Here is a 996,329-nt window from a genome sequence, read left to right as displayed (position 1 = left end):
CTGTAGCTCCAATAATCTCCCTATTCTTTCAAGAGACAATCAGGATTAATCTCATTGACCTAATATCCCTGAATCTGCCAAAGTCCAAGGGCCTCAGTCCCCTATGGGTCTGAGAGTCTCATTCCTATCCAGCTTTGCTCATCTCTAATGGAAGAACAACCTGGCCCTACCCATACGGCTTCACTGCGTGTCTGGAGCTTCAGGGAGGTGACAGCAATGTTCCCTGCAATGGCAGTATTTCCTCTGAAAGTGCTCTTCGCCTTAACCAAAACCTGGTTCCCTTGAGGGCACTTCCCTGGCAGTTTTCTTACATAGAGACCTTTTTCTCTCTAACTTCACCCAACCCAGAACCAAGAGATGCAGGATACGTTTTCCATGCCCTCCATTACAACTTTTAGACTGCTGCTATCCCTCTTTCCTGAGGGTCATGACTTTTTTTTTTTTTTTTTTTTAAGATTTACTTATTAATTTGAAAGAGAGAGAGAGAGAGCAACTGTGCATGTAGGGTGGAGAGGAGTAGAGGGAGAGGAAGAAGGCATCTTTAGCAGACTCCACACTGAGCATGGAGCCTGATGTGGGGCTTGATCCTACAACCCTGAGATCATGACCTGAGCCAAAACTAGGAGTTGGATGCTCAACTGACTGCACCACTCAGGTGTCCCTAAAGGTCACACTTTGAAGGTTAAGCCATTTGCTTGTGCCACTTGAGAGCCCTCCTAATCCTCTGCCACTCTGGCCCCATTGTCTTTGATCTCACCTCCCTACCCCCCCGATTCCTGTAACTATTTGCACAGACTATTAATAACACAGACCACCCATTTTCCACTGGCCTCATACTTTCTATACCTTCTTGCTTGCTCCTCATAATCATTTTCTCGCCTGATTTAATCCACAGATTCATCTGTAACCTTCCTGTTACCAGCAACTGCCTCACCATCAAAGTCTTAATTTAGTCATTCTCTGTCCACCATTTCCTATGTTTCAGCTCATCTGATGAATTACATTTAATTCAGTTTTTCAAAACCCCAGTTCGTGGCTCAGTTGGTTAAACGTCTGCCTTGGGCTCAGGTCAAAATCCCAGGGGCCTGGAATGGAGCCTGATCGAGCTCCCTGCTCAGCGGGAGCCTGTTTCCTCCCTCTCCCTCTGCCATTCCCCTCCCTTGTGATCTCTGGCTCTCTCTCTATCAGATAAATAAATAAAATCTTAAAAACAAACAAACTAACTAGCTACAAAACAACAATTAACTGGCCAAATAAATTCCCCCTTTTTTTTTTTACCTTTACCCAGTTTAGGAACCCATTAGATATAAAGATCCTCTCTCAACTGGATTGCTCCGGTCTTCCGCCATCATACTAGGGGGTCATAATCAACCCTGATGCAAACCAAAGGTTCATCTTCCCCAATCCTTGTTTATTCATTCATTCATTTACTTGTTCATTTGTTCAGACAGCACATTTTTAATGGATTATCCACTTTGCTTAGGACCAGAGATAAGTAGAATGAATGAAACAAAGCTCCTTGCCTTAATGAATCTTACTTACACTCAACACTATTGGATTTCTGGAAAGACTCTTTTTACCATTCTTTCAAAAACATTTTCCTTCATTCTTTTCTTGCTTAAAATATACTACATGCTCTCCCTACCCCCTAACTTCTAGCCGATGACTCTGTCTAGTAGTCATTGAAATAAATAGAAACAATTAGAGATAAACCTCCTTATGTTCCCACCACTCAACATACAAACCCAACTGTATGTACCCCTGTCTGCCTTCCTTCCTGTGAAAATGGAGGAAAAAATATATAATACTTGTATATTTATACACACGCACACTTACATGCATGCACACACACACGTGTGTACACACACGCACGCACTGTCTCCTGCTGCTTAATTTCTGCAGTTACTCTCCCCTTGCATCACCCGTTTCTTTTGCACATTAAGAGTTCTAATGAGCACACAGTCCCTTCCAGTGCTTCATGAGTCTGCTGCTTTTCAAAGCAACATTTCTCTAATACTTACCTACTCTACACTTTATTTGTCCACATCTTCACTTCCTGCTCGTTTTATGTGCACTTCGATCTGGATCTCATCTTCTCCACTCCATTAAAAATATCTTTGTCATGAAACACATCCTTCTTTAATTTCCTTGACACAAGATTTCCTGTGGGTTCTGCTTACTTTTTTGGGTTGCTCTTTTTCAATCTTTTTTTTTTTTTTTTTCAATAACCCCCTTCTCCCTTATTCCTTCTGAATATTGGAGTCTCACAGGATCTGTCTGGACCATTTATCTTCATCAGTCTTCTCTTGCTAAGTGACCTCATCTAGTTCCATGACTTTACATAATAATTAAATAATAATATTTATATCCTTGATATTAACTTTCTCCCATGAGGTCCAAATGCTTACTGACTACTCGAGATGTCCTCTTGGATATGTATTGGCATCTAGTCATCTCAAACTAAATGTATTTAAAACAGAAGTCTAGATTTTCCCTTAACTAAGCTATATTCTTTCCCAGTGTTCCTCATTTCAATAAATGGAATGGACATCCAGCATCTTAGCTCTAGGAGTCTTCTTTGATTACTCCCTCTTCTTCATCCTCTAGACTCTATTCACCAGTGTGTCTTTCTGATTAAGTCTCCAAAACATATTTCAAATCTCTTAGTTTTTTCCCGTCCCCACTACCACCATCTTTGTCCAAGCCATCATTATCTCTTGTTGTGGCTACTGGTTGAGTGCTCTAATATGTCTCACAGCTTCCATTCTTATGCACTCCTAATCTATTCTCTGCCCAGAGGCTAAAAGCACCAGTTAAATCTCTAAATCAGATCACATAGCTGACTTGATGAGAATGATCCTAGGCTGTAGTATCACTTAGACTAAAACCTGCCTTATAATTCTCCACAAAAGTTCATCCTTCCTCTTTGGCATCATTACAAAATACTTATTCTTCGATTCATTACATTCCCATGGCATTGCTGTCTCTTCTGTGTCATAAACAGGGTGAGTGAGCCAGTCTATGTACTTTTTGTTGCCTTTGTGTGGAAAGCTCATCCTTGGTCTCATCACATGTTGCCTCCTTCTCATTAGTTCCCAAGATTTCCATTCAACTCTAACCACTCCTCAGAGGAGCCTTCTTTGACCACCCCATCTAATGTAGATCTCTCATGACCACTCCTCTTCCTTTACAATATCATTGTCTTCATTTTCTGAGAGGAGTTATCACAAGCTGAGATTATTTTGTTTATTTATTTGATTGTATATTGTCCATCTCTTCCAGTAGACTATAAGCTACTTGGGGGTAGGGTCTTTTCAGCATTTGATTCAATTTCTTCTGTATTCTCATTACCTAAAGTAGTGCCTTTCCCACGCAAGGCTTGAAATAAGTATAGGTTGAATGAGTTAATGAATTATAATTAGTAATGCCCCTGCAGTACTCACAGGTAAAATGAGACATGCCTACAAGAGAGCAGAGAACAGAAGTAATTCTGGAATGCTTATTGCATGTCCCGAGGAGCCTGATGAAAAGTATTGGGTTTAATTTTTCCTTCTTTAAACAGAATTCTCTTGGTTTTAAAAATTAATTACTTTATAACATTTAATATGAGCGAACTACATCTATAAGTACCCAGTATGATATGCCCATATCTTAAAAACAAAAGTGAAAAAGTAAGTTTTAGAAAATACATAGAATGTCTATGTACAAAAAATGCAAAACTACATAATGCATATATTGTTTATGTATGCAACTTATGTGGTAAAAGTAGAAAATATTGGCTTTTTGGAAGAAGCCATGATATATTCATTATAACGGTTACTTCTGAGATGGGAAGAGAATGGAATTCAAGCAGAAAAAAAGGAGACTTCAGTTTTATCTGCAAAGTTTCATTTCTTTTATTTAAGAAGTCTGAAGCAAGTTTGACAAAGTGCTAACATTCTGCAATTGGGTTGGTTGAGGCATGTTTATTATATTTTTCTTTATAATTACTGTACTTTAAACACTCAAAAAATTCTTTGCTAAGGGTATTATATACCTGTGGTCTGAGGGGAACTTAAGGAATTGATTCATAAAATATAATGTCCTTATATTTAAATCAGGGGTTAACTAATTCAATTTGGCATCTATCTTTATGATTCTTGGGTGGGCTCCCTTCTGGCCAGCGTCTGTGTTTTTGGGTCAGACTGAAGTGGTGCAGAATGTGAAAATAGGAGTGAAAACATCTGTGCACTAATGCAAATATTTCTCCTCTGTTCCTCCAGGGTTGGGGTTTTTTCTGCCCCCGGCACAAGGGGGCTGGAGAACCAACAAATGTCATTTATTGAGGACGTACTATGTATTAGGGACTCTCTGTGCATTACCTCATCAAGGTTCATAGCAACTCTTTGAAGTAGATATTATCATCCCTGCTGTACAGGCAAGAAAACTAGGACTTTGGGTGACTCTCAGGCCCTATAACTAGCAGATGACAGAGGTTCAAGGCAAAGCTAAGTTTAATTGACCCAAAGCTTGTGTATTTTCTATTCTGCAACTTTGCCTATGGCTCTCTGACCTCCTAATGCCATTTTAACTTCTTGATTTTTTAGTTCAGACTTTGCTTTGGATTTAAAAGCTGCCTTTCTTTTATTAATATATTTGGGCAATGATTTGTACCTTTCATAAAAGACATATTCATTCTTTTTAAAGATTTTATTTATTTATTTGGCAGACAGAGATCACAAGTAGGCAGAGCAGCAGGCAGAGAGAGAGAGGGGGAAGCAGGCTCCCTGCTGAGCGGAGAGCCTGATGTGGAGCTCCATCCCAGGACCCTGGGATCATGATCTGAGCTGAAGGCAGAGGCTTTAACCCACTAAGTCACCCAGGCGCCCTTAAAAGACATATTCAAATTTAACTGAGTTTCAACTCTAAGGGACTGGTAGTCATATTATTTAGTATGGAGTAGCCCCACTACAAACTGGAATTTAAGAGATGAAAAATAAGGTAAAAATAGAGTCAAAATTTTATTTTATTTACACACACACACACCCCTACATATGTGTAGCTATGTGTGTGTGTGTGTGTGTGTGTGTGTGTGTGTGCATGTGTGTCTTAAAAGGGCTTGGCAAAAGGTTTCAAGTGGAAGTGGGGAAAATACGAAGTACAAATAAGTCATATTAAGAATGTACTCACAAAATTTTGGATTTGAGCTAACCAAGGATGAGCCTCGTGAAGTAGTCAAGATTTATTTTTCTTGGGATCTTTTTCACTTTTCTCTCCTCCAATGTGCCTAGAGTAGTGTTTTTGCCATAAATTTGTTGAGTGAGTGGCATACATTTTGACCGCCATTCCCCAGGTGGAGCCCTGCTCCTCACCTCACTCGTCTGCCGTAACACTGGGTGTTTTCTATTGGTCTGGGGTTCCAGAGCCCTCCCTCCAGTACCCTCCTAGGTGTCACTTCCAGGATCTCCCACTGCACCACCATTCCCTTAAAGATGAATCAGCTTTATTGCTTCCTGGTCAGAAAGACAATCTGGACTCCTATGTTAATTAATGTAAAATGACCAATATACTAACTGTAACAAGTGTTACATTTTTATTTCAATAGATCTTTCTTATTTACCCCCACATGATGACAGCTTGTGAATTCCAGGCATAGTATCATAAAAATAAGGAAAATATTTTGGGGGAAATGATCTTCTATGTGTCTCAAAGCAGATATGTTGCTGCCTTTTCTCTCTTTTTGTGTTACAATTCTGGTATTCAGACCATCAGGTTGGAGACTATCAGGATACTAAGAAATGTGTCAAATTGCTTTTTCTGGAAGTATGTAGAGAGTATTTTGTCTTTCAGCGCTGATTTGGAATAGATGTTTCTGTAATGAAGGCAGATAAGGAACATAATTTAGAGATAAATAAAAATAGGCGAGAAAGGATTTTTTAAGTGTAGTTATGATATTGAAATTATAGGAAACATTTTTTAAGTTGAGAAATGAAAACTATGAAATGAATCAATGGAAAACCAAAAATATATATTAACATAGATAGATGCATGTTTCCTCTCATTTACTGCTGAGACATTATTTTGTTCAATTCATTGGAATGTCATCCTGTAGGCTTTAAAACATACATGTTGTGGCCAGCATGACAGAATGATAACCACAGCCACTCTAATGCTATGGGTTTTTTCGAAACCTTCCTTGGGATTTTGAAGAATTTAAAAGATAACAAAAAGTCAATTTCATGGATATAAAGGGCAGTCTAGAAGTCAGTTCGTGCTCACCTGGGAGAATGCATTTACTAGAAGTTTTAAATAACTCTTCTACAGAGAAAGGAGAGATTAGATTATATGATGGAAAATTTCTGATATTAAAGATGTCTCCTTTGTGATCTCTCTTTTTTATTTTTTCATTGATATATCTGAGGATTACCTCATGGTGGAGATTGCAGGAATATTCTCAGGACCCAGATTTACTTAGAAAGGGAAATAAGGGTCCTTTCTATTGCTAAGTAAGTGAAAATGGGTGGGATGATTAGTGAAAAGTCACTTTTATCTGATATAGTTTTATTTTACTTTTTGTTTAACTTCTAGATATTATGAATAATATAGTGGTAGTTTTTGATGTATGTTTTTTATTTTTTTATTTTAAATTTACAGTTGAAATGAGATGATGTCTGGAATTCACTTCAAAATACTCAGGCAAAAACAGTGGCAAATAGCTGAAATAAAATTAGAAAAATGTTGGTCCTTGTTAAAACTAGGTGGTGAATATTTGGAGCTTTATTATACTATTCCATTTACTTTTGAATATGTGTATAATTTGCCTTCTGGATTCCTTAGAATTCTTCTATAAAAGTATTTCTTCATCATCTATTCAGTTATGCTAAAGTACTATTCATATAAGAGGGTTAGATTCATATATATTACATACATTTGAATACCTATGTATTAATATAAATGCTCACTTTCTTTTTTTATACATCAATTTTCAGAATCTTTGTTCTCTAAGTGTGATTTTTGGTAAGCAATGAGGTTTTGTTTCTTCTGTTAGTATTATTACCTAGATTTTAAAAGCTATACTCGAGGGTGCTTGGGTCGCTCAGTTGGTTGAGCATCTGAGTCTTGGTTTTGGCTCAGGTCATGATCCCAGGGTCATAGGATCTAGCCCAGCATTGGTCTCAGTACTCAGCAAGGTGTCTGCTTGTTCCTCTAGCTTCCCCTCTGCTCCTTCCTTGGCTAGCACACATACACTCTAAAATAAATAGATAAAAAAATCTTTAAAAACTATATTTGATATCTCCCAATCTATTGCGATTGTTGTACATTTTGGTGCTTATGTTTATCCCATTGTAGACTCTCAGTGGAAGTCTCTTCCGGTTGGCTCCTATGTCTTTTTGAGAAGATTGCATCAGTAGTCTTTAAACTTTCTTGTCTTTCTGAACAATGTGCTTCTCCAGAGTTATCCTGTGCATTTACTGTCCAAGTCTTCAAATCTGCCATCTCTCCAAGAGCTCAGGGTATTTTAATCTAAGCACAGACGGTGTCTGCCACTCTAACTGCATGTAAGGAGCCCAGAGAAGTCAAGTTACACTGTGATAATACTGGTTAACAGAGACTCAATGGGAGGGTTCCTTTGAATGAGCTGCTGCCAGACATCATCATTGTTCATTCTTGTGGTTTGGGATGTATCCATTCCCACACAGATACCACTTCTTATTACAGCAAGCCCGTGCCATCCAGCTATCTCTTTTTAATGTGCTCAGGACTTATTTTGGCTTATAAATATTTATCCTGGTGGGTTCTGCATGTTTTACGTTCGGTGGGCTCCATCTTTGCCCTTTGAATATTTCCAGTGCCTGGCCTTGCCCACAGAATGACTGGCTTCCAAATTAAGACTCGACTCACCCTCTTCCACTCAGTGACTAACTTAGAGTCAAAATCAACCATCAACGCCATTATCTTCATCAAATTTGTCTCGTTAGCTTTTTCTTGGCATTCATAATCTCACTTAATCCTCACCACAGTCCTATGAAGTGGGCCTTACTGACTTATTTTACAGGTGAGCACACTGAGGCTTAGGGAGGTTGATTTCTCCCTTCAGGAGCTAAATCCCACAGGGAACTCTCTGAGCCCAAACCTGGTGCCTCTAACAACCCTTTAATGCTTCCTTGATTGCTCAGAAATGCCAGATCTACAAAGAAATATAGGACATGGTTTTTCTTCTTAAGGAGTTTATAATTCTAACTGAGGAAGATAGGGTATTCACAGGAAAAACCAACAAACAAACAAACAAGAAACGGAAACAGAAACAAACATAAAGAAGCATCTGAAAAGACACCTGTAATGTTTCCCTTCCAATTCACTCCCCAGTGCTGTCAGATGAATTTTACTAAAACATTTTTGCTCTCATTACCTCCTGGCTTAAAACTTCAGAGGTTCCCCACTGCCCACAGGATAAAGTCCAATTTGTTTGCTTGGCATTTCAGGGCTTCCAAAATTTGGCCCTTACCTATTTTTTCATGTGTGAAATTCCACTGTGAAGTTGGCTAGTGAGCCAGCCGTCTAAGCCAAAGGACACTTCTGGTGGTCTATGCCTTGTGTCCTAGAAATGTTATCATATAAGGGCATCTAAGTTTTACTTAGTTCCACTTTCTAAAAGGAATCCATAAAAGATGTAAAGTCAATTATTCCTGTGACACCTCCTTCACTGGAATTCTCTGCTGTGGTCAAACAGGTCTTACTCCCCCAGTGGATCTTTCCTTAGGAAAGATGGGATTTTGTTCATGTTACACTGTGGCCTAATGCCTTCCTTCTTCACTTACCTTTCCCTCATGAGCCATGGCCATCTCGGAGTCTCTCCGGATCTCTCCAGGCCCTTGTTTAACATGATGTCATTTGAAATTCCTCAGATCTTATTACTTGTGTCAATGACCATATATAGTTTTGTGTATATATATATATATATATATATATATATATATATATGTATATCTATATACATATATATAGTAATTGAGCCTTTTCTAATTAAGACAGTAACAAATGCTCAAAGCAAAAACTTGGGGATATGCCAGGCAAGAAAAATGTAAGAAAATTAATTACTGATAATCTCACAGCCCAAGGAAGATCACTGCTGACATTCTGGTGTGTGTGTGTATACATATTGCAGTATATGTAACAACAATGCCTTTATACTGTTTTTTCTCTTAGCAAAATTTCTCTTGTCAATAGTATTCAGATACAATAGATTTTAAAGTTTTCATAATATCTCATGTATAAATATTCCCTTGCTTAGTTATTCAATTTTCTATTACTACATATTTGTATTGTTTTTCTATTACATGTTGAAGTAAATACGTTTTAGACGTCTTATCTTTTTTAATATTAGGGAACGATGAGAATTTGTCTACAGGTGGACATACCTGGTTCAAAACTACCTCTTAGCTTTATTCCCTTGGGCAATGATAAACCCCCCCCCCCGAAAGCTTACATTCCTCACCTTTGAAATACTCATTACACTGCAGCTATATCACAGTCTTGTTACAGGATAATTGGTGCATGTGGGTTATTATAATTTTTTTTTTTCTTCAGGTCTTTGCACCGATGGTTAGATGGTAAATCCCTTAAGAACAAGGCTTTGTCTCATGGGGCTTGTGATTGTTGTCCTCATGTCTGTCTCACTGCATTATACGTCACTGGTGGTTAATAGTTATTTGCTGATAATTCTGTCAATAATGCCTCAATATTCCCCGAATGCTCACAGTGTCAAAAGTTACCAATAGCAATAGGCCCATGCAAATCCAAAACTTTTCTTGAGGTCTAAAGATTTTAAACTTCTCACTCCTCATCCAAATGCTTATTTTTGGTGATAATGTTAATTTTCTAACATTCCAGTTTTCCCCTGTATACTTTGCATTCAGTCGTTACCATTTTTGTTGACGGGTCTGGTTAGTTACAGACTGCATTTAAGTAGAAGGCTGTGGGAAGATCAATGCTACCCTCATGTGATGGTATTTCCAGGGCACCAATGCATGGCACTGCAAAACCCATCCTTGGCTGAGCTAGCCAGTTCAAAAGCCAGCTTCACAGCAGAATTTCACACATGCAAATGAACCATTGTGATCCTGGTCATGAAAATTCATGGAATAGTGGCTAGTTCAGTGTGGATGACCTGTCAATTTGGCAGCCAATCATTTAGTTAAACATCCAAATTACTGGCCAGTTACTCAGTCTAAAGCTAGTCTTCCTGCTTGTTACTGAGTTCTATGTAATCCTATTAAAAGCAATGACATTCCCTTTGATTTGTGGCAGCTAATGGTGTAGAAGTACCATGCAGGCACAGGACATGTGTCTGGCACAGTTTAAATGTGAGCATTGTGAGAGTAGACTATATTACTATTGGATTTATTCTTAAAATACTAAACATCCTTCATTGAATAACAGGCACAGTATCTTAATTTCATGGATGCCCCCTAATTACTGTTTTCATCAATTTTAAATGGGAGTTCCTCTAAGGATTAAATCATCTTTTTTTTTTTTTTTTGATGTGTACTAATTGATTTTGTTGGATCTATATTTCACTCCTCGGACCAGCTTGTCCTGTCAGGCAGTCAGACAGAAAGCCCTGAAGAATCCTCAGGGGCTGGTAGAGCCTGGGATTCAGTTGAAAGTGACCCACCTGAGGTTTAATTCAGACATGGGATAGTAGTATTCATTGGCCAGGAAATTAATCTAGAGTAGTTGTTCCTAATTGCAGACCTCCTTGAGAATATAATGGACACTCGAGTCTTCAATTCCAGAAAAACGCACCCACAACCTATCATGAAAGCTCCAAGAATTTACCAATTGGCCACAGCCCAAGAGTCCAGGAAATCATAAATCTTAGGTCAAAATTCTTGCTCTGGGTATGAGTGTGGGGATCAGAAAGAAAGAGAGACAAAGAAGCATGGAGATAGAAAAAAGACAAAAACAAAGAGGTACGCACAGAGAGAAACACAGAGGCAGAGGGAGATTAAGGGATGGGAAGTATATATGAGTCAGTATAACATAATTTTTCAATGCTGTGCTCAATTACATTCTAAAAAACATGTGATGTTCATAATCCTGGGTTCTTCTGGTGAATAGAGTCTTTCCTGTGACAGACACAACATACACCACACCTGAGGATTTTCGATGACGTTGAGAAGCTCTGCAGGGACAAAGATTTCATTTTAAAGTCAGATATGTAGACTGTTTGAAGACACTATTTTAGGTTAAAGGACCTCTTGGCTTGTAAATGAAAAAGACTATTGTGTATACTGAAGACCATTGATAGAATAATTACCCTAAAAATACTACCGACTTGGAAGCCTTATGTCTTCTACGTTTCAAAAAGATATTACATATGCCATCATATTTTATTTTCTCAATAGAGCCCTGTTTGTTAGATAGGGGGGAAATTGCTATACATATTTGAAATTTAAAGAAATCGAAACAGATGTGTATAGAGACTTTCCTGGAATCACAGATACTAAAAAAAGTAAACTTGAGAAACCAGATTCCCAGGTCTGATTCTAGGTTGAATCCATATATTTCTGTCAATCGTGACATCCATATAACCAGCACAAATCCCTTTGCTTCCTTCAATGAAATATAGGAAGTAAAAATAGTGCTCTTAAAATGGGACTAGATAATAGAATTGTAAAAATTTAGGATGTAGGTGATTCTGTAGATGAATAATAATCTGAGCTACTCAGGGTAAGAGGGGAGAACTGACCCAGAGGCTTAAAGGACTGAAAGAGGTCCTTTATCTGGTCCATGTGGTGGACGTGCAGGGGAGAGACCTAGAGTGTGATACAATAAGGACTTGCCCCCAGCAACTTTTTTTTTTTTTTTTAAACAAGGGAGAAGTGGGATTTAAAAACATCTGTTCTATGTCTTATATCATTTAGGTAGAATGGTTTGGTAACAATTTTGAAAAATGGGGGCACCTGGGTGTCTCAGTCAGTTAAGCGTCCACCTAGGGCTTGGGTCATGGTCCCAGGGTCCTGGGATCGAGCCCCACATCTGGTCCCTGCTCAGTGGGGAGTCTGCTTCCCCTTCTTCTCCCTCTGCTTCTGTCCCTCTTCCCCCTGCTCATGTTCTCTCTCTCTCTGTCCCAATAAATAAAAAATTCTTAGAAAAAAAAGAAAAACCAAGTTAAATCCAGTTCTGTTCTCAGACTATGTTTGGAAAGTTTAAAATTTTGAGTTGTGTTTCTCAGAAATAGTTTTTATAAGGTAATGCATAATTCCATACATTCTCTCAGCCTAAGAAACTGCATATGACTATAAGGAAATAGGACAGATTAATAGTTCTGCTTGTCAGGCTATCATAGATTCTTACGTTAGAGTAGGTAATATATATATCAAAGACGGATATATACTATGTACATACACATCTCCAGACACCCACATTCATGTATATATATATATTCATGCATATATACGCATTTATAAAAATATTAGGTCTCGGGGTTATTTAAACACTCCTCATTTATAACTTGCTTTTTGGGAATTATTTAGTTATGCAAGATATCACCATATTCAGTATTTTTTTTTTAATAATAAACATGTCTAGTCAAAGAAGGCATTAATGAAGCAATTCCCCAAATAAAACAGTCCATGATATCTGAGTTGCAGCAGAGAGAGAGTGTGGTCTTTGTAGTCTAATCAAGATCACAAGACTTGTTTTGAGCGTCTGTCATCTTTAATTTTACGGCACTTCATTTCAGAGTCGGACTGCCAGGGTCACATGCAATTAAAACACAGGCAAGATTTGTCTTGTGAAATCTTAACATAAAAAGTAATGTGTTACTCCATTTTAACTTTTCTACTGAACTCTGTGAACTCACTAATTACTTTTCCCCCCTCTTGTCACCTTTTTGATATGACATGTATTTTATAGAGAAGATAGAAGTTTGGAATTTTTTTCTTACATCATGCGTATGATTGAGGATAACAAAATTAAACCAAGAGAAAAAAGGAATCCATTTTTCAGAAATACATTTTTTTCTTTTTTTCCTTCCTTTCTTCCTTCCTTTTTTTTTTTTTTTTTTAAATAAGAAATATCTGAGTACTCCAGCTTCGATTACAAAGAACCTCCTAGATCACGTTCTAGGACATAACCGTTAATCTGCTTAACTAGGGCAGGTAGAAGTGGAATCACAGACCACAGATCTCACAGAGGCCAGGAGAGTGAACTGGAGTTTAGTCTCCGGGTGCTGGCAAAGGGGCTTCTATGTGATTGGCTGTGAAAAGCCTTGAAAGCCAGCCTCCGCACAGAATGTGGAGTGTGAGGAGAGCTGTTCCATCTTCGTGATCAGTAAATTGCATAGACCCTTATTAACCTTATTGATAAGGAGCTTAGGGAAGTCCTATTCGGGCCGCAATATATTCTTTTTGTTCTCCTGTCTCTGCAATCCCAGGCGCTCTGTCTGGACGGCCTTCCGCGGCGGGAGGGGGAGGGGGACCCTTAAAATTCAGCAGGTCAGTGGCTGTGCCTCAAGTGAGAGCAAAGGATGGGTATGTGGAGCCAGGAGCCAGCTTGTGCTTGGGGTCTCTGTGTCGCTGGTGCTCAGGACACCTGGAGAATGTTTGAAAATTTTGTGCTTAAAGAATCTTTTATATTGCTCCTCTTTCAATGCAGCTGGGGTCTGTAGGGATCTGGGGATTATTTTTGATACCTGTCGAAAAGAGTTATGTCTACACTGATTTTCCATCCCTCACTACTAATTAACCTTATTGTATACAGGAAACAGTCTATTTAATACCTGCATTCTTTCTGTAATGCCAAGTAAAATGAAATCCAGTGTGAAATCTAGTTAGCGTTTGCCTTTTTGAAGTCATTTTTAAGTTTCCAGTTTTAGTGACTGTGACCTCAGAGCTGATAGCTAGAAAAATGGGAGCCTGAACCAATTTTGGTTTCAATTGTGTCCTTCACTCCTTCCAACTTAAAAGCTGCCTTTCACCTGGACTTTTGCGGAGACCGAGGAGGGGGTCATCCTGAGCCGGACCGCTGGCCTCGGGGGGCCGTTGCAGGCTTCCTGTCAGAGCCATAGGCTGGTCTCTAGTCCATTAACTCTTGTCTCCTCAGCAGCTCAACTCCTCTATCCCCTTGCTTTCAATCGGGGAGGCTCAAATTTGACACATCCTGGCAAAACTGTGCAGTGGCAATTCAGAGAGATGCTGAAGGAGAGGAAAGAGTCTGAGCCCAGGGTTAAAATGCTGAAGGAAATCCCATTGGTGGAATGTTTGCAAGGGAAAAAAAAGGTAGGGTCTAGCAATAAAGAGCAGAAATTAAACTGTGTAAAATGTCACCAAATGATGTGGAAAAATCCACACGTCCTCAAGTATGCTTCACAATATGGACTTAGAACACATTTTGCTGGTGATGTGAGAATGGTTAGTGCAAGTCCTGCTCTTCAAATGTGAGTGTGTGTGTGTGTCTCAAGCAAACCTGTCAGCTTAAGCGGTGCCAGAGGAAAGTGAGGAGTTTTCAGGCCAATGCTTTGTATTTGCCAGATTTCTTGGCTTTTGAGATTTTCATATATTGGTCAGAAATCCTATGCTCTGTAGAATTTATCTCCCACATAAACCTTACGTTCGGCAGTGCAGGGAAGGCGAGTGGGAGACGCTGCTGCGTGTCACAGATGTCTGGACTTTTCCAGAACTGAAGCCAGGTCGTCAGAATTTGCTGGTAGACTTGCAAGAGTTAGGTTCGTGAATCTCACCGTCTCTCTGTCATTGAGCTATGGGATAGAAGGATTTCTAGAAGTCTTAGACTGCAAGAGAGTTTGTTGGAGGACTATCTGTTTGATGACCTTTTATCAGTGGGCATAAGAATCAGGACGGACTCCGGTGATTTGAGATGGCATTTAACTTGCTGTGACTAGTTGGTAGGCAACCTGATGGCAGATCACGTTTGTATTTAGTGTGGCTTATGGTGTGGATGTTTACCTTGGTTCACTCATCCAACAAGTGTAGACTGAGCAGCCACAATGGGCTTGTGTCACCTCTCTCTCCCTCACTGCTTTCCTGGCACTCTCTTGATTGAGTGGGGGAATGTTCTCTAGAGCCCAGATGATCGCTGAAGAATTTTGTGGACCCAGCATGCCTCATTTCAAGTATAAGATAACAACACTCAGCTGGATAAGTCTATAAGGGATGAGTGTGTGTGTGTGTTTTAGAGAGAGAGAGAGAGAATGCATGTGTATGATGAGTGTTTGTGTGTGTGTGTGTGTGTGTCTGTGTGTGTGTGTCTGTGTGTGTTCTCCTGCCAGGTCTCTCACCAAGACAGCTAGACATTTTCATTTTGACAACACTACTATACAAAATTATCATCTTTTTGTACAAGATGTTCTCTGTATTCTCATCATTTGGATGACTCAGGATCACTCTCCGGCAGCAAGAGGCACAGCGTGTCTTAATGGCTGCCCTCCTTTCGATTATAGCTAAGAAGAAGAATGTGGGGGTCTCATGTTTTTCATCTTGCACAGGACCTCTACGGGGCCAGACTGAATTTCAATACAATATTAGGCAGCATGATATCATGGATGATAAATCAACATCGACAAATACAGTCCAACACGAGGCAAAATGATGGAACATAGAGTAGAAGCCACAAAAAGGCATTTCTATTTTTTGTTTTGTTTTTTATTTTTTCAAACAGGTACTTTTAAAGAGGTGGGCAAGGACGCTTCCATTCTGTCTCCCCTATAATGTGGTAAAATGGTAAGCACAATGTCCATAAAGCATACAGGAAGAGGAAATGGTGCGTGAATATTAAAAGTGTAATAACAACAACATGTGTGAGATTTTGTTATGACAACAAAGGTGCTCTGTATTTCTTTGGGGAAAATTAAAGATTATCTTTCTTGTTCTTTGGTGAAAATTAGTATGAAAGTGAAACCCTCTTCAGGTGTTGTAACAAGAGAGAGACCATGTACCCACGTAGGCATATAAATACTTCAGGTGTTTATGTGCTTATGTGCTTTCTTCTGCTCTTTTTCTTAACAAAGTGAGCATATGGTATAGTAGTAGAGGCAGAGGCCTCTGGAGCCATATTATTAAGATTCAGAAACCTGACACTTACTAACTGCATGAAGTTGGGTAACTTCATTATTTTCCCCCTCAATTTCCTCAAGTATAAATCAGGGATAATATTAGTACCTTACTCCATAGAGCTGTGAAGATTAAATAAAACTAAATATGTTTGTATATATATAAAGTGCAGTTCCTGGCACATAACAAACCTTCCATAAATGTTAGTTCATCAAAGTAGTCTCCCCAGATCTAATTTCACTTTGTGGTCCCTGGAGGTGGCCCGTGGAGCAATATTGCTCCAAAAGAAAGGAGGGAAAAATCAGAGGCAGGTAAGAGAGAAATGACCTTCTGATCATTCAGGAATCATGCCAGAAGCAGAAAGTGATAGTGTGTATACTTTACATGACTTGGGTATGACTTGGCAAAATATCTTAGGGTAGTTACTGTCAAATGACCAATCGTTGTCGGAATACCAGAATCGCCCCCTACTCAGGGGCGAATTCAGCCAGAAATGGGCCTGCTCTAGGAATTCTGGGTAAGAACAAATGGTGATTTGCACTTAGCAGCCATGATTAGGGAGAAGCTCAGAAGTTCAGTAGAATCATGCTCCATACTATTGATTATCATACCTGCTGCCACTGTCTGAACTCAGACCTGCATTAGTAGTTCTATTAAACAACCTTCAGGTCTCAAAGTTGAGTATGGACTTAATATACTACCTCTGGATATGGCATTCAAGGCTTTTTAGCATCTGATCCTAACCTTCTCATTATCGTAATTTTTTTATTTTTTAAAAATAATTTATTTATTTGACAGGGAGGGAGGGAGAGAGAGAGAGAATGCATGAACAGGGGGAGCAGCAGAGTGAGAGGGAGAAGCAGGCTCTCCGCTGAGCAGGGAGCCTGACACGGGGCTCAATCCCAGCACCCTAGGATCATGACCTGAGCCAAAGGCAGACGTTTAACCAACTAAACCACCCAGGTGTTCTCATCTTAGAAGTTCACAAAGCTAACTGTTAGTCAATAAGCCGGAGATCTATCATCCACACCCATTAGAAACAACTTAGGTTTTCATGTTGTGTTACCTGTTTTCATCTCCATCACATGATCCTGTTAGACAGTCCTAAGAGGCCAGATATGGCAAGTATTCTATTTTACAGGTTGGAAAACTGAGACCCAGAGAGAGTAAATAATTTGCCAGGACCTAAAAAGCCAGTCCTCCTATGTCTGCTTGTCTCATTCTCTCTATCTCTATTTTTTCCATTTTCTTCTCTTACATGTTGCTCTGGCTCACTCACATATCTCCACCATTTGCTTCATGCCCCACCCATTTTCTGGAAAGCAGACTTTGCAACATTGGAAGGCTTAATATGGAGTGTACAAAAATGGAGAACCGTGGGGGTACATCTGCTCAGATGTGTTTTATGAGGTGCCCTTGAAAATCAGGTTTCACATAAGTTCCTGAATTTCTGGCTTGTCATGAAAGATCTGAAGGTCTGGCAACACTGTGCCCATATTCCCACATAAGCAATGTCGGCTTGAGCTGAGAAGCGGACCCTTTTGGCCAGGGTTTGAACTGGAGTTTTCCCCAGCTGTTTCATAATGCCTTAAGCCTGCTCTTCTTGACTCCTTTGTATTACCTGCCTGGCCCTAGTAACATTTGAGATTGCAACCCTTGGTTTAAAGAAAGAGAAGAAAAAAGTGCACCTATTTCTAAAGATAAGATGAAACATCTTAATTGAAGAAATTGTATGTGATTATTATGTTTGAAGAAAGTCTTTGTTGTTTGGTATTAAGATTTGAGTTTCCCAAGGAAAGCGTTGATATTGTTTTGGTTTTATTTTTTATTTTTGACAACAGAGCAGTGTGACCCAGAACTCTTAGCGACAAGTCCTTTTGGATGAAAATCTTTACAGGGCCTTTTAATTAGGAATTGACAGGGTGATTAACTTATAATTCACAAAAATAAATGTGGAAAAGAGAAGTACAGGTCAATTTCTAGCTGTGTTAAACTGTAAGGACAAGCAGCATTGGCAAGTGATTGTTCCTTTTTAACAGCTTTTCTAATTTTTCTTAATTGGATCCTTTGTTTTCTAATTGGATAGGGAGAACCATCATATGGCTTTCAATTACTAGCTGTGGCGGGGTGATCCTGTCATGAGGCACACGCTAAGTCAAGTCACACCCTCAACATATAGGGTGAAATAAATACCATCTCCACAAAGTTTTTGTATTAGTGCAGAAGAGGGGCACACATCCTGGGTAGGTAAATCGATGCCGGAACGGGACGTACCCAACTAGCTGGCTTTTCCAGGGAGACTCTTTTGGGCTTGTGTTTCAATTCTATAGGCCAAGTTATCAGCTATAATATATTAAAATATTTAGTCATCATAATATAGGAATGCTCCTGAGGGCACAAGATTACATTGCATGATGGAGAATGTTAAAAAGTGTACACCCACATACATACACTCATACAAACACGTACAGTAGAAAATGTTTATGTTCTCGAGGTATTTGGTTTCTTGTGTCCACTCGTGAATTTAGAGATTTTTTTTTTAAGAAATAAAGTTTTTCTCTCACTTTCTTATTTTACAACTCCTGCTGGGTCTCTTCTGCCTACTGCATGCATATTTTATCATGTCCTATATCTGACCCCAAAAGCGCTCTCTAGCTCCATCCTCCAAAGTTGCTAGACATGTTCTTCCTCCTGTCTTCACGGAGCTTCTCTCTTTACCTTGGAGATGGTGGGTCTTTTGTGACTCTGTTCATGCCATCCCTGCTGCCCAGTATGTCTTCTACATTTTTCCTTCGTTGATCTTATTTGACTGGTTAAAATTAGATGAAAAAGGTTACCTTCCCAGTGAAACGTCTCCTGACTCCCCCCAGGCACAATTTGTTACTTGGTTCTCCGTCAACCACTGAACTTTGTTAATGTTTCTGCACTAGCTTCTGCTTGTTCGTTCCTTCAGAATGCTTTTCGAGAATCTCTTCAGTATAGGTACCTAACCCTGGGGTGACATAGTTATTAAGGTTACTGAGATCTCTGATCTTCTATTAATCTTTAGATGATTTTCTCTCTTTCTGGACTGGGTGGGAATTTTTCTTATTTATATTAGTATATAGACTTGCACCTTAAATAAGGTGATTAAGAAGTGCTCTTTTTTTTTTTTTTTTTATGTCTTCCTGATGAAGAATACTTACCAGTTTTATAAAATATAACCCCTTGGTGGGTCAACCTAGTATATCTACATTCTTGGCTTTTAAACTTGGAATAGTTGCTATTACCATAATTACAGCCTTCGGAATGCTCTGGAATCTAATGGCCTTTTGGTGTAACCCTTTTTATGCCTTTGGTGTATGCAAGTCGGAGCCTCTGATGGGCGTTTTGCCTCAGTACTGTGGAATGGTCTTGTCCCTGAGAGGAAACATAGTCTCTGATTAAATGCCCTTAGCAGGCAAGGATGGGACACAGCTGGGGTTTGAATCAGGCTAAATCCCATCCGATGGAAAATGAAGAAGCTGGTGCTTTTGAAGATTATAAATCTGGAAAGCAGCAGAGATGAGGGGCTATGAGTCCCTGCTCAAAGCAGGTAGTGCCACTTCTCTTTGGCTATTAGTGCTGCTTCTTTCTGGCTGGTGCTCCCAGAACAACTTTAAAGAAGGACACGGGAAGGGGTATGATTTAAACGTGGGGACCACTAAATCCACTCTCCCCCTTTCAAAAAGGGAAGCAATTAAAACCTTGGAGGAGATATAATTCAGAATATGGAATGTCATGGAAATGAGGAGGACTTGAACTAGAATGCAAGAGACTCTTTTTTCCTGTTTTTCTGAAATGCGTAAGTACAACTTTACATATAAGAACTCAAGGCTGGCAAGCCTATTAGCTCCTCATTACCAGTGACTTTATTTCATGGGGTTCCGACTCATGTGATGTGCCTTGGCTTTGTGGTATGTGTATCTATCCCACTTGATGAAACCTCTCTTCGGTGTTTATTGTGGTTGCTTCTCTGTTCTCGGCCAGGAGCCGACTTACTGGCGCCATTGCCAAGATGAAAACATTCAAGACGGGCAAGGTAGCTTCTTTCTCAGGCAGCTCCCTGGATGCCGGAGCTCCCGCACATCTGGCTATCCCTTGAATAGACTCTCTCCCTGTACCATGTACCCCGTCTATGCAGACAGCCGATGTCTCTGAGCTCATTACTGCTCGAAGGGTTTGATTTTGAATCTGTGCTTCACGCATTTTATTTACATGCTTTGTTTTTCATTTTATGACCAAATCGATAACTAGACTTACTCTTTATTGCACTGGATTAATTTTATTTATTCCTTTTGAATTTGATTAAAAAGCTGTCAAACAAAAGTCTACATTTTTATCAGCAAAATACTTTCACAAAACTGGGTATGAGATGTCTTCGGCTAGAACATACTTTTCAAAAATAAAACAATATTTGATATATTCTAGACAGTTACCCTTTTGTTTATCCATGATAACTGAAACTAACCATCAAATGGATAAAGCAATCCAAGTCTAGTCAAGTAATCCTTAGGGCATATGAAAAAAAGAGGCTTTTAAAAAAGTTTCTTCTAGATGGATTTAATGTAATTCACCAATAAAGCATTCTCAGAAGCATAATAAAAATTCTACATAAAATGACATAGCCAGGGCAGAGGAAGATATACAGTTTGATGAAGATTCAAAATGGATGCTAACTTTAAAAATGAGTGGTCATGCAATTCCTGTATATTATAAGGATCAAAATTCCAAGGCACTAATTTTGTTTCTAATTTATAAGACAGTATGTTTATGGGACTGCAAATAGTGTGTGTGTGTATGTATGTGTGTGTATATATATATAAGTATATATATATGCATATATATATGTTTGTGTGCATGTTTATGTGTGTGTGTTTGTATATATATAAAATCTTCAGTGGCAAATGTTTTGAACTGTCATTTCTCTTCAGAAAAATTGGCATTCAACATGTTGTATTTATAAATTTCACCATATAGCATTGAGGATCACTGGGCTATAGTTTATATTTGCACATGCAAAAATGTTCCTGAAAGATGAAATATGTCTATTTTAGTGGAGAAACTGATTTTTTGTTGTTGTTCTATTTAAAAATGATTAACTTCTGACTTCCTTCTCCCTTTGTTTCTACTCCTGTGCAAGCAGGAGTATGGGAACATGCCCGAGGCAGCCAGGGTAGGGAGCAGGCTCACCTGTGTGCACACATACCCATACTGGCAAAACTCACACTTATGTAATTACACATCTAATGTCTGGGAGCAGTTTTAAAGCTGTTTTTTGGGTATGTGCTGTGCTCAGCACATTATTTTATAGTGTGGAGCATGCACAGTTGAATGCCTGGAAGTGCTAGAAGGAACAGCAATGAAGGGGTTAATGTAGAACACATATAGGCAAATATTGTCAACTATTTTATTCAAATGTTTGGAACTTAAACACAAAATTATCATTAAGTTTTCACAAAATGAGGCATCTGTCGCTTGAAAGGAAAAAAATATTTCAGAAATATGTTTACAGAAATGTAAAAATATTAGGCATCAAGACAGATGTGAACATATTCAGTCACTTGTCTTGTCTGTCAGTCTTCCTCTGAGCCGAAGATCTTACTGTACTCAGTTAGCATGAGCTCGGCTATCTGGTTTTGGTATACCATATGTATTGCCATGTTCCCCGTTTCATCTTCCGCTCTCAGAAGGGTGGGTCCAAATACAATTCCTAGACTTTGAGTGGACATGAGGTTCTTGGAGGCTTTGGCCACAATCCTGGAGAGAGGGATGAAAAGAGAAGATTCTGTGAGTTTGAAGTAAAATTGTGGCTAATTTTGATTGATAAAATTCTGTGTTCTTGAATTCAATTTCAATTTCAAGAAAGGAAATAAGGGCAATGATTGGCTTTGGCAAAACAGAGAATGCAACACGGGCAAAACGTTTTTCTACTTCTAGAAAAACAGCAACTTTGCCATGACATTTTAAAACCTATTTATGCTTCATTGTATGAAAATAGAACCTATGACTCCGGGGAGAAGGATTCATTACCTTGTCCAACTTTTTATCCCCACAGTACCTGGACATTGTGAATGCTCAATAAATATGGAATGAAAGAATAAATAAACAGCAAAAATTACTGTAGAGAGTTAACAAGATTCGACCTTTGAAAATGTTTATAATCAATGGAAGAAATAGATGAGACATGCTAGAATATAGAAGAATCCAAACACAGTAAATAGAATAATATATGCATAGTTAAGGAAAAAAGTTGACATAGGCCCCACAAATTAACAACTTTTTAGTGATTGGGATGAGAAAAGTATTTCTGACCAATGCTAACTGTATGATGTTTTGTAGAGAGGGTAGGTTCTGAGATATTTAGGTGTACGGCAAAATTCTAAGTGTCTCCATTCATTTTGGACATCCCTTTTAGCTCACACCTCAATAAAATATTGGAATCCTATAGAATTTGCACAGGAAAATGGTCCCATTGGAATCAAAGACATGTTTGCTTGTGTGAGGACTATATGGGGAGATGGAATACCAATGAAACATTAGGATGTTTTATTAATGGTAATGCCTTGCCTGCTTCAGTACAGGACTCTTAAAAGGAAGGTAAAGTCCCATCCTAGATATTGAGACTTTTAAACAATGATGCTTATTCTTACCATTGAAGCCTACTTCATTTTATACTTCATTAAGAAGGCAAGGTTTTAGCCATGTTAAGGAAATAGGGTTAGCATATAGAAGAATAGGGTGCTAAGAATTCTGAATTCTAAATTCTGCATTCCAACAGACATCTGGACCCAAGGGAACTATGAGTGTAGAGAATAATAGTGAGGCAAACGAAATTTATTGCAAGGCCACAGGGTCTCCATCTCAGAGCCTTCTGTGGAACATTGGAATCCTGGACTTGCTTTATTTCCATCTCTTCATGAACCCAGATCTCTGAAGGACCACTTCTGAGACCAAGAAGCCATGACTTCTCTCTCTTGAATGAGAATGAGAAGGACCAAAGCCATTGGTTTATGACCCTCCACAGCACAAGTTCATGGCCAGCAAATGCCCTTGACATAATCACTTAAAAAAAAAAAAATCAAGTGTTGTTCTAAGCCATGGTATTATCTCATTTAATCCCCATAATAATCCCACAAGGTGGCTTTTGTTATTCAGCCCATTTTACAGGTGAGAAGCCTGAGGCCGAGAGAGGTGAAGAGCCTGCTGTCACACAGAGCTGAGGTATAAACCCATGGAGTCTGAATCCAGTGCCTTTGGAAACATCATTGCTGTGATGTGTGTGTGTTAGGACTCCTATTCTTAATTACCAGGCTGGTTTTTCATTCTGCCACCTTCCTTCAGATTATAAAATCCTTCTATAGAAGGCCTGAATTTGTACCTTATTGCAGAATTGTGATTAACAGCCTGGTTCTGATAGATTATTGTGTGCAAAATGACTTCCAAATTTAGACTGAATATTCAAGATATCCTGCTTCCATTTTTCACTTTTTTCTGCTTTATAAGGAGAGCATTTGTGCCTATGAGTGTGGTTGACTTGGCTACATTCTGGAAGAGGTTCTCATATTTTAGATTGTAAATGAGTTACCAGAGACTTCGAGCTTAAAGTTTCCTTTGGAATATAAGAAACTCTCGCTTTGCTACTGCATTTACCAAAAGCCTATAGAATGATTTAACCTGGAGTGGGGACAAACTGAGTGAGTGAGCCTTTGCTTCACTTTACTACACCTGTTTACCTCAATTTAAGATCTCTCTTGAGCCTTTCACAGAGTTTCTTAATATACAAGTCATTAGTAAGATTTATTGTGGAGGTAAAACAGTTTTCGCCCTTGATTTTAAAATAAGACCTTTTTATGATACTCATTCATTGACTCCATCACAATTAAAAAAAAAAGCTCGTTAAAGGCAAATATGGAAAGAGAATGTAACTGATCAATAGAGTACCTATTAGGTAAAAGTTGCCTTAACAACTTTATCCAGAGCTAGCAAAGATCTAAGTTGCCAAGATTTTTGTAGCACAGTGTAGGGCTCAAAGGTAATAGGACATGGAGAAGGTAGAAACAGAAACAAAAAAAGTATGCAAGAATGAAGGTTAATCACTGATGTAAGGCATCTTGGCCAACAGGGTAGAGGAAGATTAGGACCAGAGTCCAGGGAGACTGAAAAGGGAAAGCGACAATGTGAAGATTAATTGAGGATTGAAGATGTATTTTCCTATTCAGTAACAGCTGTAATTTCAGTTAGTAGCAGGAACAGTGAAGTTTGGCATAGTTGGGAGACAGAATTATATCAAACTCACACAGGTGAGGCTAAAAATCCAGGGAGACCCAAGAGCAGGCTGTTGGAGAGAGCGCCCTGGGGGCTGTCAGGAGGGTACCAGGGTAGATGCTGGGAGAGGTCTGCATGTGGAGGAGCTTGGGTGAGGGGAGGAGGCACTCAGCTTTCCAGGGCATCCCAGAAAGTTAGAGCATATAGGACATGGGCCACGAGGGAGGCGAAAGAAAGCTGAATTGGGGTTACACTCGTTTTCAGTTTTCCCCCAGAGTTCTTCATATTTTTCCTGCTCAGCCAAAGGCCTGGTCTTTGAATCCACAGTAGGACCAAATCTAGAGGAGAACACCAAGACTGAGTTTAAATAGAATGGAGAGTAGGAGGCTAGATCTGCCTGTCAGAATCCACCTCAGGGAAAGAGTTTTCTATCTTAGTGAGTGGGTTATGCAAGAGGACTCTTGTAGTGGATTTCTGCCAATGCATCAGTTTCCTAAATTTCCTGTGGACAAATGTTCATTTTGTGCTTTTATGCATGTGTGAATGTGGAGCATTCATTCCATCTCCAACCTGCATCGTTTCGGTCCGTTTCTCTGCACATTTTCTACTTGATTTTAATAAAACCAGCTTTAACTTATGAGTGCTTTAAAATAATCTTGTTATCAGTAGATTTTACTAAACAACACGTAGTTTTTTGTATTCTTGTTAGATTTATATTACCGCAGGTTAAATTTCCTTAACAGCTTGGAATTTTTTCCTAATTTTGGGAAATCGAATTACTTGCAACAACTTTCAGAAAAATCAAATGTAGTCAAGAAAGTAAGTTATTAAGACAATATGGAAGTGTATTAAATAAAATACATGCTTTCTGATTTACTGTTAAAGAATGTGTGCTTGTGTGTGTGCATATATACATATATGTATATAGATATACACATATATATATTTCATAGGCAATTATTTTTCTGAATATCAACCAACCAGTAGTTGGTACGTTGAAATGTTGAACAACTTTTCGGTTAGAAAAGATGCTGAGAATGAAGATGATTTTTTTTTTTAAAGGTTTTATTTATTTGACAGAGAGAGATCACAAGTAGGCAGAGAGGCATGCAGAGAGAGAGAGGGAAGCAGGTCCCCTGCTGAGCAGAGAGCCCGATGGAGAGCCCGGGGACTCTGAGATCATGACCTGAGCCAAAGGCAGAGGCTTTAACCCACTGAGCCACCCAGGCGCCCTGAAGACGAATTTGGGGTAGAAATCACCATCTACCAAATTATATGATTTATGTAAATAGGCAAAAACATTCTCATATCAAGGTTTAAGTTAGGTTAGATTCCTTTCTAGTAGTGGCTAACAAAGAAGTCCCCCCAACTGGCATTACAAACTTCCTTATTGAAATGTGAACTTACCTATTCTCTACCTCAATAAACTGTTAAATAGTTAAATGGTTGGTTTAGGACCACATAGGGAATCAACCACAATTTCAAAATACAGTTAGAATATTGTCCTGAAAAATTATTTAAATCTTAGAGGTTTTTTTGTTTGGTTGGTTTGTTTTGTTTTTACTTCAAATCAAAGGGTATCAAAAATCCCACTCTCACTGTGGGGACCAGCTGGATATTGAAAGTGCCATTATTTCTAAAGATTTGAGCTAGTAAACACATGTAGAGGAGAGCCATAGGCTACTGAAGGAAAGAAAAGCCATGCATGGAAGAAAAAAAAAATCAGTCCAGTACCAAAGATGGAAAACTCTCAAAAACAACTAAGTTATACTTCCAGTAGCTTAAAATGCAGTTGAGTCGTATTTTTGGAAGAGAGGATCTGACTCAGTAACCATGTAGATTTTCACTATGGATCTTTCAAAGCACTTTATGGAAAAGGAGATTTATATAGCAGTTCCATATTCATAGTTGACATGCCCTTACTCTTTGCAATTAGTCAATTTCTTTTTACAATGACTTCGGCACAGAAGATTGAAATATTTTCAATTAGTTACTTGTTTCATTCACTAAAAGTGAATTCTGCAAAACCCCCTTTCTGTGATATGATTTGCAAAGATAGGCATTGCAGAGTAAAATGGGTTTTGGAGAAAATTGTATGCCATTTTTTCTTCTTCTTGGAAGTTCACAACACACAGTAGCATAATAAAGGCTCTGAACAGTCCTGAAGAAAAAATATCCATGCCCATCTTTGCTTGACTCATGTCTTCTCTAGCTGACTTGGATGCCATAGATTCTCTTTCCCAAGAAGCATGTGTTAGGAAATGCTGGTCTAGCTTGCTCTGCTAAAGGCCTACCATGTAAGTTTGAAAATGTGATGGATTTTACCTCCCATGCCACCTGGCTTTGGAACTCTGTAGCAGCTAACTCAAAGAGGTCAGATTGTGGTCATTTCTGGAAAGTTCCACCCCCCTCATAGGGCTTAGATTTCATTAGGCCTTAAACTCCATGACAGTGTTATAAATTTTGAGCTACGATTTAACCCGTTTTCAGCAATGAAATGAAAGAAACTCCCCTTCTATGGCAAAACAAAGACCAAAAGGCAAAAGAACACATCTGAATGAGAAAGGTGAGAGCAAAGACATGGTTGAAAGATTAATGTACAGTGAATTGATGGATGGGTAAGGAGGTGAGAAAACGTTCAGATCTTATAACAATATTTGGAAATTCCTCTGCATGGTTGTTTACTCACCATTAATTTATTCCTAGAAATCCTTACCACAGAGATTCTAAGCAACATGAAGAGCTCAAAGTCTAGTGACTGAAAGCTTGACTAAAAGGAAAAAGACCCCAAACGGCACTTTTTTGAAAATGGCTACTTATTAATACTGCTTAGTTTAAAATAGTCTGACAAAAATAATTATGATTTTTAAAATTTGTTCATGAAATAGCACTTGATATACATTCAGTATAAAAGCAATTCTAATACTGTTAAGTAAAATTCAAGTTTATAAAATCTCAAAATGGGTAAGAATTCATTTTCTGGTAAGAGCTGAAAAAGTGATATACAGATTACAGCACAAAAAGGAGAGGAAATGCCAGAGCTACTTTTTTGTTGGGTCCAAATGGAAAGAGCAATGATCCATCAATTTAAGATTATTTTAGAAATACTCTATGATCCAGTGCTACAGATGCTGGACCCCAGACAAAAAAATCCTTGCAGCCTTCTGCTGGGTAAGTTTTTTCCAAAAGTGAGCTGAATTGCTAACCTGAAGAAATTTTTAGTTGCTTTAAATCACAACCAAATGACTCAGACTGAAAGAGAACTTTACTATAAAACTCAAAATTAATGCTGAATTAAGAAGACCAAAGCATTTAATAATAGTTCAGCTCCAAACAAATATACAGATGCAAACGTTCTCTTAATGAGGTACTTTGCTGTTGCCATAGTGACTTGCAAAGGAAGTTGAAAGCCACATCATTGCCTGCAGGACAACTCTCAAGTTATTGGAGGTGTATTAGAAGTGCTCCTTTCCCTATCTCTGGAATACTGTTATTTTCCAACACACATAAATTTAGGTTGGTTTAACTTGAATGGGGAAATTGTGGTGGTCAATGTTTTCTTGCCATCAGCTCACACCTGTCTTACAGAATACAGCTTAGGCTCTGATGGCAAAATGTTACCTGTGACTTTGACCACTTAAGTGGAGAGAAGCTGTTAAAAATAAATTTTCAATGTGCTTGACTTATGATTCCTATGTGTTACAGCTATTTTGAAGGGATCCTTGCTAACCATAGCTTGGCTACCCTCAATTTGCACGAAGTATGCTGCTGTTTACAATGGTCTTTTTTTTCCCTTTTCCTTATATGACTGGAAGGAATTCAGTCTTCTCCCTCACAATCATGGTTGTATGTTAGAAAAAAAATTTCAAATATTGCAAAAGCAGAAGAACTTCCACAAGTGTTTTTGTATTTAACACTAATGTGTGTTGACATGGTCATTCACTGGTAATTCAGCCATTTTTAGTATGTTAAGTTACAAACCAATTGGTTTAAACTAATAAAATCTTCAATTTTGTATTTAAATATTATATTATTATTTTCCAAAGCATTGCCTTTCTAAATGGGAATCATGGCTATATACTGACATTTTTGCTTTTAAATAAACTTTAAAACCATGTGCATGAAAAAACAAACAAACAAAACCATGTGCATATAATTCTTTCAAAGCACTTTATGGAAAAGGAGATTTATATAGCAGTTCCATATTCATAGTTGACATGCCCTTACTCTTTGCAATTAGTCAATTTCTTTTTACAATGACTTCGGCACAGAAGATTGAAATATTTTCAATTAGTTACTTGTTTCATACTCATTGATTGGACAGTATAGGGAGTTCTCAAAGTATCTTTTAGATACCTTTCCCCCCCTAGATCTTCTAGATAAAGATCTAAAGTATCTTTAAAGAATATTCTGATCATCTAACAAGATGGGGGACTTGATAAAGTAAAAAAAAAAAAAAAAAGGAAAGAAAAAAGTGAATAGCCCATGGGCTTCAAAATGACTTATTTCTAGGGGAATATGTATTCTAGAAGGTAAAAATGTCATAGAAAAAATGGGATATTATAGACAAAGCCCTTGCATAATAGATCATATCAAAAAGGAACACTAATGACATTTGTTAAATATCTGTCACGTGCTCACCACTGTGCTGCAAATCTATCATAATTTTCAATGGCGGATTTAATTTACTTTTTTTCTGATTATAAAGTAACATATTCTATTAGAATTTGAAAAGTTTAGAAAAGTATAATAAAGAAAAAAACCCACCAGAAACCATAAGCAGTAACTAAATGTAACTATTATTCATTCATAAAAATCTATTGAGTGCCTACTAGGTATCAGATATTGTTTTGGATGTCAGGGATAGTGCAATGAGTAAAATAGATAAAATCTTTGCCCATATGAAGCTTAATCTAGTGGGAGAACCAGACAACATAATACACCAATTAATATATGATGTGATTTTAGCCACTGAAGTATAAGAAAAACAGAGAAGTAGTTCTTCCACTGATCTCAGCAACATTTTAAAAAATCCTAGCCACCCAGGGTTCAAGTCCAGAGATTTTTCTTTACTTAATATGGGTGAGGCCATCTGCCTGCAGATAATGTAGCTCTCCTATAATTCTAATGAGCAGAGATAATGGGAAATGGGACATGTAGTTGACAGGGTACTTAGGGAGCGCCCTTGAAAGAAGGAACATTTGAGCTGAGACCTGCTTAGTTGCACATAAAAGGGAGGGAAAATCCCAGGGAGGGAATAGTAGGTACAAAGCCTCAGTGAGGTTGTGCTTGGTGGTTCTACAAGTAGAGAAAGGGATAGTGTGGCTGAAGAATGGGGAGTGAGGCAAAGGAGGTAGGAGATGCTGGAGTCTCATGGGCCTTGGTAAAAGTTCAGGATCTAATTCCAAGAGTGTGGGAATCCATGCTTGTGTTTTGAGTAGGAGAGTTACACTGCCAACATTTGGGTGATAGGAAGTATAAATAATTTATTTTCATTGGTATTTGAGAAGATCCCTTTTATATAATTTGTACCCTGAATTTTTCACTTCAATCATGAGCAATTTTCATGTCTTACATATGTAATATATATTATTTCCTTGTTACCTTATGTGGGACAGAATGGTTGTACCATATACTCTATGATTCCTTGGTATAAGTGAAACAGATATATAAAAACATGGTTCCATGTATTCTTCCTCCACATTTTAGTGTATTTCTTTAGGCAGTGGTTCCCAACCAGGGCCAATTTTGACCCCTTGCCATTCCCACCCCCAACATTTGGCAATGTTCAAGACATTTTTGATGGTCATGACTGGGTGGGGAGTTGCTACTGGCATCTAGTGGGTAGAGGCAAAGAATATCCCTAAACATTCTACAATACACAGGATAACCCTTCATCACAAAAAAATTTTCCAGCCCGAAATATCAAGTCCTGCTGTTGAGAAACCTTGCCTTATAGTAAAATAGTGGAAATGTAACGACTGGATCAGTGGTTCTCAAACTTTGCCATTCTTGAGATTAATTTGGAAGCCATGTTAAAACACAGATGGCTGAGCTCCACCTCCAGATTTCTGATTCACCAAGTGTGGGGAGGGACTTGGGAATTTGCATTCCTTACAAGTTCCCAGATGATGATACTGCTCCGCCAGGGACCACACTTTGAGGACTCACACTAGATCATTAAGTTACAGCTCTTCTTTTCTTAAAATATGATAACATGTGGGAGGGCCTACTAGTCCTGTTAACATCATCATCATCTGGTACTACTCCTTTTAAAATAGTTGCCAATTGATAGGCATTTTTCAATGGTCTGTCATTCTTTGAACTTAGGATTCTTTGAATTTAGGAAATGTGTGTGAAGTTAAAGAAAAAACAAACAGCCACGTGGTGGGTATTCTCTTCCACGAATAGCTCTTGTCTCCCATCCAAGTACTAACCAGGCCCGACCCTGCTTAGCTTCTGAGATCAGGCACGTTCAGGGTGGTATGGCCGTAGACCCACAAATAGCTCTTTGTATCTCCTGTTCCTTTTCTTATTAAGAGCATGTAATTTTGTTTGTTAGCTTAATCCATTTTACTTATCTTGTTTGACAAAACTAATGTATAGTCTTTGGAAAAAAAGGTCCTAATCAGGAATATCTAGAGTAAAAAAGTTAAAAAAAACCCTCCTGTTTTCTAGTCAAACTTGTTATTGATGTCTATAATTAATAGACGGATGTTCTTTCTGAATGTTTGTATTTCTTTCTCTCTTTCTATCTACCTATGTATGTATGTATGTATGTATGCATGTATGTATGTATGTATGTATGTATCTATCATTGTCTATCATCTTTATACATATGTATTTTTCTTTTAAAAAAGAATAAAATAAAAAATACATAATATGCTACAATTGGCTTTTTCCCCCTTAACTATATATCATGGGCATCTTTCCAAGTCAGTATATATAAAAATACCTCATCCTTTTTTAAAAGTTGCTACATTTCATAGTATGGAAATACCTTAATTGATTTAACCATTCCCATGCTGGTTGGATTTCAGGTTGCTTCCAATTCTTTGCCATTAGAGACAATGCCACAGTGAACATCCTTGGGTATATAGATTTGTAAGTTTTTCATGTATTAAGAAGCTTGGTATTTCATTATTTTTGTTGTACTCATATTCTCCCAATTCTTTTGTTCTTTAATTTTATTTATTTACATTTTTGTGTGTGTAATCCTAGTACTATTCCTTTTGGAATTTCTATCATTGTTTTTGTTATTATAAAATTCACTCATTTAAAGAGATTAGATAAATACCATAAAAGTTTTCTCCTAGATCTTAATATAATTTTATTTTCAACCTACCTTCTAATTCATCTTAAATATATTTTAGTGTGTGAAATGTGATGGTAATCTAAATTTTTTTTTTGTAAAAGCTAGCTAATTTCCCCCAATAATATTTGGTTGCATAAACTGCCCATTCTCCATTGATTTTTGATGTTACATTTTGAGGACATTCTCTTTAGTCACCGACACACATTCCTGAAATATTCTACTTTGCTGATGATCTCTGTGTATATTCTGAATGAACACTTTGTTGCTTAAATCATTTTAACTTTATTATGTATTTGGGATATTCTGCCTATCTTTTTTTTTTTTTCTTTTTCAGATGGGAAACAAAATTTTCAGATGAAAAGAGTAAGCCTGATAAAGATTGAATAATTTGGTCAAAGCCGTGTAGGAAATGGCAGAGCATAGATTAAGATGCAGATTTTTATTACTCTGGGATATGGATAGTCTTTCCACAAATAATTGAGAATCAAGAATTTTAAGTTTGAAATCAAGGGGTTTCTTAATGGTGAGGCCTGGCGCCTGGGGAAGACGGAGAGAGAAGTGAGTTAGAGTCAATAAGAAGTCTTGTGAGACATATTATGATTTTTTAAATCACCTAATTCATATCTAAGGATGTATCTGTAGAGTTGAGAAGGGTGTTTTAGGCAGAAGAAAACCAAATTAATCTGTATTACTTTTTTCTCCAGATTCACACAATATTTTAAACATTTGAAAACATTTGTTTCTCATTGTGAATGGAAATACACTATTGGCAAAATAAGTTGAGACTTTCAGGTATGCTTTGCAGGTGCTTTTAAAGTGGTTTTATCTATTCATATTTGACCATGCTAGCAGTGAGAGAAGTCTTAATTTTTATGCCTCCTGAGCTCTGATTTAGCTGTAGCTACTGATAATGGTAGCTGGGAAGACATTGATTTGGGGTGAAAGGCTAGCAAATATATTATATGTTGGGATTATCTTTAGAAAGGAAAACATGTCAAGACTATCATTATTCTCTACCTGAATTTGTCCATTAAGGCAGTTAAGGAAACTAGTATGTCGAAGAAACATTTTATTCAGAATATTGGGAGTTGTGCGTGGACCAGCATTAATTAGGCCAACCAGAATAAGGCATCTAATTATGAAATATTAGTGGGAAATACAGAACTTAAATATTTGCCTTGTGATGTTAGGTACAACTAAAAGGAATGCTATCAATATGCGAAGTCAGAATTCATCAGCCTTTTAGTTTTCCTTTTCACATAGGTGAGGAGAATAGCTATTTTACTTCCCACAAAGGACATCTGTATCAAACCTTCAGTAGCTTTCTTGAAAATTGTCTCCTTGCTTCAGAGGTTCCAGAATAGCTTGAAAGAGAATGAGTTACCATTCGGGTATCATCATTCAACCTTCCATGCTTAATTTTACTTTCTGAGAAAAAAATCAGTTTTAGATACTTTTTACAGACACTTGACTTTAGAGGAGGCACTGTGCGACCAGAGAGTACCACAGTGACTGTGCTTACCAGTGGTGAGTGCAGGCACTGAAGGTGTTTGATTTGGAACAGAGAATAGTTAGTGAAGTCATGACTGAATGCAGAAAGCCATGATATGGAAGAAAAAGTCGACTTTCCTTTTAGAAATCCTTTTGGAAATCTAGTTACTAGAAATTAGCCCAGAGACCAACTTCACCTTCACATGCATAATTCAAGTTGTGAAAACAGACCAGGCTGCTTCAAAAGAGTCATACTTATTACAGAAAATTTAGGAAAATGCAGACAACTTGAAATAGAAAATGAAAATCCCCTCATATTTCCACCCCTCAGATATCACTGCAATTAATGTTTGGTTTTGATGTTTCTGTAAGTGTATCAGAAAAATACTTTGAGCATCTGTCAAGGTTATTAAATATTCTGGACATAAAAAGGCCATGAGTCCCCCATCAGGATGTTTAGTGACGGTCAAGTTCTTCTATTAGATGGTAAATTGCATGACATCTAAAATGTGGTTTGGGCTCCCAGATAAAAATGAAAGAATGGACATTTTGGGAAAGTCAAACTATCATTTGAGATGAGGTAAGATAATATATAATAACTAACTTTCTTCCCCAGCTTTCCTTGCTCTTCTCACCTTTTTCCAAGATTCCCCAGTGCTGCTGAGTAGCAGCATTTTGAGCTCAAAAAAAGCAGAGAACATGCTTTGGAGTTTTGCAAGAGAGGACATGTGAATTCCAAAGACTGGATCTTTGAGCTGTCTGCAAGGACTCAGAATTGCAGCCATGGCCTAACCAGTAGATTGGAAGGCAGATGAAGAGCCAGACTACTCTGCTGCCAGACAAGAGAGAGAGATTCTCTGGACTGGAAGAAGGAGAGTTAGAGGGAAAAGAGCTGAGACTTTGGTGAGGTCTCACAGAAGTGGTCCAGTCCTGAGCTTTCCTCCTCATTCCCTGAAAATACAAGCTATTAGAAGGTTTGAGGATTTTGAGATCATATGGGCTCAAATTCTTATTGGGGGAACACCTAGGGATAAACAGGATTCCAAAGTTCTTCATGTTCAGTAGATAGAATAAAATTCTATTCAGAAACAGAATGAGATTCCTGCATGGCAGATCTAGGTAAAGGTGACATAAGATAGCCTCACAGAATTCTCCCTGAACAGTGACTGAAACCAGACCTGGACCTGGAAGTTGGGGATGATGACAGAAAACCAGAAGGGAATGAAAATCAGCACGGACAGATGGCAAGAGCCAGAGAACTTTCTACCACACTTATCTGCTTTATTATTTTTTTCCCCAGTAGAATGTAAACATCTTAAGCACCAGGATTTCATCTCTTTTTGTTTAGTACTGTATCCCTAGATACAAGATTAGTATTAGTGTTTGGCTCAGAGTACTAGGTGGCCACCAAGTGTTTATTGAAATACTATATAAATGGGAGCTTCACATGGCCCTAACAATGCTTAGGCTGTACACAGACTTCCAGAACTAGAAATGGCCCAGGAAAATGTCTAGAAGACACTATGAGTTGACTTAATCATTTAGAGGAAAGTGCCTTGAAAAGGAAATTTGTTTTGATTATGGCACAATAATTACATTTCCCGTACACCTGAGTTTCATACCTACTCTGTGATGATGAGAACATGAAGGCAGAAATGAAGAGAGAGAGTATTTCTGGAGAGCTTTTTAGAGGCCTGTAATTATACGGCGTGCCTTTCCTTCCTATGTACTATTGACAATGAGCTCCCAACATGTACCCAGTTTGAACAAAACTAGAGAAATTAACTTAGAATAGAATGTAATTTTTATCTGGTTTATATTATGGATGTTAAAGATAATGATATCATCTAAAATCTCACCACCAAATTCCATTTTAGGTAAAATGCTCAATGTATCTGCAGAAATACAAATGCCCTCAAAATGTATATAATGCTTGGCTCAATGACAGAAACTATTTATTTAGCTTTTACACACATAAATTTATAACCTGTACTGTGGTAGAGAAATAAAGTGTGCGAGTTTCTACATATGTCCTTGTACATATGGATATCAGACCAACTCATGATTTAATTGTTCAGCTCAACCATTTGTAATCATGTGTTATAATAAATTCTATGAGCAGGATGAGGCATGTCATTTTTCAGGGATCGTGATGGAGCACTATACTGGGCTTTATAAAAGGATCTCCTAGTTTCCAGACCACTTATGGGCCATTCCTATATTTACCAATTTGATAATGATGGTGGCTGCTTTGAATACAGAGATGGGCCACTCAGATTCCCTGCATGGCTATAGGAAATAAGGTTAGCAGATGGCCTTTCTTGTCTTCTTCAAGATTTACTTCAACTGCAGTGAGCCACCTTGCCCAAGGGCACTGACTGACCCACTACAGATATAAAGTGGCCAATTCCTATCACTATGGGGCAACACTGATGGGCTGCAGGGATTCCAGAGCTCCTAGTGGAGCTGGCTGAGATTTTGTTGGGTGCACAACTCTACTCTACTCAGCTTCTTCCATTCAATCCTTTTCCCACTATCTCCCTTTCCCTATCTCCTTTCCACAGAGGTCAATCCCTAGTAAATACCGTGTGAAACTCACTTCAGGGTCTCCCTGTAGAGAATATAACCTGTGACTATTGGTTCCAAAAGTGTTCCAAGAAAGCCAGCACAAGATACGGATTTGGAGCTGGGTCACTTGCTGCCTGGCTGGCAATGAAGAGTCTGTCAGTGGTGGCAGCCAAGTGCAGTTGGGTCTTGGCACAGGGTGGCAGTCCAATTGTTGAAACTCTCACTGGTAGTGAATTGAGATGTTATATCCATGGAGGAGAGACTAGGAGTTGGTGTAATGTATTAAGCATTTAAAAATAATGGTGCGAGTTTGTGGATAGTTACCACAAGACCAATGTGATTGAAGCACTATTGCTAAGCACCATTGATACTCTACAAAAATGTTGTTTGCAGTTATAGGGTTTTTACCTTGTAAATCAAAGTTGCCTGTAGGAATGTCCTTTATAGAACTAGGCTTTTGGATAACTATGAGGATGATAAAACACCGAAATAATAGAAGCTAGATGGGAGGACTTAATTGCTACAAGCCAGGTCGATGCAGTTACAATAATAAGCAGCACAGCCCAGCCCAGCAGCAGTCAAGAGGACCTGACTCAGAGAATATGGGATCCCCAAGAACAAAATTAATAGGCAGTGCCCAAGGATGTGATTCAGCTTGTGTCACTGTATTAGGATGATATATCTAGTCATTGTTGGGTCACTGCTGCTTGTGAGCACTTGGGGCTTCTTGCCCAGGGATCAACAGGGCAGGAGAATGACCATCCAGGCAGGGTTCATTAACCCTGATCAAGTGGAGGAGTTTGGGTTGCTGTAATACCATGGGGACAGAGAGAAATACGTGTGACATCAAGATGATCTATACGGGGTCTCCAAGTTCTCTGTCACCCAGTTGTGAGAGAGACGGTTTATACATAGGGCAGTGATCCTTGAAAAGACATGGTGATCAGAGCTTGGGCCCCTCAGGGATGAAGGCCTGACTTGTTGCAGCAAGTCAGCCACCATGATCGGCAGAGGTGATAACTAAGGTTGAGGACAACTAGAAAGGACCATGGAGGACGGAGACAATGAGTGTCAGTCATGGGCTAGGACCCCGCTGCAGCTGCTAGGCCTTGGGTTCATCTTACTAAAGTTTCTTCTTCAAACGTTTCATCAGGACGTAAGGCCTACAGAAGCCCTGGGGAACTGCCCCCAAAACATACACAAAGAATGGATGGATACAGCACAAGGAGTACACTATGGTGCTGCCCAGGTGTCTCCTCAAGGAAGGACTATTGCTCCAGCTGCAGGTGTTAGCAGTGAACTTCCGTGGTCTGGCCGGGCAAAATGTGCCTCAGATAAAGACAGTCTAACCCCAAGAGAGTCTTAGAGACAGCCCATAGCCAATGACTGATCACAGTGGGGGTAAATGGGCCAGGCCATTTTCGTCCATCTGGAGACAACTCTGATGGGCTCTAGATGCTCCAGGACTCCTGCGGGTTGGCTCGACTTTGTTGGGCCACATCAGAGTTTGACTTCTCTTTCTTCTCCATCTAGTTCCACCCCTTCCATTGGTGTTCAAAGATAACTGTCATCATGCGAAATCTAACCTGTGATTATAGTCATGAACTCTGGGGGATCAGAGAAGTTCTAGTAAAAAGAGAACTGCTTCAGAAAAGGAGACCTAAAATCTAGTTCAGAGTCTAGCTCTGACCAGCTCTGCATGCATGAATCATTCGCTTCCACTCCAAATTCCTGTTTTATCATCAACAAAACTCGGATAAAACCTACAAACTTCTGGTTATAAAATAAATCATGGAGGGGCACCTGGGTGTCTCAGTTGGTTAAGCATCTGCCTTCGGCTCAGGTCGTGATCCCGGGGTCCTGGGATCAAGCCCCGCATCAGACTTCCTGCTCAGTAGGGAGCCTGCTTCTCCCTCCCTCTCTTTCTCTCTCTCTCTGTCTCTCATGAATAAATAAATAAATAAAATCTTAAAAAAATAAATCATGGAGATAAAAAGTACAGCATAGGGAATATAGTCAATAATATTGTAGTTAACATTGTAGGAGAAAAAAACAAACCTGGGGTAAAGTCATCACACCTCGCATATAGTACTTCATATCTTCCAGAATGTTCTGGTCATTCTAGAGCAGAGATTCTCAAGCCTGGCTGCATGTTAATGTCATGTGTGAGGCATTCAAAACCATATCAATGTCCAGGACTCACCCACAGACAATCTGTTGCATTTGGACTGTAGTTAGGTCTGGGTAGGGTAAAAACTCTGTGTGCGATTATTTGTGTCTGGGACGAGAACTCCTGCTCTAGGGAGAACCTGGAATCTCAGAATCTTCAGTACTTATTCTCCATGTATTGACTATATGGTCTTAGATAGTCCTATCTAGTTCTCTGAGCCTCAGATTTCACTAGAAAGTGAGGTTAATGGTGAAACTAACCTCTGGGGTTGTTTTAAAGATTAAGTGAAAAGTGCATGCAAAACTTTTCTCAAATTATAGAAATGTTAATTTTTGTCATATGTGATTCCATTCACTTCTGTCAATTGTTAGTTTATACACAAGGAAAGGGAAATTAGGACTCATTGGCTTTCTACTTTGACTAGAGCTTTTGAAAGAGCAAAGAAATTGCATAGAGATCCTGATTTCATTACCTGGATTGAGGCCTAGGTCTCTGAGTTTCTAAAAAGCATCTCAGGCAAATCTGGCTGCTGTGTGGCCCCCAAATTTGCCTGTGATGCTTTTTTGAAACTCAGACATTTTAAAGACTTTTGACTAAATGACCTGTCTAAAGTTCATACAGTCAATTAAGTAAAAATTCGAGACTCAAATCTAGACCTTTCTATGCCTCTCTTGAGTTTTCTCTGCTGAGTTTTCATTCTTGCACATACATCTTATCATAATATTATGTGTTAGTCATAAGCTATAATAATAGAGATAAGAGAGGTTTTGAATTTAAAAGATTGTATAACTATAACACGCTATGGTTATTAGATATTAAAATAATTACTCCTATTCCATTAGAACTAAACCATGTGATTTGTGTACTTTTAGTGACTAAAAGGTGAAACCCTACAGGTAACATAAGATATGTTTAAGATTATGTGAACGAAACCTAAATTAAACAAAGTGACACCAAGGCTGGAAGAATGTAAGCAAGCATAAAATGAAACATTTCAGTGAATTCAAAGTAGAGTAATGTACTGCAACTGTCCTGTTCCCCTATCTTGAGCACATTGACTTAATTTGGCATCACAAGGGAAGAGAACAGCATAAAGACAGAGAAAAAATAAATAGAGAAATGAAGATCATTTTAGTGTGATCATGACCAAGCCATTCGTATTTCTCATATAGCCTGGAAACAATCTCATACTTATTGGAAGATGTGACCTTTAAATGTTCCTTACTTGCAAAAAGACAAATATTCTAGAAGCCGGGTGTTAGCTTATGGAGTCATCTGTCCTGCCTGCTCTTCGATTGGAGGCTACTGCAGGGAGAGTGCAAATTGTAGATGAGCAAATGTGTTACTTATTCTTTTCATTTGCAGACTTAGGGTAAGCTTCCGTTGACAGTTCCCTGATTTCTTTAACACAGCAAATCTTTAATCAGTCCAGAAATGTTAAAATGTGATTTTTTACAGTGAATTGACCTGAGTTGAGTGCTTGAGTTGAAATGTGTATTTTTCCCCCTCGAAAGCTGACTTGTAGGGGAAAAAAAAAATCAGATATTCTATGATATACTTTGCCTTAGTGACAAGATGTTTTTGGGGAGATCATCCAAGCTTGAAATAAAATCTTTATTGAAAGTAATTCTACATTCATGCCAGTCAGATACATTGTAGGATTAGACCAGATATCCCAGGGGAAAACTACGGTATATGCACCAGGCAGAGTTGATTATTTGGACCTCCTGTCAGTTCTTAACTTCCTGACAATGGCTGAAGCATTCACGGCCGCTACAACTCTGTTTTCGTCTTTATTTTGAGAGAAAGTTAATACGCTTTACCTTAACTACGCCAAATGTACTGGAAAATAACCCAGTAATAAGATACACCCCGCCTACCAAGTGATATCTGTATGCAGAAAGCATTTAGTTGTGCATTTTAAGGACACAAATATGAGCAGCAAATGACTGAAAGATATTGTGATTATTTTTTCTACTTGAACTTTTAAATTTTTCTGGCAAAGCCTCCAGTGTGCTGTCTTAAAATCAATGTGTATATATAACCATGGAGCCAAGTAAATGACTTTTATTGTAAATTACCTCCAAGGGGCAGGACAGCCTTTATCGACATCATCATCATCATCATTATCATAATTATTATTGTAATAGTAATTAGGTTATCAATGTTATTTGATGTTAAAAAGAGGGGCGCCTGGGTGGCTCAGAGGGTTAAGGCTCTGCCTTCAGCTCAGGTCATGGTCTCAGGGTCCTGGGATCAAGCCCCACATCGGGCTCGCTGCTCAGTGGGGAGCCTGCTTCTCCTCTCTCTCTGCCTGTCTCTCTGCTTACTTGTGATCTCTCTCTCTGTCAAATAAGCAAATAAAACATAAAAAAAAAAAAAAAAAGAAAGACACAGTTGTGTTGGGTGACATTCGCTTCAACTTAGAGAATAACAACAGCTTAGGATGTCACTTTTGGAACAATCATGGAATTTGGGGGGGGGGCATAAGTAACACTGTAACTAAAGAAGAGAGAAAAGCATACCTTCAAATTCAGACTTATATTCTGATACATTGTGAAAACAACACATCTTTGTAGTTTAGAGGAAAGGAAAAGACATGACTCCCAATGGATTTCTGTTAATAACCACATTCATTTAAAAATTCAGAACTTAATTTTATAATTCTCATTTTTGGATTGTATATTCCAAAATTCATTGTTGTCACATCATCAAAGAATGGAGTAAGAAGATAAAGTGGCCCATGACTCAAGTTTAAGGACAGAAATGATAGTCTAGTATCATGTTTCCCAAAATTATAACCTACTCCCCTAGACAAAGAAGTCTCAATGTGAAAAGATTATGCGTTCTGAGAACCTTATTTCCTACCTGAGCAATGCATTGGTTAAAAAGAGTTGAGTTAAAAATTAAGTTCAAGAAACTTTGCTTTTAAATTAATTTAAAAAGATCATAAATGTTCTTCAGTGGGTGATTGCATAAACAAATGGTTGCACATACAATAGAATATTATTCGGTGATGAAAAGGAAAGAGCTATCAAACCATGAAAAGATGTGAAGGAATCTTAAAGGCAAATTACTAAGTGAAAGAGGCCAGACTGAAAGAGCTGCATACTGTTTGGTTCCAAGTATCTGGCACTCTGGAAAAAGCAGAACTCTTGAGACAGTAAAACATCAGTGGTTATCAGGAGTCAGCAGGGAGAGAGAGAGAAGTAGGCAGAGCACAAAGGATTTTTAGGGCCATGAAATTATTCTGTATGATACCACAGTGGTGGGTAAATGTCATTATACATTTGTCAAAATCTATGTAATCTACAACAGTATGAATGAACTTAAGGTAAACCATCGATGTTGATTAGTAATAATGTATTTATATTGGCTCAACAATTTCAACAAATGTAGCACAATAATGCAAGATGTTAATAAAAGGGGAAACTGTGTGTTTGTGCAGGGGAGTACATGGGACTCTTTATAATTTCTGCTCAGTTTTCTATAAACCTAAATCTGTTCTGAAAAAATAAAATCTATTAATTAAAAAGAAATAAAAGAAGAAAAAAGGTAATGACAGCAGATTGCATACACTCAGGGTCCAGAGGTCAATTTCCCCACTCATCTATCCTTATGGCCATACACATCTGAATTGTTTTGCACTCTGTGTCATTCACCATATCCAAAATCATATTTAAGCCTATTTCTGCTAGGGAGCCTTTAAAAATTGCATTCTGATCACTTCCTTATTTGCTTCCTTGGCATTTAAACATTCTGTATTACATTGTTGTTGACGTGTTTTATTTTTATCTCTAAGTTATTGCATGCACATATGTTTTATCTCCCTCAATTAGATTGCAGAATTTTTGACCTTAGGTGGTATGTCACCTTCAGCTTTACTCCTATTTTCATTTGCAGTAAAAAGTTTAGACATTCTATGTTTTTTTATGATTATAAATAGTTTTACTTTATAGGTGACTGAAAAGTTATGATTTTTCCTCATCTGGATGCCTTTTTGCTCTAGCAGAAAGGGTGCTAACTTGAGCAGAAATTAGGAACTCCCCCATATTTTTTATCTATAGTTGCAGCAAGGCTGTCCACAGTCCTCTTGGCCACTCTCTCTGACGTCCAAGAGGGAGAGCCAAGTTCATCAGCTACGATGTTAAGTCTCTCCTTGTCTCCATGTCACTCCTCCTTCCCTTTCTACTTTGTCCTGTCTTCTCTTTTTTCACTTTCTTTGGAAAAAATTACAGAGAATGACCAGAGAATATAATCTGGAAACACAACAATCGAATATAACATGTAGATGAGGCTTTTTTGGAAAAGGAAATTCAGTAAGTGCAAAACATCATCCTCGAGTGCACCATTTTCAAAGGTTTTATGAGGTAGTGTGAAATTACTTTAGGTTAAGGTGTCAAAAATAGAATTCAGGAGTTATGAAGTTTGTGTTGGAGAGTCTTGCTTCCTGACAGATAATGTCTACATCACCCAAGTGAGAAAGAATCCATTTCTCTGACCTATGGAATTGCGTAGTAGTCCAAGAGGCCTACCCACCTAGATTACCACAGAAACCTGGAGGAACAGGTGACTCCATGAGGAAGCTTTCGTCTCATTAGAGTTCAACAGTTTTCCTGCTTGGATGGAAGATCAGATTGTACAAAGAAACAGAAAGCCTGCCTTTCTCCCCTGACTCTGCTTTTTACCATGTGCAGGGTTTGAGGGATTCACTAAGCTTTCTTGAGTGTCAGGCTCCCCTTTTGTAAATGTAGACAGTTGGGCTGGATGATTTCTAATCACTTCTGCTCTAAATCCTATTGTTGAACAATGCAACCTTAAAAAAAAAAAAAAAAAAGTTTAAGCCCTTTTTTCTTCCGCAAACTTGAAATAATTTGTAAGGAAAGTTGACAGGCTTGGAAACACATGGCAAACATAGTCATCAATTGCAAAATAAGGGAACCCTGAAATGTTAGGGGTTTGTAATAATATTTTACATTATGTGTGTATACTTCCATGTATATGTTTATGCATTCTTTATATGGTATGTAAAGGGTGTGTATGTATATCTTTACAACAAGATATACATTTATTTATTAAAATAAAGAATGAAACAAAAAGACAGGCACTAGGGATTTTTAAGGAAACAGACATGAGCCTCCTGTTCTCTTGGAAGCATAAGGGTGTGTCTGTACTCTGCGTTCTTGTTTTCATAACACCTATGAAAGAATGGTGGCAATGGACCAAGAGACCCACTCCGGCAGTGGAGGCACACAGGTTTGCTTTACCTGGCTGATGCTAGCTGTCTACTCTGCAGGGAAGGACCTTGAAACCGAAGCTGCAGCGGGAAAGGCCGTGTGACCAACAACAATGCGCACATTGGAGTTGGATGGAGAATGGTAGCACAAGTGCCAGGAATGTGCCATTCAGTGGAAAAGTCATTTCCAAAGGAAATCAGATACATCTATAGAAGTAATACCAGGTATCCCTGGATGAGAAGAAATCTGGGAACTTGAGAGGCAAACTGCCTCTGGGGGATTTGAACCAAGTTACCCTTAAGTGGGTATAGAGAAAAAAGAGAGAGAAAGAGAGAGAGAAAATTAGAGCTGTCTAGAGGGGTCAAAGTAGACAAACAGTGAATTGAGAAATATATTAGAATTAGTTTTCAAAGGCAACTATTTGAAGGAGACTTAAAGAAATATATAAAAGAGATATGATTTGGTGATTCTCCAGATTAATACATGCATACCTGCTTCTTTAAAAAAAGAAAAAAGGTGTACAGTATTGAAGATATGGGTTTTTAAAACCCAGTTTCCAATGGATGTACATTACCCCTCCACCCTACTCCCCATGTTCTGTTGACCTTATAATCATCAAAAGATCAAGCCTTCCTGTGGTTGTATGTACATATTGAAGACAGAGTCATAGAAAGGAAAAAATATAGTCTCCCAATGGTTAAAAAAATCTACTAATGTCAGTTCTTAAGTGCTAATTTTATTAAATAGTGATAATAGAAAGAGGGAAGATATACAAGGCTGCAGAATAGAAGGGTGAACGGATTCTATTTATTTTGTGTTTATACATTTCTACTCTTGCATGGCGCCTCCTTGAAATGCCTTATCTGGAAGGATTACTAATATGACAACACTCCTGATTTATAGAAGCCCAATTAGGTTAAACAGTTTGATTCATTTCAACTGGATAAAAAAAAATCTCTTGTGGAATCTGAATTCTTCCTTCGCCACGAACACAAACGCACACTCATTATTACTTATGGTGCTTTTCTTTATGGATGAAGGGCTTCCCAGCCAAGTAGCAGTAGTCACCAGCTGATGACCATAAGGAAAGGCAAACACTGTCAGTAGAATAACATCCTTAGCCAAGTGTTTATGTTGGATACATATACAATACATAACTGTTCTTAACTAATGATACAAAGCCGGCCTCCCCAAGTTTCTCCCTTTGTATTATTTCTTGCCACCCATGTGTCGAGCAAGATTTTCTCAGGACCTAAGCCCCACCCTTAAAGTGAGTTCTGCTTTTTTGCAAGCTGGATTTATTCCTTCTAGCTTCCAAGTGAATATCATACATCAAATAACTGTGAGTTAGTTATAAATACAATTGTGGTGATGTGACTGTTAATGTCGTTTCCAGAGGTGGTTAATTTATGTTTGGAGTATCTTAAACAAAGAAATGATCTGGATAATTTGGTATTTTTAAAAGTTGTCCTTTATAATCTTTTCTTTATATTTTCTTTCTAAACCTATTGATTTATTATATTCTCAATGAGGATTTTTTTTCTTTTCCCCTGTAGGCAAGGAAAACATCTACATCTTCCTACTAAGAACTTTATTTTCTTTCTTCTTCTTGCTCCAACTTTCCTTGTTTTAAATTTTCTCTAACCTACAACCTGGAATTTTCTCTTCAGTTGGCTAAAATAATGTTTTACTGGGATTCTTCTGACCAGATATTCATTTGATAGGTTCAGCATCAAGCTGCAGAATCCGCCAGACTTCTGGGATGGCGGAGGGAGGCCTTGGACAGTGGGGGTGAAATGAAGTCCGCTAGATCAGACAGAAGAGAGTGCAGTCCACAGTGTGGGGGTTACAAGGAAAGAGTCAATACCGGGATCCCAAGAAGCCAGGCAGCACAGGTTGGCAAGGTAGTTTTTAAAAATCCCCATGGCCAGGAGATGAGCAATATTTGTGGGAAGAAAACAGTGATTGTTTAAGTCAATAAGCCACCTTACTTATCTTTCCTGACAGAAGTCTTTTTAAAATCTATTTTTATTTATTTTACTTTTTAAAGATTTTATTTATTTATTTGACAGAGAGAGACACAGGAAGAGAGAGAACACAAGCAGGGGGACTAGGAGAGGGAAAGCAGGCTTCCTGCTGAGCAGAGAGCCCGATGCAGGGCTCGATTCCAGGACCCTGGGATCATGACCTGAGCCAAAGGCAGGCGCTTAACGACTGAGCCACCCAGGCGCCCCCTGACAGAAGTCTTTCGAGATAGGTGCTATTATTATATGCATTTTCAAAGATGGGAAACTTGAGGCAGGTTTTCTAGTATCACCAAAAACTGGTTGCGCCAAGATTTAAACCCATGTCATCTGGGTGCAGAATCTAACCTGTTCTTTTATTGTTGTGCCTCTGTCCTTCTCAGACCTCATTGGATTTTGTATTTGTTGTTCTCTTCCCTCAGCTCTAGGTCTCTTTACGACCCAATCAGATAGCCCTTGTCTCCACACCCAGAGCTCCAAGCCAGCCTGTCCCCCTCCTTCCCCTAGTCCCAGCTCACTTAACCCCAGCCTGGGTAAGAGCCCCAGGCCCCTTGCTTTCCTGGCAGGAGAATAAAGACAGCTGGCAGTGAGAAAAGTCTGTGAAGGAGAATATGAGCACAGTCGTGGTTATGGCTTTGCTGTCTGAGAACTCCCTCTGTCAGGGAACTGCGTTGGCTTCCCACACTTGCTACATGGACAGATGTTTTCAATTATTATCACTGACAAGCCTCCAGGCCAGGTTATTTTCTGATTGGCTGTTCCTGGACTCAGAGGGGAATAAAGGAAACTGAGGCTAGGACACAAAACACCTCAGTCATCACTTTAATCATGTTTCTCCAAAGAAACTGGTTGAGTTGGACAGTTCACCCAGAACTGGAATCCTTTTGTAAACACAGAGTCAATTTCCTTTTAAACCTTTCTTTCATTCTGGTTTCATTTTTTCTGCCCATAGTTCTTCTGACATTATAAGAGAGTGAGACATTTGTCATTTCTTTACCAATTTTTTCCTTTTGTTGTTCTTCCAGAGTTTCGGGTACATAACCAGAATATAGTGGGAGTTGTGATTCACTGAAATTTAACTTGATACTGATAGACTTGGCACTGTGAAGTCCTCTGCAGAAATGACCTAGGCCTGCATGGAAGCACTGATAATGTCCAGTGTTTCCATCTGTGGTAAGCTGGGGATGTCGAACCCTAGATCAGAAGCTATTTCCCATGTAAGTTTTGCACTAAACACAGGGCTTGCCTGAAGCCGCTTGACACACTCCTCCTGCGTTACTGGGACTATTGTCTGCCATCCTAGCTAATAATTTTATCAGCCTTAGTTACCCCGATTTCCTTTCTTGTCATCTCTGGTGTGTCCTAGGAAGAGCCAATGACCAGCTGCTCCCTAAGGAGATCTTTGAGAAGCCTTGGTGTGGTCGGTAATAGAAAAGAATGTAGACATGGTTCTCACAAGTCACCCTGACTGACATTCCTCCCCTCAGACTACTTTCTCTTTCATTTGGTACTACTCGGTCTCCAACATCTCATTGTTTACTCCTCCCTTCCTGTTTCTCTAGAAGTTAAAAGGGAAAATTAGACCGTCAGGTGGATTAAGGCTTTTTAAATTCGTTTTTATTCCCCATTCTTTTTGTCATTTATCTGGTTAGAAAAAAAATGTATTCAAGATGCTCCAGTGTTTCTGCATATTAGTTTTATGTTCTTTTGATGTCCTGAAATTAGGTTTGTGTGTGGTCCATCTTGCTCAAGACTCCAAACTGCCTTGTCTCTGAGGCCACGTTAAAAACAATCCCAGCAGACATGCGAGTCACTAAATGTATTTGGTAAAACAGACAAAGTCCATAGACGATCCTGAAGGCCTGTGTCTCTATTTTAATTTCCAAAAAATGTCTCCTTGACTTTCAAACTCAACTTTTTTTTTAAAGCCCAAAGGTAAAATATTATAAGATGTTAATTCATCCTTTTCAAAAAAGGCACATGAGGGTTAAAACATATGCTTTCTTCTTCACTCAGGAAAAAAAAAATCATTCCAACCTTTTGGGGGGATCACATATAGCTCTCAAACAGCTGAAGCTAAAAACATCAAAGTTGGCATGACTTCAGTTATCATGGAATCAGGAAGATCAAGCCAAGTTTTTGAAGAAAATGGTTGAGCATTTTAAAAATAAAAGAAGTTAAAATGCTCTCTCTGAGCATGCTCAGTGGGAGATTTTTAAATATTTTCTTTGGGTTGGCTTTATTTTGCTCATCACTTTGGAAACATTTCAACAAAAGCTATCTAATTAGTCTTCATTAATATTGTTCACTAATGCTCCAGCCAAGGCCCATGTGTCTGTCACCTGTTAAGGTGACTTTTCACCCTGTCTGCCAAGGGACCACTATTGCTTAGGGTGAGTGAGCTGCCTTAGTCTCTTACCTCTCGCTGTCATTGTTCGGTTCAGTGACTTGGGGTGGTCTTAGTGTGGGAGTGGGGGATGAATGATTGGGTGCTCATGTAGTTTTGCAGTAATTCAGTACATGGAATAGAGCTGCTAGAGCCTTGACGGTTTTCTTTACTTTTCTGGATCATCCACAGTTTCACTATATCCCCCCAAAATGGGTAGGATGGTTTTGGTCTTTGAAAAACAAGAGGCAGTTGTAAATCAAGTCTCAAGCACACAAATATGGGCCTCACACTGGAAGCTGTGTAGACTGGGTGCTCGTGGTCTCCCAAGAGGATTTCGTTCTCTTTTAGGCATGACATGAAACGGCTCATGCTGTACAGCTAACCGTTTGGGGCCCACATTTATTTTGCAATAAGACAGTAAACAGTCCCTGCTTGACCTGGGACAAGGTGAATTGAGAGACCCGGAGAATCGTTGATCTGGTACTCGGCATCACTATCATCTGACACAGTCTCAAGATGTAAATTTCTCAAGCGGTTATCAACAACCTGGTGAGAATGTTGCTTCTTATGGCGCCCTTTTACTAGTTTCAACACTGCAATTTCAAGAATTTTCTTTACTGGAGTTCACAGTGAAATCTTCCAGTCGCGTTTTTCAATTGAGGAGATATCTTGCATGTGTAATAGCCCAAGGGAATTGCCTCGCTGCTGAGATTACCTCTCTACCTGTCTCAATAGCATTGAATCTATAAATTGTCAAGAGGTAGATTCTGACGTGACTGTTGTTCAGAATAGGCAGTTAGACAGCGATAGCCGGAAAAGTCAGTACAATACGGGGGTAGTCCCATAGCCGGTTCCAGGTCACTTTAGTTACATGAATCCACACCTAACTTAAAAAGATACAATTATGCTTATTTCTAAAAAAAAAAAAAAAGAAGAAGAAAAGAGAAAAATGCAATTATGCTCAACGTATGGATTTAAGTATATTAGGAAGAAACATTTTAATAGCTGGCAACAGAATTCCTCTTAAGGGAGAAAAAGTATCCCCCACCCTTCTTCCTTAACAAAATGCTTTGCTGGACCATTTTGGTTGTGGAAAGAAAATCCTTAGAACACACTCAGAAAAAGATAACCAAATTCTCTGTCTAAAATATGACATGAACTTAGGAAGTTTGTATACAAAAAGAAAGAATGTGAAAGAAGAGCTTTGGGGCAGAGTGACATGGTGAGAACTGGGAGGCCCAATGGAAAAGACAACCCGTGAATGTTTTTTAGCGATGAGGATGGCCAAAGTGCATTTTAGTAATGGGGATGCCCATCATTTAAGTCTCAATTTGGGATCATCTGCTAGGCTCGGTGTCATGTAATCTTTCCATCTCCCATGAATCTTCAGCCAACGTCTACCCGGTGCTCTATCTTGGAGTGAGCTTTTCGAAAGCAAAGCAAAGGAACTGTCAAGGTCAGGCACCACTGGCAAGTGGTGAGACGTGTGTTAGTGGTGGGTTCAGCTGAAGGAGGAAATCAAGCCAGAAACAACTAGACGAAGGGTAAATCCTTTCTGATAATCTAAGAGACACTGGGTTTCTAGTTTTATAAGGTTTGGAGGTCTGAACACATTTTATTTTAAATTTGATAGGAAGGCTGATTGAGACTGACAACGGAGATTTCCTAAGGATTCACAGTACCATTGCTTGCCTGCTTCAGCTGTACCTGTTTCTTCAGAAGAGCCCATGGATCCTGCCAGGAATGACTAATTCCAGCGAGCAGCAGGACTGAGCTGTATGCACCCAGTTCTCCCAGACGACACTTCTGCCTGTGGTTTTGATTCTTGGTTCTGCCTTTCATTTCTCCTTGAGGACCAGATCTCAGCTCTGAACCCCAGACCGACTGCTGGGGAGCTCAACTTCCTCACCTAATTTTTGCCAGCTTCTTTTTTGCCTAGGCTGCCGTCTCTTTCTGCTCAGTGGCAGAATGGCTATCTTTCCCTGTCCCCAAACACAGGTCACAGAGACTTCCAAGGTAGAGCTGACCTGCAGCAGGGCTCTCTTCATCCCATTACGTGGATTAGTCTTTTCAGCTTGAAAACTATTAGTGACTTTCTATTGCCCGTTAGGCCAAAATCCCAGTTCCTTACTAAGACATATTAGCTCTCTTATAACCTGGTTCCACCCTCTTTTTGCAGTTGCCCTCACCCCCATTCAACATTCTCCATGAGCACTCACCAAAATATTCCTTTTTCTCCCAGTAGGTAAACCTAGCCATATTTCCTTAAAGTTGCTTAGACCAGGGGTGGAGCCTTGAACCAAGGAATGGGACCAAACAGAGTGTCTTCCTTGGCACCTAAAGCCAGTGTTAAGAAGGATGATCCAGTCTGTGCAAATGGCTGTTAACGTAAGTTCTTTGCAGGGCGTATGATTTGGATTGAGTAACTATTTCAATCGGTGGACTAAGAAAAACAGACTAAAAAGAATGCTTTGGCTCATAAATCTTTTTCTCACCAATAGTAATTTTTAAACTTTAAATTGCTTTTTACACCAAAATATTGAGATTATAATGGCTACAGGAGACATATTCAACATAAGTGGTGAAATCAGGGTGTGTGGGTGGCTTGGTCAGTTAAGTGTAGGACTCTCAGCATTTTGGGATCGAGCACGCCCTGAAACAGGCTGCCAGATAAGTGGGGTGTCTGCTTCTCTCTCTGTTCTTCTCCATCTGCCCCTCCTCCTGCTAGTGTGTGCTATCTCTTACTGTAAATAAATCTTTTAAAAAATAGTGAAATAAGCCAATATTTATGATGTTCCAATAGAGGCCTAGAGGTTATACAAATTTAAAGAATCGGTCTGGTTGAGGTCAACTTTAACCAACAAGCCATCTTATTTATTACCGGAGTGTGCTGGGTGGCCGGTGAGTACTTGAGAAAAATCCAAACTTCTAACATGCAGTTGAAGATTAGAATATGCTTTTATAGCTTAGGGCTCTTTAATACCTCACGGACCACCAGTGAAAGGCATATGCCTTCTGGATTTGACCAATTCCACATGATAGCTTATTTTCTCCTCTGGTCATAAAATTTTAACTGAGTCACAGACTGAACTACTTTAAATTCTCTTCTCAGAAGTTGTACCTGATTATACATAAGAATGTCATTCGATTTCAGCCTTTAATGACCCTTATCTAAAACTTAACAGAGTCATTAATCCCTCCAAACCCCCATATTAAAGATACATATGCTGCTAACACTTTCCACTTTTGTGGCACTCTGATTTTGAGGCTTGAAAGACAATAAACAAATAAGTTTCAAAAATCTTCATGAGGTCACCATGAAGAGGACAAAGAATGTCTCCTTAATTTTATGCATTTGGACAGATGCGTGTGGAAATCATATTCTGATCTTTCAGGTTCTACCCAACGGATAGTGTCATTTCAGTGTGTGAGACAAGTTTCTATCTTCTTGTTCTCAGAAATGAACATATAACCCCTTATTTAAGACTAGAGTTAGAAATGGATTTAGGGCAGCACCAAGTATTCATCCTTCATGTTCCATCATTTTTTACTCACACTGCTTTATTTTGCTCAATACATAGTTGTGACTATGGAAGGACAAAACGGATTCCAGAAGGCATGTTTAAACTTCTGGTTATACAGCTTAAAGCCTATCAGCTACAGAAGATTTTACAAATACAACTAAATATGCCAAATATGCCAAGTTTTCAAGACTAGGACCATACAAGAAGATGAGGAGAAGCAAAAGGCGGCTGAAATACCATAGAAGTTCTCTTGGCTGACTTCTACTTAGCCAGCTTTCTATTTCCTCTGCAAAATACACTGACCAATGCCCACAATACACTGGATCTTCGTGGCTAGTTAATGACTCAACTGTGCGCATCTGTTCCCACTAGAAGGAAGTCCCAGGAGAGAGTCTCAGACAAGTTGATGCCAGTTGTACTTATTATTATAATTATTTAATTTAATTAAATATTATGTAAACTGATGAAATATGAAAGCCAAAAGAAAGAGAGTTGCTTTGGGAAGCACTTTCTTTGAAGAGAGGATAAATCTGACTCTATCTAAAATTATAAAAGGTTTTTTTCCAAAGATGGGGGTAGGTCTGGATGAACTCTTAAGGTTTTCCCCACATCTATCATCATAGTTATTTGTTGGGTCTCATTTTCAAGATTTTTATTTTTAAGTCATCTCTACACCCAAGGCGGGGCTTGAACTTACAGTCTCGAGATCAAGAGTCCCATGCTCCACTGACTAAGTCAGCCAGGCACCCCTACTTCTTAGGTTTTAATATTTTGCTTTCTCTTAGATTTAGTCCCTTATTCTATTTCATATGATCATTGTTTCCAACTACAATTTCCTGAATACTTATTATGTGCCAGGCACTGTGTAAACAAATCTGTTTTATCTGCATTATCTTACTCGATATACATAGTAATAACTATTAATTGTTGAACAATTACCTTATGTGCTTGGCCTTATGCTGAGCAGATCATATATATTGTCCATTTAATTCTTACAATACACCTATTTTTAGATATGCAAATTGAAGCACAGAACGAATGAGAATTTTGTCTACATTAACGCAACCAATGAGAAAAAGACCTGGGATTGAAATTCAGCTCTATTTAACTCCAAAGTCTTCTATCTTTGTACTATAGTGCATTACTTCCACATACAGACTCCTTAAGGAGCTGTCTTATTTATTTTTGTAGCCTTAGTACCTATTTCAGTACCTGTCTCACCATACAGACTCATTAGTGTTACATGGATGAAGGAATGCATGGATGGATGGATATTATTTCGGTTCTGCTTGGATGGACCTCGATGTCAGTTTTCTAGAAAATGGGAATAAGAGATAGGAAACCTTCCTTATTTATAGACACCAGTGCTCCTTAATGTGATTTAGCCTTCATTTACTTCTATTGATTGAAGTATTATGATAAGAGATAGGGTGTGATGTTTTGAAAATAAAAGATTTTAGCTATAATTTATTCTTGTGGACACATGAGTTTTCTTTTCTTTCTACTCATTATTTTTTCTTGCTTGTGGTAAGACCATCGTTGGGGTGAACTATCTCTACCCCATTCCCAGTCTCTGTGTTTTGAGTGGATTTGACCTTGTCCTTGGCTCCAGGAATGGGCTTGTATCCCACGTCTGACTCATGAGAGCCCTGCATTCCTCTGCCACAGTGAATGGATTAGGAACAAATATGGAATAAACAAGGGATCCAAGCCAGTCCAAGGAGAATTATTCTTGGGAATTTTCTATTCCCACAACAAAAGAGAAGTTTACTTGCCCCTGAGGATGCTAAGCTGGCACGATACAATCCTGCTGCTATCATCTTGCTGCCAGGAGGAAAGATTTTAAGTGAAAATGAGGCTAACCAAGAGATGATCAGTTTAGAGTTGGAAAGAGGCAGATTCCTGGCAATTTTGGGCACTTGGATCTTGTCATATCCAAAGTCACAGCTAATCATTGAACTTCGAGTTAAGTAACTCAATGAATTCTCTTTTTTGCCTGAATAGTTTGAGGAGACTTTTGTTGCTTGTACCACTCTAAGCATGTCTCAAGTATCTATAGAAATCAAAGAGCTGTTTTCATAATGTACATAATTGGGATCAAATGGATTGATCCAGAAACCATGGCTTGTAAATATTTAGGGGAGAAAGAGAAATCACATCTGAAGGAAAGCAAAACTAAACAAAATTATGCATAAATCTGAATCTAATATTTGGCTTTAATATCTTTGTCCTAGCTAGTGATTAAATTTTGGGGCTTAGTAACCCGTTTTGCTCTTTGATTTAAAAGAAGACTCACTAACCTGCTAAGTAAAATAGCTTGATTGAGAGAGAATGCATAACATTTCGGAATCTGTATTTTTTAGGGCTGTTCAGAGAAAGTCAGGATATTGAGGAGGAATACCCCCCACCATGTTTTAAAATTAATTCTTTAATTCAAGACTTCTTCAAGCAGTATTTGCTTCCCAGTCACTTGCAGAACACACACTCGTGTATACATATCCATGCAGAAACAGAAATCCATTCAGGTACAATCTAACTTGCAATCAAGAACTGCTAAAATAGGACCTTTATCATCAGCACAGCACATCCCAAAATGTCTTTGTAAAATAAATCAAATTATATGAGTTAATTGATTCCAGGCAACATCAGCAAGTGCAGGTGGAGACTGAATAACAGGATGTGTATTAATGAAGTACTATTCATCAAAATTGACAATACCAACTCCTACTTGTTGTATTTGAAAGCTACCTGCAGCGGTTATAGATATATTTGCTTAATTTTGAAACACAGTTTTGAAAAGGAAGACAAAGGATGTAGTCACACACGGGATTTTTAGCTGCGGATTTTGGATAACTGATATTTAAACACTGAAAAGATACTCCTAAATGCAATTTGACAAGCAATGCCAAAGATGCCAGTGGTAATTAATTAGCACTTAATTGAGACCACAGAACAACAGGACATAGGAATTGGTACCCAGTGCCATTTCCCCCTCAGGCTCCCTCTCGTGAGGGTCAGGAGTGTGGCTGCATGCTGAAGGTCAGTAAGTAAATTGGGAGAACACATTGACACTGGACATTTCATGATGGATCTCCTTCACCCTCTTACTACTGCCCCTGGCTATCTGTGCCGAGAAAAGGACTGTGATTGTTTGAAGGGGAAGTTAGTGTTCACGCACATCTAAACCAAGGTGAGCACCCCCTCTCACATCTAGACTAGTTAGGTTGGACACTTCATTTAAGACGAAGCTTATGAATCAAATATTAGCATAAATGAGGGTAGGCCAAGATAAAAACAAGTTAAATTTAGAATAAAGATGTATTTGAGTTTGTAGGCTTTGTTAGGTTATATTTAGTTTTGGGTTTTTTTTTTTTTTTGTAAAAATAAACTTAGATCAGGCTATTTTTTTCTAAAGAAAAATAGATCACAGATACGATAATTACAGTTTGACTTCTATGATGACTGTCACAGACTTTGAAGATTTCTCAAGATATAAAACCTCTGTCTTCATAGATAGGACTCTTTAACAAAGAGGAGCAAAAATTCTTGCTTTGTAACTCCATAGACTGAGGAAGTAAAAAAACGGAAATAAATTCTTCTAGTCTCCGAATAAATCTAAAGGTAGTTTCTGGCTGAAAATTTATGGTAGCTTGTCTTACAACACATGAGTTGGAGACACAGGTTTGTTAAACTTGCCACACTGTTTAATGAAAAATAAAGTCGGGGCGGCTTTAATTTTTCTATTTTAGAATTGAAATCAGTAACTGGAGGTACAGTTCACTGATGTCCCCAGAAATTGAAATCTGGGTTCTTGAGTATCAAGCCCTCAGTCCCCACAGATTATATTACTTTTGAAGAGCCTTCACTCTCCAAATTGGGCTCAGATAAAGTACAAATGTCGTGTATCCATCTGGAAAAAGACTCTTCAGAGATCTGCTTTATTTGGTCACACACATGCGTGCAGTTAAAACAAATCAGATACCCATCCTTTCAGCACTCTTAAAAAGGGCTTGACTCTGATTCTTTGGAGACCCCCTGAGAATTTGTCGTAGACAATAATACCCACTGACAAAGCAGAGGGCAATAACAATTTGGTAAGAAATACTCTCTCCCTTTTCCTAACTGTTTCCCTTTCCATGGCTGGTTCACTGAATTAAGTTGGTTCCAATGAAGTGAGAGTCGCGTTCATGTCCCCGCTGCTTACCATAGCTGGAGAAATCTGAACAAGGCCTTTCTTTATCAAAACTGAAGTATTGGGGTGCCTGGGTGGCTCAGTGGGTTAAAGCCTGTCTTCAGCTCAGGTCCTGATACCAGGGTCCTGGGATTGAGCCCCACAGCAGGGAGCCTGCCTTCCCCTCTCTCTCTCTGCTGCCTCTCTGCCTGCTTGTGATCTCTCTCTGTCAAATAAATAAATAAATAAAATCTTCAAAAACAAAACAAAAATATCCTGAAGTATTCATGGGATATGAGTGGAGCCGACCAGTGATTCCCAGCCCCTGTTACCATTAGGAAATACAATTGAAGGTGGTCTCGGTCACAAAATGTGCTTCTCTTTATTGTCTTGATATTAATTCATCAAGAAACTTCAAGAAAACCATATCTTTCAGTCTTAATCAGCCCTCATCTCTGTGTTTTAAAATATCAGTTTGCAAATCTCATGGTGTTTGAAGAAAAACTCATTTTAAAATTCAGCTATTTGTTCGGTTTACTGGGATTTTTAAAAATTCTATGAAAATCCCGTATCTCTTTCATTGGCCACTAAACTCTTCTGATTTTAATACTGACAGGTTGTAGCTTTAAGTACCCTCCTGGAACACCACACGTTTCAGGTCTTCCCTGAAATACAACTTCATAATTATAGTCTTATGCTTGGCTGAAATGATACATGAAGCATGAGCCACCACTTCTATCCTCTCGGTAAACATTTCTGAACTTGTTCTGTAAATCTGAGCACCAATTTTTATTTTCTTAATTAATTTTATTATGCATTAAACTGATTTATACTTCCACTGTAGCAAATAAAAGCATTTACTGTATATAAAACATGCATTCAATATAAAAAAGTTAAAATACATTTAAAATGAGTAAGAAAACAAGAGCAGAGGGAAAATAAGGGCTGAGGTTAGTAGAATATTTAAGATGCATGAGCTAAACTTCCAAATGCTTGCCAAATTTGACTGGAGCCTTGTTTCATTCCCTGTGAGTCATATCACTTCCAGGTAGACTATCAGTGATCAAATTCACTGCTAACTTCTGAAAACATTTCTGTTTTTCCTGTACTTTCTATGTGACCACATTTGTTCAGAGGCACCAAGATTCAGAATTTCTTATTATTTTCATTTTTGCAAGTCAGGCTGGTACAGGGAACAGATTCCATATTAATTCACTTACTCATGAATAGATATTAATGAAATTCACAAATATTTAGTGACTTTGATGTGCAGGTTACTCAGGCAGTTTTGCGTAGAAGCTCGGCATAGGATCTTTGGATTCAGACACACCCGCATTCTAATGCTGACCCCACCACATTTTAGTTGGCAGATCTAGGGGAAAAAGTGGTGCCCCTGGATGCTAGATTTTGGCTACATCAGTTGAGCATACTGCCTATTTTACAAGGTTCCCAAGCTGAGATAATGTATTTTGAATATCCAGCAAAGTATGGGATGTGTGGTTAGTGCTCAATAAATTGTGTCTATTCATGCTAGGCATCCTGGAGGAATTAAAAAAGCACAAGCATAGCCTTTGGCTTATTACATTCACTGTGCCGTATGTAAGTGTCCAATTCACCTGGATGTTTGTTCATAAGGAGGGCTATGAGTTGAGAGTAAGGAAGACCACTTCAGATAGGGCCCGAGCTCTGATCAAGCAAATCTTAAAAGATCTGGGCATTGAGTCAGATTCTTTGAAGAAGTGGTAGATCTGGGATAGGCAGCCAGCATGGAGAGGAACCTGGATAGGAGCAGAAGAGTGTGGGCCAACTGCTCCAGATGGGGTTGCAGGCAGTACGGTGGCATTGATGAGAAAATTCATTCGTCTGGGGGAGTGACACATTCAAGCATGGAAGTAATGATTAGAATTCCAGGTAAAGTTAAGAAGGGAAGGAAGTACTGGCAGTTTTATTGAAAGGGGACCTTTATGAGAAATTATCCTCTTTAGGGGCACCTGAGTGGCTAAGTCAATTAAGCATCTGCCTTGGGCTCAAGTCATGATCTCAGGGTCTGGGGATCAAACCCCACATCAGGCTCCCTGCTCAGCAGAGAGTCTGCTTCTTTCTCTCTCTCTCTCTCTCTCTGACCCGCCTCCCTGCTTGTTCATTTAAAAAAAAAAAAAAAAAAAAAAGATAAAGAAATTATCCTCTTTGGAAACTGCAAATCTAAGAATCCTAACTGCATTTAACTACCCAGAATAGCTGGCCAATTGGAGCTCAAGTGCCTTCAAGGTGGCTCATTTCCTTTTTTTCCCCCATCACTAAAGTAAACCTGTGCTACAGGACCTGTGAACTGGCCAGATGACCTGGGACTTTCCCAGGTTTGCTCATCTTTGAAATGAGAGGACTGAACAGTTTCCTTTTGGGCGCTGACATCTTGAAGACCTATAAAGCATTTCCCTATTGAAAGTGAGAATAAAGGTTAGATGCTCACTATTGCTGCTGTACCTCGACTTGCCTTTTGGATGTCTTTGGTTAGATGCCTGTGCACTGAATCATGAAAGAAAGAAGGAAAGGAAGAAAGATGGATGAGAGGAAGAGAGGAAGAGGGAAAAAGAGAGAGAGAGATAAAGGGTCTTTCTTCTTTTTTTTAAGGAGCAGCCTAGGTGTTGATTGGACTGAAATTCCACAGAACTAAAAACAAAACCAACTCCTTCCCCCACCCCCCAAAACAAAAACCTTCCATATGCTCTCTGTGAGGCCACTTTGCTACTTCCTGATTTGAAACTCAACAGTTCCATTTTTAAAGAGACACTGCACATTGGAATACAAACACGTGAAATCTAAGTATGAACTTTGTAATAGAGCAGCCTGAGCCACGCCACGCAATTTGGATTTTTGGATGTTCTTTCAATTTAGGGTAGTCAGACACTTTTGACTTTTGAACTCCGTTTCTGGCTGGGCTGTTGTTACTTGGTGGGTTTCGAGATGAGCCCAGCAGCTTCTCAGTGGCTCTAGCTCACTCATTTTCAGAAGGCGTCCTGTTCTCCTCTGCTTTGCAGCATGCTTCCTCTAAGGGGCTCAGGATGTTTAAGCCTCAGCACAGCCGGACAGAAGAGGATATACAGTCTTTCCGCATTACCAGCTTGCGAAAGTGAAAGAAAAGGAATACTGCACGTTTTCCTCTAACAGAGGAAACGTGCTTTTGTGACTTATGGATGATTATTGTGTGTGTCTAGGCCCAACTTAAGCTCCCAGCTCTGGGGATCACACAGTACTGCCCAGGGTGGTGAGCAGCACTAACCCCAGAAGACGCAATAAACATCCTCCTTATTTTGGCTGCATTATGGCAGCTCCTATTTCCTGAATTTCTACTTTATTATTTCCTCCATCATGTTGCTAATGATGGTCTTATGTTTCCAACAATATCCTTAAAGTAGGTTTCTATACCTGATAGTCTTTACTTTTCACAGAACACCCCAAGTAACCCAACTTTTCTCTACCTCCCTGACCCCCTTGCCTCCTGTGATCTACTGAGTCCAATGAATGATCTCTATTCTACTTTCCGGTGATCCCCCCATGGTCCTACCCCATGTCCACAACCCCTTCCAGTTTATGATTTCTGCCTCCCATCATCACAAAAATTCCTGAACTCATACTTCGCCGCCACCACCCCAACCCCTCCCAAAAAATACCTTCATTGGCTAAATTCAAGACTAGGGCAAGCTAGATTTCAACATATATTTTCTACAAATGCATTTGGTCACTTTGATTTAAAGCAACTGAAATCATTATTTCATTAGATTTTTAATTTGCATCTGGACTATCTCTGCTTTGTTGCTATCTGTCTTAGTTTAGAACTTCATTGAGGGAGTAAGATGTGTCAAATGCACTTTCAGACAGCTTGGAAGAGTATTATGAAAACTTGTTCCCTCATCTCACAACTATTTATTGAGAACCCACGATGGGTCAGACACTGGACCAGCTTCTAGCCTTATAGGAATGGACAACACATTCCTTATAGGAATGGACAACACCACCACCTCACAAGTCATGTAAAGCACTAGAAGTCTTTCAGTAGAAGGCAGAAATACGCAATGATGATAAGTCAGAAAAATGAAGTGGATCAGGCAACAGTCCTATTGGAAAATGTGGGTGGCCAGTGAAAGTTTCTCCAGGGCTTTTCAGCTTGATGAAAGACTGTATTAAATTGAATGTCAAGCAGATTTGACCCAGGAAATAATGACCATTGAACAATATGCAGAGCATGATTGATTTCCACTTCCTGCACTGCTTAATAACCCCTTTAAAGTGTTACTGTAGTTGCCCTTGATGAGGGCAATTCATTTCCATTTTCTGAATTTTAGGTCTAAAGCCATGTATTTGCTATCATGCTTTTTTCTTGGTTTTGTTGTTGGTTTGTCAGGACAACACTCTACAAAAGCTCTTTGCTAAATTTCTTCAGCTATTCAAGTAGCAGGGTAACTCAGACAAGTTTCTCTTCCCTTTTCTCAAGGTAAGCATGCACATACAGACATCCACCTTCAGATTTTTTACTGGCACATCAAGGAGGGGGCGGATTTGAGCGTCATTTAAGTCTGCGAAACTGAGACCGTAGCTCTGTGGCTTTGACTGTACTTCCCAGTGCTGAGTACACTGCTGGGATTCCACAAATAAATAATAAAAATAATAATGATTTTTAAAGCATTTGGAAATGCTGAGTTGAAAGGTGTGGTGTAAGTGCACTGTTTTATTGTGAAAGTGGTATCTCTCGCATTATCTGCTCCTAATGGAGGGCGGCAGTAATGGAGAGTGAGGCACTTACGCCTCTAGACCAGGGGTCCCTGAAGGCGGGGTGGGGCTTGGGCCGGCCCTGTGGTAACACTTACTGTACTCAGTAACTGCTTCCTTCCAGTCTAGCAAAAAGGTATGAGAAGAGTCATGTTGCTGTTGTTCCCCTAAACCTTCTTAAAGTCATCTTTTTTCTTATTGATGGAGAAAGTGACTGACAATCGTACTGGAAAAACACCACAGATTTAAAAATATGAACTTAACTTTTAGTTTTGGCCTCAAATAAATACACATTTGGCATCAGGCATGTCAGCCGCATGGATATAAATATCCTTGGTCTCTGTCATGGGCTGTATCATGTACTGCCCAACCCCCAAATCCATTTGTTGAAGCCCTAACTCCCAGTACCTCAGAATGTGTCTATATTTGGTGATCAAGTTAAAATGAGGCCATTAGGTGGGCTCTTAGCCAATACAATTGCTGTCTTTATAAGAAGAAGAAATTGGGACCAAAACCACCAGGTCTGTGTACCCACAGAGGAAAAGACCATGTAAGGACTCAGTGAGAAGATGGCCATCTGCAAACCAAGAAGGGAGGTCTCAGGAGAAGCCAATCCCTGACACTGTGGTCTTGGACTTTTAGCCTCCAGAAGTGTGAGAAAATAAATTTCTATTGTTTAAGTCACCCAGACTGTGGTATTTTGTTAGAACAGCCGTAGCAAGCTAATAGATTCTGGGATTATCCAGATTTAGGATTCACACCGAACCGTGCAGTACAATATAGAACAAAGATACTTTTCATACAGTGCAGTCTGAATGCTTTCCCATCCAAGTCCATAACTTTAATTATAAAGCAAGCATAACCTGTATTAAATTATGAATATGTTAACATATTGAATGGGGACAAGAAAAATAAGCACCAGATTTAGGCTACGTAGGCACTTGAAGGTAGAGTAAAAAAGTCTGGTTTCCTTGACCACATTGTCATAATATGCATATATAACAGTTTATTGAATCCAGGCTGTGTAGACAACCAGAAGAACTCTGGCTCCATACTGTCACAATGCATGCCCACAACAAAGACTCAGGGAGAACCGCCCCTTTCATTCGATCTCTCTAAGCATTACCAACACGAGAGCCAAAAACCTTACCTCTGACTGAAGTATATCTATGTATCCATGCGTAAGTGATTAACTGGGCTCCCTGGGCTCTGCTGCTGAAAATATTAATATATTCAAATCTCATTCTAGCTACTGCAAAAAACAGGACATCAGACCAATGCATTAATATCCTTCTTAGACCAAAAAAAAAAAAATAATCTGGAATTATTTTTTAAAGTTTCTTGTTCTTTGGGCTCCTGCTGAAATATAGGTGATACATGGCCTAATAAAGTAAAGTGGCCGAAGTGTAGGGTCGACAGCCATCAAACACTATTTGTTTGTACTTGAAATACAACCCTCTTCCTGAAGACTGTGTGCAGAGGATTGGTCCTAGTATCCAAAGGCAGAATTTTTTTTTTTTTTAAATTTCACTTTCTAGACATTTTGCCTGATGGAATTGAAATGGACTGTGCCTGAATGCCCTCTCCTTGAAAGTAATGTGACTTTCAACATGTCAGTCTCCTCATGTTTATGGACAGTGTGTCCCGGACACAAATACAACCTTGAAGGAGTTGGGAGGCAAAGTTTTGCTAAGAACTGGCAAGTCAAGTGGGAACTCGGAGAAGTCAAGGCAGTGATGAGAGGGATCTTCTTGTGACTTCTCCCTTTAGATGATGGCTCTGCATTTCCAAGTTTCCAAGTTAAGATATATATAGATATATCTTAACACACACACGTGTGTGTGTGTGTGTGTGTGTGTGTGTGTGTGTATTAGCCTCTGTACCATCCAGCTTTGCCTCTTTGCTATTGGCTGCACTGAAGGCCTTTTATCAACGACAACAAACCAAGTAGGTGGTCTTCCACCTCTTCCTAGCTGTAGAAAAAAAAAAAAAGTGACATAATTTTTCACAGCCTGAAATAATTGTGGAAATACAGATACTGGTTAGGATCACTATGAATTATTAGTGGAAAAGTGGGTCTCAGAAGTACGTTACATGTGAAATATTTTTCGTCACTTGAACATGTGCCGTCCAGAGCTGGCCCTGTTCTAGCCGTCACAGGGAACAAACATTTCACATTCACAGATGCTCCCAATTTGGTGCGGTTTGGAGTGTAATTTAGATCAAACGTCTCCATGTAAATGAGTCAGGGTTTCTTAATTAGGTGCCTCTAAAGCAAAACCTTGGACCACATCAGTAGGTGTGGGTGTGGTGCCCACAATACTGGAATCTTTCCTATAGACCAGGCTCTTAGTATCATTCAAATAGAGCTTTTTTTTTTTTTTTTTTGGTTGTTTTTTTTTTTTTTTCAGGCAATAATAAATCTGCAGATGGCATAGACAGAAAGACGCTACTTCAGAAGAGCTGTCTAAAAACACTGCCTCTTTGGCAAATGCCTTAAAGTAGGTCATTCTGCTGTGATTTAGCTTTTTCTTTAGATTTGATTGCCAGCTTTTTGTTCCCATTACAAGTAGGGTGCATTCCAGTCCATAGACTTGTTCTTAATTTTTCCAACTGGTATTTGTTTACTAGGATTTGCAGATCTTCATACGAAAATGGCCAATATCCTGTCACAGTGCTAATCATGCACTTGACCACAAAACGAAATGGATCCGGGTGATAATCTGGCAATGCTGAAATATTAAATGCCTTAAACACCCAGTCTTCCCACAGCACAACTGCGTTGATTTATATGGGTAGGTTTGTTGAAATAATTGCCCCATCTTTTATACATGTGAGAAGAAGAGGTGACAGGATGTAAATGGAAAACTTTTACAAGCCATATAGCGGTTTGTATAGATATTCAGGTTATCTGCTTTTATACTTGTCATTGTTTGTGTTTTTTATAGGGGGAAAAAAATCATTGGGTCCCATTTCCCTATCGAGGCTTTGGGATTTACATGCAGAATCCCCTGCAGCATTAATGAGTCACCTGCATAAATCCCCTGGCAATCAATGGGCACATAGACCTTGTTTTGTTATATTAATTATTCCTCACAGAACCTTGACACTGACATTAAATGAGGCCTTAAAAAATCTTGATGAAGGTCTTAAGGTATCTTTTACTGTTCAAATATTAGCATTGCAAAAACTATGTCTAAGGCATTATTCATTTTGTGGTACCACGGGGAAGGAGGGATGGAAAAAAGGGCACAGGGAGTGAACTTTCCAGTCTTAACTCTTCATCGCCTAGAGGCCGGTTTTCCTAGGACTGGGTTATCATCCTCAAAGTGTAATCATGATGAAAATAAATGTTAAGATCATAAAAAAAAAAAAAAAAAAAAAAACAACTACCGAGTATGTTGTTTTCTCCAGATTGGTTTTGAATATGGTGTCTCCTCCACAGGCCAAGTTTTGTCTTGGCATGTTGGTGTTTTCAGGTGAATTCCAAAACGTCAGTTAAAAAGGAACAACAAAGTGAGCTCTGGAGTAGAGAGGAAGATTATTGGCTAGGTATGTTGCAAGATGGCCTGGTAAGTGTGTACTTCAGAAACAGACTGGGGAAATGATTTTGTGTGCAATTTTCCTGCCTACCCAGTAAACTTCTTTTACTCAGAAAACCCAGGGAGTATAAGGTTCTGACTAAGCAAATGCTCTGGTGAAAAACACTTATATTATATCATCATCTGTAGATTAGCAGTAATCAACAACACAATTAATATTAAAATTACAATGGACATCAGTTGCCACCCTTTGATGATTCACAGGGAACTTCTACATCTTGAAGCTCTCATTAGGAATTTGAGTTATCTCTGTGCTAGAGGGTGGTTATTAGATAAATGGGTGGTTATGAGAGATTTCTGACTCGTGGAATGACAGCTAATTGAAATTTGTTTGGATCTTTTTGGAGCGGAAGTTATTTGTTGAGTTATAGTATTTGATGATAATCTCTGGGTTTTTATAATGTTGATTATTCTGAATTAGCTATTTACTTTCTACTTTGCTTCCCTTCGCTGGTTAGTGATTCTTCCTGTGCTTGTCCCTAAAGCGGTGTTTAATACTATGCTCTGTTTTTAGGCTCTAAACTCTTTTGGTGAGTGCATTCACTTACACAACTTGAAATACTAACCCTGAAACTCTGATTTCTAAATCTGCCTCTTCTTTCATATCATAATTTCACTTACCCACCTGCTAAAATGATTTTGTTAAATATTTTCTGTTGCACTAGCCTGTGCTAGTTACACAGGGCACTATCAACTCCAAGAAGAAATTATTCCTGCTCTTAAGGAATTAAAGTTAACCTATGCTGAGGGAAAGATTAATTACAACTTTACAATTGGCTGGGTAGAGCTGTCAGTGGTTGCAGGAGGAGCTTAGAGCAGGACGCCTTCATCTCTTCTGTGCTCTGTGGCTTATAATGGGTTTATTTACAGATAACTCTGAAGGAAGTTGTTTGAGGTGTAGGTATCATAACCTCCTTTAACACAGAAGAGAAAACAGATACTCCGAGGAGCTCCTATCCAAGTGACACTATTCAAGAATCATCTTCGGGACATAAACTTCGGTTTGCTGGTTCTTAATCCAGTGATCTTTCTACTCTCTTGGATTTAGTGCAAGATCAAGCGTCTGGGCTAGATATTGTGTTTGGATTTCCAAACCTGTCAAATTCTAAAATAGTATATAGAACTGGCTTTCACTTTCTTTGTCTTATTCGATTACACACACACACACACACACACACACACACACACACCCCAAGTTAGGTAAAGTAAAGAATTATTCCCATGCTGAAAATGACCAAACAGTGGCTGAGAAGTAAAGTGACAGGCCTAAAGTTGTTCCCAAGTTGGGGACTGGAATTCATTTTTTCAGATTCTCTCAAACCATCAGAGGTGAATGCCTGAGACACTTCCCACCCACAAATAGCTATTTCCAATTAGATTCATGACTGGATAATTTAAATAGTTTTCCACTTTTTTCTAGGATGTGTTTTCAGCATACTGATTCTTTTAAGATTTTTTTTTTTTTTAAAGTAATCTCTACACCCAGCGTGGAGCTCGAACTTACAAACCTGCGACTGAGGGTTGCACGCTCTACTGAGCCAGCCAGGCACCCCCTGATTCCTTTAAAACAGATATCTGTCTGTGTGTGCTGTGCCTGCTCCCAGCTTTACAACTGGTTGTCCCTTTCTTTTCATTGGGAGCAAAAGATCAATTTCTCACAAAGGCCTTGTCAACGATGAGACTCCCTCCTCCTACTCTCCCCACTTCCTCCAGGCTCCTGCCACACTGGCCTTCTTGCTTTTCTGTAGCTGGAAGACGCCAAGTATTAAGTGTCCTCTCTGCCTGAATGCTTTGACTCCAAATATCTACCTCAGTAACTCCCCGTCTTCTCTTAAATCTCACCTTCTCTCCAACAGACCTTAATTATTTCTGCAGACCACCCTCCTACCCCTCTTGATTCTCCTCCTCTGCCCCACTGTTTTGAATTCCCTAGCACCCACCACTTTCTAATATGGGTAGCGTTTCCTTGTTCGTTATACAGATCTGTTTTATTTGTTTATATTATATGTCTGGCATAAACTCAATGGGAGCAAAACGATTTCTGTTAAGTTTATTAATGTATCGTTAGTTCGTAGAACAATACCTGGTGCCTACTTGGTGCTCCATCAAAGTTGACCAGTTTCTACCAGTGACATCGTCATTCTCTGTAGTCTACTAATTGGACACCCTGACATGGACTTTCTTTCTGGTCATTCAGCCATTACATCAAACCTCTCGCCAAGTACTCTTGACTTCCATGAAAGTCTGTCTAGGCATTGCACTCTTCCCACAGAGTTCCAGAGACAACACGGGAATAATTGCTCTCTGGTCATGGCAAGATAACCGCTCCATTTAACTGGCTTTGCTCTAGCCCCCTTCTTTAGCCCTCCTATCACCAAATCCATTTTCATATGACTGTTCAGTAACTTTGAGATACTGAGATACTGCTCAATTTAAGATACTTAAAAAACAGAAGCCCTTCACCAGGTCCTCAATAACATGGAACCTGAGACATGAAACTCCAACTTTTCTGCACGTGTACCCATAACTGGGCTCCTCCCTGCACTCAAGTCTCCTCCTCCTTTGCTCCCTGTCCCGGTTAGCATAGGCTGCTCATCCTGGCTTCCTGGGGCCTTTCTCAAGCTAACCCACGGAACAAGCCTGTGTTTCCAAAATTCCACCCGTGTATCAAACTCAACTCGATCTCTATCTTTCATTGAAGACTTCTCAACTTCTTTAGGCTATTTCTCTCTGTACCTACTGTTTAACAGTTAATTATTCTCTACTCTCTCTTTTTAAGTGCTTTGTCCCCTGTTAGATTCCTAGCTCTGCAAAGGTACAACTTGATACTTTTGATTTGATACTTCTTTTATCTTCCTCTCTCTCTCCAGTGTAGTATGGAACACAAAATAGACACTCCATAGATCCTGTTGATTCCTTGATGGTGCTTATATTCTTCTCCTTCTTGAATTAGTACTTTATCATGCTGGCTTTAGACATCTGAGCCTTTCAAATGATATGTTTTTGAATGATATCTTAAATTTATATATCTTTGGCAAGTAATAGCACTTTTGCAGCTATAATGATGAGCCATATATTAGGATAAATGTGTATTTAAACTCCAGCCTTATCTAGTTTACAGCATGTTACAGCGTGTCCAAATGTAGGAACCCATACTCCTTTTACCAGGGATTAATTGGGTCTTGCTTTTTAAGTGTGTGTGTGTGTGTTTCCATACATCCAAAGTGAATTCTATCATTAAGAAGTCACAAAATATGTAGATATTAGTATAAGAAGCACTTAGGAAATAACTAGATAAAGAATATAATCATTAATCCAACTAACAATTAAATCTTTTATGGTACATGCAGGCTTTAGCATGAAAGCCTCTGTAGTATGCAGCAATAAATTAAGTTTGCATAATATAAGCTTAAAATGGCCCATTCTTTGATGTTTTTCAGCAACTCTGATTCTATTTTACAAAGCTTTGAAGCAAGATTATCACTCCCTTCACTGTCCATTGGTCCAGCTTTGAAGGTCTGCATTCTGCTCTCTTGTCTTCTCTTGATTCATCTTGAAAGACCGTTTTGGTTCTTGGGAGGTCATCACAGACCGCTGCTGGCTGGTGTGTCTCTGCTACAGCACTAACCAGGCAGTGGAAAATCCTACTACTGTTCAGGGTAGGTGTCTCCTTCACAGAACGTATTCAGGGATCAAACGCTGTGCCTCCTCCCACCCCTCAGGAAGAGAGGTCATCTTATGAGTACATTTGAGGACTGGATTGGATTATTTACTATTTTGGACTCTCATGTTTCTTTTCTTTAGTTCCTGGGACACATGAAAATGAACTTGATTATTCTGGGTGTTCAACTCATCTGAAAGTCCTCTTTCTCTTCGCCCAGCCCCCACTCTGCGGTCCAGGGAGAGCTCTTCCCTGTAAGAACCGTCTTTTGAAAGTGTGGTTCTTAGATCAGCAGCACCTCCGGACTTAATTCTCTATGCAGAATCTCAGGCCCCATCCCAGGTCCCCTGAATCAGAATCTACAGTTTTAACAAGCTCTCAAGGTGACAGGATTTGTAAGCACACTCAAGTTTAAGGAATTCTAACCTAGAGCTTTCTGGAATGCTTAGGCTGCAGTAGTGCTGGCTGAGGAGACTTCGCAGCCTTTGCAGCTCCCACTGTCCACCCTGTGACCCACCCAAATGTCCCCCCTTTTTTTTTTTTGAAGCCCCCTCCACTCGAGTACCAGAAAGCCTGTTTTAGTCAGGGAAAGGTGAGTTAGTCACATGGTACAAGCGCACCTGTGCCCATAGAGGGCGCCCTCCCCCCCCAACCAATTAGTGGACACTGTTAAGCGCTTCTGATGGAATCTGGGGTGTGAGAGGTGAGGCCTTTTGGATGGCCTGCAGGATAACAGCCCTTACCACTTGTGGTCATTAAAGTTCCCGTGGTGCTTTTTGTGAGAGAAGGGATTGTTAACCTCCGTGTCCTGGCTGACTTCCAATCTGTGTAATTGCATGCAGTCTACCTAAGTCCGCTCTGTAGTTTCAATTAGGTAAAGTATTGTTCACTTCTTGCACTAAACTGCTGTGTTGTGTGGCTACAGACTGCTAATTAGCTGGTGTTTTTCAGGTGGCTGCGTTCGTGATGAACAAAACGTCTCTGTGGCCCTCTCCTCCCTCCCCCGCTATCTCCACCTCCCAGGGGCGCGCGCACGACCGCATGCCTGTTTACTTGGATATTACCATTTCTTGGATACAAGTTCTTTGGGATCCTAAATTCCTAGAATGTGGCAAGGTACATTTCTTTCGTTTCCCTATGTAGCCACTTGCTTCTAGGCCCACCTAACCTATTACAGGGTGTTGGTGGGGGGAAAGTCTGGCAGAGAACAGCAAGAATGTGACAAGGGGTGCGTAACATAGGCCTTCCTCCGCCGAGATGAAGGATAAATTCTTGTCCTTGCCAGGGAAGTATGAATTACTTTAAGAGCTTGGCACTCTAGGAATTGGTTATTTTCAGTGTGATATGAATGGAGAGTGAGGCCAGAGAGAAGAGGGCACACATTTTATTTTTCTCTTCTTGCTAGTTAGAAAAATATAGTGGGACATGTAAACCACCCATAAAATGCCTCACTATCTCTGTGGGGGATCTCCAACTCTAAACAGGAAACGTGGCCCTGGGAAAGTGAATGGAATCCTCTTCCAGTAACACAAAGGTCAGTACCAGGGAAACACTTATGACCCAGGAATGGCAGTTGGAAGTGAAAAAGAAATGGAAAAAGATGGGTGAGCAGGGATCCAAGAGGAAGAGTCATGCTCTCATTGGAGAAGAGTTGTGTTTTTAACAGTAGAATTTTTCTGGGATGTAAAATAATTGCTAATAGAAGGGAGAGGGGTTCAAATGGGGGAAAATCAGATTTAGGTAAAAGATCACTTTGTATATCTTTTCACTGTGTGAGGAAATTTGTTCTGATGTCCAAACATAGAGACATAAATTAATTAGATAAACAGTCCTTTACAGCAGAGATCATTTCTTTTTTCCCCAAACATGATGGGAAATCAAGGAATTAATTGATGAGGGAAATGAATGGAGTGAAAAAACTGATGAAGGAAAATTATTTATTAAGAGGTGTATGCTGACTGTCAGTTCACGGAGAGCAGGAAAAAAAGTGTTATTAGTGCCAGGGTGCCAGCACCTGTGTCTTGCCTACTCCTTGCTATGGCTCTGTCCCTGAGTGTTCTACTTGTCTCTTTGCAAGTGAGAAATAAAAGAACAGAGGTTTCCTCAAACAGATGGGTAGGCTAACAGAATCCCTATAAAGACAGGCTGGTTTGCCAGTCTCGCGAGAAGAGGAGGGGCTGGAGCCACAAAGTTGGGCGTTTGAGAGTGAGGTGAGGGAACTGAACTTCGCGGGGGCAGGGAGGGAGACATCACAGCTGAATAACTGCACTGCATCTAGCGGCTGATTGTCATCCTCATAAAATTGTTCTCATTTCCAGTTCCACTCTCTCACGATAGTTCCTCGATATGGAACTATTGTGTGTCATGAATAAATGGGGGATGGATGTAGGCAACAGAGCATGAGAGGAAAGAGAGTTCTCAGAGTGAGGGGAATGGGAGAAAGAATTTAAGGATGATGATGAGATAAGGGAGGAAAGGCATGGGGGGTGGGGAGGGGGAAAATGCTAGAGAAAATAGCCTGGTTAAAAAGAATGTGAATATGATACAAGAGAAGAGATTACTGGTAGTGAGACACAGTCATTTCTACATAAGGGGCAATATTTAGGATAAAGTTTCTAAGTTCTGCATGACTTTCAATCTCCTTTGTGAACACTAACAAATTCACCCGAGGAAAAAATTATAGTCCCAAAAATGTCACTGAGGCAGAGATAAAACAGACTTAAAAATTCTAATCTTAAATTTGAGCTCTACTGTCATACCAGTGGTTTCAAAGGAGATTTTCCCAAAGTCCTGATCCAAACAGCCCCTAATTTCATTTCCTTGATCCCCAAGCACTCTTATTCCAGTTAAGCCCATGATTTCAGGTGTGCACCTCTTCGAAGTCAAGGGTAGGTCGAGTCTGCCACTGACCACAGACCAATTATTATTACTGGCTGAGATTTCCTCCTGTCCACTGCTAAGTCCCATCTTTTCTGAGCCTAGACAATACAGTCCTGAGATCAGAAATCTCATATATAATCTGCACTTTTTCTTGCATGAGGGGGAAAAAAAAATCCAACAACATGGAAATGTGCAGCTACCCTGTGTTAACTATTCCTGGATGTCACCCTGCAGCTCTAATTTCTGCTTTCTCCTCTGCATTCTGGGTACTGCTGCTGGACTTGTCAGCACCTTGTCACGGCTTCCTCGTGCGTGGGCTACCATCGGACTCTGTGTTCTTAACAGTTATCCATAAAAAAAAAAAAAAAAAAAAAAAAACCCACAGAATCCTTAGCAAGTAAAACAAAACAAAACAAACAAACAAAAAAAAACAAACAAAAAAAAACAAAAAATATACAGGTAAAAAAAAATGAAGCTACTTTAAAAAATTTAGTATCTGGAAGCAGGTGCTATTTGTAATGCTGCCGTGTTGCCTCATGTTTTCCAGTCCTGCGATGCTCTTTTGTTCATGGTGTGACAAGGATGTGGGGAGCCAACATGATTTAACCAAATAATACACAAATGTCAAGAATACTTTCATGTCTTGTGTACAGACCAGAATAAATTACTCCAATGGAATGTTTTGCTTTTCTTTTCAGGGAATGACCCCACAGTTTACAAGGAGCTATGCTGACAAGAAGTGGCTATGAAATATTATTTAAAGTCACCTCTTTGAATGTAGTATTAAATGGCTAAGGATTTTACTCAGGTTCAAAAGACAGAGGCCTGCAAAGGAAGTTGACAGGCAGACAGCAAAGAGAAACCCGTCTTGTCCTAGAGTTCGTATAGGCAGTGGGGAGAAAAAAAACAAGTCCGGTAAGAAATGAAAATGAGGGAGCTTGTTCTCAGAATTAAAGGTGAACTGAAAGGAATTGGCAGCTGCCTGGACATGCCAGCCAGAGAGGCCACGGTCTCTGATACACGTGACAGACCGAGAGACAACTGCAAAGCTCCCCAAACAACTTGCCTGAAGGGCTTGCCAGGAAGCCAGATGCTGCTTCTGGAAGAATATCTTCCGTGGCTGGGCATCTGGGTTCAGTGCTTTCCATTTAAAGAGGAGAAAGAAGGTGGTAAAAGGCAGAACCATCACTGCCTTTTAAAAGAACGTGCTTTCTCTAAGGCTGCGTGCGCGCGCACACACACACGCAGCATTAATGAACGTGGATTTGGAAATTGTTTTTAAAAAGAACCCCAGAAATCAAGTTTCCCTGGTGCTTTTTGGGTGGAAAGCAATGTGTTACAGGGAGAGAAGGAGAGAGGGAGGAAGACGAGAAGGGGGTGGGGGAAGAGAGAGAACAGCCAGCCAGAAAACCCCTTATATAAATATGTCAATTTACTAATTAGGTAATTTTATTTAAAGAGCTGGGATTATAGCTGGTGTTCAATTAAGAAAAGGGAATTCGAAGGATAGGCCTGTGCCTCTATCATAGCTGGCTGGTCTTTCTCACTCTTTGTTTTACCATTCCTTCTTCCCTGGAAACACATTTGAGTATTGGTATTGGCAAGAAAGCAGAGTGTGGTCTAGTGGACTGGAAATCAGGTGACTTGAGGTCTGGTTGCTTTTTTTTCCCCTCCCTTCCACTTTGAAGTTTGCCGTATCTGCTCCGTTAAACAGGGGAATCAAAATTTTTATATACTTCATAGCAGAGGGCAAACTTTTGTAACCAAGATCATTTTTGTTCATTGGCTTCACCTAGTGCTCATTAATTCCAGGTGGTAGGAAGTCAATAGTGGATCTGGAACCAACGATGGATAGGGTGGTTGGATTGGTAGGAGACAGGAGTGATAAAGATGCTTTAGTTTTGTGGTGGGAGCAATGATAGAAGATATGAAATGAAGAAGTTTTTCTATCTGAAGATCTGTTACAAATCCCAGACGATTAAGAAATCAGCAGCACTGGAAACTCACCCTAGACTGCAGACAAATAACCTCATAGACTCCAACCCTGACGGGCACTCACGCATTCCCTGACCAAGCCTCCCTCAGCAGGGGAAGCCTCTTTGACCACTCATTCATTGTACTCAGGGTCTCTTAACATGCGATCTTAATATTAATATTGCTTCTCTTGCAGTTAAAGCTGCTTTTCTCTTCATCATGATGAAAAGGTAAATACCAGATGAGGAGAGAGACACTTGAGAGGAGCAGGTTACTAAACAATACTATCAAAATGGAATATTCCCTGGTTCTAGACTACACTTTACCAAGCCGGCAAGGTTCCAGCTGATCTTAATTGGAACCATTACGGGCTATTTGATTATTATCTTCTCGTTCAGTGAAGTCATGTGATCCCGTTTGTTCAACAGAAATGACTGAGGATCTATAACGTCTGGGACTCTGTACTCAGCTCTGAGAAAATAGCAGGGATCCAAGTGACACAAATTGCTGCCCTCCTGGAAACTAGGATGTAATGGCAGAGGGAACCTGTTCAGTTCTTTATAATGCCCATCTTTATCAGTATTTTTCAGGACCTGATTATGCTATAGGATAACATTTTTTCCCTGCTTGGCTTTTATATTTACTCCCATGATTTCTCAAGAACCAAAGGGTGAAGGATAGAACAGTAGCAGATATTACCAGAAATTCTGCCTGATGTCCTATTACTATGAGAATTTACCAGGTCCCCTGTGTAGAAGTAATAATGTCAGCCACAAAATATAATGCCTCTGTTTTTGCCAAATTTTCTATCACCATGCATGCCACTTTCAGACTCTTACCCCAGCGTCTTCCTCCGACCACTCTTTCAATGTTAGACAACCCCAGGAGACTGTCCTCAGCTCTCTTCTGGCTTCACACTGTCCCTTGGGGTTATTTGTGACCTTACCCCATTCTGCCTTTAAACTGATGACTCCCAAATTCATACCTAGATCCCAGGTGATTGGGATCACCTTCCCTGCATTTCCAACAGATACTATTTATCCTCAAATGGAATTCGCTAGTGAAGTATCAAGAATCCCACATCGCATCTCCAAACTTTCAACTTCTTTCCTGCCTCTAATTTTACACTTTTCCTTTATATGAGTTGAGCGTCTCATCACTCAGCTAGCCCCAAACCTGGGAATCCTCCTTCTTCCTAACTAACTTCTTGCATACCCTTGGTGAGCATATCCTGCTGATTTCACCTCCTCTGTGCCTCTTGCATCCATCCCAGGTGCTTGTTCCTCCCATCACCTCTTTAGTTGGGATCTCTAGCTTGTGCCCTCACGACTGGTTTCACTATCTCTAGTGTTGCCTTCCTACAGGCTATCCTTCCCCCTTCCAAAGACTGTGATCTTTATAAATAGAAATCGCATCATCTTATCTCCTTGCTTCTGAACCTTCCATGATTTACCTAATGTCTAAAGAATGAATTTCACATTTCTCAACAAAGCCTGTTAGCTAGCAGGCTAGCTGTAGCTCACTATATTCTGGGCTTATGTTCTGTTACTTCTTTTATGCTTGCTAATCCTCTAACCATGCCAGAGGACTCACTCTTTCTTCACCACACCGTAGTTCTCCTCATCCACACGTCTTGGTACCTGGTCTCTGCTCGTAGCCGACCTACTGTTGCCAAACCGACATCTTTACAGAGAGCCTGTGCCATCTCCTCTGGGAGGCATTCTTTGGTTTCTCTAGACTAAATTCCAGCTCCTGCATGGGGCTCTCAAAACGTCTTGCAATTTTGCACCATATTTATTGCAATTGTTGTCTAATTTATCTATGCCAGGAGACCATAGAAGAAGCGAGGGTTGGAATCCTCCTTATGCCTCTAACATTGAGTTGAGGGACAAACTTTTTCTGTAAAGGGTCAGATAGTAAATATTTTTGGCCTTGTGCAACTTGTCACAACTATTTAACTCTTGCCATTATAGCATGAAAATAGCCATTGGCAATATACAAATGTGTGTGTGTGTGTTTCAATAATACTTTTTTTAAAAAAGATTTTATTTATTTATTTGACAGACAAAGATCACAAGTAGGCAGAGAGGCAGGCATAGAGAGAGAGGAGGAAGCAGGCTCCCTGCTGAGCAGAGAACCCAATGCGGGGCTAGATCCCAGGACCCTGGGACCATGACCTGAGTTGAAGGCAGAGGCTTCAACCCACTGAGCCACCCAGACACCCCAATAATACTTTTTTTTAAAAATAAAAACAGGAAGCAAGCTGTATGTAGCTCAAGAGCAGACCATACTTGGCCAACCTATGACCCAGTCCAGTACCTGGAATATAGTGGGAACTCATTTAAGACTTTCTAAAGGAATAGACAGGATTTCACAGCTGACAAACATTTTCATAAGTGTGAATTTATTCAACCTATTTCACACATGACCGAAAGGGAGGGTTAAAGACATTAAAAGGTTTTCTTAATGTTATAGTTTCTAAGGGCTGAGGTTGGGACTTGAGCCTATGTCTTTTGATTCCAGATCCCTGGTTCTTTCCATTAGGTAGAAGGCCAAGTTTCATAGTGGAGAAGGATGGGACAACTTAAAAAATGTACCTCTTATAAGGGAAATACCCCCATGGGATGGACCACCACTAACCACAGAGAACACAGTGACAAATGAGCAGTAGTCATTTTAAGTTTTGTTTTGTTTCCTATTATTCAGTGGCTAATGTTACCATTCAAATGTTAAATTAAAAGATCTAAAGTAATAATTTCACTGCTGTCTTAAAAACCTTATCTCCCAAAGCCTTCCTCCAAAACAAGGATCCACCACTGGAAGGATCATTGAACCTTAGTCCCCAGCTCACAAACCTTATAAATCCTGTGCCAAGATGTCTCCTAAGTAGATGACATTTTAATGATTACTACAGGGAGTTGGGAACTATTGCTTCATCCTCACGATCAGAGTAATTAATTTTCTTAACTACCAGGCCAAATTCTGCCACGGGAGTCCAGTTGAGATATTTCAGACCCATAGGAAGTACATTAGCTCTTCAAAGTGATTAGGGTGCCATTTCAAATACACAAGCAAAGGAGCTATTAGACTTCTGGCTTATTTCAAACGACTTGCAGCCTTTGTCCCTCAGGGGTAAAAACACACACACACACACACACACACGGAAAAGGAAAAAGAGAGAAAAGAGAAAATAGCAATTTGTACAGGTTCCTCATTTTCCAGTAAAAATACCCATGGCCTGCAAGTCATTGGCTATCAGGTATTATGGTTGGGTGAGCGACCAAAGTGTACAGAAAAAGGGTGGAGTGCCAGAAGACAGGACAGAAAAACATAGCGTGCTCCAAAGCACACCACAGCTGAGTACTCGGAGGCCTTGATGGGAGGCAGAGAGCTTCACCAGCCATTGCTCTTGAAGACCAGAGAGAAGGATAAGAACTCATGGGCTTTCAAGTTCATTCCTTAGCCATGTGTCATCCACCCCCCCCCCCCACCCCCCTGGCCATATCAGAAGTGCTCACTGTGCCATTTTAAAGTCAGGGTGGTTGAATTATTTCCTTACCATTGTTTCCTCATGCAACACTTACATTTCTAGGTCATCATCCTTGGAGTTGCTTCTGACATGCTCTTGTAGAATATTTTATTTAACACCCATGAAGACCACAGAGAGGCTTTAAATATCAGTTTACTCTCACAAAATAGCCACAGCCCAACAGTTTTGCCTTTCAACAAGGCATTCAACTGGCATGTTTCCATGAGATTTGTCTATTCAGCCATATCATTCCTTCACCTTGGAATTCTATGAACAGCTGGGTGATTTTCTTAGAGTCAATGCAACAGGGAAGATTTTTTAGCTTTCTTTTCAACCTATTTTACAAAGCACAAGCCTCCTATAAGAATATTTATTGGCGTCCCAAGTCTGCAGCAAATATATTCTTCCAAAACTATTTTTGAAAATCAGTGAATGGCATTAGTCATTTCTAGCAGCCACCCATTTCTAAGACATTCTGACTTTCTCTGAACAATGCATCCCTACGTGGGAACTGAATGTTTTTTAATGTGCTCCTTCACTCAAAAATGTGAGATTGTTTTGGCTTCCAAAACTCATGCCACAAAGTTAATCCGGCAAATGAGTTCAGTTTAGCTTGGTGGGAATACTTTTTGTATTTACTTCTAAATTTTCTGCTGTACGTTTCATGTATTTTTTTTATCCTGGAAATAAAGCTGTGGGGAAAGACTGCAGCCATTGCTAGAGCACCTTACTCATGGTAATGGCAACTGGAATGCCAGAACTTCAAAAGACCAGTACCGCATATCAGGTAGATATATAGTTGATAGGATTCTAGGAGTGTTTACACAGGCTGTTGGAGGCACAGGATAAGGCCCTCCATGCTTCAATGTGTCTCACTTCCCAGGCTCCCACGAAGGCAGTGTGCTGTGCTGTCTGGCAGGAAATTCTCACTGTGAGAATCATATGATAAGTAAGACTACAAGGCAAGAGATCTGTCTTTTAGGAAACTGCTGTAACAGGGGAGGCTCTGGACAAGAAGCAGAGTAGACCTGTGCCCTATCTCCAAACTCCTCACACCGGCCTGAGACTTGAGGTAGAGCAGACGACCGTAGCGAGCTACCACTTCAATGGTAAAAGTAGTGTGAACTGCGAACATGGGTCAAGATGCAGATCAGGTTGATGGAGAGTTAAGGACAGTGTAGAGTTGGTCTGGGCATTTCACACGGGATTGGGCCTGGTGTGGGATGTCATACGGTTGGTCAAACAGGTGAAATTAGCCTCACTGGAACTAGAGGAAACTGGGTGAGTCAGGCCTGTGTGGGGACTCAGGTTTCAGAAAAAGATTCTGTGATGAAATAAAAAATCTTCTGGAAGCCAGGAAATTTGTAGACCCAGCTTCAATAATCCCTCCTACATTTATTTTACTAAAAAATTATCCTCTCTCTCTTTCCCTATAAAAATGATATATGCTGATGTATAATGTTTATTTAGAACACAGCAAGTGATAGGTACTGTGTGAGACTCTTTTTAAACACTATTCACTTACTCCTCACCAGAGAAATAGGTTCTATTATGACCTCCATTTTACAGATGAGAAAATGAAAGCTTAGAGGTGATTTGTTTGAAGTCATACCTTCCACAAATAGCAGAGACAAGACTCACATTCAGGTCTGCCTAACTTCAAAGCCTACCCTCTTTACCTGTTTTCTTAACCCCAATATTGCCTTCTATCCCATTATTAGGCGAGCAGAAGCAACACATGGGGAAAAACTCTCATAACTTAATGCCTCTAAGAGAGAAATATTGACATCTCAACAAAAATTTTTAGTCTTTTCCAGACGCACAAGTTTCCTACATATTGAGTTATACTCTTTTTGATTACATAAAAATTGTACCCCTGACTTTAACTCATCTCCAAATTAAGGAAAAAAAACCCATTATCTATGAACTACATTTCACTAAGCTGATATGATGCATCATGGTCTATATAACCTTCCTTATCACTGGACACTTAGGTTATTCCCAAGGTTTTGCCAGTGCAAATAGAACTGTCATAAGTAACTTTACCTGCATGTGAAACTGCCTCCACATTACTTAAGATGACTGGCTCAAAAGATAGGAAGATTTGAAAGGTTTTTATTCTTGAGATATATTGCATATATGGCTTTCCCATCATGCCGGTTGGTACATCTTAACTAGCAGCATATAAAGGGTTTAATTCAATATATATTCAACAGAATGGGCTTCATCCTATTTGATTAGTTTTCAATAACCTCATCTTCCTTTTCCTCTGTATTTTCATAATAAAGAAAAGAAGTATGCACCCTTGTACACTCTTTTTGTATCATTATTACTATTACTATTACTATTGTCCGAGGGACTATTCTCACAAGCACCCAGCATTGAAACCCGAGACTTAACTCCATGGCTGATTGGATATGGGGATAAAGAAATGAGAGAGATAAACATTGCATGGGATTTTCCTCTGAAAATTCTCAAGATTTAGGCCATGTCTTTCCATCTGATGTTCATCACTCTAATACAACCACAACTCCCATGTGGCCTCCTGGGTTCTTTTCTCCTTCTATCTTGTTCACCCTACACTCTGTTGTTGGACTACTTCCATAAACACTGAGCACATCATACACGTGTCCCGTAGATAAAGTTTCAGTGGTTCTCTATTGCTTGTGTAACTCCTTTGCCTGGCTTTTTATCTCTAACTACTGCCCATCAGCAACTAAACCTTATCTTTCTAGGTCCTCCTTCCTCATTAACTTCATCTTCACTTTGCCTCTCTGCCTTTCCAAAGAAGCAGGCTAAAGGAAAATGCACTTGACACATATTTTATAGAGATAGAACTTGCCATTTATGTGATGATTCAGAAGGTACTACAGGACCTTACAGTACTTATCACTGTAATGTCATTTTGTGAAAGTGGCTATTAATAAAGGTTTCTGGTTGATGGCATTTTGAGATGATAGCTTATTCTGAGTTTCTGGTCTCATGTTATCACAGCAGAAGTATAGAACTTGACCTTGAGTTTGATCAAGAATGAGGACCCTGGACTCAGACTATTCAGCCCGGTAGCCATTGTGTAATCTTATGCTTAATGGATTCACAGCCCTTTACAATTTCTGGTTTTTGCTGACAGGATAGACATCCACCCTGTAGTCCAATTGGGCTGTATTGAGCTTTCTCAGTTGGTAGTTGCTCTGCTTTCAAGGGAACGTTTAATTCAGTGCTGTGCAAAAATGGAGTTCTCTTCTGTTGGCTACAGAGTACGTAGGTCAAGTGGAATTTCTGGCACTTCATTACATTCCCTGACCCTCACTAAACAAACTTCAAAATATATATATTTGCAACAACTTGAAATAAACACTACATACAAGTGTTGACGGTACATTTTGTGAAGAACTACCAAATGCATCAGGACTAAGGAAAACATTCTAATGATTCTTTCAAACATGAATATTTTAAAATTCCTATTAAACAATCTTCTTATTTAGTCTTCTCAGCTTTCATGACATGCCACAATTGGCTGTTTATCAAAAAACTTAGCAAAACATGATGAACAAGATATAATCATGTGCACACACTTGTGCATAATTAAACCCAGTTTATAAATCAGTGCAGGGCGGAATATGGTCACACCACTCCAGAAAGGTTGGTGACTAGCAAGGAACACTTTTCTCCTCATTTGTAATGAAATATCGTGTGATGTGAATGCAGTGAAGGTGGTATAATAATGGGACAGCGTGGCCTGAAGGTGGACAATTCTCATCCTGCCAAGGTTCTTAATTGGATGGATTTTCATCTGTGTGTTTTATTTTTTTCGAAGGCGGATTTAGCTGACTCTAAGTTTCTTCACTTTTATAACTGTTTGTTCAGTTGGGGGAAAAAACAGGAATAATTGAGACCGAGTAATGGATATTTCTCAAGATCTCCAAGACTAAGTACTACATAGCATTAAAGAGTATACTTTTCCATTTGTTTTATGACTTTGTCCAGTTAAAGTTACTAGCATAAGCACTCCAGTATGTACTCGTAATCTGAAACCTCTTTCATGATATATCTGGATCCTATGGGAAAAGAATTTACATTTGAGGAATGCTTACCTTGTGCCAGGCATTTTATATGCATTATCTCATTTAATTCTCATGACCACAAGGTATGATTGATATTATTTAATCTGATTTTATGTTCTTGAGATCATAAAAGGAGTATAGAACAGGGATTTGACTCTAGAGCTTTCTCTTTGTTTCCTTAAAGTCCAATCAAGTTCCTCTCACTAAGTCACACTAGGTTTCCCATTATAGCCAGTGTATGGAGGTGATAAGAAGGGACACTCTAGCAGTAAGGGATGGTCTGAACTTTGGCACACATTCTCCTCTGGGGTAAATAAGAAAGAAACTAATATGACGGATTATATTAAAGCATGTTCCCTAATGCAGTGACTGATCAAGCGAATTATGGACTACCCGCACTATGGAATGTCATGTCATCATTAGTGAGAGTCACGTAAGTCTGTCTAATAAAATGGAAGACTGTCCGTGAGTTGCAAAATATTGCAGAGCCATCAGTGCAGTATGATAAAGTTGAATGCAATAACAGTCATATATACATATGTTTATATGTGTATACTCATGGACACAAAAATGTTAGTTACTTCTCCTCAGAAGGCTAAGAGTAACCAATAGGCAAATTTCTCTTTTTAATCTATAAACACCACTATTGCTTAAGTTTTCTGTGTGTACAATTATATGTATTAAATTCACAGATAAAAAAAATCACATAATGGATCATTTCAACAATCTGTAGGAATGATTTAACCCAAGGAATGGGTGATCAAGGAGGTTAAGTCTCACAAAAGCAAAATTGTCCAGTCTATTTGACACTCTATCCGGCTTCAATGTTACTATAAGTATATGGTGAAAGCTAAAACTTCATCGCTTACATTGCACTCTGCCTTATCTAAAGAAGGTGCTAACAGAGAGCAATTGAATAACATTCATTTCAAAATTAATGCATCCAAAATGGAGTTTTCCAGTCTCCTCTTCCTATTCAACCCATCTGTGTTGTACTGCCATTTTTCACTTGCCTAAGCCCAAACCCTAAGGCACATGCTTGATTTCACCTTTCCTTTTCCAACTGCATTCTGACCAGCAGCAGATCCAACCTGACCCGTCACCAGTTAATCTCTTTAAGGACTCCATATAAGCTATCATTGCCTCTGGTCTGGACCACCATGGTTGCCACCTTACAGGTATATCTCCCTGCTTCCATTTTGGAATCCATTCTCCACATGGCCGCCAGAGTGATCTCTTATACTCCCTCAATTTAGCACTCTTTATGGTTTGTAATTGTACTTAGAATACAATTGAAATCTCTCCATGAGGCCCACAAGAAACTTTGTGATCTGACACCAGTCAGTCTAATAGCCATGACCTTAACTCCTACCCCCACCAACCCTAGTTCATTAAGCTTTAGCCATCCTGGCATGCTTTCTGTTTTTTGAATACATTAAGTTCTGTGGACCCCTGGGCCTTTACATGTCTTGTTTTTTTCTGCCTTCATACTCTTATCTTAACTTTTTACATGAATAGCACCTTATCAATCAGAATCAATCTTTTACAAATGAGCAAACTGAATCTCAGATAGTGTAAGTAACTTATTTGTGGCCATAGCATTTTGTACATGATGAAGCTATGTTTTACTCTCATGTAGGAATTATTTCATGCTCTTCCCTTATACTAGATGACAAAGTAAAGATGGTCCACCCTAGGGCTCCGGGTCAAGTTATGACAATGAATCAACAAATATCTACTCTTTGAAAAGACAGAAAAAATAACTTATTTTAGGAGTTCCTTTTGTAGGTTCTCCTTCCTACTTCTAGTGCATTCTCCAGCTTCTGTGAGAATACTTAGATTAGCTAAGGGGAAAATTTGAGATAGATGCCTTTAGAAAATCTTGTCTCAGTGGTTTGAAATTAAATACTTGCTTATGTAAAAAATGAGAATATGAGGATCCCACCAGAAACCCTTACAACTTACTTAGTTAGATGTCCAAACAGGATTTTCATGGTGTCACGATTTGGTGGAGGGAGTTTTTGCACAAGAGTCTTTATAGTTTCAATTCTTGTGTTGTAGTCTTGCTTTTCTGAAAAAAAAAAAAAAAAAAAGGAAAAGAATGAGATTTCATAACTGCATGAAGGAATTTTCTTAGGAGAATTTGGACAAAGACTTAGTCAGCAGCCAAAGAGAATAGGTATATTCAACACCATTATCATGAAGTTTCTTTATTTGAACTCTGATGTAGATCATAGCTATATGAAGGAGCAACAGTGTGGCTTTGATATAATCTTGTTAAGATCAGGTAGTGGATCAGTTTAATAAATGCTTTACTATTTTAAAAGATGGGGTAAGGTGAAGAATGGCTTTCCAAAGACATCCTTGCCCTAATCTCTGAAACCTGTGAATATGTTGTCTTCTATGGCCAAAGGGACTTTGCTGAAGTGATTTAATTAGGGACTCTGAGATGGGGAGATTATTCTGGATTATCTGAGTGGCACCAGTATAATCACAAAGGTGGTTAAAAGAAAAGAGAAAAAAATGACGTGGCAATGTAAACACAAGGATAAATGGCTATGTGATGAAAGGCCGTGGGCTAAGGAGTGATAGTAGTAAGACAGCTTCTAGTAACTGGAAGAGGCAAGGAAGGAGAACCCCCCAGAAGGAACACAGGGCTACCAACACCTCTATGTCTTCCCAGTGAAGATGGTTTCAGACTTTAGACCTCCAGGAATGTAAGATAAAAAATTCATGTGGTCTGAAGCCACTGAGTTTGTGATAATTCGTTATAGCAGCAATGGGAAACAAACAGATGAGGACACAGTGTGATTCAATTACCAATATTCTATTGTTCACTTGATTTTGTGGAAGGGGAAATAATCTTTGTTATTACTATGTGTTGTCTTTTCTCCCTAACACATTTTGTTTTGGCTATGAAATAAAAAAAAAAAGCACAAAAAATATAAACTGAAAGCATAATAACTAGTCATATGCATTTTAAAAAATAAGAAGTTGTTTAAAACTACATACCACATAGATTTCTTTCCCTCACTTTGTTTCTTTTTGCCTTTATAGGCATGAATGGCATAATAAGAATCGATTTATTTAGCACCTAGAGAATTCATCTCACCATAATTTTAACCAGGACTTAGAACTATAATTATTGAATGAACTTAAAAACTTTATATACATTGACTTGGGTCCATTTCCTTTCTAGATTCTATCTCTAACCTCTAGCACAGAGCTTGTAGTGATCCTTAAGAGGTCACTTTTGGAAAAGACTATGTACGGCGGTAATACATAAGGTACACACCCACCCAATATTCATTCTCTCCTTCCTTAGCAAGACAATACATTGTTGAGGGGATGGCAAGGTACTTGGCTAAAAGAGGTCATTTCCCAGCCTCCTTGGCAGCTGGAGCGACCATGTGACCACGTCTGGCCAAAAAGCCTTTGGTCAAAGCGATAGAAGGAACTTCTGGTGAGGCCCTATGCAGGGAGCTGATTTAGTCTGTAGCCAGTTTACTCTGCTCCCCAGAATGTAGATGGAATGGTGTGCCATCCTTCTGGATGTGTTGTAGAACATACAACTAAAAGGAACGTCCCTGAATCTGTGGGGCAGTCCGACCAGTCCTGTAGTCTCTGTCTCTGAGTTTCTTTAACGTAAGAAAATCAGCCAGAGTGTACTGAAGATTTTGAAGACAAGTCTCTTATACTAAAGCCTAATTCCTAATACGACATGCTCCCCAAAGCCCAATTCATTATCACCTGTTACTTGGTATATAAACTTTACATAGTGGGGAAGAAAGAGTTAGTTCAGAAACTGGCAGTTTTAAAATACACTGTTGCAAAAGAAACTTTTAATAAGGAATTATAGGAAAATATCCTGCAAAAGATGGTATTTGGCTAAAGCGGAGTGGGGGGCAATCTTCCTAGTAGAACTCTGCCTTGGAAACTTCTCTTCTTCCTCCCAAAACCACAAAGGCCTATAAATAATGCCTCCCACAGTCAGAGCTTTCAAAATTGCAGTTATTCTTAGAAGAGTTCCAACAAAATATGGATTGGACAACTGCAAATGAAAGTGATGGGGGGCCGGGGGGAGAGAGAAATTAAAAAAAAAAAAAAGAGGAAAAGAAAAGAAAGAGAAAGGAAAAGAAAAGCCAGTTGCAACATCATAGCAGACAACAGATAAAATCTTTCTGTCAAAAGGGTAGAAAGCCCCTTTGTAGCTTAATGATGTTTAAGACAATGTGATGCTTCATAGGACCAGTTGGATATTATGGGGTATAACCAACTTGGGAAAATATGTAATACAACTCAATAAAGATGAGAGTGAAATTGGTATAGGATGTCCAGGGCAAAGTTTCTTAGGGCTATATGGATACTTTGTATCTAGTCATCTGAAACTAATACCCACACCACTGATTCTATGTAAAAAAAAAAAAAAAATATATATATATATATATATATATATATATACGCACACAATATACAAATACATATACACACATTTAAGTATTCACAAGGTGGTTACAATCTGCATAGTTTGGCCTGATGTTACTAGTATAATTTACCCGAGTTGCTGGTGAACCACTTGGTTCAAACAATAAAAATGATGTTGGGAGAGGAGAGGAAACCTTTCCAATTTCACTGAAATCTCTTGCCAAAGTAATGATCAGATCAATGTCAAAGCCTCCAAAAAAGGGATCAGTTAACACTGGAGATTACAGTGATAGCAGCCATAAATTAAGTTTGAAAAACGATAAGTGGAGAGTGGTCTTAAACAGTTACATCCAGCGAACCTCAGTTTTAGGGAACATATGACTCTGGTTTAAGAAAGGTTGGAGGTTGCTTAATTGGAAATATTTGGATTTGCAAATATTTTGAGCAGGAATTAAAACTTTAATAAAGTTTGTTTAACCATTAGGTAAGAGAACAACGAACTTCCCTAGACAGAGTCCCTTTGCCCTCTTCTGTGTTGCATTGCACTTAGGACATTCTATTTATACAACATTTCACATGGTATTTCTATGGCTTGAATGCCTGTCAAGTTCTCCCATTTAGCTGGGAGTTTTCCTAGAAAGCTAGACAGCTCTTATCCTGGCATATAGCGGGTTAAGTAAAAGAATAAGGTATTAGCGAGTAAATGGAAGATATGAACATGGATTGGAATACACAGACCTTGGTTTGAATTCTGTAACAGCTTTTTATTAGCTGTGTGGTCTGGGACAAGTTCTCATTTTCTTTGAATAATATCTCAAAGGCCCGTTTTATGGATTCAACAAGATAGTATGTAACATACCTAGCACAATGACCAGTGAAAAGTAAATACTCTGTAAATATTCATCCTTTTCCTCCCCTTCACCTTTTTTGAGGCCCATGCTGGGTCTGGTTCACCTTTTATTTTCAGCAGTGAGCATTCTCTCTGGTTGCAGTGACCATTCCAAATGTAGTTGCTGATCCTGGAACTGAGCTGGTGCCCGTGGGTGACAATTCAATTGCTACGGTAGCCTGACACTTCCCAATGCATTTGGTACTTTGCGATCACCGGAAGCTGATGACTGATTGGTGAGCAGTTCAGTTATATTTAAGAATCCTTATAAAAGTCTATGGTGGTTCCCATATCCGCTTATAAGAAACATTCTACATGAAGGCTTTTTTATAAGAATATTTTTTTTTCCCTCTTTCTCTAGTTTCACACATACTTGAGAAATTCCACAATTGAATAGTGGTACATACAAGTCTGTGGCTAAGTTATATTTCAGTACTGAAGGGGGAACTGAACAATGGTTCAGAGAAATCTCAAAGATTATTAAGGAAGAGAAATTAGCTTTCCTTACAACATAATCAGAATAAAATCTTTGAAAAGGTTATAGGAAGGCAGTGGTTTCCCATTCAAATCGATACCACACCCATTTTTCCATAGCTTATGAAATCAGGAAATCAGCACAAACACTTCTAAGTGGAGGGACATCTAAAAATACAATTGGTTACATTAAAATCGAAATGACACTTTTTCAGATATGGTTTATTGATGTGTCATATAAGGAATGGGAATCTGCATACATAATACAGGACTGGTTAATGAGCTAAGATTCATATACAGCTTACTAAAGATGTGTCAACTGTCTTCAATTGATTCACTGAGCATCTGAAAGACAGCATTTTTCTATTAATATTTCTCCTTCAGCATATGGTTTCTCATTATTGTGAAGTACTGAGAGTTTTGAGAAGACTCTGACTTATCTCTGACTTTTTTGCATTATGACCTGAAGGAGGGGGAGAAGTTTTTCCTCATGGAGAATTAGAGAATCTCTTAGGAAAATTGTGAGACAAAATAATTCTAATAATAGGGAACTCCATAATTCTTCTCCCTTTCTCTCACTCTTGCTCCTAACTTCATTCCCTGATGACTTATTTTTGTATCTACTGAATGCTTTTTAATACCTCTGTTTTAGCTCTCAACCCATATCCTAGCCACCTTGCCAGTCTCTAAACAGTGAATATAACTTCAGCTCTAACTGCACACAAAATCCTCCCACAGTGCTTTTTCTTTTCTTTTTTTGCCACCATTATGTGGCAAAGAATGTCTACGCAAAAATACATATAATGCAGATGCATATCATTAAAATAGTAAATGATCTTCCTACTGCCCATTGCTCACCCACTTGGCCCCATAATCTCAAACCTCACCAAGCTCTGTTGTAAATGAGCTTCTTCATAAACAACTCCAGGCTCCTTAGAGAAGTTACAGCTCTTACATGGTGTGAAATAGCCTTTAATGATATGATAAGGGTATGGCTTTATAGTTTTGCCCTGATTCATGGTTTTAAGGACACATTTTTTAAAAAAATATAGTTTATGGTAGTTACATTTACATTTGTCTGCATGAAATGTTGCTACTAAAACAAGGACATTTACAACCAAATGCCTTTTCTGCAAAGAGATAAGATAAAGTTATACAATGATGGAAAGAGTTCTGTGCAGTACAGTGCACTCTGGACCTGGTGATCCCTGGAGACTTTTCTGGCCTTACCATCCATGCATTTATTATTCTTAACTTCTTTCTAACCACATGTTGTTAAGTCATATTCCAGAATTAGTTCTTCTTTGTTATATAGGTTCACCCAGAGGAAGAAAAGACAAAATTCTCGCAGCAGCCAATATATTGGTAGCACTACTCATTCTATTTATCTGAAATTCTTAAAGGACACTGTAGCCCTTTGCTTTAAAAAGGTCAGCAATATCTCAACTCTTCTGCTTCTGAATGTTATTCTGGGATGTATAATGCATCCTGTACGGAAAAAATAGTAGTCACTTACAGTTTAAGGCCACATTTGGAAGAAAGCAATTGAGTTTCAAATCAATTTATATTTTTTTGTATCATGACAATTTCAGAATTTAGGGAGAGACTGCCCTGGCTTATAGGATGAATGGGTATCTTCAATTAACACTTTATTTATTTATTAAAAAGATTTTATTTATGTATTTGACAGACAGAGATCACAAGCTGGCAGAGAGGCAGGCAGAGAGAGAGAGGAGGAAGCAGACTCCCTGCTGAGCAGAGAGCCCGATGCGGCGTTTGATCCTAGGACCCTGGAATCATGACCTGAGCCAAAGGCAGAGGCTTTAACCCACTGAGCCACCAGGCACCCCAACACTTTATTTTTTAGTGTACTCTACAACTGAATACAGGCCTTTGAGGATATGTCTTTAATTATAAAACTTGAGTTAGGTGTTGAGGAATCATCCAAGTCATGACAATTGCTTGATACTTTTTTTTTTTTTTTTTAAACTTACATTCACTTTAGGGACAGAACAACTGGGAGCAAATTCAGGACTCATAAATCCATGCAAATAGACATATACTTCAAACTCTTGTTTTAAAATATGGGAAGTTACATATCATGAAGGAGTCTGAAAGAACTATCTGAGAATTCATGTTCTGCTATATGTTTTGGGGCACCATATGATATGTTGCTTGAATTCTTGAAGCTTTACATGCCTTAAACCCCCCAAAAGCCCATACCAGTTCAAACTGAGAGCAGAGGTTTGTAGCTTGCAGGGTAGGAAAGACATGGTAGAAACTGCATCGACTTGACTCAGGTAAGACCTCTTTCTTTCTGTAGCACGAATTATCAGAGAATTCAGAATAAATCACCTCACTGACACACTTGTATTTGGCTTCTACTTCTAGGAGATATTAATATTTTGTCTGATGTTTGAATAAAGAAGGCTTTTAGGAGGAACTGTAAAGGTGAAATAACTCTCCATAGTTAATAAATGTCAGTAATAAAAATATTATGGCCAATTGATTGCCATAAGACCATGGATTACCTAACCTGTGAGGAAAGCTTCAGCATAATGGCGTGCATCATTTCTGGAGGCCATTTCTGATCATTGTGCAGGGGGAGGCAGGCCATCCAGAGCATGCTGCTGGGAACAAGCCTAATCTTGTTAAGTGCAGCCGTGATTTCTTTCCACCTCCACTCCTACTCTCTGGCAGTGAATAATTAGAAAATCAAAAGAAAAAAAACGAGTTCTTAAATAATTTTTTAGAGTATTGAGCACATACATGTGTACATGGTTGAAGACAAAATATTAATTAAGAGCTGTGTGCAACCTGTGGCAGATACAAGCTTGATCCCTGACTTCTGTCATTTGACAGCCCATGGGGGCAGATACAACACAAAATACGTCATTAGAGATATTTAAATTTAAGACACATCATAATATAAGTATCAGTGAAGTTTATATGTTTCTCCTGACTGAAGGGATCCTTTAAGTTGGTTGTTAAACTCAAAATGCTTCTGACGTGGTAGCCCATTAAATAAAAAAAAAATTCACAATAATTGAGAAATGTACTTAATATTAAATCAACAAATGTAAAAATTTGTTTAATCATTTTCTGAAGGCCTTAGAATTATTATTCTTAACTTCTTCATATATTCTTAACATTCCCCCAATACATTCAGGAAAGTAGTAAAATAAAAATCCCCTTTTCTTTTTCATGTGACTGTATCCATGCTATTCTAGGGACTTCAGGGGCATTGACCTCACACTAAGGGAGGAATATTTTGGGAAAAGTATTCAAGCTTTAATAGTAACTTTTAAAAAACGGAATGATTGCTTTGGTGCAACCCTTTTCGGGATAAGGTATTTCCTAAAATTCACCAACTTAATACTGTCTCTTACACCCCTCTTCCTCAGGTTAGCAGCATTGCCCCTCTTTGTCTGAATTGAAGGCTAAAGCAATGGCTGACACCCCAGTAGCAATCTTCACGGGAAAAGCATGATTGTATTCTCCTCTCTAGAATTTCTTGTTTCCAAAGTAATTTTGGAGGTGTCATGGTGGCCAAGTATATTTCGGTAACTTACAAATGATACTAATTCATCCTCAGGCAATAGTCTGTGCTGAGAAAACAAAGCTCACTAGTTTATTTCTTTGAAATTCAGTTCTCCTGTGAGAATTTTCTTTAAACTATACTTATTCAAGTATATCTGCTTTTACAAGCTTAAAAAAAAAACAACAACAACAACCCAGGAATTACCTTTTTGAGTCATTTGATGTCTTTCTAATCATAAACCGATAATCCTTTTCAAATATTCAAGTAGCTATTTATATGAATATATAAATATAGATATATTATATGAATATATCTTTATATTTTTTCATGAGGGTAGAAATCCTACAAATTTTTTTTAGATTTGAAGTTTTTAATATGTGTTTACATCCTTTCTTTGGTAGATAAATTAAATTTAAGGGGATTTTTAAAAATTTCACTTAAAAACAACTAAGACCTGTCACACAATTAAGTCAAATATGAGCTGTCTTCTAGGTTAAATATATATATATACATATATATATATGTATATATATATATATATTTTTTAAAAGCATATCCATAACTATTCATTTTAAGCAAAAGACCTCTGAAGAGGAGATAGTAGTTAGTATGGTGAACTGTTTTTTTCCAGCCAGTCCATTTGACATGGCCACACAGTGACAGTGAGAACCATGGAGAGTTAATAGCACAGGGTCCAAATCCTTTAAGAAATGGGGAATAAAATAATTTTATGATTCAGCTTTTTTTTTTTTTTTTAATTGTGAGACTATTGTAAAAGAAGAAAAACAGGCAACATGTGGTAACTTTAGTCAGCATTTCTGAACTGGGAATGATAAACACCTCTGCCGGGCTCTGGCATTTATCAGGACTGAGATATTATTACCACATAGAGTCACAGCATGGTTACTGTTATCATCGGAAAAAAGAGCCAGCTAATCTTAATGGTTTGTAAAGCCGTTACCTGCACTGGTCTGACATTTATCATGATCATTTTACCACATGGGTCCTACATAGCAAAGGTCTTTTATCTGGAAGGGACATCACTATGAATTATTATTTGCAGCTAGGTAGAAAATTGTATGTTGTAGATACCTTTTCTCATTATAAATCACATAGTCACATTTCACCATTTCCCCCAGAAAGCTGCTGAGCCCAGGTTTTTTTTTTTTTTTTTTCCCACAGCTTGCTTTGCTCTCCATCTCTCTCTCTTTCTCTCATCCTCTTTATAGTTTCTTGAAAATATTAACTATTTTTTTCATTAATATCCTTAATATAATTTTTGAAGAACTATATATATGGTAGGTGAACATATGGACCTATCTTCCTTGTAGTTAGGAGACTCTCCTCCACATTCTGTAAAGGGACTGCACAGTACTTTAGAAATTAAAGTTGATAAACTATCTACTTTTGTTGTTGTTTTTTGTTGCTGTTTTAATTGCTTATTTTCTTTTCCGTCTCAGTGGCCAGACATTGCTGTTTCTGATCTTGTCAATAGAGTATTTACCAGTAGATCCGATCAAATTTCTGATGCTTGATTTGAAATACTTATAACACGTATGCCATTTCTTGCTTGAAATCCTTAGCTTGGAAATGTGCTCTCATGGAGAGTGAAATATACTTTTATTTTGTTGGATGGCGAGTTTTTTCCAGACTTTATTTTAGGAAGTTACAATGGAGTAGAAGTTTCCTCCAACAAATTTGTTTAAAAAGGATCTTAGGTCCTATCCTTGTCTGTGTCCTAATGATACACATTAATGTATTATGTAGAAGAAATAAGGATATTAAAAGGTGCAATGTTTTAGAAACACGGGACCAAGTCAGTAAAGTGAAATGCATTAATTTGACAATGGAAAATTACAATGAAAAGCCCGAGTTGTTTACCATGGGGAAGAAATGAACAAATCCTCTCTTTTAAAAAGAATGAGACAACTAATCTTCTGAAAGAGATATTTATATATTTTCTTCTTTCTCAAGTGTTCCATTAGGAATAAACAAGCCAGAGATTCTGCACTTTTATAATGAAGAGGGAGGAGAATTCGTTGCCATTTTTGCATTTAGGAAGAAATGTGCAAGAAGAATGTGACAATTTAAGCAAATCAAGATTGTTTCAGATGGATCACAAACGGGACTTGGTGGGATATTTTATACTAGCATGTGAAGCAAACAGTAAATTTGAAAGGAGGATTTTCTCAATGGTCTAGTTCTGATGTGTTTTCCCATTTCTTTGTGTGTTTAAAAGAGGTTTGGATGTGGTGTTTTAATATTGCTTTTACTCTTTTGCAAATGAGTTCTGGAGAAATATTCGCACATGAAGGAAAGCCGATGTGCTGCAATGCTGACAGCAGCTGGGGGGATATGAATGAAGAAATCAGATTCCCAAGGCTGGATGTAGCAAAAATAAACACCTACATGCCATTAAAAAATTCCCATTTTACATGTTTGTGGGTGTCAGTCGCAGACCACTGTCCCTTTGATAAAAACAATATATTTTTTTCCCTCAAGTCAGTCCATTCATAAAGGGATGGGATAAAAACTTGAAACTGATGTGCTGTATTTTGCAGGGATGTGCATTCGTTTGCTGTCCTGGTTACATTTGGTTACACATTAGTTTTTGTATTATTACACATTTCTTCCAAAGGAAACAGTTTCTGTTTCGGGGACCTGTGAGACATGCTTGCATAAATTTGGGTGCGGCTTGCGGGAGGGGGTGGTTGGAGAAGGTCATTTGCGAGATTAACCTGTACTTTTACTGCTCAAAATGAGTTGCACGCACTTTGGTTCAGTCATCTCAAATTTCCTTGTAAAGGGGTGGTCCCATATTCCAACACACCGCCCTCCCAATCGGATAAAAGGCTACACTGATTTCAAACAAACAAACAACAAACCAGCTTTTTATTCTTCTATTTCAGAATGACTCTTTTGTTCTAGTTTAACATTTTCCTGCCACTATTGCCCCCCCAAATACTGTAACCTGGGAGCGTTTACAATAATTAGCCAGGGGCTTTGCTGCTTGGATTTTCTCCTTTTCTGGGGAACTGGGTGAATTGTTGAGTGCTAATGAAAGTCGGAGACTTCTAGCAGTGGTTCAAGCCAGGCACAGCGCAGGCAGACGCTTTAAGCTTCCCACTGTGCTGCAGAGCAAGCCTCCCGCTGTTATGTTTACCATAGTTTTAATGTCTGTGAAAAAAATTCCTGATGCAACCGAATTATGTTATGCCCTCTTGTTTATCTAACCCTACCCCACCCCCATTTTGGCAGATTCTTGTTGCCCCTGCCTATGACAGAAAGCTCCTTCTCAACATTGTGGCCATCTTACCACCTCAGATCTTGCCATGAGAGCCCAGCTGCTTTGCAGCCATGTCTGGAGGACCATATGCGGTCTATCTAGAAGTTTCCAGAGGCTTACACACACCTCACTCTACTTATGCCACCTAACAACGGACATCCTCCTTTCCGCTGCGTTAGAGTTTCACCAGAGGTAATGTTAAAGCACCAAAATTAATCATTGGTTTTGACAAAACAAGCTTCAAAATGTAAACGTATTTGGTGAACTGCACTGTGCCTTTAAAGAAATCTATTGAAAGACCTCAAACAATCACTGCAAACTAAATAATGTGCTCTAAGATGAAACAACGAATCTGTGATTTGAGTTGATTCATTCTTTGTCCTTTTCTTAAAAATGGTGATCTCAAAGAAAATGACCATTCCATTATATTGCAAATTGATGAATTCACCAAGTGTGATGTACAGTGAAGTTTTTTAATGAATATTCATACAACTCTTTCAATCCATTAACAGGACTTAAGACAATGAGGATGCAACTCATTCCCATTTAGATAGTGGAGGGAAAGTGGAATTAACAGCACAAAGGGCACTCGGAAAGTTTAACTTTAATGTATCAAACTCCAGGTGCCAGAGTTTGAGGAAAATAACCAATAATAGCCATTTTTTACATATTTGATGGGACTGATTATGCAATGTGCAACTCTAAATGGCTTATAGCACATTGTAGCATGGTTCCATCCCATTGGCTACAGTAGGGTGCAGGCAGATGGATGACAGTGACAGGGAGAGAAGTGCTTTTGCTTAGCCGTGCGTTAAGATGCCATCCAGAAGCTCTGTGCACTGCAGACACTTCATTAGGATGCCAGGATAATGGTAAACTACCACTCAGAGTGACACCCCATTTCCTGCTTACTGAGCGCTCCAACCTCGGCAGATGTCAACAATCTCACAGTGCTACAGAGCAGACCTAACTTTCCAGCCACTTTGACTCCAATTTTTTCCTCCTAACGGTGCCATACATTATGTGCAATATGTAACGGCAAACACCTCACCAAAAACAAAATCTGCCCAGTTCGTTATGACTGGAGTGCTTAATTTTTCTTTTTCTTGAAAAAGACGAGGTATAGTGGAGTTGGGTAAGAGAATACGTCCACTCGCTAATCTAACCTCAAAATTTCTTGCTATGATTTCCATTTGCTAATCAGTTCAAAGTGTTAATTGTGTGGTGAACTCTGATTAATAGTAGTTAAACTCTGAACACAGGGGATATGACTGTTTCTTTTAATTAATGGCCGTTCCAAAGGTAAGAGAATGTGGAATTCTTTTGTTAGAGATTTTTAGACTCTGTTTCCGTGTGGTTCTTAGTCGTCTGCCAAGAAAAGGCTGACTTGAGCATCTGGATGGTATTTCCTCTGCAAATGTATAACTTGAGGCCATTCGCACACCACCTTACCAGAAATTCAAGCCAATAGAAACTTTTTTTCCTGTGGTGTAAAGTCCAAAAACCTTTTTATAAAGAACTAAGGTGTAATTTAGATAATGGAAAAAAATTCCCCACGTGGAAAAATAAGATTTTAAAATCTATAGTTATGATAAATGATTGATTTACATTTTGTGATTCTAAGCATCTTCTTAGAAGTTCAAAGGGCCTTGCAAATGGCAGGACTAAAAATAAATATCCTCCTTTCAAACCTGTTACCATTTCCAGGTAAAGACACAAATGTAAAGAAGAAGTCATAGCAGAGGTCACACTCCAAGGGAGAATTTGAATGCAAACTTTCAATGTGATGTCCTCTAAAAAGAGGTGATGCAAATCTTGACTTTTGATTTTTTAAAGTGGGATCTGGTTAGCAACATCTAACCACCTCTTGAAACCTGTCACAAGCTATGTTTGAATACAAAGAAAATGGACTAGAATTCTTAAAATAAACAGGAACAGATATCAACATGGTGTCAAAGAATTAAGAATAATTTCCTTCGAGACAGATTAAATTTAATTGGAAAATGCCAGTGCTGGGACCACCTCTGCTATGGGGCTATTGAACCAGAGGGTTTAACTTTCTGGAAATAGATAGGGAAAAAACAACAACAACAACAACGAAAAATCAACTTACCTCTCTTCAACAGTCTAATTTCAAAATCAGTTTCAGGATCTATGCCAGCCTAGAACACTGAGTAGCACTCTTTGTATTTCTCTCTCTTTATTTTTTAGTAGACTCCATGCCCAGCATGGAGCCCAGTGCAGGGCTTGAACTCACGACCCTGAGATCAAGACATGAGCTGAGATCAGAGGTGGACGTTCAGCCAACTGAGCCACCCATACCCCCTCCCCTCAACCCCCAGCACTCTTTTCTTCAAAGCTAAAGCTATTGAATAGTATGAAAGTTTTCCTTTTTCCCTTCTAACTATAGATTAGGACTTCTTTTCCCCTGTAACAATTTGGAGATAGCAGCTTTCATAAGAGAACTGAGGAGCTTGAGAGTGGAAGACAGAAAGGATGCTCTGATAATGGCACAGATCACAATAGAAATTGCTGTCCCATTTGTAAAACTTAGGAGGGATGGAGACTGGCAAAAAAATCTGTTAGGAATCAGTTCTTGGAATTCTGATGTCTTGTTTATGTATTTCATCTTTTAGAGTATAGTGAATTAAGGAATATAGTGAAAGGAAATTCCATATCAGAATGGTAGGGCCATAAGATACTCAATATGCTAGGTAAGATTTAATAAAATAGCTCTGATTATCAATTTGTCCTCTGAGTATAGTTCCAAGACAAGGATTTGATTCAAACTGAAACAGGGTATCAAAGACAATACACACAAGTGTTGGTTACATTTCTACCTTTTGAGATGAGTAAACACAACAAAATGTACAACCATGCATGACCTTTAAAAACACTCATTTCAGATAAGAGAACAGTGCTCAGAAGTACATAACTTTCACAATGTCCATGAGGTGAATAGGAAACCATTTAACATCTTCAATAGAATTGGAAACATCAAGAATTCTAATGAAAAGAAGTAGCAAGCCATAAGGAGAGAATAGGGTAAGATGGAAAGACACTAGGATAAGATGATAAGGAGAAAGATAGTGAGGAAAGAGTGCTAAAACTAAAAATGCAGAAGAACTCTTTTTAAATTGCAGAAAAATTAGGTCAGTGATACAAATAACAAAATAGAAATGCTTCCCCAGTATGTGGAAACATAAAAATGATAGGGAAAAGACATGTTGGAAGTCAGAGAACTGAGAGATTATCTATGATCTATACGTATATTTGAGGGAGAAATCAGAACATTTGAAAAATATACAACAATCAAAGAAAAAAATTTAAACAAAATTCTGTGCATAAAAAACCAATCTCAGTCTTTAAAATGATGGCCAGATTCTAAGAAAACATTACTGAGTATAGACACTATCTTGATGGATTTTGGCAAAACTTTGAAGTGATAAAAATCAAGCATAATCCCACAAATATTCGAACAAAAAGAAGACAAAATAAGTAAACATCCAAGCTTTCCCAAGACTTATTCCCTTAAATTCTAAAATAAAACAAAGCAGTATCTACTGTTTACAGGGGGGAAAACTGTGGTCCCAAATTGTGTGCATACTCATGTTATCTTTTGCATGTTAAAACAACAGAAAGACATTCTCGTCCACGCAGAGATTTATAATAGCACAGCTTTCTTGAGAAGTTTACTGGAAGGCTTATGTAAGCCTACTGAGTGATGAATCAAAATTTGTAACTCGAAAACAGAGATATTATAAACAAAACTAAGTATCTATTTGGTTTGGACCCAAAACTCAGAAGGCACCATTTGATGATTTCTTTTTGGCTTCTACTTCATTCTTAGACCAAGAGTGGTCTTCTCTTCACAGTTCAGGTGAAAGCTCTGGGGATATAAGATGACCATTTAAAACAGTGGCTGGTACTATTGAGTTCTGGCGTTTGCTAGCAAACACCATTATCGGAACATTGTACTAGAGAGTTACTAAACAAGACTTCTCTTCCTCTCTTAAAAATCAAAGCTTCGGAGAACAGCAGAATGTTTACTCCCATTGCTAAGATTCTTTGGTAAACATGCTTTGTATCTATAGTAATTGTGTTGAAAAAACTGAGTCTGGGGACAGTTAAAGTGATAAAAACGGGGAAAAAATCAGGTAATAATAGGAATTATATACGAATTTTCCCATGTTACATATGTTTTAAGAATTAAGTAGGCTAGCGAAAAAAATGCCAAGCAAATAGGTCAAAAGGAAATACCCCAAAATATGGTGATGAAATTTAGAGTGATTTTAATTTTCTTCTTTTTACTTTTCTGTTCAAGTTAGCCTCAGAAATGCCAAGCAAACAGGTCAAAAGGAAATACCCCAAAATATGGTGGTGAAATTTAGAGTGATTTAAATTTTCTTCTTTTTACTTTTCAAGTTCAAGTTAGCCTCAAAAATGCCAAGCAAACAGGTCAAAAGGAAATACCCCAAAATACAGTGTTGAAATTTGGAGTGATCTTAATTTTCTTCTTTTTACTTTTCTGTTCTAGTTAGCCTCAATAAATATTTATTATTGTTATAATCTGTTAGAAGAGACAATTTAAAATACATTTGTATAACTGCTTAAATACCATATAATTATATATATCTTTATATCTTAATTAAAAAGGCTAGTAGAAAATATACCAAAATACTAACCATAAGTTCTCTTTGAATAATAGGAGTAAGGATGATTTCCTTCCATTTTTAAAATGCATTTTCCGAATGAGTGTATGCTAACTTGATAATAAAAATGATTCTCTGTGTTTGGTACAGACGATAACCTTTAGTTGTTCCAAGGCATGGGAAAATAAGCTACTTTTGCAGATGAAACCATTTCTAAGAAAATAATGTACTAGACTTTCCTGTAGGTATTTCAGTTGCAGTTGATCTTTTTCTTTGTGACTATGTTCCAGGATCAAGCAAGCAAAGTCAGAGAGTGACGCTTCCTTCTTATGGATGAAAATATTGGGTACAGGGTGCTTGCAGTGAGATGACAGAAGACAGAGAGTTACCACAGTTCATAGTACTATTCAAACTGAAGAAAGATGGCTGATGCTGCAGGGCCTTGTATATAAATATAGTTTAGTTCCAAATTTTAATTTCTAATTCTTCCTCAATCCAATTATTTCTTAGAATATTATATTGCTTATTGGACTGACTCTTTGAAGAGTGGAAATAAAACCTATCAACACAGTGCTAGTTCAACGATGAGAATTCCTAGTAATATTTCTAAGTGAAAAAATAAGCTGATGTTCATCCCATGCTGAAGCACACATTTAATTCCCACACCCTACCCCTTCAAGCCATGCAATTTCTCTTCTCTTTTAATGAACTGTATTCATTAAAGCGTTCTCTATTTGTAAAGTCAAAGAGAGGTAGTATCCAGCTAATATATATCCTTAAATTTTGCCCCAATTTTTCTGTCTATATTAGGTTCCCAGTTAATATGTTATGTTTTGATTGAATTATCCAGATAATTGATTTAGTTCTTCGATTCACCTTATGTCCATAGTGAGAAATTATACTTTCTAGTTAGCATCACTAGTTAGGGCCAAATTCTTAGAAGCAGAAATACAAGGAACCAAAAATTAAATATTCTGATTGTGAAAGTTGCTGGACAAACAAAAATTAAAATTTTTGGTTAAAATTTTTATTCAAAATTGGTGTTAGATTTGTAAGGACCACTAATTTGGAACGGTAGGAAGCCAGTGTATCTGTAATATTTAAGAGGGCCCCCTAATGGTCAATCTTAGAAAAGTCTTCTGATTCCTTTCTGCCTTCTTGATGACTAGACATATATATGCATGTGTAATTGGCCATGTGACTTAAAGTGAGTTGGGACGGGTGCAAAGTGAACCCCCATCTTTGATTGAAGCCATTTCAAAGTAAAGTATTTTCAAAAGCAATCATTTAGTTATAAAGGATATAGAAAGACCATCTCTAACAAGTAGCTAGAAATGTAAGAATATGAAGAATGTTTTAAACAAAATTCAGCTAATAAGTAAATTTACACAGGTTGCGATGGGATTCCTTAAAGAGGCTGGAAGTGATTGCTATAGTAGGAGACTAGTATTTTGCAAAGGCCATTCGGTTCTTTCTAAAACCAATTTTTGGCTGAATTTTAAGAAAGAATAAAGTTATCTTCTCCTGTAATCAAGCAGTGACCCTTTTCACTGGTAGACATATTCCAGGACTTTAGAAATAAAAAATAAAATAATAATAAAGCATGCAAATGATATTCTTTTCTAGCTAACGTAATTTTTTTTTTTTTAAAGTAAACATCAGCTCCTCAAGGGAGATTTCGATTTGAAGACTGTTTATTATATCATTTGAATAGGACTAGACCTGGCCTTTTGACTTTGAACCACTACCAAATTTCAGGCTGTGAGGAAATTGTTCTACATTTCCTGACAAATTGAGTTAAGCAGACATTAAATGGGCTTTAAGAAAACAAATGGCCATCTTTATCACAGGTGGACACTGATGGCTTAATGGGGCCTGGGCTGATTGTATCACTTCTAATGGCTTGACGGGAAGCATTAGGGTTTTTGCATAAAGAACTGGCATTGCGAACCCTGCTAACACAGACCTGTCAAGCGCTCTGTATCCCTTTGTGCACGGAAGCAGATGTTTGTATGTATACTATGAACTGGCATTAGAGCAAGCGACAGATGCCTGTATGAATGCCAGGTTTGTGAATTTTTACAGCAGGAGCATGTTCTGAGGAAGTGCAGCCCTGCCCTCTATCATAGGTAATTCCCAGTGGAACTTGCTAAATCCCAGCTATGTTTTCATTATTTGGCTTTCCTAGCAACTGGATGAATGTGTCTATCCTGAAAATGCAAGATGAGAGCCCTACCAAATTCTTACAGATTTGCAAATAGCTTGTCTGTGTTTTGAACTTGGACTTTTCCAGGCAGTGCTTTGCACTGTAATCGCAACCAACTTACTCAAAGGAGCGGGTGGTATTAGAGCTCTCTAATTAAAACTTACTTCAGTGTTTATCTGTCAGTCCTCCCCTATGGTCTCCCTACATTCCCACCCCCACCCCCCAGGAAACATGAATTCCGTTTGTAGGTTTTTCTTTCCTGCAACATACAGAACTTACACTCTGGTTGTCTGTCAACAATAGAAACAGGTAGCTTGCAGTCCATTAAACAAACACAGTGCCCCCCTCACTTTTATTTGACATTTTATTTGGCTGTGACAAATGAGCAGCAGTTGGATTATAACATAATTTGTCTTGTCTTTATTACCAGCACAAAGGACACCATTCATTAATTATTCTGCCGTTGCAGCTTAACACTGACTGGAAAGGTCCCTCTTCGGACAGATGGCGGGGACGATGTTATTTATATCAATCAGCCAAAATCCTCAACAAGGATTACTGTTCCTGAGACTACAATGATTTATTTCTTTTTACCTCACCCTCCCTCAACCCCTTCTGCTTTCAGAGATTTCTCTATAAAAACGAAATTTGATGGGAATCTTAAAGCAAAGCCATATTTAACCTGTTAGCTTGCAAAACAACATGCATGCTACATCAGTTTAACTGCATGACATTAGCTGCATATTTTTTAAACTGCTCGGGATTTTTGATCTTCCATTCTAGAGCAAAAGATTAACCAAAGGTCTCAGGGTAGCAAGTTCAGCAGAAGTTTGCCTCTTCTGTGACATTGTATTGCTGTGGCCCATGGGACACTCCCCCCCCCACCAATCCCCAAAGGATATCGTGCTGTCAAGATTTTTTTTTTGCCTCTGCTGAGATGAGATGATCCATCTTATTTCAGAGTCCAGAAGACTTTCTGCAAGATCAGCTAGGATGTTTGGATGTTTGGACAAAATAAAAATGACAACTATAGCCAAAAAAGCAGAAGCACCCTTACCTCCTGTCTAAACTGGAGTTAAGTTAAAAGAGTGATCTGTGATTTCTCCTGGATCTGCATCTCTACGCAGAACCATGAGGTGGTTATTGGGATGGTGATGTTGGGTCATTTACCTTGCTTGTTTTGTGTTGTTAACAATTCTGTCCAGTACATGCTGATCGGGCACTAATAAAAGACTAGACCGAACCCAGATGTGACATTCTTCTACACATTTTTCAATAGTGATTCTGAGATGTGGCCATTTCTCCAATTAAAATCTTTAGGAGAAGAGGATGTGCAGAGAAATACAGATTATTGGGGCTAAGGCACTGAAAGTTTTTTTTAAGTTTTCTGTCTGAATATAATAAAGAAAATAATGCAGAAAGTTTTTTGTCTTCAGAAATTATTGGTATAACCTTGCTATCCTGATTAGTTTGCAAATATTAAAAGTCCCATCAAGACAAATATCAGCAACATGCAAATACCCTTGCAGGTTGTGATTAAGATTTTAAATGTATCCTTTTGCTTTTAGTTAATGAAAAACAAAGTCTTGGAGGATCTAAGTTGTAATTTATTAAACATGAAAGGCTCCTTGATGAAATATAGAAATGAGATATATTTTGCATTTCAAAGATTTAAGCTGACAACTTACTTGCATGCAAATAAGAGCAAGATTTGTAAAAATATTTGAAAAGAAATTATTCCTGAATGTACTTATTACAATAATGTGGCATGTAGATAAGAGAAACACACAGCATTAAAAGACATTCATTTCTCCAAAGTCTTAAAATTAGCTTCTTTCTGCCATTGTGTATTAATGTTCTTCTTCAGGAATGCAGCATATTAAAGAACTGAACAGAATTAGTAATAAATTTGTTAATTACAAATTTAAGCAACACAACTGTGTTGTTTTCCCAATATGTTTTTTTTTCAAAAGCAGAATTGCTAATGCATTTTAATCATTTATGTATAAACATTTGAGGATAAAATATTCTGAAGTTTATCAATTTCAAGAGCTGTTTATTTGCTAGCAAAATAGGCCATGTTATACAACATATATCTTATCATTTTTGCTCATCAAATCCCCATTTGCTGAATGCAAATTTTCCTGGTCTAAGTGCTCTTGCACCTCAATTTAAATGAATAATAGGATCGACTCTATTAAAATCAGTTTAAGGTTGCCATGGGTGACATATCAGTAGGGTTAAAATGAGAAAAAAAGGTCACAGAACCAGTCCTTACAACCTGTTTTTTATCATAATGAAGCATATGTAAGACTCAACGAAGGCTTAAGTAACAATATGTCACTTAGGCAATACTTCAGTTTGTAGGTCTTCTTAAAAAATCTTTTTTTAACCACAATGTATTCCAAACAAAATAAACGTGAAATTATAGGGCCATCAATAACTCTGAGAATGTATTTGGTTGCATTGAAAATTAGAGAGTAAGCTCTTATGCTATTACACAAGACTGACAGATTGTGGATTTGTAAAAATAACAGAGAGCTCCTCAAAAAAGGGAGGAGTAGATACTTTTGCTGCAGTAAACCTCTTGCTACAAGGATCCGGCTAGGTGTTCTAGTCAAATCGACAAAGCATACAGAAACTATCCTAGAACATCTCATTTAAGAAAAGATTTGTGTCTTCTGCCAACCAGATTTAAAAGATTATTCATGTAGTTACTAGTAAGTATTAAAACACCAGCACCAGGCATGGCTGATATCCTGGAGCAAACCTTTGGGTCCTAGTTTTAGGCTCTTGAAAGCTGAACAAGCAAGACTTGGGGGTGCTGGAATATATATGTGACTGTGTATATATATGCATCTTCATGTTTTAAAAGTCAATCCTATTTATTAAAGTCACACTCTCAATGCTGATTTTATATTATTTATGATTCTCATTTGGATTTCACAGAATCACATTTTTGTTACAAGTGTTATATTTCCTATCTTTTTTTAACCTGCAACAGAAGAAAAAAAAATCTTCTTATTTGCTAAGGTTACAGTGTTAGTTTAATTTTCATAGAAGCAGTGGAATATTTTGAAGTGAGTAACATTTACCAAGTCATTAGTTTTATGCAAACTAGGAAGGAAGATGAAAGAAAAAAAATTATCAATTATTTATAGATTGTTAAAATGTATCTTAGTGCACTGCTACTGTATAGAAATGACAATTAGCCAAACTTACCTTCTTTAATTAATAATGCATACATTATGCTCTTTGGGCAACTAATCACCAGCTCTACAAATTTGTTTGACACTGTTGAAGATACCTATCACATGGGTTAAAAAAAGAACAATGCTCTGCTAGCTGCAGCCAACTTTCAGCCTTCTAGCAATGCTTGAAATGCAGTAGCAGTTTCAGGGAGCAAAATGGTGGTCTTTCAGCTGCGTGATACTCCGAATATGGCACTGAGCTGCAGAAGGCTGCCTGCCACGCCTTTGCCACCAAAGAAGGCACCTTTTCTCTCACATGGGTTACTGAGCGATGAAACCCTCAATCCCTATCTCCTGTGTTAATTTCCGTTCTCTCTTACAGTGAGAAATTACTGAAGGTAAAAATTTGTTCTGTTGCCTTAAAGCTGTATTTATCATATTTTCCAAACAAAAATAGGAACGTGGTTGGTTAAAACGATGGACTCTGTGAAAGCCAAACTGTTACAGGGAATCGGGAATGAACGATCACCATGCTTACTACAGAAAATTCCAATCAAACCCATGACTGTAGCATTTTTGTTGCTATGACTCTCTGAAAATTTATTTTTAATAAGACAGAACCATCTATTGGTAATATATTTAGACAGGAAGGAAAAGTAAAATAATAATAATAATAATAATAATAATAATAACAATAATAGCCTGCTTCTGCATCTCCCCATACTTTAAGGAGGGCAAACCCAGTCTCCTCATTTTACCCATTATTCTGAGGGCCATGGCAGTCACTGGTAAGGTTGCAAGGTTCACACAGTCCACTACATGGACACAAAGGTCTAGGCAATCTGTTTCTCAGAGATACAAAAGCATAGTATCATATCGAGCAGTACACTCAAGTGGTCAACAGGCTTCCTGACACTGGGACCAGGTAGCCACTTGGCTGTCACCCAGTCATACACACCACATCGAGGTAGCAGCTTGTAGCATTTGGAAGGAGAAATGAGACGGGTGTGTCTCTCTCACATATGGTGTTTAACAGACTACACTTCCCATTTGCTCCTCCGAAAGGTGTGCATTTTCAAGGGATAATGCCAAGTGTTCTTTGTGCTATGGTGTCTTTGCATTGAAAGGTGATGTGTCTGACACATTTTGGCAGGCTACTGTGAAGAGCTTAACATTTTTCCACTGACTTTTACTAAGATTTAAGAGAATAAGATTGTACTTTATCAAAGGTAATAATCTGACTTTGGGGATGACAGGGTCACAGTTCTGTAGTGAAGAGAGAACATGGATTTTTATTGATGATATTCCTCACTCTCCTGTAAAATCTGTTTTGTTGCTTTTTAAAAAAAATTTAAATATATACTGACTAGTAGATCTGCCACCTAAACAGGTTTGTCATTTTAAGTAGATTCTGAATTAGAGCTTTGAAATGTGGGTATAGTAAAACTAGAATGTGTCTTTCTTGTGAAATTCTCTCCTCTTTTTCAGCAGCTTTAAATGAAATGCAGAATAAGAGTCAGAATAAATGCAGGGGACTTCTCTCGGAAGCCTGAGAGAAGAACCAATTCTATATGTAAACTGAAGGAAATCTTCATTTCTATCATGAACATTGGGTATTTCCCCACCCACCATTTAGAAGGATTTCTGTTAGTCTTTTGTGAAAGATTGCTCTCATTTATTTAACTCATGCCACATGGCTTAGCTTTATAACAAGTATAGGATTTCTAGAGATTAAAAAAAATCTATTTTGTATCTATGGAAATACGAATCTGGAATTTAAGCCATAATTGCTGCAAGTTTTCCACATTATAGTATAAAATTGCTGGATTTATTAATGCTGGGCATACTTCAACCACTCCATGTTTTGCCCTGGTCAATGGTTACCTGTCAAAATGTGGAACAATTTTTTAAAAATATTCTGTGCCACAGAGAAAAATAATGTGTGGATTTTTCCTGTGTTTTTGTTTGTTATAAGCAAAATATTTGCAATAATTTATGGAAAGTCTTGGAATTATAAATATTAAGGCATTGCCAAATGATTTAACTATCCCTCCATGGCAAATTGTCTTTAAACACTACCATTTTTTTCTTTCTTTTTTTTGTTTCTTTCTTTCTTTCTTTTTTTTTTATCATTTACTTGTGGACCAACCAGCAACACTTGCAGGCTCTTGCCCCTGGCCTTCTGTGAGAATGTTAGTTAGCAATGCTCATAAAAACTCAATTCATCAATGTGAACATAATTTGCTATGAACAGAAAGCTCACAAAAGGGTGAATTTGTCAGATAGACAGGTGGCCTGAGATCTCTCCCTGATACTGAATGATATGAATAATAGATTCTGGTAAATGTATGCCAAGACTTGAGCTGTAAACACAGCTGCCTCCATTCCCTTCCAGAAAAACAGCTTCGAGGACGAAAGCACAGGAACCATGGTTCCACCTGAGGACCTAAGCTCACACACACACACACACACACACACACACACACTCACGCACGCACGCATATGCACGTGCACACACACACACAAGTGCGTGCACGCACACATGCACACACACACACGCACACCTCATTCAAGAAATAAACAACCTCCATAAAAGAGGGCAGAGTTAGAGGAATCTTCACATTTTCCCCTCTCTATGCAAAAGACAGTTTACAGCTCTCTTGCGCAGGGGAGACGAAATAGAGAAGAGAAAGAAGAGAAAGGATATAGATTTTCCTAATGGTTCTGGTTCCATATTATTCAAATGTCTTATTTTATAAAATACACAAATCAACAGAGCTAATAAACTTTGCAATATTATAACTCCTGTTTTATAATGAATAAAAATAAGAGAGCAGGTTGGCTCTATGCAGAAGCACTGTGCTTGAAATCATTCTAGTAATTCATGGCTATTTGTCTTATGGGTTATTAAGTATTTATTAAGGTTCAAATGTAATGTAGCCTTTTCTCCAATTTACTCTGAACTTTAAAAATCTATTTTGCAAATTGTTTTCCAGGTAATGCACATACCCACTTAAGAGTTGAATCTCAGGATTTAGAATATTCTGATTGAGTGCACCACATATATATTTTTTAGTCTTTATAGATACTGCTGCATACAGGTTAACCTATTCTGATAACATTTATGCTTGATGGTCAATGGGCAAAGACACTGGATGTGTCTTTCTTCGTATAGTAAAGTAGTGTTTCTTGACGTAGCATACAGTATTACAGTTATGTATGTAACATAAATGGTTATGTATTTATTTCAATGAGTATTAGGAAAGTGTAACACTTAAAATGTATGCTTTTATGGACATTAATACTTAGGATAAAGCTAAATATACTTAAGTATAAAAGTCATTTGACTTTTAGAAAAAATATTTAACATTGATATTACTGAAAATATTACCAGTAAAATTAGCATATAGATCAATGGAGTTTGGGAAACCTGACAACCTCATTTTAATCACCAAAATCACATTAAAAAAATCTTATCAGACATAATTGGAATAGTAAAGCCACAGAACATAGAACCGTGACATTTTTAGAGTCGATTATACCTTGGAAACCATTCTGTCCTATTCTCTAATTTTGCGGGTGTAAAAGCTAGGTGTTACAGTGGGTTTAAGTGAGTGACCAAGCCATCTCTCAAGTTAGGGACAAAAATACAATGAAGAACCAGGGCTCCTCACAGGCTAGTGGTCTCTGTAGTTAGGAAAAAAGGAACGAACACATACTGGTATCATTTCCATTCAGTCACACTTGATTTCTAGAAGGAATGCTGAATGTTCTCCTCTATACAAGGTTCCTTTTTCTTTATTGACAAGAAAATCCCTAGAACTTCTTACTAGTATTTACTTTGGCTTTCCCAGCATGCATACAGTAAACATGAGTTCAATTTGGTGATTGAATAGCAAGGCTCTCTAACAGGAGAGTCAAATAGAGGCAACCATATTCTTCCCCTTTAATATCTCCTTAATTAATTCTTAATTAATATCTCCTTCTCTTTTTTCACACCACTTTCTACTTTTTATTGTACATCAATTATAGATTGTCTTCTCTGTAACAGCATGGTAGAATTCTGCATGAAGAAATAAACCCTCTTTATTTTTGATTTTTAAAAAAATTTCTTAATCTCAGTTTCTTCATATAAGTCCTCCATAACTTTATTATATGACAGCACAGATGAATTCAATTCTTTGGATCCCTATTAATATTGCCTGATCTCTGACTCTCTTATCTACAAAGTTATTTCATCTAGACCAATCAAATTCAGTCCATCAAATCCTTAAAATCTTTACCAAGCTCCTGATCTAAATTAAATAATGTTAGGTACTATAAGTGACAGAGATAATAAACAATTTTTAGCCTTAGAACATACCAGCTAGGAGGGGTGATATGACATGGACAAAATTAAAATGCAAAGCACGGTAACAAAGTATAAATTTCTATGAAGATTTGAAGAAAAATTGAGCTATCTGAAGGAATCCAGAAAGGCTGCATGAAAGTGGAGCTGAGGGCTTCAATAATCAGGGAGCTTTGTTTCATTTCGTAGTCCACAGTCAAAAGATAAATAAAGCAATATATATTCTCTAGTTTAACCATTGATTCTGGTATCCAAACTCATGATTTAGTTACCTAAGTACACCAACAACATCTTCCAAATTTTATGTTCACAACACAGAAATCCGCAGGCAGGCTCATCAGATTAAATTATCTATTTCATTTCCTTGCTTTAAGAGTTTGCCTAACTAACTGGTAGACTGGGTCTCCACCACTTTCAGAGGCTCTGAGTTAAGTTTAGAGTCACTGGCACCATCAGGATTAATGAAACGCTGAAGGAGATAACTACTGGAAGCATGAAGAATCAGAACAGGGTAACAGTAGTGAGACAAACCATTTGTGAGCTTTCAATTACTTTCCTTTTTGCTTTTAGTTGAAGTACAGTTGAGGTAAAATTCATATAGTTAACTGCCCAAAACTTAAGTGTACAATTTGATTAACTTTGACAAATGTAAGCACTCATGTAACCAACAACTCAGTTGAATTAGGACAATGTATGGCATATTTTCTCACCCACCAAAACTTCCATCAGACATCTTTTCCGTCTTCATCTCTCTCATATGCAACCATTATACTCATTATAATAGATTTTGTCATAATAGATTAATTTTGCTTTTTCTTGAGCTTCATGTAAATGTAATCATGTAGATATATAATCTTTTGTGTCTAAATTCTTTTCCTCAGGAAAATTTTTAAGATTCATTTTATTGTGTGCATTCCTTGTTCTTTTTTAATGCCAAATAGTATTCCATTATGTGATCTGCTGACAAATTTTTCTTTTGACAAACATATGAGTCATTTTGAAGTTTTGGCTAGGATAAAAACAAAGCTTACAAATTCTTATCCAAGTTTTTGTTGTTGTTGATTAATTTTTTTATTGCTATTCTGTATATAAGTAGGAGTACAATTTTTGAGTTACAGACAGGAGTGTGTTCAATTTTTAAGAAGCAGCCTAACGTTTTTCTAAAATTATTGTGTCATTTTATACTGTCCTCTGTAATGTATAGTAGTTCTAGCTACTATTTTCACCAATATGTGGGATTATTAGTCTTCTTAATTTTAGCCACTCTGATGAGTTAAAGTTGTATTCCATTGTGGCTTAAATTTGCATTTTCCACGTGCCCTTATGATTAATGTCAATAAACTTCATATTTTCATATATTCATTGACCACTTGCATGTCTTCTTTTGTGATGGTCTGTTTAAATCTTCTGTTAAATCTTTTTATAGAGTTGTGTGTTGTCTTCTTGATTTGTAAGATGCTTTTATATCCTACATATACATAAGGCCTTTGTCAGATATACGTGTTACAAGCATTTTTGTTCCAATTTGTTGCTTACTTTCTGTTTTCTTAATGGTGACTTTTGTAAAGGCCAATATGCATTTTTCCTTTAAGGTTATTGCTCTATATGTCTTGTCTAAAAAATCTTTGCCTCGGGGTGCCTGGTTGGGTTAGTGGGTTGAACATGTGACTCTTGATCTTGGGGTAGTGAGTTCAAGCTCCATATTGGGCATAGAGATTATTAAAAAAAAAAATCTTTGCCTACTTCCCAAGTCTTGCATGTATTCTACAATATGCAATATGTAGCTATGTAGACTTGCATGTTATTTTTAAGCCTATGGTCAACCTTTAATTTCGTGTATGTAATGTAGGAATAAAAGTTTTTTTTTTCTCTTTAATCAACTGCTGTAGTGCTATTTGTTGAAAAGTTGAAAAGACTTTACTTTCCTTCTTTCCCATTGATTTTTTTTCTTCTTTTCAAGATTGTTTTGACTGTTCTATGCTGTTTTCATTTTCATATTAATTTTAGATTCAACATATCACTGTCTATAAAAATGCTTGTTTGAAATTTGATTTTGTTGAATGTGTTGATCAATTTGAGTAGAGCTGACTTCTTACCAATATTAAATCTTCTAATCCATGAGCATGGAATATTCCACTATTTATTGCGGCCTTTCAAATTTTCTCTCAGCATTGTTTTGGAGTTTCCAATGTAATTTTTAATTTAAATTCTTAAAATTTCAATTTTTAATTGTTTGAAGCTTGCTTGCATACAGATATACAGTAGTATTTCTTTATTGATCTTGATCCTATAGCTTTTATAATTTTGAATATTATTTCCAGCAATGTCTTTTATAGATTCCTTAGAATTTTCTGTGCAAATAATAATGTGATCTGTGAGTTATTTTTCCAAACTTTTAAAATTCTTATTGTACTGGCTAGAAAATATTGTAGAAATTTGAATAGAAATAGCAGGACATTGAATTGATTTTTTTCCCACCAGTTCAAGGATGTTTTACCTTTGTTTTTAGTGAGAAGTTAGTCCCAATTCATGTAGTTTCTGTATATGAATAAATTATATTTTGATTTCTCTGTAAACTTTAAAATTTTTAATTTCATCTTTGACTTTAAGTTCAAATTTATTATTTAGGGTTTTTGTTTTTCTTCCATATATTGTACACTTAAGATTTGCTGAAATTTCTGGATTTATAAGTTGAAGTTTTTCATTAAATATAGGAAATTTAGGTCATTTCCCTCCAAATATATATGTAAAATAGATATCTGTAATAAATAATATCTGTTATATGCCTTTAAGTTCACTAATGCTTTATAGGTACCTAACTATTGATAAGCCTATTCAGTAAATTTTACTCCAGAAATTGCACTTTTTAGTTCTTGAGCTTCCAATAGGTTCTTTTCTTCCTGTCACTTTCTTCTTCTTTTCTTTTCTACATTTCTGTGCTGAGGTTTTCAATCTGTTTACCAATAAGGCCATGTTTTCCTTAAGTCTTTGAATGTATTTGTAATAGCTTTTTAAAAATTATTATGTGCTAATTTTACTGTCATGGTCATCTTAAGTATTGTTTCTATTGTCTGCTTTTTTTTTTTTTTTTTTGATTGTAGGCTGTATCTTTTGCTTCTTTACATCTCTAGCAATCTTCATTGTATCATGGTGATGATATGTTGTTCAGACCTCTTACATTTTGTCAAATTGCATAGTTGTTTAGAGTAGGAGAGCTGGTTCATTAGCAGGTATTCCATTATGGAGAGAAGCAAACACTGTCTTCCTGATACATATTTTTTAAACTCAAATTTTCAGGAGTCAAAGATTAGGAATGCAAAGTAACTTCTTGATATGCTTGTATTCAAATTAGAGTGTAACTAACTCTAAATTATGTGTTTTACCATTGCCCTTAGATATTTATACTGTAGGCAAAGCAAATTAATGTAAATATTGGTTTAACTTATTCTCAGACTGGACCATTAAACGGTACCATGACAAGTGGAAGAATACCCAATCTCGTAGGAAAAGTATTCTGCCTTATTGGCTTAGCATTTCCATCATTTCCTGAATCAATAAGGCTAAGTTGAGGTTCTATACACTTTTTACAAAATTGAACAGTTCAAAAGTAAGTAAGTAAATAAATAAATAAATAAACAAATAAAACCAGTTTAACACAAGTGCACTTTTTGGCTAAATTTTAAAATCAACTAATAATACTGAATGTATTATTGTAATATCTGTAGATGGGTCTTCTAACACATGTATGTAGGGGATTTGCTTACATTTATATCCATTAATTGTGGTACTTCTTCTAAAATAAAAATCTACTAAGTCAAATCAATCATCTTTTACTTTTGTAATTAAGGCCAAAATTATCTCCTAAATCAGGAATGATACATTATATCCAACTGCTCTGATATGTCAAAAAGAGCCATTACTAATGACACATTCCAAGGAGCTACTCTTTTCAATAGCCACTCAAGTAGAAGTACTCAGAAAACCACACATTTGTATCTAGAAGCCAATCTCCCGCTGATATAAAGAAATTAGTTAATAAAGCCTAACTTTTGAGCTACTGAACCAAAATAATAGTTTCACAAAAAGACCCCTCAAAACAAAACCTAAAGGTACTTCTTCATTGCATGTATGAACATTGTTCATAGTAATGTTCAATTATTGTTCAACCAATAACATAGACTATTTTATTTAGCTTTCTCACACATCATTTTCTCAGTAGGCATGCCATTAACACATTGTTCTCAAAGAAAATATAGTTGTAGAAGGAAGGTAGTGTAGTTAAAGCCAGAAGAACTAATGAATATTCTTGAGAATTATTTTCTAGGAATTTCTGCCAATGGTTTTTTTTTTTGGCCTGCACCTGAGGTTTTACCCCAATTAACCCATTCTGTTTAGTGAGTCAGGTCAATTTATCTACTCATTAAATAGAGATAATATGTTCATCTTTAGAAACCTGCAATATGCAAAACAATTATTTTTTAAAATATATAAATAGTTTCATATATCATATTCTGTTTCTTTAGATTTCATAGATAGGACAGGATCAGTCCTACTGCCTGAAGGGGAAATGATATTGGAATGGGAGACACTGAGGAGTTTGGTAGGTGTTACTGTGGCACAGAAAGAAATAATGATTATAAGGTGAACTTGATGTGATCACTACCAGCAGTGGAATGGTCCAAATACTAGGAAGCCTATAAAGGGTTCTGGTCTCCAGTGACCTTTTGGATCCCTTATTATGAGCAAGTTGTTGAAACTATGAAATTTGTCGTATGCTGTCATATAGAATAGGCAGGGGCAGATGGAAGCACCCTCATGTATATTCTTGATTTTGTGTGTCCTTTGTACTGCCTTTCTGCTGGTCTGGTAGGCAGCATGACACAGAAAGAGAAAACTCAAACTGATGTTGTATCATCAGTCTTACTAATCTTCAAACACAGGTTTTGTCATCTGTACTGATTGAACTTCCAATAGAAGATATGATAGATATCACACAGAATATATGTTGATACCAAGAAGAAATGCAGTAGCACTAGAAATACAGAGAAAGAGGTGACGTCTTTGCACTATGACAGAGAAAAAAAAGTAGATGACATAAATAAAGGGAGCTGGAATGTGGTGAGAGGCAGAGGCAGCATTTGTTCTAAGAAGCTTAAGAAGTAACAAGGGCCTTTTTAGGTGGAGCCTAATTCCTAGAGTTTTAAGTCTCTTCTGTCCATCATGGACCACTGCCACCAGCGGACTCAGTTCCTCCCTGGTGTCCAAGGTCTGCTCTGATCTTAAGCAGCAGTGGCCACTGAAGACACTCTGGACTGCATGCCCAACATATACTACCTATAAGGCATGTCACCTTTGCTTCCTGTCTTAGCTGAAATTTAATTTCATATGGTACATCGGACTTCCACTTGGTCCTTTTTTTTTTTTTTAAGATTTTATTTATTTATTTTGCAGATTGAGAGAGAGAGAGAACAAGCTGAGGCGGGGGGGTGCAGCAGAGGGAGAGGGAGAAGGTTCCCCATGGAGCCTGACATGGGGCTTGATCCCAGGATCCTAGGATCATGACCTGAGCCAAAGGCAGATGCTTAACCAATTGAGCCATCCAGGTACCCCACCTTGGCCCTTTTTTTAGCCTGGCTCTAAGTGTTGGTGATGAGATCAGACATATCCTGAGTCCCTCTAGTCACTGGAGCCCTGTGGTTCTCTTCCTATCAGTTGCTTGTGTGAATTATAAAATATAACCTAATCTTAGATTTGCCTTTCTGGCTTCATGTGATCTATGTCTGCTGACGGAGACTTGAAGCCCCACTGTTAGGGCACAAAAGGTTAAATCTTTGGATCATGGAACCAGGGAGACCTGGATTTAAATCTTGGGTCTGTAAATTACTAGTGGTGTGAACTTGACAAGATATTGGACAAATTACATAAATTTTCAAAGTCTTAGTTTCCTTATTTTTAAAAGGGGGTGAATGATAGGTGCCTCATCATGCTGTTTAAGTTATATTGACGTTATAGAAAGCCTTTAGCACAGTTGTGATGCATAGCTAGTATTCAACAAATCATGGCTGTGAAACTCACTAACTTTCTGGATTTCCAAGTGGTACCTACACTGTGTCGGTCTTCAAAAGTTTGACGCATGACATGGTAAGTTTAGTTTGTTCATTCATTTATTCATTCGACCTACTGTGTTTCAGACATTATTCTAGGCCTTAATTCTAAGTCTGGTTTCTCACATTGGGCCCCATCCTGGTACAAGTAACATATTTAAGTCCAGCTATGCTCAAGATAAGAGACATGGGAGAGGCAATGTAGTTTAGTGGATAAATAAGCTGACTTTGACACCACACAGCCTAGGTTTGAATGCCAGTCCCTCTACTGAGGAAACAAGAATAACTTTTCGGTACTTCAATTTTTTTTTATTCTGTAAAATAGAGATAAAAATAGCATCCATCTGTTAGGATTGTTATAAAGCTTAAACTGACACTTAATGTACTTAGATTAATACTCAGTACATAATAAATGCTCAATAAATGTTACTTATAATTAAAATTTCAAGGTCCAAACTCAGGGATCTGAGGTATGATAGAAATGTAAATTTTCAACTTAGCTACTTATCCCAATATCCAAAAACAATTAAAATTTTGATGTTCCATAGAGGAGAGAAGACTATATTGGAAATTATATTTTATTCCTATATAAAATTTAATGATTCTCTTGAAGAAGAGAAGTTCCACAGGGAACCAAGTTTTGTGTTATGAACTTGAATGATTCCATGGCCCTCATTGCCTGTATCCTTGACTTTAAGGAATTTTCTATGTATTCAGCTTCAAATAGAACGTTGGAATTGTTCATCAAAGAATTGGAATAAGGGTGACTTGAACCACAAGTACATCAGAGCTCTGCGCTCCTCTAACATAAAAATAACTGGCAGATCAACAGTAGAAAAAGGAACAGGGTGACTTATTCAGAGCTAGATGGCCATGTAGACTGCACAAAAAGGAAGAGTCAGAATACAGACTTGTCAAACAGCAGATTGCGCCTGCAAACAAAGGACATAGTTTAAGGGCATGGGGTTTTAGAAAGGAATGCTGGTCTCTCATTTGTCTTTACAGCTGGATCTGCATACATGGGTAATATCACCACAATCAACGATGTCATCTTTGAATAGGGAGAAATAGAGACTCACACAGAGTTTGCACCAGGGAGATCCTACACACAGATGAACAATTCATTAGTCATTCAGAGCGCAAAGCTGTCGCCAAATTTTGCTCTGTATGCTAAACACAATACAATGATTGAAAATAAAAAGAAAATAGAATCAAGGCAGTCAGGAAACCATTTAGGAGGCGATGGGAATGTCACATCAACATATTGTCAAGATTCAGATGAGTATCTTCATAGTATTTTCTATCTTGTGAGAGTTGAAAGTTAGCCTGCATATAGTTTTAACAATAGTGTTAACTATTCTCCATTACTGCATTACTCAATCAACAATGCACACCTTAAACCCTTCCTGCTTCTCTTCAATGTTTTGTTCCTATCTGAACTTTTACCATGATTTATTCCAAATTATGATAAATTGCATTTTCTTGAAGATTAAGTCAACACGTCTCTGTTGGCACATGTCTTTTCAAAGTAGTTATTGTCAGTAATCATATTTTCAGAATAAAATACATAGTCCTTAAGTGGGGTGTCTCTTTTTTTTGCACCCTTGTACCCCTCCTCATGTCCTCCTACTTCTCTGTCTATTCATAGCTAACATTGACTACACATTTGTTGTTTCATTAATTTGTGCAAGAACAATGCAGGATTTCAAGTATCTATCTCTTAAGCAATGGCATATCCTATTTAACATGTGTGATAGGCAGAATAATTGACCCCCAAAATGCCTATGTTCTAATCCCAGGAACCCAAGTGGGTCATAGCAAAAAAGACTTTGTAGATATGATTAAATTAAGGATCTTGCGATAAGGAGATTATCCTGGATTATTTGGGTGGGGTTTTTCTAATCACGGGGTTCCTTGAAAACAAAGATTTCCTGGTTGTGGTCAGAGGGAGATGGTGTGTATGGAGATATTCCGAGAGATATAGATATCACTGCTTTGCTGGTTCTGAAGACAGAGAAAGGGGGCCATGAGCTGGAGAATGTAGGAGGCTTTTAGAAGCCGGAAAAGGTCTGAAAATGAATTCTTGCCTAGAGTCTTTAGAAAGGGACACAGACCTTTCAAAAACTTGATTTTAACCTACTAAGACCTTTGTCAGACTTCTAAGCAAGCTACAGACCTATAAGATAATAAGTGATTAAGTTTGTGGTAATTTTTTACAGCAGCAATAGAAAATGAATACAATGTAGGATGAGGTGAAATTAAAACATATCCCTATGTTATCTATGGGTCATCACAAACTCTCCTTGTTGCTACTGTTTCTAGATAATAGGTCAGGGATTAGGTTTCCCTCAAGGAAATATATATGGTAGGTTTCTATCATGTTCTATCTCTGAAAATTTGGTGCTTTCTTTTGGAATTTAGCTTTCTTTTACTAAAGTAAAAATAACTCCAGTGGAGACATAGCATGTGTACCATTCATTAGAATTCATGCAGATCTCTCTCTAAATGAGTGATTTCCTGATATCTTCCCCTAATAATTCAGAAGCTGTGCATTTTAGGATTAATTCTCGTTCTCATAATTTTTTATAAAATCCTCCCTTTTTTCACATATCAGTCCTTGGTTCAATTAAACCATGGATTATGCTTTAACTTCTCAGGGTGAAGATCTCTTTTTTGGTTCTCTACACACTGCCCAGAAATATGGAACTTTGAAATCTGGTTGAAAGTAATGTCAGCAAAATCATCTTTTTCATAAAGGCAATTGATAGTCCCATTGGCTCTCCTAGAATTCTTGAAGAATGAATTACAAGCTGGAAAGACATTGAAGAACTGAAGAATTATACTGAAAGCAGAAGAAGGAGGGAGAAAGTACAAGGTATATTTTTAAAGAACAGAATCAAGGACATTTTGAGTACCAGGTTTTACACAGAAGAAAGTTTGAATGTAGTAGTGAGCACTAAGTACCCCATTATTTCAAGCTATGGAGTTTATAATTATTCTTGGCACACAGCAGCAAAAATTTTGGTTTGACTCAATCTGTGGTCTTTTGGAACCATAGACACAGACCATGTTAGTCTCTGCTGGCTATTTCTAATGGTCTTCCATAAGAGGAAGAATGCCCAGTTACTCCTTCAATTTCTCTTAACAACTATTCTAAGATGAAGATAGCATCAATTAAACAGAGCACCAGAGAAATGAGCAGAAGCTTGTTGCCAAGAGAATGAAATTTCCAGAATATGACCACAAAAAATCTCTAGAATTATTAAAACATGATACAAATGACAAGAAACAAATAAATCAGAAGTGTTCTCAACTTTCAAAAGGGATTTTTTACCAAATAAGTCTGACTAGGACAGACAATTACTTTAGATCTCCCAGGATTCCTAGGGGTGAAGATACTGCTGAAGGATATCCTTCACCATAGCTTTTTCAGTTGTCAACTATGGAAGACAATGGGTGAGATTTTCCCAGAAAGTACAATCAGATGCTGCCAGACTGGTTGACTCAGAAAATCACTCCGCAGCCAGGGCAAGGAACTCACACTTTTCTTCCTCAGGAGAATATCACGTATTCTATGGAGCAAGACCTGCCATCTGCTTTCCATTGTTCACATTTACAAATAGAAATGTGAGTTGTAGCCAACCCTTCTTTCCCTATACTTGAATAATAAGTGCTCCGGTGGCCGATGGCTGTCTGTTGGTTAGAGAAGTTACATTATACCTGAGAAAGATATTATACCTGGAGCCAGCTATGGCTGGTTGCTATATGAAGTTCTAGAGATGAGTGAGTGGTTTCAAACAGATACAAAAGCTTCCAAGGTAACAGAAGAGTGGCATAAGAGTGTTGAGACAATGAGTTGGACTGGAGATACCCATTGACTGCCTACCTTGAGTTGATCCTCCTCTCCTTCTTCTAAACTGAATTGTATTGTACAGGGATCTATTTATGGCTCACCATTAGCAGATCCCAGTCCTTGACCTGGGATTCAACTTTGCTTAATCCAATGCAATGTACTCTTCCTGGCTTTGTTAAGAAATAGGTGTGCGATAGAATTCAAATAAATTAAGTGAAAGGAAACAGTTGCTCACATCTCTGGCAAATGTGCTCCTCTATTTCTCACCAGAGATAACAGGAAAGACATAGTTTGTGTTGCTCCTGGTGGTAAAATGAGGGTACAATCCGGCACAATGAGGACAATTAGCATTAGGATGAAACCAGCCCTGTGCATGGCAACACAGCTTCTGAACGAGCCTGAGTCTGTGATTCCATCTTTGAATCCCTGTATCAACAAACCCTTTAATTTGGCCGATCTCCAGTAGCCCTTTCTAGTGACATGAGACAGTAGATGTTCTCATTGCTTTGAGCTGATTTTCCATCTATTGCAGCCAGTATAATTCAGCTGACATAGTATTTGATAGTAATATAGGGATATTTAAGTTACTCTAATTTATAGTAGAGAATAATTAGAGAACAAAGGCTTTTGAGCCAAATATATCTGAAATTCCATCCTACTTTGTCCATTACTCCAATTCTTGTCTTCTCTGAACTCCGGTCTTTATACTGGTACTAATTAGCCTACCTTATAAGATAGTTGTAAGGAGTAAATGTGATAAGCCACACCAAAGCCACACACCAACATGAAGTTGATGCTCAAAATTTACATGCATTGTTTTAGTGGTCAGAGGGGGGAAGAGTTGTTTAAGATCCTTTGATGAGAATTTCTGTATAGGAAGATGACTCAAAAGGAAAAAGACACTCTAAAAAAGGGAATCCTGAGAAGACAATTGCAAATGATTCTGACGAGAAAGGAAAGGAGTAGTTTGTTAAAGGAATGGATGTGACTGCCCAGGGATGTGTTCTATGAACTAAGATATTTCCCCAAAAAATGCATATTGAAAGAGAGAAAAAAAGTCTTACTACTAAGAACGGGTATGTAAAAGAGAAGCTCCAAACTAATAGAATGGACTCAGAAGAGTGGAGGCACTGAAAGAAAATCAACTTAAAAAAAGATTCGTAACTATGTCCACTGTCACAATAAGAAGAAATGCATGAGGCACATGTAGAGACTCGAGGATGTTGGAGATGACAAAGAGGAGATAAGATTGCTAGAAAACTGAACTGAGCAGCAAACAATATAATATGCACAATATAGATGGGATGACCAAAGAGCAAAATAATAGTCTACCCTTTTTTAAGGTAAATATTAGTTATAGGAATTTTAAATTATACTTTGAAACATTGCAGGCCACGTTGACTTGATTGCTACCTCATTATGAAAACTATTATAAACTAAGATATCAGATAAATTAGATTCCCATCAACTTGAATTAGTGATAAATTTCAGAGAGAAGTCTTGGCAGTACTGGATAACTGTTCTTTATCCTGAGGTATGTGTTAGCAACATACTATTTTTCTATATAAGCACGGTATTCATGTTTACTTCAGGACACAGAAACTGCTTTTAAACAAACTTTGATCAACTTTAAATTCTAAAAGTGTTTATTAGTGATTATGTTCATGGCTAATAATCACCCCGACACACACACACACACACCAGAAAATATATCCTAAGTTCTTGTCTGTCAGAAGTAAAAATCTAACGGTGGCTTTGGTTATCAAGGTTAAGTTCAGGTCTGACCCAGTTAAATCTGTGAGAGAGGAGGAGAAGGAATCTGAGTCCATAGGCCAGGGGAGAACACTACTTTCCCACCAAGGAGGTCTTTGGAAATAATTCACCTTCAGGTGAACTGCTTTTAGAAAGTACTTTTCAGTTACCTGCCCCCAGAGTGAAGTTCAAAAGAAAAGGGAGTAGAATGTTCTCAGTCAAGATCTCTGGGCTGTGCTGTTTTCTACCACTAGAGAGTAGCTTGATTCCGAACATTATCACCTTCAGGAATAGGAAACAGTCATTTCTTTACCCAGACAAGCTTTTAATCTTGGAACAAGAGGCCTAGAAAGCTATTCTCACAGAAGGTTTTTCTTGCTTTTAAAAACACAATCAAATTGTTTCCAGTGGAGTGGAATATAAGGAAGTCCACCTTTTCTACTTCTACACAAGTAATTGGACTAGCTTAATTAGATCGCCCAAGTGTTTAGATACCATGGTGATGGGCACTTTATAAATACTGTATGTAGCTAAACTGAGAGCATCTCTTGTGACAATAATAGCCATACAGTTAGCTCTGATAGGTTAGCAAGATAAAAGCCAAATGCTTTTGCTATATTCCATAATATTTATTGATAGTTATTTATGTTGACACTTTCAGACATTTGTGGTGTCTTTTTACCCTAGAGCTGTGGGTTTTGTGGTCAAAGATGACTTCTGCAGACAAAGACATCATCTTGTATACAAGGTAAGCATCACTGTGGATTCCAACACAATAACTAAGAAAACTATTATAACTTATAAACAACTGCCATCCAGGAATCAAGCTGCACTTAATCAGTTCAGAATTAGAACATGCTTAAACCAGACCTGCAGTGAGTGAAAAGCCACATATTGCATAGAAGTTAATGGTCCTCGGTTCAAGAAGAAAACCAAATGGTATGCTCCAGTTATTAAAATAAATCCAGAAAATAGCCATACTGAATGCTGAGTTGCTTGGTTTTTTTTCTCAAACTTTTTCCTGCTTCACCTCAATGAGAATAACTACAGGGAAAGACAATGAAACTGCTGATTTATATGAGCAGGAAGACATGGATTCATATTTTCAATCTATGTACATACTGCTTCCAAGTTGGATGGTAAGTTATGATTTTTTTAAAGGTTTGGAAAATCTTTCATACCGCTAGCAGTGACAGAGCACCATTGAGCAATGATATATAAAAGATCCTAAAATCAACTCGTTACTAAGGGGAAGAAAGGGAAATTAACACTTTACAATGCCAGGCATCATTACAAAAGTACACAGTTGATGTTATCAATACTTACAATAACACTTACAATAACCTTATTATCTGGGTAACATGCCCATTTTAAAAAAGAGACCATTGACACACTGAGCGTTGGTTGCTTGCCACCCAGTGTCTCACAGTATGAGGCAAGACCCACATTTGAACCCAAGTTGGCCTGATTACAATGCCCATCATCTTCCCATAACATCGTATTTTAGTTTTTTCCTTAAAATGCTGCCCTAGGGAAATATGTTACTACCTTAACCATGAATTTTTACAGAATTCTTATCCTAAATTTTTATTGTGGTTTTGTCCTGAGAGTTAATTAACAAATTAATGAGAACATCATCAGATAATATTAAAATATAGATGGAGATAACACAGGAAGGTGGGAAGAAACCAGACTTAGAATAAAAACACCTGAGTTCAAATCTTGAGTTTGACAGTTTTAACTTGTGACATCAGAAATGTCATTTAAACTCTGAGTTTTACATTACTGTTTTTTTTTTTTTAGTCTTAAGTTATTGATCCAAAAAAAAAAAAAAGTGTGCTTATAAAACTCATTCCCAGAATGGGAAGCAGAATAAGGAGAGAGAGAGAGAGGGGGGGGGAGGGAGGGAGAGAAATTTTAAAATGCTCTTGGGAAGGAGGTGATATATTTTAGAATAATTTGTGCTGAAAAGACATAACTTCAAAATATTTTATACTTAATGGGTGTTTCACTTATTGGGAAATTGTTGTATGAATCCATTGTACCTACTTAGGTTGAATCAGTACTATATACATAATGAAATCTATATGTATACATACTTTTCTCACCTTGTTTTAAAGTTAGCCATGGCAACCTCATTGAGAATGGTTTCAAGGAAAAAAAAAAAAATAAAGTGCTGATTTATATAGGTAACAACTGGGTACCTGTCTTTTTGAAATATGTAAAGGTTTCTCTTACTCCATTATTTTTAAATTTATGTAATGGCACATATTTAACAAATTACACAAATTGCTGAGAAGCTGTTCTGCTTCCTTTTTTTCTCTCATTCTCTACATCTAATTTCCCCTCATTCTCTTCTGTAAGTATTCAAACAAATTTTACAAATTCTATTCCCCAAATATTCCATAAATAAACAATGGCTCCTTAACTGCCTCCCCAGTCCCAGTTTTCCTTTGTCTACTAATTTCCATGCCCTAAATATAATGTCACACTGCAAATCTCAATATGTCATGGAGTTGTATAAAATTTTCAGTGGATTTGGCGTTCCCTAAGGATAAAAGACAGATTCCATAGTAAATCATAGAAAAGCGTTCTAAATATGGTAAGTAACTATGTTAATTCATTTATAATGAGTTTAGAAAGTAACTTTTTGAGCAACTACTATGTTCCGGGTACTATGCTCTGTTCTAGTGCTATGGGAGTAAATAAAACAGATGTTAAACAACTACTTTCTCCAAAAATATTATAAATGAGGGAAAGGACGAGGGTTAGGGGATGCTAACCCAGTAGGGGAGAATACTTATTACTACCTGAAGATGTCTTATTTCTTACCTCTTTTATTTCACATTTCTTAAAGTCTAATCAGTTTCCTAAATAGTTGTATTCTCTTTGAGGCATCCTTCCTTTGTCCCTTAGAATGATCTTGAAAAAATCATGGAAGACACTACCTACTAAAATTAGAAATGAGAGAGGTGACATCACTATAGATTCTACAGACTCTAGAAGAAGAATAAGAAAACATTATGGAAAAAATTTATTTCAGGGGCACCTGTGTGGTTCAGTGGGTTAAAGCCTCTGCCTTCAGCTCAGTTCATGATCCCAGGATCCTGGGATCGAGCCCCGCATCGGGCTCCCTGTTCAGCAGGGAGCCTGTTTCCTCCTCTCTCTCTCTCTCTCTCTCTCTCTGCCTGCTTGTGATCTCTGTCAAATAAATAAATAAAATCTTTAAAAAAATTTATTCCAATATACTTAACAAATTAGAGGAAATAGAGAAATTCCTTGAAAGACAAAATGTACCAACACTCACTGAAGAAAAAAATAGATAACCCTAATAGTTCTGTATCTAGCAAAGAAGTTGAATTTTTAGTCAAAACTTTCTCGCAAAATTGAAGATAAAGAACATGTCTCAGTTCCTTCTATTAGGGCCAGCATTAGCCTGATTGTGAACAAGAAAACCATACAAATATATCACAAGGAGGAAAAAACTTAAGGGATGATATCCTTCATGAACATAGATGCAAAAATTTAAACATAAAATTGGGAAATGAAAGACAGTAATATATAAAAAGATACTAGATCCTGATCAAGTGGGATTTGGTCCAGGAATACAGGTTTGGTTTAGTTTTTGAAAAATCTATCTATGTAATTAATTATATTAACAAACTGAAAAAGAAAAACTATATGATCATCTGAATAAGTTCAGAAAAACTTTTGGCAAAATTCAACATCTGCTCTATGAAAAGTCTTGGAACTATGGATAGAAGAGAAGGAAAAACCTACAGCTGGCATCACACTTAATGGTAAAAGAGTAAATAATTTCTACCTAAAGAAAGCAAAGAGACAAAGATGTCTACACTCATTGTTTCTATTTAACACTGTACTAGAGATTTTAGTCAGTGTTATGAAGCAAGAAAAAGAAATAAAATGCATCCAGTAAGAAATAGAAAAGTAATACTGTTTTAGTTCAAAGATGACATAATCATATATGTGGAAAATTCAATGATGTGCCAAAAAACCATCAGAACCAATAATTTAGTATTGCAATGTTCCAGAATATAAAAACAAAACACAGTATCAATTGTATTTTGATACAGAAGCAATGAGCAATCAGGAATTGAAATAAGAAATACTATTTTTAATAGTAACGAAAGTATTAAATACTCAAGAAAATCTGACAAGAGATGTATAAAATATGTATAATGAAAATTGTAAAACATTGCTAAGAGAAATTAAAGATTTTTTTTAAGACCTTATTTATTTGGGTGGGTGGTTGGAAAGGTAGAAGCAGACTCCTTGCTGAGCAGGGAGCCCAATGTGAGGCTCAGTCCCACCTGAGCGGAAGATAGATGTTTAACCAACTCAGCCACCCAGGTGCCCTTAAAGAAGATTTAAATAAATGATGAGATATAATCTGTTCATTGGTTAGAGGACTCCATATTGTTAAAGTATAAGTTCTTCCCAAATTGATCTATAGGTTAAATTCAAAGTCAATCAAAATCTCAGCAGGACTTTTTTTTTGGAGGGGGTATAAATAGACAAGAGGATTTTAAAATTCACGTGGAAATGCCAAGGACCTACAACAGGGGTCAGGAAATTATAACCTTCACTACACTTCCAGCCTGTTACTTGCTTTAGTAAATAAAGTGTTTTTTTTTTTTTTTAAGATTTTATTTACTTATTTGACAGATAGAGATCACAAGTAGGCAAAGAGGCAGGCAGAGAGAAGGAGGGAAGCAGGCTGCCTGCTGAGCAGAGAGTCCAACGTGGGGCTTGATCCCAGGGCCCTGAGATCATGACCTGAGCCAAAGGCAGAGGCTTAGGCCACTTAGCAACCCAGATGCCCCATAAATAAAGTTTTATTGAAACAAAGCCATGTCCATTTGTTTAAATATTGCCTACGAGTCGAACACTTACAAAAGAGACCCTATGGCTTGCCAATGTTAAACTGTTATTCTCTGTCACTTTAGAGAAAAAAAAAAGTGCTATCCCCTAAATTAGAATAGTAAAAACAAGTTTGAAAAGAACAAAGCTGAAAGACTAACATTACCTGATCTTAAGACTTATTATAAATTTATAGTACTAAAGAAAGTGTGTTCCTGGTACTGAGTTAGGTAAGTAGATCTATGAATCAAAGTGAATAGTTTCAAAATAAATCTATCATTACATGAACAACAGACTATTGATAAAGGTGAAAAGGCAACTGAGTGGAAAGGATAGTTTTCAACAAAGATTGCTGGAAAAATTGGATATCTGCATGCAAAAAGGAGTAGATTCATACATCTCAACTTCACACAAAAATGAATTCAAAATGGATCATTGATCTAGTGCAAACTCTAAAACCATAATACTTCTGAAAGATAACATAGGAGAATATCTTTGTGACATGAGGTAAGGCAAAGAATGCTTAGATGTGACACCAAAAACATCCATAAAACAAAATTATAGATTGAACTTCATCAAAACTAAGAGGTTCTTCTTCTTCTTCCTTTTTTTTTTTTTGATATTCATTACTTAAAGAATGAACTGAGAAGACACAAAGAAGGAGAAAATATTTCCAAAACATATCTGAGAGAAGGCTCATATCCAAAAAATATAAATAAGCCTTGAAATTCTTATCATAAAACAAACAACCAAATAAAAAATGAGAAAAAATTTGATAATAGTCTTCACCAAAGAAGACATAATGATGGCCAATAAGCACATAAAAAGATGCCCAACATTATTGGCATGTAAAAAAGGGAAATGAAAATAAAAACCACAAGGAGATACTTCTACAAACCTACTAGGATGGCCAAAATTAAAAAGACTGGCCTCCTCAATTGTTGATAAGGATGTGGAAAAATTGCAACTCTGACCCACTGCTGGTGAGAATGAAAAATGGTATAGCTACTCTGAAATGCAGTTTGGTAGTTAATTATAAAGTTAGAAAGATATACTTTAGAAAAGTGCCTAGTTGTCTTAGTCAGTAGAGCATGGAAATCTTGATCTCAGAGTTGTGGGTTTGAGCCCCATGTTAGATGTAGAGATTACTTAAAAATAAAACCTTAAAAAAAAGATATACATCCATCATCTGAACTAGTCATTCTAGTCCTAGATATTTACACAGGAGAAATGAAAGCATATGTCCATACAAAGACTTATACACAAATGTTCATAGCAGCTTCATTTGTAATAACCAAAAACTGGACAATCCCAATATCCACCAACAGTAAATTGATAAGTGAGTTATTATATAACCATACAGTAGAATACTACTCAGCAGTAAGAGGGAATAAACCCTCAGTATATACAGCTTTGATAAATTATCAAGCAATTATTTGCATGAGATTAACCAGACCAAGAAAAAGTACCTACTGTATAATTATACTTATATAGTGCTCCAGAAAATGCAAATTAATCTATAATGATGGAAATTAATCAACAATGATGGAAATTAATCTATAGTGATGGAAAGCAAATAATTTGTTATGGAGGAGGGGCCTTCTGGGTGGAGGGAGGAAATTCTAAAGGGGCATGGGAAAATTTGGGGGTGAAAGATGAGCTCATGATTTTGATTATGGTGATGATTTCACACTGTATACAGAGGTCAAATTTTGTCAAACTTATCAAATTGTATACTAAATTTGCACACCAAATTATACCTTAGTACAGCTGGAAAAAAATACATACGAATTGTTCTAATACTGAGCACCTTTATTTTTCATTACTATAGCTTTAATCAAAAACGTACAACAATAGCAACCAAACTTAATTGTACCCTGGTCTTCCTCTCGGTAAAACCAGGAAACATATATTGCAGTGAATCCATTTCATTTGGATTTTTTTGTTGCTAACAAGACAGAAGTAATTGTTAGCTTTGTGTATTAAAAATCTACTTAGAGCATTGAGACATGGGATTTCCCTCCAAGAGTTCTCCAGGCCACCATGGAAAAGTATCTCTAGTCTAGCAAAAATGGACAACATATGGGAATGTGCTGATCTGGGGAAAAACAAACCATGAGATGAGTGCCATGTAAACATACTCTGGAGTTAATTTTGAAGATAATATTTTTAAGGGTTTCGGTAATAAAATAATAACTAATTAGAATTCAAAACTTACATTATAGAGAGGTTGATTAACTACTAGCATATAGATATGACTGATTAAGGCAAGAATTTAATTTTGTCACCAGTTCTATAGAAATCCTCATCAACACCAAATCAATTGTATTGGCAATCAGGATTTGCTACATAAAAAGATCTTTAGTTTTATCTTCCTTGAAACAAGGCAAGGGTGCTTTCCTGTTTCCTTCATCTGATGATGCTCTTGAACTAGACAATGCTTATTAAGTAGAGTACATAAAACTATGAGAAAGTCAGACAAAAACCTTAACTTAATTTACCAAGGAACTCCAAACATCTGAGGAAGGTACTGTAAGGAATAGCACCACAAAACCATAGAACTTTAGAGCAGGAAGAGATGGTTAGAGATTACTTTGTTCAATAACCTCAAATATGAAATCCGAGAGGACATATGACTTAGTTGATGTAGTGAAGCTAATTCGAGCCTAAACGAAGAGAAGTTAAATTACTTATGAACCTGCTCTGTTCTTGTTATCCATAGTACCGTCCAATGTAGGTGACAAAAAGGACCTCCTGAAATTTTATCATATTATTTTGAAAAAAAAAAAAAAAGTCTGTATAGAAATATCATTGATTCCCTAGCCTAACAGGACCCGCGATTAGGGAACATTTTCAGAGTTGTTCCAGATAAAAATGAGTTTCTGGTTTTTGTTTTGTTTTTTCCCCTGTAAGGTACTAATTGAGTATTTAGGCTACTGAATAAATTTAAAAGAAGAGGGAAAAAGCCCAAACAATGTGAAACTGGGAAGTAAGCAATAATTTATAATCATGGAAAATATTTATTATTCCTATCTTAAAAAATTGTTTTGATCAAAGTGATTATTCTCAATTTATTCTGGCAGTCCCTGAACTATGATGGACTTTATAGGAGTGGGTATTTCACTGTTATGATTCATGGTAGTTTTCCAGTTCTTTCTATCTGTAAAATGGGTATAACCCTGAATTCTAGTGTCCCAAAGTGACCACCTCTTTGCCCAATTTGGTATTTCAACAGTATTGGTATGCATGCAGGATTTTGTCATTTTCATTTCCTTGTATTAAAGGGCACATGTTTATTTGATACCTTCCTTATTCAATGACTGTGGAAAACAGACTACATCTGCCGGCAAGTAAACATTGTTTCTTCTCTCCAGATGTCTGCTTTTTCTCCCAGAAGTTGGAGAGCATTGGACAAGCAATAACAGATGATGAACACATGCATAACTACAAATGGGCAAGCTGATTGTTTTCAAAATTGGTATAAACATTTGCTCTTGGGTTGAGATTTAGCCCATAGCAAATCTTTACATTTGTGTTATAAACTCTCAACTAAAAAAAAAAAATGTTTATAATGGAAGTGCTGACAATGTGAAAATTCAGTCATGGTCAGGAAAGCAGTTTTGTTTAAAAATGCCATTTTGCACTTCCGTATTTACTTCCTAACCAGTGACTGAGATGTCAATTTCTTCAAAGTTTTCTTTTCCAGTCCAAAGGAGAATTTGACAACTGTTTTGAAATGAACAAGATATCTGAATTCTAGCCATTTGCTTCTTCAACAAATACCAGTTAGAATACAGAACCACATTGCTGGTTCCTTAACTGGTGATGGTGATGAGGATGATGATGATGATGGAGAAGAATGAGTGAATGAATGAATGAAACGGAAGAGAATTCAGCTTGTTGTTCAAGAACAGTTTTGCTTTTATGCAATATTTGAAAAAGAAGTGACAGGATTTATTAGGAAACGCTTTGCACTTTCTTACCTTGACTGCACCAAAACATGGTGAGTATGCTGACTAGAGGTTATGAAGCAAGGTGAGAGAAATCCCTTGACTTGCTTATAAGTCACTTGGTTGGGACTCAATGTGTGGTTTTGACTATGAGGTTGGTATTGCAGTATCCCTCTTATGTCTCCTTATGTTCATACAGACATGCCCCTATCTTACATAACTGAATTGCAAAGACTGTGCTACTGTTCACTCCCATAAAGGCAAAAAGGAATAAAAATAAAAATCAGAAATAAAGATAAAGAAAGGTGCTAACAACACATCTTTACAAGCAAGGGTTTTTCTTTAGACAACCATGAGTGGGTGAAAATCACGGTAATGTTGTATTTGATTATAACCCGTGGTGGGAACAGCTACTATAACTTTGGATACAAGGCAGTTATTTTCATCTGAAAATTTAAAGCTATTATTTTTGACGATCTGGATTCTGACCTAGATTCTCACTTAGTTAAAGGGGATTTGAAGTGTTTTTATAGTAAAGGGAAAAAGGAAAAAAAGATATCCCAAAGACTTGGTTGATGTGAATAAGCAAGGACTCTTCTTACCCAGATCACCAGGTGGATCTGAGCAAATCCAGTCCTATGCTCTTCGGTGCAGACATGAGAAGAAGAACAATGCTTCTTGTCTTTGACATAAAAACACCCAGAAAATTTCTCTTTAAAATGTTAGTCTTTTGCAGGCAGATAAAAATATACCAAAGTCTGAGTTCCCTTCAGTGGGCTACTAATACTTAGAACTTGCCCAATACTGTTCTTAAACAATTAGGGCAATAATATAAAATTTTAGCATTTGTGTTTTCCTGCATTCAAGCACACCTAGGATTCTCTGTTCACAAATAACTCAAATTAAGGCATGAAAGGGTGTTGCAGCTCCGATGTGGAAACTGAGTAACAAGAAGTCATCCAAACATCAGGGCAGAATGTGGATTTTGCCTTTGTACTTTATTTGTAAGCCTCAAATCCTGTAAATGTTCAACCTTGCCCAAGGTTAAGAAGATTCCCACTGAGCTTATTAGTATATGCCGGGAACGACCTGGGTGGTGGAGTATCAATTCTCCCAGTGGATTGATATTCTAAGGATTAATACTCAGCTCTCTTGGGCTGCTAGATTTCTGGAACTATTTTGAAAAGAGTGTTATACACCATCAGAATATAATGAAAAGGGCATGTCTGTGAAAATATGGAATCCATTCTCGTTTTCCATATTAATGAGAAAAATTAATTTATTTGGGACACCGAGACACTCAAATGAAAGGCATACCTTGAATAAAGTTGGCACAATATAAACCTGAGATGGCTAGTTAATATTGCTAGTTATTTTGAATTTTTACTACAATTAAACATTACATAAAAATGCTGCATATTTTTAAACTGAGTTAAAAGAGCTCTGATGGACAGATTAAGAGCAGAATTTAAGATAATTTTTTCCCCCAAATGAGATCTTTTGGCTTTCCTCTTACAATTATTATTTGGGGTATTGGAATGTATTCTTTGTTTATAACTCAATGATTCCCAAAAAGGCAGCACTATAGCACCACATAAAATAACTATAATAATTTGCTGTAATTGAAGAAAAATGTGTTTGTCCAGAAATCACCTAACAACCACAGTTTGGATGAATTCTTTCCATAATCATTCGATCAGCACTGTAATGTGAGCAGATTCAAAATATACTTTCTAATAAGTGCTTGGCTTTTTTGCTTTTTTTTTTTCTTAACTACTTGGTGATATCCTAATTAACCATGCTCAATTGATTGCTTTCAAAATAAGAACTAAGAGCTCTCATCTAGTCAAGTGGAAGCCAATTCAACTCTTTTACACTACGGCAACAATACCTCTCACACATACCCACACCCACACACCCATCACATGTAGTGTATTAGTAATATCATATTCAGAGACGGCCAGTGTGAGTTGGGGGTGTAGCTTGATAGCCACATCTCTATGGATTTTTGTGTGTCACTTTTCTTTTAATCCTCAGAGGAGTAAGTATGAATGTTCCCTTTCCATCAGTGGCTTGAAACTGTTTTTGGAATTTTTTTGTGATCATTTGACAAACTCTCACATCCAGGAAATGTGCTGTTTCACTTGGAAAAAAGCAAGAGTAAATGGGAGAAAACGAACTCAAATTGGGCAGAAGGAAACTGACCATTTCGCCTCTTATCCCAATTGCCTCTCTCTTGTTTCTTTTCAAGTCAGGATTAAACACATCGAATTTGGGTTGACACAACACTTAATCATTTGATTATGAGAATGTAGTAAGTAGCCAGAGAAACTTTGTGCCCGGAGTTATTCTGCAGAAGGTAGGATTTTCAGATCCTCGTTACTGGGCATCACACGAACCCTGCTTCTCCAGGCGTGCAGATAAGTGACAGCAGATGATATGATGCATAACTTAACGCTATACACAGACCTGAAAAACTCTTTTCAGCGCATATAAATCTTCGCCCAGGCATTACACAACAGGAGTTTAAAATGTTACATGTAAATCATCCAGAGTTAAGCTTCCTAGGAAACACAAACCATTCTCTAAGGACATATGAGACCAGAACTTCAGAAGATGCTGTCTCACTGTGGGATGGCAGAAAACAGCAGCTCACGGACCACCCTGGTGAGCAGTAATCAACAATGCAGTGGCCCACTTTATAAAGGCGTCAGACAGTCTGTAAGCAAAAAGGCAGAGCCTCCAACTGAGACAGGCCCTGCTAATAAGTGGCTTCTAGTAAGAAGGGAAAAAAAAAAAAAAAAAGAAAGCCAGCTTTAATATATGCAACAGGTCTTAGATCACAAAGTATTTATTTCTTTAGCATTCCACCCCCTTTAATACGGAGGACTCTTGTCAAGAGTATCGTCTTGAAGCCCCATGAGCAGTGGAAGAGAATACCTTCACACTTCGTGGCCTTTTGCAGCTTCGCCTTCGTCTTGCACATGTAATGTCTCACCCCATGACCATTTCACCTGCTAGAGAGTGACTTCCATGAAGATGACTCCATGTCCCGTTCATCCTACTGTCTCTAACTTTCAACAGGAGAGCCTGCTCAAGAAATCTCCCTACACATTTGGTGAGAAAGTCATTCTATTCCAGTTCTTTTCTCTGCAATCTGGACAAACCACTTCGAACGTGTTTTAGTTTGTGTTCTGATGTAACAAATGGGAATAGTATGGCTTTAAACGTTTCACCAAACATTAGCAGAAGAGAATATATTTGAAAATATGCCTCAAATATTAAAAAAAAAACAACATGTTTGCAAGGTGGGGGTTTGGGTATTTCTTGCAATATAAGCTGAATTGCCTAAATGATACAATTATTATATAATACACAATAGTGTGGTTCGATTTGACTTATTCTGACAGACAAAAGCCCTTTGGTCTTATGTTAAAAATCATCAGAGTTAATCTTATTAATTTGTATAATTTACATAAAACATTTGGTGATAAAAATAAAAAAGCAATTACTTGAGGAAGTACTGAAAATATTCCAATTTCCTTATAATTCTGACATTTATATCATCAAAAGTACCTCAGTGAGGGCCATACCTGCTGTGATAAGTAGAGAGGCTAAACCACATTTTGTCAATAGGAGCAACTTGCACAAACCGGGTGCACAAATAGAAAATAATAATGTTGAAGAAAGTGTAATTAATTAATTCAAGCTTCAAGATAAGATCACGGGATCCTGCTGACCCTACATGTTAATCAGTTGATTGATTAATTGCTACAATCATAATAATTATATGGTACAAATCTAAGTACACTTAATGATAGTGTAGACTCAGAGTTACAAGTTCTTTTCAATCTGCATATCTTTTCTCTTTCTTGAATCAGGAGTTGGTTTCATTTACTTTAAAGATACCTTTGGCTTGTAGAACTAGAAAGCATATATCAAATTTAGCCAGGGTTCAATTTTGCTGGTCTAATTAACTTTTGTTGTTGTTGTTGTTATTTCTCAATGGTCTGTTGAAAACTTAACACAATCTCATCTATGAATAGGAATTTTGTACTATACATATTCATCAAAACTTATTACTCTTATAGTTTTCATCTTTTTCCCCCCCTATGCACACACAATCAATATATCTCGTGATATCTTCGATTTCATCAACATTTTCATTCTGATCACTCTCAACTTCTGATCAGCTCTTCAGTGTTTCAGTGGCCATAATCAATTGAGTGATTCTGGAAGAATTTCTCCAAGCACAAAGGTACATTGAACTTTCTTAATCCTATGTCTGTAAGAATACTATCAGGAAGAAAAACCAGTTCATTGATGAGTTGTGTTTGGTCCAGTCTTCTGTTGTACACAAAACAACTCATCATCATAACTTCTTTGTTTCTAGGTTTGAAACCTGCCATGATTCTACATCCAAGTTGTCATCAAACCCTTGCAACTTTTATTCATTTATTTTTGGTAATATATGCCTTCCTTCCTTTCTTCTTTCTTCCTTTTTTCTCCTTTCTTTCTTTCTTTCTTTCTCTCTCTCTTTCTTTCATTTCCTACAAAGTAGTTGGAGATTTTTAAGCTGGTGAGTAGCATCTAACTATCAGGTGCTTCTTACACTTTTGCATGCATTCAAAGAAACTGGAAAGCTTATAAAAAAAAGATTCCTGAGCTTCTCCCTAGAAACTCTTTTTTAGAAAGTCTGGAATGGGACCTCAGAATTTTAATGTTTATTAAGATCCTAAGTCAGTTTTGTGCTACTGGTCTGCAGACCATACTTTGAATAGTACTTATTCTATCACTTTTTAGGTTTGTTGTTGTTTCCTGAAAATCTTCGGAGACTCTTGCTCCAGAAAATACATAGGCAAAAAAACACAGAAATTTAGCCAATCCTTTGGGCAGTGGATCATGAGTTTCTTGTATATCCAAAGATCTCAATTTCAAAATTTTGATATATTATCATTTAATCACTGTACAGAGAGAAAAAACTGTAGGACACTTGCCCCAGGTCACATTTGGTTGGTAGCTGAGTGTAATACCAGGACAACACAACAGGGTTTTCTGCCTCCAATCTCTTCTCTTCAACACATCTTGCCAATTATCACCAAAAAAATTTTCTCTAAAACATCATTGCAGTTTTTTACTGCTTTCCTCAAAAATATTTAAAGGGGTTTTATTGTTGTAGATTAAATGTTAAATCCTTCTGTAGTGTTGAATCCTCCACAATTAGTTTGTTAATTTATTGGCCAAGTATGTACTGAGTAGTGTTTCTGAGGAATGTACTGTATTAGGCAGGAGGATGCAGGATGAAATACAACAGTTGCCAGCCAGAGCCTTAATGGGATTTACAGTGCTGGCTTGACATATGTCCTCCCCTTATCTTCTGCAGTGACCTCTGAAGTCTTTACTGTATTCTACTCAGATTCTTCACTCACCCCAAAACAGCCCTCATATAAGGGCTAACACTGTAGCTAACCTTCTTTCCCTGGCTGGCCCTTGGAACTCCATATACACTGAAGGAACCTTTAGTGAAAGCAGTCCAACCACTGCACTTTTAGCTCTCCCTTCTGTAGAGCAGTGGTTGTCTTTATCGCTCACTGTGCCACGAGCTCACATAAGGTTGCATCTTCCTCTCCAGTTCAGGGAATTTACCTCTTTAGTGTCTCCCTCAAGGACTACACACCTCGGCTTGATATAAGATGTTGCAATGTCCACATACTACGAGTAGGAATGCTTGCTGTCCTTCCATTTGGCGTTATGGAGGAGAAAAGACTGACATTGGTCGTTCCCAAGTCTGACCACACATCAGAATCACCCTAGAATTGTGTTTCCATAAAAATTTCTGAACTCCGCCCCAGGAGCAGTGAATTAAAATCTGTGACTTGGTCTAGGAATGTGTTTCCATCAAAGCGATTTGGGTAGAAAACACATTTAGGATCCCTAGAATAACTGATTCTGAGATGTCTTACAACAATGTCAGCTCACATTCTTATGCTTTTGTTTTATTTTGTTTTCTTTCTTTCTTTCTTTCTTTCTTTCTCTCTCTCTCTCTCCCTTCCTTCCTTCCTACCATTACAACTGTACTTATCCTTAGTGCAGAAACTTGAAGAGTAAAGCAAAAGAGGACTAAACCCAATGACTGTATAAGCATTCGCAGATAATGTCTGTTAATATTTGGAAAGACTTTTAGTCTTTTGTGTACTTACAAATATTTACATACACATTTAAAAATAGGTCCATACTGTACACACTTGTGTTCTATTTTAATACTTATTGGCATTTTACTTGGAGAAGTAATGTTTCCTACAACACAATTTAACAAATGTATAATATTTCATTATATGAATGTGCTAAAATTTAAACTTCCCTAAGTTGGGACATATGTTAGTTTTACATTTTTCACCATTATAAATAAGATTTTGGAAAGCAAGTTTGCACACAGTCTTGTACATATCTGTGAAAATTCCCTAAGGTAAATTTCTAGATGTGTGACAGCCAATACAAAGGTGTACACATTTTCAAGCCTTTTGATACGTACAGCTAAAATGTCCTCCAAGAATGTTGTGGGAGTTCCAGTTCTAAGTAGCCAATAATTCTTGCCCCATTGTGACCTTGAGCTGGCATTTCCTCTATAGCCAGGTGTCTTTCTACGAGCTATTCTCTGGAGACATTGTCAGCTTACACCCGTAGAGCAGAGCTCCCTGCGTGGGCACTGCAGCTCTTGTTAAGGTCATTAAATCTGTGTCTCTCTCTCGTAGGTTCATCAATGTTAGAGAGTGGAGAAGTAAACTTTGATGAGATGTAACACAGACGCTAAAAACCTGAGGCAGGAGAATGCTACTTTCTTACGTGATACCTTATCCTGGCCATCTGTTTAACAAATATCTGGTTCCAAATAGTGCCAATTAAAACTGATGGCAAATCTTAATAACTTCTACTTGTGAAAATCAGCAAGACCAACATTGTGCTACACGTGTCATTATCTGATGGCAGTTGAGGTACTTCCAGATTTTCCGCGGATACACAGAGTCTCTGTCTCTCTCTGTGTCTCTCTGTCTTTACTATCTCAGCACTGGTGATCCAGAACACCCACAGCTAACCAAGTATGCAGAATGCAGCGCTGCTCGGCCTTGGGAAATCCCAGATCTGGGTCCAAACGTTTATAAATATAGCAACAAACCCTCTTGTGTCAAAAGTGAGCACTGTTTAACAGAGCTCATAGGAATGGCCTTCAGGATACTTTGCAGCTGGAGTTAGTCTACTGCGAGAGAATGGAAACTTCATGATGCTAGCTCTACTACCAGATCCTGGAAAGGCAATCAACTTCAGCCTGCAAAGTAAACTAAAGGGAATGGCTGCTCACACATGGTCCTGATGCCACTGACATAAGAAACACAGCAACAGGAGCAGAGAATTAGGAATTGGGTGGCAGATGGAAAGGTCTGCGGGAAGTGTCCACCCAGCTTTGTTTGGCCCATATTCTAAAACAACTAGAATAAACACTTAGTGTCATAATTTATAAGCATATCAGTACCAATAAATCAGAATCATGCAAACAGTCATGTTTATTATATTCTTGTTGCTTAATATTCATGACAGTAATTTATTTTTATAGTACAGTTTCACTGTTCTCTCCACCATTGCTCTGCATTTAAGTCTGGCAAGTTGACTGAGCAGGAGCTCAGGTAACCCTTTGAAGACTGCAAAAGTTCACTAGCCTGATCAAGATACTTTATTGCTCATTTAATTTTCCCCTTCTTGTCTCATAAACTTTTTAACCACCGAGATGAACTCTGTAAATTATATAGCAATAGTACTTTGACATAGAGAAAATAGGAAGACCAGAGTTGGCATATTCTTTTAAAGGGAGCTGTGCGACAGGGCTTAAAAGACAGGTAAGTGTATCTGAAGAACTGTAAGAAGTTAATCCTTACCTTTACTACCAGTAAAATAGGTTAAACTAAGCAGTTTTCACCTGTCTTATTCACCTACTCACCAATGACCTTTCCCACCCCTTTCGTCAGTAAGCCACTGCTGTTCATTACTGTAGGTTGTTAAAGATGGAATTACAGGAAACCATTGCCACAAAGCACTTTATGTTTTTATATTGGCCTGGAGCTGGCCCTACAGATGTGATTAAGATGTGGTCTCTACCTCGGAGATACTTAGGTCGGACTATGGATGGAAAACAATATAGTATTCTTCCGTATCGAGACATGAGACAGCTTTGCTCAGTTTCGCACGTAAAAATTCAACAGAGATAATCTACAATTGCCAGAGAAATTTACAATTACCAGAGAAAAGAATGACTAACATACAAACCTGGAAAATCACTTCTATTAAAAAAAAAATCCGGGACGCCTGAGTGGCTCAGTTGGTTAAGCAGCTGCCTTTGGCTCAGGTCATGATCCCAGCGTCCTGGGATCGAGTCCGACATCGGGCTCCTTGCTCAGCAGGGAGCCTGCTTCTCCCTCTGCCTCTGCCTGCCATTCTGTCTGCCTGTGCTCGCTCTCTCCCCATCTCTCTCTCTGATAAATAAATAAAATCTTTAAAAAAAAATCCCAATTAATGATACTCCCATGATCTGTGAAGCTTTCTGTATGTTTTCTCCATTAAAACAAAGAGGTTAAATATGTTTTAACAAGAGGAACATCATTGAAAGTGAGTAGACACAGTGTCAACTTTTTGCTATATTTGTGCTTTTTCTGTCATGAACGTGATGGGTTGAAATAATGAATTTAGTTTAGAGACTCAAAAATGAAGACATTTCTAGCCCCTGACATGGGTGGCAAGACCAAGCTGTACAGTAGTCCTCCCTTTCAATTAAATAACATCTATGATGAAAGTTGTGAAAAAAATCTTACGATGTTATTTCTTAATTCACTTGCTAGAAAAGGTAGTGAGGACCTAGTGCCTTGATTCTACACACACTTTAAACATTCCCTTCCCTGTCTGTTAGGTGTGTTTGTATTGCCCTGGTGCGTAGTTTCATATTTAAAAGTTTTTCTACTGACCCAGGCCCAAGGGATGAGTACCTGAAATGTTGCTGTGGATATAGAAAACAATACAAAATTCTGTCGCTTTTGTTTTAAATCATATGGTCAAGACAAAATCCTTTTTTCAAATAAGCAATGAGGGGCTTATCTGTGTATTAACACAACTCTATTAGTTTGCCACATTTGTGATTCAAATTAGTTCTAAAATTGTCCAAAAAACTGAAGAATTCCTCTTTGTAAATTTGGAATGCCCCTCTCTACAATTCTTCCTCCTGGCACAGTACTTGCAGTTCTTCCCCAAACGCTGTAAATTATCTCTCAATTCTCCACTGTCTCAAATGGCCTTCCAGACTGCACCACATGCTCTTGAAATGTATTCGAGGGCCTGAATGTGCACAGAATGCTCAGATCTGTGAATGTCAGAATGCTGAGAGGAAAACTGAATGATAACACTGGAGCACTTCCCATTAAACACTTAGGTTTGGGTCCCAGTTGCATTGTTATGTGACTCAGGTGAGCTGAGTTCTGTGCATGGGCAAAAGGTAAGATGTAAAGCAAAACGCCCCTGTGCTGGACTCGTGAGGAGAAGAGCACAGTGGTCCAGGGTCACACGCGCAGTTCTGCCTGGGAGTTTAAAAACATACCAACTTCAGATGAGAGAGAAGTGGGTAAAAGTGACACCTGGGACCTGAAATTTAATTTCAGATTCCAATAATATAATTAAATAACATTAATAAAAAGCTAATTAAATTTTGTGTTGCAGGAATAGAAAGCTATTGCCAGAATAAGGGAGGGAAGTTTATCCTGCATTGATAAAGTTATACATTGATTTATGGTTTGTCTCCCTCCCAATCCCATCTTGTTTCATTTATTCTTCTACCCACTTAAGCCTCCATGTTGCATCACCACTTCCTCATATCAGGGAGATCATATGATAGTTGTCTTTCTCTGCTTGACTTATTTCGCTAAGCATGATACGCTCTAGTTCCATCCATGTTGTTGCAAATGGCAAGATTTCATTTCTTTTGATGGCTGCATAGTATTCCATTGTGTATATATACCACATCTTCTTGATCCATTCATCTGTTGATGGACATCTAGGTTCTTTCCATAGTTTGGCTATTGTGGACATAAGTGACTCTTAATCTCACAAAACAAACTGAGGGTTGCCGGGGGGAGGGGGTTGGGGAGAAGGGGGTGGGATTATGGACATTGGGGAGGGTATGTGATTTGGTGAGTGCTGTGAAGTGTGTAAACCTGGTGATTCACAGACCTGGGGATAAAAATATATGTATATAAAAAATATATGTTTATAAAAAAAAAAAAAAAAAAAAATAAACACCTAGGATAATAAAAAAAAAAAAAAAAAAAAAAAAGTTATACATTGAAAGCATTCCACTGAAGTCTGATTTATGTAATGGATCCAATGTTTTTTGCCCCCCACTTCCCTCCCCGAAATGAATCTATTGAAGCCCTGACTCCCAGTGTGATGGTCTTTGGAAGTCAGACCTTTGGGAGACAATTAGGTTGAGATGAGATTATGAGGGTGGGGCCCCAAAATGCTATTAGTGTCTCGGTGAGAAGTGGAAGAGCCCAGAGCTTGCTGGTCTCCAAGGTGTGAGCACACAGTGGGAAGGCAGCTCTGTGCCAGGCACGAAGCAGGCTTCTGCCAGAACCCAGGACGGGTTCCCTGATCTCAGACTTCCAGCCTCCAGTACGGTGAGAAAGCAATTTCTGTTAAGGCACTCAGTCTATAGTATTTTGTTAGGGCAGCCTAAGCCCAACAAGGCAATTTCTAAACTTTGGAGGACCACGCTTAGTTGAGGGTGATCTGAGTGATGAAGGGTCTGGAAACATTAATTTGTGAGAATTATTGAAAGAACAGAGAAAGGAAAGTGAACACTAAACAGGGGTTGCGGTTTACATTTTAGGCCTTCTCAAATATATATATTTTTAAAGGTTTTATTTGGTTATTAGACACAGAGAGAGACATCACAAGTAGACGCGGAGTGGGGAAGCAGGCCCTTTGCTGAGCAGAAAGCCCAATGCGGAACTGGATCCCAGGACCCTGAGACCATGACCTGAGCTGAAGGCGAAGGCTTAACCCACTGAGCCACCCAAGCATCCCAAGGCCTTCTCAAATATTAAGACGCTTAGAGAAAGAGGCCGTTTGGATTCTGATACTGACCAATGTGAGTTTCGAAGTTACGGTCTAGCTGCTCTGTTTTTCTTTGTGGAGGGCTTTGGATCCTCTGCTCAGCTAACACTGTTCCATATTCATTCAAGGATCCAGGTCTCAGAAGTATTAAGCGTTACAAAGGCTTCTGAGGGCTTCTGAGGACTTCCTGAGTCTAGTATTTGCTCACGATCATTCCATTCTTTTTCCTAAAACATTTTTAGAAAGAGCACAAAGAAATAGAAATATCCCCCCAAATTCTGAATGAGGTAATGGTTCCTTCTTAATATCCAGTTAGATATTGAAAGAGTAATACACAAAAGTGTCAAAGAACAGTTTTACCACTGTGGTTAGGTAGGGACTTGGGGTAGAGCTCCAAAAATCATTGATTTCATCTGTTGGTAAGACAAGTATCCACTCTCCACTAGCACGACAGATGGCAATATTTAGGTCTGCCCATCCCTTACTTGGCAGAGGAATGGACTTGCGATCTCAAAGAGTCAACTTTTCACTGGCTGGACACTCAAAGTGAGACAAAAAGAGAAAGGGTCTGAGAGCCGGCTGGTTAAACAATAATCAGAAACTCAAGGCCTCAGGCATTTGACCTTTTGGAATTTCCAGTTTCATGCAATAATAAAGATGTTGCATGAAATAAAATGGGGATGGGGACTGCACATTTAAATAGAAGAGTGCAAGTCAACAAAAGGAGGAAACTCTCATAAGTATCCAATATAATTTTTTTTTTTTACAGTTGACGGATTTTTAAAAAATCTACTCTTGCCTTCATCTTCCAAGCATATTGCTTTTACTTTTAAAAGCAGCACAGCTGCTTGTTTTCCATCAAAGTGTACTTATTTTCCATGAGTATGTTTCCCAAAGTTTAGGTAGAAATCACGTAGGTCAATTGTTAGGGGAAAATTCCATTCTTCAAATGACATGGCAGTTCTCAGTGAGGTGATTCTGGATTCTGCAGTTCCAACACGAGCAGAACTCCCCAGGCAGCTAGAGGACTCCAGCAGCCACCACGTCTATAGTTGAACTATAGACAAGGCAGAGTGAGTCAAGCGAAAGGCAGAGTGAGTCAAGTGAAAAAATGCTACCTCTCAAGGAGCCGGCCATAGTCCTAGAAGTTATTTGAAAACAATTATTTTATGGACGGAGAGGTGGAGAGCTAAAGAACAGGGGCTTGAGCAAATAAGAGCATGTGACTGTGTGGGAACAAGTTAAGAGAAAATAAGGTGGGCTTCAGGTTATGTTCGACAGCATACTTTGAAAATAGCTCACAGGAGGTTAATACGAAAGATCCCTTAAGAGAATTGTAAATAATAATAATAATAATAATAATAATGCTACCTTTTAAAAGTTAGAATATCATAAATTGTGAGAGCTGAAAAATAAAAATAGAGTAATTCAGGTTTGTACAGTGAGTACGTGTGTACGCATGCATATGGGGAGGGATGACTTCTTGTTTAATGTGGTTTAGTTGATGACTTTTTAAATGGCTCATTGGGAGAAAGATGTACAGGGCTACAAATATTTGCACAAGCTGGTGTATAGATTCCCCTGCCATCCCCTAAACTCTTCACCTACCAATGAGTTTATAATTTTCATAGGCTGAAATGCAGGATATACTACCAGGCAGCTCATTTCCCACCTGGGAGAAGGCTTTACTTTGTAGTTGTCTCTTCTGGTGCCATTGGGAATGTCACAGATTACTAATACTTAATAGAACCAAGGCAGTGTCAGGTTGGAGAAGCAGCTTGGCCTCTGGGTTACGATTAGGATGTATGTCCTGTAAAAAAAAGTGACAGACTTCAGACAAATCATGTGGGGTTGGAACCGGGAATGGCTGGCAGAACAAATAACAAATGTCATGAGAAAGTGGAAGTCCCTGGACTGTGAAGCAAGACAATATCTTGTAATATTATCTTAAACATGTTTGGTAGCCTTTGGAATTCTGGAAACAAACATTAAAGCAGAATCACGATGGTCATATGTGTCATGTAAGAAGCTTTCCTGGAGGCATGGAAAGATGTGGGAATGGACAGAAAGGTCATTTGAGAGTGTGGTCTTAAGAATAGCCTGATTGTACTCTAATTTAATAAGACTAGCGGACATTCGTTGAATACCACATACCAGGAAATCCGTAAGTGCTTTGCTGTGGTGAGCATTCCATTAAATTCTTTCAGTCCCCACAAGGGAGATACTGTTTTCTTACATCCATTTTATAGATGTGGAAGTTGAGGTGTGGAGGTTAATAATTTGCTCAAGGTCTTACAGGTAGTAAATAGTGGGGTCAGTATTTGAATAATATGTTGGTACATGGTGGTGTGTCGTGCAGGTAAAAACTTTAGCTTAGTTGATGAGAGTACACCTCAGTGAAGAGTGAACACATGAGTGGCAATCTGGGACGTGCCACTGGTAGAGGAATTGAGCAAAGACCCTTAATGCACTGGTGGTGTTCAAAGAAGAGCCAGGACAGCGCTGGGCTTGAATGAGATGGGCAAGGCAAGAACAGTAAAAAATGAAGTCTAAGAACTTGTGAGCCGCCAGAGCACGTAGGGATTTGAAGATCTTGCAAAGAATGTGGCTTTTCTTTGAAATGAGATGGTCAACCAGTTGCATTATTTAGCTCCTATTCCTAGAAACATACTGTATCAGGTGAAAGAGAGAGAGAGAGAGAAATAAAAAACCTTACTGGGGAATTAGAGGCAGTCATTCTCCTTCTGGAGCTGTGGCCAGAGTCAGAGTGGGTGGTGGATGGGCAGACAGTTTTTCCCAAGACCCCTCAGTGGTGATCACAATGTGGTGTCAACCCGAGAGTGTGAAATGAGGCAGGAGCCTCTGTGTAGAATAAAAGGCCACAAACTCTCCATTTCATTAACATCTATTGATGCAGTGAACCTGGTAACAGGCAATGAAAACCAGTCACTTAAATCTACCATTAGGGGAATGGCTTAAGGTAACTGTTTTCCACTAAGATATTGAGGAGAAATTCTGCATTTTGGTATATATTTGTTAAAAGCACGTCCGTTCCGTTGGAGCGGAGATGCTTCGGAAGCTGACTCATGAAGGCTGACCGGCTGCTGGCTCAGTTTGAAAAGTTTAATGCTTTGAAAGTGACCCCTTAAGGATATGGAAGAAAGGAGTGCAAGGAAAAGGGAAGTTTTAAGGAACAGCAAAAAGGCAAGCACCACATTTTCTAATGGAGCTGATATCTTACCACTCAATTAATTTCAGAGTCAAGGCCCAATTTGAGTTCTGAATCACCTTCTAGTTTTACTTATAAAGGACTTTTCATTGAGCCAAATTAAGTAGATGGAGGTCCAGTTGTTTATTATCTAGCACTAAACCATTCCTACAAAAAGACACCTGTGCAAGCCATTTGGCTCTAGTCAACTATTTTTTTACAATTTAATTATGAATATAATTAGAATGAGTTAAGAGACAAGCTAGGCATCAGCCATAAAACTTCTAGTTTGCTAGAACACACACACATACACGCACACTGATTAAAAAGCAACCACAACAAAAACCCCCGCCAAGTCTGTGAGAGTGTTAGCTTGTAGTGGAAATGTTAGTGGAAGGGGAGTACTTCTAAAATCTACCTTTATTTTAATTTCAAATTTCCTTGAAATGGAGCTGCAGAGAATATTTTTATACTCCATTATTTTTACATCTCTGGTTTCTTTAGGGTGACCCCTTAAACCCTGCTTTTTATTTTCTACAGTTTTAAGGCAATTTGTCACTATCATGGGTTCAATGTTTAGCAACTGTTTGTAGTCAAGTGCCTTGCAAGCTCTGTTTCTTTTCTCCCAAAGAGTGTCATCACGGAGTTGATGATGCATCAGAAATAGTTTGACCAAAGGGCAAGATAAAGTCAAGAGTAAAGAAAATATTTGCAAATATACTTGACTGGCTTCCTTCCCCAATTACTTATTGAAGGCATACTCTAAAGATAAAATGGCATGATGACCATGGGCGGGGCGGGGGGAGAGAAAAAAAACATTAGAACATGCAATAGATACTTTTGGCCATAAGGCAATGCCTTTAATTTAAATCATTTTTATATGAGGCTATTGTGACTGGTAGAGACACAAGACTATGAGTTGTATTTAAGGATTCGCATAGGGTTTGCTCTACCTTTGTGACTAACAGCCTGCGTTTTGATGGTCTTCAGTCTTGTGGACACCATTTCTCACAATTTGTTTTACTGCTTAGTTAATCAATGTTTACAAACAACTGGGCATTAAAAAATATATTGTCTTTAAATGTGTGTGTGACGACAGCTTTTAAATGGAAGACTTGTATGGAACACCATCATTTTTTTCATTTTACCACTGGCTTGCCTAATCTCCAAGTGTTATACATGTATGTATCTATATATGTATATGCATATACATAAAATAAGTATGATATATAAAATAACCATTTTATAAATGATAACATATAAATATAAATGCTATATATTAAAATGAGTAATATATATTTATATATAAACAAAATGTTTACTTCAGAAGACTGGAAAAGATGACAAAGGAATTGATATTGGAACCAGAAGGTCATTTTGATCAAATGATTAGCATCGGTTGCCATCCCATGATGGTAATACAGAGAGCATTGCTCAGGAGTGGAAGGAAATGTCATTATTTTTGCACACAGGGGCAACTTCAGAAACTAAATAAACCAACAAATGCAAACTCACATGTTCTAGTAAGAGTACCAAAGAGCTGAGGTGAAGGTGCCTAAAATAAAATAATCAGAAAGTCCTTGAATAAATGAGCTTTGATTCAGGCTTGAGTCAAATCTCTAAGCCTATCCCTCATAAATGATAAATAACACATCTCATAAGGAAATACATGAAGTAATTTCTTTTTACCCCCTTCTCACCTACTAATCAAGCTACAGTTACACGGTCATCTTGACTCTTGTGATCATCTGGATTTGAAAGGAGGCAGATGGAAACTACCAGACTAAGAGCTTCTGAGGCATGGAAGTGGAGCTGCTGCCATACTTGTGTAAGCTAGGAGAGGGAAAAGTATGTAGTAGGCAGAGAAATGGCTCCACAAGGAGGTTCCCACCTTACTTCCCAGAGCCTATGCTTATGTTACCTTACAGAGCAAAAGAGATCTTCCAGATGTGATGGAGAGAGAGACTTTGTGGTGGGAGAATGATACTAGATTATTCAGGTTGGCCCACTGTGGTCACAAGGGTCCTCAAAAGATGAAGAGGGAGGCAGAAGGAGACGTGGCTATGGAAGAGGTCAGGGCGATGTGATTTAATGTGACTGCTGCCTGTGTAGGTGACGGCCTGGGACCAATAGCTAAGGCATTCAGGCAGCCTCTAGATGTTGGAAAAGACAAGGAAATGGATTCTCCGCTAGAGCCTCTAGAAAGGAACCTGGCCGACCTGTGGACACTGCATCTAGCCCGGTGAGACCAGTGTTAGACTTCTGTCATACAGAAATATTGCGTAAGAAATGATTTATTTTTAGGCCACCAAGTCTGAGATAATATGTTACAATAGCAATAGAAAACTCATGCACATGTCCTCGGGAGAGCAGGAAGGACTCCTGGCTGAGCACCCTGAAGCAGTCTTGGCTTGTTGCCTGTTGTAATTCGATACAAGTGAAAACCGCGGAAAAAAAACTCTAATAAAAGGTGAGCTTGAAATAATTACTCAACTGCTTTCAGCTCGGTCATGATCCTGGAGTCCAGGGATCCAGTCCTGTATTGGCTCCCCGCTCAGTGGGGAGTCTGCTTCTCCCTTGGCCCCTCCCCCCTCTCACATTCTCTCTCTCTCTCATTCTCTCTCTTTCAAATAAATAAAATCTTAAAATAAAAAGAAATAGTTACTCATATGAAATAGGAAAATCACCTTGTGTAGAGCTAAATACATTTCAAAAGGAAGGGGTGAACAATTGGTCTTAAAAATAATAGGGTAAAGAGTTAAAAATATTCAGAGAGAATAACATTAAAGCATGGATGTTTTTAATGTTGAGTAGTAAATATTGCAACATTGTCAATCCTTGCAAAGTTCTACTTTATTTCTAACTTAAAACTCCATTATCAAAATTTCTGATCATTTAATTTAATTCTAACCTTGGTTAAGAAAAAAGAAAGAAAAAACTGATTGTGGATTTATTTAGGACTTATAGGTCCTCTATAGGAAGCTATATTTGCCTACAATACCAACAGGTATTTGCCAACAGCTAGTTAGTTATCTTTCAAGCAAGATTTCTTCTTAATGGTCCCCCAAAGGCAATGTATGAAGATGAAAAGTATTTGTGTTTTAGAGTCTGGAATTGAATGCTGAGTCTAATCTCTTGAGCCATGTGAACTTGGGGAATATTTTATAACTCACTTTATTCCTCCGAAGAATTTATTTCTTTCAAGTCATTTATTGAGTACCTAACATAGAATAAGGAAAATGTTATCCTAGTTAATTCTCGTAGTAACAGGATGAACTAGAAATTATTTTCCACAGGATCTTTCCCTTCTCTTATATCCCCTGCTTTGTTATTTTGAGGGTTAAGTGAGATATTTGTAAAAAAAAAAAATGACAACAAGTTTTTCTCCTCTTTGTCCCTATCCTGGGGACTTGGTAGTAAAGCAGACATTAAATCAGAAAAGACACTACTCATCTCTATTCTTTGGATATGTAGAGTTACCAGCATGAAAACGATAGGAGTAGAGGTAAGCTTAGTACATTTCCTAGGATTTAGATATACTGGAAATGTCCAGACCCCTGGCAGGACTTTAGTTCCAAGATTGCATCACAGATCATAAAACTCTATGGCCGTGTTTTTGTCTGAGTTCACATTTACAGTACTAATACTGCTTTCAGCACAAGTCATTTCCAGGGAATTAAGTCCTTGCAGTCAGCGGGTTAAATCCCCACGAAATAACCTGCGGTGACCCAGTTGCATTGACCTCAAATATAGAATTTCAGATCAATAGCTGCAGGACTTGGATTCCAAAATATAAAACAATCTCTGGTGTTTTTGTTACCCCAATGAGTGTTATCAGAAAGGGGATCACTATGGCAATTACAGGTTCTTACATATTAATGTTTGTGTTTGGTCCAAAAAGAAACCATTTAAAAAAGTAAATGCCTTCTGTTCTTTTTTCCCGGAATATGTAATGATGACTTTCAAACGTATAACAAGAATTCACAGTCATTCCAATGGCACAAGTGGTCATTAATTGCTTGTACATGAAATAACATTTCCTCCTCAGAGGGCAAAGCATTCCAGTTGGAAGTAAAATTCCTTTTGGTCTATTCACTTTTAAACTATGTCATGAAAGGATAACAGATCTCTCAATCTCTCCCAAATAAAAATGTTAAGCCTAGGATTGGGGGTAATGAAAGAGAAAAGGGAAATAATGTTATAGCGACATGAACCGTAACATTGACTGACATGGTGTTTTCCTAGGGTCTGACCAAAGAGCAGAAACCACTTCAAGTATTTACATAAACAGAGGGAATTAATTCGATGCAGGGAACTGGTTACCCATGTGATGAAGAAGCTGAGAGCCCAGTAAGGAAGATTGAAATAATGGAGAAACCAGCCCCTGCCGGAAGCTACTACCAGGCTGGATGGGCAAAGAGGGAAGGGTCCGCATCACTAGATGGCAGCTGGAACCAGAGCAGGCCTCTCCAGTCAAAGCTGAAGCCATGGAAAAGATGGACCTTCAGGTAGAGAAACCACCTGAGGCAGGTGGGTGGGAAGGGAGAGGGGGTGGAGGATAAACTAACAAAGCAGCTGGTCCTTTCCTTGGGTCTCCCTCTGCTCTGTGCTGGCAGCACCTCCACTGACTGTGGCAGCTGGAAGCCAGCCCTCAAGAGCACCTGTGAAATGTAGCTGGCGAGGGCCCACCCTCCTAAGTTACAGAGCACAGAGCTAGAGGTGGAGATCAGATGGCCACAAGGCCCAGAGCCAGCATGGATAGACATCTTCCCCATGAATTTCCTTCACCCGGTTGGTTCCTTTTCAAAAGAAGGCCAAGACCTCACAGGCAGGTCTACTGAGCTTCTCACTGTGTAGATTTTATAGAGGGCAGTGAGCTACGATAAAACCCATCACCCCTTTGGGACTGGATATAGATGTCTTCATAGTTTTGAAAGATTTTTTACTTGATGGGTACACATTGGGATAGAAGTACTTCTCTGGTGGAGTTTTATCATTGCCAAAAAGGAGGTGGCCATTCTCCCATTGGCTAAGGATATTTAAATAGGAACTACCACTTAGACCTGACACTGGTTGAGTTTAGAACACCAGAACTGACTTCAAGATTCTGCCAGAAATACATGGTTTGTGCACATAATCTCTGTCCAACATTGTAACATATTTCTCCACCATACAACCATGTTGGTTAGCCCTTCCATTTTGTATAGTAAGAAATAATAGGTACTGTTTTGAGTTAGGTAAAGCAAGGTTGTTAGGTTGATTCTCCTTGCCTTAAACAACGAAGTAAATCCTTTCTCCTTGTTTTTATATTACAGTTTTAGACAAAGCTTAGCTAAAGAAACACTGTTAGCATCTGCAAGGTATCCTACAGTTTTAAAGGACTTTCTTAAGCGCTATCTCTTTTGTTTTTGCCATAACCCATTTTACAGGCATTGCCAAAAACTCTGGCAATAGCCATCCATCACTATGGCATGCTGTCTCTTTAATTCTGCCTTGTTCCATTTGGACTGTGCTCGTGTTTCTGAAATTCTGTTAAGTGGGGATTGAGTCTACGAGAGTGCAGAGATGGTCCTACTCGTCATAGAAATTCAAAGGACATGCCCTCATGTGGGTTCTGAGGTCCTGCTTCCCCTCTCTCCCAAGCTAAGGGAATGGCTTACCTTGTATCTTTAGAATCAGGCAAACTGAAGGAAGCTTAAATGATGGGTTTCTGTATCACAGCCCTCAAATCAGCATGTGTACTGGTATGTTTACAAATAACATAATCCTCACCAAAAAGTCTGGAGGTCTTGATGTGAAATCTGTATGACTTCTTTAAATATACACGATCAGAAATAGTTACCGAAATGCAAGTTCCCTGACTTCTTACCAGAATACCGTGCTAACATCATGAGTCATTGTTCATGCTCGCCTACCAGGGTCCAAGACACAACATTAGAATAAGCTGTTATGGAAATGCATGCTTATTTATTATTTTCTTCATTTCTCGTTTTAAAAAGTTGAGCCTGGGAACCATAAAATACTGTTCTCCTTGAGAAGCAGGAAGCTCATGAAATAAAGAGTCATGACCAGGGTTAAAAGGTCCAGCCTCACCTCAAAACCCATCATTAGAGCACCTGTTACTATATATTCAACAAGAGCAATGATGACAACAACAAAATCCGACATTGTGAGCAGACAGTAAGAGAAAGACCTTAGGGAAATAAATTCTGCTATATTCCTCTTGATATCATTTGGTGGTCAGAACTTTAAACAAGTATGAAGACTTGTGAAATGGGAAACAGAATAAAGGGCATATTAAGGGGCTGTTCTCCAACATGGGCTCCCCCAAACTCCCACTCCCACTAATGGGAACACTGCACACACAGTCACTCCATATCAGACCTCCTAAGCAGAGCTTTTTTTTTTTTTTTCTTGGAGATTTTTCTCATTTGGACTTTAATTAAGCTCCTGCCAGGCTTGCAAGCTTTTTAATTTTACCTTTCTTTCTTCTTCCTTTCATTTTCCTCCTTAAATCAGCCTGCTTGCCAGGAAACTTTTTCTAAGCTGTCACAATTATAGTAAGTATACCTTAAGATACTAAATTTAGATGTACTAGTAGTAGCTTCTGGAAGCATCAATAGCAAAAGTTCCCTTACACGTCGAAAGATTTTTATTCATTCACTCATTCATTTACTGATTTTTACTTAAGTGTGTGTGTTCTGAATGCAAAAACAATAGAAAAGGAAGCTTCCTGGAGTGAGTGTCCAATGACTACTGGTTAGTATGTGATATAATTCAACCTCCCACAAAGTTACCAGTTTAGCCAAAGAAAGCTGCCATTATTTAATTGAATATGACACCATTCATAAGCAAACTGTAGCTATTTACTAGTACTGGGGGGTGATGGGTGAGGGAACCTCAAGAAGGTGATGCCCGAGCTGATGATTTAACACCTCTAATGAAACGAAACAAAATCAAAGTCACTTAAGTTCTTTTTCAAGACCTCTTTGTACTCAAACTCCTTGAAACTCCAAAGGTAAGCACTGAGCTGCCAAAGGCCATCCCTTTAAAACAGATTCCAGAAGCTAATTTCATTTGAGGAGGGTTCATTGAAAACTGACCACTCTTAATAGGTTACCCTGTTCTTTTTTTTAAACCAAAAACCAAAAAAACATAAAACAAAAAGCAAACAAACAAAACAGAACTCAGAAAATATTGCAGGGCCAGAAATAAAAATAAGCCATCAAAAACACAAAATAAAAATGAACCATGGGGAGCGTTGGGAGGCATTATCGTCTCCGCCATTGCTAGTCTTGTCATTCTTTGTTTACTTAACAACTTCACGCCACTAGGTTCCTCCACCAAGCACTCCTATCTGTGAGGGTACTTACTGATCGCTTCCACAAACCGCTCAAAGAAGCTGTAAGGGAAGAGCGGCTCAGGCAGCTCCCGGAAAAACATCTTCAGTGCTCCGGTGACAACGTGGATGTCCTCCCACTGGCTGTCGTCCAAATTCAGCTTCTCTTCTGGGAAAACACGAGGAGAAATGGAACAACTGGTTTTAATGAAACAATTACAAGACACTAATTATTATGTTAATGTTTGCCTACTATCATCAGCAACCGTTAACAGCCTTCTGCACCTAGAGGTTTGGTGCTGTGCGTGTTTTTTTTTTTTTTTTTTTTCCCTTTTTCCGTAGGAAGGGAACATTTTCAATGGAATACCATCTGTAGGAATGCAGCTAACAAAAAAACAAGAGACACAAAGAGACAGTGCCATTGACACAGTATGTCAGATACATTTATTCCCATAATGCATCAGTATGAAAATTAGCATCACAGCTCAACATGATTCAAAGCTATTTGGTTTTGAGGCCGAGGGGCTAAGAGTTGCCAATGATGGCCGGCTCAAGGGACCGGCCTAAAGGCCTTGCTGAGCCAACAGGAGACATATGCTAAACATGGCAATAGAAAATGAGTTATTGCTTTACATGTGTTAGCCTTGCTATGTACAAGGGAATAATGGGTAACACTTTTTTTGCTTTTTTTTGCTGAATATAAAGTCAGCAAGGAATAGAATACTGAGTGAGAAAGGATATTAATTCCTTCTTACTGCTTCAAAAATATCTTTTTTTTTTTTTTTTTTTTTTTTTTTTTTTAGTTTTCATCTCAGCGAGGAAAATGTGCCCAGCAACAATATTAGACAGACCCCTGTTGGCCTACGGAGGCTATGCAAAGCTGTCAAAAATGATAACACACTAAAGACAAACCACAAGTGCTTACCAACTCCGCCTAGAAACAACAGATATGTTTGCTTGGGAAGCTTTACTGAGTTGAGACATTTAAATATTAAATAACATAAATGCCAAAATGAAGTTTTTAGAAGACATAAGGGGATGCTGGACAATTATTTTCTTCTCGTTCGCCCTTAAAAGGAAAGTCTTGAATCCTTCTCCCCCCAAAAGTGGATGTTGCAGGGTCTGAAAGGGACAGCTTTACATACTGCTAAAAGGACCGCAGCAGAAAAGCATGGGGGGGGGGGGGCTGATCTGTAGTGTTTGTCTTTGTAAGCTTGCAACATGAAAGAGATGTTAAATTCTGGGCCAACAACAACAACAACAACAACAACAAAAAACTAAAGCTAATCATTTTTAACAACCTGGGAGGGGGTGGTTAAGTGAAAAGCCTGGTATCCTGGCCAGAACTTAACAGGTATTCGGCCAACTGGAATTTTGTTTCTCTCCCGATGTCTTGGGTTCGCATTCGCGTGCCCCCTTGGTGTCAGTTTTATGAAGCAGAGGAAAATCTGCACCAAAAATGTGAGAAAAGCTGAGAATTGTCACCGTGGGGAATCTCGGCATGGGCTGCTTTGCTAATAGTGTTCATGTCCTTTTAAAATCTTAGCCGAAATCTTTATCAGATCTCTTTTTCTAAATGGACTATTATCTCCAGGGCTGGTGAGTGACTGCTCCTGTTCAATGAGGTGTTTGCAAAGAGAAGGAAGGAAGGTGGATCTGTTTCTTTCCAATGGGCTATTTTCTTCTTCCCTTTCAGTCTTCGTTCTTACCTCAGTCATACATGATAATATGATCCACAACAAAATCAGTGGAGGAGACCTTCTTTCTGCCCTGCAATCATCTTTGATTGATTGTATTTCAACAATTAGTCTTTTATTTGGCTACGTACTATTGAAATAGGCCGACAGCAACTTAGCAGGCCAGCTTTAAACAGTCAACTGTTAACAATAGCATCAAAAAGGGAGACCTGATGGGGTTTACTGTCACTTTAAAGAACGGGGTTTTCACATTGTTGAAATCTGTCAGATATTTTGAAATGTCCCTCTCACTATGGTGCCACACCCCCTGCGTGCCCTTATAATAAAATTGGTTTTACTCCTGATTAAATCATTTTATCCCTACCCACTACCATACTTCTCATAATGGACCTGTGCGCTCTACAGCTGGTGTTCTTCCCATGGTACCAATTCTTACTTTATCTTTTAAGCACTTTGCTGCTAAGATCTCATGCAGAGTGCTTATGTTTTGTTAAGAGCTTCATTCTTAGAGAAATAGCTTAACACATGTTCTAAAAATGTTGTACAACTTATTGCTTAAAACACATTTAGAAAATGTATAAGTACTGTAGCTTTGGCACTGAACTTTAAGTGGAAACCTAAACACACACACACACACACACACACACACACGTGCTCTCTCACACACAACTATCTTAACCAACTATTTATCAGAAAAGTCCAAGACAAAATGCCAATCTGGTGCACAGGTTCAAGATTGCCAAAGGAAAGTGTTCCGTAGATAAGAAAAAGAGAAAGGTTTTATCTGGAGCAAGAAAACAAGAACAAACAATTGCTTGACCATTGATATTTGTCCTCTCTGAATAAACATCAGTTAATTCAAGTGATTGTAAAAACGGGATAGTTCAATATATGTAAAAAAGAAAATTTGCCATCAATAAATACCATTTGATGATATCCACTTGAAATGACATATAAGAAGAAGAATGGCTTGTGTTACTTAAGCCAGCATTCCTACTATGTGGTCTTCATTTAAAGAAAACAAAGCAAAACAATGTGTAGCCCTCTACAAGTAGCTTAAACAAATAGTATGACAAGCAGTTGGAAAGAATCTTTTGAAATATAAAATCTAATTTTTATATTAAGTTTTTTCCTAACCAACCAAGTTTAAGATTACTTATAAGCCGGAGGGCTTTAAGGAGTATTTTCCAAGGCCATTGTGACTTATCTAAACATGCAGTTATGTCCATATACAAAATGAACTGACCATAATTGTATCTTGGTTTTAACAGGTATCATTATAAACACATTTGTATTATTTGATAGACACTTTCTAACTAATCTGTTAGCAGTGGTGATGTCTTGTGCTTCTCTCTTTTTTCAATAGCATAGGATTTTCCAACAGTAAAGCACTATTAACATTTGGAATTAGATAATCCTTTGTTGTAGGAGCTGTGCTATGTATACTGGGGTGTAGGAGCATCGCTGGTCCTGACCCACTAGATGCCAGTGGCACTTCCCAGTGGTGACAATAAAACAATCCCAGATAGTGTCAACCGTCTCCTGGTGACGCAAAGTTATCCCCAACTGAGAACCACTGTAACGAGCTGTAAGAATCTATAGAAGTTACCCAAAGAATATTGATTTTTGAACATTACCTGAGGTAGGCGAAGAAGTACAAAACTAGGTAACACACTGAGATTTCCTTGCTATGAACTTAAGAATTGGTCATTATAATGGACAAAATCAAAACCTTTTACAGAATAAGATCCAAGTGACCACATTCCAGGGTGCTTTGCAACAAAAACGGTCACCAACCGTAGTGCTTACTCAATACTTGGGACTTATGCTATACACTTTAGATTCATTATCCAAAGTAACGGTCTCAAGATGAGTGTGAGAACCATGTTATTGCTATCATCATCTCCATTTTACAGACAGGGAAAATGATGCATGGTTAGGTTAAGTAGCTCTTCCATCACTGACAAAGGATGAGTCCAGAGTAAGAAGCCAGCAAACTCATCCACCCCTCAAAAGCACTATGTTCACACTTGATCTTGGCTGGCAGAAGCTTAAAGGGAAGAGGTAAGTTAAGTGGTCATTGCAAGGGGTCATTGCAAGGGTAGACTATTACTTCAAGATAGAATTTTTACATTTTATCCCTAAATGTCTACTTGAGGCTATGCTTTTATCTGTAAACCAACTCTGATCTTTTGTAATTACTAATTCATAGGAGGAAGAGATTCTACTAGAAACAGATATAAAGCAAACTGGCAATAAAAAGGAACTGCATTAGGAAGGGGGCAGGGCACAGAGCAAGCTGCCAGGTGAGGATGTGGTGAAGAGGACACATGATAGAGTAGGAAAGAGATTATACAGAACACCAGGCCTGTATTCACCACTAATTCACCATATATCTGTTTACTTTCTTAGAAATGAAGACAGGCAGAAGGATAGTTTTTGAAAACATCTAGAAAGCACAAGGAAGCAAACATAGCCGATTCTACTATGACAAGAAAGGTCAATAAAGGCGAAAAAGGCAAAAAACATCAGGGATTTAGGCAATCAGCATCAACCATCCTGTTGTTTTAGGGGATTTACCTCAGTGTGATGTAGTGTGTGACATGACATCAATAGAGATGTGACATGCTGGAGTCCAATACTGGGAAGAAACCTGACTGAATCATGATATCTCACAATCCTTACTCTATTAATTGTGTTGATTTCTCCTTGTCCTCTAATTAGGTTTTCTTAAATTCACTTTGGTCATGGCTTTTGGCTTAAAGCACTTATACAGAACTGAAGATAGTACAAGCTCTAGAATCCAAACACTATGTGTCTTTCATGGGATTGCCAAGACATATCTACATGTTGTACCTCAATAAGGCCATCTTGAAATGTCCTTTCTTGCAGGGTCTTTTGTGTATTTTATTTATTTTAAGAAAAAAAACCCATCTATATCAAGCTACTTATATTTGAAAGAAAAAATAGATAACAACTATTAGGGACAATCTTTCTTAAAATGGAGAATTGAAAGATGGACCTTTGGTAGTGACAGCAAATCCTGGTAATTTCCTCTGGAAAAGGGCATTTTTATTAGCTCAAACGCCACTTTCCTCATACATTACTCTATAGATTGGTAGAACCAGAAGTTACAAAATCTGCTCTGATTTTAACTAAACTCACTGCACTGATTGAAATGTGACTGCAGATAACTTGAACTATCCAGAAGCAAGTAGTGACGTCAGAGTAGAAAGGTACGTCTTTGTGTATTGAAGAGCAAGTGCGTGTTTACCTGGTAGTTTTTTCCAGGCCCTTTCTAAGCTTCTTTCCAACTTTCTTTTACTGTTTTAATAAAAAGGAGGAAAAGACACGCCAACTTTCCCCAGGATATGAGGAGAAGAGCTCAGATTTCATTAATATAGTGACAAGAACCTATTACATTGTAAAACTCTCATAAAGGATGTGGTATCTGCTTCCAGGGCAGATGACCATTTGGAAACCTTATCTGAAAGTCCCGCTGGGTACATGAAAGCCAGAGCCCACATGAAAGAGATGCCAGAGGGACTACTGATCTGAAAAAGAATAATACATTGGGCCATAAAATCAAACTGGAAGATTAGTTATTAAAGTGGATAAGACAAACTGTTTATTGATAAGGACATAGCTGATTTTTAGTTTAACACTTTTTTTTAAAGATTTTGTTTATTTATTTGACAGAGAAAGATCACAAGTAGGCAGAGAGGCAGGCAGAGAGACGGGGTGGGGGCAGGGGGGAAGCAGGCTCCATGCTGAACAAGGAGCCCAATACGGGGCTTGATCCCAGGACCCTGAGATCATGACCTGAGCTGAAGGCAGAGCCTTAACCCACTGAGCCACCCAGGCGCCCCTGATTTTTAGTTTAACACTTAAAGGGGTGGATCAAAAGGAAGTTGTTGAATCATCTGACTAGCTCAACCTTTTCTGTTGTTTTGGCCCCTTAAAGTGACAGTTCAGTGTGATTTCCAGTATATTAGAGAGCTTCCAATTTCTCAAACACAGTGATATAAACCCTGTGTCAAAGTAACATCCTTCCATGCTGCACTCACTCCAGCCCCTTTCTAGAGCATCTTGGGGCTAACATGAGACTTTGATGAGGACATTATTTTAGATAACTTGACAAAACGGCCAGTTAATTTGTTAGTTCACTTGATTTGTATTACATAAACATAGAATACAGACAACATACTGGGGCTGTATTTTGTGCTTTTCAAAGCCACAACTGTTGAGGTTATTTTATATTCCTCAAAGGAGACGGTTCCACCAAGTGCTCAGAAATATTATTCAAGTAAATATAGACTAAGTTCTAGACATTTTACATCTTACGTCTGTTCCCTAGAATGAGACCCTGTTGACTTTGCAGACAAGCAAGAACAAACTCCAAGAATAAACCTATCACCCCCAACAATGTGCAGTGTGACCTTTATGGGCTCACTTGTGTCACCCTCAATTCATACCTTGAAGTCCTTAACACCCAGTAACTTAGCATGTGACTGTATTTGGAGATGGGTGTTTTAAAGAGGTAATTAAGGTAAAGTGAAATCATATTGGGTGGGCCTTAATCCAATGTGACTGACATCCTTGTTCAAAGAGAAGATTAGGATATGGACATGTAATGAAGGGAAGACTGTGTGAAGAAACAGGAAAAAGACGGCCGGCCCTCTACAAGCCAAGCAGAGAGACCTCAAAGGAAAGCAACCCTGCCAACACCTTGATCCCACTTCTTGCCTTCCTAAATATAAGCAAATATTTTGTTGTTTGATCCCACCCAACTCCCCGTCTATGGAACTTTGTTCTGGCAGCCCTAAGAAATAAATATAATGGCCAAAAGTTTATGTTGGAAAAGATATCCTGTTCCTTGGGATCACATCTAAACATTTTCTTAACACATGAGGTATGCCACACTTAGGAAACATAAGAGAAATAGAAATGTAATAGAAATGACAGAAAGCTATTAGGTTATTACAGATGAATAAAACAATTATCTAGATTCAGAGAACAGGTTTGAAGCTGGAATTAGTTGGATAGTAGCTTGTTTACTTAGACTCAACCCAACAATTTCAAATGATTTGCTCTAAGAATATGCAGGATGCTCTCTATCTTGGCCTCTAGACAAAGAATAAAATTATGATTGCCATTTTTTTACTCATTCTTTTTTTCCAGCTACTACTTCTAAAGTGCACACATTTCATTGCTGTTATAACCTCAGACACAAAATACTAGGGAATATTTAAAATGTTCCCAGGAAACACTCAATGCAAGCTAAATCAAATATCTATGGCCATGGTATCTATCAAAGAAGGAGGAAAATGGGTTTAAAAATGAAGCTTTGTATTCCAAAACCAAAGAGATTTGGTCCTTAAATTTATCATAGTAACTTCCAGGAAGCAATGAACAGGCCTACATTTAAAAATGGGTACTTTACTGTGAGAGAACGTAGTTGGATCTGGGTGGTTTTGCCACTTGACCTACAAAATATAGTTTTGTGTGGCCATCGTAAGAAGAAAGAGGGAGGAACAAAAGAAATAACCAGAAACTCTCTGAGATACTAAAACTAAGAACAAAAAACAAGACAAAAAAGAACAAGCTTTCATTTCTTAATGGGATGTTTTAGCATGCCATGTTGGCTTGCTTTTTATGTATTTTGTGTAGTGTATATTCCTTTGCAAGTCACTTAGGAAGCCCAAGGCATGTAAATAATGTCACAGGCTAATATAAAATATCTTTAGTTACTCACTTTGAAGGAAGCAGAACAGCCTTCTACTATATCCAGGCTAGTTACTGGGTCAGGAATGAGAATGTCTTATTTTAATTTTTCCTCAGATTTCATTTGAATGTAAATAATAACATAATAAATAGGTACAACTGAAACTTGTAAAGCAAGCACCACAGATGGAAAGTATAACAAATGTGTCATTGCTTTGTGCATCTTTAATTTATAATGGCGTACCATAAAACATCGCCCCTTCATCATAACTCCATGTATAATGCCACCTTACAAAATGATGTTATTGACATTATGCTTCTCTCCAGGTTTCTAGATATTTTTCATCTAGGGATCTGAGGAGAGGTAGCCCTGTTCGGAGTCTAACAACACCGTCACCACTCACAAAAATAAATTGACTTTATTTGTGAGGATCATACATTTCAAAAGAGGATATATTTCATGGTACCAATATATATTTCTTTAATTCCTTTCATACTCAGAGCTTCCAACACTGCTCTTATTTCCATTCAGTCAAAGGCTTTTTGTGCTCTGCAGACACCATACACAATGGTTCATTTTATTTGACCGTCTTCACCAAACAGATTCTGAATTTGTTTGAATTCCATGGATGATTTCATACGTTACATATTCCAAAGGGTAGAGAATCCGTAGGATTACATTTCAACAAAGTCATTTTGAAGTTTCCTTCGTTATCGGCTCTAAATTTCAACACCACTGCTATTTGTTCCCTCAAAGTTATATTATATTTGTAAATATCAAGCAGGAAGTCAGGTCAAAAGTTATCTCATAATGATATCTAGGAAATAAATACAATTCAATTCTATAAATGCCCACCTACAGATGACATTTCTATTGTAGGTATATGCACATGCGTCCATCTTATTTAAAGTGCTGGCTTCCTCACTGTCCAATGAGAACTGTCAGCTCTCCCTCCTAATTTTGTGTGAATTAAGTGAAGTAATGGATGTAAACGATTTAGTATAGGCTTGTTATAATGTTATCAGAAAATTTATTTGGACATTATCTTCTTGGTCGGCCAGACTTCGGCAAATGTTCCTAGAATCTAATATAATTTCTAGCTTTTATTATTCCCTTTACTACATGGTTGGTGTTTGTGGGGTTAGAAATTGTATCATTTAGCAGCAAGGACTGGGCTCTTTCCTAGTTTAGAAGTCTCCCGTCTGGAAATATTTCATCAGGAAAATAGAAATAAAAGGTAAAAAATTGGTAGACTAAGATGGTGCTACTCTCATTCATCAAAACTATTTTATTCCTAGATATCAGTTAAAGATAACAAAAATGAAGAGAATGTTTTGGCAATCATTGAAGATCATTTTTCCCCTAAATTATCTTGATTAATTGATTCATGGAAGTAGTTAAATAAATTTTCTATTTCGTATCACAAGAGCTGCCAGAATTCTTCAAAGGCATATGAAATCAGAATTGGGAGATCTGTAAGTTTTACAACTGTTTGCATAAACATTGACAGAATAGATAGAGCTCCATGCATTAGTTTCTTTGTGAAAACATTGACTAACACGATCTTCTTAATTCTGTATCTGTGCAATATTTTTAGTCCAGATGAGTGATATAGATTTTTTCATGAATTTATTATCGATAACTGGTTATTTTGTTTTTTGTAAATGAAAAACTTTAGAGATTTTTTTTTTCCCCACCTCAAAGGAGAGTCTGCTTGTCTGGCTCCTCCAGGGTCCTCCAGCTTTCAAAGATATGGACCATAAAATCACCCTTTCGTCCCTTTCTTCCATAACTTTGGAGAATCATAATTCATACAAATAATTCACAATGTGGGCTGTTTTTATTACAAAGGAGCTATAAAAGTAGTTGATAAAAATTGTCAAATCACCTGATAACATACTTGAAAACCTAAATTGTTTAACACGAAGAGTGTGGTGCTTATTGTAATTTAAAATTTTTTTTCTATTTTATTTTGAAAATGAAAATGTATTCATACAATTTAAGATTTAAAATACATACTGCAGAAGTCTCTTTCTAGTCTATCCCTAGCTAGCCAGTTCACCTTCCCTAGAGAAAACCCATATTATCAATTTCCTATGTATCCTTTTAAAGCCATTCTGTATACTCAAGCAATATTACCCTCCACCACCACTTAAAACATAAACAGCGATATAATCTATGTACTGTTCTGCATCTTGATTCTCTTCCCTTGACAATATATCATAGATATTATTCAAAATCAGGACATAAAGAGCTTCCTTGTTCTTTTTTAAAAGCTGCATATTTAATTTTATGGATGTACAGTAATTTACTTAATCAGTTTTCAATTGTCGAATATTTTGCATAGTACTAGTGTAAGTTATCATGTTCTTAGACCATTTATATCTAAGTATAAGTATGTACTATGTGAACAGAACAAATTCTTAGACCTGGAGTTTCTAGATAAAACATTGTGTTTATATCTAAAATACTGATAGACCTTGCCAAATTGCCCTCATACCTAATGCACCAATTATGTTACCATCACAATATTTGAAGACTATGATTCATTGGGAATATGTATTCATTATTGCCTATCACTCTTCTCAGATGTCTGTAAATTGTGCCTTTAATAGTATAGCTGAAAAAAATATTAAATAAAGAATAAAATGAGGAGAAGCATAGAGACTTAAACTAAAAATACACATAAAAACCTTGGTTAATGAAGTGAAAAAGTTTGAATCTTTAAATGACAATAACTGGTAAACCATTGATATTTAACAAACGTATAACAACAATAACAATAAATAAGAAAATAAGCCCCAATAACAATAACTATTTTCTGTAAGATGAAATCAGAGAAGGAGACAAACCATAAGACACTCTTAATCATAAGAAACAAACTGAAGTTCAGTGGAGGGGAGGGGAGCAGGAGGATGGGATAACTGGGTGATGGACATTAAAGAGGGCCCATGACGTAATGAGCACTGGGTATTACATAAGACTGATAAATCACTGAACTCTACCTCTGAAACTAATAATACACTGTATGTTAATTAATTGAATTTAAATTAAAAAATAGTAAAAAAAAAAACAACAGTAACCATTTTCTGATGAAATAAGAAGAAACAGAAAGAAAAGTTAAATAAAAAAATGGGTGGGTATGCCAAAAATAAATGAATGAATTCTACCATTTATGTCAATTTCAGCAATTAGTAGTATACAGTTAAACAAATTAAGTATTGATCAAGTTAATTAACATATTCATTCATTAAAACAATTTATGAGACACCTACTAGATGTCAATGCTGTGTTAAATGCAAGAAATGTATGAAGAAAGGCAATTCTAAGGACAGAATGAGGATTGCAAGATGTTTCAAAAATGGTATAAAAAAATCTCTTGAAGTCCTGACAGTTCTTGAGTTCTCCTTAACATCATTGCTAAGATTGTGCTATTTTTAGGGAAGAAGCTAACTCTTATAACTTTCTCTTTGTTTCAATACAAAGAAATGCTCAATTAGTTGCTTCATAAGTACCTCTTTAATAAAGATCGTGATGATGATGATGATGATGATGATGATGATGATAGCTATGTAACCCTCCTAAGTCTAAGGGTTTTCTGCAGTTCTTCTTGTCGAAAGATAGGAAGACATCATTTGCTATGATCTCAGGTGACCTGTTAGTATTGAGACACGTTTCCAAGCAAGTAGCCCAGGAAGTTCTGGCCTATAGGAAATTCTCTTTTTAGAAATCTCACAAAACAAACTGAGGGTTGCCGGGGGGAGGGGGTTGGGGAGAAGGGGGTGGGATTATGGACATTGGGGAGGGTATGTGATTTGGTGAGTGCTGTGAAGTGTGTAAACCTGGTGATTCACAGACCTGGGGATAAAAATATATGTATATAAAAAATATATGTTTATAAAAAATAAAAAATAAAAAAAAAAAAAAAAAAAAAAAAAAAAAAAAAAAAAAAAGAAAAGAGAATAGAGATGCACTTGGGTTAACCTCACCATACACCTTCCCTCATTAGACAGCACACAAAAGTTAGTGGAGGAAGCTGGAGTGATGGATATAGGAAGATGAAGTCTTCTGTGATGAGGTACTCTGCCCCTTGCTTCTCTTCCAGTCAACACTAAGCAAATCTGGCACTAACTCTCGGGTCTCTGCCTCTGTTTCCTGATGTTACTTAAATACCTATACTGCTAATCTTGACTATGGCCTACATTTGGCTTCATTTCAGATCCTGCTTCCTATGTTTCTAATCCTCCCTGATAATCCTGTCCCTCCTTGGCACACCCTAAATAATTTAACTCTACTGGTTTAACCCAAAAGTTTCTTTGGTATCCCTCCTCCAAACAAGTTTGTTCATATTAATCTTTGTATCCCAAGTGTTTAGCCTGGTGTCTCATGCCTGGTGAGCTCCCTTTTACTATTTATGGATAAAATTGTCCGATTTTAACCACCTTTGATAGTAGAGGTTATTTAATGGCATAGCAATAATGGTGATAACAGCAGGTCTGCATACACACACATATGCAACACAATTTTGTGTTCTCTTTATTTGTTTTCCTCTTTCAAAACACTTAGTACTGAAGATATGAGTAGGTTGTTCAGTCACTCATTCACTCATTTATCAAATATTCATTGAACTCCCATTTTCTCCTGGACGTGTTGTAGCTGCTGGGATGAAACAATACATAATGAAGACTTGGTTCCTAAGCTTGAAGATCTTACAGTATATAGGGGAAAAATTACAATAAAACATGGAAAATGTTACTATATAACTTAGTGTGGATGGCTATGGAACATAGAAGATGCGTGTCTAGTGTCTTCTGGAAGGTGGTCAAAGGAGGTTTCCCAGATGAGGAGTCACATGGCAATTACCTCAGTTTATGAGCAGCCATGTGGACAATGGCCGGGTAGAGGATGAGGGAGAGGGCGGAAGAGGGATATAGAGAACAAAAGAAGTAACAGTCATGCCAACATCTGAGGAACACGCATTTGTGGAACTACAAGTTGCTGGAGGGCACGGATGTATAGGTTCCTTGTCTCAGATGGCTGAGGATGAAAAGGAAGACACAGGTCAGAGGAAGCGGACCTTACAATTGAAGTGGGCTGGATGACAGCAGCAGGACAGTGACATTCTAGCGAGGTGCTCTGGCAGGAATGAGTGGAATGGATCAGAGTGAGTGAACGCACAAGAGGGGGTGTGTCCAAGAGGCTCTGTTGTGTTAAAATACAGCATATTCATTGTGGAAAAATTATATAAAAAGGAAGCAAGGAAATAAGAGACCCTCACGTGCATTGATGAAGTTGTTACATAGGAGAGAAAGAAGTCTAGAAAACTGATGGTTAGGCATTAAAGTTCACAGACCAATTATTGTGTATCACATTTATCATAGGTTCAGGGAAGTCAAAATATTCTATTTTCCTAAAGTTTAGAAAGACCTGCTGGTAGTTGGAAATGCGAATCTATTTGGATTATCTGACCAGAGATAAGACTTCAATGGTGTTTCAATATCATGCACTACTTTACTGACTCTACAAAAGGGAATTACAATTAATTGGATTATGCTGGTCTCCACACGCTGATTGTTAGAAAAGAAAGTATGAAAGTGTAACTATTGCTCACAGGTCATATCTATCATCAACCAGGGGATTTGCTTTTTTACTTACCAATAAGATTAATTTCTTCTTTACAATCTTTTAATTTGAAGTCATTTTAATTATAGAGTTTAGAAAATTCAAAGGAAAAAGCAAACCTACTTTCAATGTATTATTAATAATTGGCTTCATTTTTTTTCACCTTTATGATGGGGGAAAAAGAAATGATGGCTTGTTTATTGTTTTCTAGAAGATTTCACTTACTTAAGATCCCTTTGTAAACTTCCTCAATTTTGATTTAATTGAAAAGTATTTTATACTGCATACCTATAAAGTGTAAAGCCCAAGGCTATGTTTCTGGGATACACAAAGATGTGGTCTCTATTTTCAGGGAGCTTAATGTCTAAAAAAGGACTTAGGTCTGCGAACCCCAAACATTATATGGCTAAGTGAAGTGTTAGATTAAAGAGATAAACTACTAGGTAACATAATACAGTTGAGCATTTCCCTGGCCCTATTGTGAGTGCTTCACATGTATTAATTCATTTTATCCTCACACCAACATATGCTATAGGAACTATTATTAGTTCAATTTTAGTGGCTGGAAAGTGAAGGTCCAGAGATTAAACAACTTGGCCAAGTTCACTCACGTATTTAGCTAGAGTCCAGTCCATCTGACTATGAGCCTGAAACCTCAGTCACTCTGTCATCACAGAATATGGACTAGTTCATTCTGACTGAGGTGGCAGGGGGGATTTCTCCCAGCAAGGGAGCCATAGAATGTTGATGACCGAGGTGGGGGGAGAAAGCATGTTGTAGGCAAATGTTCTACAAGTGTGATCCCAGGACTAGTCATTTCAGTATCACATTGGACATTATTAGAAATGCAAATTACCACATTACATCCCAGACTTACTGAATCAGAATTTCTGGAGTGCAGCTGGCTATCTGTGATTTAACAAGTCTTTTAGGTGATTCTGATGCATGCTAATGTCTCAGAGCCAATGTTCTAGCAAACAGAGACAATATGGATAAAAGTTTGATTATTGGCAAGCAGCCTCTTGATGGGTAGTGCAAAGGTGGGTTTTGAAATGTGAGAACTCAGCTTGGAAGTTGGTGGAATTCCTTAACTGCCAGGCTGAGGGATTAACTGTTTAAACGTTCTCCCCTAGTCAAGAGAGAACCGCCAAAATTTGAATGGAGAATCATTCGGAGGATAGTTTATGGAGATGAGTCTTTTGGGAATATAATGATGCATTTGAGAGGTGAGAAAGTAGGAAGATGCAAATTAGTTATGAAGCTGTTGTAGTAGTCTGAGGCGTCAGGAAGGCCAGAACTAAGTGGTGTTTGTAGAAATGAAAAAAGAGGCTATGTGACACCTTGAAATTTAATAAAGTAGTGGCAATAAAAGGAAAAGAGAATCAAGTACAACTCTTATTTCTAGCTAAAAGGATGTTGATGTGCTGATGCAGTTGTCTTATGTCAGACACCTGAGAAAGAGTAGCTAGGTTTTTTTTCATTCATTCAGTTTGTTCTTGGCAATAAGATGCCAGGGAGTTTGGTTTGGGTATGCTCTTGACATTTTCATGTGACACTGTCCGGTAGACATTTGAATATTTGACTACAAGCTTAGTAAAGGGAGAGAAAGATTGGATAGGTCAATTTGAGAATTAACCAATAGAAGTAAAAGTTTAATAATAATAACAATGATGACAAAAGCCATGAACCTAGCGCTTGCCATGTGCTAATCACTGTGACAGGTGGTTTGGTTTGCTTTGTTTTTTTAAGATTTTATTTGAGACAGAGACTGACAGGAGAGAGAATGAAGGGGGAAGGGGGAGCAGGGAGCCTGATGTGGGGAGAGGGGATCCTAAGACAGGGAGAGGGGAGCCTGAGCTGGGCTCAGTGCTGGGACTCCAGGGTCATGACCTGAGCCGAAGGCGGAGGCTCAGGGTACCTGAGCCACCCAGGTGTCCCACGACAGACAGTTTGAACACATGATCTTACTTACTTTGCATAGCAACAAAGCAAAGAAGTATTATCCATACTTAACATGTAAAGATCTAAGGACCAGAGAATTTAAATAATTTGCTCAAGTTCACACAGGAAGTTAATGCCATAGCTGCTTCTAACACTGTTGCCGCAGTCACAAACTATTTTGTAGACTACCTAAAATAATAAGGGAGGAAAATGGTCATAGAGAAATAGAAAGAGCAAGAAGTGAAGAGTACCATTCAAATTTATGTCCTGGAAGTGAGAATATAATTATTTTTACACAGGGTATAAACAAACAGCTCCACACTATGATATGAAAGAAATATCCAACCAACAACATGGATTCCGGTGTTAAGGGTTGATCCCCAATGATCAGCATCTATACAAATCAGCACATTTGACAACGCAAATTCTACTGCAGTCACAAAGTCATACTTTGTGATTCAGGTCACCTCTGCTGAAGAACACCTATCAATGCAAACCCAATGGCATAAACTTTAGAGGGCAAAATTCATGTAAAGTTGAGAGGAATGAAACACATGAAATGATAGGTGTTTTCCACGTTCTGTAGTTGTATCTCTACAAACAACAAGTTAATAGTTTGTGATCATATTGGAAACTTGTTTGGTCAAGTACAGATAAACTGTCAAATTTATAACTCTCCATCTTAGTCTAAAATATTTCGGAGAACAGTACTAAATGAGGAATGTTGGTTAAAGACATAAGATGGTTTTAGGAAGATTATCTTCTGAAAATCTAGGTTACATTTCCTTTAATGAACAGAGCTATTTTTAGTGATAAAACAGCCATACGTTAATTTGAATGTGTGATAAGGCTCTTGAATAAATTTCCACAATACATATAATTTGCAGATTGTATTTATATACTGAACACACCTTTGTCATGTATTTTAAAGACTAGGATTTCTTGGGGCTCCTGGGTGGCTCAGTCAGTTAAACATTCAACTCTTGATTTAGGCTTAGGTCACAGTCTCAGGGTCCTGAGACTCAGTGGGGAGTCTGCTTGAGATTCTCTCCTTCTCTTTCTCCCCTTCCCCCTGCTTGCACACCCTGTCTTTCTAAAATAAATTTTAAAAATCTTTAAAAAAAAATACTAAGATTTCTTTTTCCATTCATTCAAGGATTCTATAATACAGCACTTAATCTTAACTTTTCACTTCACTAAGACCTCGATCATCTGTTTCCCTTAAACTGGTGTACTTGCTATTCTCAAGTAAGAATTGCACACTATAACCTCTCCACTTTGGTTCTTGCTCCTTCTTGACTAACTTTAAAACTGATTCCTTCCTTCTACCCCATCCTACCCATTCTTTAAAGCCCAAAGAAAGCCTTCACATCTCCAGAAATCTTGCCTAGAGCCATCCAGTTTTCCTTGATCTCACTCTGCTTTGAAAAGCTGAGTATTTATTGCCTCTAACTCTAGTTTGGGGATTAAGCATTGACAATCACAGCATTCTCGCACTGTGTCCTCCTGCCCTCTGCTCTCTTGCAGATACCTCCTATTCGCCCAATCTAGTTGGAAACCTTTTGGCAAGGGGACCTTGGCGATGAATGCATACAGGTCAGATCCTGGGTACTAAACAAGATAGTGAAGACTGGAGAACAGATGGGGGCGGAGGGAAGGGAGGAGAAAATAATAAGCAGATCAATCCAATCTAATGGATCTAATGGTCCGTCACTTGAAACATGGAAGTCCTACTGCCCAGAGAAATATTTCAGAATCTCTAAATAGTATAACTTGGTTTTGTAGAAACTTTATGGGTGGGGACAAAATCTTTTGTGTAAGGACATCCCTAACATCCTTAATCCCATAAAGAAACACATGTACATGCACTTATTTCAATGTATAATTATTGACATAAACACAGCTGCTCTCTATGTTAAAGGAACATTAAGCTCACAAAAGCATGGAAATTCCTACTTAGAGTGCCTACTCCATCTTTAACATGCCTTGTTGTGCCCAGATGCTACATGTATTTTTGTACCATTTAAAAGGTTGATGTACAAAAGCAAAAAGGTGGTAGAAAAACTAACTGGAGAAAGAACCAAGCCATACAGAATTGTCCTATTCTTACATTTTATTATGCTCTAATCTCCATAATGCCTAGGCACAATAAAACAAATTAAGAATTAAAGAAGAGATAATTTGTGGATTTTTGGATTTGGGGGCAGGAAAGCTATACATGTGAAGATACACAAGACATGTAAAGCCAAAACAGAAGAATACTGAAATTGTGTAGTTTATGTTAAACTTAAAATAAATAGAGATTTACACTTCCTTTTAGATCCAGAAATACACAAAAAGTTGCAAGGCAGCCCACAACAAAGCAATTGACAAGAAAGATAGCATCTGCTTTTCTGTCTATTCAAGCTGAAGTTTTTTCATTCTAAATGCAAGCAATGCTTCCCAAGTTAACATAATTAACTCATGACAATCCTGAAACATCATAATATAAGATACAGATGGAAATTCAAAGCTTTAAAAATGTCAGCTAACTGCATCAGGATTATCCCTTTTTTTAAAGTGAACGAACCATAATGCTAATTAAAACAGGTGTTTTTATTTCAAACCCCTTTGCATGTTATGAAATTACAACCAGGGTTATTTATTTATTAGTCGGCTGTGAAACATACATCTTAGAAAAAGGGGATCTGTGAAAACAACAAAGTAAAAAGATAAAAAGGATGACACTCAGCATTGCTTTCTGACACAACAGAGGACCAGTCCTTCAATTAGTTAGTAATTTCTGTGTGACTACTTGACAGAATTTACTAATTGTTCATCTTCCACTAACTATTGCTTTACATAATTAATTATATTCAAATAAAAACAACAAAGACATGTGGGCCAGTTGCCCTTTTGAGAATTTTTTTTTCACAAACTGGTTTTGCTTACTGACAATATTTCCAGTATGAAAAGATATTAATCTCACATTGAAGTCTTAGCACACTCTTTCACCTTGCTCACAGAACGTGAACCCAGTCCCCCCAACCCTCTACCACCAAGGACATGACAACAAAAAACCCCCTAAAGCTACAGACTGCTTTGCACAAATTTATCCTTGAAGCAATTCCTAAAAGCCGAAGTCCTTTGAGTTGGGATCTTTCATATTAATTTGGCATTGCATAAAATCCAGAGTAACCCGTCCAGAGGTCAAGCATCATTCATCATTAGTTGAAGTGACATTTTCAACCCTTCATACTGCAGCTGCTAAGTTGGGGGGAAAAGGTATTCTTTGGGAGGAAAAAAACAAGACACAGAACACAATCCTTGCTCTATCCACAGAAGAGAAAACAAGGTGCCTCTATGTCAGCATGATAATATGCTTAAATTTGGTGATGTCATTTTTCCCTAACCCCAGAGTCACTAAGCACATGGCAGCTGCATTCCTCCACTTAGGAGTTCTAGTGGAGATCAGTATTAACCATTTTAGATGTAAATGAAGTCCTTTAGTGGGGTGGAGAACATAGCTTTGTGGGTTGAAATGATGATTTATATCCGAATCCTATCTTGTTTTTGAGAGATTGCAACTTGTTAACAAGGCTGTCCTTGTTCCTGTGGCATCCTCTGTGCATAAAAAATTCTGGGAAGCTGAGTGTGATCACTTTTGAAATTGCAAAACAGCATTCCAGGGCTGTGCAGCGAAAGCACTGGCCAAATTAGGACCTATGAAGCTTTGTAGTTCACAGTGAAAGATCACTCTCTTTCTTTCTTCTGTGGGATGCCTTCCTTTCTCTGAAACATTAAGGTCCAGACAGGAAACGGGAGTAATTAAAATGAAAAAGCAATCAGAAAAAAATAGATAGCTGCTATTTAACTGACGTAATTCACAGGGCTTTTGATAACGCATACATGTTTGCAAAATTATGAGACATCTTGTGGTTCTAAAATATCAGAATATCTGCTCCAGGAAGCAAAGTTCCTCTGGCAAATATTCCCAGTCCAAAGACAAGTATTATGAAAAATACCAATAAAAGAAGTAAAATCTGGAGGTTTCTGTTAAGGCTCTGGTGATTCTTTGACTCTGCCCCTCATGGAGAATTTTGAAAACACAGTAGAATTAAAAAAAAAAAAAAAAAAAAAAAAGACATAGTAGAATTTTGGTGTTAATTCTCTTCCCCAGTTAGAGGAGTGTGACTGAAAGATATCTGTAGTAATTGCTTATATGGGTAAGAAAACCATTTTCCAAATGTTGCAAAAATCAAAACTAAAAATGACTGACATTTCAGTGGGGGAGAAGAAGTAATTGCAAGGAATCCTCCACATTGATGGCTTATATTTGAATTATGTATGTAGTTATAATTCTGTTGCATTATGTCAAAATTCGTATAATTTAGTATTTTCATCTGAAATAACTTTCCTACTATTATTTAACCTTCTCATCCACTATGTTTGGCCAAGATCACACCTGTTCAAAAGAGGCAAGTGGAGTAAATAATGGCGTATGAATGAGGCAGGTGAGATCATAGGTCCTTTGGATCCTTACACATGTGGTCAGAGCCGGCAGTGGTCCAATTTTTAGACTTGACCCTGAGGGAAATGTACACCTTTTACTTACATCAAAACCATATGGGATTTCTGGCATTAAAAACTTCTTTACAACGTAGGCTTTAAGTTTGGATATGGATGTCTTATACACAAGCTAAGCAAAAGTAGAGGCTGTCCCTACACAGTGGTTCAAGAACTTTGCAAATTCTAAATACTTTTCCCATCTCACTGTTAATTAATTACCTGATACGGGCTAATCTGAGTAGCATACAAAGATCGAACTGGGTGCTAAAGAGGTAATTATCTTGATAGTTTAAGAAATTATTTTTACTAAGCCAACTGAAGCAAAATATAATAAGAATTGTGTTTATATTGTGCATGACAGATAAAACACTCTCACAATCAGTATCTCATTTAATAATTACAACAATCCAGGAAAAAGTTATTAGCTGGCATTCCTTGCATTTTAGAGGACAGTCAATGGAAGTTCAGTGAGATAATGACACGAACCTTATAAATAGGGGCACCAGAATTTGAACCAAATCTGAGTCAAACACCCGTTTTTTTGCACCATTATAGCATCATTGCTGCTATTTTTTTTTTTTTTATAGCATCATTGCTGCTATTTAAATCAGCTTTCCATTTTAATTGTCATGCTGTATCTAGGTTGAATTATAAAGGAAGCATCCAGGGATAAAAATAGTAACATCATTCAAATTCAAAGCACAAGTATTTTGAAAGACACTGATGAATGATTTTAAGGTAGGTCTCAGTAACTTTCCTGAAGTCCATCAGTTTCAGCGTCCTGACATTAAATGCCCCGAATCTGCCTCATAGCAGTACAAGATGGCATAACTGTTATTTTGGGATCATTTATCGTTTTCTTCCTCAGGAACAGCCATATTTCCAACCCTCGATTCCAAACACCTTAACACTTCTTAGAGTGCCTGGTTTCTGTGCAGTCGGGGAAGTTTTATATTCTTCCCTCAGGACTTCTTCTTTACGTGGATGTACAGCTGAAAATGCAAATTAGATGCCAGTCCTACTGGAAGAGAATGCCAAATGGAAAATGCTTTTCACGGGAGAGTCCAGGGATGGAGCGAAGGTGAAAAGAGCAGCAAGGAGCCAGGTCAGAACTCCTACTCCAGATCATGGCTCTGTTTCTTAATCTCTTAGTTTCGGTTGCTGGATTGTTATGAGCATTTATTAAAGAAAATGTATCCAGAAACCACCTACAAAACTGCAGAATAGCTCTCGAGGCATTATCATTGGTCCAAATTTTTCCTCACCAGAATAGAGATGCTCAAGAGGGTAGAACATTTAGGAGAAAGCACAGAGGGAGAACTTCTAGGATGTTCCATGTATTTGAGAATTAAAGTCATCTGAATGTCACTATGCAGTTGCAGCAAATGGAATTATGTATCTTTTCATTTTCGTAGGAGCCTATAACCTCTACGTATTGAATGAATTGCATCGGGGTCTTCAGGATCATGTTCTGGAGCCTCATCTGGATGGATTTGTTAGGGACCATCTCAGTTGCTACCTGGATGCAATACTTTCTCTGAAAAGGCATTTTGTATAAATAAATTCATATTGTCAAAATGCTAATGATCCAAATTTTGAATTTTGGAACCCCATGATGTTTAACTGAGCTAACATGGGAGCTCGATAGAGATTGGAAAGCTGAGCAGAGAGCGCTGTCCATGATAGCTGTCACCACTCTCCTGCTTCAGATGTTTGAAGAACAGAGGAGATGCACAGTGATAGCCACATCTGTTCACACAATTCCATCCCAATTTTCTTGCAAGTATCCATGATGCAAAACCTTGGAAAATTTCAATCCTACATTCCAAGCTGAATTTTCAATTAAAGAAACAAAAATGAGGAACAACGAGGCTCCAAGGTGTTGGTCTTTCCAACTGCTGGAATACAACACTGCATTTGAAACTATCTGTGGCTGTCTTCAGCCTAACCTTGAACGTCAAATCTTATAAGCAATGCAACCACTGCTTTGAGAGATTATTTTGTAGTCTAATGGATCTCATTGTCAGGAAATGGGTTTTGATAATCAGCCAAAATCAAGCTTTCCAGAAACAAGTTTTATTTGCGCATTTCCCTCCTTTAATATTTATGGCTAATGTAGATATTTCATTTATGGGCTTCTTTTTCGAAACTTTAAATTGGTAGATGCGGAAGGGAAGAAGACAAGTTTATTCTTTCTCTTTCAGAATTTTTTCCTTCTTATCTGCAACAAACTCAACTGCTAATACGGATGACTACTTTTCCGCTGAGAACATGATAAATCTTTACAAGGAGAAGCAGCACAGATAGGTGGGAATATTTGAACAGTACCTTTGCAAGAGCTGCTGCTGGAAGTTTACCAAACAAACTAAATCTGTAAGAAGGCTACTTCAACTTCAACAGCTTTAAGATTCTTTGTATTGCCATCATTCATTGGTAACTGGGGAGTTTTTACAGCCTTTCAAATCCTAGAGTCCTTTCAATCATTAGATGCCTTAAAGGGACAGAAGGCCTTAAAATGTGCTCCCGATCTCCCTAGTTGAACAAGATACATAGACAGAGGGGGGAAAAGTCAAACAACAATACAAAAAGCATTAATGCAAAAAACAGTGGGGTCTCTCCCTAATTTGACTTTCTCTACAGGTGGCCTGCAGCTGCGTGCAAACAGGTTACCCCCATCGCCTTCCCATGAGCATGACAACAAAGTGCTATCTGTATTCACAAGAATACATTTAGTGGCAAAGACTGATTCAGGTCTAAAAATAAGAAGAAAGCATTTTTCCTGCATAGCCTGAGGTGACTCTGTGTACCAGCAGAAGACAGTAGCACTCTTGTCTCCCTGGCTGTGCCTGAACATAAAGGAATCAGAAACCTACTTCACATGACTCAAGGAGGCCCAGGGCCAGCAAGGAGTTGATTCATTCTATTTACATCCGTGTGAGTGCCATTGACTACATAAGGCAGCTGGGCAGGCAAAATCAATAAGAAATATTCTGTTTTCAATTGACTTCAAGGTGAAAAAAATATTTTATATATACATATATATGAAATTGATAGGCCTTTTTAAATAAGTTTTCTGTCAAGCTAGCCAACATGATGCTGATAGGTGAAATTAGGGAATGCCTATTTGGTTTGGCTTAAAAATAATTGATCAGATCACCTTTACTAATCTCATTTAAGAAGAGACATACACCCTGCCCATGTGGTTACTTGGCGGTAAAAACAAGTGGAAGGAAAACCAGAAAAATGCTTATATGGGATGGACAACCTTCCTAAATTCAATTTATAATTTGTGTATTAGTATTTATTTATTTTTAAAAGATTTACATATTTATTTTAGGGAGAGAAATAAGAGAGAGCAGGGGGGAGGCAGAGGGAGAGAGAATCTCGAGGAGACTTTACACTGAGTGTGGAGCTGAGGTAGAGTTCTGTCTCACGACACCCCCCCCCCCCGCCCCCAAGATCGTGATCTGAGCTGAAATCAAGAGTGGGATGCTTAACCTGTTGAGCCATCCAGGTGCCCCTAATTTGTGGTCTAATATTTAAGTAATATATTTTGAAAGGACTTTCTGATAACATCACTTCTTGTAATTAACATTCACATGTGAGAAAGTTCAGGTTATTTCTGGGGAATTCCCTCCCTCCTGCCTGCCTGCCTGCCTGCTTGCCTTACATTTCCCCTCTTATCTCTAAAGCATGTATTCGTATTTTTTCTTTCATGGAATCCATTTCCCATTCATCAGGCTGATTTAGGAGCAAATCAGTAAGGGGTACTCTCCCTACACTCACTTACTTACACTGCCACAAAATTAAAAAAAAAAAAAAAATCGGCCCCTCCTGTCTTCATTGGAACACCGTTGTACTTCCATTCCACAGCCAGGCCGATCTGCCCTGAGATATGTTTAATCCCTACTGACCTGAGAAGTGTGAATCTCAACTCTCCTTCTAAGTATAGGTCTTATGAATAATATATTTGTTGAATCGTTACACTCTAGAACTGTCTTCTTTTTAAACTTTTTTATAGCGGCGTTTTCCTATCCTGTTAGCAAATCATACAATGTTACTTTTGTAATGTGTACATGACAACCATTTGCAAAAACTTTTCTCTACTTTGGATATCCAGATGGTTCCAATTTCTTTCCTTATTTTTCTTTAAACCTCCACCTATATTGTTTTATGAAGATGTATTATTTTTGAATACCTCATAATAACATACTTTTGCTGATGTATGCCAAAAAAAAAGACTAGCTGATTTGCCTTTAGAATTCAATAAAGAGGAAGAGAAGAATGGATTTAATAATGATTAATGAATGCCTTACTGTTTTATGTTATATGAAAAAAGAAAGAAAGAAAGAAAGAAAACCTGAAAAATGTATCTTGTAAAGGGTTAGGATAAAGTTCCAGAAGTCAATGTTCATTGCTAAGTGAAGGCACATAAATGAGACTAGAGTAAGATTAACAAATCATTCCTAAGAAAGTCACAAACAAGTGAGTGGATATACAAAAGAAAAAAATCCAGGCAAGCTATATACTACTTTTCTTATTTTAAGTAAGACACACTTAATAGAATGCTGCTTGAAATAAGGCTTTTAAGAATTAGGAGGGAAAACTTCAAATCCTAATCATAAAAAATTTTCAATACCAGAAGAAGTAAAAATGTTCAATTATATTCTCATGATTGGGATATGAAAAATAAATGGTTTACTGAGGAAAATTGAGAGTCTCCAACACACTTTGACAGAATAATCACAGAGCGCAGGTTTTAAATGGTCAAGCTTATGGTAAGGCTGCCTCCTCCCTTTTGTTTGCAACCAGTGACATTTGCTTGATTTCTGACTGATGCAAATTTTTAAAGTGTGTGAATACTAACTGTATCAGAGAAAAGAGCATTTAGTTTTTAAGTTTCTTCTATTGCCTTTGACTACTTATCATGTCTCCTCTAACTTCCCCAGTAAGAAACCTTCCAAGATTAAGAAAAGTAAAGCTTTTGAAGAGACACCAGTACAGGCTTTCAACAAAACATTATAAACACATGAAATCAAAACATATATAGAGACCACCACATTGTAAAATACATATTAAAGGTATAAGGAGAAACTGAATCGGGTTTGGAGAATAAGTCAAGTTAAGTTGTTGAAGTTCCTCCAAACTCCAATTCTGTTATTCAAACCTGAGAATACTAATTCAGGGATTTTCATGGCCACTAATATTCTCCAGCCAAACTTTCAGAACTACTGTGTAACTACTATCAAGATGGGCAAACCATGGCCCATGGGCCAAATTTACCTTATGGCATAGGTCACTTACTTTAGAAATAGGTCATGTTTTTAATATGACCTGTTTCAAGATATGCCATTCATATAGGTGATATTTCTTAAAATACTATTTTAGCTGCATTTCCTTAATTCTCAAAAAGTTAACCCTTTGGAATAAAAAGGAATATAATATAATAAAAAATAAATGTACATCTATACGGGTGAATCTTTTACCCAAGATCACTTGTCAATTTGCCAAAAGCATCAAAAATATTGCATTAGTTGGCACAATTTACCTAACTACTCACAAACACTTTAAAGGTACTTCTTCTAACAGTTGGTTTAATCTACTTCATAGGACTCAAAGCTCCTTCAAGACGGTAGGCAATTTCAGACAGTCATTAAATGAGATGAGGTTTATAAGAGCAATGAAAAACAGTGAAAAACTGTGTAAAGTGGTAGTTGTGATTGTGATCCCAGTGGTAGGAGCTGGTGTTTAATAAATATTTTTTGGATAGATTAAATGTTGGCTCCATTCTAAACTATGATTTTTAAGAGCTTTAACTGCTAAAAAGAATATCATGCGGATAAAATGTCTATTACGGATATGAAAGTCTACTGAGTAACATGGAATATGAATACTCTTCTGGTTATGCAATGCTTGGAATTCCAAGTAGGAGTTTTACTCATGGAAGAAATATAGTACGTGGCCCTGTGACTAAAAGATAATAGGAACTATTGAAGATGGAGATTTTTCCACTTGGTCCTGGGCACGGAATCAAAATCTAAGTTTAACTCGGTGATATTTAAAAATGCATAACATGCAAAAGTCTGCAATCATTCTGTTTCTCAGCTAGTGAAAATAGAAGTCTACAGCATAGTATGTGTCAATTTTGAAAATATAGCCAAATCAGGCCGACAAGAAAAATCTTAGTAAATAACTTCATCCATGTGTTTAGTACCATCCATGACTCTATGCCAAATTCACTTCAAGTTCCCTTCTTCAGCAACTTCTTTTATAACATGTGCCTGCAGCTATTAACTATCTGAAGTGTTGATGAGGATAGGAAAGAAATGACTTTTCATGGTTATGTTTTAGGGGGACATTTGGAATTCAACAGTATGTGAGAGGACCAGCATCAGCTTGAAATAATCTGCTAAGAAAAACACCTGAATTCTAAGCAAACAGTTTAGCCACTTAAAAATCATTGAGGCAGATACACAGGATAGGAAATATCAAAATTAAAAAAAAAAAAAAAATCAGAGAAAAGTGACCCATGTCTACCTCAGGCAATGGAAAGAACCTAAAATAGGTTAGACTGAAAATATATCATGAATTTTGTATGAAAATATCAGATATTTGATTTTGGATTGAAAATATCTTCTGGTCTCTAAGGTAGATTTTTCTGGTTAGGTAATGATGCCTTTTTCTCGTTTCTTTATAGTTTATTGTTTCTGATTGACAATTTTTAAGTTGTAGTTTTGCTATGACAAAGGTCATTTTTTGCCCTCCTAAATAGGAAATATTCAGGTGGCTCATGCTCAAATTTATTTTTGAAAGAAATGTGCATTAATAGGAACTTACCTATGTGCACATTTCTCAAAGTATGCTGTTCTCTGCTGATAGAAAAATTAGATAGTCTATATCCTCTATGAGCAGCAACACCACTATTCAAATATCCATGTTTATTAAATGGTTTGTTGCTGTTCTTCCAAGTGGAAGCATTCTGTGAAACACAAATACATATTTTTCTTAATAGCTAACATTTCTACATTGCTTCTGTTCCTGTTTGCTGTTGTTTGTTTTAAAGGAAGTGCGTAGATCTCTTTCTCTTGAAGACTCTCAAGTTTGCTTTTCAACAGCGAGAAATATACCCCTACCTGTCTTACATTTCTTAAGAGTCCCGTCTTCCATAGGCTGGTCGTACACTTTCTATCCTCAACAAAAATACACTAAAGACTTCTTTTCAAAGGGTGGAATGTTCACTGCTGTGCAGAAGATGCAGAGAATGATAAAGGAGACCTACAAGATGTGAGCCAATCTGATCCGGTGGTTAATTCAACCCAGCTCCTACTCTCTTTCCCCACAGCCCCCTTCCCCTACTGGTGGCTGTGTAACAAAGCACAGTGGCCTAGAAATTTTAACATGTGTATTTCACTTACTACAATCAAATCTTTACATGCCTCCAGAGTTAATGAAGAACTTGAAAGTTTTTACCTTTGTGCTCTCTGCTGCCCACTTTATATACTATTTTTGATCAAGATTTTATCCCTACTTAGATTTTTGCTTTACACGCCACAAATTTCTCTGCTTTATACAGTTTCTTTAGATTGGCCCGAGTTTAGATGTTCTTTGCTAAACCTTTCTTGCATTTCAGGTATTTGTTCTGGGATAACTTAACTTTTCTTCCCGATTACATCCTTATAATATCTTTTCTAGAGATTCTATTGATACTAAACTCTCATATTTGTTTGTTTGAGAATGGGAGGTATTTGTTTTGTTTTTGCCATAGATCTTTAAAAACAGATATGCACTGTTAGTTTGTCATTTTCTCATGCATGCAAATGCTACTTACTTATCAAATGTCTTTCTCCATCTTTCTGTATTAATTTCGTGCCATTTTTAAACTGTATACCTTTTGATTTTAAAGTCTCTCTTTCTCTTAAATTACATTTGAGAAGGGAATGATAGATAGGAGGGAATTATTGGGCTGATGAAATGCTCCTTCTTGTCAACCTGGTGACTAATATTTTAAAGGGATCACTATGCTGGGTGGTTTCCTCCTGTTGTCTTTTAGAAAGGCCACATCAGAGCATTTCCTTATAAACTGGATTAAAAGTAGACTTTTTGCCTACATCTGCACCTGTATTAAGATCTAGAGGCTTATATGTGTTATATATAAAATACACACCATAAATTTGAATTTTAACATAATCTTAGAAAAGAATGACAGTTTTATACTTGCATCTCTTTATTATCATATTTTTTATTTAAACAAATTAACAGTGATAATAAGATAAGAGAAGCCATGGATTCTGCCATGTTTTCTGAATTGTAAATTAATTCTCAAAAATTCTTTTCCATTTCATATATTTATGTTTTCAGTATGGTTTAAAGATGTGTATCACTGTAGGGAGAAGGTAGTGGCTGGAGAGGGGATGGGGAGAGTATAAGACAAGGAGAGGTCAGGTTAAATTAGTGAGAAATAAAATTATAGTCAACTATGAGATCACTTCAAATAGCATCCTTATGTATTATTAAAGATAATAAATGGTTGTTAGTAGAATTCCTTAGAGGATCTGAGTTAATGCTTTGTTATAAGGGTTTTATAGTTAGAATACCACTTTTGTGAAGACAAACAGATATCTCTAAAAATAATTAAGAATGCGTAAGAATGTTCCTAGAATTTTGGATGTATTTTCTCTGAAGACTTTTTGCATAACAAACAGGTAAACAACCCATTCTATTTCAAGTATCTATGAATCACTAATTAGTGCAACTTAAATTATTTGGAAGGAGGATACAGAATATTCTAAAGCACTGGCTTAATGATTCTAAATGAAAATAACAGTTTTGGGTAAGGGTTAACACAAATGCTAGTTTCTGTGTAAGTAATTTATTTTCAGAAGTAATCATTTTAGGCATTTGGGTACATTTAGAAATAGTGGGTTTTATTCAAATAATTATTGTGTCTCTCTTCCAAATGATCTGATTCCCTCAACCCCATTTCTCTGGGGTTGTTATGATGTGATTTGAAAGTTTTAGCATTCTTCAAACTGTAAAAAAATTAAAACAACAACAACAACAACAACGATAAAAACCCTTGCTTGTTTCTACCTTCGGTAGAAAGTTGTGTTCTACACAGGAAATGACAATATAGATTGAAAAGGCTCTGCTCAGATATCGCAATCTACATGCTACTCTTCATATTGACTCAAGTTAAAAATTTCATTTTAATGTGCGTTAGACCATAGCGTTTTTCTATAGCAAACCATATTTCCATTCTAGGGACTGTGCTTTAATTCCTGGTACAACCTAGATGACATATAATCCAGGAGAGTAGAGTCAATATGACCTCTTCTTTTGGCACACAGTAGGCTTAGGCAAAAATTGAGATGGTCTCTCTCTCTTTTTTTTAACTTTTTTTTTTTTTTAAGATTTTATTTATTTCACAGACAGAGATCACAAGCAGGCAGAGAGGCAGGCAGAGAGAGAGAGAGGGGAAAGCGAGATCGTCTCTCTTATTAAAGAAAATCAGAATGTTACCTTCACCTTAAATATCTTTCTGTACATAAAAAATAATGCTTGAAATCCCCAAATTAAGATTCAATCTTTGTTTAAGAGATAAAACTTGGTTAGAGTAGAAATTCCCCTGGAAAAGACAATGTTTTTAACGATTCTTTATATCTCAATATTTGTGAGCATCACATACTTTCTTGAGAGTGGGTTTTTGTTAAATTTTTTTAAAAGATTTTATTTATTTGATAGAGAGAGATCACAAGCAGGCAGAGAGGCAGGCAGAGAGAGGGGGAAGCAGTTTCCCTGCTGAGCAGAGAGCCAGATGCAGATCTGCTTTCCAGGACCCTGAGATCATGACCTAAGCCTAAGGCAGAGGCTTTACCCACTGAGCCACCCAAGCTCCCCAAGAGTGGGTTTTAGGAAAAAACAAAAACAAAAACAAAAGACAAAAATGTATGGGAAATACACATCTTAGAGGCTTTAGGAGAGGACACTGCCAAGGAAGGACTACTGGGCAAAATGTTGAAGCAAATTTCTCCTTCATCACTATCTTATCAAGAGCTGCTCCAATATTTGCGCACATACTCGTTCATTCTATTAGCTTTAGTTTGGAATCTACTATGTTCCAGGCAGTTGTGGACCTTCGGGTGTAAAAATGAACACAGTACATTTTCTGGTTTTAGGAATCTTATTCTAGTGGAGGAGCTGGAAACCAACAACCAATAAATAGAGTGACAAATGTGTAAGAGACGACTGTAAGAGATTCCACTGGAGGATTATGTAAAATAGAGGGACTCCGTTTATCCATAAACTATTTTTGAAGTTGGAATCTTTATTCATAAGAATATGAGAAGACACTTATTTAGTATAGTGTACATTGAATCCAGTCAACCATTGCTGGCCTGACATTACCACCTCTGAGAATGCGTCACTACATTTCTTCTCTGAAGACCTGGTGCCAGTAAAGCTTCAAATATTTTAATATCTGGTCAACTCAGCTGCTCTGACAGCAACTGATTTGCTGAATGTCAAATCTGTTCACTCCGGAATTTAATGGGTTTTAATAAGGTTGGGGATGGGATAAATCTAAATAATGTTTGAATAAGTATTTACCAATTTAACTTTTTATATTTTGGTTGAATAGAAGGCATTTATATCTCTAAATACAGATTTACATCATGGGCATGAAGGCAGCACCACTATTCATTTTATGGATTATAATATATCTTGACATAATCCAGGGAATTTGAAGGTAGACTCGACACTCCATCATTTGCTTGCGCAGTTGTGTCTTTTCCTAAAACTGAACAACTTAAGCAGGGGGTGATTATAGATGTTAACTTTGACGCTGCTGACATTTGTCCCCACATGTCATAACCTTAACATTATTTAAGCATATTTATGGAAGGGTTTCCTGATTGTTCAAAGCACAACCTAGAAAGTGAAATGTACAGGCTCGTAACATTTGTTCCATTAGCAATCAACGCAACAGCTTTTCTTCGAGAGGTGAATATTATATGTCATGTTCTATAGGGGAAAAAAGTAAGAACTGCTATGATATGATTTTTGATATTTTTCCCTATTTTTCCTTTGTTGTAGAGGTTACATCAGAAATGAAATAGGCTGTGAATTTCTCTTTGTCCTTCATCAATCAAAGCTGATCAATTATAAGACCAGCAAAACTGGATCGCAACTCCAAGCTACATGGTCCTATTACACTCATATTATTACTAAAAGCCACATCTATATTCCAAACTGGGATACTATAACCCCTTTGTCATTTTCCAATAAAAAGACCATACCAAATAGGCCGAGCACACCGTAATTAGCAGCTGGCAGAGAAAGCTGTAAATCTGTATGAGTTCTGAACGATTTGCTTACATTGTTGCTTTGTTGACAAATGATGCTGTACATGTTAATGTTCCTGAAATGTCCCCATTGCACCTGACGTGCCAATAAATGCCAGCCAGCTGTATGAATTATGGAAATAAGATTTTTGTTTATGAAGGTATCCCAGACATTTATTTTACAGCATTCCTCTCGACAGATTTAATGTCTGGAGTTACATTGAGAAGATATTTGCTACCTGACATAATGGATAATGGAAACTTTAAAGGCTCTTTTTTCCTCCTTTTAATGATGAGATTAATATATCTGCACACGCACACACGTGCACACACACATACATATATTTATATGTATATATATATATCTTAACATTTACCTTCTGACTTCATAATTTCCTCTTAATTTTTAAACACCACACATTCTTGCTCAAGAGTTAAATAAGATACTGATTTCTAATTAAGACTATTAGGGGTGAAAATGTAGAATTATATACTAGTAATTTTAATTTCCACTCCAGTCATTCTTTCAGTGTGTACCTAAATAGCACAAAAATATTTTGTATGAATTGTATTATTTTACATTTGTTGATCTATTAACTTTACTGTTGGTCTAAGAGAGTTTTAGTTGTGGGTATTTTATACATTCCAAGAGTTAGTACTCAAATAAATATCTTTATCTCACTATACCTTAAAATAATAAAGTCTGTGACTAGAATCCCACAAACTTTGCCTCATTGCCTGCTACACCTTTGAAACCCTTGGTTCAGATAAGAGATTTAATTAATACAGTATTATTAAAGAGCTCTCACATGAGATAAAAATTACCTGATTTTACAATAATCATAAAATAACCACTGGTTCTGAATCCTATAAACATAGCAATAAAATAAATTAAGCCATACTGATGTAAAAGCTTTTTATTCTCACAACAGAATGAAATTTATAATTCCCAGATGTGAATGCCAATCTTCTCAAGTTTTAATCTTCAAAACATTTGTGTCATAGAAGCTCCCTATTGCCTTTGAATTATTCTCCTTTTCCATAGGTCATAGGAGCCTAGAAGATTTCTGGGCTCTAATTATAATTTTGTTTTCTGCTTCAGTGCTAAGGAATGGATCGAAATAGGACCTAAAACAGCTGATCATATGTGGCCAATAAGATATTGATTTTGATCACTGAAATCCAAATAATTTGCCATATCACATGGCTCGTGATTTAGGAAAGAGGCCAATGAGTAGAGGTGATTTGGCCCTCTCTGAATGACTGGCTGCATGATATATATATATATTTTTTTCTTTACCTGGGTTAAGTTGTTTGGTTGATTTTTACATATATATAGGCCAATGTACTTTTTCCACAGAAATGTTTGATATACTTTCCACATAGGCTTCAAGATCTTCCTGCTACCTAAAGTCTAGAGCCACAGTGGGAAAAGGAAAAAAAAAAAACCTCTTTATGGAACTTTGAACAATGGCGCCTTAAGGATGATTAACATATAAATAGGGAGGAAAGTCAAATCACCTTTGTGACCAAAGGCAATTCCCCTCAAATATTTCTTTCCCCACAAAAGAATCCAGATGGCAAAAATGATGCTTAAATAAATGCTGGCTATGGCTCAATTCTTCTGGTTCACATTGGCTACAATAGACACATTTGTATATTAACCATTTCACAGATTTTGTGCAAAGAGAAAACTACATGTCCATAGGCCTATTGTGTTCAAAGAGTTAAGTCTCCAATTCTTGGCATGGCTGCTCTAGTCTGTATTTGCTCAAAGGAGGATTAAGGGTAATGTGTGGCAGAGGAACAATGTAAGGAGACCTGGACTATATCTCTCCTCAATATACCTGCACAACGGGAAGCACAGGGCTCCAGACCCCACTCTCCGTGTTCTCTCTCACGTGCATGGAATTCATTGAAACTAATGGGAAGGAAATTATAGTCGTCTCGCAGGTCTCCTAACTACAGGTTTCTGTGTGGATAAATTTAACTTGTCAAGGTTTCTTACAGAATGACACAACGAAAGTCAAATAGTCAACTAAGAATAGCAGAAAAATCTAAAAGTATTCAATTCCCCCATTTCGGTTAAGTAAAACCAGATACATCATAGGCAAAGATCAGAGTTTGACTGGAGATTTTCCAAAACAATACAGTAATTTTTTACTAAGTTGTGAAGTTAAACACACACCAAGTAATAAATATCTAGAAAAATAAAGGTAGTTCACCTAATTATATCAGTCTAATATTAAAAAATGAATTATTTATTAAAAAAATTTTTTCATATATGATCCTAAGAAATACTAGGATTCACTTTAGGAAAAAAAATTAGAAGAGGAAATTATTGAATGGTATTAGACTATCATTCAGAATGAGGATATCATCCCAGAAATATACAACAATAAATAACATTTGAAATGGACAGATGGACTGTGCTGCTTTATTGGGCAAAGTGGTAAAAGGAAGTTTCTTCAAACACAAGTCTTTTCCAAAATAGTTACAAGACATTTTATCCCAGCAATACTTGCAGAATAATAATAAAAATAATAATAACCATTTACCTCATTTGCCTTTTATATCAGAACTTCACGAAGTAGGAAGTATTATTAACTTTTTGGTTTGGAGGAAGCGAGTCTTGACAAGTTTTCATCTATTCAAAGCTGTGCCACTTTTACACAGCAAGGCTCAAATTTATCCCAAGGCACTGTGATTCCAGAGCCCACATTTTAAAGCACACATTATTTTGTGCCTAGAACTTAAACGTGCTGATTGTCACAATCTAATTTGGGGAGTTATTGAATGTATTTTGGAAACTTTATTGAAAACTGGAAACAAAGTCAAGTGGACTGGGGAAGAGGATCCTCTGAATGGAATAGAAGTTGGTGGGAAAGACTTATAGCAAAAATAGTTAATAAAGTAATTGTACACAGTGAGGTGAATGTGGTATACCAAAGGGTGGCTTTTGCAAATTTTTAAAAAAATATTTTATTAATTTATTTGACTGAGAAAGAGAGATCACAAGGAGGCAGAGAGGCAGGCAGAGAAGGAAGGGGAAGCAGGCTACCTGCTGAGCAGAGAGCCTGATGCAGGGCTCCATCCCAAGACCCTGAGACCATGACCTGAGCTGAAGGCAGAGGCTTAACCCACTGAGCCACCCAGGCACCCCTGGAAATTTATAAGAACAGTTTTTTTCCAGTTCCTGAATATACACAATACCCTAACCCCAGATAAGCATCACTAGGAGGACAAAGCCCTGGACTGGATGCCTAATTTTTATGAACAAACAGCTCGTCAGTAGAACATATATTAAAAAATGAAAACTTATATTCCCCAGATGAGATTATCATCTATAATAGGTACTATGTCAAGGGAGAGAAAAGATTTACGTATTATCTACCAAGAATTAACTTTTGAAATAGCAACAATAATACTCACCAACTCGCGAAGAAAAAATGCCCCCTCTCCCAGAATTTTAGTGTCTCTGATTTCACTAGCTCCCAAAGCCTTCTGGACAAAGACCACATCTTATTCATCTTTATATTTTGTTGCCTAATTCCTGGGACACAATGACATTTCAATTTATGTTTGTTGAAAGGACAATGACTGCAGATTCAAGAAACCCACCCTAGACTTACGGAGAGAAAACTGAAGACATGGTGACTGAGAGCACATTGACTTTAGAGTCCATCAGTCCCAGGTTCGTTCCTGGCTCTGTCACATATGAGCTGTGGCCCTTGCACAAATTAACCTCACTAAGCTTTAGCTTCCTTATCGGCACAACTGAGGGGATAATGTCCAACACTTTGTGTTCTGTGATTATTAGATAAAATAATAGGTGTGAAGCATACCATGGCATGTAGTACATAATAAATGTTCAATAAATGTTAAGGCTATAGTGGTGGAGATAGTCACAAAACAAATATTGGGAATGACTCAAACTTGTCATCTTAGGATAGTAAGAGCAGTTGACTTTTGTAGGCAGTGGAGTGTACACAAAAGGGGTGGATTTCTTGGAACAGAGATAAGCTGCTCTATTATTCCAGTCATTAGTGACCACCTAGGTGGAGATATATTTGTAAGCAATGAAAATCACCCTTCTAATGATATGTTGAAAGATGGAAACTAAATGATAGAAATGTATGTTTGAGAATAATTTGAGTGCAAGTGACATTTGAACTGCAAGTTCTCTGAGGAAGGAATAGGTAAGAAAACAGCCCAGAGGTGGGCTTTTTCAAGTCTAGGTCAATAGGTGAAATGAAGAGAAACCAGCAAAAGGTACCCTTAAGTCCTTTTTAAAATCTTGACTCAGTGTCTTTAATCAAAAAGTAAGTAGAAAAGGCCATAGAAGATGACAGATGGTTGGAAAGGACAAACATGAATGTAACTCAGAGAGCATAGAGAACTTATCCAAGCCAGGAAGCAGAAGCATTCAATTCAGCAGGAAAGAGCAAGTTCTAGAATCATTTATTGCTCTACACAGTGTAGTTGGTTTGTGGGAGAATTTCTGATGGGGTGCCTAATCTAACTGGCTTGGAATCTATATCATTCTCTTCTGCCCATAAAAGCAAACTGAGGTGCAATGGAATGTGACTTTTTATGGAAATCTTGACTTTTCTCCAATTTATTTAGAAAAGGGAAACTATTTGAAAACATAAGTACTTAGAGCAATTGAGATGGCTGCTCTAGAATGTCATAAAAGGTAAAGAGCCAAATGGAGAGGCTGGCCAGTAGGTACTATTGGTGTCCCAGAGCATCTGCCCAAAGGGGACTTTAAAACATCACTTACAACATAATGAACAGGGAGAATTTATTTTACTAGAACTTGTCTTAGGAGGAGAATTACATATGGTTCTTTGATACACTATTTCAGAAGGAAGAGAGGATCTAAAATCACAAGTGGTAATGCTTAAGTAAAAACAAGATATCATTCAATAGTCTTCTAAGGAGAGTGAGCAGAGTTGAAGGAAAGGCTTCTGATTTGTTAAATGGGGTTTGCAAGTAGACGTGCTAACAATAGTAGACTTCTTGTTTGCTCTTCCATTATCCCATACTTGAGTTTGTATCTAAAAGTATGTTTAATAAATATTTATATCATTTTAATGAAGTGACAAATTGTTGGCTTGCGCTAGAGGTCAATAATAAGTCTGATCAGCATGCAAGGTTATTAGCCCACCAAGGGTGTGTTCGTATGTCTCCATTCAGTTCTGTTGGAGGGGCTGGCATTCCAGAAACTATTATAAAAGGGAAGATGAAAGAAAGGAAAGTTTTATCCTTCATTTTTGGAAGGATAAATTCAACTAAAGCAAAAAGGAAATTGAAAAAGGGTACAGATCTTCCTCCACTTATGATGGGTTAACCTGTCTAATATGCCTAACCTGCCAACCATCATAGCTTAGCCTAGCCTAACTTAAACATGCCCAGGACACTTGCATTAGCCTACACTTCGACAAACTCAACTAACACAAAGCCCATGTTATCATAACGGGCTGGATATCTCCTGTAGTTTATCGAATATCGTGCTTAAAGTAAAAAACAGTCTTATTTTATGGGTACGGAATGGTTTTAAGTGTATTGGTTTTTTAACCTCATGATTGCATAGCTGACTGGGAGTGGTGGTTCACTGCTGCTGCCCTACATCAAGAAAGAAAATACAGCACATTGTTAGCTTTAGAAAAGAACAAAATTCAAAAATCAAAGTACGGTCTCTACTAAACGCATATTGCTTTTGCTCCATTGTAAAGTCAAAAATTTGTAAGTGGAACCATTGACTGTAAGTTGGGACCGTCTGTAATATACTTGAGTTGTTTAAATTAATTCGTTAGAAAGGAAAACTTTTTTTTTTTTTTTTTAGGAGTACTGGAAGTAAGATCAAAACAAAATGACACAAACTTTACAAGTCCAGAGGAGCTGGGTTCTAGATTATTTCCTTTAAAAAGCATCTGAATTGAGTGTCTTGAAAGCACACCAAAAACAATAAAGACTGAAAAATAGGGAGCTATAACACCACAAGAAGCAAAAACCCTCAGTGGTCAATAAAACAAAAATAGCCATAGCCTCAAACCATAAACAGTCATGTGTACTGTGAAATGCTGTGGCGTCTGTACCAAAATGAGGAGAGAATCTGAGCCAGTACAAACTTCAGACATGGAAGAGGAGAGAGATTTCCTTAAAAGGGTCATAGTCTTGACAGTGATATCTAATTATTTGATTAGAGTATCAGGCCATGAGAATGGGTGCATCCTGTGAGCAGGAAAATATACTAGTAATTTTATGCCACAGAAAGTCAAGGAAGAGGGCATAGAAGACAAGACTGTTTTATTGTTTACTCCCCAGACATCTAGCTTGGGAAGGGCTTCAGACATGAAGCTGCATGAAGAAAGGATAAGAGACAGAAACTGCTAGATTCCAATACACAGAGCTGTGTTGCTGATAGCGATATAGATGATAGATAGATAGATAGATAGATAATAGATAGATGATAGATAGATGATAATGGTCCTATTCAAGGATTAGTTGTCAGGAAAAGATAAGTAAGGATTATAGAAGCACCATAAGATCATTGATTAGACAAGAATAAAAGGAAAGAAGAATATAAATCACAAGAAATCACAAGAGGAATTATTCAAGAATTCTGATAAATAGCTCCAAAAAATTATTTACATATAATGTATCAGAAAGAGTTTTTAAAAAGTGCTATAAATATTCAAAGCAAGTTGATAGAGCTCAAAAAATAAGTGCAATTCAAAAAACACAACCAACATCAAAGTAGAAGAAAAACAATATATATATATATATATATATATATATATATGTGTGTGTGTACATATATGTGTGTGTATATATATATATATATATAATGATATTATACAAAATGAAAAGGAAAATATTAAAAAAGACATAAAACACACCAATGAATAATTTTATATATATGGATAAAGGAGACTATAGTACAGAAGACAAGACTCTTAAGATTAAAAGCTAGTGGAACAGAAGGAAAAAGCAGAGATGTAATAGAAAAAGTTTTGGGCCATAGAAAAGGATTCATATTTGCTTACTGAAAGGATATACTTACTCCCAGGAAAAATTGGTAAAGAACAATTCATCTAACATATCCTAATAGAGCTACTGAGCTTTAAGGATAAAGAAAAAGCCATCTAGTTTTTAAAGTAGCAAAGGTAAATCATATCACAAGGAACATTCACAGTAGCAGTCAGCACCAGATGCAAAGATGTGCAAAATTCAGAGATATTTGTTCAGAAAAGTTAGGGAAACCTGCTCATGATCCTTTCTTGGAAAAGGAACTAGAAGATGAAATATAATAAACAGAAAATAAACATGAATATGTTTTGAAATTTTGAACATTAAACATGGAGAAAACTTGGCAAAATGAGTAGGTATGAGCTTTTTCTCCTCAGCATAAAACAGTCTCAACAACATTGGGGATAATGATTACAAATATCAATCTCAAGGATCATAAAATCCTAAATAAACAGGAAGATCATCTTGAAAGGAAGCATACCTGCACTAATTTCCTCATAGACAAAGAACAAGATATTTCGTCAAAAATGGAAATAATTTTATGGGTTTCAATTTCTTAATGTTTTTCTTAAGGTTATTTTTAAAGAATTGATATTTTTTCAAGGCAAATAGATATTTATTTGAAGTTTAACCATTCTTTCAAGCTCATTTAAATTTCTCTTTCTTCTTAAAATTCAATTAAAGCCAGACATAAAACCTTTTATTAAGGAATAACCACTATGGCAGAATCATATTTTTTATCTGTCTGTTATATCAATAAATTTGGAAAGGGTCATCTAGAATGAGATTTATTAATGCATTTATTTATGTATATATGTAGGTGTGTATTTATGGAATGACTAAGTGACAATATTTTTCTTTGTCCCTTTTTATTGTTTGAATTTTTGTAACAGTTTCTTAGTATTTTAATATAAAAAAGAATATTTAAAAATACTCTTTTTATAGCAACACAGCTGCATAAGATCAAGGATGGGGTGATTTTATCATTCAATGTCGGTCAATACACAATTATACAGAAAAGTTATGGAGCTAAGCAAGTCTCTGCATTCTTTGAGTTTTAGTAATCCATGGAATGAGGAACCTTCTGTAGGTTTTATCTTGCATTTGTCTAAATTTAGAAAGAACATTTTATATCTCAGGCTGATTTCTTAACACCCAGTAGATTTCTGATCCATCTTCCTAAGCCTTTGTCAATACACTTAGAAAATGTAAAATTGTTTTCAAAGCAAAAAGTAAAATACAAGCACAAATATATTTGTAAGCTTTTCCAGGGCACATATAAACTTTTTGGGACTATTTAAAAGTACAGATTTCACCATCCAGCGGTTCTGATCTGATCATGTTTCATTTTCAGAATTATTCAAGTACGTAGATTTAAAATCTTGCAACTTAGAATAAAAGATGTAGGATTTAAATTATTTATGTGGATAAAGGTTATTTTGCTGAATTATAGCTTGGCTTTAATTGGCTTTGATGGATATGCGCTACGTGTTTATATGGTGGGAATTTAACTCTGTATCCAGATTTTATTGCAATAGTGTTGCTATTCTCTTCTAGAGTTTTAATTTTACCAGGATGAGGCAAACAAATTTGATTGTGAATATTTACCTACCTGATACCCAGAAGACTTGGAGTCTATTGCTAATTCCTGGGAATCAGTATTGCTGCTTTGCATGAACCCTCTCGGGAGAGGTTTATTCAAATACTTTGGAACATTTACTCTCATGACACTCCTCAAATATCTGACCTCAATAGAATACACATGGAACAGTTCAAAAAATGGTAATGGCGGCTGTTGGGTGGTATTTTTCTATACTGCATTCATTTAACCCATCAGTTAATGGAGAATATCACTTATTTCAGTTTTTAAAACTTCAAGCATACCTAGAAAAATCCCACTTCATGTAAGTAAAAACTAAAATATAGCTGAAATTATGAAGTTAAAATTATGAAGAATGACAGGAGGAACTAGTTTCCTTAACCAATAAAATGCCTAAAATTAGTAACAGACATTTTAACTAAGTAAATAAAATTAGTATTTTGTAGTTCCAAGTTCAAAAAAAGAAAAAAAAAAACAACCCTGGGTAACTCTTATTCATAGTTCTAAATATAAGAATTGTTAGTTTATCTTTGCTCATAAGAGGTCTTCCAGTCTCACCTTTAGCTTGGTCTCCATGTTTAAGTAAACTCAAACAAATCTTAGAAATATCCCTCACAGAACTTAACTCCCTTCATTAATTTTCGATTGTCCAAGAATTAAGAAATGCTGATTTAAGCAGATTCTGTTAAGTAAATCCATGCCACCTCCCTTTCTGACCCTTTCTTTTTTTTTCTTTCTTTCTTTTTATTTATTTATTTTTTTGGATGAATGCAAGTGCCATCCATCATGAGTAACTTGACTTTCTATAAAAGTAACAGTTCATAAAAATCTGTGAAACTACTACAGGGAACAACCAAATTAAACAAATGACAATCTAATATAATAAAACTGCTGTTGTCCTTCTCTGGTGGAAGAATTGCTTCTTCTATGGGACTAATACATCTTGCAGAAACAATTTTAAATAATATGTAACATATGGATTCAGCTTTTATTATTCTTCTAAAAGAAGACAATTATATTTATGTGATAAACTGTTCAGTGTTAGTAGCATGATGTTTACATTACTGGCCACTTAAATAATATTTGACATGCTCCTATGCGAATCAGCAGCTTGCTTCTCTTAAAAGCCCTCTTACAACTGAAGTCCTGTCTCTTTATAATGGCACTCGTGTGCCCTTCAGCAACACCAGGAGCACAGCAAGCTTCTACACAAGACCAGCGAAGAGACGATTCTCTTGCAGTAGATACGACCAACACACACTTGTTTCCTCTCCCTTTCCACACATCTTCTGTCTGGATTCTCCCCTATCCCTGAAGAGAAAGTTGGGACTTGACCCCAGTCAGCGTTTGGTGGAATAAAAGGGAAGCAGCTTTTGTGAAAGGAGTCACCAAATTGCTGTTACTTGTGGGAACTTTCTGAAGTATTATCCTCACCTTACTCATTGGCAAGCTGGTATGAGACCTACATTATATTATTAAAGAAAAAAAAATAACTTTGGAAGAGAAGAGAGACACCTGTAAACATGTGCTGAGTTGCCTTCCACAGTGCAGTGAAAAAGGCTTCATAAAAGCAGAAAGAAGTTTGTCTCCACATCTTTCAGTCTGACTGCCCCCCTCACTGACATAGGCATTTCTGAAGGAGAGAAATGAATTTCCAAATTGTCACTTTGGCTCACTCATCGGCTGCTGCTGTGTGTTTAGATAACACTTGTTAAAGAGTGATGGAGTTTGTTCTACTGCCTTGGGCTTCTTTAACGAATGTCTTACAGAATATCGGTGGGGGGAGTATTTACCAATGCCCCTCCTCACTGCCCCACTGAGTGAGTTGAATAATTCTAATAATCAAAGGCACAGAGTCTGCATCTAGTTTGGAAATGAAACCATGGGTAATTTTCAAACGTGGTGCCCTCAATTTTTGATGAACTGTCACAGAAACAGAAATTACCACAATTCAAAAATCCCATCCACTAATGTACAGAGATCAGCATCTGTGGATGATTTCTTCTAACCCACTACCCTCAAATTTCCTTCCCGCACCCTCCCCAATAAAAATACCCCTTTGCCTCATGCTTCCAATTTAGTGCAATCATGCCTCTTACTGGCCATTGCTTTGCAGGACACCAGCTGTCAAACACATAGATGCAAGGTACAGAGGTTTGAAATATAAAGCCTTATAATGTAAAAGACATGCACATCTTCTATCAAGTCCAATATTAGACTCTAATGGGCCTGCTCAGCACGGAGAAACAGGAGCTCTATTGTATCAGAAACATTTGAAATGAAGGACCGCTAAATGGCAGTTACCACTTTCCAGTCTTTAGAAATGTAACCTAACTTTACCTAAACTAACCTAACCTAGTCTAACCGAATCTAGTGTCACTCAGGCAAGAAATGGCCCTGCTCCATATCTTCCAACCCCCTTGCCATCAACGAAGGAATTGTGAAAGCAGCTCCAATCCTTAGACTGTTTTAAGGAATCATTTTTGAAGAGGAGAGTTGGGCTTTTCTAACGATTCTGAGAATGTGATCTTGGGGGAGATGCCTAGGGGCCAGAAGGTGCCATTTTTGAAGTTGGAACTGCTAATTTCATTCACAAACTGCATTTTTTCTTTTAGCAAGGACTCACGTAAGACCCAATTAGTCACATCACTTCCGCACTCATGCCCACGTCAGGTAGCAGAGGCAAGGGGAAGACAGGACACTTGCCCATAGGAATTCCAGCACTTCAAGGGAGAAGGTGGGGAGAGCCAAATAAATAAGTAGATGACTACACTATATGATAAAAGCATGGATAAAAGGGAGGAAGTCCCAGGGAGGGAGGTAGAGGTCACCTCTGTCTGAGGGATTTAAGAACAGTTTCAGAAAGACGGTGACATTTTCAGGATGAGCAGCGATTTGCAGGTGTTTGTGGGGCTATGAGGTGAGAGTGTATTTCAGCATGGGACAAGAAGGTGTGCAGGGGTGCACAGCTATGCTCTAGCAAGCATAGCAAGGTTCTGGATTGACACCATGAACACAGCTCTTTGTGAAGTGAAGTTACAGATAATTTTACAGTACATTGTTGTTTAACCTTTACAGTACATTGAAATAGATGTGGCTTGGTTCCTGCATCTTTTGGCTTTTCATGTGGGTTAAATCATTGATCTTCTATGCTTGAAAACCCAGGTTCTTTTTAAGCATATCTGGGTAAATACCTAGCACATAGTAAGCATTCCATAAACATTAGTAGTCATTATCATCATCATTATAAGGCAACCATTATGTCATGATTACTTTTCTGGGCACTTTGAGGGCAGAAACTGTAGAATAAAATATGATCTTATCCATGAGGATCTAGATGGTTTTGATTGGGGACACAAGGCATAAGCGACATATATTAGTTGGAATTCTGTAGCAATGTATATGCAGTGATACAAGAAATTAAAACTACATCAAGGTATTTTAATGCATTAATTATTATAACACACATAAGAGTGTAAAAGGAAGCATAAGGAAATAAACTGAATTCATTAAAGGAATTTGGAACTTGAGTTTTGAGAAATGGGTTAAGCCAGGGAATATCAGGAAAACAAAGCCCCAGAACATGGAATCTGTTGGCACCAGCAAGTCATGGAGGTGGACATAAATATACCATTTTCTGAGTGTAACAATAACATTCGTTCCCAAGAGCATAAGATTCACGTTGGGCGTAGGTTGAAAATAATTGGATGTGGTCAGCTTCTGGAGAAAGTGATGAACTCGAGAAATTTATCTGGTTTTGGTACTAACAGAAACAGGAAATCTTTAAATTGTCTTTTCATTTGCTGTTTAATTGCAATGGCACAAGTCTCTGAACGAATTGACATATTGAATATTCTGAATTGGGACAATTTCTCTTACTGATCTATCTTGGGCCCCCAATTAAGTCACTACTAAATGGAAATGAAATAGAAAAAAATTGCAAGAGTTTCTCCTCTAATTTTAGAATATGCCATAAACTTAGTCTGTTGGCCCTATTTTCAGATCATTGAAAATTTAAGCAAGATCAGAAATAAAAAGCTTTTTGTGAGCTCCCAATGTTCTTTCTTAATAAAACAAACAAACGTTTTTCCAGTGCTGATAATGTAGGGAGAAGTTCCGTGTGGGGACAGCTGGGCAAAGCTCAAGATCTTAATTTTTTCTCACTTAAAACTGCGCTCCGCCAAAACATTTATTAACGAGAAATCAAGTTTCATGCTCTATTTAAAAAGTTGCCTTTTAACACTGGCCTCTCTTGACAAAAAATCTGGCTGATTTACTTTATGTGGGGGTATGTCCTTTGAACAGTCTTTCTGGAAATGGAGATGGATCTGTGTCACTTCATATATTCTGTTTGGGTGAGTCTCCCTCATGATCATGAACATACATTTCTGAGAATGCTGCTCTGAGTTAAGGGCATAGTCTATATCCATGGACTACAGGGCGTCAGACTGACCCACACAGAGACTTGAAGTACTGTATCCTAACTCAACTAACTAAATACTATCAGAATTTTGTCAAGGAAAAAATGATACTTGTAGATCAGATTCAAATCAGATTCAGATTTGCTGAGACAATGTTTATGATCGGAGTCAGCTACAGGTAGGTCCTCTTACAGCTAACTTGTGTTTGAATGAGTTTGCCATTTGATAACAAACATTAATTGCAACTTTACACCCTCTTGATTGAACCATCCCTGAGAAGTCCACGTACTTAGATGCCTCCTATCATATTTTAAATGCTCTCTTAAATATTCAAATTATATAATTATGCCTAATTATGCAATACATTGTATTTGAATACAAAATCATAATACAGTTTTGGCATCATTGTCATCTTACAGCATTTGCCTTATTATGCTGTGGCATTTTGAGTATTTTTGATCAAACAGTATAAATGGAACAGGTTTTGCATACTGAGCATCTTAAAACCCACTTTAAAGAGATTTACTATCAATGCACATTTTCTGTTCGGCTGGAAAAAATAAGAACTTTGTAGTGTGTATTATGAAATGTTAAATATTAATACTATTTAAAGTTAATGGTATGCCAGGGAAAATGGCTAATAATACATTATACAATTAAATGCCTATCATATTAGCTCATCTATTAACAAAATAAAATAGATTTAAACAGAAGGGTTCCGATTTGTATTTTTTTTAGCAAGGGTTGCCCATGTGTAAAAGCTAAATTATTTATTCAGTTTTTAAACTGCTGGATGCATCGGTTTGCAGTTATTTGCATTATATTTGAATGCTTTGTCATGTGTTCTTGATACAACAAAAACAGTTTTTTTCTTATCGTATGGAGGCATTTTCTTCTGCACAGATGCCACTGACAATGACCAAAAACAACAACAACAAAAAAATCAACCACAAAATACCTTCCTCCATGTCTGAGAATCACTGAAGTTTTCTGGGCACCCTTCAGGCAACAAAGATCTCAACACTACTGTGTCAGAACCTTTGCTAAAGTGCATTTGTTATCACATCTTAAACTGGTTCCCAGGTACATAGTTCTACATCATTGCCCTGACCTTTCCAATATTTATCTTTATTGGTCCAAGGTTAACTGCCTTCTATTTCATAATCTATGTTGTAATTTTATATATCTTGGTCTATGGATGCTTGTATACCCTCATGTGCTTGGCTTTAAGGATAGTTTTTCTTTTCTTTTCTTTCAGTGTCAGTAGCTTAAAATACCTTGAAAGCATGTGGGTTTTGCTTCTAAAACATTTCAAAGATTATATATTAATAGAATGCTGAGCACATGTGAGGGCCCATGCTTGTGCCTGAGCAAGCTAACCAACTTAATTGGGAAGCAATTACCCCCTTCCTGGACCTCTCAATGACAGCACACTTTGTGTACATCATCTCCCAAACCAATTACTGTTAGAAAAAAGAAAAGCCCCCAAACCTCATGAAATGAATTTACTTAAAGAGTCTGAAGCATGTTTGGGGACTGTTTGAAAGTAAGATCATTGCTAGAGTAATGCCTGACATCTCTTCCACACACCAGTCTCCATGGCCTGGGACTCATTGTTCCAACTGTTAAAGTTCATGTAATCCTTCGAGAGAACATCTTATTTTCAGACACAGTGTACTAAGTTCTCATAGGGGAGCATCTTCCTTCTCATCTCCGTCTACGTGCATGGGGTGAGACTCTACCTACCCCTCCAAGTGTGAGCATGTGACCTTCCTCTCAGTCAATCAGCGCATTCTATTCCCTCAGCCAGAGTGGTTGAGTCAGGAATATTGGTAATGACTCAACTTCGGTCGCTAGTAGTCAAGCCTGTCAGAAAAGAGATTCCTGATGAATTAGAAACAAGGACCATGCTGAGCCAGTGATGTTGCAGTCATTTTACACGATGTGAGGACTAAGAATGAAGTTAACATGGAGGATGGCAGAACTGAGAGATCAAGAGAAGCTAGGTCCTAATGAGGCTGTCTAGATCCCGGAATTTAGAGAAGCTTAAATCTTCAGTGCTTCCTGAATTTTCCAGGTACAGGAAAAAAAAAAAAATCCAAAGACAGTTTGGATTGGCCTTCTGGCTCTTGAAATCAAGGGTCGTAGCTGATTTACTTATACTTTTTATTTACTATTTTGTTTCCTGAATGGTGCTGAGATTTCCAGGCACTGCATTTTTGTATATCGAAAGACCAAATATGTCAATTGATGAGAAAGTTAACCCTTATATTCTGTGATGAAGGGTATTTTAGCTGATATAAGGAATGGGCTGATGATATATTAAAAGCTAAGAGACAGCTCGAATACCAAGATCAGGCGCAGATGGTGTGTTTCCTCTTTTTTTTTTTTTTCCCAAAATTTGTCTTAATAAAAATAAATCTTTCCAATCTGAGCCCAAACTAAATGAAAGTAAAGTGGGAAGACTGTGGTTAGACAAATCATTTTAGTTTTTCTCTATTTCAAGGGATTTGTTTTTCTCTCAGTGAGTTAGTTCTATGCACAGCTAGACAATAACTTTATGGACAGAAAGATGGTGTTTATGGTCATTGGCTGAAGTCATTATCTGGAATGGGACATTATTTAGAGAAGCTAATTTTAGACTTCCTGTCATTCCAATGGGAATCAACTCAATAATAAATGAGTCACATAGTTAATAAGATTTAACAAAAATAGTCTAGTCATACCTTACACCAACGGAAGGATTTAACAAGTGGATAAACAGGACTAGTCTTGGTAAAATTGTTAAGCAAAATAATGGCTTTTAAAAATCTAACTCATTGAGTCCATTTTTTTTCCCTCTTAAACTTCCTAAGATTTCTTCTGAGTTTTTCTTTGTTTAGAATATACTCCTTTCCTCTTCTGACTCATTCAAGATTCCCTATGCTTTGATGCAGTCCCTTGGAGGTATGCTAGGTTGTATGTTATTCTTCCTGATAAACAGATTTGTGTTCATGGTATTTTCTTAATGTGGAAACCTCATGTGATACGTACATTCTTTTTTTTTTTTTAAGATTTTATTCATTTGAGAGAGAGAGAGAGAGAGAGCAAGTGAACAAGGAGGGGGAACCTGAAGCAGACTCTGCACTGAGCCCAGAGTCTCATGCCGGCTCGGTCCACTTCCGAGAGACCATGACCGGAGCCGGAGTCAAGAGCTGAAATTTAACCGACTGAGCCACCCAGGCACCCCTGATACTTCCATTCTAATCGTCAAATTTTATTAATTTAAAACCATAATGCAGAAGCAGAAAGTATGTGGCACGCATATTGAGGCTTTCTCTTTCCCCCCAAATAGTGCCTGTGCCCTACCTCATTAATGGATGAGAGAACTCACTCTCACTTCTTTAGGACAATGTTTCAGTATCCTTCTTAGCATAACTATCTAACCAGCTACCAGCAATCAACCCTATTTAGTGTAAGAGGTGAAATGACTTGCCTTTCCTGCCTTAGCCAGATAAATGGATTCCCTAATTGTGGCGTTGCAGGCGTAGTGGAGTGATGGTGGGAAATTATTTTGTATGTAAAGAATTTCCTTCATCAGCACATAAGCACCCACCCACACTGCCATCAAATCAGGTTTGTCCATGAGTATTTTAAACATAGTTAAATAAGAGATATAGATTCGGGTGTTACTGAGCAGTGCTTTTTATATTGTCATTTGAATATGGATGTACTCAGTGACCTAAGTGAGTTTATGTTCCACCTCCTCCAGTTTAGATTATTTATAAAATAATTCAGGGCACTTCTTTGTCAAAATAACACATTCCATCTAGAGAAGGCTAAATCAAGTCCTCCAGTCCCTGATTCCTTTTCCTCCCCCCTTGCCCCCAGAATAAGATTATTCATACGGAAAACAAAATACAGGCGCTATTAGCACGGTATCATCTCTTATTTACTTCACAAAACAGAATACAATATGGGTTGCTGTGAAGTACAAATGAACTGTAATCCTCATCAGGTTTGGAAATAATGGATTCAGGCTAACATTTCCAGAAGAAATATGAAGGCAGTATTCTAAATTTCCTATTCTTTCCCAAATGAGTTTGCACAAAATGTGTCGCTAAGAAGAGTAATGTGCCCATCACATAGTGAAATTTCCCACTTGCAAAATGAAAATGAAAAGTCTGCATTTTAGGATGGCGTATTTAAACACATGCACCATGCTGTTTGTACAGTGGGGACAAGAAAGCTCCCCCTACTGGAGCATAAAAAAGCCTCATCTCTTTCCTGCACCCCATGGCTCCGTCATATGCAGGAAGGCACGGAAACATATAGTCTTCCCATTATTCTGCACAGAATCCTGGTTCTCTCATCAAAACATTACATTTTCCTCATTTCAGTTAATTAAAGGACAGCTGGACATTTCGTTACAGCACCAGTCTCTGCTGTCTAGTTGAAATGGGGCATGCAAAGGTCTTGGTCCCAAAGACACTTTCACCCGAAACAAACGGTTTTACAATCCATGCCTCTGAAGAAGGAATTTGAAAAAGAAGCAAAAATCATCTTTGAAGTATGTATCTCTGTGTAACTGGATCTGATTTTCACAACACAGAAGTACACAGACAGGAAAAGTGAAACATGCATGGAAGAATGTTAATATACCCATATCTATATCTATATCCATCTCCACATGTATATGTGTGTATATAAGTATGTATATACAGGAAGAGAGGGAATGCAGGTACACTCAGGTACACACTCCAAGAGTTATTTTCATATCTTTTTCATATGTTTTATATATATCTTATACCTTATACCTATGTAGGAAGGAATAAAAAAGTTGTCACGTGATTAGTGAGTTGTTATTAATGGTTGGATATTAGCATTTATTGGCAAATCTCTAGACATATGAAACTCAATATATATCTATTTTACTCTGTAAGCATAAAAAGCTAATGTAAATGTGAGAGGTTTAGAGATTTAGAGGCATAGCCAAATTAAAGATAAAAATAATTTCCCCATGCCAATATATGAGGCAATGTGTTTTATCAAGAGGGCAAAAGGGTTTCCACTGAAAAAGACTCTCATGAAAATTTTCTTCAGAAGAATTTCTAGGCTTTCATAATTGAAGCATTTGCTGTCTATGGAAAAAAAAATCTGCAGTTAACTAAAGTTAAAGATATTTCTCCAAATTCTAGAAGGATGGGGGCGTGGAGGAGGGGGACATTAAGCGTGTCCCATGTATCTTTTCAGGGTTTTAATGTTATTCACATGAGACACTCTGGGGACTCTCCACTCTCCTCACAATCAGGTGGGCAGCCTTTATCAGCAGAGAGATAACAGTTGGAACAATCTGTGCCTTTGAAATAGGTTCAATTATAGTTCACAACCATTTTCAAGATGAGCTTCATATTTTCATTCTTTTTCTTTTTTGAACTAAAAACTGGGGAGGGCAGCCCTTTCAGAATCAACAGATAAATCATGTACCTGAACATCAGGTACATGGTGTTTCTAGTCTCCCTCGATGTGCAGGGCAAGGCAAATGTTCTGCTTCTAGAGCAACATTAGACTCTCAGTAATAAAGAAGCTCTCTGGTTTCTGGAAGCCACTTCTCAGAAATCTGAGGCATGACACTCACACTGTTTTGAAAACCTATGCACTGAATGAATTTTTGAGCAGATGATTCCAAACTCTAAGGCATTTATGAGCTGAGGGGCAAGTCTGTGCGTGTGCATGTGGAACTGCACAAAGGAAGAGATGGTGCCTCGAAGATGTTCTTTGCCCCTTTCCTTGTATCCTTTTATGTGTTTGGGTGTAACAATTTTCAGAAAATGGTGTTTAAGGTACAGCCAGGTAGTCCAGAGACCATCCTGGGCCAAGACCTCCATTATACACATTTTCAAGAAAATACAGTCACAGATTGAAAACAATCCAGACTTTTTTTTTCCCCCTCCTTTCCATCTTGATTTTAGAATACATAAAATAGAAGAGATGCAACTTTTTCTAGAAGGGGACAAAATATGATTATGATCTGCAGTGAATGGGAGAAATATACAAATCAGATTGGTCACTTGTTTCCAACCTAGAACTGGGTTACCTCTTAGAAAGGGAGAGTGCACCTCTGCACCCACTATACTAGGTATGTGGGAACCCATAAAATTTCCAATTACTGCTTCAGGATTTATTGTGCACATATGGAAAATAATACTTGTAAAACAGAAAGGGGTTTGTGCCTTGTGCTGTCAATACTGTGAAGGATGGGGTGATTATAAAGCAAATTAACAATACTTTTAAATGTGCATTCACTTATCTTTCCAATTAAATCCTTGTTAAACAACTGCACAGACAGTAATGGCGCTTCTGCAAAGCACTGATCAAGACAGTTTTATTGTAATTTTTACTCTGCAACAATTAATCAAGTAGGCATTTTCTTTATTATTAAATTATTTAGTTAATAAATATTCTCAATTGGCTAACATATTTGTAGTTTCCACGTTATTTTTGATTTTCCTACAGTAGAACATATTTGGGAATATTTCCATTTTCTAGCAAAGGGACCATTAAGGCATGTGATTTTATAAATTTCTTCTCTTTACAAGAATAACTGTGAACAAGAGAAGTCCTGGAAACTTTAAACCATCCAAAAACCCTATTTCAACCATTTTATTTTGTAAGGGATGCAAACACATTGCTTTTAGCAGATAAGAAATGAGAGATTTTGCTTTAAGGCGTCTTTCTATTGGGAAAAGCAGGAAAATTAGCATTTTAAAAGTTCATTAATACCAGTTACAGACTTTTGAGTCATGAAGCTGCACTGTAGTTAGCATTTTCTGTTCATATCCTAATGAAGTGAATCCTACCTGAATGTTATTCTTCTAGAAACACACAAGGTGGTATAAAGAAACAGATAAAGGTAACTAGAAGTAATTTTTTCCACTTTTGAATTTCCGTTTTTGTAATTTGGAGGTTTGAATTTAATGTAGCTAGTATACTTCACTTTTAAAGTGTTTCGATGGTGCTTCAAACATTCTTTTGCGTTTTGTATCTTTTAAAAATTTTTAATTAGGAGGAATTCCTAGGTAACCAGATCAGTAATGAGGGCAATGATCTCAGACAACTGGCTTTAGGACTTAGGAGGGCTGCATTAATTCAGAAGTAAGAATAAACATAGAAGAGATACGACATTTTCTTGAGCCATAAAAATAAAATTTCAGGCAAGGCTAGCTTTATAGTTAGACCAGCGGTCTGATTTGAGCTGGATCAATACTACTTTTTGAAATGCCTGATGGACAAACTTGATATCCTCACTATTGTTCTGATTATAGGAGATCCCTTACCTTATGCTTCTTGGGACTAGCAGAGAGCCTGACCTAGACCCTTCAGATTAACAGACTTGTCACCTTGGGAGCAGACTCTTGGCAGATGGGGATGGTGAAGTTCAGTAAGGGGTAAGAGAAAAGGAAGAAAGAGGGAAGGAGTATGGAGAAATTGGGCTTATTAAAACTCGACTTCTTGAAGGAGTCAGGCATGAGGGTAGAGTGACCAGAGAGGCTTCTGAAGTACACTTTGATTGATGACTGGGCCCAGTTTCTAGTCAGTTAGATCTCTGGGGCTAAAACTGCAATAGTGATTCCAAGGCATGTGTTTCTCCTGACTGAAATGACAAGGCCTATAAGGCCTCTAAGGCATTTGGCACACGATGGGCATGATGGGGAATTCAGAGGTCACTGTGAGGTACATCTCACCCTCCAGCATTCACAGTTGGGAAAGGGAGAGAGATCTGATGCAAAATAGATGAAAACCAGTATTAGCACAGGCCTAAAATGCTAGGGTAAGGGAGTAGAAAAGAAGCTAATTTCTACTGAGATTTATTCCAGAAGTCATGAGATTTGTCTTAAGGAGGTGAGTTCATCAGTCAGCAAGTCCGGTGATGGTGTGCCTCTTGCTCAGAAAGACAGATATGTTGCTCCTTCTGTAGCAACCAATCAAACAGTAATGTACATACATATTCCAGTCTCTTTCACTGATGGGACTGTGAATCCCAACAGACTTAAGAGGAAGAGCAGAGAAAAGTAAGTGAATCCTTGACGGCTGTCAGAACACAGAAGGAACAGATTAATAAGAAGGGACAGCAGGGTACTCACTGAGGAAAAACGTAGCAGGGAGTGAGGAGGCCACAAAAAGACAAACAATCTGGAGGAATGTAAAATATGAGATGATATGGTGTAACACAGAGAAAGACTGTTACTTAAGCAAAATGATTCCAGTGGGCCCCTTAGAGTCTTCCAGACATTATCTTGAGTAGACTATTGGATATCCTGCTCACTCTGAGTGCCTCAGAGATGGAGACCAGACATCGGAAGACCACAGCGAGACTTTCATTCCAGTTCCCTCTAGAGTACCAAGAGACACATATTGCCTTCTAGAAAGATACACTGAATAAACGAATGCAACTTGAAGCAATTCAGTTAAACTCATAGGGACTTTTATTCATCTGTGAAGTGGATAGACTTCTTCTAAAGATCTAGTGAGTCAGCATTTAGAAGTGTTTTGGACAACTTGATATACTGACATTCTCTTGGTATGGTCTAAGGAGTAAACGCTGTTCTCTTTTTTTTTTTTTTTTTTTTAATTTTTTATTTTTTATAATCATATATTTTTTATATACATATATTTTTATCCCCAAAGAAGATTCACTTAATTCTTCAAACTAAATCTCCTTTCAAAAGATATATGTGCTAAAGAAAAAAAAGGCTAATTTGTAGAAAATTAAAGAATAGTTTGGAAAAAAGATAATAAAAATCACCAACACTTCTTAACATTTTATGCAGGTCTTGCCATTGTTTCAGAAACAGAGTTCAGCAGTACACTGTAAAATACTCCTTTCGAGCCTCACCTTCGAGGCTTGAGGAAATGACCTAACCCTGGGTCTAATCAATAAATTAATTAAAATGTGTCAAGATTCTATTGAGTGCAAGATATTCTTTGAGGTGAAGTAGGACAGATAGACTTAAATAAAAACAGAAGCTCTCTTCTTTAGCAGTCCGGTGTGTTGAGGAGATATGATATGTACATGATTTAATGATATATGACACACCTATACAATAATCATAATATTAATGAAAATAATTACATATGTTAATTACATATTAATATATATTAAGTATGTAGTAATAATAATAAGTAATTATGGTATATTACGTAGTTGAAAGTGCAAGCATAGGATTTGAAAGAGTTCCTATGGGTTGGGGTAATCCAGGGAAAATGTGAGAGATATTTAAATAATCCAAGAAGAATATAAAATGAGCCCTTCATCAAATATTCTTTCCTTTAAAAAACAATATACCTCATTTGGTTATAATAGATGTCTCCATTAGGATGATTGTGAAGGACACATTTCAATAAAACTTCCATTTCTATATGGTGTATCATTTTTCCAGTGTAATGTATTTATTATCTCATGTTGACTGACTCATCTCAAGAGAATGGATAGTCTTCCCTTAAAGATAAGAAAATTACTCTGGGAAGGGTAAATGACTTCTTGGGCACAGTATCACAGTTAGTAAGGGGTCTTATGGAAACTGACCTGGGGTTTCTAGTGTTCTCATTGCACTTTGTTTAAAAAGAAAGAGAGAAAGAAAGAAAGAAAGAAAGGAAGAAAGAAAGAAAGAGAGAGAGAGAAAGAAAGAAAGAAAGGAAGAAAGAAAGAAAAAGAAAGAAAGAAAGAAAGAAAGGTTGGTTCTCAAGGCACATGGAAAATGAGACAAATTGGAATATGGAGTTTATCTCATAGAAATCCGTTACCATTATTATATCTTAATTGAACTGTTGTAACAGCTTCCTAACTGTTCTGCTTCTACTCTTGCCCTGTAAAATTTATTCTTTTCATAGCAGCCAGAATGATTTTTTAAAAAAACAAAATCCACATAAATAGTATCAGATCACTTCCTGATTAACTACCCCTCCCACACTGCAGTGCCTTAGAATGAGAGACAAAACTTCTTATCTTGATTTACAAGGGCCTCACTGGACAAGCTTTGCCCATCTCTCTGACCTGTGTTCTGATCTCATACAAGTTCTGATCTCATACAAGCCTGCATTCCCTGGGACTCGTTTCCCGCTGCCTGCTTTGCTCTCTTCCCACATCTCCGCATCCCTCTCTCCTTCCTATCAGATCAGGTTTCCACTCAGATGGCTCCTCTTCAAAGAGACCTTCCCAGACCATCCAATATAAGGACATTTCCTCCTAACCTCATCAGTTATTCTCTCTTACATCACTATTTTGATTCTGGCCATGACTTGTAAGGATCTTATATATTTGCTTATTATCAATCTCTTGAAACAGAAGAATACTCCACCACAGCCTGATTCCCCCAGGTTCTTCTCAGTACCTAGAAGAGAGCTCATAGGAAGTGTTCTTTTCTTTTCTTGTTTTTTAAAGATTTTAAAGACACGGCGAGAGAGGGAACACAAGCAGGAGGAGTGAGAGAGGGAGAAGTAGGCTTCCTGCTGAGCGGGAGCCCAATGTGGGGCTTGATCCCAGGACCCTGGGATTATGACCTGAGCCAAAGGCAGACACTTAACTGAGCCACTCAGGTGCCCTTCATAGGAAGTTTCAACAAATAATTGTGAATGATTAAATCCCCATATGAAGTTTTCCTTAGGCAAATTAAAGCTGTATTTTATTCTTTAAGCTCATTTTGCTCCTTTCCTGATTCTTCTCATACACGTTGCAGTTTGTATTATTTTATTTGAACCATGGCAATTCTAGGACAGTCACTCGCAATTTGAGCCCAAGGTGTCCTTTATCAGACTGCTACGGGTTTGACAGAGCCTTGGCAACATGCAATGACACTGAGAGGGATCACAGTTGGAATTCACATAAGCAGGGGACAGTTCTTAGTGTGATCTTTGTACCACCTGGGTTGGGAGTCATCCATTGCTCACTCAGACAGTCTTTCTTGGCCTAAAGGGCCAGGCTTTTAGAGCTGGCTCAGGTCCCTCAGCTTGACAGCTGCCTCCTCTTTTCTCCACACCTCTCTTGTGTGGTCCATGCTGAACAGATTGTGACTTCAGGTGGAGGTGGATATGGGGACAAGTATATATGGCTCTCTGGACTGGTTACACAGAGACTCTCAAATTCTGAAGATTTTCATCTAACCATCACTGATCATCTAACATTATTCATTAATCATTCACTTATTGAATCCACTCATAGTCAGCAAATATTTATGTAAAAAGAATTATCTGCTAGGTACCCTAAGAGCTGGGTGACCAAAATAGGTAACGTCTTGCTCGCATAGAGGAGGAGCGGTGGCACTGAAGGCACAGACAAAGAAACAAGCCAGTTCCAGAGATGATGTGTTTGGAAGCAAAGAAGATACTGGGATGGCGAGTGACTGGATGGGTAGGATGGAGGCCCATGTTCCAGATGTCTTAGTCTTGCTGAGAAGATGACTTGAATGTTGGAAAGAAAGTCTTGTCAGGGTCTGAAGGAAGCACATTTTAGGTAGACAGGAGCAAAAGTCAAGGTCCCGGTAAACAAAAGAACTTGATGGGTCTGAGGAAGGAAACCCGGGTGGATAGAAAATAATGAGATGAAAGAGAGGGTCATGGTGATATCAGAGAGCTGAGAAGAAGGAAGAATCTGTGAAGACTGAAGATACTAGAATCTTCTCGTCAATTTACACCAAATAGATCACCAGTCTTTTTGGCTATTGGATTGGAAATAACCATGGAAATACAGACTCTATGTCCCTGAGAATGCCATGTGCTGTATTTGTTGCTGTCGTTCCAGCATCCTGCATGTTGCCTGGCACATGGTAAAAGCTTTGGACGTGTCTGTCAATGAATGAATAATGGAAAAGCTAAAATCATATTTTACGGAGCTCACCTCCGATCCTGATGTTCTGGGACCCTCAGAAAGGAAGAAAGCTGACAGGGATACCTGCATTTCTTCCCAGTGGGCCCATGAATATGAGGGCATAAAAGAGAACGGGTTTTGTCTAAGTCATTCAGATTTTCAATTGAGCATTACTTCTGTCCCCCACATTTGTAAATTCTGGACACTTTATCTTGAGGGTTTGCATAGAAACCTGAAAAAAAATTCTTCATAGCCTTGCACCTGTTACTTTTCCTTTTTAGAAGCAGCTTTGAGGTAATGAGAATACTTATTTTTCCATAGCACACTTTTGTTAGAAAATGCTTCTAAATTACATGGAACACTTAGAAAAAAGGTGCTAGATAAATAAATGTGAGTTACAGAAGCCAAAATTACCAGCAACAGGGACTTCCTGTGTGAAAACAAAAACAAAGCATTCTTTCAAAATTAAAAAATTCAGTATATGGGGTTAATAAGAACAATAGTTTTATTGCTATTATCCAATACAGATTTTCTGTCTACGTGGTCATGCCCAACGTTGTGGAGAGCCGAGATGGCAAGCTGAGTTATATCACTGCTCCCAATTTCATTTCCGACTTGTCTAATTGCTAATATCATACTTTGTGAAGGAATAGTGAGCCGTATGTCCTCAAACTTTGTCACATGAAGGCAGAAAATGGGGATACATGGTTCTTCCCTCTTCATTTCTGTCCTTTGATTCTTTTATCCAATCTAAAATTAAATGCTTGTTTATAAGAGTCTGGGAGAAAACATAATGTAAAATAGAGCTTGAGTTTTCTTTACTGAGATACCCAAGAAATGGAACATAACACAACATATCAATGAATATTGACATGGGATTGGTTTGTATTGAAAGTTCATCAATTTATTATGTAGGAATAAATCTTTATTCAGTCCATATAGAGTATCAAGCACTTTGCTATATTGGGGATACAGTGATGAATCAAACTTCCTACTACTCCTGATGAAGTCACAAGCAGTTAGGAGTTACTCATTAAAAGGATCCTTTAAGGGCCACCTGGGTGGCTCAGTCATTGGGCATCTGCCTTTGGCTCAGGTCATGATCCCAGTGTCCTGGGATTGAGCCCCGCATTGGGCTCCCTGCTTGGCGAGAAGCTTGCTTCTTATTCTCCCTCTCCCTCTACCCCTCCCCCTGCTTGTGTTCCCTCTCTAACTGTGTCTCTCACTGTCAAATAAATAAATAAAATCTTTAAAAAAAAAAAGGATCCTTTAAATGAAGTTTTCTCTTATAATAGGGTCCCATGGACTGGACACCAAGAAAGTATACTATTATAACAAGAATAAGTGGTTTGGATTCTTTGATGTTAAAAAGAAGAACACGTCTCGCTGCCCCTTCCCCCATGGTCAATTGAATCCAGCACTCAGCAATATATTCTTTGGAGTAAGTTTAAAATGAATTCACTGTCTGGCTTCAAAACACATTAATATTGCAGCATTAAAAAAGTTACTTAATCTTTCTGAACCACGATTTTCTTGTATGAATAATGTGGATCATAAAGTTTATCTACCTTGCAAACTTTTATGAGTATGAAAGCAAAGTCTAATTTTCCATTCCTGCCATACAGTAGCTTCTCAATTAAATGCTAGCCAGCATCAGCATCAGCAACATTCTGTTACATTTTAAAATATTATTTGTTCCTTAGCTCTTTGAAGCAAATCTTTAGGTAAAACATCTTTTTTAAAAAAATTATTCTAGAATCTACATTGGAAAAAGATTGTGGTTACAAAAAAAATCTATGATTTTCATCATACTATTAACATACATGTTATATCCATGGCATTTTTTTAGTTCTACTCCAACTTATGACACAGAGTTCATAAAAAATAGTGAGCATGACTACATCAATCAATACTCAAAGAGAAAACCTTTCATCACCAGAAATTGTATAAAAAAAAGGAATTCATAGTCTATTTTGACCTTACCCAAATACAAACCTTGTATATTTTATGGCTTGTAGGTCATGTGGGGGTTCACAGGGCTCGTGATGTACTTGACTCACTTGGGGAGTTTTTCTTTTAAAATACATGCATATAGATCCAACACCAGACTTTCTGCATCTGAATTTTTATGACTGGCCTCCAACATCTTTATTTTTAAAAGCTCTCAACTTGATTCTTGGGGAAGATGGACTTTAACATGATCCCAAATTATCCCCTGCTCCTTGTGTTTATGCCTTATATTATCCCCTCCTCTGGGGTATGATGGGTAGGAACCGTGACTTGATTCTAACCTTTAGAAAGCACCAAAGGTGATGAGGTATACCCTTTTTGGTTATCTTACATAGGATTCTAACTTCTGCTTTAGATACTAGTTTCTCTCCCTTGCTGTTTTGATGGAACAAGCAGTCTATGGAGAGGTCCACAAGGCCAGTAATGTTGAGGTCTTGAGTCCAACAAACCACAAAGAACTAAATCCTAATAATCATGTGAGCAGACCTGTCTCCAACTGAGCCTCTGATGAGGACTCACCCCTGGCCAACATCTTGATAGTAACTTTATGTGGAATCCAGATAATCCATGCCCAGCTTCTAAGCCACAAAGACTGGGAGATAATAAATGTGTGTTGCTCTAAATAGTTAAGCTGGAAATAATATTGTTATGTAGCAGTAGATAACTAACACAGTCCTGAAATGTAGTCAGTGCCCACACCAGTGACACCAAGCAGAGTTAAGAGCAGAGGTAAACTTGGTATGTTTTCCCACTAATTTTTAATTTTTATTACTTAATTCTGTTGGTGATGATGATGAATTATAATGATGATCAATTGTTATAAATATCCTTGGGGGTTTCCTTGGGGATTGGCGGTTGCATAACTGACTGATTTAATTTCTGGGCTCAACAGTCGAGTCTACATGAAAAGCCATAAATGAATTAAGACTTGAAATTTCAGTAGATTTTACTTACCCTCTCCCGTGAACATGGATGGGGCTATTCTTTCGGAATTGGTAAATTCTCAAAATCCTATTGATAAAATAAAACTAAATTTCTCCTTTATGTTCAGGAACCCCCAAATCCTATGAATTTGACTAGTGAAACAAATCATTGAATAGCAGGGATTCTCCAAAGCTTTCCCATACATGATATTTCTTCTTAGAAAAGGAATCTCAATATCATTAAAGAAAACTCAATCACATGGAAGCCCCAAACCATACTTGATTATTAATATTTAGTATTATGATTGTATAAAGAAAACTAAGTTGTATTGTTCTGATTTCATCTAACATCTTAAAGTTTGTACTTAATCATTTGACTGATTCCAAGTTTTTAAAGTCCTCACATTTTCTTTCTCATTCCCATTTTGGAAATAAAAAGTCTGAGATTCAAAGGAGTTAAAATTGTTTCCATCAGACTAACAAATAGGTCAGAAGCAAAATAAAGAGGCAGGTCCATTGACTCCCACCCAGTGCTCTCTCTTCACTGGATGGTCTCTGCCTTTGTTTTCACCACAGCGTCAGGCAGGCTCCTTATTGCTTGGCATGTAAAAATTAAAAGTATAACTCACCATAAATGTATGATATAATTTTGCTTTAAAATAAGTGGCCAGAATTTGTGCATTTTAGATACTAGAAGTATTCATAAAGTTGTTAATAGAATATTGTGTAAAACCTGGGGATCTTGGCTGTCTTAGTCAGTAGAGCATGTGACTCTTGATCTAGGGGTCGTGAGTTTGAGCCTCACACTGGGTATAGAAATTGCTTAAAAATAAAATCTTTTAAAAAAGGAATATTGTGTAAAAACTAAAGACTATAAAAATGTGAATGAATGGGAAGAGCTTGTTGTTTTGGCTTTCCTTCAGCATTATTTACAAATGACAATACATTTTCTTAAGCAGCTAGAAAGCAATAGAAGCTTTGCCATCAATAGTCTTTGAGCTCCTTGACTCAATGTAGCTGAAAAATGAGGTCTACGGAAGTTTACAAAACCCTGAATGATGTTAGAGTCTGGCCCTTTTATGATCAAGTGATCTTTTTGGCTTTAATGGGAAAAATAAATCATTGTTAAAAAATAATCTTGTCACATGGAAACCAAAAAGGTGCAATATCCATGATGCGACTTACCAAAAAACCGCCCTGCGGGATGACGTAAAGCAAATAACAGTTTGTTTTGTTGTCGCTGTGGTTGGCAGTCAGAGTGAAATAGGCTTAAGAAAATACCTTGTTTTAAAAATAATAAGAAGGCACTATAATATTTAGCGCACTATATTAAGTGCACTATATGCACTTAATAGAAAAGTGAATGAACTTGATACAAGGGCTATTTTATAAGAACAGAACTGCCAGTTGCTCACGTTCTTTCTCTCCTTCCTCTTTTATTCAATTTTTGATGCTGCAAATAATATGAAAAGCATGAGGGTAGCTCTAACATTAATGCTTTGCTTGGCATTGTGGCACAAATCTATATAAAAGTAGTTTAGATATAGTTGGTAAAATGAAATTGTTTCTCTAATAGTTTATTTTCAATGGAGCTTATTCTTAGCATGTTCAAAATAAGCAAATTCATCTCTTTAAGCCAATGTTTAATTTGGATTATTATGCCAATAAGATCTGGGTGAATAAAGATACGCAAAGTGCAAGACTGTAAATTAATGGGAAAAAAACCCCTCTCCCATTTAAAACAACACACACGCAAAATCATATGCACACACACACACACACATACACACGCCCACACACCCACATACCCAATTAAGATTCTTGGCCACGTAGATTACAGCATTTATATATTTTGTTCCTCCGGGTGTGAAAAAGTGAAGGAGGGAGTGCCTAAGATTCTTCCTTTAATTTTTTTTCCTTTATATGGAAAATATGTCTAAAATCCTGGTGGGAAGTAACTTCCTCCAGTTCAGAGAAATGGTTAGAGGGAATATTTGTTACTGTGTACTAAGAAACACCAGTCTGGAAAATTCCCACTCAGTTCTTGCCCCAGTGCTTCATAGTTCTCCCACTGGCTCACGGGCTTGGGAAGCTTCAAAGATATTTTCCAAAAAGGATGCCAGTCTTTCTTATCCCTTTTTTAAAGGGTGAAAGAGAACATCTAAGCAGTACCAAAGAGAGTCTGAACTGAATTTGGAGTTTGGGCAACAAGCCTAGATGGGCAGCTGAAACCAGAATGTTGATATCAGAAGGAGGGGAACTCAACCTAATGGGATTTCCAAGACCCACTGTCAAAAGTTCTCAAGACAGTTAGGCAGCATCTCACTGCTGAAGTCGGTCATTTGCAGAAGGACCCCCAAGCAAGAAAACCATCAGGTCACAGATCATTCCGAAGAATCAACACAGTGTCATAGGCTGTTGACAGGTTGACATCTAAGGTCAAGGACCAGTTTTCTTTGGGGGATGCCCTCATAGAGTGGAAAAGTTGCATCAGCAAAATGTCACTGAAAGCTGTCACCAAATACAGTAAACAAGGGAGAGCACTGCTTATTCATGCACTGATGGCCCAGGAAATCAAGAGCTCTCAATGACTGCTGAAGGCTGCAATAGGATATTTTATGAAAGTAGTTTCTTGATCGAAACACAGATACATAAAGCCCTACAGAGAATGGCAATGCCAGACTTCTTCATAACTGGGATGTTTGGCATTTTCCTCCACATTTTTCTTTCTTGACCTGTTTTAGTTCAACTGCTATGGCAGTACCTGTCACTTACAAACAGTGGAAAGCCTGCGTAGACATAGAGTGAATACCAAGTGTGTATAGCATGAAAGACATACTCACTTTTGTAAGAAGGTAATCAACAATTAAGGAATGGGAAATGCCCAATGGCAATAGTGGCTTTCAGCAAATGCTCTGAGTCAGAAGGATGATGATCTGGTCCTTTTTCACTTACTTGAAATATGACCTCAGGATATTATTTAACATCTCTGAACCTCAGTTTCCTCACCTTTAAAATGGGAACAATGATAGTGCCTATTCTATGGGAAGGTAGATAGCACTAAATTAAATGATATAAGTAAACCACTTAGTATAGTGCCTGGCACATAGTAAGTTATGAAAATATGTTAGCTACTTTTACAATAATAATAATTATTATTATCATCGTTACTAGTTATAATTAGAACATGCTTTTCAAAAGTGATCACTTTGAATTTAACTTGTATGTCATCTGATCTGGAAGTATAATGAGGGTATCCAATTCCTACTGATTTAGTGAGTCAAACAGAAAACCAAAACAAATTGAATCATTCAACTGGTGTATTTAGAATTGCTGATGATTATAGCATTCAAGAAAGTTAGTGAAATACATAAATTGCAATTGAACTGTTCTTGAAAATCCCCCAAATCAGTTTTCATTTGTCTAGCCTAATGGTGGGTAGGACTTGTTCATTTTTAAAATGTATATTTAGAACACACTAAAAAGGATACATTGTGGAATGTGAACATGAGGAAGACAAAAGGTGTTAATACAAAGGGAGTGTGCCAAAATCATGTATGTTCCATCTTTGAAAACAAACAAACAAAAGAATGTATTGCATTTCACATATCGCTTTATGCTTTTCATGGAATTATCTATCACTCACTGCCACCTTTTTTTCATTGCACACACACAGGCACATGCACGAAGGGGAGGCTACAATTTACACAGTCAGCCTCTTTGTATCCAGCACTGATTCTCTTCTAAGTCAGCTCTGTTGTTCAAGACCAGTGTGCAGATGGAGGGGAAGGTATGGTGTTAGCACCAAAAATTATGGGTCCACTCCAGAGATTTCATTCAAAGGATAATCTGATTAGCAAAATTTGAGACAGGCTGGTGTAGGCATTCTTTTATCATCTAATTCAAAAAACTCCACAACACAACTTGGACGAGATCACCAGTATCAAAGGTCCTAATGTAGCATAATTTGTGTTGAGCATGCTGCATTGTGACAGTGCTATAAACCAGGGAGACAGTTTACTGACAATTCTGTGCTACCAGATACCAACTCAGGCCTCTGTCCAGCTTTACATTGTCAACTCTCGTGGAAACATGAGCAGTTACACAGCCTCACAGGATGGGGAAGTCTGGATTGCAAAAGAGGAGATGGACAGATTTCATATTTTCATTGCAGATTTTTTTTTTTCCTTTTCAAACTGCTGAGCATAATTTTTTTTTTTTTTAAAGGCAGGAAATGCAACTAGTGTTTGTTTCTAGCATGGCTTCTGTTTTGAGATTTCTTCTTTGTAGAAGAAATGTGTTGCCCAGCTGTCTAGAATCCCAATCAGGATATGGCTTCAGTATGAAATATATTAAAAGAACGATTTTAGCTGGTTATAAGCAGGAACGAAAATGAGGCTGGGCCTATTTTATCCAATTTTTCCTCATAGAGGGGGCATTCTGGTTCAGTCCAAAAGGGGCCAATATGAATAAATGAGGTAAAGCTGAGTTCTGGGGTGTTTTGTTTTGTTTTGTTGTTATTTTGTTTGTTTTTGTTCCTCTTTTTGCCTTGGAAGGAGAGTTAATTGTGAAACATAAAGGTTCATATTAGTGAGCAAACAGAGCTAAGGAGATTCGCACTTATAAAGATTCTCAGAAATAAAAATCATGTGTCCACTGGCCAGAAGTATTGCAGTCAACATTTAAAAGAGTGGTTCAACTCAAATTAAACTGTTGGAGGATTTAATGCTTCTCAGTATTAATATTTCTCTTATTTGCAACACACACACATTATTCAACAAATATTAATTAAAACCTCCCTTTATGCACACCCGAGGGCTACTCTTGGTTAATGGGGGAGGTGACAAAGATGATCCCAGTCCTACCTTTTAAGATGTACAGAGATTTTTTTGCAGAGACAGCTATTTCAATCAGGCTTCTAAACGTAACCAACTTAAGATGTTTTAGCCTGCTTCTAGAACATTTCTTATTTTTTGTTTTTATTTTTTAAAATTCTTCGTTTTTTAAAGAGAAGTTTCAGGTTTACAGGAAAACTGAATGGAAAAGATAGAGTTCCCATACACCACCACTACCCTGTACCTCAACACACAATTCCCCTATTTTTAGCATTTTTTATTAGTGCAGTACATTTGTTACAATTGATGAAGCAATATTGATACATTATCATTAACTAAAGCTCATAGTTTAAGTTTCACTCTCAGTGTTGTATATTACATAGATTTGACAAATGGATACTGACATTTATCCACCATTATAATATCAAACAGAATAGCTACCCGGCCCTAAAAATTTCCTGTGCTCATTGTTTCATTCCCATCTCCCCCCAGATCCTTTGCTACCACTGATCTTTTATTGTCTCCATAGTTTTCCCTTTTCCAGATTGTCATAGAATTGGAATAATGCCATACAAAACCTTTTCAAGCTGCCTTCTTTCACTTAGCAATATGCTTTTAAGGGTCCTCCAAGTCTTTTGGTGACTTGATAGCTCATTTCTTTTTATCACCGAATAATATTCCATTATATGTATGTGCTACAGTTTGTTTACCCATTTATCTATTGATGGACATCTTTGTGACTTTCAAGTATTATCAATTATGTATAAAGCTGCTGGAAATATTGGTGCACAGGTTTTTGTGTGAACACGAATTCTGAAATCATTTGGGTCAATATCAAGGTGCACAACTGCTGGATAGTATGATATGAATATGTTTTCACATGAACCTACCAAACTATCTTTCAAAGTTCCCATACCATTCTGTATTTCAGCCAGCAGTGAATGTAAATCCCTGTTGCTCCACCCCCTTGTCAACATTTGGTGCTGCTGGTGGCTTAGCTTTAGGCTATCCTAACAGATGGTTAGTAGTATTGCATTATTGTTTTAATTTGTAATTCTTTGATGATATACGCATTTCCTAATTTTTAATTCTCTTACTCACCTATTACATATTTTTCTAACATCTATGATTTTGACCTTTATGCTTTCATCATTCATTTATTCAATTATTTATCCACATACAGTCAGTGTCTATTATATGCCAGGAACAATTTTTCAAAGCTAGGCAATTTTTCTTTCTTTTACCCTCTTGTTAGTCTTTTTTCATTTTCAGTTTGTCATATTCCACTAATTATTTATTTCACATAAACTCTTAGTTGGTTTTTCTCTCTGGTCTATTAATCTCCAAGTAAACTGGCTATCTCTTATTTCTCTGGTGATAATTGTTTCATTTCTTCAAATTTCTCTTGCTCCTTTCAAAACTTTAATCATTATAGATTCATAATACAAACAACACAAAGTCTGAAATATTGGTAGAGATGAAACTACTGGAAAAAAATGAAGAGAAGAAATCACTTACCTTGGTTGACAATAAATCTTAACTTCTGTATTGTTGCCAGATTGCCACTAACTCGGTATATTCCATCAACATCTAGACCTGAAAATAAAAGGGCATGTTTTATATTTGCTCATAAAAGAACTGAGATGGTAAAAGAAAAAAAAAATGTGGGAAGGAAGGTAGTAGTAAATCAACACCAAATATCCCTTCCTCACAGAGAAGACAAATTTCTCTAAACCAAGCAATCTTCAATAATTCAAATTCAACAAATTAATAATAAAGTTCAGTCACAGCCAATCATCAACAAATTTGAATCTAGTTGAATCATAGAAGAGTAATAGATAGCATTGGATTTTACACTATAGTTATGTTACTCATATAGTTAAGATTCAGTCCTAAGGAAAACACAGGAATTAAACTGGTGGTAGGTAGGAGAAGAACCTTCAGATATATATGATTGCCCCTTCCTGGACAGAAAATAACCCAAGTGATTTATAGAATCTTCCTTCCTTTTTTCCTCCTTCCCTCCCCACCTTCCTTTCTTATTCTATTCTATTCTATTCTATTCTATTCTATTCTATTCTATTCTATTCTATTCTATTGCATTCTACTCTGTCCTATCCTGTGCCATCCCATCGCATTCAGTTCCCTTCCCTTTTTCTTATAATCCTATAGCATAACATGCATTGGTCAAACTCTTTTAAATTACAGAAGAAAATTCTATTCCAGTTGTATGTAACTAGTTTAATAATCTCTGGGATATTACAGGTAATGGGGGTACTCTATTATGGAGGGATAATAAAGGAAAAAAACCTTTGACAAAATGCTGAAATTAGTTTCAGAGTATTTTAAAACTAGTCATCTATAATTCAGAATAACATATCCTGGCAGTGGATTTGGATACTCAACATTTGTTTTCCACACATTTATTTATAGCATCTAGTTATTTCCATGACCAAATTATCGAAAAATGAGGAAACAGGAAAATAGAAAGAGAAACACTTACTGAAACACTGTTATTGTTCTTAAAGTATGTGAATAACATAATTTTAATGTCAAGAGTGTATGTTTCTTGATGTTTCCAGGCCCTCAGAGAGCCCGGGGATGAGGCTACCACCCAACTATTTTAGCTGTTTCTCTTGGGAAATGGCATAGAACCATGATTAAACATTGTAATTCTCAGTCATAAGTGTTAAATAAGACGGTAGAAATTATTGCCATAATATAATGGAATAAGGGCTTTGTAAAGCTCTTAACTGACATGAAATGATCTCTTTTTATAGTAGGAACCTTTCTGCCATCGTGCAAAATATTTCATCAATAGTTTAGGGTGGAATAACATAACTTGCAACATTGGCACTGATGATAAAAGTCAAAACAATCATTCATTGTTTTTTAATACTCTTTTAAAGAGCATTTTTTAGTTTATAGCAAAATTGAAGGGAAGGTACAGAGATTTCCCATATGCTCCCTGTCCCTCACAGATGCATAGCTTTCCCAATTATCAGCACCACCCGCTAGAGTGATACATTTTTACAATTGAGGAGCCTACACTGATACATCATAATCAATGTTTATTGTTGCATTATGGTCCATCTTGGTGTTGTACATTCTATGGTTTTGGATAAAAGCATAATGACATATATCCATCATTATAGAATGATACAAAGCATTTCCCCTCTGCTATAAATCTCTCTGCCCACTTATTCATCTTCATGATTTTTACCCTTCCATGTGAAAAACTATAGAGAAATTAGGAATAATATCAATAAAAGGGAAGAGTTGTTAGCAAATGTTAATTGGTTTAAGTTTTGTAGTTCTAAAATAATCTAACAATAAACTACTCTCTCTGTCCCTTCATGAGAATTATGAATTTATGAGGAATTACAATGGGGCTGGACACCTAAGAGTGTGTGTGTGTATAAGACACATTTATAAAAATCACATATATTATTTCTTCTTAATGCACAAAATAGCTCCATTAATCAGAAGTTACCCCAGTGTGTTTGCTTGTAAGTACAATGTGCACTTGACAACTGAAATATAACAATAACCCTAATTAAAATTTTTTTAACATTTAACTCCTAGTTTTAGTATGTGACTATTTTGGTCTTCAGTTTATACAAATATACCCAGAACTTTATAATCTGTTACTCATTGCTTTCTTTGCTTTGTCATTAGCTAGTGTTTAGTAGGTAGATTTAACCTGTAAAATTTTAAATAATTTAAAATTTAAAATAAATAGATTTTATTTAAATAAAATAGATTTAATTTAATTTTATTTTATTTTATTTAAAGAAAATAGATTTAATTTAAAACAAAATAGATTTATTTAAAATTTATTTAAAATAAATAGATTTATTTAAAATCTATTTAAAATAAATAGATTTATTTAAAATCTATTTAAAATAAATAGATTTTAAAAATATTAACGCTTTCAACTAATTATGTCCCTTTCAAAGTACTCCCTCTTGGGGTTATATTTAAATTTTTTTGAACATGTAGCTCTTAGAAAAAATATTTTGGGGAATTCTTTAAAATTACCTTCAGTGGCTCTCCTTATTATCTGCACAAAAATTTTTCTGGTGGCAAGTTTGGGGCGTTTGGTAATAATTTTGGAATTGGAATGAGACAAAGGTCATTCAAAACCATAATTGGTGGATAATGTCATCTTGCTTGCCACCACAAACAGACAAAATTTCACGAGTTGAAAGTGGTCTGGTATTTTCCCATGAGTTATCAATTTCTTTGAAAGAATTTAAGAAAAAGAATATTTTAGTAAATAGAAACATTGATGCACTAGGCAGACCAACATTCCCCAAGTGAGAAATCTTCATAAGCTATTTATAGAATTGGTTAAAGTAGCCCAATTTAAAATAACAATTCAAGGTGGAATGTTGCTTATAATCTATTACAATATAAACAAGAAAATTTACTATATAATTCTTTTTAGGATCAATTTTTGTTTTGCTAATTAGTTAGACCCTTATCAGAGGTGAATAGTAAATGATGTTTCTTGGATGTTGATGAATTTTTGTTGCAAATAAGGACCTTACTTAAGTTTTACTTTATCTGCACAGCTCTTTATTTAAGGTAGAAAATCAAGCACACTTCTATTTTGAACCTGGGACTTTTTTCTAATTATTTTATATGTTATTGGAAATGCATAGGTTGTCTAGAGCTGTAAACTGAAGTTTAATTACTGAAATTACTCAGGGTCCACAAGATTTTTTTTCCTTTTCTAGAAATTTAAAGTTACTACATGAGAAGTAACCCCCCCTTGGTGTTTCATAAATTTCAGTAGAGGATTTTTTTCTTTCTTTCTTTCTTTCTTTCTTTTTTTTTTTTAAGTTGGGTAATCAAAAACATTTGAAAGACCAGTATGGGCTGGATATATTACGCTTGAGCAATTGGAAAACACTATACTGTTTAAACAAAGCGGCCTCATCCTAAATTAATAACCCAATTTTCTTCTGGGATAAAAGGAGGGAGGGCTGGGGATGGAGACAGGGAGTGTAACTCAGACCAGTGCCACCACTGTGGTTATAGAACTGAGTCACAGCAGAGAAACTGCTTTGTGGCTTAAGATAGAAACCAGAAAGTAAGAGGGAGTAAAGCAAAACATATTAGATGCAATTTGAATCTAACTTGACACAACTTCCAAGCCCTTTAGATTCAGAGATATCAACACCATATATCTTGTGAAGGATAACCGTCCCTGGCATTAGTGGCTCCTGCTTCAAACGGCTCATGCTCCCCTGCTATCATACTTTTAAAATTACATAAATAGAGTGAAAATGACAAAGTACATATTAAAAAGGAGGGTATTACATTTTGCAAAATAATCTGGAACATATCAGGGAATCTTAGCAGTGATAAATTATATAGGTACAGTCTTGAAGTTGATTAGTTTTCCCCCGAATGCCTCACAGAGTGGCAAACCCAAAGTCCTAGGAATTATGACCTAAATTGCAGTGATTCACGTGCCATCCTCTCTTTGCTCCAAGAACTTTGAAAGTTATGCCAAGCCAAACCAATGTAAATTGGTGGATTTGGACATCCTTTTCATGACCACATTATCCTTGCTGGATTGGAAACTACTTATTTTGGAAATATAATTAGACCTCGTATGATTTTTAAATGTGCAATGTCTTCAAGGTACCCATGTTGTGCTTTGGTGAAGTTTGGAGAGAAATCACTTTGAAAGGTACTTTTTTCAAGAAAATACCATGACTGGATGCTGACAAGAACTTTTCTTGTTATGCTAAAAATAATTTGGGAACATGGTGAAACTGAAACTGTCATTCTCCTTTGTTTTTTTTTTTTTTTTCAATCAAACTGGCATTAATGGCAGTAATGAAAAATTCTCTGAAGAAATCCATGTTCACTGAAAGGTCATTTATTTGTTCATCATCAGTTGACCTTCTTAGGTTTCAAAATAGTGTTTACCATTGACAGAAATCACTGGGTATTGCTATAGGAAACTTACAGAAGTCTCTCTCCCCTACTCTATCCCCCCACCCACCACCTTTTCTTCTGAAGAAGCTTAGAGTAGGATAGGCACACAATTAGGAGTTATTAGACCAAATGGTGGTCTAAACCCAGTGGAAAGAATGCAGCTGTCATGAGTAATTCCCACTATAAATCTTAGACACTTTCCAAAAAGAAATCTAAGAGACCAGCACTGTTTCGAGAGTTGACTGGCTTATCTGCCAAAATACAGGCAGTTTTTAACAATGCAGATGAGCCTGTTAAAAATAGTTGCAAACTGCGTATTAGGTAGCATTTTTGGTAGCTTGAATGATGGGCAAACCACGAAGATGGAGAATTTGAGCCTGGTTGAGAGGTGTGCCCCAAAAGCTCGCTTGTTTTTCTGGAACATAACAAAATGCATCTGAACCCCTGGAGTCTGAATTGTGGGCTGGGAATTTTATGCAAACAGCCCCTCTCCTGAGATTTATGGCACTTCCTAATTCCTGGGAGGCCAGAGCTACCACAAGAAGAGTAATTCTCGCAATTCTTCGGTCTTCTGGCTTTCCCCTCTGGCCAAAACTGATGAGCATGGGAACACCCAGTATGCACCCAAAGAGCTGCACATTTCTTTCTCAGTCTTTTTGAAGGTCCTACTCAAGTTCAGAGCTGAACATGAGGGGAAGTTAGTGCGCCTTTCTGACCTATTCCTCCGCCCCTAAATTATCTCCAACCTTCTATCGCCAACTTATTTGTTCTCACACTTTAAATTCAATGACTGAGAGAATAGGATATAATCTGAAACTCTAAATTTAATTCTTGCTCTGTCTCAATGGCTGGTATTTATGCTGCATCTATTTACCGGCTTTATTTGACTATTAATAACTTCTTGTGAGATATCCATCATTCAAGAATGATTAGCTTAGGAAATAGTTGACACAATTCTGATTGTCAAACAATAATATTTTTCTACATATTAACTTTATGATTTTATAATAGCCATCATGAGTAGATTTTTTTCACTATAGAGGCAAATATACTTCTTAGGCAAAATTGAAAATTAAAGCACACAAAATATACAAAAATATTATATCTACCCCATTCTGCTATCCAAAGATAGTTATTGCTAACAACTCAGTTTTATTTCTTTTTGTTGTTACTCCTTTTATGTTAATGTGTCATATTTCTGTTTATTAATTTAACTTTGAGTGGTATTTCTTGACTCCCTATTATAAAAGATAATGAGTCTAGTGCATAGTTTTTATGTAATCTCTCTGGACTGGCCTATTTCTATTTCTTAGATCAAATTACCACTGTGCTATAGAAAAATAAGAAACTTAGTGCATTTCCCCTTCCTTCCCCTTCTCTCCCTCATGGTCCCAAATTTATCCTTTACATTATTGCTTGTGTTCTCAGAGTTTAGATTATTTTATTTTATTATTTATATTTTGTGACTTACCTATAATTCGGTATTAACTACCACTAAAAGAAGAAGAAGAAGAAGAAGAAGAAGAGGAGGAGGAGGAGGAGGAAGAGTAATTGGGTTCAACACTAAAATTTTGCTTCACAAAGTTGTTCTCCCAAAAGGCCTGATATGTACCCTTTTTTTGCAAGTTCCTTCCTTTCCTCAAATTAAGCAGTGCCCAAAAGAACTTTCTGCGACAATGGAAATATTCCCTCTACCTGTTTTATCTACATGTCCAAACCAGTTGCCACTGACCACATTTGGCTGACTACTGAGTGCTTGAAATGTGTTTAGTACAATTGAATTTTTGTTTTACTTAATTTTAAATAATGTAACTTTGTGACTACCAAATTGGATAGTGCAGCTTGAGGTCACAGGGAACTATTTGTGTTCCACTATTACTTTCTCTTGGATTTCATAAACTTGGAGATTTATAAACTTTTACTTTTCTAACTTCAAAAAAAATCTTTCATTATCTTCTAGTATCTCTGCTGTTATGTTTTTTATTAAATTGATCATTGATGCTTTGTAGGTCAATTGCTTTGCCTTTCAAGATTTTTTTTTTAAAGATTTTTCTCTTTAAACTTGTACAAGTAAAATTTTGCTCTGATGTGTCTACATCTAGGCCCTTTCAGTCAGAAAATTTTTTATATTGTTTTCTTGATTGATCCTTTATTATTTCTTTTCCATCTAAAACTACTTTAAGATGAATGCTGTTCCAATATCTGATTGCCCTTAAGATTGAAAGAGCAAATTAATTACAATATATGGTGGGTTGTGGGTATTTTTTGTTTGCTCACATCTCTTTTCTCCTCCATTGGCTTCAATCTCACATGGGCAGACTGAATGAAGGTTTCCTGTAGAACGAAGGGGTGAGTAGAAGTAAGCTAGTAGTTCTTCAGCTATCAAGGGAGGGAGGACCTTATTTTGGATAAGGAATACTTGCGCCGTTTTGTTCCTGGGCAAAGCTCTCTAACTCTGTGTCTATTATATAGAGAGGACTTGAGTTACCTTATTCTCCATGGCCTTCTTTCTTTCTTATCTCTCCTCTGTCCTTGTAGAACTTATTCTCAGGCTCCGGCAGCTGCTGCAGGTGATTGCTTGGTAGAGGATACAGGGAGAGGGGCCCAGGTCTCCCAGATATTAGGTCTGATGTTTACTGAATTATTTATTTATTATCCTCTTGCCAATTTCTATTCTTTTTATTCAACTCCAAGTTTGGATATTCTCTAGAACATCCCTGGAAAGAATTGTGCCTAATTACTCTGTCTGGGAATGGTGTTTCTTCTGGTCTAATTTCTCCACTTGTTTGATCCCATCTGCTTTCTGTCTTCCTGGAATTTCTATTTCTGGTTGGATGGTGGCACCTTTTCTGTTTTCAGCACCATTATTATTTTCTTTCTTTTTCAGCATATCTTTTCTATTATTTCATCGGTTTTTTTTGAGGAAGAAGTATCAGACTTTTTTTTTCAGTATGCCAGCTTGAATAGGGCTTTGCATTGTTTTTTGTAAAGATGGACTTTTTAAAGTTGAATACTAAAGTTTCATTTGATTGTGAAAATAACTGCTGTGTAATAATTTTCTCTGTTGGCATATGGGATATAAATGACCTGGGATTACATTAGGAACATTTGAAATACTCATGTGTCTCTAATTCTAATGTGGGGAAAACACATTACTATGGGGCCTAGGATAAGTAGACCCCTCATTTTCTTTTATTTCTCCAACTCCTGTCCTTTTTCATATTTATTATATTATCACTTACGATTTCTCACAGGTTCCCTTATTACTATGATTTATTTTTTTCTCTTCCATTTGTTTCATGAGCCCTTTCTTTTACATTTTCATCTCATTTTGATATTTTTTCCTACCCTCCTTGTTATCTCTGCTATAAAATCTTATAGAGACAATTGTCACAGTAAGTTTTTCTTTTTAATCTGACAAAACATCTACTTTCAATTAGTTTAATTTTGATTATTGAAGTATAGTTGATATATAATGTTGTATTAGTTTCAGGTACCCCACATAGTGATTTGACAATTCTATACATTATCTTTAGCTTTCCTTAACTATATTTGTTTGATTGATTTGGGTAATAGTCTTTTTTCAATGACTTATGTCTGAATTAAATGAGTTTTTCATCTAGCAGACATTTTGTGGTAGACTCATAGGGAAAAGAAGAATTTTAGCCCTCTAAAGATATGAAAGAGATACATATTTGTTGCTAAATTTTTTTAAGAAATGGTAGAGTGAAAAAAGAGGTCACTAAGAGAAGGGTGCTTTTTTATTTCTGAGAAAACTGTTTATGACCTGTGATGTTGATAAATGTGACATTATTTCATATTGTTTATATAGCTAGTGTTTTAGATAAGGACTAAATTCCAGATTTAAATTAATGTCTTAAAGTTAAAAGAGCACAGAGTAAATAATATATGGTACTACGGACAAAATGTTATCAAACATAGAATTTTGGAGCAGAAGGAGAGATGTTGGCTTTTCTTCAAGGACTAGTCATTGAACAATTATGTAGTTAGGATCATTATCAAATTCTACTCTCCCATGTCTCCCTCCTCCACCCCCCGTGAAACTCATATCTGTTTAAGGTGTTATAGGAAATAATATTGTTTAGGATGCTAGACAAAAAGAGTTACATGTGTATTTATCATTCATTCATTCATATTTACTATTTGCCTAGGCCTGACCTTAACCAGTTTTGTCCTATTTGAGCATCTGAGAAGATAAACTAAAATTGGGAGAGGAGAAGGACAAAATATCCCGTGTTAAGAGCATTACTTCTTGTGTTTCTTGGTGGTCCTGTATTGTACCATTTATATCTTGAAAAGATCTATGCACTAGTATTTGTGGATGGGGGTGGCAGATGGCTGACTTTCTTAACTTTTAAGTATTCATCTTATTATTTTTGAAGATTTTGCATATGTATGTATGTATTTAGAGAGCACAAGCAGGGTGAGGGGCACAGGGAGAGAGAGACTCTCAAGCCAACCTGGAGCTGAGCTCAAAGCCCCACCTCCCACAACCCGAGACCATGACCTGAGCAGAAACCAAGAGTCTGGCACTCAACCAACTGAGCTACCAAGGTGCCCCTACTATTATTAAATATTATTATTATTATTCTTGTATAGAGTTACACTGTTAGAAAAGAATTGGAAAACCCTTTATTGAATCAGTTTCCCATCTGTCTAGTTTCCTTTAAGTCGGACATTGGACACTTTGAGAGGTATAGGAGAATCACACCAAATTCTTTAAATGTTACCAGAGACACAAAAGCCATCCTCCTTAATATGCAAATCTCCTCAATGTGCGCTGTCCTTTGTCACTCTTAGAATTTTCTCCTTACATTTCTCCTTAGTTCTTATCGTATATTTCACTAACTGTTTCAGAATTGGAGATGCTTATCCATACCATCAGAGTCCAGAAAAGTGAGAGCAGTTCACAAAAAGTCCTGTGAAAACTCGCATCAGTACTGAGGGCTAGCTCCTGGTTTCCACTCACTGCAATTCTTTTTATGTATTGGGCTTATTTTTGCATATAACCTCCATACATTTCATTCAGCTCATATTCCATTTAGACATACCACTGAGCCAATTACCTTTAAAATCATGCTTTTAAATGTACAGACTACTAATTGATAGGCAAATAAGGATAAAAACAAAAGGAAAAGAAGTTACAACATACCAGTGTGATATGGGTGAAAGTCATTTGTATACCCTCCTTAAGACTTGAGTAAAATGAAATGAGAGCCTAAGGATGGCATCCCATGTGTGGCTCCTCATGTCTTAATGATGATCCTTCCATATCTGTCTATACCCAGCCATGAATTTGAGACCTAACAATATGAAGACTGTAGGATATAGATACAAATATGGTTTATAGAATTATATCGATGTTAGACTCATTCTCAAGGTATCTCAAAGTATCTCAAAGTAAAAAGGATCTCTAAGAGACCTTGAATCCGCCTGTGAATAGGAAACCCAATGTCCTTGATTTGACAGGACAAAAGGTAAAGAACTGAAATGAATTCTGCAAAGTGGAAAGTCAAGTACCTGGAAATAGTCTTTGATAAATTCTCTTACATGTTTTTTCTTTTCTTTACTTTCTCTCTCTCTCTTTTCTTAGTCTTACAGACAAATATTGGCCAATGATTCTGATTATGATTAAGTGAGAGCTCTCATCTTGAGGAAAAACTTCATGTATCTGGAAGATATGGAAGTGGAAGGTTGTGTTTGGTTCATTGCATCTCATACTCTGAGTTTCTTTTATGTTTGAGTTCCATTGTTATTGTTCTGCAGTGATTGTGCTGATGTAAATTTGGTATTGTGACTTGTTCAGAGTGTTTCTTTAAAATAAATAGAAGTAATAAGAACAGACTAATTTGGTCAGCCATTATCATCTGGTAGTTTGCAAGCAAATGCATTAGCCTAAGGTGAATTTTAAAGAGCCATGGGTGACCACCACTGTGGGATAGGTAGAGCAGGCTTAATGAAAGAAAATGAGCTTCCTGAAGATGCTATTCCTAAGGAAAGCTTGGAGCTTAGGAAGGAATGATTTGTAGACTATGCCCATGCATGCTTTTTCTTTCAACAATTTTAGCTACAAACTTTTCCATAAGTTAGTGGCATGCACTAAAAAGCTTACCAACACAAACAAGAAGAAAACACTGAAAAATGGTTCCTTTGGTGATGAAGTCATCAGAGTTACATAAAATCTAGTCTTTAATCCTATTATACTTGAAATAGATAATTTAAAATTCATATATTTGCTCTCATTCTTTTCAATCCCCCACCTCTTTTTTTTTTTTTTTTTTAAACATCTAAACAAAGTGACCTCATTGTTTTCCATTGGACTTTTTTTAAAACATTGGCGGGGATGATTGAGATTCAGGAATGTGGGAAAATGGATTCCCAAACCACGTCCCTCCCCTTTCATTCTGAACTGTAATTTTTGGCTTGGCTTGAATCACAGTCATCGCATTTCAGCCTGAATCTCTCTGTAAAGTGATCTTTCTTAAACATTTCTCTCACTCATCAAGGGATCAGAAACAAAGCTGTTCTAGTCTTTCAGCAAAACACTTACAAGCAGCTTTTACTGAGAAGTTGCAAGAGCTAAATTTCCTCTAAAATTGTTTGAAAAGCGAACATTTTCAGTGCCTCGTTGTCCTTTTTGTGAATCTTGTCATCTGTATGCCATGAGCTCCAGCAGCTATTTTAATCTGTTTTTGTTTGCAATCCATTTGGTGTCCACCCAAGGAAATGCAGGTGATTCTAATTAACTTACTGCTGAAGATGTAGGAAAAAAATATCTCAATTGTGTCGCACAGAATTATACACTTAAAACCTTTCTTCTATTATTTATAACATATTATTAATGAAAATGATTGTATGAATATGTTTACCACCTAATTCATTGCTGTTCACTTTTTTAAATCAATGAGGCTTACGGCACAGAAAAAAGCCACACACATACACAAGTACACAGACACAATACAGACCCCAAGACTGCTTGCCAACTTTTATTTAACAAGAGTAGCAACTTAAAAATAACATTATTTTTACTTTGTGCAACATAGTTTAATATCTGAAATAACCCTGTTCCAATAAAAACCTATTGAAATACTCTCAGCCTAACTCTGCCCTGAAGGTAAAAGTGATTAATTGAAAGATTTTGGCAGATCTCTGCTCACCACCAGGGCAGTTTAATTTAGAACACATTCTACCATTTCTCAGTGTCTCTGTGTTGGTGGAGCATAACTTTTGATCTTCTTTGGGGAGGTGCCTCTAATTCAGACCCTTTAGCTAGCCACTTCCTGGAGGGTTTTGATGGTTTGCTTCTGCTAAGCATTCAGGTGAGAGAGAGCCCTTCTGGCTGCTGCTTCTAAAGTGGGGTAGGGAAGCAGAATTCCAGACACAAAGGCAAAATATACTATAAACGTGTTTGAGTATATCTACTATCGAAGTCCTATTTAGATCACGGACAAACTTGTGAGAAATTCTGGTGCCATTAGACTCCTCTCTACTTAAAGAAGATGCTCCTGGTCGTAAGACTAAAAAGACTAAACTTCCTTTTCTCAGGAAATATAAGATTATCATTTTCTTTTTGCTAATACAGGAGAGAGTATCATGTCGGTATTGTTAATACTTCTGCTAAACAGAGAGATACAGCTAGCACACAATCTTCCCTTTTTGGCCAATGGACCTGTGCTAAATTATCGTTCAACAGAGGGAAAGGAAAATTCCAATATAGTCTGGATAGAAAGACCTTGAGTTGGTGAACTCCAACTTTGCATACCACTTAACACATTGACTAAGCACTTATTATACGGCAAAAGTGTGGTAGGCACTGGAGTTACAGCAATGGACTGAGTACAGGGTCCAGATATTACAGAGCTATAGTGCTAGTATTGTTCTGAGGCACTAGTGGTAAATCCTGCACAGAGATCGATGAGTTAGTAACAATGGCACTTGCAATCTCTAATATCTTCCCACATGCAACACATCTGAGCAATACACTCAGGTTAGTATGTGCTCTATAGCCAACTTTAAAAGGAAACAACATTATGATATATATTCAGTTTTTACATTATATCATCAAACAGTTATGCAAAATGTTAGATATAATACATATATATTAGGCAGTCCACTATATATAACTATCTGGTATATATATTATATATACATTATGCATTACCCTATTAATAGTAATTATCTGTGTATGGTGGGATTATAAAAATGATTCTGGTTTTCTTTATTATTTTATGTATTTCTGACTATTTTGTATGTGTGCATATGTATACATATATGCATATGAAGACTATGTATGTTATATAAACAAAAACAATAATGATAGTTATTTCATTACCAAAATATCATGCCATAGATTACATTTCTTTGTTACAGTATGGGTTTATATTCCTATAAGCTCATTTGAAAGAGATTGAGAGATAAAACTATTGAGTATAGTATAGTTATTGAGTATTTACTATCCTTGAGTATCCTTGAATGTACTATTGCGTATCTCTAATTTATCTGAAACATGCTTTAAGACCCATGATATCAGATTCCAAATCTTTATGAGACACAGTAGAAATTTCAAAATTAAAGTATTTTACAAACTATTCTAGTATTAGACAAATCACACGCAGGTCTGAAAATACAAATACAAGATTTCTGAGATGGAGCCAAAAAGACATAATCCCTTCCCCTAATTAGAAGCTCTAACTATCGTTGGACAATATGTAGCATTGTCAATTCATGATAGCAGGTCTTGTGCAAAAAGAAATGCAAAGATTAAGACCCAAAGTTAGCACTGGGTTTGGCTTTTTAACTTCAACCATCACTCCGTAAGAAGAGAGGTAAGGCAAGTCCTTTTGGTAGTACAGGAGAGACCTACCCCCTCAGCTTTATTCTTTACTACTTGAGGGCTGTTAACCATCGAGTAAAGCATTGCACACACTCCAGGTACTCAAAACATTACTTGTTGACTTAAAAAAAGACATTCCAATACCAATTGTTTCCTTACTTAAACTCATCTGGTGTAATACAAACCAGATTTCCTGCTTCTGGAGGATTTTGTCACAGAACTCTACATAAAACGTCTTATTGAACTATTTCTGGGTGTGTATGCATATTTAGCATCTATCATTTCTTTCTGATCTGTTGTTACAGAAAGAAGGTATATTAAACTAAGATGTGCTACATATGTTCATGTTCATTAATATAATATTTATTGAGTGTCTATCCCATAGATGTAATTTTCTAAATGGTAAGAAGCCAAGTTACAAATATATCTCATGTTTTCCATTGTATGAAATTTAAATAGTGTCTCAATTTCCCCATTTTCCCTAAGGGCTGGCAGATTTTGAATCTTAAGAATTTTAGAAAATCCATGATGATTCACTCTAGCTGACTCTTGAAGTGCTGCAGAAGTTAGAAATGAAAGATGTCCATTTGGAGACCTGGACTTTATACCCATCGGTCCCCAACGTTAGTCTGAACATTAATTACAGAGGCTATATTTATGGTATCTTTTCAGAAGTTTGGGGATAAAAGCTCTGTCCTAAAGTGACAATTTTTATACAATTTTGCTTTTGTCTAAAATTGTGCAATTAGAATTTTATTCCTTTGTCTTCAAATCCCTTGGAAGGATTGCATGTCAAACCTCACTGATCACGTGCACTTTAGTGCAGATTAATCTATTCGGTGTTGTCCTGACAGCAGACTTCAGCTACAGGGAGAGAAAGTACAACAAGACTTCACTTGTGTAGGGTATGGGACAGGCAAAGATAGAGGATAAGAGCGCAAGTGTGATACACAACGGGAAAGAAACAGAAAGGGGAAGTGGGTGTCCTCTATTGGTTTCAAGTTAATCCAAGGTAGTTGTCACTATCCAAATGCTTACTCTGCCTGGATTTTCTATTTTCAGATGTATCAGGATACAGGCAAATGGTAAGAAATACCTTACTATATTTAAAGATATCAAAGAGGAAGGTACATTTTTCAGCCAGTCTAAACACATTTTATCCTTAAACATAATTTACTCTTATTAGCACAATTTTCTATCATGTGGAAAGTGTAATAAATGATCTTTCTTCAGACAACTTATACAATGATTTTTTTCACATAAGTGAGTATAATGCTCTAAACTGAGGTTCAGAGCTGAGTTTATATAAATCCATAGGGGAATTTGCTCTACAGTTTGAAACTTTGTGAAGACATACATTGTTTGTCCTTGGAATCATGAGATCTCTGCAAATCAGGCCTTTCTTCTTTCGGCACCATGCTTGCAGAAAACGGTCTTGGAGACTCCTCCCACCGTGTCGTTCTCCTGCACCTGCGCTGTGTGTGGAGCTGCCTGTTTTAGACCACTGGCTCCATCAAAAACCTCTCAACCCTGTAGTGACCTTAAGTCTCCCCAAGTAACTCAGCCTAAGACTCATAAGCAGGAGAAAAACTGCCCTGAATGATGACGGCCTCATGAGGTTCCAGATTCCCAGTCTACTCTCAAGTTTTCAAACAAACCCTAACAAAGACTATTAGACCCAGAAACAAATGCACTTCTATTAATTCATGGCCGTAATATCAAAAGAAAATAATGACCTTATTTTGCCCAAATTTAGAACAAAGTATGCTACAAGCAAAACATTTAGAGAGGAGGAAGAGACTAAGCTTGGGAACTATAGCATGCCTTAAACAGGTGTCAGTATAACTCCCTGTACCTTTCTTTGCCTTATCAAAAAGAACAAAGCAGAATAAAACCCTTCTTCCCTGGTGCTTGGAAAAGACTCTAGTAGGAGACAAAGACATTTAATGCTAAATCGTTGGTACCTCTTAAAACAACCTACTCAAGGTAGCACTCGAAAGAGTTTTAAGGATGTCTGAACTTCAGGTTAAGGGATAAATGATATTCCTGAGGCAGGTTTGCCAGGAGTGTGTTGGAGGTCAGACACAGTGCTCAAGGGGACTTTATAGAGTAATGTAACAATCTAGCAAAGAAAAAGAAGGGAGCAAATGAGAACCCAAAATACATCCTGATCTGTCCTGAAGTTGTCCTTGTTCCTACCCATGTTTCTCCCATGTGACAAATTTCACTCACAGGTTTGTAATTGTCTTTTAATGGTATCAGGATTTCAGACTCCTTCCAACTTTAACTCAACCTATCAACATTAACTATAATATCCTGTTATAAATATGGAACTCAAATTCACTATTTGAAAATGTTTAACAAATAAAAACCATTTCCTCTGCCCACCATGCTGTCAAATGGGACAAAGACAATAAATGATTCAGGATTTTGAGTAGAAAGTTCTGCTTTCATTCTTATATGGCATGAATGTTAGAAATAGTAAACAAGAGGAGACTGCAAATACCTTTAAAGGAAAGTTATTGTTCATAAAACGGCATATATTTGCCATCTCCAACAGTTTTAGTGCAACAGATATACTAATTTTTTCTTTGTTTTGGTAATACAGTTTGTGGCAGTTAGTTATAAAAATATGAAATGTTGAGAGTTCTTTTTAACTCTCCTTTATACAAAATATTACCCTACCGATTTATCTACAGGGTTAAACGCAATATTATTTTAAATATTAGAGTTTCCCATATTTCATTCTGTCAAGACACAGGAAAATATGGCCAAACTATATTATTTTGACTTGTGATCCTTGTTTTGGATCTATGGTGATTGTTTTTTGCACACGGCACTCTAATTGTTTCTACCAGCTCCTTGGGAATCCAAAGTGTTTCTAGAACTATTTCCAGCTAGGAAGAATTGATTTTTAACATTAGTTTAATTTCTATCCTAATAAATTTCCCCCTTATGTATCTTTTCTAGTAGTTTACCCAGTTAAAATATATATTCTGCTCTTACCCATAAAAAGCTTGCGAAAAAAAAGCCTTTCTGGTGGGAAAAGAATTTGAAAGGAAAACATGTACATACATATATCAGACCAAGAATTAAAAGATGAACATTATATGTGAGGAAACATTATAAGAAGGTTTCACTATATTAGTTTTTCCAAGTCAGTGTTCCAAGCCAGTCTTGGATTATGTGTGAAAAGTAAGAACTCCATACTGTAACAGGTGCTGGCAGGAAACTCCCATTAAAGCTTATGAAAGTTATGCCTGTAAAGTCCTGGCATCTGAGAAAATTCTCGCATAAGAATGCATTATGCATCAGATTTTTCTCACTAGAAAAACAATATGAGGCTGTGACTACTTAACAGTATTCCCAGTCACTATTTTGTTACCATCATCTCTTGGTGATAACATCTTTGGTGACCTTGTGCTATATGTAAAGTATATATCAGCCTTCATCTCAACACTTGAGAGCGTGCATTGCCTTCTATACATACCAATAGAGATGTTGGTCTACCATCTGTCCGTCCTAATCAGAGCATAAACCTGAAAGGTTGTTTTTTTTTTTTTTTTTCTTCCCTCTAGAGTCGAGTCAATAGATTTATACTAATTGATTCATATTTCAAAGATTGGCTTTTCATGTGCAACATGGCAAAAACTTCTGAAATTTTACTGGACTTTGGAATAGTCTATGGAATATCAGGTAGTAAGTAACATGGGTTTTAAGTGTATAGTATTGGCTCATGTTGGAAAGTACTAGCATTGTGTGTAGCACATAGTGGGTTTTTACTAAATGTTGTCTTTGTTTTTCTTATGTAAATCACCCATATCTGTATGGCTACAACTTTAAAGACTAATGGTATAATACCTTCAACATAAACTTGCTCACTTCGGTGTTGACAAGTTAAAACCTCTTCCTGTGATGAAGCTCACCTTTCTAGCCTATAAATTCTAGAGGTTAAAATATTTCTTTTACTGACATTTGTCTATTAAATACAACTGAATAAAAATTCTCTTTATTCTATAAGTCTAACTTTAAAGGAATCCGATTTAAACCCAATGGTTTAAATATGGAACTCAAATTCACTATTTGAAAATGTTTAACAAATGATGGGTAATTTGGATCTAAACCATTTATCAAATTAAAAACTAAGATAAAAAGACAGTAGTGAATGTTAGACAAAGACAAAGGAAAATGGTTGTGAGTCTTTATATATTCAGATATATGTATCCATATCTAGGTTTGTAGCTTCACTATGGATTAAATGTTACCAGCTTGTACTTGTATTTGTATATATAGTTTTAAATATGTTTTTCATGTATCAATAAATATATCTTTAGTAAAAAGCCCTCAGTTAGGGTAATATAGTTACCTTTCAGAACACACACACACACACACACACCAGCACCAACTCAGCAATCTGCCAAATGTGGTTGCTGTGAAAAAGGTTTTGCTTTAGGGCAATAGCAAACTAGCTCACCACCCCGCTGCCCTGTCCACTCCTCACCACACGGTTCTTTGCTGTATCCTGAACTTCCCCTCCTACGGTGAGAGAACATTTCTTCGGACTGTTTTATTGCCAATATATTTTTACTTTGTATGATGAAATGAAAACAGGGGACTGGTTTCATTAGAAAGAGAGGTAAACAGAGCATTAATTAAATTTGCTGATGATACTAAATTGGGAGGAACTGTGGACATCTGTGAAGACAAAAGAATCATACAAATGGACTTAAGGAGTTTAGAAATATGAGCAGGAAATAATAAAAAGAGATTTAGCCTTAAATAATGCAAGCTAATACATTTGGGAAAAGATAATCAGAAACATGGCTATTCAGTGGACGGTAGATGCCTGGAAAGTGGTGATGGTGAAAGAGACCTAGGGGGTGATAATGGGAAAAATTATACACAAACTTACGGGGAAGTAGGCACGATGCCCAGAGGGTTACATATAAAAGAACCTAATTTTCTGAACCAGAAAGACGATAGTCCTACTCTTATGAAACTGTTAGATCTCAAAAGCATCAAATTTGGCTATAGTTAGTTGAATCCCTCATGGTTCAGGTTCACAAAATAATTTAACACTATGTGTTGAGAGACTGGTTTCACCCTATGAAGGATAAGAAAGTCTGTTTTGTCTAAAACATGTCCTGAACACCAGAGTCATTGTTCTATTTCTGTCTTATCTTATCCTATTGTAGACTATTACTAATATGGTGTGTCATATAGATATAGATATGGATATAGATATTGATATGAGTGTAAATACATATTGGCCATGCTACAAACAATAAAAAAAAATCCTTACTTTCACTTTTAAGGTAGTTTCTCTTCTTTCTGGATAATATGACTTCAAATTATGCTTCAAGTGTTATCTAATCATTATCTCCCCTATCAATTCAATGAATCTTCAGCCTACAGGATTTGATTCCCTAAGGATAGATGCATGGATAGATGGATAAAAAGGAATTTTGGATAATATCCATCTATTCATCGTGAATTGAGCCTGTACCATATGCCAGCTTTGGTATGCTAAGCACTGATGAGACAGAAATTAACCAGACACAATCCCTAGACTCTTGGACTCATACTTTAGATAGAAAAACAGGTAAAGACATCAGCTATCACAGCCCCATGCAATAAGGACTATACTGGGGAGAGCAAAGCTTTCATTAGAACACTGCAGAGAGAAATCCTAAGAATGTTCAAGAGACCATAGAGGGGTGGTTGAGGATATAAATCAGAGAATATTCCTTGATGAAGGGGACTCTTGTGCTATGTACAAGAGGATGAATATGAATTTGGCAGATGGATGGGCCAAGAGACGGTTCTTAGAGAGAGGGGACAGCCCATGGGAAAATATCAACCTTCGGAAAAACTTGATGGTTGATATTCCTGGAACATAGGAAGCAGCTTATGAGAATATGAAACTGGACAGTAGACAGAGGTCAAATGTTTATGGGGATAATTAGGATGGAATTTTGTTTATACTGATGGAAAAAAGAAACCATTGGAGAGATATTTGAAGAAGGCATAACATAATTCTATTCGTGTTCAAGAGGTATAATGTTGTCATGATTAAAAAGGTGGTCTGGACAGAAAACAGAACAAAGACAATGATATTAATTAGGAGGTTTTTCTCAAAAGAAATTACTGGATTCTAATCAAGCCCATAGCATATGACAGAAAGAATCAAATTCAAGAGATAGCAAGAAAGGAGAGATTATTTGACTTGGTGAATAATGCTCTGTGTAAGTAGAGAGAACAGTAGAAATTATCCAACATATCTCTTCTTAGAAGAATGGAGGGGGGAAAAAAAGAAAGAAAAGAATGGGAAAAACAGGCCATGATGCCATTGACTCAGTTAAGGAATATAGAAGGACGAATAAGTTTGTTAGGGAAAGTCATAAATGCAGTTTGAAGAAGTTGAGTTTGAGATGCTGGAGGAAAATTCAAGAAGGCCTGTTCTTAGATCTCATCTCTGAGAATAAGACATAGCTTGAGAAGTCATTCTGAAATAGGAACTTTGAAGTCATTGAAGAAATCATTGAAGGTTTTGGTATCATTGACATTACACTGAAAGAATGGCTAGAGAAATCCTGGAGTCAGGAATTAAATCCAGAGGAAAACACACATTACTTAGGCTGTCAGACTCTGGGCTAAGCACATGGACTCCAATATTATGCCATGCAATTTCAAATACAGGCCAACTGCTGATCTTTAAGATGAAAGGAAAGAAACCTTACTACAGTGATTACAATACTGTCTGCTAGGTGTTCTACCGCCCTGTGGGGACACTAAAGAGTTGTTACCCACACAGTATAAATGCAAAACATAAAAAGAAGATAGTCCCTTGAAAGACAAGAAAGATAACAGTCCTATTTTAATGGCACATATTCAAAGTCTTTAGAGAGCTTTTCATCATGTCAGCAGAGTTTAACTTTTCTGTCATGAAGTAAATTTGGAGAAAATGAAATCAATATCCAATCGCAAAATCATTTAGATTTTAGAGTATTGGTAGCCTGTCTTCATTAGCTTTCAACTGATAGGTCTGTGTGGTTGACTATAAATATATATGTATGTATATCTATCTATCTATCTATCTATCTTATTTCAAATTCTTTGACAGACTTTTTCAACTCAAGAGATTATCATCAAGATAAAACTTTCCTCAGGTTTATGTAAAAAATAAACACTAAACCAAGAAGGTGAGATGTTCACAGGAAGTAAACTAACATGGAACAGAGGTAGCATGTTAGTCCAAGTCTGAATTAGAGGAAAAGTTAGGGTGCTCTACTTTCTGTGTGGTTTTGAGACCTGCGCCTACTCCTGACTAGGAGGTATGTCACTTGTAGTCTTAGCTGCCATTCAATTACTTGATTAAAAACAGCAGGCTATTGGTGCTGAAACAATGTCAAATGGGATATGACTTCCTCTGATGAAACGCGTAGAGAATGGGTATTCTATTAGCTGCTGCATGGTGCACTTAAATGTAGTCCCCCAAAACTGATGAACATAAAATGTTTAAGGAAACATACCTTCAAATGTTTGGTGTAGCTGAGTATAGATAGAAAATAATATCGTTTAGAACGACATAATACACTATTATCAGAATGGTTTACATGTTTAGAAAACAGATTGGGAAACCAAGCAAATCATACAGTTGCCTTCAATCAACTGTTGGTCATTGATTTTTCTTTTCTTTTCTTTTCTTTTCTTTTTTTTTAAGCTTCAACCATATGCAGCTGTAACAATGATGCACAGCTTTCCACAAAGATTTAGGCAATGTTGAAGGTAATTTATCCATTCATTCGTTTATTAAGAATCTGTTATGTGCCAGGTACTGTGAAAAGTTAAAAATAAATCCATGCCCTCTTTAGGAAGTAACACAGGATGGAGTGAGGGTAACGTTTCAAACTGTTTTTTTTTTTTTTTTTTCTGTAAGCTGTGCTTTCACTCTAAAACTCAGGACATTCTTATTATTAAATAAAAAATTGTGCTATTTTACATTTTGGGCCTGCAATCTACTATAAGCTCAAGAACTCTTCCAGCAATATCATTTTAGAGCTATTTTGGTTTCGCAGTTTTTCCTCTCAAAGTGTCCTGCTCCTGACTTTTTTGTTGTTGTTGTTGCCTGCACTAAAAATAGGAAGTGACTTGAAAATTACAAAATTCGGCAAAAAGGTGGAAAACTAACAAAAAAAAGATAACTTAAACCTAAGAAACACACACTTCTAATTCCCACAGACTGTAAGATAACCTTTCACAGAATTTAGAAGAATCTGTAAAACCGGCATCTTTTCAGGGGAATGAGTCAATTACTCTAAAGCATTCTACAGAGGAAAATATGCCATGTTCAATTGTATGGACCTACTGAACTACTTCTGGAATCTGTATGTCTTTTTAAAATATATATGTAGAACAATGATTAGTGCTTAAGTTGGCACACTTCACTTGAAAGTGTGAAAATTCCTTGGAAAAAGAAATTCCTAGACATTTTAAAAGGGAACATTACTTATTAGAAAACCCACAAAAGAGTATAATATTTTGTTCTCCTTCAGAGCTTTCTGAATTAATTAAAAATTTCTTAATTATCACAAATTTTTAATCTCTAGAGAAATGTTTATAAAAATATAATGTATAGATTCTCATTCAACCGATAAACAACAGATTATTTCACAAAACAAAGTGATGCTCTGCGAGAGCATGATAATTTTTTTTGATAATTTATTTTTTAATCAGTTGGTTCACATTATGCAACAAGAATTTTTTAAAATTCTATTTAAAGACTACAGATCCATTTTTGAATCCCAGGGCAACAAATATTTGAAAAAGTCTCTGTCTGCCTTCTTTTCCTTTTTTTTTTTTTTTTTTTTGCGCCTTTTTATTGAAAACCTGAAAGCTTTCCAAATGCATGTGATTTTTTTTTTCAAATTTTGTAAACATTTGCTTCCAGGCTAAAACATCCTGCCAACTTTCAGCCAAGATTATTTTTATGGTTGAACTATCAACTTCTGAATATGGGGGCTTATAATAGAAAAACTTCCAGACCCAGAACTCTCATCATATAAATGACACCACTATAGGATATTTTGGACTATTATATCTTGACATGAGGAGGTGTTGCATTATTTAAATCCTCCATTCACACAATAAGAGACTAATTTCCTAGGGCATTAATTTTGGCTCTGTTTCCTTCCAACTGACTCAAAGGGAAAGTATGGTAAGAACCTAAACTTTAGCATGTGGGTGGAACGGGGGTGGAGGTTGGAAATTAGACTCAGGCTTTATCTGGGAAGAGATATTATTTATTTTCATGCATTCTGGAAGCAAAAGTGTGGGAATATCCACTGACTGATTTGACCAGAGCCACATTGCTGGATACGTTAGATAGCCTTGCTGGTTATTGAACTGCACATTTATTCCTCCATTAACTTCTGTTATGTTTAAGCTCTCTTTCTGATAATAAGACTGTTGTGTACTGCTCGATGTAGATAAAATCCACGAAATGTCACCAATAAGTACAGTGAGTTGATTCCTAACCATGTGTATACGCAGAATTTGTGAACATTCAGGGTAAGCTTGCCATTCACTGCCAGATCAAACTTAAAAGTATTTTCTGGAGTGGGAACACCTTTCTCTGAAACAAAGAAGCAGGTCTCGGGTAACTATAGTTGACTTGGCAACTGGCTCTGTCACCGTCTTCTCTTCATGAAGGGACCTCACAGGAGTGCCCTTTTATGCACATTTGTTTTCTTAATTGCAAAAGCTTTTTTCTCTCTCTCCACCTTGTCATCTCTGATTTCTTCTGGTTGTCTTTTTCCAGTGTCTCTTTTATACTCTTTCTGGCTGCTTCCTGTTTACTTTTTTTTGATTTTTGTCTTCCCCTTTAGCCTTGAATGTGGCTTTCTTACAAACACAGAGGCCCCAGCACGATTACCCCGAAGAGCCAATTCCAACTTGGACCCAGCACAACACTATGGCTGTCAGGAAGGTGGCTGTCGCTGGTATTGCACCAAAACAAAACAAAATGAAACAAAACACAAAAACATGAAACTGGGCTTAATTTTAACTCAGAAAGAAATTCTAAGGAGAATTCGCTGCAAACTTGCACAGAGCTGCTTTGAGGATCGGTTCTTTAGTAATTGCCTAACTGTGGATGCCTAACTTTAGGCATGAAAAGCAAGCACTTAAAAAAAAAAAAAAAAAAAAAAAAGCAACACACAGGTCAGTGCCCTCCTCAGAAACATTTTTGTCCAGTCCACAAATATTCTCTGGGGAAAAAGAAAAAGTGCTTATCTTGAGTTCTTGAATTTTTTTTTTGGGGGGAGCATGTAATTTTTATCAGTTTGTTTTGTTTTTGTTACTTTTTTTTCACTCACTGCTTATAAAACTAGCAAGCAGAAGTCTCTCTGGAACAAGATAGAATCATAAAAGTTTTCAAGAATCTCGTCACAAACTAAACAGTACAAATTGCACATTCCTCATGGAAGTATCAGCCTTTCGTGCGTGCCTGGATCCAACCATAATAGATTATCCCAAAGTGGGAAAGAATGAACAGCACAGAATTAGCAGAACTGGGAGCAAAGCTTGTCTAGTGAAGGCAATTTGATCTGTACCTTAGGGGTCTGGATTCTCAGGCACTGGGAAAAGACTTTGTAAAGTTTTATTTTTGCAAGTGAGCACTTGCTAGGATCTCAAGAGACAGACTGGTGCACTGAATCGAGAATCAAGGAAGTTATATTCATAAGTATAATGCTTGGTATGTCTTAGCATAATAGCTATGTTATAATATAGCATGTATTTATAATATATATATAATATAATAAATATATACATGTGCATACCTTACCTAATATGCAAATCTGACATATCTATATAACACGAATATCCATGGATTTAGTTTATGTATTTAAAGATCCATGTATTTATGTATATTTGATGTTCTGAATTTTTGGAAGTCAGATAAGTGTATCCCTAGGTTAGTATATAACTATACCTTCATATAATATTAACAATTATGTCTAAATATTCCCCCATTGGAGAAATAGATTACATTTACAATGCCATGGGCCTGTTGACGTGACATTCTCTCAAACTTCATGTAATAGCAGAGGAATTACCAAAAAGAAATAGTTAAGGTATAATAATAATTTTAGCCATTCTTTTTCCAAGTCACTATAATCTACCCAAAGATAACTAATTGTTCAAAGTAAACATTCCACTCTGACCACAAAAGGAATCCATTACACAAACATATAATTCACAGTCATTTTTAGTGGGTTGTAAACAGTTTGGAATGAGTATAAAATGGGACAAAAATCAAAGTGAGCATTTTGAAATGAAAAAGTGTTTGCTACAAAAGGTCAGTCCCTTTGCTTGGCAAACTATGTAGAAAAGCCTGGGAAAATGCTGATCACACAAGCAATGAGGGAATTTTAAAGCCAACAGCCTCCTTGTTTCTTTAAACAGACATCGGAACCTATAACTGGATCCTGTCAAACAAACGACAGCAAAAAAAATATAACAGCTGCTAAGAAGTCAAGTTGAGAGATAAAGTTTTCGAGGCTAAGGACCTTCTCAGAAGTAGACTAAAGGTCTTTCTTAAATCCTTAAAACAAGGTTATGGATCTCAGGGTGGCTTTTGGGCACCAAGTCAAAAATGTAACTTTGTGTATCATTCTTGTCATAGTATTTTGAATTCCAGAAACAAGAAAGAGGACAAACTTGTTGATTAACATCTGCCAACAGTAGCTTATAGCTGGAATCATCAAATTTGCAAGACACGATACCATTGATTTTTAATTGTGGTTAAAAAAATCCCACATAATATAAAGTTTACCATCTTAGCCATTTTTAAATGTATAGTTCAGTAGTGTTACGTACATTCACATCATTTGTGACAGATCTCCAGGTGTCATTTTAATGCTGGTGAGTAGTCTGGGGGCATACTGACTAGGACTGAGGCTCATGGAAGAAGAATGTGTTGTTAAATCATATTCCAAAGGATGAATGCTTGTCCAAACGAAATTAACCTTTTTAAAGAGTCCTATTCCCTTATAGACAAACATATATAGGTATATTAAAAATATATTTAGAATAGAAATATACTTACTCATTTAGTTAACTCCATTAAGTATGAAAGAAGTCTTTGGTAAAGTTTGGTATTGTTGTGTGGAAAAGGACTGTCTTTCAGATATCTCACATGAAATGACTCCTTATATTGCATTGGTATGCTATGTGAGGAAAATACCCTGGGAAATAAGGTAAAATTAAACTTCTGCTCTCAGCAGAAGGCTGAAGCCAGACAAATATATGTCTATTATTCAGGGTTGATCATGCCATTTAAAATATATTTAATTGTATATTTAGTATTAAGTAATATTACATAATTTATTTTGTATATTGATTATATTTAAGGTATGCATGATGATTTGCTGTGATTATTACAGTCAAGCTAATTACCTACTATCTGTTTCCATATCTACTAATGTGTGTGTGTGTGTGTATGTGAGATGAGGGCACCTGCAATCCACTGTCTTAGAATAACTATAGTCATCATGCCTGTACATCAGATATCTAGATTCATTCATCCTATATAACTGCAATTTTGTGTCCTTTCTCCTTCTCCCCCCACTCACTATTATGTGATTATTTAAGCAAACAAACTCCTTTTACCTTAAAAAAAAAAGAATACTATAAGGTTTATTTTCTCTTCTAGTACCTGTTCTTTTCTTTCATAACACTCATCATCATTTGGTACTCAGTGAATTGTCCTTTTGCTTAATGTTTATTTCCTCTAGATACTCAATTGGTAGTGTGGAAACTGACACATGGGTAGGCACTAGAGACCTACTTGTTGCTGGATGCAACAAACTCTTCGTATGTGTTACATATTCACCCAGGATTTACTGAGTGCTTCCAGTATGCTAGGTACTGTGTGGGGGCTCTTCCCCAGAGACACATCTTCCCAGAGTAGTCAGCCAGTTACACGCTTTACATGAAGGGAACTACAGGTTAAGCTCTTAATACCAACTGCACCAAGGGTGAACTATATACATGAAGTCACATCTCTTAAGCCCTTGTCTTCTGAGCAATACACCTCACCTTACTTTTAAGTAAACAATTTCTATACACTTTGGGGTTATCCTAAGCTATACAAAATCTACAAAGTAGTGAAAGGTGGACTTCTCTGCTTAGGTCTACATACTCCCAGTATGTCACAATGCCTCCTTCTGCATGCTTGCTGCATCGGATCTCAAAGAAAAGTACTGGATGACCTCAGTCTTTGGGTCATTTTATCATATGTTTTGAGCATTAGCTGAACAATGACTTGATATTTGCATGGAAACTGCTTTGGAAGAAAAAACGTAAACCTTCGGCTGCTTACGCTACTCACGCTCTACAACTGTAAAGACAACAGGAGCGTGAACGAACCCCTTGGAAGAGCTTTAAAGACTAACATGCTCCTTTACAGTTTCCCTCCAAGCTCTGTGTATGTTCTCTAGGCTGAGCAGACAAGGTCAGAAACCACAGAAATAACTTTAATCTGGTTATAATAGTCGGTGAGGGGGAGAATGCTCTGGTGGTTTAAGGGAATAAAGGAAACCAAATCAAGATAAGGAAACACACTAAACAAGTGATTCGCTAAATTGGTTTACATTCGGCTCACTAATAGATTTTCTTCTAGGCATGTCTGTGAGATGTAAAATTTAAAATGTGACTAATATCACTTTACTAGGGTTGATTAAAGAATGCAACTATGCCAAGCACTGGGTAGATTTTCCCTGGTAGACTACAGGAGCATGAACAATTTGGTCTGTCAATTGCAAGCAAGTAAGACAAATAACTGAATGAATGAATGAGTCAATCAATCAATCAATCAATGAATCTATGAATCAATGGTGAGATCTGCCTTCCTGATGCTGTTTCATTTAAAATCAAGCATGTGAGAAGCATTAAAAAAATACGGTTACAATTTACAGATGATTCTTTTGTAAAGGTAAGGGAAATAATCTTAAGAGGAAAAGAGAGAAAGGAAAGAAATCTTTTTATAACACCCGGTGTCCTGCTATAGTGAGTTTTGAGGCCATTTCCCTAAGACTGTTGAGAGTAAACACACACTTTTCATTAAATGTGCCTTTCCCATAACTGGTCCATAAGCATTTCCCATGACTCTGCAGTTGAGTGTCTTGGCTGGAGGAGGATCTGGCCATTAGAAGGAGGGCTCTAGATATGCTGAGTCCCAGCCGTGCTGAGAGACTTGGCACCTTTATATGCTACTTCCTAATACCAACCCCGGCACAAAATGTCATCGGAAGCCTGCATAAACATTGGACTTAGATTCACATAAATTATTTCTGTCCTAAGGTGCTTTCTGCCAGAATTTAGTAAAAACAACACTTTGAGTAAATAGAATTGGCGTATAAATGTAAGAATATTAATCCAGCAAAATGATCATAGAAAAATATAATCAAAAGTACACATTTGTAAATCTTGCCATGATGGGAGAGGTTTATCTCGTGCTTCTGAGTTTTTATTGAATATTTCCATAGAGTTCCTTTAAGCTGACACTGCCAAAGTGCTCTGAATTATCAGTTGCTTTGTGGAATTGTAAAGTCTTTGAGTTTCATTAAAATGCTTAGGAGTTATTTTAATAATCATATGTGTGATTAGCGCGTGTTTAGTGCTGGATCTACAAATTCATTCTAAGAGTAAACATTGGGACAATGAAATATAATGCCAGATATGATTGCTGCTGTCAGCAAAAACATTGTCTTATTTTATTAAAAATCGCCAACAAAATGCCGTGAACAGAAGATACAGTTTCTATTTATACGTATTTCCTACTCTACTGTATTATGGTATCTGCATACCACTAGGCTGTATCTAGCAGCGTTTTCATTTTGCCTCTGGTATGTACATAAATAGAGAGGTACAGAGTCCTTTTATTATATGTGCACATGTCTTATTATGTGCAGCTCCCCCAAAGTCCTATTCGGATATTTGCTCTAATATAATAGTGCTCACACTGTCGGGGCTGAGTATTAGTAAGTGGGTGAAGATTTCCTGGAAACGATGATAATTTAGCTATTGGCAATAATAGCATTATAACATTCTCAGTGATCCATTCTGGCTTTAAGTACTTATTAAATAATATTTATTCCTAAATTATGAATTTATAAAATTAAATGAGATTGCAACATGCAATAAAAACACACTTCTCTCTAAACTCCAAATGACTCCATTCCTCACAGATAGCTTTCCTTGCCTTCATTCTGCTTTTACTGTTTTCTGCCCTCTGTGAGCTCTCGACTCCTCTCTGATGTGTTGATACGCTTTCCCCCAAAGCCACCTTTCTTTATCTACTTTCCTTACCCACTCGTCCCCTTCTTGTTATTCTCTCATTCCATACTGATATGGGAATAATAGGATCCCAAGGCTGTCCTTACAGTATAATTAAAGTATGAATTTCCAGGAGTTGGAAATTGCAGGCCATTTTTATTATGCTTCTATAATAAAGCCAGGTAACATTCAGAGAATTAAAATGGCTTTTTCCTAGTAGATAACTTGGTAAAGACTTTTTTCCCCTTGGTTCTATTGTTTTAAGAGACTGGGAGCTGGAAATGGGAATAGATTCACCAATTCTTTTTCTGAAAACACCTCTATCTTTTACATGATATATATCCCCCTAGATCCTGGGAATATGTTGTAAACTTGTAACAGATGGTGATGAAGCTTCACATTTTTATACAATACATTTTTTGAGATTCTGCATCTACTGTATGTATCTTCCAGGGAAAATGACCTTGAATGAATGAAGTCATAGTCTGAAGGAAAAACACCCCACAGATAGACCAGCAAAAAAATGATGAGTCAATTGGGTTTTGTCTTGTTCCCTGTGGTAAGATGAAATAATTTTGCATGAAAAACAGAATGCTGAAAAATAGGATTCAAAGGTCGTCTTAACACTGGAGGTGCATCTGTTAATTGTTCCAGGAGAACCAGTTAGCCATATTCTATACTGAACAGAAACACATGGAAGACAGGATATCACTGTTTGCAAGTAGGAATGCTATTTGCTTCACTTGGGTAATGTTGGGGGCTTACCAAAAATTGTTCTGGCACAACATCTACCAGCATGAATGTTAGGAGGGTTCTAACACTGTGAGTGCTGATATTTTATGAATGTTTTATCACTGGCTTGAAAACAAGAAGTTTGCAATTGAATCAACAGCATGTCAGACAGACAAAATATTAAAAAAAAAAAAAAAAAAGAAAGAACATTAGTGGGAATTACTGATGTCCCTATTGTAAAAACAAACTGAAGTTAATAAGAAATTTGATCCTCTTAACCGATTAACAAAAGTCAAGTTTTAATTGCATGGCTTCCCAGACAAATCAAGTGGTACCGTTAACTTGAGCATTGGTTGTTTAGACGGTGTGCTAATGGGGGGAAGTTGCTGCATATTCAGTTACCCACCTCTTTTTTCGACAGCTTCAATGCATTGCTTTACAAACCGTGGAACTGTGGAATTTTCACGTTCACACACTGTGTGCAGATGAGAGCCAAAAATTTGATCTGCAAAAGAAACAAAGATGAGCTTCATTAAAATCCAAGATTGCGTTGTTCTTTAATTTGATTCTGTTTCCATATCCACTGTGTGCTGAAATCTGTGTCTTGCATAGGAATCGTATTTTTTGTTTTTTTTGTTTTTTTTTTTGCTTGAATTCCAAAGGGTCTACTGCAGAGATACAAAGGCCATAACTCCCTCCTTTATGGAACAGGACTCTGGACCCAGAGAAAGAAAATGAACACTCTGCCATCGATTAGGCCGGGATGACAGAGTAAGTTATAGTCTCTCTGGGCATAACTTTGTTGTTTATAAAATAATGACAATGAATTAAGAAAACTTCTACAAAGTCATTAATCTTAATGAATTGGTGTCTTGAGTGTTTTAAAAGAAACTTGTTAATGATCACCAAAATTTTAATTTTTTAAGTATATTTAGAAGATTTGTTCAGTGGGTCAATGATCTTTGAAGAGGCAAGTTCCAGGAGATTTACTTTGAAGTGGATTTCTTAACATCTCTCCTGCCTCAAATGCCCTTCCTCTTCCCTCATCTAAGTATCCCCTTTCCTTTATAGCTCAGCTCTGACCACACTTTATCCACAAACTCTTTTCTTCCTCTCTCGGTTTTGTGTCTCCTTTAGCATCGGTTCTTTGGAATACCAGTTCCTCAGGATGTTGATAGGCAATTTGGGGAAAAAAGGCCTGTGATCAAAATGGTTTAGCAATGTTGGGTTAAACAAAGTTAAACAGGTTTCTTTCATGTGTATTTTTACAGCCTGTGACAGGCCCGTCTGCGCTGGGAATCTCCACAAAGGCCTGGAGGACGCACGATTTCCCAAACTTATTTGAGTAAGATCCTTTTATTTCAAAGGGCATCTCTCCAGACTAATGCTTCCGAGAACACACTCTGAAATCCTAGCCTAGTCTTCTCATTTGAAACACAATTTATACTACCTTGCACTGTGTACTTACATTTATGATATATGGAATGTATTTTCTCAAAGCAGATTTGGAGTGTCTACGTTCTCTATGTGTTTGCAGAGTCATTAGTGCTTAGCATAGACTCTGGCCCACAGGATTCACTCACAGTTATTTTTTATTGCAGTAAATTATACATAACATAAAATTCACCATTTTAAGCACTTTTACATGAACATTTCCGTGGCATTAAGTACATTCTTGTGTAATCATCACCACCATTTCCAGATTTTTTAAAAATAGCATAGATATTTATTACTGATAGTGAATCAAATACTTGGTAGGTTCAAGGACTTCCTGTCTTGCTCAAAGTGAACTCCAGTTCCCTAATACAACGTCCAAGGTAATACATGACCTGCCCTTCCACCCATTAATTGATTTCATTTGCTTCCTCTCTCCTCTCTCCCCCTTATCACTTGCCTGCAGCCATTCTGTCCACATTACTGAGTCTTGTCTATGCCAAGCACACTTCTGCCTCAGGGACTTTGCACTTATTATGACCTCTGCATGAAACTTGCACTAGGTCTCTTTTGTAGCCTTTCGTACCTACTTCTTTTCTAAAAATGGCCCCACTGCTATAGGAACGCTCCATGATACTTCCCTGTTTTACTTTCCTTAGAGCATTTATCTCTGCCTAGTATATTAGATTGATGTGCTTACTGATTAGTTTTCCCCTGCTTAAGTGCAAAACCCAGGAGAATAAAGACTGCACCTATTTCCTTTCTTACTGGGTCCCTAGTAAGTAGACAATGTTTGACATATAGTAGAAGTTCAATATCATTTATTAAATGATTGACATCAAGACACTGTCTTAATCATCAGTGGAGGTCTTCAATACATTAAAAAATATGTGTAGTGGAAGTGGGGAGAAAAATAAAATGTAGCATAACAGAATGGTAAGTGAAATATTACAAAGGGGTAGTCAAAATGGAATGTGGTGAGACTTGAAGGAAGTCATGTTTTTCATTCATTTCTTAGAAAAGGTGATGGCTTTGAATTAAGGACAACCTGGCAAAGAGGAAAGTAATTAAAGCAAAAGCATGAATATATTTCAATATGAAAATGTACATTTTCTTCTAAGAGACAAAAAGGTGATAAGCCCAAAACATATCAACAGAGTGTAGAGAAGTTGGAAATAATCATGGGTATTTGGTTTGAATACTTGGTCAAGTAACAAAGATTTGTTCAAAAAAAGTGAGCCACCACTATAGGAAAATAAAATGACATAAACTATTATTTAAGAAAAATAGCCCACAACTTCAGATGGAATAATTTAAATTGGCCAGAAATTATAGTCTGGAAGGACTGCTATAAAGTATAAAAACATCTAATGGAAATTATTATTCAAATCAATTTCTCAAATATTTATTGGACATGTGGCAGGACATCAGACCAGCCTTTGGTGCCCACAGAAGACTTCCCAGAGAAGAAACAAATCCTCAAGGAAAAGTAAGACCAGTGAAGAGATAAAAGACGTGACAAAAGGCCATTTAGGGAAGATGGAAGGAAGGTATACAAACACATCAGTGATGGGGAGAATGGTGCGAGGAATGAGATGTGCTGAGGAAAACAGTCACTCTTTCTTGTTTACAGAAATCTTGATGTATTAAGCTTTAAAAGAAGATGAAGATGGTGTTATAAAAGTTTTAAATATTTAGTTAGGTAGGTTAGATTATTTGAAAGTGTGCAGACACCAGTGATATCTTATACATACACTATTCCCCTCCTGACTTCTTGTTTTTAGAGTCCATTCAGAGCCTGAAAATATTCTCTATTGACTTCTTCCTTCCTTGCTGCTCTGGGTAATTAGTTAGCTCTAACCAGTCAAATGTAAGGAGAAATGACTTGGGAAGCTACAAGAGATTTCTCTCTATCTCTCTCATTCTCTCTTTTTTACCAGATGAAAGAAAAGGGGTGTATGAAGGAACTCTTTCTTTTTCTTCCTGCTTTGAACATCACTGTGCGATCATGTGATGCTTGGAGCTACTGCAGCAATCTTATCACCATGAGACAACAAGGTTGCAGACAAAAGCAAACAGGATTTAAAAAGGTCAAAAAAACCCCGAGACCTTAATGACATTGTTGAAATTCTAAACTTAAAACAATTATTTTCCAAATTCCTTACTATGTGAGATAATATGTCTTTTTAAACTAGGTATTCTATCCCCTACAGCCAAAATATTCATAACCAATTGTGATTGATTGTGGAGAAGATCGAACACCGGGAGATTAGTTAAGAAGCTAATGTGATCACCTTGGAAGGTGTTATGGAGACCAGAATCAGGATAGAGTTGTGGTAAATGTAATCATTTTTCAAGATTCTTCTCTTCTCTGAAGTAGATTTGTACATTCACCCCTTTTGCCATGTGACTGTGTGGTAAAACTCACTACAGTGGGTAACACTTATTTTTCCCGTTTCACTGATGTTGGGCTTGGCTATAGAATTGTTTTGGACAAAGTAGTGTGAGTAAAAATGACAGTGTGTCAGTTCCAGATGGAGGCCTTAAAATGCATTACAGATTTCTACCCACCTGACTGCTTTCTGCTATTGCCAAGAACTTCCCTGGATAGATGCTGCCCTTTCAGTCTGGGATCCAGAATAAATACACATGGCACAGATTGAGGCCTTACACTTAGAATAGATCTGTCCACTAAAACCTGCCCCAGGCTACTTGATCCATAGACATATGAGAAATAAATGTTTTGTGTTGTGTGTCACTAAGATTTGTATTTGTTTGTTATGCAGCAGTAGCTTACTGATAAAGACATTAACAGGAGTCCAGGTTGTTGGTGAAGTAAGCTGTGCTCTGAGAATGAAAACAAAGAGAATTAACAGGACATGGAAATTGAAACTGGTGAGAAAAAAAAAAAAAAAAAGAAAGAAAGAAAACAATTCTAAATTTGTTAGGAATGTGGAATCTTGCATCAGTTTAGATTCACCCCAAGGAGTAGTCCTAAAGGAAATTTCTCTCCCTTTAAAATGAACTCATTGTGCTTTACCTAATATGATGGCAGTTTTTACTCTGTGTTCTTTCCAGATCCATTTAATTCTATCAAGTTCAACTCAGTGCATATTTCTTGAGCATCTGTCATGTGCTGGATATTGTAAAGAATACAAATATTGATTCACTTATTCAGTAACTATTTATTACATGCCCACTTTAAGCCAGACACTGTTCTCCAGCCAGAAAATGCAGTGATGCATAAAGCATGATCTCCTATAGTCTGGGGAGGTGGTGGGTAACTCTCACAAACATTTATGATATAATGTGATTAGTGCTATCTCAAGGCTGTGTAATAACAGCAGTTAAGCTTCATTGTACTCTTACATTAAGCCAGGCATGGTTCAAAGTATTTTATGTATTCTAACTTATTAAATCTTTACACCAAGCCTCAACTCTTTAGTGGTAGATACTATTAACCTGATTTTATGGCGAGGGAATGGACCCCAAAATATTGAGTCCTATGTAAAGTTACAAAGTATCAGGCTTTAAGGAAAGAAAAAAGACAAGAAGCTGACCTGCGACAATGGAAAGAAGGCGTGATTTTGTAGGATTTGTTAACTGGATGCAGAAGATGAGTCAACCTACCAGAGAGGACTTCTTAGTTTCTTGTTTGAGTAAAAGAGACTGACATGCAGAAGGAACCATCAGAGTTTGCAGAAGAATAAAGAGACTGGTTATCAGGAACATGGATAAGCATTTCAGATGCAGAAGGATGATGGGAGATAAAGGTGAAAAGTTCTCATTGAATTTTGACAACTCAGAGGCCATTGATGACCATGAGGAAAAAAGTGAAAAGATCAAATGGACTCCTGCGTTAAGAAGTTTAGTGCTAGGAATTCATCAATTATAAAGGAAGGTGGGCTTTGGGTCCCATCTTGAGCAGGGTAGATAGGAGTGAACGTGAACTTCTGGGTGTTCTGCCATAATGCCCTGGAGGGAATGAGGTGTGCTACTGGCTACATTTTGGTTCTAAAGTGGGAGGTGGGTGAGGTGCATCACTGCCACTTACTGGGTGGTCCAGCCAAGCACAGGCAATACCTCATTGAGAAACTCCCCTTATGATTGCCAAGTGTCCTGGTGAGAAAAGAGTCTTGATATGATCAACATCATTAGACAGAAGGGAGATGTTTGCTTCTACTAGTTACCAGAAAAACCAAAAATTGTCTTCTTAATTCTAGCCTCTCTTTAAACTGGCTATACTCACCCAAGAAAGTATGGCTCTGGAATTAAGAATTTAATCTCTGTGGTGAAGCTGATTAAATGCAAACCTGTAACTCAAGCCAAGGCAATGAAATTCTCCCTCACAATGATTAGAAGTGGGATACTACAGACTGAGGTAGTTAGTGCCATAAATAGTAAATAGTAAGACTTAAATAGCAAGACTGCCTAGATTTAGACACTGGATGCCAGGGGCAACCATATGGGGAGATCGCTGTGTGCAATGGGTGACTCGGTCCAGGAACTAATTTGCAGAGAGAGGTGAATGAAGCAGACACACCCTAGGTCCTCACTTTCTGATGCCTAACTCCAGAGATCATCTATCTCTTCCATGAGGTGTCATGACATACCTTAGGTTGTGACAATAGCTCCTATTTTATTTGAATATTTTTGAGTGAACTTCTGTTTATTGCAACCAAATAAACTTGACCAGAGCATGAACATAGCATTGGCCAGAAGGTTTCTATTGCCCATAATGGAAAGTGCCAGCCTTGGTTAAACAGTGAGATCCACTGTCACAGATGACCTGGTTGGGAAAAGTATGGTGGATGTCTATTGCTTTTCCTGGCCCTGCAACTATCCTCCTATTCTCTGGTAAGATCACTCTGATTTTCCTTAGGGAATGATGCCTTTCTCGTGTTGGCTGCCATTTGGTTTGAGTGGTGCTGACTCCACCACCTTTAGCTCCAGGGAGAAACATGAATTTCCTCATGTTCAGACATGAACACATGGCCCAAGTTGATCCGGTGGAGAAATCCTAAGGCTTTTTCTAGTGCTACTGGGAAAGAGGAACCTTACTTCTAGAGGAATTGACTAACTATTGGGATATGAATCTGAGCTTCTAGAAGTTATGTTACCATCTTCTGGGAGAACATACGGGAGAATTAAGCCAACAGAGTAGAAAACAAGCTGAGTGATGGAGGAAGTAAAGATTTGATAGCAATTGTGCCCCTGGATCCAATCATGCCTGAAGCTGTCCTTGTCCCGTGGAATTTTCAATTAAGCAGTCCAATAAATTCCATTCTTATGTTTGCAGTATGGACAAGTTTCTATCAATTACAATGAAAGGAATCTTGACTACAACACTAGCCTTCAACATAAAATGATGGATCATGTAACTTAGAGGAGATGATGATGCACAAGAAATGGCTTTGCAAAGTAAAAAGTGTTATCTAATGAAAATATATCATAGAGATTTAGCTAACATGTCAATGTCAAATTTCAGGGCTGTGGTGGAATTGTCACCCATCTGTAAATTTGATACAATCCAGGGTTTGATACCAAGGAGGACCATTAAACTGCAGGAATGTGTTTGAACCACAGAACTTCCTATCTTAAAATAGTATAAGGAAAGGGGGAGGGAGAGAGAAAGTATTCTGTTTTCTTGGCAAGCATTAATGAACTAGTTTTGCCCCCTTAACTTCCTTGCCTGTTGTCCTGGCACAACACGAAGGATTATTTCTGCTTTCCCCTTCCTTATGCTATTCCAAAAAAATGGAGCAACCCAGAACCCCGAGCTCCAGACTCCCTACCTATATTTCCATCTGTGGGCTCACTGGTAATCCTTTATTCCTCTCTTAACAAATTTTTGTATTTAGAAAACACCTCTAGCTTGAGGTGCCAATATTTTTGGAATGCTCCACAAATGCCTATGGCCTTGGCTAGTGTGATCATTATGTCTTCCTTCTCCTGCTTCAGCATTTATACCAGGGGTGGCAGGCAACACATTGGTTGGAGAAAATCCATTTTCAGCAATTTTTCTTTGAAAGCATCTTTTGGTGAGAAAAACAAATAGACCTTCCACATGACTGCACTTATAAATCATGTTGTTTACATAATGAATTAGAGTTTAACTAGGAAATGGTGGTTTTTAATCTTTAAGCTCTCAAACTTTTGACCGATTTAGTTAGTTCATCAGCATAACCAGGTTAAGTCTCCCAGATTACAAATTAGCTTCATTCTCCCTCATCTCTGCTATATATTTTTTGACAAATTATGGAAAGAACACCCAGTAATGGGATCTTTGTCAGTTAGATTCCAAATGAATCAAAACTATGAGGAAAACTACTCAATAGAGGCAGTTAAATGTTCAAATAATGTGACGGTGTTATCATCATTTACCCAGGAAGGCAGTCTCCACATGCTTTTCAAAATGATTATTCTGCTTTCAGGACACAGGGATGCTGTTGCAGCCAGTCCAGTAAATTTTAAAAAGGAAAACAAAGCACCTAGAACTGCACATACATGAAGAACATAGAGGGGAACAGGAAACAATAATAACAAATCAAGGGGCTTAGACCCACCTATCCTTTTGGTCACGAGGTATATTTTTTAAGGGGTTGGGCTGCAAAAAAACCCAAACCAAAACAAAACAGAAAACACTGGGGGTTTGTTTATTTATTTATTATCTTTTATTTATTTTTCTTGAGAGAGAGTGCACGTGTGTGCCTGTGCACGCATGCGAAGTGGGGGGAGAAGGGGCAGCGAAAGAGGGGGAGAGAATTTCAGGGAGGCTCCACACCCAGCGTAGAGCTTGATGGGGTTCAATCTCACAACCCTGAGATCATGACCTGAGCCGAAATCAAGAGTCCAATGCTCAACTGACTGAGCCACCTAGGCCCCCGCCACCGGGGGCTATCTTACACAAAGAATTTATTCAAATATTAAGGAATGACAGTGAATGGGAACTCCAAGAATTTACTAGGGGGCTCCTGGGTGGCTCAGTGGATTAAGCCTCTGCCTTCAGCTCAGGTCATAATCTCAGGGTCTGGGATCGAGCCCCACATCGGACTCTCTGCTCAGTGGGGAGCCTGTTTCCCCCTCTCTCTCTGCCTGCCTCTCTGCCTACCTGTGACCTCTTTCTCTCTCAAATAAATAAATGAAATCTTAAAAAAAATAAAAAAGAATTTACTAGGAACTCAAAGTAATTTAGTAATTACTCGAGGCTGGAGAACCAGTCTTGGAGATGTTTCAGACCAAAGGTCCCAAGGAAGTCCATGAAATATGCTGCTGGGTCCAGAGTCTTATAACTCTGATGGCTAGGTCAGGATGCTCTTTACGTTACCAGTTCGCCACCAGCATAGTTCTGATGACTTACACTCTTCAATTGCTCAAGATGGGATGCCCAGTTAGTTGAAATTATGTTAAAAATGGTGTTGGGATAAGAAAAAACATAGCCCTGGTGGCTTCAATAGTAGGTAGCCTGTACTTGAAATATTTCTCCCTCCACAATGCTACGCACATAAGCACATCCTCTCCCAATAAATTGCTATGGGGAGGGGCAGTGGATACTGAAGGGCAAAAGTAATATTTCCAACATGGGTAATTTCAGCAATTTAACCAAAATTTAGCTTTGGTTTTAAACTATAAGTAACATTTGGTTTTCTTTTCGAGAGTAGGTTTCTAGAAAACTTTCAGATTACTTATCAAAGAATCCTGTTTTTACTTTTATCTTTTATATTTTCTCCATTTCCATCCTTATTACTTTTTCTTCTTCCTTAAAATACTCACCATATAAGGCCTCATCATATAAATTTATTGCAGCTTTACTGATAATTTTTGGAGAAATGGGTGATTTAAGTAAGTACTATAATTTACAGATGGCTTATCTCTTTTTTTTTTTTTTTAAGATTTTTTATTTATTTATTTGACCGAGAGAGATCACAAGCAGGCAGAGAGGCAGGCAGAGAGAGAGGAAGGGAAGCAGGCTCCCCGCTGAGCAGAGAGCCTGATGCGAGACTCAATCCCAGGACCCTGAGATCATGACCTGAGCCGAAGGCAGCGGCTTAACCCACTGAGCCACCCGGGCGCCCCAAACTTATCTCTTGAACTAAGATTCAGAAAAACATGTTTAATGCTAAAACACTACTGAATTTAATCTGTATTAAGTGCTTCATAAGGTTCTGTGTTATTTTACAATGCCTTCGGGCTTTGATTAAAAGTATCAGTTACTGCTTTTTGATACACAGACACCAAAAAACTGGGCTGATTCTCTGCTAAATCTCTAATATACACTGCAAGTGAAGTAAATTTCTCTTACTGCCTTGTTTACTTGTGTGTTTTTTTTTTTTTCTCATAAGAGTCAAATACAGGGGGAAAAAAAGCATAATTATTTTAACTTTTAAGTAGTTTGGAATCTAAATAAATAGAAACTCTAAATATATACACTTCTGTGTATAGTTTCCCCCCACATGTTTATTCATACTTGTGTAGCTCATTAACCTAATAGATTTTAAAGTCCCTGGTGGATAATGATAATGTCTGTTCTGGAAGGACTGGCCTGGAGGAGATTTTACCCAGACTATGGAGAAGATATCCCCAAACAAGGGAAGGCTGTAGTCTGCAGCCTCCAATCAAATTTGGACAGTTGGATGCAGGAGTAGTATCTTGACACAAGCAGCCCAAAGGTGAAATTCTGAGACAGGCCCACTGTCACCCAGACAGAATGAAGGAGTTCTTCCCCACCTTCTCCTGTTTCCTTTCCTTTCTTCTTTTTTCAGGCTTCAAGCTGACCCCACCTTTCAAGATTTTACCCTCAATCCCAAATAGTACTTCATGGAAGTACTATTTGGCTCATTTTTCTTTTTCTTTCTTTTTTTTTTTTTTTTAAAGTAGGCTCCACACCCAGCACAAAGCCCAATGTTGGGCTCAAACTTACAAACCAGGGATCAAGACCTGAGCTGAAATTAAGAGTGGGGCGCTCAACTGACTGAGCCACCCACTCATCTTTGCCCTCTTCTTTTAAGCTTCTAAACTCTCATGGAAATAGATCTCAACTCAACTTTGGTCGAGTTAACACAATGGACATTTTGGGGAGTCCACTAGTCAGAAATAAATTCATATCTTAAACAAGGAGTTTACTACCTCAAATGAAACAGGGAGTATGAGATTTTTCAATATTTGTCTACTCTGGGCAGCAACTTTATCCTATGCTTCTCCATCCTTTTGTTTACCCAAAGCAACACAACACACAAATATACACATAAACATGCATACTGCCCTCCACATGCATGTGCACAGAATCACAAACAACAGTATAGAGAGTGGTCTGATCAAGTGAATATTTCATGAATTTTTGTATTCATTCATCTTTTGTGTCCATCCCTGAGTATTTATCAATGCCTGCCAGGGATGGAATAATGAATAGAACAGTCTCTGCCCTCCTACAGCACTTTCTGGCTTCATACAGCTTAGATATAAATGGGAAATCAAACTCATAAACCCATTAATATATAATATACGTATGATAATGTTCAATATTGACGGGTACTATGAGAAAAGAAAGCAAGACAGGGAGATGGAGAGCCAGAGGGAGGTATTATTAGGGAAGACATTTCTGAGGCTATGCTATTGAGTGAAGATCAAAAGAAGTGAAAGTGTGAATTATGCCTATACTTGGGGAGAGTGTTCAGTCAGAGGAGCAGCCAATGCATAAGACTGGGGAGTAAGCATAGTGTAGTCGGGGAGCAGTAAGGAAGCCTGTGTGGCTGGGGGAGATGACAAACATAGATGAAACTGAAAAGGTAGCCTGGGGACCAAAGCAGGTAGAATCTTGTAGGTCACAGAAAGGTCATCAGATAGTATTTTAAGTATGATTTTATTCTAAGTAATTAGCAATTATTGACCATGGGAGTGAAATAATGTGACTGATGTTTTTAAATGGTCCTTCTAATTGCTGTGTGGAGACTATATTTAAGAGGGTCAAGAAAAGACACAGAGAGGCCAGGTAAGGGGTTAGTGACATGGGCAAGGTAACAGTGCTTAGATAAGGCTGGTAACAATGGGATTGACTAAATGTGGTTGAATCTGGAATATATTTTAAGGTGGTTTTGCTGACGAGAGTAGGAGAGAGAAGAGAACATAGGGTGACTCCAGCTGGCAGTTGGCAGTAGTATTTCCTGAGGTGAACATGCCAGAGCCGGGGAATCAAGGATTGGATTGCTCTAGATAAATGTGAGATGTCAACCAAACATCCCAGGATATGATAAATAGACATCTGAACATGCAAGTTTGGAGTCTTGAGAGTCTGGAGCATGAGGCTGAAGTTTTAAGTTTAGAAAGCCTATAGATAGAACTTGAAGCACTGGACTGCAATATTTCAGCCCTGGAGTATTTGAATAATGCCCAGTAGTCTGAGGAGAAGAATGAAAAGGGAGGAAGAGTCGAAGAACATAACATAGGGTAACCCAACGCTGTGAGGCTGGTGAGAGGGAACAGGCCCAATCAGAGGAGTGTCCATTGACATTGACATAAGAGCTTCCAGAAGAAGGAAGATGAAATTAATAAAGAGTAATTATAAAATCACTGAAAGATTTTGTGTCCTTCTTCCTTTCCTTTCTACCTCTTCCCAGGCAACAACTTCTCAGGAGGTAAAATGGAGTAAAATGGCCTTTAGTCTATAAGATATACAGCTCATGGTCCAGCTAGAAGATAGTACAATAATCAAATGATGAAATTATAATTCAGGATAAAGAGAAGAGAGGACTAACTCAGGATGAAGACAAGGGTGGCTTTAGGGAGTTGGTAACTTTAAGCTGGAAGCATGAAAATGAGTAAGTTTACTAGGTAGAGGAAGCTGGAAAAGAATGTTTGAGGGGAAGGAAACAATACACAGTGAACAAGATAAATGTAATTTTTTCCTTTTGTGCTTCCTTATTTTTTATGTATTTTAAAGAGAGAGCATGCATGAGAGAGCACAAGCAGGGGGAGAGGCAGAAGGAGAGGGAGAAGCAGGCTCCTCACTGAGCAGGGAGCATGATGTGGGGCTGGATCCCAGGACTCTGGGAACATGATCTGAGCCAAAGGCAGATGCTTAACTGATTGAGCCACCCAGGAGCCACTCTTCCTCTTGTATTTCTACTGCTTTCTTTCCTTTTTTTCTTTCTTCCTTTCTTCCTTCCTTTCTTTCTTCCCATTCTATCACATTCTTTTCTGGTTGCCAAATGAATACATAAGTGAAAGAATGAGTAAGAGAAAACAATGCATACAAAAAATATGATTTCTATCTAAAGACTGTGCCATGATCAGTTAAATTGGAGGAAAATATATTTCATTTTAGTTTGCTTTAGCGCATTTTGGAATTATTAACATGGCTAACTTTTGTTTAGCAAAGACGGATTATTTACATTTTGAATTGGTGATATTTTTTGTTTTTGGTTTGCCTGTCTTCATTCCATTGAAGTTACAGAGGGTACTAGCAAAAGAAGAAGGGGATAAAATTCAAAGACATCAAGTTTTGCCTCCTTATCCCATATTGATATACACTTTATATTTAAAATAGAAAACCGTCCATAAAATTCAATTGCTCAATCACATAACTTACTGTAATTATTCTGAAGTTAGAGCTTTTTATCAATTGGGTTGTCTACTTACTTGACTTAGTAGGAACTTTACTCATATCTTCCTCAACTTACCATGGAGTTATGTCACAATAAACCCAATGCAAGTTGAAAATATAAGACAAAATGCATTTAAAACACCCAACCTATTGAGCATTGTAGCTTAGCTCAGTCTATATTAAACATGCTCAAATGTTTACATTAGCTCACAGTTGGGCAAAATCATCTAACAAAAAGCCTATGTCATAATAAAGTGGTGAAGAGCTCATGTAAATAGATTATATACTATACTAAAAGTGGAGAACCAAATGGCTATATGGGTATAGTATGGTCGCAAGTACATGGATTCTTTATCCTCATGATCCCGTGGCTGACTGGGAACTGCGACTCGCTGTCACTGTCCAATATAAAAAGAGTATCATACCACATATCACTAGCCCAGGGAAAAAGTCAAAGTTCAAAATTTGAAGCACAGTTTCCACGGAAGTCATATCACTTTTACACCATCATAAAGTTGGAAAATATTCAGTTGAACCAAGTAAGTCAGGGACCGTCTGTGCTGTGAAATCAGTGCTTTTATTTGTTTGAGTGACAAGTCTAGGGAGAAAACTTGATCCATAAAATTTATTCAAATAATTGATTGAATTAATTTTAAATGATTTCATTTACCTTGTCAGCCCAACGAATATAGACTAAAGCTAGAAATACCACTCAGTGACTGATACAAGTTGAGAGATTCTTTTAGGGTAGAGAAGGTGTGGCCGTTTTGACTCATGCTGATTAAAAGTAAAATCTAGGAAAAACACTATACTTTTCCTAATATCAGCATAGATTTGTTAGAATCCCAGGTGGTAAGACTTCAATTGATTTGCATGAATGCAGAGTTCAATAAGAAAAGATTCAAATTTAGTTGGAGTAAAACTGCTTAATGATTCCAAATATTACTTGTAATATATTAATATAACGGGTTTGAATACCTATAATGGAGTCTCTTTCATTTGGGTCTTAAGGGTGTTCTCACAGCCACTAATGCTGAGTGCTAGGTACACGCTCAAGTACCTGAGAGGAAAGCACTTTAGGTTAAAAGCACTTTCTCTCCTCAGCCTCGGGTTAAAAGCTATTTCAGGATTCTGTTAAAGGCATTCTTTGGTCTTCAGCTTCAGTTTAAAAGCAGCTTTGATGAAAAGTGCTTTGAGGCAGGTGAAGGATTTTATAATAAACCATATTAGGAGCCAGGGAATCCTGTGGTTCTGTGGAAGTGTTGGCCAGCTCCGTGGAGGTGTGGTGCAAGCTCTGCGCGGGTCTGCCTGTTCCCCATGGGCGGCTCTGAACAATGTGGTCCTCTGGTTATTCTATGCAAAGAAATTGAAAAAACATTTCCAGGAATGTAATTGGAGAGAGGGGGTTATGAGCCTAAATTAGTAGGCCATGATGCACATGTTTCCGAAACATTTTGTCTCTTTTGGGCTTCCAGTCAAATATAGTGCGTTTCTCTTTTTTAGCCCTTACTTTTTTTTTTTTTTTTTTTTTTTTTTTCAGCCTTCCCTTTAGAAAGTGACTATGCAACAACACTTCTAGAACACCTTATCCTGGCCCGAAGCTGCCCACGTAACTGAATAAATAGATATCTCATTGTGAGATACACTTTGTGTACTGAGCATTTTCTGGATTCATTGCACACTCTTCATATTACTTTTCTGGCTAACCAGACCGCCCATTGTCGGGGAAGGAGTGCACGTAAGGGTGGAATGGAATAGCTCAGTTGGGTTTGCCTACTGAATTAGTGCAATGATATTCATCACCCAGACATAGAAACTGAAGTGTTGGTATTAGTGGATGAAAAGACAGTGACTTAAGAGGAATTCTGAGCTTGCAGGGGTTAAGGGAAATTCAAGAGAGATGGCAAAATTGTGAATGTATCCCAGCTAAGTACCAGGGAGTAGATCTGACTTCTTCTGAGGAAAGATCTCACATGGACTAGAAAGAAGCCATTTCTCACTTTGTGAGATTTAGCCTAAGAGCTGTTGCTTCAGGTCCTAAAACACCAGGTGAAACATGCCAGTGGTTAAGAAGAGCAGTCTCCCCATTGCTCTGGAGACAGAGTGAATCTAAAAATGCTGTGGGAACCAGAGCTTCAGAGTACTGCTCGGCATGTGGAAGGGTTTGTAGATTTGGAAGCTCTTGGACAGCACCAAGAGAGGAGGAAGTCATGTCTCAGAAGATACTGGCTGCATAGTTGTGGTGAAATGCCTGCCTTGGGCAGTTTGTAGGTAATGAGGTATCAAATGCAATACTTTCCAGGTGCTCCCAGAAATAGTCAAGGAGACTTTAGAGAAGGGTAAAGTCTGAGTTGCTATGGCTATACAACTGGTAGTCACAACTTAGGATATTTGTGCCTTAATATCTGTTATTTCATTCATATCCACAGGCTGCTGGGGCATGGCCCACTGTCGTTAAATAGGAAATAAGTAAAATTAGATAAAAAGCACTAAGAACGTCTTTTCATTAGCTTCCCAAAGTGGGACAAGTTTGCAGGGTATGGAAGTGCTTCTTTTTTTAATATAGAATATTTGTAAGCAGTGCTAACGTAACTAGTTTGTAAGAAAGGAATCTCATCTCACACATCTGGGTCCAGTATGCAACCCATTGTTTTCTGCATGGGAGGTCCCCAGTAAATGTTTGTCAAATGAGTAAAAATGAATAATGAGCACTAAATGAATAATAAAATTGCCTATAAAATCAAGTACAAACTTCTGAACCTGGCACTGCTCAAAATACCTGCCACAGACACTTCTCATCCAACCCTTTACCTTGCAGACAAAGCATGGTTCCCATGCTTTCCTACGATTGCACACCTTGAATGTCTCAACCAGCTCTCCACATGTCCAAAGGCTCAGAGTCAAGATTCAGTTTCAAGACCACAGAATAAAGGAAACATGAATCCTTCTCACACTTTTCTCACTTGTAATTTCCCCAAATCCATGACCTCAATGTCCCTAAAGCTTTTGACATTTGATATATTATGTTGTATTTGTTGTAATTTTATCTCCCTTACTCATTTTGTAGTCAGCTCTGCCTTATGCATTTTTGTATCCTCTTAGAACATAGTGATTTAAAGAATATATATGAGTAACAATCAAAACATAAAAAAAGTAAGCATAGTTGTCCTTCATCCTTATTACTGGAGAGTGCACGTCAAGCTATATAAGAACAATGTGAGGCAGACAGAATGCTCAAAATGTTGGCTTTACTAATGCAATGCCACAAAAATCTCACCCTAATCGATCTGTTTTTCAATTTTCAGAATACCTACTCTGCATTCAGGAGAAATGCTTGCAATATATCATGCCATAGAGAGAGTAGAATTAGGAGTAGAGTATGAGAATTAAGAGTTATTATTTGCCATGCTAATTGCTCTTTGTGTAGTATCAACAATCATAAGAGGTATTATCTGGAAAGTGTTAGGACAGAAATTTTCATTACCTTGTCCAAAGCCTCAAAGCAAGTAAATAGCAGAGCCAAGACTAGACTTCAAATCTACTTCAAAATTCAGTGATCTTTATGGCTTAATGACTGCAATACATTGTTTTCCTGAGTAAAATAGAATGCATATAGCTCTTTCAAATAGCTAGGGAGAGCTTGTCACCACCACCTTATCACTTCACACCATATGTATCCAGATCCAACAAAGAAAATGGTCTTTCATATATTTCATTACTGCAAGCATTTTTTATGTATTTAAACATATATAAAACTAGGTACAGTTTTCTGTCCAGGTATCTCTTTTTCCCAAGAAAGAGCTGCATTTCTTGTTAGATATTCTAGGAGTCTAGGATTCTAGGCTGGTGATAATGGGGGCAACAGACTGGGAACCTTTTGTAGCAGAGGTTGCTTAGACCACTTCTAGTCTCCAGATGGTGTGCCAAATCGATTAGCACAGACTCCTTCTAGCGGATCTCAGATGAGTGTCTATGATCCAGCTCGGTATATGAAACTGAAACACCACACACATATCCATGCCAGCCTCTCAGACTCTTGACTGAGAGAATTGCATCTGGGAGACAGAAGTTTCCTTTGGGCTTTTGGTAGTGTTCGTACTATAATAACTAATTGTAGAAACAGATGGCTTTGGGTTATCGCAGGAAAGTGCTTTCCACTAAAACTTTACTCAGAAGTATCATCTCCAAAATTCCTCAAATGCAATGAGTGTCCCATATCCCCAACTTTCTTTAGATGGGCTGTTTATTCCTCACCTTCTGGTACTGGACCAAGATCCAGTACCTGTTTTCCCTGTTTTCCCCACTACCCATCTCCTGCCCAACAGTCCCTTCTGAGGCCACAACTCCCTGGCCAGGGCTTCTGCTTCCCATTCTGTCTTAGAGAATGGGACAGCCATGTCTACTACCACATACAGTGCCTGGTATGGGGCACTGCACCATCACACTTGGAATATTTCTCTTCCTATACTGCACAGCCACCATGGGAATGCTTTCTCCATATTACCATGACATCTTGAGTTGGGCATAACCTCACACATAGATGTGACTGTCTCTCCTTGTGTGTGATCAGCATTGTATTTCTAACCATTATTACTTTTCTTCAAGATTATTCATTCATACTATAAATATGTGATCTTTCTGGTTAAAGGGCATGCACACAAGTGTGTTCATGAATAAAGGGATCTTATGCTAGAGAATTTGAGATATCTGACATCATTGGGAATTCTGTTTTTGATGAAGAGAGGGCCTAACCTTGTTGTTTTTTTCACCCTAAAATGTTTGACTTCTTCAACTGGTAATTATGTAAACATATTTATAGCCCAAACAGGCTCTTATTTCCTCTTTTGACATATTAATTGTTTCTAAAAACATTAAGTGAGGTCCTGTCAAATTCTTTACATAATATTGAACATTCTCCTATGCTAATTAATTTTTTTTAAATGGAAAAATTGTCACATGCTCAAGGTCCCAGTGCGTTTGAATAAATGTGGAATTTCTTTTTTTTTTTTTTTTTTAAGATTTTATTTATTTTATTTGACAGAGAGAGATCACAAGTAGGCAGAGAGGCAGGCAGAGACAGAGGGGGAAGCAGGCTCCCTGCTGAGCAGAGAGCCCGATGCGGGGCTCGATCCCAGGACTCTGAGATCATGACCTGAGCCGAAGGCAGCGGCTTAATCCACTGAGCCACCCAGGCGCCCCTAAATGTGGAATTTCTGTTCAACAAAATACTGTTCAGGAAATGAATGTATGAGATGGAGCACATAATGATGGAGTCTGGGGAGGTGATGGCTTTTCTGAAATTTAGATTATCTGGAAACTCAAGATATTAAGATATCCTTAAGATATTCTTTTCAGCCCATCTGCTTTCTTATTTCTCAGCCTCTGGTTGCATGATAGATTCCTTCATAGTGAGGTTAACCAAGGCCAGTCCTCTTCCCCCCCCATCCTTTCTTTTCCTGCTATGAATTTGAGTTCCAAGTTCAAAGGGACAAGTTAGGAGTGATAGATTCAAGTTAATGACCTTCACATGTGTTTAACTTGGATGACATCGTCTCTAAAATCTCCCTCCTGTCTAATATGGGTAGATAAGAAAATCATTAAAAAATTGGAGCTCAACAACTGTTGAAAGAGAATGAAATTTCTCTCTTTTGCTCTTACATTTCTGAGGGAATTGGATCTTATGAAAATGTCAATCCTTGTAGCAGCCTCTTAGCTGGCTATCCATGCAAGTTATCCATCACAGCACAAAGCATAACTCAATGGCCGTATGCATCCCAGAAAGATAATTGGGTAATTTTAAGATTTAGTCCAGGTACACAGGTTATAATCTGGGGTGAAATTTGAGCAATAAATATATAACACACTTTCCTATAAATATTGGCCAAATATATATGACTTATTGAGTTTTACAATCAGACAATATTTTGATTGTCTTACATGTCTGAACATACACATTGCTGGTATTATTGTCAAGTCAATCTCCAATTCCACAAATAGTCATTAGCACTAGGTGTTAGTTACATGTCTGCCATATGCTAGCTGGGCAGAATGTTCAATTTTTTAAAAAATAAATATATGAAATAGGTACCCAATATGTGGCTTTATTTTTCTTCAACAAACCCTAACTTAACCTTATTGATTTGGATTGATGTTTTCTATCAAATATAAAAATCACTTCTAATATTTATAATGGAACATCAAAGGTAAAATGCTAGAGATCACTGAAAATGGGATGGAGTTAGGTCCTAGTATTAAGTAGGAAGGACACTGAACTCTTGGAAAAAATACAAGTTGGAGAAGGCATGTATAAACAGATATTTCTTTCTTATAAACTTCTTTAAGTTTCTCTGAATTCTTTTCTTTGTTGGGCTTTTTCCCTAAGCTGCTATTAAATTGTGAAAGTGCGTTTTCATAAAACCTCTTTATATAAGTGTTGCTGATTTGAGGAGGGGAGAAAAGTTTCCTCATTTCTCTTTTGTGTTCTTTTTTTCCGGTGTGAGAAGAAAGTGTTCAGATCATCTTTTTAAATAATGAAAACAATAATAACTGTTCCTGGGAGAATAAGAAAGCAAAGCAGAGGCTTTGTTTGACTTATCGGTGATAAGGCACTTTGGAGCTCCGGTTTGTGTGAGTTGAAGAAAGAGATGTACACAACACTCCAACCCTTCTATTATGACAGTTTATGCTTCCCCTACAGCTTATTTAACTCCGATGCCTGGGAAATAGACACAATTACCACCTTATGGAATGCTACTTAACTTTAAATGTTCCCTCCAGAATAGAAACCCACGTCATCAAAATTTGTCTGTTTCTCAGGAATTATTTCTTCAGAAGGCTTCTGCATACGCCTGTGCAATTTTAAAATTTAACCCAAGGTTGCTTAGAAATAACTATGATATAAAAAGAAAGAAAAAATTCCCACACTAAGGGAGTTTGTTCATAAGAGTTCTATGAAAGAGCTGTGTCCTATGCCCATGTACACTATAATCATTCACTCTTTCAGCTGTTATCAATTTAAAACCAATGAAACTCCCACACTGAGTCCATTTGAGCAGTCAATTTTAATATCTCGAGGCATCTGTAGTTATTCTGAATTGGCTGCAAAAGCAGAACTAACAAGTTAAGCTCTAACCATAAGTCGACATCAGGCTGGTAAACCATACATCAAACACAGACAGTTAGTCAATACTCCAGTATGAAAAACCAACTAGCATTTTAAAGAAGAGCAACATATTCATAATATGTTTGGCAGTCTGGTTTGCATTGCTTCCTCGATGGCTGTGTATTTAACTTTCCAGTCAACAGGGAGCTCCTCGCACTGGCAAAGCAACATGTTTGAGGGCAAACCAGTCAGTCTTCTGATTTGTGGGTAATATTTCTAAATGAGAAAAAACACGATGGAAGAATGTGCCTTTTGTGAATAAGAATCTAGAGCGTGTCTTAATAGTTGCTTTTTATAAGAAAACTGTTTCAACCATATGTTCTGGATCTTTGCACACAGTCCCTACTTCAAATATTATGTCATTGTCAGGCCATGTGTCTCAATTTTGTGTTTGGAAAATATGGTTGCTTGAAATACCTCTTTCTGTCCCAGGAGTGACTCCATGACAGGGCTGTTGCCTCCCATAGAGAGAAGAAGACAATGAAGGAGGAGTATTCAAACATGATCAAGGCAGTCATCGCTTCAATCAAATCATTTCCAAATTTCTGGGGCTGGGGGCCTTGGGCGAGGGGGAGTGAAGGGTGTTTACGACATATAGCGGCCTATTCCCAGAACTCTTTCTATGTACTTTTATTTTATCTTCAAAAAGAAAGGACATATTAAAGGGAAATATCTAAGGAGGAACAATGCTACATAAAGCTTATGTTTTCAGATCTGTTGCCCCAGAAAATGCTTTGATAAAACATACTTACAGCAATACAGTCAATTTCAAAGAAAAGTTGGGAGACATACCTCTCCATAGTGCAATTTGACTAACACTGACAGACCACCAATTACGATGATCCAAATTCAGATATGGTCTCTTGTCTCCTTCCCACAAAGGAAAATAGAAAATGCTGGACTAGCACTTCTGCAATACCGAGTTACTTTCCTGATGACTAAACTTTACAGGGAGAACAGTTACGCTCTATTGTTGCTACTCAGGTAGACTAACAACTCAAAAGGGATCGTTTCATATGGAACAAAATTTGCCACCACCACCCCAATAACGTGACACAGTTCTTTTTTTCTTCTTTCTCTTGAGAATTTTTTCTTCTTTCTCTTGTTGATTTATAATAGACATGAATATGAGGGGAAAGATTTGCAGATGGAACTGTCAGTGATACTAAAGGAAATAAAAGAGCAGTATCTTAATCTTAGGATATGTCAAAATGAATTGTTGATATTAATATTTCCTGGGCTTGTAACAGTTCACACATCTGCTGAATGTGGATCCCGATGAGGAGATATTGGTTGTGAGAGATCTGATAGATTCTATCCTTAGAGACACATTCAACGAGCCCATAGTGTGGACTCAAATCCCAATAGTACCATGAGTGAGAAAGGGCTGGGACCTCTTTTCTCAAGCACCACGGAAAATTCAATTCATCTCACTGTCCGTGAAGCATTTATTCATACATTTGTTCAAAGTATCAGTGTTTAGGTCACGATGAAATTCTGTTTTCCTCTCCCTCAATTATCTACTTCAACACAAAATGAAATCACCAGCTAGTACTTTGTGTGAGCAGGAGAATTATAAAAACTACAAAGGAGAAAGTGAATAACCAGCACTGGCTTTGGATATAGTTTGTAGGGCCTATGGAGGCCCTACAAAGCTAACAGGAGCTAAGCTGAAGAATCTTCCACCACCTGTGAAGCTGGGTTTAAGGAGTCATGAGGGAACTCTGGGGTATGAGAGCACCTGCTGGAGAACAGCAGGATATCAATAATAAATGCTAACCTTTAAAAAGGGGGATTCTTGTGAACACTGCTACCCCACATCTCTTTCTTCTCTCATGTGGTTTCATGGAGGGAAGATTTAAGATATGATTAGAGGACTGAAATGGTCACAGACCCCCTCTCCAGAGGGCAGCGGCCTCCTGACACAAGAAGGAAATAGCACATTAGCTTGACTTTTGGTCATCTGCAACAACTTGAGGATATGCTTCCAAGAACACATAAACTTTGGCTGGTGCACTGTCAGGGATGAAAGGGGGGAGATTTTGTACCCTTTTTTATAATCTATACACACACACACACACACACACACACACACACACAAACACACACACACACACACTTTGAGTTAAAACACAGAGTATGCCCAAAACATGATATAGATTCCCTTTCTTATGAAAGAAAAGCCATCTGTATTTACTGGTTCCTTGTTGGTCCTCATGCTCTATTTCTTCTTATTTTATGGAAATGTGTCAGTCCTCAAAATGGAAGGTTTAAAGGCAATATTTCAAACTGGCACCAGGATTAGACCAACCTTATAAGGTATGCCAAAACTCTGGGCAATATTTTAAGGATAGATAGTCCACGGAATAAATGAAACCAATATCTACTGCCATAGCAAGAATTAATATGGATTTCAGAGACCACTGGCTAAAAACAAAATGCCAAAATGCTGGTTTTGAATCAATTGGGTCATATTCATTTTATATTCCCAGCACTTAGCAGGGCTATTATTAGGCATCCAGTCAGTTTTAGGGCTGAAGCCTGATACTATCTGGCATTTTCTCTTACTTAAAAAAATGGGAAAGATTTTGAGGGCTTGACTGAAAGGGAAAGAAATGTAATTTAAAGAAAGGAAAAAGAAGAATCATTATTATATTATTATTACAATTATTATTATTGTTATTATCATTGGCATTATTATGATACACAAATACCCCCAAAATAGTATGCTATATCAGGAAATTGTTGATAAAACCATCTTTTGGTTATATGTAACTTTTTCAGTTATATGTAAGTCATCATCTTAAATATTATATTCTAACTAATGCCTGTGTAAAAGGTTTCTCTCCATAAGAAAGGAAGTTCTTGAACCACAGAGAAACCAACTTATTAGTCTGGCTCATTCTTTTTCCCCTTACCTAATTCACTCCCATTTCTGGACCTCATTTTTCTCTTGTTGCTCCAAAGTTATTCTGCTTTTAATATCCCATAAGACCTGGATCATTTCCTCCCTGAATAACGAGCTTTTAAAAGACATGGGCTTAACCTGCTAGGCAGGTGCACTTTTTTCTCAACATTTGCCATCTCTCATGGTGACCTGTATTTTATTATTGAACAAAAGATAGCTATGTGGTACTCTATTACCAACACATTTGCTCCCAAGAGCCTTTAAATAACAGAAACTGCCTGGGAACTGTAAATGCAAAGGAACCAGGAAGCTTGTAGGCCAAGATAAAGAAGCTTAAGGTTGGCTATTAATTTTGGTTAATATTAAATCATGACATAGCTCACACGTAAGGATCACAGTTCAATTATGAACCGTAAAGAAGTTTAAAGAAAAGAAGATTTACAAGATATTTTTAAGCACATTAGTGCATATTGTGGAAGTTGTGGGAATATTTCAGGCCCAAGCAATGATAGACCCATGCCCCTGTATATAAATTCAAATACAATTATTCTCAGACTAACACTGATAAAGTGGCAAAATTAGAGTGTATCTCTACCCAAAGGCATATTGTGGTGTTGCTCATAAATATTTTGCTTAAATTAACAATGTGGCAGGTAGCTTACTCTGTCACAAATTGGTTCTGACAAATCATTTTAAAAATACTTTTCTCTGAACTCAATGATTTTGCCATTCATAAAGATGACTGTTGAAAGTTTAGGGTTGATAACTTGTATCTGCAATTTGAATGGCAAATCTTTCTTTACTTCTCAATATAATTGACATATTTTATAAAAGTACTATAATTTCAAAGACATTATTTTCTCATGTGATGGAAACCTTAAACAATTAGTTGTGTCTGTGTGGGTAATTACTTAAATGTTCCAGCAATTAGATGACACTGTGTAAGTGGGTGTAGCTAGAAAAGAAAATTAGCTCATGCCCATTTATGTATAAAGAGTACCATGATGAAAATTACCAAAAAGATAAATATGAGCCAACCATAAATTATCTATGCACTTGCCTTGAAGTAAGCAAGTTACTACTGCCTTTCCATGACACTTTCCAGGATTGGTTTTTCAAATTTTAAAGGAATACTTGAGAAAATAGTTTCCCAGGGCCATCTTGATCATTAACCCAAGTAAAAAAGGAAAGAAGAGAGAAAAAGGGGAAGAAATGGAAGGTGAAACGAAAAAAAGATGGAAGGAAGAAAACTGCCAAATAATTAAGATAAGCTGGGCACTGTGTAAAATTCTTCCATATTTCATCTTATTTAAATTTTACAGTATAAATTTTGTAGATGAAAAAGTCAGTGACCCAGTATTAAGTTATAGAGCTGGTAAAAGGCAGAATCCAGCTTTAAACATAACTTAGTAAAATTCTAAAGCTGCTATACTTTCAAATAAACTCAATCAAAAGCAAGGAGTCACAGAATAGAATACATAGACTGTTTCACTGAGAAGATTGACGTCCCTGATGACATAAAGGCCCAGATGCAAGGAAAAAATGAAACTCTGGGGGGAAAATACCTGTATGAGACAGTCAACACAAAAAAATGGATCAAACTAAAAAATGGCTTGATTTAAGGAAGTGATGAAGCATAAGCTTTAAAAAAAAAGAATATTATAAAAAGAGAGAGAGAGAGACAAACCTAGAAATACATTCTTACCTATAGAGAACAAACTGATGGTTATCAGAGGAGTGGGGTTGGAGGGATGGGTGAAATAGGCAATGGAGATTAAGGAGGGCACTTGTGAAGAGGACCAGGTGACGTATGGAGAGGCTGAATTTCTATATTGTACACCTGAAACTAATATAACACTGCATGTCAACTAATTGGAATTAAAATAAAAACTTAAAAAATAAGAACATTATAATTTGCGTAGCCCATTAAGTCATAACATTGAACCCATGGATATGTCAGTCCAAATCTAGCACATGACTTGGTTAGCAATTCCATAATATTTACATGATCAATATAAAGTAAATTCGGTGCCTATTTTTCTTCACATTTAGATCCAGAATGTGGGGGGCAAATGGAGGGCATGATTGTGAGGGTGAAGCAGCATAAATATCCAATGCAACTTTCAAATGTAAAAGAAAAGAGAGTCTTTTTCATCACGATCAAGGGGTATTTCTCTTTATAGATCACAGAGGTCATGATATTATAAGAAGAGAGAATGAAGTCTGGTACTTGGAGCTGCAGTAAGCAACCTTATATAACTGTAATTGCACGAATACCGGTTTTTGGTTTTTAACTTTTAGGATCAATCTATAAATTAATCATAATTATAGAAATCTGTAAAATAATGAGTTTTTATAATGGCTGTGATCACCAAGACAGCATGGTACTGGCATAAAAACAGACACATAGACCAGTGGAACAGAGTAGAGAGCCCAGATATGGACCCTCAACTCATGGTCGATTAATCTTTGACAAAACAGGAAAAAATATACAGTGGAAAAAAGACAGTCTTTTCAATAAATGGTGCTGGGAAAACTGGACAGCTATATGTAGAAGAATGAAACTCGACCATTCTCTTACACCGTACACAAAGATAAACTCAAAATGGATAAAAGACCTCAACGTGAGACAGGAATCCATCAGAATCCTAGAGGAGAACATAGGCAGTGATCTCTTCGATATCAGCCACAGCAACTTCTTTTAAGATATGTCTCCAAAGGCAAAGGAAACAAAAGCGAAAATAAACTTTTGGGACTTCATCAAAATCAAAAGCTTCTGCACAGCAAAGGAAACAGTCAAAAAAACAGAGGCAACCCACGGAATGGGAGAAGATATTGGCAAATGACAGTACAGACAAAAGGTTGATATCCAGGATCTATAATGAACTCCTCAAACTCAACACACATGAAACAGGAAATCATATCAAAAAATGGGCAGAAGATATGAACAGACACTTCTCCAATCAAGACATACAAATGGCTATCAGACACATGAAAAAATGTTCATCATCACTAGCCCTCAGGGAGATTCAAATTAACACATTGAGAAGTAAGAATTACAATAGCAAAGACAGAGGAGATGAGAGGGGAAAAGACACTAAACATCCTGTCTTTCTTGTCTCGTCAATGGAGACCCTAAGTTTTAGCTTTCCATGGTTAACAGAAAAATAAGTACAGATTTAAGTATATTGGATGTTCCAGAAAAAGCCACTGAAAAGATCAAGATCTGGTCTACTTGATTGTGAGTATTTGGGGAGGAACAGTGCCAGGTAGATGAGTCAAATTCATGTCTATTGTAAAAGAAATCTGAGATAACATCTAAGCTTGATAAGTCAAGACATTATGATTTTAAAGATAAGGTATATATTGACAAAAACCAACTGACCTCTACTCCAAATAACAGTAACAGAAGTTATGGAGTCAACGACCAGAACTACAAATAGCAATAGTGCCAAGTGGTGCCCCAGAAGGAGCACCAACTGGGATGAGGCAGGAAAGCCTGCTTTTCATCATACAACTTGCAGCCATACTATTGAATCTTTAAAGAGGTTGTTTGCTTCATAATATCGATTGCAAAATAAAGCAATAAAACATTACTTTCATTTTCTACTAATAACACCATTATGGTTTTATCCACATAAAGGAAGATGAAAGAAACTACCATCTAAACACAGTCCTCTCTAATTCTATCATTTTGACATAATGAAATACTAGTTGCTCCAAAAACAAACAAACAAACAAACAAACAATTATTATCCTTTTTAGAAATTGCATTGCCAAGTGTTTTCTATTCTTGGATGTCAATGATGCTATTCGAAAGATTATATAAGGTAGTTTGGCTGACACTTTATAGAGAGCTATTACTTCATGTCCAAAACCAAGCAGAAAATATACTCAAACACACTTACCACCCTAAAATGTACCTTCTTGCCTACCATTTACATATTCAACTGATTTGAGTTTTATTTCTGATGAGATGCTCAATGCAAAAACTCACATTTAAAAGGTACTTGCCACTCCCTTGGCAAATGTGAAATTTCTCCATTGGAGAAATGGAAGGCTTTTCAGAAGCCACCCCTGCCATGGTGCAATGAAGGCTACACTCACCCGAGCTAATAAGATTTCTTTCCATTGGGGATCATCCATAATTATTGGCTTGCCCTTTTTTGACATTATAATGTACCCTTCTCATTAGTCGTATTAAAGAAAGTAGAAAATGCAGCCCCATCAAGGGACTGTTTCCAGATCTAGATCCCACCCAATGAAATCACATATTGGCCAGGTCTCCATGAATGCGAAACATAGATAATAAAGAGTTTGTGTCTGAGTTCAGACTGTGTGATATCGGGACAATTCTCTTTTCACATAAAGTGCTTTGTGGATATTGTTCTGCTGGCATTATGAAGTCAAGAAGGCACAACCCTTCTTGCTCCTTTGCTGCTGCTCGATACAGGTTGGCTGAATTCAAAGTTCAGGCCTCTCAACCTGTTGGTAACATTACATCAAGAAGTAAGAAACCCTTTCAAAGCGGGGGACAGCCCTGCAGAGTCCTCCCAGGTGTCAGGAAGCACACTTTTAAGACCCAAACTGTCACTAGCTTTCTGAAACCTTGTTGTGAAGGACTTCATTCTAGATCTAACAGATAAGAGAGCTGAAAGAATTTGATATGTATTCTCATGAGCAGGTACACTGAGGACAATTTTAAAGGCCGTTACCTCTCTTTCTGAGTAAGTCTTCTCCTTGAAAGAATGAAGGCATTTTACTTGGAGAGACCATTTAACCATTAAACATTCATTGACTTTTTATAATTTTTTATAACTGATCAAAAACACCGATTTCATTGCTTTTTCTAAGTGTTTGTGTTAAATACGCTATGACAAAAAGACTTAAAGTACTAAATTGGACTGGGCCTGTATTTTTAAAAATCGGTTTAATGCTTTTTACTCAGTCTAGAGAAAAAAATGTCAGTAAACGCTTTTTAAAAATTCGCAGTTAAAACTGAAACAAGCTCAAGAAGTGATTATATTTGCATAACTTGATCTGTATTTGGAAGAAAATTCCACTGAAGACAACAATGGAAGCTTATCAAATCAGAATTTCACATAGATTTTCCATAACCCTCCTAATGAATACTGACTCATTGGTCAGCTATGGTGGAAATTTAATGGAGCTCTAAGATAGGAAATGTACACATCAGAGTGTGTTCAGTGGTTCCATGACGTCAGTATGAAAACTCCATGTGGCCTCCAGTCCCTCTCAGACCAGTGCTTTAGCACTGCTGTGGTGAATTCTTCTGCATTTTGACTGGGCCCAGACCCTGCTACTGAATTCAAAACCTTTTCATTTTGCTACATTCATGAAAAAGGTGGACTTTATGTCAACTTGCAATTGTTTGGGCTACTAAGTTGGTTTTCTGTTTTTGTTTTTTTTTTCCGAAGTGGCAGATAACTTGCAACAGAATCCTCTCAAAGGAAATGATAACCAATGGGGTGTGTTCTCAGACAGAACTGAAGATACTGGTATCTTCTTATATGAAGTTGGATCTCTAGAGATCCAAGTGACTCTGAAAAGGAGATCTTTGGAGTAAAAGTCTGATTCAAAGCTGGTTGCTTGTTTTACCCCCAAATGCTTCCATTCTAAGAATTTTCCACCCTATTAGTGATATGTATGTTCATGCTTCATAAAATTTCTTCTTCCACAATTGGTTCAAAATGCCAGATGATTCTTGTGATAAATTCCCCTGTTTAAAAATTGACTGAAATGGATAGGAGAGACAGTTATTGTAACCTAGCTAAATAATTCTCATGCTACGTATTGCTGAAAATATTAAGATCTGTTCTGCCCTGTTCCTGAGACATGATCGGGTATTGAATCACCTTTTGACTCCCATAAGGATCAATCTTTCAATTTTGTTCTCAGAATTTATTTTAGAAGGGTATTTTAGCCCATTTTCAAATTTCTTTTTGTATTCAATTTTCAAATTTCTTCTTGTATTCAATCTTCAAAATATACCCATCAGTTAGAAAATTTAAAAAACAGGGGAAATAATGGACTCGATGCATATGGTTTCTTGTTAGGAAAATAATACATTTTACCTTTATAATTTTTAAGTGATTTCCAGTTATAGAAATCTACTTTACCACTGGTTCTATGTATTCATTCATTCTTTCTCATCTCCTTGGCACCACAAGAGTAACAATAGTAGCTAATAATAATAGCATTAAGAGCAGAGAACATTTATTGAATACTTATGTTCCAGAAACTCTATTAAATGCTTTACATGGATTAACTCGTGTATTTCTCTCAATGGCCCTCTCAGTGGTGGGTATAAGTATCCCCATTTAGCAGATGAGATATCTGATCTTCAGAGAGATCACGGCTTGTTCAATGTCAATGTGAGTGATTGGTAGCACCAAGGTCTGAGTTCTGATTAGGTTAGTGTCAGAGTCTATGTTTTTCTATTGTGGCGGCTAGGGTAGTCTAGAATATTTTGTTCTTTATAACAGATACATTTGCAAAATACCTACTTATTTCCATTTAGATTGAGCTTTTAGTTCCCCAGCTCCCAAATCCATACATTTTCATGACTCAAGGTTGTCTTAGACCTTCTTAGCACTCACTTCAGACTGTGAGTAGGGTGATCAGGTAACTTTTAATCCAAATCAGGACACATCTGAGAGTGAAAAGGCCTGTTGTCATTAAGCATGCTGGAACAATAGATTTGCACCTGGATTGTCCAGGCACATGGTAACATGCGTTCATTCTAATGGGCCACCAGGATACCTTCCTCTGCCTCTTGGTGCGGAGCCCAGCTCCACTGAGAGCAAAACTGAGGTATTGTTTTCAATGACACTGTGCAGCAACCTTTACTTTCTCAGGATTAGTTTTCCAGACAACAGTTTTGTTTTGTTTTTCCTTTGCTGTGGAGCAGAACATTCAATAAACAACCTAAAAAGAATAAAATATCCTAATATTTCTTTAGAGCTGAATAGCTATGGACACAGAGGCATATTCATTTATCACTGTTACAGTAAAAGTATAAAATGTCCTATACCTTTAATAAGTCCCTTTTCTTGCAGCGTTTTCAGCGAAGGTCTTCGGGTGATAAACTTCTTTAATCTGCTTTTAACTCGGTTTTTGTCGCTTGTATCGGAAGCACTATGATGCAGTCTGAACACTGGAGATAAAAAAAAAAAAAGCTTTTGGTGAATTTCTCCTTTATTATTATTACTTTATTCAAATATGAATAGAAAGCAGTAGTTATGGAACTGCTGGAATTAACAACTCAAGCTCTTCTGTTTAGACACAGCTCATGAGTAAAAATTTGCCTGTATGAAGTTATTAGCTCTATTGCCACATGAATGTGCAATGAGAATGTGGTTAGTTCCATCCATTCACAATTTATTTTCACTTTCACTTGCTCACATTTAACATGCTAACCTTTATCTGCGTAATTCCACTTATCTGTGTCTACATACAGAATAAGGGCCAAAGAAAATTCATCAAAATAAAGGAAAAAACTCTTAGAATTGTTCATTTCAGTTAATCATGATTCTATACAGCCTGTGGGTAATTCAGGCATTTTCAAACATCGTACAAGTCCAAATAATTTTGTCAATCTTCTTTTTTATGTTAACTCAAGGTGATTTCTTTTTCTGAAGTGGATATATTTTTTTTTTTGCATTTTAAAGATTTTATTTATTTATTTGACAGAGAGAAATCACAAGTAGATGGAGAGGCAAGCAGAGAGAGAGAGAGGGAAGCAGGCTCCCCGCTGAGCAGAGAGACCGATGCGGGGCTCGATCCCAGGACCCCGAGATCATGACCTGAGCCGAAGGCAGTGACTTAACCCACTGAGCCACCCAGGCGCCCCTGAAGTGGATATTTTTTAATTTTTTTTTAATTGATGTGAAATCACCACCAGTTCTAGGTAAAATTCTGAAACAAATTTGCGTCAGACTTTTTCCACGTCTTCTTTGGTCCCCCACTCTCAGCTTTCTATCCTAAGCTCTATCTTCAAAGATAGGTGTATGTCAAATTTCTATATTAGCTGAATGTTTACTGATCATCAGGCCCCACGCTAAAGACTGTGAATTTCAGGATGAACATAACACTTAAGGTCTGGACCTTCATAAGTACAAAGTCTAAATACATTCAAAGTATCTTATTATTCATAATTGATAAGAATTCATTGTCTCCGTAAGAGAATAGATCTTGACTGGGCCCTTCCCTATCTTAACCCAATTGCTGACATACTGGGAGGATTGGGGGCACTTTCTTAGGTTCTTAGAGGCCCTTTTCCTCTCAAATCATATTTTAGGATAAATCAATCATTCAATTAGGTTAATAATAGTGCCTGTAAATTTTATTAAGACCCTACTACATGCTTGATACTTTCCTAAGCATTTAACATGATTTAACTTAATTCTACTGCAGTGTAAGGTCCATGTGGGCAGGGATTTTTGTAAGCTTTTGAGAGTACCAAGCGCTAACCACTGGACCACCAGGGATTTATAAACTTTTGTAAATGTTCACTAATGTGTCTCCAATACCTCAAACATTGTTTAGCATGCAAATGTAAATGTTCACTCAATATTTGTTGAATCAATTCTCACAATGATATTTCTAAGTATGTAAGAAATTCTAGAGATGAAGAAGCTGAGACAAAGAGTTTAAGTAACTTGTCCATGGTCAAGTTTGAATATGGGAACAGTCTAATGAGATTTTTATCTGGTATTGTAATTTATTGGAGTATAGGTGAAAGAATGAAAAGCGAAAAAAAATATCAGAAGTTCAGTTACTCATTGAAAGTAGAATGGCTTTAATCAACTGTTTTTTAAAAATAGCTATTGGGTAGGAAACATTTGCTAGGTTATCATTGTATGATAGCTGGACATGAGCCATCCTAACTGCTCCTGAGGATCTCAGAAGAAAAAAAAAGAGAAAGACAGGAGAGAGGTGCAACTGGAAAAAAATAAATTGCCTGAATTAGAGGACTTGAACTCAAATGTTCCTTGTGGGGTCTCCAAGGAACCCACAGAAATGCTTATAGGAGAGCGTTTGCTATAAAAGTCTACCTGGCCCAGATCGTGAGAAACCTTCTTCTGTCCCTAGCTTTGACCACAAAGTAAGTGCAAACATGTTAGCAAGATGGGGATTTGGAGTAAAGTGAGAAGTGAAGGACAGAAGAGGAAAATATCTTGCCTTCCTCCCAGCTAGGTGAAGAGTAGAGCTTTAATTAATTAATTTATTTATTTGAGAGAGAGAGAGAGAGACAGTGAGAGAGAGAGCATGAGTGGAGAGGAGGGGATGAAGCAGGCTCCCTGCAGAGCAGGAGCACAATGTTGGGCTCTAAACCACGATGCTGGGATCATGACCTGAGCTGAAGGCAGACACTTAACAGACTTAGCCACATAGGCACCTTGGAGTTAGTTTTAAATTAAGTTCAGAGTTTTGTTTATCATAAGGGATTAGACACTATTAAATACTGAATCGAGATAATACTTGCCAGTTAACTGGACCATAATATTTTCTATTACCTTAAAGTGGGGTTCTAAATCCTGGTACTATTGACATTTTAAGCCAGGCAATTCTTGTACAGGACAAGTAAGATGTTGAGACGCCTTTCAGGCTTGTGCTCGCAATAGGCCAGTAGGACCCCCTCCTCATTGTGACAATCAAAAATGTCTCTAGACATTGCCAAATGTCTTCTTGGGGGGTGGGCGGGGGGAAGATCTCCCTGTTGAAAATCACTGCCTTAAACTGAAGGGAAAAGTTACAGGATCTGTTTAAGTTCTCATTTACTGGTTGTGGAAGGTCTACTCATACACTGAGAAAATGTGAAGAAACTGTGAAAAGAATAAAAAAAAGGAAAGAAAAGTATTATTTTAATAATATATCTCTTTACAAACAGTGTATGTATATGTATATATAGTGGGTATATAGAGTAAATAGTATATATATTTATATTGCATTTATATATAAAACATACATATCTGATTGATGATCTATCTGATATTTATCTGCTATAATATATATAGTATAAACAGTATAGTATATATAGTATGTGAGTATATATAGTATATAGTAAATAACAGACAGTATATATATTTACACGTTATATTTATATATTATATATAACATATATATCTGACCTATCATCTACCTCTATATTTAACTGCTATCTATTTGTTAAAGGAATTGGTTGTAAAAGTACAACCACTATCATGGGAGGAGGGTCAATGGGTCTGTCACTTGAAGAGGCTGGGAGCCACTGCTGTAGACCAGAGATTGCCAGCTGTTGTTCCTGGCATACCAGTTCCATAGGATTAGAGTTACCGATATCCTTCCATACTCAGGGTAATTGAGTAGAAACAACGCAGCCTGAGCCCCAGGAGCAGCTCTGGTTGGCTATGAGTAGTCCTGCTCATTCACTCTGGGGGGCTGTACAAATATTTTCCATGTGTATCTGAAGTCAAAATCAAGCAGCTCTGGGGGCGCCTAGGTGGCTCAGTGGGTAAAAGCCTCTGCCTTCGGCTCAGGTCATGATCTCAGGGTCCTGGGATTGAGCCCTGCATTGGGCTCTCTGCTCTGCAGGGAGCCTGCTTCCCTCTCTCTCTCTGCCTGCCTCTCTGCCTACTTGCGATCTCTCTCTCTGTCAAATAAATAAATAAAATCTTAAAAAAAAAAAATGAAGCAACACTGTTTTAGACCTGTGCTGTCCAACATGGTAGCCACCAGTCAGTTACCTGCAACCCTTGGGTAGTTGAAATGCAAGCTGTGCTATAGATTGAAATAATAATGTTTTGGGTATTGTTGGTAAATGAATATATTATTAAAATTAATATATTATTAGAGCATATTTCTTTTTGCTTTTTAAAATGTGGCTGCCAGAAGATTTTAAATGACACATGTATCTCACATTATATTTCTGGACAGTGATATTAGATGATGAAAAAATAAACACAAATTGACTACCTAGTATATACATTGCAGTGCTGGATTCAATTGTTGTGGATAAAAATGCATATGGTTTATGTAATTATAATACAGCATGGTGTGAAGTACAAGACTTAGGAATCTTAGAAAAGGAACTGACTTCAGGTCATTTTGGGAAAACAGCAAGTGCCATTAGAACCCATGCAAGCAACAAACGCTTTTATAGGACCTTGAATATCAGGCATTAACTGATTCAAAATTGTATGATTGAAAGAGTCATTCTAAGCATCTTAATATACTGCACATATACTATGAATATGCTATCATATCCTATCAATTTCTATCGAGTCTAGTCACTACAGTGACCACTAGTCGTATATCATCTGTTTCAAATGATAGCTCTATCAAAGCCCCACCCACGGTCTGGGTTCTAGAATTGGAGACTGAAGAAACAAACACTTAACATCCTTCAGAGAAAAAAAAATCTTTCTCAGGGTAATTTTGGCCTTAAGTCTCCTTTTGAAATAATATGGCCCAATCAATCTAAATTTTCACAGATTACCAATAGTAATATTTTCTATTTCTAGTCTCACCTCAAAATCTTGTCACTTTCCATGACAGAATGCCAAGAAATACAGAATCAAAGGAGGCATTTTTTACTGCCTTTTTAGAACTAGTTAAAATGATGTGATTAGAAAGTACATAGAGTATAAATGCAAGATTATGAAAATAATTATATAGTGAGTTATATCTTTCAGAATCCCTTAGGTACTCTGGTGATAGTATTAATTTTATATATATATACATATATATATATACACACACACACATATATATGTATATATATGTACAAATATATAATATTTTTATATAATGTATAATTTAAAATATATAAAAGTATTTAAAATATAAAAATATATTATATATAAACATAAAATATATTTTTATATTTTGTATATTATTATATATTTATATAATTTACATCTATAAAATATATATTCAAACATATGAATAAATGTATATTAAATATACAGAAACATATTTAATGGACATATTTACATAATTGTATAAATATTTATATTATATGTTTATATATTTTATATATTTACCTTTATAATGTTCTATATAAAATATCTATAAAACACTTACAATATAGATACAAAATATTTTATATATAAAATATAAAACATATACTGTTTTCAATACCACCCTCTAGCTCTACATGTGAGACATATGTAAGGTACATTGCTTTTTCAAAGAACATGAATATTTTTAAATGCTTTGTCTTATTTCCTTCTCACAAACACTGAGAAAGTAGCAGGGTCTTGGGTGTGATCACGTTGTTTTTAACACGGTCCAACTCTCCAAAGTTGCCTGTACTGATGACTTTCCTGGAGACAGACTAGAGTGTCCACTTCTATTTCCTGATGCTATAAATAATCATCCTCAGATGACAAGTCAAATTACAAGCCCTTTACCATCATTCATTCCACTCATTTTGTTCTGAGAAGAGTAACGCAGAAAAAGTTCAAGGCAATAGATGACTACAATATACAGCATACTTTTTATTAAGCAAGTAACTTGAAAGCGCTATAAATACGAACTAAAAATGTAAAAAGCACATGTTTATAAAGTAAAGTCCATCATGGGGTCCCTGTAAACAGCAGTAAAAGTCTTTGAATATTGTGGTTTACAAATCTGATTTTAACAGCCAAACTTATAAAACAGTTTACGCTTTTCTGTTGTCAAGGGAGAAAAACTTGCCAAATTGTTCATTTTAAGTAAATACAACATCACCAATTAAGGAAGGCAAAATTTAAACACATGCCTATGATAATCAGGACATAGTTTGCTTCTGATTTCACTACTGATTTTAACAGAACAGTGTTCCTTCCATTTTCCCACAGCACCCAAGTGACCCCACACATACTTTTAGAAACTTGTAATCACACAGTGCAAATAAAAGGACACTTTACTGGAAAATACACAGTGTGGTACAATAATCCATCATTTATGAAAAATAGAATTCAGCCTTTTCTATTTCCTCAGAGATTCAACTACTTTTTGAGGGTGAAGTTTACTGTAATTTAAAGATTTATGTTAAGTCAATGAGCAGTTTTTTCCCATTCCCATTTAAACTTTTTATTCAAAAATGAAAAGAGACTAAAGCAATCCAGGTTTAAATGCTAAAGCATTTAATCTGATTTACAGAGGAATCACTCTTAATTCTACATATTTTTATCTGCACAAAACGTTAACCTGAATTGGATTAGCTTTCCGGGTATTCTAGAATTTGCTTTTATTTCCTTTATGCTTTCCTCTCTTTTTCCCATTGATGGGTGATCTTTTCTTTCAAGCCCAAACAGAATATTTTTGAAAGCCTAAGAATTTTCAATAAAAATATACAATTTAAGTCTCAACATGCAGGCCAAAGGCATTAGCTTTGAGTACCATTCTTAACCCATTGAGAGATTTAATTGCTTTCCTTAAAGTTGCTCACACCAAAGAATAGTTAGAATTGAGGGCTTTTTGGGGTTTGGTTTGTTTTGTTTTGTTTTGAGTGCAGTAGACACACAATTTTACATTCGGTTCAGGTGTGTAACATAGTGATTCAACTTCTCTATATGTTATGCTATGCTCACCCCAAGGATTGAGGACTTTTAAAGATGATCTTCAATAAATAATGCGTATGAGAATAGGCATTAGCATAACACAAGTTTTACACTCCACACAGCCATTGTGGCATTAAAACCGGCTCTAGGATGGGAAAACTTATCGTAATGAGTGTCCTTTGTATATTTATTTTTCAACTTTAGTAATGGGAGGGGGAATGAACACACTTTGGATGATGAACATTCACTACCATCCTATTAAGGGATGAGAACCACAAAAGAAAACCCTCAAATTTTTCCAGAATCCAACAGTTTGGATAATATGATCCAGAATTGTGCATCTGCCAGAATTTTTCTTGCTGGGGACCTTGTTTTGAAATAGCCCACTTTCCTGCCAAACTGCTGTTTTTGCGGTATTCCCATGTTACACTTACATGCTGTTACTATTATTATTATTTTTTTTTTTTTAATTTGGAAATACTGGAGAGCTAACGTTTCAGAAATGTTGCTAAAGGAAATGCTATTACAAACAACTTTCGAAGCTACTTGTCACGTTTTGGGTAAGGTTTTACGTAGGGATCGACCTTGGGTGTAGATAGAGAGTTGTGTTAGGTGCAGAGAGCTCCAGATACTGCGAGTCTAGGAGGAGGTTCAGGGCAAAGCTGGCAGCAGTTATAATCATCTTACCACACCGAAGTATCCAGGGAGGGAGATCAAGAAAGAAATGACAAAATAAGGTTATATCAGGCTCTTAATCCCAACAGATTCCAAAACACTTCTCAAACCATCACATGGATTACATAACAAAGTTCTGAATTGTCTCCACTCGTATTTTCCAATTATGACCTTTTTGTACCAGAAATTGCCCTTGTTGTACCACTTTCTAAATTATAGAAACAAGAAATCTTTGCCCAAAATTGATTGAAAAGAGAAATCAAGTTTTTAAAACCTCTTTTCAGCCTCCCTTCTGATTCCTTTACAGGACATACAGGCTTGTGCTAATCCAGAAGGCTGTAATATACACTGCTTTGCCCTCTCCAGCATGCGGTTGGGAGCTTGCAAAACTTTGCACGTACCTCCCTGTGCCAGAGTGGGCAGAGAGGGTGAGTTTGGGCTTAATATACTGTTGGTCATTTAATACCTCTTTCACATGCTCGATGTAAACAGAAGTCATAATTTCAACCCCCAACTTGTAGCCTGAGAAACTAAATTATTGAAACTTTAAGTGACTTACTTGAAACACAAATCACGATTAAATCTGGAAATAATTGGAAGAGGGAATGCAGAGCGTTTTAACAGCAGTGCTTTGTTTTAACCACTTAATTCCCACGTAGATATTGTAGGAATACAAAATAAATGATCAGTTCGAAACAGAAGGGTATGTGGATGCTATCTAACCAAAGATTTTTATTTATGTCATCTACCCATTTAAAGATAAGTGAGAATTTATACAGTGAAAAACGTTGACTTTTAGACTAAATGATCTAGTTGAAGTGGTCAAATATAACTCTATTTTTCCATTTTCAGTGTCGATAAAGAGCTGACAGTTTATTGTCATGTCCCTGTCATTCAGCCATATGGAAATTCCATGACTGTTTTTCTCAGAAATAAATGTATCCGTGTGTTCTGCTTTTAAGACATTCATCTAACTATGATATAAATCTTTGTTGTCTTTCATGTATAGGCCTAATACTTTTATTTTGCTGATAACACGCCTGCAGTGTGTCTAGGTTGATTTTGTATTCCTATAGTGTGAGTCAGGGCATTTTGTTTAAACTCTTGATAGCATTTAGTATAGCTTTGAATTATATAACTTTCTTGATGATGACGATGATGCTAACTTCAATTCTGTAGTGCAAATATTGAGTAATATTACCACAGATGCAATTTGCCTTCAATTTTAAGTCTATCTTTTTTTTTTTTTTTTTTTTTTTTGTGAACAAGAGTTGAAAAAGATATTTGCTTTAATGGTTATGAAAATACTACATAGTCCGGGAAAAAAAAGAATGAAGAAAGAGAAAATAGACCTAAATTGCAAAAACCTATAGTGTATATAAAGACAAATGATGATAATTTTTTTCCTGAAATGGAATCAGATGCAGTGTAAGATGTAGAGATTAAGATCATCAAGATATCTTCTATTGACTAGAGATTTTTCTTGTTTTCTTATGAGTCAATACAGTGTCAGTAAAACTTTCTCACTTGTTCAAAACTTTGATAAATTTGTAAAGTAAGTGGGTACTGAGCTCAGGCAGTAGCTTCTTTTGAAAGTGAAATGACTAGAAAAAGAAAAAAACAATGACATAGGGCATTAAACCAGACCAAGGGCACCATGCAGTAGTAATATGTTTTCCATGAGAAAAGATCGTGTATTAAATACAGGAATGGGTTCTTTCCTGGGGACAGAAAACAGGCCACAGCCAAATCAAATGAGAAGAGCCCTACAGATGAATGCAAATATCAGAGACAAAAATACAAAACAAAACAAAAACAAAAACAATAGAGTCTCTAGGCATGACAATTCCATCCTAGAGGTAACAGCATGGCAAGATTCTAGGAAATTAACACTTAGAATTCTGTGGGGAAAAAAGCCAAGTTGGAGAGCGAAATGATATTCATATTTAAGAGTATTGGGCAATTTCAATGCTGATTTTACATACTGACTCAGATACTAGACCATGCTTAGCAGTATTTGAATTGGGTGGGTGGTATTTAAATCTTCTTTCCAGATAGACAGAAATAGAGAGAGCTACCACTACATATTGTGCGTGTGTATTTGTTTGTACCTTTGTGAAAATGTATTCTTAGAGGGTATAGAGGAGAGTAACATATGACAACTTTGAAGCTTTCTTTCTAATCTTTAAACTCCTGGCCCTATGTGTGATCAAGAATATGCAGCAATCTATCCTGAATTTTTCAAAACATAAACATTTGAACTAGGACATAAAAATATATATTTCAGGCATAGGTAGTTGGAGAAAAATCTTAAGATAAATCATCAGTATTTGAGAGGAAGTGGTGATATTTATAGATTGTAGGAAAAGTTAAATTTGTATATATATAAGATATATATAATTTATAACTTTTATATATGACATATAAATAAATATATATTTACATTTTCTTAAATCTAAATGTTGTAATATGGATAGTATTATTCCTTTCAAAGCAGACTTAATTTCCAATTTAAATAGCCAATCTGATCATCCTAATACCACATGTGTTATTAATAATGACTGATGTTCTTAGACTACTGGCAACGTGACCAACAAAAACGGTACCAAGTATGTTACAACTTTTTAAATCCTCATAACCATTCAGCATCATGGGTTCTCTTATTGTTGTCCATTCTAGAGATGAGGCATCTGAGGTTCAGAGAGGTAGAGTTACGTAGCAACTAAGTGGCAGAGTCAAAATCAAATGCAGGACTGCCTGAGTTCGAGCCCATGGGAACTCCTAACCTGCCCCACTGGCTGCCTCTCCATCTATTTGGCAATGCTCTCAAAGTCCTAAGGACATAAAAAGATGGCAATAGCCTCCCACTATAGTCAAGTACTTTCAATACTTCCAGCCGAAGGTCTTAAATTATCTGCTGTACTTAAACTGCTGGCTAAAATGATTCTAGGTGGTGTGCTTCACTATGGACCTAAAAGAGAAAATGAATTGCCTTTGGTGAGAATAGTGAATCACAGGACAGCAACAGAGTTGATGGCTGGATACTCTGTGGATTGCCAGTCAGAGCAGCTGAAGATGGCATCTGGGTTGTGCAGAGCCGTAACCACCATGAACACAAATTGAGCTCTTCTGCTATTGGGCTGTAGGAAAATATGAGAATCACTTTCCATGCTCCAGGTGGCTGTGTGTAGCAAGACAAGAATAAATAGAGAAGTAGAGATGCAGGGTGGGGATTGGGACTCCCTCTAAAGCAAATAGGCTAGGGACCTAGCCAGATATCTTAATTTTCCAGTTCTTGACTCCTGTCATCACATAATTGTTTTCAAAGACAGACAGACTTATACCTAGCCCACATTAGTATGAGCACATGCATTCTCATCTATAAACTCTGTAGCACGTCTCTCAGCCAAGTCAGGAAATTTCATTCTTCTCTCTGTACAACCACAGAGTACGCTAGTTTTATTCCTGGTAGCTTCATAGGGGTAAAGCTTCAGGATCAGTATTTAGGGAGAAAGCATATATGAGCCACTAATCTATGACCTCCTTCCAACAGCTAATGTTGCTTCTTCCAAAAACAAATAAACAGTAACAAAAAAAAAATATATTCCTTTCTCTCTCCTTTATTTCTTCTCTCTCTCTTTTGAATACTATAGTTTTTAGATTTTCAATCTGAATCTCAACTCTGTCTCTTAACAGAGGTCAGATCTTATTTAAGCAATGTAAGTTCTTTGTGTCTCGATTTTCTCATCTGGTAAATGGGGCTGATAATACCTACACCGTGTGCAAATTAAATGCCCCCATTCTTTTCAAAACACCCAGCACAATATCTAGTGTATAATAAACATTCAATAACACTAACAATTGTGAAAAATGAGGTTATGAGAGATGTTTTCTATTATAGTCAGGATTGTAATAATCAGTAAGTGGACAGAAGATGGTGGTATGAAAAATACCCTCCTCATCCTCCATCCCAGTGTTTCTTATTTTTTTCAACATGTACTGGGAATTTACTGTGTATCTGGTATTATTAGACTATAACCTTAGCTGTTGCATAAATATATATTAATTTACATAACATTAAATACATATTAATATAGATACAATTTTCACTGCTATTTGACTCTCGGTTTAAAAAAAAAAAAAGTTCTTGTATTTAACCCCAAGAGTTTATCTGTGATTAATTTCTGCCAGGTAGAGTATATTTCAAGACTTTGAACATGTGTTGAAATCATTGGGTTTTGAAGAACTATCCATTAAAGACTTTCTGAACTGTGACAATGGATATTGACAGTGCTTGTCAGACTAAACCACTATTGATTGGCTCACATCATGTGTATAGCAAAACCAATTTCTTTCAAGTGCTTCTTCCTAACTGAAATACATTATTGAGCCTTCCTCTCTGTTTATTATAACACCCCAGCTCATCGTATGTAACACATCCAGCAAAAAGGTTTCTCAATGAAGGAAGCAGCAAAGTATAACACAGAGAGAAGTGAAGGCACTTAGCACGCCAGATAGTCTTGTACTGTAAGAGGCTATTCCTTTGGAAAATATCGATCCCTTGCAGAGTCTTGTTTTTATTTTACAGTCTTCTTGAATATGGAAAGATCATGGACTAACAGAGCTTTGCTATTGTTTAATGATCCTGTGACTTTCATGCTTTCTACCCCTGAATGAAACTATTTTAAGTATTATGCGTATGTTTCAGTTGTGGGAAAGAAAGTGTTGATGTTGGGTCATTGTTGCCCTGCCCACAAACACACACAACACTATACACACACACACACACACACACACACACACACACACACCCCAGGGATGTGACTTTTCCCAAACTTTAGAATGTTTTCTCCAGTGAGCGATTCAGGCTAACTTTGGCCATATGCTATGTATTGTACAGTTTTATTATTAATTTGAATTTGCATTGTTCCTTTCTTCCCAAGAGGGCACATTTCTTACTGAAATTATGCTTTTACATAACAAAGAGCAGTTCTCATAATACCCCAAGAGTGGGAAGAATTCCAGATTTATTTTTTTTTGTTTGAAAATATTATTATTAAACAAAACCTAAACGACATACCTTCCACAAGTACTGACTGATCATATCTCGTGCTTTCTGCAGTGTCCTAGGAGCATTCCTGGGCCCAAAGAAACTTCAGTCCTAGTTTTTACTCCTTAAGATGCTCACAGTTTACTGTATATAAATGCCTGGGGAAAGCAGGGTAATCCTAAATTCTTAGCATAATTCTCAGGGTATTCCTAAAATTGCCACCCCTCTAAAAAACGATCCTTCCAGCTCACATGAGTCACTCTATGATAAAACGGGGGAGATTTTGTTTAACTCTACAAATGCTGAATTCAGTGTGGGATGGGGCTGCCAGTTTTTCTGTTTTTCCTAAGTGTGCCTAGAAATTAATTTTTTTTTTCTTAGAAGGGTGGTAAATGCTACATGAGGAAAATATGTCGTTCTTCAAAGCCCCTTATTAAGCAACAGAGTTCCAAGTTTACTTGAAAGTTCTAGATTAGGGTTTTTCCCGAGATAAGGATCCCTTTGAGTCCTGCCTCCTGCCCCACACTATGGCTCAGGAGAATGGTTGCAGTCAGCACCCTGGGCCATGCCCTTCTTCTGGCTTTGCCCCTTGCCCGTGGCCTTCTCACTCCCACATTCCGCCGCTCTGAGACAGGCTCCTGGCCTCGGGTCCACTCTCTTGGCATTCTTCGCAGGGGTCACAATGTCCTGAAGAACAGTGAGTTGTCAGAGTGGCAGCCTCCCATGCTTTTTGTCAGCGAAAGATCAGGAAATGTCAGGCCAGTCAGTGAGTCCCTCACAAAACAGCTTTCGTGGGACAGAACCTTCTATTAGGGGAATCATCTTGACATCAGCTTCTAGCTATTTGTGCCACTCTGCGTGTGAACCGCTGAGACCCTCCCCCACGAGAAGTGCCCTGGAAATGCACGGGGTATGCTGAGCAGATCTGAGGACACAGTATGTAGTCTATGGCTAAGTGTTCGGGGATAGTGGAGCAGTTTGTCCTCACAAATGCTGACAGACAGCTGCAGTTTGCAGCTGGCAGTGAGCTTATGCTCACTAAACAAAGATCTAGCTGGAGCCCGGTGAGTACTTGGCTCCACAGCAATAATCATAATTCATAACATACATTTCTAAAGAAGGGGAAAAAAACAGGAAAAGACCCATAAAGGCGCATATCATCCTGACACTTGATGTGGTCAGGATTCGGGCGGCGTTATTTGTTGCCCATTTTGAATCTCGCTGGGTCCTGTGTTGCGACGGTGGTCACTGTATGTGTGTCAAATGACACTGCTGTCTGCTTTCCAGCCACAGCTTCAGATGAACTCATCTTTCCGTTAAAAAATAGTGATGGGAGATTTACTTTCTGTCAAGAACTAGTTATCTCAAATCTTTATTTTTCTAAATGAGTTCGCTGTAATCAAATTGCCAAGCTTTTTCTTGCTTTTTGACCATCAGATAACCCCATTCTTGGGCACAGTTCATGTTGGAGCTCCAGAAACATGAAATATTAACTCTGGAGTGAACTAGAGAGAACACAGAGTCCATGCTCCTAACTTCTGTGATGAGGAAAAAGACACCAAAATTGTTTAAGCCACTTGCCTAAGTCCATGTAGTAAGGAGCAGAAAGGTAAAGATTCGATTCAAGTTTCTCAGCCACCATTTCTGGGTTTTTGTCAGCATATCCTTATGTCTAATCTCAGATTTAATTTGACTAGAAACATTGTCCCTAAATCCCGAAGATTGCTCCCGAGGAGCCAATATTGTTGCTGTACGCGCCCACTACTGGCCTGGTTCTTCCAGTGACCAGGAATTTTCTCTTTGAATCTAAGTGAAATCATATAATTGTTTTATTCTACATATTTAGAATTAGGAAGTTTTGAAGAGAATATGGAAATATATTTACATGTATATGCATAATTATGCTTAATAAAAGGAAAAATACATGCCCCAAAGGAGAATTTACAGTAGCCTTTCTTTTGACATGTAGCAATGCTAAGTGTTTTGCTATTATCCTTTTCTTTAACTTTTGGTAACCTGAAATCTGTAGTAGATTATTATTATTTGGGGTTTTAAGCCTTCCCTTTCCCTGAGGGGAGAGGATCCTGTTGCCAATTGCCAGGACACTCCTCCTGACACAGATGTCACTGAGGAGAGTGTTTTGCTGAATATCCTCCCCATGTGTTACGGCCTAAATCAGGAGGGGATAGAGAGGATTGAACTATGGATGACAAAATGCATTTCACACAGTTCCAACTCCTCTGAAATTCAAACTTTTGGACTATTGAACAGGCTCAGATCTTGGTTTTCTTCAAGCATGTTTACTCTTGACAAAGTAGAACTTCTGGTCTTAGAGAAAAATGTCTTTGGGTTTTTAAGGTCTCCGAAAGCTTCTTGAGACACTAAGTACCTCTTACATAAAATAACACAGTGATGATTTAAGACCGGAGGAACTGGAAATGAGTGGATTAAATGACCTTTAAAATACACATAGGTTTAAAACTGAAAGGAAAATGCACTTAGCAAAAAAGCATTTGGGATTTATTTCTAAAATCTGGTTGGAGACATTAAGCAAACTCAAAATGAGGCGACGCACACACATCCTCATTTTGACTTAAAGATCTACTTTAAATAACACAACAGATGTAGTCATCAGCATCTATTCCAACAGGGACACTCTGGATGGTGTGAAAGGCACGGTAAGACTTGAGTAATAATAAGAACTACTGTCATTGTTATCCCTTAATCCTTCAAACTGTCAAAGCAGAACCAAGAGTAAAGGAGAAATATTCTAGCAGGATCTGACTCCCTCCCTGTTTTGTCAAACAGTTCAATTAGGAAATTTCCACCAGGAAATATTCCCTTAAATTAGTCATCAGAAAGCAAGTGTAGCTATGTTCATTCAATAGCACAAGAGGAAAAAAAAATGAAAAAAACACCTGTGGACTTTAGTCTGAAAACATTCCCGACAACACAAACAGGTGCCGGCTTATGTAATAATGGCTAAGAAAGCCGGGGCGGGGGTGGGGGGTGGGGGTTGGAACAGAGCCCTTGCTAAGGAAAACTGAACTTAATTGCTCCATTGCGAGGGAATGACCAAAGGAGAATTATGTGCTCTGGGTCACAAAGGGTTTTGGCAAAATATTTATTTTGCCAATATGTGGCCACATGAAATAAACTGCCATTGGGATACACACTGGAGTCAAGACTGAGGGTGGGGTGAGGCAGATCTCCATGGTACAGTTTGGAAGTTAATGGTGCTCCCTATACTCTCATTGAGCCTGACACATAGTCAGAGGTCAGTCAAAAAAAAAAAAAAAGTTTAATAATTGCATGGTGTCTGAGCAAAACGCATTGTAGAAAGCACACAGGCTTTTGTGTGAGATCGTATCTTGAGTTCACAGACCCATCATTCAGAAAGTGTGACTTCATGGCCCTGAATTCCAATGTCCTTATCTGTATGATAGGGATATAAATATTTCAATCGCAGTGTTGTAAGGACTAAACATTATGATGAAAAAGATCACGATGTTTTGTATGCATACAGATAGGTTATCATCTTTGTCCTTTTTCTCCCTTTCTTCCTCATCTTCATCATCCTTAACATCATTAATGGAAGTTACGGGTTGCACTGGACTCTGTTAAGCTGAGTTAAATGGGCTTTGGGAGCCAACAATTAAAAAATCACAATGCCTGTCTGTCTAAACTGAAAGAAGATACGGAAACTTGAAGAAATTTGGAGTATGTATATAAAAGTTATGTTAAGCTTATATTAACATTAGTGATCAATAAAGAGCTATATTCATATGACATAGAAAGAGCCCTAGAAATTGTTGAGACACTTTTCACTTTTTCTTACACATTGGCACATTGCATACCAAATTCTCAAAGTGCATGAGTGTTTATTAATTGCAATTTTGTGGAAATAAATGTGCCACCAATATAAATCTTTGCAGGTGAAGGCTTGGTGTGGGTTACTACTACCACTTTTGCTAATAATTATAACTTTAAAAAAAGGTAATAAAAGTCTCTTATTTTGTACATTACTTTAAGATTGAAATCTTATGTCTAACCAGATAGAAATGGCAGGAGGTCTGCTTTGATAAATATGGCAACAGCATTACCTTATATCATGGTAATTGTTATCAGAATCGTGTCAGAAGTACATCTCATGCCAGGCAGCCTCAGGGCACACAAACGTGTCCTTTAATAATCACAGCTAAAACATCTTTTCTGTATTAAAAAATAAAATAAAGACCCTTAACATTCGATTAATTGCAGATGGAATGTCAGTTCTGGGGAAAAATCTAAAGACCTGAGGAGCTGAATTATGAGTATGAGAATGGGTCAGAGGTGATGAAATAGGTTAGTAGGTAGAAGACCCTTCGCTTTGCTGCTGTAGTTCATAGGGCCATATCCACTACCTTTAAGCAAGATTCGCTCTGACCAGTAGAGCAAAAGAAAACTCAGAATGTCTTCTTGATAAGCATCCATACCATACCATGAGATGGAGATGATCGGTTATATTTATTGTTGCTAGAAGTTGTATTTCAATACATTGGCCTCACTTCTTCTTGAGCACATCCTAACTCAGGGCCTTTGCACATGCTGATATATGCATTCTTTAGATATCTAGATATTCATCCCTTCTGTAGGTCTTCTCCCAAATGTCGCAGCTTCTCCCTCTCTATGCAAAATCATAAGCCTTCCCCACTTAGGTGTTCCCTCTCTCTCTCTCTCTCTCTCTCTCTCTTTTTTTAAAGTATCACTATCTCACCAATACATCTTTTACTTCCTTTTTGACATCTTCCCCCTCCCCCACTAAAATGTTAGCCTCGTAAGAGCAGGATTTTTGCCTGTATCATATTTACTTTTCAGAGGTTCTAATCCTAGTATCTGGAACAGTGCTGGGTAAATGATAACTGCTCGGCATACATTTATTGAATGAATTCAAGAATACTCTGAAGTACTTTTTTAGAAAAATAAAATCTCTAATTCCTTTCTTAAAACATTTTTTAATGTGTAGATAAAACCTAGGTTCCAGGAAAGTAAATTTTCACCTAATATTTTATAAAGAAGGAAATTATAATTTTTATTACCATTGAAAGACTCCCTGTATCTACATCCACAACAGATCTGAGAAGAAAAACAGACCCTGGCTCCAGGTCCTTCTCTTTAAACCATGAACAACTAGAAAAAGTTGTGGTATTCTTTCCTTATTTACCTATCTACAGACATGAGTATGAAATCACTCATACCCTTCCTATCTTATTTAAATAAGAAAAAGAGAACTAACATATAAAACCCATTGAGTATTTTTGAGAATACTTATAAATCCAAGGATATATTAAAATTATTCTAGAAGGTATTTATTAAGAGGAAGGTAAATGAGAGATGAAAGGAAAAAATGTGTAAAGGTGGAAAAACTGCATGGTGAAAAATAGCAAGGATGACAAGGATGATGAGGATGATACTTGATACTCTCAGTATCAATTTAAGAGAAAGAGAAAGAGAAATTGATTGAGGAGCAGGTGCTGCGGTTCCTGGGAAGGCTGATTCTGGCCTAGCCTGGGGCTGAGATCGTAGACCCCCTAAACCAGTGCCATCCACATATGTAATTATAAATATTCTAGAACCATATCAAAAAAGGACCAGCAGGCATTAATTTTAATAATATATTTTATTTAATCCAGTCTATCCAAAGTATTATCATTTCTCCATGCAATCGCTATAAAAATTATTAATGAGATATTTTAAATTCTTTTTCTTGTGCTAAGTCTTTGAAATCTGGTGTGTATGTCACACCTATAGCCAGTGCATCTCAATTCCGACTACCATACTTAGAATGCTCAATCACCCTAGGTGGCTAGGGACAAGCACATTGGGCAGTGCAGTTCTAGAGGAAGCCTCTGGGTGTCATGTCTGAGCACGAGCATGTGTCTGTGTAGAGATGGCTCCCTGGAGCCCATGGGTGGGGCATCTCTGTCCTTGGTCTGGTGACCAGACTAAGAGAGAGCCTTATCTCAACAGTGGGCAGGGATGTGTCAGAAGAGAAAGCTTTCAACTGCAAAGCCGTGTGCCTGTAACAGATATCAGAGCCACCAAAACCAGAGACTTTCTCTGATGCAAGTTGTATTTCCAATTCTTTCTCCCCTGGCTCTATGTTAGCATCTCAGTAGGAGTGTTTGAGTGGGGATCCAGTGATTCGTGACAGATAACAATTAGGAAGAAAGCACAATGACTTTCACTGTATCGCAAGTTGCTAGAATGGGTCAAATGAGTTACACTGTATTCTTTCTTCTGCAGTAATTAGGCTTCTGAATTTACTATGCCTAATGTCAAGTGCTGCTCTGTTGCAGTATGCGCCCTATGAAACATGCTGGTCATCTCCCCAACTGGTTTTATACCCAAACACTAAAATAGATCTGAAAGGAATGAATGGTTTAACTATAGGTTTTCAGGGGTTAGGTGTTTTAAGTTTATAATCTGTGCTTTCTGTGATCAGGAGAGTTATAATAATTTCAAACTGACAATGCTTATTGATCTTCTTATTAAGCAGAAGTAGCAGAAGTATATTTTTGCAAACTCATGACAAAAGTACAAAATTTAAATTCTCACAAAGGGTCAGTTTTAGATGATGCATTTTAATATAGGAAAGACTGGGTAGGCACTGTCTGATTTACAGTGTATTCCTCAAACCATGGTTTTGGTCGGGGGAAAAAAGTTAGAGACACACACATTCAGACATATTATATACTTGACTACAGAATAAATTGGTTTTGTTCAATCTGAGTTTTGGTTTTGCTCTTAATTGCCATATATTTAGCTGACTTGACTGTACAATGATTTGAATAGACTACTGATTTTACTTGTATGCCATTTCCCAGTATGGGAATCAATTCACATAGTCTCAGCCAAAAATTATTCAAACTCAGAAGTATATACTTTTACATCAAACACACACACTTTTATATCAAACACACACACACACACACACACACACACACACACACACACATACACCACTCAGAAAGGAACCCATAGCGTGCCATGGGCCAGGTGAGCTATATTGTGCCATAAGCCCTAGGATTTAATAATAGAACAACCAATCCATCAGGACATTGAATAATTGAATACAAGCAAAGGGAATTCTGAGAAAGCAGATTGACTAGTTGAATAATAATAGTATCTATTTCTAATAAGTTTATGAAACTCCAGAATGAGTTATCAAAACCAAAGCCATATTCACCTTGATTTTCAGCTGAAGCTTTCAGGACCAACTTTATTTTTCCTCCAAATGATTTTGTTCTTATTGAAAATATTCATCAGATATCATTTTAAAATGTTCATCTTTAAAAGTTCCTAAAGAAAAATTGAATATCAACAGAATTCTGTTTTAATTTCAAAAGCAAGATCATGTCTTAAATATGGTAAGTCGGATGAAAATGTTGCTAGGAAAAAAAGAAAAAAGAAAAGTGGCTCCCATTCCCCTTGAAATTTTTAGTGTGCATATAAGTACTGAAAATATAAACTATATAGCAATTGACACTATGAAGCAATACATAATCAAACAAGACACTGTGAGGCAGATTGCAAACTTCCCTCGATCATGTTTCCCAGCTTTAAGAAAGCAAAGGTCTAATAAACATGAACTTGAACTACAATGAACATACTCAAATCATCCTTAAAAAATAGGTATTTACAATAACAAAGTAGTACTGTAATGGCAAAGATAGATGAACTAAGCTTAGATCTGTGTAATATAAAAAAGGAAACTGATTATATACTACAAATAATTTTGCTGTAATATGACAGCCTAATGACTTAAGTGCCCAATATCGTCATTATGGTTCTGAACCCCTTGTGCATTAGCAACAAAGACTCAATATAACTACTGGATAATTCATATTTTTCCATGAAAATCTTGTTCTTCTTTTAAGAGTTGCATCTATAAGATCTGTAAACCTAAATGGAAAAAGTTAATAACTTGAATTGTGTATTATGTCTGTGATGTGATCTAAAGGTGTTCTCACCAAGTTCTAACTAATCTTTTTGATGGAGGGCTACAACAGTTTTGGACATTTGAGTTTATTATAAGGCTTTACAATCAAGTAAGAAATGCCCATTTTGTTGTACTTATACATTAATTTATGGTGTTTATAAATCCCTAAAGGTTGTATAGTTCAAAGCTAACTACTGCTACCTATGTGATCAATGCATTTTAATTTCATGCAAAAGAACAAATAATTGGAAGTCTATTTTATGTATTTAAAATGTTCTTCTTTACTGAATTTTTGCCATGCACATAGCTATTAGTTTGACCTTTTTGCCAGACAAGGCAAATGAATGGTACAGAAGAGCTATCAAACGAAAGACTGCAGAAGAAATCATGGAATTGAACACTATGATGAGCCATTATTTCAAGTTTTCAGATCCACTTCCTTGGATCCCCAAGTCTTTATGTTTGCTAGAAATCTCTCCTCTCTCATATTATAATACGAAGGAAAACGGTGCTTAAAAGTGTAGCAAACGTAGGTGTTTTCAGGCCACGGAGACATGTATCACGAAGCTATTTTTCTAAGAGATGCTGAGAAACATGAGAAATTAAAGATGTTATTATCTTGTATTTGCTTCTTTTAACGTTTGTAAGGGAGCAGCTGTGCCCAATTCTTAGTGTAAAAGGAAAACCATATCAATTTTACTCATTTTTGCGTTTGGAATGAACATGTGATGAGAAGTACTTTTGCTGTTACCGAACCGGGAGATGTGACAATAATTGTAATGGGTGTTGTTTCATCTACCTGCTAAACTGGTCCTCCTTGCTCAAAATATGGTGTTGTGGGGTGGCATCAACCATCTGGCATCACAGAATGAGAGTTTGACAAAGAAACTTCTTGGATGTCTAAAAATGACGTGAGGATAGACAAGCCCCTCAAGGGTGTCTGCACAGATGCAAATCACTTACATTTGCAAATGTGTGCACAAAAGAGAGGATGGAATTACCGAGCAAATGGCTCCCCTCAATTACCTGCTTTGTGCCTGAATATGCTTGATTTATGAGGCTAGGACTAGGAGTCAGGAACTTGAAGAAGGAAACCAGAAGACAAAACCCATCACTTAAAATACTCCTTTCCACTAATACTCAAAACACAATGCAAGAACGCTTGGACAAATATATATGCTAGTTTATACAACCAACTCTTTTCCCTCATAAGCTGAAATTGAAAAAAAAAATATTCAATTCAAGCTGTCTTTTCCATGAGTCTCGAGAAACTGCATTGTTTTGAAAAAAAAAATTGGCTCAATTTTCACAATTTTAAAAAAATGGATATGTAAAGAATAAGATTGTGCCCATAAAAGCCAATTGTTTCCAAACTGCACTGTATTGTTTGGCCCAAATAATTTGTCCTCCTATATGGAAGTAGGGAACCATGACAGACTGAAAACACAATAGCCAATCAAAATAAAAGTTCTTCTCTGAAGTGACTTTATCATCTTGGGGATATTTGCTAGGACCCCAAACAACCCCACACCTGCCTTGCTCCAGCCAGTGTGACGAATGCAAACTACAGAGACAGTGACACAACAGAAACCATTTTTGGAATGAGGAGAAATAAAGAAAGAATTCAGTTTCTATGTTTCACCGCTATTGGAGAATCTGGTTTGTTGACCGTCAAACATGGCTATCTGTTAAACAGAGTCCTCGAGAGGGACACAAGGCATCCAAGGCACGTGAAGGCGTTTCTGTCTTCTTTTGAGGAAGGAACTAGAGAGTAGATGTGAGTTTGGGCTTCTGAAAAGTGTCATACCTAACCACAAATGGAGATAGTGAAGCTAATTAAAAATGTCACTGTTGCTAATATAAGAAAAGGTGGCCCTTAGTTAATTTTTATGTGCTGAGATGTCAAAGTAGTGATGAAAAGAAAAACATATTTATACTTTTTCTCACTTGCTTAGTGTCTAAAAGGTAATTATATTTTCAAACATTTTATGCTTTTATTGTATGTAGTATATCAGCATAGCTTTCTGCAAAAAAAAAGTATAAATGAGGATTTTAAAATACTGTGTCAGTCACACCCTAAAAATGCAGATTATCAACACAATGAGGAAGGATTTAGTGACTAGATTTCCTATACATTTAATAGCCCATATTCATCAGATCTGAGAGTAAAGATTATAGCAATTATCTATGATTCTAGGACTGTAGACTTCTTATTACCAAGACATTTGCTTTTCTCTGAGCTGGTCACCTTAGTATAAATAATGTGGGATTTTGGCCCAGCCCTGGAAATGAGAGCCAGCTGCAGAAACTAGTTTAAGACTGACCTTAGCATCCACTGTTCTCCTTCCCTCCTTCTTCCCCCTCTCTTGTTTCCTTTGCCCTGCCTTTGCTCATCTTGGATCTTTTGGCTACTGCTCATTAAAATGTATTTTAAAATGTTTATGGAAAGCCACAGAAGAAGAAAAATAGGAAGAGCATAAGGAGGAAAGAAATAGGGAAGAGAGAGAAATTACAGCAGTGTGTTAAAGAGGGGGCCGGTAGAAACATTTTGAGGGAACAATGGGAGAAAAGGTGTCCATCTCAAAATTTTGAAGGGAAAACGTGTCCATTAACCTAAGGAACTATTTAAAAGAAAGGTCTTTAGAAAGTTTAAAAAATAAAATTTGTTATAATAAATACTTGATTGTGGAAAGGATATCACTGCTTTAGAAGGGTGAAAAGGACTTTCTTACAAGGTAGAAAAAAATTATCCAATAAAAAGATTAGAAGTTGATGTGGAAATCTAATCAATGGGATTTTGACATTATGAGTACCTATGGTAAAGGGAAAAAATTAGAAACTAAGACACATTATGAGGGTGCAGCTCAGAATAGAAATCTCAAGAATTGCCATAGTTCTCCAGAAGAAACTTCTTGAGATGTTTTGACAATTAACAAGAAGCAATACCAGCCCTGATTATTTCATTTCCACTGTAAAAGAAATTGTCTTGCTGAGAAATTGTCCTAGAAATTTGTTATTTACATTTAGAAAGATAAATAACTTGTCTGGCAAGACCAATCATAGCTTTCTAGATTTACATGAATATACAGAGAATTATTAAGGTAGTTATTTATTTTTGTTTTTCATGTGTGCCATAATGTTTGCTATATTAATAAAAATTCACTTTAGGTTATGCTAGTGTATGTCCTCAATCACTAATGCAATTTGTTCTGTTTACTCAAATTTAGAACTCCATTTTCTATAAAATTATTATAATTGCAGCTTATTCTTTTTTTATGATTTTATTTATTGTTGTGAGAGAGAGAGAGAGCACACGCACAAGCAACAGGGGCTGTGGAGGGAGAGGGAGAAGCAGGCTCCCTGCTAAGCAGGGATCCTGACTCCAAAGTCAAGCCCAGGATCCTGAGATCATGACCTGAGCTGAAGGCAGATGCTTAACCCACTGAACCACCCAGGGGCCCCAATATCAGCTTATTCTTTATTTCTATCAAGTATATATCTAACTTAGTAGGTCACCATTAAAATAAATATAATTAAAGAAATTATTACTGACCTTGTTTTTCTTAACCTCAATTTAATAAATCGAAAGAGGTCATTTAACTTAGTCTTCTAGGAAAATAGCCTTTTTTTCCAAGATCTAGAAGTTCCAGCTAGTCTGGCCTTGGCTGTCATCAGTCTTACCCAATCAAAGCTAAATAAGTGGTTTTGATTAAAATATAATTGAATTTATAGGCATTCCAAGAATTATAAGTCACATTATAAACTTGTTTTTTTGGAAAAAGGGTGAGACATACAGACGAAGTAGAATTTCGCTGTTGAATGGAGATGTCTTCATGAACAGGACAGAGAAGTGTGTGAGTTTCTGCCAGGTGTCCCCATCACAGAATGAACTGCAGAGGAGGGGAGCAAATTCTAATTTTGCCCAACCACTTGACAGCTGTGTGACGTTGGGGAAATGTATGTGCCTGCGATAGCTTTTTAATGTGCCCGCCTCACAAGGCTGAACTACAGACCCTAGTCATTCAATCACACACTAATCTATGAAGGGATTTGGCAGAGGAAATTAAAGTCTCTAATCAGTAGACTTTAAGTTAATCTGAAGTGAGCTCTTTAAAAGAGGGTTTATGCCTTCCTTGAGGTCAGAGACTCCAAAGAGCTCCTGCCTGAAGATTTACCGTCTGATTTCCCCTGACTGCTTGCCCAATGGAGTTCAAACTTGCTAAACCAGCCCCCACAATTGCTCCTTGTTAGCGCTCTCTCTAGCTATCTGTTTGGACATCTGTCCATTCTCCTACTGATAGTGGTTCTGCTTCTCTGATTGAACCCCAACTTATACAGTACCTTTTTGGTCTAACTTTTGCCTCTTATAAAAGTAGAAAGTTGGTTAGGTGTAATCTCAGTTACTTTGCCACCTTCAGTGCATGGGATTGTGATTTGGGGCCTTCATTCTATCACATGTGGGACATTTTTAAAGAAGGTAAGATGGTCTCTTTTGTTCACAATTATATCTCAGGTGGATAGAATAGTATCTAACATATTGCATGAATGGATGGATGGATGGCTTGGACTCCGTTTTCTGTAAGTGTGTACTGGGATTGCGAAGTGTGTCAAACTTTCAATAAAGCTTTGTGTTTTTCTATCTTTGTCTTTGTGGGAGAATTAACAATTAGGAACTATCTCTTTTCTGTAGGCTTTTAAGCTCTTTAAGTGTTTTTTCAAAGTTAAAGACTTTAAGCTGTCATTTTTGTAAAGAAAAACTTCCACCCCCAAACAAAATAATAATAATAATAATAATAATAATAATAATAGCAGTAATGATAATAATAGTAATAATAGTAATAGTAATAATAAAAACCCAAGCAAGCAACAAAAATCCTTGGCAGAATGGAGATGATGAGTCAGTCGCAGTTTATGTTTACACTTGACCACAGCCATCTCTACATTTCATGTGCACCTGCTCATAGTCCATTTTTAATGATGAACTTCCAGTCCTGTTGGAGCTGGTGTCAATGGTTATTTGTTCAATGTAGTAAGCTGACATCCCAAAAGGGAATTACATTTATAGGCAATTTCAGAAGCAGAATTAATGAGCATCTTTTTTATATATATTCCATTTTTCTCTATAGAAAAAGATACTCTAGGTCATGCTGAAGAAGAGGTGAATAATAGTTGATTTTTTTTTGTCAACTTAAACTTTCCCAGAGAATTTCTTACATTCGTACATAGATTCCATTACTTTAGTTTGCTTCCTTTTAATGATGGTGGAAAGAACACATTTCTCTAATGGTAACAAAAATAAATTCATGTTAGCTCTTATGCCTTCAGCCCAAATGAAGAAATCATACATATCTGTGTTCCCCTGGGATTTCCTCTAAATTCAGGGAAATGAAGAGCTCACACTAAAATTCACTGACATACAGGTGTGCCAAAGTGAAGCACCTTTCACTCTTACAGTACAAGTCAACTTGAAGAAGACTCTCAAGGATTTTCATGGGAAGGTCTGCTTTGGCCTTCTAGGCTCATTGAGGTATTTTGAAATCTGAAGAAAGGGCTAACATCTTCCTTCCAATGAAAGGGAAATTTTGCTGGAGAAAGGGGCCTCTCTCCCAGGGCTGCTGTTAGGTGTTTTATCTATGCTTTCTGTGTCTGCTCCTCTTGTCAAAGGTGGCAGATATCCTTCGTGAGCTGCCAGCCCTCCTGCCCCTGCAGTCTAGGGCCCTTGCCCTGAATGATGGCACAATGCAGAGAATCAGCTGGAGCCATCTGTGCTGGATTTCTCTCCTAAGTGTCCTCTAAAATGGCAATATGTCAGCTTTCTCCTCATTCTCTCGTGTCAATCTTACCAATGAGAGGAGGAATCACCCGTATATGTTACTTAGAAAGGATCAAAGCCTGGGTAAAATCTTCCTAGAAAACTGAATCACTTCTTGGGAAAAAAAGGATAGTAAAGAGAATAACAATCCTAATGCAATTACCATATCAAAACAGTAGATCACAGTTTTTGCTTCATATCTAAGGTCTGGTTAGTATACCATGAAGTTTATAATTCAACAGTGTTCAAGTACTTTGTCTTCTAACCCCTTACATTCTGACTCTTTGATGAGAAATTATGTTTTCAGTGTCTAGATTTACATTTTTTCAGATATGCCTCATTCATGCTTTCATTCATGGAAAGGATAAAGGAAAAGGAATAAAACTAGAAGCATGTATTGTAGTCCTTATGTGTATACATATATATATATACACACTCACACACACATATATATTATATATATATATATATACATATATATGTATATATATATATATACATGTGTGTGTGAGTGTGTATATATAGTAGTCACATGTCTGAGCAGGTGAAATTTGAGGAAGAAAATTGAAGTGAACAGACCCAAGAGTTTAAAATCTGAGCAGAGAAGAGCCAAATGCTCATAAGCACAATATAGCAAGCACTTTGTAATGTGCACCTTTTGGGGCACCTGGGTGGCTCAGTCAGTTAAGCATCTACCTTTGGCTCAGGTCCTGATCTCAGGGTCCTGAGATCGAGCCCCACATCGGGCTCCCAGCTCAACAGGGAATCTGTATCTGCCTGTTCCACTGCATGTGCTCTCTCTCTCTCTCCGTATCTCTCAAATGAATAAACAAATTTTAAAAAATAATGTAAACCTTCTGCAATAATGCCCTATTTTTAAAATTTCCTGAATTTAGAAACAAACATCTAGTTATTGTGAAAAATTTAGAAGATACAAAAAGAACAGAGAATAAAACAATAAAATAAACCAAAGGTAATTTTATTACTTAGAGTTAACCACTGTTGCTGTTGCTATTTCTGTATATTTTTCTTTTATCTCATATATTCATTCACATATTTAACAGACATTTATGAGCCCTAACTTTGCGCAGGGATATATCTCTGAACAAACAGATCAGGTCCTGCTTTCATACTTCTTATTTAACGAGTTTTGTAGCCTGTTTTTCTTCCCCACACTTTACATTACACCATGCACAATCATTGCGTGATTACATTTTTAAAAGATTTTATTTATTTATTTGACAGAGAGAGAGAGAAGGAACAAGCAGGGGGAGCAGCAGAGGGAGAGGGAGAAGCAGGTCTCCTGCTGAGTAAAGAGACTGACTTGGGACTGGATCCCAGGACCCTGGAATCATGACCTAAGCCGAAGGCAGATGCTTAACGAATGAGCCACCCAGGCACCCCTGTGATTTTTTTTTTGAAGGCAGAAATGTTCATGGCTGCATAATACACCATCACATGAATGCACCAGGCAGGACTTTATTAACAGGTGCCCACTGCTTGCAGGTGGATCTTTGCAAATTTTTTCACTGTGCTCAATAGCACTTTAATTCAGACTTTTAGATTGTTGTTATTATTTCCTTTGAAATTTAATTTAATTTAATTTTATTCAGACTTCCAGAACTGAAATTTAGTTTGAAGACCACAAATTTTTAAGTACTAACAAGTACTCATTTCCAAATTGCTTCCCAGAAAGCTTTCATATACAATAAAGATAGAATAGTTATATATAAACCTGCACACACATGCATATGCTTTTGTATCTGCATATTTCTGATGCAAGGAAGTATATTTGATGACAAGATACATGAAAAAAATGTAATGTTTTCTTCTTTTTAATTTTGTTTTTGTTTTTAAATGATAGATTTGAAATACTATGACTTATTCCATCTTTACAATTCAAGATGTTACGGGGCAGAATGCAGAAACAAGGCAAATAAAGCATTCCCATTTAACTAGATGCATCATTTTGCATTTTAATCTTATGCAAATGCTTTCACCCTTTGACTTGGATTGGATGCTGGCTAAAGCAGATCTTTGCAACTTGAGTCTTCTATGGCTACTCAAGTCATCCTATTTCACTCCATTGTAGCTCTAAGACAACATTCACCATGACCTTCTTGAAGTCTTCAAGCCTTACTCTGAGATACCTTGTTAAGGCAGGAGACAGACTATTAAAAGTTGTCTGCCTCTAAGCTAACCCAAGCTAGCAGCAATCTTCAGAACTATTAAGTTAATATATAAAAATATAAAACTGTGTCTCTGCACATTGAAATCATGTTGCTAGAATGGTTTTCAAAGCATTAGTTCCTTGAGGCTAAGGAAGTTCTAGCCAATTGCTTCCATTAAGAAAAAAAAAAAATACACTAAGAAGATGAGAGGTGAGGTGGCCATAACCATCTTGAGCAGTTTACCATTTTTTAAATTATTGACATGTATTGGGGCTCCTGGGTGGCTCAGTTGGTTGGGTGTCTGCTTTCCACTCAGGTCATGATCCTGGAGTCCTGGGATTGAGTTCTTTTTTGTGCTCTCTGCTCTGCAGGGAGTCTGCTTCCCCCTCTGCCCCTCACCCACTCATACTCTCTCTCTCTCTCTCTCTCTCACTCTCTCATTGTCTCTTGCTCTCTCTCAATCTCTCTAAAATAAATAAATAAAATATTAAAAAATTATTTACATATATTATCTTAAACTGATCACAGACCAAGTATTAAAACCATCATTCCAAAAATTGTTCTGTGTTGTATTTAGTTGCTGTGAGATTCCAAAGCAACTGAGTCTTGACTTCAAAGCAATGAGTAATGGTTCATCCACAATGAAAAGGAAAACATTAGGAAGGAAGAAATAAATTTCCTTTCTCTTAAACTACTTATCAAACTGATATGTCTTAACGTTCTTACTTGAAAAAAGTCCAGAGTTCTTAACAGATAGGAGAAGTCCATTTTCAACTGTTAAGGGCATGATTTCAGACTATGTACTTTTTTTTTTTTTTAAGGTTTTATTTATTTATTTGTCAGAGAGAGAGAGAGAGAGAGAGCGAGCGCCAAGCAGGAGAAGTGGCAGGCAGAAGAAGCCCGCTTCCTGCTAAACAAGGAGCTGGATGTGGGACTGATCCCAGGACCCTGGGATCATGACCTGAGCTAAAGGCAGGTACTTAACTGAGTAAGCCACCCATGTGTCCCTAGGCCATTCTTTCTTATGACCTATAATCACCAGTCTTTCAATAGGAATATCCTTCCCCTTTATTGTTTTTTGAACACACTGTTGGTTTGGTAGTGCTTGAAAAGTTTGTGTGCAGATCTCCAGAGCAGAGGCCCTTGAGAAACTTGGTAGAAAATCAGCACTGAAATTCTGGTCATGTTTGGTCCTTTCTGTGCAGACTCCTAGTGTTCTTGGTCGCTGTGCTGCAGTGGTGGCAACATACCTTCTATTTCTTTAATTTTCAGTTCCTCAATTATCAGTGCATTTTAAGACTTTTTCTTTATTTGTGTGCTTTGTAATGGCATGAAAATTACCTATTCTTTAGGAAATTGATATCACTAATTGATATCACTAATCAGTAAACTTGGGCAGATTTAAACTCAGAGGCAGAATTTGAAAGACCGTATTTAGATATTCTACTTTTTCCTTCATTACTCTGGTTGCATTTCCAATAACCTATTGGTTTCTCATCTATCAGAATAAAATTTTGTATACTATTGTCTTAAAATTTAACTTATTTTGTATCTGCTTCACATTTTAAATTTTAGCTAATTGTGCTTTATGTTCTTTTCAATTAGATTTTTCAGTTTTTATTTCTTTCTTAATAAGATTATTTTCCAAAGAACCACCTTTTAGTTCAATAATGATTTATTTTTTTGTTCCCTAGTTGATTGTTTCTTCCAAATTTTATCACTTCTATTTTCAGATTTCTCTTGTTATATTTAGTTATTTAAAAAAATGTTTTTCGAGTTTAATGCAAACTCATTTTACTTTCTTTTTAATATTAAAAATATATAAAGCTATGCATTTGCCTCTGAATATATCTTTGGTTGCATACTATTGAATTTGATATTTAATGGACACTTCCTTAGGATAAAAGCAATTGAAGGAAATATTATTTTTAATTAACAATGACTTGGGCATTAAAAAAAAATATCTTGTTATGAATTTCAATTTTTATTACATTTTGTTATATCTTATCTGGATCACATTTCTTTATAATTTCTGCATTTGGGATTTTTCAAAAATGTCTGCAGTTTTAGTATGTGATTGATAATAATAAATACTCTGTGGGATAACTGAAAACAATATGCACTGTCTGTATTTAGGGTACAAAGCTCGACATATACCTATGAGTCAATAACACAAATATGTAAAATATGTTTTTTACCGCCACCATAACTTAAGAGTATCTCTCTAAGGTTAAATTTTATGTTCTAATACTAAATATTTGTACATATGTAGACTTCTGAAGAGGAACTGCTAAATGAAAGTAGTAACTTATTTGGGAAATTAAAAGAGTTTTAGAAAATATAATTAGAAAATAACAAAACTTCAGAATAAATTCATAAAATAATATCACTAATTTTAAAAATCATACTACATTTTAAGATTTTGTTTTTACTTTTTATCTCACCATCTGTTAAATCAATAAATGTTAGAGTTTAATTTTTATTATTATATATTACTTTCTAAATCAGCTTCCCTTGACCCTTGTGCTTTTCCATCTGTCAATATGGCCCTTGAAATTTATTTTTGTATACTACATATACACACACACATGCATTTATATCTGTATAAAGATCTTTTTATCTTTCAAAGCACATGTACAAAAATCATGGAACAATATAATTATCTATACATATTAACAAGTAAAACTTAAAAAAAGACAAGAGAAACTAAAAACAAAATTGTACAAAGCTAAAAGATGCAACATGTATTTTGTGTTAGGCTGCTTATGTTATATTCTGGACTCCAAAACTAAAATATTTGTTTCCTCCTCTGTGAATGAATATAAAATTATTCTTAATACATAAGGTGTTTGAAAGATGAGAAATAAGAATATACATGCTGTATTCTTAGAATAGCACATGGCACATCTGCCGTTTTTACATTTTTTAAATTAATATTGATGTTAATACGTGAAGAGCAATTAAAAATTTTTCCCCTATAGGAAGAGAATGCTTTAGCTTTTTGGAAGTGAATTTAGTCATATTACTTTATATCTTTGTTTACTTTATATCATTACCCAATGTATTTAATTTTAATGCATAAAATAATAGAAATTCAAAATTATTATTTCATTTGTAATTATTCTCAATTTTTCTACAATCCCCAATTAATTTGTCACTCTGTGGTTTATATTTTTACCATTTTGTTTTTAAATTTATGCAAGTCATAGGGACTGTTAAGTTTATTTGGCCTAATGGGAATCTCTAATATTAATAACTAACATTTCAAGACTACTCTATTCTGGGCACCATTCTAAACACTTTAAGGGAAAAAATGATTTTAGTCCTTACTGCCAATCTACAAGAACATGCTACTCAAGGCACACAGAAGGTACTGGTGGAGCCATGACTTACACCAATACCATCTGGTTCTAGCATCAACATTTTTCCTTACTATACTGCTGCTGGACAACCAGGTGAGCTATCCCAATCTGATTGTGCAGGTGGCTCTAGCTCCCTAACAGTTGAACTCTAGGTAATTTAACACTGTTTTTATTAATGGAAAGTAACAGATCCTTAGTTTTAGAAACAGCTAGGAAATGATTCCATCCTCTAGAACACTGAGGATAAAAAATACAACAGAACTCAAGCTTGCAGCGTTTTCATGTATTAAATCCCCTTAACTCTTGATGGACCATGGTCTATGGTGATACTTAACCTACATAGATGAGAGTTTGTCCTTAATATGAATACAAAATTTCTGATAAACTCAGTGAGATATAAACTTCAGCAAAATACTTTGCCAGAAGTATATTTAACTGGTCACTATTGTGTTCATTTTGTTGATAAAATCAAGCAGGTATATTTTAAGAGCATTTCATGTGGAAATTCATCTTTGAACTAAATCATCTTGGTAGAGAATAGGAAATATTTACTTAAAATGTGACCATAAACACTCTTTGTCAATGCAGAATGGATAATATCTGGAACCTCTTTGACTTCCATGCTTCAAACAGTGCTCACAAAAAGAACTTCTCAATAAATTCCTATGATGTGAATGTCAGAACTGACTGGTTCTCCTACTAATCTCACTTTTTAGATTTTATGTCATCTTTGCTTAGACCGCAAATAAAGATCTTAGCTTTTTAGAGATTATTTTGTCTTTCCTCTGTCCCGAGATATAGATCATCCTGATCTGTGTTAATCCATCTATATTATGAACATATTATAATACAGAGAAATTACTAATCCCTCTATATTAAGAATGTAACACAAACATTGGGAAGATTATGGTTCTAGGCAACTTATTTCTTCATTGACTTCTGAGTTGACTGGCTAATCCATTTGCTTGGGCCTGGGTCCCATTCTTTTATTCTCATGCTATCTAAGTCCTTTTCTTTCTTTGTGTTCAGTGGAAGAAAAGTAGAGGAGGAGCTTCACTCCACTGTTAGGATCTCCAAACAAACAATCCAATATAGAGTGTTTGCTGATCAATCTGTTTTCCTAGCTGAATAAAGCACATTTCTGGTTGTTTTAAGTATTAGATTCTGATTTTACCCCAGTACTCTTCCAAATGTATTTAAAAGGTAGAAGTATCTGCATATGGTTGATTCACCCCTGATTTACAACAAACTTGACCCAATAGTGAAAAAATAGTGGTGGACTGAGTAGAAAAAAGAACTCCAACTAATTCCTAACTTTCTTGACAAGCCCTTAAAATAGCAGTTGTCTTTAGTATTTGAGCCTGAAGTCTAGGTATCAATTACTAACAAATAAGGGGCCTCAGGGCTTCTCAATGACAGTGATTACAAAGGAAGGCTTCTGGAACGTTCTTTCCACCCAACTTTGAAAGGATCAATTTGTTCCTTTTTTGTTTATTCCCTTCAAAATGCTGATAAGTAATTTCTTTTCAGTTAAATTCCTGCAACTTCATTGAACTTTATAATTCCATATTCTAGTGCCAACATTGAACCCTCTCAATATGACTATCCAAGTTATGTAATTATACCAGTTAGCTCAGTTTTCTGCTGTCTTCTGAAGCAAGGCAAACACACTGAAGCATGTGTTCTATCAGATTTGGCATGACGAGTTTGTCTCTAGAAACAAAGAAATTGACCCCATCTTCATCATTTCTTTTATGATTGGATAAATTTGTTTTCACTGAGTAACTCAATATGATATATTTGTGTCAATTGTGAATCAAGACTTTTATAAATGGAAACAAAAGAGGACAAATATCTGACTCAGTTCAGGAAGATTATAGTCTTCTGTAAGTCATTCAATACACTATTCATTCCCCAGAAATACAAGGGAATTTTTAAAAGTATGTTCATCTTTAAAGATTTCAATATTTATCTCTAAAGTATCTTTTTCTTAACCAGATTAGGAGGACCTTTCAAAATACATGGCAAAAAACAAAATACTTGTACCAATATTATTATTAACATTTATTGAGTACTTACATTATGCTAAGCACTGCTCTAAGTGTCATAATCTAATCTTACAGTTCCAAACAACTCAGTGAGATAGCTGCTACTATTAGTGATGTTTTTAAGATTATAAAACAGAATATAAGTGAGGTTAAGTGACATGTTCAAAGTTTATAGAACTAGTAGGTAGCAGAAACCTTCAGCCTCACTCTAGAACCCAGAGTCTCGTGAAACAATGGTTATGACTCCAGGCGGTGGAGTCAAAGTGCTTGGTTTTGAATTCTAATTCTGTTAGTTCTTAGCTGTGTAATCTTGACCACTTTGATCAGCCTTCAGTGTCTCATTCACCCAACAGATGAGATGAGGGTGATCATAACACCTGAGTACCTGATAAGGTCATTGACAGGATTAAGGAAGAGAGGACATGTACATTCCTCAGGACACAGCCTACAGCCTGGTAAGTACTCCAAGACACCATCTATTTCTCTACCATGTTTCTGTAGCATGGGGGATGCAAGAGCTTTGTTCTTACAATATTGTTCATAAATTGGGTCCCCGTATAGTGGTCCTTGGGTGAGAATCAAATCAATTTATCTTCATGCCAAATATTTTTATAATGGGAAAGCTTAGGTTTATTTCCAATTTTACCATGTCATCCGAGTATTTTCTTATAATAATCACTAGCTATGAATTAAGTTATAGAAAGGAATAATACCAGATTAGATATCCACAGAACCTTTGTGAGAGGACTAATTGCATCTCCTTTTTGACTTTTCCTCCACTCTCCCATGATCAAATAAGCCCTGTCATCTGAGGTTGTTAGGGTACTGAGAAAGCCCTCCAAAGGGGCCACAGTTGGGGACTTTTCCTACAAGAGTGCACCTCAACACACAGAGTGTTGCACATGCATCTTTTACATACTTATCCTTAAACTGTTTATCTGGCGCATCGACAGGCAGCTGGTGGAACAAATAGGAAATCCTAGGAAGCACATTCATTTTTAAAGTGTTAATGCACCCAATCCAAGAGACAGTAATGTGCTTCCATCCGTTAAGATCCCCTTTAATGTTTCGGATTGGAGGGCCATAATCTAAATGAAATGCATTATCCAACCTGGAAGGTATTCCACATCCTAAATATTTAATTGATTTCTCCATCAGGGGAAGATGAGCCTACACAATAAGCAGATCCTGTCTATATCTAAGTGTCCGATTAATAGTGCCTCTAATTTAGGGTAATTTAGGAGTTTACAACTTATAAAATGGCTATTTCTTCCACATTCCTCCCCAAGTACCAGGAGGATTGTGTCTGGATTAATTGCAAACAGCAGACAATCCTCTGTGTATAATGAAAACTCCGAGTCAGCATCATCCAGCCATGCACCTATCATTTGAGATCTCCTCTGAATATTTTTCACAAGGGGCTTCACATCCAAAGTAAATTGAAGTGGCAAAGGAGGAAAGTTCTAATTGTTGCATCTCCCTATTAAAAAAGTTTAACAAGTCAAGTTTATTCCTGCTGATTTTTACTTAGTTGGGTCTTAGCTAACTGAGTGAGGAAGATAAATCAAGCCACTTGCAGATTTTCCTAATGGTGCAAAGTTTGGCACCCTGAGGACTATGGAAATGTCTATTGCTACACTTGTAAAGAAGAGAAGTGGAACAAGACTGTGGGTGGCTGGATCCCTATGAGTGATTTATTACCCCCAAATCTACTTAGTCATTTCCGGATAAGCACTTAAGTGCCAAAGTTTATGGTCATTTTCAGTTTAAGAAAAGAACAGGGCACATCTTAACATACAAAACAGATACACTATTTGGAGAAATCAGTATTTTTTTCCTGAGTTTACTAGCAAACTGTAAAACTGGAGTTTATACACGGAAAGGTGTCATTGAACTTTAAATATGTTTACTTCTGATTTTATGAGGTCCTTTCAATTCTACTTACTTTTAGGGGAAAAGATATTGTTCTGTTAAATTTTATTTTGGGATTTGAGGTCTGAAACAAAACAAATTAAGAATCCAGTGGCATATCAGGCATATCATTTTTTAATGTTAAATTTTCCTTTGCCGTGGCTGTTTTTCTCTGTATTCTTGAAGAGCCACTTTGTGGATAGCTTAATTTTCGTTCAAATACAAATTAAATCAATTTCTGGGGAAAAATAATCAGCATAGCTCCTGTTCTCCACAACAAAGAAAATACATTTGTAGACATATTCTGGAAATTTAAATCCCTCAATGCTCTTTTGAGCAAGTCCAAGGAGATTTGAAGACTGACATTTTGTACTTTGCTATTCCCGTGAGGCACATGTATGATCATCTTTACTGAGGTTTGTTCCCATCCCTGCTGAATTAATATGCATTTTCGTTAACTAATCTTGAAACAACAGGAATAAAGTTTATCCAGGTCTTTTATACCTCAGAGAACAAAACAAATACTACAAATCTTTAGAGAGAAAGGATATACAAAAGGGCTTGAGGTGAATATTTCAAAGCAAATACTCTTTAAATGATGTGCAAATTATTTCAGCTCTTGAGCATGATTTATGAAAGGGGATTAGCCCAGTGAAATAAGAACCAAGTTTAAACTGTTGGGTTTCAAAGTCAAAGATGAGAAGTGGTTACAAGAAAAGAAAAGAGAAAGGCAGTAATAATTTAGTTTTTCTCCTTAACTGACTCACCTTAAATTGTCACCAATTTCTACTGCACCAAATTCTACTGCAGTAGAAACTATTGCATTTTTCCATAAAGTTAAGAGTGTAATAATTAAGAAATGATACTAGAATTTCTATTTCAGCAGGAAGGTCTCTTCTAGCTGTGTAAAAAGTATAATCATAACCTGTGTTAAACAAAACTAGTCAATCTGGAAAGGATAGCTCCTAAGAGCCTTGAGTCAGAGAAGATTTTTTTTCTTCACTTCTCAAGTCACATCTATAATAACACAACATAATAATTTCTGGTATTCTGATATGCTCTTTAAGTAACAGTTAAAAGCTTCTTCTAAGACTTATGAAAATGATTGCTTTTATGTAATTGTAAAGATTATTAAGTGAGCTCACTTCTTACGATTCTATAATGACCCGCTGTTCTGGAAGGTAAAGGAAATTTTAATGATCCCACTCACATGTGATTAATATCTAACACTTCTTGACTAAAATTCTGGATTCTGTTCAATAAAAATGAGTTAAGCAAAAATTCTATGGGTTCTCCGCCAACCACTTCTTTAAATTATGCCTAATTTAAAAAATAAGGCATGGCACCTCAGTAACAGACCCAGGTACTGACGAAGGAAAAAAAAAAAAAAAAAGAAGATTGATCATTCTTATGTAAGATGTCCCAGAGTCATAAAGCTAAATAAATGAAGGGAATCCAGGCAGGATTAAGATTTTGAGGAAAGTCTTTTCGATCTGTTTCATTGCCATCCAAAACATTTTTAAGACTGGACTTTTAGGGGCAAATTTCTGAGGAAGGTTCTTACTTGGAAAAGGAGTATCATTTGCCCATTTTGGTTTTCTTTTCCTAGAACAGATAAAGGCAGACCCAAGAAAACGAGGCTTTTGTTTCAAAAGACAGTCACTGTGAGCTCTTCTTGGTGAGTAAAGTCTTACACTATGAGAAGGACTAATCAGACTTTATTTTGAATTTGTCCTTTATTTTTTGATAACTCAATGGTGAGCCTACGTTGGCTTTCTTTGCAACTCTTCGTACCAACTACACTCAATTGCAGGCAGGTAGGCCTTGACTGTTTTGTCAGGCAAGACAGATAAGCTTACTCTGGGAGTAAAACAGCTAAACCCCGGCTCATGCAGGATTATGACATACAACTCGAAAGACCAATGGGCAAAATTAACTCAACTACCCAAGAACAACATAAAAATAAAAGACATTTAAGCAATAAACTACTATTATTCTTGCATTTAGAAAAGTAATCAATAAATCAATCAATCAATAAATAAAGGAAGGATGGCTGTATATGAGATTGTATGTTTCCCCAAAAAGAGAAAGAGTCCAATGGAAAAAAGGGTAAACAGCATTTCAGATGGACTTTGTACATGCGTATGTCTAGGGAATTCATGCATGACATCCAGGGAATTGTTTGGAGCTTTGCTTTCTTGGCTGTTTGTTTCAGTGAGGGTAGTTTATTCTTGGCTTAATTTTTGTTATTGTTGTTTTTGCTTGGCCAGAGCCACTGACTTAGTTCATGACTTAGGTGTGGCACAGACACAAGTTACAAGGAAAGTGTTTAATTATTGGTTCTCTCTCAGTCTACAGTCACCATTTGAAAGCGATTGATGAGATTAAATAAATAGTCCCCACCTACAATCATTGTCATGGCATGGCTACTATGATAATAACCATATGCAGAGTTATTTTACACAGAGATAGAATACCCAGCTCTTCTATATGAGTAAGGCTTGTCAAAGTTTCAAAAGCCACTCTGGCTCTGACCTTGCAAAACTACTTAGAGTGCTTCTCAATGTGCATGTCAATCAGCGGTTTAAAGGCAGATTCTGTTCAGTAGATTTCAGGTGGGGCAGAAGATACTGTATTTCCTAATAAACTCCCAGATGATGGTGTTGCTGCTGCTGGTCCATGGACCTAAGTAACCCCATCTAGTAGGATTCTGAAAGAATGAAACTGGGGGCAAATTCTGCCAAACTCCTAGGCATCCTGATGTTTTCCCCAAACCACAGATGCAGTGAGTGTTTGGACTCTGCCAATAATTCTTCTACTACGTGTCAAGAAAACCTATCAATATCCCCGCAGAAACTCCTGGATCTTTCCCCTTCTCTATTCTCATTGCCTAGTTTTAGCCTGCATTATGTGACTTGGCCCACTGTAACAGTTTCCTAATTTATCTTCTTATCTCTTATCTTTCACTCGTTTTTGGTGCTACTTTTCTCTTTGCCATTCTCCGCATTTCCACCAAAGTGATCACTTTGCATATCAGATCTGTTAATATCTCCTGCCTTCTGAAAAGTCTGTTGCTAGGCTCCTATTACTTATAGGATAAAATCCAAATCCCCTAGCACTTCATGCATGACCCCCCTGCCAATGTTCCCTGTTCGTTTCCAACCTGATCTCCAGTTGTTGCTCTAATGTTTTGTGCACTCCAGCCTCACTAATCTACTGCTGTTTTCCAACATGTTTTGATCTGTAGTTCTTTCTTTCCTGTCTAATATGTATCCATTTTATTTATTCTCTGCCATTTCTTTCTTCTCATTCTGAAAAACAAACTCCCAGAGTTTCACAGCAGTATTAAATTCCGGGTACCTATTATTTCCCTTTATTGGCTGCCTTGTTTCCCTGGCTCTCTTCTCCCCTGGGCCCCGCATCGCCTCCTACCTGTGTCTCCAGGTATCAATTTCCAAAAATATTATATATGCTCACATCCTTGTCTCAGGAACTGCTTCTTGAGGAACCAAAACTAAAACACCTATCAACAGGTCAGTGCCTCAGAGGATGCAGAGAGAGGGGAATCCTCTCACACTGTTGGTGGGAATTCAAGCTGGTGCAGCCACTCAGGAAAACAATATTGAGGTTCCTCAAAAAGTTGAAAATAGAGCTACCCTATGACCCAGCAATTTCACTACTAGGTATTTACTCCAAGGATAAGAATGAAGTGATCCGAAGGGACACGTGCACCTGAATGGTCATAGCAGCAATCCCCACAGTAGCCAAACTATGGAAAGAGCCCAGATGTCCATCAACAGATGAACAAGATAAAGAAGATGTGGGATATCTATACAATGGTATATTACTCTGCCATCAAAAAAATGGAATCTTGCCATTTGCAATGATGTGGATAGAACTAGAGGGTATTAGGCTAAGTGAAATATATCAATCAGAGAAAGATAATTGTCATATGATTTCACTCAGAGGTGGAATACAAGCAGCGAAACAGGGGATCATGTTGCAGGGAAAGAAAAATAAAATAAGATAAAAACAGAGAAGGAGGCAAAAATAAGAGACTCTTAACTATCGGAAACAAACCGAGAGTTGCTGGAGGGGAGAGGGGGTGTGGGGATTGGGTAATTGGGGGATGGACATTAAGGATGGCAAAGGATGTAATGAGCACTGGGTATTACGTAAGACTGAGGAATCACTGAACTCACCTCTGAAACTAATAATATACTATATGTTAATTAATTGGATTTAAATCATAAAAAAGAAAAGAAATATACTTGCCAAGGGGCCTGGGCTGGTGAGGAAGGGGTCAGTGCCTCGCATGTAAAAATTTTCCCTTTATTCCTCGGACATTAAATTTGCAATTGGTTTCTTCTCTTCATCTCATTCACTCAGTCATTTGTTCACTCATTCACTGAGACATTTAAAATATGGAAAACCACTGTGTTTCAGACTCTCGTCTAAGTAATGGGGTTGAGGAGTTATCATCATATGGAGGCTTATACCCTCAGGCACTTGTGGTCTAACAGAATAGAAAGATCCTGGCTTCAGCAAAAGACTGAAACCTTGCTCAGCTAGAACTGTCTCTCCTAGGTATCAAATTTCCTTAATTCAGATACAGCCGACATGGTGGGCATCTAGGCATGCTCACCAGTCTTTTGATCGTGTATGTTTTAGTGAGACCAGACTTACAGCATCTTCCAGTTTATTCCCTGTGAGTGACTCTATATTCAGGTGGTTTTGATATTCTTATTCTAGTAAAAATGCCACCTCTTTATCACCAGATGTGTTACGATGTTTGCTTTGATTCGAATATACACGTATATATGTATATACACACACACATATATATGTATGTATACATATAATACTAAAAGTAAATGAAATCTTTAATTGCTTTTAAGTGATCCAGAAATCTCTGTCAAAGTTCTACTATTGCACCATTTTGCCATTTCATACAAGAAAGGAAAAGGCAACTGACACTTGGTGAAGCTTAATCTCTAGGCAACGCCATAACCTCAGGCTCACACGTTCAGGAAAGGCAAAACAGAATGTTTATTACTCATAACACTTAAGGAATCCCTTAAGGAAACTAAAATAAAAGTATTATGATGCCATGAGTCAACAGAATGATCAAGATATTTAAAAATTAGGCCCCTGATAAATTATGCATTTGTTTAATCTGAGTTTGTTGACTATTTAAATCAGTGGCAAAGTGCATTCTTGCTGTATTTCTAAAAGAGAAGAATTGAAGAATTTATAGTACACAAACAAAAGCCATGATAATTTTGCTCAGAGTACACTCATTTGGAATCTAATATTTATATTATACTATAGATCAACAAAGTTTGGGATATATTCTAGATTTAGTATCTACATTATCATTAGGTCTAATATATTTATTAGATCATATATAAATCATATACATATTTATATATTTATTTTATATTTATGTAAAAAGTATCCATTGTATTTATCTGGAAAGTCCTTTCTGGGAAACTTAAGAAACTGGTCCAAGTCTTATACCTAGTATCCCAGAGGTAAGAATTATACTTAAATTTTGGGACTCTTAGACCCAAATTTCTGATACAATAATCATACAACCTTTGGAAAACGTTACATGTAATATTTTTATAAGCTTCTGTTTTTAGTCAGATTTTTATAAATAAACTGACCTTAAAGAAAACTTTTCTCGAGTCTCCTAAAATTTTCAGAAAAACAAAAATTTTCCAAACTACTCTTTTTTATTTTATTACTCCTTTTTTTCTGATACACTTAAGAGTTTCTCCTTTTTTTTATCGCATCCAATAGGGCCTTGCAAATTCTGTCAGGGTCCATAGAAGAGCCTAAAGAGTAAGAATGAACCAGAGTTTTCCCTTAAATAAAGTAGGGGCTAGCATACATAAGAGAAAGTTGTTGAGAAGACAGTGACTTTAAGCAAAGGGATTAGGATTTTCCTTTCTTCTCCTGCAAGGTCTTAGTCATTTTTATCCTCACCACAGAATAGAGCACTTATTTGTAGATGATTTTATTAGGCACATTACATGTGACCTGCAGAAAACATATCATTGATTTGAAATTTTAAAGTTCTAAGAGAAAACTGAAAGAGGCACATAAATAGTGACCTTAAAATGTCAAACCATTACAAGTAGTCAGGACAAGGACTGGTTTATTATTGTTCCTAAATAAGTTTCAGAAATTTCATCATGATTTTTAGCACAGCAAGTAGTATGTTCATGTTGGTCATGTGAATATCCTTATTCATTTACTAACTAACTTAACACTATACATTTTTGAACAATCTCAAATATGATCAAGCCACTCTGCTACTAGCAGATATAAGGGTAAATAAGACAGAACCCTTTCTAGAGTCTGGCAGTCTAGTGGGTAGACAAACAGACATTTGACATTGGCTTATTGTAACACACTTTGGTAATTACAGTGATAGTGATATGGACAGAACATTATAAGAAAACCAAGGAAGATCACCTAACTTATCATAGAAATCTTGTAAAGTTTTCAAGAGAATGCATGGCCTGAGCTGAGTCTTAAAGAATGTTAATTTAGGAAAGGAAGGCCTTGACTTCAAGGCAAGAGTCAGCATACACCAATGTATGTCAGGGATGATAAGCACTGTTTCTCTGGAATATAAACCATGGGTCAGAGAGTAGTGGGAAAAAACTGAAGAAGGGGATGTAGGTCATGAAGAGGTTTCTATTGAGGATCTTTGACTTGAATCCTTTCAATGCAGTAATTTGATTAGAAATTGCTCTTAACCTTTGATTTCAATTTTGGAGGACATCATCTCTAATGGCAAAATCCCAGTCCTTACATTTTCTATTTGGCCATAGCATCTCCCGTTTGGCCTCTACTTTTTTAGGTCAATTAATTTTGTATACAAAAAGGATATATTTATTTATATTAGGGAAATTGAGTAGCAAGAGTACGTGGCTTCAGGTTCTATTTAAATAATCAAAGAAATGGGCACCTGGGTGGCTCAGTGGGTTAAGCCGCTGCCTTCGGCTCAGGTCATGATCTCAGGGTCCTGGGATCGAGTCCTGCATCGGGCTCTCTGCTCGGCAGGGAGCCTGCTTCCCTCTCTCTCTCTCTCTGCCTGCCTCTCCATCTACTTGTGATTTCTCTCTGTCAAATAAATAAATAAATAAATCTTAAAAAAAAATAATTAAGGAAAGATGAATTGGCAGACTGATTTACCTTTCCCCAAGTCACCCCTGAGACATTTCTTGAAGGAAGCTAAGAGTCCTATTGTTACAGATCACACTTTATTTAATTTGGACAGACACAGATGGTATTTTTGGATACATCTCACACATTGGGTGAAAGCAACACCTGATCTTCCTTGCATACATGTGGATTTTATGAGTAGTAAGAAACAAACTTATTTTCCAAGAAAATTTCAGATTATATAATTTTCCCCCCTAACTATACCATTAGATCTACTTGGGACATCAAAATAAATGCATTAAAAAGCAAATTACTTTCTTTTAGGATTTTGAAGAAAACTAACATTGCTTCTATACTCCAGAAACAAAAAGGAGTAGACCCAATAAATTCTGTATACAAAAAGAGGTGACCATATGTGTTCAAAGAATGTTTTTTTTTTCCCCCTACACAGGGATTCATTATAAGAACCCCTTAAATATCATGTTTAGCTAAGATAGTTTAAACTTGATATGACAGTAGTGAACAAATATTATATGATAAAACTTTACAAGGAAGTGTTAATATATACCCATTCTAGAGTCATAGAATAAACGGAGAGAAACTTTCAAAGGAGATCAAAGAGCACTTTTTATATTGTTTACAATCACAGTAGTGTATTAATGCTAAGGAAATATTGCTCAAGAGTTAGACCAAAGAGCCCTTTTGATTTGGCCTATTATTGAAAGAAAGATGCCATCTGACCTAATGAAATCAGAAATTGATTAAATGCAGTTTATCTAAGGGAAAAAACGTTCATGGAGTTACTGCAAGGGTCAGGAAGAGATGGGGTGATCTAGTGCTTGAGTGCTGATAGGGTTAGATAGACTCTCAGAGTAGCTGATGTTACAAGATACATGACAATGGACACCCACAGTTCAGAGGGCAAGATCAACCCCTTAGATGGGAAAGAGGAGATTAATCAGAATATTCTTTGCTCAGTTTATAACTAGGTCTTCTTATCAAATGATTCATGGAGAACTGAATGTTTTGAAGAAACTGTAATCTATGGGTCCCAGGAAAGCTGGGAATGCTGCTAAGTACCTTTGGAACACATGTCAGAAAATTTCTGTAGTCACACAGTGCCTCAGTGAGGCCCTGTAACCTTCATGAATAAAACCAGTTTGACAAAGTAATTTGGTTGCCTGATTGTCAAGTGTGTGTCTAATCTTTACTGTCTTTTTTTTCCTGTAATATTGAAATCCTCCTGTTTTAGCAACATAAATTTTCTTTTAAAAATTTTCATTTTTGTTTAGTTATAGAAATATTCTGGAATAAAGAACTCCCTTGACCTGTGGAAAACAATCAAGAAAAGAACTGACATTCACCGTTCCTTTGATATTGTCAGTCTTATGACTATAGGAAAACAAAATAATTTTTGTTTTCACACTTTTCTTTAATAGTTTATTTTTCTCACATACATACTGACTGAAACTGGTGCCAAGATAGTAATATTGTTTTTAGGGGGTAAAAAACAAGAATCAGATGATTGACCATCTCACCCAAATCGAAAACCTTTGTTCCTTTGACAACACAATAACCCATAATACTCTACATAAATATTATGACTTTTTTGTTGTTCCCAGGTAGGAGATTTTTGTTTCTTCAGGGTGAGATACAATTTATTTGTGCAATTTTAATGTTGTTTTCATTTTCTTGGCAGATGGCTTATTTATCTTATTATTTTTGTGCATTGGCAAGATTAGGCTGTTTCATACAAAATTCTTAAGAATAAGCAACTTTAAAATATGTCTTTATATGGGTCTCCAGAACAGACATCACAATATGAGTATTAAACAATTGCTAGTTACATATGCATCCAAAAAACTAGTATGACTTTTCCATTTTGGATAATAATAAACATCTTACAAATTTCTTTAATTACACTGCTATTAGAAAGGCCACAATAGTCACACACACACACACACACACACACTATATATATATAGAGAGAGACTTTTGGAGAAAAATTGGAAAATAAAGAGTTATTAGTGTTTTTTTAAAATTATCTAAGGAGGTCTTAATGTAATTCATAATCAGAAAATTTGATCTTTAGAAATTTTCAAGCCAGAATTAGAAAATATCTATATTCCCTTATCAAATTATAACCATGAGTAATACTTTGTGTGTACTCATTTTTAATTGTGAAACTCTTAATATATACAGAAAACAGGAGCATCATGATAACTCCTATAGATATGACCTAGATTCATCAAATATTAACATTTAGGACAATACCAGACTTAATCTGTCATTACACACATTTTGTACAAAGAGCATCTGCTCCTGCCAAGAACTCACTTCCTTGCCTGTGTTAAAAAATTTTCCTTCCTTTTATGCTCCCTTTTCCCCAGTATTTTATTCTGGCTTGGAGGCTCTGCATTCCCTCCTTGACACCACTGAGGATTTTCAGGGTCCAGGAGCCTCTTAGCCAAAGTCATTCTGTTTATTCTAATTGCTTTGGTGGGGTAGGTACAGGAGCAGGGGAGGAGGAAAAGGGAAACCAGATGGAAAGCAATGCTACTGGAAAGTCTTAGCTCTTAGGGCCAGAGGTGCAACAAACTCAGAACAAGCTGTTCTCTAAAAACAACATTCTAAGTGATTGCATAAGGTTCAAGCGTCCTTTTGTGGCTGGTACGTGGTTTCCTTATGAAAGTGTGCTGAGATCTAAGCAACCAGTTTACAATTGGATTTTGAGGACACAGTCTACTTACGTTGTGGATGACCAGTGTTATAATTATTTAGATTAGTACAAAAAATAACTGCCTCTCTATCAGACTTGTTTTCACTTGGCATGATCATGATTACTCCGCAGGCAAATTTTTAAACAAAGATATTATTAAGGGTTCACAGATATTTTCATTTTCTACATTGTATGAATATCTCACCCTATTTTTTTCATTCCTGTCTTTATCCCTGTAGCTCTGTACCTACACCCCTACTACACACATCACTAAGGGGAGATGAAATTGGGGAATGAGACCTAAATACTGTAAAGATTGCATCCAGAATACATTTGTTGTTTATGAAAAGTTCGTTGAAAGACAGCTAGAAGAAAACTCATTTTCTTTCAGTTCTCTTACTGTTTGATCTTATTCTTTTTTATATTTTTCATGGTCATTTGTCATTTTGGGGTGCTTATTTATAATGCTATAAGCATCAGTTTCATATACAAGTTATCCAAGGTCTCCATGCATGGGTTTCACAGTTTAGCCCTGATCAGCGCACAGTATACCACTTGTGAAGCATAAGCCAAATACGAAAATATTTTTTAAAAAATGGAAAGTGCAAACGAGTGAAGTCATGAATTTTAGTTGTGTACCTTCAGGTATACCCGTTAGTTAAAAAGAATGAATACATGAATGGATGAATAAACTAGAGCTGTGCCTAAAGGAATAGTGAAATGGTTAGATGGTGAATCCTTTCCATCAACTGGAACTTCATGACCAGCTCTTCTGGGCATACAAGAACCATGAGTATCTCTTGGCTCCTTTCTATTATTTCCTGGTGTGCTGCTCCCAAGAATGCCCTGGCTGCCATTTTCACCTGGGGACTCGCCAGGAGAAAGACCAGCTGCTCCTATTTAGATTTTCATAGCCATGACTCCCATACCCAATTCTGGTTCTTTCCCCATATTCTCTCTATGCTTGGGTAAAGGGTGTCAAGTATATGTGTCCTGCTCCATTCTTCCATTAGATACGACCCTAGGCTCATGCCCTGTTTTGGTACCATCTGCTCCGGGACAGAGAGGATGATAATAAGAGCTCCTACCCATTGAGGGCCTGCTGGGAGCTAAATATTTACATGTCTAATTTCAAATTCTCATGCTATCATGCAAGGACATTAGTAGACCCATTTTTACAGATCTACAACGTAAAGCTCAGAAAAGTTAAGAAAACTCTCCAAGATTATTTGATACAGGATTTATATTTGGGCCTTTCCTCTTTGCCATTCGTGGAAGATACTTCTCTTTCCTTGGAAAAATATGCTAGCATTTTCTTTGATTGACTCTCCACTTTCCATTAACAACCCTCCCTGGAGAGCTGCTCTCCCACTCTCATCCCATGCTGGTGTCCTGAATTTCCCACAGTGATTTGGCCCTTACATTGAATTTTCTGGCTTCGTGTCTGTTAGACTCCGCTGATATCTTAAAATATCTGATTAGTCCTTAATAATGTTGGCAGATTAGAATCATATTTTAAAAAGGAAAGTATATTTAAGCACTTAACTTTCACAATTCACTCATTGAGAGTACATATTTTTTCCCATGTTACCCAGAGAAACTGGACAATGAAATGACCACCTGTTAGCTGCTAATGATGTTCACATGCCTTTAAAAAAAGTAATTCTGGCTTTATCTGTCTACAATCTTGGCGACAAAACTTATGGGAACATCAAGGGCACAGGAAGCCAAAGGCAGCAAACTGACAATAAAGTTTGTGCTTAGACTACTAATAAGGAAGGGGAGTCTGTGAATCTTTAATTCCACATAATTGTTTAATCTCAAGAGGGTAACATAAAACTGAATGCATGTTTTAAGAATCTAAGTTTGGGTGTTCAAATCTAGGACGGATATCAGAGGGGGTTTCACACAGTATACTTCCTACTTGAAAAAATATTTTAAAAAGCATCAAATATAAAATATGCCAATCATTATTTCAAATGCATAATCTAATTTGACATTGTGTGGGTGTGTCAATCATTATGACTTTCAAATGAAAAGCAACACATAAATAGTGAACAAACTTAATTTAAAGTAATAGAGGGATATTAACAGTATCCTACACTGCAAAAAAATTACTAAGACTTAAAAAAGGCTTACAACTATAAATATCCATCAAAATATAGAAATGAAGCATTTTCTAAAATTAGGGCTAACATTAAAGACTAAATGACCTCTTTATTTTAATAGTGACACCAAACTCCAGAGACATTTGGTTTTAGTTCTTTTGCTAATGTTTTGGGTCCCTATTTAAGTTCACTGATTTCTATGCATGTCATTTTTAATGTAGCATTTCCATCCAAGTCCAAAGTTGATATAAATTAAGTTTACCTTTTCTTTGTTGACTTCACTGTAGTGTAATGATTAAAAGCATAAGCTCTAATCTCAAATTGCATGGGTTTGAAACTTGTCTCTGTAACTTGTCTTTGTACAAATGGCCTTAATCTCCATGCCTCAGTTTTCTCATCTCTAAAATAGGTTTAGTAGTAGCACCTGATTTGTTGGGTTAGTGGGAGGATTAGGTAAGTCAACACAAATGAGAACTTAGAATAATTCCTGGTGAAAAGAAAGTGTTCAATGGTTGCTGGCTATCATTATTTTTAAACTGCAAAGGAACAGGTGAATATGAGGTCCCTAGAGAATTAGCTACATTTTAAAACGAATGGATAAATCATATGCCCCGTCCCTTGTCTCTAGGAAGGCTTGAATTTAAGCCCCAAATACACAAATAATTGTTTTTCCCAATCAAAAATAAATTCTAAAGAGGAGTAGCTGGTATTCTATCTATAGAAACATTTTTCCCCCTGTATCATCCTAAAACATTTCAAGTGACTATCCCTGAACACAGAATCCATTTGCTTCACTGTTTCTCAAACACTTTTATAAATCTTTATTTTCTCCCAAGCTTCAGTCTCTAGACGCATGTCAAGGTATCCTCCAAACCTCGACTAATCATTGCCTCATGTATCCCATCACATACACACGACAAAATGGTCATATAATTAACATTAACATACTCACTTACATAGCATTGACATACTCACAATTCAATTCTAATTCTAAAATCTTACCTTAAATTTGATTCCATATTAAGCAAAGGGGAACGATGACCAGGAATTAAAGGGAAATATTCAAATGAGGTAACTCCAAACTGTACCACCTATGGAACAATCTTTTAAATGGCACAGCTAACTCTCCGCAAATAACTTAATTTACAGAACACCATACAGATTAAGACATTAACATGGATCATTTTAAACTTCAACCTAACACAATTGGCTAGCTAAATATGTTTCTAGCAGTTGCTGAAATTATGGTATGAGTTTTTGAATAATGACTTCATTTTGAAAGGGTGCTTCTACTCAGAGTTGTCATGCTATTTCTAGATTTTTAATATCCCAATAATTTAGCTCTGTAAGATATATTATATATAAATAGCTTCTCTCTTCCTTGTCATATGCATGTGAGAGTGCATCTATGTTTATATATACATATGTGTCTTCCCTAATGCACACAAACTTATGCATATATACATACATAGTCATTTAGCGCATGTACTCATGTATACATGTAGATATTCTGTTAGAAGCCCTTCTCTACGTATAGAGTTCTCTTTAAATCAAAAAGCTAGCATGTAACTACACTGATCTTAGATCAGAGGGAGATGGCAGAAAAAAATAGGGATTCAGAAGGCTGAGGGTAGGTGATCCAGAAAAGGTACTATAAATTTTGAGACTTTGGGAAGTTAGTTTTCTTTGATTTCTTAGACTCCCACTTTGATTTCAGAGATACCTTTTAGAAGGCCGAAACCCCCCAAACCAACTGTGAGATGCGTGACACGTTTTCATACCCTCCTTCTGTTGAGGAGGAAGCAGGCTGGGCAAGGTTGAGAGTTATACTCAAGATCACTATATGGTGAGATTGGTGCTTCTTACTCCAAACTCACTTCTTTCAGGATATTATAACTTGATGTGACCCTGGAGAACATATAATTCATAACCCACATATCTAAATCTTTCTGGTGGTCTGAAAGTGTGGAAAGTTCCATAGCCTCTTGGTTGAAGTTGTGCCAACCCGTGGCAATCACTCATACATCTTTTAATGTATGGAAATCAAATAGTCAGCATACCAAGGTTTGGCGACGCTTGACATTTACCACTCTCAAAATCAATCACCAATCTGAACGCCATGGCTATTACTCAGAGATTCAGAGGTTTGCTGTAAGCAGAGACCATGACCTTGGAACAATTATTTTCTCAAACGGCCTTACTGGGTGCGAGTAAAGCACCCAGACTGCCCTCCAGTGTATGAATCCATGGCCAGGAAATGGCTACGAATCTTCCATGGGTAGTATGAGTTTGGCTCAAATCTTAATTTCCATGCATTTATATTTCATAAGCAATGCATTTAGACAAAGTTAAAATCAGCAAGTAAAAAAAAATAAATACTTACTTAAAGATTTTCTGTGCTCTGGTTTCTGTTCTTTTATATCATTATCGTAGTGACTTAGTAATTCAGTACTGGAAGATCTCTGGATTTTGAATAATTCCAGGTTTCTTGATGAACCACTTGGATCCTTTGGCTGGAAATAACAAACAATTAGGCTAAATAATTTTACAGGGAAGAACGGATTTACCAAATAGCTTAGTGATCTATTTTGATGTTAATCCTAAAGGGAAGACTGAACTAAGATAATTATTTTAGGACAGGTCCTCTATGCTAAGTTCAATATTCAAATTTAATAATAGCTCTATGTATATAAAACTTACTAAATGCTTTGCATTACCCCAAGCACTCCACTTGTATTAACTCAATTAATCATCACAGTAATCCTGTGAGGTAGATATCATCATTACCCCTGCTTTCCAGACAAGGAAACTGAAGCCAAAGAGATAAGTAATTTGCCTAAGGCCACACAGCTAGTAAGGATGGAACCAGGATTCAAACTCAAGCAGTTTGAGTCCAGAGTCCACTCTTAACAACAACAAACTCTGTGTGTGGGTGGGTAGACATGGGGGTAAGCACTCAAGCAAGCCTGGATAAGGGGACTAGACGGTTGAAGGAGAAAAGTCAATTTGTCATTTTTTAAAGTTTTAGTCCCAAAATGTTATAAAGGAAGACTGCAATTAAATAGAAATAAAATCATACAGAAAATGCAGTATTTTCGTATTGTATACCTTATTAAAAGCTCCTGAGAATAGTTGTTTTTTCCTCAAGATTCTGCAAATATTAGTAATCCAAAAATTAAATGTTTGGTCTAGAATCAGTATATAATGGTAGTTTTAAATAATTTGATTCTTTAAAAATATACTCCAAATGTATGGATTTTGGATAATTTCTTGAAGTTTTAGATTCATAATTTTCATGGGAAGAACAATCTAACTTCACTGGAAGAACAGTGAAAATCAGTATAAAGGATTATTATTTACTGGTATTATAACAGTTAGTATGGGCTCAAATACTCTGATATTTATTTTCAAGAATGTGTATTACAGACAACATAAACTGAAAATGTGAAAATTCAGTAGTCATTAAGTGCTTGTGTGCTTTTTACAGCTTCTTGTAAATGAATGTCCATGTTATTTCAGGGGGGGGGAATGAATACACTGTGTTTTTCATTTGAAAGAGAGAAATCAAATGACATTTAGCTGTAGGAATCACATCTGTTGAAATGGGTTTTTAGTGGACTTTATTTAAACTTAAAATAACTTAATATCTCTCGATCTATAGGATCTATTTAAATATGTGGTTATATGCCTAAGCAACATAATTTAAGTGACAACATTTTAATTAATAAAGGTAACAGCCAAAACAAATACATACCAATCTGTCAATTGCATTTTTGATAGCGTGGAACCAATCCAATATGATGAAGTCAATATCTGACTGCAGAAGGAACTCATTTCCTGATACTGTTGTGATCTGAAAAAAAAATCGACAGGTAAGCAAACCATATGAAATAAAGTCTTACATTAAAAAAAGGAGATATATATATATACATATATATCATATATGCATATGATATATATGTATATATATGTATATACGTGTGTGTGTGTATATATGTGTATATATGTGTGTATATATATATATAGTTTAAAAAACAAGACTTCAATACAACACAATATTTTCTTAGATTCCAGTAATTGTCTTTCTGGGAACTGGAAGACCAGGATCATTTTGAACTGCTCTCTATAAACTGTTTTTTCATGTCATAACAAATACATTATTGTTTTAATAATAGAACGATTAACTCAGAGTAGGACTCAAGCTGAATTGCTCCAACTCAAGCAGAAGCGAGTCAGGAAGTTCAGAACGATGCAGACAGTACCCACTTAAGTCAGAACCTCAGAAAAATGCACCCGGGTGTGTCAGAATTCATTTTGCACTTTCGGCTCTTTCCTGTTTGTCTTTTTCAAATCTAATAGTATCTCTATATTTGATTTCCTTTTATGGAAGGCTGTAAAACAGATTATTTACCAAAGAGACTAATGCAGACTTTTCCAAAAAGGTCATTCAAATGAATAACATTTGGCTATTTCTACTTTCCTATCATAAAGGCCTATAGGAAAGTAATAAAGGAATAATGTTCCCACAAACGGACCATATTAGAATAAAACTTTATTTACATATTTGAACCTCTCACAGAGAGTATTCATCAAGTGAACATCCCCGTTCCAGACTCTAAGAGCTATTAAGTAGTTGGCAATATTTAACATGTAACTATACATTTTTCATTACGGTGAATCTTTTCCTCTCCAGAATTGTGAGAGAAGAATGTGACCCTATAGAAACAGAGCGGTGCTCTTGATTTCACACAGAAAAGGCTACTTAGAGACGAATTTGATTAGAGTGGGTGTAGACATGCTTTCTGTATTAGGCCATCCGTCTGAACTGTGAAGATTCTCCCTTTGTATTGACTGCTTGTTTCAACAGGAAGATGAACATTGCCCGACTAATGTCACACATCAAGCAAGGCTTCAAAGGTTTAGAAGACTGCCATTTCAAAATACTCAATCAGGGGCTAGTCACCTCTTCTCAGACTTCCTTGCTCTAAATCGGAGGTGAACACTGAAATGTGCCCACAGGTTCAGAAAATCACTAATCACTCTTCAGGATGTCTCTATAATTCTATCATTAAAGCGAGGATTATTACCCAAAATAGCTCAGTCTGAAGGGTTCAGTGATTCTTACGGCAACAATGATCCTGGAGTTTTAAGGAAATTTTCAATTACATCCATACTTATATATTCACTCTTTATTTATTTTGAGAAAAAATGATTCAGAGATACAACATCACTCTGTTCCGTGACGCAACCATTGTTGAGTGAGAGGTGTTTTCACGTCTTAAAACTGTAACAAGAGGAACTAAGTATATGCAATTCTGAGATGTGAAAGATTAAAAACTAAGAGGAATTTAATTATCCACATTAGAATTTGACAGACTACTGGGACCAATCGCTCGCTCTTTTTTTTTTATTTTTAAGTAAAATTGCATGTTAGATTTGGGATGGCTCAAAATAGCCTCCAAATAGTCCTCTGTCTTATTTATCTATTAAAAGACAGTTAAGCTGATGTTTGCCTAATTATCTGAACACCCTAGCAATGTTCTTTACTTACATTAAGTTCCAAATATTTACTTTATAAACTGTTGCCACAGAAATAGTAATCTAGAAATATAAGGTCACTTGTAACTAACCCAAGAAAACCGGTAATGTCCCTGACCTCTACCTTCCTCCTAATCTAAATTTAAATATTTTGATTATGAATGTATTATAGAATATCACAATTTGATAACATACACAAAGAAACACAAATTAGCCCAAACACAATGTACAATCTATTTTTCTGCCATTATAAATAAACCATTATTAAAATTATAAAAAGAAACATTCCAAAGTACAAGCAAAAAACATAATTAGATTTATTATATGCTGAGGGTTTAGGTAAGAGCTCACAGTTCAGTTTTCAATCTAGTAAATTCAAACAGTGATAAAATGTAAGTACTTCAGCCGTACGTTCGCATTTTTGGTGCATGCTATGCAAGGAAAGGGAATCTTTTACAGCCAACACAACCAAAAACAAAACACATTTTAAAAGTTTCTTTATCCAGATATATTACTGCATTAATCGTACATAATCAGTGATCTATGAATTCATTTGAGGACGTTGGATCAGGGAACTGTATGAATGCAATTCATTCAAAATATCCTATCAGGAAGATACAGTTCACAGTCTCTCCTCTGTCTTTCCACTAATCTTTCCAGTTACTAGGCAGTCTGGAGAAGTCTGCTACTGCTCTCTACAGTTTAAATGCATCCACTTCTTAATTACAGTCAGTAATTGACTTTGTTCTGCTTTATCCCAGACGTTCACAGGAAAGCAGTTTCAAAGTCTTTGACTGCTCAAGTCCATTTAATTCAGGTTTCCATCCACATTTTACATTACCTCCTTAAGGTTTTCTGATAAATGGTGTGCTGAATCATATTTGCAGTTTGAACAATCGAATTTTCAACACTCTTGGGGGAAAAAGACATCAGTAAAGACTGTTAGCTTTGACTAAACCTTTTGATTGAACAATTCCTGATGACAATCTAAAGTGATGTAAAACTAATAACAGGCATAAAAGATCTGATATTAAGCCATGCTAATGTATTCTCGCAATATCATGTTTTGCTTAAGTGAGAAAAACTAGCTGACGTGAGGTGGATGAAGAAGGAACTTAAGAGAAAGCACAACGGGTTTAGGCAAGAGTGGCTGGTCTCCATTTTGCTTTGAAGCCTACTTTAGACAAACATCTCTTGAAATCCGTCCTTGCCACCAACTCCTATTTTGAAGGGATATATCCTGGCACCAAAGCAGTCTTAGTGAAATGTGCCAATGTTGTCAATAATAGGTATCTTTAATTACCTGCCTGGGGAAATTTTCCTCAAACTTTTCACACTCAATCAGGATGTGTCTGAGCGCTTGCTGGTGTCACATGGATGTCTAGGAAATCATATGAATGTACCCACTGAGCAGGATGAAGAATATTGGTATTATTTCAACAACAGTTTTCCTCTAGGCTAGGAACCTAGGTCTGTGTCCTTGTGGTTCTTCTGAAGATGGAAGCAGGTTATCTCCCAGCTCCAAACTCCACCAATAAGTGGTAAGGAGAGAAGAAATGTGTTTTTCAGGCTTTAATTAACACATGGAATACTGTTAGGCTAATTTAGGCAACTTTGAAGAGTTTTCATGAGCAATGTCTATGTTTAAGTATTGCCCTTTTCAGTATCGTCAATTAAGCATCGCCCTTGTCTATATACAGTCTGGCATTTAGTCTTTCCCTTGGTCAATTTTAATTTAAATGAAAAATAACATGTAAATGGCATTAAACTATTAAAAATTTCTGTAATTTAGTTTACCAGAATAGAAACAAAAACTTATAGAATTCCACATTTTTTCCTAATTATAAGAATAATTGTATGTCTTATGAAGAATTTGGAAAAAATAAAGATAGCAAAAAAGTAGATTAAAACTATTCATGACTCCACAGAGTAAACACTATGGTCATTTTAATTTAATTATTGCCAGTCTTTTATAAATAAAAACCAAATGTATATGACAATGATCCGTGCACAACTTTATGCTATGGATAGATACCTTATCACTTAAATGTATTTGATGGCTTAGTATTTTTGCTATTTCCATTCCAGTTGACCTCAAATGCATGTTGAGACTATCAAAGGTGCAAGAAATCGTGAGTGATATGTGTTCCCCCACTTTGAGAGCAGCACTTTTCCTATCACAGAATCATTTCTGCAAATAATTCTTTGTTTAGGAGACTGATCAGGGTGTCTTTGACCAGATATACCTCTAGTCATCAAGGATTGATTAAGCATCCATTAAGTGGGAAGCACATTGCTAGAAATTAAGGATACGCCCTCCCCAACACTCAAGAGCTCACAATCTGTTTGCGTTGATAGGACATATGCATATAAAGATAAATAACAATAGAAAATGGCTTATACCAAGTCCCAATGTGAATGCCACAGACAATGCTCATGTCAAGATTTCAGAGGACAGAGTAATTACTGCAGACACATTTACATCATGGAATTACACATAAACTGTTGGTCATGATATGTTATTGTTTAAAGGTTGATTGTATCAGAACTTTAGTATATTAAGGATATGAATACTACCACTTGGTATGCAAAGTGATATCAGCTTTAATGATCTCAAAGCACATAATAAACATTCTCCAAATGCAGCTTCCCTCCACTATCATAAAGTAATTTTGCAAATGAAGAAAATGAAGCAAATGAGGAAAATGAGAATGCCATTCTATCAAATTGGCATCATTTTATAATGATAGAATTAAGAGATTACAAAGATCTTGATTTCTAGTTTGCTAGTCCTCAGCAAACAATCTTATAGTCAAGGACTCTATGCATATGGGAAATGGACTATAGTGAGTTGGTCTCAATTGTGAAATCTGGAATGGAATGCAGATCTTAGAAAAAAAAAGTCTTTTGTTTCTTTACTGTTACGTTAAAGATAGCCCAGTTTTAAAGGATCACGCAATAACCTTATTCAATTGTTTTCTTCTTCCCCCCGCTCCTGAAAAATAACCACTATTCTACTATGAAAAAAATATATCTAAAACAGGATTGGGGCATCCAAAAAAAATCCCTTCAAATCTTAGAAAGGACTAAAACAATCCTACGTTTGATCTAAATATCATTCATATTTTGCTTATCATCAATCTTTGATTATGAACCAAAGGAGAATTGATTCCATCTTAATGAAGCTGAAACTATATGTAGGAAATGTGTAATAAAATATGCCAAATATTCAAACACTCCTAAAAAATGTTGAATTATATGGCTACAGTGATTCTACAAATAAATGGATTACCCATTTAAGAGAAATGGAATTTAATTACTATTGTATTTGGAGACACTTTGGACTTCATGATGAAGTCATTATATTTGAATTAAATTAAGTAGCTATAACAATTTATGTCAAAATATACTAAATTCATTTGAAGTGAATATAAATTATTTTTGAAGTTAATTTTGACTCTATCTTTATTGAATTCTAACAGCATAAAATATAGGTATATATTTTGGCTACATAATAGTGAGAGCTCAAGACCTAAAACTGAAGAAATAATGCTCAAATAAAACCCCCCAGATTCACATTTTTTTCATCTTGCATCACACTCCACAAATATCCATTTGATATAGCTGATCAAATAAAGGTTGTCATGGTTATACTAATAGATATATTACTTGGTCTCAAAGGTGTTTATGACCACCAAAGAAATTACATTATCAAGCTGCATGTCTATCTCAAATTACAGTCTGGTTTGAGTAACTCCTAACATTTTCCTTAACATGTTGAGCAAAGTTAACATTAAACTATGGGTAAAATATCAGTTAGAAGTAAAAGGTCTTCAATTTGTCTTTCCAAAAATGTTTCTTGTTAAAACATTTTGTGAGAAAGGATCTGCCTTGTGTTCCCAATGTTGCTAGATGTTAAGTAAATATATGCTGATTATAAGGGGGAAAAAGTTGCTTTGGCAACTCTCTTATTAAAATGCATTTGTAACCCCCATCTGTCATGAAAGTTTTGAAAAGTTTGTTTACTTTGGATAGCAGCCTTATCCAGGGTTACCCTAGCAAACAATGATAGCCGTCTTCAGAAGTTGTGTGAAGAACAAGCCACTAGGGATCCATTTTTGTTTTAATTGGCACACACAAACACTTTTCTGGTCTGTCAGGAAGATCAAGCTAATATGCATGGAGGGGGTTATATTCTTAGCTTTGGGGAGCAGTAAAGCTCCCTTTATTTAAGTAATTTAAATGATAGACTGCAAAAACTTTGCAAGTCAGAAAAATGTTTTATACTTTCCTAGGGAATATTTGTTTTAAGCAACGGAAAATGTTCTACATATCTAAAGATGTTGAACCTCATGTTATAATTACCCATTCTTTCTTTTGACTCCATGAAATATTCTTAAACCCACATGCTACTAAATCAGGCTAGCCACCAATGGATCCTGAATTTCCACAACTCCCTCTGTGTTAACAAATGTGTGTTCATTAGTTTCCAGATGTTTATTGGATATGTTCTCAATGTATTTGAGGTTGATTGATTTGCATGTACATTTATTGAAACCCTCAGTGGTGTCATCATATCAAAATAACCTGCCCACGTAAGCAATTTCTTATTTAATGGAAAGTAAACAAATGTTGGGCTACATACACAACAGATCTCAAGGGCATTCCAAAATCTAAGGTTTAAGGCAAATCTTTCAAGAAACAGTGCTTTTTAATTGAAATTGAGTTGTACCTTTGACACCCAAATAATTTGGTTCACACAGATTTGTTCTGCATAATAAAACTGGCCCATAGCGTATAGTCACGTCTATATCACTTGTTCAATTTACCTTTCTATTTGTAAACGAAATACCCAAACCCCAAATTTATTTCAATCAAACAAATGTTAGACAAAAACTCATGTGCATTCTTTTATCAGTAGGAAAATATTTTAAGTACTGAGAAACAGTCTTCTCAATATTCATGAAAGAATACTATCTAAGTAATTAGTAGATAGTTTAGCAGTTTCCACAGTTTTGCAGTCAGCTACACCAAAACTTTTGCCTGTGGTGCTCATATGAAACACGACAGAAAAAGTGACTAATCGAAGCAGTTGCTGTATAAAGATACCAGTTTAGAGTTCTATTGCTGTTAACATTAATTTCTAAATTTGGGAGGAGTAGTTGCCTCTAGATAAGGTAACCATCCTAGGACTCATGTTTGCTGGTACCCAACTCTCAATCAGTCACTGCCAATCACAGATCAGTGTTTAATCTGAGCTATGTTCACTGTGCAAAATTACACATTTAGTCCCATGGCATTTGGAAATCTGCAGCTCCCACTCTTTTCAAATTGGAATGATTTTCATTATGTCTGTTATTTATGTAATGCCCGATTTAAAAAAATTAACAACTCAAAAAAGTATAAATTTACAATCTCCCTTTCCCCAAAGTATACTAAATTACTGTCTATCCTTCAATATTTTTTTACCCATGGATTAACATTGTATATGTGCTTATATTATAATGAAAATGTGTCATGAAAAATTTTTATGCATATAAATATCTGTACTACCATAATCTCCCACTTGGATTTAATAACAATATCTTTTGATTTCTCCCCCATCTCATCCACACTTTCTCTTCTAGCCAGTATTTCATATTGCAGCCATTGTGATCTCTCTAAAATTTGGATCTAATCACCCTATTCCTCTGCTTGGTTATATTCTGAGACTCGCCACAGATGTTACATTGCCGTGCAAGCTTTAATTCAGCCTACCAGACCCTGTGTTCTCTGCCACCTACCCACAGTGCAGCCCCTTGTTCTGTATTTCCTTTTGCGTCTCTATGATTCAGCCATATTTAATTTTTTCGTTCCCAAGCTCTCCCATACTCATTTTCATTTCTTCCCTTTGAGTACCTTTCCATTGCCCAGAACCCTCGGATTCCTCTGTCATCTCATTCAGATCAATTTAGATGTCGCCTTTTCAGAAAAGGGTTCTCTGAAATAGATACACCTCCTAAGAGCTCCCATGATATCTTGATCCTACTTTATTATAAGAAATATTGGTCTGCATTACAATTATCTGTTGATTTCTCCATTCCCCCTACTACACTATATTCACTCTGAAACCAAGGGCAGTTGTCTATCTACTGTGTGGCTGCATAACCCACACCTAAGGGGCATTAAGTAAATAATAAATAGACGAGTACCATCTGCCTTCTGCATTTCAGTGAATATATTATATGATAATGTTTGATATACCACAGTATATTTAACTCATCCTCCATTATAAAAAAAATTATGGTAAATAAATTTAGATTTAGATTTAGCAAGCTGGACTCAGTTTAGATGATCCCAATTTTGTTGGCAATATATAAAGCATCATAGTCAGGGGCCGGGCGAACACAGGCCTTTTTCTCTCCATCAGGCCTGATCAAGGTGTTACCCTTGGGCATGTCAGTGGCCTTCTTTACAACTGTTTGATCTGGTGCCTGCTGGCTTTGACATCCACAATGAACACAAGTGAGCTGCTGTCTTTTATTTTCTTCATGGCTGACTTGGTAGTAGGGAGAACTTGATGATGACATAGTGGTTAAGCTTGTTTTTCCTGGGGGTTCTCTTCCAAGGATATTTGGGCTGCCTTTGAGGATGCAGTGTCTTGGACTCCTGGAAGGTAGGTGACATGCAGATCTTTCTTTTGTGACTGGGGATGTCTTTAAGTACCCTGTTCTTGACCTTCAAAGCCTTTGCTTTGGCTTTCGCATTGGGAGGGACAGGGGCTTCCTTCTTCACCTTCAGTGCCATCTTCATGAAAGGCATCCATTGTAATAACATTTTGAAGGTTGTAAGACCATTGTGTTCTTTTAGGCAATGCAAGTAGTTTGTTTTGACATCTACTAATATCTTGATTCTCAGAGTAGAGTAGGCAATCCATTATGAAGATTGATAACCACAGTCTGGGGCTATATTTTCCCATTACTCAAAAAGTCCTAGACTTTAGACAATAGGATTAAATATGGAGGAGTCAGGAAGCACAAAGTGTGGTCTATATTTCCATACATATCTCTAGAATAGAATGTTCTTGATTATATTACAAAGCCACCATGTTTTCTGCAAGGATAATATACTATATCAACCAAGCATCTCACCCTATGTATGGACCTTTCTAACTGAGAGTTGATAACGTGGGAAACCAGATGTAAGTTTAAGATTTTTAAGAGTTAATACCTAGGTTAATGGGTCAAGTCTTTAGAGAACCTCAGTGATGCAAAGGTGTTCATTGCTTGTCAATCAACAGTGCAGCCATGAATTTCACTAAAACACTATTAACATTAATAAACAAGCCAACTGTGGGAGGACAAGTGGCAACAGTTTTGTTACCAAGAATTTTATTTAAAAATATTAGCTAATTAAAGATACAGTGACTCGCGCAGAAACGGGTATTGTCACCACAAGTTTATTACTTACACATTTCCCATTAATAAGTGCTGAGATTGCACAACAAGAATAAAAGATGTTGCAGTATGTAGCTCTATGCTATTGTAACATATTTGGCCATGATTATGAGTGTTTATAAAACATTCAAGAATTGTTCCATGTCTACTTACATTAATGAGAACACCTGTTAACTTTAGTGCTGTACAGACTTATTTGCATTAGATTCAGGTTTTTGCATACTGTACATCACTTTTTGAAACAATTAGATGCTTATAGAGAAATATAGCTGAGTGGAAAACAGCAGCTTGAATGCCTTCCGGCTCAAGACAATTCAACTCCAGGTTTCAGTGAAAAACAAAAATCTGCTGAATTACAATACTGACAGTGAGAAGTGAATGTAGGTGTATTTTATATACTTTTTTACATTCAGAGAACAGAAGATACATATTAAAATCTGCGCTTTATTCTTCAAGTAAAATTAAGACAGTTTCCAGACAAGGATGCCAACCAGTAACAAATGACAATGCCACCACAAAGTGGATTCTCCGTAATCTTGGGGACTTCTTACCCAAGAATTATCTCTTTACCAGTCTCAGAAAGCTAGATGATTTCCACAGGTGAAAATCTGCAGACCACTGCCCACCTGGTATTGTTTACAATCACTGGCCACAGGGCCCTTTCCATGTGAGGACAGCACTGAAAGACGTGAAGGAGCTGAGGACACTCCCCCCAAAACCTCCACTGAGTCTGTCACTTCTGAGCTCCCAGTCACAGCATAACCCAAAAGTACCCACTTAGAAAAGTATGATAATTTCCTTACATAAGCCAGTGAGTCGCCTTATTCATTACTCAGAAAAAAACCGTCGTAACTTTTGTAGGTCTCACTCTATTGACACATCTGTCTGCCACTCCCCATAGGATGTTAAAGCTTCCGCGATTTAAATATTTTCAGTTATTGAAAAGGGAGCACTCACACAAATCTGTGGATTCACAGCCTCTATTATCATCATTATATTTAAGAGGTGCAATATTTACATCAAAATGACTCAGTTGGTGATATATTCTAAAGATAAATGTGTATTTATGATCTGAAGAAGTGTGATTTATAACTACTTTGTCAGACATAAACAGAGCGCCTCTGTGCTATTCTAGTAAATGCAGATTAGCCAGGGCACCAATGAACTCTTCTCATAGGATTAATTCTACCTTGACTTGGGAACTGAGGGAACTGAGAATTCCCCTTGGAGAATGTGCAGATCACAAGAAAGAACAGTATCTATTTATTTCTGTACTGTCTCACTATATAGTCTGGGAAGAATAACGAATATTAGGTGAGGATTTGGGGATCAACTAGTGAATATTTTTGAAGATTTGCTTATTTGAGAGAGAGAGCAGCAGGGAGAGAGAGGAGAGAGAGTCTTAAGCAGACTCTGCACTGAGCATGGAGCCCCATGTGGGGCTCAATCTCATGATCCTGACATCATGACCTGAGCTGAAACCAAGAGTTGGGACGCTTAATCAACTGTGCCACCCAGAAGACCCTCAATTGGTGAATTTTTGGTGTCTGGATTCCAAATCTATATAATTCAAGAAGTTAATACTATAGTAAAACCTTACTTTTAGATTTCAAAAATTTTTTGAAATTGTTTTTGACCAAGTACCTCACGATCTAGATTTTGCCCTCCATAAAACAGTATCAGTATTCATGAAGGATGATACATTAAGCATATGTATAATTAGGAACTTCATAAATAAGAAGAAACTTCTCTTTTTTCATGAATTCTAGGCTTAAGTAAATTGACGATTTTGTAATTTTTTTCTGAAAATATACAGAAATGATAATTCTGCCTATTGGAGAAATCCTTCACTGTTTATTCAAAAGGGTTATCATTAAACAAACATGAAAAAATATCTAGCATTTTAAAAAGTACAGTTTAGTGTCATATTATATATAATATAATGGTATATAAAATATAATTTAATGGTATTTAAAAAAATACTTGTGATTATATGGTAGAAAAAAGAAAACACTTGTGATTATATGACAGACAATGGCCTCTGACAGGTGAGCAAAGGATAGATATTTGAAGATACAAATGTAGTGATCTGAAGGGGCATGTGCACCCGAATGTTTACAGCAGCAATGTCCACAATAGGCAAACTATGGTAAGAGACTTGATGTTCATCAACAGATGAAGGGATAAAGAAGATGTGGTGTGTGTATATGCATATACATTAATATACATATATATATAATATGCATATATACATATATATACATTTACACACACACACAGAGGAATACTATGCAGCCATCAAAAATGAAATCTTACCATTTGCAACGATGTGGATGGAACTACAGGGTATTATGCTAAGCAAAACAAGTTGATCAGAGAAAGAATTATCATAAGATCTCACTGATATGAGTAATTTAAGAGGCAGGGTGGGGAGTCATGGGTGAAGGGAGTGAAAAATGAAACAAGATGGGCCTGGGGAGGAGACAAACCACAGAAGACTCTTAACCTCAGGCAACAAACTGAGGGTTCCTGGAGGAGATGGAGTGGCAGGGATTGGGTGTGGGTAATGGACACTGGGGAGGGTATGTGTTATGGTGATTGCTGTGAATTGTGTAAGACTAATGATTCACACACCTGTACCCCTGAAACAAATAATACATTATATGTTAATAAATAACAACAATAATTATAATAATGGAGACATTTGATATTTGGAATGATATACACATTACTCCATACTAAATGTGTGCAACAACACTTAATACACTTAATCCTCCCACCCAGCCAAAGTAATATTTGTGTTAAAAATAGAACCACTTAAAAATGATGGACTTAAAAAATATTAGTTGCATTATTAGTGACTTTATAAGGTGATTACATAAATTATTGCCTAAACTGTGACAATTTTGAAAGCAAAAGACGTATTACTAATTGTTACACCAGAACAGTAAGTCTATTTGGGACCAATAGGGATACATTGGGACATATAGATCACTATTTATCATACACAACAGTGGGGAGCAATTCAAAATATTCTTGTTATTTCAGGTTGGAACTCACACTCTTAACTCTAACAGCCTGGGCTGTATTCTGTCGTCTTAGTTTTTGTTCCTGTATTCAGTCCAGCAGACACACTTTCTTCCAATATTAGCAGTCTGACTTTTCCCTAGTACCTGTCTCAACTACAGTTTTTTTTTTTTTTGTCTGCTTCATCAACATGGTTCTATTGCCATTAACTGGATTTTCCTGAGCCCAAGAAATAATCCTAATCCTTTAATAAAGGATGTCTAAAGATCATCAACACAGGGAGTTGCTCCCCTAATTTTTGAGGTTCACTCTGAATCATTGTGTGGTTTATTAGTCTCTAGAAACATGAGGAGCAGGGCATTAAACAGAATATTTTCCCATCATTACAACCAGTATCTGGCTTGAAATTTGTTCCTCTTAGTGAATGGTTCATGGCATTGGATTTATATTTTCCTGAATTTTACCCATAAAGTTTTCTAAAACTGTTTGTTTTTATTAGATTAAGTTTATAGGTAGCTTGTGAATCTACCTGAAAACAGATGAGAGAGACATTAAGAGAACAACTCATTTCAAAGTTAAAGAAGACACTAACCTGGAGATAAAGTCTCATGATGGCTTTCAAACTTTCCTGGCCAAGATCCTTGGCAAGAAATATATTTTACATTGCCAATTCATACCTCTTCCTTGACTCTCTCTCCCTCTCTTCCTCAGACAAACACAATTCTATCTATCTACCTATATCTACCCATCCATTCATCTATTATTCTCTATATAATATTTAATACACCTACTATAAGTCTGTGCATTTGTGTGTACACATGTATATAGCTGTATATATCATATACTGGAACAAAACTTATGAAATAACGTTTCCTCTTACAATAGGTATATGAGATACTGTATGCATTTCTATTCTAGTCCATTCTTCCTTTAACTGATTTCTAAAAAAAAAAAAAACAACAACACTGGTCCCAACTCACTAAATTGATTTCTTCACCACCAAAGGGTCTTAAATGCAATTTGAAAAACACTGGCCTATGGATCATGAAAGATGAAATAATCGTCAAGCTCTGCTCTTCGACTTTCTCCCTTCCGCCCCTCTCTTTCTCTTTCTCTCTCTTTCTCTTTCTCTCTCTCCCTCATCTTTATAAGATGCTTCAAAATATCTCCATATATAATTTAACAGTTGACTATTTAAACCTGTGGAAAGACTCCAGAATATCTGTCATGTTTTCAGCAATTAGGCCTGAGTTGTCAGTAAGCCTGGATAGGGGATTCTGTTCTGGTAAGTCATTTCCTGCCTTTTCAAAGTAGAATTAGGATGTGGCTCTTTGGAATTTGGCTTAGACCCTGGCTTTTCTAAATATACCTTAAAGCAAGAGTTTCTTTATAAAGGAAGAAACAAAGCTTTGGGGTAATGTGCTGTTTGGAATACATTTGAGATACCTCACCATGATCCGAAGAGAGAAAAACCAAATAAGTTAAAAGCCTGGCAAACTATCATAGGCAGAGAGGGCAGCTATTTGTTTTCAAGTCCCATGTATTGAAACAATGAGCACGCTCCACGCTTCATCCTGCAAGACCATGATACAAAGTCTGGGAGTAGTTATTAGCATGTGTCTGTGTGATGGGAGAGGGAATGCTAAACATTTTAATAGTGTTATGGCCTCTTCTTCTCAAGTTCCCATTAATGCAAATACAGCACATGTGGTTTAATTCCCAGGAGCCTTGTAGGACACAAATCACAGATGTGGAATAAACATTATCAGAGAATATGACTCCATGGTCTTCTCCTTGACATCAACAGATGCCCTCATGCTCCCATGATGTCAGACAGATACCTGATACGCTATCTTGAAGAAAATCACAGAAAGTCAGGGTTCTCAAAGGGTTCATGATGGCAAGATTTGAAGGTAAACTCCAAAGACTTCTTGGTAAGTTATGGCCAAGGCTTGGACTAGATCAAGGCTTTCAGAGAACACTCACTGCTGTGATAACAAAACATACCAAAATTTACTTATCCTTTATGCATCAAAATTACCAGAGATGTATAATGCTGCGTATGGAATGTAGTGTTCTTATAATGTAACTCAGACAATATGATGGCAGAAGGCTGACAAAATGGAGCTGGTATAGCTCAGATATTCAATAAAATTTCCCCCAGCTATCCTGAATCTTCTATGTCATCTTCCACAAGACTACAGCTCGTGGTGACTGCTGCTCTGAGATCACATTCTTTTGATTTTCTGTTTTCCACCCTCTCCCCATGACATTCTTTTCCAAAATTCTCAGGCTTAACAATGCAGTAAATTGAGTCTCTGCAATGTAATTCATTATCATGACTATATTCTAAAAATGCCACTACATTCGAAAAACTTGGATAATTTCCTTATATACTGATGAACTGCATTACCCATAGGTGAGACTTCAGCATCTGTATGCTGACCTGACCTTAAAACTTATATTGACAATATTGTCAATTGTCATGTAGTGCAATTCTAGGAGCATTAAGAAGTCTCTTTTGATGACAAACTAATTCCCTAGATCTGCTGTATCAGGACTGGAAATATAATGATCAGGTTAGTCCTTTAGATGAAGCCTTTTAAACAGTTAAATGGAGGGATAATCTTTTTGTATAGTTATTTGTTCAGATATTGGTATAATATGTACATTGGAAAATGTATTACAATAAATTATATCTAATAAATACAGTTTATGAAAATGTTAAAAATAAGTAAAATTAGAAATATGAAAAATGAAAATTAAAACCTTCCTCTAATCACATTACTCAAGACAACCTTTTAATATTTAATGTACTTCTTTCTAGATTTTTGAATGCGGATGATACATACATTTTATATTAGCTGTATATAGGTCAAACTAAATATACAATATTGTATTTTGTTTTTATTATTATTATTTTTTAAAGAGTTTATTTATTTATTTGACAGAGAGAAATCACAAGTAGACGGAGAGGCAGGCAGAGAGAGAGGAAGGGAAGCAGGCTCCCCGCTGAGCAAAGAGCCCGATGTGGGACTCGATCCCAGGACCCCGAGATCATGACCCGATCCGAAGGCAGCAGCTTAACCCACTGAGCCACCCAGGCGCCCCCAATTTTGTTTTTATTTTTAAATAAAATTTTAAAAAATGTATTACTCATTTTTCTTAGAAGAGAGCCTTAGAGAGAATTACTACATTATAAATACACTTTTAGAAGGCTACTGAAATGCATTCCTAATTTCTTCTTAAAGATTTTTCTCAGTTGTGTTCTACCTCATGAAAACTTAAGAATGAGACCATTTCAAATCATATTTTATCCAAGTAATATAGCATTTTATGTATAATTTGCATTTTTTCTTAGAATTTGATGGTATTCTTTTTTTTTTTTTTTTTTTTTATTTTATTTTTTTTTTTTAATTTTTTATAAACATATATTTTTATCCCCAGGGGTACAGGTCTGTGAATCACCAGGTTTACACACTTCACAGCACTCACCAAATCACATGCCCTCCCCAATGTCCATAATCCCAACCCCTTCTCCCAAACCCCCTCCCCCCGGCAACCCTCAGTTTGTTTTGTGAGATTAAGAGTCACTTATGGTTTGTCTCCCTCCCAATCCCATCTTGTTTCATTTATTCTTCTTCTACCCACTTAAGCCTCCATGTTGTATCACCACTTCCTCATATCAGGGAGATCATATGATAGTTGTCTTTCTCTGCTTGACTTATTTCGCTAAGCATGATACGCTCTAGTTCCATCCATGTTGTTGCAAATGGCAAGATTTCATTTCTTTTGATGGCTGCATAGTATTCCATTGTGTATATATACCACATCTTCTTGATCCATTCATCTGTTGATGGACATCTAGGTTCTTTCCATAGTTTGGCTATTGTGGACATTGCTGCTATAAACATTCGGGTGCACGTGCCCCTTTGGATCACTACATTTGTATCTTTAGGGTAAATACCCAATAGTGCAATTGCTGGGTCATAGGGCAGTTCTATTTTCAACATTTTGAGGAACCTCCATGCTGTTTTCCAGAGTGGCTTCACCAGCTTGCATTCCCACCAACAGTGTAGGAGGGTTCCCCTTTCTCCGCATCCTCGCCAGCATCTGTCATTTCCTGACTTGTTGATTTTAGCCATTCTGACTGGTGTGAGGTGATATCTCATTGTGGTTTTGATTTGTATTTCCCTGATGCCGAGTGATATGGAGCACTTTTTCATGTGTCTGTTCGCCATCTGGATGTCTTCTTTGCAGAAATGTCTGTTCATGTCCTCTGCCCATTTCTTGATTGGATTATTTGTTCTTTGGGTGTTGAGTTTGCTAAGTTCTTTATAGATTCTGGACACTAGTCCTTTATCTGATATGTCGTTTGCAAATATCTTCTCCCATTCTGTCAGTTGTCTTTTGATTTTGTTAACTGTTTCCTTTGCTGTGCAAAAGCTTTTGATCTTGACGAAATCCCAGTAGTTCATTTTTTCCCTTGCTTCCCTTGCCTTTTGCGTTGTTCCTAGGAAGATGTTGCTGCGGCAGAGGTCGAAGAGGTTGCTGCCCGTGTTCTCCTCAAGGATTTTGATGGATTCCTTTCTCACATTGAGGTCCTTCATCCATTTTGAGTCTATTTTTGTGTGTGGTGTAAGGAAATGGTCCAATTTCATTTTTCTGCATGTGGCTGTCCAATTTTCCCAGCACCATTTATTGAAAAGGCTGTCTTTTTTCCATTGGACATTCTTTCCTGCTTTGTCGAAGATTAGTTGACCATAGATTTGAGGGTCTATTTCTGGGCTCTCTATTCTGTTCCATTGATCTATGTGTCTGTTTTTGTGCCAGTACCATGCTGTCTTGATGATGACAGCTTTGTAATAGAGCTTGAAGTCCGGAATTGTGATGCCACCAACGTTGGCTTTCTTTTTCAATATCCCTTTGGCTATTCGAGGTCTTTTCTGGTTCCATATAAATTTTAGCATTATTTGTTCCATTTCTTTGAAAAAGATGGATGGTACTTTGATAGGAATTGCATTAAATGTGTAGATTGCTTTAGGTAGCATAGACATTTTCACAATATTTATTCTTCCAATCCAGGAACATGGAACATTTTTCCATTTCTTTGTGTCTTCCTCAATTTCTTTCATGAGTACTTTATAGTTTTCTGAGTATAGATTCTGTGTCTCTTTGGTTAGGTTTATTCCTAGGTATCTTATGGTTTTGGGTGCAATTGTAAATGGGATTGACTCCTTAATTTCCCTTTCTTCTGTCTTGCTGTTGGTGTAGAGAAATGCAACTGATTTCTGTGCATTGATTTTATATCCTGACACTTTACTGAATTCCTGTATAAGTTCTAGCAGTTTTGGAGTGGAGTCTTTTGGGTTTTCCACATATAGTATCATATCATCTGCGAAGAGTGATAATTTGACTTCTTCTTTGCCGATTTGGATGCCTTTAATTTCCTTTTGTTGTCTGATTGCTGAGGCTAGGACCTCTAGTACGATGTTGAATAGCAGTGGTGATAATGGACATCCCTGCCGTGTTCCTGACCTTAGCGGAAAAGCTTTCAGTTTTTCTCCATTGAGAATGATATTTGCGGTGGGTTTTTCATAGATGGCTTTGATGATATTGAGGTATGTGCCCTCTATCCCTACACTTTGAAGAGTTTTGATCAGGAAGGGATGTTGTACTTTGTCAAATGCTTTTTCAGCATCTATTGAGAGTATCATATGGTTCTTGTTCTTTCTTTTATTGATGTGTTGTATCACATTGACTGATTTGCGGATGTTGAACCAACCTTGCAGCCCTGGAATAAATCCCACTTGGTCGTGGTGAATAATCTTTTTAATGTACTGTTGAATCCTATTGGCTAGTATTTTGTTGAGTATTTTCGCATCTGTGTTCATCAAGGATATCGGTCTATAGCTCTCTTTTTTGGTGGGATCCTTGTCTGGTTTTGGGATCAAGGTGATGCTGGCTTCATAAAATGAGTTTGGAAGTTTTCCTTCCATTTCTATTTTTTGGAACAGTTTCAGGAGAATGGGAATTAGTTCTTCTTTAAATGTTTGGTAGAATTCCCCCGGGAAGCCGTCTGGCCCTGGGCTTTTGTTTGTTTGGAGATTTTTAATGACTGTTTCAATCTCCTTACTGGTTATGGGTCTGTTCAGGCTTTCTATTTCTTCCTGGTTCAGTTGTGGTAGTTTATATGTTTCTAGGAATGCATCCATTTCTTCCAGATTGTCAAATTTATTGCCATAGAGTTGCTCATAGTATGTTCTTATAATAGTTTGTATTTCTTTGGTGTTAGTTGTGATCTCTCCTCTTTCATTCATGATTTTATTTATTTGGGTCCTTTCTCTTTTCTTTTTGATAAGTCGGGCCAGGGTTTTATCAATTTTATTAATTCTTTCAAAGAACCAGCTCCTAGTTTCGTTGATTTGTTCTATTGTTTTTTTGGTTTCTATTTCATTGATTTCTGCTCTGATCTTTATGATTTCTCTTCTCCTGCTGGGCTTAGGGTTTCTTTCTTGTTCTTTCTCCAGCTCCTTTAGGTGTAGGGATAGGTTGTGTACCTGAGACCTTTCTTGTTTCTTGAGAAAGGCTTGTACCGCTATATATTTTCCTCTCAGGACTGCCTTTGTTGTGTCCCACAGATTTTGAACCGTTGTATTTTCATTATCATTTGTTTCCATGATTTTTTTCAATTCTTCTTTAATTTCCCGGTTGACCCATTCATTCTTTAGAAGGATACTGTTTAGTCTCCATGTATTTGGGTTCTTTCCAAACTTCCTTTTGTGGTTGAGTTCTAGCTTTAGAGCATTGTGGTCTGAAAATATGCAGGGAATGATCCCAATCTTTTGATACTGGTTGAGTCCTGATTTAGGACCGAGGATGTGATCTATTCTGGAGAATGTTCCATGTGCACTAGAGAAGAATGTGTATTCTGTTGCTTTGGGATGAAATGCTCTGAATATATCTGTGATGTCCATCTGGTCCAGTGTGTCGTTTAAGGCCTTTATTTCCTTGCTGATCTTTTGCTTGGATGACCTGTCTATTTCAGTGAGGGGAGTGTTAAAGTCCCCTACTATTATTGTATTATTGTTGATGTGTTTCTTTGATTTTGTTATTAATTGGTTTATATAGTTGGCTGCTCCCACATTAGGGGCATAGATATTTAAAATTGTTAAATCTTCTTGTTGGACAGACCCTTTGAGTATGATATAGTGTCCTTCCTCATCTCTTATTATAGTCTTTGGCTTAAAATCTAATTGATCTGATATAAGGATTGCCACTCCTGCTTTCTTCTGATGTCCATTAGCATGGTAAATTCTTTTCCACCCCCTCACTTTAAATCTGGAGGTGTCTTCGGGCTTAAAATGTGTTTCTTGGAGGCAACATATAGATGGGTTTTGTTTTTTTATCCATTCTGATACCCTGTGTCTTTTGACAGGGGCATTTAGCCCATTCACATTCAGGGTAAGTATTGAGAGATATGAATTTAGTGCCATTGTATTGCCTGTAAGGTGACTGTTACTGTATATGGTCTCTGTTCCTTTCTGATCTACCACTTGTAGGCTCTCTCTTTGCTTAGAGGACCCCTTTCAATATTTCCTGTAGAGCTGGTTTGGTATTTGCAAATTCTTTCAGTTGTTGTTTGTCCTGGAAGCTTTTAATCTCTCCTTCTATTTTCAATGATAGCCTAGCTGGATATAGTATTCTTGGCTGCATGTTTTTCTCGTTTAGTGCTCTGAAAATATCATGCCAGCTCTTTCTGGCCTGCCAGGTCTCTGTGGATAAGTCAGCTGCCAATCTAATATTTTTACCATTGTATGTTACAGACTTCTTTTCCCGGGCTGCTTTCAGGATTTTCTCTTTGTCATTGAGACTTGTAAATTTTACTATTAGGTGACGGGGTGTGGGCCTATTCTTATTGATTTTGAGGGGCGTTCTCTGAACCTCCTGAATTTTGATGCTCGTTCCCTTTGCCATATTGGGGAAATTCTCCCCAATAATTCTCTCCAGTATACCTTCTGCTCCCCTCTCATTTTCTTCTTCTTCTGGAATCCCAATTATTCTAATGTTGTTTCGTCTTATGGTGTCACTTATCTCTCGAATTCTCCCCTCGTGGTCCAGTAGCTGTTTGTCCCTCTTTTGCTCAGCTTCTTTATTCTCTGTCATTTGGTCTTCTATATCACTAATTCTTTCTTCTCCCTCATTTATCCTAGCAGTTAGAGCCTCCATTTTTGATTGCACCTCATTAATAGCTTTTTTGATTTCACCTTGGTTAGATTTTAGTTCTTTTATTTCTCCAGAAAGGGCTTTTACATCTCTCGAGAGGGTTTCTCTAATATCTTCCATGCCTTTTTCGAGCCCGGCTAGAACCTTGAGAATTGTCATTCTGAACTCTAGATCTGACATATTACCGATGTCTGTATTGATTAGGTCCCTAGCCTTCGGTACTGCCTCTTGTTCTTTTTTTTGTGTTGAATTTTTATGTCTTGTCATTTTGTCCAGATAAGTGTAAATGAAGGGGCAAGTAAAATACTAAAAGGGTGGCAACAACCCCAGGAAAATATGCTTTAACCAAATTAGAAGAGATCCAAAATCGTGAGTGGGGAGAAAGGGGATAAAAAGAGGTTCAAAAAGGAAGAAAGAAAAAAAAAAAAAACAAAAAGAAAAGAAAAAAAAAAAGAAAAGAAAAGAATTTTTTAAAAAAGAAAACACCTAAGAAAAATGTAAAAAAGAAAAAATATATATATTAGATAAACTAGTAAAAAATCGTTAAAAAAGAAAAAGGTAACAGTTAAAAAAAAAAAAAGTTTACCCGAAGGCGAGAAAAAAAAAAAAATGAAAAAGAAAAAATTAAATTAACTGCAAGACTAAAAAAAATCACATGAAAAAAGCCATGAGTTCCGTGTTTGGCTTTCTCCTCCTCTGGCATTCTGCTGCTCTCCTTGGTATTGAAACCGCACTCCTTGGTAGGTGAACTTGGTCTCGGCTGGATTCTTGTTGATCTTCTGGGGGAGGGGCCTGGTGTAGTGATTCTCAAGTGTCTTTGCCCCAGGCGGAATTACACCGCCCTTACCCGGGGCCGGGGTGAGTAATCCGCTCGGGTTTGCTTTCAGGAGCTTTTGTTACCTGAGCGCTTTCCGTAGAGTTCCTTTCAGAAAGTGGTTGTTTTTCTGTTTCCAGAATTGCTGTTCTTCTTCTCTTCGATCTGCCGATGGATTTTCAGGTGTTTGCAATCTTTAGATAAGCTATCTAGCTGATCTACGGCTAGCTGAAGCAGTCTCAGCTTGCTACTTCTCCGCCATCTTGACTCCTCTTTGATGGTATTCTTTTACATTTTTCAGTTGTAGGATTTTAAAATTTATTTAAAGAGTACTAAGTTTATGGTCATAATTGCTACAAATATTGTCCCCAATTTATTTTGAATGTCACTTCTAATGAAATTATTTATATATAAAAGTGTTACTTTTAATTTTTACATTGTAAAATTTGGAATTGTTCTTTTGTGATTTTTCCAGTTAATGTTTTATGCTTAGAAATTCCTAACCATCCAGATATCAGATCTCGACTTATATTTTTGCACTATTGTTATGATTTTTTAAACATTTGTATACTTAATTCTTCTTAAATATGTTTAGTTTTATGAGTACATAAGCATGTACTGTTCCAAAATTTTTTCCAAATAATGTATTATAATGCACCATTCATTAATTAATTTTTTCTCTCCTTGTAGTTTTGTGATTCTCCTGTTATCATATAGATGACATGTTCTTTTTGTGGGCTCTCTGTATGTGATTTCTCCTTGACTTATATTATTTCAGCTTTTAATTATTCTTATTTTAGATTTTCCACTGTGCATGTCTCCACTGTTACTCCTTTTATGATTTTTAAAAACTCTTTCTAACACCAAAACCTATTTTTTTAAGATTTTATTTATTTAACAGAGAGAGTGAGGGAGACAGAGAGTGCACAAGCAAGGGGAAGGGACAGAGGAGGAGGAAGAAACAAACTCCCCACTGAGCAGGGAGCCCAATGTGGGGTCCATCCCAGTATCCCAAGACCCCAGGATAATGACCTGAGCCCCAGGCAGACCATTAACCAAATGAGCCACCGAGGTGCCCAACTCTAAACCTTTTAAATAAACTTTATTTTTTTTTCTCTTTCCCACAATATCCCATTGGGATTTTGATAGTATTGTATATTAATTTGGAAAAGATGCAAAATTTGCAAAGAGCAAGACTTTCTTTCCAGAAACCAAGAACGTCTCCCTATTTTAAGATTTTGCATATATCTCTCAGTACATTTTTATAGTTTTACTCATAGACACATGTAGTCTTAGGTATTAAAAACAGAATTTTGCTAGGAGAATGGAGAGAAACTTGAGGTAATATGTATTTTAGAGAAAAAGGAAAACTATAACTCCAAAGAGAGAAAATGCTCAGGACAAGTAGATGGGGAACATTTTTTTGTGCTGCAGCATTTTAGCATGAAGCCAACAGTCTCTCTGCTGATGACCCCAGGGAGCCCCAGGCCACTCATTCCCCTGTTCTATTCATTGTCTGGCCCATGATAAGCATTCCCCATAGACCACAGTCCATGTAAATAACTCTAAGCTAACTAGTGGAATAAGCTAATCCAGAGCCATATTCATTTTCTGATAATAAATAATAGAATTATTAATAAACAAAACATACCATTTCTACTGATCCGAGTTTCTTGTTCTCGGTTGGTTTTTGTTTTTTTGTTTTTTTCCGAGTTTCTTGTTCTTAATCAGGGTAGATAAAAATAAAACCCCTCCCCATCAGCAGCTGCAAAAACATTCTTCTAATTTTGGACTTAAGTCTCTACGTCTCTCCAAAAATCTATCTCCCAAGATACTGTAAACTCTTCATACACTACCTTTTTAATAGTCATGTAGTATTTTGTCATTTGGATTTATCTTATCCCATTTTCAAATTATGGGAATATTGTTCTAATTTATTTTGTATCTTGATACTATCTGACAAAATAGGAGACTATGACTTCGAGTACAACTCCAGAATATAAAAGAGACAGTAGAGCTTGAGCAAATATAGCTCAAGTTCAAATACGTGGGCTCTATCGATAGCACTTTGTGGCCTGCCTCTCAAAAACTCATGTGCTATCCAAAAAAAGAAAAAAGGACCTCAGAGTACAAGCAAATGGTAGAAATCACAAATTTGGGCAGTGTTGGCAGCTTGATGCCACACAGAGAACAAAAGGAAGCAAAATAAACAGACAACAATAACAAAAACAGGCAGGTTTAACAGAACAAGAAAGGACAGAGAAAAGCAGGGCACAGACCAGACCAACCACAACAGAGACTAAGCCATGACTCTCCCTAGAATGTAAACTCTTACAGGCAGCGATTTTTGCTTCTGTATTCACGACAAGGTCCCCAGGACTTCGAATAAAGTTTGGCACAGAGTGAGCACTTAATAAGTATTTATTAAATTAATATATGAAAGACAAGGAAAGGAGAAATGATTTTCTCATTCATCATGAGGCTAAGTAAGTGTCTCACGTCACTTAGCATCTTGCAAAAGATGAGGTGGCAGAGCAGATTCCTGAAGAGGTTATGGGAAGGAAGATGGAGATAAATGATAGGCAGGTGTAAGTATTTCTGGTTTTGTTTTTCCTTTCCCTCCCCATCGAAGAAATGGGGGATCCAGAGCAAAATGAATTAAGTTATGGAGTATAATAGATGTTCTTTTTAAAGTTCTTTGCTTTATAGGAAGTGATGTGGACCCCCTTGTAATTATCTCCCTTATATCTGCTACCTCAGTAGCTGTAGGCAATTAACCGTCTCTCATGAATAATCTCTTTTCCTGGCTTTTTCCGAATTTCATAAATCCTTCTCAGTCTTCTTTGCTATACCCCTAAACAATATTTTCTTAACTTAAAGTTTTATTTTACTGCAGTGTAACTACCGGTATTTGTTTAAATTGCTCACATAAATCCAGTCCTTCCAAAAAGGAACCGTGAAGTGTTTCTAGCGATACAGCCACAGCAGGCATACCCCACCCAAAGGCCTTCCACCGGAGTTTACAGAAAGTCTAAATGTCGTTAAACCACAAACTGGCTATTCTTATTCTCCTGGCCATAAGAGATTTTCAAAAATCAGTTTGGTTTTTAAAAACCCATTTAATTTCCATCACGGCTGGGAAGACCAGTGAGCTGATTTCTGAAAACGAAGTTAGGCTATTACTGACATAATTTATACACAACGATTACTGCCATCAAGAAGGGCTTGGGGTAGGGGCTCTTCATGTGTAATGTAAGCGCCACTTGTGCAAGAATAACTGTGTGTCCTCAAAGCAGTTGTGGACTTGAGACTTCCTCACTGCTTCTTCCTTCCCCATGGTACTCAGACCCAAGAGATTGAGAGGAATATGCTTCCTTTGGGTCCAAATTCTTCTTTCATTCTAACCATTTACCAGGTGTCATCTCTGATTTATATATATATTTTTTACATGGTACCAGCATATAAATAGTGATTCCCACATTAGCAAACCATTCTTTCTAACCTTTGCTTAGTTTCCCCAGAACACCATTCCCTATTTACCTCAATTTGTTTATTACCTACCTGTAGGTGTTTAATCTATTTGCTCTCTATTACAAAAACCAATGCTACAATGAACACTTTGGACACATACCTGTTTACACAAGTGCAAGTGTGTATGATAGATTCTTCAAAGTGGAAGAGCAGAATCAAAGATTGTAGACAATGAATTTTTAATAAATTCTGCCAGATTCTACTCCAAAACTGCAATTATACTAATAACGGTCTTTCAAAACTGGACATTATGGATCTTCCAAATATTTATTGACCTGATGAGTGAAAATGGTGTCCCACAGAAGGCTGCAATGCTATGCTTCTTAGTGTTGGTAAACACTTTTCCCATAAGCCCAGTAGCAATTTTAATTAATTTCTATTTTACATTTTCTTTCAATTTTTTCCCTCAGGTTGGCATGTTTCTTGTCATTTTTCTTCTTCTCTTAATCATTTGGAGGTGTTCTTTCTGTCTCTGTTCTTGCAAATAAATTGTTTTCACCCGTCATTTTTTCTTTCCTTTATTCATAGTGTCTTTAATCATATGAGGATTTTAATTTTATATGTTCATATATGTCAAGGGTTTTTTGTTCTTCTAAAACTTTTTATTTCTATTGCCGGCATACTTTTGTTTTAAGCAGGTATTGAATTTTATTGCATTTTTTTTAACATTGAATAAGATAGCATCTGGTTTTTCTGTTTTAATGAATGAATGAACAAAAACTTTTTTTTTATGTTAGAGATATTTAACTTTTGGGATTAGCATTTCATTTGGTTAAAAAGATATGATTGCTAATACTATATTTAGAAATTTTACCATCTTATTCATCATTATGATTTGCTTGTAGTTAGTTTTCTTTTTGGAGCTATCCCTGTTTGATTTTGTTTTTAGGTTATGCCAACCTCATAAAATAAATTAGGAAGCTTTCCATATTTCTATGAGAAAGTGTTTATGTAATATGATGATCATTTGGTATTTGAGTTTGGTGAAATATATCTATAAAAAGTGTTTGTTCCTGATGTTTTTCCAGGCATGGATATTTTATTCTTTTAAAAAATTCATCTATGGTAAATTTCTATTCAGTGTTCCTACTTCTTGAATAAAATTTATAGATTCAAATTTGACTTAAAAATAATCCATTTCGAGGGTGTGTGCTATGGTAAGTGCTGTGAAGTGTGTAAACCTGGTGATTCACAGACCTGTACCCTTGGGGCTAATAATACATTATATGTTAGTAAAAATTAAAAATAAATTAAAAATAAATTTTAAAATAATCCATTTCATCTAGGGTTTCTGATTTTCTTAACCAACTTTTATGCAAATTTAATTGAAAATAATTTCTTTTTTATAGTCTTTTTCTTGTTTCTAACACAATGTCTTTTCTCTCTCCTTGGTTATAATTGTCATTTTTACAAATTTATTGTTGTTTCTTTTTGAGAGAGCAGCTTTTAATTTTATTGATAAAATCTGCTTCATTTGTGAATAGCTCTATCATCATTTTTTACTTTTATCTTTATAAGTTTCTCAATTACATTTTATTTGGGGTTATTTCGATTTTTTATGTCAAATCTTTTATATCTTTGTTAAATTGTTTATATTTTTATTTCTAAATAAATGCATGAAGTTAATAAATATTTCTTTAAAAACTACTTGTATTCCACCATTATTTTTGTCATTAAACAAAAGTTTCAAGCAGTGGTTGACTGGCTTCAGATCAAACTCTGCCAGAGAAGCACACACACTCACACTCACAACATACACATAACACTTCCCTTTGAAGAAACTGAACAGACAATAAGGCACAGAAAATTTATAAACCAAGATTGTAAAAAAATGGAAGCCCAGAGAGGTGTGCTTAGAATTTAGTCTCTCTTTCCTTCAGATATCCTTCAAGTAAAAGCTATGGATAGAATGCTGAGAAGTTCATCGGAGTTGGTAGTGATCTCACAGGGCTTGAGGAACAAAACTGTTTAGGATCTACCCTGGTGGAGAGGCTCTGTGTATTTCATTTGGAACTCTGAAGCACTGTGCCCAAACACATTCAATGAGTCAGAATACCCCCGCCCTTACAAAAGCAGAAGCCCAGTACTGAATTAGCCTTACCTCTACTTGGATGAAGTCTAGTCTAAAGCAGCTGCCATAAAGAAAAAGTGAATCCCTTCTGAAAGAAAATATTATCCAGTTTCTTAAATTACCTCTCTAACTTTTCAGACACAATGTTCCACACTTGATTAAAAAGGTAGGTTTGCAATAGGTAAGCAATTGACAACAAATAGAAAAAAAAATGAGAAAAATAGATTTATAATCAATCTAGATATTCCAGTTGTAAAACATCATATAATATATTCCAAAAAAATTAGACTGAGTTTTGGCAGAGAATGGGAAATAATTGATTGAATGAAATGAATTTTAGAACTGAGAATATAATAACAAAATTAAGAGATTTCCAGCAGATTCAACATATAGAGAAAAATGAAATGAAATTAGGTCACAATAAAAGATGTAGACTGAAACACAAAAAATGAAAGACTAGAAAATAGTGAGGAGATCATAAGATACAAGGAAAAAGTCTGTGATGTTGGGGAGGGTGTGTGCTATGGTGAGTGCTGTGAATTGTGTAAGATTGATGATTCACAGACCTGTACCCCTGAAACAAATAATACATTATTTGTTAATAAATAAATAAGAAAAGAAGGGGGAAAAAAAAGAAAGAAAGAAATGATCTGTGAGATAGATAATGGGAGTCCCAGCAAGAAAGGAGAGAGAGAATGGGGAAAAACTATATTTAATGATAGACAGAATTTTCCCAAACTGCTTAAACACATCAAGCCACAGATTCAAGAATCACTGCAAATCCTGAGCAGGATAATTACAAAGGAAGCCATCCACAGATTATCACAATTAAAAGCTGAAATCTAAAGAGCAAGAAAAAAATATCTTAGAAGGAACAAGAGAAAAAAAAAGTAGTAAGTGGCAATAATGAATTACCAGTTAATATTAGTAGGAAAATTTAATTCTTGTTAGAATAATAGGAGAAAAACACATAAACAAGTTATAGCCAATGTGCTAACTGCACTAGAGAAACAATGTCCATATATAGTGATCTGAAGTCTGGGTTTTTTTTGTTTTGTTTTGTTTTGGTGAACAAGAAATTGACTAATTTATCATCTTCATAGAGCTGGTTAATGATTACCCTAAATACTTGTATTTGGACAAACATTTTCTTTTAAGTTTACTATGCACGGAACTAAAGGCTCTGGTTCTTAAAATATAAATCATGCCATGGTCTTTGAAATATATAATTTTTAAAGTTCTATAAATAGTATAGCTTTTCCTACTATATTCACATTTTCATTATCACCGTGATTGAAGATAACATGATCATATAAATCATTTCCTAAATCTAATCCTAACTTTAATTAATCCTTACTTCCTTCAGATTTTATTCAAATGTCCCCTTTTCTAAGGCCTTTTCTGGCCACCCTAATGAAATTTCTTATTCCTGTTTTTGGCTTTAATTTTCTAATTGTCATAGCAACGTCATTATATTTTGCTTTATCTTATTGTTTGGCCTATTTCAGACCACCAAACTAGAATGTAAACCCCATGAGGGTGGACTTCTTTTCTGTTGATTATTTGCTGCATCTCAGCAGCCACCCTAATACTTGGCACATAGATGTACACCACGGCTTGGCATAAAGAAGACCTTCAATTAAGTATTTGTTGAATGAATAATCACACATTTTACATGTTTTCCTCCCTCCAGATTGGGATGTTGGTATTCTATCCAGAATACTAGAAAATGCTGACATAGAAGGGAAGTATTGTAGTAGATGACCACATAGACTATGTCGATGAATGAATACATTTTTACATTTGTCCCAAAGATGAATTTTTGACTATGGGCATGTTTCCACATCAGTGGCTGATGAAATACCAGGTGTAGCCTCAGACTTACCAAAATACATAATAAAGTAGATTTTTTGTGTTACAATGAATATTTCATTATATAAGAGAATTTACCATGAGTTTAAGTGGTAAATTTTTATAATAAATTTAAATTAAAATTTTATCAATGTCCAGGATTTATATATTATTTTCTAAAATAATGCACTTGAATACTAGTTTCAGAATGACTTTTAATTGGGTTTTAAAAAATTATGATCTCAAATTCATTTACATTAAAAAATAAATATATAATAGGGGATATATAGGTGAATAATCGTAATTCTTGTCTTCAAGGAGCTTATCTTATGATATAGAAATGATCTTAAAGCATGTAACATTTACATGAAGCTCAACAAGTTTGATTAAACAAGTGAGCAAGCCCAGTTAAAGGACCACTGGAGATATTCCCTTATGAAATTAATGCTTCTAATATGACTGTGTCTCCAGTTCTGTTTCTGACATAAATTAATAAGATTCTATTTGGCTAAAAAAAAGATTCTCTCATTAGTGTCCCATCAAAAATAGCACCATTTGCCTCATTAAATTTAATGAGGTGGTTGTTGTTGTTGTTGTTTTTCCATTGGTAGGTGTGGGTGTGTGATATATGTGTCAATGTGTTAGACTTGTATCTTTGAAGAACATGCTTTACATAGACTAGCTATTCTCTGAACTAACGTTGCTTTACAGTAAGCTATTTCTAGAAGGTGGTGGCACCTTAATGGGTTTGGTAATACATCTTTCACTTCATTCTGAGAAAAATGAAAGTGTCAGAGACCAGTGCCTTTTATATCAAATCCTCATAATTAAACAATGTTATTATCAGGATATTTTATATTGTATGTAATACATGTAAGATACAAACTTCAAACAAAGATTTAAAGGAAAAGAATATATCCCCCTCTTCTATCAATAGTCCCAACTAAACAAAAATCTCAAAATAATAAGAGAGTTGATTCAAGCCAGCAATATTCCTCACCAAATGGCAACAATTTTTTTTTCTTTTGAAGGGCTAATATATCATGTCATTATTATAGTGATCAAGTCTTCTGTTTTCAACTTACAAAAGTCAATATGATTGTTTTATACTTACATATAAACTAATCAAATGCTGCAAATACTGTCTGTATTTAAAGAGATAACTTCTTATCTTTTTTTGTCATCTACAAAGTAAAGACTCTTAAACACACACATAATGTTGATGTACTTAAAAAGCATATGCAGTGTCTGTGGAGTTTCTAACTCATTTGAACTTATCTTTGGCAAAAATGATTTGAAGATTAATTACATAATTAAGGGAAAAAAGAGATTGGAGAAATTAGGTGCTAGACAATCCTTAATCCAATCTCATCTCTTAGATGGGAGTAAACAATTTCTAAGAAGTAATAATATGGTCTCAAAAATAGCTGCAATCTTAGATACTCGTAGCCTAAAGCTGGAAGAAACTTTGATAGTCTTCCCAGAGTTCTCAATAAAGAAGGAATAGAAGGAAAATCCAGAAATAAGAAAGTGCAAGAATTCAGTATGTGGATTGAAAATGAGGAAAGGAAGTAGGAGGAAGAAAAAGAAAGAAAGAGAGAGAGAGGGAGATTAAGATTGTTGAAGAAGGAATTTGCAGCTTTCTTCAGATTAAATACTTTGGGTTTTAATACAGCCAATTCTATCCTGAGGAGATTAATAAGCAGAGAGCATGGCATATGGGATTGTGCACAGACACTGCAACTCTTGTTCTCATTCCCTCAAAAAAAGAGGGTGGATAAACAGATAAAAAATAAATAAAAGTCAGATTTGAAAATCCCACATCAGAAGAAAAATTCTTCCAGGAAACAGGAGAAAATGTCATCCAAAAAAGCTACACTCTCAGGGAAAAATATAGGAACTTGGACCTATTGAAACAAGGACGTAAAAAGAAGCATAGATGATCAAAGAAAAATTGATTTAGAAAAAGCATAAAATGAGAATTTTCAAAGCTCAGAATAAGAATTGAGTGCTAAAATAGAAATTATTGGAGATATTAAACCATAATAAATTCACCAAGAGTGAAATAGGTATAATGATATGCTGAAGAAAACAAAAAAATAGTATCAGTTATTGGATGTAATATTGGAAAGATTTAATGAAGATGGTATATAGAATACAGCCATTAATTCTACTTTCCTTCCATACTCCCCCCAAAACAGTGAAAGCCAATATCTATATGAAGACTATTCAAGTTTACTTGTTTGTTTGTTTGTTTTCTAGTACGGGGAGGGAAAGCATGCTGAGTATTTTGACGCCTTTGTATGTGAACATAAACTTGACTGGGTACTTGGATAACACTTTCATTTTTATCAAAGCCACTAGGTTTTGTCCATGATTTTCTGAATATGAAAATCGATATAGAGAAGTCTAAAGCTAGCCTGTGTTTTGCTCTAACAAGTGACTTCATATTTCCGAAGGTCTACGGTACTTTTTTCTTTATACATAAAGTCTGGTATTTCAGCAAAGGTGTCTCTTAGTATTTAAATTTTATAACAAAATTTCTTGGCTGACTCATTTTATCTACTTATAATTCAGGTTTCTCCCTATTTCAGTGAAATTTTCATCTGTCACATCTTTGGATATTTCTGTTGTTTTCCTGAAATTTCCTTTTTTTGAGTGCACCAGTAATGATATGAACACTTTCTATGTTGTTTTCTCATAGCTCTTGTCTTCTATAAGTAGAGATAAATGTGCCTCAATTAATAAATTTTCTTATTAGTTAGTATTTGATCACACCCTCCCAGGTTTTATAATCTAATGCTCATTTTTAAAGTGCATAATTCCAGTTTTATGTCTCTTTTAACCCAAATATTTTCAGAAAAGTGTGTTCTGTTTGTTCAGATGTTATTAATTTCAAGGCAAGAGATGCTTTTCAGCTATTTTGTTTGCTTTTAATATCTAATTATAGGACATAATGGTTTAGAAACACGGCTTTTACATTTTAAAGGTAGAGCTACCATATGGTCCAGGAATTCTACTTCTGGGTATATTTATGAAGGAAATAAAATCACTATCTTGAAGAACTATTTGCACTCCCATGTTATCGCAACATTATTCGCAATAGGCAAAACATGGAACAAATTAAGTATCCATCAGTAGATAAATGGGTAAAGAAAATGAGGTACATATTTACAATGGAATATTGTTTAGCCATAAAAAAGAAGGAAATCCTGCCATTTGCGACAACATGTATGAAACTTGGGGACATTATGCTAAGTGAAATAAATAAAATAGAGTTCTAAACAATCAATTTTAAACAGTTCAAAAAATAAATTTTCAAGTGAGAAAGGTGTATGAAATGAGAAACCTATCTTTTTTTTTTTTTTTTTTGAGAAACCTATCTTAAGCTAAACAGTCTGAAAATTATAATGACAGAAAAACATGAATATTATAAACATGAAAATATAAAAATGTAAAGTGTATAGATAATTTATGACCAAGTAGGAGGAATTAAAAAGCTTTCTCATTTTACATAAAAGGGAAGTCAATTCTGCTTAAGTAAATAAAGCAAGTATTAATTTCATAGGGATAATTGCAAGTATAATGCATTCTCCTAACAGTGGAAATAGAAAACACACAATGCTAAACAAAATATGATGAAGACCACAATGGAAAACAAACAGAAGCCAAAAAACTTGCTAATACATACTCAATTATTTTCTATAAGGAAGTCTATCTTATATCATCAAAATTTTTTTTAAGATTTTAATTATTTATTTGACAGACAGAGATCACAAGTAGGCAAAGAGGCAAGCAGAGAGAGAGGAAGGGAAGCAGGCTTCCTGCCGAGCAGAGAGCCCGATGTGGGGCTAGATCCCAGGATCCTGAGATCATGACCTGAGCTGAAGACATAGGCTTTAACCCACTGAGCCACCCAGGTGCCCCATCATTAAATTTATTAAATGTACTTCCTAAAATACATTCTCCCATCACAAATTGGTATAAAATTCATTGAAAGGATATGTTTGTATTTCAAATTATTTGCCTAGAGATATTTTCTTTTTTTTTAATTTACCCTTATTTCCTAGAAATTATCTTCATACTTTTGAGTCATTATAAAGAGAAAAACCTAACTACAAATTGTGTTGAAATGGAAGTTATACATTTTGATACCCTGAGTTTCATCTCAGGTGACCTTTAGGAAATTCCATGTAGTGTATCCCAAAAGACTATCTCTTGAGAACTTAAGAGAACTTAAAGAGCAATTAACTTAAGATGTAAGAATAACAGGCATAAGTTCTTATCACTAAGTAATAATAAAATTCATTTCAAGAGCGTAACTAAGGGTCTCCTTATTTACTTTTTCTTATTTTGCAAGCTTAATTCAATTCACCAGTTCTCATTAACTCTGTTGCCCAGTGAGATATCCATCTTTCTTTGGTGGCTTTGTGTCAGATCTTCTCTTAGAACTATCCCACACTTGTACCCACAAGGTAGGAACGCCAATAATGAATAAATCCATCATCACTTCATTGTTTATATTGTATTTAAGCTGAACAGAGTTTAAATAAAATATTATTAAACTAATACAAATCTAATGGAACTACATATGAATTATTAGACATTTACTTGAAAATTATAAGTATACCATGCTTTAGGAGATAAACATGATCTTAAAAATAATATATATTTTTCTATTAGATTAACTTAAGTGATATCCATCAAAATTTTTAGTCTATAATTTGATTTCTAGAGCTGTCCCTCAACAGATCCATTCATATTCTAAACATATCTCAGGGCTTCTATCAAATTTTATTTCTTCAATAAAAATTTCTTCCTTAAAATGTTTTTTCTGGATTTTCATAATTCTTACAGTGCTACGAACATCTACTTCATCAATTTGTGTTTTTAATCATTTTTCTTTTCTCCATCTCCTTTTCCCCCAATACATGATTATTTACAATGTTTCCTTCATCCCTGAATGTTGAGAAACATCAGTATAATCCATATTCTATTTACTTAAGCCAAGCTTTGCCACTACATTGACTCAGCACCCCACTTCCTTTCAATCTCTCTCTCTTAAGAATTTATTTATTTATGTGAGAGAGAGAGAGAGTGCCCACATGTGTGCATCAGTAGGGGTGGGCAGAGACAGAAGCAGACTCCCACTGAGCAGGGAGCCTGACTCCTGACATGGGCTTGATATCAGGACCCTGGAATCATGACCTGAGCTGAAGGTAGATGCTTAACTATCTGAGCCACTCATGGGGTCCTTCAATATCTCTTTAATATCATAGATGCACCAAGGTTCTTACCTTTTAAAAAATAACATTATAAGGATTCTTTACTTAAATTGGAGAAATTTCAATATTCTTTCACTTATAGAAATTTTGAGTAATAAGGCTCAATTTGTTATATTTTATCTTAGGTGTTTTTCTTCTTGTTTCTTCTTTGCTTCCTAGCAACAACATTTTTTTTTTTTTTTTTCTGAAAGCAGTACTATTATGCACTTTTTTGCAAGCCTCACAATACTTAGACTATCTCAGGGCTAATGATTAATAAGTTAAAATTGAGTTGACAGAGTTTGAAAATTACAAGAAATATATTAAGTCCCATGAAAGTGAGGCATGTGAACTAGAAGTGGTCAACAGTAAATAATCTTCAGGACTTTAAGGAAGATTGACACTGGCAAGTGGAATGCGGAGAGGAAGTAGTGTGCCCAGGTCTCCAAAGTGACACGAGACTAGAAATCAAACACTCTCTTTGGTTTCAAGACTAAGGAATAAAAATGTTCATCCTATCATAATTTTGATGAGAGACATGGTTTGAAAAGGATAAAAACTTATTTATTTACTTCCTTAGAATATACATATTTATTTCAGTTATCAAACTTTCTTCATTTTAGCCAACACAATTTCAAATTAATTTATGGTCTGATATTCTTTTGTTCCCACATCTCTATACTTAAATAGCTTAGTATCTTACTAATTAATTTTGTTTAGGTTCTGCTTAAGAATCCTATTATATTCTTGAAAACCTAGCTTTAATATTTTTAATTATGCTAGCAAAGCTGGGTAAGTTTAGGATACATTATTCTATATGAAAATAATACCCATTGAGGCTGTTCTCCAGAAGTGTCTCTTAGCCAGGTAGACAGCTAAAAGATAGATGGAAACATTCTTTTCATTGAGGTCCCAAAGTGGACTTCAATTAAGAAAAATAATCAACTGATGTTTCTCTATCAGATACCAGAAAGCTTTGTGCAATATTTCTAGAATTTTTCCTTCAATCAGCCCAACATGAGGTTGTGTCACAAGCTGTGATTTTGTAAATCTTTTTTTAGTACCTATTGGGGCATCCTGTGAATTGTGGTCCCTTCATGTCTGCATCCTGGGGTAAATGCATACCGACCAGAAAGGATTGGACAATTTCACATCTCAAAATAATCCTCACCGACCCCCCCTTCCAATTCAGAAAATAAAATTAGCTCTGAGTTTTTATCCTGGGAAACCACATATTTTGGAAACATCAGCATTTTCAAGTTCTCAAGACGGATAAATCTTTTGTTTTCCCTGTCATTAATAAGCCATTTCCTTTTGTGAACTCCAAAAGCTAAAATCCTCACCAGCACCTTAGCTGTTTTCTATTTTTCCAGCTTTAGTTTGATCTGTAATAAAACAACAAAATCTCTCTCTCTGTTTCCCTTTCTCTCTCTTTAATCCTACATGGCCTGGCTAATAAGTCAGTTCTTTTGTTGGGGCCTATTAAACTTATCCTGTTTTTTTTTTTTTTTTATGTCATTGTAATAATATTATATGGCAGGCAAAAATATAATGATAAATGATAATTTGCCAAAAAGATTAAAAAAACACTGAGGTGTTACCTATCAAAAGTTCTCCTTCTGTCTGTGATGCAGCACAGATTGTGATCGTGACAGTAAATCTGGTGCTATTGTTAATGCCATGGCACTTGGGTTTTTGGCTTGCTTTAGTCCAATCTGTGACATGCTTGTGAATATCTTTCTTCTGTTCTGTCTGTATGGCATATGGATTTCTGGGATACAACGTCAGACCTATCCACATAACAAGTGTTCAGAGCACCTTATCATTTTAAAAAGCCAATTACTCAAAAAGACAAATGTGAAATGTTTCACATTTAATGATGAGCAAATCTGCAAAACAAATGCAATTTTGCTCCTTCTAAAAAGTTTAGTTTAACTGTAAATATTGCAATGGAGTCTTGCATGACACACACCACCGATAGAGAAAAGCTCATTTCATACATATTGTATATCATCACTGTCAATTACATCTGCACAGTATTTAAAATGAGGGTGGTATAAGTAATTAGAAATAAAGCAAATAGAATATTCTAAACTACACGGCTCTGAAATCACTGTAAAAATGTCACTGCTAACGTTGAACACTCTAAAAAAATATTTTGAAAGTCTCACCCAAAAAACTGAAAACTGCATATGTCTACAGAGGTAAAGGTCATTCATGAAACACTCAACAACAAAAAATACCAATTCATTTTTTAGAAATATTTGTCAATATGTAAAGAATGTTTTGTACATAAGTTCTCAGTTACTGTTGAATCAGTGGCTGTATGTAATATTCCCACATGGAATGATGTCCTTTCGAATACTTTAAAACAAAGGTTTAGTGAGAGATTTTATGGGGACATCTTGAGTGCTGAGATTTTATGCATGGGAAGTACAACTAACAAAATACAATAACATTGGTTTTGTAATTGATTTATATATTTAAACTTTTATATCCACTTATGATGGAGACAATAGCTATTTTAGAACTATAATCCCTAACCCTATCTATTTACTCCATCTAAGCAAACCAGACAAGACCAAAAAAAAAAAAAAAAAAAAAAAACCCTTTCTCTTCAGCATCTCCCATTTAGGTTGTATAGATACAGCTGTCACATTTAAATGTCTTTACTATTTGTTTTTTCTTTTCTTTTCTTTCTTTCTTTTTTCCTTTTCTTTTTTTTTGGTCTACACGTTCGTTAAACCTTCCTTTAAACTGTGAACACTGGTTACAGAATATTATATGACATGAGAAATGGAATGCACCTGGCACTGGTAATTTTAGAAGAAACTAATCTAGATATTTATAACATCATTTAGCAAGCGGAACAGTTTTACCAGGCTTGGAATGTGGAGAAATGAAAAGTTCACTTAGTTCTTGGACTTTCATTTTACATTGGAATTGAAATGTAGTCAAAGATCAGAAAGTCTCCAATCAGCTGTTGCAAAGCCCACATAGAAAAGTCTACTTGACTCCTCTGGTAGTTAGTGATGGAGACTAGAAAACATCCCACAAGTCTGTCTTTTGTATTTCATGTCAACTATTTATTATCCAAGATAGAACCAAAGTAAGAAGAGCTGAACAACCTGTCCATCCATTAAAAACGGAGAGACAGGAAGTATAGTCAATCAAAATATTTTTCAAGGTATTTACTGAAAACAAGGGATTCACTTGGTACTAATTATTCTTGTCCTGGGAGTTCATTCCAGATGCATGAATGTTTATCTTAGTTTGAAGTGAACTGATATAACGATGTACATGGCACTTGAATATTTTAATGTGATAGCTAATATTCACCAGGTGGTTTCAGGGCATTTAATTGACATTGAAAACATAAGGATATGGGCTTTCTGAAAACTTTCCTGGAAAGATACAGGGTCTAGATAAACAAGTAAACAACTAATCATTCCTTTCTGTCTTTCTAAAGTAGATAGATTTTATCCTATTTACAAATAGGATAATGTGAGGTCCAAACTCCTAGAAAACCACCACCTAAATTTCCCATCCTTCTCTTTGAACCAGTTGACTGCTTTCTTCCCTTTTACTGAGCCTTAAACTCCTTAAAATGTGATGAAACATGCAACCCATCCAAATTTCCATAGTCATGTTTAATTTCTAACACTTGGGACTTTAAACATGTTAACACTAAAATCTTTACACAACATTTATGTTAATGACTTGCATAGAAGCATTTACAGAGGAAAATGATGACGCTGATGGAGGTTTGTCAAGAAGAAACCGACTAACAGAACCTCCAAGGGGTATGACCTAGAGCAGATCCTGCGCCTCAGTTGACCTGAGGGTCTTCGGAACAAATCACACTTGCCTGGAGTCAAGATGCAACAGGTATTTGTTGACTAATCTGGTGCTTATTTCTATCATTCAGACAGTTGATAATCAAATCTCAAAATCACATTTTGAAACCGGAAGGGAACTCACAGAGCCTCTCTTCAAGGAAGTCTTTGTTTGACAGAAGAAAAGATTTAGATGCAGAAAGATTAAGGGGCTTTCCAGGGGGCACATTCCTAGAAAAGCCCCAGGCAGACCTGGAGTCAGATGGTCTGGGTTGGAGTCCTGGCTGCCTAACTTACTCTGTGAGTTACTTTAGGAAGGCTCTTAACTTTTTTAAGAGGCAATTTTCCCAGCTGTAAAAATCTGTGACACCTATTTCACAGAGATACTATAAATGAGATAATACATGGGAAAGCCTGTAAACTATATTCCACAAATACATATAGGTCCCTTCCTCAACTCACGGGCAACTTAATTCCTAGTGCATTTATTGTTATCCTCCTATCTGTCTGTCCGTCTGTCTATCTATCATGTATTTTCTGCCTTGTTTATCTTATAAGATATCAACCATTAAACAGCAAAGGAAACATTAGGGGATAAAATTCCAGCTTTTATAGATAGAAGCAAAGCTGCCAAGAAGGGCATTTTCTTGAGCCTCAATGTTCTTTGAGACTATCTGAAATGGTTTCTTCACAGCTTGTACCTACATTCTTCCAAAAAATTTTTCTAAAAGGAAGAAAAATGTAGTAATGGAATAAGGAATAATTATGACCACTGCAAGCCTCCATAGTCAGTCTCCTCATAACATTAGTATGTGAAAGGCTATCTGGGCAGTACCTGAGTCCATAAAGTGTCAGGTGGCCATTTGGCAAGAGAAAAAGGAAGGAATCGGATCAACATTTTATAAGTGGTTTGCATTTTTTTTTGCACCTGTTATTCTACCATTTCTTTCAGTTATATTTCAAAACACTGCAGTTGGGATCTCCTTGCCAACCTGAGATGTGGCATAAGCCTGGATAACAGAACAAAATGTGAGAAGGTCCTTCTGTCTTTAACGCCTGTTCACCAGTGAATCAGCCTCCAATTAATCTGTTTCTTCAGTAGGAGTTTAATAAAAGTCAAGCGCACACATGTTCAGACTTGTTTAGTATTGAAGCTGTGTTAACGTTATCTGTCTAGCCAGGTCAAAAAATCCTGTGTAATTAGATGCCAGAAACCATTTCAAAAAATTTAAGGATTTTTCTATTTATTATAAGCAATTGATTATCTGGATAGGGAAGTTTAAAATGAAAATGGAAGTGCAATGAGAGGGATGCTTCTCATTAAACATCACGAGGAGAAAAAAGTTTGTCTCCTGACCAAACTGCACATAAAACTCAATATATTAGGTTTGCTATTTTCTATTTGTTTATGAACCAGAAAATTCAGGACCATTCGGCAACTCTTATTTCCATTCCACTGTGTGGGTGATGATCAGAGTCGGTCATTTACATTCAATCATATACAGCATTATGCTTGGAGGAAGCTCTTAACCCAATCATCTATGCCTATGAACTGAGTGTGCCTCAGTGTTTTCTGGAGAAAATCAACAATGCTGCACATGGAACTACAGGTTGGATGCGTTTACGACAAGCCAAGTTAGCAACTACAAAAGCTCAGAGCTGAGAGCTTCCCAAACCCCAGCCAGGCAGCTCACTTTAAGCAATGGTAGGGACAATAAAACCCTGGAAAAGTCCATTCGCTTCCAGTGTTTTGTTGAATGATATTTAATCCACACATGAGGGGTACATTAACTTTGCACGAGTCACAAAACAGTGTCACCCTAACCAGCACCTCTTGAGTCTACTGTGACGTCTAACAGTTCAGGCTGAGGAATACGAAATCTGATTCTTGCTCTTATGTCTACAGTGTGGAAGGATGAAATAAAGATGACTCAGACATATGGGACTTTCCATACAACAGGAAACATTTTAAAGGCAGGTTATTTAAGAAAGCACTGTTCAAGGCAGAAAGCAGACATTTCATGGAGTTAATGACATGGACTACAATCAACTCCCATCTAACGATTCAGAAAAATAATTTGTCACTAACCTTTTTTTTTTTTTTGAGAACTTTTATAATCAATTCACTGAAGATATGAATCTGTCTGTACACATTCCAAATAATTACAAAGGAATTAATATTCCAAATGAAGATGAAACTTTGGGAGGTAGACCTCTATGTTAGGAAAATTTCAAAATTAGTGGAAATTTACGACATCCAGCACCCTACCACATCTAACGCATTGCAGAGTCCAGTTTTGCTTAAAGTGTTAAGATTTGCAGTGTTTTAAATTTTGTCACATCTTCCTACCCATGAAAAACAAATTAAACAGAAAATAGAAAGACTGCAAGTAAAAAGTCTGACGGTCCTATTGGATTTTTTCTTTATTTTTAGTCAATACTCAACGAAGTTCTAAGTTCCCAATATCTTTAAGATGTTAGTTACTTTCATAGAAGTATCCCTAATACATCAATTTTATTTTCCATTGAGGATGTGTGGAATTTAGTAGTTTTTAATAGCAATTAAAAGATCATGTTAAAATAAGAACCGTTCCCACATTCATCCTACAAACACTACAGTCAAAAACGTATTTATCATTCTTATTTATCAGTGTTGTCCATATTTACCTTTGTCATCATTCTTATTTATCATTATTGTTCACATAAATCAGAAATGTCCACATCTGCTTCATTCACTGAGGTGGAATAATTACCCATACGATGTCTAGGGTTTTATGTCATCTGACTCCCAGTCATACTATCCTGCCAAAAAGTCTGTATCTACCTTCTTCCATGTATAGGTTATACTTGAGCTCAAAAAAAAAAAAGTATTCTGTTGGCCTTCTACTCTTTGCAGTTCTGGAAAGTTGGAAAGTCTCAGGGAGGACCAGAACTCTATCTTCAAGGAAATGTCAAAGACAACCCGGTGAGTCTCCCACCTCCTCCACTGTCTCTAATTTTGGGTGTGTCAGGAAGTCTTACTACATCTTGTCATTTTTATTGTTAAATATGAAAAATTGTGAGATAATTTATATAAATATCCTTTACGAATTTCAAAGAACTTACATCCATGAAAGAAATTATTATAATCACGATTGTTAATGCAGTTCAGGCGACTCCTAGGATATTGGATGTTAGGATCGTCATCTTCTGACTAAATATGCCATAATCACTTGGGTTTTGATGCACATTTAGCAGAGCAAAAAATATCCCAATAGATGGGTTGTGCTCAAGATTTTATTTTTATTTCCTGAGGAAAAAGTTCATGAAATCACTCAGGAAGCTACTAGTGATGCCAGCTTTGATTTTTTTTTTTTAAATGATTTTAATCACTTTTTATTTAGAGTCTTTACATGGAGCGTACTCTAAAAACAATTGGCTCCTTTTGATTGGATCAGACCCTTTACAGGGCCTGTCATAACACAATTAAATTATATGTTACTCTAGTCCCTAGGGACCACTTCAGTGGGGGACTTACTGTTTATGAAAGCCCATAACAGGTGATTCTGTATTCCTGATTCAAGCTGCCCATTAATTAACATTCCTTGATATATTATTGAAAATGCATGGGTGCCTGGGTGGCTCAGTTATTAAGCATTCTTCCTTCAGCTCAAGCTATGATCCCCGGGGTCCTAGGATCGAGCCCAGCATTGGACTCCCCGCTCAGCAGGAAGCCTGCTTCTCCCTCTGCCTCTGCCCCTGCTTGTGTTCTCTTTCTCTCTGTCAAGTAAATAAAGTCTTTATTAAAAAAAAAAAAAAAATGCAGTCATGGCCCAGAGAACATCCTATGATTTGATGCATGACCTTCTGGTGATATCTCTTATTGTGTCTTTAGTCTGTTAAAACAGAAAAATGTGGGGCACTTGGGCTTGGGTGGCTCAGTGGGTTAAAGCCTCTGCCTCTGGCTCAGGTCATGATCTCAGGGCCCTAGGATTGAGTCTCAAATCGGGCTCTCTGCTCAGCAGGGAGCCTGCCTCCCCTTCTCTCTCTGACTGCTGCTCTGCCTACTTGTGATCTCTGTCAAATAAAAAATAAAATAAAATCTTTAAAAAAAATAGAAGAATTTTATGAAAGCACAGAGGTAATGCTAATATAAAGTTTAAGTTTTTTTTTTTTTCATTGCACTCGAACATAGCTGAGCAAAATAGACTCAGAAAATTGGAAACTAAATGTGCACCATTATCTCACCTCCTTTTTGATGATACCCTCAGTGAAGCTTCTTTGACTTAGGATGAAATTTTAGAGAAATAAAATTTACTCAGAAGCTGGCAATGTCCATGGTGGAGTGATAAACACCAATAGTTCTAGCATTATCAGTTAATACAATATGAAGGGAGTGCTTGTGTCCCCTGGAATGTGTGCATTCTGATTCAGATTTTGACTAGCACTCATCCTCATCCTCACCCCACTAGGTGACTTGCTCTGCAGTGTGAATTCCCCTTGTCGCCGCTTGCTAAGACTATCAATGGCATCTCACTGCCATTAGGTAAAATTGAAACATGTTTAATGTAGCTGACAAGCACCTGCATTATTCTGATTTCTGCCTACCTCAGAGCTTTATCTGATTTCTGCCTACCTCAGAGCTTTATGCTTTACCATGCTTGATCCTCATTTCATTCTTTCCAGATCTTTTTGGCTCCTCAGACATATACACTCTCTCCTGACACAAGATTTTTGAACAAGATGCTCCTTGTGTGTATCATTCTCTTAGCCTCTTTTACTTGTGTGTATCTACTCATTCTCCTGTTGCAAATTGAAAGATCTCTTCCTTAAGAGAGACTTCCTTGATCCTCCAGACTAGATAATGTTAAAGCATTATGGGCGCCTGGGTGGCTCCGTCAGTTAACCCTATGACTCTCGATTTTGGCTCAGGTCATGACCTCAGAGTCTTGAGATCAGGCTCCTCGCTGGTCGTGGAGTCTGCTTAATATCCTTTCACTCCCTTTCCCTCTGCCCCTACCCTTCTCCTTCTCCAAAATAAATAAAAGATGAAAACAACCTTTAACCCTAAGTATGTGTTTTGCTTTTTATATAAGAAGGAGATCTTCTGGAGATAACCACTGGTGTGTTCCTATTGTACTTTTTACTTTTCCTGAACAGCACTCTGTATTCTCTCAAGCATCTGCCTTTCCATTTAAACCATATGTATCATGAGGCCAGGGACTATGTTTTCTTTACGGATGAATTCTTAGTTCTAGGTGAGTGTTGGTACGAGAAGAAATCAAAATTTATTGACCAGCAGAGTGATCCCTCTTTCACCTCCTTGCCTGTTGAATACCTACACAGATCTTCAAGATCAAACGCCATGTCTACATTGCCCTCTCTCCCATAATCAGATTTAGTCCTTCTTTAATATTCTTGCATAGTAATAGCTGTTTTTCCAATACATTTCAAGATCCATTAATGTTAGCAATTATGCACCTAAAAATTATTAAATTCTTCACATTGTATACTCCGGGTGTTTTAAGTTTATCTTATTCATGTTTGTTTTTGTTGCTAAACTGCAGGAGTTAGTAGGGGACCAAGACAGACAGCGTCTTTCAGGCACGGCCTAACAATCTCTTTCTCTTGTTCTCAATCCCTCTCTGACTTCTTCCTTCTATCCTCCCTGAAAATTTTTGAACATGTTCACACTTAGTTTTTCTTGAAGATATGATAAGATGGAGTCTTGGAATCTCTTATCTACTCCTTTTCAAAATTTGTGGCAAGGAGAAACTTCTGACCAATAAGCTGCCTCATTTCTCTCTGAAAATACATTTTACCAAATGATCTGGGACTTCCTCAGTCTCTTAGTATAATAACAACAATTTCAAAATGTGAAATAAAATTCATATTAATGTGTACTGGATGATTCATTATGCTTTGGAGGTCTTTAAATTAAAAAAATTAAAAAAATTAAAAAAAGATGCCTGCTCCTGAGACATGGCTGCCATTACCTGGGAGTCCCTTTCCATATTTCCGTTTCTACTCTTTTGAGTAGATAGAAGACAGTGCATCTGAAGTTGGTGACTTGCAGAAGATATAGGGCAGCTGTGATATTTAATAGGGGTCCCTCAGAAGCCATGTTTACACTGTATATTTCACAGGTATTCTGGCCATGGTCTTCACTATTTTTCCAGGGTTCACAACTGTAGGTATAGGATTTGTATTTTATAATCTTAATTTTTTTCTCCAGCTTGCCCACAAAGAAGAGAATCACTTGTATTCTACTTTTGGCTGTCACCTTGGACATCTCTGCAAGCTTCATAGGCTAGTATATTTATGGCTACTTTCATCTAGAAGAGTCTGTAAGTTTATATGGAATGATAATGAGGTTGTAGCTTGGAAGTTGTAGGGAAGTTGTTAAGTGTTTGTCACATTGGATGAGCAAAGAAGTCCATTTGAAAAGCTCTAATTAAGTTGTCATAGTATGTACTGTGTGCTTACTTAGTGATCACTGCATATACGCATCAACAATTAATAGCCTTGTTTTAGCAAAGGGTGAAGATTTCAGAAGAACATGTGTTAATTTTTGCTGTGTCCTAAACCACAGAAACAGGTTTGACGTGACATTGGTGGGTCTCACCCTCTGGCACAGAAGAATGCCGATGCCAGCAAAGGTTACTGCAAAACAAGGTTTGCTCCATGGACACATTCAGCGGATTGTTCTTCCTCCAGTCAGACTGGCTTTACGGTAATAGCAATTTGAAGTGTTTCTTTCTGTTTCAATTACATTCCAACCGGGAAGACAGTCCTGTGAAAGACACCTCCCTTAATGGCTTCCCCCAAATTTCACTTTGCATTTCTTAAGTACCAATTAAGTAATAACATAAGATTTCTTGTAAATTATCTGGAGAGTTTTCTCAAAAGATAAATTATGGATAAATTGCATTCTTCTTAGTAATATTAATAATGATGCCTTCCTAGAGGATGAATCACAATTGGTGATATAAGTCCTAGCTCTTAGTGCATATAATGCAATACTGAAAATGTTAGTACCTGGACTATAAAATTTGAAAATAATCTAAATCTTATAATCTAGGCAAAGCAGAAGAGAGACTAACTTTGGCTGTCTAGGTCTTTTGGGCTGTCTAGGCGTCACTTTTGAAAATTTTTTTTTAATTTCAGAAATCCAAAACTGAAAACAGGAACAGAGACCTTTAGAATGAAACATATATTAAATAATCTTTTTGGAAGTAAGTATATAAATGTTATAATTTATTTGGTAGAAAAGGGAGAAAAAAGCTAAGATGTGTCTGAAAAAAACCCTTTTTTTCATATTCATCTCAAATTTATATATATTTAACACATTCCCTATATTTTTAAGTTTGACTATGAGATTTTAAGCACTTTATCTGTCAAGATTTCTATCTTGGGACATGCATCTTCAATGAGTTAGCTTCAGAATATGACATTTTTCTCACTGAATACTGACAATTCTCAAATGATGACTTTTGTTGAAAACTAGACCAGTCACTCAGAGGTCAAAATCACGTCAAGGAGCCACACATGCTGTACGGAAATTGTCCTATACCTCCGAAAGCCAAAACAACAAGAAACTCTCAGCAGGTTCATTAGTTTTCTATTTGTGCTTCTTTAAAACCTCATCCATCTCTATTCCACTTGCTGATTTCATAGCATTACCTCAAGCTGCTGAAACAACCACGTTCATCCAAAACTATCCAAAATAAATTTCATTTGTCTTCTGTAAGTAGAGTATATGTGCAAGTGTGACCATGAACAAAAGGGTATATATTGAAGGGATACATTCATTATTTAAACTTGCCCTTCTGAGTGAAAGTTCACATGATACGGGTGGGACGTAACACTCAATAGAATGTTTAATGTTGTAAACCTACCAATAATACATTGATTGACAAAGTATACAATAATTCTTCCGGAATTACAATTGCAATATATATGTGTTTGAAAATTTAAAAAAAAGGTTGAAGATGTGGACCAGCTGGCAAAAGACTTGACAGGATAATATTCCAGTTTTTTAAGTTTCCATATTTATATTCTGTATTTTTTAAATTTTCTTTGGAATTATTGGAAAACGAAAGCTTCATCTCAGAGAATAAAAATAGTAGTATTTGGAAAAATACAAGAGCAACTATCAGTGATTTCCCCATATGTTCTCATGAGAGCTACATAATGTAATGGATAGAAGTTACTTTGGAAACTGACCACTGAGAGCCTGATAAGTTTCTACGGGCCCCTGTTACCTAATTTATTCCTGTCACCTTTCTTCAAAACCAGTGGACCTCTATTTTTTCCCCCAGGAATCTCTTGGATAGCCTGTGTGTTAGTTTCTAATAATACATTCTTGTTTGTGACCTGAAGTACCACAAGAATAACCTTTCCCAGGTTCCAATGACAACATGATAAATGTCTTGAATCTTTAGTAATTATTTTTGAAATGTGAATTAAGGCAATGTTTGCTCATGATTTCCCTTAAAAAAAAAAAAAAGAAAATATACAATTTCAGTTTACTGTTGTGCTGGAAAACCCTTGGGTCTTTTTTGGCTGTTTCAAACCTTCTTTCTTGGGAAGAGGGGTCTCCTATCCTTAAAGTGATGGTGGGCAGGAAATTCTGTAAACCTCTGACAACCTTGTGGTCACGAGTGGATCAGGGCCATGGGGTTGTGCTCACAAGGTGGTAAGAATGGGGATTAGTTGTAGTGTACCATTTGCTTTTGTAACTTTATAATTAGAAGTCAATTGAGTTAAGTGCTTGCTTAATAATTGGCCTCCAGACCGAAGGCAGGTTTCCCAAAACCAAGAAAATAAAAATCTGTATTGTACAGCATAGCACGTTTTAGAACAGGGTAGAAATCAGATCTCGCCTCACATAATGGCATTACTGTTTCTCTGTGGTGGCGTCTAACAAAGGTATCACACGGGCATGAACCAATGAAAGTAACGTATTTCACTACAGTTAATTATCCTGATTTATCCCAAGAAACTAGGTTTTATTCTGTAATCTGTGAGGAAATCTGCTGTTCTAGCCCTAAATCCTTTCTTCAGCCAGGTGATTATCAAGTACATTTTTGTACAGGAGGGAATTAATGCCACATACGGCCTAAGCAGCTTTGATGGCAAAAAGGCCCGGACCTGTAATAACTTTTGTGCAGGGTATTGATTCCGAGAGCGTGAGGGAGCCCACAGTCCCAGGGGCTTCTGGGGGCTTTCTGTGCCCTTCTTTACCTTTTGTGTTCTACCACACTTGCACCTCCACTGTGAACCCTCGCATTAACTCTCCACAGGGGACCCCAGGTAACTCTGTACTGGTGTTACCACAGGCGGAGTAAAACCATAGGTAAAAAGCCGGCCCCACAATGAAATCTGATTTTCAAGCCAGCAACAATCAATACAGCTTTAAAATTTGATAACACGGAACTTTGGCAGAAAATAATCGAGGTTTGCTGTAAAAGGCTGAGGCACGTTTTCTCCTGACTCCATGGTTTGTTCCTTCCCTGTAGGTTACTTCAGCAGGCCTATTTAGGGTGCTTGTGTATGTATGCCCGATGTCTGTGTGTGAGTGTGTGTCCGTGTGCGTGTCTGTGTGTGTATGTGCGTGTGTGTGTGTGTGTGTGTGTTTCCAAGGCTGTACTTGCAAATATCTATCTGAGGGTGAATCAGAAAGCTTTTGTTGGAACCAGTGAGCATACTAGGCTGAGGGCTGGGGGTAAAGAGGGAGAAGTGAAGGGAGGGGGGAGGAGAGAGCGGGGCACAGCATATCCTGCTCCATGAATTTATTCAAAAGCATTTCAATCTGCGTGCACATCTTCATCACTTCAGCGATAATTAAATCTCAGCATCACAGGTGATGTCCTCACACAGTCTCTTTCCCGGGTTCCCACTGGGCCAATGAAGCAGGCCTCCCTGTGAGGCCTGTTAGCACAGATCAGGTGGTAATGTGGAGGGACAGATGAGCTTTAGCTGACAGATGGCAAGATGACCTGGAAAACCTGCCCCCTTTTCTAGGATCAGGCAGCAGCTGACAGGTATTATTTCATAAAATAACGTCTAAAAGGAATCGCCAGGGTCTTCGCATTAATCTGAGGCTGCAACCAGCCATGTAACGTTTATGTCAGAACAAATCTGTCTCTATGCAGGAGAGGGAAAGTGGTTTTTGATGAAGTTGTTCATAAATTTTAATATAATATGCCTGATGGTGTCAGATATAGTCTCATATCTCTTTTATATTTAAAGGCTCTAGTGAAACATAGAAATATTCAATCTTCAACAAGCTACTTTTAAATAACTAAAAAGTTAACCAAGGATACCTTACTGCCTCTCTCTCCCTCTCTCTCTCTCTTTTTTTTATATTTTCAATAAAGAACTGGTTCATCTGAGCTCCCTGTTTTTAAATGAAAATGATTTCAATGCCATGAAAAGCTCTTTGCCTGGGGTACCAAACAAAAGGAGTAAGGCTGTTGCAAAGTTGCTTTTATAGAAAACTTGCTTTCTGGAAAGGAGGAAACTTGCCCAAACCCACAAGTAAACAACAACGGCAGGAAGCCCCTGTCTTCTACATACATAAATAATATTTCACAACTTCTGGTGAAAAAAAATATCGACTACTAACTGGTTGGCAGAAATAACCCTTTCATTAAATGAGTTCTCCAGGCACCTGACATTTGAAAGTTTCAACCCAAATGAATATGCAGGGAATTCAACCACCTGGATGGGGTTTCGTTTTGTCTGCCCCATGTGTTATTCCCCCCAAAATGATGCAGTAAGCCGATGACTCAATTTGCATCTACTTACTAAATAGCAAACTTACCTAATTTTGCTCTACACACACACAGAGTTCAATATTTCAACATCAAACTTCTCAATCTGCCAGGGAAAAATGTTGACATCTTTCTATTTGATTGTTACGAAACAAGGAGAACCGCTTATAGTGATTGTGTTAAAGGAGAGAACTTTTCCTCTTCTAGACCTTTTGTGGTATGAGATTGCTTCTCCAAGTACCCCTAAGGATAGGCATAAAGTGAATTCATGAACAGAACAGACGCACAAGTAACCTGGAGAGGCGTGTATTACAGAGATGGGACCATCTCCGCACACCTCATAATCACATTTTCACCTGCCCATCTGGTGCAGACCTGGGCTTATTAGTAAAGACACGAGATGCAGAATCGTGCCATTTTTGTGTTTCGAAAACATATACTGAACACAATTTGCAAAAACAAGTGATGCCTTTAAAAATAAAAGCAGGAAAATACAAATTTCAACATGTTCCTTTTAAAAACTGAAATGAGTGAGACATATGGGAAAATGTTTCAATCTACTTAGATACTTGTAAAGGACTACCTAGACTGATTCTCTCTCTAAACTACTAGTTTACCAAATGTAAAAAAAAAAAAAAAAAAAAAAATTAATTTGATTTAAAAAGGTGAATTCTCCATTTGGTATGCAATAAAATAGAGGTTTAAAAGCATTCATGCAGATGTCTGTAGTTCATTATAACATAATCAAATTAAACCTTTAAAAAATTCCAAATGAATTTTGTAAAAAATTTGAATTTTCTTAATCTACATTTAACATAGAATTAAATTATAAATTAACAAAATAAGTATCAAATTTAGATCTAATCATCATTTAAAAATACTCTTATCTGTAGCAATTAGGACTGATACTTAATTCTAAAAGTTGTGAGGAATTATTATAGAATTATACATACATATCACCTACCTAAATTAAATTTTAAAAAACACGTATTTCATATAGAGTCAAAGCTTTTCCTTGTCTGAATATCAAAATTTGCTCTATCTCTTCCATAAATCTCTTTGTAATACATTTAGAATTTCTATTTTTTATTTCTTTGGAGTAGAGTGCAAATTCTATGATACACACAAAATAAACGAAGTGTAGAATCCTTCTGTGTTTTGGGGTTTCTTTAAGATTTTCTTTTTCAACTTGTCACTGTTGTCTTGCCCATACCTAATTTGGAGTAATTTCTTTCAGCAACTCATTTATCAAGTCTTTCCAAAGCATTCACCTTTGGTGTTCATACAAACAATAGCTTCCTTTCTTTGAACATTCTTATGTCATCAGTTCATGTAATAGTGAATTAAATCATATACTTCTATTGAATTAAATCATGTATTTCTATACATAAAAATGATATAACTAGTTTGGAGGGAAAAAATGAAAAGTTCCTTTATAAGCACTCCACTCAACTGAGAGGCACAAAATAGTTCAGACATACCAGAAAGTGGAATATTAGCTGTGAGCATTGAGCTTAGTGTAGACTACAGTACATTTTAGAAAGAAAAGGGTAAGCTAATCTTTGAAGCGTCTAAGTGAGGCTGTTGAAGAGATTTTCTGAATATCTATTTATTATTGTGTACTTGTGTGTGTGTTTATCCTCGTTCTTAGAAAATCCCATGGCTGTTTTCTTGAGTCTATTCAATAACATCCCACCTGACAATGTGTATATTCTCACACCCCATGATAAGGCTAGAGGCAAAAAAATTGGATGACACTTAAGAATTCAACATTTTTCTCTCACTTTTATAATAAGTATTACTAGGGTGTTTTTAATTTTTCCTACTTTGGAAACATTTAATATTTTGCTCTATTCTTTTTTATTAATGGCCTAGTGTTGTGCCTGCTTTGCACCTGGTCATTAGTGAGGCACTAGCTATATATGAGCTTAGGCTCATATGTGTTAGTTTTTTTCATCTAAAATGTGTGATAGTTTTTTCATCTAAAATGCCAATGATAACAAAACATCAACATATTTTATGAATTCTGTGAATTAATAAATGCAAAAAGCATGGACGTGGCCCATAGTGGGTGTTCAATAATTGGCATTCATATTATCAACATTCTTGAAATTGAGTCACTATTCTTTTTAAGTATAAAGTCATCAAAGATAAGATCTGATGACAAATGTTAAGGAAATTCCTGAATTGGACTCTTACATCCTGTTTAATTCTTCAACAACCTTTGCTACCTGTTAGCAGTTGTTAAGAACATTTAAGTAAAAATTATGTTCACTCAAAATTCATAGGTGTTCCTAAATTACCTTAATTAAGTCAGTGAAATTCCTCTATTGCAAAAAGAAATGTGTAATTCTTACGTTGTTTCTTCTGAAACTCATCTTTTCCTGTTGATTAATGTTTTATAATTATTTCTGATTAAATATTGTATTATATGACAAGGTAATGAGATTGTTATGTATGGACTTGTGTTCTGGAATAGATAAGCTCTGTGCAAAATTATAAGATGACTTGGCCATTTAGAACAGAGATAAATGTATGCACAAGGTGTCTTTCCATAATATTTTGGTTTGTTTGTTTCCCGATTACCCTTTTTGGGCACATGGGGAAAGAAAAACAGTACAAAGGATCAACCCCAGTCTATTCCTTCTACATATTTCACTTTTTTGTTACCTGAAGAAAAGTCTATTTTTTTTATGAGAGAACTTCTTGAACATGGGTCATCAGTAGGCATTGATTTTTTTTTTCTTCCTTCTAACCCAAGACAATTGTGTTTTTTTTTTCCCTATAGGTTTTACAAAAAGTTCATTCCTCAACTGCAGAACAAACTCTAAGTTTAAAAACAAACAAACAAAGAGAAAAACCACTTATTGACATCAGCATGTTCTTCTGGGTCAGAGTGAATACACATAGCACACTCAGCCATATCTATTTAGATTTTTAACAATTCTCTTCCTTCAAAAAACCTACGGCCATTTTTGGTCTACTTAATAATATCCCACTCTGTGTTGGTGGCTGAGTGGTTTCAGCTTGTAATACACCTCAAGAGGAATTCATCTGCATTTCCTCTCCTCATCGATAATGTGAATTACATCATGTATGTTGTAAGGAAACCATTCATTTTTTATGCTTGGCCATAAACAAGACCATGACAATGATTAGAGTTGAATATGAACATTAAGAAGTCCCAAGAAACAATAGAGAGGAAGTATTTATTTATGTAGTTCAGAGCATTAACACTATGTTCCACTGTCAAAGATGGCCGCTGAGATTGAGATGGTCTCAGCCTGGTGCTTAAGCTTCTATCTCCTCTGGACTCTTACCATTAATACAAACATTGATTGGAGAAAACCTAAAAAGGCTATATCAGTGTGTGCCTAAAGACGTCTTCCAAACCAAAATTACTTTTGCTTGATTAATTAGTCTATTTTATCTGGTGCAAATTAAGTGGCTTAGGTTTAGGAGAAATACAGGGCACTTCAAAACTATTCTATAAGTTTGGTGTCTGAGAGTCAGAAAGTTATCTTACAGGCTTGATAATGGTTACACTGAGTGTCCCATGATTTGAGAAAGGGAACTATTACTGTAATTCCACCTCCTTTAGTACAGAAAAAACACGGAGACACATCTTGAATACATTCAGGTAATTTTAGTAATCAGTGTGCATTTTAGTGAAATGCCTTCCAGTAGAAGTGCCCCCCCCAAAAGCCATTTCAATGTCCATAGAAAAACTCAACACATATGCCTTCACTTATAAGTTTAGCTATTATTTGGATAAAATAAAGTGAATTCTAACTTCAGTACTCTAAAAGTTGAGTGGCCTTAGCTCAACCATGCTAAGTTACAGTTAGGTGACAGCAAACATTTTGGTTGATGCTTTTTTTTTTTTTTTTTTAGCTGAATCTTCTCCACCAATCTATTTATCTTCTCTTCATAGGTTGTGCATAAATCCTGATGCCCTCAATCATTGTAAATAACCACACATGTCAATCTGAAATAGCCTTGGATGGGGACAGAACTCCTCTTCTCTGTGTGGTTAGAAGACACATGCTTGACCTCTATGAGCTCTGTTCCCTCACTGTGGTTTATATGAAAACCTCAGATTGGGAGATTTCTGAAGCAACCATCAGTTTTACATAGTGAATTATGAGAAGCTTCTCTCCAAGTAAAATAAAATGGTAGCCTAGAGCTTCTATCAAATGCCTTACAATATTGGCATTTGTAGAATAAAATAAAAAAATCTCTTTTTTCTATAAAACCATATCTCCTTATTCAATTGTCTATGGAGTGGACATTAGGGGAAAAGTTTTCTTCTCTGAAATGTTTTGAAGCTCTTTTCTTTTCTTTCTTTCTTTCACCTTTTTTTTTTTTTTTTTTTTTTTTTTTTTTTTTTTTTTAAATAATGGGATAAGGTTCATCCAGATAGGTTAGTTTTAATTCTGTTTGGAGGCAACTGAGGGAAGGAGCAGTAGACCTTTCAAGGGACTTCCATGCCTTCCATTATGCTTACTTACAAATAAATCCAGATGATAGTGTACAACAGAAGTATGCTTCAAATATGGGTGATTCCTGAATGACGCCAGGAAAAGAGGCAGCTATTTTGGAATACCCAAACTCTTTTTCGAATTTTACTTATGCAGGTGGGTTATATTCCCCTACTATGTAGTTAGCAGCATTTTTTTTTTTTTTAACTCTAAAACACATAGGCCTTTTTGCCTGAGTTAAATTTGTTTCCTTAGCTGGTAAAGCTTTTCCTTTCCATATGGTCAGGATAGCTAATTTAGTTTGTCTCTGAGGTGGCCAACATTATAGTGTGGTATCATAGAATATAAAAATAAAAGAAGGTATGAAAACCTTATTCTAAAAATGAAATAAAAACAGATGGGACATACGTTTCTAACGTATTTAATTTGCATCGTCTTTTTCTCCTTTTAAAGTTCTTGTGGACCAATCTTGCAAAAAGGCAAAACAAACCCTAAACACTCCAGTTCCATGCCAGCAAGCTGCCAGGCTGATCTTTTTATCTCCATCAACTCCATGAAAAATCAACGAAGAGAAAAAAAAAATCAAAACCTGTGTGTTTAAATGTCCTGAAATTTTTAAAATAAAATTCTAAAATAAAATTCGTAGACTATTTTTCACTTACATACTGTGCAACTATTTCCAAGTGGAAACATAGTCATCTGCAAGGTTGAATTACCTCAGGGATCCTAATGATGACCTTTCTCTTGCCACATGGGGACAGCAAGAACCTTCCTGGGTGACTCCAGAAGAGCACGCAGGTGGCCGTGAGTTTCAGTTTCCTCTCCATACTTTTCCTTTCTTTAAAGCTGCTATAAAGACTTCATCATTCACTCCAAGACACAGTCTTGTACATCCTGCCCCTAGAATCCCGATTTCATCAGATTTGTCCACTGTAACTTGTTCAGTAACTCAGTGTGCAATATACCTTGTGGTCTTATAGCAGCTACCATATGCAAATAAGACTAGGTCTGTGTGATGTCAAAGCAAATGAATTGGTAAGCAAAATAATTTAGACACATAATTACTGGTTTTGTCTGAACAACTGGCTTAACCTTTTGTGTTTTTTTTTTTTTCTATAGTTTCCTGAATCAACTTTTTCCCCCCTTTAAATCAAATCAACACACTGGAGAATTGCTTTAGAACTGCATAATTCCTTTTTAAAGAGCACTTCTGTGAGAGATGGTTTGGACCTGCCATAGGGTTATAGTTGTATTATTAGAATAGAAGATTTCCAAATATAATTCTTTTCTGACACTAAAATATTTTAATTTTATTACTGACCTCAAGGATACTTTTTCTGCTGAAGGCTATCTATAGTTTTTAATTAAAGATGCATTCAAATAAAAACATTGCCAGATTACTGCAATGTAAATGAGCCAAAATACCTGCTTGAGTAAAACATTTTATTTTCTTCAATTTTCCATAAGAAAATTTTTAAAAAGTTAATAGAGGTAGCAATGACAATCATAAATTATTTGTCTTCAGAAGAAAACTGTGAGGGCTTCTTAGGCAAGTATTCTAATAATTCTGGCTCAAAAAGTCTTTATCTATTTTAAATGTGTTCTTTTTTCTCTCCCTAGCATCATTCAAAATGTTTTTTAAAAAACTTTATTGATTACTGGAACAAGGAAGTAAATTGTGGGCTGATAAGCTTCTTTGGTATCATCTGCAGCCTTGATACAAATACAGGTAATACTTGAAGGAAGGAAAATTAAACCACGGCTGGAGTTACCGATCCTTGGTTATATTTTTTCACAATGCTGGATAGCTTAGTTTTTCTTTTCTCACTTTAGGATGTTTACCAAACAAATTTTATATAGTACATTAGAAAAATACTTATACTGGTTATAATCAGAACTGAAGACTTAAGCGAATGCTTTCGGTCAGCGTCTTGCGTCTGACTCTGTCTTTTCTATAGAAACCCTCAAACCGAGAGAGAGTAACTGAGCAGCCACAGACAAGACAGCAGCCACGAGTAGAACTTGATGCTCCCTGGACTCCTCCCAATTTCTGAAAGATGTCAATATTTCCTTTGCAAACGAGCATGAGGAGAATTCTGTTCTTAGCTAGTGTTATGAATTGAATGAGTTGCCCTCTCCCCAGATATGTTGAAATAACAATCCCTCGTACCTCAGAATGTGACGTTATTTGGGAGAAGAATCTTTATAAAGGTAATTGAGTTAAAAGGAGGTTGTTAGGGCAGGTCCTGATCCACTATGACTGATATCCTTATCAAAAGTGGAAATTTGGACACAGAAACAGACACAAAGAGAAAACACTATGTAGGACCCACAGGGACAGTGTCACGTGACAATGAAGGCAGAGGTTTGAGATACGGAGCTGGGAGTTAAGGGATGTCAGACTCTTAGCAATCCAATAGAAACCAGAAGAGGCAAAGAAGGATTCCTTCAGTTTTCAAAGGGACCAGGGCCCCAGTGACCCCTTGTTTTCTAACTTCTAGCCTCTAGAACTGTGCTTCATTAAGCTGCTGTTGTTTTAAGGCACCAGTTTGTGCTACTTTGTTTCAGCAGCCCTGGGAAACTAATACAGATGGTGAAACTAGTGCCCCTGGGGATAATCTCTCAGAGGAGAAGAGAAGAGAGGAGAGGAGAGGAGAGGAGAGGAGGGGAATAGAGGGGAGGAGAGGGGAGGGGAAAGAGTTCTAAGGAAGTGAAGCATCCAAATGCAAACGGTCAGGAGTACTTTCAAAAAAAGTAAGGAAAAGATACCAAGAAAGGTACCATAAAGGATGGATTGCTTATTTTGCTAAATTGAAAATCAACTCTCATTTGTATCTCTTCCTTTTAATTTTTTTTTTTTTTTTAACTAACCGTCCAAACTTTTTAAAACATGGCATGAACGATTGGACAATGAGAAAAGAATCAATTGTCAGGAAACACTGGCCTGGCTAAAACGGGTAAAAGGTGGGGTGACTGTGACATCATCCAATTTCAGGGAAAATTGTGGAAGAAAGCTAAAGGATGGTCAGAGTCTATCGTGAGCGGGTGACTGTAAATCACTGTATAAACACCCAGGAACGGCTCCCCCAAAGTCAAGAACCAGTCAAGCAGTGCCAGCTGTAAAAATGGAAGTGTGCAGGAAGTGGAGGATTCCTCTAACAGCTGTTGGGGCCATTAAAAATGAAAAGTAAATCCAAACTGGCAATATAAGAGATTTATTTTTCTACATTAACCCTAACAGCAACTGCCAATTTTTTTTCAGTCTTTTGCCACACAAGTACCTTTCAAGGGGCGTAAGAATCAGCGCCAACTGCAAAAGCAGCAATAGGTGGAAAAATTGGGATTAAGACAATTTAATATTGATGGCAAGCATCCAATAAGATGAGGTTGAAGAAAGGAACATGAGAAGTCAAAGCTGGCAGGAATGCATCAACTTTCCCCAGGAAAATAGAATCATCTGGGGAGACTGAAGTGCACCTTAAAATCAAAGGAGAGCCAAACAATTTTCTATAAGTAATATTATACTTTGCAAAATAAAGAGCTTTAATGAAGATTTCACTATATTATGAAGTAGAATTTAAGTAAATGCAAACTACCACTAGTTTGTTTGTTTTTGTTTTTGTTTTCAAAATATAAGGACCAAGATGTCAGATCTTTTCATGCTCTAGACACAGAAGATATGGGGAAATACAGCTTCCCTTAATTTATGTCAAGGGCTATCTGTTTGCCAGGCAAATTGTTAAGAGAGGCTGACTTTTTAACCATTCAGAGCTATACTTCTATTATAAATTGAATAATGTGTTAAATCTTCCATTCTGTCTCCCCTTCTTTCCTTCATTATTTCCCAATTCTGTTTCTTAACCCTGGTTTAAAGTTTTCATCCCAGGATCATGAGCCCACACATTTGTCTCTTTGTAAGTTAGAGTCTTAGAATTTAGAGATGGAAGGAATCCTGGAGATCATTTACTTTAATGGCTTAATTTTATTTATACACAAAGAAGCAGTGAAACAATTTAACTAGAGAAAAGATAGAATTATGTGTATGGGCTTTGGCCATCAACAGCCTTGGATCAAATCTGCCTTCACTACTTGCTCAAGTATGTCTATCACATTTCTCATCACATCAATTCAATATATCATCCAAACAAGGACACTCTTGAGGGTAAAAAGAGGATGCAAATAAGTATGCTGAGACAATGGGGATAAAGCGAGGCTCTCCCTGAAAACTAGACTGTCACCTGTATTGTCAAGATGCTATGGACATCACAGGGTAGGTGTGAGGATCAAATGAAACACTGTATGTAAATCACCCAGGCCACAAATCAATGGTAGCTATTAAGCAAGTGTCCCATGGTCAGGCTATATGTTGGTAACAAAGCCAGAAAAGGAAAACACAAAGTAACATTCTTTCCACTATACTACATTGTTACTTTAAACAGAACAGATAAAGCAGGAGACTAATAAAAAGCAGAGTACTAACATATCATTATAATATATTAGTACTCCTTATTAATCAACTTAATCTGTTTTGCTTACACAATCACATGCATATTCAATTCTCCAATTACAGTAGATCTGCTCAAAGGCCATAATCAGAGGTCTGTGTATTTATCTTCATTCTTTCCTCTACCGTTTTTTGTTTTGTTTTGTTTTTTGCAAAGCACCTAGTATAAATTTGTGCACAAAGCAGGTCCTTACAAAAATGGGCAATTTTGTTCTTCTTGCTTTATTCTACTGCATATTTTTGAGGACTGCAAATGAGCACCCAGTTTTTGGCACCATGAATATCTGTTTAGTGGACGTGGACTAAGAAACTCTTTGAAGTGTACCTACCTATATTGACTTCTTTCACCTCTTTGAAAAACACAGAGCCATTCTGTTTCCTTACTCAAGCATTTTGAAGCACACGTATCTTCTCTAAGGAGGAAAATTTTGTCATTTGGACCCCTTGATCTTCAATTTAACTTTTATAAGAAATTTTGGTCATTCACTCCTCTCTAGAGTTGACAATATGTCTTCTCAGAAGACAAGACAAGGAAGAAAATAAGAAATTCAGATTTTTTTTCAGGACGCTAAAAAGAGAATTTTGTAAACCAGGCCACAGTGAAGCTGACTCTTTATAAAATGGCTGGCAATGGCCTTGTTAATGACCAGTGTGAATCATTTCACTGTGGCTTCAACTGCAGCCTTGATCAGTACCAACAGGCAAAATGTGCGTTTAGAGGAGGATTTACTCATGGCATGGTGCACACACTGAGTTCTCAACTCTCACTCTTACGTGTACTTTTGTTATGTGTGTCAGAGACTTGTAGGCACATGAGACAATCAATCTTCTCTGCTTTTAATCTGCATCTATTTGGAAATCAAAATTTCCAAAACGAGCCATCGAGGTTGCTATAACTTTGGAATTTTTGATATCTCCATTCCATTAAAAAACAAAACCAGGTATCAACCAAGTCATGGTTCCAAGGTTCATTATGTGTACCATCATATAGTGTGCCTCTTCCCTTCAATATTTTAAATTATCTGATTTACAAACTGTAACATTTATCATTTATCTGCTCTATTTCTCCTGTGCAGTCAAATTTCAATACTTCCGAGATCAATTATCTTGTTTGTGAATATAATTCCAGCCCTTGACTTCATTCCCTCAAGCAACCTGACTCTAGGGCATTTCTTTCTCTTGAATCTCTGCTGGAGGGCAGCAGTGGAGGAAGAAGAAGATAAAATGCATCAATCAATGTTTCTACTTTTAGCAGAACTGGTAAAGGATGATGTACAAGAAGATGTTGAAAAAACTAGCTAAAATGATACTTTTGAGTGATTTGAGGTTTTCATTGATTTTGAATATATCTTTTTCTCTAAGGCACTATGGGTGACTATGGCTCTTTTATAAACTACCCCTATTATCAGAGAGAGAAGTCAGAACAGAAAGAAAAATGAGTTTGATACACTGCATTACCATTTTGGATAGATAACTGGGAATTGACCTCAATATGCCACGAGGTAACATGGATACATAACATTAGCCTTAATACCAAACCAGATTTATAGAAAAGTATCTTTATTTCTTAAAGTTTTAGAAGTACTTTAATAGCTGTTTAATAAACTGCTTAATACCTCCAGACTCAAGAGTGGCTTTGAACTTCCAATCACCCACAAATTATTTCTATAAGATCTTAGAAATCGGGCTTTATGATCTCATTTTCACATTAGTCACTATTATCAGATCACCTGCTTTGTTGAATTAAAACGTATCTCCCAAAGACACACAACCAAACCAACGGTTCAGGGGAATCTTCAACATTCTGATAAATCTTAGTACATAATGCTTGTTTGTTTTCCTTTCTATATTTATCTCCAAGGTTATTTCTAAAGCTAGAGTTATCTAGTCATTGGATATTATGATATAATGAGTATATTAAATTAATTACTATTGTTTAACTGGAGATAATACTTCGGTATGTTTGTTGTGAAAGGAAAAATTACCAGAAAGATTTAAAGTAGATATATAAAAGGCAATTTTTAAGGATTATTCCAGGAAATAGCCTTTGAGAAATGCACTGAGAAGACTGAAGTATAAAAGTACTAAAGTCATGATTGGAAGAGTTATGAAGCAAAGTCATATGTGTGTATATATTTATATATATATATGTATGTGTTCTAACATATATTTATGTGTATACATATATGCCATTAATACCTTCCTAATTTATTGCTCTAAAATTAATGTAAAACCCCAGCTCAAACCTCTTTGACATTCTAGTTGTAATATTAATTATCATAAAACTATATAGCCATTAAATCATTTTTCAAAAAATATTTAGTGATTTGGAAATTTCATACTCCAAATTTAGTGAAAGAAAATCAGAAAACAAAATTATCTATAGGATATTAATTTATAGGATAAAAATAGGTATCTAAAGAAAAAGGTAGAAAGGAAAAACACAACTTTATTATTTAATATATTTAATAATGGATGCTTTGAAAACAGTTATTCATTTTTTATTTGTTTTTGAAATGTTGAAAATCTAATTTAATAAAACATACTTTCCCACTCTTAAAAAGCATTATTTCTTTGCTTTTTAGATTACACATATGCATTAAGGTCAGATTGCCAACCCCTAAATACTGTTTTTTGTATTGTTGGTAATGGTAAATATTTTCTTATAATCCCAACATTTCAAAAACAAATAAAACTTTTTTCTCTGGTTTTCCTAAAGTAATAATGTGTTAAAAAATAATATCTTTCTTAATCACAAAGAAAAATTGCTGAAACTGTGTTAGCAATTTTTTGTTCTTGAAGTTTCTAGAGTTATTTTTTGAAGTATGTTAATTGGAACAAGAAACTAGAATAAATGATCACTAACATTTCTTTTTATATTAAATTCTGCTGTACTGTATACAACTTCATTAGTTAAATATTGGCTATACATTAAAAAAAGTATTTATTCTTTATAGGATTACAATTTTATCCAAATGTTTTAAGACACAGTTTATTAAAATCATCCTCTCTTTGAAAATTTTATTAGATGTCAGGGAAAGTGGTCCATATATGCCATTTGTAAATGAAATCCAAAGCTTGTACTTCCCCAATAAGAGAACAGAATCTCATGTTAATGCCAAGCAAATGGGCTGGTATTCTTCAGTTTATGGCTTCCAGAGGAAAATATTTCAAAGGGATTATAGGAAAATATTTACCATTACCAACAATACAAAAAACAGTATTTAGGGGTTGGCAATCTGACCTTAATGCATATGTGTAATCTAAAAAGCAAAGAAATAATGCTTTTTAAGAGTGGGAAAGTATGTTTTATTAAATTAGATTTTCAACATTTCAAAATATTTACCTAAGACTAAGATTGGTTACACCTATTTTTATAAGCTCAAAAAAAATACATAAAAAAGTGAGAGAGTTGTAGTGAGAAGAAAATGGGGAATAATTAAGATACTAAATAAAATTATTAAAATATTATCATAATGTTAATAGATTTACTGTGATATAACTTTTATAAGTAATCTAATTAAGATCAGATTTTCTAATGCTTATAAATTAGCCTCCATGGTATATATTCATTCCTGAATTTTTTTCTGTGTGTTCTAAGTCTTAACACATATATACTTGAAATTAATGAAAATAAATGCGCTTAGCCCATGGTCTAGAACCCCCCCCCCCCCACAATCAAGGATTGTGATTTTAAGAACCTCAAAAATGCCAGACACAATAGGCCTCAATGAGTGAATTCTATTCAAGACGAACATTGTTCAGGAAGTACTATCAGGGACAAGCCACAAACCATCCAAATAATGTAAAACTCAAATTTACAGATTTATATAGACTGCTCTGAGGAATTTTGGTTAATTGATTTTCCTGATTAGCTTAAAGTGAATGAAAAGCTTTTTACTCCTCTGTCCCTGAACTTAAACTTATCTTCAAAATACTTTAGTCCAACTCTCCAGTTTTAGCATTCTAAAGGGTTCATATTGGAATGGATCTATAATATGAAAAGTCATGCAGTGCCTAGCAATCACGTGTTTAAAGATCCCTTTCGATTTTACCCAATGGAAAATGTGGACGTTGCATATATCAGAAAGGAAAATGGGCGAATATGCACTTTAGGTCCTACCGAATGTGCGTTTGTTCTTTCTTTGCATAATAGACTTAAAACTGTGAACTTGTTCTGTTGTTATTTGCCAACAGGTTTTCTTTAAAGCAGGGTTTGCGCTTTTCCAAAGAACTCCCAGATCCAAGCACTCATCAACAGGAAAAATAAAATCCGTTTAATCAGTGTTTGGAGAAGTTGGGTTCTTAGTCGGCATTTCACTATTCTTGGCTTCCAGAATCAACTCCTTAGAGCCAGAGTGCTGATAGAAGTTTTCAGTAGGAACACTTAACCATGGCAGTGTTATCAATGAGTTTGCTGTCTTTACCTAAAGTCTGCACAATTTCCATTCTTTCCTAAAGAAACAGCATCTTCAACTTTCACAGGGCAGTCTAAAGTTTCATTTCTAAATCACTGGAGCTCCAGCGAGGTCATGTCTTTACGCATGTCACCACTGGATACTCTGGCACTGTTGTTCTAACACTGAGTGAGCTGCACAGTTTCCCCTCAGCATTCCACATGTGCAAGAGAGTATATTTTTCTTAGTTCCTAAGTGCTTGGCAGAACTCTGATTCCCAAGGTATTTGGGCTATGTTGTTCTGAATTTTCATCACCAATCAGATTACTTACTTTCAGACCATAAAAAGTCACAAAAAAGAACTTGGAAAACTCATATTTAATAGGGCTCTAGGGAGGAATGGCAGGATGAGAAGTGAAGAGAGGAGGAGAGGCCAATGACATTTCCAAACACCAGTAGGTAGAGAGTTTTAATTCTAGCATAATGCTAGTAATACAATTAATAGTAGTACACATATTTTAGTGTGACCGTGCTGAACATTAGCTTTAAAGTTAAAAAGCATCTGGCTTTTAGAAAATAGAGATTTTGTCATACTATCAGCACTTGCCAGAAAAAAATTTAGAATACATTGTAAGGTATACATCTATGTATATACAACACATCCAGCCACATTTCCTTTCTGTCTAACTTGTGGGTGTTCATTGCTTTATTTTACGAATTTGGATCCCTGAGTGATTCCTCCTTGTAGTCAAGTTGTGATGGCCTTCATCTGTTCATCTTTGCTCCCTTTTAGTCATTAATTCTTTTGGCAAATATTCATTAACAGTGTTAAATTCTGAGATTATGCAAATGGAGAAGGTATTGTACCTGTCCTAGAGAAGTCATTAATCTGGTGGGGGAAAACAACTCTTTCAATAGGTAGCTCCTCTGGCCACAGGGTATATTGATTCTCTTGTGTGTAAGAGTTACTGTTCCAGTCCCAAACAGGATCATCTCCATAGAGGATCAGGCAGGGTTGTTGGGGGTGGGGGGATTGTTATGGAGAAAGGAATGAGATGGGAGGTTGGCAAAAGCAGGCATCTACTAATAACGGCACTACGTAACATGTCACATTCCAATAACAACATCCCATAATCCACCTATAATATTTTTATGACCCATTTTTTAAAAGTAAGAAATGAGCAAAATGTTCCCTTTTAGGAAATATGTTCTTTCTTACCCACTGGCTTTTATTTCACCCATTATAATGGATTTCAACAACTTAATTTGCAGTGCCCTTTGCCAACTGTTTGAGAAGTAACACAATTATAAACCCAGCTATATGTGATTAACAGGATAATTTTACCTCATAGATATACAACATTTGGGATTTATTGTTATGGGACTATTTTTAAGAGCTAGCCATGATTCTAATAACAGTTTAACCTCAGTAAAATGGTTTTGCAGCTTTGCTAGGTCTAAGGAATGTTTCATCTATTTGGGATTTCTTGTTCATGAATAAATCAATTATTATTATGTTTTACTCTTTCATCAGGAGACATACAACTTTATTAATGATAAAGTTAGCATGGTAAATCACTTTTTTAAAAGGAGAAAATATCCCAAACTAGGTGCTATATATCATTTTTACTCCTTCTTCAATGCCAAACTCAAGCTGATGTGCTCATCATAGACTTTTCCTAGATTACCATCAACATTGGTTGATCTTTCCCCTTGTCATCTCATGTCACTCTACATTTCTGTTATATTTTTATGAGAGGCAGCAAATAGGATGGTTAAGTGCATGAATTCTTGAAACACACTACCTGGTTTTGAATCCTGGTTCTGCCACTTTAGCATTTATGTTCTTTTAAGCAAATTTTATCATCATTCTGTCCCAATTTCCTCATCTATAAAATAGGAGAATAGCAATACCTGACTAACAAGGTCTTGAAGATTAGATGAATAGGCATATAAAAGAAGTTATAAGGTTATCTGGCATATAAATAGTCCTGGGTAAGTATGTGCTACTTCTCTCTCTTTCTCTCCCCCCCCCCACCTATATATATATCTTTTTGATACAGTTGTTTGTTCAAGTGTGTAGCTCTCTCAGTAGGGTATGCTTTATTTAATACCAAGAGTATGTCATTTCATTTGTTTTTGTATACTAAATCTTTCAAGCTTTCTTAAAAATGGTAGGCCTTTAATAAATACTAACTGATATAATATTGGGATTGAAGACTCTAAGAAGGCCCATGAATGACCTTCAGGAATTCCACAACTTTAAATTGTTTTTTTTTTTTTTTTTTAAGATTTTATTTATTTATTTGACAAATAGAGAGAGATCACAAGTAGAGAGGCAGGGGAAGAAGCAGGTCCCTGCTGAGCAGAGAGCCCAAGCGGGCCTTGATCCCAGGACCCTGAGATCATGATCTGAGCTGAAGGGAGAGGCTTAACCCACTGAGCCACCCAGGTGCCCCAACAACTTGAAATTCTTTATGTGCATTTTTTTATTCTGAGGCAAATATTCATACCATTCATCAAATTCTTAATTAAACTATGTACAAAAGTTCTAAGGAAAGGATCTTCTAAACCTTAACAACAATTTAAAAACTTCTGAGTCCATTTGGAATGTCTAATTTAAAAATTATGTAAGAATTTACCAAAAACCCAAAGTAATGTGGTGTCTTCACTATTTCCTTTGTTCATCTTAATTTATCCATAAGCAATTTTTGAAATTCAAATGTATACACATACACATACATATACCTGAATTAACTAAAAGCTGGGATGGTATTGGTGAAACAGAATATTTAGTCCTTATTCTTGAAAGATTAATGGTATTTTTGTGAAAGTCAAAGGAATAAAATTAGCTGTTTGGGCTAAGAAATAAACCATTAAGTCACTTCTGGATACATTCCTGGTAATAGGATGCACAAATTGAAAGCTTTCATTGAAGACTTCAGCTCTGGCAGTACACAGATAAATGATTGCTTAAGAGTAGCTCACCAGAAATATCATAAAATAGTTGATCGAGTGTACCATTTGTTAAAATGCCATGTTTCAATCAAAGACAAATTTCTCAAAACAAGGATTTGAAGCCCTATCTTTCATAAAACTATTAATCAAAATTCCAACATTCACATTGAGCCTGCACTGTTCCTTGTACTGATTTTTAAGCTAGCCTTGGGGGAGAAAAAGAAAAAAAAAAGGAATGTTGGGCTTAGTGCCTAAACTGCCACTAAACCAAACTAAATCTGTATTTATCTATGCTGAATATATTTATTTCTTTTTTAAATTTTTATTTATTTATTTGAGAGAGAGAGAGAGTACACAAGTAAGGAGAGCAGCAGAAAGAAAGGGAGAACCAGGCTCCTCACTGAGCAGGGAGCCTGATGTGGGCCTCAATCCCAGGACCCTGAGATCATGACCTGAGCCGAAGGCAGATGCTTAACCAACGGAGCCACCCAAGCACCCCTGAATGTACTAATTTCTATTGTATCCATGTGAGTGTGTGTGGGGAGAGGGATGGGGATGAATATGCCAGCTTAAAATCTCATATAGAAACTCCAGAGATCACTGAATAACATACAAAATTCTTTCTTTGTTGTTAGAGAAGAGATTCTCACCAAGTAATCCTCATTTGTTATGTGCCTTTCAGAAATTTACTTAATCAATGATTTTTTTTAATCAATGATTTTTTATTACTTTCTACATCTAATAACCTTCTTCGTCAAAAGCAGACTAAAATAGGTTTCTATAGTACCAAAACACCACTACCACAAAAAACAAACAACAAATAAATGAAAACAGCTTCCTCCTCTTACCAATAACCTACTCTCCCAAATTAAGCAAAGGATATTATGCAAATATCCTGATAGTCACTTTGAGCCAAGATAGTCAAAGGAGAAAAGATGTAGTGATTAAGGAAACAAGGCCTCTTGTCTTGCATAATTGTTTGAAACATGGAAAAGCTAAAGATTGCACTTTTCTCATGGGTTTATAGGATGCCATGAAAGAGAAAAGAATAAATGAAAGAAAATGCAACACTTGCTTCAAATATCACACAATGTCAATGGGGAGAGGAATGTGAAGTTGCTGTGGGTATATACAAACCATGGACATGAGTAGAACATACCCACCTTCTTCCTTCAAGAGATGCTTGGTAAGAGTTCAGAATTCCAGTTACATATCATAATTAATAGATCAATTAATTTTAGAAGTGACACAAAATATTTTTATCTTTCAATTGTGTAATTTTTTCATAAATACCTATATGCCACAGTAAATTTCTTATAACATTGTATAAGATATCACAACTAAATCAAATAATTTAAAAAAACTATAGGTGTGTGTATGTAATATAACCATTATGGCTTATGATACAACAGTCTTATTGGAGTGAGCTGAATAAACAAAAAAAACAGTTTACAAATATATAAGAATCAGGGGTGCCTGGGTGGCTCAGTGGGTTAAGTCTCTGCCTTTGGCTCAGGTCATGATCTCAGGGTCCTGGGATCAAGCCCTGCATGGAGCTTTCTGCTCAGCAGGAAGCCTGATTCCCCCTTTCTCTCTGCCTGCCTCTCTGCCTACTTATAATCTCTGTCTGTCAAATAAATAAATAAAATACTTTAAATATATATATATATCAGAATCATAATTAATTAATGACATTTAATTTTTTTGTTTTGATATTAAAGAGGAAAACATGGGCTGAACACATTTCAGGACATTGATGTCTTTGCACAAGTCTTGTTTGTTGTTCAAGGCTCATGTTATTATCCCTTGGGGTTCATATGGTCCATTCTTTGGTGCATAAAATAATGTAGCTCTTCTGCACCAAATAGGAATTCTTTTGTTTAACACCTATTCCCTATTTGCTTATTGCCCCCAAAATAAGAGTGCTACTGTGAGGGGCACCAGAGTGGTTCACTGGAGTAAGCATCTGACTCTTGGTTTTGACTCCAGTCCTGATCTCAGAATCCTGAGATGGAGTCCACTTAGGACTCCATGTTCAGTGCAAAGTCGGCTTCAGATTCTCTCCTTCTTCCTTCCCTTGTGCCCCTCCCCTTGCTCAAGCTTTTTTTCTCTCTCTCTCTTCTCTCTCTCGCTTTAAAAAAAAAAGAGTGCTGCTACTTTCACATTATGACAGCATATCCCAGTAGAACTGAGCATGAGCTTTAGAAGACTGATATGGAGTCCAATCCAAGATTTACATTTGCAATTAGAGAAGTACAGGGCAAACTATATAACCTCTCTGACTTTCAATTTCTGGGAAATAAAGGAATAAAAAGTTACAACAAAAATGACAATAATAATAATAAGCCTTCTTTCTCCAAAAGGTTGTTGAATTACATAAAATGGTCTTTGCAAAGAACCTTGTACAGTATTTTGTCCCCATGACAGTCTCAATATAGTGTCACAATCTTAATTTTGCTGGTAATAAATAAACATGGCATGAATAAATAGTATATTATACTGATGGAACAAATACCTGCATTATTTACTACAAATTCAACCAGCAATTACACTAGAATTTCTACAAGTTTGAAGGAGAAATTTAACCAAACTGAAGTCTCTTTAAAATAAAAATTTGTATATTCCATGACTATCTCCTTAAAATAATTATTTTTTAATAAATTTAAGGATTTTTAAAAATTCATGCTTGTAATTAAAAGCATTAAAATCCACCTTTAAGCTCAAAGGTTTGTCTGCTTTTGGTTCTTCTAAGAAAAAATAGAGAATAAATTTTACATAATTTGCCATTTTAAGGAAATTGGCATAATATTTATGATATTTACAATCTTTCCCTGATGTGGTCTATAGTTCACAGAACCACAATTTAAAATAAAGAAGAGATAAAATATGATCAGTGAATACTATTTGAAGAACATAAGTATCACTGAATTAGATTATGGAAATGAGCTGAACAATATACTATGAACATAGTTATAAGATGCTTTCTAACATAGTATGCAAATGTGGAAATTGCATTTGATTTAGAACCAAATTCTGCCATTTTTAGAATTTACTACCATCAGTGTTCATTTTGCATGAATGTCTGTGCAATATTTTTTATTGGTTTTTTTGGGCTTCCTTGCTGCATGTTAGAAAGACTGGTTGTGTCACTATTCATTTATGCAATAAAGAGAGTATTAATCTAATATTTAGTTAGTTTTATTTTTCCCATTGATTATATGTTTAAGTCAATCAACTTTTAATCATAATTAACTACCGTCATAAGGTAGTTGTGAAGGAAATAGTCAACGGATACTGGACCATCTATTTGGATAAAATTGGACTTAATAGACAACCACTTCCAAGCTTTTATTCTTCTAATTTAAATTAAATAGGTCGTCCTAAATTCCACTGAAAAATGCTGTCTCCCTTACTTTCTCTTGTGCTTATGTCCAAACATTCCCAAATTCTCTTGACTGAACCCTTAAATGACTCATATTTGTTCTAATTATTCCTTCAGTTTCTGCCTCAATTTGGGCCTACATTGTCTCTCAATGGTATTATTACTTTTTTAACCACCCCAAATTGCCATGGTACTTCCAAACCCACAGTTTCTTCATCTGTACTCAAAAATCAAATCTTATTATGCCACTTCTCTGCTTATAATCTCCAATGATTTCCATGGAACCAAGGGATAATCTAAATTTCTTCATAAAACATACACTTATTTATTTATTTCATTTCTTGCCACTCTTTCTATTGAAGCTTATCTTTGAATTATAGCATAGCTTAATATCTCCAAAGAGTCCCTTCCCTTTATCTCCAGGTGGCAATGTATGTCTGTTCTTTAACACTCAGCTGAAAGGTCATTTATTCTAGGAAATCTTCTAAGATACTCCTTGTATCTCTTTACTTCCATCTCATGCTAGTATAATTCTACTTAAACATACAATAGTTATCACATTGCACCGCAATATGGTACATTTTTATTTGCCTCATTAAGTTTCATGCTTTTCAAGGACTTCTCTAAAGAAAGTATATCTGGTTTAAATGTTACTTAATATGCACATAAAAGCATAGAAAAGTATGAAGATTATATATATATATATGGTATATAAAAGATATATAAAAGATGTATAAAAGATATACATATATAGGTACAAAAGATAGAGACATATAAAAGATATGTATATGTGTACATATTTCTTTTCAATTAAATAGCTCAAAAGGTTATTACCTTTTCATCTGTTAAATAGCTCAAAAGGCCTAAACGTATCTCTCCTGAAATAAGTTATATGTTTAACATTTTGTTCATTCACTTTCCAATAAAATCCCCTTTCCTGACTTCTCTGGCCCATAAATTAGAATATCTATAGTCCTTTTAATTTTCAAAATTGTCTTCTAATTATTTATTTAGGTAAACCCTATAATATGGCTGTAAAGAAGGTGGCTGACAAATTGCAGTACAGCAAATCTAGATCTATTTTTAGATGATCCAAAGTAATGCTGTTTGTGACAAACATACAGTAGTTTATTTTATACACCCTCCTAATAATACATGAAGCATGAATTACAGATGTGAAGGCATATTAAAAAAGCAACAAAAATAATACACCAACACATATGAGAAAAGTGAAGTGAAATGGAGGTTGCAAAAAGAAATATATAAAGAAAAGACGCAGAGAGCAAATGGGAAGTCCTGAAAGATAAATTAACGTATGCCCAAAGGCAATGAATGCCACTTAGTAATAAATATACTGGAAATAAAAATGGAGCCAATTAGTATGAACAAGAAAATACAAAAATAATCAAGAATAAGGAATAACAATATACAGGGTAAGCTGCATGAGATTCAAAACAGGATGGAGAGGATTATAAAATGAAGTAAAAGGGGTACAAATGATAAGAAAGAAAAGGTGGCAAATGAAAGGAAAATTGTAACCAGGATAAAGATAAATAAAATGACATTTTTCAACAGTAGGCAAGGCAAAGAGGTCAGACCCTTGAAAAGATGGAAGAGATAATTTATTGACAGCAAAGGTAGAGGAGCTGATAAAGCAAAATTAATTCTTTTTCTGCCTCAGTGTCCACAAATAGTGGAGAGGCTCCCATGGCAAACACAGGCATACATTTCCCAAGAGATAGAAAAGAAATGCTGAAGGAAATTAAGATTGCTATGGAAGGTCTAATCAACTAAAGTGTATTTCTTTTCCTATCATGTTTCATTTTATTTAAAAACCAAAGGTAAAACTAAACAATTTACTACTGCACATCAGCTACAATAAGCATTTTCAGAGCTGATGGATAGAGCCCCAAACCTGCCAGTTACGTGACGAACATAAATGATATTTTGCAAAGTATCTTTAAGAAAAATACTGTAAACACCAGGACAGCGGAGTACAGTTAAAAGAAGTTGCTGAAGACAAAGAAATATCTAAGTCATGCTTTATATATTTTATTTTAAAATTCAGGAGGAATAAATAATTACATAACTGGTATTTTTTTTTTCAATTGGTTTTCTTTTCTTCAGATTTTAAATTTTGGTTTAAAGCTTATTTGAATTCAATTTCCAGACAACTATTTGAAGAATTAAGCTAAAGAAATGTAGACTAGATAATTCAATTCTTCAAAGAAAATGCACACAAAAAAATGACAACATGATTCTCAAATGCATAATTTGGGGGTATTTTAAGTTTATGATCAACCCTACCTACAACTCTGATCTTAACATAAAAGGTTATTTTTCTTATGAGGCCTTTATCAAACAAGCACACTATTGTTATTATGGATTTGTGATCTTTACTTCTATTACATAGAAACTCAACTGCGATCCAAATTTTTCACATATATATTCTTAAGTAATTATTAAAAAAACAATAGATTTTACATAGTTTGAATGCTATAAATATGTTAACTAGAAACTAAGAAAGCTCACATCTTATTACTGTCCTATCTAGTTGATGACAACAAAGTATTTATTTTATTAGGCAGTTCTATACACACTTTCTTAGATTTTCCACAACATAAATTATTTTTCAGTAGTTTTACATAAAAAAGAACTATTAAGAAAACTGATTCAACATGTATATACACAAGATTTATTGCTTAAAAAAATACCGTATTAGATGCTGTAAGGGTATAAAATTTGAATGAGAATTTGACCCATAAGGGAGAAAACATTTATCTGTGCTGCTATAATCAAGACGGAGACTGAAAACCACCATGAAAGAGGTTCAGATAAAATGCCAGAGGAATTGGAAAAACAGAGAGATTTATGACAGTAAACCTTCCATTCAACTGGTCTTTTAAATTTTTTAGAAAAAAGTGAGTCCGTATATTGAAGGATGGGTTACACAGATGGAAATGAGGAATAGGAAATTTCCAGAAGAAAAATCAAGAAGTCAAAACTAGGAGGTGATAAGGGAGCTAACATCTATTGTTTACAGCATGTCAGGGTGTTTTATACACCGCCCACTCCTGATCCTTAGACTATTTCTCCATTAAAGCCAAAACATAGTTGTGATTGCAACTTCACAGAGTAAGTTCTTTATAAAGTATATAGGATTCTTCTTATTTTATAAGGCAATTTAAAGTTAGAGATGTTTTAAAGTAGTGCCTGAGATCCTTGAAGTCCTAATTGAGGAGCCAAGATTTAATCTGAGGAAATTCTAGCTTTATAATTTGGGCTTTATCAATTTCTTCCTGGAAAATTTATTAACAAACATGGAAAAGATAAGGATTAGAGTCAGGATGAATATGAAGGTTGGGTGCAGATCATGACACAGAATCTCCACATGCTTAAAAATGCACAATTGTGGCAATCTCCAGATGAGGTTATTGGCATTTTCCACACAGAAACTACCCACCAAAGAGAAAGACAAAGAAATCTGAATAAAAAGTCTAGAGATTTTAGTCTGAAAACTTTTAATCTGTCAAATTTCTCCAAGACTAACAGAACCACGGGACAAATACTTGGGATTCCTTTGGAAAGCATTTGCTGAGCACTCACTCTATCCTAATAGGTGTTCTGTCATCTTACTGACTTTATCCCTTAGGGATGGGGTGGAACAGAAGCCAAAGGTGGAAACAGAAGCAGTCACAAGATGAGACAAAATAGGGACGCCTGGGTGGCTCAGTTGGTTAAGCGGCTGCCTTCAGCTCAGGTCATGATCCCAGCATCCTGGGATGGAGTCCCACATCGGGCTCCTTGCTCGGCAGGGAGCCTGCTTCTCCCTCTGCCTCTAGCCTGCCACTCTGTCTGCCTGTGCTTGTGCTCTGTATCTCTCTCTCTCTCTAACAAACAAATAAAAATCTTAGAAAAAAATAAAAAAGATGAGACAAAATAGAAGAGTTAGATGTCATAAGGTTTTAACGAAAATTAGATGATCAGTTGTCTTTCATATTACATAGAACTTCAGAACAACATCTCTTTTCCTTATTCTGACATGCCACATCCTCTGTGATAGAAGGGCCAGAGACTACCACCATTAATCCAACTCCCTTTCTTGCCCTCGGTGCCTCACTGGAATGAAACTAGTTATTTAAACTGGGTCACGTATCTCATGATCTCTTTACTCATACCTTGCTTACATTTTTCTTTCTGCTTGAAATGCTCTTTCTTTCCCTTCCTTCCTTTCTTCCTTCCTTCCTTCTTTTTCTTTCTTTCTTCTCCTCCTTCCTCCCTCCCTTCCTTGCTTCCTGTCTTCCCTCCTTCTCCCTCTTTCTCCTTCTTCTTCTCCTTCTTACTCCCTCCCTCTCCTCTTCTTCCTCCTCCTTTTTCCTTTTCTTCTTTTCCTTTCTTCCTTCACTGTTTGAACATGTTAAGTCTCTACAAATACTTCTTGATATTGTAATTCATGACCCCTACTAGGCATTCATTGGATCATAATTTCTTCCTCATCTGAAGTTTCAGCATTTATTTGGTACTTATAATATGTGCGTATAATTGCAACAGACATACTACAAACATTATGCTCATGTTTTATATCTTTTATTAGACTTCAAATTTTTCAGAAAGTAGTATTTCTTGAATAAATAAATGGTGTGCTAGAGGATTTCCTCTTCAAATGATCTCTAAACCATTTCTATGAGAAGACAAAATAATTTCGAAGTAAATGTTCCAGGAAGGAAAAAAAACAGAAATTTCTTTAATAACAGACAAGTCCTATTTCGTGATGAAGCTGGCATTTTGGTGAGTTTGAAGAAGACAGACAAAAGATATTGATTAACAAACAAACAAATAGAAATATATGATGGTAGGTATTATTCAAACTATTAAAATAGTGCAATATAATAGCAAAGGACTAAGTGGTGACTTTTAGAAACAACAAGCCTTGGCAAAGAGATAAAATTTGAATGGCAGAGAGAAGGAAACTATACAAAGATCAAGAACAAGAATGTTCTACTCAGAGGAAACAGTAGGGGCACAACCCGTAGGAAAAAAACTGAGTTATTATGTCCAAGAAAATGAAAGAACAGTGTGGCTGGAGCAAAGTGAGAAGAGAGAGATTGGGTTGAGATGGGACAGAATATTTCTAAGAAGCTGAATTATGCAGGATGTACTAAAACAGGAATTAGATATTAATGTTTTATTCTAGATACAATGAAAATTATTGTAAAGCTTTGACTAGGTAAGTAGCATGATTTCGTTTACATATTCAAAAGGTCACTCTGGCTTCTGTTGAAGAATGGGTGATAAGAGGCTTAGGACAGAAATATGGTGACCAACTAGAAGATTATTACAGTATTACAGACAATAATGATGGTAACTTGGATCCAGAATGTTTTAATGGGGATAGAAAAAGGTAAATGCATTCAGGCTATTTTGATGTAGGTCCAAGAGGTCACATGGTGATTTGATTGTATTGGGTTTCTATAGGAGTCCAGAATGAATCCTAGACTTTACATTGAACAACCAAGTGGTTGGAGTGGTATGTTTATCATGATGGGAAATACCAAGAGAAAAATAGATTTGAGCGGAAAGGAAAACATGTATTCTTATTTAGTCTTGTTGCTTTAGAGTATGTACAAACCATCCAAATGGAGACATCAAAGAGGCAGTTTAATTTATTGATCTGGAGATCTATGATCAAGACCAGATGTAGAGATTGGAGTGAAGATAGCATGTAGATAATAATTTCAAGCCACAGTACTGAATAAGATCAATTAGGCAATTATAGACATTCAGGATATAAAGGGGTTGAAGACAGAGCTCTGGGTAACTCTACAAGTAGGAGGTGGAGAGGAAGAGGCAGAAACCAAAGAGATGGAAGGAACATCCCTGAGAAACTGATGCCAAAGAAACCAACAGAAGAAGGTGTTTCAGGAATGGAGAGGTCAACTGTGCCTTTTGCCTTTTGCCACATAGTAGCCTGGGCCTTGGAGGTACAAAGAGGAATGTAACCTAATCCTTGAACTTAAAGTTTGTATTTAAATTAGGGAGACAGAGAAACAGACAATTTTGTTCTGATGCATAATTGTGACAGTTGAAGGTATTATGGAAGCATATTAGAAGAACATGCCCACCAAGAATTTGGAGAGTAATTAGGAATGGCTATTTGCAGAATGTATCATCTAAATGGAATATAGGAAAGAGCTTGATGAAAGAAAAATTAGAAGATGTGGCTATGTAGAAGAACATTCCTGGTAAACAGAATAGTTTTTGAAAAAACAATGAAAGGAGAAAGTGCAAAGTTTGGTAACTGTAGGTATGCTTCTAGGATGGCTAGAACTTAGCTGCAGCATAGGATACACAAATAGAGATATAGACACAGAGATAGATGATAGACAGATAGATAGATGATATGGAGAGATAAGCAGGAGCCAAATCATGGAGAGTTTTGAAAGTTACAGTGGCGAGTTGGAACATCTTTCTAAAAGCTATGGGGATTCATGGAGAATTTACGAAAAGTAGATAAGGAGGAACACAATTTGTATTTTAGGATAATCTGATAGGCAGCCAGCCCCAAAAGTATGGCTTAGAGAGAGTCAAGAAGGCTGATACAATTATTATTTAAGAACTTGTGTAGAAATTCAATCAAGAAATGATAAGTACCTGAACCAAGGAAAAGGAAGTAGATAGTTAAGTCCATGTATTTTGTAACAGATCATAAATAGTAAAGATATCCACTACTTATAATTAAAATAATGGGTAAGTTTGAGCCAGTAAATGGAGCCCCTTAATTTGGAACTCGGTCAGCAAAAACTGGTAAGTAATTCCTGACAGATGGTAACACAGAATCTTCCATGACCATTAACATCAAGATCTCTGCTTTATGCTTTATCCAAGAGACACAACTTCTGACAACGTAGTCATTATAATTCTATAATAGGTCATTTGCCATAAAAGTACTATTCCTTTTTAAGGAAATACAGAAATCTCTCTTAATTGATAATGTTTGTGATAATGTTGATGGATAATATAATAATTATTTGGAGGCTTTATATACCATGTAAGAATTAGCATATGCCTCTTTTCACCTTAATAGGTGACATATCAGAATGCTAAAGATTTAACTGGAGATAGGAAGCCACCTCAAACGATATTAATAAATTGCCTTTTTAATTTAATCTGCAGTACATTTTTTGCTTGTGCTCACTTCTGCTTCTCACTTTCTCTCCCTAGTGTCTATAGATATAGCTCTTCTCTTTGCTCAATTCCAAGACCTTAGATTCCCCCCACTCCCTGGCATGGAACTCATACATGGTACAGAGCAACACAAAATTTTGCTTGGAGGCTTATATTTGAAACATTTCTCATTGTTAATGTCTCAATTTAATGTGGCCAAAATATGCTTCAAATGCATATCAAAAATTATACGATAGAAGAGTTAAAACATAAGACATTAGGAACTCATATAAATGTTCATCCTGTTAACTAGTGTCAAATATTGCCTGAACTATATACTTGATAATTAATTATGTATGGCCCGGAGACATCACCTGTATTGGGCTACTCATTGGCACTCCACTTTGTTATTTACCTCTTCAGACTGTCTCTCCAGCTTCACATAGTCACAGAATGTTTTGTAGATGATCATATACTAGTTATCATTAGGAAAATACTCTAATTATATGAATGAGGAAATTGAGGTCCAGAGCTGCAAATAGTCAACAAGTAGCAGAGAAGGAATATAAACCCAGGTCTCCTGTTACCAAGTCCAATGTCTTTGTTTAAAACTCTTTAAAAAAAAAAAAAGATTTTATTTATTTGTTTGAGAGAGAGAGAGAGACAGAGATAGTGGGCACAACCCAGGAGGAAAGGGAGAAGTAGGCGGGGGCTCAATCCCAGGACCCGGGGATCATGAACTGAGCCAAAGGCAGATGCTTAACCTACTGAGCCACCCAGGCACCTCTGTTGGAAACTCTTGAAGGGAAAAGCCATGTTTCATACTTCTTTGTGTTGTTTTCAGCTCTTAGTACATCTTCCATCTCTTGTTCCTTTGTTGATTTTTAAATTGTTGGTGCCCACAATGGTCTAGATTAATGTTTTGATATTAAGAGAAATGTGAAATTTATATCATTAAAAGCAAATTTTAAAGTTTGGTTACTTTATGTTCATATCTGAAAAAAGAAATTACATTAACTCAGTCACCTTCTGGTCTGTTTAAAAGCCTATGAAATTATCCCTCCCTCAAAAAAGAAAAAAAATAAATAGATGTAAATATCACAAGACCTGTCTTTATCTTAGGTTTGGGGGTGAACTACTTTATGATGCCATTTTACAGGAAAATTTTCCTATTAAAATCACAAAATATTTGTTTGCAGTGAATATCATTATATACTAGAGTTTATTTTTTCAACATAGACTAAGATAAAATAAAAGTTTAAAAAGTCAATTATTATATGATAGCAACTATATGTAATATTTATAAAATGTATTAATAGTGCAGGTTTTTGCTCTTACATATCCTTTTGTAAATACTGGCCTAAACATATTGCATATCAAGCCACATTTCTTAAATTCTAAGGTGAGGTGAAAAAAGATGTTTCTATATTTTCTAAAGTGTATCCCTTCATATCAATTTTTGAAGAACGTAGTATTACCAGGAAAGGACATATTGAGTGACAGAGGGCACTGGCCAGAAATGAATTCCAAAGAGATTCATGAAGAGAAGAAATCAAGATGTTTCTTAGGTATAAAGAAAGATATTAATACTTTTCAAAAAGGGGGGAGCAAAAGAGAAAAATGAAAAGATCCATTCCAAAGCGGAGTGAGTGTTCCAGTTATTCCTACACGTGCACACAGTGTTGGTGACCCTCTACCAAACTGGGCTGCGTAGGTGGTACAATGGGTTAATGACGGGCTCTATGACATTCGTTCTTGCTAATGAACTCCAATGCAAGTACACCTAAGGATGATTTGCAAGGAAAGGGTGCTGCCGAAGGGAATGAGGACCATGAAAATTCAGTGGAGATAACTAAGGAATTCCGCTACGCCCACTAAGTAGACTGAAACGTGTTTTTAAAAAATATTTGTGGTAGAGCACAAGCCACAATCAAAAGATTTTGCTCATTCTTATATCAGATTTTGATGTAGATAGTACATATTTAAGTCAATCTCACGCGGGTGGAGTATGTTGATATCTTATATATGTTTTGTTTTACATGAATTGCTCCATGATTTCAATTTACTAGATATGTATGCATTTTATCAGTTTTTTTTTTTACATTAAACAGATGGCAGCTACTATCCCTTTTATTATAAATGATTAGAATTTGGCTACCCACTCAATATTTTTATTTTGTCTTTCTGAGTCATAATGTCTGTGTTGATGATGAACCCCACTCACACATATAAAAACATACATATACATGCGTAAGTATTATATATAGAGAAAATTAACTCTAATCATTTAATATTCTGCAAGAATAACTTATAGAGGAGCATATGTTAATATGCTTAATAAGACGTTGCAGAGCTATGGATTTCCTTATAGAGGGAAAATATTTCATACATCCTATAAATACGCTGCACGTATGAAATATTTTCCTTCTATAAGGTCCAGGTTTGTAAGGGCGGTAAAAAAGCCTTTTCCTATAAAACAAATGCTTCGTCTTTCCTGTTTTTTACTTTATATAGTCCCTTTCAATCACAAAAATATAATTTATTTTAAATGTATTTTTGCATAATGTCATATTAAATGTGGCTTTTCATTATTGGTTTTGATGATTTTTGAAGATTTTTGTATTTAGATGGCATACACATTTTCAATCATGTCTTAATTACTTTTAAAAATGCTGCACTGGCTTAGGGACAAGACAGATAACTTGTTAAGCATTTGAAATTTCTGAGCTGTTTTCTCAGTTCTGGCAGTCACTACCCAAGTCCAGATTGTAACCTCCTTTCTGCCTCCAAAGCCTGCCTTGGCTCCGTGTCCAGTGAGGGATTATGGATTTAGCAAGGAAGGTAAGTGTGACTACAAGCATTGGCTCACCATCTGCTCCCCAGCAGAGCATGGGCCAACCTGCATCGCCTGCGGCAAGACCAGGGCACTGTTCTCCAGCCAGCCCCTTTCCAACCTGGCTCAAGACACACATCACATTCAGTCAGATGATTAGGTCTAAGTAGTCCATATGTAACAGAATATTTTTCCTAAATACCAAAATGAAAACAAAATGAATGCCATTTTTTCATTCTCCTTACTCGATACATCAAGTTTTACACAAATAAATACTCTCTTAAGGTTTATGCAAATTCTAGAAAAATAAAACTATGCATTATTTAGCAGTTCTCCTATTTCAAGATCTAACAGACTTTATTCACAGCATGTTTTTCCCTAGTTTATGCTGGCCTTCTTTTCTGATTCGACTTTTTAATTCATCTTTTTAAATTATTCCTTTTTAAATCATTATCTTATGTGTCTTCATAGATTTTCATGTATTAATCTATTATTAATTTTTACTATACTCAACTTAATCTTAAATTGTTTAAAGCTCTTTTAAGAGTAAACACTCGCCTATGTTTTAAAGAGAGCTTGTACTTTAACATTTTGCACATTTGATCCAGTTGCCTCACTCAAACTTAAGTGTCAAATAAATTATAATTTTATTGTGGCCATCTTAGGCATAGAATAAGCAAGCACTGAACAGGAAAGTTAACCTTTGGGTTCAAGAATCAAGATTATTTTTCAGTTCTCAAGAACTGAGAGATTTCTAGGCACCTACATTAACACATTTTCTTTCTTTCTTGAATTTATCAATGATATGCTATTACACATTTTTGTATTTGTTTCAGGTCAAGTGCTTTAAAAAAAAAAAAGGATTTCCATAAATAGCAGAAAAACACGCAATTAGAAAGTAGCTTTCTGCTTCCTTTAGCCTTGTTGCTGATTTGAGCACACACAGTGAACATGAAAATAAGCTGAACAAACATCTCACCCTTTTTACTTAAACTGTTGTCTGCCTGACTGCTGAATGCACACACAGAAAACAATCTAAAATTGTATAACCCATAATACAGTATATTAAATTACAACATTGGTCAGTAATGGAAACTTATTCCCAGATATGAATTATTTACAGCCCATTTAAGTAATCCATATTCAGGTGTGGCAATGAAAAAAAGTGCAACATAAATCTTTAATGCTGACCGGTTGAGAGAGCAGAGCTGAGGATTACAGACATTTTAAAGAAAAAAACTAAACGAATTGATATAGCCTGTTCAGTGGCTTACTGCACCAGCGTGCTAATAAATTGACGGATGGCATGTCAGGGGTAGGAGTTGAAATCCCAGCATTTCTAACTAAGGCGGGATCTAATATCAGACTACCAAAATAAGGAGTTTCTGAACCTGGTTGTCACAGGAAACAGCCTGTGCATCTTTTTGTGTATGCAAGTGTTCAAAATATCATATTTTAACGGGAAAATCCATGAAGGATTTCTTTTTTTAATTAACTCAGTAACTGCATTAGTAATTTCAGCAAGCCACATAGATTGTGTTGTAAAACAGAGAGGGTATATTAAAGGTAAGCTTTTCTTTTTCTTTTTCATGGAGTTGGGGCCAATGCCTTATTTTGGGGAATAAACTTAACAAAGAAATCCCTTTAATCCTATTTTACATTTCCATAGTATATAGAATGGAATTCATCAACCAACTTAAAGGGGGAAAAGAAGCAAACAACTTCTGGAGTGTTTCGCACCATTTTTTATACAAATTGTGCAAGTTGTTAGCTACTTCAGACTGAAGTACAAAAGATCATGGGCTGAGGGAGCCTTTCACAGTGCCATTTCTTTTGTTTCCTGGAGCAGTACCTATATTAATTCATCTTACAAAGATCATTGCTCAAGAACTAAATTTTGCATATATTAGAAAGCAGAATTAGCATTGCACTGTGTACAACATTCCATGCTAACTTCTCTCCAAGCAACCATTAAAGGTCATGTTTTGACGACTGAATGGCATGTCGGCACCTTGGTCCCCTGGAGAGGCATTCCCCAGGTACATGCAAAAGGTTATTAAATTACCTTCAAAGCAACACTATCTCTTCGGATGAAAATAATTACAGGCTTTTAGAGGCATCAGAATGCTTCCTTTCTTTCTTTCTTTCTTTCTTTTTTTTTTTTTTAAATAAGATGAAGATGCAGTACCTAATGACCATTTTTGTGTGTGACTCATATAGCCTGTCAGCGGTGACAGGACAAATGAGCGTAATGGCATAGCTTAAAGGGGAAAGGTTCATTTTAAATAGTGACAAATAATATTTAAATGGCATTGTTGGAGACCCATCATGCTTGTAAAATGTAGTTTGTATCTCTTCTTCATCCTTTAATTTCATCACTGTCAAATGGCATTAGCTGTTAACATCCAACATCAGGTGCAGATATAATTTTTAACTGTTAAATGTGCCCATAACCAAACATTATGTATCTTGATTTTTCCTTTTTTTTTTTTTTTTCCTGTAGTTGGGTAACTCACTCCATAATTCAAAAAAATGTATCTAAGGGATTTGATTTTTTTAAAGATGACTTTACTAGACAGGTGAAAATCATGGCTTTAAAATATAATTCCTTGAATGTTACTTCTTATTGTCAAGCTTCGAAAATGGAAATGATTTTAGGTTTCATGCAATTAGCAGATTGGGAGAGTATCATGAGCAAGATCACCAGATGCAGCAATTTGGTCAAAATAGTCATGAGCAAACCAATATAATGACACATATATTACGTATTCTTGGAGTAAGCTGGAGTATAAAATGGATTGTCTTTTAAAGCAGATAGATCACTTCAAAACATGTAGAGAGGATGGAGTACATCCTTGCAGAGTGAGATTTTTCTCTTCTATATCTAGCTATGGAACTTGAACAAAGTTAACCAAAAGTCAATCCTATCTTTTAAATTTTCTTGAGATAATATGTGCCATAATGAAAATGAGTAACCGCTGGAATATCCTGTGCACAAAATTACAGTTCTAACTTCAAACTTTCATACAAAGCCTTCTAATTCTTAAATATTTTTACACAGCTTCATCACATTTATTGCTACTTTATTTTCAGATCACTTAAGCCAAAACTGGAGACAGTTTAGGTACCTTTGAGTTGTTAAAAGTTATAGCCAATTTTCTGAAAAATTATACCAGCTAAAAACACAACATTAAATATTTACCCTGTTGGATGTTAAAAAACGCTTACAATGAAAAATGTTCACATATTGACTATTCAAAATGGCCTTCACTTTGAAATTGTGAAATGGAAGGGATTGCAGATGTACAAGAATAAATATAAAAACAAATGAGTTGACTTGAAGTGTTGCCGGCTTTCATAAACATGCTACTGCAATAACATGTGACATTAATATTTAATTACAAAAGCACTGCTGCAAAATCTTTGAAATTAATGTTTTGCAAAATTAACATTCAGTGCACAGAAGCAAAGTCGTTCCAGGCGCGACTGTGATTAACAATGCCATTCACTTTACATATTATATTAATATATTATTCAAGCTACGAATTAACACCTCCTAATTTAAATAAGGTGCTACATATCATGATGAGCTAAAATGCTTTTCTTAAAATGGCCCGTCTGATTTTAAGCAATCTGTGTTTATCATTTAATATTTTGTTATTGAATACTGTTCTCCGTAAAACTCCTTCTACTTTAATTTCAAGCAGAGGAGACCTCATTAAACGGATGCCTTCCGTTTCTAGGATTGTTAAGCCATTTGAACCATATTTTGTTTGTTAGCTAAGCCAGCAGTGCTGAAATACTACTGTGTGTACGAGTGTGTTCTTAGGCAGCCATACTTTTCTTTCAAGGTTCTAAGGGATCCTTTTGAGCAATGTGCTTCTTTGCTTTCAACAAGATACTTGTTTGCACAAATAGCGCCACTATCATTGTGTCACAGATTTCTACGTTTTCACTCCAACTGAGGTAAGCGGAGCTCTTTGGGAGGAGGAGCTGTAGTTTCAAACTCTGCCTCCTATGCTGAACCTCAGAGCTCACCAGTTTCCAGTGAAAGTGTGAAGACGCCTGGAGATGATAGGAATTTCTTGTTTTAATCTATGAATGGAGGGTAATTGTCATTCCCTTTAGGAATTCATTTATCAGGATGTACTTCAGAGGGCCATTAGTTTTTACTGAAGACGATGCAAACAAAGGGTTCTTATTTTAAGAAAAATCATCCTAAAGCACATAGAATTATATTCTATGTGGAAAGCATCATTCTAGGGCCTTAAGTGCCTCCTCCATCATTACAACTGTGGGGCACCAGTTGTCATTCTAGCGAGTTGGTTATTGTCATTCTTGAACTGAAAAACAACTACTGACATTCTAAGAAAATATTTTGCAATAAGAACCGATTACTAAGACACCTCAGAATAAGTTCAGTGTATCTAAAACAGTTTCTGAGTTACATGTCCTAAGTTTTTCAATCTATCAACACATATAATGAAACCAGGCTGTACCCATTTCATAATTTTAAATCCCTGGAATGGAAAGAAGCTTATCATTGTTGTTTCAAGTTGAAGACTCATAGGCAGTATTTCTAGATTTCTCTGCCACGTCATGATTCCTACTCAGGTTCTTCATTTATATAACTGGCTTTGAGATTCTCAAAAAATAGAAAAGTCTGTAGGAATGCAAAATTACCTTCATACCAAATACTGTGCAGCCTAAATATAGATGCAGAAACGAGTATGATGCTAACCTATTAATCAACAAGGTTGATTAATACAGTGGTGTACTTTCCTAGTTTGCTGAAAAAGCAAACTCAACCAGTTTCTCTTGAAGGCCTGGCCTCATCTTGCTCTTACCTTAATGCCAGTCATTTCTTGCTCAGGCACCTGCTAATTTCCTAAAAGGCACTGGCATAGCTCTTCCTTTTCTGAAAAGAATGTTTCCTTAAATTATTTTATAGAGTTCTGTTCTGTTTCAATGTTTTGTGTTAGTACAATAGTAGGATAAATCATAAACTTGAAAATTTAGAGTATTTATTAAAGTAAAATTTGAACAAAATGGTCCTGATGTTAATAACGATGTTGTGGAAATTTCAAAGATTGTTTGTCCACTCCTTCAGAAGGATTTATATTCAACTGGGTAACATATTTTAGATATTCAATTGGCAGATTCAGAGAATGTGGAAGAAATTGGAAATTTTAAGATGACTCAGATTACTTACGTGTAAGTAATCTGCCGATCCCGTTCATAAAAAAAAGAACAAAAAAACAGAAAAAAAAAAGTGTTTTGAGTGAATTGGGTTCTGCAGCATATAATCTAAAGGAGGAAAGGATTTCATAATTATATAAATTTTTAAAAATGGAATTAGGCAAGAAAATGTTTTTGTGCAGAACTTCTCATATTCTTTTTCAATGTTAATTTGTACTGTGACTCTCTATGAGGGTAATAATGCACACAAACTTTCTCAAATTTATTTCGCTATGGATAATTCTTCCATAAAGCATCATGGAGACAATGAGACATGTTTTAGGAAATACTACTCTAAAAACTAATGCTAATCATGAATGATTGAAATTAAACCCCAAATATTTAGGTGTTTTGAAGAGAACAACTTTTTGAAGATTATTATTGTATTTCAATGACTCTAGAAGGTAGGAAAAGGCAAATCTACTAAAGGTCTACTAAACCCTAAAAATGTAATTTTCTAATAGTAACTTCTTGATGATGTTTATTCATTTATTTAGATGGTGACAGTGTGTAAAGAAAGCTTCTCAAATAGATGTTTCCCAAACCATAAACTTCTTTGGAAAATATACCATAAAAGCCTGAAAATCATTAAATATGTTAAGGTATTCTCGGCAATGGGGAAAACAAACCTTTAAAATCCTGCAATACAATATGAATCAAAACCACAAAGTATTGTTATGATGATGGTTGGAAGGTAGGGACATTCCACGTGAAGCTTTGTCTTAATTCTTGATGAATGATGTCAGTTTCTAACAATGTTGTCCAAGGTAATACATTCTAAGAGATCCATAATTTGTGAATAAATCCATGTTCTAACTGATGACCTGGTCCTATAAACACTTCTCTGATGGTTCATATATTTGGCTATTTTATAGGTAAAAATGTCATCATGAGATCCTATACCCCCAGGAATAAATACCATTCTTATTTACCTATGATAGAAATATCATATTCCTAATTCCATGCCACATTACTGCAAAGTTCCAGGGCACCAAAGTAGTTCATTTTCTAAATGCCAATTAGTAATTAGTTCAATCTTATTGATGTAGACACAAGATTGAAAAATGGAGAATCTTCTGACATTAATCCTCCCACCACAAGTCTGCTGCTTAATTGCAAGCTGAAGTAATTACAAGGGCCCAAATTTGGGCCACCATCACAGTCAGCATGGACCTCCTCCCCCCAAGTTAAAAAGCCCTTTCTTATAGAAGAAATGGACCTGAGTAACTGGTGCTTCTGACCACCTGGGGCAAGTTCTGTTCATCATAGCAAACGTACTTTGTCTAGTTAAGACTTTTGCTTAATGAAGGCAGAATTTACTTAGTGCTTTCTCTAGAAATTCGGTAGTCTTGCTTTCTACTTCTCTCCTCTTCCTCCTCTTCACTCTCCCTCCTTCTAGGTGAAAATCAGCTTTGAGGTAGCAGTTATTTGCTGGACAATTCCCTGAAAATATTAAAGCACCCAATAAAAGGATATGCCCTAGCAGAAACCTGTATGACAATCATCCTTCAAAGTAGTTTTCTTACTCGATGATTACTCATGGCCATTTTAGACTAAGGCACCAAGACAAAACTGTGGGAAATGGAACAATAGCCCTCTCATATGCTAAAATAACAAGTAGAAATTCCTATTAATGCACCTACTTTTTGCATTTTTTATTGGCAAAAGCAGCCTCTGCGTACTTTATCCATTCTTAAACTGTTAACTTTAATGGCTATGGCATGTCTACTGACCTGCATATCTCCAAATTTCCTCTCGCAGAGCCCCTGATGACATTGTGGGCACAACATAAACCACATACTTTCACATAGGCTTCAAATACATACTATCACATAATGGATATATTAATAAAGCTCAGGAAAATACACAAGGAGAGCAGTGACATTTGACTAAATGTTTTAAATTTTCTATTTGCTCCTTGAGGCCCATCACAAAACAAGTAATTTCATAAATTAGAAAAATAAGTAGTAAAATAAATATTGAATGAATTAGCAACTCCTAAATGATTCTAACTTGTCTTTAATATAAAACCAGTTATGACCCATTTTTGAAGATACTAGCCTTACTTTTATTTATTTTTTATTTTTTTAGATTTTAGTTATTTATTTGACAGAGATCACAAGTAGGCAGAGAGGCAGGCAGAGAGAGAGGGGGAAGCAGAGAAGAAGCTCTCTAGGGAGCCCGATGCGGGGCTCGATCCTAGCACCCTGAGATCCTGACCTGAGCTGGAGGCAGAAGCTTAACCCACTGAGCCACCCTGGCGCCCCAGCCTTACTTTTACAAGGCAAACATTTTTCTTATGTTCGTTAGAGTGTAAAGTTCTACATGAAACATCCTAACTATCACAGACTTTGAAACTCGGGCAAGTGCTACAAGTCCCTGGTGTTTCAGCTGAGAATACACATTAGGAAGACACAGGCTGCCATATCAGTGAATCAAAGATCTGTTGTATAGAAACATGCTAAAAATTAAGCTAATTATAACCACAAAAAAGCAGATTTCTTTTAAGTGGCTTTCACTTTTTGAGGGGGGAGGTAAATATTCTGACAATAAATGAATCTGTATTGTTTGTGTTGGCAAAGAATATTTTCGTATGCCTCCTTTTGTGTACATCCCCCCCTTGCAGGGGCATAAACAAAAAATTAAGAAAATAATAAAAAAAAACTAAACTAACTAATGACAAAATTATTATTGCTATCATCACAAGGAGGTATTCTGTAATGTGTTTATTTTAATGAGTTTTTTCAAAATGACTTAATATATTTTAGTCTAACAATATTAACTACCACTAAAGTTTCAACTAAAATTGGACTCATACTATTCTTCTATAGATCTTAATATTTTATTAATCTGTGGAGATATCCTTCCAAGAAGCAAGAGAATAAAATGGCATAAATATATTACAACAGAGAAATTGAGGCCCAGAAGGGTAATGGATTTGCTCAAACATACAGGGTGATTTGCTTAGCCAAGGCTAAACTTCACATCACTTGATTCCAGATTCATTCACTGCCTTCCACTTGAACTCTCGAATTTACTGTGGGACAAGGAAAAACAACAATTCCTCCGCATAGGGAAATCATGTCATCAAACCAGTACACATGGTGTTTATTATGCATCAAAAGATTTCCGTAGAAGTCTAGTTCTCTAGATAAATAAAAACACTTCGGAAAAAAGAGGGGTAGGATGCACCAATTGGCTGCAGAAGAGATATTTTTACAAAGTGGCCGTCACCCAAATTCAACACAAGAAACATTTTGGAAAATTACAAGCTGGATGACTACATCATTTACCATCTCTAAGAATGAAGAGAAATTAATGCATACTATTAATATATACCATTAAGGACATGCATTCATCCTAAGGAACTGGTCAGAATTACTGCTACTGAAGGAAATGAAGACTTCTTGGAGAGAGTGGTAGACTTCCACGCCTCTTAAATAGACTTTGATGAATTGATCTTGTTTCAACAATAGTTGATGCTTTCAGCAGTTCCTTTTATCCTCTCACTGAGATCGATCTAAATTTCTGAGGAGTTCAGAATGAACACTTTTATTGGCTAGCTTTCCTAAATGTTGACTGGATGAACAAATAAAAAGGCAATCCTCAAGTTTCTTCTGAACAACTTCTAGAGGTGTCAAGCAAATCAAAATACAATGCCATAACGGTGGGAGCACCTTACTCACTGCTTTTATAGAGATTTCTCCCTATAAAAGATACTTCACACGTGTTGTTCAGAATATGTTGAGAGTTATTTCATTCCTTGCAGCACCCAGATTTCTCTTACAGGCAAAGTTCTTTATAGTTTTACTACCTGGAGCCATGATTTAAGAAAAGTTATCTTCAAAGTATTCCAATTTAAGAAGTTAGAGATTTTTTAAAAAATATCCATGTAAACATCATAGTTAAGAAGCACTTTATATGGAACTGAATATTCTCTGATTTAATTTACTTTTCCTATTTCCTTATTTGGAAGACAATAGTAAATCTCCATACAAAAAGAATCTGGAATGTCTAGAATTTTCTGGAAGATCACAACTGAAATGACAGGTAGGCATAGGAAAAGCTACCTTCTCTCAGATTGCATTGCGATTATTTAAAATTGCAAATAACTCAGGTTATCCTCAAGTATAAGATGAAAAGGAAAAAGTTACATATGTAAACACGTACCTTGAGTACATTGTTCACATCTCTGGACCGAAACAAACACACATGGACATCCTTGTCAGTTCTAGCAATATGAATGATTTCATAAGCATTAATTGAGGTGAGAATGACACTTCAAAAATCACTCTAACCTCTAATTATGGTTATAATGAAGCACCAGTTTAACACTATTCTTTTCTTCATTAAAAATTCAAAATGACAATTTTTCTGATCTCGAAAATAGATGAGTGCAATTTTTCAGTATTGAAAATTCTTGAAAGAGTTAAAATGTCATAAAAAATGACAAAGACACTTTCAAAAAATAATGTGGCTATCACAGTAGAACAGCATTTCGTAGAACTAGTGCACATCTGATGACTGTCAGAATTTACATAAGTTACTCTGCATGAATTAACTATGAGATATAAAATTCAACTGTGGCTTAAACACACACACACAGACAGCAATTGTGACATTTTTAGGCATTGTGAAGATAACATCCAGGTAATGCCTAAATCATCAACACAGATAGGAACAGAATGGCTATGACATATGACTTTAGTGTCCCAACGTGTTGTATGGAAAAAAGGGGTTCTGTCAGGAGAAAGAGCTGAAACAAAATGGATCCATATCCAACAGTTTGCTTAGGTCTTTCTCATTGAAACGGATACTTGTCAATTTGGTGTCCGCCATAGCCATTCTAAAGAATTAGGGTCAGATTGGGCTCACACAAGAAAACCCACAGGTATCAGAATCTCTAGAAATTATTAACGATTAGGAAAATCAAATCCTAATATTTAACATCTGTCCTATGAAATTTACCATTTATCTTCTGATCAAAATTTCAAATGGTGCCAAAAAAAAGAAGAAGAAGAAGAAGAAGAAGAAGAAGAAGAAGAAGAAGAAGAAGAAGAAGAAGAAGAAGAAGTCAAAAGGACTTGGTGGGGGTAGCTTTGTTTCTCTCCCAGAGCCTAAAAGTTATACTCAACTGCAGCACAAAGAGTAAAGAGGTTGTTATTCATATTAACTACATTTACATTCCTAACGTAACATCCAGAGAGCTAATAGTGGGGTTATTAACATAACAAACGTAAATGTTCTATATAAATAATACTGTTTCAGGCCAGCAACCGCTCATCTGACAGCATTTAGGCACAGGCTCAACATCTGTTTATGAACACTTTGCCTAATGATATCATCAGATATCATTAAGTGCGGCAGAATACAGCATAGAGGCAGGTGCAGCTGCCTTCACAACCCATCACAGAGAAAGAAAAGAGCTGCATTCCCCATCCGAAAACCCATCATTAGGACAATTTTCTTCGACAAACCAGCCCTGTGATTTCAATCTGTATATCACCTGTAATTGTAGTTTTTAGCAAGAAGCTGATTCTATACATTTAGCGACGAATCACGTTGATGGCCTGAATACTGGAAACACATTTGTGGTACCAGCTGCGGCAGCTTTTTTTAGAGCCTGTGTTAACAAAATACTGCTAACAAGGCAATGCTTGGAGTGCAGCTTTGTTTCTCTTTCTTGTTCATAGTGTTTAGATGTGCATAATTATGGAAATTAGCAATTGATTGCTTCTCAATAATAATTGATTACTGGTCACTGAACTCTTCTATCGCACTTTACCGAAGGTGAGGACATGAGATAAGTGAATTCTTACCAGTTCCAACCATATATAAAGAAAGAGACCAGAAAGAACTCTCCATTTGTACATCAGTTTCCATGATAAACAGACCAAAGGGATAATAGAATATCCCAGAATCTAGTTTGCCCTGAAGCAAATTGTAGAGATCATAGCAAGCCTGCAGAATTCTCCCTGTGGACCATGTAAGAAACATACATCATTTTTATATATGTCAGTTGGTCTTTGATTTGAAAATATTTCTACCCATTTAATTTATCTCTTTCAGTCAGTTTTCTTAAATTGTACAATTTAAGGGTTATATCAAAAAAATGAATATCAATTTTCAACACCTCTCAAATTGAAACAAACTGACAAAATAATGTGAAGTCTCTTTTGCAAAGAGGTACAGATTCAGAAGCCTATCGTCTCAGACAGATAGCAAGCACTTCAAAATGACTCTCCTCTTTTTGATCTGCTGTATATCCATCAACATTTTGGTCTGTGCAGACTGACTTGTTTCAGTATAGCATAATGTAGGGAATGTTGCTGGATGCGGCAGCTAACATTTAAAGGAGAATGCACTTATTTTTGGCTTAATCACTGCTGTCAATTGGGACACAACATACCTAATTCAAATTTATCGCAGTACATGGAAGTCTCACAGACAATAAAGAATCCGTGGTGTTTGTTAAATGGGAAACACCGTGACTCATGGTGTTTCAAAGATGGGAAAAGCAGTAGGGAAAAAAAAAATTAACTCTTTATTTTAGAAGAGTAATGATCTTCCAAGTGTTAAATGATGTCCTCCCTGGTGTGTTTGTGAGAGAATACGTGTGTGTGTGAGTGTGTGCGTGTGTATGTTAATTTTTTACAGGACATGGCTCTATCGTGGCAGTCAACTTTACAACCCAATTCACAAAAAAAATGCAGCTTGGTTAAAGTTAGTATGCTCAATTTCAATAATGTTTTTATCCCCAAATGGGTAGCAGATTGTACAATCATGACTCAAAAAAAAATATGCAGAAGTTATAAGAATTAGGAAACAGTTTGAGAATAAAACTGAATTCCTCCTCTCTGCCCACAGAAGGCTTTCTCCTATAATGAACAGGTGCAATTTCCAGAGATCTCTGTTAACTGAGATGGCAGAAGCCACTGTTTGTTGCTTTCCCCAGCAGCAACACAGGATAATATGATGATAAAGCTGTGATCAGAAACCAAAAAGCCACATCACATATATGTATAGTTCTACTCTTTCAGTATATCTCTCAAACACAAATTTATATTCCTACCCTCCTAGCTCTTTCTTAAATTGACATTTATGCACTGAATAACATCATTATGAATTTTTGCACTACTTTGTACCCAAAACCTGCAAAAAAAAAAAAAAAAAAAGATTTCAGGCAATGTGTGTGAGTCCATGTGCTTACGCCATTATGTTAGTGCCAAAAGGCGTTAAAAAAAATGCAGACAGATTCCCTGTAATATATCTCTGGGTTTATTATCAGCATGACATTTTAATGTGTGTTATTAAAATTATATTTTAGGGGTTGGGGTGGGGTTCAGGTGGAAGAGTACTTTGGAATATTACAAAAAGTTGCACATAAAAATGATTTCGGTAACCTAGCGATGTCCTTGACACACTTTGGCACTCCAGAGTGTATCTGCTTAAAGAGACATATGGCTAGAATGGCAGAAGTCAGAATTTGAAGGGTATTAGTAAAACCATGTGGGGGAAGCTTGAACTGGCTTAGGCTAATTGTAGCTCTTCTCTGATTTCACATGCTCAAAACCCGTAAGATAATTTTAACTATTGAAAGTGTAATCTACATTTTTTGAGGTAGTTTTAAATGCCATTAACAGGAAATCAGATTGAAAGCAAATGTACTTGCTAATAAAGGTAGGTAACTTTCAGATGCTAACAGTGTAGGGTAAAAAATACAAAAAAAAAAATAAACAGTACATGATCAGCCCAAACCACTGAGCCACGGGTGTGGTTTGTTGCCGTCGAACTGCATACTGTTGAAAGGAGAGAAACCTTCTGAGAAAACCAAGGATCAAATGGGAGTCTTGTCTTCTGAGCAAGGTTATCCTGACCACGGAATAGCCTGGTAGCCTTCCTCGTTAGTTTTCTTTTCATCAGAGCCCAGATATTTCTTGTAGTTTACTTGTTTATTTGTTCATTGTCCTTCTCCCCCTCTCACTGAAGGGTGAGCTCTGTCTTACTGACTGTGTCTCACTGACTGGGGGGTCCTGCTGATCTTCCTCACTCCTATCAGCCTGAAGCCTACTGCGTAAGATACATAAATGTGACAGAAACAATGCCCTTCACAGGCCATGGTCTGTGTGACATTCTCAGTGTTTCCTTGGAATGGTCAGGATTTACCAGCCCTGTATAAATTTCTAAACACTTTATGTCAAGTTTTCCACAAAATACTGTTTTGTTCATGACAAATGAAAACTTTCACATGGTGTTCATGCTGGTTTGTAGAATCCAGCCAGAGAAATTGTATTCAATTAAGGAAAATTAGTTTAGCACTTCCTTACTATTTGCTGTACTACTTCACTACCTAATTTTTTTTTCTTGAATAACTAATTTCATAATTAAAATCTTAGGTCAAAAAATTGTTTTCATATTAAGCAAATCTATATAACCTAAAAAATATTTGTTAACATTTAGATACAAATAGGAATTGTGAGATTACCTATGATTTTTGTTCTTGGTAAAGATATTAACCGTATCAGGCTTCGAAAGAAGAAATGCCAAATTATCTATATTACTTCTTTGCTTGGGGTTAAAGATGCAAACCTCTGGGACGCCTGGGTGGCTCAGTGGGTTAAGCCGCTGCCTTCGGCTCAGGTCATGATCTCAGGGTCCTGGGATCGAGTCCCACATCAAGCTCTCTGCTCAGCAGGGAGCCTGCTTCCCTCTCTCTCTCTCTCTCTGTCTACTTGTGATCTCTCTCTGTCAAATAAATAAATAAAATATTAAAAAAAAAAAGATGCAAACCTCTTCCCAAGAACCATCTGAGAAAATTATTTTTCATTTCAGATCTAATTCCCATAGTACTAGGACAGGTGAGAGAATGAGAGGTGTGTTATTGGAAGGAATTTGGAACAAGTAATCATTCTGAATGTATGCATATCAGAGATTCCTTAAAACCTGGCTGGCAATCTGTTTTTTTATATAAGTTTGTTTTCATCTGTGGTGGGGAGCACTGATATTTAAATTTGCGTTAACTACTTTCTATAATGAATAAGAAGTACATAGCTAAACTCGATTTGTAGCAAATCAATCTTGGCAGGCAGCAAAAAGTCAAAAAGTTGTTTTTGTTTTTAAAGTAGAAAGCTTCTGTTTGAGACAGTTAATGATTTTCAGAGAAGAGAGATTATTAACGGGAGTAACCAAGGGTAGTGTAAAGATAGGAAAAGTTGAGGAGACAACGAGGGGCTTAGGGAAATTTTCCCCTTTTTAATGTTCTGAAAAATCAGGTGCAATCCTGTCCTCCTCATTAGAACTGCTCCATCATTCAGAGTTATTTACTTTCCCAGTCTGTCAATATTTATAGTAAAGCTTGAAGAATCACCAAATTGAAAGATCTAAAGTAATGTTGAGAAATCATTCATTAACTCAACAAATATTGAGTACCGATCCATTCTCCACGCTGCCAACAGAGTGATCTTTCAAGGGCAAATCTGATCTTTCCCTGCAGAAAATCCTTCAAAGATTATTCATGGCCTTAAAAATGAAATTCCAACTCCTGGCCATAACATAAAAGAATCTCAATAGTCCAGTCTCTAACTGTTTTCTAATCTTCTTTAGCCTTTCTCTCTCACCCTTCCTGACCACTCCACTTTTGGCTGAATACCCCCAATGCCCATTGACTTTATTCTCTATCCCAGAATTGACAACTCCACACTCCGTAGTAAGTATGTTCTCCCTTCCTGCGTTAGCTTCTCTTCACATTGCTTTGTCTGCAAGGTGAACTCCTACCCGTCCATCAAAATCCAGATCACATATAATTTCCCTAAATATAAATTTTAGCCAAAGCTAGGTTCCACTTGTGTTTCCGTATCATTGTAAAAGCATACCATACTGCCAATCAATCCGTTTCATTTACTCAGCAACTACCTATCAAGCTTCCAGTATGTGCTATGTGATGGGGATATATCACTAAACAAAATAGGCAAGATTTTCTAATCTCTTGAAACTTACCTTCAAGTTATAAACACAGAAAATAAATAAGACAAATAATTTATATAGTATATATTTTTATAGTATATATTATATAATATATTACATAATTTTTTTGTTAAATAGTGCTAAGTTCTTTTTTTTTTCCTTTAAGATTTTATTTATTTATTTGACACACAGAGAGAGATCCCAAGGAGGCAGAGAGGCAGGCAGAGAGAGAGGAGGGGGAAGCAGTCTCCGTGCTGAGCAGAGAGCCGGATGCAGGGCTGGATCCCAGGTCCCTGAGATCATGACCTGAGCCGAAGGCAGAGTCTTATCTCACTGAGCCACCTAGGCACCCCATTATTAGTGCTAAGATCTAACAATAAATATCGAAGCAAAGAAGATATGTGTTATTGGACAGGTGATTAATATTGTTGATATTGTAGCCAGGGAAGGGATCGCCAAATGAGAGATTTTGAATCAAGATATGTACTAATCACATGTTCACAGTGTGTCCCCGGTAGTTTTCAGTCTTATTCTTCTGAGGCTTTCTCACCTTTTTTTGCCTCATCCAGAACCCATCATGGTTTCAGGCACATAGAAATAAGTGAATAGATGGAGTCTGGAGTTTAGGAAGAAATAATTCTATGCAAACTTAAAGGTTGTCAGAGCAATGGGTGGAAGGCTGTGATTTATTTCTGCCTCTTAGAACTTTAGTGCTAGACATGGACCCTGTGAGGCTTATAGCCTTTAAAATGCAATTACTTATACAATAACACTGAAGAATCATCTCGTGTCTGGAAGAATACCCTCTAAGTAGGCAAATTACTCTATCGCCATAGAAGAGAGAATGATCATGGCATATTCACATTAAAAATCGCTTTATTAAGGCTTTATTAATAGCATAAAAAATAAATCATCTTTCCAGTTCCAGGCACTTCTTTCTCTTATGAAATATTATACTGCTAAATGAGGACTATTTCCTTCCAAAGACTATCCTGTCCTGTATTTCTTGACATACAAATTTCCCTTATGAGCAAACTTTTTTTTTTCCCCACAAAACACTAGCAAGGACCATCATTTCCATGAAAAGCCCAGGAGCATCTGTTGATACTTGGGATATAGCTTTCAATTTTCACAAATCTCCAAATCATCATAATTGTCTATACTGTCTTTATGTACAATGGGTAAGATTCTGTTCTTAAATGAACATAGAGCTCACAATGCATCCTGTTGGAGCTGGGAAACATAAATTCAGAACTGACCCCAATTCTGCCATAACACATGTGCATTGTGAAGGATTTGGGACAGGCCAAATAGAAAATTGGATTTATATTTACTTTTAATGACAAAAACTATTTTTTCAAGTTCAAAATAATGTAATTTTCAAGTTGCCAAACTGAAACAATTTACATTTTAAGACACTTATAAAGTAGATTGGTGAGAATTAAGGATAACCAGGATTTTGTTAAATTCTTAATTTTCCATAATTTTAATAATGCTTCTTATTACTCTGGTCATAGCAATTTGGAGTCACTGAATTCATTAAATAAGCAGAAGGGAGAAACAATAATTAATATGCCTTTGATTGGAAATTGAGGAGAGATATTCTATGCATTATTTAGCAATAGTGCAGAGTATAAGTGAGACATTATAGCTTATGTGCAAGGGGGAAATAGAATGATGTTGGCAAGGTAGCATTTGATGGAGAGGGATTTCTGGTTCCATTCCTTTCAAACGCACTGGTTGCTTCAGACTAAGAATAACCACAACCAAGAAGGAAAAGAAAAGGCCATGAGGGATCAGAGGGTGAAGCGAAAGAGATTGATTATATATAATTTCAGAGTAATTTCCCCAAAAATGTGTTAGTGTATTTGATGGAATTATTGATCATGGGGAGAGCCTCATGTATTGGCTCCTGTTGCCAGAGATGTATTAAGTCTGTTAGTTTTATCTGTAAAATTGTCATGTAGATGGGGTTTTAAAAAAATATCTGTATGATGGTAGAAAATAATATACAAGATCCCCATTCAAATTCAGTAATGTTTTTTAAAAATGATTCTTCAGACATTTGATGGTTGGTTGCTAAGTAAGCCTTTTTCTAAGATAATAAAAATGGAAAAAAAAAAAATGTGACGTAGCTCCTCCTTTCAATAAAGTCCCTAAAGAAGGGAAGCTAGAAAAGTAAATAAATAAAAAAAAAAATGACAAAATGATAGAAACACAAAGGCAGTGCCAGTAGGTAACCATGTCCACAAACAAGAGAGGATGGCCCTATATTTAAAGGAAAACAATTGGTCAATGTTCAAAATTAAGTTGAAAGCAAGAACAGATGTCCTCCAAAGAGTGAAAGCGTAAAGCTACGTAAATTGACATAGTTCGAAAATGTCAGTATTCTGGTTTCTTACTAGATCCATGTTTACTTTTTTAGTATTTATCGTTTTTATTTTAACTTTTCTTTTTAGCATTGTCAAGCCAAATGTCAGAAAGATAGGAAAGGAAAAATATTTCTTCAATGATTCTCTTCTTCAAAGCTCCTTCCTTCACCACACAGGCCACTAGAACCATATGCTTATGGTATTCATAGAGTAACGAAAACTTCCCACCAGCACTATTTGCCTGCAGGAAAATGAGAGTATAGATGCGGAGCACCCCTGCTCTTCATGCCATCATGGAATGAATTCTCCAACTTAGAAGTTGCCAGATATAAGGTTAATAAATGATCACTTCGAACAATGCTGCTATGTGCTGGTCCACCTCAGCATTCTCCTGGCCCTGTGGAAGAGTACAGATTTCTTTAAAAATTTAAAAAAAGAAAAAAAATCCCCTCGTAACAATGGAGGGAGGGGAAGGATAATGTAATCTGCAAGAGACAGTGTATACTAGGAAGACAGAAGTACCTCAAAAATCTCTTTCCACCATCAAACGTAATAACACCCATATCATAGGAGGGAAAAAAATCTCTTTTCAAATTTCTTCCACTATCTCACAGTGTGGGGCATCCTCAAAATCACCCTACTGTCTCCAACAGAACCCCTCCAAACTCTGATTTGAAACTCAGCACTTGTATATCTTCTTTCCTTTAGCTTCTCCCCCTCTTGCCTTGCTGGTTTATTCTTGGTCACTTTCTTAAGTGGTTTCCAATCTGTCCCCATGGCTCCGTGGTTCTGCAGCTTAATCCCTATTTCAGAAAAACAAAAGTGTGGAAAGCCTACCCTTGCAGGTTTCTGCCCCAGGAACAAAAGGCTCTTACTTCTTCAGAGGCAAGAAACAGAAGACCCATATTTTTCGTCTCTGTCATATTTGTATTGTTTCCATAGTTAAGAAGAGTGAGTTTTAAACATGCTGATCATAGTTTTCAAAGAGAAGGAAAGAACACAAGCGTTGGGTTAGGTGACTGAGGCACTTAAAAATCAAGAACGGAAACATGACTCATCTGAAAGAAGATCCCTGTTGATTCATGGACCATGTGAGAGCTGTGTGTGAGACGCCCAAAATACTCTACACAGAGAGTTTCACATGTTGAGACACAAGATAGCTTAAATAATCCAAATGCAAATTACAGTCAGGATGCTGAATACAATTGCTGGCTACATTTTAAAGTATATTATGGTATTTTATGTGAACACACATAACAGCATAGCTTGGGAATCTTAGCAACAGATCCTCAGTAGGTCAGGCCATGGACACCAAAGGAAAACAAGATGGAATCCAAGATCATTCAAACAGAAAGGTCTAGGTCTGGATTTCACATATGCTGATATGACAGAGATTTGAGACCTGCCTTTGTTTGGTGAATTTGTTGCCTAATGGAGTAATTCCAGACTTCTTTCTAGACATTCAAGATTCTCTGGAATATAACCCAATCTGGGCATAGCCAGGTACTTCTGACACCTTATAGGTTTGCTTGATGTCAATGATAAGCAGTATCATTTGTTCTTTCTGTAGTTCATCTTGCTAGCTCTTTATATCTCTTTGCTTAGCTCCTGTATCAAAATTTGCTTAACCCAATCATCAATTTATGAATTATATCTGGCCTACTATGTCATCTAGTCTTTCCCTTTAGAAACGAAGGGCCAGAAGTAAAGATACTTGATCAAGGATGGCCACCTGGGAAAGCTGGAGGTCACTAATCTCTCTATGCAACTCTCCCTTTCCACAGCCACAGTGGAATAACGACGACCCTTTTCCTAGTCTTCATGTAAATATTAAAAGTTAGCTTGATATTTAAGGAGCATAGCCAATAGACTCCAGTCTGACTCTCATGAACATGCAATGAAAAAATGAAAAAATGAATAGTTATCCCTAATAGAAGGCACATTACCTCATATCCATTGTTTATTACGGCCTCGGGTTTTGTTTTCTATTATCTAGCATGGCATAGTGGAAAGAAGACAGACTTTGAAGCCCCATGAACCCAGGGTTTTCATAACAACACAGTGAAGGAAGTCCTGTTATGCTAGTTTTATAGATAAAACTGAGGTTAAGGAAGTTTGACTAGCTTATAGCCACTCAGCAAGTGAGTAATTGAAGCAGAATTTGAACCAGGTATCTCGACTCCCTGGCATTTGTGCACAAGTTTGTGTACTTCCTTTTCCTTGATAGAAGGCTGAGTCAAAAGTCACACCCTAGTGTGAGGTTTCCCTTTTATTTGTCTGCCACAAAAAGGCCAACTGGGTCAGCAAGAAGGTACTTAAATGGAATACATAAACCATTCCTCCAAAACTCTCTTTACTCCTATTAGCTAACAATTTGTCAATACTAATTTTACAAAGCTTTCTTTTATCTCCAACTGCCTGCCAAGTAGCCACGTGTAGGGTCCAGATTCTACTGGTCGGGACGATTCTGGATGCTTCTAACTCACAGTATTTCAATGTCAGATAGGCTGACATTAACTGATTCTAATCGCTGTGATCTTTTATTTTTCTCTCTGTCAACAATCTTCCTAAGAATACACAAGGCCACTGAATCCCACCCAAGTAACCCTGAGCTAATAATACCAGTCCTTTTCTTCTTCCCACAGGTTAGAAGCTTATTGAGCACTATGAAACGTACAACTCTACATTTATTTTTATAGGCAGAATGCTATTGTAATTAATCAACGGGATCTACAGGATTTGGGGGTCCAAACCACTCAGTGACTCACTACCTGGTATGAGCTTGGATAAGTCATCTCTTCTACAGCCTGTTTTCTGTCAGTAAATAAGAGTAAAAAGACTACTTTATGGAAGCGATTGTGAAGATAACATGATGGATATCATGTAAAATGCTCAGATTTATTGTTCACTATACACTGAGCACTCAAACCTTGGTTATTATTATTATTAGACACAAAGAGGAACACTTGCAAGCTACAAGTGAAGGAAAGCGATGCCTTCCAAAATTTACATTTTAAGATGATTTTAAGACGTCTAACAATATTATAACAAGAAGAAAACTCCTGGGATTTTAAAGTCAGAGAATTACTAAATAATTTCCAGCTGAGCAATTAATTTAACACTGTGTTTTTCTCTTCAAGTTAATTATCATAGGTCAATGGCATTCAACCTTCCAGTGTTTTGGTAGAATTTTGCTATCACATAAGCAGCATACCTTCCATTTTATATATATATATATATATATATATATATATATATATATATATATATATACTATTTGATATTTTGCCAGTCATTTTGTTGACCTGGAGTTATTTTGAAAATAAATCCTGTGATCCTGAAATATGAAAATCTAAAAGAAAACTCCATCCGGGGTGATTTACATTAGGTTAAATTCTTCAAAATCCCTGAATCTTAGATCAGTGGCAGTCAGAAACCTGTGTAGGCAAAAATCTATGAAGCCCTAATGTAACTCAAACTTTGACATATTCACCACAAGTACCCTATAGAAACAATGCCACTTGTCACCTCAAAAAACAAGCCTTCATGGGCTGCATTGCTTTCAATCATTTCATGGCTTCCCATTGGTCTTCGGATGAATATTAACTCCTTAACTCAGCCTATAAGACCCTCTAAAATCTCGGCCCCTCCCTCTCACCTCCCTCACTTCACATGCTACCACCTGCCTCCCCACCCCCTACCCTCCACCAGCTAGACCAGCCAGTAGACAGCTCTCTAGATTTATCCCGCTCACTGTCCTCATAGAACTTCTGCACATACTCTTCCATCTGCCTGGCATTTCCCTCCTTCACCATGTAACTCCACCTTCTGCCCATCTCGCATGAATGACCCTGTCCACAGGAAGCCAGACTGGCCAGACTCACCAGATCAACCACCTGCATAGTTGTGTGTGGCACCTTGGAGGTCTCTCTGATAACTTTATGGAGTGGTAGCTTCATACTGACTTAGGGAGTGATTTGCTTGTCTTCCTTCTAACCTATAAACTACTTGGGCATAGCAATGTTGTCTGTGTTCACCACTGTTTTCCCCCATGTCTAGCCAGGGCCTGGCAAGTAGTATGCTCTCAGTAAATATTATTGAATGATGAAAGAAAACCAAGAATTTCAAGAATTTTTTAAAGCAAAAAAGCCTTCTTTAAATACCAAGTAAGTCAGTTAGCATGTTTGGTTCATGTGTGATTTTTCAATATAGAAGAGTGGTTTTCAATCACTGTCTCACTGTGTTCCCAGGATTTTTCCTAAATTCCTGAGAGTCAAGTTGGTTTGTTTCCTAGGGCTTCTCATACCAATATCTCCACCAAGCAAATGAAGTCATTTCCTCTTCACTGTGTTTTCTTTATTGCAGGAACCATAAGCAAAGGATTCAGAGGGTATGAACTATTTGAAAATCAGTGATAGAGAATACAACCACATAATAACTAATTATTTTGTTTTTGTTTCTTTAAGATTTTAGAGCACGTGTGAGGGCAGAGCAGAAAGAGAGAGAGAGAGAGAGAGAGAGAATCTCAAGCAGACTCCCTGCTAAATGCAGAGCCTGATGTGGGGCTGAATTCCAGGATGCTGAGACCATAACCTGAGCTAAACTCAAGAGTGAGGTGCTTAACAGACTGAGCCACCCAGGTGCCCTAATTATTTTGTTTTTAAATTCCATAACAAGGAGAAGTTGTCCTCGGTAAACTTTGTTAGCTGATACAATTTTTCAAGTCTTTGAACTCTATCCCCAATGTGTAGCTGGGCTCTCCTGCATTCACACAGGTCAGAAAAAAACAGGTGTCCTCTATTGCTGGCTTTTTCTACATCATCTATCACGCCTCTCACATATGTAGGTCCTTTAGTGGTTCTTCCAGTGCCCAAAGGAAAGCATCCAAGTCCCGGGCATAACATTTAAAAGCTCTGTCGTTGTTTTCTTGTTTTCACTTGCCATTCCTGCTTCCTTCCCCTCCCCATGAGCTTTATATTTGGATCATGAACCATACCATGATTTTTTCCATGCCTGTGTATTTGCCATCCTATCTTCTTGGGATATATTTTCTCTGCCTAAATAATTCCTTCAATTCCTTCTTGAACCAGCTCAAATGTTACTATCTGCTTTTCCCAGTCTGAATAATTTACCCAACCCCTACCACACGCACCCATCGGACTCGATGTTTCCAGCACACCATAAGCCTTAACACACCGAATGATTCTTGTTTATTATTTTTGTGTGTGTGTCTCCCCTGCCTACGTATCTCCTTACATACAGATCCTGCGTTTTTCAGTTTTGTGTCCCCAGGTCCTAGGTAACTTCTTGGCATAATAAATGTACATGAAACGAATAGAAGAAAATTTCAAATCACTTTAAACAGTTCCTTGGCATTTAAACATTTAATATTTATGCTTTCAACTCATTGTGAGATTCTCTAAAGTGTATGCTATAGAGAAATTTGCTGAATCCTGAACAAAATTATACATGCAGGGAGACAACTGCCCAAATAAATGGTTTTAGCTGGTTAACGAGGTTAGTCAACCGCTCTGACTCAGCATTTAACAGTTTTATCATTTTCATTTTAAATACTATTTTATTACAACAGTTTTCAAGAGTATTTTAAATTCTTGTGAAATATACTGGGAATTCTATAAACTTTTTTTAAGTTAGCAAGCCAAAGAATTAAGGAAAGTGATTTTCTCATCTTACAGCTAATCCGGGTTGGTGGTGGTATAGGTCAAGATCAGTATCTCTCAAGGTATGTACCAAGACTCACTAGTCCCTTGAGATTCTGAACGAAAATGCTCATGACGAGATATGTTTGGGAACACAGCATTCCTGGCCCTGCATGGAGGTTTGTAGAGTATAATAGCATCTTAAAGTCCAGGAGAATTTCTTTAGTGAAAACATCTATTTATCTTTATTTAGTTCAACATTTCAAACTCATTTGATTGTGGAGCTCTATGAACATTATAAGAATTCGTGGTGGAAAAGCCAATCTGGATCATAAAATTCGCAACCCAATGCTTGCCTTTTAATTACAGTGGTGTGTGTACACACAAAGTAGAGGTCTGAAGCAATTATTTGGGATATCATTTTTACCTGGAAGAGTCTCCATAATTGAGAGCACATTATTTTATACGCTTTTTTGCTTACTTTTAGTCTGAAATACAAAACTGCTTAATTTTCTTCTTCTCCATGATAATTCATTAGGCATAAAATGAATAAATAACCTCTTCGAAATAGATGTTAATAGATGTTAATGGGGAAAAAATAGAAGTAGATGTTAATGGGGAAAAATCACATTATTTTTGACATCACAGTTTCTTTTCTACACAATGATGAAATTTCAGCAATCTTGTTTCACATTTTTTCACTATAGCCACACTACAGTAGCAGGTTACAGTACCTAATGCTGTAAAAGTTACTCTAAAACTTAACCACCTAATGCTTTCCAGTCTTTAAGTTGACTGCGCACGTGTGTGTACACGCACAATCAAGAAGGTCAAAATGAAAATTTGTATTAGCTTATAGGACAAATGCACGTTTTGGTCAAATGGACACAGACATGTACGCAGTGGTTGGCACCTAACAACTGATCCCTCTGTGAATCCTACGAGATTCAAATTAAAAAAAGAAGAAAAGTATAATAACTATTGTCTTTGGAAACTCAAGAAAAAAAAAAATTTTTTCTGAAAGGATTGGTGTTTCTTATTTGCAATGCAAAACAAATTAGAGACAGACAAAAAAAAAAAAAAAAAACTACCAAAAAAAGTCTTATTTTTACAAGCCTAAGAAAAATTATAGAGCTCTGTGGTTGTCAATTTACCAATAGATCTAAGTACATTTTCTAGATGAATCCAGCTCCTTCCCTTTCGGCGTAGTCCAGATACACAAACATACAGTGGAAGCTACAATGGGGCTACTGCTTGATAAGTAGCAAAAGATGGAAGTATCTGAACACTTAGGCTGTCACCTTAAAACAAACTGTCACCCATTTTTCTTCACACATTTGGAACCCAACTTATCAACCTTAACAAGTGTTGTTATCAAAAAAATTTTGGTGCCTTTGTTCTTTCCCTTTTGCAAGTAAATTACACTTTTAGGATTTATTAAGACAAGAAACAATTTTTGAATAGCAGGTCAAAACTCTCTACGGAAAAATTCTCATTACTTTCTAGCCTGGAGCAGTGTTTACCACCCAATGTATCCATCTTTTTCCTGTTTCTTCTATATCTATATTTCCCGAATCTTGTTTCTGTGCCTAATGCTATCACATTGCAGCAGTTTGTTCAAAGCAACACTCTTATTTTTGCTCTTAGCCGGTGCTATACAAACCCTGATCAATTATTGAAGTAGAAGCCCTGAAGTAACACAACCATTACGGCAGCAGGCGGATAAAAATGGGACACTTTCAGCTCCAGTATATTTACTTTTGAGTTTCAGCAAACAAACCAACAAGTTAAACTACCTTGTCTGTCACTTTGTTCGATGTACTAATATTTCTTGCTTCCTTCAAAGTCTTTTTTCTTCACAAGGCAAGTCTCTGAAAACTCCAGTTTCTTTTTGGAATTGCGATAACCTTAACATTCATGCGAAAGAGCCCAAAACTGGTTTAAATGAGTTAACATAGACATATCATGCCAAGAGCCGCTTGGTATTTTCTAAAGTTCGCCAATGTGTCGTCTTCATATGGTAATAACATTGCAAAGAGTCCATGATGATATTTAAAACAACAAACAGTATCACTGAAGAAAGTATTCATTAAAGCTTTGCAGAGGAGTCAAATTAGAGGTGGAAAAAATTTCTCATGAAGAGCAACCGCTAATCACACTTGGACTTTTTATCGTCTCTCTTCTGCTTACTTCATTATTCACAAAGCATTGCCCAAGATGTTGTAATTTTATTTCTTAAACCCATCCCTTATTTAATTATACAGAATATATCTGATCAGGTTGCCAGTGAAGGCTACAAGTATTCATCTTCCGATAATGCTAACTTGCATCTGCCGCCACAATATAATGGTATACTTTTTTTTTCTTTTTTTTTCATTTTAAATGTCTGTTCTGGGTTTTAAGGACTAAATGATAGTGAAGACAACTGGAAATGTTCCAAGGTTTTGATATGTACTGTGTAGTCGAAACCAAAATTAGTAGTTATACTCCAGAACTAATAATATTTGACATTTATTCTTATCATTGCCTGAAGATTGTGGGGAGAATTCCAGCAAGTTTGTGTAAAGTAGCTAAGGACAATGTGAGAAATTGTTTTAAGGTGTTATGTATCCGCTACACACTCTTGGCCCTTCTTTTCAAGCCAAACAAGTAAAAGCAATCTGCATAGCCTCTAAGAGCCAAAGGTGAGCACTTGCTGAATTCACAAGTATGTCATCAAAGCCACTTGAAGCACTTTGATATTTGAATAGAAAAAGCAATGAATATAAAGGCCATGTACATTTGGGAGCTTTCATCATTTTGGATAGTTTATCTCAATGTCTTGTTATGAGGTGATGCTCATCTTTTCCCCATATACTCTTCATTTATGAATAGGCCTATTAGATGCAATATAAAACACAAAATACCTCAACTGAAATATACAAGAGATATGGATCTTATCAAACTGTTTTTAAATATGAGAACATTTGTACCTCTAGCATTATGAAAGCTAGTAATATCTCACCATCAAGACAAAGAGATGAAGACTTTTTTTTTTTTTCTTTATTCCAGGCTGCAGTTAGTGGGTAGGCAATGATGTTACATTATTATTAGTTCCTTTTACTTATTTAAAAGAGAAGAAATAATACATTTGTATGCCTAGTTCCTGGAACATCCATTTCCTTGTTTGAATTGACATTGTGATCTCAGCATGATATAAATCAGTAAGGAGGGGATATAGTTTTATTTATAAACCAGGTTGACTGAAAGAGAGATGGGTCATTTATTGACATAAACATCTGCATTATTATACTTGGGGCTTCATGACAGCTCATGAAAGGTAGCTTGTATGACAAGAAACATAATTTGAGAAAAGTGAAGAAAGGACCCTCTAGAAATGTATGCTTCGTGAAACTGTTCTTTATTTAACGTGGCTCTGGATCGTGGAAACAGGCGGACTAAATTTATGAGGTGTGAGGCTTATGTCTAATAATGATTAACATCAGAATCACAATTTAAACCTAAGGTCAGACTCAAAAAATAGTATTAACTCTTACTCTACTGCCAAAATATCCAGTTATCTCCCTTCTTACACCAAGAGAGTATCTTAGCCTTTCTACAGTGGCTATAACACTTCAGACTCTTTGCTCGCATAATTCTTAAGGGTATTTTTTGTTGTTATTGTTTTAGTATAAATAATATTCCTCTCAGAAAGTTTAACTTGATGACTGAAGGCAGACATTGTTCAATAAACTTTGCTTCGATCTGACAGTTAAAAATTTCACTATTTACTTATTTGTTCATAATTTCATCTTCAAAGGAAAATCAAAAGCATTTTATTGAGTGATTACTATTCATTATGTGCTCTGCTGGGTTTTGACAAAACAAAAATGCACAAGACACTGTTCCTGCTCTGAGGAGTTGATAGGCTAGGAGCCAAGACAGACAAATCAAAGGACAAGCATATAAACAAATAGGTCCATTGTCCCCTAGTGGTGTAAGGGAGGTATGTCTTTTTACAAAATGGAAAGATTGGGAAGAGGAGCAACAAGGAAGGTTTCACTTAAGGGGTCTTAAAGTCAGTCAGTGTACAATAGCCAATAATACGGCATAATGAAAAATATATTGCTAAAATATAGATCCCATGGGGAAATACACATTTAGTTGCTCCATATTAAATCATGTAGAACACAGACAACTCTGACTTGTGAACGGGTTTGTAGTTGGCAAAGCTCTTTAATATATATCTGATCCTCCTAGCAATCTCTACTGTAGTCATAATTTCCTTATGGAGCTAAAGTAAATGAATACATGAGCAGCTCAAAGATCCAACTCTAATTAAGGGCAGAATGAGGACATCAACTGACCATTTACACCAAAGAAATGATATTCTTTAGGGAGAAAGTGACATTAGTTTAGTAGTAGTTACTTGAACAGCCTCAATAAGGAAAACTAAAAACGGTATGTATATAATATAGGCTAATTATGTTTAATGTGCAAATAAATGCTTTCCCTGTGGACATCCAAACTGATCTGGGGACATCGACACTTACCAGACATATGACTTTAGAGGTGGAAAATTACAACTCATCTTGTGTGTATTTATTGCCTACAGGAGTTTTCCAATATATCACTGATGGAGAAATAAAACCTTGAGGACAAATTGGATTAGAAAAAAATAATAATTCCATTTGGGTAATGGGTAGAAATTGCATAAGCAGTGTAGTAATATTGTGCATATGCTACTACAAAACTCTCACTAGTTTTCTTTGTCCTTACATAATGTCCCCAAAAGCCTACAAAATATACTTTACTCAAATAGAAAGTGACAGGGGCTTAGGAATCACAATGGCTACTTATGAAATACGTATACACTGAACACATTTCTGACTATGGATATGTCATATATTTGTCTCATACATTTATACTTGAGAATTTTATTTCTATGATGCAAATTTATTTTACATGTTAAATTTTGATGGGGGAAATGGTAGTATAGTAGAAAGACATATTTAGAAAAATCTTCAAACAGGGGCATTGAAATATTAACATGACACTACATTATTTATACTTTATAGATCTTGTAGGCCAGTTTTTACTTAAATTCTTCTCTTTTGCTTTCAACAAATAGACACTAAACTTTTAAGCTTAATGTCAACTTTCTTTCCCCCTCCCCGAAAATATTCTTAATTACCAGGCAATTTCCTTTAAAAGATGTTTTCTCATAAACTTTTTAGAGTGGCTCCAAAACTATAATGAAGATTGTGCAATTAAAACTCTAAAATAAAGATGTTGATGCTAAACTAGACATGTCTTGTGTGTGTGTGTACATAAATAATTTATGTATAAGACATATAATATATAGATAATTTATATATAATATATATATAATTTTCATGAAAATTAACAAGTTTATGTACATAATATATATATTTACTTTTCATAAAAAGTAACAAGTTTTATAGTGTATTAGATGTGACATTATGTATTGGTTTTCTATGACAGTGTGACAAATTGGGACAAGTTGTTCCAACTTAGCAGCTCAAAACAAAATACATTTTTTTTTCTAATTCACCATTTCCATGGGTCAGAGCTCAGGCACAGGTTGGCTGAGTTCTCTATTCAGGATTGCACAGGTCATAATCAAGGTGTCAGGTTAGATTGCTATCCTTTCTGAGGCTCAGAGATTCTTTTTCCAGTTTACATGATTATTAGCAGAATTCGCTTCCTTTTGGTTGCAGAACTCAGGCCCTAGCTCCTAGAGACCACTCCTCTCCATACACAATTCATAACATAGCATAGCTGCCTATTTCAACAAGGCCAGTAGATTTTCATTCACACCTAGAATCTCTTTTAAAGGGCTCACCTGGTTAAACGAGGCCCACCCACAAAAATCTCCTTTTTGATTAAAGTCAATTGTTTTCAGATCTTAAGTACATCTGCAAAATCTGTTCATTATTGCCATAAAACATAATGAAATCAAGGGAGTGACACCATCATCTTTGCCATATAATGTAACCTAGTCACGGTTGCAGGACCAGGGGGCAGAGATCATGGCAGCCCTCTTGAGAATTCATCTACCACACCATATCAATCATAGTAGAGTTATTACTGAAACCTTGGTGAGGGCAATGTTGTGTCATTCAGAAATCAAGGGCAATTTTAGAGTGAGCAAGTATACAAAATACACTGATAATTTGCTTTTACTTAAATATCATAGGGAGAGAAGTCAGGAATGCATACACTCATAAATAATATTGGATAACAATCTATAATTGCACGTCAAATTGAGTGCCATGTACAATAACTCAAAAAACTGATCATTTGAAATGGCTTTAATTGTTGGAGAGGCCCCATTAAAGAAGAGATTTAGCTTGGACCCAAAAGATGCAAAGGTTTGGCTGAGTTTACATGGACTAGAGCTTCAGCTTATAAAGCTAATCAGTATTCTTAGTAGCACACTGTAGAGCCAACCAGACAAGTTCAAATTCTAGCTCTACCATTAAGTAGCTGTGTGACTTTGGGTAAGGTATTTGAAGTCTCTGAACCTTCATTTCCTCACTTATAAAAACGGTAAAAACCCTTACTTCATTGGTGTTAATCGAAAAATAGGAAACCAAATATTTGGATTGCTTTACGCACAGGATAACAGGAAGAATATAGTAACAAAAATCTTAAATAAAAAAAGGACCTTGAAAGCCATAAAATGCCATAAAAATGTAGGTCGTGCAAATCCTAATTTCCCTAGTGATAGTCTCTTCTTGCTTAAATATCTCTAATTTATTGCCTTATTGTATTTGATGCGATAAATGTGTAAGTGACTTTAAGACTATTTTGAAGAAGGAAGCTTAGAAATAAACAGACAAAGAAATAATAAAAGTAGCCTTTTTAACTGAGAATCTTTATAACTTAGTATCAAAAATGTTAAAAAAAAAGTGGAAATTTCAGAGAACACAAAGGCCAGTGTGGGTGATATTTAGGAAAAAAATTTGTTTTATTCTCTTTTTTCTTTCTCATTATTCTCATTAGTAATTGTTTCTGGGGTTTAATAACTAGTAAATGTAATAAATTTTCATTGAATAAGTGCATTACATGTGGAAACCAGTGTTTTAAACCTTAAAAGCACAGCCAACATAAAAGAATTATATTATGAATATGCCCCTCAATGAATTACATATATACCTCCCACTGAATTAAAGCTCAAAGTGGTTTTTTTTCCCTCATTTAAGTATTAAATAGTTCAAGCCCCCAAATAAAAGATTTAATATATCTAAGAGATTAAATTGGTTTATAGGCATCCAAAATTTGAATTCATATTTTATACATTTGGCAAAGAAGAGCAACCAAAATGAAAACTAGATTTCATTCTTGAATTTAAAGCATATCTTCCACTTGATAATCATTATGAGTAAGGTGACAAGGGAGGACTCTGGGAATATTTATTGAATTGTGAAAGAAGAAACCTGACAAACAATATACTTAATCATTTTCCATTTATCATCATCACCCTGTGACAGACTATAAAAACAATTGTACTAAAATGAGGTGTTCTGTTGAGGATGGGGCTCTAGAGTATTAAAAAAAAAGATTTATATTTGAGTAAATAAAATTCTGCTGGAACAGAATTGAAGAGTATTTGAAGAAAATGCTCTGAACTATGGTAACTGATTACTCTTCATTTATAATGTCTGTTTCAAACTGTTTCGAACATACGGTCCAAGAAATTTTGAGTCAAGACAATACACTGCTAGGGAGAAATACCAACTTTTAACTTAACCACATGTGAAATGAATTTTCAAACTGTCTAGGTAGACTGGAACTTGTATATATTTAGCTGGCTTTCCTCTTTGATAGTTATATCTCTGAATCATGTGAAAAGATGAGATTCATAAGAAATAATAAAACCTCGAGATTGACTAGTAAGTGTTCTCCAGCCACGACTTCTGACCTATTGTGCACATGCTGGAGAATGAATCTAATTTTGAATATTCATTATAATCTTGCTTTTAAAAAAAAATACATTTTAATGTCACATAGAAACAAAAGCTGTTCACGGGCCACAGCCTAGTCACTTAGGTTTACCACAGAGTGATGAAAATTCATCAAAATGTCAAGAGATCTGTATTTACCAAGTTTGATGAAGAAAATCTGACAAATACTATTTAAGATAAGTGGCACTTTTTCCTAATTGTTTTCATATGGATGAAAGAAAATCAAGTGCCCTGTTACTTCGATGAAATGCTAAATTGCTTAAAAATTCATATTTACACAATGGACCGGCATACAAACTGAAAGTAAGATTATGGCTTCAAAACGAATGTACATATTTTCCCCAGCTAAGATTGTACAATACTGGGGGAAAAAAAAGTATCAGTGAATGTTTAAACCTGAACTAACAGTTTCAGTTTTACCCTCCCTCTTGCCTCACTAAAAGGCAGCACAAATAACTACTAGGTTACAAAGTAATAAGTATTTCTGCCATGGAGAATATCTTAGACTTTCTATGTTGTTGGAGGTCCATCAAAAGCAAACATAAATCATTTTAGCAGGTATTTCACCTCAGGAATTAAATATGTAAACACTGAAAGAAAGCCATAGACTATTTTCTGGGTGCACACAGATTGGGTTATAACTCCAAGGAAGAAAAAAATATGGTGGGAAAACACACTACCAGACAAACAAATACTAACCTTAATGCTTGTTATAACCAAGGAAAGAAATGATCGTGTGCCAACCTGTGATTTCTAGGAAGCTTTATATGAGAGTGTGTTTTCTATGCGTGCACAGTACGTTAATAATGCAATTTAAAATCAAAGTACGATAGGGTGAAATAATAAGTGATAGAGCTGAGATTTGAACACCAGATATCTTTAAGGACATGGCACATGGTTTTGGCCTCTCCTCCATGCTTAAATCTCTTCATATAGTTTTTCCAAAGGAAAATATAAAGCATTTTCAGGAAGTCTTAAAGATTTGAAATTTATTGATACATGGCCCATTGTCTGCATGTCTAGATTTTTTCTTTAATTAGAAAATAAAACAGAAAATCATTTCTAAGACTCATGTCCAATCTTGAGATAAATTTCCTCACACGGGTGGACATTTCATTCCCGTCTAAGATGTTTGCTATTTTGCATGCTGAGCAAGAGTGATCATCAAATGCAAGTCAATTCCTATATTCATAGACTCTCTCTCAGCCATCTCAGGGCAATGTACATATCTAGCTTCATCAAATGTTAAAGATTTCGGAAGAAAGCTATTTTTATGACCCCATTCATTACCCAATTCCTCTGTTTTTGGCAAGCATTCCATCATCTCAAAACAAAAATAATTCTCATATGTACCATAAACTTAGCTTATTTACATTCTCTGAACTAAAACACTTTATGGAGTGCAAGGAGGTACATTTAAAATTACACTGGCAAAACAGGCATCAAGCAGACGCATCCCAGGCAAACCAGGAAGTGCAGTCAGGGGACAGGCAAATTATTTCCAAAGTTAGCTGATATTCATTAATCTAAGATAGACAACAAACTGGCTAATGACTAGAGGTGTGAACATTAAAAGATAGGGAATTATTTTCATATTGTTGCGTACAGAAATGGGTTACTTACAATAACATGAAACCTCCACCTTAGTCATTTTTCCAGTTATCAGAACAAACATTTCACAAATCAATTCATCCTCTTCGATGCCAATGTCAGATACAAGCGTTAGGAAGCACAGGCAAAAAGTAAACAAACCATTCAGTGACAGCAATAATTAGTCTAGGTTTTGGGTCATTCTGTCCATAGTAATGCTGACCTTTAGTTTTTTCCATTAAGCAACTTTTTAAAATGGAAAGTTGCAAAACTTCTTTGATCCTCAAAATTCTAATTAAATGAAATCATTTAATTTTGTAATTATTTACTATTATTTACTAGGAATAATATTCTTAATCTATTACTATATTATTGTGTTGTATTCCTATATTTAGTAGGAAGTCCATAATTGTGCTTTCAGATTAAGTAATTGCTATTCTATCATTTCTGTACTATTCATTTTATAAGTTACCTAATGTGGGCTATAGAAAGTTACAGAGCATATAACTTAGTCTTTGATTCATTAAACTTTCAGAGTTATGAATAAAAATAATACCTTAGGTAGAAAGTTTATTAGATTCTCTCTGCTAATAAAGCAGTCCCTTCTCACTTAAACAATGGATTTTTTTTTTTTTTTTTTGGCTGAAGCAACATAGCCTCTCCTAAGTGCTTCAGCCTTAGTTTGACAGAAGCAGATTGCATAGGAGACCAGCCACCAAGAAAACCCAACCCTGGTACAGATCTGGAAGCCAAAAGGAGGGTGGGCATGGCACATAGGGGTTGAGCAGCCTGTCTGGAAACTTGCCCAGTGACATAGAAAGAAAGAGCAGTGTGCATGTGTAGGAGAGAAAAATTTTAGAGAAGTTTGGGGAAAATGAAAATGAGCTTATAAACACTAGCAAGAAAGAAAACAATGTCCTAGATGGAGTCATTGTAATTAAGCTTTTATCTACACTTAGAAGTCATTGCTAAATTCTCTGTAACTCTAATGAGAAGACAACTATAGAGGATGTGTCTCTATGTCCAGTCTGTACCTCTTCCTTTGAGAAAACCCCCTTTCCCTTTCTCAGTTCATGGCGCCTGTTCTCTTGTCCATATGTGGATCCCGACTTCAGGTCAGGACAAAATACATTTCTCTGCGCCCGGTTTGTTGGATCAAGGAAGGGCATGTGACCACAGCCAAGACAATGAGAAGCCCCCTGAAAACTTTTTGCCAAAAGTTTCCGGAAATAGGAAATCTCTCCTCAGCTGATTGCCTGAATGCTGAAGCACACATCCGTGTGAACACTCTATGAGAGAAAAATCTGTTGAGAAATAATTCTAACAGACAACAAAAGAGGAGAGAGACAGATCAGTTCATTCTTTTTTTGTTCACACAAGTCTGAGTTGAGCTTTTATTACTTGCATCCTAAAGAGCTCTATACTTCCCACGAATTAATGTTGGAGAGAGGCACTTAACCTGAATATGTGCTCATGCACTCTGTACACACTTGAGCATTCTGGCTTGGGTGCTCCAAGGCCTTTTTCCTCTTACACAATATCTTCCTGCTGAGACCTTATTCTTCTCCACGAAAAAGGTCATGGGCTTCTAGAGTCAGGAATTCAGGGAGCCAGGGCTCCATTGCTCACCAGGGCTGTGGCTGTGCCTTCAACCTGCAGGGAGTGGGGGCTGATGGGCCCCATGCAAAGCTCTGTGCGGGGGAGATGGTCTACACTGTGTACAAGCAAGCTAGTCTCACCAAGTACATCTGTTACTTGTCCGGAGTCTTGCTTCCTCTGCAGGCTTATGACCCTCAAAAATCCCCTGTTGTTTAATGCTGTACCCCATTCACCTTAGAAGCTTTAAACCCAACCCCTAGGAGCCCCACCCCCCTCCTTCCCCTTAAGAGACTGCCGCTGTCAGATACAAAAGGATGTGAGGCTCCCCCTTTCTCAGCTCAGAGAATTTTCCCAGGCTTCCCTGCGTACTCTCACCTTGAACTCTGTTCTTGATCTTTTCTTCCAGAATAGCCTCTTGTTGGTTAATCCCTGAATTCTGCTCAGCCTAGTCAAGATCGTAGGATCTGCCTTTCTTGTTTCTCAGGGATTACCCACCCTCTAAGCTTGAAGCAAAGTGATTTCCAGGGTGTCTTTGCCACAGATCTCTGGGCCCTGCCCCAGTGCTGTGCTAGTCGCTGTTCATCTCTGGGGGAAAGTCGTGATGTGTAGCCTTCACTAATATCCAGAGCATGCACATTCCCACTGCAGGCCACTGTAAGCTAACATGGTGACATCACGGGGTGTGGAGTTGGGGAAAAGCTTGCGGTTGGCGATGTCCCCAGATCAAGCCCACCATCATCATGGCCCCTCCTTTGTCAGGTAGGAGGTAGGAGATGAGAAGAGGGAATTGCTAAGGTTAAGGAATCCTAACCAGCTTATTTATTTTAGATTAGAAACTTCTAAATTTTGGTTATCGCCTACACAGTTTTTTTTTTTTTTTAAGATTTTATTTACTTATTTGACAGAGATCACAAGTAGGCAGAGAGGCAGGCAGAGAGAGGGAGAGGAGGAAACAGGCTCCTCGCTGAGTAGAGAGCCCGATGTGGGGCTTGATCCCAGGACCCTGGGATCGCGACCTGAGCCGAAGGCAGAGGGTTAACCCACTGAGCCACCCAGGCACCTACACAGTTTTAATCATCTTCCATTGGGTCCATCTTTCTCTGTACCTACTGAGAAGGGGATCATGATGAGACAGAAGAGAGATTTCATGTTTGGTGCTGTAAAAATAAGTATGGTAATAATAACATTTATTACAATACATCTCTGAAAAAATGGTAGATAAGTAAAAACATTTACTTTCTATTGATGAAAAATAACAGGTTTTAGTCTATTAAAGGTGGCAGTTGAGCACCACTTGTGTTCCTACTGGACTCGGTGTCATCTATGTAGACTGCTTCTGTCATAGCCTTTTCCTCCTCTGGAAAAGCTTGATTCCCAGTCAATTATATATTTAGCTACCCACCTGTTATTTATTATTTTTGTTTGTTTTGTTTACCGACAACCATAAGTGCATAGAACACGTAAAAGGCCCCATAAAGATGAGTTTTCTAACCCAATTAGGAATACAATAACTTGGGCACAAATTGTGTGAAGAGATGGGAATATGTTTACAGAGCAGACTGGAAAAGAATTTCATTAAGTAGGAAAGAAGCACAGATAGCAGAGAGTAAGTGGTTTAGGGTGCATAAAATGTGGGATCAAGAATTTATGTTTTTATAAACATATTTTAAAATTACAAATTAATAGCATTGGATAAAATAAAAGTGGGATCCAATAAAAAAATTAGTCCATTTGGTAAGAAGGGAACAAAAGGGATTAAAAAGCACATAGAGAAATCAATACAAAAGCATCAAAAAACGTATAAATTGTGGGCCAGGAAATAAGACACTGAAGAAATTACATGAAGTTGAATATTGTGAGGAAAAGAAAATAACTATACAAATATATAGGAAGGGAAATTTGTGGATTAGAGAGACAAAGAGAAAAATGTCCAACTTACAGTTAAGTTTTAACACTAGAAGATATTTGTATGAAGACATTGACATCTGGGCATTTGCAAATTTGTTGGTCAATGGTTTAAAAGTTTAATGCTAGGGTGCCTGGGTGGCTCAGTTGATTAAGCATCCACCTTCAATCCAGGTCACGATCTCAGCGTCCTAGGATCCAGTCCAGAGCGGAGCTCTGGGCTCAGAGGAGACTGGCTTCTCCCTCTGCCCCTTCCCCTCCTTGCTCTGTCTCTTTCTCTGTCTCTCATATAAATAAATAAATAAATAAACAAATAAATAAATAAATAAAATCTTTAAATAAATAAGTGTTCAATGCGTAATGCAAATTCAACAATGTTCACTTATTTGATAAGCAATTCTGAGAATTAACATTGTCAAGATACCATACAAGGTGTTGGCGGGGAAGAAAGTACAAGTATTTATTAAAGTCTTCCTCCAACACGAAGACCAAGACTTAATTTATATTTCACCACTTAATAATCCTCACAATCTTTCAGGTTGATTTTAATATGCTCATTTTTGGTTAAGAAAACTGTTGTTAGAAAGAGGAAACAATGAAGAATGTATGTGGGATTTCCTATCCAACAAACAAATAAAGGCACTTGGCAACATAGGAAAAACTCTTATCTTTTGTGTTGACTATTTGAAAAAAAAAAAAGAAAGAAAGAAAGAAGAAAAAAAGGCCCTTTATGGGGGGAGGGGTGAGATCATGGTTCTTCTGAGAGGATAAGAGTGAACTCCTATTTTTCTGTTTCTAATTGCCAGAAATATCATTGTAGAATGCAGCCCGCTGACTTGCGTTTTAAATCACCAGAAAATGATAATATCCTTATCTCGGGAAGAATTATTTTCTACACAGCTTAGATTAGTGCCCTTGGAGCTCTGATTGGGGAAAAGATTTGTGATATGTTTACGTGTGGTAATAGTGATAAAGATGGTGATGGTAGCAATTACTCCCACAGTATTTCTCGCTGTTACGTGCTCTTCTATCATTTAATGTATCATTGACTCATTTTAATACCTATTGTTCCCAAAGCCACTCCTTCAGCTAGGCTACCTGTCATGGATGACTTGGAATCTCCCAGCCAGCTGTGTGGCCCTGCAGCCTCTTCCAGAGCCAGTGCATCCTCCAAAAGTTCTGCACGAATCCTCTTAAACCACTACTCTGAACACATGACACTTTTCTCAAAAAAAAAAAAAAAAAAAGAAAAAAGAAAAGAAAAGAAGTTCAGAGAATAAAGTACAGGTTCCTTGGTTTAGGTGGTGAAGTCACCATCAACTGCGCACTTGTTATCTTTCTAACCATGGGTTCCACACGTACTTCTACAGTTTGATGAATAATGTTTCATCTATCTCAACTCTAAAGCTTGCCATTTATGCTTCTTAAAATGCCATTACCATAGGACCTATGTATCAAAATGATCTTTCTTCTACTTCCTGCCACTGAACTCGTCTTTTAGCTCCTGAAGAATTTATTTTGTGTATGATATGCCTCCCTATTTCTATTCATTTATTTATTACTCAGCTGTACTCTTCATCTCCAGAAGGTGTATCCTGCTTTATATATCATTCTCTACAGTCTACCCCAGTGACATATATTAGGTGTTAAATAGTTCTGATAATAATATAACCACACAACTTTGAACATCCTAGAATTACTAATTTCACTCAACTTTTACTCAAGAACTATTTCTTCTTCCTCTGTTATTTATGTGGCATACATCTAATCACTGGTGGACATGAAAGATGAAGTCCCTACCTCCTGGATTTTATACTCCACTGTGAACGTAGACAGTTAAGTAGTTAGTAATATGATATAATGCACTTACAGGGAGGGATAACAACCATGGAGAAAAATGCAAGATACATGAAGAGAGAAAGGGGGGGGTGGATGAGAAGTCTACTTTAAATGAAGTATTCAAGAAAATTTTTTTAAAGTGTTACCATTTGAACAGACACCATAAGTACATATGCTGTAATTACCAAAGATAAACTAGGGAGGGGAAAAATAAGCCAAAGGTCTTTAAAAAGTCACTGAGCTGGTGGGGTGCCTGACTGGCTCAGATGGTATAGGAAGCAATTCTGGATTTCAGGGTTGTGAGTTTGAGCCCATATTGGGGGCAGAGTTACTTTTAAAAATTAAAAATATTTGTTTTTAAAAAAGGTAAGAAGTCATGGAGTTTAACAATTTATTGGAAGAAAAACTATAATAGGAGCAAATATGGAAGGAGGAAACCGATTAGAAAGTGATTTTATTATAATCTAGACTAAAAAGAATGGTGGGATTCTGGCTATCTATTGAGGGTTAATGGTAGTATTATGTTATCCTTACAGTGAGTTTGCATATTTGGAAACAAATTGATCAGAAAATCTCATGTTATAGGTCAGAATTACCAACCAGACTTAGGACTTGGGCTCACATGCAAATTCAAATTAAAATCTCTGAAAACTATTAGATTTCTTCCTTTTTCTTTTCTTTTCTTTTCTTTTCTTTTTTTTTTCTTCCCAGCTATAACAGTTTAGATCCTGCTGGACATAGTTAAATTCTGGTCATTTTGTATTGCTTGTATGTGTTCAAATGTGGGATTGGGCACATAAAGTAGTGCTCAGGAAGTTCTCAAACTTTATTGTGCATTCAAATTGCCTGAGAAGTTGTCAGAATGCAGATCTGATTCAGTAGGTCTGGGGTGGCCTGGAATTCTGCGTTTCTAACAAATTCTGGGAGACGCTGATAATGCTGAGGACCACATTTAGTAGATGACTGTTTGATTGACTAAACTGGGGGGAACAGACTTACCAGTTATAATTTTCCTTAAGTAATTATCTTATTTGGAGCAATTCGAATTGAAAATTTTTGATGTATACAAGTAGATATTTAACAGATAATTATTTCTGAGGGAGATTAAAGTGATTCAGGTATACATAACATGGTTCAGATTGTCTCCTTTGTTAAAATTGTTGGAAAGAGTAGATTTAGCGGTGTTCTCAATGGTATGATTATTTCTATAATGGTTAATAGTATTTTTCTGTGACTGTCATTTTTAGCTAGGAGAAACCACAAGATGATAGTATTCTTGCTGTTCTTGTTCTTGTATCCTATACAGAAGCACCTGGGAAGCTTTTATAATATACAAACAGCTGCGTCCCACCCCTTGGCAAAACAGTAGGATTCTGGCTATCTGGGTTTCAAACATACTACCCTAGAAATTCTCATGTTAACTGTGTTAGAGAGTCATATATATATATATATAATTTTTTTTAAAGATTTTATTTATTTGACAGACAGAGATCACAAGTAGGCAGAGAGGCAGGCAGAGAGAGGGGGGGAAGCAGGCTCTCCGCTGAGTGGAGAGCTTGATGCAGGGCTCGATTCCAGGACCCTGGGATCATGACCTGAGCTGAAGGCAGTGGCTTAACCCACTGAGCCACCCAGGCGCCCCAAGTCCCATGTATGTTTAAGTAAGGAAGACAAAGAATGTCTCCCGACGATGGACTACTGACTCTCTTAAAGCATGCATGACTCTTTTTTCACCACCCCTGCCAGCAATCAGGAGCTCTCCGCCTATGCTCAGGGGAACGCTCTTTTCCTCCTTCTTCACATTATTGACTCCCAATGAGAGGTCTCTTCTTGAGCTTTCCCTGTCTATCCTATCTAACGTGGTCACCTGAGAGAATCTTATGTCATCATGCAGGGTTTTTTTTCTTTTTTTATCTTTACAGCAATACTCAAATAAGGTGATTATCTTCATCACTATGTTCATTTATTTATTCTTTGTACCTCCCCCATTGGAAAGTAAACCCCATGTGGCCAACCACTATTAATTGTTCCTCATCATCACAGCCTCACGTTTAACTCAGTGCCTGATATTTCATAAAGGTTTGCTAGATGAAGTCACTGAAATCTTTAGTTTTCCTTGTCTGGGTTACCAGCGTTTGTGTTTATATGTGTGTGCTTTTTTTTCTCCTCGTTTTCACTGTCGTATCATTACCTGCCAGGATTCATTTCCTTCCACCCATCCATCATCCATCCATCCATCCACCCATTGATCCACCCCTGCGATCATTTAACTTTGAGTTATTAAACTTCTACTGTGTACCATGTGTACCCATGACTGAAAAGATTAGAAAATTGATGATAAATAAGTCAGATACGGTCTTTGGCCTAGGAATATTGCAATCCAGTCATGGATAATAATTAAGGCAGAGGGGAGGCAGAAGCAGACTCCCTGCTGAGCAGGGAGCCCAATGTGGGACTCAATCCCAGGACCCTGGGATCATGACCTGAGCCGAAGGCAGCTGCTTAACTGACTGAGCCACCCAGGTACCCCAGAACTGAATATTCTAAATGAAGTTTACTTAATTTTTAAAAAAATATGTTTTATAAATAAAAGAATAATACAGCACCTTAAGCTTTATATATATATATACATACATACACACACACATACATATCTATACATAGATATGTATGTGTATATATATGTAAGCATTTAAAAATATGTATAGAGATGTAAGTGGTGATAATGTCATCTGCTAGTTACATAAAACAAATATTTCCTTTTTAAATAAGTCTGATATGTTGGACATTTATTTGCTTAGAAAGTGACGAAGTAAAATATAATTGTTGCTACAATAGCTCTTTATAACAGATTAAAGAGTCACTGCCGGTTCAATTCTCTTTAAAGGACTGAACAGGGGCGCCTACGTGGCTCAGTGGGTTAAAGTCTCTGCCTTTGGCTCAGATCATGATCTCAGGATCCTGGGATCGAGGCCCACATCAGGCTCTTTGCTTGGTGGGGAACCTGCTTCTCCTTCTCTCTCTGCCTGCCTCTCTGCCTACTTGTGATCTCCATCTGTCAAATAAATAAATAAAATCTTTAAAAAAAATATTTTAAAGGACTGAACAGGCTCCCTAAAACATATGTGTACATGTGCGGGTGTGTACATATGTATGTACATATATACTTAAACACAAATAAAATACATGCAGTTGCATTTGTCCCTGGGAAAGTGATATAACTTCTTTAGACATTATAGGAGTATATTAAAGTAGGATAGATCAGATATAGTAGTTTTTCTAATTAATTAACTGATTTGTTAGTTAGTAGTTAGTTAGTTAGTAGTTTTTCTACTTAATTAACTGATTTGTTAGAGTGTTTTGACTGAGGACGGGTGACTTGAAGTCCATCATAATGTCATTCATCGTCTTGAACAACTTCCATAAGAATTTCACATGGAATGTGAATCTCAAATAGTCTTGTCCGAGGTCATTTTCCTTTAACTGTCAAATCCTGCATAGTTTGCGTTATAATCTAAACCTAATTCATTCAAATTGTTTTAGAGGTAGCAAGTGTATATCTAAAACTGTTTTCAGGAAAACTTGAGAGATTTCTGAACAAGTTCCCTAGAGTCTTTTTTTACTCTCGTGAAGACCAGGAAGTTTAGTGTATTCCTGAGGCATCCTATTAACTGAAAATAAAAGTTGATTTCACTCCAGTTCTGTACGAGTCACTCTTTTCCAAACTTTGAGCCCTGAGCAAATCCTGTAGGATAATGTGCTTCTGAACTTCACCAAGAACTTGAGTGGTGACGGAGGCCTTTCAACTTCACAGCTACATCATAGCCATTTGCAGCGAAATAACTGTCTAGTTCTGATAAGAGTTAATTGTAAAGGTGAGTTATTTGGAAACTCTTTTCTAGCTTTAAATGTCATCCTAGCATTTTTGGATGAGAAATGCAATTTTTTAATTAAAAATAAAATAAAATTCACGTATGTTAAAGTATTATAAAAGATTGGTTTCCTCCTTAGCAGAATGTAGGCTCTGGCAGAAATATGGTTTCAGGTGTGGGTGTAGGAGGCGAACCAAACTTGGATGAAACAGGATTTTATCTTCCTGGGGTGGGCTGCCAGTTAAATTTCTGCAAATAGCAATGTCATAAAGCAGGGTTTTAGAGAAAGACCATGTGCTTTCTAGAGCAGCAATTGAGAGAAAAACAACAAAATTACAAGGAGGCTAAATGTGAAAAACAAGCTTTCTCCTCATCCACCTGAAGTCTTGCAAAATAAAAATGTATTTAAAAAAAATGTTCTTTGTACAATAACTTTTCAAAAGCAGACTACAACAGCATGAATCTTAAAACTTCCAAGAGAGCCTGCTCGATGAACTCTATTATCTGGGTTCTAAGACATAAAGGTTAATTAAAGAAACGACAAGTTCTCTGCTTCCCTAACGTGGCTAAGGAAGACACATTAGCAAAGCCACACACAAAGCTGAACAGCAATTAGAGAGAATCAAAAAACAGACACACAAAATGGAACCTTTGGCAAACCTAAAGATAGACTCTACCTCAGCATCTGTCGTTATGTTACAAACATTGAAAAACCTTACGTTTCTGATTTTTGCTTCTTATTCCACCAACCTGCCCTCCCACACATATGCAGTCTTTGCCTCCACATTCCCCTGGAGCAGGTTTTGTGGGGAAATTGAAGTGAAAAAGTCACTGCGAAAGGAAATCATCAAAGGTGACAGAGGGAAATAGCCCTGTTGGAATAAGAAAGAACAATGTGGGGAGACTGGGAAAATCAGGATTTTGTGGAAAAGGGTAGTTTGTTTAGAGTTTGAAATATAAGAAGCAGGGTGGGGGTAGGGCATTTGAGTTCTATATCCATAAACTTCCTGGCATTATGACATGGCTTTTCTTTTAGCAAACCACTCAGTGGTCCTCTTGGTGTCTCCTGTGAGCCGGTCACACTTCAAACTCCGCAGTTCAGCGAACTTCCTATTTATTTATTGTCTGCCTTCCATACGATGCCACCCAGGCTAAGTTTTTCTTTTTTTCCTCTTTCATCCTGTCAGTATTTTTTTTTTAACTCTCCTGAGTCATTTTTAACATACAGTTAGGAATTTTTCCAGCCACTTGAAAATTCTATACTCTTTTCCTGCCATTTAAAATACAGTAATACAGTAAATCACTGCAACTGGGAAGAAATTCTGACTTGATCAGTGCAACCATGGTGTAAAGTGTGATAGACAGAATTCAAAAACTAAGAGGACAGTCTCTAGTTTTCATATCTCATTCTTTACTTAAAGATAAGTAGTAGATTAACTGTCTTTAAATTAAGACATCTGAAATACATTTGTATATGTTTGGTATTACTAATTTTTTAACTATGACAATTTCACACAGAAACCCTTTTGTTGGAAACTGAATTTCTCGTGTAATAATTAGCTGTGGAATATTACCCCAAACAGGTGTCTGTAGCCTGTCAAAGTCAGAACAGGTGATTTAGAATTAGCGTATTAAAAGAACTGTGAATTAGCGAAGCAAAAACGTGTTAATTTCTTGTTCCATCTGTTAATATGAATTCACTGCCAAATATTTTACTTTGTAGAACTGTGCTGGGATTGGCAAGAACATACACTATAAAAAAAGTTTAAAGGCCTGAATGTTTAAAAATCATGACATACGTTACTGCAAAAATAACTTCTACATTTTGAGCATGCTTTTTTTTTCTTTTTTATCTTTGAAAAAAATAACTGCAGAGATTGCCATATAATATAGAAAGTTAACTAAAGAAAACATACGATCAAATGTTAGACCTTTAAAACAAAAATTGGAAGAAAATGTTATTCAAGAATGTTTGGTTATAAATGAAGACTAATTCTTCAGTGCTACTTCTCGGATGTATCTGAGAACTACTCTGAATTACTGGAAGATAGAAATATCTGCTGCTACCATGCAGCTTATATCCAATAATATCCTCTTATACAGAGATGCCATTATAGAAAAAGAGATCATTTTTTTTTTTTCCCTACCCAAATACTCTAATCTTTAAAAGATTATGGTGCAATTTAGGTCACTAAACTACAGTCTGTATAACACCTAAAACCACTGTTCATTAGCTTAGTTTTGTTTCTTCCACCAAATTTTCCCTGCATGGATAAAATCTGAATACATTATACCCTTAACTCCACATGCATGTATGTGACTGTGTATGCCCGTGGTGGTGGTAGAGGGTGGAGTGTAGGAAAAGAGGAAAGACCCATAGTAAAATGAAGAGGGGTTTTTTTTACCCCATTCCGACACATAAAGGACTGGATCTGTAACTGGACACATTTTCATTCTGAAAACCTTGAGAGAATCTAGAGCTAATGAACTATTGAACCAGCTTACCATCTTTGTATTTCTTTTCTTTGTAGGCAGATCCATGGGAAAAGAAAGGAATTTGAAGTGAATTGAAATTTGTGAGCTTAGACATATGCTAAGAGTACAGTTAACTTGAGTTACTTTTTCCATGCTGCTGAATTGGGTCCTGAATGAGGCAGTTTTGTGACTTAAACAGATTTCACTAATTTTCCTTCCTTGCACATTTAAAAAACAAACCATACTCTCCCATATTGCTGTTTGGGTTTTAACGGAGCTAAGGCATGCACACCCAATTACTATAAGCACTTTAACTAAGGCTTAAAGATATGCAGCATGTTCTTAACTGCAAATGATATGATAGGTAGTGTCTTTCCTCTCTAGTTTTATGTCACATCCAAGAGATTAATCCTCTCATGAATCATCCATAATGACTAGAATAATTTGGGGGAACTGAATGAAATTTTTCAAATTATTTATATCATGAACTCACAAGAATATGAATGGTGGGTTATGCAAATACAAACCATGCTTACAAAAGGGAAATACAAAAAAGGGAGGGATGAAGGTTAAGTTTATACTTCTAAACCTGGACCTCTTTATATTGATACACCGTGGCCTTGTTGATTCACTGCTGAGTGATCTCTGTTACAGCTTATGAAACATATAAGGGAAACATTGTTTCTAACATTTGAATGAAAGAATAGTGATCTTTTGGATAGCTGAGAGCAAAGGTACCAAATTCTATAGAGGTGAGATGAGATTCCCTTATTCTATAAGGTTCATGATAATATTTTAAGAAAAAAAATCCTTAAAAATACCCAGAGATTTTTTTTTTTCCCTGTATGAAACAAATAGACTGGGCGCAAGTCTTAGAATTCTTTCTAAACATGATCTCAGACAAAAGACAATACTCTATTTCCCATCATATTTAAGAAATATGGTGTTATTGTATAGGAATCTTTGATGAAATATTTCCAAAATTCTATATCATCAGCCTAAAAATTCATATAAAAATATGTAATACATAAAACATTTTATGGAGTTTTAAATTATACAGCACATTAAAATTTTAGTTGACTTATCTGAAGACATTTTTGGTATGTAAATAAAAATGCAAGGAGAAGAACCTGTCAGAAAGTAAATAAAGTATGTAAATTAAATAAAAGGTAAGGCAGCTACACTTTTTATATAAATAACTGTGTTAACGGAGCTTTATGCATATTACAATATATTCAGATGCATAGCTTCTGCAAAAATAAATTCATTGCTCCTCTCCAAAGAATGGATTAAAACAATTTATTTTATAAAATTTGGATAGATAGGATAAGAAATGTAATAGCCATCCATGGAAAATAAATATAAAAATTATTCAAGCTCCATCTACTTTATGTTAGTAATGAGATGCACTTCATTCAAATTCCTTTCAATTGAAACAGTGCTGAGGAAGCAAAAACATGATTCTGTAGGAAATGATTTCTAATCTTCATGATAACATACCGATATAATACAATTATTTACAATTGACTAAGAGTTAATTTCAATAGTATAACATCTTTCTTGCAAAAATGTCAGCTTTTATTGATGAAACAAACTAAGAATAAAACATTTTTACTTGTAGTATTACAGTGTTGTTTTTCATTCTGTTAACCAAAACAACACAGTAATACTGTAAACAACAACAAAAAAAAAAACATCAGACTGCTTGTGTTTGCATGATTTTATCAAAAACTATAAGCAATGGAATGAAGTACATTAGCTGTAATTCCAGAAAACACTTGATTTTTTTCAGACTCCAGTCAAGCTATATTCAAAATAAAAAGTGACCATTGGGCTAATTCTGTTAATTATCTCGTATGTCATGGGAGAACATAAAATTAATAATTGAAAATGATTGATCTCATATATTTAAGGTACAATAAAAGTAAATATGCAGTAAAAGCTATCTATCTACATACACACACACACGTATACACATACACGCACACATAAAACCAGTTTATATACACCAGTTTTTCTCAACGTTTCTAAGAGTTTCCAGACATTTTTAGTTGTCACAACTCAAGGAACAGTGCTACTGGTATTCAGGGGGTAGAAGCCTGGGATGTTCCTAAATAGTCTACAGTGCAGAGAAACAAAGAATCATCCATTCCAAAATACCATTGGCTCTAGACTGAGACACCCTGATGCATACCTATAGTTTTTGTTACCTTCCCTCTTTTCATTGAAAAATGCAAGGTATTTACACCAACCAACCCTTTTTAGCCACAAGAATCTTTAAATCAGACCACTCTCCTCACAGAGGAACAGGACTTGTTTTTAATCCTTATTTATGGATAAATAATCCTTATTTATGGATAATCCTTATTTATGCCGGCTTTTCTTGTGGTCATACTTCTAGAACAAGTTGGCACTTGCCTAGTCCAATTTCTTTTTTAAAATTAATTAATTAATTAATTAATTAATTTTTGAAAAAAGATTTTATTTATTTATTTGACAGAGAGAAAGATCACAAGTAGACAGAGAGGCAGGCGGAGCGAGTGGGGGAAGCAGGCTCCCTGCTGAGCAGAGAGCCTGATGTGGGGCTGGATCCCAAGACCCTGAAATCATGACCTGAGCCGAAGGCAGAGGCTTAACCTACTGAGCCACCCAGGCGCCCTGCCTAGTCTGATTTCTTTACTTAAAAATTGAAAAATAATTCTTCTCGTAGGCAAAGTGATTTGCCTGCATTTATCTTGACATGTTTGGGTTTGAGCTGAGTTTTCCTGACCCTGAGATCCAAGGCAAATCTTTTGTACACTGAAATCTCTGCTCTCTGTTGACTAGAGTCAACAACTGGGAATAGTCTCCATACATTTGTATTAAATGAATCCATTGATTTGCATTATGTATGTATTTTCCCATATAGTAGCTAAAATTTCATCTTGCTTTGACTGCTTTGAATAGGATATTTCCAGTCAAATTTTAAGAAACGGAGGTAGGGCATGAAAGAGAAATTATGATTTTACAGGAATATTTTTATTAGGTCGCATTAACTGAACAAATCTTCCTTGAATCATATTTTAACATTACACTTTTTTCTTTTTTTTTTTTTTTTTAACTAAGGAAACTTATATTAACTACAAAAATGAAAATTTCCTTGGTAATGCTCTAACATACATAAAGAATAGTAGGAGATAATATTTTTCAGAATTAAAGTCAAGAAAAACTTTTCTTTCCTTAGAAGGAATTACTTTCCTACTAATTTGTTCTGGTTACCAGGAAAGTCAGAGCAAAATATACATTTCAGTAGTAGTAAAAATATTAGTTTCTAATGGTTAGTGTCTGTTTTTCTTATCCTTTCCATTGCCCTGATTTGCTATCTTTTTAAAAAATACATATATATTTTGATGTATGAGTAAATAATTTGATTAAGTAGATACCGTCTCTGTTTTCCTAGAAAGCCTACTGAGTATTGTCTTGGAATAATAATATTATAAGAGGTCTTAAAACTGAATAATTAGCATGCATCTCTTCTCCCATGATTTGCTCAATGATCTTGCCACTATTTCATTCCCTAGAATTTCATGATAGGTTAGCAGATAGGATATCATTTTCTTACTTAAAACCACCTTACTTAAAACCATGCATGTCAATGGCAGTATAAAGACTTGCAATTGTAATACTGACCTTAGCTCTTATATGTGCTGGGCACTGTGTTGTGTAGTGTGTGTGTGTGTGTGTGTGTGTGTGTTCTTTTTCTTATCATTAAGTCAATCCTGCAATCTGGATAAAAACTATCTTCTTTTTACTGAAGAACTGGAAGCCTACAGAGTTGGTATCTTGCCCGTTAACCAGTGAGCTAGTGGCAGACCTAGAATCCCACTCTAAATCTTGTCTGACTCTTAAACTCCTGCTTGTTTTCCCTTGTACTAGTAGTCTACTTAACGAATGAAAAAAAAAAAATAGAAAAATTTTAAGAGTATGAATCAATTCTAAGATAGAAGTTTAGGTATGACTTAATTCAATTTCTGGTATGGCTAATTTTATCAAATCTGTTGGGTAATAATTTATTTCATCCCCATTCTGGTTATTTCTCAACTTTTCCCCACCCCACAGCAATGTCATAGATCTAACAACATAGTATATCATCTGAAGGATCAGCATGTTGGTGGGATATTGGCAAAAGGGGTGGGAGGAAAGTGAGAGGAAAAAGACCATCCAAGGGTTACTCACACTCAGGAAAATAAATCCTTGTTCCTCCTAAAGAGGTGTTTGAATTAGAGAGAAGTCTGAGATCAGAACCTGGAGTCCATTTACCCGGGCACACTTCTGATTGTCTCCAGATCAGTCACACCATACCAGTAAGGACTAATATATTTAAGTACTTCGTAGGTGCTGGACACTGTGCAAAGTGATTTACACATATTTTAAATCCTGATCCACATAACCACCCTGAGTTGTATGTTCATGTATTACTGTCAGCCCTATTTATCAGATGACATAATTGATGACACATAATGTGCCCATCATCAAATAGCCAATTTTGGCAGAGTCAAAATTGTTACACAGCTCTAACTCACTCTAAACCTCATGATTTGAGCCCTTTGCTGTATTCCTCTTCTCTGTATATGTACTTGTTCCTATTTCTACCAATCTCAGCACTATAGTGATGACTAATCTCTTTAATACCTACCCATAAATCTTAGAAAGGTTTTCTAGGTCTTTCTTACATTTTTGGTCAGTATGGTAAGGCATTTCTTACCTTAATATAGCACTTTTGTTTGAATAAAGGTAGCATGTCCTGATGTAAGAAATTCACAGTATGCCCAATAATGTTACTGAGATTGTTCCAATAGTTTTTAATGTAGAGATGGGGAACAGGTGTTTGCAAAAGTATTTTTTTTTAAAACTTAGTTAAAAATTCAATCTAGATGTATTCCACAAACTGTTTTTATAATGAAATAAATTATTTATAAGATACACAATACACTTATTTAGAAAATATCTTAAAGCATATAGTATCAACTAGATTTATTTGACTGGCATACTTTTGGCACTAAATGATATTTATATATTTTAAATTACCCTTAATTTGTTTATAACAGTTGCTCAAATTCCATTTGTATAGAAGGACCATTTTTTCCCTAAAGCACTGATATTCTACTACTTGCTTCATATTAAAGATGTGTTTTCTCCCAAGAGTCCATTGACAATTAAAACATTGTAAAAAGAAGGTTGGTTGCATTTCAAGTCTGATATGTCTAAACAATTTGGGCTTTAAAATTTCATCATTATTATGCCCATCTTTGATTTTTAAGGTACTAAGTTTTTAAATGTGTGGAAGGGCCAAGATTTGGCCATCTGTGACCTACAAAAATAACAATTTCCTATGGTTCAAATAAGACTCAAATAATGATTCTGAAGTACCCATAAAACTCAATGAGTATTGCCTTAAGAGTAACCATAATTTTAGTCCAATCTGCTTTAAAAAGTTAAAAAGACAAGCTAGAAATAAGAAAGTGATCCTAGCATCTTATGAATGTGCAGACTTACCTTGTAATTTCATACTTATTTACAAAGGAGCAGTTTTATTATATTTATCCTCAAGGATATAAGCCATTATCTTTATCCTTACTGATTATGAAGTAAGGGTTATATTATAAAACCACAAGAGTTTATTTGTGGTCAAGCTCATGATTTATTCAGCTGAGTATTTTCTCTTTGATAAAAGGGTCATTTTTGTGAAAGGGCAGGACTATTCTTCTTAGTTCAAATGAAAGGAATAGATATGCATGTATAATAAAAAGGACTGGTATTTCACTACCTGAGAGAATTTAGTCATCTGCAAACTAGAGAATGCCTGATCTCCTTCTTCCAAGCAATTTTTGTCATAAAATCATAAAATAGAATTCTTTCCCACCTTCCATATTATCTGTGCCACTAAGTTAAATAAGTATTTTCACCAGAAATGCAGATTTTCAGCCCAGAATTTCACACCACATTGGACTGAAATTTTCAAAAAGAATATAAAGTGTCAGAATTATTTTTAGTCAGAGCAAGAAGTATTATTTATACCTTGCTATAGTTTTTTTTTTTTTTATGTGAAAACTTAACAAAAAAATTTAACTTGGGGGGAAAAAATAAAATCTGAAAGTCAGTTTCATTAAAGGTCCTCTTTAATCATGTCTTGTTGGGACAAGTGTGGTAGTGCTGACAATGACATGGTGATACTTTAAGTATAGAATCACATAGAAGAAATGAGAAAAAGACTATGGCCATGGAACACCAGGAATGCTCTCCAAAGGGACCTGATGCTCATTTTCTCAGGTGATCATTTCAACATGCCTATGTAGGAAAGGTTGTTAGGTATATTGGGCAGATGAAGAAACTGAGAATAGCAAAAGTAAAATGCATTCATGGTCACGCTCATAGTAAATAACTGAGTCTAGAATTTAGCACAATAGTATTTCAGAAACTGAGTTCTTAAGCTTTCATACATCATCACTTTGGTCAACATTTGATTGGGTTAACCAAGTGGGATCATATTCACCATTTAAAAATCTTTAAAGACAGATGCCTCGTTAGCGCAGTAGGTAGCACGTCAGTCTCATAAAAATCTTTAAAGAGCAGTCTCTCTATCTATCTACCTAATCAATTGATCTATCTCCATTTGTGTATGTGTGTGTATCCAAGTACATATACATAACCCATAATTCACTATAACATCATCTTAAGTCGTATACAGTAGTTTGTTTTTTTAATTTCACCCTCTGAGTTACCTAATCATGAAAAACACTTGTATTTTTTACAAGTGTTTTACATCTTCATCTAAGGCTCATTAGTGTTTATTTTATTTTATTTTATCTTATTTTAAAGATTTTATTTATTTATTTGATAGAGAGAGAGACAGCGAGCGGGAACACAAGCAAGGGGAGTGGGAGAGGGAGAATTCTAAGAAATTAAGTTTCTCAACTCAAGACAAAATGGGGACAGAAAATGTCACAAAATGACATTACAAGAAAGTGCCAGAATAGGATGAAATAGGAGGTGAAAATCTACAAAAATCTGAGAAAAATTTAATGTAGGATTCAATAATCTCTCACATTTTAATAAGCATCAAGAGCCATTCTACAATAACATGTAACTAATAGTATATTTGTTTAATAAAAGGTCATCAAGGAAGCATTATGACAAATTATGTACATAAAAGCCATAGGAAAGTGTGATAAAAACTTAACGTATTTCCACTCAAAATGTTGGCTACTATAATCTTAGCCGCTGGGAAAATATAACTACATAAACAAATTTTTTTGTAGTCTTGAGATTTTACTCTCCCTATCTCTGTGTCTTTCTCTCCATAGATTTGCATAAAGCATTTTGCATGCTGACTTTAATTAGTGCAATGTGTATTTTTTCCAATATTTATTTTAATGGGCACATTATTGAAATAAATATGAATCATTTCTAAATTATTTTTTAGATCTTGAGCTAGAACTTCAGAAAACTCAGTTTTCTGAAAACATAAAAGTCTCACTACTTCCCATTATAGCAAACTCAGCTCATGGCCTCTCTTTCTTGTTCTTGTGATTTAAAAAACAATGGAAGGAGGACTCAGGCTCAAGTGTGAATGAACAGTAGCAGAATGGTAGAGGTAAGACAATAAGGATTTTAGAATCTATGAGAAGTGTATTCAAAAACTTTCTTGCCACACACTAATTGTGTGACTCAGAGAAAGTTACTTAACATCGGTGACATTCAATCATCACCTCTGTAAAATAGCGACTAAAGATCTCAGGAGGAAGTTGTGCCTGTTTAAATAAGATAATGAATGCAAAAACAACTAGCACAGTATCTCTTACACTATTTATTTTTTAATTATTTTGACAACTTAAATTACTATATAATTATGCTGATATTTACTTCCGAGTATTGAGATCTATATACACTATTGCCAAATACATGATGAGATTAAGGTTATGCATGTGAATTTTACTAATATATTTTCTGATTAAATCTTTACCTAAAAGTTGGATGAGACTGACTTATTAATAAGAACACTCAGTGTAGATTTGCTGAAGTGAGATTCAAATCAGTTTAATGAGTTTAAGTTTGAAAAGCACCAATATGTTTTGGAAAATAATTATTAGAAAATTTCTTTATGGCACTAATTTTCCATTCACGTGAATGAGACCTAGGGAAGCTGCCATAATCATTTTATAATGATATAAGTGGAAATTCTCAGAGATGACGTTATAATGATAAGGTACAACAAAGTACTGTCAATACCACGGTGTGTTAAGAGGATAATAAAGAGTTTCAGTATTTGAAGATGCTAACTAGGAATTACAATGATTTAAGGTAGAATCCTAACATTACCTTTTTTAAAATTTTTTTAAAATTAACATATAACATATTTAGTTCAAGGGTACCAGTCTGTGATTCATCAGTCTTGGATAATACCCAGTGCTCAATACAACATGTAACATTATGTTTTTACTAATTCTTCCATATGGAGACACATAGATGAGACTGAAGTACCAACATCAGTAGAGTAATACACACGTGGATGAGATATCAGAGGATAGGATGTGACCTAGAGCCAGAAGTGATCAAGAAGTGAAAAATAAATTGATAACTAGATATGTGCCAGGGAATATAGGAGACTCTCACTAAAGAGGATGATACTTGTTAACCCAGTGCAATGTAATTTAGGAATTAAAATGGTGAATCTACAAAATGATATAAGAATATAGGAAAATGGCCAAAGCAAAAGGTCCAAACAAGGTGCTCTGTATATAAGACTATGCAAAATCTATCTAGAATCTAGGACTCCTGTGGAGAAGAATAAAAATTCCTGTGCCATTACTAGTTGTGCGACCTAGGATAATTATGTAACTTTTCTATGCCTCAATTTTCTCATTTGTTAAGGGGAGATCACAAAATGAGATAGCCTAGTAGATAGCCTAGTAATTGGCACCTGACACATTTCTGTGGATTTTTGTTTGTTTTTTATTTTTGCTTGACTGCATATAAATGAAATATTGAGACTCTGTGTTGGCTATTCAGCCTAGCCTAGGATGAAGAACTTTATTTCAGTAATTGTAGTTTCCCTTAGTTGCCATGGTTTAGGAGACATGCAAACAGCTACACAGAGAATTTTCTTTTTCTTTCCCATAGGGCCTGTAAGTAAGACGGATGATATCTTTTCTTATGATGCTTCATGCACTCATTATAATAAGCCTGGAATAGAAGGATGTAACTGGAAAAGAGAGACAAGTCAACGGTGGTGCCTGAAAATGTTCTGAGTTGCTGCTGAAGACACAAATAACTCTTTCACACAGAGAGGCCAAAGAGGAATGATATAGAAATCATTGTGAGGGAACTGAAGAAAGATCAGGATGACAATGTCATGAAAGACACCTAGCAGAATTATCAGGACAACATCTGCACTGTCGGCTGCTAAGGAGGGTGAAGACTTCGAGTCAACTACTGAATACGGTGGACTCAGTATGACTGTTTAGGTTCAAGGTTCTATCGATGGGATGTGATCATTAGCCAGTATGATCAATCATTTCCCAATTTTGTAATCTGTCCACTTAGCGCTAAAACTACCGTGGTTATCAATATAACAGATTTTATGAGGATTTAAGTCCCCTCACTTGCCAAGGCTTACATGGCAGACCTCCTGTTACAATAATAATAATAATAATAATTTTAATTTCAATTTAAACAGATGTGTCTGCTCACTCTTAAAAAAGGTTTCCCCAAAGGAAACAAGGGTATGTTTTTCTTTCTTTTTCACTTTGGACACTAGCTTTTCGAATTATAATATAGTTCCTACAATAGAAGAAACACAAGCAAGCATAAAAGCTAAAACAAAAGGCATATTCTAGGAAAATCAGAGCAAGAAAGGATCCCTATACCTCATAGGCCAAAAGGTTCTGAGGTTTACACTGGATTTTCACTGAAACCTAACTCTGGATCCAGAGATTTCTAGGAAACTATCTGACCAGATTGCTCCTACTTAGGGAGATACTCTCCCGGTAAAAGTGCACAGAAGCAGTTTGGCTTCTATTGTGCATTGAAAAGCTACTTCTAAATAATCGTTCACCTTCCACATCACCCAGCAATATGCTTATGAAAGCTGTTTTCTTTCTTGTAACTACAGGTGTCAGATGCATCAAAAAAGCAGAAGTGCCCTTTCAGCTCTTCCTGGTGCCATTCCTTGTCAATTTCATACTGCCTACAGCAGCAGCATCATACTGAAGACAGCAATGATGTCACTGAAAGTGCTCTGTGATTGACAAAGAAAAACGGTAATAATCAGGGGTGGTTCCTCAGAGAATTCAGAACTCACTCGAGGTCATCCAGGGGCTCATCCCCTGATTGGAAAGAGCGATGAAGTGTTCTCTGCGTGAAAAGGTGAAGATGAAAAGTGATGTAGGTACAGAAGAATGGTCAGTTACTCCAAAGTTACTCAGAAGCAGGATAGGCTGAACACTGAGAATTTGATAAGGTTCTCTGTAACCAGCTCGGGGCCCCAGAAATGTAATGACGGTAAAGCACATTCCTTAGCTCTCACACTTGTTGAAATGAGTAGAAGGTGGCATTTGTTTGGAAATCCATCCCCAGTCTTTGTTCCCAGAACCCAGTATTCATTTTCCTGTGCCTACATACGTAGCTCTTCAGATAAACATTACTACTGCAACAAATCGTAGAGTGCCAGGCCTCACCAGATGGTTACATTGAATTAAAAATATATGCAAAAATAAGTTCTAAAGTGAAAATGGATAAAGATATAACTCTCACTAATTCCCAAAATTGCCTTCTATTACAGCCATGCTGCTACAAATACTGTCTTTATCCGCCCGATCTTTGTTCCTATCATCTTTCTCCTTTGAAACCTTCTGTACTTCCTCTCTATTCATAAAAGGACCAGCTAAAGTCTCACATCCTTCATGAACAAGCTCTTGACAATCCATATGTAATAGTCCCACCCTTCCTGGAAATCTTACTGCCTGCCTTTTATTTGTCCTTTAATCATGACTGTCTTAGGCAATCGGTTTTAAAAATCTCTTTTCCTCTCAACAGAATCTAAATTCCTCTAGATTAGAGGTCATCTAAACATTCTGCCCTCTGCCGAGCCCTCAGGATATGGACAAGGTAGGAAGAAGAAGAGTCTGCAGACTGGGATGAATCGCACATGATTATAAACTGTGTAGCCTAAGCCAAGTCTAATTAGAGAAAGTTTCTTTCAGGAAGAAACTGTTCCTCCCAATTTTCTTCTTTCTTTTCAAATGACATTTTTCTTTCCTTCAGGGGAGATATGATAGTCTCATGGAATTAGACCTCCTAGATTTAAATCCAGTTCTGGTTGATGTTAACCATATGGCTTTGGAAAATTTATTCACGCCCCCCCCACCTCAGTTTCCCCAACTGTAAAATGGACTTAATAAAAATAGCTGCCTTTCACATCACCTTGAGTGTTAATTAAACTAACACATTTAAAGTGCTTAGGGCTATTATTTTGTTAGGATTACATTTTTTCTTATTAGCTTAGTATTCAATTACATTCCCCTCTGGTTTCTCTCTACGTGTAGCACAGTCCAACTGGCTGGAGACCAGTGACCCTACTGTGCAGACCCTTAAGCTGGATGTTGGGGTGGGAGGAGAGAAGGCGCTTACTCCTCAGTCACTGATCAGTGCACCAGCCCAGGATTCTTTGGGATAATCACTGATATTTCTGGACTACTTTGGCAGATGATGCTGACCACACCAAGTATGTGTGGTCTCCTTTCCACAGTACACATTTATAGCTGGGAAGTGGCTTCCCCCAGAGACCATATTCACCAGACCTTTCCCTTTGTTTTGAAACGATAAGCCATGTTCTGGGCAATGAAACACAAGTAGAAGTGCTGTGTGTCCCTTCCAGTCCAAGTATGCCCCTCCTCTTCATCATTCTCCTTTCTCTGGCTTGATGCAAATGCACACAGTGACCTCAGAAGCCACAAGTTCAAGACACTCCGTTCATCTGGTGGGAATTCTTTAGGAGTCCCTGATGTTCTGCCTGCAGGAAAGCAGCCTGCGATCACCAATGCCCATGCTAGACTTTACAAGAGTGAGCAGTAAAGTTCTATTCTGTTTGATCCATTATCTGTTTTGGGGTTTCTTTGTTCCAGTAGCTAATGTTATCCCAACTAATCTGTTGCCCATCAATAAATTGGAGAGAAGAGTACCCATCTTAACAAAAATTAATTATTAACGCATAAAGTATCAGAGTTTCAGAAAGCACCAAATAAATACAAGTGGTAATATTTTCCTGCCTACTTGGTACTTATATTCTAAGAAAATTGTGTTAAACTTGTATCGTAGCTCAGCAGGGCTTCTCAACTCATCCATAGATTTAAATGCTCTGGGTTCCAAAGTAAGTGATTTGCAGCAGAATGTCTTAGGTTCTCGAAAGGTGCTTACTAAGATTCAGGTTTAAGGGAAAGGAAGGCTTGGGGGAGATGATGATTTATCACTATGACAAACACCAAAGGAGTTTTAAGTAAAGAGATGAGCAAGGCTAGTTTACCTTTGAGTTGAGTTCCCAGAGCTTTACTGAAATTTTGTCAAATGCACCTAAATGGTTTTATACTAAAGTGCTCCAAATAAATATCCTTGATTTTTCTGTTGTATCTTCTTTTTAAGTATGCAATTTTACAACAAAATAGGCAAAAAAAAAAAAAAAAAGAAGAAGAAGAAGAAAAGAAAGAAGGAGAAAAGACAAGAAAGAAAGAAAGAAAGAAAGAAAGAAAGACAGACAGACTTTTTTTTCTAGATAGATTTCCTTGTATGTGTTTGGTATCTACCATCAAATAATACTTAAATTTGGGTGTGAATATGGACAGTCCATCACCATGTTATCATTTTAACACAAAGTATTTACAACACATATATCACGTTCCCTCCCAGAACACCCAGTTCTGCAGACCCATATCTGAGGCACTGTCATCCCTGCCTTTCATCAGGTACTTCTGGGATTATGCCATCCACAAAGCCTGCCATCCTTGATGTTCTGAGGTGGTTTAAAACTCTGAAATCAGTGTTAATCTAACCTCTGACAAAATGAATACAAATCACACTCTTGTTGGTGGTAGATTTGTTTGAGGGTAACCATCAAGCACCCCCCCCAAACCTGTGCCACCAGAGCATCTACGGGTCCCAAGATAAGAATATAAATGGAGAATGCATGCTCTATGTGTAAATATTTTACAGTAGCATAGTCAGCGAGGAAACTTCGTAAAATCCTTTCCAAACTGTTTCATTTGTTGTGAGGACTACATAACTTTATACCACTGAATTTGGAGCCACACTTGGCACATTATGAGGACCCAATAAATGTTAGTTGTTAGTATTGTTTTGTTGCTGCTACTGATGATGATGATGACTTCCTCTCCTTGAGAGCATTACTTGATGAATAAATGACTCAGAGAGCATTACTTGATGAATAAATGACTCAGTGATTGATTATTGGGCCACGAGGCTTCTCTGAACCCCAGGTGCCCTCTTGATTAATGAAACAATGTCCGAGAGGATGGCATCAATATCACCAGACCCAAATGCATACCAAAGTGACTAGAACAAAGGACTTGAGGCACTGGAGCCTCCACAGGCATTAATTTCATAATGACTTTAAAAATAAGAATTCTAAGATAATTTATTTAAATTTTACATTTATATTTATATATGATAAGCTAAAGGAAATCTAAATGCTAAAGGAAAGGTTTGAATAAAAATACCAATTAAAATCACTAATTCTGCTACCATTGGATTAATACTTTGGCTTAGTAACGTTATCACTTAAAACTAATGGGGTCAATATCTATTTGTAGAAACAATCAACAATAGCTCCTAAATTATAGTTGTGTTTCCTAGCACTGCTAAAATTAATGGTCTTGTAAAATTCCTATTATAAGAATATATATTTCAAATACTGAAAACTCTGCCATAAATTATTTTACATAAATAATTATTTTAAAAAATCAATAAGACTATTTTAAAGTTTTGGAACTAAAGAAAGATTTTTTTAAAAACTTGTGTTAGGAGTAGTTTAAGAAAAAAATTACGTTTCTTTCTATTGTAATAATTTTCAAAAGGACTGCCTTTTCTATTAAATTTTTTAATTCAATTTTACAGGCTGTTACTCTATAAATAGAACTATCCATTTTAAATGGACAAGGTGAAGTATATAAATGACATTATTAGCATTGCTACTAACAAGTTTTGAACTATGCATATTTACACATAAATAAAACAAAAACCAAAGAGGATACCAATCTATGAATAGTAGGGGTGGCATCCTTATTATTTCCTTAGTTTAAAGTGTAAATGGATCAAAATAATTGAGTAGTATTGGCATCTTCCTGCATTAGATATTGAAAAATGCACTGATAAGTAATTAATTTAACTTAAAAAAACAGCAATCATACTTACACAGAAACCTAGATTTATCTTAACTCTGTCCTTTACAATATTCTAACGTATGGGCTAGAAGCTAATATTTCCTCAAATGTACGATGAAATTGGTAAATCATTGCAAAGCCCAAGCAACTGTGTTTCAGTAAGAACAGGATGTGTTTGTAGGACAGAAAAGCCAACTGTTATTTACACTTACTATTATTAATCTGGGGACACTTGGCTATAGTTGTTCATTAACACCACTGAGAAATGGACATTTCTTTGAGAAGTAGTTACAGCTTTCCAAAAGTGTTTTGAAACTTCCCAGCTTCTAAAATATTTTTATCCCCAAATTTTAAAACCTGGTCTATTTACCTAAATGAATTGCTAGTTAACTTTGTCCAGTATCCAAGTACAAGTCCTAAGGATATTGGATCCTTTTACCAAGAATTTACTTTTTAATGATAATCTCAGCCCCAGCCTCGAGGACGGGGAAGTGGGCTTTGGTGCCATATCCAAGTAGGGAATGATAAAATGGGTAGATACACAGAGCAAAGGTTCAAACTAAATCAATTTGAATTCAGATCAATCCATCCTAATTAAAACTTTGAACTTAGCGCCCATTAGCTGAGTGCTAACCTGAACCAGATCTCAACAAAAGAAGGTCTTATCCAGATCACCTGACATCTTCCAGAGCACTCCCCCTGGTTTGCTATTGTGATTCTCTGAGGGAACCCACCAGATAATAAAGCACTGGATTTCTTTAGAATTAGGGAAAATACCATTACAGGGTGTCACGGGTAATTTTATGTGTCAGTTTGACTGGCCACAGGGTGCCCTGATTAAACATTGTTTCTGGGTGTGTCTGTGAAGGTGTTTCCAGATGAGATCAGCATTCGAATGGTAGACTCAGTGGATTGTCTTCAGTGTGAGCGGGTATCATCTAATTCTTGAAGGGTATTTATAGAACAAAAAATGAAGGAAGGAGAAATCTGTCCCTTTTTTCCTGCCTCATTAATTGACCTAATCTCATCTTCTGCCCTAGGATGGGAATTACACCAGCAGTTCCTCCTGGCTTCTCAGGCTTTTAGACTAGGGTTGAATTATACCTTTAGTTTTCCTGGGTCTCACATTTTCAGGTGGCAAATCATAGGATCTTTTAGTCTTCATAATCATGTAAGCAATACCTCATCATAAATCCCTATCTATTTATCTATGTATTTCCTACTGGTTCTCTGGAGAACTCTGATTTACATATATATCATCCAAACAATTCTTTGAAAACAATCATTTGATTTTGAACTGCCATGCAAAAATGCTTTGCTTTTCTGTCATAGCACTTAAAAAAATAAAACAAAACACATAGGGTTGCATGCCTGTGTGTGTGTGTGTGTGTGTGTGTGTGTGTGTGTCTACTGCGCCCATACAGATTTAAACACCTTAAGGACAGTGTGTCTTCACGTCCATTATTGTCCCTGTACTTTCCAAAAATATTTAATCTGATACTTTATAAATTGTAAGTCCTTAGCATATTTTTTGAAAGAATTGAGTTCAGGAAACCAATGGAATTGATATATTTTTGATATAAACTATCAAACCAAGTCAAAAATCACTTAGGCTTTCTCTTTGCTCTTGTTGGTTATTCTCTACTTCTTCTGCCTAGACTTTGGCGTTGCCGTGTGATCTGCCCAATGCTGCTTTCAGGCCACAGAACAGTATTACTTTTCCCCAGACTGAGAATCTCATTAGCGAGTTTAGAATACCCTGTTGCTTTCTTCTCTCTGTCATTCAAGGCCTCCCAGAAAATCTTTCATGTTCTTCGATGATTTCTGCAGCTACTGAAGTTTCTCTTCTCTACCTTGTTACCTGCCATCGTCCTAGCCACCTTAATTACCTCTACAATAACCTGTGCATCTCCTTGACTTCTAAATCCCCTTTCTTTCTTTTGTTTTACCCACTGGAGCCAGCTATTGCTAAAACTATTTATTTCTTAGATTTACCAGAATAGTTAGTTCACTTTCCACATTCTTAAAAAAGTCAAAGACTTTCTACATGTGTATCTATAATTCAAGCTGCCTCTTTTAACTAGTAAAGAAGTCACACACTGAAACTATATGGGCAAAAACACAGATCTCAGATGTATTTTATTTGATCCACATAATATTGTGTAAAATTTTAAAAATTATTTCTAATGTTTCAAATCAAGAGAGTTCATGTAAAAATCCAGATTTTGGCTACTGAAAAACCAGAAGATTTGGCAATTCTGCTCCATTTTCCTACATGTATCAATGATTTCAAAAGCAGCGGGCTTTTTTTTTTTTTTTTTCTTTCCCCCAGATGGAACAAGCAAACTCCAGTTTAGAAATTTCCCTATTTTCCTCAACACTTAAAACACATCATTCTCTTTCTTTACTTTGCCATCCATTAGCATTTTAGTCTGTGTGGTGCCTACCTGAATATTTTCTGAGCGTACATCTTGCCATGTAACTTTCATTTCTCAATGCTTACGTCTTCTATTTTATTACATCTCAACCAAAACTCATTCTCACCAACCACTTTCTCAACACCTTCTCCCTGACATGAACAGTTGATGGGAAACATCATGGGATTGTGATGCCTGAGCCTGCTAGATAGATTGCTATCTTCCTTGAGTTTGGCTGTCACTTAATACTGACACTTTGCACTCAGACAATTTCACGAATTACTCAAGTTAGTTGTAAACTTCTGTAAAATCAGACCCAAATTGTTTATTGTAATTATTTATTATTCATGGCTAAAATACTGAAAAGGGAAAGAGAATCTAATATACCTCCATTCATGGAGGTATTCATTCAAAGCTTAACATGGGTGACGTTTTTTTAAGAAATCACCTGGTCTAGGTTGTATGAAAGCCACTACATAAGAATTAAAAGAACAAGTAATAAGAATAAGGCATCACACTTTTGTTAAGAGGGGCTCGGCTTTCAGGTACCTTTACTTGCCCTATATGCAAACATCTCAGAACAAATGGGAATGTACAGAGGTTGCGTGTTGTAATTCCTGGGCACATCTGGGTGGGTTAAGAGGAAAGCAGCTTTGAATCTCTGCAAATCTATGTCCCCTTTACAGGGTTTTCAGCCCTGTAAACTGCTATCGTGTGTACTGCCTTCCACGAAGATTTAAAATTCATCAAACAGACAAAGTGTATATTTAATACTCACATGAGGGAATACAGAATGCCTTTCAATACATCAAACTCCTAAACCTTTTACATCCTTCATTTTTAAGCTACATGGATTTTGATTTGTACAATTTTAAAAATATTCTGAAGCCTAGTCAATCTAACAGTAAAAAGCACTGTTGCACAGTAAGAAATCAAGAAATACAATTCAGCAAACCTGGTATAGTTGGTCCCCAGGGAAGCTTTTTTCCAATTCGGTTTGTCATAGCCCAGATCCATCATGTCATGCTAGCCTAACTTACTACTACTGTCTTTCATTTTTTTCCCCTTTTTTGGCACACTCCAACTATTTTCTGTTAAACTAGTGCTGTCACAAGAAAACATATAAAAATGCTCTTTTGCAAACACTCTGTTTGGTTCTCTCCTGAACTCTCCGGAGCTACGGATCTCTCTCACTGTCTTCATCAGGGGTGAATGTTGACAGATCAGTGAACCTTACTGGTAGTCGTGACAGGCTTGATGCTGTTTTGTGCAAGGTGGGGGGGGGGCAAGATTAAAAAAAAATAATAATAAGGTTTCTGTGCCTTGCATCTAGGTCTGATATAACAGCAAAGGCTTATGTTCAGAGATGATTAGCTTAAAGACATTTCAGAGATTTCTGATTGTGGCAGCAGTTGGGTTTCTTGCTGCTAGGTGAAATATGTACCGCCTTGAGAACAAAGGCGGCAGGCAACCTCTTCTGCTGAGACGGCACCTTTAATAATCCCGTGTATTTATCAGCATTTGTGTCAAGATCTTAGGGATTTTGCCCTTCAGGTGAAGCTAAGAGTAGATGAAATGGTTAGGGTCTTAAACAGTCCTCTAAGATACCTGCAGAGAATTAAAAAAAAAAAAAAAAAAAAGTCCCAGGTATTCAGGAGGAGGAGAAGAAAATATTCTCGTGGATGAAAATATACACAGTACAGAAAAATACCCCCGAGGTTTCTTTCTTTCTTTCCTTCTTTCTTTTTTTCTTTCTTTCTTTCTTTCTTTTTTTTTTTTTTTTTTTTTTTTTTTTACAGACTTCGTTTTAAAGTCTGTTTTGCCTGTTGTAAATACTGTTACTTCAGCTTCTTTTTCACATCCACTTGCAGGCTAAATGTTTCTTATTTTCTGTCTGCAGGTGTCTTTAGGTCTGCAGTGAGTCTCTTGTAGGAAGAGTACAGATGGGGTCTTTTTTTTTCCTCCACTCTGTCACCCTATGTCTTTTGATGGGAGCCTTTAGCCTTTACTTTACATTCAAAGTAACTACTGATGGATATGTATTAAGTGACCATTTTGTTACTTATTTTGCAGCTGTTTTGTAGTTTTTCTCTGATCCTTTCTTCTCCTGCTCTCTTTAGTGGTTTGCTGGTTTTCTTTTGTGATATATTTGGGCCTCTTCCTCTTACTCCTTATTTTTTGTGTATCTCTGACTGTTTTTCGATTTCTGGCTACCTTTCAATTTATATTTAACGGTCTCTGCATACAGCAGTCTATATTAGGCTGACCGTCACTTATTTTTGAACTCATTCTTTACTCCTCTCCCTTGCACATTTCGGATAGTTGGTATCATTTTTTATATCCTTTTATTTTGTGCATATCCTATTTTTCTTACTCTTGCGTATGGTTATGGTTTTGGTTTTCCACTCACAGAGTCCCCCCTAACACACTTCTTGTGAGGCCTCTAAGGTTTCTAAAGGGAAGAGTGAATAGCCTTTAGGTTATTCGTAAAGCCCATGGTAAGCTATTGCTTTTAAAAATTGTACAGTCTAGCTGCGCCTGGGTGACTCAGTGGATTAAAGCCTCTGCCTTCAGCTCAGGTCATGATCCCAGGGTCCTGGGATCGAGCCCCGCATCAGGCTCTCTGCTCAGCGGGGAGCCTGTTTCCTCGACTCTCTCTGCCTGCCTCTCTGCCTACTTGTGATCTCTGCCTGTCAAATAAATAAGTAAAATCTTTTAAAAAAATTGTACAGTCTATATGTTGGTTAATTGAATTTAAATAATAAAAAATATATAAAAATTATATAGCACTACTTTTTTTCAAGTTTGAATCAGGTACATCTAAAGAAGCCTATCTCTTAAAAAAGTTAAAACTGAAAAAAATGGAAAAACAATATTTTTTCCAAATAAAATGAACAAGCTCAGTATGTGCTGTTGCCATGGATTTTTCCTGAACAACCATTCTGCATATTGTATACGTGACTCCAAAGAAAACATGGTTGGCCTGCTGGGGGAGGTGTAGGATGAACTCAAGACTGAACTGGACGGGCGCACATGTGAATGGTGCCCTCCCCGGGACTTCTGGCTTTCTGTGACCCTTTCTGTCACCATCCCAGGCAGATTCATGTACTACTGAGTCATGTGGCACTTTTTCCCACATGGGCGTGCACTGGGGTGGTTCATTGTGCTTCTCATCAGTGCAAAGTGTACTCACACAGTTTGTACAAGGACAATGAATGAATTCTGGAACCACCAGGGAACGCCAGGGACTTGAGAAGATAATCTTTCAAATAATGACTCTGATATGGTCTTCCCAAATTTGAAAGATCAGAAAGCCAGTTTGCAGAAATGGACACTGAGCATCCTTCTCTAGGCACAGGAGACAGTTCCAAAACTAAGGTTTAGCCTCCCCTGGAGAGATACACAGAACAGAAGTCTCAGAGAATTCTTTAAACTTGATCAGAAGTACATGAAAGCCCCACCCTGTTGTCCTCTTTGTTTGGGGAGGGAGCTTTTAAGGACACATCTGGGATATCAGTTCTCAAAGTGGCAAGCTGCTGTCCTAAACTATGATTTCAAGTCTACAATGAAATCAAGCAAAAACAGGATGGATCCGGAGAAAGGAAGAAATTACTTGTCATAAGTCAAGATAATTAGATTAAGACTGATCTTTTCCAATATTTTTTAGGGTAGATTTTTCATTAAAATCAAAAGCAGATTTCCCTCCTAACAGCTAGCAATCTTTCTGCCAGAGAAAATAAAAGGAAGCAATAAATTTACTTCTATAGGATTCATTACGTGTACACATATCTATGTGTGTACTCCTATGCATACACATATGGCTATAAACAGAATTTCACATTCTAGTTAAGCTATGCTCAGACAATGGGGTAATGCAACAAGGGTCAAATTAAAAAGAGAAACGCAAAAATTTGAAATGATCGCATTTACATTGCCCTCAGCTATTATGTCTTTAAAGCAGATGGCAGAAGTAGAGATCTGAACAAAGGTTGGTAGAGCTGATCATGATTTCTTGGGGAAAAAAGCTCTGGGTTGGGATTCAGAAAACCAGGGCTTAAGGCTTTAATTCTGCCATTTTTTCCCCTAGATGTGTGGTGATAAAGATGGTTATTCATATCTACAAGACTCTTAGCTCATCATTAAAAGTATAATAAGACCACTTCCATTGGAGGCTACTGTGCAGGTTAAATGTGGTACTGCACGTGGAAACACTGTCAACTCATATACACTTGGCAAATGTAAATGAGAAAGATTAAATCACAACACTGAGATTTTGTTCAAAAAATTATGGGATATTTGGAGAAGACTTTTTTTTCTTTCACAATTTTGTGCATCATGAATTTTCATTTTAAATTTCAGGGGATTTTTAAGTTTTTGCTAAAGTCAACATTTAAAAATATTGTATGGATGCAAAATTATTTTATCTACACTTCAAGAGTATATATAATGGTTTGATGTTTCAGTTTTCATGTATAACTTAAGCCTTGTTCAAACACACTAAAGATAGAGTTTTATTAGGACTGGCGAGGATGATACCAACATATATTCATGGACTTATTCCATCTGTATGGAATATGTAGATCTTACTCTAAATATAGTCTTTCAGTGTTCTGAAATGCTTGTGCTTTGGAAATATGAAGTACAATAAACTGATACTATATTAACTTGGAAATTTAGTTTCTGGATTTAAAAAAATGTGCACCTTCTCACAAAATAATAGGTATTTTCTAATTTAAAAATTAATTCATACAGATCAATGACAACTCTGAAAAATTCAAAAGCCCCTATACCATAGTATTTCACACAATGTATTTTCCATTTTTATCCTTAAGATGTTTCTAATCAAATCAATTTGCCACCTAATCTAGGTAAATAACAAAATATTGTTTCTAAAGGACACACACAAAATGTAATTGGTATTATTTATTCAGCCACTCAGCTGATTTACAGTTAATTTAGTTAACTGTAAATTACAGTTAATTTACAGGATTTTGCATTGGTAGGTTGAATGTTTCTCTACAAAATCTTAACCATGTCTTTGTATGCTTGTGCTTTTCATTTTCTTTTTGTTTAAAATATACTCTTTGCAGTATATTAAAAAAAATATTGAATTAATTAAGCTTTCACAGTTATTTAATTTCCTTAGTCGGTATTGACCTTACAAGTAAAAACTCTCAAGTGTAAAAGTATTGAATCAAATTTTTAATTTTTTGTAAGTAACCACTGGATGAATTTACATATGTTTAATTTTATCTGCCCACGTCTTTTTGATGTCTTAAGAGATCTTGTTATAGATTGCTTTATGTCATCAATATAGTGTATATTTTTGAATCAATCTCCAAAAGTCTAACATGAGAAGTCTGTAGACATTTGTTTCCAAAAGTTGATTACAATAGCTCTGTTAAGATCAAATGTACATTATTTCTAAAAAAAAAAATTAAAAGAACAAAGTAAGACTTAGAGACATGTGGGCTTCATATTCACCGAAATCTACTAGTCTTTGGTTGGAAATTTGTCAACCCTGGAAGAAACTTGAAGGAAAAATAAATATAATCTGCACCTTATTTTTGAAGAATCAGGATCGCCTTTTGTAGTTCCTGGCTACTTGTATCATATGCTCAGTGGTTTAGAATGTGTGATTTTTAATTTCAGGTTTATGGGTTTCAGTTCAATGTCCGTTACACCGCTGGCTAAATTAGTTTGGCCCATTTTTCTAGGGCATTGTACCACATGGCCCAAGGTCCTCTCACAGTTCCCTTTCACTTGTATTTTTTTCCAGTTGCCTTCTATCTCCATGTCTGTGTAATAGTCACAAAGGGACAGCCCTTGAAATAGACATGCTCATGTACGAACTTCCTGTGGCTTCTACAGGGTTAAATTTTGTTCAACAGTTAACAGCATCTAAACATATCTGAAAGATTTCCTTGACTTCAAAGATTTCAAGACTTATGTTTTCGTTTGAAAAAGCAGGATCTGGAAAAGCTGGGCCTGACTCTCTACATGGTGACCATTAGGTGGCACAGAGTAGTAACAAGGGGCAAAGGCTCTCAGGACAAGGAGCTGAGGGTGAAGGGGGAAGGTGGTGCTACTCTAATCCCAAATTAATTCCTGGCTCTGGAAATGTTTCTGAGTTGTTGCCATCCTGGTGCCCGGGTCGGAGATTCCAAGTATGAGTGATTGTAAACATGTCTCGTCTCTTGAAAATAAAAAAGGAATCTGGAGAAGGACATGGTTTGGGGTGAAACGGAAAATTCAGCATGTTGGTTTGGAAGAAGGGGTGAATCAAAGGAGCAATGTTTGGTGAACCCTTGGAAATAAATGACTAGTGCTGCCACGAGAGGAAAGGATGGGTGATAGAGATTCTGGACTCATTCAAGTAAAAGCAGAGCTGAAGCTATGAACATGGGTGGGTTTTCTGAAGGAGTAGTTAGGTAACCAGAAGAGCGAAAGAGCAATAGCCAAACACGGGAAAATATTCACAATGATGAGGCAGGCAGAGAAAAAGAACTGAGGGAGGGAGATGGAAAGTGTGGAAAGAAAGAGTGATATCGTCTTCCTTACTATTGCTTCAATGTATTTGTGTATTTTATTGTGGGAGAGAGAGGTGTGTAAAATTAAAGGTAAGTTATTAAAAGTTTCATATAATCACAAGTAGGAACAAAATGTTTGGATGTCTTGGAGTAATAAGAGCACAAAACCTAGTCGGGTGCTTTGCCTAAATCTTCATTTGCAACAAAGACCAATAAGTGTTGGACACACTAGGGAGAAAACGAAACCATGTTTGAGTATGTGAATATACACAGTGAGATATCACTAGAATAAAGACGCACATTTTTGTCTTTTTTGGGTAGACTTATTATCTTTTTTAATATCTAAACTGAATGTTCTGCCTTTCTTTAAGTTTTTGACTGCAGATCGATCACCTTTGTTTAAAATATAGCACTTTATAAATGATGGCGAGGGAGTTCCTTACTTGTCCCTTAAATTTTTTACTTTCTCGTCTTGGCAGTTTCAGACAAGTGTACATCGAGGAAAGCGGTGAGAACAGAACAGTGTGAAATTATTGATCTCTTGCCTTGTGAAGTTTCACAAGTCCTTGCAAAAATTTACAAGCTTGCTTCAGGGCAAAATTTGATCATTTTGGACAGGGATTGAATATTTTGCCTTGAAAAATGTTAGCAAAAAATCTCCTGGGGGTGAAATCACAAATTGTCAAATCATTTGGGCCTAGAAAGTCATCAACTTTATGTGGTGAGTGGCAATTTATACTCTGTGCTTAGCTTTCATGGAAAACAATGACAGATTTAGAATCAATACTCCAAAATGATCTGCTCCCAACAAGAACTGATTGTTTTTCCACTGGATAGTATGGAAGGTTTGGCTACAGTGTACTACCAGGGGAGATCAGCAAGCGGCAGCACTGAATCATGTGTGAAGCCAAGGAGGCAGAGGAACCAGGAAAAAGCCAAACTTCGAACTAGTTGACTAGTTGAAGGTGGGGTGTGGGGTGGGTGACAAGGCTTTAAAGACTGATGTGAATCCAAATTTTGGTTCTGCTATTTATCAGGTATACGAAATCCGGCAGGTTATTAAATCTCTCTGATTCCTAGTTTTCTCATATTTAAAGTAAGGGGATTAATATTTACCTGATAATGATGCAGGACAATGGTATTCCTATTGTTATTTTATCATGAGCAAAATCATTACTATTAAAGAAATAGGGGCTCTTCTACTGGAGGACAGATTGAAAGTCTACCAACTTTTTGTCGGAGAATCAAAATTTACATATACCATAAATACTATGATTCATGAATTCAAAAATTTACTTGGAAGTACGAGAGGACTAGGAACACAATTTTTAAGAGAGAACTCTAAGAGTGCTTGCTAAAACTAAAAACTACTAAAAGAAAGAAATCTTTCATGCAGTAGAGTGTAACCTCACAGGGTTGCATCTATCATAACTTCATTTAGTCTGAGAGTAAGGGAGTTACATACGCTTATGAATACTGGATCCATAGACAACTTTAAAAATATTTTTGGCTAGGTAACACTTGCACATAGTTCATCTATCAAAAAGAATTTAAAAAAGAATAAAGTAAGAAGGTTTTCTCTTTTCTTTATCTCGATATGGGGATTTAAAAACATAGAAACTAGAAAATTTGAAGTTCATCACTAATGGTTAGTGAAAATCGTGGTGTTTGAAGCACAAGTTTACATTTAATAAAGTACATTTGTCCAGGGATGTCTGATGGCCATGTCATCATCTAATGAAATATCATTCTTAAAAGCCTATCACCTTGAATCTGCAGCGTCAGTAGAGTGTTCAGAAAAGTGGGTCTGCAGGCCTGTTTCCTGTGGACTCACATTTCATTTGGAAGAGCCATGATTCTGAGAGCTCTCTTTTCTTTCAGGTTCATTGCCATTTAGCTCCTGTTTCCACATAAGCATTCTCAAAGTCTCACAAAACAGGTCTCTCTTTTTAAGCAAATACTGTTAATTGCAAAGAAATCCTAACAGTAGATGAAATATTGACCCACCTCTAGGTTATAGACTAATATTCTTGATCTTGTCTTGCTGTTGGGACTTCCCATAGAAGAGACTTTATCTCAGCACTAGATCTCTTTATATTAGCATAGCTTAACGATATCTTGTGATTATTATTCTTCCTATATGTATTTTATGTATGAGTAAGTGAAACTAGACCTTGGTATTTTCTTTTTTCTTTTTTTTTTTTTTTTAGATTTTATTTATTCATTTTACAGAGAGAGATCACAAGTAGACTGAGAGGCAGAGAGAGAGAGGGAAGCAGGCTCCCTGCTGAGCAGAGAGCCCGATGCGGGACTCGATCCCAGGACCCTGAGATCATGACCTGAGCTGAAGGCAGCGGCTTAACCCACTGAGCCACCCAGGCGCCCCAGAACTTGGTATTTTCTACATTTAAAATTCTCTTCCTTATATGTGTAGCTGAGTGGTCAACATGAAGAACTTTAGATATGGAATGCCCTAGTTTAAGCCTGGCCTTTCTCCCTTATTTATTCTATGATCTTAGGCAAGCGACCTGAGCTCTCTGAACCTTCTTTTTCTTGATCTATGAAATGGGCACAATCATTGTATCAGAGATGTTCCAAGGGTTAAATCAACTGACATAAATAAAGTCCTTAGAATTTGGTGTATGGTAAGTACAATATAAATTAACTCTACTACCTTTTTTTTGCAAATATATCTACTAATGTTCTTTCTTCCAACAATAACAACAACAACAAAGAGAGTATTCTTTTTAAACTTGCATCTCAAAGACTACAAGTGTGGATACCTTCTTACATATTGTCCAATATTCATGTTTTCATAAAGTAGGAGATAGATATGAAGGACATACTTGATATTCAATGCCTTCTCAAAACTGCTCAGTAAATCCTTGATCAAATCCTTAAAACTTAGCATTTTAGGTTAGTTTTGGCATCCCTCTCCATAGTAACCGCTTCCAAAGAAGTCATTACAGACCCATAGTGCTTTTGGGGTCAATGAATCTGGCACCACCAGAGCCCATCACTGTAGCACTATAGGGAAAGAGGCATTTCTGCCTTCTGCCGTGCTAGCTCCATCTCCACACACTCTCATTTGTAGCCTTACCAAGGGTGGAGGAGTCTCTGATCAGGAGGGCCAGAGTCTAATACATGACCCAGGTTAAAGGGTGGTGTCACCAGTTCTTAAAAGCTCTCCTTTTCATCCTCTCTTGTCTCATCTCTTCTTCCCTCTATAGTTTCTCCATGTGATTACAGGACCTGGACGCAACCTGAGCCTTGATTTTCGTTTCTGCTCCCTGCAGCCGGCAAGGTGGAGGAGCTTGGGCTCCCGCTGCGGGCAGCATGCTCCCCACATCCTCCCCTTGCTTCCCCTCCGGAGCCACTCGCTTCATGGAGGCCAGACGCTGAAGCGAGTTTGTGACTAGCTGCTGAGTAAAACCTGAGGCCCATTTCTCTCTTTTCCCTTTAGAACTAGAAGAATGAGGAAAATAAGAAATGTTAAGTGTTTTTAAAGAGCTTATACATTTGAAAAACAGATTCAGATAAAATTCCGTAGGTAACCCTTTGCTCGGAAAGAAATCTTCTCCTGAGCTATGAAGGATCGAAGACTTATTTCTAGGAGGAGTGAATGATCCAAGGCTGTCGAAAGCTGATCGAGAGCGGACACGGAAGTCCCCGGCGGCAGCCATTTCCCAAGCTCTGTAGTAGACTCCTGGACTCCTTTGCTTCCACCCTTCTGTGGGAAAGTAGGTCAGCTCCATCTCTAATGGGCTTCTGTGCCCCTGACAGGACGCGGATTTGTCAACAGCGAGCCGCAGTGGCGGTCATTAAAACACACAAGGACTTGCTAACTGAATTTTGTTCGAGTTAACAAAGGTGTTCAATGTCCAATAAAGCAATGCAAAGGTCAAGCATAGCTAAACCTCTGTAAAAAGGAGAAGAGAAACAAAGTGGGGAAATGCTCAGTGCATAACTAAAAAGTGAGATTCTAGAAGAAAATGAGAGAGAGGGTTGTGTGACCTAAATAGGAAAACTTATTGCTTAAAAAAGATATTTAAATGTAAATTATTTCACAAGGTTTATATGAGAATGAATAAAGATTATGCTCTCAATTTGTCTTCTTTCTGATCTGACTTGGCCCATTTCTATTGTAAATGGGTGGGAGAGAGTTCTCTCCTCCTGCACAAAGCTGAACAACCTCTGGACGATTTGCTGTCTTCCAAACAGGGCTCAGATGGGATTCACATGCCCTGGGTTTGAGAACCCGTTCTAAACTGAGGAGTGAAGACACTTCTAGCCATATAAGCTCCCAGGGAAGGAAAAATTCAGCAAGAATTGCCGGTGTTAGCAAGCGCTTCGTGGGAGAAATCAGGATTGAGCGTGACCTCAAAAACTGGCCCAGGTCACAGTCTTGAATGCAGCCCTGGGCTTGTTTTTGAACACGTGACCGGATTCTGGCATATAGACCCGTTTGCAAGGCAATGCTCTGAAATATTCAAAGAAACTCCAAAATCACAGGCTGTTCCCGTCATCGAAGGCAATACTTGACAATCTTTTCTTTAAGTGCAACTACTTGAGAACGAGAAGGGTCTCACATGATGAATTAAAATCCACCAAATTGGCACTTCAGCTGAATGAATAAGAGGAAAAAATTCTAAAAGTATGGACTGTCCATAAAAGAGACACTGCTTCATTCTTCCCTAGAAATAATAACATCTTTTACATATGCCACTTCTCTCTGAGGAGCTTTAAATACTTTATCTAATTAATCCTCCCAGCTTCCCAGAGAGGTAGATAGGGGGCAGGTATTATTATCTGAATTCAGCGATTGTAGAAATTAAAGTGTCCTGATTAAGTGACTTAGGTAGGAGGCGGCGTTTGCACTTAAATAAGTGGACTCTAAATTCTCTGCTATTTGAGTAAAAAGAGCACCTACAATGTATATTATATCTGCCTTCTTTTAATCCATCCTACATGTAGTCTGGCCAAAAAGTCTTTAGTAACTCTAGGTACAAAGAACAAAATATCTCAAAATGTGATTGTGAATTTAGCAGTGGTTTCTGGGCCAAGAGGCTAGAGGTTATTTTTATGAAACTATAAGAAAGAAGATTTCTTGTATTTTTAAATTGCTGTCCTTGTCAATTTAGTATTTTTAAGCAGGTGAATGTGTGTTGTAAGTATCAGAATAGAAATATCTGAGGGACTATGGAACTTTCCAGTAGTGTAAGGAAGGAAATCCGCATTTGGGCCAGGCAATTAGACATTCAGGTACGAAACACACAGGAGAAGAGATGATGCCAAGGATAGAGTCTAAAAGAGAGGACTAATTTAATAGGTACTCTGTTCCCTCTCAAAAGTCACTTTCTTCTTTTTTGGTTGGTGGAATGCCAATTACGGCAGCTGCCGGTCCTCCTCCCTGGCCGTCTAATATACCATTTCTCTCTCTCGTCCCAGTGCAGGAGTGGCCATATAACCGGTTCTGTCCATGACACACTCAGAGGCCATGGGGGAAAGGCTGCTTTGATCTTCAAGAGGTATAAGAAGTCGCCTAATCTGCTTAACCTCACCAGTCTTCATGGGCATGAGTCAGACAAGTACACAAAGCGGATGTCAGGACAAGGAGAGGGAATGACTGCTCTCAATGACTGTGCCCTCACTGACTTATTGAACTAACCACTCCTGGAACTCTTGGATTTTTGGTACTTACTTTCTACATGAGTTACAATTTCTACATCATTTACTACAGGAATGTGGGGGTCTCTATACAGCCGAGATGTCACTAATACAAACTAGAATACATTGTTTTCAGAGTGATTTCTCTGTCATTACTCCTGATGCTGTCTCAGAGCTGCTGCTATCCCCAGTATAGAAATACTGAGACAGCCAGCACAAGGTTTGAGAGATGCCAGAAATGCATAGTGTCCACATAAGTTTCCTCATAGAGTAGAAAAACGTTCTACCTACTGTTCCCAAAATAAACCACATGGAGTACTGGGCAGGAAAAGGGTCCACAGAAGCTGATGAGAATGGAATGGAAAGACATGGGTGAGGAGGCAGAGAGTTTGAAGGTATCATGGACCTAAAGAAAAATCCAAAGATCATCTAGTTGATGAAAATGAGTGCTGTATCCACAATGCACTGTGTAGGTCTGTATGGCCAATTTTGAAGTTTACCTATAAACAGATAAATTTAATAAACAAGACAGGACAGTATTATCTAGAGATTTTCTTATTGTCTCACTGCTTCAAAATTCTCCGAGACAGGGGCCTGAAGATGGCTAATAGCTTAAGGTTAAAAAATTCCACCTGTGCAAATACTCAGCCCATGCATGCGGCAGGAGCATACATAATTCTCAGATGAGAAAGGTACATTCTGAGTCCTGGTGTGAATTCCTGAATGTATCCACCTCATACTTATGTTTCAACAAGTAAACAAGCCATGTTTGCCAGTTACACTAAACAAATATGCAACAAATGATACATAATGAAACTGCTCGTTTTTTCTTACTGAGGAGTATACAACAGATGAAAAATAAACTAGTTCATTTCTTGTTATTTGAAAAGCGAATGGTAAGAATGAATTTATTTCTACCCTTAGGTTCCCTGGGCATACTAGAGGGGAAAAAGGAAAGAAAGCTCAAAAGCGTCTAAGGCAGTATTTCAATAAACTCCAGGTTCAAAACCCAAGCCACAATAACAACACAAACAAACAAACTACAAAGAACTTAAAAATGAAGCATCCAAGCAAGTAGACGAATGATAAGATGGTTTGGCTTAGCCTCCAGTGATGGAATTTCTAGCCACTCTTCCAGTGTTTGCTCATTTCTAGTGTGTACCTAATGCGGAGCTAGTGTTTCAGTGAAACACAAAATCGTACGAAACAAAGAATAAACATGATTTTGGAGCATCACTAGGCATGACACCATGTCAGATACTGAAAGACATTGGAAAGAAGAATAAAGAGAAAGAGAGGAAGAAAGGAGGGCGGGCAGGCGGGCGGGCAGGAAGGAGGAAGTGGAGAGAGAAAGAGAGAGAGGAAAAAAGAAAGGAAGGAAGGAAGGAAGGAAGGAAGGAAGGAAGGAAGGAAAGAATAGTAGTATCTGTGGCCAGTGCTTTCTAAAGGTGTAATGTGTGATTAGAGAGAGGATGCATAGACCTGTGGAGAAACGCATAAAAATGCCAGGTGGTAAGCAAAAAGTGTCTAACGAACAGGATTAACGATACTAATAACGTGAAAAGGACAGCAAAGCTGGCATTCCAGAGGCAGGATTAAACAAGTGTTAACGGTGTGGGCCCAAGAGGCAACCTGTGGGTTCAAACCTCAGCTTTGCCCTAAAAGCTGCATAAAATGGGACAAGTTTCACTAACACTCCCGGTAAATTCCTTTTCTCCTTTTTAACCAGAAAACAGACCAACCTACAGACTTGGCGGCTTGGCTGTGAGGAGTAGAGATGATACATGTGAAGTATCCGACAGTGTGGAGCCCTCACGATAGTGTTTAGTAAAGGGTAATGAGATTAGGAATGGTGGGCAGAATAAACGGTCTTCATTAAGAAGAGCTAATGCTTACAGAATGCTTTTGGCGTGGGATCCTACTGCCTAAGTTATCTCATTTAATTTCCACACCAACCCCTATACGGTCATATGCAGGACCAAAGTCCAGAGGTGGGCGATGTCCACTCTGGCTCTGAGAATTCACTGTAAAGGACGCACAGGAGTTGAACCTGAAGATAGGCGATGTGACGGTAAGCCGGGCAGGGACCTGGTGGTTTTAAAGAAGTCATGCGTTATCGTCACACATTATCACCAAGCATACGACCACAGCAAACCCATAGATAAGAGGATGCTGAGTTAAATCACCTGTGTCATAAGAAGTAGACCTGAAAGCTGCCTCACACAGGGCATCTCTCAAGCAGCTAACCTGAAGAGCTAGAAGCTTAGGGAAGCTTAGGGAAGATCTGCTCACTGGATCTTCTGAAGTAAGCAAGCAAATTAATAAATGGGCCTGTTTTCACATATACAAACTTAATCGAGCAGAGAGATGAATTCTGCTCATCAAACAATTATTTTGTTAATATGTCGATTTGAACAGTTTCTAAATTACTGTTTTCAAATTAACCGTATAACCGCATCTCACCAAGGCCAAGGTCAACAATATGTGACGAAGAGGTCAGCACAACATGCTATTGCATTCCCTTGCTCGTTGTGTCAATAGTTCAGGGAGGCATGGTCAGCCTGGGGGCCCTGGGATCTCCTCCCCTTCCTCCATCAGTTCAAGGCAGGAACTCCTATCTGCCTAAGGTTTGACAGCGGCTGCCTGAAGAAGTTTGGTATTTCTTCTAAGTAGTCCCCCCGCAACACCAGAAATTCAGCCTTTTTAGTGTGTGGGTGGTTTCTGCTTTTGTTTGTGGGTGGCTCTTTCATTGTGCAAAAGGGTTTCTTCAGTGTTTTCTTCTTGATTCAGGAATTACCAAGAGTGGTGGCCTGCTTCATTGTGACATTTTTCAGTTATACATTGTTACATTCCCAAAGCCAGTTAGGCAAGGTGTCCTGGGGAAATCAAAATTTATTATTGCCATTATGAAATTCTGAAATTAAGACCACCTTGCAAAACAACTGAATTATAAATGTGGTGTGTCGTCTTGTTACCCAATCAATTGGCCAGTAACACGAGACGGTTATTAGATTGTGCCGTGCGAGGGTAACTTCCTCCTCCTAATGTGATGGAATTAATTCATACAACCTGATAACAAGGCCATTACAATGCGAACAATGGTTTGAAAGTGGCTTGCGTGGAACAGCCAGGCACCATTGAACATTTCAGATCAAAGGTCTATTGAACAGAAAGAACAAATAGAATCAATTTCTTGAACTGTTTTTGCATTTCCAAACTTGCAACATTATACCACAGAATGTGACTTAATGAAGGACAGATGAGAAGACCAGAGAAAACTAGTTCTAATGCAACAATGAAAATTAATGTAGTACTTTGGATTTTTTTTTTCCTCTATGAAAACAAACTAGTTATTAAAGACAGCTTTCTATAGCTAAAATTCTGGACTTTGAAGCCAGCCAGGGCTTAGATAACTCATTTAGTTACAGATAACAAGGAGTAGAGAGTTGCATTTGCCACCTTTCATCAAGGCTGCATGGTATAGAATTTGATGGATAAGTTGCATGGTATAGAATTTATTTGTTTATAAACAGCAGAGTACTTAACCAAGTAAAGCGTTCATCTAACTGACATAGATAACAAAAGATGCACAGAACATTTTACATAAAACCTGAGATTAAAAGTTAAACAGTGATCATGATAAAATGTATAGTGATTATGTTGAAAATACTACTTTTCTAGAAAGGTTGTTTATACTAAAGGTTCTTCCTTAATAAAAATGTAATCTGGGAGTTGCTAGAATTCCAGAAAAAAAGTACAAAATATATTTATTCATTGAAAAAATTTAAAGTCCTACAATGAGTCAAACTTTGTCCTAGGCTCTTTGGAATTACCAGGAAATAAGTTAGTAATAAAGAGAGAGGAAATTATTAAGTGGATAAAATTTTATAGGAATAAAATATGGAAATGGGATGTTTAGAAATGACCAGCATTTAATAATAGATGAATGAATTAAATGTATTAAATTGAATTAAAATGAATTAAAAAGTAGTTTTAAAAATAACTAAGATGAGAAGAGAAAATTTATAAAACTAAAGATTTTACAAATAAAATATTAACCAGAATCTTGAAATATTTAATCTTTTTTTTAAAGATTTTATTTATTTATTCAACAGACAGAGATAACAAGTAGGCAGAGAGGCAGCCAAAGAGAGAGGGGGAAATAGGCTCCCCGCCAAGCAGAGAGCCTGATGTAGGGCCCAATCCCAGGACCCTGAGACCATGACCCAAGCCAAAGGCAGAGGCCCAACCCACTGAGCCACCCAGGTACCCTGAAACATTTAATCTTTTAAAAAAGTCATGTAATTTGCTGCTTTAGGACATGCATCATGAATTTTTATTTGTAATAATCTCACCTAATTAATAAGTAGCTCTTTTATACATTTATTATTAATAATCAGTTATAATAAAACTTTCATACTGTAAAATAAAGCAGTTATTAGCAATTACTACCAAACACTAACATCAAATTATCCAGAAATATGTATTAGGTTCTGTTTAGAATGTGTTGCCTTATTTTCATCTTTCTGTTTCATCATTTATTTTACTGAACAAAAGATTCCCAACGTAATTACTTTCATTACTGGAAGTCAATAACTTAAAGACAAAAATATCAGTGTAGCGATATTTTAAGTGGAGATATTTAAAAATAACACTGGCTTTACAAATAGAGTGATCATGTAGACAAAACAGAATAATTTCTTTAACCAAATCTATAAATTAAAAAAGTCATTGAAACACACAAGAACAAGGAAATGATACACAGCACAAAATATAGACAAAGTACTTGAACACATGAAATAAAAACAATTGACATTATCTTTCCATTGTCAAACTTTAAAAATCACAATGTGCAAAACAAAAAGAAATTACTTTAGATATGGCTAAGTTTAAATCTTTAAAAAAGTAGCCTATTAAAAGCCAGAATCAGGACTGATCGGGTATTTAAATATTAACACTTTTATATTTTATTTAAGTATATATTATAGAATATAACATTTATAAATATTATAAAATATATATTTATATAAATATATTAATATCAATACTTATATTTAATTACAACTTTTCTACTGAAACACTCATAAAAATACAGAAAAGAACAAGTCTTGTACTACTGGAAATTGAGGGTATCAGTCTGTCAGAGATTGGTAATAATACTCTTTTTAAGTACTTTACAGTCATACAATCATCTGGATTGAGATTAGCGGTGAATGTGTTGCTGCATCTTTTAAGCAGTATAATATAGAAAGGAAAAGGATGGATATTAAGAAAATCCCTGCTGACTCTTCCCTAATATGGTTTGGCCTGCAGTACTCCCTGCAAAGTCTTGTGATCATCAGACCTGTATCTCCCGATAGGGAGCTGGTTCCTGGGGCCACGAGAACGAGTCACATCCTTCTCCCACCCATGCCCTCTTTCCTGCCACCGTCAGTTTCAAGGGGGCCAGAAGATCTAGCAGAAGATTTCACTAGAAAAGCAACATTGACAATGACAGCGAATTAAAAGGAACCCACGAAATGGTTTATTCTTTTAGAGGCTTAAAGATTTATGCCCACATTTGGGGAAAAAAGAACCAACAACTATTTCTGAAATTCTCACAAATAAATCCATCTCCTTATAATTAGCAGAACATAGACAAGGATAACTGACATTGATTTCCTCTCAACGGAGAGGTGGGAGAGAGTGAATCTGTCAGCACTGAAGCAGAACTGAAGGTGTAAATAACTATAAGAATAAGATATAAAAACCTGAGTCCTGTCAAGATAGCCTGCAAGCTGGAAGAAGGGAACAAGGCTTAAAAAATACAGGGGACAATATCTGTGGAAAAAAATTATTCTGAAAATAAAACCTGTAAGTATGTACCTGGGTTACCTTCTTGGTAAGAAAAAAGTTGGAATTTATATGGCCGGAAAGGGAAGAGAAAGGGCTGCTTATGCAGGGATGTGCCGATGGCTGCCAGAAGACAGAAAACACGGCAGCAAGACCCTAAGCAAGACACCAAAATTAAAATCTTTATTAGATGCAGGAAAGATCAGAACTTACATGCAACAAGTTCTATCAACAATGGAGAGAAACACCCCGTGATTTGGAATACAGAGAAATGAGACAAAGAGAGAAATTTTGACATAAAAATAAGACAACTGACAGAATGGGAGAAGATATTTGCAAACGACATATCAGATAAAGGACTAGTGTCCAGAATCTATAAAGAACTTAGCAAACTCAACACCCAAAGAACAAATAATCCAATCAAGAAATGGGCAGAGGACATGAACAGACATTTCTGCAAAGAAGACATCCAGATGGCCAACAGAAACATGAAAAAGTGCTCCATATCACTCGGCATCAGGGAAATACAAATCAAAACCACAATGAGATATCACCTCACACCAGTCAGAATGGCTAAAATCAACAAGTCAGGAAATGACAGATGCTGGCGAGGATGCGGAGAAAGGGGAACCCTCCTCCACTGTTGGTGGGAATGCAAGCTGGTGCAGCCACTCTGGAAAACAGCATGGAGGTTCCTCAAAATGTTGAAAATAGAACTGCCCTATGACCCAGCAATTGCACTATTGGGTATTTACCCTAAAGATACAAACATAGTGATCCAAAGGGGCACGTGCACCCGAATGTTTATAGCAGCAATGTCCACAATAGCCAAACTATGGAAAGAACCTAGATGTCCATCAACAGATGAATGGATCAAGAAGATGTGGTATATATACACAATGGAATACTATGCAGCCATCAAAAGAAATGAAATCTTGCCATTTGCAACAACATGGATGGAACTAGAGCGTATCATGCTTAGCGAAATAAGTCAAGCAGAGAAAGACAACTATCATATGATCTCCCTGATATGAGGAAGTGGTGATGCAACATGGGGGCTTAAGTGGGTAGGAGAAGAATCAATGAAACAAGATGGGATTGGGAGGGAGACAAACCATAAGTGACTCTTAATCTCACAAAACAAACTGAGGGTTGCTGGGGGGAGGGGGTTTGGGAGAAGGGGGTGGGATTATGGACATTGGGGAGGGTATGTGCTTTGGTGAGTGCTGTGAAGTGTGTAAACCTGGTGATTCACAGACCTGTACCCCTGGGGATAAAAATATATGTTTATAAAAAATAAAAAATTAATAAAAAATATAAAAAAATAATACATATGAAAAATAGATAGGAAGGGGCAATTTCACGGAAAGGTAGATATACTGAAGATGAAAGAATACAACTTGATGGGATCATCAGTCACATGAAATTAACAAAAAGTAAGCTTTTTGAGCTCGAACTCTTTTCAGTGTACGTTAAAATTTTCTGAATGTGACTAGCAAAGTAGTGGAAAAATCAGTAAGATTTTTTAAAATTTCTAGAATAAAGATATGAACAGGGAGATAAAATGGGTTATTCATAAAGAACAAAATCAGATTGTTTCATACTATACTAAAACCTGAAGACAACACAGCAATACTGAGATAATTTTGAAAAAATAAAGCTAACGAAGAGATTTGCTCTTCCAGTAACTGTAATAAATTATGTGGTTACAATAGTGAAAACAGTAATATTGGATGCAATGTCAAAGAAATTAAATAGTATCTGAAATACACGTATTAATAAAAGAAGATAATGTATGACAAAAGATAAGCATCATAAAACCATAGAGAATGATGCATTAGTCACAAAGTACATTATTGCTTGTTTGACTAGTTGGGTCACTCCATACCAAAATAAATTATGAATGAATTAAATAGCACCAGTGGATCAAAATGCTAAATGTCTGAAAATATTGAAATCCTTTCAAAAATAGGCAATACAGATAAAAAGTAACTGATCTCAAGGTAGGCGAAGATTTTACTTTAAAACATAAATGCAAAGGAAATCATATCCAAAGCAAAACAGAAATGTCTACACAACATTGAAATCTGAGTTGGTCCTAATTTAGGCTTTAAATGCCATTTTTTCCTACTTCACTCTTAAGCTAAATATTTGTTCTCTTCTTGGTCTCTTCTACATTACTCAATGATAACATATCCATATTTTACTTTAATTAACTTGGTTGTCAAATGTACATTCGCATAGATTCAACAATCTCACTCATTTAATAATATGAAAACCAAGCATGCCATTCTATTGCTAATTTAGAGGTCACTTAGCTAATCATATTTTTGAATCTAGACCATGAGATATATAATATATGCACTCACATATAACAAGTACTATATATAGATCCACGCACACATATCTGCACTAAGAGTTTTTACCTGATTGGCATTATATTCGTTTGAAAGAAAAAAAAAATGACTGGTTTGTACAAGATGCAAAAAATTCTTTTACTCCTTCTGTTCCAATTCACAGCCATATACAAAACTATTTGCCATTCTTTTCTAACATAGGACTCATTTTGTTTTTTCACATTCTTGGGAATTCCAATCAGTTTAATTGTTTGACAGAATTTTCTTGCCTTTCCTCTGAAGGTGTAGATTTTTCAAGTGCCAGCAACATATACTAGAATATTTCCCAGGAGTGGCAGCTAATTGCAACTTGGTTTACTGGGACTTTTGTTTGAGGGCCTTTATGTTTGTGTTTTATACCACTACACTCTACATGAGAAAAATAGGACTTAAAACTGATGCTTTCAAAGAAAAAAAAAAACCCACTACACTCTGTAAAATTACTTTGCCTTGATGGCTACATACATAGAGTTGAATTGCAATCATTTTTCACTGACATTAGTTGGTACTTTTGCTAAAATTAAAGTAGTTTTTACTTGTTGTAACAATTCTAGAGCATTAAAAAATGAGGTTTATGCCTCATTCTAAAAATATAGATGGCTTTTTTCCCGATGAAAATGTGTTCTTTTTGCTATTGAACCATTTATATTGATGGCTCTCATTTCTTCCTCCATCCCACTGATATGATCTCTTTAGTATATACCCCAAAAGGATATCATTCATACAACTGGAAAGGAAAACAATCATGATTTCCCATGCTAAATACGTATATTCCCGAAAACAATTGGTTTTTCAACAAAACCACTCTAAGGTATGTTTTCTCAGCAGATCATTTCCTGACAGTATAATAATACTGGGCATGACATGTAACACAACTTTATACCTTAACAGATGGTATCGAAATTTCTATAACTAGCACACACACTTATTTGATGATGTAAAACATATATTCATTTACCATTGTAAAAAGGAATCACCTATTACCAATCAGTTACTAACTGCAAGCATTTTCCTACCCTTACTTGTGTTTGGTCATCCTCCAAAAGCATCTCACTCTGAACGCTCATCTTAAGTTCCCATAGCTCCTGTATCTGACTTGGGCTTAAATAATTCTGGATGGAAATTTTCTAAGTTCTCAACATTTCTGAACTAATTTTAAAAACATATGAGTAGGTATGCAGCTTGACATAAGTTTATGAATAACTTGAACTCCAGTTTCACACTCAACAGTGCTTATTAAAGGAGCTGAATGGTTCTTTTAAGTGAGTCATTATGTTACCCTCAATGACATGTACACAATAAATTATGTTAAATGTGCTTTTATCTCTGGAATGGCTTGATGAAATTTCATTTCATTTAAATAACAACAACAGCCCTTTATTCAGACTGAGCAGGTGGCATCAGATGATTCGTGGAGGGATCTAGTTGTGGTAGAGTCTAGTACTAGTTAACCATGTATATCACAACTCTCCCAGCAGGTGGGGGCGGTTCTACATCTGTGCTTTGTTGACTCTGGACTCCGTTAGTCCCAGGAGTCAGACAGGCCTGACATATGTTAGGTAGGAGATTTAAAGGCTAGCATGTGGTTGGCCATACCTATTTCAGAGAGAGGCTATTCCATCAACATGGAACTCGGAGTGAGGACAGTGTAGACCCAAACAGAAGAACTCTGTTCCTAAAGAGTAACTTACTCTATCTTGGCTAATAAAGGAAACATCAGTTTAATTATAGTAAATCAGAACTCAGATGATATTTTGTCCTTTGTGTCCTTCCATTAAAATTTTCTTCATTAAATTATTATATCCCTTTTGTTCAAGAAATAAGAGTGAATACTGAGCAAAGTTTATGAAAAAAAAAAAAGAAAGATAAGGATTTTGTCCTTAAAGTAGAAACCTTTTGTTAAATAATACGAATGGTCCCTCTAATATCTCTCTACCTCTGATAGAAATCATAGAAAATGATTACATTCTCAGAAATATTTCCCCTTTAATAAGTAAATTTAACAAATCCTATGCTAAGCGAACAAAGTAAGTAATAAACATGAATTAGCAATCATAGATCTATAAGATTTCCAAATTGTGTCTGTTGTAAAATGATCTAATTCCTTAAAATGGCAACTGCTGACCACATTCAGTATGCCCTATTTTGTGTTCCAAAAAAGTTAGTAGAATTCATCAATAGCAAGTTAAGTATAATCCAAATATTAGTTCCTTTCTTAGATCTTGTGTTTGAAAATATCTCAGCTACTTTCTCCAATCAAAGACATTTTCATGATTTGATTTGTATTACACTGGAAAAAAATAATTTTGCTTGGCTTTATAAGATAAAGTAACATGTGTTATCAAATGGCATTTTATATGGGGTGGGAAATTGATTTAAAATAAACCGTGAATAAAATAAAATAAAATAAAATAAACTGTGAAACAAGGGACATAATAGGAATAAATGGGAAATAGTTGAGTGTTACTCAATTTCTTAAACATAAATTAGACATTTTTGAAAACTGACTTTATCCAAGATTCTGGAGTTGTACTCAATACTGTGAAAAAGTAATAACTGAACACACAACTTCTAAAATAACTATGATAAAAGTATCATTTAAAACCTAGGCCTTGATGTAATTGAATAATTTTATCTCCAGTTTTTCATCAGTTTCTCTTCCTGAATTTAACCTAACACAGATTTAGAAATAATAAACCTTACTGAAATTTTAAAATTTAATTTAATTAAATAATTCAAATAAAATTTTAATCTAAGACATAGTAGTCATAGTATCATGCAGCTTTAATATGAATATACTATGCTTGTCTCTGGGTTTAATTATGTTAAAAAAAACTCAGAAAGAACTGAATGAATTAAATATATTAAACATTTTTGAAATAAACACATTTTGAGAAGAAATAAAGAAACTAAAAATCACATTGATGAAAGCAGTTAAGGGAAATGAATGTTTATCATATACAGATAAATATCTTCTGAAAAGTATCAGGAATAATAACAGCACTTTCTCTGTGGACATTTTCAAGATTAAAGAAAATGTTAGAATCTTTAATTCTAAAATCCAAAGCAATGTGATCTTTATGTTTTTCTTTACTAATGGTTTTTAACATGGAGGGTCATTTTCAACTTTTAGGAACAGATAAAAAATTGTCATGTGCAATGAAAATATGACAAGAATCATTTTCTTAGGTCATTTGAAAGCTTTTCCATCAGCAGCACAGAAATTAAATTTCTTTTCTTTCTCCCAGAAAGTCTTAAGGTGCCAAAACTTTTTGGCTCTATTTAGATTTCCCAACTGTAGCTCTATCTGCTTTTAGGTCTTGGAGCTCAGTTTTTAGGTTAGAACTTCTATGGTTGCTGGCCTAACAGTGACCTGTGACAACCCTGGATCCTGTTGGTCCAGACTATTTTAAAAACCAGTTTAGACATAAAAACCCTCTGATTTTTTAAGAAGCCAAGAAAGATACTATCTTGAAGACACTGAACATGCTGTTCCATGAGCATTTGCTGTCATTTTTTCCCTTGTAACTTTTCAAGCCAAATTATGTTGCCTCCACCTAATGTTGCAAAAACTTTGGGTGAAAGCCCAAAGTGATTCTAAGACTCTGGTATGGTTCTGTGTAACCTGGCATCTTTCCTGGAAGTTAACTTTGTTAGGCATCTATTTCTATAAACAAACTATGTAATAGAATAGACACATGACCAGATGAAACGCCACTACCTTCATTGGCTCCACAAGCCTGTAAGGAGCCAGTGCTTGGTCATTAATCATTAGACACTGACACTTGAACTGTGGTTCCATAACTTTTAAAAGGCCATTTATACAGGTTGAAATTGGCTTTCAAACCTGTCATCATTTTTCATGAAAATCAAGCTATTGAATTTTATTGGTAGACGTATTACTTGTATTGATCAGCTATTGCTCTGTAACAAAGCAGGCCAAAATTTAATGGCTTAAACCAAGTATTTATTCTTTTACAGTCAGGAATCTGGGTCACACTTGGATATTCTCATATAGCAATGCAACCACAAGTCCTCAACCTACAGTACCAGGCCATAAGCATATTTCTGGATGCCTTTTGTACACCAGGGTGGTGTACAAAATACCCATAACTTAGCAGTACCTGTGGCAACTCCAGACTATGGAGTTGGGTCCTTATGACAGAAAATTTAGTAAAGAATTAGAGTATCAAGTGCTATGGAGTTTGTGGCAGGGTCAAATATGGGCTCCTGGGTTCTCAATGCTGTACCTCCTCTAGTAAATAAATCGTCACCATTGTTAAGTCACTCCTGGACTATTATTAGGTTGGAATAGAGACTGAGCATTTTATCATAGTATATCAAGTTACTATGTAACTTCAGCTTCCCATGATGAGCTGGGGAATGCCAAATCCACAAAAATGTAATTTTGGGCAGCAGCCCATGGATGGAAATGCTGTATTCAGGATTTGGTCCAAGCAGGTCCAGGATGCCTACATAACTTTCATGAACATATAGCTGAAACTTCTATTTTATCTATCAGTGTTTTAACAGGGCCTCTAGCTGAGATTCCACTTATGGCCTCTTGGGGTTTTTCAAAGCCAGCTGATAAAACATAAAAAACCGAAGCTTGATTCATGGGTGGCTCAAACATGCTGGAGAACATAAAAAAATGGACTGTAGGTACACCAAAGGCTTACTCTGGGGTCACCGTGTAAGACAGTGGTGAAAAGAAATCTCCAGGAAGAGATAGAAGCAATAAATTTGAGTTGTAGAGATAGGGTAGCCTGAGGTAAGGATATAGACTGGTTTCTAGAAAGTGGAGAATGTTTTTGCTGGTCAGTCAGAGGCCTAGAACGAGATGGCCTGGAAGACTAGGGACAACCAAGTCTGGCAAACATCAGTAGACTCATGGGAGTGAGCACAGAGCATGCAGATCTTTGTGTTTCATTTTTAATGTCGTAATGTCTACCAGAGTGAGCCAGTGTACTGGGTGATTTAATCAAATTTTCCTCCAACCTCTGTCTTTAGCAGCTCATAACTTGTGAAATAGGCTCATGATGAATGGAGTGGCCATGGTGGCAGAGATGGAGACTGCGCACTCATCCATACAGAACGCCAACCTTTCCCCAATACTGATGTAACTCCCACCACTTCTGACTGCTCAGTCTTCTAGCAGTAGGCAGGCACTGGGCCCTTCAAGAAGACCATCCAGGTGTGCCTAATAGCTAATTGACTACAACATACCTTTCCCATCCTTGGGAAACAGGGATTCATTCTCACCAGAATCGACATCAGCTCTGGATATGGGTTTGCCTTGTTGTCTCTGATGCCTCTTCCTGCCCCCACCATTCCATAATTTTAAGAATGCCCAACATTACAACAGAGGACCATTCACAACATTGTCTCAAACCAAGAAAGTGAAGCAAATACAATGCTGGACACGTGATCCTGGGATCCATTGGTAGACATAATCAACCTAATAAAATAATGACTCCAATTAAGATAGTAGTTTGGGCAAAAGACTGTTTGATTGGGGTGCCATATTCCAAGCACAGTATAGATATTGATCAATATCTGAAACATGTCCCAGTGTCCCCAGTAGCCAGACTACATGAATCTAAGGACCAAGAGGTAGAAGTAGGAGTTGCTCCTGCTAGTAACCCATTGACAGCATCTACATTTCCATGTTCTTCAACTTTGGCTGAATTAAAAATTCTTGTTCAAGGGATGGGAGATAGATTTATTTCTACCAGAAATTAGTAATGGTATCACTGAACTTAAAGCTATAGCCACTGGTTGGTAACTATGGATACTAAAGATGTTCACCAGCCCGCAAACCAAATAGCTACTCTACTCAGGGATAATTGGCCCTAATTAAAATGAGGAAGTCAGGCAACTTCTGCACAATGGGATCAGGAGAAATGATTCAGGAACTCAGGAGATTCACTGATTTGTATCTAGGTGCTTCCAGGCCTAGTGAAAGCAGTGAACTTTTTAGTGCAGTGAACCAGAGCCTGGCAATGTAAAAAAATTAAGAATTCAGGGCTGTCAGGTATGAAGGTCTGATTTAACTCATGAGGTAAACACAACTAACAGATCTGACTGATACTGAGAAAAATCTAGAATGAGTTGATGATGAACATCGAATATGGTCTCAGACACAGTTGCAGTAGAAGAATGTAGTTTTTCCACTAAACTTTTTTTTTTTTTTTTTTTTAATCAGCTTTCTTGTAGAGATGGAACCCAGCCACCATCTTGAGGACTCTACAATGGGTAAGACTCAACATGAGGTACAAGTCAATTTGAGTATTGCAAGGAAAATTATATCGGATACTTCCTGTGTCCTGTCTTACATCCTCTTGCCTTTTTTGATTGGGGTGCCACCTAGGCTTCAAATCCCTTTGTATTAGCTACATCTTGCCTCAAGCATTGCTACTTATCTGCCACTTTCTGCCATGAATATTCAGAGTCAGAGGAGTAGGGCACATGAAGGAGCCTTCTTGGAATACCCATACATGGGCATTCTTCTAAAAATCAAGAAGATTTATCCCATCCCAGAGGCAACCATCACCAAAGTGGTAAGAAGCTGATGGACAAATGCTTGGTCCTGTCAATCCTTGGGTGGAAAATTCCAACAGGCAATTCTAGCCACTCTGTGAGCAACTCAGTAACGGCCCTGCATTGTCTTTTCTTCTTTCTCCATTTCACCCTTGCCAGTACCAAATTCCTGCTTTCTGGATTACCTCCTAAATAAACTAGTCACAACACGATTCCTAGTCTCCAACATTGCTATGACAGGGAACCCAGCCTAGTCAGAGGGCATATATGGCAAAACTATTTGCCTAAAAAGAATTCAAAACTAGCTTCCTCTGAAAGGAAAAGGATCACCCCTCCACTGAGATACAGATGTCGCTGTCATAAAATCTAGCATAAACAAATCACCATCAAATGCCCTGCTATCAAATGTAACATCTAGCAATTACATACTAAAGGATTTAAGGTGACATCATTCATTATAGTATATGAATGAGCCTCCTGACTAAATGGGAATTTAGTGTTAAGTAGCTATAAAAGCTGCCCAAAAAGCAAATTTTATTGAAATAAATATTAACAACTTATGACTGCAAACTGAGGTATCCTGATCTCTATTATGGAGCCATTAGAAACCACCATAGGGATGTATCCAAGTCGATTGGAAGAACAATTTACTAGAAATTTTATATGTATAGATGAAAGGGTCAGGGGCACCATCATTATGGATTTTACTTGCTTTGTAAGGTGTACTGCTGGTGGTGCTTTTTTATACCCTCTTCCTAAATAGAGATAGAGTAAGGGTGAGGAATTGAGCAATCTTCCCAGGAAAGATGAGCAACGTTCTTCCATGAGTCAAATGGAATGTGAGGAAGGAAACATTTTAAGTGGCAAAAGAAGCTAGTAACAAGGGTAATACCAAGTATGCATTCACAGTGAAAATCTTAACCGAGAAACTTAAAATAAAACCCACAGTCTAACGTTTAAAAATAGGCACTTAACAAGTTTTCTTGCAGAGGGTAATAGTCATTTAATATTATAATTCTCTAAATTTAGTGCAATAGCTCTTTGTTATCTGACTTTCCTGAATCATAAGGGGATTAATGATATAGGCAAATATCCACTAGAAACTGAGTATTAACTATTAGATATCATCCCTGAGTATCTGGGATTAAACTTCAACTCTCCTCTTGGGGCAATATTAACTCATTATCTCCTATACTCTTCAGAGACCTGTGATCTGTACAAATACCCATTTTAAGGATGAGAATTTTTACTATGTATAAGGAGACATCCCGCAGTTATTAGAAACTTAAAATATATACTAAAAATACAAAGGTAAACTTATTGCTTCTAATTAAGAATGTGTTAACGCACTGTGCTTCAGAAACAGCAAAATTTCTTAACTTACATTTTAACTCCTTTGTTTCTGATAAAACATGTACTTTAGCTGAAAAATATTTGCCATTTAATTTATAAATCCATGAAGAAAGACAAATTCATTAGTCTTTAAAGTCATTAAAAATTAATCAGATTTCTTTAATATAGCAGTTGGATGACTGAGAAGAAATCTGGAGTTTTATGAAGTCCTATACATTTTCCTCTTTTGACATTGTAAATTATGTTATTTCCGAAGTCAAACTCAGTGACTGGTCACACAAAAATTCCTGCTGGGATCCTGATAAGGAATTTATAGCATCTCATATACATTCTTATTTAAGCAATACAGTGTATCTTTAGATTCAATAAATCTTCCTAATATTTGACTATATGTTTATTTGCTAACAGTCATGAGTGTCTATAAAATTAATCAGTCAATAACAGCCAAGGGTAAATTCCTTAGATAAGCTGTATATTAAGATACTTCTATGTTCAGGACAAAAGATACACAAGTGAGCCATTGCCTTCTCTGAATCCTTCCTTCTATGACAGAGAGAGGGGACTGTCATCAGATGATTGATATTTAGGGCCAGGGGATTTCATGTCTATATTTTACGACATAAGGAAAGAAAGCCCTCCTTCAAATACTTTGCCAGAGCGCCCAGACAAAATCAAAACCAGTGAAGTCAGTGCTGAAACACGGACTCGCCACCAGATGGCAGCAATGCTTTTATGAATAATGCAGCATTCTGTGCAGTCCATCTAAGATTTCCTATGTTAATAATAGAACAATCCTTACTTTAGTAAAAGGACAGATTTGTTCATCATGAAGTCAGCCATTTTTTTCATGTCACTGATTACATTTTGTGGGGTCTATTTGCCTTCTAATATTTGGGTCCCCCGAAATATTTATTTTCTTACACATTAAACATCAAAGTGCTGTTGCATTTCATTTTGATATTGTGGTAGAAAATGCCTGTGGCTTGAAACAAATATTTTCCTTTCTGATGGACAAATAGCATCTGTGGTTGTAAATGTTCCAGTGTAGCTGTCAAAAGAGAAGGGTTTCACTTAATTTCCCGCCACCCTCATTGGTACATCCTACACATCAAAAGAGTGTATTCATAACCTCCTTTTCTACGAATTGATTTCGAATCTAGCACAGATCTCAAATATCAGAAGCTTGTCTTCTACTTGATGGGTGTTTGAATTTTGAAAAATATAGGTTTGCTTAAATTCAAGTTAACAAAAGAAACACAAAAACTATCAAGTATAATGCACCGGCAGCCCCCCCCCCCCCCATCAGTGTTTCTTTCCCTTTTGGAGCCATTTGCAGTAAATTTGTTGATTTTGCCACTAAAATTTTTGGTTTACACATGGTCACCAAGGAAGTCAGGCTGGTAGAATTTACCCAATGTTGGGCATAAAATGTTAGGCAAATTGGTGGGACTGAAGCCAAGAATCTAATAGTGCTCTTCTAAAACAGAAATCCATCTAAACCCTTGATGTCAATGTTCCTTTCTTGGTCTTTATCTGATCTGTTAATCTGAAAACAGTTCAAAGGGCTCCCTTCCTGATTTCTCCCCACCATCAGGCATTTTGTTCCATTGTTTCACTTAGGTCATCTCTCAACATCCTGTTTTGTCAAGATAAAATTTAGAGCAGCCTCCTCTCTCCTTCAAATACCAAGAATCTTTCACTCTTCTGCAGTGTTTTATATTTTTTGCTTTTGAATATTTATTTTCTACTAAATTTTTAGTAACACATTTAACTCATATATTGAGAGATTCTATGCATAGATTCTACAAGTGGCCTCTCCAAATCTGTGTGAGTGCTGGCATTTTCCTTTCATCTTAAACTTAGTGGGTTCCCTCCCTCGTGTTCATTGCAAACCTTTGTTTATGTACGCTTGCTTTGTTATTTTCTTATACTCCTTTAAACATTGCTCTGAGGTCGGAGAGTTGTGCTCACCACTGCCCAGATTTTTCTCCTGCTCAGTGGCTTGTGGCATATAAACACTGTGAATATATATGTATTTTTTCTCTTGCCTTCAGATCCAGCCTCATTACCTTATGTTTCTAAAAACTGAACAGCATTGGCTATTTATCTGCCAGTGATCCTAGGCTATCCAAAAGCACTCAATTTTATTTTACCCTGTGTCATCCTTATGGACAAGCTGTAAAATGTGATACCATTTACTGGCCCCATCTATTATGTACCAGCTTTGGGGATTAAATTGTTCCTTTTTCTGGAAGAAGCCTGTTCACTATTAAAAAAAAAAAAATCATACTCAGTATGAAATAAACATGGCTGCTCTCTTTTAAAAATATAAAATAAGAGTTTTGAAACATGCATGGAAAGGGTATCCAGTGGCTTGAATGTTGTCTTGCCAGTATCAATGTAATATTTTCTGGACTTTACAAGATGGAAGTCACAAATGGAGAAACGGTTACACTTGGTGATTCTGCTTGGGCCTCGTGAAATTCCCAACTGGCTAATTTTGCTTTTGCTCAGGTGAGCCTGCATGGCCTGAAGTCCCAGGTTTGATCCTGTGTAGCTCATTTAACTGCACTCTGCTTCTGTGGACATGAAGAACTACACTGCCAGCCCACGCATGGCTAGTGGTACCCTTGTGATGGCAACCATCACACGGGTACTACGGACACCTCAAGGAACAGAGTATGTTCTATGAAAGGTGGGGGTTTACATCATGTCAACCAATGAAGAATAGCATGTTGCATTAAGCCTTGTGTCAAATTAAAATCCAAAATTTATTCCAAACGCACAGCTCTTATCTTTGAGCAGACAGAACCAGCAGTTTGCGGAGACAGTGTGAAGTGAGCTAAACAGTGATCTAAGCTCATTAGGTCACATGCATCCATTCTTCCACTAAAATGTTAGCAGGATAAGAAACCAAGTTGTCGTTTTCTTTTTTTTCTCTAAGTTTTTATTTATTTTATATTGTAGTCTTAAAATCTTGGTTCCCTGGACTGATTAGGTACTAAAACTTCCTACCATGGCTATTGTCAAGCTGTACTGCCACCCTGTTGCATTCAGCTTTGATAATGGTTAAAAAGGAAATGAATGCAACAAGATCACATCTTGCCCTTCAGTAGCAAGTGGAATAAAAGAGCTATGCAAATGCAAATGCAAATACCCTCATAGACTCCTAAGCTTAGTGGGATCATCAGGAAACACACACTTGTTACTGTTGCCTCTAATAAGATACTCAGTTTCTCCGTATCTTATTTGGATACTTGAGACTGTATTTTTTTTTTCAGAGAGCTTGATTCCTCAAAAATTGAACCTTCAAAAGGACAGTGGTCCTCAAGTCACCTGGTCTGAAGAAATAGGCATGTTCTTTCCTTGAAGGATGTACTCTCCATCCATCAACCTGATTCTGTTTTTCCTTCCATCAGTCAGTCAGGCTCACGTGTTCCTTAGGTCTCACCTTGGATTCTCACAGTCAATTTTATTTCCTGCCCCCAGGCTCTTTCCTTTGCTGTGAATCTTAGGCACCTCTGACATAAATATTCCTAAATCAAAGTCTCAATTATAAAATTATATCACTCCATTCATCAAAATTCTTCTCTGCAATCCCACTGGCAAAAGTGAAGGCAAAATCATAAAGATAATCATATATCTTTTCTTCAATAAGAAAATCATTATTGTCCCAATCTCTCAGTGGGGGAATAAAGAGAGTTACCACTGTCTCACTTTCATTTTGAGCATTTGCCACGCTTGTCTCTAGGTCCCCTTTTGCAAGTTGCCATCAATAGTTTGGTAGAGACTTTCAGGGCAAAATACTTAAAGTATTTAGTGGCATAAGACATTAATTAATTGACTTCTATTGATTAGATATTACATTAATTACACTATTTATAAGAATAGAATATTCAAAAATCATTTCTGTAAGGTTGGAGGACACATATTCTTAGTTACAAAATAAACAAAAAGATTTTCACTCAACATATTAAATCCTAGTCTATTGGTTAAATTCACAAGGCAGTACAAAGAAGAGAAGGGGAATGGAAACCCTGAATTGTGTCTTACACATATCTATCTCTCCTGTCCAGATCCCTCCAAAATCCACATCTGGAATTTCTCTCAAAGCTTTGTGAGATGACAGGGTTAATAGATGAATAATAATACCTGGTTGCATTTATATTAAAATTGACCTTTTGGAGTTGCCTTCAAACACAGATTGCCTTCACATTAACACAGATGGGAGACAGGTGAGGGAACTGTTATCTCTTACTTGTGAAAAACTCTAAGTTGGAGGAAGGGACCCTCTCCTGGGTTTTACATACAGTTAAAACTGACAGAGCCAAACTGGGAGCCATGTCCCCAGACTTATGTGCTGTCCCCACTGTACCTTCTTAATGATAGATGAATACCTAATAGGTAGATAAAATGATTGGGGACAAGCTAGGAAGAAAAACAAAAACAAAAATAAAAACGACTGTATTAGACATTAATGCTGCTCTTACTCTGGTTTATTTTTAATGCCATGCCTTTTAAGATACTGTGAGTAATTCTCTAAAGTGAAACCAGCTTTACTCGAAATCTAATGCATATATGAATGTGGAAGAATCATCCTTTTGCATTTAGTCTAACTACAAGCATTGAAAAATGAAAGAGAAAATTGGTAAAAGCTCAGATTTATTTTAAACCACTACTTTTAACAGAAGGAAATGGATAAAAGCAAAATACCAGTAGTTTTCCTCTTGGCTTAAAATGACATTTTCCAAGATGTTATTAAATTATCTTCACATTAATAAACTTAAGGAGTACTTAAACATTTCAAGCTAAGACATATTCAGATCAGGAAGAGCAATCAAATTATGTTTAAATGTAAAGCATATCCATGGAAAAATACTACATGAATATGTTTAATATACATTATAGCCAGAAGACCCCAACCGAAGTCAGAAAAGTAATACAAGTAATGATAAATCTACTCTGAGATTTACCTTACTTTTGGGGATAGAACCTGTTCCCCTGAGATATATTTACATACTAAAAAGGGAATCTCAGATCCAGGAAATTCAGCCATCATTTTTGTCGAGGTTATAAATTGGTGCCAGGGAAAGAAAACAGACTTCCATCTAGTTGAGTCATTTAACTGCCTTTTTTTCTGCCTTTCAAGCAGGCAGTTGATATAGTTCTGATCAGCCATAATTCATTAATAGTAGAGTTATCTTATTTAAAGCACATAATCTACAAATGAGTCTGCTGCATGCCCATGGGTAAAATTTTAAGTTTTATTTGAAAGGAAACTCCGGAAAACTGAGGTCTAGTCACTGTCTCACTGTAAGAAACAGTAAATATTTAGGGTATAAATGATTTCACTATCTTAAATAATCATCTCCCATCATATAGGTTGCAATGAAAAGGACCAAGGAAACAGATAGTATGTTTCTTATTCTTTACCCCTATTTACAAAAGGGAATAGAGTGGACATTCTGGAAATCATCTTGGAGGACAGAGCCTATATTGTGAACACAATATCCTAAGGTTCTTTGACAGTGAACTCTTTTTTCAGCTGACAGAATGCCAATCTAGCCTTAGCAATAACCACTGAACGAGTTGAAAGGAGTCCAGTCCTTCGGTGCAATGACTACGAAGCAGTATGCCACATAGTCTCTTCCTTTGTGTTCTCTGTGAGGAGACAAAACTTATTTACATAAGAGTAAAGAACATGGATGTGCTAAGCTAAACGGCCCAGAATGCCTTACAGTGCTTGGGACCATCCTCTATTTAAAAGGGAGTAGCTCCTTGGAGGTGGCCAGTGTTTAGACATGGAGCGTCTATGGATTTGGTCTTTGTGTCAGGAACCCCCTTCCCCTGACTTTCAAAAATATTTAACTTGGAGAGAGTCTTTTGTTTGAAGAAAAGAAGAAAACCTGAATGAAAATGTTGGAGTGCCTGGGTGGCTCAGGGAGTTAAGCCTCTGCCTTCAGCTCAGGTCACGATCCCAAGGTCCTGGGATCGAGCCCCACATCAGGCTCTCTGCTCAGTGGGGAGCCTGCTTCTCCCTCTCTCTCTGCCTGCCTCTCTGCCTACTTGCTATCTCTCTCTCTCTCTGTCAAATAAATAAATAAAAAATATTAAGAAAAACATGTTCCTCACACTTTGAAACAGGAAGATATTAATGGTTAGAAAAATTTACTTATTGTTTTAAATCCCCTTGCAGTCATTTGCTCAGTTGAACTCCCCCTTGAGCAGCTTTATAAATGCGGCCGTATCCTCGAGGAAGGAGAAGGTGACGGGGCACCACATGTGTCACAGATGCCACCCGACAATACTGCCATCCTGTAACACGGTTTTATTTAGTTATTACAACTATCTCTCTGTAAATGACATTTAGGATTATTTAAGATTATGTTGTAATCCTTTTAATCCTCAGTGCTTTAAATTTCAGGCTAAACACCAAAGAGCAAACCAGCACTTAGCAGGAATGTTTAAAACATGTGATTTGAACATAAATCTTTTTATTCACTCTTTCCCTGATGAAGACCTCGTGCGGCTCTCAAGTTAACTAAGAAAACTGGTACCACAGTTCATTACAAATCACGCGGTTGCTAAACGCTTTCTCAAGCTACATCAAACTTGTGATGGTCCTTGACAATTATGCTAAACGCAGAATTAAACGAAGGTTAGCAGCAATGAACATTTACTGATATAATTTAGAATTTGCGTGACCTTTTTACAAGTACAAAATGTCTCTCTGGGTTTGTGTGTATGCGTATGGAAATGGTCATTCTCTTTCCTAAGGCGAGCTGTTAGATGCAGGTATACACATGGACACACATACATTATATCACAGTCATACCTTGGAAACACATATTAGAACTTGTCTATATATGCTTTATTATAGAAGCTGCTAATGATTTTTAAATTTATATATATTTTAAATGTAATAATAATAATTTAATAAATGATATATATATATCATTTATTATATATATATATCATTTATTATTAAGAAGTACCAATTAGGCCCAAGAGTTTTCTGTTATAAAACAAGCAGATGTTCTTGAACTCAGTCAGCAAGCATCATTCTGACTTACTGAGAGTTGCTGAATACCAAACCTTAAAACTGAATTAATACCGCCACTGTTATGTTACCATGGACCAATCAAGTAAGACTGAACCTACATCAAGGGTTTAGTAAAGACTTCAGCTGTGGAAGATATTTGGGTTTTAATACAAGACGAAAATGAACAACTCAAATGTCCCAATGGCATATACAAATGAATGAGACAAATGAAATCTTTCCATTGTGTGCGTGTGTGTGTCACAGATGTGTGCTTCTGAGTCTTCCAGGCACATAATTTTTTATTTGTTTTCCTATTCGTGTTAAGTTCGACTTCTCTACAGACGTTGCAATTAGGTGGCATATAATTGCTAGTCCATCAACTTTTTAAAGACAGATTTAAAATTTTAAATTATTTCTAATTTTGCTCTTCTTTGATTTTTCTTGAACCAAAAATCTCAATAGTCATTTGCTATCTGTAATCTATAATTCATAGGCTGAGATTGAACACCAAGCCTAATTCAAACTTGGAATTTTAAAGCTATTTCTGATGTAGCACATGGTCTTTTTTAGTCAGGAAGAAACACTTCATTATTCTGCAGGTAATGAAACCCTTGTACACACACACTCAAACACCCAACAATGCCTTAATGCCATGTTTTTGAGATATAATCATGTTTATTCTGATCATTTGAGAGTTAGACCAGCTAATGTATCTAATCAAATATTGATGCAAGTCATCTAGATTTAGCTCTCTGGCAAATCCTTTCCTATGCTTTTTCGTTAACAGAACTATAAAAGCTATTTATATTGTTCCTCACAAAGGGTTTACCCTCGTAGTCTGTATCTATGGATACGTATTAGTAAATTTTACCCCAGCTCATGTATTTGGGTAATAAAAAGATGTCAGCATGACAAGAAAACCATGATTCACCCCAAAAAGAACGAAGCAGGAAATAAAATCAGAATCTTTCTTTAGCTTTGTTATTCACATCATCCTTATAATCACTTCTTTCCTGTTTCTCTACACTACAAGGGGACAAGACAAAAAGAGTTGAGCTGGATGTAAGAACACTAAGGTCCCATATACTGCTTTGGTACCTTACAAACAAAAGTAGCTGGAAGAACTACTCCAAAAAGCTACCAAAAGTGAGAATATTTGGGTTTTATTTTGTTTTAATGTCTTGGGAAATAGCTACTGTTTCATATTCAGAAATATGAAAAACAAGGAAAAATTATATCAGGAGGCAGTCAGTCATATAAGGAAAGGTCAATCTCATATCATTAATATATATTATCATACATATCATCAATACAATGACTTAAATATATATCTGTGTAAATTATGTTCGAAGCCTTGTAAAATTAGGCATAAACATTCTTCTTCCATATCTGCAGTTCTATATACATTGTATATATTCAACTGTCGTCCTCATTTTTTATCTAACTTAACTTTTCAAAAGATCAACAGAGGAACTGAAAAAGGCTACCTTAGACCAACTCCCAAGAGTTTCTATTGTCCAAGAATTATGTCAATGTCAAATTTTAATCTCTTTATTTTATGACATGGGGACAAGGATTCTAAACTCATAATACATAATACAACACCACCACTTAACTCACCTACTCACCTAACCTAATTCAGAACTATTCATACTGATCACCTAGGTTATCATAAAAGCTAGGAATATGACCTCTATTCTTTTTTTTTTTTTTTAACTTATCACAGAATAACAAAAAGAATAAGAAATTGGGAGCCAGGCTGTATCACTAGTTCACAATTCCTCTCTTCAAAACAAAATTTATTTTTCTTTTCTCAATTCTGTAAATTCAGATTCTAATCACTTTAGGCTGATTTTAGTCCTTTGATTTCTAGACAAGTATGTTTAGTTTTCTTTCTTTCTTTTTTATTTTTTCTTATATCTTTCTCTCTTTTGGTAAAAAGAAATAAATCTTCAGCACATAGAAGATGAATGCCTGAATAAAATAAGAGTAGAACCAGAAAAATAATTTATTCTAGTAATGTTAACGTGGGTTTACTTTATTTGGTAGACCTGGGCTAGCATCTGAGAAATGCAGAATTTGGAAACCAGTTTTTTTCTCTACAGTGAGAGTTCAGGAAATGTCACCTATCTACACTTCTGTAAGACCCAATATATTAATTTCACTGATGAATTTAAGAATGGAATAGACCTTTCTTCACGAACAAAAATGATCTTAGAAGGCATTTAATATAGTAATTATAATAATAATGTTCCTGGCTACTAAATGATATAAATTCTAAAATATACCTAGAAAATTATTAGTTATTTTGGAAATGCAAAAGTAAGTTAAATCTTACATAAAGATAGAAAAAGATAAACCTCCATAATTTAAAGTTATTAATTGCCAAAGGGATCTTAGTAACATCATATATGAAATATTCAGTTTTCTCATTTCCTTTCTTTCAAGGATCTCATCTGGTTCTTTTCGTTCAATGTAACATGATTGAAATTATTAACCATAGTTATTTTTTCCCCAAAATTAAATTATGCAATCCAAAAATATCCAATTTCTATAGCTGTTCAGCTCTTTCCATCCCCTAAGTTACGTGGGTGAATGTAATGTATGACTACGGGTAAGAATGGAAATGGATGCCAAAAGTTTATATCTGAAAGTTCTACAATAAATCTATATAAGTCAAACACCCTAGGTCTGAACCCCAAACAGCTATCAAATACAATGCAACATTCAATGACTTTCACTGTAGAATTAATCAAGATACAACATATATTTTCTATTTAGATAGCAACCAGTAACCAAGAAAAAGCCACAAAACAAACTAAAATTCAACAAAGAGGTGAAATCAGTTTTTCACAGTGACCTTCAAACAACTAGTTCATGCACATGAAACCATCACAACAAGGAAGTATATGTTGGGACCTCAGATTTAGAAGTAATAAGAGTAAATTTAATATATGTAACATTCTTACCTGAAAGACATTCTTTCTGCTTGACTTTTCCTTGGCCCATTCAATGTGTGCTCCACACAAATCTACACTTTCTGGTTTGTGCCCAGTTTTCTGTAAACAAAATTGAAATAAGAATAAAAAGTATACACCATTGGTGATGCCTATCAGGAGAAGTAAAAGTTTATTGAGTTAGCAGCTATACATATTTATAGTATAAAGCCTTTCTCTTTCTTTTTTTTTTTTTTTTTTTTCAGTTTCAAAGAGATATCTGCACCCTCATGATAACTGTGGCATTGTATACAACAGTCAAGACACACGGCAACAACCTAAGTGTTGATACAGGAATGGATAAAGAAAATGACATGTAGATAAAAACATAGATACAGATATAAATATCAATCCACATGGAAAAATTATTCAGTCATTAAAAAGAAGGAAATCCTGCTATCCATGACAATATGGACGAAGCTTAAAGGTGTTAATGCTAAGGGAAGTCAGTCAGACAGAAAAAGATAAATACTGCATGATCTTACTTATATGTGGAATCTAAAAAAGGCAAACTCCTAGAAACAGAAAGTGGTTACCAGGGGCTGGGGACATAAGGAGATGTTGGTTAAAGGTACAAACTTTTAGGGTGTGACTGGCTGGCTCAGTCTGTTAAGCATCCGACTCTTGGTTTCAGCTAAGGTTATGATCACGTGGTTGTGGAATGGAGCCCCACATTGGACGTCAAACTCAGCATGGAATCTGCTTGAGATTTTCTCTCTCCCTCTGCCTCTGCCCCTCCTCCCACTCATGCTATCTCTTTCTCAAAATAAATTTTTAAAAAAAGAGGTACAAACATTTAATTTGAAAATGAGTACATTCTCAAGGTCAGTTGCACAGCATGGTAACTATAGTTAACACTGTACTGTATCATTGAAAGTTACCAGAGGAGTAGATTTTAAACATTCTCATCACACACACACACACACACACACACACACACAGAGGTAACTATGTGTAAACGAATATTAACATGGTAATCATTTCACAATACATACATACATCAAGTCATCACTCAGTACCCCTTAAACTTCTATAATGTTCTCATGTATATCTCCATAAACCCAGAAAAAAAGCTGCCAAATTTAATAAATATTTATTAGATGCCAACTGTGCACCATTTAGAAGTTCCTTTTTTGAACATCAAAGACTACACATGTATGCATATATTTTTATTCAATACATTTAATTTAGACCAAATGGATTATAGCATGTGCTTCCTTTTGCTTGACACAATGTGGATATGACCTAAAGCTTCAGTATTTCATGATAATTAATTAATGGGAGCATTATCTATATTTTTTTCTTCATATTTTATTTTATTTTATTTTTTAAAAGATTTTTATTTATTTATTTGAGAGAGAGAGAGAGAAAGCATAAGCAAGGAGAGGGAAAAGCAGGCTACCTGCCAAACAGGGATCCCAGGACTCTGGGATCATGACCTGAGCCAAAGGCAGATGCTTCACTGACTGAGCCACCCAGGCGGCCCGCTTCTTCATTTTAATTTGATTCAAATGTATCATATTTATATAACTTTAAATTTGAAGAACTCAATACATTAAACAAAAGCTCGCTTGTTTGAGAAATTTCTTTATTTTCAAAGAAAGTAATGCCATGTTTCAAAGACTCCAACTATTTTCAGATGTTCTGAGCAACTCTCATTTTCTCTATAAATTCAGTATTTTTCTCAAACAATTTTCCACTGAACAATTTAAAATTTTAGTATAAGAAGCTTATAATATTTTAGACAATATTTTAACAATAAACTTTACTTTAAAACATGAAATTACGGGGGTTCCTTGTGGCTCATTTGGTTAGGTGAACTGACCCTTGATTTCCGGTCGTGATCTTGGGGTCATGGGATCGAGCACCACATTGGTCTCCTCACTCAGTGGGGAGTCTTTTGGGGAATCTCTTTCTCCCTCTGCCCCTGCCTTCCATTACCTCCCTCTTTCTCAAATAAATAAGTAAATCTTTAAAAAACAAATAAATAAAACAATAAATTATGGAAGAACGGCAAAGATGTTATAAGAAATCTGTTCACAATTGGTGACTCATAGCCAGTATAGCCAATTCAATCTGTTTAACAGAAATAGACTTTTTTTTTTCCTGAAAGGCCAGAAAAATGGTGGATTTACAGTAAATTGTGAGGTTCGTTTTTTTGTTTTTTGGGGTTTTTTGTTGTTGTTGTTGTTGTTTTTGGTTTTGTTTTTTGGAGTTTTGTTGTTGTTGTTCTTGTTGTTTTTTGGCAACTCAATAAAATTTTCTTAAGAAGGGAAACATTGTAGAAACCAAGCATAACTTCCTTTCAGGATAAATTCAGCTGGCAGGACAGTCATGGATAGCATATCTTTTCTCTGTTATCTGGTAGTAATCTCATGAGAAGCCGATCAAGACGAGGATGCCTCTTCCAGATGCTTCCATCAGTGAAATATTTTTACAGTTTTACCCATTCTCTGCCCCCCAGATGATCACTATCGTGGAAGATCTCAAAGCATGGTAATGATGTTCATTGTTGAATGATTTATGATGTAGAAAAATTAAAACACCCTACTTCTTCTTCCCATTAATTAGATTATGGGATACTCAGAATAACAGAAATAATCATTAAAAGTATGTAACAAAAGAGATTATTTTCCCCGTATAATGCAGTCAGGGAAAAAAGATGGAATTATTTTCTAGAAGAAATACTTTTAATGTGCCAAGCACTTTTCTGTTTACAACTAGCAACTCACTTAATTCTTTTAACACTGTATGAGGTAAATAATATTATTATCATCATGGTATAGGTAATAATATGTTAGCGTAATTAGGCATACTTTCCCCAGGTAACACAGGTAGAAAAGGAGGAGCCCAGATTAAAAGAGGGTAGTGTCACTCCAGGGTCTGCTCCTAACCGCTATGCAGTCCTTGAGAATTTAATATACACTGTGATCACATGCATGTTAAAACATGTAACATTTTGGGAAAGAGATGATTTTCTTATTAGGCATACTGGTCTTGTTTTTGTCCTTCTCTGTTAAACTCGATCTTCCCATTGGGCCTTTACACCACCTGTTTACCTGGAAAACCTCCCAGTCTTCACATGGTTGACTCCTTCTTATCCATCAGGTCCCAGATAAATGTCACCTTGTCAGAGGTCTTCTCTGACTGTCTTATAGAAAAGAGAGCTGTCTTCTAGCTTACTCTTTCTCTATTTCACTACTTGTTTTAATTTCAACACAGCCTTCTTCCTAACTGAAATTAACATTTATATTTTTATATGCTGTCTGTTTTTCTCCCACTAAAATTAAGCTCCCTGAGCTGGGGCCTGGTTTGCCTTTTCCTCCACTATCTTTCCCAATGTATGGAACAGTGCCTGGCACAGAGTTGTTGTTCAATGAATATTTGCTGGATTCATAAATGAAGGAAAAATACCAAAATGCAACTAGCTTTTGTGCTTTGGAAGGAAGGTTTGGGCATTTAAAAATTCCCCATGTTGTAACAATTAAGATTTATATTTGGTTTAATTCTTAAGCAGTCTTTGCTTCAATATGGAAAAATGAAAAACAGTTTAATAGACTCATGTGGATTGAACCCAGTATTTCACAGAATCATTCAATAGACATTAACTGCACAATTACTATATGTCAGTGTGTTAGCCACTGTGTTGGGCACTGGGACTCCAGAGGTAAGGAAGATACTCACTCTTCCTTTCAGAATCCTATACCAGCTTCAGACTCTATGTAATTTTCAGTAGGCTTTTTCTTTATGGGGAAAAAGCAATCTAAGCTTTTCCAGAGTTCTCACCATCCAGCTCTACCACACTCTTCACATCAGTGTCGTACACTAAATCCTATGGCTTTGGTTCTGGCTTGGATTTATCTCAATCTGAACTCTGCCCATCATTCAGTCACCTCCCATGACCCTGACCTTGACTCATGCACTCTCCATAAACCCACTGCTTCCTCTTCTCTCCATTTCATTAGTCTTCATTCTCCTTCTCATCTAGCAAATCCCATGTTCTGAGTTTTCATCACTCCCACCCGTTATGTTTGCTTTTGAAGTGATTGGAATCACCAGGCCTTGTATGCACCCCTCTGGGCCCTTACTGGTTTCACTTCCTTCCATAAACACACCTATGTCCCCAACTCACCAACTACTTCAATGCTCCCCCATTTCTCACTCTCTTGCTCTCCCCCATGCAATGAGCCACTCCACTCTTTCATCCACTTTTCCTTCTTCTGTCATTTTCCTCATATCCCCTAATTCTGGCGTAATAACTTTTGACTACTCAGAGAAGTAACATTACAAATAATGTCCACTTTCTTCTGCTGGGGTTTTAACTCTACTTAGGAAGGAAAAAACAATGAAACAAACAAACAAATAAAAACATGGTAAAAAAAAAACACTTAACATATCCATGAAATCATTGCCAACACCAATGTCATCAACACTTAGCAAACTTTTTTGTGTGTTCCTAGTCACTTTCTGTTCTTCCTCATAACACCTCTCTTCCAAGCTTCACCACATTCCAGCAGCCCATCAAATGGCATGCTCCTAATTTGCAGTGTTCATACAACCCTTGAGCTGGAACATTCACCATTCTTCCCAATTTCAGAGTCCTATCATCAAAATGAACTAATGTACAAACACAAACTTTAATAAATCCCTCTCTGTCATGCTTTCTGAAGCTTTGTATCTATTTCTTATTTACTCCTTACAATAGTCTTGTGCAGTTGTTACCATCGCCTTCAACTTACAATGTGGAGAAACTCAAGCAGGGGGTGGTTAAGTGGTTACATAAGTGGTTACACAAGCTCATGCACTTAATGTGTGCCTGAGCAGAGATAGGAATTCACTGTCCTCCAACTCCAAGTCCCAAGTTCTTTATCATAACCTAATACATGACCTCCTCTCCTCTCCATACCCAACCTTTTCTCCTACTAGGTCACATGATGAGAATTAACGTTTTCTATCCCTTCCTTGTAAGTGTCATAATTTCCCATATTCTGTTCTGGCTCCTGGAAGTTTGGATCTGAGTCTGTGATTTGGGTCCACCTGTCTAATGAACTCCCATGCCTGGCATGACACTGGCATCTATGAACATCAAAATCTCCTGGCCCATTGTTGCCATACAGTGCATGATCCACTTCCAATGCAAGTCCTTTTCTGCCTCAGAGGAAGAGATGTTCCTCCTTCAGCCCATGGCTTTTCTGCTCAGTTCCTAATTCTATCCAATCCTGTTCCTCATTTTCTAAGTTGTCCCCTTTTCTCCTACAATTTTAACCTCTCTCTCCCAAACAGATTATATCCTTTAGCCCACAGCTATGCTCATGTCACTCTTGTTCAAAAAAATACATAAATATATGCAAGCATCAACCCTACAACCTTGCTTGTTCTCAATCTCGCCAATTTATTTTCCATGATTGCCAGGATTCTTGAGTTTTCTGCAGTACATTCTCTGCTTGTTCATGTTTTATTCTCTTTTCAACCCACTGCAGGCTTTTACTCCCTTCCTTATCCGATCTAAAAAATGTCTTAACCATGAAAATCCACAAAAACAATCTGATACCTTCCCTCCCATCATCCTTCTACTTGAACTCTGAACTGTTAGATTCTGTTCCTTTTCCTTAAAATCTGCCCCTCAGCTATGGAGACATTTTCTCTCTAAATTTTTATTTCACCTTTTATACTGTCCCTTCTCTGTTTCTTTCACTGACTTCTCTTCCTCTTCCACTTCTTAAGTGTTGGTAATCTCTGGTTTACTGTTCCAGGTCATTATTTCTTATAGTTTATTCCTTCTTATGGGTTTCATCTTGCTTCTGATCTGATCCATCACCTGGAACTTGTTGACACCTTAATTTTTCCTCTGGCCTCCAGCTCCTACTAATGAGTCAAACTGTGTTTTCTTTTATTTGTTTTGTTTTGTTTAGATTTTATTTATTTATTTTACAGAAAGATCACAAGTAAGCAGAGAGGCAGGCAGAGAGAGAGGGGGAAGCAGGCTCCCCGCTGAGCAGAGAGTCCGATGCGGGGCTCAATCCCAGGACCCTGAGATCACGACCCAAGCGGAAGGCAGAGGCCTAACCCACTGAGCCACCCAGGTGCCCCCAAACTGTGCTTCCTAACTAACCACCATTAAGATGCAGCACAGACACCTCAGTGAAATCACTGTCTTACACTTGCCCCCTTTTTTCTATTGCTTGTCATGCTTAACCATCCCTTGATCCACTTCACCTTTTCTTCTTCTCTTTCCTTTACTGTTTACAAGAGAACAAGCAATGCGGAGCCTGAATTCCAGAATGAGGTCCATTTTCTTCATCTCATGACTTCAGCCTCGTTTAAGCTCTTATTTTCTCTCATCTGGATTCTCTCACTGTTCCCTCTGGGACCACACAAAACGATTTCATTTTATGCTCTACATTTTGACTTTTTTCTCTAAAACACAAATCTTAACCATATTTCTTATGGAAAACTTATTACCGACAGGATAACGTACAAATCTCTCAGTAAGCTATACAGGCTCTTTTATATCACTCCCCAACCATCCTTATGAGTTCCCTCCATCCCCCATTCTTCTACAACCAACCATGCTAAATTCATGGCAGTTCCCATATGCACCACACTCTCCCAATTCTATACATTGGATGCACCCTTTTCATCTGGAACACATTTATTTTTCTTTGTCCCACTCCAGCTCGTTTTGATGATATAATTCCAAAATAATCTCCATGAGGTGTTCCTTTAGTCTCTCCTTCCCACCATCTCCCCTATCCTAAAATCCATTTTGTTACAATTCTTTTTGTTATCCAATAGAGAATTACAGTGGAAAACTTACATTCTTTACAAAATAAATAAAACATCTCAGGATAATAGTTTACAAAATGAGATAATTTTTAAAAATGCAATTTAATAGTTAATAAAATTAAAACACAATATCCCCATTCATATTGATCTTTAATAGGAAATGACCTGAAGTCACAATCGGAGCAAATGATTGGATTTGGGATCAGAAGTATACCAGAAAAAGTTAAAGTGATTTGAGTAAAATTCAAATAAATAAATATATCAGCTTCAAGAAGAGAAAACTAAGATATATCAGAGAGGACTATGTAAAAATGATCCTGCTCAGTAGTTCATTGTTACAAAGGTAAAGCAGAGAGATCTAGGCTTGAAGAACAATGCCAAGGACTCAGACTTATTAGAAGGAAAAATTTTCAAAATTTAAACATTGTTAAACATTGGAACAAGTTTTTCAGAAAAGTTGTTGAATTTATTTGGAAGACAGTCAAGATTTTATTCAAGAAGTCTGAAATTAAAGAATCCTTTAATAGAAAACATATTTCTGATTCTACAGCTATAAAACACAAGAAAAAGTCTGCTAATGAACTACATGATGCCAATGGATCATATTGTACATCATTATAAAAATATACTTTTTAAAAATTGACTAAATTTGGATTTAAATCTAAGAGTGTACTTATCATATCTCTTCCGGGGTAAACTTAAAATATAAATGACTGGCTTGAAAATACTTAAATAAAATTATTTAGAAAGTTACTGCTTCTGGACAATAAAATATAAAAACCTGTTTGTTGGGGGCAATGTTAAGCCATTAAAAACTGATCCTGAGTCTTGTCCACTTCTGATTTTTATTATTCTTTTAGTTTATCTTTACTATTCTCCAATAATATTTGACAAGGTATCCTTTCTGTATTTTTCCAGAGAAAAATTAGGTTAAAACTTAGAGTAAAACTTCAGATTAAACCTTAGGATTACGTTTTTCATTTTTTATGGGAAATTTGAGACTCTTTAACACACATTAAGAAAATAAGAACGGCCAGATTCTCTTTTGCTTGATGGCATTTTCCATGAGGAAGATTGAGCATATGCATAGGTAACAAATCGCTGGACCACTCATTATCTTACCTTTATCATTAGATGGGGTTACAAAAAAAAAAAAAAAAAAAACAAGTCTCGGATTTGATGAAGCAGGTTATTAGCTACCATTTTTTATTTTGGATTAATTGCTATTCCAGAATATAGACTCAGATTGTCCTTATCAGTTTGAAACATAAAACACAAAATCTGTTTAGGGGAATTAACTTTTATCACATAACTGGTTTTGATTCTGGAAAATCATTCATGGAGGAGGATAAAACTCACTTATAAATTCTCATTTGGGCAAAATGATTTAGGAAAGAGTGCTGAATGGATACCTGATCTTATTAATGTCTAAAGTATGGCCGCTGTCAACACAGAAGACGATACTTGGATTGTAAAATGTGGGTTTTATGTATATGAATATAAATGATGTTAATAATAACTGAAATTGTTTCTACAGTGAAATTTCTCAGTATATACAAGACCAAATCAAACTGAGATTTTCAGAAAAGCAAACCTTTGTTGGAGACTTTGGGCACTAGAATGTTGTAGGCTTGGTTTTTTTGTTTGTTTTTTGAGGAAAAAGTATCCTTTCCCTTTCAAGAAATGAACAGATATATTGCATTCCATTCTGAATCCAAATCTTGCCAGAATAAATACAATAGTTTCTATTTAGTCTACTTTTGTTGTATGCTGATACTGTCTCCATTTGCATTACATTATTATTTATTATTTTTTTATTTTATTATTTATTATTTTATTACTTTTGCAAGGTGACTAGCTTGGACACATTTTCGATGCCTTGGGTGTTCCCTCAGTCCTTACCTAGACCCTCACCCTGTCAGTCTACCACAGCTGTCCCTGCACATAACCAACCTGCTTGAACCCATTTGGTCCCACTTCCTGAGGATGGTCAGTCACCTTTCTGGAATTCGAGGCCCTCCCTCCTGGTTGCCAGAGTGCAGACGGGCTTTTGGGTCTTCATCTATTTTCAGATTTGTATAAATTACCAGTTTATAGGGTATAGAATCTGGCTTTCTGAGCAGCCATCCAAAAGTGTGCCCAGGATTCATCTGATATAGGCAGTGAAGACTCTGGGCGGTGAAACAAAAAGAAACAGGAAATGAGAAGAAACATAACTCTCCTCCATCTCTCCTTCTCTCCCACAGACTGCCTCATGCTTTCTTCAAACAGCCTACCTGCAGCTTCCTTCTAAGTCAAGTGCTGCAGCTGCCTAGTGATTCTCTGTGTCTCTTTGAGGTTCACTGGAGAGTAGCAGCTTGCTTGATGACACAGCTTCTCCACTATTCCCCCATCATTTCCTGCCTCACTTCCGTGTGCCTCACTCTCTAAATCATGTATTCATGCCTTCAAAAAAAAAAAAGGATGGGCACGAAATTCAGGCCTCGTTCTCTAGAGAACCTGGGCTGAGATCACTGATCCTTGTGGCAGAGATGAGTAGTGCTACACCACCATGTGTGTTGTCAAAGGGAAGCAGCTCACTAGCCAGGGCCTCCATCTTTTCCCAGTCCCCCTTGCAACAACACGTGGCCATATTACCCGCTGTCTTCACTGCACTGATAGCAAAAACGATGTGAATCACTTCCGGGTTTATGGCTTTAAGGAGCATACAGACCTTCTCATGTTCTCTCTACCTTTCTCTTATCTGCCACAGGGAGTCTGTGGACCCAAAAGATGAGAGAAGCACCACATGGCAGAAAACTGACCAGGAATACCTGTTTTGGACAGTGGTATGAGTAAGAAATGAGGTTCTGCAGAAATTTTGGATTGTATTTGGACAGAAGGAAGTGTTTCCCTACCTGAAGTTTTTATGTTAAGAAAAATGAAGGCAGGGATTTTAAGTACACTGCCAGTAAGTGGCAATTTGAACATCTGAATCCGATTCTATTGGGTTCCAGTGACTTCTCTCTTAGCCACTATACTCTATTGTTCCATGGAGTAATAAAATCAATAATAACAAATGTAATTGGTATTTATCATTGCTGTGTGCCAGGCATGCCGTATCAGTATTCTCACAAAATCTCACAATAAACTGTCTGAGGTAAGGACTCCTATTAAACTCACACTGCAATTGAAATATTCAAGGACTATAGGAACAAATAAAATGTGAACCTGATAGGGCACTTGGGTGGTTCAGTTAGTTAAGCATCTGCCTTCAGCTCAGGTCATGATCCCAGGACCCTGGGATCAAGCCCAGCATCTAACCCAACATCAAGCTCTGTGCTCAGTGGGGAGTCAGCTTCTCCCTCGCTCTTGTTTGGGCTGTCTCTCTCTCTCTCTCTCTCATAAATAAATAAATAAATAAAATCTTAAAAAAATTAAAATAAAATGGGAACCTGGGATTCTCAACCCAGGTGATCTGATTTATTCTACCTGATACAGTATACTGCTTCCCAGAGCATTTCACCTCAGTAGTGAACCGTTAAGAAAGACCAAATACATATATTCAGTTAATCTCAAAATGCACTGTGAAGTAAAAGTCTATTTTATCTTGGAGAAATGCAAACTCTAAATCAGATACATTACATTGACCAAAATGATAAACCACAGAGAGTCAAACTTCATAATTAAAATAGTTTTCTGAGAGAGCCTAAGGTGAGGTTTATTGGACAGTAAGCTATTATCCATTTATAAAGCATCCTATCAATTTCATAGATTTTTGTGGTTATTAAAAATTATGTAAGATACAGAATTTATTGTGGTTAATGGCTAAATCTTGAGAGAAATATAACCAGAGTACATGGCTTCATTTATAGTAATATTGATTACTTGATTTCATTTTTTTCCTTACAATGTTTATGCTAATAAAACACTAGAATTCAATTTCTTTTCTTTCTTTCTTTCTTCCCATCTCTACCCATCATCCTCTAGGTCTTGGACTATTATTTTTTTCTAATTTTTAAAGGTCCGATGAGGCCATATGACAGTACAGCCTGTGGCAATGCTAAAAACTGTCCCGATGTTAACCATGCTGACTTTGCCAGAGCACTATCATTAGGAGAATTAAAAGATTAAGCAGAAATTTAAGATGCCTTCATTAGGCTAAGTTTGGTAGATCTATTGTTTGCCCTCCAATGTTTATGATCTTTTTGAGCAGGGATCCAAATAAGGGCTCAATACTCACTTGACAAAGATAAAATAATTCCATATTCATTTTGCACAGAATACTCAATAATTCATGAATAGCTTTCTGATTGAAACTATTTTCATCTTTTTGCTAAATCACATCATTTTACTCCTATAAATAAGTCCATTTTGTTATTAAAGCCATACTACAGTAAATGAACATTAGATGTATTACATTATTTAATTAATGCTTGTGTTCATTATTTGCATTAGAAGTAAACAATATTAAAAAAGTAAACAAACTATTTTAATGAGGCCTTTTATCTTACTCTTTTTTGCTTTCAAGGTTATGGCTGAATGAGTGGTTTGAAAAGGTTAATAGTTTATTAAATGTCTTGGGAAAGTTTTCTGTTATCAAAAGGAAAATATGCCAGTGTTGGCCTCTGAATAAAAATTATCAGTACAATGTGAAGAGAAAAAAAATAAAGGTAGCACCCTCCCCCCAAAAAAGAGTTACACAAGCAATGAGTATCTAGGGTCCATACTGAACATACTGGTTTCAGAACCATACAATTTGAGGGAGAAATATTGCCTAAAATGTTTATAATGGTTTTGAATTTATGTCAGACTAAGTTTATGTTAACTAGGATTCATGAGCAGTGTGGGATAAATATAACAGAAATAGCTAACTGACGAGTGTTTAAGTTCCACTAAGTCTGAATTTTGATGGATGTGGAGACAAGAGAAATTTCTTAAACCACAAATAAACTTTCCATAGTGTGTTTATTTTAGTAGGTATGACACCAAACATATATTCTGGAATCACATGAAAACAAGTCCAGACTTGCTACTGGCTCCCACTGATGTGCTACTAGGCTCATGTTCTCTCAGATGGATTGGTTGCTTTCTTTGCACTAGGATGTCTTCCCAGAGAACCCTATTGTAAATAGTCAAGGACATATGAGAATATTAAAGTATTTTCTGAGTGAGAAGATGACCTGTGATTCACTAAGTGCATTGGGCCATACTGATGACAACTTAGCAGTTTTGCTATTTTCTTTGTCAATAAGAGCACAGGCTTCATGGCTCTCTTTTGTTTCACCAGACTTGTAGAAAATGTCTCCCAGACAATTTAAGAAGTCCTTTCTTTTTTGTGTTAAAAGTAGAAAAAAATATATATATCTTAATTCCTCAAAACTGTCTCTGAAAACTCTGAATCTGCCCTAATTTGATGATAGTTGGTATTGCTTGCAGAGGGCTCCAGGGTGCTTACAGAATGTAATTATGTCTGCTCACAATCCTGTTCAAGTTCTTTCCTAAGGTGTTTCCACATGGACTTTCTACCCAAACTAGAGTGCCTGCTTCCCTCATCTTATCTAGAGGCAACCTTTCACTGATAGGTACATTCACCTACCAGTGAAAGGTTGCCACAATATATGTTGAAGAGCAACAAGGCAACTCATAGAAGAGATGCAAAATATTTTGGATGAAGGACATGTACCCTAAGCCTTAGGGAACTTCCAAAAATCATTTTCAAGACCAATGATTAGCACATAGTGCATGGGACAAGGCAAGATTTCAATACATATCTGTATAATAAATAAAAGATTTAATTTCCTACATTTTATCATTGGTTACTCCCTTATTTCTACACAAAATGTCCTTTTCATCCCATTTCTGCCTCAAAATCCTATTCATCCTTCAAAAACATGCTCAACTGTCACTTCCTTGACATATATTTAGAATCTTTTCCAACTGGAAACAATCTCTCTTTTCTGAGTTACTATAGAACTAACTCAAGCCTCTGTTCATACCATTTTGGAGCAACTGTCATTGTCTACTTTTTCACCACAATTACTGGATTATGGGCATACTTTTTGTTTCTAGACCCTCAAAAGAAAGATCTAAGTCTGATTCATTTTTGTATGTTTCATAACACCTAGCCTAGTGGCTGAAACATCAAGGATGCTCAGTGATTTTGCAGAATGAACAAGTGGAGAGACATATAGGTTGAGCATCACTTGGAAAAAGAGTTTCTCTGGGGAGGGATTAATTGTGACTAGATCTATGGTTCCACACCATATATATAATCACTTTAGTCAGGTATTGTTATAATAAACCTACTTTTGATTCTGTCTCCTCTATCAGAAGACAAGCACCTTAAAAGCAAGGATCATAAATTATTCATCTGATATCTCTAGGGTTTAAAAACACATTGTGTGATACCTGTTAAGAATTGTTAATTATTTATAGAATAAATAAATGAATGAGTGCCCTAAGTTACAAAGCTTCTCTCCCATAAGGCAATCTATCATTTTTTAAACCAAGAATGCATATTTGTCACATACCATGGCTAGAGTCAGGTTCCAGTCCATATAAAGCAGAAGATCTAAAATCACACAGCCCAGCAGGTACCAAGGTGGCAGATTGTACTGGAAAGTTCTGGAGCTGATTGAAATACTTCAGTGACACTAAAATAGACAGGTGTACCTGAGACATGCATGGGGTGTGAGTCCAGGCCTCAGAGGAGAAAACAAACTCTTATTTCTTTAGGACTTCTTTAAGCAGATAAAGCAAATATGATGTAGCTGCCTTTGGAGGCAAACTTGTTTTTCTTGGGCTAAATGAGATGAAGCCATGATCCTAGAACAATCAACCTCCTCTCTTGCCTTTTTTCATGGTAGGCCTAGTCCTTTGAAGACATGTAACACCTGGGTCATACTCCTGTTCAGTACATATTTATTAAAAAAAAAAAAAAAACAGCTATGATAGATTATTCTAGGGTGAAGATATTTGGAGAATACTGGCTTGTCTTCTTAAAGATTTGCCCCTGGTAGCAAATCCCAGTCCTTGGCACACTTCTCAAGCTATTTTTTTTTTTTAAATCTTATCTTCCAACCAAACTAAAAAAAAAAACCTCTTTTCTCTTTTTAGCACACAGACCTTGCCCATTCTCAGTTTCATGTCATCGTTCATATTTTTTAATTCACTGGAATTCCCTGCCCATAAATCTCCACATATTGAAATTATAACCATCCTTCAAGGCCCAATTCAAATCTTTCACAGATGTGAGCTCTCCCTCCTTTAAATCTCAGAAAAACTCTTTTATGTTTCTTATTTCATCTCACCCTATTTTTTGGCAAAGATGCTATAAAGCAAAGACTATATCTTGATTATATCTCTATGCCTTATATGTAGCCCTAATGAGCAAGCTGTTCATTGTAGGATTTCAATACATATTCTTATGAAGTCTTTTCCTACCAAGGCTTATATAAATAGCACAAACTTGATTAACCAAATGCATATTTAAATGAAAGTGAGGTAGATTGTAAATGAGAAACTATGCTATTTAGATCAACTCTCCACTGAAAATAATGAAAAATGCTGAAAAAAATATTTCTTTTTAAAATTACCTTAAAAATATTGAAAGCCTATGAGATAGTGGGACCTGCTAGGGTAAATATTTTTGGGAAATGGGAATCTGAACCCAGAGAGGAAAGCTGAATATCAAATCAACATAATTGCTCTTTGCCTGAGGACATTTGTTTATACTATACAATTGAATTTTGGTCAATTGACTTCACAGAATAATGGAAAAGGGGCTGCCTGAGGTCTTATGAAAGAATAAAGGAGAACCAATATTGAACTTGTTCTCTTTCTATAAGTCATGGGATTATAAAGAAAACTGCCTTTGTAGATGAGCAATGTGAGAGATGAGAAAAAAATAAAAAGGAAGACTGGAGGATAATTCTGTCTCTGAAAAGTTGTATATGCTCCTATTATGTATACACAATTTGAGAGTTTTAAACTGGTAACTTAGATGAGCTAATCAATTACCAAGAGTGTGACCCTCAAAGAAAAATGCAAAATATTCTGCAGTAGGACATATTTATCCTAGGCCTAAATGATTAGCACACAGTCAAAAATAACCAGACACACAAGGAAACAAAGCAACAGAGTGAGAAGCAACAGAAACAGACTGATCCAGACTTCAGATGCTATGTCACAAGACACAGAATATAAAACAACTACAGGCTTCTAATTTTAACAAAATAAAAGGAATCTGGAAAATGTCTGCAGAAGACAACTATCAAAAATGACACTATAAATTTAAAAAAAAGTTTTATAAATGAAAACCACAATAATTGAAATAAGGATGTTTATCACAAAGGGAGATTGAATTAAAGAACTGAAAGATATATCAAGAGAAATGGTTTGGAATGCAGTTCAGAAAGACAAAAAAAAAAAAAAAGATTTAAAAAGAATGTAAAATGTGGACTAGACTAAGAAGACAATGTGGATTTAGCTAAAGAATTGGAAAAAAAATAAGAGAAACTATAAAAGAAGATTCATTTGAAAAGGTATTAGCAAAATAAGTTAATAATAAGATACTTTTCTAAAATATAGTAGTGACAGTTATAAACTATTTCAAGGCAACAATCCATAATGAAGAATAAAACTGGGAAAACAAAGGTAATTATAAATATAGTATGAGCATCCAGATAACAGTGATTGAACTAAGGTAAATTCTTGATCACAACAATAGATGACAGAAAACAGTGGAATAACATTTTTGATGTGCTGAAAGAAAGTAAGTGCCAACTCAAAATTCTGTATCCTGAAAGAATATATATATTTCCAGAATGAGGGAGAAATAGAGATACTTGAGACAAGTAAACACTGAGCTAGGTTGTTACAGGAATTTCTCAGAATATACTTCAAACAAAAGAAAAAGGCCTTAGTAGAAAATGAAGAAAGAAGGAAATAGCAAAGAACATGGCAAATATTAAATCAACACTGACTCTATTTCAAACAAAAAGTACTGTTTGATGGTGTTAAAAAAAAAAAGAATTACAATAGCAAACAACAATAGTATCTATGCTGAGAAGAGGATACACAGATTAAAAATATTCTAAGGTAATATTTTGGAAGAGGTTAAAGCATTTGATTAGCTTTAGGCTTTGGTAAGTATCAATGTTGTAATGCTAAGCAAGCCACTAACAAAATAGAAACAAATGACATCACTTAAACCAGTGTAAAAAAAAACATGGAAGAAAAAAAAAATGAAAAGAAGAAGCATAACATATTTAAAGAAAGAGGCAAGAAATAAAAGAAGCATACACTGTGTTTCCATTTATATAAATTCAAAACCAGAAGAAGTAAACTACATTTCTTAAGGGCTGTGGACACAGGTGGGAAAATAATGAACGTTATAAAATAATAACTAAAATGCCTATGTGGCAAGGGAACAAGCTGGATGATAAAGGGACAAATGGCAGGGAGTGAGATTTCTAGAAGACTGACAGAGTCTTGATTTAGGGGGTGGTTGTGTAGGAGTTTGACTAATGACTTTTAAAATATACATCTTTATTATACATTTTACTAAAAATGGTTTCAGCATTTTTTTCAATGAATATATTTCAAATATTTAAAGTCAGTTACAAATCAGTATAGGGATAAAAAAAAAAAAAAAGGTGAGGAAATGAGCATCATTCTTTCTTTTGTAATCCAGGAAACCTTGGACATCGTTACACCAGTGGTTTTCAAATGCTCCTTCACACAGGAGGGCCAGCCAGTCTTAACCAAACTTTCTCGGGTCCAAGGTGAAGTGAACAAAACAGAGACAGCATATATAGACAAAGAAGGGGGGTGGTTTCCCATTTTGGTAAAGACTAATGCATTGCATTATGAGGTTTTATTGTATCTAGATTTGGGGTTGGGATATTCTATGATGCCCTTCCTGCTAGAAAAGGATAGGTAGTAAGCGGGAGGTTACCCTTGAATGTCCTACCGTAAGGACCTATTCAGCCAGAGTGGCCCCACCTGGGTTGAACAGCCATTTTGTTGTTTATACAGTAAAACTTAAATTGACCCTGCCCACCACCACCTCCCACCCCCCGCCCCAGGCCCCAGGAACTTACTTAAAAGCAAGTCTGGGAAACCAGTCCCAGGTAACAAAGCCCAAATATAAGGGTGGGTCAGGTCAGGTGGAGATAACAGCCCAAATGCAGGGATGAGTCAGGTCAGGTGGAGACATCCAGTCAGTAGAGCACACATACTGTCTCCCTAGCTACCAAGGAGTGTGGGCCCTGCCTTTTGGGCGCCAATTCTGTCCAAGGTGATAGGCTAGTTCAAATAGCTACTATGGGGTAAATTGTAGTTCCATTGGCCACGCGTGTGTGACTTAGCATAATTGTGCAGCTTTCTCTGTGTGTTACAATCTCGTTGGCCACCTGTGTGTGGCCAGGACCAACCACATGGCCTTTGCTCTATAAACGTTAGCCTGTGAGGCAGGGAGGGGTCGCCTTTTTGCAAGAGATGTCCCTGGCCTATCAGTTTGATTCTCGATGCTTGGCCCGTAAAAAAGCTTTGCTTGACCTTCGCTTTGTATCAGTCTCGTTTCTTTGATCATGGACCCAACAGTACTAAAAACAAACAACCAAAATAGAATGAGTCAGCCCTCTTTTTCATTGAATAGGTCACTGAGGACCCAAAGCCTATGATTCTCTCATTTACACACGCCAGTGAAATGATTCTGTGTCTAGTTCCGGGAGGGGGCTGCTTTTGATAGAAATCTGACTTGGGTGCAAACTGAAAGAATTTCAGTGAGAAAGAAAGAGTTAGACATGAGATGTGGGATCAGGCACATCTTGTGGCATGCTGTGTTAAATGCGAAAGTCACAGAGTAGCAGCCAGTGGAAGAGGCTGAGGGCCCCAGGAAAGCATCTATGGTCATGCAAGAGATACATCTAGAGTCCCAGATGGAAATGATGGCTTCACATTCAGAACTATTCAGTGTTTTGACCCAACACTTAAGCTGCCTATGGATACATAGTTCTCTTTTTGGAGATCATATATGCTGGTATTCCTTGAATCAATGTGTTTTTCTCTTCTACATGTGTCTGCATCAGTTCAAGGATAAAATTAATATGCTGTAAAAATACGTTATAATTCTCTCATGCCCTGTATTAGATATTATAGAATATATTTATTTATTTGATAGAGTATATCAGACCATAATATTAATTTAGCACTACTACTTATTTTTTCTTTTATTAACTAATTTCATTCTCTATTGATTCTCTTGGCAGATATCAGTATCCCCATTTTACAGATGAGGATTCTGAAGCTCAAAGAAGTTGAATGACTTTGTCAGGTCCTAAGCAGCAAAACTGGAAGGAAGTCCCCTGTGGTTGAACTTCAAAGCCCTGCTCCTAGCTACTTTGCTGCTTTGTCTTACCACCGCATTAGCATTCAAAGATCATTCCTATAAAGATTAAAATGCCATTTACTCTTTAAACCACATTCTGTACTACTCAGTTTCTACTGACCCCTTGGAGGAAAGGACAGACTTCTTCCCAGAAGCACAATGAACAATACCAAGACATGTGTAAGGGGGTGCAAGGGAAATTCAGAAACTTGAGCATAAATCTCTTTCAAAATAAAACCACATCATCTTTAATCAAGGCCTGGCAATCATCGTATCGTTTCTCTGAGACTGGAATTGGTAAATGTGGGCTATCCCACTAGGCCTTTAATACTTGGTTAGAAATGTATCCAAGAAGTTGAGGAGCACGACAATTCATGCAGGACAAACATGAATCTGTAATTCTCTTCCTCATTACCACAAAACACAGTTAGTTCCTGCCCTGAATTCACTTTGAAGATGAGTGCCTGGGAGAAACCATAAGAGCATTGAAAACGGGGCCAGAAGTAATAAATAGGGATTGCCAAAAAACATTAACAAATTTCTTCTAAAAGTAAAATCTATTGTCAATTTACAACTCTGAAGGTTGAACTGGAGGCAAGCAATTAGTGGGCTGACTTGAAAGGTTTGCCTGCGATCTAGGAAAGAGCTTTCTTTCACCTGTATAAAATTAAACAGCTGATAATTATATCTCCTGGTCCTGGGATGAGGAGATTAAAATAATAAAATAAAAATAAAGCAAATGCTTTAATTTGGAATCTAATCTCTCCCATTCTCCCAGAACATTCACATAAATGCTGCTCCAGTGGAACTCTTCACACCCAGCAGGAGGAAGATCATCTTCTCAGCAGCCACACTGGCCAGGCAAGTGACTTTTCCTCCCTTTCCTGACTCCCCTTTTATTTATTTATTTATTTGTAAAGATTTTTATTTATTTATTTATTTGACAGTTCACAAGTAGGCAGAGAGGCAGACAGAGAGAGAGAGGAGGAAGCAGGCTCCCTGCTGAGCAGAGAGCCCGATGCGGGACTCGATCCCAGGACCCTGAGATCATGACCTGAGCCGAAGGTAGAGGCTTTAACCCGCTGAGCCACCCAGGCGCCCCGTGACTACCCTTTTAGAAGTCATTCAAAGGGAAGACAAAGACCTGAGTGGATGGGAGTTGTTTTGCGTCTGGCTCTTAGGGGTACTTTATTGTTCTTAAAAAGATTTTCCCAACCTTACTATAGCCCCCAAATAAAAACAAAACAAAAGGCTAGAACAAATTTCTGAGCCAGTTTAAATTAAAAATACAAAGGATTGAGATGTATTTTTAATTTATTTATAATTAGTTTACAGATTGGACCGCATCAAGACTCCAAAATCAGCAAGCCACTTGGGGATAAAGACTATTGCAATTATCAGGAACAAGCCAAACGCTACCTTTTGTTCTTCTTTTTAAAAACAAACAAACATCTCCTAGCAAATGATTTTCTATTTCCTATTTAAAGAGGATTACATAGCAAACAGGACTAGTGGCTGGAAAGCAAAGAACTTGCTGTCGTTTTATTACCTGCCAAATACAAATTAGTTCATTGTGGTTAACTCCTGCCAAGTGACCCCTTTCCCTGCCGCCCATCAGGCCTATGAGGTATGGCTGGTTGGTTCCTGCCGGTGTCCTTCCGAATCAGGAGGCTGTCAGACATGCTGCCTGCCCACTGTCTCCTTCAGGGCGTGGCAGCTCTGGGGCCTGGGCAGCAAGGTTTTGAGCTTGAGGTGCCCCAGTAACTAGCTCGGAATGGCTCCTACTTCCTGTCACTGTCAAATCTCTGTGGGCTTCCTGAGGCCTTCCTCCAGGTACAACAGAGAAACCCTACAAATTTCACTTTACGTAGTAACTACAGGATACAGAAATTGTATTAGCTCCATTAGACGGAGTCAGAAATATTCAGAAAGGTTAGCTGGTTATAGTGAATGTCGCAGTTAGGCTAAGATAAAAAATCACTTGGTTAACTTAGAGTGTTTCCTCATTGGTAACACCCTGTATTAAGGTGCCATTTATAAACAGTTTATTATTATTTATTAATGTATGAAGCACTTTATAGCATGCTAGATAACAACTTAAATTCATGTATTAAAGATGCACGTACATGGTTTAATAGGATTTACGTCTTATAATATTCTTCAAAACAGCTTCCCATAGTCTCATCCGTTAAGCATTTATTACTAATGCATTTTATAACATACTTTATAATACATTATTTGAGCAAGTAGCTGCATTTAGCGATCATTTCATAAATAAGAATAAAGCATTTATAAATGGCACCTTAATTTAAAGTGTTACCTTCACATTACTAGATAGCTGCTCACCATTCGTCTCATTCTGTGATTATTCTCCAAATGCACCACTTAATAAAACAGACACTAAGTTCTATTTTCCCTTCATCTGATTAAAAGTTTATTGAGTCATTTCCTCCATCTGCTTTCAGTTGTTGGTAGCTTGGAGGCTTTAGTGTGATTTCTGATGAAACCAAACTTTTAATTCAATAATAGTTCTGTGAAGATAAGAGTAGAAACAGAACTACCTACCATGTTAGACAGAGCCTGCTGCTTAGATTCTTTGTAAAATTCAAGTTTCCGGCTAGAAAGAACAATCCAGGAAGTAGACCAGTTTTTCCTTAGGAATAGAAAAAAAAAAAGCGTTATCACTTGAAGAAATCATTCATAGATATTATATCAGCAACATTTGGAATGAGTAGAGACTATTTTTAACTAGTCTTCATTAAAGTCTTTTCTTTATTAAAATCTATAGGTGGTATGGAATTTGGGTAACAATAAAGACTTTCTGTAATTTTTAAAAATCATGACATTTATAGTAAACATTTCTCATTTGGAGATCCTCACAAAATCTTTTTCAAGTTCTAAAACTCCAAATTTTGTGTATCCATGTCCCTGACTTCAGAGTCTGTTTCCACGGAAAGCCAAAAATAGCAAAGTAAAAACAGAAGTCAGAATCCCTCCCTTCATTGTTACTTCTTTTCATTGTTCCAGTATATTTCAGAATCTGAAAAACTAACCAGCTAATGTGTCATTGCCTAGTTAAAAAAAAAAATATATATATATATATATATATATATATACATATATATATATGTATAAATATTTAGAGAAAGAGCAAAGGGAGAGGGAGAGAGAATTGTGAGCAGGCTGTATGGCCAGTGAGGACCCCTACTTGGGGCTGGATCTTAGGACCCTGAGATCATGACCTAAGCCGAAATCAACATTTAGCACTTAAACAACGGAGCCACCAAGGCAGCCCAATATTTTTTTCAATGTTGAACCTCACTAGAAATCAAAGATATGCAAATAAAAACAGTGAAATTATTTTTCCCTCTTTGCCAATGTAATTGGCAGAAATTAGCAGAAATAATACCAAGGGTTACTGAAAGGGTGTAGAAATGGATTCTCCCATACAATTTTGGTGAGAGAGTACATGATCACATCTTTCTGAAGTGAAGTTGGCAATATGCTTTAAAAAAAAAAAAAATCATTTAAAATGTGCTTGTCTTTTGACTAAACAAGTGCATTCCTATGAATTTAAGTTTATCCTAAAGTAGTTATCTCACAAGTTGTTAAGTCTGTGGGCACAAGAATTAAGTGCACCATTATGTCTATATTGTGCACCTAAAATATATCTTAAAAGAGTCATTGTATAAATTGCATGTAATAAATTCCTATAATGAAATAATAAGCCCTATGTTATAAAAGAATATTGATATGGGAAGATTTTAATAAAGACCGTAATACAGTATGTAGTTCATCTACATAATACAATATGTAGTTCATCCTGTTCATTTGTCTAAGAAGTAATTTTTGTATATTTCACCTCTATCTCTCTCCCTATCTAAAAAAGTCCTCAAAATAACAAAAAGCTTTTCAGGCTTACAGAAGTACTCCCGAGTGCCTAGCACAGAGGAGGCACAACATACATGTTCATTGAGTCAATGACTGAACTTTAGGCATGGGGGAAAAAGAGCTGGGTGTAACAATAGTTAAATTAGGTGATTAAAAAAAATCACAGCTTTTGATTTTCCTTTCTATTTCTTGGTGTTTATCAAGTTTCCTGCATTGAACATGTATTACTTAAGCAATTATACGTGTATATTTGTGTGGGGGCACCGGGGGGCTCAATAATTAGACATCTGCCTTTGGCTCAGGTCATGATCCCAGGTCCTGGGATCCAGCCCTGCATCAGGCTCCCTGCTCAGCGGGAAGTCCACTTCTCCCTCTGCCACTCCCTTTGTTTGTATTCCCTCTCTCGTTGTCTCTTTCTGTCAAATAAATAACAAAATAAATCTTTAAAAAAAAAATGCCTTTTTGTAAGTCGCAAAACATTAAAGAGATTAATATACTCAAGTTTCTATCCATTATATCATACTGCTGCAGTTGGTTTTGGTTTAACAGTCCAAAATAACTGAATTCATCTTATAAAAGTGGTAGAAAAATGAGTTTATGGAAAGACTTTAGTCAGGTCACTAAAAACTTACACAAAAATATGTTTAAAATGACCATTGAAGATCTCTGTGTAGTTATTTCCACTTGCTTCTTAGAATTTTGGGGTTTGGTTGAAAAGACAGTTTTGATTCAGTAAAGTTAATATTTACAACAAGATTAGATTGCTCTTACATGCCCGAAGCTTTCTTAACCATGAGCTTTCCAACATACAAATATGAACATTATGTTCTTGGGCCCAATTGTCTTCTAATGAAGAGTCATTTTTTTTCTATCAAACAATGAAAAAGGTGGAAAAACAACAACACAGAAAACCACATAGACCTTTACCCTCTTTTGCCCTAGAGCCCATTTCTCCTTTTAGGCACCAGGAGCAGCAAAATGAATCAGAGCAACCATAGCCTTGTCTCTATGCAGGTCATAATATTAGCTGACACCAAATAGAGAAAAGAAAAACATTGGAAGGACTGCTGGTCTACACCTCTTATTTTGACAGTATGTGATCAGGGAATATGGAACACCCTCAGACTGATGGAACCCATATTTAACCTGCCTGTTATATTTCCCACTATATTTTTCATCTCCTGGCAGGGAGATACTATACCTTATTTGCTTCTAGTCTATACCAAGCCCTGGATAAATGACTCTGATTTGAATCTGTTTCAGATGTTGATCGTTTACAGAACGTATTGGCATTACTCTTCCCTTCCCTAAACTTGGAAATGGAACCAGTTAGAAATGAAGTTGCATGAAATTCAATTATCTCACAGTTCTTTGTTAGAACTTTGAACTGCTATGAAATGTTCTCTCATAGGTGAATGTGATGAACAAGTCAAAGAGGGAAAGACCTGCAGGTCTCAGAACCTTAGTAACACGAATCGCTCTGACACTCTATTTCATTTTGAATTTATAAATTACAACGTCTCTACGGTATTAGAATAAAAGTGAAGATTTTCCAACTTGCTTAAAACAATTCTATTTCAAAAGGAAGAAATACTGCTATCAACTTTTTAGATGTCCTAATTTCATTTCAGTTCTTTCCATTCTTTTCAAAAATAAAAATTAATATAAATTATTTAGAGTGCCTACTAAAGTTTGATTGACTAGTGGAAGTTTAGGTCCAGGGTGCCTGGTAGCTCAGTTGGTTAAGTGGCTGCCTTCTGCCCAGATCATGATCCCCGGGTCCTGGAATCGAGCCCTGCATTAGGCTCTCTGCTTAGCAGGGATTCTGCCCCTCTTTCTCTCCCTCTGCCTCTCCCCCTCTCCCCTGCTCATGTGCTTGCTCTCTCTCTCTCAAATAAATAAATAAATAAATTTTAATTTTATTTATATTTTATTCTTTTATATTTATTATATATTATATATTTAATAAATATATATTTATTATATATTATATATTTAATAAATATATATTTATTATATATTATATATTTAATAAATATATATTTATTATTTTATATTTTTTATATTTATTTAAAAAATAAATTATTATTTTCTTTAAAGAAGGAGAACTTTAGGTCCACAAGAAAGATAATGAAGATACTAATATGTCCATTTACTATCACGGAAAATGAGGTTCCCAGAGTTTAGTTAACTTACTTCATGCCAGTCAGATTTAGAGTCAAACCCAGTTTCTCTAACTCTGAAGCCTATAATCTGGTGACTAATTTATGCTGTCTTTTTTTAAGAATTAAGCATAACTATACTGGTTCAGGAGATTGTCAATGTCAGATTTCACCATGGTTTTAGTTGAAATGCTCACATTATAAAAGCCAGTGTGTATAGTCTGTGACAAGGTAGAAGCCATGTAGGTTTCCATATAAACTACTTTACCTGATGTTAATTGGAAGGACAGAGCAAAGGCTCACCACTTCTAAACTCTCCACTTCCCTTAGAAGTTGCACTGATTTAAAGGAATCATGCAAAGCACCATTCAACTCCTCAGAAGAAGCTGGAAGCGGGGGGTGCTCCTAATGATGCTACCTCTGTCTTTTTTCTGTTGGGGAATTATTCTGGTCTGTGATGAGCCGACTCATGTGCAGTCAGTGACGATCATGCAACCAGGAAGGGAGTCAAAAGCTTATCGTCTAAGAGAGGCTGAGAATTCACTAATGGGAACAACTTTTAACCCATGACTTAAGTTGGAACCTGACTCTGGGAATGATGTACTCTGGGCGTTTGACCACTTGCATCACAATATCTGTCTTGTTCATTCCGCATCCGCTGGGTTTGGTTTGTGCTGCCTCTAGTTCTCAAGATATCAGTGGAAAAGCTTGGTCACCTTGTTACCGTAACTCAGGAGCCTCTTGGATGACATTGTCAGCTCTGGAGAGAGTTGTGAAAAGGGTCAATTGGCAAGGTTTTGCCCTGACTCAAACCTTTAACACTTTCCCTCTGCAACTGAATCGTTATAGGTGACTGCTGTCCGGTATATTGAGAGACAACTCAGGAAGTGAATTACTCCTGCAAACTTGAAGGGCTTAGCCGGAACAGGTGGGTCTCACAGTTTCTGCTAATACTTCTAAAATAGACACTTCAAGGATAAAGCGGTTTTCAGAAAAGAGAGAAAGCCCTACTCCCCTATTTCCTTCAAAGATATGGACATCATCGCAAACTTCTTTGAGCTTTTCCACTTCCAAGAACAGTGTCTGACATTTAGTAGGTGCTCATTAAAGGTTTTTGAGTAAAAGAATATATGGATTCTCGAATTTCATGTCACATCTCTAGATTTTTCCTGCTCTGTGTTTGCTACTCAGTAACAAGCACTACAAAAGCATGAATCTCCTGTATTTCTCTTCTCCCTTCTTCAGTTCCCTAGGGGTTTAATATGTCATTCCTAGCATTAAAAAAAAAAAAAAAAACAAGCAAGCAAACAAAAAAGACAACTATCTACTGCTTCTGGTTTAGTGTATATTTTCTTCTAATTTATAATTCTACTGGAAAAACCTGAACTTTTCCTGAGGTCTTTCTGACCTCTCAGAGGTGTGTCTGTGAGAGGAGCTATTGTGCACACCTTGGTCCCCACTCTGTGCTGGCAATTATATCTGGTATTTTGGCCTTGTTAAGTAATTGAAATGCAAAGTCAGTCACCAGTAGCTATTGAACATCTACCACAGAACAATCAAAATTACAAGGACTGAATATATAAAGTCAAATAAGAAGACCTCCCTGAATTTCCCTTTAACCCATGGGGACACAGGCAAGAAGCATGGAAGCACATGGCACTGGGAGGTGGGTTTGAGACCTCATATTACAGACAAGCAAACTGAAACTTAGTGAGTCTACATCCTACCCAAGGGCATAGAACTCACAAATATGGGAGTCAAGACAAGTCTCCCGGAGCCTGAAGACCACATTCACGCCTGTGTATCCATTGTCTTCAGAGCAGGGGTCATGCAGCTTTTCCTGAGTCATTTTGGGCATGTCTACACAGAGCCTCATCATAGGCTTTGAGAAAGGAAGATAAAGAACTTTTGTCAAACAAGCACTTATATGTCTTTCTTCTTGGAGCTGAGCCACTTCTTAGCCTGGCTTGGAATGTTGCAGACCTATCCTTACCTTCCCAAGATGGCTAGCAGGTGAATTTATCCATTAGTGGGAGCCAATGAATGAATGTTTCACCAACTTATCATCAAAACTGTATTGACATTTTTTTTTCTATTTTTCCACACAGAGGGAAAAAAACACAAACTATTGGATAGATTTAGGGCTAAGGAAGACACATAGGTCAGGAAATAGTCAACCTCAGTAAGTCAGAGGTGTTAGGAATAGGTAGACAGTCTCCCCACAAATTGATAGGTAACAGTCAGGTGAGGGATTGATATTGGTACTAGAGATTTAATGCAGGGAGCAGATTTCCGCTCAAGAAATGCAAGTATTTATCTTATTTTTCTTATGACAAAAAACAAAAACGAGTCACACTGAAGGTGGGAAGAGGTGCTTACTGCAATCAGAGGGGGAAGAACTAAATTCGAATGACAATTATTTATATGTATGCAACTGGTGGGACATTATATCCAAGTGAGACACTTCACAAAACTTTCCTAAAACAAATCCTCAGTTGTGGAGGTGGGAGGTGGGAGGTGGGAGTTGGGGAAATCCCCCCAAACCCAAAAAAACACAGCCATCAGCCAGGCAGAAAACTTTTTGCATTCTACAAAATGGACACCAGGTGGCAGCACATAATAACAGCAGCTTTGTAATTGCTTCTCTGAAGACCGCTTGATGGAAAACAGTTCTTAAAATATTCGTTGCCATTATAAGCATTTGTTAGCTTGAGCTCAGGTTTCACACATTCACTTGTTTTATATCCTACACCCACCTCTCCTATGCTTCCTTTAGGTAATGACGGGTGGCCAACCAAAAGTCAGAGGAAAATACAGATGAGACAACTTCATAAATTTCAGATCGTCTTGGGCCACCTGCCTTTGTTATCGGACTTGATCACACTGGACTTGACATGATTCCCACAGTGGTGGGAGTGAAAGTGATTTATTCTAGTAAATCCTGACTGATTGTGCATAAAATCCTTTGGTCACTGTTAAGTGTTCTGACTCATTCTCAAACTGGTGGGTTAGGAAATTATTTCTTCTCTCTCATACTCCGAGTCTCTTGTAAATTACCACTGCTAAAAGTGGGCCAAAGAGACCCTGAGGTATAAATATACACATCTCTGTCAGTATTGCAAAAAATGTAAAATCTTGATACATCCGAAGAGCTATTAGATGTTGGGAATTATAACAGAGCATATGTTGGAAATCCTAAGACTGAAGCAAACTTCTACAACGTAGCTTCTGTATTCTGTACTATCCCAATCTTCCCTCCAGTCCTCACTACCAAGCAAAAAAGGAGAGAAAGACAATTCAGTCTGGGAGAATATATTGGGCTCCTGAGCAGAAAGTGCTAAAGAAAAAAAACAAGTTCACATTAGCAGGGTACTTTGGCATCATGTTCTAACGGAAGTCTCTTCTGAGAAACAGCTGTTCAAAAAAGAAAGGGAGGAAGGAAGGAAGGAAGAATGGATGGATGAAATTCAGAAAAGAAAAACAAGAGTCTCATACTTCTAGGCTCTGGGGTGAAAATGGGCGCTAGTAGACATAAACACTCTACTACCCTCACTCCTTTTCTTCCTGTACTCCTTTTCTGCTCATCTTATCACCCTAAGTACTTTCCATGCCTCCAAAGAGTAGAGCAGAGGGATAGCTAGATGTGATCAGCTGTACATAGCCACCAGCGAGATGATAAAGGGACAGGCACGAAGGGAAAGTGACAGGCGTGGTTGGAGACATAATGTCCACGCCATCAGGTGCCTTTTGTAAATGTAAGTACTGAAAACAGCTTCTCACTGGGGTCTCACAGAGCTTCAGAGGGGCCTGGGCTGCCTCCTTTTGGAGATGGAAGTCCCCAAATGAAGGAATTCCTAAACTAAAACATAGAAAAGCAAAACATATTTTCAAAGCTAATAATTAAAAAAATTACAGGTGAGTGCTGAATGTCTTCACCTTCCAATCCCGTCTGCGTATCATGTGATAATTTATAGAACGCCATTTCAAGACAAGGCTAAACTGATGGCCCTTTATGTAAGATATAGCACATGAGTTCTCCTTCCTTCTACCCACTCTCGTTCATATCCAGAGAGAGAGGTCCAGCTCTTGTCAGAGAGAAAGAAAAATATATAAATGAGGAAGGCTAACCAAAAAGGAAAAGACAGGGAAGGAAGGAAGGAAAATAAAAACACAATGCATGGTGGGAATAAGCTGTCATGGATTTTTGAATAGAAAACTTTATAGGGAGTAATAAAATGATGTTTTCTAAGTGATAATTGAAGCCCTTGGTACTGTAAATGGTATGAAATAACAGGGCCATTTTAGTGTCCTGGCCCTAAGAATCTTCTAGCAAGAGAGGAAAAACTAACCTACTACAAACAGAGGACCGGGCTAAAATCAGGTACTAACTATACATACAATAAGGTTTGGGAGAAAAGAGGTTAATACCAGTGATCAATTTTCTTCATTTGTAAAATTGAAAGTGAAATAATAATATAGCCTACCTTAGAGTATCATTTCAGTATTACCGGTGAAGCATTTAACTAAGTATTTTACAGAATAAGCATTTAGTAATAGTGCTTATTAACTCATTAAAATGTATAACAGATATAAAGTACTTTGATAAGTGGGCAAAAGGCAATCAAAAGACATTTATATTAGAAATGCAAAGTATAGCAACTATGGTATACTATTTAATATTTTCTAAATTTTCTAGGGAATAAAAATGACACAATTTTTCAAGGTTATGATTAAACTGAGCCTTTTGTTACTAGTTACTAAAACATACCAACACCTTGGACAAGCGATATGGCAATACATAACATTTAAAAACGCTTATGTGATTTAATCAATTATTCCAGGCTTAGCATTTATCTTTAAAAAATAAAAGAAACATTGACAAATAATAGGAGTTTTGCTGCTATTATAACTATTTTAGTATAAATATATTTAGCATAAATATATTTAGTATAAGACTGGAATCAACTTAAAATTCAAACAAAAGAGGAGTGTAGCAATGGTTTGGTATATTAGTGTCATCAAGCCAGTGGGATATTACATGTTATTAAACATGGTGACTATAGCTACAGCATTAAGTGTTTATTAAAAACAATAATAATAAAGAGTAAAATTACGGAACAATATGGACCAAAGTTAAAGGCTTTTGGTCACTGAGGACTTTCATCAGCAAGGTAAATAGATAATGAGATACTTGGAAAAGATATTTACAAAGTCCAAAGTTGATGAGGTATTACTACCTCTATGACATTAGGAGTTCCTTCAAAAATAAAGTGAGAAGATTAATAGAAAATCATCAAAGTTGACACCTAGGCGATTCTCAGAGTACAAAACCTGGCCAACTCTAAGTGGCTGAAGTCATGCTCCACTGAAATGCCAATGAGAGGAATAAAAATAAATGCAACCATCAACTTGCGAAACTGAGAGTTATACAATGCTCTGTAATGAGATGATGGCAGGACAAGCTCCCTTCTGCTTTGCAGGAGTGTGAACTCGTGTGCTCGCTCGTGCAGGAGGAAGTTTGGCTGCAGGACTCAGTGGATTTATAAATGTGTATCTTACCACCAAGCAATCCTTCACTCCTGGATATATGTCCCAGAGACAATACCTGGTGGCTGTTAAGGAGAAATATATGTGTGGCTTATCGCAAGGTTGTTTGGAGGAAATGGAAAGAGTTAGGGACAAATAGGGGTCCACTGCTCAGAGATTAGGTAAAATTTGGTATATGTACCCAATGGCAAAATGGGTGCAGTTGGAAGAAGTGAATTCATTTTATATAGATACTGACCCATGTCCAAACACTAACACTAAATAAAAGTAGTAAGAAACAGAGTGAAGCTTATAACACAAAAAGGCGTCTGGAATTTAGGACACATTCACATACTCAACAACTACACACTATTTGCTAGAATGCCACACATATAACCACACCAGCATATGGAGAGTGAATTTAATGAACGTTAACAGTCTACAGGGCACTAAAGTGAGGACTGGAGACTGTGGATAAAATAAAACCAGCTAAGGTTCTCAGCCAGAATGATGATAATACAAAGCCAAACACCGAGCAGTAAAATCGACCCAATTCTGTGCCTGATGTTAAAAAAAAAAAAAAAAAATAGTAAAATGTGTATAGCTTTAAATGAAAAAATCTGAAAGAATGCATAATTGTATGCAAACTGATTGAAATAATAGTGAAATGCAGTACAAACTAATGTTTGTATGAATTTAAACTCGAGCACAAAAATGATTTGCAAACTGATTAAAGTAACGACAAATGAAACAAATACAAAATGGTATACACACTGACTGAAACTGCCTAAAAATGTGTTCGTGTGAGTTAGCTGGGGAAAGAGCCTTGCTCTGCTCCTCTGCTTTTTCTTGACACCAACCTCTAGGAAAAGATTTTATAAGGATGGTTTCTGGGCAAAACAGCTATGAAACCATTTTGGTGGGGCATCATCTTTATTTTCTGGAAGTCCTTTCAGTATCTCCTCCTCTTCAACGCATGAGGCTTGAGGCTGACACCACAGCCCTCACCTCCTCTCTCCTACCAAGCCTCAGTGAACGCCGAAGTGGTAACTTAAACAAGTCCTTGGGTCCTTTCCTGTCCCTCTTTAGACTTTATGAGAATGTAACTTGTAAGGTAAGAGAGGGTCTTATTCTCTTAAGTCATTGCTGCATCCTCAATACTACTCCCTTGAGTTGGTATACTTGAGAATGAGGTCCAAGGGAAAGGGGGACACTAGAGTGGCTTAGCCAAAGTCAAAAAATCATCCTGTCACCGTTTCAGAGTCCGACTCCTTAAACCAGATTATCCACTGGCATGGGGACAAGTCCCCTCTCTCCTGGACCCTTCCAGGGAGTGTGGCTGCAGAGTAACTCTGCAGAATCGGTGTAGAAGAGGGTTCAAGGCCCTGTTTATTATCCCAGACTAAAACCCAATAAAAGCCAAAAATAGAGCTTGTTCTTTAAAATTGAAATAGCTTGGGAGAATTATGGATGGTTGTTTTCTCCAGTTTTACTTCCTTTAAATAAAAATATACATACTCCATTATAGGCAGCAAACAAAAGCATACTTTATGGTCTATTGTTGGCCAGAGTGCCATTCCAGTAATGAATTGCATTATACAATTAACAAGTGTCCCATTGTGTAGCTAATTAGTACTTTCATCCTTTATGGTTTTAACTGTTAATAATACAGTCATAAGCAAATGCCTTGTCTCCCGATTTGAGCACTTCTACATATCTTTGTAGCTTACATATCACCTAGTACAAAGCAAAGCACATAATAGTATGTATTCAAGAAATAGAAAACATTCTAAAATGGAAATGATTATTTCTGAAGAACCCATCCATAGAGAAGGTCTAGCATCTTTCTCTACCTTTCTATCAACCTCATTTTTTCCTTCGGAAAACTGGGAAAAACTGGCACGGGAATTCTTATTTTCTTTTTCTAATTTCTCTTACCAACTCTGTGTCAATTTCACTTCCAAATATGGCAATATTCAACTTTTTACCTGATGGATGATTTTATTTTCCTTTGATTTTTATCTGAGCAGGAAATATATTTCAAATCCCCCAATCTTCAAAAATTATGCTCCCAGTGTATTGTAGGGAGATTTTTATATATTGCAAAATGATTAATCTGTCAATCTTAAAAATCAAGACCCGTTATCTTATCTATTGGCATGCTTTTTAAGATTTCAGGATCCAGGAGGACAAGAAGCACCTCATTTAATATTATGTGCAACAATATAGAATGTAGTGCTTTATTGGAAAATTGTAATTATATTAAAAATAATGTTGAGCATAGTAATAACAGAGGGAAATAGACTAGTGTTGTACCATAAGGCCTTCCTTTCTAAACAACAGCAGTGACCCAAGTGGAGGAGATGGAGAACTATCACAGTTATGTAAAAGTGAATGGAGGAACATTTATTACCTTAGTTTCTTTCCACCATCCGCAATTTTAGCTTTCTGCAGATAACCTTCTTTTTCAACCATCTGCAAGAAGAATGCATACATTAAAATGGTGACAAGCCCTTATGCATTATTATTTTGAATGAACCTATGCTTTCCAATAGTCACTGCAGTGATGGAAGTTTCCAGTCATAGAAGCTCATTAATAATGCATATATAGCTTATGGGAAGTGCCTGCAAGATCAAAGTCATTACAAGCCGTTAAATATCCAAAAGAAAGATTACAAAGAGTAATGCGAATGATTTGTTAGATGGTGATACACCTTTACCCACTTTTCCTCCTGGGCATTGAAGTCACTTGTGTAAAAAAGTGATTAAAAATGGCAAAACAAAAAGAGATTTAATGTCTTCCTTAATTTTACTGATCAACTTCAGAAAAGTTCTTTGTCCCTTCTAATCCTCACCACCTCATGCATCGGCTGAAGCCAGGAAGTGGAAAGAATTCAGTAGAACCAAGTATCTGAGCCAGCTGAACCATGAAAGGGCATTTAAAACAGTGACACTTCATGCAGTTTGTTCAGGGACCAAGAAACACTGTAGCAGCACCGTTCCATTAGCCTCTTCCATAATGCGGGTTTGCTTTCTTTCCTCTTTGTATTTATTGGCTTTCGTTGCTAATACAGCCGCAAGTTTCTTAAAGGAGATTCAACAATTTGTGATCACTTCACAGAGGTTTTTGTGGAGCTCTAGGCTAAATAAATGTACAATGCGAATTGTGATGAGTTGACTCGCAGCGCAGCCTTTGGTAGGTGTTTTCATTTCTGAGAACCCTATTGCCACTTTCCCATCTCTCCCACATACCTGTCTCTCAAGTCCTTACCCTGTGTTCCGTCTTTTCACTAGAGATGAATTGTCCGCAATCTTCCACCCTATCTTAACTGCTAAAAGCTTTTAGAAGTCACCTGCTTAAGGTCAAAGGACCACATTCCCTCAATTCCACCCTGTATGTTTCCCTCCAACTAATATTCCACTCCACTGTGTCCCCCATCCCAGAACTCCTAAATACATTAAACCTACTTTAAAATTGAATTTGTCTGTCTATTGTTAGAGGGTCCTTCCAAGATTCCTCTGTAATCTCTTCTAGATGCCCCTGTCCCAGATCCCCATTTTCACTATCATAGCACTTATTGGGTTGTATTATAATTGTCCATTGACAGTAGTGCCCCCTTATTTGCAGAGGATACTAAGATCCCAAGACCGCCAGTGGATGCCCAAAACCTTGGATAGTACCGAACCATGTATATATACACTATGTTCTTTCCTATATATACATACCTGAGATAAAGTTTAACTTATAAATTAGACATAGTAAGAGATTAAAAACAGTAGCTAATAATAAACTGAAGTAATTATTATAACAATATACTATAATAAAGGTTAGGTGAATGTGGTCTCTATCTCTCAAAATATCCTGTTGCAGTATGCTCACCCTTCCTCTTGTGAGGATGTGAGATGATAAAATGCCTACAGGAGGAGATGAAATGAGGTGAATGAAGTAGACATTGTGACATAGTGCTAAGCTACTATTGACCTTCCAACGATATGTTGGAAGGAGGATCGTCTGTTCCTGGAATGCTGTGGACCATAGGTAACTGAAATTGTGGAAACTGAAATCGTAGATGAGGGGACTACTGTATGTGGCTGTACCTGCACCTGGGCCATGATTGTACCTTTTTACACCCTGATTCCCAGCACCTTCAGTACTTGCTGACACCAATAAACACAATTATAAATATTGTTTAAACAAATTAGTAGAGGCATGAGTGACCATTTTAGAGTTTTAAAAAATCTTTATAGAAAATGGAAAAAGCCAAAAAGTCCATCTGTCTATGAAAAGTGAAGGGAAGAGATGTTTGGGGATGAATGAGTTTTCCCAAAACCTCTAAAATTCCAACAGAGTTACAAGACTCTGATGTGGGTGAGATCTTTTCTGGCTTGTTCATTATTACATTCCTAACACATAGCACAGTATTTGCCTTTTAAAATCTACTTAATGAATACATTTTTAATAAATAATAATGAAGATATTAATAATGATTCCTAGCAAAGTTTTTCACATATCTACATTTCTGGAAAATTCTATTTCAGCATATTATCTACAGTCTAAAAGAGTCTACAGAGGTCTTTTGGATAATTTTTAGAATCATGATGTTCAATGATATATTTTTGTACTTGGATGCATCTATTTGTTTTTCCCACCTTTTATTCTATGTATGTTGTCTTCTTCTTTTTTTTTTCTTTTTAGTGCCAGAAAGTTTTGTTTGTCTACCCCCCAAAACCTCTATAATAAGTTCAGTGTTTAACTCTGGGCATCACTGGTTTCTACAAATGTTTGGAAGAAAGATGTTTTCAGTAGCAATTAGCATCACAGAGATGGTCCCTTTCTTTAGTAATGTATATTGAGAAATTTTGTTGTGTAACTATAGACGAAATTTATTGTTTTATTAAAGCATTCTCCCGATGACAATAAAATAGTTTCCAAATTCTGAATTTTCTACTAAAAAGCTACAAACTTCTCAACCTATCATAAAAATCGATGCATGAGTTCTCTACGAAGAGTATTGCCTTCTTCCCCACAAAAAACTCACTAAAAGACTATTGGGTGGACATGTAGTGCCCAGAATGTATTATTGATGGACATTTCTTTAAAAAGGGAAGAGAGATGTAAAAGCAAAAAACTAATACTCTTTCAGGGAAAGACCAATACAAGCAAGCTTGAGATACATACTTAAAAATTCTCTCTCCTCGAATCTATAAGAAATGTTTCTCCAGACATGCCTGGACCTTTTCAGGATATTGAGATTAAGGCCAGGGGCTGGATCTCATGTTAAGATGCTATTGTCATAGACAATAGAATCAGCACAGTTGTGTCTTCTCATTGTGACATCATTGTCATCAAACGGGCTTAGCCAGTTCCCATGGTCTTGGGTCAATCCATTAAAGTTTCCAGCCATGGACACAGAGAGGCCCCAGAAAAAGGAAAGAGGTGAGTAGCAAGTTAGTTTTCTTCTTCTATGTCATCTTCCAAAGTCCAAGCTGCCTCTCAGGTCATTAGAAGTAGTTAATAGTCCTGGGATTATGCACCCTTACAATACTTACAACTACCATATATGTGTTTACATATCTACACCTACTGACATGTAGTTATATACATGTACAATCATCACGTGTGTGTTCCCATTTCTGGGATCAGGTGTTCATTTCTCTCAATTGCCTCTTCTATACTTCATATATCCTCATTCACTCTTTCAACATATTTTCATTTAGTAACATCCCCTGACCCTTAAATACCAGCTGCTCTGCTCACAATGGAACTGCAAAGATTAATAGGACCTTTTTAATCTTCTGGGGACTTATGTGCTTGTGAGCGTACATGCAAAATACTTGTGTTCTTCTCTTTTGAGGACTGTATACCGTAGTCCCCTCTAGTCATCTCAGTGACTCAGACCAGCTTCTGACCTGGAAATGAAAATTCTAACCAGTCTCCCTACACTGAAAGCACAGCATTATTTTAAGTCCCCTGCTGGCAAGCAACAGTTCCATGAGGTAGATTTAATTACTTTATTATTTCTTGTCATAATGCTTTGAAATAACTTACCATGTTTCAGACACTAGAAATCAGTTATTCTGGAAGGCTCATAAGAGCTGAAGGAAGTATTAAAACAAGCAGAAGATTGCTATGTATTTTGTTTGTAGATTTATATATGGTTCCATATTAATTATTCTAATTATTTATTCCTTCTCTATGTTAATCCCATCGTTTGAAGGGAATGATAATCTTTAAACTACAGTTGAGAATGCTGGTCATCTAAGGCTCAGATACTCTTATCTCGTAATTTGGAAAATTATGTGTAGCTTTATGTCTAACTTTAGGATACTGTATGCCAAGTTTCAAGCCAACTTAAAGTTCTTTAAAGTACAGGAACTCTCTGAACTTTGTATACTTAAGAAATGTCAACCAATCTTTAGATGCTGAATCTGGCTTCTTGAGCTATTTGTCCAATGTCCCTTAGAAACCCTATTTAATGTTAAGTGGCAGGGAAGATCAGCAATTTGTCCAGATTGGATGCCAGCCAGTCTGCTAACATTGAAGAAGTACTCAGCAGACACAACTGTGCTGAGATATAGATGAGAAGAATGAATGGCAGTGGGATACCCAGATAGCACCTGTTTATCAACCTAAGTTGGAGGCTATAGACAAGGCGGGAGTGCAGAAGACAACCTTTGATTAATGGTAACAATTGTGGAAGAAAGACCAGCCTGTAACCGTAAGTACAGGCACCGCAATTTATTATGTGAAGACTTCATGTTGTTCTCAGATAAAAGAAGTAGAATAAAAAGGAACAAGCTTTCATCTACACCAATCCACCACAAGAATTCTGTTAAAATGTATCTTTATGAATAGAAATGAACTGAATCGAAGACTTCCCCCAGATTTTGATGAGAAGGGATTGACCTTATTTTTTTTTTTTTTTTTCTGAGAAGGGATTGACTTTCAACACCAGAATCACAAAGCCCTATGCTTCACAATACTTGTTCTGTTGATATATTTAAAGTTATTGTTCTTTTACTCTTTGTTCTGACTCTGTGTTCATGGGCAACCCTCTGACTCCTAATTCAGCTTCTGAGGTCCTTTGATGTACAACATGGGTGACTTAAGTAGTCAGTGTTAGTACATCTCCCATTATAAATTTATAAATCAGAGTTATTGTTTATATATCAGCCTCTTATAAATTCAGTTACTATGAGATAGGTCCAAGAGATCCTGACCATTGAGAAATGAAATCTTTCTAGATCCACAAAGCTGAGGCAGGTGCCACCCCTGAACTGGAGTGAGCTTTTTAACGTAGCTCCCCCGTGAAACTTTCTGTATGACTGACTGCCCTTCCGCTCTGAGTACTCTGCATCATCTCTCTATAAGCACAACCCTGAGGCCATCATTTTCAAACAGATGTAGCAATTAATCATTTTCCTATTTATTTATTTTTTTTCAAAGATTTTGTTTATTTATTTGACAGACAGAGATCACAAGTAGGCAGAGAGGCAGGCAGAGAGAGAAGGGGAAGCAGGCTCCCTGATGAGCAGAGAGCCCAATGTGGGACTTGAACCCAGGACCCTGGGATCATGACTTGAGCCGAAGGCAGAGACTTTAACCCACTGATCCACCAAGGAGCCCCAATTTTCCTATTTAATAGTAAGGTAACAGCTATATTTTTTTTCTGAACTTTTTAAAAATCACAGTACTTTGCTGATAATCTTGCTAGTTTGGATGATTTCTACTAAAAAACACACATCTGGTTATATCATTTTACCTACCCCCAGATGTTGCTTCTCTTTTTTCTTCAATCTCTTTTTTATTTTCCACTATTCACAGAAATAGATATTTCTTCTTCTATTGGTTTTATTTTTTTATCTTTTAAATTACATTTATTTAAAGTGTACATGATGTTTTGATATTCATAGTGAAATGATCATTACTCCAGTCAAGTTAATTAACATATCCATCTCCTCACATAGTTACTTTTTCAAATATTTCTTGCGGTGAGAGCCCCTGAGATCTACTCCTTTAGCAAATTTCTAGGATACACCGTGATTTAGTAACTATAATCACCATGCTATATATATTCATCCTGAATATCTCCATTGGCTTTCCTTCTTGTGACATTGTCTTCAGGTTGGACCACTCTCTTCTGTGGGATTCATTGCCTCCATTTTTCTTCTCAGTCTCCAGTGATTTCTATACTGGCTGTAACTTTATTGCAACAACAGATCAACCGACCATGTTTATGGACTTGGAGTGGACACAATCCATTAAGAAGGGAAATGAAAGCAGAGGGGGCAAAATCACCTTAAAAATCCAGCTTATCCGTACATTGTATATAAAGCACTAATTTAAAAATAATTAGATGCTTAATTTTAGAGCTACTTTACATATAGCTCGAGAATGAAATATGGTGTTTGGCCTAACATAAGAACATAATTTACTGTGTATGTACTTTTCAAGAGTGGTAAACCAAAATTCAAGCTGCACACAGTGCCTACATGAAAAGGAGAGCAGAAGAAAAGTGAAGGAACATGATTCTCTGTCGTACACGAGCGGTGTCTGGAAAAAACCACTAAGCATTCTCAGAGAGGCTGGTCTTGATTTCAGGTTTCAGAGTTAGGCATGGTTTGCCCATCGTAACTTATTTATGCCCATTAGTATATATGTTGTGCAAGGCTTGCATGGACATCCTGCCCTTCCCGCTTTCTCGGAGAATGAGAGAACATGTTGGGCTTTGGGGTTCTGCTGAATGTCTTGAACCGTTTTTCAAATGCTGGGTTTGGCAAAGCACAAGTTATGTGTTGCCAAATGCTTTTCCCCATCATTTTAAACCCCTGTGTATTTCAAGGGAAATTTTACCCACATGTCTCTGATTTATTTACCCCTAACTCATCAAAATGTCATCTTGAAAAAGCTGCTATTGGATGTTGGAGAACTCCCGTGGCTTTTTCCCTGAGCCTTTCATCTTGTAACCAGTGTGTTTCATTTGGCCTCCACCAAACAAGTCCAGGTTCTGTTTGGGAAACCGGCTGATGAGGGGACTTTCCTATGTCCCAAGAGTTTTCCTCAGCCTTCTGGAGGCTTTTCTTGTATCCCACTTCTTGCTCATCCTTAGTTTCTTTCTTCTTCCCTAAGTTATATTTCTTTGTATCTTTGATTTAAATATGTTGCTCTTTCTTTGCCTGTCGTTGGAATTCAGAAAGGAATGGCCTTCCCAGTTCCTGTCTGGGCAATTTATTAGTGTAATTCAATTGTTTCGTTATAACCTAATTTTGTTCTAGGCAGTAAGGAAGAAAGCATTGCTCAATGTTAATAGCCTTTGTTGTTGGTGGTGTGTGTGTGTTCTTTTTCTCTACTTTAGACTTAAATGAAATTCAAATGTGAATGGGAGATGTTACTGTAACCTGTTTCTGTCTTTTAATGGCTTGTAATCTCCTTACCATCACCTTAAAACCCTTCATCATCTGAGCACTGCCTCCCTCTCCCTGCACCCCCCAACCCACTTCCCTTGTTCACTACATTCAAGTCTAGTATGGCAGTCTGGTAGTTTTTTGATGTTTGTTTGTTTTTAAAGATTTTATTTATTTATTTGAGGGAGAGAGCACAGATAGAGAGTGAGAGGGAGAAGCAGGGTCCCTGCTGAGCAAGGAGCCAGCGCAGACCAATCCCAAACTCCTGGGATCGTCACCTGAGCTGAAGGCAGACGCTCAACTGACGGAGCCACCCAGGCGACCGAGGAAGTCTTGCAAGTTTTTTTTTTTTTTTTTTTAAATGAACTAATTTTGTTCTCACCTTCAGGTCTTTACATTTGCTTTTCCTCCTATTCACAACCTCTTCAAGTTCTTTGCTTGACAAACTGTGTGTCCTGCAATCTCAATTTAAATGTCCCTTTCAAAGAGTGCTTTTAAGACTCCTTAATCCAGGCTAGGTTAGCCCTTCCTTCATGGGAAATTATTTTTCTGCTGCCACAGCATGTTTTGTAATTCGCATTTAAAGAATGATGCCTTCCTTTATTTGTTTAATACTACTCTTCATTCCTAGGTTGAAGGAATGAAAGCTCCTCAAGAAAGGGACATGACTATCTAGTATGTCATTGCATACCACAAACTTAGCATAGCGCCTAGCACAAGGATGGCCTCAGTAAATACAGAAATTAATAAAGACACTTCTGTTGGATGAAAGGAAGGGCACAGGAAACAACAACCAGGAGATGGTTTCTATTAGATTTATTAAATTATATAACTTATGATTAGCACACTACCAACTTGAAGGTCTGGGAGGATGTTATTTCAGAAAACCTGAAATTTTTATCTTACTAAAGTCAAATATTTAAAGTCTGAAGAGCTTTTGGAAATTTTGTTTGATTTTTTTTTAACTATTTAAGGAAAGCACAGCCTGATCAATAGAATTATTCCCCCCAAGTGGCTGTCCTTTGTTTTAAAATAAGAAAACACTGTATGCTTACAATGTCTTTCATCCTCAAAGCCCTCACAAGTATTAATTAATCCACAAAATGATATCTGGCTCCAAAAGGTAGAATCTGAGACTTAAGGTTTATCTGCAAAAGCCTGCTTTGCCCCCAAGCCATGGCAACTTCCTGAGCTCTGTCCTACAAATCCTCCTAGCTCAGGAGGCAGCAGATGATTCTCTAAAACCTGCCACAGGCTTTTGACTCCTGCAGGGTTATCCATAGACTGTCTCAGACTCTTTTGATAAAAATAAAGATGATAAAAATTTAGCATGTTATAAGCACAGTTATTTTTGTGGAGCATTTCTTTCAGGGAAAAAGGGAAAGTGCCCTGAAAATAATGAAATATACAAGATTGGGAAACAATCGCATATTAGTATATTTGACGTTTTGTGTGTAAAATCTTTGCTGCATTACAGCACTTGTTAAGCACCCATACGGATTTTCAGAAAATAATTTAGATCTCTTGCATTGATAGCATATGGATTTGTATACCATGTGGCATGAATGACGTCACCTGTCAGTGAACTGGGTGGTCTCTGCCATGAGATGTTAGACTCCAGCTAGAAATGTGTTCTTGCCAGTATTCAAAACAAATGCATTATGCTTCTTTTTAACCATGTTGATCATAATCTACTTCATTAAAGGGAGCATTGAGAGGTGAAGCCTGGCTACCGGAGAGTGATAGCATCTATTGGCGCACCGACCGTGGCAGATTCCACTTTTGTAAAGTGAATCATTTTTTCTCCAAGGGGTTAGATCTAATGAGATACTTTTGCCAGTTTAGCTTAAAGCCAAGGCTTCTCATGATTTCTAGAAAATATTCAGGGGAGTTCTGAAATAAAGGAAATGAGATTTATATAGCAAAAAGTGTCGGATATAAATAAGCTCAAAAATCCATATGGTAAAAATAATGAGTAATAACTCCAACTTAAAGAATTTTATCATTTTCTAAAATGTTTTAATGTATACTAGTGCATCTATAGTAGCTCATCCTGGTTGGTACTGTTAAGGGAAACTATTGTGAGACCCTCTGGCTGACTCCATAAGCAATAGTGGGAAGGAAGGGGAGTAGTAGAGATGAAAATAAGGAACATACCAGATTTGTGGGAACAAATATGTGCATCTAGGTAAAACTAATATAAAGTTAGATTAGTCAGACACAAAGAAAACTTCATGGGTTTTGGAAAAGAATTCAATTCTTGGTGTGAATGGTAATGGATAACAAAAAGTTCAACAGGGGGGTGCCTAAGTAGCTCTGTTGGTTAAGCAAATGACTCTTGATTCAGCCTGAGGTCATTATCTCAATGTCATGAGATCAAGCCACGCGTCAGGCTCTGAGCTGGGCATGGAACTTGCTTGTAATTCTTTCTCTCCCCCTGCCCTTCCCCACCCAGCCCAGCAGGTTTCAGAGAATTTTTCTCATAGAGAACTTCTACAAATAGCAGGCATATATTTATTAACATAAGAAACATCAGTATGATTTTAATACACCTTTCATATCTTATTATTATATCAGTTGACAAACATGTCTTTTCTGAGCAAGTCCTATTGTCGAAAACAATATAAAGAGAAGTATGGTGTAATAAAGGAAATACAGACCACGACCCTCTAATTTCTAAGCATTACAGGGTAATATACATGGAACAAGTATATTACCCATAAACTGAGGGTGAAAAATACAGAAAAGTGCCAAGATGAAGTAACTAATGGTCACAGAAAATCCAAGCACTCTGAGGGTAAGAACCACGTCTTAATCATGTTACCATTCCTTGCTTGAGGGTGTGTATTTGGGAGTACATAATAAATAGGTAAATCAGGGACCATGAGAGACATCTAGAGACTTAATGTCACGGAGAATAAGAAGCTACTGAGTGCTTTGACAAGGAAAAATGAAGTAATGAAGGTACAGTTTCCAGAAGACCAGTGTGGAATTGCTGAGCATCATCAGTGGGAGGAGCTTGGTGGAGTCCAGGGGCGGGCTGGGGGCTGCCATCAGAAGCATTTGAAGGCCTGGGCAAGGATGTCCGTTTAACCACAAAGAAAAATGTGGGCACCACACCCATAACAGACAAACTGCTTTGGAAAATGGTGACTTGCTTGATGGGCCATAGGTAAAATGGAGGATCCAAGAAAGTGCCTTCGAAGCCTGGATACACGCTTGTTACTCATAAAGAGAAGCTTGATGGAAAGGGAAACCAGTTTGCGAACAAGGTGATGATAGGTTCAATCTGGGAGAATTGACTTCTGCAATGATGAGGAGACCCAGAAGAAAAAAATGACTGGCTAGCACTTCAAGAGATAGGATGAGATAATGCAGAGAAAGTACACAAGTAGAGATCTGTGTACTACGAACTTGCAAGGAAAAACAAAAACCATTACCTGTTCCATTTGTACATTAATTTAACATAAGTTTACTGAGTTCTTACATGTCCTAACAAGTGTTAGACTCGTGGGAATGGATTTATGAGTGTAGGAGATGGTATCCATGTTCTCACAGAGCATTCTAATGAAATAAAAAGCAGAAAGAAATTGTATTACGCCCAATGGCTGTGAGTTCCATGGGGAAACTTGAATTGGGGTATGAGAAAAGGAGTCTCCACAGAAATGGTGGGTTTTCTTATTTGTTTATTTGTCTCTAGGGAAATTAGAAAAGACCTATCTTAAAAAGTGGTATTTGAACAGAGGGTCAAAGTAAGTGAAGGAATGAGTCTTACAAGTTTCTGGGCACAAAATGAATTATTTTGTACCAGACTGAGGAAAAAGCAGGTGTAATGGCCCTGTAAGAGAAGTAAGGAGGTCAGGTCGGCTGGAGCAGAGTGAACCAGGAGGAGAAGGGAAAGGTGAGGCCAGAGAGATAGCTGACACCTGTAAAGATCTGGTAAGGTGAGCCCTGCATTCATGTCAGCGTTTACCCTGGGAGATCCTGGAGGCTAGAGCAGAATTTGAATCATAAGTTAGTGACATGACCTAACTTACACTCTTACAAGATCCTTCTAGCTGTTGTTTTGCAAATAAAAAGTAGAAGGTGAGGGGGAAAGCAGCACATGAGTTGGAGGCCATTGCAGTAAATCAGGTGAGAGATGACACAGCATAAAGATAGTGAGAAGAGAAAGGATTCTGGATGTATTCTTAAGACAGAGCAAACAGCTTAGCAGATGTTTAAGTTGTGAGAAAAATAAAGGAGGCATAGATGATTTTAAGAGTTATCCTCTTTTTTTTTTTTTGTAAGATTTTATTTATTTGTCAGAGATAGAGAGAAAGAGAGAGAGAATGCACAAGCAGGGAGAGAAACAGGCGGAGAGAGAAGCTGGCTCCCTGCTGAGCAGGGAGCTGGATGTGGGACTCAGTCCCCGGAACCTGGGATCATGACCCGAGCCGAAGGCAGATGCTTAACTGACCGAGCCACCCAGGCATCCCAAGATGACTTTAAGAGTTCTGACTGAAGAACCTGGAAGAGTGGAATTAGCATCTAGTGAAATGGAGAAGATTGAAAGAAGCAAGTTTGGGAGGAAATCATGATCAGTTTGGGAGTTAAGTTTGAAATGTATGTTACACATAGAAGTGAATATGCCAAAACATACAACAACAGCTTTTAGAGCAGTGGTCCACGCTGGAGAAGTGGTTAGTGTAACACAATACATAAAACCATAGCACTGAATGATTCTCTGTTCGGAATAAATATAAAGAGAAGAAAAGTTAAGTTGAGCTACAAAATGAAGATGAACCAGCAAAGGTGATGGAAAACAGGTGGCTGTTTAATTCATTGGAAATCCATGAGAAAGTGGTTTATTCATGGTAGTCATATGAGGAAAATATTTCAAAGGGAGTTATCAATTGGGTTAAATTCTGAGGTCTAATGAAAAAACTGAGACTTTACCAATGGATATGGAAGCAATTGATGACCTTGATAGGTGATTAGTGATTGAGATAAAAACCTAAATGAAGTTGGTTCAAGAAATAAAGGAGGGGGGAAATTGACAACAATAAAAGAAGACAATCTTTGTAAAGAATTTTTATTCTAAAACAAAGAAAGTAATGGAACAATGGCCAGAGTGGAGATGGGGGATCTAGAACATGCAAAATGAAAGAAAATAAGAGAACTGAACTAGAAAAATAAGTATTTTTGTTGTTGAGGATGAGAAGACCCAAAGATAATAGGGATGGAATAGTAGGGAAAAGAGAGGAGTGAAGTCATCCCATGCAGTATCCTGTAAGCCAATGGAGACAGAAGCATGTTGGTCCATGTGAAATCTAGCAGGAAGGCTAAGCATGGAATAAAGGGGTGTTTATCAAAAAGGAGTCACTAATAGAAAGAAGTGTCAGAACATATCAGGAATCGTGGGCTTATATGTTTTTAGGATATCTCTAATGCTTCATTCACATTATTCACAATGTTTCAGGCATCTTTCTTGTCACTAAGATACAATAATAAGCAAAAATGGAAACAAACAAACAAAAAAATCCCTGCTTTAGTGGGCTTAGAATCTACTGGTAAGGGATTAAACTTTCTTTCTTTCTTTCTTTCTTTTTTTTTTTAAGATTTATTCACTTATTTTAGAAAGAGAGAGAGAGCGTGAGTGGGAGGAGCAGAGGGAGAGGAGAGAGAAACTCAAGCAAACTCACACTTAATGTGAAGCCCAACACAGGGCTGGATCCCATGACCCTGAGATCATGACCCAAGCTGAAAGCACAAGTTGGAGCCACCAAGGCTCCCCAGGATCAAATTTTTTCTTAAAAAAAAAAAAAAAGTGTTAAAATTTGCAGTAAGCCCCAAATAATCTCTGCTTCCTATTTGTCACAGCCTTGTGCAGTTCCTTCTCCTTGAGTCTGGACTGGACTTAGTGACTTGATTCTGATCAAGAAGATGTGGAAAATTTGATGGGATATCACTACCAGGATAAGGTTACAAAAGGTTTTGCCTTCAGTTTGCGTGCTGTGAAGAAGCTGCCATACTGGTGAAGCCCGCGTGGGACATTACTGAGAGAAGCCTCCGGACCACATTCCTGGAGGAACTGAACCCTCCAACAACCAATAAAGCAGATCTTTCCCCAGTCATACCTTCTGATGCGACCCCAATTCTGGCTTAAAGTTTGATTGCAATCTTTTGAGGGACTGAATTAGAGGACTCGGCTAAACCATGCCTAGATCCCTGATCCAAACAAACATGAGATAGTATTGTGTGTTGCTTTAAGTTGTTGAATTTGGGGATAATTTATTCTGTTGAAGTAGATAAATAATACAGTATTGCAAAGAAATAAACTTACCAGTTGTTCCAGTGGAGGAATGACATCTTTCAAGGCATGCTGTGAATGATTCCTTCTGTGTCGGGATATCTGCAAAAATATTGGCATTAGATATTATTAGATTATTTTTCTCCAAAAAAAGCTATAAATGATTTTAAAGAGCATACCTTAATAAGAGTACACAGGTAAATAACCATATTAAGATTCATTCAAAAAGTCAAAGTAGATATAAAACAGAAAGTAAATGTCTTAGACATTAACTAACATGAATAAAATGTGTACTCAAAGATTGCCGGCTGCAACAATATCTTCTATTCTGTGTACTCTTCTTCCCATGTAACCTTGACACTCCTCTTATCAAGTGGTGGGGTTTATGTTCTTTCATTTCAAACCTGGGCAGAGCTTTATGCCTGTTTCAGTCAAAAAGTATGATAGACATGACACTACATGACATAATATTAGAGCATAAAAATGTCATGTACTTCATCTCTGTTTTCTTAGAACCCTCACATTTGGAAAATATTCACCATGTTGGGATGAAGCCCAAATCATCTGACACAGAGGGACCACAGAGAGAGATTTCATAGGTTTTCTGGCTAAGAGACTAACTGAGGTTCTAGCTTACAGTTAGTATCAACTGCCAATCGTACGAGTATAGATATTTTCTGATGGTTCCCTCTGCCGGCCATTGAGTCATCCCCAAGCTTCCAGTCCCAGTAGAAGCCTCAAATACTGTCTAGTAGAGACAAGCTATTCCTGCTATGTCCTATTTGAATTTTTGACCAGATTCTGTAAACATAAACAAAAAATCATTGTTTTATACCTCTACATTTCAGGATGATTTGCTATGGAACAAAATATTTAATGTTGAAACACCTTGTGTTTAAGATATGATGTGAGCTCAGCTTTTTCAGTCAATACTCTATGAATTTTCATGTCCTCTTCTACAAATATATTTACAAACACAATAATCAATGGATTAGTGTTTTTGGAACAAAATTTTTAAAATGCCTATTATTGTCTCTGCCAAAGAAGCATCATAAGCTGATTCTATAATAAAACAAAAAGAGAAAAAGAAGGAATTTATAATGAAATATTGTATTGTTTGATAATTTAAAACAGAAGCTCTAATTAATAATAGTATTTTACTAAACAGGAATTTTCCAGTATTTTACATGAAGGGGGGACAGGGTAAGGTGGAAGACACGAGAGGTCGGAAAAGAAAGAATGAGAGAGAAAGAGAGACTGCAGGATGAGTGTGAGGTACTGAAGAATAAAGCAGGTCTGAAAACTGTCTAGAAAAGAACTTTGGATGCCCTTGACTCTGGTTACTGGCACATGTAACTCACTGAAGGGATTAAATCAAACCCTTTTCAGGTTTTGAGAGAATTGTATTACCAAAGAAACGAGAAGCCTGGCCTCAAAAACCTGTGACTCTAGACAACCCTTGAACCCCGTATTTGCTCCACAAAACCTCATTGTGAAGGCAGTACAACCTCCAAGGGAGCCATTCTCTTCCAAGTTCACTTTCAATGTGGCCAGTGGGGGATGACGGGGAAGGAAGAGGCTCAAGAAAGGAGAGCCAGAAACCTTGGAGAACAATGGACATGGGGAATCATCCTGGAAAGGAGAACCAGAAGAGCCAGGAACTGACTCTGCTGTGAGGGCAGAGGTCTCACAGGGCCTGCCCAGCAAGGCTTAATAGTCATTTGAGTCAAGTGACGGTTGGTTCCATTTATTTCCTTTACAAATGAGGGAGTGTTTGCAGTTATCAAGTTCTCATTCTACCGTTGTCTATTGGATGTAATGGGAAAAACAGAAGAGAGAACTCATTTTTCAAGTTCTAAACCTCTAACCCCCTGGAGAGAAATTGGTGTGATGGAGAAAGTTATTTCTCTCCTGTTATTCTGCTATTGGAGTTTAATGTAGTAACTGCATGGGACTTTGGGTCATCATCTTTGGGGAGGCAGATAGATGTATGTCTAAGTGCTGGAAGACAGGTGCAAACTGATCTATGGCGAAGGGATCAGACGCTGATGCCTGCTCACCAAAATGTTGTCCTTTCTCCAGGGCATGTATCTAGACTGCATTTCTCAGCCTGCCTTGCAGTTAGGAGTGGCCACATGGCTAATGTAGACCAACGGGATACGAACAGAATCAAGGAGAAGCTTTCCCCATTCAAAACTATTAACCAGTGAGTGTTTCCCCTTTATGTTCCCTCCTTCCTCGAGTACTGGCTGGAAGTGCACACCGAAAAAGGCCCTGCAGGAGGCTGAAGATGTGAGATGGAAGAAGACTCGGAATCCCCATGTGCAGAAAAGCCAAACATAGGCCAGGAAAATGCATTTTATTTTATTCCGTCAACTTTTTATTTTGGAATAATCTTATACTTAGAGAAAAGCTGTAGCAAGCACAGAGAGTTCCTATAGAAAATTTCCTTCTGACTGTTTTGTAATGTGAAATAAAATTCTAGGGCACCTGGGTGGCTCAGTGGGTTAAGCCACTGCCTTCGGCTCAGGTCATGATCTCGGGGTCCTGGGATCCAGTCCCACATCGGGCTCTCTGCTCAGCAGGGAGCCTGCTTCCCTCTCTCTCTCTCTCTCTGCCTGCCTCTCCGTCTACATGTGATTTCTCTCTGTCAAATAAATAAAATCTTTAAAAAAAGAAAGAAAGAAAGAAAATTCTCTTTCTTGGAGCCATTGTGTATTTTAGAGAATTTTACAGCTGCTAGCATTACCCTAAATAAAACAACCATAGTTGATCTTAATTCATGTTGAAATGAAGGCATATATATGTGTGTGTGTGTGTGTGTGTGTGTGTATTTATATGTATATTCACATATATATACTGGGTATTTAAACCTTTTAAGGAACTAGGAATTTATTTTGTACTATAAGACATTTGGAACTTACTTCTCTTAACTATTAGTTATTAAAATAGGCTTTACTATCTTCACTGAAAATTTAATATATATGTCTTACATTCAATTTACAAGAGTAGAAGAATTCTGGGATTTTTTTTTTCTTGTTCCATTTCTCTGAAATTTGTTGGATTTTCAGTCTCAGGTTAAAAATCACTCTCTCAGCATATAAAATACCTCAGGCTTGAGAAAGTAGTATCAAGTAATGTCTCCACAGCATTGATGAATAAGCACCTGGGCATTCACTTGTGTCCGTCTTAACATCCTTTCTATGGCCAAACCATGCCTTCCTTTGTCTTATCATTATTAGATATTGATGGGTATATTGGCCCACTAGCCTTTAAATAGTCTCTTCTTGTCAGTATAGAAAGTTTTCCTATTAAACAATGTTTTAAAATGCATTAGGTATATATTACCAGAGGCACAACAGATGATTCTAATTGATGAATGTTTTCATTATCGTTTACACAATCTAAAGGTTTAGCAGAAAAACTTAAAACACAAAGCCATTCGTTAGTGGTATGAATACATTCTCCATTAAAATAGAGTATAAATAATGTCATTAAATAAGTACTATGCAGTGTGAAAGATGAGGAAAAAAAAACTCCACAAACATAGTAAGTGAATGAATGAAATTTGGGAAACAGATTTTTTAAAAGATTTATTTATTTATTGTTTATTTTAGAGAGAGAGAAGGAGAGCTCATGCACGTGTAGCTGTAGAGGGGAGGGGTGGAGGGGCAGAGGGAGAGAAAGTCTCAAGCAAGCTCCACATTAGAGCTGAGCCTGACTGAGGGTGTGGGGAACTCCATCTCACTATCCTGATATCACTCTCCAAGCCATAACCAAGAGTTGGACATCCAACTGACTGCGCCGCCGAGGCAACCGGGGAAACAATTTTTTTTTTTAAAGATTTTTATTTATTTATTTGACAGAGATCACAGGTAGGCAGAGAGGCAGGCAGAGAGAGAGGAGGAAGCAGGCTTCCTGCTGAGCAGAAAGCCTGATGTGGGACTCGATCCCAGGACCCTGGGATCATGACCCAAGCCGAAGGCAGAGGCTTTAACCCACTGAGCCACCCAGGTGCCCCCCGGGGAAACAAATTTTAATAAGAAGAAATCAGAACAGAAATGACCAGTTACTGAGCACATGTTTATTTCACCTTTAAAAGGAACGATTGGGTTCATGGTATAAATAAGAATTTAAATTAAGAAATGGCACAGTGTTACTGTCTGTTAACATGTACTCAGTGCCTATTATTTGCCAGGCACTGTTCTAAGTATTTTGCATATATTAACATACTTAATTCTCATCCTTTATCATAAATGTAGAAACACAGATACAGACAGTTTAAGTAACTTTGAAGATCCAGAGCTAGTAAAAGGCATGGGTGATTTTTTTTTTTTTTAAGATTTATTTACTTATTTATTTGACAGAGAGAGATGACAAGTAGGCAGAGAGGCAGGCAGAGCGAAAAGCGGAAGTAGGCTCCCCGCTGAGCAGAGAGCCCAATGCAGGGCTTGATCCCAGGACCCTGAGATCATGACCTGAGCAGAAGGCAGAGACTTTAACCCTCTGAACCACCCAGGAGCCCCAGCATGGTTGATATTTAATCAGAATCTAAACCTTCAACTATTGTACTTTATTGTTTCACCAACAATATAATGTATATACATAAAGGCAGTCATTACATTCTTGGGGAACTCCAAAGTTGAGATTATCTGCATGCATAAGGGGTTACTTCTAAGAAAGAAGTTTGAGTCAAACTTATAAATTTGTACAAATTTACACAGGAAGCTAGAAATCAGGTTTCAAATCTGTTATGAATTATCTTAATTTTCCTTTAGGGAAAGTAATATTGCTGATTATTCCTAAATCAATAAGCTAGCCAATCTATCATGTTCAACCAAGTTATGGAGATGCAGGAAAAAAGAGAACTTTCATCACCTGTCTTTGCTTTAATGCTCTTCTCAGTTAAGCATTAGGCACAGAAATGTGTTATCATGCCAAATCAGATTACCCTGAGACTTATGATTTAGGAAATTCTGAATCCAAATTTGCTTAGTTGTGTTACATGGATATCAAGAAAATTTAAGATATATCAAGAGAGCTGTCTTTATGTGATTTACTTAATTGAAATAATAATTATAAAGAACACTTAAGGTCAATCAAAACTTTCTGAGGTAAGTTTGAAGGGAACAGAGGCTCTCCTAAGCCATACGTAGTATAAAATAACAGAAAATCTTACAGTATTTGTATATGCTTCTCTATCAATAATTTATTAGTAGTATCTTGAAAATTTTGCGAATTATTACAGGACACTTTCTTGAGAAACATTTCTGCTTAAGACATCAGATGCCTTTATTAACCATTCATTTAGCCAGTAAACATTGCATGTTTAGTACAGTTATATGCCAGTAATTTCTAATAGAAGATGTTCAAAATATACATGTTTGTTGTATTTGTTCATCTTACTAAATATCTCTAATACTAGTATTGCAAGAAGAGTACTTCATTTCTGGACAGTCCCAATTTTTCCTCAATGTATCTGATATTAAAAACCTATGCTTTACTCTACAAATTGTTTCTGGGTAAGTTTCAGAATGCTAGCAATCGTGGGCTCCATTGTTCAGTCTCAGGTCCTTTTCACTTTTGCAGCAATTCTTAACTAATCACTGAATTTGGAAAACTTGAATAGCAATAATAATATTAGCAGTAGTTTGATACAACATTATTTTGATACATTATTTTCTCTGTGAGTTATAGAATCATTTCTTCTGAGGAAGGCTAAAAACAGTTTTTACGACGTATGTTCGCTTTCTCTTTTGCTTCCAAATATTCTGAAATAGTATACGCATCCTTTTTCTAAACATAAGTGGACACGTATGTTTATCAACCACATATTTATTTAAGTGTCCACAGCCTGATTTTTTGCTAGTTTGTACACTCTCAAATTATGATATTTTGGTTTCAATATGATTTTATAGTTCTCATTTGAGAATTTTATGAACTGGTAATTTTCAATTTACTTCCAGTATTTTGTAAAAAGAGACCTTAGCCATTTTAAAGTGTATCTGGTCTATTTACTAAGAATGTTACTTCACAGTTTCTTTTGAGGGGGCTATGGTTGTGTCTTGACTGTTTTCTCATCACAGTGTTCTGTATCTTAAGAAATTTGAGCTTTAACAATAAATACGAGTTGTTCTCTTCCTTCGAAGAGACGGAAAAGTCAGCCCTCATCTTTTTGCAATGATGTAATCTTCCTCTTGATTTATTATGTTCAGTAAATGGGAATGATTTGTAGATATCATTGGAAAAAAAAAAAACTTGAAATACAAATGACTTCTGCTTGGCTTTTTTTTGGAAATCAATCAGATGAATATATCCCTGAACTACTTTCAGATCAGAGCTATGTGTTTCTCCTTCTTTGTTTCCCCCTACCACTCTCTCCACTCATTTTCTGTCCCCTCTCAGGTATGTTAGCTTTATAATTGTGCAAAGCAAAGTTGGAAGCATGAAGTACTGAGAATGTGCAATGCATATTTTCCTTTAAATTCCTTTTTTGTTCTTATTATACATCATAATTAAGTTTTCCAGATAGATTTTCCTCCAAAAGGAAAAAAAAATTAAAAAGTCATTTTTTTGAAGTGTTTTCATTTTTTCCCTCCATTTCTTTTTCATTTTAATCTATTTAAAGAATATGAAACTGATGGGTGGGACTAGTGCTTGGTACGAAGTAAAAATAACAGAATTTGGGCATATTATTTTCCTGGTATAGGAAGGTCTACTATGAAAGTTATACATAAACATGAAACATTCCACATAGCTCTGATTTTAAATAGATTACCATTTTTGATGAAAGTTTATATCTTGTGGCTTGGAGTCGAAATAAAAATCACTTGAATAAAAGCATTAGTTAGCTCCAGCATTTTCACAGACATATACATTTTCTGAGGCATACCTCCCATTAACGACCTCCCTGGATACTTGGATAAAAAGCAGAAATAAATTTGTAGTTAAGTTTAGTTTTTATGTTCATGGTGTCTCAAAAGCTTCCCCCCCTCACTGGGGGAGTGCATCCCAATTTTTATGTTCAAATCTTCATTTGTTTTGCCAAATTTGTTTTCGTAAAGCTATGACAATCAGAAATTAAGAAAAGTTGGTGAAATTTTTATTTATTTATTTTTGGGGTGAATGTGGAAACATGGCCAATATTTCTTGTACTCACAACAGTTTGGTTGTTTAGATATAATAAGCATCGACCTAAAAGATGGCTGTGTTTTTAAAATCATGTGTATGTGGTAGGTAACTGCTTTTGCTAGGAGAAAAAGAAAGTTAATATATGAGGGTATTATTTTATCATGCATTTAATCTTCTATTTTTATCTATCTGTGGACACGTGTCAATTCACACATGTAAAATCACAATTATTCATCCACTAACTGTATGTATTTTTCATAAATCTCCATAGAAGGTAATGACGTTCACCATAGAGAAACCAAATTCTTCTTTTTTGCTCCTTATTGAGGTACCACAGGTATACTGATTCACTGTTAAGATTGCCTTCTCCCTCTGCCTATGATATCATTCAGTTACCATAGTGGACATCCATGAGCAAATGCTCCCTTTTTTTCTTTTTTGGCTCTTCCATAAGCCTTTTTGACTATAAATAGTCAGAAATCTGACGCTCTCCCTTATCTCTATCATCTCCTGCAGAACATTAAAGGGAAGGATTCAAAAACCTTCTGGAGGACATATTAAAGTTTTTCAGCATTTTTTTTTTTAATTTGTTGAATAGTCCTTGGTCAACATCTGGGTCATCAGTGGTGGTCACCAGACTTTCAATCCTGAGCTAAGTCTAGTTGAGTTAAATTCAGCTTTAACCACATTTTCTTATCTCCCAGATAGCCAAAGAGAAGCAATTGCTGGAATGGTTTAACTTCTTAATATTCCTCCCTGGCTTTATTTAGTCCCAAACACATGTGTTCCTCCAAGAGGAAAACCAAACTGCCTCACACCTTCTTGCTTAAATAAAAATTAGTTATATACCATGCACATGGCCTCGTTTATTGCTACATACTGTTTCCTTTAGTTCTCTCATTTCTTTTTTCATGCTTCCGGTCGAATGTTCCTCTCCAAGAATTTTCTCAGTTGAGAAGTGACATTCATACAGTCCTTAGACGCACTACGATTGTAGGCTTTTCGAACATGCTCTTGAGATAAAAACTACCAGAACCAAGAAACATAGCCATACCTGCATAACATAATTTTCTACATTTTTCCAGGCAAAGTACTTTTATATATTGTCTTAGTTTTTAGTTTACTTTTTCTCTGCATGTTCCTTCCTATTTAAACAAGAATTTCCAAGTTGGTATAATGAGAAACTGTGTGCTAAAATAGACACATAAACATTTTATTCTACTCATAATACTATTATTGGTATTAAATCTAAAGCATTATATACTTTGTTAGAGCCATAGCTAAAGTTACTGTTGCCAGCAAATAATATAGCTTGCTTACTACCTCCTTTACCCTCCGTAACAGTTACTACTCTGATGATTTAAAAAAAAAAAAAAAAAGGGAACAGAACACTTGGGCCGAACTGACATTTTCTCCAGAACTGCAAGTCATATGTAATCTTTTAAATAAAAAGATTCAAGACAGCAGAAAACAATACCAAGAAAACTATCTCATAAACACCTCAAAACAAACAAACTAGTAAACGAACAATTATTGAGGACTCCGAATGGTCAAAACAGTCCATCTATTTTATCCAGATTAAACAAATCATTGTCAAATCACCATTTGACTATGTTGGGCAGAAACAACCTATATCTAGTTTTACAATGTTTAACTGTCTAAAAACTAAACAAATTAGAATCAGGTTTTATTTTCAGTCTCAAATAGAAGTCTTTCATTGCCCCAATGTGCTTAAGTTGAAATACCGGGTTTACTTTTTACTTTTTCAGGTATATGTTCAATCACTGAAGAAGAAATTCTGTCATTTGGAAAGTAATCCACCATATGTCAGGTTTGATCCACGATATGTAAAGTTTGACAAAGATATTTACCCACGGTTTGATTTCTATAGTCTGCTGACACGTTTCCTCAGACATCATTATTTCTTAGTGCTAAGCTGGACATGTACTACCTCCCTGAAAATGCTCTGCCTGTGTGGAAAGGTCACTTCTACAAGCATTGTGAGAGGCAAGGCTTTTAACGACTATGCCACTCTTTCGAGATTTAACAGATTTTTGGTCAAATATCTAAAATATGCACATGAAGGCGCTCGGCGGCGTTAGTCCATATCTAATAATTGTATCTTTCCGGTTTCCTTTCTTTATGTGTTCTTTGAGGTTTTCAGAGACCCCAAACTCACCTTCTGCTGCCGAAAAAAGCAGATTTAGTTCTGAAGGTTAATCCAACTCAGCAGGATTGAAGGATGGCACTTTTCCTTGGTCGTAAGTATGTTGGCTCAGGCCAGACAGCTGTTAGGACATTCTCCTCTGGGAATCGTGCCCTCAACACCCACCGTTGATGCACATACATGGTCTACTGGCTGCCGACTTCCGTGCCCATCTGCTCAAATGGCATGATGCCCACTCACAAGTTGGCTGGATCCTTGCCCTTAGTGTGTAGATGCCAGGCAATGATGGGTTTAGATGGGCAGCCTGCATAATACTACAAGTGACAATTTTTTTCTTTCTCCCTCTATAATATCTGCCTTCGTGCCTTCTCTTGAAAGTGAAACTCGCGTTTCTCCACCTTTGCTTTTACCTGTGGACACCCATGGCCTTCTGCAGGTAGGGGCCCAAATGGACGCGACCTGCCACCCACTGTAAGATGAAAGAGAGGAGAGAATCCACAGAGCCCCACATGACAAGTTCTAACACTGAAATGGGTTGGATTGTGAAAATTCCGACCACCTGGAGTCTGTCAGAAGAAATTTAGCACGGGTGTAAGTACAGCAGACCTCTCTCTCTCTCTCACAGATAGCAATGGCACCAGGAAATAGTCTAAGTTAGAGCCCCTCTTGCCTGTCACAGCCCCAGCACAGATCACTTGCCTCGCGCCTCGCGTTGAAAGGCACATACAATAGTAAATGAAATAAATCAGGCAAAAGGAACAAGCCTAACGGGAACACGATTTATATGCTCGGTGGGGGCAACGGGGCAAGCTATGATATTCAGACCTCAAAAATAACCCTGACTGGAGGTCCTCATGGAAAGAGAAAGAAACAAAAATAGCATCTCTCTTTCTGATCTACAGCAAACCCGTAGAGAGGAATAGATTGGCATAGGAGGTTGTGACTTTAATGATCCAAAGCATATGAACGCTTGTTAGCAGACAGCAGACAGACATAAGTAAGAACAACAGTAATGGCTGCATCTGCATATTCTGGCCTCTGGCACTCAAACCAATCAGGCAGCATTGGAGAGCAGCGCCCGAAGGTATGTTAGAGCCGAGCTTTCCTTGTGTGTTTATTTAAGGGTGATTGAATTCAGGGTGTTGTCAGTCTGCCTTGGAGAATGGTTATCCATGTGCAGGCATGATCTTTCTCCCTGAATATGCTCTGTTGACTGAGTTAGTTATGTGTGACTACTTGCCCTGTCCTAGTCTTTATGCAGTGCCAAAATCCTCCAGTCCAAGTTCCAAAGGAACAGGGCCTAAAAACTTTTGGCTCCAGAATCAAATTAGGCTTCTCTGCTTCCCAAGCCAGAAATGCATAAATACCCAATGGCCAAAACCAAAGAATTTGACATTGTGGAATGAATAGAGCTGTCATATACCACTAAAGTGTGGAAATATCTACTGTTTGAAGTCAAGACTGGTTCAACATCTTCAGTAATCAGAACAGACTTCTTTGGACACCTTCATGGGTTAGTCTGGCTTTTGAGTGAGAATGTTTCTGGCAAGCTACTCATTCCAGATATCAGAAATGCAAGAACATACGGTTTATAAGAGAAAATCTGCCATTTTTTGGTATCAAAAAAATTCTCAAAGGCAGCACATTTTCATAAAAGACAAATCCCTCATCCTGTTTTCCTGATTGACCTTCAAGTTAGCACCACTTGTTTAGATGTATATACTTTAAAAAGAACTAATCAAAGAAGAGGTAAGTTGGTATACTTTGAAAAAAAAAATGTTTACATGAAACTCAATTTGGAATTATCTGGGGGAAGTTTCTCGTGAAAATAGACAAAGAATAGGTATAATCATCCAAGACTCCTCAATCTGATTACTATGCTGTAACTGTCAGAGTTCCCAGAGCAAATCATTTTCCTCATGATTTATCACGCCTTGAGGGTGTAACAGTAAGAATTATATACTAATAATTTATTGAAAATGAAGAAAAGCAGATGTCCTCTCTAGGGAATCTTGAGGGTAAAGATCATGTTTTACTCAACTTTAAATTCACCAAATTTAGCGTAGTATGGAATACATATTATGGGATTGCCCATTTCAAACTTCATATTGCATCTCTTTATACATGTGACCTATTATTCCATTCCATTCACCCAAAGCTTCAATAGCCTATAATGTCTTGTTTTACAGTTATCTTGTTGGAAACATATTCATCATTCTTTTCAAAAGTCAGGGGTCCTTTCCAGATAAGCTCTTATAATTTCTCATAGGGGATTTGTCATCTTTCCTTCCTGAAATCAGGTCAAATTTTCAAAATGATCCCCTCATTAGACTAAAATTGAAATAACTGATACTGGATAATAGATGGGTAATAGTTGGATAACAGTTTCCTGATCTCTGTAGTATATATGATGCTTGAGGATTAATTCCTCTTCTACAGGGAGAAACTGAGAAGTTGCATAGCTATAGGTAAGTGTAGATATGGGTAGATAGATACAATTTTGCTTTTAAAGAGCATCACATAATTATGTAGATTATTATTCTGAATGGTTCTATGTTCTGTTATCCCTTACCTTCTGGGCAAATTACTTTATTTCCTGGTGCCTCTATTCCCTCAACTGCAAACTATTGCATAGCATAGTACTTATTCCGTGTAGGATTACATTAGAAATTTTAAAAAATGAATACATATACCGTTTCAACCCTGTGGTAAGTCATCATCATTATAATCTCCCCGATACCAATTGTATCTTTCCTCTCCCAGTAGTCCTTCTGGTAAGTGGATCATATTAAGCTAATGTATTAATAACATTTTCAATGATTCTAGAAACTCTGCCAAAACAAGTTGTTTCTTGGGGTCTCTGGGTGGCACCGTCGATTAAGCATCTGATCCTTGGTTTCAGCTCAGATCGTGATCTCAGGACTGTGAAATTAAGCCCCAAGTTAGGCTCAGTGCTCAGCATGGAGCCTGTTGTGGATTCCCTCTCCCTCTGCCTCTCCCACTCGTGTGCTCACTCTCTCTCTCTCTAGAATAAATAAATCCCTCCTCCAAAAGTGATTTGTTTCTCTACTTTAAGAAATTTCAGCCATTTCCTTCTAGGATACATTGAAAGCATTTTGTTAGAAAAACCTTTAAACGCTCAAGGAGATGTGGCTATACTGGGCATACACACCAGGAGGTGACAGCCTTGGAGTCATTCTAGAATTCTTACTGCAATCCCACCTCTGGCCCTCAACAAATCATGTCCCACAAGCAAAATATATCATCTCCTTCCATGATTCCAAAGAGTCTCACTCCTTCATAGCATTTCAAAGTCCAAAGTCTCATCACCTAAATGTAAATTCCAATCTCCTATTGCTCAAAGACCAAAATCAAAATCAAGTCACCTAAATCCAGTTTTGGAGGAAGTTGAACTTGACTGAGATCCACCATTAAGAAAGAAGGCAGGAACCAAATAATTTGGTTCTACAGCTAGGGTCTTTATTTTATTTTGTTTAACGATTTTACTTACTTATTTGTGAGAGAGAGGACATGCAGTAGGAGCCTGAGAGGGAGAAGGAGAAGCAGGATCCCAGTTGAACAGGAAGCCCAAGTGGAGCTCATTCCAGGGCCCTGGGATCATGACCTGAGCTGAAGGCAGACACTTAACCGACGAGCCACCCAGGCTCCCCTATAACTAGTGATGTTTAACGAGTACTGTGCAATATCCATGCTATGAAGTAGTTATGATTATTGCCTTCGTTGCATAGATGATAAATCCAAGGATAGTGAGAAAAGACTGTAAATTAGTAAGAATGAGAAGCTGTTGCTTAACCCAGATTCATCTCATTCAAAAACTCATGCATTCTGACTCCAAAGTTTTTAAATGCTGAAGCTACTGGCCCTTGATATAGACGCTCAAGAAATGCTTGTTTTTGCACTATTCACAGATTAAAATATGCATTAATGTTTACCACACTTTCCCTTAATTATTTTATACCTAAGTTCCTATTTTCTATATTCATCATATTTCAAATAAGGAATCTATATAATCCTCTTGAATGTTATCTGAGAAGAAATAATGATAGCAATGTTTGGGATATGAGAAAGATGAGTAGACTAAACGTGTATCCACTTTACTACTATATCCATTTAAAAGTAGTACTTCCGATTTGTATTTGGTGAATCCTAGAACTGGGAAATGACTAGGTGCCATTCCATACAATACGGTATCATACCATACCATACCATAAAGATTCCAGGATGGATTTCTAGTTGAAAGTGATGGATTGACCACAAACACTAATCTCCCCTGTTTACTAAAATTAGAGTAAAAGAAAAAAATGTATTTATAAAGGATGAGAGAGTGAGCAAAAGTGGGTGATACATCTCAAAAGGTTTTGGGGAGATAAAATGTATATGAAAATGTAATTACTTTGTATAATGAAAGAAGATACAACCTCAGTGTTTCCAGACATGGAAGATGGGTATTAATGACACAATGTTCATAGCCATCACTTGGAAGCGTCCATGAAAGACAAAGTCAAGGTTGTCTATAACAGTCATCATCCAGAAAAGCTGGGCTCCTGGGATCACTCATTCATTGCATATAGCCAGATGACTGTTGCCAGATCTGTATAACAGAGACATTGAACCAGACACCTTCAGGAGTCTTGACTCAGGGTCACCTGGCATCACAGAGGTTAGACAGGACTGTGGGACTATGAACCAGGGGATTAAATTTACCTACTAAGCAGTGGAACACTTTCCTTCTATTCTCAACCATTCTCCCAGAAATCCCAGAAACAAAAATGTATCCCCTCATCTAGAAGACTTGAGGAGTATTCTCTAAAAGAAAAAATGGCTTCAAAGTTCACCAGATACTGGAATTTGGATATCCTAATGAAAAACCTCTTTGTGGGGCACCAGCATGGCTCAATCAGTTGAGCATCTGCTTTCAGCTCAGGTCAATATCTTGTGATCTCAAGATGGAGACCCGAATTGAGATCCCTGCCCAGTGGGGAGCCTGCTTCTCCCTCTCCCTCAGCACCTATCCCCTTCTTGTGCTCTCTCTCTCTCACCTTCTCTCTAGAATAAATAAGTAAAGTCTTAAAAAAAAAAAAAAGAAAGAAAAAAACGAAAACGAAAACAAAAAATCTCTTTTGCATGTTCTATGCATTCTACAGAGAAGCTCGTCTGTCAACGAGCACAGCACTTCAACTCTAAATAAACAGACAGCATTTTTTCTATTTTTTATTTTTCACTTTTTATTTTTTTATTATGTTCAGTTAGCCACTATATAGTGCATCATTAGTTTTTAATGTAGTGTTCAATGATTCATTAGTTACATGTAACACCCGGTGCACATCACAATACCCACCATTTGCATTGACATGGATGGAATTACAGCGGATTATGGGAAGTGAAGTAAATCAAACAGAGAAAGACACTTATCATATGGTTTCACTCATATGTGGAACATAATCATTAGCACAGAGGTCCATAAGGGAAGGGAGGGAAATCTGAAGGGGAAGAAATCAGAGAGGGAGACGAACCATGAGAGACTATGGACCCTGGGAAAAAAAACTGAGGCTTTCAGAGGAGAATGAGGTGGGGGGAGGTGGTAGCAGGGTGATTGGTATTAAGGAGGGCACGTGTTGTGACATACTGACAGCAATTTAAAAATATGAATATGCAGGCATGGGTCACAAGAAATTGATTATTATCTGATTATCATCATATATAGCATAACATTTATATACCATACTTAAAAATAATAATTATAGCATATAGAGTGTATTATATAATACTGTATTATATAATACTATATAATACACTGTATATATTTTATAATTAGTAGATTATATGCTTCTTTATTGAGCACTATGTATGTAAAATGCACTGTTCTAACTGCTGAATAAAATAACCTCTGCTTTAAGATCATTGAGGAAAGTCCCAAGATGGAAAAGGAATATCAAAAATATAAAATGGAACTCAAAATAAGCAGAAATAATACCAAGGAAAGAAAGAAAAAATGCTTAAAAATGTTATTGATAATAATAGCAAGAAATAAGAAAACATATAAGATTCATAAAAACATGATAAATAATAAAGAAAGGCATTGGAAAATTAAAAACATAAATAAATATATTTAACACAGTTTTGGAGAATAAGATAATAAATTGTGTCAGGGAACAGAAAATACAGAGAGATGAATTATAAAAAAGAAGAAATAAAATGATTTAGGATGCTCAGCATCTACCTTATAGAAAAGCTTAAGAAAAAATAAAATGCATCATAAGAACTTTTAAAATAAAGTACAACAGAATGTCCCAGGATTTTATGATATAAGCCTTCTGATTGAAAGAGCCTACCAAGTGTCCAGCGTAATACATTAAGAAGTATGTCACACAATTATAAAGAAGTAAGAAGAGAGAAAGATCAAGGATCACATACAAACAAATGGGAATCAGAATGGTGTGGACTTTTCAAAAACTGACCAGAGGCTAGATGAATGCTTTCAAAATTTAAGGAGAAAATATTACCAACTCAGAATCATGTAGCCTGTTAAACTATGAATCAGAAAGCAGAATTGAATAAGAACATCTCCAGATATAGGAAAACTCAAAGCATTTGTTTCCACTACATTCTTTTTAGGAAACTACTGAGGAAAATACTTTAGCAACATGACGGATTTGACCAAGGGAAAAAAGTGATTGGAAATAAGACGTACAAACATAGGAACATCTCAAGGAGAAGTCACATGTTCACAGATGTGTATCAGGGAAGAAGAGTCTTCAGTCCAAGTTGAAGGAAGAAGATGGATATCAATAGGAAGAAGACTTATAAAAAGAAAAAGGGGAAATATATTATTTCATGTTTCAGTGTTTGGGAAAAGGGTTGGTAAGAGTCTGACAGATTGCTGACATCTTTGGGAAAATTAGCTATAGATATGATGAAATATGAGTGAATTAAATTAAGGCAATCATTGACCCCACAAAAGAAAGTTGAATCCAAAGGAATGATATTTATATAATAATTCTTGGCTCAACAGCAAATACTTAGAAAAACACAGCAATGGCAGTTAGTAATTGAAAAAAAAAGGTGATATAACTATAATTGAAAAAATTGAAGAAGGGAAGATGTGGAGTATAAGAGAGTTTAGATTGAACTATAATAGAAAATCAATATATAATACCTACAATAGATAAACCAGGAAAAATCAGTATATACATAATATTGCAAAGTATGAAGGTTAATGTAAAAAAGAAAAAATAACCATTAAAAAAACTAAAACTGCTGAAGGTAGTTGCCTCTAGGAAGTGGGATTAATGAGGAAAAAAGACGCCAGAGGAATGCTAAATTTAGTCAAAACTTTGGTAGATAATTCCATCCATCCCATCCATGTCTTAAGTTCATGTATAACTTTGATAAGTAATAACAGCCAATTACAAGCTAAGTGTGATGTATCATTTAAAAAAAAAATTCTTCAAATAATTCTGCGAGAGAGAAAGAGAAGGCAATTACACCTAATTGGATAAACGCCCAACTAGGGCCCTCGGCAATCAATCTACACCACCAAAAATGTCTCACTGGGCTACCAGATCCCAAATACAAGTTAAGTATGAAAAGAATTGTAAATATGATTCAGCATAAAATAATTGTTACAAAAACACAATGGTAACAATCAGCGATTCAAGCCCAGCATTCACCATTAATCTGTGTGATTTAGGGCAAGTTACTGAACCTTTCTATATCTCAGTTTCCTCATCTACAAAATACAGCATATCTTATACCTCATAGCGTTAGGGGATGATTCAGTGGGTTAATACTGCAAACACGCTTATAAGAGCACCTGGTATATAGTAAATGCTCAGTAAAGCTTAGCTACTATTATTGTTGTCAAAAGAACTCCTGAATTTTGAACCCAAACATAAGTCCTCTGAAAATAGAGGTGTCACCCTTTGAGCTCTCTAGGGTTTCCACCTGACAACTCATTCTCTAATGCACCCCCTAAGGGCACAGGAGCAGTCAGGGTCAAAGGAGGAGGCAAGGTGAAGTGGGAACCCTAGTCCCTCTCCTTCTCCCTCTGGCCTGGCTTCCTTTTGTCCTGTGAAGGCATTTTACCTACACCAATGTGCCTTGCCAAACCAACAGCCAAAGAGTAAGAAGCTTTATGTTTGCAATTAGCACCATATTAGAAACATCCGTGTTATTATTTAACATGACATTTGTCTTTCTGAACATTAAGTGGAAAGGGCTGGGCAATAATCTCTTGGTCGTTATTAGTGGGTGAGGGGCAACTAGTTCCCTGATTCCTTGCCGTCCACAGAAAGCTTTTCATATCTGTGCCCTTTATAGAAATCTGCAAAGAAAAAGAGAAAGCCCTGTCACTCCTCACCTACTCAAAACCTTTTCATTTCCAAATCAAGGGAAGCTGCCAAAATTGTATTAATTTTTAAAAAATAACTCGCTCAGTAATGCTCCCCTTGGATGAATAAAGAGGGAGTCTAATTCCGAGCCCATTTTTTATCCTCCATTGTGTACACACCACAATGTACGAGTTAGCTCATTAGTGCTCTCGGCAAGGGCCATCATTTTTAAATGATCAAAGTGTTTGTTTGGGGAGAAATCAGTCACATAGAGTAATGGTTCCCAAACTGTGATCCTGAGCATTTAGGGGAGAGTCCTCTGTGGTTCATTTAGGAGATATTTTAAGGGAAATGTGAAGGCTAATAAAATATGGGACCAAGTGGGAATAGTTTAAAGATAAAGGGACATAGAATGGTCATTATATTGATTTGGGGACAGGGATCTGAAATCAGTGGTAGTTCAAAAATGAGAAATAAGAAATGTAAATCATTGTATATAAAACAGATGCAAAATAATCCTAGGAATTGATGCTTTGGGTCACATGCTAAAAGGAAATTTTTATAATAGAGACAAATTTTGTAATATAACTCTTAAAATGAAAACTATATATGGCTCAACTTTAAAACAGAATGCTTTAACTTAATAATCTTTCAAATAAAATTTCTCATAAAGCAAAAGGCAAATTCTTGCTCCTTATAAATAGGGATGATTTAAATAGAGATTGCTAAGTTTTAATCATTAAATAAAGAAAATATGTTTTTTGTTCATATTTCATATTCTCAAGTTTCCCTGGTAATTTGTGGCTTTACCACTGATTTGATTTTCCTCATCTAGCCACTGTGAAAGACACACCCAAATCAAGCAGCAATAAAAAAGGAAAAGTTGAGTTATTTTTGAAATTTTGACCACAAGTCCTACAGAAACTTTAATGGCAGATTTCCTGAAGGAATGTAGAAAGTATTTATTAAATATCCTTTACAGGAGTTTGGTTGAGGTTTGCTAGACCTGTTGCAGGAACCTATGGGATGTTAATTTGGGCGTCTCTGTTGAAAGAAAAAAAGGAGTAAGATGGGGATTTGGAAGGTTCTTGGTGAAGCAAATGAATTTGGGGTTGGAAAATTTTTTTAAATATATATTTCATACCTTTCTTATAAATTTGGAATAGAAAACTTTTTCTTTTAATATTATGAAACATCACTTAAAATTTCTACTTCATGATTTGTAAAGCCCTATGAAACTGATAAAGACTAAACAGATTCCCTACAACAGCAATTAATAATGGGGATTTACAGTGAATGCATGGGGAAGAAGGCAAAACTCATCCTAACCACAAAAGAAGGGTATCTCTAGAGAAAGAATCTCAACTCTTTCTGGGACTCTAAACATACCTATAGAAAACACACTGTCAGGGACAACTGCTAATTTTCTGTGATTTATAGCCATCTAGCTGTACTCCTAGGAGATATTATGTAATCTTAAAGAAGAGCATATTTTGAAAACACCTTCCATGTAATTATGACCTTGATCAAAAATCAAAGAAAGAACCAAAAGCTTAAAGCAAAGAAAAAATCCAAAAAAAAAGTTCAAAGTATATGAGCTTCAATCTGCATTTGTAGTTCAAAGTAATGGAGCAAAGAAAGCTTCACTAAGGATAAAGTAAATTAAAAAGAGAAGAAATGTATTTTTATTTTAAGGTAGAGACTACACGTAGTTCAGGCTAATAACCCCAAAGAATAGCACAGTACTTGGTATCTGGCCGGTATGGGATAGATTTTTTAAAAATTGAATGTTAAACTATCAATAGAAATATTTCACTCTATTTCTCAAAATGATTTTATATATATTATCCCATTTCATAAAAGCAGCAGTATTGTACAATGTGAAAGAAATTGTTACATCCATTTGAAAGATAGGGAAATTGAGCTACAGTTCAGATGAGCATTTCTGGGGTGATTTTTATAGCAAAACATTGTGTTGAGTCCTGCAGAGGCCAGGTAGAATTACTATTATAATAAATATATCTCTTTTTTACTTACATTCAAAGTCATGTGACCCACAAAATCAGCCTCTTGAAGAGGTATCATTGATTACTATACTGGAGCACAAAGATATTAAGTAACCATATTAGCCAGCTGGTCATCTGATCCTCTACCAAATCACACAATGCTTCTTTGAGGCTACACAGAGCAAAATCTGCTGCTCTCTTTCCATTGGACTATTCCATCCCAAAATGTCAGGGTGGTGTATGGATTGGCATATAGCTCAAGAAAATAGTCCAGCTTGGGATGTGTGGGTGGCTCAGTCGGTTCAGCAGCGGCCTTTGGCTCAGGTCATGATCCCCTGGGATCGAGTCCCACATCGGGCTACCTGCTCGGTGGGGAGTCTGCTTCTCCCTCTCCCTGTGCCTGCCACGCTGCCTATTTGTGCTCTCTGTCAAATAAATAAATAAACTCTTAAAAAATAAAGAAAAAAAAAAATGTCCCGCTTTATTCAAGTCAAAACTGTCAGCAGAATTCCCAAGTAAGCAACACAGCTAAGTTTGCCCAGTTTGCTCTCCCTCCACTGGCCACGCAGCGCTGTCTGATATTTTGAGGTCATATTTATACAGATAGACTTTCGGCTGATGCTAAAGGCACTTGTCCTTCAGACTTTCTCCTCGCCAAAAATCTTGCCTCCTCTTTAGTGTATGCAACCCTTCACCCTGTCGAATGCTATTCTTTGCAACTCAGCTCACAGGATATCCTTCAAAATATAAGTGAGCAGGGCAACGAGCTACATCAGCGGCCGTGTCATTTTGGGTTACGTGTTTCTGTCCTCTCTTCATGAAACTGCACTGTCGGATCGCTGACCTCCCCAGCTGCCGTCAAGTGCCATGGGCTACTAGACAAAGAAAAAGCGAGAGCGCTGAAGAGCAAGGGCAGTCACAGCAGAGAAACTCCTGCTTGGCCTGATCTTACATTCCTGTCTTTTCCCCTGCCATGCCGGCTTGATGATGTACAAAGACTACCTTTTTATGGGATTCCAACTGTAAACTTCAATTTAAGGACAGTGTCTCTTTCTTTTAGTAAATTTTGCTTCAAGGAAATAAACTTATAACATGACAGCATTTTATCTTCTGCTTTTTAAAAAAAAAAAGGTGGGGGATACAATCTAAAACAAAGAAATCTACAGACCATTTAAGAGTGTCCTTTTCTCATACTCAGACCGGAACTGTGTGACCCTTTTAGTGGCTTCATGCTTATTTCCCCTTCATGTGTTCCTATTTCCTATCTGATCCCTTTTAGACACTTAATATACTTGATTATTTTTTCAAAGATATGTTTATTATCAGTACAAAGAAAAATAGTAGTCATTTCTATTTTCCTCATTGATCATTGTTCCCTTTACACAGAGGAAACATGGCTTAAGCCAAAAGAGAAGAACTTAAGTCTCTGTAATTCTAATAACATGGACCCCTTCAAGTTGATAATAATTAATCATTGGTTATGAATAAATAATTCATTCATTATGAAGAAATTACAATATCTGACAATACCCAACAACTCTGCTGACTTTCTCTTATCTTTGCTTATCTTAGATTCTGAAGACCAGCTCTTCTAATGACTCTAGAGCCAGTCCTCACAGGAGTAAGTAGATGTCAGCCCCACTGTCTTGAGAGGATTAATATTCAATAAGGCTCTCAAGACCCAGAGTTGCTGAGCAACCACCCTAAGTCTCTGTTCTAACATTAGGCCTAAATCTGAGAACCCTTGTGGCCCTTCCCTATGTTCTTTCCCTGCCTTTAGTATTGATTTCATCTTTAAGAGGGATCCCTCATCCTTGACAGGTAGTCCTTGGTACCCTGCTTCTCCCCTCTGAGGGAGAGTGCCTTCTCTGAACCCCATACGGTTTCTGAAGGGCTGCCTGTCCTGAGAGCATGTTCATTCTCACTCCTGAGACTAGATCAGCATCCCTTTCACCTAGTGGAGGCCCTGCTACATTTGCACAGATCTCTTAGCACAGAACAGCTTCTCATCCCAATCCTGTGTGACCTTGTTTCTGCCAAGTGTTTGAACCAACTGGCAAACATGATTGCTTAAAACGTCTTTGAGTTTCTTTTACTCCTAAACATTTGTCTTTCCAGAACCAGTCCCTGAAAATGTATTAATTTTCAGCCCTGCAGAAATTGAATTTTTCTGGTGAACAGCAGCAAGAGAGAAAATAAGCCCCTACAAAGTTTATAAAGCCATGTGGAAAACACCATTTTGAATCTGCAATAGCTTGATATTTTCCTGTCTTTCCCCCCACCTTTGTCTCAGTCTCAGTCTTTCCTCTGCCTCTGTCCATCTGTCTCTTTCTATCTCACACAATTCCAGTCAGGGAAAGGTTTGTTCAAGAAAGTATTTAAAAAATATAGAATTTATTGTACCAAAACCAATAAGATACTTAGGAATAAACCTAACCAAAGAGGTAAAAGATCTGTACTATGAAAACTGTAGAACATTTATAAAAGAAATTGAAGATGACACAAAGAAATGGAAAAATATTCCATGCTCATGGAATGAAAGAACAAACATTATTAAAGTGTCTATACTACCCAAAGCAATCTACCCATTTAAAGCAACGGCTATCAAAATACCACCAATATTTTTCATTCAACTAGAGCAAATAATCCTAAAATGTGTATGGAACCACAAAAGATCCTGAATAGCCAAAGCAATTCTGGAAAGGAAATGCAAAGCTAACGGCATCAGAATTCTGAATTTGAAGTTATATTACAAAGCTGTATTCATTAAGACAGTATGGTACTGGCACAAAAATGAACACATAGATTAATGGAACAGATTAGAAAAACCATAAATAGACCTGCAACTATACAGTCAATTCATCTTTGACAAACCAGGAAAGAATTTTCAATAGGAAAAAGACAGTCTCTTCAACAAATGGTTTTGGGAACCCAGCAACATGTAGAAGGAAACTGGACACCTTTTTATATCATACACAAAAATAAATTCAAAATTGATGAAAGACCTAAATGTGAAACAGGAAATCATCAAAATCCTAGAGAACACAGGCAGTAAACTCTTTCAACTCTTTCTTCCTAAATGAGTTGCCAGAGGCAAGGGAAACAAAAGCAAAAATGAACTACTGGGACTTAAGTAAGATAAAAAGCTTCTGCACAGTGAAGGAAACAATCAACAAAACTAAAAGGCAGCTTAAAGAATGAGGGAAGATACTATGAACTGACATATCTAATGAAGGGTTAGTATCTAAAATCTATAAAGAACTTATCAAACTCAACACTCAAAAAACAAATAATCCAGTTAAGAAATGGGCAGAAGATGAATAGACATTTTTTCAAAGAAGACATCCAGATGGTTAATAGGTACATGAAAAGTTGCTCAACAACATTTATCATCAGGGAAATACAAATCAAACCCACAATGAGCTATTACCTCACACCTGACAGAATGGCTAAAATTAACAGCACAGAACACAACAGATTTTGGCAAGGATGCGGAGAAAGGAGAACTCTCTTCCACTGTTGGTGGGAATGCAAACTGGTGCAGCCATTCTGGAAAACAATATGGAGGTTCCTCAAAAAGTTAAAAATAGAACTGCCCTATGATCCAGCAATTGCACTTCTAGGTATTTTCCCAAAGGATAGAAAAATATAGATTTGAAGGGTACATGCACCCCCAATGTTCATAGCAGCATTATCAACAATAGCTAAACTATGGAAAGAGCCCAAATGTCCATGGACTGATGAATGGATAAAGAAGAAGTGGTATATCTATCTATATAGATAAATAGATATACCAATGGTGGTATATCTATCTATCTATCTATCTATCTATATAGATATATATAAAATATATTACATATATAATGGATTATTACTTAGCCATCAAAAAGAATGAAATCTTGTTATTTGCGAGGGAATGGATGGAGCTAGGGTGTATTATGCTAAGCAAAATAAGTCAGAGAAAGACAAATACCATAGAATTGAATATGTGGAATTTAAGAAACAAAGCAGATGAGCATATGGAAGGGGAGGGAGAGAAAGAGGGAAGCAAACCATGAGACTCTTAACTATAGAAAACAAACTGATGTTTGGAGATGGGTAGGAAATGGGCTAAATGGGTGATGGGTGTTAAGGAGGGCACTTGTTGTGATGAGCACTGGGTGTCATATGAAAGTAATGACTCACCAAATTCTGCTCCTGAAACCAATATTACATCACATGTTAACTAACTAGAATTTAAATAAAAAATTGGAAATAAAAAGTATAGATTTTCTAAGACATATGTTCAGATTTTCTATTTTTTTTTTTTAAGAGCTGTTTATTTACTTGAGGGAGGGACAGAGGAAGAGGGAGAGAGAAAATCCTCAAGCAGACTCTGCAGTGAGCGGGGAGCCCAACATGGAGCTCTATCTCACGACCCTGAGACCATGACCCGAGCCAAACCATGAATCTGATGCTCCACTGACTGAACCACTCAGACACTCCAACCTTCCTAGCTTCTTAATGCAAACTGACATTGCATGCTGTTGTGTAACTGGTTCCATAGGATGAATTTCAAAACATAGGCTGGGCCATACAAATGACTCTTAGCTTTTATTGTTGTGGTGGTTATTGTTGCTAGTTTAGCTTAAGCCTGTAAGCTTTGGCACCTAGTGAACTGTAGAAGTCAGATTTTGATTTGTAAGACTGCAATCAAGTTCAAGAATCTGTATTTTTTTAAAAGTTCCCCCAAGTGATTCTTATGATCAGGCAAATTTTGTAATCACTGCACTGGGAATGGTGATGATTTCCTTGGGTGCCCTAAATAATGATATGCAACCTAGCATAAGGAATCAGAAGACATTTCCCCTTCCAAATAAGGGGAAGACCTAAGACCCTACTTCTAGGATTTTGGTATCAGTCTCTAGACACTCCAATGTCATTATCAAAATAAACAAGTAAATAAATTGGTGGTCTCAGTTTAGGATTGAAAAGCAATGTTGAGTAATACCACAGATGGAAAACATATTCCAGAATGAAAGAACAAAGGCCCAAAGAAAGGAACTACCCTTGTTTTTAGTCCTGAATAACTGTTCTGGTTTGTCTTGCTTGTAAAAAAGAGATAATGATAAAAGCATATGAAGAACTGGAAAAATCAAGAAAGGCAACTGGTAATGCCCCATCAAATTAAAGGGACTACTCCACATACTGGTGAGATCAAACTAAAGCTGATGAATCCATTGCACACTTCTAGTTGACTATAAATAAGGATAAATCTCAAATAGATTTAAAAAGAGGAAAAACTCCTGCTGACAGTATCGCTCACACAATGGCATGTGCATCCTCATTCCAAGGCAACATCAATTGCTCTGTAACCTTAGGTTAGTTACCATGCTACTAAAATCCAGCATTAAGGCACACAAATTAAGTGAGACCATGTATATAAAACACGGATGTCTAGCTCAGTGGATATAATCTTTGTTTCTTCTTCCCTTCTCTTCAAAAGAAATCCTTCTTTGGGCAATGGAGAAAATCACAGCAACCTTGCCTCGTATCCAGCATCAATAGACTCATGCCCATGGGAGAAAGTGAAGATAATCATGAGAAATCTAGGACAGTATAGTGTACCAACTCAGAACACAACAAGAATAAACTAATTACTTAGCAATGTAAATAATATGAATTTGTGAAAATAAAGATTTTTGAAATAAGAGAAATGTAGTCATATGAGAGACATTATATTTTTGCAAATGTCTTTAATGTCTGGCTTAATAGATGATAGCATGAATCTCACATCTGCTTCTTCATTTAATCTATTGTGATATCACATGTCCTATAGCCTCTGGAAGACTTCATTGTATATTCATGTAAGAATAAGTTTAAAAAGCAAATAACATTTTAGAATTATTGTGGAAATGGATTTGACTTCTGATATCCCCAAAAGGCAAGGAACCCCCAACGATGCCTAGATCACCTTTTGAGAACCATTGTTGGAGAACTTTGCCTGTTGGATCTATATGCATAAGTATATGAATGAATGGACAAATGAACATACTGTAGAAAGTAAAAAGTAGAAAATACAAAATCCCCTTTCTTTTATCAAATTTTATAGTGAATATTCTTTATGTTCTGTGTCCTGAATGCAATCCCTCTTTAATGAGAGTAGGAACAGCCATTCCTAATCTAATGAAATGATATTGGTGGGTACTGTCCAAAACATAACCTGGCCTTTTAAGTCCTTAATCTGCCACCCAACTTGATCAGCCATTGGTCTAAGAAAAGCTACATAGCCAAAGCAAAGCCAATTATTCTTTACCTGGAATTTTTCTGGCTCAAGCTACTGGGGAAGAACTATTTCTTCTACAATAAACCACTCTAAGCATATGAACTGTCAACTCTTACCATTTTTTGAGAAAGACTATTGTGTTGTGGGGGAAAAAGAAATCAGTAATTAGGCAGAGGCAGGGCACAGAGGATTTCTTTTCTTTCTTTCTTTTTTTTTTTTTTAATTTCAGAATAACAATTCATTATTTTTGCACCACACCCAGTGCTCCATGCAATATGTACCCTCTCCAATACCCACCACCTGGCTCACCCAACCTCCCACCCCTGGCTCCTTCAAAACCCTCAGGTTGTTTTTCAGAGTACATAGTGGACAGAGCATTTCTAAATGTCAATTATATGTGAAATTTTATTTTCCCAGGTGTCCATAAGATCTCCTATTCCATATGTTCTTCTTCTTCTTTTTTATTTTTTTAAGATTTTATTTATTTATTTGGCAGACAGAGATCACAAGCAGGCAGAGAGGCAGGCAAAGAGAGGGAAGCAGCCTCCCCACTGAGCAGAGAGCCTGATGGAGGGCTTGATCCCAGCACTCTGGGATCATGACCTGAGCCGAAGGCAGAGGCCTTAACCCACTGAGCCACCCAGATGTCCCCATATATTCTTCTTAAACAGGACACTGGCACTCCTGTCATTAAGAATCTATATTCTCTTGGGGTGGCTGGGTGGCTCAGTTGGTTATGCTCTTGATTTGAGCTCAGGCCATAATCTCAAGGTCATGAGATCAAGCTCCAAGTCAGGCTTTGTGCTGGGCATGGAGTCTGCTTAAGATTCTCTCTCTCCTCTGTCTGGCCATCCCCACTTGTATGTGTTCTAGTGTGCTCTCTCTCTCTCAAATAAAATAAAAAATAAAAATAAAAAAAAAAGGAAGAAGAAGAAGAAGAAAGCAAGCAATGGAAGAATCTATATTCCCTTCTCTTGAATTTAGCAAGCCTCTAACTACCACAAAAGTGACAGTATATAACTCCCAAAACTAGTACATAAAAGATCATACAACTCCCATCTAGTCCTCTTGAAATACTAACTCTTTGAACCCAGTTACTATGCCATGAAGACACTGAATGAGGTCATAGAAGGCCCACGTGGAAGGAATAGAGCCGCCCACCCGTACCTCTCAGCTCCAGTTGGGCTTCCGGTAAATACAACATTGGCTTCCCAGTTATGTGAGTAAGCCATTTTGGAAGTAAATCCTCCAGGTCTGAAGTTGCCCCAGCCAATGAGATGACCCATCCCTACAGAGGCCTGCCCAAATTGCAGAGTTGTGAGTTAAATTAACATTTGGGGACGGTCTATTATGCAACCATAGGTCACTAATATATGCTATTGGAGCCGATTCTCTTCTTCTTTTCTAGTTAAATTAGTTAATATTGGGTTTCTACATTTGCAACTAAAAGAGACCTGACCAGTATAAGATTATTTTTATGTAGATTTTCCTATTTGTTAGTTAGTTGTCACTATTTAATATTAAGTGAGAGAGAAGACAGGAGAAAGGAGATTTCCTTTGCTATCATCTAATAATTTTAACCAGCTGCCCAAAGCCCAGACTTGTTTTGGATGGATAATGATTAATTTATTAATAGCTTATGTCCTGCATACGAGTATCAGTTCCACCCTATTTTTGAATAATATGAACAAATTTTCTAAATTAACAAACAATAGATCAATTTTTTTAAGATTTTGTTTATTTATTTGAAAGAGAGTATGAGTGGGGGTGTGGTGTAGGGAGGGACAGAAGGAGAGAGAGAAGAGAAAGAAAAGCAGACTTGCTGCTCAGCAGGGAGCCAGAATGGGGCTGTATCCCTGGACCCTGAGAGTATAGATGTATATTCTTATTGAGTAATTTCCTTAATTGCTTCTGAAACCTATAACCAAATCTTTAAGGGGAAAAACATTTTTTGTTGTATAGATGAATAATAATAATAGAATGGTTTCCTTCATTATTGCCCACTTAACATTTTCCATCAATATAAAACAGTCTTTGTGAATCCTTCAACTGTGACAAAATCATCCTGAGGTATTTTGCTTAAGGGAATGAGGTCATCTCTCTTTTTCACATGATCAGTTGGTGATGTGGGAGAACATTTCAAGATAGAGGAACCCAACTGTGTTCAAGCTTGACAGTGCAGTGATTGCCTTGAAACTTCCCAACACTGAAAAAAGTTTTCTTTAGATGGTGATATATGTTTTATTTTTAATGTACCATAAAATATTAATTTTTAAGTTATTACATATTATAGCATTCAATTTTATCATTATTATTCAAATAGTTATCTATTCTGATTCTTTTATTTGAATTTGGCTTTTTATTTTTTTCCTTTGAAACTACATCTAGCATTAGGTCAAATTATCAAGAGGATCATCATTTATAGCCCTAGAGATACTAGAGGTTTCCAAGAGTTAGTCTCCTTGAAAATATCACACTAAGTTCAAGGAAGGAGCCTTAAAAGAGTTGTAGTGGCTCATGAAGATGACTTTCAAGCCCATTAGCCACCCCCAAGATCTGTAGTTGAAAATAATGTTGGTGGGGATAATTTTTCTTCCCTCCCTCTATGCAGAAGCCTGCTCGCTATCCTTGGAGACATCAGCATTTCCATTTTTCAGGCATTTGTCTCCTAAGGGGAGAAACACCAATGGAAGCAGATCATCATCACAAGGATCTCTGCCAGCCACAAGCCTTAAAAGGCTATCAGGTCCTTTTCTGTCCCAGCCTTCTTTTCTTCCATTCTTTCCTCCCTGCATATCTGCCAATTCCTTTCACCAATAGTTTCCTGTCCCCAAACCTAGCTTTTGATCTGTGATGGGCCTTAACTTAATACTGGTTAATACTTTTCAAATTAGTCTTCTGTGGATGTTTTAATAGCATTGAGCACTGGTAATACTTGTGCTCTTCCTTATTTCTTCCATTCAGGTCAGACTAGAAGTTTCCCAAGGCTCTCAGGTCATTGGTTTAGGAGCCCTTGAGATGCATTAAAGAGCTAATGACCCATAAAAATTCAGTCTTGATGTTTTTTAACCCTCTCTGGTTTTCTTTCCATATATGTATAAGTCTACCATTACAGAGTGTCCATTTTCAAATTATGCATCTGCAGGTTCCCAGGGAAAATTAAGAGTCTACAATATGAAGTGATTTAAAACTTGGATATGAAAAGTCTCCATAGTGTTGTTACTTTTTTAGCAGTCGAGTGAATAACGCTAATATGTCAAATTAATACCTAAAGAGATTTTTTCCCATCTGATCAATTACAAAAATATGGTTAATATTTTTTTCAGGATACATTGTGTTTATATAGGGGATTCATTATAGAATCATTACTCTACTTTTTCCAGGAGGAGATGTGAATATGAAAGAACCATCAAGTAGTTCCTCTGTCCCTCCAGACATGGGGAAGCCTACAATGATTAATGTGTACCAATTCTTTTAACAGATAAATCAAGTAGGCACTCTAAAGTGCTTCCTACTTTCTCTCATTTCAACTGAATTTATAACACTTCAGTTCCTATAGAAAGATTTAAAAATAGTTAAAAATCAGAATATTTAAAAGAACCCATAGGCAAACAGTCTTTCTGTGACCTAGAAAACAAATAGAGTGTGTAGGGCAAAAATTACTTGACAAAAACAAACAAAGAGATAATTCCTGTAAAAAAAAAATAATAAAGTCTCTTTAAATCATTTTGTTTGTTTGTTTAAAAAAAAGCTTTGTTGGTGTTTGCCAATTATGGATGGAAAAGATATTGAATATAGCACTTTCAAAAATGATGATCAAAGTCTTTTCATTCAGCTTTTTGTGACTATTAAAGCTGCTCATTTGGTGGAGACAATCATTAGTGCCTTAATGTGAAACAAAAGCTTCAGGACAAGAACTTCTGGTTGAAGATCAATATGAAAGATATCATTTCAGTTACAGCCTTAATAATTGTAACCGTAGGGAGTCTGGCAGAGTTGGTTTTATGAATTAATGTAATATAGAATCCACCAGGTACAAATAGAGACTACAAATAAAGGAGAGTTGCTGGTAGTGACTACGCTGGGAATATTTGGATGAGAGGGAATTGTTTGATAAATGCGAGTTGACTCCAAGTGGGCTCTGGGATAGCGAGCACAAACACATCTTCCAAGGAGAGAATGCATATCTTGAGGGCCAAGTTGAGAAAGGCATTCAACCAAGGAGAATAAAACTGGAAAAGACCTCTTGAAAAACGATTAATTTTACACATTCCATTATCTTATAATGTTCCTTGTGGGATTTTTTTTTTTTGTTTCTTTAAGTGGGTAAAATCAAACATACGGCTGACATTTTCACGTGATTTGCTGTTGAGGTACAATAATACACTTGGACAGAAGTTACAAACAACTTAGTTCAGAGACTGTTACCAATCTACCAAAGAAATAATATGCCATTAACCTTTTCTGATTAATAGAGCTTATCATTTTATCCTGGGGCAAACTGTAAATGAAAAGTAAAGTTCAAAAATATATCTACTCAATTTACTCAAGACAAAATTAAAGTTTTTTTTTTTTTCGGTTTTGTGGATTATCTTTATTATCTGTGTGTAGCTTGTTTCTTCATCTTTACCTTGATGTTTGCCCTTTGATTCTATCTTTGAACATTTATTTTGCATGTTGAAGCCAGTTATCATTTTCCAGACATTTTTACTTTTTCTTATTCCTTGTGATGTTGCAATGAGAGATTGCTTCTCTTGAACTAGAGTCTGATACCTTTTCTGGGAGTTAAAAGCACAAAATAAATTTTGAGTTTTCTTCTACCAAAAGCAGAAAAATAACATTTAGAACATGTAAAGATCTCAAATGTTGCTTAGATTTTATTCTAATGTATAAGGATAAACTTATATATGGATGTATATTCATATATGACTACAAATTGCTACACATGAAACAAACAACATGCCTGTTACTATTATATCTTTAGGTCATAATATCAAAATTTAGATCCACTCACTAGTTTTGCCTAATTTCTAATTCCTATGAAATATTTCTGCCTTCAAAGAAACTGAATCTACAAGCTCTTAAGTGAAATACATGTATTTATTTAGTTTTCTCAGGCATCACTGTTTTCTTCAAATCCACGCACAACCCTTGGTTCATATCCCCCTTTTTAGTCACTCCTTAAATTTCTTTGCAGACATAAACTGCATATTTGGGCCTCCTTTTATGCCTACCATTTGTCTTAATTGGATCTCAGCTATTTCTGTAGCATTAAATATCATCTGTTTGTTGTTGGCATCAAAATTCTATCTCTGGGGAATACCTATTTCTTAAGCTCCAAACTCATATAATTCATTATGCCCTTGATGCTTTGACTTTGCTATGTCACTGAAATCTCAAACTTCCCACAATCAAATCTAACTATTTGACTAAATCTAATCACTTTGTCAATCCGTATCATTCTTGGTTCTTCCCATCTCAGTGACTGGCACTATCATCAATCCATTTTCTCTATCTAGAAGAAAATCTTCTTCTACCCAGAAGCCTTTCCACTTCCTTGACACCCACAATCAACCCATCTTCAAGGCTTTTCAGTTCTATGCTCAAAATATTCTTTAACTTGCTTTCTTCCATATATCTTTTTTTTTTTAAAGATTTTATTTATTTATTTGACAGAGAGAGATCACAAGTAGGCAGAGAGGCAGGCAGAGAGAGAGAGAGAGAGGGAAGCAGGCTCCCCGCTGAGCAGAGAGCCCGATGCGGGACTCGATCCCAGGACCCTGAGATCATGACCCGAGCCAAAGGCAGCGGCTTAACCCACTGAGCCACCCAGGCGCCCTCTTCCATATATCTTTATTCAATCAATCTTGCACAAGCTACCATGATCTATTGGGTCAAGAATAGTTTGGACTCCTTAATAGTATTCACCCTTTTCCCCCCCCTTCTTTTCCTAACTTAGTCTCCACCAAGCAGAGAGACTCACCTGCTTAGAAGATTCAGTGGCCTACACTTGGGCATCAAGTAGTAAAATCTAAACTCCTCAACATACAATTGAAGAATGTCCCCATGCCTGCTTCACTCTTAATTCACTCTATCATTTAACTCTGATCTTTACTAGCTTCATCTCTATCTGATATTATTGTGTTCATAGCCGTGAACTCTCTTGATTAAAAATTACTTTTCCCATTCTTCTTTGAAGCAAGTGTTTTGAAAACCGAGATAGAAGCAAAAATCATTGAACTGGCTTTTCAGGAAAGCTATTTAAAAGAGAGTAGGTTCAGCTGGCACAGTTTTGCCCTTTGCTTGTCTTTCCTGCCTGGAATCCACGCAGTTGAAATGTTAAAGGTAAAGCAGCCATCTGCTGGCCGTGAGAAGATCAGCAACAGGAAATAACCCACGTTGTAAAGATAGTGAGGGAAAGGGAAAAGAAGCCAATGTCTTTGATATCTTGGTTAGTAAGCACTACAACTGTTTGGAGGTTACTACCTCTAGATTATTGTTACACAAAAAATTAAGCCTGTTATTTATGTATGCATTTACAAAGGTCTTAATCCTCTGGGACAATGGACTGATTATATTTATGTATATAAAATTAAGTCCCGACACTGCCCTTTTACTAGTGCTCCTGGTGTAACTCCAGCTCTGTCTTCAGCAACATGCTTGTTATTATAGTTCCCAGGACGCCTTATCCCACTGCCCATCCCCTACTATCATTACTGGGGAGTTTTCTGGGAGTTTCAGTTTCTGTGTAGCTATAATATGATGAGAATGGATAAAGAGCAACAGAATTCTGTTTCAGAAAACAATGGCTGTGCAGTAGAGGAATTCTTGCCTGATTTTTGGTTGGCACACAAGCCATCTCTGAATTAAAAGACAGGCAGTTGAAGACATGAACCTCTTTTATCCTTAATGGATACAATGATGACTTTATTGTTCATGAAACAAAGTGTAGATGGACTAATGGGGTTTCCTCCCCTCAGTTCAGTCCCTTCATTCTTATAATTATGATATCCCTAGCTTCTCATTTTTTCTTACTCTTGTGTTTTTGCCCCTCTGTGTCTTTAGAGATGCTTTGCTCAGAAAGTAGAGAAGAGGGCATTATATGCTATTAGTCACATAATATTTCAAACTTTTAAAAGTTTAAGTAACTTTTTTTAAAAGTTTATGTAACTTTTTTTAAAAGTTTAAGTAATTTTTAAAGTATATATATATATATATATGTATGCATATGTATTTATGTACATATATGTATGTGCATATATATAACTTGTTTTCAGCCAGATTCTGTCGAGGTTAGACATAATGTCTATAATGTCTTCCTTTTTTTTTTTTTTAAAGATTTTATTTATTTATTTGCCAGAGAGAGAGAGAGAGGGAGAGAAAGAGCGCACGCAAGCGAGCACAGGCAGACAGAGTGGCAGCAGAGGCAGAGGGAGAAGCAGGCTCCTGGCCGAGCAAGGAGCCCGATGTGGGACTCGATCCCAGGATGCTTGGATCATGACCTGAGCCGAAGGCAGCTGCTTAACCAACTGAGCCACCCAGGCATCCCTATAATGTCTGCCTTTAAGGAGTTTTCACTTTAATAGGAGATATGCATTGTTAAAATACAAAAAGTTGAACAACAATTGTAAAGGTTAATAAGTTTTCAAAATAAATTATAAAGAAACATACTAAAGCTGTGCATAATGAATAATTACATAATTAATCAAATGGATAATTGCTATATGAGTTCAGATGAGGAAAAGGCCAGCCAGATAAAAATAATGGATAAGAGATTGAGTTTTAATTGGTTCTTAAAAGTTCAATTGAATTTTAGTTGGCATAAAAGAGAATACGCATCTGATCCTACTTGGTCTTTGGGCCAGACTGAACATAAGAGAATCTCAGTATTGGACCTACACAATAGGGTTTCAGGGTTAAGATCTATACAGACGGTTGCTCAAAACAGCCAAAAGTTGCACTTTGGTATCAGACATTCCTGGAATCACATATCTGTTTCATTTGTTGGTATGAAGGTTTAATCTGATCTTCACTGTTATAGCACTTAGCCCTGTGTCAAGTACATAGTAGATGCTCCAAATGGCAAACATTGGTATTATTGGAAGGTAAGAGCTAACTAGAGTCATAGCTGATGATGAAACCTCACAGGCATTACCACATATCAGAGAAGGTTTGTCTAAGAATCAGGAGCTTCAATAAGTCAATAGATTGAGTAGGAAGAGCTCTAGTGGTTCGAATCAAAATGGTTCAGAATAAGGTGACTCTTGAGAGCCTGTTTACTGAAAGGTGATGACCCAAAGGCAGAGGGGCACAGAGCAGGCCAAAGGCACAAAGACAGACCTGCCCATAGGACTTCATACAAATGAGAAGCTTAATTCTAACTGATTTTCTATAGGCTTTGAACAATTCCTAGGTGCCCGGATATCATACCTTAGCATTTTATATATGTTGTTTCCTTTAATCTTTGTTTTTCTATAGGTAACTGATGTCTTTATTAATTTAAACATATGTATAAGAGTGCCCAAAAAGAAATTTGCCCAAAGTAACATAGTAAATAAGAGGCAGAGCCAGGATTGTCCTCGAGGTCTGCCCAGATCTGCTTCATGTTCATAATCAGAGTCCTATTTGCTCCCACAGAGTGGCAAAACACTCCAAAGTTAACCGTCATGTAGATTTCCTTGACAGCATGATTCATGCCTGGCTTATGTTACCTAAAAATAATTCTAATCCCGGCTAGAGTCAAATATTACTGGTCAAAATACTGAACATGTAAAACTCATAACTAACAAATAGGGGCATTACAACCTCTTCAAGACACTAGCTACTGACTGTTCTGCTTGAACCTGGAGGGGCCACTCCAGGGACGGAGGCTTGCCACATCTCCCCATGACTGAGTCTTTGATTTGTCATTGGAAATATGTGTGCCCCAGGGGGCACTAATTAGTGTCTGTTGGAATCAGCAAAGGATAAAGTTTTCTGAAATTTCACTTACATAGATAAGCACCTGAATATATGAAAGAACCATTGCTTCCTATTTCAAAACCTATTCCCACCTTGAAGAGGCAACTTGGAAAGTCATACTCAAAAGAGACAGGAATTTTGTAGTTTTCTAAATGACAACTCAGCTTTTTTTTATCCTTAGTGGGTAAGGAAGGAAGGCTGGAATACATAGGCTCCAGCTGTAATTGCTAACTCACATGTCAGATAGGTGACATGGCCCGGTGGAGGAATTCTATCTAGTCCAACTGCTCTGAACTAGAGGGCACTTGTCCCATCTAGATGGGTCAGCAGCTACTCACTTCCAGCCGTTCCTGCCTGCTCATTGGGAGGCCAGCCTGGTAAAGCCAAACTTTCTGATTTCTTTTGAGAGAATGTCACATATATAAATTTTCATGTGAAAGCTCTCTATGTTAAAGTGTCAACTCAGTTAAAGGGAATGAAGGTGAATGCAGTAAGTGAGCCAAGTAAAACAGGTCTTTAGGTTGAATTAAGCATACAAGTTGCAAATCTAGAGATCTCTGGGAGCACTTTGATGTTTGTTTCCAAGATAATTTTCCTTCCTCGTGTGAACCTAATCTCTCTCCATAAGGGCACACAGCTTCTGAGTTGGTAAAGCACATGCTTCAGAAAAAGAATGTTTGGTTATAGGGAGCAGAGTTGAGACAGTGGAATTCATTTTTATGTATGTTTCAGTTCTTATGGGATGTTACATATCCACTGAAAAAGAAATACAAATTCTAACAAAGTTTAAAAGTCTTCAAATTAAGTTTAATTAGTAGGAATGTAAAGTAAATGGTAAGTAATAAGATGACTAGCTAAATCTAAGTTGATTTAAATTTTGTATAATACTGTGGACTGTTAAATAGCATCATTTCTCACTTTTAAGGTCCTGGTACGATTCTTTTTTATAAGATTTAGAAGCTCACTGCTTCACTTAAATACAAAGTAGCTTCTCATCAAGTTTTCAGAACAATTTAACAAAATCCACAAAAGTTAAATCATAGATAACCCAGAATAAACAGAATATTTATAACTTGGTGACAAGAGAACGCCATTTCCATAGATAATCACAGTTATTTTTTAGTGTTGTATAAAAGGCAGCAAGATGTTTGTTAATTTATAATAATGTAAGAGTCTAAAATTGAAATTAAACCCAAATGAGAAAATCTGAATAAGAAAATTCATATTTAGCTATATAACAGAATGTTTTTACACTGTCAGTGAAATGTGGTAGGGACTACATTTCCAAATGTATGACTAACAATTGTCATCTTCTGAATTTCCAAATTTATAACTAACAATTGTCATCTTCTGACTTGCCTCAGTATGCTCTCACTGTTGAATAGGCCAGTCAATGAAATAACTTTAACATTACAAACTGAAATGCCAAGCAGGTATTCAAGGCCAAACGGGTAATATAAATTAATGAAGACACAATTCCAACTACAGGCTTTTAAGTTCAAAATTTAAAAAAAAAAAAAAAAAAATCATCCCAGCCAAACAAAATAAACTGTTTGTGGACAAAACTGGGTCAGCTGCTTATTTGTAACCCCTGCATTAGACTCATCCTTACTACAGTACGTAAATAGTGTATACGAAGTCAGTTTTGTCTTTAAACAGGTCCTAGAAGCACAGGCAGAAGGAAGCTTTCAGAGTTCAAGTCGGTGAACTTGGAAAGCATGGATCTTCCAAGACTGGCTTCAGTTAAGCAGGAGCTGGGGAACTAAGATTTAGAAAGGACAGCCTGGGCAGAGAGAAGCTTAGATTCACAGTCAAAAGGAACAAAAGAATTCTCTTCGATGCATCCAGAACTTAATCCCTGCTTCCTTGCCCCTTCTCTTAGCAAGATCCTTATCTACTTAAACACACGTATGAGAAATAAGGAAATGTGAGGTCTGGATGGAACCTATTCTGTGGATGAGTAAATAATCAGATCTAAGAATCACCTTGCCTTAGGGTGAGCTAAGTCTTGAAACTGATTATTTCATTTCACTACCTGGATGTTACTGTATTATCCCCTAATTTGTCTATTTGAAGAAATTACTCTTCAAAGGATGTTTTTCTTTCTTTCTTTCTTTTTTTCCTAAGCAAATTAAGCTTGAAAATAATTCATATTTCAACTGAGCTTATGTTCTCCAGTCTTTGTTTCATGGTCTGTGTTATCAACCTTTGTTTTAGTACAAGTACACAGTAGTGTCATGTCTGGCAATGTGTTTTAAGAGCTATAATGGAATGTTTCCCTTAGACAGAAACAGCGCTAATGATGGACTGCTTACGCAGCTTTGTAAATTAGATCATCCCTTCCAACCCCACAAAATTCCACAAATCATAGCTACTTGGAGGACAATGTTCAGCAAGAGCCCCACAGCAAAGGTCACAATAAATTTTTTTTGAAAGTTAAGAACTTGGTGAACATTTTGAAAGCTCTCCAAAAGTCTAAATTGGGTCTGTGTTCGATTTTCATGTTGAATGAGAGCCATAGATGTCAAGTAAACATACTAACATTTTAATTTTTATTCATAAAGATTATTTTGACTCCAATAAAAAAGCATATCATTAAAATTCATTGAGAAATGAAAGGGGAAAAAGAACAAAGGATGAATGAAAGAGATATTGTTTATTTAACCAGATAAAAATACTTGCATCTTGACTTGTTACCAAAGAAAGTACTTGAACAATTTGTGTATGTCAAAGGAGTTAAGACACAACAAACTGGGCAAATTATGCAAAATCGAGAGGTTCCTGGGTGGCTCAGTTGGTTAAACATCCGGTCATGATCAAGTCAGAAGGGGAGCTCCCGGCTCAGTGGGGAGCCTGCTTCTCCCTCTCCCTCGTCCCTTGACCCCTGTTGTGCTCTTCACTCTCTCTTTCTCTCTCTCTCAAAAAATAAATAAATAAAAACCTAAAACACACCCACACACAGCATGCAAAATAGAGTGTAAAGTAGATTAGAATCAGGGAGGAGTCCTACAAACCCAACATTTTAAAAAAGGTATCTCATTTGAGATTTACAATCCACAGGAATATATCTACCAGAAGTGACAGTAAAGGTCTCTGAGATCACAGGCCCAGTTTTAAATACTGTATACAATCTTTGTGAGAAGATGGAAGGCACATGACACTAATACTAGTGTTGAGGGGGAGGAGGTATGGGGACAAAGTGAGCAAGCCAGTGGATTGAGCTGAGGCTATTACCCAGGATAAGGACACTACCTCACTTCAATGTGTCCTCCAAGAGACACCTGGGTGGCTCAGTCCTTAAGCGTCTGTCTTTGGCTCAGGTCATGATCCCAAGGTCCTGGGATCGAGTCGGGCTCCCTGCTCAGTGGGAAGCCTGCTTCTCATTTTTCCACTCCCCGTGCCTGTATTCCTTCTCTCACTATCTCTTTCTAATAAATAAATAAAATTTTTTTAAAAAAGTATCCTCCAAGACTCTCTGTTTTGTACCCTCAGTGGGCAAAGCAGTCTCTGACATACAGTAGGTACCAATAAATATCTATCGAATGAATGAAATAAGGGACTACTAAATGAATGAATGAACATTATTCACCATCTTGCCCCCTTTCCATGGGAATTTTGAAGGCAAGGTTGGGATGATGACAACTCTGTGAGCAGGAAATTATTAATTCAGGGACCTTATGACACACCATTCGAGTAACAACCCCAGGATTTTGTTATACGAGATAGAGGACACAGGGGTAAAAATGACCATTCTAATATTCCCTTAAATATGGGGCTTTATTGCCCAAAATGTGTTGTAGATGAAAATTACAAGGATGTCACATTAATAATCTGTGTGAAAGTAAAAGCTAATTCATCAGTGTTTTCAAGACAAGAAAGAAAATGTCTTCTTTCTTTCTTTTTTGTTTTTTCTTTTTTAAACTATGATATTAAAAGCAGGGAGGTTAAGGATAGCACATGCAGGAATGTAAACTTCTTTCCTGTCTATTTGATCATGTGTTATTGGCATTAACACTGTCAATAATTCATGGTAAAACAGGAAGTTGCCATGAAAGGTTACCCATTGTCAGGCTATGATCAATAGGGAAGACCACAGCGGGTGATGTATTATCAAGTATCAGCCAATTCACTTTATCCTGGATTTAAAAAACGGGAGTAGTTGCACTCAGTTTGTCTAACCAGAGCTAAGCTTATTTGTTCATTATCTTTTCACTGCTGCTTATAGACTATGCCTTGAATACATTTTATTTAAGTACAGAATATCATTCCGGCCATTTAATTCCTGCAATGTGGCTGTGGGGCTCCAGAATTTGCCCCCACATTTTGATGATGGTGTTTATATCTGAGCAAACAAAACTGTCACTTTGTTTTCCTATCTTCCTATATTGGGTCACTTTGTGCTACATGATATGATCTATGACAATTCAATGCAAGGAGACACATGTCCCTTCTCATTGGAAATACTGAAACTACAGCTTCCTTTTAGCCCATGGGAAAGAAAACAAGTCAGGTGACCGAAAGTCACAGAGGAAAGTTAGTGTCATCACTATTCCTCTTCTTCCACAGAAATAATATGTTATCGTGAGGCAAGAATAGCACTGATTTCTTCATGAAGGAATAGAAAGAATGGTACTTTGTTTCTGTTTTGGCTCTTGTAAAAGGGCACTGACATAAAAACAAGACTACCACTTCTGAACGTTTTCAAACACATTCTCAATCTAATACCATCTTGGAATCTGGGGGGAAGTGTTCAGTTATTGAAATCACTTCCTAAGGGATAAATAAAAATGAAACTTTAGTAGCCATTTGGCTGCTTGTTTGATTTAGAAAGTAAAACCACATGATTTATTTCCTTTTGGTTTTCACAGTCAGACCTTTAAAATATTTTGATACTTAAACACTTGAATTTGGTTTTGTTTCATTTTATTTTTTTAAATTTCACCCAAACACTGGTATATGAAATAAGTCAAACATAATTGGGGTGAGAAGGCTAGCCAGTGTAATTCTTCTTATCAAAGACATTTGCATGTGGAAAATGTACCATATCATGTTAACTACAGTGGCCACCAGAAACAACATGCTGGTGCTGCTCTAGGAAGAAAAAATGTGGAATGCAACAATAATAATAACAATAATGATAATAATAGGAAGAGGAAAACAATAAAATAACTCTGATTTTCCTCTGTTTTTTTTTTTCTCTCACCTTTCCCCAAAGATTCTATTCTTGTTTTTTGAGTACACGATTTCTCTTTCACTTTTGCACATCCTTAAACCAGTTTGACAAATGATAGCCATACATTCTATCACAACTCAATCCCCAATATCTTCCTCCGATAAACTTATTGCCAGTGCATTGGAAGTGAATGGGAATCATAAAAATCCATCACCTCAAAGGAGAAGCATATGAGATTGTACGTAAAGAAGATGGCATCATTCCTAGAAGAGTGCCACATCACTGTACATTTGCTAATTATTTGCAACAAGCATTAATGTAAAAAATAATGCATTTTCCTTATATGGTATTGTTTGGAGATGGTTCTGCTTATCAGTTTTTAATATGCTCTTTGAAAACTGACACGTAATTTACCCACATCTCTTTAGGAACACAGGGATTCAAAGGCTGGATAAAATACTTTCATGCCTCTCAACACAAACCTGAGAAGGTAATTAAACAGATGGTAACAATAAACCGAATCTGAACACATCAGGGACGGGAGTCCCTTATTAGAAGCCTTACACAGTGAAGGGAGGGGGACAAGCTACTCTGGGGGAAGTGCCTTAGCAGCCAACACCTTTATGTCTGCCCTGACCTCAGAGGCAGAAGTTTATCAACCATCTAGGGGTGGTTGTCCTACCACCTGAGACAGGGCACCCAGGAGGTCTTCTGTCTGCTCTGAGGGGCAGGAATGCAAAGGACTCTAAAGGAATGCAATGGTCCTCAGGATTGCCTTCAAAGATGTGGTTTTAGACACAGCAAATCATTACTGTAAAGGCACCATACGTCCCTCCTTACACACACACACACACACACGCACGTGCACACACACACACAGACACATGCATATCAAAATTTTCTAACTTGGAGGACGTACGCTTGACACACAAACCTATTTTCTTCTACAGGAGGCCCAAAATGAGATATTACAGACTTCTGTGATGACCCAGGTATTCTGAATATTTTCAACCTCACTCTTAGCAGCAGAATGTGCTCCAACTTATTCCATCCTTGAAACATATTGGAATTTACTTATTTCTCAGATCTTCATATTGTCCATTCGTCCTGAGTTAAATTTACAAAAGAGGGGTCTTGAAGCAGCATGATATTTCAGCTTGTAAATGTATGCATGTGGTTATTTTTCCTAGAATACAAAAAGAAGCTTAAATATATAAATATTTTATACATCTCTCTGTATATCTACATCTATAGCTATAGAGATATAGAGATATGCATATATATACTATATATGTACATATGTATAATAGATGTATATGTGTGTGAGCTTAAATACATAAATATTTTATACATCTCTCTTTGTATATCTACATCTACATCTATATCTGTAGAGATATAGAGATGCATCTATATATTATATGCGTATATATGTATAAAAGACTCATATGTGTGTGCCTGTGTACACAGAGAGAATCCACTATGTGCAAGAATGGATCTTGTTGCTGTGGAGGTTTACAATGTTATTGTGCAATCACACAGGCAAAGATGCTATTTTGCCATTACATAAGGCATTTACAACCTAGGAGATAATCAAATCAGTGTTTGTTCTTCTTCTGTTTCTCAACCTGCTTCAGTTCTCTGCTGCAGTTGGCAAGCGCTTTGGGTGCCATTTATGAGAAACATTCAGTATCAATACAACAATGATTTAGCTCAACTAGGGGCTCACAAGCAAAGGACAGTGTTCAACACACGGTGTTTTTGATTAACCAAGGTTATAATGATGATCTATTAAAGGACATCTTTGAAAACCAAGACAAATATTAAAAGGGGAAACTTACAAAGTGTAGACAAATGTAAATCACGGGATAAACATCGTTTTGCAGCTTGCACATTACCTCTTTGCAAGCGCACATCAGAACTCTGTCTGGTGTTGGTCTTGGGATTTTGATACTTAGTAAGTATGAAAACTGTTCCCATCTTCTGATACAGTTATACCTAAAATGACACCTATCCGCTTAGGAATTTGCCCCCAAAATCTCCTAATAATATTGACTATGGTTCCAAAGGTATTTCACGAGGGAAGAGTATAATATGAATTAAGTAAGAGGTGCTGCAAATAATTTAGCGAAATAGCGTAGTTGCTGCCACACAGAGTATTAGGTAACCTTTTTTTAATTAGAATGTACACTTTTAGATTACTGATTATGAACATCAGGGGACCCGAGATTTTGATTCATCAGTAATTCTCCTTTATGTCTACACTAAGATGTAAAAATGAGACCTCTGGCTCTAACGTGGTATTTCAGAGCCTTTCCATGCTGCTACAGAAGCTGTTTTACCTGTAATCTCTAGTACTGCTCTGCCCCCTTGTGCTGTGACAGTGAACTCAACAGAGGAACAGTTTGCCTTCATCTTTGTACATGAACTATAGAAAAACCCCACTGTCACTTCTCACTTTTCTGGCAAGTTCAAGGTCAGTGTCTAGCTATTTTCAGCTCATCTCTTCTTGATCCATGCAGAGAAATGACAAGGTAACGTGATTCGGGGTCAGCTGTATTACAGGAACCGTTACATAAACGGAGAAAGTGAAAATCAATCCTAGCTGACAGTGACTTCGGGATAATCAACGCTCACTGGATGCCTCTGTCAGTTCGCCTGCATCAAACACCGTGTGACTTCTGTCAGATCATTTTAATAAAACTATATTCTCACTTTCAGCAACCTAAGTAAATATTTCACTTGAGCTGAATTTTTTCGACTATGTCAGCCTTCTGGATTTGTAAACCGTGCCAGTAATTCCTTGACAAATTTCACGGGTAATACCTATTATCCTGAGGTCTGTTACCCAACCTGAGAGGGAAGGTACTACTGCAAAATAAGCCCTCCTTTTTGAGTGATCTGTGAGAGCTTTCCTGCAGACTGTTGCATCTGCTGCATTAAACTCAACACCCTTCCCCAAGTCACACTCAGCCCCAACTCCTCTCTCTTCCTTGGGAGCACTACCCGTGAATCCATCATTTCTCAGTGAGAGACCAGGTTTCTTTCTCCTCCTAAGACGCTTGTCACTGCTTTCCTTTTATCTCTGCATTTTCTGCCGGGACATCTCCCTTAATACAGAATTGGAGGCGCAGCATTTAACAAGATGTTCCGAGTTTGTGGCATTCCTGCTGACAGCACCTGATATGTCCGTTCAGGGAAGGAGCTGCTTTGTCCCACCCACCTTGTGCTCCCTTGAAACTGTGAGGCACCGCAGTCCTCCATTGAAGTACAATTTACCATAATATTAGTTGTCAGTAAATTCAAAGACGGAACTCCTAAAGCTATAAAATGGATTAGAAGCAATTTAAAAAAGAATTAACAAACTAGAGTAAGAGTATACTGTCAACAAACAAATGCTCCATCATAGGACTGTAATTTGGAATTTTAATTACCCCTCTGCTTCTGTAACAAAACAATGTCTGAACTGGCAGCGATTTGAATCTCTCACAGGTCATTGAGCATTCTAGTTAATTACTCTATGAATAGCCTGTTTTTCTCCCCTCTGGAAACACGTTTCTAATGGCAGTCAAGGTCTGACAAATGTGTCATCTACATAATTAGCTAGGAAGCAACACAAAACATTAAACATGCTTTGTGCCGACAACTATCAAAACATTTCATTTGTTGTCAATTATTCATTACTTTGTAGGTTCTGAAGGGGTTGTTATTATGGAAATAAGTCCAGATGCTAACAAGGTTAGAGTTTTGGATTCAAATTAGTAATCAGAGGACTAACTTTTAAAAAAATGTATCTCATGTACATTCAGCGCCATGTTCAATCAGTAGGAGATTATAAACAAATTTAGCTATGCTCAAGTTAAAATGAAAACGACGCAGCCACAAACGTGAATTCAAGAGCCTCCGCTCATTCTCTGAAGCGCAGACTCTCCCCTGTCATTGTAAACTTTCCGAGCCTTTGGAGTCCAGTGTGTGCTGGTAAATGACAGGTAAACATTGCACTGCATGAGCTGCCGTGGGAGAGCAAGGACGAGGCAAGAAATCTCAACTTGCCCCCACCCCCACCCACGAGCGCAGATCATGCAAAAGTCCAAATTCTAGCTAATAAACTTTTGAGTCGGTCACCAGCACACTGGTCACCTTAGGTAACTCTTGGATTTCATGAGTATTTTTTTCCTATTTCTGAAATCCGGTTTCTTTTATTACTGCTTTAGTATTGTATATAAAGACAAGTATTGTCTTGAAAGCAGCGCCCCTGATGTATATAGAGGATATAAAAAGATTTCTCAACAAAATTGACCTCTCAGTGGCAAAGAAAATTGCAGTGGAAGACACATTATTGCGTAGTCATATCTGAGGTTTGGATCTATGGAGAGTCTCCCTCCACTGTCCTCTAGCTTTGCCTTATAAACCAAAATGGCTTACAACTGTCATCCACAATAGTCCAATAAAGATTAGGAACAAAACACTGTCCTTACATTGATGAGATAAGAAAGACTTAACTGCAGAATGCAGTGTACAAGAGCAGTTCATAAGGCTTGTTCTCGAATGAGAAAAATAGAATTCAAATTATATTTGTGTGTGGCTAGAATTTAATTGAGATGATCAGTTTATTTTCTACATAATGTTTGATCAGATGCCTGTACAACAGAGCTAGATAAAAAGAGAAGGGGGGAAAGAAACAAAAACATTCTATCAGGAGAAATCAAGAAGACCCGTTATCTACAGAGTGTGCAAAATATGTCAGGAAATAATTCTACCCTGAGCTCTGAGAATGCTCAGTTAATAAAAAAAGATCAGCCACTCGCTAAGAGAAAATAATTGTCTGTATCTATATTTTTCAAAGCAAAAAGGCAGCCACATCTTACACTAAATAGGACACATTAAAATAAGCTTTAATAATCTTTATGCAGAAGGAAACTAATCCATTTTCAGATCATACGATCCACAGCAATAAAAGGAAATCATCAAACTAAAAACAATTTTAGAAATGGCTGCAGACTCTCATTTAATTAACATGCAACAGATCATATATTTATGAGGAAGTCAAAATATTTAGGAAGCCTATAATCCTGTAAGCCTTAATGTGGTATAAAAACAACAAATAAATGCAAAGTGTTACTGTTATACGCGCCTGCCTGATCAATGGTTTTCACATATTGATCTATAAATGGAGTTGACAGTCTGTGTTGGCTGCACATTTTCCAAGCAGCGCTATTTTTGCAGAAAACCAATACGGGCAATTACCTTTGTTTGAGATGCCAAGTCTTATCAATTCAATGTGATTTAGTGTCATTTTAATTAAATATCAGGATCCACTTCAGGACAATTTATACAAACAAAGCCTCAAACCTAACTATAAGCGTGATTTGAAGTAAACATGGACAAGTCCTACAGTCTCATAATATTTCTCAAAAACTCTGCTAAACAGAAGGCTTATATTTTTAGTAGCAATTTTTATGTCTGCCTTTTTGGCTAGCCACAACTTTGGCAAGTATCCTATAATCACAGAAGTAAGAAACAAAAGAAAATTGTTTCCTCTTTTTCTTTATAATATATTAAGAAAGAAAAATGAACATGAACAGTCTGTTAATGGAAGCAGAAGGAGTCGTGTACGTTAGGAACATGACTGTTTAGGAATGGCTCAACCTAAGTCCTTATCCTAACAGTAATAAGAAGATATTCCCCTGTCCACGAGGGCCATGAATAAAGTATTGCACTTCTGCGGAGTTTACAAGGAGGCGGTGAATATTCATACATGTGGCTGCTTAAGACACCAGCATTAAATGCCAAAACTGCTCCTGTCTGCAAATCCTATGTCTGCAATTTTCCTGATTTGGGCTATTTAAACTCTTCATTAATATCTATTCTAAACTGTCTAGTAGGCTGGAGCTTCCCTTTTATAAATAGCATCAAAGCCACATTAAACTTTCCCCAGTAGCTATTTGCTGGATTGTACATTAGCCTTTCAGCCCTTAAAGAGGCACACTTCACTTGCCCCCCATTTACGCTCACGAAGCCGTCTGCTTCTGTGTTTCGCACATTCGGGCAAATAAGCAGTCCACCTTTAAGAGGTCTCACTCCGGTGCTCAGGTTGAGACAACAAATCACTGAGACCAAAGAGCGTTCCTTTCCCACCAAGCGGAGGTCTCCAGATCTCTCTTACAGAGAGGCAATTTGGCTAATCACTTCCTCCCGTGCCCAAGCTTCCCACCTCTCCAGCGTTGGCCAGGTAGCAAAGTGGCCTTATTAACTACATAAACATGATCATTGGGTGTTTAAAGAAAACGGCGCAAACTGCCAGGGAAATACTAATGGAGAATTAATACCTGCTTTACTGAAATGCTTCCACGCAGCCCTTAGGTAATGAAAACTTCAAAGTAATAAGTAAATTCACCTGTGTTTGCATAGCACAGAGTCGAATAAATGTTTCTCCTGGCATTTCAGACTGCTCCTCCGTTTAAGACACCAAGAACATAGGCTCTTCTGACATATCCAGGAAATTTTTCTATGGTGTTCCAAGTTCACAGTCCTGTTAGCAGTTTTTTTAATTGAATGCAATAATGAGGATTTTATGCATTAATGACAAAATTATACAATTGATTAGACCCGAGAACCTTTTATCGTTTTCTGTAACAATTTAAATTGTTGCAAATACAATATCAGATTCTTACGTTATATACTCCAATAAGTCCATATTAGATTTGCATAACTGTTATGCCAGGGGGCACGTAGTATATATGTTCCATGTATATGAAATAGAACGCAAAACAGATATACACATATATGTATGTATATGTCTTGAAGTAGTCCTAATTTCTTTTCTGTTCAGATTAAATGTAAGTGTCTCTGTTACAACAAGCCATGCCATGTGTGACACGGGCACACATTTTAGAGTACACTTCCTCCCACCTCTCCTAAGTTCAAGATCTCCCCCCTTGACCTCACCCCAACCTCCAACTTCTGAAAAATCAAGTTCTTAGTTTAGCTTGAGCAGATATCTTTAACAGGCTTGTTTGAATAAATATGCCAAAATACTTTACATTCTGTCAGTATCTAGTCAGAAAATTGTGCATGGAAAAAAGAGATGAAAAGAACCGAGACAGAAAGAAAATTAGTGCCGTGGCAGGCTTTCAGTACAGTAGCTCTGAGCCAAGTTTTCTCGGTGAAATGACATATCCTCACTAAAATACCCCTTTTATATAATTATGCACTGAGTACACATAACCAAAAGTAACTTTTATTTTTGTTCCTTATCGAGGAATACATATTGCCCAGGCTAAGAATGCGGAAACAAAAGCTGGGATAATTATAGCTAATTTAACTTTGGAAAACTCTTCTCTAGCAGTCCAGCATATAACCCCCCAAACTAAAGTTATGTAACAAGGTAGTATCAACAATGAGAAACTGCATGATAAAATCCTGCCCAAAAGTGAAAAATGCTAATTTTGTCTCATTTAGCAGCTGGATACAGAAATGCTCATTAGTTTTAAGAGGGTTAATCCTTTTAACTTTTGCATATTGATATGCCAATTATGCCTAATTGTACAAGAGGCATCAGTCAAGGTAATAGTGCATAAACACATGAAAGTTATTAAGTACATCCCAACATGTAATAAAGTAGGTGTTAATTGGTAGCTGAGTTCTGCGGGCTATTGAGGTGGATAATTCATTGAGAGATGGATCACTTGTAATTTCTCTCCATAATTCCTTTTGCAGTCTCATGCTGTGATGTTTTCATGCTTGTCAAAAACAACTGCGGCATAGTGCCTTTTGTTAAACACAGCCAATAAAATATGTTAGGCATCATTAAATATACTTAACTTTTAAACTTTTTCAAAGGTACAGTTCTTACTGATAATACATTACAGAGATTCCAATAATTTACTCTAACCACTGTCTCAAGTTCATAGTTGAGGAACATTTTAGCTGGTTTAAAGGCAGAGTCAGGCAGGCAGTGCTGTGCCTCCCAGCAGACAATACTTTTAAACGGGAGAGTAAAGAGAGAAAAGCACATCTCTCTCGGGACCTTATCTCAGGATGGAGCTCCCACCCCCGACCTATAATCAATCACTGGCTTCCTTGTGCTGAATTAGTCTATAATACCTGAAGAAAGCACGCTTAAAACTATGTATTTCTCAAGCTCTTGAGATGTGGTGGGTTAATTTCGCACTTGAAATTCGAGTGAAAACAGGGAATAAATATAATCGGTGACATGCAACTCAGCAAGTTTATCTCATTTAATAACTCAGTTAGGGAGCTGAATATTTCATAGGCCCCTACGATATTAACAGAACACTCAATTAATAGCTCACATGTTTCTGCGGAGTGACTGGGACTCACAGTCTGTCCCCAGCTAACCTATTTCCCGCTCTCGCTCTCACTACAAGAAACAAAATAGATCTGGGGTCCAAAAGAGTGGCTAACATTGCATAAATAATTTTGTAACATCCTATGGCCTCAGCTGCAAGTTACCACCATTATGGAAGAAAATTAACCAGAGGAGACTCATCGTAATCAGTGTGTTTAGTGGCTCAGGATGCGTGCAGGGGCAGGGACACAATTGGCAGTAGAGTTCATCTCTAACTATTTTATTTCAAATCTTCCTAATGACACATTATCGAGACAAAATGGCTTCCTCTCCAAACCTTCCATCGCCACACCATTTAAGCTCATTCCAAATCAAATCGTAATTCCAATATTATATATTGTTGGGAGATTTTAAGAAAGAGATTTTCACTTTTTTTTTTTTTGAAGATTCCCCCCCTCATTTCATTCTTAGCTAATTTTAGCCTCTGGCTTTTCAAAGTGATGTACTGTATTTGGAAGTACAAACGCCACATGCTAGCATAACCTCATTATTTTTATAACACTGAAGCATGAGCGTGGAGGCCCTTAAAATGAGTCAAAGGTGCTCTTCAGTCTAGCTCCAAATCCACTTTATCACTCTGGATTAAGCCCAGCTCCTCTCTCACAACTGGGGATATTATTATGACTATAAGTAGGCAAGATAAAATGCATTACAAAAACAGTTTTCGCATGCACATTAGGAAAACAAATAAAACAAAGCTAATTAGTTTTTTGTTGTTTGTTTTTTTACTTTTTTAACAAAATTCTGTATCACAGAACATGAGGGTTTTGGGGTTTTGGACTTACGGGTTCAATGACCTTCCCAGCATCGGTGAGGACCATGGATTTACTTTGGCTCAGCCTGTCGTGGTGGCTGTTGGCACTTTTGATTCTCATTTGTACAGCTCCGGTGCCTTGACGGGTGGAATTCAGTGTTTCCACAGAGGTATCAGAATTCATAGATTTCTGCATATTATAGCGTTATCCTGGTAAAATATAAAAGCATTGTGTTATTCTAAATTTGTTTTTTCCAAGAAAAACTTGGTGGGGTGCAGTTTCCTGTTCATCACTAAGGTACAGAAATCAAACCATCTCCACCCTCTGAATAGTGGGGAAGGTAATTACTCTGCAGTTGTTTTTATCAACTCAGGCCTCTGTATGTGGACACTACTATACCTGCCGGAGGACTTCCAAGTTCATAGCCAGCACAGCCATGCTTGTGTGGTTCCTAATTCCATTAAGGTATTTCTAATGGCAACACGATATTCTTCCTTATGTAGAAACGCCAACTAAGTATCTTCAGGGTACATACTATTTGCATTCACAACGTTATCGAACTTTTACCCACCCATTCCACCCCACCCCACCCCACCCCTATATGCTACTCCCATGCAGCCTTTTTTAGTGACCAAAAACCTACATGGACGAGGTCATATGTAAGTGAGTAGACCTGGCTTTAGGGCACACTGAGCTGGTCCCATTGACCATGAAATATTTTGGCTTGGCCTTCTTTGTGTAGTGTTCAGTCCTAGCCCTGACCCCCCACTCACAATATCCAAGAAGGGAAATTAAGGTCCTTTGTCTGCTGCCATCAGCCAACTGAACTAGATTCAGTAGCTTTGTTGGACATAATGTTGATGAAGACTATGAAAAAAGAGAAAATCAAAGCCATCTATTTATTGATGTTTCTTTTAAGTCTGATTTAGGCAGAAAAATTCAGGGCAGGCACATGCTAAAGGAGAAGCAGTGAGGAAACAATAATTTGGAAAAGTAAATGAAGAGAACTAAACCGTGGCAATATCCATGGGTGGACTGGGAGGGCTTTGGTTGCTTCCCCTAATCCATAATCCTTTTTAATGGCCCCTCTCCACAAGCCCCTCCAAGGAGCATATCATGTCATTTAAAAGAGAACATGTGCAATGCAAATACAACTTCTAAGCTTCTAGAAACAGACCCCTTTCTGGCCTAATTGTTGTCTCCCTGTCTCACCTACAGACATTACAGAGCTGGCCTGGGCACATGTGTCCACACTGGAAAAACTTGTCATCAGTCACAAGCCAAGATAATCCAAGGGAAAGATTGTATTTTAGGGAGCTAACTGTACTGGTACCCCTATCGCTGTTGGACAGACAATGGGGTTAGCCAGCATCATGGTAATGTTCAAGCTCAGTGAACACTAAGATGGTCAGAAAAGAATGAAAACATTTTAATAGGAGACAAAGTGTTACTTCATAATTGATACCAGTAAGGCAATGGAGAGATAACTTAGCAAAGAAGTTAATATTTTTTGAGCATTTACTATTGGCCAGGCAATACAGTCAGTGATTCAATTCTTGCAAAACTCCCATGAGATAGGCATTCAACTCATACCTTTCTAGAAGAGAAAAAAAAAGTTCAGAGAGACTAATAGTTTTCCCAAGAATGAAGGACAGAAGAAGTGGAGGACCTGTATTTTGTTCCAAAAAAAGACCCCTCCTGGCAAACAGATACATTCTAGTTAATCAAAACTATGAAATATTCCTCAGCAATAAAAAGAGCAGACTATTGATGGATGCAACCACAGGGATGAATTGCAAATTCCTGAATGAAAGAGGCCAGGCCAAAAGAAAATACCTATGGAGTACTTATGATTCCATTTATATAATATTCTAGGAAATGCAAGCCAGTATTTAATTATAGAAAGTTGATCTGTGATTGCCTAAAGATGGCATGAAGGCAAAAATGGATTATGGTGAATATGAGAAAACTTTTAGGTGATGGTTATGTTTGTTAGCTCGACTGGTGATGGTTTAACAATTGTATGCATGTATTTAAAAATGATCAAACTGTGTAAGTACTTATACTATTGTACTTCAGTTATATCTCATAAAGACATTTATAGGAAAGTTGTTTTAAAAATTCCTTAACTAGGGGCGCCTGGGTGGCTCCGTGGTTAAACCTCTGCCTTCAGCTTGGGTCATGATCTCAGGGTTCTGGGATCGAGCCCCGCATTGGGCTCTCTGCTCGACAGGGAAACTGCTTCCTCCTCTCTCACTCTCTGCTTGCCTCTCTGCCTACTTGTGATCTCTCTCTGTCAAATAAATGAAATCTTAAAAAAAAAAAAAGAATTCCTTAACTAAATTAATTAAATTGACTTAAGTTTCTTAATTCTTTATTTTGTTCATACTTCCATTTTTATGCTTCTGTATGAGTGATATATTATAAAAACTCATGTAGTAGAGAATAAAAAAGCTATTTCAACAAGACTGGAAATAAAAATCTGAAGAAATAAAAAAAGAAAATCTCATCTCCACTATTTCATAGGAATATAATGACAGCTGCTTTGATGAGAAGGATTTTAAAATGTATCAAATTTGGCTACTAATATAGACATAGGGAATCTTACCTCTACTTCTAACTTGAATAAGATGTAGAGTATTATACAGATAACTGTTTTTAAAAAAAAGTAAATGCATTTTCCATATATCCGAGTATAGGTCAATAATCTTTTGATTTTATTCTGTATATTATTATTATTAAAGCTATTAATTTCATAGCCAATCAGAAAGTAAACACAATAACAAAGTGAATCTATGAATCTTTGATATTTTTGAGGATGCTACTATTAAAATCACGAGTTTTTCAGAATAAATCATACTAAAATCTGTATGGAACCACAAAATACTCTGAATAGCCAAACCAATCTTGAGCAAGGAAAACAAAGCTGGAGGTATTACAATTCCAGATTTCAGAATGTACTACAAAGCTGTAGTAATCAAAACACTATGATACTGGGAAAAAATAGACACATAGGTCAGTAGAACAGGGTAGAAAACCCAGAAATAAGGCCGTGATTATATGGTCAACTAATCTATGACAAAGGAGGCAAGAATAGACATGGGAAGGGGGCGGTTTCTTCAATAAAAGGTGCTGGGAAAACTGGACAGCTCCATATAAAAGAATAAAACTAGCCCACTTTCTAACACCACACACAAAAATAAACTGAAAATGGGTTAAAGACATAAATGTAAGCCCTGAAGCCATAAAAATCCTAGAAGAGTACACAAGTAGTAATTTCTCTGGTACTAACTGTAGCAACATTTTTCTAGATATTTTTCTTCAGGCAAGGGAAACAAAAGCAAAAATAAACTATTGGGACTGCATCAAAATAAAAAGCTTCTGCACAACAAAAGAAACCATCAACAAAACTAGAGGGCAACCTATGGAATGGGAGAATAATATTTGCCAGTGACATACTTGATAAAGGGTTAGTATCCAAAATGTATAAAGAACATATACAACTTAACACCAAAACAAACAAACAAACAAACAATCCAATTAAACAATGGGCACAGGACCTGAATGAACATTTCTCCAAACAAGTCATACAGATGGCCAACAGACACATGAAAAGAAGCTCAACATCACTAATAATCAGGGAAATGAAAATCCAAACCACAATGAGATATAACCTCACACTTGTGAGAATGGCTAAAGTCAATAACACAAGAAGTAGTAAGGGTTGGTGAGAATACAGACAAAAAGGAACCCTCATACACTGTTGGTGGATACTGGTACAGTTACTATGAAAACAGTATGGGATTTCCTCAAAAAAATTGAAAATAGAAACACTGTATGATCCGATAATTATACTACTGGCTATTTATCCAAAGAAAGCAAAAACACTAAATCAGAAAGATATATGCCCCCTTATGTTTATTGCAGCATTATTTATAACAGCCAAGATACAGAAGCAACCTAAATGTCCACTGATAGATGAACAGAAAAGGAAAATGTGATGTGTGTGTATACACACACACACACACACACACACACATAGATATACAATGGAATACTATGCAGCCAGAAAAAAAGACTGAGATCATTACATTTGCAACAACGTGGACACATCTAGAGGGTATTAGGCTAAGTGGAATAAGTCAGATTGAGAAAGACAAATACCATAAGTTTTTACTCAAACATGAGTAAAATAAGCAAAACACAAGAAAATGGATAAATAACAACAAAAAGCAAAATAAGACCTATAATTAGAACAAATTGATGGTTAACAGAGGGAATGAAGGTGGGGAGATGGGCAAAATGGGCGAACGGGAGTAGAAGGTACAGGTTTCCAGTTATGGAATGAATAAGTCATGGAATAAAAGGCACAAGAAAACACATATAGCCAATAATATTGTAATAAAGATGTTTGGTGACAGATGGTAGTTATACTTGTTGTGATCACAGTATAATGTAGAATCTTGTCAAATCACTATGATGTACACCTGAAACTAACATAACATTTTTGTGTAAACTGTACTTTAAATTTTTAAAAAGTTAAAAACAGGGTACCTGAGAGGCTCAGTTGGTTAGGCAACTGCCTTCAGCTCAGGTCATGATTCTGGAGTCCCATGGTCGAGTTCTACATCTGGCTCTCTGCTCAGCAGGGAGCCTGCTTCCCCCTCTCTCTCTGCCTGCCTCTCTGCCTACTTGGGATCTCTCAGGGTCAAATAAGTAAATAAAATCTTAAAAAAAAAAAAAAAAGAAAAGAAAAATCTGGGTTCTCTTCTGAGTGCATGTAAGCCTTGATATTTCAAACTTAAAAAGATGGTGTGTCTGTTACGTTGGTGAGGGAAATCACTTAGGCTAAAGCCACTATCTTCTGACCAAGAGCATGAAGCTACTGTATTTACATAGCCTGGCCACATGCCATTTATAGAACATGTTGCTTCCTCAGAGTTTGCACAAATTTCAAAGTCAAATCAACATTTGCATTCTTGTCATGATTTCACAATCAACTCGTTATTTGCCTAGTGATGAGTTACTGTCAAAAGGCCGGGTTACTTAAAACACCTCTCATCTGGCTTCCCCACCTATTTTCTTGGGGATAGGCTGAAGAAAACACTTCCAGAATCTTCCTTTTACAGATATTTTTGTTAGGCTGACTTCTCCCCACTATAATATTAAGGTGATTTCTCTCCCCACACTTCCTCTTCTCTCGCCATTACTTCCTTTCTCCATCTTCACATTTTGTTGATACCTCAAAGACACTCTAGTTTTTCTCTTTATTCAATTTCCCTCATATTTTGTGTTCTACGATGACATTCACTCAATACTATTTCATAATTGTTCTCGTATTTCCTAAAGTTGGTAGTTTCTAACTTTTCAGAGCACTATGACACAAAATCTCTGAGAAGAATAGATATGACACAAAACCTCCTCTTAAAGATTTTCACCAGCCGAAAATAAATGATCCATTCAACATTTATGGAGAGTCTCCCAAGTGGCATGTACTATATCAGAGGCTGGAGATTTTCTTTTTTTCTTTTTTCTTTTTTTTTAAATCAGGTGTCTTACAGGTTGGTGAGGATGGAGAAACAAATCAATAATTAAAGGAGAATACTGTTGTGCCCAGGTGGGGAGAGGAGCAATGGCATCAAACTCCGGTGGAACTGGGAGGTGAAAAGAAAGTCTGCAAAGTTGGGGCTGATGCTAAGTCAGGACAGGCCAGGCATTTCAGACAAAGGGCTCAGCAATGCAAAAGTATGCAAAGAACTGTGAGACAACGTGGAGGGTGAAATGTACTATCAAGAAAAAACATAGCACCAAGAAAGCTCAAGGAAAAGAGAAATGATGGCTTTCATGAAGAAAACAGCATTTAACCTCAGCGTGAGTGAGTCTGTCCTCTTGCGAGCCTCTTGGGGGGCTGAAGGACTGAGAGCCCCTTCCTTCCAACCCAGCCAGGACTGTAAGGGGCTGGTATTCTAGATGCTCTGAAGGAGCGATGAAGGAAGAGGGGTTTCCTTGGCATAATACACAAATGTGTTGTATAGATAAAATGAGCACTAGAAAGAGGGTGCAGGACCTGTGGGTGGCCCCTGCCCGCAGAACCCAGGGATGTGCAAGAGGAAGGAGAGAAGACAGAGGAGGAAGGAAATCGAAGGGGCTGAAATGACAGCTGTACTAATGGCCGTGAAACTTTAAACTGTTGCACTTGAGGGTTTGGAGATGATTTCTTTCCATCTGTCCTGCTAGGAACCTCATACAAGGTGGAGAAGGCCGTTCTAGGCAAAATTTTTTGAGTTGCATTTGGATTCCACTTATAACCCTATCTCTTCACCCTCTTTCAACTACTCATTTTCTCCTTGCCTGTGTCCTACTACTCTGTTGTTCCTCCAGTAGACACTCTATGATCCTTCTCATTTTGGGCTGCCAAAGCCCCCCACTGCAGCACCTACTCAGGTCCCATCTCATCCAAAGAGTCAGCATTTCTGAAATTCCACCATCCATTCTTCCTTATGTATGTCCTTTAAACATCTGACCTCTCGGTGAATCACTAAGATGTAGATGGGAGGGAAATGCTTAAACTAATTCCCATAAGGGCATCAAGGACTGGTCAGACTTCCCCTTAACTCTCATGGGGGCATTTACCTGCATCTCAGAATCTCTGGAAACTCTTCTGACTACATGGGAGAAATATCTTGCAACAGAAGAGCCACAGTCAGTCTACTCCAAGTCTGATCTTAAGTGAATTCCAAGGGAGGTAGCATTCGTGATCAGGGATAGGACACTGGCATTACATTCTAGTAAATGGTGTTTCCTGGAGTTGTACGATGTGAGGGCCCTGCCATGGTGGCCTCGTTTCTGAGTGTTTATGGAAGAAGGCCCTAGGGGAACAAACTCCATTATAAAGGCTGCCCAACCTAGAGGCAAACCCTCACACCCTGGGGTCCAGCATGACTTGGCTCCCAGCATCAGAGAAAGGATGTGCTTGCGGGAACATACGCATCAGTTTCACAAGGTGCTGGTCAGAAAGGCAGGGAAGACCTGCAGTGTGTGAGTTTTTCTGTGTTATTATTCCAGGAACATTCACAGGCCTTTGGAATAATTCTGTTGTTCCACCCCAGTTTTCTTCCCTCATTGACCCTCAACTTTCTCTCTTTCATAGAGCAAATTGTAAAATCAATAATATTTGTCTCTGCTTACTTATATCCCACTTAGTGACATCAAACATTTTGTTAACTACAAGTTATATTAAGTTTCCTGTGATCTAGATGCTTATTCAGTATTCCCCTTGTTCTTCCTATAACATATCATCTACTCATTATGATTATCATAATCATCATTATTATAAAAATTTATTAGAGAAAACAGTGTTGTCTGATGCATTTACATTCTTGCAGGAGGCACAGAGAGCTGTGGTGAATGACTAATGAAAATATTGAAGAATTAGTCCGTTTTGCCTGTGTCTAAAATATCCATTGATTTCACAAAACTCTCCAAATAAATATCCCTGAGTGAGAAATTGAAATGTAAATCACTTAGGACTGGCTTCACAATTTCTCTAGACTTCCTGATTTTATTTGTACCAAGCGAAGAGCGAAAGGAGCTTTTGATATTGCACTAGTTCCACTTTCAATGCTGCTTTAAAAACAGGAAACTGTGATGATAATGCAGTTTGCAAGAGCCATGCAAACTGGCTCCGTTCAGCCAACGAGGTTCCGTGGTATTCTGGGTCTGATTCTCCCACTACCACGGCCGATACCCAGAGAGGAGCGGATGTGATAACTCGTCTAATCGTAAATTTCATAGCTGCTCTGTCAATTATTTGTTGCACTCTGTTAATTACACCAAGGCTCAGCAGCTTGCCCTTTTGAGTTAGAAAGTGTATTTTTGACATCTCTTTCCCATGAGTAGCATTAAAAATAAAAGTGCATGAAGAATTATTTGGGTGAGAAGAAACTGAAAAGGCACGATGATACCCTCTCCATGCTGCAGAGCAGAGCAAAGCGAAGCTCGACTAGGCCGAGTGTCCTCCCCACAGCGCCACGGCCCGGTCAAAGCAGCTCCAGGACAGAACCTATGTCCCGCTTCACCAAATATCCTTGCTTTAGTCATAGACCCCCCGCAAGCCAACTGGAAACCATGTATGGAACTAGAAGGTAGGAAGAATTCTGAAGGAAGTCTGACAGAGATTAGGGAGATCATATGATCGTCATAGAGCTATATTCAGTATATATCATGTACATCTTTCAATTTAAGTGTTTGGAAATCTTCCTGTGCTTCCTCACAAAACAATAGAGACTTAGCAAATGTTTACTGAATATATAAATGGAATACAAATATAGGAAATCCCTAATGCCAGTGTACATAGCCTAGCAAGGCCAATTGGAAAATGTCTTTGATCAAGTCCATTTCTAATTCAAAAAAATATATCTAGAACTCACTCTGGCCAGTGTTTCTAAGGTCCAATGAACTCTGGTTATTGCATGATAAGTTGGGGCAGGAAGAAAAAAGAAAAAAAAATAGCAATGTTTTACAGGCTTTCTGAGGCCCATCCTTGGACAATAAAAGGAATTTTTAAAAATATAAAGAATAGGGGCGCCTGGGTGGCTCAGTGGGTTAAGCCACTGCCTTCGGCTTAGGTCATTATCTCGGGGTCCTGGGATCGAGTCCCGCATTGGGCTCTCTGCTCAGCAGGGAGCCTGCTTCGTCCTCTCTGCCTGCCTCTCTGTCTGCTTGTGATCTCTCTCTGTCAAATAAATAAATAAAATCTTTAAAAAAATATATAAAGAATATCTTTTTTTCATTTCAGGAATAAGCCTTTTTTTTCTTTCTTATAAATTAAATGAGTATGTTTAATGACCATTTTAAAATTTAGCAGAGTTATTCATTCTGACAATAGAGAATGTCTTCTTTGACTTTCAAATTCGTTTAGGTGCTTCATATTATTTTTCCAAATAGAAGGACACTCTTGCCTGACGTGGATCACCACCGAAGATGTTGTGAGAACTGTCACAGAAGCAAGCACCGAGTGTGCCACAAGGAAATTCCCATCCCATGGGTGGTAGCCTCAATTTTCAACATGTGGCAAGTGAGCTATCTGGTCACCCCAACCACCAAGAGCTATGGTGCCCTCAACACACAGGAGCCCTCTGTGGACGTATGACTCCATTCCTTTCCCAGAATGTGTGGGAAGTTCTATTTCTCCAGGTCTGCTAAGGAGTTCAAGGAAACTCCTCAGACAAATATTACTTCTGTGAGAAATTCATTTCTATCCCCTGGAAAGATTTTATGTTGATCTGTTGTAGAGCACGGTCTGTTTGTTCCCCTGTGGAAATGACTTGTGGCCGTGGTAGCTCCAGTAATGTGTGGCACAACCTTTGTGCTACACTTTCCTGACAGGTCAGTAATTAACTTGCATCGCAATTGTTTGTCGTCTCCACCACAGCAGCCATTTACTAAAATAACATTTTAATTTCAGTTTCCTTCCAGTTCACTTTCTTTTTCTTTTTTCCCTGTGGCTTCTACATCTCTATTAAGTCTAATTTCCCCAGACCACTTCCATACGCGGAGAGAGTGCAATAAAACTCAGTTTCAAAAATGTCAAATATAATGAGAAAAGAACATCATAGTAAAGGAATGTGACCATAGCCACCCCATTGGGTAACATTGTCTTTGACTGGGCAGGTGTTATATATAGGAAATGTGGTAATAAGGCTTTGCATTTATTTAACTTAACTTAATCAGGGAATCAGGGTGATATTCTGCATTTACTGACAAAGTCTGGCAAGTCAGCTGCATGGATAAACTAATACAGTTATTGTCATTACCCGTGGGCATTCAAATGGTGAAAATGACAAGTAAAATACATTTTTTTAAGTAGAATAAGTCCCAGACAAAACTGTGTGACAGGCAACTTTGATCTTTTTTTAGATCATGGTATCTTGTTGCCATCTCTCATCCCCTGGGGACCTTAGCCTTCTAGTCTCTGTCTTATTGGAAGGAAAGCAATAGATTTACATTTCAAGTATTTATTGAGACTCTACCTGAAAAATAGACTTTTTAGGTCCCGCATTTTCTACAACAATTATTGAAAATCCCAGGAACAGATAGTAGCACGTTTGCCTACCATGGATTCTGGATAAGAGTGCAAGGGCGGATGGGACTGAGGAAAATCTTAAGGCGAAGGTGACATTTGACCTTGACGTTGTATAAAAATAAGATCCAAAAGGCAGAGAAGGGATATGAAGGGCAATATAGGCTGAGATCACCAGACTTAAGGAAAACAGGAGTAAACATCCACAACAAATGGTGGGAAATGGGAGGCAGGAAAGTGAAGGAAAGATAGTCATTAGGGCTAGATGAGGAGAATCTTGCCATTTCTAGTAAAGAATCTGGCTGTTGTCTTATAGAGCCCGGGAACGTCTGATGATCTGTTTCAGGCATAATGACCTCCCAAAGGATTTGGTGAAGAGACCCCCAGAGAAATGGATCCCCAGCCTCTGCAGAATGGTAGCATTCTCATGGGATGCTTCTTAATGAACTTCCAATCAGGATAAATAGCATAGCATCTATTTGTGAACACTGATCTTATGATAAGAGCACCCAAGAAGTGATCTGGGGAAAAAAAATACTCCAGAACTTCAGGAGCCTCCTTTTGAGCCTCCACGTGCATGTTTAATGCTTCCGGTCACCAATGAAATGAAGAGAGAGGTGGAAACTTCATAGGAAGAACACAATGAAGCACTTAAGGAAGAGATATCAAAGGGTACAATTCTATTATGAGGACAAAGAAGAAAAATGAAGTGAAGATTAGTAGAACTGCTTCTGAATTTCCCTCCAGTGATCAGGTAAGTAGTACAAAATTGAAAAGCAAATAGGAATAAAATGCCTGTGCTATTGTAATTATGTTTAGGTAGCATAAGAAATTTTATGAAATGGCAATCTCCTGATACACAGGAGAACCATAAGGGGCATAAGTAATGCAATCCTCCCTCTGTTTCCTCTGTCAGTTTTGACCTATTCTAGCAAGAAATGCTGAGCCATTTTCCGCCTCTTGCGTACAAGTATCAATTAAGGGAAAACAGGGTGACTATCTTAGGGCACTGGATGATGAAATGTCACTTAAGGAGAAAACATTGGCTGTAGAACAAGTTGCACAGCAGCCTCAGTATGAGGAAACACTGACAAAACAAGCAGTCTCAGATACTTTCTGGGACAGGGCCGGTTCTCTGATCTTTGTTGGAGGAGTACCAAGGGCAAAAAGTACATTTCAACCTGTGATTGCTCCTTTCCTGGGATTTCATGTTTCATAGCATTTGCTTCCTAAAGGATGTGACTCAGTTGCAAAGCCCTTTCATCAAGCAGATTAAATCCTATCACGCACTGATTGTATTACACTGGGATCCCTCTAGCTCTATCTTGGCCAGCCCAGGTTAAAATATGGAGAAGCTGCATATTGTATAATTAGTGTTTGACAGTAATTAACAGGAGTCAGTAATTGACAGTAGTCAAATATGGCTGACATTTGTTTTATTTAGCAAATTTGTTACTGTATCCGATTAGTCTTTCCCTAATGCTCCTGTCTTCAAAGTCTGAATTGATTGGATTGGATTTCAGTGCCAAGAGGACACGTCTGAAAATGGACAGCAATGTCATTGTCCACTGTTGTGACAATGACACCATTAAAATAAAATATTTCAGTAAATTTCCTTTAATGCATTTAAAAAATTAGTTTCTCGCTCAGTAATGTATGCATAAAATACATTTTAAATAGGTTGTGTGTGTGTGTAAGCCTATGCTTGTGTACAAGGCACAATGAATTGTCACAAACTGAACACGCTCGTGTAACCACACCCAAACTGAGAAACTCGACCTTGTTAGCATCTCAGACACCCCTGAAGCCGCCTTCCAGTCACAGTCTCCACCCACCCCACTAAAAATAACCATTATTCTGTCTTCTTAGTTTTTCCTATTTTTAAAATTGATCTAAATGGAAAACCTAGAGTATGTATTTTTTATTGATGAGTTTATTTCACTCAAACATTTATTTGTGTGGCTGATTGCTATGTAATATGCTTCTGTGAAGTGCTTATAAAAAACTTTTGTTAGTTCTTCTTTTAGGTTCTTTGTCCTTTCTGATTTGTAGAAGTTATTTTTATATTCTGGATACAAGCCATTTTTAAATACATATGTGGCAATAATGATGTTTTCTCACTTTTGGGTTACTTTATACTCTCTTAATAGAATATTTTCATCAATAGACATTCTTAATTTTAATATTGTCTAATTTATCATTTATTTCCTTTTAAGATTAGTGATTTTCTTTTGTCCTTTTAAGAAATCCTTGCCTGATCCAAGACCACAAAGACTATTCCTATATTTTCCTCTAAAAAGATTTGTTTCAACTTTTATTTTTAGAAACGTGATTCTTGTGGAAATAATTCCTGTGTTTGCTCTAAGATAGGGTATCTTTCTATAGAGATAATTCATAAATATTTCATATGCACATATGAAATATATATAGATACATGGATTTCCTCTAATTGGAAAGACCAGCCATCTCTCATGGTTTATTGAGGTGAGAAGGGACCAAGATCCGGCTCTTCATCAGGAGTAAACAGATACTGGAGAGCTCTCCTATCCACAAACATTGACAAGAGAGGCAGTTGTGTCCAATAATCACATATATCAAGAAACACTGGCAGTTGGGGTTCACACTGAATAGAAAGATCTACTCGACAGGTAGCAGAAAATAGCCACTGGTAATCTGAGAAGGGCAGGACTCAGAAGTTCAGATTTGCAGACTGTTATCAACCAGGAGGTTTGTTGTCAAGTGTCAGAGGGCTGATTACTGGATATTTGTTCAGACCTATCTCAATTAAGCAGAAGGAAGACTGGCAGTAGAGATATTCTTTAATATAAAGGAAAAACCCTACCAAGAGGATGAGGCCATGAATGACCGGGTTACCAGCAGAAGAAGTTGTGGTTGAAGACGAAACAAATGTCTAATGAGGAAGGGCATGACTTGCTGAAGGACTGGGACTGGTAAATAAGGGGAAACACGCCCCACGTATACATTCCAGCTGCAGACCGATGCCATGATCGCTTGTTATAAATTTAACATTGAACTCACCAAACTCCTTTCCACTGGAATTAGCTAAAGACTTCCTGCATTAAGCTAAGATTTCTCTCAGGAGTTAGGGTCAGAAATAACTTCAGCTGTAAAGGAACAAATGGCTTTCTAGTGAGGAGTAAGAAAGCTATCGAGCCGTGATTCTCAAGAATCAATAAGAGAAGCTTATCATAAACACGCAGATTTTACTACACATTCCAAAGACTCCGGTCCAACAACACCAGAAAGGAGTCTGAGAAACTACATGTTTGCCCTTCACCCCAGTGACTGAGATGCACACTGAACTGTGCCGACAAACAAGTCTCTAGAATTACATAAAGCTCTTGTTTTTGTTTTTGTTTTTTTTTTTTAATTTTGTATCTGCGTTGTTCTAAAATTATGACTAATTACTACAGTATCTTCTTATTTTTAAACCCCATTGCTACTCAGGTCATATTTGCAAATATTATTGTTCTAAGTTTTCTGGAAATGCATTTCACTTTGGAATTTGCTGGTTTTTGGGGAAGTGGTATTGATCATAATTGGGAAAAGTGAGAAGAGAAGTGACTACATTGCTAAGTAGGTAGATACTGAAAAATGAATTCTTTTATATAAAGGAAAAACCCAATAGGATCATACTATAAGCAGTCTGGGTCTATTGTGAGTGTTTCAACATGAGTGCTTTTTTTTAATTTGTTTTTTAATGTTTATATCATGAACTTGGTAAGTGTGAGTAAAACAATATCAATTTAAACCTTTGGAAAACATTTCTCTTGATTGTAAAACCTCAAAGGATGTTTGGTGTGAGAACAAGCAAATTCCACAAAATTTTGTTGTTTTCATTCAAACCTAATCTGAAATCTTTGGGCAGTGAGGCTTTCTTTCATGAAGCCAAGAATATCAAAATGGCAAAAATATTTACTAGTTCACAATATTTAAATTGAAAGTTTTTGATTGAGTTTTTAAATTCTTGCCTTTGAGTATCCTTCAATATGCCAAGTGTATTTATTTTGCAAAATGTATCTTTTCCTTTCTAGGCTGAAAAGACTCTTTCAATGCCTTAATTTCTTGAAGAACTTCAGGTGCATTACCAGGAATCTCCACCCAGGAGTTATTAGGGGCTGAAGCCCCGAATTAAACAAGGGGTGCTTCTCTTTCCTCCAAGTGGAATTCCGGGACCTCACCCCAGGAGGGAAAAGGGAGAGGAGATGGTTAGATACATTATCTATCCATCGAGGTTCCAGTTAAGTGAATGTTATTATACTTTGAGGTAGTATAACCAAATATCTATCTTAATTTAGGCTCCTCACAAAGCAAAATATAGAATCTGGACTTGGCTGCCTTGAAGTCAAAAGAAAACAGATAAAAAGTCTGGAATTTTAAAGTGGCTATCAGGATTACTTATTTTATTTAAAAATCATTCAACAGTAATTTTTATTTTCCTTCTGTCCTCCCTTTATTTGCTTACATTCTTTGTCTTATCTACTTCTGAGGCTTAGTGATGCCGATCTATTCACAATTTGTATGATGAAATGGGTTACACAATTACACCCATCCCACATTTCCTCATCTAGCACGCTGTGGATTTCACATGTACGTGTGTGTACATGTGAGTGTGTGCATGTGTTTAAACTGTTTAGATTATCTTCATCACCTAACATATATACATCCCTTCGATCTCCCCTAAAACAATGCACCTGTGCAAGTGCTCATGTTCTGGTCCATATCTTATATCACATGACTTTGAAAATACCAGACAAATTAAGGATGACTCTACTTGTTATTACTTAGAAAAGTTAACTTTTGGAGCCATCTTGTAATGATTAAAAAAATGCCTTGAGGAGGGGCACCTGGGTGGCTCAGTGGGTTAAAGCCTCTGCCTTCGGCTCAGGTCATGATCCCAGAGTCCTGGGATTGAGACCTGCACAGGGCTTTCTGCTCAGCAGGGAGCCTGCTTCCCCCCTCTCTCTGCCTGCCTGTCTGCCCACTTGTGATTTGTCTCTGTCAAATAAATAAATAAAATCTTTTTTTAAAAAAATGCCTTGAGGAACATTAGCAATAGAACAGCATCGGTTCTTTCAAGTTAGGAAAAGGAACCCACTCATGGAAGTTAGACAAACGAAACAAGGGCCTCAATGAAAAGTCTATACAAAAATGGATTTTCTTTGGTAGACTAATCAAATGTGTTGGTGAGTCTCTGAGCCTTTATTAAGATTTATTCTGTATATGGAAGTTATCTGGAGGAGTCTAGTTCTTTCTAATCATGACACTCTGCTCCTGCTTTCTTAGGAGTAGCTATAAATTCAAGAAGAGGTGGAAAACTGGCAGACTGCCAACCAAATTCAACCCACAGACATATGTTGTTGGGCCTGAACAATGTTTTAGAATGTTTTGAATCAGTTTCCAATCGAAAAATGAGGATTTGTATTTTAAAAAAAGAGAAACATGTGCAGATCTGTGTATCCCCCCCTTGAAAAATCAGAAGACGTAGAAAACTGGTCAAGGATGTATGGTAACAGTCAGCTGGCTGCGGGGGGGAGGGGCAGCTTCTACATCCTGTAAACAGGGCAAGTTCTCTCAGATATAGCAGTTTCTGCTGCAAGTTAAGTCAGTATAATTTTCTATATCTCATTTTTCCGCCCACGCTGGTGGGATTAGAAATGGAGAATGAAACCAAGAGACTGTACCTGTACCACTGGTTTAGAAAGAGGTTCCTCAGAGGTTAGTATTATTTCATCTATTTGTATAACTTTTTCAGCATGATCGCACATTGCCAGGAGTCAGGTACTATGCGGTGCTCTTTGCTACTGCCAAGCAAGTTGCTCTTTTCTTCCCTCCCTGCTTTCACCTCCTTTATTGCTCCTACTACGTTTTAGCAGATAATTAGATCCTGACTTCTATTGTGTTCTGCTCTCTATTTGAGTTATGTGTTTCTTCTGACCAAACTGGCTGTGAGCTCATTAAATCAGACACTGTATGTGTCAGCATGGCTCCGTACTATATAGAGAGCATCGTAGAGGTGTCTGCCCGAAATCCCCTAGTACCGTCAACATTTCCAGCAAGTTCAGGTTGGCCACCATGTTAGAATGGTTGCCATTTCCAGTCCCAAGTGTCACTGGATTATTTTTTTTCCTTCCTACTTCTCCACATAAAAATATGCCACACGGACCTAGGATACAGTGCACCACAGTCAGGGGAAGTCCGAACAATTACTGCATGTCACCTCCCCACCTTCCCAGCCTCAAATCATCCTCTCCACCCACCTGCCATACTGACCAGTCTATAGTCTTCCTTTCAAGCTGATTTCTCTCACTCTGAAACTATGGCCCACTTACTAATCCCCCTTCTTAAAGCTAGACTTCTACCCTAAAGCCTTCTGGTCTATAGGATATAGAGCCAGTTCTCCAAAGACAGCACCATTTGGTCCGTCACTTCCCACTGACACACTGCTCTCATTAATCCAATATGCTGATACCGACTGCTTTCAGAATTAGGACTGAGATCCACGAAGTCATTCAACCTCCACACATAGTATCCTGAGCAGGATTCCCCAAGGAAAAAAACAAAACACTTCTATCTCTTCTCTAACTGGGGCAGCAACCTAGACTCTGGACCTTCCAAATTTCTTTCTTATTTTTCCTTTTCTCAGAATCACTTTACTAGGACCCCAGCATATCTGCCTCATGAACCATTTATGTCACCACTTTACCACCCTAGGAAAAATCATATATAAACTAAAAATGCGTGAGGAGAATTCTATTTTTTGTCTCTCTCCTTATCTGTAGTTTTTCTTTGCTTCACTTTAATTTCAAGTCCAAGAGCCAATGGTTCTCTACCACTTTTGAAATTGTGCTGTGTGGGGACACCTGGGTGGCTCAGTTGGTTAAGCAGCAGCCTTTGGCTCAGGTCATGATCCCAGGACCCTGGGAGAGAGTCTGCTTCTCTCTCTGTCTGCTGCTCCCTCTGCTTGCGCTCCCTGTCTCTCTCTTTGACAAATAAGTACAATCTTTTAAAAATAAAAAACAAATAAATAAAATAAATAAACTGCTCTGTGTGGGCAACCCTCTCAGGTCCCCTCTCTTCAGGAGTTTGGTACTACTGCCCAATAAACTTTGCTTTGATGCCTGAATAAATACTAAATAAATAAATAAATTGCTCTGTGTGATGGATTAATTCTTCAAAACTAAAGGGTATCTTCAGTGAGGACACAACTTGAACTGCTTGAAGGAAAATTTCCATATCAACCAAAAATTGGTAAATAAACAAGAAAAGAGCCTTCTTTCTCCTCCTCCACACGGCCATACTATATTCCCCCATGCAGCTGTATTGAGGAAATGAAACTAATCGCAAGAAATTGCTCTTGATGAGTTTCATAATGTTATCGTAATACTCAGAATTGAAATAAACCAGAATTATCCTGCCATGATTTTTAGATCATAAGGAAAACTGTGGTCATCATTGGGTTCTAGGCAACCTGATAAAACAGTTACTACTACAGCTACTATTCACACTACATTTAAACTTTTTTAAAGCAATGATTTTCTGCTACAAACTAGGCAAAGTTCTTTACACATGTTATTTTCTGTTTTATCTCGTGAGGAAACTCCCCATTTTATAGATGAGGGAACTCAGTCTTCAAGAGATTAAGTAACTCACACAAAATACCATGGACTGTATCTAGCAAGGGGTGGAGCCCAGAGATCTCAGACAGGCATAAATGCCAGGTTGTGGGAGCACTCATTCTCTTCTCTCCATCCAATCAATCGACCAGATTCTGTTCCAGAACTTTTTTTTTTTTTAATCCCTTACAGTGATAATAAGGCATTTAGAGCACAGGCTCAGAAATCAGAAAACACTTAGGAAAAATATGTTCTTGACATGTCTTGAAACAATTCAATTTTTCTATATTTCATTGTCTTCTTCTATTAAACCTATGAAAATCTCCTGCTTGCTTGCTGAATGATCACATAAAATAATGTATATAAAACCACTTTTAAAACTCTAAATAGAATATAAATATATTAATTAACTTGAACCCAACCATCACCCTGAAGACATAAAGTGAATCTGAAATAGGCAAAGTAAAGGAATAAGAGAACAGGAGTATGAGGGCAAGTAAGACCCCTTTGGCTGTAGTCTAGACAAGACTTAATGGATGACCAAATTAATAACTGTGACAATAAATGAAATGGAGAGAAGGAAATGGATGCCCCTAAAACCTGGCAACTGACTGGATGTGTATGGAATAAGCAGCGTACAGGGGTCCACAGAGATTCCAAGCTTACTTGTTTAGGTAATTTCAAAATAGGGACATCAAGTCAGCAGGAGAAAGAGAAGGATTCTGTAGGGAGATTAGGGGCTAACTTGCTACATATTCAGTTTGAACTGCTGTTGGGATTCCATGGAATGGCATCAAAGGACAACTAAAAATGAGAAACAGCATTGGGAGAAAGGCCAAGGGCAAAGATAGTACTTTAAGGACTATCTTTGAGGAATTTTATTTGTTTATTTATTTATTCATTCATTCAATTTCAAGCCAGGTAACGGGAAACTATTTAAATATTCTGGCAACCACATTGCAGGAGAAAAATGAAGTGGATGACATTAACTTTAATAATATATTTTATTTAATTCAATATGTTAACATTTTATAATTTCAACATATAATCAATATAAAAATGTTACCATTCTTTTTATTTGTACTGAGTTTTCAAAATATGGTTATTTTACACTCAGTTTAGACAAGGCACATGTCAAATACTGAATACCCATTTGTAGCTAGTTGCTTTCATAATCAGCTACAAGATCTAAGAAAGTATTCGGGGGATTTGCAGGCTGAGGAGAGAACATAGGTCTACAGGAAAAAAAAAAAAAGAGAGAGAGAGAAATAGAAAAGGCACCTGCAATGTGACAGAAGCAGAGGCAAAAATTGTTTTCTTCCTCACATGTTGTATAACATCTTTACAGAAGGCAATATACGCAGCAAACAAGAAACAGGTTTTCCACAGATGGTATCATTTTAGACAGCAAACAAAGCAGGATCGTTTTAGACCCTTTCGGACCTTAGGGCCCACAAATGAAGTCCAGCATTGCTTAACTCCTAACACTTAATCGACTTAGAAATTGTTAGCATGGCAGAGTGAAAATAACATGGATTTTTGTCTTCTCATGGATTTATCTCAAATATGCCTCTAAATCATGACATATTCTACCACATTGCCCTGTAAATTTGGGCACTTAGCCACTTACCTTTAATTTCCTTATCTTTAAAATGGACATACTAACTTCTTTACATGATTTTTGTGGCTATCAGATACTATTAGGTAGACAAAACACCCAATATATAACATGCATTATACATACTATCATAATCATAGCTATGATGATCATTGTTTACAATGCCACTCTAATGTATATTGATGAATGTCTCACACTACTGTAAGCATCTTGAGAATGAGAAATTATTGTCTATATTTTGTAACACCATAGTACCCAACACAGTGTTGGAGATACCACTGGGGTAATCAACACTCATTTTTCTCCTGTATTCCACTTAAGACAACCAAAAAAAAAATTATTTTTAAGTAAAGATAAAAAATAAATTATATATAAAATGTACCACGGAAGTGATTCTTGTATTGATTTTTTTTTCCTGAAATGAATAGGTAACATTATATGGAAACTCAGATTGGTTGATTTTCTACTGCCTTTAGCAGAAAGATGAATTGCTCAGGGGCGCCTGGGCGGCTCAGATGGTTAAGTATCCGACTTCAGCTCAAGTCATCATCTCCAGGTCCTGGGATCCAGCCCCACAGTGCGGGGTGGGGTGGGTGAGGGAAGGGTGTGGGAGGGGTCCCAGCTCAGCAGGGAGTCTGTTTCTCCCTTTCTCTCTGCCTTTCCCCCTGTTTGTGTGTGATCTCTTTCTTTCTCCCTCTAATGAACAAATAAAACCTTAAAAAAAAAAAAAAGAATTCCATTGCTCTGATTATAGCCTTTACATTATAATATAAAACTAATGCAGAAAGATAAATTTCCCTTTGACTCAGCACCCAATTTCCTGAGTATTCAACCTTTCAGAGCTCTTTTAAGTAGATATCTCATTTGAGTCTAAGTTCAGCATTACACCAGTAGAGACTAGAACAAAAAGTTCTCTCTGTGTTTAAGAAATTAATTTGCAGTAAACATAAAATTAATGCTTTTAGTGAAATAGTTTAAAATCTAAATGTTTGGAGATGATTGGTGTTTTCCATCAGTTTATGGCAGTATGTTTTCAGATGGTGGGTCGTTTCTTCTGAGTTTCAGAAAGGCACTATAGTATATAATGAATTCAGTCTTCCAATCCAAACTTTCATCACTGCAAGGTTACTCAAAACATACCCATCATTTGTCATTTGTTTGAACTAGCTTCTCTTTTCCTAAATTTATTCTATTTTTTTTTTCAGACCCAGAAGAAGTCACAAATCTCCAGAAAGCTTTTTTGACTCTATAGTCTAGAGTCAACTTTCATATCGTTTATTTTTTCACTAACCAAATATTCATTGAGTGTTTATCATCTGCTTACCATGCTCTACTTTCTAGATGTTCAATGGCAAATAAACAGACAAGGTCAATATGCTCATAGATGATTCAGTTTAAGTTGAAAATAGCCACTAAGCAAGTAGACAAAAAATAATAATAATTCCCTATATCCAAAATGCTATTTAGAAAAATGAAAGCAAAGTAATGAAAAAGAGAGAGCCCTGCAAGTCATGAAAGGAGATTGAATTAATTTGAAATAAAATAGAAAGTCATTTAGAATTTTTTTTTTTAAACTGGGGAAGTTTTAGGATTTAAGTCTTAAGAAGGTCACTCTGGCTACTTCTTAGGAAATAAGTATGGTATGAAATGTAGAAGCAAGAAGATGAGTCAGGAAGATTCTGTAGTATCAGTGTTAGAAGTGGTAAAAGGTAACTGGATTTGGGATAATACAGTTTATATTTTACCCCTTGCTTAATGTCAGATTCATTCCTCCTAAGAGAAAGGCTGTTAAAGAAAAGCCCAAGATATACAATCAACATTTACAAATACAAAAATATATGAATAAAGTAAACCAGTTCACATGAGTAATAAAAAATTATTTTTAAGTAAAAATAAAAAATAAATTATATCTAAAATGTAACATAGAAATGATTCTGGTATTGATTAAATGTCTTTTTTTCCCGTATTATTTCCTCTGACAATATTTTCAATGTTTGTGAGACTTACGGTATTCTTGCCCATGGAGTGTACTTAATAGTCAATGATACCACAGAAAAACATCTTTAGGGTAAAAAAAAAAAAAAAAACCCTGAGTGGAAGGTTCTAGAAGGTTCTAGAAGTTGCCACCTCTCCAACCTTCTTGAGGGCATTGAAACATGTGCAAACCAAAATTATTCCATATGTTTTATATGATTTCTCTCTCACTTAAAAGTAGAAAGTGAATTAATGAGTATAGTTTTATCTAAAATTGCGATGTTACTACATGCCACAGATTGTATTCATTTAACAGGTTTTTTTTTTTTTTTTGAGGAAAAGTCATTATACCAACTAACAAACAAAAATTTGACAAAAAATAATGAACCTTGAGTCTGAAAAAAATATGTAACTTTTCAAGAGCCACTATTGAGAAAAGTTAAGTAAATAGAATAATGGGATCTAAATCAAAATTTTATAGGCTCTGCTTATTGGTGATGAATTGAATGTGGTTTGGAGTAGGAAATATGTGGGTAAGAGTACAACTGAAGGTAATTCACAGATAGATGAATGGTGCTGCCATTAACTGAGATGGATGAAAATAGGGAAGAAGCAAGTTGGGTTGGGGGCAAGAAGGGAGTAAGTAAGAGGTTAGTTTTGAACATAATCATTTTGCTATCCCAATGAGACATTCAAGTGACATTCAAGTGAAGATGATGAGTAGCTAGTTGTGTTTATAGTTAAAATGCTAAGAAAAAGTTCTGATCTCGAGATACAACTAGAATACAGATCATATTTAAACTCATGGCATGGTAAGACATTTGCCTGGGAATAAACTTAGAAGACAAGAGCCAAGGCTAAAAAGAAAGAAATCTGAAGACTGAGTGCAAGGCATTCCAATATTTAGAGTTGAATGATGAGGAAGATTTATCAAAGGAGACAGAGAAAGAGCATGCAGTTAGTTTGGTGAAAAACTGAAAGAATGAAATACCCAGGAGTCAAATGAAGGGAGAGGTTCAATAGGGCAGGAATGTTCAATTGCATCAAATGCAGCTCACATAGTCTACTATAGTAGACTATAGTTTACTAATATAAAGACATGTAAATGACCATTGAATTTGGCAAAATGAGTCTAAGACTCTGAGAATAAAATGTCCTGTGATATTTCCATAGCACTGCATTTATACATTTAGATTTATGCTTAAATTCTTGTGTTTGTGCACTAAATTACCTAAAAAGTTTTCATTGGCTAGATAGCACATTGATTCTTTGTGTCCCCAATAATTTCTAGCACAACACAGTGTGCTTAGAGTTCAAAACTATTTACGGAATTGAATTGAATTGAGCCGATGCCCGCCAAAATAACAATCAATTTTAAACCTGCAATAGTAGTATGTGTAATTGACAAGGTCTATTTTAAAAATAAGATTTTCTGCTTATTCTTTGGCATTCTGTCAATATTCCCTCTCATCAGATGAGCTTTCCTATAATATTAGAGGAGACTGGAACCATGAAGTGTATATTTCCTCACTTTATGCCTCTTTCTATCCCATCATCCACATACACACTCATTAAAGCGCTCTCCCTTCAGGATCAGGTTAACTTACCTGGTAACTTATCTACTTGAGCTCATGATCACATGCAACTGTCTTTAGTCTCTGAGACCTTGTCAGCTTTCAGGATATATGGCCTTTGTTTCCTTCATTTGCATTCCTTTTCTCTTTTCCTTCACTTCAACATTCATGTTTCATCCCTTTTCTAACAACTACCTATTTCGAGACTTAAGAAAAGAGTATTTTACATAGGCTATCCCCAATTTCTTACTTCTCTGACATCTCCCTCTAAAGCTTGAACTTCATTAATGCTTTTGGTCCTTAATTAAAAAACTGAGAAAGGATACATTATCTTATTAAGAAAAATAAGTAGGGGCACCTGAATGGCTGGGTTGGTTAAGTGTCCAACCCTTGGTTTTAGCTCAGGTCATGATTGCAGAGTCCTTAGATGGAGCCGAGCCCCAAGCCAAACATAGAGCTTGCTTGTTCTTCTCCCTCTACTCCTCCCTCTTACTATCTTTCTCTCTCTCTACTCCTCCCTCTTATTATCTTTCTCTCTCTCTCTCTCTCATAAATAAATAAAATCTTCTTTAAAAAGGAAGAAAAACAAGCATATCTTTAATCTTTTAAAAAGCAAGCTCAATCTCAATCATAATAACAGAAATACCAATAAAACTACATTGCGATACAATTTTCTACCCATTAGCAAAATCTGAAAAGTTTGGCAATACAATCCATTGGAAAAGCTACAGAGCTTCGACCAGCATTCTAGATTATAAACCAAGAGACAAATTATTTTGTCTCTTGGCTTATAAGTAAATAGTATCCCTGGAAGTTCACCCCAAGGATATATTTGAAAACACACACAATTTCATTAACACATTCATTACATTAGGAAAAATTGAAGACACCCATGACTCTTTTAATAAAATCTGATACATCCACGCAGTGGAATACTAAGAGAGAGAAAAAATTGAACAGTTTCTCATTTTTACTATGGAAATATCTCTAAGATATTATTAAAAGGAAAAAAAAAGCAAAGTGGAGAGGTGTGTATAATATGCTACCTTTAATATAGTAAAGGATGATATATGCACTTACATTATATATAAGTATATGCAATTGTGAAAGATTTAAAAAAAAACTATGAAAAGTGGTTCCCTATTGGATTAAGGGGGGGTGGATAGAGGTATATAGAAATGGGAATGGAAGAAAGATTATTTTCTATAATTTTTATATTTAGGTTTTGATTTTGAACCTCTTGCCACATCACCTATTCTTAAATTCAAAACAAAACAAAACAAAAATATGTCCATACATCATTATAACCACAGTCTGTCTAAGGACCTCAAGGCATGTGGAGAGGGGAACCAGCGCTTGACCTTACAGGAATATCTACCTTCTCTGACTGCAACCATTTCTGCAAACTGTCCTGAGGAGTATACCACCAGCAGGGAGATCTATGCAAAAAGGAAATAAATCCGGATGCTGGCTAGCCCATCATCCAAATGAAGACTTTCAATTATGTATTTCCCCTGCTTAACAGTACTATTGTTACTTACAACCTTTCATCATAATCTGCTCAGCAGGTCTCCTCTCTTAGGATTTCTTTTTTTTTTTTTTTAAAGATTTTATTTATTTATTTGACAGAGAGAAATCACAAGTAGATGGAGAGGCAGGCAGAGAGAGAGAGAGAGAGAGGAAAGCAGGCTCCCTGCTGAGCAGAGAGCCCGATGCGGGACTCGATCCCAGGACCCTGATATCATGACCTGAGCCAAAGGCAGCGGCCCAACCCACTGAGCCACCCAGGAGCCCCTCTCTTAGGATTTCAAACGTCTTTCTGGCCTTATCTCCTACTACTGTATTTGTAGCTACCAAAACTAGTCAACTCATTTTTCCTTGGAAATTCTCTGACTTATGTGTCTGGACATATCCCCTTTCTGTTCCTTGGAATGTTTCTCAAATCCCAAATCCTAGCTGTCTCTGAAAAATACTACAAATCTGTCCTCCCAAACTGTCCTGATTTCTCTGATAGGATATAATCAAGTGATATAATGCCTGGAAATTCTCTAATTTACTGCCTGGCACATAACTGGAATACAAAATGTTTCATGAGTTTCTGAATCCTCATATGGTATTGGACAAATTTCACTTGTATTATAATAATTATTAATGTAACAATCATATTAGATTATAAACTCCTAGAAGAAAAATGTTGAGACAAGTATTCATCTATGAGGTAGCTCTTGAAAAATACTTTAAAATTCAGTTTAATTGAAACGCTTGCTTCATTCAAACCTACCTTTAAACTGATACTGTATTTCTGTCTGATTATAAAGTTCAGAGAATTTGAATAAGCACTTTTTTTAAGTGTGACCATATGTGGCTGTATAGTAGAGTTCTGCGGCTTTTACCTATAAGAAATAAAGTCACTTTTCTTCTGGGGAAAGTATTTTAGTTTCTGTGTGGAGGCACCTCCATTCAGCAAAGAGTAATGTGTTGCAGGCTCAGGAGGCCCCTCCATGCTAGAGAAGACCCGTGACCCAATGCAGTCACTCATGGTGCTAGTGTCTTAGGGTCAATGATTAGCTCTACCATGGTCATGTGACAAAATTTGGCCCAATCAGATCTCAATCTGAGACCTTTACAGTGGTGATAGGGGAAAGTCAAATTTCTGCAACACATCTGAAAGAGTCAATGTAAACCTAACACTTTCTAGTCAATTCTGTGAACTTCTGTCAGAGAGGGCTTATAACACATTGGGAAGAAAAAAAAAAATCTGAGTAATGAAGAAAATACAACCCAATCAAAAACCCATGTGAGCTCCTAGATTCTACCATGCCTGACTTTGCTTTCCGTGGGTTTTAAAGTTATACAAATTAGTGACTGTCTCTATTGCCTAAACTAATTTCAACTCATTTTCCATCATTTGAAAAAAAAAAAAGGCATTTTGCCAACTCTAAACTGATATTTAGAATACTTGTAAGTATAGTTTAAACTCTAGCTCTATAACATGTATTGTTCAGTGCAAAAAAATATGCTTCTGGTACCCAAAGTTTTAAATTCAGAATATTAAATTATTTTTAAAATGCATATATATTAAACAATGGAGTATTTAAGTATTTTCTAAGTGTATGTGAATATGAAAATAGTGTTAAGGCATAGTGCAATTAATTTTCATCCTCTACAAGAACGGTGTATATATTATTCAGGAATATCTTAGAGGAATGAACACATCTCTGTGGACCCTTCATATAAGACACACTGTGTTTAAATACCTTAAGAGGACCAGTGGTTAACAAAACACTCTTCTATCCCCCAAATATCCACCCCCCAACTATTTGCTATAGTATCATTTTCTTCACCTGACTGAAGTCTTTAACATGTAGCTGTCCCTTTGGATTTGTCTACTGAGTGACCTTATTAAAATTTTACCAGGGAGGGGAGGTCTGGCTAAGAAGTAAAAAGAAACAAAGCTCTGTAGCTTTCTCCTGTGAGCATGAATTATTTTTATCAGATGCTCTAAGTGCTGGGAAATAGCATGAGTAAGTTTTAAGGACAACTGAAGTAGGATGGAAGACCCCAAGTGGGGTCTGTCCTTATAGGTACCAAGGCTGTGAGATTCTAAGTTAGGGACAGAGCAGGCCATTCTAAATCAAAGCATTCAAAAAGAATAAAGGAGGAATATCAATGAAAAAAATTCTCTTTTCTCAATTTTGCTGAATGCTGGCCCCAAGTGGAAAAACATGATATACTTTTCATAAATCAGTTTTGAAATTACTTTCCAAATAAGATTTTCTGCATTGTTTAATTTCACCAAAATTTGTTTATTTATTCACTTAAAATGTGTAAAGGTATAGTAACCTATAGTAATACCTCATTTGTACTTGACTCTCTTTAGGATTCGGTCTGTGTGTTCAAATGATAATGCATTACTTGTTTTTACAAACAATTCTGAGAATGCCTCAGTTTATATGTCCATCGGTGCTAATTGTTGCTCTTTATAAATCCATACTGAGCTATGTAACTCATTCTTAGTTTTACACATACTTCATAAGATATTTATATTTTAATTTGACAGTTTCTTCAAGAAACAATCATTTAACAAGGAATCTGGCTATTAAAAATATGAAATGGTTTAAAAAACTGCAGTGGACATTTTTTCAGTGTCAGATGTTTATGTGGATAGTCACTCTTGGTAATGCATAAATACTACATATGTTTATTCATGTGATGTTCTTTTATAATAAAATGAAAGTAATAACATATCAACCAAAACTATCTGAATTGTACAGCTTCTGTAGATGCAGAGGTTCAGAACCACAATATTGAAGACAGATTTAAATAATGCTTTCCATTGTGTGGAAATGTAACCAACTGAAAAACTAATCAGAATATCAAAGCAAATACATATTACCAGGGTCTCCCTGCACTCTAACAATAAAACACGTATTGAACACCAAGTCCTAATCTCTATTTGTGTGTGTGTGTGTCAGCCTTTTAATAGTCAACAAGTAGCTAGCCTCAGTATTGACAACTGAAGAGGTCTTAAAATAGAGTGTACTAGTATGCCAAATAATTTCCTACTAAATTGACCATATCAAAAAACATTTATATGTGTCTTTCAATAAAAGATAATACAAGAAAAGAATTGTTGCCACTTATCAACCCTGTAACCATTTTTTAATAACACAAAAAATCGGTGTTGTGGAGCCATCAGTTCCCCCATTCAACAGCACAATAAAAATATTATTAGGGAAGAGTGGATCATATCTGGAGTTCTTATTAAAATTCTTTCAAAAATATACATTCAGATTTATTTTAGGTATTTGTCTCTGAGATTAGCAGTTCTGTATATTTTTTGTTCATATGTTATGGAGCACAAAGACATTTTGTAAAAGCAAGAAGTCAATATTAATGAAAAGTTCTCATCGCTTTGTGGTTAACTAATCTTTTTCATTTCTAGGGTTATTGTTTTGGAAAATCTCAAAGAAGGAAAATTATTTAATTCTATAAATACCAAAAATGTAGCTCCAATTTGCCCTGTCTCCCAAAAGTAACCTTCGATAAAGTCAGCTATGTCTTTCTTATTTAACAGAGAGTTTTGCTTATGAAATAGAAACTTGCCCTCCTTTCACCCTATATTTTAAATACAATTTAAGAAAAAAGTTAAAATATTCAAGTGTCATAACAGAGAGCTCTTTTGCATTTTAAAACTTTCCTTCCTTTTAACAGCTCTTTAATAAACTACACATTTACTAAACTACACTTTTTCAAAGGTTTCTAATGTTAACATAACACAACACTATAGTAGCTCTTACACGTTGCAATTCAGGTATTGTTTCTTATTATTACAAAGTGCCTTTTTATCTTTCATTATCCAGATTCTGAATAGTACACATTTTTGTAAAAAGGTGCCACTTAAATGAGAGTTTGTAAAACTACCAGTTAGAGAGGCGAAGTCCCATATTTTCTCTAGTATTTTTGAAAGTACTTTCAAACTCAAACTACTGTCTTTAATATTTTAGTATAAAATCTTAGCAAAGATCCTAGTATAATATCTGTTAAGGGACTTTTAATTTGACAGTTGCAAATATGAAAAGAATAATGTTTCTACACCGAAGGAAACAAACAGATGTTTTAATCACAGGTGAAACCCATTTCTGTAGAAATATTTGTATGTTCACACAAAAGCGTAGGACACCACCAAACATTTTCAAGTTTAAATTTTCTGTTCAGTATAAGGTTAAAATTTACTTACCTTTTCTCGGTGTTCACTTGTTATTGAAACTGCCATCAACTTCCAACTGTTAATGACTCTTTCAACAAAAACGGAAAACAGTAAAGTCAAGTCACATGTCGTAAGAATAGGCCTACGTTGGATGCTGCTTAATTTCAGTACTGGAGGGAAAAAAAAAAAAAAAGCAGGGGGTGGGGGTGAGCACAAAAACTTTAACATAAAACCACTTCCTGCGTAGATATGGTTAACCACACACATCACATCATTACTCGATTTGAAGAAATTGCCTTGTATAGTCAAGAATATTGTTATTTTTCAATGTGCTTTTCAATTTTCAAACATTACTACATTTATATAGGTTTCATCAATTCTGATTTAATGGGGGGGAAATGCATAGTTAAAAATATAGCAGGGGAGGAGCAGGCGGAGAAGCACTCAGGGAACTTCCTCTTTCTCTGCCTTCTAGCAAGAACTCAAAACCTAAGTCTCTAAGGTCCTCTGTCGGTGTGGGCATGCCCACATACCATTGGGAAGCTCTGCTTACTGACTTGAGAAGCCACTTACAATTCACAGAGCTGACACTTCTCTCTCACTCATGGATGGACCGACTAAGAGGTGCTCCACGTCGTGAATCGAAGGTGTTGGGAAGGTTGCTAATGAACTTGAGAGCTGGCAGCAGCCCAGGGTCCTGATGCCACCTGGAGGAAAGAAGGGTACTCATATAGCCCATGTTCTGACCCTTACTCTGGTGGTGGCTTTCACACTGGGGTGGCAATTTCCTGAGCAGTCCTGAATCTGCTGACCAGATTTGCTCTAGCTGAATGATTTTTTCTGTGGCCTGATTTCAGAAGAAAAATCAAGGATGCAAAGGGTAACATTTTTTGGCAAGCTGCTATGTGCTCATCTGGTTCACACTTTAACTAGTCCAGGACATATTTTGGGTGGAGGGGAGCCCTCAAAAACAACAATGGCTTGTGCATCCTTATTGAACCATGGAGTTCAAGAAATAAGCTCCTGGATGTCCAGGCTTGGCTGGTTTTGTGAGATTTCTGGGAGTTTCACAAAAGGAAAAGCTCCCCTTTCAAACATATGAGAAAGTTAAATCACAATCTCTTGTCATGCAAGCCAATTAGACTAGAAAAGTGTGTAATAGCTCTCAGTGGTGTGGAATGGTTGGCACATATAAAGACAATCATTAAAAAAATTTTTTTTGGTTTATATAGCCCAAGTGAAAGATGGCATGTCCCTTGCAAGTTAATCTACTTTCTCCAGGACTTCTCCTTTTCAAAATTATTTTTCAGATTGACCCAAGATCTATTGATTATCAATCTGGGATGCACCTTTTCAAGTGTGCTGAGCCCTGAAGGTTTGTACTCAGTACTGTCCTTAATACTGAGGAAAACTGCAAAGAACATGACACTGAAAGTGAGGGAAGCAGAATTCAGGCCTCAGTTCTGACACTCTATTTATTTAACCTTGGCCAAGCCACTTATGTTCAGATTCAAGTTATTTTTGATATAAGGGAATACACAAATGAAAGCCATCTATCTTCCAGAATAAAAGCGTTGGTCCCCCAAATTAGGGGCTTCCCAGTGAAATCTGAAACTGCCTTTTGTACACACGGAGGCCAAAGAGAGACCAAAGAGGCAACCCCTCCAGATTGGAAGGTTGGAGGTTTAATAAACCAGGGAACTCACATACAAGGCTGGTCTTGGGCCGTCACAGGACAAGTAGTTCTCTGCACCAAAATCTCAAGTTTATATAGAGGCCTTACCTGGGTCCCTCTCATAAACCCTCTGGATCGTCTCATCAATGCATTGCTCTCTCAAAACTGTATCCTTGGGATGCCTGGGTGGCTCAGTGTGTTGAGGCCTCTTCCTTCAGCTCAGGTCGTGATCCCAGAGTCCTGGGATTGAGCCCCACATCGGGCTCTCTGCTCGGCCGTGAGCCTGCTTCCCCCTCTCTCTCTGCCTGCCTCTCTGCCTGCTTGTGATCTCTCTCTCTCTCTCTTTGTCAAATAAATAAATAAATAAAATCTTAAAAAAAAAAAAAAAAAAAACTGTATTCTTGAAGAAGCTCCCACTGTGCGAACTATGGGAACTGTGGGCAGCATGTACATTTCCAGGACAGAGGAGGGGATGAAGAGCTTCTGATTGCCTAGGTGTGGCTCATGGGTCAACCTGTGGTCAAGTCCTCTCGATGACCTCCTCTGACATTCTTTTTCTCCGCACTGGCTCTTAAAATCTTTTATGTCCCTCTCTATTATAATGAGCGCTGAGTGGTCAACAAAAAGTTTTACTAGCTGGGAGCTGGCTAATTGGGTGTCTGGCTGGCTGCATAGGAAGCAGATACCACAGCAACAATAGAGAAGCATATAAGAGAAAAAATAGGTTAAGATAATGATTTTTACAATATGTAACTTTTTAAATTTTTTTTATTTTATTATTATTATTTTTTTTTTTGGTAAGCAAGAACCCCATGCTTTAAAACCACTAATTTCTTTGGTGAGTGCTGTGAAGTGTGTAAACCTGGTGATTCACAGACCTGTACCCCTGGGGATAAAAATATATGTTTATAAAAAATAAAAAATTAAAAAAAAAAACACTAATTTCAGTCCCTAAGCTGGGGTTCAGATCCCTCAGAATGTTCTCTTGTGGTTTGTGTTTTGTTTTGTTTTGGTTTTTTTAAGATTTTATTTATTTATTTGACAGACAGAGACACAGCAAAGGAAGGAACACAAGCAGGGGGAACAGGAGAAGGAGAAGCAGGCTTCCTGGCGGAGCGCAAAGCCTGTGGCGGAGCTCGATTCCATGACCTTGGGATCATGACTTGAGCCAAACAGAAACACTCAACGACTGAGCCACCCAGGCACCCCTGTTCTCTGGTAATTTTATGTGATTTAATAAAGAAGATACATCAGCAGGGACGCCTGGGTGGCTCAGTTGGTTGGATGACTGCCTTTGGCTCAGGTCATGATCCTAGAGTTCCGGGATCGAGTCCCGCATCAGGCTCCCGGCTCCAAGGGGAGTCTGCTTCTCCCTCTGACCTTCTCCTTGTTCATGCTCTCTCTCACTGTCTCTCAAATAAATAAATAAAATCTTTAAAAAAAAAAAAAAGAAGAAGATACATCAGCAGACTCAACAGGTATGAACATACACTTTGGAGAATGGCACAAGGGCCTCCTCTTCAGGCAATAGTGATGCTCTAGGTCATCTGATTTGGGAGGAGAACTTTTCTCCCTGGAGACATTTCAGGGTTCAGTAGAGACAGGTTTTGCTGGCTGTCATTTAAGACTTGCTGGGCAGATTTAGTAGAAATTTCTATGTGTCCTACAATGTCCTGCAGACCCATGGAGGGGAAAAAGGCTGTGGCCAAGTGATTGATCAATGGAAAACAAAATGTGCCTTGAGGGGAAGATTAGCCATTTTTGTTACCATGGGGTCTATTCTCCTGTGTATCCAGGAAAACCCCAGAGGGTAGTGGCCCAACCACTAGATGGAAGCCACAGCCAGAGGTTTGTGCCACATCACCACTGGGTCTTATTTGAGGCTACCCAATAAATACCTGAGAAGCCATGCCAGTCAGTGTCAAACCAGTCACACTATTCTTTGATATGATGGAATGACTATAGAGTTTCTGTGATATAGATTCCTTATCCCACATGTGTTGGGGTTGTTCTGTTTAGCGTGATTTTTCTGTACCCAGCCTAGAAGTTCCTTGGTGCTCAAATGTCCATAACCCAGGGTGAGACACACAAACCCATCCCAATCTGGACACAGTCATTCATGACTCTATCAGTGGTGTTTTCAGGGTCCTTTTGGTCAGCAGTGTGATGGGCTGCCTGCATAGTTTGATTAACCAGAAAAGAATACCCACGCCTACCATTATCCATAGTATGTGCCACAGGCAAGGTTTTTGGATCAGTATTGTTAAGATCACATAACTTCAGAGCACTGTGAGATGCCTGGGTGGCTCAGTCTGTTAAGCGTCTGCCTTCGGCTTAGGTCATGATCCCAGGGTCCTGTGATCAAGTCACAAATCAGGATCCTTGTTCAGCAGGGAGCCTGCTTCTCCCTCTCCCTCTGCCACTCCCCCTGCTTGTGCCCTCTTTCTGTATGACAAATAAATAAATAAAATCTTTAAAAACAAACAAACAAAATACACAAAACAACAACAACAAAAGAACACTAGTCTTAGCTTGTTCTCCCTTAATGTATTGCTTTAGGGCTTTTCAGTTGTCTCCCTGGAGCAGTGATATCTACCACAGCAATCCTGACAAGCTAGAACAGAGGCAGCTGCCCATGTGCCCAACAGCTGGATTGATACCTTTGGCAGGCAGATGAGTGGGCCCACTCTACAAAGGTATTTCTATCAGGTGTCCATACCAAGATTAGACACTGTACAAACAGGAGAAGTTTAAGGTTGAAAAAGACAACCTTAAAGGGCTTCCCCTCCTATACGAAGGGCTTCCCCTCCTATACGAACTATACTTGTGGCCTGATCTTAGCTGTTAGTGTGGCTGCAGCTTTAGAAATATGACCTAATTGTACATATCACACATGTTGGTCTGGGCATGCAGCACGGTCAGGCATAAGGAGGTGGACTGGAGATAGGATGTGCAAGACCAGGATGTGCAAGATAGGGAGATGGGACATGTCCTATCTCCCCTCTTTTAATGGTGCATATTCCAATCCAAGTATAATGCATTTTTGTAGGTCTGGCTTATAGCAGGATGATAGGACCCTAGTGGAGACTAAGTATTCACCCTTCACCTAGGAATATGAAGTAACTCATCTATCCCGGTAGGATGTTCTATTGTACATTTCCAGAAGTGATGCCTTTTCCAGATGTGATGGGTCCCCCTGTTCTTAGCAACATAACACACTGATGAAATGGTGAGAGTCAGGGCAATAGCTGTCTCCTGTGACTTCCATACCTATGACATTCAGTGTCTCAACAGGGGTCCCTAGGCTGGCATTTGGGCAACAGGTCTTACTGGTTAATCATTTAAATGTATTAAAGCCTGGGATAGTATTTTAGGCCATTTGGCTGGGCAGTTTTAGTAATTTGATCTGTTGCTTTAATATTCCATTTTTCCTTTCTATCAGTCCTGATGCTTGCAGCATTATAGAGGATGAAACTTCCATTCAATGTCATAGTCCTTTGCCCCGTCTTCCATATCACGACTATTATTAACATGTGACCTCTGATCGTTGTTTATTTGATGAGGTCCACCATACACAGTACCCAGCTTCTCTGATCTCCTAATAGTGGAAGCACAGTTTACACAAAAATAGGAAAGCTTGGGTTAGTCCAGACTCATGGCCATATAAACTAAGGCATAATTAGAACGCTCACTAAAAGGGCAGAGACCGGGCCCCTGGTTGGTTCACTGGGTTAAAGCCTCTGCCTTCGGCTCAAGTCATGATCCCAAGGCCCTGGGATTGAGCCCCGCATCGGGCTCTCTGCTCAGCTGGGAGCCTGCTCCCCCACCCCCGCCTGCCTCTCTGCCTACTTGTGATCTCTGTCTTTCAAACAAATAAAATAAATAAAATGTTTAAAAGGACAGAGACCAATATTACTGACTTGCCTTCTTTACCCGTTGGGAATTCTGGCCTATGGTCCCTGACTCCTTTGGAACTTCCTTCAGCACAGTTTAGATCACACAGTGCATGCTGTTAGTGTATTCTAAGGGCAATCAGGTATCCTTGGCAATATTCATTGTGCTGCAGTGGCTGTTTTTCTTGCATCCAATCTATTTTATCTACTGAAGAGTTCATTGTTAGGGCTTGTGCCTGAGCTAGGGCCTCAGCTTCCTCATTGCCACAAGGTGTTGGTGTCTATGATCCCAGATGTGGAAGACAACAAGGGCTCCCTCAGCCCCTTGCAGGTGAACTCAAATGCCTTTCCATGTATCTTGACCCTACAAGGGTTTATCCATGATCACCTATTCCTTGGCTTTCCACTGTTCAAGTCATGGGGTTAATCTCTTTAGAACAGCCCAAATGCCAGTGCAAAGGATTAACAACCAGGGTTCATGAGAGAATGCCAAGCAAGCCATCTGTTGAGTCCCCTGTTTCCAGGCATCACTGGGATTTCCCCTGCTCCTCCCTGCAGGTCTCAGGGCCTAGCCTAGGAATAGGGTGGGGGCATTTAAAGAATCTGCATATTCTACAGGACCTAGTAGCACTCACATTTTTAGAGATAGTGGGTTGTTGGACAGAACACTCCTCTGCTGCAAATAGGTTTGCCACTTGGTCAACTGAGGGGTTTGAGCCGTGGTAGAGCTGGATTGATTGAACATATTCTCAACCCACACTTGGTAGGAAGGGAAGTTGTTACCATAATATATTGTTCCTTCATAAGAGGCTCTACCTGGAAGAGCACTGTGTACACTGTTAGGACCTATTGTTCTATAACAATAGAACTATAAGTCTATAGTTCTGTAGTTCTATAGGTTCTATTGTTCTATAGGTCTACAGGTCTATAGGTCTATAGTTCTATAACCTATATTTCTATAGGTTCTATAGTTCTATTGTTCTATAGGTCTATAGGTCTATAGTTCTATAGTTCTATAGGTTCTATATAAGGGATCTTTCTGATCCCTTCCAGATCTGGGATAAAAACCCTAGGAACAATGTCTCCTTCTGTCATCTCTTCCAGAGTGTCCAACCCATACCTTCCAGAGTCACAGGTACATCTAATTTAAATGGTAGCCCTGGCCAGAACTTTAATCCACTTCTCCAGTGTTTTTTGATCTTAGCAAAGGCAACTTGCTGCTCTGATCTCCAGTCCCACATGTTTCCTTTCTTTACCAGGTGGTGTAAGGAACAGAGGCACTGTGCCAGGCAAGGTACAAAAGTCTTCCAAATTCCCAAAATCCCTACAAGATTTGTATCTCTTTTACGCTCCTAGGAGTTGGATATGTTTGCATCTTATCACAGCTTCTAGGACAACTCACATCTTACCCAACAATATGATTCCCAAAAACTTTATGGTGGTGCCTGTGCTTTGAATTTTCTGTTGGTTCAGGACCTATCTTGTCCCCTGCATATGCTCCAACAAAATCTACAAAGTACCCTGTAGGAGAGACAAGTCTTCACATGCTAATGTTATATTATCAATGTAATGGGCCCATTTCACTGAGGTAGGGAAGGAACATAGAGACAGGTCTATTACCATCAGCTGACATTCTGTTGGCTATGCATGTAGCCTTGGGGAAGCACTTGAAAGGTCCATTGGTGCCCATGTGAGGGCAAATTAATCTTGTGACTCAGCAGCCAGGAATGTACTAGAAAAAGAATTTGCTAAGCCTAGCACAGCATGAAATACTTCTAGGACCATGAACAAGGTATCCTGGGTGGTAACAATGGTGGGTATAGCAGAATGGATTAGGGGGGTGATTAAAATTACCTTGTTTAATTCTCAATAGTCTGCCATCATCTGCCATGATGCTATCCATCTGGCATTTTTAATAGCCACACTGGGCTGTTGAGGGCTTTATGGGTAGAGCATACAATACCCACTCAGTGCATACATTCATAGATAGTTTATTTTCTTATGCCTCCTCTCCCAACCCACTGAGGCAATTTATATTGTTTGACAGTTACCATTCTTCACAGGGGTGATAGATTTTCTCATTCCCAGTTGGCATGTCCCTTCAATCCTGGTTTGATTACTCTAACCTAAAGGCAGAATTCACTAATAGAATTTGCAGGGTTTAAGCTTGTAGAAGATCAGTGCCCAACATGTTCTCTGTATCGAAGAGATAAAAGCTCCATATTCTCATGGGGGAGAATGCCTAATTTGTAGTGTCAAAAGGATCTTCGTCTTCTGTAACTGTTAATAGTTACGGGGGGAGGGGCAGAAAACTTAGCGGGTTACCATGTGTTAGAGTACATTTGGCTCTAGTATCCAAAACAACCATCACTTCTTACTTATTTTGAAGGATCAATGAATAATGAGATCAACATGAGGCTTCCCATCACTGCCAGTGGCCTTTATCTGGAGGCAAACTTGGCATGCCTCCTATACCTGGAGCATGGGAGACACCCATCCTGAATAGGGATGTACCCCTAAGGCCTCTATTGGAGCGAACAGGACATCAGGAATGGTAGGGACAGATGGGGCAGGTCTGAACTGTTGTTTAGGTTTTCCAGCTTTCCACTGGCTGACCAACACAGTGTTGGAGTGGCAGTCTATCATTTGAGGAGGGGTTCCAGAAGCCAAAAGATCAAACCACATTTGTTTCTAGGTTACTTTTATTTGGACCTCTTACAGCTGATTGGGACAACTTTTTGGCTTTCTGAGCTCCCTCTCTTATGTCTTTCCCATGGCCTGTACCAATTCTTAGAATTTGTTAAGTTGCCCCTGGACCAGCAATGGATTGTCCAACATTGTAAATGTTTTCTCTTGTGCTGGGCTATCATGGTATGGGACCATGGATATCCACTCACATCATGGTATGGGACCTTGATATCCATGGTCCTATGCCAGGTGCTGGGACAGACTAGAGTATCTCGGCTTTTGTTCCCACAGTGAATGTGGTCTGATCAGGGCCTTAGACAGGGGCATAGATGGCCTGTCTAATTTCCAACTCCCTGAGAATTTTTTGTACCTCCTTTATAGATTTCTAGGATCCCATGTGCCCAGGGGATGTTCTATCATTGGGCCCAGCCTCCCTTCAGACTAGAATAATCCAATCTATAAGTGAATAACTTCGATCATCCTAGCACCTTGCAGGTGCTACCAGACGACAGAGTGCATGGTGATGTTGTTAAATCTGTTTGCCCTCTGCCCTGTCCGAGAAATTCCATGGCACCCTGTATCTCTTAGCAGCACTGTGCCTGGACATTATCCCTGACCTTTTGTTGGAACTTGGCAGCTATATCAGTAAGGTCAGTGGGCATGTATTCTCTCATCAGGAATAAATATTTCCTAAATTGGAGGCTACCCCACTAGCTGGGGTGGCTGTTGCTGTGCCTTTGCTTTCCTTTGTATTAGGGGTCAGAGGGCAAGGGATATTTCCTCCATTTCACTGTCAATCACAACATCCTCCTCTTCAATCTTCTCATTTTTCCCAGGGATTCCACCCCCTTAGCATCCCAATCAGGCTTTGTCACAAGTGTTTCACTTTAACAACAGCAGCTTACGCCCTCCTAGCTTTGCAAAAATGGCATGCTGAGGTCTCCAGATGATTGTCCTACTCTCCCACCGTGTCTGCCAGCCCCAGAGCCAGCAGAATAGCGGACAACCACACAACCTTCTCCAACCTCAGCTCTTCTTCCAGCTCTCTAACTTAGGCTTTAGCCTCTAGCTGGGCATCAGCAGCCAGCCAAGTCACCCACAGTACAGGTCAGACTGCTGTGGCAGCCATGCATTTCCTTCTTTGCCACAATGCACTATGTGCAGATCCTCCAACAAGCACATTAAAATGGCTGGCACTCTAGGGGGTATCCCTGGTTGGCAATCCACAGTCATCTGATGGCCAGATCAGGATGGCCTCTTTCTCTCTGGATGCCTCTTTCTCCCTGGATGCCTCTTTTCCATCTCCTTGTTGGCTCAACAACTGTTGGTTTTAAACTGGGAAGTTCCTGGGAAAAATCTGAATCTGGTCCCAGTGAGTGGAGGTTGGGGAGAGGTTGAAGAAAGAAGCAGGGCCCTCCAGGTGGTAGGTGGCAGGTTTAATAAGCAAGGGAACTTAGATATAAGGCTTACCAAGGGAAGCCAAAAAAAGATGAGTGGAACTCTCACTGTCTCACCAGAATCCTAGAAGTTTATATACAGGCCTTAATTGAGTTTAGTTACATATACTGTCCAGATGGTTTCAATAACACCTTACTCTCTCAAACTGCATCCTTAAAAATGTCTCTCATTGTAGGAACGGTGAACAAAGCGCACATTCCAAGGGCAAGGGAAGAAGCAAGGAGCCTCCTGTTGCTCAGGTTCAACTTGGGAGTCAACCAGGGCCACATCTCTTGATGACCTCCTTCAACAAGAATAGGTGCATGGATTTTAAATATTTCATAAATGATGAAGACGTATAGACAAGTACATAAGAATGAGCTGGGAAATGCTGATGCCTCCTAAGAAGCATCAGAAAAATTTAGCACCGTCCTATGTAGTTTAAGCTTTTGTAAATACATGTCAGTCTCAGAAACCTAGAACAAGTAAAATTACTTGGGCCTTTCCTTTTATATAGGCAATAATATCAGATATTTGAATAGGAAAAAATATGAAATATCATATTGCCCTTATGGGGAATAAGTAAATAAGAATACCTATATGAAGTTATACACTTTTGATATTTATTTTTGATTAGGAACAAGTAGACATTAAACAGAAACAAAAACACCTTTTTTGTATAAAATGGGAGTGAGCAACTTAGGCAGTGATACACTTCAGTTTGGTCTCTAGAAGGAGACAAACTTACTTAATTATGACTGTGACTGAGATTCTAGTTTAAAGCTTTGACACTTGCAGCTTAAAGTGTTTACACTTTCTAATCTAATATTTTTGATGGCTTCCTATATGAATTGTATCAAGAACTTTCCTTTTCTTTTTTATTTAATCCTCACAACAACTTTATGAACTGAGCACTATTATTATACTGTTTTTTTTAAATGAGCAAACTGTTGGGGTGCCTCGGTGGCTCAGTTGGTTAAGCATCTGCCTTTGGCTCAGGTCATGATCCCAGGATCCTGAGATCAGGCCCCAGATAGGGCTCCCTGCTCATCAAGGAATCTGCTTCTCAGCTTGTGCCAACTTGTGCCAGCTTGTGCTCCCTGTAACTAGCTCTGTCTCTCTCTCTCTCTCTCAAATAAATAAATTAATTAATTAATTAATTAAAAATAAATACATAAATAAAAATGAGGAAACTGGGTTAAATTTTTGCCCCAGTTACTAAGAAGTAGAGCCAGGATTCAAACCCAGAATCTTCAACTCCATACCTCTTTTTCTAAATTACTAGCTATCTCTTAACTAATTGCTATGCAGCACAACTCAAACTGAATAATAGTAAAGAAAAGTTTCACACCTGCTATTTCTTTTTGCTTCTAAACTAACAGAAATAATAGACAGAAATAATAGACTTAAAAGGATAGTCTTTCTTGTGAATCATACTAAAATCAGAATGCTCTCAAAAGTTCTTTAAACTTCAAATTTTTATTGAAAAAACTAAGAGAATGGTAAGATAAAATGGAAATACATTATGTTCATAGATAAGAATACAAATAGTATAAATGTATCAATCCGTCCAATTCAATCAAGAAATAGAATCAGTAAGTTTACTTATTTATTTATTCATTTGTTTGTTTATTTACATAATCTCTGTACCCAACATAGGGTACAACTCATGACCCTGAGATCAAGGGTTGTATGATTTTCTGACTGAAACAGTCAAGTGCCCTTAAAGGAGCTTTCTTAAGTAGCATCACTAATTTTTTTTTAAAAAAAGGGAAAATATATGGATTTGACTATACAATAATTGAGAATTTCTTTTAATCATGAAATAGTATTGACAAATTTATAGAAAAATAACAGACTAGTAGAAAATACCTAGCTTGACAAAAGATTTGTGCAAACCAATAGAAAAACAATAGAAAACATAACTGGAAATAAGAAAACAATTTAAATAAATAATTCATGAAAATATCTGACCAGTATGTAAGAGATCCACATAGTGTGACTTCTTGAGGGAGAGATAGAATCAGAGTTCTTGTCCTTCCTTTTTATTATTTATTTATTTTAAAGATTTTATTTATTTATTTGACAGACAGAGATCACAAGTAGGGAGAGAGGCAGGCAGAGAGAGAGGAGGAAGCTGAGCAGAGAGCCCGATGCGGGGCTCAATCCCAGGATCCCGGGATCATGACCTGAGCCAAAGGCAAAGGCTTTAACCCACTGAGCCACCCACGCGCTCCTTGTCCTTTCTTTTTAGATAGGAGAATAGTAGAGTGCTTACGCCATTCGGGGATCCTATAGGATCCTATAGGAGGAAAACCTGGTGAAGCCAAATAGAAAAAAAAAGTACTATAGGAGGCTGTCCTCAAGCGAAGGAGCAGAAATTGGTACAAGCAGTGGTACTGGCCTCCACCTTAGATGGACACATGGGCAATTCATTCATTGTAATAGGAATGAAGCCAGAGCATATGAGCAAGGTGCAAATACACAGGTAGGTACAGTACCTGCTCTTGGTGGAAACTCTCTTTTGATTGTAATAATGTTGTCAGTAAAGTAGGATGATAGGAATGATAACTAGAATGAGCAGAAATGGGACAAAGAGAGGTTTTAGGAGTGAGATTCTGGGTTGGAGAATAGATATACATCTCCATACCCTGTGTTCTTCCAGAAGCATCAGAACCATCTGTTCCAAATTATACCCTGGAACTTGGACTAGGAGCATTTCAGAGACATTCATACAGGCCTGAGCTGCTCCCCTGAGGACCACTGGGAAAAATGGGGAATCTTGTATAGTTTCTAGGGTTAAAAGTTGTGTGTATACTTTGGGGGCAAAGTGTGATGGAAATTTAATTTCTCACTAAAGAAAGTGGTTGAGGACAAGATCAGATTTAGATTATTTATGAGAAATGAAAGAAATATGACATTTCTTTCAACCAAGTGTTACACGATTATAGAAAAAAAAATGAGTGTACTCGTTCTCCCAGTTACTCATCTGCTCAACAAATATAAACAGAGCAATTACTAAATTCATGGCACCAACCTCCAGGGACATAATTTCTTAGAGTTTATTTTTTTTTTAATTTCTTTTCAGCATAACATAATTCATTGTTTGGGGCACCACACCCAGTGCTCCATGCAATACATGCCCTCCATAATACCCACCCCCTGACTTGCCCAACCTCCCATCCCTCGCCCCTTCCAAACCCTCAGATTGTTTTTCAGAGTCCATAGTTTCTCATGGTTTATCTCCCCTTCCAATTTCCCCCAACTCCCTTCTCCTCTCTATCTCCCCATGTCCTCCATGCTATATGTTATGCTCCACAAATAAGTGAAACCATATGATAATTGACTCTCTCTGCTTGACTTATTTCACTCAGCATAATCTCTTCCAGTCCCGTCCATGTTGCTACAAAAGTTGGGTATTCGTCCTTTCTGATGGAGGCATAATACTCCATAGTGTATATGGACCACATCTTCCTTATCCATTCATCTGTTGAAGGGTATCTTGGTTCTTTCCACAGTTTGGTGACCATGGCCATTGCTGCTATAAACATTGGGGTACAGATGGCCCTTCTTTTCAGTATATCTGTATCTTTGGGGTAAATACACAATAGTGCAATTGCAGGGTCATAGGGAAGCTCTATTTTTAATTTCTTAAGGAATTCTCAGAGATTTTTAATGTCATTTAGTGGTGTGAGATAGACAATAAACAAATAAGGATATGAAACAGATTAATAAATATATCCAAGAGTAAGAGCTATAGAAAAAGTAAAGCAAAATCAGCAAATAGTTAAGTATATACAACTCTTTAAAAAAATAATTTAAAATATGTGTTAGATATGCAATGTCTTGAGGGGTAAGAGAAGATGGATGAGAAGATTAGTTTGGTTTTGTTTTGCAGATAGGAGAATAATAACTTGATTCTATGCTGATTGGGGTGATACAATAAACAGGGAAAATTTATTGTTACAAAATGGATGCTGGCTGAAGCAATGACCTTGAGTAAGTAAAAAAAAAGGTTTGGGCTTGGTATCAAGTCATAAATAATTCACAGAAACAGGAGAAAAAGGGGGGCAACCAGATGAATGTGGATGGGAATGGGGTTCTCAGTACTGACATTTCCAACGTGATGACTTCTGATGCAAAACATTAAAAAGGTCAAAGAGGGAGCTGGATATATATATATATTTATATCTATATCTATATCTATATATCCAGCTCCCTCTATATTTATAAATATATAAATATAAATAAATAAATAAATATATATATATATATAGAGAGAGAGAGAGAGAGAGATCTATCTGAACAGTGGTCCAGGCAGAAGAAAGAGGAAACACAAAATTAGAACATGCTTGGCAACTTGAATAATAACAAAAAGACATGTGTGCCTAGAAAGCAGACAGTGGGGGTGAGATTATGCAGGGCACTGGATGCCAAGTAAGAACAATAGTTTTTATGCACATTGTGTGTGTAAGTGTGCTAAGTGGCAAGAATTTAGAGACAAGTCTTTAGAGACAAGTCTTCACCTCCCTCTGTCTCCTTTACCTCTATCAAGGCACTGTGCTCACATCTTGGTTTATTCTTTTTTTTTTTTTAAAGGTTTTATTTATTTATTTGACAGAGAGGAATCACAAGTAGATGGAGAGGCAGATAGAGAGAGAGAGAGAGGGAAGCAGGCTCTCTGCTGAGCAGAGAGCCCGATGCGGGACTCGATCCCAGGACCCCGAGATCACGACACGAGCCGAAGGCAGCGGCTTAACCCACTGAGCCACCCAGGCACTCCTCTTGGTTTATTCTTTTCATCTTATACATTTCGATATTATAGCAGGGATAAAGCTGTCTTTGTTTTATTGACTTAAGTGGCCACAAGGAGAAGTTTTAAGGCTCTTTTCTCACAAGTGTACTTCAGGAGCCCCAGGGTTCTGGCTATCTGTATCTCGCCAGGTCCCAGGAGAACAGACTTTACCCCCTGGTCTCTATTCTGGGAGCTCCTGAGTATATCACTCTAATGAAAGAAGGTGAAAAGGAAACAAGTTACTGACAAAGCATTACCATTCCTACTAGAGGAGTATGTGCAAGCTGTACTGGAAAGACTTCTTGTGCTAATAATACTTCCTACTGAGCTGATAGCACTCCATCGTATCACTGCAAACATTTGGAAATGCAAGAAAAACTATGAATTAAAAATATTAAATATGTAACTAAGCATCCCAGAAAAGAAAGTGAACACATGGAAAGACAGAACTAGAAAGGAAATCCGAAGCTAAAGGAGAAAAACTGCAGGCTGCTGCTAAGGCAGACTGGGGAGACATGTAGTCTTTGGGGTCAGAGGTTTTCCTGCTCATTGAGCAAATGAAGAGACATTACTGGGCTGGTCCAAAGCCGGGATGTAGAACTGATTCTTGCTTAAAGATAAAACCCTAGAATGGCTATGACCGCCACAGAAGAGACATTAAAGTAGATAAAAACAAGAAAGTTGGGCAACGCTAGGGCTCTATGTGGGGAAAGAGAGAGTCTTTTGTGAGAAATGGAAAATTAATTCATGTCGAGGATCCAGACGCATAATATCTTCTCCAATACTGAAAACTCTAAGTCTATAAATCCATGTAAATCTGCTTTTAGACCAGTGAAACCGGTTGGCCTTTGGAAAAAGCAAATGCAAAACTGCTGTGTAGCAAATTCTTCCTCAATCCACACAGAGCATGGAAGTCCAGCCCCATCCACACATTTTCATTCCCTGTCTAGGGTACTTTCACAATGAGAATGACCCTGCATATGAAGACAGATCAAGGTTTTTTTTTTTTTTTTTTAAGATTTTATTTTTTTATTTGACAAAAAGAAACAGGAAAGGGAACACAAAGAGGAGGAGCAGGAGAGGGAGAATTGGGCTTCGCGCTGAGCAGTATGGGGCTCAATCCCAGGACCCTGGGATCATGACCTGAGCCAAAGGCAGATGCTTAACAACTGAGTCACCCAGGAGCCCCAGAGGGATCAACTTTTAGGCAGAAGTTAGCATTAAATTAAAAAAAAAAAAAAAAAAGGACGAATAGAAATTCTTCAGAATTTAAATTTATAAGATATCTGAAAATAATCTACAAAATGAGGATATTTAAGTTGAATACAAAGATTAGAAATAAAACAGATTCCAAATCTTGCCATTTGCAATGATGTGGATGGAGAGGGAATTATGCTGAACGAAGTAAGTCAATCAGAGAAAGACAAATATCGTATGATCTCCCTGATACGAGGAATTTGAGAGGCAATGTGGGGGGTTTGTGGGGTAGGGGAGGAAAAAATGAAACAAGATGGGATCGGGAGGGAGACAAACCATAAGAAACTTTTAATCTCACAAAACAAACTGAGGGTTGCTGCGGGGAAGAAGGGTAGGGAGAGGGTGGTTGGGTTATGGACATTGGGGAGGGTATGTGCTGTGGTGAGTGTTGTGAAGTGTGTAAGCCTAACAATTCACAGACCTGTACCCTGGGGGCAAAGAATACATTGTATGTTAATAAAAATAATTAATAAAAAATAAAACAGATTCCATCAGAAACACCAGAGCTCCATAAAAATGGCATATTTTTATAGGAATCAAATACAAAATTTTAAAAATACGTATTGAGGACTCATGTTCTTGATTACCAGAGATTTTTCTAATAGTAGGTAGATGACCCTCTTCCCACAGGTATACCTATATTGGGCCATGAATTTGAATACAATTCCTATACTACAATGCTTTATAACTGAAATATTCTGCCATTACATCGTTTTTCTTGATAACATCTAAGCATATCATTATAAATCAAAGGTTGTTCATTCACATGATTCTTCTTCAGATGTAACTATCAGAGATTATTTTTGACCAACCATTGGATATTCTTGAGTTCTTCATAAAAAATACAACCTAGGAAATAATTTACTTCAAGTAAATTTTTCATTCTTGAAATACATTAGAAGGATCATTTGCATCATCATGGATAGAATGTGCTTTATTTTTCTAGCTAAAAAATAACCAGTACTTTGAATTAGTGGGGTTATAATTTTTATTGTTCTTCTTTGCTTTATTTCCTTTCTGTGGAAATGAATTAGAAACCAAAGATTACTTCTTTATACTTCTGAAAAGAATTTTGTCATATAAAATATATCAGAAGTATTTCACATCATTAAAAATGAAATAACCTGAAAATGTATGTCTACTTTCTAATAAGTAGATGACAAATACTGAAATTTTAATAACGTTGTAGGTGGCAAGGTTTTCTTTAAATTTCTAAAACTAAAGCACATGTAAAATGTCTAACAAATTACACAATTTATGCCAATTGTGTTGTAATAAATGCCAATTATTCTGAACTCTTCACCAAAAAATGTGGTTTTCCATTACTTCCTCTCAAGCAAAATTTGGTACTAAGACAAAAAAAAAATAGTAAGATTAAAAATTCAAAGGAAATATTAAAATCAATGATGGGTGATAGAATTAAAGAAAACTCCTAGAAGAAGGCAAAAGTGCTGGGAAAAAAAAAAAAAAGCAAAATATCAAAGAATGATTAAGGGACAGAGAAAGGTTAGAATGCATCTTAAAGGAAGGAGTTCCAGAGTCTAGGGAGCAAAATGGAGTCTCTCATGTCAAGCAAGAGCCAGTGTCAAGCAGTGACGCAAGTAATGAAGGTTTTGCAGCTAGTAGATAACACCCAGACCAATGTCAACTGACTCCCCAGAACTGATAATGAGAAGAACCAGAGGAGTTCTGCAGAGACCCCAAACTGATGAAATCCCTTTAAAAACGGAATGATTTTGGCAACAAGCCATCTGACTCTTCAGATAAGATCTATGTCTGCCATGTTAAAAAGGCATGGCAATTGCTGCCAAGGCTCTGCCTGATGGATTTCTGAACAGAACCGAGATCCTTCACTGCCTGAACTCCAGAAGCAGTGAGTGCCAAGAGCTGAACCCGATCAGACCAATGCCTTATCCCAGTTGCACGCCCCCAGACTGGCTTTGCGTTTAGATCCTTCACTCCCTGCGCCCTTTTGTTTGTCTTGTTCGTTGTGTGGCCTGTCTTCCATCCTGCTTTGTGTGCTGTGGAAGAAGCCAAGTTTAATCCCATGGTTAATTGTCTTTGAGTTTAGATCCTGAACTTGCTTTATAGCTGTGATTTAACTTTGCTTTATGTTTTAAATAAAATTGACATTGTGGAAAGACTCACAACTTGTGTGTGTCCCTTCATGGAGTGCTTCTGACACAGAGCAAGGGGATAGAGAAGTTGGGGGAGAGTAACATATAAAGAGATGAAGCCTAAGAATTTCCTTAACTTGATAAAAAGATTTGAAGATGTGATAGAAACACATAGAAGAGAAGATGGTGAACTGGGGTGAAAGGCAGATTCAGGAATGACTTCCATAAACGGAGACTTTTCTGAGTGGAGTTTTCTAGAACCGAGTTGGTGAGTTAATCAGTATAACCCTGTGTGCACATGCCCAAAGGTATTGACTGCTGGAGATGTGCCCTCTAGTCTGGTACATACGGTAATTGATCAATCCCGTATTCACCAATAGAAAAGGACTGTATTCTCTCCGGTTACATGGCAGCCGTCCTACCAGCACATACACTTTATTTGGCCAACTGCAAATTAAACTATGGCCTTCCTATTTTCCAAAGACCCATATTACAGATGGAAAGTATAAGTAATTGAAGATACAGTCCAACAAGTGATGAGCTGGGGGGGACTCCGATAAACTCGCAAAAGCCACATGTGCATATACTATCTCAACCCTTCTTCAATGACATTGCGTTGGTAGCTTGAAGTAGGCTGTGCTGGAACTGCTTACACCACAAAACCCAGCAAATGCTACAGCTTGGGGCTTTGGTTTTCAGAGTTGGTTGTTAAATAATTTATCACCTATCACTGAAACTACTCTCTGCCGGTGGAATGAAGCAATATACCTCAAAGTAACAATACAAAGTTTAAACTTAAAAAATTATTTCCCTAACTAACAATGAAATTAAAGAAAATAAACACGTTACATAACCTATCAGGAATAGAGTTTGGGTTTTTATTTCAAGATTTTAGATTACAATTAATCCCTACTGTGATTCATGCTGAAATATAATAGAAGCATTTCCATCTTGTTAGGTTCTATACTGTTATAGAGTCTGTGAAAGGACATGATAATGAGGCTGAAGAGCCTTGTTTTTGTTCACCAGAAGAAATGAAAATGATTAGGACATGGAGAAAATTATAAATAGCTCAAAACTGCTAGACTTGGCAAACACCACAATGATATATTTTCCTCTAAAACAGTGACAAGAAGGAGAAGAAACAAAAATAATTAATTGAAATAATTTAAAATCTCTCTTAAAACACATATGATGAAAATGCCTGAAAGTTTTCCCCAAAACCTATGTCTTTACAAGTTTTCATGGGATTTATAAATGTGTGTGTCTTAAAAACTGGACACAATACTTCTGTTTCCTTCGTTCAAGAATAACTCAGCTGATCAGAGTTTAAAAAGGTCATGTGGAAGAATGATTTGTGCCAATATTATTTCGGGCTAAAGAAAAGGCCTGTTAAGAGCTGGTGGCAAAATGGTGCAGGAATGCCAGCTGAAATTGCTATCCTTTCTGCATCTTCTATGGGTCCCCTGTTTCTGGCCTTCTTTGAGCCAGCGGCATCAACAGCTTTGTTCTCGAGTAGCTTTTCAAGGATTTTGTAGAGCAAACAGCCATGGAAGATGTAGTGACATTCCCTGGAGCAAAGAGAAGTTTGTTCATTGCTCAGGAGAATGAAGATTCGTCTCCCTTTGGGGCAAAGTTTGGTTGAGCAGGTTTGCCCTTAGACATAACTGGGGCTTGCTAATTTCAAGGCCTCTCTGCTCTGATGCACAAACCCACTGTGTGCAGTTTCTCCACCTGAGCCCATCTCCTCTACATTGCTGCCATGGGACCTGAGGACCAAGAGAAACTGATATGGGCATGAAGCCCAAGCTACCTGCCATGTCCTTTGTCTGACCCAGGAATCTTCTGTCTTCTGCCATCATTTATGAAACAGCAGCACACTAAGTTGTAAGTAGTACAAAATCTCAGACTCCACGCTTGTCAACATGTCCAGTCCTTCCAGTTTTGACTCTTCTGACTTGCACTGTTTATCGTTTCGGTCACTCATCACTTTATCCTTCCCTCCTTCTTTCTACTCTACATGACCTTATTTCTCATTGTTCTTTATTTCTTTGACCTGACCTCATCCTCAGCATATAAACACAACAACTAGTACAGAACTTAGCACATAATATATATGCATTCAGTGAACCAGTGCATTTAAAACTTTCCATCTCTAAAGAGCATTTCTCTCTTGGTTTATCATTGACAATTTGAATTAGATGTGCATAATGTTAGTTAATTCAGTTTTGAGTTTTAATTGTTAATTTCCTCTTAAATTGTCGGATATTGAATCACTGTAGCAATTTTATGAACTCTATTTTATTTTTTTAAGAGCACCATTTCCTTCTTTCTAGGGGGATATTTTTACTCTGTGTCTTCCTTTTGATGTACAGGGCCATTTAAGTCCTCCATGCATTTCTGGAAAACTAAAACCCCAAATCTAAGCCTGTTGAACCTCTTGTCACACAAGTATTTGAAAGAATAATACTTAAGGGAAATAGAAAATGACACTTTTTCCCTCATCTTTTGAAGACGAAATGATCCAACCCCCCCCTTCAATTCTACCAAAAGAGATCCCCAGCTCATTTTCCTTAGCAAGAGCTTTAAAGTGTAAAAAACTCATCAAACATCTTTTCCTCTGAGACAATGTCATCTGAGTTCAAAGGATGTACACAGCTCTGCAAAACTGCTGTCTTGTTTCAGTGATAAGGCCTTGGCTTTCATTTTATGTTTGATTCCAAGAAAATCAAATCTGTTTTTATGTACACTATGACTATAACTAAATCAGGAAATTAGGAGAAATAATCTATTTCTGCAGACAGCTAGGGGGAAAAGTTTCCAGTTAAGAAAAAAATCCTATAATGATTCTTCAGCTAGGTTACATTTTCACTCTCAAGATAATGCTCAGTTATTAAAACTGAAAACATATATTTATCCTTACACACAATGGACAAAACTTATACTGTTGATCAGGAGGGAAAAAATACTCTCTACTTCCAATGATTATCTCTTTGGAAAACCTTTACTGGCTAACTAGAAGTTTGAGGGCAGTGCTTGTCTGTTTGCTGATTTTTCCCCAAATCTAGTCAAAACTTCTCTACCATAATGATTGGGAATACGGGTGTGTATGTGTGTAAAAATTTCAGTGTCCATCCAATGACCTACTGAATGAGAGTGTTTCTGGGTATGGAAGACAGAAAGTATTTACTTTTTTTTTTAATATTTTTTATTTATTTGACACAGAGAGAGAGATCACAAGTAGTCAGAGAGGCAGGCAGAGAGAGGAGGAAGCAGGCTCCCTGCTGAGCGGAGAGCCTGATGTAGGGCTCGATCCCAGGACCCTGGGATCATGACCTGAGCCGAAGGCAGAGGCTTTAACCCACTGAGCCACCCAGGTGCCCCGAAAGTATTTACTTTTAAATGCAATTTGATCTCAGCATATTCTGACCCATTCAACATTGTAATAATATAATGCTTGAGTTAAAATCTATTAATTTTCTTACATATTCAAAATTAATCTGCAGAGATTATGAAGTAAACTGTATCTCAAAAATACTTGGAAGATGAAGAATTATTAACTGCTTCACTCAAATTTGGTTATCAACATTCAGCTATGAAAATGGAGCAGATTACTTCTTCCAAAGAAAAGATGTAGCTGCATATACTTTTTCTCTTCAAGTTCATATATATTTTGGGTAAACTAAAAATATTAGAATAATTAAAAATTTAGAAGTAAAACAATTCTCAAAATGATATATTAGGAGTAGCTTTATTTTAGATGAAAGATTATGTTCATTTTTAACCCCAACTATCATATTATACAAATAATTAGAAAAATTCATTCTGTATATATCCTGATTAATTATAAGTAGATAATTTCACAATGAATGAGATGGACTCCTTGATGTCTCAGGAAAATTTTCCCACTCCTTTCAAAGAACTTTACTAAAACTCTTTTAGTATCTGATGGAGCATGACCATGCAGAGATCAAAGTGAAGAAAATGTTGAAAAATAACTTGATTTCTTCTCTTACTCTAATGTCTTTCAATCTCATTTATAGATTCATATAAATTTTGTGAACATTCTAATAAATAAATTGATGCTAGCAATACTCAAAAAGTCAATTTAACTCTGAACATTATTTAAAAACTTAAGAATCTACCAGTGTTATTAATGAGTTCTTCTAATGTTATATCACTCTTATATTTTAGTTCATAGTAAGGAGAGTATTACCAGCAAATTGTAAGTTACAGATGAACAATTTTCATATATCTTATTGGTCACTACTGACCAAAAGAAAAAGGTTTATAAATGCGATTTTTTCACTGGGCACATTGTCAGCAAAAAAGAAAACTGGTGTTTTACTACTTTGGAAAAAGGGGGAAATAGCCATTAGATAAACCATTGTTTCTTATCTCTAAAATCAGAGTTCACGATCTTGTAAAATAATTAATACAATTATTTTTATTTTTTACTGTACAGATCACAAAATCTAGTAAGACACAAAAATCTAGCATGATACTATAGCTTCAGCTATAAACAATGAAGCAAATCTTACATAATTAATGAAAAATAGTACTGTGTGTCTAGAATTTATATGCATGTGTGTATGTAGACACATAAATATACAAGCACGTATCAAGAAATCCAAGGAAGTAACATATTAATATGAGTGATCTACAGGTAAATCCCCAATGAGGCCAGGGTTTAGTTTGAGATCATGTTATCCTAAATCCTAAAACTTATCCTCAATCCTAAAATTTTATTATTAAATTGAAGGGTAGCCATCAAAGGTTTGTTATACCATTTTTGTTAACAAATATCATTCTGGTGAATGGATTGCTGCTACTTTTATTATTCCATTTAATTCAGGAAAATACTCCTTGAGATATTGGCTTGTGCAGGTCAATGTCAGAGAGTGAGGAAATGCTACTAATATGGAGAGACATAACTGAGTTCCCTAGTCTGTAGAATTACATATGGGCATCCTTCGTCATTGGTAGCCATCTGTCCGAACTCAAACTTGTTAAGTTGCTTCCACCTCTTGTGTTAAACTTTCCTATTTGGCTTTACTGATAAACTGGTATCTCCATCTTTTTTCCTTCTTCTTATATTTACTTGTACAGTAAAATCCCTCTGAATGAAAATAAATGGGATCCAAACAAAAATAAATCACACAAAACCTAGGACCCAATTATTATAAGGTGAACGAAATGACAGGGGCTATCCTGTCAATCCAGCCAGCTAGAAGTTCTGAGACCCATTTGCCTACAGAATCCAAATCAGTGTCATGTTCATCTGTGATCTGGTGTCACCTCATGGCACTTGTTCACTTTAGCTTACATATAGATGGGGACTATTCTGGGTTCTGTTGCAGCCTGGGATTTCCTCAATAGAAGTAATAAATTCAGAAATCTCAGTTACATGGTTTTTATGGTTAGTTAGCTAGGCTGGGTTAGTTCCATCAGCCAAATCTGATGAGATTGGGGCAGGAAATTACTGTAAATGGAGGACACACCCATCTCCTGAGTCAGTGTTGTCTCTGCTTGCCGTCTGCTCACCCTCCCCAAAGATGAAAGCTTTCTAATGAAAGGTTGAATGGTGGAGGACCAATATCATTCTTTTTATATCTGATTCTGATTTATTGCAATATTTTACTGTATTTAAAATATATTTTTCTGGGGTGCCTCAGTGGCTCAGTTGGTTAAGCTTCTGCCTTCCACTCAGATCATGATCCCAGGTTCCTGGGATGGAGCCTCATGGCATCAGGCTTCCTGCCAAGTTGGAAGTCTGCTTCTCCCTCTCCCTTTGCTCCCATCACTCCCCCCACACACACACACACTTAATGTTCTTTCTCGTTCTCTCTCTCTCTCTCGAATAAATAAATAAAATCTTTAAAAAAACATTTCTTATTTTTCCGGTGTACAGCTTGTTTGAGGTTATGTTTCAGGTAAGTTACTTCTTAAATTGCCCCAGAGACAATGAAGAGATACTCAAAATATTTAAACAAGGATATTCAAAATATTTAAACAGTGGTAAGTCAGGGTGCCTAGGTGGCTCGGTCGTTAAGTGTCTGCCTTCAGCTCAGGTCATGATCCCAGGGTCCTGGAATCAAGCCCCACATCAGGCTCCCTGCTCAGCAGGAAACTGCTTCTCCCTCTCCCACTCCTCCTGCTTGTGTTCCCTCTCTCACTGTATCTCTGTCAAATAAAATCTTTAAATAAATAAATAGTGGTAAGTCATACATATTGACCAGATGACTATTGGCATTAATAGATAGTCCTCATAAGTAACAGATCTAGACTTGTACTTAAACTGGCTGGGTGTCAACCCTGCTCAAAGGCAATGCTTTAGATGCAAACTTGCAGATCAACACAGGGTCAACACCTTATTCTTCAAGCTCTCTTCTTGAATTTCAATGTCCCTTGAGTTAAGGAGACTCTGATCTGAATGGTCCCGGGGTATTAGCAGCTATAGTCATGATCAAAAATTATTACTGGGAAATTTCAAATTTTACGAAGAATTACAGGAAATCAAAAGACTTCTGGGCTTATTTTCCTTTGTTTTATGTTTTTATATATAATTTAATTAACTGGTATTACAAAACTAGTGTGGTCTCTCCTTTTCTTTTCATTAGAATTCCAACTATATTGTAAACTAAGCATGCTTTTGCTGACCCATCTGACAAGTTTCAAACAACCACATTACAAATAGATCTTTAATATGAAAAGTTGGTGACCTTATTTATTTTAAAATTAGGGGGTCATTTCAACCCTACTGAGGAATTAGTATCTTTGACCATTCACATATTAATATGAATGACCTTAGGGTGCTTCTTCTCTAAATACAATTGAGACTCACGGAGCCCCTGCCTTGAAGAGATCCATACTTTAGAGGGCTCTGGTTCTCTTCCAGCAATCCTCCTCTCCATGAGTGAGGGGTCCACAGACTAGATTCATGTACCCAGCTGAGTCCGATCTCCAGATATCTAGACATCTACAGATACTGAAGACTTGGGAACTTCCTGCTCCAAGAGCATTTAGCCATCTTCTAGGCCCTACTTCCATCTTTCCAAAAGTTGACCATGCTGCCAGACCTCAGGCTTGACTAAGGAAAAGCCATTTGGGAGAAAGGTTGGATGAAGCTAGACAAGCATCCCATTGAAGTCCCTCCAGCTGAGGGAGGAAGCCTGGAGTAGGAAGAGAGAGCTTGGTTCAAACTGAAGACCAAGGTCAGGGGGTTGGCGTGCACTCTCATTTCCGAGTGGAGTCCAAGGAGCACCAAAATTCAAGCCTTGAATCTAGTTTTCCAGGTCATTATAAAGGAATGTGCATCAAGGTAGGAAGATAGAACTTGGTATTATTTAATAGTTTATTAATAATTTGTTTTATAAGTTTCAAGTATTAAGCATTAAGTTATATATATATATATATATATATATATATATATATATACACACATACAGGTCTCTATTTGTACCCCCGCTCTGGGGCCTGCAAACTTTAGGGACAGATCTAAGAGGGAATAAGGAAAAGGAGTATTCTTCTGGTGCTGAGCACAGAGGTCAAGGAGTTATTTCAGTGGAAGGACTGGAAATATAAAGGCCTGTGCCTCACAGCTGGAAGATAGGGGAGAGTGTCTAGAACCTACGAATCTGGTTCAAAATGTGATGTGAACTTTACCACAGGGATAGTTTTCTTTGTAACAGTTTCCTAGACCTGTGATGCCAGATATCACTTTGTGCATTTGAGCACAGAAAGGAAAATCCTTTGATATGTTTTCACACAGTTCATCATCTTCTTTCTTGCCGTCTTAGGCACCACTCAGTTGCTGGCAACATCTACTCCTAAGTACGCATCAAGGTAGGAATCTTCCTGATCTGCTTTTTTAAAGAAAGAACCTCAAGAAAGAGAAGTTGGAAAATGGAGATTTGAATTACAATAAACTGAGACACATTAATTGATTATAATTAATCAGTCAATTTGACAAAGCTTGACCAAATTCAATTCAAAGGTGAAGTGCATCAAACAAAGCTCTCCTTAATTCAGACAGAAATCTAAAACTGTTAAAGGGAATCAGAAACAGATTAAATAAAACAACAATATTTTCTTTTCTTTTTATTTTTAAAGATATTTGATAGACAGTGGTCAAAAGTAGTTAGAGAGGCAGGCAGAGAGGTGGGGGGGGGAAGCAGGCTCCCCACTGAGCATAGAGCCTGATACAGGGCTTGATCCCAGGATCCTGGGATCATGACCTGAGCCGAAAGCAGAGGCTTAACCCACTGAGCCACCCAGGTGCCCCAAAACAACAATATTTTCTAAAAATAGCTACTAATCAATTAAGTTTATGTACATATAGGTTATGCCATTGTATGTTATAAAACTCTTTTTTTCTTAATTGTAAATTCATCCCCAAGATCCAAGAAACATTGGCAATTTCCTCAATAGCCTGCAACATAAGAAGACATTGACTGGGTGCGCACACTGAGCAGTCAAGTCAATTTCACTTTCTTCAAGAGCCCAAATGACATAGGACGTCTGAGTAGTTAAACAGTGTCAGAAAGGAAACAAACAAGGCTTTAGAGTTTAAATAGATTCCACTAGTATTGAAAATATCCGGTGTTTTTTTTCCTGACTCTGGCGCTTCATTCATAGTGTGCTAGGATCCTTTAAAGAAGAAGTATCTAATGATGTTCTTCCTATTAGCCTAGAAGCTGATATCCAGGGGTTTTTTAACCACACCAAATTTGGTGTTAATACAGAACATAATTTTTTTTAAAGGTTTTATTTATTTATTTGAGAGAGAGACACACACAGCAGGAGAGGGAACACAAGCAGGGGAAGTGGGAGAGGAAGAAACAGACTTCCTGATGAGCAGGGAGCCAGAAGCAGGGCGTGATCCCAGGCCCCTGGGATGGCGACCTGAGCCAAAGATAGATGCTTCACGACTGAGCCACCCAGGCACCTCCAAAATATAATTTTTATAATATATAATTACTTTTTTTCATATCATTGCATTCTTTAAAAAAGGTATTGACTTGCTAGGAATGTCAGCTTGCTTTGGTAACTGGCTAAAGAAAATCCCTATTAAAAAGAGGTCTTTCTGTAATTTCAAATGGGAGCTGTTGTCATGTTCATTTTACTCATTATAATCCTTTATAAATATTTCCTATTATGTGTGTTATTTTGTGTGCTCTGAATTATGCTAGTGTTTTGTGTTTTCATTTATTCCGTTTACTTTGCATCTCATCCCACTGCGTATTGAGGTTTTGAAAAACTTCGGATGCCACACTGGTAGAAATGTAGTGTCTTCGTCAAGAAATGAAAGTGTTATATGTATAAATCAGCCACTGCAAAATATATTAGCCATGTTTAATGAAATTTTAAATGCGAGATCTGTTTTGTACTTTTAGCCTCTGCATATTGTTTGATTCATTACTTAAAACTGAATACAAAGACAAAAAGAATTTTGAAATGCATACCTCGGAGTATTAACAAGTACTCAGCTCTTGATGTAAATGTCAGAGAAAAAAGAAAAAGATCTGATGAAATCTCTATTGGTGAAATACGGGATTGTTGCTGAATAGAATTATAAATGCCACTGAGATAATGTTTCATCCTGAAGCAAAGTAATTGTGATGCCATTTACTTGCTATGTGAATTTTGGCTCAATAGTTATAAAATACTGCTCTAGAAGTAATTTAGGAAGGTGGCACCACAATGTGACTGTCCAGTTCACTCTTATGTCATAATGGCTTAGGTTAGAAATTGTCCAGGAAATAATATGTTTTAGCCATTGCAGTCCTTTTTTTTTTCTCCTAGCAAATTATAGCACCATAAGTTTTCATTTTCTCCAATGTCTTTTCTGCTATAATAATGGCTTGAGGATTTAAATCCTGTGCTGTTATTGTGACTTCAAAGTCTTAAAACTGCAATTGAATGAGGCAGTTCATCTGTCATTATTCAAATATGAAGCAATTATGATGAAATAAAGATAAAATTCCATTGAGAAATACTCCAATCAATTTTCACTTATATTTAACTAGAAACATAAAACGATGCTTAGAAGAGTAAGTTTAGGTAATAAAATCAAAGAATAAAAAAGCATGAATCACTGATCTATAACTGAGTCATTTGTGGAGGTTTCAGAGAGTGTAAATAAAATGTGTCACCAATATTGAGTGAAAGTTTGGGGCATGATAGAAACAAAAACAAACAAAAGCAAAAAACAAACAAAACAAAAAACCCACCTAATATTTAACTGGCCAAAACAGTGTCTAGACCTGTGTTACCCACCAGAATTCTTGTAGAATACTTGTGTCTTTAATAATTTTATCCAAGCTAGCCAACATAAAATTCAATGAATTTATGCAACTTTCTGTTGTTTAAGATGTTAAATGCAGTGAAAGACACATGCCACAATATCACACAAATGAACTTTTTATTTTTTTTTGAACTTTTTATTCTGATTGAGCATTTTATATTCCTTCACTTGTCCCAGCTTTACTATTTGAGGACCGTGTTATCTTTAAGATTCTCTTTTTTTTAATCTAAATTTGAGTGTCCCACTTGTTTAGTCAAATTATTCCATCCAATTGAATGCCCAGCTACATTGTAAAAAGAGCTAGAAGTAGGGACACCTGGGTGGCTCAGTGGGTTAAGCCTCTGCCTTCGGCTCAGGTCATGATCTCAGGGTTCTGGGATCGAGTCCCAGGTCGGGCTGTCTGCTCGGCGGGGAGCCTGCTTCCCCCTCTCTCTCTACCTGCTTCTCTGCCTGTTTGTGATCTCTCTCTGCCAAATGAATAAATAAAATCTTAAAAAAAAAAGAGCTAGAAGTCAAATAGTAAAATATACAGCATTGTGTCACACAAGTATTGTATAAATGTTTTTCATTAACTGTTCTTCCATTAATTTAGTACACATTTACTACAAACATTTCTCCGTTACGTTCTCATGCTGTTCAAACTCCTACAAGCATAATATCTACTTTGAGTTGGCGTGATTAATTTTCTTGTTTTTTGCCTTTCATGTGTAATTTCTGAAATAGAAAAACCTAGTAAAAATTTGTGTGTCAGTTACCTGACATTTCCTACATTAAATCAATAATAAATATGATGAATAAGTTTAATATTTCAGGTAAACAAGCATTCTATGAGTGCCTACTCTATCCCAGATCTCTGTCCATGTACATGAGGACAAATACAATGGGGGTAAAAACCAAGAAATACAAAGCTTCCATGGAAATACATGGGGAAAAAAGAGTACGTAGTTTGACTATGAGAATATTTAGATAGCTCATGTAAGCCTGCTACAGGAGGTAAGGACGATACCCATTAGCAAGGATTTTGTTGGTAAGACTTAACTGAGACTTGAGGGAGGGGTGGAATGTTGCTGGAGACCAGGCGTGAGAAATGATTTCTCAACAGAAAATAGCAAATATCACAAAGCATGAGAAAACTTGGCTAATTCTGGCCAAAGAGCAGTTTGGAGGAAAAGGTGAATTTGAAATACGATGCTTAAAAGTTTATCAGAGCCACAAATGTATTCTGTCCCCAGATTCCTGGAAATAGTGACAACATAAAAAAGGGATCCAACCAGAATATATTCTCCCATTAAAAGATATCTTTGACGGGGTGCCAAGGTGGCTCAGTGGATTAAAGCCTCTGCCTTCGGCTCAGGTCATGATCCCCGGGTCCTGGGATGGAGCCCTGCATCGAGCTCTCTGCTCAGCAGGGAGCCTGCTTCTTCCTCTCTCTCTCTCTCTGCCTACTTGTGATCTCTGTCTGTCAAATAAATAAATAAATAAATCTTTAAAAAAAAAGATATTTTTGGCTGTAACATAAAGAACTCAAAGTGTAAGTTAGGATCCCAAACACAGAAATATCTAAAGGTCCATTTTCATTAATCCAAGGCAAAAGAAAGAAAGAAAGAATGAACGAACGAACAAAAGAAAGAAAGAAAGGAAGGTAGGGAAAGAAATACTGACTGAACTATGATTCTGACAGTAGAAATGGGGAAAAAAGAAAAGAACAAATTCTGGGAGTGGTAGGAAGTAATGTCAATAAAATGTGGTGATTGATTTCATGTGGGAGCTTCAGGGAAGGAAGTCGACACATGACCTTCTGGCTTGGGCAGACATATAGCTGGAAGGTCATGGAGATGCAAGGTCACAGAGCATGCAAGAGGAAAAGCAGGAACAAGGTTTATATGGGGCACTTGGGGAAAGAGTGAGTTTAATGTCAACCATATTGAGAATGAAATACCAGCAAAGTGCCACCTTAGACTTGTTTTAAAAGAATGGAGAAGGTATCACAGGACAGCTCTGAGGACCCTCTGGGTGATAAATAGCCCTTAGGTGCTTAGAGGATGAGGCGTGCCTAAAAGGAGGGGCAGAAGGCCATTGAAATCAATTTGGTCTATTTTTTGTTCCTTCCAATGACTGGCCAAGTCTGAAAGGTATTACATTTAAATCGATTTTGTTAAAGAATACAGAAGCCTGGTTCAAAGGGTTCTACTAAGAATGTTCAGCATTGTGGTAGCAAATACCTTCAACAATAAACAGCTTTCAGTACTCACTTTATGAACAAAAGAAATGTTCTTTCCCTTTATAGCTGAAATCAGACACAGTAGGCCCCAAAATCTGGGCCTGACGCTTACTTGATTTTTATCTTTGACAAGTTTCTTAACTTCTTTAGTGTCTCTATAGCAATGATAATAGCAGTAATACAACTGATCGTGGTGGGTTGTTAAAAGGCTTGAATGAAAGAAAGTATGTGTAAATGCCAAGTATAGAGCAGAACAACAACAACAACAAAAATACATCTTTAAAGGGTTCACTCCCCACTACCCCGGTAAAATCTCTCCTCTGGGTTCGGCACTAAATAATATAAATCAGTGTTCCTTTGTTGTTGTTTGAACTCTTTGCCCAAGTCATTCATTGCTGCTTTTCTAACACTTACCACGCATATGGCGTCATGCTCCACCAAGGAACTGAAACAATGTAAAACATACTCCCTGTCTTGGAACAGCTTAATATATACTTGGTAATATAAGCCCAGCAAAGATGAAAGAGTCCAACAGCAATAAAAGGGCATTTGTGGAGGTAAAAGGAAAAGGATGGTGTAAAAAAGAGTGGACCCCTTTTGCAAGGAGAGTCTGGCTGGTCCGGTTTACACTGATCATCTTTTCCTGGTTGCCTAGGGCACTTACCAAGCTCTGAAGCCAGTGCTCATATAGAAGAGAGGTTAAAAGAGCTGCCCTTGGAGGCTGTCAGATCTGGCTTTAAATTCTGCTCCACCTGTGTAACAACATAACTGTGGCCATAACCAGAAGTTAGAATTTAGGCTCCCAAAGCCCTGGTTCCGAAGCAGATATTAGTATTACCAAACACGTAGCATTGTTTAGAGGTTTCAGTGGGTTTATATAAAGATCCTATTGTGGTATCTGACCTGAAGTAAGAACACAGTAAAGGCTAGTTAGTTAGTGGTTGTGGTAAACAAACAAACAAACAAACAAAATAGCAACACTAATTCTATTACCAAAAAAATTTCCAAATACCCAATTTAGTATTCAAACAATCTGTGTGTTGGACATTATTATTCTTATCGATCCAGAAAAACTATAGGGACCTCATGAAAACTTTTATTTATTCATTTATTTTTTCCTTTTCCTGCTTCTATTCTTGCTAGGACCTATACCCTCACCTTACACATGCCTCATAGAACAGATAATTTATATTCCTCCTGTGAAGGTGAAGGACTTGATGATTTCTTGGAGTCTTCTAGCACCACAGATACCATCTGAGGAGTGAGTGATGGGGCAGGGCTGAGTTGCCATGAATGGTTTCCAAGACCACCAGTTCATCAAGACCCCAGGCTCCAGGGTGTAAGTGACTCTTGGAGAAACCTAAACACTTGTCTTTGCTACTGGATGCACTGTCCACAGTTCTCAGTAAAAACCTCAGACCCCAGGCTAAGATGAGGCTCACTCTTCCTTCCTTTCCAAGTCTCCCAGACACTGTATCTGCATTCTCTCGATGTCTCAATAAACTTTGCTCTCACTTCCTCTCAGCTCAAGTTTGATTTCTATCCTGGGCAAAGCCAAGGACCCTCTTAGCTGATCCTGTGGAACCCTCCTCTGGTTCCTTGGACTCAGCCAGCCTGCATTATTGCCTTATGAGGAAAATAAGGCTTGATGGCACTGTTTTCAGAGATGAGAGGCAAAAAGTTTAAGAGCTTAGGAGAAAAGATAGTCATAGACGACCCTGGAATTTATGACTCAATAATAATAATACATGATGATATCATTTTCATATCTGCTAAATTATATGATACTAAGATAATGTGAAAATCCTTTCAGCTCATGGGTATTCAGGCCTAGAATGGAGACACCAATTAACCATAAAAAGAAATGCAAAATCTAATTGATTTTAATTCCTCAGTGAGGATTACAGATTTTTGTTTCAAAATTTGATAATTATATGACTCACATCTAAGTCCACCCATTCTAAGTTAGGAAGGCTTTTTGGATTCTACATATACACTTGGGAAGTCATTCAGAACCCCAGATAAGAATCCATTGCTACCTTATCAATATATTCAATATATTCTGGTCTCCAAGAACCAGAAAAATGAAAGGCAATTCCAAAAATTTCGTGGGAAGAAAGATAATTCCCCAAGCTGTGCTGAGTGTCATAATTGTTTCATTATGTGTAGCTTTTTTTTTTTTTTTTTTTTTTTTTTTAGAACGAGAATGTGAGCACAGTGCAGGGGTGGCAGAGGGAAAGGAAGAGAATCTTAAGCAGGCTCCATGCTCTGCACGGAGCCCTGAGCAGGAGCGGGATCTCTGGACCCTGAGATGATCTACCTGAACAGAAACCAAGAGTCAGAGGCTTAACCCACTGAGTCACCCAGACACCACTAGCATTTCTTTTTTTTAAAAACCTGCTTTAGATTTTTTTAAAACCTGATCTAGATTTAGAATTAAGTATTAAAATATTTAAGAGAAACACATCTATGATATTAATATTTTGTAACCTTGGTTAAGCCAATTATGCATACTTGCTATTTTAAGTATCTGAAATGTTTTGAAGAACTTAGCATATTAGAATAATAATAATAACTTAATATAATGATGATAATAGCATATTAGAATAATTTAGTATATTAGAATAATAGGTGAGGTTTGTAGTTCCAGTTTAAAACTTGTTATTGTGAAATCTATTCCAACTTGAAATCTTAACTTGCAATCTCAGTAAGTTTATATACTGTATTAGAACATCTACAGGCATAGGTTTATTCCACTTTTAAATTTTATTTACTGGGGCATCTGGGTGGCTCAGTGGGTTAAAGCCTCTGCTTTGGGCTCTGGTCATGATCTCAGGGTCCTGGAATGAGCCCTGCATCAGGCTCTCTGCTCAATGGGGAGCCTGCTTTTCTTCCTCTCTCTCTCTGCCTGCCTCTCTGCCTACTTGTGATCTCTGTCAAATAAATAAAATCTTAAAATGAATAAATAAATAAATAAATAGATTTAATTTACTAAATTTTTAAATAATTATGTAAGTACTTGGAAAACTTTTCAGACAATACAAATATTTAATAAGTAAAATCAAGTGTTAAATTCCCAACTGTAGTTTAAAATGGTTAGAATATTGTGCTTATAAATGAAACCAAATACCAATAATATACTTAGTTATATGCACTGATCAAATTTTATTTCCAATTTGCTGTAAGTCCTAAATTGGACAATTTTTAACTTTCTCTCTCTCTCTCTCTCTCTCTCTCTCACACACACACACACACACACACACAAAGTGGTAAGATACTCTTTTAGACTATAAGCAAAGAGGAAAGATAAAAGATGTCTGGTGAAAGATCGTTGAACTCTTAGCTATCATTCAGCTGAGTGGGATGACAACTGTTTCCCAGAAGAGGTCTTAATACCATTAAAAGTTTATCTGAAAATTACTTAAGCAGTTTATCAGGATGCTAATTTCTTCCCAGAAGGCTGTTGTGAATTAAAAGGTCTGTCCCAGACCAAGTTAGGGACAATTTTTTTTCTTTATAAATCTTTTAAATTATTAAACTTACTAAATTTTGTGTCCTTATATATAAAAAATTTTTTTTTGTGACCTGATTCTGGTAGTTACGAAAGAACTGCATTTTTTTCTTTTCCTTTTAAAACTTTCAACAAAGGCAAATTCAGACTAGACTTCTAGTTACTCCCAAAACTACCTTCAAGGACACTGCCCACCCCAAAATGACACACAATTTTCAAGCAAGATGAGCTATTTGCACAGATTTCTGAATATGTGTGTGTGTGTGCACAATATATATTTGTATATAGAAATACTCTCTACCTAGGCTCATTAGATTAAAGAAACCATTCAGCAAAACGGGGGAGGGAGTCAGTGTGATTACTGACAGGTGGTAGAGATGGAAGCAAAGTGTTTCAGGGGGAAAAGGAGCAGGAACTCCACAGGGCAGCAAAGAGGAAGCAGGAGGAGAGAAAGGGAAATGGTCAGAAACCACATGGGACAGGCAATTTAACTAATGACAACAAAGGTAAAAGAAACATAGATAAAACTAAATTTCCTTACAATTTGCAGCCCATTGATAAATACCTGAGAAAGACACAATATGACATTCCTCAAGAACTCACAACTGAATGTTCAAAAAAAAATTAAAAAAAAAAAAAAAAAAAAAAAGAACCTGAATGTTCAAGGCTTATCTAGAGGTAAAAAGCAACCTTAGCTTAACAACAGCCAGACATCCAGGATCCTGTAAGTCTTGCTTACCATATGAAAATCCTTTTGGAAACTTCTTTTATCTCTACTTTTCCCAGTTTAAAAGTATGTAATCAATTGCTCCTCACAATCCCAGTGCAGCTCTTTCTGCCTAATAAAAACACATTTTTGCACTGAAAATGTCTAAAGGATTCTCTCTTGACCTTTTGCCCCAGGCCCACGTCACATAATGACTCTTAAAGCTGCCCATGCCCTAATCCCTGGAAACCATAAATGTATGTTAGCTTACATGGCAAAAACGGACCTTGCAGGTATGATTGAGGTCAAGGACCTGGAGATGGGGAAATTATCCTGGGTTATCCAGGTGCACCCAATTATGTGGCTCTTTAAAACCCATGATGCTTTCCTGGCTGTGGTCAGAGATCTGGAGCCACCCATGATCAGAGAGAGATGCAATGTTTCTGGCTTTGAAGACGGAATCAGGCTCCGTGAGCCAGGAAGGTAGCCAGCCTCCACACCGTGGAAGAGGCAAGAGAATAGATTCTCCAGAAATGAATGCAACCTTACCAACATTCTGATACCAGCCCAGGGAGACTTGTGTGGAACTTCTAATCTACAGACTGTAAGATAGTAAATGAGTGTTGTTTTAAGCCACAACATTTGTAGTCATTTGTTACCGCAGGAATAGAAAATGAATACACCAGCCTAGGGACAAACTTGAAGAAAACTAAGGCTCACTGAGGAGGTGGTGAATCACAGTGACAGCAACCTATAGCAATTTGGAGGAAGGACCACAGTTTGGGGTAGGACCTGAAGTCAGTTCTCATCTAAGTGACATCCCAGAGATTGGAGAATCGTGGTTGATATTTTTTTTCCCCTTGGTTGGCTGCTTATAAAAGATCTGAGAAGACTCTTTCATGTTTCTGATGCTGGCAGATCCTTAAAATAAGTGACAAGTACCTGATTCTCCACTTAGTGGGAAAGGTTGTGTCTGGATACAACAGGCAAGCAGGCAGCCAAAGATGCTGAATAAGGTACACAAGCAAAAGGAGGCCTTGGAACCCAGTGAACCCAGGCTAGCCTTGCTCCTGAAGGATGACTCGGTATTTCAGGGCCAGGAAACAGACGACTTTTAAAAATTTTATTTTCAGTTTTATTAATTAACGAAATCTAAAAAGCACATAGCTATGGAGGAGGAAGCAATAATCCAGTTAAAGGAGATAAACTGCTCCTGTGAGCATGTCAGTTAGATGGGTTAAGGAAAAAGACGTTCTTTGGATTTTTTTTTTTTAAGATTTTTTATTTATTTGTCAGAGAGAGAGGGAGAGAGAGCAAGCACAGGCGGACAGAATGGCAGGCAGAGGCAGAGGGAGAAGCAGGCTCCCCACTGAGCAAGGAGCCTGATGTGGGACTCGATCCCAGGACGCTGGGATCATGACCTGAGCTGAAGGCAGCTGCTTAACCAACTGAGCCACCCAGGCGTCCCCGTACTTTGGATTTTTAATATTAATTACATTAATTGATAATCTATTATTATAGATTGGGTAAAAGTTCGTGAGTACGGTGAGATTGCTCCGTTTCCCCTAATTCCCCACTCCTATGTTGTCTTCAAAACTTGCTGTCCTAGCAGAAAATCAAAACAAAACAAAGCTATTCAACTGAGGGAACGTTGACTTAGAGAATCAAGGGTCAAGGGCATCCTGTTACTATCTCCCCTCGCCACAGGTTGCAGGAAGTTGGGACTAGGTTCGTATCAAGTATCTAGGTGCATATCAAGTAACCTTCTTTTCAAAGTTAGCATGAGAGCACTGTTAGAAGGTACTGAGAGAACAAAGTAAGCACTCCATAAGTGGGACTACATCTTCCTGGCTGAGATGGATTTTATGCAAAAGGTTGCTTGCATACTTCCTGCAAATCAATGACTAGATCCTGGTTTCAATTCTACATTTTCCACATTTAAAATAAGTGTGTAGTGACTGAAGCCAGAGAATCCTCTGAGGTACTCTTCTGTGTTTTCACGGGAGACAACTAGGTTTATGATGCTGCCACAGCAGCTAACAGAAATCTGCAAACCCCACTGAAAGGGACGTTTAGCAGCTGAGAATTGTGGAATCCTCAGGGTAACTCGGTGGAGGAGAGGGAGAGGAAAGAAACGGGCAGAGAGTGAGAACTTAAAGGCTCTCGAGCTCGACTGTGTTGGTTCTGAGTTTCTATATCTGTCAGTTGTGGGGCTGTAAGATGTAAGGGCTCCAGTAACCCAAAACAAACCACAAATCTACAAAGGAGGTGACATATTGAAGCCCTCTCCTCTTTTAATAAGTCCATAGTGAGTAGCTTTTCCTCTATTATTGGAAAACAGGATGCTTTGGTTGATCTCCAGATAAAACATCTAGACCGCATTGGGGGGGGGGATGTTATTAAGAAAATAATCTCTTCTTTAAACACTGGAGTCCCATGCACTGTGGTACATGCTAGTGTCCTGAGAGGCATCTGAGAAATGAATCGGAATTTGTAGTAGCCTTGTCGTGCTCACCTGGGTCCTCGACTCATTCGGTGGAATGGGTTGCTGCATAGGTCACCCACACAATATAGGCTAGCCTTTATTTTTTAATCTTTTTTGACTGGGCATGTTTAGTTGAGTTTTTGAAAGTGAAAGCTGTTCTCGGCCGCAATGCCACTGCACTTGGATGACACCATTTCCTTCTTGATTCACTGACTCCTCCCCTTAAAGACAACCCAAGAAGTTGGGACACCTGAGGATTTCTCTCTCTCTTTCTTTCTTTCTTTTTTTTTTTTTTTAAAGATTGAAAGTGACTCCCCACTCAGCATGGAGCCCAATGCAGGCTCAAAGCGGAGCTCAGTCCCAGTCTCAGAAGCCTGAGACCATGACCTGAGCAGAAATCAAGAGACAGATGCTTAACCAACTGAGCCACCAGGTGCCCCAGGACTTCGGTATATTTCTAACAACTAAAAAGAAGAGAAAGTTTTTATTTTTTTTTAATTTTTTAAAGATTTTATTTATTTATTTGACAGAGAGAGAAAGAGAGAGATCACAAATAGGTAGAGAGGCAAGTAGAGAGAGAGGGTGAATCAGGCTCCGTGCTGAGCAGAGAGCCCAATGTGGGGCTCAATCTCAGGACCCTGAGATCATGATCTGAGCTGAAGGCAGAGGCTTAACCCACTGAGCCAACCAGGCACCCCAAAGGAGAAAAAGTCTTCACTAATCCTCTTAGTTGGGATTACAACCCTCCTCTCTCTTTATGTGCATAAACGTGGTAAATATGCCTGTATTTAGTTCATTCTTAAGTAGATTTAATGATACTGATGAATATTTCTGGTTCTTGGGTTTTTGGGGGGCAGGAGAGATGTTTTTACTATTTCAATATCAATTTACAATGTTGTATAAGAGCATTTTAGGACTTAAAATTTTTTAAAAATTCTAAATTAGAATTTTAATGATGGCTTAATTAAACCATTCCTAAGAGTTGTGCATTTGAGTTGATTCTAGTTTTTTACCTTTATAAATAATATTTGGATAAGCTTTATGATAAGCATTCAACTGTTGTCCCCATTTTACAGATGGGGGAATTAAGGTGCAGAGACTGAGTAACCTGACCAAGGTCATACACTTATAAGTGGTAGAACTGAAAAATTAAACCCAGCAGACCAACTCCTGAAATGACATGTTTAACTCTGTAGCACAGTGGCTCAAACCCCTTTATTTGAAAGTTTTGGGTCCACTGTGATTTAGAATTTAGAATTTTCTGGGTTTACAAATACATGCATCATATAATAAATATTTAATAGTTCCAGAGGGGTCTAGGATAGCACCACTAACTGCATTAACATAACTCTAGCAAAATATATGAATAATCACACTAAATGCAATATATAAAGGCAATAAATAGCCTTATGTAGGTTCACATCAAATGATTTTGGACCAGATCAGGTTTTGCCATCAAATGAGTTAAAAATGCCTTTGGGGGTACCTGGGTGACTCTGTCCCCTTAGGGTTTGCCTTCTGCTCAGGTCATGATCCCAGTGTCCTGGGATTGAGTCCTGCCTCATCCAGCTCCCTGCATAGTGGGGATCCTCCTTTTCCCTCTGCCTCTGCCCCTGCTTTTCCTCACTTGCTCTCTCTGTGTCCAATAAATAAAGAAAATCAGAAAGAAAAAAAGGAAGGAAGGAAGGAAGGAAGGAAGGAAAGAAAAGAAAAGAAAAGAAAAGAAACAAAAAGAAAAGAAAAGAAAAGAAAAAAGAAAAGAAAGAAGTGAAAGAAAAGAAAGAAAAAAAAAACAGGGGGTGGGGGAGAATGCCTTTAATTATCAAATTAAACTACCCTCCCATCCTTACCTCCAGCTGCTTCTTTGGGCTTTGGAGACAGAGATTAATTAGGAGTAGGAGGTGACGATGTTATACTTCTGCATAATTGAGTATTAATGTTTAAATTCTTACTCTCTTACTCTACCCCCAAATTGTAAATTATGTGGCAAATTAAGGCTTTTGATCTCTTCTCCATGCACTCCATGACAATGGGATTTTCCCAATTATACTGATTATGCCTTGCTGTTTAACAGATCACCCCCAAATTTAGAAGCTAACATCAATATACCCCATGAATCTTCAGTCCAGAATTTGGTTAGGGCGTGGCTTAGTGACTCTTCTACTTTGTGTGACATCAATTGAGGCTATTCAGTTGTATTCAGCTGGCAAATGAACTTGTCTAGAGTAGCTAAGATTTCTTCACTCACATATCTGAATTTTGGAGGAGATCACTGGATGATTGGGGTCAGTGGGTTCTGCTGATAGGAGGGCCTGCGTGCTGTCTAGAGCATGACAGTGTGAAGTTAGTGGGCCTCGTGGCAGTCAGCTTCCCCTTGAGAGAATGTTCCAAGAGATGAGTATAAATAGCAAGGCTTCTGTGACAGTTTCAAAGGCACCCACCTTATTGGTCAAGCAAATCACTAAAGTCAGCTCAGATTCAAGAAGAGAATTAGATTCCACTTCTTAGTTGGAATAGCAGCCAACAACTCTTAGCCACCCTTAATCTAGTATAGTTGTTTAAGAAAAAGAAAAGGAAAAATAGATGATCATTTTTAAGCAGTTAGTTATTAAACCTTAATGTTTCCATTTTTACTTTATTCTTTATTACTGGGGTTGAATATTACATTAAATATTTATTGATCATTGTAATAGTGTCTGTGTGTGTATTGTCTAGTCATGTTCTTTGCTTTTTTCCCTTACTGATTTATAAGAGGTCAACATAGTTTTGATATCTTTAGGAATCTTTTATGCTTATATACTGCATATAGCTAGGGATACACTAAAAGGAACTCAGACTAAATTATTTTCAGAGAAATTTAAAGTTATGGAATAGATTTGATCTTACTTAATCTCCAACTATGTGGGAAATTATTTGAAGCTTAGTGATATAAACCCAAATAAAAGGCATGAGACACACAGTAGACACATACACAGAGTTATAAGACTATATGATTAAGTGATTAGAGAAGAGAAAATTTCTATTTCTTGAAGACCATATGCTAGATCTCTTTCATATGCTATATTAATCCACTTACTCAAAATAATTTAAAGATAGAAGAAAAGTAGGAGATGGTGGGAAGGAAGTGTTACCATTTGTGGGTTGTCTGTGGAGCCAGCCCTTTGACAATTGACTTGTGGGTAAGTGTTAGAGTATTTGATATTCACAACAACCCTGCAGAGTAGAAACTAGATGATTTACTCTTCTGACCTACAATGTTATAAATTAGAAGGTCACAATGTTATAAATAATAGTCACAATGTTATAAATGATAAAGTTAAAGAAGGAATTCACATTTAGTATCCTTTCCCCTTCCCTACAATGCCTCCCTGATATTCTCCTGCAAAACCATCCTGCCACTAATTGATCTCTATTTTGAAATCTCATTTAAATTACTGTAGAGGACATTTAAAAGATACTTCTTGGTACCACGCTAATACCTATTCTCACTCCCAGACATATGATAAAAATGTTAACAGTAGATACCTAAAAAAATGATGAAGAGTTTCAAAAATTTGGTTTGTAGGTATCATAAAAAATAATGTCATTAATACAAAAATCAAAAAAAGGAAGTAAGAAAGGATAAAAAGGTAGGGCAAGCATTTTAACAAGAGATAACATTTTCTAGTGAAAATGCTTTCTGTAATAATCCAATACATTTCTCTCACTGCCACACACTTGCTAAATAATATGTAAAATACTGACACCTAATGTTAACTTTTTGTATTATAATTTCAGAAAATTTTTCAGTATCCTAAAATAAAATTTAGGAAGTCGCTAAAGAATTAAGGTTAAACAACAACAACAACAAAAAATCATATACTTTATGGAAATAAAGTTATTTGATTGTATGGTGTGTTAATGGGATATTATTCCTAAAAATTAAAGGTAGAAAAAGCAGCTCGTTTACATCTAGGATTTAGAATAAAAGTGAGGGCATGTAATTGAATCGAAGATTAGGGGCAGGAGTATATTATTGATGACACTTCAACGAACTACACTTTAATGCAGGGGTCCGTAAAACTGTTTCTGTAAAGGATTAGAGAGTACACATTTTAGACTTCGAGGATGGTGAGGTCTTTGTCACAGCCACGCAGCTCTGAAAACACTCACAGACACCATATAAACAAGCGGGCATGGCCAAGTCCTCCCTCCACTCCCCAAAAAGCTGGCAATGAAATTTGATTTTCATGTAATTATCAAACATCATGAAATATTATTTTTCACCATTTGAAAATATAAAAACCATTGTTGGTTTGTTGGATAAACAAAAAGAGATGCTGGATTTGGCACCCAGGCCATCGTTTGCTGACCTTGTTGTAATGACTTTTAGTTGAGCTGTCAACGTAGGGCCAAATGGAGAACCATGTCCCTTCGGGAAGAGAACTGATTAAATGAAAGGAACGTTCGAAGACTGAACAGTTATTTCAGTTCATGTGATTACCGCTAACTTCAGACCGACGTTGCCCAGCCCGCTATTTTATATTAACTGAACTAGCTACAGGAGCACCAAAACTAGCTTTAAGAAAACACTTGCAAATTAATGTATTCTTTTGTTTCATTGAGCTTTATACTTTTCAAACTGAAAAGGACCTTAAGAAACTTAGGAAAACTTTTTGAACTTTTAAATAGAAAATCTTGCCTATTAATATGTTTCTAAAAACTTTTAAAGCTTATTTCCACATGAAGCCCTTTAACTCCCCACGGACCCTTCCCTTCCTTTAGAATACTCTTTCCCAGACCCTCTGCTTCCTATTTCTCATCCTCCAGCTCTCATTAAACCATCACCTTGGGTCTTTCGTGGGTCTTTCCTTGACCTTCCCATCAGTAAAATTTTCCCTTGTCAGTCTCCCTTTATGCACTCTGTTCTTTTTCTTTATAACCCTTACCAAACCGCATTTATTTTTTTTTAAAGATTTTATTTATTTATCAGAGAGAGAGAGGGAGAGAGCGAGCACAGGCAGACAGAATGGCAGGCAGAGGCAGAGGGAGAAGCAGGCTCCCTGCTGAGCAAGGAGCCCGATGTGGGACTCGATCTCAGGACGCTGGGATCATGACCTGAGCCGAAGGCAGCTGCTTAACCAACTGAGCCACCCAGGCGTCCCCCAAACCTCATTTAATATATGCAATGCATTCCCATTATGCCTGTCTCCCCCTGGACTCTGAGCTCCGTTGACCTGGGATGAAGGTATCATTTTTTACTTTTCATTCTAATTTTTCAGCCAGCAGAGGGCAGTGTCTCTAGCCCGGGGGGTGGGTGCAGGTGGGGGTTAGTTAATATTTCTGAAGAATGAGTATGTAAATCAGATGAAATCAGATTAGCTTTGGTGGAAATGCAGTGATGTGGGTCCGGGACCACCTTCTACTCTGGTGTTGTCCTTCCCTCAGTGCTTTTAGGGAAACTGTAGAACTACGTTTTAAGATGAGAAAACTAAACTCTGATCAATCAATATCTATTATATAGTTACTTAAATAACTTTAAAAATTATGTTTGTTTTTCCTTTTATAGAGGTAGAGTCTGGAATACTCAGTATAATTAAGACTATAATAAGTACATAAAGATGACAGTTGACAAAGAATAAATGACAGAGAAGTAGCAAGATGAGTTTTTTTAAAGACTTATTTATTTATTATTTGTCTGAGAGAGAGAGAGTGCAATAGCAAAGGGGAGAGACAGAGGGAGAAGCAGGCTTCCTACTGAACAAGGAGCCCAATGCAGGACTCGATTCCAGGTCCCTGGGATCATGACCTGAGGCAGAGGTAGATGCCCAACTGACTGAGCAACCCAGGCACCTGCAAGATGACTTTAAGATAGAAAAGCAACTACTGGATATCACCGACCTGTGACGGTAGGTCTCATACTAGAATCCCAGAGCTCCTAAAATACCTCTTTGGTTTTTTTTCTGACAAATGAATGAAGTAAGTAGTAATTTATCTTAATTCATATTTGAGAAAATGCATGTACAAAGTTAGTATTTTATGAGTTTACCACACACACAATGTGAAAGGTGAATAATTAAAATAAACCAAAGTATCCATGTGCTCTGAGAGAAAAAAAGATTATACATTTGTTAAATATGTGAACTCCAGAGCCAGACTGACAGTTTTGGATCCCAACTCTTCTACTTTCTAGCTTTTTGATCTTGGAAATATCACTTAATCTCTTCCACTTTATGTATAATATGAACACAGTGAAGTATTTATCTCACAGGATTGTAATAGAGATTAAATGAAAAGTGTTTAGACAATTGTCTGGCACACATTAAGCAAACAATTAACTAAAGTCATTATGGAGCTAGTATTTATCATTATACCCGTTAGACAAAACAATGGTACTTATTAGAGAAATGCTTAAAGTTTTTAACCTCTAAGAACTCAATTGAAATAATTTAAAAAGGAACAAAAGCAACTCTTGGTTACAACAAGATTTTATTTTCATTCATGCAATTTTAATTGTTTCAAATGTTCTCCACATCTCAGAGTTCCGTCATCAGTCCTAAAAATCATCCATTCATTCTTTTAATATGTTAAGCACTGTGTTAAGCTTTGGGGATATGAAGATGAATCAGCCATGATTCAATAGTTACAAGATTCAAATTACAATAGAGTGTAATAAAAGCATTAATAAAGGTATAGCCAAGTGCCTAAACCAAGTGCATTTCCTTGTGGGCAAAGGAAATTAATATTGATTAACATTATATTAATATTATATATTTTTATATATTATATTGCTTATTGTTTTATTGTATTTTATATATTATACATTAATTAATGTAATTTAATGAAAGTATACTCAAGTGCATAAACCAAGTGCATTTCTTTGCAGGCAAAGGAAAGTTTCTACTGAGCTGTGAAAGTTAGTTGAAATTAAGTAAAAGAGGGGTGCTTGGGTGGCTCAGTGGGTTAAGTGTCAGACTTTAGCTCAGGTCATGATCTTGGCTCCTGGATGGAGCCCACTTCTGGTCTCCCTGCTCAGCTGGGGGCCTGCTTGTCCCTCTTCCTCTGCTCCTCCCACTGTCCTTGCTTGTGCTCTGTGTGTGTGTGTGTGTGTGTGTGTGTGTGAAATAAATAAATAAAATCTTTAAAAGAAAAAAGATAGAGAGAGAAAACGATGGAGGCAATCACTGGTCCATAATTATGCCACCAGTGCTCTGTCAGGGCTCAGTTCTATTCCTTTGAGTGGTCCTCTCTAGTTCTTGGCTTCACTTTGTTCTTTTTTTTTTTTTTTTTTTTTTTTAGATTTTATTTATTGTTTTTATTTGACAGGCAGAGATTACAAGTTTGCAGAGAGGCAGGCGGGGGGTGGGGGGTGGGGAAGCAGGCTCCCTGCTGAGCAGAGAGCCCAATGCAGGGCTCGATCCCAGGACCCTGGGATCATGACCTGAGCCAAAGGCAGAGACTTTAACCCACTGAGCCACCCAGGTACTTTCTGTTCTCTTGATTCCACATTCTGAGTCTTAACTTCTTTTCCACGAGAAACAGACCCTGTTTGAAGCTTAGTAGCTTTCTCAACCTGCATCCTGCTTTCATAAGTTATCTATGGCTATGTTTCAAATTCCCTAAAAAATCAGTGGCTTAAAACTAAACATTTATCATCTTATAATTTCTGTGGCTCAGAAAATCAGTAACAGCTTAGCCGGATGCTCCAAACCAGGATAGCTCACAGCACAGCAATCAATGTGTTTGCTGAGGCTGCAGTCATCTTAAGATTTGGACAGGGGGGATCCTCTTCCAACCTCACTAAAGGGTTGTTGGCAGGATTCAGTGTGCATGAAAGAGCACAAGTTGGGGGCAGGCAGCAGGCAGAGGGAGAAGCAGGCTCCCTGTTGAGCAGGGAGCTCCATATAGGACTTGATCCCAGGACCCTGGGATCATGACCTGAACCAAAGACAGATGCTTAACCAACTGAACCACTTAAGCATCCAAAACTATTTTCATTTTGAACTTTGTTTCGCTTTCTTTAAGTCTGACTGATATTTTTCTTTCTTTTTTTTCTTTTCTTTTTTTTTTTTTTTAAGTGTAGGGTTGTTGTTGTTGTTGTTGTTGTTGTTGTTGTTGTTTTTGGTATCAAATTATAATCCAGTCCAGTAAATAGAATCATATAATCCACTCCAATAGGTAAAACATCCAGAGAGGCTCCATTCCATATTTGACTAAGAGTTAGAATGCTGTGAAAAACACTGCTAAGATCATAGAAGTGATTTTGTCTAGCTGAGAGGTCTGGAAAATCTCAGTAAAAGGTTTTACAGCTGTACCTGTCATCTATTTTGAGACTCAGATTATGTTTAATAGAAGGATTTGATATTTACCACTAGGTTTGAGAATCTTTTTCAAGATGGAGAACTCTATAATTGAGAAACAATTTTATTTCCCAACCCTGGAAGTCTTGGAAGTGTTGGGTTAAACAGTAGTTCTTTCTGTAGTTCATGTCTCTAGATCTGATTCTTTACCATATGAGAAAACAAACAAACAAACAAAAAGTAAAACTGTCAACACTTTTAACATTCTGTCTGGAAACTTTAGCTAGATACACAGATGAATTAGATATTTTTTCTACCTTTCATGTTACCTCACAGCAACCACTTTACCAAATATGGTACCTCTAACTAAAATGGGTCAGCTTTTTTCAAGCCTCCAATGTCAATGTATTCACTATACTTCCAACTTCCATTAAGAGTCTTTTTCTTTTTTAAGAACTTATTTTTATTTATTTGAGAAAGAGACAAATAGTGATGGAGATAGTGAGAGAGAGAGCACAAGCGGGGAGGAGAGGGAGAAGCAGGCTCCTGCTGACCAGGGAGCCTGATGTAGACCTCGATCCCAGGATCCTGGGATCATGACCTGAGCCGAAGGCAGATGCTCAACCAACTGAGCCACCCAGGCACTGCTTCCATTAACAGCTTTAAAACCCTCTAGCTCTGATTACTTCCTGGTCCTAATAAAGCCAATACCAGATGTTTTAAATTTTTGTTATATTAGCATCTCACTTCTAGGTGATAATTTTTGTTTGAATAATCTATAACTGGGTAACTACCTATTTCAGAATTAGTGGTTTAAAATAGTAAGAGTTTATTATATTTTAAAACTCTATGAGTTGGTTAGGTGATTCTTCTGCTTAATATGATATGAGTTGAAGTATTGGGACAAGATAAAAATCCAAAATGGTCTTGTTTATGTGGCTGGTAATTGGTGCTGGCTACATGCTAGAGCTCAGTTTATGCTGTTGGTTAGCACCTCAGTTCACATCCATGTAGAACTCTCCATTGGGTTGCTTGGGTTTCTACAGAACATGGTAGCTGGCTTCAAAGAGAAACATCCAAAGGGGCAGAAATGGAAGCTGAAGAGCTCTTAAAATGAAACTTTGGAGGTTACATGTCATTTCTACTACATTCTATTGCTCCAAGCCAGTTATAGCACAAAGCCATTTTTCAATGTGGGAAGAAAGGTCACAGGATCTTAAACACCAGGTGGCTTGGTTCACCATCTTTGGAATCCAGCTCACACAGAAAGGTATTACCCATAAGTGTGAAGTATAAATGTAAAGATGTAAAGCAGTGAGGATATGAGTCTAGGAGCCTACCCCAGGCAGGGTAGTTTACTACCCAAACTAAACCATTCATAAGGGGGTGGAAAGAACACAGGCAGGGCCATTAGGAGTGTTATCAGTCGACTGAGAAATTAAAGGAGTTGGGAGAATCCTATGAGAAATTTTAAGTTTTTGCTACAGTCATTTTAATACAGTGGCCTCATTTAACAAACAGGAGGTGAAATAGCTTAACTAGATATTTAAACCAATGTAGACTTCCCTCTTGATGTTCTGAATGCTCTCACTCTTTATTGTTTAAAGGTTCCCTTTTCTGTGAATCATCATCTGCCCCACCAGCACTGATAAGACTTGGTAGTAAAGACATATTGAGCTACAACTTATTATGCAGTGTAGAAGAATGTTAACCATGATCTCCCACTGCAGTGAACTCATTCTCCTCAGCATCTGAACAACTAGAATCTGCTATTCCCAACTTTATAGACAATGTATCGTTATTTAATTCCATGGAGGTCTCAAAAATCTACAATTCTCCTTTGTAACTAAATCAAGAATTCAAAATTCCCTTCTATCATTGCAGAAGCAACTTTAACTTGAGGAGGCTAAAATACTTGTTTCAACAGAACTCACTCACAAGGACATGTTGTACACATATTCTTGTCTACCTGGAGCCTGGAGGAGGGAAACCCAAATCTTGACATTGAGAAAACTGAAACAGACAAGTAGATGGTTTTTGCTTCAACCATGAGTCAGAAACCTACTGAGAGTCCCCCAAGAATTCTCTTTCCTGGCAAAGTTATGACCAGATAATTTTTGGCCAGTACCTGAGCAGAGATTTATGCCCGGAAGGATGTATGTCTATTCTGACTAAATAGAATCCTCATTAAACCTACCAGAGAGTTTTAAATAGTCCCTAATACCATTTACGTGTGTAGAGACTACAATAGATCATTGATGATACTTGGATGGGCAACTGCATGTGGAGACCCCCCAACCCAAAATGCTATTTGCCCAATTCACACATGTGTTGCCTACAATTCCAAACATGGCTCAGTCTACTCCCTTATTGCCATCCAACTCCCAACAGACTCTAGAGCTACAGAAGCTTAAATTCTAACAATGAGATCCACATCCTCAGTTTCATTACTTTCATTACTCACCCATGTCCCCTTGTAGATACTTCCAGAACAGAACCGCATGATCATTCCAAGCAGTGGTGTGTTGGTAAATGTTCAAGAGCCAGCAATCAGAGTATATCCAGAATGAATGTTAGTGTATTATTTATTTATAAAAGCGTGTAAGCAGCAGGTGGGAAAAACAAAGAATTAACTCATTCCTCAATGATGTGGGACATTTTGCTAAAATAACATGGTTTCTGAACTTTGAAAGCACATTCCTCAGTTTTTTCTTATTCACATTGTAGAAGCTACAGATATAATATACTTACAAGTTATATCTATGTTATCATTATTTTCTCAGGTCTAGAAAAAAATACAATAAAATCAAAACCTGATTTGTAGTGTTTGTCAATTCCCCTGGTGTAAATACTGCCACCATAGCTGATTTCAACCTACCAAGTAATGTTTATGCATGAAGAATTGGAAAGAGACATCTATGCCATTATATAATTTTTCTACTATTCAGACACAATAGACATAAATAAACTCAAAAATATAGAATTAGTAAAATGACTAGGAAGTAATGTTTTGAATATTTATTACCATATTTCTAAACAAGCCTTTGTTTTTGGAATAAATATAGATGCACAGGAAGTTGTCAAGAGGCAACAGGGAGGCCTGGTGCATGTTTCACCCACCTTTTTCCAATGTTGACTTTTTGCATAATTATAATACAATAATAAACTAGGAAATTGACTCTGATATAATCCATAAAGCTTATTCACATTTCACCAGTTAGTAATATACATTCTCCTCTCTGTGTGTATGTATATGTAGATCTGTCCAATTTTATCACACGGGCAGCATCATGTAACCACCACAAAATCAAGACATAGGACTCTTCTATTACCACAAGGCTACCTCATGTTAACCCTTTGTAGCTACTTCTCTCTTCTTTTTTTTTTTTTTAATTTATTTATTTGACAGACAGAGATCACAAGTAGGCAGAAAGGCAGGCAGAGAGAGAGAGGAGGAAGCAGACTCCCCACTGAGCAGAGAGCCTGATGTGGGGCTCGATCCCAGGATGCTCCTGAGCCAAAGGCAGAGGCTTTAACCCATTGAGCCACCCATGCATACATGTTTTTGCATTAAAAGAGGTTTCCATTTCTCTGTTGTACATTCCCCAAAGTACCATTACTGGGTTGTTGTAAGCACATTTTTAGTTTAGAAGAAACTGCTAAACTATTTTACAGCGTACATATACCATTTTAAGTTATAACCAACACTGTATAGGTGATTCGATTTCTCCGCATACTTACCAGAATTTGGTATTATCACTATTTTTTTTAACTTTTGCCATTCTGTACACATCTTTACATTAACATAGGCCAATCAGCTTAGGCCCTCAATATATAGTGAATTTTTAAAAGTACCTACTGTATGCAGGATTCAATATTAAAAAAATGATTCTCTATTAAATTCCTAAAAATTATAAATAAAATAAATTAAATTTTCTTCATGGCAAATGTTTCAAAGGGAATGCAGTAGACCTTCCATTCTTCCTTCCTTTCTTACATTATTATTTCTATCTTTCTTCATTTTCTCTCATGTAAAGAAATTATGAGTATGATTTTTAAATCTTTCCTAAGCTGTACATAACAAATAGCTAACTACAATATGAGTTGGATGAACAGAAGTCTATGAAGGTAATTTTTTTGTTATCATATAGTTTTCCTATATCCCAATTTAGTACTTACTAGACGTGTCTTGAAATGCTGTCATGTCTGGTGGCAATGACTGAATTAAGCTTTGTCCTTTGGATAACTCATTCTCTCTTTCAACCATCACACACATATCCACAAACTTACTGACTTTATTTTTTTTTTCATAAAATTCAAAATTTCCAGGATACACCTAGATTTGCAGAGATAAATAGGTCTCAGTGTGATTCTTCCTTGAGTTTCTGATATTCAGAGGAAAAAACCCTTCTATGTCTGCACTAGATGCATGGTGTCATCCGAGAGCTCTCTTCTTTTCCAGATTATGTATTGAAATACATCAAGGGAAGAGCCGGTTTCTATTTATATGACACCATTCTTCCTCAACTTGCTCAAGCCTGGATTACAGTATGTTGTCTAGCTTCTCCAGAAATCTTCCTTTTACATTTACAATAATAAAAATTCAATTTTTTGTCCACATGTTTAAAATGTTTTAAAGCTGCCATTCACTAACAGCCTTAGTTTAGTTACACACAAACTGTTTGAATGCCATCAGAACTTCTTAAGCTACAGCTTTCTCCCTAATTATGAGCCATACATTATTGTCTATATCATCTGTCAAATAAACAGCCTTTGTGCTTGCCAAAAGAATATCTGGAGGTGCTCTTATTTATATTGTATGTTGAAAATATAAACAAAAACACAAGCATGGTTTACTGCATGTTACAATTAATAAACCACCACAATCCAAACATTACCTGCTTTTCCTCCATGTGACAGCGTCTCTTTAAGCACAGTTGATTTTTCAGAAAAATTTGTATCCTTAACCTCTGCTAGGGAGAAAAAAAAGTACTCTATATTTAAACAGTTAGGGACTTATGTTAAAATATGTTGAGAGAATTGAGTATTTTCTTAATTTGGGGGGGCTTTTTTTTTTTTTTTTTTTTTTTTTTACTTTGACAGAGAGAGAGAGATCACACGTGGGCAGAGAGGCAGGCAGAGAGAGAGAGAGGGGAAGGAAGCAGAGAGCCAGATGCAGGACTCACTCCCAGGACCCCAAGATCATGACCCCAGCTGAAGGCAGAGTCTTAACCCACTGAGCCACCCAGGTACCCCTTTTCTTGCTTTTTTTTTTTTTAATATTTATTTAGCTGAGAGAGAGAGAACACACAGGTGGGAGGGAGAGATTGGGGGAGAGAGACAGAATTCCAAGTAGATTCTCCACCAAGCTCAGAGCTGGATGTGGGGCTGAATCTCATGACTCTTAAGATCATGACCTGAGCCGGTATCAGGAGTCGGAACGCTTAATCTGCTGAGTCACCCAGATGCCCCTAGGATTTTTTTTTTAAATAAGTTGAAACATAAAGGGCATGGCTGCTACCACGTGAGCATATTGAAAGCAGGTATAGGACTAACTAAGAAGAACAGAAGAAGTATTAGCCTAAGTATTAATTAGGCTTCAGACAATTAATTTCAGACATTAATTTTCAGGTTGAAATCAATTTTACTGTCTTCATTCCTTTCAGTGAATGAGATTCTGATTTTCTAGAAGTCTATTTTTAATTCCTATCCTAGACGATATGTTTATATTCTAATAATTACAATGGACACAAATTAATCTTTCATAATTAAGTATAATTAATGAAATACTCTTGTCTTTGTTTTAGATAATAAGAAACACACAGTAGTAGGTAAAGACAGCTTTTTTCATTAATCTTTGGTTTTTAATACAATGATTCTTCTTTCCTGATTACTTTCTACATATGCACAATATTTTATGCTTTCTTTTAAATTTTTTATTTAAGTAATTCATGTAAATAACAGACTGTTGCTAAGTACTGCCTGTCCTAGTAATGTGTGCCCCATATTATTTAAATGATGTCATGTATTTAACCAGTTAATCTGCAGGACAACTCTATGAAGTAGTACTATTATTATCTGATTTTACAAACAGAAATGAAAGCATTGAGCATTGAAGTCACCAGATTACATGAATGGTAGGTATAGAACCAATATTTGAACCTGGTAGTTTGTTTTCAGAATCAGTGAACTTCACTCTTACAGTGTACTTCTTTGCATATTTTGACTTTTATGCCCCAAATAGTAGCCTCCTGACCCAACCACAGCTCCCTTTAATTCCTGCTAACCAAGACTTGATGGCTTTCGACTACTTTGGCTGTTTCTACTTCTGTTTAGCTCCATATTTTTAAATAATATGAATTTATTGTTTTTCTGGATCTTCTGTATTTGCAACATTATTTTTTTCCTACTCCAGAAATTGAGGATTTAGTTATTATAGATCTCCTTCTCTCCATGCCTACAGCCTCATAGACACAAATATATTTTCTCTTCACTCACCCTCTAAATATGGTACAATCATGATTTAGATTACAGCAATATTGTTTGCATGTTTACAATTGCATAAATATTATTTACAGCTGGTATTGTGAATATATGACAGAATAGGAACATATGTTAAAAAATACTGAGAAAATAACATTTTTGTAATATGAAATTTAGACCTAGAGGATATATCTTCTAACTATTCAGTTTACTCTGATAATGTTTCTTTTATTGTATAATCATTTTTTTACAGTTAGTAATGCCTTCTTTTAAATTTGCTTGATATTGTCACCGTACTAACTTGAATCTTCAAATTAGTTCTAACAAAATTTAAAACTCTTCTCAGAACAGTGAACTACAACAAACATTAAGTATTTCATCAGTTTGTGGTGGCAAAGGGAAAGAGAGAGAATGAGATAGAGAGAGATCCATCCTTCCCCTGGAGTCTCTGAGCATTTGTTCTAGTCCAATATGGTTCCTGTCTATGGCTGATGAACTGTTGTTGTCCTGGGACTTCTCTTCATGATCATTTGGGAATCTTGCCTTTTTTTTTTTCTTTTCTCCTTTTTGTGGCTCAGTCTTTCTCAGTAGATACTGAGAAATAATATGTGGGAAGAAAACATCCCAAGACCTTGTCTACCTGAAAATATCTTTATTCTACCTTCACATTTATTGATAATATGGTATCATTATAGTTGATATTTTGGCTTGGAAATTGAAAATAATTTGTCTTCCGAATCTTAAAAGCATACTTCATTATTCTTTTCACATTTGGTGATTAGAGTCTCTATATTATTGTGATTGTTGATATATCTAGCATAATTTAATTTTCTCTGTAAAGTTTTAGAATATTCTTTTTATCCCCAATGTCTTAATTTTTTCTTGTGATGCAATTTACATTAAAAAATACACTTATTATTTTTAATACTCAATGACCCTTTTTATTCTGAAGGTATATCTTTGTTTGGGGTGAGTTCTTGAAGAGTTTATTTTTTTTTCACACAATTTCCTCCTTTCTATTTCATCTGTTCTCTCATTTTTAACTACTCTTAAACAAGCATTGACCTCTTGTATTAATTATGTAATTGTATGGATTGTTTGTTCTGCTTTTGAGATAATTGCTCAATTTTCTATTCCAGAATTTCCTTTGAATTTTTAATTTCTGATTTATTTTTAATTTTCAAGAGCTTTTCCTTGCTCTTGGTTTTCTTTATGTGTATAGTTCACTTGCTCATAGTTATTCTTTGTTTTTCTCTTGGAAATTATTAATTATAACTTTCTCCACTTTTTCCTCTTTTCTTTTTCCATTGTATTATTTGTTTTTCTGTTTGTTCTTTTGGATTCTATCCTGCATTTTAAATGTTATTGTCGAATGTGTGGTGATACTTTGTGTTCATTCATTTTTAAAACTGGAACTCTAAAAACCAGGTGCAAGCATTTTGTGCAGGGGCAGAACTTTTTGATTGGTGGGCAGCATTGTACCACAATGAGACCCAATATAAGGATTTGCAGCTCTTATAGATTGTACTGGATAGTTTTCCCAGAGGTACTTATAATCCTCTTCCTCAGGCGGGCTGGAGGAATGGTGGATGTGATCCTGGGTACATGCATAATTTCTTGGGAGCCAAGTGGGGGAAATAAATTGGGACTTTTACCACTTAAAATACAAAATCTTGCTGAATCACTCCATTTTTCAGACAAATGGTCCATCCATCTCTTCAGCTGTCCTCGTGTCCCTAAGCCCAGAACTACAGTAGTTCATCCTCTCTAGAAGTAAACTCTCGCCTTTGTGGGTTTGGAAAAATGCAATATTCTGATTGCACAGGTTGGAGGAAAGGATCTGGGGTCCAACAGCGAATTTTACAGACTTTCAACCACCAGTTTACCATCCCACCTGCACCTGGCCTTCAGAAAGAACTGTTACCTCCAACTAGTATCCATTTCAATGGTTCTTTGACCTGAGTCAGATCACTACTCTTCCCTATCCTTCTCTGTCACACAAAGAATTATGTTTTAGGTTCCTGCTGCCAGTCTCCTCTACCTTCCTGCTTTGAAAGTGTGTTGACACTTGTCCCTTATCAGTGGGAGGGTCTTTCTATATTTATGCCACTTATATTCATTTACTATTATTTTTGTGAGATAGATACATAATATAACACAGAAATAGAGATTAGTATACACTAGTTTTGTTCCCTTATATGATTGTAACTTACACAACTTTCCCAAAGGAAGTACTTGAAAACAATTTTCTTGTCTTATTTTAGTTTTACATTTTATCTTTAAAGAACTTGAGATTTTCTAATAAATAATCACACGTGTACTAGTAGAAGTACCAAAACTGATCACATGTGTCAGCTTTGACTGAACTGAAAGCCATTTGAAGAAATATCCTTTAAACTTTAACATGCTTTTCTTCAAATCTAAGTATTGTTGAGAGAAGGAAATATAAGAAAAAGATAACAAATATATGTAGTGTATAAAAATATATGTAGCGAGTTTGTTATGAAATAAGTTAATATGGCCATCAATACAACCAAGTAACAGTTATAAAATAGCAATATTATTTAGAATTCAGTGAAAAAATGTGACATTTGGAGTCAGTTACCAATTTCAAACAGTCTGGTTCTGTTGTTGCCTCCTAAAAAAAGACTGTCTGTGATTCTCTCTTTCTGTTCTTTTTTTTCCTCTTAATTGCCATTTTTTCCTAGACCAGCTGTAGCATCTATGTCCTGACTTTGATCCAACTACTTACTTTAACCCATAGAGAAAATGTCTCCCATAGACTCTGCATATATCACTGCAATGTCTCCATTCTTGACAAGCTTGCTGTTTTAACACAATAGAATGCAAGGAGAGCTGCATAAAGTGAAACTCTCACAAACGGGGAAAGAGAAAATTAAGACCTCTGTTTAGTAAATATTGGCACAAAAATGCAGTACTTTTCACCTAAAATACTATTGTGAATATATGTGATTGAGATTTCAACAGAGACCCAGGAATTCTTTGTTAGTTGATTTGTCTTCTGTGAGAAGACATGCTTTAAAGTATTATTATTTATGATAATGGAACTCATTCTCAAGTTTGTTTCTGGATAGGGCACTGGAAGAGGGCTTTTGAGTCCCGTTAGAAACAAAGGAAGATGCAGTGTGATAATACCAGTGGTGGCCTCAAGGTAAAAATGGGTATCATATTTGACTTGTTATAACTGTACACTTCTCATTAATTACCTGCTTATAAGAGCCAAAATCTATGTTCAACAAGTGGTAAGTACCAAGTGATGTACTAAAATAAAATAAAATAAAACAAGACATAAAATATTAACCAAGTTTTATTAAGATAGGGAGAAAAGATATATACAAATATAGTGTAAGATATGTTCCTTTCAAAATCCATCATAAGAAAATTAAAGATAAATGTTTTTGACATGTGGAGACAAAAGGGATTGTTTCCATCCTAGAATATGGGTGGAAAACATTATATACATGATTTTGTTAAAATCATGACTTTTGAGGAAGTTATTCAGGATTCTTCTCTAAGCCATCACAATTTATTGCTTATTTTTCAAGTATTAACAAAAGTAGAATCTTGAAATTCTTCAGAATTATCAAGATTTTGTCATACATTTTTCTCTTTCCTTCCTTCCCATCCATCATTTCTTCCTGTGGTGTGAAGAGTAATGACCCCCAAGGAGGTTCATGTCTTAATTACCAGAAGATATGAATATTTTACATTATATAGCAGAGGAGAATCATGACTGCAGGTGAAATTAAGATGAATCTATTGGCTTTCACAGAGATAAACCTGGATTATCTAGTTGGGCCCAATGTAATAACAAAAGCTCTTGAAAGTGGAAGAGGGAGGCTATTAGACTATGAAAAAAGAAGTGTCAGAGAGATACAACATTGCTGGCTTTGAAGATGGAGATCAGAACCAAGAAATATTGGCAACTTCTAGAAGCTGAAAAAGGCAAGGAAATGGGAATTTCCCCTAATGCCTCCAGAAAGGAATCCTGCCAAAACCTTGAGTTTGATCTCGTGGGATATATGCTGACACTGTAACCTGCAGAACTGTAAGATAATGTGGGTGGATTAAGTGTGTGGTAACTTATTTGTTAGCATTCTTATTGGGGGGAGGGGAGACAGAGGAATTTCAAAGCCAACTCCAGACTTTGTATCATTTCATTCCCATGTGCTGGGTGTATCTATTTAAAAATATTCATATCTTCTTACATCCTAAGTATCTGTCATAGCTAACAAGTTGAATAAAATTCTTCCTTGTTAGTATGTCCTCAATTCTCTCAGCAATGCATTTTTATTGGTCCTATACTAGTGCTATCACCATACACACTAGAGTTATTACACTACCTTTAAATGTTTTTATTTTATTTTATTTTATTTTATTTCATTTTAGAAGGAGTGAGAGAGAGAGCATGAGAAGGGAGAGGGGTCAGAGGGAGCAGCAAATTTGCAGGGAGTCCAATGCAGAACTCAATCCTGGGACTCCAGGGTCATGACCTGAGCCAAACGTAGACTTTCAGCCTACTGAGCCACCCAGGTGGCCTCACATTACCTTTGAAACACAGTAATTGGATTTACTACTCCTTGTAAAATGGTCTTTGAATCAAGATCCAAAGAAAATCCATAAATTGCATTTACTAATGTCTCTTTGGTTTCACTACATGAGAACAGTCCATTCTCCCTCACCTCTTCCATATTCATGCCATTGACTTGTTGAGGAAACCCAGTGAGCTGCCATGTAGCATCCCCCACATTTGCTTCTTTGTGGGGCCATTTAGCTTCTCTATGCCCCACAGTTTTTTTTACACTGGAAAATAGCCCAAAGAGTTTGACTGGACTCAAGTACATCAATTCCCGAGACTACTGTGCAAGTGATGCTGCCTCCTTCATGATGCGCCACTTTAAGGACATAGTTACTGTCTAATTTTAAATATAATTTCTCTTAAAATATAGATTTCCTAGCTCTGCCAACTGAAAATCCTGGAAACTATGATTAACTTGATTATAATGAGCACTCTTACTGTTGAGATTATGGTTTCTAAATATCATTGTCTTCCAAAGCAACACATATTCTTAGAGAAATAAGTGATGTCAGGATTGAGATAAGAAATATACAAGGTGAGCATGCATCTTCTTACACCAAAAGCAACAAATAATAAAAAAAAAAAGTTAAGGTGATATCAAAAAGACTCAGGAGCTGAAATTAGAAGAGTCAGAAGTTAGAAAACTGGAGCATTGATAAAAATATTTGGAATAAACTAGAACATATCATAAATGTTTAAATGCATTAGTCCATAATACTCCTCTTTATAAATGTCTTGCTGAGATTAAAATATATCACTAGAGGGCAGAACATGAATTTTATCTTTCAAAAACACATAATATAGATGCTAATGACCCACACAAGCATCAAATCCATTATCTCAGTTACAGGATGCCTTAATTCAGTGATGTCCAATGATGTGCTTTACGATATGATGCTTTCAGGGTGTTCACAGTTTTCTTAAGGTGATGCAAAAAACATTTACTCAAAAATCAATGCTCTAACAATTTCAGTTTATGGAACAAAAGCAGAACACAATTTGAATGTGAACTCACACAGTTTTGACCTCAAGGAGAAAGTTACCTAGCAGAAAATATCTGTAGAAAAAGTTTCTTTAATTGGAAATTTAGCTATTGCCCTCACACCCAGCCTTTCCCCCAGTCAGTTTTGGATGGTAAGTTTACTTTAGTGCTACACAGACAGCTCTATGTATTACCATAGCTCTCAAGGGTATTACTCTAAAAGAATTGCATTTATATAAATGTGCATGAACTATTAAAAAGGCACAATTCATTTTCTACTGGGAAAATAGAAAGTGCCTAATATTTGTTTCTAGTCATAAAAACATGACAATTTGACATATTGCTGGGGGTTAGATACTGGAAAACAAAAGTAAAAATCAGTGGCCAGAAAAAGCCTTTTAAAATGAGATGGCATGAAAGTAAGAAATTCGAAGAACCCCAAAATAAAATAAAAGCAGGAACCTGGGAAGTAAAAGTATGGTTTCCATCTTAAGAGTTTCTGCCATATCCTGAAGTCATTGAGCTTCAGTGCTGGTAACTAAATGAGACATTGAACAAGCTCAGGACCAGCCAACTAAGTAAACTGATCCAAGAGTCCTACATAATGTTGGCAACCAAAGAATATGTAAAAGAACAGCAAGAAAAATTAGTATCTTCAGAGAATTTGCAACTCTAAATTGGCCCTTGTGAGGATTAACACATCCAGTCTCATACTACCCATGTGATCTGAAAACACTGAAAACAAAAATTTTAGGGGTGCCTGGGTGACACAGTTAAGCATCCAACTCTTGTTTTTGGCTCAGATTGTGATCTCAGGGTCATGAGATGGAGCCCCACATCAGCTCTGCCCCCAGCAGGGAGTCAGCTAAAGTTTCTCCCTCCTTCACTCTCCCCCTCCCCCCTCCAATAAATAATCTTTAAAAATTTTAAGTGTTCTTGTGTTAGAAATGACCCTGAGTAACTGGCAGAAGCAAAAATGAGTGTCTTTAGAAAGACATACTTTAATCCAGTTCTCAAAGAATTCCAAGGGGTGGGGGTGTCAATAAAACGAGTGGTTTAAAGTTAACCTATAAAAAGAAAAAGAAAAAGAAAAAAGAAAAGTTAACAAGTAAAATACACACAAGAAAATAAGCATTATTTGTGAAAACCAACAGAAACAGCTGAAATTTACCATATGCTAGATATAGAATAAAAAAGGCTTATGGTTATTAACACTAGATGAAAGAAATTCTCAGATTGGCTTTCCTAGAAACAGAGCTTTGGCTGGGCTTTGTATTAATATAGTTTTCTTTAAAAAGATTTGAGAGTGAGTGGAAGGAGGGGCAGAGAGGGAATTTTCAAGCAGACTCTCCAGTGAGCATGGAACCACACAGGGGGCTCAATCCCACGACCTGCGAGATAGTGACCTAAGTGGAAACCAAGAGTCTGACACTTAACCGACGGAGCCACCCAGGCGCCCCTGGATTATTATGTTTTATTGAAGGGAGCTCATCAGGAAAAACTTCAGACAAGTTCCCAGACAACATGGGAAAGGAAAAGAGCTGAGCAAAGATAAAACTCAGGTAAAATTCTAGTGTTGGCTCAGTCCACAGATAAAGGACAGTTTCGGAAGCATAAACTGCAGTGTATGTATATGTATTCATTATGTTCCTCCTACTTCTGTGGCAGTTATACATTCATTCTGTTAGTTCAGTAATCACCCTATTTTAGCCGGCATACATGACAAAAGCGATCAGCAGCTACTATTGGCAAGGATCAAGAGAACTCTCATTTCCTACTGGTTAGAAGTAGGAAATGTTAGTACTGGTTAATATTGGTTAGAGGTCCAACCTTTTGGGAGAAGAGTTTAATGTTGCACTGTGAAGTTGAACATGTGTGTGTCCTATGGCCCAACATTTTCAGAGTTATATGTCCTAGGCAAACATGTGAACCTGTGTACCAAGAATGTTAATAGCAGCATTGTTGCAATGTTAAAAATATTTGGAAAAACTCAATGTTCATTAGTCATGGAAAATGAGTAACTCCAAGAATAAATACACAATTAGTAACTCCAATTATATACCAGAACACTGAGCAGCAATGAAAATGGGTACAAAGCTGTATGTAACAAATGGGTAAATCTCAAAAACTTGATTTTGAGTAAAAGAAGCAGAATATATACAATTATATTTACACGATGTTCACACACAGACAGTATTGGCTAATGTATTTTTATGGATATATACATAGATATAAACCTTCAATGAAAATAAGGGAATGGTTAACACAAAATATTATTCAATGGTTATCTCTGGATTTGGGGAGGAAGGGGAATACAAGCAGAGAAAAGGGCATTTCTAATACTCTGCTTCCTAGCCTGTGTGATTGAGGACATAGTATTGATTATTCTTTGAATAATTTGTATACATAATTTGATGTGATTTTAATGTAATTAGCAAGAATTCTTTTTTTTTTTTATTTTTTTGCACGGTATTTAAGAACTTGAAACTTACAATCACTTTCATACACCCTTACTTGGCCATCTAATTAATAAGCTTGAGATTTTTCTCTTATAGTATCATGTTTTTCTTTCATAAAGCCTATAGTTTGTAATCATATATTTACTTGGGTGTTTGTATGTTTTATTACCTCTTTCTCCCACTAAACTGCATGTTTCCTGAGAACTGAAACCATGTCTGTTTTGCTTACTTCTATGAGATTCAAAACGATTTCTTCTCTGTGAAGTTGTGCAGGGTCAAATAAGATAAATAAGATAACGTATGAATAGATCAGCACCATACATGGTACATGACGAGTACTTAATACATTTATCACCAAAGGTGCTGATACTGCTGTCAGTTCTGCATCTTTTTATTTAACTCTAACGGTTGTCTAAGTTAATTTCATTCAAATTTGTTCATCAGGGGTACTAATTATGTATAGTCATTCCTTCTTCCTGCCCAGGTATATGAATGTAGACTATTTTGCCAATTCATGAATAGTAGCTGTAGCAACAACAGCTGAAAACCTGGAAAGTCCTATAGGGTTGAGTGTGACTGTAGTTTCCTAGTGGAAAGAATGGCCCATACATTCGGGTCAGAAGGGGAGAGATGAAGCACTCATTTGCTAATTCTAATTCTTAGTCGCAAGTATCTCGGGATGACTCGTTTCACCACTGCAAAGACAGGTACCATGGACAGACTTCTATCAGCACAAGTCCCCATTAAAAAAATAAGGAACAAACTTTGTAAAATGGATTAGGACCCAAGAGTTAGCTTGGAAATAAATGTAATAAGTCTCAACCAACACTTACTGTAATAAGAGAAAGTGAATAATAAATGGTACAGCATAGACCAATAATTTATGACACTTCTGCTTTTTCTATAGATGCCTCTTTTTAAAAATCATCTGTTCACTGTGAGAAGCATGCTGATGCCAGGGATGGTAACATGACAGAATGGTCAGTGGCAACTATAAGAATTGTTGACTAAAAACTGAAAAATAAATTCTGTCACAGATGTTAAAATATGATACAATTTGTATATTAGAATCAATAAATAAGGTATAAACACATATAAATACTAGTCTCTGAGATTAAATATATTTCTTAGTGTGGGCCATGGCCAAAATATTTGAAAGCTACTGTCCTAGAAAATATATTTTTTCTTCCTTAGAGTTGGATGGAATACTGCAAAATCATGCATCTATCAGACTGTGAAATTATAATGACTATAAGAAACTCTTTGGTAAATTAAAACTAAAGTAACATTTCTAAAATTGACACAAAAGAACCGCACACATATTATGAAGTTGTCAAATTATAAATTAAGTCAACATAAAACATTCACTGACCACAAAATATGATGGCTAAGATTGTGTACATAATACTTAAACCAGTAAAACTTTGATCCACCAAGTATGAAGAAATTGGACAGACATGTGGATTCCTCAGATCACAGACTCTTGGAAAAGATATTTCAGATTTTTCTGTAAAGTATATAATTCATTGCCAAGTATGTGTAATCAGTCTTGGAAAACTTCTAATCATTAAAATTTGAAAATAATAATAAAATAACCATAGAAACTTTCAGTAACACTTGCTGAAGTTGTTTTAGAAAACGCTGCTATTTTTGATCTCTGCAGAGTCAAGTGCAGAAGTGAGGAGACTGATAAACTTATGAACATCATGAAAAGAGTTGTAGAGAGGAACTGGAGCCACTCGGATGCCATTTGGTTCTCGCTTGTCACACTGTGGGGAGGGGTAGGAAATAAAGTCACAATAACATTATCATTACTCACATGATGAAAAATCTACACTCAAGATAAACTTAAAACAATTATGCTAATTTCCCTAAAACTTAATATATAAACATTTTTTTTTACTTGTAGTAAAGCATGTTTCTGTGTTCATGGAAACTCTCCTCTTAATAATAGCTAAAATATGAATATCATGTGTATCCAAAAGTTTTCCTGAAATCTACTCAGCAATCATCTTGAAGTGTTCAGTAAGTCATGGATATAATTTACTGGTGGGAAGACTCTGGAGAGATTAGAACCCTTGGGTGAATTTAAATGAACATACCGGGACATGGAGAGTTTTAGTCAATATTCTTTACGTTGGATCCTTTAATCTCTTATCACATCAGTAAGGAGTTGGCACTATCTCTGAAATGTCACAAAATGGACCCAAATAATTTGGTCTAGACTGAAGATCGCTATGACTGATCTTCAAAAAAATACCCACTGTGAGTTAGTACACTCAATATTTGGTTTATGTGCACTGGACCATTTAATTCTCACAACAACTTTTGGAGGCATTTTTGCCCCCCAAATGCAGATGTGAAAACTCAAACCAATAGAGGTGAATTAACTTTCCTAGAGCACACAGCTTACAAATGGTAAAACTTGACTTGGAACACTGAGATATGGATCCGTGCCTCTGGAATCTGAGATACTGTCTCCTCAGGAGAGACAGGACCACACGATAAACCACGCTGTCCCTGGAGATAGATACATGACCACCATTTCTCCTGAAATGACCCTACTAACGCTTATTTTCTTCAAGAGAGTATAAACAGATCATTAAGGGCCTCAGGGTTTAAAAAAATATATATATTCCCTACAATGTTAACACACCTGAGATGGGTTTGCAGTTCTTTTTTGACTAAATGACAAGGTTGGAATGCCTTGGCTCAAACAAACAGCTAAATAAAACTGACTTCTTTTCTTCCTCCCCACTGTTATGTTATTTAATTCTGTATATTCAATAAACATACATACTTGGGCTTTCACTGGTAGAAACTAGTGAAAACATGTCTTCATTGATTATAATGAAACATTTTTTTTTTCGGCTTAAACTGTAATGAACAGAATGAATAAATTATAGAAGACGGGTTCCTATATTCAAAATTTGTGGCTTCTTCCCTTTTATCAGAAACGACAGAGCTCTATGCCTTCAGTTAGCACAGTGATGAATATTTAGTTGGCAATCTATCCTCATTGACTGACCGATGTGAAATAACATGCGACAGTAAATTAACCAAAGAACCCCAATTTTATCCCCAACATGCAACCCAGAGAGAAAACCGGGTAGCAAAGCAAGAGATATACTTACAACCACTCCTCGTTTTTCTAGTTCTTGGAAAACACATTTTATTGGAACAGAAAACGTTAGTGTAAGCTGGCATCCGCGGTCCTCTATGCTGGCTGGAGTAATTATGTTCACAAATGGTTTCTTGGTATCTGCTTTATCTTTGTTATAATAATGCTTGATCAAGTATTCCAGATAACCAGTGAGCAAAATAGATTTTCTCCTCAATGCTTTCATAGTTGCTTGCTTAAAGATCTACAGAAAAAGAAGCAATCTGATTAACAGTGTCTTGTTGATGTACAACGAAGCAAAAATTAACCGAGAACCATGTTAAAAAAGGAAATGCCCACTTTCGACCTTTCCAAAAACATCCCATTTTAGATAATCCTTCGTAAAAACATGTCCTCTTTTAAATGCTTGGCCACTGAAAGCCGAATATAAAGTTGCTGTGACAGGAAAAACCATACAAATGTCATTTAAACAATACTTGCAAGAGAAGAAGAAGAAAAATAAGTTAGGATAACATTCTTTTAGAGTTATTTTAAGTCAACTTAGTATAATTAATGTAAGAAAACATACCTTAACAAATGCATTTAAACATAATGGAATTCAAACCTTTTCCTCACAACCATTTTACTTAACCACAATCAAGAAGACTTTTTTTTTTTTAAATTCTGATAGTTTTTTGATCCACACAGTATAATAAGGGCTAAACACGCTTGTACATACGAAAGGCAGTGTGACCGAGATTGCTTTTAATTGTCCTACCAATTCCTGAATCTCCCCAGTTAACAGTCAGGAAATAAGCAGTTAAATAATAAAACAAGTATTGTCAGACAGGGAAGCAAGTGATGTTAGATAATATATATGTTAGTACTGAGGCCGGTAGGCTCGCGTTTCTGTGTGTGTGTTTCTGTCTCTCTTCCCTCTCTCCCTCTCACTCTTTCCATTTATCTTTCCTTCTTCTTTCATCATTTTTTCCCCTGCTAAACTCCAGCACTGGTGTGAACACATGCCATTTGCTGCCTGAGGTGTTTTATATTAAGATGAGTGACAAGTGCACACAGTAACTGTTGTTGGAACACTAGAGGTCAAAACAGACATGCTTTTCTAGCTTATCTCTTCAGGTCAAACAGAGTTTAAAAATATATCCTACATATAAGAACTGAATGAACTTCAAACAGCGTGATGCACTGGCATGTCGCTTAATATCCCTTTTCTGTATCATGTTATGTCACAGAGCAAAGACAGGGTCGTTCAGTGACATCTAGACTTTATGAAGCTTGGGAAAATAGTTATTTCTGTGTATGTGCGGGGCATGTGTGAGCAGGCATTCTAATAGAACTCAAACCATCTGGGCAAAGAGTGCCTTGATCTGTACGGCACGGAAGCTGCAGATTTGGCTGAAGGAGACAAAAGGGATTTGTATCGAAGGTAACGGTTTCCAAGGAAGATGGGAATGGCATTGGTCTCTGTCCTCAACCACACATCACAGACTGTGGAAGCAGGTCGAGGTGTGTAGATCTCAGAAGGTATCTGGGATGGGCAGTACAAGGAGGTAACCCGAGTCACTCAGGTAGCCCGAACTACACGGCATCTGACAGGAGCCATCTCTTCACTGTCTGCTATAAAACAAAATGTGAGTGGATCTGGCACAAGGCAGACTCAAGGGAACACAGCGAACTTTTGGATCAAGAGAGCCTATAGCAAGAATCAATTCTCACAGAGGGCAGGGGCAGAGAGAAGCAAAGCACGACCCACCAGTGGTTTTGTTGGCAGGGTAGGAGTAAAAGAATAGGAGAGGAATTTTTCCGAGCTTCTCTTTGGAAATTAATAGTAATTCAAGGAACATTTGATTTATAAATAATTCTGAAAAATTTTCTGGTTCTGCTATAAGCCCCATAAGATACAGGTAGGAGCAATGTGTGAAGTACTACTTTTAATGATATTTCATTTGTATTCTTAGGTTAGTAAGACTTTGGGGAATATTACTTAAGTTTATAGGTTTTTTTAAAGGAGATTTTGTTCTTGCAGATTTCTCTGATAGCTAGAAACCCATTTTTTTAGGACAAGTAGTCCCAAATTTAACATACCATTACTCTTTGATAATAAAATAACTTTTATTTATTTTTTTTAAAGATTTTATTTATTTATTTGACAGACAGAGATCACAAGTAGGCAGGGAAGCAGGCAGAGAGAGAGGAGGAAGCAGGCTCCCCACCGAGCAGAGATCCCGATGCGGGGCTCTATCCCAGGACCCTGGGATCATGACCTGAGCCGAAGGCAGCGGCTTAAACCACTGAGCCACCCAGGTGACCCGATAATAAAATAACTTTTAAATATGAAACCATTTTCCATCATTAAACCACATTAAGGGCAGCTAGACTATGAGGCACTCTTAAAATCCTGTCAGAGGCTGTAAAGGTCTGTTCTGAGAACTCACATAAAAATATTAAAAGGGGGTGGTCGTGGCTGGGTGGCTCAATTGGTTAAGCAACTGCCTTTAACTTGGGTCATGATCCTAGAATCCACTCCTGTAACAGGCTCACTGCTCTGCGGGGACTCTGCTTCTCCCTCTACCCCTCCCCACTCTCGTATGCATGCGTGCTCTCTCTCTCATTCTCTCTTTCAAATAAAAAAATTAAATATTTTTAAAAAATATTAAGAGGGGATAACAGGAATTAACTGAAGAATACAATAAACTTCTTTTTGGTATCTCATTATTTCTATGCTTTCTGTACTGAGAAAGAATTTTTTTTTAATTAGAAAAACTGAAAACTGTAGTTTGAAAATATTCAGCTTATAACAATTTTTGGCAGAATTTCAACTACATGGGTTATTTTTCTTACCAAGAAAAATGAATACAAAGCTAAAAAAGTTAGAGAAGTTTAAATGAGAAAAAATAAGTATAGTATGATGTTTTCTACTGTCATATTTTTTTCTCTAAAATTCTTAAAATTGGCCACCTAATCACTTTCTGAGGAATCACACAGTACACTTCTTTTTACTTGATGTATATTTTAATTGAATGCTCCAATTTTGTATTTTGGAGCTATTTATTTCATTATAAATCATATACTGAAAAGTCTAAAATCATCTACCTATCACTGAATACAAGCATGGCCCTTCAAAATACAACAGATATATTTTTATTTCAAGTTAGCAGTTGGAAAACTGAGATTTCTGAAGTAATTTTCTATAAATATCTTCATTTTAAAAATGAGACAAATGAACTCAAGAGTACATGTAGTCAAGTGACAGTTGTCACCTAAGGTCACACTCAGTGTCCCTATGAGGGCTACAGTATGCCTCCTGGTTCCTACCATATTTTGTACTGTATTTGTATCATACATATTTCTATTTGTACTATATAAATATGTGGTATAGAGGCCGCTGGGTGGCTCAGTGTATTAAAGCCTCTGCTTTAGGCTCAGGTCATGATCCCAGGGTCCTGGGATCGAGCCCTGCATCAAGCTCTCTGCTCAGCGGGGAGCCTGCTTCCTCCTCTGTCTCTGCCTGCTTCTCTGCCTACTTGTGATCTCTGTCAAATAAATAAATAAAATCTTAAAAGAAAAAATATGTGGTATAAATAGCCAATAATATATAAAAAAGACAGTTTGAAAATGATTATAAGGTGCTATTTTTCATACCATCATTCAACTGAATGCACAAGTCATTATAAACAAAACGTATTAATATTTTAAAAGATCATATTGTCAAGCTGGTATCATATCCATGTGCACTGATTCTTGGGTTTAGAATCTCTCCTCCAGTTGATTTCTGACTATGTTGGATATTTTTTGAAAGACAAGTAGCTACAAGAAAAGGCACTTTGATTCATGCATCTATTTCTCACTTATTTGAACTTTAATTACCTGTCTCTTATAATGCTATAATGTAAACAAGGGCATGAACAACATAACGGCGGCCCTCATGCTTACTCATGTGGCATCTAGGGAGTAGAACATTTTAGTGCTTAGGTAAAGAATAAGAAGCAAAGAGATGCACTGTTTTGTCATTTCAGAATTTTGCAATTTATAATGAGGAGGAAGAATTTCAAAAAACACTTTTTCAACATAATGCTGGATTAGTTAAAAATAATTTTGGTTAGGGGCACCTGGGTGGCTCAGTGGGTTAAAGCCTCTCGGCCTTCGGCTCAGGTCATGATCCCAGAGTTCTGGGATCGAGCCCCATATCAGGCTCTTTGCTCAGCAGGGAGCCTGCTTCCCTCTGTCTCTCTGCCTACTTGTGATCTCTGTCTGTCAAATAAATAAATAAAGTCTTTAAAAAAATAATAATAATTTTGGTTAGAATGGAGCCCAGCAGCAAATAACTTAAGGTATTTCTAAGAGGCTCAAGAGAAATACGTAAGAGATAAGATGCTCCAGAGAAGTACAATCCCACTTCTTGTTGGTTTTAGAGTGTTTTTGCTAAGTTTAAGTGTTAAAGAAAGAAAATAAATCAATCTTCAGATTCCAGCTGAAAACAAAAACTTTGTCCAGGTGACTAGCGGTAAACATTTCTGTGCTTTTTATCATTCAAGCCTAGCCTGGAGAACCAGTGGTAGAAAAACTGAAAATGTGATTTCTTTCTCATAGCAGAAGGGGTAAATACTTGAAACCAGTCCATTGCAGAAACATATGAAAGTTAGAGTGTCTAAAATTTCTAGATCTGGCTGAGAACCCATTTGCAAAGATAAGGAAAATCAGACCAAATAACTTTAGTACTAGTTCTTCCTAAGGTACACCTTGGTGTTTTCACACTGAAACTTATTTTCTTCCTGATACAAACTTGCAAAGTGAGCAAAATTTTATTTCATTTTAAAACATTTAACAGAAGTGTTGCTCTGAATAGATACTATAAAAACAATTCAAATATCATTATCTAACTTGCTAAGCAGATTCTCTCACTACTCCCCCCCAAAAAAATTTTAAAAATTTAAAAATTTTTTTTCACTGGCTGAGAAAATCTTGTTACTGGGTCTATTTTCAATTAAAAAAAAAATTAAAAAAAAAAAAAACTGCCTAAAAAGCGTAAACAACACAAGCTCCATCTAGTGGTCACACTGAGAAGGTGCTTTTTAAATGGGGATGTGTAGTGGTAAGGTTGTATTTAAAAAAAAAAAAAAAAGAAAGAACTTGACACTGCCACCCAGTGGCTAAAGTGAGAAACTGCTTTGCATGGTCACAAAATTCTAGAATTTAGGTTTAGAAAAGATCTTCGAAGTCTATCCATTCATTCATTCCGAAATACTCCACAACAGGATTTCCTAAAATATCACAAACTAGATGATCTTAAAACACTTTAAGTTAAAAAAGTCAAATTCTCTTTTGAATAGCTATATATTTAAAATCTGTTAGAAATGCATATTTACAAAAAACCCATACATATCTACCTAAAATATATTTTACTCTATGTATGTATATAAAAATATATTTACTTAATATATGTATTAATATTAATTATATAGCATATAATTATTTAATATATATTTACTTAAATAAATTTAGTCTCATACTGAAATTAATATCCAAATAATTAAGTTACATAGATATACATATGAATATTAACATAAACATACTTAAACATAAGTATATATTTATATAAATAGGTAGAAAGGTAGATAAGCACATCTAGAAAACCAAGTTGATTCCTTGAATATCATTGATTAGGGTAAAACTAATTTTAACTATAAGTATGAATTTACTAAAAAATCTATACTAAGGCAGTAATAGTAGAGATTATACAAGAATATAATGCCACAGACACTCCAATTTTTAAAAAAATCAGCTTAACCTCATGAGACAACCTTACTCAATCTTTGGCTTACTTTGAAGGATTCTATTTTTTTTTCTTAAGTATATAGTTCTGTGACATGGCACTTTGAGACAAGACACTTTTCATTGACTCCCAGAACCAGCAGCAGCAGAGTCCCCAGTAATCACAACAATGTCCAGCACATAATACTTTAATAGATAAATGCTGAATAAGTAAATTTAAAAAGAATTAAATATTGCATGGTTATTTTGTAATAGAGAGACCATGAGAAGATTGAACAACTTATTTAAGTTCATACAAATTCTAAGTGGAACTAAAAACATGTATTCCCTGGCTCAGTTTCAAAACATTTATCAAATGCCAACATTTATTATGTGCCAAGCACCGTGCTGAGGCTGGGGATAGAAATAAAAGATGGCAATTAGGCCACAGTCACTGTCGTGAAGAACACTGGCCTTGATCACTGTTTATACACAGTCACATTAATCTTGCTGTTTAGCAGAGATGGTCCTACGACAGGTCACAGTCAAGTAAAGACATTGGTCAAGATGTGTAAAGTTGAAGGGGCGCCTGGGTGGCTCGTGGGTTAAGACCTCTGCCTTCGGCTCGGGTCATGATCCCAGAGTCCTGGGCATCCTGGGATCAAGCCCCGCATCGGGCTCTCTGCTCAGCAGGGAACCTGCTTTCTCTTCTCTCTCTCTGCCTGCATCTCTGCCTTCTTGTGATCTCTCCCTTTGTCAAATAAATAAATAAGTAAATAAATCTTTAAAAAAATATAAGATGTGTGAAGTTGAAGCATAGATCACTTACCTCTAAACTAGCATGTAAGGAGCAGACCAACAAAATGGGAGGGTTTGAAATTCGAAATCCACCGACCCCAGGGATCAACTGTAGTTCTGAAAATTAAACATCATGTCATTTTTTTAAAATAGAATGCACCTTAAAAAATGTCCTCTGTGGGTTTTTTTTTTTTTTTTTAATGACACTGAGGTAGTAGAGAGAAAGAGTAATATTTAAAACCTTTTATTACTAGGTTTTCCGAGGTATTTAAAAGAGACTCCATGGACCTAAAATAGTGGCATATTTTTTTTCCTTCACCTGCAATGTCTGTCCCCCCTGCCCCCATTTCATAGCAGCCTACCAAATCCTAGAGCTCTTAGACCATAAAAATGATCTTTTCTACTCTGAACCACATCCTCTGTCCTCCCACTCCCAAATCAGCGTTCCTTATTCTGCCCATGCTTTGCTTTGTCTACTAGAAAACCATGTCAATGAGAGAAAAACATCAAGATTTTAATGGTTTGTAATTGTAATGCCATCCAAAGGCAGAAATGTGATTGAAATGACCTAGGAAGGTAACTTTCAGCACTAAGATTATTAGGTCATTTGGCTTCTACTAGGGGGACAAAGGCTTTTAAAAAAATGATTTAAGGGGTGACTGGGTAGTTCAATGGGTTAAGCCTCTGCCTTCAGCTCGGGTCGTGGTCTCAGGGTCCTGGGATTGAACCCCACGTCGGGTTCTCTGCCGGGCGGGGAGCCTGCTTCCCCCCCTCTTTCTCTGCCTGCTGCTCTGCCTACTTGTGATCTCTCTCTCTGTCAAACAAATAAATAAAATCTTTTAAAAAATGATTTTAGTACGACATATTTAAAAGGTAAATTAATAACAGATATCCTAATTAGAATCAATTAGATTGAATAGTAGCTAATCGAATGCAATAGAGTTAAGATTGCTAGTTGGAGATCGAATTAAAGCTAAAACTGACTTAAAGAGCATTAGAAGGTATTCTAGGTCTTTAGAGATGCATCTAATCCAGGGCTAAATAAACTATGTCCTGGGGACCAATCTGGCCCTCGACTTGTTTTTTAAACAAAGTTTCATTGGAACATAGCCACATTCACTCTTTTATGTCTATGACCATGTTGGAAGCACAATGGCAGAACTGAGTATTTGCCAGAGAGACAGCATAGCTACAAAAGGTTAAAAGATCTCATCTTTAGCCCTTCAGAGAGAGACTTTGCCCACTCCTGATATAGTCCAATTCTCTCGTTTACAGATAAGAAAACCCATCACAAAAGATTTAAGTAACTGGCATAACCACAGAGCTAATGATTTCAGCAGCCAGGATAAAATCCAGGTTTCTTGATTTGAATGAAAGAGCCCGACTTAATCATTTGTATCTTGTTTTTTGCAAATGTGAATTTATTTAAAATAGTTAATTCAGGTTGGTAGCAGTCTGAAGGGTCAAATTGAACTGAAGAAACTCTCAAAACATTTAGGAAGCTTTCTGTCTCCAACGTGACTGAAGAATAGAGTCAGTCATTCAGGAAAAAGTAGGACAGTGGGGCGGCACGCCGCACATGGTGTACTTTTATTTCTATCTGCTGGGGTTCAACTGCTATTGTTTGGTGTGTGGCAAAAGCCACAAAAGGAAAAACTGACAAAAGTGAGCTAAAAACGAACATTTATTCGATAGCACTATTATGTATGTGCTACTTGGTTTACAGCTTTGAACCTGTCTCACTCTCCCATCAGACCCCGAGAGACACAGATTTTATTATTCACATTAGATATGCGAGAAGGAAAACAAAAAACCCAAGATGATGTAATTTGTGCAGCATCACAAAACGATTAAGCAGCAAAGTGCGATTGACACCTGTCTCTCCGGGTCTGACTACAAGCAAAACATTCCTTTCTGTCCTCACTGCCTGATGTTTTGGGTCCTCAATGTTGATGAGATCTCAGTCTTGTACATTACATTTCCCTTCCACTTATCTCCCTACAAAGGGATAGACTCAAATTCATGCTAAAATCTACAAACACTTAGTCTTACACTCTGGAAATGTCATTTCTTATTTTAAGAATTCTCAGTGGCATTTTCAAAGTGCACTCTCCATGAGGCCTGTACATTACATATCATACAAAGACAGATGAAAATTGAAATAAAGGTAAAATGAAATGACGTGGGAAGTGAAACTGAATACACTTACTGTTATCCATCTTAAATCGGGTGCTGAGTTCATGGCCAAACCATCCCACTAACCTAAAACATAAATAACAACATCAGATATTTTGATCTATAAAAATAACTGCGATTAACACAGGAATCTGGGGTCTGCATACCAAAACCATTTGTGATGCGAGTCATCAAATATTTAAGCATATACATGTTAGATGATATCATAAGGCAATTAATATTTATAACCTTATCAAGAATGAGGATAAAAATCAATTTTATTCTTATTACTAGTTATATTATTTTTGTGATGTTAAATCATCTGAAAATCTGTATTTAAGGATCTTTTTCTTATTTCAAATGAACAAAATGTTGACCTTTTATTTCAATTTTAAAACAAATGTGTAAGTTCAAAAAGAAGAAGCAATTAATGCAATAATTTAATGTAATAATATTTAATAATTTAATGCAATAATATTTTTCACAATAGGCTCCTTAATGAGAAATGGTGTTAGAATAACCTATATAATTGTGCAAAAATCTTTGAATAACTTTATAAGGAAATTGATTCATGTCATATTTTAGTGAGATTAATAAATAAATAGCATGAAGTCATATAAATGTGTGTGTGTGCATATTAGAGGAAAAGAATTAGAACTTAAAGAAAAATATAAAATTTGAGAAATAGTAACTCAATATTTCTGGTACTATATTCTATCTAAAGAAATTTTTGGCTTTAATGCTGCCAAAATAAAAATTTCAAAGGCACTTTGTCAGAATTGGGCAAAATATTTTTCAGTTTATGTAGAATGTATGAGTGAAAATAAATTTTGAAACAGAAGACTCTAATGGTGAGTGTGTTCTATCTAATACTATTAGCATGCTCTAAGAGTAATGAAGTTAATGTGCACAGGACCAGTGAATGAAGCATCAAGGAGGCCAATGGAACATGACAGAAAATATAACAATAAGGGTGCCTGGGTGGCTCAGTCAGTTAAGACTCCTGGGTTTGGCTGAGGTCATGATTTTGGGATTATGAGATTAAGCCCCTGGTTGGGTTTCACTCTCAGTGCAGAGTCGGCTTGAGCTTCTCTGCCTCTCCCACTCTCTCTGCCCCTCTCCCTGCTTGCATGTGCTCTCTCGTGCTCTCCAATAAATATATAAAATCTTTTTTTTTAAATGAAGAAAGTGTAAGAGCAGTTCTCAGATCCGGTAACAATTTAGTGAATTATAACTGTCACATTGCAAAAAATGCAAGGGTAAAGAAAAGATATTCACATATTTAAATGGTTTTGAAAAGAAAAATTTCTGACTATAAAATCAAAAGGAAATACAGAGGCAAATATCGATAGACCTAAATATTTAAAATACTATGTTGAAAAGACAGACACAAAAAACAAACCAATGATGGGGAAAAGAGTGCTACTTGGCACCTATCAGTTTTCACCCAGTTTTTCATCAGAGAAGGGACAATGCCTCTGAAGCTACCCAGCCATTATAAAAGGAGAAATGTAAATATCTCACAAATTCATAAAAAAAAGGCTCAATCTCAGTAATAATTTTTAAAATGTGAAGTATCATAAAAATGAGACCATACTTCATGTATCAAATTGGCAAAATCATTAAAAAAAAATGAGGCCTATTTTCATCAAAGATTAAAAAAAAAAAGAAATGAGTCCTTTATCTTTTTTTTTTCTTTTTCTGAGATTTTATTTATTTATTTGTCAGGAAGAGAGGGTATAAGCAGGGGGGAGGGAGAAACAGACTCCCTGCTAAATAGGGAGCCTGACGTGCGATTCAATCCCAGGACCTTGGGATCATGACCTGAGCGGAAAGCAGTGGCTTCACCCACTGAGCCACCCAAGAGTCTCATGAGGACTTTGTCGAATCATGAGAATAAGTAAAAAAAAAACTATCAAGAGTACAGTCTGAGAATTTATATGAAAAAGATGTGTAATTTCCTGTCCCAGGACTTTTACTCTTTCTAATTTATTCAAAAGACTATTTGGATTATAGTGTTCAGAGTAACTTAAGATTTTTGTACTAAGACACGAGTATAATACTATTTATAATGTCAACAGCTGATAAAATGAATTATACTGCTTTCATACAATGGAATACCACTGAAGCCATTACAAAAATCCTATTTAAAAGAATATATATTCAAAAAGGATAAAATGGAGATCACAATATTAGAATATTATTACAATTTTAGAATAAAATATGAAAAAGCCAATAAATCATAATGCATTTATATTTAACTCTGCTCAAAATTTTAAAATCTTTTATTTGTTTTATTCTTATCTATGCCAGAATTTTCTAGAGAGCATGTATTGTTGTTGCATCAGAAAAAAATCTGTAATTAAAATTTTATAACCCATATTCATTAGTTCAAACTTTAATTCTAAAAATTAGCTTATTTTTATACTCTGAATATATATATACACATGTGTTTCTATATACACATACATATATTTTTCTGTATATATATAAATTTTATATCTAGAATTAGTTAACAAAAGTTGATTATAGATAACTAATGCTTTTACCCTTTGAAGTATCTCATGGTTTCCCTTTTCTTGAAGGGAAAAATTCATAGCCTATTAGTCCAAGCATAACTTCCAAACCTTAGTTTTAGTGTTTTTTTTTTTTTTTCTCATTTCAAGTGATTGATCCTCAAAACCTGTCAAACACCCCTCCCCACCTACCCCAAGACCACAGTTTCTCTGGCTGAAATGCTTACATGGGTAGAAACTGTGTAGGAGCAATGGAAGAAAAGAACCAGGGCAGAGCAGCAGAAGTCCAAGTGATGTAACACTTGAGGAGGTTCCAGGAAATTTCCAGGAAGTTCCTCTACTTTCTGAAGAGAAGGCCAAATTTTCTTATTTTAATTTCAAAAGCTACCCCCTTGATAAAATCCTAAGCAAAATACAGGGGTGAGCAGGACCATTTTCAGAATGGCTGCTATATTAAAAAAGAAAAGACATTTTTATATAAAGAAACCAGAGGAACCCTAACAGTTGGAAGTAGTCAGAGAATGAGATAGCTGAAAGGCGACCCTGTCCCTTTCCCCTTCCAGTTCGGGTGTCTTCCCAGATTGCAGATCCAAGAAAATTCAACTCATTTAGTGAAGACCCCTGAAAGAAAGAACTGGGTATTGCAATCACAAAGATTTACGAGAAAAATGTAAAATTAGAGAAATCTACACACACACACACACACACACATACAAAAACATTCACCAGGAAAGGGTTGCCAGAAAGCTGATGGAATATAAAAAGCAAGGAGTGAAGTAAATCAAGCAACAGAAACTTAATGAAGTAATATTTCATACAATGCAAAACTACCCAGTAGAAATGCAGGAGTAGGACTGGTATAGCTTGACAACAGGAGGGGTGAACACAAGCTTGCAGAAATCAAGAAAAAATCAGGGAAGAAAAATAAAACACATAAAAGAAAAAAAAGAGTTTGGGAAGAATGCAAGGAAGTTAGGAAACTAGAAAAGACACCCAGGTAAGAGGACAGCTGTGAGAAAAAATAAACCAAAGGGGGAAAAAAAAATGAAGAAAGAAATTAAAAGGATTTAAAAGGGTCAAGAGAGAATGTTATAATAAGCAAAGATGTTGTGTCATACCCAAAAGGAATTTCCAAAGACAAGCAAAAAAATAAAAAACACAAAAACCTTTTTTTAAAAAGTTGTAATTCAAGACAACTGAATAAAAAATGACTTGAATCAGGTATATTGAAAAAAATTCAACACTGAGTGAATTGAGGATGATTATCGAGAGTGGTTTTATTTATTTTATTTAAGTTTGTTAAGGTTATTGGATATTAAACATGAAGAAAGCAAATGGGATTCCAGGCAAAAATGGTGAGGACAGAATAAAGGAAAAATAATTAGATTTGTCTCAAATTTATCAAATGCAACCATTCAATGATGAGGATAATGTAAAAATATCTATATAATATCACCCACCATAGAAAAAAAACATAATGCATGAATATTATGTGTGGATAAGCCAAATTGTATAAAGATTATGGTGTTGATCAAGCAAGAGATGAGCTAGTATTTTGCCATGAATTCTTTTCTTCCCTGTTTTGATTTTTTGTTTCAAATTTTTATTTCAATTCCAGTAAGTTAACATATAATGTAATACTGGTTTTAGGAGTAGAATTTAGTGGTTCATCACAGATATGTAACACCCAGTGTTCATCATAACAAGGGCACTCCTTAATGCCCATCACCCCTTTAGCCCATCCCCACCCTCAATTTGTTTTCTATTGCTGAGTCTTTTATGGTTGCTTCCCTTTTTTTTTCCCCTTCCCATATGTTCATCTGCTTTGCTTCTTAAATTCTACATATGAGTAAAATCATATGGCATTTGTCTTTCTCAGACTGACATATTTTGTTTAGTATAATACACTCTAGTTCCATCTACGTTGTTACAAATGGTAAGATTTGATTCTTTTTGATGGCTCAGTAATATTCCATACATACATATACATACACAGACACACATCACATCTTTATCCACTCATCAGTCAATAGACATCTGGGCTCCTCCCATAGTTTGGCTATTGTTAATAATGCTGCTATAAACATTGGAGTGCATGTGCCTCTTTGATCCCATGAATGCTTCATAAAAATCTAAATGAGGGTAAAGTTAAGTTAGCCAAGAGATGCCTAAGGACATTATGACAAAAGGTATGTGGTGACTTTCAAATGCATTTAATTATAGTACTAGGATTAAAGAAATGTAGAAATGAAGGTGACAAAACATAATGAAAGAGAATGTTGTATGACAATGTGAAAGTGGGTAACTGGCGAAATGGGGGTAATAAAGTAATTTCATTGATCATCTATACTTAAACTTGATAAATCAAATAACAGAAGTATAATCAGATCTAAGAATATCACTAAACACCAACAAAGTCAAAACAGACTAAGCCATGGGATGACAGGAATTGGGGCAGAAAGAAAGGAGACCTGCTAAATCTTTTATTGGTTGTGGAAGGGCACTAATAGAAGAAAACAGGAAAGACTACAATTTTTAACTAAAATAGGAACATTGGGCGGGGGTATGCGCGATGGTGAGTGCTGTGACTTGTAAGACTGATGAATCACAGACCAGCACTCCTGAAACAAATAATACACTGTATGTTAATTAATTCAAAAGGTCTTTAAAAATATAAAATATCAGAACTATTTGCTGAAAAGCAATGAACAAAAAAGCAAAACGTATCTCATGTTCGAAGACTAAGAAGATCTAAAAACAGAAAAAATGACACTGAATGGCACTGAATTAAGACCAGACACAACCGGGCGCCTGGGTGGCTCAGTGGGTTAAGCCGCTGCCTTCGGCTCAGGTCATGATCTCAGGGTCCTGGGATCGAGTCCCACATCGGGCTCTCTGCTCAGCAGGGAGCCTGCTTCCCTCTCTCTCTCTCTGCCTGCCTCTCCGACTACTTGTGATTTCTCTCTGTCAAATAAATAAATAAAATCTTTAAAAAAAAAAAAAAATAGTCCTTTAAAAAAAAAAAAAAAAAAAGACCAGACACAACCATCAAACAATAAATCAAAGAGAATCTGTTTAAATGAGCGATTCAGAAAAAAAAAAAAACACACACTAAAAGGGTGAGCATAGATGTAAGTGGCAAATGAAAAATAAAGCATGGGTGGATGCAATTTTTACATCAGGCAAGATGAAATTCAGACCAAAAAGAATTAAATGGTTTGAAGGGCGTTTTATAATGCTGATGAATATAATCACAATAAGACAAAACAATTATGAATTTCTATTTAAGAGGTAAATCAACTAAACAAAATATCAAGTAAGAGGTAAATCTAATTGATGTTGAATACTTATCCCTGAAATAAAGATTTTAGCTTTTTGAAAGTACTCATAAAATACTGACTAAAATTAACTATAAAATAATGTAGTATTTCCAAAGTGGATATATTGTTGACTATGTCTTCTGATTATAATCCAATAAAATCAGAAATTATTAAGAAACTTAAAACAAAAACAAAAACCAAGAAGACTCAATTACTTGGTAAGTTAAAAATTACTCAATTACTTGGGAAGTTATCTCAAATTATTTTTATGATCAAACTGAAATGGTAGAATTTCTTTAAAAATAATGAAAACACTATAGATCAGTATCTTTGGGTATTGCTAGAATAGTGCATAGAGAAAAATTCACAGCTTTACATGTCAGATCAATAGAAAACATTTTTTAAATGAAAGCAAATAAATCAATCATAAGACTAAAAATCCACACAGAAGAAAATGAACTGAAATAAACTATAATACACAATGAAAAAAGATAAAAGCTGGAATTATTGGTTAGAAAACATAAAGCTAAGTTACAATGATATATAAATAAAAAATACATTTTGGTGAGAGTGAAAGATATCAATGAATTGAGAAAACACAAGACTAGTGTAGCTATAAAAAAAAAAAACATTATGGGGAGGAATAAACACAATATAGGAAAAAGAAAGAACATCAAAATAGACTGCAAAAATCAGTTTGATTTTATTTCATTTTTTTTTTTAAGATTTATTTATTTATTTGACAGAAAGTGAGACAGGGAGGGCAACGGAGAGCGACCATGAGCAGGGGAAGGGCAGAGGGAGAAGGAGGCTTCCCCGCTGAGTAGGAGCCCAAACATGCTCTTGATCCAAGAACACCAGGATCATGACCTCAGTGGGAAAGTAGATGCTTAACTGACTAAACCACCCAGGCACCAGTAAAGTCAGTTTTAAAGCTTAAAATTAAAATGGATAATTTTCTAGGTGAATTTATTTATCCCAACTAATTCCAGCAAAGAAAAAAATATCAAAGCCTGTAGGTTTTAATAAAAGAAATAAAGAAATCTCTCAAATACCTAAAATTCCTAAAAGAAGGTGATGACACAGGGAAATTCTGCCACTTTTCAGAGTAAATAATTCCAAGGTTATCTAAACGACTTCAGAGCAAAAAAAAAAAAAAAAAAAAAAAAAAAAAAAACAGAATAAATAGCCAAAAAAAAAGGCAAGAATGAAAGGAGTATAGGAAAAAGTTACACTTTTTGGGGAACAAATATAACATTAATATCAAACCAGGTCAGAATTGCATACATTAAAGAAAAAGCATAAGCCAATCTGACTTAAGAATATTAATACAAAAATCATAAACAGATTCAAACACATTAAAATAATGTGTTATGAAGAGTGTGATTTATTTAAGAAATGCAAAAGCAGTTTTATATTAACAAATTTATTAATATACAATTTATTACATTAATAAAGCTAAAAAGACAATCATAGGATCACCTCTATAGACCCTAAAAGACATTTTCAAAATTCTTCAACTACTGTTAATTAAAAGAAAACTAAAATGAAACAAAATAGTAGTAAGACAACAATTATTGCAATGAAATATATTTTTGTCAGCCTAAAAGTCAAATTTGCACTTAAGGGAGAGCACTAAACATGCTTTCAATTAAGACAAAGATTTTGCTGGGATGCCTGGGTGGCATCTGGCCTTCAGCTCAGGTCATGATCTCAAGGTCCTGGGATCTGCATTGGGTTCCCCGCTCAGCGGGGAGTCTGTTTCTCCCCCTCCCTCTGCTCTTTCCTCCCTCTTCTGTCAAATAAATAAATAAAATTTTTACAATAAAAAATCCTCCTCTTTCTCTCCAATAAATAAAATCTTTACAATAAAAAATACTAAGACTTTGCAGTTATAAAAATTGGAAATAAGTAAGTTAAGTATGACTACTTTCAAATTATAGGATTTTGTACCAGTATGAACAAACATATTATTTAGTATGGTAGTTTGGCACAAAGTTAATATGATAAATAAATATCCAAAATTTAAAATGCCAACAAGTGAATACAGTACCAAGAAATGTTCCAGAATTACACAAGGTAAAGTTTAAAACACTCCTGAATCCAAACAACAAGAAAGATTTGAATAATATTCCACAAAAAGAAAAAAATTAATGCTCCTCAAGTTAATGTGCAGATTTAGATGATCCCAGCAAAAAACACAAAAGATTTTATTTTATTTTTTAACTGGATACTAGATAAGCCAATGCTAATGCTATATGGAAAAAAAATCATAGTAAGAAAAGCAATGAAGTTGAATATTTCTATAAAATATTACTATGTTACAAAACTTCAGAATAAAAACAACATGGTACAGTGTTAACAAATCAATTAACATACAATTTGCTACATTTAAAAAGCTAAAGAGAAAGTCATAGGGTTATCTCCATAGACTAATGAATCATAAGAGAAAATTGTATCATACAACAATCTGTTTTAAAAAAATCATTTGTAACTCATGTCACAAGGCTAGTTAATCCTCTTAGTATAAAAATATCTAAAGACCAATAATATAAAAAGTAACCCAAGAAAAATGACCAGAAGATCTGAATTGATCATATAGAAAATGAAAATGCCTCTTAAATGTTAAAAATACCTCTCCATTTACTAAAGTTAAGAAAAATACAAATTAAAACTACACTTAGATACCACTGTTCGCCTCTTAGATTGATTAAAATTTAAAACAGATTATACATTCTCCTGGTATTACCATGGGTGATGAGTAACTCATGTATTATTGTGGGGTGTAAACTGATGCATCCCCCACCCCCGGAGAACAAATGAATAACAGCTATAAAAGTTATAAACACATATACCCCCCAACCTAACAAATTCACTTCTGGGAATTTATTCACCAGAACTTGTACAGGTATGAGGTGAATAGTGCAATAGTCACTGCATCCTTTTCAACAACAGTTGAAGATAGAAAAGAACCTAAAATTCGTTCAATATTAGGTTGGTTTCATAAATCATGGTAAATCTACATAATAAAATGTCTTGTAATTGTTAAATTAAAAGTGAACAAGAAAGACTTCCATGTCCTGAAACGGGAATGATTATAAGCGACATGAAACAAAAAGAAGGTGTAGAATAGAATGTAGAGTATCTTCCGTGTGTACTGAATACTTGCTGATTTTTATTTTTATTTTTCTCCCCCAACTAGAACGTAAGCTGATCAGATCAGGGACTTGCCTCTCACAACTTGTAGATGAGTGTATGTAAGGAGGGTGATGTGATGTGTGATTAAGCAGTCAGTAAGTGAAGCACTGATTAAGGTAGCTGAACCTGCATGGTGATGGTCAGGGAGACTTTGCAGAGGAAGCTGAGTAGAAGAAAGAATATTTTGGCAAAAGAGGAAGGACTCTTCCAGATGGTCAAAGTAGCATGTGCAAGACCAGAGCTATGAGAGGACAAGGTTCTTTGGGAGTCGAGTGACTTTCTAAAGGCAGACTACTCCATGTTATACAATGGACAATTATCCCCACCATTTGAGATGTAGCCATAATGTACTGAAGAGGTATTATCTGAAATTTATTCAACATTTTAAAAACTTGCTTTTCTTTCTACTTTTAAAATCCCTCATTTAAAAACAGGAACCAAACTGTAAAAGGATCATTATCTGAAGTTAATATTTCTAGTGGTTAGAATACAAGGCAGAACTTTCTCTAATCTAATGTAAATATTAGCTCACATAACAACAGTTTGAACTCCATTTATAGGATAAACTGAGAGAAAATAAATTTTATGATATAATTGTTTATATGAGATTCTGAAGTTTATCATAATGGATATTTACTTCAAGAAACATTAATCATTGATTTAAAAGATTCATAACAAATACCTGAGATTTTTTTCAAAATGATTATGAAATCCATACACACTGAGAAAAGCCTCAGCTTATGTTGTACAGTAGAAGAAAAGAATAATTTAATAATCCTACTAAATATAAGGCGGTTCTTTTTCTTTTTTTTTTAATAAAGATTTTATTTATTTATTTATTTGACAGAGAGAGAGAGATCACGAATAGGCAGAGAAGCAGGCAGAGAGAGAGGGGAAGCAGGCTCCCTGCCAAGCAGAGAGCCTGATACGGGGCTCGATCCCAGGACCCTGGGATGATGACCGGAGCAGATGGCAGAGGCTTAACCCACTGAGCCACCCACGCACCCCAAGGAGGTTATTTTTCTAAATGACGTATTCACATACCGAAAGATGTATCAATGACACAACAGAGTTTTAATTATGGCTGCAGCTGAGATTTTGCCTCAGTTGTGAAAAACATATTTCAACCGAAATAATCATTAACTGTGAGATTTCACATGATGGTAATGAACTTAATATTTTACCTACATCGATGCCCACTTTTACTTTTAAAAGCCTCAGGGCAAGCTTTATTTTTAAAAGTTCACTTGCCAGGAGCACCTGGCTGGCTCAGTCGGTTGAGGGGCGGACTCTCAATTTTGGCTCAGGTCATGATCTCAGTCAGGGTCGTGGGATCAAGGCGCAAGGCAGGCTCCCCGCTTGAGATTCCCCTCTTCCCTCACCTGCTGCCCCTCCTGACCCCTGTGCTCGCCTGTGCTCTCTGTGTCTCAAATAAATAAATAAATAAATCTTTTAAAAACGTTCACTTGTCAAAATATTTCAATACAGTAAGTTTTGAGAGCACAGTATATTCCACAACAGGTTGGCATTTAGACTTACAGCTGAACGACAGATTTTGGTTGAATGGTCCAAAGAGAAGAAGTAAAGGGGACAGGCTATATTTCACAATGCAGAAAATAGGAAAGGCAATGCCTCAGTTTTCACAAGACCATTTATGTGGCATTACACTAAATTCAATTCAAGCCACTGAGTTTTAGTTCAGAGTCCACTGATGAATTTCTCATTGTCTGAAGTTGACACTCTTTCTAAACGACACTATTCACTATTACTAAAATCTGAATTTCCAGTTTAATATGATCTATTCCAGTACCTCCCAAAATGTCTTGTTTTGAAGGGAGATATTTTAAATGGTCTCATTTATGTGCTCAAAAATCTGTGATTACATTTCAGTGATCCTCCATATTGCCAATGTTTATCTCATAAACAAAACAAAATAAAGAAAACAGGGGGTAAAACCTACTTAGGAAGTAAGAAGGAATATTCTACACATATGTAAATGGCAAATACCTAAACTTACATTTAATATGTCACTGTGCCTTGGGGAACATGAGAAAGTTTAAGAGTGTCAGGAGGTTACTGTTCTTTAGTCACTGGTCATGAAATCTCTAGCATCGGAAAACTGGTCAGATTTTCAGCTGCACACATGGACGCTGCGAATCATCATCACATACCAATTCATTCTGTCCGGCTCACTGAGTATTTCACATGATGTCCCCAATAGGTGGTGTGTCCTCCACCCCTAGCACACACAGACTATGTGGGCTCATTCCCTCCCACCTCCACTGTCCACTCTTATTTTTTCTTTTTGTACTATGCCATTCAATCTTAAATGAATTGATTTTTTTTATTTGTAAAAAGATTATTCATTTACTTGTTCCCTCTCTCACTGTGTCTCTGTCACATAAATAAAATCTTTTAAAAAATTAAAATAGTTACTTACCCATAAAATTTATGACCTGATGATATTTACATATATAACTTTAAAGAATTATCAAATTTCTGATGGTAACCATAATCAATAATAAAATTAAAAGTATACTTACCAAAGTTCTGAAATTTTTTGTTTTAAGATTTATTTATTTGAGAGAGCAAGCAAGTGAGAGAGGGAGAGAGAGCATGAGTTGGTGGGGTGGGGCAGTGGGAGAGGGAGAAGCAAGCTCTCTGCTGAGCAGAGATCCAGATAAGGGGCTCAATCCCAGGACCCTGAGATCATGGCTTGAGCCAAAGGCAGACACTTAACCGACTGAGCTACCCAGGTGCCCCTGAAATGTTTTTATGTTAAATATCAGAATCAGGGCCTATCTTAATTTGAAGACATAATTGAGCTATGTTAGTGAGTTAAATTGACCAGGAAAGCAAAACCACTATATAAAGTAGTTGTTTATATGTGAGGTCCTTATGTTTTCTGTGATGTGTATTTATTGAAAAGCCCATTCTTATAGCAGTATAGAACTGTCGTAGGTACGGAGGGGACTCACTTTCACTGAGGCTCAGATTATATTTGCAGAAAAAGGAGGAGTTAGGGAATAAGTTCTAGCCTGAATGAATTAGAACCATTTACCATCATTTAGAACAGAGGCACTGACTATTTCATTTTTTTTTTTTTTTTTTTTGCCATTTGAAAGGTGAGAAAAATGCTAGTTTGTTAGACAATCATTTCTTCTGTAGTTACATATCAAAAAATAACACATTGCACAAAATGCTTTCTATGGAAACATTCAGAATTTACCTCTTTGCATTTTCATTTTTAAAAATCTGAAGGCCAATATAGTGTCTATGAGACAGGTCATGAAAGTTAAGGGCAATGTGTCTTTTTCCCAGTCCTTTTCAATGGGATCAAAATAAAAATAGGGAGAAGCTTTCAATATGTTTTTCCTATTTAGGAACTTTTCTTTCATTCTTGTGTGTTTTCTAAAGGACTAGGTATTGTCATTTCTGTTTGTGGAGGGATATTAAAAATTCAAGAGCGTGAGTTATGATGGTTGCTGGGAGTATCTGAGAACAACATCAAAGACCCAGTGTGCGAACATGGTATCACAGGAGGAATGATAGGTTGTGCTTGCAAGTACTGGTGACATGTTCATAACCTAAATGTGAAAGAAACAAGTGACTACATGAAGGGAAAAATGTGTTCTTCTTAGGGGAAAAAAGAAAAGAAAAACCAACAACGGATTCCATAACTGAGTCAGGCCATCGTGTTTGACACTCTATTTACTGAATCTATAAAAAGCATTTTAACTTCATATCTGAAAAAGTTCAAAAAGGATATTATGATTGTTTCTAAGTGTTTGTCTCATTACTTAATGATGATATACTTCTTTTACATTTGCTTACTGAAGAGATTATATTTTGCTATGTAAGGGCTTAGTATGAAGGGAACCAGCCTCTAGACCCCATTGGAGATTCTAATTATTCCCCATTTATCACCCTTGGCCCCAGCACCCACATCACTCCCTGAGTGGAAGTTATATAAGCCCATACTACCTTTCAGAGTGATGTAGCTAATCAAATTATTGGTTCTTATGCCAACAGAAAATCTTATTCAAAAGACATGGTTTAATCAAATTTTTCGCAACAAACTTTTAACAAAAAAGGACCAAACCAAGACATGTTGGCTGGGAAATGGGCATGACAGTTTCATGTCATTTCACTTAACCTTTGCAATAACACTCTGAGATAGGTATTATTTCCACACTTCCTTTTGAGAAAAGGAAGGATTACAGAGGTTGGGTGATTACCCAAAGGAACATAACTAAGTAAGACCATATCCTGCTCAGTATATATAAGCAGGAACCCTGACCCAAAGCAAGAACCTGTGGTTGAGGTGGCAACAGCAGAAGGAAGTTGAAGAACAGGGTTCGGAGAATCTTAACAAGCCAATAAGCAAGTAGAAGCTGAGACACCCAGAGCAGGAGCTAAAATAGACATGGGTAAGGTCAATGGTTTAATGAAGTTAGAGTAAAGTTGACACTTACTATTCGTGAGTTTACTTCTAATATTTCTGCTCCTAATTAAATTACTTTTCTTTTTTGAAGCTTATTAGAATAAATCAATGTTTCTTTCTTTCTTTTTTTGTTTGTTTGTTTGTTTGTTTCTTTCTTTCTTTAAATCTTTTCAGCATTCCCCTGGCCCCATCCAGCCACCCCCACACCCACAGGAGCCCCCCTCCAGTGAGGAGGGACAGCAAGTTTTTCTATATTTCAGTCATTCTTCACATGTAGTTAATGAGACACTTTGCAGGAAGGTACAGACAAGAGACAGTACAGTGAGCTAGAACAGAAATGGTCCTTGTCCACAGAGTTTAAAATCTACTGGGCCTGGCTGGGGGTAGGAACTAATTAAGTAGGTATTAATTCAACAAAAGGGTGGGTGGGTTCCTCCCATCCCTGCCTCCTGGTGTTCATGCCTTGTATCACCCCTTCCCTTGTAACTGTGGGTGGACCTGTGAGTCTTCATGGAGAAGCAAGCATCCAGGGGACATACTGAGGTGGCACAAATTGACAGAAGGAAAATAGACTGGAACCTAGATGTCTGATATAACCAACAGCTGAAAAAGACAGAGTTGCCAACATATTCCATTAGGAGTGAGATATTGAGTGGACTGAGACCCTCAAAGAAATGAAACCGTAGACTCGGGAAGGTAAGTTCAGTTTCATCAACTTGAATTTTAAAGTTATTAAATGAAGGAAAGGAGAGTAAGAGAAGCAAAAGAAAAGAAAGTAACAGCTCTTCGTAGAGGCTCTTCATAATTCCCCCAAAATTAGTAGTAAATGGGATCAAAGTACACTAGAATAGGGAGATAATAATGTAACTTTCTACATAACACGGCACTACAGTCTGATTACGGATGAGACAGTAATGTCAATAACTTCAGTGATCAAAGCCATTATTTGAAGAAAATATTCATCAAAACAATTCCACAAATTGTAAATACAAACTCTCTTAGTTTTATGCCATGTAGCCATTAAAAAATGGCAGGTAGAGATACTCCACATAGTATGTGCACCAAAGTCCTGAGGCCATTAGTTGTGAACTGTTTCAAACCATCACTGATTTTTCATATGCTGCTTTTCTTCCTTTGCATCTTTATTCTGATACAAAGTATCCATAATTACCATGTTCTTTTAATAATGGGGGTATCTATTTTTAATCTTAATTAAATTCTAAATGTTAGTTCTTTGGGAAATGATTGCAACTGTCTAAAATTAATTGCTGTACACTTTCACTAGATAAAATGAAATTTAATCATTCGAATGGGATATTACAACAAAAAAATGACATTTTTCTTATTAAACTTATTTTTACCCATAACCCCTTGTGAAATAAGAAAGTATTGAGATTTCTTCTTTAATGTCTGGCATTTTTCAGGTTATTCAATATTTTCATGAAAAACAACATCAGTGATATGTTTTTAATAGAAAATCCTATGCTACTGTAACTCTTACCCTACTAACTAGATTAAAATTTTTTTTAAAAAGATTTTATTTATTTATTTGACAGATTGAGATCACAAGTAGGCAGAGAGGCAGACAGAGAGAGAGAGAGAGAGAGAGAGGAGGAAGCAGGCTCCCTGCTGAGCAGAGAGCCCGATGTGGGGCTCGATCTCAGGACCCTGAGATCATGACCTGAGCCGAAGGCAGAGGCTTTAACCCTCTGAGCCACCCAGGCGCCCACTAGATTAAACTTTTGAAAAAAAAAGTGTTAATTTAAATAAAATGATAAAAAAAATTCTATTTACCAAAATAATATGTATGAGATAAAGTCTTTCCCCCATATTATCTTCCAATTGAACAATGTGAGCAATGTGAATCCAGGTGACTGACTCCTCAACTAGTCTTGTAGAAATGGTCCAAGAAGGGGCACCTGGGTGGCTCAGTCAGTTAAGTATCTACTTTCAGTTCAGGTCATGATCCCAGGGTCCTGGGATGGAGCCCCATGTTGGAACTCTCTGGTCGGCAGGGAGCCTGCTACCCTCTTCTCCCTCTTCTGTTCTCCCTGCTTGCTCTCTCTCTCTTTCTGTCTAATCAATTAATTAATTAATTAAATCTAAAAAATCATAATAATAATAAAAAGTAAACACATACAAATGGTCCAACAAGTTTAACTTAGGGATGCATGTGTTTCTCCTGATTTCAGTTCCTATAATTGTTTAATATTGTTTGTAATTGTTTAGTACTTTTTTAAAAAAAGATTTTTTTTATTTATTTGACAGAGATCACAAGTCACCAGAGAGGGAGACAGAGAGATAGAGGGAGAAGCAGGCTCCCTGCCGAGCAGAGAGCCCAATGCGGGGCTCCATTCCAGGACCCCAGGACCACGAGCCTAGGCAGAGGCCCAAAGCACTGAGCCACCCAGGCGCCCCAATTGTTTACTACTTTTGAAAGCAACAGACACAAATGTTAACTGAGATTTCATTATGAGCCACTGCTCTAAGCAGTTGCTTGATTTTTATAAAATAATACTATGATGTAGATACTATCATTATCCTCACTATACAGATGAGGATACTGAGGTTTCAAGACTCTTGATAAACAGTCTAAAATAACACAAGTGTTAGTTGTTGAAACATAAATGTACATTGAAACCCTTATGATCAAGAATATTCACAAGCAAATGCAAAAATCACCTGGGGTATATATATTTTTAATCAATCAGAGATTCTATTAAAGCAGTTATCCCCCAGATTACTTAAAAATGCACTTAGGTTTTTGAGTTGTCAGAAATATACAATATTTTTCTTGAAAACTTTTCTATATATATATTTTTTTACTTTCTCTTTTTTAATAATCTCTGTAATCAATTCCTTTTCTTCAAAGAGCACTGACTGAGGCATCTAATTTAGTAAACTTGGAAAAGCATATTGTTTGTATATCGCACGTTGAATTCTTGATAGTCGGAATGGGGATTGTTTATAGTCAAATAAAGAAATGGTGATTTAAAAAAATTCATTCAAGCACAAAATACATCACAAAAAATCTAAGGGAAAGTTAAATTCATTTTAAGACCCCACCATATGGAGCATAGGAAAGACAAAATAAAATAGAAAAGGAAGGTAATCTAAATGAAATATTGGCATGAATTCTATAAAGCCAATATTCCAAAGCTAATGAAGTAAAATTAAAAACCATTAAATTAGTTTATAAGTAGCTATTATCACATCAGGGCCACAAATCATTTCTACAAACTGAAATATGAACAATAACAATTAAGATGCAATCTCATTGCACTTGGACTAGAAATTTTAATCTTTTGCCACCAAAAACTAAAAATCAAGCAGGGAGTTCATTTACTTAGAATACATTAACAGAATTCTAAGAGAAGGTTTTGGAAGAGGTCTGATAAATAATAAAAAATAAAGGTTTTAATATGCTTTGTGTTCTTTGAACATCATAAATTTCCTAAAAGGAGTCTCAAATAGGTATTATCAAATGGAAAGCATCGCTTATTATAAAAACATCTTTGAGGCATGATATTCAAATTCACTACGAGAAGACCACCAGGGATCCACTGAATATGATTTTGGATGCTAAGAGTTAGGAAATGAAATACCCAACTCTCCTTGATCTCCTTAGCAAGACTTTAATGGCAGAATCTCCAGTATGAAATCCCTGAATATTTCATGCACTGAATTAATTCAACTTATTCCACAAACCCCTTACCTCTCCTTATCCTGTATCTCACCAAAACAACTTTTCCCAGGCTCCTTAATCTGTGTTAAAAATGCAGTTCATCACTAGAGCAACTCAGCAAATGAGAAAATTACATCACGATCGGTTCTAAATAGTACATTTCCACAAAAGACTGATGACATAATGTCCTTTAATTCGACAATTTATTACCATACATTTAATGATTTTAGTCTGTGTTTAGGAATATAAACCTGACTGAAGTTTTTTTTTCTCTTCCTTTTCCTCTTTCTCGTCCTCTTTCCCTCCCCCTCCCCCTTCATCTTCCTCATTCAGTCCCTTCCTCTTCCATCCCCAGCCTTCTTTCTTTCTCTCAGTCAAAGTCATAACTGAAAACTAAATACAATAGTCTGACTGCTTTCATGGCCTCAAAACACGTTTTGAATCAAATTGTTAGAACATGGCTAAAAAAAAAACAAACCATGGAATATTTGGGGTACATCATAATTGTTTATTTTTAGAAATCTGTAACAGCGACTGGAGATAAATCTGAATGCCTGTCGTCTCATATCGTAATGCCTTGTATAACCTAGGCTCAAGTAAAAGTATATCACCTAAGATTCTCATCAAAAAATTATGTTTTGCAGAATCAAAAAGTTCCACAAAAGTTGTTTTATTCAGAAGTAATGAGAAATTTATTCATTCAAATAGCTTTTATATATTCTTAATTTTCATAATAAAATTTTGGCAGCTGAACCTTAAGAAATAGGCATATAGTGGTCCTTTATACTTGAGAAAAGGAAAGAGAGGAGGTTATAGTCAAGTTTTTACAAATCTGTCTGGACTTACCCCTGCTTTACTGCATCCACCTACCGCAAAAGGGTGGTTGGGGATAAAGGTCACTGAAGTCATCGATATAGTTGATGACACCCATATTTCCATCAAACTGGTTTCAGTTTCTAACATATTCCTAGATGCAGTCCACTGTGTTCTGATGCTTCATTTTTATTGTTTGACAATCACAGTTTAAAAGCGAGAAGAAATCTTAGCAAATCCCCCATGCCTAATTATTTTTCCCCACAAGGAGAGCTGAAGAGACCTGAGTCTGTAAACTTGTTCCATGTGAACAGCCAATGGCTTCCATCTGTCTTTAAGATAAGAACTGACATTCCTTATTCGGAACGCAAGGAACTCCATCTCCTGGTCTCCGACTGGGATGCAGGTAAAACCACCCTGCCTTGAACATGCTCCTGCTGCCTGTTCCCCTCCAGTCTCAGTAAGACTTGGGAGAATTTCTGCAGTCAGCTCAAGTATCCCCTCCTCAACAAAGATTTCTCCAATCTATCCTTCCTTTTGCTGGTCACATAGAACGGACAGTAGGAGCTCATTCATATCTGTATACCCTTTGTACTGCATACTGTTTTGCCTATAGTAGATCTCAAGAAATAGATTTTTAGCTAATAAATGAAATAACTACATGACATTTAATTAATGATTTAGCATCCTTCTGCCCAAACATCCAATTAATCCTTCCCCTCTAACCACAAACTTTCTATGTCCTCTTGGCTCAACTTTCTAATAACTTTTAACTCTATCCTGCTTTCTTCATTCCATTAGCCATGACCATATTTTAGGTAGTGAGCAGCTCACTTCTGTATGACTGCTGACATCCTTTAAGTGACATATATATGTTTCTGTTCTTGACCTCTTTCAGAGTGCTGCCATCTTTTATAATAGATCATTAATCTGTACAACTTTTCATCACCTCCTCTGCTACTCTCCTGCTTTGAATTGTGATCCCCTGCCTGCTTTCTGTAATGGCTCCCCAGCTGATCTTCCAAAGTCTACCCTTACTGTCTGTCCTATAGTCTGTTTCCAACAAAGACACCAGAGGGATCATTTTGCAAGTTGCTGTGTCATGTCCTATTTCTGGCCAAATGGGAATGGAGCCCGTGTCTTCATATAACCTTGTTTAAGGGCCTACATTTTCTGGCCCCTCTCTCTCTCTAATTTCACATACTAATCTCCAGTAGGCTCAATCTATTCCAGCCATGCTAGCCACTTTGCTATTCCTCAAATATTCAAGACACATTCATGTCTGAGAACTTTTATGCTTAGATACTTCCTCTGCCTGGAACTGACTTCACCAGATAACTGCTCGACCCAAACCCCACCTCCTTTACCTCTTCATTCACATTTTATTTTCCCAGTGTGGGCTTTCTTGAATACCTTTTAAATATGCCATGTTGCCAAGGATTCCATGGATAGTGCTGTTATACCTTCTTTTCCCTCCTGTTTTTCCACATGTCTAAAGGACTTACCAACTTCAAACACATTAAATAATTTCCCCCTTATTCTAGGTATGGTTTGTCTTCTCTTGATGGAATGTATATGAGGACAAGCATCTTTGCTTTGTTTGCCCATACATCCCAGTTTAAAAATTGCCTGGAATATATATAAATATATGATGCTCAATAAATATTCATTTAATGACTGTGAAGGTACTACTGGAGTGTTATACAATTATAAGTCAAAATTATTCCACAGTATTCACTGAAAATACTAAGTTCTTTTTATAAACAATCATAGATTTATTTTTTTCGGGGGAGGGGGGTGGCTCTTCATTGTGGTTGCTCCACGCTCTATTCACCTAGTATCAGCCGAAGTTGTTTCTCCCAGCTCCCACGGACAGTATCTTCTAGCTAATCAAAACTCCTTAGATGACCAAACACAAACGGAGAAGGGTTTAAATGGGCGCCTGGGTGGCTCAGTGGGTTGAGCTGCTGCCTTTGGCTCGGGTCGTGATCTCAGAGTCCTGGGATCCAGCCCCGCATGGGGCTCTCTGCTCAGCGGGGAGCCTGCTTCGCCTTCTCTCTTTGCCTGCTGCTCTGCCTCGCTGTGATCTCTATCTCCGTCAAATAAATAAATAAAATATTAAAAAATAAATAAATAAATAAATAAATGTACTGAAACTCTGACCTCAGGGCAGATCCATTGGGTAGGATTTAGACCTGGTTGCCAGGTACCCAATCTCCCAATCACATTCCCAGGCTGCTCCTCACGTCAGCACATTAACACTGCAGAACCGCCCTGCAGAGTGAGAAGAAAGGCTTGGACACAAAAGCTACAACTGCTATAGTTCAAGGAGATACTGGAATCCTGACATAACAGCAATTCAGGTACATATAAGGAAGGTGGAGCTAGTGCATAAGAATAAGGGTAAGAGAAAACAGTAGAAAACAAACAAACAAACAAACAAACAAAACAAAAAAACAAACAAAAAAAACAACTGAGAGAAAGGCAGTGGGTGACCAGCACTTTCGGAGGAAAAGTAAAAGCATAGCTAAGTGACAGAAGAAGATTCAAAGGTGTTGGTAACAAACAAAAATCAAAAACTGACAAAACAGGTTGCTTAGCTCGTAAATTGTACATTCATCCCTTGATGTCAGCAATTAGTTGCCAAGAATGACTATTAAAAGGCTTGACATGTCTGCAATATTAGGTAAAATATTACCAACTCGCTCTGAGTTAGTAGAAAAGATCTCTATCAAATCTTATTTTCCAAAAAAACATTCATCTGTTCACAATTACTCTGCACTTTCTAAGTTTACTGATTTAACGCTGCTCTGGAAAATAATATGAGACGGTATCACGAAACTCAATTTCTTTTCCTCCTCTCATTTGCTCACTCATCTGTAAATACTGTTTGGAGTGTTTCACTTGGTTCTGTTACATATTCATTACATCTTCAAATCTGACTCAACAGGAGGTTTGTTCAAGTATGTCCAGAGATCTAAGAGTATGACAAGTGTAGTTTATAAAATAAAAAAGCACTTCCTGATATCATGAGTGTTGGTTAATGAAAATTATTTCCTAAAGTTTTGGAATAACATGGTATCCTTAAAAGAGCTAAGTCAATTATTTTCCTGGTAGGAAAGCTTTATTAACAATTAAATCATTTGAAAATTTTCTGTATCTACTTTCTGGAAATATATTATTATCTTGAAAGACTGGTTTATAATCCTTTGAGGTAATATTGATATTAAAAGCACAAAAACAGAGAGATGTCTGAATTTAGGACTTCTGAAAGGACCAGTTGCAATGTTGATTAAAATACTCATGAAGGATTTTTTAAATTGTCTGTAACTAGTTTTCCTGGATATATTTGGTCTTTGTAGAAGCATATGGAAATGCATATTTAATTTGACAGTATTTTGAAAATCATGCCCCCTTCAGAATAACTTGCGAAGTAGAACTGCTTCCATATGCTAGAAGATGGTTTGTCTATTATGCTAAGAGTAAAGAAAGACATATATTCAACAACAAAATTTTTAAAAGTATTTTTTGGGGCACTCCAGATTAAGAAAGTAAAGAAAGATCATAAGGACAATGTCAGTCTATCACTTCTTGGCCTTTTGGTTAGCCAAAAGTAGGACAATGTCACTCTAATCGAAAATTTTAAAATTAATTTATAATCAATTTTTAAGCTATCACCTTGAACACATCAAGATGAATTCTCACAAGAATCACAGGGTCCTTAAAAAAAAAAAAAAAAAAAAAGGCCACTTTCTGCCTAAGTTTCCATGGCTTGTACCAAACTTCTACCAAGTCTTCTGAGATCTTAACCAAAGCTGATTGGAGCAGAGAAAAGAGCAAGAAATACTCTCTATACATGGATGGATCATGACAAAGAGCGAGACCTCAACTCTAGAGAAAATTATCATTTCTTCCCAATCAAATATTCTCCTTTGGCATCAAGAAAACACAGGTAAACAAAGAAAAAAAGAAAACCCATCACATGAGCTCAGACCTTTGTTTGGAACAATATATGACAAGAGTTCTTATCATCTGTGAAGTTACCGGCAGTCTTGGAAGTACCTGGACCCATTGGGTGTGTGTGTAACGACCAAGTTCCCCGTACTGCCCCGCACAGCAGATTATCACTGTAGCATGGCTCTTTTGGCAAATCTTCAAGAGCAAGAGAGCTACATGTATATTTCTCAGATAAAAGTTTAGCAATAGTTCTTCATAGTTAATATAAAACAACAACAAAACCCCCTGCATATTTCAAAGGTCATTTCAGGGGCAAAACTTGCAGTTATTAAAATAAGAGCTGAAGCTCTTTGACAAGTTTTAGTTTTGGTGTCTGAAAGGTTCATTGACCTCATATATCTTCAGAGACACTAGACTGCAATTTTAGAAGAGAAAATAAATTTTGAGATTTCAAAAGACTCCAATTTCCCCAAATTAATGATTATGTCATCATTATCTGAGAAGAATGATTTGCAAGGAACAATGGCTTTAATGTATCTTTTTATACTGATAATTACTATTTTGGCTTTCCTTTAGAGCCAGGATTACTTTATCTCCTGAGCTAAAAAAAAAAAAAAAATATATATATATTATTTACTGAACTTATTTCTAATCATGATCACACCTAACAGTATAAATGTTATTTTTATGATCACAGCTTAAATTCACAACACAGAAAAACCACCTAGGTAATTTTGCATAGTACAAATTGTCAAGCACAGAAGATGAGGGATCATTTTAGAGTTACTAATCTAAAATGGTTTCTGAATGAAGATACGTGTAGGTTGTATGTCATGATTCCATAGATGAGTTTTCTTCAACCAAAGTATGATCTCTTGGACCCCTCACAGTTAAGATTTGGGGACTAGGACTTAGTATAACCTAATCCATGAGCATGTCTTTGAAATTAGGTATGAGCATGAAACAAACTCGATTTCACCACTGTTTATAATTTCTAAAATACTGTAGAACGGGAATAGAGCAATTTTATGATAATAAGCAAACTTTTAAATGTTAAGCCAATAATTCAGATTCCATAAAAATTCTAGTAAAAAGTGTAAGGAGGAAATGATCACCTGATATATCCCTTTAAGAAATGTCATTTAAGTAATTGTTCTTTATATTTTCTTAAATATGAAACTAACCAAGTGAAGTCTTTCTCATAAGCAACAATTTCAGCTTTCAAAGTAATAGAGAGTAAATTTATTCGCTTAGTTAACACAGCATTCCATTTAGCAGAGGATTTGTAACTAAATTCCCCCCCACCTTACTCAAGCTTTTCCAAAGCACTTGAGTTAGACATTAATCCCTCCACTGCTCCTATGGCACTGTCTGATAAGTCTCCTAGCAATTTCTTTTTTAAAGATTTTAATTTATTTGACAGAGAGATAGGGAGAGCAGGAACACAGGCAGAGGGAGAGGGAGAGGAAGAAGCAGGCCTCCCCCCAAGCAGGGAACCCGATGGGGGGCTTGATCTCACATGACCTGAGCCGCAGGCAGATGCCTGACTGAGCCACCCAGGAGCCCCTCACCTAGCAATTAAGAAGCTGCCTATGGCACATATTCTAACCTTATGTTACCTGTCATTTAAATCATTTATTCAGTTACTAAAATAATCTCTCCAAGTGGATTATAAATTAAAATCATAGCAATATCTTATATTTACTTCCACCTGTGAAAGCTACTTGCACAAAAATATGTGTTGGTTACATCTGTTCATGTCTTCTTAATCGACTCAGGATCATTCTCTTTACATGACAAAGAAATGAGTACCTTAGAAAGGACACTTGTTGGGAGTAAGATAAAACGGAAGTTTTACCATGTTTAATTCCTGCGATTAGAGAGATACATGGGTATCTCTGGAACTCTTCACTATTTGATGACCAATACAAAAAGACCATTTAAAATAAAATTCACTTTAAGCCAATAACCATATTTTATAGTAATTAATGGGAAAACTTAAAGGTGATTGAGAAGCTCTTAAAAAATAAGTTTAAAATTATATAAAAATTAGGGGCCTCTGGGTGGCTCAGTTAGTTGAACAATAGCTTTAGGCGCCAGTTATGATCCTGGGATTGATTCCTGCGTCGGTCTCCCTGCTCAGCAGAGCCTGCTTCTCCCTGTTCACCGCTCACGCTCTCACTCTTGCTCATTGTCTCTCTTTTAAATAAATAAATAAATACTTTTTAAAGATTGCATAAAAACTAACTTGTAATTTGATAAACTCAAAATATAATGTGCTAATTGTTAGAAAGAAAAAATAATAAAGTGTTCATTTTTGGTGTATTTTTAAAAAATATTGAGATAGAAAAATACAAACTTTCATATTACATTTAACTTTTTTGGCATGACCACAGAAAAGATCATTTCTATAAAAATTTTTGAAGCATTCATCATTTCCTTTTAATCCCTGATATTCAAGTCATTTACTTTTGAAGTACCGTGTCTAATTTCCTCTACTTCATCTGTTACTGGTTCTAACTCTGAAAGAGTCTCACTGTCCATAGTTTTTTGATTCAGCAGTTCTTTAGTATCACTTAAAGTATCACTTTAGTATCACCAGGAAATTTTGAATCTCTTGAAACATTTTACTTTACAATCCATTTTCATTATGTTTTCATTGTGTTTTCTGATATTTATAACATTCTATAATCAGCAAAAGACCAAAACTTTTTACAATAATTCATAGATATAGATGAAGGGAAAATTTCCTATTATGACAATCTTTGCTTTCCTACATTACCGTGTATCTTTGGGAACTGGTTTAATGCTTTGATAGTCAGAAAATCTTGTAATCTGAAGTCAGATTAAAGTAAAAGCTAAAAAGCAAGCAAGTGGCAAAGCTGTGTCTTCTACAAATGCCTACTGTTGAAATCGTGTGTGGATGAGGTATTTCTGGGCTCGGGGGCCAAGGGTTGAGGCATTGAGAGAATCTGTGAAAAAGTGAAAGGGTAAACTTTGTAAAATATAGAAGAGTCATCACATAAATTGGAGCAGAAGCAGAAGAAAACGGCACAATGGAGGCTTAGGGCTGTGGGTGGAAGCACAGGAGATGGCCAAGGATCTCTAATATGGCTGAGAAGTCAAAAAGTCGTGGCTAAGAAGTGATCCATGTTCGTACTAACAACTGAATGTAAGAAACAGGCTAAATGGGTAGAACAGATACCCTGGGAGAATCTGAACTAGAGATTCTGTCAAAACGCTGAGAAATCTATAGATATTGGCCTATCACATTTTAAAGGATCTAGAGACATGAATTTACATACTTTACTGGTGTCACCTACACTTTCTTACTCTTTAGCGTTTAACAAGGAGACCTTACGCAGGTACTAGACAAGGTTGTGATAAGTAGTTAATTCCGAAAGGATCACTAAGAAACCAAAACAAGGTTTAAATTATAGGTTAAGTTTTGGATGATGGCATTCTTCAGCACTGCCTGGAAAAGTATGTAGAATCAATGTATCAAGTCAGCATTCCCCAGAACAAATGTGCATTAGATGATCTCCCCTCGTAACATTAATCATCCAGTTGGGCCAAGCACGGCATATTTCTTCATGCCTCTTTTTATCCTTTCTTAGACGTTCCTGAATATTGTTTGGCATGTCTTCTTCTTCTTCTTTTTTTTTTAAGTTGCCAAATAAAAATAGTAGTAATAACTTACATCTCTGACTTCTAAAATTTGCCTTAACTATGCACTGAGGTTGTCTAGTCTCTTTGGCTAGTTCTTTTTAGCATTCAAATGACTTTTTAAAATAAAGGAGATGACTCAAGCCCTCAATAAAACCTTAAAAATGATAGCTTTATTTATAGGCCTCAATCAAACACCTCTAGCTGATTATGGAAATGTACTGGCATGATTTAAACTTCTAGCATTTTCATCAAAATTATCAGTATGCTCCATTCTTGGTCACTCAAAAAGCACACACACACACACACACACACACACACAATCCCAGGGGAAATGGACATTTCAAGGGATCTAATACAGTGGAGTATTTGAAGGTTTGTTATGCCAGCACGGAAAGTAAAGAACAGCCATTGTCTAGTACGTATGGTTTGAATGCATGGGGAAAAAATAAGTGACAGAAGGAATCTTAATAGCGCATATGATCCACTCCTGCTCTTATTCTAGTCTCTCAAAAGAAAAAAAAAATTGTGTTATGTGTGGTGGGGGGGTGTTGAACTACAGTCTATGGACTCTTACAGAACAATCACTTTATGAGATTCAGATATTTTTGAATCCCATAAAATTAAAAAGTATTGATCTAAAGTATATCAGGAAAGTTGACATTTATGAAGTAAAAAAGGAAATCAAAGTATGTAAGTCCTTTTTTTTAGTGACAAACTTCTGATCCTCAAATACCTACAATTAAAAATATTTCCCTTTATATCTCAGAATGATTATTATTAATTTTATAGACTGAGTTGCAGTCAGCCTTGAACGAAAAAAAAAAAAAAAAGTAACATTTACTCACAACCAGTTCTAATTTAGAGTAATTCTTAGCTACAGACAACGTTTAGAATATGACACTGGAATGAGAAAAGGTAGTGATAAACTAGGACAAGGTCAAATGCTAGTTAAGAAAAACAGCTTGAGTTATGATGCTTAATGCAGCGGATCGACTATGGACTGTACTCTCTTTCTCTTTATTGGCAAAAGATTCTTGGAAAAAGTCTTAGGTCATCTGTTTGAACAATGGCAAAAATGCCTATTTAAACAAAAAAAAAAAAAAGAAAGAAAGAAAGAAGAAGAAGTAGTGAAATTCTTGGTACAGATGTAATTTACCAATTGCTAATGGAAACATATAAGAAATACTTCAAAGTTATACACTGAATACTAAACTTTAGAATGCAGGGCTACATATCTTGGGATCCACTCTCTACACCGGGTGGGTCATTCGCTTCCATAATGCCCTTCTTCACCACCCTTGATGAACATTTTTGCATTCTGTTTAATCACAAACTTAGCCTGCCCCCAATCTTAACTTTGACCTTCATCCTAGTTTCATTTCTTTATTGAAGGATTTGACTACACAATATTGCACTATTGTCAAATAACATAAAAAAACTAATTTAAATATATAAAATTAAAACTTCTTGAGAAAGAATAAACGGCTGGATAATGAAATGTCATTTGTATACTATTTATTTGCAATAACATGCTTAGCCACTAGATGTCACCCTTTAAAAAAGCAATAGCGTTTACTCCACAAAGTTTGTTACATTAATAGCAGTTACTTCCCACTATTGGATAGAAGTTGGCTCCACTGGAATTAATTACTTGGGCATGATAGAAAAAGAAGCTTTAACAACAAACACACACCACCAGCTGGGGTTTTCTGTAGAGAGGGCTTCATGAGTCAAGCCTGATTTGAGTCTTGTCAGTCTCCAAAGCCAGAGAGTTAAAATGCGACAACAGATAATCACGTGTAATTCTCAAAAAATTTAAAAGCAAGGCTCTCGTACAAAGAGCTCATTCAACTTATTAATGAATGAGGAACCAAGAAGATGGTAAGCCCTGTACAAGAGAGAATTTCTGGAATGGAGACTTACACAATCAGTTTCTCAAAGGTCTGATGAAATGAACTTGGTTATGGATGTAAAACTGTTTAATGTCTTCAAAGTCATAAACCATAACCTCTGAGATTGTGTTTTCTACTTAAGAAAAATTATCTCTACTATGTCCACTAGTCCAAGGTCTACTAGTTAACATCCAGTGAAGCAACAAATGATTTAACTTCCATGAAGGACCACAGATAATGCTTAAACCACTGTGCTTAGCATTGTACAAGTGCACTATCCTATTTTATTCTCAGAATCATTGCCTATGAGGTAGATGTTGGTATGACCTCTATATAAAGGATACAACACGGAGAGATCAAGGAACATTCTTCAGGTTATAGACCAGCGAGTGATCAAGGAGTAATATGAAGCTGTTCCGTCTATACAGTCTTTCTCCTGGGACCAAAAATTTAACACATACAGTGTTCTAGAAGACGTCAGGATTCTGCCCACTACAACCCCTCCCCCTCTCTTGTTCCTCATCTATGAAGGGTAAATAGTGATAAAAAGAACTCTCAAATGCAACAGATCTCTAAGATCAGAATTTAACTGCTGATCCTTACATTCTCGAGAATTTGTGTAGATTATGTACATATCCCCCAACTACTCCACCAGCTTGTCTTTGGGTTGATGTAATACGTCCGATCCTTTATTACAATTTAAACAAGTGGAGAGTGGGAAATGCGAGTAGTGAGGCTTCACCCAGGGGAAGAAATATCCTATATACTGTCTACATGGCAAACAGTTGTGCTAGGTAAAACATCATCAGCAGGGTTTGCTAAAAATGAGAAAGAGACCTTTTAAAATAGGCATGGCACTCCTATAACATAGTAATGCTTTATGTTCTTTTCAGAGATTTTGGGACATAGGGAGAAATATAATGTACTGACAGTGTATTTGTGGAAGATGTCTTCCTGCCAAAATACCTGTCTAAAGAAAATGCTCTATTTAATTTTAAAACTTTAAAATCTTGAAGAAATTTTCGACATGATTAAGTGATCTGTAGCAAATCATCTTAAATTTCTTGGATTTATATGTGTAAAACCTCAGAAATGTGAGGTGCTCGAAGTTTTATTACTAATTCAGCTTCAATTCTTGTCAAGATTACTCCACTCAGCCAGTGGCTGAGAAACTCAGGAAACTAATCAAACATTATTATATTACCTATTATGAGTCTAGACAGTCTTCATCACACACACTCTGACACAACAACTATGAAAGGGGCTTTTTGCAGTATATTGTATCTGTATCTCCACACCAGATAAAAACAAACGTACAAGTTCCCCAGTCAAATAAAAATGTATGTATGTGTTAATAGATCACATTTGCATTTATACTTGCTCTAAAAAATGAAAAAGTTATATAAAGTAGAAAAGTATTGCTTTTTATGCAGTCAGCCTGTGTTGTTCGATGTTCAGCTTCTTCAGTTTTCATGGATTATAAAATCTTTTAGGACAGAAGATAATCCTTACAAGACTATCGTATAATGTTTCTAGCTTTAAAGGTAGATGTAATTTTAATAATAACATACCACATTTAAGGCTCGATTAGGCATAGCTCTGGTTGCCTTTGATTTATTCATCAATGTGAGGAATCTGAAATTTTCTGAAGTCTAATTTTTGAACAAAAATAAGTCGTCTCTTTGCATTAAACCATCTGCTCCACATGATTACAGTGACTCATTTTTAGCATTAAAGCTTCCCTTTTTGTGATTAAATTTCTGTTCAACCAACTGAACTCTTTGAAAAGCATTTATTTCTGATAAAGTGCATCATTGTTAATAGAGTAATAATTATAATCAATCCAGATTCTTACTGGATACCACCTTAATGAACTCATATAAATTTAGCATATTATTAACGCAAATTAATTTATTCATCACCGAAGAATGTAAAGATGGTACTCACGCAGGTTTAATTGTATGGGCATGCTTTTCATGGACAAAGGCACCAGCAAGACCTCCTGCTCCTGAGTTTAAATACTGGATTGAAAAGAAATTAAATTGTATGACAAAAATAAATAATGAAATCATTTGATTTTTTTTTGTTATGAAACCAACTTTTGACTAGCTCAAAATGTATGATTATTTGAGCTTTTATAATAAAGCAGAATTTTGCATCACCTTATTCAAAGAAAAAAAAATAAACATAGCATTATCAATTGAGAATAAATACCTATTACTTACCTGGCCAAATTTTGCCAACTAATACATACAGTTCCAATGAAGTCTATCTAATTTTAATGTTTATTCATTTCAATTATTTTGTCACAAAAATATTTAAATAATAGAAAAGCATATTTTAAAAACACTAAGTTAAAATAAAATTGGTTTCAGGGGCACCCGGGTGGCTCAGTAGTTAAGCATCTGCCTTCGGCACAGGTCATGATCCCAAGGTCCTGGGATAGAGCCCCACATCCTGCTTCCTGTTTGGCAGGAAGCCTGCTTCTTCCTCTCCCACTCCCTCTACTTGGTGTTCCCTCTTCACTGTCTCTCTCTGTCAAATAAATAAATAAAATCTTAAAAAGAAATAAAAAATACAAAAGTAAAATTGGTTTCATTTCCATGATTCCTGTCAGTTGTCTTCAGATGTCAATAACAAGTTGATTCCATAATAATTATCTTTACATAGTAGAAATTTCACAACATTATTAACAAAAAATAAGAATCTAATCAATTTGAATTAAGTACTAAATGTGGAGTTCCCCCCACCCTGTCTCCTGACTTTTATAGAAACCAGGTAATTGAGAGAATAAATACTCTACAGTAGATGAAAATACCCGATTTTAATTAATTACTATACTATTGTATCATATGACTTTGTAATGAGCTAAAATCAGAAAAAGCAGTAATGAAAGTAATGGAGGAATTAACCCAAATAGTTAAAACTGGCCACTGAGCCAGTGTTTCATTTAGATCAATGTCAATGTGTGATAAAAGGATGTAAAATATATTAAGTAATTTGTACCTTGTAGGAGCACCAGCAGGCAAAATCAACTCCCCAGTCATGTAAGTGGAGTTCAACATTTCCAACTGCATGTGCTAGATCAAAGCCAACGAAACACCCCTGGGGAAGGACATAAGACCAAGTTTTAAATCTGCTTAATGATTAGAAATAGTAAGAATAAATATCTCTAAGAAAATCTGACAAACGATTGCACAATAACTATAGTTTATTCTTTGGTGCAGTGGTTCACAATGTCTGAACCACAAAACACTGGGCATTTTCAAGATCCTTTCAAGTTGAGATAGTTTTCATAATACGAAGACATTTTTCACCTTCATCACTGTGTTGACATTTGCACGGATAATGCAAAAGCAATTATGGGAAAACTGCTGGCAGGTTAGCACAAATCAAGCCATCAAATTACACTAGCAGTCACTGCAGGTCAAGATCGTTTAGTTGCAGGGGGAAATAACAAGACAGTTTCACTTAAAGATCTCCTTGAGAAAGCTGTAAAAATGATTAATTTGTTTTAGATCTCAATGCCTTAATTCTCGGAGGTTTAATGTTGAATGTGGGAGTATGCATAAAACATTTGACCACATTCTGAAGTAAGACAGTTGCCTCAAAATAACGTACTTATACAATTATTTGAGTTGCAAGCTGAACTAGCCACTTTTACTTCACAGAGAATGATTTTTTGCATCAAAAAACAACTGAAAGACAAACAACAGTAACTCACACTTGGCTGTTTGACAGACATTCTTCTGAAAATGAATGAAATGAGTCCATCAATTCAAGGAAAACAACTCAGTCTTTGTTGCCAATGGGAAAAAAAAAAAAGTAGTTTCCAAGAGAAATTAGGTTTTTGAAAATTTGTATCCACTTTCATGAGGATGACCATTTCCCAATATTTAAAGACATTTCTGGTGAGTTTAGTAGTAATACATAATTTTTAAAGCAATACATAATGAACTATGTAAATATTTGGAAAAAATGAGCTAATATTTTTTCACATAACCAATGTTTGATGTTTCATATCACACATGGATAGATCTATTCCAAGTGCAAAACCAAACAATGGATTTTAATGTAACAAAGTGCAGAAAGCTCAGTAATTTGGTTTCACATTGCCTATCACTGGTCAAATTCTGATATAGTATCAAACAATATTCACAATAAACTGTGAAGCCAATAGAATACTTCCGCTTTTTACAACTATCTATCAGCATGAGGACTAATTTTCTTCATGCTTCATAAAGAAAAAAAAAAAAAGGAGGAAGAGCTTGAATACAGAAGCAGATAAAGAAAGCCAGCTGTCTTCTATTAAGCCAAACAATAAAGAGATTTCCCAAATATACAACTTTCTTTTTGTTTTAGAAAATATGGTTTTGTTTCCCTAACAGCATATTATTTAATATGAAATGTGTTTGTAATTGTTGCTCTAAATAAATGAATAAACATATTTACTTACAAATATAGTAAATATATATAAACAGAGTATCAAAACCTCTTTGAGGTCCTCAGTGATTTTTAAGTGTGTAGAAAGGTTTTTGTTACTAAAAACTTTGAGAATCATCTCTGCTTTAGTGTATCCTACTTACCTGATGAATAGTAGTTTTCAGTTATCACTAAGCCCACATCATGCTCACATTTAATTAATTCAAGTATATGCAAACTATGGTAAATTGCCCTAATGGTTCCCATTCTTGTTTCCTATTTCCTTTGCCATGTAATTTTTCAGTTCTTCCCACTGTGGACAAGATACAATTCTCTGCCCCTGGGATTAGCCAGGTGACGTATTGTGACCAATGGAATGGTTAGCCCATCTAATACAAGCAGAGATTCCAAGGGACTTGAGTGAATAAATAAGGCTCGAACTGTCCTGCCCTCTGCCATCTCTGGCTTCCATCTTCATGGAAGAAATGGGGATCAAAGTCACCCACACCTGAGCTCAGCGTGACTCATCTGATCTCCCCACCTCCCTCAGTTGGCCAGAGATGCATGGCTGAGTTCAGTCAAGAGTGGCAGATCTCTAAGATGAAGTATTGCCTAGATCAGATGACACAAAGATGACCAAATAAAAATGCTGTTGATGACTCTACACTGTGCTCTCCCTACATACTGACTTGAGACCCTAACAGCTTCTTACTCTTAGTTCTTCACTTGTTTACATGATCCAAATGTTTTATATATCTGCCTAGTAGAATTCAGTTTTAGAAACTAAGCCTCTGTCTCTATTAAGTTCCCAGAAGGACAACCTGAAGCAATAGATTCTATTACCCAAAGTGTACCAAGTAGTAACTTTTCACTTAAATGGCTTACCATTAAAACCTCTAACTTTCTGTGAACCAAAATGGTAAAAGTTTTACTTAGAGAATATAGTGATTTATTCCATATTAAAACAATTTTGTACATAAGCATGAATTTTAAAAAAAAATCCCTGATCATTAAATGGGGTGATAGTTCACCCTGCAAAAATGTTTTACCTGTGAGCTTTTCTATTTTTAGCTTACTAAGTGCATATACAATTACATTTTCAAAACTTTACACTTTCTCCAAGTTTGAAGAAACACGCATATTGATTGAAATTGTTGAAGTAAATAATTGCAGAGAGACCAATTTTAGATTGTTCTAATACCTCTTAAGAATAACTAACCTCAAACTACTATTACAGGTACTTTCCATGCATAGAGGGATGCAAACTATGACCTGTTTTTAATGAATAAATTTGTATTTGAACAAAACTAGTCTCATTTGTTTAAATATCATCTATGACAACTTTTGAGGAGTTTGTTTCAACAGAGACCATAACGGATCACAAAATCAAAAATATTTACTATCTTGCTCATTACAGAAAAGATTTGTTGATCCTTAAACTACAGCATTAGTCTCATAAAGAAAACACAGTATACTGAAGAGTCAATTAGAAACCTTACTCTTTATGATGTGGCCAGAACTAGTTACCTCATAGAAGAAAGAGTTCTTACCAGTACAAGAATCTGATTTTGTGAGGGGATTTTTTCGGGGGGTGGGGAATGAATTCATATTTTGTTTCTCACAGAAAAAAAATGAGCAATACAGGTCATAAAAATAAAACAGATGCTCTGTGCTAACCTAAGTTTTGAGAGTGACAGAAAAGAATCTATCAAGACTTAGAGATCAAGATCTGGGTTTGCAAACTAATGCTTGGGTTCAATGAACACACACAGAGATTTGTTTCTATTTTAACATACATTTTAATATTGAAATTCAACTTAGAAAAAAACAGATTTCCAAATTTAAAATCTTTTTTCTTGCCATCATTACTAATAAAGGCAATGATGTTTGTTTTTTCCATTTTTTCCCACTTTTTTCCATTTTCATCTGTTTTTAAAACTCAACTTAGAAAACTTAAGGAATAGGAAAGGAAGCATTTTTATTTTGTTATCCATTACTTGTAAAGAATGGCGCAGTGAAGAAGCCATTTAAATTCAACCTACCATATCTCATTATTATAAATCCTGTAGTTACATCAGCGGTGCCCCATTAAAAAAATTCACTGGAAGCTCTTACTGTATGTTTTAATGTATGTTCAATTCTTTCCCCATGAATGGCAGAAACATAAATTATTAAAATGTAACTGTTTTGAGGAAAGGACCAGAAGATAACAAACTTGAATGAGATCACCATGAAGTGATTTTACGAAAGTTTCACTAGATGGCAGCATCTTAAAAATAAAGGAAACACAAACACTTCTCCAAAACCTCTCTACAGCCATCCAGTTGTTACCTCTTTAAGGGTAGGTAGAAAAACAATATGAATAGGCGGAAACAGAAATTCCACATCTGAGTGCCTACTTTATGCAATTTCTAAAATAAAAATAAAATATTTTTCAATAAACTTGTATTAAAATCATCCGCAAGAGCTCACAATCATACTGACACAACCCCGTACAAGCACAGCAGTGGTCCGCCAACAGGTTGCCTCACTTTGTAGTCAATCTCCAGACCAGTGCGGTAATCTAACCATTATGAATACTCCCAGCCTGCCTACTTCCAATGAATTTGCTAAATCGCACTTTTGAGTAAGACACCTTATGTCCCTTCAAAGAACCCCATTAGCTTCAGAATGTAACTCACTTTCCTTAGTACCGGGTCCTTTCCAGTTTTCTTGTCTCAGGTGCCCCTTACCTACCTCCCTCTATTTGCAAAAACCTTTCTCTGTCTGAGGGTATTCTTTCCCTCCTCGCTTTGCATGGGTATCTCAGGTTTTGATTATAAGATAACTTCTAGGGGCACTTGGGTGGCTCAATCCTTAAGCCTCTGCCTGCAGCTCAGGTTATCCCAGGGTCCTGTCCTGGGATTGAGCCACATCCGCTCCCTGCTGGGTGGGAAGCCTGCTTCTCCCTCTCATACTCGCCCTGTTTATGGTCCCTCTCTCAGTCAAATAAATAAAATCTTTAAAAAAAATAAAAATAAGAAATAAAAAAAAGATAACTTCTATGAAAGATTCCTTTGTCAAACTCTCCCTTCTATCTTATCGATAGCTGTTTGCATAGACCTCTTGTACCAATTTTCCAATCTTATTGTCCTCTACTTTTACATGATATTGACTTAAATAATTACTGGATATAAATAAGTAAATGAATTTTAAAAGGTCATACAATTGTTAATAAATATTCTCTAAACTGATGATTAATTTTAAAGATTATTATTTGAAGCCCTTTCTTCCTGTTGCAATTTAATGGTATAAGCAATTTATTCAGACTTGTCATCTTTTAAAATGAAGTTTCCTGGACAGTTAACAGTAGTCAAAAATATGTTCAAAATCCCTCTCGATAAAACAAGGAATATCATGCGTTTTTTCCCTTGCCATCTTCTCTAGCATAATACTAACATTTTTCTAACCAGGGGAGTAATACACACAGCCTATGCATATTATTCTTCTATATTAATAGATTTTTATTAAATCTCAGGATTTCCATGTGAAGGGGTAGCTTACTGTCTCTCAATTTTGATTCATTATTTATTAAAATGAAACATGGAATAATACACATTAATTTTTTACTCATAACTATTCATTCAAACTGACTTTAGACTGACATTAGTTAGTATTAGTTCGTTCTTCACCAAAAAAAAAAAAAAATCCTATAAATTATGAAGACCATCAATAAGTAGAAGATTTGGTGTGCAAAGGTTAATTATATAAGGTAAGGTATCTGTGGGTGTATACAGAGCTGATAGTCAGCAGCTATCATTGGTGTGCTCATGTAATTGCTAGGTAATAAAATACTAAAGGTGAGCAAAGAACATTTGTCCTGAGCCACTTGAGTAATCACCCATGGTTGTAGGTCCTGTGAGCCCTGGGAGATGCCTGCAGATGCTTGCCAGCTAGCCTGTGGCCATTCATACATACCAGCCTCTGCATGTTCCCTATAGAGTGCACTTCCAAACACCAGTGGACGCCCTTGGCAGTGGCACTGGCATCATGATGGGTAAACTGCAGATGCCTTTAAGTTCCTTTGAGGCTAGTAATGTATACTAGTAATGAGAATGTGACCTTCCCATGGCAGCTTTCACACCGTATCAGTTGGTCTTTAAATATTGTGAGTATATAAAAGTCATAGGAGACAAAGAACTATAGTGCTATATCTGGACAATGTTACCTTAAAATGAAAAACTGATGGGAAACTTTGAGGCAAGTGAACAAAGAAAAAGTTACAGGAGCATGCGTGTGAGTGAGTGAGCGAATGTGTATGTGTGTTTGTGTATGTTGGCCAACACTATAAAGATGGTAGGAACAAAGAGTGGATTAACAGTAATAGGTGACCCAGTTAGCTCTGATGTTGGGATTCCCCAAAGAAGTTCAAAATTAGGGAGGAAGGCGGGAACAAAGAGGAAGATGAAAGCTGGTAGGTTTTCTTGACATAGTCTTGAAGCACTGAATTTTCCAAAATTCATTGAAGTGCTGTGATTCAAAAGCACACATAGATGCTAAGTTAAAATCATCATCATCATCATCATACTCAGTAAAGATCTCTGAAAGAGGTGCCTCACTATCTCTGTAAATATTTCAGAGTGAATTTTTATTCTGAAAGTCTTTCATCCAGCCTAAATTTATTAGGCTCTTCAAATATCTTTCTCATTCTTTTCATATGAAAGGGTTTGGAACATTTGTCCCCAAATTGTGCCACACTGGCATGTGGATTATTTTGGGCCAAAGGCAAGCAAGACTCTGCAAGCTTAAATTTTTACCCCTGTCTTCACCCCCTAGGAGAATCTACATTGGGCGTCTTCCTCAGAATAGGAGTCATTACCAGAGACAAATGTTACCTGAGTGACCCATCTGCATGTCAGCACAAACATTTAAATATCATCAAACATATGTCTCGTTGCACTGTGAATTGCCTGCTCCCCTTTGAAGCTCCAGGCCTCTATCCGGTTCCTTAGTTATGGGTGGCGTATATACCTCACTTTACTTTTCTCTTTGAACTTCTCATGCATGTAAGGTGCCCATATGTACAAAATCAAACCTGATTTTTCTGTTAACCTGTCTCTGTTAATTTTATTGTTAGACCAGCCAGAAGAATCTTTGAGGGTAGAGGAAATTTTCTTCCCCAAAGTACCTATTATTACTCACATTTCTGTAGAGCACTATTGTAGAAACTTAAGATTCATCCTTTTAGCTAGACTTTCTTGAAGTAGATATTGATGCAACTGACAAATCTGGAGATGAGAAATAGGAGGTAGGGAACACTGAAGCACTTTGTTAATGAAATTTAAAAATAATGTGTTAGTTAAGAAGATGGGAGACAGAGCCAACAGCTCTGTGGAGGGAATGAATAAAGGATTTAGGACAGAGAAAAGGCAAAAAGATCTTGAGACTCAAAAGTGTTGTGTAATTTGTAGGTGAAAATGTCTTACTATAACAAAGAGTGTGCTTTCAAGAGTAAATTTTGGCTATTTCTTATACTGGAAAAAACCCAGCAATTGTCATCTCTATTTATTGTCACAAGTAAGTATAAAACGGAAGGGAAAAAATAAAACAAATTGAGTAGTACTGTTCTCTTCTGGAGTCTTTCTCCAACTGGCAAGGACCTCACACAAAACAGTTTGATTTATTTCAGATACTCAAGATGGGAAAAATAGCTCAAGGTAATTTTTCAAGCTTAATTTAGTTCATTTAATATTTAATGATTTAATGGAGCAGTCTGCATGTCCTAAGTGTGTCAAAGAACAGAAATGGAATTTTTAAAAGAACTCAAAATTTACAAAGCATGTTTTGATTTTTTAGAACACCTATCCATTATAAATAACTCTTCCAAATTTTCTGATTCTATTTAAATGGGGATACAGTTGTGCTTTTTACGTAGTATGTGATCCATAAAACTAACCTGATCAATTCTTGTTGATGTGCATAAATTATTCATTCACTGGCCAAACAGGTGCATATTTAAAGGTAAGTGATTATATGCAAAGCACTAGCATGTGTCTGTGAAGTTTATAAGGTCCACTCTCAAAAAGTCATTGAGCACTCTGCTGACGTAAGCTTCCTAAATTTGAGACTTAAGATGGGCATTAAAATAATTATGAGATAGTCCAAAAGCTGGCTGATAATACATTTTCCTTCGTGTTACAAAAATACAACAAAAAGACAGATTTCACCTGACATGGAGGAGCAAGAAAATCTTGATGATGAAGGTCAAGGACTGCACACTCATTTTTCTATAGGAGTTAGTCAAGAAGTATATGAGATGGGCCTGTAAGAAGTACTTCACTTTATCCTTTCTTGTAATATAAGCATAAATATATATGCCAGCTGTCACTGCTTCAGCTCCAGGTACAGGCAGGAGTTGTGTGAAGAGCTCAAATCCCAGTACATGGGAAGCACTGTCAGCCAACCTCTTGCCACTCATTCTACAGGAATGATGACCCAGTATTGTCAACCTTCTAATTTTTTAGATAATACCTGAAACTAGGAATTTTTAAATAAAACTTTTTTATTTTTCATTGTTGGCACGTGATAATTTTATTTTAAGTATACCATGTTTGCATTTAGAAAGACAGCTAGACAATGTGAATCTCTAGGACACGTTGTAACCTGGGAAGCATGTAGTGGCTAAGCTGGAGGAACAGAATCTTCACATGTGGGGATTCTAAGAGGAGGGGAGGCTAAGAGTAAAGGCCATGAAGACAGGAAGTATGCCATCTGGGCAGGAAACAGGAAACATTTGGTTTTGCTGAAACAAGTTATGTGAAGTAGAGCAAAAGCGAATATACTGATAATTTGGGTATATGCAAAATCATAAAGGCTCAAGTGATTTGGATTTTATTTCACAAATGATAGAAGAACAGTGGTCATCATGTGGGATAACCATGAGGCAGGGAATCTAATAGGAGATACACAGATCTAATCACAGCATTACCAGATATAGGCCTTTGACTTTTTGAATGTGTGACATTTAATCAACATTTACTTATCTTTTTATTGACCTCTCTTGTTAAAAGTGAATTTAAAGGAGCTCTTTAATTTAACCATCATAAGGTAATACCTATATTGAGAACCCCATTTAGATGTAAAATGAAAGCACAATTTTTTATATGTTCTAGTTATTACTGTGTCAATTTCCATGGCAAATTTCTCAACTAGATTTACTCATATATTTAAATTTACATAATACTTAACTTGACAATATTGCAAATAAGTCTATAGGATAATTGTTGAAGACATCATTCTTAAATTTCTTCTCTTGAAGCTTATTTTTATACACAGTGTGACAGTCACCTTATTTGTTCGCCACCTCACTTAAGATAATTTGCTAAGAAAATCAGCATTTTTCTCTTGACCTCAACTAAGTTTGATATTCCCAATCTTGCTTGAACAAACAATTTAACTGAGTAAAGAAGAAGATCATGAAAGAGGACATTAAGAGAAATCTTTCACATTTTATTTGGTATTTATTTTTCTTTTTCTGTTTCAGGATATTTTGAAATTCTACTTTCATTGCCATGAGGCACAAAACTGACTTTCCATTTCATACAGTGGCTAGTGAAGACATTAGAACTAGTCTATATGTTTCATGTTTGAACACTTTCATTTTTTCAGTTTAACAAAGACTACCATTACCTTTCCTTTGACTAATCAAGTGGAATGAAAAATGGGATACCGGAGAAAGTAGCCTGGGTTGTAGAGGACTGAAATATTTTATAAAATGCATATCACCTACAGGATAAGAAAAAAAAAAAAAAAAGCTAAGGGCAGTATTTCATTTGGGGGCCGTAGGTTTGAATGAAACTAGATCTGGAAAAATAGTTACATACTGTGGCCCTGATGAGAGTGGTTAGTGAAGCACCAATCATGGCTGGCCTTGGGGAGGCTTGCTTTGGTCAGGTCAGGGATTCTAAAATAACATGAGTCCCAAAATTCCTCTTTTATTAAGAATTAATCAGTCTTTCTCACACAGTCTATCTAATGAAAAGCTTGAATTAAATAAAATATCTGAGGAAAATTTCTTTAAAACAGCTCAAAAGTTTTAGATTCTTGGGTACTGATCCTTACCCAACGTACTTTGACTTATTGATTCCAGGATCCAACCTGGAGGAATTTAAGACTACAGATAGAGTATACTGTATATTTTTGAACAGAATAATTCTTCATTATTCTCAAAGTAAAGGATATTTAGTTGATGAGGCATTTTGCCTAAATTCTAGGTCATTTTCTTTCCTTTATTTCTATCTCTGTGCCTGTATCTACACCCATGGTCTTTCTATTATTCTTGAATTCTATGAACAGCTAAATCTGGGTGAAACCACAGAAGCTCAATGTAGATACTTAATTTCTGATGTTTATATAAAACCTGTCTTTAACATGACAGAGATAATAAAGTTAAATAAAAATGATTTCCATGAGAGAACAGAAAAAATATTTCATGTAGTATGAGATAAATCTGTTATCTGGCACCCCATGCACAACTGTATCATGATAGAGATTTTTCAAATTCTTGCACAGCAGCTGCAACTGCCTCTTAACTTCTGCCCTTTTTATCCCATTCCTGCCCATTATTGTAGGCAGAAAATTTCTTTTAAAAATTAAAACAAAATGAAGTTTCTTTATTATCTCAAAGCTTTCAATGGCTCTCTGTAGGTCTTTAGGGAAAAGCTCAAGACTAAGTATAGCTTAGTAAGCCCTTCTTACCTTTGTCTGCCTTATAGATTCATTTCTTGTCATACCTTTCCTAAAATTCTACATTCTTTCTACAATCAAATTATACTATCTTGTAATCCAATCAAGTTTTTAAAGCTGTGTAGAGTGGCCCTACCACACAGCTAGGCACCTGAAGGAGATTTTACCTGTTTAACTCCTACTCATAATTCTAGAATTGGCTCAAGTCTCTTTTCTAAAAAGGTCACTTTGACATTCCAGGCTAAACTAAGTGTTCTTATTTGGACCTCCATTATTTTAATATACTAAAATATTTACTGATCAAAAGAATGAAAGAAAAATCCAAATGCATGTCTCATTCTACTATAGAAAGTATAGAGACAAAAATTCTTCTTATGCACTGATGAGAAGATCCTATTGGGTGAAATGGTAGTGACTTTAATAGAATAACTGTACTCATTACAAGTTCTTAATATTGAAAATTCTCATATTAACCTTTTTGGAAAACAATAATTTTTACACATTAAAAATTCATACACTATGCCAGTTTATACTATAGTTATATATAAACATATTTGGTACTAATTTTTCCCAGCTGATCCATTGCTCAAGTCCCATGCAAGTGTTTTTGTTGTTGTTGTTGTTTTAATATTTTAAAGAGAGAGAGCATATGAGGGATGGGGACAGGCAAAGGGAGAGGGGGAAGTAGGCTCCCTGCTGAGGAAGAAGGGAACCTGATGCAGGGCTCCATCCCAGGACTCTGGGATTATGTCCTGAGCCAAAGGCAGACACTTAACTGACTGAGCCACTCAGGAACTCCTTGTATTGTTGATATTATTCTATTGTTATCGTCCTTTACAGAACTGACTCCCAATATCCAATACTAGAAACATCTCAACCAAACTTTCTGTAGAGTTTTGATGCTTGATCAGTCATTTATTTGTCCTCTCCAGGTGTCTCCAAATTATTTTTAACAAGAATTTAGTCCTTTCCTAAAGATAAATGGGTGGTTTGGGGAGGTGACCATTTATATGTAAGTGTTGTTGAGATACTTCAGATTTTTTTTTTTTTTAAAGATTTTATTTATTTATTTGACAGACAAAGATCACAAGCAGGCAGAGAGGCAGGCAGAGAGAGAGGAGGAAGCAGGCTCCCCGCTGAGCAGAGAGCCCGACGTGGGACTCGATCCCAGGACCCTGAGATCACGACCTGAGCCGAAGGCAGCGGCTTAACCCACTGAGCCACCCAGGCGCCCCAAGATACTTCAGATTTTACTAAATGATGTTAAACTACAATAACTTTTTTTATAATGGTGTTTTTACTTATATTCCTTCTTTTTGTCTTACCTATTCTGCCTTCTTATTCAAATTGTCGGGGCTATAATTGTGATCATTATTTATTAATAATTTAGGAAGTTTGGTTGGGTCTAAGAGATGCTTGTACTCATACTCAGTGAAGAATGACACAAGGTAGAAGCTAATAAAACAAAACACAAGTTTGCAAAATTCAGTCGTTTTTATCATTTGCATTTTAATGTTCAGTAGGCTACAAGACAACTAATGTGCCAGCATGCATATAGGTACAGTAAAATGATGTAAAAAATGTTTAAGGGGGTCACTGATGCAATCAATATTTATCTGTCACTCACTGTCTGCCAGCCCCCGCAAGTGCCCGTAAGTTGTAGACCATTTTATATGGCATTGAGGAAGGAATGTAGAGTATAACCAGTTGGCACTGCATTCTTTTATCAAAATTTTTATTAGTCCATTACCAAACCTTTTTTAAGTTCAATGTAATCTCTTGAGTTTTAGCCATGCTGTTCAGATTGTCATTTTTTAAAATATATTTTAGGACAGAAATATCCAGTGAGAGCCTTTAGTTTATAATTCTGTATATTTCACTTTCTGCCTAAGGATCCATTACTTCTTTTTCTGGTAGATTGGATATTCCAATATGTCTTTTTCTCATATATTGGTTAAGTGCTAACATTTACTGGTTACTTACAATGCACTAAATATGAAATATTTTAGGAATAGTATCTTGTTTAATTCTCCTAGAAAATAAGCACCCTTACCTTCTCCAGTTATTGGTGGAGAAATAAAGTCATATCAGTAAGTCAATTAAGCCAAAGTATGCTAGAAACTAAGGAAAGGGACATGGACTCAAGACCAGGTCCAACTTGTCTCTACTACCTAAACTTTTTATTAAGGTAAATGCTACCCTACACCTCAAAGTAAGTATCCTGCTCTATCAGCAAGACAAAACATCTGAGTTTCAGGTGCGGCAAAACTAGTAGCTATTATTCTTGAGTACACAAATATACTTTATTTCACAGAAATGTCCATGTGTTAGTCAAAGGAATATGAGTGAAAATAAATTTTGCCATGATTAAGTCAATGCCTTTAAGAAGTTAGCATGCCCCTTCACATCCTTTTACCCCATTGTTTTGGCTGAATCAGACAAAGGATCCAGGGTATGAAAGCGACAGGACACAATCCTGAGTGACTGAAAACCTGGTATCATTTCATGGGAGAAAGCTGATTCCTGGCTGCTGCATGAACAATAAATAAACATCTATCAGAATGAAAGCATTTATAGCTTTACTAGTTAGTTACCAAGTCCTAATCTACCTAATACACCAAGAGTTTCCACTGAAAATAATTTCTTTTTTTAAAAATAATTTCTATTTGTTACCTACTTCTTATCTTAATCCAAGCTGAGACATTATAATTTATGGGGAGTCTATTCATTTCTCCAGATGATTCAGAGACTTTCCTATTATTCTCTCCCTTTATATTCCCTTATTCTGTCTAATCAATTTCCTGTGACTCATTTTCAAATGTTTTGTGAAATGAGGTGGGAAATAAAATATAAAGCAAGAAAGAAATAAAGGAGGAAGGGGAAAAAGGGGGGGGGGGAGTTAGGAAGAGATGGAAGAGGAAAGAGGCAGCAAGTTAGAAACAATGATGTCCCTTTGGGGGTGAAAATGGGAAATGTAATAAATACTGTGGGTTGGTTAAACAAACCCTTCTTCTTAGCCTGTCTCTACTATAATACCATAAAGGTTAAGAATTTCTTTACTCATGCTCTTTTGAAGCTACCACTTCAGAAGGCAATGAATCATAAGCAGGAATCTGCTAGCTTTTTCTGGGAATAATTTTGCACTTTGGATGAAAGGGACAGATGAAGCTGCACTGCTACTTCTCTCTCCTTCCTTCTGTCTTAAATAGAATCATGATATCTGGATTTGGGACAACTGCCTTGTGACCACGATGTGAGAAGCCTGAGAAAAAACCAAGAGAACCCAAGAGATGCCACTCAGACATTCCTCAACTGCTCAGTGCAGCCCAGCAGTCTCCTAACTCAAATCTTTCATGGCGAGAAAAAGAAATCCCCAACTTTTGCCCAATTTCTCATTGGGGTTTTGTTTTTGAAGCTTAGAAACTTAATTAATTTAATTCAGGAATATTAAAGAAAAGACCAACCCTGAGAAGGTGGGATTAAAAAGTGACTGGTTGAAAAGGCAAAGAGGAGGACAATGTCAGGATTGAGTCTAAAGGTCCAGAAGGGTCCTTTTAGGGGAAACAAAACTAGAGCCTACTGATTTCGGAGTGGATGTAGGATTTCCAGGTAGAATAGGGAGAGGAGCACAAATAATCCTTTTCGAGTGTGGGAGTACTCTCTAGCTTTCACTTGGCAACAAGAGTGGAATCTTGGAAAGGGTTAAAATCTCTAGGGATAATAATTCAAAGGACAATGAGGAGCAACTACATTCAGTGTGCATAGAAAAGAAGAAATGATTAGTAGGAACAACTAATAGAATATGAAAAATTTAAAAATAGGGAAGTGAGGCAAATTTCCAAAATAGTGGGTTGGCCAATAATATAGAATAAAGTAAACAGCTTCAAAGACAAAAAAGGAAAATGTATCTTCAAACTGACATCTCTTTTCATATGCTGGCCTTCCCTTATAACTTGACACTATGTTTAATTTTCCTTGGCCAGCCCTACTTGTTACCACCTCAGGCCTTCTCATTTAAGAAAAGCCTCAGCATCTGAAATTCATTATATGAATCAAAACTGTTCTTTTGATTAATTAATTTTTCTTTTTATATGATCACTGGAAATATTGTATTTTCTCTATGCTTCAAAATCCACTTCTATACCATCTATAGCCAAGTAATGACGGAAAACCGAATGCAAATTGGGCAAGACATTTGAACACGTATTTCTTAAAAGAAGACACTCAGAAGGCAAAAAACACATTTGAAAAATCCCAACCTCATCAATAGTCAGGGGTAGTGCAAATTAAAACTACAAAGCATTACGACTAGAAACTAATCAGATTGATTATCAGTGAGGATGTAGAGTGACAGATGCTCTCATACATGTTGATGGGAGTATATACCAAATTGGTACAACCCTTCGGGAAGTTGGTACTATTGATTAGGATTAGACGTATGTATATCTATTTCCAAGACCTCCAATCCTAAGTATGTATGTAACAGAAACTGGTGTGAAAGCTTACCTAATGTCTGCGAATATTCAGAGTCATGCTTACAATAGCCTTCAAATGGAAATAAACCCCAAATACCTATCCTGATCAGAATGGAAAACAAAAATGAATTGCGATTGATTTCATACACTGAAACAATACACTGAAATGAAAAGAAAAACGAAACCACTGCTACCAAAAACCCCACAAAACTACCACTACATACTACATGAAAGAATCCCAGAAACGTAATAATGAGCCAGTAAGACAGATACAAAGATACATATTAACACATTTATAGATGGATAAAGTTACTATATATGGCTAGAGGAAGGAGTGGTACCTTTGGAGGGGAGGTAACAGTATTTTAGAGAAGGCACAATTGAGGATTCTGTGCAGCATAAATTTTCTAGAAGTTTCTTAATGTGGGTGATGACTATATGGGTTCAAAATAATTCATCAAGCCACTTATTTATGATTTGCACTCTTTTTGGTATAATACATACATTTCTTTAGTTAATATATTTTTCAAAATTCCTGTTCCCACTTCCCTTTTACATGGTTATGAAATAAACAACTATTCTTGTTGACTTTCTTTGCTCCTTCTCAATATCAATTTGGTTCCTGCCATACTTCATTTCCAGAAACATTTTTTATTATCTTATTTAGCAATTTCTACAGTGATGTTTAATGCCTTTTTTTTTCCAGAATTTCCTCTTTTTTGATTGATACCTTTAATTTTTCTTTCCCTTCAGATTTATCTGCACAGACCACCCAAGAGAGCTATGTAAGTCCACAGTTTAAAATCACTTCTCTCAACCTTCCATTGGGAATGGGAGAAACTGTCTAGCCAGAGTATAAATGAGCATTAGAATAATTTTGATAATGGTTAAATTAAAGTCTACTCAATCCCAATTTCACTCCCATAGTATCCATCAATTCTGTGCAGTTACAATGAGATGGCACTGCTCATTCTTACCTTCATCTGACTGAAGGCTTAATCAGAGTGTCACATGGTAGGCATTTATTATACTTTTTAAGTAAAAGCAAGCCTGGAAAATACTGAGAGAATGTTTTAGCAAAGTACTTAGGAATGAGAATTACATAAAGCACCTAGGTAAACAGATTTATTTTGCTTTTCAATTGGAAATAAAATGTCTATCTGAGCCACTTCCTATAGCTTCATATTTGTTGAGGACAGTGCAAGGTGCAAAGGAGCCTTCATGGAAGCAGAATGTGTGCAATACAGCACATATTTTACAGTCTTCCTTCTCAACACCGAATTCATGAAGTGGGTCCAGCTATTCCAAATTAACCCTTGTGAGAAGAGGCTTAGAAAAGTCAAGTAACTTGCCCGAGATCATATAACAATACAAAGATCTAGCCAAGATTTAAACCTCAGATTGTGATTCCAAAACCCGTGGTCTGTCTTCTATCTTCCTGTCTCATTTCAATGAAGGTTAATGTATACTAAGGGGATCAGGAACTGCTGATTACTTGCATAACATTTTAAAATATAATTTTTTATTGACCTCGCTTTATTTTGGTGTTTAACATTTAATGCCGAAATTAAGAAGACATTATCTTTATATCTTTTGTAATGCACCACTTTCACACTTATCCATCAAACCAGTTAGAAGTCATGGCTGGAAGTTCCTAGAGACTGCTGATAACAGTGCTAAATTTCTTTTCATTAGTTCTATTCATTAGCTTCAATAACTGAATATATTAATGAGACCTCACACATATATTAATCCTGTAACTTATTAATGTTCAGAACAAAATTCCATTGTCACCTTTTTAAATGCATAATTTCATTGTTGAATCAAATAGAACTGAAATTTAAGGATTTTAAATACAAATTATAGCTGCTGAATATTATTATTCTAATTTCATTTTTTTAGGCAAACAAAAACTAAAAATACTCTTTTTTTTCCTTCTTTTTTTTTTTTACAAACATACATAAAGAGACACAATTTCAAAATAGTAAACGATGTTATGTATGACTTGGAAAAATGTAGGAAAAAACTCTCATTATTGGCAGGATCATAATTTCTCAAGAGTCTTAAGAATGAAGTGGCTTTTTACAAGTACACTGTGTCAAATGCGATCTATTGTTAACTTTTATTCTGCATCTCCCTTTCTTCAAGCACCTAAGTTTAAGTGAGAACTGAACTACATTGAGAATGAGTACAACAAAGTCCCAGAGTTGTGCTTCTAAAAGTCCTGGCATATACAGTTATTATCCGAAGTATTCTGTCTCATGCCTGCTAAAGGACTAACTCCTACCAATGACATCACCTTGTAGGAAGCTCACCTGTCTTGCTGATTAGAGGCAAACTTTGGGACAGCAGATGGTAATGAAGAAGTGAGACAACAGAAGTGACAAAGAAAAGGTTTAAATAAAGATCCCTAAAGCAAAAGAGTACAGATTTTTTTTTTAATGCAAGTCTTACTTTTTTTTTTTTTAACTCTTTAAATAGCTTTACACAGACACACACACAAAGATTATCTCACTAGAAGTGCAGTTAGATGACTACTCAGTAGAGTGATTTCAGGGCAAGGTGGGATGGGGAAATGCTGTACATACCTTTGCTTGTCCAGCTTTTGTGATGGCAGGTATATTAAAGAGCTGTCCAGTGTAAAAATGCAGCCCACTGAACAGGATCACTGCAATCGAGTCTCCTTCCTTCTCAATTACTTCAAGAATATCCTCTGTTCTCAGTGTTTCTTCACCCTAAAGTTGAGTCAGGCACAAGTTACACCCAATCTACAATAACAAATTTGTCACGTCTTATTTCCCAATCTAAAATTCACCTTGAGTTCTTGCCCACATAAGAACCCTCAAAGAAAAGTTGTTTTTTTTTTTTTTTTTTTTCCAATTAATGGTCTTCGTAAGTCTGGCGAGGGAGCAGCATTTAAGCATGCCTTTTGTTATTATAAGAAATGATAACAAAATCGTAAAAAAAAATATTGTCTTTGCAAAACCCTACTTGCTTTATTCTTTAGTTTTTCAATTAATCTTTACTCTTTGCATGCCTACAAATTGTTTTCTCCTTATTCCCATCCAGTAAAATACCAGGAAGTATGAGAAGCCCTTGAAATATTAAATGGTAAAATTTTCTTGGAAATTATTAATCCATCACATTATGTTTTCCGGGATAAAAAACACATACCTTTCACCTGAGTATAACCTAACCAAGAGTAAACTCTCCTCCACACCAGTCTAAAAATCAAGCTCCGAAAATGAAGGGAAATATCAGTAAAACTAAGATTATCAAGGTTAATTTTTCCACTTCTTCCCAGCTAAGACTAATGATTGGTTACTCAGTGGAAATTCTGAGTGAATTTAAACTTGGTCTTGCAAACAACTAGAGCAAAAAGAAATCTGCTAAACACAAAGTATCTCCTTGTATCTTAATCATTCTTATCTATTTACAAAGTTTTTATAAATTTTCTCCAGTGCTAAATCTGACATTTTTTGAGGTCAAAGCATCATTTACTCCATTAATATTTGGAGGAAGCTCCTTAAGGTATTCATAAATTTTCCTTCAGTTATTTTTAATTTTTGGCAATACTTGCTATTTATCAAGTACTGTGTCTCATGTTAGGCACATATTATCACAAATATAGCACATACTTTAGTTTCTACTAGAAGTCTGGAACTTATTTTAAAAACTGAAATCTATAAAAAATAGTACTGATACTGAAATCTTTAAATTATTAGCTGATACGTATTTTATATGTAAAGAGAAGGATCTTAGTAATTCTAAGACAAATTCCAAGTAAAAATAGTAACATGGCAACCCAAAACTCTTTTTTTTCTTAAAAGAATTCTAAAATGGCTTGTCCACCATAATTTCAAAGTGCAGAAGATGAAGTACTTTATATACTAATTATTTATTTAAAGAATCAGTATAAAGCACAAAAGAAATGTACAGCTTAATGGTAGAATATGGTTCTCTCTGATGATGACCTGCTCTAATCTAGTAATGCTAAAGAATGCTCTCAAGATTTATGATTAAATCATGAGGTTCCATAACACTTACCTCTTTCAACATTAGAACTTCTGATAAATTAGTGGCTATCTTCGTTTTTGCTAGAAATTATCAATTTATATATGACACATGAAATAGATACCCTGTCGCAGGCATGAGAACTTTCTATCCCATTAATTGACTGCATGTTGGCAAATAGAACTAAATGGAGTAGATTTTAATTTCTCAAAGTATTCTGGGTTGAAAGAAATAATTGTTCAAACATTGGCTTAACAGCCTGGGAGCATCATTTGTGAAGCCTACAATTTATTCTGTATGGATCTCTTGGTGCCAAATTACACAAGCTGCAGGGTTGGTATGTCAAAGTCTGTACAACTTGGCCTTACATCTTTATTAATGGAAAGTGCACAGTTATTTTAGATCTTGAACATATGTCAACCCTGATTAGGTGCTTCCTTTGTTACCTGTTTAAATATGAGGAATTCCAGAGAGATAAGGTAACTTTCTTTAAGTCCCTTACCCAGTTAAGTTGCTGAGCCTGGGATTTCTGTGGGGTCTAATAAGCCCAGCCTCTTTCTGCTACACTGCATCTCTTTCTACACCCCACCCCATCCAAGCACAAAGGAAAATATTTGATACTTAGATTAAAAAGAGATATAAAAGATAAGCATCATTCAATTTCAACAAATATCATTTTAAAGGTATCCAAAGGCAATGGTATTTGAAATTGAACATGACACATGGAATTTGCCGTCCCTTTCCATCCCACTAAAGAATATGGCAAACTCCAGTGGTATTCATAGGAAAATAGTTTGCTTATGACTACCCCTCGAAAAATAAAAATACATATACTTCCAAGTTAATTCTCCATTTTAAGCAAAATGAGCTAGCAGTAATAGAAGTATACGTCTTTTATACGTTCTTGAAAGTTCCATTAAAGTAATGGGGATAATAAACTTCTGAGGAAAATGAAGAAAAAAATCAATACTAAAGAGAAACAGAATGAATATTTATTTCTCTTTCTCATATACCTCTCTTGGCTTTATAATCCTCATGCTTTTCTCAATGTTAAGTCCATGAAGTTGAAGCTGTGACTCAATAGCATACTGGAAAAGAAGAATGATTTATTAAATCAAATCCAATGCACAGAAGTACATTGAAATAACTCTGAAAGAGATAATAAAATAACAATAAAAGCATATTATTGTATTGAATCTAAGGTCAAGGTTAAAAGTGACTGAAGAGAATACACCAGAAAAGAACTGCTTAATTTAATTTATATGCAGGAATCAGAACACTCCTTGAAACACTGTATCTTAGAAATTGGATGGAAGCACAGGGGCCATCTAGGCTTCAGGGAGTTCTAAGAGATTTGTAGAAGATATTAAATCTCCTAATTTAAGTCAAAACTGGAGTTTACAAAATAACCAGAGTGAGTAGTGTGGACTTGTTACATTTGAACTAGCTTCTAGGAAGGGCTTACCCCAAAAAGAGTAACATTAGTAAAAGGAAAGAACATCAGAAAGTTCCCTTCACTAACAGTACAAGATATGAATGGGAACAGGAAATTTAGGGACCCTGAATTCTTTCTCAACATCAGGGTTTTTATCCTTTAATGGCTATTGATTTGGACACAGTTAAATGACATAGATTTTAACAGTTCACAGTGATAATAGAGAGACAGAAATCAAATTTCTCCCTAACACTAAAAGTGAAATATGCAACTTTATCCATGTCTATGTCTGGAATGATCAAGTTTCTTAAAGAAGCAAGACAATGAATCACAAGAAATATTTTTAATCCTTAATCAATGTTTTTTTTCGATAATAAAGCACCAATAATTATGTTAGCATGCTATGGACAAATTAAAGTTTTATTCTTATTCTATATAGCTAAAGGGTTAAGCACTAGGGTATTATTGATTTGATTTCATAAAGTAAAACAGCAACAAGAATTAATAAAACATTTATAACTGCACTTGATTTAAACCAGCAGCTCGCTCAATGTTTTTAAAAAGACTAATAAATCAATGCTCCCATTCAAACCTTTCCTCCCCTAACACATGTTTTACTTGGACAAAAAAAATAAAGCTACAATCTATATTTTAAAAACACCTAATCAAAAGCATTTGACAGATCTTTTTATTGTAAAGTTACTTGGAAAAAGACTAGAGAACAAACTGTTCAACACAGGCAAATGGTGTGCTCCTCTAGGAAGAAAAGAAAGAATATAAATATAATTGGAAGAATCCTTACATGATCTGAAGGGAAGGCTTTGGCTTCCAGAAGAATTTTATAGCGTTTTGGTGTAGGCTTAAAAAAGGATAACTGCAATGAAATGGATTTATTGAGAAAACCATTAATGTACAATTTATACATTTGTTCAGTTTATACCATACTTTCATTTTATAATCCTGGCATTTTAAAGGCCTGACTCAATGACACATCTAGATGTCTGTCAAGGGTTCCTTTCCCAATTAGCCTTATTTCTAGTGAATTATAAAATAAAAGAAGGTACTGGCTCATTATATTTATCAATAGAAAAGCAAATTTTGGAGACTACATGAGATAAAAACAAATTCTCAAACTTTACTTAAATTTTAATTGAAAAACTACCTTTCCAATGCCTTTAATGGTAATTTCTCTATTGTAAGACTGAATACTATGTTCTACATAAATTTTATTTTATTTATGGTGATTCATCTTATACTGCTGATTTGGTTTCTGGTACATATTTCCACTGCCTTATTACTTTATGGGATTTTATTTTAGGTCTAACTGGAAGGGCCTCAGCCCTAACATGAAACATTTGACATTTCTAGAGGCACCAGGGAGAAATAGCTCATTTGTTCAAGGGAGCCCTTCCTTTTTCCCCACAGTTCCTAGAGAATAAACACTGCCTGCCAACAGTAACAATGAAATGATCGCTACTGTTGACTTAGTGTGGTTCACTGGCCAACGTGCTGAAGCAATTTTCACACATTACCACATTTCACCCTTTTATATACGTAGCAGGTAGGTATTTTTTTTTTCAAGATTTTATTTATTTATTTGACAGAGACAGAGAGATCACAAGTAGGCAGGCAGAGGGAGAGGGGGAAGCAGGATCCCTGCTGAGCAGAAGCCTGATGCAGGGCTGGAACCCAGGAACCTGAGATTAGGACCTGAGCTGAAAGCAGAGTCTTAACCTACTGAGCCACCCAGGGGGACCTCAGGTAGGTATTTTTGTCTTCATTTTCATAACAGAGAAAAATGAAGATGTAGAAATCACCAAAACTGTGTCCAGAGTCAGATATAAAGTAACTTAGCTAGGAATCAAACCCTGAGGTGTCTGAACTTAAAACTATGCTATTTACCATCATGTTTAACATATTCTGTGAACGTGTTCCTTTAGGGATATTTAACAATCATTTCTTCATTTTTATTAATGTATTAATTATTAATATATATATATTAATATTAATATATTCATTGTGTGCTTTGGTCACATAGACATGTTTCCAAAAATGAAATAAATTCACTTAAAAATGAAATAAAATTTTTTCAAAGCCTCAAGCGGTTACTATAGACACCATATTCCAAATCAAGTATATATTTGACATTTTAAGGTATACATATTTATTAAGTACTTAGGAAGTAGGAAGCACTTGAAATACAGTAACTCTTTTAAGGTATTAGATCCCTTTTCTCCAATTTCATTCTATTTTCTAAATCTTTTTTAACCTATTCCCCCAAAATTTGTCCATTAAAAATATAACTGATCCAGAATCCAACCCTGCTGAAGTCCAGCATACTGGCAAACTATCTTTCCGAAGAGCTCAGTGTTTGCTGGCATTTGTACATCATTTTGTGTGCTGGCAAGCAGCTTTGCTTTTAACCCACTGTAATTTTTATTCCTTATACTCTGAGATAAGAACTGTTCATTATTCTAACTCTCTTTGCAAGAGTCAACTCTCCCATGATTATGAAGAAGCCCTTCTATCATAGTCCAGCATTTCCTGGTAAAAATGAAAATAACCTCACAACTTATTTTTAAATAAGTAAACCACCAGATGCTCATGAATTAAAGATAGAAAAATGTCAGATTCTACAAATGAGTGTATACTAAACATTGGTGGGAAAGGATACTTACCAGCAGAAGATGTAAATTAACAGTCAAACCATTCATTAGGGCAATTTCTTTCTCATTGGCTCCTGCAAAGTAAACACATCATAATTTAGATTTTTCTATTAGTGCTGAAGTTACTTGGAAAAACAAGGTAGGGAGGCTTCACTTCTTCATCCTTAATGCTTTTAGAGATAAGGACATATTTGATGTGTCATTCAAAGAAATGGAAGTTTTCCCACTTGACTCATTTTATCAAAGCGATATCTGGACTCTCATGCACACAGCTGACTAAAATCATATTTGCTTTTTGATATAGTAAATAATAGCAACAAAATAATGACACATTTGCTTTTTCCTGTAAAATAAAAATGATTTATCCTATTATCAGTTAGTTTGCCAAATTCCCATAGAGTACATTTTTGTGGTAAATGTATCTCAAAAGAAAGCAGGGCCAATCACATTTTTAAAGCTAGTTGTTTCTAATACCCAATTAAAATGCACCTTTAATAAGAGAGCTAGTTTGCCAAACATACTTCACTGTTATTACAGTGAGATATATAATCATTTGTAAGACAAAAGAGCTAGAAAGCAAAACACAAAGACCTAAATAGCTCTGGGATTTATTCATACACACTGAGATGCAAGATAATTAATACAGATAGGTATTATCTGATGGGGAACACATGCAAAATTAAGATATCCACTACACAATCATAATCTGATCTAATGCTTAGTAATGAGGGCTTGCATACTAGAAATAGACCCAAAGACAAAGCATACACTGGATCCTCAAGAACTCAGAGTTTAATAACAACAGTACTTTCATATTTTTAGTTCTTACAATGTCTCATAAAAGCATTTAGACCTGTATAATAGGAAAATCTCCTTAACTATCACTGAGAAAAATGGGCTTTGTGCCATTGTTTGTAAAACTGTGTGAGGCGTTAGGGTAAATGTGTCATACAAGTCCTATATTTCATATCCAAAGAGATACTTCTCTTAAGAGTTCCATTTTAGAGGAAGAGACAGCAAGTAAAATGATTATTCTAATATACAGGGAGATTGCAGGGTAAGTCCACTTGAGGGCAGGCCACTGCAGCTAAGTGCATAACTTAGGAATTTCTATTTCAACATAGCCATCTAGTCGAGAAAAACTTCGGGTTGCATTTAACAGATGGATTTCTTCATTTGATGTGCAATGTTGGTAAACAATCAGTTAGAGGCTGTATCTCTGGTCCTTGTAAGGTGAACAGTGTCTGAAGTCAAGGCACATGAGACCAAGCTCATTCTATATTCCTAGCACTAAATAAACTTTGTCCTAGACATACTAGAGATAGGAATATGATAACCTTATGTTGCATACGGTGGCATATGTCTTCTCCTACAATATGAAAATCTTTTGGAAACATGTAGAAGAAATGCTGCCAGCTTTACTATATTTATTTCTTTGCATTATGGTATGAATTTATCCTGTTATCTCTAAAATGAAGCATTATCTAAGATATCTCATCTAATATCATCCTTAAACCCATTAGCTCTCCACGTGCATCTTTTCTGAGAATCACTTATTCCAAAAAATATTTTGGCAGAGAAAGTGAAAGGAGAAAAGGAAGGAAAACCAATCTTATAAAGAGAGCAGAATTCATAGAAAGAGAAGCATTTGAAGGAAGGTAATGAGAAGAAAGAAGAATTCATATGTGAGTTAGCCCAAAATGAAAACAAAGAACTCAGAGAGGCAGGAAGGAAAGGAAACTTTGTAGTGAAGGCTGGACATCCTGTTTTTTTTTTGCTTTACAACTGCATCTGACTCAAATAATTGCACATTCCTTGAAAATTTTAGTCCTCCAAACAATACACTGTTCATTTTGGACCAAAGAATGTAATGAACCAGATGTGCTAGGCTCAATTAAGGTAGACATACACTTGACCCTGTGCTATCTACTCCCTCACTTTCAGTGGCATACTAACACTCAGATCAATTCTTTGCAAATAATCCCTCGCTGACTTGAATAATTTGTCTGCCACCATGCACAAAAAGGATCTCATCTTAGAACACTCCAAATTCAACCAAGCACTTCACGAAATGCTCACCTCACTTGCAACTGAACTTTGTGAAGGAGACGGTCAGTCTATTTAATGTGTGTGCTTATGTACACAGGTCTATCTGAGGACGGTGCAAATATTAAAGTTTCAGGACATTAATGCAAATGTTTATTTCAGATATAACCTATGGACACTAAAGAATCAAGGGTTCCTAACACCAAAACACCACCCATCAAACTGATTTTTAGCATTTTTTTAAAGGAAAATTTATCTATTTGACCTATCTCTTTTCTTTAGGTACAAATTGCATTTCTGAAACCAAGAGCTGTTCTTGTAGGAGATTTCATTATCATCAGCATCCCATAAGAAAATAAAAAAGAAATTAAGCAAACAAATTCTTCCAAGTTACTTTCCTTTGTTCTTCTTCTTTTTCCTAAGAGGTTTTTTGTTTGTTTGTTTGTTTGTTTGTTTGAATTACTGTTGAAACATTGAGAACTACAAGCATTGCAGGGCAAAAATTCTTAAAAACTTCCTGAAAGCTTATCAGGATTTGAAGAGTTCTTACTTTAGAAGATCATCTACAATTCACTGCAGTAAATGTCAAGATTTGAATCACTTCATCCAAGATGGGTATGAGCCAGGGTTCTCATCTGTAGAGTGCCTTCCTGCTTGTTTATTTATTGAACAGAATTTTTTGGTGTGACTTAGTTAAATACAAGCAGGGCCTTCTTACCTCAATGCCTGGCATGCGGATGTTTATTTAGTCATTACTATGTGCCAAGACTTCTAAATACGTTACTTGTATTTTTTTCACATCTTCTTCACAGCCACACAATAACTTATCTACTTTAATTGTCCATATCTATCAGTGAGGAAACTGGTGTCCAAAGAGATGAACTAACTCACCTCAAGTCTCATAGATAGGAAATAAGACAAAATCTTAACTCTCTCTTAGGAAAAAAAAAAAGATAAAAACCTTTGTTCCAGATTATACTGGGAAGCGTTGTCTACATTATCCACTCCCTGTAAATCAAATACAGGAGGCCCATGTTCATTACCAACATTCCTCCGCATCTAATTTTAATTTAATTTCAAAAATTTTGCCAAGAGATGACAGGGCCCCAAGCTGCTTAGTGTTCAGTAAGAGGATTCATGATGATCTCCGAACCGCCATCCACATTCTGTCTAACTGATTAAGAGATGCAAACGTTATTGTGGATTTGCTTATAAGGTTTGTAATCAGGCTAAGTCTGAGAACTTTCCACTCTTTCAAGTTGTAAATTCCTGTGTCCTCCAGAGGTGGCTAGCGCATGAGGTTTTGTTAACTGGAGACAGCTTCTAGGGATTATTGCTTCTCAGAGGGTCAACCCCAAGTTTCATAAAGCAAATTTATGTCTACATTACAACATTTTTATAAGCTGAAATGCATGTATCTAGCCCTTTATGATTTTTATGTACCCAGAGAGAAGTAGGCTTAATAATAATACTAATAACATTCTTCAGCAATTCTATTTCTAGCATCTTGATAATATGACATTAATTATAAGGGAGACTTATTCCATGTTTTGCAGAATTGTTCGCGCTATATAAAATGTTTTATTAACAGTTTTCTTTCTCATCCGAAATTGAAATTATTTTCTATGTCTATGAAAAAATACAATCGCTCATTGTCTCCTCCTGCTCTCTATCCAGTCTATCAGTTCGTACACACAGTAATTTTTATTATCCGCCTGTTACTTGTTTTGGGAAATTTTACGGTGAAATAAAGACTGTGGTTTTAAGAACCTGGAAGAGTCGATCATTGCCCCAAATGTACAATGTGTCTGTTTGCACATGACACATGTGTGGAGCTTGCAGGTAGCAAAAATAAATTTGACTTCTGCTGGTTTTTACAGTACTCGTCAATTATTTTAATTATTTCATGATTTATGCAGTCTCCACTTCCAAGCAGGATTTGAGGTTTCTTGGGTTACAAACTGAGGAAGAATGATGAAAAAAAGAAAAAAAAAAGAGTACAATGTATGCAGAAGAGAAACAGAAACTTTGCTACTTTTAATTTAATCAAATTTTCTCAAAATTTCTTAGTGACCCAGGCAAAAAGGGAAACTGGTGGGATTTGCAACAAATAAGATAATCTAAACACAAATATATTTAAAAACACTCTCTAAAATAATCTATTCCTAATAAAACAAATAGGGTGAACTTCTCATTTTTCATCTTAAGAATCATTTCTTGGGTGCCTGGGTCGCTCAGTTGGTTAAGCGACTGCCTTCGTCGGCTCAGGTCATGATCCTGGAGTCCCGAGCTCGAGTCCCACATCAGGCTCCCTGCTCCGCAAGGAGTCTGCTTCTCCCTCTCACCCTCCCTCTTCTCATGCTCTCTCTCTCTCAAATAAATAAATAAAATATTTAAAAAAAATCATTTCTCTAATACATGCAATTTACAAAGTAAAGAAACAAGAGATAATAGTTACTAAGTATCAAGCTTTTAAATTATTCTTTCTAATACACTTTGTAGAGGGTCAATTCACATTCCTTTGGTCAACAAAAAAATAGTAGAAATATTTCTCCTGATAAAATGTGAATGGTAAAGAACAAAACAGACATATAATAAACTCAGAATTGAACTAAAAATTACCTTTGTTCGCTGACAACATTTCAAATAAAATATTGTTATATGTATGTCATAAATGACTTGAGACTTTGGAAAGACTACCTTAAATAACTTATATGCTATATATGCTTATTGTTACTTATAATACATAATGATTATGATACATGTAATAAACAAAATACATATTGTTTCTTGAGCTTCATTTCTATGAAAGTGACTGTGCTCATTTCAATAAGGAATTGTTATATATATATTTTTAAGATTTTATTTATTTATTTGACAGACAGAAATCACAAGTAGGCAGAGAGGCAGGCAGAGAGAGAGGAAGAGGCAGGCTCCCTGCTGAGCAGAGAGCCTGATGCAGGGCTCGATCCCGGACCCTGGGATCGTGACCTGAGCCGAAGGCAGAGACTTTAACCCACTGAGCCCACTCAGGCGCCCCAGGAATTGTTATCATTTATAGCTCGTATCATTAGGGTCAAATGTCTGTAATTTAATTAATACAATATTCAGAACAAAACCATAAAAAATAAAGTTTGTCCCATATGTATGATAATTTTGTATGGCATTTCAAAGGCACAGGAAAGACCCCAAAGCTAGAGTTAATAAATATGTATTTTTTAATAAGTTGAATCCTTTTATTTTTCTAAATAAATTTAACTAGTGGGGTTTTTTCCCATCTTCCTTAGTAATTATAATGAGAGAGACTCATTTGAAATTTCAGTGATGGCTGTGATGTATTTGCTGGGCAAATAAAATACTTGCATATTTAATAAGTTTCACTAGAGCTATAAACTTTTAAATGGTCAAAGGAACCTTTTTGTAGCGTTTACTAGCTTCATAAATAAATCTCACCAAATAGTATCGCCTTCCTACTTCCTTGGCCTGTATATAAACATCCTTAACTCCCTTTTTAGAGGATGATAAATATTAAGCATAAAATAACAGGATTAGAATGCAGTTTATGTTCTGAAAGCAAACCTAGTAAGGAAAAAAACAAAACAAAACAAAAGCCACAGCTAAAGAGAACATATATGCTCAGGCAAATTAATCCAGGTTTGTTTGGGGTCTTTTCCATGCTAGACATTTGAATGCATATAATTAGCTTCTAGAAAATGAACACAAATGAAAGCATCACTCAACAACTATTTAACAACATACCCTTAAATACAATCCAGGATTATTTAGGTGGTAGTTTGCTCCATCAGAATATACACAATCCTCTAGTGTTATATAATATAATATAATATTATATATATTATATAATATATAATACTAACACCCGATCAAGTGCTGTTCCCAAGAACCTGACTAGCATGGTAGGAGATGCCAGGTTCTCCCCTTCACCTGCCTGACTGACCTCCACTCTGGCCTTGGGTCCCAACCTCAGGAATTCAGAGCTGAGAAGATTCACCCTGGGGCTCCTCCAGAGGGTCTGGATTCAGGCTCTGTGCATACAGCCTGGCTTCAAGTGCTGCCCTGAAAACATTGTGCTTCCAGGCTTCCAACTGCTCTTTTCCTTATCAATGGCAGCATTTCTGGTAGAAATTTTTACTGATTTATTTTTTCTAATTAATTAATTATTTTTTTAGTATTGCTGTATGTTTTTTACTCCAATGTTTTTCTGTCATCTCCATGTGTTTGGAATAGAAGTGATCACTTTGGTTTGTACTTAAATCTGTTATTTTAAACTAGGAGTCAATATCCTGATCCTATAATATAACCACATAAAACAGAAATGTATATAGTGTAATGATTACTCAGTAATAGCTAGTAGGAAACACAACTTACTTTTTCTTGTAACCCTTCTATTTTCTTTTTCAACTTCTTGACCAGGTAATACATTCTTATGGTTCATAAACTAAAAATGGATTTTCCTTAGAAGTCTGGTAATTTGGGCTGTATCACACATGAGTGCGTTTTTCCACTGTGCATGTGGTTCAGTTTGTTGTGAGGGGACCCTACTGAGCCACTGTATAGGGAAAACTTTAGAATGTTTAGGTTGGGGCCCTTGGGTGGCTCAATGGGTTAAAGCCTCTGCCTTTGGCTTGGTCCTGATCCCAGGGTCCTGGGATCTGCATCAGACTCTCTGCTCAGCGGGGAGCCTGTTTCCCTTCCTCCCTCTCTCTGCCACTTGTCTCTGTTTGTCAAATAAATACATAATATCTTAAAAAAAAAAAAGAAAGAAAAGAAAGAAAGAATCTTTAGGTTGTCCAAACATCACAGGGAAAATTGTTCCAATTTCCTGTATAAATACTGGATACTCAATTAGAACAGAAGTGGATAAACATTTATTTTAATTCTTTTGTTTTCACCAAGGAATATGTTATAGACTAAACTGTGTCCTGCTGAAATTCATATGTTAAAAACCCCATTCATATGTTAAAAAACCCCCATGCGACTGTATTTAGAGATAGGCCCTATAGGAGGCAATAAAGGTTAAATGAAGTTTTAAGGGTGAGAGGTCTTAATCCAAAAGGGCTGGTGTCTTTGTAAGAAGAGAGACACCACAGTTCTCTTTGTCTTTGAGTGTGAACAGAGGAAAGGCCAGGTGGTGACACAGAAAGCAACCATGTACAACCCAGGAACAGTGTCCAACCACTAACCAACCCTTGGATCTCTGACTTCTGGCCTCCACCCAGAACTGTGAACAAACGTCTGTTGTTGAAACCCCCCAGTCTGTGGTATTTGGTAATGACAGCCAGAGCAGACTAATATAGTACACACATCCTCCTTCGGGAGTCTTCATCTCCCCTCTCCAGGGACTCACCCAGTCATCTGGGGAGAAGGATTCACCTGGCAGCATAAAACGGGCAAAGGGAGCTGGCATGCTATCTGAATTTTAAACAGACTTTCAACACATCTCTCTTTTTTATTCCTATTTTACTCCCACTTCTAGAGACGCTTATTGTAATTTCCAGACTTTTGAAGGTTCTGCAGTGTAAAGTGGGTGGCTTTCTATTTCCTTCCCATTGGGAGATAAAGGTTTGATTTACCTTTTTTTCCCCCACAAAAGCAGTTACCACTTACCCACTTGTGATCAAACTCACAAAATGCTCCCATCATCTACTTTGCTCTATTTGTTCTTTGGAATTTATGCCTTTTTTTTTTTTTTTTTTTTTTTTAATACAGTAAGAGTTGTTTAGTGAGAATTCAGGGGAAAAAAAATAGAGAGTACTTAAATGCTTATGTTCAGTTCCCTCCACCATTCCCTCTTTTGAAGCACTAATGTCAATGATTTTTTTTTTTAACTTCTCTGTGTTATATGATTATATGTATATATTAATTTTACATTTCGGGGACTATCTTCCTGTATGGGAGTCCCATGAGGATATCCCATGGGATAAAGACGATGAGGATTTTTACTATTTTACTTACTTACCATTTTATCCTCAGGGCCTACACCACCAGTCCTGACACACAGCAGAAGTTCAAAAATCATTTCTGAATAAACAAGGTATTTCTCAGGTTTTCATGGTTTGTCAATTACTGTAATTCTTTCGGGATATAAGTTCTACTGTCCTCACTCTAACTCCACTTTCTCTCAGCTCACATGTGATTATTGTCTTCTGACCAAGATGCAATTGGGATGAAGCAATAAAGGAGTGAGATTTGAAAAAGCATTATGAAACTTGGGATTTCCCAAAGTCCTCTAAACAGACCCACTCCAAAATTAACATATCGTTAATTTTTTTCGATACCCTGCATATCATGTAAGATTTCAAGCAAATCTCAATATTCAGCCCAATTAAGTTACTTCTCTTTTTAAATGTTAACACGTTTGCCATCTAAAACTATCTTAAATTCTACCTAGAGTATATATAACTCACTTTAGAAAACACATTATAAACCAAAGAATATCAAAAACTATATTATTTCCAACAATTCTCAGCTTAATTTTAGAATTAGTCACTGTGGATTAAATTGAAATGAGCCAAAACCTGTTTGGTGCTTTAGGAGTTTAGCACGTAAAGGTTAGTGTTTATCATATAATGAAATGTTATAAAATTCATTTAAGTTGATTTTTAAGAAATCAGTTTGGAGTGCCTGGGTGGCTCAGTGGGTTAAGCCTCTGCCTTCGGCTTGGGTCATGATCTCAGGGTCCTGGGATCAGCCTTCGTGGGGCTCTCTGCTCAGTGGGGAGCCTGCTCCCCACCCCCCAGCTGCCTCTCTGCCTACTTGTGATCTTGGTCAAATATATAAATAAAAAATCCTAAAAAAATCAGTTTAATTATAAATAAACAAAATACATGTGCTCTTTATTCGGGAGTACATATTAGTTTTAAAATATGCAAGAAAACATAATTAAATATTTTATTTTTGTGCCAAATAACCCAGTTATGTCCCCTATAGCCTTCAAGTCTCAATTAATAGTATATTCATTCTTTCTTTACTGTTACAGGTAAAAATAGAAAACTAGGATGTTCTTCAATAAGATTTTGACTTTATAACCCAGGTTTATATCTAAATGATAATGCTTTTATGATTCCTTTGGGAAAAATCCATTTTGTACTTACCTACAATGTCATTCATAAGGCCTACAATAGTCTCATCTCCTGTAATCCAAGGACGTTTTCCTAGGTCATGACCATAAGCTCCCCTGAAATTGAAAAGGGGCATAAACTCTATTAGGTTTGTTTGTTTGTATGTGTGTGTGTGTGTGTAATTTTTCATACATCAGTATTGGCAACTACACATTTCTAAATGAGTTTTTGTAATGTTTTAGTAATTATATAAAATCATGCTTCTTTAGAACCAAAAGTAATACTTGAGGACTCTATCTTTTTAACTTGTCATTGCTTAATTTCTCTAACTTCCTTTTTGTTGGAGGGTAACAGAGACTATTTCTTTATTTTTCTTTATCTCTATTTTAGAACCTAAGATGTTATTTTTTTCTTCTTTATTTTGAAAATTAAGACTCTTTGAACATTATACTTGTATACCTGTAGCACACAGTAATATCTATAGTAAAACATGGCTACTATTCTTTAAGGCTAGAAATTAAAATTCTTATAAATTTGGTTTTTAAACATAGTTATAATCTGTATACCAAGTCAAAGTGTATAAAATGTGACTGTATTTGTGATGACATTTTAAGTAGACAAATAAACTTGGCAATAATCAAAGCCAACATTACAGCTTTACCTATTTTCTGGCAATTTCATCTACCATATTCTAGCTCAATTTTATTATTCTAGTAAGTGTCTCGGCAGGCATAAATGGCAAAACACAGAATAGGTAAAAGAATTTCCATTCTCAAGAAGTTTTCATTAAATGAGGAAGGAAATACATTTGAAATATGGAAGAAGAAACTGAAACAAAGAATCAAGGTGGGAGGGACTAAACGTGCGGGGGCACACTTGTGGCAGGAAGCCCAGAATTAATTCTTAATTCCCTAGGAATTCAAAAACTCTCTGAAGCTGGAGAAAGGAATGAGCCTGTATTTTCTGCATAGTGCAAACTGTGCTTTAATCTATACTCTGAAATTCAGTAACCGGCAGGAGTGAGTGGTAAACTTGCTCTTAGAGGTGAAGGGTAGCAGAATGTCACCCCAAAATATGTTGCTGTGGTAGACTGATTATCTTGAGTTATAGGCACTTGAAAAACAGCAAGTGCAGTGAGAAGGTCTCTCTGAACTCCCCTATCTGCTTGAAGAGAGATTTTTCAAAAGGAACTCAGTAGCCATAAAATCACCTCTCCAGGAGTTTCATCAACCAGGAAAGATTGAGTCTTGTCACGGGAGAAGAGACCAGAAGTCAACACCACACTCAGACTGGCTTTGTCACAACCTATCCTATCTTTTATCTATTCTTCTAAGGGCTCTGTCACCTTTCCTAAAAATCACATGTTCTCCCCTAAGTGGCCTACATCCTCCTCTCCTTTCCTTATTCAGATAGGATTTAAGCCTGAATTCTAAGTCATCATTGGGAGGGTGGGTGGAGGTCCCTTCTCCCCCACGTTTTGTCTCCCATGTGTACAAGGACTATGCATCCTAATAACTTGTGCATTTTTTCTCCTCCTGCTAAGCTGTCTTTTATTACAAGGGTCTCAGCTAAGAACTCAGAAGGGTCTGGTCTGGGGAAAATAATTTTCTCTCCCCAAGAGAGTAGTGGGGTAATAGGATGAATGGAGCCCTGTTTTTAGCCTTTGTTGATTTTCATGATGTGAATATCCCCTGTGGTCCATTTCCTGGCATTAACTAAAATCCTCAATATTTAATGACTGGCTTTCATTGCTGGTCTGAGCCAATTCCAGGTCACCACTGGTTATGAGACTACATGTATTATAAGCTAATAAAGCCTGTAAAAATAAAAGTAAAGGGGTGGCAATATGTACCTGAAAGGATGAATGTGAAAAATAAGTAAGATAACATGTAAAAGAGATTGGCCCATAGCACCCCTTTCTGACTTTGCCCTACTGTAAATCTACAGCATGGGCATGTGGGGTACAATGCAATTTTTAAACTAATATTTTGATTACTGTATAAACTGAGATGAAGGAAAAGGACTTTCTCTGTGAATAAGCAGCAACTATAAGAGCTAAGGAGGAAGAGAAGGGCAATTGCCAGTGATTATTATTCATATTATTATTAGATAGCCTGCAGCTTGCCTCTTTTTGACTTCCAATATAAATGCTAAAGACAAAAATCATTATCATTAAATGGTAGTTAAAGGCAGATACTTGGATCCTTTTTTATTTTAATCACACAGAGCTCCTGGCCTTGCTGATAGCACAATACATCTTATTACATTTAGGTAGTAAAATTCTATGTTCTGCCTCAGAGAATTTATGTCTCAGACTAGCAGGCCACCTACTTCTCACTCTGGTAGACACCATGGTAATAATCTTTAAGAGTATGTTTCTTCCTGCAATTCTGGCATCTCCCCCCCACCTTTAAAATATCACACACACACACACACAGTCTGCTTCTTTCCTTTTTGTAGGCTACTAAGCCTAGGGTAGTGAAATGTATTTAGGAAGTTGTTACCCCAATAAACTCCAACTAAAGTGGCCTGTCTTTATAAAGGCTTGATGTAGATGACAGTGCAGTTTCAAACATAGGTATCAGAGTTAAGAAAGATTACATTGCTCTCATTCACAACTGCCCAACATACTTGCAACGTAGTTGCAAACTTCTTTTCCAGTGCTGCAAAAGAAAAGAGCCTGGCAGACAGTTCCCTTATGGCTGTGGCATTAATCATTCCCCCAAGTGGGGTGTTCTCTGAGATGTCTAGGGAGGGCTATCTGCTCACGAAATTAGATTTCAGGATGTAAAATCAAATTAGGAAGTTAATAGAGGATCCTCTTTGAAAGAGGACTCTACTTTAACCATCCTACAAAATAAGTAGTAGCCAGGCTTTTAAAAGCTTCTTCCTCCTCGCATCCCCACCCCCACTCCGCCATAAGGAAACAAATAAGACATCTCAGATTCCTTAAGACCACCACTTTTTTTTTTTTTTTTTTAAATCTGTGACCCAATTGGTGATTAGCCACCTACATTTTCCTACATCTCTAGGAAAATCTTTAACATGTCATACTTTCTTATTCATACTGAAAGGCGGTGCAGCAAAATTTGCCTGTTTAGCATAAAGATTATCTTGAGCTGAAGGCATCTGAAAAACAGCACATATAGGGATGTTTCCTCAGAATTTTCCCATCTGCCTAAAGACGGGTCCTTCAAAGGAACTCAACTACCATCAATCCCTCCCTCAGCAATTTCGTCAACCACAGAAGATTGACTCCTGTCCCCAGAGAGGAGCCCAGAGTTGAGACCACACCCAGAAGATTTTGTCACAAACCATCACATCTTCAAAGTGCTTTTTATCCTTTCTAAAAATCATTTATTCTCCTTTTAAAGTGGCCTATATCCTCCTCCCCTACCCCTATCAAGATGACATGTAAGTTCTCAAATCTCAAGGATTTCTTTTTTTTTTTTTGTAATCACTCCCCCCCCCCAGGAAGCCCTCATGCTCATAATATTAATAATTAATAAGGAGTAATTATTAATTCTTGTTAATCTATGTCTTGTCAGTTTATTTTATAGGTCAGTTGTTGAATTGGGGGGGTAGAGGGAGCATTTTTTCTTCCCAGAATACACTTTTAAATATTTGACAGAGAAAGATCACAAGTAGTCAGAGAGGCAGGTAGAGAGAGAGGAGGAAGCAGGCTCCCCACTGAGCAGAGAGCCCAATGTGGGGCTCGATCCCAGGATCCTGGGATCATGACCTGAGCTGAAAGCAGAGGCTTTAACCCACTGAGCCACCCAGGCGCCCGAATACACTTTGTTTTTTAAAGAAAAACACCAACTGAATGAGACAGCGGTGTCTCAAGAGCGTAAGAGCACGCCTGCCCACACACATACTGCCATCAAGTCAGTTGCTGCCCGCTAACCATGTAGCTTGTTCCTAACATGTAATTCAGTGGGCTATTTTCTCATTAAGTAAGCCTACCTAAAGTCACCTAGGGCTTAGAAACATCCCTATAAAGACACAACTCGGTCAAGTTTTTGCTCCTATGAAAAGAAAGAAAACCATTTATCAAATAGATAAGACACACAGAAGACCTAAAATATTGTGGTTGTATCTTAGGGACATGATATACGCTTCTCAGCTTACAATGTGCTCTTCAGAATGGAGGTATCTTCCTCTTCTAGCCCATCTTTCCAATGTGATTATTAGTCCATGTTATTTTTTTTTAAATAATCTGGGCCACTAATAAATCCATAATATATAAATATGTAGTATTAAATGTTCTAAAAAAATTCTGGCAAACTCACAGACCCCTATTAATGTTATTTCTGACTGTTATAACCTCATTTGGCTGGTAATTAACTATTATATATCAAATGAGTCAAATCACCATGACATTTTTCTATTTCAGAATGTCAAAAAATCGAAATATTGTTATTGCACAAATTTAATTCTTCCAAGTGAAGTAATCTACTTAAGAAACCACACAGTTGCAAGATAACAATAATAAGCATTTAAAAACCCACAGAAGTGCTTTATTTTCATTGCTCTGTCTTAAATAAGTTAAAAAGGTTTAGAAGAAATCATTAAGCACCAAAAATATTTCTAAGTATGCCTCTGTTCTTGACTTTCCTCTAGCGTAAGTAATCAAAGTTGGTAGCTGTATGAATTCTAAAATCAGGCTACCCTATGGTCAGTAACAGTTTATTTTGTAGATAGGTAGGTAGTATGGCTGTGATAGGACATAAAAGATAGAGACAAGGACATTAACAGCCATGAGCCAAGTGGTAGTTCTTACTTTACATGGCTTGGATGGCCAGTCAGACTTGTTATCAATATCCCAGAAAAATATCTAACTTAGTCAAAGGATAGTCTGATTTTTATGTTACTGTCAAGATTATGAATTTCTAATTTTTTTTCCTGTTAAGCAATTCACTTCAGTTTGCATTGGTGTATTTATTAACTGTGTAGCTCTCTTGGACTCAGTCCTTCTCAAAATCTTCCACTGGTTAAGAAGAGAGAAAGGCACTGGCCTGATTTGGTTATCAGCTAAGAGGTAGGGCAGACATGGGGCTGGAGAAGGTGAAGAGGACAGGTAATCAGGAACGCTCACCACAAAAATGGGAGGCCCTGCATCTAGAAGCAAACCAAACATGTGAGAGGATATTTAGCACAAAAACAAAAGCAATATTCAGAAAGGGAAGTCAAGGGAACAACAGCCCTTCCACAGTGGCAAGATTATTACTTTAAACTAAAAGCATGTGAACAGCCATCGGCCTAAGAAAGAAACACTCCTTGACTTAAGGAGACTCTTCTGAAAATACAGCTGCCATTAGCCCACTCACAGATGGAAAGTGACTCAACACCAGGAGGTGCAAATTCAGATGCCAGCCATCTCCCTCTTGGGGAGCTTCCAGCCAGGAAAGATATGCCCATTATTATCAGAATGAAAAGGCCCAATAGAACTTTCTATACTTCCGACTGAAGCGCTAAAACTGCCCCAAGGGGGTTAAACTGGTATATAAACCCTTACCCTTAGTGATTGAGTGAATCACTTTTTTGTAGAGTACTTCTGCAAGCCCATGAAAGAAACTTGGGTTAGCTATCTCTTATCGATGAATCCACAGGCCCTCAATAAATAGGATGTAAACTGATAGAGGAAGTTTTCGTCCCAACAGAACCTTAGCTGGAAAAGGCCAGAGAAAAAAATTTCAGCTAACAATTTAGGACCAAAGAAATAATGAACAAACCCTTTTGAGATCAAAGATGGACAGTGGGATAGAACCCCATGATTCTGACCTTGTCCCTCAAACACCACTGACATCAACAAGGAGACAGGGGGTGTGACACTGACTGGGCCCACCACCACTGAGAGCACGAAGACTAAATAAAACTAAGCAAAGATAAAATAAAACTAACTAGAAGCTCTCTGATCTTTTTCTCAGAATCTTTTAAATGTAGTTTACATTGCCTGAAGCATTAATATGCACCTCTTTACTGAATCATTTGTCTAATGAAAAATCAGTAGAAGGCATTAAGATTCTCTAATTTTCTATTGTCACAAGGTAAAATGTAAAATTGGAAGTTAACAACAATAGAAGGGTGTTATGACAGAGAGGCACTCTCCTGGAATATAACTTTAAAGTCTCAAAAATAATCAACCGGTCTAACAAACCAAGGTAATCACAAAGAGATGAATAAGATAGCAGGGCATCCTTTTTAAATGCCTAAAGGATAAAAATGCACAGCCTTGCTGAATGAATATCCAAAAGGCAAGGACACACTCTAAAGTTCAAATTCAATCTAATTCTCTGCTCTCTTTTATATTAAGGCCAAAAATGAATATTAACCATTTTTATTAAGTATGACCCTCATTTTTTAAACACTAAAACCTGCTAGTGCAAAATGCTTCCAAATGTGCTGATATTTATTTTTCAATTTATGCATGCAAGTTATGCAGATACAGTTATAACAGGCTTAATAAATTATATAAACCTCTATGATTTTTGCATTGAGGTACAAATTTATATTCTTAACCACTGAAATTAACAACTTTGCAGTGTAATCTAATGCCTGTGGTAGTAATCATTAGCACAGTCAATGTAAAATAAACCTTAAAAGAGGTACTATTCCCAATATGAAAGACCAGAGGCATGAAAACCGAAGAATTAGAAGACATTTGGAGTTTGAATAAGAGCCAAATGTCTTGTTCAGAGTTCTTATCTGATTTAGTTTCATTTTCCTGCATTCATGTTTTTCTGACCTTCGGGTTTGGCTTCCTCCTTGTGTCTATTTTCAGATTTTAATATTCAGGACATATTTTTAAACTATTTCTACTCATTTTTACTATTTTTTTTCTTTTTTAAAAAATTCAAGCAAAATGGACATATCGAGTTCACCTGTTTCAGGTGTACACTATAGTGATGCAACAGTTCTATGCATTCCTCTGTACTCACTATGCAGTGTACTCTTAATCCCCTTCACCTTTTCGCCACCCCCTACCACCTCCCCTCTGGTAGCCATCAGTGTGTTGCTCTCTCTAGTTGAGTCTTTTTTTTTTTTTTGGCCTCCTTTTTTTCTCTTTGTCCATTTGTTTTGTTTCTTAAGTTCCAGAAATGAGTGGAATCATGGTACTTAACTTTCTCTGACTGACTTATTTCACTTAGCATTACACTATCTAGATTCATCCATGCTGTTGCAGATGGCAAGATTCCATTCTTTTTTATGGCTGAGTAATACATGTGCATATATATACATACACCCCACATCTTCTCTATTGATCTGTGGATGGACACGTGGGTTGGTTCTGTATCTTGGCTATTGTACAACATGCTGCAATAAACACAGATGTGCATACACTTTTTCGAATTAGTGCTTTTGTTTTGTCTGGGCAAGTATCCAGGAGTGGAACTGCTAGATCACATGGTAGCTCTATTTTTAATTTCTTGAGGAATGTACATATTGTTTTCCACAGAAGCTGCATCAGTTTGCATTCCCAGCATCAGTTACACAGTGGTCCTTTCTCTCCACATTCTTGCCAACATTTGGTATTTCTTGTGTTTTTTATTTTAGCCATTCTGATAGGTATGAGGTAATCTCTCACTGTGGTTTTGATGTGCGTTTCCCTTATGATTAGGGATGTTGAGCACGTTTTCATGTGTCTTATTTTTAATATTTTAAATAAAATAATTAATTTTTAATAGTTAAAAGTTTTTCTTAAATATTTCCAGTTCCAGCTTTATTAGTAACTACTGAGGAATGATAAAAGCACATAAAATTAAGTTATTTTCCTAAAGGGATTTATAATATGGTTGAGAATATGAAGCTAATGAAAACAGATACCTCTCAACTGCCTATCCCCCAGCAGTGATTATTAATACAATGGGCAGCTGGGGAGAGACTATCAGCAGGGTTGAAAGGGTTGGGATTAGGGAAGGTCTGCAGGGGTACAGAGAAGCAGGGAATGTGAGGAGTTTCTTAGGCGGAAGAGTGAAAGTGAACAGAAATGATGGAGAAAAAAAAGGATTTAAGATTTCAGATTCTTGCGTGGTTGGAGCAAGAACTTGCTCCAACTTTTAACTTTTAACTATTAAAAATTAATTATTTTATTTAAAATATTAAAAATAAGACATATGAAAATGTGCTCAACATCCCTAATCATAAGGGAAACGCACATCAAAATCATAGTGAGAGATTACCTCATACCTATCAGAATGGCTAAAATAAAAAACACAAGAAACCTGTTTAGCTAAGCCTAAATGGAGCAACTTCTCAATAAGCACATTCAGTTTGGGGAGGACAGGTGGTACCTTCTGCTCCACTAATCTTTTTCTTCCCCTCAACTATTTTAATTTTCTTATTTATAAAAATTGGTGTCATGAAGTTTAGCAAGAACAACTCATGAAAACATAGAATTAAATTCTAAATCTTAACTCCTTTATTAGTCACTAAATAAAATATAATGATTATGTATGATTTAGATGTATCAGCTTGGGGGAAGGGCCTATTTTTTCTAATACTTTGAAAGTTTTACTTTTGAATCTGTCACTAACTTACGTCATCAATAAAATGAGAACACACTGAATAACATGACTCCTAAGATTTCTCTACATCCTAAACTTCTAGGAGCGTACTATACTCCTTTCCAAATAACAGGCAACCTAGAGTGATTTTTAGTTATTAATGATTTGAAGGGATACATGCAAACTGTTTATAGCAGCATTTATCAACAGTAGCCAGTTAGGGAAAGAGCCCAAATGTCCATCAACTGATGAATGGATAAAGAAGATGTGATGTGTGTGTGTGTGTGTGTGTGTGTGTATTATACAATGGAATATTACCCAGCCATCAAAAGGAATGAAATCTTGCCATTTGAAATGATGTGGATGGAACTAAAGAATATTATGCTAAGCGAAATAATCAGAGAAATACCATATAATTTCATTCATATGTGGAATTTAAGAAACAAAACAAATGGACATCGGAGGAAAAAAAGAGAAGCAAACCAAGAAACAGACTCTTAACTACAGAGAACAAACTGCGGGTTGTTGGAGGGGAAGTGGGTGGGGGATGGGGTAACATGGTGATGGGGATTAGGGAGGGCAATTTTTGTGATGAGCACTGGGTGCTGATGAACCACTAAATTCTACTCCAGAAACCAATATTGCACAGCACATTAACTGGAATTAAAATAAAAATTTGGAGGAAAAAAAAATAAAGTTCTTGTATGAGATTTCAAATGATAGATTTTGAAATAATACTTACATTTTGGCCCACTTATCTAGTTCTTCTTCCAGATATGTTTTAACCATTTTTGGCTGAAGGCCAAGAGAATTTCCCAAGAAATAGATGGCGTTTTCATCTTTATTCACTAAAGATAAATCAACTGAAACAGAAAGAAATGAAAAAAGTGCTTATTCAATTAATTAACCTTTCATTTGGCATTGCTAATCCAGTACAACTAATTAATATAACTAACACCGATAAGGATAATAAATAACTTATAATTCCTCCCAAGGATAACATCAAGTTTTCAGAAAAATAATCTTTCACATTTAAATTTTAAAATTTTTATCTACAGAGACTTTTGTTGAGATCTCTTACTTATTGTGTGCCAAGAGGAAATCTAAATTAGCAACTATTCCTAATCACAAACAAACGAAGGTAACAGAAAAAAGTTAGAAACGGAATTTTTATAGAAAGTGTTTCATCAGCCCATCTAGTCATACGAGCAGGTTACCAGAGTCTAGGCACATTCTAAACCTCTGTAATAAATGGTGTTGTAGATAAGGCAAATAAAAAATATCTAAATGAGTATTTACATATCTGAAGTAGATATATTGAATTTGTATATTTTTTTCACTCTTTATCTCTATACACATAATATTAATATATATACAGGTAGATTGTTCTCTGTATCTACGTCTTATTCAAATAAATCAGAATTTTGGTGATTTGTCTATCTTACAACTCTGTTGACAACAACAAATGCAGTTTTATTAGCAAACCAATCCATGTTTGAAGACAAAACATGTTCCGTGCGTGTCAGCCCCATCAATGACCCAGCATGAGGAGTCAATTACCCAGACTCTGCTCCTATTGTCTTGTCTTTTTCCTTCACTGCTCACGGCTTTTACAGACAAATACATAGAGGGCTGCTTATATTTTGAAAGTCATTTTTAAAGTATGTTCAGTATGAAAGAAAAGCAGAATTGTAAACTAAATTATCTTGTCCCTTGCCACTACATTCCTCTAACTTGGTTGTTTGTTTAAAAAGTCTCAAAGCCCATCAAATGGTATTATGTGAGAATTCAATTGGCCTTATGTAATGTGACAGAACAGAGTAACCAGAAAATGTATTTTATAAACTCCGCAAGAATAAAGAGATCGCTTACCACTCTCCACCTTAGTCCCACTGGATCTGTGTAACATGAAAGATAAGTAGCCCCGGCTTGTCTCATGCCAGAAAAATGGTTAAGTTATTAAAAACTGTTCTTGGCAGTGTTGGGGGTGCAGGGCTGCACACACTAAACCAAAATATAGCACCTTGACATACTGAGTATTTTAAGCTGAGGGAATTTAAGAAACTGCATGTGTAAGAAAGACTTTTCCACCATGCCCTAAGCAGGTCATAAAACCCTCATGTGAGAGGTGCCCTCCCTACACGTCTTCATCTCCAAGACACCGAGAGGAAGGCAAGAAAATAGGCCTTAACTGTTTCCCCCTGTTTACTACACTCCGTTCATATCCTCTGTTATCTTGTCACATTTTTCCCATTAATGTCAACTCTTCATCAAACCTAGCATTAAAAATTCAGGTTTAATTGCTTCTTTGGGTCTTCATTTCCTTTTGAAGTCTCCCCTCTCACGTAAAACTCGTATTTTAAAATAAAAATTCTATGCTTTTATCTTGTTAATTTGTATTTTGTTACAGACTTTTGGCCTAGCACTCAGAAAGGTAGAGGACAAAGTTTTCCTTTTTCCCTAGAGCCGAGTAGCATGTTAACAGAAAACAAGGGAGAGGCCTCCAAGGGTTGAAGGAAAAGCCTGTGAACCAAGTTAATGCAACTGCTTTCCATAGGACTGAGAGAATCAAAGAATATATCCTCTCCAGCTGGCTCCATTGAAGATCCCAGGCCTGCCAAAAGAGGCTTTGCGGGTGTGTTTGGGGACCAGGTAAGAGACTGGTGGGAAGGAGAGGCGGCTGCTGGGGAAGCCACCCGCCCTCTACTGGCCATAGAGGCTCGGGTAAGGGGGACCAAAAGAGTTCATCTTTACCTCACAAACCTCATCCTTGGGTACCAACACACCTCCAAATATTTGCAGACCCCTAGGAAGAGAGAAGGCAAATCCCTAAATAAAGGAATGACGATTTTCCATCCAATCTGGTAGGTGTCTAATTTGATTCCATTCTTTAAAAATGCAAAACTATATCATTTGTATACCTCCAGTATGGGACTGCAAATTATACTCGTTATTGTATATTTTAACTGATGTCACATGACTCAAATTTGAACTAAGTTATTTAAATAAGTATAGTAACCCAGGCCATTAGGAAGATATTAATGTCTTTTTAACTGCACCAAATCAAAGATCCTCCTTCTCCTAGTGATCTCTCATTCCTCCTAACTCTAAGAAACATTGGGAACTAGTTTATTTTACCATTGGATTCTGTAGAATAAATTATGAATTCACCTGCCCTTCAAACAAGTTTTACTTAAGATACATTCCTCTACCTGTGTGCTATCTCCTATAGGTCCTAGACTTGTAGGTAGCGCTCTCTCTCTCTCTCAGAACTGCAGTAATGGTTTGTTTTCTTGGGAGGAAATGGAGCCAACTCCCCACTGAGCAGGGATCCTGATGCCAGGCTCAGTCCCAGGACCCCGGGATCTTGATCTGAGCAGAAGGCAGACGCTTAACTGACTGAGCCACCTAGGCACCCCAGAACATTCTATCTTCTGACAACTTCTTTAAAGCATATTGAGGATTTGATGTTCTGCCAAAATACGTATTTTAGTAATGATGGCATTCATAGTTCTCTTAAGTAGGAGTTGCCAATTTGCACATAATCTTTTGAAATTTCTCAATATTCCTTTTGGTTTTCTCTCTTACTTCAGTGGCCTTTTCACAAAGGACTTTAGGAGCTTACTGTACTCTCTCCCTTTGCAAAATAAACTTTTGTTTTATTAACACATGTCATTTTGGTGGGTCCCAAATTCTGGTTAAGTCATAATGCCTCAGGACTATAACTCCCCACCCACCAAATTCTCTTCTTTTAGTGTCTCTGTTTCTTTTTTTCAGGAAGATCTTTCTCCCATTAGAGTAGGCTCCATCGCGTTTTAGGGATGAAAATGTTAAGTGTCTCAGTGCCTTCCTCTTGATCCACACCGCCCTAGTCTACTACTCTGAGAATCAAAACACTGAGAGGTATCATGACTGATGTCCCCTGTGATTTTTGTGTCCAGACCAGATCATTTGCTACATATGCTCATTTTGTCCCCTTGTAGGCAGTATCCCTAAGCAGCGACCTTTTCTAGTCAGGGCAAGGCATAATGCTAACTTTGGAGTCTTCAAGCACAATAACATTAATTATTATTAATTATTAACATTAATGTTCTCTAAGACCACAGACTCTAAATACCTTGATACCAAGAACCCTGACTTCAGGGAATAAGTTCCTTATGAAAAGGACACCTGGACCCTGTCTGTCCTTTTTCTATTTCTTGGATGCTTAAGTTCATATGCACCAGACCATAATACCAATAAAAATCCTAGACTCAAAGCAAAAACAAGACTCATGCTCTTTTCCTTCCTGAGTCTCCAGAATGCGCTGTCCACATTTCTCTCATGTATTACATATCTTCAGTAAACTCTTTTACTTCCTACTAGCTCATGTTTGATTTCCATCCTGCAAGAAGTCAAGACCCTCTTGGCTAGTCCCTTTCTTGGGGTCCTCCAACAGACCTGCATGGATCACTGTTACAAATCCTTTGTATCAGTTTTCTAGGGCTTCTGTAACAAAATCCCAGAAACTGAATGGTTCAACAATAGAAATGTATTATCTCCATAGTGCTGGAAACTAGAATTCCAAATCTAGGTGTTGGCAATTTGCCCATCTGAAGGCTATGAAGGGTGGGTCCTAGGTTTCTCAACGTGACATGTCAATGCCTCCGTTCATGTCCACACATGTTCTCCCCACATCATGTCTGTATACATTTCTGTCTGTCTCTTTAGTTCTCTGTCTTATATAGTTCACATCCTATTAGGGCTCATCCTAATGACCTCAGTTAACCTTGAGTAAGGGACAGGTGGGGTTAGGTAGGGAGAAACAGATAGGGGGCTATGAGTCAGGCTCACAGAAATCCCAAAAATGTGGAGCTGGGAGAAACCAGAAATAGGGGAACAAACTAGCCCTAGGCCTGTGAGGTCTTTTTTTTTTTTTTTTATGATAATCATCTGTGACCAACAAAGAATAACCAGACTCCCTAGGAGGTAAGCCATAGAAGGCAGTACCACTAGTCTTTGTTCAATGGTGATAACAAAAGATTATGTTAAAAGGATTCTATTTATTTATTTGACAGAGAGAGACACAGCAGAGATGGAACACAAGCAGGGGGCATGGGGGAGGGAGAAGGGGCTCAATCCCTGGACCCCGGGATCATGACCTGAGCCAAAGGTAGACACCCAATGGCTGAGCTGTTCAGGTGCCCCATGTTAAAGGGATTTAAGTTCACTGGTTAGCTTTCCACAAAAGACCAACCCTAAAGCCCCTCAAGGCAACCCTGCTGGGATCCCTCTCACTCTTGAGAGCTTTTTCTGTATCTTTACTCAATAAACTTCTATGGCTTTACCCACTCTCCTTTGTCCACAAGATTCACTCTTGGAGTCCGTCAGACCAAAGAGAACCTAGCTCTCTCGCTTCCCACGACAAAAGACTCCATTCTCCAAACTGGGTCACATTTTGTGGTACTAAGTGTTAGAACGTCAACATATTCTCTTTTAGGAGACACAGTTCAACTCATGACATCCTCCTTAAAGGTACATCTGGTTAAAACAGGCCTCACTCACCTCTCACCTCAGTCAGGCATTAAATCAACGGTGATGGTCATTTGTCTGAAAGCCTCCTTTCTTCTTAAAGGTTGCTGTACTAGAGCTCATGATTCTGGAAATCACTAGATTCCTTCTGAGTAGCATTTTACAGCAGCAAAAATGTCCATCACTCTAGACCTCATGTTCTTACTTTTTTATTTTATTTATATGTTCTAAGATGAACCCAGGAACAGTTTCATTTTTGCTTCTTAAATATAAATCAAAAGTTCAACATCACTTTGGATTTCAAATTTCTCTCATCCTCAGCTCAGGGCTGATCTAATTTAAAAAGTTTGAAACAAACAATACGTTTATTGTGTGTGTGTGTGTGGTTTTTTTTTTTTTTTCCCCTTGTTCCTCATTGCTGTTACCTTCAATCCCTCCAGTGGAATGAGGAAAAAAAAAAAAAAAGACTCAGGAAAACATTAACCTGGCTTCAGTGCTTTTATATTATTAGCAGCTCTTTCCCTTAGAACATACTTTTTGTGGGTCCTTTACAAATTCTTTCTCACTGGAGTCCTGTGCACTCTAGCTAATAACTTTGATCCTACCCGCTACCACTACCTCCCACCTCTTGATGTCATGTGTCAAGATTTCTTTCTGCTAATGTTACCATAAATCTTTTCCCAGGTAGGGTCTTCTTGAAGTGATTTAAATTCTGCTACTTTGCAGTAGGGCTCACTTAACTGAAAAGAAATATGCCCCCTTATTACAGTAATTGATGGTATGTTAATGAAGCTACTTTAAAATTTGAGTTTTAACTATTCTAAAGTCTTCAGTAAAGTTGCCTTCCACAAATAAATATACTTTGCATGTTTGAAGCATCCAATTAATGCTATCAAATTTGGCCAAATATTAATCCAATTGCAAATACATTGTTGGATACCAGTACCAGCTGTTTTCTTTTAAAGAGATAAGCTATTATTTATTTTAAAATTATTCATATGTGAGTATAATACTTTTTAAACTAGTTGTGATAATCTACTCATGAAATGATAATTTAAAACATAGATATATAAAAATAGATACTCGTGATTTTTTATGTACTAGTTTATCATAATAGGAGCTTTATAAAAATATAATGCCTAGGCTTGATTCAGAGACTCCAATTTCACTGGTCTGGTCTGGGGCCTAGATAGATCCTTTTAAAATCTTTCCAAATAATTCCATATATTGCCACATTTCAGAAGACCTGGCACAAGCCCCCTTATTAAAAACAAAACCAAACCCAAACTGAAATTTCTTAAATTTAACTGCATTACTGAAGGTCACAGAAAATACCTTACTTTTAAACTTAATATAGCAACTGGTTATTATAATTTACAATTTAATTACACCATTTAAGGTATTTTAAGACTCAGGAATAAAACACATGTGGAATCATTCAAAAGCAAGGATAGCAGAGTAATTATAAAGTAATTCTATTTTTTTCCTTATTATATATAAAGAGAAAAAATCTAGATGTAATCCTCTAGTTTGACTGAAATACAAAGGTAAATCCCAAGAATTTTTAAAATGACTTATTTATATAAAGAGTATTTTCTAAAATCCACTATTTGTTTTTTATTTTTCTTTATTTTTTTAAAGATTTAATTTTATTTGAGAGAGAGACAGCAGGAGAAGGGGAGAGATCCAGACTCAGAGAAGAGGAAGAAGCAGACTCTCTGTTGAGCAAGGATCCCATTTTGAGGCTCGATCTCAGGACCCTGAGATCACAATCTGAGCCAAAAGCAGACACTTGACTGACTGAGCCACCCAGATGCCCCTCTTTTTAAAGATTATTTGAGAGAAAGAGCACTCATGCACAAGCAGGCAAGAGAGGCAGAGGGAGACAGACTAGCAGGCTCTCCACTTAGTAGGGAACCCCACCTGGGGCTGGATCCCAGGACCCTGAGATCATGATTTGAGCCGAAGGCAGATGCTTGATAAACTGAACCACCCAGGCACCCCTCTAAAATAAATATGCTGTGAGAAGGAAGTATTAATTTTTGTTAAGTTTATTAATTAATTAAGTTTTGCTTATAAGGTAGCTGTGTATATCTTTCTTATGTATGCCAAGGGGGTACTATGTGCACATAAACCAACATTAAATGGGAGTGTCAATATGTGAAACAAATCTAAGTATTTCCTTTCAGGGGCTACCTAGGTGGCCCAGTTGGTTAAGTGGTTAAGTGTCTGCCGTTGGCTCAGGTCATGATCTCAGGTCCTGGGACCCAGCCCCATATCAGGCTCCCAGCTCAGTGGGGAGTCCGTTTCTTTATTCCTTCCCCTGCGTGTATTCCCTCTCCTTCACTCTCAAATAGATAAGTAAAATATTTACAAATAAATAAATAAGGATTTCCTTTCAGCATTGCAAATTCCTTTAGTTTATTCTATATAATTTTTGTTATCAGATTATCAGATATTTATTCATTAGAATAAGATAAGTTTGCTAACATATTCACCTTTAACTTAAAAAAAATTCCTTCGTATTTAAGTATATTACTTTTAATTAATGTTTTTCTTTTAAACAAGAAAATTCCACATCCTGCCTGTTTCACTTCAGAAGTGGCTAAAATTTTAACATACTATTACTGTCCATTTGATTTGTTTATTATTTTAAAAAAGAAATTTTGTTTTCCGGGCTCCTGGGTGGCTCAGTGGGTTAAAGCCTCTGCCTTCAGCTCAGGTCATGATCCCAAGGTCCTGGAATCGAGCCCCACATTGGGCTCTCTGCTCAGTGGGGAGCCTGCTTCCTCCTCTCTCTCTACCTGTCTCTCTGCCTACTTGTGATCTCTGTCTGTCAAATAAATAAATAAATATTTTTTAAAAAAAGAAAAAGAAATTTTGTTCTCAAATTTAAATTAAAGAGGAAAGGAAAAATTTTAAGCAGATTCTCCCTGAAGATATACAATGTTTTTACAGATTGGTGAACATGAAATTATTGATGATTGTATTATAATCAGTAATGGAAAGCATAGAAATTCAAACTGTGTTTGTTCATGTTTTGATTATTTGTAACTCTGGTAATGCCAAGAAGATTTTAATCAGATAATATGAATTTATTGGATAAAAACTGTCTAATTATGAAGTTGTCTCAATCTAAATACTTGTGGTACTATTATGGTGGCTTTTGGTTGTTGTTATTCTTGTTGGCAATACTGAACTGAATCCTGGCAATTTGGAATACTGGTTAACTGGGATTGATGCTTAAGTCTATAAATCTGAGATAATAGTCCTCTGAGGAACTAGGTCAAAGTTTTATAAATAAACAAATAATCTCTAGGGGAACCCAGGTGGTTTCAGTGGGCCTTGATTTTGATTCAGGGTCTTGGGATCAAGCCCTGCATTGATTTTTGTGCTTAGCATGGAGTCTGCCTGAGATTCTCTCCCTCTGCCCTTCCCTCTAATCATGCACATGCTCCCTCTTAGTCTCTTTCTCTCAAATAAAGAAATAAATCTTTAAAAAATAAACAAACAAAATATCCAGATGCAAACCAATGGGAGCCAAGACTTAATCACTTATATTATATGATACACAGAGTACTGCATTTCAAATTTCCCAAGGACCAGTTCTGGTTCTGGTCATCAGAATGAAAAACTAGTTTGCTAGCATAATCTTTAAAAAAAAGAAAAGTTTTAAAATAAATGTTCTTTCTTTTAAGTATAGTTTAAATGTTTTTTTTTTTTTTTCTTTAACTACAGAAAAACAGTAATTGCCTTCTACACTACTTAGAGAAATCTAAGAACCAATTTGGCTTGGAGTACATTCTGACACACTAAACACAACTAAAACGAACGGAGTAGAATTTTAGAATCTGAGGAGTTTGAAAAATAAATGATATTAAGTATACCAGGCAGAAGAAAACCAGCATTTGAAAAACCACCAAACTGGCATTGAGTTTCCTGTATTTTCCTTCTACTTCTTAGGAAGCTCCCAGGGCTTGTTTTCAAAGAGGGCCAGAAACTCCAAACCATGGAGTGAGTGTGAGCCCTAAGAACTCTAAGAGAAGCCCACTATCCCTATTTCTGGTCAGAGGTGTAGAGAAAATCACTAAGGGGCTGAGAGAAAGAGTGTGAGAGAGAAATCTTGTTGGTGTTTCCTTTACTCTTTCATTTTTCTGTTCTTATTCTTGGTCACCACTAGTCAACCCTGTGACAGTGGTGGCAGTTATAGTGACAGTGGCTGCCCAGGCACCCAAATCATGGAGATTGGAAACACTTTTCTCTAGCCAGAGGAGGAATGGTTCTAAGAATATTGGATTAACTCTAGTTGTTTGGTTCCTCTGTCCTCTTGCTTCTGGGCACCAAAGACAAGCATAGTCATAGGAAGTGCATTTAAAAAAAAAAAAAAAAAGTAAATGAAAGTCTCAGTTTTTTAGCCAGAGGAAAATGAAGATGGGTCCCTAGGAGCAGGGAATTGTTAGGTCTACTGAGAGCTTAAGAAAATGATCATATAAAGTTGTATATGATCTTCTGAGCTTACCCCTGCTGGAATGGAAATAACTCTAACAGTATTACTAACAAAATTGTCAGAACTGACCCTAGATACTAAATTGGTGATTGTCATACACACAGGACAGATCCAAGTAACACTGGAATCACCATCCACAGAAGGGTTCTGGATAGATTGCTTGATAAAGCAAACCGAAGGAAACAAGAAATATCAACATTCATGATACTATTTAAGAAGACAAAGACTTATAAGATGCAAAAGTGTCTAGAATCTAAATTTATTCAACATAAAAACCAGAACAATCTCAATCTATCTTAATAGAAAAGAAAATCAATGGACATTAATCCCAAAACAACAGAGATATTAGAATTATCGAAGACTATAAGGTAGTTATTGTAATTATAATCCAAGATGTAAGGAAAGACACTTTGAAGTGAATATAAACCATTTAAAACAAACAAACAAACTGAAACTATCTTTCAGTTTGTTTGTTTGTTTTAAATGGAGGACAAGGGGAGATGGAGAGGAGAAGGGAGTTGGGGTAAATAGGAAGGGGAGGTGAACCATGGGAGACTATGGACTCTGAAAAACAATCTGAGGGTTTTGAAGAGGCTGAGAGGTTGGGGGCACCAGGTGGTGGGTATTAGAGAGGACATGGATTGCATGGAGCACTGGATATGGTGCAAAAACAATGAATACTGTTATGCTGAAAAAAATAAATAAATTATTAAAAAAAGATAGTTTCAGCAGAGAAGTAAAGTATTTTAAAAAGAAATAAACTGAAACTTCAGAACTACAAAATACAGTAAATGAAAATGAGAAATTCCAAAGGAAAGACACCTGAGCAAATGGGAATGACAAAGGAAAGAGTCAATGAACTTATAGTCAAGTCAATAGAAATCACCCAATTTATACATCGGGGAAAAAAAAGAAATTTAAGAAAATGAACACTGTCTCAAGGATATTTAAACTTGTATTATTAGGATATACTTGTATTATTAGGACATTGTAAGGAATGGAAGAAAGAATGAGATGCAAAAAAAAAAAAAATGTTTTAGGAAATAACGGTTGAAAACGCCTTGAACTGGTCAAAAGTAAAAATGTATACACTTAAAAATCTAGTGAACTCCAAGGAGGATAAACTCAAATAAATGCATGCCCAGACACATTATAATCAAATTGCTGAGAATTAAAGACTAAGAAAAAGTCTTTAAAGAAGCCAAAGAAAAATAGCCCTTTGCTTATTGGGGACCAATAATTCTAATGACTAGGAGTTTCTCATCAAATACCATGGGGGACATAAATAAATAAAATCTTTAAAAATCAAAAACAAACAAACACTATGAAGGACAAAAACCAATGGAACAAAATGTTTAAGTGACTGAAAGAGAGGCATCTGGGTGGCTCAGTCAGTCAAGTGTTGGGACTCTTGATTTTGGCTCAGGTCATAATCTCAGGGTTGTTAGCTCAAGCCCTGTGTTGGGCTCTGGACTGAGCATGGAGTCTTAAGATTCCCTCCTCCTCTGTACCACACCTTCTCCCCACCTCTACGCTCTAGCTTTCTCTCTAAAAGAAAACAAAAAGAAAAGAAAAGAAATAGTAAAGGAAGCTCTTTAGGATGAAAAGAAATAGTACTGGAGAGAAATTTGGACTTTAGGAATGAAGGAAGAACAACAGAAACAGTAAATATCTAGGTAAATGTAAAAGACTTTTTTCTTCCTTAATATTTAAAAAAATACATTAATATACATTTTTAAATTTTGAAAAGAATACAATGGTAACATTATCTGATTAGGTTTTTAGTGTTTGTAGATGTAATATATATGACAACTATCAAGTTAAAAAAAAAAGGATGGTAAAGAGAACTATTATAATTAGACACTGGTAAGTTTTCTATATCCTTTCTTACATGATAAAATATTTCTAAATCAACTAAAAAGTTTTTAATATGTATTTAGTATATACTAATTATTATTAACATAATATACATATCCTGTAAACTTTACATTATGTGCATTATAATCTCTAGAGCAACCATTAATGCAAACAAAAATTACACAAAAAAATTATAATCCAAAATTCATTATATAACTTAATGTAATGTTAAAAAAAATCATATGATCAAAGTGAAAGCCAGAAAGGCAGAAAGAAAGGAGAAAGTGATGAACAGAAAACAGATAATAAAATGGTAGATCTAAATTTAAACTTACATTAAAACATGAAATGTCTGAAACACACCATTTAAAATGTATTACCAGAATGAACTAAAAAAAGAGACCTAACTATATTCTGCCTATAGTCTATTTTTCAATTGTAATGATATAGATAGGTTAAAAATTAAAAGGTGTAAAAAGATATGCCAAGAAAACACTGATGAAAATGAACCTAGATCAGATAAAGTAGACTGCAGAGAAAACAAATTACCAGGGATAAAGTAAAACATTACATAATGAAAATGTATCAGTTCAACAAGAAGATATAACAGTCTCAAATGTGAATGCATTGAACAAGGGAGTTATTTCTCCCAGCTAATGGTTTATTCAATGAATAATGATTTCAGGTTTATTCAGTGAGTACTTAAAATATTTCTTGAATCTCTTTTTTCACTTCCAAAGCATTTACTTGGATTTTTACATTTCCTTTTGGATTTCTGCAAAAATATTTTCATCATTTCCTTAATTCTATTCAATATGATTGTACCTTGTTGATGAAGTGATATTACCAATATTAATTTACAATTTTGTGACTCCAAGCTGAAGTATTTTCACAGCTATGTATAAATGCAGAAATTTCAAAAATTACATCAGTGGGGGAAAAAAAAACATGTGCATGGCTGTGCAACTTTCTAACACACACACACACTTTCTAATTCTTCAGCGACTATGCTTTTGTTTACTGTGTCTTTGCAAATGCTGTTCTCTCTGCGGGTTAAGACCTCACTGGCCACCTCTACCCTAGGGTCTGCCTAGATGGCTTTCACTCACACACACAGAAACACTACAGTTCCTGCTTTCAGGGAACAAATAGTCTAATACAAAAGGAAAAACAATATGACAAGTCCATGAAATTGCAGAATACAAGTGCAATGAGAAGTTCAGTGTATCAACAAAATTAAACTTTTAACTGAGAAATGTCCTTATTTGTTGTTCTTATAGAAATAAAATATATTTCATTATTAAAATCACATAGTCATAAATATACATCTTCTTAAAGCTGGATAAAGCCTTTACTTAACATGCTAGCTTCCATTAAATTCCATTAAATAAAGGATTCCAGTTTATGCTGAAAAGCATACTCTTTCACATTTTGTTCACTGATACCTCATGCTTGTCACTAACTCCTGAGCCTAACAATAGTTGAACTGAAGAGGCTCTATTATTTTACACGGAACCCCTGGAGACAAACTCCAGCATGGCAGTTTTCTATGTCAATTTTGTCTAACAGGATAATATCACAGAGTCACAGTAATAGTAGATCTTATTTGGATAGCATTCAATTTAACTTATTAAAGTTGGCTGACAATTTACTCATCTTTCCCAGGTATGTGATAAAACGGAAAGGGAATATTTGAGTATGAAAAGAACAGTGATGAGAATACTGTTGAATTAACTTTCTAGGCCCAAGATGGAGCTGCTTCTGTCTAGTCTGGCACGTCTGCAAACTGAAACTTAGGTAACTTTCCTACATCTGTTACGTTCTACATGACTAGAAAAGCAGAAGATACTGTCAGCCAACACTTGAATGCCAAGCCAATGGTGAACTCCATACTTATTTCCTTATTCCTCCTTCCCTCAATCAAGTCTGAGTATGGCCGTGGCAAATCATATTATTTTCTACTTCTTTCTTCTTTGTTCTTTATTTTTTGTCCTATAAAAGTTTATTCCCTCTAAACCCATTTTGCAGTTCCCTGGATCCTAGGGAACAGAAATTGCCAGCTTTATGAAGTGATAGATAAAGTTTGTATCATCGAAATTGTTTTCTTTAACCATTTTTTAAAAACTTCTTGTGTAAAGATATTCTCGAGGACAATTTACTCTTAAATTGATGTTCTCTGATGTAATGATCTCCTCTATAAAGCAAAGCAGGTTTGGTAGATGACCAGCCACCTGGGTGTGGGGTGGAAAAGGGGAGTAAAGAATTGAGTTTCTGATGATGGTCATCAAACTACACACACTTACTGAATTGTGCACTTAAAAATGATAAATGATGTAAGTCAGAGAAAGACATACTATATGGTATCACTTATATATGGATGTAAGGGCCTACTTAGCCAGAGCGACTCCATCTCGGTTAAACAGCCATTTTGTTGTTTGTGCAGCAAAACTTAAAGCTGACCCTGGCCCCCCACCCCCCAGAGGAACTTACTTAAAAACAAGTCTGGGAAACCAGTAAAATATGGTCGACCAGTCCCTGATAACAGAGCCCAAACACAAGGACGGGTCAGGTCAGATGGAGATAACAGAGCCCAGAATGCAAGGACAGGTCAGACCAGGTGGAGACATCCAATCAGTAAAGCACACATAGTATCTTCCTAACCACCAATGAATGTAGACCCTGCCTTTTGGGTGCCAAACTTGGGCGCCAATTCTGACCAGAGTGATAGGCTAGTTCAAACAGCTACTATAGGGTAAATTGTCATTCAATTGGCCACCCGCGTGTGACCTAACATGACTATGCAGCTTTCTCTGTGTGTTGCAATCTCATTGGCCACCTGTATGTGGCCAGGCTCAACCACATGGCCTTTGCTTTATAAAAGCTAGTCTGTGAGGCTGGGAGTCTTCTCTCTCTCCGTAAGAGACGGCCCTGACCGGTGGGTTTGATTCTCAGTACCGGCGCGAAAAAAACTGCTTGACCTTCGCTTTGTATCAATCTCGCTCCTTTGATAATAGACCTCATCAGTGGAATCAAATAAATGATGAATGACTGAACAATTGAATGATTGACTGACTGGCTGAATGAATGAACACATAAACTGAACTCAGAGACAGAGAACAGATTAGTGTTGGTTGCCAAAGGTGCAGGGTGAGAGGTAGGCAAGAGGTCAAAATAGTCGAAAGGTATAAACTCTCAGTTTTAAGATAAATAATCCTGGAGTTATCTTGTAAAGCATAAAACAAAGTGGCTTCTATGGTATGGTAAATCACAACTCAATATTTTTTTTTTTTTTAAATTTAGCTCTATGCCCAGTGTGAGGCTAGAGCTCATGACCCCAAGATCAAGAGTCACTTGTTCTACAACTGAGCAAATGGCCAAGGAGTTTACTAAAACAAATTTCAAACACTGATCCAAGATCTGCAAATTCAAACAAGGAAAGAAAAACTTTTGATTATCAAATGAGCAAAGATATCAATGAGACACTTGTTTATTTCTGGGAGAAATATAAATATAAATGGAAGGCATTTTGGACTTTGATACGTAGGTCATAAAGAAGGCAGACGAGGGGCGCCTGGGTGGCTCAGTGGGTTAAGCCGCTGCCTTCGGCTCAGGTCATGATCCCAGGGTCCTGGGATCGAGCCCCGCATCGGGCTCTCTGCTCAGCAGGGAGCCTGCTTCCTCCTCTCTCTCTGCCTGCCTCTCTGCCTGCTTGTGATCTCTCTCTGTCAAATAAATAAATAAAATCTTTAAAAAAAAAAAAAAAAAGAAGAAGGCAGACGATCATAGGGGAACAGGGGAAAAAAAAAAAATGAAACAAGATGAAACCAGAGAGGGAGACAAACCATAAGAGACTCTTACTCTTAGGAAACAAACTGAGGGTTGTTGGAGGGGGGTAGGGTGGGTGAGGGGATGGGGTAACTAGGTGACAGACATTGGGGAGGGTACATGTTATAATGAGCACTGGGTATAAGACTGATGAATCACAGACCTGTACCCCTGAAACAAATAATGCATTATATGTTAATTAATTGAATTTGAATTAAAAATAATAGAAAAAATAAAACAAATAAAAACCAAACAACAACAGCAAACTTCGCCTTGTATCGCTGCCAAACCATAGTTCCATATCTTATGGAACTATCCGATATTCTCTCAGAGATTTAGAAACAAAGATATTCCAAACAGGAATAATTTCAAGGAATTTAAACAAGTCCTTTCCAATATTTATGTCTTGCATATTCCTTCCTTTCTACCTTCCTTTTTCTCTGTGCATGCAAGTATGCATGTGTGTGTGTGTTTGTTATTTTGGGGGTATGGCCTTTAGAATAATGTTGAATATATAAGTGCAATACCAGGATGCCTGGGTGGCTCAGTTCGTTGAGCAACTGCCTTCAGCTCAGGTCATGATCCTGGGGTCCCAGGATCCAGTCCCACATCGGGCTCTCTGCTCCGAGAAGAATCTGCTTCTCTCTCTGACCCTCCCCCTCCTCATGCTCTCTCTTTCTCTCTCTCTCCAATAAATAAAATCTTTAAAAAATAAGTGCGATACCAGCTGAGTAAAAATAATTTTGACCCTTTTCTCTAGCAACATGTCAGAAACTATCCAAGAGTTAGGGGGAAAAAAACCTTATTTTGATAAAACTTTCTCTTAGAAACCCTGAGCAAACATTGTATTTATTGGCAGAATACCACAAAAACCCCAGGTTGTACCTACAGCCTTTCCTTGGAATTTTTTAAGTCTATATTGGGAGTCATGATCCTTTCATTTGTTCAAAACTTGTTTATTTATGCTCTTTGTTTTTCATTATTCAGAGTTACTAAAAAACATCTTGTTCACAGTGTTATGCAAATTAACTTGAGAGGCAATATTATTTTTAGATGTTCTTGGAAGGTTTTATTAAGAAGGGAAGTACTAGTGTTTTGATGGATTCTTTGGGGCCAAAGGAAATTTGCACACCATCTGCCTCTGAGCCTGGCGAGCCTTGTTCCCCAGGCTCATCTTCACTTCTGCGATCACGAGGCTCACTTCCTTACGTCCTTCTTGTTTCTGCTCAGGTGTCATCTCATCAAGGCTTCCTGATGGACACTATCTGTACCCCGGCAGTCCTCAGGATGCTAAAGAGCACCACCTGGAGTAGGGTATTTTTCACACTGTTTCTAAGTTGATTTATTTTCTGTCTTCTTATACTAGAATACAAACTCAGGGATGTGACAACTTTGCTCTTTAGTTCACTGACAAACTGTTCTGAGAATAGCGTCTTGAACAGAGTAAGTGCTTAATAGATACATGTTGAAAGAATGAACACTTGGCAAGTAACAAGCACCTAGAGAGAGTATAGTGGGAATAAGAATGAATGGATTCTGGGCGCCTGGGTGGCTCAGTAGGTTAAATACTCTGCCAGTCCTGGGTCCTGGGATCAAGCACTGCATCGGGCTCTCTGCTCTGCGGGGACCCTGCTTCCTCCTCTCTCTCTCTCTGCCTGCCTCTCTGCCTACTTGTGATCTCTGTCTGTCAAATTAAAAAATAAATAAATTAATTAATTAAAAAAAAAAAAGAATGAACAGATTCTTCTCTCTGTGGTACCATCCTAAGCGATCTAGAACAGATGAGTGGGGTCCCCACAGAGTCTATGATTTAGTAATTTTGGTTTGGGACTCAAGAACCTGCACATTCTAGTAAATTCCCTGGTAATCATCTTTGGGCTGGTCAGGAACCCATGGACTTTGACAAAAATGAATTTAGAAGGACTTTGGGGGTTAATGAAGTCAAATTTTTATATCATTCAAAACTATTTTTTGAACAAATAAATTATTTAGATTCTTTATTGAATCAATTCATTTTCCTTCTCTTTATATTTCTTTAGGAATGAGGAATTTATCCTAGTTGGTAATTTTTATGTTATTTCCTATTGAATATCTAATTAAAACAAATGTTATAACCATAATCGGGATTTTAGAATCAACTCAGTCTAATGTAGTGATTACATATATAATACATATAATAGTATCTTTACCTGGGTTCGGATTAAATTATCTCAAATGTTAGTAGAAGAGTCCTATATGGAGCCAGTATTAAAAATCTATATTGGTGGGGCACCTGGGTGGGTCACTGGGTTAAGAAACTGCCTTCGGCTCGGGTCATGATCTCAGGATCCTGGGATCGAGCCCCGTGTCGGGCTCTCTGATTGGCAGAGAGCCTGCTTCCCCCTCTGTCTCTGCCTGCCTCTCTAACTACTTGTGATCTCTCTCTGTCAAATAAATAAATAAAATCTTAAAAAAAAAATCTCTATTGGTTAAAAATATATATATATATATCTCTATTGGGGATACCTGGATGGCTCAGCTGGTTGAGTGTCTGCATTCACCTCAGATCATCATCTAGTCCTGGGATCAAGTCCCACATCTGGCTCCTTTCTCAGCAGGGAGCCTGCTTCTCTCTCTGCCTGCTGCTCTCCCTGCTTGTGCTCTCTCTCTCTGACAAGTAAATAAATAAAATATTTAAAATCAATCAATCAATCAATCAATCAATCTCTGTATTGAAGTTAAAAGTCCATTATATATATTTTTAAAGATTTTATTTATTTATTTGACATACAGAGATCACAAGCAGGCTGAGAGGCAGGCAGAGAGAGAGAGGAGGAAGAAACCTCCCTGCTTGAACAGAGAGCCTGACACAGGGCTCCATCCCAGGACCCTGGGATCATGACCTGAGCCGAATGCAGAGGACTTTTAACCCACTGAGCCACCCAGGCGCCCCAAAAGGAACATTATATTAAAGGGACAAGGAAACTAACATTCTGGACCTGTCTTAGGCTCACTTAACATAATCTAATTTTCATGCTGGGGAAAGTCCCTATATATTTTGGAGCAGCTTTTTTCTTTTCCACATGGAGGAACACTGGCTGAAAGGCTACTTGCTTCTTAAACTTGCCTAGCTAGGTAAAAGTTAGAGCAGGCCGTCACAGCAACCTCAGACCACCATGCCCCTCCCAGGACAAACACAGTGAGTTTGTTCATTGGGTTTTGAACCCACTGTGCTGGAAAATATGTATATAAAGCAAAGTTCTGAGGCACAAGAGGACTGTGGAAAGGTAATTAATACGTATTTTGTTGCAACAAAACTGACTCAGCCTGAGGTTGAAGTCATGTTAGTCAATGAGTCTTAGGTTCAGTAACAGAATAAGTGATACATTCAAACAGGGTTTTAACTTTTCATGTACCCCTTCATTTTAATACTTGAAATTCAGGGCTGAGCTCTATCTCAAATCTGATGGCATAATATAGAAGAAAGTCACCTTAAGAGAAGACAAACAGACAAGACAACTGGAAATTCCTAATGCATCACTTCTCATGTGCAGGAAGTAGTCCTTGCTCATAAATGTGTATCTAGATATGGCCATTATTTACCTTCTTCTTCCAAGAGAGACCCAAGCTGCAGCCACCCTAGACCACCGACCACCTTCTCTCCATACCCACCAAGTGCTGCTGTCATGTTTTCTCTTCTCTCTGTGATACCAACATCTGTCCTTGCAGGATAGGTTTTGTTAGTACTTTTGTTTGCTTACTTTGCTATGTCTGCTTTTCCTATTACTCATTAAAAGGAATAAAACAATTCTTTCTAAATCTTGAGGAAATTAAAACTTTCAATAAATGTCATAAAGTTCTAGAACCCTAATTCTTGATTTGTAGTTCTTGGTGCCTGCGGAGAAGGCCACCTAAAGTTTTGTGGCCCTCTAGGCTTCTGCTGTGGTCTCCCATGTAGGAACCCCATCAGATCTCCCAAGCAGCCCATGGGCTGGAGAGCACATCAGGGCAGGGTCACCAGAGCAGACTTGTCTCAGGTGGGCCATAGGGATTTCAAGGAACTTCCCCTGTGTACCATACATCACCAGGCAAACTTCTCTCACATCACTGAAAGAATATCCCTAGACTTACCTTCCTCATTTTCACACACAAAATTATTTTTAATCCCTTAAGATTTAAATCAAAGTGCCCTCTCATTCTAGATTCTAGAAAGACCTCAATTTTTTTTTCTGTGATATCAGTTCCCTTCACTTACCCCATTTTATTAGGTCCTAGAACTGTCATTTATATCAGAGTCTACCTCAATTAATATTAAGCACCTTTAAATTGGATACAGAGCTTTCTCTTATTTTATCCTTCTGTAATTTCACAGGGTGCCTTCCTGAGTTACATAATAGCATATACTCCAAACAGGACAACTATGTGACCCAATCTCACTTTAAAATCATATTAACTGATGCTTTTGGATTATGAGTATCCAAAATTATATCTTCCTCATTTAACCTAAAGAAAACTGAAAGTTAAACTGGATTATAAAGTATCTGAAAATAATTTTGGTGGATCAATTCTATTCAACCTGGTAGTCTTTTTCACTGATGTAAAATGGAGCAAAGTCAGATATTTAGAAAAGCTGCTTTTTTATATTTGTGCTGTTTTTTAAAATAGGACTTCCCCCAAACTAAGAACAGAGTCAACTTACTGTGTTATTTAAAAGAAAAAAAAAATGCAGTATTGCATTTCTTAGTAATTGATTGTTTCTTTTCTTTTTCTTTCTTTTTTTGGGGGGGAGGGAGTAAGTCATATACATGCCATCTTTATAGCACACAAAGATGGTTATTCACATAACATCTTCTTAATATACTCAAATCCCAAAATAATATTTCCTCTAAGACAAATATCATATTATCATAAACTAGGCACCACAAAATAAGAGATATTCTAATACTGTATTGAAAGGAAATTGTTTTGAGCTCTAAGTGCTTACAGAACAAGTAAATGCGTCTGCCTATAATTTTCAATCAGTCACTCTATTGTTCACAGAAGTAGATGACAGTATAAAAACCCTGTAAGTATTTTATTCAGAAGAAGAGAAGGAACATAAAGAATCTGAGGCTTAGGTAGGCTGACAGGTTGATTTAGTAGCACCAGGAACTTGCTGTTTTTCAGACATAATTACAATAGCTCTATTATGTAACAGAACAATGATTTCAAGGATTTATGATAAACACAGGCAGTAGCAAAAATAAATTAATAAATTAATTAAGAAAAATAAAATCCCTTTCAGTGTTCTTACCTGCAGGTAGATCCTGCATTTTGGGGATATGAAAATGCTCCTTGAAGTGCCTGAGCTTATCCTCCTCATCAAGGTGGAGGGCAACCCTCTCATCTGTCGGGTGACATCCAAGTTCAGATGCAATGCGTTGCACTGTGTCAGCTGGTAACTCAAGAGATGAAGGCTCCATTACAAGTTGTTTCTCTAAAAATGAAAATAAACAATTAAAAATAATTTAGCCACCATCATTTTTTTTTCTGTAGAAAATTAGCCAAGCCTTTGTCTTAAATAAGATTCTCATCTTCCCAACCTCAGAATAGTATAATTAATCAAACAGCATTAAGCCTCTTGCTTGAGTTTTTCTCATGTATGAAATAAAGAAAATGATAGTAACTTGAGGATGTTGAAGGACATTTAGTTAATAGTGATGAGGACAGCGTAAGGGCTTAATAAATGTCAGCTCTTTCCATTCTTATTTCCTGGAAAAGGTCCCACATTAGTGACTTTCAAACATATCTAAGTTTATCACCTTTTCCTCTAAATGTCTTACTGGGGATAAGAGTAAAGATGCTTTTGTAAAAGTGTAGAGAACAGGAACCCACCTCGCTTATCTTTCTTCCTATCCCATTGTCATTATTTTACTCCCAGTGGTTCTTGGATCACTGTTTTAAAATCAGGTACACATATACAACAGAACCATAACGAATTCTTCATTGTGAATGAAAACAATATTGATAAAAAAAGGTAACTTTACCTTAAATAATGTTAATACTTTTTGCTATATGAGGAGCAAAGAGGTTTTCCGGCTACCGATAAAAAGAAACTTCTCTTTCAAAAACTGTATATTCCAGGAGCACCTGGGTGGCTCAGTTGGTTGGGCCTCTCTGACTTCGGCTCAAGTCATGATCCCATTGTCCTGGGATTGAGCCTCCCAGCAGACTCGTGCTAGGGGAGTCTGCTTCTCCTCCTTCTCTGCTCCTACCCCTGCCTTGTGCACAACCTCTCTCGCTCACTATTTCAAATAAAGACATAAAATCTTAAAAAAAAAAAAAATCTATGTATTTTCCATCTTGGAACAAAGCAGGACCCTGTGACATTTTCTGAAAACTACATTTTTTTCTGTTTAATCATTTAAAATTTCTCACAATTTTGGAAAGAAAGGTTAATTTTCTGGAGGGAAAAAAGTAACAATAGAAAATTAACTACATATTCTTAAACTTTATCCAAACTTTCTTTATACTGATTTATTTATATTTCCCAAAATTTTAGTTTTTTTTTTTTTTTTGAAATTGAGCAAGAATAGTATCAAGAGGAAGAAAATTTCTCAGGTAGCGTGATTTACAAATTTATATTTTTATGGCTCCACTCATGCATTCCTCCATTCATTTCTCTTTCTACGAGCGCTTGTGGAACACTAACCATATCTCTAAGCACTGACGAAACAGCACTGTGAAAGATGGTACATAAATAATCCATTTGTAGAGCTTACTTTTCAGTGGAAAATGAAAATTTATAATTAAATAAGGTAATTTCAGAGTTTCAAGAGCTATGAATTAAAAAAGCAGAGTCATGGGATGGAGAGTCACTAGGGTATGGAATGACTTCCTCAGAGAGAGGGCGAGGTGCATCTCTTTGAGGCAGGGATCTACATGCATATCTGATTCATGTTATGGAATTGAACATGTGAAGACCAGGAACCGAAGATGACAGAAAGTACAAAGATCCTGCAGTGGGGACAGGCTGGCCTGTTCAGCTAATGCAGTATGGAAATTAGGGGAGAAGGAGACATTATGAGGTAAAAAAAAGGCAGGGCCAGAAGTTAATTATGAAGAACTCTGAAGCTAGTAAGGGGTTTGGATATTTTTCTAAGTGTAATGGGAAACTGTTGGAGAGTCCTGAGTAGAAAAGTGACAGGGCATAATTCTGCACAAAATAAAAATCACTTTTTCTGCTTTCTGATGAGTCAGAAGGAGTTGGAAAAGAGAGGCAGATTCAGGCTATTTTAGTAGTTTGGGGGAAAATGATGGTGGCTTAAATGTGATGAGGAGAACAGCAGAGAAGTGTGCGCATCCATTAATATTTTAGAGAAAAGGCAGATAGATTTTTCCCTGGCAAGGATCTGAGCAAATATGTTAAAAGTGGTGCAGTAAGAAATACCTAGGAAAGAAAAATTCTGAGGAGGGAAATCCAAGTTCTATTTAGGACATATGAAGTCTGAGGTAAAAATGACAAACTGGCTATTGGACCTTTGGGTCTGTAGCTCAGAAGAAAATTAGATCAAAAGATAGAAGCTTGATTATTTTTCAACTCACAGACTATACTTAAAGCTTAGAAATCCTAAGAACTACCTAAAACTAACAGAGATGAGCCTCTTAAATCTCAAATCAATCATCTGTCTTCTAACTCACCGTCTTCTTCTCTCGCAACCCAACCAACACACCCAGTGTTAGGCAATGAAGTGTTGCATGTCTGAATGTTATACCATGCCGGTAAAACAAGCATACTTCTTATTCTACAAACTGGAATTCTTCTGCTTATTCATTTGATCTCTTCCTTTCTCAATTGCCAGGGATCTCCCCTCATAAGCTTGCTGTTCTTTATATTCTCAAACAGGATACTGAGCTTGATTTGAGCTTGTTTTTAGTTTTGATAACGGCTTTCAATTGCTCTAATCCATGCTTTTGTGCAAAAGTCAATGATTTCAACATTGGTGTTGACAGTTTTTTAATATCTGACCATACTTAGTTATTAGTCTTTTTCACAAAATTTCTCTACCTCTGCAGTTTTTTCCCCCAGGTCATTCCCTTTGCCTAAAATGTTCTAAAATCCCTAGTCCCCTTCAAAGTTCAAACACTATTTTTTCCCCTCCCCTGAGGCCTGTCATGTTGTTTCAACTAAAAGTAGTTTTGCTTCCCCTGGATACCTGTAACACTTAAGAGCACACCTTAATTCATAAGTAATGTATCCTGTCAGATACTGTATTTACTTAGATGCCTCTATGGTTGGGAAAGCTGAAATACATTGTCATACCTACAATCTGATTCTGCATGGGTTCCCACCTCTTGCCTTCTGATGAAATAACCTGCTTTCTGAATAGAGAGGACACTGTCTCTACCACTTGACATTATCAATTGCCTGGTCACAACTGACTAAATCCCTTCTAGACACTTGACTCACTGGAAACAATGCACTGTTTTGTCAATGGTCTGTGAGTTGCTATGACTTGCTATGAATGTTTTAGCCAAACAGTCATGATGGTGTTTAGCTGAGCATCTAATAAATTCTTTCAGGAATCTGAGCCAGGAGGTAGTTATTTATTCAGCTGGAAACAGGAGCAACAATTTTTTTAACACTATAGAAAGCAGGGTAAGACGGTTGGGTCTAGAAAGAGTATTGTCATGAGTGACTCATTTTTTTAAAGTCAAACAGAACCACTGACTGTTAAAAATATGAAGTGATTTCAGAAGCAATTACGAATTGAATTAGTTATGCAATGGCAGGGAATGGGACAGCTCTATCTCCTGAAAGGGGAAGGACGAACTAGTCTGGAGAGTCACTGAATCCTTCCACGCAACAAACTGTATAAGGCCTGGAAGGTCACCTAGAGAACTGGCTGTCCTGAGAATCCCACGAGCTGTTTTCTGCCTGTCAAGCCTGTTTTTACTATAAACACATTACTCCCGGTGGCTAGATGGAGTTGCTGATCTACCCTACTGAACTACATATGTTCTACCTGGAGGCTTAAATGCGGTTTAATTCCATCCATCCCTGAGCAGTGGCCTTTAGGTAGAATGTTCCCCTAAAACAGCAATTTAATAAGGATGCACAAAATAGCTTGGATTATTCCACATGATTAAGGACTATTCATAAAGGGATGCCCTTCTTACTCCAATGACATGAAATTAATTAGAAAAACATTTTCAGTGACACTAAGAATCAAGAGGTCTTGCCTTATATTTAGGAATTTTGTTGGAGAGTCAGAACTTTGAGGGTTCACTGGGCTTGACTGTAAATTCTGAACAGGGTACCTAAATATACAGGTTAATTTGCTACCATCATATTCCCAGTAAAATCCAACATTCTTTGTTTAAAAAAGATATCGGGGGGCACCTGGGTGACTCAGCTGGTTAAGCAACTGCCTTCTGCTCAGGTCAGGATCCTGGAATCCCAGGATCTAGTCCTGTGTCTGGCTCCCTGCTCAGCGGGGAGTTGGCTTCCTCCTCTGACCCTTCCCTGTCTCGTGCTTGTACTCTCTCTCTCTCAAATAAATAAAATAAAATATTCATATTAATCATTAGTATTTTTATATTTGTTTCTTATTTAATCCTCCTAACAATCTTGAGGGATCAGAGTAATTTTCTTCTACTTCCAGACCAACCTCTGGACTCAACAGATTAGAAACAAAAATGTTCAGAGAAGGATAACAGAGCCACCGTTTGGGACTACACCTCACTTGAGGAGCGGAGTCAAGCCATGCTTGTCTTTGGCATGGCACGTGGGTAGAATGCACAGGACAGAATTCCTCCCCCTCTTATTTTATTTGTTGTTTGATCTTACTTTATGATTTTTAAAAAATATTTCTTTGGCTCATTCTCTCTCTCTCTCTCTCTCTTTTTTTTTTTTTTTTTTGCTAACTTCATTCTTTTTTCTTTCAGCCTTATACTCCATCTGCAAAATACAGCAGGCAATTAATCTAACTACTGTTTTAATCTTTCCAATTTAGTCCCAGCCAGGCAGAGGTTAAAGAGTCTGGTCTCAACTTATGGGCCTCTTAGAGCGCAGATGTCGCAACCTCACCGGCACAGATACTGAAATACATGCTGAGGAAACAGGCTTTTGGAGAGAACACCCAGAGTTTCATCTGCCAAAATACACTGCCAATGCCAGAAGTGAAGGCAATCCTCAGTGACCACAATACCTGAGTGCCCTCAGGCCAAGGAAGTAATTTATTAACTCAGAGTCCTTTGAGGCTTCATTCTGCACTCACCCTCCCAGCCAAGACAATTAATGTGCCTCCAGTAGGTTTACCATTTGCAAATAAACGGACATGATCTTGCTCTGAAATAAGAAAAATCAATCCAATTTTTTAAAAAACTGCAAAATTTATATTTCACATGTTTAATTTTGGTTTTATTAAGAAGGTTGGGGGTGCCTGGGTGGCTCAGTGGGTTAGAGCCTCTGTCTTCAGCTCAGGTCATGATCCCAGGGTCCTAGAATCAAGCCCTGCATCAGGCTCTCTGCTCAGTGGGGAGCCCGCTTCCCACTCTCTCTGTCTGCCTACTTGTGATCTCTGTCTGCCAAATAAATAAAATCTCAAAAAAAAAAAAAAAGAGTACATTTATTAAGAAGGTGGGCATATACACACATTTGTTTTTAAGAAAATCCCCTAACTTTTCTGTGCTGCAATGTTATGTAAAACTAATTTAAGTTCTATTTTCTTCAGATGTTCATGATTAGGATCAAATGAAATGAATTAGGGAGATTCCTTTATAAAGAGATGAAAGATATGCCCATACTATCTTTCAAATGTAAGACCTTGTGATGGAAATTGCCATTTTACCTTCAATTTAGCATTTTAAATTTTGTAAGTTGTGTTGTCAATGTTATTAGGGGGCTATGACATTAAAGCTAAAACCTTTATAAAAAAATTGGTTTTCATCGAATCGTGGAATTGAGGATCTTCTAAAGTTAAATAGTTAAATAAATGACCATGACTACCCAGGGGTTAATCTTTACAGTTTCAGGTTTCATGACGAAATGAGCAAATCACACATGAGTTCAAAGTTTAGAACCTGCCAAAGCAGATTATAAAGAAAAGTGTAAAGCTTTTCAGTGAGAAAGAAAGAAAATGCTATTTAAATACACGTGCACAAAGCAGTACTCTTTAAATGTATCATTGTTCACTGTTGACACCGCATATGTCATGTTCAGCATCACATTAATAAGACCAACACATTTGCTGTAATGTTACTACCTAAAAAACACCCCACCCTCCTCAAAACAAAAGCAGGAAAGAAAAAGAACTCTTTTTAGCCATGCAGTAAAAGTGTTATTAACTCTCCTTTCTTAGGCAAATATTTCATAAAATGAAAGGGGAAGAAACCTGGCTCATAGACATCTTTCACTTCTCCAAATAAGTACTGAATATGACTCAGAGCACCATAAGACAAATGGAATTTCCAGAAAACATAGGACCTGATACTTATTAAAAGACCTGAAAATCATCCAATCTTACCATTTAAACTCAACTACAGAATTAACTTCAATTAGTCAAATATAATCCCCTTTTACTAAATGAATTGCACAGTACTACTGATGGCAATACACTGGTGAAGATCTCTATTTCACCCAGCACTTTAAAGTGTGGGAGTTTGTGCATTAGAGGATTGTGCCATTTCTATAAAGATAATCTGGAGAAATAAAAAGAGAAGAAATTGGCAAAAGAAACATCTAAAACATTGTACAAAGGTTCTAGCAGAGAGAATTTTCCCTTGGAAAAATCAGTGACTATGTATCTATGTACAGAGTGTATTATCAGCGTCTTGTGCTTACCGGCTAGGATTCCGATGATAGGGTCCACAGTTCCCAGTCTCCTATTTAAAAAAAAGAAGAAGAAAGAAAAAAAAAATCTCTCAAGTTTTCCTGGAAAACTTACAGGTCAGAACTCAGGGTGAGAAATTCAGGGGACTTCTGCTCAGATTCTATCCTGTGGGCAATTTTTGAGCTAACTTTAGCTCCTCCCCTCTTTCTAAACTGATAGTGAACTCCAGTCACTGTCAAACATTCAGCAAAATACTGCTCTTACTCTTTCAAAGAGGTGGTGCTTCTTTACTGTGCAGTCCCCTAAGCAGCTCTGCCCTTCAGACTCTGCCTTCCAACACTTGGAACTTTGGGAACGAGAGCTATCTCCTGTGAAGTTCCCACCAACTATATACCATAACCTTGTTTGTGTTTGAGCTGAACCAATGAGTTTGCCCAACAGCTTGGTTTCCGAAATTTGCATTCCTTCTTGCTTTGGGCTCTGGAATGCTCTAAGGAATACAGAGAAGTTCTTTCACAATTCCAGGAATAAGGTAAACTTGGATTTTGAGGCTATGCCCCGTGGTCACATGCACTGTGAGTTTCTAGTCCACAGGCAGTTAGACATTTAACAGATGAACATTTTAGTCAGCAGTTTTCATATAGGTTCTCAATTCTAGAATATACTTTATTGCTCAACAGGTACTTTTTAAAAACTTCTAGATTATTAATCTAGTCATTTAATAAGACAATCAAGGAAGAAAGAGAGTTTGAAGATAAAGTGGAAATAGCCTGGAAAACTTCATAAATGCAAATTATCCCTTTAAGACTTCCTGTCTATTGTTCTACCTCTGTTATCTCTTTATGCTTATCCCCGAGTTTGGGTCTTTGGGTAAATACCCTTTTAGGTATAAAATCAAAGAGAAAAGAGTTTCAGAGGACAAAAGATAGAGACTGGTTTGCAAAAACATGGATGGATCGATCTAGAAAATATAATGCAAAGTAAAATAACCAGTCAGAGAAAGACAAATACTCATATGTGCAATTTAAGAAACAAATAAGGGTGCCTAGGTGGCTTGGTCAGTTAAGCTTCTGACTCTTGAGTTTGGCTTTGGTCATGATCCTAGGGGCATGAGATGGAGGCCTGTGCTGGGCTCTGCACTGGGCAGGGAGCCATCTTAAGGTTCTCTCTCTCTGCTTCTGACCCCCCAACCTCACCTCCCCATCAAATGATCGAATGTACACTATTTCTTAAAAAAAAAAAAAAAAAAAAAAAGGGAAGAAAAAAAAAAAGACAAACCAAAAACACGTTTTTTTTTTTTTGTTGTTGTTGTTGTTTTAAGTAGACTCCACACCCAGTATGGAGCTCAGCACAGGGCTTGAACTCTAAACCCTGAGATTAAGACTTGAGCTGAGATCAAGAGTTGGATGCTTAATGACTGAGCCACCCAGGCACCCCCAAAACACTCTTAACTGTAGAGAACAAATGGATGGTTAGTGGGGTGGGGGGGACATGGATGGAATAGGTGCAGGGGATTAAAAGAGTTCACTTATCATGATGAGCAGAATTGCTGAATCACTCTACTGTACACCTGAAACTAAGATAACACTATATGCTCACTCTACTGAGATTAAAATTTTTAAAAATGAAAAAAAAATAATAAAGATATATACTGGGCCTGAATAATTGAATCCCTTTGGTATGCATGCCTATGCCTTTTTGAGCATCTAAAACATACCAAGTAAAGCATTGTTTGATTGAATCATCTCTACCATGTGTCTACTGTATAACTCAGTATAATTTACCCACCCTTTTTGAAGCTCAGTATCCCATCTATCAAATGGACCTAAAATTGCCTTTCTAACAAAATTACTAAAATAGAAAGCAAGGTGTGTAGAAAGCTAGAATAACAAGACACATAAGTTAGTAAATGACACATTCTTTTTTTCTCCTTACATTAATCAGACAAAGAGTATTACCCTCCAGTCTCCAAAAGAGGGGGATAAAACATATGAAATTAATTTAATACAAGTAATTGCACAAAGAAAAGAAAATATATTTCATTTCCTCAATCCTACTTTTACAGTAATCCTACAAAGTGAGTAGTGTATCCTTATTTTATTAAGGATAAGGAAGGATTTTATTAAGGATATTAACTTTGAATCTGGTCTGGGTGTCTCAAAATTTCCACTTTTTTTTTTTCTGTTTTATTTCTTGGGCTTAAGAACTTTTGGAAGATTTGACCAATTCCAATATCCAGGAAGTGAGCCTGGCCTGGAGTATGTGTTGTTTTTGGTGAAGAATCAACTACTGACTGTGGATACAGAGACAGAAATAGAGCTACAGACTGACCTATCAAGGTCATATTGCTTTTTCTAAAATCTTCTGATGGTAGTGTTAGAAACCATTCCATCTGAATATTAATCAGCCCTATGATAAGATCCCCTGTCTTTCCCCATAAGGGGAAAGTGGTCTTGCTTGAAACAATCCTTTCTTTTCTTTTGCTGGAAACTTTCTAGCCCCTCTCTCCTTCCTATAAAAAGATGCCCCCTACTTGCAAGATGAGACGCTGCCCAATTCATGAGTCCTTTAATAAATCGAATCAGATCTTCAAACTTACTCTGTTGAATTTTGCTTCTTTAACACCACTGTTAAGGAATTTGCTTAGAGCTCTAAGCTACATTCTTGTCCCTTATGTTTTGTCAATCTCTTTTTTAATTTGTTACCTTCTACTAAAAACCAAAATTCAACTAAGCAAATTTTAAAGATCTTACTGGCTTTATTCAACAGTTCATGAATCAGGCTGCACCCAACCTAGCAGAAAGAAAGGAGCTCCCAGGAGCTGTACAAAATGACAGATGCATAGGAAGAAAGAAACTGGAACAAAGATGTTACACTAGATTAAAAAGGCAGATTAGTTATGACAGGGTCACTTTCCCTTAGGGCATGGCTTGGGTTTTCAGGTGGATTATTTAATTACTGCTGATAGATAATTCCTGATTGAATGGTTTAAGATTCCATTTGGGATGGGGGGGATCCAAAACTATAATTAAATCTCCATGTGGTATGGGGTTAGTGTAAGTGACTACATTATGGGTCTAGTCTCTTGTTTTTAACACTTCATTCATTAAGAAAAAAAAAAGTATTAAGCATATTCTTTGCAACAGGCACAAAGCTAAATGCCAGAAATATCCTGCCCTGAAAATATAAAAGAATTGTGAAAAAGCAAACTATGGAAGGAGTGATAAAAACTAGGTTCACTGAAGAGCCAGACATAGAGGGAAAAGAAAATAGATTGAGCTTCCATTTCTTCTTTTTTTGGAAAGAAGAAGAAATACGTTGTTGCCAGGATAAACTGTTGTGTTAATTCTGTTGACTTATTAATTTCCACATATCCTCTTGCTTATAGCACGGTAAATATCTAGAAGGTAGAGGCTTTGATTTTACCCTCCTTAGCAACTTGTCCATAAATTACAGCTAAATAAATATCTGTTTAATTAGTTACTTTTTTCAAAAATGTTTCCGTCTTTCTGCCAAAATTGATGATTCGGGATATGAGGGAAATTCTTATCTTCCTAAAGGTGTGTAAAGGGCAAGTAGGGCTAGGTAGGGAGAAATAGGGGGCTCCATGACCAGGCTCACAAAAATCCCCAAAACGTGGACGTGTAAGGAAAACAGAGATAAGGGAACAAACCAGACCACCTTGCCCTCAGCGTGTGTGTGGTGGGGAGGGGCGGAAGGAGGGGAGTGTCTTTTTTACAATAATGACCTGTGCCTAAAAACGATGTCAGCCATTAAAGATGTAATCACCAGTCTTTACTCAAACCAAGACATCACAAGAAAGATAAGGCCACAAGCTCCCTGGTCAGTTCTAAGTGAAAGACTGTCCCTGGAGGCCCACGTTGGCCACCTTGTTGGGAACCCCTCACTCCTGAGAGCTTTTTGTTTGTATCCTTGCTTAATAAACTTCTATGGCTTTATTCACGCCTTTGTCTGCAAGATTCATCCTTGGATTCTGTGAGACAAGAAACTAGCTCTCCCGCTTCAGGGGTCATCCTTAAATTTTCCTTATTTTTCAGGGCTTATTTACCATAGCTAAACCAGTGCCAGGCAAATAGTGGACTTCCATGGGGGTTTACTGTATTATTTACCAAATTAAAGTCAGCGCGGCAAATTGTTTCTGTAAGAATCCTAGGCTACACATCCAACTATGACACTCTAATGCTAAGTGCTCCATGAGTAGAAATGGGTGATGAGACTGAACACAGAGCTGCTTGGTGGCCAATCCAGGTCTTATTATTAGTAAGTGTTCTGAGAAACGAAAGAAGACCTCAACCTCACGGACCACATTGGGGAAAAAACTGATAAAAGCCTGCAGTTACAAATTTAGGCATTGAAGGACAGCAGAATGCACTCCTCCAAAATGTGACTGCGAGAATTCAGAACTTGCCACCACAACATATGTCACTGTGGTATATTGATTATCTTGAGCTGCAGGAACTTAAAGAGGATCTCTCCGAACTCCCCTATCTGCCTGAGGACAGATCCTTCAAAAAGGATTCAGCTGTCAGTTCCTTCTCTGGGAGTTTCCTCAACCCTGGAAGATGGGCTCTTGTCTCAGGGAGGGGACTAAGAAGTCAACACCACACGCAGACTAACTTTGTCACTATTGTATCTCTTACCTACACTTTTAAGGGCCCATATCTTTCCTGATAGTCCTTCACTCCCCTTTAAGAGGCCGACATCTCTTTTCCCCTTTTCCTTTTAAGATGGTATTTAAGTCTGAATCCAAGCCATCTATGGGAGTTACTCACTTTTCCCTGGGTACCTCCCAAGTACACCTGAGGTATTCATGTTAATAAACTTGTTTTTCTCTTGTTAATCTCTCTTTTATTATAAGGGTTCCACAGATGAACCCAGAGGGATAGAGGAAGAATTATTTTTTTCCTTCTCTTTAGGATACAGAAACTTTCTAATTAATCTATATTATAAATTAAATAAGAATGTTTCACATCTACAGAGGGAGATTTAATGAGTCATTGGGACTCTCCTTTCCTGGATGTTTTAAGTGTAACAAAATACCCTGAGAGGAACATGTTAGCTTCCTCTCTCTTATCCCCTCTGCCTCTCTTCTTCCCCCCCACCCCCCTGCCCACCCAAACATTCTTTGCCCTTCCAAGTGGGGATAACCAATATAACATAACATAATCTTTTTAAAAAGCCCTGTCGGGATGTTCTTACCAAGTAATTTCTATTCTGAAGCCAAGGAAGGCAGAATCTCATTTACAGGGGAGAGAAAAATATAAAGAGCAGAACGCACTTAAAACTCCCCTCTGCTCTTCTCTCTCCATTTCCTCTCTCCTATTCCTCCCTTCCCTACCTTTACCTCACCTTCTCTCCCCCCTTCCTTTTGCCTCCATTGGCCTTCCCTCCCCCTTCTCATTCCCTCCCCCTTTCTCTCCTGTTACAGGATTTATTTTCCTTTGTGATTCTCGGTCATGTCATGCTACTTCCAAGAATGAAGAGGTAGACCAGACAGAGTGAAGGCAGCCAAGGGAGGTTGACGGAGGGAGAGTAAAGTGAAGTTGATAGTACAAAGCTCCCACACAGGGAGTGGATCTGAGAGGGTTGATGATTTGGTATTTAGATCGAGGGGTTTTTATGGGCTTGTTGGCAGGCTGTTTTTATTTATGTATTATTACTTTTAAAGATTTTATTTATTTATTTGACAGAGAGAGACACACAGCGAGGGAGGAAACACAAGGGAGAGGGAAAAGCAGGCTTCCCAGTGCAGCGGGGAAGCCAATGAAGTGGTCAGCTTGAGCATAAAGCAGACAGGCTGTTTTTAATCTGATTATTCCTCCATCCAATGCCCTGTCATCCAACCAGGTTTTGGACACTTGGGAAAGGATGGAGGCTCCTTCCAGGGTGATGTAAAATTCTTTTAACAGTGGTTTTCTCTTGGGGTGGGGTTGGGGGGCAGTCCCTGACTGACTTTCTTCCAAAATATCCTTCCTCACTCCTCTCTTCCTGGTCCCCCCCCCCGCCCGCCCCGTCCCTCTCTCCTGCCTTCTCTTCATCTCTCTTCTTCCCTCTCCTCCCTACTTCTCCTATCCCTCCTCTCTTTTCTTCTCCCCTCTCCCCCACCCCAACTTCCATAGCAAGGAAAGCAAAACACATTAATGTGCGAATAAATCACTAAGCTATATACAAATAATCTATTTTCTCCTTCCTGTGAGGTATATATTCTATTAGAAAAATTTCCCAGTAAGGGGCAGGGACTTTCCCAACCTCTATACATAGTATTATAAGCAAATGCTATTTTGCTAGTTGGTGATTAAAATACATTTAGAAACTAAAATTCCTGTAACCTATTTACTTTCCCCTACATCAAATTTCATTGTTAAATTCACAGAGGTATTTAAGGCAATTCATATGTTATGTCTCGGCAAGGGAATTTTAATAGTTCTCTATTAATATGTGTTTGCATGTCAATTTGCCCAGATACCTGATTATTTACATGAAGACTTGTAATTAACACATAATTTAGTTTTTTCTCTATATTTAAACAAGAAGAAAATTATAAGTATCAAAGCTAGGTACAGACAGTTTTCACACAATCCCTAGACACAGGCTTGCTGGTGGGTTATTAGATACTTTATGCAGCTAATTAATTTGATCTATTTGGTTTGACTATGTATGATATATAAAATATGTTAAATTTTTGAAGATTTAATAGATCTTTGAAGATTTATCAATTTACCATATCTTATTGATTTGATATTTTTAATTTTTATTTTGAAATAATTTTACCCCTATAGAAAAGTTGCAAAAACACTACAAAGAATTTTGTATATCCTCTACCAGGTTTCACCAATTTCACATTTTGACACATTTGGTTTTTCTCTCTCATGAATAAACCCACACACTCCCAATACACATAATGTATGTCTTTTCTTGAATCATTTAAGACTACATTGAAATATCATATCCCCTTATCCCTAAAACTTCCTAAGTGTGACTTTCAAAGAACAAGGATATTCATTTACATAACCTCACTAGGTTATCAATACCAGGATATTCAACATTAATATAATACTATTATCTAGTAAACAAATATTATTCAATTTTTTTTTCCAGTTGGGCATAAGAATGTCCCTTGTAACTGTCTCTTGAAGTGCAGCATCAAATCCAAGATTATGCAGTAAATTTAACTGCCTTGTCTCTCTTGAACAGTTGTTTTTTTTTTTTTTCCTGTCCTTATAGCATTTTTCTTTTTCATTTTTTTGGTGTTTGTTTGTGTGTGACAAAAACACATAACATAAACTTTATCATCCCAACCTCTTTTAAATGCACAGTTCAGTAATGTTAAGTATATCATATTGTTGTTGAACCATTCTCCAAAAATTCTTCATATTGTAATCTTTAAACTGTATATTAATTGAACAACTCCCCTTTCGACCTTCCCCAAGCACCTGACCATCACCGTTCTACTTCCTGTTATGATTCTGACTACTTCAGATACCTCATATGAGTGGAATCATACAATATTCTTTTTTAACTGGCTTATTTTATGTACCATAATGTCCTAAAGTTTCATCTATGTTGTAGCATGTGATAGGATTTCCTTTTTTTGTATGGCTGAATAATATTCTATTGTATGTCTACATTATATTTTATCCATTCATCTACTGACGGATATTGGGTTGTTTCCATCTTTCAACTGTTGAGAATATGCTATTATAAACGTGGTGTGTGAATATTTCTTCAACACTCTGCTTTTAGTTCTTTTGGATATATACCCACAAATGGGATTGTTGGATCATGCAGTAGTTCTATTTCTAATTTCTTGGGGAACCTCCATTTTTATGTGCATTTCTCTAATGATTAGTGATGTTGAGCATATTTCTATAGGCTTGTTGATTGTCTTTGTCATATAAAATACCAATAATTTTGAAGTGCAGAAAATAGTTATGCTATAGAATATTCCTCAATTTAAGATTATCTGCCATTTCCACATGATTTGACCTAGGTTCTGAATTTTTGGCAAGAATGCTTCATTAGTGACATTAAGACTTTCTCAGGGAATTTCATTAGGAAGCACACCAGGTTAGTTTTTTCCATCATTGGGATAATTTAGTTGCTCAAATTGTCTCTCATTAGCCAGTGGGAGCTCCTTCAACATGGTTCTTATGTCCTTCTGACATGTCACCATCATGTTGTTTTTGAGCACTTGCTTACTTTGTAGCATAAGATGTTCCAGGCTAATCTTGGATTTTTCCAGCATCAGCCCTGCAATCAGCCATTCCTCCAAGGGGCTTTTAGAGAGGAAAATCAAGAAAACAATCTGTTCTCTAGATAAGCTTATTGCAGCCAGGTATCAATGCCTCCAGTCACACAGTACTGGAAAAAGTTATTTAGATTAGTTCTAACATTTCCCCATTCAGGGTGGTTTTTTACATCTATAAAATACAGTTCAATTTATTGTTTTGGTTTGTTTTATATTTTAGGATTTGGGGTGCCGGGTGGCTCAGTGAGTTAAGCCATTGCCTTCAGCTTGGGTCACAATCCCAGGGTCCCAGGATGGAACTCTGCATCAGGCTCTCTGCTCAGCGGGAGGCCTGCTTCCCCCCTCTCTCTGCCTGCTTCTCTGCCTACTTGTGATCTCTCTCTCTGTCAAATAAGACAATAAAATATTTAAAACAAATAAATAAATAAATTTTAGGATTTGCCCAATCCTTACTGATTTTTCTTTTTTAATTTTTAAAATATTATTTTAACCTTTTAATATTTAATTTTAATTTAATAATTAAAAAGAAAATACTATTTTAATATCTAAATATGTGAATATGTACGTAAGTATATTTACATATATAAATATGCTTATATAATAAATAAATATGTGTATGTGTTTATGTATACAAGTATATGTATCTTCAACACAAGAGAATGTTTACCTTATTGTTTAAATATGACATGATCTATCAGTTTTTCAAAGGGCAAACACCTGAAGTATTTCAGCTTGACACTACCATTTCCACTGAATGAGGCAAAAAAAGTCAAATTAGTGACCAGAAAATGATTTCACATCTTTAAGGGATGTATGCAAATTTTTGCCCTCTCAATACTCTGAGCACAGAGGCAAAAAGGTCAAACAAATGCTACAAATTTACTCTTAAACAGCTCATTCTGTAAAGTTAGTATAGCTAAGTTGGGATGGAGCAGATAGAAAGAAAAATTTGTATACCATTTAAAAATGGTAACTATGTTAAGATTCTCACTGGTGGATATCAGCCTTTTGTCTGTAGTGTCGTTTGTGAATATCTTCTACCATTCTGTGGGTTGCCTCTTTGTTTTATAGAGTGTTTCCTTTGCTGTGCAGAAGCTTTTGATCTTGATGAAGTCCCAAAAGTTCATTTTCCCTTTTGTTTCCTTTGCCTTGAAACATATCTTGAAAGAAGTTGCTGTGGCTGATGTCAAAGAGGTTACTGCCTATGTTCTCCTCTAGGATTTTGATAGATTCCTGCCTCATGTTGAGGTCTTTTATCCATTTTGAGTTTATCTTTGTATATGATGTAAGAGAATGGTCAAATAAAGAACTCCTCAAACTCAACACACACAAAGCAGATAATCATGTCAAAAAATGGGCAGAAGACATGAACAGACACTTCTCCGAAGAAGACTTAGAAATGGCTAACAGACACATGAAAAAATGTTCATCATCATTAGCCATCAGGGAGATTCAAATCAAAACCACATTGAGATACCACCTTACACCAGTTAGCATGGCCAAAATTAACAAGACAGTAAACAAGAAGTGTTGGATAGGATGTGGAGAAAGGGAACCCTCTTACACTGTTGGTGGGAATGCAAGTTGGTGCCGCCACTTTGGAAAACAGTGTGGAGATTCCTTAAGAAATTAAAAATAGAGCTTCCCTATGACCCTGCAATTGCACTACTGGGTATTTACCCCAAAGATACATATGTAGTGAAAAGAAGGGCCACCTGTACCTCCATGTTCATAGCAGCAATGGCCACAGTCACCAAACTGTGGAAAGAGCCAGGAAATAAAATACTAGATTTGGTGTTTAGCTCAGCATGATTTGATTGGGTAAAGAGACAGCCTCTAGTGGAATGAGATAGTCTATAAAGTGAAATATTTTGTAGAAGTAAGAACTCAGGAAAGAGGTGATAAATATATTCTTCTTAACCCACCACACACACACTTAATCCTGGAGCAAGGGAAGGCCTCCTCAGGTTTCAATGACATTTAAAGGAACATGGTAAATCATTTGGCATCAGGGTGGCTTTTCAAGAAGTTTAGATTTTATCTCAGGCTGTACACTTGAACCTCACTGCTTTTGGCTCTTAGTGAATTTAACTCTTAGAGAATTCCAATTTGACTTTCTGCTTTCATGTGAATTGGGGGAAGAGGAAGTTACAAAAGCAGAAACATGAATTTTACTTCATATATATTCTACTTCAAATCAAATGTGATTCTGCTTTGAGAAATCATAGAAGAAATATTCAGGTCTCAGTTGTTGAAAAAAAAAGGAAAGGTGCTACTCTTTGCTTTGAGTATTAGGGAGAATAAAATCAACATTTTGCTCTACCTTACTGTCTTCGTGGGACCTTTGGTTTGCATCATTGTGTTCTAACTTCCTTCTGTATTTACTGTGCAATAATTTATTCATTACATCGATCAATTTACTTATTTATTTTTTAATCTTGTGCAGTCTATTATGTTTTAACACATACTATAAATTCCTCAACACTGGTTAAATGGTAATAGATAAACAAACAAATAAATAGATAGTTAGATAATTGTGATTCTTGCTCCCTTACAAATTCCTCCTCTCTCACTTTGGCTGCCCCTTGATAGCTATTCCGTAATCAACTTGCTCTGGACCTGTTGCCTTGATACAGCATTCTCTAGAACATTTGTTTAAGATACTCACCTTTATGATGCTTCATTTTAAGAAGACTTCAAAAGGCGTTTGAAAAAGTCAGATCTTCATAGCCTTCCCTGTGTTGATCAGAGCACCCCAAGCTATTCTGCATGACAAGAGGGCTTCTTGGTCTGGATGTTGTGGGATCCAAATCAGCCAGGGAGTAGTTTGTAGAGTCGCTACATCTCTTACCCAGTTTACATAGGACCTACCTCCATTAGGAAAGTTTATATATTGTTTGACTTCTAACTTTCAATTAGCTGACACAGAACAAAAGTAATTCCTTGTCATCATTATTAATTATTAATCTGCCTTCTACAAGAGCCCTGTATCTTTACTGTGGTTGTAAGAATGAACTTTTGGACTCACTGCCTAACACAGAATGAATGCAATAGTAGGTTAATGTTTTACTAACACAATAGGTAGCTAAGTAGGAGAACCTAAAATTTAAATAAAAGACACTAATACAGAGCAAAAATCATCAGCAGGAAGAAATATGAAGGAGGAATTATTTCCTATTTTAATTTTACCTGTATGACTATGAAAATGACAGAATCATCATCCTATTGGTGCTTTACAGAAAGCATAAAGCCCTTTGACCAACTACTCTCTATTCATTCCTTCCATCCCATTTCCACCATCACTGCCTGTCATGGCTTACAAAGGGCTCTTTAAGACTTGGCCTGACTTGGAGTTCTCATTTTGGCCCCTTTTCCCAAAGCACATTAATGGCCAGCCCTGCTAAACTTACTATGAAAATTTGACTGCCGCAACTCTCTCATCCACCTCTGTTTTTCCCCTTATACAGTTACTTCCTTCTGTTTGAAATGTTCTTTTCTCTTTTGATTGTACTTTCCCAAAAACTGTCTCAAGCTTTTCTCTTAAACTCTGTGGCCTTCATTTATACTCCAGTCAGATTTTATTGTCTATTTTATAATGATCCCCATGATATTTTAACTGACTGATTATGTTCCAAGAGAATTAAAGCCTTTTGTAGCTCAGAAGCCTAACAGGTACCCAAGAGATCTAGGGGATTTAGCTACCCAGTGTGGTCCAATTCTTTTAGTTGTTGTTGAAGCAATAAATCAGCATGGCTTAGAGTGTAGGTCCAAGAGACAAAGGTTTTTTTTTTTTTTGTGTTGTGAGATGATTTAGCTAGATCTTTTTGTGTGTAAAGCCAATTGCTGTTGCACATTCCTCTGTACCACTGACTGTGACTTCTTATGACAATGGCTGATCTATGTCCTCTCTCTTCCTGTCTTATGTTTCTTTCCAACACTTAGAGTGGAATGGAGTGTAGAGATTGCTCCTCAGTCTTTCAGGTTGTCCAGAATTACTGCTCTGGATAAAATATTCTTTATTGTTTCCCATAGAACTATGACACCTGCCTTAAGAGAACTCCATTTAGGGCTAACACAAGATGTATAAGTGTCCTTACTGCTCCCAGACTTCTAAGGTCTGCAGCATTACTGTATTCAACAGCTATTCTTCATAATCTCTGGTTTAGAATTATAGCTATTACCTGTTTTTTTAAAGAAAGAGTTTTCATCTCCATTTTCTAAGAAGTGGTCTCTTGACTTTAAAGAGAAGAGCAGAACAGTAATGCCTTTTTATTGAGAGAGAGAGAGAGAAAGAGAGAGTGAGTGTGTGCACACACATGCATGCAGGAAGAAGGGGCAGGAAAGGGAGAGAGAGAGAGAGAGTCTTCTGCAAGGTCCACAACTGGTATGGAGTCCTACATGGGACTTGATTCCCCTGATTCTGAGATCATGACCTGAGCCAAAATCATGAGTCCAACACTTAACCGATTGAGCCACCCAGGCGCGCCAAGTAATGCCATTAATGTGTCTCATTAACTGCAAGCTATCCTTAAGTCTCACTTCCACTTCTACTCGCTCCTGAGTCCTGTCTTGGGCAAAGCTCTAATGATCTGCCAATTAGGAAAATCCAAACAGCCTTCTCTGCTGACAGCCTCTACATTGACTGCTCTAGCATTTCTTTTACACTGCAGATCTCTGTTCAAGCTCTGTCCTCATTCTCCTTTACCTGTTCTCTTCCTGTCTTGCAGCCTTTCCTTTTGTCACTCCTCCAAATAGATCTCTTCACTCATGGCTTATGAGATGTGACCTGTGCGTCTATTACTACTGCTTCTTGCATTCTACATCTTGATTATGATACAATCACAGCACAATACAATAAAGGGTACACTCCCTATTACATTTCTGAGACTTGAACATATCGACATATGGTTTACAGAATGGCGTGTTTTCTGGTAAGAGCTTCTTAATAATCCAAACGCCATAAAAGTACAGCTATATTGGTCATTGAACTATATAAGAGGGTCAGCCCAGTTTGGAAAGCTTGAACATACGCACAGTCCCTAAGTCTATAACACTCTGTAATTAACCTGATTAAGTAATTGAAATTTACTGATTAATATAATAAAAGTCAATAGCTGGCCTGAAAGCTGTCAAAAAAAGTAGTTATTTCATATATACATGTGATCTAACAGATCTCCAGAGAACGTGATTATAATTAGATTAATTAAAGTATTCTGAAAGTACATCCAGTGGAATTAGGAAGAGGTAATGATGATTTTGCTTAGGAAAGTCAAAGAAAGTTCCAGAGAAAAGTCTATACACACATGAAGCCACATCCTTTCTCCCTTGCCTGTGGCTGTCTCTGCTAATGGAATTCACATTTTAGTGTTTTCCTCTGTGCCTTGATGTCATCTTTCATCTGCTTAAAGAGTACTCCAGGAGCTAATTTGAAGGGATGAAATATTTTTATCAATCTAGGCTACACATACACAATTTAGGACAGCATGCATCTTATACAGATCTGAGTTAGATAAGTGAGTATAAAATGCTCCCAGAACTCCTTGCTGGTAAGGAATCTGGCCAAGAACAGAGGTATTGATTGAAAGAGCCAAGAAAAGACATGAGGGTGGGAATTTATCAAATACTAGCAGTTTACTTTATTATCATTTCCTGAGAACTTCTGAAATATTTTCAATGTTTGGAGAATTTGTTTAGTAACTAAAAGGAAAAGTTTCTACTGAGAGAAAACTTTATGCACCTATTAGAACATTCCAAGTGACCCATTGTTTTCCTTATCTATTTGTTTGCCAGTATCTGTAATATAAATTTTAGAAAACATATTTTGCCTCATGACTTTATGAATGATTCTATTTCCTATCAAGACATTCTGGTGTATTTTATTCTTTCCTTTTTAGGTTTCTTCTTCTTCATAAAGAGATCAGATACAACTTAGACTTTGCATTACATGATACCTTTTTCAAAGTATTTTGACATGTTGGATGATAAACCACACACTAGGGGCAAGAATAATGGTGATGAAAGTGTTGCTGTTTTGAAAATACAAATATATGGATCCAATGGATAAAACTGTGCCCAAATGAAGAGATGTGGGTTCCTCCATCATCAGCAGGTCAGCTTACTGTGGAAAGGCAGGTCAGCTTGAAGGGCAGAGTCCACTGCTCACACAGGTTGGAGTGCCCAGCTAATATGAGTTCAAGTGCAGAGTAATGGCTTCTGATTTCCCAGCTGCATCTCCTCCATTTGTCACTATAGTCTATATTCTAAACTTCCTGTGCCTAGCTTGAGACTTCAGTCCTGGATTAAATATGATATAGAAGAAATCATTCAATTTAAGTGTAGATTAAAATTAAATTTAAAACTAAGTCTATATGTTTATCTAGGTACAACAAAAGTATTAGCTTAATTTGAAAAAGCTTAATAGATAACCAGTATGCATTGAATTCTTGCCAAATGTAAATGCTGTACTAGTGTTTTACATGCATTATCTCATTTAAACTTCAGAGGAAAAAAAAGGAGCTAGAGGTACTATTACTACTTCTACTTTATGAAAGAGGGAATTGAAATAGAAGTATAATAGATTCAGCCAACAGAAAAGTAACAAACTAGATAAAGATTAATATCAAGCATATTTAAGGAATTCCTCAAGAAAAAAGAGGGGTGCCTGGGTGGCTCAGTTGGTTAAGTCACTGCCTTTGGCTCAGGTCATGATCCTGGAGTCCTGGGGTTGAATTTTGCATTGGACTCCCAGCTCCTTAAGGAGTCTGATCTCCCTCTGACCTTCTCCTTTCTAATACTCTCACTCACTCTCTTTCTCTCTCAAAAAAATAAAATCTTTAAAAAAAAAACACACACACACAATTTTAAAAAATCGGCAAGGTATTAAAGAATATAAATTCACAAAGAGAAAACCTGAAAAGTACCTACATTTTCAAAAAATATATATCTCTTTTTCTGTTTATATATAAATTAAAAGCATATTTATATATCTTTACAAATATGTATTTTATATATATTACATAGATTTAAGATGTATTAATATATTATATATGATTTATATATATTTAAATTATAAGTATGTTATATATAAATATAAAAGTATATTTTTATAAATATAAAATTTTTATATATAACACTTTCGGATTCAGAGAAGTGCACACTGAAGTCATGCTAACATACCTTTATATATCAATCATATTGATAGAAATTAAAAATTTCAGATGACATCCACAGTTGGAGGGAATGAGGAAAAGTAGAAAGTCCTTGACATTTTGGTTTAGTAAAGCCAACAAAGAGAACTTTCTGCAATTTATTGAAACTAAACAGTGTATCATTTGTTTTATTGAAATTAAACAAATGATACACTCTGTGAATCATCTATTCCCCTCCTGGGGATAGATCTGTATTGTTTTTCCCAGTTCAGATATTTGATCTAACTCACCAGACCCAAAATATATACCCACTTGAGGCTTTTATTTAGCGAATGCAAGCAAGCATCAGAGATCTCAGAGATATCCACAGTATGAACTCCTGTGGGCCTAATCTCTGTGCTCTGGGGGTGGGTTGATTCTCTGGCTTGAGCTGCCAAGACCTGCACGAAGGAGTTATCTTTGGGAGAGACTCCTCCAAAAGCTTTCAGTGGTGTGGTAAGTAGTCAAGTCAGGCTCATCCAAATGCTTAGGCCAGTGGCAAACTATCAGTAAAGAAGCTAACCTTGCATGTTGTCAGGGGAGTTTCAAACCCTAAACAAAAGATGAAATATTCTACTGCCCTTACCTTGGCTAAGTCAAAAACCGGACATCTAAGCATCCCCAGGGGTAAAGATCTATCTCTCCCCATCCAGCTGAAAATTTGGTCTATTTCTTGCAGAAATGCTCCTACACTGACAGAAAGATGTGACAATGTCCATCTCTGGCATGCTTTAGAGGGCAAGGATTTAGAAATGCTGTCAAGGAAAAGAAATTAAAGAAAATGTGTGATACATGTATGATGGGATAAACTAACAGTAGAAAGAATAAGATTTGCCTACATCAACATAGATAGATATCAAAAATGAAATGTTCAGTAAAAGCCAGAATCCTAAAATTTTCCTAATATGTATTACATAGCAAGATGTATTGCCTAATGCAGTTTATGAGCATAAAACACACCCAAATAGGCTATATATTATTCAAAAATCCAAAGTATTGTAAATAAGTAATGGATAGTGATTTGGGAAGAATGTAAATTTTGAATAAGACTAGATGCTTATAGTGGAATGGAATTGGGATTAGGAACCTTTGAAAGGGAATAAAATAAAGTGTGTGTATGTATAAAAGAGAAGATTTCCATGTAATATAAGCCCCCAATTAATAATAGATAATATAATAAAAGAGAAAACAAAATAATCATAGCCGGTATCATAAGAAATGAAAAACATTTCGGTGGATAGGAAATAGATAAAACAAAAAACGAGGGGCCACCTAGGTGGCTCAGTCAGTTATGTGTCCCTCTCTTGATTTCAGCTTAGGTCATGATCTCAGGACCCTGAGATCAAGCCCTGAGTCGGGTTCTGCTATGAGTGTGGGGCCTGCTTGAGAGTCTCTCTCTCTCAACCTCTGCCTCTTCCCATGCTTACGGACTCTCTCTCTCTCTCTCCTTCTCTCTCATAAATAAATAAATAAATAAATATCAGAAAGACGGAAAGAAAGAAGGAAGGGAGGGAGGGAGGAGGGAAGGAGCGAGGAAGGAATGAAGAAAGGAAGAAAGGAGCGGTGAGTAGTGCTGAAGTTACAGACATACAAGACTCGGGACCTGGCTGCAGCAAAGACACAGACAAGTTCGGCTCTTGTAGGAGACAGAAGTGCCCCTTACAAGCTGGACTAACAGACTATGATTGCTGCTTTGGGAAACGGAGGGGGTGGTTGCAAATAATTCATTTTTCTGCTGGAAGTTTTTTTTTTTTTAAATTTTAGAATACAGAATTTCTGCCAAAGCATCTAGGATGGATGTGTGTGTGTGTGTGTGTGTGTGTGTGTGTGTGTACATATGTGCATAGGTGTGGGAAATTGTCTGCCATTTCAGTAGTTGTCGTCTTTCTCCAACCTCTTTCATTTTCTTTTTCTTTAACTTCTGTATTTCACATGGCAGACTTCCCAGATACGCATTACAAGCCCCTTGTCAATTTCTTTACATTTTTACTGTTTTAAGATTATGGAACACCAGCCTAATTTTAATAATCACCATGTACTTCAATTCTTCTGATTTTTAAATTAGAGAATTATATAGTTTAGAAACTGAAAGCCTTATTGTTAAAGAATTGAATTCATCTCCAGTTCCCTTTTGGTTTCTATAACAGTCGACATGGGTTTCCTCCAGATTCAATTTCAAAGCTAGATTCAAATTTAAATCCAAATTCAAATTCATAAAAGAACTTACCTATTTGGTGTTTTTTCATCGCTCTTCTGGTGTCTAGGTGCTGAATGCCCTTGAGCATTTATCTACTCCTGGCTTTATTTGCCTTTATAATTCAGATCACGTTATCGTGGTAACTTGAGGGATGTAACTGGCAGGAAGTGCTTTGAGGCCCACAACTGGGCATTGGTGATGTGGGAGCTGGCAGCGCCTGTCCTTTGCTGAAGTTCCATCAAGAACGCTTTCAACTTCATAGTCTCTGTCGTTGAAAAATTTGCTCTTCTCTAACATGCAGATTAGAGAGTGTCTACTGCTACAACATTCCAACATTTCTCCCAAGACCAGGGAACTCTGAGGACCAGACACTTATTTAGATGCCAACCTTCTCAGCAGGCCATGGGTTGATTCTCCAGGATCCTCAGTATTGATTTCTCATCCCAGAATTCTCCACACTTGGTCCAGAGGCATCTGTCCGGCTAAGAGAAGGTAAACTTTCTGGGTGCCTTTTCTTTTCTTTCTTTTTTTTCCCCCCAGATTCCAGTTTGGGGTTGGGTTTGGGGAGCAAGGGTTCTGCTTTTCTGTCCTTATGTGGGGAAACTTCAGCATGAGTTACTGTTTTGCTTCAACCACTTCCTAGTTTTCTGTTTCAGAATTGCTTATCTGGAAAAGATGCATTCGGTTGGGCTCACCCATGTGATAGGCTTATCCGGACAGGGCCTGCCTCAGAAGGTCTCTAGGCCTATGATTTTATTAGAAGAGTAGATGTGATGCATTACAGAGGGAAAGGAGCCCATACCACCACACTTCAAACCAGCTTTGCACAGTATTAGAGCAGCTATTCAGAACCCAGAGTTTAGATAGTACTACGCTTAATTATGCTTACCTTCATTACCTCCCTACCCAGCAGTCTGAGACCTTAGCAGTCTGCTCAGCAGTGTTTCATTCAGGAGCAATATTTGAGGATATAACTGGAATTAAGAAGGTAGGATGGTAGGAACATGCATTCTGTTATTATTTTCAGATTCTCTTTTGAATTATCACATTTTTACTTGATTTTTGTGGAGTTCAAGCTCTTTTACAACAATACTAATACATGGTCTTTCTGTCTTTTTGTAGTTATGCTACCCTGATGAATTCAACTATTTTTTTGCTCATCATGGCATAAAGAGACAATTCTGGTATCTCCATGTCCAGATGTATCAGTCTTTCTTCTCTCAAGTCCCTTAGGTTCATTACAAAGGAGGTATTGAAAATATAACCAGTGAAAAAGTACACCATCATGCTTCATTTATCTTCTTCAGAAATAGTTTCAGAAAAAGAACACATACCATTCTACAGCACGTCTCTGTAATTACAGATGCTCACTGTGATCCCAAATTATGCTTTAACTTCAAACTGAGATTGAAGTCAACTTGTTCTTATACAGTTGGGCTTCCTCTTCATTACAAAGTTGTTCATGTAAATGCTCATGTAAATATTTCTGTTATATTGGCCATTAGTTTCAAAGAAGGACTCTTCAGCATTTATTATATATAATGTCCGCACTATTCTTAATGATGATAATTGTAAGGAGTCCTATAGAAAAGTCTTGATTACCATATCACAACTTGAAATCGTTCAGATAGGGCTCTATATAGTAAAGCCCTTTTCAGGAGTATTTTATCTTCTAAAATTCATTATTTAAAGATTGTTTGTCTTGAGAACTCATCTTGAATTCTTTGCTCAATTTCCAATTTTGATTTTTCCGTACTACTCAAAACATACTTAAACACATCTACAGATAAAATTATAATAACCCTGCATAAAATTGTACAAAGAAAGAAATTACATATAGACACAGAAAAATTCCAGCTACAGTTTATATAAATCTGTTCCTCAAAAGCCAGATTTGTTACAAACATTGTGGAACATTTCATGGGCTCTCATTAGAGGTAGAAAATGAGTTTCACAATTCAGGAAAATAAAGCACAAATAAATAATCCTTTTGCATCAGTATTCAATATAGTATTTTCTCTTTAAAGAAAACAATTTACATTTAAAATACATAAGCATCAGATGCACATGCAGAGACATAACTGCACCTGCTTTGTACCCTGAAGAAATGGACAGCATTGTCTTCTAATCTGTATTACAATCTATTATCTAGCTCCTGCATGAAAACTATTTGAGCAATGTTGTCTTAAAAACTAAACTACTGTAATAGAGCTCAAGCAAATGATAGATCTTCAACTCAATATTCAGAGTATGGCTCTCTACCAGTGATAGAAATTGATCATCCTAAATCTCCAAAGTCAGAACATATTCAGGAGATAAAAGCCTTAATTTAGCTTTTAAAGAGACATATTTTATTCTGACCAGACAATAATTCTCTGGCATTCTTTGGACACCTATTACGTGCAGAATGTCAACAGACCATCCGTAAGAAACATGATTTCAAAGCTGTCTTAATTGCTGAAATTTTTTTCAACACATTTCATTCTTGTCCCTTGAATTGTTGCCCCAATGCTGAGTAAATCATGGCATTTCTGATGGCTGAACAGATGGTCTTCTGTTACTTCAGGCTCTGTCTTGGTGATAGCTTCTCTGACGTGAAATCTCCTCACTATTTCCAGAATATGCCACCGTTAGTCTGTCTTCAGCTTCTCTGATACTTTGGTTCCTGCTTCATACAATACCTTTCATGTTTGTTCCAGAAATCTTGCTACAGAAGTCCTACCAAAAAAAATTTTCCTTAAACATGTCAGGCCTGATGATTCCATAAGACCTTCATATTTAACTCTTTTTAATGTCACCATTTGCTCTTAAAAATTAAGAATTTAATAAACTGGGAATTTTGGAATATTGAGATAAATATTTAGAAATACTAGAATAAATATTTGATCTCCAAGTCAGGAGATCTAAGGCAAGGCCTATGTCATCCCCTATTTTTATGACCAGCATGGACTGTAGTAGGAGCACCCTGCATCAATGTTGACTGATTAATTGACTCTTTCTTCTATTTGTCATGCTATCTGTCATTCCTATTTCACTCTCTGCACAGGGGTTCACTAGGTTTGTTGCTGCTATCCATCTTTAGAGCTATACCGTATGGGGAGGTTGGGTGCACAAAGGATTTTCTCAGCATTGTATAGCTAGCACTCAAGGTTCTTATACTGAATATTATGTCTAGGCATGGAATGAAATTACATAGCCATAAGTATTTGCTGAGGGATCCACAGGGTTTTGGAATTAAATGACCCAGGGGAGGAAAAATATCTTCCTCTACCAATCTTAGGTTTTCCTGCCGATGGCTTATAAATTACACTGGACAAAGACAGATAAATAAGAGGGAAAAAAAACCCAAAAGTTTATTAAAAGGTTCAGAAGTCCATGTGGCATTTGAGAGTACCCAGAGATGGGTAACTCAAAGATTTGGTTAGAACTGGGCTTATGTAATATCTTAACAAAGAAATAATACATTTTTCTAAAAGTGACAGGACAGGAGAAAAGAACCTTAAATCTCAAGGGGCAGCCAATTGTGGAAAGGCAAATATATGGGAAAATAATGGCAGATACAGACTAGTTAGTAAAGCTTGTTCTGCAGAGCCCTTGAGTGCTGGACAGGTTGATAGAGTTGAAACTTATCTCCACTAGGGGTATCTGGTTGGCACACTTGGTTCAGCATCCAACTCTCGGTTTTGGCTCAGGATCTTGATCTCAGGGTCGTGATCTCAGGGTCAAGAGATCAAGCCACACATCAAGCTCTGTGCTCAGCGTGGAGTCTGCTTATGATTCTCTCCCCCTCTCCCTCTGCTCCTCCTGCTCAGGCTTTTCCTCTCTCTCTAAAATAAAGAAAGAAATCTTTAAAGTTATCTTCACTGATTAACTTTTGTGCTTTCTGGTAGAGAGGAGGGGGGAAAAGCTTGTAAATTTATGTCCCGCTTTTAGAGAAATGCCTGCTTGGTGGAGGGGCTGACTTTTCTTGCATATGCTTCTTCTCAATTGTCTTCAGCTCAAAGCATATTTTGCTTTGGCATATTCTGCCTTCCTATACTGATTAACAACGATGCCTGGAGCAACTACCTGTAAGACTCAGTTTAAAGTATCCAAGTTTCTAACACTGAGATAATTCAAAGGTGAGAAGTAAAAAAAATCAACATGGGGCACAAGGGTGGCTCAGTCGTTAAGCATCTGCCTTTAGCTCAGCCATGATGTAAGGGTCCTGGGATCGAGTCCCACATTGGACTCCATGCTCAGCGGGGACTCCTCTTCTCCCTCTCCCTCTGCCTCTCCTCCCAGCTTGTGTGCTCTCTCTCTCTCTGTCAGATAAATAAATAACAAAATCGTTTAAAAAATAAGTAAAATTAAAAATAAATATATAAATCAACCTAGATAAGTGCCACATAGGCTTTCATTTTTTTTTCTGCTTAGATTGACTCTATTCACAAAATCATCCAAGAGAAGTTTAAAAAAAAACATTTCTCGCATTTCAGAAGACTGCTGCCCTACAGAAAGATCGTACACACAGGAATATTCAAGTTGGAAAAAGAAGAGCTAGAATGTCAAAAGCGGTTGGAGGAATTAACAAGAAAATGTTAAGAACTATTTGAGTAATAAACAAGAATCTTGAGTCAAGAGGGAGATGCACAGGCAACACATCCAATCAGACCATCAGAAAAAATCTGGCCAATGAATTCCATTTGTTCTTTACTAATAAAAAAAAAAATGTGGGTGTTGTAGTTCATGGTTTACAAATATTTAGAGTAATATACGTAGCTGTCTTAGCAGATATGGTTTCATGGATTTTCTACATTTTCTTTATACAATATCTTAAAAACACTTCAGGTTTTTGCTGCCTATAAATGTCCTGATTCTGTCTGGACACTGATCTTCTATTAGGTTCATATTCTGGTAAACAAAGCAGGAAAAAAACATGAAAGCCACAGACTATACAGAATGCTTTCTTCAAGATAATTAGCTTTTCCTCAGTATGCTACAAGTGCTACTGTGCTGAGATGACAAATGTGATATGAAAGTAAAGCGAGGTGTGCCTGGGTGGCTCAGTCATTAAGCATCTGCCTTTGGCTGAGGTCATGATCCCGGGGTCCTGGGATCTAGCCCTGCACTGGACTCCCTGCTTGGTGGGAAGCCTGCTTCTCCTTCTCCCACTCTCCCTGCTTGTGATCCTTCTCTTGCTGTGTCTCTCTCTGTCAAATAATAAATAAAATCTTTTTAAAAATGAAAGAAAGAAAGAAAGAAAGAAAGAAAGAAAGAAAGAAAGAAAGAAAGAAAGAAAGAAAGAGAGACAGGAAACCCAAATTATGGTATCCAATAACTTCAGCGAAATCTACAGTCTTAAAACCATCTCCTATTAGTTAACAACTGATCTATTTCAATCAGACTTACCTTTTAACTGTGAGAAATACCCCTCCTCTCTTCTTACACATGCAATGCCCTCCCCACACAAACACAGATGCCATGCTGTCATGCTCTTTCTGTGTTATCTGTTTCTGTTCTCCTTGGATGGCTTCCTTCTTCTCAGGCCATCCATATCCTGACCATCCTTTGGAAGTTGTGTGTGACACCCAGTTGACAATACTGATGCCTCTTTTCTCTAATTCTCTTTATTGTTGTCAGTCAATTACATCAAACACAGTCAAGCAGATGAATATAGGACACACTCAGTCAACTTTATGATGATTTATTTCCCTGCAGATGGCATCGTAAAAGTAAAAGGTCTGCAAATGAGTCAAAAGTATGATACTTGCTACACTGAGTCAGTTGGGTTCTGCCCCTATCAGAATCCTGTCACTTAGTAGGACACCAAAGAGACTAATGGTTGTACTTGATGATGACCTCAGATGTCAAAAGGAAAAAAACGCTCCGAAACCACCAGCATTTCCCTTGAAAACCTGGATGGAGTTGTTGTTAGTGCGTTTTTAAGACGTTTATGATGCTATTTGTTTCAAACATGTATAATTGTTTGAATTATGAGAAGGGCAAATACACGGGAAATCATGAAATGGGGAAACCTCTTTATAGGTATCCTCCTTCATTCTCTGTCTCCTGCTTCAATTTATACAGTGTTCCCATACTCTTGACTTTCCAATTATGTATGAAACCTAAATACTTTACACACATGTTCACACACACACACACACACACTACTCACAGCCAGGAAGAAAATTTCAATGTGCTCAAGTTGTAATGTGTTTCTACAGGTATGTACACTTTACAGGAGAAGGCAAACACCAACATCTTTGCTGAAATTGGCAAACAGTGTTACCAAATCTTGTCTCCATTTTTAAGTCAATGGCAAAATAAGGGGGAAAAGATCAGAACAAAAGATACATAGAAAGTTTTTCATTATTTTCTTTCATGTTTGGTGAAACATGGCTTTTCCATGATCATGCCAAGCCAACAAATTCTCCCAGATCCACTGATGACTTAAAATACACACACACACACACACACACACACACACACACACACACATAAATACGAATCCATGACAGGTAAATAGTGAGTGTTTTTATAAATCATAGATGTCTCAGAATGATTTATAAATTTTACTTTTTTAAATCAAGCTTAGAAATTCTACCTGAAGCAAACTTACATATTACAATATTCTTTAAATTTAATCCAGTGGGGTATGGGTCGGTGGAGACATTTATAACAGGTATTTGCTTTTTTTATTAACATATAATGTATTATTTGTTTCAGGAGCACAGGTCTGTGAATCATCAGTCTTACATAATTCATGGCACTCACCATAGCACACACCCTCCTCAAAGTCCGTAACCCAGCCACACTACCCTTCTCCCACAGCCCCCAGCAACGCTTCTGCCCATTTCTTGATTGGATTGTTTGTTCTTTGAGTGTTGAGTTTGGTAAGTTCTTTATAAATTTTTGATACTAGTCCTTTACTGATAAGTCATTTGCAAATATATTCTCCCATTCTGTCAGTTGTCTTTTGGTTCTGGTGACTGTTTCCATTGCTGGGTGAAAGCTTTTGATCTTGATGAAGCTCCAATAGTTTATTTTTTCCCTTGCTTCCCCTTGCCTTTGGTGATGTTTCTAGGAAGAATTTGCTGTGGCTGAGTTAAAGAGGTTGCTGTCTGTGTTCTCCTCAAGGATTTTGATGGATTCTTGTCTCACATTGAGGTCTTTCATCCATTTTGAGTCTATTTTTGTGTGTGGTGAAAGGAAATGGTCCAGTTCCATTTTTTCTGCACGTGGCTATCCAATTTTCCCAACACCATTTGTTGAAGAGGCTGTCTTTTTTCCATTGGACATTCTTTCCTGCTTTGTTGAAGATTAGTTTACCACAGGGTTGAGGGTCCATTTTTGGGGCTCCCTATTTTGCACCATTGATATATGTGTCTATTTTTGTGCCAGTACCATATTGTCCTGATGATTACAGCTTTTTAATAAAGCGTGAAATCTAGAATTGTGATGCCACCAACTTTGATTTTCTTTTCAACATTCCTCTGGCTATTTGGGGTCTTTTCTGGTTCTATGTAAATATTAGGATTATTTGTTCCACTTTGAAAAAAAATGATGGTATTTTGATAAGGATTGCATTAAATGTGTAGATTGCTTTGGGTAGCATAGACATTTTCACAATATTTGTTCTTCTGATCCATGAGCATGGAGCATTTTTCCATTTCTTTGTGTCTTCCTCAATTTCTTTCATGAGTAGTTTATAGTTTTCTGTGTAAAAATTCTTTGCCTCTTTGTTTAGGTTTATTCCTAGGTATCTTATGGTTTGGGGTGCAAGTGTAAGTAGGATCAAGTTTTTAATTTCTCTTCCTTCTGTCTTGCTGTTGGTGTATAGAAATGCAACTGATTTCTATGCATTGATTTTATATCCTGACACTTTACTGAATTCCTATATGAGTTCTAGCAGTTTTGGAGTGGAGTCTTTTGCATTTTCCACATAAAGCATCGTATCATCAGCAAAGAGTGAGAGTTTGACTTCTTTGCTGATTCAGATGCCTTCTATTTCTTTTTGTTGTCTGATTGCTGAGGCTAGGACTTCTAGTACTATGTTGAATAGCAGTGGTGACATTGGATATCCCTGCCATGTTCCTGACCTTAGGGGAAAAGCGCTCAGTTTTTCCCCATTGAAAATGATATTCACTGTAGGTTTTTCATAGATGAACTTGATAATATCGAGGTGTGTACCCTCTATCCCTACACTGTGAAGACTTTTGATCTAGAAAGGATGCTGTACTTTGTCAAATGCTTTTTCAGCATCTATTGAGAGTATCATATAGTTCTTTTTTTTTTTTTTTTTAAGATTTTACTTATTTATTTCACAGACAGTGATTACAAGTAGGCAGAGAGGCAGGCAGAAAGAGAGGGAAGCAGGCTCCCTGCTGAGCAGAGAGCCCACTGTGGGGCTCGATCTCAGGACCCTGGGATCATGACCTGAGCCGAAGGCAGAGGCTTTAACCCACTGAGTCACGCAGGTGCCCCAGTATCATATGGTTCTTGTTTTTTCTTTTATTAATGCATTGTATCACATTGATTGATTTGCATATGTTGAACCAAACTTGCAGCCCTAGAATAAATCCCACTTGGTCATGGTGAATAATCCTTTTAATGTACTGTTAGATCCTATTGGCTAGTATTTTGGTGAAAATTTTCACATCTGTGTTCATCAAGGATATTGGTCTGTAATTCTCTTTTTGGATGGGATCCTTGTCTGGTTTGGGGATCAAGGTAATGCTGGCCTCATAAAATGAGTTTGGAAGTTTTCCTTCCATTTCTATTTTTTGGAACAGTTTCAGGAGAATAGGTATTAATTCTTCCTTAAATATTTGGTGGAATTCCCCTGGAAAGCCCTTGTATGTAGGGAGATTTTTGACAACTGCTTCAATCTCCTTCCTGGTGATGGGTCTGTTCAGGTTTTCTATTTCTTCCTGGTTCAGTTATGGTAGTTTATACATCCTAGAAATACATCCATTTGTTTCAGATTATCAAATTTGCTGGCATATAGCTGTTCATAATTTCTTATAATTGTTTGTATTTCTTTGGTGTGGTTGTGATCTCTCCTCTTTCATTCATGATTTTATTTATTTCGGTCCTCTTTTTTTTTTCTTTTTGATAAATCTGGCCAGGGGTTTATCAATCTATTAATTGTTTCAAAGGGTCAGCCCCTAGTTTCATCGATTTTATTTATTTATTTATTTATTTATTTATTTTTACTGTTCCTTTGGTTTCTATCTCATTGATTTCTGCTCTGATCTTTATTATTTTTTCTCCTGCTGGGTTTAGGTTTTCTTTGCTGTTCTCTCTCCAGCTCCTTTAGGTGTAGGGTTAGGTTGTGTATGTGAGAACTTTCTTGTTTATTGAGAAAGGCTTGTATTGTTATATGCTTTCCTCTCAGGACCACCTTTTCTGTGTCCCAAAGATTTTGAACACTTGTGTTTTCATTTTCATTTGTGTCCATGAATTTTTTTTTAAATTCTTTTTTAATTTCCAAAGAAGCAGAATGCTTTCTGGCCTCCATGTATTTGAGTCTTTCCAACTTTCCTCTTGTGATTGAGATCTAACTTCAGAGCCTTGTAGTCTGAAAATATGCAGAGAATGATTCCATTCTTTTGGTACTGGTTGAGACCTGATTTGTGTAACCCAGGATGTGGTCTATTCCAGAGAATGTTCCATGCACACTAGAGAAGAATGTGCATTCTGTTGCTTTGTGTTGGAATGTTCTGCATATATCTGTGATGTCCATCTGGCCCAGTGTGTCATTTAAAGATGTTATTTCCTTGTTGATCTTCTGCTTAGATGATCTGTCCACTTCAGTGAGGTAACAATACTATTATTGTATTATTGTCTATGTGTTTCTTTGTTTTGTTATTAATTGGTTTATATAGTTGGCTGCTCCCATGTTAGGGGCATAGATATTTAAAATTGTTAGATCTTCTTGTTGGACAGATCCTTTGGGTATGATACAGTGTCCTTCCTCATCTCTTATTATAGTCTTTGGCTTAAAATCTAATTGATCTGATATGAGGATTTTCACCGCAGCTATATTTAGGTGTCCATTAGCATGGTAAATTGTTTTCCACCCCCTCACTTTAATTCCAGGAGTGTCCTTGGGTCCAAAATGAGTTTCTTATAGACAGCATATTGATGGGTATTTTTTTTTATCCACTCTGATACCCTGTGTCTTTTAATTGGGGCATTTAGCCCATTTACATTCAGGGTAACTGTTGAAAGATATGACTTTAGTGCCATTGTATTACCTGTAAGGAGATTGTTACTGTATATTGTCTCTGTTCCTTTCTGGTCTACTACTTTTAGGCTCTCTCATTGCTTAGAGGTCTCCTTTCAATATTTCCCTAGGGCTGGTTTGGTGTTTGCAAATTCTTTTAATTTTTGTTTATCTTGGAAGATTTTTATCTCTCCTTCTATTTTCAATGGCAGCCTAGCAGGATGTAGTATTCTTATCTGCATATTTTTCTCATTTAGTGCTCTGAATATATCAGGCCAGTTCTTTCTGGCCTGCCAGGTCTTTGTGGATAAGTGTGTTGCCAACCTACTGTTTCTACCATTGTATATTACAGACTTCTTGTCCCACGCTGCTTTCAGGATTTTCTTTTTGTTACCGAGATTTGTAAGTTTTACTATTAGATGACAGGGTGTGAACCTATTTTTATTGATTATGAGGGGGTGTTCTCTGTGCCTCCTGGATTTTGATGCTTTTTCCCTTTGCCATATCTACTGTAATTCACTCCAATATACCTTCTGCCCGTCTATCTCTTTCTTGTTCTTCTGGAATCCCAATTATTCTAATTTTTTTTTTGTCTTATGGTATCACCTATCTTTTGAATTCTCCCCTCATGGTCCAGTAGTTGTTTGTCCTTTTTTGCTCAGCTTTTTTATTCTCCCTCAGTTGGTCTTCTATATCACTAATTCTCTCTTCTGCCCCATTTGTCCTAGCAAATAAGAGTCTTCATTTTTTGTTGCACCTCATTAATAGCTTTTTTGATTTCAACTTGGTTAGATTTAAGTTCTTTTATTTCTCCATAAAGGGACTTTATTTCCCCAGAAAAGGATTCTCTAGTGTCTTCTATGCTTTTTTTGAGCCTAGTGAGTACCTTGATAATCATCATTCTGAACTCCAGTTCTGACATATAATTTATGTCCATATTGATTAGGTCCCTAGCCATCAGTATTGCCTCTTCTTCTCTTCTGTTTTGTCATAAGTTTTTCTGCCTTGTCATTTTATCTATATAAGAATAGATTAATGAGAGAACAAAATATTTTAAAAGTAGCAACAACCCCAGACAGATATACACTAACCAAATCAGAAGAGACCTATAACTGTGGGCAGAAAAAAGGAGGAAAAAAGAAAAAAAAGAATATATTAGCATATTAGACTGGTCAATAGAGCAGAATGACACACTTGATTTTTTGGTGTATTATGGTCTGTTAGAAGAAACTACCTCCCAAAATTTTAAAGAAAGAAAAACATATATATATATATATATATATATATATATATATGTAAACATGATGAAGAGATGGAATATGACCATAAAGATGAAAATTTTAAAAGATTCTAAAAAAGGAATTGATAAATATTTGGTTTAAAAAAAAATAAAAGAGGAAAAATATGATCAGGCTGGAGACCAGAACAAAGCCATGTGCTAGATTTAGGGTATATTTTGATGTATTAGAAGAAACTGTATCCCAAAATTCTAAAGAATGAAAAACCTTTAAGTATCCAAAAAATAAGGTTAAATACAATGAAGGGATAGAATATGACTATAACAATGAAAATTTAAAAAAAAGATTTTTTAAAAAGGTATTGATAAGATAAAATAGTTAAAAATTGTTAAAATAAGAAAGAGAAATGTTTTTAAAAAGTAGAATAAGAAAAAATAAAATAAAAGATTTAAGTTTGAAAGACTAAAGAATCATGGAGAAAAAGCCATGAATTCCATGTGTTGCATTACTTTAGCTCTGGAGTTCTGCATTCTCATTAATTAATGAACTCGGTCTTGCTGATCTTCTGGGGGAGGGGTCTATTGTCATGATTCTCAAATGTCTTTGGCCGAGGTGGAATTGCATTGCCCTTGCCAGGGGCCAGGCTGAACAATCTGCTCGTGTTTGTTCTTGTGGTAGCTTTTGTTCTCTGAATGCTTTCTGTACAGCTTTGGACGATGGGAATGATGATGGCGGCCTCCCAATCTCTGGCACTGTGGGAGCTCAGAGGTCAGGGCCCCACTCCTCAGTGCACCCTCGAGAAAAGCAATCATTCCCATTACCCTGGTGTACAGCTGCACTCCAAGCTCACCAAGCCTGTGACAGAGCATTTCTGTCTCTGGCACACAGGTCCACTTGGGATCTCCAAATTCAGCAGATTTCTGCAGTGCACTCCCATGCCTCTCCTTCCAGAGTAGGCAGGAGGATATGCCACTTGTGGTGTCTGTGCTGGAAGAGCAGTGGCCCAACGGTGACTCAAATCATGGTTTAAGGTAACCCTGAGGTGAGAGCCTACTACTCGGCTCCGTGTTTGCAGCTGGTTTCTCCACTGCAATGCCTGGGAGCTCTGCTACACTCAGACACCCCTGGTCTTTTTGTGGCCCCATAGTTCCTGAGTCCACACTGTCCCCATGAGGGTTCCACCCCCCACTTAGTCTCTGGTGATGTCCCTAAGTGGAGCAGACTTCTAAGAGTTCTGATTTTTGTACTCTTCTGCTCTACCACTTGCCAGGAGCTGGCTTTACCCCCTGTGGTCTCTCTTCCTGTATATTGCCTCAGATTCACCTCTCTGCAAGTCCTACCTTCCAGAAAGTGGTTGCCTTTCTGTTCCTAGAATTGATGTTATTTTTTTTTTCTTCTATCTCCTGTTGAGTTTGTAGGTGTTCAGAATGGTTTGATAACTACCTATCTGAACTCCTGGGAACTGATGATATATAGGTCTCCTACTCCTCTGCCATCTTGCTCCAGGTATGTGCATTTTAATCATTGATTTAAGTACTCAGGAAATTCTCTGAATAAAAGTGGAGTAGGCTTTCACTGCATAAGGACTTTTTTTTTTTCTAATTTAGGAAAAATAAAAATAGGTAAATCAATTTATAAAAGTCATGGTTAAATTTAGTGGAAATGCTGGTGTAATTTTAAAGAAAAAAAATAAATTACCCACAAAATCAAACTCAGTGTTAAACAGACTGAAAATATTAAAGAGATGAATGAGTGTAAATGTTAAGAATAGCATAGCAAAATTCTATAGATTTCATCAAGTAGAAAAATCAGAAACTAACTGCATTGAATTAGACAAGCATATGTAGAAATGCATTCAAAAACTATAAAGTTTACAATAGAAAAATATAAGGGTCAATAGCAAAGTGCATAAATGCTAAATTAACATTTAATTAACCACAAGGGTCAGCGAGATTTGTATATCTTATATCAGGGAGAAAGGTGCAGCAAATTTTTCATAAAATTATATTTATTCAATTAGATGTTCTGAAATTATGTCCTCTTCATCAAAATGTTGGTGCTAATGGATAATTGCAATTTAAATGAACTTTACAGAAAAAATAGGTTTTTTTTAAATAATTTTTTTAAGGTTTTATTTATTCATTTAACAGAGAGGGAAAGTACAAGCAGGGAGAGCAGCAGGCAGAGTGGGAGGGAGAAGCAAGCTCTCTGCTGAGCCAGGAGCCAGATGTGGGACTCAATCCCAGGACCCAGGGATCATGACCTGAGTCGAAGGCAGCCACTTAACGAACTGAGCCACCTAGGCATTCCTACAGGAAATATAGTTTTAAATGGAAACTTGGTGTTACTCTGAAATTTTCTCATGAAATTTTAATAAATCAAAATATGGGAGAAAAACTACCTACAGCATTGTTTCAGTGTTCCACTTTATCGGTTTGTGTAGATCTGAGCTAAAGGTACCCATAACACATGAATGATTGTCATGGAACCTGTCAGGAAGCTCAAATGCAATACTGGTAGTAAATCCACATTAAACACTACGAAATTTGGTTGCATACCAATCAGCTTCACATAGACTTAGAGTTGATCCTGCATTTAAAGAGGTGACGAAAAATGCATTGACAATATATTGCACTTAATTATGTTTGAATCACAAGTTTTATTACCGTCTTTGTGAGCTGGCTACTAGGAACTCAGGGACCCCAATTTCAGCCCTCAGGATAATTAATGATGGCAGTTTTCTTATATCTAGTTGCTGAAGCTGTCTGCTACACGTGCTGTCTCACTAAGATAAATGACTTAGCCAATTGCAGATAAAAATGTTTTCCATCAGAAGTAGGCTGTGACACTACAATGGAAAACAAGCTCTACCTGACTTTATGAATGGTAAAAATTTCCTTGCCAGAATGTGCAATGGTAGATGATATTGTTAATATTGATTTCTATCCATTCAAGGGTAGCCATGTCAACAAGATCAATTCTTTTAGTCACATCTGTTGTTGTAGGATAAAAAATATCTACTAACTGCCAAAACTGAATTTAATACCACATCGTGGTTTAAATTTTAACTTTAGCCCATCGGATTTTAGTTTTTTAGGGAGAGTAAGAAGTGAAATATTGATGATTTTTACTCATTGCAATCTACCAGGGTTAATGTGCAATTTCACCAAAAAGGATTGAAGTAAACCAAGACTTAGGATTATTTCCATAGAAAGTGATATCCTTGGACTGGAGTAACTGTCATTAATTTTTTTTTCTCTACACCCTAGAGAATTTAGGTTAGTTGTGAAGAAATGAACACATTTTAGACAAGAATTAGTAATAGTATTAAAAAATTGTACTTGCAATGCTCAAGAATAAGATTTTGACTTTAAAAGCATGAAAAGCAAGACATATATGTAGATTATAATGGTAATTCAATACACTATCTTTTTATTACTATTTCTTGCTGAAAAATTCAATAGGAAAAAGAAAACTACTCATGATAAAAATATTTTTTCACTAGTGCAAGTCTTCTATTCACAGCTAGGATATTTTTAAAAGCATAAAGTGAATCAAATTGTGAATCAAATTGTGTTACTTAGAAATATGAAAACTTCTAGTGAAGTACAGGTCAACAAGAAAGAAAGGTGAAACTCCTCCCATGGTAAACATAGCAGTGCATGGTTTAGTCTTAACTTGTCTTTCTTTCTTTCTTTCTTTCTTGCTTGCTTGCTTGCTTTCTTTCTTCCTCCCTTTTTAAGAGATTATTTTATTCTCTCTCTCTCTCTGACAAATAAATAAAGTCTTAAAAAAAAAAATGGATGCCTGGGTGGTTCAGTCAGTTAAACATCTGCTTTCAGCTTAGGTCATGATCCCAGAGTCCTGGGATCCAGTCCCACATTGGTCTCCTTGCTCAGCAGGGAGTCTGCTTCTCCCTCTGCCTGCTTCTCCCCCTGTTTGTGCGTTCCTTCTCTCTCTTTCTCTCTCTCTCTGACAAATAAATAAACAAAATCTTAAAAAAAAAAAACCTTTAAAAAAAGATTTTACTTATTTAGTTATTTGTTTGACAGAGAGAGAGAGAGAGAGCAAGCAAATGAACACAAGCAGGGGGAGAGAGAGGTAGGCAGAGGGACAGGGAGAAGCAGGCTCCCCCCTGAGCAGACTATTCCAATGTGGGACTCAATCTCAGGACCCTAGCATCATGACCTGAGCCAAAGGAAGACACTTACCAAACTGAGCCGCCCAAGCGACCCCAGATACCTTTCTGACTTCAACTCACATCACAGTTCTCTTTCTCTGTGATTTCCTCCATGTCTTGGCCTTCATTCCATTCTGCAAACCTGCCCAGTTTGCTCACCTCTTGTCTTTCATACTTGCTTTTCTCTCTTCCTGAAAAACTTTTCTTTCTAGCCTTCTCAGAGTATGTGCAATATCTCCATTCTGGCCTCCATTCAGAAGTTATCTCTCTGTTTGCCTTGACCAAAAAAAGCAAGGTCCTCATGCCTGTGACATCCTAAATTTTCATTGCATTAGCATGTTCTGAAGTGATTCAGTTTGCGTATATGCTTACAACTATTACAATTAGGTCAGTAATATTGTCGTTCTTTTTCAAAGCCAGATGCATAGTATATAATAAATATATGTTGAGTTGATGGATGAATGTTGACCTCATATCAGAATATTTTTAAAATACCTACATTTGGTCACATAAATTATTCCTCCAGTGTTTTTTTTTTTTCACATTATTTTCTCATACTTTAATAAAAATATAATTAATCAATCAAAACTACTTATGTATAGAAACTGCATGAGACTTCTCTAAGAGAAAGAAGGAGAGGGAAGATTAAATGGGTCTTCTTAAGAGTGCTTTAGAAAACACAAATACAAGTTATTTTTAGAATTCATCCAATATTATTCATGTTGAAGTGATCAAATTTTTTATCTGTACATTGCTCTCCTTTACTTACATTTTCCTTGATTTAATAAATAATTAGTGTGTTCCTGCTATGTGTAAGATACTATTTATAGTGCTTGAGATTCTTCAGACAAGAAAACCCTGGTCTTGTAGAACTTAATGGTTTGGTGGGAATGAACAATAAACCTGGTAAATAAAAGACACAGGAATTCAGAAAGAAAGTAAAACTCTGGAAAAACACAGTAAGTAGGGGATGAATGAGGCCAGTGAGCTACTGTACCATGGATTCCGAACATTAGCAAAGCATACATCATGTGACCAATACTGTGCTGATACAATAGCAACAAATAACTGTGTTCATTTGATTTATGGAGAACTTTCTATGTGTGCTGACTTCGTTGCTGTTTTTTGACTGGATGAGAAGGCAGAAGGAGACAGATGGTAGAAATGTTTCTTCTCTTTAGAATACTTAGAATGGATTAAACTACATTAAACTGTATTGTTAGATTGCAGAGATCAGAGATTTTATTGAAAATGACTCAGAGGAAAATGCAGATTCTGGGACAAAAAAAGAAAATGGGAACTGAAAAGACAAGCTTTTGGTGGGAGAACTTTTCTCTCTGGACCTCATAATAATTGAACTGAGAAGAGAATGTTCCACCACTTTTCTGATCATGAGAGGCAAACTGACCTTGCTACTTGCAAGCAAATTGTCAGCTAGAATACTACACTGTTAGGGGATCCTTGAAGGTAATCCTGGGCCAGTGAACTCTGAAATAAACCACATGGATCAGCAGTTGTAATTAGCTGCTGATTGTATCCCCCTTTGTTAACTATGAATTTTCAGTTAATTTTTTTTTAATTGTGATTCAGTCATAACCCTGTAGAAAGAAATTTAGGGTAAAACCTATTTAACTCTTGTACCAAAATGGTAACATGGAATTCTGTGCCTTCCTCACTCCCACATGCTTTCAAATTTATTGCTGCAATGGGCCAAAGGATATGGGGCCCTGGAGAGGGACCAGGAAGGTGAGGCTGCCATGCAGGTTGGTGTCCAAAACAGTTGTTTACAACAGTGGCAGCTATAGCAAGAGACAGAAGAGTAAATTAATGTCTATTGAGTGCTTACTCTGCTTTAATATAATGTATCAATTCATTTAATTATACCAATAATATGAGGTAGTACAATTCTTAACATGCCAGTCATGAATGGAGAGGTATTGTAGCTGAGTCATCATAAAGTTGATATTAATAGATAATATACATTTACACGGATTCTCATTAGTCGATCATGACCATCATACTCTCTATTGGTGAGGGTTCTTTGGGAGAGCTTAGAGGCAAGGGTAGACCAGAACAGAAAATCATGGAAAGATCTTCTATTAATCATTAAGACTTGGATTATCTACTTGGATTAGAACATCAGTATTCCAAAAGGTTAAGAAGTCCAAAGGACTATGGGGCGCCTGGGTGGCTGAGTGGGTTAAAGCCTCTGCCTTCGGCTCAGGTCATGATCCCAGTTCCTGGGATCGAGCCCCACATCGGGCTCTTTGCTCAGCAGTGAGCCTGCTTCCTCCCCTCTCTCTCTGCCTGCCTCTCTGCCTACTTGTAATCTCTGTCTGTCAAATAAAATAAATAAAATCTTTAAAAAAAAAAAAAAAGAAGTCCAAAGGACTATGTTTTAGTTGTTAAATACTCTGCACCCCTATTCTCCTTTGTGAACTGCTAGGAAGAATAATTATTAACACATGACTGATAACTATTAAATTATTGTGAAATTATATCCCCAGCATAAATTATCTATTAGCTCTCAGGGCCTTCCAGAGAAGTGTGTACCTTGCTGCAATTCATCCTGAGTCTATGAACAGCCCATTTTCAGCCATTACCACATAGCAAAACCAAAAAGAAATTACTGAGGACACTTGGGCCTCAGGAGTTCCTCTCTCCTTTCTTAAATTGGTTTAAGAGAGAAAGAGAGAGAGAGACTGTTTCACTTTTATATTGAAACTCTAGTGTTAAAACTGGGCTACATAAATCTATTTTCTATAGAGTATTTGTAGATAAAAGAGGAAGAATGAAAGAGAATGATAGTGACAAAAAGGGTTCACTATCTGGAACCATGACTGCAGAGGCTAGATAACTGAGCTAGGATACAATGTAGTTGGAGGGATGATTCTGACTGACTTTACTATTGACTTCAATTGTTACTGTCCAACGGATTTGACAGTGATTTCTACTGATTACTAAAGTGGCTTCGTATACTGAGTCGACTAAGCTTTAGTGATGTTTTGGTATACATCCATAAATCCATCTATTTATTTTCATTCTCTTGGTATTTCATTAGGGAAAAAAATGTGTTTAAAAAAATGTGATTAACTGCCTTAACCCCTTCATAAGCAATTTCAAAATAAAAGTATTTATTTCTGAAAGGTATAAATATCACCCTATAGTCACTAGAATGGGAATCTCAAGGGATCTTCTAAGGTTATTGGAGTAAAGACCTAATGGAGCAGATAATTCATAAACAAGCCAGGATAAAATATGAAATAAAAAGCTCAAGGTGATATATCTATTGTGAAGCATTTTCTTTGGAACTTAATTCTTCAAACATAAAATATTATAGAGGTTTTTAAGGACAGATAATATATATACATTAAGAATGTGAAGTATTATCTAAATATTTAGGTTTTAATCTTGATAGATTTTTTTCATTGAGTTGTTAAGGGCTTTGTTTTATTTTAGTTTATTCTATTTTTTTTTTTTTTTTTTAGTGCTCTGCTTTTTTCTCTCAGGTATCTTAGTCTAGTGCACCAACAGTCAAACCTATTCAAGGTCCTACTCTACTCCCCTAGAGATCCCGACATCATGTCTACAAGCATAACAATATGGTGGGCTTAAATATATTTTATCTGCTATTCCTTATTTCTTTTGTTAGCATATGCTGTGCTTACAGTATGTCTATGTGGGAAATAGATAACCTAAACAGCTGGGCAGCACTACGAGTTATAGAATACAGAACTGAATACTTAGTTGATACCCTCCGTCATGAACACAAGTTTCTTACCTGGACATGGAATTTTAAAAAGAGAAGAAAGCAAAAAGTTTTTTAAAAAACAGGGGGGTGAGGGGAATGCACATTATGCACAAAGGAACTAAGAATATGTTTTGTTTTTTTCCAAATATTTGGAAATATTTTCACAAATAATTCCACCTATGATAATTGTCATGTACATAAGAAGTTTACTTGCTTCCAGGGGAATAGTTCATCAAAGCTCTCTCATTAGGAGTTCTGAGTACTAGAGGGGAGAATCTCCACTGTGCTGACATTTGCCCTGTAAATTGTTATGGCCCCGAGGAGAAATGCCATCATTCTTTAGCCTTCTTTACAGAACCTGGGAAATTCCAGACCTTGCAAATTTCCTTATCCTCAGAATTCTTAATTTCCCTGTAATGGTTAAATGCACATTACCTCTTTTGATTTTATTACAAGCTTTTTGAGACTCACTGTATCTTCTACTTTGTTGTATATACTATAAAACAATTGAGATTTTTTACAACTAGCCAATGAACATGTATTAACTGTTGATTCAAACTCATGTCTCATAAACTTGTAAAAGGGAGTTTTCTATTTGTGTAATTTTATTTGTACAACTTGAACAAATAATTCACACTTTAAATGGTTTCAAATGTGTTTTTCAATCAATCAATGAATATTTACTGAAAGGTTTGTGTGTACTCAGTAAGGCACTGGATGAATGATAATAGGGTTGAGCAAATCCTTGGAATCTAGTTTTATCCCAGTTCTGTAGAAAACATTTCTCCCTATATTTATTCCAATCTTGAGATGACTCTCCTTTTTGTGTCAAATGTAACATTTTTGTAATGTGTTTTGAGATAATCTTTTAATATTGTAACACTTTTTTTTTAGAGATTTTATTTATTTATTTGACAGAGGGACACGTAGCAAGATGGGAAACACAAGCACGAGCAGTGGGAGTGGGAGAAGCAGGCTTCCCACTGAGCAAGGAGCCCAATGCAGGGCTCAGTCCCAAGACCCTAGGATCATGACCTGTGCCGAAGGCAGACTCTTAACAACTGAGCCATCCAGGCGCCCCAATACTGTACCGCTTTTTAAAATGAAGTAAAATAATAAAAAAAAAATTTGAAAACAAGAATAATAAATGGTGCATTGTCTTACAATATTGTAAAATGTGTTTGTAAAGCTGAGATGTTATATACTACATTCAACTATTTAATTTGGTTACCAAGTGAATATCGAGTGAAGTTTAGTGACTAATATAATATGTAATTTAATGAATAGTCAGTAAGAAGTACTATGGTAAATATCAATGGGTAATCAATGAATCAGGGCAAAATGCCTGGATCCAGGTGTTTGCATGCATGTGGATATGTGCATGTGGGGTGATTCACATATATTCATATATTCTTACATGTATAACTTGGGTATTTCATAAAATTGACCTCTTAAACATGTAGAGAAAGAAGATTACTTATCATATACAGCAATGACTTGCCTCTATTTAGGAAATCATAAATTCCCTTTTCGCCACATAAATCAAAACAAATTCTAGATGTAGATAATAAACATTTCAATGAAATTTTAAGATGATTTTGAAAATTGAATGCATCTTAGGGTAGGGAAATACTTTCCAAGTAATCAAGGAGAGGGCATAAAGTAAAGACAGATTTATCACATAAAACTGAAAGTATTAATAGGGAAAAGTTAAAATAAAAGTCAAGAACTTTTGGGGTGCCTAGATGGCTCAGTGGGTTAAAGCCTTTGCCTTTGGCTCAGGTCCTGATCCCAGTGTCCTGGGATCAAGCCCCACATCAGGCTTTCTGCTCAGCATGGAGACTGCTTCCTCCTCTCTCTCAGCCTGCCTCTCTGCCTACTTGTGATCTCTCTCTGTCAAACAAATAAAATCTTAAAAAGAAAAAAAAAAGTCAAGAACTTTAAAAACTTGTACCACACATGTAAGGAAGTTCTGGTAATCTAACTGCAAAATGAGTATGTAAAGTATTTTGGAGATCCATTACACTTGAGAACAAATGCACCACCAAATATTAATTTTTTTTCATTTGCATAGAAGGAGATGAAAACACACAAAGCAAATTTAGTCTAAATATTGATAAAAATAAAGTAACTTCATGCTTGTGAATCATTTATTACAGACTATCAAAACTTGCTAGATACATAAAAAGCAATTTGAATTTAGTAAAAAAATTACATCTGTATAAACAGAAAAGTGGTTGAGAATACACACAAAGATAGTTCACAAATGTTGAACTGTAATTAAGAAATTTAGTAAAAGAAGTTCAATTTATCTTGTAATCAAAATGAGGTATCATTTTTCCACCAAATTGACAAAAATATTGAAAACCAAAAATATCCTGTTTGGAAAGGAGGCAACAAAACACTGGAACTCTTGTGTGAGACTGTATTTGATTATTTGTAAATTAACTCTATTTTGAGTATTTGACAACAATGACATAAAACTTTAAAAATGTACATATTTTTCCTATCAGAAATTTCATTTTCTGAGAATGAAGTCTTCAAAATATAATCAAAGAAATGCACAAACCACCTCTCCCAGAAGCTCAAGAACACCTTAGTCATAGCCATATTTGAGAAACAACTTTTGGGGCACCTGGGTGGCTCCATCAGTTAACTGACTGGATCCTTCCTTAGCAGAGAGTCTGATTCTCTTTCTCTCTCTCTCCTCTGCTCCTCCCCACTGCTCATTCTCTCTCTCTATTTATCTCAAATAAATAAAATCTTAAAAAGAAAAAAAAAGAAACAACCTTTAAAGTCTTCCATATGAGATGTTTAAATGTACTAACCATATGTACTAACCAAATGTACTAACCACTAACCATAACAGTATTGGTGCATATGTGCTGATTTGGAAACTGGTTTACAACATACTATTAAGTGAAAAGCAATACAAAATTTGGTTAAGAATGGTTTTAGGCTCTAATAAATGCTCATTTGGAGCACTGGTTCTAGGGTGAAAGCAGATCTCTTTAGAAGATCTCATGGAACACCGTAGAATGTGGCCCAAATCCAGCGCATTCTTTGTTTATCTTCTTCTTGTGGGCTGGAATATTCTCATTAGGTCCTGATGTAGGTGACTTTGCAGATGTTGTCATTATATTCTCCCCTTCCCTGCGTAGCTAAATCCTACTTAGTTTCCATTTACTTTCCCCAATTCTTTTTACATGATTTTGCTCTGTGATTTATCATGATACCAACTAAGAGGGAAAATTTTAAAAAAAGAAAACAACAGTGTATAGAAATAAGGAATAACCAGAGAGTCCAGAATTATACAATACAGTCAGGGAGGAGCTTTCTGAGAAGGTTACAGTTAGCTCAACCACAGGGGTGAGAAGAAATCAACCAGTAAGAGTCAGAGAACAGTGTTTCAGGCAGAGGAGAGAGGGGAGCAAACATAAAGGGCCCAGGCACCAAGGGCCTTGTACTGTTTATAGTGTCTGGGGGACATGTAGTCATGTAGCCCTAGAAATGACACAACAGTGACTCTCGGTGAACTAGGGGAGGTAAGCAAGGGTCGGATGATGCAGCCCTTTTAGATTAAGAGTAGGTATCTGAATTTGTTCGAAGTATAGTGGGAAGCCATTACAGGATTTTTGGGTTGGCAGGGTGTTGACTTGATTTGATTTATGTTTTTAGAGATTGCTCTGATAAACTTAGTTCTAGCTGTGAAGTCTTTGAAAACACTATGACAAACTATCCAAAGCAGAGAGGGACAGCTGGGTGGTTCAGTGGGTTAAAGCCTCTGCCTTCAGCTCAGGTCATGATCTCGGGGTCCTGGGATCAAGCTCTGCATCAGGCTCTCTACACAGCAGAGAGTCTGCTTCCTCCTCACTCTCTCTCTCTCCCTGCCTCTCTGCCTACTTGTGATCTCTGTCAAATAAATAAATAAAATCTTTAAAAAATTAAAGAAATTTTAAAAAAGAAAGCACTGGAGAACAAGTAAGGTTGGGTTGTAAGGCTCCCATCCTTAGGACAAGGGAAGCAAGGTGGTATGACTAGAGTAAGTGGGCTGTTTTCTTCAAACGTTATTTTTCATTTTCAGCTCATGGGAATGAACAGCAAAAAATGGCCAATTTTTTTGTTTTTTTTTTAGTTTTTAAGGATTTTATTTCTTTATTTGACAGAGAGATATCACAAGTAGACAGAGCAGCAGGGAGAGAGAGGGGGGAAGCAGGCTCCCTGCTGAGCAGAGAGCCCGATGTGGGGCTTGATCCCAGGACATTGAGACCATGACCTGAGCCAAAGGCAGAGGCTTAACCCACTGAGCCATCCATGTGCCCCCAAAATGACCAATTTTACAGAGATGAGTTTGTTCCTAAGAAAATGGATAAGACATGAGGCAGAAAACTCCTGGAGGAAGGTGAATTCATAAAAGTGAGTATATAAAGCTGCACGAAAATTTCTCAAGCATTTGGCTGACTCCCAAGGTATGCCTATGTAGAGCAACCTGGTGGAAGACTGGCTACAAGCCAATGGGTTGACAGGGATTTCCAGGTACATTGACATTTAGATTCTCCCAAGATGGAGGGGCCTTGTTAAACTCCAGTCACTTCCAGCTGAGACCCCAGAAGGGCGATGCCTAGAATAAGACTCTGTGGCAGAAGCATGGCCAGAGGACTGTGGTCTAGGAGTAGGGACAAATTGAAATATCCTCTTAGAAATAGATTTCATGAAGGATAGAGACTCAGAAACTTTGGGAAGGAGGAAGTTGGATTAGATAAATTGATGGGATTGACTGAATAAAATCTCAAATTTGATTTTCCTAATAGGAATATTCAAGTTTCATAAAGAAAAAAATAAATATTGTTTATTTTTCATAAAGACAAATTTTTCTTCATGTAAAATAAACAATATTTATTTTTCTCTATGAAAAATAAACAATAACAAATAACAAAGAGTAACAAAGAAAAATAAACAGTATTCTTGGCTATCTCTAAAGCGTGTACTCTGATCTTAGCTTGGAATGAAATCTTGGAAGGATTTTCTTGCAGAACTAGTATATTGTCCCTGGTGAATTTACTCAATACTATTCTGGATTTGAGGTATGTATTAGTCAGTGTTAGCTAGAGAAACAGAAACAATAGAATGTGTTTATACAGAGGAGGTTTATTATTAAGAATCAGGTCATGTGATTATGGGAGCTGGCAAGTCCAAAATTGCAGTATAGACCAGGAGGCCAGATTCCCAGGAGAGATTATGGTACAGATGAAGTCCAAGGGTATTCAGCTGAAGATTTCCCTCTTGCTGGGGAGGCCAGTCCTTTTGTTCTCTTCAGGCCTTCGCTTGACTGAATGAGGCCTAACCATATTATGGAGAGCAATGTGCTTTACTGGAAGTTCACCTATTTAAATGTAAATCTCATCCTAAAATACCCTCCATGTTGACATAAAGCTAATGATCACAAGGTATAATGTGAACAAAATGCAAAGATGTTAAGTGTTTAATGCAATGAGTTTTGACAAGTACATGCTCTTAGGTGATTGGACTACAACTGGAAATATTTCCATCACCATAGAATGTTTTTTCCTGCACCCTTCATTTAATCTCCCCCCTTGCCAGCCAATCACAATTTGATTTCTAGATAACAATTTTTTCAGGTCTATGGCTCTATATAAATAGAACTTTAAATAACTGTTTTTGTTTGTTTTTTCTCAACATGGTTTCTTTGAGACTCCTTCTCACTCTCATGTACCTCGATTGTGTTTTTATTTTTATTTCTGACCAGTGTTCTCTATGTAAATATCCACAGTTTATCCATTCGTCTTGTAGTTTGTTTCCAATTTTTAATATTATAAATAAAACTGTATTAAGCATTCTTGTACAAGTATTTTGGGGACTGTAGGTTTTGATTTCTCCTGGGAAAATATTTAGGAGTGGATTTGCTGAATCACAGGGCAGATATACTTAAGCTTCATAGTGAAATGCCAAATAGTTTTCCAAGCGATTGTACCAGTTCCCTTTCTCCAGGAATATATGAAAGTTCCAGTGGTTACACCTGCCTGTGGACACGTGGTATTCTCATTCCTTTTAATTTCAGTTATTCTAGCAAAGTGACTTCTTGATGTGGCTTTACTTGCATTTCCACAATGAGTAATAAAAGTGGAATGCCTATTATGTGTTTATTGATGAGCTACATATTCTTTGAGGGAAGTGTCTGGTAGTCTTTTGCCCTGTTTTTTGTGTGCTTATCTTTATATTATTCAGCTTTAGAGATTTTTAAAATACATATTCTAGAAACAAATTCTTTATCACATATACAAATTGCAAACATAAGTATCCAAGTCTGTGTTTTACTTTTTTATTTTTTTAATAATTTCTTTTGATGAGCATGTTCTCTTTTCTCACTGTGGGTCTTACTTACCTTTTCTGTTACTGTTGGTCCTCTTTGTGCTCTGTGTTCTGTAGAAATATTTGTTTACCCTCTACCACAAAGATGTTCTTCTCTTTTATTCCACAAGTGTTACATCTTTAGCTTTTATATTCCTTTCTATCACTCAACTTGCACTATTTTCTTCATAGCTTTATTGAAGTATAACTGAGATACATTAAACTGCACATATTGTGTAAGAAGCCAGCAATGGCATCTCAAGGGAGTCTCAGTCTAATGGAAATTCTATTATTCCATTTTCTCAGAGTTCTAAGTACACATTTTCAACCTGCCATGCATTTTTTAATTCCACTAGTCTGATGTATACATTCAAGTCCTTAAGCACTACTTTATTTGGTCTTTTATCCTGAGCCTTTGAGTGAGGCAAAGTGGTTTCCCATTCTACTTGTTAAGCTACAGATAAGTTAGGGCCAAGGTTGCTATGAGGGCCATGTTGCTTTTCAAAGATTCGATTGCTGTTTCTCTATAATTCTGGTTTTAAAATACATCTCTATCTATCTATCTAAAACATAAAATTGATCATCGTGACCGTTGGTAAGTGTATAGTTCATGGCCACTAAATATATTCACATGGTTGTGCAATCACTACTACCCATCTCCAGCATTTTTCATCAACCCAAACTGAAACTCCGTACCCATTAAACAATAATTCAACTTTCCTTTCTCCCTGGTAACTACTCTCCTACTTTCTGTCTCTATGAATTTCCCGATTGAATTATTTTTTATGTATCATGTGAGATAGAAGGGGGAGGGCTCATTTTTTCCCCATATGAATACTTACTTATTTGAGCTTCTCCCACCTTGCCAGTTTTTACTAAAAAGTGCCCATTGGGATTTTGGTTGCGATAGCATTGACTCTGTAGGCTAGCTTGACGTTAATTGAAAAGCACTGAGACATGATCTATAAACAGGGCAAATCTGTTATCTAGTTCTTCTCTAATTTTTCTCTGTAGGTTTTTGCATTTTTCTACACAGGCAATAGCAGTATGCACATCTCTCATTAAATGAGTCTTTATTTTTGTTCTCTGACAATATTCTAAATGGTATTGTTTAAATTTCATTTTTGGTTGCTTATATCCAGGCAACTTTAAATCTTCAAATAAGCCTCATTTAAGTACAAGATAATGCATAGTAGAGGATATTGGGAAACCATATCTTATATACATGTCTATCACTTGAAAATCATTTTCTGGCCTATTTGAAGTAGCTATAATATGTTGTTGTTGCTGTTTTTAATGTGGAAATTAGATAGTATTTCTAGGGTAATGTGTTACCTAGAAACAGGGCCAAAAAGAATCCGGAGTTGCTGCCACCCTGTCCTGGGTTCTCATGGGGAATAGTTATGAAAATGTCACTTGTAATACTAATAAAACTGGCAACAGAGACATGGTATTTATTTGCAGATGGAAAGGACTAAAGTCTTTTTAATTATACTTATAAAGAGGTACAACACTTCCTATTATAAATATTCATAATATTTAAAGGTCATTCTGACATAAGGTTCTTGGTTAAACACAGAAATGCATTGCCAGGCCCATTATCACCAGAGGCTCTATCATCAGTGGTTTTTTGTTCAAGAGAACACTTTGAAACCTCTTTTACAAGGATTGTAAAAAAAAAAAAAAAAAGGGATTGGTTAATTGTGTACTGCTTGACCTTATTCATGTTGCTATTTCTGAAATTCTTGGTCAAAAAGTAATTTAAGAATCTTTTTTTTTTCTAATATTTTTTTTAATAATTTTTTTATTTTTTATAAACATCTATTTTTATCCCCAGGGGTACAGGTCTGTGAATCACCAGGTTTACACACTTCACAGCACTCACCAAAGCACATACCCTCCCCAATGTCCATAATCCCACCCCCTTCTCCCAAACCCCCTCCCCCCAGCAACCCTCAGTTTGTTTTGTGAGATTAAGAGTCACTTATGGTTTGTCTCCCTCCCAATCCCATCTTGTTTCATTGATTCTTCTCCTACCCACTTAAGCCCCCATGTTGCATCACCACTTCCTCATATCAGGGAGATCATATGATAGTTGTCTTTCTCTGCTTGACTTATTTCACTAAGCATGATACGCTCTAGTTCTATCCATATTGTTGCAAATGGCAAGATTTCATTTCTTTTGATGGCTGCATATATTCCATTGTGTATATATACCACATCTTCTTGATCCATTCATCTGTTGATGGACATCTAGGTTCTTTCCATAGTTTGGCTATTGTGGACATTGCTGCTATAAACATTCGGGTACATGTGCCCCTTTGGATCACTACGTTTGTATCTTTAGGGTAAATACCCAATAGTGCAATTGCTGGGTCATAGGGCAGTTCTATTTTCAACATTTTGAGGAACCTCCATGCTGTTTTCCAGAGTGGCTTACACCAGCTTGCATTCCCACCAGCATCTGTCATTTCCTGACTTGTTAATTTTAGCCATTCTGATTGGTGTGAGGTGATATCTCATTGTGGTTTTGATTTGTATTTCCCTGATGCCGAGTGATATGGAGCACTTTTTCATGTGTCTGTTGGCCATCTGGATGTCTTCTTTGCAGAAATGTCTGTTCATGTCCTCTGCCCATTTCTTGATTGGATTATTTGTTCTTTGGGTGTTGAGTTTGCTAAGTTCTTTATAGATTCTGGACACTAGTTCTTTATCTGATATGTCGTTTGCAAATATCTTCTCCCATTCTGTCAGTTGTCTTTTGATTTTGTTAACTGTTTCCTTTGCTGTGCAAAAGCTTTTGATCTTGATGAAATCCCAATAGTTCATTTTTGCCCTTGCTTCCCTTGCCTTTGGCGTTGTTCCTAGGAAGATGTTGCTGCAGCTGAGGTCGAAGAGGTTGCTACCTGTGTTCTCTTCAAGGATTTTGAAGGATTCCTTTCTCACATTGGGGTCCTTCATCCATTTTGAGTCTATTTTTGTGTGTGGTGTAAGGAAATGGTCCAATTTCATTTTTCTGCATGTGGCTGTCCAATTTTCCCAGCACCATTTAATGAAGAGGCTGTCTTTTTTCCATTGGACATTCTTTCCTGCTTTGTTGAAGATTAGTTGACTGTAGAGTTGAGGGTCTATTTCTGGGATCTCTATTCTGTTCCATTGATCTATGTGTCTGTTTTTGTGCCAGTACCATGCTGTCTTGATGATGGCAGCTTTGTAATAGAGCTTGAAGTCCGGAATTGTGATGCCACCAACGTTGGCTTTCTTTTTCAATATCCCTTTGGCTATTGGAGGTCTTTTCTGGTTCCATATAAATTTTAGAATTATTTGTTCCATTTCTTTGAAAAAGATGGATGGTACTTTGATAGGAATTGCATTAAATGTGTAGATTGCTTTAGGTAGCATAGACATTTTCACAATATTTATTCTTCCAATCCAGGAGCATGGAACATTTTTCCATTTCTTTGTGTCTTCCTCAATTTCTTTCATGAGTACTTTATAGTTTTCTGAGTATAGATTCTGTGTCTCTTTAGTTAGGTTTATTCCTAGGTATCTTATGGTTTTGGGTGCAATTGTAAATGGGATGGACTCCTTAATTTCTCTTTCTTCTGTCTTGCTGTTGGTGTAGAGAAATGCAACTGATTTCTGTGCATTGATTTTATATCCTGACACTTTACTGAATTCCTGTATAAGTTCTAGCAGTTTTGGAGTGGAGTCTTTTGGGTTTTCCACATATAGTATCATATCATCTGCGAAGAGTGATAATTTGACTTCTTCTTTGCTGATTTGGATGCCTTTAATTTGCTTTTGTTGTCTTATTGCTGAGGCTAGGACCTCTAGTACTATGTTGAATAGCAGTGGTGATAATGGACATCCCTGCCGTGTTCCTGACATTAGCGGAAAAGCTTTCAGTTTTTCTCCATTGAGAATGATATTTGCGGTGAGTTTTTCATAGATGGATTTGATGATATTGAGGTATGCGCCCTCTATCCCTATACTTTGAAGAGTTTGATCAGGAAGGGATGCTGTACTTTGTCAAATGCTTTTTCAGCATCTATTGACAGTATTATATGGTTCTTGTTCTTGCTTTTATTGATGTGTTGTATCACACTGACTGATTTGCGGATGTTGAACCAACCTTGCAGCCCTGGAATAAATCCCACTTGGTCGTGGTGAATGATCTTTTTAATGTACTGTTGAATCCTATTGGCTAGTATTTTGTTGAGTATTTTCGCATCTGTGTTCATCAAGGATATCGGTCTATAGCTCTCTTTTTTGGTGGGATCCTTGTCTGGTTTTGGGATCAAGGTGATGCTGGCCTCATAAAATGAGTTTGGAAGTTTTCCTTCCATTTCTATTTTTTGGAACAGTTTCAGGAGAATAGGAATTAGTTCTTCTTTAAATGTTTGGTAGAATTCCCCCGGGAAGCCGTCTGGCCCTGGGCTTTTGTTTGTTTGGAGATTTTTAATGACTGTTTCAATCTCCTTACCTGTTATGGGTCTGTTAAGGCTTTCTACTTCTTCCTGGTTCAGTTGTGGTAGTTTATATGTTTCTAGGAATGCATCCATTTCTTCCAGATTGTCAAATTTATTGGCGTAGAGTTGCTCATAGTATGTTCTTATAATAGTTTGTATTTCTTTGGTGTTAGTTGTGATCTCTCCTCTTTCATTCATGATTTTATTTATTTGGGTCCTTTCTCTTTTCTTTTTGATAAGTCGGGCCAGGGGTTTATCAATTTTATTAATTCTTTCAAAGAACCAGCTCCTACTTTCTTGATTTGTTCTATTGTTTTTTTGGTTTCTATTTCATTGATTTCTGCTCTGATCTTTATGATTTCTCTTCTCCTGCTGGGCTTAGGGTTTCTTTCTTGTTCTTTCTCCAGCTCCTTTAGGTGTAGGGTTAGGTTGTGTACCTGAGACCGTTCTTGTTTCTTGAGAAAGGCTTGTACCGCTATATATTTTCCTCTCAAGACTGCCTTTGTTGTGTCCCACAGATTTTGAACCGTTGTATTTTCATTATCATTTGTTTCCATGATTTTTTTCAATTCTTCTTTAATTTCCCGGTTGACCCATTCACTCTTTAGAAGGATGCTGTTTAGTCTCCATGTATTTGGGTTCTTTCCAAACTTCCTTTTGTGGTTGAGTTCTAGCTTTAGAGCATTGTGGTATGAAAATATGCAGGGAATGATCCCAATCTTTTGATACCGATTGAGTCCTGATTTAGGACCGAGGATGTGATCTATTCTGGAGAATGTTCCATGTGCACTAGAGAAGAATGTGTATTCTGTTGCTTTGGGATGAAATGTTCTGAATATATCTGTGATGTCCATCTGGTCCAGTGTGTCGTTTAAGGCCTTTATTTCCTTGCTGATCTTTTGCTTGGATGATCTGTCCATTTCAGTGAGGGGAGTGTTAAAGTCCCCTACTATTATTGTATTATTGTTGATGTGTTTCTTTGATTTTGTTATTAATTGGTTTATATAGTTGGCTGCTCCCACGTTGGGGGCATAGATATTTAAAATTGTTAAATCTTCTTGTTGGACAGACCCTTTGAGTGTGATATAGTGTCCTTCCTCATCTCTTATTATAGTCTTTGGCTTAAAATCTAATTAATCTGATATAAGGATTGCCACTCCTGCTTTCCTCTGATGTCCATTGGCGTGGTAAATTCTTTTCCACCCCCTCACTTTAAATTTGGAGGTGTCTTCGGGGTTAAAATGAGTTTCTTGGAGGCAACATATAGATGGGTTTTGTGTTTTTATCCATTATGTTACCCTGTGTCTTTTGACAGGGGCATTTAGCCCATTAACATTCAGGGTAACTGAGGTTACCCTGAATGAGAGATATGAATTTAGTGCCATTGTATTGCCTGTAAGGTGACTGTTACTGTATATGGTCTCTGTTCCTTTCTGATCTACCACTTGTAGGCTCTCTCTTTGCTTAGAGGACCCCTTTCAATATTTCCTGTAGAGCTGGTTTGGTGTTTGCAAATTCTTTCAGTTTTTGTTTGTCCTGGAAGCTTTTAATCTCTCCTTCTATTTTCAATGATAGCCTAGCTGGATATAGTATTCTTGGCTGCATGTTTTTCTCGTTTAGTGCTCTGAAAATATCATGCCAGCTCTTTCTGGCCTGCCAGGTCTCTGTGGATAAGTCAGCTGCCAATCTAATATTTTTACCATTGTATGTTACAGACTTCTTTTCCCGGGCTGCTTTCAGGATTTTCTCTTTGTCACTGAGACTTGTAAATTTTACTATTAGGTGACGGGGTGTGGGCCTATTCTTATTGATTTTGAGGGGCGTTCTCTGAACCTCCTGAATTTTGATGCTCGTTCCCTTTGCCATATTGGGGAAATTCTCCCCAATAATTCTCTCCAGTATACCTTCTGCTCCCCTCTCTCTTTCTTCTTCTTCTGGAATCCCAATTATTCTAATGTTGTTTCATCTTATGGTGTCACTTATCTCTTGAATTCTCCCCTCGTGGTCCAGTAGCTGTTTGTCCCTCTTGCTCAGCTTCTTTATTCTCTGTCATTTGGTCTTCTATATCACTAATTCTTTCTTCTGCCTCATTTATCCTAGCAGTGAGAGCCTCCATTTTTGATTGCACCTCATTAATAGCTTTTTTGATTTCAACTTGGTTAGATTTTAGTTCTTTTATTTCTCCAGAAAGGGCTTTTATATCTCTCGAGAGGGTTTCTCTAATATCTTCCATGACTTTTTCGAGCCCAGCTAGAACCTTGAGAATTGTCATTCTGAACTCTAGATCTGACATATTACCAATGACTGTATTGATTAGGTCCCTAGCCTTCGGTACTGCCTCTTGTTCTTTTTTTTTTTGTGTTGAATTTTTCCGTCTTGTCATTTTGTCCAGATAAGAGTATATGAAGGGGCAAGTAAAATACTAAAAGGGTGGCAACAACCCCAGGAAAATATGCTTTAACCAAATTAGAAGAGATCCCAAATCGTGAGGGGGGAGAAAGGGGATAAAAAGAGGTTCAAAAAGGAAGAAAGAAAAAAAAAAGAAAAAAGAAAAAAAGAGAAAAGAATTTAAAAAAAGAAAACAAATATGAAAAATATAAAAAAGAAAATATGTATATATTGGATAAACTAGTTAAAAAACGTTAAAAAGGAAAAAGGTAAAAGTTAAAAAAAAATTTACCAGAAGGCGAGAAAAAAAAAAAACAAAAAAATGAAAAAGAAAAAAATCAAATTAACTGCAAGACTAAAAAAAATCACAGGGAAAAAGCAATGAGTTCCGTGCTTTGCTTTCTCCTCCTCTGGAATTCTGCTGCTCTCCTTGGTATTGAAACCGCACTCCTTGGTAGGTGAACTTGGTCTCGGCTGGATTTCTTGTTGATCTTCTGGGGGAGGGGCCTGTCGTAGTGATTCTCAAGTGTCTTTGCCCCAGGCGGAATTACACTGCCCTTAATAGGGCCGGGGTGAGTAATCCGCTCGGGTTTGCTTTCAGGAGCTTTTGTTCCCTGAGCGCTTTCCGTAGAGTTCAGGAGAACAGGAATACAAATGGCGGCCTCCTGGTCTCCGGTCCGGAGGAGCCGAGAGCCCAGGGCCCCACTCCTCAGTGCGCCCTCAGAGAACAGCACCCAGTTACTCCCGTCTGCCTGACCTCCAGCCACGCTCCGAGCTCACCGAGCCTGCGACCGGTTCAAGGTCACCCCAAGCTGCGAGCTTACTGTCGGCTCTGTCTCTGTAGCCGGCTTTCCCGTTCCAATACCCGCAAGCTCTGCGACACTCAGACACCCCCGGTCCTTCTGTGATCCTGCGGGACCTGAGGCCACGCTGACCCCGCGTGGGCTTCGCCCCGGTTTAGACTCTGGAGTGATGTCCCTCAGCGGAACAGACTTTTAAAACTCCTGATTTTGTGCACGGTTGCTCCGCCGCTTGCCGGGAGCCGGCCCCTCCCCCCGGGGTCTATCTTCCCGTCGCTTTGGATTCACTTCTCCGCCGGTCCTACCTCTCAGAAAGTGGTTGTTTTTCTGTTTCCAGAATTGCTGTTCTTCTTCTCTTTGATCTGCCGATGGATTTTCAGGTGTTTGCAATCTTTAGATAAGCTATCTAGCTGATCTCCGGCTAGCTGAAGTAGTCTCAGCCTGCTACTTCTCCGCCATCTTGACTCCGCCCCTCATAATTTAAGAATCTTAAGTGATTTATCAACATCTCTTGTTTATTAAATGAATCATAATATTTTATAATTTAGAGTTAATGATGTATAATCATAAAGAAATTTTGCTTTCTGCTGTCTCCATAAACCTTCCATAGGCACTAGATCTTCAATCCCAGATTTTGGCCAGTTCTAATGTGTTCCTGTACAATGGAAATAGTTTTATGGCCTCTTTGAACTAAAAAAAATCTCAAATATGAAAATAGTCCAATTCTATTTAATAATGAAAACTAATTTTAATTTCATATAAAATCTTTACTCACCATCCCAACTGAGATCTATTTTGGCAAGACATGAGGAAGGAAGGCATGGCTGGCTTACCCATCTGGCCTTTCACATTCCTCCTTGCTGAAGTGGCTGAAAGTGGTTTCTGGTTCTAGAGGGAGGATCAAAGGGGAGGAAGATGTGTGTTGACAGAATGTAGAAAAGGGAAGCAGGGATGTTCTTACTACTTGATACACTTATAGCATCTCATTTTCTGAGATTTGCAGATATTTAATTCCACCTTTCTCTTCTGAATATTTTTGTGTCTTTTTCTGAGAATCCTGGATATTGTGCACTCTCCTTCGATAAAGGTGACTGCATCTCCATGCAGATTAATATGAAGACCTTTGATATCTGTTCTTTAGTTTCCCTCTGCTCCACTCCATTACGTTCTATCAGCTGTCTTCCCTAAGATTTAAGTAAATTTCACTGTAAGGAGGCACATTTACAGGTTGTGGGAATTAAAGACAAGCACATCTTTGAGGGGCCATTATTCAGTTTACCACACATATCAAATTCATTCTAAGACAACTGCAGAACAATTGTCTTAACAAGTGACTATTTTATCTACACATATGCCTTATCTCTATTTTTTGCTGATTAATAATATTCTGATACTTATGTTAATACTGCTGTTCATTTACTAAAATATGTATTTCAAGAAAGTTTTATAATCTAAAGGTAGAGATATGAATTCCTTCTGAAGCTTATATTTTTAATAAAAAACTTTTTTTAAGATTTTATTTATTTATTTGACAGAGATAGAGAGCACAAGTAGGCAGAGTGACAGGCAGAGGCAAAGGGAGAAGGGCTCCCCACTGAGCAAGGAGCCTGATGCGGGACTCGATCCCAGCACCTTAGGATCATGACTGGAGCTGAAGGCAATAGTTTAACTGACTGAGCCACACAAGCACCTCTATAAATTATTTTTTAATAAACTCACACTCTAATATGTTTAGCTAATGTGAAATATTGTAAAGCAAATGAATAATAATTTAAAAAATAATCCATCTGGGTCAAAGGAATCATCTACACTGAAAGTTTTGAGCCAAATTGTTTTGTGTTAAAGATACAATGGGTTATTTTACTTAGAATAACAAAGGAAGATATATTAGAGGTCTCCTTTTTCAATTTAAAGATCTGTTTATGGTGGTAGCAAGTATATCTTGGCATTTTCTCAAATATAGATCAGTTTACGTCCTCTCAAGTCAGCTGGTTGAGACTTAGGACTATTAGGAATAGCTAGAACAATGGTTTTTACCAATCACATTCCATATAGAAAACAAAGTCTTCTGTAACTGACAAAGTCATATCATGTAAGATAATAATTATGGCATGGTAGTCCTTTATAGTCCCATGGTCAAGATCTGGGATCTAGAGTTGGAAAGATCTGTGTTTAAAGTTCTTTAATCTGAGGAAATTCTCCTTATCTCTTGTGAGGTAACAGAATATATATTACAAGGGATACTAAGAGCACTAAGACCATCTCTTGCAAGCAGTGTTAGCAAATTAATCGAACCCAAGCAGAGGTTTGCAGAAATATCCAACTTGTGGCCAAATCTCACAGAAGCTCGGGTAACCTGGAAATTACTACTTGTGATTAGCATCTGAAGTGGGGTGGGATCAGTTTTGTGGGTTGCACAATGTCTCTAGGTAGATACTGTCAGACCTACGTTAAATTGTAGGACACTCAATGGGAGTCATGGAAAATTGCATTGTGTATTGGAAAGACTTACACACATTTGGTGACAAAAAGTGTCAGTAGTGTTCTGTGTAAAAGTAAAGTAGAAATACAGAGATAGAGAACTATAGGTTTTTACAATTCACCTCTCCGTATTGGTTTTCCTAGACTAAAATATTACCTATTTAGCTGGGCTTTTTTGAGTTTAAATGAGGTAATATGTGTAGAATACTGAGTGCTTTAGTGATGCATAGTTGTACTAGTGCTTAGTAAGCAGTAGTTAAGACATGAAAATGTGAATCGTTGTTAGTATTATTATCATGGCCCGAATAGTTCAGACTTTTAGAGAAAGAGACAGGAAAGAGAGCATTCGACTTTTGTTAAATCATTTAGATAGTGTTTAGACTGCTAATATTCATCTCTGCAGAAGTAATCTTAGAACTTGAGATGATGCTAAATTTTGAAATTTCTAAAAATTAACTCACAGGCCATCTTTAATGTTCCCTCTGCATCAGATTGCTTAATCAGGGACAAAATCATAAAAAAATAGTTGTTTGATAATTTAAAAATTTGATCAATTCTATAACTGTGATCAGGTATATATCCAGAAGTGAAATATACTTACCAAGTGTTTATTGTTTAAAAAAAAAACCTCAAAACAAGAAAAATAAACTTCAAAGACTAAGTTTCTCTAATGTCCATATGTGTATATTATTTATTCACTGATTTTTGAAAAATCACTTAGCTTAAGGTCAAATGTGTACTGCAGACAAAATTGCATTAAAATTATTAATAATTATTCCATAAATGGATGATACAAATACCTAAACCTAAATTTAAAAGTTAAACAGCAACTTGTTTAGATTAAATTATTTAGAACATAGATTAGTAATTTTCGGTTAATAACTAAAACACATATTCCAAATTTAAGCAACAGGCAACAGAACTATAAGGCAGTAAAAAACTTCTGAAAGTTTATAACAGAAACACATAACCATAGCAATTCAAAAGAAAAATAGTAATTTATGTTTCAGTAAGTATGATATAAAAATTACTCTCAAAACTCTTCTTAAAGCCATCATCAAATTGTTCCATGTCATAGAAAATATGACATTAAAATTTTTCTTAAATCATGCCAGGATGTGATGAAAACAAGAGAAACAGGAGAATAAAAGAAATATTAAGTTTGATTTTCTTAACCCTTGCCTTAACCTTTAGACTGAAAACCTCCTTCCCTGGCTATCACAGACTCGCCCCCAAATAAGCACATCCATTAAAGTGCCTGTGAAAATATAGGGTAAGGATCATGCTATCTTTAAACTCATTCTCAGTGATACATTGTGTTTATACAGTAGTTGCTATTTTGCTCAGAGATCTTTCCAAACACTTAATTTTTCACTCATTCCACACATTTTTATTGAAAACTTCCTGTAGTTCATACACTTCCTAGGAGAAAAAGAAGGCTGACCAGTCTTTTGCTCTCATAGAGATTATGGTTTGGGTAAGGAAAAGGACCATGAAAAAAAAAAAAAAAACCACCACAACAACGCAGTAATAAAACACTAATCTAATAATGTAGAAGCAGATGGCAGAGCGTGACTAGGATGTTATTTATCCTTATATGTGGTAGTCAGAGAAACAACTTGACTAGCAGTATCTTAGTCATTGTAATAATTTTATTTTTCTATCATCAAAGAAACAAATGGAGACTTTTTTGTTTTTTTTTTTTTTTTTTGTTTCTAAGGTTGTATTTATTTGTCAGAGAGAGAGAGCACAAGCAAGGGGAGCAGCAGGCAGAAGAAGAAGCAGATTCCTTGCTGAGCAGGGAGCCCGACATGGGACTTGATCCCAAGACCCTGAAATGATGACCTGAACTGAAGAGAGACCCTTAACCTATTGAGCCACCCAGGAGTCCCTTTGTTTTGTTTTGGTCTTTTAAAAGGATCATCTGAACTCTGGTCCCTGAAGAGATAACTTCACTCACTTAAGAGATGATGCCAAATTTGAGCTTCTTTAGATACCTAATTTTAGGAGTTGCTATTTTGAATCACATTGACATATTTTTGATAAAAGAATTACTTACTCTAAATATGTCCCATGTGGATTATTGTTTTGTATATAAGGAGCCAGGGCAAAAAAAAAAAAAAATCATAAAAACATTTGAGGTGCTAAGTGAATTTTTACAATTATTTCTGACAGATCATTTATTTCCTAAACTAACTGTTACCATGTTTGCATTAGTGACTGGGGAAAAAAAAGCAAAATTTTATATTTACCACCATATGTCTCCCAATGATTTAGTGTCATAAATAGACCTCTTGATTGCCTACTGCATCACAGTTTCTTAAGTTAACTTGATCTTGCTTCTGATAAGAAGCTATCACTGTGTTTCAGAGAGGAGGACTTAGGGGGATGGGTGAGCCCAGTGATGGGTATTAAGGAAGGAACTTACTTCATGGAACTCTGGGTGTTACATGCAAACAATGAATCATGGAACACTAAATCAAAACCTAATGATGGGGGCGCCTGGGTGGCTCAATGGATTAAACCTCTGCCTTTGGCTCTGCTCATGATCTCAGGGTCCTGGGATCGAGCCTTGCATTGGGCTCTCTGCTCAGCAGGAAGCCTGCTTCCTCCTCCCTCTCTGCCTACTTGTGATCTCTCTTTCTTTGTCAAATAAATAAAATCTTTAAAAAAAACACAATGATGTACTGCTGTATGGTGATGAATATAACAATAAAATTAAAGAAAAAATAAACCATCACTGTGAAGTGTACACTAATTCTTTGACTGTAAAATACACAGTTACCTCTAATAAAGATGATGCCAATTAAACTATAACTCAATGCTCATTGTCACTTAGACTCATATTTTATACTTTTATACTAAAAGAGCTCTTTTAAATTTAAGTAGACATAGAGTTTAATCTTTTATTAATATAATACATTCATAGAAGTAAAGAACATTCTAGGTAAATTGGTTGAGTTGTTTCTGAAATTTTAACAGTCAAACTGCAAGTTTTCTGAGAAATTTTTTAATTCAGTCATTAATATTATCTTCTAGAGTACTGAGGAGACAACATTTCTTAAAATCTTTCACAGAAAAATTAAAATCCTTTAGTAATGAGCTCCTAAGACAGCATCACAATTATGAAAATCTAGCTTAATTTTAAAAACCATGTCAGGATTTCTTTTTTAAATATTTATGTATGTATTTGAGAGAGAGAGAGAAAATGCATGCGAGCAGGAGAGGGGTGGAGTGAGAGAAATTCAAGTAGATTCCACGCTGAGTGTGGAACCCCACATGTGGCTCAACCGCATTACTCCGAGATCATGACCCTGAAATCATGACTTGAACTGAACTTAAGTGTCCTATGCTTAGGGGGGAGTCAAGATAGCGGAGAAGTAGCAGGCTGAGACTACTCCAGCTAGCAGGAGATCAGCTAGATAGCTTATCTAAAGATTGCAAACACCTACAAATCCCTTGGCATATCAAAGAGAAGAAGAACAGCAATTCTAGAAACAGAAAATCAAACACTTTCTGAAAGGTAGGACTGGCGGAGAAGTGAATCCAAAGCGATGGGAAGATAGACCCCCCCGGGGGGGGGAGTGGCTGGCTCCCGGCAAGCGGAAGAGCAACGGAGCACAAAATCAGGACTTTTAAAAGTCTGTTCCACTGAGGGACATTGTTCCAGAGGCTAAACCGGGGCGAAGCCTAGGCGGGGTCAGCATGGCCTCAGGTCCCGCAGGGTCACAGAAGGATCGGGGGTGTCTGAATGTCGCAGAGCTTGCGGGTATTAGAACGGGGAAGCTGGCTACAGAGACAGAGCCAACAGTGAGCTCACAGCTCGGGGTTACCTTGAACTGGTCACAGGCTTGGTGAGCTCGGAGCGCGGCCAGAGGTCAGGCAGACAGGAGTTACTGGATGCTGTTCTCTGAGGGCGCACTGAGAGGTGGGGCCCCAGGCTCTCAGCTCCTCCAGGCTGGAGACCAGAAAGCCATCATTTGTATTCCTGTCCTCCGGAATACTACAGAAAGTGCTCAGGGAACAAAAGCTCCTGAAAGCAAACCCTAGCGGATTACTCAGCCTGGCCCCTGGTAAGGGCGGTGCAATTCTGCCTGGGGCAAAGACACTTGAGAATCACTACACCAGGCCCCTCCCCCAGAAGATCAACAAGAAATCCAGCCAAGACCAAGTTCACCTACCAAGGAGTGTGGTTTCAATACCAAGGAGAGCAGCAGAATTCCAGAGAAGGAGAAAACAAAGCATGGGACTCATTGCTTTCTCCCCATGATTCTTTAGTCTTGCAGTTAATTTAATTTTTTTTCTTTTTCATTTTTTTCTCTTCTTCTGATAATTTTTTTTTAACTTTTACCCTTTTCTTTTTTAACGTTTTTTAACCAGTTTATCTAATATATATATATTTTTCTTTTTTATACTTTTCTTTATTCGTTTTCTTTTTTTAATTCTTTTCTTTTCTTTTCTTTTTCTTTCTTTCTTTCTGAACCTCTTTTTATCCCCTTTCTCCCCCCTCACGATTTGGGATCTCTTCTGATTTGGTTAAAGCATATTTTCCTGAGGTTGTTGCCACCCTTTTAGTATTTTACTTGTTCCTTCATATACTCTTATCTGGACAAAATGACAAGGTGGAAAATTCACCACAAAAAAAAGAACAAGAGGCAGTACCGAAGGCTAGGGACCTAATCAATACAGACATTGGTAATATGTCAGATCTAGAGTTCAGAATGACAATTCTCAAGGTCCTAGCCGGGCTCGAAAAAGGCATGGAAGATATTAGAGAAACCCTCTCTGGAGAGATAAAGCCCTTTCTTGAGAAATAAAAGAACTAAAATCTAACCAAGTTGAAATCAAAAAAGCTATTAATGAGGTGCAATCAAAAATGGAGGCTCTCACGGCTAGGATAAATGAAGCAGAAGATAAAATTAGTGATATAGAAGACCAAATGACAGAGAATAAAGAAGCTGAGCAAAAGAGGGACAAACAGCTACTGGACCACGAGGGGAGAATTCGAGAGATAAGTGACATCATAAGACGTAACAACATTAGAATAATTGGGATTCCAGAAGAAGAAGAAAGAGAGAGGGGAGCAGAAGGTATACTGGAGAGAATTATTGGGGAGAATTTCCCCAATATGGCAAAGGGAAGAAGCATCAAAATTCAGGAGGTTCAGAGAACGCCCCTCAAAATCAATAAGAGTAGGCCCACACCCCATCACCTAATAGTAAAATTTACAAGTCTCAGTGACAAAGAGAAAATCCTGAAAGCAGCCCGGGAAAAGAAGTCTGTAACATACGATGGTAAAAATATTAGATTGGCATCAGACTTATCCACAGAGACCTGGCAGGCCAGAAAGAGCTGGAAAAATATATTCAGAGCACTAAACAAGAAAAACATGCAGCCAAGAATACTATATCCAGCTAGGCTATCACTGAAAATTGAAGGAGAGATTAGAAGCTTCCAGGACAAACAAGTCAAAACCACAATGAGATATCACCTCACACCAGTCAGAATGGCTAAAATTAACAAGTCAGGAAATGACAGATGCTGGCAAGGATGCGGGGAAAGGGGAACCCTCCTATGCTGTTGGTGGGAATGCATGCTGGTGCAACCACTCTGGACAACAGCATGGAGGTTCCTCAAAATGTTGAAAATAGAACAGCCCTATGACCCAGCAATTGCACTACTGGGTATTTACCCTAAAGATACAAACGTAGTGATCCGAAGGGGCACGTGCACCTGAATGTTTATAGCAGCAATGTCCACAATAGCCAAACTATGGAAAGAACCTAGATGTCCATCAACAGATGAATGGATCAAGAAGTTGTGGTATATATACACACAGTGGAATACTATGCAGCCATCAAAAGAAATGAAATCTTGCCATTTGCGACAACATGGATGGAACTAGAGCATATCATGCTTAGCGAAATAAGTCAAGCAGAGAAAGACAACTATCATATGATCTCCCTGATATGAGGAAGTGGTGATGCAACATGGGGGCTTAAGTGGGTAGGAGAAGAATCAATGAAACAAGATGGGATTGGGAGGGAGGCAAACCATAAGTGACTCTTAATCTCACAAAACAAACTGAGGGTTGCTGGGGGGAGGGGAGTTGAGAGAAGGGGGGTGGGGTTATGGACATTGGGGAGGGTATGTGCTTTGGTGAGTGCTGTGAAGTGTGTAAACCTGGTGATTCACAGACCTGTACCCCTGGGGATAAAAATATATTATATGTTTATAAAAATTAAAAATTAAAAAAAAAAGAGTCCTATGCTTAACCAGTTGAGCCACCAGACACCCCTATGTCAGGAACTTTTACTAAACATTATCTTTTCTGATGGAGTCAAAGAGTTAAAAAAAAATACTCTAGTATTATCTCTGGGCTTTCCTACAAGCCACTGCCATCCTTCTGCAAGATTTCATCAGGCATTTTGATGCTTGCCATGCACAGGTAATTCCAGCTATGCCCCAGCTGCAACTAGGCTGATTCTGCTTTAAGACATTATTTGTTTCAATACATATCCATTGCAAAGATGCTAAAATGTGAAAAAAAAAAAAACCAGCATGTCATGATTAATGACACAGAGTAATAAAGTGAGCCTATTCAAATATCACTGGTTCAATAGGAACAAAGTAAAAATTTCAGTAAGCTCGTTTTTCTTCTTGTTCTATAAGTTAAATTAGTCTATTGCTTATATCTAAAATATCAAATTTCTAATTTGTCCTAATACACTCGCATTCTCTGAATAAAATCTACTTGTAAAATATATGTCTTCCCTATCCTTTTTTTCCCCCCAAGTACAGTGAAAGCTCTAGAAAATAAAATTCTCACGAGCAACTGCTATAGCTAACTACCTTTCAATCTGGGATGAACATCTTTAGCAAAAGAAGCTTTGTCTCACTTGTTCTTTGCTAAAGCCTTTGAAGCAGGAAAAGATAAACAAGTGGTCTGGGGTGAATGGAAATGAAACAGAAAACAATTGAATTTGATAAGACTGCTTCCTTGTGCTGCAACCCTCAGGAAGATGCACGTGAAAAGAGGTCAGCCATAGCCAACTCCAAGTTTGTACACGGAGTTCCTCTTCTGCTATTTACTCCTTCCTGCTTAGTGCGTCAAAGTAAACATCCTTGGAAGGTATCATCTGTGCCTTTGTTCCCCTTTCTCTTCCAAGCTAAATAGTAGATAGGTACAACAAGTCTTAGTAACGTGTATTTTTCCATCAACATCTTGACATTTGAAGGCAGGTAGATGCTGGAAAATATTACAGAGTAAACTGACTTGCTGGCTGCTAAGAAACTCCCCACAAAACCCAGTCTTTTTCTCTTCATTACAATCTGCATTCATGATCATACCTGTGCACTGATAGTTGTGCAATCTTACAGAGAAAGAGATACTAACCACACTCAGAAGCAAAGATATATTAACAAGAATTTTTATTATTAATTTACAATAAGAATTAGAGCAGTAATATATTAAGAAATATATAACTCAATTTTATCACAGCCTCTTATTAGCCATACAAATTTGCTCCTTCAACAGTCTCATCCGCTTCAGCTAATCATCACTGGATATTTATAACTTAAGCCAAAAGCCATGGACTCATCTCTGTCTCTGTTCTGTGAACCTTTACAACAATCCTACAGCAAATTCTGTGGACTCTACATTCAAAACACATGTAGAATTGGACCCTTTCTTTCCAATTCCCTGTTACCACACCATTCCAGATCACCATCTTATCTTGCCTGGACTATTGTAGTAACTCACTAAAAAGTCTCGTCTCATTATTTCTGCCTTTGCTGTTTATTAGTGTATTCTCAACACAGCACCCAGATGAATCCTATTAAGATCTCCTTTTCTTGAAACTCACCAAGTTCTTCCCAACTAACAGCCAGATTCAAAATCTTGAGGACTACCTACAACAATCTAATGATCCTGTTGTCCACCTCTCATTCCCAGTTACTCCTGTCTCAAATTTTGTGGCCCTCTTTTTGTTTTAATTTTCTCCATATGACTTGCTACCATATAACATCTTTATTACTAGTTAAGTGCCACAGGGCAAGCATTATGGTCTGTTTTGTTGACTCTTTTGGCCCTGTTATGTAGAACAGTGACTGGCGTGTGGTAGACATTCAATGCAGTCATTTATTCTGTCAAGGTAAACATATTCTTTCCTTGGAGATAATTATCAAAACTATAAATTACAAGGTGAATATAGACTCAAAGAAAGAATTATTTGCGTTATGTGCTATGATTTCCATGAAGGTATAATATATATTATATTTAGAGTACCAGATTGAGTGTGTGATTCAACCTTCCACTTCCCTAAAAATACCTCTTATTCAATGTTACTTTGGCTTAATTTTTAATTATTCAAGTAATATATTATTGCATTAGTCTCTTCATAGGAATATTCCATTTGAAGCTTACATCTCTTGATCACCATCCTTCTGTCTTCCCCTCCTTGCTGGACCTTCATGGTATCCTTCTAGCAGAAATCCAAAAGTCTGTTTATATATCCAAATACATGAATAAAAAATATGTTTTTGGTGCAGGTTTTTATTTTTACATAAACAATACTATAGTGTACATATTTTCCAGATTGCTTTTCTTGCTCCAATATGTTTTCAACCTGTCTATGCTAACTAGAGGTCTAGTTAGGTCCTTATAGGTGCTATATATTATTCTATCAATAAACAAACTATAACTATTTTCTTGTTTGGGGAGCTGTGGTCATTTTAGGGTTTTTTTTGTTTTAGATTTTATTTATTTACTTGACAGAGATCACCAAGTATTCAGAGAGGCAGGCAGAGAGAGAGGAAGAGAAGCTCCTTGCTGAGCAGAAAGCCCGATGCGGAGCTCGATCCCAGGACCCTGGGATCATGACCTGAGCGGAAGGCAGATGTTTTAACCCACTGAGCTGCCCAGCGCCCCTCATTTTAGGTTTTAATTTTGGGAAATAGTTTTTCATAAAGTGCTTTAGTTCATCTCCACACACACATGTGAATTTGTTTTTTCTATCTTAGTTACTTAGCTACTCAATCGCTGAGTCACAGTACATACATTGTCAATGTTAACAGATTTGCCAAATTCTTCTCCAAAGTTGCTCTACTGCCTTATACTCTCCCATCAGGAAAGAAAGAAAATAGCATATCCTGACAATATGTCAATGCATTATTGTCATGTTCATATTGTTTTTTCATATTTTTCTAATCTGATGAGTGATAAAATATTTATTCTATAAACTGAAATTGCTATAATTACATCTGAGAATTACTAAATTTGTATATATGTATTAATTATCTGAGTTTCCTCTTCTATAGATCGATTATTCATATTCTTTGCTGGTTTTGCATTTCACTTTTATTTTTATGTTTTATAAATTATATGTAATATGTTTCATCCTCTATAGTGTATCCTTCAAGATTATTGTCCCCTTTATCCAAACATTTAAATTATAGTTATCAGTCTTTTCTTTTGACATATGCATATGTGGTAAAACCTATTTTTTAATGAAAATATGATAACAAAAAGTCAGGGTAGGGATAAAATCAAGTAAGAGGAGCACAGGGGTATAAAATGTTCTAGTTGTTATGCTGTTGATCGGTTCAGAAGTTGTTTTTTTAATGTGTGTTTGATGTGTGTATTAAATATTACTATGTAATATTTACACTGTGTGTATTAAACAGTGTATTTAATACACTGTTTGTATTAAAAATCCTCACTGTCTTCGCACTCTTGCATTTCACTGCAGTTTTCAGCGGTTGAAGTATCTTCTAATTCTCACTGTTTTCTTCACGGGCCTTAATGCGATCATAAAATAATAAATAATAATGCGATCCAGTCTTCTTTATATTTTTTTTCGCTATCTCCACTATGAGAACATTCTTCTCTCTGTGTTGTCTTCTGTGTGACACTGACAGTAATGTGTTTGATTTTCCTCTATTATTCCCAGAAAAAATATATTTTGTCTTTCTTTCTATGATTTCTTTTAACAGCTGATAGTTGGAAAAAAAAAAAAAAACAACAACAGAAACAAAAAACCAGAGAAGCATAGGTAAGTGAACTGCAGTGGAAAGATTTTGAACAGGAATCACGTAAGTTCTTTTGTGCTTTGTGAGTATTTAACACAGGTGAAAAGATCAGTTCTTCCTACCCTTAGAAGGTTTGCATTTCCAAAGATATAAAATGAGTCTCATCTCTCCCATTTCTGTTTTCATTCTGCTACTAACTGCTTGGGAACTGTATGCGTGACTTCTGCTTGGCCCCAGGTCACTTAAATCTGTTTCTTTAAGGCAAAGCAAATGTTCTCAGACTGTAATCTCTTGAAGGACAAAGGGCATATCTTGCAGTTTTCTTTGTTCAGTGCCTGGACAGTATTATAGTGGTGAAAATTTTCTGAATCCTACCACTTCAGAGTAAATAGTGGTTATTAAGTCACCGGAAGTTTCTCGTCTCCTTTTGTTGTAAGGTACCCAGATACAAAAGCTTCTATTCGTATTTTTACTGGAAAATAGTCTGCACAGGTAATGCTCTTAAATCTCATTGCTACCTTTATGAATTTAATAATAACAGAGCATGTAAGGATGTCAGAGGAAAGGCTTTATGAATGTCAAATAGCTTTATCCAACATTTATGAACTATATTGTGTTGGAATTCCCAAGGAGTTATTTAGCCATCAAACAACCCTAAGGACAGGGGCGCCTGGGTGGCTCAGTGGGTTAAGCTGCTGCCTTCGGCTCAGGTCATGATCTCAGAGTCCTGGGATCGAGTCCCGCATCCGGCTCTCTGCTCAGCAGGGAGCCTGCTTCCCCCTCTCTCTCTCTCTGCCTGCCTCTATGCCTACTTGTGATCTCTCTCTGTCAAATAAATAAATAAAATCTTTAAAAAAAAAAAAACAACCCTAAGGACAATATTTGTACTATTTTCAAATCCAAAACACAATATAAGATAAATTCAAATACTTCACTTTTTATGAGGAGCTATATAAATAAAATGTTTTTCTATGTCCTTGAAATTTATCCATAAGAGAAAAAAATTATAAGTATGTTTTTCGTATGTCCTAATTTATGACTTTTCTGGATATATTGGGTTATATATACAATTAAATATATATATATTATTGTGTATATATTACATTATATTTTATATATTATATGGATAACATATATAGATTATATATTATATAGATAATATAGATATAGATAGATAATATATTATATGTACACATGTGTATATATAATAAATATTATGATGCTATATCATATATACTTATATATATATTATATATACTATATAAACACAATAGTATGCATAATTGTATATATAAACCAATATATCCAGAAAAGTCATAAATTAGGACACAGCAAAAACATACTTCTAATTTTTTTCTCATGCAGATCAGTTTAATAATATTATACATATTATAATGCTATATATACACATAGTTATATATATAATTATACACACACACACACACACAGACATAAGCCCTACTAATATTTTATTATAATTGTCAGAAGACCAAAGGACTTCATTGATCACCCTACCTAAAACAGCCCATGGCAGTATATTATAGATTTATTTATTTATATTTTGAAGGCTGTCCACACCTCTAGAATGAGAACAGAAACCTTGATTTGGTTTGCTGCCACATCACCTATACCTGAAACAGTTATAAATGAATGAATGAATGAATAAAGGATAATAAATTTTTAGTTTAAATGCAGTACAGTGTATTTTTTTAAGAAATGCTATATCTTAAAGATGTTGGCTAAGTTTATTAATTTCAGTGTTGTGCAAGTCCTGAAAAATTAATCACATTTTCATTTTTTCAGACCTCTATGTGAAACTACCAGATGTTATATAGCAGGTCACAATAGGTCAGAATGCTCAGGTCAGGGTTACACAGATATTGATTGCAGGAATTTTCTGTGTCAGCAATTACATACAGAAAAGTCAACAAGGTAGGAAAGGCTAAAATATGGTAGAAATCTATGACATTAGTAGTGTCTGCATATCAACCAATTGCAAAATCTCAATGGCTAATGACAGCTTTTATTCTTATGCTTATAGGCCTATGGGTTGACAAGGGCCACTCAACCTCATGTCGCAGGTCCATTGTATGTTAGGATGGTTCTGCTCTATGCATGTTCCCTCTGAGACTAGAAAGGCACAAACCAACTGGGGTGTGATGTTCTTCTGGTGGTAGTCAGGAGCTCCCCAGTGGGCTTCAGTAATAGGTAAATGTCCCATAAGGCCAAGGCTCTACTTTTTTTTTTTTAATTGTTTATTTATTTGAGAGAGAGAGAGAGAGAGAGTGCATGGGTCGGGGGAGGTGCAGAGGGAGAGTATCTTCAAGCAGATTCTCTGCTGAGCATGGAACCCTTTGTGGGGTTGATCCCACAACCCATGAGATCAAAAACAAGATTTAGATGGTCAAATGACTGAGTCACCAGGGAACTCCAGGGCTCACTTCTTTAGTGCTGTTAGTTATGTCACATCTATAGGTCAAAAGAAATCACATAGCCATACCCAACTTCTACAGAGCAGAGAAATATATTCCAAATGCATCAAGGCTAGGGAGAATAAATTTTGTTGAAAAATATCACAATCTACTTCAAGAATCTTTGGCAAACGAATGCCTAATGAACCCAAGGCAAACACTTTCGTCTGTTTTCTCATAGACTAAACCAGAGCTGACTGACTAAACAAGATTCTTCTGGGAAGTGTTGTTCACTCATGTCTCCCGTCCCCAATTATATTGAAGGATTTACCATGTATGAGACTATATCGGTCAGGGTTCATGTAGGGATACAGATCAAATGTAGTAATTCAGAAGAGATTTAATCTGGAGCATTTATTACATAAATGTTGGATGGATATGAAGAACAAAAGAGAAAAGGATGACTTAATATTGAAAAGTTGAAAAAAAAGATATGATACTCAAAACTCCTTGTGCCTGCTGCTGTTCTACTGGAACCTGTCATATTTGTTTTAGTTTCAGCTCAACCAAGACTGACACTGAAAAGGCAGCTGCCTTTGCCAGATTGCTTAAGTCTAATATCACCCCCATATCTCTAGCAATTTTCAATAACTACCAAATCAAAGGCCCCAGAAGCAAAATCTTCCTCCTACTTTCTGATTTCCTGTTTGGGTTCCCAATGATAAGAATGCCTTGAAAAGCCAAATATCAAAGGGACCTGACAAATATAATGTGCTGACTCCAAGACTCCTAAAATATATAGCAGAGCCAAGAAGGGTGGACTTTGGAGGCCAACAGCAAATAAGCAAATGATTGATGGTAAGGACTGTTCCTTTTTGGCTGGAGGAAGATGGGGAACTTCTTTAGGAACAGAAGAAGAAGAGAAGGAAGTGCCAAAATATGAAAATGATGGGACAGCATTTGTTGCCCTACCATCTAGTTGGACAAGATCTGATCTCTGTTTAAAAACAAAACAAAACAAAACAAACAGTCCTGCCTTAAGCTATAAGTTGAAAGAATTCAGTTAATGTGCTGCACTATGAGGTCCCGGAATGAGCCTTGGGTTTTCAGGGTACACATGATACTGTGCATGAAATATACTGCTCACAGAGATTTCAAGTACTGGCAACCAGTCCCAGGATAGATATGACTCGACGCCTAGAAAAGAGTGCCAGGCTAGAAAAAACTATACTAGAAAGGTCGTGACCCTTGCAAGATACCACCAACCTTCATATTCTTTACAAGGTTAAAGCCAATGGCATGGATTTTTAATGTGGTATAGTGTTTCAATGGCCTGATGAAATCTGAGAGAATTTATACAACTCTAGACCTTAAGAAATGGGATGAAGCTAGTCCATCTAATCTAAACTTAAATTTAGTATGACCCACAAATGGAAATATATTTTATGGTGGGTTATATATATACAAATACACACATGCACTATAAATAAGAAATTTCATGAAACAACACTTACCCTAACCATGTGGTGCACTTTGATATTTTCTATGTATCTATTTTATACTGTTTCAATTTGTGAAAGATTGCTGGCTCGGATCCTTTTAATTGATTTCATGACTACGAATGGGAGTTTAACAGTCCTTTTAAAGTCTGAAAAACACTGTTCATGCTTAATTATTATCTTTTGGTTAAGAAAACTCAGATTCTTGGGGCACCTGGGTGGCTCAGTGGGTTAAATCCTCTGCCTTCAGCTCAGGTCATGATCTCAGGATCATGGGATCCAGCCCCGCATCAGACTTTCTGCTCAGCAGGGAGCCTGCTTTCTCCTCTCTCTCAGCTTGCCTCTCTGACTACTTGTGATCTCTGTTTGTCAAATAAATAAATAAAATCTCAAAAAAAAAAAAGAAAAAGAAAAGAAAAGAAAACTCAGATTCTTGGGGCACCTGGGTGGCTCAGTAGGTTGAGCTTCTGACTCTTGATTTTGGCTCAGGTCATGATTTCTGGGTCGTGAGGTCAGCCATGTCAGGCTTCCCACTCAGCAGGAAATGTGCTTGAGATTCTCACTCTCCCTTGGCCCCTCTCCCCTCTCAGCATGTGCATTTTCTCTCTCTCTCTCTCTCTCTTAAATAAATAAATCTTAAAAAAACCAAAACAAAACACATTCACTTTGAGTAATAACACTACTAATTTTCTAATGTTCTTTACACACACAGTTGCATCATACTGCTTTCCATCATAAAGTCCTGAGGGAGTGAGGCAATAGCTAATTAAATTGTATTCAACCACACAGGATTTTTTATCTATGCTCTTAGCAAATGTTTCACAATGATTACAATTTATGTATTTGAACCACACTGCTTCATGGGTTTATCTTATCTCCCCAATGAAATTGTTAGCTCTTTGAGAAAAGAACCATCTCCAATATTTCTCTTTATCTTCTATAGCAGTAACATGATTCTAAGCAAAGAATTCTAGGATTCGATAAAGGCATATTTAATTGAATAATAGAAAAAGAATTACAGAAGCTAGTTTTAAATTCATATGCTTCTGAGAGATAGCTGACAGGTGATAGTTGTGGTCACCCTTCCAAAAATAAAGTAGAATCATAGAGTTTTCTCAATAACATGGAAAACTTAACATTTCATTTCTCTGTTCAATATAAAGTGTTGGCACAGTCACTCAAAATATTCTGAGTTTGGAGTCCATTAACATTTGCAAAAAAACCTCTTTAGATTTATAAGAACAGAATTTGGAATAGGCAAGACTTGAGACAGTATAACCAGCTCACATTTTCTCAGACTGGTAGAGTGCTGGTATACATTAAGAGCTTAATAGTTGTCTGATATTCGTATTCTGTTAAAGTGTTTGGATTCCATGAAAAAAACAAACAGGTAGGCTTATCTTATATGAAAAGGGAAAAAAACAATCTCCACAGAGACTTTCAATTCTGCCTTTCTATCAAATAAAATTTTTATGGCTTTGGCATAAATCCTTGAAAAGCTAGGATTTTAATAGAAATGCCTATGTAGTTTTAAATATAGCACCCCTGGGCTATTCTCGTATTACAGGAAAATTCAATGTCCTTCATAGCAACCAAATATTGGAGATATCAGTGGTGGTGCTCCATTCAATGTTTAGCTATTTGACAATCTTTCTTTTTGTAGGAAATGTATTTATCACAGTTTACATTTGTCAAGTACTGAATAATTTAAAAAACTGCTATAATCATTTCAGGCTTATGTACTTAAAACTATTACTTATGCAAATGTAAGTTTTAAAGTGCATAAATGTGGGGAGATATATTTATTACCCATGAACTGTAATTCTTCATATGCTGTCAGCATAATATAGTACAAAGAATACTACACCGTGAGAAAGAAAATGTGATTGTTAGAACTAAAATTGACATTCACTATATGTGAGATATTGGTAAGTCACTTTATCAGTTTAGGTCTCACCATTCTGTCAGGAAAATGGGAACAGTAATGAACAATAATCACATTCTTAAGGGGTTACTGTGCAATCAAATGAGACAGAAGTGGGAAGTGATTTTTAAGCAAAGAAAGTGGCTTAACAGTGTAAAGTATATATATTTTTACATGTATATTCTTATTGTAAAATATATAACCATTGTATATGTAAATATTAACATATAATATAAAGAAAGAAATATAATAATTATGTTACTAATTATGAAAAACACCTATATATTCTATAAATACTATTTCATTTTTATATAATCATTCTTCTTTTCCTAGATATTTATTTTATTTAAAAATTTTTTTTGTAAGATTTAGGGGTACCTGGGTGGCTCATATAGTTATGTGGCTGCCTTTGGCTCAGGTCATGATCCTGTAGTTCTGAGATTGAGTTCCGCTTCGGGCTCCCTGCTCGGCGGGGAGTGTGCTTCTCCCTCTGACCCTCTCCCCTCTTGTGCTCTCTCTCTCTCAAGTAAATAAATAAAATCTTAAATTTTTTTCAAGATTTTATCTATTTACCTGAGAGACAGAGAGTGTGTTTGCATGAGCAGGGGAGAACAGCAGAGGGAGAAGCAGGGAGCCTGATGTGGGGCTTGATCCCAGGACCCCAAGGTTATGACCTGAGCTGAAGACAGATGCTTAATCAACTGAGCCACCCAGATGCCCCTTCTGAGATATTTAAATAACATCTTTTTTTATTATTATCATGAACAACTTTGTACACCAGTATATATATGTGTATGTGCGTGGGAATATATATGTGTCTGAATATACACAGACACACACATAATTATTTCTTTAAGAAAATACTTGAAGTGCAGCACCTGGTGGCTCAGTTGGTTAAGGATCCAACTCTTGATTTTGGCTCAGGTCATGATCTCAGGGTGGTGAGATCAAGTCCCACATCAGTGTGGCATCTGCTTTTCCCTCTCCCTCTGCTCCTCCCCCAAGATCTCTCTCTCCCAAATAAACAAATAAATAAAAACTTGGGGAGGGGGGGGAATCCCATGCTCTTCTGTCTGGGCCAGGCAGATGCTCCAGAACTGTTTGTTTTATTTCTATGAAAAATTGTTTGCTCTATTTCCAGAATTGTTTGTTCTATTTCCATTGAAATTTGGATAGGGATTTCATTACATCTCTAGATTACTTTGGGTAGTATGGATATTTTAGCAATATTAATTCTTCTAATCCATGAGCACTAAATATCTCTCCACCTTTTTGTGTATTTTTCAATTTCTTTCATCAATGTCTTACAGTTTTTAATGTACAGGTCTTTCATCTCTTGCCAAATTAATTCCAGGTACTTAATTCAACTTTCTGGTTTTAACCATTGTACTTTAGTTTTGTAAAATGTTATATTTGAGGGCAGCTAGCTGAAGGATGCAAGAAAAAACTACACACTGTACTTGAAGCTTTTAAGTAAATAATTTATTTAAAAAGTCAATAATTAAAAAATTCATAATTATTGTTCCATGTACGTGTACCACCTTGGAGAGTATTATAATTGATGATGACTGGCAGTAGTTCATCCCAACAAGGCAGAAATTTTTTACCACTCTATCTGTAACACTTAGGACATTTTCTTGAATGGAGTGTGTGCTCAATAAATGCTTGCTAAATGAGTAAATTAATGCTAAAATTTTATCAAGTAGGTGCATCTGAAATAAGCATGCTAATTACACAATATTGGAATTTTAGATTGTTTCTAACATATGCTAGTATAAATGTTGTCAGTGAAATGATCATCTTCATTCTGTACTATCAATCTCCATCCCTCATGATTTTGATATATTTTCCTTAAGAACCTATTCTCAAGAATGAGATGAGTGGGTTAAAAAATATGTAACTTTATTTGGAGCTTAAAGTTGCTTTAAGTTGATGAATTGTTTTCTAGAATTCTTGTATCAATTTACTTTCTTTAAATTGTCTAATTTACTGTAACAAATTTGCTCATTCTCTGTTTCATCCTTGAATTCATATTCTATACCTGAGTGTTACCTTACATCTGCTACTCAGTTATTCCCTCAGTCTCTACCCAAACTTGAATCTGTTTTCAGCACAATAGATCATGGTTGAAAATGCAATGAGGAGCTCTAGCATGAGAATTACTTTGCTTTATATGTGCCTATGCTTATGCATATCACATATGTGGCATAAATTAGACAGATAATGGTGAAATCCCTTTATGTAGTGAACTTTAAGAATATTTCCATTGAACTGTTTGTTAACCAACTTACTTTGTGTCTTCAACTACTTAGTGCTGTTAACATACAAATTCAAATTTAAAAAATCCTGAGTAAATTTTGAGGATAAATGCTATTAATACCATTCACTGAAAGGTAGAGGCATTTTATTTTTTATTTTTTATTTTTTTGGCATTTTATTTTTTAGATAATCACAAACTGTCACCCAGATTAAGGTAATATTGTTCTTTTCAATATTTGTCAATTTTCTACATTGTCTCATCTGGAAATTAGATTTTTTAATATCATTTAACATATCACCTGTGCCCAATAAATTGCTCTATAAATCATTGCTTTAAGATTTTTAGCATTTTTAGAAAGGAACTGGTATATATTTGAATATTTTAATTTTAAAACCAGATCATAATATTTTAAAAGCAGTTATACTTTTACTTTCTATTAAAACCATTCTAAATTGAATATGACTTTTACTTGAATCATGGAAACCTCTAATTGTTGAGACTTCATTAACTTCACAAGAAAAATTGACTGGAAACAGTATTTAACTTTCCTGTGTCATGACCCTGCAGTATCTAAGGTGACTCTTTGTAACTAGGACATTTCAATTAATAGCTTCAAGCGATAGATGTGCATACCAAAAGGAATTTCCTAGTAATGTATATTAATCTAGAATGCATTTAAGAGTTAAAGTTGATTCATTTTCCAGTAACACTGTGTAAGCGCCACCTTTACAAAAATTCATTTACTTCGTTTTAATGATATTTTATAAAAAGTAATTTTAAAATGTAGTTTTTAGCATAGTCTGTGGTAGATATGCCATTTCTCTCTCTCTTTCTCTCCTCCTCCTCCCCTTCTTCCTCCTCCTCCTCATTCATCTCTCTTCTTCTTCTTGTTTGTTTAAAAGATATTTAAGGAACACTTGACTATTTGGAGAGCAATCATAGAGCCAGTGAAAATCAAGCTCATTGAGCCATGGCTCCTGATTCAGCAGCAATCTATACAGGCAGGATATACTCATTTAATGATGATAATGTGCCTAATGTAAGTTTACTCACTGTAATCCCAATATATGTGCAATGTTTAATATTACAAAACAAGACAAAACTCACAAATTATTATGAGAAGTCATGCTAATTATCTGCTCATTTTTAGCAAAGCAGTGATTGTCAGTGTGTTAATCAATTGGTTATTGTAGGTAATTTCTTGACACAGACTAGCTCAGAAAGCTAGTGTCTCAAAATATGCATTATTAGTCCAAAGAAATACTAAGCTAGAATGGGTGGATAAGCATAATGAATCAATATTAAATCTATCATTTACTATTATTAATATTATTATTAAAACAGTAACTCAAAACCTTGTCCCATTTGATGATGTCATGTTAGTTGTCATTTTTTTTCTGATGGTAAAATGAAATATTAATTCTTAACAGAATGACAATATGGTTTGAAAACAGTTTAGCTAGAATATATAAATATAAATACATGTTAGCACATGAAGAGTTTTTCCTTTCCAGGTTTGCCAATACAAAAAATATATATTTTTTTAAATGCCAAAAGACTCAGGGCATCTGGGTGGCTCAGTGGGTTAGGCATCTGACTCTTAGTTTTGGCTCAGGCCATGATCTCAGGGTTGTCAGATCAAGCCCCATGCAGGGCTCCATGCTGAGTGTGGAGTCTGCTTAAGTTTCTTCCTACCCTCACTCTCTCTTGTTCTCAAATAAATAATTAAATCTCTAAGAAAATAAGAATAAATAATAAATAAAATAAAATAAAAATGCTTAAAAACTTAAGCATTTAGTTGTTCTACCAAGTAGCTCAGGACAACGTGTCTCACTGCCAAGTTATATTTAGTCTGTTTGGAGTGAATAGTTTCATATTTTTAGATAAATGAGATTATAAGAATTTTAAATTGCTCCTGCCTTATGTAAAATATGAATAACTCTACATTAGAGAAATATTGTGAGGGAAATTGATGAGTCCCTTGCAAGGGGTTCCAAGTTTCTTGGAACAAAATCTTCACATATAATAATACATTTGGGGTAATATAAAAATCATTGAGCATGAATTGTGGCATAGAAAATGTGATGTTGTTAGAGTATTTTAATCTTAATCTATATTCTTTTGACCTGATTTGAGGATTTTGTTTATTCCTTTTCCCATAAGAATTCCAGATCTCTTAACAAACATTGCCAGTCAGTACATTAAGATGAACTATAAGCTAGTCTCCCTTCTATAGGCAAATTTACTCCGTAACTTTTTGTTGTTGTTGGAAATAACAATGAATAAACATGGCAAAAATAGGCTTAAACAACAAAGGACCTTTCTGACTTGCATAACTAGAAAACTTGAGGTGGTATTTTTCTCAGATAATGCTTAAGTTTGACTTAATAATGTTCTCTAGAACAAAGCTTCTTTCTGGCTTTCTGCATTGCCTCGAATGCTATTGCAGTCATCCTAGGATTTTTTCCCTTCGCGATATAAATATAGCTTCTAGCCACTCAAAGGACTGTATATTTCCTTCTTCATACAGTAGCCTCAGAAATTCTTGGAAAAACTGCAAGATGATTTAATCATCTTGGGGCAAGTTCCTATTCCAAACCTGTCATTTTAGTGAATAGAATGTACTGATTGCCTAAAAGTAGGTCACGTGTCCTACCCTGGCCCCATGGTGTCATAGATTATGGATCATGGACAACATAGATTACCAAATGGAAATCAGGGCCTGTTGTGAGGGTTGAATTCACACACACATATATATTCTTATTTTATTATTTTAATAACATTAATATTTAATTTTTTATATTATCTGGTGGTTTACTTTTAAATTGGTGATCCTCTGTTTTTTAATCTCTTCATATTGGAATGTGAGTGTTATGAGAGACATTGCCTCATTCATTAAGACTATTTTGTGCACCAGTTTATTTTCTGCATCCAGAATAATACCTGGTACACAGCAGGTATGATAAAAATTTGCAGAAAAAACAAGTATGTTGTCTCCGAATGGGTTTTATTCTCTCTTGTACTCTTTTGCAAGCATGGGGCATGAACTTTCCCTTAATCTTCCACTGAGGATGCTGAAAATTAAAATATAATAGAAAAAAACCTTGCATTGCAACTTGCAATTAGTATTAGATATATCAGCTCAAGTACCACCTAAACTAGCCTTACTATTAGGACCTTTCTAACAGAAACGGCTTCTGTTTAGCGTCTAGCCTGAATCTCTGTGGTGATGGTCAATTTCCCTCCCTCCTAATTTCTCTGCCCCCTCATACTTAAAGGGGTTTTTTGAGCATGACAATCCTACTACCCAGAGTAGAACAACCTATATCTCTTATTTTTTTCAAAAAATAAAAACCATGTCAAATTTTTCAAAAAATAAAAAAATAATTTTCAAAAATTATTTCAGAATTTATTTCAAAAAAATTTTTTAAAAATTTTCAAAAAATAAAAACCATGTTGCATTTTTTTGCCCCAATTTTACCTGTTCCTAGGGTGGTTGTCATCTTCTGGAAGATGCTACCTCCAAACACAGAGGTGTGGTGACCTGATGACTTCAAAAAAACAACGTCTTGAAAACAGTAGCCATGCCTCACCCACTTTCCTCTCAAGCAAATTACTTGTCTTGAATAATAATATCTGCGACATCAGCAGTTCAGTGCAATTGTCCATTGTTTAGCCAAGCCTGATTCATTTCCAATGTACAGTTTCTCTTCAAGCCCAAGTTAATTGGGCTTTCCCATTTTTAAGTCCTATGAGGTCTCTATCGCTCATGCTTTGTGGCTATTGTTTTCATAAGGATTCCCCCCAGGGCTTGCCATAATTGTCAGAGGCAGCACATTCTAAATCCATATTGGAAAAAAAAAAAAAATTCCTCCAAGGGAAGCACAATCTGCAGATATGCAAGTCTACTTGCAACGTAGCCAGCCTCTACATTTTCTTACAGAGCAAGTGCAGCCCTTGGAGTCACATCTCGGCTTTACATCTTCAAAATTAAAAAGCACATTTTCAGTGTATGGTTTTCCAGAAACAATGAAATAACCTCCCTGTAAGTAGAATATAAGTCTTAAACAATTGGAAAGCAGAAAATATCCTGACTACTTCAAAAGCCCAGGTTTTTTAAGCTTAGTTTTCATTTGTTTGCTCCCCAGGTCTCTCGAGTTTGTATCTACTAGCTTCAGATTTCAAAAAATAATGGCATGAATGGGGCACCTGGGTGGGTCAGTTGGTTAAACGACTGCCTTCTGCTGGGCTCAGGTCATGATCCCAGGGTCCTGGGATCAAGCCTTGCATCAGGCTCCCTGCTCAGCAGAGAGCCTGCTTCTCCCTCTCCCTCTGCCTGCTTCTCTGCCTACTTGTACTCTCTCTCTACTTGTACTCTCTCTCTGTCAAGTAAATAAAGCCTTTAAAAAAAATAATAATGATGGCAAAGTTTGTGTCCAAGCCGGAATGAAATACCTGGTATGCCCATCTTCCACAGACATCTCTACAGGTAGAAGATCAACTTCAAGCCCTTATTGTTTTTCCAGGGATCACTCCACTTTTTCTATCCCCTAACCTATTCATATGCTGTCATCAGCTTGTTATGCCACCTGCAGAGGGAGTGTGGGAAAACCTCTGCAAGATTATCATGAGAGTGCCAAAGGTAATACAGGTCCGAGCAAAAGTGGTTAATAAACATTTTACAAAATCACAGAATCTATCTTACTTTTCTTCAACAAGAGAAACCACATCACAGTTTTAGCTTTCATTATCTTCTTCCAAACTTATAAACTAATCACATTTGAAAGAGTGACAGGAATTATCAGGTTCTGAGGTCAGGAAGAAAGAGTATCTCATGCATATCAAAATGACTTTGGATACTGATTGGCCTAATGTGAAGAATTTATGTAAATAACCAAGAGTTGTTTCTTGTATTCCCTGATAAACTTTAGCTTCTCTAGAGGAAATTCAAATGTTCCTCCACATGTAAATTACGAGGACAGCTCTCCTTTGGGGAATATAGAGTTGTTAATGCTGGGCCTGATATAATTTGGAGGTTAAACATGGAGACAGATTTAAGAATAGCTTTTTTTCAGGCTTTTAATGATAAAGGCCAAATACTTGAACTTCAAGTTTGCTAACCTTTAAGGCCAAAGGTGTTGAGAGAGAAGAGCCCATATTAATGGCTTAATGGAGAATAGTGGAGACATCTGACAAAAGGAATTTATTTTAGTAGCACTTTAATGAAGTGAGAATTTGGCAAAAGGGACTGAAAGGCTGACAAGTCAAAGGTTGAGGTGGTAATGGACTGGATGTCTCTTAAGTTACTGGGACTTCAGTTCAGATGATTTAGTAAAAGATATACACTTAAAGCCATTATGGATAGAGCACTCAAAGGTGTCATTATCTCAATCTTCTCAACTCAATTTCAATACTTCTTGAAATTGTTACTTCCTCTCACTTCTTATCGCCTTTGTCCTGACTACTTGCATAGACTATTACTGCATTAGCTTCTGAATTAGCATCCCACATACCATTGTTCTTTGCCATGGTCCAACTTAACACGAAATTGTTTTTCTAAAACACAAATGCTTAAAGTCATACATGGCTAATGAGAATATAAATTGCTTCCACTTAATGGAATACTATGAAGCACTATCAATCAAAATTAAAAATCCACATACCACTTAACTAAGCAGTTTCACTTTTAAGAATTCATCTTATAACTATCTTCACCCATGTAAAATAATGAATGTGTAGAAATATGCAGTGTGTGCAGTACAGATAGAGAAATTTCAGGAAAAACAGTAAAAGACTAGTTAAATCAATTGTGTTACATTAACACAATGGAATTTATGTAGCCATTAAAATGAAAGGAAAGATCCATATGTACAAAAATGTACTGTCTGCAAGATTTACTTATGTGGGGAGAATAAATAAGGTATAGAATAATATACAGGGAAAAATATAAACAAAAAATGGAAGAATAAACAACATGTTCATAGCAATTACTTCCCAGGAGAGGATCTAGAATGAAAAAGTATGAGAAAGATCTACTTGTCATTATAAATATTTTTTTTCAGAAATTGAACTTTCTACTGTAATAATCATTAAAACAACTGCTTTTTTTTAAAGGATATAATGGTTTTCAATAATCTCTTGGATAATCTTCAAAATTGTTAATATCATATACATATATGTGCTATACCTAATATAATAAAATTAGTATTATTTTACATATGTATGTATGTATCTATGATGTCATAGATATCGATAATACTACATGTACCTATAAAGTTCTATGTATGTCATAATACCATACTGATATATATTATATCATATATATATCATAATATCATATAGATATCAATATGATATTATATATATATTTGTCTATTTATCTATCTAGTCACAGTGGTGGGTAAGAACATTTACATTGCCAATTATTATTGAAAAAAAAAAAACAACAAATTTCCACCAATAGGGCTTTCTTAATTTCCTACAGGTCACGTAGATGGTAAGTTTGGTGGCCTTTGTTATTAATTAGTTCTGTGTGCTTCTGAAGATTCACTTCAAAGGTAACTTTAGGAAAACATGTTCTACATGGAGCTAGGGGCCAAATACATAATGTAACTTTAAAAACAAATAGTTGTAATATAATATACATGCAGGAAATTGATCAAACCATAAACACAGAGCTCAATAAGTATCACCATGCTTACCAAATTCATTTAACCACAAGCACAGATACACACATAACTAAAAATAGAACATAACTGGAACAAAGAAGTGCCACTTCCTAGTCATTAGGAAGAGAACTACCTTCTCTGCCTTCTAGCACCATGTTTTAAAACTTTGTATAACTAGAATTATATAGTACATTTTCTGTTTGACATATTTCATTCAACACATGTTGGTAAGATTCATCCATTTAGTTATGTGTAGCACTGGTTCATTAATTCTTGTTAATGCTTAGCATTCCAGTATGAATAGAGTACACTATTTATTTTGTTAGTAACAGACATCTGAGCAATTTCAGGTTTGGAGCTATTACAGTGCTGCCACAAGTATTTCCATATCTATTCTTTGGTTCAGCTATGTAAGCATTTCTACTGGATAGATTCGCATTCTATTGGATAAATACAAATGACTGCATCATAGAACAAACATATATTCTGCTTTATTAGATACTGTCAATTTTTGTAGTGGTAGTACCTCCTTACTAGTAGACTATGAGAGTTACCACTGCTTTTTGTCCTCATCAACAGGACAAATGGATATGTTCAATGGATTTGTTATTTCTTATTTTGTGACTCTGTGGTTCCACACACATGATTTAGTTATGTTTTCTTGAGATTTGTTTTCATTATGACATGTACTTTTTTTCACTAAAGGTTGTTAAAAACTAAAACCCATAGGTAATCACTTGTGTTAAGGCCCCACAGCAGCAAACCAAGACTCATGCAGTTTTATCTTCTTTAGGAATGTGACCTTTAACCAGCCAACGTGAACTTTCCTGGTCAGCACTAGAGGGTGATTTACTGATAGGCCCATTCCATTTCCATTAGGAAGGCAACCTTGCCCAAAACAATGCATTCTTTGCTATTAATTGCCTTTTTTTCCGTTCCCTCCCTGCCTGTAAAAAAAACTTTTTCTTCCCTGAAGCTCAATAGAGCTTTCTGTTTGCTGGATTGGATGCTGATCAATTCATGAATCATTGAATAAAGCCAATTTGATTTTTAATATTTAGTTGGATGGATTTTGTTTCTTAACATAATGCGCTTGAGTTAAAATCTACTTTGTATGATATTAATGTAACCATTGATTTACTTTTGGCTAATGTCTTTATATGTGCTTATATCATGTTATAGTCTACTTTCCTGTGTCTTCCTCAACTTATCTCTCGTGAGCAGCACGGAGTTAGGCTTGTGTCGTTTTTTTTCATTCAGATCGATACTCATTTGCTCATTGGAGTATTTGGACCACTTCCATTCAATGCAATTCTGGTAAATTCAGATTTTAATGTACAAACTTACTCTGTTTTCTGTTTGCCTAACTGTTTTCCCCCCTATCTTCCTTTATTTAGATTAGTAATCCTTGATTTAGGGCTTTAGCTTTATATTTGGTCAGTAGTTTGATTATAATATGCCTAGATGTTATTTTTTTTTGTTACTGTTTATAGTTTTTTTAAGATTCTGAGGGTTTTTTAAAATCATATCTGAGACATGAGGCATTATTTACTCATTAGATTTTATATACTACAAGATCTGCAAAATGAATAACCATCCTATCATTCCATAATATTTATGTTTAACTGAACTTTTAAATAAATAACACTTATAATTTAATATCCATTAATTAGCAAAAATAATTCTAAAAAGGGAAGACTTTATTTATTTTAAAACCTGCATTTATTTTATGTATATTTATTGAACATTTACTATTAATAATAATGTGCTAGATCTCAATTTTAAAAATAAGCAAAAGATTAGAACAGATATTTCTCCAAAGAACATACACAAATGGCAAATAAGTATGCAAAAGATGTCTAACATCATCTAACATAGTTCTAGGGGAATAAGATCAAAACAACAAGGAGATACCTATTCACAACATTAGGATGGCTAAAATAAGTTAGACAAGTAATGTGGAGAAATAGGAATCCTCATACATTCCTGGCTGGATTTTAAATGTTATAGCCTCTTTGGAAAACAGTTTAGCAATTCACTGAAATGTTAAGCATAAAGTTAACATGTGAGTCAGCAATTCTACTCCTAGGTAATATACTCAAGAGAATTAAAAACAGGCATTCCAACAAGAAACTCTACACAAATGTCTATATCCAAATTACTCATAATAACAAAAGAGAGAAGCAACTGGAATGCCCATCCACTAATGAATTTGATTAAAAAACAAACAAGGTATATTCATGCAAAGGAATATGATTCAGCTATTAAAAGAAATGAAGCACTAGTACATGCTGCAATATTGTTGCTTTTGTTTTTACAATGGAATTATAAGAGTCCCTATATTTGAAAACTCCAGAATAGATAAGTCTCTGTAGAAACAGAAGGTAAGTCTATGTTCTTGTGTGTGAGGTAGAATTGATGGGGAGAGTTGTTAAATAGAGAGTTATTACTAGGATATACAGATTTCCTTTTTGGGTAATAAGATGTTTTAAAATTAGATTGTGCTAAAGGTTAAACAACTTTGAATACACTATACAACTACTTTATTGTACTTTATTGTACACTTTTAATGAGTCAAATTTTTAGTATATGAATTATCTCAGTAAAGTTGTTAAAGACAAAAATAATAGTAATAATGACAAGATTACATGTATTAATAATATGAATTTTGTTAAAGAAATTTAAAACCACTTATTTTCTTAAAATATTTCCACTAATTGCTTCTCTGACCTCTTTTGCTAATATTTTTGTCAATGGGTTTGAAATCCATCTCTATTTGATACAATTGTCTATTAATTCAATAAAACAGATGACTCAGGAAAGCATTTTGCTCAAAATAAATCAAGAAAACTTCTCACCATTATTTTTCAAGATTAACAAGCTCATTCAAATTGCACAGTTTGAAGAAAAAATATACTGTGATTTGTTTTAACTTGAAGAAACCTTTGAACAATTATGTATTATTTTTTATTTAGTTTTTTAATGACTAGTTTATAAAGAGTAATATAAGAATGGTCATATAAGTTGAACACATCATATTTACTGGGAGCTATAGAAATATTCTTTCTATGGTAACTAATAAAGAACTTACATATTTGTGAAGTGAAATGTGCTGATGATTCCATGAACACCTAAAAATAATTAGATTTTAATTTTAATTTTGTCTATCTCATAAATTTACTTTACTCCATGTAAATGGTAGTTTAAAACAAATTGTGACCTATTTGGGATGAGCGTAACTTTTTTTTTTTTCTCAAAAATTACATGTCACGTGTTGGCTTTTCTTTTTGTTTCCTTCCTTCCTTCCTTCCTTTTCAATTCCATGTACAAGTGACACCATGAAGTATTTGTCTGTCTGATTTATTTTACTTAGCATAATGACCTCAAGTTCCATCCATGTTGTTACAAACAGCAGGATTTACTTCTTTTTCATGGCTGAATTATTTTCCATTTTTGTATTGTATCACTGAACTTTTCTAAAGTAGAACTTAAATGTTCCTAAATAGATAAAATAAGTGAGGTGATGGATATATTAATTAACTAAATAGCAGGAATACTTTCACAATGTGTCTATATTTCAAATCATCATGATAATTATTTTAGACATCTTACAATTCTATTTGTCAACTATACTTTAATAAAGCTAAAAAAATTATGCACCAGTCCTTAGTCTTATCTCTAGATACTACTTGTCTATTATGATACTTCTTCAATAAACCCATGTATATATATTTTTTGCCCTTCTAATTCTGTGTACCATCTTCTTGAATTCCATGACTCCCACCATACCACCACCTGACATGTACATGAAACCATAATTTTTTATAATATCATTTTTATTTAATTTACATATAGCATATTAGTTTCAGAGGTAGAGTTCAGTGATTCATCAGTTGTATGGGTGTAACACCCACTGCTGGCTACATCACATGCCCTCCTTAGTGCCAACCACCCAGTTGCCCCATCCCTCTACCCCTCCAGCAACCCTCCATTTATTTCCTATGATTAATAGTTTCTTGTGGTTTGTTCCCCTCTATTTTGTCCTGTTTTATTTTTTTCCTCTCTCTCCCTATGCTCCTTTTTTCATTTCTTAAATTCCATATATGAGTAAAATCATATGGTAATTGTGTTTCTCTGATCTGACTTATTTCACTTAGTATAACATCCTCTACTTTCATCCACCTCATCACAAATGGCAAGGTTTTTTCTCTCTCTCTCTTTCTTTCTTTCTTGATGGCTGAGTAATATTCACAATATATATACTACATATTCTTTATCCATACATCTGTGGATAGACACCTGGGCTCTTTCCATAGTTTGGCTATTGTGGACGTTGCTGCTATAAACATTCGGGTGCACATGCTCCTTCGGATCACTATTTTTGTATATTTGGGGTAAATCCTGGGTCATAGGGTAGCTCTATTTTTAAGGTTTTGAGGACCTTCCATACTGTTTTCCAGAGTGGCTGTACCACCTTGCATTCCCACCACCAGTGTAAGAGGGTTCCCCTTTCTTTGCATCTTTGCCAACATCTGTCACAAAACCACAATTTTATGTATCTTTTCCCACCTGGGATACAAGCGCTCAGAAACAGCATAAATTATAAAACAACTAAAAGAAGATAAACAGTCTCAGAATGTAGCATAGAAGAAAAAGGAAAAAGGAACAAGGGAAATCATGTAACATGTTTCTAAGAAATTATTATGGAATAAAATGAACTATTTGAAATATTTAGTTTTCTATTAAAAATCAAGGAAAGGAAAGTAATTATGATACTTTCATAATGATTTCTACTTAAATAAGGATTAAATTAGTGGGTGATATAGAGGCAAATACTAAGGATATTAGAGAGAAAGAAAAAATTCTGACTGATTAAATAAAGGATATGACACTGTTGAAGGTTTATAAGGTTATGCCATATTTCATATCCGGTTGTTTCCTTTAATTTTAATATGCAGGGCATATTAATTTTGACAAATAAAACAAGGATCAAAAATCACTTTCACAAGCATATGCATGATAAATAATAAATATTGTAAATGATTATCAAAAGGTTTGATGTCAATACAAAAGACACACCCACTTATAAAGTTCTCTGATCTACTGACAACTCTTTCAGAAATTTAGAGATCTACTCCATTCCTAGCAGCATAAGATTCCATAGTAACCTAATTTCTTACCACAATATATTCATTGCCTATTCTCATCTGCAACTACTTGATAGACTGTCATATTGTTATAAAATATTGATGGCTACATATTACTCATAAGCTAACAATAGGTTAGCAAAAATTTATGATTTAAAAAAAATACTTAATGTGTTTAAATCTAAGATATTTTGTAATTGCCATAAATTTTTTGAAATAGTAATAAATAACTCAAATAAGCTAAAATCTACTTTCGATTATTATCTAACAAAATAAAGCTAGTATCCATTTCAATAAATTATATATGAGAGTCTTATGACTAATATTTATTGAATCCATGATATTCTAATAGCTGATTTGTTGACATAATGAGTATTTTTTTCACAATTGACATTTTCATTATTAAAGTATAAAAGCAACTGTAGCAGAAAGTATAATGTAGGCTATTGGTAAATTCATTTAAATTTAATCTCAGACATTTCAATGAAAACTTGTAAATGTGGCTAGGTTAGTTGCTATAGCATACATCAAAACTGTTCTCAGTTAAGAGACTTAACTAATCTACTTTTGGTTTGCCTTTTTTTATTGGAAGTGTTGGAAAACTAAAAGTTAAATTTCCCATCCACCACTGAAGGAAGGCCAAGCCATGCCTGTGCAAAATTCACTAGCACGAATATAAATGCAACAAAGCCAAGGAAGAGTGGGGAAGAGAGAAATCCCATGGGTCCTGGCATATTGAGCTCCTTCAGCTCTAAGCTTTTTCTTTTCAAAATTCCATGTTATGTGAAACAAACTAATTTTACAAGTTGTTATTTGTCATGTTTTTGGCTATTTGAAGTCAAATGTCCTATGGAATAGTAAAGCTACTGTGCATTTTTAAAATAATATATACCGACTTAAATATTATTAAAATGTATACCTTTTCACAGATTTGTCACTGTCACAAATTGAAATCGGAATGGTTAAACAATCTGCCTAAATTTATATGGCCAGAAAAATGACAGGCTGGATTTCTACCTATAATTATGATCAGTCCTTGTTCTTTCCATGACATTCTCACTTCTCTGACTCTTGTTAATTCAGAACAGGTTTAAAAATTGTTGTTTTCCTCTCTTTCTGCCAGTAGCCAAAATAATATTTTAAATATATTTGCTTGTCTGTTTGTTGTGATTTACACTCTTATTTTGAAAGAAAATATGAACTTTTCCCATAAATAATTATATTCTAATGTGCTAGCTTCCCACACTAACATATCCTGTGAAGACTGATGGTGGGATGAATTTAACAGTGGAAGGAAAATACATATCATGGCCTAAGTTCGAAGAGAAATCTCTGATGAGAGCCATTTCTTCTAGTATATAGGTTTCCACCAAATAGTCCCTTATTCTATGCCTATTTGGTGAGCATTGGTAATGTATCTGATGTTGTGCTATATCTTGGCAATATGTACAAAGCAGAGATTCCTCCCTAAAGGTGCTTATAGTGTACCTTTTTACTCATGAACAGTAGCATGAAAGGATCAAAACGTCTAGAAAAGTTTTTGTACCTTATGCTCTTACAGTGGCTCGTACTCGAGCATCGCATGGTAGGTAAACTCTAAGCCAATTCTTCCCTCCCAGCTCTCCATGGAGCTGTGTCTAATCAAAGGAAGACATGCCTGTTAAGAAGATTTTGCCAACCCATGTGCCTGCCTGCATCCTACTAGAAGGAATGCCATTCTTTAATTTATAAAGCCCAAGAAAGTAGTAGGATCATTTGTATATCAGCACACGGAAAGGACATCCATCTTTTTCTGGCTGGTCAAGGAGGTTTACTTCAAGTCATGGTTAAGCACCTCATCTTTCCAGACAGTAAGTGTTCTTTATTCTTTGATCAAAGGGATAAAGAGCTGTCCAGAATAAGAGATATACATATGTGGCAACACAATAAGATGTGTACAAGCAAATTGAATTCAGGAAACTGAGTGTAGGACACAGGATGGTGAAAAGGCTGCAAATATATGCAGGAATAAGATCTTGAAGGCCTCACGTCCCATAGCTAGAATGTTATGAATGCACAGTATATACTGAAATGAAAGGATAGATAACCATACCATAAGTTAGGCATTTACTCATAAAGGGAATGACCTTACATATTTTAATTTACTGAATCAGAGTACCACCTCAAAGACCAAGAAAACAATAGTGATACAGAAAAGAAAGTCTCTGTTTTCAAAGTGAAACTGTAATTTATCATTTTGATATTGTAAAATAAAATGGATCACAATTTGGAAAGAACTTCAGAGCACAGGTAATCAATAATTTTTCAAATTTATAATGCATGATGCACATTCATACATGCATAAATCTATTTAATGTGCAATGTAGCCTAATAAATTTTAAAGTAGCAGAGCACATAAAGTTTATTGATGATATTTAAATTTTTACAGTGCAATGTACCTTTAAGAAATCACCACATGTTGAGTTTTGGTGTAGCATCAAAGACTATCCACAATTATCTGAAAAGGCTATTACAATACTCCTCTAACTCTTAATCTCATAAAACAAGCTGAGCGTTGCTGGGGCAGGGGGTGTGGGGAGAGGGTGGTTGGGTTATGGACATTGGGGAGGGTATGTGCTATGGTGAGTGCTGCGAAGTGGGTAAGCCTGACATCCACAGACCTGTACCCCTGTGGTTAATAATACATTATATGTTACTAGAAATAATTAATAAGAAAATAAAATACTCCTCTGATTTCCAATTATGCATCAGTGTGAGGCAGTATTTTTTGAGATACATCAGTCAATACAAGATTTAGTACTACATTGAAAGTCAAAATGTATGAAAATCTAGTTGCCTTCTGTTATCAGATGCAAAAAGAGATTTGCAAAAGTGCAAAATACTTTTTCTATTTTCACTAACTTTTCTGTATCTTGGAAAATAGTTTTTTTCCCATAAAAAATGTTATGCTAGCATGTAGTGAAATTATCACTGTTTTTAAATGAATAAACAAATAATTTTAAACTTTCTCAGTTTTAACTACCTATTGAGTAATATTGATAGATATAATCAGCAGGAACAAAGTCCTTGAGTCCCTCAATTTATTTTGGCAGGTTTATAGAAGTATTACTGGTCTGTAATGATCTGCATATATAAATAAGTACAATTTAAGCAATTTGACATAAGCATCATCACAATTAAAATAACACACATGCACATCACCATAAAAGACTCCTCATTCCCCTTTGTAATCCTTTCATCCCTTTCCAGGTCTGCTTTTTGTCAATCTATATTAATTCTTTTCTGTCCTCTGCTGTGTATTAAACCATGTCTTAAGCAATGTCTTAAGAAAGACATTGTTTTGATATCTGTGAGTCTCAAAACAAAAATAATAATTTCAGCTCTCTGCATCAGAGATTCTGTAAAGATCAACTGAGACAGTATTATTTCTGTTTCTTTCTTTCTTTCTTTCTTTCTTTCTTTCTTTCTTTCTTTCTTTCTTTTTTAGGATTTATTTGTTTATTTGAGACTGAGTCACCTAGGAGCCCTGAGGCAATATTATTTTTATTTTAATCTTTTGATAACTGGGAACTGTCACCAATTATAACGGTCAAACACTCAGATGGCATATACATGGATGAAGTTTAGAATCCAGGAATTACAGAATTGTTGTATAGTGAAGGTCAGTTAACTCTGGACCATAGAGATTATATTGTCCATTGGGCTTTCTTTTGATACTATAGATAAAACTAAACCATTTCAGTTGTAAGATTAAATGACCTCAATATTTCAAATGATTGTTACAAAAACCAGAAGAAAATCGGATTACTATTATGAAATTTGAAAGGAAAGAATGACATCTGTCTTAACTAGTTAGGATAAAGATCAGGAAAAAGTGATATATAGCATCTTTGGAGAGATAATTCTCGTGTTTTTGTTGATTATGACAAGCTCAGCATGATTCAATGCTCTGATCGTGCCACTGAAAATATTATCATAACATAGCATTAAATTGTGTTAATCAAAGTCTCATACCCAGATGAAGAAAGTTATTCATCTCATCTACTATGCAGTTCACACTTGGAATAATTTCTTTAATACTGTACATCACAATGTAAAACCGGCATTGGAGAATTAGCATGTGTTCAGAACAGTGAGGTGTCTGAAAACTCTGGCACATTAAGGGAGATGAAAGGAACTGGGGGATTTTAGGCTAAAGATAAAAAAGACTTAGGAGAGCCGTAATAGATGCTTTTAAATATTTGAGTAGCTATTCTATTGGAGAAAGAATAAATTATATGTATTTTATATAACTTTCAGACATCATTGATATGCATTTATTAAAGTTTTAGTGAAGCAGTTGGAACTTCCTAGAGAGGAAGATCCTTGAAACGATGGATGATCTGCCATGATAGACTAGGTAGACAGATTACACAGGGACATCACCCTTATGTGAAACCTTTGAGCAGCAGCTAATTCATTGCCTGTTTCGGGTGTTTGGTTAGCACATGGGTTTGACGGTATCTGTAATTTGAAAAGGAAATTTAGGAAAAAAGTTAAAATGCAAATGATAAAGTTAGTCATCTGCTACATTTACATGAGCAACTGTCCATTAATATTATATGAAGAAATATGGGGACATGTAGGCCTAAAGCAGGACTATAATGGGATTCTTACTGAAGAATCTAAACAAATCTGAGACATCTGTTCAATATAGGCTCCATATAGGATGCTACCTAATTTACTTGATGACAGCATTTTGAGGGACTTTGAACATCAAGATAGATAAATAACTTTAGATTCAGAGTTAGTGATGAATAAATCATTTGAGGAAGATGCAGACATGGAAAGAAAAAGATAAACACTCACAGAAAGAGGTAACAAGAAAAGCTGAATTCTAAGAGCGGCAAAGGAACTGAGGTGCAGACCCCTTTATATAAGAAGAGAATTAAAAAATTGGATCACAGGATCTTCCGTTAGATCCTTATGTTATATATGATGTCCTAAGCAATAATTTGCAATCTCAGTTTTCAGTAGCAGCTGTGCAGTCATTGAAATATTTTTATTCACTTTTACACTCTTGAGTCACTTAATACTAATCCTGAAGTGACCTGAGGTTTTCTCTATTATGTGCAATCTAAGAAATCCTTTAGTATATATTTTTATGTACAAATGTTTAAATTGAGATATGTGGAATGGGATTTGCTAGGGGTCTAAGAAAAGGAGATGGAGGGCGCCTGGGTAGCTCAGTGGGTTAAGCCGCTGCCTTCGGCTCAGGTCATGATCTCAGGGTCCTGGGATCGAGTCCCGCATCGGGCTCTCTGCTCGTCAGGGAGCCTGCTTCCCTCTCTCTCTCTCTCTCTGCCTGCCTCTCCATCTACTTGTGATTTCTCTCTGTCAAATAAATAAATAAAATCTTTAAAAAAAAAAAAAAGAAAAAAAAAAAGAAAAGGAGATGGAAGATCCAGGCTTTAACGGATGCATGAAAAAATTTTTTTCTTTTCTGAACATCTTCTAACTCTATGACTCCCCACTCAACATTTTGTTCTCAACAAGAAGTTTTGTTATACTTAGACCTTCTGCAAAAAATCACTCCTTAACAATATATTTACAAATGCGGCCCATGGACTACTTATATTGGAATCACCAAGGATATTTGTTGAAAATTCATATTCCTATGGTTAATACCATTGAATCAGATTCTATGGAATCCTATTCTCTGGAGGTAAGTCCTAGGAGTCTGCATCTTAAGCAGTATGACTTTTATGCACATGAAATTTGAGAATCACTGCCTTATATAGAGAGAATTTGCTGACCACTCAGTATGAACATGCTCTAGCTTCTACCAAGTAATGTTGATCCCTGAGTCCTAGTCCCTTTGTCTGGTGGTGGGTAACATGGTGGTTTCCTACTATGAATGTCTGGATTCTCTGACTCCTGTTTCCTGGTTGCTGTTGTTGTGGAGTATTACATCATATATCTGGCCAATTCTTTTTTTTTTTTTTAAGATTTTATTTATTTATTTGACAGAGAGAGAGAGAGATCACAAGTAGGCAGAGAGGCAGGCAGAGAGAGGAGGAAGTATGCTCACTGCTGAGCAGAGAGCCTGATGTGGGGCTCGATCCCAGGACCCTGAGATCATGACCTGAGCTGAAGGCAGAGGCTTAACCCACTGAGCCACCCAGGCACCCCATGGCCAATTCTTTACATTTCAATCCTTCTGGTTTATATGTTCCGAGAGGTTTCATTTTTCCTGTTTGTGTCCTGAAGTCACCTCTAGGATGGCCAGTATTCCCAGGCATCACAGCCATTTGATCTCTTTAATCAAAAAGATACCTGCTTGGGTAAAGACCATTTGAAAGAAATATTAGGAACATTTTTTAACTACTTTTTAAAAGATTTTTAAAAGATTTTTTTAAAAGACTTTTAAAAAAAATATTTTATTTATTCATATGACAGAGATCACAAGGCATAGAGGCAGACAGAGAGAGAGAGGGGAAAACAGGCTCCCTGCTGAGCAGAGAGCCTGATGTGGGTCCTGATGCTTGATCCCAGGACCTGGAGACCATGACCTGAGCTGAAGGCAGAGGCTTAACTCACTGAGCCACCCAGGCACCCTAAGGAACATTTTTAAACTTTTAGTTTCTAGGAAGTTCTGAACATTTTCAATGGTTTGCCATTGATAAAAGCTATGCAAGAAAGGCAAATAATAAAGCCAAAATCCATGTAGCATTTTGACTTGGTTGTATACAACTCAAATCAGAGATTTGCAGCTTTGAACAGGGGTGGATATAATATTCTTATCCTAGGTTCAGTGTCTAGTTCTTTCACACAATTATGTAATTTCTCACTAATGCAAAAGTCTGTTTTTACACTGAAAACAGAGAGAGGTTCTTTATGAACATGAATGATAAATGGAAACATTTCAAAGTTATGTATAACTAATCAAAGTGGAGGCTATCTTGACATTTTATAAATCTTACAGAATGTCAAAGAACATTTAGTTTTCAAGTTAGATCTCAGAGTAGGTTGCAAGAGTTACTTATTTCCCATAAGTGCTATCATGTTTAAAGATTTTACTCTCATTTCTTTTAACTCAGAGAGGAAAAATATGAAAAATTTATTTTCAAATCGCTTCTAGTTCATCAAGTTAAAGCAAACATACTGTGAGAAATGTAAAACATTGTTTTTTACAGGTTACATTCCTGATTGTTCTGAGGAGTAGAAACTACAGTAAAGACTTCTCTAGGGCAATTGAATGAACTCATTTGCTAAGAATATATTCATTCTTTGAAGAAAAATATTAATTTCTTTTCTTTCTGTAGTGAGTTCAATGGTAAAGTCACAAAGGTGAATAAGACATATTTCCTGTTCTGGGCAACTGACCAGTACTTTGAAGGCCAACAGTGGAAATACAAATGAATAAATAAAAGGATTAAGGTTTTTGTTTTCATTTGTTTTGTTCTTTTTAGTTCTGTGGGGAATGAATCAGAGGATAGAGACACACTGGCTGGAATAAGGAGGTAGTTTTTTTGGGTACTTAAGATAGTTAGATAGTACTATTTGTATCTTTCACTCCCCAGCCATCTTAAAAGTAGGTATCAAATGAACACATTTGGAGAGATTAAGTCATTTACCAAAGGCAGTTTTCAAGTTCCCATTGTAGGTCACATGGCATTTCTTTGATCTCTAAATACTGGAGTGTTTCTCTTCTCCTTATATACTATTCCCTACATCAGCTTTTCTCACTTTTCATGGCTTTAAATATCATGCCATGACTGTGTTGACTACAGTCTTCTCTGTTCTTCATACTCAAGTATCCAACTGCCTGAATGACATTTACACTTGGGAGTATAATGGGTGTGTAGAATAGGCACTTAAACTTCATATATTCAAAATTGAACTTCCAATATCTCTCATATCTCAAACCACCTCCTTCTGTCCTTATTTGATTAAATATTAACTCCATCTTTCTCAATTTCCAGGCCCCAAACTTTGAGTAGTTTTTATTTCCTTTTTTTGTAAAGCCCACATTCAAACTCCTTTGTCTCCTCAACATCTAGATTTTGAACACTTCTCAACATCTTTTTTCTCTGAGCTTTCTTTTACCCTTTGAAGAGGCTTCCCTAGGTCAATCAGTCTATCTATCTATCTATCTATCTAATCTATCATCTATCTATCTATCTATCTATCTATCATCTATCTTTGTATTCAGGGCAGTTTCCTGAATATGTGACCTATACAATCTCAAACGGTCCCAAGTTCAGAAGGACCTATGTTTGGCTTAATGTTCTGGTGTCACCATCTTGAAATTCATCAAAATTTTATCTTTGGACTTGTGTTTTGTAAGTGAAGTCCAATGGGACAATAAAACATCCGTATCAGCAGAAGAAGATAAGTGCTGTATGTGTGCTTGCTGTTAATCCTTGTCACCCCATTCACATACAGGTTTTGTGACGTCCCATGAGTACAGAATTCTGTTTGGAATCACAACGCATGAAGTTCAGTAAGACTTAAAGTAAGTACAGAAGAAGGATGTTATGTCTATGACTCTCTAAGTGGGACTGCTGACAGCCTTGAGAGGCCACACTTTAATTTGTTTTTAGTACAGAAAGAAGGTAACAGTGTTCAAAGAAACATGAACAGCTAGACTCCTCACATATTCTTTCTTAGTCTTGTCACTTCCCTCTATTAGCCAACCACTTATGAAAATGATGACATTGAGAAAAAAATTGAAAATATTGGGGCAACCCATAGCTCTTTTGCCTTTTAACAGTGACTTATTAATGAGCAAACTGAATTTGGAGAGTATTGATTGACTATACCTGTATCAAAAAGTAAAATAAACCCAGTTGATTTACTCTGTGACCTTTCCACCATTATGGTAAGAACAATATACACATATATGTCCCAGTCATGAAATATGAACTGGGTAACTTCAGTAATTCCACTTATTTATTAAATGCTGTTATTTGCACTTAAAACTGACTTTCTGCAACACAAAGATGAACAGTAATGGTGCTGTTTCCTTGCTTTTTAAATGAGTCCCTGCATTTCCATTTTGCACTAGACATTACAAATTACATAACCATTGGGCATTGATAACCATATCTGTGTTTGTATATATTATATGCTATAATATATAAACAATCATTTAAACTAAATTTATAATAAATAAAATTCAATAATTGTTATATGTTAATACTATAAATACATATCCAATATATAAACATATACATGCACACACAAAAACGCACACACACATATCTTCCTTCATTGCCATGTTGTAGTATGAACCCTGTGTTGTGTGAATATCCTGTGGTACGTTTAACCATTCCTCTTGTTGATAGACATTTGGGTTGTTTCCAGTTTTTGACTATAAAACAGAAGTTCTCTATAACATTCATGTACCATTCTTTTGTAAGCATAAATATTTTTTTCTTTGATAAAAATCTGGTAGTTTAATTATTCAAACATAGGGTAGATACATGTTTACATTCATAATAAACCTTCAAACAGGTCTCTAAAGCAGTAGTACTATTTTACACTCCCGTGAGCCGTGTATGTGGAATGTGCAGTTACTCTAGATAGTTGCAAACATTTAATAGTATCAGTATTTTATATTCTGGCAATTTTAGTGGTTAACAAATGTCATCATTTTTTGGTTTAATGTGCATTTTCCTGATGTCTATAGAACATGTTGGCATTTGAAAATCTTCTATGCAGTATATCTTTATGACTTTCATCATTTTTTATTAGATTGTTCTCTTATTGGGATAGATTTGTAAAAGTTCCTCACATATGCTGCATAAAAATTACTGGTCAGATATATGTATTATGAATATTTTCTTTCTGTCTGGTTTATTGATTGAGTGCTGGCTATGTGAAGAGTCTTTAAACATTGTGAGATGAATGATTCCACATTTTTTCCCTCAACAAGCATACAATCACTAGCGTTAAAGTGAAGGCCTGCTAGACATTTTTTACGTAAACTAGTAAATATATTTTTGTTTGTTTAGGAGAGTGGACACCTTGTAAAGGCTGTCTCGAGTTCTGAACATTGACACAATTCTTGATTATGTTTAATGCTTGACCGAGCATTATGTTTAAACTGTGACCAAGCTGCTGACTTCTGATTTTCACATAGTTTCTATTTAGGAGTTCACATCAAAAATTTAAAACTTCTTATCCCATAATAAATTTTGTATCCATTACATGCAATATTTCTGTAGTTTTCATTCATTTATTTGCATAGTGATGAACCTATATACATTGGAATCTCTTGACATCTGCCAAAGACAAGTGAATGCTGGTTTCTACACTTAGGATATAAACTAAAACAGAAAATTTTACATTCAGTTTATTTATTTACCTCAGAGATGACAGATTAAGTAAGGATCATAGGTACTGAAGTCTAGCCACCAGTGAAAGAATATACTTCACAGTTACTCATAGTGGTCTATTTTTTCTTTCCTGGGAATTGTATGATTTTTACTGTCAGTAATACTAAGAAGATGCTTTGTTTCCCAGGATGGATGGTTATCTGAGTAATAGAAAAAAAAGTATTTTTTAATCCCATCTGAAAAATGATGTTAGTTGTTCCATTCAAACTGGTTTTTAAACAAGATTTCAAAAGTGATAATCAAGAGCCCTCATATGAACAAAAAAGCATTCCCTTTTAACCACAAGGGAAATAAATAAATTATGCCATTCAGTGAAGTGTGAACCCAGAATGTAATTATTAGCATTACCATTTAAATGGCAACTTTGTTGGATATTTTACTGGAAATTTATCTCAACAAAAATAGTCAACATCACTTCTGATTATAGGTTATTAAATGTGTCTATTACACCTGCATACTTATTTTCATTTTAAATAGGTCACACAGCTTCTAATTTTGTATCTGCAAAAAGTATCTAGAAATGGATGGTTATATTTTATATTTGAGGTATCAAAGTAAGATATGTTTATTTCCCTCAGAAATCACCTTTCGTCTCTCTTGTTACTTATTTATTTTTTTACCAAAGTTTCATTTTAAGAAACTCTATGCATGTATGATCAATACTGACTTTGTATTAGGATGTCATAGTGAAAGTTTGAGCTCTAGATTCAAACACTGGGTTCAAATTTGACTTGGCCATCTCTTAGCTTTATACGCTGGGCAAGATTTAGCTTCTCTATTCCTCAGTTCTTTACCTCTAAAACAAGGATATTGAATATAATTATCTTGTAGGAATATTTTAAGGTCAAATTCGTTAATTTTAAATGCACAAACACACTAAATTAGTTTGTGTATATGTGCATGTATGTTTATAATGAATTAAAAGATGGCTTAAAAATCCATTCACCTGAAGTAAAAAAAGATTACTGAATACCCTTGGGCTGAAGGAGAAATTGGAACTGCCATTATCTTACACTTAGAATTTAACATAATGAAAATTTATGTTTTATAAGCAAGGGGGAAAGGCAAACCTGATTAGAGATTTGGTAAAGAAGGTCAGCATTGATTCACAAAGAAGTGCCATTGACTTAAAAGAATATGAAGATGCTCTCAAATTCATAATTAGTCAAAGAAAGCCAAACATCAGTGAAATATTTCTTTACACTTTTAGTAAGTAAAAACTAGAAAATTATATAAAAACAACATTGACAAGGATGTAAACAATAAATTTTAAAAATCTTGTCTTATGATGGGAATATAAGCTGGATCAGCCATTTTGGAAAGTAATCTGTCTATATTTAATGTCTTCTAATGACCCTGAAAAATGAGTTCTAAGTATACATCCTAAAGAAATTCTTGGACAGTACAACAAATGTCCATGTTGAAAATAATAATAGGGGAAATAAATAAATAAATAATGTGTTATTGTGGGCACTATGAAATATTAAGTATTAGTGAAAAACAATAAAAGTTGTGCATGCAGTATCCAATGCTTTAGGACCTTTTCACAGCCAGAGTTACTGATATCCCTGTTAAGGGAAAGGTCTACAAATGCCAAAGAAAAAGCCTCTCCATGAGTAAAGAGGGTAAAATCTGGTCCAATAGTCTGATAGAGCTGTACCTAAATTTGATCAATTCACTGGGTATGGAAGCTATTCTTATCCCTGGGTATTTTTGTCATTGTGTAAGGGCTAATTTTTATTTCATCCTTTCCTTGTTTTGAGGAAAATGGACAAATATTGTTGTTCAATAAAAAACTGAAGCTCTGCTGGGAATATTAACATGAAGCAATCCTGGCGGAATTTTTACACTGAAGGAATGAAAACCCACCTTGACTAACAATGTTGTAATTTCTGCATGGCCAAGATGCATCCTAGAGGATCTTTGGACTGAATCTAATCCAGGAACACTGGAGAACAGTTCAGTTTGAGTGCACTAAGCAAACCTAGAGGACACACTAATGTTTCAATGCTTTCTTTCTTAAAAATAAAATTTAAATAAAAAGGTAAATGCTTTTATAAATACTATAAGCAGAAGTTGCAAAGAACAGTAGATCCTAGTAATTAAATAAGCAATAGACTCCGTTTCCTCTCCACCTACTTTTGAATTTTTTAACTGACCATTTCTGTTTTTGACAATGACCAACAGAATGTTTAGAACTAAATTTATAGGTCATCTACTGCCAATGTATAGATCAATTTTGTTCATTAGTTTAGCTTATTTTTGACATTATTTTATCTAATTATTTTCGATCATCTTCCAACTTCAAAATATCCACTTCAAAATTTTAATATCTTTTCTTATTTCACACTTCTCCCCAAATCATCTTAAGTCTTATATAGAATAAGGCAGAGCATAGTAAAACATGAAAATAAATAATCCAATTAGGATCTAAATAAGAAAATTTAAAACTACTTTAAGAATTGCCTGCTACCAAGGAAACAAAAGCAAAATGAATTTTTGGGACTTCAACAAGATCAAGAGCTTCTGCGCAGCAAAGGAAACAGTCCACAAAACAAAGAGGCAACCCATGGAATGGGAGAAGATATTTGCACATGACACTACAGACAAAGGGCTGATATCCAAAATCTATAAAGAATTCCTCAAACTCAACACACACAAAACAGATAATCATGTCAAAAAAAAAAAAATGGGCAGAAGACATGAACAGACACTTCTTCAATGAAGATATACAAATGGCCAACAGACACATGAAAAATGTTCATCATCGCTAGCCATCAGGGAGATTCAAATCAAAACCCCATTGAGATACCACCTTATACCAGTTAGAATGGCCAAAATTAACAAGACAGGAAACAACATGTGTTGGAGAAGATGTGGAGAAAGGGGAACCCTCTTACACTGTTGGTGGGAATGCAAGTTGGTGCAGCCTCTTTGGAGAACAGTGTGGAGCTTTCTTAAGAAATTAAAAATAGAGCTTCCCTATGACCCTGCAATTGCACTACTGGGTATTTACCCCAAAGATACAGATGTATTGAAAAGAAGGGCCATCTGTACCCCAATGTTCATAGCAGGAATGACCACAGTCACCAAACCATGGAAAGAATCAAGATGCCCTTCAGTGGACGAATGGATAAAGAAGATGTGCTCCATATATACTATGGAGTGTTATGCCTCCATCAGAAAGGATGAATACCCAATTTTTGTATCTACATGGATGAGACTGAAGAGATTATGCTGAGTGAAATAAGTCAAGCAGTCAATTATCATATGGTTTTGCTTATTTATGGAGCATAAGGAATAACATGGATGACATAGGGAGAGGGAGAGGAGAAGGGAGTTGGGAGAAATCAGAAGGGGAGATGAATCATGAGAGACTGTGGACTCTGAGGAACTAACTGAGGGTTTTGAAGGGGAGGGGAGTGGGTGGTTGGGTGAGTCTGGTGGTGGATATTGTGGAGGACACATATTGCATAGAGCTGGGTGTGGTGCATAAACAATGAATTCTGGAACACTGAAAAGAAATTAAAAAATAAGCAAAAATTTTAAAAAATTGGCCACTACAGTCATAAAATGAATAAATTGAAAAATGCTAGCTACATCTGTAATGTGCATGGCATGGAGTACAGAGTTATTGAATCACTATTTGTACATCTGAAACTAAAGTATTTATTGTGTCAACTATACTTCAATAAAAAAAGAATTTATAACAGAGAGGATTTTCTCTAAGGAATTGATTTTGTGGGGGGTGGGGATGCAGACAGAATGGGGAAGTAACGGATATTAACAATAGTAGGAAGTCATTACTGCCTGTAGTTTGTTGAGACAAAGGGAGGAGGACAATGTTTAAGTGTAGAGTTCAGTACTGTCCAACAGAGGCTGGAATCCATTAGGGCTTTCTGGTGGGGGCTATTGGAGGAGTAGCTGAGGCAAGGGAAGGGGAGATACACTCTGGCTCCTCCTGATCCCTCATTAATAGAACATAGTAAATCTAGGAAATGCAGCCTGTGAACAGAGCAGAAGTCAGAAAGAGCAAGGAATAGATGTGAGGGCAAACAAACCAAGATCATCTTGACCATTTGATAAAAACCACTTCAATATTTCTATGAATTATTCTTTTTGCATTTTTCTCTTACATATAAACAAATAACAATGAAAAAAAGGTCCCTGACATTGGATATATTCCATGAAGAGTTCCCTCCATATTTGACCTAGTATCTGGTATTTACAGACTGCCTTCACTGAGGAAAAATAAATCATGCATAAAGAGAGATTACTTTTATAAAAACATCAGTCCTATTGGATTAGGGTTCCACTGTCATATTAGCAGTTAGGACATCAACATAGGAATATTGGGGGAACACTATTCAGTCCACAATAGCATTCATATTACTGTGACTTAGCAGTGACTGTAGGCCCTCTGGTAAAGAATCTATGCCAAGGGAGAGAGTGCACATCAAACTAGGCTTGACTCAGCAATAAGGTGGAGAACCAGAGAGGAGGAATCATCCTGGTTATACCATGTTGGCCTTACTAACCCACCTCAGTTAGTTAACAGCTAATCCTGGATATTTACCCTGGAGAAAAAAGCCAATTTATTTATAAAATCAAAATGAACTTGAACAGCTCCAGGACCAAGCAATCCTATTGTGAAACATGTACAGAAGAGCCACAGAGGAAAAGAGAAGTTGTGTCCTTACCAATTTACAGTAGGGCATCTCAGGAGGCCTGAACTGGGTACTCACTGGTGATGGCATCAATGTTTTGAGTAGCAGTGTTCAAAAATCCAGTAGGGAATGGCCCAGGGAGGGATAGTAGAAAGAGCAGTTGCTTGAGGATAGCTGTGGCAACAGTCTTGATACAGCAGTCGGTAGGTGGTTTGGGCAGTATTTCTGGCCCAGTAGCTTGCAGGTGACAAGAGCTCACCCAAAGTCCCACAGATATGAACTGGACATATTTGTGGGTATCATACTACTGAGAACCATAAAGGGTCTGAGAGCTGAAGCTGTTTCTCAGTTAATAAGTTACATCACCACAGTTTTGTGAAGGCTGGCAGAAGACCTGGGACTCATGGGTGGGAAACACAAGACTTCATTACTCTGGGCACTGCAGTCACCATGAGCTTTGAGGTCACATCCTTTCCCCTTTTCCCCTTAAATACCACAGGGGGTGGCCCAGATGTGGGCGTGCAGGGAGTGTCTTTGTGTCACAGCCGAGTACTCCTGGCTTAGCAACCCCAGTCTTTTCAAGGGAGCTCCTAGCCGACCTGTCCAAACTTCATACTGAAGGGAGACATTGTTTTGATTATTCTGATCAGGAAACAAATCTCTCACTGCTCTAGGAGACACTATCTTCCAATTCCCTTTGCTATACTAACATCCTTGATAAGACAACCTCTAACATAGGTGTCAAGGCCTTTTGTTAAGGAGACACGTACTGTGGAGAGTTATCTCCCAAAAGGCATGACACCTCAAGGTTGGCCGTGAGGGGCCAGAGGGGCTGGGGATATTAGTATCTTCTCACTTGTATCTGTAAGCTTAAGACTACCACGTAATACTTACAAAGGTAGCCGTGCAATGCAGTTTTTAAATTTTTCATTTCCTTGGATTAACACTAATTTTTCTTCTCTTAACATGGAATCAGTTCTGAATATAAAATATAAAATAAATCTAAATAGTAATCTATGGAGGAAAGTGAGCAAATAAATGGACAAATTAATGCAGCATGTTCTTTTTGCCCTTTGCACAATTAATATGCCTAGTCACTGAAGAGACTGGGCAATCAGACGTGACAGTTTGTAGAGAAATTTCAAGTAGGAGATGAATTTTCTAGCACTTAATCCTTTGCTTTTTCTTGAAAGTGCTGGTCAGGGAAGGAAAGCATTGGTAGTGGTAGCAGAGCCCTTGTTAAAAAGTACATCCGGGACTTCAGAGACTGGTAAGGAAGACTGAGTGTGAAGCTTCCACAGGCCTTTGAGATGTCAATGATGGGCAGTAAATCCCCCTCTGAGAAAGGTGGCTGTTTTATTTGTGTGGGGGGGGGGAGTAAAAAGGAAGAGAGCCACTTCAAAATGTCTTTGGTTATAAACGGGAGCAAGTTATGATTGGCTCAATCACATTGGCAAAAATGTCTAAGCCTGCTAATGATTTTTTTTTTCTTTTAGCAAAATGATTCATTTGGATTTTGAAGGGATTAGGAAGACACAAATTTGGGGATCCTGGAAATGGAACCAAGAGTAAGGAGAGCTGGAATTTCTAGTTTAAGAATCAATTAGGAGGTTAGGGCTACATGAAGAGAGGACTTCTAGGCAGTCCTCTGAAGGTACAGGTAAGGGATAGGAAAAATAATACGGCACAACATTCATTTTTTAAAGTGAGGTTCATTGAAGTATAATTTATATTTAGCAAACATCCTTCTTTTTAGTTCTATAGTTCTATGAATTTTGATAAATGTCTATGGCCAAGTAAACATCACCACAAAGTATCTGACATTTCACTCCATAAACTTTCATGTCCCTTTGTGGTCTATTCCCTTCCCCTACCCCAGCAACCACTGATCTGTTTCTGTCCCTATAGTTTTGGCGTTTATAGTTCTGTAGAGTTTTGCTTATGATATAAATTGGACCATACCTTTTGAGTCTGGCTTCTTTTACTTAACATCATGTGTTTGAGTTCATCTATGTGGCTCTCTGTGTTCATAGTTCTACTCTATGTGTAGCATTGACTATTTGGTTGTTTTCTGTTTCATGCTGTGATTCTTCTTACCAACTTCCCACCCCAGCCCCCAAATCTTAAATAAGTTTTATTAACTTATACATTTTGTTTTAGCCTTGTGATTGCCCTGCCTTGGAGAGCTTTTGCTCATGTGTTCTGCTTATAGAACATAGCATAGTAGGAGATGGTCACCTAGTTGCTGGGGAAAGAAGTTTGCAGTGAGGGAGATTAAGAATATAGTCATCTGTATTCCCCTTTCTAGCTCATCTTTATGAATTTTCAAGACAGGATTCTAATTCCTGCAACAACGTAAGATCCGGTTTGAATCATTTTATTTAGACCTTCAAGCAAAGAGTAATTTTAGTGCCTAGAGAATTTGGGGCTTCTTTGGTTACAGATGCAATTGGAGGTTTCTTAAAATTGAAATATAATATCCCAAATCAAGTCCAAAGCATGACATTAATCTCTGTCCTATGCAAAGAGAATGGTATTGTCTAGATTTTACTTCTCTTTTTGTTTACTAACATTAAAACATGGTCATCATATTCTTAAGCAAATGTAATAACAAATGACAGTTCAGAATAAAATTTATTTTATTTTATATTCTTTATATTCTTTTTATTTTATGTTTTATGTACGTTAGAACTTGTTATAGAAAATCTTTTCTTAACTTACATATGAAATTTAATAAAAGGAAAAGGAATATATACCAAGATTTCTAGAAATTTAGGGAAAAAAATGAAAAATAATGAGAAACTTATTCAAGTGATTTTATAAATTATCTCTTGTTCATCTCACAAGTTTGACATCATTTCATGTTTGGTAAAAGAAAAATACATATATATTGTACTAAAAACACATATAAACCCTTCTGCCTACTTGTGTTCTCTTTGTCAAATAGATAAATAAATAAAATCTTAAAAAAAAGGAAACTCCTAATTTTGATGTTTTAATTTTTAAAATGAGTTATAAAAAATTTAGCCTCTGATTATAGAGTCAATACTTTGTAAATTGTTTGAAATAAGTAGGATTTTTCTACAATGACAAATGTTTCTACCATTTTAGAATATTCTAAAATAAGATCATACTATTGATAAAACTACCAGAAACAAAGAGTTAATTCCTTCACTTAAGTGTGCCTAACAAAAATAAAAATTACAGCAATCACTCATGGTAACATTGATCACTTAAAGTTGCAAAGGAACTTTGTCTTTATATTTACATTTGATTAAAAAATAAAACTGCACTCCCCAGATGCTACTTTTTTTCCTTTTAAACCAGAATGACATATTAATTTAGGTGCTTAATTTTTAAAACATTTTCTTCTTGAGAAATTAGTCTTCTGTCAGCTTCTCCACTGTACATAGTTGGAATTCAGAGTATTCTGCCTAAGAGACAGCTTTTGTCTTTTATTGTATGGTCTTCAGCTGTGAGAAAAATTGTTGCTTGCTTTTCTTTGCAATCATTTCTTTCCAAGTAATCCCTTTCCTTTATCTTCCTAATACTGAGTAAGCATTATATTTCTATAGTATTTTTTCAAACTATTTTATGTTTTGCTACATTGATTTTCTCTAAAGGTCATATAATATACTCATTAACTATGTGCTATTCTTTGTTCCACATGGCAGCGCGAACTCAGTTTAGGTAGGGCACATACTTTGAGATACTCTTTCCAAAGCAGGCCTGCATTTTCTTGGATTCTGCTATACTGTTTCACCCAGGTTCCAAGTGACAATGAGTCGTTTTCTAGTTGTTTTGTTCAGGATTCAAAGGGTACATAGGAGTGAAGGTAAATTTCCAAAGGGAGGTCAAGACTTTAACCGCCTTCTAAATAAGTAATCACCTTCTAAATACTTCTAAATAAACATTGTAGATGCTTATTAAAAAGTTGACTGATTTTCAAAAAATACTTTCCCAAGAAGATACTGGATCATTTTATACATATCATTGATTTAATCGATGAGCACTTCAATGATTATCCCTAGTTTACAGATGAGCAAACTAAACCTGAAAGAAGTTAATATCACACAAAGTTTGAGCAGTTACAAATTAGCAGATTCTGGATTCATCCATGTAAACTGCTTTTGAGCCTGTATTCTTAAACACTGGGCAACACTGATTCTCCAAATAGTAAGTATGAATGGTGAAGATGAATCACTTTTCCACAAGAATCATCACTTAAAAAGTAAAAAAGGCCAACAACACACGCTAATATTTTAACCACAAAAACAAAGAAAAAAGATTCCATTGTATAACTCCCCCCCCTTTGTTGTGTGTGTGTGTTTCTGCTGATCTTGGCATTTTGACATTTTTGGTCACCATTTTTTATTTGCTGACTTTTCATGACTAAATTTAGAGTGACTGTATATCACCCCATGGGATTCCTGGTGGGAATTTTCTGCTTCTTTCATTGTTCACTTGTCCTGTGGATCTGAAATCTAACGTTAAACTCATGGGCAGCTCATGTAGAGCTCTCTAGTTAGGACATCTCAGACCATGAATCCATTGCTTGACAGGGAAACACTGAAATACCTCTCCTTTTATGCCACCTTGTTGGTGCATTTTAACACTCAAAAGATGGGGGAGGGGCCATCTTGATTTATTTTTAGTGTTTTCAGTACATTGCTGTGTCTTATTTTCTTAGTGGTCACTCAGGATAATATAACATACATTACATGACTTAGAGTCTACTGGTATTGATGTTTTATCACTGCAAGTGAAGTGTAGAAATTTTACTTCCATTTAGATTCCTTTACCTTCCCTACTTTTATAATATCATAGACTTTGTTGTTTCTTCTACATATATTAAATGGCACATCAAATAGTATAATTTTTCCTTTAATCATCAAATATGTATTAAGACTCATCAGAAGGATAGTCTGTTTTATTCAGCTTTATTTTCACCCATTCCAGAGGTTTTTTTTTTTTTTTTCTGAAAGAGTAAACCTTCTTCTGTGATAGTTTCCTTACTGTTTATAGACATTCCTTTAGTCATTTTTAAATTATTTGCTAGTGACAAATTCTCTTTGGTTTCCTTCATCTGAGAATGTCTTCATCCTGAAGGATATTTTCATCAGATGCAGAATTTGCAGTTATTTTTGTTCAGCACTTGAAAAATGTTGTGCCACTTTTTTCTGGCCTTTACGGTTTCGGATGAGAAATCCTCTGTCATTAGAATTGGTGTTCTTAAATAAGCAGTGCATCATTTCTCTCTGCTGCTATCAAGATTTTTTCTTGCTTTTAGTTTTCAGAGGTTAGATTATGATGTGTCTTGTCCTGGATTTCTTTGGGTTTATCTTATTTGGGGTTTGCTCAACACAACTGCACACAGAGAAATGCACATATATATACATCTAGGTGTGGTCACATATCTCCTTGAAAAGGAAGACCACAGTTCAAGGGTACTGAGTTTAAAGACATTGTGGGTTTAATTTTCAATCTTTGTAAGTCACCCAATTAAATAAGCTCCAGTAAATCAATAGCCTGTAAATTCAAAACTAGTCCAAGCTGAAAATAATAATTGCATATGCACTACTTCTGGATCACAAATGATTCTTTAAGCATACAATTAAGCTCTAATATAGATTTTACAAACAAGTTCTAAATAAGTTGAGAAAATTTATCTGCAAATGAGTATTTGATCTGAGACTAATATTATAGTTTTGTAACTTTAAAAAATAATCTAGAGAATTTATTAAGAAAGGATATCTTTTGGAATGAATCAAAATTTATTTTTTGAAACTACTTTCAAAACAAAATTGAAAAGCAATACTTTTGTATGTAGTTGATGGAATTTTCAGGTCCATATATTCAAATGTAAAAAATGTGAAGTTTCTTTATATTTCTAATAGAACTTCACTTAGTTTTTGTACAGCATTTCCTCTATTTGTAGAAAAATAATCTACTGATTCAAAAGAAACTCATGGCTTCTAGTGTTTTCCTGATAAATATTTAATCAGTTCAGTAACTTTGACCTTCACCTTTCCTACTATTTTTGCCATATGGTAGTCTAAACTCAAGATCAGGTGATAAATGACACACAGAAGAGAGTAAAGGAGGAGAATATAAAGATGGGATTATTTACAGAGTGTGGGTAAGTTTAAGGAGTATCAATAGGGAATGATGAATCACTAAGGGATTTGGAGAGGGAAAAGCTGTTACTATCCCTATACCTAAAGAAACAATAGGAAAGTCAATAACTGGAACCCACTGAAAATGAATAGTCATATATCATGGAAAAGAAGATAGTCATAGCCAAAGTCTGTCTTGTGAAGAACGGATATAGTGAGATGAGTTATGGAGGGAGGAGATGGAGAATGTAATTAAATACCTTGACCTATCCTTTTCTCTCTCTCTCTCTCTCTCTCTCTCTCAACTCTTGTCAGTGCTTTTTATTGTCCAAATCCAAGGATGAGCCAAATGGCAACAGAGCCCAAATGAGATGGTCAATACAAGTAAGCCTCTAGGTCCAAGGCAATGCAGAATAGAACAGATCTCGAGAGAGAAATGAGAAATTTCAGTAAAGGGCTCACATATTATTTTCATATAGAAGAAAAATATCTCTTCCTCACATCAACAAACATCTTCTTGGCTTCTACCATGGTGTATGATTCCCACTGATTTTTAATCATAACCTCCTATTCCATTGTTCAAATTTTGGGTCCTGTGCCTTTGGGGTCCTATCACTGTGAATATTTAGACTTCCTGAACCTTTCTCATATCAAATATACAGTCTTTAGACATCTCTCTGCTCTTCTTGGGGTGGAGGTTGAGGATCATTCTTGTGATTCTCTGAGTGCAAGAAAATTTGGGGGGCAGTAGGGATCTCTATATGCTTGTTCCTACTCTGACATTTATTCTTGGAACTTTCTTCTTGCAGGCTCCAGTATAAGAAACTAAGAACTCGGGGCGCCTGGGTGGCTCAGTGGTTAAGCCGCTGCCTTCGGCTCGGGTCATGGTCCCAGGGTCCTGGGATCGAGCCCCGCATCGGGCTCTCTGCTCGGCAGGGAGCCTGCTTCCTCCTCTCTCTCTCTGCCTGCCTCTCTGCCTACTTACGATCTCTGTCTGTCAAATAAATTAAAAAAAAAAAAAAAAAAAGAAAAGAAACTAAGAACTCAGTCCTTCAGTTAGTTTCCCTCAAACTATTGGTATTTGGTCAACTACTCCCGACCCTAGCAGGAAGCCTGGGGAGTAAAAACCAGTGAGGAAGGGTCAGGTCTCATTTTGTGACTTCAAAGTTACCTAATTTGCTCTCACAGTTCTCTTCTCCCTTTAAACTATGTGTCTTAGTTTGTAACCAGAAATTACTCTTATACAGTCTACCACCATCAATTTTTTTTTTCATTTTTGTTTATGGTATAAACGATGTGCTTTAATTTTTGGAGAAAACACAAAAGTAGGAAACTGCGATGAAACACTGAAACTTTTTTCAGGGAAACCTGGGTGATAGTGTCAGTTGAGTTCCAGGCTCTTGGTTTCAGCTCAGTTTATGATCTAAGGGTTATAAGAAGGAGCCCCACATCAGGCTCCACACTCAGCATGGAATCTGGTTGAGATTTTGTCTCCTTCTCCCTCTGCCCCTCCCCTGTTTGTATGTTCTCTTGATCTTTTACATAAATAATTTCTGAAAAAATAAAAAATAAAAAAATAACCCACAGTTCCACAGTTTTTTCAAACAGTTAAGCTATTCAAATCTAAAAGTGCCTCATTTTAAGACTACAGGATGAGCTATGAGTTTTTAAAATAGTCTCTCAAGAAGGTCAGTTGGTTGTTTAGTTTTCACTTGTGCCCCCTACTTCCCAAACCCCATCTACACATGCAATGGATGCCATTAAGTTAATAGGTAGATCCAGGTGTTAAGAAAAAAAGCTATGGAAAGAAAATCAAATCTGTTATCATTCCACAATATTGTTGTGTCAAATACGTTTACTTTGGCAAGTTTTACCCTTAGAATTGCAGAATGGTATACAGATTAAAATCTACAGGGCTGAAAGTGCTTAAAAAAGTGATGTGACTATTTTTCTAAGAATTGATTCTGTAATAATGGAAGGATTTAAGTACATCACCACTTTACTTGTACACCAGTATTGTACCTTTAAAAATGAATTAATAATAGTATCTGCATACATCTTCTGAATAAACATTATGAAAATATTCCTGTACTACATAAAATCTTCTCAACACAATAGGTTCAGGAGAGACTTTGGAATACTACAAAAAAATAATGTTTTTATAGTTTCATCTCTTTTGAAATCAATTTTACATTTTACTTTGCTTTAAAGTGATTGTATAGAGAAATAAGTCAGGAATTATAGATTATTGGACCACAGTAATAGAAACATAAGTTACAACTGTATTTGTGAAAACTATTCTCAGAGAATTTAAATGTTCTATTGAAATTACTTTTCTCAGCAAGGTAAAGAAGAGAAGGTCAAAGCATATTTATATTCCAATGCTTATAGGAGCAAAGCAAACACAGTATACTGTGGTAAACAGGACCATATAGGGCAAGGTTTCTTATAATTACACTATCCACTTTCTGTTCCTTGTTATCTTGACTACAGATCATCTTCCTAAAATTATTAGTTAATTACAAGTAAAAACAGTCTCAAAAAATTTAACAAGTTGATTGCTAGTCTTTCAAATGTAACTACTTAAGTCCCCAAAATGTGTTTGTAATGGTTTGACTACTACAAATATAAACTATTTCAAATACCATAGTTTAAATGTTAAGTATTTAAACTATGTGAATTATGAAATATGTTAGTTCATCTAAATCATATCTATGAAAGGATTTACCAGCTTTCTACCAATTATTCAACAATATTCATAGGTAGCAGGGTGTTTTCTATTGAATAGAAAATATTTTGGCTATATTTTTTCTATAGTATATGAAATTAATAGTCTCTCTTTCATATTTGACCTATCTTATTCAAACACAATTCAATAATTGATTTTTTTGCAATAATTGAGAGAGCTTCTTCAAATTAATGCACTAAGCTATCCTTAGTTGAAACTCCAATCCCTTTCTCCCAAAATTAACCAATAAAGCAACAAATCAGACAATTAGAAAAACCAAAGGCATAATTGCCCACTGCATAAACAACCATATAAAGTAATGGTTAAATAAATAAGCAGTAATATCATGATATTCTCCAAATCCTAAGTAAGAGCAATGCCATTCCTAAAGCTAAGTCATTTGGAGAGATTTGAGCTTTCTAAAAATCGGTTCTATATAGATATAGATGATAGATATAGAAATCTAACTATAAAGATAGATTTAGAAACGTGTTTTTTATGTTTATTTGCATGTGTCTAACCTCAGGGTTTTACTGAGTTATTTCATTTCCATAACAAGTTTGAAGTGACAAAGTTATAGTGATGGAAAGCACAACAGTGAGTGTAAGACATTAGAGGTGGAAAAAGGAAATGGTTATGAAAGAGTAATATGGTAATATGAAGGAGGTTCTCTCTCTCTCTCTCTCTCTCTGTGTGTGTGTGTGTGTGTGTGTGTGTGTGTGTATGGTAATGGAACAATCTCTATCCTCTGTATGGTTTTGTTAGCCAAATCCATATATGTTACAAACTTTCACAGAGCCATTCTCCTTACTCAGTGTTCACATACACAGGAATATATGCAAAACCTGAGAAATTCCAATAAAGGTTTCGAATTGAGTTAATAGTATTGTCCCAATGTCAATTTACATTTTGACAATGTACTATGGTTATATAAGGTATTATCAATGAATAAAGTTAGAGGAAGAATCTCTGCACTATTGTTGCAATACCTTGTGAGTCAAACTCTTTCAAAATAAAAAGTTAACTTATAAAATTGACCTAGGAGTGACAGAGAATTTTGAGTTAGCAGAATGGTCATATAAAAGGTATTATAGCAGTATCTTATGTTTAAAAAGCTAAGTAGAGAACAGGTAGATATAAAATGGACCCAAATCAAACTTCTAGAGAAATGTCTGAGACAAAAATGAAAATGAGATAAAAAATACAATGCATTTTGTAATTGTACTATGATAATGTAAGAAAGTATCTTTATTTTATGAAATTACTAGTTTGAAATTATTTTAAAACTTTTAAAAGAGATGGGATGCTTGGTGGCTCAGTTAGCTAAGCATCTGTCCTTGCTTCAGGTCATGATCCCAGAGTCCTGGCACTGAGCCCCACATGGGGCTCCCTGCTTAGAAGGAAGCCTGCTTCTCCCTCTCTTTCTGTGCTCTCTCTCAAATAAATAAATAAAAATCTTTAAATAAAAAAGAAACAAAACAAAACAAAAAACAAAACATTTTTAAAAGGGAAAAAAAGTGGGCCTGAAATTAGTGCATAATTTCCCTGGTCAAAGGCTACCCAGTATTCTTGCCAGAACAGCACGCTGTCTTGAAGTATCTCCCTTTCTTTTTTCTTTCTAAAATTTAATTAGGTTCCTTCTTTTACATTAGATGACTTTATCTCAGTTTATATTTTCACTGAGAAGACATGAATCCATATACAAACTGAAGTTTTTCAAGCTGTCATCTCCCTCTTATATAAGATAAGAATAATAGAAATATGCTGGCTTCATATATTCTATATTACTAATTCAAATGAATGATCTAAGAAATTTTAGTAATTTATTGAATTGCTGATCTCCTGGTAAGCTTGTCTGATACTATAAAATCTGAAAAACTGTTTCTGAACCATGAGTAGAAATCTGGTATTGGTGGCAAGGAACTATATGACTTCATGACAGCACTCTCCTAGAAAATGTTAACAAATATGACCCACATGATGGGGTACTTCAACAGAAATCTCATAGTATGTTAGACTTTAAGTAGATTTGTTTTAAGGACATTAAATTCAAGATGTGGTTTCATTTTATGCCACATTTTGAATAAAATGTTATTTATAAGGTTTGTTTTCTGTTTTTTTAAATTGTGGCCATTAAAGGGAATAGAATTTGACTATAAATAAGTTCCTTTAAAAATCACACAGCGGGGGCGCCTGAGTGGCTCAGTGGGTTAAGCCTCTCCCAGGGTCCTGAGATCGAGCCCCACATTGGGCTCTCTGCTCATCAGGGACTCTGCTCCCCCCCCCCCCTCTCTCTGCCTGCCTCTCTGCCTATTTGTGATCTCTGTCTGTCAAATAAATAAATAAAATCTTAAAAAAATAATCACACAGTGTGTTTCAGGCATTGTTCTAAACATTTTATATTCATTATCTTGTTTAGTTGAATTAATTCTTTCAACAGTGATATTCTTGGCCATCATGAAGTTGAAGAATCTGAGGTTAGAAACAATAAAGTAATTTGGTCCAAATCACATAGCTAATAAAGGGAAAAACTGGGATTTAATCAATGGTCTGTCTGAAAAGAAACTCTGCCATTATTGCATACACCTATGCTTCTGTACTCTGAATGAACAGTTCATTTGGATGTGCCATAGGCAGACTCAATCAGTAGTGTTGTTCAGGAAATGCTGCTGAATCCTAAATAAAATCCTCAAAACTGAAGTTTTTGTGCATTTTCACTAAATAGCAATCCATCTCATATTCCCTAATTCTGATTAAAGCACAGTCAACTTTTTTTTTTTAACTTTTATTTTTTAAAATTTGTTTTCAGTGTTCCAGAATTCATTGTTTATGTACCACACCCAGCTCCATGCAATATGTGTCCTCCACAATATCCACCACCAGGCTCACCCAACCTCCCACCCCCATCCCCTTCAAAACCCTCAGTTAGTTCCTCAGAGTCCACAGTCTCTCATGATTCATCTCCCCTTCTGATTTCCCCCAACTCCCTTCTCCTCTCCCTCTCCCTATGTCATCCATGTTATTCCTTATGCTCCATAAATAAGCAAAACCATATGATAATTGACTGCTTGACTTATTTCACTCAGCATAATCTCTTCAGTCTCATCCATGTAGATACAAAAATTGGGTATTCATCCTTTCTGATGGAGGCATAACACTCCATAGTATATATGGAGCACATCTTCTTTATCCATTCGTCCACTGAAGGGCATCTTGATTCTTTCCATGGTTTGGTGACTGTGGTCATTCCTGCTATGAACATTGGGGTACAGATGGCCCTTCTTTTCAATACATCTGTATCTTTGGGGTAAATACCCAGTAGTGCAATTGCAGGGTCATAGGGAAGCTCTATTTTTAATTTCTTAAGAAAGCTCCACACTGTTCTCCAAAGAGGCTGCACCAACTTGCATTCCCACCAACAGTGTAAGAGGGTTCCCCTTTCTCCACATCTTCTCCAACACATGTTGTTTCCTGTCTTGTTAATTTTGGCCATTCTAACTGGTATAAGGTGGTATCTCAATGGGGTTTTGATTTGAATCTCCCTGATGGCTAGTGATGATGAACATTTTTCATGTGTCTGTTGGCCATTTGTGTGTCTTCATTGGAGAAGTGTCTGTTCATGTCTTCTGCCCATTTTTTGACATGATTATCTGTTTTGTGTGTGTTGAGTTTGAGGAATTCTTTATAGATTTTGGATATCAGCCCTTTGTCTGTAGTGTCATTTGCAAATATCTTCTCCCATTCCATTTGTTTTGTTGACTGTTTCCCCAAGTCAACTTTCTAATCATACTAGTGAAATGTAGCAGGTCATTAGTTTTGATTTGCTTTTTTTCCCTTGGGACCTCTATGTAACCCGTGCTATCTTCTATGGATTCTGCTTAATTGGTAGCTCTTTTACTTTGTACTTTCTTTCTTTCCAAAACTTTCATTTTCTATCATTCTATGATTTCTGTTTACCTTGCTTTTTCCATGTCTCCCAGTATTCATATTTTTTGTGTTTTTTTGACTAATTGGGTTTTATTTATAGTCATATTTTCTTTCCACCAAACAAATATCCATAGACTCATTCTACTAGTCTGGAAACAACAGCATTTATGTCTTACTTCAGTGGTTACCACTAAAATGTAATATGCATACTTAGATTTAGGAAACTCAAAAACCATACAAAGGTCTTAGAAAATTTATTTTCAGTTGCTTCTCTTTTACATGTTCTTAATGTCTTGCTATTTTCCTTTGTTTAAAATTTTCTCAGGTTTTTTAAATTACACTCCATATTAGTCATTAAACTATTATTGTTGTTTTATACTGTCAACCCTCATTTAGATTTGCTCATATTTACAATTTTCTTGTTTACCATTCCTTTTGTCTTTCCTTCCAAAGCGTCTTCCGAAAAATAGCCATTTGAATTGTTTCAAGGTGGGTCTGTGCTGCCTTTCTATTTTTGTTTGTTGTTGTTTTGTCTCATTTTTAATGAAAATTCCATGAGGTATGTATGTGGCAGGCAGTCTCTAGGTGATCTCTGCCTCCTGGTATTTACACTTATGTAATCTTCTCCCCTTGAATATGGACTGTACCTAATGTATCTCTCTTCTAACGAGTAATACGGTTAAGATGATGGGATATCACTTCCAAAATTAGATTTACCAAAAGTATGTGGCTTCCATCTTGTCACCTTTTCCCTTATCTCTTCATTGCTCACTCTAATGAAAGTCAACTGCCAAGTTTTGAGTTGCCCCAAGCAGAGGACCAACAGCAAGGAAGTGAGAGACATGCAGTCATTGAAGAACAGAGACCCTCAATCCAGCAGCTTGAAAAAAGGTCCTGTTGACACCAAGTAAGTGAAGAAATCATAGTGTCCACTACAACTTCATTAATAACCTACCTAGAATATCTTTTGAACTCCCATACCACTTTACACATTTTTCTTTTTTTTTTTTTTTAGATTTTATTTATTTATTTATTTGACAGAGATCACAAGTAGGCAGAGAGACAGGCAGAGAGAGAGGAGGAAGCAGGCTCCCCGCTGAGCAGAGAGCCCCCGTGCTTGCGGGACTGAGTCCCAGGACCCTGAGATCATGACCTGAGCTGAAGGCAGAGGCTTTAACCCACTGAGCCACCCAGGTGCCTCTACGCATTTCTTTTTTATGAACTTCTCACTTTCAATCATACATTAGATTTGTGAGGTGCACATATCTTAGATCTCTTAGTAGATTCTAAGCTCCATTAAGGTCAAGATTTATTCATTAATTTGTACAAAAACATTTACACAATACAAATAAAAATATTTAAAATGTTTATAGAATACTTGCATATTCTTAATACTACTAGAACAAAATTTTTAAAAAGAAAAGGTAAAGAAGGAAACTAAGAAAGTTAAGAATAAAAACCAGGTAGAGTGAAAGCAAGAACAAAGCCAATAATCCCAGATAATTGTCTATAATGGGGGGATGGGACTCCAGTTCTTATGTTACCTAGTTGGTGAGGGCCATGTCCTATATAGATAGATAGACCTGCATGAAAGATACAGAATATTAGGGAAAGTTAATTAATCAATTAAAAACTGTCACTATTTACTCTTTATCAGACATTGTATTAATCATGCAATATTAATTAATTGATTAATTTATTTATTTTAATCATGCAATATTTAGAATACCTTTTTCATTGAAGAATCCAGTATTTAATGGAGGAGGTAGAAAAGTAAAAATCTGAGGGTTGCCAGGGGGAGGGGCAAGAGAGAGGGTGGTGGGGTTATGGACATTGGAGAGGGAATGTGCTATGGTGAGTGCTGTGAAGTGTGTAAGCCTGGCGATTCACAGACCTGCACCCCTGGGGCTAATAATACATTATATGTTTATTTAAAAAAAAAAGGTAAGAAAATCATTATATTGCATTGTGATTTATAATTATAGAGTCACTGGATTTAAAGAAGGCATTAACATCACATAGTAGGATCTGAAGAGTTGAGATTTAAAGAAGGCTGCCAAAATTTATTTATTTATCCAGATGAAGAAAGGAAATAAGGAGAAAGAATAAGAAATAGTATCATAAGCAGAGGAAATAGCAAATGTGAGAGCACAAAGCCATAGGAGACTAAATTCTTATAGCTCTTATCATGTTACATGACCATATGGGAAAACAGTCTATGCTCAGGTTATAATGAGCAAAGAGAATTAAGTGGTAAGATTGAATGTCATCAAGGACAGCATATAGCAGACATACTAAAGAGTTTGGACTTTATTCTGATGGTTATTGATGCCACTGAAATAAAAAGTTAGGTCAATCACCTAAATTCTTGTTACTTAACAGTGTGATCCATGGAACAGCAGCAACAGTATCACCTGAGAAATTGTTAGAAACGAAGAACCTTGGGCCCCACCCCAGACCTATGAATCAGAATCCCAGTTTGCAAATCACGGATCACAATGCTTTGCGACTCCTAGATTTTGCAGACACTATTTGTGCCTGCCTAACCATAATTTCTGCCCTATGGCTCTGGCTAATGAGAGCCCAGTTTCCTTAGGTTGAGTCAAAATTTGTCTGAATCTACCTTGATGTTCTCATTCCCTTTGCTAGTAAGTAATTTCAGGTAAGCATATAATCTAGTCTAGCCAATGAGATGTGAAGGATGTACTGAGTGTGTATGTATGAGAAAATTTTCCCTGATCTTAAAGAAGCACTTTTTCTACTTTTAGATGACAAGGTGATGTCTGCAACTGCTTTACTCGTAAAAGGTATGAGCTGAAGGATCAAGGTGACATTCTGAAGTCGAATGAGCAGAAAGTTTCACAGAGTCTACGTCCTTGATGATATTGCTGAGCCCCTGAATTAACAATCTAGGAGCCAACGTACCCTTGGACTCCTGTGATGAGATAACAGATACCTTCACTGTTTAAGCCATATTGTCCATATTGTCTTTTACCAAAATGTCTTTTTTCACTTTCAGCCAAATCATCCTAACTGATAAAAATTCTAACTGATATAAGGTCAGGTTGCTATCTCAATCATTTCTACCAAAACCTCCTTCCTTTTCTTGTGCCTTTAGAAATTCTCAAAAAATGGCTGGATGTGGTATAAACATGTTTCCAAAATGACTATCTGTGATTTCTGGTTTTGTCTCTCTTTACCTCTGAATCCCAGGACATTAGTATGTCTGCTAGTTCTGCTTGTGGTCCTATGCATTTATCTCTGGCTATATCCATCACCATTCAGAGTTATAAATTTTTTCCTGTTGTGAGAACTTTTAAGATTTACTCCCTTAGCAACTTTCAAATATACAATACAGTATTATTAACTATAGTCACCATGCTGTACATTACATCCCTAATGTACATCCCTGTACCTTATATATAAAACCAGAAGCTTGAAAAGGCTTATTTCTTTAAGTGTTTGACTAATAAAAGGATATACCTAGCTTTAGAGATCCTGAGATTCATACTGACGTAATTACATAGGGTTTTACTACAAGGCATTCATCCTTACAAGGGTGCATAGATAAGTTTGAGGGTGGGGCACATAGCTGGATTTAAAGGACTCAAGTTTGGCTTCTCCACACATCTCAAAAAATAGCTAAGAGATATTAGCAAACACTTGTCCCTGCTGTTGGATAGAGTCTATACTGGTAAATTCATTCTTTTCTTTGAGATTTTCTCTCTGGGTCCCAGCTGGTACTTCCTAAAATCAGGTTACTATGTGTTCTTCTCCATTAGATGTGACTGCATAGATCTGGATTTTTACTGCAGACTGTGTTCAAGTTCTTTCTTGTGAAGACTCCATGTCCTGGCAGCTCAAGGGATGTTGCTTGACTCCTGCTTGTGTGCTCGGGTGTTATATGCCCAAGGGCTATTTAATACCATGAACAGAGTTGCTGTCATTGTGAACAAGCAAGGAATTAGCCAGGTAATCAAAAGATTTAAACAAGATAGATAAAATAATAAATCTGTGCTTTAGATTCATTGCTATAGTATCATCTTAGAGGACGGAATAAATATAAAGACTGGAGGCAGAGGGACCAGGTGGATTACTGTCATAATCCTGGTGAGAAATAATGAGAGCTTGAATTAAAGCTAGAGCCTTAGAAGACAAAGCAGAGAAAGCCAACATGAAAGAAATTTTTATTGTCAAATTAAATATTGGGCATGAGGAAAAGGAAAAAAATCCAGAATGTTCCCAGACTTCAGTATGATTTATATAAATTTGCTCTCTACCTCTTGTCTCCAGAAAGTTATGTTTAATTAAGAGATGGCACTGGTTTAGGATACTGTATAGAGATAAGTTGACCTCAGTAACTCAATGTGCAATTTCTAAGACCAAAAGAAAACAGAGTCATGCTAAGGGGATCATTTTAGGCCCTAAATAAAATAATGCAATGAAACTAAATAAGCATAATGCATTCTATCTGCCCTTTCTACTCTGTTTGGCTCTTCAGGGGAATATTTATTTGTGAAGGAATGCTAACATATATTATGCTGCAAGTGTTTACTTCTAACACATACTTATGTCCTCGTAACCTATACCATAATGGGAGAAGAGAAAAGGTTGTGGAAGCAATGAAAATGTACAAAATTTGTATGCAAGGCTCATGTGAATTTTACAAGCCAAGTAGATTGTCCATAGATATGAGGGTCTAAAAATATTTCAAAACTATTTCAGTATGGGATAGTTTGGAGTTTCACAAATGAACCAGAATAAGTCTTCACAGGTAAAAAGAGTTTCGTTTCTTTCTTACAGCTGTGCACTAAAGCAAACAATTATGTCAGTAGGAAAAAAAAAAAAAAAAAAAGGTGTAGAAATTTCAGATCTACCAGATGCTGATAAAATTGATTGGTATTTGTATGCTCACCTCCAGATGCCTATCGTAATGGTGTTACAACTAGTGTTCAGCCCATTTCTTAAAGGAAAAAAAAAGTCTACTAATCTAAGTGTTGATGGGGCTCATTGTTTATTCTTCCTCTAGAATAACTTAATCATTAAAAAAAAAAATCATTGTGCTTTCTCAAATCAGGATGTGAGAATTTTTTTTTTTTTGCCCAGTGAATGGAAATTAAAAGCTGATTGAAATTTGATAATTACTCCCTCACTCTCAACTTGTCCTGATAGTACCCCTCCTAACGTGTGAAAAAGATTTTTAGTTTCAGAATAGATCATCTCATTCTTCCCTCTGCTATGACAGGTTTACCAAGTGAGCTTGTTATTATTTCTCTTCGCATCATGACACTTTGATTTAATCATTCCTAAAATGCAATTGTCTGAGGTGAATCTGGAAGAGATTTTGCAAAATGTTTCTGAATTTGACCCTTTGGGGCTGGAAGCTTGTTTTGTCATTCTTATCATTCAACAATGGATCAATCTCTTCGAAAGCAACAATGCATATCATGTACAATGTACTTGTTGTATTTGTGATAGTCATTAAAATTCTGCCCTTTGAACTGAGATATTCCCAAACACATGTAGTGTTAATGCTTTACATTCAATAAATTCTGTGAACTTTAGCTTATATAATGTTATTATTTATGCACATTTTCCATTATCAGAAATGTGCTATTCTTGGCTTTCCACATTGCTTGTCAGGATTTTAGAGGACAGTCAAGAATCCCCTTGGACTTATTCTAGCAGTGAGAAGGAAACTTCCCTAAAGGGAGACCCGAAGCTTTACTCTCCATTAAGTAAATCCCTGTGGAGTGAGAAATGGTGATTGGTAGTAGCTGACCAGGATACCTTGAATTTTTTCAGTCACTGTTTCCTGAATACACAGATTCCTTTAGCTGAGTGCAAAAGACTGAGTATTTCATTTTGGCCAAAGGTACCAGTCATAGTGGGAACTGGCTTTTGAGAAATAGCTTACCCCTAGAGAATGCAAGGAAAGCATATCATGCGCTTACCGTTTGTGAAAATGTACCTTTCGAATTCTGTGTTGCTAGATTTTTGTCTCTGGACATTTTGCTGGTAGCTGCCCTATTGCCCTTCAGTATTGCAAGTGAGGAAAAAAAAAGAAAGTAAGTTTTTCTCTCTCTTATTAGCACATTAGGTATATTCAGTGTTGTGCTGCTGGGTTTTATAGTTCTCATAGGCAGCCACACATCAGTCTCCAGGGACCAGAACTAACAAGAGGAACCCTGGAATGGCTGTTAGGATCCTCACCTTCCTTCTCTCCTCATGCTAGGAAGGGGCTGGCCAAAAACCACAATCCCATGGGAAGATTCTCCCTTAAAACCATTCGAAAGAGTCGTGCTGTTTTTATCACTCTTCAAACCAAGGTTGAACCAATGACTCCGTATTTATTGTAGAAGTGCATTCATTCACCTTTGGTTGTGGTTCATAACGTCTTTGCACATGAATAAATGTTGTGCTCTTGGTTCAAAGAGTAACCAGATCTTAAAGGTAAAAGTATAAATTAAGATGTGTCAGGAAGTATTGGATTTTTTCTGAACTCTAAATGAGATCATAAATAACAGATGAAATGCAATGGCTTAGAACTTCAGGGTAAATGACTGCATAGAGATCTGAATTTCCAATTAGATTCAGATAAGCATGTCAAAATTTGGCCCATCAGTGTATTCAAAACTGTGGTCAGCCTTGCTCTGGATCAATTCTACCACTTCAGTAACTGTCCACGTTGTGTATGTGTGTCTGTGTGCATGTACGCATATGTACGGGGATGCGTACGTGTGTGCGTGTGTGTGTGAGTCTCTTATGGCTAAATTGCTGGCAGAAAGGATAATAATCTGTTATGGATCAACCTGACAGCCACAAATCTAAAATACATGCTTCTTTGTTATGCTGATGGTGAGTAAGGGAGCCCTGGGCTAGGCAGGGAGAGATAGGCAGGGGCCTAGGGGATCAGGCTCCCAGAAATCCCCCAAACACTGAGATGTAAGGAAGCCAGAGATAAGAGAACAAACCAGACTAGGCATGTGGGGGGTGTGTGTGTGTGTGTGTGTGTGTTTATGACAGTCACCTGTGACCAACAAAGAATAACTGGACCCTAAAAAGGAGGTAAGCTTTTAAAGAAGTCACCAGTCCTTACTCCAGCCAAGGTATCACAAGAATGATAAGGCCACAAGCTCCCTGGTCAGTTCTAAATAAAAGACTGTCCGTGGAGGCCCTCATGGGCCACGCTGTCGAGATCCAACTCACTCCCGAGAGCTTTTTACTGTATCCTTGCACAATAAAACTCTATCACTTCACTCTCTCTTCTTTGTCCATGAGCTTCATTCTTTGACTCTGTGAGACAAGAACCTCACTCTCCAGTTTCATTTTGGTGCCAAAACCTGAGCACACTGCCACCAAAGGGTGAGTAAAAGTGGACTCTTTTCTTTCTGAGGAGATGGCTCTCCCTTGGAAAACCTCTTCTTTTAATAAACAACAAAACTGGGCACCTGTTGGCCAGTTAAAGGAAAATAGCTTGGCCGCTGGTCTTAAGTATCAAATGACAGGCTTCCAGACAAAATTTTAGTCAATCCCCCTTCCTCAAAAGAAGAGTATATTGGCCTAACCTTACCCAGTTCTCCTTCTGTTCATCGGCTTTTCTCAAAATTCCTTTTCCTACTTCAGGGTTCTTGCCTGTACTGGGCCCTTTCAATCTCTGGTGACCAGTATGCCCTTTTCATCAGAGATTCACTGCAGGAAGAATGTTGCCATGTACATATAAGACTTTTTCAAAAGTATCTTTCCTGAGAACTTAGTTCAGGAGGAGAATCTTTTCCTCATTTTTGTTGCCTGGTAGCACATATGATTTTTCTGTTAGGCACAATTTAGGTTTAACCATGGCCAAGAATTAAAACCCAAATTATTGGTAAGGAGGAGTGGAGCTATCTCTTTATATGACAAGTTGGAGGCAGCCCCGTGTTTCCTAGGCATTTACTCCCATTGAAATACTTAGGGGATTAAGGAGGAAATTAAAAACACCCTGCCAATTCCTCAGTCGATTGTATTAGTGGCTGGGACTTTAATGGATCCTATAGTTGAGGCTTTCTTGTTCCAACAACAAAATATGAAATTATGATGATGCTAAATCTCAGGGGGTTGCACCCTCCAACAGAGCCACGCTTACAAATGGCACCTCGGGTATACGGACAGGAAAAGTGCTCAAGGGGTAAAGTGAGGAAGCATAATTGAAATTGGCTTATAATTGGCCTGACTGATCAGGCATCATGGAACTAAGAATACAAGTGAATTTATTTGACCAAATAATGAGAGCTCAATCAAGACAGTGCTAAAGAATGAGATCATTAAAAGGATTCCCTGCTTTGTTTAAGGTTCATCTGAGGAGTGCACATAAATACTGGCAGGCAATCCAGCACTCTGAACCTGCCTTTTGGTTACCATTGATGACCTTGGGGTCTCCAAGACACGTGAAAGGATAGAGACCAGCCCTGGGGGGTCACACCAGGGGAAGCATCATTCATAAGCAGCACATTTCTCCTCCCACTGAGAGACCCTAGCTGTTTCATTCACATTCTTAGCCTTCTAAAAAGAATATTAAAGTTTAAACTATTAACTTTGCTAAGCCCCTTATGAATAGGCCAGACTTTTTTGGGAAATCCAGAGGAGACAAGAAGGATCAGAGGATTGACGGGTGAGAATGGCTATTCCCACTGGCCTGAGCCCTCCGCAACCCAAGATTTTTGGCCACTCTTTCACCTTGGGTAGGAAACCATGGGACATCTTGGTTTACAGGGGAAAGCTGATATGTAGGGACACCTTCTTATTTACCTCTCTATAACAGGTACAGGGTAACTCCTACTGGGATCTCAAGATGGGAAACAAACCATTCTCCATAGGGACTCCTCTGGACTGGGTACTGGAAAATTGGGTAATTTGCCCTTGTAAAACTTTTCTAGTATTTTCCATAGGTTAAACATGGTGGTCCTTCAAGGCTAGGTAAAATAAGGTGTGACCACTGTGACAAAGCATGATCTCTTCAATTCCCAAAGACTCTCCCTTGGGGTGCCTTTGAACCCACTGAGAACAATTTGGATTGCAAATCTAGGAAAGGACTGAGCTCCTGTAACAATTTCTGCAAGGCCTCAGTGGGATCTATCAGGTATCTCCTGCAGGAAATAGGGTGAATAGACAGAGGTACCCTAGGTCCATCCACACTTTCAGGGCTCTCAATCAGAACCCAGACCTAAGGCCCTTTTGCAGAATATGTTTGGTGGTAACCAGACCAGTAAACTCCCTCCTGACCTATTGGATAATTATTCAAATAAGACTCCTCCAAAAAAACCCAGGTTGCTAGAGGAAACACAGGCCATCCCTAGCAAAGGGGACATTGACTCCCACTCTCTCTCTCTGTTCCTCCTACTAAGATATGGGGGCTTCAGCCTCATTTATTTCCCAGATAAAATTGGGACAACTGTGGAGAAATTGGAATTGTGGAGAATTGGAGACAACTGTGGTTAGTCTACCTCAGGTAGGGGACTTAAAGGAATATTCTCAAGCAGGTACTGAAACTCTTGGTTTCGGGTAAGTCCCCTGTCTTCCCCAGCCTGACATGGACTGACTAATTCCACTTATTAGTGGAAGAACATGGTGTTTGCTCATCTGTCCAAGTGGATGAGCTTAAGAACCAGAAACCTTTTGCTTCTGCCTTCTGACTGCACTTTACCTCTTTTGTCCCTGCTAATTCCCTCCCCCCCCGCCCCCATTTCTGCACCACCTCAGGTGTGGTCTGTATACACCTCTGACTTCAGTTTTTGCCACCAGTGTTCCAGGTAAAAATGACAATGGGGATAAAACTGATTGACTTTTAAAAGTGGACCTAGGTGAGACATTTAAACTAATTTATTATCTAACTTATCACTATTTAAACTAACAAGTTTGTTGGTTTAAGTAAGATAGACTTGTCTTTAAAATTATCAGCATTAAATATAAACTTTTATTCTATCAGGGTTTACTAAAGGTCAAGTAAGCTTCTGTTCCTCTGTTGCAATTTGTTAGCAAAAAGATGACTTAAAATGATGGTTAATTGTCTGTCTCAAAGTTTTCATGGGTAATTGTTAAGATAGCCTTCAAAGTCTTTGATAACCTGAAACTTTAGAGTTTTTCTTGGATGATAAGTAGGACTCAATTCATTAGATATCTGGGTTAAACATGGTGGGTTTACAAATGGGATAAACTGCTAAAGCATTGATTATCGGATGTAGGTTTGTGCTTTTAACTTCTTATTTCAGAGAAACTAAGGATATTTAAACCTGTTGGTAAACACATTTTGTGCTTAATTGATTCCTAAATTTGCCATCTAAAGAATTCTGGTGTTCACAATTGGTTACTACTTAATTTTCACTGGACGCTAATATTTCTAAGAGTTAAAATTCTGCTAAATGTTTAAGACTTGATATGGGAAACAAAAGCTGAAGAGAAATCATTAAATTTCGTTACTACCTACAGCCCATTGGCAAGTCCTTGAAACAGGAGAAGTGACATTCCTCTAAGGACTCAACTGCCTCCTTGTTGATACTTTGCTAAAGGCAAAAGGCAATCTTAGTCGAACCCCTATCCCCAGGGTCCTATAAACCTTCTTTAACATATAAAAATTCTTTTGGAAACTTCCTTTATCTCTAAGCCACCCAAGATATGATTGGCAATCATCCCCTAAGCATACGACCCACCAATATACATCTGATGGCTATCTCATGGCTAAGGTTTTATTAAAGGGTAATAAATGATCTTCTTCTAACAATAGATAGCTCCCTGAAGGTCCTCAAGACCTTGCTTTCAAAATGTCTTAAAGACTTAAACTATCTTTAACCCCCTCCCAACTTGTAAGCATATAATGGGCCACCCCTAGTAAACCCATTGCAGTTCTTTCTGCCCACAGCTCTTTCCCCATACTTTAATAAAACCAAGTTTTCCCACCAAAAACATCGCAAGAATTCTTTCTTGGTCATTGGCTTTGAACTCTAATGTCTTTCCTATATCAGACCGATGGAAATAAAGGAAGCAAAGCTATATTTTAAAAAATGATCCAAGAAATGGGAATAGTTGTTTGGAGAAAAATGTTTAGGACAAAATCTTAACATAAAGGAAAGTTGTAAGTTTATTGTAGGGAAAACTTTGGAAAGGAATTTTACATGTAGTCAGGAAGGACTAAGATTAAAATGAAGGTATTTTAAAAGTACAGGGTATAAGATAGGAATTCTGCTTTTCTTTCCGTTCAAAAGACAAAGTTTTCTTGAATTATTGGTCTGCTCTTGATAAGAAAATGTGAACAAAGTTTCTTGTTCTTTTCATTGTCTGCCCAGAAAAACCAGTGTCTGTTTTGCCTTAAACAGGTCTTTGATCATTTAAATAAAACTTCTCGATGTTAAAGAAGCAAAGTTTTACTAACAACTATATAGGCCTATATATTTGCCTTTGGAATATCTTATTGTCACCTTGGTTCAACAAATTAAGTTTTGTAATAATCTGTAATCCTATTTAGGATGTGCTTTAAATCTTTCTATGGTTTTAACAAACTCCCCAAGATTTAAATTGTAAATGAAGTCTCTTGGCCTCATTAGGCCATTTTATTTCATATGTTAAGTTACTCCAGAAGCACTGTTAAACAAATGATAAGCCTAAGGTTACATTTGGGTAAGTGTTATGACTATTCTAGAGATGATATGCAACTCCTAAGGTTTTAATATAAGGTTATCACTTGATATTTTGATCACTGAAGTGTTATGTGTCACAAAAATAACCTGATTTCTTTGCCAGCTATATTGTAAACTCTCAATCATCAGATCTTATAGCCATGTTCATTCTAAGTTTTTTTCATTTATAATTGTTCTTATTCTCTTGCAAAATGAGTTTCATTTTCAAGGAGGTTCATAAAGAGGACTTTAGGGAAAATACAGGTTTTTGAGATGTTTAAAATCAAACTGAAATGGATAAAATTTCCAAAAGTAACTAAAGTTGCATTCAAATTAAACAAGAATAGTAACACAGGACTAAATGAACTAAAAAGATGATTATAGTTTTGTGCCTCTTGTTTGAAATACTGCTGGTTCTCTAATGTTTGCTCTCTCAGATTAAGGAAACTTTCTCTTAAGATATCTAGGATTTAGGAAAGTGTGATAAAGTATTCATTTGTAAACAAATTGAAGCATTTAATTTTTCTCTCTACCTAAATCTTCTGAAATTCAAAAGGTCTCAGTAAGTATTCTTTCTTCCATGGCAATCATAGTCATTTGCATAAGTTCAATAAGAATCTGTTCTCCTTATAACAGGACACTATTGGAACACATATTGGATCACAATTAGGCAGAGAGGCAGGCAGAGAGAGAGGAGGAAGCAGGCTCCCCGCAGAGTGGAGAGCCTGATGCGGGGCTCGATCCCAGGATGCAGGGATCATGACCTAAGCCGAAGGCAGAGGCTTTAATCCACTGAGCCACCCAGGCGCCCCTTTTCTTGATGGTTTTATTCCTTAGTCATATTTATCATAGAAGCCACCTCTATTGAGGTGCAATTGAAAACAAAGGCTTTAGCCAAGCATACAACATCCCTCTTGGTAAAAGGAGCCTCAAAGCTCCCTATCGGACTTCCAGGACTTTCATTAGTACTACAACATAAAATAAGCAAAGCAGTATGCTTGCTCAGCAGGACTTTGAGGAAATTTCCCCAGCACTAGATCCACCCACTCAAGAATTAAGTAAAGTCAGAGAAGGACTTCTTTTTTTTTTTTTTTTTAAAGATTTTATTTATTTATTTGACAGATAGAGATCACAAGTAGGCAGAGAGGCAGGTAGAGAGAGGAGGGGAGGAAGCAGGCTCCCTCAGGGAGCCTGATGCGGGGCTTGATCCCAGGACCCTGAGGTCATGACCTGAGCCGAAGGCAGAGGCTTTAACCCACTGAGCCACCCAGGCGCCCCAGAGAAGGACTTCTTGAGAATGGCACCACTACTGATTGTACTGCTACAGCACTTGGGGAGTGAGGAATTTCCTCACATGTGTTATTTTAACATTACAATGTTTTAACAGTTAACTCCTGCAAGGTGTCCCAATTAATGGGGGACATTTGTGATCAATTAAATAAGATCAAGATAAGCACTGATCTATTTGACAGAATTGGTAATTGGGGATCTTATCTAAGGCATGTGATCACAATTTGGGGCCTAACACCTGTTTTATATTTATCCCTTTGCTTGTGCTGATGCATGTACCATTTGCTATCTATCATGAACCCCTGGAGCCATACCTCAGGACCTTGAATGGCCTCTGCATAGATTCTAACTGCTGCACCTCCTGGCGCCCCATTTCGGCAGGAAGCAGCTAGAGCCAGTTACCATCGCATTCCCTATGGGCAGTTAGGGTTAGAATTTCAGGGGAAGGAATATGTAAGGGACAGGCACTAACTAGATAGGGAGAGATAGGTAGGGGGCTAGGGGATCAGGCTCACAGAAATTCCCCAAATGCTGAGGTATAAGGAAACCAGAGGTAAGTGAATAAACCAGACCACCTTGCCCTAGGCATGTGTGTATGGGAACAGGGAGGGAGGAGGTGTTTTTTTTTGTTTTTTTTGTTTTTTTTTTTTTTTAGGATAGTCACCTATGACCAAAAAAGAATAATCAGACCTTAAAAAAGAAGTAAGCCATTAAAGATGTTATCACCAGTCCTTACTCCAGCTAAGACATCATAAGAATGATAAGGCCACAAGCTCCGTGGTCAGTTATAAATAAAAGACTGTCAGTGGAGGCCCACATTGACAGCCCTGTTAAGACCCCTCTCACCCCAAGAGCATTTTTCTGTATCCTTGCTTAATAAGAAACTTTTCTTTACTCACTCTCCTCTGTCTGCAAGATTCATTCTTGAACTCCACGAGACAAGAACTCTCCCGCTTCAGTGGTACATCACATAACCGTAAGTTGGCCCCACTTCTGTTCAGTTAAAATATTGGAAATAGAGACCTGAGTTTCTCCACTAGGAATTAACAGAAAATCAAGGTATCATTAACCAAACCATGAGGCAAAGCCTCAAAATCAGAATATCTAAGACATAAAAATTGATTAAAGAAGCTGTTTAGATTAAAAAAACAAAATCACAAAACTTCCACTCTAGAAACAAATGAAAATAACTACACAAACACTGTTAGGTGGTAGGTACAATAGTGACGTCCATACTCCAATCCCTGAGACCTGTGAATAAGTTATTTTCCATAGCAAATGGAAGATTTGCTTTAAGATTTGATGATGGCTTTAAGATTTGATGACGAATGCAGACCTTGAGATTATCCTGAGATTGGGAGATTATTTTGCATTATTTTGCATTGTTGGCCCAATCTTATGAATCCTTCAAAGTGGAAACTTCTTTTGGGTGGGTAAGAAGAGGATGAGGAAAGAAGGACAGATTCGTAGCATAAATAGCTCTGGACCACGGCTGATGGCTTTGAAGATGGAGGAAGGGGACTACCAGCCGCAGAATTGAGGTGGAATCTAGAAGCTGTGGAAGGCTGCCAGCCGACAGCCAGCAAGCAAATTGGGATTTCAGTACTACAGCAAGAACTTGAATTGTGCCAAGACCCAGGTTATCTAGGAAATGGATTCAAAACTTAGAGCCTCCAGAAAGAAATGGAGTCCGGCTGCCTCCTTGATTTTAATTCCAGTGAGTTCCAGGTTGGACTTCTAGCAGGCAGAACTGTAAATTGATAAATTTGTATTATTTAAGTCGCTGAGTTTGCTGCCATTTGTTACAGCTGTGAAAGGAAACTCAACACTGCCGTACAGACCAGACATCTACCTGACTCATCCCTCTATCTTAATACTGTATGTATCATCGATGGTGGGTCTTGCAGTCATTTTGAAACCTCACAGTCCAGCACCACAGGTGTGCCTTGGAAATTTCTTTGCAGCAAGCCCTGGAGGAAAGGAGGCAGCAAGCAATTGGGCCTCTAGGCACTCCCTGCATTTCCAACACAGTAATTCTCCTCTCACATGTCATTTGAATAACGGATGATTCTACTCAAGAAAAACTTAAAGCCACTGTTTTACTGCATTTTTAAATTTATCTTATTAAATGAGTAAAAATAGCAAATGAAAGTATTGGTTTTAATGATAAGGATTACAGGTCTCGCTCTCTTTCTTTTTTTTTAAATTTATTTGAGAGAGAGACAGTGAGAGAGAGCATGAGAGGGGAGAAAGTCAGAGGGAGAAGCAGACTCTCCAAGGAGCAGAGAGCCCAATGTGGGCCTCGATCCCAGGACCTTGGGATGGTGACCTGAGCTGAAGGCAGTCACTTAACCAACTGAGCCACCCAGGCGCCCCAGATTACAGGTCTCTTAACCTAAATACATTTGAGGTGAAAGTTGAAATTCATTAGGAGAGTCAAAAGTGGAGAATATTTTGACCCAAATAGATGCTCATTAGACTTAAGCCTGTCAACTGTTTGTTCACTAGAGAAGGGAAAGAACAAAGTAAAAATGTATGAAATGCTTGAAATACAACAGCAAAGATCACATTTAAAATGTGATATGCAATTAGAGATTTTACATTTTAAGCTTCTGGGAAGGGCTCCCCTTCTTTAAAACCTGCAAGCCATATTATTTAGAAAGTTAAGTCAAACACATTTTCAGCATAATAATATATACAAGAGATATCTATATCTGAAAGATATACAAGAGGGTGCTTCCATTGATAGAGAGGTTTACAGGAAAGCAGTAAAAAGACAACAGTTAGAAAAACAAACAATGGCAGCATGCCTAAGCCTTGGGGAAGAGAGAATGTGCTCTGGGCTTCAAGTAATCATGCAGTCTTTGCAACAAGTCTGTCTTATTTGGGAAAGATATAAATCAGGTCCTTATGGCTCAATGGTACTATTACTTTATACTCCAAGAACCATCTTTCTGATAATAATAAGCCTTTATATGTAAGGTCTGCCTGCAGCAATCAGTAACGCTGATCAGTAGCTGATAAACGAAATGGTCCTATTTCTCATTATAAATAGATAACTTCTCTTTCTTTTTCTCTCTCAAGAGCAAAGAAGATAAATACATGGATAGATATACACAAATATATAAGATATAGATAGCTATAGACATGTATATAGATAATTATATAGATAAGGATATAAATATGTAGATAAATACAGATATATCCATAAATAACATATATATCAGTCTCTAGGTCTTTCCCAAGTAGAATATCATATGAGATTTAGTTCCTGTTGCTGTAAGGCATCCACTGAAGGTTGTGAATTTACCTTTTCACCTATGCATTTAAATAGAACTCACTGAAGAAAACAGTCACTCAAAATATTTCCTGTGTTCTGTGGTTCAAGGAACCTACTTGAGAAACTACAATTAAGATGATTGATTAGCATAAGTTTCCTTGCCACCACATACTCCAAATCTCCTGGTCTGCACACTTGTGAACCATTTCTCTATGTTGATTTATGTTATCTCTACCATTAAATATTATATCCTCAATGTCACATACTTTCTTTTCCCCAAGTTCTGCAAATTTTTCCTCCTTTCTAAAGTCCTAAAAATCCAACGGACAAATATTATTAGTTAAGCAAAATTACCAAACCTAATTGTGTATGCCCAATGTGCCTGGCTTGATGCTAGATGCTAGTGGAGAAAGGTAATTATCTTTCCTCTCTTAAGAATTCATAGCTACAGAACTTCCTTGATATGTCATGGAGTTACATCCTGATAAATCTATCATAAATTTAAACTAATGTAAGTAATAAATGCATTTACTACACCTAACCTACTGAACAACCACAGCTTAGCCCAGCCTACCAGAAATGTGCTCAGAACACTTGCATTAGCCAACGGTTGGGGAAAAAAAAATTATAATATCAATAATAATAATATATATATAATATGTAAATATAGTAATATATAATATATAAAATAATATTATTATTTTATAATAAAGTATTAAATATCTCAAATGATTTATTGAATACTCTAACAAAAATGAAAACAAAATGATTCTCCAGGTACAGACTGGTTGCTTACCCTCATGATCAGGTGGTTGACTGGCTGCTGTGGCTCCCTGCCACTGCCCAGCAACACGGGAGAGCATCCTAACAAGTACCACTAGTCTGGCAAAAGATCAAAATTCGGAATTCAAAGTACGATTTCTACTGGATGCATATCACTTTCACACCACCATAAAGTCAAAAAATCTTAAGTCAAAGCATCATAAACCAGGGACCATCTGTAGTGGGTTCGGTAACTAGTCTTGGCATTGTTGCCTTATTTTTATTTTATCCACAATTTCTTAATATCATTAAAGACTTGTTTCTTTTTATAGTAGAAAACAAAACAAAAAATATAAAATATATTCTTATGGCATATTATTATTAAAAACCATTACAAAATGATGTTGAACATTAACTCAAGTGAAATTTAACTCTTTTAAGTTGCTTTGAATTTTGACTAATTTAATGGGTCATATCAAGCATGCATTTAATCATCCAAATTTTTTCTGCCAATACCCAATTGTCGAACTGTGGTGAATCTATCATCCATGTCTTTATATTGTTTGTCCAGAATCCTAAGCATGCCTAAGCATTAGAATGCTTTGTTCTCTAAATAACTCTCTAGAAATGTAACAAGCATACTTAAAATTACACAGATAAGGACCTTTTGTTCTCAGAACTTTGCGTATGGAAAAATAATGGCTTATAAACCTGGGTTCTAAAGTGCAAAACCACTTGAAGATTATTGTAATTCACCAGAACAGACTAATCTTTGATTTCTTATTTTAGCATGTTATATAATTTAGCTGAAGACCACAAAAGAGTTTTATTTAATTTTAAAAACAAGGGTTTTCTTTTTGTTTTGTTGATTTATTTTATGTGAATGCATTATGGTTATTTTGGTCCAATGCCTCAAGGGGAAAATAGTATTTGAAGTTATATCACATCCTAAATGCACATTGTAACATGCCCAGAAACAGTGACTGGTATGTACAGACAGTGATGTAGGCAGATCTTCACATGGTATAGAGGGGCAGCTGGATGGCTCAGTCGGTTAAGCATCTGCCTTTGGCTCAGGTCATGATCCCAGTGTCCTGGCCCCACATCAGGCTCCAAAAAAAAAAAGATGGTACTGAGAGAAAAGAAAATTAAAAACACATAAAAATATATATAAGAAAGTATATAAATAAAAAGAATTATTTTTTATTTTTAAAGATTTAATTCATTTATCAGAGAAGAGAGAGGGAGTGCAAACACGGTGGGGGGGAGGGGAGTGTGGGAGCGGGAGACACAGCAGGCAGAGGCCTCACTAAGCAGGGAGCTTGATGTGGGACTCCATCCCAGGACTCTGGGATCATGACCTGAGCCAAAGGCAGACGTTTACTGACTGAACCACCCAGGTATCCCTACAAAGATACATTCAAAAAAAATAAATAGGGGATATTATAGCTCTATCTATTTATCTATCTATCATCCATCTATTTACCTACCTCCCTACCTCCCTAACATGTTAAAACAGTTGCCATCTTTGGTAGGTAGAAAAATGGGAGTAGGGAATTGGGACAAAAGAGAATCAAAATTAAAATAAAACAAAAGAGAAATTGCTCAGATCAACATGAGCCAAAAAAAGGAGGCATATGGTTAATACAACTCTGTTTCTGGGGTCCAGAAAAACAAATACAATAAGTCCGTAATTTTTAAGGGACATAAATTTTACCACAGTTAATTTTGGTGTGTTATCTACAGCATAATCGATGCAAACAGTGACAACTAGAACATTGAAACATACCTCAGCTTCTTCCATTTTCCTCAGAAATGCAGTTATATTCAATAATTTTAAGGTGTTGAGAGACACTGAACACTTGGTAACTGTAAGAAGTGAGAGTGTTTAGAAACTTGTAAAAAATGTGACATAATCTAATAAAAATAGCATGTTTAACATGTCATTTTATTTCACTTTCCTAGTAATTTATTAGAAGTTTACATTTTTCTTTCTTTCTTTCTTTCTTCTTCTTCTTCTTTTTTTTTTTTTTTTTTTTTTTTTTGAGTATCTGTCTACAGTGATTTGGGATTAAAAGGAAAATAGTAACACTGCTTTTTTACCATACATAATTTGAGAAGCACTGATCTGTAGTTATTCTCTTGTCTTAAGTAATTTTTATTAGTTTCTTCTACATCCTTACAACTTTCTCTTTGAGTGTATAGAACTTATACTATTCTCCATGTTATTTCATGGAGCAATGATGTCTACAAAAGTGAATTTCAGGACTTTTAAGAATTGCAATGAGTGAAGGACATTTCATCATATGAAAACATTACCACTTAGTAATTCTTTCTTATTGAATATTTAAATTGTTTATTTCATTCTCTGTTATAAATACTGTAAAAATGAGCATAGCTATGTATAATCTTTTTTCACAAACTCAATGATTTCTTTTTATTTTTTTAAAGACTTTATTTATTTATTTGAGAGAGAGAGAGAGAGGCAGCATGAGCCAGGGGGAAGGGAAAGGGAGAAGCCGACTTCTTGCTGAGCAGAGCCTGATGCGGGGCTCCATGCCAGGACCCTGGGCTCATGACGTGAGCAGAAGGGAGACATTTAATCAGAGCCACCGGGTGCCCCAATTTTTTCTTAAAGGCAAAAAAAAAAATTTTAAGATTTTATTATTTACTTGACAGACAGAGATCACAAGTAGGCAGAGCAGCAGGCAGAGAGAGACAGAAGGAAGCAGGCTCTCTGCAGAGCAGAGACCCTGATACAGGGCTCAATCCCAGGACCTTGGGATTATGACCCGAATGGAAAGCAGAGGCTTTAACCCACTGAGCCACCCAGGTGCCCCAAAGGCAAAGTTTTAAAAGTGAAATTAGGTCTTTGGAAATCCAGATATTTCTCCCTGAAACAACTTTACTAGTTTGTTATGTCTCAAGCAGTGCTCATTTGTGGTGTTAATTTTCCCTTTTACTTGTCTGCTTTTTCCTGATTATGCATATTTTACCAAATAAATAATTAGGTAAAACATTTATAGTCTGATAAATGCCTCACTGTTTTATAGACTGATTCTTTGAATGCAATTTTAAGTATCTTCAAATGTTCATTAGTCTTTGTAATTTCCTCTTTTGTTAACTACCTGGATTGCACATGTCAGTAAATGTACCGGTCCTGCTCAGAGTCTCTGCAAATAGCCAACAAGTTGTATTATTATTTCCAGATACTAAACTTGTCCTGGAGCCAGTCAAATAATAATGGTTCACCAGAATCTTTACTGAGAACCTAGACATATATTAGAAAATAGAGTCAACCATAATTGCCCTTAAACCAAAAGGTGATGAGATTTTACTTGAAGTGGTCATTTTGCGGGACTATAAAAATTTTAATAATTTTAATAATCCATGGGAAAATTATCGTTGTTCTGTGGGCTTTAAAATTTGTTTTCAAAACATTAAAAGTTTTCTTACTGTTGGTTAAAATGTGTGGATATATGAAAAATTAGTGAAACTAACACTAATGTAGTATGCTATAATTTGAAACATTAGAGACATTGCAAATTAAAATGTTTTATTTCTTTACTTTAAAAAAGCTTATCTTGGGTCACCTGGGTGGCTCAGTTGGTAAGTGTCTGCCTTCCTGCTCAGTTCATATCTCAGGGTCCTGGGATTAAGTCCTGGTCAGGTTCCCTGCCCAGCGGGGGGAGTCTGCTTCTGCTTCTCCCTCTTCTCCTCCCCCTACTCATGTACACATGCACACGCGTTCTCTATCTCTAATAAATAAATAAATAAATAAATCTTTAAAAAATCTCATGAGTTGTTTGAACAACTTTCTTTCCTTCTCTTCATGTTACTTACCATATGAAGTGAACATCTTTTCTATGCTCTGGAGAATTGTCTTACTCCTTTCAAAGTTTGGTCAGTTTCCAACATTTTACTCTTTATACTTCAGTGCTATGATATATCTTTGAGAGTTCCTAAATGCAGTTTTTGATGGCATCACTTCCCCTGAGACATCTTCATCCTTTCCATCACAACCGCTTTACTCATTTATGTTAACAAGTTCACCTCGGAGTGGTCCCAGTGTCAACCTTCCCACACTCAGCTTTTTCTTATAACTCCATTTACATTTGATTCAAATTTTACTTCCAATGTTATCCTCCTTTTCTTCTTTTCTTTTTTTCTCTTCTCTTTTGTTTTCTTTCTTTCTTTCTTTCTTTCTTTCTTTCTTTCTTTCTTTCCTTCTTCTTTTCCTTTCTTCCCCAGCATTTGATCTTGTTGACCAATCCCCCTTTCAATTATCCATTTTGTAAAATATCATCTGGATTTACTACAGTGAGACAAGAAGTCAGTATAATTACATACCTTGCTGTTTGCATGTGGACTTGTTAACTGATGCTCAGGAATCAATCGCCAACAAACTTTGAAGCAAGTAGCACAGTTGGTAGTGATCATGATGCACGTCAATTATTTACTTAGTGATCTGTGGACTGAAGAGCTAATAATGAAGTTTGTAGTAGTCTAACTACTCACAATACTGTAACTGAAACTTACACTGTATTGTTGGGGGACTGTGGTTACTTAACTAAATCATCGTTACTGAATTTTATGCATTCAGAGCCAGGTAAGGACTGCCTGTATTAATCTATTAAGACATATTACCTTGGCCAATGCTGAGTTCTAGAGAGACTGTGTGTGAATTAGGAAAAGGTGCCAACAACCCCCCACAGAAGCAATCCTGTTGGGCAACATATGAGCAAAGAGAGCGTCATGCAGAGCTCCACCCACATACTATAAGTTACAGCACCAGTTGTGACTCTATTCATAACTACTTCCTAAGAGCCACTGTATCCATCCCATTAGTATTCCTTCATTTCTGCACAGTGGCCAGGGAATAGTGGCCCCATCTTCAGGTCGATCCTTGCTAGGGTACTCCAACCTCAAATGTGCATGTCACCTGTATGTCAGCTCAATAGACTAATAGCTGCCTGTGACTTTTTGCTTGACTTGAAACCTTAAAATAGCTACTGGTCAAGGATTAAAATCTTGGAATCACTGCTTTTTAATATGACTGAAAGTCTTGATAGGGAGAACTTTTATTTAAAGAAAAGAACCTTGAAGGAGCCTTGAAGTAAACTAGAACCAGAGTAGAGCTTATACACTGAGTTTCACTCATCTCAAATCCCCCTATCTAGCTGTTTCTCCTGAATTGAGTAATGGTCTTTTCCCATTTATCCAGAATGAACCTGCTACACAGGAAAGAGTGAATGAAACTAGTTGCTTTATTGTTCTAAAAATTGTTTAGATAACACAGCATCCTTTTCCTGAGAATTCACAAAAGTAATTTCTCTCTGATCTTAGTATCAGAGAGGATGATAGTTCTCCTAAAAAACTCTTTGTTTGTTCTTGCTAACTTATTTATTCATCATGTTTCTTACTTCACCTTAATTACTGGACTAATTTTATGTGAATTAATTAATTTAGGGTCAAATATGGGGTCAAATATTCCTCATCCAACAAATACATAGAACGCTTCAGTGAGCTTTTCATGCATTAATGCCACATTAATTTGACTCCAGCTATCCTTGTGTTATTTTCCTTTAACCTACTTTTCTTAATCCTTAATTTTATTCATACTTGTATCCCATAACATGCACACACACCTACACATATATCTCAAAATCTTTCAGACAAGGTGGGGTACTAATAAATGAATGGATAGAAAGACTGATTTTGTAAAGTATCTTAAGTCATAAAAAAAGGTATTTGGGCTTAAAACTTTCATTTTCAAGTTTGTCATAGGTCCATTTGGTCAACAAATTTTGTGAGGAATACAGGATTTAAAAAAATCTTGATAAATTTAGGATATAAAGATATTCATTGATTTGTTTATGTAAGTATCAAAAGTGAGCTTGTGAAGAAAGTAAAAATTACAGTTGTACCAGTCAAACCAGTCAAACCACCTTAGTAGCCCATTTAGTTAGTCTTTATTTCCTTATACTGAGGTCACAATTAGCTTGCAGTGCACGCAAGACACAATTCAAGGGAGTAATACAGTTTTGTTTGTTTTATTTTGGTAACTAAAGACTATTGCAAACAACTTAAAACCTGTACCTTTATAAATACCATGCAAGATGAATATTACATAACTGCAACATCAGAAACAGAACTGTGGGCGTTGTCAGGAGTGACTCAGGACACAAAGCTAGAATTAATAGGAGTTGATCGATTAGGACAACATGAGACTTGGATACCAAGTCAATAATGAAGAATTAAAAACATGTTTTCTTTCACCATTTACAATGAGATAAAGTACTTAAGAATGCACAAAAAGAAAGAAGCACATTACGTGAGCAGAAGGTCGTACCTTTATGTAACTAGTTTATATTACTCTTTCCCATTATGGTATTTATTGCACAAAAGATATGTTCTAGAAAGTTTGCTTTTTCAAATAGCAGGAAGTATTTTACTTCTAATATAAAGCCTTTAGAGACTGTTGTCCTTTCTTTAGCTATATTTTACATTGAAGAAGTGACTGAAAAATTAATTCCATATGAAATTTTTAACTCAGACTTTATTTAAACTTCTTACTTACATGATGTAAGTACAAAATAGCCAAACAGATTTTGAGGAAAAAAAAGAAGAACTTGAAAATAAATTTCTACCAGCTCCTGTTGATTACCTTTGTGAACTATTACTGTAAACTCTAACAGATAGTCATTTGCCTAGAACATTCTTTGCAGAACTTTACCACATGTCCTTCTGAATAATTTTTAACCTTACTTTAGGGACAGCTTTATGTAATGTAAAAAGAGCATCTGCAACATTATTTTCAGGAAGGAATAAAGACTGATTTTTTAGCATTTAGTTTTAAAGTAGGCTATATCTTTTTTATTTTTTAAGATTTTATTTATCTGAGAGAGAGTAAGAGCTAGAGAGAGAGAGAGAGAGAGAGAGAGAGCGCACAGAGGGAGAGGGAGAGAGAGAGAAGCAGACTCCCCAATGAGCAGAGAGTCCTATGTAGGACTCCATCCCACGACCCTGGGATCATGATCTGAGCTGAAGGCAGACATTTAACCAACTGAGCCACTCAAGCATCCCTGAGATAGATTATATCTTATTTTGATAATAAAATCTGGGCATACTAATCTTAGAGAATTTATGAAATGCAAAGAAATTGGACAAAGGGGGGATCCTGAAATTCCCATTACCCAAATAAAATTACTAATTATATTTTGCTATATTTTCTTTCAGAAAGACCTACAATAATATTTTTCTGATTTTAAGAGTTGTATGGTTTTATTGTATAAATAAAAAATACTAAAGATATCAATGAAAATACAAATCAGCATTCAGAATAAGTATACAGATTTCTGGTGTTCTGTCTTTGTTTTGCTTTTTTTTAAAGAATTTATTTATTTATTTAAGAGAGAGAGAGAACATGAGCAAGAGGGGTGAAAGGAGTGAGGGAGAGAATTTTGAGCAAACTCCACACTGTGCAGAGCCTGATTCAGGACTCGATCTCATGACCCTGAGATCATGACCTGGCCAAAACCAAGAGTCAGACCATTAACCAGCTGAGCCACCCAGGTGCCCCATGTCTTTTTAGTGTGTTTGATTTATAATCTTGGTTCTTCTATTTATAAAATGTTAATCACATAGTTTATGAAATTTCATATTCTGATATTAGATAGCATGTTTATAGCAAATATTAGTTTTCATTGTTAAGTACTAACCCATTGTATGGATAAATCTTAAATAGCACATCTATTCCCTTTTATTTGATATGCCATTTGTTTCCCTTTTTTCTTAGAATTTAGTAAAATGTTATAATCAATATCCCTTTGAATAAAGCATTCCCATAGCTTATTGTGTGGGAGAAATCAGTGGTGGGTGGGAGAGGGAGTTGTATCTCCTTAGAATAAACTGTCAAGGAATTGTTAGGACAGAGGCTATGAATAGTTTTCATATCTCAATATGGATTTATAATTTGTTAAATTCTAAATGTAATATGTCTATGAATAAATTCTATGATAAACTAACATTTGAAAGAAATAATTTTCCAGTAAATGGTGAACTAGGTGACTCTGAGCACCTCTTATCAAAGGCACCTGAAAAGTTGGACCTAAAAGCATCTTAATACACTGAGGTCTTCATCTAATAATAAGGGAGAGAATGAGCCACTTTTTAGGGGCATTTTTCAATCATTTTCAATCATACCAGACAGCTGAGGGGCAACAGATAACAGGGGTCAGAATCCTGGACCACCAAGAGCAAGAACCACGTCTGAGAACTAGAACACCACTACCACCTTTCTACTGAAAAATTGTGCCAATCCTCAGGACACATGAAGGAAATATGTATCATTCAGGAAAGTCACTGACTTGGAAAGATGCAAGTTAATATTAAGTGATTGCTGAAGATAGCAACACTAGGGCAACCTCCCTTGCTCTGCATTTGGTGGGCTAGCACATGCTTCTGCCTGGCAAAAGAAAACAAACTCATTTTTGAAAGAATATGGGAATATCTTAGGACTCAAATTATTTCTGAAGATAATTGTTCAAAGAAACAAAGATAATAAAGCAAATAGCAGAATGAAAATGCACAAACCAGAATTAGTAGAACAACACTTAACAGAAGTTGATTGGGACAAAGTCTGGTTATGGGAATTGTTGGATATAAACTGTAATATAATTATACCCCCTGTGTTCAGGGAAATAAAAATGAATTTAAAATTTAGAGAAAGGAACTGGAAGCTATAAATAGTGATACTGCATATATGAGTAAGAATCAACTAGAAATCATGGAACTGAAAAATATAATGACTAAAACCAAGAAGACGATGAATGATTTTAATAGCAAGTTAGACACAGCAGAGCTAGAAGGAAGCAGAGAGAGCCAAAATATAAAGAAGGAGTAAGAGAGGAAACACTGAGAAAGTCTAATATCTTTTATCTGAAATTTTAGAAAAAAAGAGCAAAAATGGGCCACCAAGAAATTTTTGATGAGGAAATGGCTGAGAATTTCCGATAACTGATGAAGAAAATAAAATATAAAATATTTAAAGCAGTCAGAGATTAACCTCAAAGGCCAGATCGAATGGTTCCTAATAACATCAGTGGTCCCAGGATGGTAGAGCATCTTCAGGATGCTAAAGGGTACAATTGCCAAGCTTAATTTCTCCACTGCGGATAACACTTTTAAGAATGAAGGCAGCATAGGGGCACCTGGGCGGCTCAGTGGATTAAGCCTCTGCCTTCAGCTCTGGTCATGATCTCAGGGTCCTGGGACTCAGTCCCGCAGGCACGGGGGCTCTCTGCTCAGCAGGGAGCCGCTTCCCCGCCTCTCTCTGCCTGCTTCTCTGCCTACTTGTGATCTTTCTCTTTCTGTCAAATAAATAAATAAAATCTTAAAAAAAAAAAAAAAGAATGAAAGTAGCATAAAAACATCTGCATACAAAGAGTAAACAATTCTACTTCTGCACAAACCTAAAAAGGAAACTATAAGAACTGTTCTTCAGGTAGGAAAAAAAAATTATTCTGAGGGAATCTAGGAGATGAATCAAGGAAAAAAAAAAGCAAATAATTTGAATCTGGGAATAATTCTAAATGAATCATGATAATATAGAGTGATTATAAAAATATTCTGGGATTTAGAGCATATAATATTAACATATATAAAGTATAGTTAAGAAGCCAATAAATGGACTTACAATGTGCTTGAGTACACACATAGTGCAAGAGGAGGAGGATGTGTGCAGGAAAGTATAGTCTCAGTGTTTAACAGGCAGATTAAGAGCAGTATTTAAAATAAATGAAGTACATATATTTAACGGAAACCATTTAGCTAGAGGTCCACCAGTTAAATGATTTGGTCTGAGAGCAAAACAATATAAATTTGATGATAAATGCAATGCCGGGTTCCGCAGACAATGTTCATTTTAACTACATAAGAATGACCTTAAATCAGCACTTGCTTCAATATTAGTTTATCATGGAAACAAAAGTTCAATGAGTCATGAATCCATGGAAAAAACAAATAAAGATCTTTCTCTCCATTAAAATAGAGTTTCACTTTTTACTATCACCACAGGATGTGTAGGACCAACTTGGTAGAAAAATTATAAAAAAAGAAAAAAAAGGAAAAAGGGAATGGAATCACAATTTACTCCTATCTCTACCATGTTGTATGGAATTAAGAAATGTGGAAAGGAGAAAAAATAAATCTGAAACCAACAGCCATGATCTCATAAGGGCTTTAGACAGATCTTTGACCTGATTATTCATACATCAGAAAAACAATGATGAAATTTAAAAACTGTCCACAAGAGTAATAATGCTTTATGTCACAAGACTAATATTCTGTAAACAGAGTAATAAGAAGCACATTAAGTATACGAAGAGAGCTAACATTCCTAACACATAGAAGTATGAAGAAGCACTATGAAGAGTGAAAGGGGGTAAGAACGACTTCAAATTAGTTTGTTTTTATGTATTTTTCTTATTAATTTGCAAGAAGGAAACTTACACATTTACATCAGGATTAGGCTGGAGATCATAACAACTCTTAAGTGCTATTTTATTTTTATGAATGTGTAAAACACTTAAAATATCAAAACCAAATGCTGCATATTTTAATGAGTAAAAAGAGAGCTATCAATAATTTATGATATTACACCACATAATAAGAAATGAATGTTTTGTGTCCTTTAAATACAATTCCACAAACATGTAATTGAATGGCTTTTATCTCTGTGTTAATAAATTTTGAATTCATTGGAACATGATTTGAGTTGAATTTTGGTGAAGAAATGTTGATGAAAACACTTAGAGGACTATTTGGTCCCAAACTAAAAACTTTAACACTTACAGATATTAATTAGTTAATAGATTCTACGTAAAGGGGCATGAATAATTTGCATCTATTTGCTGTTTATGTTTATCTCAAGGGCCTACCTGGAACACATAGCATACACCTAATATATATTCTTACCATATATGTGCTTGTTGAATAAATGAAAATGACTGAGTATAAGTAAAAATAAAGCATAATTTTAAAAAATCTTCATTTGTCTATAGTCTAACTTTATTTTTTAATATTTGAGGAAATCTATGGATTTGACTCCAGAAAAAAGAAAATATACAATTTGTATTTCAAAACCTGTACCTTTCAGATGCAATTTTAAGAGGGTAGCCCATAACGAGATGACGCAGGACTTCATGGACTACATGGAATACCAAAAATCTTAAGGAAGCCACAAAAATATTTAAAATTGAAAAGTACCAGGGCCAGATTTGAATGCATTTTAAACGTTTAAACCTCATCATATTTTTCTTTTTTTTTCTTTTTTGATATTTCTAATTTATTAGACCTTAGTTCTTTTTTGTTAAAAATTTTCCTTTCTACTCTGCCGACGTGATGGCCAGTGGTTGTGTCTTCATGCTTGCCATCTGTGTGTTATGCTGGATATGTATTATGTGAGTACATGTGAAACTTTTGGACATAAACAGTTTCCCAAAATCATGGTGCCCTGGCTTATGTAGGGATTAGGTTCTATACACAGTGAATAAGATAAAGAATCACATTTGATCAAATAAGCCACCCTTAAATCTTTAGGACTTTGACTTTTGGAAGGTCAATGTAAAAAAAAAAAATACTAAGTTTTCAACAAAGACTAATTCAGCATTTATGCTTGGTGTCAGGTACAATTCAAGATGCTGGAAAAACAAAATAGCAAAAACCCTTAATCTCAAGAAGTTTACATTTTAATGTGTGAGACAGGCAGTAAACATAACTTCGTTTTTCAGCTTTTCCTACCACTAAGGAAAGGACAAGAGGGTAAATCAAGGAAACTCTGTTTAATCTTTTCTTCCTTCTCTCTGCCTACCTCCTTCTGTCAAATCCAGGTTCTTTTCAACTCTGGAATTATAGAGTCTTCGATACAGTAGTTCTTTTGATTTCTAGATTCTGACAAGCTCAAACTACCTTGAACACCCTTATTAAATGGATATATCTTATCTGCAAAGTGTTTGAGGCACAGGCTAAAATACGTGGTATATTTTGAGACTATTGGGAAGGAAAATTCATTTAGCAAAGTGAGTCTAGCAGATCGCATGCACATCTTGGTGTAGATTTTATTTTACTTTATTGTTTTATTTTATTCTATTTTATTTTTACTGATGAGCTCCTTTTTGGAATTTATCTTTTTTGGATTTTATCCTCTGTTTCTTCCTGGTATCATTTCATAGAGGTTTTGTATCTTCTGCCTTAAAGATTTCCATTCCTTGATGTCTGTATCATTGTCAAGTTTTTGATTCCACCTTATTTATTAACACTGCAGTCTGGCCTTTTCACTTCTCTGAACAGCAAGCCATCTTTCCCCAATGTTCCATACCTGAGCATCTCCTATTTTCTCTAATCCATTTCCAGGCAATACCACGACTTCAATTTTTACTTCTTTGTCAGTGGGTATTATCCAAATCTTCAGTGATTCTCTCTCTCAGGATCCAGCACCATAATTCTAGCTATCTTTTGCAGACATCTATCTACAGGTACTCTGTGTACTTAAATCCAAAGTATCTAAAGATGAACATATTATCTTCCTTTCCACAGCTGCCACTTTTTTTATGTCCCTTTATTCTATTAAAATTAAAGCTATCTTTCAGAATTAAAGTTTTAAAGTCATTCTTGATGTTTCCTTTCTAGTCCTTTGCATGAAATCATTAATTACCATTGTTTGAAATCTACGCAATCTTTTTTTTTTTTCTTTCTTCCTTCTTTCTTTCTTTTCTTTTCTTCTCTTTCCTTTTGTTATACATCAGAGTGAGCATGTATGGTCACATATGTTGTGCACTGCACAACTCCAGGGTTTTTATTTATCTATTCTACGTTGGGAATGGCATTCTCTAGAGGTGTGTAGAATCATCTACCTAAAGCATTTCACTGACCTTTAATTGAAGAACAGAATATAAGAGAGTAAGTAGAAAGTACATAGTTCGAAATCTGATAATCACAAAAATTATCCCTGTAGGGTGATCCCTGTGGTAAGATGTTGAACATCTCTGGGACTCAAATTTTATCTTCCTTAAGAGTAACTATGAAGTATGCTGTTTTTGAAAAGCAGAGCTCTAACTTAAGAGGAAATGCTACTTGTGTGTGACAATGGGGAATTCTGGGTACCAATGAGCAGAATAAAGGTCTCAGGCACCCGATAAAATAATAAGCCAAGAAAAGAAAGGTGACATAAGAATGTGCAAGGACATCAAATGTGAATCTTTCCCACATCAAAACTTGCCTGCATTGGACTGGATAATCCATTGAAATTGGTAAATAAATATAAATATGGAAGATTCATAATATGCTACCATTCCTCAATCTTGTTCATTCTGAAGTGAAGACTCAAAAGGAAACAAAGACACTGAAAAGAAAACATGATCAGTTTAATGCTTCATGTTTTTAACTCTTCTCCCCACCCACATAATAAATAGAACCTCTATTAAGATAGGTGGTAAGGTGGAATTGATAGTGACAAAAGAATTTGGTGCTAAAGCACGGTGTTTGTAAGTTTTCAATTCATCTAACTCTGTCACTGAAATTAGTTAACTAATTTGTATGGAAAACAGCTAATTCTGTCAAAGCTTATAGAAGTTACAGTGAAAAAACTTTTTTTTTTTTAAAGATTTTATTTATGTATTTGACAGACAGAGACCACAAGTAGGCAGAGAGGCAGGAGGGGCAGGGGGAACAGGCCCCCTGCTGAGCAGAGAGCCTGATGTGGGGCTCCATCCTAGGATCCTGAGATCATGACCTGAGCTGAAGGCAGAGGCTTAATCCACTGAGCCACCCAGGCACCCCATCAGGCACCCCATGAAGAGACTTTCTTTTTTTTTTTTTTTTTTTTAAAGATTTTATTTATTTATTTGTCAGAGAGAGAGCAAGCGAGAGCGAGCATAGGCAGACAGAGTAGAAGGCAGAGTCAGAGGGAGAAGCAAGCTCCCCGCAGAGCAAGGAGCCTGATGTGGGACTCGATCCCAGGACGCTGGGATCATGACCTGAGCCGAAGGCAGCTGCTTAACCAACTGAGCCACCCAGGCGTCCCTGAAGAGACTTTCTTAAGATCATGATCTTTCTCCAACGAATTGAGCTAGCACTCAATTATCTTGTGATAATTAAAATCATTGCTCTTATAGATAAACTTGATCTTCAAAATCTCCCCAATTTTTTTCCTCAACCGTATACCAGTTAAAATGGTTTTAAACAATGCAATTAAATCACTTGTTGAAGAAAGAAAATAAAATAGAAGGTAAATATATTATTTTAAAGATTGTGTCAGCTTCTCCAAAAATTTTGTTTTGATTATAATGGATTTTTATTTAGAAAAAAATAATGTCTTGAATGATTCTGAGAGATCTAATCATTTTCTTTTGAGAATAAAACAAATTGAAATATATTTTTAAAATATTCATACTCCAGGAAATAATATTAAGGACTTAAAATACATTTTTGTATTAAAATAAAAAGGATTGAAATTAACATTTAACTTTAAACAAATATTTGCTCATTATTCTGCTTTCCCTGTCAACAGTGAAATATATTTTAGCTAAATGTTGTTTTCGATTTAGGAAGAAAATGGAAGAATGCTTTAATTTCTCATTAACTACAACATTAATCAGTGGTTAATTGTAATTATTTAGCCTGTAGAAAAAGTGAAAGTAGAATTAGTATCTGACTACAAGTCAAATAAACTTTGTCTTTCTTATTGATTTAAGCATTTTTAAGACAGATATTCAATAAGGTTTGCTTAGCAAAATTTTGGCAGTGCTTGGTAAATGTGTTGAATAATAATTTAAGTCAGTTACTATGTCAAACTCTATTTCTTTCCGTGTTAACTTGTAAACACTAATATTCCTTATTAATACAGGACAACATTAGTATGTTTTTCCCCAATATCATTTTATAATTGCAATTAAGCATTTCAAGTAGTTATAGAATATATTAACTTGCTTTGTGAATTTTAAGTTTGACTTGAAATCAATTATTTTTCTATTTTTGAATATATCCCTTTTTGTTTTATTTAGAACAATTTAGAATGATATAAATTCTCTCTACAGGCTTCTCCAGTGCTATCAATGTGTCTAGCTAATTCTTAACATGTTATTAAAGATACAAATACTGAATCTTATCAGTTTTGACTCCTCTTTTGCATTTGTGGAGTACCCTTTTGTTTATAATACAGGAGAGAAAATTGAAGACCTAACCTTGTCGCAACAGAATGTCAGGAAATAAATAAAAACCTCATTTCAAAATGTGAAAATGTTAATAACGTGCCATGTCTAGTTTCTTAGTTTAGGAAAGTATAGTGGTTCTAGGGTCTCATCCTTTTCCTAATAACTATACTCAGACACTCTTTATAGTCTTTTCTTAATAGAAATTGCTCATTGAAGAGGCACACCTAAATTTGGCATTCTTTAGCTTCCCTTTCATCAGTGTCTAAGTTATCCACATTTTCTAAATCTTATGCTAACAGACCTCTGCAGGCAAATGCTAAATGTTATTAACCTCCAACAAATTGGATTCCTGATGAATCCATGTTCTTTTTTTGAAATAGTGTCAGTAAGTCATCACAGTGCCCTAGTTGGAGTCCCAGAAGGGGCTCTGAGAAAGAGCTCAGGCTACTCGGTCTATGCATTTGATGATCTTGAGGCCATCTCTTAGTGGTTTATGAAATAATTACAAACATTACAATGCCATTTTACTTTCTATTCAATAAATATTTGTTTGATATGAGTTGAGGCTGGTACTATGCTTGGATCTGTTGGCTCTAAAAAGACGGGTATAGCCACAGTATTGTTTTATTGTTCAGTAAATTGAAGCTGGAGTGTTTTTACAGAAGTAAATTTCACTTTTCTGTACCTACCTCACATTGGGGATACTAGACATGAGTAGACATCACTTAATTGTCCTATAACTTCAGCTAATAATGAGCCAGGGAATTTTAATATAATATATTAATTTTTATTTTATTTTTCAGATGTCTTTCTTACTTTCCTGCGTATGTGTGTCCTTTTTCTGTGAGAACATAGACAACTTTTAGATTGCAAGGCAGAAATGTTGCCATTTCCGTACACATAGAAGAGACCTCCACTCAGTCTTTTGTTTTCTATAACCTAGGCATGTATTGGAACACGTGGTTAAGAAAAGGTGGCAGCTCCAAGCTTTAAACTAATAACAGTAAAGACCTACTCTGCAATACCTTACAAAGTACCAAATGTAGCTCTGAACAGCCCCACATGCGGGGCTTGTCTCTGTGGTTTTCGCCTCTTTTGACTTTCAGAAGATTTCTAATTGTTCCCTCCCTTACTAACTCTTGTTATTATTTGTCTGATGACCATTATATGCTGCCCTACCTTCTTAGAGCTCCTGAGCAAAGAGTTGGTCTGGATACCCAGTCAGCCATTTGCAGAGCTGAAGTCACCTCCTGCAGTTAGCAAGCCCTCCTCTGAGAGGCTCCTCACCCTCATATGCCCTCTCTGAGCTTTTTTTTTTTTTTTTTTTTTAATATTTTATTTATTTATTTGACAGAGAGAAATCACAAGTAGGCAGAGAGGCAGGCAGAGAGAGGGGGAAGCAGGCTCCCTGCTGAGCAGAGAGCCCGATGCAGGGCTCGTTCCTATGACTCTGGGATCATGACCTGAACGAAAGACAGAGGCTTTAACCCACTGAGCTACCCAGGTGCCCCTCTCTGAGCTTTATATTTGAAGAGCAACAAGACCCTCCATACTTCCTCTCTTGCCATTAGTATTTGTCATAGCAGTGTTGACAGTGAAATGGCAGTCCTCTTCAGAACTGCGATTTTTAGCAAAGTTTTTATAAAACTTCCAGTTTCCAATCATTCCCTTACCTTTTTTTCTTTTTCTTCCATTAGTCTGTGCTTCTTCCATTGGTGGTATTTTAGCTTTCAAGTATAGAACAGCATGGTATGACTGGATGAAAGGTAATAAAATGTTTTAACTGCAACATCAGCTATAGGAGGAAAGAAAGAGAATAAGAGACTTTGGAAAGAAACATGAGTTTGTAAAGTATGCTACCACAGAAAAAAATTACAGAAAACACAGAATTTTTAAAGACTTTCCAGATGGGGATACACCTAGGAGGGAATGAATTGAGGATCTATGGGGGAAAATTTAAGGAAATATAGGACTATCTAGACATTAGGAATGGGTGGGAGTAGGCATTGGATTCCGGAATTATGGTTTTTAGGAAGAGGAATTTACATGTTAGGGTTCAAATGAGGATTGAGGGCTAAACTGCACACATCACCAAAGGGCATTATTATGCAGTGATATTTATACAGGCATGCATGAACAAAAAGAAAATTCACTTTCTTTCTTTCTTTTCTTTTCTTTTCCTTTTTTTTTTTTTTTTTATGAGACTTTATTTTTCTGTCTGTCAGAGAGAAAGAATGAGCACAAGCAGGGTGAATGGCAGGCTGAGGAGAAAGCATGCTCTCCACTGGACAGGGAGCCTGATGCGGAACTTGATCCCAGGACCCTGGGATCATGACCTGAGCAAAGGCAAAGGCTGCCTTTGACATCTCCAAAATTCACTTTAATAATGAAAATCTATATTAGGTGTAATTAATTTTTAAAATTACTTCTTGGTTATTAGTTTTAGAAGGAATGCTATACAAATTACCACAAACTGGGTGCTTTACAAAAATAGAAAATTATTCCCTCACATTTCTGGAGGCTGTAAGTCCAAAATCAAGGTATCAGCAAGAACGTGCTCCATTTGAAAGCTCTAGGGAAGAAGGCTTCATTTCCTCTTTCTACTTTCTGGTGGCATTCCATGCCTTGGAGTTGCATCATTTCAATCTCTGCCTTCATCTTCAAATGGGCTTCTTCTCTCTGTTTCTCTGTCTCCTGTCCTATTACAAAGACATTGCACATTGGACTTGGGTCCAACCTAATCCAGTATGACTTCCTTTTAGTTCAGTCATATCTGCAAAGATCCCATTTACAAAAATGGTCATAGTCTGAGGTTTTAGTTGAGTATGGCATTTTGAAGGGCACCACTCAACCTACTCTAGGTACAAGTGTTACATTAATATCAGTAGTTAAGTATGCATATTGTTACATTTGTCATACTGCCTTTGTTATTTTATTTTAATTCTCTCCTATATTCATATGCCTGGTCTTAGTCTATCTCTTCTAACAGTTAAGGATTGGATTAAATTACCCATTCAACAAGCATTTATTTTGTGTCTAGAAGGTGCTACACATTTCGCTAGACACTTAGGATATAACAATGAATAAAACATAACAAATGAAAAAACAGAACATAATGGGATAGCCAAGTTTCTAAATATGCAGCAATCATAAGTTGAAATTTTTACTGGCTATATTATATTAGAAGTAATACTTTCCAAGTAGAGGAAACAGCATGATAGAAAATGACAGCTTTGAAATAGCATGGTGAGTTTTGATAACAAAGGAATACAAAGAAAGTTTTGGTGAGAAGTGAAGATAGGAAGGAATTCAATGCCAAATCATGCAATATTTTATAGCTTCCTAGACAAGCTGACCATAATTCTTTTGATATTAAGGAGTCACTGAAGGGTTTTAAACTGGTTGAGTAAGATAAGATAAAAGGATTTAATGGGGATTTCAATTTTTTTTCACTTGCTTCATATTTCTATGAAATAAATTATTATTGTCAACTAACTTTTAGGTTTGCTCATTTTAATTTGATGTGGTATTTGATGTTGCTTCTGATTTTCGGAGGGATATTTCTAATAGGGTTGATGAGTCTGCTAACCACCACTTTCACTCCATAGCTAAGTATCCACCAGAGTAAATTGTAAATATTTGATTGTTACATGCAGCTTTCTAATTGGAATTACTTAACTAAAATTGTATTTGTGATATTCAGTATCCCATGGACATCCTTCAGTGATAGCAGAAGTTATAGGATTTCCCTGAATCTTTATTTAAGGCTGTGGGAAGTGTAACCATCCTACTTCCTACCCCCAAAATTATACTGTTGGGCCAATTTTATTTTATTTTACTTAAAGATTTATTTCTTAGAGAGAGAGAGGGAGAGAGAGTGCCCGCGCACATGTGCGTGCAAGTGGGCGCAGGGGGAAGGGGTAGAGGGAGTAAGAAACCCAAGCAGACTCCTCGCACTGAGCTTGCAGCCCTACCTCGGATTGATCTCAAGACCCTGAAATAAGGACCTGAGCCAAAACCAAGACTCCAGCACTTAACCGACTGTACCACCCAGATGCCCCTATTGGGTCAATTCTAAAGTGAAAACATAAGTTTTTTTGTTTGTGTGTTTGTTTTGTTTTTTTCCTGATCCCATAACAAGATACCATCTTATTCAAAGCATCAATTATACACACACACACACACACACACACATTCTTTGATCACTGTTTTTTAAATTTTTTAATAAAATTTTTTAAAAGATTTTATTTATTTATTTGACAGACAGAGATCACAAGTAGGCAGAAAGGCAGGCAGAGAGAGAGGAAGAAGCAGGCTCCCTGCTGAGCAGAGAGCCGGATTCCAGGACGCTGCGATCATGACCTGAGTCAAAGGCAGAGGCTTTAACCCACTGAGCCACCCAGGTGCCCTTGATTACTGTTTTTTAACTGCCTCACTCTGGTAAACCTCTTTGCGAAAGCTGGCCTTGAGGAAGAGTAGGATCTTTCTTGTTGGCTATAGATGATAAGAGCGCTTCAGGTCAGTCATCCATGGAATACTGTCAACAGACCCCAAACAGGGAATGAAGCCCTAGAAGGCATCAACCAAGAATTAATGTGAAGATATTCTGAGAGAGAAACACACAAAAGAGGAAAGGCACAGAGATGAATTTTCCAAGGTGGCTGGAAGCCCACAGGTTATTGATAGTGGTAAAACATGACCTTGGTGAGTCATGCAGTTGTGGGTATACTATATACACAGAAATTAAGAACTGTCTCAGAAACACAGATTTCCATAAGAGCAATCCCATTGGCCAGGAATCCAGAGACGTGCCTCTCTTTCAACTGACTCCAAAGTAATAAATAATGTTAAGACCTTTCTGAAGCCAGTAGAAAATTATAACAAGCAATAATTACTATTTTAATACATAACAAAGGCATTCAAATAACATTAAATCGAAAAGTATTTTGTTTGTAGATGATAGAAGTTTTCTATGAGACAATAATCTTTGGCTAAGAAACTGTAAATATATGCTTCTGAGAGAAAATGACTTCAGACTAAGGTACTGCAGGTAGGATAAACAGTCATTCTATACTCATACATTCAGGATAAACAGAGCCTGAATCATCGGTAGGAATCAGAGCATGACTGGGTGGTTAAACACAACACTAGACTGGGTTCCAGAGAATAATAAATACCAAGTTTATATTCTCTACAGAACTGGTGTTGGCCCAGTAAGTTTCTCTTTTTCTGCCTTATTTTGCTATGTTACAGTAAGAATTTATACCCTAGGATCTAGACCTGAAGCAATTTAATCAGCATTGATGCAATAAAATGGGTGGTTTACTATTTAATTGTGATAATACAGAATTTGTGGATATGTTAGGAAGTAAAATATTTTCTTTAAAATGAACACTTTAAGTTATGTGGATACTTAAAAATGGATAAGGAAGAATTTTTTTTTGTCTACTGTTTAAAATATCAAGTTTTTTTTAAACATCTGTGGGAAATACTGAAATATGGATATGTAGGCTGAAAGAAGTCCAATCAATATGGAGCTTAGTGTGTGAGTTGGAATGTCACCCTCAAAGCTTATTTATGCAAAGACATTTCTTAAATAAACAATTTCTGTGTAATAGTCATTGGCATATATAAGCTCATAGTCTCAGAATTTGCTGATAGAAAAAATAAAAACAAAACATTACATATCACAGAACCAAATCTGAGCTCATTTCATAGAAATTCTCTTTGTCTAATATTATATAAAGGATTTGATACATTACAAACTCAGGTGGGCTTCTTGGGACATATATGCTTTCACCATTTTTCTGATCTTAATTCCAGTTTGTCCTTAAAATCCAGTTTTACAGCATTGTGTAACGTCATAAAATAAGAATATCCTGAAAAAAAATCCACAATGTTGGAATTATGTCAAAAGGACATAAAAAGAGCTCTCAGTGGTGACAGCTGTAAGAATTTGAGCAACAAAATAAATAATGTATTATTGGACTATAACCTAAGTATAAAATAAATATCCATGGGTTTATACTGATTAATGAATAAATGATTGATTAAATAAAAAATGGAGGAGGACAAATAGCCTTTTGCAGTATATATATGCAGAAGAATACCAAATAATTTATAGAGATACACTATCTTCAAAAAGGTGAAGCATAACTCCCTACACCTTAAGTCTGGGTTCTGCGTAATGACTTTCCCTTCCCCTCTTGCCCCTCCCCTTCTCTCTCTCTCAGAAATAATAATAATAATGATGATGATGATAACAATGTATCAATATTGGCACATGAATTGTAACAAACGTACCATATTAATGTAAGACATTAAAAACAAGGGGAACTGGGTATAGAGTATATAGGAACTCTCTGTACTATCTTTGCAATGTTTTAATCTAAGAGTGTTCTAAAATAGAAAGCTTATTTTTAAAAATTCACTTGTTCATTCTGATATGGTGACAATTCAGTAGAGCTTCCTTGATGCCCAGCCGCAGTAGAGAATGTGAAGCAGGCCTGGCTCAATTGAGCGTTGCCTCTTATATAAACAGATTGTTTCAGAGATGGACATAGCATTTATATTACCTCAATCAGAGCAAATCCTGAAGTGTTTTCTGGAGGGCCTAAAAAAAGAGGTATTTTTATGTTTCTTCTCTTCTGCCAGATGAGCTGTGTGCATGAAGGCCACCACAAAGGCAGTACCTGACTTAGGACAGAATGAACAAATGAGCTGAGATTTGCAGAGTATACTGCTTATTCTTATTCACATTTTTTGAGCTCCTGGATCTAGTTGATTAATTTTTAAATCAACTAACTTTTGTTCTTTTCTACTGATATGAGCCAGTATGAGCCTATTTTTGCTTAAGCCAGTTCAAGTTGTAACCCTGGCAATCAATTATTCTAATTCTGACTGATATAATATATTTGAGATAGAGAAGAGAATTATCAGGGGGAGTAACAGAGCTTCTAACAGGGTTCTCTCCTTGGAAGACTCTCTTTGCATACTTTGAACTATGTGGCTAGTGGCACAGAGTAACAATACAGTCCATTGAAGAGAGCTGTCTGATTTATTCTCAACATTTGTATGAAATATAGCTGTTCTATTTAATGAAGCAGTTAGGTATTTTCCTATTATTAAATTAGTTAATTGAAGACAATATGGTCCCTATGTTCATTCATTATTATTACTTTTTAATGAACGCTTGAGTGTCTATATGTGAAGAGTTAGCAACAGTGAACAAAACAGACATCTCTGATTTCATTTTAATAGGAAAAATTAGGCCCTACACAAAAACCAACATAAAAAAAACAAAACAAACAAAAAAAAGTGGGTGTATTTTTATCAGTGAAGTAGTGATAAGTACCATGGAGTAAATAGAGGATAGAGAAGACCAGAAGAGGAGGGAAGGAGCGAAGGGATATTATGGAGAAGGAATATTATGGTTGTTGGAAATAGTGCAATGGTCATGAATGGGATATGACAGATAAGATGATTAATTGATGAGTCAAATTGGTTAAGTAACAGAGCCCAGATATTTGATTAAATGTTATTCTGGATGTATCTGTGAAGGTGCTTTTGGATTAGAGTAACATTTAAATCAGTGGACTTTGAGTAAAACATATTACCCCCATAATGTGGGTGGACTTCATCCAATGGGTCGAAAGCCTTAATAGAACAAAAACTGACCTCCCCAGAAAAAGGCAATTCTGCCAACAGATCTCCTTTGAACTTAAACTGCAACTGTTCCCTGGGTCCCCAGCTTGCTAATCTACCCTGAAGATTTGTTATTTGCATCTCCACAGCTGTGTGACCTAATTCTTATATACATTTGTTTATATATTTTTGGATTTTTAGTGAATTCAAGAAAGCAATAATCTCAGAGTGGTTTGGGCAGAGGGAATGAGGGGAGAGAGAATGATGGGATATGATGTCAGCATTATTAGCTTTGCCTCGCAGTGAGACATTTTTATTTGCAGGGTGGAGTGGGTTATTCAGCAAATTGACAATCATTAATTCCACTAACAGTTTCCAATCCTCTGAGCTCAGTATTGTTACTTCCTAGAAGGGTCTTCATGTGCTGTATCTTTACATGATAAAGTGCACATATCATTTCTACCTTTTAAAAGTCTCCAATTAAGTTCTGGCTCCAATAACGATAAAAACCACAGACTAATATGTAAAATAAAAATAAGGTAAAAGAAAGTTGATTATTTAGTGTTTTATTAAAAACAAAACAAAGTCCTTAACACCCCACCCCTGCTCTCTCCTGATAAATTTTCATTTTCCCTGTTACTTCCTGGAAGTGGGAAAATATACCCTAAGAAATTAAAATGTGAAATATTTCTAAATTCACCAGTTCTCACAATTGAATCTTAAAATGAAGCTTCCAAAATTCTGATTTTTGGGTTGACCTAAGAGTTCCAATATTTTCTAAGTCATATGAATTGTGACATACGGTGTTATTTTTAGCAAGAAAGCCCTCTACAAAACATAACCACACACCCCCACAACTGCTAAATAATTCTGGTCTTCCTATATTTCCATATATTTTTCATGAATTCTAGCTCTGATTCCTAATAACTGTACTTTATCCTTTTCATTTTTGATTTTAGATACAAAGCTAATGACATTTTGTTAATTTGAAAAAAAGAAGAACCTTTATTGTGTCTAATCTACTGTGTCTCACTTTTGTCATCAGATTTCAAAGCTCCCTTCCTCTTCCATAAGAAGCTGAACAACAAGAAGTCTTTGATATGATTAGCAGACATATCTAGGCCATCATATAGGGTGGAATTCAAGAGAAATAAAATAGCTTTTAATAAGCATACTTCTACTTATACATTCAAACTAATGTTTTCCTCTAAGTGCTCACCTTTGGAGGGGTCATTTACTTATTCTAATGACACTGTTATTATTCAAAATATGTTTTAAAATATTTTTTGTTTTGTTTTGTTTTCATTCAGCTTTAGAACCCATTTGTGAGTCACCTAAGAAAATTATTTGTCTCTGTTTGTATTATTCACTTAATAAACACTTATATATGCTAAACTGATGCAGGTATTGTACTAAGACAATGTCCTTTCTAAATGTTCCTTTACTTGATCCTTATGCCAACCTCATGAAGCAGATAATATGATCATTCTAATTTCGTCAATAAGGAAACTGAAGTACCACCCAATATTATACACTTAAGAATTTAGGAAGTTAAAAAATTTGGAATAATGAAAAAAAAAAAAAAGAAAGAATTTAGGAAGTTAGAGAAGTCAAAGCCCTCATAGTACCTGCTTATTCACTACATCATGTTACCTCTCTCATCTAACTTTTATTTCAAAATTATCAACCACATTTTTCACAAAATATAAAATACCTCTAAAGGTTATTTTTGTCTTTAATATAAAGTGGCTTCTTCAATGGCTCTTTGGAGATAAATTGAGGAACTTGAAGCAAAACAGGAACCTGAGTCATGAAAGAGTAAATCATTTATACACTTACTAAGGAAGGAAAATGCAAAAATTTCTGCTAGGAAAAGTTTTCTGCTTATCCTTTTGCTAATCGGAAAAACTGATATGGATATAGTCTTCTTTCCTTTAATGTCCAGTGAATTGAGGTTTTACTGAGGCAAATGTAGTATCAGTTCTCTTAGCGACCAATTCAAAGCTATCATTCTTGAGTTTAAGATGTGCTATGTCAGCACTATGTTGACTTTCACTAACTCGGTCAGACCATTACTCAGTTGATCTTGATGAATCTCTATCAGTGTGATGATTTTGATGAGCTATAAATCAGCCTCGATGTCTTTTTGTTCCCTTATATTTGTCTTGGTAGTAGAAATAAGTTAGCTGAAAAATTTTGTCCAAATATATATTCAAATAATGTTCAAAAAAATGTGTGTGTTTAGTATTATGATTTCTAATCTTTGATTCTTCTATATATTGTCATCAAAGATCTAACTCAAAGAAAAATTGAATGACTCTAAATTTCTTATCGTTCTATGTTCATAGGCCTAAATTTAAAATGTAATTGCTTTTCATAGAAAAACTTATTTCTCAAGGGGGGAATCATTTAAGTGAAATTCTTATAAAATTGTTTGCTTCACCATTAGATGTACCCTCCATCAGGGTAATGATTATGTTTATTTCATTCACCATCATACTCATCAACTAATACAATTCCTGGTACCTAATAGTAGGTGTTCGATAAATATTTATTGAGTGAATAAAGATTTCATTCTTACAGTTATAATTAAGATCCTTTTCTAGCTTGGCAGGAGTAATTCATATCCTCAAAATGCTCTCGTAATATTTCAGGAATAGACTCAAGTGGCCTCAGTGTTAGAGAAATAAGTGATTTAGAATGCCAAAATTAATCCCACTATCTTGTGTTTTTATAAAATTTTAATCTTTTCTAGCTATAGTATATACACCCTTGTTATGTGCAGCGACATCCATAAGAATAGAAAAATAGATTTTGTTGCTCCTGCTTTTATAGATGATACAATAGATTCAGGCAGTTTGAGACACTGGCTCAGGGTCACACTCTGAAGTCAAAAACCTAAGCAAGGATTTGAGCTTCTTCCCACAGAGTTCAGAAGGGTGTAAATCTACCCCAAGAGCATAAATTATTTAATGACCTAGATTCATCTTCTTACATCCAAAATGAGGCTACTATATTTGCATCTTTGTGACTGCTGAGGAGAGAGAAAACTCAAGGCAGCTGGAAAGAAGGGCAAGCAAATTAATCAGTTTATAAAATGTTTATAAACTCACAAAAATTTCTGGCGTCCTCAATCTGATTCTGCTCCTACTAATTCTACATATGGTTTCTTACAGAGCTTAGATCTGATGGTCAGTACAGATTTATTTTGTTTATTTATGTTTTAGATATCTTGAGGTGTGAAACATATTGAGTATCTCAAAAACCTGGTTATCAAAATCAATGGTACTTGTGAAGTGCATTATGAAAAGGCTAATTATAATTTATTATGAAGCCTCCCTACAACTATTGTGCATAAAGTAATGTGCTCTTCACAGCAGGCCCTGGTTTCATTAACCTTTTCATAGAAGCTGTGATCTCATTCAGAAATCTTATTTCTGAATTATGTGCCCATACCACACACCGATTCCTTCATACCTAGGTCGGAGTGGGGAGGGCCAATGTGCAGCTGTGGACTGATTTTGCAGGTTTGCATTGCTAAAAGAGGTAGGGAAAGGTGAAGGAAAAGGTAGTCATTTCACTAATAAAGCTAATAATACTTCTTTTCAGGGCATTATTTTCTACTTTCTCTTCTTTATTGTTCCCTTCATTCCAAAAAATGACATTTTAGAAGAAAAAAAATCACAATAAATGAAAGAGTGACACACAGTGATACAGTAATGAAGGTCAATCGTGATGTGGGTTTAGAGGCGAAAGAAAATGACCACAAGGGTTTCTGTCACTTTCTGTCTCTCCCACTCTCTTTCCTTCAGTTCCTTTCTCCAGGTAATGAGTTCATTCTTTTGATAATTTTTTAAAAAAGATTTTACTTGTTTTTTTGAGACACAGTGAGAAAGAGAGAGCGTGTGAGAAGGAGGAGGGTCAGAGGGAGAAAGCAGACTCCCTTCTGAGCAGGGAGCCTGATGTGGAGCTGGATGTTGGGACTCCTGAATCATGACCTGAGCCAAAGGCAGAAGCTTAACAGAATGAGCCACTCAGGGACCCCTCCCTTGATAACTTAAAGACAATGAAAATAACACTTCCATTATTACTCTATTTCAGGTACAAATGTTTCCTCTATCCAACACCCCATCTTGTTGGAAAAGCCAGAAAATTCCTGATTCCTTTGTATTTTTTTCTTAAACAAACAAAACAAAGCAAAATAGATTGCAAACTAAAGGTATGGTCTTTTTGTGCATTTTCAAACAAGGAACTTAAGATAGCCTCTGAAGTCTTATAATCTCTTTCTCTGTTTTAAATGCCTTTAACTTTTTATAATCTTTATGGAGGCAGTAAATGCAATGAATGCTGAGTCTGTCAAGTTATCAGCTCTTACAGCCCACTGACCCTTGCTGCTGTGTCATTTCAGTTTCTCATGTAAATTAGCTCTTCCATAGAATAGAATCTAAAACCCTTGGCTAGGTGTCAGGGAGCAAGAATTTCCTGACTTTTCAAGGTCCTTCTACCTGGAATATGAATCAAGCTGACACGAGACAGATTAATAGAAGAAAATCAAATTCAATTTCATACATATATGAGGAAGCCACACAGACATACACATTTTAATAACAGGCCACTTGAAAGTATATATGTCATTATGAACTAAGGACAAGGGGTAGGGCTCTAGGACTTCAAAGGGAAGAAATTCAATTTAGAGGAAGATGAAAAAGAATGAATGTTTGGCAAACAAATGTTTGCTGGGTCATTCAGAAAAATTGGGACATAGAGAACTTTGACCAAACAGGCCTTGCTATGTTTCTCTCTGTCTACAGTACCTAGTTCATGTCCTAGTGTATTTACCTCTATGGTAATAGCTCTCTTGGAGCAGGTCCTCTATCTACATTTTTTTTTGGCAGTTGTGGGGGTAAAGAGGTTTTCCTAAATATGTTGGGTTTTGATTGCTTTTTACCTCAAATTTATCTTCATGCCAAAATGGCCTATCTTGGGGCTTATGGTGGGTTAAAAAAAATCTCTGGGCTACTAGTTACTTTTTAGACTCCAGTCAGTCAGGCTTTTGATCTTACTTAGAGGTTAACACGGCAGGACTAAGAACAGGACTTTTCATTGACTATGACCAGAATTTTGTTTTATGCTACATTTCCAATTGTTGCAACCCTGTTGTATCAGCATATAATTGGGCTGTTCCTCAGTCCTTTGGGTAATATTCAAGTTCTACTAAACCCAAATTCTTCATTCTCCTATCCTTTATTTTCCCAGGGAAATAGCTTCTTTTTTGTTCCTCCTCTTTATGGTGGAGTCTTCCCTACTGGCTTTCAGATCCCTCTGAGGACAACTGCCTAGCAAACTCCTTAAACAGAATCCTCTTGGAGGATAAGTGCCTATTTTCCATAGACTTTCCAAATATTCTAACCCACCTGTTTCCTAGCTCTTGGTCATTATTGATGGGGCCATTCTCTTTCTGACCAAGTCCTAGTTAAAATTAATATACATAATATAGGCAATCCATTTGCATAAATGTTTAAGCTTACTTTAAAGTCAAATAATTCTATATCTGATGTAGGCATTAACTATGAGCAGTTTTGAAATTATCTGAAAACAGGTCACATTTGTTTGAATAAGTACACACTTAATTTAGGCAATATACATCTTCATTTTCTTCCATAAAGTTTTTAGAAAACCATTACAAAAGATATTACAGTGAAATCTGAATTCTGTTGCTAACCACAAAAGTGCCCTGGCTTAATAAATCATGAAGAGAATCAATGAGGCTTGCATTGAATGCCTGAAAGAAGGCTGCAATCATTCATAGGGAGTAACTTTGGATGATTACTAAGTTTTCTAAAGTAGTCGAGACTGCAGAAAACCATAAATGCTTGGTCCAACAATTATCACTATCTCATATACCACTGGAGCCATTTTGAAAGTATTTCCAATAAATCCACAAATGCCTTGACTGGAATTTACATGGACTATTTCTGCAGATGTCTATCGTAACTCTCAGTTACAGAGGTTGCTGTCTGAATGGAATAATAATGTTCTTTTGTCAAGATGATAAATATTTGTTTATAATTGTAGATCTTTTGATCAAATGTTTCTAGTCAAGAGGAAAAACAACAAAAGGAATGCTGCTGCTATGCAGAACAATGTAATGACATAGAAATATGACAGAATCACAAATCTGATTTAGTGTAGACTATGGATGATTAAGGAGCAGCCATTTAGAGACTTAATTGAGTTAATTTCTCTCCTTCATAGCCAAGAAAATGCTTTTCTTGAATATGTTGTTCTATGTACCACGCACTGTACTAGATCCTAGAGGAAAATAAAGATGAATAGATTTGATCTTTATTTCCAAATTATTTCAAATGCAGCGAGAGTTCATGATGAATAAGCAAGAATACAGTAACATGGGTATGGCTGAAAAGAAGGTGTTTTCACAGAACCATTCACTTGGCTAATTTATTCTTCTCACCATTAACGTGGGGGTTGTGCCTGAGTTTCCAAACAAACTATTTATTGAGATATTAAATACTCAACAGCTATTGAAGAGGACTTCCCACCTTTTTGAAGAGAAAAATGCGCAATATATAATCTCTAAAGGAGGTGGAAGCTGCTTAAGTGACAAGCCTATATCTTAGCCTACGCATAGCCAGAGGATATAGAAGGTCTTCATTAACTTTCTGGTGACTGAACAAAGCTAAAATAATTATAAAACCTATATGAGAACTTATTTTTCATGTGATATGGCCTGGGTTCATAAACTTTGAATATATAAAAGTCAGTGATATGTTCAGAGAAAGAAAATGTTAGAAAGAGTTAGCAGAGAGAAGCTATTAGGTATGAATGAGAGTCGATGTATTGTGTAATTAAATCATGGATATCTAGGCCAGTAATAATTTTAATGATTGATGGATTCACAAGGGCAAATTTTTTTGCAGTATGTGTCTACTGTCAAATGAAGTGAATGATATGTGAAAACGTATTTACTGGAGTACATTGTTGAGAGTCGGCCTGTACCTCCAGTCCTTTCCTAAAAATAGCTTATCCTGCAATGTGTTTCAGTACATGAGAATGTTTGGCCTTAGTTCATGGTATCCAGAGTATTAAAGAGTGAAGGCATCTGTATCTGCTCCCAATGGCAACACTACTTCATTTACATAGTTCTCTGAATCATTTTCACATCTCTCTTCACACACCATGGGTAAGAATGCAAGTGCTGAGTATTCTCTAAAGTCAATGGAAATCTGTTATTAGGTTAGCTTGATATGAGTGTTGCAAAAAATTAGAATTTTTTCCTTATGACTAAGGACCAAGAAAAACAGATGGTTGGGTGAGGAATGCGGAGGTTGTCGGATAAAGCTCTTGGCAACAAGATTTGGTGCTAACATAATATATTCAGTCAATTGGAGCATCTTGATGATACCAAATATAGAAAAGAAAGATGCTTCTGGTTGTCTTTGTAACTTATGTGATGATTGAAAGAAAATTGGCTTAACTTGGACCCAGCAGTATTTGCTTATTTGGAACAAAGGTCACATTTCTAATGTAACCTGTCATCTGACTTCTACAAGTAAGTAATAATTTTTCACTTTTAAGCCAAAAGAATTGTTAAAAATTAATCTGTGATCAAATTAAACATATCAATTTTACATATAATTAGATAAAAGGAGATAGATGTAGAGCTCATGTACAAAAACAATTTGTATTGTTACATGATAACAATCATAACCAATTTTAAGTTCGGAAAAGGCCTTCCTAATCCAATTGGGGAATCTAATACAATATACAACAATGCAGTTATCCTTGCATATAATCGTTACTGCATTCCAGTACAGAGTGGGCAATCTATGGTGCTATTTATGGAACCAGAGCAAGCTTTAATGGCACTGACCTGCTCTAGGCCCTTCTTTAATTTCTTTTCCTCTCCCTTTTATTGGCCTATAGGCAGCCTATCTATATCTTCTTTATATCTGTCTTTCTTTTCATAATTGTATTGTATGATTATATTCCCTTTCTTTACTCTTTAAATTTATTTTGCTTAATATCTTGACAGACACATTCACAGACATGTTTAGTGATTAATACCTTGTTTTTGGAACTAACACATTTGGTGTCTCTCAACATTTGGGACTGTAGATGTTGCCTTAGAATAAAATTAGTCATTCTATTATATTTTCTGATGAGCAATTAGGAAAGACTGGAAAACAGGCAGCTTTATTTAGGGCCGTATATGATTGAGTGTCTTCAGGAATAGAGAGACACGGAACATAAAAGACAAGAGAAGCAAATCATCTTTTCCACACTGATTTTTATATAGTTGTGAGAAGAGGATCCATATGCTAGATATGAAGATACCACAGGATCTTGAAAAAAAACTTGGAGTAAGAAAAATAAACCTAGTAACACAGACCTAAAATAAACTTCATTCCTTTTCCTTACTATCTTAGGCCAGTCACAGCTACTGTAAACCTGTATCCGCCCCCCCCAATGAATATAATGGTGCAATTCTTTAAGATGGTTCATCCTCTGATGAAGATCAGATGCTATTTTTAATGGTTTCCCTTATTCTTTCATGTTTTCAGTATATGCTTGATATATTAAAATAATAACTTCAGAAGTTATTGCTAGGTTTCTTTGTATCTTTAAATTCTTTCTTTCTTTCTTTCTTTCTTTCTTTCTTTCTTTCTTTCTTAGGGAGAGAGAACATGAGCTGGGGGAGACGCAGAGGAAGAAGCAGACTCCCTACTGAGCAGAGAGCCCTATGTGGGGTTCCATCCCAGGACCCTGAGATCATGACCTGAGCCAAAGGCATACCCTTAACCGAATGAGCCACCCAGGTTCCCCCTTTCTTAAAATTTTTTATTTAAATTCCAGTTAGTTAGCATATAGTGTAATATTAGTTTCAGGTGTACAATATACTGATACAACAGGTTTGATTTGATACAACAGGTATATCACACAGGCCTCATCATGGCAACTGCCCTCCTTAATCCCTATTACCTATTTCATAAATTCCCCTTAACTGTGCTAAGTTATATATATATATATATATATATATATATATGTATATATATATATATATACATATATATATATATTTTTTTTTTACTTTAAACTTATTATGTGCCTAAAATTCTGAGCATTTGAGTACTAAGATGTAAAGCAGTTTCCAAAAATTATTACACTAAACTAGTATGTACTTCTGAGACTTTATTTCTGTAGTTACAGTAAAGAAATAATAGTACCCTCCTTCTTGCATAGTGATTCATAATATGCCAACATCCTTATAGAAATACAATTGATTATGAAACTAGAAGCTGTTTTTTTGAAAGAATCAATAAGATAGATAAACCGTTGGCCACATTAACCCAAAAGAAAAGAGAGAAAGCCCAAATTCATAAAATTATGAATGAAAAGGGAGAGATCACAACTAACACCAAGGAAGTAGAAACAATCATCAGAAGTTATTATCAACAGTTATATGCCAATAAGCTAAGCAACCTAGATGAAATGGATGCATTCCTGGAAAACTATAAACTCCCAAAATTGAACCAGGAAGAAATTAACAACCTGAAAAGACCAATATCTAGTAACGAGATTGAAGCAGTGATCAAAAACCTCCCAAAAAACAAGAGCCCAGGACCTGACGGATTCCCTGGGGAATTCTACCAAACTTTCAAATAAGAAATAACACCTATTCTCCTGAAGCTGTTTCAAAAAATTGAAGCAGAAGGAAAACTTCCAGACTCTTTCTATGAAGCCAGCATTACTCTGATCCCCAAACCAGGCAAAGACCCTACCAAAAAGGAGAATTTCAGACCAATATTACTGATGAATATGGATGCTAAGATTCTCAACAAGATCCTAGCAAACAGGATTCAACAGCACATTAAAAAGATTATCCACCATGACCAGGTGGGATTCATCCCTGGCCTACAGGGATGGTTCAACATTCACAAATCAATCAATGTGATAGAAAAAATTAATATGAGAAGAGAGAAGAACCAAATGGTCCTCTCAATCGATGCAGAAAAAGCATTTGACAAAATCCAGCATCTGTTCCTGATTAAAATGCTTCAAAGTATAGGGATTGAGGAAACATTCCTGAACTTCATCAAAACTATCTATGAAAGACCCACAGCAAATATCATCCTCAATGGGAAAAGCTTGTAGCCTTCCCGTTGAGATCAGGAACAAGACAAGGATGCCCACTCTCACCACTCTTGTTCAACATAGTATTAGAAGTCCTAGCAACAGCAATCAGACAACAAAGAGAAATAAAAGGTATCCAAATTGGCAATGAAGAAGTCAAACTCTCTCTCTTCGCAGATGACATGATTCTATATATAGAAAACCCAAAAGACTCCATCCCTAAACTACTAGAACTCATACAGCAATTCAGCAACGTGGCAGGATACAAAGTCAATGTACAGAAATCAGTGGATTTCTTATACACTAACAATGAAAATACAGAAAGGGAAATTAGAGAATCGATTCCATTTATTATAGCACCAAGAACCATAAGATACCTGGGAATAAACCTAACCAAAGAGGTAAAGGATCTGTATTTGAGGAACTACAGAAAACTCATGAAAGAAATTGAAGAAGACACAAAAAGATGGAAGACCATTCCATGCTCTTGGATCAGAAGAATAAACATTGTTAAAATGTCTATACTGCCTAGAGCAATCTATACTTTTAATGCCATTCCGATCAAAATTCCACCGGTATTCTTCAAAGAGCTGGAGCAAATAATCCTAAAATTTATATGGAATCAGAAGAGACCCCAAATTGCTAAGGAAATTTTGAAAAACAAAAATAAAACAGGGGGCATCACGCTACCTGATTTTAAGCTTTACTACAAAGCTGTGATCACCAAGACAACATGGTACTGGCATAAAAACAGACACGTAGACCAGTGGAACAGAGTAGAGAGCCCAGATATGGACCCTCAACTCTATGGGCAAATAATCTTTGACAAAACGGGAAAAAATATACAGTGGAAAAAAGACAGTCTTTTCAATAAATGGTGCTGGGAAAACTGGACAGCTATATGTAGAAGAATGAAACTTGACCATTCTCTTACACCATACACAAAGATAAACTCAAAATGGATAAAATTCCTCAACGTGAGACAGGAATCCATCAGAATCTAGAGGAGAACATAGGCAGTAACCTCTTCGATATCAGCCACAGCAACTTCTTTCAAGATATGTATCCAAAGGCAAAGGAAACAATAGAAAGATGAACTTTTGTGACTTCATCAAAATCAAAAGCTTCTGCACAGCAAAGGAAACAGTCAAGAAAACAAAGAGGCATTAAGGAGTCAATCCCATTTACAATTGCACCCAAAACCATAAGATACCTAGGAATAAACCTAACCAAAGAGACACAGAATCTATACTCAGAAAACTACAAAGTACTCATGAAAGAAATTGAGGAAGACACAAAGAAATGGAAAAATGTTCCATGCTCCTGGATTGGAAGAATAAATATTGTGAAAATGTCTATGCTACCTAAAGCAATCTACACATTTAATGCAATTCCTATCAAAGTACCATCCATCTTTTTCAAAGAAATGGAACAAATAATTCTAAAATTTATATGGAACCAGAAAAGACCTCGAATAGCCAAAGGGATATTGAAAAAGAAAGCCAACGTTGGTGGCATCACAATTCCGGACTTCAAGCTCTATTACAAAGCTGTCATCATCAAGACAGCATGGTACTGGCACAAAAACAGACACATAGATCAACGGAACAGAATAGAGAGCCCAGAAATAGACCCTCAACTCTATGGTCAACTAATCTTCGACAAAGCAGGAAAGAATGTCCAATGGAAAAAAGACAGCCTCTTCAATAAATGGTGCTGGGAAAATTGGACAGCCACATGCAGAAAAATGAAATTGGACCATTTTCTTACACCACACACAAAAATAGACTCAAAATGGATCAAGGACCTCAATGTGCGAAAGGAATCCATCAAAATCCTTGAGGAGAACACAGGCAGGAACCTCTTCGACCTCAGCCGCAGCAACATCTCCCTAGGAACAACGCCAAAGGCAAGGGAAGCAAGGGCAAAAATGAACTATTGGGATTTCATCAAGATCAAAAGCTTATGCACAGCAAAGGAAACAGTTAACAAAATCAAAAGACAACTGACAGAATGGGAGAAGATATTTGCAAATGACATATAAGATAAAGGACTAGTGTCCAGAATCTATAAAGAACTTAGCAAACTCAACACCCAAAGAACAAATAATCCAATCAAGAAATGGGCAGAGGACATGAACAGACATTTCTGCAAAGAAGACATCCAGATGGCCAACAGACACATGAAAACGTGCTCCATATCACTCGGCATCAGGGAAATACAAATCAAAACCACAATGCGATATCACCTCACACCAGTCAGAATGGCTAAAATCAACAAGTCAGGAAATGACAGATGCTGGCGAGGATGTGGAGAAAGGGGAACCCTCCTACACTGTTGGTGGGAATGCAAGCTGGTGAAGCCACTCTGGAAAACAGCATGGAGGTTCCTCAAAATGTTGAAAATAGAACTGCCCTATGACCCAGCAATTGCACTATTGGGTATTTACCCTAAAGATACAAACGTAGTGATCCAAAGGGGCACGTGCACCCGAATGTTTATAGCAGCAATGTCCACAATAGTCCAACTATGGAAAGAACCTAGATGTCCATCAACAGATGAATGGATCAAGAAGATGTGGTATATATACACAATGGAATACTATGCAGCCATCAAAAGAAATGAAATCTTGCCATTCGCGACAACATGGATGGAACTAGAGCGTATCATGCTTAGTGAAATAAGTCAAGCAGCGAAAGACAACTATCATATGATCTCCCTGATAGGAGGAAGTGGTGATGCAACATGGGGGCTTAAGTGGGTACGAGAAGAATCAATGAAACAAGATGGGATTGGGAGGGAGACAAACCATAAGTGACTCTTAATCTCACAAAACAAACTGAGGGTTGCTGTGGGGAGGGGGTTTGGGAGAAGGGGGTGGGATTATGGACATTGGGGAGGGTATGTGCTTTGGTGTCTAAACCTGGTGATTCACAGACCTGTACCCCTGGGGACTAAAAATATATGTTTATAAAAAATAAAAAATTGAAAGTTAAAAAAAAAAAAAAGAAAACAAAGAGGCATCCCACGGAATGGGAGAAGATATTTGCAAATGACAGTACAGACAAAAGGCTGATATCCAGGATCTATAAAGAACTCCTCGAACTCAACACACACAAAACAGACAATCATATCAAAAAATGGGCAGAAGCTATGAACAGACACTTCTCCAATGAAGACATACAAATGGCTATCAGACACATGAAAAAATGTTCATAATCACTAGCCATCAGAGAGATTCAAATTAAAACCACATTGAGATATCACCTTACACCAGTTAGAATGGCCAAAATTAGCAAGACAGGAACCAACATGTGTCAAAGGGGATGTGGAGAAAGGGGAACCCTCTTCCACTGTTGGTGGGAATGCAAGTTGGTGCAGCCTCTTTGGAGAATAGTGTGGAGATTCCTCAAGAAAGTAAAAATAGAACTTCCCTATGACCCTGCCATTGCACTCCTGGGTATTTATCACAAAGATACAGATGTCGTGAAAAGAAGGGCCATCTGTACCCCAATGTTTATAGCAGCAATTGCCACAGTCGCCAAACTGTGGAAGGAACCAAGATGCCCTTCAACGGACAAATGGATAAGGAAGATGTGGTCCATATACACTATGGAGTATTATGCCTCCATCAGAAAGGATGAATACCCAACTTTTGTTGCAACATGGATGGGACTGGAAGAAATTATGCAGAGTGAAATAAGTCAAGCAGAGAGAGTCAATTATCATATGGTTTCACTTATTTGTGGAGCATAACAAATAGCATGGAGGACATGGGGAGTTAGAGGAGAAGGAAGTTGAGGGAAATTGGAAGGGGAGGTGAACCAGGAGAAACTATGGACTCTGAAAAATAATCTTAGTGTTTGGAAGGGGCAGGGGGTGGGAGTTTGGGGTACCAGTTGGTGGGTATTATAGAGGGCACGGATTGCATGGAGCACTTGGTGTGGTGCAAAAATAATGAATACTGTTATGCTGAAAATAAATAAAAAAATAAATGCAAATTTGAAGGGAGCCTAGCTGGCTCAGTCAATAGAACATGTGATTCTTGATTTCAGGATCCTGAGTTCAATCCCCACGTTGGGGGTAGAGTTTACTGTAATAAAAAATTTTAAGAAATAAAAAAAAAGAAATACAATTGATTAGAAGATATTTTACCTACAGTTTTCCAGGGAAAAGGTTGGAAGAAAGGGCAGATTATGCAAGGTCCCAGTGTCTTTGAGTGGAGAATGCAAGACACCAACTCAATACTTTATTAAAAGCTGTTTTCTATACTGCATGACTTTCTTATTGTTAGGACTTCTGTAATTCTCCTTGTAGATAAATAACTCTTCCAGATTAGCAGGCTGGTAGAATGAAACTTACATGTTTGTTTCTAGAATTTAACCAAATATTCTTAGATTTCAGCACATTCCTTTACAAATAAGTTAGAAGAAAATAAGACTTCATCTACACTAAAACAATTCTTCCTGTGTGCTTTCTCCACATGAAAGGGAAATTGTTTGAAAATCAATAGAATGCTAATTTTATACTATTCATAGCTTGCCTTGCATTTTGATTAGGAAATAGTCTTTACAGCACTTTCTTGAAACCAGAATTATTTTTCATATGAGAGGAATAATTTACTTTATTTTAAAAGATCATTAAAACAAATAAAGTTCTGGGGCACCTGGGTGGCTCAGTTGGTTACATGCCTGCCTTCAACTCTGGATTCTGGTATCCAGCCCCAAGAGGACTCCTTGCTCAGTGGGGAGTCTGCTTCTCCCTCTGTCTCCCACCCCTCCATGCTCTCTCTTTCTCTCTCAAATAAGTCAATAAAAATCTTTTTAAAAAGTTCCTTTATTAGTCACTTTTAAAAATTCCTTAAGGTATGTTGCTATTTGAGAATAGTAAAATTTGGTATCGATATCAAACTATATAAATTGCTCCTAATTTTTTTTTTTTAAGATTTTTATTTTTATTTATTTATTTGACAGAGAGAGATCACAAGCAGGCAGAGAGGCAGGCAGAGAGAGAGGAGGAAGCAGGCTCCCTGCTGAGCAGAGAGCCCGATGCGGGATTCGATCCCAGGACCCTGAGATCATGACCTGAGCCGAAGGCAGCGGCTTAACCCACTGAGCCACCCAGGCGCCCTGCTCCTAATTTTTGAAAGCTCCATGTATTTTCATTCAATTTCTGATATTCTTTTCAAAAGGTAACTAAAAATTCACTAGTTTTTTTTTTTTATGTGTAAAATATTATAAAAGTATGTCTTTCACTCCTGTTAACATAAAAGCTCCAAAGCTGGCCATCAAAGTAAAAAGATTTTTAGGGTAACTTTATTTTATTGTTATTTTTCCTGCAGCACTAATAGAACTTTCTAAGTAAGACAAAAGGTATTTAATGTGTCACAAAGTAGATTTTTGAATACTGTGTAAGTATATTGTGTGGGTTGTTAGCAGTTGGCTGACCCAATCTCCTCCTTCTTTTCAAAATGAACTTGTAGAATATGTTTCACAAGTGTAGGTGGGTATTCCTAAGCCAATTCACTCATCATGGGAAATGACCTTAAGGGCATTTAAAATCCTACAAAATGTATGAGCTTCTAAAATATCATTAAGAATACTCATTTAACTTTTGTTTGGCGATATTTATGGTTCTTATTACTTCAAATAAAGCCATTCTCATTTGCTGGATTTTCAGAAGCACGCTATTTCCTTATTTCTCTACTGTTTAGGGAGGTTTTTCCTATATTGACCTGAAATCAATCTCCCTGTAATTCCAGTTTATTCTTTCCTATCTCATGTATGGAGCTATACAGATTAAGTTTTACTCTGTTTCTACATGACATTGCTGCAAATATCAAACACTAAATACACAGATTTCAAAATTCTTCCTAAAGTATAACAGCCAGAATAGAACATATTACTGTGTATTACCTAACAAGAGCAATGCGTAATAGAATTAATATTTCCTATGGGCTATGAATATGTATTAGGTCATTATCCCCCAGCCATGCTTCTCTACTGGTCAAAATTGAGTAAATTAACAACTACACTACTCTTCCTCCTGGTCAGTTATTGTGTGTCAGGTACTATATTAAACAGTTTGGTTTATTTATATAATGACCATCTTAGTTGGGTATTTTTTTCATGTGACTCAGACAAGAAAACACATGTTTTGCCCAAGGCTGTATAGCTACCAAGGAGACAGAAAGCCTGTCAAAGCTCATATACTTAACCACTAGACAAAATTGTGTTCCTATAGGAAAATCCCGCGACTCTGTCACAGCATCGGTGGGCTCAGACTGCCAGTGACAGTGATTTCCTCTGAAGACTAGACCTGTGCCTTGGCTTTGGGCGAGACTCCTTGTACCTGATTTCCAAACCTGATTCATCTTCTCTCCCAATAATTGTGATTTATGCTCGAGCATTTGGGAAGAAGTGGTTTCTTCTAATCAGCTATTTTTAGGGTAACCTTTCTATTGGTTTTGTTTGTTTAAACAGAAGAATTAGATTCTCTTGTTGATCCTCAAGACTGACACACTCTTCTGAAGGATGTTATGCCTCTATGGAATCTCGCGCTGTGATCAAGATGTGTTACATTACGGCACTTGTCTTATCTTCCTATTTGGCAATCTTATGAAACATAAGGTTAAATTTAGTTTGTTGCATGAAAACTCCACTCTTTTCTAAGTGCTTACCAACTCTCTGTTTAATAAATCATCTATAATTTTTCTGGGCATTATAATAACAACAAAATCCATTTTAGTATATTTAATATGTCACTGACCCATTTGGAAAATTATTAAAACATTTAGCCACTCCCAGCCCCTTCTGTTGGTAAAAACTGAAATAATATCAGTGATATTTTATGTATGCCATATTTTATGGCATATTGATGTCAGAAACCAGTTGTTGATACTAAAAACGTACTTTTTTTTCTTATTGTTTTAGAGAAGAAAACAATGAACAATTGTGCAATTAGTATATCTGACAATACTCTCACCCTATCAACATTTTCTCTGACGATGACTTGTTATCTCTTATATTCACTGTCCACACAATTTTCATTCCCACTCTTGTAACACTCGTCTTGTTTATCCCCATCTCCCTTTCCTTCGTGTGTTGCCAATCCTACATCTAAACAAAAGGCCTGGATAAAGTCTAGTCTTCAACACATCTTTTACCACCTACATTAATAATTGACTTACCTTATTTCTAGTAATCCTAATTCATGTCATACTACTTCACACTGGACTTCAAACTGAAGAATATGGTTCTTTTGTTATATCATATGCCTCACACTCTAATTTGAATGCAAGCACTTTGAAAAGAAGAAACTATTGCTTGATTTCCTCATATAACTTTTGTATTTATTTCTCTGTGGGAACTTACAGAATCCCTAATCTTACATATTAGCCCTCTATTTCTTTAGGCTGCTTGGTTGGGACTTTTTCCTGAAGAAGCTACAAACTTACCCTAGGCATATAAATTCAGTGTCTGAAAACTGACTTGCATCAATATACTTTTTGACTAGAGTAGTTCTAGAAACTGTTTCTTTTGCTTTTTTTTTTTTTCCTTTATGCCCTAGGATTGTTTATTTTTGATACATTTTGAGAAAAAAATTTTTGGTTTTTGTTTAGATGGTGTAATGAAGACCTTTCAGATTGTCTGCCAAGCTAACAGTGGGGGTCCTGGCACTGTGGGTGATAGCTGTGAGTGACTTCATTTTCCTGGACATAGCTATGTGCAATCGGTTTAGACACCTGGATCAAGCAGAAATTTTGAACTGAGAATTCAGAGATACTAGTCAAATTGAGCTCTTTTCTGAACTGAAACTTCCAAACTACAAAGCAGTTAGGCAAACATTTTTTTCCCATGTAAAGGAAGAGCAGAAGAAGTCACAGAGAGTGGAAACTAAGATTCTCAGAATGATTCAGATTTGAAAGAGTGAGGGAAGAGGGAGAAAAGGAGGGGGATAAAATGAATGAGAATAACCAAAGGGACTACAGAGGAACTGTCTTAATTCCTGATACCTTTTTAGTCCTCTCCCCTGAAGGCTGGCATCTCTACCTTTCCCTGAGGTTTGTGAGCTACAGCTTTAGTTTTACCCTACATTTCTTAGTTTTTGTAAAGTTAACTTGAGTAGGTTCCTGTTACTTGAAAACTGAAGAAACAGCCTAGACATGAAGCCATAGATATGAAAAGGGGAAGAAAAAAAAATCAAAGTTAAAGGGAGACAATTTAATAGAGTTAGACTAATAATATTAGGGTCATAACTTGTTTGATTTGGAAAATTTTTCAGTCTGAATCTTAAAACAAGGGGCCACAGAACTTACCCTCTTTAGCAGTTGATAGTGGAACATGGAAGTGATTGTCCACAGACACAAAGTTAGGAGGGACATGCTTGAAGATCATAGTGGTGCACAAGGACAGTGTTCTTAAATTCAAAAGGCAGTTAACATTCTGTAAAGTGAAAAGTAAGCAATGGACTGTGTTATATTTAATTGGAATTAAAACAGCACTTAGAATGTAAATCCTGAGCAACCCAGAACATAGAAATTATTTTCAGTTCTATATGGGTTAGATACAATACAGTGTACTGATTTAATTCATCCCATGCCATTCCAAAAGAGAACCCTCTGGCTCTTGAAAAATATAAGATATTGATTGAGCTAGTCAAAGAGATAATCCAGACTGAACCAATAGAGAACACTTCCTTAGCCTGGTTCAGAATTTTGCTTGTTTCTTAGTGAGACATAATGATATGTCACTTCCAATATTACATTACACAGAATTAGTAGTATTTCAGAATTTAAGTTGTTAACTGCATGGCTGATACTCTATAGCAAGAAGATAGTCTTTCTCACAAAATTATTTTGTTTTTATATATGAGGTATTTCTTTTTTTTTTTTCTCTCTTTTTCAAATGCATCCAAGAAAAATGAGTTGTCTAGGTGGATTCAGCACATAATTTCCCTTTAGACTGTTGATCCTAGGAAGGCATCCATAACAGTAAGTAGTAGTCTTCATTAGACATTATTCCTATTGAATGCTTGATACTACATATGTAAACCTTTCTGCCTTCACTGTCAGGACACCAAGGGGAGTACTAAAGTCAAAAGGCTCAAGCTAATGCTTTGATAGCCCTAGAAAAAAATTTTGTCCATAGGCCTGATTCATTGTTTCTTAATGATGAAAATACCAAAAACCAGGATACAAACCAATTACACTTGCAAATGTGTTTCACCATTTTCAAGTATATAATACTTTTGATTATTAAAATATAGTTACCTGTGTGGTTTTGCTCTTCCATAATCTGACGGCAATAGTTGTTTCCCATGATTGGCATCACTGTTCGAATGCTTGAGGCTATTAATAGCCCTATGGTATTGCTCAGTCTGCACACAGGAACATCACTGCAGTTCACAACTGATGGCAGAAATTAGGCCTTATTCCATTTTTAAAAATTTCTTTTCAGAATAACAGAATTCGTTGTTTATGCACCACACCCAGTGCTCTATGTAATACGTGCCCTCCATAATACCCACCACCTGGCTCCCCCAACCTCCCACTCCCCACCCCTTCAAAACCCTCAAATTATTTTTCAGAGTCCATAGTCTCTCATGGTTCACCTCCCCTTTCAATTTCCCTCAACGACCTTTTCCTCTCCATCTCATGTCCTCCATGTTATTTGTTATGCTCCACATATTCCTTTTTTTTACACCCATCCAGTCCATCTGAGTTAGAGACTCTGACTCTGATGATAAAAGATTTCTTTTAAACTTTCTGCAGACTTCATTACAGTTAATATTAACCCAAAGCATCAGTCTTTTTTAGAATGTTGGTGAGGGCAGAAACGAGTAAAGAGTAAGACCTATTTTTTCCCCCAAATTCTTTTAGATAAACAAAATTATTGTACCTGAACATGTGATAGGTGATGGAATGGTATTTCAAGTATAGAATTGGGAGAACTACTAAACGAGAGAAGACTAAATGAGAAGAATGGAATGTGGAACCATTAGAGGAGACCAGGCCAGTAAGATGCAAAAGAGAGATGGAAGAATGTCATTGGAATATTTCTCATTTTAGAAAGATAGGGAAGGGATTGGAGGGGAGGAGCAAGATGCCAGAGGAGTAGGATACCTAAATATTGTTGGGTCCTAGGAGTTCAGCTAGTTTTCGAGCCATTCTGAATACCTACAAACTCAACAGGAGATCAAAAAGAAGAGCAGCAATTCTAGGAACAGAAAACTGACCACTTTCTGAAAGGTAGAACATGCAGAGATGTGAATCCAAGGCAATATATGGGAAGAGAGACCCCAGGGGGAGGGGCTGTCTCCTGGCAAGTGGCAAATCAGAACTTTTAGAAGTCTGCTCCACTGAGGAGGATACTCCAGAGGCTAAGTGGGGGGGAGGGGGGTGGAGTCATCACAGGGACAGTGTGTTCTCAGGACCTGCAAGGTCACAAAAAGACCAGGAGTGCCTGGGTTGGCAGAACTCCTAGGTTTCAGAGACGGTAAGCCACCTGCGGAGATGGAGCTGAGGAGAGGGCTCTCATCTCAGGGTTACCTTAAATCATGATCTGAGGTACAGTCAGGTCCTGCTCTTCCAGCAGGGACCCTATAGGTGGCAGATTCAGGGAGCCCTCCTTCTTCCTCTGCAGGAATCTGCTGGATTTAGAGACTCCAAATGGGGCTCTATGCCAGAGATACAAATGCTTCATCATAAGTTGGGTGAGCTCAGAGCACGGCCGGAAACCAGGGAGACAGGAGTGATTGACTGCATTTCTCTGAGGTCCCACTGAGGAGTGCGGCTCTGAGCTCTTGGCTTCTCCTTACTGAAGATTGGGAGACTGCCATTTTGATTTTCCTCCTCCAAAGCTATATGGAAAGCAACCCCAGCAGATTATTTAGACTAGCCCTTGGAAAGGGCAGTGCTATTCTGCCTGGGGCAGAGACATTTGAGAATCACTGTAATAGGCTATTCCACCATAAGATTAGCAAGAACATCCAGCCAAGACTAAGTTCAATGATAAGTTAGAACTGCAGAATTCTGGAGCCAGGGGACTGCAATGTGTAGAATTCATGGCTTTTCTCCAATTATACTTTAGTGTTTCAAAGCTAAATATTTTTAATTTTATTTTTTTCTTATTCTATTTTTTTTTAATTTTCCTCTTTCCTATCAATACCTTTTTTTAAACTTTTTAAAATATTTTATCAATATCTTTTTAAAAAACGTTTTTTAATTTTCATTGTCATAGTCTATTCTATCCCTTCATTGTATTTAAGGTTTTTTTTGTATACATAGATTTTTCTTTCTTTAAAATTTGGGATACAGTTTCTTCTAACAGGTCAAAATATACCCTAAATCTTGTGCATGGTTTTGTTCTAGTTTCCAGCCTAATCACACTTTTTCCTCTTTTTCTTTGTCTTTTCTTTCTTTTCTCAACCAACTTCTTATCAATTCCTTTTTTAGAATCTTTTTTAATTCTTTTTTTTTTTACAATCATATTCCATCCCTTCAATCCCTTCATTCTGTTTACCCATATTTCTGTGTATATATATATATAAGTTTTTCTTTCTTTAAAATTTTGGAAGGCAGTCTCTTCTAACAAACCAAAATACACCCAAAATCAAGTGTGGCTCCATTGTATTAACCAATCTAAAATATCTATCTATCTATCTAGATAGATATATTGTATCTATATATAGATATAGATAGATAGATATAGATAGATAGTATATATATATATATATATATATATATATATATATATATCCCCTCCCACCTTTCTTCACCCCTAATTTCAGGTCTTTTCCGATTTGGTTAGTGTATATTTTTCTGGGATCATTGGAACCCTTTCAGCATTTTGTTCTCTCATTCACATATTCTTATCTGGATAAAACAACAAGGTGCAAAAAGCTCACCTCAAAAAAAACAAAAAACAAACAAACAAAAAAAACCAAGATGCAGTACTGACAGCTAGGGACCTAATCAATAAGGACATTAGTAAGATGTCAGAACTAGAGTTCAGAATGACAATTATCAAGGTGCTAGCTGGGCTTGAAAAAAGCATGAAAGATATTAGATATTCCCTTTCTGGATAAATAAAAGAACTAAAATCTAACCAAGTTGAAATCAAAAAAGCTATTAATGAGGTGCAATAAAAAATGAAGATTCTTACTGCTAGGATAAATGAGGCAGAAGAGACAATTAGTGATATAGAACACCAAATGATGGAGAATAAAGAAGCTGAGCAAAAGAGAGACAAACAACTATGGGCCATGAGAGGAAAATTCAAAAGATGAATGATACCAGAAGACAAAAAAAGTTAGAATAATTGGGATTCCAGAAGAAGAAGAAAGACAGAGAGAGGCAGAAGGTATATCAGAGTGAATTATAGTAGAAAATATTCCTAATATGGCAAAGGGAACAAGCATTAAATCCAGGGGGCACAGAGAACCCCCCTCAAAATCAATAAAAATAAGTCCTCACCCCATCATTTAATAGTAAAACTTACAACTCTCAGTAACAAAGAGAAAATCCTGAAAGCAGCTTGGGACAAGAAGTCTGTAACATACAATGGTAGAAATATTAGATTGGCAGCAGACTTATCCACAGACTTGGCAGGCCAGAAGGAACTGGCATGATATATTCAGAGCACTAAATGAGAAAAATATGTAGCCAAGAATACTCATCCAGTTAGGCTATCCTTGAAAATAGAGGGAGAGATAAAAAGCTTCCAGGACAAACAAAAATTAAAAGAATTTGCAAACACCAAACCAGCCCTATAAGAAATATTGAAAGGAGACTTCTAAGCAATGAGAGAGCCTAAAAGTAGTAGACCAGAAAGGAACAGAGACAATATACAGTAACAGTCACCTTCGAGACAATACAATGGCACTAAAGTTATGTATTTCAATAGTTACCCTAAGTGTAAATGGGCTAAATACCCCAATCAAAAGACACAGGGTATTGGAATGGATTTTTTAAAAAAGAAACCCATCAATATGCTGTCTACAAGAAACTCATTTTGGACTCAAGGACACCTCCAGAATTAAACTGAGGGGGTGGAAAACAATTTACCATACTAAGGGATATCAAAAGAAAGCTGGGGTAGCAATCCTTATATCAGCTAAATTAGATTTTAAGCCAAAGACTATAATAAGAAATGAGGAAGGACACTATATCATACTTAAAGGGTCTGTCCAACAAGAAGATCTAACAATTTTAAATATCTATACCCCTAACATGGGAACAGCCAACTATATAAACCAATTAATAACAAAATCAAAGAAACACATCAAAAATAATACAATAATAGTAGGGGACTTTAACACCCCCCTCACTGAAATGGACAGACCATCCAAGCAAAAGATCAACAGGAAATAAATGCTTTAAATGACACACTGGACCAGAAGGACATCACAAATGTATTCAGAACATTCTATCCCAAAGCAACAGAATACACATTCTTCTCTAGTGCACATGGAACATTCTCCAGAATAGATCACATCCTTGGTCACAAATCAGGTCTCAACTGGTACCAAAAGATTGGAATCATTCCCTGCATATTTTCAGACTACAATGCTCTGAAGCTAGAACTTAATCACAAGAGGAAAGTTGGAAAGAACTCAAATACATGGAGGCTAAATAGCATCCTGCTAAAGAATAAAGGGGTCAACCAGCTAATTAAAGAAGAATTGAAAGAATTCATGGAAACAAATGAAAATGAAAACACGACTGTTCAAAATCCGTGGGCACAGCAAAGGTGGTTCTGAGAGGAAAGTATATAGCAATACAAGCTTTCTCGAGAAACAAGAAAGGTCTCAAGTACACAACCTAGGACTACACCTAAATGCGCTAGAGAAAGAACAACAAAGAAAGCCTAAACCCAGCAGGAGAAGAGAAATCATAACGATAAGAGCAGAAGTCAATGAAATAGAAACCAAAAGAACAGTAGAACAAATCAATGAAACTAGAAGCTGGTTCTTTGAAAGAATTAATAAGATAGATAACTCTGAGGCCAGACTTTTCAAAAAGAAAAGAGAAAGGATCCAAATAAATAAAATCATGAATGAAAGAGGAGAGATCACAACCAACACCAAAGAAATACAATTATAAGAACATATTATGAGCAACTATACAGGAGCAAATTTGACAATCTGGAAGAAATGGATGTCTTCCTAGAGACGTATAAACTACCACAACTGAACCAGGAAGAAATAAAAAATCTGAACAGACCATCACCAGGAAGGAGATTGAAGCAGTCTCAAAAATCTCTCTACAAACAAGAGCCCAGGGTCAGGTGGCTTTCCAGGGGATTTCTACCAAATGTTTAAAGAAGAATTGATACCTTTTCTCCTGAAACTGCTCCAAAAAATAGAAATGGAAGGAAAACTTCCAAACTAATTTTATGAGGCCAGCATTACCTTGATCCCAAAACCAGACAAGGATCCCATCCAAAAAGAGAATTACACACCAATATCCTTGATGAACACAGATGCGAAAATTTTCACCAAAATGCTAGCCAATAGGATTCAACAGTACATTAAAAGGATTATTCACGACGACCAAGTGGGATTTATCCCTGGGTTTCAAGGTTGGTTCAACATCCGCAAATCAATCAGTGTGATACAAGACATTAATAAAAGAAAACAAGAACCATATGATACTCTCAATAGATGCTGAAAAAGCATCTGACAAAGTACAGTATCCTTTCCTGATCAAAACTCTTAAAAGTGTAGGGATAGAGGGTACATACTTCAATATCATCAGAGTCATCTATGAAAAGCCCACCACGAATATCATTCTCAATGGAGAAAAACTGAGAGTTTTTCCCCTAAGGTCCGGAATGCAGCAGGGCTGTCAACTATCACCCCTGCTATTCAACATAATACTAGAAGTCCTAGCCTCAGCAATCAGACAATAAAAAGAAAGAAAAAGCATCTGAATTAGCAAAGAAGTCAAACTCACTCTTTGCAGATGATATGATATTTTATGTGGGAAATCCAAAAGACTCCACTCCAAATCTTCTAGAACTTGTACAGAAATTCAGTAAAGTGTCAGGATATAATATCAATGCACAGAGATCAGTTCTATACACAACAGCAATATAGGAGAAATAGTATCATTTCTATACACAACAGCAATATAGAAGAAAGAGTAACTAAGGAATCAATCCCATTTACAATTGCAACCAAAACCATAAGATACCTAGGAATAAACCTAACCAAAGAGGCAAAGAATCTGTATTCAGAAAACTATAAAGTACTCATGAAAGAAACTGAGGAAGACACAAAGAAATGGAAAAAATTCCATGTTCATGGACTAGAAGAACAAATATTGTGAAAATGTCTATGCTACCTAAAGCAATCTACACGTTTAATGCAATCCCTATTAAAATACCATCAAAGAAATGGAACAAAAAATCCTAAAGTTGATATGGAACCAGAAAGACCCTGAATAGCAGAGGAATGTTGAAAATATAACCAATGTTAGTGGCACCACAATTCCAGACTTCAAGCTTTATTACAAAGCTGTCATCATCAAGACAATATGGTACTGGTACAAAAGCAGACACATAGATAAATAGAACAGAATAGAGAGCCAAGAAATGTACTTTCAACTCTATGGTCAACTAATCTTCGACAAAGCATGAAAGAATGCCCAATAGAAAAAGACAGTCTTTTCAACAAATCGTGTTGGGAAAATTGGACAGCCACATGCAGAAGAATGAAACTGGACCATTTCTTTACACCACACACAAAAATAGACTCAAAATGGATGAAAGACCTCAATATGAGACAAGAATCCATCAAAATCCTTGAGAAAACGGATAGCAACCTCTTCGACCTCATCTGTACAACTTCTTCCTAGAAACATTGCCAAAGGCAAGGGAAGCAAGGGCAAAAATGAACTATTGGGACTTCATCAAGGTCAAACACTTTGGCTCAGCAAAGGAGACAGTCAACAAAACCAAAAAGACAACTGACAGAATGGGAGAAGATATTTGCAAATGACTTATCAGATAAAGGGCTAGTATCCAAAATCTATAAAGAACTTACCAAACTCAACACCCAAAGAACAAATAACCCGATCAAGAAATGGGCAGAAGACATGAACAGACATTTCTGTAAAGAAGACATTCAAGGGGCACCTGGGTGGCTCAGAGCATTAAGCCTCTTCTTTCGGCTCAGGTCATGGTCTCAGGATCCTAGGATCAAGCCCTGCATCAGACTTTCTGCTCAGTGGGAGGCCTACTTTCCGTTTCTCTCTGCCTGCCTCTCTGCTTACTTGTAATCTCTCTCTCTCTGTCAAATAAATAAATAAAATCTTAAAAAAAAAAAAAAGAAGACATTAAAATGGCCAACAGACAGATGAAACATTGCTCAATATCACTTGACATCAGGGAAATACAAATCAAAACCACAGTGAAGATATCACTTCACATCAGTCAGAATGGCTAAAATTAACAAGTCAAGAACTGACAGATGTTGGTGAGGGTGTGGAGAAAGGGGAACAGTCATACATTGTTGGTGGGAATGCAAGCTGGTATAGCCACCCTGGAAAACAGCATGGAGGTTCCTCAAAAAGATGAAACTAGAGCCACCCCATAACCCAACAATCACACTACTGGGCATTTACCCTAAAGATAAAATGTACTGATTTGAAGGGGCATGTGCACCCAAATCTTTATAGCACAAATGTCCACAATAGCCAAACTATGGAAAGAACCTAGGTGTCCATCCACAGATGAATGGATAAAGACTATATCTATAGATAGATAGATAGATAGATAGATATAGTGGAATACTATGCAGCTACCAAAAAACCTGAAACCTTGCCATTTGCAATGAGGTGGAACTACAGGGTATTATGCTAACCAAAATAATCAGAGAAATATAATTATCATATGATCTCTCTAATATGAGGAATTTAAATGGCAGGATGAGGGCTGTGGGGGAGGGGAGGGAAAAAATGAAACAAGATGGGACCATGGAGGGAAACAAACTAAAAGAGACTCTTAATCTCACAAAACAAACTGAGGGTTGCTGGTTTATGGATATTGGGCAGGGTATGTGCTATCATAAGTGCTATGAATTGTATAAGACTGATGATTCACAGACCTGTACCTCTGAAGCAAATAATACATTATATGTTAATTTAAAAAATAAAAGAAAAAAATAAAAGGACAAGGAAGGATTCTAAGCCTTAAGCTAAGTATTTGAAACATAATTAGCACTAAATCATTGTTGGATGGATAAATGAATAAATGAGAAATATAAAAAGATGCATGTATGAATGCACTTTTAGGGTATTTTCATGTGAAAGAAGTATCTAAGTATCTAAGCACTGAATTTCACCAATGTTGAATAACAAACATTTGCATGGAAACTGAACACAGTATTAACAATGAAACGTAGAACAATACTTTTTAGCTATTAATTTATCTTTTATAAATTTTATCTGTTAATTCATCTTTCTTGTTTGTTTATCTGCCATTTTTCAAGGCAACATTTTAACATTGTGAGATCTATGTAAATGAAAAAAACAGTCTTTAACCTGGAAGAAATTTCCATTCTGAAGAGATTATATAATTGTATACAAATGATAGAGGGCAGTAATCAAAGAAAGGGTGGCTGGTCAGAAATTAACTGAGAAATATGTAAACAGTGAAGTAGCAGACTCAAGTATTTCTTTACACCAGGGGAATTTCCTTCTTCTTGGAAAGAAGTTGTACTATAAACAGACTTATTTTTTAAGCTTTTACATTAACCTTTGAATTTTTCTATTATAAAAGTAGTATGGATTTATTAAATAAATTTTTCATAAAATGGACAATGTAACCAGAGAAAAAATTCCCCCATACCTTGTTCAACACACAGATACTAACACACATGTATACTGACTTCTAGAATATGCACTATTAGCAGGATTACCACAGAAATGTCAAAACAGCAAAACACTTCTAAGAGCCACAACATTTAGTAACTTGTACTAAAGAATTAGTAAAACAGAAACAACCATAAAAAGATATCTCATAAACATATTTAATGATATAGGGAAATCCAGACAATAATTGCATACTATACTTCCAGTTTCATACATTTATATCAACATTTGCATTTCTATCTATCTCTATATATTACCTATGTATCTATCTCCATCTATCTATCTACCTATCAGTGGAGAGTCAACACAACACAAAAAATAACTTACTAGAAGTAAAAGAATATGCTTCTAAACAAACATTTCAAAGAACAAATAAGGAAAGATTATCACTGTTGAGATTTGAATTGGTGGTCTGGGAAATCAAGTAGAAGAATACCTCACAACACAGAGCAAAAATAAAAGAGATGAAAATCATGAAGTAGAAGTAAAGAGACAAAGAATATGGGTACAAAAGACATAAGATATGAATAATAGAGGTTTCCAAAGGAGAAAAAGAAACAGGTGGAATAAAAACAGTAACTCAACCAAGAAAGAAGGAAATTCCCCTGGTGTGAAGAAATACTTGAGTCTGCAAATTACTGTAGTTCACTGATTTTCAAACACAGACCTAGGTATATCCTGGAAAAATTCCTGAACTCCAAGGTTAAAAAAAATCATACAGTCTGCCACATCGAAGACTCAAGTTATAAGCAAAGGAACATAATTTTTCCTCAGTGACCCGAGATACTGCAAGATAATATAGATTCTTGAGACCAATGGACTTCAACCCAAGAATCTTCTACCCAGCTAAGAGAGCTTTCACATAGCTGTGAAATGTTAGAAAATACATTAGCCTTCATAACATGTATTATCGTCATATTTAGCATTCAAGCAAAACTCTTAGCAAACATCAAATGAGCCAGATCAGTGATCTCAATGAAAGGAAAAAAAGAAAAATAATGCAGTGGTGAATGGTGGTCAAAGATACAATAACCAAAAATATATGATCAGTCCAAGTTATGGCTTCTCAAAGTAGAAGAAACAAACTTTTATAAGAAACTGAAAGTACTAAATAATCACAGCAAACTGCTGAGTGGGGATGGAGTAGAGAAATAAAGGACTTCCCAGAGTTTTGTCTCTTGGTGGGGATATAAGGAAATGAAAGTATTTTCAAAGTCTTATTCTCTTCGTGGTAGGGAAAGAGTATAAGAAGAAAGAGAGCTGGTGTGAATAAATAGTTGGTGGTTTTTATACAGTGATCGAGAATATGTGTTTGGTCAGGAGTGTTAGTCAAAAGAAATGAAATCATCATTAGAAAGCAGCCACACCAAGCATGTTTCCTTGTTAGAGCAAGTGTGAATAGGCAATATCTGTGTCAAATGGAGAATCCTACTTATCCTCCTGCAGTATTGCATTTCTATTTTTAAAAGAGAGGAGAAAATAAAATCTGAATTCCAATTCAACCTAAGAGAAATTTTGTGGAGTTAGTTTTGGTTATGTTCTAAGAAATGTCTGTTAAGACATTTCTTAGAGCTTTCTGTCCCTTACTTCCCTTAAAAATCTCACTGAAAATAAATTACTTCTTCTATCATCCTATATATACTATCTAAATAAAAGACAGAAAATTTAATAACAAATCATCTCAGTTTCCTTTCGAAAATGATGTCCTAAGCAAGTATCTCACTCTTCAGTTAGGAAAGGATCACTTATGTCCTTTTTCGAGTAGAAAAAAAAGAATGCTTATGCCTTATCATTTTCACGATGAAACAAGGAAATTTTTAAAAAATTAATTCTGAAAAGGAACTTGAATCTAATCTATTTGATGGAAGTATAACTGTGTCTATAGATTTGATTTAATTAAATAATTATTAATTCAAAAGATTCTTTGAATGCTGATTATGTACATCTCATTGTGATTGTTAAAGGAGAAATAGAGATGAAGGATGTTATCCTGCCCTTTCAGGAATTTACAGACAGGCTGACAGTCACACACACACACACACACACACACACACACACACACACACACTCACACTATAAAATAGGTGCCAGAAACAGTTGTGGCTCAGGGGAAGCTTTTTTATAAGTAGGTTAGGAAAGTTTTCAGAGAAGAAGTGCTACCTGGAGAGGAGAAATATGGAGAGGAATATTCCATGGAGTCTATAGTGGAAGGGCACCTGTGAAACAGAAATATGAAGCTGTTACTGTGTGTGGTGGTAGTATGGAGTACAACAGAGAAGCTTAGATGAGATGTCATGGGGGAGGTACAGATGTGGCTCCAGCCTGCAGGTAGATGGTGCTGAGGGTTTGCCCTTTACTCCTGTAGGCCATAGAGAGCCATTGACAAGCAATGATTAAGACCCTCTCTATTGAGAGAGGGTCTCAGCACCATCTACCTGCAGGTGGAGAAAGGAGAACCCTCTTACACTGTTGGTGGGAATGCAAGTTGGTGCAGCCTCTTTGGAGAACAGTGTGGAGATTCCTCAAGAAATTAAGAATAGAACTTCCCTATGACCCTGCCATTGCAATCCTGGGTATTTACCCCAAAGATACAGATGTCATGAAAAGAAGGGCCATCTATACCCCAATGTTTATAGTAGCAATGGCCACGGTCGCCAAACTGTGGAAAGAACCAAGATGCCCTTCAACGGACCAATGGATAAGGAAGATGTGGTCCATATACACTATGGAGTATTATGCCTCCATCAGAAAGGATGAACACCCAATTTTTGTAGCAACATGGACGGGACTGGAAGAGATTATGCTGAGTGAAATAAGTCAAGCAGAGAAGGTCAATTATCATATGGTTTCACGTATTTGTGGAGCATGACAAATAGCATGGAGGACATGGGGAGTTAGGAGAAGGGAGTTGGGGGAAATTGGAAGGGGAGGTGAACCAGGAGAGACTATGGACTCTGAAAAACAATCTGAGGGGTTTGAAGTGGCAGGGGGCGGGTGGGAGGTTGGGGTACCAGGTGGTGGGTATTATAAAGGGCATGGATTGCATGGAGCACTGGGTGTGGTGCAAAAATAATGAATACTGTTATGCTGAAAATAAATAAAAAATAAACTAAAAAAAAAAAAAAAAGACCCTCTCTATTTAGACCTCTGATTTAGTCCCAGATTCTAAATTGTTGATGAGCTACTATGGATGGTGTTGTTAGGTCTGAACCTTAAAGTAACTCTTTCTGACAAAACATTTTAGTAGTATTGGTTTTACTCAACATAAAGTAACGGATTAAACTAAGTTAAAAATCTGAACTGTGCAGTTTGATACCGTTCTAATAAAAAGTTTTCCAAAAACATAATACACTCTCTAGTAGTAGTGCACTCTTAATTTGCATAAGTCTTTTTTATTTCTGAGAAAAATGGTAATGAAAAATGCCAACTATAACATAGTTTATTTCATCAGTCTAGAGCCAAAGTATTTATACATCTTAATAGTTCTAGAATCAGGATGCTTTATAATCAATATCAATTTACAACTTTAATTCCAGATTTTTTTTCAGCAAGATATAAAATAATGCATTCTCTCCAGTTTAGTAGAGTTGCTATTTTCAGTGAATAAGCTTGATGTACTTAGCCTCCACAATGCTGAGCAAAATTTTTGTTCAAGAATAATCTCTGAAATTTGGCTGGAGAGAGTAGAGTCTGTTTTTAATACTTCTGCAAGTCTGATTTCTTACATTTTTTGCAAACAGAATAATTGTATATTCTTCAAATGTGTTAGCTAAAACTTTAGAAAGACTCTTACTTTTTAAATATTTGATAATTTAACAGAAAAACATAGAATTGAATCAAAACATTGAATTCTTAAAATTGAGCATGGGAATAAGACTACATGAGGGAGAAATGTATAAGCAAATATAATACTTTTAACCTAATTTTTAATCCATAAATTTTTAATTTAATCTGGTAAATTCTAATATTAATATATGACAAATTCAAAATGTTCAAAGTTCTAGTACCTGCTGGGTAGAAGAACTCTAACAAATAATTGCAAACTTGCAAGTTATTAATATCCTTTAGCTGCAAATTTCACTGCATATTCATACCTCATGAATTGATAATGATTTATCAGCTTGCAAATGTCTCACTTTTTGTGTAAAGAGTATTTGTCAAAGGGGTTAGGAAATAAGAAGCAATATGATAAAACTAGTTTAAATATTTCAGTAGAATTAAAATAAACCCAAAGTTAACATTTAAATTTGCATGCCTGAAAATCATTGTTGTTTGAGGATTTTTACAACTTTTTTCTTCTGTTGAAAACATATATTGGCTGACATATCAGATATATATTTTATAAAATATTTGATTATTCTGTTTGATGTCCTGAAAGCTTTAAAGTTTGCCTTTTTTCTTTAACTTATATCTCTTTTAAAGAAAACTGTGATCTTCCTATCTCTGTAGGGAAATTGGCAATGAAGTGCAAATCTGAACTTCTGAAAATGCTTCTCACCCTAGAAGCATTATCACAAGTAACTCCCTCCAAGGAGTTCATAAAAGGTGACAGAAACCACTGAAGAGATTATAGATTAGTAAAATAGTATTCGTTTTATGTACATGTGCTCTGTATTAAACCATTCTATACTAAGACTATCACTGTTGCTTCATTTCTTAATAAATCAATGATGAAGCAATGACTCTCTCCAAAGAAGAAGCCCGTGACTCCAAGAATTTTGGACCTGAGAGATTCCTTCACCATAATATTCCCTTCCTATTCATTTACATTGAAGGAGTATATTTTTGAACTGGTTTAAGAAGAAATGCAACTTAATTAGTGTATACCATAGAGTGAGGCATGTAATAGGTGTTCAGTAAATATTGGTAGGATCAGGTAACTTATTAACTCACTTCTGTTTGAAATATCTCTACCTTATTTTATCTTAACATAATCATTACAAAAAAAGAGCTGTAATTATTTATGATTATTTTCACTACAGGTTTTTTAAGCAAACATAGTATAAATAAATAACCACAATGTCAGATCAACTTTCTACTTTAATTTGTGTGTTATATGACCACTCTTCATTACTTTTCTGTATTTTGCAATGCATGCCGTAATGCAGGTAATATTATTTTTAAAGGGAGGTATTTTTTAAAGATACAAAGGAAAGGGTGAATATGACAGAAACACCGTTGGTTTCCTATCTAATACCTGCTCCCTTTATTTCTTTTTTCATATTAGAATATTAGTTTTAGCTTTATAGTACCTGGCTATAATAATTACCTAATTCAGGTATTTATCTGATGACCATGCATTTTAGGTTAGGGATTATGATTGGGCTAAATCCACAATGCAAACATGCATTGTATTTACCTAGGGAACTTGCTAAGATACAAATTGCTGGGTCCCACCCTCAGATTTTTCTAGTTGAGTTGGTTTAAGATGGGATCTGAGAGCTTCCATTTTTAACTAGTTCCCAAATGATGCTGAAGTTGCTGGTTCAGGGAATATAATTTAAGAACCATTAGTCTAAGCAAATAATAAGTACCTCCTAGTGCCATACACATAGATAGTAAACACCTGAATATTCATGCATACGGTTGATAACCATTGTTCATTTTAATTAGTAATTTTCTGTTCTGATAGGTGATTATGCTATACTGACTGTTGAATGTTTAAATATCACTCCAAATAATTCAACTTGTTTTTCCTTTATTGGCTTAGAAAGGTGTAGGAAATCTGATTCTGGCCAAAAGTATTAAGAGCTCTACTGGAAACTTCTGAAAAATTTTTTCTTGTTTTTGGAAAAAAAAAAAAAATGCATGTGAATAAAGAGACTTGTCTGGATTGGGATATTGTCTTCTATATGCACATGACACATGAACATATGGTAGCTCTCTTTGGATAAAAAATAGAGTAATTAGAGGATAAGCCAATCATTGAAAAAGGCTGAACAGAGACATGGAAAGAACCTGGGACCTTAATGATATTGCTGACAGGTCCATTTCGGAGGACCACACAATCTTCATATTTTTTGTTGCATGTGTTAGGTTTTAGGCTGCGTTTCATAGATTTTTCTTTACCTTGCAGTCAAAGCGTCCTGCTAAAGAGGAAAATTCATATGTATAATAAGTTAAAAAGTACTAAATCTCTTAATTGGAGGGCAAGATGTTGACAGAAGAAAACAGAAAGGTAATTATTAATTAGTTTAAATTCATTAGCTTAAAATAATTATACATGTGTTCCTATTGAACACATGTATAATTATTGCAATTTGTGTGATTTATTTTTAAAAATTAACAATGTTAACAAATGTTACCATTGTCTTTTTGATGGAAACCAGGTCGAGTTTGTAAAGTAGCAGTTATTATTTAAATCAGAGATTTTTACTTGTCAAAAAACATTCTTTACTGCTGATTACTTTGGAGTAAGATGAATTTAGGAAAATATTTCCTTTTGAACAAAGTATTGACTTTTCATAATTTGAATAAAAATTCAATAGATATAATTGCAACTTTTTAAATATTGCTCTCGGACTACTTTTTATTAGAAACCACACTTTCTCCTTTTTCCCTGTTACCATTCATGTATGGTTTTGATATTTCTAGGCAAGAGACATTAGGTTTTGCACTGATACTGCCTGTCATTAAAAAGTGATCATGATGGGCGCCTGGGTGGCTCAGTGGGTTAAGCCGCTGCCTTCGGCTCAGGTCATGATTTCAGGGTCCTGGGATTGAGTCCCGCATCGGGCTCTCTGCTCAGCAGGGAGCCTGCTTCCTCCTCTCTCTCTCTCTCTCTCTGCCTGCCTCTCTGCCTACTTGTGATCTCTCTCTCTGTCAAATAAATAAATAAATAAAATCTTAAAAAAAAAAAAGTGATCATGAGAAAATTAAAGAATAGATGTAGCACTTAGCTGGAAACAATGAGACTTCTAGGGCATAGGGAACTAGTAAGCCCAGTTAGTTGACACATAGTACCAAAACTTCTGTATTTTATCCAGAATAGCAATAACATCCCCACTGTGTCCTCCTGAGTTCATAACTAGTTGAAACACAGACATGGATCAAACATTTAGGGATCAGACATATTTACATTTACTGCTAGTTAGGTTGGTGTAAGAACATGATTTTGGATCATTGTGGGAAAAGTGAGCTAACCCCTATATTTAGCAGATTGATCTACTCAGTTATTGACCCACCTGGATGACCACATCCCGCCCTGAAGCAACAAGCAAAATGCAACCTCTTCACAGGAAGGCAAATATAGAAAAGGATACAGAATAAAAGGAAACTAAATTTCTTCTGCTGAAGTCATTAATCAAACAAGACACTCCTCCCTGGGGCAGAATGAGTGAGGGTACAATGCAGCTGGAAATGTTTCTTCTGTTACTTTTCCACCTGGGAGGTAGAGTAAAATTTTGCTCTCCTCTATACTTATAGGAGGAGTACTGAATGAGTGCCCGTCCCCCATACACTTACTCAATACTTTACACTTTCTTCTCTCTCACTAGACTTTAACAATTAGGTTTGTAGTCAAACATGGCTGGCCCACCAGGGGAAGAGACCAGAAATTGGCTAGGCTTCCCCACGGTTCCTAGGTTTTCTCCTTTTCTTTATTTTGTTTTGTATTTTGGGGGGAGACACTAGCCATCAGTTTACCTCTAATCGTGAGAAAATTTTAAAGTAGGCCATAAAATAACATTAATATATTTAACTCCAAGACCCAAATGGTGTCGTTTATTACTCCTCCTCTCAAAATGTGTCCAAATTGTGTCCAGAGTCCAGTTCTGTGCAACAGAACTCAACAGAGATTATGCAACACAGATGCCAACCACAGAGAGATTCTTATGATTTGAATTACATTCTGAGAAAGGAATTTAATACCCAAATGAAATCTCCATTCCTCGTAAGTGAAAGTATGATCAATGTCCAGAGTAATTAATTACAGATTAAAAAAAAAATAAAGTTTGAAAAAAATCCCCAATTTCTTATTCTGCTCTCTCTTAGCCAGAATAGATTTTTTTGTTTGTTTTTTTTTTAACCTGGGTATATTTGGGGTCTTTTCAGTAGCAACAACCTAGGCGCTCTTTAAAAGTTCTGGATATGGTTTCTTTAGCACTTTCAAAATTTAAACTAGTGCAATGCAAACTCACATTGCTTAATTTTTAAAGAGTACTAACAGTATTAACTCTTCTAACTGGATATACAAATGCACAGTACAAGCTCCCATCATACATTTTAGAAATGTAAGAAACTTTCCAGTTGCTAAAGTCTTGTCAGAGGCAAAAATACTCTACCCAGAAATCAGTACTTCATAACATAGAACAGAAAATTGATGCTCCTCCTGCTGAAAACCACAGGAGAGCCACGACAAGTATCCGTGGGAAGAAGCAAATTCTTCTAGGGCATGGCCTCTTTGGTCAGCTTACCATTGTTGTCCAAAGATAGCAAATCGTGAACTAAAACCCAGTGGGGAAGAAATATCTCATGAGACTATAACAGAACATTTGCCTTATTTAAAGTTTCCTTGTGGGAAAGCTTATCTTTGTATAATGTACAACCTGCTCTGTGGGTGTAGCTGCTGGGACATTTCTGACTTTCTGTGAAGTTGAAAGGGTTGTAATTTGGCAACCAGAGCTAGCAGGACTCATCTGACATAGTCTCCTTCATATTTAATCTAGTGAAAATTTCTTCCGGTCCATTTTCCTGACAGTTCTGAGTATCTGGTACCTGGGGCTTGTCTCCTCACTGAGGTCTTGCCTTTCTTTTTTGGTTTTGTAACATTGATCCCCATGCATTTTTTTAATACATAATAGTAATTAAAATAATTCCCCCCTTTTCTTATCGTATCTTCAGCAGCAGTGGACTGAGGCACATCTTAATATTCCTTACCTCACCTCAGGCTTGTCCTATAACATTATATCCTTTCTTTTAAGAAAAAAAAAATAGCCTTCTCTTTCTGATATTTCTATCATTCCCCCATTGCTTCTTCTCTGAGAGTTGTATTGAAATATAGTTTTAAAACCAAACCCATTGCATTTACATTCCAGCACACTTGCTTGATAGAGATTGAGCTTTTCAAACACAGACTTATGTAATTGCTTTATTTATCGTTGAGCCTGTAATAATTCCATTAAGCTATTTCCTTCCTCCATCAAAGAACACTGAGTATTTTCAGAGAATTTTTTGTCTTGCCTGTATTTTTATTCTCAGTACTCTGAGTATTTTAAAGTCAATGGTCTTTAAAATGGGATGTGTAAACCCCTGGAGCTACTGAGAAATCTTCCCAGGGGCATACTTTCTGCCTTCTCAACTTTCATGTATTCTTTTCCCTAGTGAGTTCATAGTAGTCCTTCCACTTTACAAAAGAGAGAGGATTTCTCATCCTGAATTTTGCAGCTATGCTCTGTTCTGGAAGTAAAAATGAGAGATCTTAACAATGAGACAACTAAAACAAAATTTTTTGGAGAAAGCTTTTAACGATGATTGAAAGTTCCGTAAATCTACATTAGCGTTTTAAGAATTCAGTATCTTTTACATAATGGCATTACTTAGAAATGGGGAGATATTAGAAATGTTAGAGATATTAGATATTAAAAATGGGGAGATTTGTTGAGATATTCTAAACTGGATGCTTCATGTAGTGTGAACAGTAAAATTGATGGCAGTTTTCATTTAGGGACTTCATGAATTCCATGGTCCATATATGTGCAAAAACCTGGTAAGATCAAAGCAAAGACAATATTGGTTTAAAAATTATGAATGTAAAAATGATTTTTATTGTCTTTGATTATAAAAATTATTTTCAGTTATTTTAATACTTGGTCACAGGGATGGCTCTTTGACAGAAACTTCTAACAGAAGAAACAGTACTGCTTGTGATATTGGTTATTTTAAATAAAATCAGAACATTTTTCAAGGACCATCAAATATTCCAAGTTACGTTTGAGAAAACTGACAGACAGATATTTTGTATGATTCCACCAGATTCAGTGAATGTGTTATAATCAGATATTTTAAATCGTTTTATCAAAACATATCATGAAATGCTCATTCTATTTACAACCATATTATCATTTTATCATTTAAATGATTAACAAAAAGTCTTAAAATGTGTACATCTTTTAAAAAGTAGTATAGATCTTTCTTTTTTCATTAAATACATACAAACGGTTTGATTGTGATGTCTTAATGGTTATTTCTGTGTTGATTCTTATTTTTATAACATGGTTCTTATTTATTACTAATAAAAGTTGTACCCCAGCAGTCAACACAGTTATGCACTGTCATTTACCCAACAAACATAGTGCTTATTATATTCTTCATTTCAGGGGGGAATATATATGTGTGTGTGTGTGTGTGTGTACTAAAAACTAAATTATAGGAAACAGAATGTTGGATTATTTATGTTTTTCAACTTATTATGAAAAAGTCTAGATTAATTATTTTAGACACTATTAATTTTAATCTTGATTTAGCTAATTTTAGCAATGTATGTCACAAATAGGATTTATATATCATTTTTTATATATCATTTTTACACTTCCCTAAATCATATTAACATATTTACTTATATTAGAAAATAATATTAGATTCTTTGTATAATTAAATTAATTCTGATTGGCTGGTTAACTTGATAATGATAATGGTTAATTTTGATAATTAAGGTAGGTGGGGCTCAGGTTCAATGAATGAGATGACCCTTATTTGTGGTATTAGGATTCTGATAAAAGTGTACTTTGAGAAAAAAATAAAACTATTTATTATGTATATTTTTTGGTAGAATGTGTTGAAATGAAATTTAGACAGCTTTCACAACTTTGAAATGTAATTGATTAACAAGGTTCTCAAAGCAAAAGAGAAAGAAAAACAAAGAAGAAAAAATAAATGAATAGAATCAACTAAACAGGATAATTGTTATGTGATAAACTTATTTTAATGCCTCAATGACATATTTTCCAGTGATTTAGGATATATCTTTCAAGATAGATTACCTAGCTATTTTTACAAGTAATGGCATTTCTGATTCTCTAGTTTCAGTAAAATTAAAGGGGAAAGTAATCAATTTGTCAGATAATATACCATTAATAATGTCAATCATAGATGCCTATGTGAATTTTGGCATGCATCTCAGGAGAGAATTGAGTTACTCCTAAATAAAAAAACAAAACAAAAATAACAAACTTCCACAAAGCAAAACAATACTTTGCATTTGTTAATACAACCTCTTTTTTTTAGTGTGTACATTAGTAACAATAAACTATAAACATGGAATTTAGGCTAACTCCTTAAATTCTGCTTTTTTTTTTATTTAGACACAAATGAGTCATCTGTGTATACGAAACTACTTAAAATTATAAGCTACAATTATCCCAATTAAAGACTTACCTAAAATTACAAGTTATAATTATCCCAATAAAAGATTTAATACTTTTTAACAAGGTTTAAAGAGTAACTGTTAAATTTTACATTTCTATTGTTTTGATCAATTCAAGGAAATAGCTATAAGAACAATTTAATTAAAACTTGTAAACTTAGAGCTTGTGGCAAAGAGAAATTTTTCAATTAAAAAAATTTAGCTATATGTATGTTTTTGTTGATGCTGGGAATTCAATGGATAGCATACAAGAGTCTTTTAAGCATGAAAATATGTATATTCAATAAAATTATATGGCAGAAGTTGAATGGGAATACAAGTTCAAAGAAAAAAGAAATGGTGTAAAATTTTTCATTTTTAAAATCAAGCTTATTTATTTTACATTTTTTAAAGATGATAGGCATTAAGTCATCACAGTATTATAGTACTAGATCTCATTGATTCTAGTTAAACAAGGTTATTTTATGTTAAAGTGTCAGTTCCTACAATATTACTGAAACTATGATCTTCACAACTAGTTTAACCAATAAACAGATTCTGACTATCAATCTGAAGTTTGATTTGAGGGTACATAGTTCTCAAAATTCTTTTGGACATACAAGGGCAAAAGTTAAAAAAAAATAAATGAAGGCCACTGTTTTATGTAATAATATCCCATTTCCTTTCATACATTCACTAGTAAATGTTTTCTCTGATTTCTGAATGAAGCTGTAAACTGAGTCCCTGAATCTAAAGTTATTGCTAATCTTTATATACATAATAAATATGGAACTAACTTGAGATCACGTATAGAGTATGACTCCTAACGCTGTGGATGAGATATGTAATTCTAAGAGGTTAATTTATCCACAGTTCTTTTTACTGATCCTGATAACAGCTCTAAACATTAGATAAACAGAATTTGGACAGCTGATATAGTGCTGATTAACTAAGCCTGGCATGGAGTACCCTATTGCTCTGTAATTTAAACTACTTTGGCAAGATAAGGTCCAGGGCCGTAGGTCTGACTGAGAAATACAATAAAAGTAGCTGAAAATTATTTCATTTGCTGAAAAGGCTTTAATATAAGAAATTTTAACTAAGACTTTAAGACTCCATTCTGTGTAACTTAATATTGGCTTCAGGGGTGTTTATTTTGGTATGTGTAAGAATCAAGTGAAGACCAATTAAAGACATCCATCTCTTCTCCCCTTATTAAGATGTAGCTCCTCTAAGGCCAGTTTCTAATTATTAACCAATGCTCCTGGGTCTACAATGATAGTCACTCACCGGTAGACAAAATGCCCAAAAAACTGCAATGACCCACTGAGACAATCCCATGTCAGCTGTACTAATTTAGGTGAAAACCTAAAGCAACCCACATGACTTCTCCATAAACTGATGTCCACTTGTTATTGTGGTTATCAAGAGCCAGTCTTTGTCTATTTCCCAAGGTTTTAGACAAAGACCAAGTTGCTTTGGTTTTAGGACACTATATGTACACTTTTTTCCCCCTGAATTTAAGTGACAATTTATAGAAGGCAAATAGAATTCAAAATGTTAGCTGCAATATTAACAAAGTTGACTGAAGAGTAGGTCTTTAAATCTGTATTGAGAAGAACATGCTAACACCATGCATCTCTCCGTAGTCTCAATACTAGAAGAGTCCGCTCTTAGTACCAGACGAGAATTGCCATGTGCCTGAGATGGAGAAAAGACAGAAAACGCATCTTCAGTATTTTCATATTTTTAATTGATTAATTCCATCAATGAGAAGCATAGATATACTCATGCCACTGGCAGTCAGATTCTTACTTCTTTTCTGGGAACTGTAAATATTAGGGAAAGAAGATAGATGTACTGCTCTAGCAGAAGTCCCTCCACATGAAATTATTAGCCCAAACACCCATAAATACAGAGAATACATTTCAGCTAGGGTGATGGTTAATTTTATGTGTCACCCTGGCTAGGCCCCAACTGCCAGTTTGGGGTCAAACATCAGTCTGGAAGTGGCTGTAAAGGTATTTTTTAAAGATACAATTAATACTTAAATTGGTCAAATTTCAATAAGGCATTTCACCCTCCATAATGTAGGTAAGCCTCATCCAATCAGTTAAACATCTTGAGAGAAAAGACCAAAGTCCCCTGAGGAAGAGACATTCTGCTTCCAGACTGATTGCCTTTGGACCAGAGATGCAACATCAACTATTCTTTGCATCACAGGCAGCAGCTTGCTCTGCAGATTTTGGACTTACCAGCCTGTACAATCATGTAAGCCAATTCCTTATGTATATACACATACACACACACATATCTAGATATATTTACATACAGTCATATCTTGGAGATATTACAGGTTCAGTTCCAGATCACCATAACAAAACAAATATTGCAACACATCAAGCACATTTATGTTAAACCTCATGCCAGCTTCAAACATTTCTTCTGCACCTTCTCCACCTCTCTTAGCCTTCACAGAATTGTTTGGGGTTAGGCTTTGACTTAATGTGGTGGATGGCTTGATCTTCTAACTCGACCACTAAAACTTGCTTTGTATCAGCAAGAAGACTGTTTCACTTTCTTATCATTCCTACGTTCACTGAAGTAGTACTTTTTTTAAAAAAATATTTTATTTTATTATTTTTTAAGTATTTACGTATTTTTATTTTATTATTTTTAAGCCCCAACATGGAGCTCAAACGTACAACCCAGAGATCAAAATTTGCATGCTTCACTGGCTGAGCCAGCCAGGCCCCGCTAGAGTAGTGCTTTTACTTTCCTTAGGAATCTTTTCTTTATATTTGCAACTTGGCTGACTGTTTAACACAAGAGGCCTAGCATTCAGCCTATCTAAGCTTTCAGCACATCTTCTTCACTGAGCTTAATAATTCCCAGCTTTTGATTTAAAGCAGGAGATGTGCAACGCTTCCCTTCCATTGAACACCTAGAGGCCTTTGAAAGGCTACTAATTGGCCTAATCTCAATATTATTGTCTTGGGGAATAGAGAAGCCCAAGGAGAGGGAGAGAGATGGCGGAGTAGTTAGTCCGTAGAACAGTCAGAACAACACACGACATTTATGGATGATTAAGTTCACTGTCTCATATGGGAGTGGTTCATGGCACTCCCAAAACAACTATAATATACAATAGTAACATCAAAGATCAATGATCAAAGATTATCATAACAAATATAATATTAATGAAAAAGTTGGAAATATGAGAATTACCAAAATGTGAGAGACATGAAGTGAGCAAATGCTGTTGGAAAAATGGTGCTATCACAGCATTACCACAAACCTTCAATTTGTTAAAAATGCAGTAAGAGCGAAGCGCGATAAAATGAGGTATGCCTGTGCACATGCTAATACACACATGCTCATCCCACTCGTTCTGTTTCTGTGGAGAATGTTGACTGAAACACCAGGTACAACTATCTTGTGAATATGATACTGGACTTTGGAGGAATTCCTCTTCCTTATTGGAAAATAGCATTATTTGGACTTGAAAGTTCTGTGTCTTTCTGAGGGTTGCCCTAACTTCAGACAGTAGCTCCGTATTAAAAATGTCATACTGGGGCGCCTGGGTGGCTCAGTGGGTTAAGCCGCTGCCTTCAGCTCAGGTCAGGATCTCAGGGTCCTGGGATCGAGTCCTGCATCGGGCTCTCTGCTCAGCAGAGAGCCTGCTTCCTCCTCTCTCTCTCTGCCTGCCTCTATGCCTACTTGTGATCTCTCTCTGTCAAATAAATAAATAAAATCTTTAAAAAAAAATGTCATATTAATGACCACACGTGGAAATACATGAAGGGAAAAAATCCTTGAGTGTTCCAAAGTAACCTATAATTTTTCTGCTTTAGTATCTATCAACTAGAATTACTCTTATTTCTGTACTTGTTTTCCCCATAGATTATGATCTCCTTCAGGTCAGAGCTTGTTCCTTTTTTAATAGACATTTTTTTAAAATTTCTAGAACCTTTTGAAAGGGAGAGAGAAAGAAAAGGGGGAAGGGGCAGAGGGAAAGTGAGAGAGAAAATCTCAACCAGGCTCCATTCTCAGTATGGATCCTGACGCGGGGCTAGTCTCATGACCCTGAGATCATGGCTTGAGCCAAAACGAAGAGTGGCGGGGGGGGCACCTGTGTGGCTCAGTGGGTTAAGCTTCTGTCTTCGGCTCAGGTCATGATCTCAGCGTCCTGGGATGAGCCCCGCATCTGGCTCTCTGTTCAGTGGGGAGCCTGCTTCCCCCTCTTTCTCTGCCTGCCTCTCTGCCTACTTGTAATCTCTCTCTGTCAAGTGGGTTAATAAAATCTTTAAAAACAAAACAAAACCAGAAAAATCCCAAGAGTCCGATGCTTAACTGACTGAGTCACCCAGGCATCCCATGGATGTGTTCCTTCTTTCTGTGTCCATTTAAAGTAAGGACACTGAGGGATAGAATAGGCATTGAATAGTTTATCATACAAATAAATCAAAAGGCAACAGTTTAGGATACTGAAATTAATCAAACAATGTAATTTCTTTATTTTAGTAGGAAACGCACGAAATTCAAAACTCTCATCTTGGTGATATGTATACCCCATTACTTTTGCAAATAATGATAATTCTTCATCAGGGATAAAGTCTCTTAAAGTAACACGACAAACTGAGAAGAGTCCCCCCAAAAGAACTCTAAAACGTGGAAGCTATCTATGTTGTTTTAAAATTTGGGTTTATTCCTAAGCAAACCTGCTGTAGAGGACACATTTGCTTTGATTCGCATTTCGATAAGGTATGTATGAATTAGGCTCTCATTCCTCTCTTTCCCCTCCCTCTCTCCCTCTCTCTTCCTGCCTCACTTCCTTCTTTCCTTGCTCCTTTCCTTCCTTCCCTCTTTCCTTTATTCCTTTAATGTCTTTTACCAATATTTCTTTCCTATAATTTAAAGTTGCTTATGCCAAACCTTCCTATTAAGACAGATTTTTGTTAATTTACTTGACTGTGCGTTCAATGACCTTGCATACATTACTAAAAACACAGTCTCTAAATTAAAATATTAATAGACATCATAATCATATGAATTAAAGATAAGTGTTATCTTTAAGGAGATTGGGCTATCTGAGAGTTACTACGCATACATAAATATATTCTCCAGATTTGAAATGTAATGTAAAATACATTATTGAGTTGAAGACAGTTTTTCTACCATTTTGAAACATTTCTTGGATTTCTGTCATCATTATTAGGTGGTTGTGGTTTACCATAAAACGACCTTTTAAATGCCGTTGTTCTGTGAACACGCAATTTCACTGGAATAGCATCTTTGAATACTAGGCCTTAAAAGTCAATAGTGTTCCCCTGTGACCTACTTTTAAGATAGCAATGTGACACCTGGGAAACATACATTGATAAATGAGGATCTTTGCTGAACATTAGAACAAAAAGAACTAAATTGGGTCTCCAGATATTAATTATTCTCAGAGATGCAGTCCATCTTAGCGATCTTCAAACTGAGAGACAATTTTACACTTTAAGATGATTGAGCATAGAAACATTTTAGACCTTGAGTGTAGTAAGCAATATTACAAATGGGTTGAGAAGAAGAAGGAAAAAAAAACCCACTTATGAACACATTTATAAATTAAGTTGAGAATGATAACATTCCCTGCCCTAAGACATTGTGGCTAAGCAAAGCTATCTAATTCAAAATCTGAAAAGATGGGATAGTTTTACCCTATTTTCTTAGTCTAACAATACCCTAGGGGCAACTTGCTTTGTAAAACAGATTAAAGAACTTTTATAAACAGATGTAGCTTTATCAAAGTCAACATAAATGATTTAGATTAATGTTCACCATAGGTAAAATAACAAGCAAATGTGTCCTTTGCTTTTTTATTTTTGCATAATGTTAGTTTATTTTAATCTTATGTGTAAAAGTATACATAATCAATTTATCTTGCCAAATGGATAATATTTATGTTGATTATTGTAGGTCCAGACTTCCTAAGAGATCCAGTTAAATAATGTATATACAAAGGGGTTTGGAAAATATAAAACATTATACAAATGGAAGTGATTATTATGATTATAATCATTGTAAATAGCGAGAGTAACTGCTGTGAACATCTTAAAATATGCTTCCAACTAGGATAATCAGTCAGTCTGTCAGTCAGTTGCATTTATTTTATGACTACACACAGAGAATTCTCTATTATACCAATTGGTAAGATAGAAACGAAGGCAATTCCACGACAGCTGATTTTCGAAGACTTCACAATTTAAAGAGAGCACTTGATAAGTGAATATGTGAAAGATAACATATGCACATTATATACCAAATGCCAAGCATATAAATTACGTTAAGATCAGTATGGAGTATCTACTCTTGAGTAACAGTAAGAAAAACAAATGCAACCAAATAACTGCAATAAAACGGGCTAAGGGGAATAATATAGGCTTGCATAAAGCATGTGTAACACATATTGGACAGTTTGGCACAGTGGAGGCAATTTAGCAATTGCCAATTTAATCCCAAATCTGATCGAAAGATGTGTTTTATTTGGCCAATGCATGGCCCGATTTCCCTCCCTGCCTCCACCCCTTTCTCATTCCTTCCCTGTCTTCTTCTCTCTCTCCTTCCCTTCCTTCCTTCTGACAGAAGATGTGTAAGCCCTTTATACAGAAAATTATAATTTGTGTTGAGGGTTACAAATCGTCAATAAATAAAATACATGCTATCAGCTCTAAGACTTACTTTACCACCCCCCTATTTTGGCCAAATTACTCTGATGCTATTGCATAGATTCTGGCAAAAGGCACAAGGCTCCCGAGTTGGAGATCAAACGATTACAGCTAAGGAAGCAGCAGGAATGTTGCCGTATTTGCTTTGGTCCCTTTGCCCTCATCGCCCAAGACCAGACAGTGATATGACAGGTAGATGCCTGCACACACGCAGGTGGGCTGAATTATAGGAGAAGGACACAGAATTTAGGGATCCACTGCTTTCACTGGAAGCAGTAAGCAAGACTTTTATTTTTTTTTTAAAGATTTTATTTATTTATTTGACAGACAGAGAGAGAGGAAGGGAAGCAAGATCCCTGTTGAGCAGAGAGCCCGATGCGGGGCTCGATCTCAGGACCCTAGGATTATGACCTGAGCTGAAGGCAGAGGCTTTAACCCACTGAGCCACCCAGGCGCCCCAAGCAAGAATTTTTTGTTTGTTTTGTTTTTTGGGTTGAGAGGAGGCATTATCAATTGAGAGTTACCAATTACATAAAAACACTGAGAAACGATCTGTTCCCAGTTCTACCAGAAAGCAGTTAGGGCCCTGAATTCTTGTCACATCCACAAGGTTTGTAGCAGGAATCCAAGAGGCCCATAGAGGACTGTCCTCCCAACATGTGTCATGTTCATAACAATGAAACATATACATCATAGAAATATATTAATGATCCCTATGTTAATTTATGAGTTTATTTCAAGTCCGGTCAAAATCCCAGAAAGATCATCTGAGGATAAGTAAAAATATACATGGGGGGAGGCAGTATGTCTTAACACAATCATTATGGATTTTTATTTGATATTATCTAGCATAACTGATGATAGTCATCTTGCATAATCCAGAGTTTCTGTTTATAATGTGCCTACCGTGCTAGCTTTGGCAGCACATAAACTAAAATATAATGTGCCTACCTTGGTGAAACTCTGTCACCTGTATATTATAAGGATGTTTGTGATCTTCCTTACGATATTGGTTGTTTTGGAACAATACTGAAAAAAAAAAGTGCTTATCAATATGGGACTAGAAAAATGAATTATTAAATTGTTACTAAAATAGATTAGCTAGATCCAGCAGGTTAATTGGAATAATCCTGAAAACCCTAATGTGCTATAAAATAAGTCACAAAAACATATATGCCATTTATGCAAATTAAAAATGCAGAACGATGTGATTTATTATTTATAAACATAGAATGCTAGAACTAGACACCATACCTAGGAAGAAACTCCACAAATTGAGGATAGTTATTACCTTTGGATAAAGAGGATAAAGGGTAAATACAAGAGTAGGAAGCTTTAACTGTTTAGGAAACACTATATATTTCTAAAATAAAGACTTGAAACAGCAATGGCAAAATGATAGCACTTGTTAAATCTGGGTGGTGGGAACATGGATATATTACAATACTCTTTGTTTCTGTCTGTCTAAAACAGTTCAATATGAAAACTTGGAAAAATACAGAAATATAATCACTTTGCCTTCCTGCCTGTCTGAATAAATGAACGCATGCAAATCCTTAGTAGTCATACTGAGTAGATGTTAGCATAATTAGTTTTTAGAATGCACTGTGTTTTTGTGTTCAAGTTTACAATTTAATCATAATCACTGTGAAAAATATAAGAATATACAATTGTTGAAAGATAATATTATCCTGGAAGTAAAAGAATGAGGATAAGCAAAACAAGTTCTGCTGGGAAGGTTATTTGAAATAGGGATTAAGTATTTTGACCCCAAACAATGACAATGTTAATACTGAAAGCTATGCACTGAGGAGTGAAATTTCTGGGAGTTGTTAAAACTGTAAATTTATGTTTTAACATCAGATTGTATTGCGGGGTGTGTGTGTTTTAATAATTTCTGAGTCACTATGCCTTATTTGATGTACATATCCATAGGTATTTCATTTTATTTTATGAAGTTTATGATTTATTATTGTATAATAAAATCAAATCCCAAAATAAAGAAACAACACAACCATATTCCATAACACAATGACACTAACACTTGACTTCTTTTAGTACTTTTATACACATACCTTTATTTTTAACTTAATTACAGTCATAACATATGTAAACCATTCTTCACAGCTTCTGAAGTTTATTTTGAGATTTATTTCCAGGAGATAGAATCTAACAATTAAATATAGTTTTAAAAGATATTTTTAAAGATTTGCATCAAGGTGGCAAAAACTACAGAAAAATTTTAATCAAAAAACTACATAACTATTTATAGATACTTAAATATTCAGAAAGAATTCCCTCCCCCCTGCCCAGGAAGTAGTACAGCTGGAGTCTTTTTATGATTTTAGGATGGAGGGCAGGGTGGACCTAGGCCAAGCAGGTGTTTATCTCTGCCCTGGGTCTTTCTGGAAGGGTTGCTTAGGAGTAAGAATGGATGAAAAAAACTCAGACAAATTAAGTGTTAAGTCTGATTTTAGATCTGAGTTGGAGAAAACTTTTGTATCGCTGAGACACCAGAACATTTTTCCTTACCAAATATTATATAAGTGATCAAGCGATTGTACAAGCTGCCGCAAAGACAATGCAATTCTGTACTCTATGAGAGTAACTGTAGAACACTATGACAAGCACATCTATATCCCAAGATTCCCTAGTCTTGACTTGATCTATATTTACTCTAAGTTTGATCTAATTGTAGTTTTAGTTTCTGCATACATTCGTTTTTCAAGAAGCCTCAAAATTTGGGGGAATAATGCTTAGTGAATCAATCAGTGCAATGATCTTCAATATAATGATTAAAACCAACTTAATGCTGAATTCCCAACTGTACTAAATCTCTCTGAGACGTTTTAAGCTGCTCTGATGAACAACCAGTTGTGTTGCAGGAAATCTGGAGTAAAAAATATAGTTAATTAATATGAGCTCAGATTGCATGGCAGGTAAATCAGTCCATAAGCATCTCCTCTTTCTCCTCCAAAACATACAACAGACAGACAAACAAAGTGTTCATCATTTC

At 36.5% G+C, this 996,329-nt stretch overlaps 2 protein-coding genes and 1 long non-coding RNA gene across 7 annotated transcripts; 1 reads left to right on the top strand and 2 right to left on the bottom strand.

Annotated features, from left to right (window-relative positions):
- Positions 1-21,469: 21,469 nt before the first annotated feature.
- On the bottom strand, positions 21,470-626,192 carry ARHGAP15 (Rho GTPase activating protein 15). The gene is made up of 14 exons (XM_059166761.1): positions 626,034-626,192; positions 597,440-597,618; positions 548,266-548,334; positions 534,949-535,010; positions 523,522-523,609; positions 502,770-502,859; positions 324,796-324,894; positions 323,425-323,554; positions 273,530-273,652; positions 243,779-243,877; positions 214,011-214,088; positions 148,989-149,123; positions 81,673-81,778; positions 21,470-21,833 (listed from the first exon to the last, which is right to left on the bottom strand). The coding sequence occupies exons 2-14, from the start codon at positions 597,602-597,604 to the stop codon at positions 21,650-21,652; spliced, it is 1,428 nt and encodes a 475-aa protein (XP_059022744.1). The 5' UTR covers positions 597,605-597,618; positions 626,034-626,192; the 3' UTR covers positions 21,470-21,649.
- Positions 626,193-681,166: 54,974 nt separating this feature from the next.
- Positions 681,167-807,259, bottom strand: KYNU (kynureninase). Of its 4 annotated transcripts, none has more exons than XM_059166757.1 (15): positions 807,034-807,259; positions 796,108-796,148; positions 789,577-789,759; positions 769,347-769,467; positions 760,131-760,213; positions 750,982-751,043; positions 749,106-749,177; positions 747,882-747,956; positions 745,443-745,589; positions 728,240-728,338; positions 727,181-727,254; positions 697,774-697,826; positions 695,596-695,681; positions 689,032-689,262; positions 681,167-687,666 (listed from the first exon to the last, which is right to left on the bottom strand). In XM_059166757.1, exons 3-15 carry the CDS (start codon positions 789,743-789,745, stop codon positions 687,529-687,531), a joined length of 1,410 nt encoding a protein of 469 aa, XP_059022740.1. In that variant the 5' UTR covers positions 789,746-789,759; positions 796,108-796,148; positions 807,034-807,259; the 3' UTR covers positions 681,167-687,528. The 4 variants fall into 4 exon arrangements, with proteins under 4 accessions (XP_059022740.1, XP_059022741.1, XP_059022742.1 ...); XM_059166758.1 differs by lacking the exon at positions 807,034-807,259 and adding an exon at positions 796,361-796,446; XM_059166759.1 differs by lacking the exon at positions 807,034-807,259 and having other exon boundaries at positions 681,167-684,505; positions 687,494-687,666; positions 796,108-796,296.
- A 6,547-nt stretch (positions 807,260-813,806) lies between these two features.
- LOC131826974 (uncharacterized) lies at positions 813,807-834,266 on the top strand. Of its 2 annotated transcripts, none has more exons than XR_009351819.1 (4): positions 813,807-814,241; positions 826,086-826,228; positions 826,616-826,703; positions 834,047-834,266. It is a non-coding gene; the product is annotated as an uncharacterized LOC131826974 (long non-coding RNA). The 2 variants fall into 2 exon arrangements; XR_009351818.1 differs by having other exon boundaries at positions 826,086-826,239.
- The last annotated feature ends 162,063 nt before the right edge of the window (positions 834,267-996,329 follow it).

Source organism: Mustela lutreola, chromosome 3 (assembly GCF_030435805.1).
Source record: "Mustela lutreola isolate mMusLut2 chromosome 3, mMusLut2.pri, whole genome shotgun sequence".
NCBI lineage: Eukaryota > Metazoa > Chordata > Mammalia > Carnivora > Mustelidae > Mustela > Mustela lutreola.
The sequence above is the reverse complement of the archived record's forward strand: the minus strand, read 5'-3'. Positions and strand labels throughout refer to the sequence as shown.

Excerpts from the sequence above, each read along its gene's own strand:
- ARHGAP15 (XM_059166761.1), bottom strand. The coding sequence starts at position 597,604 with ATGCAGAAATCTATGAATTCTGATACCTCTGTGGAAACACTGAATTCC. Across the intron at positions 502,860-523,521 it reads AGCAGGCTCTGTCTAACATG|AAAACTGGGCACAAACCAGA; the intron begins GTAGGTAGTTCT and ends TTTTGTTTACAG. Across the intron at positions 323,555-324,795 it reads AAAATGCAATTGACAGATTG|CCAAAGGATCCAAGTGGTTC; the intron begins GTATGTATTTGT and ends TGTTATTTCCAG.
- KYNU (XM_059166757.1), bottom strand. The coding sequence starts at position 789,745 with ATGGAGCCTTCATCTCTTGAGTTACCAGCTGACACAGTGCAACGCATT. Across the intron at positions 760,214-769,346 it reads CTAGATAAGTGGGCCAAAAT|GGGAGCTTATGGTCATGACC; the intron begins GTAAGTATTATT and ends TTTCAATTTCAG. Across the intron at positions 697,827-727,180 it reads GCCCATACAATTAAACCTGC|GTTAGTGGGATGGTTTGGCC; the intron begins GTGAGTACCATC and ends TTTATGTTTTAG.